The sequence below is a fragment of the Canis aureus genome, chromosome 15 (assembly GCF_053574225.1).
Source record: "Canis aureus isolate CA01 chromosome 15, VMU_Caureus_v.1.0, whole genome shotgun sequence".
In the NCBI taxonomy this organism is placed as follows: domain Eukaryota; kingdom Metazoa; phylum Chordata; class Mammalia; order Carnivora; family Canidae; genus Canis; species Canis aureus.
The window spans coordinates 48,584,422-49,737,854 of NC_135625.1; the positions used below are offsets into that span (position 1 = coordinate 48,584,422).

General features: G+C 45.3%; 3 protein-coding genes, 7 long non-coding RNA genes and 3 pseudogenes across 35 annotated transcripts; 6 read left to right on the forward strand and 7 right to left on the reverse strand.

Moving 5' to 3' along the window:
- Window positions 1-11,331: 11,331 nt before the first annotated feature.
- On the reverse strand, window positions 11,332-25,111 carry HTR5A (5-hydroxytryptamine receptor 5A). Its single transcript, XM_077849548.1, has 2 exons — window positions 23,610-25,111; window positions 11,332-12,234 (listed from the first exon to the last, which is right to left on the reverse strand). Exons 1-2 carry the CDS (start codon window positions 24,357-24,359, stop codon window positions 11,902-11,904), a joined length of 1,083 nt encoding a protein of 360 aa, XP_077705674.1. The 5' UTR covers window positions 24,360-25,111; the 3' UTR covers window positions 11,332-11,901.
- Window positions 25,112-45,414: 20,303 nt separating this feature from the next.
- LOC144284689 (uncharacterized) lies at window positions 45,415-50,532 on the reverse strand. Of its 2 annotated transcripts, XR_013353125.1 has the most exons (3): window positions 50,211-50,532; window positions 49,223-49,253; window positions 45,415-48,971 (listed from the first exon to the last, which is right to left on the reverse strand). It is a non-coding gene; the product is annotated as an uncharacterized LOC144284689 (long non-coding RNA). The 2 variants fall into 2 exon arrangements; XR_013353124.1 differs by lacking the exon at window positions 50,211-50,532 and having other exon boundaries at window positions 49,223-49,614.
- A 506-nt stretch (window positions 50,533-51,038) lies between these two features.
- PAXIP1 (PAX interacting protein 1) lies at window positions 51,039-101,282 on the forward strand. Of its 6 annotated transcripts, none has more exons than XM_077849550.1 (22): window positions 52,270-53,794; window positions 55,091-55,225; window positions 59,623-59,666; window positions 61,907-61,970; window positions 66,315-66,477; window positions 69,334-69,447; window positions 74,124-74,762; window positions 79,969-80,623; window positions 81,072-81,166; window positions 83,955-84,050; window positions 84,955-85,092; window positions 85,751-85,872; window positions 86,271-86,455; window positions 87,495-87,538; window positions 89,403-89,473; window positions 90,716-90,818; window positions 91,795-91,963; window positions 98,658-98,758; window positions 99,720-99,854; window positions 99,941-100,016; window positions 100,103-100,162; window positions 100,824-101,282. In XM_077849550.1, exons 5-22 carry the CDS (start codon window positions 66,469-66,471, stop codon window positions 100,838-100,840), a joined length of 2,829 nt encoding a protein of 942 aa, XP_077705676.1. In that variant the 5' UTR covers window positions 52,270-53,794; window positions 55,091-55,225; window positions 59,623-59,666; window positions 61,907-61,970; window positions 66,315-66,468; the 3' UTR covers window positions 100,841-101,282. The 6 variants fall into 6 exon arrangements, with proteins under 6 accessions (XP_077705680.1, XP_077705675.1, XP_077705676.1 ...); XM_077849551.1 differs by having other exon boundaries at window positions 52,270-53,780; XM_077849553.1 differs by having other exon boundaries at window positions 52,270-52,737.
- LOC144284692 (uncharacterized) lies at window positions 97,664-117,397 on the reverse strand. 9 transcript variants are annotated; one of them, XR_013353132.1, is made up of 7 exons: window positions 117,260-117,397; window positions 116,717-116,875; window positions 116,285-116,372; window positions 103,805-103,956; window positions 102,180-102,258; window positions 101,372-101,483; window positions 97,664-100,684 (listed from the first exon to the last, which is right to left on the reverse strand). It is a non-coding gene; the product is annotated as an uncharacterized LOC144284692 (long non-coding RNA). The 9 variants fall into 9 exon arrangements; XR_013353130.1 differs by lacking the exon at window positions 116,285-116,372; XR_013353133.1 differs by lacking the exons at window positions 116,285-116,372; window positions 116,717-116,875; window positions 117,260-117,397 and adding exons at window positions 103,115-103,582; window positions 116,876-117,192 and having other exon boundaries at window positions 101,372-101,480.
- Window positions 117,398-123,737: 6,340 nt separating this feature from the next.
- DPP6 (dipeptidyl peptidase like 6) lies at window positions 123,738-946,852 on the reverse strand. Of its 4 annotated transcripts, none has more exons than XM_077849559.1 (26): window positions 946,655-946,852; window positions 470,440-470,554; window positions 448,179-448,277; window positions 396,119-396,213; window positions 376,641-376,715; window positions 313,984-314,036; window positions 284,347-284,428; window positions 245,458-245,578; window positions 218,959-219,113; window positions 216,390-216,487; window positions 202,068-202,191; window positions 200,443-200,481; window positions 195,553-195,660; window positions 193,500-193,591; window positions 192,666-192,713; window positions 190,906-191,024; window positions 158,701-158,748; window positions 146,438-146,536; window positions 142,501-142,570; window positions 140,043-140,237; window positions 132,605-132,659; window positions 130,252-130,363; window positions 128,577-128,635; window positions 127,838-127,910; window positions 127,666-127,739; window positions 123,738-125,638 (listed from the first exon to the last, which is right to left on the reverse strand). In XM_077849559.1, exons 1-26 carry the CDS (start codon window positions 946,703-946,705, stop codon window positions 125,492-125,494), a joined length of 2,406 nt encoding a protein of 801 aa, XP_077705685.1. In that variant the 5' UTR covers window positions 946,706-946,852; the 3' UTR covers window positions 123,738-125,491. The 4 variants fall into 4 exon arrangements, with proteins under 4 accessions (XP_077705685.1, XP_077705683.1, XP_077705682.1 ...); XM_077849557.1 differs by lacking the exon at window positions 946,655-946,852 and adding an exon at window positions 807,669-808,029 and having other exon boundaries at window positions 123,738-125,590; XM_077849556.1 differs by lacking the exon at window positions 946,655-946,852 and adding an exon at window positions 807,669-808,007.
- On the forward strand, window positions 131,083-157,009 carry LOC144284696 (uncharacterized). 3 transcript variants are annotated; one of them, XR_013353142.1, is made up of 7 exons: window positions 131,083-131,198; window positions 133,602-133,661; window positions 142,869-142,978; window positions 144,291-145,565; window positions 154,308-154,396; window positions 154,774-154,908; window positions 155,082-157,009. It is a non-coding gene; the product is annotated as an uncharacterized LOC144284696 (long non-coding RNA). The 3 variants fall into 3 exon arrangements; XR_013353141.1 differs by lacking the exon at window positions 131,083-131,198 and having other exon boundaries at window positions 133,385-133,661; XR_013353143.1 differs by lacking the exons at window positions 131,083-131,198; window positions 133,602-133,661 and adding an exon at window positions 140,358-141,587.
- LOC144284697 (uncharacterized) lies at window positions 135,313-139,683 on the reverse strand. Its single transcript, XR_013353144.1, has 3 exons — window positions 137,310-139,683; window positions 136,095-136,233; window positions 135,313-135,700 (listed from the first exon to the last, which is right to left on the reverse strand). It is a non-coding gene; the product is annotated as an uncharacterized LOC144284697 (long non-coding RNA).
- LOC144284694 (swi5-dependent recombination DNA repair protein 1 homolog pseudogene) lies at window positions 162,060-162,772 on the forward strand (annotated as a pseudogene).
- On the reverse strand, window positions 482,669-587,806 carry LOC144284695 (uncharacterized). 6 transcript variants are annotated; one of them, XR_013353140.1, is made up of 8 exons: window positions 587,752-587,803; window positions 567,860-568,065; window positions 563,920-564,031; window positions 562,116-562,480; window positions 488,643-488,729; window positions 486,091-486,292; window positions 484,910-485,018; window positions 482,669-482,917 (listed from the first exon to the last, which is right to left on the reverse strand). It is a non-coding gene; the product is annotated as an uncharacterized LOC144284695 (long non-coding RNA). The 6 variants fall into 6 exon arrangements; XR_013353139.1 differs by lacking the exon at window positions 567,860-568,065 and having other exon boundaries at window positions 482,681-482,917; window positions 587,684-587,798; XR_013353137.1 differs by lacking the exons at window positions 567,860-568,065; window positions 587,752-587,803 and adding an exon at window positions 565,231-565,325 and having other exon boundaries at window positions 482,682-482,917.
- LOC144285110 (rRNA-processing protein FCF1 homolog pseudogene) lies at window positions 797,207-798,965 on the forward strand (annotated as a pseudogene).
- Window positions 807,320-812,427, forward strand: LOC144284698 (uncharacterized). Of its 2 annotated transcripts, none has more exons than XR_013353146.1 (3): window positions 807,320-807,500; window positions 809,058-812,057; window positions 812,273-812,427. It is a non-coding gene; the product is annotated as an uncharacterized LOC144284698 (long non-coding RNA). The 2 variants fall into 2 exon arrangements; XR_013353145.1 differs by lacking the exon at window positions 807,320-807,500 and having other exon boundaries at window positions 808,629-809,919; window positions 811,882-812,057.
- An 88,239-nt stretch (window positions 946,853-1,035,091) lies between the features above and the next one.
- LOC144284034 (uncharacterized) lies at window positions 1,035,092-1,036,065 on the forward strand. Its single transcript, XR_013352510.1, has 3 exons — window positions 1,035,092-1,035,192; window positions 1,035,285-1,035,403; window positions 1,035,702-1,036,065. It is a non-coding gene; the product is annotated as an uncharacterized LOC144284034 (long non-coding RNA).
- A 40,138-nt stretch (window positions 1,036,066-1,076,203) lies between these two features.
- LOC144284165 (CCR4-NOT transcription complex subunit 4-like) lies at window positions 1,076,204-1,117,495 on the reverse strand (annotated as a pseudogene).
- Window positions 1,117,496-1,153,433: the final 35,938 nt, after the last annotated feature.

A 1,153,433-nucleotide genomic window follows, 5' to 3' on the forward strand; every position in this document is an offset into this window, starting at 1 on the left:
AGTGATTCCATGCAAGAGAGGTTTTAAAAATTAGTTCTTATTGCCAAAGGAACAGCCACTGGGATCTGCAGCTTCATGACACCCTGTGTCCCAGAGCCTTTACGTCCTGTTCAGTGACCGTTTACGCCACCTGGGGACTCAATGAGTCTAGGCCGGCACCCTAACCTGCTGGGCCCGATAATTCCTTGTTTCAGGGTTGGTCCCGCACACATGTGATGTTGGCAGCATCCTGGACCCTCCCCACTGGATGTCAGCAGAGCGCCTCTTCTCCCCAATAGCTGGGAGTTTTTACGAGAACGTTTTTCCGGACATTCAGAATGTCCTCAGTGGGGGCATTCCCTTAGAGACTCCTAGAGTTTCTCGGTGTGGGGTATAGGTTTCCAGACTTCCTCTCAGAGACTTTGAAAGATTCGTTTTACTCTGTCTCCTGAGCTGCTTTGTCTGCAGAAGAATGCTTGTGTTCACATAATATCTACTAACATTCCTTGGGATTAGGGTTTTATGAAACACACCCTAAAAAAGTCTGATTTAGGAAATGTTGCATGGGTAAGGGTCCTGGTGGAGGGCCAGACGCTGCCGACCGGCACCACTTAGCGTCCCATGGAGAGGACTTGGCTGACACTAAGGTGACTGGAGCATCCCTGCTCCCCTGCACTCCCATCCCTTCTGACCTCCTTGCTTCTGCAGGTGCACGTTCAAGCAGAGATGTGCCTGTTATCTTTCTGGGGCAGAGAACGGGGAGGAAGTATCTTAAAGGTCATTTTTCCAGCTGAATGGAAGTGTCTTGAGGAGCTATCCCTCCCGATCTGACCCCCGAACAGCCTGGGATCTATGAAGGGAGCACAGCGGGAACCGTTCACTAACCTGGGCTTATCCCAGCAAAACCGTGCACATGTACTCACACCCCATGTGTCTCACCTGGACTTCTGTGTGCAGTGTCAGGAGATTCCTTCTTCCCCTTGTAGGGCTCGGGCCCAGACAAGAAGAGATTTGGGGTTGACAAGGTGTTCTACTCAGTAAAAATGCACTTTCTCTGCCCTACCTAAAGCATCAGGGAAGTCAGACATGTTTCCTTGAATATTTATGGTCTCACAGCTTCTCCTATTAATAATTCATCACACATAGTGACGTCTCCCCATCAACAGGGCTGCGCAGGGAAGCAGAGGCAACAGAAAAACGCCCTCCTCCCGCCAACCCTGGAGGTCCCCGCACCCGAAGCCAACAGATGGGGAGCCTCGTGCCCATTGCCCTGTGAAAGATCATAAAACACACTTTGTTGGAAGTTTCTACAACAAGCCTTTATTGCTGTAATAAATCATAACTGGAGATCACCAGAAAAGAAACAGTGCTTTTCCAGCCAAACTTCCAAGAGGAACATTTGGCTCCTTTTGTCATCCTGGGGCCAAATATTGCTGCTGAATTGGTCTAGTTTACACACATGGGGAAGCTTTCTGCCTCATGCAACTTAGCTCATCTCCAACTCAAAGCTGTCAAAATTACAAACACCTTTGTTTCTGGTTATAAATCATAGTCATCGCAATAGTGTCGGGAAATATTTCAAAAGTTAAAAGGAAAGTCATCTGTAATCCCAACACATGGAGATAAGCCACATTTATGTCTTGCTTTGTAACCTTCTAGGGTATACAAACCTATACATATAAATTCGTACTTAAAAACAAGAATAACATTGCGCTACAAGTCCTCATAAATGTCATTCCATAGAAATCTATTGTCTTCCTCATTTCCTATAATTTACATAAACACGCAATATAATGGCTTCACAGCCTTTCATTATACGGATTCTTCTGTGACATTGGTCATATTTCCTGATGAATATTAATGTTGCTTCTACTTTTTTCTATTATTACGAAAATGCTGTGATGACACCCTTGTATTGTTGCATCCAGTGACTGACGTTCCTTCTGACTGACGTTCCTTCTCCCTGTGTCCGTCCTGGCAGGAGAGTGTGTCCGAGGACCTCACGTCCACCCCTCATCACATCTTGTCCTGAGGATGCAGGGCGGCAGTTGACAATGTCTGTGATCACCTACCTAAAGTTTATGGTGTTTTCTCCACTGGTAAGACGCAGGGACAGAGGCAGGAACCATGGGCCACAGGATGGCCACGTCCAGACCAGCCCCTGCAGGCTCCCTGCTCCAAAGAAGAGGGGGAACCTGTCCCAGAATCACCCTGCAGGAACACAGAGCCTCTGCGATGAAATATTTTAATGGGGGAGCTGAGAGCTTTGGGTTTTAATGTTCTGGTAAAACAGGCATGGAGTTTTCCTGAAGTTGGTGGACTTCCAGATTGCTTTCTCAAGGACTCACAACAGAGAGAGTCAGATCATCCAGCAACTCGGTCATCTCCCAACGTGGGCAGTGCTGGCACTCCCGCCATCCCCCTCCTGTTCTTCCTACTGGCAGCCTGTCCCTCCGCTGGTCTCCGTGACTCCTCCAGCCACATCAACCCCAGGCTGGGCTCACCGATGTCTTCTTGAAGGTTCTACTTTCCTCCAAAGTAATTCGCTTAAAAATCAGATGGTATCACCGCTTCGCAGTCCGCAGTCCACTGGCCTTGACCTTCAGACTCAGGACTCCAGATAGAGACAAATCATGCAAATCCTGGCTTGCTTTCAGGTTTCAGGGGTTTGACTTATCTTCCTAACACAGGAGTCTCTCAAAGTGCGTCTCCTCCTCCCTCCCACCTCTCCCCAGCCCTCGAGCTGAGAAGCTAACATAGCACAGTGAGTCTTCATCCCGGCATGGTAGAAACGATCCTGCATTAGGATGTGGAGTAGTTTACACTCCGAGGCATCAACCTCACTTCATGACGGGATTTATATTGCACAGCCAAAGACTCTTTCCAAAGAATAGATCTCACCTCCATCCTAGAGTGAAATCCATTCTCGACCCCCAGCAATACTAAAAACAAGCAAGGAACCCCCCAAAATAACTTCTTACAGACTTCAATAATTCCAGGCCAGTTAAGACCCAAGTATGTAACGGTGTGACGTGAAGTGGGGTCTGGGAGCTAATGGTCCAGGAAGAATTCTTGAGACGTCTTGGGTGCAAAAAGCATGGTTTTATTGAAGCATGGACAGGACATGCAGGCAGAGAGAGATACAGGGGGGTCATGAGGAGTGGGGAGGAGTGAAGGAGAGCAGGGGTCTCTAAGGAATTGGGAAGCAAGGTTTCCAGACCTTGAGGGGCTAGTTGGTGTTAGGAAAAAGTCGTTTACTACAGTCCAGGGAACCATGCTCATATACCCAGGGGATGACTGCTAATATATATTGGGGAGGGGCAGGGGACAGAGATAAAGAAGTTTCCAGAGGGGTTTTCCCAGGATCCTGGAGGTCAGACTAATGGCAAGCTAAGGTTGCCTTCTGCCTCTAGCAAAGTACTGACTTCCAGGCAGTAGAGTTCCTGGAGGGTGGTCACCCTGCCTGCCCACAGATTTGTCACTGGGCTCCAAGTTGTAAGGAGATTTAATATTTTCTTTTCTATTTGCTCTCCACATCACATAACACAACTGTCACCTTCTCAAAAATGTCTTTTCTGAGTGGAAAGTTTCCTTTCTGAGCTTCTGGGGGTCCATCCATAATGTGGGGTAGGAAGAGCAAGTAGAAGCTTTCCTGTTAAGCACATAGTCAAGGCTTCTGTTAAATAGAGAAAAATGAATTTCAGAAACACCAGCGATGTCTATTCCCACCAGCTGGGAACAAGAGTGCTCATAACCATTCCAGGACCGGGTTGTGTTCACTTGGCCATTCTTTTTTGAATTTCTCAGACTTGCTGATTCTTAATTAAAAGATTGAATGTTGTTTTAATAATATATTTATTATAATTATTGGTGATATGTAACTCCTTTGAGCTGCCTACTTGCCTTCTTTTTTTTTCCTACTTGCATTCTGAGTTCAGTTTTCTATTCAGTTGTTTCTCGTGCGAAAGATATTTAATGAAGGCAGATGAAAACCATGACAATCTCATGTAAATTATATATAATTAAACAAGGAAGGAAAATGACCATGAATCAAAACTCAAACTCAGAAACTCAGAAAGAGAATCAGAGAACAATTAAGACATGAAGTGGAAACTCCTCAAACTCAGGAAAGAAATTGAAGAAAAGACAAAGTCAGCTCAGAAATAACAATTAGATCATGAACATAAACCATGGATGAGAGGTATAACCAGAAACACAAGGAGAAACATAAAGGATAAGAGAAATGCCAAGGGTGGGCAGTGCCTGGGTGGCTCAGTCAGTGGGGTCTGCCTTCAGCTCAGGCTATGATCTCAGGGTCCTGGAATCGAGTCCCACAGGGAGCCTGCTTCTCCTTCTCCCTCTGCCCCTCCCCACTCGTGTGAACATGCATTTGCACGTGTGTGTGCATTTTCTCTCTCTCACTCTATCTCAAATAAATAAATAAAATCTTTTTTATGTGTCAACGGGGCCATGGTACTTAGGTACTTAGTCAAACATTACTCTAGATGTGAAGGTATTTTTAAAATGTGGTTATATATGTATCAGCAGACTTTGAGCAAAGCAAACGAACTTCCATGGTGCTGGTGGCCTCATCCAATCAGTGGACGGCCTTCATTAAAGAGGGGCTCCATCAGCAGATGTCCTTGAGCTGCAGCTGCAACATCCACTGTTCCCTGGGTTCCAGCCTGTAGGCCTACTCTACAGATTTTGGACTTGCCAAGTCCATCACCACATGAACCAATCCCCTGAAATCATCCTTTCTCTCTCTCCCTCCATACACACACATACACACACACACACACATACACACACACACCCTATTGGTTCTGTTTCTAATTCTAATGCTTGAAAAGGGGAATTAGAGGAATGTAGAAAGTCCTTCTTATTGTCTTTTCAAAGCTGCTCTTCAAAGCTGAGAGGATTAATCCATCCCTCTCCTGACAGTCTTAACCTCTAATCCTGGCAAATGGATACCTTTGGTGAGCAGGGAGCAGTCCATTTGCCTGGAAATGTGTGACAGTAAGGTGAATGCACATATTCTTTTAAAAAGTGTGTCAATGACACCAGAATTGTAATTTCCAGTAAGTAACATTGGGTATATGAGTGGGCTCAGGCCACCATAACAAATAGCACAGATTCAGAGCTTATACAACAGAAATTAATCTTCTCACCATTCCTGGAGGCTGGAAGTCCAGGATCGAGATCCAGGTGCTCTAGCTTTGGGTGCAGGGGCTTGCCCTCCCACTGTGTGCTCACATGACCTCCCAGTTTGTGCATGGAGAGAGCACAGGCAAGCTCCCTGGTGTCTCTTCTTATGGGGATGCTAGGTGCGTGTGGAGGCCCCACATTCATCACCTCCAAAGGCCCTGTCTCCAAATGCTCTGCCCTGGGGTCAAGCCTTCAACGTAAGAATTTGGGTGCTGGATGGGACACAAAATTCACATCGACCAGAGGATCTAGATACAGATGGGGCGGCGGAAGGAGCGCACTGGCTGAAATTGGAGTCCGTCCTTCCTTGAAATCAGTTCCAATGGTCCCTCCAGGAAGTGGCTTTCAATTTGTTGCTGAAATATCAAAGATTAAGGTTTTTTTTACCTTTTTTTTTTTTTTTTACAAGTCCTTTGATCTTGTTTAAAGATCCATGGGCAGATGTAACTAGTTCAAAAAGAATAAACCCCTGGTGGTTAAAACGAAGATTCCATGCTTCAGATCCCATGAATTCTACAGCCTCTGAATAGGACCACGGGGGGGCTGTTTGTACATACGATGGATCTATAAGCCATGCCATAATCTCCCACCAGGACCTCAGCCCACAAGTATGCCTTCCACGTTTGGAGGAACTTACCTAAGGTCCAGTGCTTTGGGCATAAATAGGACTTGTCATCATATTAATTATTGCCCTGGGACCCACAGGAGGGCACCTGGCAGCCAAGGAGCAAGAGATTAGCTCACATTGCACGAGCCAGGACAAAGGCGGGCTTCCCGCAGTCATGAGGAACATACACCGCAATGGTCCTTTAGGGCCAGTGAGAGTCCCCTGGAGTCCTTCACAGAGGAACGAACACTGGCAGAGCCGTGCTCCCCACCGCAGTGCGGTCAGAGGGCCCACACTGCTAACGGGGTCTCCTTTTATGCCTCCTGCTTCATCCCCTTCATACTTGGTGCCTCAGTTCCCAGGCTCCCCAGGATCTGTAAAGGAAAGTGACCACCATGGTAAGCACCATTTACACTTCCAGAAAAGTATAATAATCCTCCCCACCTCGATGTTCTGACAAGGCTTCCGAAGCACCTACAGCTTTTATGCCAATAACATTACTGTCTGGTTCTCTCAGGAGCTGCCTCAGAGTCTTCCAAGGACCAAGGAAGGGAATGATGATTTCATTGCAAACATGACACTTCTGTGAGAGCACAGAGGCATCGCTAGGATGGATGGTGGTGAAGAAAAACGGTCATTATTTCCTAAAGTAGTCAGTTCACACCAGGAGGTGTGAACCAGCCGTTCCCTTCAGGCCAGCCTTCCGAGGCATTCACATCAGAAAGCTACCTCACCCTGGATGTGCAGAGAGGAGACGTGCAACTTTTGGAACGTTAGCATCTCAGGCAAGTCCCCTTGGGGATTTTGGCCGCAAGGAGCAGAGAACAAACCCGTGTATGTGAGGCAATAACTAAACCAGCAGGATTCTTGGTGTCATGCAATCCGGGAAGGGCAGGAGGAGGAGAGCCACCTGCCCCCAGCAGCCTCTAGTTTTTCCCCATGAGTGTCCTCCGGATGGTGTGCACACTTGGTGCAAGGGTCCTGTTGCTCAGTTGGCAAGCTGCTCACCTGGGCTAGTGGTCTTCTATGCCGCAGGGCTGCACCAAAACCACCCCAGGAATAAAAGCTGCCCAGAGAGGAGGCCACCTCGCTTGATAATCCTCCCACGTTGTACCTGCCCAGACTTTAAGAAAAAGCTGGTATGCAGACTGTGAGTCAGATACAACTTTCTCTTACATATATTCTTCACGTCAGCTCCCCTCGAAGCAGGGACAGTTGACTTCGAGATGAGATAGCATGACCTCCACCTTTCTGTTTGTATAAACAAGTCAAGCCCTGGCTCTCATTCCCAGGCCAACTTCTTGGGAAGTTGTTCCTCAGCACTGTCGCTTTTTCCATCTTCCAAGGCCAGACTTGAGATTCTCACAAGCAGCCCCAAAACCTGAAGTCCCTACATTCCTTGGCTCTTTGCCCCCTGATGGAAAACTGCAGGCCCGGCATTCCAGGCTCCATTGAGGTAGAGAGGTCATGACCCAGGGGAAGGCTGAATTGCACAGCCGCTGACACAGTGGTGTATTTGGGGTGATTTGGGTACTGAGCCCTCACATACAATTTCTGGGAATCGGGGCAGCCAGCACCTCCTGGGGACCCTCTGTCTTTACATCACATGGAGGAAACCAGGAAAGCTGTGTGGGGGTGCAGAGCCTCACAGCATTACTATGTCTTGAGGCCTTTGTTTCAAACTGCTGGTGGGCTCCCCAAAGTTCAGTGTATCTGTAGTGGGGACTCTCTGTCCTGAGATGTGTGAGTGGCCTCACAGATGGTTTGAGGAGAGACTTTGGAGAGAGAGCTAAGACATGGCGGGCTGGTGGTGGAGTGGGAAGGAACGAAGGTGTGAACATCTCATGAGGATGTCCCTTGCTCTCGGATAGGACAGCTCGGCATTGGAACCACAACAGCTTTCCATAAGTCCATGTAGGCATGTAGGCATTTATTTAATGCACTGTTAGTAAAAAATACCAACATTTTAGCTGAAGCTTGATGTGTTGATGGTAGGTGTCAATTGGAAAACAGTCTTTAACAAAATTGGTAAAAGCCCAACAGTGGACAACACATGATACATCCAGATAGCACAACAATCTCTAGGCCTCGCTGGGTAGAGTGTGGTGCTGGGGCAGCTGAGTGGAGGAGAACCGAAGCCTCCAGACAACTAGAGAGCGCTGTGCACTGGTGGCCAGGGTCAGTGACCCAGGCTGCTCCGCTGTAAGCTGGGCGCTGCTGCTGCTGCTTTCAGCTCCCAGAGCCTGCAGCACTCTAGCTGGCTGTTCACTTTTGCAGCCTTGTGCATTCTCTGTAAGTCACACGAGCATGCGCACATGCACACACACATGTACACACACATACAGAGGCATCCCCAAACTCTGATTTTCTCCCATAGTTTTGGTGACGCCAAGAACCACTGTCCCACGTGTCTCATACTCACCCGCTGGCCTCATGTAAAGCCACAACTAATGGGCAGAAGAGCTGGGCAGTCAGTTCTGTTCCTACAGGTGGCTCCGAGCTCCCTGCCAGGCCCATCTGTCCAGCTGCACTTGTGACACACCACACGGCAAGCGTTATGTCCCTAGAGCCCTTCCCTCTTGACCTCATCTAAACCTTAGATGGGTTCCAAAATGCAGAGAAAAAATTAAGCTCATTAGACAAACTGTCAAAAAGATTCTAAAACATCATCTTTGGTGACAGCGAAAGGCAGCCCCTTTGTGGTAAAATATTGAAGAGCATACTTATTAGTGGTGATGCCAAAGCAACTGGGGTGGTTGTGAGTGCTTCCTGCCGTGCACCCCGCCTTCCTGGTAACCCCGCTGCAGGGACAGCTCAGTGCCTGGGGGACCCCATGTGCCTTGAGGGGCAGGCAGATGAGGAAGGCCTACGAGAGGCAGCCCCTCCAGCCCCCTCCACACCCATGCTCTCCAGACCTCCTTCTCCAACCCGGGAGGGACCTCCATCTCCTAGAAGGTGATGGTCAGGGCAGAGGACATAGGTCTCTCTGATGGCAAACAGGAGGTTCTGGGTCACCTGCCTTCATGAAGCTTCTCCAACAGCTCACGGGGAACCCTGCCTGGTGGTCACTTGTAGGGCTCCGCCTGCCGTCAAGATGACTCTGACCCTGACCCTGACCTTGACCCCATCCTGTGTGGCTGTGTTTGGCCACTTTAGCAAAGTACCAGAGACCAGGTAGTTTAAACACACAAAATTCATTCTCCCCGTTTTAGAGCCCAGGCATCGGAGATCATGCTGCTGTAGACTGGTCCCTTCCCAGGGCTCTCTGCCCGGAGTGCGGATGGCCATCTTCTCCCCGTGTCCCCCCCCTCCCCAGTGGCTGTCCCTCCATGTACCTGTGCCCTCACCCCCCTTCTTATAGGGTCACCAGTCACCCTGGATCGGGTCCCATCCTACTGACCTCACTTTACCTTAGTGGCCTCCACATGTGTCATGCCCTCTGGGACTGGGGGTTGGTTAGGACATCACACACGAGTTCTGGGGGGACACAACTCAGCCCGCAACACCCCCAGGTGTGGCTCCAGCCAAGCTGGAGAGACTGTCATATTGAATGCCACCACCCTTGAGTGTGCCTGTCTGGGTCGGGGGCTGGACCCCCCTCGTTCCTATCAACAGAAGCTGCAGTACAGCCAGAGACAGCGTCTCCAGGCACACAGTACAGGTCAGCACGAACAGAGCACTGGTGTGAGGCTGGGTGACCGCAGGGCTGCAGCGCCCTCGGCAGAGAGCTGACCTGGCCCTGCACCCCTCCTGGGGCTGCTGGGGAAGGGAACCCCCATAGGTAGAACTGAGCATCAGGGCTGCGGGTGGGCACCAGAGTGCGGCTGGGGGCGCTGGCGCAGTCACCACCCCAGTTCAAAAACATTTTGGTTTGCATTTTGTCCTATTCCCCACTGAGTCATCCGTAACTTTGGGTAGCGAAATAGAAGCAAAATAATTCTTTGGTTGCTACTTCTACCTTCAGTGGGCAGTGTTTCTTGCCCTGGGGTGGCATATGCAGAGCATTTCCTAAGATGTGTATTTTAAGTGACATCTGGGAGGCGTAAAATATGAACTGAATACTCACCGTAACAGGACTTACACATCTCACAGAAATATTAATGACCTCAGCAAGAGACTGAAATTAATATTATGACAACCTATTTCTCCAGCAAAGTGCACAGAATCCTGGGGGAGTCCGGAGTTTTTGAAGCCACCAGACAAACGTGGCACATTTTCCTAAAGCCTCACTTTGCTGAAAAGTTTGAGGGAAATAAACCTTTAAAAAACAGGAAGACAAACATTGAAATTACAGAGTATCATGAATTTCACGAGAACTTTCAGATAGAATAGACTTTAAAAATTTTGCCCTTGGCTCCGACAGTCTATCTACAGGTTCCCTGTGACTACTGTAGCCTTCTCTGCTAATGGAGACTAGTGAAATTTTGGAAGCACTTCCTTTACTATAATATAGAATCTAATAGGATTTGGTGGCCTCTCTGGTTCCAAGTAATAGCGGGGAAGGTACCTCAAGTAAGTGAACAATCTGTATTTTAAAATATTTGTGGGCCTGGCCCTTCCAGATATATACAGAAGGAAAAAAGAAATCTAATAATGTTTCCAAGGAAATCCTTCCGTGAATTTGCTTCAATACCTGGGTAAGAGGTTTGCACTTAGCATCGTCAGGGATGACCTCACAAAAACTGTGCAACATTTCCTCATCTTGCTCACATTCTTTGAGTAAGGAATCTTCGCAGTGAATGCAAGGCTAAATAAACTTCCAAGACTACAAAGTAACATAAATTTTCTATTTTTGAAATTTTGGTATAATTTATTATATATGAAAGAATACATGTTTATTATAATAATTCAAAGATTATTATGTGATTTTTAAATTCATGCATTCAAAGAATCAGGGACATAGTGGACCACAGCCAGTTTTATTGTCTGAGACCTTTACCAAGTTTTGTGTAGTGGCCTGGATTTTATATGATCATATCAACACTGTACTATTACTTTATTGCCTTGACTCATTTACATAGAAGGGTCACATTGTAAGGAACGGAGGCTCACTAGTTGCTAGTGTTGGCCTCATAGCAGCGGTTCACACACCAATAAAAAGACAGCAAATTAGCCAACTCCCTCTAAAGTGTACGTGTTTGGTGAGTGTAGCTTTATAGCCCTTGGTTGTGAAACTCTACTGAGGTAAATCATCCACGTCGTGACAACTGTTTTCCTCTAATCCCATGATCCAAGGACAGAGTCTTTGTCCTGCAACAGCTGACTAAATTCCATACAAATAAAACCCATAGAAAATAAGCACGTTTGGCAGATTCTATGAAACCACTGGAATTAAGTATTGTTCATATGTAGTTGCTTCAGAATGGAAGGAGGTATTTGACTTGATTTTTAGTTCCCGTTCCAAGTCGATGGGTTGAGTTTTAGAATAAACTAGCCAATGGGGACATTCACCACTTCCATTGGTGTGTGTGTGTGTGTGTGTGTGCACGTGCACGCACAAGCATGGTTGCCACAAACAAAGCCAATATTCACTGGTCTTGCAGCTGTGACTATGTACTTTAATAGGTTTAGAGACAATATTTTGTAGCCAAACATTGGAACATACACAATAAGTACTAGGGTATACTCACCAGGACCATAGAATGGCATTTCAAAATAAGGACTATTCCAGAAAACTGGGAATTATGGTTTCCTACCCCTCGGATGTCCCCATTCTGACTTCTTCCTCAACATTTTCTATCCATTCTCAACCTGTTCAAGTTGCTTGATTTCTTCCCTCTCATCTGCCTTGTTTGACTTCTCTGGGGCAAGGACAATGACCACACTGGAGTGGATTTGGGGGTGGAATGGGTACTTTGTGGGTAAAGTCTGTGGCTATTAGGTGCCAAGTGAGAAATAATAGGTAATTTAGATCAATAAGGTTGACAAAATTGGACTGTGAAGACCCACATCCCTACCTAGGAGTATGGAGGTGAGGGCCAGTTCTGAAGGCGACCCTGGAAAACTTCATGGGCTTGCCTTTTTCATGTGGTGCTGTGTAGGGATGGGGAAGTGGATGGAATTGGAAATTTCACTGAGTTACTCATTCTTATGCCCAGGCGCCATTCTCAGTGTTGCCTAGAAAAGAAATTCTTGAAGGCGCTATTGTAGTTCTTGTTGAATGCTGTATAGATCAGGGGGTTAAAGAAGGAGTTGGAGTAGCCGAGCCAAAGGAAGATGCTCTTCCAGATGGCGGGGATGTCACAGGAGCAGAGGGGGCTGATGAGCTCTGTGGTGAAGAAGGGGATCCAGCAGAGTGCAAACACCCCAATGAGGATGCCCACCATCAGGGCAGCTTTCTGGTCTTTCTGTTCCCTCCACGTGTCCCCTTCTGTCTGGAAGGTGACGGTGGTGTGGCGGACAGTGAACACCATCTGGGGCTGCTGAGTAGAGGTCTTTGCCTGGAAAAGATAAGCAGAAGCTTCATGAAAAGCCAGCTTCTTATGCCTGTCAAATATGTGGAGGCTGAACTCAGACCCTGGTGCCTGGATCCTATGCACCGACTTGAAGAGAAGGTCCTTGATTGAAGAGAAGAGAAACTGGCAAACTGCAGAGCCCACCCTCAGCTGTGAAAACATGGTGACAGAGCTGGGGTGCTTGTTACATCTTAGAAATGGAAGGAAAGTGGGAGCATCCACAATAAGTGTGATGAAGTTGAATTCCCTATTGTTGCCTACTCAGAGAGGAAAACCGAAATACACTACCGTACAGGTCCTTCAGTGCATTTAATTTAGTGACAAAGGTACATGAGAGTAATCAAAAGGGTACTGAATTCTTACCGAATCCTTATACAATTAAAGCCTGATTTTCTGAAATTTTAATAACTTCCTGTGTTCGTGTGAATCCTCCCTAAATATTCTAGAATTTTTCTTCTGGTTTCAGTTTCCTACAACTGTTTGGGACAGTTCACTCACCAGGACACTTATCTCCTTCAGGGCTTCTTCTGTGTCCTTCTCTCCCAGTTTTCTTGGAAAATAGACCCCAAATTCTTGGAGTCTCCCCAGTTGGGTGTTCCCAGGTTCCCTTTGGATAGGTTTCTGCAAAATCAGTCTCTATGTTCCAGGCCCTTCCCAGAGAAGTAGGATTTCTGGGCTCTTCCCTCCATTTCAGTCCTTTTACTTATGTCTTTGGGGAATGAAAATAAGGAATGTATGATGAAAAGGCAGGCTAAATATGGAGAAATTACAATGGGTAGATTTACCAAACTAGCAAGTTAACTGGTCCAGTTAGAATTTGGGACAATTTCTGGGCCAGTCGATCATTCGCTAGAGGGTGAGACTATATAGACATTAAATATCATTCTTCCCAACCCCAGCATTCTGTAACCCCAGTGCATTTGCAAAGGAGAATCACACAGCTCTCTCTTAGGCAGCACACAACCTTTTAGGCAAAAGACCAGGTCAGAAGGTCATTCTCATTAACCTAACCCACTTAACCAGTCCATGGCCATATCTGTAAATTGGAGTCAAAAGAAATCAACTTATTTGTCATATAAAATAACTGCGGTATAAATAGGAACACTATAGTTAAGGTAATAGTAGTTTATATGTGAATTATTAAATTTGTATGACAGCCTTCCTGTCATTTACTTGAAGCACAGTGGAACACCAAGCATTATACAATCAAAAAGAAGATCATGGGGTGCCTGGGTGGCTCAGTCAGTGAAGCATCTGTCTTTGGCTCAGGTCATGGTCCCAGGATCCTGGGATTGAGCCATCGGGCTCCCTGCTCAGCAGTCTGCTTGTCCCTCTCCCTCTACCCTCCCCCTCTGCTTGTGTTGTCAAATAAATAAATAAAATCTTAAAAGAAAAAAAAAGATCATAAATATTGGAACAGAGTCTACAACACTGCAACTCTTAAAGACATACATAAAATGAAAAGTGAAAATCTCTCTTTCTATACCCTAATCTCACCCTGAGATGGAACCATAGCAAGCTTTCTTATGTTATTAGTGCATGTCTGGTATTGCAGGAAATTCATTTGCAAAAATGCAAACATAATATTTAGTTTCATTTTTCAACATAAAACAGAGAAATCCACCAATTTCTTGATAAAATTCAATCCCAAAATGGCATTGGGGAAACCATTTTCCCCTACTTTCCAAAGATGGAAATTGAAGGAAAATTCTGGTCCTGACTGTCGATCAGCATCGATATTTCTCTTGGTGCAGCATTCAACACCAAGTCACTTGACTGAGAAAGAGGGTCACTGATTCAAAATGGTTCTTCAGAGGGTCTGCTGGGAGGAGGATCTTTGCTGTTTGGGAGGTTCTAGGTTTCTAGTTGTCTAATGTCTTATGGTCACTCACCCTGTGGTTTTCTGACTCAGGGACTCCAAAGCTCTTTGCTCTCTGTTAATCAATGATGGCAATAAAGCACCTAACTGAGTCTGGAGAATTGAATTCTAATAATTACTCTAGCAATTACTCGACATGCTCATTAGATTCACAGAAAAAGAAGTAGTAGGGTAAAGAAAATGAGAATTCAAGCCAAATTAAACTTTTCTTAATTATCTTTGTAACACTGTATCTTTTACAGTGAGAATTGTGCACATATCTCACAATTTAGGATTCATACATAAATTTTTTCAAAGTGAACAATTAGCCTCATCTCTCCAAATGAATGCATTCTTTGGGGGCACATGTACTTATGTTCCAGGCTACTCATTTTTCCAAAGTGGTTATATGCTAAATAATAATTGGTTATTCATAAATCTAGTATGTTTCTTTAATTTCCTCTAACCATTTGGCTTCACCTGCCTACTAATATCACGGATAATCAATAGATTACCATCAGCAGTGGGTACTGAAGTTCAGAGATGAAGACTCTTACATTAGAAGTGTGGTTTTGGGGTGCTTTGCAGATTAGACCAGACCACAGTCAGAATGCAAGATGGACAGATAATCCAGGATGCTTAAGCTAGAAATGGTCTTACACTTTAAGGGAGGACTCCCCAAGGGAAAGAGTGAAAACATTCTTCAAACTTCCCAACAAACTTAGGAAAAGACGGATTGTTCTGTAGCTTTGGTAACAAGAAGCCTTGTTACATGTTTAAATATCTTCTGTTGATCAGGAACAGTACAGCTCTGTGAATGTACACTTGCATACCAACCAATCCATGGCTGCCCTTGCTTCTGAAAGTCAGCCAATTATGGTAGGACTCACTCCAATAAACCCTTCTCTGAGTGCCAATCAATTGATGACAATCTCACCAAGTAACCCCACTTTAGGGTGACGTCTGTTCACTGCCCTCCAGGTCCTGGACTCCATGCTGTCCCCAGTTCACCATAGATGGTCAGCATTCTGCTCTGCTCTAGAGACAGTACTTGACAAACAGCTTTTTTCTTACTGTAGTAAGTAATAGGTTTGGCTTGTATTTCTATTTCAGATACTGTGCAGTGCTTTTATCATCCTTAGACAGTTCTAGAGAGTTCACTGAGATCATTTTGAAGACCCTCTATTTTGAAGGTCTGCCATGTTTGGACCACAGGTGCATTCACTGCACACAGGGTCTGCAGCCAGGGGTACCAGTCTCAACATCTCCAACCGGCCCTGCTAGGCATTTCTTGCTCTCTGCATTTTGTTATCCTAGGACTTGTAACCAAAAGTGTCTTCATTTAAGGTCTTTAGGCTTAGATTTATGTATCAAGTAACTAGACCTTTGACAGAGATGTATACCATTTGCTAATGAACTTAGATTTTTGGGTAAGCCTCCTAGATCTCTTATCCTGGAGGTGTACCATTTAGCAAATATTTTTGTTATGCCATCAAAGTACTTATTCTACTGCCAGTTGCTTTGCTTTTGCTCTTGTCTATATGTGCAAAGTCTTTGGTTTCATAGGGTAATTTTTTTTTCTATAGGGTAATTTTTAAACCCTTTTCCTGGAGAGTCTTTCAGTTGAATGTAAAAAGGATTGCTGGGTAAGACATTGGCTTGAAAAGCTTCTAATCCATTCCAAGCCAGACCTGAGGGCTAATGTTTTGAGGACTGTTAGACCTAAGACCAATTTGTGGGAAAGCAATTAATCAAACTTTGCTTTAGGTCCTTTACAAAATTTGAGGGAACTTCCTGTCTTCTTAATTTGCAAAAGAATGCCACTTTGTTTAGTTGGATTACACCTCAATGAATGTTGGGTTGGTGATTGTATGGCCCCTTGCTAGTCTCTGGTCAGGGATCCTGAGACACTACTCATAGGCACAGACTGTTGACCAGCCATAGAAGCTCTTTCTTATGTGTCATGGTTTGCCTAAGCCGAGGTCTTGATTTTGTCCTTTAGGAACTTTGACTTCCTATTTTAAAGTCCACTATAATCCTAACTTTGTGCTTTTCTTGACAAGTGCCTCTTTTTTTTTTCTTAATAAGGAACTCTTGACCAAGTCAAAATCAATAAACTAAGCCATTTAAGAGCCATAGAAAAATTAGGAGAAAAATACCAAACAGTTAACAGCTGCTTTAATTGTTATGTTAAGGCCTTAAAGAAAATTCTTTTTTTTTTTAATTTTTTATTTATTTATGATAGTCACACACACAGAGAGAGAGAGAGAGAGAGAGGCAGAGACACAGGCAGAGGGAGAAGCAGGCTCCATGCACCGGGAGCCCGATGTGGGATTCGATCCCTGGTCTCCAGGATCGCGCCCTGGGCCAAAGGCAGGCGCCAAACCGCTGTGCCGTCCAGGGATCCCTTTAAAGAAAATTCTAACCTAAAGTAGTCTCAAAGATTGTGTAACAGTCCCAAACCCACCCACCTTGCATACATATGTTTAGCATATTTCTATTCAGCTTCACCTGACCTCCTATATGCACTGTCCTTTCTTTAGGATTTTCTCAGAAAAAGCAAAGTCACAAGGTAAAATTGCCAGATAAGGAGTCAAATCTATAGATTTTCAGTTAAAACCCTGGCCTAGAGTTAAGGGCTATGATTTAGAATTTTCTAAAGAGAGAAAGTAAAAATAAAAATTATTATGGAATTTAGAACTACGTGGGAGTATTGAATAAAATTCTTCTTGTCCTAGACAAATCTGTACCATGAATGAAGTTCATTGAAGTCTCCTCAGATGGGGAAAAACGGATCCTTAAAAGTAGAAGGATAGAAAAGAGAAGAGCTATAGAACACAGCTATGAACATTTTAAATATAAAAATATATTTTTTATAAATATTTTAAAAATATTTTTATTTTTATTTTTTTTCCCAAATCAATTTCAGAAGCTCTTCTTTTTGTTAAATTTTATTTATTTATGTGAGAGAGCATTTGTAGAGAGAGAGAGAATCTGAAGCAGATTCTGCACTGAGCATGGAGCCTGACATGGGGCTGAATCCTACAACTGGGAGACGACGACCTGAGCCAAAACCAAGAGTCTGATTCTTAGCTGACTAAGCCACCCAGGTGCCTCTCAAAGCCCTTCTTTTAACCCTGAGCCAGACTTAATAAAAAGAAAGGATAAAGGGCCTATATAAACAAAATCATGAATGAAAGAGGAGAGATCATAACCAATACCATGGAAATACAAACAATTATAAGAGAATATTCTGAACAATTATATGCCAACAAATTAGGCAAGCTGGAAGAAATGGATAAATTCCTAGAAACATATAAACTACCAAAACTGAAACAGGAATAAATAGAAAACCTGAACAGACCCATAACCAGCAGGGAAATTGAAGCAGTAATAAAAAAAATCTCCCAACAAACGAGAGTCCAGGGCCTGATGGCTTCCAAGGGGAATTCTACCAAACATTTAAAAAAGAACTAATAGGGATCCCTGGGTGGCGCAGCGGTTTGGCGCCTGCCTTTGGCCCAGGGCAGGATCCTGGAGACCCAGGATCGAATCCCACGTCAGGCTCCCGGTGCATGGAGCCTGCTTCTCCCTCTGCCTATGTCTCTGCCTCTCTCTCTCTCTCTCTCTCTCTCTCTGTGACTATCATAAATAAATAAAAATAAAATTAAAAAAAAACAAAAAATAAAAAAATAAATAAATAAAAAAGAACTAATAGGAATGCCTGGGTGGCTCAGCAGTTTAGTGCCTGCCTTTGGCCCAGGGTGTGATCCCAGGGTCCTGGGATCAAGTCTCACATCAGGCTCCCTGCATGGAGCCTGCTTCTCCCTCTGGCTGTGTCTCTGCCTCTCTCTGTGTGTCTCTCATGAATTAAATAAATAAATAAATAAATAAATAAATAAATAAATAAATAAAAACTAATACCTATTTTTCTAAAACTGCTCCAAAAAATAGAAATGGAAGGAAAACTTCCAAACTTATTCTATGAGACCAGCATTACTTTGATCCCAAACCTCGGCAAAGGTCCCACCAAAAAGGAGAATTATAGACCAATATCCCTGATGAACATGGATGCAAAAATTCTGAGATACTAGCCAATAAGATCCAATAGTACATTAAAAGGATTATTCTCCACAATCAAATGGGATTTATTCTTGGGCTGCAGGGGTTCAACATCTACAAACCAATTAACATGATACACCACATTAAAAAAAAAAAAGATAACCACGTGATCCTCTCAATAGGTGCAGAAAAAGCATATGACAAAACATAGCATCTTCTCTTGATAAAAACCCTCCACCACATAGGGATAGAGGTAACATACTTCAATATCATAAAAGCCATATATGAAAGACCCACAGTGAATATCATCCTCAATGGGGAAAAACTGAGAGATTTTGCCCTAAGGTCAGGAATATGATGAGGTTGGCCACTCTTAGAACTGTTTTTCAACATAGTACTAGAAGTCCTAGCCTCAGCAATCAGACAACAAAAAGAAATAAAAGGCATCCAAATTGTCAAAGAAGTCAAACTTTCACTCTTTGCAGATGACGTGATACTCTATGTAGGAAACCCAAAGACTCCATCAAAGAATTGCTAGAACTAATACAGGTTTTCAGCAAAGTTGCAAGATATAAAATCGATGCACAGAAGTCTGTGGAATTTCTATACACTAACAATGAAGCAGTAGAAAGAAAAATCATGGAATTGATCCTGTTTGCAACTGTACCAAAAACCATAAGATATCTAGGAATGAACTTAACTAAAGAGGTAAAAGATCTATACTCTGAAAACTGTAAAACACTTGTGAAAGAAATTGAGGAAGACACAAAGAAATGGCAAAACATTCCATGCTCATGGATTGGGAGAACAAATATTATTAAAATGTCTATGCTGCCCCAAACAATCTATACATTCAATATAATCCCTATCAAAATACTACCAGCATTTTTCATAGAACTTAAACAAAAAAATTTTAAATTTGTTTGGAACCAGAAAAGATCCTGAATAACCAAAGTAATATTGAATAAAAGCCAAAGCTGGAGACATTACAATTCTGGACTTCAAGTTATATTACAAAGCTGTGATCATCAAGCCAGTAGGGTACTGGCACAAAAACAGACACAGAGACCAATAGAACAGAATAGAGACCCCAGAAATGAATCCTCAACTCTATGGTCTATTAATCTTCAACAAAGCAAGAAAAAGTATCCAATGGAAAAAAGTCTCTTCAACAAATTGTGTTGTGAAAATTAGGCATCCACAGAAGAATGAAACTGTACCATTTTCTTACACCATACACAAAAATTAACTCAAAACGGATGAAAGATCTAAATGTGAGACAGGAATCCAGAGGAGAACACAAGCAGTACCTCTATGACCTCAGCCACAGCAACTTCTTCCTAGACACCTCTTTAAAGGCAAGAGAAACAAAAGCAAAAATGAACTATGGGGACTTCATCAAAATAAAAAGCTTTGCACAGCAAAGGAAACAGTCGACAAAACTAAAAGACAACTGACAGATTGGGAGAAGATATTTGCAAATGACATATCAGAGAAAGGACTAGTATCCAAAATCTATAAAGAAGTTATTAAACTCAACACCCCCAAAATACTCAAATAATACAATTAAGAAATGGGCAGAAGACATGAACAGACATTTTTCTAAAGAAGACATGCAAATGGCCAACAGACACATGAAAAAATGCTCCACATCACTCAGCATCAGGGAAACACAAATCCAAAAACCACAACGAGACATCACTTCACACCAGTCAGATTGGCTAAAATTAACAAGTCAGGGAACAACAGATATTGGTGAGGATGCAGAGAAAAGGGAATCCTTTTACACTGCTGGTGGGAATGCAAATGAAAACTTTTTTTTAAAAGATTTATTTATTTATGATAGACATAGAGAGAGAGAGGCAGAGACACAGGAGGAGAGAGAAGCAGGCTCCATGCCGGAAGCCTGACATGGGACTCGATCCTGGGGCTCCAGGATTGCGCGCTGGGCAAAAGGCAGGCGCTAAACCACTGAGCCACCCAGGGATCCACACAAATGAAAACTTTTAACTCAAAAAGTTAAAAATAGAAACCACCCTATGATCCAGCAAGTCCACTAGGTATTTACCCAAAGGATACAAGCATAGTGATTCATAGAACTTAAACAAAAAAATTTTAAATTTGTTTGGAACCAGAAAAGATCCTGAATAACCAAAGTAACCTGCACCCCAATGTTTATAGCAACAATGTCCAGAATAGCCAAACTGTGGAAAGAGCCCAGATTTCCATGAACAGATAAATGGATAGAGAAGATGTGATGTATATGTATGTATATATACTCACACAAAATGGACTATGACTCAGCCATCAAAAAAATAAAATCTTGCCATTTGCAATGATGTAGATGGAACTAGAGGGTATTATGCTAAGCAAAATAACTCAGTCAGAAACAAACAATTATATAATTTCACTCCTATGTGGAATTTAAGAAACAAAACAGAGGATCATAGGGGAAGGGAGGGAAAAATAAAATAAGACAAAATCAGAGAGGGACACAAACCATCAGAGACCCTTAACTCTGGGAAACAAACTGAGGGTTGCTGGAGGGGGGTAGGGGGAGGTGGGGCAATGGGGTAATTGGGTGATGGGCATGGAGGAGGGCACGTGATGGGATAAGCACTAGGTGTTACATGCAACTGATGAATCACTAAACTGTACCACTGAAACTAATAATACAGTATATGTTATTTAATTGAATTTAAATAACATTTAAAAATAAAGAAGAAAAAAGAGACTTATAAGATGATGTCAACCCACCTCCCCCTCTCTTAGTCCTCCAGTAACTGAACTCCATGCTTCCCAAAAATTCCATTTAAGATTAACACTGGGGGCACCGGGGTGACTCAGAGATTGAGCATCTGCCTTCAGCTCAGGTCGTGATCCCAGGGTCCCAGGATTGAGTCCCACATCGGGATTCCTGCAGGGAGCCTGCTTCTCCCTCTGCCCGTATCTCTGTCTCTTTCTCTCTCTCTCTCTCTGTCTCTCTCTCTCTCTGTCTCTCATGAATAAATAAATAAAATCTTTATTAAAGAAATAAGATCCACCTTGTTCTCTGCTCAAAGTGATCGTGTCTGGCCAGCACAGCTCTGGCCCATGCTAGTAAGCAATAGATTCAGCATTACCCTTTTATGCTAGATCTTTGGTAGTAGTTTCATCATCCTTTGCCCAGAGCAAGGCCCATCTCTCATGTTGCCAGTTCCCATCTCAGTGTCTGAGAGAGGTTAGGTTCTCAGTATGTATTTGAAGAAAACTCAGCAGACAAAGAAGGAAGAAGTGTTGGGATTCCCTAGGTAACACAGCTAGTTGGTGGTAGAACTGGATTTAGAAACTTTAGCACCTGCTACCATAGAAAAAAATCAGGAAACCTGGTTTATAATTCATCCTTCACAGTAACAGTGCAGCTCTGAATCATTTGGAGGTCTTGCAACACCAAGGAATATTTTCTTAACATTATATGGCAGAGAGAGTGAAAGCCTGCATCACTTCATAGTAAGCTCCACATGACAAACCTGACTGCTTTTCCTTTTTTTTTTTTTTAAGATTTTATTTATTTATTCATGAGAGACACAGAGAGAGAGAGTCAGAGACACAGGCAGAGGGAGAAGCAGCCTCCTCCCAGGAAGCCCGACACAGGACTCGATCCTGGGTCTCCAGGAACACACCCTGGGTCGAAGGCGGTGCTAAAATAAACGCGAAACTGTTGAGCCACCAGGGCTGCCCTGCTTTTCCTTTTCAAGCTGTGTTTGGTATTGACTGCAAACCATTTACATAGATAATTCCCTGCATGGAGGGTCTTCATAGGGGGCTGCTGTTCTTGTTCCTGGCCCAGAGCTGGGGTGGATTCTCACACATGTGGAAGCTCCAGGCAGTTTGGTGCTGCCACTGCTCAGAGCCATCAGCCCTCTTTGTTCAGGATCTAATAGATCAGGTTTCCCAAATCTGGCACTATTGTCATTTTGCTCTGAATAATTTTTTGTTGTTGCAGGGGCTGTCCCGTGCATAATGCAATGTGTAGCAGCATCCCTGGCCTCTACAGAGCCAGCATCCCTTGGCTCTCCCCCAAATGTTGATAATCAATTAAGTCTCCAGACATTCTAAATGGTCCCTGTAGGGTCAAATCACCTCTGGTTGAGACCATTGTTCTAGATAAAAGGACAGGTAGCCTCTGACCCCCTTTCCCTTCTTCTAGAATGATGCACTCTCTCCCCCCTTATCTACACCTCTGGTCCCTCTGAGCTTGATTGATTGGTTATTGTTAGAATTAGCTACTGATCTGGAAAACACAATCATATTGCAGCACTCACAATAGGTGTCTATGTCCCTCACTAGAGGGAGCTCTTCATGGGCAAAGATGATGTCTTTATCATTCTTTGCTCCTTGCACCAAGCCCATAGTATGTGTTTAATATGCTTAATTGAACTTATGTTATCCCAGAGCCAATAAGAGAAAAATGAGGCTGTGTAGATTTCTGATCTAACTTGAATATGTGAATTAGGTTCAAGGGATCACCTTGGCAATGAGAGCTGCTCAGGGGAGAACAATCCCCATATCCAGTTGTTATATATTTCCTGAATCTGGAGTCATCGGGTTGGGTTATTAAACAGTTAACGACAAAACAGGCAAGCATGGTGGAGAGAGGATAAGAAAAGAGCCCTCACAGTTGCTGTAGATTGTTTTGCTGAAAATGCCACTTGTAAAGAGCTGGGGAATTGTCTGCCTTAGATTTTTAATTTCCTGCTATAGCCTGTTAGGAAAGGCCAACAAGTGATCCCCCCACTGCATACAAAAGCCTGATAGGCCTGGGGATAGACCCAGAAAGTAGCCCCACAGGCAGTGGAAGTAAATAACAAAACCAGGCTCCAAAATAGCTAAACATCTTGATAATCTTGCTTCAGGGGAGGAGGATGAGTGGAATAGCAGGTTGTAATCCAGGAGATACTATGTTTTTGCAGAATTGGTGGCTTTAATTTGCAAAGAAAAAATAGACTGGGCTAAAACATTAATCTGTTTTGCCTGATGTTTAGCCATCTTTCTGCCAAATCACGTCACCATCTGTCGCTTCTACTCCTCCTTGAGCACTCCACTCTAGGTGCAGCAAGCTGCAAAGTTTATCTAGTGGAGCCCCAGACAACTGACTTCATCAGACCTTCCAAAGGGTTTTATGGAATCACAGAATTTTAGAGCCACGTGGGACCCTGTGGGGGTATGTAGTCATTTTATATATGGACACAATCCACCAGAGATGGTAAAGGCCATTATTTGCTCTGTGATGCTGAGCACGTTGGTGCAAAGTCTCTGATGCTTTCTCCCAGTCTACGGCTTCCCCTTTCTCCCTCCCCTCTCCCCAAAAGAAAACTAAAAAGTTCACTTTCTACAAACTTTGGAGTGAAAGCCTGAAGGAACGCAGTGAAGTATTTACAAGGATCTCCCTAACACCCACCTCCACAGCCTCCGTTAAGGGCGAGACGCTGTTGGTCTTCCTGGAGCCCACGCGCACCTTGGCGGCCTTGTAGATCTTCCAGTACACGAAGAGCACCACGCAGAGCGGCAGGTAGAAGGCGCCCACGGTGGAGAACACGGTGTAGGAGGGCTCGCGGCTCACCTGGCACTCCTCGCTGCCCTCGGAGTAGGTCTCCCCCCAGCCGAAGAGCAGCGGCGCCAGGGAGATCACCGCGGAGAGCGCCCAGGTGAGCAGGATCATAACATTGGAGACGCGCCTGCGGGCGCGGAGCGTGTATTCCAGGTGGCGGGTGATGGACCAGTAGCGGTCCAGCGCGATGGCCGTCACATTCCAGATGCTGGCGGTGCAGCAGAGCACGTCGCACGCGATCCACAGCTGGCAGAGCCGGCGGCCCAGCTGCCAGCGGCGGCCGGACAGCTCGTGCACCAGGCTCAGTGGCATGACCAGAGCCGCGACCAGCACGTCCGAGATGGCCATGGACGCCACGAGGTTGTGCGGAACACGGTGGAAGGTGCGCACACGGAGGATGGTCGCCAGCACCAGAAGGTTCCAGGAGAAGGTCGCGGCCACCAGACAGCCCAGCAAGGTTAGCACAAGCACACCGAAGACAGAGAGGAGCGGCGGGCTGGGGCGCGGGTCTTCCGAGCCGGTGCCGAGGCTGCTGTGGTTGGTCTCCGAAGGGGCCGGGGTGAAGAGGGAGAAGTAGGTGAGGTTCACAGGCGAATCCATCGTGGGTCGGGAGGCCAGCCCAGGGGGTGTGCAGGAGGGGCGTTCAGGAAGACGGTGGCCCCGGCGCGCACAGCCACCCTGGACGTTTGCAGCCTCCGCCTGGCGGCAGGGCTCCTGGGGATGGTCGACCAGACCGGCCCCAGCCTCCCGCCGGGCAGCGGCCGTGGGAGACGGCGGGGCAGGGCGGAGAACGCTGGGCTGCGTCTGGCGGCCGGGGCCCTCCTAGGCTGGCGTGCCCAGGCTCCCACCTCGGCAGGGACGGTGGTCGGGGTGCCCAGGGCGGGCGGCAGCTGGGCGTCCCTGGAGCGTCCCTGGAGCGTCCGGGCGCCGGTGCGTCAGAGCAGTACTCTCGCCTCGTCGCCTCCCTGCCCGCCCGGCTGCCCCGGCGGCAGGCTACAGCCTCAACTCCGAGCCCGGGGGGCGGGGGGCACGGAGGGCCCCCTTTGTGGGGCCTGCCTTCTGCGATCGCCCCCTCCCCGCCAGCCCCTCCCCGTCTGGGGCCGCGGCGCGGGCGCGCCCATCCAGACCTGCCTCCTCGAAGTGGGGATCCAGCCTACGTACGCGTCAGCTGATGAGGTCGCCTCTCCCCGCCTCTCCCCGCCGCGCGCTGGTGCTGTCCACGGTGCTGCCGCCTCGCCCACCTGGGCGCGGGGCCGGGCGCTGTCCTCGGTACCGGCCCCGGTCCTTCTCTCTTCGAGCGCTTCCCCGGTGGATGGAGGTTACCAACGAACCCTCCTGGAAACGTTCCTCGGGCCCCCCCACCCCCGCCCACCCATCCACGTCCTTCCAGGGGTGGTCTGCATACCTGCAGTGGGTTCTCAGCTTTCCACGGGGGCTTACATTCCGTATACGTGTTGGAGTCAAGCGTCTAAGATGGTATCGGCGGCTTTTCTTCTCCTGAAGATGACAGTACATGATTGCGTCCTTCCTACACAACACCTGGTGCTTCCCCCTAAGGGGTAGCTTTCCTTTAAGGAAAGAAAGGCAAAAAAGAAAAAAAGAAAGAAAGAAAGAAAGAAAGAAAGAAAGAAAGAAGAGAGCATTTACTGTCCTTCCTAGAGAAGGCTGAGGGAACCACAATGTTTCAACTATGTCCTCAGAATCACAGAGAAGCTGCAGTCTTTTCAATGGTCCCCATTGGATTTGCTTCCTTTGAGGGGCAACACTGGGTACCAGTTGTTACAAAAATCCGTCTTGTTGGAAAGAAAGAGGGCGTGTTTAACTCTTTCCCCACATACACACTTACAACTATATACACACCCATAGTAATTGGGAAAAGATCAAAAGCTCCGACCCAGAAGTTATGATGGAAAGCACTCCACAGAGGGAGACATGGTATCACAAGATAAACTAAAATAAGAGAGACAATATGATAGAAAGGAATATAAGACGGTGTTAAGAATTTTTAAAGTGCATGTAATTGAATCCTAGGCATTCAAGTGGTTGGCCACAAGTTTAGCCAAGGTTTTTTTTTTTTTTAACTATTTAAAAATGAGGAATATGTTTTGTTACAAGATTCAATTTCTAACAGAATGCAATAAGTATCAGGAGAATGCACCGAGAAGAGAGAAGCTCCTTCACTGGGACCCAGCGGGTGACGCCCGCTGTTATGAAATGTTGATGGAAATACTCTTCATTAAATATAAGATTATTCACAGAGCTGCTTCACCCAAGATGCCTTAGACACAGCTGATGGTGGCTTCCTGTGTACAGTGCTACTGTGTGTGGCTCTAGCTGAGGGGAAAACTTGTGTTCATTCAGAGAACATTTACCTTCTTGAAGCTATAGAAGCAACAGGAATAAGATGTAAACTATGAATCTTCATCTTTGAAACAAATACTCTGAACAATTCTACATTCAGTTTTAGGGACCAATGACCTGGAATAAGGGTGGCCTGCATATCCAGTAGGCAGCAGACCTTGATGATGGTATCTCCTGATACAGATCTTAAAAGGCATCATGGATTGCAAGCATATTCCTCACTGGCGCTGTATGCAACAGCTAGCAGTCTGCATTGACAGTTAGGTAGAAGGCTGTCAAATAAGGGGCCAAGCAAGGGATAACTGAGGATATTTTGTAAAAATTGGAGTGTCATATAGATAAGAATGCAGTCAAATGCTCTCACAAAGAAGAAATCCAATGGGGTATTTCCAGGAGAACCAAATTTTTTGAGAAATTCTGGTTTATCTCTAAGAAACAAAAAGAGAACTCAGAACATTTCATTTTTTTAATCTTAGAGCACGGCCATAATTTTAACTTGAAAAAAATATATAAACAGGTATAGAACTCCCACCTGCCATAAAGCACCCCTGAAATGTCAGTTTTGAGGAGAATTTCTTGGTTTACCACCTACTGACTGAATTGTGGTCCCGTCTCCTTCAAAATTCTTGTGTTGAAGTGTTAACCCCCAGCACCTCAGAATGTGACTGTATTTGGAAATAGGATCTCTAAAAAGATGGTGAACTTAAACTGAAATTATTAGGGTGAGTTGCACTGGTATCTTCACAGAAAAAGGGAATTTAGACACACAAAGGGATACCAGAAATGTGTGTACACAGAAGGAAACCACACAGGAATACAGCAAAAAGGTGGCCATCTGTGAACCAAAGAGAGAAGCCTCCAGAGTAGCCAAACTTGATGACACCTTGATCTTGAACTTATGGCCTTCAGAACTGTGTTAAAAAAATAAATAAATAAAAGGAAATTACTGTTGCTTGAGCCACTCAATGGGTGGTATTTTGTTATGGCAGCTCTCACAAATGAAGACACCATCCAACAAAAAGACATATGCAAAAAATACAACCAAGATGATACACTGCATGGGGGTTTTATAGACACAATGACAAATTACAGGCCATCTACTGAAACACATCTTTATAAAATGTAGTATGTGCCCATGCTAGCAATAACTAGGTGCAAGTTCTGTTGTCTGTTGAAGTGCCTCAGAACTCATGAGTCAGCCATATGATTGGCGTATAGAAAAATGTTGATTGTACATTTTTTTATAACAAGAAGGTATGCGTCTATTTGATATAAGTAGGAGCTTAACTGCAAACTAAGATTCTTTTTTTAAAAAAAGATTTTACTTATTTATTCATGAGAGACAGAGAGAGAGAGAGAGAAGCAGAGACATAGGCAGGAGGAGAAGCAGGCTCCCCATGGGGAGCCTGATATGGGATTTGATCCCAGGACCCCAGGATCACGCCCTGAGCCAACGGCAGACACTTAACCACTGAGCTACCCAGATGTCCCTACAAACTAAGATTCTTAATTACAAGTTTAAAAATGAGAAAAACTGGAAAATGCAGAACATGACCTTATTCTGCCCTACTTGCAAGGATGGGAGGGATAGCATTTTTCCTACCCACCTAAACTATTACAGTTTTATAAGATTCATAAATCATTAAAGCATTATTGTTATACAAAATCTATATTATAAACCAGGCATCAGGGGGATCCCTGGGTGGCTCATGGGGATCCCTGTGTGGCTCAGCAGTTTAGTGCCTGCCTTTGGCCCAGGGTGTGATCCTGGGGTCCTGGGATCGAGTCTCACATCGGGCTCCCTGCATGGAGCCTGCTTCTCCCTCTGCCTGTGTCTCTGCTTCTGTGTGTGTATGTGTGTGTGTGTGTGTGTGTGTGTCTCATGAATAAATAAATAAAATCTTAAAAAGAATAAACCAGGCATCAAATAAGTATCCCTGTATGATCATACCTCAAACAAATTTTAAGGAACGGTTATCTCTATTTTATTTTATTTTATTTTATTTATTTTGAGAGAGAGAAAGAGAGAGCATGAGAAAGGGGGAGGGGCAGAGAGAGAGAGAGAGAATCTTGAGCAGGCTCCAAGCCCAGCATAGAGCCTAAATGTAGGCTCTATCCCATAACCCTGAGATCTTGACTTGAGTGAAAATCAAAGTCAGACACTTAACCAACTGAGTCACCCAGGTGTCCCTATTATTCCCACTTTATAAAATGGAGTCCTAGAAATGAAGGAACTTGTCTAAAATCACATGAGATTTGAGCCTGAGTGTGGCCCAAGTGTGTGCTCTTGATCAGCATGTTTTACTCTACTAATAATCAGGATTTCACAACAGTTAACCACATAGGCTAAGCCTTTGTCTTCATTAATCACTGCTATAACAAAATACCACAAACTGTGGCTTATACAACAGAAATTGATCTGCTCATGGTTCTGGAAGTCTGAGATCACAGTGTCAGCATGGCCAGGTTCTGATGAGAGCTCTCTTCCTGGCTTGCAAACATTTGGAGAGAGAGAGAGAGAGAGAGAGAGAGAGAGAGAGATCTTTCTCTTCTAAGGCCACAGTCCTGTTGGATAAGGGCTCCAACCTCATGACCTACTTTAACTGTCTAAAAACTATTTCCAGATACAGTCACATTGGGAGTTAAGGCTTCAACATATGAATGGGGGGATACAATTCAGTCCATAGCAGACCTAAGATACCACTTAATGGTAATGGAAAGACCAAAACAATTTAAAGTACTCAGTGTTATTCCCAACCAATTTTTCCAAAGGTGATAGAAGATAAAAATAACCAGAGGAGCCATTCTGCATGGTCTTTTAAAGGCTTACCTTCTCCACATGCTTAACAATGGCCACAAAAATCCAAGCTTGCTGTGTTGTCAAGAAGAAAATGGAATTGGATCATGGATAGAATGAATAGCATGCACCTAGGCTACATTTTAAGAGATCATGGTCCTCACACTTTTAAAACAATTGCTTACCCCTGTTTGTATATAAGAAGTACAGTTTTTCTTCATCTAGTCTACTTAAAAGTAGAAAACAACTGCAAGTCACAATATACTGACAGCTGAAGAATATGGTGCTGGTGGAGATCTTATGCTTCATTCAGAATGTCTCAAACTCCATACACATTCTATGACCAGAAGAAGAAATGTGCTAGTTCTAGATTATATATGATAGAGTGTGTTTTTCCCTTTTTCAAAGGATAAAAGAGTACAAATAGAAGTTATTTTCAGCCTAAACCCCCACTGACTGCCTTACGTGCACCTGCAGTACATGTGCCTAGTTTGGAGACTGCTAACTATGGGTCATTCTCAGGGTCCATCAGGATAGGACAACGCACATACACTTGGTCAGGGAGAACAGATAGCAAGAGTGACAGGTCATCATTCAAAGCAGCACCAGGGCAGTAAAACACCTGCTACACCCTTTTAGCTTGAGCACAAACTATTGGCCCCTCATCCTATGTCATCCTGAGTGAACTACATGAACTGGTTGACTATTCCAGTCACAGCCAATTCATTAGACTGAATAATTAATTCCTCATGTCAGACAACTTCTCTTTATTGTTGTTTTCCTATCACACCCAACAGAGCCTAAAATGTATTAGGCCCTATAAATATTTTCTGAGAGAACAAAATCAGGAAAAAAAGATCTCCCAAGTAAACTACTGTTTTTCATGTCTAATGTAGGCATAATTAAAACTGAGTGGAAACACTAACATAAAAATTAAGAAAATGTCTAACCTCAGAGCAGTGATGCTGTACTTTTTTTTTAAAAAAGGCACAATTATTCTGAAGAAGGTGAAGTCAAGAATAAATAGATGCTAAATTGTTATCGAAATCTTATAAAATAAGATCAGGACAGGGTCATGGAAGTCGGGGCTCTCGCATAATATTGTTCTCCCCTAACTACTGCAACAAATGACCAGGTCGGAGTGACCAGCAGGAGGCGCCCATTCACAGTGAGCTATGGAGATTGTGAATGGAACACAGCAACCATGGAGCCTAGATAGATACCTCATCAGCAAGAGTATAGCACTCAAAACAAACCAAGCATGGACAATGAGGAGGCTGATGGTAGATAACACTAAGAAAAGAGCCACACTCTTCTGCCCAGGGATCACACCAGAACCACTTCTCAGGCTCAAAACCTATGAGCTGAAGGAGAAGGCAGGCACCTATGATGAATGACCCTACAACATAGTACTAGGTGTACTCAGTAGAAATAGCCTTGGTCCTCCCCTCAAAGAGCTGACAGCTATATTCACAGGTAACTGTGCATGGAGGATAGGAAATATCTGGACCTTCTGAGGACTGTTGGACTGAGGACTGTTGGACACATTCTGAATTGACACTGAATCCAAAGTACCACTATGGTCTCCTTGTCAGAGCAGGAGCAATTGGAGTCCAGCCAATAAATGGAGGCCTGGTCAATCAGAGTAGATGCACTGGGTCAGTGGACCTTTCCTAGTGGTTATTTCTCCAGTTTCCAAGTATAGAATTAGAATGCATTTATGATAGTTGGCGGAACCCCACATTGGTTCATTGCCCTGTGTGATAAAATATATTATTATAGGGAAGGCCAAGAGGGAGACTCCAAAACTCCTCCCCTACCCGGCAGCCAAGATAACAACACAGCTGAAGGGAAATGGCAGAGATTATCACCTCCCCTGTCTTACCCGCATGCAATTACCTACTTAATCCCTACAACATCAGTTGGATCCTGGCAGATGACAATGATCCACCACAAACTTAATCAAGTATTATTAGCACAGTTATACAGCCTGTGCAGGTCCAGCTGAACTGGCATATCTGCTGGAGTGGATTAACACAGCTTTCAGTACCTGGTATGCAGACACTGATCTGGCCTCTGAGCTATTTTCTGTTCCCATCAGACAGGACAATCAAAGCAGCTCATACTCGCTTGAAACAGCCAATGGCAAGCATCTATGTTCTTGCTCCAGGGCTACATTAACTTTCTTCTTTCCTTCATGAAAGGGTCTGAAGGACCCCGAATCATCTAGATTAATGGTTTTCAAAGTATGGTCAATAAACCCCAAGAAGCCTCTCAGGCCCTTTCAGGAGGTCTACAAGGTCAAAACTATTTTTATAGAAACATTAAGATACTGTTTGCCTTTTTCACTGAGTTGACAGTTTCAGTGAGGGTGCAAAAGTGATGGGTGAGTCAACCTGTAGGCACCTGAGCACAGATCAGAGCAATGGAATGGAATTATAGCAGTAATCACTGGCACTCCTGCCCTACACTCAACAGGAAGGAAACAAAAGAAAAAAATGCCAGTTTCACTTAAGTATTAAGAATTTTTCTTAAGAATTAACTATATTAAATTACATTAATTATAGTAATATAATTTATATTATAATCAATATATTAAGTTATATATTATTAATATTAAATCTTGGCCTTTGGATACACAGTTTTTAAAAGTCAGTGTAACACATTAGAAGGTGTGCATACAGCATTTCCCATATGCACCTAAAGAAGATGATTGTCTTAAGGAAAAGGACACGTGTGAGTGTTTGAGTTGAAATAATAGCTTTTTTTAAAAAATGAAACATCATTTTTACTTGAAAGAACTACTGACAGATAATAAACTTTCATTACTGAGTCCTGGGTGTTTGGCAGATATTTTCTCAAAACGAATGAAGTGAACCTTCATGTCAGGCAAAACAACTGATAGTGTTTGTTACTCATAATAAAATGCGAGCTTTCAAGTGAAAATTAGAATTTTGGAAAACTCATATCCACCACGGTGAACTTGACAGCTTCCCAATACTTAAGGACCTTTCTGATGAGATTGGTGGTGTATTAACAAATGTGAGTTTTTGACATTATGTAATGAAATATGTCAACATCTGAAAGATCTGGATAATTCAGTGAGCCAATGACCAGTCCATGATGCTACAAAATCATAAAGGGATAGAGGATCCATTTCAAAAGGCCAAATAGACCAATGGACTTTAATCTAACAGAGTATAATGGATTTCAGATTCTACCTCATAACAAACCTTTAAGAAACTACCACATATTGAGTTTTGATATACCACCACAGGAAAATATCCATAATTATCTATTATAGACTATTAAAATACTCTTCCACTTTTCAGCTATATATTTCTGTGAGGCTAGATTTTCTTCATAAACTTAAACCAAAATAATGTATCACAACAGATGGGATGCAGAAACAGATATGAGATTCCAGCTGTCTTGAAAAGATTTGCAAAAATGTTAATGCTACTCAAATTTTTTTCAAAAATATGGTTATTTTTCCTAAAGACATGCCATTTATGTAAACATATAATGGGTTTGGGGCACCTGGGTGGCTCAGTGGTTGAACGTCTGCCTTTGGCCCAGGGTGTGATCCTGGGGTCCTGGGATCAAGTCCTACATCGGGCTCCTTGCAGGGAGCCTGCTTCTCCTTCTACCTGTGTCTCTGCCTCTCTCTCTGTCTCTCATGAATAAATAAATAAATAATCTTCAAAAAGCATATAATGGGTTTATCATTTTATTGCTAACAGATTAATATGTAAGTATGTTTTAAATTTGCCTGTTTCAATTTATATTCCAGTGAATATACATAGATATGACTCATGTAAACAAAATCTCTTTGGGATACTCAGTCTTCTGAAGACTGTAAAGGAGCCCTGAGACCAACACTGAGAAGTGCTGTTGTCAGCATTCATCAGAATGTGACAATGGCCCACTGTGTTAGTGCAGAATATCGATAGAACTGGATGGTGGTATGCTAGTCCTTGGTAAAGTATGTGTGCTGTAACAGGTAGGGAATAAACCTTTTGAGGATCCAGACAGTGGCTGTATCAGGGAAGATGTCAGGGATCCAGTTGTCTGGGACATGGCAGGAGCATTCCTTCCAACGTAAAAGAAAAAGTACTGCATCTGGGACTTCCCAGCACTAAAAGGGAAGCATAGTTCATGGTAGACATTTTAGTGCCACAGGAGATCCATTCTACACTCGAGAGCACTGCTCTGATTCATATACCCAGTGACATGAAAAGGCTGCCAGCTGTGGTTAGAGCTAAGTGCAGGAGAGGAATCTACCAGAGGTCCCGGTGCCAGGGAGAGTAACTCTCCTGCTTGGGCCCTGAGATGGCAAACCTTATGGTACTAGATGCACGTGGAATGGGAAAAGACTGCATGTAGATTTTGTAGTGGACACCAACACAAGAGTGACAGTGTCAACTCCTAGGGTTCCGATACAAGGTCATGCCATGTGCACAGAAAGCATTATACCTTTGGAATAGCAGCTTGTGATGTGCTAGGCTTCAGCAGAGACAGAGCACCTGAGCATGAGGCATTAAGTGGTGATAGAACAAGATATAACCACCATGACCTGATTCTTGCAGAACCACCCACAAGATTGGGTGGGCCCAGCAGCAAAACAGCATAAAATGGAAAAAAAAAAAGATGCAATTAAGCTCCACAAGCCAGTCCCCTAGGCCACCTTGTCACCTGTCATTGATGTGTGAGCACCTATCCTTAAGCTGCATGACTAGCTGATGGGGTGTGGGAAAAGCAGAGAGTGGTTCAGAGAGATGGGTCAGCTTGGTGTTGGCACAAGCCAGAGGAAAGACCTGGGGCTGCTCATGGCCCTACTCTGAGGTGGCTTTGACTTCCGAATAGATGGAGCTCTGGGGGGTGCATCAGATCATCCATTTTGTGTGGAAAGTGAAATGACCCAAAGTAGGAATATATGAAGACTGGTGAGCAGGATCTAAAGGCCTGGAGGGTGCAATATGGGGAAGAAAGTGGCCTGTGAAAGCAGCATGTGGATAAACCAAAGGGAATACATCCAAAATGGGAATATCTCTATCTCCTTCTAAATTACGTTTAACGTGCTCCAGGGGGCAACCACGTGGAATGAAGTCCTGAGGTCCCAACGGCAGAGTGGCCCAGCCAGCTGGGGACAGCCTCTATACCTGGCAGATCCAGTGCAGGACAACAATTGCATGGAGAAGCCATGGTAGGAAGGGAAGAAAACCATGAAAGGTAGAACAGTGCAGACTCTTCCCTATCAAGCCTGGTGTAGTTACCGTCACTGCCTAGTATCTACCTTGCCAATAGCAGACACCAATCCTGAACCCCCAAACTGGTACCATCCACTGAGGGGATCGACCAACCACTTGCCTAGTGGCCCAAGCTGACTCACATGGGAACCAACCATGTGCAGAGGGAGGGCAGCTGCTTGGCTGCGTATGTGGATGTGTCCTTCTCGCCTGCGGGGTCTCGGCCAGCACTGCTCTCCAAGGACTCACATGAGTTCTGAGCCGCAGATACCGAGTTCCACATAACAACCTATTGAACCAATATCTCCACTTTACAGTCAGGGCATATCACCTTATCTGTGGATAGTTCCCTGGGTATACTGGCACATTCACCGTGGAATATTACACAGCACTGAAGATGAGTGGACAGTGCTATGTACAACTATGACAGATCTCTCAGGATCTTGAGCAAAGGATGACAGACACAGAATTCCACTTAATATAGGATTCCATTCATAGGAATCTATTAACAGGAAAATGACTCTAGGGCATCAGAAGTCAGGATAGTTAGCCATGGTGGGGCAGTGATGAGGAGGGGGTAGTATTCTAGTCCTTGCTGCCCACATAGCTGTGCCCACCTTGTGAGCTTCTTTCAGCTCCACATGTATGGCTTGTGCATGTTTTGTGTATACGTTATGCTTCAATAAAAGATTAAAAAGATTCAACCGTAAGAGTAGCTCATTATCTTCCAGTTTGAAGTATTCTCTTTAATTACCTCCTCCAGCAACAGTTACCTTCAGCAGAATGGAAAACCCATGATTATTACAAAATCATTTATTTAAAAAATATTGAGGATGTCACAGATTTCTCTCCCCTTAAGCAATATTAAATTTTGCCCTACTTCGGTAGGTCATGATAAAATTTTAAGATCATAATGCCATATGCCTATGTCAGCCATCTGCTGCTCTGGGTAGTATTTTATAGTCATTTAGAAATGATGTAGGGAACCAAGAATGTGGTTCGCTACAGGTGACTGAGGGCCTGATGAGCAGGGGTTCCAATCGGGATTACCACGTGGCCGTGGCCCAGGGTTAGAGCAGCGACAGCAGCCTCACCCAGGACTCAGCTCTCTCTCTGCACCCCACTGTCCTCTGCAGGCTGGCTCACCACCTACCTTCTCGCACATTGCCTGCTGCACATCCAAGCATCTCATCCATTTACCAGGAGAAAGAGGAGGTTAACGAAGGAGTGCCACGATCTGCTGAGCTCTGCTTGCATACTCCGCACCTACACTGGTGACCCCAGAATGAGGATCCCCCCCCCCGCCAGAATGCCACCACAGGAGCCTTCTACTCGAGAATTGTGTAACATGGCCAATGCTTGCTGCAAAAGCAGCTAGGACATCTCATATTTAGCTTTCTGGTCTGTAGAGCAGAGGACAGAGCGGGGTTGGGACTGCCAATTAAGTGGGGGAAATTGAGATGATTGCTGCTCTATCATGTGATTTCCCTCCCCCCTCCCGTGCTATTAAATAACTATGTACTCTAGCGCTCATCATTTCTAAAACTCAAGATCTTGACCCTTGTGCTGGCATGAGGAACCCTGCATTTCAGGGGACAGTAGTGCATCTCACTGCTCAGGGAGCATTACCGTCTAATGTCAGGGGCGTGAGCTCCATCCTGCGGATCTGCCAAATGGTGCCTTCACCTGGGGCTGAGGGTGGAAGCGAGGCTGCACCGCTCAGGCCGGTGCTTCACACTGCCGCCTGCGCTCAGTAGAGAGTCAGGGTGTCTTGTTCAAGAACCAAGAACTCCTGTCGTACAGGAGGTACGACTGCAGGTGCAGTTTCTGTGTCTTCCTTGTCTTGGGGCCCCTGCCACACTCTCTGTGCCCCATTAAGCTTTATGAGTTACAGGCATTTTCAAGCCAATCACTAAATGAGACCAGGGCCTGTGGTGGTCTCGGCCTTCACCCCTGCTGCCCACAGCTGTTTGTCGGACTCTGAAGCTACCTGGACCAGCTGTGTGTAGCTGTGTCCATCTCCAGGTAGTTGCTACAACGACAGCTTCCAAAGAATAGCTACAGAGCCTTTTTGAGGTAAAATAAAAGTGGATCTTTCTGGAAGAAGTGTTTTTGGAGGCCTGCGATGATGTTACATGTAAAAATTCTCATTTCATATACTCTACTTAGGTCACAAAACTTCTCTTCCATGGCCTTTACCCTCAATATGTAAATGACCTCTAAAAAAAAAAGAGACCAATTTTGGTGAATTAACATGTTTATGAAAACCACTTCCTATTATTTTAACCAGACTGTGAGATCTCTTAAGTGCAAGGCTGGTCTTGGTTGTCCTGTGGCCAGGAAAACCTTCAGGAGTCGCTGAAGGATTTTGGGTCTTGGTGACACCAATACAATAATTCCGGTAGGTTAAGTGGCTAATGGTTTTGAGAAAATCGATGAACTGCACTCTGAAGTCTTCATGAACTACCCCTAGCGTGACCGGAGTTGGCTGTGCTCGAGCAGGGCCACACTGACCGGTTCTCCTACCCCTAGTCTCGGCGTCGTGGGTGCGGTCCGTCCCCCTCTGGAATGGTCTCACTCCAGGATGGCAGTGCCAGTCCTCCGGCCACCTATCCAGGTCTGAGCTCTGACTGGCTGCGTGGAAGTGGCAGACACCCTCTGCTTTACAGAGCTTTGGCTGGCTCCTGGGAGCCTTCTTTCTCAGTTAGTCCTATCTTGGATCTGCCCAGCCTGGTCTTAGCAAGAATCACGTCACCACCCCTGCCCTTGACACCCGATCAAGGTGCTCGTCCCCCACTCTCGATGTCCAAGTCTTGGGCTGTCTCCAGCAAGACTCCCATTTGGCCATGTCAGCAAGGGTTCCCCTATCCTCGATGTCTTCTCTCCGTGGTTTCTGTCCCCTGACCCCTACGCTGCTCCTCCGCTACGAACCCTACACTGTCTTTGCCGTGTTCAGAGCTCAGCCTGGTCTCTCTTGTCCGTTGAAGACACTCTTCTTTACTCTTTTACCAAGCATCAGAGTAACTTCCTTCACAGAGGTGGAGGACGCAGTTGTTGGGATGATCAACTGCCTCAGTTTGCTCCTACCTGAGGGTTTTCTCAGTATGCAGGGCTTTCAGTTATGGGCAGGTCAGACTGTTGGCCACTGCAGAGCTTTTGCTCAGTAACTGTAACCTCTACTTGATCCCTCTATGTGCAGCTCTCCCATGCGAGTCATAAAGAGAGGCTTGGCTACTGGAGAATGTATGCCACGCTTTGGACACCTGCTTGTATTTAGCTCATGGGCAGTGGTAGAAGACAGATGAACACTGAGGGCTGACACACCCTACAGATCAGGGACCAGGGAAGTGAGAAGCTGAAAACCAGAGGACATGTAGAGTGACAGGTGAAGAAGTCAGGCAACCCATGTCCGAGTCTTGGAAAACCCAGAGACACGTGATATACCACACTCCCAACTGGAGAGGCCGTCTTTCTCCCACATTTTACTTTGAGAAATGTTCAAGCTTCCGAAAAAGTTGAAAGAATAATGAGAATGCATGTTTTATAACCTGGGCTCACCAATGTAAACATCTTGCTACATGTCTTTCACACACACATATATGTGTATATATGTATGTATATGTGTGAATTTGTACACACATATGTATCTCACCTTCTTATGTACACAAACACATACACGCTTGCCTCCAAGGACATCTCACCAGGGTTGAATTTGCAAAGCATTCCTGATCAAGAATGTGAATTAAAAATGAGAAAATTGCTGTGCTAACAGCAAATTAAGACATGAAAAGGCTCTTAATCTTATGCGCAGATAGGGAAATGCTATAGTTTGCTTTTTAAAATCATCTTCATTTTTCTAATTTGATGGGTAAAAAAAGTAGCATAACATCCAAAGTTGATGAGAGTGTAAGGGAGTCAGGTACCTTACACACTGCTGATAGTAACGAAAATTGTTGGTGGAAATATAAGTTAATTTGTGGAGGAAATAATCCCAAATAGAAAAGGAGGATCTGGGCAGCCCAGGTGGCTCAGTGGTTTAGCGCGGCCTTCAGCCGAGGGTGTGATCCTGGAGACCCAGCTTCTGCATGGAGCCTGCTTCTCCCTCTGCCTGTGTCTCTGCGCCTCTCTGTCTGTCTCTCATGAATGAATAAATAAATAAATAAATAAATAAATAAATAAATAAATAATAAATAAATAAATAAAATCTTAAAAAAGAAAAGGAGGACCTATTAAAATTAACAATGTGTGATCCAGCAATCTTTCTCCAAGAATCAGGATTCAATTTTACAGAAATGAAAGCACCTGTCCTTAATTGTAGTTCAAAGCTGTTTACAAGGCAAAAGCAGTCCTGTTTCTCCTGATTTAAACCTTCCTCTGGCATGTTTTACCTTACCAACCCCAACTTCTCCAAGCCTCCCATCTGAGCACTTAAGATGTGAAGAGGAGGGATGACATTGAGTCACACAAGATGAAGAGAGGATCAGTATGCACCATGGAAGAAAACTGAGAAGAGAGTATGGAGGAGGGAGAGGAGGGAAAGTTTGGCGTGACCCTGCTCAAGTCCCAGCAAAGCCTCTCATTTTTATTTGCATCTTAGCACCTTCATTCAGCATCAAGAAGACTGGAATTAATACTTTTATATCTGAAAATATCTGATTGAAGATATAAGCAATCGTTCCTAGGATGGGTTCCAAGAAGGGACTGCCTAGAATAACAACACATTGTGGCAACCTGGCAAACATCGATGGATTGAGTTTCAAGTGTGCTAATCTCTGATGAATCTTCCTGTAAATATCACTGCTAAAGAAGGTATAAATGAAGCTCCTTTCTCTGATTCTAATAAACACGTAGATAAATGGAAGGAAACAAACAAATGACAAAGCTTAAAATGTAAAAATTCGGTGTTGCTGATATTATGACCCCTACCCTCCAAAACGTGAAAATTTTCTATAGCAATGGAACATGGCACTCAACACTTTTTTTGTACTCCTGTGAATGTTCTCAGAGCTCCCACACACACAGGCAAACAGATTAAGTAAATTCTCCCACTGAGAAATATGTTGGAATGATCCAGAACTCTATTAAATCAATTAATCATTGAAACTAGTTGCCCATGCAAAGGGTTCTGAAAATAGATTGGTTCTGTGTTCACTGAGGTTCCTCTCTGCTTGTCATGGGCTTGGTTTCCTTTCTCTCTATGGGTATGCAGCAGACTCTACTGAGTATGTGAGCAACACAGGAGCAGATGAGTATCAATACCCTCAATGCTGACCCCAGTGCATTTTCTGATGTTACAAATGAAATAGTCGGTGCCACTCAATCAAAGCACACCAGCTGTTTCCTTCCTGTAACTTTCTTTCTGATTCATCCTATAGCCTCCATACTCTCAACGGGCAAGGTACTTCCTGCATTCTCTGCGAGTAGCAGCTGGTGCTTAAGGGGAGAAGATGAACTGATTTTTTTTTTTTAGATTTATTTATTTATTTGAGAGAGAGAGAGAGAGAGCTGGAACATGAGCAATGGGGAGGGGCAAAGGGAGAGGGAGGAGCAGACTCGGTGCTGGGTAGGGAGCCTGATGTGGGGCTCGATCCCAGGACCATGAAATGAAATCAAGAGTCGTACACTGCACTGACTGAGCCATCCAGGCACTCCAGAAGATGAGCTGATTTAAATTGAGTGAGATACTTTCTACTTAGGAAACAGAGGATAGTGTTAGAACTTTGGTTTAATTGGGTTTTTAATTAATATCTTAGAAAAATATGTAAGAATTTAGAATTTAACAATTTAGAATTGACTAGAAATAGAATGTCATAAATAAAGAGTGACACTTTTTAAGATTTATAGTCCTCAGATTTGTTCTAAGCTTAAGGCCCAAAATATTTGTTCATGTTAGGAAATGGAAAAAAATGTATTTTAACTTATTTAAGGAGCCACATACCTAATTTTGCCACCATTTTCTCTTTGTGAACATGTTATCCATAAAAACAGTTATCACGTGTTGAAATGTCCGGCTTTTTTTTTTTTTTTTGGTAACAAAAATAGTTTTATCTTGTGAAATATCTTGTGAAAATGTGCCTAAAAATCCTTATATTTATCTTGGCAGACAGTGAATTATTATAACTTCTTTCAGATGAGTGCTTTTCTTTTTTTTCCACGAGTGTCACTACACAATAGGCATTTATATGCAATATACTATGAACGAATTTCACTAAGACTTTACTCATTTTCACCTGTGCCATGCTAATAAGTCTCAAACAGCTCGGTCAAGTCTCAGCAGCTGGCATTGTGCCCCACTGAGTATCACAAACTGAAAAATGATTATTTGGGGAGGCTTCATAATTATGCTAAGATGAAAATGTTGGCAGCCAGGAGATACATATTTTTCAAGATTTGAGAGAAAATTTAATGAAAGTGCCACAAATATATTACTTAGGATGATGATTTGCACTTAATATGAGGCCCTTTTCTCTCTGGATTTCAAAGTCTGGACTAATTAATTAGCCCTAATCCCCCTGTTTTCCTGATGGTCAAGCATTCAGACAGACCTCCCGAGAGCAGAATTATCACAGTGAAGCAGAAAGTGTGCCGATGGGGGCCATGAGGCCGGTGGCTTCGTTCACACCTGTTGGGTGTCAGCCTTTGTTTCTTCCACTTTCAAGTCTGTAACCCTGGATTCCCTTACCCCCCACCCCACGTCAGCAAACTTAGGCCCAAAGGCTAAATCTGGCCCACTGCCTGTTTTTGCAAGTAAAGTTCTATTGGAACACAGCCTTGCTCATTGGTAAGCACATTGTCTACGGCTGCCTTCCCACTGCAACTGCCAAGGTAAAGAAAACAAAAAAAGACTCTACAGATCATGATGTCTGAAATATTTTTTACCTGGCCTTTCACACACACAAAAATTTTCTGACCCAAGACTTAACCTCTCTGAACATTTCCCCATCTGTAAAATAAAACCCAATAGCCACTAACATAGCGACTTCATGAGAAGAGTTTTGTTTTAAATTTGCCCAGTGATGACTGTCTTTAGTGGTGCCCCAAAACTAGGGTGAAGAATCCTTAGCGATGATATTAATTCATTCAAAACACGTCCATCCATTCTTTTTTTAATATTTTATCTATTTATGAGAGAGAGAGAGAGAGAGAGAGAGAGAGAGAGGCAGGCAGAGACATAGGCAGAGGGAGATGCAGGCTCCATGCAGGGAACCCAATGTGGTACTTGATCGTGGGACTCCAGGGATCACGCCCTGAGCCAAAGGCAGGAGCTCAACCGCTGAGCCACCCAGGTGTCCCCATCCACCCTTTAAATATGTGTCCACCTGACATCAGGCACCACTTTAAACAGTGTGTGTGTGTGGGGGGAGAAACACATGTTAAGGGAAATACGACTTATTTTAATTAGTAGTGGAGGTATGTGGGGGTGGGGTGGGGATGAGATATGAGATGAAGAAGTGTTTCAAAATAAAGTCTTTTTTGGTATTTTAAATATTAGGTATTGGGGTGAAGGCAAGCACTCACATTTTAGGTTCCCTACCCTGTTAAATCCTTTGCCCTGAAAATGGTTCACAGACATATCACACCAGCCATCACACTGGGTTGAGATAAACTCTCTCCTATTTGATTGGCTTAGTCATCCTCCATCCACGCCAAAGAGCCTCTGCTGACATAATTTACTTGTAAATAGAAAGGACCAAAAGAATTCTATGTCAAGTCATGAGAGATGTTTCAAGACGTGGGGGTTTGATCTTGGCCATAGGAAGAGATAAGATCGGCTCTGGTGCGTTGAGTGGAGAGTGTCGTTCCACAGGGAGAGGTCAACTGACCTCAGAGAGCCATGGAGTCGTGGCCATGCTTGAGGCAAGTCAAACAGTTCAGTCTGGTGGGAAGAGAGCATGGAGGAAGGCAAGTAGCAGAGACAGGCCTGGGGTGCTCAGTTCTGGAGGATAATGATGGGGCATCCACAAGGAGTATAGGAGGTCCTGGTGCTCACTGATGGCAGGCTAATGGGTTTGGACTGTGCCCCATGGGCAGTGAGACACCATGGGCAGCATGGGTCCCCCAAGGGGAGCACTATGCATCCAGCACTTCTCAAGCACTGTGGAACTCGTATGGTATTATGCCTGCTTTACACTGATAGGGCAGGTATCTTCCAAATGGGATCAAATGGAAGACCAGCTCCTACTGCTCAGTTTTCACCCTCATAACAGATAGATTCTGATCCACGAGAACTGTGGGTGATCATTGTTACTTCCTACACAGCTCTGCTCTAAAGGTTTTTGATCCACTACGTGGTACGTGTCTTCCAGAGCCCTGCCCCACAGCCCCTTCCTCCTTGGGTCAGGAGCTGCTGTCTTGCCACGTTGGTTCTGGGCTGGGCCTCTGCTGAGGCTGCTGCTCCGAACAGGAATGGGTGCCTTCTTCCTCTCCTTATTACCTGCCAGAGCCTTAATCACCCCAGTCCCCATGGCATCTCCCTGCTTGAATTCCAGGACCCTATGCTACTCATGTTGGAATTTAATATGCTGCTTAGGGAACAGCTCTCAGTCAGGGGCATCCAACTCTTGACTTCAGCCCAGGTTGTGACCTCAGGGTCATGGGATCGAGCCCCACATTGGACTCCATGCTCAGCAAGGAGTCTGCTTGTCCTTCTCTCTCTACTCCTCCCCCTGTGCACACATGCACTCTCTCTCTCAAATGAATAAAATCTTAAAAAAAAAAAAAAGAATGGCTCTCATTCTGAGGGGGCATCTTGATGGCTTAGCAATGCCTATTTGCCGTGCTCCCTCATGCTCAATAAATGTTTGCTCAACAGAAGTGCACTTCCTATAACCAGACACTTCATTTTTCTAAATATGTTATATCTGCGTTTAAAACTGTACCACCACCACCACCACCCGTGCCCCCAAGCTTCCCTCATGTAACCTATGGCAGACCTGAGCTTCTGCCAGGTAGTGCTGTGCTATGGACAGGCGGCAATGAAGAGGCCTGGGTAAGTGGACAGCCATGTGCTGTCTCTGATACTCTCTGCACAGCATAGGACTGATCACTCCAATCTACATGAGGATGTATTTGGAAAGTGGGGAAGAGAAAAATCCAGCCATTTTACAGATCCAGTCTCATTTTTGCTCTTTGAAAAACTGTTTAATCTTTGTGTGTGTCTGTATCATGTCTTTAAAACACAGCTATCCACAAATTATTTATATAAACACATACATACACCCAAAAGAACAGGCCTATGTGGTTTCCACAAGCCATATGGATATTAGGTCATGGTTTTACTGGGTCATCTCAAATGTCATTGATGTAGTCTGTTAACAAGTCTGAGGAAAATCTGAATATTTTACTGTGCCATTTATATGGGTGATAATTTCAGAAAGCCATTATGATTATCTAGCATTATTCAAAGCTTTATGATTATTTTATTGTCCTTAACTAAGATCATGTGGTAGGGCTATTTCTTATAAAATCCTATGTCCTAGGATATCTTTTAACTTTAAATACAAGACATATCCACTGAGTTCTAATTTGATAGAAATTATGGAATCTCAACCTGTTTTTACATTTACCATGTTTCAAAATAAGGAGGAAATGGCCTTTGCATGTACCTGATACCTCACCTAAAATCCCCTTCAGCCTGTCCTGTTCTTGCCTTGATCATCAAGCAGTAAGTATAAAACTTGGCAATATTCCCTCTTGTCACAAGCTTTCCAATTATTGAAAATTAAGTAACTCCCAATAGAGGAGAAATCATTAAATATATAGTAAATAATGAGGTTAATTAATTTAACCCCTTCTAATTAGGAAACTAATTAAATCAGAAAATTAAAACTGACACAAGACTAAAATTGGTAAGTTTTGAACTTAGATATAACTATCATCTCTTCGTTGTCAGCCAATTCCAAAGGAGGAATAGATGTTAGCTACAAAAATATGTATCAGTGGACTATTTAACTGATACAAAGCTAAGTTTTCCATACCACGAATACTATTTTTAGAGAGTACCTTTTTTCCTGCTTCTGTTATAGGTGAAATTAAACCTTGTTCCTTTTAATTCTTCTAAAGAATAAATGAGAATAAATCCAAAAAGATGGATTTAGCCCAAATTCTGCGAGTAACTGTGACTAGGGGCAAGATACTTAAGTTCTCTGGGCCTCAGGCTTCTCATCGTCGGAATATCCTATTAGAGAAGTGAGGTTGACTCACAATACCTTGAAGATGGAGATAGACCCAAAGAAAAGGAATGGCTCAGCAAATTAGAGTCAAGGTATTAAAATCTTTAACAGTAAAAAAAAAAAAAAATCTTTATCAATGCGACAGAGTTCAGAACCAGATCCTCACTTACAGTCTTGAGTAATTAGTTGGTGAACCATGAGATAAAATTAGGCATATATTTTTGCAGAGACCCAGCTCTCTCTATAATCTTAAACTGTCATGCCAGTCCAGATGAGCTTTGGATACTCGTTTCTAACCTCTGGAGAAAGTCTCAAAGTAATAACATAATGGTTTTGGTGTGTAGTTCATTGGCAGTGCTGTTTCTACACCTAAAAACATCTGAGCAGGTATCCTCTTGGCAGTCTTTGGACTCCCCATCCTGTTTACGATGTTCTCAAGCTACATGCAATCGACAAGAGCGTGGGGCACTGTGGTCAAGGCCCTTTCATGGGATCCACCCTGTGAAGGTAAGCCAATTGAGATTCCCAAAAGCCACCACCCAGAAGAGTTTTTTTTTTTTTTTTGTAAAGATTTTATTTATTTATTCATGATAGTCACAGAGAGAGAGAGAGGCAGAGACATAGGCAGAGGGAGAAGCAGGCTCCATGCAGGGAGCCCGATGTGGGATTCGATCCGGGGTCTCCAGGATCGCGCCCTGGGCCAAAGGCAGGCGCCAAACCGCTGCGCCACCCAGGGATCCCCACCCAGAAGAGTTTTGATGAACAGGAGCTCTTTGATAGAAACTTGATCTCACCTGCAAAGGCGAGTGGCCCCAATTTGTAGGGAATCTTCCAAATTCCAGGGCTCTCTTGCTTCAGCATGTACTTCCTGTGGCTGGTGCCCGTGAACACAGAGAGAAATTAAATGTAGCCCATCTGATCAAGGTGGCTTCCATGAAGCGCTAGTAGCAGCTGATGGGGCATAATTCTTCCCCCAAATTTGAATGCTGAACTCATTCATTTTAATTACTATAAACAAATGTGTTCTAATTTCTTGGCATGTTAATGCTGTTTAGTGCTTCACATCAAACGGTCAATACTACTCACAATGACGACTTTATTTCCACATACTTCAAAGTCCATGACATAAATGATGCCGCAGTTAATCCTGCAACCAGGTTGTCACAAACCACTTCACTTTAAATAGCTAACAGGCTATTTTCTCCTATTCCCACAGCTACAGGATGATTCTATGCCTCAAATGCAACAGTCTGCTCTGGTGGGGGTCCAAGATCTTCATACACTAAACATAACCTATTTATTTTGTATTGTTCCCCATTTTTTTACTCGTATCAAATAATCAATGACTTAATATCTAAAACGTGCAACTTTCTATTCAGCAACACCAGCCTTCTGACCTCACGCCGCTCATCTGTGATCTCCCTGAGGATTACTTCTTATCCACTCCACACAAGAAGTCTTCCCTAGCTATCTAAGCACATGGGGACCCCTTCTCTCAATATCTTCTGTATTTCTCACTAATTCCACTCATGCCTGGCTTGGGTATCCTAGATACCTGTAAGTTTTTTTTTTTTTTTTTTTTTTTTTTAGGGCAGACATAGTATCGTATTTGAAAGAAAACGTTTCCCACTGTTCCCATCGGGTTTTCATGTCTATAATACCAGCTAGGGTTGCAACTGAAGCAGCACGCTCAAATCAGGGTCATCTGAGCGAGTTGGTTTTTAAATGTACTACTCACAAAGGTGTAGGCAGGATGTGTGGATAATGGAGGAGCCTAGGTCCAAAGAGAAGAAAGAGAGGAAGGCAAGCTGGCAAGACCCCGGTTGGAGAAGGTTGTGCAGGACAGGTTAGTTACTTCGCCAGCTCAAGTCAACTTGATGTGGAATGTGGGAAATAAACAGCCTAATCTCAACCTCCGCTGGGCTTCCCTCTTCAGCAAATTCACCTGGAAGCCAGTGTATGAGGGAGACTATACAACCCAGTCAGGTCAGGGTCCTGGGACAGAGAACAAGGTGAAGGATGGAGTGTAGATCTGAGGGTGGGAAGATGATGTAAGATAACCAGCAGGTCCATTGCAGGCCCTCAATAAATACCTGATTGCTTAAAAAAAACAAAAACAAAAACAAAACACACTATTGGGGCACAAGTGGCTCAGTTGGTTAGGCTTGGTTTCAGCTCAGGTCACGATCTCACGGCTGTGCATTGAGCCCCGCGTCAGGGTCTGTGTCCAGTGCGGAGTCTGCCTCATATTCTCTCTCCCTCTCTCAAACAAATAAAATCTTTTAAAAATAAAAATTATGATTCAACAAATACCTATTGAGCAGCTATACACAAACATGGTATTTAAAGAGATTATCTAACAATTTTGTGTTATGTTGGCATTCTCCAATCTTAATTTGTAGTTTTTAAAATAAATTAAAAAAAAAAAGGGACAGAAGTCGGCAAGATGCCAAAGATCCCATTTCCTTTTCCTAGATACATAGAAGACAACACTTCCCAGCCTTCCTTGCAGTTTAGGTGGGGGTCACAAGACTAGGATTTGGCTAATGGAAGTGGTTGGGCGCAGAAGTGTGATGCTCTTTCCAGGCCGTAGAACTTCCTGCATGATATTGTGAGCTTTCTTTCGGTCTGAATATCTGAAAGCAAATGGCTCTCAGACAGCAAAGGCACAGAATGACAGAAGCCCTAGGTGCCCATTTGGAGGAAAGCTAATTGAGCAAGCCACCTAGTTGTGTGCAAGAAAATCTCAATGTCTTAATTCAGTGGAATGTAGTTTGTTCCATCATTTTAAACACGGTTTCTCCATAGTGGTGCTGTTGACATTTTGCACAGGCTTATGCTGTGGGGGCTGTCCTGCATATTGTACAATATTTAGCAGCTCCCTGGCCTCTATACAAAATATCAGTAGTGCCCCACCTCTAGTCCTGACAATCAAAAATGTTTCCAGACATTTTGTCTGTCTGGACACCATCTGGACAGGGTGGCAAAACTGCCCATAGTGGAGAACTGCTGATTTAAGTCCTCTTGGCTAATATACCGCATGCTAGGCACTGTGCTCAGAGTGATGGGAGACAGGTGTAGGACATACTTTCTAACTTTGAGAGTGGGATAGTATACAGGACATCACACATGCATGTATATTTTTAAGATAACTGCTTCACTGCAGCATTGTAATTGTTACACTGGAAACAAATGTGCAACAGTTGGTTAAATTCAGGTACATTAAAAACCTGTACTGCATATGCATTAAATAATGCAGATATATGTACTGACAAGAAAGGACAATTCTTTTTTAAGTGGCAACAGAAGAGCATGTGTAGTATAATTTTTTTTAAGGAGGAAATATCTTTCTATGTGACAATGTCTGGAAGAACTTTAAGTGTTTGCTTCTAGGGATTGGATTTGGGGTAATTTACTTTTTCCTTGTGTTTTCTAGTTTTTATACATTAGTTAGATGACTATTGGTGGCAACTGTGCTGTGTGGGAGATGACCAAACCTTTCCCATAAACAACACCCTTGGGGTTCCCAGGTTCTCTAAGACTCTGGCTTGTTTGTGCCTCTAACATTAACGTAAGTATCTCCTTTTATGAGAAAGGTTAAATGTTGTAGTCTATAAACCTAGATGAAAGGTTTACTAAACAGTGCTAATATCTAACTTTAAGGGGTGTGTGACCATCCGAACTGAACAAAATATGAGAACAAGGCTGAGTGTTCTATACTATATAGAGATGCATTAAAAAAAGCCATTTGGAAATACTTTTCTCAATAACACTTCAAATTCCCACCAGTATGACTGAAGTATTCTCAGCTCTAGTTTTGCTTTTTCAATTTCACACTGCACTTTTTTGTAGCCCTGGGCCATCGAACTTGCAAAACAGAAAACAAGAAATGTATGACCCTATTTACCATATAAGCATCAAGCAATATCTGTTTATTATCTGTTTATTATCTGAAGGCTGATTATCAGCGAAATGACCATGGTTTGAACTTTGCTGGAAGGAGTGTAAAACTATTAATAGTATCATATCTGAGGGTAGTACGTGCATCAAAGTGAAGTGCAAAGCTTCTTTTTAATCAAAAGATACTATTATCTCTAATCTGGGACATCTTCTAAGTGCCACAAAAATCAACAAGAAATATCTATTTGTGAAGAAAATACAGCCATCTCAACATGGTATTTTTCTTCCATAATTTTGCGTATGGACATCTTAAGAAGTGAACCTTTTGCGAGAATCATTTTTATGAGTCGTAGGGCTAATTTTAAAAAACTGAACTGCCTTCTCAAGTCCTTTGGCAGGTGGGTTCAGGATGCCAGTCTTGTTGACTTCCTCAGAGCATCTAGCACCCATGTGAAATTGATCTTGTCTAGAGGTTTTTATTTGTTGGTCCCTGGCAAAGTGGCCCTGTTGAGCACACCCTGAGAGTGTTTCCTGGGTGCTGACGCCTGGCCCTCCTGCTGCAGGTGCAAGGTGCACACATGTGCACCATGGGCCCATGCAGCTCCCTGGGGATGACAGGTTGGCATTTTACACGGAGGAGCAGATGTATACAGATGTTACTTCCATCCTCCTTGTCCACTCTTGAGTCCCAGCAGAGTAGGTTTGTTCTGCTAAACCGGACAAGTTTTCTAACCTAGAAAACAAAACACTTGCTTGGTATGCTTTACATCTTTTAAAATTATGCAGTTTGTGTTTAATCAAAGGAGAGAGCTAAAGGAGTCCTGTCATACTATAACAGGGCCAGCTAATTTTGATTCAGTCTTTATACAAGGGATTTATTACACTCCCATTTTCTTAACATTGAACATAAAATGTAACCAACATCAAATAAGTTGTCAGGTACTCAGAGTAAGAAGGGCAGCTCTTATTCAAACAAGCACTCACGTTTTTATTTTTCATCGCAGGAATGTGCTGGCTGCAAGCACACAGGGAGTGATGAGTCCAAACGCACCTGGCGAGGCGCCCTCCAGCCAGCTGCCCTGTCCTCCCCGGCCGCTCTATCCTTCCCCATCCTGCTCCATCTTCTTCCATCCTTCCCTGTCCTGCTCCCTCCTCCTCGTTCTGCCTGGTTCTCCCCGGCCAGCCAACACCCCCACCAATCCTTCCCTTTCTTCTCCCGTCCTCCTGGGCTACCCAGTCCAACCACCCCATCTTCTTCCATCCTCCCCAACCTCCCCTATCCTGCTGCCTCCTCTCCAGTCCCACCACCCTGTCCTGCTCCGTCCTCCACGTCCTTCCTCATCCTCCCCCACCCTGCCCTGTCCTGCCCTGGTCCCACCACCCCGTCCTGCTCCGTCCTCCCCGTCCTTCCTCATCCTGCCCTGTCCTGCCCTGGTCCCACCACCCCGTCCTGCTCCGTCCTCCCCGTCCTTCCTCATCCTCATCCTCCCCCACCCTGCCCTGTCCTGCCCCGGTCCCACCACCCCGTCCTGCTCCGTCCTCCCCATCCCCCCCATCTTCCCCCACCCTGCCCTGTCCTGCCCGGTCCCACCACCCCGTCCTGCTCCGTCCTCCCCATCCCCCCCATCTTCCCCCACCCTGCCCTGTCCTGCCCGGTCCCACCACCCCGTCCTGCTCCGTCCTCCCCCATCCCCCCCATCTTCCCCCACCCTGCCCTGTCCTGCCCGGTCCCACCACCCCGTCCTGCTCCGTCCTCCCCCATCCCCCCCATCTTCCCCCACCCTGCCCTGTCCTGCCCCGGTCCCACCACCCCGTCTTCTCCCGTCCTCCCCATCCTTCCCTATCCTGCCTCGTCCTCCCCGGTCCCACCACCCCGTCCTGCTCCGCCCCGAGCGCCCGTCCCCGCAGACCGCACAGCTCAGGCAGACCCAGAACGGAACTCCGGAGGTTCCCGGGTCTTTAAAAAACCAACCGCACTCGCACGGACTCGAGAACGCTGACCACTCAGCAGGTGACAGCAGCCAGCTCCGCGGCGCCGCCGGGTGACATCAGGGAGAGGACGCGTCAGGGCGGCGCCGGCAGGGTGACGTCAGAACGCGCACGTCACGACGGGCCGCCGCCGGGGGCTGTGTGTGGGGGGGGCAGGGCCTCCCTCGGCAGGAGTGCGCTGCGGGTGCGACGGCGAGACGCCCACCGGCGAGGCCCAGGACCCCGGCCAGCCGCGGCGCCCTCCGTCCCGCACGCCGTCCGGCGCCCGCCCCTCGGCCGGGGCCGAGCGCCCGCGACCCGACCTCTGTCGCCCGCGGGCGCTGCGGCGTTACCTCGGTCCCGTCGGGCGGCCGGCGGCGACGGGAGTCCCTCCGGAGCCCGAGGCCGCCCCGCGCCGCCATCGCCTCAGCCGCCGGCCGCAAGCCCCGCCCCCCGCGCCGCGCGCCTGCGCAGCCCGAGCGGCCGCGCGTGTTGACGGGAGGGGCCTCCGCGTTCCCTTCTTTCCCGGGACCGGCCCACTCGGACCGCGCCGGGGGGGGGGGCGCGTTTGTCCGCGTCCTCGGGGTCCGCCTCTCGAGGCGGCGGCGGCTCCGGGTTCCGGGTGTGTGGAGCGGGCCTCGTGGGGGCCGTGCCCGCGGAGGTTCGAGCCGCGGGGGAGGTGGGGGGCGGCGCCGGCGGGCGGCCGGGCCCTCGGCGCTCCCCCTCGGCGGCCGGCGGGATGGTGCGTCCCGCAGGGCGCGCGCGGCTCCCGCGCTTGGGCCGCTCGGCGCGGGCGGGGGCGCGGAGGGCGGGGGAGCGGGCCCGACTCGCAGGACCGGGCCCCGGCCGCGCGGTTGGGGAGCGGGCCCCGCGGGGCGGGGCGGGAGCCGCCGCGGAGCCTTGCGGCCGCCGCGACCATGTCGGACCCGGCGCCCAAAGTTCCCGAGGAGATGTTCCGAGAGGTCAAGTATTACGCGGTGGGCGACATCGACCCGCAGGTACCGCGCCGCCCCCGCCCGCGCCCGCCCGCGCCGCCCCCGCCCGCGCCCGCCCGCGCCCTCCGCCCGCCGCGTCCCCGTCGCCGTCCCCGTCCCGTCCCTGCTCCCGCCGCGGGCGCGCGCCTGGCCGCAGAACGTCTGGGCCCCGCCGCCCGGGCCGCCGGCCTGGCTGCGCCGACGCTGGGCCGCCGGGCGCCGAGCAGGCCCGGGGCTGGGGGGCCGAGGGGCCGAGGGGCCGGGGGAAGGGACCTGCGGGAGGGGACCTGGGGGGCGGCCGAGGGACCTTCGGGAGCTGACCCACGGAGGGCAGGTGGAGGACCCGGGGTGGGGGTCCTGCGGGACCTGCGACCGGCGAGCCCAGGGGAGCGACCTTCCGAAGCAGACCCAGCGAGGGGACCTACGGCAGGGGACCTGGGGGCCGACTTCTAGACCCGCGGCCTGGAGGCTGGAACACGGGGGGTCTAAAGGACCCAGGATTAGAGGGAGCATGAAGGGAGGCGTGGAGATCTGGGTCATGCCCTACTGGGACCCTCAGTAGAGGGGGCTACTTCCTGACCAGAGAGGAGGGGAGGACATGGGGTGGGGGGCCACGTCTCGGGCCTCTGCCTGGTGGGGGTCCGGCATCCTATCGCATAGGTAAGTCCCCCAAACCCATCTGCCACCTCAGCCAGTTGCTACTTTGCTTCTTTCTGAGGCAGATTTGGAGCAGGAGCATCCTTCCTGTTGCCCACCCCATGTGCCTGTGCTCCCAGAACAGGGGGCCCGAGAGTGGGGACAAGGTGAAGGGAATGGAGCTCAGGTGGGAACCCCAGGTCCAGGCTGCTGGGGTGTAGTGAACAGCCCCTGGTGTGGCCAGCCACCAGAGCTCACAGGGCTGGGCTGTGCAGCTGCAATCATGTGGGAAGTGCTTCGTTTGAAACCCTCTAATTCCTATTTCTTGATTTTCCTAATTGGGATTAAACAGTAAATGTGGAAGATATCCAGGTAGCACTAAAATTGTGAACATTGAACAGGCCCATACCAAAAGATACAGTTTTTTCTAAGCCCCCTCCCCACCCCCACCCCACCCCACCCCGTAATACATCTGTTTAAACATCAGGGTGTTACTCTTGCACTGTGGAAGTGAATCTTAGTTGAATATCTATTTCAGGTGAATCTTCACAACATTCTTTTTATTAAAGTTTGTGCAGGTAAAATTACCTGGGGTGGCTTATATGCTATGAGGGCTAAGCTTGGAGGTGAAGAGACTTGGAGCCAGGTGATCAGACCTTCGTCCTCAAGAGTGGAGACAGGTGTTTAACCAATGATCTTGGTTGGCATGGAAAGAATTATGGAAGGTTGATTGGTCTTGACCTTGTAGAGGCTGGTCTGTTTGTATCTTAGTAAACTAAACTCCCTTGTGTGACTTTCAGGGTGGACCCTTGTTCTGTTGTAACTGTAGGGTGAAGAGACTGGTCCTTGAATTTAAAGGTAAACCGGTGTTGAACCCATAGAGATCATGATGAATGCCTGTAGCAGTGGCAGCTTTTTCCGGTATTGATAATTTTCCTGTCTTTCACTATCCAACCTTCTCCCCCACCTCCTTCCTACTCTCTTTATTTCATTTTAGGACTTTGGCTCTTATGGGGGACTTGAATCAAATGTTACTTAAAACCTGGAATGAGCTGAATTGGAACCATATTTGCTCAACTATGAGTCAAATCTAAGTGCTTAAAAATGTCCTTGGCAAACTACTTTGATGTGAAACAGTAGATTTTCTAAATGATTTAGAGCCAGAACATTGATTCCCTGAATCTTATAAATATGGATTCAGAAAGTTCATGTGTATTGAACATCTAGCACCTGTTAAAGCATTGGACTGAAGATGAGAAGAACTGATTCCTCTCAAGAACCCTTCATTGCTGGGGATGGGGAGCACACCGGAAGACATGGTGGTGTAGGGTGGTAGGTGTGGCAAGGACAGACTTTAAATTATAAATGTGAGGTGCTTAGGAAGAGGCACCACTGAACTTTTTTTTTTTTTAAGGTTTTATTCATTCATGAGAGAGGGACACACACACACACACACACACAGGCAGAGACACAGGTAGAAGGAGAAGCAGGCTCCATGCAGGGAGCCCGATGTGGGATTCATCTCGGGACTCCAAGATCACGTCCTGGGCTGAAGGTGGGCACCAAACCGCTGAGCCACCCAGGGATCCCTTGAACTTTTTGAAAGTAGTTGTCGTATCAGTGGGGTGTTGAGCTATACCCCGAAATTAATAGGGTAAGGTGATGTTTTTCGTGTTAAATGTGTGCTGAGGAACAGAAGCATTGATGTATTTGAAACACACCAGGGTGATCAGTACACCTAGTGCAAGAGTGACATGAGCTAAATCTAGTAATAGATTTAGTAGTGTGAAGATTAGAAAGAAGCTACAAGTTTGGGCACCCTTCAAGTCCATGAAAAAATTAGTATTTCAGCAGAGTTGTAGAAAAGGCAGGCGACGGTGGGTGAAGAGTGAGCAGGAAGTGAAGACATCTTGGACGGTTCCAAGTGATCTGTCAGGAAGAGGAAGCAGAGAAGGAGCCTGGAGGTGTGTGAGTGCATGTGAGGACCAGCGAGGCCTTCTTTGTTCTTGGGTGGAAAGGGAGAGATTGAAATCTCATGACTCCTAAAAAATGTGGTAGGGTTGGAAATGCAGACTGGAGGGTGGATAGAGGAGGGTACCATTTTCTGTGGGTCAAGTCGAGTGGATGTGAAAACTAAAGAAGTTTGGAGGTGACGTGTGGCTACACCTACTGGTTTTCACTTACTAAACAAATACTGAGCATTGGTCCCAGTTGCTACCTCTGGATGGTCAATAAAACATCCTGAAAAAGTTGTCCACCTTGTGGGTAAATTAAGCGTTGTGGGCATCAGTTCGCTTTCCTATGTGGTGCGCACCTGGGCTTCTCAGGCTCTGCCCTCACCTGCACCTGTCCCTGAAGTCTTTGGCCTGTGAGTAGCCTCCAGTCTATTTACTGCGTTGCACCTGGGGACCTCACTCTCAGAACTTTGGCCACCATTGACTCCCATCTGGTGGGGGCCCAGGCATTTTCCTAGCCCTTCCACCTGGCATGAGAAGGATGTGCCCCAGACTAAAGTACTTTTCTTCTTCCTCGCCTGTGTGCTCATAACATGTTCCTCAGTGGAGGCTATTCTTGTGTCCCCAGGCTTTTTTTCTTGCACTCCTACCTCTCCCAGGCACTTGTTTCTTCTTCCTAACCCCTAGTGATAGTTCTTTGGTCTGTGACCCTGGATTCCTGCTGTTATCTCAAACGCAATCCAATCTATTTCAGCAAATCTGGTCATGCCATTTCCCTGCTGAAAACCCTTGTGTCGCTCCAGAAGACGCTTCTATAGGAGAATAAAACCCATGTGTGTGTAGCACATGACTGTTAGACCCTATCACCTGTCCGGTGTATTGAATGCTGCTACCCTCTCTCCCCTCCAACAGCCCATGTATTTTTGTCTCACTAAGTCCTTAAATTCATCAAGAATCCGCTCATTTTAGCTCCTTTTCTGGAAACTTTCCCATTTGTGATGAAACTACCTGTTCCTAAACCTTGAGGGTTGAGCCTGGTTGCCCTCTCAGCACTGTCCTGGCTGCCTGTCAGATCTTCAGTCCTCAGGACAGAGACCAGCTAGTGCCCAGCTCACAGCCTTCATGTTCACTTGGTCAGTGGATTGGGATCTGCTGCTTTCCTCTGCTCTCAAATGTTTGATTGCATATGACTCAGTAAAAGGTTATTAATTGTATGGTGAATATGGTATGTTTTTATTAGCATTTTCATTCACAACAATTTGTGGAAATCAGGAATGAAATGCAATGTTTTTCATTTTAATTTGTGTGGTTTTTTGAAGGTTATCCAGCTTCTCAAAGCTGGGAAAGCTAAGGAAGTATCCTACAATGCGCTAGCCTCACACATAATCTCAGAAGACGGGGATAACCCTGAGGTTGGAGAAGCTCGTGAAGTCTTTGATTTACCTGTAGTTAAGGTCAGTAGTAAATCTTATTAATTTTACACACTTCATCGTGTGCCTTGAAATCGATACAGGGTCTTGCCGAAGTACTGTCTTGTATGGGAAGCTGCCAGGCCATCAGAGCTCTTTGAACACACCAGTATCCGACTGCAGCATAAGGCCCTTTGCATTAAATCATACTGTGGCAAGGTTTCTGCACGTGCAGGTAACTCTGAACTGCTCAGCTCATGCACCTGCTATGGCGTGGCCCCGGTTCATCTCTGCCTGCAGCTCTCTACGCCAAGGATGTGTCCAGGAAATGGGTGTGTCATCTTCCAGCGCTGGGCACTGGGGACTCCTAAGACAGTGTGCTCGATCCCAAGTGGGCAGTCTTGTCAGGACGTGACAACTCGAGCAGGCCACTTCCATCCCTACTACAGCAAGTGGTCTTAATTTCCACCTAGACATGTTGGAGGGAGTCCTGTCCTGGTTTGCTGTGCTGTTTAACTGCTCTCTGACATTGGTCACCATGACTGGGACACTGTCCACCCGGTGGCCATCATTGGTACCACTATCTAGCTGACTCTGGGTGGTTTATTTTAGAAAGTGGAGGCCTCGGCTCAGGTAGGTGACATGGTCAGATTTTGTTGATCTGCACACTGTGCTGTTCTCTTGCTGCTCATAGTTAAATGCCTGATGTTAAATGCATGTTTTGAAATAAAATTTTGTAGTTTTGGTCCCTTAATTTTTTTCTAATCATAGGTATTATTTATTTGTTTTAAAATAGTTCAGTTCCATTACCACTCTTTTTTTAGGCTGTCAAGTACTTTGCCTTAAAATCAGTATGAAAGTGATTGTGGTTTAATAACAAGAGAGGCTAGGAGTTAGGAAAGATTGCCATTAAGTTTGGCTGGGATACAAAGAAGCTGACCGGCCCTGGGAAGTCTGTACCTTATCGGTACCCAGGGTCTGAAACTGCCTTGCAGGCTTAGAAATCTGATTTTTGAAAATAAACCTGAAAGCAGATCTGTCTCACGAGAAGGTTCTCAGAAACCAGACTCTCCAGAGACGGCTGTTTCGGTCAGAGTAACTATTAATTTGCAGCACTGAAATAGAGTGGTCACGATCTTGCACTAGATGGCTTATTTCATTGTGGCCAGCTCCTATGTGAAGCCCACATGTCAGCAGGTTGCCTGCTCCCTTCACTTGACCCCACTTGGTAAGAGAGACAGACTCATGACAGGCAGTGGGCTGTGGGCTCGTGCACTTACCTCCCTGGGACCCTACTTTTGTCTCTGGTTTGCTTCCATTCTCCTTAGCCATGGGGACAGTGTCTGCACTTCCTCAGCAGCCTGGAGCCCATTGTCTCAGGACAGTGACTTCATGTAGATTGTGTAGGTTGCAGAGTGAAACTTAAAAGGGCAGCCTTACTGACAAATGTTGGGGCCAGAGTCATTGTTGCCAGACCATTTAGAGCAGTGGTTCTTAAATCTGGTGACACTCAAATCCCTTCTTGCAGCAAGCACTTTGTAATACCCTCTTTACTCTCTCTTTATTTGCGTGTAACAGAACACATAGTTTAGAACATATGTACACATGGATGTGCATTTATATTTACGTATAAATTGCCCAAACTGAAACGTAAAGGAGAAAAAGAAAAGAAAATAAATAATATGTATTTCAATGTGTAGATCCTTGGGCACAGGTCCACAAGGATGGGGTAAAAAGGTGAGCTGCCGGGACTGGTCAGATGTGAAGTGGCTGCCATGGATGTGGACTGGTCCCCAGAGCTCATAGGCTGGGTCGCCAGCTGGGAGATAACATTTCAAAATGGTGATCAGTTCTTGCTAGAATTCTGAGCTAAAAAAAACCAGTCTTCTTCATTTTACACGTTGTATTTCTGGAAAAGTCAGGCTGTAATAAGGCTGCATAAAATACCTATTACCCAGCTTCTATAATTATCACCATTTTGCCAATCTAACTTAATATACCCCCATCCTCCTCTTCCCCTTTGCCTGTAGTAGCTTGAAACAAGGCCCCAGGCACATTCATCTTTCATCTGCTTCACAGCTCCAGGCTGCTTGTGATTTGTGACAGCGCCTGTCCTGTCCAGGGACTACAGTGCCCCATGACGGGATGATGGAGTCGTGAGAGCTTGTCCTGCAGTGTGTGTGTACCCCAAGATTGCTGCTGCTAGACCCTCGAGTTCCTAGGCCGAATTTGGCTGATTGAGGCAGAGGCCTGGTTCTATAAGCACAGATTTCCTTGGCCTTTAACTTATTGAATCTGACAAATGCATTTTAAAAATCATCTTTATGCACAGTGACAGTGTATCATTTACATATTTGAATTGTATAGATGTTTAAAATTTGCATCTTTAGGCACCAAAACTTATACTTTTTTTTTTTTTTTTCCAAAACTTATACTTTTTTTAAATGGAAATATTTTTCTCAGTGGCCTTAGGACATCATTGGAGATGATAGTTATGCTGACTTACAGCGGGCTTATTTGCATACTGTTATTTGCCTTTGGGATAAATCCCTCTTTATTACTATGCTTTTCTAGTTCTCCATTTCTGCGGTTACCGGTATGTCTTATAGACTTGGCATTATTTTTTATTTTTTCAAGATTTTATTAGAGAGAGAGCATGAGTGAGTGAGAGAGAACAGGAGCAGAGGGGAGAGGGAGAGAGACTAGACTCCCCACTGAGTAGGGATCCAGATGTGGGGCTCGATCCCAGGACCCTGAGATAATGACCTGACCGGAAGGCAGATGCTTCCTCCACTGAGACACCCAGGTGCCCCTGACTCACCATTATTTTATGTAGAGTCTTCTGAATGAGGGTCTGAGGGTGGATCCGCTCTGAGTGGGCATTATGACTAGCCCTAAATGCTTAAACGGGGATACCTATACTTGTTCCCTCCCTCAGGTTCTCAGAGGGACACTTACCAGGGTGTGTGATAGTTGGAAGGGATGCCTTTCCAGAGTGTCTGCTTCCTTCTGTGGTCACACTCCTACTCAGAGGCACCTCTCTCAGTGTTCTCGAGAAAAGTCACACCTTAACCTGCCCAAATCATAGCACAGCGCATTGCCCGAGGCTCTGAATACTCAGACTCAGGGATGAATAGAAATGCTGGTTTCTGGAAAGCCCACCTGGTGCTCAGCCCTGCAGCCAGGGAGTTCCACAGGGCTCTGGGTGTTACTGTGCAGAATAACAGCTTGGCCCCCGTGATGATGAGAGTCAAAGCCAATATTGGGTGACTGATGCTGGCCAGCCTCCTTCAGTTTCACTGAAGTTATCCTAGGATCATCAAAAAATAAAATGTGAAGACACATTGGATAGAATGCATGGAAAGTAACACTAAATGATTTCTTTCAGCGTGGGGCACTTCATCCAGTGGGTTAGCATGCTTGCCAAATAACCAAATCATTGTCATTAAAATAACGTCCCAAGGAGAGCCAATCTTTATTTTATAAAATATCAGGTAGTCCTACACCTTGTTCATGGAAGACCCACTGTTATAAACTTAGGCTGACACATTGTTGGTGTCAAATGATTGCTGAAAAAAGATGAGGGGATTTTGTTTTCTAAAGTTGTTTTAAGGTGTACGTGACAAAGCTAGTGTGAAGATCATTAGGCTGGAGCACTGGTTGCATGAGAGCAAAGGCTACATTTTTCTTCTTCATTGTTATATTTTCAGTGCCTTGCACCATCTCTGGCACAAAATAGATTTTCGATAAATATTTGATGAATAAATTGATGCATGAATAATAGCTAGATATGTACATTTAAGTGGGTGGAAGTTTCTGGAAGTTTCAGCTGGCTAAATGGGGCATTACATAGTTGAATGTAACTTTAAAAATTAAATGTAGAAATGTAAGATAATTTTTCAAAGATGTTAATTATCGAAAAAGGTGGTAATGAAGCTTAAGGTTTTATAACTAATCTGAATTTTGGAGTTCATAAAAAATTACCAGACAGAAATACTCTTCATGGTTTGCAAATGTTATATCTATTGGGATTTACTAAAAAACAACTGTGAATTTCCACTTGGTTGGATTCAAGATTGACGAAAGGAACCAGACAGTGGCTGATATACTTGGGGTGGGGAGGGAGTGGAGATGGCTCTCAGGTCCCTGTCCTTCCAGCTGTGAGGACAGTTTCTAGCTGGTGTAGATGCTGAAGCAGCAATGTGTGTACACCTAAAATTTAAGTTTCTGTATGTAATAATTTAAAATATATCTGGTAGTGTTTCATTCTATAGCAGAATTCCAATCACCTTGACCGTTGATAACTAATCTTTGATATTGTTACTACTTGAATACTTATAATCTGGGTGCTTTTAATTTCCAGGAGCAATGTTGGTGAAATAGTGTCATTTGATTATAAATTGAAAGTATTTTTTGATTTGAGTTCATATTTTCTTTTTCAGCCATCTTGGGTGATCTTGTCCGTTCAGTGTGGAGCTCTGCTGCCGTATCCTTTTTGAGGGAAGGGGAGAGGGGAAGGACAATGCTGGGTTAAGACTCACATGGTGACTAAGTGGATTCATTAGTTAGGGCAGTTTGTGTGTGTGCAATCTCTGTCCCTGCTGTTTTCTACTCTCTGTCAGATTTTATGTCATCTCCCCTGGAGGGAAGGGCACCAGCTGTGGGGGAGCTTCTCTGGGCTGGAACCTGGGGGCACAAGCTCTAGTCCTGGGAGTGGGCTTTATGATCTCAGACAGTCTGCTTCTCTGGACCTCAGTTTTCTTGTCTCTGGAACAGACAGCTTTTGTGATGTCCAGTTAGGTAGAATATTTCTAAAATTTTAAGTCTGCCTGAACCAAACCCTGAGTTATTTGGACAGTAGATAGGGAAAGAGAATGGCAGAACATTGTTAGTTTTGTTACATGCATCATTATTCTTTTTGATTACGTTGGATAAAAGGTTTATTTAACACACATGTTGACACCTGCTATGGCCTGGGTACTAAAACAGGAGAGGTCAAGAAGACCTCGTTGCTGCCCTCGAGGAGCTCCCTCCCATGCCTGTGTCCTTCACTTAATCATTTCTTGAGTGTGGCTCTGGAGCACAGGCCTTCCTGCCTTTGTGTGAGATGTCAGCTGCTGTTCAGTGTCCTGAACAGTGTCACGGCTTCTGTTTCACTCTGGCAGTGTGGAGCCTCACTGGAGAGTCACTCCACATGTAACCTGCTTGTGGAAGTCACTTCCTGTAAGGGCACATGCTAACATACAGTGATGTTAAAATTGCAGACTCCAACAGGGGATGATGTTCTTCACCCTCTTGTTTTGTAGCTATGCCAGACAGTTCCTGTGAGTGCATTTTTACTTATTGAACTGATGCAGCTGGAGGGAACCTTTTTATATGAAATATTTATAGGTGGCCTCAAATACACAGAAAACATCCCTTTGTAAGCAGTTCTTGGAGGATGTGCAGAACTTCAGTATCTGCAACTCAAACGTTCTAAGATTGCTCATAATCTAAAGAGTTAAATCAGTTCCTGTTTTTAGTTTTCATTCGCGTGGATTTTTGGGAGTTGTTGTCTTTATAAGCACAGGAAAAAAGCTGGGGAGGGGGTGGGGGTTGAAGATAAGTGCTTAGTTCTTCTTGTTCTGGATCATTTATTCTCTGCACAGGATTTCTTGAGAAGTCATCATTGCCCTACAGTTCTGTTTGCCTGTTGGAGAGCAGCTTGAAGGGACACAAAAGGAGGAGGGCCTGAGGCTTGGGGGTAACACTCTAGACTTGACTTTGTTGATGTTTCCTCAGGTCTTTGCAAGTAGGAAACCCTTAAGGTAAAGGCAGGAGGATGGATAGACGGTGGGTGACGGATGGGGCTGAAGGTATGATGTTGGGGCCTGCAGAGCAGATTGTAGTTGGGCAGGCTCCCATCTTTGTGAGGTTTCTCAGCAGGGCTATGTAAAGGACTTCTAGATCGCAGTGGAGTTTTCAGTCTTGTCTGTTCTAGTTCTTATTTCAGGGAGGATACTTTTCTCTTGTTTGGAGAACAAAGTAATGCTTTAACCCATTTTGAATTGTAGAAATTCTTTAAAAACAGTCATTGTGTTTACTTTGAGTGGTTTGTAGAGTACAGGCACCTAGAGGTTGTGCCTCTAGGCACAGTGGCGGGCACCCAGTCAGCTCTTCTGAATGAATTTTAACAATCAGAGGTGGGAGGGTTGATAACTGTATTTTCTGACTCTTGTTTTAACAAAGGGAAAATTGAAGCTCAGAGTTGGTCTTGCTCAAGTTCCTAAAGTTAGCAGTGGTTATAAGACTAGAACTCAAGTTCTTTTGTGAGAGATTCTGTACTGTACAACAGAAGTCCCACGAATGTTTCTTTCTCAGATAAACTCAAGACTTTTAATTGTCTTTTAAAATAATTGCTGTGCCGTATGTGTGTATAAATCTATCTGTGTGTGTTTGTGTACAATGAGCTAGCTCAGAGGTCTGATGGCTTCCCTGTGATTGTGCTGTGCCCACTTTATTGGCCATGTGAGTGGAGATGCTGGATCAGAGCATGCGCTTCACAGAACCACCCATTCGTTCTGTGCTGCCTGCTGCTCCTTTCTCTGCTCTGCCTGTGTCACCTTGGTCAATCTAAGTCTCTTTCCTGTGTGGATCCAGTGGGAGGGAGGGGGGGTGGATTGTGTCTTAGCAAAATGCAGCTTGCACTAATCTCATTTAATTGGAATCTTAATAACTATCAAACAGAGTAAATGGTTTTTCTCCAGAGTCATGTCAGATTTTTTTTGGAATCACTGCGTGTCTCTCCCAGGTAAGTATGGTTACAACCCATCTCATGTTATTCACACATAACAGTTCCTGGTTTTTATGAGATTGGATTTATGACCCGTTGGTGAACCAGTTTTAAAGAAGCTCTTTTCTAAACTGCATATTCAGTGTGACTTTTTGACACATTTATCATTATTTAAATATCCATGCCTAGTCTTAAGATTTAAAATTTTAATGGGTGAAAATGGTCTTTCTAATCCAAAGAGTTACAAAGATATGGAATTTGAATATCAAAAAATAGTAAAAATGAAATTATTTTAAGATGACAAGAAAAATTCAGTCATAAAGGTAAATGATTTTTTAAATAAAGGGCTCATTTAGATCAATAAGAGAAATAAAATCTCAGATAAGGCAGAAAAACGAACTTACAACTTACTACAGAGGAATTACAAGTGTGACAAAACATTTTACACACTTTATAATCTAAGACATGAATATTTTACTACACTGAGATGAGAATTTCCACTTCTCGAATCTGTGACCCTGTGTTTGCTGCTGGTACGCCTGCAGACAAGCTCCCCTCCCTGCTGGCAGAAGTGCAGATAATGTGGCTGTTTTCTACAGAAGTAACAGTGTTGGGAGCCCTAAAATACTCCTTTTGTTTTCTCTTCCAGTTCTCTTACATTTAGAAATTTATCCCAAATTGGTAGAAATAAGGGCAGATTGATGGATAATGGTGTTCAGTGGAGCATTATGTAGAATAGGGAAAGCTTGGGGAAAAAATCAGATCATCCTGTGTTTGGAAATGGTTCAGAAACCTGTTCTATGTCCTTGTATGATGGCCTAACTGCGTAGCCAGTTTTGAATTGCTGCTTTATGAAAGTACGGAAAGAGGTGGTAAAAGCTTTCAGTGGGGGAGAAAAGCAGGCCGTAACAGGTGTGTGGCATTACAGTAAGCCAGTAAAATACATGAGACATGTCTGAAGGGAGGGACCAGAATGTCAGCGGTAGGGTATCTAACTAGTGGGAAGGTGAATATTCAGTATTTCTAAGTTGTATTGTGTCCCCTGCACTGTCAGCCAGGAAACCCTCAGCCTGTAGAAACCATTGTAACAAATTCAGCAGATTTGGAAATCGCATAGGACGATGTGTTTAGCGTGAGGATGGGGATAGGTGCGGTCAACAGTGCTCCTTGCTATGTGCCCTCTCGGACCCGTGCCCATGGGGACCGTGGTCAGGAGCATGTGGCCCATCCTGTGGAAGTCTTGAGGAAAGGGCCTTCAGGGCCGATAAGTGAGAGGTCAGGGTGCAAGCCACAGCCTTGTGCTCTGTGCTGATGTGGAGCTCGCTCAGCAGCGACCGCCCTGTCTCAGTTGGACCCTTTCCCTGTTCACACAGTAAGCAGGTTCAGGGAGGGTGACTCAGTTTTTGTTTGTATCTCTTACAAATTCTTGAAGTTCTTTGAAATTATAAAATTCTCTCTTACTGTTTTTGCTTTATTCATTTAATAGGGAGCCTTGAAATCCTGGCTTTTTTTCTCTTTTAAGAACAGGAATTTTGTTGGTATTTGTATTTTTCATTGCTTTTCACATCTCTGCAATAAATGTGTATTTATAATGATAACGATCTTTGAAGTTGGCTAAAATGAAAAGCTTTTAATGATGGGTGCTGTGGCTGTATGTGAGTCTCATTGTTCCCTTATACTTCTCTGTATGTTCCAAATGTACAATAAATGTCAGGAAAGTTTTAAAAATGAAGACATTTTATTATTATTATTCCTTAATGCATAAACGCAATATACTTTGGTTAAAATGTGCATTTTGCGTGTAATTACATTTTTGTTTTTTGGATTGACGGGTTCAGAAATTCAGAGCTCCCTATCCAGAGGGTTCAAGTTGAGTGAGAAGAGAGAGGGAGAGGCTAGGGCAGGGAGTCCCGAGGTGTTTTCAGGGAGCAAGGTCACAATGACATGATATGTAGCAGACCTGACTTGGGGAAATAAGTAAAAAAAATCAGAAATATGTGAGTATATGATGATTTCAGGGTTTTAAATTTGATGATTAGCTATTATTAAATACTAACTATGAGTTTAGTATTAGAGAAGACTTTTAGTCTTAGAAAAAAACAATAATTACGTTTAACAAAGGGTATGATAAATGGAACATGATTTTAGATACACAATGTAAAGGTTATAGTACACACAACACCTACTGTGTGATGTGCTAAGTCCCGTGGGCCTGATCTCAGTGTGAGTTCACGAGAGCAGGCATGAGCGTGGACAGCAAAGTCAGGAAAGCCTGTGTGTGTGTGTGTGTGTGTGTGTGTGTGTGTGAGATGTCAGATGTGAGGGGCCTGAAAAAGTGGGGAAGGAGGGGTGCATTCATGGCAGAGCTGCATGGAAAGAGAGGAGGAGGACGCGGGGAACAAAGGCGTTTTCTCACTGTGCAGAGGAAAGGAGCATGGATGGTGAGCTCGGGAACTGAGACAGATGTTGGAGTTTGAGCTCCCTAAAGTAGCCAGAAGGATGCTTTCCTTTTTCTTAATATTTAATTTTGGATTACACATATTTGCATTAGGACATTTGGAAAACAGAAAAACAAAGTTAAAATCCCTGCAGTCCTTTAGGGGCACCTGGTCTGGGAGCAGTAGCAGGACACCAGTGCAGGGAGGGGATGGGAGTTTCGGTGGGAGGGAGAGGTGTGGTACTGGAATTGAAGCAGAGGTTTGGACTTAGGATGTTGCTGTGTTGCTGATGTTCCCAGACAAGAATCAGCAGGGCTTGGTGACTTGGGACGAAGGAGAAGGCAGTGCCCTCAGTGCCCCTCTGTGCCAAGTCCTACAGGAGTTGCCTCCAGTTTTTGTTTTATTATGTGATAAATAAAACTGAGGTGATGTCCTCCGTTAGACCAGGAGCCCAGGGGAAGTGCCAGCTAGCATCACTGCTGGGGATGGGAAGTGGGAGCCAGGTTTCTCAGGGAAGATGGTGAAGTCGGTTGAAAACATGTTAAGTGTGGGGTGTGGATCAGCTGTCCAGATAGGGGGCCGTGGAGATGTGGCATGAGGGCAGAGAATTAGCTGCACGTAGAGGAAGGTGGAAAGGCACATACTCAAGAAGAGAACCTGGGGTAGCATGCTATGAAGATTTGGGAAGAAAAGAGACTTAAGCCTAAATAGAGGTTGATACCGGAGGGAGGAGTAGGGTGATATTTTTAGAAAGCAAGGATGAAATAAGATGTAATTAGTTTTTAGTTCTGGGAAAGAGCAGCCCCTCAGGTAAAGATGTGGAGCACGAATTTGTAGTAGGTAGTTGTGCATAGCTTCGTGGGTCCCCTCGGTCCTGCCTGTGACCCGGGAGAGGAGGAGGGCAGGGATGATGGACAGGGACACAGCATGGCTGATTGCCCTGGTGGCTGTCATGTCAGCCTGGTGGTCCATGTGGAGCTCAGGTTCCGGGTTGAGAAGACAACAGGTGTAGTCCGTGGAGGGGCAGGGAGGAGGAGAATGGAGAGCCTAGGGAAGGCAGCAAGAAGCAGGTAGTAGAGAGCAGGCTTCCCTGGGCGGTGTGGTCTGGGAAGCGGCCCAGCCTGTAGAGATGATCTAGGTGTGAAACTCATTGTGGGCAGTGGCTGGGTCTGTGCTGGACAGAAGGTGAATTTAGAAGGACCTTTTGATAGTGTTTTTATGTCCTTTTAACAAATTCATTAGATAATAAAAATTGGAACCCAGAATCCATATGATCTTTATGGATCACTTAGTACACTGTACATCACTCAGGATGATGAATCGGAATCCTCAGCGTGTTATGGGATCACATAATAAAAAGCTGTGCTTTTGAGTTCATGATGATTGATCAGATAAAGATGGACAAAATTTTGCTCGATAGTGTTTCACATGCTGAGAGCCTGGTTAAGAAAAGTGCACTGGGGACACTGATATTGTGTGGTTGCTAAGACATGTTAATTTAGTTTTTAAGATGAATTAACACACAAGGTGCACATCATGCAGCTAAGGGGATTTGGTGCAACAGACACCTGATGAATACTTCTTTCGTGACAGGCCCAGTGCCGAGGGGTGCACATAAGTTAAGGTGTAGGAGGTCTTCCCCTCAGTAAATGTACATTGTAGAAGAGAAGACAGACATGTGAACACACTGTGTGCTGTAGTACACACAAAGGTAAAAGTGGGTACGAAGTGTGGAGATGGTACCAGGACGGAGCCATCAAGATGGTCTGTCTGCACCATGCAGAGACTCTGGGTGTCTGCACCTTCTTCTGAACACTGGAGCACTTGCACCCACACATGCGCACCCCAGGCAGGACCCCCCAACCTTTACAAAAGGACTGTTTGCTTGGTGGCTCTCCGTGACCTTCTGTCTTTTCCCCGTCAGGGTGTTGATACAAGCTGGAGCTCTTTGTTGGAGTCTTCCAGAGCTCTCCCAGGGAGAGGTAGGGAAGGGAGCTTGTGCCAGCAGAAGCTGAGAAGCACAGACACCATCTGCCTTCTCCTGACCCGGTATTGATGCAGGCTGGGGCCCTGTTGTAATGTGCTGGGTAGGTTTTGGGGGATAGGTTGAGAGTCTGATGGAGAGCCTGGCCAAGGTCGTAATTTAAATCTTGAGGACTAAAAATAAAAGCCCTTTCCATTCTGTATCTCAATCAACAGATATTTCTTGACTGCCTACCCATGTGCCTTGCACTGTACTAGGTACTGTGAGAACTATCAAAGATGTTTAAGTTGTGATTCTTAGTGAGACCCCCATCTTTAATCAGGATGATTATAGTTTCTAATCACTATGGGACAAGGACAAATTCAGGGGGCCTAGAACCAAGGAGGGTCCTACTTGTGTGAGACCTCCCAAGAAGGAAGGGTGTTCCTGATTGGTATGAAGGGAGCATTTATTCAGTTGGGGGCCGTGGATGAGGTGACCATCCTCTGTTCCACATTCTTAAGAGCGTAGCATAGTGGGCAGAGGAAGCATGCAGTTTTTGGAGCGTGCCCAGCCTGTAGATGCTTGTGTAGCTTGCTGTGGGAGTCCAGGGGCAGTGGTAGCGGGGTGGGAATTGAGGGTGGTTAAGGCACAGAGCCAGAGCATAGTGTGTTTGAGGAGTGTCCCACCAACATGGCTGAGGTTTGAGACACGTGTGTGGGAACAGCTCTAGGTGGTCGGCAGCCACGCGGGCAGGATGGCCTGACTCACCACTGAAGGAGTTGGGTTTTGGTCTTAAGGTATCGAGATCACATCCAGGCTTTGTTAGCCATGATGAGAAGATTGCTCTTTTTTCTTTTTCTTTTTTTTTTTTTTTAAAGGAAGGCACTTTCCCCCAGTTATAAAATTAACACTCTTGAAAATTTGGAAAATACAGAAAAGTATAAAAATGAAAACACAAATGTCCCCATAATTCCATCACCACTAGATAACTATTATTAACATTTTGGTGTGGAAAGAGCATTCTTAACTATTATTCTGATACAGATTCATTAAATGAGCTGGCGTGGATGTTTGAAGTAATTTAACCCAGATGTGCATCGATGAAGAATCTGATTCATGGAAGTTCTCCCAAGTTGACAGGAACTAGTTTTGGAGACCGTGTATCAGTTCCAGGTCTCCCTTTCTCCCAACCAATGTTCTTTCCACAGCAATATACTTCTCCAGGCCTGTTGAGACCCAGGCCTGTGATGCAGGCTGGGGAGGGCCATGGACTAGGCTCACTGCGGTCAGTACAGCTGGGGCTGCATGTAACTGACCTGCGGCTGCAGCTCTCCAGAGAAGGCATGTCGAGCTTATGTTTCTTTAATTTTGTTTTTAGTAGAGATGATCTAACGATTCATTGGAGTAGTCTGTATTATCCTGTAATTAAACCTCACCTCTCCAAATGCTGCAGGAGATAAATGTTTTTGTGAAAAGCCTCTAGTAAAAACAACAATTTTCTGATCCAATCTTCTGAAATGTGACAGTGACTAACTAAATTAAAGAGATATAAAATAGTGATTTTTCAAGGTGATGTTATAAAATTAATGTGTTCTTGTTAGCAGTCACAGTAGTGTGGAATGCAAAATAATTTCTAGGAACATTTGTACACTGGATGAAAGTAGATGTAAAATGTTAAGAGTTCTGGCAAGCTGAATAATGGCAGGTTCTAAAAAATACTGTTTATAATATTTTATAGAATTAATTTGAGACAAAGTTCAGAATTCTTAACAGTTACTATAACCCTCAATCTATATAAATTACCAGGAAAAAAGCAGACTTTGTTAAATGATAATCTTAGAATTAATTAACACACCTTTTCTTATTTCTTTTGTCTCTTAGACTCTAAAATTTTATTTTTTAGAAATTATTTTTGGGGGCAGCCCCTGTGGCGCAGCGGTTTAGCGCCGCCTGCAGCCTGGGGTGTGATCCTGGAGACCAGGGATCGAGTCCCACGTGGGGCTCCCTACAGGGAGCCTGCTTCTCCCTCTGCCTGTGTCTCTGCCTCTCTCTGTCTCTATGAATAAATAAAATCTTTAAAAAAAATTATTTTTGGTAGTAACTACCCTTAGAGAAGGATAGAACAGTGGGAAAACACAAGTAGGCCTGGGTTTAGACAGACCTGGGTTTTAAAAGCCAGCTTTTCTGATGATCAGCTGTAATTTTTGTAAGTTTGTTTCCTGATCTATATAATGGGTCTAATGATTCCTACTTCGAGTGGCGGTTATAAGGATTAGGAGTATATACAAAGCACTTGGCACAGTTCCTGGCACATAGTAGGCAGGCAATAAATGGTAGCTATTTTTGTTATAGTGAAAGCCTCTTTTCCAACATGAGCCATTCTCTCTGGAGTCAACTTCATCACTTATGCAAGCATAAGAATTATTCCTTTTATGCTTGCCTTATTTCCTTTTATGTGTTAAGTAATATTTATGTTTTACCCTGAGCTTACAAATAACTATTTTTGTCTTTTTATTTTATCCATTTCATAATTAGTATTTATCTGTTAATGAGTAAGGAATTCCATAATGATTTTGATACTGCTGTTGTATTTAAACATTTTAATACATGACAGTTGTAAGGATGGAATGGTGCACCAGTTCCTTCTGTTTTTTTTTTTCCCTATTGCTTTTGTTGAAATAATCCTCCATTCATTTTTTGGAGTGTGGATATGTGTTTTCTATTCATTTGGTGACAAGGCAAAAAAGATGTCTATAGAACTATCATTGATAGGAATGAAAGTTTTTGTCATGATAAGCAAATAGCTAAAAGCTCATCTGCTATTTTTCCCACTAATACCCTTAGGTTTGTTTCATTTAATAAGAGAGAAAAGTAGATACAGCAGAGTTTGTTAAGACGTTACAGTGTATTTTAATATTAAATAGACTTGTGTAGACTGAAATGTGTGACAGAAGCTTGGTGTGTCATTCTCGCTCAGGTGTCGTCCACAGACAGGAGCGCCCTGTGGGCTTTGCTCACTTTCTACGGGGGCGACTGCCAGCTGCACCTCAACAAGAAATGCACACATCTGGTTGTTCCAGAACCAAAAGGGGTAAGCGTTTCATGTACGTTTTCCTTCTCGTACGTCATTTAAGTATTTCCAGTAATCAAATATTGTTTTGAGTTTCCTCTGAATTAATTATTAGATTCCATGTACAAAAGCTGGTTCTGTTAGTTTGTATTTTTTACACCCGGCTTCATTCCACAGAGGATGTCAGATGATTATCATTTCGATGCTAAGCCAGATGTGACCACTACCTACAAAGAAATTGGGGTTTATTTCATGGAGAAAATGGGAATGTTTTTTGAATCCCTTGAGTTTCCTTTCAAATCTAGTAAAACTTCATTTTTATTTGGGAAAATACGTATTTTTAGTCCCCTTCACAGTCTTAAAAAAGGCCTTGTACTGAGGATAACTTTGTCAGTGTGTATTTGGTGAAGTTTTCAATATTTAGGATATAAGAAAGCTCATTTATCTTGGTAATTACAGGGTTCCTATCTCTGAGCATTGGTGGGGTCCCCAGGTCAGCGGCATCAGCCTGTCTTGTGCATTTGTTAGAAATGCAGATTGTATGCCTGCCCCAGACCTCGTAAATCAGGACCTGGCGAGGGTGTGGGGAGTCCAGTTATCGGTGTCAGGCCCTCCTGGTGATTCTGGGGCGCATGAGAATGTGAGAACCACTGCTTTCTGGAAATCAAACTCTTCCTCCCAAGAACAGTTACTTACAACTTTGAGAGTCAGGGGCAGGATATTTATGGTGAGCTAATTTTCCACGCCTCCCCTCCGTGATCCCTTACTGCCTTCAGTCTAAGTCAGCGCTGTCATCCTGTTTCCCATGTGGATGCACTGCTGCGTGGGGAGAGAGGTGTGTGTGGTACCCAGCCATGGCACCGCCTCGTGTATGCAGCTTGGGACTGGTACAAACCTGTCCTGCCCAGGAGACCCCTTTCCCACGGACTTTGAGACTGAGCAGAGCTCATCCCTAAGTGTGGTTAGGCTGGTTTCTTGACACCAGATTTTGAGCTGGTGTGTGTGGTTGTTAACGTAGTACGCCACAAATCCTAAGAAGAAACGTCTACTGGGAAAATTTCAGATTTGAGTCTTAAAATTTGAGTAAAAAATTATATTTTGTACATTTTAAGAGAAGTATATGCTTTGGTTATACTATTTTATATTAGTATCTTGTAAATTTATGGCTAAAATTTTATTTAAGTGGTAGTTGAAGGGAAACAAAGTCCTTATAGCTTTTATAGCTGTGAGCAAATACTTCTGAGGAGCCAAATGATAAATTTAAGAAGCAGTATATGAGTGGGGTGGGTTTGTCAGACAGATCTGCTGATTGCACACAAAAGCCAATTGCATCTCTTCAAATACTTTTTTCCTTTTTTTTTTTTTTTTTTAATGAACAAAGAAAATGTTTGAATGGCAAACTGCCTTTCATACTCTTGAATTTTTAAAAATGTTCAGTTAAGTGGAGAAGAATGGAGGGATTTAGTAACAAAATCAACAGGACAGAGGATGCTCGTCGTTACTGGGAAGGGCTGGCTTGTGGCCGCTGCAGGCTTCGGTGTATGAAGTGTGCCCATGTGACAGAACCACACCAGCTGCCCTGCCAGGCCTCGCTGCTGGTGCCTGAGTCCGCAACATTTAATACTTTGTAATTTTGAGGATCCAAGAATTAGAATGACTTAGCTGGTAAATTAGCCTCAGCAAAGGCATTCAATTCAGCTTTGCTTTGCTGTAGGTCATTCGTGGTGTGTGCGGTGCCAGCACCCTGTGCAGACAACAGCCCAGGGCTGCCGCGGTGGCTCCCAGCACTAAGTGTGGCATTTTCCCTTTGATGTCTAAAATGCTCTGCAACTGCTATTCATGGCAGTGGTTTTATTTTTGCTATTAACAGAATTAAAATATTTCCTATTTTATCTCAACAACCATCTTTTTACCTTGGAAAATAATATCCAAACCTTATTTTGTATGTAGGTTATTGGATCATTTTGAATTTTTGCATTATTTATGTAGTTTATAAATATTTTGGTATATATCTGGACTTGATGTTTTCCTAAGACAGCTCTGTGGCTCTTTTGAAACAGGTAGTCAAATTAAAAGTGTCTAGTCTGCTATAAAAACTTACCTATGTTTACTGTGGGAGGATTGATTTAACATTTAATACTTAAATATTTCAGAATGATTTTTAGAATAAGGAATAAAAATTTTTTAAAATAAAAAAATTTTTTAAATAAAAAATTTTTATTTTAATTCCCGTTAGTTAACATACAGTGCTGTGCTAGTTTCGGGTGCACAGAAATTCAGCTCTTGCACACCTCACCCGGTGCGTGGCTTAGTGTCAGTGCGTTAAGCGTGCGGCCATCTTCATGTGTTTCTGCACGTAAGTTTATAGACGCTTATATCTTAATGAAAGATGTTACTGGTTGATAAGTAGTTTTATTGAGTTAAGCATTTAAGAGTTCCCACATGCTTTTACATTTAAGTTTAAAAACACTTGTATCTTAATAAGAAAATGCGTTACTTAAATCATGGTTTATACACAATGTAGTTTCAAGTAGGTAAGCAGTGGGGTGTGGGTGAATCAACACAGTCCTACAGAGTTGGTGGCATAGCCTTGGAAGGGGGACGTAGTTATAGATAATGAAGCCTTAAAGTGCTTTCCATACTTTCATACTGGAACCTAGGAATTCTTCTACAACAATTTAGGATATATGTGTTGACATTTAACTTCAGTTCCTCAGAGTAGCAAAACACTAAATAAACATTAGAAACAACTAGAATAAATGGCACCACACATAACTAAGCAGTAATCCGTGACACCAGAGGATTGCCTGATTGTACAGCTATGCAGCAGAGTGGCGCACTTGGGTTCAAGTGGGTAAGCCCTGGGTGTGGGATGGCTTGACAGCCAGCGTGGATGCCCTAGTGGTGGAGGTTTATCATTAGAGATGCATGAACAACATTGCAGAGGAGCCAGGGGAGGCAGGATTGCAGAAGTCGCCAGTTATTGGAGCTGGGGATGTATCTCATACCTGTCCCCACTTTTGGCTTTGTTTGAAAACGTACATTAAAAAGTTAAAAGTGCCTGTGTACAAGTATACGTATTGATGTGGGAGGTTGTTGTAATACAGTCAGTAAAAATGCATTATAAAGTATTTTTACTCTGTGACAACATGGTGCTTCTCTTAATATACATGTATGTACATGTACGTGTCTGCTCATAACAAAAATAATTAAAACTGGACACTAAAAATGTTGATTGTGGTGACCTCTCATCACGTCGTCATGATTTTATGTCCATTTTTCTTTTTGCTTTACTTGTTATTCACGTGTACTTTCCCATGACCAAGTTTTACTAACGTTTTAAAAAGGTTTAAAGTAGAATATTCTCAAAAGTAACAAAGTGAAATCCCTTAGACATGGGTGGATCTCACTCCTTTCAGGAGGCGGGTCCTGACTCCACAGCGCTGCCATTGCCCATGCCACACTGAGAGTGATCCTCTGTTCAGCTCCTCCGGTGTCGGCCCCTCTGGTGCAGTCCTGCAGACTGTCACTCCTTCACCCCTTCACCCCTGTGCAGCCAACCATAAACAGCAGTGGCACCTTGGGCCCCCTCCACAGGAAACGGATTATAGCACAGGGTCCGGACTATGTGTTTGCTAGAGAACTGCAGGCAGCCTAGGCTCTAGAAGCAGGGGTGTGAGATTTTTAGTTAAGTGAACCACAGTTACGTTTATTTTAGAGCTACTGTTTAGAGCTAATATTTGCGTATTACCTTTGCTTCATATTTCCATTATTTTTTTTTTTTAATTTTTTTTTTTTTATTTATTTATGATAGTCACACAGAGAGAGAGAGAGAGGCAGAGACACAGGCAGAGGGAGAAGCAGGCTCCATGCAGGGAGCCCGACGTGGGATTCGATCCCGGGTCTCCAGGATCGCGCCCTGGGCCAAAGGCAGGCGCCAAACCGCTGCGCCACCCAGGGATCCCCCATATTTCCATTATTATTTCCATTATTATCGTTCTGTCTACACCCTTACCTGCAGGACCACCCCTGCCCGTGAGCACACCTTTTCTGTGTGCTCACTGTGTGTGCTTCACTACATTTTGCTCACTGACGCCCCCGCCAGGCCTCATCTTGGAGTGCGTGGTACAGCTCACAGGGCTAGGGCCCTTCCCTAGGCTTATTACACATCACTCAATGGTGGCTTTGCATCGCAGTTTCCTTAGTGTTTTCTCTCTCTCCGAAGCTAAATCGTAAACCTCATTAGGTCTGAGATGTCCCTGTGAAGTGAGCTCAGTAGTCTAGACGCCTCCTTAGGAAAGCCTTCCTGACTGTGTCTGATATCCTGGAGGAACTCTGCGCCGCAGTTCCAGCTTTGTACAGGTTGTCAATAAATAAAAACTAGATTAGGTGACAGTTCCCATGGGATTGGTAGTTCTACTTTTTGCTAAAATACCTTCGTAAAAGTTAATTTTAAACAAAATCTTTTACAACTACTATTGCAGGCATGAGGCCTTCCTGAGATCATAGATCCATGATTCGTTTTGGCTCTAGTCCTGCATCTGAAAGGAGTTTAAGCTTTTCTGCGTATGAAATGACAGTCACAGGTGCTAAACATTTCAGCTGCATGCCTGTCCTAAAGTTCTGTTTTTAAATACACACTTTCAGGGACTTTGATAAAACTTACAACTTTGTGTGTGTTTATGCTTTACTTGTAGGAGAAATACGAATGCGCGTTAAAGAGAGCAAGTATCAAAATTGTTACCCCTGACTGGGTCCTGGATTGCATATCTGAGAAAACCAAAAAGGATGAAGCATTTTATCATCCTCGACTGATTATTTATGAAGAGGAAGAGGAGGAAGAAGAAGAGGAGGAGGAGGAGGTAGAGAATGAGGAACAGGATTCCCAAAATGAGGGTAGTACAGATGGAAAATCCAGCCCTGCCAGTTCTCAAGAAGGCTCTCCTTCAGGGGACCAGCAGTTTTCACCCAAATCAAACACTGAAAAATCTAAAGGGGAGTTGATGTTTGATGATTCTTCAGATTCATCACCTGAGAAACAAGAGAGGAACTTAAACTGGACCCCTGCCGAAGTCCCACAGTTGGCCTCAGCAAAACGCAGACTGCCCCCGGGAAAGGAGCCTGGGTTAATTAACTTATGTGCCAACGTGCCGCCAGTCCCAGGCAACATCTTACCTCCCGAGGTCCGGGGTAACCTCATGGCTTCGGGACAAAACCTCCAAAGTTCCGAAAGATCAGAAATGATCGCTGCTTGGAGTCCTGCTGTGCGGACGTTGAGAAACATTACTAATAATGCTGATATTCAGCAGATTAGCCGACCGTCAAATGTAGCACATGTAAGTCACTCTTTAAGAACAGAAATTTAAGTAACAGATGTTGGAGTTGGATTTTACAGTCTGTTTCAACATGGTTTGGTATTTTCTGCTTCTTCAGAACACTTAACTTACAAGCAGTGTTTGTGTGGGAACTTGTTTTACAGTTGTGTGTGTGTGTGTGTGCGTGCGTGCGTATAGTTCATGGTCTCTGAAATTCCAGCAGGGTACCAGTGATAGGGGTGCTCGCCCTGGAGGAAGGGTTTCCACTCTTACTTAGCCTAAAATGAGCAGTGGCCACAGAGAGGTGTGAAGTTGACCAGGTGTTCCTTTCTTGCTTTATTATGAACTTGATGGTAGATGAATAATGAAACATGAATTATTCATTACAGAAGCCTGAATCTGAACTGATAGTTTTATGACTGGAGCTTGTTGATGCAGAATGGACTGTAAAAGTTTTGGTAGATGTCTTTCAATTTAAGACTACAAGGAAGTAGTCAAGGTACATCGGCCTGGTGTACATTTGTGTGGGTTGTGGGACAAGGTGGCAAAGAAGAAAGACAAGTCTTCCACCCTCGTTTCAGGTGGGGAAGACAAGACAGATATGAACAAAAGGGCTTCTGGTCTGGGTGTTTTGAAGACAGTCCTTAAGGGGTCATATAATAGCCGTTGGAGGAAGGAGGCTATTTAGGAGAGGTGATCAGGGAGGGCCTCACGAAGGAGGGCGTGTGAATGACAAGGCCCATGGGGAGGACTGGGAGAGAGTTCCAGACAAAAGGGGCAGTGGCAGTGAGGACCTAGAAGTAGGCATGGATTTCCTGTGTTGTAGGGAAAGAAAGAATAATGAGACTTGAGGTAGCGGGGAGAGCTGGAGGCATTTGTAGGGATCTGTCCCCGGGGGCCCATACCATTCTCCCTTAGGGAAAGTGGTCACCTTCTGAGTGTATCTCTGGGGCTCTAGGAAGGGTGACCAAGTATGTCTTTCTTACTGCAGGTGACATTGTCATTGTTGAGTATGACTGTGGTAGTGGTTTTAGAAAGTCTTTCTTGATTACAGATGGCGTGTTAAAAATACTGTTTTCTTCCTCTCCTCCCTCCCTCGACTTAGCAGTGAGTAACTGCTAGTACGTGGTTCTTGAGACACTGGAAGGTTGTGTCGTTCAGAATAAGGTCCAAGAAAAGAAAGCCCATTCCTCAGATATCCGAAGGATGAAAAATAAGATGGGATGAGGTAATGTGTGTATGGTGTCAGAGAAGAGAGAGGAAATTGGATATGGAGAGAATGGAAGATTCTGGAATAGTTGATACACAGATCCTGGGAAGACCGAATTGTTGGATCTGGGTAGGACCTGGTTTAGGTTTGCGACCATAACCTGGAAAGTTGTGAAGAGGAAGGTGGAACTGACCAGGTCGGCAGGTGGTGGAGGGGTGGGAAAGATGATGAACAGACAGAAGGAAGGCAGAGGTGGCCAGAGCCTGACGTAGTTGGATTAGCAGTTTTGGAGGCGTGCTGGCTTTGGAGATAAAGGTTGAGGGAGAGCAGGGTTGCACACCACAACTGACGCCACCCTCTTCCTGACACCTTTAGTTTGGTCCAAACAATTTTTTGAATTTATTTACCAAAATCATGAGATTCTCTATAAAAATGGGACTTCTGGCATTTCTCAAGAAGTGGAGGAGCCAGCCAGTTATTTTGCAGTCTGAATGATGAAGTGCTTGGTGGCCGAGCAGCAAATTCTTTTGTAGTGAGGTGCCTTCAACGGGCTCGCTCCTCATGTACTTACGACCCCTGTGCCATCATTTGCTCTTGACTTGCTGGGCCCGGGAGGTCATTGAGTTGATGTGGAGGACACTGGCAGGTGACGGAGTGAGGGGCTCGGGGTGAAGAGAAGGTCCCTGAAATGAGGTGGTCAGAGTGTGGCAGGGCCAGGTGGTGCCCGTGCTCACGTGGGGTCCCCGGAGGTGAGAGGAGGAGACAGGAGGCGGAGAGAGCGCGGTGGGTGCCCATGGGCGGCAGCACCCCTGACGGGGCAGAGGGGTGGTAGAGCCGTGAGCTGTGTCCCTGTACCAGGGGGCTGTCGGGGTGGAGGTGATAGGCAGAAAGCACTGGAAAGCCAGGGGTTTGAGGCGATCGGGAGAAGGTAGCTGGGGGGCAGCCTGTCAGAAACCAGGGAGTGATGGGGAGGTCACAGGGGGAGACGCTGGGCTATGCAGGCACACCTGTCCTGTGTAGGCAGACAGGTGAAGTGTGCCCACGGGGACCTGCCTCCCGGTAGGCTTGAGACTTCAGTGGGCCAGAGTGTTGAGTCCATGGGGAGCCTTGGGAGCCCTCATGCCTCCTGGAGTTGAGGGATCAGGAATGAGCGTTCAGACTGGATGGACAGACGTGCTCCCTGCTCTTCATCCGTGGGCTCTGTGGACAGTTCTGGGATCCCTGCTGGCCTTTGCCACCGTACTCTGTGATGTCAACTTGAATCTCACGCTTCCTAAATTCGCATTTGGATATGGAATAATGTTGCGAGAGGTGGAAAGACATGATCACACCAGGGAGAGGGACGCACCCTGCAGGAGAGGCTTGACGCCCCCACCCCAGGTGCTGCCCACAGGGTGCTGCGAGGCAGGAAGCCCCCACCCCCCAACCCCCCTACGACGGCCGGGCCCAGCACTAGGGGGAGCAGCTGTGAAGAGATTTTCGGAGAGTTTTTCCACAGTGTAAGAACATGGGACGTTTTGCTGCCAGATGTGAAGAAAATGAATTTTTGAAATGTTACAAATAGAAGACAGATTTAGTTTAAAATTAGATCAGGGGTTGGGAGAAGAACATAGCTAACCATCAATCTGTTTAAATTGCAGATTTTTAGTGGTTTGGAGCCATGTTTGTATTGTAGTTCTTTATGTATTGGGCCACTCAATATATAAGTAATTTAAAGATTATCATAGTATTATATGAAGGAAAAATTCAGACTTAATGGCAAATTACGTGATTAAGCAGCTAAGAATTTTCTTTCTTTGATTCCTCGGGACTAACATGTTCAGCCACAGATCAGAGGGTTGAAAAGCCGGCTGATGAGTCCAGGTGGTGTCCTGAGAGTCACTTCACTGGGTGGCCCGCCAGGTGCCCGACTTTCCAGGCCATTGTCCATCTCACTCAGGCCAGTGCTTTTGTCCTGACCTCCATCTGCTCCCAGTTGCCCTGTGCTCACAGCCTGGCTTTCCCCAGCTTCTCAGGTTGTGATCACCACACAGAAGGTGCCCCTGCCCTCCAGGCCCCCTGCAGAGTCGTCCTGGCCATTCTGAGATGGGAGCTGAGAGGACTAGCCTTGGGCTCCAGGCTGTGGAGCGTACATGAGGGTCCCTCAGACCTACCAGAGCCCCCCCTTTGATCTGGGTGTGGGGATGCAGGGGCAAGAGCCCCGGGGCAAACGACTGGTTCCACCCTGTTCATTGTGGCAGACAGGACATGGGTGGTTTTTTCTGAGAGTAAAAATATGTACCATTCAAATGGTCCCTACTGTAAAGTGATAGAGTCCCTCCCACCCCTAACTCCTGTTTCTACTCCAGAAGCAGCCCCTGTTACTGACCTGCACTGTGTGTACAGGCTCATGCTTGATCCACAGAAATACAAGCAGGTGCTCGCCACCCTGCCCCACGTGTGATTGTGTGGAGGTGTGAGGCTTTGATTGGTGTCCTGCCATCTGGGTGTGGTGTGTGCTGAGGTCAATCTACCTCCTCTTTACAGGGTATTTTTTAAATGCTTGTAAGCATAGAGAAGAAATTGTTGCCCTATTATTTACATATTTGTTTAAAAAGTTTCTTTTCTGTTTAGAGCTCCACTGAGGAGTTTTTGAAGAATGAGGAGAACTTACAGAGATAAAGAGGTCCTACCTATGAGGTGTTTGCACGGACAGCTGTACTGAGCGCTGGTGTTTGACCCACTTCAGTTTCAGGCCCCATTGTTTCATCACTAAATCTGGAGTCTGTGTTACCTTTGCAAATTATAAAACCTTTCCATTTTGGAGTCTACTTGGATGGAAGAGATATTTTAAGATCATGTTTGAGATCTTCTTATAGCTGTGCCTTATATTAAAATTGAGTTTCTAGAGTTTTATGTAAATGGCCAAGTGTGCCTTTAATAGGATTAAGTTATATTTATTGAGTTTTAGTAAAATCTATTTGATTGTTACAGTTCTCTCAACCATGAGAAAATGGTTTCTCCTTTTTGCTCTGAGCATATTGCGAAGAAATTCCTTGTAGAAATTCCTCGTTGTTGTTTTATTCAGCACCGTACAGGATAAGAAAATAACCTACCATCTGGGGCTCTGGCATCTCCTGACTCCCTCCCACCCCTCAGCTTGTACAGAGCTCTTGGAGTACTCGTCCTTGTGAAGCAGAATGAGCTAGAAGGGAAACAGTCTGCTAGCTGGGTTTCTCTCTAGCTTGAAACACTTTTGCCACCTAAAGAGCCTCACGTCCTTTTTGAGGAAGGCTGATATGCCTGCTACACGGATGATTTTCCAGTTGGAGGAACGTTTACCATTTAAGCAAACCTGCTGTTGGTGTCTTTTCTGTCCCCTGTTGACAGAGCATGCCAGTGCCCAGGGCTTGCTGACCACAGATGAGGAGGGGCCGGGTGTTCTGGTGGGGTTACGTGCTGTCCGTGTCGGGTGCTTTCACTTGGGTAGTAGTCAAGAATTCTTGTTGCCTCTCATTGGGTAGCTTTCATTGTTGGGAAGGAGCCGAGGTTAGGCTCCTGCTTGCCATTCCCCAGAGCATCCTTGGGTTAGGAGAAGTCTGTGGAATGTTGCAGATGGGGAAAGGGTCCTGGTGAGGCCCTGTGCACTTCACATCGCACGGCGGTGCCCGGACTCCCACTCAAGGCCCCGGGAGTAAGTAGGATGCTTTTGTTTTTTCTCACCTTTTCTGGGGCAGCCCTGTCACTGTGCTCTAGAAAACACATCAGCCATGTGATGTTTGTACTAAGTCATGAGCTTATTCTATTTTACTTCTTTTCAAGTTTTGGTGGTCTCAAAATAGGAATTCACGTTATTGAAGTTGGTGATGCTTTCGTAAATATAAAATGCTGTATTGTTTTTGAAGCTTGCTGTTTGGTGCTTCCTATTTCTTTAAACATTAAGGGAATGTGGGAGATGCTCATATTCTCTCAATTAAGGGAACGTTAGTACATTTCAGTAATGATTGCTGATGATTTTGCCTAATCTTTGTTTTCTAGATCTTACAGTCCCTTTCTGCACCTACAAAAAACCTAGAGCAGCAGGTGAATCACAGCCAGCAGGGCCACGCGAATGCCAACGCAGTGCTGTTCAGCCAGGTGAAGGTGGCTCCAGAGCCACACCTGCCACAGCAGCCACCACAGCCACCACCGCCCCCACCGCCACCGCATCCAGTGCTGCACCTTCCCACCCAGCAGCTCCTGCAGCTCCAGCCGCAGCCGCAGATCTCCCAGCAGCCTTACCCTCAGCAGCAGCCACACCCCTTCCCCCCACAGCCGCTGCCCTTCCCCCAGCAGCCCCTGCACCGGCCCCAGCAGCCCCTGCAGCCCCTGCAGCCACAGCAGCAGCACGCCCTACAGCAGCAGCTGCACCAGCTCCAGCAGCACCAGCTCCAGCAGCAGCAGCTGGCACAGCTCCAGCAGCACAGCCTACTGCAGCAACAACAGCTCCAGCGTCTACAGCAGCAGCAGCAGCAGCACGTGCAGAGCCAGACACCCCAGGCCCTGCCACACCAGGCACAGCCCCCACAGCCCCAGCACCAGCCTCTGCAGCAGCCCCTTCAGCAGCCTCCGCAGCAGCACCAGCCCCAGCCACCCCTGCAGGCCCCACAGCAACCACAGCACCAGCTCTTCGGACACGACCCAGCAGTAGAAAGTGAGTTGTGTGGAATTTATCTGCCTTTTCTGAAAGTCTCGTACTTCTTTAAATGCTGAGAGAGCGGGTTTGAGCATGGGGTGAGGATTCACATCAGAATCTTGCACCCAATGAAGGACTTGGTTATGGAGGAGGTGTATGGTCTCTGCAGCTGGGGACGGCATCCCCCTCGAAGTGCATGTCAGTGTCCTCCAGGAGGAGAGTTGTCCCGAGGGCTGACACAGACGTTAACTCTGTTGGTTTCATTTTTAGTTGTGAATATAGACAGTACAGCTAATGTATTCATAGCAGTCTTTCCAGTGTAGTACTCAGGCTGCTGGTGGATGTGTCCTGGTCAAGAGTGATTCACTTCATAGATTCAGATTAAACTCAGCAGAATGAACACTTTAGTTTTTGTGCACGTCCGCATATTCATGGGGTTTTACTTTTCTTGTATAATTTGTGCCAGTTCCAGAAGAAGGCTTCTTACTGGGATGTGTGTTTGCGATTGCGGATTATCCAGAGCAGATGTCTGATAAGCAGCTGCTGGCCACCTGGAAAAGGGTGAGTCGTGCTTAAAGAAGTAAACTTTGTCCTGAAGACTCTCCTCTCCGAATATAACCTGAGCTTCATTCACTTGGCTGCCCTGACACATGCACATCTGTGTTTTGAAAGTATTATGGGCATTCTGTTTTATAAGATTTTATTTATTCATGAGAGACACAGAGAGGCAGAGACACAGGCAGAGGGAGAAGCAGGATCCCTGTGGGGAGCCCGATGTGGGACTTGATCCCAGGACCCCGGGATCATGCCCTGAACCCAGGGCAGACTTTCAACCGCTGAGCCACCCAGACGTCCGTATTACAGGCATTCTTATTCATATTCTCTGTGACCTTAGGCAAACCACTTTTTTGGGCTTCATTATTGGTTTAGCTGTAAGGGGAAATGTTGGACTTTATCATTCTTCAGATTTTTTCAGTTCAGATTCAAAGGGGTACAAGCTATTTGTATGTAACTGGGGACGTAAGAGTAAGACCAGGATTTTGGTGCCCTGGAATAGGAACCGTCAGCTTCCATGTGCCTTCATCATTTCTGTCTCTAAAGGCAAGTGCTGGAAAATCTTAGAGACTCCAGCTGGGAAGGTCTCTAGTTGTGAACTGTAGTCCTTGTATTGCTTATTTTGTATGGTGGCCTTTAAAGAAAAGGAGAAAAAAATACTTTGCTCTTCAGTGTCACAAATCAAAACAGACTCAAATTTAAAAGAAAAAATGAGTTTAAGTATGTTTCCAGTATACTTTGAATGTGCTTCCCTCTGAGTGTTCCTGTTGTTCAAACCCTGCTCTGTGCCAAGCATTCGGTAAGACACGGGACGTTGATGAATGTACAAGATTGAGAAAACTGTGTATCAGTTGGAGAAATAGCCATCTGTCCAGGGTATGAGGAGGCAGGATGGCCGGTACAAGGAGAGCTGTAAGACAGAATATCATCCTTTGGCTGAACGCAGCATGAGGGCCAGTCTCGGGCCAGGGGCCTCAGAGCTTGGGGCCAGGAGGGTGTCATGAGTCAGGTGCCTCATGGGCAGCTGGAAGTAATCAAGTGGTGTCTTCAGAGTTCTCAGGAAAAGTGACGCTGGCCGAAAATGGCATGTCCAGTCTGTGTGACGCATGGCGCTGGAAAGGGCGGTGTCCTCGGACTTCCACCATCAGCTCTCCCTCTGTGCAGAGACAGGAAGGGAAGTGTTAGGCCGAGAGTGGAGGGAGGTGCCAGACAGATATGAAAGTGAGGGTGGGGAGGAGCCAGCCTCAGCTGGAGCAGGAAGAGCGGTCTCCAGGGGCAGCACAAGGTAGAGAGGGTGCTGCCAGGCCTCTCAGTGTGCTTGATCGATGACATACTGATCGGTGACATACCATCTGCTGCACCTTAGTGACTTGGAGCAGCAACGCCTGTCACCTTGCTGTTCCCTCATAGGTGGGAGACACGGCCGGTGGTGCCACAGGGTGTCTGGGTTCAGGCTCTCTGCTGAGGTGCTGTCAGTGGGTGGAGGGGGCCTCTAGGCTTCATTGCACAGGCCCCTCCCTAGGCCTGGGGTAGCCCTGGGTTCTCCCAGGGTGCGGGACCTAAGGCAGAGCAAGGAGGGAGCCACCGCGTGTCTCATGACTGTCTTAGAAGCCGCACGTAGTCACTCCATCATAGTCTGTTGGGCCAGCAGGTTCCCAGGCGAGGGGCCTGGGCTCAGCTCTGAAGGGAGGTGCACCTGGGGATTTGTGGGCAGTGTTTTAACCACCACGATGTCCTTCTTTGGGCAGTTTGAGAGTGACCTAGAGATACTCAGGAAGGGAAGAAGAGGCGGGAGGGAGGGAGTTTGGCCCTGGACTAGCCTTGGGGAGGGGCGCGTACAGTGGTCGACCCAGTGTCTGAGCTTCGGGGAATTAAATCCCAGAGACTCACTCCAACGAGAATGGTGATGTGGCCAGATGAGGAAGGCTGGGGGCAGGAGTGTTCCAGGCGGTAGGAGGTCAGGAGATGCGGAGCAGGTAGGCTACATTAGTGATTTCCAGAAGACATGGCAGGAGCACGGTGTGGCTTCTGCTGGGGAGCGAGAACCAGTGGAGTGGGAAGTGGGTGTTTCCGTCACGCCTTATGAAACTGTAGACGAACTGCTATAATAACTGAATATAAAAAATAAATGAAGCAGGATGGTTTTGCGGGCAGAAATTTTATCATAGTGCAGGTCTCTCTCTTGTGGTGCACAGTTGTTTGGACTCTCAGCAGCGCTGGCCTGCACGCAATGCCCATGGTCAGACCTGGGGCAGGCCCTCCCCCAGCTCATGATCACCATGAAATGCCCCTTCTTAGTAGTCACTAACTTCATACTGCTTTTTCTTCTTTCTTTTTAATAAGGGCCCTTAACCAGGGTTGCTCTGCCTGCCATGGCATGTTTGGCCATGTGTGAGGATGGTTCTAGTTGTCACACGTTGGGGGAGTGGGTGTTGTTGGTGTCCAATGGGTACAGTCAGCAGCGCGGCCAGTTCACAGCACAGCCTCAGGTGGTCTAAGACATCAGCAGTGCCAGGTGGAGAAAACCCAGTTTCAGAAAGAGAACATTGTGTTTCTCATCTCTTTCCTTCTGGAAATTCAGATTAAATGAGTGCTGGAGTTCATTTTTATTTCATGGTGCTGGGTAGAAAACCTGGTAAATACAACCAACATATACACATATTACACTTTGGTGAAATACACTGTAAAAAATAAACAGTGGACTTGTTTGATAGCAGTCTAATCTGAAATAATAATTCTCTGTTCTCCTGAGTCCATGAAGTTGATTACGACTTTGGGTCTTGTGTGTGTCCAGATAATCCAGATGCATGGCGGTGCTGTGGACCCTACATTCTCAAGCCGGTGTACACACCTTCTGTGTGAGAGTCAGGTCAGCAGTATGTATGCACAGGTGAGTAGCGTGGCCTCAGCTGCTACTGCAGCAGTGTCCCTTTTCACAGACCGTCTAAGGATTCTAGAGACCGGTGTCTGGAGAGGAACTTTTTTCTACCTCTAAAAGTAGGGAAGTGCCTTCTTAGTAATTTTCATCAGTCTTTGGTGGGACGGATATGTTTGTGGATGGAGAAAGTTCAGGACACCCCTGGTAGTGTTAAGGAAAGGACACAGGCCTTTGGCTCGCTTCAAAGCTGCACTGACTGAATGGGGGGCGGTTGCAGGATTTCCCACTATTGTGGGGCTATGTACGCAGGGCTGGACTGAACGTCTGTAACGCCCCCTGGGGCACGGTCCCCTTGTCCATCCCCTGAAGTGCCATCTCTTCTCCTTTCCTGACAATGTGGTTATTAGTGGATAGACCGCGGTCAGTAGGTGTGTGGTGAATGGCCTCCCACAAACTCCTCTTAAACACGGTAACCATATACTGGATCCCCTTTCTAACTAAAAATGTGGCCATGCTCGTGACGGTTTTTTTTTTCTCTCTGTGGTTAATTTTTAAGTGGGTAATTATATTTTTTTCGAACTTGTTATCATTGGGGCTTCTGTGTTCTGAAGGGAAATGTTAATTTGGTGATCATAGACTTCTCATGCCACAATTGAAGTTATTTTGGAGGCCATTGTAAAATGTTGCTTTGGTCCCTGTCACAGGCTATTGGTGTGTAGGTGGCCACATTCATAGTTGTGTGGAAGTCAGCCTGCTCCTGTGTTGTCACTTAGGTAAATCGGGTGCTCTGTGTCACGTGATCCCCATGGGGCTTCTGTAAAGGTGTCACTGTAGTTATACAGCCTGACAACTGGGTATTTAATCCTGCAGCTGCAAACACCCCGGCACAGCAAACCTGTGATTTTGTGTTTGGTAGGCGATCAGGGAGAGGAAGAGATGTGTCACTGCGCACTGGCTGAACACGGTCTTGAAGAAGAAGAAACTGGTGCCGCCTCACCGTGCCCTGCATTTCCCGGTGGCATTCCCCCCCGGAGGAAAGCCATGCTCCCAGCACGTAAGGGACACCCCTCTGCTTCGTGCTCGTTCTCCTCCTCCCTCAAAGTGGCCCCACACTGCCTTTGTCTCCCACGTGGGCCCCAGGGTACCGGTCCCGGTGCACTCCGCCTGGCCCCGGCTCCAGAGGGCCCGAGTGGCGCCAGTACCTCACTTCCTGTGTTCCTTCAAACCGGCAGTTTCCTGTGGAGCAGAATTTAACCACGTCTCTCAAATCTGTAACACTACTTAAAATCCAAAAGTAAAGCAGGCGCCTTGCACCGGGAGTGGCCCCTGCAGGCAGGACCTGATTCATAGTTGTAGGTTCTCACTCAGACATTCTCAAAATTGGCATCAGTGAGAATGAAGAACTGGCTGAGTGTTTACGTGCTTAGTAAAACAGTTTTGTTAGAATGATCTGAACGGTGTCCTGTTAACACAAGAGAGGCGTTCCCATAGTTGGTGTCCTGATTCCCAGCTCTCCCTCTGATGGCTCCGCATGAACCCTGTTTACCACAAAGTGCCGATTTTGACGCTCGTCGGAGTGGCGTTACGGCCTCTGTGCAGAAATGTCCAGCGGAGGCTGAAAATACATGCGCATAAAGCAGGCCCAGAGAAGGAGGTGTTTGCGGGTTAGATCACTGCTGCGTTTTGGCCTTATTTGCTCTCTTTGTGCTTAGATTATTTCTGTGACTGGATTTGTCGACAGTGACAGAGACGACCTGAAGCTAATGGCTTGCCTGGCGGGCGCCAAGTACACAGGCTACCTGTGCCGCAGCAACACGGTGCTCATCTGCAAAGAGTAAGTGCGGCTCTGGGATTCCCATGGCGAACTGCCTTCTTGCGTTTCTGAGCACAGCCTGGCGTTGCTGGGAGTTTGCAAATCGATGTTTGTTAGAACAAGGGCAGTGATAGCAGAAGTGTCTATAAAACAGATGTCTATTTCTAACAGAAATTAGATGAATTAGGGAGATGAGAACTAATTAGGTAGTGGGAATAAGGTAAACCTTTTGAAGTAGTGGATAACCTGGTGACCCAGCAGGAGCCCTGGGACGTGTCCTGAAATGACCAGCTGGAGGTTATCATCACCTGTGCTAAGATACCCCTGGTATTTCTATGTTGTTGAAAATAAACATTATTTTGAACAATAGACAAGTCTAACATTTAAAAAAAAATCTTTTTTCTTTAAAAAAAAAAAAGACCAATTGGTTTAAAGTATGAAAAAGCCAAGGAGTGGAGGATACCCTGTGTGAATGCCCAGTGGCTTGGCGACATCCTCCTGGGGAACTTCGAGGCGCTGAGGCAGGTGCACTACGGCCGCTACACGGCGTTCAATCTGCAGGAGCCATTTGCCCCGACGCAGCATCTGGTTTTAAATCTTCTGGGTAAGTGGAGTTTCACGGGCTGTCAGACGAAGAGGGTTACACATGCTCCTTCCGCTTCTTTCTGACCTGAGGCATGGTCGCGGCACTAGCTTTCCCATTGTTTGTAATTGACATCATTGCCTGTCTCCTAACCCCCCCTCCACTCCACCCTGCGCAGGGGTTCCTTCTGGTTTGCTGTGCTTGTTCACCTTTATAGTAGATGCTTACAGCTGGGGGGAGCACTGTTATCTCTTCAGCCAGCTTGGGCTTCTCCAAAACACCCCCACCCCATGGAATGTGCCCTGCTTTCTCTCCTTCCTTTGTAAGTGAGCACCCCAACTCCTCCCCTTGCCCTTGCTGGACCTTGGGCAAGCATGTGCGTGCCTGCTGCTGCTCCTGGACTGTGGCCTCCTGCTCCTGGGGTCCGTTACAGCACTTGGTTCTGCTGCACATGCTTAACTGAACGCACCCAAGGAAATGATCATTCAGGCTTTGCTTTCATATGCTTGCTTTTTAAAAGCTCATTCAGCTGGATTTTTGGATGGCTTTAATCATGAGAAAGTTCTTCATTTTGAGCCATAATCTCCCTCCCTGGGACATATGTGCCCATCTGCCTTCGGTTTTGAAATGAAAGCATTGCAAAGACTCATCCTCCTTCCCCGAAGCATTTAGTTCGGCTGTTGTGGGGGGGGGGGGGGCGGGGGGAGGGACGTGCTGTGTCCTTCATGCTGGGCTCCTGTTGCCATAGGGGATTGTGGCTCCCAGACATGGCCGGTGGCCCCCAGACTGGGCCATGGAACAGCTTTGCTTTAGGCCCCTGTCACTGCTCCTCGTCTAGAGGATGCTGGGTACTGAACTCCCTGAGCACAGCTCCAGAGCTGCTTGCTGCACTCCCTCACCTGCCCTTGTACTGGAAGCATCAGCACAGTCTTTATATGCATCCTTGATAAGTGCCCATGAGGCCACCTATGTGTCGAAGGCTAACCCCAGAAAAGGGTTTCACAAACAGGCTTTTCCAATTCAACAGTGTGTTGTAAAAATAACTTGTTTCTCTCTCTAGATGCTTGGAGAGTCCCACTGAAGGTGTCGGCAGAGTTGCTGATGGTAGGTTGAGTCTTTGGCCCAGTCGCTTAGGCCGTCACATCGTAGAAACATGCAGTGGGTATAGATTTGTATTTGTCAGTTAAAAACTCTTCAACTTGTTAGCATAACAAATGAAGTTGTATCTTCTCGCTTCTCATAAAGTGTTTAGCACACCTTGGGTCTTTCCCCCCTCAGTTGATGGTATTGTCCCTTGTAGGTACTTACACACAGAGAAGCTCGGTTGGCTTCAGAGCAGAGAGTAGAGGAGGAAGTAGGACAAGTGCCCACCTTGTCTCTGTCACCTGTGCAGGCTGGGAGCCTGAAAGCAGCCCTAGCAGCTCTGACTCATTCTGGGCTGCAGAGGAGATGAGGTTGGCCTGGCCAGGTCGGGGGAGGTCTCTGATTCAGGACTAGGAGCAGGTGTGAGTGCCAGCGGATGCTGTGTAGCTGGGGGCCATCTCTGATGGTGGCATGTGCATTGTATTTTCTGGTGTGTTTCCGTGTCACAGCTCAGTAATGTCACACTGTAGAACATGTCTCCTGCTCACGGTCACTGCTGACACTCCTGCCACCATGAGGGCAGCTATGGTTTCGTTGTTGGTGGTAGTAGGGCTTCGTGCGTGTTACCATATGTACCCATCTGGGTTGTTTCATTAATGGACTTCTGTATCACGTGCCCACTGATGTTCAGTGCATCCCTGAGAGCTACAGAGGAGATTGAGGGTTTGTGTCCCCTAAACACCAACTGAGGAGAGGGCTCCTGTCAGGATTCCCTAGTAGTGTCTCAGCCTGTGCTCTGATTGAGGGCTTGCCCGGCTGTTTTCCAGATCTAACCTGGAAGCCGCTGATGATCATCAGTCTCTTTCCTTCATGCTCATGATCATGTGCTCACATGGGTTTGTTTTTCTTTGCTTAAACTCATAATTATGATTTTAATAAAACATGACCAGCCCTGACACATCAGCAAAAGCCAATATTCTCCTAATTCCTTTGGAGGAAAGAAATGTTGAGTGGCTTTTAAGGTGAGGCTGGGAACGTGGTCATGAGTTCTTCCCTTCCCAGACCCCTCTTTCTCTGTGGCTCTGTGTCAGCAATTACAGAGCTCTGGGTTTCTTGTTGCTGACACGTCGTGGTATGGACACTTGCGAGTGCTTGCTGGCTGCAGAGAGCTGAGGGTGGTCTCCTTGTCACAGTGGCAGTGAGAGAAAGTAGAGCCTGGTCCCATGTGTGACTGGGCGAGGAGGTCCCAGGTGTTTTCTGTAGATGTGCTGCCTTCTGTTGTGGTCTTCTATATACAGCAGCTGTGTTTAGAAAGTGTTAAGGTCAGTTAATAAGATAGGTAGTGGTTTCACACAGTAAAATAGACACAGTGTCTCTGGAAGCAGTTCTGGGAAAGCTACCCTGCGGCACCTGGTCTTGTGCTCAGCAGTGTTGCTCATCTGCCCAGTGTGAACCGCTATAGGCAGGATTTCTGCTTGAGGAGTAGTCGTTTTCCAGGGAATGTAACTGCAGTGAGAATGTTTTCCAAATTCCAAAGTGGGACACAAGACATGTTGGAAGTAAAAACTGCCATGCAGTATTGAAGGTGGAGGACTGCATGTGCAGCATGGGGGGGTGGGGGAGACGGAGACCTCCTCAGGGCATCTGAGGACCGGGAGGCTTGGGGAGCCTGGAAGGCAGGCTGAGAGGTACACAGAGGTTCTGGAAAGCCCTCCTGCTCCTGGATGGAGACTTCCTTGTCACTCTTCTGGGCTAATGCTAGTTTTGATGCAGTGGAGAGCATGAATTAATGTAGGAGAGGGGTTGGTTATGTGACACATAAATCTCTTGGAAGCTCCCGTGTTACTTGTGAGAGTGATTAAAGTGAGTGATATTTTAATTACAGAGTATGAGACTACCTCCCAAACTGAAACAGAATGAAGTGACCAACATCCAGCCTTCTTCCAAAAGAGCCAGGTATGAATGGTCCCATACGTCTCTTGTGCTTGGTTATTGTTTACAGGGCTGTTTTAGAAACTGGTCACAACTGGGGAAATTTCTGAACATTTCACAATAAATTGGATTTGTTTATTGCTTCACAACTTTGTTGTGATTGGGATATAAAGGTGGGTAGACAAGTATTTCTTTTTTATTAAAGAAAAAAAGAATCTTTTCATTTTTTTTAATTTTATTTTTTAAAGCAAAACTTTATCAGAACCTCAGTTAAAGTATAGCTGCTGTAGCAGAGCAGGTGGGAGGCCTGGGTGGGCTGGCTGTGCCAGTGTGTATGGGACTGTGCCCTCCGGGCACGCCCTGTGACTCAGGTGGGCAGGGGCCAAGACCCCTTTGGAAGGACATATGTGGTGCACTGGTCTCACCTGCTAAAAACCTGGTTGGCCAGTACGGGTCAGTAATGAAGTCCTGCCTTATGTGATTAGTAAGGCACAGCAGATACAGGTTGAACTAGGGAGTTTTCTTCTTCATCCATGAGTCTGGAAAAGCCCTTATTTCTGAGCTGGACTTGGCAAACCACAGTTTACCTGCTTGGGCTGCCCTGTGCAGTCACAACCTTCTCATCTCTCCGCTGCTCTGCATCATACTCCTTCCACCCCACATTACAGTCTGTGAATTACAGAAGTATTCAGTAGCATCCTAATTGTGTGACTTTATAAATTTTTAAGAGAGAGAGCGTGAGCAGTGTGGGATGGGCAGAGGGAGAGGGAGAATCTTAAGCAGATTCTGTGCCCGGTGCACAGTCTGACCTGAGGCGTGATCTCATGGCCTCAGGATCAAGACTTGAGCTGAAATCAAGAGTTGGATGCTCAAAATCAAATCAAATAAACCTTAAAAAATTATTTTACCTGGATGATTTCAAATGTAAGCTCAGAGTGGAATTGAAAATTTTAAGGATATGTAAAGACTGATTGAATTTAAAATGTGTGCTTAAGTCAGATGGCTTGTTTTGAGCCTTTTGGTGTAAGATGGGGGTGAGTAAAGGGCGTGTGAGACTCGGCTGCAGCTCCCGGGACGCTGGCTGGGTAAAAGGGGTGACTGTGTAAATGGTGGGAAGAAAAGACAGGTACCACTCATTTTCCTTTACAGAAAAATCCCCACATGGTTAAAGCTCTGGACAGTTGTTAAAACTATTAAAATCCCTTGTTGGCTAAAGAACATTTTTATTCTAAGTAAAGTCACCTTTCTGTTCTATTTATTTTATAGAATCGAAGATCTGCCACCTCCCACTAAAAAGTTAACACCAGAATTGACTCCTTTTGTGCTTTTCACGGGGTTTGAGCCTGTCCAAGTCCAACAATATATTAAGGTAAAATTATATTCTGCTTTCTCTGAGGGTCTTTAGCTTTGTGCTTTTCTGTGTTTATTTGCTTTAGGATAGCAGTTTATTAAAATAACATTTAATCAGGAATACCCTTTTACCACAGTCTTTACAGCATATGTTTATAAAGTAGTTGTATTTCTTACAATAACAAGTGGTCATGAAATTGTTAATGAGTCTTCAGCTTGTTCTGTGCTTTTTATAGTTAGTTTTATACTTAGACCCTTGCTTTAATAGAAAAATATGACTGGTGATTAGAGCAAGACCCATATTTATAGTCACGTGAACATGCAAGCCTGCTTGCGCGCCATCATCCTAGAACCCCCAGCGTAGGGGGTATGCCTGCCACTCTGCGTCTCCCACTGAAGCCACAGGCCACAGCGTGGAGGGCTCTGGGGGAGTTGGGTTCGTGTGTGCTTGGATACTAGGTGGGAACGCGACCTTACAGACGCGTCCTGGAACAGCAGCTTCCCATGGGCAGGGCGGGGCGAGGATTGCGGTTTCAAGTCGGCCTGCATCGTGTTTGATTTGTATGTTGTGCTTTCGGTTTTTTAAAGGAAAAGAAACAGTTACAAATGCTGTTGTAAGTTTAGTGCAATTTTTAATTTTTTTACTTTTACAATTGGGTGTAGTCACTGACCTCTTGTTCACTTGTTCGTGTCTTCTCATCACATCTCTGCTAGGAGTCTGTGAAACCAGAGACTGTATGTCACTGTGCTTCATCAGCACCCGTTTCAGCTATAAGCTTGGGCACATTCACACCTTTCATGAGATGTGCTGCCTGGTTCTGGGGCACTTTATCTGTTAGGGATGTGGTGTCTGACGGAGAAGTGCTCTTTTTATCGGGGTTTGTGTGGACTTTATTACAGACACGTGCACCGTCAGCACCATTGTGCCGTCTGTGCCGCGCTGTCGGGTGGCCCGTACCCCTGCGCTCATCTCTGCTCTGTGCTCCTGCCTTTAGAAGCTCTACATTCTCGGGGGCGAGGTTGCCGAGTCCGCGCAGAAATGCACACACCTCATCGCCAGCAAAGTGACGCGCACGGTGAAGTTCCTGACGGCTATCTCTGTGGTGAAGCACATCGTGACCCCAGAGTGGCTGGAGGAGTGTTTCAAGTGTCAGAAGTTTATTGGTAGGTGGTGGTGTCACTGCCTTAGTTTTTCATGCTAAAAACTGACCTCCCCCCCCCCGCATTTTCATCCCAAGAAACATCTAGTTTGCTTTTTTTCCTGAGAACTCACCATTGAATTGACAAATAACTGGCTGTGACATGGAAGGAATTTGATATTTTTGCATCATACTATGAAATGGAAAGGTTGTGGTCATTTGGACAGCGTTAGGGGAAAATAAGCTCTCTGCCACTGCTGTTTTGTTCCTGGTCAGTGCACCTTGTTTGGACACTGGCTGTAGAGTGCGATTCTCCCACACAGTGGTGTCCATGAGTGTCTTGGTGCAGTTCTGATGGCAGGTTCCGTCAGAGGGATGGGTGTCTCCCTCCCATCGCCCACCCCTCACCGTTCAGAGCCCTCAGAGTGGCTTCCTTCTAGGCAGTGAGGCTTACAGACAGCATAGGAAGGGTTTTCCCTTTGTCAGTGTCCCCAAGTGTTTTCACACCTTACTACATAGGGAGTCCAGTCTGTTTCTCCACAGAAACTACGTGGCCAAAATTGACACGCACCTTTGTTAGGTAAGTTAGCGTGAGCAGCAGTGGCAGTGCCTTCTGTGTGTGGGTGTTCCCAGGGCACTGTGACTCCCACATGCACGTGCTCAACCCCCGCTTGGCCATCAGTCTGGGGGGAGTGAGAAGAGAGGGGTTTGGCCCTGTGACAAGCTTCACCACAATCTCAGTCTGATTTCTTGGTTTTGATTTTTAAGCCCCAACCACAGTGGTGCAGAGACTTAGCTCCCCTGTGTTCCATTCCCCCCATCCTGTGGCTGTAACCTCACTAGCCTCTGATTAGGGCACACACACACCCATGTTTCTATGCCAGCCATGTACCCCAGAGGCCGCACCCCCCTTGCTGCTGCCCCTGGAGCAGTGGGATGATATGGATCCACCAGACCCACAGACCCTCCAGGTCCCCACTGGCCTTACACTGTTCTGACCCACAAAACTAACCTAATTTGTCCCTAATAGGGACAAATAGTTGTTAATGTTAAATTGAAGTATTTCAGATCCATGTTATTTTCTTGGCCACTGGTGTTTAAACCTAATTCAGTCTTTAAAACAATTAATAAAGGTATATATATTTTAAAGTTCATGTAGTCTAATATACAGATGAGAAAGTATGATCCAGAAAATTATCTTATTATAAATATATATTATTTATAACAAACCATAGCTATAAGCAAAGCTATAACCAAACTTAAAATTCCATGATTCTGTATCAAAATCAATCATAGGAAAGAATCATTATATGAAAATAAATTTCCAATTACAGTAGTATAGTCAATTCTCATTACTCGTGGTACTTCTGTTCTACAGAGTAGCCACAGACCCCAAATTCTAGAACACTGAGCCATTGCTCTCAGAGGAAACACAGGGCTGGGTTCCTGCAAGCCCTGGTCACATTTTAATCAACTGATCAATATCTACATTTGTAGGGCTCTGTAAAACCTTGTTTTATGTGTACCTCTGTTAGAATCTATTCTTGCCTCCTTCACACTGGCCTCCGGGCCAGCTGTGCATACCTGGGGGCTGAATGAAGCCATCATAACTCGTGCTTTCTCCATACAGCACAACATGGCCTCTTCCCTGGGGGGCGCCGCAGCACCACAGTCCATGCTGGGGCATTGGAAACTACAGAGTCACCAACAAAAAGCATAAAAATGTAAAAAAATAATAATAATACTAAACAGACCGTAGAAAGGAAACTTTCTTACAGTATATATTGAATGAAGGCAGACGTCTTCTGGGAAAGGGCACGCATTTGGAGGCTCTGGTTTGCCACTGCTATGTGTTTCTGCAAGTGACTGCAAAAACTCCACAAATACAGATTTGAGGTTCCAAATGTAAAATCCACATATAATGAGGATAACTATATTAATACTTAGAAATTTTTTCAATTGAAAATAATTTTTGTTCTTAAAAGATATTGGTGGGACACCTGGGTGGTTCAGCAGTTAAGCATCTGCCTTTGGCTCAGGGCGTGATGCTGGAGTCCTGGGATTGAGTCCCACATCAGGCTACTTGCATGGAGCTTGCTTCTCCCTCTGCCTGTGTGTCTGCCTTTCTCTGTGTGTCTCTCATGAATAAGTAAAATCTTAAAAAAAAAAAAAGATATTGGTGAAATACAAAACCTAACAAATGTAGGCAGAAGAAAAAAGTTGTAGGAACAATTCCTATAAACATATATATTAGCTCCCAATTTTGTAGAAGCGCTATAAAATTTAAAATGTGACAGTCTGTTCCTTCACTGAAATTTGAGTTACTTAATTTATCAAGGTTGTGAAACATGATTTTTTTTATCTGTTTATAAAGTTTATAGCAGTTTATATTTCATGAAGTTTTGGTTGACTTGCATTTGTTTATGGCATAACCATTGATCTCTGTTAGAAGGTGGTTTAGTCGTGTTGTAAACATTTAATAGTAAATAGTAAATAATAAATAGTAAATAGTAAACATTTCACATTTTACACCCCCCCCCCCCCCGCAGATATCAGGATTTAAGAGAATTTTTCTAGTTTACAATAATTGCCTTTTCTGAGTGTCATGGTGTTGGACTCAGACAGTCCATAGCCTTTTCACAGTGGCTTCCTCAATTTAGTGAGATGCACCTGGGTTTCCTCTGTCTTTTCACAGCTTTAGAGCTGGTTTCTTCATAGCGTTGAGCAACATTCCACTGTCTGCCTGGACCACAGTTTATCTGCTCACCAAGTGATGGGCATGTTGGCTCCTTCTGAATTTTGACAATTATGAATACAGTCACTGTCATTGTTCTTATGTAGCTTTTGTGTGGATGTAAGTTTTCAACTCCTTTGAGTCCGTACCAAGGGATGTGATTGCTGGATTGTGTGTGTGGTAAAGGCACGTTTAGTTTGGTGAGAATCCACCGCGCTGTCTCCTGTGTCTGCTGTACCACTTTGCACTCCCGGCAGCAAGGAAAGAGAGCGCCTGTTGCTCCACATCCTTGCTGCGTGTGGTGTTGCCAGTGTTTTAAACTTCGACCATTTTAACAGTGGTAGAGTGGTAATCTCATTTTTGCTTTAATTTGCAGTTTGATAATGACACAGAGGATATTTTCATGTGTGTATTTGCCATCTCTCTATCTTCTTTGGTGACATGTCCAGACTTTTTGCCCCCCCCCCCCCACCTTTTTAAGATTTTATTTATTTATTTATGAGAGACACACAGAGGCAGAGAGACACAGGCAGAGGGAGAAGCAGACTCCCTGCAAGGAGCCCAATGCAGGACTCGATCCCAGGACCCGGAATCATGCCCTGAGTCGAAAGCAGACGCTTAACCCACTGAGCCACTCAGTCGTCCCTTTTGCCCTTTTTTTAAATTGGGCTGTTTTCTTATTATTAAATCTCAAGGGCACTTTTTGTATATTTTGAAAGCAGTCCTTTATCAGATGTTTCTTTTCCCACCATTTTCTTCCAGTCTGTGGCTTGTCTTCTCATTCTCCTAACACTGTTTTCCCAGAACACAAGTTTTTAATTTTAATGAAGTCCAGCTTATCAATTATTTCTTCCATAGATTGTGCCTTTGGTGATGTATCTAAAGTCCTTGCCATATTCAGGGTCATCTAGATTTTCTCCGATGTTCTAGGAGTTTTATAGTTTACACTTGGGTCTGTGCTCATTTTAATTTTTTTTAAAGATTTTTAAATAGAATGAGAGAGCATGAGCCAGGGGAAGGGGGCAGAGGGAGAAGCAGACTCCCTGCTCAGAAGGGGCCTGACGTGGGGCTCGATACCAGGACCCCAGGATCATAACCTGAGCCCAAGGCAGATGCTTAAGCTACTGAGCCACCCAGGGGCCCCCCATTTTAATTTCTGTGCAGGTGTGCCTGTCTAGATTTAGTTTTTCGCATGTGGACAACCAGTTGTTGAAAAGATGATCTTTGCTCAGTTGTACTGCCTTTGTTCCTTTGTTAAAGACCCATATATGTAGTTTATGTGGGTTTCTGGGTGCTCTCTCCCCGTTCGATTCTTTTGCCGGTGCCACATGGATTTGATTCCTCAGCATTGACGTGAGTCGGGCACTAGCGGTCCTCCAGCTCAGCTCGTCCTTTGGTGTTGGGTTGGCTGTTCTGGGTCCTCTCCTCCCATCTCAACCTTAGGATCAGTTTGTTGGTATACGTAAATCATTTGTTATTAATACACATTTAAAGATACTCTTTTGCCAAAAGTTTACACTTTTGGATTATTTTTTAATTTCTCAAAAAGAATACTTACCTTAATGTGTGATTGGTAGTTAATGTCTGAATTTTTGCTTTCAGAGTCATTTCTTTCTTTTACTCATCTTTTAGCATTTTACCAATCTTTTTTTTTTTTTAAGATTTTATTTATTTATGATAGACACGGGGGGAGGGGGTGCAGAGTCACAGGCAGAGGGAGAAGCAGGCCCCGTGCCAGGAGCCCAATGTGGAACCTGATCCCGGGACTCCAGGATCATACCCTGGGCCAAAGGCAGGTGCTAAACCGCCGAGCCACCCAGGGATCCCCTTTACCAATCTTTAAGCATAATCTTTCTCGTTTTTCTTATTTGAAACCATCACCAGGTTACCAAACAGTTGCAAGTATGGTACAAATTACTGCTTTTTCCCGAACCATGAAAGAGTCCATTACCAAAGCGATGCGCTATCCTCCCTGAACACCTCGATGTGTGTGTGTTATCTGTGGGACAGGACACACTGATGGCTGTGGTACAGCTATCAGTCAGGGCCACTGCTGCTGTCTCTTCTTCGGACCTCATTCAGCTCTGCCTGATGGTCCCAGGGGTGTCCCTCAAGGCCAGGGCGTCCGGTTCAGAACCATGCAGGGGGTTGCCACGTTGTCACTTAGGCTGGTTATTCTATAGACTGTCCCTCTGTGGATGTACCCACTCCCCCCTGTGCCGCCTTGCCCCCCAACTGGGGGCAGGACAGCCCTGCTCCTGCCAGGGCTTGTGCTGTGCTCCCTGGTGCAGGGGGTACATGCCGGCCTCTGCAGTGACATGTCATTTATGGGGAAGTACTTGAAAACCGTGCAGTGTTACTGGTCCTTGGATTCCTCATTTCCTTGTGTGGCCTCCATTGTCATTGTTCTCGGTGGGTGGTTGTCGTGCTGTCCTTGATGTGCACACTGTCCCCACTTGCACGGCAAGGGCTGTTGGGGCTGGCCTCAGGGTCTCTCAGCCTGTCCCCTTGGTCTTTCTGCCCCATGTCTGTAAACCCTTTCTCCCCGCAGCGAGGATCAGATTGCAACTCTGTGCAGCCAGTCTCCTAAGTTAGCCACCACTGCCTCGCCAGCATGACACCATCCGTTCGCCTGCCTGTGCCAGCCCCACCATGGCCCCCACTGCTTCAGATCTGAATTGTTCAAGATGTGCTAGAGGCATAGTTTTGTATTTACCTCTAATTTATGTAGTTTTACATACCAATTTTACAGATAATCACTTTCTGGGATACTCGTTTCTATTGTGCTGCTGGCAAAAGCTTCATTTTCAGGTTGAGTCTTTCCACAGACTCCTACGCACATAACGCAACCCTGTTCCTTGTTAAAGGCCAAGCGTAGCATCTCCTCTGTGATGGAGCTGTCGGAGCTGTGCCTGGGGCCTCCTCACCAGTTCTTGAGAGGGCCTAAATGGTTGCCCTAGAAATTTACATTTCAGATATTTCACATGTGACTACTTTTCATTTTTTATTTCTGTTTTCAGACACATTTTTTCACTTAAAACAGCAGAGCAGCTTTCTCTGGCTGATCAAATGATCTTGTATTTCTAGCAGTTAAGAATTTCATTCTCTGTTTTTTGCTCAGGGTCAGCAAACTGTGGCCTGTGAGCTAAGAATGTTTTTTACATGTTTAAAGCCTCATTGCTTTATGAAAAGAAGGATGTTCAGCAGAAACAGTGTGTGGCCTGCAAGTCCCAACCTGTGTGTCCTGTTGGCCGCCCTGTTGGCCAGGCCCTACCCCCAGACTTCCCTGTGCTCCACTTCAGGTGACTGTGTCATCGGGTGAGGGGCCTCTGTGTTTTGCTACTTGGTTATTTTTATAAGTGAAGAAATGCTTTTCTGAGCATAAGACATTTAGAAGACACTTAAAACATTTTGTGATCTTTGACTTTTGGTAAATGGACATTTCTTAGGGTATTACCATGAGAACTCTGAAAGTTAATTAAAATTCTCCTAAGGCTTCAAGATTTAGTGAAACTATTCTGAGTTGCTACTTTCATATATTTAAAAGGAATATTTTTGTTAGATCTATAAAGTGTAATGGATTATGAGCTCAGTGAGTCTAATTGATGAGACTTGTGGTCATCATACACACGTGGATGTGATGCTGGTTCTGAGCTGGTGGCGCTGGGACTGTGAACTCCCTGAAACCGCATGAACTGGTGGCAGGGTATGGCAGTAGAGAGGGTCCCCGGTTCTCCATCCATTTGTTTTCAAGAGTGTATGACCCCAGAGGTTAAGACATGCTGCAGAGAAGGCAGTCTATCTTTCCTTTGTCTGGCTGTATTCAGGGGGGAGGGTGTGAGATCTCAGTATTCTGAGGTTCCCAGGGAAGTGTGAGCCGTGAGCGACACATGCCCCTGACCTGTGGGGAGACCTCTAGGGCGGAACTCTGTACCCAGTATTCCTCTAGTCTGCACTTTTCTGACCCGGTGGCTCTGTTTTCCAGATGAGCAGAACTACCTCCTCCGAGACGCTGAAGCCGAAGTGCTGTTCTCTTTCAGTCTGGAAGAGTCCCTGAAAAGGGCGCACACCTCCCCCCTCTTCAAGGTAAAGTGTAGTTGCCCTGTATGCCAACACATAGCACAGTGGGAGGGACAGTAACTAAGTGGGTAGCACACACTGGCCCCGGGGAGCTGGTCGTGTTCCTGGAGGTCTCTGCTGGGGAGGCCCAGCGTGCCTCCAGACACTGCCCTTCATTCTGTTAGACACGCTCAACAAGGTGTCTGGGTGTTCAGGGAGTGTGTTATGAATAATCTAATTGGTAAGAGACACTTAGGTTGATTTTTCTGCTTTTCACAAATCTTTGCTACTTCATGCTCTTCTCATTAAATGTATGCTCAGCTGCAAAATGAGGATTCTTGGAAAAATATTGTATACTTAAACAATTTAAGACAGAAGACTTTTAAATATTTGTTAGAACAGCTTGAAAAAAATTTTTGTATCGTTCTGCTTTTACCCTTTTCAAGGAACCAGCTTAGGAATGAAAATGAGAATGTTACGATGGAGCTTCCCTAAAATAGTCTGAGTTCTCTAAATGTTCTTTTTCTATGAGCAGTTTAAAACATAGTATTTTGTGGTGCACTTCAGAGAACAGACATTGGAGAGTTAGATCTCCACCATCAGGATCATTTCCTGGTCTGAGCCCACGAAGCACACAGGTATTGAAGAGAGGTCATGCAGGTTCTCAGCCGCCTCTCGCTTGACACACGAGGTGGATGATGTAGCGTCCTTGCCGATACCACGGGATCCTTCATGTCTCTTAGGGCAGAGGTTCCAGGTACTTCTACTAATCACAAGCCTTACCTGATACAGGAAAATGCTTCAGTTTTTTCAGATTGGCATCCTTGGTCCCTCCAGGCCCACCTCACGTTGGGAACTTGCAGGGTCTGGTACTTCTGTAACTTCATGAAATTATACATTTTATAAAAACTGCCAGTAGAATTTATGAAAAATTACATACCCCCAAGATTCAAAGCATTTAAAAATGTGCACATATTTTTATTTTTAGGCGAAATATTTTTACATCACACCTGGAATCTGCCCAAGTCTTTCGACCATGAAGGCGATCGTGGAATGTGCAGGAGGACGAGTGTTGTCTAAACAACCATCTTTCCGGAAACTCGTGGAGCACAAGCAAAATAAGGTAGGTAGAAGACAGGCTGCTGATTTTGTCACTGCCCAATGACATTCCTTGTTCAGTAACCAATAACCTCCTTTTCTTTTCCTTAGAGTTTGTCAGAAATAATTTTAATATCCTGTGAAAATGACCTTCATTTATGTCGAGAATATTTTGCCAGAGGAATAGGTATGGCTTATTGCTCTTTTTATTGGCGTGTGTGTGTACACACAGCAGCACATTTACTTTCACATTGTTGGTTTCATTCCTTTCAGATGTTCACAATGCAGAGTTCATTCTCACTGGAGTGCTCACACAAACACTGGACTATGAATCATATCCTTTTCGAAAGCCGCACACCACTGATAGCAAAGCCGTATGTGTTCTGTGATAGAAGGCCTGTTGAGTTTTTGCAGAGACTGTGCTTAGAGAAGCATTTTCTTTATAGTTTGTCTCTTCCAGAGTTTTTAAAAATACTAAATGTCTATCCTGTACTACTTTGAGAAAGAACAACTGCTTTGGGGTGATTTATGGGTGTCCTCTCAGGGACCTTTTTTCTCTCCATCTAGAGACAGAAAGGAGCCTGACTTAATTTTGTTCCAGGAGGATGGGTCAGAGCTGCAGGGGTTGGCAGGTGCTCTGGAGGATCCAGGGAGGGAGGACTTGTCTGTGGTGGGGGCTCCAGGGCCAGCAGCCTGCGCTTTGTACCTTGTAGTTGAAAAGAGAATCAGCCACGACAAGGCCTCAGCTTTGCAGAGCAGAATCGCTTCCGAGCATGTGTGCCAGGTCCCACCACCGCAGAGGGTCTGCTGCGCTCAGGCTGCGGGAGTTCAGTGCAGGGGCATCCGTAAAGCTCCCTGTGAGTGAAAAAAATGCCGTCAGGTACTTAACTAACTAGATTTGGGATCCCTGCCCCGCCCCCCCCCCCCCCCCCCCCCCCCCGTATGGGCTGTTAGTTCGTATTGTGTTTGAAATGTGCTTTCCTTAACAAGCCTACATATAAATTTAACTGATGGCATCGACACTGCGCTGTGACTGGAGCCCTGGGACGAGTTCTGGCTGCGTCCGTCGTCCCCTTCAGACGCCCGTGTTTTCCAGCTGCTTTAGGAGGCAGGCATTTTAAAGCAGGAAAACAAATATAATAAATATACTGCATCTTATTAAGATGTGTAATTTTATTCTGAGGAAACATAAATTATGTTTTGTATTATAGGAATTTATGAGCCCACATTAGGTTTTATGATTCATTTGCCAGGTTTTTAAATGTTTTCAAACACTGTTAACAGAACTTCGGCTACAAATAAAATGGTGTAAATAAAGACCTTGCTATCTCTAAATTATGGATGTTAAAGATTTGAAATGTTTTGTACTTTGATTATTTTTATTTCTTATACTCTTTTCTTTTATATTGATATCTTGCCCACATTTTAAATAAATGTACTTTTGAACTTAGAATTGATTTTTTTGCATAATTTATTATGATTTGCATTAATTGAGTAATTTCAAGGCAAAATAAAGTCCTGAGCAGCAGCACCAGCACCTACCAAGCAGAGCCTTCGAGACCCCGTGTCTGTCCCAGTTCCATTCCAGATCCTGTGCTCCTACATTTCTTGCGGGATCCAGTCGGAGGCCACCCTCTCAGAAGGTCGGGAACTGCTAACAGTTAATACACTATTATGTTCAGTGTATTAATGTTTTTAAGAGCAGAGTTGCTCTCACTGTGCTCATCAGGCACACATATTCTTGAGACACTGAATTTGCTTCCATAACAATTTCTGAAATATCTTCCCTAGAAACTTTTACACTCAAACTTTCAAACTATCGAGTTGTGACCCACTCGATAATTCCTTAATTCTTGAATATAGGTGGAAAGACACAAGCACAGAATAAACATGAGTCCACGTTATGGGAATTCTCAGTATTCCTCTAGGGCTTTGGTGATGGTCACACACTCGGGATGTCACTTCTTCACATGTTCTCCTGGCTCTGCTGGGGTAGGACCGTGTGGAGCTCTTTCTCCAAGTGGAAGGGGAATCATCTCATGCTTCATCATTTAAATGCAAGGATCACTATCTTCCAAGTTTCTGCCCTGACCTTGGCTTTCTGTGGGATTTCCTGGGGAGCTGCCTGGTTAGCGGGTGGGCACACCACACCTACAGGCACACTCAGCGTGACGGGCATATTTGATTGGCTACCAGAAGTATTTATCTTGAGCTCTTTAAAGTATGCCCTAAGAGCATTTGTTTTTTAGATGGACTACATTCTGCCATCTACTTGTATTTTTAACAAATTGTACCTCCAAATTTGTCTGCTTTGAAGATAATTTTGTACCTGAGCAAACTTTAAACTTACCTGTAGAACTAGCCATTTCCTCTCACGTATCCCAGACGGAATCATTGTTGCTATGAAATATCTTAGATCCTGCAAAATTCTGAAAGGGAGAAAGAGTTTCATAGTTGAGAACACAGTTTTGCTTGCAGGGTATTCAGGATGCTGCCCTACTGCTCACACCCTGGAAGGAAAGTAAACACGGCGATGGATTCATTGGGCCGCCTGTGCAGAGCCCTGCATCTGTTCAGTCTTCAGTGGAGACAGGGTGTTTGTTTAACCAACATGCAAGTATGACTGATTTGATTAACCTTTCAATTAGTGGTTTTTTTCAAAAGCTGCCAAGAAATAATCCTGAAACACTCCAGGAGCTGTCTGCAGCCAACTGGCTTGCCCAGCTGCTGAGCACGGATTTGGTGGCTCAGGGGGGAGTTATGTACGAACGTAGGATAGAGATTTCAAGTAAATGCTTCTTAGAGAAGTTGATCTAAAAAGTTATTTTCTCCTAAGAAAAGGAAGTCTTTCACTTAATCCTGTTTTGTCTGGCTCAAGGTTAACAAATATACCCACATATACAATGTAAAAATTCCTAATGGCCACAGTAAAATTTTAAAAATTTCTAATTTTTAAATAATTTTATTTAACACCAGGTATTTAAGACACTGTTCCAACCACAAGTCATCAATATTTTACAAAATATTGCAATTATTGCAATGGTGGGTGTTTTTTATTTTTTTGGTGCTGTCTCTAAAATACACTGTATTTTATTTACACTTAGAGCACATCTCAATTCTGACAGTAAATTTTCATTAGAAATAGTTTATCTGTATTTAGATTTCATACCACTTAACAGTTTAAAAATTTACACTCCAGGTTATCCTAAGTATGAGTGTTTTCCACTAACGAAATGAGTGTCAGTTAAAATTAATGTTAAATAAGATTAAAATCCAGCTCTTCACCTGCATGAGGTGCATTTCTGTGCTCAGTGACCAGGTGTAGCTGTCACGTCAGTGGCCATCTGTACGGGCTCACTCTGGAAACAGGAGGGCCAATGAGGAGGTCAACAGCCCGTCTAAGCAACTCCAAGATTGCTTCTCTGTGTGGAGTCACGAATTCCATTCCCTGCCACGGACAGATCAGAAGGTGTGTTTCCATCTGCGTAGGTGCAAGGTGTCGAGAGGCAAGCAGAAGGAATCCTATGCGTCCTTGCTCTTATTATGAAAAGTTGGGCAGGCTTGAATCCTGCCAATACCCAGTGACTGCAGCAGGAACAGCGAGCAGTGCTGGCCACGCAGCACCATATTCCGTGGATCCCGCGGCCTGCGAGTGAACAGGGCTGCCGGGAGACGTCCTGTAGGCTGTAGGCAAAAGCTCCTCCAACCCGAGTGCTTGCCTCCTGGGAAGCCCTCCCAAATCCCCGATGTTTGCTGAATCAAAAAGCGTGAGATGAAGAAGGTCTGCGTTCATGGGAGGCTGGCTGTCCCTGTCCCCGTCCCCGCACACCTGCCCGCGACAGTGTGTACTCCCGCAGGCACATCTGTTCCAGCCACCACGCATCACGCAGGCACCCGTCCCGGTCCTTCACGCGCCCAGGGGCAGACGGCTACTCCCCGGGAGCCCCGCGGCCTGCCCGCCTGTCCACACCTCACCTCGCTCTTGTTGACTCCGCTGCATGAATGGTCACAGCCATGCATCCCGTTGGCGTCAGGATTGTCTCCTTCCCTCCTGAATCTGAACAAGGTCTCTAAGATGCCTCCTTGGCTCATCTCTCCCTGCTGCCCTCCGTACTCTTGTCACATTCCTGTTAAGAGAAGAAAAGTACCCGAGTTGTGATTTTGGAGTCTTTCTTAAAGCCTTGTGACATCCCCACCCCACTCTTCATCCCCAGCAGCCACACAGAATTCCTTCCTGTTTCTCATGGCAGACTGTCCTCCCACTCATGAAGGCCTCTAAGCTATTTCTGGTCCTTGAACTTTTTCTGTTTCCTTAGACGCTGATCCGGGACAAAAAAAAAATGCCTTAGAGGCACGAAGTTACTTGTGTGCACAAGCAACAACAACAACAACAAAAAACAGGTAAACTGGATCACATCAAAATTAAAACCTTTTGTGTATCAAGATACAACTGTTGAAAGTGAAAAGACAACCCCCTGAGAGAAAATATTTTCAAATCCTCTGATAAGGAGCTAATATCCAGAGTATATAAAGAACTCCTACAACTCAACCACAACAATAACAAAAAACCCTGGTCTTAAAATGAGCAAAGGACTTCAATAGATGTTTCTCCAAAGATGTACGAATGGCCAGTAAGCATGTGAAGAGATGCTCCACATCCCTCGTCATCAGGGAAATGCAAATCCAAACCACATAAGGATGGCTACCATCCAACAAAGGAAAACGTAACGAGGACATGGAGAGATCGGGCCCTTTGTGCACTGTTGGGGGGATGCAAACTGGTGCAGCTACCGAGGAAAACAGTATGGGGGTCCTTGAAGTTTATAAGCAGAACTACCTCATGATCCAGCAGTTCTGGGGATATACCCAAAAGAATTAAAAGCAGGGACTTCGTGAGACATTTCTACACCCACGTTCAAAAGCATTATCATTCAGAGGAGCCAAAAGTTGGAGGCAACCCAAGTGCCCATCAACTGGTGTGTGGATAAGCAAAATGTAGCCCATGCACACAAATTATAATTCAGTCTTAGAAGGAGGAAATCCTGACGCCTGCTATAACATGGGTGATCCCGAGGACATCATGCCGAGTGGGATAAGTGAGTCACAAAGGGACTAGGTGACTGACTAGAATCATCAGATTCACAGAGACGGTCGGTCATGCGCACCGTGCGCCAGAGGAGGGGTGGGGGCTTGTGTCTGGTGGGGAGGAGGTGGCGTCCTTCCCTGAGGACACGCAGCACTCCCGGGAGAGCAGAAGCCCCGCAGTGCAGGAGCATGGCCCATCCCAGGGCCCAGATGCCGCTGACTACCAGTGACCCCATGGGACAGGCCACCTGTGCTCCTGGTGCCGTGCACCTGCGCGGGCCGATGCACGAAGCAGAACATGACTCCCCCTGACGGTGACACCACCGACTTCTCAGCCTGGGGTGCTGCACGCATCCAGTCCCACCTGGGGAGGGGACACCAAGAAAGCGTGACCCTGGCAACCTGCTCGTCCCGGGGACCCCGTGCTGCCCCTCACCCCAGGCTGGGCTGTGGCCTCCAGGGTAAGCCCCGACAACCCCAGCAGGTCCAGCCCCAATAACAAGAATCCCCGGGCAGAGCTGAGAGGAAAGGGCTGGGTTGGCCCAGCCAGGAGGGAGAATTCTGGGAAAATGCGAGCAGCCACCCTGCCATGTGAACTACTGGAAAAGATGGGCTTTCCTAAGCTCCTGAAGGAAGTTCCCTTGGACATTATAACATCTCTAACGGAGACCCACTGGTCCACCTTGACACCAACAAACAGTGGTGCCTTGGCCTTGGGTAGACACCGTGCCCCTGAGAGACAGAGGTGGTCCCACTGGGTTATGCCTTGAGCACAACTTTCCAGGATTTTGGACTTAAACTCCAGTAATCAGCTCCATCTCACCCCAACTCACGATGAATGCCAACACCTGCCTCGTGATGAGAGCACGAGGGGCAGCAGGGCAGCTTTCTGCCAGGTGTGCCAGGATTCCACATGCCACCTGTGTTGCCATGGACTTGCAACTGTTAAGATTTTATTTAATAACTGTTTGTACTTGTCCTTCTGCAGACCCTCCCAAGCCATATTCTTTATTTTTTCAGATGGGATTTTACTGCAGCACCGGACCCCAGAGAGCCAAGCTTGTAGAATGGAGCATGCATGTAGCACCTGCCCTCAGCTTGTCTTTTTAACAGTCCCAATTGTCCCGATTCTTTTTCAGTCAGGACTTATCATTTGTAAACTATATTTTACAAGTGCATGTAAAATACTTGGTTTTTATTTCAGCTTATTCCTATTTTCAGATTTTCCCTATTAGAGGAGTGATGTCTGATTATTGCTCATCGTCATCATAATCTGGCATCGTTAGGCAATAGAATGAACATGATCCCAGTTTTGGATTACATGTCATATTTTGATAAAATTAAAGGAAATTTTCAACTTTAATGTTCGTGGATCCTGCTCCCGGGCTCCCAGGGAAGCTATACTTAACACTTACCAGGGTCATAAAGACTCAGCAAAACCCCAAAGCATGGGCTCTATTTCTGTCCTGTGCACATACTGTACATCTGCTTTGTTCAAAAAACAAAAGAAAAAAAAAAGAAGCATTCCAAATACAAGGGAAAAAAAATCTCCCTGGTCTCCATAAGATTAAAGTCATACAGCCTTACACATACTTAAAACAGAAGTCTGTGACTTTCTGGGATATCCATCCTCAAGATGGTTTGTAACTATGTTAAAAAACACACAAAAACCCAACAATAGCCATATTACCCTGCACCACACATTCCCTCCCCAGAGCACGCTTCTCTGTGAAGACTGAGTATCTGGGCAGCTGTCTTAACTGGGGCTCAAATATGATTCTCTTCCTTTCTCTCTAAAAATTTTTAAAAGGTTCGTTGTCTCTGCCTCAACATTTCTTCACATAGTTGGAGGATGTCAGAGCAACTCACCTGAGAACGCCCGGGGGTTGTCAGGAACTCTGTGCTCAGTACCAGCACGGGCCCTTTGTACCCTAATATCCAGCCTCCTCACTTTGAAGTGACAGTCCTTTTATTCATGCTGTTAAGGGTTACCAGTAATGTTCTCCAAGTGGGAATAACCTCCAGGAGTTGGTTGTTTTAACTCAGTATTATAATAACTGGCATTATTAAAGAAGGCTGGAGCACATTTTCTGCCTAGATATGAGAGCCCGAGTCATTCAGCCTCAAAGAAAAGGGACACTTGTTCCTCCCGGCCAAATAATATTCTCGGGTGGCTGAAAGCCTAAAGGAAGTGTCTGACGGCAGTCTTCAAGATGTGCAGTGCTTCCATTAGGAATTTCCCATCTCAGAAGGTAACTAGCAACTGGCTTGTCCCCAGGTACACACATAAGGATGGATCATCCAGTGCTCCAAGAACCCTTGCTGGTCCCTTGAAAGGAGAAACCAAGGCACGTAGGGGAGTGTATCACAGCGCTTTGGAAGGAACACTTATAAGCAGTACCTTCTGGACCCACCACGCTAAACATCCTTAAATCTAATTCAAGCCTTATTCTAAAAATAAACTAAAAGGAGTAGGGAACCATGTTTCAAAAGCTGAAGAGCTCCCAGAAAACCAACAAGTGCCTACAGGAACTCTGACAAGCTCTCTATGCCCAGCACCTATGGAGTTTCTGCTTGCAAGTCCTTATGAAAACGGGAAAATCTACTCAGGATAACCTGAGTCTCAGATGGCCCAAAAGGAGTTCTCTTCACATGTCTGAGTTAATTTTCTTGTGTACACAATTAGCCAGCTGTAAGACTATGCAACCAGAAGCTATGAAGCCCCCAGCTTTTGGGGAGGAACCAGCAGCATTCAAAGAGGCACTCTGCTCTTCATTTGGTTTGTCTGTTGCTGTAGCTTTTTTTTTTTTTTTTTTTTTTTTAAGATTTTATTTATTAGAGACAGAGAGAGAGAGAGAGAGAGAGAGAGAGAGAGAGACAGGCAGAGGGAGAAGCAGGCTCAATGCAGGGAGTCGGATGTGGGACTCGATCCGGGTCTCCGGGATCACGCCCTGGGCCAAAGGCAGGCGCCAAACTGCTAAGCCACCCGGGCTGCCCTCTGTTGCTGTAGCTTTTGGTATCTTTGGATAAAACCATCTGTGTTCTGATCAAAAACTAGGAAAATAACTAATTAATGGATCCATAAATTATAATGCTATCTTGTGACTGGATTTGTTTTAATCAAAGGGAGATTATTTGGAAATTGGGTCTTTAATGTCCTCTCCACAAAAATTTTGTGAAACAAAGGCTAAATTTTGCTTGTATCTTTGTTTGTATATATGTGTCTACGTGTAATAACTGATATTTTCTCCACCTTGGGATGGCACTGCTAAAATTAATGTGTAAAGGAGCTCTCTTTAATTAGTTTAAAGGCAAGCACTTGTAAAAACTTTCTAAAACTCAGAAGATAAAAACGAACTCAAATGTTTTTCAAAGTTATATATGATCTAGGATGAAATTCCCTACATTTAGGCTTTTATTCGCTCCATAAGAAGGATGCCCCATGTAAAAGATGGTCCTGAGAAAGAAGGATGGACAAAACCCAATACAGCCAACCCCCTTCTCAATAGACAGAAAAATGAGGAGAAGGAGGAGGAAAACAGGAAGACACTGGTAATCCTAAATCCATAAGCACAAGCACCAGAGCTGATACCCAATCTACTGCCTACACCACTGCCTCCTGCGGAGGGCTGAAAAGCAAATGGAGAGAAAGCTTGTTTTGCAGGAGGCAAAGACAGGAGACAGAAATGAAGAAATGCTAGTCCCAACTTTGAATTGGCCTCTGCCTTACCTTCCTCCTGGTTCCTGTACAACCACTACCAGGGCTGCTCACCCAGCTGGCCCCTATAGCATCCTCAGCACCTCTGCCACCATTGGCTTCTGCTCTTCCTACTCTCACTACCAAGGAGCAAAAAGCACCCAGAGCTGCCAGATAGGCTATCTCCTTATGAGGTTCAAACTGGAGTATTTCCCAAACCAGGATGAAGGGGCCCAAGGACTCCCCTGGACTCCAACAACCCACAGGAGCCCCAGGTAAAATTGACAGGACAGAACAAACTGAATAATGTTTTAGCAGACACAGGTGCAGCATATTCAGTATTAAAGCTAATTCAAGGTTGGTTTAAAATAGACATGTTTTTGGTGCTATCAACATCAAATATAATACAGATAATTAGCTGATATCCTACCTGAAGTTATTCATGTTGTCCTGTTGTAATCTGTCAGCCAAAATGACTTAAAATAATGGTTGATTTTTGTCTCATGAAGTTTTCATGGGTTAACAGTGAGTAAATTAAATTTTAAAGAAAAGGTTCAGAAATTTTTAAATAGCTTCCAAAATCTTTGGTAACCTTAAACTTTGAGGTTTTGCTAGGTTAAATCAATAAATTGGGCTGAATTCATTGGAGTTAAAATTCTGCTAAATGGAATCAAGACTTCTGGAAGCAATAAGGAAATCAACTCTGTATGTAGTGAAAGTAGATATGTAAGAAAGGTATGAAGACTGAGAATACACTTCTGTTGAGAGAAAATATTTTTGTTCTGATACAAGACTGGTTCTTTAGAGAGGGAAAACTTATGACAAAGTAAATAAAAAAGAAAGTTGTAGAAGTTTGATAAGGGGAACTTTTGGAAAAGAATCTCAATGGGGAAAATTAACAAGGCAGGAAACCACAAATGTTGGAGAGGATGCGGAGAAAAGGGAACCCTCTTACTCTGTTGGTGGGAATGTGAACTGGTGCAGCCACTCTGGAAAACTGTGTGGAGGTTCCTCAAAAAGTTAAAAATACACCTGCCCTACGACCCAGCAATTGCACTGTTGGGGATTTACCCCAAAGATTCAGATATAATGAAACACCGGGACCTGCACCCCGATATTTCCAGCAGTCATGTCCACAATAGCCAAACTGTGGAAGGAGCCTCGGTGTCCATCGAAAGATGAATGGATAAAGAAGATGTGGTCGATGTATACAATGGAATATTCCTCAGCCATTAGAAACGACAAATACCCACCATTTGCTTCAACGTGGATGGAACTGGAGGGTATTATGCTGAGTGAAGTAAGTCAATCGGAGAAGGACAAACAGTGTATGTTCTCATTCATTTGGGGAATATAAATAATAGTGAAAGGGAATATAAGGGAAGGGAGAAGAAATGTGTGGGAAATATCAGAAAGGGAGACAGAACATAAAGACTCCTAACTCTGGGAAACGAACTAGGGGTGGTGGAAGGGGAGGAGGGCGGGGGGTAGGGGTGAGTGGGTGACGGGCACTGAGGGGGACACTTGACGGGATGAGCACTGGGTGTTATTCTGTATGTTGGTAAATTGAACACCGATAAAAAATTATTTTATTAAAAAAATCTCATATGTGGTCATGATGACTACAATCGGAATAAATAAATTTTAAAAATACACGTGCATAGGCTATGAGAGGGAAGATGGCAGAGTAGGTGATCTAGGCTCACTTTCTCCCATGGATACAACTAAAACACCCACATCAGGGTACACAACCCAGAAAATGAAACCAAGACTAGCAGAACAGACTCTCTACAGCTAACTGTAGAGACAAGGTCACATGGGAAAAAGCAGGAAGGGCAGTCCATAGAACATAGGAGGGAAGCTGCAGGCATGGAGGGGAGAAGAGCAGACCCCACCCAGGCACCAGGGACCCACAAGAGGAAGACATATCCCACAAATCCCCACATTTGGCTTTGAAAACCTGATGGGCCTAGCTTCACAAGTTCTTACAATCAGTGGGGTTAACACTTGGGACTTTAAAACTCAGGGAGCAGGGCTCTGGGAGAGTGAGGAGAGCTAGAGGAAACTGAATTCCTGCCCTTAAAGAGGCAGCACAAAAAAGAGCCCCACTGAGATACAGCATAGAAGTAGCAGTTTGAAAACACCTGGGATATACGAGATTTATTTACTAATCTCAGAACATGTGCTGGAAGGGCAGGGATCTTCGGGAGACTTCAACAACAAAAGAGGTGGTGGGTGCCACTTCCCTCCCCTGACCCAGTCTAGACACACAGACACCCGTGGGAACCAGCACAGCACCAACACTCTCCACCTAGCTGGCTAACAGCATGCCCTGCCACCACGCACTTCTGGACCTGCCCCTCCATCCCTGTGTTGGTGAGCTTTCCTGGGCTGATGCAAGTCCCCTCCTAAGGACCAGCAACTCTGCTGGCACCACGAGTGCCCCATTGCCACATTCTCCTCCAACACCTCTTTGGCTAGAACTCATCCAAAGCAGTACCACAAGCCTGGCAGTGTGCAGGGGGCGCCAACAGAGGCCAGCAATGCTCCAGAGTCACTCCCACTCCAGGGAATGGAAATGATAACCATACATCGCAGATCCACTGCAGCCTCACCAGTGCACTGGGGGCAGACAGCCAGTCTGACTACAAGTCCCACTCACCAAGAAAATCTTCTTTGGGGAAAACACAGGGCAAGTGCCCTGAAGTTTGGTGCTGCTGCATCTCACAGATGCTTGGTCTGACTTGACTCAAGCCTAATGTGGCCTCAGACTTGCCACCTAGTAACACAGGGACCTAACCCTGCCCACAACAGGCAAAGAGAGCCACTACAGACAAACAGATGAAGGGAAAAATCAGCTCAGCCACAATAGCAGGGCACATGCAACACACACAGGAGACATCCCTGAAGCACCAGGTTCCAGTGAACAGAGGACACTGCACTGCAGGGCACTACAGGATTTCTTCCAAAGGCCACTATTTTCAAAAGCAAGAGATGTAGCTGACTTTCCTAACACAAAGAAACAGACACAAGGAATTAGATAAAATGAGGAGACAGAGGAATATGTCCCAAATGAAAGACTGGAACAAAATCACAGCAAGAGACCTAAGCAAAACAGAGAAAAGCAATATGCCTGACAGAGAATTTAAGATACTCACTGGACTTGTGAACAAGAATGGAGAACCACAGGGATACCCTCAGCAAAGAGATAGAAAACATAAAGAACCATTCTGAAATGAAGAACTCAATAACTGAAATTTAAAATACACTAGATGAGACGCCTGGGTGGCTCAGACACCAGTTGAGCGTCTGCCTTTGGCCCAGAGCATGATCCCAGGATCCGGGATCAAGTCTCACATCAGGCTCCTTGCAGGGTGCCTGCTTCTCCCTCAGCCTGTGTCTCTCCCTCTCTTTCTCTCTGTGTCTCTCATGAATAAATAAATAAATCTTAAAAAAATAAAATGAATAAAATACACTAGATGAAATAGTGGACTAGAGGAAGCAGAACACATCAGTGACCTGGAAGACAGCAATGGAAAGCAATCAAGTTGAGCAGGAGAAAGAGAAAAATAACAACAACAAAAAAAAAAAGAAAATATACTAAAGGGACACAGAGACACCATCAAGCATAACACTTGCATTATAGGGGTCCTAGAAGGAGAAGAGAGAGGAAAGAGAGCAGAAAATTTATTTGAAGAAACAATAGCTGAAAAACGTCCTGAAACTGGGGAAGGACAGAAGTCTAGATCCAGGAGGCAGAGCACCCACAGGAAAAAAAAAAAAATCAATCTAAGGAGGTCCACAACAAGACACATAGTAATTAAAATGGCAAAAAGTAGTGATAAAGAGAATTTTAAAAGCACCAAAAGAGAAAGAAAGAAAGAAAGAAAGAAAGAAAGAAAGAAAGAAAGAAAGAAAGAAAAAGAAAGAAAGAAAGAAAGAAAGAAAGAAAGAAAGAAAGAAAGAAAGAAAGTAAGTTAGTTACATACAAGGGAAACCCCATAAGGCTCTCAGCTCATTTTCCATCAGAACCTTTGTAGGCCAGAAGATAGTGGCATGATACATTCAAAGTGCTGAAAGAAAAAATCTGCAGCCAAGAATATTCTATCCAGAAAGACTATTGTTCAGAATAGGAGGAGAGACAAATAATTTCCCATACAAACAAAAGTTAAAGGAATTCATGACCACTAAACCAACCTTAAATGTTAAAGGGGACTCTTTTGAGTAGAAAGACCATAGCAAGAGTAAGAAAAGTAGGAAGCACAAACTGGCAATAAGCACATACCTCTCAATAATTACCTTGAATATAAATGGACTAAACACTCCAATCAAAAGACACAGGGTGACAAAATGGATAAGAAAGCAAGGCCCATGTATATGCTGCCCACAAGAGACTCAACTGAGACCTAAAGACACATGCAAATTGAAAGTGAAAGGATGAAAAAAGTATCATGAAAAAAGAAGTGAAAAAGAAACCTGGGGTAGCACTACTTATATTGGACAAAACAGACTTTAAAACAAGATTGCAGGGATCCCTGGGTGGCGCAGCGGTTTGGCGCCTGCCTTTGGCCCAGGGTGCAATCCTGGAGACCCGGGATCGAGTCCCACATCAGGCTCCCGGTGCATGTAGCCTGCTTCTCCCTCTGCCTGTGTCTCTGCCTCTCTCTCTCCGTGTGACTATCATAAATAAATAAATAAATAAATAAATAAATAAATAAATAAATAAATAAATCAAACAAGATTGCAGAGAAAGACAGACAAGGGCACTACATAATCATAAAAAAGAACAATCCAATAAAAAGATATAATTATTAATATTTATGCACCTAACATAGAAGCCCCCAAATACATAAAATAGCTAGTAACAAACATAAAGGAAACAATCAATAGTAATAATAGTAGAGGATTTTAACAACTCATTTACATCAATGGATAGATGATCCAAACAGAAAAAAAACAAAAAACAAAAAAACCCTCAAAAACAGAAAATCAACAAGGAAAGAGTGGCTTTGAATACACAATGGATCAGATAGATCTAACAGATATATTCAGAACATTCCATTCTAAAACATCAGAATACACATTCTTTTCAAGTGTACATGGAACATTCTCCAGAATGAGAGAATGTTTTGCATATTAGGCTACAAAACAAGCCTTGACAAATTTGAAAGATCAAAGTCATACCATATGTCTTTTCTGACCACAACACTATGAAACTAGAAGTCAACCACAAGAAAAAAACCTGGAAAGACCACAAATACATGGAGGTTAAATACCTTGCCAGTAATCAATGAATGGCTCAACCAAAAAATCAAAGAGGAAATCAAAAAATCTATGGAGATAAATGAAAATGAAAACATAATGGTCCAAAATCCTTGGGATGGAGCAAAAAATGTTCTGAGAGGGAATTTTATAGCAGGATAGGCCTACCTCAGAAAGCAAGAAAAATCTCAAATAAACAGCCTAACCATATCCCTAAAGAAACTAGAAGAAAAAAAGAAAATCCTAAACTAGCAGAAGAAAGGAAAAAAAAGGTTAGAGCAGAAATAAATGTAATTGAAATAAAAAATACCACAATTGAATGATCAATGAAATCAGGAGATGGTTCTTTGGAAAGATAGGAATTTGATAAATTTTTCAGCTAGACTCATCAAAAAAGAAACAGAGAGAGAGAGAGAGAGAGAGTGGAAGAGGACCAATAACAACCAACACTACAGAAAGAAATACATCAAAAAACTCCCAGCAAACAAAAGTCCAGGACCAGATGGCTTCACAGGTGAATTCTACCAAACATTTAAAGAAGAGTTAGTATCTATTCTTCTCAAACTATTTCAGAAGATCGAAGAGGAAAGAAAGCTTCCAAATTCATTCTATGAGGCCAGCATTACCCCGATACCAAAACCAGGTAAAGACGCCACCAAAAAAGCAAACTACAGGCCAATATTTCTGATGAACACAGATGAAAATAATCATCAAAATACTAGCAAAACAAATCCAATACATTAAAAAAATCATTCACCACAAACAAGTGAGATTTAGTCCTAGGAGGCAAGGGTGGTTCGATACTTACAAATCAACCAACACGAGACATCACATCAATAAGAGAAAGGATAAAAACCATACGATAACTTAAATAGATAAAGAAAAAATCAAGATGTTGACAAAGTACAACATCCACTGATGATGAAAACCCTCCACAACGTAGGTCTAGAGAGAACATACCTCAACATAATAAAGGCCATCTATGAAAAACCCACAGCCAACATCATCCTCAATGGGGAAAAACCGAAAGCCTTTCCCCCAAGGGTAAGAACATGACAGGGATGTCCACCGTCACCACTTTTATTCATCAGTACTGGAAGTCCCAGCCTCAGCAATCAGACAAGCAAAAGAAATGATAGGCATCTGAATTGGTAAGGAAGAAGCAAAAACTCTATCTGCAGATGACGTGAAACTATATATATAGAAAAACCTGAAAGACTCCACCAGAAACTACTTAGAACTGATAAACGAATTCAGTAAGGTCACAGATACAAAACCAATATACAGGAATATGCTGCATTTCTACACACTAATAACAAAGTAACAGAATTAAGAAAAAACAATCCCATTCACAATTTCATCAAAAAGGATAGATGCCTAGGAATAAACTTAACTAAAGAGGTGAAAGACCTGTATTCTGAAAACTATAAAATACTGAGGAAAGACACTGATGACGCCCCCAAACAAATGAAAAGATATTCCATGCTCATGGATCGGCAGGTGCAGGAGCCTCAGGGGCACAGCAGCTCCTGTAGAGACAGCCTTAGGGCCTGTTGCTCTATGGGCTACTAACTCAAAAGGATCACCAGAGGCATTGGAACCTACAAACCAGAAAAATCCATCAGATGCTGCTCCCTGCACCCATTTCATCTTGGAGGATACTTGGAAACTGATGTGGAAATCTCACTGGCAGCACTCGGGACTCAGATACTGCCTTTATAATTTGCTCCAACCATCAACCTATGTTTTCTTTTGTTCCCATGGAAATGCCTCTCCTTATAATCACATGATTGCTTGCTGAGCAAGGCAGAGTCTATTCCATGGCTAACACCACTTGCTGCACCTATAGTAACTACTCCCGGGAAGAAAGAACCCATATAAATAAAACTGGGCAGCAAGTCACAAGCCCACGGCCCTGTCCAGGTCATCCCAGCTCTCAGAGTGCACCCACAGCCCCTTCTCCCTATCCTGAGACACCCTCCAGACATCAGGGGCTGAACTTGGTCTCCTTCTGATGTTACCTCTCAGCCCCAGAGTAACCAAGGAATGTACGTTATGAGTATGTTTACTCACTGCTCATGCTCCATCTTCTCTCACAAATAATCATACATTCCCCACCTTTCTATCAAAGTGCATGTAAAGGATTCTTTGGATTTTTCTCCTCCTTAAGTCTACCGCAATATCACGTCAGTTCCTTCAACTTGTACTTATTAGAATTCGTTTACTCTGAATCATTGTCGCAAAGACTTTACAAATGCAAAACCTGATGATCTAAGCCAAGCACGTGCCCTGTTTGCTCCCCAGGTGGACTTCATACAAAACACATATCACTTTTAAGCTTCCCACCCTTTACGTTACAATAAGTTTCCCCTGCCAAGGAACTCTGGGTGAAAAAACATACATGTTCATACCTACACTAGGGACTGGATGGGCCCAGGGGAGACCAGCCGGGCACTCTGGCACCAGACGACAGGAAAACCTAAGATTGGTCAGTGCTTTCTGAGGAAAGACCATTGATCAAAAGAGGGAATTTTTTTTAAATTTATTTATGATAGTCACAGAGACAGAGAGAGAGAGAGAGAGAGAGAGAGAGGCAGAGACACAGGCAGAGGGAGAAGCAGGCTCCATGCACCAGGGGCCCAACGTGGGACTCGATCCCGGGTCTCCAGGATCGCGCCCTGGACCAAAGGCAGGCGCTAAACCGCTGCGCCACCCAGGGATCCCCAAAAGAGGGAAATGTTAAGGACAATTTAATGGTTAACGTTTGTGGTCCTGGCTCCCGGGCTCCCAGGGGAGCTATACTTTAACATCTCAAAGGTGGCCACTTTCCCCGAAGGCCTTACCTGAGTTTCCAAAGTGGCTAACTGGCGGGGGCTGTGGGTCCTCAGGTGATCCGGGCATCCCCTCTCCCCGCGAGGCCCGGCTCTGCCCGTGGAGCCCCGCCCGGGTGCTCTGGGGCCCTAGGCGTCCACCACTGGGGCTGGAAGCGAGTCAAGGCTCACCTGAAAGCAACGCCCTTCCGTGATCCTGAGCATTTTCTTGAACGCTCCACAGCTGTTTTCTTAGCGCAGGCAGGCCCGGTCTAAGTGGTCACCACCGCGCCACCGCGGCCCTGCGCAGGTGCCCCCTCCCGCCCGGCTGCACCTGCCGCCCGCGGGTGCCTCCTCCGCAGGCCTCGCTGGGCACCCCGGTCTCTGGCTGCTTCTTGCCACAGCTGCAGCCCCGGCTCCGGGTGCCCCGGGAGCACAGGGCCCAGCGCCGCGTTCCCGCCCCGCGCCCCGCGGCTCCCCGCCCTGGCGGCCTGCGCGCAGCTCCCGCACGGCGGGCTGTCCCTCCGCGGCGCCTGCCCCCGGCCCGGCCCGGCCCGGCCCCCGCGGGCCACTTACCAGAGCGCCGTGGGCAGGCGGGCGGCCCAGCGTGAGCCTCTGCTGCCCTCTGCGGGCGGCGTCCACGCGCGGCGGAGCCAGCGGGAGGGATCCTGCTCCGCACCTGGGGCGGGCGGGGAGGGGTGAGGGAGGGAGGGCTGCTGCGGCGGGGGCGGGGCTGGCGGGGCTGGCGGGGCGGGGCGGGCGCGGGGCCGGCAGGGGGCGGGGAGAGCACCGTCCTCCGCGCCGGCGCCCTGTGCTGCCCCCAGGTGACGGGCTTCTCCAGGCCTGTGGGCTGGACGTGGCCGGGCGCCGGCAGCCGGGCGGGAAGCAGAAGAGACCAACCAGCACGGGGAGGGCCTTGCACACCGAGCGCCCATTTCGCAGGACCAGAGTCCCTTAGGGACCCTGGCTATCGTGTCGCCCATGGACTGGAGCCCTAGAGCCCACGTGGCCTGCCCATGGCCCGAGCTGTTTCCTGAACTCCCTGCTGGGAAGAGAGGGGCCCCCCCCCAGCCCTAGAAACCTGTTGCCCAAAGACTGCGGGATGTAGCCGGAAAAGCCATTTATAGGAACGTCCTGGTCAGGAGCCCGTCTGGCTGCTCCAGCGTCCCCGGCCTCAGGTGACCAGAGTGGCTGTTCAGGTTGTGGACCCGAGGTCACGCAGGCCACCCTGAGTCTTATGAATGCTTTCCATTATTGTCCATAAGACAGGCAACAGATGCAGGTGTTTCAGAAACAGCTGCTTTGTCACAGGGCTAAGGTGCAACTTGAAGGCTCTGGCCTGCTCATCGGAGTATGGACTTCCAAAATTCCCCATGAGCCTGCCCTGCCCCACCTGACCTGGAATCTTGGGGTAGGGGTAGGGGTGGGGGCAGGCCCTGGGTCCAGATGCCTACAAACGTCCTCCCATGTCTAGAGTCCAGGAATGGTGACCCTGCAGAGACATCTGTCCCCCTTGTGCCCCCCGCCACGGGAGCTGAAGCAGAGTGGGAGCAGTGGGTCCTCGAGGCTCTGGACCCGAGGAGCGCTCAGGTGTGTGTGTGGGGGGGGGACGGTGGTAGGTGCAACCCAGAGCCTCGGCCATTCCTGACTCCAAGGGCAGCTTCTCTGGAGTTTGTCCTGCTCCTTGCGCTTTTCCACAGCCTCTCGTGCCTTCCAAAGCACTTCACGTACATTTTGCTGAATTTTCACAGCTGCCTTGTACAGCCATCAAGACAGATGCCATTACTCTATTTTACTATGAAAAATGGGACCCAGAGAAGTCAAGAGGCTTCGCAAGGATGCAGGGACGGGGCGGGATGAGGCAGTGGTACAGAGGGCTCAGCATCTCCGCCTCCCGCCCTGGAGCAACACTGCTGCGCCTGGGACAGATGGACTTTGTTGGCGTCAGGATGATGCATAGAGGGTATGATGTGCGGACCAGGAAGGAAGAGGCCAGAGAGATGAACGGTGCATCCTAGTTCACCCCAAACTTGCCAAGCACCCTGTCCCCAGCTCGGTGCTTGAACACAGTGGCAACGGCCAATGCAGTTTGCCCAGTTTGGGTTTTTGCTTTAGGGCAGGAAAGTGCCAAAAAGGGATTTTTAGCAGGTAGCAGATTCACAAGGGGGTGCCTTCCATGGTCCTCGGGGTGCAACCAGCCTCCCTGTGACTCAGGCCCCTGGCCCTGCCCACTTGACCTTGCCGGGTTCCAGTCCAGTTCAGTCCCACCTGGGGAACCAGGTGTGCTGGACGCTCGGGAAGCCACAGGAGAGGCTGCTATTCTCCACGGTTGGTGGGCATGTTGGAGACATGTACGTTCCGGGAGGAGTCTTGGCGAGCTGACATCTCCCCCAGGGATGCACCTTTTCTCCCTGGCCCTCAGCCTGTGATGCTGGGGAAGGCCTCCCTGACAGCCCAGGCCCGAGTGTGTGTGCTGGTGTCTCACTGGCCCCAAGGGGTGGTGTCCGCACAAGGCAAAGCCACCCTCCACCTCGTGTCAAGGTCACATTGCCATTTTCTAGTGGGGGTTGATTTCTGGTGCTCCCTGCCCTTCATCCCTGTGATGGTCTTTGCTAGGGGGAGTCATTAGTAGAAGATTCCTGTATTAGGGAAATTTCCTGTATTAAGGAAAATGAGTAAATCACCAAATGTAGCAATTAGCTGTCACATTTCTGGCTACTTGTCAGCAGTCCCCTTGTGTCTGGGGCGTGGCTTGGTGAGGCACTGACGTAACATGGGACGAAGCAGGCGAGCCTCTGCTCTTCCCTTTGCTCTGTGAGAACTACGGAAAACCCTGGTTTTGGTGCACAAGGTCTGGCCAGAGGAACAAGATGATGTGGAAAGCAATTTGTAGGTAAAACAAGCATCATGACTTGCTGGTGTCATGGGAGGCTCGGTGGGGGGATGCGCTGCAGACCCAGAGCTGGGGCCACAGGCCCGGGCAGGAAAACTGCAAGTTTCTGCTGCGTCTGCTTGTCATGACCAGTCAGATTCACACTGGCCTCTTGCTTGGGCTCGATTATGTGACGTTGAGCCCACACTTGTGCTTGTCATTAGGGTCATAAAGACCTTGAGCTTCATGTGCGAACCCCTGATGGACGTGGGAGATGTTGCCTAGGGCTCAGGGGATAGTGGAGGCCACAGGCCCCTTGCACCACCCGGCAATCTGTTGAGGCCTGCCAGGAACCTGCAGAAGCCCCTCGATGTTCCTGCGGCAGCCTGCACAGAGCTTCACCACGGCTGGTGATCTGCTTTCGGGGCCGCACCTGAGGCTTCTGGCCAGAAGCCTCTGCCCTCCATGGCCAGAGAAGCCCACTGGTCCTAACAGAAGGTGTTGCAAGGAGGACTGTCTCACATCACTGCCCAACTCCGCTTTCAGGGATGTCAAGTTGACCCTCTGATGTTGCAGAAGTGTTTACACCACAGGCATCAGCAGACACCACAGAGCGGCACTTCTAACAGTTGTCTTGTGGAGACTCGGCTGACCACACACCTCCAATACGGTCATCTATATTCTGTTCGACGGGCTCTCTTCCTTCTTTGAGCACATGAACAGCTTATTCAGCAAATCAGCATTCTGACTTTTCCACAATAGTTAAGATTTCTGTAAAAATGGTTATTTAGAAACCACACACGTCTCTCTCTCTTTTTTTAAAAAAATGAGATTTTATTTATTTGACAGAGAAAGAGTGCACAAGCAGGGGGAGTAGCAGAGGGAGAGGGAGAAGCAGGCTCCCTGCTGAGTGGGGAGCCCAACGTGGGGACTTGATCCCAGGACCCCAGAATCATGACCCAAGCCAAAGGCAGACGCTTAGCCAACTGAGCCACCAGGCACCCCTAGAAACCATACATCTTTTAATATAACCTGAACCATTAAACTCCAACAGTCTTCTTGTGTTCAAAGCAAAATTGGGAGACATTATTGGGTCTGTTTCTTTCTTAGTCAACGGATTTGCTTCATCTATATTTTTATTTTAAAAATGTGCTCCCACCTGTAAGGAATACTGGCAGTGAAATCTCCCTGACCAAGTTCCCCTGGGGTCTCCTGGATGAAAGTGATTTGTGTGTCACGGGCTTTGCCCATTGCCCTCTTAATTCAGTACGTTTGCCTTCTGAGAACACCCGCCCAGGGTGTGTGGGAGGCAGCCCGACCCGGGCGCTGGGACCCGAGCTCCCGTGGACCGGGCGGCTCCAGCGCCCTCCCCGCTTGTGTGTGTTGCCTGTGCAGACATCCAGGCCGGAGCCTCCCCTCCGGGGCCCTTCGTGGCCCTGGGTCTGGCCGTGTTGGTCTGCAGAACGCAGGCTGTAGAGGCGGGGCTGCCAGGGTGGCCCCAGGCCCCATGGAGGAGTTACCGGGCCTCCCCAGCTCCCGAGCTCCTCACCTGCCTCTCTCTCAGGAGATGGGGGGCCCCGTCGGCTGCCACTTGAGCTCCTTTCAGAGTTAGAGCCTCTCAGTCGCTTTCCCTCTAGGCACCTGGGCAGAGGACCTCCCCTGTTCTCTTTCCCCCAAAACAAACCAGGCGGTAAGACCAAGACTCAAACCAAACCTATCATTCAAATGCACGGGAGTCACTACAGGTCACAGGTCACGTGTGCCCAGACCCAGACGACCCCTGGCCTAGGACGCGGGGAGGGGAGCTCAGTGGTGGCACACCTGCCCTTCCCTCATGCTGTGCTGCTGTCTCCACCTCTCTGCTCCTTTTCTTTCCCGCTCTGCAAAATGTAGGTAAGAATGGAACATCATAGGATGTTGTGGATTAATGTGTTAGTTGTGTGAAGACGGCGTGTGAATCCACGTGAAATGGGGCCCGGAACACGGCAAGCTGTCGGTAAATGGTCACTGTTATGACTGTGGTCCTTGCTGTCTGAGGTGAGCGGCCACGCACTCCTCTGCAGCTGACCCGTGCAAAGGCTTGGTTGTCTTGGATGACCCGCCCTGACACACACTTCGCAGTGCCAGTTACAGGTCTCTGGGCCCTGACAGTGAGGGCGCTCACACTGGCACGTGGGAGCCACCTCATGGGCAGTGTCTGCCTGGACCTCAGGGAACGGGGTGCGGGGGGGACGTGGAGGCAGGGTGTTTACCGCAGCCTCCCAGGGCGGAGCTGGGGGAGCAGCCACTTCGTGCTTGCATTTCAGTTTCCCTGAAACTTCAGTGAAGTGCACAGGAGTTGGGAGCATCTGTGGACTGGCCATTTGTCTGGAGCCTAAACATCCACACCCATTTCCCCTGAGTCTGGCTCCATATTGGCCGGAGGCTTGGGACTCCTAAGCTGGTGAGGCAGACGCCCCAGAGCCTCCTAGAGGCCTGGAGGCCTGGCCCTCAGAGCTGATCCCTGCAGAAAACCCAGCACGGGAAGAGGCACACAGGGCAGCACTGCCTGCCCCTGGGTTTGGGGGTGGCTCCCTGTCTCCTCGGCTTTAGGTCCCCACATCTGATGAGATGCTGATGGCGAATGGCAGTTGTGCGGCTTGTGGTTTGCAGAAGGGCCCATCTGGACCCTCTGGGAGGCCCCTGCCCTCCCTCCCTCCCTCCTCCCACCTCCTCCCTCCCTCCTCCCTCATCTCCCCCCCCACCCCCCGCTGTCTCCCCACCTTCTCCTCCTTCCATCCTCCTGATCCCAGGGGCCCCACCACCCCTGGGCAACTCCTCTCCAATACCTACTTTCTGCCAGCAAGAAAGGAAACAGGACCACCCGCCAGGGACTGAGGGTGTGCTCCCCAAATCTCACTCCCAATGTGGTGGTTTACGAGGTAGGTTAGTTGGGAGGTAGGTTTAGATGAGGTCATTAGGATGGGGAACCCATGCAGGGGTTAGTGCCCCCATAGGAAGAGAGAGTGCCCTCCCACACCCCTGCCCCTGCCGGAGAGGGCAGCTGTCCGTGAGCCAGGAGGACAGCCCTGGCTGGGAATCCAGGGGCCAGCGCCTCCATCTCGGACTCCCAGCCTCCAGAGCCGTGAGAACTACATTTCTGATGCAGAAGTATCCAGTCTGTGGTGTTCTGTGATGGCAGCCCAAGCAGAGTAAGGCACCACCACCTGGGGGAAAGCAAGTGGGGGCCGCTGGTCCAGGGGTGGCTGGAGCCCGGGGAGGGGAGGGGGGATGAGCCCCAGGGACACGGAGGGCCAACTGGAAGCAGGTCCCTATGGGGTGGGTGGGTCCGGGGAATGTGCGTGGCTCTCCTGCTGCTCCTAAGTGGCAGGTGGGGAGAGCCAGGGCAGCTGCCAGTTACTGACCAAGTCTGGCCGTTTGGGGCTGACAGCTGCGGACTGTGGCCTGGCTTCCCGGCTGGCAACTGTGGCTGGTGGGTCCGAGCTCAGCGTTTATATATGTCCTGGACATTCCTGTCTGCACATCCGTCTCCCACCAGGCTTCCCTAGCTCCCCGGTGATTATCCTAGGAGCTCCCATGATGTGCTAACAGAGGGGGCTGGCGGAGTCTCTGGAATGCCCGTCTAGCTTCTGTGTGACACTGGGATTTTCACAGCAGCTTCCCGAAGGCAATCAGCCTTCCACGAAATCATCATTCTGGGACTGCCCATTAGAGGTTTCCATTACAGGTGAGGCAGAAGGGAGATGGGTGTGTTTTCAGGCTTGTGTGGAGAAAGCCTGCTCCCCACACCTCTGGGATGGTGGCAGCCCAGATCTTAGTAGATGCCGCAGAACAATCCCCACACCTGGACATTTTTCTCAAGTTTTCCAGGGGGGCAATGGTTCAGACTCAACAGAGCGCCAACGTTACCATTACTGTTATCGGATATCTCTGTGTCTTTGCCCTAAAACCCAAAAGACTCAGCCCAAACCCACTTTCTCTGATTGATTTGGGACTTTGATATACATCATGGGTCCCACCCTTCTTACCATCGATGCCCCGGCCCTGGATACGGCTTGTGTTTGCTGCACATCAGGCTCTGGGGGATGTGCATCTGTCTTGGTGAGGGCTCAGTAGGTACCTTAGCAAAGCTCTGCACACTTTCTAAGGAGGGGTGGTGGAGGGTAAGCAAGAAAAGAGCTATCCGAGTGGTAAAATAATGTTTTATTCCATGGATGAACAAACGCTACCATGCCACATTCTCACTTCCACCCTGCCAGGTCCTGTGGCTGGAGCAGGCTTCCCCCGTCAGACCTAGTTGGCTTTGCATTCGGTCAAGCCCATCGAAACAGCGAAAGCATGATTGCGTAGCATTCAGAGTTGCTCCCGTGGCTCATGCGTTGGTCCTTTCCAGAAATGGCGATGTCTCGCCTGGAGAAATCCTGCACTGGAGACCTTCCAATCACACCAGCTGCAGCTGACATCCAGAACTCATGGAGATGAAACCCGAACCCCCAAACACCAAAAAGCGACACGGACAAATCTTCTTTGCTGACAGGATGTCAAGGACCCCCCAGCAGGACCGGAAGCTGGAGACATCAGTACTGACGTTCAGGTTGTCAACAAGCTCCAAAGGAAACAGCAGTGATGGATGTGTCTCAGACTAGCACTTGTGGAGAGTGCGGGTCAGCCACAGGGGGTCGGCATGCAGGCGGCATGGTGGGGGCTGGTGGACGGCAGCGCCAGTCCTGTCTTTATGTACAACAAAATGAAATACACACCAGGGGTGGCTGTTCATTGGGCCAGAGGCTGCGCGCAGGAGGTGCTGAGGCCACTTCACCATCCCCAGGGTGCCAGGCAACCGCATGCACCTGTGTCCCGGGACGACAGGACGCCTGTCCCCCGATCACGCTACAGACTCAGGGATGGAGTCAACTCCTTGTCTTTTTACATTTCTTTAACCAAACGCCATCTGAAAAGCCTCAACAACTTATCAAGTGGGGAGTGGATGGGCTCCAGGACATAGGTAAATCTTGTGAATATAAGCCAAATCCTAATGCAGCTTTGTGGGAAAGACGTTTTATTTATGCATTTTCTTGTTTTTCCTTTCTTTTGTTTTTGTTTTTGTTTTTTTTTTTTTAGTGAATGCTATTAGATGATTTTTTCCCTTCAGTTTTTTTGAAATTTCTCCACAAAGTCTCAAGACAATCTTGAGGAGAGAGCAGTTAGTTCCTTCTGATCCGTTTCTTTATCCAAACAAGTGCAAAGCCTACACACTGACCAAAGAACACAAAGCCAAAAAGAAACAGAAAAGAAGAAGGAGAAAGCAAGAAAGCAAGAAAGAAGGCAAGCACAGTGAAACAACCCCGTGACCAGAGACAGTGTCAGATAAAAACCATAGAAAAATACGAATTAATTCCATAAGGTTAACCATTAGCATAGCTACAGTAATACTTTGTACAGCCCCTTGAAATGCTGAGTCTCCTAATTACAGAAAGGAGCAAGCTGATCTATGACCAAGTAGTGTTAAAATAATTGTGCTATAGTTGTTTCCATGGTGTGGTTATATCGGACAGGACGGATGCTGCTGATGTGGGCACGCACACTAGTGAGGGTGGGTCTTAACGCTACTGCACGATAGCTTGGGTTTGAGGGCCAATTTCTTCACTGCCGTCCATCCTTTGCTCTGTTTCTTGGGGAGGGGCCGTGGGATGCACCAGTCACTCTGGGACCAGAAGAGGGTGATGCTGCAGTGGCTCCGGGCGCATGGGAGCCCCCCGTGAGCGATGACGCGTCTCGGCCCGGGAAGGAGCTGTTTTCCGAAGCAAAGCCGCCTTTGGGACGCGAGACACACATGCTATGGAAGTCACACTTCTTGCCCCCGCCCCAGCCAGCCCCTGTGGGCCGGGGAGGCGGGGTCCCGGCTACACACTGTTCCAGGAGGAGCCCCGTGGTGCTCAGTCCTCCTCCTCTTCTTCTTTTGCTGTGGCCATGGGGAGTTTGTCCTGAATCCGGAAGCATTCCACGAAGAAGTTGATGATGGATCGGTACAGGTGCTGGTGGAGGGAGGCACTGTGAAAGTAATGGCTTTCGTCTGGGTAGATCTGTGGGGAAGGCAGGGAAAGTTTACTCACGGGTGGGGTCCCCCGTGGGCCCCGGGGATGCTCATAAGACATGAACCCAGCACGGCCAGGGCCCTGCACACGGCTCCGGGGTAGCCTACAAAGTGAATTTTCTAAACCACGGCGATGCAGGCGTCAGCACCTTCTTCTCTGGGTTCAGTAAGTTAGAGAACACTTTGTTCGACAGACTGTATACAGCCTGGATCTGCTGGTTTGGACTGGCAGCATGGATGGACACGCACTCGAGGACCATGGAGGCTCCTGCCCCAGGCTCCAGGGATCAGGATCCCCAAAGACCTGGGAAGAATTCTGTGTTATCTCCACACCCTGCACCCGCGTTTGGCTCACCCTGTAACCGTGGGCAGGTAGCTTCCCCGAGCCCCAGTTTTTCCAGGTGTGTCAAGTGGAGACGATCATCATAATAGAATCCAGCTCATAAAGTTTTGTGAGGTTTCAATGATAGACTCCCTGTGAAGTGTTTAGAATAAGGCCAGGACATGGGGAGGGCTTAAAGGATGGTGGCACACGACCACCACATGTAAGGACGGATCCCCCTGGCCCCTGGAGGTGCCACACATTTCCACACACAGGTACCTGTGCCGGCAGGGACTCACGACAAGTCTAACTGACCCGGAAGCCCATGTTCTCACCATGATACCAGGCTGCCTCCTGTATTTTGAAGACTGTCTTCCTCTATATCTTTAGAGGATGGCGTTCACCCTTATTTTATTTATCAATGACGGAGCTGTTACTTAGAAAAACGTCTACCCCACAAAAGGACACCAGGTAGGATGTATGTCTTTTCCAGTCTAGATCCCCAGTCTCTCTGCCCTTTGCTGGACTTGATCCCTGATCCACATTCACTGAGAATCTGTGAAGACATTTGCTGTGCCTGCAAGCCTGGCACTGGGCTATGGCCCCCTTCCTTGTCTCCGGTGTGGCCTACAATGCATACTGCTCAACATCTTGCTGATGTAGCTTGGTCTATGCCTTGGGGAGGGATCCACATTAGCACATGGAAGTTTGCCTTTTAACCCATGACATGCCTAACACGTAGCTAACAAAACCATGGCAACTGTCGAACATGAGTCAAGGCTTTCAGAAGCAAGCTCAAAGGTGACATGCTAAGTCCTTCCTTCCCCATTCATCAACGCTCAGGCCAAACTGCCTCCTGGCAGGAGACTCTCCCAGACTGGCCCAGCCCGCACGTGACCCTCCAACAGGCCAGGAGCTCAGAGACAGAAGGTGGGCAGCAGTCAGTGCCAAGGCTGGCCCTGTCGGGGGGACGTGTGCCTATGAAGGAAACCTCCCATTGGTCTCTAGACCCGAAGAGACCATTGGGGTCACGTGTGTTTTGCCAAAGGAACCTGTGGCCGGGGAAGGAAATGGAGGTTGTTTCTAGAAGCAGCATTGTGCATCGCTACAAGGATCCCAGACGTGAGGCGCTGGGTCGGTTCCTGATGCCAGTGAAAACAGGGCTGTGAGGTGGTTTCATGAGAAGAGTAGCACTCTAACTGCTGCTCAGCCACAGATGATTCTGGAACATTCTGCCAGAATTTAGTGAATGTGTGGTGCTATCCAGAGGGAGACTAGTGGAGAAGGCTCAGGACTTGCACTTGTAAAGCCCCCAACGCCTCCCAGAGTGCTGCTCTTATCAACACTGGAGCAACAGCCCCCGTCCTCACCGCCAGGTTACACCACCAGCCTCACTGTGGCGTTGTGCTGGTCGTGTTGGCCTTGCTCGTTGCCTGGAGTGGGGGCCGGGGGTTAGTGGTGGAGTTATAAAGGGGTTTGCACATGGCTCGAACGCAGAACCCGACAACCACCAATTACTAGAGAAAATAAGCCTGTGCAGATTCGTCTGGCCTGATGCACCCCTGCCCGCCTCTACAACTGGAACACAGGTGTGTCTGCAGAATTGGGATGAACTGAATACCAATCAGTTCTTTTTCCATGAAAAGGACATCTCTCTCCAGGCGTGGAGCAGGGGAGATGTGCAAATACTGTACCTGTAAGCTGTAGTTAGCCTTCCCCTTAATTAGTTGTGTAATGAGTTCTGCTGTGTGCTGGAAATGGATTTTTTCTGTCAAAAAAAAAAACAAACAAAAAAAGAGGGAAGTACTGGTTAGAGCCATTCACACCATCAAGGTGACGCTGTGCATTAACGGTGGTGGTCCTTACCGTCCGCGGTTGCGTGGATGATCAGAAACTGCTGTTCTTCTAGTGCTGACACTCGATGGGCCACCTTCGTCATCTGCATATGTGGGGACAAGGGGACACAGCTAGGGGGCCTCTCTGCCGCGGGTGAGTGCACTGGACCCTGACTGAGAAGGTAGCTGGGTGTCCTGGGGACAGTGGCAACAGTCCCCAGGGGGGACTGTCCCCCTCAAGACAACTGGGGGCTTGCCATGGGAGGGAAACACATGGCACGTCTCAGAGCCTCAGTGGCCCCTGCCCCGCAGCCACCGAAGAAACACTCCATGTGACACTGTGCCAAGTCATTTCAATGCTACGATGCCACCTGCTATGACATGGCAGTTGGCATCAGGGCACTTTCTGTCCCCCAATCAATGGCTTATTTTCCCAAAGTAGAACCAGCCTTGGGGAAGGGGACCAGCAGTCATCCATGCCCAACGACTGTGGGCCCTGGGACAGATCCTCTGTCTATCCCAAGATGTTCCTAACTCCCCTCTTTGCCCCTTAGGTGCCAGAAAGGGGACCCAGATGGGCCCCAGAGAGGCTCTGGTCCCCTCAGCTCACAGCCTGGTGGAAGGTTTTCTCCAAGTGACTTTGGTGGTTGCGGGGGAGAGAGAGGGAGAGGGCAGTGGGGCCAGGGAGGGAGTGTAGGTCCCGGAGCTGGGTCAGGGGGCAGGACCGATGTCATCCAGTTCCGTGGGGCAGCAGGGGCGCCCCAACATACCTCATATGCTCTGTTGTCAAGTCCATGGAGGCCCAAGTACCTCTCAGAAAACGCAGACGCTGGACACAAGCAGAGGAAGGCCGGGTTACCGGTATAGGTCAGTACAGAGCCGCTAGCCACAGGGGGCGCCCCTGGCACAGGGTGGGGGGCTCACTCGCAGGACAAACCCCTCAACCTGCAGGTCCTTCCCCAGGTCATCAGACGGCACCAGCGTAACACAAAAATATGCTAGAGCTGGTGGGTGGGCTTTGAGCTGTACAGTGAAACCTCAATCAAGTGAAACAATCTGAAAATCTGAATCCTCAATAAACAGGATTTATCCCCCCTTCCCCCCTGCTTTGTTTCAACATATAGGAAAGGCAACAAATCCTACAAAGCAAGCAGATTTTGTTTTTGTTTTTTCCTTTTTTTTTTTTAATTTTAAAAGCCAGGCATGCCCTCTTCTAGTCAAAGCCCTGGCTCTAGGTGCAGGTTCTGGGTGAGGACCTGGCGTCTGCCCTGTCAGGGAAGTCAGGAAGGAAGGAGCTCAGAAGCCTTCTGCAAATGGTAGGGACATCCTTAATTAAGGGGAAGACACAGTGGAGGATTTCCCTGTCTGGGACTCTGTGACCAATCAAGGTGTAGGCTGGTACATTTATGTGCATTCAAATCAGGCAAATCTGAAATAGCATGATTGAAAAGATTAAGAAAGTCTCACTGAATTTAAAAAATCTGAACCATGCTACATGTATTCCCATGGGGAAATTAATTTTAAATTATGAACATTTTGAATGAAGAGAGTTCTATAGTCCTATAAGGACTATCAGTTGAGTTTGCATCAGGGCTCTCTGTAAAAGTCTGTAGGAGCTGGCGGGCTGAGGGCTGCTGGACCCCACGGGGCCCCAGGTGCAGAGATGGGGCACGTGGGCATGGGGGGATGTGTGGCCAGGGCCGTGGTACTTGTAGGCCTGCAGCAGGGCTTAGCAGACTGGCAGCAAGAAGCCTCGACCTCTGATCCTATCAGTCAGTCTGTTTTGTGCAGCATAGCTGGGGTTCACAGCCTGGCCTCCCCATAACCTCGACCTGAAAGCCAGTTCTCAGAGCCCACAAGGAACACCTCACCACATATTTTCAGAAAAGCACAAATGTCACAAAACCATTCACATTTAGAGAAAAAGAGCTAGCCAGCTCCAGGAGAAGGTAGGGAGCCTCCAATCCCAAAACCGTGATGGTAGAGCCATGGTGGGGCCTGGCGGAGGCCCGGTTCCCACACCTGGGAGGCCTGCCCATCTGGTCCCTACAGCAAGCCATCCTGATACCCTGGCCCTGGTCGCTGACTCTTGCCCGTTAGGAAGGCAAGGCGCCGGCCAGGTCGCCACCCGATTTCTGCCAAGCGGCGGCCCCCTCAGCCACTCCACCCTTCCTCACTTAACCCCTACCCGCACACACCGAGGCTCTTCTGGCCCTGTGAGGACCCCAGGCCAGTGTCTAGCTCCTGGTCTCGTGGGTCAGGAATGTGACTTGCGGACATTGGTGGTTGGCCGCTTTCATCAGACACGTGACCTGAAACCCTCCCTCCCCTGCCCCAATGGCTTCCCCTGTGGGAAGGGGGTGCATGGAGCAAGGGCAGCAGGTGGGAACATGGGTCGGGGGTGGGGGAGGCAGGGGGCCCAGCCTTTGGAGTCAAGATCATTACCGTACAGCTTGAAGTCCGTGATTGGAGAGAGAGCAGAGCCACAGGTGAAAACCTGAGCCTGATTTTCACCCTTTGCCGGGAGGATGTAGGTGCTCAGGTACCCGCCATAATCCTGCAGGAGACAGAAAGCGGTAAGTGGGCGCAGCGTCAGTGATGCTGTCAGGAAAGCAGCCTCAGATGTAAGATCAGGGACTCAGCAACCATTTCACGTAGCTTCTGTTGGACAGTAAACACGCCAAGAGGCTAATATCTGCCCAACTAGGTATTATGGGATGTGCAGCTAGTGTGTGAGGGGGAGCCGCGGCAGTGGGCTCTGAATGTATGTGTGCTGGTGTGTGTGTGTGTGTGTGTGTGCTGAGGCATGTGCGTGTTGGGGTGTGCATGTGTGTATGCTGGGCTGTGTGTGTGCAGAGGTGTGTATGTGCTGGTGTGTGTGCGCTGAGGTGTGTGCACTGGGGTGTGCATGTGTGTGTGTACGTGTGTGTGCTGGGCTGTATGTGTGCTGGTTTGTGTGCTGAGGTGTGCATGTGTGTGTCTGCTGGGTTGTGTACGTGTGTGCATGTGTGTGTGTGTCCTAGGGTGTGCATGTGTGTGTGTGAGCTAGGGTGTGCATGTGTGTGTCCTGGGGTGTGCATGTATGTGTGTCCAGGGGTGTGTGCTGGGCTGTGTGTTGGACGGGACAGTCAAGTGTGGAGATGCCGCGCACCCGATGGAGACTGTGCAGCCCACACTGTGCCAGCCTCACTGTAGCGTGCACCCTTTATGACCTGTGTGTTGGTTACATCATAAATGAATTCTGTTCGTCCTACAGAACAGGAGTGTCTTGTCTTAATGAGCCCACAATCAACCTCCTTGGTATTTACTCAAAGGAGCTGAAAACATGTGTACACAGAAACCTGTGCGGGGAGGATGAGATCAGCTTTTCTCATAAATGCCAAAACTTGGAAGTAGGTGAATGTTCACATACGCGGTATACAGGGCATGTTATTCAGGGCTGAGAAGTAACGAGCTCTCGAGCCCTGAAAGGGACCGTGAGTGCATATGACCAGGTGAAAGAAGTCGAAAAGGCTACAGGTGTGTTTGAGGAGGAGCGAGCACTGGACAGAGGCCCAGGCTGAGGGTAGTTACCTCCCTGGCTGGGCTCGGATGCGTGACAGACGTTGACACCCAATCTTACACCTATAAATGATCCTACTGGTTCCAAGCTCCTCCCGGGCAGTGAGTGGGTCTCCACCGGCATGGACTGGGCACTAGGACTCGGTGCCCGTGCCGTGGTCTGTGCCTGAGCCTCGGAGAGAGGCCGCTGGGCCTCCCCTCTGCTTCCTTCCCTCTGGGGGGAGGGTCCCCAGAGGCCATGTGTGGGATTGCCCCCGGGGCAGTGCCACGTCTCAGATGTACCCTGGGCGGGGGTTCCAGAGGCAATGGCATCCAAGTAGTCCTAGAGTTACCTGTTCAAGCCTCCACGGGGTCACTGCAAGGTGCCTCTGGAGGGCCTAGGCTCTGATGGGTCCTTTGGAGGGAAGATGGATCTGTGTCCACCCGTCCATGCCTCACTTCCTTGAGATCAAGAGGCCATGGATCCAGGCTGTCTAAGGATGGGGGCGGGTGTGCCTGGATGGTACAAGGTGGCCCCACGGACCTGACTCGCAGCCCTGGGCCTCCACGACATGAGCTACCACCAGCAGATGTGGACATGGGCCACCCTGCAGAACATGAACCGCCTACTCCCCTCTTTCCATGCCAGTGAACCTGGCAAATTAATGTGGCTGCTGCGCGTAGGGATATAGGGAAATTAGGATGCCTGCCCCTGTTTCCTGGGGAGACACACCTGGCACCAGGGCAGGCTGGCATGTGGCAGGTAACAAAGGGCCTGATCCAGTGCTCTCACAGGACCTGGCTCCGTTTTCTTTCCTTCCAGATAATGTAGACAGAGACTCTGATAAACGAGCAGGTCAGGGCAGCCCAGTGGCTCAGCGGTTTAATGCTGCCTTCAGCCCAGGCCCTGATCCTGGAGTCCTGGGATCGAGTCCCACATCAGGCTCCCTGCATGGAGCCTGCTTCTCCTTCTGCCTGTGTCTCTGCCTCTCTCTCTCTCTCTCTCCTCTCTGTGTTTCTCGTGAATAAATAAATAAAATCTTAAAACAAACAAACAAACAAACAAAAAAACCGAGCAGCTCAGATGAGGGCCCCCCTTGCTGGACTCCCTCAGCGTCCAAACTCTCATTTGCAAAAAACTAATGGCTCTCCTGCCATCAGACCAGAGACATTCGGAACAAATGAGATGGGGCCTGGGTGACAGGGCAGGGCAGCGCTCTCAGTCAGAGGTGCTCAGATGAGCTGGGAGCAGGCTCACCTTCCCAAACACGGCCACACGCGCCTTATCAATGTATTGCTCCTTCAGCATCATCCTGCCAAAGAAGAGAGGTAGAGTGAGTGTGCGGCATAGTTGCCCTGTGGCCCAGAGCCATGCTCCACAACCATTCCAAGCAAGAAAACCCCCATTTACATCGAGGGAAATACTGGAATTCAGATATAACTGTTCATTGCTTTTCTTTGTTTAGTGTGTAGGCAGGGCGTCCATGCCGAAAGCCTCCCAGTGCCCTAGCCGTAACTGTCCAGGTCTGTAAAACTCGCCTAGGGAAAGCCAGGAGTGCCAGAGGCAATGCCATTCTGGAGCACAGGCCCTGCTGGGTCCCTACTCTGCAACAGTCGGCCCCTCATGCGGACCATGGTACTCCCAGCCACCCCCGGCTCCGGGAGGGCTGTCCGGGGTCAGCTTGGTTCTGTGCTAAAGGGCTTGGACCAGGTGCTGGCCTCCCACTCCACCTGCCATCTCCCTTGTCTTCAGCTTCCACAGGGGGCAGAGCTGGGGTGGGGAGTGGTCCCTGGCTTGTACCTGTTTGGCGGCAGACTCACCCCTGCTTCGTGCTTCCTGCCTCGGACACAGGCAACTCGACACCCCAGCTGGCCCTGCTGGGGTCCTGCCTTGCCGTTGTCACCCTTCCTCAGGGGTCGTCCCTTGTTTCCCCACAAAATGACAGCAATCTTTTGGGTTCCTGGACCCTAATCCAGCAGTGGGAGTCCAGCCACCTGCTGGCAAATGACTGGCTGCTGTCTGGGTCTCTGTGACATATGCACCCCCTGCCAGAGCACCTCCCTGCACAGCCCTGGTCCTTCCGTTTCTACTTCTTCATGATTATTCCCTTGTGGCTGTTTTCTGGGTTGTGCTGGCTGGCTGGAGCCCTCATCACTGATAACTACCCTTCCCAGCCTGAGTGGAGTGTAAAAATCTGGGTACCAAGCCCTCAGAGCCAGGTCTTTAAGGACCACCCTCCACCCCCCACCCTTAGGTCCCAGGATGCGGGCCGTCCACCGCAATCAGAACAGCTGTTCTATGGCCAACGTCCAAGGTGAGTGGACATAAGTTCCCGGGGGCAAGGGCCCAGCTTGGAGCAACACCGTCCCTGGCTTTAGTAAGAGAACATCCGGGTGGGCCTAGAGGCCACCAGCCCCACAGAGGCAGGAAAGAGAAGAAAGTTGGAATTGACAGATTACGAGAATGTTTTAGCATTTGAACTGAAATACTAGCAGGAATGTGAGCAGGATTTGGGTACAAGGGGGAGATGTTATGAGTAGGTCTGTGGAGAGCTTCTCAAGTGAAAGACAAGCAACACGTCATGTCCAGAACCAAACAATGCAGACGAAGCTGGGGCATGGAGTGGGCCACCAGCTCTGTGCTGAGCAGTATCTACGGAGGTCCTGTATCCCCAACGACTGATCTAACCAGACATTTTGGGGTGGTGTGTGTGTGTGTGTGTGTGTGTGTGTGTGTGTGTGCAGAACTGCTAAATCCTCAGCTGCTGGGAGCTCCTGCAGGGTTGGGAGTGGTTGTTTCCACCAAGCAGGACTGTGGGGAGGGGCAGGCACAGGGCATAGGCCTCTGCTGCTGTTGATTTAAACAGTTGTTATGGGTCAAACTCCAAAAATCATGGTCAAGTCCTAACCCCTAAAACCTCAGAATGTGACCGTATTTGGAAATGAGGTTATCAGATGTAAGTAGTTAAGATGAGGTTAGACCTAATGCCCGTCATCCAGGGTAACTGCATCCTTAGAGGGGAAGAGACCCAGAGACCTAGGAGGAGCCCCATGTTAAGAAGGAAGATTGTGGCCACGAGTCTGCAAGCCAAGACACCCAGTAACTGCAAGAGCTAGGGAAGGAATATCCCGTACAGATTTCAGAGGGGGCAAGGCCCTGCCCACACCTTGACTTTGGTGTCCCAGCTCCAGGAAACTAATAGAGCACTTTAATAAATTTGCTTTTTGGAAAAAAAAAAACAAAAACACGTTGTGCAGGTGTCACAGGATAACCTGGCCGGCTTCAAATCACACCTGCCAGGAGTGTGATGTGGAGGTGCACATGCACGCATGGACACACACACACACACACACACACACCACGTTCCTGGGCTCCAGAGCTTTGTGGGTTCCTATCTGGAACCAGTGCAGACATATCTCCAAGTTCCTCAACTGTCTCCTCGTGCCCCAAACCCCTGATATGCAGAAGCACGTTTGGGAACATCTGGTGGGTTGGTCTGGCTCAGTCAGCTATCTTCACAACTGATCCCCTGGGTCCCATGAGGATCCTGCCCTAGGGCCTGATGTCCAGATCACATTTGCTGTGATCCATGTGGCCATGTGTGGGGACCATGGAGCGTGGTGTGAGCCAAGTGCACCACAAAGGTCTCCATTCCAACTTATAAAATACCTTGGATTTCCATTCTCAGCCCTCCTTCCAAGTGTGAGGGTGGCCCTGGGTCTTTGGCAACCCCTTCATCTAATTACCTGGTGACTCACTTCCTGATCTAAATGCCAGAAATCTTGGCAATGACCCTCATTTCGAAAATACTCTGGAGTCTTCCAGGGGTGGTTGTTTTTTCCAAATCAAATTATTTTTATTATCTTGTAGCTGTATTTTCACCAGTGAACCAAGCAAATATGATGTTTTCTGTTTTTTGTTTTTTTCCTGGTGGACAGTGAAATCCCAAGACTAAGGAGACCTGATTTCATATGTAAGGAGCACTTTTTATTACTGGGGTGGTCTGAGGTCTAGCTGGTGCAGAAGCAGAATCCATCAGGGTGTCTTTACAGAGCCTGCCTTGAGTTCACACTTGAGTTCTAGGCTGGTGTGCAGAGGTGCTGGCGTGCCAGGGCTCCAGCTCTCAAGAAGTGCCATCTACTATGGGAGATGGGCTAACAGGGTGACATGGTGGCAGCACTGATGACATGGCATGATGGGATGTGTGCCCGTTGGGTGGTGATGCAGGCCGAGCACACAAGCAATGAAACCCGAGGAGAAGCCATGAGCTGGTCAGAGCGAGTGAGAACTGCGAGGACAGGAGGTCAAGGGAACACCTCCCGGGTGGTGGCCCAGGGTCCTGGATAAGCAGGGCTGTGTGTGGGGCCATGTGGAATTTCAGGCAGGGGGATAGGGCACAAGTTTGCGCACCTCGTGGCCTCCCTTCTCCCTTGAGAGAACCTGCCCTGACCAGTGATCACAAGTTCTGACCCCCCCGCAGGGTCTGCGGCATCCCAAGCTGTGCTCCCGGCCACTGAACACAGCAGCGGCCCTACAGCTGGGCCTCCGCTGACTGCATGGGATCCTCTGCTGTCTCTCTCTCAGACCCTAGCACCCCCGTCCCCACCCTCTGCCCCGTGTCCTCCATCCTCACCCTTCCACTGCAGTGTCAGAGTCCACAGCAGCCACCAGGGCCTGCCTCCTGCCCGGGCCTCCATCACAGACAACCCCCACCGAAACCTTGTGCTACGTTCACCCCGGCATCCACCTTGGGGATCCAAGCTGACACAGGTGCCACGGCCCGTTCAGAGCAGGGGAAGCTCAGAGCCTCACAGAGGTTTGATTTGGGAAGAAAAAGGAGCCAACGGGGGTGGGAGGAGAAACACTGCCAGGGCCTTTGTCGTGCTCTGTGGGATGGGTGGGGACGTCACTGTGATGGGTCTGAGCTCTGCACAGCTCACCCCTCACTGGCTCCGGCTCTGAGGCAGAGCCCTATGCCCCACTCCATGGTCATTCACCTGCCGAGTCCTGATGCGCCCTCTCCCCAAGGCCGTGCTCCTGCCTGGTTGGCCGGGACTGTGCCCCTGTTCTGGAGGGTCCAGCCTTGACCCTCTCAGGCCTGCAGCTTCCCCACTGCAGGCCTGGGGCAGCTGTCCCACCTGGCAGCCTCGAGGCCACACCCACGTAGCCCCCAGGCCAGGACCGGTCTCCCCACCCTCCTCCTCCTTTGTCATTGTGTGGGCTGCCTCCTCTCTGCATCCCCTCCACTCGCTGTCCACAGGCTGCACTGCGCTCAGTGCCCCCGGGGATGAGTAGTATGAACAGTGACAACGGCTCCCCTGTCCTCTGGCTTCTGGTGTGTTCGGCCCACAGGGAGTGCCAGCAGGAGGGAGCAGTGGTCAGGGCACTGGTCCTGGCTCCCTCCCTGCACAGCTCCTGTCAGGAGCTCCCTCCTCATGGCCGAGGTCTCTTCTGGGGTCTGTCGTGGCTCCTGCTCCTGTCTGGTTGGCCTAGGACACCTCACCATTCCTCGGATCTCCCTAACCCCACCCACGGCCCTGCAAATGCTCACTCTTCTTCACCTCTGTTCTAACTACTCAGTTTGTCAGGCCACTGACCCATCAAACTTGCTACATGCTACCAGAATTCCAGTTCTGAAAAATAAAGTTCACCCTGCCACCGCCTTTGCTTAAAAAGTCTTTTGCAGAACTCTGCTGCGTACGTGGCAAGTTCAGATTCCTTAGGATGCTGTGGGCAGCGTCTTGCCATCTAGCCCTATCCCACCTCTCCACGCACCTGCCCCCACCTCCCCATGCACCTGCCCCTTCCCCTGCCCCCCCCACCTCCCCATTCACCTGCCTATCCTCCGCTCCCCCACCTCCCCATGTACCTGCCCCTCCTCCACCCCCCACCTCCCCATGCACCTGTCCCTCCTCCATCCCCCCACCTCCCTATGCACCTGTCCCTCCTCCATCCCCCTCACCTCCCCATGCATCTTCCTCCTCCTCTGCCCTCTCACACTGTGGTCCCCTGGTGCTCAGTGAGCCCTGAACAATGGTGCCTTTGTATTACCTCAAGCCCTTACAATATCTTCCCTGCTTTGAATTGGCATCTCCTGTTTTTTGCCTGACAGATCCCTGTTAATCCTTTGAAGTCTTGCCCAAAGGTCACCTCCTCCCAGAAGCCCTTCAGGCAGGGTTGTTTGCCTCTGTAGCTTATGCTCCAAGTGAGTGTGGCTCCACCCTGTACCCAAACACCTCTTCCCATACACAGTGGCTGGGCTGGGGAGGGGGTTTGCTCATGTCAGCTGCACATCAGGAGCTGACCCAGAGGGCTCCAGGACAATCACAAAGAGGGCCGGGGACCTTGGGGCCATTAGCATGGTGGGCCAGCCTCGTGGTTTCTTAGACATCTGATAAAACAGGGCCATTTCTTTCTGAAATGAAAATACAGAGCCAGACCCTAATAAAGCTTGGTAGAGCTCTGTGTGGCTGGAATGGTTTGGGCCTCAGCTCCTTGTCTGTCTTGAGATGGCTGTAAGATTTTCGAAGGGCTTCCGGAGTCTTGTGCTTGTGAGCCTCGGTGGCCTAACGGTGGACATTACTCACTGTCTTTCCGGGACAAGTTCTGCCTTGTTTTTTGAACAGATGGCAAGATCAATTCCTTATTTTTAGAAAACATCATGACTGAAACAGCCTTTTGCTCTCTCTCATTCCTGTGCTCGGAGGGGAGCGGCTAGACACAGCCAAGCACCTGCAGGGGTGTGTGCTTCGGGTGTGCCTGAAGGACACGGCGTCCTTCTGCCTGGGGCCTCTGGGGTGAGAGGCTCTGTGCCCCACGCCCCACGCTCCATGGGGGAGTAAGACCAGGGTGGGCAAGGGGGACACTGAGGGAGGAAGGCTTTGCTGCCGTCTTGCAACACAAGCCCCCACGTGGCTACTGATGGAAGTCCCACTCCTACTTCCAAGTCCAGCCAGGACCCCTGCCCCTTTTAGGGAACACCACTGGCTGAGGACCCCTGCCACGTCCTCCCCGTTCTGCACAGAGCCCCAGGGGCCCTAACTGTCCACCTTTCTTTCCCTGCTCCACTGGTCCGGGGGACCTCCTAGGTCTCAGGGTGACAGCCCACACCTCTCTGGCCAGTCATGGGTTCTGGGTCCAGGATTGGTCAGGGGCATGTAAGGAGAGGTTTGGTGGGTGCTTCTGGGGAGGCTCCTCCCTTCCCTTCTGGAAGTTTCTGGAAGTGGCTCCTTCCCCAACCTGCTGGAGGGGATGAATGAAGAAGCATGAACTGAGGTGCTCCTGGCAGCCATCCCATGAGCATGAGGAGAATCAGCTCTGGATGAGGCCATTACATTTGGCTGAGCAGAGAGATGGAGAGAACCTGGGCCTTGGGTGGCATTGCTGGCTCTCCGGCTCAATGAACCCCAATGCCCACCATCACTCTGGACTTCCAGGGCCAATACAGCTCCTTATATTTAAAGCATGTTTGACTTCGTCTGCCTGCGTGTGAACTTCCAGGCAAAAGCATCCTAGCAGGTGTACCTTCCCGGACCATGGGTCCTCAGAAGGTTCTCCTCCTTCGTACTTTGTAACACGCACAGGGCCCTGGGCATGTCGCCTCATCTCTGCTCCATCAGTGCACGATGCCCTTGAGCAGAGAGGGCCATTCATCCACTCACTCATCATCTCATCCAGTTGAAAATTATTTAACTGAGCACCTACCAGAAGCCACCAATCTTTCCAAAAACAAGAGAGAAACGTCACAAGACAGTGAAGTGAAAGGTGTCAAGCCTGCAAGGCACACAAGCCATGGGAATGGGTGGATGGGACACCACGCTTCCTTGCAGCCCTTCAGGAGACACGTATTTAGCACCTGCACACTGTGCTCTACTGTCTCCGGGGACCCAGGGGCCGGTGTCCCGCACTTCTACTGCCTGGGAAGCTAACTGTCCTTACTTGGGTCCCCTTCCCCTTCCTGTCATTCCATGGGGCGGGAGTCTGCAGATTTGGATGAGCTACTCTGCAGCATCTATCTCTCCATGGCTGTCATGCTGACGCTGCCGTCCACCACACCGGCAGACCGTGAAAACCACTGCCACCTGTTGAGCACGAGCGCTGGAACAGGCTCCGGCCTGGAACAGGCTCTTGATGTCTTTTTTACCAGGGCGACTATAAAACTCCAGTAATTTGGAGCATCTGTCCCTTGGTGCTCAGCCTCTATCTGCTCTGTACTGGTCTCTGACTGACAAAGATGTGGAACGAGAAAAAAATGGGCCAAGTAGGGCTTCCTGACTGGCCCCCTGGATGCGTCAGGGATCGTGTCCTCAGAAAAGCAGCGCCTCATCATCTGGCTCCGTCCCCACCCATATTGTCCACCCCCCCTTCCCGTCTTCCCTCCCTCCCTGCCCTCTGTGAGGAATGGCCAAGACGTGTGCGGACGCCGGCCCAGGTCTGTGACCACAGCACGGGGAGCCAGGCAAGTCCCAGTCATGGGCCCGGCACCATGTTGTCATCCACTAGACACATAGGCTACCTGCCCTGGCAACTAGCGCAGGAGCCCCGGGGGGAACGTTACTTGGAGTCCCCGCGAAGCCTGCTTCGAATCGCCCATAGAGTTTTGTTAGTGTGAGCGGGTTGCGTGTGAAGCGTGCACACCCGTGAGGGGCTGTCACCCCCACTGCCTCTCCCACTGGCGCCCCGTGGGGGTCCTCACCGCACGGCCTCCATCTGGTCTTTCTCCTCCAGGGAGCCCAGCCTCCGCCCCACCTCATGCAGGAGCTTGGTTCCTTGGAAGCCGCTGCCGCGGCCGTCACACTTCACCACCACGGCTCCATGGCTGCTCACCATCACCGTCTCCCAGGTCACCTCGAACTTCTCGGCCACGCTCTGGCTCCCAGGGGTGCCGTCCCTGGAAGAGAGCCCGAGGCCTCAGCATGCTGTGCGGTGCTGGCCGCTCCGACAGACGCCGGGCCCCGATGACGCCCGGGGGTCCCGGCTCCCCGATCACGGCGCCCAGCCTGACTCCGGCCGCGGTGCAGCATGGATGCCGCCGAAATCGGCCAGGGCCGCAGACTGGCCATCCCGCGTGGAGGCTCGGGCCTGCGCGTTCACCGGCACGCTGACGGGTGAAGGTGAAGATGGTGGTAGAGTCCTTCTCCTTTTCGTGGGACAGGACGGGCACGGAAGGCCAGCCTCTCACCCAGCAACAGCAACAGACGGCCAGGCCCCATGCTGAGAGCCAGCCAACTGAAGACGACCTGGCCGGCCCTTTCTTCAGGGAGGTCATGGCTCCCACTGCCACCGCCATCTTGGCTTTCTGCTGGGGACCGCAGGCATGCAGGCAGGGGGTGTGTGGTGTGTGTGAGAGAGACATGTGTGAGGTGTGTGTGTGTGAGGAGTATGTATGCAGGGGTGTGTGAGGGAGGTTTGTGTGAGGCATGTGAGGTATATGTGTGTGAGAAGTGTGGATGCAGGAGTGTGTGTGAGGTATGTGTGAGTAGTGTATGTATGAGGGGTGTGTGAGGTGTATGTATGCACAGGCGTGCCAGGGGTGTGTGTGGGGTGGGTGTATGTGAGGACTGTGAGCGATGGGTATGTGAAGTGTGTGTGTGAGAGGTGTGTGTATGTGAGGGGCATGTATGTGTGAAGAATATGTAAGGGGTGTATATGAGGGTGTGAGGGGTGTGTGTGAGTGGTGATGGGTATGTGAGGTACGTGTGGATTGTATGTATGAGGTGTGTCTCTGAGGAGTATGTGTATGAGGTGTGTATGTGAGGGGTATGTGAGGAATGTGTGTGTGAGGGTGTGTATGCTGTGTAAGGGGTGTGTGTACAAGTGGTATGTGAGGCGTGTATGTGAGGGGTATGTGTGTGAGGAATGTGTGTGAGGGGTGTATGTGTGAGGAATGTGTGTGTGAGTGACATACATGACTGTGTGAGGGGTGTGTGTGGGAGGGGTGTGTGTATGCGAGGGTATGTATGTGTGAGGGGTATGTGATGAATGTGTGTGCGAGGGGTGTGTATGACTGTGTGAGGGGTGTGTGAGGGGCTGTGTGTGACACACGTGTGTGGTCGTTGGCAAAGTGCCAAGCCTGTCCAAACAGTACGGAAAGTGGGCTAATTGCAAAATCGAATCAGATATTGGAATCTACACCAGGGCGTCTCCATAATGAAGCCCTCCCGTCGCTGAGGGACCGAATCCCCAGGACAGGAGCCGGGCAACAGGAGAAGGTTCATCAGGCCATTTGACACTGATGCAGGTGGGTGATTTCATGGTGTCCCTAAAACAACCCCAGCACAGGCCTCTGCTCCACTTGGACCTCTTTCAAGTGAACATGAGTGGCGGCTCCCAGGGGGGCAGTGACAGAGCCTAGTATTCTCATGCTCCACGGCCATGAAAGAGCACACGTGGAGGTGAAGAGAACACGTGTGAAACACCTGGCTGGCGTCTGCCTTTGAAATCACTTCTGCGTACCCATGTTAACACTTGTCTAACCCTCAGGGTGGGCAGTTCTCATCTCGCGCACCCCAGTGAGGGCAGGCTCTCCCGTCAGGACGACCCCTTCCGAGGTGGTGACAGAGCTCTGAACACTTGTTCTCATGATCTCAATTGAGGGCTCCTTGAGTAACACACGAAATGTCTGAGCTGACCCTTGGTTGGCAAAGGAACCGCGTTCAAGGCCGTTTCACGGTGGCTGAAGCTGCCGAGGCCCCGGCAGGTCTGGTGTGAGCGGGGAGCCCGCTGGGGAGCCCGCTGGGGAGCCGGGCCCATGCCCCGCCGTGCCTGCCTCTGCCACTGGAGCGGCCTGCACCCTGGGGGAGCTGAGCGCCCCCCTCATGCGAGCGGCCACCTGACTCTCCAGATCAGCTTGTCCGTCAGTTTCTGAGCCTGTTTGCAGCCTGGGTAGCGCCCCCTGGTGCCCCGAAGCCCGTCCCCCCGAAGCCCGGCTCCAGGCCCCACAGTAGAGGTAGGCTGGGGCAGGGGCACCAGCTCCGTTCACGGCCTGCTACCTGCTGGCCACCTAACCTGGCTTCACTCTTACTTTGCAACCTCAGGTCTCACGCTTGTCTTTTTCTTAAGAGTCTGGATGTTCATTTCTGGTGGGGTCACCAAGTCCCCAGGCCAGCAACACCCTCCCCCAGCCCGAGCCAGAAAGAGGCATCGATACTCACACCACCAGGAGCAGGGGGTAGTGGGCAGTGTCGGTGAAGGTTGCTGGCTTGAGGATCTGAACGGGCAAGTCTAGGCAGAAGCAGAACACGGGCAGCACGTTAGAGGGGCCCACGGAGCAGGAAGGAAGGGGCGATGGCCGAGGTGCCCCAGTGGTCAGGGGTGCTCCTGCATGCCTGGGAGAAGGACACTGTGGAGGAGGCTCCGGGGGTCCACCTGCCCCCCGGAGCTGGCCCCGATGATGACCTCAGGGACTCTGGCCGGCTGAGTGCCCTCAGGCAAATCGCTCAGCCATCTTGGGGCCTTGTTTTTCCATCTGAGGCGCAAATTCAATCTTGCAGAGTGGGCTGAAACTTTTCCTTTTTTGCAGGAAAGCCTGGAATGCCGAGAACACTTGTTAACGGCCGAAATCCGGGCGGGGAGAAATGAAATCCCAAGGGCGCCATTGCGTCTCTGCCAGCAGCACTGCTGCAACATGCAGTTAAGTGGGAACAGGCATCAGGGGGTCACGGGGATGGGGTGAGCTCAGGGGGCGGACCGCAGCCATGAGGGAGAGGCTGAGAGCGGGGTGGGCCCCCCATGTCTGCAGGCTGGTGCTGGCATCCCACTGCCTGCAGGGCCACAGCTACGGGCAGCTGGGGGGAAACGGGGCTGCTGTGCCAGCTCCTTCAGATCTTGCTCGGGCAGCATGGGACCCAGGCTGGGAGGCAGGGGCTTCCCTCACCAGTTCCTTCTGTCCCTCGCCGCCCAAAACAAACCTTCCTGCCCAAGTTAGAAAAAATTGTTTATTGATGGTAACTACTACCCAGATTAGCAATTAAATTGGAATTAGTAGCTTTTTCAGTACGATTACTATAGATACGTCCCAGGCTGGGGTGCTTGGCTCCGCAGCCTGCCGACCAGGCTCTCATTACTGATTCTGGGTGAATGTTAATAGCTTGCAAATTGAATCAATGGCCCAGGGACCAGCAGAACGGCAGGTGTCGGGCTCTATCACTGCGTTATCCATAAAACATGGTCAGGGCTGCTCTCTGCCGCTGATAAGCCCAGGGCAGTGCGTAGCCACGACTGGCTGCATCCAGGGCAGGGGGCCCTTCCTAAAGACGGATGCTTCCCTAAGGAAAGCCTTAGCCTCCAGTGACTTTACTTATTTTTTTTTAAGATTTTATTATTTTTTCATGAGAGATACACAGAGAGGCAGAGACTTAGGTAGAGGGAGAAGCAGGCTCCCTGTGGGGAGCCCGGTGTGGGTCTCCATCCCAGGACCCAGGGATCACGCCCTGAGCCGAAGACAGACGCTCAACCACTGAGCCACCTGTCCAGCCTCTGGTGGCTTTAAATGAAACAACAGAACATAACAGGATGGGTCGGTGGGGCCACATGTTTGGGATTTTTGGTGGCCCCCAAGGTGGTGTGATGTTCAGGGGCCCAGTCCCCACACACACCTGCTCTCCCAGCACCTGCATTCTCACCCACCTACCAAGGAAGCCTCAGACTGGAAGGAAACCTCACATGGCAAAGGTGGGAGAGTTATTTGTTTCTAAAGGTCTTTTCCTGCATTTTACACCGCTCCTTTGTGGGAGAACCCCCTGAAGTGCCCAGAGTAGCTCTCTTCGAGATTAGAGCTGGGATTCCCACCACCTTTGTGTGTTCTCATGCTCTGCCTAGACTTGTGACCTTCCTGCCCCTCATGTTCAGCTCTACAATTTCCCCTGAGCACTGATGGCCAGCATCCGTGGGTGCCCTAGTTTCTCTATGTCTTTTTAATTTACTGCTTCTTTTCAATTTACAGCTTCTCTCCCTCTCGTGAATCAGCATGCCTGAGCTCTGCCTGCTGGACTTGCAGCTCCCTGGACGCCCACACCTGCCCGTCGTTCCAGGGCTGAGTGTGTCCTGTGGAATCTGGTGCATCTCATGGAGATCTAGGAGAAAGGATGGTGGGAATGACCCCTGGATCTGTGGGAAGAGACCCCCCCCCCCCCCCCCCGCCGCCCATGGCCCTAACCACATTTCTTGGCCAGGACACATCATTGCAGACCCCATTTGTGGTTTGCCTGTTTGTTTCTTCTCCCGCCCCTAGACTCTTCCTTACTCATCTCCTTCATTGTCTTCCTCATTGGAGGGATCACCCTTGGGGTATTTTAAAAGAGAAAGCTTCCACGCCCGAGGGCAGGGGACAGGGATTTGTACTCCATATTTCTTGATTTTCAGAGGTGAATATGTAACCCTACCTGCATCTCTAGGAATGTGTAGACTAGTTCTAACATAGTGTGACTCCATAGGGCTCAATAATAGGATCAGGGTGTTCTGGCAAGTGGCCTATGGATGGACTGAAGGTTCTTCCCAGTGAGTGGTCCCTCTGTGTCCACGACATGCCAGGACTCTCCCCCAGGCTGTGAGTCCAGGTCAGTCTCCTGACTCACCCCCCAGTGAGCACTGGCTCATGCTGCTCCCAGCCCTGGACTGCACTCTGTCCTCCTGCCTGCCAACCTAAAGCCCACTCCAAGATCTAAAGCCTGTCCAGGTCCCACCTTCCTGGGAAACTGTGTGTGACCCCAGTCCACTAATGCTCTGTTCTGAGTCCCTGGGCCATTTTATTTTTTATTTTTTTGTCCTCTAAAGGATGCAGCTCTGCCATATATGCTGTTCGGGTCAGTCTGATTCTGTTTCATGGGGGGGTGGTGAGCCTTGGTTCCTGACCTCGGGGGGTCACAGGCTGTTAGGTCACTATGTCCTTTCCTATAAGGGGATACTTAATAATGCCCCTAGGCCCACTGGTCCAGGTGATGAGCCACTGCCCCTCCATGAGGGAACAGGTAGAAAAAGAGCTTCTAGGGATGGTCTCACATGGCAACCACCCTGCCCCCCCACCACCCTGCAGTTCAGACATCAGTAATCAATCTCAACACTCTCCCATCAACCCCTGGTGACACTCTGCTCCTCTTCAACAAAGAGCTCCAGCAGTTACGGTCAATCCATCAGAGTTTGGCCAAGAGAGGAAACCTACATGCCAACCTCAGAGGTGATGCGTGGATGGACTTGAATGAACGACCCAGAGATCTTCAAGGTTAGAACCCGCATTGTGTAGGAGAAGGGTGTTATCCCCCAAAGTAGGGAAGTCTGGGGATGGGGCAGAGCTCTGGGGGAAAGACAGTGAGACGTGTTTGGGGCATTATGTACGTGGGATCTCCAAGGGTAAACCACTGGTGGGCAGTGAGGACCCCAGGGTGGGCTGGGTAGACTGGTGAGCCATCTGCAAAGAGGGGGATTGAGGCTATGAGGACTCTGTTTCCCTCCTGGGCATCGGAGTCCACATCCACCCAGTATCTGGGGCACAGTGCCCACTGGGGTCCAGCACAGTGTTAGCACTCATGAAAGCTTATTGGACGAGCAAGTGGCCAGCTCGAGACAAAGAGGGGCACAAAGCAAGGCAGGGAGCTGGGTGCGGCCAGGGCTGTGAGAGCACGCCAAGCCCTCCCCGTACATCTCTCTGGATGCAAGGACGCCTCCTCAGCCCATGCTCAGCTCCGAAAGCTTAGACAATGAAGCAGGCAAATATCGCATGGAACAGAAAAGGGATTTCCAGAGGGAGTCTGTTTTCTCCGGACGATGTCATGACATGTTCCCCCAGAGGAGAGAATAAATGTCAGCCTCTTGAGGAGAGAAATCATATGCTCCACTTTCCTTGGTCTGTTGCTCGAAGAGTTTCTTGGTTTTGAGCACAGTAAGCTCAGCGCAGGATGTGTTCCCCCTGAGTCCTGCCTGAACCTCCCCCTTGCAGGCTGGGAAGCGTTTCCAGCCTGGAGGCCCAGCAGGAGTGTGATGGTGGGAGTGTGGTGTGGGGGGTGGGGGTGGGGGAGGGGGTGGGAGGGGGAGCTCGGGTGTGCACAGTCAATCCAGCGCGGTCGGGCTGCTTCGGGGGGACCATGCGGCACTTACTGTAATCGTCAACCTCGATCTTCCGGTATTCTACTTTGGGCATCTGTCGGTCATGTACGGCTTTCTGTACGTGCTCATTTGTTTCTAGATCAAACATTTCTAAGAGAGAGAACGAAAAATCACACAGTCAGACCCAGTGATTTCTTACTGAAGCCGCAGGCTTTCATATGCGTCAGACCACCAATTCCTAGGTCAGGCCCCGGGGTGATGATGATTATTTCTTGTGCACAGACCAGGAAACCGAGACCAGGTGGAATGCCCTGTCCCAAGTCAGGAGGTTGGGGCAGACGGAACATTCTTTCCACCATATCAGGTGACTCCCCCACCGCCCATAGGTTGTCGTTACTCATGGCATTTCTCACACGTATAGGTCTGGGCATGTGTTTTCTTTTCTTTTCTTTTTTTTTAATGTTTTATTTATTTATTAGAGAGAGAGAGAGAGAGTGAGCAAGAGAGCATGAGCAGGAGGAGGGAGAAGCAGACTCCCCATGGAGCAGGGAGTCCCATGTGGGGCTTGATCCCAGGACTCCAGGATCATGACCTGAGCTGAAGGCACACGCTTCACCGACTGAGCCCCCTGGGAGCCCTGGTCTGGAGATGTTTTATTGGTTTTGGAAAACCAACATCACATATCTGTTAGGACAGATGCTTTTCCAATACAGTGGCCACAACAACCAAGGAAGGGAAGAAGAGTGGAGGCTGGAGTGTGCTCTTTATTATAATTTTGCAGGGAAAGTGGATTCGGATCTCTTACCTGGCTCATAATGTGACCTGGCTTAGGACACCTTAATCTGGATGATCACCTCAGCTGGCAGTTTAAGGCCACATGAGCACAGTTTACACTGCAGTGGGACTAGCGCTTCTCCCTCCCAGTCAGAGAGAGGAGTCTTCACTCACATGGGCACCACTGGGCGCCTCTCCAGGTGCACGAATGCTCCTCGTCAGCCCACTTCACTAATTTCCTCCTGAAAAGGCCCTTCCCCCTACGTCACCATCTATATAATAAAAACCTCCTGCCTTTCTTCTTCTCACTCTGAGCCTACACGTGGAGACACCTTGTGGCCCATTATGGAAGGAAATTTTGTCTTCAAGGAACACTGCCTTTGGCTCCTTAAACAGCTTCGAGACATTCATGAATATTTTACAGAGTAAATTCGCACTACAAGAAGCGCTACAGAGGGGTAGTGAACCATCCCCGTAATAACTCCCCTTAAGAACAACGGACTCCCTACGTGACTCCACAATGGGACCTAAAGGCCAAACCTGACCCAGAAGCAGGAGCTCCTGCACTGAGTCGTTTTATCTTGAATGACACGCGGCCACCCATGGTGCTCAGGGATCTGAGGGACTGTCTATGCGCAGGGCTGGCAAACGTCCACATCGCCAGGAGACGGCGACAGTTCCAGGACGTGTGATGAGCAAATAGGACAAAACAAAAAAATGTCTAATACGTTGCTGGACACATATTTGAAAATTTAGCTTTGATGAAAAGGTGAGGGGGAAATGGTAAAACTAATTTTCAATCGGGAGATTTATAGACAAAAAAAATCCTTCAGACCAATGCCTTGGGAGATTCTGAACACCACATGGCAGGCGAGAAATGGTGTCCTCTGTAGATAGCGGGACGGCACAGCTGCGTCTGCAAGGGATGTGCACTGAGGTCCAGGCAGACTTGACCTCAACTTTGAGGCCCAGCAATGTGGCTGAGAGATGGCATACTGACCTCGTGGTCACATGCTGCCCCAGGGTGGCGGGGGCGCCCCACGGCCTGCCCCACACCCTAGCTTGGACTCTTCAGAGACCCTACACAGCATTCATTTTTGCTGAGTCTAAATGTCCTCATCCCTGGGGCACCTGGGTGGCTCAGTGAGTTGAGGATCTGATTTTTGATTTTGGCTCAGGTCATGATCTCAGGGTCATGAGACTGATCCACATGTGGAGCTCTGCGCTAGGTGTGGAGTCTGAGCAAGATTCTCTCTCTCTGCCCCTCTCTTCTCCTCTGAGCTCTCTCTCCCTTTCTGTCTCTAAAATAATAAATAAATAAACCTTAAAAAAATAAATGCCATTGGCCTTTTAACAGTTGCTGGCATGCACAGTCAGCAGACAGGAGTTGGTTTGTGAGATGGAAACTATTTCCTATTTGTATTCTTGTCACGACGGTAAGGCAGGAAGTCTAGAAGGCAAGTAGGAAAGTCTAGAAGGAAAGTAGAATTTTTCCAGTTCTTTGCTGCCGCAGGACCCTGGCACTCACTCTTCCCTATGACTGGAACGCTCTTCCCTGGCTCCTTCTCCATCAGGCCAAACATCACCTCTGTAAACAGAAGCCCATGTCGGGTACCCCTCTTAGCACCAACGGTAAGAGTTGTGGTCATTTCCCTGACTGCCTCTCCCTGTCCTCCAGCTCCCAAGGCTTCAGTGTTAGGTCTCATCCCAGAGACAAACCACACGAGTTTCCAGTCACCTGCTTACATGTGGAAATCTGATCCACACTCCAGGAATGATGTGCCTACACTGGAGCTGAGTCTGGGTTTCCACTCCAGTCTTTCTCCCTGTTGCCACCTGGCCCCTTTTCCATGGCCCCTCGAGCGTCTCTGCTGGACCAGAAGCTGGGAGGGACTGGGAGAGGGGGGTCCTCCTGGGTCCTTCAGGAGCCTGGGGGTTCTTGGCTACTCAGGCCTCTGGGGTGCAAGAGTTGATGCAATCTAAGCCTCTCATGCACTGCTCCCCACATAAGACAACCCACAATGGAACCAAAGCACACTTCCGTTACACCAACGGAAAGCTGACGGTACTTGAAGGACTCGTGACAAGCACAGGTTAATACTGAGTTCATGCCGGGGTCAGGACGCAATTTACTGGTGATGTGGGAGCCCGTGCACAGATCTCCTGGGGTCGCCTGAAGCCTCCACCCTCGGAGAGCCCGCCATCCTTCCCTCCCTGTGTGTCTGTGAAACAAGCCCAGGTGGAAACTGGTAAGGGGCTGGTGGTGTGCAAATGTAGGTCAAGCTGGATGAGGGGAGTCAGCCGGCATGCATAGGAGCGAGGATGGCCCATTGCTACCGAGAGGCAGCCCCACGTGTTGGGTCCTGGGGTGCAGGTGACACCCTCCACCAGGGGAGGTTTGCTGGTGGCAAGGCCAACCAGGACCAGCAGCTCTCAAAATGAGAGAGAACCAACACAATTCGGCTGCATTTGCATCTCTGACACTCAGTGATCTCCAAGGCCGATCCTGAAGGAGAAAGTTCAAACATAGGTTGCAGTGCGGGGGTCTGCTGCCCCCTGAGTTGGGCCTGCCTGATGTTACGGAGAACATGCAGCCTATCCAATTCCAGAGCCCGGAGCTCCGGCATCGAGCGGGAGCACCGAGTGTGCTAATCGAGCACAGACCCTGCAGACCGCGTTTGAATAGCTCGCCTCTCTGTTGAAATCCCACCCTTCACAGAGGCACCAAAGCAACAGACTATTAAATTTAGTTAAATATTAGATTTCTCATTTAATGATTGCCCACACAACTGGTTTTATCAGCAGAGAGCTGGCTGGCCCACAGGGGAGTTGAGTTAAGCCATTTTATTTGTTCCCATAATTGCATTCAAAGAAGGCAGGGGCTCAGCAGAGGAAATAAGAGAAGATTGGCATGTTCCCGAAGGACTCTTCTTTTGACTTTGGTGCCATGGGGACCTCCAGTCTGGAGCATACAAATGGCCACTCCTTAATTAAATGTGAGCCCCCTCTAATATTTGGTGGAATTAGCTATTATCAGATCTGGACACAGTGAGACCATGGGAGCAGAGGCCCGCTCACGGAGGTTGGCTTCCCAGCTGTGTCCCCGCAGGCAGAAGCGGCCTGGCCCACGGGCTGTTCCCAGACCGTGTTGGTTCACAGCACTGGGGGAGCCTCCACTTGGCTGAATGTGGGGACATGTGGCCAGCATCTAACAGAAGCCGACACCGGCACGGACCCTGGACTCCTTCCTCTCCTGGATGTCCTTTCTCTGAACACCAACCGTCTAGCTGTTAGAGTTGGTGTCACAGGGTCTGGGTAATAATTGTTCATGTTGCTAGATCTGCTTTTGTCTTCAGCAGGACTTTAAGAAGCTTGAAGGCAGAGTCCCTCTAGGTGAAGTGACCTCTAGCCTCTCCCAGCCACTGGCTTCTGTTCAGGACCAGGGATATGTGTCAACAGGGCCGATGCGGCCCCCTCCCCACAATTAACTACGCCGCCATTTAGCTTGGGGTGCAGCGGTGAGTGGGTGGCAGTGAGCTCCGATGGAGCGAGGAAGGATGCCAGGCAGGTACCCTGATGGCTGGAAGGCACGCGGCGCTTCGCTCCCTCCGTGTACGCACCCACCCAACATGCCATGTCTTGGCCCAATGTGATCCATCTGAAAACCTGATCCCCTGCCCCCATAGAGGCTGCCTGTGTGCGGAGCCCTGGGGATCCAGAGGAACTTCCAGAAACACGGACAACTAAGGGTTTGATGGGACGGGTCACTTCATGCTTGGGGGACACCTCCTGAACTCTCCGACCGCCGTCTCCGCCCCAACCTGCATGCACGGCCGACAGAAGAGGCCATGGTCCGTGGGCGGCTACTCAGGAAGAAGACGAAGAGGGGCAGGCGTAGCCCCAGGGCAGCGGGGACCCTGTATGAGCAAAGGCCCTGAGTGCCACGCAGCTCATGTCTGGTCTAACCTCCAGAAAGGATCGCCTTGATGTCACCTGCAGTGACCTGGTTTTGCATCTTTATAAAAGTCTGTGTGAGGAAGAAGAGAATCCTGCCCTTGAGCATTGGTAAGGCAGCGGGCCTGGGGAGCCGGGAACTTGGGGTTCCCACGTGCGCAGTCAAGAATATGCCATGGGGTGCCACCCGTGAACACTGGTCACACCCGCTTCCACCAACACTTGCACTTGCTCCCGCCGCCGCGGGGCTGGCGGTCGGGGCGCCGTGGCTGCCGATGGGGCGTCCGCACAACTGAGCTGCACTCCCTCTCATTCCTACATTGAAACCAGCCGTGTATTAACTGTGGTTTTGTTGGTTTTTCTATCTCAGCACCTAAGTTGTTTGAATACCCGGGCACCAGACGAGTATACTGCGGTCCCAGCCATAATTACGTTCTTAAGGAAACAGCTTTTAAATAATTCAGAGTCACATCTGCGAACACCCCGCAGGCTCTGCTTGTAGATAAGATTTTCTAAAGGGAAGGAAGTCAAATATTCCCAGGGTGGCTCTGGGGTCAGAGGGGAAGTGAAGAAAGGACAAAGAATTCTGAAACAGTAATTTCGAATTTCCGAGCAGGGCTGGGATGGATGCGACCATCCGCCCAGAGCCAGGCCCCTGACCTTGCAGGGACCCCTCTTCACCCGACGTGCAGCCACCCTGCAGCCTCTATCATCTGTGCCTGTCAGCATCAAGGAGCACAGGCTTCCCACAGTTTTTCCCAAAGCCACCTTCCCGAGGCGCGGAGGGCCCTCCTGCCCTGGCTGCAGGCACACGGCCCCCACGTGCCGGTCTCTATCTACACAGCCAGTCAGAATGGCCTTCCTGACACATGAGGTGGCTGAGTGGCTCTATTTGCCCCATGGAAACCCAGCATGGGGTTCAAACACCACTAGGGACTTGGCGCAGAGGCTGACTAAACCGGGGTTGATTTCCGGAGCAGTGATCAGAGAATCTGCGGTTGTCAGCATGTTACTTAGACAATGATGACAGCACAGTGGTCTCCAGGTCCTGTGTCCCGGGGCCTGGGAGACGGGCCCCCATAGTCAGGGATAAGTAGTTGGGGTCAGGGAGCCAAGGCCTGGGTTCTGGACGAGGCAGTGCGATCTGGTACATTGCTGTAAAGAGGCACATGCCAGATTCCATGTATGAAGCCCAGGGGTGGGTCGGTTGCCCCATCACGTTCAAAGTCATGGATGCCCAGCCCGGCAACAATGATGGGGCAGTGAATGGCCATCACCAGCAGGTGAAATGTCAGAGTACAGTCCTTCAAGACCACGGAAGCAGCATCTTCTTGTCCTCTGAGTGGGGAAGGGGACAGGCACTCACCCAGAGCTGGCTCAGGTGGCCTGGTGTGCAGGGTGAGAGGACGTCTGGGGGCACAGCTGTTGGGGGCACAGCCGTTGGCCTCCTGGCCATCTGTGTGGGCACAGGATGGAGAACTGGATCTGCCATGTTGATGGCAAGGCCAATGGATGGTGGGCCAGAGACGGGGCCAGGCTGGAAACTGGACCCATGGCTTCCTAGCTGTGTGTGTGTGCATGCACACGTGGCCTCAGTTTCTTTAACTGCACAATGGGGGTGACAGTAGACTGTGTCACGTGAGGATGAAGTGGGCCCATGGCAAGCGATTCATAAATGCCGGCCTGGTCACTGTGGATGTCACGGTTGCTCGAGGTGTCAGAATTCCAGAAGAAATCTTACATTAGCTGTCGGTATCCTGCAACCCGAGCCTCAGTTTTGTCATCTGTGAAGTGGAGCCGGGTTGCTCCCCTCATGGGTTACTGGTGAGGAGCAAGGAACTTCATCGTGTGCCATTGGATGGTACTGGGGCCCGCCACAGCCCTTGGGGTATGTGTGTCATATCAGACCACCAGGCTGTGGGGTCTGTGTCTGCTGAGGACACAGGGAATGGAGATGACCATAGGTGTCCCAGACAGAGGGAGCCCCGGGGGACGGGGATGGGGTCAGGCTCACCACACACCATCCTCAAAGATGAGCCCACTCTGGGCGGGAGGAAGATTCCTCCCGGGAGCTCTGTGCCTCGCCTGAGACCCGCACCTCCTAGGGTCTCCCACTTCCAGCCTTGAAAACGAAAAGGTTCCATTGGCTGTTACGTAACATCCTTTTTAAAATCCATATCTCAGATTCCCAGAACAAGACAGGCTTCCTTCCTTTCCTGAGAAGAGCCCTCACATGCACGGCAGCCTGACACCCAGTGAGTTAAAAGAACCACTGCTCAGCCCCCGCGTCCTTCCTACCCCTCCAAACAGGGGTCACTTGTAATCTGGGAATTCCTACAGCAGAGTTGGGAACATGAGGAATTTAAAAAAAAAAAAATCACAAAAATAACCCAAATCTCAAATCTCTACAAAATTTGAAAGTGGGCAACTGACTGTCTCGGAGCATTAGATGAAGGCTCACAAGTCCCTTTAGGCCTTTCCAACCTTGACTCTCGGTCTGAGAAAGATCTAGAACTCATATCACTGCCCACGCCAGGCACTAACCAATACAGGCCTCCAAGGCTTCTCCCCCCTGTTTAGGTCTGTTTTGACGTTTCTGTCCTCTGTGCCTTCAGCAGATTCTGGGCTCTCGGGGTGTAGGGGCAGGTCCCCAGGGTTGTGCCCCCATAAGCACATGTCTCTCCTCGGTGCTCCCCTCCGTGGGGTCCGTGCCATGACACCTCTCCTCCTGCATTCCTGCACCATCAGGCTGGGCGCTGGTGCTCCCGGCCATAGTCAGAGGACCCTCCCTGGCAGGCGGGTCCTGCCCCCTCCTCATAGGGACCCCTCTGGCACCGAGCATACCTGTCTTCAGCCTGGGGCCTGTGCAGAGCACCACCATGGGCTGGTACAGGGGACGATGTGACAGGCTTGCTTCTGCAGAGTGACTTCTACAAAATGGCCAATAATGAAGCACTTAGTCACTCCTCTCAGGGACTTAGCAAAGGCAGCCAGTTGCATCCTAGACCCTCCTTCTCCCTGTGACAGTGACGCCTGGCACTCACCGGTCTGTCCCTTCCTTCACGGCTTCTCCTGCATCTAGGTGGGTCCCCACGAGGGAATTCTGACCAGTGGAAACAACGCATACCACTGCAAGGCCTTAGTACAAAAAAATCCCACAGAATCTTCTTTTTCTTTCTTCCTGTCCACACAGCCAGAAGCAGATGTGAAGGTGATGGGCCATGGTCTAGAAGGAAATTGCATCCCCAGCTCACTCCCAGAATCTCATGACCTGGACTTTGTGTGAGTGAATCATAGACCCTTGTTTTGCTGTGCTGTGGGTCGAACCATGTCCCCCAAGGATGCTGACATCCCCACACCCAGGACCTGTGACGGCGACTGTATTTGGAGTTAGGGTTTTTGCAGAAGAAACACGTTTAGCTAAGGCCATGAGGGGCCCTAATCCAGTATGAGTGGTGTCCTTATAAAAAGGGAAAGTTTGGGCTCAGAGACGCACATGGGGAGGCCGTGGGAAGAGGAACAGTGATGCTTGTACACACCGAGGATGCCCACAGTTCCAGTAGCCACCAGAAGTGGGGGGTAGGGTGTTGGGGGGGTTATGGGGGGTGGGACCGGAGCACAGCCCCCACCCTGCCAACACTTCGATCTTGAACTTGCAGGCTCCAGAGTGGTGACAGATCACCCTTCCGTGGGGGGCTGCCCTGGGGGCCATACATGGAGCTCCTCAGATTCCAGTGGTGGCACTCCCAGCAGCGGTCACCAAGTGGCAACGGATCCCCGAGTTCATCTGAAAGGCAAGGAGCTGGGATCGAAGCCGTTTCCTGGGATACTGTGCAGCCAGCTGTGACCAGCAAGAGGGATGCAATGAGTTGGGCTGTGTGGCCGGCCCTCACAGGAAGCCAGCCTGCGTGGGCTGTCTCAGTCACCAGGGCCCCCCGGAGCTTTACCCTCTGTCTTTCCATTGCAGAGCAGGCCCATGGCCATTTTGCATCACGACTCCCCTCGAGGGTGGAAGTGACAAGAGGACAAGCGTTGGGGCAGCCGGGAGGGCCTGACGACCGCAGAGCCGTCGGGGCAGACCGGGAACGTGCAGAGGGCAACTGTTGTCAGGGTGTTCCAGTGTGCGGCCGGGACCTTGCAGACACACGAGATTGTCACACTTCAGGGGGAGCCTCTGTGCAGTGTGATGTCTGGATGCACAGGGACGCAGAGGCAGGATGGCCCCGCAGGGACCGTTGCGGGGGGTAGGGGGGAGGCCTCCCTGTTTCCCCTCGCACTATCGTGTTTGGATGTAAATCAGACCCCGACACAGGCCTCTTCTCCTCTTGGGTGCTGGGCACCACCAGCAGCTCAGCTGCAGGATTGTTCTGCGTCTAGCGTGCTGCCTTACGTCAGTATTCCGGAAAACTCTGTGCCACAGTAAGAACTAGAGATGCAGCAACTGGGAAGTAGGGGTGAAATCTCCCCAGAGAGCGAATGAGTCAGCAGGAGGGCCGGGGCTCAAACGCGACGGCACACATGAGCAGGCTTGTGAAACACGTGTGGTAGGAAAGAAGGCCATGCGTCGCCACGCAGTATAGACGTCGGCCAGTTCCCGGTTATCAGCACTTCACTGAGATGAATGGAGCACAAGGGGTCACCTTCGGGGTCATGGTCAGACCGGAATGTCCCACGACGTGCCAACTGCGCACTTCTGTTCCTTGTTCCATGGGGCTCCCCTCCCCTGGGAATCCCCTACGACTGTGGCTCTTGAACCCCAAACAGTGAAATGTGTCTGCAAACGCCTGGTTTGTCAGGGGGCTCCCCAATGACAACTACAGCCGCTGGTGTCTCAGGACTGAGCGGGTGGGGTGGTTTTTGTGCTGCTAATCCCCCAACCCGGCGGGAAGAAGGGGGTCGTCTGGTTTCCCTGCAGAATCAGGGGAAACAGCCCAGACAGAGAGCTCTCCTGTGTTGCCCGCGGGAGGCGCATGGCGCGGTCGTACCCAGACCCTCTTTCAGATCAGGGGACCCACACACACGTTGCCCCAGTTTATAAACAGAACAAACAAAATGTCTTATTGATGTTGTTCTGCATCTAAGACATAAACCTGCTTTGTCTTCATCCCCACGGGAGCCCGAGGAAAAGCCGTGATGTGGACTCTGTGCCTGGGCTCAGGCTCCTGGCCTCGGGAGCCCCGGGGGTGTGATCGCATCCCGGCCTGAGCACAGCTGTGAGCCACAAAGCCTCCTCAGAAACAGGCACTGCATCATCACCCGACTCGGAAGAAATCCTAACGGCATCCTCCAAAGAAGCGAGGGACAGTGTTTAAGTGCACGGCTTTCTTAAGAAGACCCAAACCTACTTTCTTAGAAAAGGGTGGGGGGCAGGGGGGAATCATCTAGAGCTAGTTTTGTGTTTTTACTAGAGATTTTTTTTTAAAGGTTTTTTTATTTTGAAATAAATTTTAAATTCCCAGGAAGTTTCAAAAATAGGCCTAGAGTTCCATGCACCCCACACCCAGCTTTCCCCCACAATGACACCCTCTGTGACACGGCAGTGTCTAGAGCAGGACACTGACAGGTACACAATGCTGCTGCCCACACATCCCATTCAGATTTTTAAGAAGGGAAAAAGTTCATAAAATATCAGGAAATTATCTATATACTCTTGGTTTTTTTTTTCTTTTTAGTTTCAGAGCTAGAGGTCAGGGACTCATCAATCTGACATCACACCCAGTGCTCATCCCATCACATGCCCTCTGCCATGTCCATCACCCAGTGACCCCGTCCCCCATCCAGTGACCCTCAGTTTGTTCCCAGAGTTAAGAGTCTCTGATGGTTTGTCTCCCTCTCTGATTTCATCTTATTTTATTTTTCCCTCCCTTCCCCTATGATCCTGGTTTTTTTCTTTAATCCCACATGAGTAAAATCATATAATAATTGTCTTTCTCTGATTGACTTATTTTTCTCAGCATAATAGCCTCTAGTTCCATCCACGTGGTTGCAAACAGCAAGATTTCATTCTTTTGGAATGGCTGAGTAAAATCCCATTGTCTATCTACACCACGATCTATGTTCTCTTATGTTTTAACAAATCCTCTAAGTGAATAGTATCTGTTTTCTTCAGGAAAAGAGATGCTCCAGTTGAGGCTTGGCAAAATAGTTCCATGTTTCACAGTGAAAATCACTGCTAAAGAGATTCCAGCATGAACACTTTTTCAGAGAGTGCCGGCATGCTGGGCTGTGTCTGTGGATACCTGCCTTGTGGTGGGCGTCCTGGCCGATCCCTCGGGCAGACTCCCCACGATGCTCCAAGCCTTTTGGCCCACAAGTGTTGGCAGCCTGTGGCCAGGAGGGAGGATGCCCAGACAGTCGCATGTCACACACCCTGTGCCTACTGGACACGTGGCCAGACCCCCAAACCTCTCAGGCTCCTACAAAGCTCCCCACTTGTGTTGGAGATGAGGCCTGGGCTGGGCACCTCTGCACCCAGAGAACCCCCTCCCCAGGAGGACTCCAGGAAGGCCGACGCAGCCTGCTCCTGGCATCCTCCCCATCAATGGCCATGCGAGTGTTTAGAGTGGGTTTTGTATCCATCTCACACCCCTTTTTTGGACTTTTGCATTTTAAGTGATTTTTAAAATCGATTCCCGGTGTTATCTTTGACTTTTGAATTTCTAGTGATTATTTGATAAGTTTTGTGAAATATCGTCATCATTTAGGATTATTCTCTAAATACTGTCTCCCTAAATCAGTCTGTTTTATGTATTTTTGAACCTTTTGGCCTCTTTTTAACCAGAACAGTGGAGACCCTGTCTTCCACACTTTGCCCCATGACCGCTGCACTTGAAGCCCCACCACTGGGACAGGAACCAGAGTCTCTGACACTTGGCTGCCTTTATAATGGAGGGATGTGCAGAGTCACTCCTGCCAAAAAGTCTGAGGTCTGACTTTTTGTTTGGAGGCATGATACAGAGCAGGGTCCTGGCAGGGCATGTGGTACCCTAGTGGGAAGTAGTAGGGGGTTGAGAGGGTTCCTCGGGGACAGGACCAAGGAATGGAGAGACAGAGGGCACGTTCTCTTTATTCTCAGCTTTCCTGAGAGTCTGCCTGGGACCAGACACGTCATTTCTGATCCTCCGCCTACATACACGAGGATGCGTGTCAACTTGCATGGGGTCCCTTCAAGCACAAATATGCTGGGAGGTCCTCAAGAGACTCTGGAGAGTTTCACCCCTGCAGTGGCATGGACGGGAAGCCCTTTGTGCCATGAAGGGGTCCCCCACCCACGGGGTGCCTGAGACTTGGCCCCCCAGGGGAGAGCCAGGCTGCGCAGCCAAGGCCGTGGGCTCTGCTCAGGCCGCAGATGGGGCCCTGTCCAGCCGCAGTGGCCTCCGGGCCTCAGCACCTGTGGGGCCGGGGCATCCGGCTGGCCTCTGAGGGCCCATCACACTGATGGATACCGGCGATCATAGGGGAGCCGCTGGGACATCACCATCTCTGAGTCTCCAAATAGGAATAAGCAGGCCGGATTCCCTCACAGAGCTTTGGCTTCCTTTCTCCCATGGGACGGGAAGATTTCAGAAAAGAGCAAAGGCACTTACTTTTCTTATCCGTTGTGTTGTGCACGGTCACCGTGGGGACGCCAGGACCTGGGTGGGCAGAGAGGAGAAGCCAGAGAAGAAAAGAAAGAGTTCCGTTAGTGCTGTTGAAACACAGCAGAGTCCAAGCCTTCCTTATGGCTTGCACACTTGTGGACCCAGGACCCAGACTGGCCCCGCGGGTTGTTGCAGGCTGTCTATCTAGCCCTGAAACCGGTTTGAACTCCCCACATCCCCACTGCTGAAGTACCACAGACGGCATCCCGCTGAGCCTTCCATGGTCCACCTGCCCCGTCACTCTACAGTCCCCGTGCTGACACCGATCCCATGCAGTGCATCGAGTTCGAGTGAGTGGCTCAAGTGGCCCAGTCCCGCACTTGGTTCTGCCCAGAGAGGTCGTCCCCTCTGCGGGCCTCCTGTAACATTTTGTGAACACTTACTAGCCTAGCAGGGTCATTTTGCAAACGTTTGTCCATGTTTTCGTGTCCCTCCAAGGTCAGGCCAGATTGCGGCTCCTGGATCGGAGGCCATCGGGGGGTCCAAGGCCAGGAGGTGTGAGGGAAGGTACAGCTCCGGGCAGACTGGCCCTCCCTCCCTGGTTGCAGTCGGTCGATGTCCTCATTCTCACCAGCAAGAGTCCAGAAAGCCAAAGGGGCTTTCCATGTTATTTTTTGTATCATTTTGGAAGTATACTCTGAGGCAGGTGACCTCTCTGACCTCCCCTCTGCCCGCTTTGCGAATGCAGCCTGTTGCAGTCAGCGAGACTTCTGCAGGTGCTGAAGGGCACCTTCCGCTCCCTCTGCCCCCGACACTGGCATGGTGTTGTTTTTCTTCATTCAGGTCTCTACTGAAACGCCTCCTCCAACCAGCCCCCGGGAAAGAGCTCCTAGCCGGACCCCACCATGCTACCAGCCCCTCCCCACCCCACTCCTTTTCCCCTTTACAGAGCTCACTGCCACATTCCGGGGACCTTGTGACTTGGATTTTCAGTATTTGCTCCTCATCTTCAACTGCATCAGAGTGTAAGCTCCAGAAGAGAGGTCTTCCTGCCATTATTTCTAGCATCTGGATGGTGTTTGTAATAGAGTTGCTGCTTGATTACACATTCATGGAGTGAGTGCTGAGTGGTGATCACCGAGCATCTAGCGGGGAGCAGAGGGGCTGCCCCTTGGCCCTGGGGGACTGGCAACAATGGAGGCAGAGAGGAGGCAGGTGGGCAGGGGGAGATAAGTCCACAGCGGGGACACTGTGACCAGGGTGTTGCCCACTCCCTGCTTCAGGCTGGGGACCCTGGGACGCTATGAGCTCACTGGAGCAGCCACACCTGAGCTACAGGACATGTCCTGTCTGAGGAGAGGGATGGCTGGTGTTTAGCTGCCCTGGGATCATCATAAGTCCTGTGTGCTTCTCTGGGGCCATAGGACAAGCGGTTCAACTGAGAGCCAGGGACCCTGCCATAGATCCCACTACACTCAGGGCCAAGAGACCCTGCCACAGTGGCTGCAGAGTGCAGGTCCCAGCCCAGGGCCCAAAGAGGATGTGCCAGGAAGACAAAAGGGTCCTCAGCACCATTGAGGAGCAACATGGGGCTGGCTCAGGCAGGCCCCGACTAAGCTGAGACAGACTGTGGGTCACACCAGCCACAGACCTCAAACCTGTCCACTGCCCGGGGAATGCACCCAGAAACTGCCCAGTGCACATCCAAAGTCCAGGAGGCCCAGAGGCCCTTGTTCCCCCTGCACCATCTTCCCACTAGATAGGATCCCCCAAATCAAATGCAGGATGTTCAGTTACATTCAAATTTCAGATAAAGATCATAGTGTTGGTTCGTTGGTTTTATTTTTTAGTATAAATGTGTCCTGGGATCCCTGGGTGGCGCAGCGGTTTGGCGCCTGCCTTTGGCCCAGGGCGTGATCCTGGAGACCCGGGATCGAATCCCACATCGGGCTCCCGGTGCATGGAGCCTGCTTCTCCCTCGGCCTGTGTCTCTGCCTCTCTCTCTCTCTCTGTGTGACTATCATAAATAAATAAAAAAAATGTGTCCTGTGCAGTATTTGGGACTTAGCACTTAAAAAAAATTATTTGTTGTTTACCTGGAATTGAATGTAATTGGATGTCTTGCATTTTCATTTGCTAAATCTGACTGTGTATCCCCTAGGTGGGGAGAGGGCAGCTGGGCAGCAGTGATCTGAGAGTCTAGGTGTTTAAATGTAAAGAGACAGCAGTTACTGAAAGGATTTAAACCATGGCTGTGGGTTTAAATTATTGAATCAAACTAAGTTTCCTGGCTCGAAGATCCATTTACCCCCGTGGGGAGCTCATGTGGAAGAACAGATCACTTATTGAGAAATAAAGAAATTGCATCTATTTTCACTGTACATTTCAGGGTGAGTAAATTTGCAAACAGAGCGTATTCTACATTTTTATTAATAATGTAAACAATTATTATTTATTTAGTGCCTACTATGTAAAGGTGCTCTGCAAGATGTTTAATATGAATAAATCATAACCCTTACAGCAGCCCTACAAAGTAGATGCTTCTAACCATATTTTACAGATGAGAAAACACAGGTTCTGAGAGTTTGAACTCTTTCATCTCATCCATACACTCGAAACTCATCCCTCCTCAATTTTTAATTCATGAACTTGATATGTCTCTAAAAAAAAAAAATGCAAACACTAACGAAAGGAAGAAAGTTACACATGCAACACCCTTCTGACTCTCGCTTCCCAGAAGCAACCTAAATGTGTCTGAAATGTCTTACGCTGCTTCTCCATGTGTACATGGTCGTATTTACAGGTAAGTAGATGTTTTAAGTGAATAGATTCAAATAACGTAAAAACACTTGCATGTAAATTGGAAGCTTTAGCAAATCTTAAGGTTGCACCCTGTTGCCTTAGTTTTTTGTTTTGTTTTGTTTTTAAAGATTTTGTTTATTTATTCATGAGACATACACACACACACATACACACACACACACACACACAGAGGCAGAGACACAGGCAGAGGGAGAAGCAGGCTCCCTGCAGGGAGCCCGATGTGGGACTCGATCCCAGAACTCCAGGATCATGCCCTGGCCGAAGGCAGGAGCTAAACCGCTGAGCCACCCAGGCATCCCACCAACCCCCGTTTTTTAAAAAATTATTTACTTTTTAAAAATTTTTTTGTTTTTTAAAAGATTTTATTTATTTATTCATGAAAGATACACAGAGAGAGGTGTTTTCAGCACTCTGGGAGATGGTGGAGGAAGGGTCAGTTCGCTGCTTAAATGACACAGACGGGCGTACATTTATCTGTGCTCCTGTTCCTTGTTCCTTAGGACTCAGTGGTCATTGGTTCTAGTCACACAGCTTTATAGGGTTCAAGAAGTAAACCAAGATTTCATTTTCAAGATGGAAAGCCCATCCGACCCAGCCGTGATTTCACCTAGCACTGCACGGGCCTGTGCCAGTCTACCATCTCCCTGTCCAAGTAGTTCAAGAAAACAACCAATGAGTGCAACACTTACAGAACAATTAAGGAAAACTAGATTTTCATTTAATTCCTGTTATAGTGCGGTAAAATGTGTTAAAGTAGAGAATGAAGAAAACGATCAGACTTTTCCTGAGGAACCTTCAATAGAGGAAAACTGTTAAGAATTTCAAGAAAATTTTAAACACATAGTCAATTGAAAGAAAGAACATGTTTGAAAAATACCTTCAAGAGTATTAGTGCTTGTGAATCTAAATCTCTTGATACTGAGTTACGCAGTGATCTCCAGAGTGACTTTGTGAATGAGGATCTTTCCAAACAAGGATTAAGTGAAGAAAGAGCAAAATTGGTGAAGCAGATTGAGAAAAAGATCTTCTTTGGAGGCTAACACTGGTCAAAATGTATAGATCAAAGAATGATCTGTCTCAGTTACAGTTGTGAATACAGAAGTGGAGAAGCTGTAGCCAGCTGTTGCTTTATGAGTTGCAGTGAGCTATGTCTGAGGAAAACAAGAAACTCAGCCTTACTCAGTTGATAGACCACTGTGGGTTAGATGATAAATTGCTACACTATAACAGAAATGAAGAATTTATGAGTGTTTAATTCATAATTTTTTCTCCGGAATATTTTTGAGAATGACAAGTTTACTTAATACATCTTAAAAGGAAGGTAGAAACCATTAGGGCTTAGAGAAGGGTGTCTTGATGAATGTCAATTTAGGGCACTCTGCAATGTAAAATAAGTTCTAAAATGAAAATTTAGTATTTTGAATAAATTTGCCAGAGAAAACTTGACATTTAAAGAAATGTGAAGAAAATTAAATCATGTTTACAAAGTAATTGGGTCATTTCTGGAAGTCAATTTTAATACATTGTTTTGTTTATTGTGGTAAAAATGTTTTAAAGTTTTATTTTAAATGTTAAGAATTAGTTCAGTCTGGTGAATGTGTAAACCTAAAGTTGTCTAAAAATGCCTGCCTGTCTCCTAAGTTTGTGACCTTTGTTTCTATCCATTTACCCTACATTTCCATCTGAATGGTGTAGTAGGTAATTAAACTTATTTATATGCCCCCCCCCCCCAAAGAGAGAGAGAGAGAGAGAGAGAGAAATGCAGAGATGTTAGGCAGAGGGAGAAGCAGGCTCCATGCAGGGAGCCTGACGTGGGAGTCGATCCTGAGACTGCAGGATCACGCCCTGAGCCAGGGGCAGGTGCTCAACCGCTGAGCCACCCAGGGATCCCTTTAAAAAAAAAAATGAAATATAAACCACAGACTTGAGGGCACCTGCCCATCCTTTCCTGATCAGAGCCTGCTCCCTTCCCAGAGGCAACTTTTACTTTAAAGGTAGTCCTTGGTACCTCCTTGCACATTTAAAAGGTAATTCTGCTACAGGGTACACATTCATAATCCTGTCTATGCCACATACGGTGTAATACAGCAGCCAGGGATGGAGCCGTATGGCAGCGTGTGAGGTAGCAAGTGTTTGGGGCATGAGTCGGCGCAGCTCTGATTGACGATGCTGCTGCATGGCCCGACAGCTCCAGGCCTGGAACGCTGCAGAGAGAGGCCCACGCACGCACACGAGGAGGCACACTTGTAGACTGTTCTGAGCAGCAACTATGAGCAACAGTGGCCGGCTTGCTGTGAGCAGGAGGGGGCAGGCTGATGCAGTGCCTTCCCCACAGAGAAGATAAGATCACAAGGCACACGAGTGAGCAAATACACACCTATTGATGTGGACAGAACTGTAAACTATCATGCTGCATGAAAATACAAAATCGCAGAATGGTAAATGCTGTAATATACAATTATATAAGTAATTTTAAAAAGCTGTGAAACTATTTTTACCAGATGTATAATATTCTTATGTGGACAAATTATCATTTATTTGGTGCCCTCTCCACTGATGGAAGTTTAGGCTGTTTTCCTTTCCTTTTTGTTACCATAAATAAGTGATATTGCAGAACCCCCCCCTTTTTTTTTTTGCAGAAAACCCTCTTACTCAAGTCTTTGCACTCAGCTAAGACTGTGTCTGCCAGTTAAGTGAGTTCCCAGCAATGCAGTTGCTTTGTTAAGAGGTCTCATGGTCAGCTTTCACTAGACGTGCTTGAGGTTTCAAACACAAAACCCCTGCATTCAGTGCTTAAAAACAATGGAAGTTTATTTCTTGCTAATGTTACATCCTGGTGAGCGTGTCAGCTGCAGTCCTACTGGGTTCTTGGCTATGTGGCGTCCTAGTTCTGGGATCCAGGCTGGAGCTGCCGCCCTCGTCTGGAACATACTGGCTCACCCCAAAAAGGAACTGAGCAAGGGAGATGCAGGGGGGCCCCTAAAACGTCCAGGCCCGGCTGTGGTTTATGCTGGCTCTCGTGCCTTCCGCCAGCAGAGTTGAGGGGAGCTTCCATGAGGGGGAGCTGAGGGTCACATGGTGGTGAGAGGGTCTCCAAGGGGTGGGGTGTATGTGAGACACTGGGAACAGCAGTCCACCCCCTCTAGCACCCGTACATACTGTCTCTGTGCTTTCTAACTTATGGTGTAAGGGGGGGAGTCCTATATTAGAACTTAGAAAAATATTTGTTTTTGTCCACTCCGACGGGCAGTTACTCTATCGTGGTATTTATTTAATTAAAAATTTTGAGGGATCCCTGGGTGGCGCAGCGGTTTGGCGCCTGCCTTTGCCCCAGGGCGTGATCCTGGAGACCCGGGATCGAATCCCACATCGGGCTCCCGGTGCATGGAGCCTGCTTCTCCCTCTGCCTGTGTCTCTGCCTCTCTCTCTCTCTGTATCTGTCATAAATAAATAAAATATTTAAAAAAAAAAAAAAAGAAAATATCTTTTAAAAAAAAATTTTTGAATTTTGAGTGAAGTGGGATATCTTTTCATGCTTATTTGACATTTTCATTTTGTGCATGTGGGTGTGATTATGTGTGTATGACAGTGATTGTGACTGTGGGCGTGGCTGTGTTGTGTGTCTATGTGTGAGTGTGACTGTGATTGTGTATGACTGTGTGCCTGTGACTATGTGGGTGTGATTATGTGTGTAGGTGTGATTGGCTGTAATTGTGTGCATGTGTGACTGGTGATTGTGTGTGTGACTGTGTGTGTGTGTGTGTGTGTGACTGTGTATGTGCGTGACTGTGTGTGGTGATTGCATGAGTGTGAGTGTGTGTGTGATTGTGTGTGTATGGCTCAGACTGTGTGCGTGTGTGACTGTGTGTGCATGTGGGTGTGACTGTGCACGTGTGACTATGTGGGTGTGATTGTGAGCGCCTGCAATCCACCCTTTCCTGCCCTTCGTCTGCTGCAGTTGCACTGTCGCTCGTCCCTATGCCATTTAAGAGTTCAGCTCTTTACCAAGTCGCTGCAGATGCTTCTCCGGTGTTCTTTCGAAAAGTCACTCAGAAAAGTGCCCTTAGCACCAACGGTAGCAGCTGTCATACTGAACTGTAATTGTAAAAAAATGCAACTGCTCCCACCAGGCTCCCACCACACCCCCGACAAACAGTGGACAGACAGACAGACAGGCACACATACACTCTCCCTGAAATCCTTGGGCTGGCAATCTGTGTCTCCCCCCCACCCCCTATGCCTATTCAGAATTTGGGTGTCAGCACCATATACAGCATGTTTGCTGAGTGGATTAACGGCTGATGAACAAAGACCTGGTAAGCACATACTTGGCCATGACAGATCAAGGCAGCAAATTTAAATCAGCTACGGAAGGCTCTCTTAAGACCATGCTGCATCCCTGTGTTTTATAATTCAGGTCCTCGTCCCTCTGTGGGTACTTAGCCACCCCCCCCACCCCACCTTTTCTCTAAGTGCCAAGGGTAGCTGTCTCCATCTACTGGGTCTGCACTGTGTTCTCCTCCTCGAGAGCCACATCACAGTCATGCCACAGGCACCACTACTGTAATATCGAATATTCTTTAGGATAGCCCAACAGAAACAAAACAGAGAAAAATTATATGTCAGGAGAACACAGAAGTTAAAGAGCAGCCCCTATGTATAATTTAAACCTATTGATTCTAAACTAATCCCCTCCAACCTTCCAGATCCCATCCGAAGGTCAGCCCCTCTCCTGGGAACCAGGTGGCCCTGTGCCGGCAGCCATCTGTGACCCAGGAGCCGGGCTCTCTTCCTCCAACTGCCATCATGCTGGCTCCCCTGGCCCGGTGGTCCAGAAACACTGCTCTATGTGCGTTTTAAGATGACCCAAATGGTTTTCAAATTTCTGTGATGGTGAGGCTCCTGAAAATTGGCAGATAATTTAGGAAAACACCTACATTACAAAGAAATTTCTCATAAGAAATAAAGAAAAGTAGGAGATTCTCAATTTGGAATAAAATATTTAGACTTTATGTATTTTGATTAGGCCTGGGTTAGTGTTTACCTAATATTTCTTTTAGAAAAGAAGGGACATGCCAAAAACACAGCATATGCATGATTTTGGGAGTGATTATAGGTAAAAGGGAGATCCTTACACCCATTCATTTTATTGATTGATTGATTGATTTTATATATTTAATCAGGAGAGACACACAGAGAGAGGCAGAGACACAGGCAGAGGGAGAAGCAGGCTCCCTGTGGGGAGCCCAATGTGGGACTCGATCCCAGGACCCCAGGATCACGTTCTGAGCTGAAGGCAGACGCTCAACTTCTGAGCCACCCAGGTGCCATCCTTCAGCCCATTTTAAACAAGAATGGTTTTACTAATGAACCTTAAGAAGGGTTTCACTGAAATTTTACACACATTTTCTTTCCTCTTCTTCTGAAAAATCTAATGCACATCCAGCCAGCAGCTCACTGATTAAATGAGTTGCTTTGTGCAATATGAAGCTCTGGCTATGTAGTCACTGCTGCCTGGAAGGCACTGTCTCTCTGTTATCTGCACACAGGCCGGGTGAAGAAATCTGGAAAGTCTTAGCTCTCTGCTTTACAGGCAACCAGAACCTTAGAGGACTCTGCTCAACTGCTATGCTTCTGACCACTCCTGTTCATGGTCTCTTAACTCTGCATGTAACTCAATTCAGCAAACATATATAGGGGTGCCACCACGTGCGGGGCATGCTGCCAGGTCTGGGGGAAATAGTCAGGGATAGACAAAGTACTTGCCGTCAGGGACTCAGAGTCCAGTATACACACATAAGACAGATACGCTCCAAAATGTGCTTTGATGCTGCACAGGAAGCACGAGCACCAGGAGGCGCGTGGTTCACAGGTTGGCAAGCTGACTCCCACGTGTAGGGACATGTTCGGGAAGCCTGCTCTGGGCACAGCTGTGCCCCCGGTCACTTCGTGGTTCCAGCTGTGCACCTGCAACTCTTCCTTTCTGGGTCTCATGTGCAGAAGACAGGCTTGTCAAGGTCTGCTCTTAGCAAGAGTAATGGAGGCAGCTGCCAGCACTTGTGGCCCTCCTATCAGCCGGGCACTGTGCGGAGTGCTGGAGAGACACTGCCTCAGTTTCCTGGCACTCTGTGAGGCTGGCATGCCCTGTTCTCGAGGTGGGAACTACAGACAGGAGCCTCCCTCTGACGTGCAGACAGGGACAGTTAGCAGAGGGGGAATCAGACCCATGAAGGAAAGTATATCTCCAACCTGAAGTGGAAGCCAAGGAGGGTAGAGGAGAGTGAGGATCACTTCTCTGCTCCTTCTCAGCCAACCCTTCCGGGGTCTGGCCAGTTCTGTCTCGTATGGGGACACAGGACCTACTTTTGAAACCATACAGTTAGATTTCACCATAAATTCCTCTCTGGGGGATCCCTGGGTGGCGTAGTGGTTTGGCGCCTGCCTTTGGCCCAGGGCGCGATCTGGAGACCCGGGATCGAATCCCACGTCGGGCTCCCGGTGCATGGAGCCTGCTTCTCCCTCTGCCTGTGTCTCTGCCTCTCTCTCTCTCTCTCTCTCTGTGTGACTATCATAAATAAATTAAAAAAAAATTCCTCTCTGTGCCTGGGGGAAATAGTCAATATCCACATCTGTACGTGCGTGTCTATTGCATGCCTGTTGCCAGATGCTCACGCCTGCGCACGGGGCATGTGTGTATGTACACAGACACATTTATGATGGTTCTCTTTGTCCTGTCCTGATATTTCTGAAGTCCTTGGTAGGTAAGCCGTGTCTTGCCTGGCAGGCCCTTGGGACAAGCCCCAAGAGTGCTGATCTTCAAAGCTAGGTGCAGGGCCGTGTGCTCGCAGCCAGGGGAGGCTAGTTCTATTCGTTCAGCCTTTGCTCACAAAGACACAACTGCCACAAAAACAACAATGGGCTCTTAAGAAACTTCGGGGAGGGACAGAGACCATTGTGGCTTAAGTTAGATACATGACTCCCAAATGTAGATTGTTCCTAAGGGGAAATAAATAAATCAAAGCAAGGGAATTCGCAAGCAACACGGATGGTAGTTTTGATTATATACTGTGCGTGCAGCCAGAGGTAGAACATTCAAGTTACAAAAGGTAAAGATGTGAATCACGCAGCACAGACTTGCAACCAGAACCATCTCCAGGTTTGTGTTTCTGGTTTTCAGGGCCATTCCCGTCAGAATGTTAATTTACACCTGCTCGCCCAGGTGGGGCAAAGGAGACGCTCGCAGATTGAAACAAAGTAATTAAAAAGGACACAACACTGGAAAAGGAAAAAGTCATCAGAACAAGTGGAAAAATTCACAGAGACCGTGCTGGTCTTCATCCCTCTCCTCTACCTCTTCGGAGGATGTTTATGTGACAGATAATTTCCAAGCAGGGCTAAACCCATGGCGTGCGGACAATAGGGCTGGGGCAGCGCCGCCACCTCCCCGCGCCTCTCGTGAGCTCTCGTTGGTGGCCTTGGAGAACAGCCGCCAGCAGGGTGACTGAGAGGAAGGCTCTGGCAGGAGGGGGCCCGAAATCCGCATCTCTTTCTCTGCCAGCTCACGCATTGTGCAAGCCCGACACACAGAGTTCATGCACTGAGGTGACACCATCGTACTGACAAATGGGGGGCTGGCCAAACTCCCAGCGCCACCGCAGATGATTAAAATGTCAAAATATTTGTCCTCAAGAAGCACTTCCATGCTGCACACAGATTTTGCTGCCGCTTGATTTTGAAAGCTTGCCATCGCTCACATGGCAAACCTGGTGTTCAAGGGCCTGCCTGCCATGCCCCACAGCATTGGGTTTTGCTTCAGCTGAATTTTGTGTGTCCTGGGACCTCGGAAGAGATCACACTTCCATGCTGAAGCCTACGTGGCATTGCTCAGTGGGGTTCACAGAAATCAACTCGCAAACGACGGTGAAACATGTCATGTTAACTTTTCACGGTCATGTGTAAACTCTTGCTCTGGAGACGGAGTGACACTCAGGGCTGGTGTCTGACACAAGGGCTCGAAATTCAGCTAGTGTCTCAGGGTGGTTGAGTCAGACAGCTTCAGGTTTCAGGGATCACCTGTGTTGAAGACATAGCATCCTTTATATGCCCTGTGGGCATGAAGCTTGGGTGAAGGTTTGAGAGGTTTGGCATAATTCACAGACTACCAAGTACGAAGGAAGGAGCTCAGCTTTGTTAGTTTTGCCAGAGTAGCCAAACTATGGGAAACATGAGGCAGTGTACAGGGGCTGTTGCATTTGTGCCCAGCTTAGCTGAGCCAGGATCCCCACGGCAGCTCTGGGTACCACCAGGTCTCTCAGACTGATTGACAATGCTTGTCATCTCATTGTGATTCCAGAGGTCCTGTGATGAGTTTCAGCCAAAGCTCAGATTACGTTCTGATCCAAGCGCCAACGGAATACCTATGTCTCATTTCGTCTTCTATATTTGGCACTTAGGAGACTCTCTTACACACAACTTCATATCCCATGGAGGGACATGTACAGTGTCTTATTCACAGTAAGTGGCCAGTTGATATTTTCTGGTTAAATGATGGATACAGAATTCATTGATTGGATGCTTCCCCTGGGAACTTGTGAAGCTGGGTGGACTCAGTTCAGAGGCTTGGCACATTCTTTTGAATGACCCCAAAGTTGCCAGTTGTCTGTCTTAAAGACTAGCTTTGGTTTTTAGAAAGTGAAAAAGATAATCTAGAGCTAAATTCTGTAATGAAGGAATTGCAAGTTTGTCAGCTGCATCAACTGTCCATAGCCTAGCCTATTAGCAAGGAAAGGGTTCTAGATTTCTTAGGCATCTGCCACAGAAAGATCATATTCTAAGGGGTATTTGAGAGTCTTCCAAGCACTTGTCCTCTCATTGGATAAGTTTACAGCTATTCAGTATCTGAGGCAGGCTGGTGTTACAAGTGTTTTGCACAGAGATACTTCCAAAATGTCGAGTTGAGCAAGCCAAGCACACTTCCCATGCTGTTACTTACACACAGGCTCTCGCTACCACTGGTTTTTATTTCCTTCAAGTGGACTCTTCTTGTGACTTAACCTTTTCGCCCCCACTTTTATTTAATCTGCAAAATAAGGCAATAGAACTGGATCTGAGGTTTTCAAAGGGAGTTCCTGAGAGCCTCTTGAGAACTGCTAATTCCATGCTGGACATCCAAGTGAGCTTCCTTTTGAATAAAGGACCCTGTGGCTTAAAACCATTATAAAATGCTGGGATTAGAGGATCTTTAAACTTCCTTCTGCCCCAACATTCTATTCGTCTAAAAATATTCCCAACATCCTCCAGCCAGAAGTCCTCAATTTTGTGAATTATTATTGTTATTAAAGATTTTAGTTATTTATTCATGTATTATTCATGAGAATAAGAGAAACACAGAGAAAGAGGCAGAAACACAGGCAGAGGGAGAAGCAGGCTCCATGCAGGGAGCCCAATGCCGGACTCGATCCCCGGATCCCAGGATCATGGCCTGGGCCAAAGGCAGACAGACGCTCAACCACTGAGCCACCCAGATGCCCCTGTGAATTATTTAATAATTATTTTACTGCTTTTATTATACTGACTGCTTTCTCCTTGAATTATTGTCTTTGTGAGCATATACCATTTCAGCAAGCTAAACCCCAAGCCCTGGAGGGCAAGGTTTTCAGGAGCATGGCACATCAGGCTCCCAGCAAATGGAGCACCTTTGACTAAACATTTTTTTAATGTTTAATATGTTTTTTTATGTTTTTTTTAATGTTAACATTAATAAATGTTAACACATTTATTAAAACAGAAAGATCTCTTGGGGAATTTTTGAATATAAAAGTCATTCTTTGCTTTGGGATGGTAATGACAGAAAAAGAAGTGAGAAAAAGAAATGAACACAGATGTTGGAACTTGGGTAATCATTGTTCTAGAAAACAACAACACCGGGGAGAGAAGAGAAAGAGCAGTGATACTTTTACAAAAACAGAGTGAATTTTGTGTGTGTGCATGTGAGGATTGTGTGCATGCATTTGAGTGCGTGCACATCTACATGTATGCATGTGCATCTGTATGCACTTGTATGCATGCATGTGCATCTGTGTGTATGTACATGAGCGCATGTGTGTGCATTTGTGTGTATGTGAATCTGCACGTCTGTGCATGAGCTTGCATGTGCATGACTGTGCCCACCTGTATGTATGCATGTGCATCTCTATGCATGTATGCATGTGTGGGAGTGTGCACACCTGTATGTATGCACATGTATCTGTGCATGTGTGTGTGTATGTTCTCACATGCATGCATATGAATGTGTGTTGTCCACACTGACCCACAGTGTGTTACTAAAACTCTATTTTTAAAAACTATAAAAATAAAATCTCTTCCCCCCAATTTCCTCGACTTTGTCATGTCAGTGAGCAATTTAGAGTAACTTAAACAAAATTAATGATGTAGAACACCACAACAAAATACTTTCTAACACATCCGTGAATGCTCTGTGGAGAAGAAGTAGAAAATGTAATTTGAACAGCCACATGAGTGACACTTTTAATTAACTTTCTCCTGCTTTAGTAGCTGTGTTGTTAAAGTGTGACCGAACAGATGTTCTCTCTGCAATACCAGCCCCCCAGCTGCACATTATTTTTATTTGAAGGCTCAGTTCCCCAAGCGGGCTGGGACCGGGGGTGAGGGAATCGGCGTGCTACGTAGGAAAAGACTTCCAGAAGAGACAGAAGGAAACAAGCCAACCGAATGCATTACCTCCCTCGGTCGGGGGGTCCCCTCACTAAGCAAGGGGTACATCTTAGCAGCAGAGCCTCGGGACCTCCCGCAAGACGAGCAGAAGGGGCAGAGATGAAGGCCTCAGTAACTCAGCAGGAGCAGGCCCGGAGGATGGGCCTCGGCTGACGTGGGCGCCTCAGACGTGAACCGGGGGTGGGGTGGGGGGTGTAGGGGGTGTAAGCCTTCCCAGGGAGCATCTGTGAAGGTCACATGGTGTGCTTCGAGGAGCTCATGACACTCCCCCTGGCCAGGACACAGCTTCTTTAAAATCACAGGGCACCAGGCATTGCTTTTACCTCCGCTGCAGCTTTTTAAACAAGACAGTATTCACAGGTGTAGTGGAGGGGCGTTGTGCTTGACTATTTTTCACGGATTTTGAGACACCAATGACATCGAGATGAACCACTGCTTTAAACAAGATTTTACAGAGATGGGGAGAGTCTTACCAAGAGTGTGAGAAGCACATCCTGGAAGCAAGGAGATGGCTTTTCACACACTCCCTATCCAACAATGCCAGCTGTGCCAGGATCATGGGGAGGGTCCAGAAGGCAGAGTCTGGCAGGTGCCACCCCACAGTTTCTAATTCACAGATTTGTGATGGGACCTGTGAATGTGCAGGTCTAGCTGAGCCCGTGCGCAATTCTTTGAGAACCACTGCTCTGAGGTAATAAGTTGGAGTGGGATTTTTGATGGTTGAGGAAGGGTTTGGAGGAGTCTCTACTTGAGGACTGTATAGGTTTCCCACGGCTGCCATAACAAATTTCCACCAACTTGTGGGATTAGGACAATAGAATTCACTGCCTCACAGTCTGGAGGCTGGGAGTCTCAGACCTAGGTGTCAGCAGGGCGAGGCCCCCTCTGAGACTTGCTCAGGAGGTTCCTTCCACTTCCGGTGGTGGCCAGCAGCCCCTGGTGCTCCTTGGTCTACAGACACAGCATTGCACTACCTGCCTCTGCTGTCACATGGCATCTTCTGTCTCCTGTGTCTGTCTCTTTCTCTCTTCTTATAAGGACACCAGTCATTGGATTAAGGGCCCACCCTATTCCAGGAGGACTTCATCTCAATTAATTACATATACAGCAATCCTATTGCCAAAAAAAGTCACATTCGAAAGTACTGGGGGTTAGGACTTCAGTATATTTTTTGGAGGGCGGGGGTGAAATTCAATGCACAATAGGGACCTAGAGGTAGGTCTTGCTTTCTTGTCAGAAAAGCCGCATACCCTACACACTGACCCTGTTTGCATAAGGCATTCCCTCCTTCCCCTCCCCCAAAGAAACTTTTTCATATCCATGTTACTTAGCTTAATTTTGAGATTCCCCAAGGCCAGTGACAAGGCACAGATGCAGGTCACCATCAGAACAAACTCCCTCTGGGCACTTGTGCCCTGTGGCAGTTATGCTGAGTGTGCTCTCCTTAGAATCCTGCTGTGACTGTATATAGACAATGGCTCCAAATCACATAAAAGAAAAAAGGGGCTCTTCTGTTTCCAGGTCCACAAATGATGATCATTTTTGCAATGGCTACATAAAACTTTATTTTGGTTAAAAGCATAGTGTTCATCTTGTCTGAGCTCACTCATGTAAAACCACGTGACCCCAGTTTCTGAGCCGTGGTCTCCTCACATGTAAAATGTAGACAGCTATGCCCTTTATAAGGACTAAATGAAGTAGATGTTCTTTGCAGTTCTTGGTCATTGCAAGAGTGAAATAGATGGAAGATGTTATTAATAATTATTAATAATGTATACAGCCTTTAGTAGCAACTGGGAATTCAAGGGAGACAGAAGTTTGATGCTATGCTTAAGATCTGAGGGTAGTGTGGGGATTTGGCTGCCCAGGCAAAGTAATATTTATCATCTGCATGTTTCTTCATTTTGTTACAATTCGGAAACAGTTGAGGTGGTCTATCTGGGGTGAGGACAGACTGCTCTGAGGACAGACTCCCTCTTGCCATCAGTATGAAGATGTGCACACCTTCCACGCCATATACAAAAGTTCAGATCCTGACCCAGATCTTCAATATCCACTTCTGCTAACCATGAAGACCACAATCAACTGCTTCTTATACCCAGAAAGTAAATAAAAATCCTTTATCTACAGATGTAGTCTGTGATAAAGTTTGGTCATTTTGGCCTAGTTTTTGCACAAAATAGAAGCGCAATAGCTATTAATAACTGACAGGCCAGGGCCTGATCTTGGACACCCGGGATCCAGTCCCATGTCGGGCTCCCTGCATGGAGCCTGCTTCTCCCTCTGCCTGTGTCTCTGCCTCTCTCTCTCTCTCTGTCTCTCATAAATAAATAAAATCTTTAAAAAAAATAACTGACTTCTATGTACATTCTCATCACCAGTCATCAGAAACAAGAGGTAGAACTACTCTCCACTATTACAGGGAAAAGGTGACAATAGTTGAAGGCCCCACCTCTCAGGTATGAGTCAGACCTAGGGCAACAACAGTAATATCATCATCGACACCATCATCATCATCAACACCATCATCATCATCATAGTCATCAATAGCACTGTCATCAGTATCATCAACAATAACATCATTAACAATGAATAATGGAACCACTGTCATCAATAGCACCATCATCAACAATGTCATCATTATCACAATCACATCGCCATTATCACCATCATTATAATCATCAATAACAGCATCATCATCATCATCATCAATAATATCATCAATGATGGAAAACAGCAATATTATAAGAAGCAACACCATCATCATCACCATTATCACCATCATAATCATTCATAATATTGTCATCATCCTCAACAACATCATTAACAATGAATAGCAGAACCATTGTCATCAATATCATCATCAACGTCATCACCATCACAATCACATCACCAATGATCACCATCATCATAGTTATCAATAACACTGTCATCATCATCATCAACAATAACATCATCCATTCCACCACCACTAGGTTCTGCTACGAGGGCTTTGTGAATAACAAATAAGTTAATGTTTATCACAACCCTAACAGGCAGGTACTATTATCTCAGTTTCATAGCTAAGGCAGCCAAGGCACAAGGAAGCCACTTCCTGTTGCTTCCTCCTTGGTGAATGTCCACCTGCTCTTCTTCCTCCCCATTTTTACCAGTTACCAAATGCTTTGTTTCCTGGCTACCTATAGCATTTATAGTCTTTCTCAAGTAATTTGCTACATTCTGCCCTTTATTGTTCTCCAGCTCAGGGTGTTTGTCTTCTTGAGAGTAAGCTCTATGATGTGGGTGATGTAGCCCATCCCAGCTGAGGCTCTTGCTGGCTCCCTTCCCCTGCTTGTTCCCTAGATGGGTGTCACGAATGGTTAATGTCACTAGACCTTGGGCTACTTGAGGGCAGGGCCCTCAAGAGCCCATCACCTGCCTAACCTACAGTTGGTATCTGGTAGATAGTGAGCACTGGAGAAAGACCTCTTTCTTGGTTTGGATGACTGTTTGTGGCCCCCACTGGGTGGTGGACAGATTCAGGACAGGTGGTGTGATTTACACACTGAAGCGGGCAGCAGACTCTGGGAAGTGACCCATACTGCACCAACCCCACAGCAGGCCCAGAAAGGCAGGTACTAACATGCAGGGCTGCAGTGCCCTCTTGTGTCTAGAGCTTCACTAGGGCTCAGTATACATGTCTGTGGAGGGAGCATTTGAGGAAAACCATCAGCAAAAATGTTAGTCTGTTCCCGTGCACAAGAGATAGCAAGAGTGGTATTCACAGGCACCTGGAGAATTCAGGTGTGGAAAAAATCCTGATTCTAGCCCTGCTTGGGCCCCTAATTAACTATGTGCTTTTGGATAAGATGTATAAAGGGTCTTAACATTTTTACCTGAAAAATGGGTGGTGGCTCTGATACTGAGAAAGAAAACAGTGAACTGGACTTTTAGAGGAGGCTTCAGGTCCTAAATCTATGAATTTTTGTTAGGTAGAGTCTCACCACACATCCGTGACTTCCCCAAGGTCAAGGACGATGCCTTATTCAAATAAATACAGTCAGTTCCAGCAAAGTTCTTAGCACACAGAGGATTACCTGGTCCTCCCACCCCCCTGCACACATCTCAGTAATGGCACTAATCACATGAAATGACATTTCTGGTAAGGGTACTCCTCCCCTCAACACAAGTGCCTCAAGGCTGGACCTCCAATTATTTGATTCCTTAGCACCTTAAGGCATACAGCAGCTGCTTGATAATTGTATTGGATTAAGGTGAAAAGGTGAAAGGTGAAAGGCAAGGTGAAAGTCAGAACTTGTCTTAAGGACATGAGGCAGAGGATGAAGGTGCTGCTCCCTGACATTCTAATGATTCTATTGAGAAATAAACCAGGCAGGATGGATATTACTCTGTTTCTGAATTCCTTAGATTCATGTCCAGGTAGGGACTGACAGCAACAAAGTATACAATAGGTGGCTTTTTAAAAGGTGGTTTAGAGCACTTTATTATCATCCAATAGCTGTCTAATGTGATCTAATACCTTCTTTTGGGAAAAAAATTAGTGGAAGTGAAAGCAAATATAACATTTAGCCAGATGTCTCGGCTCATTTTTCTTTGAATATGACTGTTTACGAACAGGGATGATCCTACTTTGTCTCCTTGGGAGAGAAAAAAGTTGCTGACTTCTTTGGCACCACATTTCCTGAAGATAGTGCTTTGTAAGAAGTGTTGCTCCTTTTTTGAAAAATTTTTTGATCCTCTCTGCCTTTGCCCCACCTTCTGCTGCCATTTTGGCTCTTTTGTTGTTGGACAGAATTGAAGTAGACAACTGCTGTTCCATGTTTGAGGTATTAAACTCTCCACTATACTGAGTGCGGAATGTACAGGATTGGGATCACCTACAATTTAAATGATTACTGTAGCTCCCATTCTTATAATTAGCATGCATTTACATGTTGGATATGGGATAAACTCCTAATTGTAGGTCTCTTGTTGACTCATTTTTGTAACAGCAACTCATCATTAGCACGCAAATCTAATGGTAGATTTGCATCTACTACCATTAGTAGTAGGAGTAGTAAGATGAGTGGCCCAAACCACCATCTTGTATATTCTCACACAAACATGATCCATTTTGTTTGTGAACCTATGTAACTGGTGTGCATGAAATGGACAAAACTTCTGGGAATGAAAATGTGTCTTCTGAGCTTTGTCATTCCCCTTTTTCCTTAGTAAATCTTCCAGGTTTCTTTCTTTTCTTTTTCTTTTTCTTTTTCTTTTCTTTTCTTTTCTTTTCTTTTTTCTTTTTTTCCTTCTCCTTCTCCTTCTCCTTCTCCTTCTCTTCTCCTTCTCCTTCTTCTTCTTCTTTTTTTTGGCTCTTGCTTTGGGTACATTGTGCCAAGCACACAAAACTTTCCATGGCCAGCCATTATGCTAATTGGGACACATGTGAGAAGAATGGTGTTCACAGAAACACCAGTATGGTGGCCAGATGGCATGGGGTCTGGTGCTGCTGCTACTACTGACTGGCTCTGTGGTTTACCTAAGTCATTAACAGCTCTGTGCCTTGGTTTCCTCAGCAATAAAGCAAGAAAAGTGGAATTAGCTATCACTATGGTTCGTTTTGGGATAACTTTCTTTTTTCCTCCCATGAATCAATGCTTCAAGTCAATGATGACAGGCACTGACTGTGCCAAAGAGCTTCCTGAAGCAGCAAAGAAAGATCAATTTATGGTTAGCTGAGTAAGTGATAAATACCTTACATCTTTGACGACTATTTATGTATGGTCTAATGGGAAGAATTTGCTAATATAAAAACGGTCTTATTCAACCGCGTTGGACAGTATGAAGTAAGTACAAATACTTTCCAAATATTCCTACAGATCAGTTTTAAAAATTATCATGGATTCATGAGTGTTCAGGGTTGGATCCTTGAGTCTTAAACATATCCACTTCTCTTATGGCTTGCCTCTGGCTATTTAAGCTTTGGTTATTCAGTGCTAACCAAGAGGGAACCTCATAATTGGGACCAAAATCCAATAAGAAACTCCCCTTGGCCATCCAGTGTATTGGTTCGAGTAGATGTCAGAGGCCGGTCACCTGTGGTTCAGATATCCCCTGCTAATGCTTTGCTTAGCCAAAAGGAACATGTTTCAAATTTTAGTTGGTTTCCAACATTCAGAAATTTGATTTTTATATAAAAATACGAGTTTTTAAGCTCTGTTGAAATATTTTAAGATCCAGAAACCAGTTTCTGAATGGTGACAACTGACTGGAGTTGAGGAGCAGCTGTTCTTTTCAGACTCGTGATGTTCTCTCCACCCCTCCCATATGCCCCACCACTCCCCGTTATAATCTGCATAGTGGGATTCACTCACAGACTTTCCCTCCCTGTGCCACCAAGCATCTATGTATGCAAGTGTTCTCTTCAACAGTGAGGAAGGGAAGGAGCAGAAACTCATGGCCAGAGAAACATCTGGTCTCCCTTATTCCTTTTCTTTTCCACTAGCATCAGTAATTAAGTTTAGGATTGATTCTTTTCATGTCTTATCTAAAATGGAAACTTTTGTTGGGAGCCAGCTATACATTTCCAATCTAATACTTGTAATTCATCTCTACCAGGCAATTAATGTCCCCTGGTTTAAAACAAAAACAGCACCTACTGTTAGAACATGGGTGGGAGAGATGGATAGATATTTTGCTGGTGGTCAAAATATGCCAGCAGTATGGTTTAGGGTGAGGATTCTTTCAGTCCAGTGCCAACACTTCCTTATCTCCACCTATAAAACAAAGTTTTCACTAATAACCTCTAGATGGAAAAATAAAATTGACTTTGTCCAAGGATCTTTTTTAAGAGAACAATCCAGATTATGAATGAGGCTCTGACATGATCAGAGAACTGTCCAAGGCATCACATCCTGTTCAAGGCATCATGGGGTGAGGCAGAGGCAGCAAAGTACAGCTTACCCTGGACAGTCGAGGTGTGACTTCCTGAGATTCACTGGCTGTTGGTGAATCTCATAAATGCCATATCCCATTAGCTGACAATCATCACGTTTTTTAAAAAGACAACTGAATAAAATGTGCCTAATACGAGATTTTGACGTCACAGATCCAATGGATTTTGGTGATGGGATACAGAATGCACTTCAGATCTCTCCATGTGTTCAGTATTGAACTGTATGTGGCCAGAGATACCAGATGTTTGGAGAAGGTGCCGAATCTGCCTGAATGCTGGGAGTTTCCCTATAATTGCGCTACTGCATCTGCATTAGAAAAGAACAATCACCAACTCTTACACTGGCAAGAATACAAGGTCATAGAGTCCCTCAAAACTCCAAGGGTTCCTCCCAAGACATCTCCATCACTGGCCACATAGTTTCTACCTGGAGAGCTCCTAGGAAGAACTTCTACTGTATGTACATTCAGGGCATGTAGAGTTACAACCATAGGATGATGCTTATAACCCTTCATGGCTTTTCTGGGTTACAGACACAGTTCCCTAAAACTTCATCCACAGGCCTTAGTGCTTCTCTCTGAAGAAACATGTAAAGTCTGCTAAAAAGGTCTATCATGACTTGGAAAATTCATTCAGACCAATCTAGTGCATGTAAAAATATGATTTAAAATTGCATATTGCATTTTTAAAAAAGATTTTATTTATTTGAGGGAGAGAGATAATGAGAGAGAGCATAGCAGGGAGGAGAGGGAGAAGCAGACTCCTCGCTGAGCAGGGGGCTCGATGAGGGGCTCCATCGCAGGACTCCAAGATCATGACCTGAGCCAAAGGCAGAACCTTAACAAACCGAGTCACCCAGGTGCTCCTCTGCATTATTTTTATGTTGGAATCCTCTTTCCTTGTTTACAACATTTCTGCCTAAAAAAGGAAATCTGTAAGCGCACTTCTATGAGTGATGGCAGGAAATAATGTCTTAAAGAATATTTTGGTTTTCCACATCATGAGAGGTAGCTTCCACAACACCTTAAGAAGGGCACATGAGTTCTTTTCTGGGAAGTTCTAGAGTAGAATTATGACTTTGAATTCAGTCTATGTTGGCCTCCAAGTATATTTAGTGTAGCTTTTATTTATTCCTTCAAAAAATACTTATTTATTGAGACTATGTATTGTATTGCACTATGTATTGTTCCAGGTACTGCTATGCACTATGTATTGTTCCAGGTACTGGGCTCAAAATGGTGGGTAAGACAAAGTCCCTGCACTCACTGAACTGACATTCTATGGGCAAGACGGGCACCGAAACACATCTGCAAAAATATCAGCAACAGGAGTGAGATGTGCTAAGGGGAAACTGAGGCCAAGTGAGGGGACAGAGAGCACCAAGAAGGTTGGGACAGGTCGAGCAAATGTGAGCAGAAATGTGCTGGGATGGATGGTCCATGGGCTTGGACTGGTCTCCACGTCTCCTATACACGTGATGCCCATCACTGCCCCAGAGCACCACTGGGCTCACTGAGCATTCATGTGTCAACTCCACACATATTCAGGCTGTGATATGGTTTCTGTATAGATGCCAATGAAAGAGGTCCTGCCTTTGGGGAGTTTAGTGCCCAGGAGGGAGAGATACAAGACACAACAGCATGAAAGAGGCAAGAAATGCTCTCAGAGACCTGAAGACAGAGACTAAGAGGATGGATCAGAGAAAGTTCATGGGCTTGGACACTGGAGGTTGTGAGACATCTAACAGGTCGAGAATGGGTGGGTGGATAGTTTTATAGGTAGCGAAATAACATTAGGAACTTCTCAGACATCTCTTCCAGCAGTGGCTTTAAAACAGAAGCACAGCAAGTGAGAGTGTGGCTGGGATCTTGTGCTGCTGAAGCTGGTGGATTCGAGGCTGTCACTTTGACCTGCATTCTCGAATCAATCAGTTCCAAATTTACTATTTATCAAGACAGTCTCAGTGACTTCTTGGATTGATCTGCAAAGCCCATTCTATACTTCTGAACTAATAAAATATAATGCCAATACGGCATCATTTTTATCTGTTTTGTGTAGTGAAGTCCCTTTAACACTGCCCTTGACAAGGGGCGGCCAAGGCTGCTAACCATGCTTGAGGATCTCTGGCCTGACTGCAGGCTCCCTCCGGAGCTCGAGGAGCAGTGTGAGGTCTGTCTGTCAGTCAGCTGGCCAGCTGTTACCCTCTCATATATGATGGGCATCTGCCCCCGGTCTGTGGCAAACAGGATTTAAAGCAGGTAAGAAAGATATAAATGCAGAGATAAAAATAAAACTAGCTTAAAATGGATAGGTGGGAAAAGTAGAACAATGTAAAAATAAAGATCAAAAAAAAAAAGAGAGAGAGAGAGAGAGAAGACATCCAGGAAACAGGTTAGAATGTCAAGTGCGTGCTCTGGGGACCTACATTGTGGGCCATATGCCTCCCTTGGAGCTCTCTAGCAGCCAGCACAAGGGATCTACAAGTATTTTCTGCCCCCTTCCCTGTGTGCGCTGCCTCTTTGCTCTGTGGATGGTGTCCTTGGCTGTGCACAAGCTTTTCCGTGTCACGAAGTCCCATTTGTTTATTTTGGGTTTTGTTGCCTGTGATTTGGGTGTCATGTCCATGAAATCACCTTCAAGACCAACATCATGAAAACTTCCCCCGTTTGTTCTTCTAGGGGTTTTACAGGGCCAGGTCTTTTTTTTTTAATTTTTTATTTATTTATGATAGTCACACACACACACACACACACACACACACACACACAGAGAGAGAGAGAGAGAGAGAGAGAGAGAGAGAGAGGCAGAGACATAGGCAGAGGGAGAAGCAGGCTCCATGCATCAGGAGCTCGACGTGGGATTCGATTCCGGGTCTCCAAGATCGCGCCCTGGGCCAAAGGCAGGCGCCAAACCGCTGCGCCACCCAGGGATCCCTACAGGGCCAGGTCTTATGCTTAAATCTTTAATCCATTTTGAATTGTGCGTGTGTGTGTGTGTGTGTGTATGTATGTGCACTATTGGTGGGAATGCAAAGTGGTGCAGCCACTGTGGAAACAGTATGAAAGTTCCTCCAAAAATTAAAAAAATAGAATTACTATCTGATCCAGTATTCCACTTCTTGAGGATTTATTCAAAGACTACAAAAACACATGCACCTCTGTTTATGGCAGCATTATTTTCAATAGCCAAGTTATAAAAGAGGCCCAAGTGTACATGGATGGATGAATAGATAAAGAAGATGGAATGGAATGTTACACACAGTGGAATGTTAAAGAATGAAATCTTGCCATTTGCAATGACGTGGATGGATCTAGAGCCTATTATACTAAGTGAAATAAGTCAGAGAAAGACAAATGTCGCATGATTTCACTCATATGTGGGATGTAAGAAACAAAACAAATGAACAGAGACAAATGAAAAAGACAAAATGAAAATGAGACAAACCATGAAACAGACTCTTAACTACAGAGAACACACTTATGGTCACCAGAGGGGTGATGGTTGGAGGGGAGGGGGGAAAATAGGTGAGGAGGATTAAGAGCACACTCATCAGGACAGGCACTGAGTAATGTAGACAACTGCTGAATCACTATATTGAACACTTGAAGCTAATAAAACACTGCATGTTAATTATACCGGAATTAAAATTAATAGCTTAATTTTTAAAAAAGAGATAAAATAATAAACTGACTCAACAAAACATATGCCCTTTCCTAAATTTTTTTAGTTTAAAAGAAAAACTGAATAGAGGGGTCATTATAAGCCTCACCCTTGCCAACACTTGTTTTTTCTTGTGTTTCTGATTTTAGTCATTCTGACAGATGTGAGGTGATGCCTCATTGTGGTTTTGATTTGTATTTCCCTGATGATGAGTGATGTTGAGCACCTTTTCATGTGTCTGTTGGCCATCTGGATGTCTTCTTTGGAGAACTGTCTATTCATGTCTTCTGCCCATTTTTAACTGGGTCGTTTTTTGGGTGTTGAGTTGTATCAATTCTTTATATATTTTGGATACTAACCCTTTATCAGACATGCCATTTGAAAACATCTCTCATTTTGTAGGTTGTCTTTTAGTTTCATTGACTGTTTTTACTTTTCTTTTTTTCCTGGTAATCATGTCCTTCATCAATCACACTATATATCCTAGGCTTTGGCTTTCACTCTAAATGTGATCTGTTTCTATTTACTCTTCAATGTTTTGTCTGCTGGTAGCCCCTTTCTCAGTGACACAGTGGTGCTATTTATTTTTTGATTTTATATTTCTTCTACCATTAATGTAGAAAAGAGAGAAATGTAAGTGCTCAGGAAGCCATTCTGAAGAAAAATACACTTTAGGAAATGTGATGTGGTGGTCAGGAGCAAAGTGGCTGGTTGGAGAGACAGCTTGAAGGAAACTTGACCCGTATAGGCTCTTACTTGCTGGAGTTGGGACAGTGGCATGAAAGGAGAGTGTGGGTCATAGAGCTGTTATTGCACTGAGTGATATTATTTATTGTCAATGGACATTTCAAAGAGAACATTTTCAGGAAATACTTCCAATTTTGCGGAAAGTACCCTGTTACGTGGTGCTGGCATGGCTTACACACTTGCCTGATGATGGAGAAGGCATCATGTGGGAAACTGAGAAGTTTCCCTCCCAAGGGAGATACTTGTTTGGTTGTTACTGAGGAGCAACAGGGCTCCTAGTGAGTGATTTGCTTAGAGTCTGGTAGCATTTACTGATGAGTTTAGCATTTTCCAAAGTATTCATGTAAATTATACTATGATATTACCTGCCTTGAGAATCCCTCTCCTTGTTCTTGGTACCCACAGCCTCAAAGGGAGTAGCTCCAAATGTTTGAGAGTTTAAACAGATGTTCTTCCTCATAAACACACCAGCAATGCTCCAAGGAGTCTCAAACTTGGTTCCAAACATACACTTGGACAAACTCAAAATTAGAAAGGGCAGCCCAGGTTAATGCCTTGGAAACTTGGTGTAAGAGATGTCTAGGGGATTTGGTAGCTCGTAGAAGCAAACCATGTACTTTTCCCTTTCCAAATCTTGTTGCAGGGGATTGATACCAACCTATACGTCTGAAGCTAATAATATAGTTTTATCAATGAGGATACAGATTATTTATTATTTTTCTAGCCCTGGCCCATTATTTATAGTTATTTGAAATAATTTCAATGAAGGATAATATTTAATGCCTACATCGGGCCAGGGTGGAAGAGGGTACATCTGCTTAGAAATGTACACTGAAGGAGTGGGTATGAACCAGCCAGCATTAGCCCTGGGCCATTTTGGAGGGATCTAAAGCTATCTTCTCCTCATTCTAAAAGATGTATGACTAACAGCTGTGCTTCAGTTAGAAACCTTGGGCAACAAGCTTCCCTCGAGAAAATTTCTGTAGTGGTGTCTAGATTAGTAGGCATTTCCATTGCTTCCAGTGACAGGTATGTGGCATGTGGGCACCACCTCCTGCCTCACTGCTGCGTGTGGCAGACATGACCAACCAATCGTTCATGACGTTCTCTCTCACTGAGCTTGGACTTGGCCAAAGTATCCTTTGAGTCCACAGCACTGCAGCCAGTGACTTCCAGTGAAGTGGGGTCGGCCTGTGAGCCTGACTCCTATTTTTCATCCCTGCCCTTCATGGCTTTGTTTTGACTAAAACTCAGGGAGAACTAACATAACACCTCAGTGTGCATTTCCTCCCCCCTCAGTTACAACCCCCAGGGTCAGGATGTGGTATCTGGGAGCACTGGGAATCTGACAGAGTAAAGGCAGAGGGGAAATGGCACAGAGAGAGAAATTACCCAGGGCTGAAGTTAGAACACATGGTTCCTTCCTAAGTTCTGCCAAAAAATGGCTATGGAGGGCCCCTTTGGTATATGTACTCCTGAAACCACCAGGTTCTTCAATTCCATGCCTAACAAAGGGGTGACTTAAGGTTCTGTGATTTGGCAATCACAGTCACTTCTAGAACTTTCTACCCTGCTAATGAAAGGGCAGATCCAGGGCTTCCAGCCCAGTGTGGTATAAGATGATCATTCACATTTGGAAACAGTGAGTAAGGGATTTGCTTTGTTAATTTTGCAGAAGTGAACCATCTGTAGTACTAGCCTCATGTTCTAGACGCCGAGTCAGTAGCTGGTGGACATCCAAGACACTCTTCATTGATTACTAAGATGACAATGATGATGATGGTGACTGTGGTCACAACAATATTACTTGTCATTTATTACACATTTGCTATGCATCGGACACCATGCTAAGCACTCTACACTCATTATCTCCATCAATCCTGATAACAACTTTGTGAGACAGGTAGTGTTGCTGCCCTAATTTTCAAAATGGGGAAATGGAGGGTTTAGCAAGGCCAGCCAGTGTGCCCAAGTCACAAAGCTAGTGTGGAGGAGCCCAGCTTCTAGCTAGGTCTGTCTGATTCCATCCTTCACTGCTCTCTGTTTCTGTGATTTCTCTCTCTTGATGGCCCCGAGAGTGATGACAAAGCCCCAAGCATTTCATAGAACAGTAACTAGGAAAGAGTCACTTGCTTTACTTTAAGCTTACGTCATCATATTTTGTTTCAGTTTGACTTCAAGAGAGAGAAGTTTGGCTTGATAAATTAAGTGTCTGAGTCTATGGTCAAATGTCTTAACCATCGAGAAGTAGCTCCTAAATCACAACACTGTAGGGGGCTGGAGGCCAGAACTGCAGCAGGACTCATAACACAGGCTGTTCCATTTTTCACTCAGAACAGGAAGAAAAGCTCTAGTTCCATCCTGGGTTCCAAGAAAAAGAAGTTCATTCATTAATTAAAAAATAATAATAAAACTGTTTTGGTATGGAACAGTAAATGCCTGCTTCATGCACAGGTCCCGTTTTCCTGGTGGAGTTTAGGTGTTTCTTAGAAATAAGACTAGGTCCTTCTGACAAACTCGAAGGAAATGAATCATGCTTGTGGGATTCACTTTGAAGAGAAAAATCCAGTTCTCTAAACAGAGGCTATGATTGTAAAACTCAAATTATGTAAACGGGGTGCTTTGATTCAGTTGCTCAGTGGCTCTCGGAGTTGAATTCAGCTGGGGAGGAGGAAACCTTAACAACTTTTCAAAGCTCCACGTGATGTGAGTATTCATTTTGCCTTCTGACATGGAAGAAGAATTTCTGGAGAAAACATACACTTCTGCTATCATGCCTGTGTTATTTTCCAAAAATATGATTTAGATCCCAGTGCTTTCATCAGCAGCCCCTCTCATTCCTTCTAGAATGTGGCTAAGCCATTAGGATCAGTCTCTGTCACAAAGTCTAATGTGGCTGCCCTTAAATTTGTGTCTCTGAGAAAAATAGCAACAGAATTTCTTCTCTTTCTTACACAAGAAGGTGCTTTGGGTCACACAAGGGAGGTGTTGTGGGTTAACTGTGTCCTCCCCAAAAGATATGTTGCAGTCCTAACCCCAGTCCCTGTGGAGGTGAACTTATCTGGAAATAGGGCTTTGGAAATATGATCAAGTTAAGAAGAAGTTGACTAGAGTAAGGTGACTCCTCACCCACAGCAGGTGTCCTTACAAGGAGAGAGAGATTAGGGCCCAGAGACCCAGGGAGAAGGCCACATGCCTACGGAGGCCAAGATCGGGGTGGTGCCTCTACAGGCCTGGGAACACCGAGGATTGCGGCATCCCCAGAAGCTGGAGAGAGAGGCACAAAACCGGTCCCCTCTCAGAGTCTCCAGGAGCCATCAGTCCTGCAGACAACTTGCTTTCAGACTTCTGGCCTCCAGAATGGTGAGAGAATCCATGTCTGTTGCTCTAAGCCCACCCAGCTTGTGTTAATTTGCTATGGCAGCCCCAGGAAATGAATACAGAAGGTGTGAGTACTTTTTTCCTTAAACATGATCTTGGGGTTGTCCAAGGCTCGAAGGTGGATGTCATAGCTCTGCAAGGAGCACAGCCAGGCTTCTGAGCAGGTGCCCCAGGACAGCTGAGGAACAGTGACAGTGAATAAAAATCAACCCTTGCCTCAAGAAAGCTCTGGGGAAGGTACAGGTGCTCACCGAGCGATCAGAGACAAAGCACCGAAGTGTGAGACAGTCTGTTCAGCGTGTGGAACTCTAAGATCTCTTTGTGTTATAGCAGAAACTGCAAGGAATCAGAAATGGGAATAGAAACATAAAACATAAAGAATGTACTTCTCAAATTGTGAAGAGCTGAACAAATATTAGGTATTTCTATCATCATCCATCTTACAGGGTCTGTGAGAAGACCAGTAAGTGTATAAGCCAAAACCTTCGTGATATTTCTGGGAAAACCATTATAAAATGTTACATCCTAACAGTATTTTGGATGCATCTGGCTTCACTGCCAAACCCTAGAGATCTGGAGAGAAACCTAAACATCTATATATTAAATAGGTGGGTGAATTTCCACAAGGTTCTACTGTATCTGGTGTTCCTCATGCATGTACGCAGTGATCACCTGAATCCCTGTCTTGTAGATATGAATACTGGCACAGGTGGAAGGGGCCTCACTAGGTTAGGAGTGGATGTGAGCATTGCAGACATGACTCTTTACCTACGCTATTTTAACCTATTGTGTGCAAAAGTATAAAAAATAATTTATGCCTTTAAAATTTTTTACATAATAAAAATTCTTAAATGAATTAGAATGGCGCTGGGTGGCTCAGTCAGTTAAGCGTCTGCCTTTGGCTCAGCTCATAATCCCGGGGTCCTGGGATCAGTCCACACGTCAGGCTCCCTGCTCAGGGGGGAGTCTGCTTCGCCTTCTGCCCCTTCCCCACTCCTGTGGTTACTTGCTCTCTCTCTCTCTCTCTCTCTCTCCCCCCCTCTGGTAAATAAATAAAATCTTTTAAAAAAAGAGTGATAAAGAATTATAGAAATGACAAGCCTTGAGCAGGCACAGAATAAATGTTAAGGAAGCATCAGAGCAGACAGCACAGGATAATTAGCCTAAGGAAAAGGACTGTGATGATGAGGGTGGAGGTTACCCGTATGCCAGGGGAAGGATAATACACCAAAGGCCTAGTTACACAGCAGCGCTCACTGCAGACAAATGATGAGTGACAATCAGCTGGGATGGAGCTCCCAGGCCAAACACTGTCATGTAGGTTAAGGGGACAGGGCCACAGCAGACGACCTTACTAGAACCCATCACAATGGAAGGTGCACAGGTCGCAATTTCGCAATCCTACCCTATGGTCCCCAGCCTGGTGGACTCCCGAGGTGTCACGGCCTGTGGCTGCTCTGACTGAGCATTTGCTTTGCATGGTCAGTTCCAGCCTGTCCTAGTTCTAAACCCCCGGACTACAGCCTCCTCCTCCTCCGGCCAAACTGAATGGTTCACAACTCCCTGCGCCGGGGCCAAGCCGCTGTGAATGTGGAGCATTCACAGATTTCCCCTCCCCTAAATCCCCGAGAACCTCTAATGTCATCACATTTTCCTCAGCCCAAATGGGAAGGATTTTTTGTTGTTGTGACATCTTAGGGGCCACATCACTGCACCCAGCACTGCAAGAGTGGAGAAGGAAAGCCCCTAGAGCTAAGAGTGGGGACGTTATTTTGGTCAGAGGTTTATAGGCGTCTCCAAAGCAGCTTTGGGGTGTCAAAGAAAGACACAGGGGAAGAAGTTTAATACATGCTTCTGTGGGCTACACATTTGAGTCTACTTTAATCTCTGCTGAGAAATACGAGGTAAATAGAATTATTGAGACTTAGTTTTGGTTGTTTAATTGGACTTCTTCAATGCATGTCTCTGCTGGACAGGTGGGGGCTCACAGGTGGGGGAGACCCTCCACGTGATCTCAGTGCTCCTCTGGATGGACAGGGACTCACAGGCCAGGGGGACCCTCCACGTGATCTCAGTGCTCCTCTTCCTCTTCCTCTCTCCTGGTTACTGCACTTCACACTCTGACTCATGCCCTCACCTCATCTGAAGTGCCACCTCATCCATGAGGATTGATCCTTCTTCCCCAACACCCCCAAGCGATCAGATGCTCAGATAGTAGTCACTGTCTCCTGAAGCCTCACCCCACGGCAGGTAGCTGCACATTGGTGGTAGACAGTGGAGGCTGCTTGGCATCTGACCACAGGACCCTGACTAGCTTTTGTGGTGGCCAAATCCCTCCTCACCATGCCCTGGGTCTGAAGGTTGGCTGTTCTTGTCTTTGTACATTTACGTCATTTTAGAGAATCCCTTTTTAAAAATGAGGTTTTGATTAGGTTTTGGGGTGGACAAGGTTAATGTGGGCATTCAAGTTACTTAGCCAGAAAATAGGTTATCATAAATGAAGTATTTACAGAGATATTTTGTAGACAAGAGGGCTAGTGTATGCTACCCTTAAGATGAGGCAACGCACTAAATATTTAAATGGATTTTAAATGACGTATCCTTGTCTGGGATGTTCTTTGGATTCCCTTTGATTTCTCCCTTCTGTATTTTATCAGGACATTTCTGTGTTTTTAAGTTCCTTCCTTCTCCTGGAGACAAGACTGTGGATGTTGGATTGGGTGGCTCCCATCAGGCTGTCGTCTCAGCTCCTGGTGGTGTGGGCTCTGCCGCATAAACTTCCACATTTTCCCAAGTTGTAAGTTCCTAAAGATCTTGCTACGGGGCGGCAGGTGTCGCTGGCCTTGTATCCAGGAGACCTCAACACTGGTCCCTGTGCATCACGACTCACCAGGAGTCAGGGATCCACCAACCTCCTGTCCATTAACGAAGTGGACTGATGCTCGGGTTCTTTCCTGCTCTGGCCCCGTGACGTCAGCCCCTGGCTGTCTGCGTCCAGCACGCACAGGACAGAGGAGTCTGGTGCAGTAACCTTTGAGGGGTTTAAGGGGGCTAAAGTATTTCAGAGGCCCCCCATGTGTTTCTCCATTACCTTGGGAGAACGTCTGGGGCTGAGCCTGTGGTGGTCGAGGGGCTGAGTCATCCTGTTGTAAGGCTTTTCAAGATTTTCAAGACACTCATAAAAAGGATGAGCAGCTGGCAGAGGCTAACAAAGACAGTGCTCTAGCAAAATCTCCTCATTCTCCATCCACAACTTGCAGGACTAAATTGTTCCTGCCCTGGCTGGTTCCTCCTGGGATGTGTTCTTGTCCTCCGAGGTGATCTCAGCGGCTCTTCCTGGACACATACTTTGTAACCACCATACTTATTAGCACTTACTTTTTCATGGGTTCATACCTTATCCATCTGAGATATGAGGACAAGAAGCAAAGATACTGGTTTGTTCACCATGGGATGTGCCTGTGTGTGCTGACAGGTGTGTTCAGGAACTTTCTGGGATAAATTATCCACAAATTAAGTCACAGGTGAATAATTTTTTTTCCTCTCTGAGACTTCTTTTATATCACCTCCATCCTCACATATGCATACATAGAAGTTGATCTTTGAAACTCCTTTATTACGTTTATAAATAGCCTAGGTTCATCAAGGTGTGAGAGCTTACCCTCCTGCTTCCCAGAACTGCTTGCAGGAAGTGCACATGACCTTTAGGATTAAGTGGCACAGCATCTGTGGACACTGGTGGGCTGTAAAAACCCTCAGGGAGGGTGGGAGACCAACACTGCACCCGACCTACTCACGGGAGCCCTAGCCAGCTATTGGGCGGGCGCCCCCCTGACCTAGGATGTGCTCCCGCCATAGCCTCCCCAGCCAGCAGGTGCACCTGCCCACCGTGTCAGTGGCACTGAACTCGAAGCAGTCCTGCCACTTACCTTCACACTTGAGCAGGAAGAAATCTGCGCTGTGGCTGAAGGACGCGCTGAAGTAGGTACAGTTCTCCACCAGGTCACAGGACAGGCACTGCCTGTTGAAGTTGCCCACCGTGTTGGCGCTGGGGGAGTGAAGACAGCGCAGCATGAGCCAGCGGATGAGCTGCAAGCCCCCAGCTCAGCCCTACAGGCAGCTGGCTGCTTTCCTCCCACAGGTGCTCTGGGTTCCCTGACGCTGCCTGCTGGACCTCTCTCCTGTCTCCCTGGGAATGCCCCCGAATCCTCTGCTCTGTTATCACCCTCCTGTCCCCAACATGGAAGAGCTCGCAGCGCTCCTGCTCTACTGGTGCACACTCGGTCACCTGTGCACCTGTGCTTCTATCTGGGCCCATTTGACCCAGCATGAGGGGGCACTGTGCTTGGTGCTCTTATCTAGGACTTTGCACCCAGGCCCTTTGGAGAACAGGAGATGGCTTTCCGAATCTCAGGATTCTCTCAGAGGGCCCGGCACCAGTCAGGAGCCCCAGGGATGTGGGCTGGACCAAACTCTGGCTGCTCCGGGGCTGGTCCCCCCGCAGAGTTACACAGAGAGGTGGTGCTTCTCGCTCGGCGGGGCCAGGGGTGCAGGAACCCCAGGACCACCCTGATCAAGCACAATTTCATGCCAAGAAGGCCTGAATGTGTTTCCAAAAAGGAAGCTATGGCAGAGTCCTGGCACACACCTGGAGGGAGTCCCTGCCTGAGCACCATGCAGGGGAAGCGTCCATGCTAAGCCCAGGTCCCACAAGAAAGCTGTCTATAGGGCAGAGGATGGTTTGTGCCACAGGACAGCCTTCGAGCATATGCATAGGGCAGAGAGAAAGGGCAGGTGGCCTGCCTTGGTCACCTTCCCTTCTGTGGGTGACAGGACAGATGGAAGTTATCCTGGCGGACCGGCATGACTACAGGGAGAAGTGAACCTGTGACCCCATGGATTTGCCGGAGTTTTCTTCCCTCTGAAAGGACTCCCCTGAGCCGCCCTTTTACACCCTCAGCATACGCCCTGGGGGTGGGGGGACACACTGGTCCACCTGCCCGACAGGGCTTCTCCGGGTCCTTGCCACGGGGAGGGGAGCTGGCGTCGGCTCCATCCAGACTGTGAGTCACCCTCTCGGGCCCTAGGTGTGCAAGTAGCCCACAGCCAGCTGCCACCTCCTCCTAGTCTGGAAAGCATCAAGGAGGGAAGTTGCCCTATGTCCACCTCCGGGGATCCTGCCTCAGAGCCTGACACGTGCTCTAGGGGGAATAGTCTCTGAGGCAGATGGCAGGACTCAACCCTGAAGAGGACAGGCCCTGGGAGAAGTTTCCGTCCCAGGATTCAGACGGCTCCCTGCTCCGCCTTCTCTGAGGTTCTGAACTGACCGCGGTCCCGGCAGGTCGGCCACGATGACTAGATGCGGCCTCCTCCCCACCCGGCCTCCAGCACCACCTGACCAGACCTGTCTTCCACCAACCCTCAACTCATATTTGGAGAGCCGAGAGACGGAAAGACCACCGTTGACCAACACAAGAAAGCGAGGCAGGGAGCTTGTTTGACAAAAGCAGAAAAAGAAAATAAAGCCTCAAATACGGTGGTCTCCACAGGTCTTGCCCTTGGGCTCAGGGACTGTACAGAGACACCCCATGGAGGGTTTGCGTGGTGCCTCCCCTACCCCTTGGGGCTCGGGGCGAGCTGACCCAGCCACTGCCCTGCCAAGGTGAGCCCCGGGGGAGCCCCCACGTACCTGTAGAGCTGCCGCCTCCGGGGCAGATCTTCGGTGCTCAGGAAGTAGCTGCAAAGACCAGGCCAACAGGGATTAGTGGGCTCCGGGGGGGCTTGCTCTGTGTGCACACATTTCCTGGGGACTTCTGTCCGTGCAGGTACACAAGGTGCATGGGGACAGGACCAATCCTCTGGCTCAGGCCCAGCGCCCTGGGCGTGTGCATGTGGGCAGGGAGAGCCATACACTTGCTGCCAGGGCTCTGTGGGGCTGGAGAGGGGGGTGGGCGGTGGGGTAGGGCTGGGGGTCAGGATGGTGGTGGCATGGCCCCTGATTCAGGTGGGGAATTTCTCTACAAGACTGTTAGCCCCAAGAGGGCTAGGACCCGTCCAGGTAATCCCGTAGAGCTTCATGACGTCAGGGGCGTGCTTTTCACCAGCCACTGGGAGCGTGGGTGGGAATGTGGACTCTGGTGGTGGGATCAGGGGAGGGCCAGGCCTCTACCCTCTGAGCCGAGTCCTAGTCCCCCAATACCATCTGAGTAGCTGCAGTCAGTGACTTAATCTCTCTCTGTCTCAGTGGACTTGTGTTTGGACCAGGGAAGTAGTAAAGCACCCATGGGGCTGCCGTGTGAAATGAGATGATGCACCTGAGGCACTGTGCACGGTGCCTGGAGCCCACTGACAGCAAACAGACGGCCACCCCGACTCACCCCACGAGCTGGCTGCTCAGCTACCTCTGATCAGAGTCTGGCGATTTTGGAAGTGGGGCCCTTGAGAAACCAGACCCAGCGAGACCTGTCTGCCGGGAAGTAGAGGCCGCGTCTTGCAGCGGTGGCCGGCCCTGGGCCCTACTCACATCTTATCCCGCTTCTCGTCATAGGACAGGATCTTGGTCACATCCCAGTCTCCAGAGGTGATGGACTGTATGTTGTCATTGCTGCTGTTGGGCTGGAACACAGATAGGACATGGGGGTGCTGGCAAGCCTGGCCCACGCTTACACTACAGGCCCAGCGTCGCAGGGTGGGGAGCCTCTCCGTGGGGGTGCCATCTGCCCTCCACCACCCCCGCCCCGCCTTCTCCCCAGAGGGGGGCTTGGATCCAGCCCAGCTCCAGAGCCTCAGTGACCCCCCCAGGCCCCAGCCCTTTCCCCTTCCCTGAATGTTGGCAACACAGAGACCAGCAGAGTCCCTGTCGCCCGGTATGGTGCTGGCCAGTGCCTCCAACCACGACACAGGTGTCAGAGAGGCATCAGTGCTGCATGGGCTGCCGAGGATCCTCTTTAAAATCTGTCAATGTCATTAGTGGAGTCATTGTTATGGGGAGACTGGGAGGGAAGACAAGTATGGGGAAAGGGAGTAAACAGGGCCAGAAAACAGAGGGAAGGAAGGGAAGAAAGGGAAGGAAGGGAAGGGGAGAAGGAGGAGGGGAGAGAGGAGGGAGGGGAAGAGGGAGAGGAGAGAGGGGAGAGGAGGAAAGAGGGGGAGGAGGATAGAGAGGAGGGGGAGGGGAAGGAGAAGGGGAGGGAGGAGGAGGGAGGAGGGAGTGGAGGATACCTGTCTGTCATTCTCTGCCATGATTTACAAGGATGGTCTGAGGGGGTCTTACTGAGGGTCTTACTTTCTCCCCAGTAGGTAATCCTGACAATAAACATGAAGGAGGGAGGCTCGGCCATCTCGGGGGGGGGGGGGGGCATATGATCTGGAAGGGCACGTGGAAGAGGCGGGGTGAGTGGCAGGTGCCGAGGGAGGAGGTGGGAATGGGCTGGTGAGTGAGTCAGGTGGGGCCTGTGGGGTCCGGGGAGAAGGGGGAGCCTGCGGGGGGCAGGGGTTCTGGAGGGCGGGGGCTGGGGGCTCCCGGGGGGCCCGCCTGGGCACAGGCCCTGTCCCCTGTCCTGCAGGACTGTTTCGGGGGCTCAGTAATGCCGATCACGCACATGAACTCAGGGCGAGGCCGAATCAAACAGGAAGGGCCTGGGGGCGGGTCCGGTGGTGGTAGTGGGGTGCTGGAGCCCGAGCACGCCTGGGTCACCCCCACCCTCCACTCCCTCGGTGGGGGCCCCTCGGTGGGCTTCTTCTGAAACCCCCTCCCGGCCCCACCTGAACACCAGCCTTCTACTTACTGGCCACGGAAGGTTGTCGCTGGCTATTTGGAATCAAATCTTATTCACCTATCCTGGCTCCCAAATGACCTAAGCTGCTTCAGCAATGGGATCCACACCCGGAAGATGAGGGTTGCGGTCATGGAGCTGCCATACCCTCTCTCCACCTTCTGGCTAAGGGCCGAGGTCCCCGAAAACTCAGTGCCAGGGGAGCATCTGAGCCGCAGGTGGGCAGCTCCCCTGGGGTGACCGTTCCCGGACAAACGGCATTCACCCGGCTCTCGGCTTTTTTTTTTTTATTAAGGATTTTATCATTTTTTTAAGAGGGAGAGAGAGTGAGCATGAACAGGGGAAGTAGCAGAGGGAGAAGCAGGCTCCCCACTGAGCAGGGAGCCTGATGCAGGACCCTGGGATCACAACCTGAGGGCTGCATATGAAGGCAGTGGGCCCCCGGCCCTGGGGTTGGGGGTGAGGGGACAGCCCAGCCAGTGGGGAGGAAGGGTTGAGGGCACAGGATTGTTGGTCAAAGTCATAGACCTGAGTCCTCGGGTCCTACAGCCTCCTGTGACATTGTCAGCAGTGTCATCGTCATATCTCTGAGCCATCACAGAAAGGGCTAACTCAACCCCCTGCCCTGAGCAAGACCCCTGGACTTTGCGAGGGCCCCTTCCTGCCCTGCCTTCAGGAACCTACTTTCCCGTTCCTGACCTGGGGCTCACCCCGGGGTCCTTGCAGATGCCAAGGGTCCTCAGAGCACTTGCCACCAGGGGCTGTCACCAGCACAACAGTTTCAGAAACTGTCGTGATTACCTGGGACGAGGACACGGTGATGTGATAAAATTTTCCTTGTCCCCCCTGTGGGATGGCTCGGACGAAGAAGAACTTCCGGCCATCCTTGGAGAACACCGGCTCTTCATTCTGGGGATGAAAGCAAAGGATTAACGTCTACAAAAAAAAAAAAAAAAAAAAAAAAGGCTTCATTCTGTCTTAAAGAGGTTTATCACGATGAAATACATTTGGAGATGCATTTTTAAAAAAGATTTTATTTATTTATTCATGAGAGACAGAGAGAGAGAGAGAGAGAGAGAGAGAGGCAGAGACCAGGCAGAGGGAGAAGCAGGCTCCACGCAGGGAGCCCAATGTGGGACTCAATCCCGGGACCCTGGGATCACGCCCTGAGCTGAAGGCAGATGCTCAACCACTGAACCACCCAGCTGTCCCTTGAAATGGATTTTCTATGTAATTTCTGATGAGAGACACAGTGGAAAGAATAAATGGTGTGTGGGGGCCTTTGGTCTCCTTGGGAATCACCAAACTTTCCACCTCCAGGGAGAAGAGGAAGATCGAGGAATAAGCAGAGGCAGACAGAAGGACATCCCTTCGTCTATGGAGCGTCAACAGAGTGGACCTGTGTGCACAGGCTCACGGGAAGGGCTGGGCAGCACCTGCTGTCTCTGGGGAAGGAATTCCAGACTGGATTTAAAGCTGAGGCCTGCAGAGTGCTGCCCCCATGTCTGCGCGGGCCCCCAACACCGCGCAGCGCGGCTCAGCCCCACCCGCCCTGGGGCCTAGCCGCAGCCTCAACATGGAAAAGGCATTTTGCTACAGCAGCACCCCGGTATCTCTGCAGCTCCAGCTTGGAAGTTTCCATCCGTGAACGCCAATTAGTTGGCTACGATATATATTTTCTGATTCAAGGAGCTCCACGCTAACGCAGGCTGAGAACAAATGGTAAATAGGCCCCAGCTGGCGCCGGGAGCGCACATTTCCCGGCAATGAGTGACTGCGTACACGCAAATGCGATGTGCCCAGAGAAATAAACTAACATGTGATTAAAATGACATTTAATCTTCATGAATATTTGCAATAAAATGAAACCTTTAATCTGCAAATATTTATTTTTCTATTTAGAGCTGGCAGCGTGGTATTTAAAAGCGGGGGAACGGGAAAACGAGCGGTGACTGGCTTTTTCAACGTACTTCTATTTGCCAACTGCAGGGCAGATACTGCAATACTGCCTCGGTTTTCTGAGGGAAACGTTTGCACTTTTGGCAGAGAAAAATACTCTGAATAAAGGTAATAAATCATTAATTCCGGCCAGACGCTTTGCTTTCACACTGAGAAGGCCCCTCACCATTTGATGTCATCTTTACACGGACCAGGGAGCGTGCCGCACCGGCCCCAAGCCTCTCGGAGACCCTGTTTCTTGGGCAGTAAATGTATTCTCGGTGAGAGAGTGCGATGGTTTTTGAGGAGGGGCCCCAGGTGTTAATCCCACCTCTGGCCCTCATGGGTTTTAGGGGAACGTTCTAGTCTCTCTGGGTAGGACAGGGAGCCCACACCACTTGGTGAAGCAGGTTGGTGAAGGAGGAGTCCTTCTCATTGGGGAGAGACTCTTCATGAGCATTTGTAGCCCATCTGCCAGTTCCTTCCAGAGAGTGGTTTTGGTACGCTCACCTTGCCCGATCTCCCAGCCTGGAATTTGAAATCACAAAACCAAAACTCTGGTGAAAGAAGAAAGACTATCAGATGTTGGCCCATTAGACCAACTCTTCAACCAGAGGATGGGTTCCAGAGCTTTACGGAAAATCCCTGTGGATCAGCATCAGGGCTGATGTTGTGAGGTCTCGGGTGGTGATGGCATGTGCGTATGTGGGAGGAGGAGCAGGGCCTCTAGAATATTCCCAGGACAGAGAGAACTGGGTGGGCCTTCACTCATGGGACACATACATGTTCTCCTCCTTTGTTGGCTCATGGGGATCCGTGTGGGGTCCATGCTGCGGCCTCGACAAGGATGGGGAGGAGACGAGAGGTGGGGAGGCTCAGGTCTGCTCCAGCCCACCCCCTGTTCCCAGAGCAGGAGACCAGAAGACCGCAGATCTAAGCAGACGGAATCCCTGAGGTCGATTGGGCTTCTCAGACTCTGGGGCTCCCAAACGACACCGCGTCCTGCTCCACCTGGTGCAGTGCCTGTGCCCGGAGCAGCAGGCAGACAGCTATAAGCCTTGAACACGTTCCTAATTCACCCTCCAGGGCCTCACAGTATCACGAAGGACATGGAGACACTATAGATGATTTTTGAAAGGCAGGATCCAGAAATTCCTTTCTGAAATTCTCCTTGAAAGGTCAGGAGACACTGCTGATGCTGGACTTTCCTCCCGCCACTGGAGCTCTGTGTTAGGGATGCCCCGAGAAACCAGGGCCTCCCCACACTCCCCGGGCAAGGCGGCTCGCTGGGCCACCACCAAGTCCCACTCCTTGCTCCAGCCCCGCCAAGACCGCTGACACTCGAACACACTGGACCAGACCCAGGAAAGCACCACTTTGGAGGAAGTGATTCCTTTATAGGACCTGCCATCCTACACTCAAAACAGCATGCCGTATTTTTTTCAGTGGCTGTCTTAAACACGGTAGCTGTTTGTCAGTGAATGCCTTAAAGTCTGTATTTACACATTCATGCTCCTTTTTAAGTGCTGACTTGATTTTGCTCACTTGATTTTCCCACGTCGCATCCCGGCGGTCCGTCTGGAGCGTGGCTGGTGTCCACCTTGTGTCCTCAGGTGGATGACAAGACGCGCCGCTGATAGAAACAGAAACACCCCGTTGCTGATGGTGTCTCTACAGCCCCTCTGCAGCACGGACAAAGAGGCCAGCACGGCAGCTTGGCCATGCGGCCTTCGGACCCTGACGCTCAGCCAGGGGCGGCGGGAGGACAGGGGAGCCGCCGTGCACCCCCAGCTCCCTGAGAACACCACACTGCTGGGCCACCTCCAAGTCCCACTCCTTGCTCCAGCCCTGCCAAGACCTCTGACACTCGAACGCACTTGCTGGACATGTTTGAGGTTTACTTTTGGTTGCTACACATTGGATGCATGTGCATGTCTCATCTCCCTTTCCTCCCTGTGGATTGTTAAGAGCTGCTGCTCTAGGAGATCCATTTTTCAAAGGAACGTGTTGGGGCAAAATTCACATAAAATAAGACAAAACATTTTAATAAAAGCAAATAATTTAGGGGCCCTTAGTGTATTCAAAACTTTGTGCAACCATCACCTGTGTCTGGTTCCAGAACGTTTCTATCACCCCATGCTCTTGAGGCTGTTAGCCCTGTCCCCTGTCCCTAGCCCCACCAGCCAGCAAACAGCTGTCTCTGCAAACTCATTTGTTCAGGACATGTCATATTCACGGCATCACACAATGGGTGTTTTTTGTTGTTGTTGTTCTGGTTCTTGTCCCTCTGCGGAATATTCTTAGCTGCACCACTCAAGATGGCCAAAAGGCAGAGACAACCCAAAGCCCACCAACAGATCAATGAACGGTGGTCTCTCCATTCAACAGAGTATCGTTCAGCCACAAACAGGAAGGATGTTCTCGCGCTTGCCGACCAGGGGCTTGGGTGAAGTACCTGATTCCATTCTGAAATCCACACAGCCCAGGGGGTTGCTTGGTATGATCCAAACGTGTAGATCAGACGACCGTATGGGTAAGGGATTCTCTCCTGAGTCTCTCACGGCAGCCTCCCAGACATTCTATCTGATACAAGAAGGGTGTCACACATGTACCCGACACCTGTGCTCTTGTCTCGGGCCCTGGGGGCTTTGGGGAGCTCCACAGCTCAATGCCAGCCCCCTCCCCAAGCTCACACCTTACACAGTGCTCCAGCACATGCTCCTTCCTGTTATTTTCTTGGCTGGGACTTGGCACCCAGACATACATGTAGGAAACGGGAGTGGGCCTCTGGGCTAGTCCTCTTCCAGGTGAGGCAGGTGAGGAGGGCAAGGAGGGTGAGGAGGGGTTATTGAATAACCGATCATGCCCACTTGTGAGGCTGCCCCCCTTCTCCTCCTGGAATGACTGATGGAAGGTGGAGACGGATGGTGGATTCTAAACACAGAGGAGGGTCCCTGTCAGGCTGCATTTGCCTGTCACATCCATAAGTGGGATGCCTGTGTCTGCTCCGCCTTGGTTCTTGACTCTCTGACCTGGTGGGACATTCCCCACACATTTCCAGGCAGTGTTGGTGCCCATAGGTTGGGTAGGAAGGAAGGAAGTTAGTAAAACTCTCTCACCTATTCTTTGCCAGGGTCAAAGAGCAACAAGGACAGAAAAAAATAGTGTGGAGAGCTTTGTGATTCTGTGGCAGTTTGACTTTTCTTTTGTGATGGGGGCAGAGGGCACCCCCATCAGCCTCTCCCACAAATCTCAAGACCTCAGAGTCCGTTTCACATGCATTACTGGCCTGAGTCGGGACGGGAAACCCAGGGGGGCCAGGAGGCCAGGTCCCCGGGAAGGCCCAGGGTGAATGGCAGTGGAGTCCGCCTCCCACGAGACACCCACGAGCATGTGTGGACAGAAACGGGACCACTGCCACATTTTCCTTTCCTTTGGCTGTGGTAGAGTAGACTGAGGCGACTTTCATGGACTTGTCCTAGCTTCCCAGGAGGCTGTCACTTTGAGAACTGAGATCTCGCCAAGAGAGCTCAAGGCCATTGCCCGTGGCTCTGTGGTTCCATCGTGGGAAGTGGCGGCAAGAAGGGCCAAGCGGCCCCCACCACACCCCAGAGCCAGGAAGCTTGGCAGCTCCACCTGGGGATCTACCATGAGAAGCCACCCAGCCATGAGAACTCAGAAAGCCACCCTGTGGTGGCGGACCTGGTGGCTGGTGTAAACGGAGAACGTGACGAGTCAGACATGAAGAGTTACCTGTCTGTGAAGCCAGGCTTCGCTCTCATCCTCGTGTTTCTGAAATGAAATAAGAGCATTAGGGAAAGGATTTTTTGCCTGTTTTTTGTCTGTGACCAGCAGTGCAGAAACAATTTGATTCCCCTACACAGCAGCTGCACACACACACACACACACACACACACACACGCAGAGCCGAGGCCTGCCTGGGGAGGAGGCACCCCGCTCTCCGCCAGGTCTCGGTTATGGCTCCCAGCCCAACACAAGTGTCCCTGAACAAGAAAACACAACTTTCCCCAGCAATGAGAACATATCCATGGGTTAGGAATCCTTAGGACAATGTCCACACAGGAGCCCATTTTGGAGCAAGTCTCTAGGCTACGGCGCTGCAGGGACTTATATGTGCTCCTGTGGGTGTGTGTGGATACTTCTCTGATTTCCAGTTCACAGCTCTGGGTGATGATCCTGGTAGCCCAAAAAAACCAAAGGGGCTGAAAGTGTACATGAAGAGTCGGTCTCCCAGAGCTGCATGGAAGGATGCCTAATGGAGGACAAAACAATACCCAAAACACCTGTTTTACAGCTCTGCAGCGGGGGGCCTGCTCCGGGCACTGGTCTGGCCTCCAGAAAGGGCTTCCCTTGTCCGCAGATCCGCGTCAGGAAGGGGTCCCCATGCTGACACACAGGTTGGGTGTAGACGAGACAAGGTATACATCCTGGCTCCCTGGCTGTGTGTCTGCTCACTCCCTCCCTCCCTCCTTCCCAATCTGCTCTCAATCATATGGAACAACAGGTGCATCACTGGCCCACCTGAGGCCATTGGGTCACTCAGCTCCCCTCAACCCTGTGCTTGGTGCAATGAGAGCTGCTGCCTTCGGGCCTCCCCAGCCACAGCAAAGGCGCCCTGCCTGCCTTTCGCCTCCCTCTCTGGGAAAGAGGAACTTATGGTCCTAGGAGGAGTTTCTGAAACTCCTGAATGTATCTGAAACCAGCCTGGATGTATTAATGGGGTTTAATTGATTATTTCTTCTTCTTCTTCTTCTTCTTCTTCCTCTTCCTCTTCTTCTTCTTCTTTTTTTTTTTTTTTTTTTTTACCTAGCACTAGGAAATCTACCTCTTAGGGCTAGACCTGCAAGTGTGGAGCACCCCCCCTCCCCAGGAACCTTTTTGGCCTCAGTGATGACTTTCAGAGATAGAAGCCAGCCCACCCAGGGGCCAACCCATCCCAGGTTCCCCCAACCACGGCTTGGTCAGATGGAGGACAGAGCTCACAAAAAGGGGAAGCAGGCTTGCAGGGCTGGGGCCTCAGGGACCCCTTCCGCTCTCTGATGTCAACTGGAGGACAAGGGGAATGCTCAACACAGGATAGAGTGGGCCCAGATAAAGGGGAAGAACACATCTGCGGACCAGGTCCCAACCTGGGGCCCCTTGGGTCACTGATTGCATTAGCCACGAGTGTTGCAGCAGTGTCTGATTCACCACCAGGTGGCACCAACACCAAGGCTGGCGCAGCTTCCTGAGGAGCCTGCATCCTGGGAGTCCAAGCACAGGGACCCAGCCAGCCCCCAGCCTCCAACGCCCCAAAGACACCAGGGACACTGCCTCCTGTACCTTTGTGCAGACCCCAGGGACGCCGCCTCCCATACCTTTGTGCAGACCCCAGTGGTGGCGTCGCAGAGGGTGAGGATGGACACGTTCTGCGCCCGGCTCAGCCAGTTCACTGCCACCTTCGTGCTGGTGGCCCATTTCACCATGGTGATGTAGTACTCCCTGAAAACACCCAAACAGAGTGCATCAGCAGACCCCACAGGAACCAGGAGACCCGCACATCCCAGCCCTGGGCGCTGGGCCAACAACGGGGGATGGACACGTCGCTTGAGGCTCTGAGACGGGGCTTCTCAAGAAGGCGACTCTGATGGGAAGCCAGCTCACTGAGGCAGTGAAGTGAGCCACACAGAAGCCCCTGGAACCCTTGAGGGCTGCGTGTAAAGTGCACACTTGTCAAGAGCAGCTGTCCCATCAGCCCACAGGCTGATGGCATCTGGGTCCTGCTCTGTGGGTTTTAGGAGTCATGTTGCAGCTAGCGCTGACCCACTGCCTTGATTTTCATGCCATGGCCCCGGCAAACACACAACTCTGGCTCGCTGGAGGCAGCAAGGGGGTCGCATGAGGGGCTGACAGAGCCAGAGCCAGGAAGGGCTTGGAGAGAGAGAGGCACTCACTCAGTGTGAGCTGCTGGAAAAACACCTGGGGCACGCAGAGGAAGGCTCGGGGCTCCCTCTCCTGTAAAGGCGAAACACCCAGGGACGTTCGCCAGCTAATTAGGGAAATTGGTTCATGGCTCTGGGCATTCGGCAGATTTGGTTGGATATCCCAGATGTCACATGCCTGCTTTTATCCAAACCTGAAAATACCATGGTGTTCTAGGCTACCCTGTACTTAGCACGAGGGGTGCTGGGGTTGCTGACAATGAATTCAACCACCCAGAGCCCTTCAAAATCGGGCTTTTAGGGAAAAAAATATGCTAAAGAGGAACAAGAAAAGACAAACAAGCGCCCGAAAGATTATCCCTAGGTGAATTCTGAGAATGTTCTAGAGGCCAGCTAACCCTGTTCCATCACCTACCCCATCCATATCTATAATGAGATCTATTGTTCAGAATGATTACTTTGTGGTCTTACAAGATCCTTTATCACCGAAGACGGCAGCACATTCACTAGACAATGCCTCACTGGCTGGAGAGGACCATGCGTATACCCAATGATTATTTTCAACAGAAAGGCCTAAATCACCAGGTGCTTTCAACAAAGCTTTGGTTAACGAGGGGAGGAGATTAAATTGCTGTGTTCCCTATTTCTCAAATCCACCGGTTAATCAAATCTTCAAATATGTTAACCTAAGTCAGGAGCTGACTCAGGCTGCCACTCCTGTGTGAGGAGTGGGGGAGGCCCTGGAGCTGCCCAGCGAAGGCCTGGCCAACCCACCAGGGATGTGGCTGGTGAGGATGTCATTCAGGCATAATCCAGCTTTTGTGGTTTTCAACCTTCTCAATTGCTGTGATTTTTGAGATAGGGCTGTGTCTGTTCACACCATCTGCTAGCAGGCCCACAGGCCCAGGGACCTAGGCCTGTGTGTTTACAGGATCTGCTCTCTCACACAATGCTGTCAGGCTCCTGCTCGGAGAAGGAGTGTGGCCTTTCAGCAGCTCCTCTGTGGATGCTGTCCTGTGTTTGCTTCACTGCCTGAGGGCTCAGAGCCCGTTTGTAATGTCAGGTCTGATCAACTCCTGGAATATTTGTAGGCATGAAAACATTTATTTAGCTTGGCCCTTAAAAATGACTCAGAATCTATGCCTAGCTCTTGCTTCACATATAATATTTCTTATTTTTAAATAACAACATAGATGATCCTTGGGTCCCTGTTCGATAGATGCTGGAGACAGCTAGCAGGAAGGGCCGTGGGGATGGACACAGAGTCCTGTATTCCTGGACTGTGGGGCCTGCTGGATGCAGATGCTCATACTGAGGGTAGTGTGGGAAGGTACAGTGACCAGCAAACAGATGTCATCTGGATGAAATCAAGGAGGAAAAAGCCAGATTTCCTGGAATGACCACTTTTCCCTCCACAACCTCCACACTGGTTAGGGAAGACTCCATTTTTGTTCCATTTGTTGGAAACATTCATTTGTCCTATGTGTTTTTCTAGGTCTTATGGTGTTCTTTTGCACAGTATTCATATAGACCAAATATTAAAGTCTTTCTTTTACTTTCCTAATTTGTGATATGAGGCATGTCGTAGAAAGGAGGAAATAATCACACCACAAATCAGGACAGTGAAACCTGGACTCACTTTGCCAAGTGGACACTGGCAGTGGCCCTGACAAAGGGCAGGTGCAGTGTCACAGTGTGGGGGGCGGTCTGTGGGCTTTGCATCCACACCCCACTTTGCATGGAACTTGAATCCTCATTCCTCTTCCGTGTAATAGGAATTTCAAACAAGCTGATGGCACCTTAGAGATTTTATGGTGATGAAATATGATGACAATATTTTTTAGAACTCTTTAAACAATAAAAATTATTAAGGACTCCATAAAGATGACATAGATATCTCTATGTAGGCAAGTGGTGCTGCTTCCCCGTTAGGTGGTTACAGAACTTTTAGTCATGTTCCCACTTGTTAAAGCACTTGGGAGCCTTCAGTCTGAGTCCCCTTCAGGACTTCACACCCATCTCATTACTTGTACAGAAACATCTCTTCTCGAACCAACATTTCCTCATCCCGTGAATAGCATCAATGACAAGGCTTCATGCCAAATAGGTTCTGGTTATTTAAAAATATCAAGTCAAGTCATAAAGATAAAGCATTGCCAAGGACCGATGAGATACAGAACCTCACAAAGTACCACTCTGGAGAGAATAATATTCTTTCACTACGTAAGGTCTGTTAGTCACACCATATGCTCATAGAAGGGAAAATACAAACTTTACCCACTTCTGAAACTTTCTCTAAGGAGAAATCCAGAGTAGGTAAGCAAAGTTCTCCTGGTTCCCTACACATTTTCCATTGTCTGTAATTTCAAAGTTGTTAGCCTAATGGTTACATGCAGGAAACAGCGCAGACTCTGACATCGGGGCTAGTGTCAAGGACCAGGGCCATGTCCATCAGGGTCCTGCTGATGACTTAGGGGGAGGGTCTGTTTGGTTGTCCCATTTTGGTGTGAAGATTTCTAGCACACAGTATCAACCGCTTAGCAAATCTGAGGTAGACTTTAACCAACTTTGTGTCAATGAGCCTATAAAGACACAAAGGAGGCGCAAAATCACAATACCATGAAATGTGAATGTTGAAAATTTCCAACAACCACACCACAGATGCAGGTACATGAAGCCAAACAATGGGATGCCCATCTGTGCTTCACACTTTGAGGCAAGCAGTAGCCGAGCAGGAGAGTGTGATTCTCCTTCCCCGGGTCTTAATTATCTTTCCTCGGGAACACCAACCTTATACCAGCCAGAAATTGGGGAAGTCAAGCCTTTGCTACCTCAGTGTCACAGAAGATCATGATTTTTCATAGACACCTATTGACTAAGAATGTCAAACACACAAAAATCTAAAGAAGGTGGAAGGAAACTCTCAACTCAGCCCAGCAGAGGCACACCAGATGGATACAGGTTAGACTCTGTCTCCCAACTCCATCTGAGAAGGCTCAAGCAGCACCTGAAAGTTCAGAGTCGAAAATAACCTTCGTATGGCATCTGTTGCCAGATGTCAGGGGTGGGGGGATGTCTCCTTCCTGAGGTGGAAGACAACAAAAGTCACCAAACGACACAGATGAAGGAAGGGGGGATTATACTGACAACATAAAAGCAGAACAGAACCCTAAGAATACAGGCTGAGATGGAAGAGGGGGGGATAAAAGACTAGAGGGCAACCGCATCTGAAGGTGAGAGAAACTGGGCTCAGAGAAACTGAAGAAAATTGGGGAAGCTCCCTCAGAAGGCAGAGGAAGGTGCCACAGAGATGAAAGGAAGGAACGCAGACTGTCCTCCTGTCCAAGGATGTCAGAGCTTCTTGCGGACAAACCAGAATGATGGGAAGAGGACCATCTCCAAAACTTAGGGATGAGATGTCTACATGAGTAGAACAGGATCTAAATGCAGGTGAAAAGGATTTTCCATATTCTGGGGAAGTTAATAAAATGCCTAAATATGTTTTTTAAAAGATTTTATCTATTAGAGACGGAGAGAGAGCATGAGAAAGAGAGCACAAGCAGGAGGGAGGGGTAGAGGGAGAAGCAGGCTCTCTGCTGACCAGAGAGCCTGATGCGGGGCTCAATCCCAGAACCCCGGGATCATGACCTGAGCTAAAAGCAGATGCTTCACCAACTGGGCCACCCAGGAGCTCCAAAATATGTTCTAATAGAATCTTTGAGTTCTGAAGAAAAAGAAATCTCACCGTAACCTAGTAATAAGGAAATATGTTTTGATAAATGATCAAAATTTAGGCTGATATCAAATTTCCCTACTGTTCTAGGTCTAAGGGGTATTTAACATTTCAGTGTTTTTAACAAGCAATATCTCCTATTTGAATATACCCTACACTGAAAACAATTCAAAATTTAAAGGCTCAAAATTAAAAGCTTAGCTTGTAAGAAGATAATCCCTAAAATCAATCATTCACAGTCCCAAACCAGTATCAATTTGATTACAAATTTGAAGTAAATATCAGAAGTAATTATTAAGTGACAAGAATATTATAAAAGAAATATTGGGTGACTGTTTCATAAAATCATAAATATACCAAATTTTCAAAGCGTATTACAAACAAATGGCAGCACACATCACCATGATGAAACAGGAAGAGACATGTAAGGGGAAGGAATACAAACATACCACATTCCCAGAATAGGAAACTAAAGGTAAAATACTTTTTAAAATGATGAATCATTTGAGAAGGTCTGAATTGATTCTATTGAAGCTTCATGAGGGAGAGATCACATTGCCTTCCTCATTTCTGTATTTTCAGCACCTGCAAGATGCTTCACATATGGTGAATACTGAATGCTTTGTAAAGGACCAAACTTCATTCTAACAGAAAGACCATTGGGTTTCTTTACCGAGAGGAGATCATCTAATAAAAACAATTCTAAAGCTCACATATAAGAAGAAATGGAAAAAATAGCCAAGATAACCAGTTTTAAAAAGGAAGACTTGCAAGAGGTATTTATACCAAGAATTGCTAATTAGAGACCAGGCTGTAGATTGTTTACTGATGGAATGGCCAGTGTATCTATAAGTGGATGCGGTCTTAAATCATAATGGTTTAAGCATTTTGTGATCACACAAGATCAGAATAGTTTATATAATAATTTAATATCTAATAAGAATGTCATCAGGATAGAAGGTGACATATGGTCCAGAAGACAGTGGCTTTAACCCGGGATAGTAGTGGGGGGTCCGGGAACAGCCTTGTTGCAAACATGGTAGAGAATAATTAGCCCATACTGGGGTATGCAGGAGAGAGTACTTGTGAAGATAGGTGTGAGGGAAAGGGCAATGCAACAGAATATCTAAGAGAGTTTGAGGGAAAATAATGAGGGTAACATAAAGTGGAGTAGTTCAAGTGAAAAATAAAACAACTTATAACTCCAGGAAAAACAAAATACTGAACAAAATGAGATTTAGTGACAGCTTCAGTATGAAAGACTTGTTTATGATAAAGTCAATGTTATTTATTGATTTTAACTTCTTAGAAGCACCCACCAGCTCCAAGGGTCATCTTGTGACGGATCTCCATGTCCATCTCTGCCCTTACTAACTGTTCTCTGAAGGAATAAACATATGGGCAGGCCATAAGGTGCTCTGGAATAAGAAGTTGGCTGCAGTAAAAGGAGGAGAGAAAACAGGATTTAAAGCAGAATGATGATTGAAGAATGTGAAATGGAGCAGGGCTTTGAAAGACACAAGTATTGATCCGTTATTGAGATGAAGGGAGATGCTGAAATATTCAGATCATCACAGAAAATAAATGACCATATTTTGAGGATCTTAGAAGTTTCATTTTAAAAAGAACATGTTGGCAAATTGAACTCCAATTAGAAAAAATAAAAAAATAAAATAAAAAGAACATGATATGAAAATATTAATAGGAAGCAAAGATTTCTGGAAGAAATGCTACTCATTTTCTCTGTATTCTAAAGCATTTTATCCACCAGTGAATAACATGTGTTCATTCCAAGAGCACCGAGGTAGGGTTTAGTGTGGTGTGCACACAGTTCCAGGTGCTGGCAACACAGACAGCCAGCCCCTTGCTGTAAGGAAGCTCACAGTCTGTGGGGAGACAAATCCCTAATTTCAGGGCAGCATAAGGATTGCCCTACTCTGAGAAGGATGAGGGTAGAGGGTGTGTTGAAAAGCACAACTTGGCTGAGAAAACATAACAACATTCCCACAAATCTCCAGCCAAAGGTGCCTTCAAATCAAAATATGCTGACTCTTCCTGGTAACCAGTATATGAATTTTTTATTAGTCCATTTGTTTGCCATAAAATATTAATATGGCATTGTCTCTCTCACAGGGATTAGTGTGCCGTGTCGGTTCTTGGTATTCCAAATTCTGTCAAAGATTCCAACAGTTGTGTGGCCATTAAGGGCAAGGGAACAAAAGGTCTGTTTATCTAGTGAAATAAAGAGCCTGCAATTAGCTCTGGCATTTTCTCAGCAATGTTCATTCCATGAATAAATCCAGAGAGAAAACATACTTTGAGAATTAAAAAAAAAATTATGTTCTTTAATAGGCAGTGTTGAGCCCACTGAAACACCACCAAATACCAAATGCTGCCCAGGATAAAACGCACAGCTCCATATCTGAGCATGTCCTCAGAGCCATCACATAATTGTAGAAAAATATCTGCAGGCAGGTTGCATTTTGCAGAATATAAAAATGTGGTGACTGTAAGACAAATTACTATTTGATGTATACTTCCATAATTTTACTTTCAACGGAGTAGTAGATCATGTTATCTTTCTCTTCCATCGTAGAGACTGGCTATAATGCAGGGCCAATTGTCAGGATGAGGGAGAAGGAAGTAAGGGAAGAGCTACCTTAGGGACTGTGGAGTCCTCATTCAACAGTTTATATACTTTGAATATGAAGGGATTCATTGACTAGGAGATGTGGAGGCAAGTGATGGAGGTGATAGGGCATGAAGGTTATAGTGATGGTGGTAGTGGTGGTGATGGTAGTGATGGGGCTAGTGATTGGCAGTGGTGGTGGTGGTGGTGATGCTGCTGATGCTGGTGGTGGTGATGGTAGTGATGGTCAGGTTGGTGATGGGGGTGGCAGTGGTGATGGTGGTGGTGGTGATGATAGTGATTGGTAGTGGTGATGGCAGTGATGGTGGTGGTGATGGTGGTGATGATGGTGATGGTGGTAGTTGGTGATGGAGGTGTTGGTGGTCGTGGTGTTGGTAGAGGTAATGGTGGTTGAGACAAGGTGGTGGCAGTATAGTTATTAGTAACAAGGGACTGAGGCTGAGGTCATGAGCAACAATGATCCTGTTTTTGTGTGATGTTTCCATTGCTCTGGTGACCTCTGTCCTCCCTCTATTTCTTAGTAAAGACCTGTATTAGATTCACGGTACTGATCTCCCAGCAAGTCCCTATTTTGTATAGATTGAGAAGGAAGAAGGCTGCATTTCCTTATCATGAGTGGTGGATATGGAAGAGGCACCTGGTGGCAGAGGAGGCTATGAGGATGCAAGCTCCTAGGAATTGCAGAAATCTAGACCATGTGCACAGTTAAAGCAGAGAGCTGCATGTACACACAGGAATATGCTAGGTCTTTACATACTGCTGAGTAAAAAAGACCAGAAACAGGTCTACACACACACACACACACACACACAAACATATATGTCTGTATCCACGTACATCACAATGCCACACATGTAAAATGAGCATGCACACATACAAACAGCAATGCAGCCTCTACCAACATTAATGGGAGAGGGACTCAAATAGATTTAAGTAGGTGCCTATGTAGTAACTTCACTGACATCAGCTGTAGCAACATCTTTCAAGATAATGTTTCCTGAGGCAAGGGAAAAACAAGAGCAAAAATAAAGTACTAGGACTACATCAAAACAAAAAGCTTCTGCACAGTGAAGAGAACAATCAACAAAACTAAAATACAACCTATAGAATGGGAGAAGATATTTACAGATTACATATCAGATAATAGGTGAGTATCCAAAACACATAAAGAACTTATACAACTCAACGTCCAAAAAAACAAATAATCCAATTTAAAAATGGGCATAAGACATGAACAGACATTTCTCCAAAGACGACATCCAGATGGCCAACAGACACATGAATAGATAGATGTCAACACCGCTCATCATCAGGGAAATGCAAATCAAAGCCATAGTGAGCTATCACCTGACTCCCGTCAGAATGGCTAAAATTAACAATATAAGAAACAAGTGCTGGCGAGGATGTGGAGAAAAAGGAACTCTTGTGCACTGTTGGTGGGAACTCTGGTGTAGCCACTCTGGACAACAGTGTGGAGGTTCCTGAAAAAATAATTGCACCACTGGGTATTTACCCAGAAAATACAAAAACACAAGTTCAAAGCGATACATGCACCCCTGTATTTACTGCAGCATTCTTTACAATAGACAAGCTATGGACACAGCCCAAGCGTTCATCAGCCGATGAATGGATAAAGATGTGGTCTATACACAATGGCATATTACTCAACCATAAAAAGAATGAAATCTTGCCATTTGCAAGGACAGGGATGGATTGAGAGAGAATTATGCCAAGCAAAATAAGTCAGAGAAAGATTAATACATGATTTCAGTCACGTGGGGAATTTAAGAAACAAAACAAATGAACAAAGAAAACAGGAGATAACAAAAAAACCCCCAGACTCTTAGCTGTAAGGCACACACAATTGGTCACCAGAGGAAAGGGGGTAAGGGGACTGGGAACAGGTGAAGGGGATTAGGAGCACACTTGTCCCAATAAGTACTGAGTATGGCACAGAAGTGCTGAGTCACTACACTGTGCACCTGAACAAGCACTGTATGTTAACTACGCTGGAATTAAATTAAAAACAATAAGGAAGAGACACAATTTAAAGAAAAAAATGCATTTGAACAAAGTAGTTGATATCAGTAAATAAAAAAATCAAAGACTCATGAAAAAATAATAATGGTGTCTATGTGGCAGGGAGCATGGGAATAGGGACTGTGGTAGAAACGAACACGTCGATGAAAAGAGCCAGGCCTGGCACTGCCCAGCAGCGGCCGTCCATGAGGTAAGCAGATCGGAATCCTCGCGACTGGAGGCTCAAATGAACAAGCTGGAGTGGAGGAAAATACACTGAGAGCCTTCTGCAGGCCAGGGAAGGGGCAGCAGGAGGGCAAGCAGCACCCAGCCGCACCCCAGCCCAGTGCACTGGGGATCCTGGAACCGGGCCCCTCCCCGGGCAGTCGGGATTTGGAGAATAAAAACGTGTGGGCGCAGTGGACATGTCTCTAGACTGCTCCTGCGGGTTTCTGCTGCACCCCGCTCACGGCTCTAGAGAGGCGCTAGGAAACCCACAAAACACAACAGCCAGCGTTTTATCCGTGCAGCGGGTTTCTGCAGGAAATTGTACAAACTGTAGGACCCACCGCGCAAATGATTCTGCTGAGGTTCTCCACCCACGGGCACGCTTGGGATCCCCCGCTCAGCTCCCCAAGGCGTCGCCGCCCTGCCCCTACCCCTTTCTCCGCCAGTTGCTGTTCCCCGTTACCTTTCCTGTTTCCCAAGACGGCCTCAAACGTGGCTCAGGAAACCCTGCACCCAACCACTTGGTGAGGCTGTCGCCCTGGCACCTGTCACTGTGGCTCCCTCCACGCTTCACCTCGGCCACGGACCACCAGCTGTCTGGCTTTCTGGACCGTGGGCCACCAGATGGGAGAGGCCACCCAGGGTATAACGCAGTGTGTGGCACAAAGCCACAGCCAGTGAGTGCTTGTAGAAAGATCCGGAAGCCCAGATTCAATCTTCCCTGTATGTGAGAACCCTCGGTGGGGAGGTCAGGCTGCTTAGCGAGCCGACAACACATTAGACAGCTGACAGATGAGGGGCTTTATGTCTTCCCCCTGACGGCTCCTGACCGGCCTGCTGACAGTGACCAGAATTCTCCGCAGCTCTCTGGAGGCTGTCCAGCCGCCTGGCGCAGGGCCCAGTGCCTGCTTTCACACTCTGTGTGGATCCAGACACCTTAACCTCTGCGTTCCTCAGTGTCTCCATCTGGGGGGTGGGGGCAGCCGGAGCCGTGTGAAAGCCCATGGGGGGCTGATCTTGTGCCCTGGAGAGTCACCAAGACCGGCCAGCAAATCTAGAAGCAAATCTAGAAGCCCAGTTGGGAGGGGAGGAAAGATAGACATGGTCCCGGGGTCACAGTTTTACCACTGAGTCCACAACACAGAACTGCTAGACCACCTGCCCGAACCCCGGCCCCGTGCTCCCCGCTCCTCTGGAAGCCTGGATCCTGGAATTCCCCAGATCCTGGCTGTGCCTCCAAACCCTCCCCTGCCGGCCCTCTGCCCTCAAAGGGATTCCCCTATCCTCCTGCAAAACTCGTAAAAGAATCAATATCTATTTTGTGGCACTGAATTTTTTTAAACACGATGTATTTCTGTGTCGTCTCTCTCTGCCTAGATTGCTGGGGGCACGGCGTCGGTCCCCTTCCCATCTACACTCCTCTGCACGGTACGTGTGTCTCATTTTTACCTTTCCTGGATTAGTTGAAAGAAACCAGAATATGTTGCCCCAAGATACGCCTTTTTGACATAAAAATTATTCTGAGCCGAAGGCAATTAAGAAGGAGCAACCCCCCCCCCAAAAAAGCTCCTCCCTTTGTCTAAAGGCAGGAAACAAATTCCCCTTTTACTGGCGACGATGGACTCTTGGCCCAGAGATGCACCAGGGGATCTGCAAACACGCCTTCCTCTCCCATGGCCTGCTGTCCTTGGAAACCTGAAGCTGCTCTCCTGTATCCTGTTAATTCTCCGCATGTTTATTGTTCCTGCCCGAAGGTGCTACGTAAGAGGCAGATCTGAACTGCTGCTTTGTTACTTTTCAGATTTTCACCATCTGATATGCTGCACGCACATGAATCAACTATTTGATTTTTTTTTGTTGTTGTTCATCTACCTTTTAGTCAAGGAGTCCCACCTGAAAACCCAAGATGGACAGAGGTGAAGTGCTGTCCCCTCCCACCCCACAGTATCCTATATCCCAGATGGCAGGATGCCATCAATGGCCAAACGTTTCCAAAGGGCTGGTTCTTAGAAAGGTACCAACCAACCAAAGAAATCTCAACCTTTGAGAATCCAATCGAAGTCAGATTTTACCGGCTACACATTCTGTTCACGGGCCTATTTGACAGGTTTCCTGAGCTCTTCCTGTGTTCTAGGTACCACCCCAGACTGGAGGGCAAGTGTGGCACCCACCAGGCCCAAGTCCCTGCTCCTGGACCTTGCCCTGGCCGCCAGCAGGATCAGGTGCCTGGTTCTGTGGGTGAGGATCCTGCAGGGTGGAGGGGAGACAGGAAAGTCAGAGGTCTGAGCATGGCGGCCAGGCTACAGGCAGCAGGATTCTGGAAGGAGCTCGGGAAGTCTGTTTTGACCATGTCCGGTTTGCAAGGCCATTTGGAGATTCTCAAAATTCATCTGAGGCCTGTGAAGAGGCAACGAGATCCCTGAGTACTTGTCCAGTGCAAGCCTGGGTTCAGCTCTTGATCGACTGGAGACCCTGCCGACACCGAGGGGTCTCCTGGGTGTTTGCAGGTGGATCAGCTATCCCTGGAGGTCAAGCTGAGGGGCCTGCTAGGTCTATAACCTGGTAAACCTCCCCTGACACTTCTCTGTTTCACTGTTCACACACACCTAGCTTTGCAAGCACCTCTGCACTGGTTCTGACAGCTCCCCGGTCTCCTAACTAGTTCAGGAGTTAAACAAAATCTTGGACCCATGCTCATTTACTTTGCCCAGAGCCTTGGCACCTGGGCATGGCTGGATATGCGAACCACAGTGAGGATGGGCTCAGATCTAGAAGCTGAGGGGTGGCGTTGACAGCTACGAGACAGGGTGTCTGCCCGCACAATATCACCTGACATCTATCGCCACTTCTGTAGGTAAAGCATATCTCCATTCTACATGGGATGGGTGATGGAGTGCTGTCCCCAAGGCCCCAGGACTAGGATTTGAACATAGGTAGCTGGCTCAAGAACCTTCACTCTGGAGAACCAGTTGTTCTCCATGTGGGGACATCTGGCCAAGACCGGGGACCATCGCAACCCAAGGTGGGCCCCCCACAGCAAAGACTCATCAGGCCTCACATGTCCTAGTGCCAAGGTTGAGAGAGGTGCTGTCGCCCTGCAGACTAGCTGGGCCTCCACCTCCTGCATTGCATGCATCTTGGTGGCCCGACTCACACCCGCATGATCCAGCTGCTGGTAATGATCTGCTCCATCTACACTGCCGTCCCTACATCACATGCTCCATGTTTTGTTCCCCGCTATGCTGGCAGTGTTCACACTGACAGCTGGCAAAGGAAATGTTCGATAAACATCAGCTCACATTTATTCTATGATTTCTGATGTACCTGGGCTCCCATTGGAAAAAAACCTCAAGGATGTGCGACAGAGGAGGAAGATGAGAAAGCGTGACTTTTCCATTTTACAGATTTATACCACATGGGAGGAGCATTATTGCATTTTGCCTATGAAATCAGAGCAGAGAACCCGAAACCAGCATCTGAACTTCAAGCCCTGATGGAGGCTAATTTTTCATTGTCCTTGAAGCTAATCAAGCCTGCGGAAACAGCATCACCAAATTGACTAAATGAGATTTTCAATTAACTCAAACAGATGGCTTAAATTTTCCAGGTGACTTTCCATATTAATTCAGAGAGTTTGCTGGACCAGGCCCCGGGAGGGCCTAGCAGGGATGGGGGCTGAGAGAAAAACAATCAAACACTGAATCTTCGGGAGAGAAGACAAAGCAACACCTCGAACTTTTCTTCGGCCCCAGCAAATGCATCATCAGCCAAATTGATTCAACTCCTCCCCTTCCCTACTGGCCAGCACACACACGGAAGGCACTGGGAACCCCTGGGCCAGTCTCTCAGGGGCCAGCTCATAGCCTCTGGGGACATTGTGACCCTGGAATGCAGAGGAGACCCATCCTGGGCAGGGAGACAGGTAGTGAGGAGCCATGTATGGAGCACAGGAGTCTGTGCTGCCCGAGGACCTCAGCATTTTACTTTCTAATGAGCAGGAAAAGTGAAAGAACCTCCGTGGAAGTCTGCAGAGGCTCAAGCTTATGAGGTGTGAGCAGACGGGTCTCACTAAGGAGGTCACTGCAGGAGACCACCCCACTCACAGAAGACCAGCAGTACCAAGTACCCAAACACCCAGCCCTGGGCAGAGCCTGTGGAAGAGCCTCAGTGGCTGGGGCCACAGCACCTGCCCTTCCAGAAGCTGCTCGAACCTACTAATTATAGTAAAGGCCTGGGTTAGAGTTATGGCAAAATTTGGGGTGGGTTTCTATGGAGTCTCAGAACGAGTCATTCTTGGCTTGACTTGACCCATTTCTAGACTTTGAAGGTCTATCAATGAGTGGGTCCTGGTGCCTGTACAGTGGGCTCCTCTTTTTTCAGCCTCCCATCAATAGCTCACCATGGAAGGATGACGTAAGTAGGCTCTGCAAGTATCCTCAGTCCCCAGGCTGAGTTTGAACTTTGGGATAGGATGAAACTGATATTCAGAGCACTTTGGCTAGAGAGATCCTACTCAGTTGTTTTGATTGATTAAAAAAAAAAAATCTACCTAAACCCGATGTTAATGATAACAGGACAGTTACCTTTGTCAATGTGTCTCAACATCTCCCAGGCTATCTCACCAACCAGGAGATGTGGCTTATTGGAATATAGGCTTTACCACGAGTCTCGGGAGCTGGCAAAGTAAAGCTTTGCAAAGTAAAGTAAAGTAAAGTTCTGAAGTACTGCTCTTAAATGGGGTGCCATTTACAGGACGACCCAATTACATGTATTTTCATGGGGGGTGGAGATTGCATCCATTCACTCAGTGGGTGTTCTCTAGCACCTCCCTTGTGAGCTGATGTGCCCGGGTGGAGGCGTGCGGCGGACCACACGTGCCCCTTCCCAAGGAGCCCAGCCTCCCCGGGAGGGTGCTCTGCTCCCGATTAACTAAGAAATAGCAGTACTGGTTTGAAGGAGGTTCCTTTGCAGAAAACCAAATCATGAAGCAGTAATGAAAGCTTTAGAAAACATTACCTTTTTCCTGGATGTTTAAATTAGCAGTAAAATGAATCTGGAGAGACCATGTAAATGAATGTTCATCTTATTATTGTTATTTTTTTAACATAATGGAGAAAAGGAAGCAGACCTCATCCGTGGATCATCCGGTGGCATCATCTCCAGATCGTGGGTGGGTCCATTTAAGCCGATGACGTGTAGGGAAATGCTGGGGTTTTCACAGCCAGCCTGTGAAGTAAAAGGGAGGAGGTGTGAGTGAGCCTTCCTGTGGGGTGGCGCCTTACTGGGGCAAAGCCCGCCCTCCCCAGGAGATGCCCAGGCAGGACTCGGGGGGCTTTGGGGTTAGTACTCCTGAGCACAACTGGCTGAGAGCAGGTTGCACAGAACCTGACGGAGGGCAAGAGGTAACTGGGCCGGCGCCATTCCTTCCCCAGAAACCCTACTCCCTTCTCATTCCTCCCAGAACCTCTGATTATTATCATGAGCTCTGGAAAAGGAACCAGACAAGGGGTAGGAGAGGAATTCCTGGAGGTGATGCCCAGAGGTGGTGAGGCAGGCCAGATGAACGTTGGCCACGGCCCAACGTGGGGTAAAGGGAAGTCCCTGGAAAAGGGGCTGGGTGGGTTCTGCTCCACATCACTGTTCCCCACACCGAGCTCCCTCCTCTAGGGGAACAGCACCACTTGGAAGGGGAAGATGTGTCAGTCCGCATCAGCGGGACTGCTGGGTCTGTCAGACACCCTCACTTCCTCTGTACCCTACATGCATACATGTCGGGTTTGCCAGGATGGGGCAGGAGTCTGGCAGGTTCACCAACTCATGCTTCTGACATAGGAGAGGGTATGATAGACAAGGGGCACCTGAATTCTGGGCATTCTCTTGGCCAGCATACGTTGCCTTTCCATGAAAACACGAACCATCTGAGGTATCGTAATTCCGATTTCACCTAGCCCAGGGTTCACTGGAAAACCAAGATGGCTTTTGGGTCATGACTCCTACATTGGGGAGACCCCTGTAAAAAGGTTTACCAGGGAAACCACTGCATCTCTGGGTGGTTTGATGAGTCAGGCGGCCACTGGCCACACTGGGCACATGGAGTGGGGAGTAGAAGGGTCCAAATATTGGGCATTATTTAAAGGTTTCAGCATTATTTAAAGGTTTCTGAGTAAAATTCTGGACTCTTACACATGATGTAGAGTTAAATTCAATCCAGACCAGCTGAAAAAGGATTGAGACAATTTTGTCCACAGGCAAACCCATGCGGTGTGTTGACATGTAGACGCTCCCAGAACGGGAGAACAGCAGAGACGAAGGCTGTGCCCTGAGAGCTGGGACCTCCCTGGATAGCGGCCACACCAATCAAAAAGCTACGGGAAAGGCTCAGGATCACCAGGTGTTGTGGACTGAACGTCTGAGTCCCCCATTCCCCAATTCAAAATTCCTATGTCGAAGCCCCAACCTCCACAGTGATGGTATCTGGAACTGAGGCCTTGGGGAGGTGGTTATGGCTGGGGAGGTCATGAGGGTGGGGCCCCATGATGGGATTAGTGCCCTCATACAGAGAGAAAGAGACACCCGAGCTCACTCGCTCTCGGCCACATGAGGACACAGGGTCTGCAAGCCAGAAACTGGGTCCTCACCAGAACCCACCTTACTGGCTCCCTGACCTCAGACTCCGAGTCTCCAGGGCTCTGAGAAATAAATGTTTGTTCTATGGATCCTGAGGTGACTGTACACCAGGTGTTTCTTTTCTCTGGCCTGGGGCTCTGGGCACCTCATTTGCCTCACTTGTACATCGCTGCCCCTCTTGCTGCCAACTGCAGGTTGGCACGTCTTGTATTCCTGGTACATGAGGCCTGTGGCCTCAGCTCTCCAAGCCGTCTGGTGTTTGGGGAGCTGTGGCTCCATGCTCGTTGGCAGAGGCTTGAGGGGTCCTTCCAAGGCAGCCCCAGATGGGAAAGCGAGCGCTCTGTCACCAGGCAGGTGCAGGCAGGGAGCAGCTCACGTCTGCCTGGCCCACGGGCCTTGGCGGGGTCTAGTGAAGCTGGTGGGTAGCCGGGCGGCCGCAGCCATCCTGCCAGACAGCAGTGTCTCTCCAGTTGAGTGGGCTGCATAAAATTTGGTGTCAGGTCCTCCCTTCATGCCAGGATGGTGTAATTCGCTAACAAAGTGAGGGTTAGACATGTGGACCCCCTCCATACTCAACTGCACCCTTGCCGTTCTCTGTGCCAACAACTGGTCCAGGAAGCACTTTGAGCCTACAGGTCAGAATACGGCCAAGCACAAAACAGCCCGGCCCAGACCCAGGGGACCAGTGGCAGACAGAGGTCCCTCTGACCGCCCAGAAGCCATGTTCTAACATGGGTATTTGAAGAGAGAGAGCCCCAGGAGCAGGCAGTGGGAGTTTCTGTTGCCATGGCATCACAGGTGGAGGTAACGTATTTATTTTGGTTCTAATGAAGCTTAGACAAATGATTAACAGTAGTTCAATTATTTAAAATAGAATAAACCTGCCAACAAATTCAACTCGGCAAAGATGGGAATTTAATGCAATGTAATAGGGAATAATTAATCTCGTCTCTGTTTACTGCATTGCTGGTAACACGTCTGATTATATAGCTCCACATCTGGAGTCACCTGGGTTGGAGGATGCTGATGGAAAAGGCGGAGCATTTGTTGTATCGTTACCCCTCGCCTACCTTAGGGTAGTGGTAGGGCTTCACAGTGGGGTAGATGGAGCCGGTGTAGGTTGGGAGCTCCATGATAGGCACGCGGGAGTCGTTGATGGTGGCGTAGGCGAGCCTCGTGCCATCCGGGGACCACCAGTGGGCGATGTGAGTCTTCAAAATCTCCTCTAGGGGAAAACAAAGAGGGGGAAATGTAGAGAGGCAACACATGGAGTGCGAAACAGTGCTGCGTGAGCATGTCTGCGAGCTGGTCAGCAAACCATGAATCCCCTTGGGGACATTCATCTTCTGCAACCTTTGAGTGGTCTTCACCGTGTCCTGGGTATGCCTTCATTCCATGGGGGCTCGAGGAATGTCTGGTGCTGACCACCAAACCCCAGCACGGTGAAGCCCAATAAATCATGGTCCAACTGAACAGAAGCTCATTGTCTGGAAAACTCTATTTTTATTTTTTGCACACATTTGAACACTATCAGCCCAACATGTGCTTTTTGAATCTTATTATTATTGCACCACTGTGGGTTATGATTTTAAGATGCTTTAAAAAAGCAGAACCACAGGAAATCAATCCACAGGGAAGCAGGACACATCCAGGCAGAACCAAGGGAGAAAGTAAGCTATACAGGAGGCTGCATCCCAGGTCAGCTTGCAAAAGATGCCTGGGGGTTGGTGCCTGCACATGCACCCCCTCGTGAGCAGCTGTGCAAAAGGAGAATGTGCTCAAGCATCAGCACCCTCCTCAGCCTTAAAGAAATGATGAAATTCACCTGCTGTGGCACAGAAGCAACATGGCCCCATCTTCAACAGGACTAGAATGGAAATGACAATTCTCATAGTCCCCCCCCCCCATTATTCTGTCTTGGTTAATTAGAGTTAGCTATGGATGAGTTTTGTGGGGTCTGATATCTACTCCGGAAAGAACAATTAATTCTATTCTGCTCGAACACCTTCTAAGTTACCAAGTCAGGGTGCTGGGTGATGAAGTTCTGGAATATAGGTGAGGTCCACAGCTGACAACCAAAAAAGAATTCTTGAGACATCTTTGGTTCAAAATGGTGGTTTTATTAAAGCCCAAGGCCAGGACCTGTGGGCAGGAAGAGCGGCTACCCTGGGCCTGTGAAGGGTGGCTCATTATATACCTTGGAGCTGGGAGGGATTTGGGGATTGCGCGCTCTCTACGGAATTTTGGAAGCAGGGTTTCCAGGACCATGAGGGGGTAGCTATTGTTGGGGAAAGGTCACTGATTCCCACCTAATTAAACCTGAGTCATGAGACCCGTCAGATGTGTAGGGGTGGGCCATGTGCTTGGGGAGTGATCACCAACGCGTACCTTGGGGGTTTAGAGACAAAGGAAATCTCCAAAGGAGTTTTTATATGTTAAAGTAGAACTTCTTGCAAGATACATCTATGAAGGCAAGGGAAACAAAAGCAAAATGAATCATTGGGACTTCATCAAGATAAAAAGCTTCTGCACAGCAAAAGAAACAATCAACAAAACTAAAAGACAACCTACAGAATGAGAGAAGATATTTGCAAATGACATATCTGATAAAGGGCTAGTATCCAAGATCTATAAAGAACTTATTCAACTCAACAGCAAAGAAACAAACAATCCAATCATGAAATGGGCAAAAGACATGAACAGAAATCTCACAGAGGAAGACATAGACATGGCCAACACGCACATGAGAAAATGCTTGGCATCACTGGCCATCAGGGAAATACACATCAAAACCACAATGAGATACCACCTCACGCCACTGAGAATGGGGAAAATTAACAAGACAGGGAACCACAAATGTTGGAGAGGATGTGGAGAAAGGGGAACCCTCTTGCGTTGTTGGTGGGAATGTGAACTGGTGCAGCCACTCTGGAAAACTGTGTGGAGGTTCCTCAGAGAGTTAAAAATAGACCTGCCCTACGACCCAGCAATTGCACTATTGGGGATTTACCCCAAAGATACAGATGCAGTGAAACGCGGGGACACCTGCACCCCGATGTTTCTAGCAGCAATGTCCACAATAGCCAAACTGTGGAAGGAGCCTCGGTGTCCATCGAAAGATGAATGGATGAAGAAGATGTGGTCTACGTATACAATGGAATATTACTCAGCCAGTAGAAATGACAAATACCCACCATTTGCTTCGATGTGGATGGAACTGGAGGGTATTATGCTGAGTGAAGTAAGTCAATCGGAGAAGGACAAACATTATATGGTTTCATTCATTTGGGGAATATAAAAAATAGTGAAAGGGAATAAAGGGGAAAAGAGAGAAAATGAGTGGGAAATATCAGACAGAGTGACAGCACATGAGAGACTCCTAACTCTGGGAAACAAACAAGGGGTGGTGGAAAGGGAGGAGGGCAGGGGGTGGGGGTGACTGGGTGACACTGAGGGGGGCACTTGACGGGATGAGCACTGGGTGATATGCTATATGTTGGCAAATTGAACTCCAATTAAAAAAAAAAAGTAGACCTACAGGCTCCTGGGGGTCGGGCTAAGATGGCCTTTCGCCCTCAGCACAGTATGAACATGGAGGCAGTTGAGTTCCTAGAGGAATGTCCCTCTGCCTGCCTCAAGGGCTTGTTAATGTGCTGCCAGGGCTCATGCCTTGTCCTCAGCTAGCCCTGTGTTCCCCATCACTGGGGACCAGAGACCCCACCTCGGTGCTGAACTGCTCTTAGGTTAAGGGATTGCCTTGTACACCACCTATTTGTATTATAAATGAACTCCCCCTCAGATTTGCTTTACATTAATGGTCAATGTGATTATAGAATCACAGAATATAAGTCACACTGAACTGGTTGTTACTAGGTGTGTGCCATACACTGGCTCTGCGTGCCCGTGGTGACACAAAGGCCATCGAGGGCCCGGAAATCAGCTGAGAAAATGAAGTGAGTTAACGTGACACAAGGGACAGCAATGTACATTAGAACGAAGGCAAGGGGACAGCAGAAGGAGGGGTCATGGCGGGGGGCATGGGACAAGGAGAAAAGGAGGGAGCTGGGCCAGGATGTGTGGCAGGGGGCAGGGTTGGAGGGGAAGCACCACGGGCATCAGATGGCTGCAAGGTGGACACTGGGGCTCACGGCTATGTCCTGGGGACCCTGTGTACTGCAGCTGTGGAGGTGTTCACCATCGAGCCCAGGCCAGCAAGTAGGGTAGGCTGCCAACCCTTGATACTGGGTGTGGGAGCTGCCTTGATACTGGGTGTGGGGGCTGACTCTTGTCTCCCGCATGTGCACCAGGTCCAAACCTGGGGCTTAGTGGACAATAGATGAAGGATGCAGAGTCCCTAGCCCCTGAACAAGGCCCCTCTGTCCAAAGAGGGCCTGGCAGCCACCCCTCACAGCCCCACCTCCAGAGTCCTGCCATCTTGGGGCATCCCAAGGAAGGGTACAGAAACCCAAAGGTCTCCTGAGGTTAAGAAAAAAAAGGAAGGAAGAAGGCAACCTCTCCAGAGCCTGTAAGTTTCCAGCATCTCCAGCAGCCAGCAAAGTGACTTTCAGGTGTGAGTCTGGAATGAGGTGATTCAGAAGTGACTGTACACACAGCCACCTGACTCCTCTGCTTGGCGCACTGGATGGTGAGTAATAGACTCCAGCAGATGGTCCGCTGGAAAAAAAATAGGCACCATTTGCAATGCAATTTGCGGTGATTCTGCTCAATCATTTCTGTGCTGCAGGGCTGGGGGGAGGGAGCCAATCAAGGAGAGTGGAATCACAGAGAGTGAGCAGAATTGAAGGGGTGCAGGGAAGGAAGCAGAGTCTGCCCAAAATCAGTGGCTTTTCATGGCGCATGAACTTGCGGCCAGCTCCGGATTATCCCAGTAGAGGAATGGCTGGCTGTACCAAGGCTTTACAGAGGAAGCAGCTTTTGACAAAAACAAAACACCACTACAACCCCCACAGAGATGACTCTGTTCTTCTCTTCGGACCTAGAGCAATCCCCTGAAACGGGAGGGATGCCAAGTGCACATCCTTGTGCAAAGTGACACCAAGCCCACGTTGGATAGGCCCCCAACGCTCAGTGGCAGCGGCAGGCCACTGGGGGCAGGCCAGCAAGGGAGCCAGCTTCCCATTCCCACCCCTCTTTGTGTGCATCCCGCTTCCAGACTCGCCCTCAGGAGAGAGAATGAACATGGGGTGAAGGCCTGGCCTGACTTCGTGCACAGAGGGTCATCTGTTTCCATCAATTCCATCAGCAAATGCCAGTACCCTTCCACCATGCTCAATGCACCGTGCAGAGAATCTGAATGCAAAAAATAAAGGGTCACTTCAGACTATATAGCACATGCTGGGTGGAAGGGAATTCAGAGACCACGTAGCTCAGCGATGACAAACATCTGGCATGCGTGTTGGCAAATGTTAGTTCCTTTCGCTCCCATCCCATGGCGAGATGATGGACAACGGGAAGGGGTTCTGGCCTGCGGGGGCTAGGTCACACAGGACCGGGGGCGGGTGTGGGGGGAGCTGCCTACTTTCCCCAAATGCCCTGTAACGCATTGCTCCTTGGCATTTTTATTCTTCTCTGTGTTAGCTGCTCAGTAAAGACATAATTGAGTGTAAGTAAGGGGAGAAGGACCAGGCCGATGAGACTGTTGACCTTTTTGTGTTAATTATGAACGTCTCTATTCTGCAAACAGTTTCCCAAGATCTCCGGCTCCATAAGGCGGTTGGCTTACATGCCATGGACCAAATGCAGCTTAAGGACAGGGTTCTGCAGAGGAACAAAAGCGATCTCATCAACTAAATTACCTGACTAGCCCTTGTCTTGCAGCAAAACAAGCAGCTTGCCTTTCTGAGCTATTTTAAGTAACTGGAGAAACTAGACATTGCACCTGGCCTTCACCTCACCTGTCCTGTCCAGGGACCATTTTAGAATCAAACAAGAAAAATACATTTGGAGCCATTAACGAGTCACGACCGCCACTCCTTCAAGCAGCAGAAAGATCCATCCACGCGCTTAACACTTATAGTAGGATCTGGGCCAACGTTCCTCATTTCTTGTCACCGTATCTTAAAGGAGCCAACTCCGCTCTTTGAATGTTATTTCCTCATAACAAACAATGTTGAGGGCTTATCTGGAAGGACGAAAATCTCTTTGGGCTCAAGGTAATAAAGGCCAATCCAGCAAAGAAGAGGAATTCTCACATATCCCCGAGTGTTTGGCACATGCACAATGAGAGGGGCCCCGACACGGTTCCATGGAGATAGCCTGGCATCACTAGGGCAGTTCTCGGGGAAGCACATGGGGATGGTGCCCACTTTTCAGGACAGATGCCAGGGCTCCACTCCTGGCAGAGCAATCTGTATTTGCTGGGGCCGGGGGGAGGACACAGGAGTCTTTTCTGCAAAAGCTTTGGTGTGTATTCTGGTTAAGAACGACCAATTCTGGGCACGGGGGTGGGGGAGCAGCTGGTTAAGCATCCAACTCTTGGTTTCGGCTCAGGTCATGATCTCAGGGTCCTGGGATTGAGCCCCCTGTTGGGCTCTGTGCGCATCAGGGAGTGTGCTTGAGATTCTCTCTTCCTTTCCCTCTGCCTCCTCCTCCTCCTCCTCCTCCTCTCTCTCTCTCTCTCTCTCTCTCTCTCTCTCAAATACAAAAATAAATCTTTGAAAAAAACAGAATGACCAATTTGGCAAATCTGTTATATCTGATGGGATATGCATTGCATTTTGGAACTACAGGCATGTAGCTTTATCAGTACACATGACATATACTTCCAAATTATTTTCAGGGGTTTCCTTACTGAACAGAAGGTCACAGGTTCCCCCTAAAGGTGTGTGGTGAGTTGAACTGTGTCCCCCTCACATATGATACGGAGGGATATGCTGCATCCTAATCTCTGGTCCCCAGGAATGTGATCTTAATTTGGAAGGTCATTGCAGATGTGATTAAGATGAGGTCATCCTGTGCCCCTTTCTACAGAAATATGAGGCAGATATTGTGCTTTAATTCAGTTTGAGCTCCTCCACAAACCTTAAAAAACAATTTGTATCCCATTCATCACAAGAGCACCTGATATCCCGGATGGATATCTATTTTTTTTAAAGATTTTATTTATTTATTCATGAGAGACACACACAAACACACACACACACACACAGAGAGAGAGACAGAGAGAGAGAGAGAGAGGCAGAGACACAGGCAGATGGAGAAGCCGGCTCCATGCAGGGAGCCTGATGTGGGACTCGATATTGGGACTCCAAAATCACCCCCTGCGCTAAAGACAGATGCTCAATCCATGAGCCACCCAGGCATCCCTCCTGAATAGATATCTAACTGCATGGTGATGTACAGCATATTTGGTCATGCGTACAACCGGGCGTGCCCATGGGTTCACGGGCTCGTGGATATCATGCCACAGCCTGTCTTCCCACCCCGATGGCTGGTGGCGCTGACTTGGATGTTGACAGGGCTTCCTGAGAGCAGATTCTAGAAGGCCTGTTGCCAGACTGAACGCCATGCTGTTTCCCAATTCTTGAAAAAATCACCACCCACAGTAAGCAAGTTTTGTCAAGGCTGCATTTGCTAGAACACCGTATGAGTTTAGAAGAGCCTGAAAGTAGGTCTGGCCACAGGGTCATGGCCCGAGGGAGGGGGCGCTGGTGGTGGTGACAGAAAACAGTGAACTTGAAAGCCCTAAACCTGCTGGCATTAATGAGTGGAATCACGAGCCCTGCTGTGGGGTCAACATCCCTATTTTGCATGTCCAAGATTTCTTGTCCCGGTGACTCTACTGGCTACCAACTATCCAAGCACCACGACGCATGGTCTGAAGGATGGAAAAGACAACGGGCTTCTGCCATAAGGATCTGACCCATGAAAGAGCAAAGAATCTTACCGTAGATCTATAAGAGCAAGACTTGAACCAAAGTGCCCTCCCTCATCCTCCGTGCTGATGCCACCAAGTGCAGGTACTCCTACTCCATGATGACTTTGTATATGTTTAAAAATCATCCTAAGCCACAAAGGGGGAGGGTGGGGGTTGCAGGAGAAAAGAGGGAACATGCACGTGTGGAGCAGGAGGCGTTCAGCAGGTGCTTTTGCAGACCCTCTGCCTGTCCCTGCTGGGGCGGGGCGGGGGGGGGGTCACAAAAACACCTGGCAGGGAGCAGAGAGGCCACACCTGTTCCCTGGAGGGATGAGAGGTGAATGGGGAGGGATGGTGCTGCCTGGCCAGACCTCATTCTTTTGTTTCACCTAAATTGTTCAGGAGCAGCACCTGTGCCAATTGCAAGTGTCACAAAGTGGGCCGGGATGGTGGGCGAGGACCATGCTCGAGGGCTTCCCAGAGAGGAACCAAGGAGGAGACTGGGTGTTTGGGAAGAGTCCCCTGCCCTGCAGTGGTCAGGTGTGCGGTACTCAGGAGGATGGACACTGGAGCTGGGCTTGGGAGACCCAAATACCAGCCCCGTCACTGTGTGACCTCGGCTTCCCTATCTGTAAATGGGGGCGATGACAGTGTGTACCTCACTGGGCTGTTGCTGTAAGAGTTAGACTAATTATTATTTATAAGTAACTGGTGTCTGTGCCTTGTAAGTGTCACGGGGACAGATGGTAGCGCCAACCGAGGGAGCAGAAGCAGCGCAAACAGAAGATGAGCCTAGGACCAGAGCGACCAAGTGGCCCAGTGGGAGACATTGCTGAGCTGTCTGGGCTTGTGCCCACAGAGCCTGGGCATCTGGTCACGGAACAGACCTGAGGTTGGGGAACCCTCATTATGGATCACCCTCGTGGCTCCTGGTCATTGGAGGGCCAAAGGGTAAATGGCTCTACAAGGTCCCAGCGGGTTATTCCAGACACCCTGGGACAAGCTGCAGCGACATGCTGGAAAGGTCATTGGGATTCTCCTGGCACACTTTGTAAAGTTTCTGCAAAAATTATGTTTCTTCTGTAACAAAACAACCCAAACACCCACTGCTCCCCACCACCTGCCCCCATCAAGTCCTTGTGACGTTTCTTTTATAATAAAAACACGGAGGATCATGGCTGGGAAGGCAGGGCTGATTCAGGCCGACACTGGGCGACATGGTTTTTCTCGCTTTCTTCCGCCCAAACCACATAGGCCATCGCCCACGTGCCCTTGCACCACATGTTTGCTTAATCCTCGAGACAGCCACCTCGGGGACCGACCGTGACTATCCTGGCTTTCTTCCTGGAGGAAATTGAAGGGGCAAAGGTGAAATCGTGTGCTCCGATCACAGACAGTAAGTGAGAGGGTGGATCTGTGCAAAATACTGACTGCAAGCACGTTTGTTCAGTGTCCTCCTGTCTCCACCCCACTCCCTTACCTCTGCCCCACGGCACCCCTGGATGGGCCCTGTGCTTTTGGACCCTGGGAACACACTGAAAATGACACGAGGGTGAATGTGGACTGTGATGCGTCCCATGGACCTCAGGTCATCTGATCAGATGCCGTTACAGAGTTGCCCCGGACGCAGCCTGCCACCTGCACCCCGGCACTGGCCAAACACTGTTTTAAATTCAGCTCCCAAAGGGCATTCAATGTTAAAAAAAAAAAAAAAAAGAGAGAGAGAGAGAGAATGTTCCACTGTAATATGCTAACTGACTTTGATATTAATTTAATAATCTATACAGTGATTGGGTTACTATCTTCGGTAAAATATATTACCAACCCTGCAATGATTTTTTTGATTTCCTCAGACAGTTATGGTTTTCTTCTTGGCCCTTTGCCAAAGCTGATCATCCTGTTAATATTCACAAGAAAGTTAAAAAAATGATTGAGATTCTGAAATTGGAATTTTAATGGGATAGTGACTTAGCTACCGAACGAGATTTACCGCAGTTTGTATTTATGAAGGTTTTTTATTTTTTTCAAAGTACTGACTTTATTTTGTCCTCTTCTGAAAGTTAGGGTTTTTCACCAAAAAGCAAATTACAGCCTTGAAATGATATGTAACATTTCTGTTATCTATTGAGTTTTTTAAAGTTGTGTCATGAGAATAATATTTCCTCTTACAATATGCTGCAGAAAAGCTCATTATTATACATATTTTCAAAGAAAATCCTAATGGAGCAGAGTCCCCTTAATCAGTCTCAGATATTCTGTGTAATTATTTCTTAATATCAGTGAAAACATATTTTGGAAACAATGGCTATCAAAAACAACGTGTATGAGACAGGAAATTAGATCTTAAGCGTCTTCTTCTTTTTTTTTTTTTTTTAAAGAGGAAGGTTAATTAACTGTAAATTATAAACAGCATTCAGAACAGTTTCTATGCCCAACAACAGCCAAGTTATGAATGATTCTTGGTTCTATTGTTCAAAGAACAAGAGTCTGCCTTTTGACTGATGCAGACACATCCTGCCCGCGGGGAAATGGCCCAGGAATCGGTGACGGGGAGGGTAAGCTGCTGTGCTGTCTCTGGGGTGCAGATGGAGGAGAGGTGGGAGGGGGGCACTTAGGCCCATCCCCCAGCAGGGGCCAGACCGTTCCTAACAGCTTACCCCTGTCCCCACCTGTGTCCTTCCCCTGAATTTCCCAGGATTGTTGCCATCGCTCTAACTGAAGCAGCTCTGCACTGTGCATTAGGCTAAGGGCGTGAGGTCACCCATTCCAGATGGGCACGAGAGCTTTATTCTACCCCAAGCCCAGGCCATGTGCCTCCGCTGGACAGCCCTTCCCAGATGGGGGGCTGCATTGAAGAAAGGGACAGAATGAATGGGAGGATGTGGCCATGGCCTGAGTGCAGCCTGTCTACTGCATGAGGGGCAAAACTCCACAGATTCGATGCACAGGAGGTACCAACAAGTCAGAAACACCTGCTGGGTTCCCAGAAACCACAGATTTAGGGGGCCTCCACCTGGGTGCACCTTTGTAGACCAGTGTATAATACTACGTTTCAGAGGGTGAGGAAGGATCAGAAGGTGCCAGAAACACACTCCTGACACTCGGCAGCCTTGACCCGTGTGGGGTTCACTTCCCCGCTGCAGCCAGCATCACCCCGAGAGCATCACAGTCACCTTCCTACCACTCAGTGGTTTCTTACACTTCTTCCCACCCTCATTTGCCTTCCGTACATCCTGCTGTTCAGAACCACAGCACCGCTGAGTCTGGATGTGACAGAGAAGCCAGGAGCTCAGGAGCTTGGCTGGGTCCAAGAGCTGAAAGAAAACTGACCCCATGTCCCCACTTCTATAGGCTACAGCTCCATCACCTGTCCTAGGAGAATGCCCTGTGTTGGGAACATGGACCCCCCGCCCTGCCCTCCCCAAAGGCTGTCCATCTGCAGACAAGTTTCCCTTTGCCATCCACCACTTGGGTGAGGTCATCCTCTGCAATGGTCAGTGACAATGGCCACCACTGTGTGGGACCATGACCCAGCTTTCCATGCAACATTCCCATTCTTACCATTTCTCTCCCACTTGCCCTCTAGTGGATTACCCGTTCCCATGAAAGCTTCTGTCCTCTTCAATACCACCCTACTTCACTAAATCGATTGCACAACTGGGGCGTGACCTGAAGTTTGGAAGCCACGGGCAATCCAGAATTAATGCTGGCACTGCAGACCTGTTCTCGCCGACCCCACCTGCTGCCAGGAGTGGCTGTAGTGCATCAGAGAAATGGGTATGCTCCCACCAGGCGCTGGCCGGTGGTCCCGAACAAACCCCTCAAGCCCTCCGTTTTCACATCCCTCACCCAAGAGAGACCAAGTGTGGAGGGGAACTGGTGAATCATTGAGGTCATAGGGCTGCCCTTTCCCTGATGCATGGCCTGCCACGTGATGTCCCCCACCCCTGCCCCACCCAGTGCGCTGTAGGGTACATGACGCACCGGGTGATGATCTCTCCAGAACATTGCCTGACATTGCCGATGTTGGGAATGTTGGGCACGTGAGCTCTGGGGTCCACTTGATCTCAAGGAGCACAGTGTGGGCAGGAACAGGAGGGAACGCTGTCGAGATGGGCAGGACGGTTTCTGTGTAACCTGCCTCCCCACTCAGGGCCAAGCTGGGCCCCCACAACTCCCCTTCTGTGGCTCCTCACACCACCACCACCACTCGCTCCTCGAGAAAGCTCCAGGTCTTCTCTTCATACAAGACCCAGCACCCAAGCAAACCAAACAGCACGGTTAGCTGAGGGCCCCCAGCCTCCATCCACTCACTCTCCTTATTATAATAAATCAACAAATCAGAAAGATGAGAAACTGATCCACGCTGGTACCATGATGCTCCGTACGGCAGCTGCTATACTGTTAATGTCAATCATGCCTCTGGGGTGTGAGGTGCTTTGCTTTTTATGACACATCTCCCCTTCATCATATAGACATGACCAGTGTTGACCGATAAATTACGCCCTGTCACCAGATTCCCAAGGCTGTGAACGGGGATAACTGTTCCCCGTTCTGCAGGGTGGTATGAACAAGCAGAGATGAAGGCTGACTCCTACAAGGATGCTGGGCCTTGACTCAGTGTCAGAAGAGAGAAATTGTCCCATTTTTTAACCTAATGCATGGCGTTTTCTAACAGTGACAACACGAGTACTCATAGCTTCAATCTGCTGAGTGCCCCAGAACGGACCGAGCATGCACACCGCTGTACCTGCCGTGACGGTCACCCTGGGGCCACCAGCAGGGGCTGCCGCTCTCCACAGCACAGGTGGGGCCACCGCAGCTCGGCCACAGGGACTGGATCGCCGAGCTCACACAACTGGCACCTGAGGCTGCCTGACTCCAAACCCCTGGCTCTGACCAGGGCACCAACTTTGCTGGAGGCTCAGCTTCCACTTCTGTGCAATTGCAGGTTTGCCACATTCTCTGAGCCTGTGATTTCTGGTCCAATTTGTGAAGAAGACATCTCTATGCCCTGGGACGGCCCTGGGATATGCAAATGGAGACGAAGCAGGACGGGGCCCCTGAAACCCAGCTCTTCAGTGCAGTGTAGGTGGGACGAACTTCTGCCCTCAGGGCAGCAGGCAGGCCAGGGGGTTGGTGACGAGGGATCAGGCTGGCTTCTCACAGATCCTGTCCTCACTGCAAACTCGGAGCTCCACATTCTCCTTTCATGGGGAGGGCATCATGGTCCTGGTCCAAAGGCTGGGGGTGTCCGGCTTGCTGTAGGATTCTAATCCGAGAGTGGAATGACTCTTGGTGATTTTTCTAAGTTGTGCCATTGGAGCTCAGAAGGGAGGCGCCTTCCCCTGAAGAGAGGACCAGTGGAACCACGTCCTGCCGGATGCTCCGCGGCATTGATGTGCCGAATGTTCTCTGGATTCTCTCACAGACCCTTGCCTACCTGTGCCCTGAGCTCATCCTTTTCCCAGTTTCTTCTTCTCTCCTTGGAGATAACAATACCCCCAGGCAGCCAGCACCCCAACTAGGTGCTGAGGTGCCCTGTGTCCTCTGAGCTTCACAGGATCTGGTGGGATGGGCAGGGCAGGTGCCGTCAGCCTGGTATCAAGTCTTTCCTACTAGAGACTGGACATTCACAGCACACTCGATGGCCCTGGTGGCCCCAATTGGGGGCCACTGCGTCTGTCACTCCATTTTACAGAGGAGGTGGTTGAGGCCCGAGGATGTTGACCCAGTTGGCTGAAAGGAAGCATGGGAAGCTGGACTCAACACCAGCTTTGAGGACTGGGGGAGGGGAGACGGAGTTATTGACCCAGAGTCCCAGGATGGGGGCAGAGCCTGGCTTAGTCTCTCTTCCGGGCCCACCACTCTCTCCACCACACTGTGGGGCTGGCCACGCAGAGAGTGAGGCTACAGCCTCTGCCGGGCTGCTCACAAGGCTGGCAGCTTAGGCACCAGCGTTTGGAGAATCCATCTGCCTCAGTAACATCAGTATTGCAGACTGTCATCTTTGAGGGAGGCAAAGCACAGACGAAAATGCAATGCAGTGGGATGGGGCTTGGGCCGTTTCTAAATAAAGTGGCCCCATGGATTCTGACTGGTAATAGGGTCCCAACATCCCCACTACTATGCACATCGGAGAAAACCAAAGCACCCCGAGGAATCTGGTGCTAGAAAATCGCAAAAGACATAAATAACATGCCTGATAGATCTGTATTCAGAAATAAATGGCCTCATTCTAAATACAGAAAATCTTATTTATTCCTGCTTGCATCTGCTGCCTTTTTTTCTGCCTCTAAATATTTTATCCAAGGTGCCGGGAGCAGAATTAAATGGGGGGTTAAAAAAGAAATCGGTGAATGTCAAGCCAGGAGGCAAGTAGAGCTTTTACCTTGCAAGGCTCACAGCCTCCCTGGCTAATCAGCGGCGTGTGATTTGCATATTACACACTGTGAGCATCTCATTATCCTCATCGGAGAGACCTGCAAACCCCAGCGCTTGCACACCCAGGGCCCCTGCATTGGTCCCCACACCCCGGCTGCTTGGGCCAGCCACCAGAGGGCAGTGTCCCCTTCCCCGCAGGGCAGAAGAAACGAAGTCCGGGTTTGAGGGTTTCAGTTTCTGTTCCAGGGCCGGGTGGGTGGAACAGATTTTCCTTATAGCTCACTGGCTGCTAACCTGTAGCTTCTCCCGTCCTCTTTCTGTTTGTGCTGGGGCGGGGGGAAGGCACAGATACTTGTCTCTACAGCTGGAGTCTTCCAAGTAGAAAATTTTCAAGCTGCTTTTGTGGGGTGGGCTGCCCAAGGCCTCGGACGGTGCCTTGGGCCCCACGTGTGGGTGGGCCGTTTAAGCCGCTGCAAGCCTGGGCCACACCACATCCTGGCCAAGAGGGGTCCCGTGTGCAGTACAGGAAGGGCAGTGCGGTAAGGGCCCAGCAATCCCAGGAGATGGTGACATTTGGCATAAATAAACCCTAGGTCCTCACACTTTTGTTAAAGTAGGTATTTGATTAAGCAACTTACTTGGAATCCACCTTTCTTTCACATGTACACACAAGCAAGTGCGAGTCTATATGCACACAAATGAATGCACACGTATACACAAGTGTGTACACACACACACACACACACACATGGACTCCCGCCTCTTCTAGGACTCTCCTCTGCTTGGGTGCTAGCCTGCTTGGGGAGATCTCAGGGCAGAAAGCACCTGTCCCTTCTCTGTTCCTGTGCCATGTGAGCCACAGTCAATGAGGCCCATAACGTTGCAAAGTTTATTTCCCCGGATCCCCAAAGCTCTCTGGTATGTGGTTTTCAATTCCCTTTTCAGCTTTACTTTCCCTTAATGATGATTTTTCCAGACTCAGTTAAATGCTATAATGAAATGAAAGTAATTCTATAAAACCCTGGCCCATAGAGAGAGCCCGCATCCCCACGTGCTGGAGATAACCCCACAAAGCCTGAGCTAGGAAAGCCACTGGACACAGCTTGGCTGTTAGGAAAACCATGGCCTCACCTTCCTCAAATTTCAGCCATAACCACTCATGATGATTTCTCTCTCATTTCTGGCTTTATTTTGTTTTAATGTGCATGGCCACCAATGTATAATAGGTTACACTCCCTGAAGAATCCATGGAAACCTTGATTTGTCTTAGGAATAAGGGTCAATTTCTGGCATGTTGAGTATTTTGGGGAGGAGAGGCCAAATGCTGAGGTCTGTCTCTCTATTCTTAAGTGCCAGAGCCTATCGGGATCCCTGACACCATGGCCAGGGCCCCCTAAGTGCCAAGGCAGGTGGAGAAGCCAGAGGTCAGGCGTGCTCAGCAGCTGACCGCTGGGAGGAGCCACAGAGCCCGACCGGAGGGTATTGCTTCGTGGCAGCCACCTCCCATGGTCTGGAACATGGGAGGGAAAGATTTGTCTATCAAAGCCGGAAGGGGAACCCTGAGACACCCCCTGCCTGTCTATCATGAGTCATCCTTAGGGAGGTGACCGTGTAGGGAGACAGCCACAAATGTTCTCATCATCATCTTATCCCCTGGTGACGCTAAGTCTCCCCAGTAGAACAGGCTTATGCGAGTGTCATCTTGCAAGATCTAGTGAAAGACAGAAATGGGAGAAGAGCCTGGGGACTATGTACTGGTGATATCTTGATGGAAGGACGTTTGGGGAAAAGTTCAAAGAGTTAGCTCTTGAATTAATACATTAAATTGCTGCTTGGTTTTCTGATTTTCATGTTTTTGTGGTCTTAAACCAGACTATGTCATTCTGCCGAAAGTGTCTAAATTGTGTTGAAGACTTGTACCACATAATTAGGACTTGATTAAATACCATCTTGTATTATGTAAACTTCTTGCAGGCTGATCCAGATCATAAAGCATCTTTGTTTGCCACGAGGAGCCTGGGGGGATTCGGTGCAGGATAAATGCATGAATGCACACCTGGTGATGCAAGGAAGCGCTGCTTCACAGGAGAGTCCCAGCTTCCCAGACGGCTGCCATATGTCGATCCCGTGAGGGGAGGGTTTGACTCACATCCCTCCCTCATCTTCTCCTTTCCTTCACTTTATAAAGGCCTGTACTGTGTCGGGCACTGTGTTTTCATGGTGAGTAATCAATGCTCGGCACGGAGCAGAGGCTTGGCATCCAATTCCTGAATAAATGAGTGGCATGGGGCCCACTGCCAAGCCTTAGACTATCTTCCTTATGGAATGGACTTTGTTACATGCAAATTCCTCACAGTCCTCATACCTGTCTGGAGACATGGGCACCAGGATTGGGGGGGCAACCATGTGGAGCTGGGGGAGAGCTGACCTTTAACAGAACCTTGTGATTGGGAGAAAGGGAGGCCAGAGTGTGATTAAGAGAGTCTGAGCTGAACACATAAAAGAGTCCAAAAAAATGATGGTGTGGAGCAGAGAATAAGTTGATCTCGAATCTTCCATAGTCTAGAGGATTTGTCCTGAAGGCCAGGGAGAGCCTGCTTCCTCCAAGATGTGATGCAGCAGCCTCCTGGCTGGGCGCCTTCCCAGGAACATCTATTTAAAATCCCAACACTTCACAGGTTTAGTGTCCATGCAGGGGCCTGGGTTTTTCTTTTAATAAAGTAAGTGCCAGATGCCCTTATTCCTATAAAAAGAACAACATGCTGGCTGGATTTTTTTTTTCTCATTAAAAGCTGAAAGGTCACATCTTCTTTGGGTACAGCCAGCAGCCAGTAGTTCCTGGGCCCATCTTCCATTGAATGGACAATTCTTGTCCTTGCATGGAATGTACTCTGATTCATTAGCTTGAGCAGAGAGAGAGTAGATGCTCTGCCTCCCTAGAGACTGCTGGGTCCCTGGGCTCTGGGGTGTGCTTGGGGCTCAGAGATACAGCTTGTGCCATTAGAGACATCAGGCCTACGTGTTGGACCTCTGCCCAATGCAAGAAGCAGTTTAGGACAACCCAACATGATGACAGTGACCTCCCTCTGTTTGACCTTCCAGGACGGCCTCTTCCAGGGTTGGGGAGCTAAGCAAGAATGTGAATTGACCCAAAACCTGACTCCTCCAGTCAGCTGCTTCTGTTCACTTGTTGTAGAATCAGTGACAGACAAGACTAAGTCTTCTTCATGCCTCCAAGGTCAGGTTACCCCAACGTGGAGAAGCTGAGGGGCCATTTCACCCACCTGTACCTTCTTAAGGGCAGCTCTTAGCACAGCAAAAAGTTATACTAGTAATGCTAATTTTATATAAGGAAAGGAAAATGGGGGTGAAAGAAAGAAAATCAAGTTGAATCCTTTACAGCAGATAATTTCACCAGAGCGTAGAGAGGTATCAGAATGGCTGGATAAGCTTTTCCTAATGCACAAGTGCCCTGTGTGTGGGAGAAAGGAAAGGGGAAGGAGATGGGGACACTCCCTGAGCTCTGTCCCCACTGCTTATGACTAGAGACCTTTGCTCCAGCAGGTTCACTAAGTACATGTAAATATTTACAGGTAAATATTTCATTGCGAAGTCATTTGGCTTGAATACAGAGTTTATGTCATCACATGTGTTTACAGGACTGATATTTAAGTATGAAAATGTTAGTGATAGGAGGGAGTTTAGAGTTATCTAATCCATTCCAGCAGTGTTTTCAGAAAAGGGAAAAGAAACTAAGGCCTAACTAAGGTTAGGAAAGTAGTCTGACGGCCACATGCAAAAGTTTGGATGGGATGTCTGAGTCTCAAATAAAACTGTTTCAGATACACCCGGCATGGAGCCTGACTGGTCCTCATTCAAGCACTGGCAACTTGAGTTTTCATAGAACTGTGTTAATAAAACTCTCACTATTAGAGTAAATATAGTCTAACGTCCCAGTGATGTAAGAACACAGAGAGACTAAAAGGAATTGGAGCTCCCAAGGGCATCAAGGATTTTAGCCACAAACACTCACATTTCATTAAGCTTCTGTAACAAAAAGATGGAGATGGGCTTGTCTTAATCTCACAACTTATGCATAACGAAAAAAACTTAAAACATATAAGCACTGGATATCGTATATTATTTATCAAAATCTCTCAGGACTAGGTAATTGTCAGCAAAACTTTGCAAGACCAGTGGGTACTCTTCTTATATTTTGAGAGAATGTTCCCCCTTACACTGCTCTTATTTCTGATTTCACAAGTCCAAGCAGATCATTTCCTCATGTTAAATTAAAATCATCAGTCGTCTTTCTAAGACACTAACAAAGCTTTTGCTGGCTTTTCAAAGATTTAGCTTCTAACTCTGAGAACCTGAGGTTTGCTGTCAAGAGCTGCTCATTGGGAACCGTGTGCACTAATTCACAGACTTCACAGAGACCCAAGAGGAACAGAGCTGACTGCAAGGTGGTCAACCTTCCCAAAGAAACCATCACACAGGGACGCCTGGGTTGTTCAGTGGTTGAGCATCTGCCTTTGGCCCGGGGCGTGATCCTGGAGACCCGGGATCAAGTCCCACGTCGGGCTCCCTGCATGGAGCCTGCTTCTCCCTCTGCCTCTGTCTCTGCCTTTCTCTCTCTCTGTGTCTTTTATGAATAAATAAAATCTTTAAAAAAAAAAGAAACCATCACACAAGATGGTGATTCTGATTATTCCTCTTAGCTATTAGCCATTAAGGATGCAAAATGGTGAGTCTGCAATGATAAAAAGTTACCCTAGCTATTTCTTGGAATATCCTGCCTCAGTGGTATATGGATGGTCCAATGTGTTTCTCACATTTCTATTGAAAATAGAATAGAGAATAGAATTTTCTATTGAAAATTTTTATTTTTAGAAATTCGCTAACCTCACATGTGCTCTGGCAGGCAGTGCACCCCTCCCCACTGTCCTCCTTTCACGTCTCCCACCTCCTAGCATCCATTCTGAATAGACTGGCCCTGTGGGATCCCTGTTATTCTCTGGATGCTTTCTGAATCTGATCCTCTAACCTTCTCATTGATTTTAAGAGATCCCAGCATCCCTGCAGTTAATTTCTCTTTTGCTCTGGTGCCCAGATTTGAGGTATGCTCTTTGCAAGAGTGCAGCCCAGAGGTAGAATCTTTAAAGCTGCTTCTTCATGTTGTCTGGTTTTCCCTGCTCTGAACAGTAGCTGGCATGGTACTTCCTGGGCTCTGCTGGTGAGTTATGGACAATAATTATGAACAGAAATGCCTACCAGTGTCATTTCCAGCCTCCCGGGACCATGGTGACTCATGGGGGGCAGAACCCCCACCCCAACCACACTCTGATATAGCGGCATGTGTGATCATGGTGGGAGAGTCTCTGTGTTGTTCTGAATTATAGAAGGTGGTGTTTGGTTTGCTTTGTTTGTGTGTTTTATTATTTACAGAGACCTAGCCTATCCTGGCTCCTCCCCGTCTCATTGGATAGGACTTAAGTCTGGGGAGGAGAATGCTGAGCTGCCAAAGTAGAAGTCATGAGCTCTGCCTTAACACTGACTGCAGGGCAGGCTCTGGACCACGTTGCTCTTGTTTCCTCAAGCTGAAGCTGTGTTCCCCTTGCAGGGTCCCTGGCTGCCATCCTAGATGCCACGGGCCTCCAACCAGATGTCCCCAAGGCAGAGAACTGTTCCTTCTTCAGCATGTACTGCTGCCTCACCTTGCCTTGCCCAGATAATCAGAAGACTACCCCCAGATCAACTAGAATAACTCCCCAGCCCCACAACCAAACTGCTGCCAAAATTGCAACTCTTGGCTTGTGGGCTCAGGTGTAGCACAGGTGTAGTAAAATATTACATTAATTACACTCCAAGATAACTGGTCGCCATGGTGATCAGGGGGGTAGTGAAAATCTGTATAGGGAACAAGGAGCCCACAAGAGGGAGATTATGAGTGAGGAAGGCCCTCCCCGTCACTTGGGAGAAATCCCAAGCTGGGCTGCACAGCCATGGTGGCCACCAGGGCTCTGGAGGCTGCTGTGCTCTGAGGTATATGGGTCTAGCTTTTCATTAAAAAAATACCTTTGTTCCCTCCATGGTAGACACCATCTATTCTGGGCACACAGGCATCTGAGACTTGCCACATCTGAGACGTCAAAAGCTGCCGGCCGCAGGGGACAGGCAGGCAGGCAGGCAGAAGGTTTGTCTTCTTGGAATGTTTCATACCCACGTGCTGGTGTGTAATAACACGTACTAGGTGCTGGCGGTTTTGTGTGGTGCTGTGTTACTGTGCCTGTGCTTTCATGGATATGCTCATCCAACAGGCATTCAAGAGAATTCTTTGAGGGGGGTATCCGAGCTCTTAGTTTTCAGACGAGGGACAAAGATTCATGTGTTCTTCAGGCAACTGGCAGCTGAGGGGCAGAGTGGGGACTCAAACTCAGGCCTTTTGGGCTGGAAGTCTGTGCTCTGAGGAACGCCTTGCATGGGGCCAGCTGCATTCAGGGCTCCTGCCAAGTGCAGGCCACACCAAGGTGATGGTCTGCTTAACCTGAGCAGCGATCCAAGCCTACTTACATATGCAGAAAAATGAAACGTAGAAAGTACCCCAAGAGGCATGTGCTTGGGGGGTTGGGTTTGGAGTCACTTACTGGCTGTGTGACCGCAGAGGAGTCACTTAACATTGGTAAGGCAAAGCTTCCACAGCCATGACACAGGCTAATGTGGTGCTTTCTTCATAAGGCCCCCCCATGGAGGATGCGATGCATTAAACGTGCAGCATGGCGTGCGGGAAGCACTCAATCAAAGTCAGATATTCCTGTTCTTACTCCTTCAGTGGGTAACTCCAACTCGCATTAACCAGGGGGTGGTCAGGGCCTGGGTAGCCATAATCCCACAGCCTTCCTCTCCTGGTAGGAGTGTCGCCAGCATCCCCAGTGTCACCCCTACTTCCTTCATCTTTGGGGACAAACAGTGAAACATAATTAGAATGAGGTTCACATCAGGCTGTTATACTTGCTGAGGGACGTTTGTGGGCATGGAAGTCCTGATAACGGCAAAGGGAGGGAGACCAGCTGCCTTCCTTGGGAAGCTGACATCCTCAGGACAGTTTCTAGAATGCCTATGTCTAGGGGGCCAGATAAGAACTGTGTGTGTGGGTGACAGGCTGGCAGGGCAGTCAGATGGAATTTGAGGGAGGCCTGAGGCCATGGCGGGTGCAGATGCACTCAGACCAGCCCAGATGGAGACTGGCCGTCTTAGTTTCCCCTGTGTGCCTCACACCTTCAACCCCTGCCGTGGACCACCATCTGGAATCTGGAAGCCTGAAGGCATCCCTCTGTGGATGAGGACGGTGTATGCAGAACGAACCCCATCCCTAGCGATGCCAGAGCTGAGTGAGTAGTGAACAGTTGTAGCTTTTCCTCGTGTCTCTCTGCAGGTAATATTTAGATGCTATCCAAGTCCAAGTCATCAATACTTTATGGAGCTGGAGACTAGGGCGAGGCAGGAAAAGTGCTCATTTTAGTTACATTAAATACTGAGAGCAATAAGCTTACTGCTCACAATGACTGCTCTTGGGTTTGGCCAATGCTCTGCCATATGGCACCTCATAGGTCTGTGGCTTTTCCAGAATTTGGGGTAATTTCATCATAACTTCCATGTGATAAACTCCCTTAGAAGTCACAGACAAAGTGGAATATAATTTTTTTAAGTATTTAACTTCTACCAGCACTCATGAAATGTGATTTTTTTTTTTTTTTTTTTTTTTTTTTTACCGAGTCACAAGACTTTGGTGCTCATAAAGAAAACCACTATCTCTGTGGCAGGTGTGCCAGTAAGGAGTGAGGGACGGGAGTCCAGCTCGGGGAACTGCAAGGCAGAGGGAGGGTTGCCCAGGAGATGTTCATATCAGTACACAGATCCCTCCCAGGCTGATCTGGAACTCCAAACGCACTTCCTGCATAAAGATACTACAGACAATAACTTAGGAGTGGATAGAATTTAATAGCCCTCAAAACCAATGTCGGGGAAGAATCAACGATACATTAATGCTCCTGACTCCTGGCAATGCTAGATGAGAAACGGGGGTTGACAGCTGCTGTGTTTCCAGTTTGGGGAAATTATAGGGTAAAGTGATAGTAGGTGGAACAGCGGGGCTCCCGGCACCAGGAGCCAAGCTACAAATCTATAGTTTGAATAATAACATATGGACTTGAGCACAATTTCAAGTCCATTGAACGACGGGCTGCATAACTTATTTTAAAACCATTGGTCCAGTCTGAATGATGTTCGATGGCTGCATAAATTCTCTTCGATCCACCACCAGGGCAGCTTGCTAGCAGCTGAAGTGCCCTAACCAGGTACTGCAGAGACGGTTAGTATCAACGAACCTCATCAAGGATCTGCACGCCAGAGTGGCTCCGTATGCATCGCGAGAGATCATGACGTAAATGCATGTCCAGAAGTTGAAAGAATAGCTTAAGAGGCATTGGAAACACTTTCTCAGCAACAAGATGTTGTGCAGTATATCCCGCAGCTCCCCTCTTACCGTCTGAGGCTAGGACTGTGCCCCGGAACACTGACAGTCACAGAGGGTCCCAGGTGGCCTGGTCGGCTTGTGATGTGCACCACATGGGTGCTGGACACATCACACCGCACGGGACCCCATGGCAGACACAGCTCCCCGAGGACTTACCAAACCATGAATCACACCCAAGGCACGAGTCATTGAGTGACTCTGATTTATCTACACGGGCCCACCTGACCTTTCATGCACGTCTATCAGGGTACCTCACTGGTTTAAAAAGTTGCCAGGTCATTAGTGGTGACCTTGTACAAGATGCTCTAGGAAACAGCGTCAAGAGTTGCAGAACAGGCCTGAGTCTTGTCCTGGCTTTGTAGCCTCTGGACGCCAAGTCTGAACCTAGCAGGTGAGGACAAGGCTTAGGTGTTAGGTGTGCAGCACGGAAGGAGGCAGCCCAGCAACACTCTACCTGATTTCGCTGCAGGCCAGACCACAGTGGGAACCGTGTTTCTAGAGCATTCTGAGCTGGACCAACCACAAATGTGCTAACATACCTCCGTCCACAGCAGCTGTGGGAAGGGGGCCTCTTTGGCCCAGCCTGGCAGCCACATCCCCACTTGTTCCACACCAGTCCTGCAGGTGGGCACTAGGAGTCAGCACAGGGCACTGAGGGGCAGGGGGCATGGACCTGGGGGCTCCCAGCTAGGTGGACAGAGTGCTATGGGGGCCATGCTCCAGGGAGGAGGTGGGAGCGCCAGGGGCTATTGGAAATGGGAGGCTGGGACAACAGTGGGCACCAGGCATGGGCACAGCAGGAGGCGCTGCAGTCTGCCTGGGCTTTTCCCGAGATCTGGTCACTGTCACGCAGGTGATGCCAGACTGGATGGACCCTAGAACCAAGCTAGAGGAACACACACAAGGGAAGCTAGAGGAGGGCTAGCATCATTCCTGCTGACGTCCACCAGCCAAGGCTACCTGGCCAAGCCGGGTCCTCGGATCTTGCCACAACTTCCAAGTACCTTTGGATGAGTTCGGGTTAAAATTCAGCCCTGGGATTTCAGCCACACCAAACCACGTATTAAGTAAATACCCTTCAGGCCACTTTCTTGGTGCGGCCCATCACCCCAGCCGGATGACTCCAGGCTGCATGCTAAGTTCTCTGCCCCTCCCACCCTCACCAGTGTCTTATGGGAGTTGAGGAGATAAAGACTTCTCTACATTGGGGGCAGGCCTGCTTCTCAAGTGACCCCCATACATCCCATGTTCCCCTGGGGTATAAGCCACTTCATGACAAGGGCATGTCAGTGAATAGTGGTATTTAATTTGGGGGTATGCCTGTGACTTCTGTGGCAGTAGAGGTATGGATGATTCGCGCAGTTGGGTTGAAACCCTGAATGACCCCAAGTCTCATTAGAAAATCACATGCCACCAATTCTGCACTGTACCAGCATGCCCCGGGTGTATGCTGATGATGGGGAAGACAAAAACCCTAGAAACCATCATATAAACCTGACAAAAGTGTGAATTCTTAACAGAATCCTGGATTGGAGTTCTCAAAAAACTCCAGGAACATCTTACTTTTAGATCCTGCATAGCCAGCTTCCGTAAACCCTTAAAACAGTTGTAGGACACTATTAAGCAGTTTTAGACCTTATACTAAAGTCAAAACTCTGTGTCACTGCCTGACATTTGCCCAGAACAATAAAACAAAGATTGCATTTTGCTATCGAAATCCATCTGTGGCCACCGCGTGCCAGTCGATGACTCCAGCGAATCAGGGAGGCACACGGCGCTGAGTCCCTAGCAGCACGTGGGTTGCTTCAGCTCCTGGACAAGATTTTCCCACAGAGTGGGTGCACACCTCTGGTCAAGGAGTGCAGGTGTCTGGCTGCCCCCTCGTCTCCCACCTCTTCTCTCCCTCAGCCGTCAGCATTCTGAAATGTTCAATGTATGTAAACCCCTTTAGGGAAACGATACTGCAAATAGATACCACGTTCTGCTTTCTGCTGCCGACAGGCCATGGCCTGCAGGATTGCTTCCCACTGACACAGCCCGGCCTCTCCTCAGAACCAATATCTCCAAGCACGTCAGGCCCTCTGGAAACACTTTCAGGGTGTTTCCTTCCCAACCTACCCCCACCCCGCCCCAAATTAATTAATTTCTTTTTTCTTTTTTTGGAAGCATCTGGGAGTAAAACAGTTAAATCACAGACTAGGAAAAAGACAATTTTCCAAGTTTACACATTATTCAAACAGGAACCAAGATTCCCCTGGGGCTCTGGGTGGTGGGGGGCCCAACTCCAGAAATCCAAACATCTATAACCTTCCAGGGAACAGCAGTAAGTAGATTAAGCTGCCACATCAGCTATGATTGATTTAAAATATTTGGGGCTCTGTTATCGCACCAACACAATTTCGTGTAAATGCCTTGAAGAAAAATTTCCTTTCAGTGGATTTGCTCAAGCTGAAGCTTAACTTGACTCGCCAAGCAATGAGCTTTTTATTTTATTAGGAAGATACTAAAGATGATATTTTAAATCTTCAGGTTATGGATTTTTTTTTTAAAGAGATTAGTCCTAGAGCTGTGTAGACTCTTACCGCCAGGACTCCAGGACCTTTCTTCTTTTTTCAGGGGGGGTGCTTTTAGATTGCTGTGCACTGACCTCTCTGGAACTCGAGGCCTGCTGCTCATGGGGCTGGATGTGCACACAAAGCGTGACCACAGTGAACACCGGCTGGTTGTCTTTTTATTCCAATGACACCGTCATGCGGGGCCAAGGACAATACGACAATTAAGCCTTCAGGTTGATTCTCTTGGGGCCCAGAAAGCAACTTCAAAAACTGGGACCCTGAGTGCAATCCTGAATGCTCTGAGTCTTGCCCCACATCAGAATAAAACTACCCCGGGGAGGGGGGTGCCCACTTATGGCATCAGGAAGGGAGACTTGGCTGAGGGGATGGGATGGAGAAGGGCTCAAGGGACCTCTAGGGGATGATGAGATGCTCCATGTCCTGACAGGGGTGCACAGTATATACATCTGTCCAACGCATCAAACTGTGTTCTGATGCTTGTGCATTTCATTGTATACAACGGGTATCTCAACTTTTTCTTTTAAATTTACGAATCGGACAGCCCGGGTGGCTCAGCGGTTTAGCGCTGCCTTGAGCCCAGGGCGTGATCCTGGAGACCCGGGATCGAGTCCCACGTCGGGCTCCCTGCATGGAGCCTGCTTCTCCCTCTGCCTGTGTCTCTGCCTCTCTCTCTCTGTGTCTCTCATGAATAAATAAATAAAATATTTTAAAAAAATTATGAATCAAGTTGTTGGACTTTTTGCTTCAGAGACCTCAGTGAAATGATGATGGTGAGGGATTCTGAGCTTACATACCTCTCTGCTCTATGCTCTGTGCTGCATAAAGCCCCCAACGCAGTCTCAGCTGGAGGAAACACAGCACTGAGGAAAAAACAGTCTTTTCTGGGCTTGATGATTCCTTGATTGCCCTCCGACCCGGCCTAGCATGGTGCCTTGTCACCGTGGCTGTGTGGTCTCAGGCAGGTAGGCTCAGAAGACATAAGCCGTTTACCGGCCCAATGTTGGTGCAGAAACATCCTGACCCACACCTGCATTTGGAGAAAGGGAGTTGCCCTGGACTTGAACAATGGTACTCCCTAGGACTTGCTCCATAACTTCGTGTGACCTTGGGCACATCACTTTAGCTCTTCTTGCCTCACCTGGGGAATGCCGGTGACACTCCTGTTACAGTGTTGTTGTGAGGGATACTACGAGCTGAATGTTATGTCCCCCAAAATTCACACTGAAGCCTAAGTTCCCAGCAGGATGATGTTAGGAGGTGGGGTCTTTGGGAGGGGATGAGCTCATGAGGGGGGAGCCCCCATGATGGCATCAGTGTCCTGATAAGGGGACAAGGAGACCAGATCTCTCTCCCTGTCTCCTTGCCACGTGTGGGTGCGGTGGGAAGACAACAGCTGTGAGTGAGGAGGGCTCCTCCACGGCCACCGGCGAGGCTGGCACTGTGATTGTGGACTTGCAGCCCTCAGGACTGTGAGGAATGCATGCTTGTGGTGCAAGCCCCTGCTCTACAGTGCTCTTTAGAGCAGCCCCAGAGGACTCAGACAGACGGTTAAACGAAGCAACAGATAAGAAAGTGCTCACAACAGTGACCGGAACGTGATAGCAATCAATACATGTTGTTGCTGTCAGGACAAAAGTCTCATTAGTATGGAGACGGATTATAAATGTTTAAGAGAGCTTCCCGCTCGATTTTTAGTTATTTAATAATGCATTCAGTTAGAGAACTCTGGCGCCAGAAGTAAAACAGTTGTAGAAAATGTCCACCGAGGAGGATGTACCCGGGACGGCAAATCACCTAGACCGGCTTCTTTTTTTTTTTTTTTTCCTAGACCGGCTTCTTTGGAAAGCTTTACCTGTTATTTCTTCTCCAGCTCTCCCTCCCCAGGCAACACAAGGTACTCCACCTCTTGGGAAGGGCGTGGATAAGCCTTTGCATTTGCAAACCTCCCAGGATGGCGCCTCCTGCCCCTTCTGCCAGGAGCTTGGGTTCTGGAAAGCCCCACACACCTGGCCACTAGGTGAGGGCTCCCACCGACCTTCTGATGCTCCCCGAAGCACCAACAGCTTCTCTTTGTAATGCAGCACAACCTCATGAAACCGGAGACTCAGTTACAGCTGAAGTCAAAGGAAACAACCACCACACCCCGTCTAGCAGCAGCAGGGTCACCGCCTCCTGCTGCCCGCCCCGTGCACCTTACCTTCATACAGCCAGTCACTGAGGCCGTTGTAAATCACGCCTTCCTTCCCCGTTGAGACCACACGGATGGCCTGCTTCCCGACGTGCGCGCAGTAGTAGATATTGTTTTCAAAGATAAATATCTAATTGGGAAGAGAGAAAACATAGTGTTAATGAAGGATATGGTTATAAATAGGGTGCTCTTAAGAAATCTGAAGTTGGTGATGTGATTTGCTTTTTCCTGGTGCATTTATTTGACAGAACCACGGCGCTATTGGGATCATCTGGGCTCACTCACTTATGTTTCTGGTTAATCAGAGACTCCAATGTTACACAGTTTGCCCCATGCTCTCATCTTCCAGGACTGGACAACCTGTGGTCTGATACCTTAGGTACTTCCCTGTCAAACTGCACTATTTTAACCGTTGCATTGTTCCTAGCAATTAAGATTGAGGGGCTGAAAAACTGGAAATCTGGCATTTATTCATTCAATATTCACCAAAAATTATTTAGTGGCACCTATTAAGTGCCACTCACAGGAGACACAGTGATCAATGGAGTGGGACATATAATGTGCTTTCATTCTACTTAAAATCCGGTAAAGAAGACAAACTTTACCAGGAGAATGTTCTGATGGGGTCAGGTGGAGCAGAAACATGTAACAGGGTTCCCTAACTTAGGTCAAAGAAGTCACTGAGAAAATGGTTCAAAAAACTTTTTTTATTGTGGAAAGATATACATGGCACACAACGTGCCACCATGACCAATTTTATGTGATAATCTGGTAGCATTAGGTACATTCTCCTTGCTGTGTCACCATCACCACCACCATCTCCAGAACTTTTCCATCGTCCCCAGCCGAGATTCTGTGCCCACGAGACCCTGACCTTCAGCCCTCCACAGCCCCTGGCACCCTCTGATTCTGCCAACTGTCTCCACGAATCTGATGCTTCTAAGCACCTCATGTAAATGGAATCACACAACATCGGTCCTCCTGCAATTGGCTTTTTCCCTCAGCCTAAAGGTTCACCCACACTGCGGCAAGTGACAGGGTGTGCAGAAAGTGCTGTTCACGCTGAGGCTTCGTGAAGAGCAGGACGGAGATGGGCCAAGAAGCTTGAAGCACATAGGAAACGGCACAGGAGGGAAGCAGAGCCGAGGTGGGCATGGGGTGTCAGTGGGCTCCACGTGCACTGTCCCATCGGGGCAAGGTGGTGGTGGAGGGAGCCCAGGGACGGCAGGGCCTGTCCCCTGTCGTGGAATCCCTCCAGCAGTGGGGAGCCCTAGATGGCAGCCTGAGGAGGGGAGTGGTACGGTGAGATGGGAGGTTTCTGGTGACGAGAAGGCAGTGGGGCTGTGAACAGGGACTGTGTAGCTGGCACCGTCATCTGAGGGTGCTCACAAGGGAGTGGAGGCAGACACCAGCCAGGGGACACCCAGGTGGGCTTCTAACTGCACTGAGTGAACCCAGGTCTGGCTGAAGGGGTGACATGTGGCAGAGCCATTCCTGAGACACTGGGTGGTGGTGACCCACTTGTGCAGGAAGGGGATGGTCTCAGTCAGTGGTTCTCGAATTCTGATGCCCACCACAATGACCCGGGTTGGGGGGGTGCTTAAAAATCCCACTGTCTGGTCTGTGAGCCCAGCCCCATGAGCAGTACCAAAGGGTGACAGCTGGGAACCAGAATTTTTAAAAAACATCCCACGTGATTCCAATGTGCGGCCAACATCAGGACCCCATGGCCCCGGAAAACCTCATGTCTCCTGAAACTCTGAGCTAGAAAAGGAGCCGACAACATGCTGGTGCTCTCAGAGGTACCGATCGGCTGTGCTCTGCATTTGTGCCCCTGCAGCCCTGCCTTCTGCACCCGCAGAAGTGGCTTCGGGACACGTTGATGCCCGACATCCATGGAAACTGAGCCATGTGGACCGGGACCAGGACTCACACCAGGTGTTGATCTCTCAAACAGACTCTAGGAAAAATACTGTTGACGTCATTGAAGAGACCACGGAGAGGGGGTATTTGGCACAGAACAGCAAAGGGTGGAAATGTTAGCTGTTTTTTATCGAAAATAAAAAAAAAAAAGGCAGTTTCCCCAGGTGGTTCTCGCCAGCGGTAGATTCGAAAGCACCACCGAGTGTCAGTTTTCTGCTCGGGGCTCCGGGTGCTTCAAGCATTCACTTCAACCAGAAACGAGCTGGAAAACTTCCAGACACATAAGTGTACATCATAATTTAACTTCAGTAGTTGTTCTCAGGAGTTTGCCTAAGGGAAAGATGTATTACTAAACTGTAACTTCTCTTATGTCTTCTAAGCCTGTAATAAATTTTTGAACCAAATCAGACTGCAGCCAATTAATATTTTGAGTGAGCATAATTTGCTGTGATAGATAATAAATCTTTTATCACCTTGGTTTTATTTTTAAAGGAAGGAAAATGAAAAGAAACAAGTGTGAAGGAAGGGTGCATTTTGCTCAGGAGACATTTGACGATCTCCAGATGTTCAGGTGGGGTCGGGGGGTTGGGGGGACAGAGCCGAGGGTGGCCACACAGGGCCACGGCAGGCATGGGGGCGAGCAGCTGAGCACCCCACTCTCCGCGCCCTGCTGGGGTCATCACGGGTTCCCAGCACCATGTGCCCACCCCAGCCCTCCTCCCCCCCACCCCCTCCTTCAAGGTGCAGAGACATTAGCTCCCGTCCTGCCTTCTAACTCAGGCTGCTAGGGCTGATGCTACCCTGGTGCCACCTGCAGAGCGCAGATGTCTCTGCTTCCCGTCATCCCCTTCCCCCATTCATCTCACACATTACAGTCCGGATCATCTTTCCTAAAGCACCATCTTTATTACCTCATTGTGTTTCTTGGAACCTGCAGTGGCTTTCAGGTAACTGTGGGATGGAGCTTAAGCGCCTGGTCTGGGGTTCAAGGCCCTCCAGGACTCGGGCCCGACAGTCTCCCTATCTCTCCCACTCTGCAGGAGTTATGGCAGTCCGATGACACACGGGGACACCAGGGGGCAAGGTGGTCTTCAGGGTTTGTGTTTGGAAATGGGAATCCGGATCCTACATAGCTCCAGGCCGCACGAGGGGTCCATGCCACCAGGTTGTGCGAGCACAGAGGATGTGCTATGTGACCTGGGTCAGCTGCTGGACTTCCATGTGCCTCAGATTCTTCACCTGTCACTAGACATGGTAATGGGACCCGACCCTGGGTGGATGTGGAGCACAAGAGGACAAATTTGAAGCACTTAAGGGCAGCACCTGATGCAAAGTAGGGCCTCAACAGCATATCAGTGTGGTCACGGTCATCACCATCAAGACCCATTCTGTCTGGAGGGATGAGGATAGGCTTCACAGAGGAGGTGACATCTGAGCTAGACTAGCTTTTAATTTTGATCAAGTCCAATTTACCTATTTTTTTCTTTTTTTCTCTAGTAGCTCAGGCTTTTCATGTCACATTTAAGAATGGCCAAATCCAAGGTCATGACCATTTACCCCCATGTTTTCTTCTAAGAGTTTTAGAGTTTTACCTCCTACATTTGGGTCTTCGATCCATTTTGGTTTTTGAGTTTTTTTGTTTGTTTTGTTTTGGGTTTTTTTTTTGTGTGTGTGTATGTTGGCCATGCATTTTCCAAATTCTTTTTTTTTTTTTTTTTTTTATTTGTGATAGTCACAGAGAGAGAGAGAGAATGAGGCAGAGACACAGGCAGAGGGAGAAGCAGGCTCCATGCACCGGGAGCCCGACGTGGGATTCGATCCCGGGTCTCCAGGATCGCGCCCTGGGCCAAAGGCAGGCGCCAAACCGCTGCGCCACCCAGGGATCCCAATTTTCCAAATTCTTTATAAACAATTTAATTTTAAAAATAATGCTATGGATGAGGCACTGGCCTTGTTTTGAGGATGAAGACACAAGCAGGGGGACAGTAAGTAACTTGACCAACAGCTCGTTGGTCAGTGGTGCAGCAGGGGTTCAAACCAGGTGGCAAGAGGATGTGAAATGCCGGGCCCAAGGTCACCAGGGGAAGTCAGAGCTCAGGAACTCAGGCAGATCTGTGCTTTCCTCAGCCATGGCATGCCACCTCTTTACAGCGATTTGTTAAATAAACAAAAGATGTGATTTCTAACCAGAAATGAACCAGAGACCATGGACACCTGTCTGAGCCGCAGTAAATCCTCACCCTCCCTCTGGCCACTTCTCTCTTCTGCAGAAGAACATGTATGGACAGGGTAGATGTCATGGTGTCACTGACATCAAGATTCTCCCAGCAGATACAGAAGCCATCACATGGTGCCCCCTTACCTGGGCTTATTCAGGTAAGCCCGGGTCTAGCGCTGTATGTCCACTGGACTTGCCGGCCCCGAGGCCCTGCTAGCTCCCAAATCCTATCAGCCCAGGTTCTAGAATCTGTTCCGTCAAGAGGCTGCCAGCCTCTGTCTCAGGATGGCTTTCCCCGCTGTGGGTGCCCGGTCGGCACTGGGCAGATTCTGCACCTGACAGCTGCTCCGGGGCCTAAGGCCACTGGATTTCGGTCAGTTGGAAAGGCTGCCGAGCCAACAAAACCTGCCATCACCACTGCGACCCTGCGATCCCAGGCACGGAGCCCTGCCCTTGATTCTTTCTTCCAGAAAGCTTTAAAAAATATACCCCACGGGCAAAGCTTCCAGGTGCTTCCTACTCAAGACCTCCTCTCTCCTCCTCACCCACCTGCCCGAGTCCCGGTCATCCTGGGAGGCTCTGCTGGGCTCCGTTCTCCCGGGAGGCCTCATGTCCGCTGCCCTCACTCTGCCTGCCTCTCCTCACCGACACACATGTGGCTGCCTGTGGAGAGGCTTTTGAAAGATGGAGCACAAAATCCAGGCAGAGATGAGGGAGATCAGAAGTGGGGTGGGGTGGGGCCCGCTCTGGGTTATGGCCCTCGGGCCAGTGGCAGCGGCTTCCACGTACAGATGGGAGTGAGACACGTAAGCTCCTCCCAGAAGTGACGAACCAGCCCAGACTTGAGGAGGGTCCATCTCCTGTCCTGCCCAGAACTCAGCCACAGCAGCTGGTGGATATGGTGACAGAGAAGCGGCAGGACCCCCGGGGCCCTGAGAGGCAGGAGAGGTACACCCAGAGGGACCTGGCCCTATGAGGGACCCTCTGAAGCACCTGCTGGCCGAGTGGCACCTGTTCCCCCCTGAAGACTCGCTCACCCCCGAGACCTCACCAGTAAAGGCCATGGAGGGAGGGCTGTCAGTGCACAAACCGGTGAGAGCCTATGTTGGTGGCAGATGCTCCAGCAGAACAACTTTTAAAGACTTTCTCTCCCTGTGCACACGGCTTAAGCAGACAGGGCCTTGGTACCCGGAGTTTCCTCTCTGGGTTCCTTTTGACTTCTCAGCTGACAAGCCTCCACTTTGGTGGAGCCAGGCCTACGTGTCATCTCCTTTGTACCCTGCTGCCCTCCCCTCCACTCTGGTGGCCGCACTACCTCTGCACACAATTGGACATGTTAATCTTTTTAATGGAATAAATTTCAATTAATTTCACAGAAACTTGAGCTGTAGAAGGTTTTCTGGCATCCTGGACCTCCAGCTCACCATGGAGCCTTCAGAGGGGGCGGGAGACCATCCAGACCACAGCCGGGGCACAAGATCTGCCTTCTTCCTCCAGCATGGGAGGGCGGAGAGTCCCAGGTGATGGGACAAGGCTATCGCTGACTGATTCACAACTGAAGAAGGAGACTTTTGGAAAGCAGAATTTGTGGGAATTTTATAGATCAAAATCAGGGAATCTAAAAAGTCTGAGATATCAGGAATAAAGAGGTAGAGTGACTTCAGAGGCATGGGTGGCGGGGCATCATCTGGATGCGGCGAAAAGGCAGGTAGGAGGCTAGAGGCAGAGGAAGCCTGCCATCCTTGATGGACAGATTGAAAGAGGACCGAGGATGGCAGCCTGGGACACGTCAGGGTTTGTGAAGGAGGCAGACGGAAAAAAGGCCGCATGCACTTCCACTGGACAGGAACACCCACGTGAGGTCCCCCCCATAGGCCAGGCTGCAGGGCACCGTCATCAGAGGGGCTGTGGGCCCGAAACTCTCCCTGAATCAAGTTCTTGCAGTGGTTGGCTCATCCCGCTCCATCCACAGCACGCCGGCAAGCACTCCGATGCAAAGGTCAGACAGTTGTCCTGGGGCTTGATTCCTTCTTGTCTGAAAACCCTAGTGACATTAATGTGGGTTTTTACATGCATGCACTGAGCACCTGCTGCTCCACATCCTCCTTCCTCTGAGCCTGAGGGATAAAGCCCACCTGCGTCACTTCCCCTCTCAGAGGTCCTCAGGGCCCCGCTCATCTCTGCCACGTGAGGCCAGTGCTGTACCTCCTGGGGCCTCCTCTCAGCCCAGCCAACGCCCCCTGTGAGACCAGGCCTGGTAGAAACTTCTCTCTTCTTTCTTGCTTGCTTGCTTGATTTCTTTTTAAAGATTCTATTTATTTGTTCATGAGAGACACACCGAGAGAGGCAGAGACACAGGCAGAGGGAGAAGCAGGCTCCGTGCGGGGAGCCCAATGTGGGACTCGATCCCAGGACCCCAGGATCATGCCCTGGGCCACAGGTAGATGCTCAGCCACTGAGCCACCCAGGTGCCCCTCTCCCCTACTCTCTGAGTGCCTACCGTGGAGCTCTGGCCTCCCCGACCTCGGGACTTTGCTGGCACATTCTGATGGTGCCATCCACATTGCCTTCGCTGCTGCCCAGAGCTCCCCCCCTTCAGGACCTGCATGTCTTTCTCCACAGTGCCTTCCAATTCCAGCAGGGTGGGGACGCGTCTCCTGCTCCTTTCTCCCCCCGCAGCATCCTTCACAGGATGACGTGTCTGGCGGTGCTCTGTTAAGTACACATATTAGTTTTCAAACAACTGGCTGGCAGACATGCATCTCCCACAAATTTGCTTTCACTGTGTCTTAACTCACCAAGTCTAATCCCCTCCCTCATTTCTGGGCATTTTAGTTCTTTGTGCTATCCTTGGAGAAGAAGGTGAGAGCCCCACACACAGAGAGTCAGCACACCCCTCGCTCCGAACCGCACCCTGATTTTAAGCAGAGACATCGTGAAGTACAAACCCAATGGGACTGGAAATATAAGGTATATTCACGATTTCCTACAAAACATTTCACATTTTTATGAGGCTGATTTTTCAATCAGCACTTTCGACTATATATGGCTCAGACACTTATGGTTACAGTAAATTCTGTGGAAGTTCAGTTAATTGGAATTCTTTGGAGGAATGTGAACTTTCAGTTAAATAGATTTTCACGGTGAATTCTTGAATCAAAGAAAAGATCTTTATGACTTCAGTCTTTAAAAGGGAAATATTCCCATGTTTTTCTGCTTTCCTGACTTACTCAATAGGAGGGATTATTACTGAGTAAGGGACAATTACTTGTGTTGCCTAAGATCATCATCATATGTGTTTCCATTGCCTGGAACTGTTGGTGTCGTTGTACGAGAGTGAATTGGATGGAATCTAATCCATCCTCCGGGTCGTCTTCCTTGAGGCTGCGTGTGTTGGGATAACTCTTCCATGCAAGTAGTATATATAACCCAACATTTGGTATATGACTTAGCTGAATTTTGACTAATTGAGGCTTTGACTTGTTTTGGAATCTGAAAAGCTAACAAAACTTGAGCTCAGTAGAGGCCAACCTCTGTTCCTGCGAACCTCGGTACCAAGGGCTAATTGATACCCTCAGTGTTTCTAAAATGGATTCCGAGTAGGTGACAATGAAACACATATCCACACGTGCACAGGGTGGTTACAATAAAGCTCTCAGTGACATATACAGCTAAGGAGGGAGCTAATTATCTCAGGAACCAAGGATGAGCTAATTACTGTAATTTGGTGCAACTCAGCTTTTGGTTCTGGAAATTCAAGGCCAATGGGGAAGTGTGTGAGCAGCTCAGTGCTGGGAAAAAAAGACAGCAATGCCGGTGGTGGCAGAATGACGAGCTGGAAGGAACCTGGGACCCGAGGCAGAAACCTAAATCCTATCTGAGACTGCTGGCTGGCCAGCTTCACGTGCCTCGCTCGCCAAACCACACATCCTTCACTATGAAATTTGAGGTTGCCTGGGGTCTCTAGGATTTCCTCCAGCGTCTACACTGTTCAACCTAAGAGTCTCATGAATATTCAGATCAGGAGAAGATGTTTCAACATTCATAGTGAACCCAACATGTTAGCATCACAGGGGAACATGGGTTCTCCATTCGGCAGCTCAAAACCCTCAAGGATCACATCATCCTAGGTCTCTTTAGTCGGCACAGTGTACGGACTTTCCTAATCTCCGAGAAGCCATCCTGACAGCAGTGATTATCTACTAGTTGCTTTTCCCCCATGCTTTCACTTGACATATCCTATTTCCTGAGCAAGCACAGTTTTGCCAACCCTCCCATAGTAAATAAGGATAAAAGATCCCATGATATAGGATATGAAATTTGATTCACAGAGTGAAACACAGAACGGTCTGCATGGGGCTCAGGACTGACTACATTTACCAGGGTTCAACAGTAATCGTAAGGAAGTCATGGATTCCTAAAGCAAACCGGGTCATCTTTGCTGCAGGTCACCCTAATCCCACAGGGCATACTACACGTAGTTAACTCACATCGCTGGAACTACATGCAAATAAAACATGTCAGCAGAACACAGAAATTGGGTCTCTAAATCTTGCAGCCTGGTCAACATATCTTTTAGGAGACTCTGGTGAGGAAGCAAAATGCTGGCGGGAGAGGCCAATATGTCCCTGGGAGGCTGATCAGGTTTGTGTCTCTTATATGGTTTTCATTTCTAGATGTACAATAAGTGACACCACCGGTCCCTTGAATGTTGAATGGCCTCATCAACAGGTCCCATGACAGCAAGCTGGAATGACCAACTGTGGTTAATGGATTTTTTTTTTTAATCTGTGCTGGGGGCCATTAGGACCTTCATGGTTGGTCTGTCTGCACAGAATTTGACTTTTGGCTAATTTGGTTCTGTTGCCCTGGACACCTGGTGTGGGTAGGTAGAGACCCTGAGGGTAGGCAAAACTATTTCTGATACATTGCACCTGGACGAGGAAAACTGTGTACTGGGTGGAAGCTGTAGCTGTGATTTCCCCAAGTGCATGGTTCCTGTCACTGGGTACTTCCCCGTGGGGTGTGGAAGCTATGCCCGAGGCTTCAGAGGGGCACAAAGCAGGGCGGATTCCACACCCACCTCTGGGCTCCTGTCTACCGAGCTGTCATCTGGCCATGGGGACTGGGAGGTAGCGGCTGCTGGATGGTTCTGGGGGCACTGCTGAATGCCATCCCACAGAGGAGGTTCAGCTAACGCTGGCTGCCCTGTGGCCAGCAGTTCCCATCTATATTCTTTGGTATCAGGCTGACGGCAAGCATGCCTTTTGTCGACGTTCAAGTCAGAATGTTTGCACCATCGATATGAGACTGCCACGGGGGTCTCGGAGCAGCCCTCAGGCTCCTCAGATGCCCCATCTTCTCTGGGTTCATGTCAGGAGAAACTGATGATGGTGGGGGGTTCCAAGTGTTTCCTGGATGAAGTGATTATGGAGTCATTATAAGAAGGGAGGTACACCAACACCAGACACAGCAGAGTGGTGCTGGGTTTCTCTGGAGAACAAACTGGCTGGTGAGATCACTATCGGCGGGTCTGTGAAGGCAGCAAAGCCCACCAACCTTGGGCCTCAGGTATTCACCACTGATACAGCATCCGTAGAAGAAAGGAAAGATGCCATCCATAATCCTATAAAGCACATGTACACACAACATACGACTATTGAAAGAAACATTGCTGTATTTTTTATTCCCTCCCAGATGTGTGTGTGTGTGTGTGTGTGTGTGTGTGTGTGTGTGTTGGTAGGTGGGCACAAAATCTAGTTTTTAATAACACTAAGGTCATGCCACCTATGTGATTTTGTCTGCCATTTTAAAATTTATATCAATATTGCTTTTTCACATCACGAAGCATCTCTGAGATAATGCCTTTTAGGAGATACACCACAGTTTCTTTATTATGCTCCTGGTTTTGACATGATTCTGTTTTCATTACCATAAAAATGCTATTGCTGCATCTCTATACAAAAATATTTACCTGGATCTCCAATATCTCCCTAGAATGAATTCCTATGAGTGGAAAGCATGGACCACATTCACTGTGAATTAAAAGAATGAGTAGGGACGCCTGGGTGGCTCAGTGGTTGAGCATCTGCCATTGGCTCAGGGTGTGATCCCGGGGTCCTGGGATCGAGTCCCCCATCAAGCTCCCTGCAGGGAGCCTGCTTCTCTTTCTGCCTGTGTCTCTGCCTCTCTCTATGTCTCTTGTGAATAAATAAATAAAATCTTTAAAAAAAATGGGAAAAGGACACGAATGGGTATATTGAAGACCCACACAAAGTCCCAGAAGATACAGAAGTGTCTGCACTCACTAATAACAAAAAGAAATCCTATTACAGAGAGACTATTTTGTTTATCAAATCATCAAAGACTGAACAGCAACAATATCGAACATCACTAAGAATGGGGTGTGCTCCCCCCGAGGGGGACAGAGACGGATACAGTAGAACACCTACGGTAAGCAGTCGGCGAAGCTCATCAGAAAGGACTCTGGTAGGTAGATTTTGTGAGGAAGACTGTGGGAAACAGGTGTAAGGGGCCCTTCCAGACCATGTGCTCAGCTGCCTCTGAACTGAGGGGTAACGGCTCACATGTGCTCACTGCCATCCCTGCGGCAATGCCCCCAGGTTCGGAGGGCCATTCCCCCACCACTCAGGGCTCATGCTCAGGAACTACTGTTTCTTCTCCAGATTACATAAATTCTACACTTGCTCTGTTTTGCATTCCTGTCACTTGTATTTTGGCCGTTCTTCTGCTCAGTGGGGTAAGGAAGTGAACCTCTATTATCTTAGGTTATATAATACACTAAGATATACTATACGTAGGATATAGGATATCGTACATATACTATATAGGATCCTCTACTAGGATATGCTATAGAACCCCGTGTGGAGAATGGATGGGTGGAAGGGACGCCAACCAAGGCTGTTGGTCAAGGAGAGGTTTTAAGATTCGGGATAATTCTTACCCAGTTTGGGGTTTGGGGACGTCCTCACCAACCTCACAAACACCCACTTGAGCATCTCTGATGCACCAGGCTGGGCACAGAGTACGTGCCGTGCGCGGCCACATCTGATCTGTGCAGCGACTACAACACATTATGTTTCCCAGTAAATCCACCAGCCTGAAATTCAGAGCACCTGGTTCTTGCCCAGACCGCTGTGGGACATGACAAAAATCATGTAACTGTTCCCACCCTCAAAATACAGAGAACCACACTGGCTGCACCTGTGGAGAGAATTTATGGGAGGAAACCTCCAAGATCCTAAAGCACATTTCTAGGTATCCTGTGGTTAGCAGACCAAGTGTCATCAGCCCACCCGATCCTTCCCGCAGGTGGCGCCACCTACACACACACCACCCAGCAAAACCCAGGGTCCTCCCCGCCCCCACAGCCCACATCCATTCAGGGAATTAACGCAGGGTTCAACTCCACGGGGCAGAGTTCTGTGCCAGGAAAGAGAGAATCTTAGAGATAATCTAAAACTACCCTTCTTACCAGAGAGGACTTGCATTTTTCCATCAGTTCAAAATGCCAACCAGAACCAAGAGAAAACCCTAGATTAACAACCCTCCCTGCAAACAGCCTTTAAACCGGGGGAAAAGCTTCTTTTTTTCAAAGTCATCTGCCCAGAAAAGTCTCTCCGCATCCTCTCACCCTCCCCTCCCTGGATATACATTTTAACCCAGAGATTTTGGATGTGTGATTTTTTTTTTCAAGGCTGAGAAGAAGTCTCAAAATAAAATGACATTCCTGAGCATCTGACAGCTCAGTTGTGTTTGTGGTGATGCGACTGACCTCCACGCCCAGGCTACAGTGGGTCACAGCTCACTAGAGGCAACGCTCCTACTGCATCTGGGGTTGCATCAGGGAGGCTGCCAGCGTTTCGCCTGCCTGCAAGTGTGTGCAAGCAGCCAACAAACTCCCCTTGCTGCTGTGGGGCTCTGGGGTTCCGGGCCACTCAGGATGGCCTGTGTGGGCTTCCTGAAGCTCCGCAGGCTGGAAAGTGCTGGGAGGGAAGGGGCCCAGCACCCAATGCGGCCCCGGCCTAGGATTGGGGGGCTGCTCTGAGGGTGACATCCAAGCAGGGACGCGAGGGTGCACGGAGGCTGGCCAGGCAAGGGGGGCAAAGGGCCGTGCAGTGCCCAGAGGCGTGTGGGCGCACCCAGTGAGGAGCGCAGGAGGCGAGGGGGGCTGACCAAAGCGGACGGTGCAGAGGAGAGGCAGGGAGAGCGGAGGCAGGCCCTGTGTCCCCCTTAATGCCTTTGCACTTTCATCTAAGGACAGCGACCCAAGGGCTTCAGGGTCACTGTGTGTCAGATGCCCCTAATGAGCGTGTAACGTGCCTTCCACAACCACGCCACTGCTGTGTGGGCCCAGGGAGTGACCAGTGGACAGGGGACCCCAGTGCGGTAGTTCAGCCGAGGGACCACGGCAGTGGGGGCTGGCACCAGCCTCCGTGCGGGCAAGTCCCCGTGTGTGATGCTGCCCGGACATGGCTTAGCGGAGAGGCATCACGGGGGCCTCTCGGGCCCCGACACATGCAAGAGGACAGACACCAGCGCAGGCCAGTGAGGAAACCACGACCCCACCTTAGGTGACGGCTATAGAGAGGGTCCCAGCAGACGTGGGCTGGGGTGGGTTGCGTCTCAGGCCGCAGGTGAGATGAGCAGCACGTCTCCTCACCGTGAAAGCAGTTCGTTGACCCTGAACGACCTTGGGCCTTGCAAGACTCTGCTCCTTCCTCCTTCTTCCATCTTCCACGACACCATTGCCCACATCTTGAGCGGCCCACGGCAGCCCCTGGCTGGAGCCGGGTGGGCCTGGGGGTCCCCAGGGGGCGGGTGTGTCCCCGGCACCTCGACCTGCCAACTCCCGGGAAGCGTCACCACGTCACTCATCATGGTATCAGTGCCAATGGCACTAATCGGGTTATGTTTCTTTAAAGGATTCAGCGTGAGAGGGACACTGAAAAGCCACACAAAGGACACCTGACAGGCTTTCAGGCCAACTGCGGGAGAGAGGCCCTCCGACCCCTCCTGAGGGAGACTGCCTCCGTCGTCCCAGATGACGGCGATCATCACTGTGCCGTAACCCCTGTCGCGGCTGCAGCTGTTCTGGGCAAACGCTCACCCACCACCCCAAGGACAGCTGTGTTCGCTGCACTGCCCTTAGGAGACAATCTGCTTCTGTTCCAGGTTGGGATGCTCGGGCAAACCGCTTGGTGGCGATCCCCATTCTCTGTTGGCCTAGCGTGCAGCCGTCCCTGACTCTTCCAGTGGCTCTGGGGCTGCCTGTGAGAGCCACCTCCTGCCCTGACCACCACCACAGCACATGGCTCACCCCCAGGACCCGACCCCTGTGGCCCCGGCAATGCTCACTGGGTGGTAGGTGTGTGGCACACGCTGACCAGCCAAGGTTCTCTCTCAGCACCTTCCTGATGGACTTCTGAGGCTGACAGCCTCTTGCCTCTGGGTCCTGGGGTGTGAGGGCACAGATGAGGAGGTCCCAGGGTTTATTTGTACTCCTGACCTCACGGACAATGTCTGTTGTCAGTGGGAGAGAGTAAAATAAACTCCAAAAAGAAGTTGACCTGACGGGAGATGCAGGAGGAAAAAGGAATGCAAGAAAGCAAGATAGGTAAGGGAGGGACAGGTGTGCACCGGAGGATTTGCTCCAGCACCTGGATACAGCTTTGCCTGATGCCAATCCTGCCTATTCCTGGCATGTGAGACACTTTTCTTTTTTGTTTATTCTAGTTTCACTTGGAATTCTGTCCCTTATAATTGAAAAATACTGGGAACATATACACTATTTTTTTTTTTTTTTGCTATAGATACCCTCTTTCCAAGGTTCTGCCCATCTCCCTCCTCCACAAAACTCTTTCTTATCTAAGATACTGTGGAAAATAACAAGTCTTTATCCTCCAGGAGTTCCTTGTCTTGTCCAGACACATCCTCATCCATGCTTAAAAAGATATATATCTTTATATACATCTATATTTATATCCACATAAATAATTGTGGCAGACAACGAACACCAGCTCCTGTGCTGCATGCAACCGGCATTCTGGATGATGGAGGAGATCTCATCCCTACATTTTTCAAGGAATAGCTTTCAGGGTTTGATTTTTTTTCCTGGCTCACTGACAGCGGCATCTGATGCAATTCAGAGATCTACAAACCTCGGAGGCTGGCAGCTGTAGAGATGAGGGTAAGTGATAAGAAGGTGCATGATCTGGTGGGTAAAGTACTGATGTCACAGCGAAGACCCTAGTGAATAAGCCTGCATCAGCCTGAGCAAATCAAATGCTGCCACAACGGATTCCTTGAGCATCCTTCTCTGGCTCCTCTTGGCCTCCAGAATTCTTGGCTTAGCTCGAATCCGAATGCCCTGAACTGGTCTCCTGCCAGCCCACTGCCCGGTGTGTCTGTTGCAGAGAACCTATGGCTGCCCCACTGCTCTCTGGAGCGTTTCTGCGGAGCCTCTCCCTAACCCCCGCTACTAAAATCTCCTTCTATGCTAAATCCCCACGAAATGTAATGTCCAAGAACAGGTTTCTCTTGATGCCCACATCAGAACCTTGTAGATTGTTGGTGCTGAGCATTTGCAGATTAGTAGGGTCATACCAATGACTCTGGAAGTAGTAACTACTATGTGTTGAGGGCACACTGTGGTGCCAAGCAGTGATCAATGCTTTGTATATATTTATGTTTATTTCATACTCCTAGTATAGCATTTACTGTTAGCCGACCATTGTTCTGCACTTCCAAATATTAATTTTCTTAATCTTCTGGACAGGTATTACTATGGATTACTTTTCCCTTAGAAGGGTAGAGCAAGTAGGACTCCGAAAGATCACACTTGCCCAAGAAGGGGCATCTTACTGGATGAAGAGCCAGGACTCTGGCAGTGCCACTCTTAGGGTCCGTGATCTGTGGCCTCTCCTTGTCCAGACACCTTGGAAAAGCTCAGGAAAGTTAAGCCTTGGCCAAGGTCCCATGCCCACAAATGGCAGGATTAGAAAACCGTATTGCTTGATCCATTATGCCCGTGATTCCCCAAGGACGGCTCAGTGCCAGCAGCATCCACAGCACCTGGGAACACATTTGAATATGAATTCTCAGGCTCTGTCCCAGACGCAGGGGCTCCTAGCAAGCCCTCCAGGGGTGGTGATGCATGCAGCAGGTGGGTTTGTCTACAACAATTCTGAGAACTGTCTGGGTAAAAATGACTGGACCACTGGGCCTTTACAGAAGCGGGTCTGAAGGGAAACAGAAGTGTAGTGAACAGAAAACTCTCTACGAGCATGGAGAGAAGGGACAAGTTCCCTGTCTCTGGCACTCTTTCGCCTCATAAACCTTCTTGTGCTGCACTGAGCAGGCTTCGCCTCCTCGGTTGCCAAAAGCAGTCTTCTGCTCTGAAGAAGTGAATTTCCCAGGATCTCCCTGAGGTGTGGAAAAGTGCACTGTTTTCCCCAGTATGTTTCTGGGCCTTCTTGCACGCCGTCCAAACATGCATGACCTCTGGCTGCCAGCGTGGTGGGCCCACTCCCCATGGACTTTCATCCCAGCAAGTTAGTTGGAGAGCCTGAGCTCGCTGGAGGTGTGCAGCAGGAAGGGGGGCGGGTGTCTGCAGAGAGGGTGTGCTGGTGCCCCCGACGCCCTTCCCAGACAGGCCAACTCATCCTACTCATGCACATCCCCTCTGACATTCCCCGGCCACCAGGCTTGGAGCTTCATTCTTCTCCAGGGTGATGTGAGAAACAGCCCATCTTCTCTCCAGCGCCACAGGGCTCATTATCTAGTCCATAGAGAATTATTCTAAGTATTTGAAGCTCCTATGTCTTCCTCTCGAGCTTGTTCCTGCTCATCAGCACCTTCCCCGGAGGCTGGGCACGGAGGACGAGGGCATCTGGCTCAGAAGCCTACCACACCTGGCACTTCTGCTCACTGCACTGTCGCTGGTGCTAGGGCCGTACACACCCTGTCCCTGCTGCCTGTACCCCTCTGTCACCCATCTCTCACCCTTTCGTATCTACACAGTGGAAGGCAATAAGAGATGAACTGGCTGGGGTGCCTGGAGTGGTGGCTCAGTTGGAGAAGCATCTGCCTTGGGCTCAGGTCATGATCTCAGGGTCCTGGGATTGAGTCCTGCGCTGCCTCCCTGCCTCTCAGGCAGTCTGCTTCTCCCCCTCCCTTTGTCCCTCCCCACCTCCCTTGCACACTCACTCTCTCTCTTTCTCTCAAATAAATAAATAAAATCTTAAAAAGAAATAGATGAATGGACCAAGACCAGGTAATTCACAAGAAAAGATTGGATCAGTATTAATTTATGGAAAACTGATGGAAAACAATCAATGTACTATTAAATACATGCTAATTTAATCGGCCACAGGTGTAATTACATATCTGCTGACTTAAATAGCCATGCAATTGGATTATATTAGCAAAGATTTTTTAAAAATCATTGTATCATCAATATTTTTTTCTAAATGATAAGATCTGATGTTGGTGAGTATGCCACAAGAACGAGTGAGTAAGCCCATGTAAATCAACTTGTAATTATATTGGAAGAGCCTCAAAAAAGTTTATATTTTTTGACTCAGTAATTTCACTTCAGGAACACATCAGGCCCTTGGCATTCTACTCCATCAATTCTAATATGGAATATTATAAATGGTCTAGATATCCAACAAGAAAATGATTACTTAAATTCCTATAAATCCATTCGATGAAATATTATATCACTATTAAAAATTATGTGTACAAATGTTTAATGATACAAAATGCTAATTGCATTATAATAGGCAAAAAGGTTGGGATATAACACCTCTTATAATTGTATAGAGTGCATTTACCCTTGGAAACAAGATTAAAAAAACACTAAAATATTAACAGTAATTATCTGTGGGTACTGGGTCTATTTGTACTATTATAAGAACGTTTTTGTTCCTTTTTTTTGTGACATACTTTTCTATGTTCTGTGTTACTTTTACAATGGGAAAATCAATAAATAATAAAAATTAATTAACTACCTAAAATGTGCCAGGCCCCAGGATTGAGAATTTGGGATAAAATAACAAGTGGGTCATCACCCTAATGCCCATAGGATATTCTGTTATGGGAAAGGATCTAGAAACTAGTATTTACCACATAAGGTGGGTGTGGACAGAGCCTTGGGAGCCTGTGAGTCACGGAAGCCTTCATGGAAGAGGTGGCATCTTTTACTTTCAACGTTACCCCTGTTCCACCTTGACATTGTTTTCTTCTGCTATTACCTCTGTTTGAAAACGAGTCCCTGTATGAATTGATAATTTATATTAAAAGCACAAAATAACATTCTGGAGATGGAGAGAGAAGAAGAGAACCCTCAGGCCCTCATGACATGGTGCTCCCTTGGGGTGAACAGACCTAACTGGGCACCTCTGTTTCTGCTGCCAAACAGACCACAGGTCACAGGAGGACATCCTGGGGACAGTGCAGGGGAGCCTTGGGGGCAGCCCTGCTCTTCTGTCCAGGTATACCTGGGTACGGGTGTTCTGCACACACGGCCTGACTGGCCCTCAGGGATGGGTGCTCTGCACACACGGCCCAACCCGACCCTCAGGGATGGGTGTTCTGCACACAAGGCCTGACCCAGCCACCAGGTGCAGGCCATACCTGGAAGCCCCTGGCTGAGGGAAGACAGTGCGAGGGCACACCTGGCATTTTGGGTCATGTGTCTTGGGGTATTTAAATCTCCAGAGGAGAGCAGCTCTGGGGCTAGGGAGCCTAGATTCGAAGCAGGGCAAGCACACAGGCCACAGCAACGAGTCCCCGTCCAGCTCTGCAGGGCCCAGGTCTGCCCCATCTCATGCAGGAGCCTACTTAGCTCACCTTCTTCAACTTCAGGGAACACCAGGTGGCTCCCGTGCAACCTGGCACCCCCTGTCACCTCCCTGCACTACAGCCACCACTTAGCACACTGTCTTGTCTTAAAGCTGAGGAGGCAAGACCTGTTCCTAAAACCGTCCTGACTTGCTTAGATGACATCCTGTGTGCTCGTCCCCACAGACAGGAATCTCCCTCAGGCCGAGCCAGAATGCCTCCTGTCACCCTTTAGCTTGTACGAGCATGGGCCCTGCCCAGGGCCAGCACAGGGTGCCGAGTTCCTTCTTCCTGAGCTGGTGCCACACCAACCTCTTCTGTTGTATGTCACCCGGGGCCCCTGAGCCTTCCCCTCGTCCTGCAACCACCCGGGCCCCTCACTCGGGCCTTCCCACGCATGGAGCCCGCAGCAGCTCCCCACGCAGCCTTTCACAGCAGACAGACCCAGAGCCTCCCTTAATGACAAAACAGCAGGTCTAAGTCTCCTGGATTGTCCGAGCTGGCAAATCTCAGTTATTTTAGGCACTGGGGCAGCAGGTGGGGGAACAGCCGCGCAAATGGGCTCACACGCTGGCCCAGGTATGGGTGGGTATGCTTGGGGGAAGGGGTGGAGCAGTGCAGGCTCACCTGATGCCCAGGGAGGGGTGCACGGAGGGCTCCATGCCCTTGGGTGAGCGACTGCCCTGTTTGTCCAGGGACACCCCTGTGTCAGTACCGAGTGTCTGAGCATCCTGGGAACCCCTCAGTCCCAGAAAAACTGAGACAGCTGGTTGCCCAGGGTTTAGGCAGCTCATCACGAGTGGGGAGGGCCAGGGGGCCCCAAGGAACCCAAAGCTGATCTTCATTATTTATGTCAGTCATGTTGAAAATGTATATAAACCCCAAATTTCCCTGTCTTTCTACACAGACATATGTGTCTGTACCCAAGCCTTCAAGCATGTCTGGGTGTAACTACTCCCATGACACTGGGGATGGTGTTTCCGGAGAGTTGTTTTTGCTCAGGTTTAGCTAGAACCTTCCAGAGTCTTCTAGACACATAGGAGCCACATGGCTGTGACAGGTCACAGGACAGGGAGCTCTGGGCCTGGAGCTGGGGGGGGGGGGGTGGCCAGGAGAGGCTCTAGTTACCTGATGCCACATGTCAGTCTATACACCTACACACACAGTGCTCTTAAGGACAGGTGTGGTGGGGGACTCTCTGGGAACATGGCCTACTGGACCCTAGCCCAGGCCTGGTTCAGAAGAGCCCCCCACCCCACCACCCTGCCTCTGTGAGCCCCACTGGCCAGGGGCCCCCCGCTGACTGGGGGCGGGCTTGCCTGAATGAGGACATCTTTGGGCTCAGCAGGGAGCCCATGATGAAATATTTTAATCCGCAGCCGACCTCCTGCTGTGAGCTTGGTAATTAGACCTTCTGAAAAATCAGTGCACTCCAAAATTTTTGCAAAATGAAAATGTTAATTAAGAAAGCAAAATTTCAAACTCCTATAACATCAGGAGACATGTCAGCTGCACAACATCACTTGGTGTCCTGCAGGCGGGACTTGGGGGGGAGACTTCAGGGAACCGCAGCGGCAGCGGCCAGGCTGGTGGCGGGGGTGGGCTTCCTTCCCAGACAGGCCAGTGTCCCCGCTGCAGCGCGTGGTGGTCGCTGCGGGGAAACAGCTTTGCCACAATGTACGGAGACTACTGCTGAGACCATTGCCTCTAAAACATCCCTTTAGGGGAACCCAATGACCACCCTTCAATCCTCAAACGCCCCCTGAAAGGTGGAATGTAACTGTCAGGAGAAGAAAGAGTGGAGACAACAACGCTCAAATGAATGTATCCCAAGGAGAAAAGGATGGTGAGCAGCTGCGCTTTCCGCCCCTGAACCTTTAATGAATTAATGAGATGAGACTCAGCTGCTGCTCCAGAATCCTAAATTATGATTGGAAAACCCAAGTTCTCAAAACCCCAGAGAATGACCCTCCTGAACGACAGTGTTTCATGCACCCAAGAACAGGACCTGGAAGGCCAGGGGCTTTCACACAAGGAAGGGACACCGCAGGGACCCCAAACACGGACCACGGACCATAACGAACCACTGTGGTCTGCTGAGTGCCTGCTGTGTACCTGATGCGATCACCTCCTGGTGGTTTAACTACACGTAGTCCCTCAGCTTCTCCCAATACTTATGCAACACAGGAATCTTCACCCTCCCGTTGTGGATGAGGAAAGTGGCTCAGAAGGCTCAAGGTCAAGGAAAGCTAAAAGGGTCATCTGGCTCCAAAGCCTGTGTTTTTTCGTCTTATAATTTTCTCACCATTGGAGCAAAAATTATTCTATCTTTGGCCCAGATTCAAGAGACTGTTAGGTTCTCCTTCCATGTCAGTGGCCAAGGAAGGGAACAGAACCAACAATATGACATCAAGTGAGGTTGCCCACGAGTTGTCTTAGTGGCCTTTATGGCACACTTTCGAGGTCTTTCTGCCCTGTTTACAAATACGGAAACCGAGGCTCGGGGAGTCATGGGCCTCACAAGGCCCTGTGAAGTGTAGGGCTGGGTTTTGTTCCAAGCTGGTGCTGTGAACCCTGGGTTCTTCCCACCTTGGATATGCTTCCCAGAGGCTGCCCAACCACCAAGCACCTTGATGAGTTTGGACCGTTTGGGGGTATCACTGGTCCTATAATTTATTTTTTCCAACGAACTTCCTCTTTACGTCAACAAGTTTCATCGATAGAGGAACTTCTGCATCACTAGTGTACGCAGAACACCAGCATGCTTGGCAGGGAAGATGTGGTGAATGCAAAATTAATACTGAAAAAGCAGAATTTATGAGTAATTCCACCCAGGACAACTTAAAGCTCGGGACCTGCGGTCTGCACTCTCTCTGTTACAAAGGAGCCGTCAAAGCCTGGCCTCTCGTCTATGAGGCAGAGCCTGAGGATGACCAACACAGAACGCCCTCCTTACTGTGTCCCCCCACCTTCCTTAACATGCTCACGTGGCCCCGAAAACCACATCCCAGACATCTGCTGAACGCACAGTGCTTTGTGTGGTCACTCAGGGGGCCCTGCTGGAGTAGTGGGAAAGTGTGTGGCTTGCATCAGACACTTGCAAGTCGCTTGGTACGTGGGATCCTAACCAAGCAATCATTTCTGCCTCAGAACTCCTTACGTTCTGAAACAAAGACCTGAAGAATGTTCTGGGTTTTCCTGGCCTTGCTAATCCATTCGGTGCAAATGATGCAGGAAGGTAGAACCACAAGGAAACATGGCGACAGGCGGCCCCCAGGCAGCGGGCTGGGTGGCATACAGAAGGTGCTCAGACACTACTCATCGAGTCTGGCTCATAAGAGGCCAATCCCCATGAGGGGGTTTAAGATCCAAGCGAATGGAACCAGGGTTTTTCTGCCCTGGACTGTGTTCTCTTTTCAGGTATGAGATTAACATGCACAGGAAGTCAGCCGTAAGGGGGTAACGCACACGGGAGGATGCTGGGGGCGAGGGGGGCTGGGACCTGCTCGCAACCCCCCACTGGGTCTCGAGGTCACCATGACACCACAGACACAGCTCTTGTGCTTTCAGGTCACCGTGAGTCCACGGGAGGAGTGTGATGTCTACAAGCCAAGTCCTGGATGAACCCCCCGCCCCCCACATCCAGGCAGGAGAGAGTTTTCCAGAACACTTCCTACTGTTCACTGTGGTTCTGCTGATGGACTTACATCTGTGCTGGACTGTTCCTAAGGAGGGCTAGCGTTTGTTAAAAGGCAGCTCAACAGATCTCACTGAGCGTTCCTCCTCCAAAGAAAACTCCAGATGGATGTTTCTCAAGCTGAGGGGCAATAAGCAAGGAGTGTGAGGACATAGCCTCTTTTGAAGGACTTTTAAGTTTCACATGTTCATTTTGATGAAATTCTTAATGAAATTAATATGAAATGTTCTCGACCTCTTGGATGCCTACCTAATAAGCAGGCCCTTTCATTGAAATGAGTCCCTGGGTTTAGGAATGCACTGCTGCCAAGTGGTACTGCTTCCAGTGTTGTGGGCCAGTGAGGAAAGAATAAAGGTGAATTTGATAATGTAAATAAATAATACATCCCTGCCAAGCGATGTGATGATAGTGTCAGGCGGTATTGTTGCAAAGATGGTTTCTCAGCAGGTCAAATAAAGAAAAATCATAGGAAATTAAGTCATATAAAATCTTAAAAAAAAAAAAAAAAAAGGATGCCTGGGTGGCTCAGTGGTGGAGCGTTTGCCTTTGGCTCAGGGCTTGACTCCAGGGTCCTGGGATTGAGTCCTACATCAGGCTCCCCACCGGGAGCCTGCTTCTCCCTCTGTCTGTGTCTCTACCTCTCTCTCTGTGTCCCTCATGAATAAATAAATAAAATCTTAAAAAATTCAATATAAAAAGAGAACTGTAGTTCTATTCACCAGCAAATATCAATTAGAAAAGTTACATTTGAAAAAAAATAGTTCCAGAAAATACCTAATACCTAGAAATAAATTTAAGCTACACATTTGGAAACAATTTATGGAGGAAATTATAAAACTTTAGCAAAAAGACATTTTTTTTTTGAAAAAGTAAAAAGAAAACAGCTACTCTACCATGTACTGGAAAATCCAGTAGCTGACATTGATAAATTCTCCCTCAGTTGGGGTATAAACTTAATGTAATTCCAACTAATTTTCTAAAAGTGTTTTTTTTTAAAGACTTATTTATTTTTAGAGAGAGAGAGACAGAGACAGAGAGAGAGAATGTGAACAGCAGAAGAGTGGAGGGAGAGAGAGAGAGAGAGAGAGAGAGAGAAACCCAAGCAGATTTCCTGCTGAGCACAGAGCATGACATGAGGCTTGATCTCTTGACCCTGAGATCATGACTTGAGTTGAAATCAAGAGTCAGGTGCTGAACCAACTGAGCCACCCAGGTGCCCCTCTTCCAAAAGTGTTTTTTAAAAGAACTGAACAAACTTATTTTAAACTCTTGTGTGTGTTGCACACATGTACATATACACGCTCTTGCACACAGAGGGCCAAAGACAGCCAAGACATTTCCCAAGAACATGGTCGGGGGACCAGACACATCAACGTACAGCGTATGGATACAGACTCTGTAATAGATTTAATGTCACACCTGTCATAAAGCTACCATAATTGGGAAGGTGTGTTTCTGCTACCCTGATAGTTAAAAGGCCAGCTGGAACACAGAGGGTCTGAAAGCAAACCCACTCATACCCCACAAGTTCACAAATGTCAGAGGCATCCTGAAAAACCAGTAAGGAAGGGAAGATATTTTTTTTCAGTAAGTGGTTCCGGGACATTTGGTTATTCCTGCAGAAAAATATTTCTCACACCATACCCCAACATCACTTTCAAGTGGATTAAAGATGTAATTGTGAAGATGAAATTATAAAAATGTTAGAAGATAAGGTAGGAGAATAGATCCTCAGGGTGGGAAAGGACTTTTTAAAAAAGACATAAGAAATGCAAGCCATAAATGAACGAATTTGATGTCACTGAAATTATCTTTTCCCGCCTAAGCCTATCAACACCAGGGTGAAAGACAAGGTATGAGATGTGAGAAAATATTGGCAATAATAAAGTGGACACAGAATTCAAAATATATAAAGAAATTATACAGATGAATAAGAAAGGGATGAAAAACCCCAGAGAAAAACAGATAAAAGACACTGACAGGTGTCTTACAGAAGAGGTAACATGAGTGGTAATTATATTTACAAAAGATATTAACCTCGTCAGGAATCAAACATATGCAAATACAAACCCACATGTTGGCAAATGTGCAACAGGACGCACATAAATGTACAGCCACACCACAAATAAAATTAAAAACTAACTAGAAACAAGCTGCATATCCACAGACAGAAGCCTGCATGAAGGCCTTGGGATAGGTTTGTACGATTGAGAAGACTCGATTAGAGCCCATGTATCAATATACACAGAACACCAACAAGGCTGGGGGCCACACTCAGGCAATAGGGGTATAAGCAACATATGGCAACGGTTACATCAGTTAAAACATAAGTGATATGCTATTTAGAGAGTCACAAATATGTGGTAAAACATTCTTGTAAATGCAGCAGGGAAGCAGAGAGAAAATTCAGGCCTGGTTCGTCTGGAGGGGGCAGACACAGAAGGGGACCCGGCATGTGCAGCCCCACTCACCTGCTGTGCTTCTTGCTGCATGGAAGGTATGACTGTTCATTTTACTATTCTTTGCACTTCATGTGTATTCATAATAAAGCATTTCATTAACATATAAAAAAGCATCTGAAGGGGCACCTGGGGGGCTCGGCAGTTGAGCGTCTGCCTTCGGCTCAGGGCATGATCCTGGGGTCCTGGAGTCAAGTCACACATTGGGCTCTCTGTGTCTCTCATGAATGAATGAATGAATGAATAATCTTTTAAAAAATGCATCCAAAACAAAAAATGTAAATGTAGTAAAAACAAATGTCACCCCCTGGGGCAGGGGACATACAGCCTGTTCTTTGTTACCCCCTCTAAAAGAGTTCTGTGCACCACTCACTCCATGTGACTTATGTCCTCCTGGACTAACGAGCTGCTCTCTCATGGGAGGAATATTTTATTGGGGTTTGGTGTCTGAGCTGGGGCTCTGACAGGTCATTTAGGGAACCTGCAGAGATTCTGTATGGAAATATCACAGGTGGGTCCACTTTCAGGGTGCTAGTAGGGACGAAGGTAAGGGTGTTAGATTGATGACACCTGAGGCCATGTCAGGAGACAGTCGGTTTCTGCAAAAAAAAGGTTCTGGGTGACGTGAATACGAACCTCATCATTCACAGTAATAATAACACTTTGTATTTGCAGGGCATTTAAAAGATTTTCAAAGACTTTTCGTAGACATGAACTCATCTGGTCTTGAGATAAGTCATTCCGGCTTTTCAGCTGAGGACACTGAGCCCAGACATACAGCTCAGCACAAAGAAAGCAGCAGGGGCACCAAGACTCGGGTTTCAGTTCTGATACCATCACTAAGTCATGATCTTGGGCAAAACGTAATGCACATTTTCTGAACTATTCTCTCGCTGCTGAATGGAGATATGGTGAATGAAAAAGGCCATACACACAAAACGCCTTGCCTGGAGGCTGGGGCACTGGAAGCCCAAAGGGAAGGGTTGGTGTATTCTTCGGTCTATGTCCCGAGCTATGCAGCCGTACAGTGACAACCTGAAGCCAGTGCTACTGTGACTTCAGGCTGTCGTTTATTTGTAATAAACTTTATTATTAAGGTATTAAATATACTTTATTGTGTATAGGTTTGATTGGAGAAAATCACACCCAAAATGGTTAATATTGTGTAAAACATTTGGCCATGTGAGCAATGACTCCTTACCCACAGTTAGAGGGAAAAGAAAAACTAGTTTTAAGACATCTTGATCCCAACTTGGCACTGAATTCAGGGGCCAGGAACATGGCAATCCATCTGCAGGGCAGTTAGCAACCTCTCGGATGTGCTGTGAGTCTGATGGGGTCCAGCTGCCTCTCAGAGGGATGGTTTCACTGGAAATGTCCTAATGGCTGACAATTTCAATGCAACACCCTTCTTTGTTAAAAGGCCTGGTGGTTAAAAACATAATCTTACAAATTCTTGCTTTTGTCCTGAAGTTGGAATGTGGTTGTGAGGCTTCAAAGTTTATGTAAGAGGCCACCTGGTCCCCTGCCTGCCAGCATCTGGACCTGTGATGCTTACATCTGGCTGCACATAAGAAGCACCTGGGAGCTTTCACTTAATTGACACCTGGGCCACCTGAGTCTTTTTCTTTTTCCTTTTCTTCTTTCTTTCTTTCTTTCTTTCTTTCTTTCTTTCTTTCTTTCTTCTTTCTTTCTTTCTTTCTTTCTTTCTTTCTTTCTCTCTCTCTCTCTCTCTCTTTCTTTCTTTCTTTCTTTCTTTTTCTTCCTTCCTTCTTCCTTCCTTCCTTCCTTCCTTCCTTCCTTCCTTCCTTCCTTTTCTTTTCTTTTTAAAGATTTTATTCGTTTATTCATGAGAGACACACAGAGAGAGGCAGAGACAGGCAGAGGGAGAAGCAGGCTCCATGCAGGAGCCCAACACAGGACTCGATCCCAAGACCACTGAGCCACCCAGGTGCACCCCAACCTGGGTCTAAACACATCAGAGCCTCTGGGGTATAAAGTTAGTGCAGAGGAGCTGAGAACCACTGTCCTAACAATCTGTTTCACTAAATGTCTATCAAGCTGTTGAACCTTTGGCCAATAAAATTTCAGAGTTATTGGAAGGAAGGATTTATAGACTGCCACTTCACTGGGAAATCACAAATAGGCTGGCACTGGGTCTCTATGACCCAGGAGGAGAAAGGCAGCCCCAGCTGCTTGACAGGCTGGCTCTGTTCGGACACCAATTTCCAGCCCAGATACGATTCACCAGGGAAACAGGGAGATGCCCGGCACTGCATATGTACCAGTGAGATGTGGTGCAGCGAGGCTCCATGGTGCGTCGTCAGTCCAGAAGAGATGGTTTCCTTTTCCACTGACTTGTTATTCTTTTATTATTCTGTGTGTTTTGGAAGGAAGATTTTGGAGTCAGCTAATCTTATAAAGCAGAACACAGGAAATTTAAGACAGAAATCACTAAGCCACCATGACCCTTGTCCTGCGGTGATTAGGTTTGTAGGAAATAGCAAGTAGCAACTTTAGGAGACATTTCACTCATCCAAATTTCATTAAATATTCACATTTCTCACCTAATTTTTTTAAAAAAACATATGAGTTTGTATGGCTATGGAGAAAATTAATTACATAACTATATGTAATTTCTTTGGAAATCTGGAAGTTTACTGGAACTTGGCTACACCTGAGCTTGAAAGTGATGTCACGGGTGGGTAATTATGGAGGCCGGAAAGGCCCAGAGTTAAGGGAGGTGTGCCACTCGTTATGGCCTAAAACAGCAGGTCAGCTAACCATAGGGTGAAAACAGAAGAAAATAGGACCAATGAGCTGGGGGTTTACGCCTCTACTGGGAAAGGTAATTGAGTTGCATGAACTGATTGTTGCAGTTGCGTGCGTGGACTGACACCCTCATTCTGCCTCAGTGCTCACCGATGGTCAAGGCTAGGTATTAGGGATGATGGAGAGGTTCTTAGGGAGCTTATGGTCCACTGGGGAAGAAAGTAAGTGCATGGGACATACCTGCCCAGGGTGACACTTGATGACGGTGAGGGTGGCACAAGTAGGAGATGAAACAGAAGGGTCTCGAGCTCTGTGCTGGCTGCAGGGGGAGGATGTAGGAGAACAGGAGTGAGCTGGGATCTGGAAGGCAATATGGCTTTAACCAGCAGGGAGGCTGGCTGAGCAGGGGAGAAAGGGTGTGCTCTAACCATCCTTAGCCTGGGGGGGTCTGGGGCAGGTGGGGTGACGGCAGGGAGCACGCCCAGGAAGGGCTCAGGGACTTAGGCCTTCTCCCTAAAACCGACGCAACAGCAGAAAGGTTCTGCATGGGAAAGCTGATGTAGTCGCGCAGTTGCAGAATGGAGAAGGTTCTGGAGATGGGGTGGATTCCAGGAGGGAGACAAGCAGGCAGAGCTGTTACAGGAACCCAGGTGTGAGGTGACAGTGGGAATGGAGAGGCAAAGCTGGCTTTGCAGAACCCCCAGGACTGTTGATGGATCAAGACAGGGAAGAAGAAGGTGGGGGAGTCGAGCATGAGGCTCTGATTTGGGCAGCAAACCAGACAGGGTTGCCTCTGGCTGCGAAGCGGGTACCGCCACACACGACACGTGGAAGGTTTGGCAGAAACCCGGTGAAGCCAGGTGACAGGTGAGCAGAGCCCGGGTGCAGCTGCGGAGGGCGGGGGCACTGCAGGCTTGGTGCACGGTGAATGAACCCAGGAGAGCCCTGCTCAGCAGGCACAGAGCCTCAGTGGCAAGGTCATATAAGGATGCTAGCCTGGACCTGGCTCACCCCCATGCATAACTTACACTCATTAAATCAGGCCCAACTCAGGAAATTAAAAACATAATTCCAAATGTTAATGGCCATTGAAGCCATTAGAGTAAAAACTAAAACCATTCAGATAAATGATTAGGTTTCCAAACTGAAGAACAAACAGAAAAATCAATTTGCTAATTTGCTATGCTCTTTATAAGTGGAAGTAGCTGAACTAGGTTATAAAAAGAAAACACGGTCTAAAAATAAATAAAACAGGACCTGCTGTTTTTTTTTTTTCTTTAGTGGGGAAGGGAAGAGGGAGATAGAGAATCGTAAGCAGACTCCATGCCCAGCAAGGAGCCCGACACAGGGCTCAACCTCATGACCCTGAGATCATGACCTGAGCTAAAATCAAGAGTCAGAGGCTTAACCAACTGAGCCACCAAGGAGCCCAGGATCTGTTTGTTATTTTTTTTTAATTGATTCCTCGATTATCTATGCTCCCTTGTAGTATTATTCCTTTTAGAATGCAATTTAAGTTTATATTGAAATTATAGGGAATTTTTTTAAGGTAAATTTAAAGTCAAACTGTCATGAGTAGATCCATGCTCCCTAGGCATCCGACAAGCAACATAAAACCTCACGGACTGTGAACACAACTACATCAGAGTAGAAAGACACTGGTGTCATGAAAGTTTCCTTCAAAAAGTCAAGTATTATGACTTTCCAGTATTTGTAACTGACTAATAATAACCAATAAAGGCTGGCAAAATGATACAAAGGAGTCCTGCAAAGTCCGTTTTGTAGAACAAGCAGAAGGATCATTGGCAAGTAATTGACTCAGATGCTGCTAAAGTATCTCCAAAGTTCTTGAAAGCACTTGTTCAAGTGAGCTAAACATTGTCTGTGCTGGGCACTAAGTATCTCCGTGTTGTCTATCAGTGGAGACGCGATCCCTGGAGGGTAAATGGGGAACGCACGTCAGAAAGTCTTCCCTTTGACGTTTAAATAAACAGGACAAAGTCACCTTTGGTGTCTTGGTGGGATAAGCACAGAGTTGGTTTTATCCTCTGAAATGCCTATGGAGAGCCAAGGGTTCCAACCCTTTGGTCAGAAAGTTCAGTCTAATGTTTTAATTAGTGAAGACTCACATTTTTGTTTTGAGAGATTCACTGCATAACAGACAGTTTAAGAAAAACAGAAGTCTGACTCGAAGATCCCAAACTCCTTCCATAGCGCTGCTCATATCTGCTGAAACGATCAAGTGTCAGACAAGCGGTTAGATCTTAAAAGTTTTAGGTTAGGACACCAGGTTTTTCCAATTTCCAAGAACTTGGGATCTGACATTTAATTCTGCTTTCCCTCTGGGTATCATCCGTTTAACAAGTATTTGTTGAAAACCTGTACTCTGCTAGATACAGAGTGGTGGGCTGTGGGCGATCAAAAGGCAATGAACAACATTCTTTGTCCTTGTATGGTCTGGGAGATAGTTACTCCAAACCGAAATAGTTGAACAGTAAAACCAAGAGGCCCATGTTGAACTGCTGGGGTCTATGGCCCTGATGAGGTTGTGGCAAGTTTAGAGGAAGAAGAAGCCATGGTTATTCTACGCAGACGAGGATGTGCAAACATTCCTTTTACTTTCTCCAACTGTGAAACATTTTAGGAATCATGAAATAGAGGTGTTCCCTCCCCTCAAATGGGAGAAATCTGCAAGACGATCTAAAAAGCCCATTACGGACATGAAGGAGAACACTTAGCAGTGCAGATGGTGCTGAGCACCACTCAGGCTTCTGGAAAAATCTCCAAATGGCCAGAATCCACTCTCTCCATGTAATGGGGGATGTCCTCACTGGGCTCCAGATGGGACTGTGGCCTCCACCCTGGTGCCCCCATCGTAGGTCAAAAAAGATTCTTTTAATTTATAACTGTCTGGTTACATTGTCTAAGGAAGCTACCAGTAAATGCACTCTTTCTTAATGTAGTGTCGTAGTCCTGTTTTTAAATTCTATTTGATAGGTTATCCTGAAATTCTCTGGCCTCATATTCCCAAGATGGATGTAGGCATCCTTCTAAATTAGATTCTTCATGAAAATAATACACTGCTTCTAGCACAATTGCATTAGGGGAGCTCTGATGAGGAAGGAAACATAGTTTATGCTCCAGACCAACATGCACAACAGGGTCAGGCCTGGTTTTCAACCCTAAATCCACCTTTTTTCTTAATTGCTTTGGCTAACAAGTGAGTTCTGGAAAACACATCTTCAGGGTCTGCAGCAGAGCCAGGAGAAAGGACACATTTGCATAGTGCTTTGCATCAGTTAACCGAATTAAAGGCACTGTCATCCCTGAGGACTGGCTTATCCCCAACTAAACCTCCCAGAACTTGCCGTGTTCTACGCTGCATGAGGCTGGATGGAGCACATGCCTCCTGAGTGGAATTCCTACACCTGAGAGTTGACAATGAATTTTCTTTTTCCCTCCATTTTTAATAAATATATAATGCTGCTGTACCCAGGAAACTTTCACAAGTGGGTGAAATGTGGGATACCTGGGTGGGTCAGGGGTTGAGCGTCTGCCTTTGGCTCAGGGAGTGATCCCAGGGTCCTGGGATTGAGTCCTACATCGGGCTCCCTGCATGGAGCCTGCTTCTCCCTCTGCCTGTGTCTCTGCCTCTCTCTGTACCTCTCATGAATAAATAAATAAAATCTTAAAAAAAAAAAAAAAAAAGAAGTGGGTAAAATGTGCATGTTTGGCCAGGCCAAAATAATCATCTTTTCCCATATGCCAAACAGATATGAAACACCTTATTCTTAGTCCTAATACTAATCAGTAGATGATATATTCCCATGTTCACATACAGTCTACTTAACAGTTTTTTAGTGGTTGTGGTTGTATGACAGTTCACTCCGTCAATGGCCATGCTTTGGCAAATCACTCTCCTTATAAACACTTGGGATGGTTAAGGCTTAAACAATTATTATGACAGACAACTGTCATGAGTGTGTTTCTACTCACCACTCTGGCTTCTACTGAGAAGGGACTTCTGTGCAAACACATGATGCTTAACTACATACTTTCGTATTATCTTAAGAATGAATTTTCTCTCACACCCTCCCCTGTATTTGTACAGCAGGACAAAAATGTTTTAAAACTCCAAAGTTTTACTATTTACATGGCCTCCCTACTTCCTCTAAAATCCCGCAGTTATGAGTTCTCTTTGTGCATGGAAATCCCCGTGTCTTCTGAGAGCCTGTTGGTGGAAGGAGAAAGTCCCACCCACCACCTCCTAATTTGCCTCGTTTTTCAACTGTGACTGTCAGGCAGCTCTGCGGCCCCATCTGCTGAGATTAAGGTACAAAAACTCAAGCGTATTTGCCTGAGTGCACATCAAGTGGCTGAGTCCCACGGGGCCACGAAGAGATAGCATATTGTGCTAAACTTGAAGGGTACCCTCGGTGAGCTAGTAAATCACTCACTAAACCGCTCCATCCATTATTTGAGGATACATACGGCAATTTCCATCCCGGTGATATTAATTTCTTGGCTACTGTCATGGACTTCAGTGCTCATGATGAATGTTTTTACAATGAATACCAAATTAACCCAAACTGATTAGAGGCTTTTATAAGTTATTAATGGGATGTCACTTCAGTCTGGTCCTCCCCATGTCTACGACATTTCATTAAATAATTTCCTCTTGCTGGAATGATCCATCTTTCTCCCCTCGTTGGACTTGTCAATGTCAATAAACCACAGCTTTGCCCCCTTGGTGACTTAGAACTGGGTGAGCAATAGTGCCCTTGGGGGGGGTGGGGGCTCATCTGTTTCTGCTTGTGGTCCCGGGACAGGGTGGCCTGGTGCACGGGGCAGGGAAGCAGGTGGACCTCAGGCTCTCCCCCAGCATCCCTGAGGTAATATAATTGGCACATAACCTTGTGTAAGTTTAAGGTGATCTGATACTCTCTTGAAATATTACCGCCTCCCTCCTGGCACCTAATTACCATTTCATAAGTCAGACAGAGAAAGACAGATACTGTATGATCTCACTTCCTGTGGAATCTAAAAAGTCTGAACTCATGGGAACCAAGAGCAGTGCGGTGATTACCAGGGGCTGGGGGTGGGGGGAAGGAGAGACAGTGGTCTCAAGGATACAGTCTGCCCCTTAGAAGATGACTAAGTTCTGGGGATCTTATGCCCAGCTTCTTTAATCCTTATTAAAGGATTTAAAGGACAATTTCTGGAGTGGCATCGGAGCAGGACAATTGCTGTCACCCGCTAATGGCCTCTCTAAGGAGATCAACACACACAGACCTGCTAGGAGCTCCAGGCCTAGAGGGACAGGGATGGGGGGATACATTTTTTTCAAACAGCATCTTTCACCTCCTAGGAGCTGGAGAAGCACTGAAGGGGAGCCTGAGCCCTCTGGTTGCCCACCCACACCCCACATCATGCCTGCTTCTCCCTGCTTTACCAGGAATGGCCTGACTCACCACTAGACACACACCAAACGTTCATTTGATGAAATCCTTATTTTTTTTCTCATTCTCTACATTTTGGTTAAGCCAAGTAATAATTCCAAGTAGGAAATAACCACCAGAGCCACCATGTACTGAGTGTTTTCTTTACTCTGGTTTCTATACCGTGTACTTTAAATAAATTAATGTAATCCATACAGTGACCCCTACAGGACACATGTCATTATCACCATTTTTACGGACGAGAAAAGCAAGGCTTGGAGACATTAAGTAGGTTAAGATCATACCTTTGGTAAGTGCCAGAATCAGGATCTGAATGTGGCCCTTTTGAGGCTAGAAGTTTTGTTTTTACTGGTCTGTAAAAATAGGATACACTAAATAAACATTCCATTCTTTCTGGGCTCCAAATCAGGGCCTTCAGATTCTGAGAAGGAATAGGTGGTTGGTTTGCAGACAAGGGCCCTTGGGTTCAAAGCTGAGTTGTTCCTGAGCTCGTGCTATCTCGCTCCCAGCTCGGGAGCAGGTGTCCTGGCTACACCTGCCCATCCCCGGGGGCAGGTTGGGGCTGCAGGGTCTATGCCACTCATCTGTCCCTTCTGCCTGCACTTTGCTATCAAACACGGGGCAGGTGGTCCTCCCTGTGGCTGCGTCTTCGCAGACGCCCACCCCGAAGAGGGACCCGAAGGAAATCTTCAGGTCAATTATTTATGTGTTCTTTATTCCATTTTACCAGAGCATTTTGGTGTTTGGAGAACAATCTCTTCATCTGATATCTATGTTATGCTGAATAACTGACATTCTAGTCGCATGAATTTTTACAGCGCCAATGGGCTATTTTTAAAGACTTTTTTATTAAAGATTTTATTTATTTATTTGACAGAGGAAGACAGAGAACATGAGCAAGAGGGAGAGGCAGAGGAAGAAGGAGAATCAGGCTCCCCACTGAGCAGGGAGCCTGATGTGGGGCTTGATCCCACGACCACCCTAAGATTATGACCTGAGCTGAAGGCAGATGCTTCACTGACTGAGACGCCAGGCGCCCCTATTTTTAAATACTATTTTTTTCTGTGCAGCAGAAACCTAAATGCTCTGAAGTGACCCAATATGAGCACAAAAACCATCAGCTTGAATTCTTCTGGATCCTCTAGTGACTGTTGGATGGATAACCCGGTTGCTAGCAGTCAGTGCTGGCCAGTGAGACCCTCGCTCTCTTTTGCTTTGACGCATTAGGAAGAACCTTCAGTAAAATGGTGCTAAGTAGGCAGGACACAACCCTGATGTCCAAACACTCACAAGAAGTGGATTTTTAGAGCTTTGTTTCCTTAGAATAGACTCAGTCGTTTGAGAGCCAAGGCTGTTACCAGACCTGAGCAGGCAGGTAGCTCTGAGAGAACACTGGTAAACGGGGTCCGAGTGCGAGGGGCACTGCTGGGATCCCGGGAGGGGAGCCTGCTGGCAGGTGGGGCTGCAGGGAGGCCTTCAGGGGCTTGGCCGAGGCATCTGCAGGCGCTGAACTGCTCTGATGGGAGGAGCACCAGCAAGCAGTGGGTGTGCCAGTAGAGGATGTGTAGGTGGCATCCCTGTCTCAAGCCCGGAGGGCCCAGGAGTCTTGGTTGAACAAGGCTGGCACCCATGTGGGGCGGTCACCCACCTCCTGCGGCCCTGCCACCCGCGGGACCCAGAGCTCATGTGGAGGGGACACAGATGCAGTGGGGACAGCAGGGTGGCAGAAAGCAGGGGCAGCTGCTTCCAGCAGGTAAATGCAGGGATAGATGCCTTGTCTGTGACATGGAAAGAACCACCTTTCCTCTGCATCTTGAGGACCTTGGTGGAGGGTCCAGAGCACAGGATGTGTGCAGTAAGAATTCACTGAAACAGTAAATAGATGAGTGACTAAGGACTGCCAGAACTGCACACACAAAGGAGTGGCCTTCCGGTTCTTTGCAGGTGGCTGGCTGACCAGCCACAGCAACTGTTGGTCACATCTGCCTTCCTGAAAACTCTTGGGACCAGGCGAACATTCGAGAGTCCGGGCTGCCCTGAGACCTTGTTGGGAGAGCTGCTACATGAACCACATATGAAGGAGCCCCGTAAGTGCATTCCTCCACTGTCCTTGGTTAGTTATTCTGTTTGTGACTTGCCCTGGAGAAGTAGCCTCAGGTCTCACGAGCCAGGGATGCAAGGCAATTGTTCATAACGTGCTGCTGAAATCCCCCCATTTAGGGAAACACAGTCAACTGCATTCTCTTGTCTCCAAGAAGACACAGAGCATCTCTCACGGTCATCCACACCACAACCCCATGTGGCCCCAGAGCCCGGGAGTAAGTCGGCTTCCTTTCCCACTAGGGACAGCAGAGCCTGTGAGTATTCCTCAGTTTTCTTCTGTTGGACTGTCAGCCCCACCTGGTCACCTGTGCGCCTAGGGCAGCTCCAGCTCTGGTTCTGGCAGCGTCCCCAGACTCCTTTACCTGCTCTTCATTTGTCACATGCTGGAGCCACGTCTACACTAAAGAACTCCCCATAGGCTTATTAAATATCCCTCTCAACGCTGTCCATGTATAACCACTGTGGTAGTAGGCCAACCAAAGAGAAAACCATTTTCTCCATCTCTGATCATCTGAGCCACCAGCAAACATGTCAGCCTCGAATCCTGCAAGTCGTCCAGTGCCATGCAGTCATATTTGCAGAAGTCTCCACGGCCCCCGGCTCCAGAGGAAAACGTCATTATGCAACTGGCCTCCTAAGTTCCCCATGTTTGCATGCTAATGTGCGGAGACCCAGGTGTGTGCCAGACATGCACACGAGGCCCTGCAGCTGCCCTCGGCATCTGTTGTTGTGAAATGTCCTTGCAGAGATGACGTATAAGGAAAGGAAAGGATGTTTCCAGACAGACAACTCAATCGTGTTCTAGGTTAGCAGAGACAAGAGGGCACATAAAGAGACAAACATGCAGGGATGGGGATTCACGGAAAGATGAAAAAAAGAAACTCAGAGGAGCTCTCAATGCAGGCAGAGATTCATCGGCAGAGGAAAAATGAAGAGAGTCACAGCCTGGGGAAAAAGTGTGAAGTCACTTCTGTTTTCACTGCCAATGACTATGGACACTGACCACAGAAAGATGGGGGTGCTGAGCAAGGGGAAGAAGACATGTCCTCAACACTTTACATATATTTTCTCATTTAATTCTGTTAAATCTAGCCAAATCCATTTTTCTGTTTTCAGGCTCAGCCGGTACATCAAATTCTGAAAGCAACCATGTTTTCCATCAATGAACAACTGAGCTCACAGACCAACACCATCCCAGACACCATCCCGGCAGAATGGAGGCATCCCCACGTCTGCGTTCCCCTTTCCTGTAACAGTGGGCCAACTGGGCAGGATTTATCACCTGTGATGTCATCTGCGGGTCCAACAGAAGTCACCCAAATGGGCAAAAGCCACTAACTGGAGGCCACAGAGAGGCACGAGGCAACATGCCGCTGGCCCAGTTCCTGGTGCTGCGTGCAGGGTCCCTGAGCTGACAGGGTCCCCGGACCAAGTGCCTTGACATCACAGGTGATAAATCCTGCCCAGTCACTCCCAACGAGGAGGTGATGATGCTCGGAAAGCTCTCTGATGATCCCAAGCTGCAGCTGTGCTCTCTGCTCCCGAAGGAGAATTACTCATTTCAGTCTGACTCATTATAATTAGAGGAGATTTCCTTTGGGGAGCAGTATTTATTTTTTAAAATAAAATGTCAATGAGGATGCTGTTAGTGTTTGCATGGCCTGCTCAGGGGTTGCAGATTTCCTTTGCCGAGAGAGTGAGCAGCAGGGGTCGCTGTGACCAGGGTGCAGGTCCCTAGGGTGAGGCTTTCCTGGGTGGGGGGAGGACAGTCAGGAGAGCACAGGATCCCCGGAGACAGCAGCAGCCACAGCCCTCCAGCCAAATACCCGTTTTTGTAAATAAAGTTTTATCAGAATACAACCATGTCCACGTCTTTGTATATCGCCTACACATGCTCTTGCTCTACAAAAGCAAAGTGGAGACATTGAGACCAAGGCCATGTGGGCTTGCAGAGCCTAAAGCATCTGCTACCTGGCCCCTTTACAGAAAGAGTGTGCTGACCCCTGCTCGGGTACGGAGGACGCTTCCAAAGGCGAGATACATTGCCTGCTATACTTGGTACAAGATCTGTTAATAAAATCCCTAAAGTTAAAAAAAAAGTTTAGAAACTCAAAACTTCCATGAGCACATTAGTACGTTTTGGTACTAAGCCCAAATATTAGCAATTACCACTTGACTGAATGTTCATCTCCTTGGAGCAGAAAGGGAGCTGAACCTCCCGCACCATCAGTCACACAGACCCTGGCTACTTGCCTCCACCTGACTACATAGTGTTTAAGTGATTGAGGATCACAAAAATGTATTAGGTCATTAATCAATCCTCAACCGAGGAGAGACACATCAGTGGCAGCAAGACATCACAGCAACAGGAGTTCGTGTCACTCCTGAGGAGATGAGCCCAGCCTCTCAGAGAAGCTGATGTGAACTCAGCTTTGTGGCCAGTTACTCTTTAAGGAGTTAAGTGTGATGACTCTGGAATCACTCACACCCACCCCAAACCCCCAGAAAGCGGGACACGAGTATAAACTCAATCATCCAAGAGGCAACAGTGCCTTCAGGCAGGGAAGGTAACTGGTCTGGAGGGTGAACAGTCTGGAGCCCCATCTGCCTCTGAAGTCCAGCCGCAGCCCTCATGTCATGCCTGCACACACATCCCTCCCCCTTTGGCAAACTGTGGGGTGAGTTTTCTGTAAAGTGCACGCCGTTTCCAGAAGGTAGGATCAGGTTGTGCGGCCTCTGCTTCAAGGTCTGGCCTCTCCTGTGTGCCGATGTGAGGCATGAGTCCCTAGGTTAGTGATAATCACTGGGTGACAAGGAGGGAGGCAGTGGGACTGCGGAAAGAGATGCTAACCAGTGTGGGAGTCAGTGTCCTTCTCCTGATGTCTGTAAGAAGGCTGCTTACCCTGAGCTCTTCCTCGAGCTGTGGGAGGAGGTTGGCAAGTGAGGCTGGGGCAGCAGATGCCCCAAGGATCACGGAGAGCAAGGGGAGCCTCTGCGGGGCACCAGGTCACCTGTACGGAAGGACTTGGTGGATGTGGGTACCATTTGCTTCCCAGAAACAACTTCAGTCATGAGTGCAGAGGGATGTCGTCGGCTGCTGGAGACTAAGTCTTGAACACTCTGGGCTCCCTCCTGGAAGCTGCGGGTTCTCCCCGTGTAAGAGTTAGGTGCCTCTCAGGAAAGGTGAGCTTCATCTCCTCGCACTGACTGGGGATTGGTGTCTGCCTGCCACTGGGGATTGGAAGCCTCCTGACCTCCTTTCACTGGCTGACTCATTAGCTAAATCCCGATGGCTGCGTGTCTGGCGCCAGGGTCCTTTAGTAATAGCTAGGACAGTTCTGTGACCTAAATGCTCCTGTGTCTTTAGACCATTTCAAGGCAATGAAACTAATATGCAACCAAGGGAATATAATCATGTCATTGGGAAAAACAAGACTATTTTAATTTCTGAGACAGAACACAGACTGTCTAGTACAATCTCACCCCAAGCTTTTGAAAATAACCCTTTTCTGTGTTATTTTAGGAAAAGAGTTTTTAAAATTCAGCTTCATGTAATCAGCATCAAAGACACGGTGAGCCCGGCTGTGTCACCCGATCTCATGCTCCAGAGGCTTCCTGCAGAGGCCGCTACAATCTCCCGAAAGAAAGTGAAGCAGCACTGACATCTCTCACCCAGCTTTAAGTTAGGGTGAGGCTGGAGCTGAGACACACCCTAGAGATCATCCTATCCTAGCCTTTCACTCAACCTCTGGGCTCGCTGACTGCAGCCTGACAGCTGAGGGTTAGATAACACCCAGGACCAGAGCCCTCGTCTCTTAATTGTTGTTTGCTGTACACCAGCTTTGCCATTCACTGTTTCTTGAAACATCTTGGTTTCGCCAACCTAAGTGGGAATCCATGTGGGTGTCTGATCAGTGGAGCCATGAGGCTGCGCTGGCTTCATGCTGACATCACTTACAGGAGCCTGGCCTCACAAGGGCCAGCAAATCTACTTTCTCAAATAAAAGAACCCCCACAATCCTCCGAAGAACAGAGCCAGACTTCTGAGAGCAAAACAAAAGAAGCTTTCAATAACGATTCTACTCATTTCTATTTATAATCCTTTTGACAAGACTTATCACCTTGACCTCACGGTAAGGCTGTCATCTACACACAGCTACACTCAGGGACCACTTTCAGGGCATTGGATCTGGGAACCAAAGCATGTGATGTTCCAACTTCAAAATAATTCCCCAACAAAAAAATGTCCATTTTACATAAAATAATATTTTATGCAAATATTCTGTGTACTTTTCCCAAATTTCAGTGACATAAACACAGACATTGAGCATCACAGATTCAGCTCTGTGATGTGTGAACAAAATCAAATTCAAACCCGGTCACTGAGCTTGATTGGCTTACCAGCTGCTGGCCTTTGGGACCCCAGCCTGCATATTGCAGTTTTGCATTGCTCACTTCTGGTGGGTCTAGACTTTGAGGATCCCTGAAAGAAAATAAATAATCAATCAATCAATCAACATAGTAGGAAACAAAAATGCTCTTACTCCCTTCTATATTATATGATTTTCAAGAGTTCGTGTTATTAAATAATGTCTCAGCCTCCATTAGATTTCTTCAGATGTACATAATTTACATGAAGCTGAAACAGGTCCATCACTGCTTAACCCAAATAGTAAATATTTATCAAGACAACACGCAGAGAGGTCTGTAGATCAATTATTAAAATATCGACACCAGTCAACATTAAAAATGGAAATGCATAGCTATGCAGTAACAAGTCCCCACGACTTCTAGCTCCATCTTGGGCTTTCCTGGTGGATTACTTTCTTTTTCTAGGCAGAATGCCAGGTCATTCTGACCTTCCAAAACCAGCAGCCTGAGGACAGATTCCGTCCTTTGGTTTGTACTGTGGGGGAGGGAGGGAGAGAGGGAAAAAGGTAAGGGGAGAGGGAAGATTGAGGGAAAGCTTTTTTTCCTTTCAAACATCACTTAGATTTTTCATTAATTTATTGATATTCAAAATACTATGCTAACAAAATCCTACTTTTTTTAAAAAAGATTTTATTTATTCACTCATGAGAGAGACACAGAGAGAGAGAGAGAGACAGAGACAGAGACAGAGTCAGAGTCAGAGACACAGTCAGAGGGAGAAGCAGGCTCATGCAGGGAGCCCGACAGGGGACTCGATCCTGGGACTCCAGAATTATGCCCTGAGCTGAAGGCAGGCACTTAACTGCTGACGATCCCCAACAAAATCCTACTTATGTACTTATATAAATGTCATAATGAATGAGTCATAATGAAAGAATGAGAAAACTTAACACTTATAAGTATGAAATATTTCAGTATATTTTGGAGCTACTTTTGTCTACAACACGTGGAAAAGATTCATTTTTATATTTCTTTCAGGTGTTGTATTATCTGTGTTCTGCTGCATAGGCCAGAGTGTGTCAGGTGCATACCCTCTCACGTGGCTATGATGTGTCTCATGCAGAAGGCATGGCTATGAATGCACTCATTCATCTACTGAGAGGCTGTGGCTGAATGGTCTTTGGAAACAGAAGATGCTGAATTTTAGGAGTTGCTTGAATGAAGGAGACGAGGCAAGGAGGAAGGGAAGTAAAGTGTAGGTACTGATTCTGGGCTTGAATCAGCAGAGAATTCTAAAGTAATTGCTTAATAATGCTACCAGAACAAAACAGAATACACTTAAGAGTAAAAAGTGCTGGGGAAGGCAAGATAGTCTCCCATACCCTAGAGTAGTTTTAGGTGGAGTCCCTGGGTGTAAAGAGATCATGGAAGCCCGAAGATGGGGTGATTAAGTACCAGGTAAGGGATGGCAATAATAACAGGACTCGGGTGGGACGGCTGGGCAGTTAGAAGAATAAGGAAGGGGTCTCAATATTCCCAGTTCCGAATGAATTTTAACAAACCTACCATTTGTATGTTTTTAACGTTTCAAAATATTTCAATAACATGGGCAATTTCCTCTTTAACTGTGGGTAGGGAAAGTCTAAGGAGGACTCAAAATCTAGAAGCTATTAAAGAGTGATACATTTGACTGCATGAACGTTTTTAAAGTATTTACATAACAAAAATATCACAAACAAAAGACAACTGACAAACTGGGAGAAAATATTCATAACCTATACCATGGACAAATAGCTAATATCTGTAATATATTAAAAAAATACCCTAAAATATTGAGGTTACAAAAGACTGAAAAAAATAGAAATATGAGAAAAAGACACAAACAGACAACTCACAAAAAGGCTATAAAAAGTCCTCACAGGTTTTAAAAAGGACCAAGCAATGCAAAATTATAGAAATAGAAACTGAAATGACACTGAATTATCGTTTTTCACCTATGAAACTGTTCCCCTCCCCCAAAGAAAGAAAAGTTGTTGGTGAGGCTGAAGAAAAAGGCACCCTTGTACTTTGCTGGTGGGCATGAAAACTAGTGCAATCCTTTTAGAGGGAAACTTGGTAAGACCTAATAAGATACATACTTAACTCTTGAACTAGAACACTTCTGGGAAGATATACTTCCAATAATACAAAAATACATACTCAGAAGGTTATATTCACTGCAGCTTTGTAATGACAAAACATTGGAAACAATTTATGGTTGAAGAAACTATAGTACATCCATACAATGGAATATGGTACAGATGTAAGAAGGAATGAAGACCTCCATAAACTGGCACAGAGTCATTTTCATGATGGAATATGCAAAGCTCAACAGACTATAGTATGTGACCCACTGTATAAGAAAAAAAATATAAGAAAATATACATGTATCCTCACTTGTAAAAAAAAAAATACAGGAAGCATAAACCTAAAACCAGAGGTTAGTTATGTATTGGGGGGGGGGGGGCAAGTGGGAAGAAGGAGGGATTGGTCATGAGGTGGCTGGATAAGGAAGGAGAAGCACTTCTCTGGATATATTTATTGGCATAATGCCCAGTCTTAGACCATAGTAGAGTTTCACATACTTTTTGCATGCTCCAAAAATAAAACTAATAATTAAAAACAGTCAGGATGTAGGGAAACCCAAAAAGGAATAACAACACCACAACAGAGCAAAACACTATTGTAAATGAAGCACAAAACTACATGGAAGGTTTTATTTTTCAACATTCCTCTGGTTATTCAGGGTCTTTTCTGGTTCCATACAAATCTTAGAATTATTTGTTCCAACTCTGTGAAAATGAACTCTGTGATGTTGGCCTGGAATCAGAGGTGTTAGTCCAAATTCATGATTTCTAATATGTAAACATACATCCAAAAAAGTAGATATATGGGTATTCAGGGGTTACTGTGCACACATATATGCCCTTGCTCTGTTCACAGGCCTAGAACCAATGACCTCCAATAACAATGAGCACACTGAGTGCTCATATTGGTCTCTAAACACCATTATCCAATAAAAGTAAATAGGGCTCCTAGGAAACGTAACGGTATCTGAGCTGGAACAGGGACAATAGAAGATAAATCTGAAACATCTTATGGGTCCAGAGAGTAAGGAAATACTCAAAAAAGATAGAGCCTAGTCCAAAGAATGGAGAAGCCAGCTTGAAGGAGTTTCTCAGGGCCAAAGCTGGATAAGTCTGAGCAACAAAATAATTAAAAACAGTCTCAGATTAACCCATAGAATAAAATCAACACCCATAAATCCATACTAATATACATAAGTAATCAAATACATAAAGCAGCTCTTCCTCATGAGGGAATTCCAATTAATAAGTGTAGAAAGAAGGAAGAAAAAAAGCATCATATATGTGGCATTTTCACCCACAATGCAAAACCTCACTTCAATCACAAAAAAACACCAGCTGAAACACCAAATTGAGGCACACTTTACAAAATGGCTGACCAATAATCTTTGAAAGCGTCAAGGTCATGACCAACAAGGAAAGACTGAGGAAATGTTACAGACTAGAAGGGATTAAGGAGAACTAATGTCTAAAGGAACGTGGGATTCCGAGACAGGAAGGAGGCATTGGTAGAAAAATAGGTAAAATTCAAATAAGTTGAATTAGTAACACAGTGCTAATTTTAATTTCCTGTTCCTGATAATCACACTGTGGTTTTAAAGCAAACTAATAATATTTCAAGAGTATAAGAAGTCGGGATAGGGATAGAAGAGATTTGTCCTGTTTTTGCAATCCTTTCTTTGCCCAAAATTACTTTAAAATAGAAAGCTAAAAAAATCCAAAAAAAGGAATAGCTTATATCTCATTGGTTATGAAAAATATCAGAAAGAAATGGAAGTGAGAGAATTTCCCTCTTAACACACTGAAAAAGTCTTTGATATTTAGCACGGCACAGGGACTCAATACACGCATCTGAATATGCAGATGACTAAGGACAGACGGGTTATGGGGGCGGCTCTAAGAGGAAGGCCTTTCGCCTGTTTAAAGACAAACCTAATGAATTCATTTGGTCTAGGTTTACCTAGAATTTTCCAAGCCTGGAGCACAGGGTAAGAAATGTTCAAATTCCACATTCTCACTGAATATTGGAATTCACTTGGTTAGGTAATGATTTCCAGGAGGTGTCTGGGATAATGGGGAACAGCGGGAGATTAGCTTCCCTCTAATCTAGTAAGTGTAAATGCCCTAAAAACTAACTGAAAATGCAATCTCCAAGTGGACAAAGTGCCCCAGAAGATTTCATGAGCACCTGGCCAGCAACAGGATGACCATACGTGCATCCCACCTTTGTTACCTTCACTCCTTCTCTAGAGCTCACATATGTTCCCTTCCCCTCATCGCTAGCGTGTTAGACACATTTCTACAGCATGAAGACCGCAAATGCTAAGGGGAAGAGTGTGAGCTCCAGCCCCATGTCACACAGATCAGTCACTCGGATTAGCCTTAATGAGGAAGGTGGATAATAGTTATCCTTTCCCCCACAGAATGGTTGTGAAAATGAAGAGAAACAGCGAAATGTTACTTTATAAACTCTAACACACCCTGTAGAAGGAATTTTTATTTTCCTAGCTAGTGAACCCTGGTAAGTTAAATGCCCGAAGTGAGTTGCAGAGTTGCCTCAGTCTATCTTTAGGTAAACACAAGAGTGCACGCACCTCACACAGGGTGGAAAGCTCGGATGTGGTGGAAAGAGCTCTAAGAGGCTATAAATGTAATTCTGAATTCTGCCATTAACCAGCGGTAGGGTGTGGGGTAATAGAGAAACTTAACCTAAGTTTTGTTTCCTCATGTATAAAATGAGGAAATGCTTCCTTCACAGGATTGGATTTAATGATCTACTGCATGTGAAAACAGGTAGTAGAGAGCTTACTGAGTAAATATTCAATAATGCCACTTTATTCGTTGGTAAACTGGTAAATAATTGATTGTGCAAACCACTATGTATATGTAACTTTAACAAAAGGTCCAATGATGTATCAGACATGAGGATAAATTTACTATAGAATTCAGCAATGAAACACCTTGATTCCTGTATTATGTGGGGGTGGGTTTAGGGACCTCAATCCTCAACCCTGCTCACTTGTTTCTATGAAATAAACCTATATTTTGCGTGGGAATAAGATGGTATAAGATTCATTTGTTTTCAAGTTACAGTGGATTTCAGGGTGGTCAAGTTACAGTGGATTTCAGGGTGGTCTGTTCGACTTTCCCTCCCCTGTGGGATCTCTTCTTCAATGATTCACCAGGTGGTCATCTATCCTCTGCTCAAATTTCCCACTGAATGGCTTTCCTTGCATAATTCTTTCTCTGCCCCAGCCTAGCAAGTGCCCAGCTTGGGTTTTTATGCTTAGCCCACCCCTTCATATAAACATCTAGGCTACTGCAAACTAGCAGAGAAAGCACGAAGCCAAGTGCAACTCTAGTCAGCTGGGTTTGAACAGTCACTTTCTCAACCATGATTCCAATCTTTCCTGCTTTCCTAACCTCCGGCATCTGGAAATAAGGCTTTATTTGCAAATAGGCTCTTTGCAGATGTAACCAAGTTAAAATAAGGCCATTCTCAATTAGGGCGGGCCCCAATCAAATTGAATCCTAATCTCCTTTATTAGAAGAGGAGAAGACACAGGACAGACATAGTGGGAGAAGCCTAGGTGACAATGGAGGCAGAGACTGGACTGACAGGGTCCATCAGAAGCTGGAGGGAGAGAGGAAGGATCCTTCTCTACAGGTTCTGAGGGAGTGTGGCAGCCCAGCTGACACTTTAATTTGGACCCCTGGCCTCCAGAACCCTGAGGGAATGAATTTCTATTGTGTTAAGTCTCTCGGTTTGTGGTAATTTGTGATTGCAGCCCCAGGATATGAATATACCCTTCATTTCATAGATAAACTGAGGCCCAGAGTGGGAAGTGCTTTGTTCAAGGACACAAAGCTGATCACTTTTTGACTAAAGATGAATCTCCTGCTTTGGCCAAGGGAGAAAAAAAAAATCTCCAACTGGTTTAAGGAACAAAGTAGAAAGACCTTCAGAGAGCAGAGCAAAAGTAGTCCCCGAGGAAGCTTTCTCTGCAAAACACAGTACCCACCTGGTGGTGCTTCCTTGTGGAGCACATGCTCCCATCAAGAGGGAAGTCCTGGGTTCCTCCTTCCTGCACCGAGGACCGCTAGCAATGCTCTCTGCATGAAGGTCATTGCCATCAAATGATTTCCTCTCATGAACTGGATTATTCTGCTGTTTTTTAGGTGTGTGTGTGTGTGTATGTGTGTATGTGTGCATGCGTGCGCGTGCACGTGTGCATGCATGTGCATATACGGTAATGCATAAAGGTATATTTTTATTTGTTTTGTGGTCGGTTAGTGCCCCCCCCCCCCAATTTTCTGTCTTTTTAAAACTTTATTCATTTATTTTAAAGATCCATGGCAGGCTCTGGGATAAGTCATCTCCAGGAGATGGACTGGTAGAAAAAATGATTAAGGAAGAATAAAATGATCTGGACTTACCATATCTCAAAATAATCAAGAAATTCATTCTAATTTTGCTTATTTGAGCAATAAACAAAACAGGGCATCAGTCATGTTGGATTTTGAAGAGTAAATTATTACAGCAAAGTTTATTCACTTATCTTTTTAAGTTGGTTAAAGGGATTGGAAAACTTCCCAACAAAAACAGTATTGGAAAAGTAAAGCTAAAAATTATTTTTCTGGCTCCTAACCCTTTTGTGGCTAAAGACACCCCAAACTAGCATTTCAACATCAAATAGAATGTGTTTCCTGAGTATTCCTATGTGCTTGGCATGGCGGGTAGTTTAAAAATATAAGACACACTCCCAGTCCAGGACAGTGTCTGACTCATCGTAGATGCCCTTAAATATTAACTGAATAATGAGTAAAATGGATGGATGAATGGATACATACGTGGGACCTCATCTCATCACCACCTGCTGATTGGTTAGGGTCAGTGATACCTTTAAATTCATGTAGAACTTAGTCATGGTATCAGTTCTTACACTTAATCTTAAATTACATGGTTAATTTCTTGAGGGCAGGAATCGTCGTAGGCATCAACCCTTACTGGGCGGCCAACACATCCTACCATTACTAACTATGAAGTGTCTCCATATCTATGGTGTACCAGACGTTCCTTCCTTAGGAAATATTTGATAGAGAAGTTCTGCTGCAGAGTCACTCCAGCCACTGAAAGATGATGGGGTGGCTCACTCTGAAATGTTTGTGACATCTCCCCCATCCAATTCAGGGGACACTTCAACACTTATGATCACAAGTACGAGTGCTAAATAAAGTCACACAGAAATTCTTTTAAGTAAAGAGGGGCTTGTGATGTACTTGTTACTGTATCCTCAGTTGTAGGCATGGGCTCAATAACCTCTGGTAAAGCAGAAGTAAAGCAGGAAATGAGACAGGAGTGGGCAGGGTCTGGAGCATTAGCCAAATGACAAAGCATATTTGGCGGGGCTGGTGGTGGTGGTGGTGGTGATGAAATGTTGGAAAATTGAATGAGGGGATGGCTGTACAATTCTGGGAATATATAGCCACTGGCCTGTATGGTTTAAATGGATGAACTGCATGGTGTATGAATTACAACATGTCCATAAAGCCAGGGAAGGGGAGAGAAGGAGGAGAGGAAGAGGAGGAGGAAGAATGGGGAAACAGGGAAAGAGCAGGAGGTGAGGGGGCGGAGAGGGGGAGGAGGAGCTCTGGCCATGGCCGCAGCTGCCTTACGAACATGAAGGTTTAAGGTTATATCCACATCACTTCCTAGTGATTTAGTGCCACACCTTCAAGCTCTGGATGCTTCCTCAGGATGTGCTCCCTGACTTGGCATTCCTGCCCTGCCTACCTGCACAGGGCCAATCATCCCATAGGAGACAGTAGCAGGTGGCCAGCCTGAGCAGGGCTGGGAAGGGGGCCCCATGCCGTCCTGCTGGATGGCACTGGACAAAAGACTGCTGGATTATAAAGTCTTGGGATAAGGTGGCATTCATAGATAATACGAACAATATTTCTTTGAGTTTCTGAGATTTAGCAGTTCATCAAGCAACAGGGAGATGGACAGACTGTCAAATTTCAAGAGCATGCACCCCCCCCCAAAAAACAAACAAACAGAATGAGAAGTTTATAATGTTTCATTATAAACTCACAATTCTGCAGGTCCCCAAACACTCTGGTAGCCACCAGCGAGCATCCTGGCAGACTTGGGGGAAAGCCACATGTTGTTTCCTCTTCCTATACTTAAAACCTTTGTATTTACTGTTTCTGAAAGGTTTTCATAACCAATATATATTTTCTCTTCAGTCGCCTCTTCCAAGAGGAGCTGGGAAGAGCCCAGCTGGGATATTTACAAGGAACGATAGGACAGTTTGGAGGTTTCCCATGAAAGGTTTAGGCTGTAAGAAGCTGTGCAAGCTATGCAGAGGCCATACAGGACAGAAAGCTTTGTGTCTCACATATTAAGAAGCAACTCGGAACATTCCTATGGTTAAGCTTGCAGACAGCTGAGATGAGGAAGATGGTCTTTTGCATGGTGAGAACTTGGACAACCTCTATGTATACGATCTTCAAGAAGGTCCACATCTGAATTTCAGGACCAAGTATATGTGGTATAGTTAAAAAATGCATATTCAATATACCCATTATATTCAAAGCATAAACTGCAGAGAGAATACTCAGCAAAACCTTCTGGCCTGTGGTACAAATGGGGTTTCCCAAACATGGCCATAGCAATATTTCTGGTCCCAAATGCTTTTTCTAAATCGTGATGCTCCCTGAAGATGAAGTCTATTTCCTCGAAACTGACTGAGGCCCTCAGATGGCATCAACGAGCAGAAGGCAGCCCAATTCCTCTGCCAGGCTCCTGGGGCTGAGTCACGAAGGCAATAACGTGCTCCTTGTTTCCCTTCTTTCGCAAGTGCACCTGTTGGAATGCAGCCACCATGCTGCAAGGCAGCCCAGGCCAGCTGGAGGATCACACTGAGGGGTTTCAGCCAGCAGACCCAGCTGAGGTCTTGGCCAACAGCCACCATCACCTGCCAGCCTCTTGACTAAGTCCAGCCCGGAGCCTCCAAGCTGCCCTGGCTGCCACCCAGTGAAGCCAGCATGGGCTGTTCCTGTTGAGCCCAAAGCAAATGGCAGATTTATGAGCAAAACAAATACTGCCAGTTTCAAATCATTCAGTTTTGGGGGTAATTTGGTATTCCGTCATAGTACCTGGATTGGAACATCCAGCATGAGTGCTGTACAGAGAAAATAAGAAGAAAGTACAGTACAGAGTGGGGTTTAAGACGGTTGGGACAAAGGGATCTTCGTGGTGTCATCTGAAAGGTGCAGGCACTGCACATCTATATAAAGAGCAAAATCCCCTCCCTGTGTTTGCAACACGCTCCCAGCAATCAATCAATCCCCTCTCAATGGATACCTCTTGCTTTCCTTCATTCTTCCCCCTGTAGTAGCCCTCTCCCACTCTCCCTGAACATCTCCCATTACTTGATCTTGGCTTTTTTATTTGCGCATCCATCATTGATACCTGAGTGGTTAAGGGCCGGGGAGACGTCATTGGACTCATTTGTAGTGGGGACGACAAAGCCCACCTCTTGGGGGGTTCTGAGGGTAAATTAGATGACTTCTGTAAGGCGCTGTCAGTACTTCGTTCAGCAGGCTGCAAGTCTGGTGTGTGAGAATGCGTCATGCGTGCCATGAGGGAGCTGGTTCATGCGTCTCTAACCTGTCCAGAGCCTGCCTGCATCCTGAGTGCTGAGGGAGGCACTGAAGAAGGCAGGTTCCTGGTCTCTGTCCCTGGTGCGCTGTGCACAGAGAGGGACATCCTGTTGCCCTGTCCCCTCTGTTGTCTTCGGTAACATCTCTTCTGTGCACCCAATGGCTGGCCCCGGTCTGCTCACACGTTACAGCCTCCCTGCAGCGGGCGGAGGTCGTGTACTCCATTTGGTTAAGTGCAGGTGGTATGTGCAGCTTCTAGGAAGCGTCCTACGATGGAGGGGGCATGCTCTTCCGCCCTGTGTTCTCTCCGGCTAGCTGAAAGTCCTGAGCAATGGCCAGACCCGGGGCAGCCACCAAGGACTGAGGAGGAGGCCACCAGGCTGGAAACAAGGCAGTGGGGCTGGCTCCCTCGCCCTCTGGGCTCCAGCCTGGGTCCCCCACACATGAGGCAGAGAACAAGCTGGACTTTGTAAGAGTCCTTGTTATTTTGGGTTTTCTGTCCCCTTCCTCCAAATCTGACCAGATCATGCCTAGTTCTGGATGGATCCTAGAGAGATACACTTTTATAAGCTCTTCAGATGTCTTAAAAAATAAACCAACGGTTGAGAATTGGCCCAGCTAAGTGCCTGGCGTCTGCCTCTCATGAACTGCCTCTCGTGGGGCTGCCCACGACTCCCGGGGTGAGCTCGGGGAAGGCGGGTGAGCAGGGCACTGCCATGCAGCCCCGGGGGCCTGACCACACGTACGATCCACACGGGTGCAGGCAGGGCTCTGGGGCTCTGTGTGCCAAGGTCCCTGACAAATGCTCCTTCTGACCAGGAAGAGCTGGGTTTGTTACCCGAAGACACTAATGAGGCCCTTTGAGGAATTATTTTAAACCAATGTAACTGTGTATGTTGGTAGTAAAAATACAACAAAACAAAACAAAACTTCACAAGGATAAATTTGACCAAAGAAATGGAGGAGCCAGACGGCATGACGCCTCCAGCAGCTTGGCGGGGTGGGGGTGAGGGGGAGTGGAAAGTAATAATAAAGGACCCAACAGGATAGATGAAGACAGATAGGATCTTTGGAGCCAAACCGATTCAGATTCTATAGCCAGGAAGCGAGGCGGGGCGTGGGTGGGGCCCTGAGCTCTGGCTCCGTGCCCCACCCCCGGGGCTCCCCCACCTCTCCCCTAGAGAACACACTAGCTCAGGAGCTCGAAGTCTGCAGAGAAAGGCCTGAAAGACCCCACTAATGATCTGGGGGCTGCCCTCCGAGTAGTCCTGTCTCCCCTTCTGCTGCTTTGCCCCTCTGTCATCCCTTTCCACCTGCTTTGTCATCCCTTTCCACTCGGAAGGCATAATTTAGAACTTCGACATTTTTTTAATCCAACCTGAAAGCTTATTTTCAGAATCAGGCCTGAAACAAGCTCGTTATTCAGAGTTGTGTTTTGAGGCAGATGCTCCAGGACAGAGTCCATGGTGCCAGCTGGGCTTCGCGGGTGGATGCAGGATGAAGCCTCCTGGGCTCCTCCTCATCGGAGAGGCCCTCGGCTGCCTCCCACTCGCTCATTCCAGCCTTTTTTCCAGGGCTGCCCTGCCCAGCTGTGAACTGCGAAGGCTGAGCCAGAGACTGAGCACGAGTACTGTGCCCAACTGGGAGGGAAGACTGGGTGCTCACAGGAAGGGGCCCAGAAGGCTGTCCGCAGCCTCCCTGATGTGCCTGCCCCACACTGGGACCCCTCACTGGAACCCTCCACTGCCTCCCCCAGACCCTCCAATGGGATCCTCCACTGGGACCTGCACTGGGATCCTCTAATGGAACCCTCCACTGCCTACCCCTGACCCTCCACTGGGACCTGCACTGCCTCCTCACTCCCAATGGGACCGTGCTGCAGACACCTGCGCCCTGTCCTGGCTGGCCCTGTCCTATGTGGGCCCGGCTCTATGGGTGGCAGCCTCCACACTGTGCGAGGTGAGTCCCGTTGGGGGTGTGCTGGGCCCCGGGGCACATGGGGCGGGGAGGGCACCGGGGCTCAGGCGCAGTGGGCCCGCTCCGAACCGCACATCTACGTGTCTGGGCTGGTCCTCTATATCTTCCCACCCTTCCTCTGTTTTCTGTATCCTGTTCCTCTCTCCACCTTCCTCTGCTTCTCTCTCTCTTGCATTTTCTGGAAAATGTTTTTACCTTTGTCTTTAAGCCTTGCTGTTGGGTTTTCATTTCTGTCATATATTTTTAATTTCTAGGAGCTCTTTGTTCTGAAATTTAAAGGACCACCATTCCGGGTTGTCTCATGAGAGTGATGCATTCTCTCTGTGAGGATGTTGATAAGAGGCTTTGTCCCCACATTTTCTTCTCCTTGCCTGAGGAATTCCAGACAAATGGTGATTCTACTCTGAGCTTGGGACTGACCAGCAGATGGGCAGTTCCGAAGAGCATGAGAAGTGTTTCCTGGCCCTTTCTGTCCCTGACATTGGGATCCTCTGGGGACAGTCCCTAGGGTGAGGACCCTGGTGGGCAAGGTGCGGATGCTGCTCATCCGAGAGGAGGAAAGGGGAATTGGGGTCTCATTGCCTGCTGTACATGAACCTCCATCCCTGACTCGGACCTCAGAATGCTCCCCGTGTTCCCGTCTCTGGAGCCTCTGTTTTGTCCTCTCTGGGAAACAAACCTCCCGTCTCCTGAGGACTTGTCGAAGGGAATTTGGGGTTCAGATGGCCTCACAATTTTCAAATCGTCTTTGTTTCTCTTGCACACTCCCTCCTCAGCTTCCAAAATCACCTGGAGGGGGGCACCTCTCATCAGAGGTGATGTTCTAAAGATCTGATGCATCAGAATGGAAACCACAGCCAACCAGGACAACCAGGACAAACACCACTGGGTGGTGGCCCTAGCAGAGCGCCACCTCTGCCACGGGTGCCGAGGGCCACCTGGGGTCCTCAGGAGAAGCCGGGTCATGCCTGGCCTGGGAATCCACTGCCTTATGTTTCGTCAGCACAGCCCCCACCCCTCCTCTGTGCTGAGACTCAAAGTCTGGTTGCTTCCTCCTCTTCTCTGCTCCACAGGAGTTTACACCTTCACTTTTTTTTTTCATTTTCTGTAGTATCAGTGGGGGTCTGAGGACACCCGAAAGTAGTGGAAGTAGCTCTGTTGTTTTTGCCTGTAGTTCCCACCCACTCTTTCCAGTATCCCTTGTTGAGTCATACTAAGCGTCAAGCCTGACAGGCTCAAAGGTGGGCAGTGACCCAGGGAAGTCACCAGTGATGCACAGGTGCAGCCCTGCTGCTGTCGGCCCAGGGGAGGGCTGGAGTTGGGGGAGCTAACCCATCTGGGCAGGTCAGGGGAGGCTTCCTCAGGGATGCAACAATCTAGGAGAGATAAGAATGCTGAGTAATAATCATCCAAGCTGTGATTCCTAGAGGTGAGTGTGGGTGGAGGAGCGGGTTGGGGAGGACAGTCTTCAAGGCAGAGGGATGAGCCTGTGAAAGAGCCACACGGTGCAGGGGACTGTGGCCAGGATGAGGCTGGAGGCAGCGCTGCTGGGACAGGAGGCCATGCCTCAGGCTGAGACTGCTTCTCAGTCTGGATAAGTGGCCGAGTGGACACAGGCACCTGATGGTCGCCCTCAGCCGGCTGTGCCTCAGGAGCCAGAGGTGCAGAGTGCAGGCGGTGCCTTCCTCGCTCTTCCATCTTCCTGCCTGCCCACCACAGTGCACCAGTGCCTCCTGTCCTCATGCCCGAGGCCTGCAGACTACGGGAATCTCTGTCTCTCTGACCTTCTGTATTTGCCTCACGGACCTTCTGTATTTGCCACACGGTAGGCATTTTATAACCCGTGACCTCACGTTTCCATGTTGTTTGCATTTACGTGTGGTCAAAAGTAAAGGAGAAGCTTTTTTGCAGACAAAGCCTTATTTACTCTGTGCTCTGTAGTGCTAAGGACAGGTGATACCAAATATTAAATCATCTTCAGCCCCAGGGGGGCTGAGAGCCCTGCTGCTTCAAGTCTGAAATTGGTCCCAGCCTACAGGGGCTGTCCCTGTGTTTACTGGGTTCTACGTTATTACTCTTGCTTTCAATAGAACACCTCTTTATCCACAGAATTCATGAAGCTTCTCGTATGATAATTGGTCTGCCCATGTGTGCGGTTTCTCCCACCACATAGGAAACCTGAGAATTAGAGCGATCTCCTTTTTCCCCATAATCCACCCACAGTACCAGGTTTTCTGTGAGGATATGTGCTTTGGCTGATTAAGGACAGATAATTAACTGGTCACTGTCAACCTCCTAAATCCCTCCCTGGGGAAGTGGGAAGTATGATTTCTGCATGACCGTCTCCATGCATGCAAGATCATCACACCTTCAGAGACTAAGAGATTTGCTGCTGCTTCTTTTTTTTTTTTAAGATTTTATTTATTTATTCATGAGAGACACACACACACAGAGAGGCAGAGACACAGGCAGAGGGAGAAACAGGCTCCATGCAGGGAGCCCAACATGGGACTGGATCCCAGGTCTCCAGGGTCAGGACCTGGACCGAACGCGGCTCTAAACCGCTGAGCCACCCGGGCCGCCCTAGATTTGCTGCTTCTTTTACTACATTGTGCAAAACCTCCTTTGAATTCACACACACACACACACACAAATCCCGAAGAAGGATTACAGAGTGAGGTTTGAACACCTATGCCAACAAAAATTGTTTATCATCTATCTGCGGGCCTCGTAGGGGAAGTGGTTCTTCAACAAAGACCACATGGGAATAAAGCACACACAGTAGCCTCACAAGGGCAGAGAGGAGCATGGCTCCCCTGTGCTCAGCTACTGATCATTTCCTATAATTAATATTGATATTTGTTAATTATAACACAACTGAGTCTATCAACACTACACATCTCATCAGTCCTTCTCTTGGAACCCTGTTCTTATTCCTGTAGACCTTGGTCCTATTACTCCAGATCCTTTGAGACACTTGCTTTCTCTTCTTATAACTTTAACACTGACTGAGTTAACTTCTTTAGTATAGAAATCTTTCCCTTGGCGATCTTGGAGGCTGTGTTGACCTGGGAGTCTGGCGATGGCGGTCGCTGACCTGCAGAGGACAGTAGCACCTCGACCGTAGGACCACACTGCCCAGCTGCAATGCAGCTCCGCTATTGACCTGGACCTGGACCACCCTTCCTTCCCCACACCTGGGTCTTTCGTACGTAAAGGGGGATGTGATAGTCTTTACACTATAGGCCTACTGAAAGCTGTCCAGGCGCTCACAACAGTCTCTGACAGAGAAACCTCTATATAACTGAAATCCATGTTTTGGTTATGACCGAATAAAATTTCTGGGCTCAGGAAATAACTTTTTGAAAAAACATGGCTCCTTAAATAGTTCCACCTGTTGGTAGATAAAAAGAAAGACACCTTGAAAATCTGGACAAGTCTTCTTCACAAGAATCCTTGGCATTTCCCCCATCTAAAAGCCTGCTCCTTAAATTCTGTGGGTCACTGTCATAGGCCTGCAGGAATCAGTTAGAAAATATTTCATGTATCATTTCACTTTACAGACCACTGTATGGGCAGCAATGGCCTTCCCACAGCTCTGGCTTCTTATGACAAATGGATGATTTGAGATTATTTCAGGTTGACTTTCACTGAGGGGCAGGCGAGGGGTTGAAAGCACTTGACTTAAATTAGGCATTTCTCTTTTTAGAAGGATTCTTCTCCTCCCCCAAATAAACATACATGCGTGCCCACACACACGTGCAAAGACACACACTTGTCAGTCTTCTCCATAGACTGGAAAAACAACTTTTACCCAAGAGCGAGTGCTCTGCTTTGTGGCAAACATTATCTCTTCCATTCTAATGCTATTTAGTGGCCGGTATTATGTTGGTGACAAATCAGGAGGAGACAATCTGATGTAACTACAGTCAATTATTGTTTTGTCCACATGAAGATGATAAGTGCATCTGGGAACTCAAAATAATAATGAGATCGCTTTCACAGAAGGCCTCTCTCTCTGGGTCCCAAATCACACCAAAAATAGCAGTGGGTGCTAAAGACCCAAGTTACCTGGGTTAGCGCTGATGAAATGGGAATCTTGCTGAAAACAAGGAGCTGGCGATGACTGAAGGCACCTAAACACTGAAATAAACATTTCCTGTGGCCAAACACCACATTGTTTGGCATCCGTGAAATGCTGAGGATGAAGAGATGAGGTCGGGCATCATAGCTACCTATAGCTACCTATAGCATCCTCATCAACAAGGCCTGTATGCACTCCTTACTGCTGGGTGGTAAGAACCAATGGTTCTCTCTTAAGGACATCTTTCTTTTATAACTTTTAGTTGACTTTGGTTACATAAACTTTTATGGCCTTCCTGTTGTGCACATATTTACTGGGTTAATGAGGAAATGATAGGATGTAACACCCCTACCCATGTCTGCACCCAAACTGCTTGGTGTGTTTTATGAAGACGGCTGAAAGAAACCAGGCTAAGCCAGTCAGTGAAGGGAATCAGACATGGCACTGGCAGTGCTGCATTGTCCTCCAGGAAGGCTGGATGCCTGGAGTACACCTCTTGGAGAGGCTACTACGGGTGGGGCCTGGCCATCAGCTTGGCACCCATAGACACCCTATGTGCTTGGCGTGTGGATTCCTATCTATCTCTTAGGAATAGCTGCACCTTAGCCAAGTTCAGAATTGATGTAACCGAAAAAGGTAATTTGTTCATTTTTTTTTAAAAAGTATTTATCTATTTATTTAAGAGAGTGTGTGTGCAGAGGGAAGGAGAGAGAAACTCAATCAGACTACATGCTGAGCCTAGAGCCCAATGTGGGGCTTGATCCCATGACTCTGAGACTATGACCCGAGCTGAAATCAAGAGTCAGACACTCAACAGACTACACCACTCAGGCGCCCCTAATTTGCTAATTTTTGATGAGAAATATCACAGGCCAGTTGGCCTGAGTGCTCATGTTAATGAATTGGTTGAGTGAAATTGTGATCAGAAGGTAGCTGGCGAGCCGGACAGAGTAGGCAGGCAGCTTGAAGCAGCCCCAGGTGGCAAGGACAGCTTTTCGTCTGGCAATCAGGGGGTGGTCGTTGTCTTTCTGCCCCTCTGGGCTTCTTGATCTGCACACTGACCTTTTGATTCACCCAAAATGTCTTCAGAAGGGTTCAGCCCACCTGCTCAGATTTCCATTTCCTACAAAATAATCATGAGAGTTGTGGGTACAGTCAGGTTCCCGAGCCACACAACCTCAGATGAACACCTGGACTATGCCTGCAGGAGCTGTGGCAGTAAGAGCCACAGGATTTCAGCAACTCTTAAAAGACAATCTTTCTCCCTTTCCCTTGGGGTTCTGGGTGGGGGGCAATGGAGGGTGGTTACTTTTGACCTTATGTACGTTCAAAACACATAAATATGAATTTTAATGCAAATGTATCTGTGTAACCTCTGTCTTTCCACAGCCCTACGATGATTCTGACAACCCACCTGAGCAGTTACCTTTAGCCAAATTTTAGGAACAAGGAGAAGGAGGCCAGTTACACGGGGGGCAGGCTGGCAGAGAACCCAGCTCCGTGACCTTCAGCCCAGGTTCATCAAGATCACCTCCACCGAGGCATATAGCCCTACACTTCCTTATGGGTCAGACGCTCAGGGGTGATTCTCTACCAAGAAATGGCACTTCACTGCCTCCAAACCACCAAGGGCTCCTCCCCCAGGCTGTTACAGCTATCTTGACAGTTGACAGGCTGTTTGGTTTGACGAGGGCTGGAGCAGGGCTCGCCTGGAGCTGTGGTCTGAGACCACGGTGACACACAGGGCCCCTTAGGTATTTCCTCGTCTGACCTCTTAGAATGTTTGTATGTAATGTGTAATGATGTGAAACTTTATTTTGATAGGGGCCAATTATTTGCTTCAGATATCTTTCATTTTTCCTATCAAAACAGGAAAATAGCACCAATGATTACTCTCTGACTGATGTCAAACAGCACATAGGGGTACTTGGGTGGCTCAATGGTTAAGCATCTGCCTTTGGCTCAGTGCATGAGCCTAGGGTCCTGGGATCGAGTCCTGCATCGGGCTCCCCACAGGGAGCCTGCTTCTCCCTCTGCCTGTGTCTCTGCTTCTCTCTCTCTCTCTCTCTCTCTCTCTGTGTGTCTCTCATGAATAAATAAATAAAATCTTTAAAACATTTTAAAAAAACACCACATAAACTGCAGGAGTGTCTCTTAACATCATTCACAGACAGGACGTGCAGACTCACTTAGTGAGCAATGGCACGGGGCAACGTCCCCACCTTGGGCTTCTTTCCTGTTTTGATAATGCTGGTCACTGGGTCATCTCCAGTCTCACAGCTACTCAATGCAGTCCTTACTATGAGCTTCACTTTTAAGAAAAAATATTTTATTTATTTATTTGAGAGAGACAGACAGACAGACTGAGAGCATGTGCAGGGGGAGGGGCAGAGGGAAAAGCAGAGTCCCTACTGAGCAGGGAACCCAACGCAGGGCCATTCTGAGGACTCTGAGATTATGGTCTGAGCCAAAGGGAGACATTTCACTGACTGAGCCACCCAGGCGCCCCTGGTCTATGAGCTTTAAATCACACTCAACACAAGGAGGAAGAATGAACCTACATAAAGTGAATGACATGACACTCAGTCCATAATTCAGCTGGACTCTAGTTAGGCTGAGATGCCATGGAAGGTGATGTTACAAAGAGGGCGCTACACCTGGAGCAGGAGAACCAAGTTGAAACCATGGTCGACCACTAGTGGTGAGCCCTGGAGCAAGTTGCTTCAACTCTGGGTCTCAGTTTTCTCATCTCTGAGGTGGAGAAATGACCTACGCCCCCTCATCATTGTGAGTACCAAATACAAAATGATATTGTACATCTCAGTCCCAAATGTGATAAGGGCTCACTGACGTGTATGTGTATTTGCACACGCATTCATTCATTTCCTCCCTCATTCATACGTGAGATAAGGGATAAGGATACAGAGAGAAACTTGGGCCTTTATGCTGGACTGTCAATGACAGGGTTTGTACAGATCTGCACAGGAGAATAAAGAAACAGGCAGATCTCAAGAACACAGCAAGTGTGATGAAGGGCATGGCTTCTCCCTGGTGCAAAGGGTGTGTCCTGGGAAGAAGAATCTGGAAAAAAAATGGACAAAGGACAGAGTGGATGGAGCCCAGCATGGTGTCTGGATGTTGCATGGTTGGCAGCAGGGAACTACTGTGGTTCTGGGACAGGATGATACATGAAGCATGAGCACCAAGGGCTGCCCTCTGAGGCGGGCTGCATGGGAAAGGGGCGGGCAGGGGCTGGGGCCACACCAGACATGCCCAGGTAGGGGGCGGTGGCCAAGGCGATGGGCCTCCCAGTAGGACCTTCACAGGTGGGTAGCTTCAGTACTGGGTGAGAAACTCCAGTTCTCCTATCACCTGTCATGATATGCAGGGCTTATATGAGCCCTGGGTTTGGACTTTTTCTCTCCTTTAAGAAATGTTACCTTACGGGGACAGCTGGGTGGCTCAGTGATTGAGCATCTGCCTTCAGCTCAGGTTGTGATCCTGGGGTCTCAGGATCAAGTCCCACATCCGGCTCTCTGTGTGGAACCTGCTTCTCCCTCTGCCTGTGTCTCTGCCTCCCTCTCTGTGTCTCTCATGCATAAATAAATAAAATCTTAAAAAAAAAAAAAAAAGAAATGTTACCTTATGGTCCGTGTCGGCTGTTTCTGTGGGGGGCCCGGGGGAAGTGTGTGTGAGCACAGCTCGATAGCCACTCCGAGCACTTCACAAAGTCAGTGGAAATTTACATTAGGGCCACAAGGTGCTGAATCCGAGTCAGTAGGCTGACAGCTGTAAATAACTTGCCCTTCACTGGGAACCTGGTGTCCAAACTTCTGTGTTTATGAAAAAAGGTTAATGCTCCACAGGTTTAGTGCTCCCACTTTCTCCCTATGGGTGTCTTCATCCGTCTTGCAGGATGTAGAAAACAGAGAGCTACCGGCTGGGGTTAAATCGAATTCCGTGCAGACAGGCAGAAGCATGTGCTTTGCAAGGCTTCTTCTCAGTCTGGGCACCTGGCCCAGGGCAGTGTGTCGACCTTGCTCCTGAGTGTCTGCTGGCTGAGCCGAGTCCCGGGGAGCTGGAAAGCCTCAACACAATGAACGACTGCGTCATCTCCACTGAATACTGGTGCCATCGGGTTCGGGCCCTTGCCCTGGAATCAGGCCTTCCCAGTGAGGAAGTACAACAGCACACAGTCCTTTGTACTGTGCATGGTTAGTGGCTCTGGAAACACCTCTTAGTCAAGTGTACATGCTCTGGGTTGGTGGTACTGCACACCAATCACCTCCCAGGGAGGGCCCGTGCTGCCTATCTTCTCCATAGGGTTGCAGTGAAGATGTAATAAAAGAATGGACAGGAAAGTCTGAAAAAGCCTACAAATCCCTCTCAACAGAAGTTACTTTGTGGTCTTTGCTAGTGCTGGATGGGAGCCCCAGGGTCAGAAAACAGGTCTGCAGCACAGACCCCAGGCTGTCCAGGCACGGGAGGTCCTGTATGCCGCCTTTAAGCTGTGAGGCAAAAGGCACATCCAGCCCAGGACTGGGATGATTTTGGATCTCAGCCTTTCATGCTCCTTCCTCTAAGATAGCCAGCTCTTGGAAAACAAAACAAAACAAAACAAAACAAAACAACAAAAATACCCTTCCCAGAAATCTGTCTGAGAAATAAGCCATCTCAAGGGGGTTTATGCCCAGAAGCTTATGCACATGGACAGGGCGGCTTCTTCGGGGGGCTGTGATCTGCCTCTCACCTCTGATTCCCTACTGCACCCACCACGTGCCGCCCGATGGACCCATCATTCATAGATGCTCTGAGGACAGCAATCGTGGGGACAAAGAAACATGCAGCCAGGTTGGACAGCTCACCCCCTGTGCCTGTATCGGGGCAGGGGGAGCTTGAGGACAGGCACCGGCACTGGCGAATCTGGCCAGTCACGTGCAGGGGCACGGTGAGGATGGGCAATTAATTTAAAAGGGGTGTGTGTGTGTGTGTGTGTGTGTCTAAATAGTACAATCACTTTGGATAATCGGCAGTTTTTTATCGAGTTAAACCTCCATTTACTGTCCAGCAATTCTACTTCTAGGTATTTACTCACGAGAAATGAAAACATCTCCATACGCTATTCTGTGGGCAAACACTCACAGCAGTGTTATCCAAAAAAGCCCCAAGCTGGACACAACTCAAATGTCAAATGGTGAGCACGTGGACTAATGACGGTGTGGCCACGCAGCAGGCCCGTTCTCAGCAACCACAAGTGTGGAGCACAGACCTAGGCAACAACGTGGGGGACCGCGGAAGGCAGTTTCGCTAACAGCCAGCCGCACCGGCTGCAGGACCTGACTCCATGCGTAACACATTCTGGGAACGGCGAGACGACAGGGAGGGACGACACATCCCTGGCTGTCAGGGCGGCCGCGGGGCGTGGCTGAGGGGCACGGTGACCGCCTCCTGCCTTGGCGCGGAGGTGCCCCTGTGATGGCACCGTGACCTGTGGCACCAAAACTTACTGGAAATTTATCATTTAAACCGTGAGTTTTATTAGAGGTAAGTTACACGGCGACGAGCCCGTGACTATATATCCGTGTGACTGCTGTTCGCGCGTCCTCTCGGGGCCTGTCCCTCCCGCTGCCCGCCCTCCTGCCCGGGGGAGCCGGGACCTTCACCCCACGCCAGTGCTGCCAGTGTAAACAGGCGGGGCTCTGCGGCCAGCCCGCTGTCGGGGTAGCCTGGAGCACAGAGGGGAGAGGTGCCACGGAGATGACACAAAATAAAGGAGACAGTGAGGATGCACGTGGCTTCCCGACGTCCGCCCGTGGCCGGCGCGGTTCGGGCACACGCCGGCCGCTCAGCCAGTCCGTGGCAGGAACGAGCACAGCACACGTGCCGACAGCCGTGGGCCGGCGGCTGGGACACTTCTCTTTAGGGACTCGTCTGTGGGCAGGAGGACGGCTGACCTCAGGGAGCGGCCAGCTCCTCGGGGGGCGGACTCGGAGTGGAAGGGCTCAGCCCACGAGCCTCTGATGTTGCGGGACTCAGCCCTGGCCCGCGACCCTCCTGCAGGAGAGTGTGCGCAGCACAGACCCGAAATGCGGGGATCTGACGGGCGGCTTCACCGCCGGTCCCACTAGTGGAGCCCACGCTGGACAGCGCGGCAGGCTGCTGGCGGAGCCCGGCGACACGGAGCCCGGCGACACACGGCGGGCTCCGTCTCCTCTCCCTCCTTGGTGTGGACTTGGGTACAGCGGAGCCTCCGCGGAACGTCACTAAATAAACGGCCGACCCCACCATTAATCTGAGACCAGCTTCTACGTCTCTGCGTCGGTCAAGAGGACAAGGAAGTTAATGTTTCAGGGGAAACGTTAGTCACTTGTTTTCGTCAGTTCCCACGACACTTAGTGAGGACAGCAGGCCCAGTGGACCCCAGATCCAAACTGAAATCAGAACTTGGAAGGCCAGAGGCCCCGTCCTCAGAGACTCTCATTTCCTGGAGAGTCTCCCGGGTGGGCCTCCCGGCTCGCACCATCTTCCCAGACAACACTGCTTAATCAGTGGGTTTCCTCCAAATGTCAGCCAACGTCCGAGGAATATCTCCCATGATGGGAATGGCTCACAGGACATGAGCGTGCAGTTCAGGATCCAAGAAGTACATGCATATTGTCGCCTCTTTTTCAAATGGGTTGTGGGGCAGCAAGTGATCCGCTGGGAAACTATGGTCGAAACTGGCTCCTTCTGCCTCTGGCTGATGGCTTTTCTCCTGCAAACTGATCAGCCCTGGCATTTGAGAGCTTCCACGTGGGGGAGAGAGCATGGACTGCGGGGCACCCCCTTCTGCATGGTCAAGCTGTCCCTTGGCACCAGTGCCCAGGGGTGCAGACACGGGCAAGCCACTGCCAGAGAAACCCTGCTCCCTGAGGCTTCAGGATGAGGGGTGGGATGTGCCAGGCAACAAATGCATATTAAAAACATTTCTAAATGTTCCATGCAGGAAAAAAAAAATACATATAACTTCAACAAGGTGACCAGCAATTTGCCATGAGAAATGGGATGATGCTCATCTAGGAGGGCGGGTAGTTGGAGGAGGGCTCTTTGGGGAGGGGGTGTGGACGCTGGCCATGGAAGGTCAGAGGATGTGGAGGCCAGCTGCATAGGAAGCAGGAAGTCTCTGGTACGCGCGTGGGGCCATAGGCACACAGCAGCACTCCCTGGCTGGGGACAGCACTTGGACATGCCACTGACATGACCATTCACAGGAGCAGGGCTGGCCCATGTGAGGCATCGCACGCATCTTTGTTCCTTTCCCACCAACCCCTGGCTCCCCGCAGGCCTAAAGCGCACATCTCCACATTCTTTCCCATAGAGTCCGGACGTAGCTCTGGACTACTTTTACACTCAGAGCTCCAGGAAGCCATTGCAATCGATCAGAGTTGACATTAAGGACGAAATTTATTTTGTGTCCAAATACAGGGAAGGGGGGCGTTAATTAGACATGGCCAGATTATGGAAGCTCTTGGTTCCTCCATGAATAGAGCCTGTAGGGCTCCCCACACACTAAATGTACCACCTCATCATTCTACAGTATCTCTTATAACCTTTTCACGAACCCTATGAGTCAGGGATTTTATTTCCATTATATATGGAGCAATTGGGCCTGGAGAAAGCAATGTAACTCTTCTGTGATTACACAGGTAAAGGGGCTGCCTGGGAATTTATTCCCAGATCTATTTGACTCTAAGGTCATGTTCTCTTGAAAATGCTTGCTAAGGTTTGTGTCCTGGAGGGAGGGAGGGAAAGAGGGAGGGTAAAGGAGCTAGACCCTGTCCTGTTGCTGAGGTCTGTGTCCTGGAGGGAGGGAGGGAGGGAGGGAGGGAGGGAGGGAGGGAGGGAGGGAGGGAGAAGGAGCTAGACCCTGTCCTCCTGTTGCTGAGGTCTGTGTCCCGGAGGGAGGGAGGGAGAAGGAGCTGACCTAGTCCTGGAGACCTGGTGGGAGCCTGAAGAGCCAGATGCCCCCCTCCCTGCCCCTGATGCCATGGCAGAGACACACGAGGTGACATTCTAAGTACATCACTTTCTTCCCCATTTTGGCTTAGTACATTTTTTTCTTCATGCAACTTCTGGCAGCCGTGGAGGTAGCTCGATGGGCAGAGCCAGCGTGTGTCACAGGCTGCCCCAAAGATTTAATTAGAGGGACATGCAATAAACACTGGAAATCTGAAAAAAAAACAAAAACAAAAACAAAAACAAAAAAAACCCACTGGAAATCTGTCTTCATTTTGCGAGAGAACGCCAGCTGCCCACAATCACTCTGAGTGTGGTTTCTACGCCGACTGGGCTCTGCCACAATCCAAGCCTTCATTACCCCCTACGAGGTCTCCTCCTAATTGAATCCATGCCCCAAACCTCCCCTTCCCCTCAGTTTACTCTATACATACGCCTGAAACTCACTCAAGCCTGCCATTTTCAACACATCTGCTCTCAAGGATCCCAGTGTTTTTACCACATGAGGGCAGTGCTCAGGTTCCCTGCACTGCGGGCCTATCTTACCCAGCCCTCTCTCTACCCACGTGAACACCTGTGCTGCCATCTGGCCTAGAACCATACTAATTTCTAGAAGATACTGGCTCATTGCGAAGGTCAAGCCTGCTTAACGATCCTCCTGCCTTGGAATATCTTTCTCTGTTTCCATCTATTGAAAATAACTCGTTCAATTCCAAGACTCAGCTGCAGCCAGGCTTCCTTTATGAGACCTGATGCCCACAACTATCTCTTCTGCATTCAGTGTTTACAATACTCACTCGGGCCACTTGATTATATATTGTTACAGAGTCTGTGTCTTCTTTTTTCAACAGGATTTTGAACTTTGTAAGGATGGCAACCATGCTTTTGTTACTCGCAGAGCCATCTCAATAAATACTTATTGACTTGTATCGTCAGGTTTGCTTCCACTGGAGGCAAAACAAGAATGCCTTAAACATTAATTGTGGCAGGTCTGATTGAGATGGCACAAGAAAGAATGTACTGAGCGCTGAGAATTATAGATACTTGAGGCTACAGACATCTCTTTTAAGAGAGACACTGAAACATCACAGGGGCATTATAATTATCCAACTGTCATTGAACAAGTCTTGAAAATTGTATTCTTATAGGGATGTATCATTCCTCTCCTGTAACAAAAAGGATTTCAGCTGGCTAGAAAGTAAAGTCTAGTAATATTTATTCAAGAGACTACAGATACATATGGATTCATACTACCATATTAACAGCATACCCAAATGTTCACTAGGAGGAAATTCTCTGCCGTGCATTTTGCATATATTACTTCGCTTAATTCTTATAATGTGCCAATGAGGTGAGCACTAGCATTATCATCTTTTTTTAAAATATGGAAACTGAGATCTGTAGAAGTACAACTGTCAAGGTTGGCAGTGGACTGAGGATTCAGATTTAGGTCTCTGTGACCACAGGGCTTCCGTTCTTAAGTCTTCCATCATGCTGTTGGCAAGGTGCTGGGTACTGTGTGTGTATGATCGGCCCAGTTATCTACTTTCTAAATCAATGGAATGCTCATTTGCATCCCAGCTATAAAGTTAGAGAGTAATTCTGGGCAGAAGGATCTATGTCCCAGTTTATAATTTGCACAGATATAGAATGTGACTTCATAAGTCAATTAGAATTCCAAAGGAGTTCAATTTTTGTATAATTATGCTTGATGCCTGAAAAATACCAATAGATAAGCTAACTTAGGGTAACAATGTCCATTAGAAGGTGGCCTGGCATGTAAATAAAAATATCTTCAAATGTTTCTTCGTGTTTATTATTACTTTGTTTGCCAAACCCCAAAATGCCAATGCCACCCAGTTAAGAGATATGCCAGATTTTCCTTAAAATTGATTTATGTCATAAAAGGAATAATTTTCACCAGTCCATATGATTTTCAGGATGATCCTAATAAATATGAGAGATTGTAATCATACTAAAGTATATATATATATATATATATACTCAAGCCAAAAAGAATTTAATTCCAGAACAAGGTCATGTCAGAAAAATGCCAAGAAACAGCCAAGTTTACAAAAATACTTCCATGAAAACACTTCTATTTCCTTGATAGAAAATGTTTAGCATGCCGGGACACCTGCACCCTGATGTTTACAGCAGCAATGTGCACAATAGCCAAACTGTGGAAGGAGCCTCGGTGTCCATCAGAAGATGAATGGATAAAGGAGATGTGGTTTATGTATACAATGGAATATTACTCAGCCATTTGAAACGACAAACACCCACCATTTGCTTCGACATGGATGGAACTGGAGGATATTATGCTGAGTGAAATAAGTCAATCAGAGAAGGACAAACATTGTATGGTCTCATTCATTTGGGGAATATAAAAATAGTAAAAGGGAATGGGGGGAAAGGAGAAAAAATGAGTGGGAAATGTCAAAAAGGGAGACAGAACATGAGAGACTCCCAACTCTGGGAAACGAACTAGGGGTGGTGGAAGGGGAGGTGGGCGGGGGGTGGGGGTGACTGGGTGACAGGCACTGAGGGGGCACTTGAGGGGATGAGCACTGGGTGTTATTCTATATGTTGGCAAATTGAACACCAATAAAAAATAAATTTATATATAAAAAAAGAAAATGTTTAGCAGGCTATACTCTCTATTGCAGAATATTATTTTATTTTGCTGACTTTCTAATGTAAAAACTTGTGAAACATTTTATGTTAAGAATAACTAGCTCTAGATCTGGCTTAACAAACAGATTTGTGTAAAAGATACGTGTCTTTTAAGAATACCATTTTTGAATATTTAGTTTATGGAAATCAGACAAATTCTCCCAAATGTTTTAGACATTTGCATAGATGAAAACCCTGCTGCCTTGGGTTCCCATCACGACCCCAGCCAGTTCATGCAGAAGGACTGAGCTGGGCTCCCGCCATGGGCAGAGGTCCAACTGTGAAGGACGAAGTAAGCGCACAGGACAGGGAGGGCCTCTTTCTGGCCTGTGAATGACACAGTAGAAAGGGTATATCCTCCCCCAATTCTTCTGCCACTGGCAAAAAGGAAGGAAACCAGAATTCAGATGCATTGAAAAATTAATTCGACCCTTCTCCATGACTAGTTGGAAAGCCTGAAGCCAAGACAAAATTCAAGTTATAAATGACAAATAATCCCATTCCACAGTTCACATGGCCTCCGGCTTACTGCGAAGTCTTCACGGGAGAAGCGAGGACAGAGAAGTGAGAACATGTGAGAAATGCACAGATCTATGTTTTCAGAAGCACCAAGGACATCTCATTTTTTGTATAAGTAATGTAAATCCCAATAATTTAACACAGACTTATTTTTGTTTTAAAAATACAATTGTGTTTTCCTCTCTACCCCAAATCTACAGAGAGCATAAGCCTGAAAATGTGGGCTGCGTCCTTCTCCTGCCATCTGGTGGAGCACTTGCAGAAGTGACCACTTGAGGCATCCCAGGAGCAGTGAAAACTTGAGGCCTGAAGGCTTATCCCCTATCTCATTAACATAGAGAAGATGTTGACAAAATATGAAATTAATTGATTTATTTTCCCATAAATGATCTTGTGACAAAGAGGAAGAGGTGGGTGGTCGAGCAATGCCAGTTTTGGTGATGCTGTGTCAATTCCCATGGTAATGGGATGGGCCATAGACCTTTTTATCCCCCAGAGATTCTTTTCCAGTAAACGTAACAAGTAATCTGCTACACCTTTTAATCATATAAAAGTTCTCAGAAAAGAAATAAAGTAACACCACTAAAAATCTGGTATTTACAGCTATCACATAACTCAAGGGGGTTGCTTTGATAGCTTGGGGTTCAAGGTCAGCCAGGCTGGCCCTGGGATCCCAGCTCAACTTGACACAAGCTGGGGGATGCTGGGCAGTTATGCCTTACAGCTCTCACTGTAAGTAGGGGTCAGAATGCTTTTCTTGCAGGCTATTGTGTTGGGGTAAAGGCGTGTGAAAGTCCATCTATAAATGATGGCAATTATTATTACTGAGATTATTTTTAACATACTGAAAGGAGCCTATTATCTGTTGATACCCTCTCTGGAGGATCATCCTCATCCTTATCATCATCACTAAAATTAGGTTGTCAACATAGACCATCTCACCCTCTGGTTTGCACCTGGGTTGGCAGACTCAGGTAGTCCCAATCTACTTCTTCTTCTTTTTTTTTTTTTAAACATTTTTTTATTCTTTATTTATTTATGATAGTCACAGAGAGAGAGAGAGAGAGAGAGAGAGAGAGAGGCAGAGACATAGGCAGAGGGAAAAGCAGGCTCCATGCACCGGGATCCCGACGTGGGATTCGATCCGGGGTCTCCAGGATCGCACCCTGGGCCAAAGGCAGGCGCCAAACCGCTGCGCCACCCAGGGGTCCCCCAATCTACTTCTTCTAAATTCTGACTTACCCAGTAAAGTTTTAACATGATATGTTAAGCATAAGATGCTTTTAGGTTTTGAGTTTTAGAAATTTATAGAAGATGGAACAAAATATCTATCATCTATAACACATTCCATTGTCCTACAAGGGCTACATAAATCTCAAGGCATAATCATACTCCTGCCTGCCATGACTTTTGAAGATGCAGATCTACTTGAAAAAATAATAGAATAATTCCTCCTTAGTGGAAACCATCTGAGTTTCTATATAAAATACATTTTAGATGAAGAATTCCTATGGATACTTAATTTTTACCACAGTGGTTCATCTTCCGTTTCTTTGAACTTGATTTGTCTACGTGTCTAACAGAAACTGTTAATCTCATGTTGCTGCATATCTACATACATCTTTCCTTTGTCTGAAGGCCAAATGAATTCCAGATTTCTATCTTTCTCCTAGAAAACAGCCAGCCACAGTCATAAACATTCATGTCAGTTCGTGCTCGCCTATGAAACAACACTCTTCAGCAATTCCTGCTGCTTGTTTGAATTCAGGAAAAGGAGGATGCTTCCCTCAAATATCCATAGGCAACCCATACAACACTGGCAGCACCACGATTCGATTTCTCTGAACATTTCCTGAGCCCCTCACCCTTCCAAAGTACCATGAAAGAAGTGCCAGAGGTGTGGAGCAGAACCAGGAGGCTGGGAGTGGGGGATGGGAGATGGGAGGGGGAAGGACAGGATGGCAGGGAAACAGAAGGCCATCCATCCCTGCCTCTCATTCCTAGATCTGCAGCTGTTCCTGCATGTGTCTGACTCAATAAATGGCTTCAGCAAACTTTAACCAGTGTCTTTACTGCCTTTGGACTCTGGAGATGAGCTTCTGATAACACATCTCTGTGTGTGGGTACATCTACCCAGCACTGAAAACCTTATGAAAATCGTGCATACTCTCATGTTTCCTTCCCACACACACTTTTGGGTCCCAAATCATGCATTTTTGAGAGACCAGGTGAGCTTAGGGGTGCCACTCTATTACGTATATAACCAGACCCTGTGGGAGTCCTAGGGTTATCCACCATGCCTGGGAGGGCCACGGCTGATTACAGAGAACCAAGGGAAAGTCCTGCCCTGCAGAACCTTGAGGGTAAACCATGGGAACCAGAACAGGAGATGGGGGCTTCATAAATGGGCAAGAGACTGGACCCATGGGACCTCCCTAGACCCTGGATACAGTTAGCCAAAGAGGAGCCATGGAAGCCCCACAACATCAGGACACTTCACTGTCAAAATCAAGCTGCCCCACATCTTGCCCTTAATTCTATGAATCAAGCAACTACTCCGTGTTCTACTCTTTTTTTGTTCTGAATATTTCTCATTAGAAGAAAATGAAAGAACAATCTTACCCATGAGGAATTTTGCTCAGGACATAATATCCAGTGTAGGAGTGTTGGTATATCTGAAACAGACAAGACAAAAAAAATAAAATAAAAAATAAAAAACAAGAAAGAAGCAAGCATTGAGATAAAGGCTGTGACCATGATATTTTTCAAATTACCCTAAAAAACATCTGTAGAGGAAAAGTAGTTAATCAGGAGACCTAGAGGCAGAGTCTTTAATTTACTTTAGAAAGTTAATTTGCATATCTGTTTATTTTATTTTCTTCATTTGTACATTGTTTAGAGGGCAGTCAGAGGCTTGATATCATCCCCATAGCTAGCTGGTTTGTGTAAATCAGGGGCACAGATTTCCAACTCAATGACATGTAGCACAGGATGAGTGAGGACATGACCAGAGACTGTCACACAGTCAGCTAGACCCAACAGGACCATAAGACCCACGTACTGTGGGCATTCCTTGTAAATCATGGCAAATCCCATTGTGTATGCTCAGTGAATACTGAAACCAAGATGGGCTTAACTGGGCAAACTCCTGTCCTTCTGTACAATGGAATATGCATCTTTTAACTACAGAGATAAACTGGTCAATAAACTAAGAACTCATTGCAAGAGGGAGCATAGCTTTTTAAAATTAAATTAAATTAAATTTAAATTAAAAATTAAATTAATTAATTAATTATTAAATTAAAGTATTATAAATTAAATTAAATTTATTTTGGGGGAGCATGGCTTTTAAAACTAAGATAACAAACAAAAAACTCTGTTTCCAAACTCCTCTCTTAAAACTCTCTTAAAACTCTTGAGCCAGGAGAAGATTCTCTAATCCATAAATGGAATGGAATGGAATGCAAGGGATAACCAAACACGGGGAGGACATGCAGCTCAAGAAATCGTGGCATCCTTCATCTCCAGCTTTCTGGGTAGAGACCCTCCTCAGTGTTGGAATGTGATGGGTTATCTGCTGGGTTGAAGTCAGAATGTACTGCACTTCCCTTTCTTCACCCTGTTTAACTTCTGAGAGTCGGCACCCTGTGTCGGTAAATGTTCAGTGGCCAGCATTTAAAACCACCTTCCCAAAGGTAATTGGTAAGGACAAGGAAGACAGATCCAGGGTGAAGCATGTGGAATGGAGGAATGCTTTGGGGTGCTGATGGAGTGAGCCTGAGAAAGAGAACAGGCAGGAGTGTCTAAGCTCAGTGACTCCCTGCCTAGTTGGGGTCCCTGGATTAATTTAGAGTAATCATAGTGGATCACAGTTATTGTAGAAAAGGAATTCAGATACAAAAGTAAACATCAGCTTTTAAGTTCCAAAGACCTTTGCTTCTGAAGATCTTGAGACTCCTGAACCAGAAATATGGGGCCGGGCCTGCTGGAGGGATGTGAGTGGGCATCTGATGAGGGAAATGTGTCCAAATGCTGCTTTCCTTATGAGTAAATAACCAGTAAACAACAAAATTGTGAAGGAGAACTTCTTGGACCTGCCACGGCAATCCAATAAGGAGCATGCACACCTAGCTCTGCTATTTCTGAAGTGATGCCTTCTACTGCTTCCCCAAAGAAGAAGGGAGGGCTGCATCCTAAACAGATTACTGCTCAGACAGCGTCCATCCGAGGGCCCTGTGCTTTGACTAAACTGCCTCTGAGCTGGACCGCTTCCTTAGATGCAAGAATAGAAGCTCGACAGACACACTGCATTTCTCCAGTCATGGCACATGGTGCTGTGCTACACGGTGTGCCTAAACTCTCTTCCCACAGCACCTGTTCATCCTGTTTATCTCCCTCCATTTTCATGATAGGCCCAGGCAGGCAAAAGGTGACCTTTGTTTGCTAAGAAAGTGCTGTAAAGCAAGGGCACAGGAGAAAGCAAAAGGATGAGGAGGGTAGGAGTAGAGGCAAAAAGGAGGAGGGGGAGGGGAAAGAAGGGTGGAGCCTAATTCCAAGGGACTTCATTGAGTGAAAGATGGCAGAAATGATGGTGTGAAACTTTTGAGACCAGGTTGTAAATGGTGTTGTGGCTTCCTGCTGGTTCTCCTTCAGATCACTGCTCTGGGGGAAGACAGTGGCCATGCTGTGAGGACTTCAAAGCAGCCCTAAGGGGAAACCCACGGGGTAAGCATCCACGGTTCCTCCCCATAAGATCACCAACAGCCCACAAGAAGCTGAAGCGTCTTGCCCATAGCCACATGAGGGGAGTCTTGGACACAGAGTCTTCATCCCCAGTCAAGCCTTCAGATGGTGCAGCCCCGGCTGACACTCATGACAGATCATGAGCCAGAGCCACTCAGATAAGATGGTCTTGAATTCCCAACCCAGAGTAACCTTAAGATAATACATGTTGGTTGTCTTAAGCTGCTAAGTTTTGAGTAGTTTCTTATACAGTAATAGGTAAGTGGTATATCTAGTTCAAATCCAGAAGAAAAAAGGTACAGATGTGGAAAGACTTCTAAGTTACTGGATTCCCTCCTTAGAAACCTCCAGCGACTTCTAAAACAAACAGATAAACAAATTCCTCATCAAAACCATTCCAGTATGTAAGTAAGGTGTTGGGGGAGACCACTCACAGACCAAAAACCTTGAAGGAAGTCTTGGAAATGACTCAACAGAACAGTGATGATGGTGGTGATGCCTATGAATCTGAGGGTGTGAGTGGCTAGTGTTTATGGAGCACATACTACGTTATTGGGTGGTGTGGCAGCTCCTCAGCATACAGGAACTCACTCAATTAGGTATTATCATCCTATTCTGAAGATAGGAAAATTGAATCTTAAGGAATTCAAACGAAGCTCAAGCAAGATTTCCCCTGAGGTTGGTCTGTCTCTAATCACTACATCAGAAATTGTCTGAACAAAGAACATATTTCTTAACTCAAAGTCCAAGTTGATTGCTGTCAACCAAAACAACCCAAGATACCAACAGATACACAAGTACACAAAATTTGAGTGTTGAAGGAATATTTCTTTAATCCCTCCAGAAACAGTGATTTCAATTCATTCTCTGGTTATACCGTTCCCAAACAAATACCTAGAAGCTGGTCTTTGCACACGTCTTTAAGCATACCACTAAATGACTCTGAAATTCAGTCCGGGGAGTATCTTCTGAGTGGAACCAATGAGGAAAAGAAGACCAAATTAAAATAATCTTGTAAGGGCAATGATAAGAAGATGAGAAAATTACCCATTCTCAATTCTCTATGTGTACTATGGGGCAAAGAGATTAAAAAAAAAACATGTATGGATGGAAAAATGTCCTGCGATATCTGGAAAACTGAATCACTAATTAGAAAGATTCAAACAAAAATGGAACACAATCAAAAAGAGATAGGTAAAACACGAGATGCTGCACCTGCCAAGTATGCATGTGAAAGAAGCCGTCCAGAGTGAACTATTAATGCAAATGGGATCCTTAGAAATGGAAGTGCACTTAGGATTTAGGTGCTACTCTTAAAAAAGTAGCGGCGGCGGGGGGGGGGGGGGGGGGGGGGGGTGATGTGACAATTTTCTCTTTGCTCCAAGATGGAACAAACAAGTATCATTCTCTTTCACAAAATATTTTCTCAACCCGGAGCCAAAGAACCACAGGTGCAAAAGAAACTACTCTTTAAAGAGCAAACGCCTTATTTTGAAAGGAATAAAAACAGGCTACATGTCCCTAAAAGAATTTGTTCCTTAGAAAGATAAAGTCTTCTTTCCCTCTGGTCTCTATCTGTTGTATTTATGTTTCTTTCTTTGAAACAGCCCTTAAATACTTCTGATTATGGAGAAAAGTAGAGTTGGAAGTTAGTAAGATTGCATTCAGTTATTTTTCTAAGAGTGCACTTTTAGCAGTTCATGGATTTGAGTTACTTCGGTTTCTTCTACACTATTAAACTTCCCTTGGAAAATGAATATATAAAAACTTGTTACCCAAAACACCATTCACAAGATGGGAAAGCAGTTTTAGCAGATTTTCTTTCTAATGTATCATGAAAAATAGTTGCCATTGGCATTTAATAATTGGAATAAAAATAACCAGTCAAAGGTTTGTCATGGAGTGAGTTCACATTTGGTTTCTTTCTTCTATTCTGAAACATCTGCCCACACACTTTATCCTTTTCCTTCCTTGCTTCTATGGAGCCATACTTTTTATTTGTCTATGGTCTTCACTGCCTCAGCCTCACCATGCACGCTCATGCAGACTCACTTCATATGTTCTTCCTCTACGAAATTGTTCACTCCTGTAGCTTTATACAGACTTTCACTTACACATCCCCACCTCATGCATCACATGCACCAAAACCTCAATATTCTCCAAAATAAATTCTTCAACAACCCTTAAAACCTAGTTCTCCTTTGATATTTTCTATCTGAGTTGGTGGCTTCATCACCCACCCAGTATACTGAGCTAAAAACGAAGTTTTCCTTGCCTCCATTCTTTGCCTCCCTCAACCACCTGCTCCAGTTCAATCCGTCCTCCAATAGCACTGAATTAACTTCTTCAGACCTTCTCCAATCTACCACCTACTCTTTACCCCTAGGGCTTCACTGCAGACCTCCCCTCCAGCCTTCTCCTGCAGGAAGAAGAGGTTCCTAGACTAACCTCTGAGGTCTCCACTCCACTCCACTCCCTTCTGCTTCTAGGTGAAGCTCATTGACTGCTGCCTATTTGTTTTGTAAAAGACCCTGCCTTATATGTTTCACCACTCCCTCTCTGCTGTTCCCTCTCCCAAATCTGTAAAATATAACTCAAATCTCACACATTAAAAATAAAAATCCCTGGTCATATCCTCCATGAACTACTCCTTTTTTTTTTTTTTTGAACTACTCCTTTTTAACGATCACTGCATTTCATGAGAAAAGTCTGCAGTGCCACACTTTCTATTCACCTGTAACCAGTGCACTTCTAACATCCTCCAACTGTGATCTCCAAGTGCATTTCCAGCTGCCAGACATGATGGCATCTGATTAATTTGCCATCTGCTCTGTCTCTTTGTGGTGCATGAGAAAGGTGATGGGAGCTGCTCTCGTTTCTTCACTCTGCGACAGGTCACTGACTCTGTGTCCCCCTGCCCTCCTCCCTCCAGCCTACTTGCCTTTCTTTTCTGCTGTGGCAGACTCCTTCAAGGGATTGCAGGCACCAACCTGACACTTGTGGGGCTTGCTGGTATACACCTCTGGTCTGGTAGATCTCATTTATTTCTGCTTTCTTATGCAGCTTTTTTTTTTCATTTCCTTTTTTTTAAAATTTAAATTCAATTAGTCAACACATAGTACATCATTAGTTTCAGATGTAGAGTTCAGTAATTTATCAGTTGTGTATAAAGCCCATCACATCACATGCTCTCCTTATTGCCCATCACCCAATTACACCTCCCCATCGACCTCCCCTCCAGCAACCCTCAGTTTGTTTCCTATAGTTAGGAGTCTCTCATAGTTTTTTTCCCTCTCTGATGACTTCCCATTCAGTTTTCCCTCCATTCTCCTATGATCTTCTGTGCTGTTTCTTATATTCCACATATGAATGAAACCATATAATAATTGTCTTTCTCTGATTGACTTATTTCGCTCAGCAGAATGTCCTCCAGTTCCATCCATGTCTATGTAATTGGTAAGTATATATATAGACCATATCTTCTTTATACATTCATCTGTTTATGGAAATCTCAGCTCTTCCACAGTTTGGCTATTGTGGATGTTGCTGCTGTGAACATTGGGGTACAGGTACCCCTTTGGATCAATACATTTGTATCTTTGGGGTAAATAACTAGTAGTGCAATTGCTGGGTTGTAGAGTAGCTCTATTTTCAAATTCTTGAGGAATCTCCATACTGTTTTCCAGCTTGAATCCAAGCTGGCTGCACCAGCTTGCATTCCCACCAACAGTGTACAAAGATTCCCCCTTCTCTGCATCCTCCCCAACATCTGTTATTTCCTGACTTGTTCATTTTAGCCATTCTGACTGGTGTGAGGTGGTGTCTCATTGTGGTTTTGGTTTGTATTTCCCTGATGCCAAGTGATGTGGAGCATTTTTTTCATATGTCTGTTGGCCATTTGTATGTCTTCTTTGGCGAAATGTCTGTTCATGTCTTCTACCCATTTCTTGATTGGGTTATTTGTTTTGGGGGGTATTGAGTTTGATAAGTTCTTTACAGATCTTGGATACTAGCCCCTTATCCAATATGTCATTTGCAAGTATCTTTTTCCATTCTGTAGGTTGCCTTTTAGTTTTGTTGACTATTTTCTTTGCTGTGCAGAAAGTTTTTATCTTGATGAAGTTCCAATAGTTAATTTTTTGCTTTTGTTTCCCTTGCTTTTGGAGATGTATCTAGCAAGAAGCTGCTGTGGCCGAAGTTGAAGAGGTTGCTGCCTGTGTTCTCCTCTAGGATTCTGATGGATTTCTGTCTCACATTTAGGTCTTTTATTCATTTTGAGTTTGTGTTTGGTGTAAGAAAATGGTCCAGTTTAATTATACATGTGGCTGTCCAATTTTCCCAACACCATTTGTTGAAGAGCCTTTCCTTTTTCAAGGAACAATATCTTAAAATTTATATGGAAACAGAAAAGACCCCAAATAGCCAGAGGAATGTTGAAAAACAAAACCAAAGTTGGTGGCATCACAAAGCTGGACTTCAAGCTATATTACAAAGCTGTGATCATCAAGAAAGTATGGTACTGGCACAAAAACAGACACAAGAGATCCGTGGAAGAGAACAAAGAACCCAGAAATGGACCCTCAACCCCAAGAACAACTAATTTTCCTATGCAGCTTCTTATTGAATTTGCATTCTTAGACTTGACCTATCTTTTGAGTTCTGGGCCTCTCTGCATGGATTTTTTTTTTTACCCAAAACTTTTATCCCAAATTCAACCGTTTAAAAACCACACAAGCTACTTTCTGCTAAAGAAGTCTCTTTACATTTATCCATATACCTGGCTTCTCAGTAGAAAAATATTAGAATTAGCTTCAACCATTTCTATTCCTTACTTTTTTTTACTCTCTATGTATAATTGGTTTCCAAGTTTCATTGGACTCTATAACTTTGGAATGTCTCTTAAAATCACACCACATTTTCTACTGTCAGTAACACTGGCCTAGTTTTGGATGTCTGAGTAACTGCAATGACCTTCCAGTTGGCCTGCCAGCCTCCTGCTCCCACCTCCTCACTGCCACAAGAGTCTCTTCCTAACAATGCACTGAGTTGGAAGCAGTAGTGGAATGGTGGTTTGGAGTGGCTTGGGAGCAGGACACAAATACAACAGTGCAGCTACTACTCAATTCTCAGCCTGCTACTCACTTAATGGACAAATTCCTTTACTGTTCTTAGCCTCATTTCTCTCTTACAAAAAGGAGAGGTAAGAGCTGTATTTGCTTAGGAAATATAAACCATGAAGAAAAAAACAGTAAAGAATTCTCTTGTTTAAATCTTGAGGAGGACTAGATGATATAGCTACTAACATTGTAGTGAATCCATGAAACTCTCTCCTCTAAAATGGGAAGCCCACTACATATAGCAGAATTGGAGTTGACCAGTTTTGAGGGATGGCACAAGACACAAAACAACTCAGATTTTTGCCCTTTGGACTGAGCTCCTGGTCAGCACAATTACTCTACTAGTTGGAGTGTCCCATGAATGGGACATAGTTCCTTGAAGTGGTGAGCTCCCCAGTACTCATGGAATTCAAGCAGAGGCTGGTCAGCCATTGCTGGGGAACTCTAGGAGGGGCGTGTAGACTACCAAGCGGATCCAATGGACATCTACAAGTACTTTCTTATTTGATCCTATATTCTATTCATAGAGGGAATTAAACATACCAAAGGGTATAGATGAGCTCAAAGAAAGATTCTCCCAAGCTGGGATCAAGACCACCATGGCTGGGACACATGGTTAAAGAAATAAGATCCAATAAGAAGTGAATGTGGGCTAAAAATACTGGGAACTGGGAAAGATGAAAACAGGAAAAAGACTGGGCAGGGAAAAGAAAGCAAGATTTGGAAATTGGATAGTAAAAAAGAAAAAGAAGAAAAATTATCCGCATGTGATATCAGTGATGATGAGCCAAAAATTAAAAACCCGAAGGAGAAAAGAAAAACTCTAAAAGGAAGCAGGAAAATGTGAGATTTCTTGGGTTTACATTTGGAGAAAATGAAACGTTGACCCAGAGGGTCTATCTTCTTACAATTTGGGGGAGCTGTTGAAGGAAATTTCGTTAGGTGCCATCTGACATGGTGATTCCCAGTTCTACTGGAAACCAGCACAATGGTCTGTCCTCTGGGAGAGAGCATGCAATCTACCCTCAAACTTTAAGCCAGGGTTCGGTGGACCATGACAGGTACTTCATGAAGGCAATATCCTATAAATGTTCCTTTTGTTTCCTCAGAACCTTTTTAAAAACAGCTTTATAGAGGTATAATTGATATACAAAGGACACATATTCACTGTGTACAATTTGATGAGCTTGAACATATGTGAACGCCTGTGATATCAAGCTCATGGTCCAGGTAACAGACATAGCCAATGCCTCCCACAGTCTCTTTGTGTCCTGATCACTTTTAAGAAGGCAGTGGAGATCAAACAATTAACTCTGAACCTGATACACCCCCCCCCCTTTCAGTTGATATGGGGAGAGCTGGAGCAAAGAAGCACATTTTTTTTCAAAAATATTTCATAAAAAGAATATTTCGTGAATTGTCCCATTTACATTGTATGCTCCTAAATCTTGGTCTTGACATATTCTTCCAAAAATCTGCAATTTATGGCTCTCAGTACTTATTTCTATCCATTATCCTGATCCATAACTATGATCTCCCCACCATGTAGCAGCTGCCGAGCTTCCAAGAAGCCTTCCAAGACTTGCTCTATGGAATGGCTAAGTATCAGGTGGGTCTTCAGGGCAAAGACACCCCCTGAGTATTCCATCCAGGTCCTTCTTTGACCAAAAAAGAATAAATGAGCACATCTTTAATAGTGTGGCTGAAACAAGAGCTAACCAGTCTGTGAGGTCTTTGGGGGAAGAAATTATGAATGTCTTGTCTAGAAACTCTTCCCCTTAAATCTGAAGAATTGAGTCCAGTTGAAGGTGTTACTTTTTTTCCAAGGAGTAAGACCAATAAGCCAAAATATTCTAGAGGAGACCAGAATATGACTGGGTTGGCTGGAGTCTGGAAAGAAAGCTGCTAGGTGAGAGTCACCTGGAGTGACAGCAGGTGGTCTTCCTGGAGGAGAGCCACAGGGGAGATGGAACACTATCTTTAAGGTTTTAAAGAGCTTCATGAATAAGGGTGAGCAGGTCTGTTCTCATCTGCTGCAAAGGGAAGAATAATATTGACAAGTACACATTATAAGGACCAACAATGCTAACTTTGGGTAATTCAAGGTATCCAGTACTGAAAAGACTTACCAGCCTGTGTTAGCAAAGATATGAAAGTCAAGTTTGCTGGAGCATCAGCGAGAATGTGGGGTGTGGTGAGACTGGCCTGGGTGACCAGTAAGACTCCTTTCCATTCAGAGAATTCCTCAAGTTCCCAGCCAGCTCTGCTGCCCCTCTGGCCTCAACTCTCTCTGCTCTGGCTGGGAACTAAATTTAACTGCACCTTGGTGTAGGTCACAGCCACCAAAGCCTGGATCAATGAGTTCGAGCCTTAGCACATCAACCTGACAAGTTCCTCACTGTGACAGGAGTTATTTATGTCTCTCCCTGCCACACACAATCCATACTCCTTCCTTCCCAAGATGCTGCAAACGTCTCATGCCAGATACAGCCCTGCTTGATTTTTTATTTTGCCTTTTTTATTGATCTCTTCTTAAAATTCCAGTATAGTTAACAGTGCGGTGTTAGTTTTGGGTGTACAATACCGCGATTCAACAATCCCTTATATTACTCAGTGCTTATCATGATAAATGGGCTCCTAATCCCCTTCACCTGTATCCCCATCCCCCATCCCCCACAAGCCTCTGCTTGATTCCCCAACTTCTCTTTCATTCATGTATTTTATAGGGCACTACCCCAGAGACCCAACATCTTGCCAAAGTATCTCACTTCCTCCTAGGTCTCTGCTCCTGCTCTTAGGGCTTATAGTTCAGTGAATTACAAGCTGTGATACTGGAGTGAGTGGTGATGGAACATTTCTTGAAGGAACCAGTCCTTCCCAGAGAGGCTTCTCCTTCCCTTAAGCAGAAGGTCATCATTATCCCCGTTCTAATGACTATGCTCGCCACATATTTCCACACATGTTGCCAACTTATTTGATACTATTTTCACAAAGTTAAACCTCTTGTTAGAATGGTTTTTTAAAAAATGTCGAGAGGGCCACAAATAACCAGGTACCATTGAAATATTCAGTAAAAAAGGAAAGATATCTAGCTTCTACGATGCAAGACAAATAGGAAAAATGAACTACTTGTTCTTCGTTTTCCCCTGGCTGTATGCCTTTCCTTCCCCACAAGATGGAACTTAAAATTTAGTGTTAACAATCTAGGCAAGACTTAAAATATAGGAGGCAGGGTTGTCACCTTCAAAATATAAAAGTAATGAAAAATCCTTAGGATTCAGTATTTATAGCTCCACTTCTTTCCTCCTGGAATAACCGGCCTTCTACAAAACTTCTTAAATTCAAGAGAGAAGAGATGGTGCTGTCCTTTTGAACCTGTAGTCTCTTCAAGAGTCTCGTTTTGCTCTCCACACTACACCCATCTCTGGTGCACTATAATTCATTCTTTTGTGACCAGTTCCCATCATCTGACTTATTAAGGGATGATGTTTCTGTCATCCTCTGTGTCCTTCACATAGGATGCTTTTCGTTGGAGAGTCATGGTGAGAACAGGAGTATAAAACATCTCATTAAAAAATGAGGCTACATCTATACACATTTCTTCTACTTCTGAGACAAATAGTAAAAAAAATGTCAGTTGTGATTCTAATTATGTTTCCAAAGATTCATCTCGAGAGCAACTCTGACATCCAGAAATAGCTGTGCAATTCTTTTTTTTATAATTTCCTTCTGTCTCCACTTGGACATTTCAATTCAAGTAGCATGTCTATGTGTCTGAGGCTTGTCTTCTGGAAACAAATGAAACCTATTCCAGTGCTGCCAGGGAGGGATTCAGAGGAAACAATCCATGAGGACTTTGTTTTGAACTAATTTTCAAGGGCACACATGATGTGCACTGGCTTCCTCCCTACCACTATCACATCCCCGTCTTCTGTGTGGCTGGTCACTGCTTGATTTCCAAACTGGTCCTGGTGGCCCACTTCCTCCTTCTCCACCCTTTCTATTTTGTTGTTTTGCCAGGACTTTCTGCTGACTCACTCCTGATTTTGCTTGAGAACACAACATTTCCTTCTTTTCTTGCTCTAGGTACTGTCTCCTTTTTCTCATTTGATGCACTATCTTGTAGGACCAGCCTTATGGAGAGGCAAGATAAAAATACACAAATCCTATTGATGTTGTGGAAGGTCTTTAGAAATTTGCAAAAGGTTTTTCTATACCCTTTACCTTGACCCTCCTAAAAACTGTTCCTGCAGGCTAAAGCAGCTTCTCTTCATCTTTTATTTATTTATTTTTAATTTTTAAAGATTTTATCCATTTATTTATTTGAGAGAGAGAGAGAGAGCATGAGTGGGTGGGAGGGGCAGAGGGAGAGGGAGAAGCAGACCCACTGAGCAGAAAGCCCCATGTGGGACTGGATCCCAGGATCTCAGGAACATGACCTGAACCGAAGGCAGACACTTAACTGATGGAGCCACCCAGGTGCCCCTCTCTACATCTTTTAAATGAAGAATCAGAGGCTCAGAGATACAAACTGATTGATCCCAGGTCACATGCTGTCAAATTTTAAGCTAATGTCTTTTCACATTTAGCTTAAAATTGTTCCCACTATAACATGCTGGTAAGAAAGCTTCTCCCACCCCACAGCACTGTGTCTTTACCAGCCAGAAAGGCTCTCCTAAGGGAGCGATCCTCAAGAGAACAATAGCGAGGCAGGAATAACCAAGAAGATTAACCCTAGAGCCACACTTAGCCAGCCTGCTGAGGGACCAGCGGTCAACTAATTGAAATCAAGGCCTCAGAGAACGGCACAGAATCCAAAGTTGGTCCTGGGGACAGGGAGAAGATGGGAAGAAAGGAGAACCAAAAGAGGTGACGAGGGGAAGCCAAGTGTGCCTGCGTCCAGCAAACCCAGGCTTCATCCATACTATGAGCCAGGCAGGCTTCTGCCCCCAGCAGCTCATGAGCTTCTTCCAAGCCTGTCATAGCATATATCAAGACCATGAAAGACTCTCAAGACACTGAAGGTCAAGTGCACTGACCGACCTGCAACAACAGAAACGAATTTCTTGATACTGGAAATTCCTTTCTCTCTCTTGCTTCTCTTAGCCATGGTTTGTAGAGTTCGCATTTCCTTATCACTTTTGTTACTACATCTATGTGTGCACATGCCTTGCCACCACGTATCTGGCAGGAATTACTGGACCAAGAGTCAATGGCTGTTACAACCTGCCAAGCTCAACTTCTCACAAAGCCCCTTGTCTGGGTCTATGCCCCACTCACTCCCCTCATTCATGGCTGCTAAGATGTAGGACAACGCTTGTTTCTCCAGAAGTACATGGCAAGAGATCAACAAAGTCGACCATCAGGACAAGCTTTTGGTGACCTCAGGCAAGGTCTTCAGGACTCTCCAGCCTGGAGGGAGGCAGGGAAGAACTGGGTCCCATGGGCTCCTATGGCAGCGGAGTTGTGAACCCAGAGGCCACCGCGTGTGGGCGCTGCTGAGGCATTGTGCTGAGAGTGCTTAGACTTTGCACTGGGGCACATCCAGTGGCATTGGGAGAACCTGCAAACACTCAGAAGGCAAGGCACGCCCAGAGGAGCTGCTCTCGGGCTCTGGGGCAAGGGCAGTGCTTATAAACGCGTGGACAGTGTCACAGAAGGCACTAGTTTGCAAAGATGTTCTTGTTAGAAATACTCAGCAACACCGATTTTTCTCTAAAATTATGAGGTCTGTATGTATAACATCCCTTGGTAGTGCAGGCTAGTCCATAATATTAACTTACACTTTTGATAAATATTTAGTGGGCATCTACTGTATGCAATATATTGATGAAAAGTGTTTGTCAACCTTTGGGTCATAGAGCCAATGTAATGGGTCATTTTAAAGAAAGGAAATAGAATAGGATTTTTAAAAAGCCACACTGTAGGGATCCCTGGGTGGCGCAGTGGTTTGGCGCCTGCCTTTGGCCCAGGGCGCGATCCTGGAGACCCGGGATCGAATCCCACGTTGGGCTCCCAGTGCATGGAGCCTGCTTCTCCCTCTGCCTGTGTCTCTGCCTCTCTCTCTCTCTCTGTGTGACTATCATAAATAAATAAAAATTTAAAAAAAGCCACACTGTATTAGAGTATGTAACACACAGTGAGAGTATTATTTTGCAACTTTTTAAGTTCTGTATGTGCATTTGAACCCTAGCTCGAGGTGTGAAATGTACTTCTTACTGTCCTACTATATGCCATGATCAAAAAACGTTAAGTGGTTGTTTGGCAAGGGTCCTCCAAGTGCTATGGGTTGAATTATGCCCCCTCCCCATTCATATGTTGAAATCCTAACCTTAGGTTTTTACTTTATATGGAAACTTGGCATTTACAGAGGTAATCTAGTTAAAATAAGGACATTAAGAGTGAAGAGTTCAGCCAATATGACTAGTATAGAAAAAGGAAATTTGGACCAAGAGACAGACACACAGAGAGTGCAGCCTGAAAAGACACAGGGAGAGCACCCTGCGATCGGAGGATTGGGTTGATGGGTCTGTAAGCCCAGGGACGCTGAGAATTGCTAGCCACCACTAGCAGCTGGAAGGGGCAAGGAAGGATTCCCCTCTCCAGGGGTCAGAGAGTCCTGGCCCTGCACACACCCTGACTTCAGACTTCTGGCTTCCGGAGCTGTGAGAAATGGCTAATGTTCTAAGGCACCCATTTTTTTTTTTTTTTATACTTTGTTACAACAGCCCTAGGAAACTACTCCAGCAAGTGTGATCCCTGTCAGCATCAGTATCACCCAGGACCTTGTTAGAAATACAAATCATTCTACTGAACTGTATAACCTGGGAGCAGACCCCTGCAATCTGTTTGCACAAGTCTTCCAGGTGATTCTGATGTTGAAGAAGGCCAACAGTTTATATAGAATGCATCACTCCTAGAATATGGCTCCTTTGATTCCTGAAAACATAGTGAGGACCATTTGAAATGTTGTGAATGGTGGTCAGAATTCAGTTAATGAAAAATAACATTGTCTAGCCACATCATTAAATACAAGACGGTCATGCCAACACCAGCCACCCACAGGTGCTACACAATCAATGCACTCAGAACATCATGTCCCAAATGTGATAAACCCGAATTTTCACAGTCATTGGTCTTTCATTAAAAAAAAAACTTGGGATCCCTGGGTGGCGCAGCGGTTTGGCACCTGCCTTTGGCCCAGGGCGCGATCCTGGAGACCCGGGATCGAGTCCCACGTCGGGCTCCCGGTGCATGGAGCCTGTTCCTCCCTCTGCCCGTGTCTCTGCCTCTCTCTCTCTCTCTGTGTGTGACTATCATAAATTAAAAAAAAAATTCTCCTTTAAAAAAAAAAAAAACTTTTTGGGGATGCCTGGGTGGCTCAGTGGTTGAACGTCTGCCTTTGGCTCAGGTGATCCTGGGGTCCTGGGATCAAGTCCCAAAAAGAGCTCCTCCTGGGGAGGCCGCTTCTCCCTCTGCCTGTATCTCTGTCTCTCCCTCTGTGTCCCTCATGGATAATAAAATAAAATCTTAAAAAAAAATTTGGGGAGGTACTTGATGAAGCAAATACAGAGTTGAGTAGGGGTGCTTTTTCATGTTTTTGGTTCTCTCTGGAAGAACAAGCTTGTGGATGGAAGGACTGTAATACCCCACTGTACACGGGTATTATAACCATATTCAGGGGTCTCATCAACCCCTAACAGACACTTGCAATATAATCTCCCCTCCTGTGTTTCCTCATTTAGGTTGGAGGGCCTGTCAATAACCACAACTTTCCTACATTGCCTGCACCAGAGAGGGACCTACTGGCATCCATTCCAAAGACAATACATCTAGAGCTAGGGAAGAGTTTTCCTGCTGAAAAATCACTGGTAAGAATATGAAGTCACACATCCAATGTCCTAAAAACTATAGAAATAAAACCTGGTTCCCTCTGTAGGTCAGCCTCATGATAGACACCTCCTGTTGTTTTCTAATTATCTGCCTGATGTCCAGCCCCATCAGCCCCTTTACCTTCCCTCCCCTGCCTGAAGATCTCCCAGGGCCAAGGAAGAGAGCTCCAGGATGGCAGGGGATTCCCTCAGTACCTGCGCATCTTTGTGGCCCTCATTCTTCTGTGCCTGTGACTCTGGATGACCTCCTTGTTCACCACCATTCATGTGTTGGTTCACCTTGCCTTTATAGTCCACTAGCTGACATACCTGCCCACTTGGAGGACAAAATGCTCATTATGGTTTCTGCTGTAGGGATGCCTGCCTTCTTCCTGCTTCTCTGGTCCTGATCGTGACTCTTCACAGATTATCTGAAGATGGGCTTGTTCAGTTTCTGACTTACCATTTTATCTTCACCTTGAAGCTCCAGCCCCACCCCTTGGTCCTAATATATTGTTTATCCATTGGCCATTACTCTACACAAGCCCCTGTGATCGTGCGATGGTGATTTCAAGTTCACTGTGGTATCCACCTCACCTTTTTGCATTCATGGAGGTGGACTCTCTTTCTAAAATGTAAAATATTGGTGACACATTCAGTCCTGGCCTGCTTCTGTCAGAGTCTCCAGTGTTCCTCACACATCACTGATGATGAGAGTCCTGTGGGGTGCTGGAACTATGAATACTGGCAGGTTTCTTCTTGGGGTACTCTGATATATAACGTCAGGGCTGAGGCCGAGGAATCTCGATAGGGCTCCAGCCAACCCTCAATAGGGCTCCAGCCAGGTATTCTCAGCATGTGTGTGCAGAGCAGCTGGGTAACAAAAGTTGTCTGAGCACTGTCTGTATAGAGCCCACCACCCTGGGCAGTGCTGGGAACGGGTGTTGAGTTATAACACCTTTTCTCTCCAACTGTGCTCCTAATTACTTTCTTCTGTCTTTTTGAGATAAACCTTTGTGTTTGTGTTTGGGGGGTGGTATTTCTAGAAGTTTAAAAATGTAAATGCCATGGTTAAGTTTATGCTTTGTTTATGTAGCTCAACAAAGTGCTTATACATGATTTTAACTTAATAAATTAGTAGGCAAAATTTGCTACTTATATATTCAGGGCTCAAAATATTTCCCAAATTCCTTTATGCTGCTGTTATTGTTTTTCCTTGAATGACATGTGTACATGTGTGTATGTGTGTGTAAAATACACCTCCCTTTTTTCTTCTGGACAGATCCCAGGTGACACACACATTTTTTATTATTTAAAATATCACATTAAGGTCAAAGAGTATAAACTTCCACTTAGAGGTTGAAGAAATTCTCGGAGTTGAATGTATAGAATAGTGCTTATAGTTAATACTGTATTATAGGCTTAAAAGCTGCCAGGAGAGTAGATCTTAAATGTTATCACCACAAAAAAGAAATGGTAATTATATGACAGGATGAAGGTGTTTGTTAAAGCTGCAGAGGTAATCATTTTGTGGCACATAAGTGTATCGCCTCAGTGCACCGCACACACTGTACACCTTACATTTACACAATGTTATATGTCAATTACAGTTCAATAAAGCTGGGGGGGGGGAATAAGCTAAAAAAAGACAAAGAAAAAGAAAAAGAAAGAAAGCATCACATTACAGATCTTTCAGATTCAAGAATTGGCTGCCACAATTGAGCTGCAGCCCTTTTGGCTGCTGCGGTGTAGACCACTGACTGCCCAGGGAACAGCTGTTTCCAGCATAAGCCACCAGCAAGTTTCAGGGCTCCCCTATTCAAGGAGAAATACCTCCTTGGTACACTGCGGCAGCAGACCTGTGTGTGCAGTACACTGGCTGGGCCACTGTTCCTTGGGTGTTAGTACCAGTCAGCCTGTGCCACACAAACAGGCAGGGGCTGGAGATTTTCTGCAAATGGTCACAAGACTCCCGAACATGAGAGCCACATCTCAGTGAAAAGTGCGAGAGAGCAGAGTGGCCCATGTGGAAGCAGCCTAGTGCCCCCAGCCTAGAGCCTTAGGGAACCCACCTGACTGGTCCACAAACGTGAGTTCTCTTGGTCCCACCTGACTGAGGGTTTTCTGCTGCAGCTGACCTCCATCCCTGTACGTCAGACACCCAGGATTCTGTACCCAGTTATTTTAGCTAAACATTTACGGCTCTTAATTCACAAAGCCCTTTGCAGCAAATCCCTTTGTGAGTAAGACAGACAATTCATTAGAAGGGATAAAAGTGACCTGAGAAGACTCTGGAATCCAACGAGCAAACACCAGCGGAGCGCGACCTCTCCTGGGCGCTGCCCTTGCTGAAACCCGCTGTCTGGCTGCATCAGGCTCCGTATAATGCTCTTACCCTGCGCGACCACTACTCCCCATGGCTTGCTTTCTCATTTTCATGACCGTTTCTGAAGGTTTCATTCTCATTCGTGTTACTATGTTTTCCACGCATGTCTTATTAGGGTTTATGGGAGGTCACGTTTGTGCTTCCTCCCAATTGTCCACCTCGGAGATGGCTCGTGTCTCCTCAGGAGCCCCATTCCCAGCTTTTCTCCATTGTTTGTAGATCAGAAGCCTTTAACATTGCAGTAGCAACACCAGCCCCCAGGCCTCTGAAATAGGCAGCTACTAGAGGTATGGTGGGAAGCGAAGGGCATGCACGTCTGCTCCGATTCCAGCTTTGTTTTCCACCCCCTCGGCTACCCTCATCTGAAGAATCAAGCTGTGCGAGCAACAGGCTAGGACTTGCATCATTGGCATGGGGAGTGAAATTCAGTGTATCTTGTTCAACTGGACACCATACGCAGCTGGAGGTCTGCAATGTTCTGCAACTATCTGGTGCTGACACAGAACCTACAGGTAAATGGGGGTCATCGGGATCAACCAGGGGCCTCCCTACAACCCCAGAATGACTAAATATGGCATATATGATTATATTATTATCATCATGATCAGTTTTTGTAATGTCTTCTTGATCTGGAATTACCAAATACAATGCCAGAGAAAGTGAAGTGATGGATAATTGGGAAGATAGGCATCAACTTTGTCTGGAACAATGTGTTCCAGATAAACCAGGATATACGGTCTCTCTCATTACCATGTTTTGTGAGTGATCCTCCTGACTGGTTGAATAATAAATTATTTTCTCAGGTTAACTAGGGGATGGCACTTATTTTAGAAGAAATTCAACAAGGAACTGATACATGAATCTAAGACCAGACAAAATAACCAACATGTCGACCACATCTCTTAGAAGGAATCAAAGTGCTGGGAATTGATGGGGAGATACATCCTCTCCACACAAGTTGGGTCCTTACGGCACATGGCATGTGCCTCCTTATAAGCCCTGAAGTGGATGTCACACATCATGCTTGTTGGCAGGTGCTACATATCTGCTTGAGGTGAGTGGAGAGGGCGCCAGAGCGGAGAGGGAACAGTGAGTATGGGGCCAGGAAGAGGAAATACGATCACAAGGGCTGGAAAGGCCAGTTTCCATCAAGTCAGAAGTAAACCTAGGTCTAGAAAGCACATGCTGGAACAGCGCTGGGATCAACTGGGTATGTGTAGGGTGATGGCTTGTAACAGCCTGAGAGGCTTTGAATACTTTAATACACACTATAAACATATTACAGACACATGCTCAGCAATAGCCCATGTCATGCCACAGTTGCTGGGAGAAGCTAAAAAGATAAAACATTCAATTCCCCTGACATAGAGAAAAAGTAAGGGGAAGCTTTTTTTTTTTTTTTTTTTAAATTAGATCTAGAAATGACTCTCCTTAGGAAAACAAACAAACAAACCCTAAAACTTCTTGAAAGCATGGAGGTTAGAGATAGGGTGGGGTTCCGTTCACTTGTCAGTTCTAATAATAGATTTTATTTTCATCCATGAGTGTCCCAATATTTCTCAGTCTTAGACGATTTCAAAGTTTAAGATGTTCTAAGGGAAAGTATAGGTGATCTAAAAAAAAAAAAGCATTTATTTCATTTAATAAGAGTCATCATAAGTATAGAGAACAAACTGAGAGTTGATGAAGGGATGTTGGTGGGGGATGGGCCAGATGGGTGATGGGCATTAAGGAGGCACCTGTTGTGATGAGCACTGGGTGTTGCATGTAAGTGATGACTCACTGAATTCTACTCCAGAAACCAATATTGAAAAAAAAAAAAGAAACCAATACTGCATGGTATGTTCACTAACTAAAACTTAAATTAAAAAAAAAAAGTTGCCTACTATTATGGTTGGGGAGGAATTCACTGAAATGATCTGGGACATTACTGTCTGGTGTGTGGCTCAGTCCTGTGTGGGAAAACAGTTTATGCCTGTTTCCCCAATATAATTATTGATCACTGCACTTTCTCTATGCCTGCTTGGGTGGTAAATTATATAGTGACAATGGAATTATATTTGGTAATTCTAGATGACGAAGATATTACAAAGACTGATCGTGATGATAATCACATATGGCAGATTTAGTCATTCTAGAAATGTAGGGAGGCCCCTGCTTGTACCTAATGACCCCCATTTACCTGGGGGTTCTATGTCAGCATGGGATTGTTGCAAATAAAGATGTGAACTAAGTAGGAAAAGTGGATGGGAGTATGTTCTCTAATTGCTGATAGACAATAGCTATTGCTTTTAGTGCCACAGAGAAGATTCTACAGGCCGTGTCACAAGAAGAAAACACTCATCCAGAGCAAAGGCATCCTTGAGATTATTGTAACGCAGAGGGGAAAAGTGCAGCCTACTTGCGTCATTAAGACTGTTGCTGCACCTCCCATCCTAATTGGCAATTCTGTGTGTCCTGAAATTTTGTGTTCTACACAAAAGGGCTCTAAATATATCTTCTGGTTTTGACAATTCCAAAAACATTGGAGGAATCACAGTATGTTTTGCCTTTGATACAAATTTAAAGCAGGGTTAGAAAAGTGGGAGGTGGTATTCCCATGCACGGCGCTCAGATGCTGGGTGATTATGATGCGGCTGACATCAAAAAGTGATCAGTCACCACTGACTATGCATTTGCCATATGCTTAAGGTCCTCTAATGAGCGTTTAAGGAAGAATCCTTCCATATTTGGACTGTGTTGCTGAATTCTGTTCAGTTTTTCCCTGAGCTAAAAATACTGAAGCTGATTAGCGAGTACAACTCTTCAGGACTCACACCAGATGGCAACTCAAGGCTTTTAAAGAGCTGAGTTCTGCAACAGAGCTTTCCAAGGTGTGGTCTACAGACCACTCACTTGCGTTGGAATCATCCAGTGTGCTGTTAAAAAATGCAGATTTCTGGGTCCACCCCAGATTTAGGGCATCAGAATTCTCAGGGCTTTGAACCTGCATTTTGACAAAGGTTTACAGATACATTAACTGGCATCCCAGATTCGGGGGAGCACACGGGTTGAGGACCTCTCTCCAAGGTACCTGGTTTGAAAATCTGGCTCCACTTAGAATAATGTGGGGCTTTTTATTTTATTTTTATTTTTTTAAAATATTTTATTTATTTATTCATGAGAGACATACAGAGAGAGAGGCAGAGACACAGGCAGAAGAAGCAAGCTCCCTGCAGGGAACCCGATGTGGGACTCGATCCCAGGACCCCAGGATCATGACTTGAGCCAAAGGCAGATGCTCAACTGCTGAGCCACCAAGGTGTCCCTGTGGGACCTTTTATTTATTTATTTATTTATTTTTTCCTGTGGGACCTTTTAATAAGTACCGATGCTCAGCCCCCACCAGCAGAGAATCTAATTTATTAGATTGCTGCCGAGTGATTCTGAGTGCAGTGGGGACACGTGATTCTGAGTACGACGTCAGTGCTGCGTTATCTCACACATCTATACGCATAAATACACACAAGACAAAGGGCTGAACCTCACTTGCTGTTGGCTCTCTGCTGACAGTTTCATCATTGAAGGCTGTCAGGGCCTTTCAAGAGTTTTTACCCACAGTGCTAAGCTGCTTGGTCGGTCCCTCATGAACCACACATCCCAGTCTTCACTGGCCAGGCAGCGCAGGTCAGGTGTCCACGGGGGTGTTCATATACTGCTGGTGGAAGGTAAGGTACTGCACACACATCCTACTCATTAGCAGAACTCTCTGTGTTTGTGTATAATGAAAGGGTAGAAGTAGTCCCCCACTCCTGAATCGGATAGGTGACAAAGGTGGGGTCAGGCTGGCTTGGCGATACAACAGATGAGTATGAGGTGGTGGGTGACAGACTTCGGGGACATGAGCCTGGAGTGCACCTACTCCAGGTGTGAGGAAGACTGGAGACAAGGTGAACACCGTGGACAGGGGTTAGCTGCTGGTGGCAGCACTCTTGGTGGGGCAACCTGGGGCAGAGTGCACACACTCTCTGGGTCTCAGTTTCCTCATCTGTGAAATGGGAAGGATTACAGAACTCATCTGATGGGACTGAAGTGCAGTTAGAACAAGATCATGTGTACAGAGCATTCGCCAGGGGGCAGGCATGCGCTAAGTCCTCAGGCCCCGAATAGCAACCACGGGGAACCCCTGTCAGGAGGTCTGGAGGCCCTGCCCTGAGCGACTGTATGGCTACTCTAAGCATGTCATAAACTCTCTGGGCTTCAGTTTCCACATCAGCAAAATGTAGGGGTCATACGAGAATGTTCCAAGAGCCAAACCAGATGGTGTCCAAGGCCCCTTTTTGTGCTACGATTTTGAAATTCTAGAAGAATCAGTAGAACAGCAAAGAAAAGGTGAGGATGAGAAGGAAGTCATGCATCACTCCCTGCAAGGAGACTGGGCTCCCTGAGACCTTGTTCTAAGATCTCCATCCCAAAGAATCTTGCCAAGTGCCCTCAGGGCAAAGGGCACAGGCCCTGTAAGAGCCCACTGAGGGCCTTTTTGCTTGTGAGGAAAGTGAATGTACCCCTTCCCATGAGATACATTTCCAGAATAATCTGGCTCTAGAAGCTTCTAGCAGCCATCCTATAGCTGTACAAGGGAAAGAGCTGGAGAATGCAGGCAACTCCAAGCCCCAGAAAAGGGAAAGAGAAACTGAGTCCAGGGCCCACAGCTCTGGTCACCCATGCTGATCCTCTCCTCCATATGTAAGCCACTTGGGCCAAGTTTTCCTTCCCATGGAAAAGAAAGCATGGCACAGTGTGCTGGTCACCTGAGGAGCTTCTGTATTCCTCATTTTCAAGCACTCATAAACTTCTCCTTCCCCAGTCTCCTAACCAGAATGCTTCGTGACTTCTGCAGGCCTTCATTACTTTACATCCTAACGATACTCAGGTAACAAGTACCTGCCATATTGACTCACTTACTTATCGTGCTGCATACGTCTGCACATGTCCAACAAATGTTCACCGAGCAGTCCCCAACAGGCAAGTGTGGTGGTGGGCAGTGAAGCCCCCTGACAGTTGTCTGAGACTGTCCAATAAAACAGAGCCCCACGACTGATTTCAGTGCTCATCAGCAAGTTTTACCTTAGAGAGTCTAACATTTCTGTCAGCTACATTATTTCCCCAGTAGAACTGCATGACCCTAAAGTTCATTTTCATTTGTAAGTTGGGGTACATGGTACTATACTTAGAACACTGGACGCCACAGTTCCGGGATCTTTGACCATACAGGACAAAAATCACCAACAAAACGTTTTGTATTCCTAAAGAAGATGCCTCTGTTTCCAATGTGGGCCACGGTGTGGCGTGAGATCCATTAGATAATGAAGAACCTGCTTCCTGCCCCTTCTGTCCTCTCAGCTGGATGGCTCTTTGTTCCAAAACCACAGACCTGGGTCCTCTGTACAAATCCCCAGCCTAGGGAAATGTGTATTTCGTGCCATGAGCTGAGTCAGTGGGCCTTCTTAATAACCAAACTGAACACATTCTATCAGAGAGATATCAACATGCAGCAGACAAGTAATTGGTGTTGGGAGCCAGGGTGTGACACCAGCAGCCACATGGAGGTAGTTTTCAAAGACAGTCCCAAGGTCTCCAACTTGCAGCTGTGTTTTCTCTTTGCTAAAAGTTAAGGATTTGTAAATTGAAATCATATCTTTAGGAATATAAAATTAGGAAATGTATGTGTTTGCTTCTTTTGAATGTGATGGAATCTTTAATCTAGAGTCAATTCCAGGATGTTCTCTGCTGTGTGGTCATCTCAAAGGGAACACTGCCACTCCTCAGGTATGTAGAGACTGAGTTTCATCTACTTAGGCTTATTTTCTTTTTTGTTTGTATTTACTGTGTTTACTTAGTTGGGCATAGTTCTAGATAAAAGAACCAGCTTATGTTAGGAGGAAGTGATTCTCTAGTGTCCCCTGGGGGATTTACTCATGCATAAGAGTCCCAGACAAGAAGATTCTCTCCACTCCATCTCCATCCCTCCTTCCCAAACCCTCACCCTAGTGTGTTGGCATTTTTAGATTCTCTCTCTCTTTGTACCTCTCTTCTTTCGAATCAAAAATAAAGGGGAGTTTGGAACTTTTTTATGCTCACAATTTCATGGACAATACCTAGCAATAAATTTAACCAAGGAGGTGAAAGGCCTGTAAAACTATAAAACACTAATGAAAGAAAATGAAGATAACCCAAACAAATGGAAAAATAATCCATGCTCATGGATTGGAAAAACAAATACTGTTAAAATGTCTATACTTCCCAAAGCGATTTGTAAATATAATGCAATCCTTATTAAAATACCAACAGCCTTTATCATAGAACTAGAACAAGCAATCCTCAAATTTGTATAGAACCATAAGAGATATTGAATAGCCAAGCAATCTTGAAAAAGAAGAACAAAGCTGGAGGCATCTAATCCCAGATTTCAAGATATAGTACAGAGCTGTAGTAATCAAAACAGTATGGTACTGGCAGAAAAAGAGACACATAGATCAATGGAAAGAATAGAGAGCCCAGAAATAAACTTGTGTTTTTATGGTCTATTAATCTATGACAAAGGAGGCAAGAATATGCTCAAGTCTCCTCAACAAATGGTGTTGAGAAAACTGGACAGTTATATGTGAAAGCATGAAACTGGATCACTTTCTTACACTATGCACAAAAATAAACTCAAAATGGATTAATGACATAAATGAGACCCGAAACCATAAAACTTCTAAAAGAAAACATAGGCCATCATTTCTTGGACATCGGCCATAGCAACATATTTATGGCTATGTCTCCTGAGGCAAGAGAAATAAAAGCAACAATAAACTACTGGGACTACATCAGACTAAAAAGCCTCTACACAGCAAAGGCAATAATCAACAAAACAAAAAGGTAATCTATGGAAGGAGAAGATATTTGCAAATGACAAAACTTATAAAAGGTCAGTATCCAAAATATGTAAAGAACTTAGACAACTCAACACCAAATCCCCCTTCCTCTGAAACATAATCTAATTAAAAATGGGCAGAGAACCTGAATAAACATTTTTCCAAAGACAACACGCAGATGACCAACAGACACATGAGAAGATGCTCAGCATCATTCGTCATCAGGGAAATGATCAAAACCACAATGAGATATCACTTCACACCTGTCAGGATGGCTAGTATCAAAAAGACAAGAAATAACAAGTGTTGGCAAGGATGTAGAGAAAAAGGAACCCTCTTGCATTGCTGTGGGAATGGAAACTGGTGCAGACATTCTGGAAAACAGCATGGAGGTTTTTCAAAAAATTAAAAATAGAACTACACCATGATCCAGTAATACTGCTGGGTATGTATTCAAAGGAAACATAATTTAAAAAGATATATGCACTCCTATGTTTACCGTAGTGTTATTTGTAATAGGCAAGATATGGAAGAAATCCTAGTGTCCATCTATAGATAAATGGGTAAAGAAATGGTGTGTGTGCACGTGTGTGTGTGTGTGTGTGTGTGTGTGTGTGTGTATACACACAATGGTATATTACTCAGTCACCAAAAAAGGTAATTTGCCATTTGGGACAACATGAATGGAGCTGGAGAGTATTATGCTCAGTGAAATAAGTCAGACATAGAAAGACAAATATCATATGATTTCATTCATACATGGAATCTTAAAAACAAAACAAACGAACAGACAAAAACAGACTCTTAAACAGATTCTAAAACAGAGAACACATTGGTGGTTGTCAGTGGGAAGGTGGGTGGGGAATGAGCAAAATAGATAAATAAGATTAAGAGGTACAAACCTCCATTGATAAAATAAGTAAGTCACAGAGACAAAAAGTAGAGCAGTGGGAAAACAGTCAATAATACTGTAATAACATGGTGTGGTGACAGATGGGGACTACACTTACCGTGGTGAGCACTGAGTAATCTACAGAATTGTCAAATCACCATGTTGGGGACCTGACTAATATAACATTGTGTGTCAACCATATTTCAATAACAAATAAAGTAATAAATAAAATAAATTTTGAACATTTAAAAATCAAAAGAAAAATAAGGGGGTTTTTGGAACATTCTTAAGTTCACAATTTCACAGACAACCATGAGCTGCTTGTAGCAGACAGTACTGAACTTTGTAAAGACACTGGGGCATTCAATTCAGTTGTTAGAAATTCAGATTCCTAGGTTTTTACCTGCTTGATCAGTGTCTAAATGGTGGAACTGAGAACTGGCTTCATCACCAACCACCAGGGATGTATCTCATGCTCACAAACTTTCAAAGCCCCTGGCTGATAGGATACCAAGCCAGAATTAATATCTGGGTGGGGGGGGGGGTCCGTTGAGAGACTGTTGGTCCAATCCTGAGGCCTCCAGACAGAGTTATCTCTGGTGATGGGAATAGCTGGCATCTTTTGGAACAGGATTGGGGGGCTCCCCATAGCATGGGGACAGGCGGGCTTTCCAATGAGGTGACCAGCCTTGAGAAAGCCAAACAAAGGGCTGCTGTGTGGGGCTGTACCTAAAGCATCCCAGGAACTGGGCAGCCTACTTCTCTTTTTAAAAATCTCCTCACAGGAAGAAGATTCTCTAAGTCTGGAGGGGAAAGCATCCTGCTAAGTGAAATCAGCCAGGTCCAGAAGGAAATGGAACATGGTTGATGACCATGTCTATATAGAAGAAGCTAGAAGAGGCAGATTTATGGAGGCTGAAAGCAGAAAGAGGCTACCAGGGGCTGGGGAAGGGGATGGGCAGTTTTGTTTAGTGGGTGCGGAGTCTCTGTGTGGGATAATGAAGCAGTTTTAGGTATGGATAGTAGTGATGGTAGTAGTGATACACAGCCCTGTGCATGTGCTTAATGCCACCGAATTGGCACAGATGTTGAAATGATAAATGCATATATTTACTACAATAAGAAAAACTGGAAGGAGAGAGTGGATTTTAATATTTTAAAATTCACTATGTAATCAATAACCATCATTTAGAAAGAAATTTGAATGCCATCCAGGATGAATAATAAATCGAAGGAGAAAGGGATTTTATTATTTGTAGGAGTAGGAATATGAGCTATGCTTTGGTGGGCCCTACAGTGTTTTTCCCCCCTACTGTTAGTGATGGTACATTTATTGTCATTTACAGAATATATATAATTGCTAAAATTATAGAGCTAAGAGGGTCACCTGCCCAGCGTTCTAATTTTACAAATGAGAAAGCTATTTGGCTCTGCTCTCTGGTCCCAGAAATCTATTCATGATAAAGATGAGTAAGAACCTAGGCCTACAGATGTCCAGTCCTATATGCCTCACTGCAAACTCTCTTGTACAGAAAAGTCAAAATGCCCCATGGAAATACAGGCTCTAACTGCTAACCAGTGATCTCTTGTCCACAGGGCACCTCCAGCAGCCCACAGTGCCTGAGATGGATGCTGCTGCATGAAATCCTCCACTTGTAGGCTCTACCTGGATTTGCCCAGGTAAACCTCAACCATGAGGGAAGTGAATTCTTATCTTCACATCATGGGTGAGGAAACTGAGTCTTCAGGAGTTTGACTTATGCAAAGTTGGCATGTGGACACGAGGGCTGGGAGACAATACTGGACATGTTTCACCCACTTTGCAATTTTGGTCAAGAGCAAGTTCTCAATGAATGTCTAACACTTTTTTAGAGTTTTAGAGCTGCTAAGGCCTTCCCTCATCTCTCCTCTGCTTTGTTAGCTAATAAAAGTGCCCTAGATGGTTAATGCTAACATCTCAGAACGCTTCAATTAAAGGAAACATTAACATTTTATGTTCACTCCCAGGGGAATTTCATTTAAAGTTTCCACTGACTGCTTTGCTGCTGACATTATTTTAAATACACGCAATAAAGGAACACCATCCCCCACACCCCCAACCCCACCCACCAAATAGTCCAGAATAACATGTTTTTTTTTTCCAGGAAAGGTAGAGAAAAAAGAGCAGAGCCGTAAAAAACAATAAACCATTTAAAACAAGGCATAGTAATTTGTATTGAGTGTAAACATGTTTCCCTTGCAGGTGAGCTCCGCCTGGCAAAAAGCTATAGCAGCATTTGCTGGGGAAGAAACAATGCATACAGAATGGACACCACCTTCCTCCCTCTCTTGCTCCCAACGTCCCAGGTCCATGCCATCCCTATGTGGTTCAGACAGACTCCAATTCTTCCCATAACTAAACCAACTTGAATAAAAATAAAAATAAAAATTATAAACAAAGAGAACAAAAGCAGTTAAAGAAGCTGAGTGATCAAGCTAACCCTGTGTCAGCCCAACTTCTTTCAAGAGAGAAAGTGGCCAGGGGGAGGGTGGGGGGAGCAAGGGGAGTAAAGGATACTTGGGGATCAGAGATGGGAGCAGTGGAAAGGAGAGGCCAATGAGAGGCGGAGCAGGGCCCAAAGGAGGGAGAGGTGGCGGACAGCCCGGGGGCGCAGAAGACGGAGGCCAAGAGGATGTTTGCAGCCAGAGAGGGGCTTTGAAGGGCCCAGCTAATAAGAAGTATATGAAAAGAAAAGAAGTGGTTTCCCCCTAGTGCACTGCATGGGATGCAGGTGCCTGGCATGCTCCTTTTCCTCTGCTGCCGGACGTGCTGCAGTACAGCCTCTGATGTGTGTGATGGTCTAGCATTAAGGTAGAAGGTGTGGGGCAGGCTCCCTGGTCTTCATAATTTTAGGAATAACAGAGTTTGTCATCTGTCAGAAGCTTAGTTAATAGGAAGCACATAAAACAATGAGTCAGGAACATAGGGTTCTTGACAGACCACTGGTTAGCCCTGTGACCCTAAATAAGCCTCTGCTCATTTAAGCCACTTACTTCCTTTATCAAATAAGGCTTACCACACCTGCAGTCCTTAACCCCTGGCTTACGGGCAGTGCAAAACGAAACCTTCAGGTACAATCTAAAAAGTCAGTATCATGACACACCTAACAGAGTGGCTAAAATACAAAATAATGACAACACCAAATACTGGTAAGGATGTGGAGACACTGATTCCCTCTTAAATCGCTGGTGGGAATGTAACATGGTATACCTTGTTGGAAAATGCTGGAAGTTTCCTTAAAAATAAAAAATCCATTTACTATATGATCCAGCCACTGAACTCTTGGGTATCTGTGCCAGAGAAAGGACAACTTATGTTCTCAGAAAAATCTGTACATGCGGGTTCAGAGCAGTTTCCCCTGTAGTAGCTCAAAATTGGAAAGCCCGGTGTCCATCTCTGGGTAAATGACTGAACTGTTGTTAGGCCCATACGATGGACAGCTACTCAGCCATAGAAGGAATAAACTACTGCTCTTAGCACAGTGTACAGACTACTGATACCTGAGATGGATCTCTAGGAAATTAAACTAAGTGGAAAACACCTATCTTAAGAGATCACATACTCTGTGATTCTGTTCACAGAATATTTTTGAAATGATAAGATTATAGAGATGGACAGTAGATGACACCCAATAGAGGTCAGGGAAGGCTGGAGGGAGGGAGGTCCTTGTGGTGGAAGCATTTTGTATCTTAACTGTGGTGATACTGCACAAATCAATACAGATGGTAAGACTGCACAGAACTACACCCAACTACCCACACCCACCCACACCCACACACAAGTAAACCTAGGGAAATCTGCACGAGATCTGCGGGATTATCTGAATGTCAGTGGCCTGGTTGTAACACTATACTGCAGTTTTGCAAAATGTCACCATTTGGGAAGACTGGGCGAAACATGTAAGGAATTTCTCTGCATTATTATTTCTTACAACTGCATGTGAATCTACGGTTATCTCAAAATGAAAAATTTAATTAAAAAATTAAAATCACACGCAAGATAAAGCATTCGTGGGTGTCAGCAGAAGCCGTGCTGTTAGAGAGAAGGGTACCTTGTATGTGTGAAGAATGATTGGTTGAGTGGTAGGAAAGAAAAATAACTTCTCTGGGATGTTCATGTGAGATAAGAAGGCAAAAGAGAATTTCTAGAACCCAGAGACAGAGCATCGTTCATGGATATCCAAGGAGGTAATTTGTGAAGGAAGGGAACTACAAATATTTATGGAGCCTCCATTTTGTGTAAAGTGCTCCCATCAACAATGGAAATAATAAGATTCTGTCTTTTTAAAAAATATTTTATGTATTTATTCATGAGAGACACACAGAGAGAGACAGAGACACAGGCAGAGGGAGAAGCAGGCTCCCTGTGGGGAACCTGATGTGGGACTTGATCCCAGGACCTCTGGGGATCATGACCTGAGCCAAAGGCAGATGCTCAAACATGGAGCCACCCAGTTGCCCCAATAAGATTCTGTCTTTATCTAGCTCCCAAGCTAGGAGGGAAAGAGGTGTGAGTGTGTGTGTGTGTGTGTGTGTGTGTGTGTAAAAAGCAACATCACTTATCTGAGCTAACCCATGTCTTTCATCAAAAAGATCCTACCTTATCTAGCCATGGTGGAGGAAGAACTATTAATTGTAACACCATTTACAAGACACATGTGAGTCAGAAGTCATTAGGTAACAAATAGATTTGTCCACCACAGTATCATTAGGCCTTCTGCATAGTTAACTGTGTGAAACCATCTATAATGTGTAATAATGGATACAAATTCATCTCAGGCAAGTGACCAGACAGGCTCTCGCACAGTAAATGAATTTAACTGGCAGCCAGCATGGGTTTAAAAGACCATTTAGACTCAGAGTTTGAAAGAACTGAAGAGAAGATGATTCAGCATCGATTTCTTACCAAGGTGAGAGGTTGAAAGTTGGAAATTACAATCCAGTGAGAAGAGTCCAATGCCACCTAAGCTGCCAGGGTGTCAAACAACAGTCAGATGGTGGGTAAGAGTGACAAATCAGTGTCCACTCTGGAGACAAGGGTACCTAACAGAAATCCCAGAGGAGAGATGTGAAGGGAAGTGTGTGCATACACATCTACACACACACCACACAAATGCAAATAATATAACAAATTGGAATAGATTTTACTTGGGGTTCAATATAGAACTTGATATAATACTGCTGGGAGATCTCAATGTCAAAGATCATATGTGGGCCAAAGAAGCAATATGCCACTGCAGGACTCAAAGATGGGATTTTTCAATTAAATAGGACACATTTGCTACAAGAGAGGATAAATTCACTGTCCCAAGTTGGTACCTCCAAGTGGTAGGGGATTGTTTCCAGCCCAACTTCTGTACTCCCGCCTCCTCAGAAGCCGCACCTTCTTTGTATCCCAAGGAACCTTGGGTAGATAATCACCTCTTTTCTGCCTCCCGCCCCTGAATGCCTTCCCATCTATAGTTCTGGACTGGATAAATTACCTTTTGTCAAGATCCAATTTCAAGTCTGTCTGTTAGGGGAAACCCTGTGGAATTACGTGAACTACAACACTGTTCCCTGAGAGAGATCCAGTGACTGCTGGCATCACTCATCTCACATCAGTGAATTAACAGAAATCTCATCTCTTCGGTTGGACCATGTGGCAGTGAAATCAGGGACAGGACTTTCTTTCTCTTCCAGGGGGCAGGGATGATTGTGTTCTCTAGTATACATCCACCATCTAACATATCACTGGCAACTTAACAGGTGTTCAGTGGATACCTACTAAGCAAAGGAATAAATGAATAGATAGGTTCACTTGAGTCCTGTATGGCTCTATATGATGTAGAAGAAGACAAAAGTCAGGACAGATGCTTTTGTGTTCCAAAGAGAATGTAAAGAGGAGTAATGATTTCTAAAAACGATGTCACCGTGAATAGGAATCAGCGGATCTACTGAAAGTAAAGGCTGATTGCAGAAAACAAGTATGTAAGTTACAATATGTTGCATGGAGATCATCTAACATGGACCCCAGAGGTAATGTAGGAAGGGCCTGGGGAGACAACATGGGAAGACCAGCGGAGAGGTCACAGGCATATGTCAATAAGACATGTGAGCTGACTGTGAACAGCCTGCTGTGCCATGTGTTGATGTGTGTGTGTGTGCACACGTGCGAGTGTTTGTATATGTGTGAGTGAGTGTGCACACTGTGATACAGGAATACTAGAAGGCGTACCAGAGCTACTTGGGAATGTAGGAGAATGTATTACACTCAAGTACAGGAGAGAAAACAAAGATGCTTGTATAAACAAACAAGAACACTGAATTCAGATCAAAACAAACATGGCTACAAAATAATTCCCTTAGTGAGCAGATTTGTAAGCTTGTGTTCTAGATGCAATGCCTTTTTTGAAGAAATGCTCTGTGCAAAATGTGTGAGCCCGCACCAGGGGACAGGGAGTCAGGTATGGGTGCTCACTTATAGGGACATGCAGAGAATAAAGATGCCACTGGGTTTTCCCAACATGGTATTGAGTGCACAGGGAACACCCTCTCAGTGAATACTTATAGATACAACATAATGGAACTTTTTGAAAATGCATAAAGCTTGAAATAAGGGAAATCTCTAGATGTCAGAAATGAAGATAAAATTCATTGTGAGAATATCAAATTTCAGCTTAACTCTGGGCAGCTAATGGGGGTGTGAGGCTTGAATACAGGTTTATTGTTGGGGCCTGAGCTCAAGGGGGCAGGACAGGTACCTTGGGTCTTAATGAGGTCATGAGCTGAAACTGTAGACCCCATAAAAAAAGCCAGTACCCACACAGGCACCTGGGTGGAAGTCAGTTTAAGCGTCCAGCTATTGATCTTGGCTCTGGTGGTGATCTCGGGGTCATGGGATCGAGCCCTGTATTGGCTCTGTGCTGGGTGTGGAGCTCGCTTGAAATTCTCTCCTCCCCTCTCCCTTTCCCCCTTCTCCCCCTAAAAAAGAAAATAAAAAGATTAAATGGGACCAGATAATTCTCCCAGCATTGAAAACAGGCAATACAGTTTTCTATCAAACCAGGGCTCTAGGTAGGGTGGGTGGTATTGAGGATTTTCCTATGAGAATTTGGAACCAAAAGCCATTGCCCTGTGCATATATGGAATCTATATTTGCACCATCTGGTTGTCAGGGAATTTACAGGGAGAAATTAACATAAACACAGTTCAGGCAAGTTAAAATCCTGCAGCACCAGCAAAGTCACATGCAAACCACTTCACAGGGTCACCTTGGTGATTGATGCAGGCCACCCCAGTCAAACTATGCTCACTTAAGAAGAGCTGTAATACAAAATAATCAATCATAAAAAAATAAACCACCCTGAAGTTGAGCAGAGTAAATGAAAGAATCTGCACTCTCCGCTCAAAAAGTTTTTAAAGATCCCAACAGTACTTCTAGATATTACAAAACATATATCCACGGAAATAAAAACTTAATGGGACCATTATGCAACAGATTAAACATAATTGAAAGGAAATTAATGAACTGGAATGTAGATTAGAGCAAAGCATGCACAATATAGCATGGAGAGATAATGAGGTAGAAATAAACATTAAAGGTTACATAAGATAAAATAAGAAGGTCCAATACACATAGAAGCCACCCCACAAGGAAAGAACACAAGAAGGTATTTTCCTTGAATAAAGAGAATTTGGTACAGATTTGTTTAGACTTAGAACATAGTTCTTCAAAATGAAGCAGCGCAGCCAGTCAGGAACAGTACAAATACAAATGAACCCTTACACATATAAATCACAGTGAAAATTCAAGACATGGGTAAAAGCAATCAGAAAAAAAAAAAAAAAAGATTTTCTACAAAAGAACAGAAGTTAGACTGTATGCAGAATTATATACTCAGCAATGAGGCTAGAATGAATTATTATCTTCAAAAGGGAAAGGAAAAACAATCTAAAATTCTAGCTTGAGTACTATCTGTATTATGGCCTAGCAAACACCTGACACAGTGAGCCATCACAGACATTCATGGAGATGTCTGCCAGAGGAGCCGGAACCCAGGAAAGAGTGAGATGCAGCCACCCACGGTGAGCAGAGACATGGCTGAGTGCAGGCGGTGTAAAAAGCGAGAATGATCATCAGGCCCAACTGGAAGGTGTTGAAGAGGATGGAATGAAGTACCAGAAATTAACACATGAAATGAGTGCAGGATGATCAGAGAGAAAATAGCTATGGAGCACATTGGAGCAACCCTAAAAAATTCAAAAAAGGGAACAAGAAAAGCAAAAAGCATGGTATACGGGAAAAACAAAATACAATTTTAGAATAGTCAACATTTATCAGGAGTCATAAAAATCAAGCAAGTAAATAGCTTCAGAACTCTACTTCAATGGTTAGAAACTCATCATTGCTATGAAAATTGACCAAGCAGTGGGCCTATGGAGTCTCAGGTGTGTGCTTACAACGTATCTGAGTTCCTTCTCTCCCTGGCGATGAATTAGGAATTGATGGCAAAAAGCCCTGGGTAAAAGCAAGCATGAATTTGGAAATGAAATAATACATGCATAATAAATTATAATGTGAAATATGAAATATCTAGAAATGAATGGCAATCTAACACTCCATCCTGAGATTTGTGGATTTGGCTAAAATAACCAAGGGAGATTCATACCCATTCCCTCAGAAAAGACTAAATTTAGCACTAGGATTTCATCTCAAAGATTTAAAAATAGAGTAGATGCAAAGATGGTGGAAAGAACGATACAGTACAAAAGAGTAGAAATTAATGAGAGAGAAACCAAAGATGAAAAAAAAAATAAAAGCCAAAGCATAGACCTTTAAACATGATCCAAACATGCAATGTTATGTCAAAATCAATCAAAATCACAACAGAAAAGAGTCAAATAATATTAGGAATGAAACACAAGACATAACTACTTTAGAAAAATATCAGATGAAAAGAGATGAATATCTTTATAATGATTTTGAAAATTCAGATGTAACTGATGATTTTCTAAACAAATATTGGAATCAACTGAGGAAAACTCCGAAATAGAACTATAACCATTAACTGAAACAATAATTTAAAAGGAATCAATGAACCACAACAGTATCAAGTCCCAGTGGAATCAAGCCCTGATGGCATAAATACCCTCTTGCTTATATAACTAATGAAAAAGAAAAAGAAAGTGTCTCAAAACATAACCAGAAATAAGTATCTAAAGAATATATTTCATATCTAAAAAGGTATGTTGGGAATGAAGTTTAATATTAGGAATTTTATTTAGTAACAGATGAAACAAAAAGAAAAATGTATGATAACTTTTATATGTATAGAATCACTAATCCTTTGAAAATCCAACACTGATTTATAATTCAAAAATAAAGAAATTAAGGCTAGGACTAAAAGGGATCTTTATTAATCTTCTAGACAGCAGCTATCAAAGCACACAGAAAATCACAGTAATGAAGAAAGTGGATATATCCCCTGTATGTAAGGACTAGGACTAGAGATCATGCTCTCACAGTTTCTAGACTACCTCTGGGCTAGAAGTACTAGCTAGTGCAGAAAGGCAGGCAAAAAACAAAGAAACAACAAACAAAAGAAATGTGTAAGGCAAAGAAGAAACAAAGTTGTCACTATTTGCAAATGTCTGTATAAGACACTCAAGAGAATCCATCAAATTGGCCTTAAAAATGATATTGGTAACATTATTAAATACAAGATTCCCATTAAAGAGTCCTTAGCATTTCTATTCACTGATAACAATCCATGTAAAGTGTGAATAAAATGAAAGAATTTACTCTCTTTACAAGTTATATACAACTAATTATTCTAAAATTTAAGACATTTATGGTGAATATTATAGAATCGTATTGGAAGACTTAAGACCTACCTACTTTTTTATTATCCTACTGCAGGATGGGATAATTTAATTTTATAAGTTGTCAGTTCTCTAAAATAATTCAATACAATTTCAATAAACATACCAATAGAGATGTTCATGGAATTTAAAAGCTGGTCCCTGATTCATATGGTAAACAGAAGTGAAGACAAATATAAGCCATCATACATGGTGTTGATCAGTGACCATTACTGCAGTAAAAACTATCAGGAAATGATGGAGTAATTTAATGAATCATGATAAAAAAATGGACTCTTCATGTAGGAAAAACATAAAGTTAGAGTCTTTCTTCACAATATAAACAAAACACATTGATAAAAAATTGCACACATAAGCAAAATTTACAACTTTCATAAGGATACATTGAGATGATTAACTTTAAAATAAATTTTTAAATTTAAGAATAACACATCCAGAAAAAGTACACAAATCATGCGTACAGTTCAGTGACTGTTTGCAGTGAATCCACCCAGTGTAATGAGCACAAAAACTGAGAAACAGAACTTTCCTCAATGTGATAAAACTCTGGTGCACTTTTCAACCATTCCATTCCAACCCCAAGATAACCTTCCTCTCCTGACTTTTACCCCCATAGATCAATTTATGAGTTTTTTGCTTAACTTTGCAGAAACGAATCATTATGGTATATTTCTCTTGTGTCTGACTTCTCTTCTTTAACACTATTTTTATGAGGAATGATGAAAAAAATCAAACAAAAGCAAAAGCAGACCAGAGCATCCAGAGCTGTTAGAATACATATGGTCTAACGCACACATAAGTGTCATCCCAGAAAGAGAGAGAATGGGATGAAGGAAATATGAGATGAAGGGAGGCTGGATGAAGCACAACTGACATGTATCCATAAATTCCACAGAACCCCAAGCAGACTAAATACAAAAAGAAGTACCTCTATGCACTTCATGTGCAAGCTGCAGAAAACCAAAGATAATGATCAAATCCTGAATGCATCCAGAACAAAAAGAAACATGTACACAGAGGGACAAGGTAAGAATGGCAGCAGAGTTATCAGAAGCTGAGCAAATCCAGAAAGCCATGAAATGCTAGAAGTCTGAAAAGAAAAAAAATCTAGCAACTTGGAATTCTTTATTCAGCAAAAATATTTTTTTAAAAAATGAAAGTGATATAAAGACTTTTTCAGATAAACTAAAGCTGAGGGAATTCATGGCCTGCAGACCAGCACTATAATGATTTAAAGAAACTTATTTGGGCAGAAAAATAAATGATGCCAGAGGAAACTTGTATCCATAAAAAAGATTAGGAAGTAAGAAAAAGGCAGGTAAACATAATGTTATTTTTTCTTAATCATTTTGGAAAATGCTGGATCTTTAAGCTGAAAAGAATAATGCATTGTGGAGTTTTTAACAGATATACAAGAAAAATGTACAACAAAATATCGGAAAGGTTGGTATAACAGAAATGAAAGAATGCTGTTGTAAGGTAGAAACACTTCAGGTAAAGTGGTATCATGTCAACTGGAGATAAGCCTGATATGGGGAAGATGTTTGTGGCAGCCCCAGAGCAAACATGAAAAAGTTAGAACAGAGAGTTTTAACTAATAACCCAATAATGGAGGGGGAAAATGGGAAAATAAACTGAAGTAACCCAAACCGGACAGGAAAAATTCAGCCAAAAATCAGACAGGCTCTGAAACAAACAAACAAAAACATACCATGAAACCAAAAAACCAAATAGTAAGATGGTGGATTTAAATTGAGTCATGTGGATAATTATCTTACGCTGACTGGGCTACACAACCGGTCCACACACATTTTCTCTAAGGGACAATCAGTGAGCCAACACCAGCACGCCACCCTTGCCCAGAGTCCACAGTTGGCATTGGGGTCACTCTTGGTGCTGTACTGTGGGGCTGGATAAACATGTGACATCGGGGATCTATCGTTATAGGATCATACAGAGTGACTTCACCGCCCTCTGTGCTCCCCTATTCATCCCTTTCCCCCCAGCCTGTCCCTGCTCACTTAGAGATGTGTGTAGATTCGGCTGGCGTGTTCTCAGTGTTGAGTTCCAAAATGTACAGAAGCAAGCAGCCCATATGACCCACCGATAGGGTCCCTCCCTGAGTCACAAACAGGGATCCGGCAAGACTTTACTGGAATTGTGTTCGGCTGCTTCCAGGGCCTTTGTCTTCAGAGTCCCTATGGTCCTTCCACAATGTTGCTAATTTTGTGCACCAGTGCTGTGCTGCTGGCACCAGGGACGCTGATGTGATGGTCTCACAGGGTGGCCAGCGGAGGCCAGATGATGATGGGGATGCCTGCGCCACCGTGCACAGGATGTGTGTCGTAAACCAGGAAGAGGCCCGGAATGATCCCCCTTCATGGCTGCACAGGGAAGCCGCCCTACCGACGCCCTGACCTTGACCCGCCAGCCTCCCGAGCTGGGAGACAACACCCAGTCCGCGGCGCCTTGGCAGAGGCCCAAGCACACGAAGGCAGTGATGGGGCCTTGGCCCCAGGGCTGGGAGCCCTGCGGCAGGTGCAGCCCGGCTCCGCCACCTGTCACGGCGACCACGTGCAGCTGCACTCCTGCCAGGGGCCCACGGCCCTGCCCACGGCCCTGCCCCAGGCCCGTCCCTCTGCCTGCAAGTCCCGGGAGGATCAGGCTGCCTCCTCCCTACTGTTCGGATTTAACGGTGGTGACCAGTTCCTCAGGTAACCAGCCAGCGTTTGGCTAACAGCTTCACAGACCCTTTAGCCTTAGCTTTGTTTTCTAGCTCATGCTTTAGGTTATCCTAAAACAGGGCAGCCCCGGTGGTGCAGTGGTTTAGCGCCGTCTGCAGCCCAGGGTGTGATCCTGGAGACCCTGGATCGAGTCCTGCGTCGGGCTCCCTGCATGGAGCCTGCTTCTCCCTCTGCCTGTGTCTCTGCCTCTCTCTCTCTCTCTCTCTCTCTCTGTGTGTGTGTCTCTATGAATGAATAAATAAAGCACTGAGGGGGGCACTTGGCGGGATGAGCACTGGGTGTTATTCTGTATGTTGGCAAGTTGAACACCAATAAAAAGTAAATTTATTATTTTAAAAAAATCTTAAAAAGAAAGCTATCCTAAAATAAAACAAGTACACCAATAACAATAATTTCTTGTGTTTCCAAAATCTGAAGACATAAATTTCATGCTACATAAAGCTGGATGCCGGTATTTTCCTGCGGTTGCTCAGATCGGCCTCGTCGGTCTGTCTGGCTCTCCCAGGCTGTCCTTACCAAACAAGTGCTCAGTGCCGATGACGTTTCTTTGGCATTCTCCATGAGGCACTGTGTGTCTGTCTCCTCCACTCTCCCCTCAAGGCCTGCTTAATATCTCCTTTCCTTCTAGAAGTTTCTTCCATATTAATCCACATCACGCCAGGCATTCCCTTGCTTTCTGTTCTCTCAACACCTTCGTATACAGTGGATATAAAGACACCGTGGACACCCTGCAAGGTTGTCTCAACCTTGCGCTTTGCCATTGGAGTGGTGGCAGCTCCGCCGATGGTGCTGCACGCCCCCCCTCCCCCCTGCCAGATGCGCCAGGTTCAGTGCTCAGCACGTAGGAGACACTCCTGGCAGTTTTCACTGACAGCATGAAGAAAAAATGGACTGGTTTTACTTCGGTGGTTTTTGTAATTTGGGTCAAATACTCTTTTCCCTTCCATGACTAAAATGAAGTCCTGAGAAATGTTTAAGTCTCGCATTGTTCTAAATGCAGGTGAGCAATTTTTATATGCGAAGAAAAATGTTCCAAAGTGCAAACTCCACTTGGATGTCAGAACATATCAGGCACCATACGGAAGAGAAAAATGCAGTTGGGTCGTCCTTGCCTTGCTTTGCCATCACCGAACCAGTGAGGACAACACAGAGCTTTTGACTTATCTAATGAGTAGTGCTGCTCTGACTCCTCGGCCATGTTATGGCAAGAGCTATAGATGTTTGGCAAGAGGAGAGATGTTTTTTTAAAGCTCACTGTCATAGTGGAAAAGAACATCTTTAGCCAGCACCACAACTATTAGAATTTATACTTAATGAAAATCACTTATAGTTGAGAATCCTAGAATGGGCAGGGGGGTCTTTTGGAAAGGATCTAATTCACCTCCTTTACAGGGGAGCTACAGCAAGTGGCAGTGCAGGGGGATGCCTGGGTTTGGGTCCAGAACCATTTCCCTATAGCACCATTGGGTCCGGAAATGCCAGGAAGGAAGCGATAGGACAAGAAATGGTGAGGTGGCCTCCAGGGGAAGGAAGTACGGAGAGAGCCCAGATGGGAAGCGTGGGCAGATCCAGGAGAGGGTAGAGCAAGAGAGGCAGGAGGGAACCCTTCCTTTGTTTCTGTTTTGGTAACATTCCAAATTACGTGGCTATTTTAAAATTCATCAACATTGAAAAATAATAATAATAAATAAAATAATAAATTCATCAAAATTAAGTGAAAACTTGAATATCAACACCACAAGAAATCAGTTATGCAATTGGGGGATAAAGAACACACCAAGTCCATCAGACTACGAATACGGTGCCCTTCTAAGCAAGTCCTGCCCTCGTCCTGGGTCTGGGAGCCCAGTCTAAGTAATTGATGGGGGTCTGAGTCTCTGTTCATGTGGCCTGTCCAGAGGCTGGGGAAGATCTGATGTCCACACAGCCCCACCTGGAATCCACAGAATCACTTCACCCAACTTCATCAGTCTGAAGCTTACCATGGATAGTATACTCTGTGCTCTGTACTGTGAGAGGAGCCACAGGCGGGAAGGAGGGGCTAGCCAAGACAATAAATCCTCTTTCTCTAGGACACCTGAAGCTGGGGATCGGATATGTCTATTAAGACAGCTAACTGAAAATGCAAGAGTGGGTATGAGTACATATCAAGGAATCAGAGGCAGCACACACAATGGAAATTCAATGTCACAACCAGCTTCTCACCACTGGCCACAGATGACCTGAGGTGGAAGGATAATCATTGCTACTTGAGGGGAGGGTGACTGACTTTAAGGCATTCATTCATTCTTCACTCATTCATTCATTTTTTTAAGATTTCATTTATTTATTCATGAGAGACGCAGAGAGAGAGAGAGAGAGAGAGAGAGAGAGAGATGCAGAGACACAGGCAGAGGGAGAAGCAGGAGCCCGACGGGGAGCCCGATGTGGGACTGGATCCTGGGACTCCAGGATCATGCCCTGGGCCAAAGGCAGACACTCAAACACTGAGCCACCCAGGTGTCCCTCATTCATCCTTTACCTAGCCTACCCAGTGGGGCCAAACACCAAGGAACAATGCATAAGATGTATGTCTACACCTTCAAGAATCCTGAATCTAGCAAGAGATTTAGGGACAGACACACACATACACACAGTGATCAGTCATGTGGTTCTGGGAACAGCAATAATACCTGTGCATATTATAGAATGGCTGAGTGCTGGTGGAATGCTTTCACAACGTGAAAATTCCCACCCATCATCCACCGAGGTGTCCCTTCTGAGGCACGACCTCCCAATCCATAAGGATCACCTGGACTAGAAAACCCATAGCAACAGTGTACCTCCTGGAATAGTCTTCTGGTCACAGAAAGAATCGGAGCCCCTCAGAACCTGCTGCCTTGGAAGGTTGGTGGGATATGGCAACATTTCTGCAGTCTCTACCCAGACACCTGAGTAAAGGGCACATTTTCGAGAGCTTCTCCTGGTTCTTCTGCCCACAGGGAGGCTGCTTTAAAAGTGCAGATCACCCATATTGTCTAATTAGGATGTTATTAACTACTAAATTGTTCTCAGCACAATTCATATGGTACAGTTGTGAACAATGTTGCTTTGCTCACTAGCTGAGTCATTTGTGTGTAGGACTCAGGTCCATGATTCAATAGTAGGAAGGCTTGCTTTTCCTCTGCTGGAGCTCACTATGCCCACCCTGGTGCCTAGAACCAGGTAACACACACTGAGGGTGCTCAGGTTCTGGTTGGCCAAGTCCTTGGGTACAGCCAGGAGCACCCTGTGGCTCCACAGCTAGCTCAAAGACTGGGGCCCAGAGGCAAAAGCCTGTTCTCAAAATCTTAAAACAAACAAACAAACGTGGGCAGCCCTGGTGGCGTGGCGGTTTAGCACTGCCTGCAGCTCAGATTGTGATCCTGGAGACCCGGGATCAAGTCCCACATCGGGTTCCCTGCATGGAGCTTGCTTCTCCCTCTCCTCTGCCTGTATCTCTGCCTCTGTGTGTGTGTGTGTCTCTCTCATGAATAAATGAATAAAATCTTTTTTTAAAAAAAGATTCTCCTGAGCACAGGGTCCACAGTTTGTTTTCCCTTTACACATCAGCGGCACTCAGGGGCCCAGAAAGGATACATCATTTTTTTTTTTAAAGTCTATGCCTATGATTCCGAACAAACAGCTTACTAGGGCTGACAATCACTGTTCCATCTAAGTAAGTGAGATCAGTTCATAATCTGAGCAGCACAGCAGATGAGCACAATCGAATTTAATAGTAAGATTTCCCATATTTGGTTTTTCAAAGATTCATAGAAAAGAAATTATGCCCTGTGATCAAGCAAGGTAGTGTTCATGCACCAAGAACTATTAACAATGCAAAATGCATCATTATTCAGTCAAGATTGGAGCTGTTCTGCTTTCTTCCTGCCAATTAAATCAGAAGCTGGACTGGAGCTATTAATATCTGATCCTCATAGAGTGAGGTAAACTACATGCATGCCCGATATGAAGGCAGCCGTTGGCACAGGGATGATGATTCACTTGCAGTATCTGTGCCACCTGTCAGGTGCCCCCACCCTGCATCACACCCCACAGGCTGCACATCACATGGTTAACCAAGGGACCAGAGCAGCTAATTGTGTTAGCTGCTTCCTCCCAGCCCAGCTCAGTCCCACACTTGGTGGGCTTCCCTCAGTGCTGTTTTATGCTGGAACCTGAGTACCATCTACAAGGATGAGAGAGAGAGAGATGTGTTTCTTCTCCTACTCAGGGCCCTCTGGTCAGGCTGTCAAAGGGCACATGAACTAGGAAATAAGAATGATCCTCAGCCCCTGGAGTGGGATTAACCTCCCCTCCTTTTTGCTCCTCCATGAAGCCATCCTGTTCAGGGTGGTTTGTGGGTGTACTGAGCAGCTGGGGGAAGGCAGTCGTGTGCATCAGCATGTGTATGTTTACAGATGAAGTACTCAAATGTCACCCAGGGCACTCCGTCTGGAAAGTGTCCGTGGCCACACACCTCCCCATCCCTCCCAGAGGCCTGCACACTGGCCAAAGCTGTCATGAATGCCCCTCCTCAGACCCTCTCTTTCCACTTCCTCTGGTCTCCGCCTCTAGGTGACTTCCTCAAGGGCCCACCATGTCCTCCTCCCTCGGGGAGCCCACCTTCCTGCCCTGTCCTGCAATTGCATTTTCCTCTCCAGCTCTCATCACCCCGCCCCTCGGCATGTTATATCCATTTATTCGTGGTCTCTTCCCAGTGGATTGTGAGACCCATGGGAGCAGCGACTTGGTCTGTCTTGTTGACTGCTGTATTCCTATAGCTCAAAGAGTGCCTGATATGTATTCCCAGCTTGATGGAGACGCGCCCAATAAAGGAATGGGTGCTGATAAGGATCCCAAGGACATCAAATGGGCTAATGTTTTATTTTCTCACTGTGCTATTTTTAGTAACATGTTAAACCAATCTTTTTCCTGTTTCTCCTTTCATTTTCCTCCTGCTCCAAGTCATTACAAGCCATGTTTTTAAACAGAACAGACATCTGGAGGATCTTGGAGCGCCACCCTATCATTGCTGTTTGGGGAGCACCACCAATGGTGGCTGTCCTCCTGTGGGACCGCTGATGGGGCCTCTCAGATCCAGAAGGTGAGGTAATGGGCAGATCCTGTCCTCAGGCCTGTGAGTCAGTCTACTGGGGGTCCTCAGAGGCCCTAGAGCCCGGTACCTCCAGAATGGGAGCTGACATCTGATCCTCCCAGCCAGAATGCCAGTCTTTCTTCACATAAAGTCACCAAACACCTGTCACCTTCACCAGACTGTCCAGTGCCATCAAAGAGCACCCACATGCTCATCTGACTCCCTCCAGACCCACTCTGGCTGAGAACACCAAAGGCTGGCTCGCACTCCTCACACTCAGAATTCAACCCCCAGGCTCCTGCCTTTTCGAATCTGTTCATTGCAGGATGGCCTTTTCCCCTAAAGAAGTCCAGCCAGGGCTTGAAGCTGGTAATGGACCTGGGCAGCTGGGGCCTCCTCTGCTGGCAGTAGAAACGCTGATGCAACAGTGTGGCCTCCAACCTCGCAGCATGGATCCCAGTATATAGCAGGGCAGGCAAGGTGACCGGCACACACTCTCCATGGCCTATCCTTTGTCTATCCCCTTCCAGAAGGTCCTTTGTTTCTGACTCTCTTCCCAAAGAGAAGCCACCAAGAAACAATGACAACAGGACTCTGATGTGATAATCATTGCCACTGCCATGATTTTGGCTGCTGGCACCATCACAATTAGTAGAGTCGCTGCCCGCCATCATCCTTGTTACTGCTTTCTTCACCACCATCACCACCACCATCATTGTCATGACCAACACAGTTGCCATTACTGTAGCTATACCCAAGATTCAATTCTTTATCTTAATCCTAATCTCAAGCAGCAGCTCCTATTCTCAACCAAATACCTTCCTACAATTTGAAAATTCCCCCTGGGCATCTGTGATGGTGAATGAGCATCAGAGGGGAGACTGTGGCTGCCATGGCCTGGCTCCCCTCCTTGCCAGTGTTCTCTTGGCTGGAGTCTTTGCACCTCTGGTTTATAACCTCAATGCTAGCGAGTGCCAAGATGTCTCATGGAAGGCAAACCAACCACATTTTAATTTTGCTTCTGAATCTCAGCCTGTCTCCTTCACTGCTCTCCCCCAGGGCCCAGCACGTTTCTTGGGTCATCAGTCCCATCGTGTGGCCTAATGGGTGACACTGATAATGGCTGTCTTCCTCCTTGTAGAGGCCATCATTATGGCCTGGGACAGGGCAGGTAGTCAATAAACACTTATTAGCAGAATGGATGTTTTGGTTTGAGTAAAAAACAGAGTCTGTCTCATTAGCAAATGAAGGTCTATTTGCCAAGCTTGGCTCTTCCATTTCAAGTGAAAACTTACCATGGAATATACTCTTGGTTTACAATGAATTTGAATGCTGTGATACCGATGGGTTCTAAAAAGACACCAGAAAATGATGTTCTAGCTTACGTGTGATGTAAAAGTGCAGGAAAAGGAAGCTCTGGAAAGGGACAAGAATTTACATTTTTATCAAAATAAAACCCAGAACTTAACCTAGATTTCTATTCCTAGGCTCATGCTCTTTGGACTCTGTTCACTGCAGAATGGTTTTGCTACATCTCCACCCTCTGTGCTTTCTTGTACAAGGAAGGGTTGGGGCATTCTACTGGACCAGGGAGAGCTGTCTTGCCGAACAAGTGATGATCCCAGCTTTCACTGCAGGACCACCTGCTCTACTTTGCACATCTTATTTTTCTAAGTCAATGATACCTTGGAACTACAAAGGCTGTTTTTCCCAATTGCTGGTGGGGGTTAACGGGACAGGTAGCTAAAGAAAACATGACCTTCCTGGTCCTGTCTTCCTTCTCTGCACACCCCTGCCCCACCAAGGTCACAAAACCTAAACCAATTTATATAAGGCGAGGATTAGATAGAATAAAATTTCCATGAAGAAAGAAAACTCAATTACTAGTTTCCTAATTCTCCTAATTACTTCATTAATTCAGAAACTTAAGTGAACCAAGGGTGACCAAGATCTTACCAATCTGGATACATATCCTAAAGCACTTGTTCAGCTGTCAAAGGAAAGGCTAAGAATACATAGAGCTATCCCCAAATATTTGAGGACCATGGAGTGACAGTGGAGGGAGGAATAGATCTGTTGCTGCTCTGAAACTGGTCTAATGTGGTAGCCAATAGCTACATGCTGCTATTTAAACTTAGGGTAATTACAACTGTGTAAAATTAAAAACTGAGTTCCTCAGGCATTTCAAGTGCTCTACAGAGCATCTCCAGCAGAGAGTCCCACTGGCCACGGCTGTGTGGAGGGAGGAACGAGATTCAGCAGACATGAAGCCCTACAAGATAGACTTAAATCGATCTAGCGAAGACGCTTGTGAAAATCACAACTGTTCAGCCTTGGGAGAGGGTAGCATATAAGGAAAGAATTTTGTAATGAAAGAAGAACAGACCTATAATAAGAGGCAAGAAAGTTGTCTCCCAGAGAAGCTGTGATATAGTGATGTAAATAAGTAGATCTACGTATAGTGATATAGATGACTGTCAACGTCCCTCCAGGATCAAAATTCTACAATCCTATTCACCATAGAATACGTTGAGTGCAGTGCAGGTGGACATATTCATATTGAGAAAGGGAGAGGAAGGGAGAGGTGAAGGCACCTGTACCACCCAATAATCCTAACCCAAGTAGAAGGGCTTCTGGACTGATCCAAATTCTTAAATGACATCCCACAAACAACACCACAAGCTGGTATTACATCCCACCCAACCCCACCAGCCCATGAGAATTAAACAGAAAGTAAAGTAAGCCTAGTAACACACACACACACTCAGATGACAGCTAAAAGAAAGATTTGGGCAGAGTCTCGTGCATCTAGATTCTGTTCCCTGTTGATAAATGGCTGGGTAAGACCTGACTAGCACATCAGAGTCCACCAAGTCCCCTGCTCATTCATGAGAATATGTGTGTCTGCTGAGTGTCCGGGTAACTGAGTGTATGTCAGAGTCCATGAGACAACAAATAGGGCCGATTATGAGCTTCAGACCCAGAGATCAAGTACCTATGATTATTTGAAAATCACAATTAAAATTTTGATTGAATTTGTAAGAACAGTTTTTAAGGAATGCACACATTATCAATTTGGTGAGGCCCATGGATATTCGATCTCAAGAGGAAAGCTAGCTCTTTTGTTTAGCTCAGCATTGGTGAAACTTCCGGAGTCTGAGGTAGACAGTTAAGAATGACCTGTTAGATGGCGTCCTAGAAGCCCTGTTGGATGGTGTCCTAGAACACAGCACAAGCTAATAAGGATGGCAAGGGAAGTCTCAGGAATGGGACACCTAACATATGGATCATCTTTCCTGTAACAGTGAGTGAGGTCACTGGACATCTAAGGTAGGTATCATCTCCTGAAGGGAGACAATCTACAACTAGCATCATATGCCCTCCCAGAGGAATCAGGAGGGACCCAGGAGAACCAGTGTCCTCTCTGTGATTAGGAATTCACATTTTCACAGGAATTCCACTGCCGGAATCTTCTAGAACAAGTCTTTTTGGCCAGTGTGAGACCCCGCCCTCCTCTGTGGGACACTCCTGGTTACAAGCAGTGATGGGGTGGTGTGAAGAGAAGCTGCACTGGTGAAGTCTGATGAGAACGCATCACTTCTCCACCAGGGCCTAGCGAGTGAGCCTGTGCCAGGAGCAAAGGCTTCAAAGGCTTGTGCTCTGCATCCCCCACCTGGATCTGTCTGCAGCTGCTCTCTGTGATCATCAGGGGGCACAGGTGTGGCTGGAAAAATCACTGACCAAGGCCTGGTCCCTACTCAGTTCCCACTATGGCTGATGAGAGCTGCCTATGGGTGTTTGCAAAGCTTGATGCCATCCACAATCCCGCCTCCTTGGATTTTGTGCCAAGCCTCCGGCCGGCTCCTCACACAGACAATCTGGAACAGATCAGCCCCACACACGTGCAAGCAGGCAATCTCTGTCCCATCTGCCAGCCACTGGGACGTGCCCACACAAAGCAGTGATGAGGGGAGACATGCAGGTGGAACAGAAAAGATGGCCCCGGGCGACAATGACGATCTTGGTCCTGACATTACCACCAGTGAGTCACAGGACTTTGGGCCGTCAGCCTCCCCTCTCTGGAGTCACCTTCCTTATTTTTGCATCTTAGGAAGGTCCAGTGCAGCCCTGTGATGCTGTGGGCTGCGGGGATGAGGTGCTGGGGACTGGGGCGTACAGGGCAGGTGCTCTCCGTGGAGGAGCACCCTCAGAAAGGGGTGTCTGTAGGCACAGGGGAGATGGTCGGTGTGGGGATGTGCCAACGGTCAGACCGCGGGATGCAGAGTCACCCCCGCAGCCCACAGGGGATGCCTACGGGAAGGACTCGGTGGGGCGCTGGGGCCCTTGTCTCAGATGATGGTAATAGCAGCCGACGTGGAGAGAGCTGGGCTCCAAGTTCCTGGGGCTGATCACTCAATTCAGTTTGAGTGGGAACCAGGCAGCCACGTACCACACGGGCCAGATGAGGACGAGGGCTCATGGGAGAGGGCCCCTGGATGTGGCCGGATGGGCTGCAGCACGTGACGCGTGACCGCTGACCCTCTGGGCCCAATGCTGGTGTCCAGATGACAAGTACAAGACCCGCCAATCCTCCAACTCCTGCGCTGCCTTTCGAGGCAGAATAAGGCCACGATTCAGCAGGAACTTAGATGACTGGTTCCTATTTTCCTCTTTCTTGATCCCATGGCTTTCATTGGTTCTTCTTTTTATCCAACCCATTTTTGCTGATCATTTCTTATCTGTGGGTGCGAAGAGAAACGGCCTGTGGGGAGCCGGCAGCTCAGCGGCAGGAAGATGGCATGTTAAGTGGTTTGCTGAGCTCCACGCGACGCCCGGGCACCAGGGAGCCTCCGTAAAGCAGTTAAATCTCAACGGAAGAGATCACCAGCGGCCCGAGGTCCAAAGGAGACGCACACAGAGAGGACAGCACGCACGGTGGCTTGAGATTCATTTAACCACGAGTTACAGCAAACCCGGGGCCGTGGCGTAGGCAGGGTCGAGTTTTCTAGCGCCCTGAGCCCAGGGGACGTGTCGGCAGCATCAGCCTGAGGGTGCTGCCCAGGGCCTGGGCGTCTCCTGCTTGGACACCTTGCCCGGGTCTGGTCCACGCTTGTCCCACATGCCTGGCACCCCGGCTTCACGAAGGCAGGGCTGTGGGGGAGGGAGGGCCACTCTGCGTCTCCCTCCAGGGAGCCAGGCTCTCAGACGTCCTGCTGTGTCGCCAGCACCACAACACGGGCGTCCTGCCGCCGCAGCCAGGGAGGTGAGTGGACGCCAGCCCGAGGAAGGGCCTGCAGCCCCGGGGAGGGTTCAACCACCTTGTCCTCCCCTTGTCATGACTCAGGCCCCTCTGACGCAGCACAAGGGGTCAGCCACAGCATGGCAGCCCCCGACCCTGCTTCGTGCAACCTCGCCTCCGTGCTTTCTCTCTGAACTGGAGGCTCCAGGGAAGACACCAGACAAAGTCCTTCCTCCCTCTGCTCCCTGCACTCATCCCACCTCAAGGCCTTTGCTCAGGAGCAATCTCCTGTCTGCTCCCTCCTCGTCTGTCCTGTCCATCCTCCTGGCCTGTCCCTCCTCCTCTGTGTGCTCCTTCCTCCTGGCTTGTCCCTCCTCCTGGCCTCTCCCTCTTCCTGGTCTCTCTCTCCTCCTGGCCTGTCCATCCTCCTCTGTGTGCTCCTTCCTCCTGGCTTGTCCCTCCTCCTGGCCTCTCCCTCCTCCTCTGTCCACTCCTCATCTTGGCCTGTCCATCCTCCTGGCCTGTCCGTCCACCTCCTGGCCTCTCCCTCCTCCTGGTCTGCCCGTCCTCCTCCGTCCACTCCCTCCTCCTAGCCTCTCCCTCCTCCTGGTCTGCCCGTCCTCCTCTGTCCACTCCCTCCTCCTAGCCTCTCCCTCCTCCTGGCCTGTCCCTCCTCCTCTGTGTGTTCCTTCCTCCCGGCTTGTCCCTCCTCCTGGCCTGTCCCTCCTCCTCTGTCCACTTCATCCTCCTGGCCTCTCTCTCTTCCTGGCCTGTCCATCCTCCTGGCCTGTCCGTCTTCCTCTGTCCACTCCCTCCTCCTGGCCTGTCCCTCCTCCTGCCCACAGCTGAGATCTCCAGCCCCCTGCAGCAGCAGAACCTCATCCCAAAAACCCCTCCTTTGGGGTCCCTGCTAAGAGCTCCAGCCAGGATGCCCGCTCCATCCAGTCTGACTGTTTTGTTCTGTGTGGGTGACTATCTCAATCACATTGGAGTTTCTGAGGACAGAGGGGCCGCCGTCCACAAAGGCCTGCTGGCCTCCAACGTCATCAATAAGGACTCAGCCGCATCTCTCACAGCTTAAGCTGGTGCCCTGTGTTTCCACGAGGCAATAAGTAAGTTCTTACAGCAAAAGTCTCTAAATGCCCACACAGGAAAGGCAGTGTGATTCCAGGGAATCCCAAGACTTTTTTCTCCCTATCTGGTCATTAAAATACTCTCCTCTTTAAAGCTACTTTCAAAAGGTCACATACTGTTTGTTGCTATTTATTTGACATTCTAGAAAAGGCCAACCTGCAGGGACAGAAAACACACCAGCGGCTGTCCAGGGGCTACGGGTGGAGGAGACCTGACCTCAAAGAGGAAGCACGAGGGGATTTTCTGGGGGGGATGGACGGTGCAGCATCCCAACTGGGGCTGTGAGTTCTGCAAGCCTACGCAGGCCTAAAACTCAGAACTGCACACCAAGCAGAACCCAAACAAACCAAAAAACTATAAACACTTAAAAAAAAAAGAAAACCCCCATTTTTCATCATGCTACATGTCCTATACTTCCACACTAATGTCAGAGAAGGCATCTCAGATGGGTTGAGGGGTATCGTAACTATAAGACACCAGAGGCTGCATTTCTGCATGAATTCTGGGCTGAATTATTATAAACATCAGCTGCAAAGCTGATTCTTAAATATTTACGACATTACGAGTCTCCTTGGCAGAAAGGGCTTCACAAGATACTTCACAGAAACCAGGCGTTATGGGCTCAGCTTAAAAACAGTGCATTTAAGAAACTGAACTCCTGGAAGCTGACTGGTTTGTTGCCAGGACAGGTTTTGTGGACACGGTGGGCCAGTGGGCACGCACACACCAGTGCTCAGAGCTCCGAGAAGGCTGGAGCGGCCAGGAGAGCCCCGTGGCAGGGGGGTGGTTTGCTCTTCCCTTCCTTGACCGAACCCATGCTGGTGGATGGACCGTAACAGGGCAGCCAGGCTCCGTGCGGGCCGGTCAGTGAGGGCTTCATCGCAGGGCGGGGGCAGGGGGGCTTGTTGAGAGCAGGTGCCTCACGGAGAGGATGACCCTGGGTCTCCCGGGCTGTGGACTGGGCAAAGCAGATGGCCTCATGCACCCGGGTCTCCCAGGCTGTGGACTGGACAAAGCGGGCAGCCTCCTGCAGCCCCGGGTCTCCTGGGCTGTGGACTGGGACAGGACGTAACCCTGCCCCCGAGGTGTGGGCTGACCACGCACCAGGCCCCAGGCAGGGTACACAGGACAAGTGCACGCAGGGGGATCACGCAAAGTGGGTGACCTGGGAGCTTCTATCCTCGTAGGCGACTACTAATGAGATCGAGAGAGAGGATTCTAACTTTGTCTTGTTTTGAGATGGGGGAGAGCTGAGTAAACATGAACACCTCGTGTGGGGGGGCTGCCGAGCTGGGGACAGATGGCAACGATTCAGGAGGGGAGCTGAGAGGTCGGTGGGAAGCCCAGCAGAAGGGGTGAGGAAAGGATGGGGGGCCCCACCGGCGGGGCAGGGGTGCGGATGTTCCTTCTCTTCCACTCACTGCAGGTGTAGACGACAATAGCAGAACATCCTACCCCATCTAGAAACCTGGTGGGGCAGGTCGCCGGAGCCATTGCCTCTGCTCCCACCGGCCCTCCCTTCCTCCACAGAAGCGTGTGTCCCGCTGTGAACCGCCGAGCAGCACAGGCTCTGCACAAACACCCTCTGCCAGGCATCACTGCACCTGCCCTCGCTCCAAACCTCTGATGCTCAAAGCCAGCACTTATAAGACTGCTGTCAGCAGGGACGTGGGCAGGCGGGGGTGACGGAACCCTGGGAGGTGGCTGCATGTATCTCTAAGTCTGCATTTGTTCATAGCAGGAGGACACAGAGCCTGCAGCTGTCCTTGAGGACGGCAAGGCAGTGGGGGCCTTGGGTTCACCCCACTGCTCTTCCAGGGAGCAGCCCCTCCCTTTTTTTAATGGAACCGTTTTGCAAATGTATTTGTCAGAGACACACAGTTATTAGTGAAAAACATGCCATGGTCAATGCAGGTACAGAGGACGGGGTCTCGAATTGCTGGATTCTCATACGATCTTGGGTTAATTACTCGTCAGTGACTGTTTTTTCTTCTCAGTTTGGAAATTTTATGATGAAGACTAAATACCAGCTAATAACAATAAAGATACATTAACCGATTTCCTGCCCTGTTGGAAGAAATGATGCACCGGACACCCAGGGAAGACCCAGAAATCCTGGCTTATGACAGAGCATGACCAGGCAGTCAGGAGGAGGGCAGTGGTGGCTTCCTGGGTCACCTTGGGACCTTCTGGGGAGACAGACTGTAAGCAGAGGTGACATTTATGGCCAGGTACACAAAACAAGCCCAAGTGCATCCTCTGGCAGTGCTCGCTTCTCGTCCAGTGGAGCCTGGCTTTCCTTGCACCTGCTCCTGAGGTTGCTGGGTGCACAGGGCTCGTTTGCTCCTCGGGGCATGCTGGCCCCACAACACCACTTTGGGCTCCCTGGTGACCATCAGCAGAGGACATGACTGACAATTAAATCCAGACGACTCAAAGGGCAGTTTGCCAACAGCATCCCTTTACCAGGCTTTTGAGAACACCCTGGGGTCTCCAATGGTGTCAAAACTCTTGGTTCATTCGGGGCAGGGCAATCAAGTAGAATTGATTATTGTGACATTATGTAGATTAAACTATGGGATGATTTTACTAACTCTTTCTTATTTCCTCATCCAGGAAATCATATAATCAAGCAAAGTGCTCACTAAACCTACTTAGGAATTTCTGTCCTTTCCTATTTCTTCATTCCAATGCTAAGAAAATGAAATCCTTCTTTTGATAATACATTATCTCTGGTAGTGGTTGTGGCAGTCAAAAAAAAATATTCAGAATCCTCAAAGCCCCAGATGAGTAGGTGAGGTGGGATGCTCGATTGTGGAACGATGCCTGGCTTGGGTTCCTTCCACCTCGAAGGAGGACTATCTTTCCAGTTTATAATTTCTTAATTATATAACAGATTGCAGAGTTGCTGCAGGAATAACACTGCTCACTCCTGCTCTCTGTTCTCCACCTCTGGTGGAGACATTGGCTATCCCTTTATGCCACCCAGGCACAGGTGCACAGGTGCACACACACACAGGAAATCCCACAAAAGCAAGCCCTTTGGTGTCTGTTATATTGGTGCCACTGTCCAGGAGAGGGGAGATGCTGAAAGGCCCAGGGCAGCACCCAATTTAAGGCTCATTCAAGCAACTCATCACTTCTGCTCATTAATTTCTACAGATTCAAAAACTGTGGTTATTGACTTGGCTGGAAGTCCCATCGTAGCAGATGCATCAATAAAACCTGCCAAGCCGTGATGTTCAGTGCACTATCACATGACAGAGCAACCCTGAACACTTTCTCTCCCAGTTTCGAAGGCTTTTTCCTACAGTGACACCCAGGAGCAAAACAACATGGAAAAGGGCTGCTAGAAAATGAAAACCTATTGTTTAACAGAATACAAAATCCCAAGGCACTTGCTGTGTCACGCACAGAGCGTTTATCATGGAGTTTTTCAAATCATGTGAGTTCCTTATTGTGGAAAATACTAAGAAGAAACTGGGGACATAATAAACTCCAAAAAAAAAAAATCACATCCTGGAACGTCTATCTGTTCTCATAAACATAATAACTTTAGTTGCCTTTGAGCTGAAGCATGCCCTGACCTGTTTCCAGAAGTGGATGTCTAATTTTACTGCTGACGAACATGGCTGCATGTGTGATACTGTTGGAAAGACTCTGGATGGTACCTTTGTGGAACATTTTATTAAACTATCTTCCTGCATGGCAGGTGGAACCCAGGATCACAAATGGAACTGGTCCTACCTCGCAACAATAATGAATTCCTTCCAGTTTTTAGTAACAGCCAAAAAAAAAAAAAAAAAAAAAAAAAAGAAAAGAAAAGAAAAGAGCTCCAATCACCAAGCAGAGATAATGATCTCTGGTGAAAGTCTCTGAGCCCTTAATTGTTGTTCAAAAGGCCCTGGTAGCTCAGTCCTAATATTAATCAGCTTTGTGTCTCCGCATATAATTGTTGCTAACGAGCTCACCCACAATAATGGGCTGCTAAATTGGAACGGAGGAGCACATCTTTCAGGAGGAATTTGAGTCATTCTTCCCCTCACCACATGACAACGATGGGCGTTCATAATAGAAGCAATTAAGTATTCTCTGTAATACCTCACCATGTCACTCAGCAAACCCCATTTCCACGCACATTTCTTCACTTCCTTTTTAAAAATACTTTTATTTATTTATTCATGAGACACAGAGAGGCAGAGACACAGGCAGAGGGAGATGCAGGCTCCCTGCGGGGAGCCCGATGTGGGACTCAATCCCGGGACTCCAGGATCATGCTCTGGGCCAGACGCTCAACCACGGAGCCACCCAGGCGTCCCTCTTCATTTCCTTTATTCTCAGTGACACAAACTTCATGCATGAACCTGGATGACCCAGAGACCCTGCAGGGGCCGGTGGCCTCTGGGAATGACCCTTGTACCATCACTGCTGCCACTCACCTGGGGAAACCGAGGCTGCCGCCCGTCTCCTCAAAGCTGCCTCTCAGCTGCCCTGCCTTCTCTGACCTTTCACTCGCTGCATCCTTCGAGATGCCTGCCCAGTGGTTCGCAGCCATGCGTGTCCTCCATCAGTGTCAGGAGCACTGGCCTGCCATCCTGCAGCTGCATGTGCCCTCCTGCCACCTGTGCTCACCCCCCCACACACACATCACAGATTTCTGACCCCCTTCCTGCCCACCTGGCCTCCCTCCATGACCCCATGAGGCTCCGTGGCTCTTCCAGAAACCACGCCTTCCAAACAGCTTAGCTCCCCATCTCACCCACCTACCAGGTTTCCAGCCCCAGCTGGTACCAAACATCAGCCCCAGCGAGCCCGCCGTCCATCAGCAGTCAGACAGATGGGGCTGGCTTTCCTGCAGCCTGAGACCACCAGCTCCCTTCCAGCCATGCTCCCCAAGCCACCCACTCCTCTGTCACTACTCTCAGCAAGCGGCCTTAGGTCACAAGTTTTTGGGAAAACTAAGAGAATGCATCAAAAGGAACTCAGTGATCCAGCACTCTGCCTAAGAGACAGCACTCGGTCTCCAATTACATCCTCCCTCCACCACCACATGCAGGGGCCCTTTCCCAGAAGTCAGAACATTCTGGAGAGGGTGCTGTGAGTTCAAAGGCCTTGGGGTCTGCAGGGGTGTGGCACGTTAGAGCCGCAGAGAGAAGGCTGCTGTGGCCAGACACAGCAGGCCTCAGGCCTCGGCACAAACCAGCATCCAACCGGCTGTGCTGAAAGCCACCGGCCCAGGAGGCTGACCTAACATTTCAGTCTAAGGAGCATCTGGCAGCCTATGGAGACCAGCCCGGGCAGGGAGCAAGAGGAGAAGCAGGAGATCAACCAGGAGGCTACACAGGCAGCAGCCAGCTTGCCACGCTAGGAGAGGAGAGGCTTCCTGGAGCTCACAAACCACAGCACGCTGGGCCATCGGCCACTCACGCTGCAGGCCCCGCCCTGCTCCAGGCTCCTGGGAATGGTTCTTCCACCTGTGGGGATGCACCAAGAGCCTCCTTCTGCAGCACTCCACAGTTCAAACCAGTATGTTAACCCCCTGTGGGGTTGTACCCTAAGTATTAATCTTTAGACTCTGTGATCCATGGATTATTTCAGAGAGGTTAGACCCCCTGTTTCTCCCCTGCTGCCAGAGCAACACGTGCAGATACCACACAGGTCACCTTAACCATGCTTGCATTTTGTTGAGAAAAGAACAACTGGGGGCACCTGGGTGGCTCAGCCATGGAGCATCTACCTTTGGCTCAGGGTGTGATCCCAGGGTCCTGGGATTGAGTCCCACGTCGGGCTCCCCTCCAGAAGCCTGCTTCTCCCTCTGCCTGTGTCTCTGCCTCTCTGTGTCTCTCATGAAAAAAATAAATGAAATCTTAAAAAAAAAAAAAAAGAAATATATCTCCTTTTGTTACCCTTGGACAGATATTTCATGGGTTCTTCTCAGGAAGGAGGAATGGGACCGTGAACCATGAGACCACGCTCTAACGACAGCTGTGTTAGCTGCAGCGCAGGAAGTCATGTACCTGGAGTTACATAAATTAATTTGCAATAGAGTTATCCCATGACCATGGGGCCAATAATTTATCCCTGATCCCGTATGTTTATAAAGTCTCAAGTTATTTTTAAAAAATGAACTCTCCTAGATGTAGGTGATGGGTAGCTCCAGCTGACAGGTGCACTGAAGGGTCAGGGCAAGGTCACCTCAGCAAACGTGCCCAATCAGGCCTGTGTTTGAGTGCTTCTCAGGCTTACCCTGAATTATAAAGGTTCACGGTCCCTTTGGCGGCAAAACTGGGTGACACGACCTCACTCCAAGGGCAGGAAGGGGGCAGAAATTGATCAAATGTGAAACTGCTTCAAATTTCTGCAGTGAAAAGCCCAGCCTCACATCCCCTTGTCTCAGGCTGGAGCAGGATAAACCTGTAGGCACAGGGAAGCAAGTGCTAGAAGCTGGACAACACACCTCTCTCAGCCATAGAACGGGGTCCAGGAAGCTCGGGGACCATGGGGCTTCCCATTGTGACACCAGCTTCTACCATCCACCTCGAGGAAAAACAGAGATGATAGAAGGTCTAGAAGTTTTAAGCGCTAGAGACTCAGGGGAAACCCTGCCTTCTGCTTCTGTGTGATGGGAAATGCCCCAGGCTGCTCACCCCCTCAGATCGATCCCCAGACCTCTGTGCAGAGGACGTGGGTGGGCAGGGGCTCTGGAGGTGGCCAGAGACAGAAAACTAGGCGGCAGGCCGCCTCTAGCAACACCATCTGCATTTAGAAGAGCCAATTACTTGCCACTGTGCAAAAAGAACATAATAATATTTCTTTGTACACTTGCCTTTTCCAGCAGAAAACTTGAAAAGCTCTTTAAAGTTATGTACCAGTAAGCCATGAGAAATATGTCTACATTTAATGGCTTAATGATTTCTCCTGCATTCTAATTTTACTGATGAATTTGAGATTCTGAAAGTAGTGTGGTGTGTGTGTGTGTGTGTGTGTGTGTGTATAGACATGAAAAAAAGTTTTCACTCGGATTCCTAAGAGGATCATAGTAATACTGTGCTTCCATGGATTTATGTAACATCTTTATGCTGTGAGTTTGAAAATATAATAAAAATAAAATAATAAAAGGGATTACACAGAGAGAGAATCCACTATCTATCAGGATCTGGGCTAGGCATCTTCTGGCATGATTCGTTTAATTGCAGCGTGACCCAGACTGGGCAGTTATCATCCATTCCAGTTTCCATAATTGGTACCATGATATCCCCGAGTCACTAATGAACAACACCATATCCCCACCTCTCTGATGAAAAATTAAAGTGGCCTGGCCCCTCTCGGTCATCAGCGAGTCGCTTGCAGAGGAGTGAGGACTGTTCATGTTGCTGCCCCCAGCCCAGCTCTCCCTGGGCTTCTCCCAACTTCTTGGGACTTTGAGGGCTGGGGAGGACAGGAGGTCATCACACTCTGCAGGCAGGTGTCCTGGGTCCCTTAGCAAACTGCACGATCATCAAGTGCCATGTAGACACGAGGAAGCACACTTCCTTACTTGTGATGGCAGCAGCTCTGAAGGGTTCCCAGTGACCCCCTACTCCCCACATTCACTCCCTGTGGAGTCCTCTCACCTCGTGACTGGGCTGAGCCCAGTGACAAGAACAGAATCAGGAAGGCATGGCTGCCATCAGGTCATCAGCACAGGGACTGCTGCCTGGCTGACACCCGGCTCTCCTGCCTGCTGCTCTGATGAGTCACTGCCCCCAAACTGCAGGTATGCAGCTGACCTGGTCTTGTGCTAGAGGTGGAGGGAGACAGGCCATAAAAGATCTTCCTTTCTGAGTAGCTGACAATATAAAGATGGGCAAATAAAACCAGTTTGTGCCAGACAACTGGGAAATGATGCGACACTGCAATCAGTCTGAATAAATGAGAGGAAGACACACACAATTTATATCATACGGTTAAACTTAAAATATCCCTCCTTCAATTCTTCTTGTTCTCAAGACACCCGCTTACTATCCAGTAGCCAAGCTCCTGGACCATCTGTTCTTGTTTCCTGTTCTCTCCCAGCCACTCTGCGTGGACAGCCCTAGCCAATGCTTCTACTCCAGCCCCTGCCAATGTGGTTGATCACATGCAACCTTCAAGCAACCTCAGATGGAAGCAGCTGGAGGGGGCCTCACCCTGGCCCTGGACACAGCCAGGCAGGCTCTCTGTGCTCAAAAATATACAAGCCAGGGATCCCTGGGTGGCTCAGCCGTTTGGCACCTGCCTTCGGCCCGGGGTGTGATCCTGGGGTCCTGGGATTGAGTCCCACATCAGGGTCCCTGCATAGAGCCTGCTTCTCCCTTTGCCTAAGTCTCTGCCTCCCTCTCTCTCTCTCTCTCTCTCTCTCTGTCTCTCATGAATAAATAAATAAAATCTTTAAAAAAAATATGCAAGCTAGAAGTGCAGCTGCTGGCGCCCGTCAGGTTGGGCTACCCCTTGGGGGTGGAGGGCGGAGGCTGAGGGACAGTGCTTCCTCTGCCAGCCCCCCATGTAGACTTCCAGAGTGCACAAAGCTCCGCAGAAGGTCTGAAGGCATCCAGAGCAAGTTGGGTCACCATGGTGACCAATCTGATGGCACAGCCTTCCCCTTGGAGCTTAGGGGAAAGGTGCAGGACACAGACATAAACTGGGACGTTAGCATCTTGTGGAGGGCATGTGAGCCATGGAGGGGTGAAACTACCTGGGGAGAAGAAAGAGCTGCTGGGTGCTGAGCCCAGGTGCTGCGGCAACATTTCGAGGCCACAGTGAGGGCTTTCCCTCCTCTTAGGAGCACTTCCTTCTTGTTACCTACAAGATAAGATGCTTTGTTGCCTTTTCTCCTGTCCTCTCTTCTTACTCCTTAGAAGGTTTATCCTTTATCACCTTTACAATGTATTGAATTTCCTCAAGACCGGGTCTCATGGCTGCTTCACTTCCATGTGTTTCCTGTAATTGGCCCAGTCACACCCAAGGTTGTATTTTCCTCCTTTAAGTTACTGACTTTTAGGGTTCTCTCCATTCCAGACACTGATTACAAGAGTCACGCCCATCTTTCCAGCTACTTACTTGTAAATTGTAAACTGTCGTTAAATGCCCCAGAGTCACCTGAAAGCAAACCTGGGGCACCTGGGTAGCTCAGCGGGTGAGCGTCTGCCTTTGGCTCAGGTCGTGATCCCGGGGTCTCAGGATCAAGTCCCACATTGGACTCCCCACAGGGAGCCTGCTTCTCCCTCTGCCTGTGTCTCTGCCTCTCTCTCTGTGTTTCTCATCAATAAATAAATAAGTAAAATCTTGAAAAAAAATGAAAAACAAAAACAAAAACAAAAAACAAAAGCAAACCCTTTTTGAGTGAACAGCTCAAGATTTGGCCACCCTTCTCGTGGAGTCAAACCTGATGGGTAAGCCTCGTCTTCCCTCTAGCCCCTCTGGGCTTCTCTGTACCTCTTATTCCCCATGCATACTCAGGCCACAAGAACTCTTCTGAGTCCAGCTAAAGTTTCAATTCCTTCTAGAAGCCTTTCCAGGTCTACCTAATGGGGCCCAAACTTTTTGTTTTACACTCATGAAACTCCTCGTGGCAGTTGTGCAAGAGGCATTGGTTGCATGCTTGCATGGCTCTGGTGCAGGCCCCGTGATGTAAGCAGCGTATCTCTTTTGCACAAATGACGGCCTAGTTTTTTTCTAAATAAAAGAATCACTGGAGACCTCACCGTGGACTAGAAGAAGCTCAAATCTTCCTAAGGAAAGAGAGGGACACTGTTGTCAGAGTATCTATGGTTTGCCAGTTAAGTGCTTCCCATGTGCTACCAGATTCAGTACCTACAGCAGCGTGGCTGGATACACACTGACCCCTTGTTTAAGGCAAGAAGCCAGGCTCAAAAGAGGCAGCAGACTCTCGAGATACACTCTCGAGCCTGGGGCTCTCCGACTTGCAAGTGCACTGTGGGCAGCAGCAGAGAGAAGCAGCAATCAGAAGCATTACAGTTTTCCTAATGCAATGTACAATATTTGAATTTTGGGGGTGGAGCTGTAACCCAATATACTGAAATTTTATTGCCAATGATACATTTGTTCTATCACATGAGAGATGCCTGGTAATTGGAATTAACTCTGTATGTCCTATAGAAATAATTTTTATGATTATCTTTTCAAAGAAAAGGTGAGTTAGTTCCTAGAAAGAAAGTATCCTGGCTGCCACTGAAGCACACAGATAAGAATGTGATAAACACGGATCCAAAGACAGAATTCTAGTTTCCTTACCACTAGGTAGGAATCACATGTTGTAAAACCCATTTGTGAAATGCTGTATAACCCTCTCAAGAATATATAAGTTTCAAAACATCCTGCAGTAAAGAAACTTATTTAATTTTAGCTAGAGTTGTTAGATGTATTTGAATATGGAAACTATATTCATATATATATATATATCTCCAGGGATAATTATACTAACACTAATACACTAATATACTGCAGTATTACAGACCTAGATCCTTCCCTTGCAACCCACCCTCTTTTCTAAAAAAATATCTGCATCTCAGTTTACTCACGAGGAACTTACTCCTAACACCTAACTCCAAGTCTCCTGCAGAGGACTAATGTTTCCTGCAGAACACAACACTTGCTCAGTCGTACGTACAGGGACTGCTCACTACTTGACAAGGGGGGTGGTGGTGTTACGCCTTTGATTCAAGCTTAAGGTATCCAATTCTAGGGACTCCTGGGTGGCTCAGCATTTAAGCTTGCCTGCCTTTGGCTCAGGGCGTGATCCTGGAGTACCGAGATCGAGTCCCCTGCATCAGGTTTCCTGCATGGAGCTTGCTTCTCCCTCTGCCTTCTGTCTGTCTGTCTGTCTGTCTCTCTGTTCCTCATGAATAAATAAATAAAATCTTAAATAAGATAAAGTATCCAATTCTACAGATTTTTTACATAGCACACATTTTCAATACTTGCATTATTTTTGTGGTTCACTAAATCCACTCTAAATTTCTTACATTTTCCTTCAGTTGAGAAAACAAACAACACAATCCTACTCCAGAGGCGAACAGAGGCTGCGTAGTGAGAGAGGGCTCTCTCAAGGTTCCTGTTTATCGCCAGTGTTCTACATGGAGAAGACTCATGTTTAGCAAAGCACTCTTTACCAAAACAGTCATCACTTGGAAATGGAGCCCAGGACACTCTTTCAGAAGGAGCAGAGGAAATTCAAAGAAAAGCGGTGGCGAGTTCTACCACACGCAGAACCACAGAATCATGGATGAGCCCACGTGCTCCCATTGAGCAGAGATTTGGGAGAACGAATTCAAAACTCTGTTCTGTAAGGCTTCTAGAAGCAGGAAGATTTGGGAGAACAAAGATTCCTTTGGTAAGATTTGGGAGATCAAATATACAATTTTGTTCTGAAGGCTTCTAGCAGCAGGAAGCTCCGTACCACATAAAGGTAATCCATTTCATCATAGGGATGCTCCCATTGTCAAACAATGCTCTAGTAAGATGACCTGATATCTGTCTTTCAATGTTTTTCTTTTTCTTTTTAAAGATTTTATTTATTCATGAGAGACAGAGAGAGAGACAGAGAGAGAGACAGAGAGAGAGAGAGAGACACACACACACACACAGGCAGACACAGCCATGTGGGACACAATCCGGGGTTTCTGGGATCACTCCCTGGGCCAAAGGCAGACACTCAACCACTGAGCCATCCAGGCATCCCTTTCAAAGCTTTTCTCACTTGGGTGTTGGCTGTGTCTCCTGGAGAAACCCAGGACAACGCCATTACCCCATCCCTATGAAAATCCTTCAAGCATCTACTAAGTTTTTCTCTTATTCAAGTGTAGAGATTATATTTTTGGTAGCTTCCATGCAAGAATCTGAAGTACTGTGTGATCTGTGTCCATCATATATCCATGTGCTTGAAGCTTAAAGAGGTGAGTGTAGGGGTGAGTATAGAACATACAGAATCCCAAGGCTAAAGGTTGCCTTTTTTTTCCACCTCACTAACCATCTCCAAACCAACAGATAAAGATGACCAGCTGCTCTACAGGATGTGAGTGGGGAAAATGAAAACTTTTATGTGATGGGCATTAAAAAAAATGAGAAAATGGAAAAGTGAAAAGAGGGTTTTTTTTTGTTTGTTTGTTTTTAAAGATCTACATTTCAAGGAAAAAAACAGGAAATCTCTAGTAAATCATCCGGTAGTTAAGTAACTCTTAGAAGAAATTCTGAAAATTCTAGGATTGGACTTAGATTTCCACGTAAACCAGTCTTCCAGCTGCTCCTGTGGAGTATAACTCAAGAAGCTTGCCCTCCTCCTGCCCGGGCAAGAACCTCTCAAACCCACCAAGAAGCCATTCAAGCTGCACTGACAATGCAAAGCTCAGAGAAGCATCACAGAACTCTGGACAGAATGGTCTCAGAAGAACTGGAATGGGAGTGCAACTCTATCTTTTACCTGCCAGAGAAGAAAGTTCTACAAATGCACATTTCTAAAGTTGCTAATCTCTTGTAAGCTGAACATCTGCTTCACTCATACAAATAAATTTCACCTTCTAGCTCATTTAAAATTAAAGAGCCAAGATGAATTTTAAAATATGAGCATGTTAAAAAATAAAAAGACACACACACACACACACACACAAAAAGGTAGTTGTAGGCTGCTGCTAAAGCCCAGGGTAAGATTTTATGGAAAATCCTGGTGCAGTTTTATGGGAGACTCATAGAGGAAGTGCTAAAAAACAGGGATTTATATAATGAAAGTGATATTTTAAGTCTTCTCTAGAATACTACAATGGCTAGGAGATAATTAACATTTTATTTTAGTTTAGGGAGAACCTGGCAGTTGCTTTTTGTTCTCAGGATAAAATTTATGGTATGATTGAGAAAATGGGAAGAAAAATGATTGCACAAAAGAGTAAGATAAATCTTTATAAAAAGACAACTTCTCACCCTCTCCCTCAGGAAAATCCTATGAAATTGCCCAGAAAAGGAGATATATATATTTTTTTCTGCCAAAGGGATTTTTATACCTATTTTCTCTCCTAGGTGGCAGTATGGCATAAAAAGACACTAACTCAGGCCTCCCCCCCCCCCCCCCCCGCCCCCGGCCTTTTTTCAGGATTCCAAGATCACTAAGAATGATGGTTCAAGGGGAAATACTTTACTAAGGTCTCAAAAGAGAGAAACGTTTTTTTGTTTTTTTTAATATATAGGCAGAAAAGAGTGGTACTCACTGGCTCCACGTTGTATGAAAACAGAGCATACTCCTTATCTGGTGAGATTTCGTATCGGATGGCTCTTAATGATTCCTAAAAGAAAAAAAAACAAGAATTTTACAGTGTTATGTAGAAATGACATAGCTCAGACTTTTGTGGTGAATCTGTACTTTCTGGTGCCGTTTTCAAAATCTGCTATGAAATTTGTGTGCGGTGAATGCCCTAAAGTATATTAAATGATGGCAGTAGCCTTTCTTTGCTGAATAATAATATAATAATAATAATAATAATAATAATAATAATATAGTAGGTTGATACTTTTTCACACTTTATTCATTTTTTTATGTTACAGCAAAGCAATACTCACTGTATCTATAAAGACAAATCAATGGAAGAAAAGATGAAAACCAGTAATCTCTTCCCTGCAAGACCCCCTCCTCTCTGTATCTTTAAACACACGTTCCCTTGCTCATTTGTACACACTCAGAAACGTACACGAAACAGACTGGTTCCCAAAGAACATCACACTCTACACAGTACTTTGCAGGTGCCTTTTCACCATCTACGATGATACTGACCCACAAACTGGCCAGTGTGCAGAGGACTAACCATGGTTCTTCCTTCATGTTTCTTCACGGCACACAGGCAATTTGACAGAAATGGTATCATCAACAATGCAGTTTCCTTTCATTTCCCTCACCTTCTTGCCTGCATTCACCCTGTGGTGCAGACCCCCACACCCACTTGGAAGAGCCCTGTCAGCCTGGTGTGGGCCACCTCTACCCACGATCATACGACTACGTGCAAACACACAGATGGTAAGCACGGTGAAAAGTGACACCACATCACACACATCTCTCCTCCGTGCAACAATTGCTTTAGCCTGGATTGCTTGGACTTTAGAGCTTGCAAAGTACTCTATGGTGTGGCTATACCTTGATTTACGCACTCAGTTCTTACTAAAAGGCAGTCACAGAAGATTTTTGGTATTCATGGCAGCTACTGGAAAGTTCTGGAAAGTCTCCACAAACTCTGAGTTAGAGAACACCAAAGCAAACTGTTCCGAGGGGAAATGCAGGGCCAGGTTTTGGCGAGGCTCTGGTCACAATACTCTTGTCAACGAATCCGTACATAACCCTGTCTCATGTGTGTTTCGGTTTAAAGACATCTTATTGAATATATGCTGTTGATTCATCGACACTGAACTCGCAGGGACAGCGAGACATCACTTGCGTCTGAACGGAGCTCCTCTAACACAGGTTTTCTCCATAAGGCACTCACAGGCTTCTTGCATTTCGGCATTATCCTTGGCAGGTCATTCCAAACAGCATACTCTCCAAGAAAAAGCACAAAAATGTGGAAAACACAGCACTCCATAGGCCACGCCTGCTAAAAAACACTTGTTCGCAGCACGAGATCTGGAACTCAGATGTTTTTGCCGTTATACACACGTCTGGGAATGACGGCACAAGCACCATGAGTGTGAGTCTGGACATCACAAACGCATTTTTAGCACACTGGCGAGCCCGCAGACACAGAAGCCGCGCAGTGGTAAGGAGCGGCTGTCATGCGTTTCCAGGGTGGTCACGATATGCAATGTTGTAATAAAAATCCTTCCCCGTGTCTCTTGACTGGTGTGTGTGAGGTTTTAAAAAACTTTTTAAAGGACAGATATCTAAGGGTGGGTTGATGATTTACAAGTTTTTTTTTTAATGCAAATAGATATTGCCAAATTGCTTTTCAAAAACGTTTTTGGAATTAACAGCCTCACTACTGATGAGTGAGTGCAGCCTTTCTCCCTGCTCTGGCAGCAGGAAGCACTGCTCTATATTCTTCAGCTTGACCCTCTGCACGTGCGGTGCTGCCTCACCGGGAGCTCAGCTCATACCCCCCTGCTCCGGGCACATTTGATCCTCACGGGGTATGTGTTTGGCAATGTGGATTTTATCTCTAAAAAACTGTCCATCCATATCTCCTTGAAGGTACGCGCTATGCTCTGACTTCTCTCCTACTTTTTCTGAAGTTCAGTCCCACCACGTTCTCATCCCCACTCAACCCAAACTCCTCTTCTCAAGGTTACCAGACACTAATGTGCTTAATGCCATGATTTCTTAGCTCTCCTCTTGGCACACCTGACCACTTTCTCCTCCCCAAAACCCCGTCTCCACTTGGCTTCCAGGATGCATGCCTGGCTTTCTTGTACCTCCTCAATGTTTCTCTTCATGCACTTTCTCTGGCTCCCTTCTTTCCTCTGAATGTCAGAGCAACCAACATTAATAACTGGGGTTTCTCTGATTTTCGATCAGAAATCACATCCTATGTGACCACCCAGCCTCATGGCTATGAAAACTGGGTACCTGCTGAGGATTTCAATCATCACATGTCCGAGACCCCCTGAACCTGACCAGACTTGACCCTGAGCTTCAGATAGGTATGTCCCACCACCTCCCTGGTGTCTCCACTTGAATGTCAGGTGGTCATGTCAATGTAAAGTGGATAAAACAGAGCCCCTCACATCCCATCCCCTCTCTGTCCAGCCCCGGTACAGTCTTCCTCATTTCAGACACGGCAACCCCATCCACTCAGCCGCTCAGGCCAAGCTCCTAGCTCTCCTTTCTTTTCTTTTCTGTCTCACACACCTCGCATCTAGCTGAGCAGGTCTTCCATCAAAGTCCATTCGGAACAGTTGTTCCCCACCCCTCCATCATCCCCCAGGTCTAAGCTCCTACTTCTTGGGCCACTGCAGTAACCTTCGAGCTGTGTCCCAGGCTCTGACTTGGGCCCCTGCAGTCCACTCTAGCTCCAGGGGTCAGGATCATCTTTGCAATACAGGAACCATCACCCAGCCCCGACTCACCCCCTGCAGCTTCCATCTCACGTGGACTGAAAGTCAAAGTCCTTACTGAGCAGTGGGCCTACTGCCTGGCCCCCATCTCCAAGTATGGCTCCTTGGCCCCCTTTACCCCAGCCACATTGCTGTCCACACCTTCCCAGAGCAAGCCGGGCACGTGCGGCCCTTGTGGTCCTTGCGATGGTCTCACTCCTGCCTGCAATACTCTAGATTGTCGCCTGTCAGCTTTCTTCTTGAAAGCTTCCTAAGTGAGGCCTTGCCTCTCTTCAGTGGCTATGAGGTCTAGAAATCTCAACAGGCTGCCTCTGATGTTTCATAACCCTCGTCCCTTATTTTCCTAGACTTAATCATTATTACAATAATGTACATTTAACTTATTTATCCTATTTAGAGCCTGTCCCCTTCACTGGAATGTAAGCTCCCTGAAATGAGGGTTTTTTAAAAAAAGATTTTATTTATTCATGAGACACACACAGAGAGATGCAGAAGGAGTAGCAGGCTCCCTGCGGGAAGCCTGATGTGGGACTCAATCCTAGGAACCCAGGATCACGACCTGAGCCAAAGGCAGACGCTCTGGAAATTTCTGGAAACGCTCTGGTTATTTCTGGAAATAACCTCGCCACCCAGGTGCCCCAAAAGAGGGCTTTGAAATCTTTAATTTCTCTCAGTTATGCTTTGTAGTTTCCAGTGTACCGTTCTTGCCCATATTTCGTTAAATGTATTCCTAAGTATTTGGTATTACTGATATTTTGTATATATAAAGCATAGAAAATATACATGTCTCAATATCCAATTGTCCATTGCTAACATATAGAAATAGAATTGATTTTGGGACTCCGACCTTATGTTCTGCAACCCTGCTAAACTTCATTAATTGTTCTAGCAATTTTTTTTGATAGATTCTTTAGAATTTTCTATATAATCAAATTTTCTGCAGCAAAAGAGGTTTTTTTTTTTTTCCCTTCCTAACTAGATGTGTTTTGCTCCTTTTTATAACCTCATCCACCCTAGAGAACTGCAACGACCATGCACAGAAGACACCAGGGTGGACACCTTGCCTTTGTCCCCATCTTAGGGAGAAGGCATTCACTCCTCACTATTCGGTGATTAGTAGCAGGTGTTTTGTAGATGTCTGTTATTGAGTGAAGATGTTCCTATTTTCAGTTTGCTCAGAATTTTCATAATGGATGTTGAGTTTTCTAATGAGTGTTGAATAATCTCAAATGCTCTTTTCTGCATTTACTGAGATGATTATGTTGTTTTGCTTTTTTTTTTTTTTAAGGCTTTCGAAACAGTAAATTACATTGTTTGATGTTCAGATGTTGAAGCAAACTTGCATTCCTTGGATAAACTCTATTTGGCCATGATGTATTAGCTTTTTATGTATTGCTGGACTGGATTTGCTATTTTGTTGAGGATTTTTCTGCCTGTGTTCATTAGGGAAATTGGTCTGTGGTATTCTTTTCTGGAAATAACCTCGTTAGGTTATTTTGGGGCAGTGCTAGCCTAATAAATAACTTGGGAAGTACTTCCTCCTCTTCTGTTAGTTTCGTAAGTTTATGCAGAACCAATATAACGATTTTCTTATAAGTTTGGTAGAATTCATCAGGGAAGAAGCCATTTACACCTTGAGTTTTTCTACATGCGGAGCTTTCTGTCTATTAATTCAATTTTTATATGGATATAGGATTACTGAGATTATCTATTTCATTTTTAGTGAACTGTGATAATTTGCATCTTTCAAAGACTTATTTCATTTATTTTCATTTCATTGTCAAATTTATTGATCAATATAAGGCCATTACAAATACTTTCCATTATGCTTTCCATACCTGTATGGATGGACCTTCCTCTGTTCCTACTACTGGTTTTTGTCCTTTATCTTTGTTCTTAATCAATCTTATTGATCTATTCCAAAAACCAGTTTTGCGTTTATTTTTGTTTTTTTTTTCTATTTTTTTCTTTTCCATGCAATTAATTTTTTTTATTGCCTTTCTTCTGGGTGATTATGTTAGGTTTCTCTTTTCCTTCTAGTTTTTCAAGGTGTAAGCCTAAATCTAATACTATGAACACTTAAAGTTATAAATTTCCCTGTAAGTGCTGCCTACCCATACACCTTAAATTTTGATATTATACATCCTAATTTTCCTTCACTTCAAAATATTATCTAATTTCTACTTGCTTTCTTCTTTGGCTGATTTGTCACTCAAAAGCAGGTTGTTTAATTTTTATTCATCAGGCTACATTCCAGATATTTTTCTGATTTCTAGTTTAATTATGTATTTGTTAGAGACTACCCTTTGTACAGTTTTTAGCGCTTGAGATATGTTGAGAATTGTTTAATGGCCAAGACTTTTATCAGTTTTGGTGAATATTCCACGTACACGGAGAATGGATGTGTTCTTTGCTGTTGGTGAGTGGTGTAATCTCCAAATGTCAGTTAGGTCACTTGGTTTCCAGTGTTTTCAAGACTTCAGTATCTGCACCAGTCTTTTTTTCTACATGTTCTATCAAGTACTCAGAGAGGATTGTTGGAATCTCCTACTTTAATTGTTGATGTGTCCATTGGTACTTTAATTGTGGATGTGTCCATTGGTTTTGGTCCAACCAAATTTTTGCTTTACATCTTATATCTCTATTGCTAAGTTGCATACACCTTCAAGATTCCTTTTTTTTTTCTTTTAAGATTTTTATTTATTTATTCAGAGAGAGAGACTGAGAGGCAGAGACACAGGCAGAGGGAGAAGCAGGCTCCATGCAGGGAGCCCGACGTGGGACTTGATCCCAGGTCTCCAGGATCACACCCCGGGCTGCAGGCGGTGCTAAACCGCTGCGCCACGGGGGCTGCCCACACCTTCAAGATTCCTATGCTTTCTTAAAGAACTGACTCCTTTGTCATTGTGAAATATTTCTTTTTATTTCTTGTAGTAAATTCTATTCTGTAGTCTACTTTGGTATTAACCATTCCATCTTTCCTTTGGTTAGTGTTTGGATAGACTATCTTTCTACAATCATGTAATTTTAACCCATGTCTTTATATTGAAAGTATATATCATAGAAGGCTTATAATGGGTCTTGATTTTTAAAACTAACCTTTGAATCCTCTAGGAGTAATAAGGGGAGCTTATGGACATGATGATATAGGAAACCTGTCCTTCATGCAGTAGTGACCTCCCACCCCATATTCTATCAGATTTCTGTGCCTGTGGGTCCTGGCCAAGAAAATTCTAACATGTCCCAAAGATTTTATGTGTATATGTTTATGTCTTTTAGTCAATGTGTAGCACTGGAGAAAAGAATTAGAAGTCTTACATAAGTTTATTACATTTAAAGGAGCTGGACATTTTCACATTTAATGGACCCTTTTATAAAGAGACATATTTTTCAGGATTAGTTAATTCATTTTCTTTTTAAGTTTTCACCAAAAGCTTAGCTACATGTTGACCATTCCTGGCATTCCTCATTCCATTATGTAGATCCAAATTTTCAGCTGGCATAATCTTTCTTGGTACAAAGAACTTCTTTTCAGTTTCTCATGGTGCTAGTGTGTGGCCAATGAATGCTCTCAGATTTTTTCTCCAGTTTATCTTTAGTTTTGAAAGACATTTTCTTGCATGTAGAATTCTACATCAACAGTTTTATTTTTCTCCCAGGGCTTTAAAGGTGCCACTCCACTGTCTTCTGACTTGCAAAATGTCTCATAGGGCAAGAGCTGTTACTGTTGTTTTTCTGTATGTAATATGTCTCTGTTCTTGGCTGCCATGAAAATGTTCTCCTTTCACTAGTTTTTAGTAATGCAATCATCATATGCTTTGGTGTGGTTTTATTTATGTTTATTTTGCTTGAGATTTTTTGAGTTCTTGTATTAAAATTTTAAAGGTTCAGTCATGGGGCACCTGGGTGGCTCAGTGGTTGAGCATCTGCCTTGGGCTCAGGGCGTGATCCCGGGGTTCTGAGATCGAGTCCCACATCAGGCTCCCCAAAGGGAGCCTGTTTCTCCCTCTGCCTGTGTTTCTGCCTCTCTCTGTCTTTCATGAATAAATAAACAAAATCTTAAAAAATATATAAAAAGTTTAGTCATTATTTCTTCAAAAGTCTGTTTTGCCTTCTCTTTCTAAGGCCTTAATAACAGCTATAATTAGCTCATTTTGTGTTGTTTAACAAGTCACAGAGGTGTGGGACAAGTTTTGTGTAAGTACTTTTTCCCTATCAGTTCTTCATTTCAGAGACTTTCTTTTCTTCTTTCTTTTTCTTTCTTTCTTTCTTTCTTTCTTTCTTTCTTTCTTTCTTTCTTTCTTTCTTTCTTTCTTTCTTTCTTTCTTCTTTCCTTTTTTTTAAGATTTTATTTATTCATGTGAGGCAGAGACACAGGCAGAGGGAGAAGCAGGCTCCCTTCAGGGAGCCTGATGTAGGACTGGATCCCAGACCAGGGATCACGATCTGAGCCGAAGGCAGATGCTCAACCACTGGGCCACCCAGGCATCCCCACTTCAGAGACGTTTTATTGTCTCAGTTAAAGTTCAGGGTTTCCCCCTTGGCTTCCCTGGAGTGTCCAGTCTGTCATTAATCTAGGTTTTTTTAATTTTAAATTTGATTTTAATCTCTAGAAATTTTATTTGGGTGTTTTATAGACTTTAATTTTTCTTATCCTCATGCTCATGGTTTTCTTTATATCCTTGAGCATCTGGAACACATTTATCACAGTTTTAATATGTTTTTCTAATTCTATTATCTCTAATATTTGTGGGTCTGCTTCTTTTGACTAATTTTTCTCATTATTATAAGTCACATTTCCCTGCTTCTTTGTTTAGATAGTAATTTAAAAAAAATGAACACGAGATATTTTGAATTTTCTCTTATAGAGTCTTGGATTTTTCATGTTTCTTCGAAGAATGCTGGACTTTTTATGACAGGCAGTTAATTACATGTGGATTAACATCATTCTCTCAAAGTTTATTTTTAAGATGTTTTATTTTTATTTTTTAAAGATTTTATTTGAGAGAGAGAGAAAAAGCAAGCAAGAGCGAGCCCAATCAGTGGGGAGGGGCAGAGGGAGAAGGAGAAGCAGACTCCCCACTGAGCAGGGAGCCTGATGAGGGACTCAATCCCAGAACCCTGGAATCATCACTGGAGCCAAAGGTAGCTGCTTAACTGACTGAACTAGTCAGGCACCCCTATTTTTAAGATGTTATGAAGGTTGTTCTAGAGGTAGCCATCATTTTAGGGCTAACTGACTCTTCTTCCTAAGGGATTGCTCTTCAGGGTCTTAATGTCTTATGGCTTGGAGAAACTGAAATGATTCCTGGCAGTGCATGAGCTCTGGGAACTTTTCACTTTATGGGGTCCTATAATTGCTCTTCACTTGAAGTTTTATTTTGTCCTAACTTGTGGTGTTTTGCTCTTTATATATAAGGGTAAATAATCAATCCAAGTCTCAAAGGGAACCCTATGCAGATTTTTTGAGCATTCTCTAGTTACCTTTCCCTTCTTAGCCATTATGTTACCCATGCCCCAAACTCTGGTCTGTCTTCTTGACTCAGCAAGACAGAAGGCTTGAGTTTTTCCTCCTCTTGAAGTCTAGCAATAACTTTTATGCAGAATTCTCAGGTGACAGCTGGGCTCATTTAATTTGCTTTCTTTCTCTTGGGGATCACAACTATGAACTGCCTATGGTATGAAAATTGTTGTTTCCCTCCTACTTTGTCCTGTTTTATAGTTGTTTGTTTTTGGAGGATAGTTCTGATCATCTTAAATTCTCATAGTCAGGACCAAATGTCAAGAAGAGAAATGTAATTTGTTTGGTCAGATCTGTATCCTTAGGGCCTAACAGGGATGGGCATATACCAGATGCTTCATGAATGTTTGCTGAATAAATGAATGGATATATCTACATATAATCCCTGTTGTTATAGTAGTGGCCATGATGTTTCTTACATAAAGATACCAAGAGAAATAAGAAAAGAGTGTGACTTTCTACACTTAGAAATCAGTACGGGTCACCTTCTTTGACAGAGTCAGTTGTTAGTGATAAAATGTGAGACAGTGAGGGTCTGGTTATGCTCTTTTGAGAAGGTTATGCTCCTTGTCATTCGTGAGAATTGTTTCATGCACTTCTGACCATCCCAGTCCCAAAGCCACCAATGACGGCAGAAATTAGAGGCTGTAGGTCCACCATTTCACCAGGTGCAGGTAATGGATGCAAAACCACCTAGCATATTCCTGAATATCTGCTCCAAGACTATTTGTATCAGGATAAATCTCTGAAGCAAAGGAAGCCATGGTTTCAGGTTTGCCTGAGGTTGACTCCTACAATATTTCTGTCCATTTTCTATCAGATTATTTGTCATTTCCTGATCAATTTGGAAGAACTCTCTGTAGTTTGTAGATATTAGCCTTTCATTTGTTCTCTGGACTGCAAATATCATCTACTATTTGTCTATTGATTTTTCCTTTTAATTTTTACAATTTAAGACATTTACATGAAAATTAAATAAGGCTCTTTTTTTTTCTTTTACAGCTTCTGGAATTCATATTTTGGAAAATTTATCTCTGTTGTGCTAAACCAAGCAATGAGGTTTTTTTTTAACGTTAAACTTTTACTCCAACTAGAATTTAATTTCATATATTTGTGAAATCTGACATTATCTCCGTGTAGATAGCGGTAGGTGTGCTGGCACTGTTTTCTAATAATGCCATCAATCCCCCAGCATTTTTCACATTTTTCATGTATCAAATCCTCACTGACACTAGAACGTACATCTGAATTCTGTAGTCTTGCACTTCTATCCATAATATTCCCAGACAAACGTGGAGGGTTTGGGGCTTGTATCATGGATTCAAAAAGCCTGGGATTTGTATGCTGCTTACACCACTTACTATGTGAAATTCAAAAAGTTTCTCACCTTCTCTGTGCCTCTGTAAAAAAAATGGAGATAACATCTGTGCCCCATGGTTGATGTGAAAATTCAATAAAGTCATTCCAATGCCTGATGCATCACAAGTACTCAAAAGTGTTAGCCGTTACTATTACTGAGCTGACTGCAATTCTTTATTACGTGTTTTTGTATCAGGCAAAGGAGTACAGATTGCCATACATTTAAAAGTTTTCACGGCTACATTCAGGTGTTTACTCTTGTAAATGGCAATTAAGGTATTTTATCAAATGTTTAACATTAAATTTCTTCCATCATCCTAATTAGGATTGTGTTAAAGTCTGATATCAATTTTAAGATAATTAATATATTTAATAGTCTTCTTATCTAAATTACCTTATATCTTTAAATTTTTTCAACTCTTCAATAAGATTTTATAGTTTCCTTGCAGTCTTATGCTGTCCTTAGATTTATTATAGGACTCCCTAGTTTTGTTCATATTGTGAAGGGACTAGTCACACTTTTAGGTATTTAGGTTCATGAAAAGAGTGCTACCGATTTATTTACATATTTCTTGTATACAGCCATATGGGAATTTTTTTCTTATTAATTGCAGTTTATTTAAACTAATATCTTTTAGATTTCCTAGGGATAGAATCATGTTACCAGGAAAAGAGAGACATTTTTTTCCCATTTTCTAGCTCCTCTTCCCATCTCTTCCTTTGCTTGTGTACTGCATTTCCTGCCATCTCCAAGAACACATTAAATATGAATAGTGATGGCAAGTACTCTGGCCTGACTATAATTGAAATGGTTTTACTGTTTGCCATTGAGAATGGGTCTCGCTGTTTGTTGGCTTATGGTAAATGGTTTTTATCATATTTAAGCTGTTTTTCACTCTCACCTTACCCAGAAATTTTATTAGAAGTTGCTGATAAGCTTTACCAGCATCTTGCGATATAATCATAAGGATTTTTCTGTTATTTTGTAGTTGTAATGGGTTTCATTGATTCATTTCTTGATATTTAAATGCTGTTGTCAGAGTACATGATACAGGGCATATTACAATTCTGATACACGAGTGAACTCTATCCGCCAATACTGCAAATACAATGTTCGTGCCTACACTCGCCGGTGAGGCTAGTGTGTGATTTACATTTTGCATAATTTGGGGCTATTGAGTCATAATCATGGACACAATTTTTAATAACATTATCCCAGGGGGATTCCTGGGTAGCTCAGTGGTTTGGCCTGCCTTTGGCCTGGGGTGTGGTCCTGGGGTCCTGGGGTCCTGGGGTCGGGTCCCGTGTCGGCCTCCCTGCATGGGGTCTGCTTATCCCTCTGCCTGTGTTTCTGCCTCTCTCTCTCTCTGTCTCATGAGCAAATAAATAAAATATTTTAAAAAAATAACATTATCCCGACTTTGAAAAATATCAGTCTATGTACACGACAACCCCGTACATGTTAGATGGTAGGCATGTTGCCGGTGAAACACTTATCTAAAAAGCTGGTGTCTTGTTTTCATGTAAGAGAAAAATATTTACATGATTATAAATGCAGGGAAGGAAAGGTGGCCATTAGTGAAAGAAAGAGATACAGAATGATAGAATGCTCCAAATTACCACGTAATGGAAAGGAAATGAAGAGTGCGGGAAGCATAAATATATCCACAGGCTGTTTTGTGAAAATCTCTTCATAAAGGAAAACAAGAACAAAATAAACAAGATTAGTAATGATAAAACCAAAGCCAGACGTTGAGAAGATTAAATGAGTCACGAGGACACTGCATGCCACCGCCGGGAGCTCAGCTAGGTGGGGGTTGGAAAGCACCCTCCCCAGCCCACAGGGAAGGGGGGTGCCTGTGGGCCTACCAGTCCTGGCAGGGAAGGCAGCCACAGTCCACATCCTGGCCTGGAATGTACCTAAACATCATTGACTTTGGGGTCAGATGGGAGGAGGCAGGTAGAGTTCCCACACTGGTGGTGAGAGCCAGAGGAAGCCTGAAAATGCAGGTACAACAGAGCAGAGCTGACCTGCCACTGAGAAGTCTCTCACCTTGAGCACTGGTCATTCTACTTGGGGGCACCAGCAGGTCCTGCGTTAGGCTCGCCTGACTCAGGATTTTTCATGTATTAGCTTGATTTGGGGGCGCTGTGCAGTGGCCTACAGGCCACGCAGCGGTGTGCTCGCATCCCTGGGTAGGAACCACAGACCCGAGGCTGCAGCACCCTTCTGGCTCCCAGGCTGTTGGCAGGCCCATCTGCACACCTGCAGGAAGGAGGGCCAGAGCCAGACCCCCTACACGACCTAGAAATGAGGTAGGTTGGAATTACACAAAGCAGAGTTCAGTCCTGGAGTCTCAGCTACCGGTTCTGTGACTCAGAAAAAGTTACATATAAACCCGTTTTTTTGTTCATCTGTAAAGGAGGAAGAATAAAGTAACTGCAGCTCACAGGATTTAAATTAAATAAGATGTGGGTAGTGTTTACATCGTAGGCACTCAGATATCTCTTATTATTTAATGCACCCTGTGTGCACCTTGCAGCATCCTCTTCCTGGAAGTAGCTCAGGATCTAAAAGAAGCCACCCAGATCTAAAAGAAGCAAGCATTCCATGCCCCCTGACTGGGGTGGTGGTAAGTGCGATCCGTGCCCACGCCCCAGACAGCACAGCTATTGCTGCAACCTCATGGGCCCGCACACAAAATGTAGCCTGGACTCGGCAATTATGTTTCCGTGATGGGACTTCCAGTCATCCCTCCTGTGCTCCTAGTCACTGCCTTCACCTGGACCTTGTTCCGCTTCATTAGGGCTGGCGGCAGTCCCCAGGGCTCCTTGCCTGCAGTCTTTCTCTCCTCCGAATCCCCTTTATGTCGATCTAGCTGTTTTCTTAGTGCACACAGGCCTGTCCTCAAAAATCCCATACCTTCCTGTTTCCTGCAGAGTAAAGACTGAACCACTGAGTAAGGGGCTGGATGGCCTGCTCCCTGTTTTCTCCTGGGCCCCCACACCTCGGCCTTTCAGCTGCTCCCAGGCCACCTGCACCCGGGATGGCTGACCTGACACCCTGACTGTGCATGAGGCTTTCACTGCTCAGCCTGTTCACTGCCGAGCAAGGATGCTACTTCCCACATGTCTGCAACTCATATTCGCCTTTCAGGGGCTGCTGAACGTCCCTCTCCCTCTCGGAGCCCCCTATCTGCTGCTGACATCAAGGCTCTGCTTTCCTTCTCACCTGCTGCTCCCTGCATGCTCAGCCTCAACTGCAGAACAGATGTCATGCAAATGCTTGCTTCTTTTAGATCTGGGTGGAAAGGTCCCCAAGAGTGAAAGTATTTCATTAATCCTTGTCTCCACCCACCCACCTCTTCTAGCCCAGGGCCTTGCTCAGAGGACACCCCTGTTTAATGTAAATGCCACAGTACAGATGTTTCAGAAGCTACATCAGACTGCCCTCAACCTGCATAGCTTAGCAGGTACAGGGCCAGAAAATTATGCTGCTACTTTCTTTCTTTTCAGTTCTTTGAAAGACAGAGGTATAAAATATTCTCTTCACCTACTTTAAAAATTAAAAACAGAATAGCCTAGGAAATAAAAATGGCAATCAAAATAAATAAAACATAGTTTGTTTCCTGTTCTTTTAATGAGAGAAATAGAAAAAAAGAAGAGGAAGAGGGAAAAGAAAGAAAAGAGGAACGAATAGAAAGAGCATCTGTGACACAAGGGGGGAAAGAGAGAAAAGGTGTAGAGGGCAGAGGATGAGCAGAACCCCACGGACATGGATAAAAGACAGAAGAGACAAAGTGTGCGCCACAGCTTTTCACAATGTTCACGCAAAAGACGGCGACTCTGTGCCATCGCTTTGTTCCCGGACTAAGAGGCTTCGCAACCCAGAGGCCAATCTGGCTCATAGTCACCGAGTGTAGCCACTGTGGGGGATGGACAGCTGCTACCCTGTTCCACCAGCCAAATTTTGCTGTCTGTGGGAAAATGAAGCCCGCTGCTGCCAGATAGTCCTATTTATCAAGAGAAGCCAGAAACCCGGATTTCTAGTTTGTAAGAAACCACTCCGTGGGGCAAACAAAACAATTCAGTGGGCTTTCGGGGTGCCAGGTTTTGTCTTTTCAACTGTAGACAAAAACAAGGCTATTTCCCCTTCCTGGTTTGTATTTAGGTGCGAAGTGCACTGAGCCTTGGGTTGGAAATGCACGCTGGCTATGCTGGCCTGCTCCTGTCCAGCTGCTGGTCTTCTGGGGGGGCCCGTGTCATCCAGAGCAGGAGGATGACGGCAAGTGAAGGAGGGGGTGGGTCCACAAGGCAGTGGCTAAGGCTCCCTCCCACCTGGGGCACATGTGCACCTGCAGGAGCCCCTCTGTGGGAACCCACCTGCAGGAGCCCACCTGTGTGGGAGTACACCTACAGGAGCCCACCTATGACAGCCTGAGCCCGAGCAGGGCTCTGCAGAGGGTAGACAGGAGAAGCCCAGGCAGGTGGGCTTCTTCCTCCTCCAATCGTGAGACCACAGGCACATGAAGCCCTTGATGGAAATTAAATGAAACAGAATGAAAACTAATAATTGTGAAAGCCAAGCACACTGGATGAGGGAAAAAAGGAAAAAAGTGGTCTCCAGTTCTGATCTCAAACAAATGGCTGGAGTTGCTCTGCAGCACAAGGAACCCATTATTCCTCTTGATTCTGCAATGGGTCTAATAATACTTGTAATTATGTCCCTCTCTGTGAGGAGTCAGAATTCATTAATTTTTAGAGACAGATAAAAATTCAAATTCCACAGTCTAATGATTATATAAATTCAAAGGGGAGCATAAATTAAAGAAACAAAAAGACTTTTTATTTAAATGTTAATTTAGTAATTTAAATAAGTAATTAAAATGAGTAGATTAGTAATTAAACAAGTAAAGACATAAAAAGTAAGAAAACCTGACAGAAGCAGAGCAACAGGATGCTTTCTTTATTCTCATGTTTTCCCTTCCAAGTACTTCCGGGAACTGTCCACAGTTCTTATGTATTCATTGTTGGAGGATGTCTAATCTCTTTGAAACATGATGCTGAATTTTTAAAAATCTGATTAAAATTATCGAATAAAGTATGTTGAAACAGCAGTTATGGAAATCATCACCAAGAAAAATAATATACAAAGTTTTCTTCATCCAACAAGATGAGTTATTTGCACAGCGCAGTGGGCACTTTCTAGCCTTTTCAACACACAGAGATGATGCTGACAGTCGCTAATTGAAGTGTAAGTATAATATTGCATTTTTCTGTGTTTAAGGTAATGTCATACATATTTTATCATCTTCATAACTATCCTCTTCATGTCTACATATTTCATCTACTTGTATTTAATTATTTCTCTAGCTTCAAATATTTTCACTTTTTAGATTCTTTACTTATGAAAAATTCCCTGGAATAAGCAGAAATGCATAAATATTTTTACTAATCTTGAATGGATTGCCAAGTTGCTTTCCAAACACCCAGAAGAATGTAAGTGATACAAAATGACTGTATCAACCTAACCACTGGTATTATCAATAGCAAGGACTGAGGTGGGGTGGCTGGGTGGGGTGGCTCAGTTGGTTGAGTATCTGACTCTTGATTTTGGCTCAGGTCATGATCTCAGGGTCATGAGATCAAGCCCCATGTTGGGCTCTGCACTCAGTGATGAATCTGCTTAAAGATTCTCCCTCTCACCCTCTCCCTCTGCCACTCACCCCTAAACAAACAAAAAAAAATTAAGAAGGATGAACTGTGGGTAAGTGTGAAGGTCATAGGTCAATATAGAGAATTACTCTGAGCTGGTGTGTGAGATCTACAGCACAACAGGTAGAGGTCAGAGCAGAGTTCTGTGTGTGGACCATCTTAGTTTCTTCATCAGAGAAAAGGAGAATTTGAGTGACATACTCTCCAATGATTGTTCCAGTTTTAAATATCCAATTCTCAAGAAGAAGCTAAGCACCTTCTGAAAAATTTTTGCTATTATGTTCTAGAAGAACTGGAGAGATGGTGCTAAGTCTCCATAAGAATTATAGACCCCCAAGAAATCCATTGAAGCAAGCAAGGTGTATTAAGTCCATTTTAAGTGCACTTTACTGTAAAGAAAGAGATTGAGATAGAGAGAGAGATGGGTGGATGGATGAATGGATGGATGAATGGATGGATGGATGCATGGATGGTGGATACATGGACAGATAGATGGATGGATAGATGGGTATATGGATAAGCAGATGGACTAATGGACAGATGGATAGATAAGTAAATGGACAGACAGGTGAATAGATGGACGGATAGATAGATGGACAGATAGACAACAGAGGAAGAGAAGGAAGGAAAAAAAGAAGTCAGTGTTCTCCTCAGTAGAGAAAAGATTCATAAGGTTTCTCAGGAACCAGGCAGCCATTGTCCAAATATCCAAAGACTCAGTTTGAGCCAAGAGACATTTATAGTATTTTATTTCTCAGGGGAAAAAAAAGGAATACATAACAAAACAGAGACCTTTTTATAATTTGTTGATTTGTTAACAGAAGAGTCTTATAGGAGCATAAAAATAAAATACATCATTAGGCATTTAAATTATTTTTAAAATAAGAGCAAAATATAACGTCCTGGAATTCCTGGGATATAAAATATATGATTCAAGTGAAAGTTGGTTTAGGTTTGATTTCTTAAGTTTTGAAAACCTGAGAGAGTGCCCCTTGCTATCATTCCTATTACCAGCGGGAAGCTTTGAGGACCCTGTCTGGGGAGCAGCCCTAGCCTGAATGCCTACAGAGAAGGAATTTAAAAAATCAGGGGGTGCAGAGTCTACCCCTGGTACTGCTGACTCGGTGATGCACTCATCTTGTTGGAGCCCTGCGCCTGAGCCACCAGGCTCTCCGGTCCAGCCTTACCCTCTGGAACCACGTGTGACTCATGTCCACGTTCCAGCATGTGACGTTATACTGCTCCACGGAGGTGCCCAGGGCTTATACAACTGGCCTGATGTCCTGTTGCTACTGAACAAAGTGCAGTTCCCACCAACAATGGGGGGTGGGACTGGGGCAGACCCCGTGGTTACAGCCAAGCGCTGAATGCCGATCTATAATCACCAATTCTTTTAAAAGGCTTTCTGCTGGCCGGACATAAAACCTTCCACGGGTCAGTTTGCCTTCCCTTCCACGGACCCATCCCGGGAAATGGCCAGTCACACGAGCCGAGGCCTGAGGGGAAGGTGCAGGAGAACGGGCCTGGACAATGTGACCTTGTGTGTGAGGGTGTGTGACTGGGAAGGAAAGGAGCAAGGTTAGAGGTCAAGGTCGCATGGAATATTTCCAAATCCTGCTGACTACCAGCTCCGTTTCCATTTCTCCACCAGTTCCAGAACTTTTACAGACCAACCTCAAAAACCAGTTGGTTTTATCACGTAAACAATCTCCAAGCTTCTGGGTTTCAAATAAGAAGAGACCACCTGGTTAGCCATTGGAAAGGCAAGAGGACAGAACGCCCAAGAGCCACAGCTCCACGCCCGCTCGATGCTGCCCTCAATCATGCACACTCACTCCTCACAGCATCCTGCTTCCTTTTCCAATACTTGCTCAAGAAAACAACACAAAGGGGGAGGATGGTCCACGGTGTATCTCACTTAGACCTGTGTTCTAGGCTGCCGGAAGTAACCCTGGCTTTAACTTGGAGATGGCGCAACTGCAGCGCAACTATTTTATTTTATTATTTATTTATTTAAAAGGTTTTATTTATTTATTCATGAGAGACACAGAGAGAGAGAGAGGCAGAGACACAGGCAGAGGGAGAGGCAGGCTCCTTGTAGGGAGCCCAATGCGGGACTCGATCCCAGGACCCTGGGATCATGAGCTAAGCCGAAGGCAGGTGCTCAACCACTGAGCCACTCAGGTTCCCAAAGTGCAAGAATTTTAAATGACTGGCTCATCAGAACCTAAATACGGGACTCCTACATCCTGGATGATGCTTCCCTGGGTGATGGGCTCCTGACCAACTTCCTTCTTCCTCCTTCTTGTGAGGTTTGTTGACAGGTGCATTTAAATGCTGCTTGGAGACAAAAATAAGCTAGGCACCATCCAGAATAATACCAGTCGGGCTGCGTGCATTTGGTGCTCCATAAATGTTTGTAAGATGAGTGAATAATGACATCTTAAGGAGAAAAAGATTGCACTGTGTGGAGTCAGCCCACCAATTTTCAGAGGAGCTCTTCCCTTTTTCTTACCTAAGGTGCTTTCTGAAGTCAGCTTATTATTTGGCTAAAACAACCTCAGTTGAAATACATGATCTGTCACAAGCTATTGATTTGAGAAGGAGAAGACAGTTCCTATTCTTGTATTTTGTTGCTGAGTGCAGCTGCATGCAGGGCGCCGGGCATTGACTAACCTGACATCCTCACAGAGGTAGGGATAACATGCTGACATTAAAATGCACTTACCCTCAGCAATGGTCTGATCATTTTCTCCACTCGATTAATATTACAAAACCATTTCTGCAATTTCAGTATTTTTAAGCGGGTTGAATGAGATTTTCTTAGGGGAGTAATTCTACCAAAGATGAGTTTTTAATACAAACGTGCATGCACATTCATTTTTTTTTGGGGGGGGGTCTTACTTTGCAGAATACTATTGAATTCGATAAAGCTATCATTTTGGGAACTACACCATGATGCAACCTTGCTAGGCTGCCCTTATACCAGCAAGCGGTCTAGGTAAATGGACGATCCATTCAATACTAAACCATGATAAGTTGGTTTTTTAAAAGGAAAAAGTATGCTTACACCAAAAATAAATAAAATGAAAATATTTAGGAAGTTAAATGTTCTTGAGGAGGGGAAGGAGGTAGAGTGGCATTTCCACAGGCCAGGGGATGAGGTCACCAACTGGTTGTGGGACCCTGGAAAGCTCACTCACCAGCTCTGAACTCTGGACTCTTATCTGTAAAACCAGGGGACTGACTAATCTTTTCTGTGGTTTCCTCTACTGCCTGGGTTCTAGGATACCAGAACTCCCATGTCTCTGATTCACACGAGAGGCGTGTGATGATTGTTCTGATTCAGAGTCTGTGTGTATTGGACAAGAAAGCAAAGCACTCCTGTTATAACGCTGGGTGTTTATTCTTTATAACGATGAGCATAAACATACTGCAAAAGAAGAAAAGTTAATTCTCCTCAAATTAATTCTTGGCACATAACTTCAGAGAATGTTTTTAATAAATATCTTCAGCTGTTAACATCAACTCCAAATCTTAATGTTACTTTAATCTCTGGGACACCAAGGTTTTTCCCAGATTCCAGAGCAGTGGCATTCATATCAACTCAGTACTCATTTTAAAGCATAAACATCCCTTAATGTCATCAGAGCAAGCAAAGTCAGTGTCTAAATTAATATTCCCTGTGCGTGTGGAGGTGAATTTTTTAAAAAATGAGATTGAGCAAGTCCTCCTGAAGTATTCTCTGTGCATTACTGCTATTGTTCTGTGAATGTCTAAAGCCCTAGGACTTTCTCTTCCGATTATATATGGTATGCAACGCTTGTTTCCAACACCTGCTGAGAAATGTCCCACACGCTGAAAGAAACTGCTTTCATCTTATTAAATTAGCGTGGTTTCAATTCCACATTATCTTTAGTTGCTCAGGCTGTAGTATTACAAGTTGATTGCTTCTGCTTGGCTCTACTAAAAGTTGAAACCTAAAGTCATTTTCTGCTTTATTGACTTGCAGGAGGGAAAACTGAAATTATCCTGGTCATTAGAGAGAGTACTTACAATTTTTTTGCCTTCTATTAACACTGTAGAAGTATTTGTTTCAACATTCCGCAGTATCACACTTCCTTTCTGCTCTCTATAGATGAATTCTTTATCTGCAAGAGAGGAAATAAAAAAAGAAACACGAAACATTAAGGAACTCGGTAGGCTTCTCTGATGGACACCTTCACCAAAGGAACCAACTAGTTCTAACAAAAATAGATTCCATGTTGCACCAAAGGATCCTTTTAATCTGGGAAAGTATATTCAGTTACTCTCCACGTAACCTCACGTAAGGCTTCTTTCTGAGTCTTTTCTCCTCCTCTACACGCTGACATATAAAGCACTAGTGCACACGCCCATAAGGTCTTTTGGACATTCTTGAGCTTTCTTGAGCAGAACACACCACTGGGTGGACAAAACAGAGCAGATCAAGAAACTGGCTATCAAAAGGCAGAGGCAATATTTGGCAGGGAGGGGAGCAATCTCCCGTATCTGGAGCTTGGGTGAAAGCCGTACCTGCACTCATGCTCACACCTGCACCTGCATCCTGCGAGAAGTCCAGGTAAGTCCACACCCTTCCCTGCTACACCTGGAGGAGCTGGCCGTGTCTGGGTCACGCATATCCTCGAATCCATACACCCCTCCTCAGTATAACCAACCGAGATTTCAAATATCCCCTCGGGAAATTTATAATAAAACACCTACACTTGAGATCAGCATGGTTGTAGAGGTACATCCGCAGGCACCAAGGCGTGTGTGTGCCTACCGTGAATGAAAAAGTAGATTTTCTGAAGGACGGGATGGCTGGTGGAGAGGCAGGAGCCACAACAGGGAGGAGAAACACTGTCTTTCTGAGTGAAGGTAATAAGGAGCCAGTGTGATGCTCAGGGCATCTCACACAGGAATCAGCTGCTGAATGAACAACACCGTGCAGACTGCATTAATTCAAATGAAATTATATCATTTCTACTCTTTATTCTAATTTCATAGGATCCCATTCTTTTTTTCATTCTGTTCTGCTACTTGCTTTGGTTTTAATTCTCTCTTCTTTTTCCAGCATAAGGTGGAAGCATACACCGTTGGCTTGATTTCCTGTCCTTTCTAATAAAACCAGCAAAGCTAAAAATTTCCCTCTATGGATGGCGTTGGCTACATCTCACAAATTTTGATATCCTGAGTTACATTATTATTCAGTTCAAATTATTTCTAATTTCTCTCACAATGTCTGCTTGGCCCAGTGATTATTTAGAAACATGTTGTTCAATTTGCAAGTGTATAAAGTTATTCTGGCCCTCTTATTTTTATAGATTTTCTAATTTAAATTCACTGGATCAAAGAATACTCTGTACATGATTTCAGTCTTTTAAAACACATTAATATGTTTTTGTGGTGCATAATACAGTCTATCCTCGTAAATGTTCCACATGCACATTTAATGAGATTATTTATATGGCTGCATCTAGTCTAGTGTGTGTGTGTGTGTGTGTGTGTGTGTGTGTGTGTGTGTGTGTGTGGTTTGTTTCCACTCATCTCCTCCACTTCTTATTTCTGGCTTTCATTTTATTGTTGGGTATTTTTCAGAATTTGAATTTTCCTATTTTAGCTGTATTTCTTTGGGTTTCTTTTAGTGTTTGTCCTAGGGATTAGAATATATACTCAACTTTTCAGTCTACAATGAGTTCATAATGTACCACTTCTCATGAAATGCAGAAATCTATCAAGGTTTCAGTCCATTCCCAGTCCCGTGTTGTTATCATTGTTATGTGTATTCCATCAAGATACTTTACATATTCCAGCAGGTGTCATAATTATTGTTTGTAACAGTACATCATTTCTAAAGAGATTACGAAGAAAAAGTCAAAAAAGAAAACAATGCCTTTTGCATCTGCCAAATATTTGACATTTCTGATGCTTTTTATTTTATTTTATTTTTTTTATTTTTATTTTTTTCTGATGCTTTTTATATATCATAAAGAATCTGAGTTTTTATGAGGTATCACTTTTCTACCTCTTGAGAACTTCCTTTAAGTACCTGGTTTCTGGATCTGCAGGCAACTGATTCCTTGAACTTGGTTTTACCTGAAAATGTCTTCGATTAGCTTTCTTTTTTGAAGGATATTTTCTCTTTTTTAAAAAATTAAAAAAAAATTTTTTTAAGTCGGCTCCATGCCCAGCATGGAGCCCAACATGGGTCTTGAACTCATGACCCAGAGATCAATACCTGAGCTGAAGTCAAGAGTCAGATGCTTAAGTGACTGGGCCACCCAAGTGCTCTGAAGGATATTTTCTCATAATACAGATTCCTAGGTTGATAGTTTTTATGTTTTTCTTTTGAAATTTTGTTCTATTTTCTTCTGGTCACCATGGTTTCTAATGAGAAGTCAGCTATTAATTGAATTGTTATTTTCCTGCATCCTCTTCCTATGGATTTTTTTTTTTCCGTTTTCAAGATTGATTTGTGGTCTTTGGTTTCCAACAGTCCAACTACAATGCACTTTTGATTGGGCTTCTTTGTATTTATTCTGTGATGTTTGTTAAGCATCTTGTATCTGCAAATCCATGTCTTCATAAAATCTTTAGTCATTAATTTGTCAAATATTTTTTCCTATTTATCTATCTACTCTCCTGTTACCCCAACTGCACATATATTGAGAAACTAGATATTATTTAAGAGTCTTTGATGCTCTATGCATCGTTTTTTTTTCCTCTGTTCACTCTGAATAATTTCTATTGATCTATCATGAAAGCCACTATGTCTTTTCTTTGTCACGAGTATTTTACTACAGACTCCATCCAGTGCATTTTTTACATTTCAGCATCTGTGTTCTTATGCTTAGGATTTGCCATTTTGTTCTTTTTACTACTTCCATTTTTCTACAGAGATTCTCATTTCCCTGCTGAGATTTTCATTCACTAAAAACATGCTCATGTTAATTCATTAAGCATAATTATATTTTTAAGATCTTTGTCTATCAGTTTAACAATCTTTTCATTTTGGGGTCAGACTCAATTAATTTTCTTTTATGTTGAAAGTGTGATCCTTTTTTTGGTTCTTTGTAAGTAGGGAAATCTTGCTCTAGATCCTACACATTATGGATATCAGTCTGGACATTCTGGGCTTTGTTAGTATTCTCTAATGAGTGTGGTTGCCTATGCTATGCCAGGTCATTTTCTTTGCTAGGTGTGGACTGCCAATGTTGGGCAGCAGCTTTATTCTCAATTCAGATATTTTACCTGCAGCCGAACTACTTTGATTCTTTTCCCTGCGTGTGTCAGGCTCACAGGTCAGAGACACTACTGCGCCTTTACTTTCTGTCTTATTAATGTCTGTTCTATCCTGCCTCATTATCCCCACTTCTGAACTTTTAAGTTTAACACTTAGCTTATTAATTTCAGCACTTCTACTTCTCTAATATAATCACAACTGTGCTATAAATTTCCTTAATTATGTCTTTGTTTGAGTCTACAAGTTTTAATGGGTAGTATTCTCATTATTGCTTTGTTCTATGCATTTTTAGTTTCCATCATGATTTCTTCTCCAACCTAGGAGTTATTCGGAACTTCCAATTTGCAAATGTATGCGAAACACTCTTCTTTATCTTTTTGTTATTGACTTGTAATTTATGACATGTGTTAGAAAAACTTGTATTGCTAATTCTTTGACATTTGTTAAGTCTGGCTTATAGCCTGATGCATGATTCATTTTTGTAAAAGATTTCTTGAGAGAATGGATATTCTCTAATTGTAAGATGGAGGGTTCTATATATACGGTCTTTAAGTTAACCATGCTGGTTATATCATTAAATTGCCTCACTCCTAGCTTATTTTTTGTGTTCTTTACCTTTTATTAAGAAAAAAACAGTATATTGAAATTTTATAGTATGATGATGGATTGATTAATTCTCCCCGGTTAATCTTCCACATTTTGTTTTATACCTTTTGTAACTCATCAGGCGAGTTCAAGTTTATAATTTTTTTTATCTTATTAGTGATTTGTAAGGTTTACTTTTTAACTTTATTTTCTATTCCTAATAATGTTTTTAAAAATCATTTCTGTTTTATAGAATAGGTAAAATAATAATCTATGCCTTATATTGCAGGTGTAAAGATTCAATGCCATATGTACATAATACCTGAGATGAGCTTGACACAGTGCCTGGCCCAGGGCAGGCTCTCAGCAGGTGTCAGCTGCTGCTCTTCTCTCAGTAGAAGATTTGGAGTCATCTCTGCCTCCTTGTCATCTCTCATCCTCAATATTCCATCCCTTACCTGCGCATACCCCCTTTGAAGGCTTCTCAAACCACCTCGTCCTCTTGCCTTGCAGTATTCCTGCCCTGTGTTTGACCACCACCACCTTCACCATGGATGCCTCCAGTGGCCTTCCCATGGCACAAGCTCCCTTGGTTCTACGCTCTGTGCACCCGAGGTCACGTCTCTCTCTTAAAACTTTTTTTTTTTCTGGGTCTTTTGGCTAAAACTGCTTTGGCCAAACTCCTTAGCCTGACATTCAAGGTCCTTTGCATTCTGGCCTGGGTTTCTCTTCCCATTTTAATTTGCTGCCACCCCCCATTAAGCATCTTAAACCACGTGGTGCCTTCCATGCCTCCCAGATTCTTCAGGCCACTGCCTGGTCCTCAATGCCCTTCTTCCATTTGTGCCAGGGGAGATCTATCTGGGCTTATTAGCACAGAGGCCTCTCCTTTGCAAGGATTTTCATGCTTCTGCCAGGCAGGTTTAGCTCCTCTCTGCTATGCTCCACCCTAGTCCTCCTTCTCTATGCTCATGCAGCCTGCTGTTCTTTGTTGACTGTTAGGACCATCACCTTCATGAGTGAGCCTGATGCAAGGGGAGAGGCCACACGTTCTTGAGTTCCTACCTCTAAAACCAAAGGTAGTGGCTAACAGGAAAATAGATGCTAAAATGCGTGATGCATTCACCAAATTAATACCGTCATGTGTCTGATCACCAAATATGTAACCAGCACATGACAAGGTAGGGAGACCTGCTGTGTGAGAGAGACTGCTCCAGGTCGATGAGGTCAGAGGAAGGAGGCATGGATATGGTAGTTTTGCAAATTATACCTTTTGTGCCTCATGAGATTCTGGTATAGCTATTTTATTCCCTCACTGCAGTGCAGCGAGATGCCTCAGAGGGAAGGCAAAGTGCATTTGGATGCTCTGAGGACAGGAATGTGAAACTGAAAAGCCAGGCTCAATGGGGATTCTAAGAAACACAGAGTGTGATGTTGTTAGGAAATGATCTCCCAAAGAAAGTCCTGCATAGCATCACCCGTTGCTACTTATTTTTCATATGTCAAGCATTCAGCAGGCTGCATTTAAAATATATCATTAATTGTTCTGTGTACTTCAGTAATTCTTCAAAGCTAAATAATTAAAGAAGGAATGAAACTGTGTTGGTAGCTAGCACAAGTAAGACGATTGCTTTTCATTTTATTTTTTCCCCAAATTGTGATACAAAAATATGTAGCAATGTAACATGTTGTATTTCTCGCTCTTCCAAAAATAAGATAAAATTCCAGTCATTTCCTCTGAGTATCATATGTCAGCTGACTTCAGGTGTGACTTATTTTTGCCTGACAGTCATGTATTTTTTAGAAACATTTCAAAGGTCTTTCCCATGATGAAAGAATTTAAAATGTATGGCTTCATGGTACTATAGATTCCTTAGCCATTGAGATATGCAGTCTTCATTGCCAAATATGACTTGTACATGCTAGCTGGTCCTGAAGAGCACCCTTGATTATATAAGTATTACAAGGAATTGCTTCAGAGGAATAGACTTTAATTTCAAAAACATACTGTACATAATAAATCTGCCTTTTCTCTATTCCTTTTAGCTTTAAATACTCGCTAATGGAAACAATGCTCTATCCTATATATTGCTTATTTTATTTTCTTCTCAGATATGAGTTACTTGTATTCATGTTTTCTGATAACACATAAGCATACAACATATCTCCTAAGAAAGTGGACATCCATATGATGGTCATAAAATGTAAAAAACTGGTCTGTAATCACTAGCACCCACATTAAGGTCCAGAAATAACATTTCCCACTAAACAAAATCGTATGCCCATGAATTGGCCATGTTCCCTGACTTAAGGATGTGTACAATTAAAATAGCCAGTCAGATGATAATTAGTATATGTTGGCTTTAGTCAAGTTCCACATTAACCACAGCATTGTGTAATCAGACATGATCCTACGCACATAAGTAATTCTATTAATGTTATGAGAAAGTAAAATTTACATACAAGAAAAAACAGATTATCCACATTTAAAATCATTACACTCAGTTCAAAGCTAAAACCCTGTACAGTTAAATCTGTATCAGAAATATCAATAGGGACACATGTTTGTTTCTTTTTTATAGTATCTGTGTGATAGTTTTGTCCACAGAAGGTGTCTAGAAGCATGGTTATCTCAGATACTCAGATTTGGGTTTCTAGGCACCATTCTCATTAAAAAGAACAGGAACAGTAAAGAAATGGGCATTTCTAGATCCAAGGTACACAAAGGACAAAATGAACCTGGACTAGCTCTGTGGCCAGGAAGCAAGTGTTCAGGGACCAATGGGGACACAGACCATAAGACCACAGCAGGCTGCAAACATAGCCCTAATTCTTCACCCCATCCCACCCACAGGCTTTGTGTCTAGCTTTGCTAGACACAAGAGGTTCTTCCTCTTGAATGTGGGCCCAGATGTGTGACTTGACTGGGTCACTGGAGTTTGAGCAAGCGGACACCTGAAGAGTACCTGCACAGTCTGAGCTGCCTTCTCCTGGTTTCTGCCATGGCTATGTCTTTTGACCCCTGGCGCACAGCTGAGTTCTCCAGTCATCGAGAAGAGGCCATTCCAGATCAGCCAGTGGCCAGCGGGTTGTCCAGCCCCGGGAGAAAATAAGCCAGCAGATAAGCTGAATTGTCTCACCAACCACTAGCTGACAAGCAGCAGTGTAAAAGAGAAATGCTTATTCTGTGTGTCACTGAAGGTGTGTGGTTGTTTGTGACACAACACTCTCGTGGCACTAGGTACAAGCACAGAATAGCCAGTAGGAGGGCTCTCAGGTCCGAGGTTGGTGAAATTTGAACATCAAAAAAACAATACCATAATTAAGTAAAACACACTGAATATATGAAACAATTCATGAATCCATAATAGAACTCACAGAAGTTAAAAAAAAAAAGCATTTTCCACAGATGGAGGTAACTATGACATCCAGCCCTTACTCTGAAACTGGTAATTAAAAATGTCTATGCTACCTCAAAGCAATCTATACATTTAATACAATCTCTATCAAAAAACCACCAGTAATTTTCACAAAGCTGGAACAAACAATCCTGAAATATGTACGGAACCACAAAAGCCCCTGTGTAGCCAAACCAACCTTGAAAAAGAAAAGCAAAGCTAGAGACATCACAATTCTGGACTTCCAGCTCTATTACAAAGCAGTGATCATCAAGACAGTGTGGTACTGGCACAAAAACAGGCACAGATCAATGGAACAGAACAGAGAACCCAGAAATGGACTCTCAACTCTATGGTCAATTAATCTCTGACAAAGCAGGAAAGAACATCCAATGGAAAGAACATAGTCTCTTCAACAAACGGTCTTGGGAAAACTGGACAGCCACATGCAGAAGAATGAAACTGGACCACACAAAAAAATAAATTAATAATGGATGAAAGACCTCAATCTGAGACAGGAAACCATCAAATTCCTAGAGGCAACACAGGCAGTAACGTCTTTGATGTCAGCCATATCAACTTCTTATTAAACATGTCTCCTGAGGCAAGGGAAACAAAAGCAAAAATAAACTATTGAAACTACATCAAAATAAAAAGCTTCTGCACAGTGAAGGAAACAATCAGCAAAACCAAAAGGGAATCTACAGAATGGGAGAAGATATTCACAAATGACATTTCTGATAAAGGGCTCATATCCAGAATATATGAAGAACTTACAAAAGTCAACTCTCCAAAACCAAATAATCCAGTTCAAAAATGGGCAGAAGACATGAACAGACATTTTTCCAAACAGACAGCCATATGGCTAATAGAATCATGAAAAGATGCTCAGTATCACTCATCATCAGGGAAATACAAATTAAAACTACAATAAAATACATTTCACACCTGTTCAAATGACTAAAATCAACAACACAGGAAACAACAGGTATTGGTGAGGATATGTACTGTTGGTGGGAATGCAGCCACTCTGGAAACTGTAGGAAGTTTCCTCAAAACGTTAAAAATAGAACTACCCTAAGATTCAGCAATTGCATTACTGGGTATTTACCCCAAAGGATACAAAAATACTGATTCGAAGGGACACCTGCACCCGATGTTTATAATAGCACTATTGACAGTTGCCAAATTAAAGAAAGAGCCCAAATGTCTGCTGACCAATGAATGGATAAGGAAGATGTGGTTTACACATACAAGGGAATATTGCTTAGCCATCAAAAAGAGTGAACTCTTGCCATTTGCAACAACATGAATGGAGCTAGAGAGTATTATGCTAAATGAAATAGAGAAAGACAAATACCATATGATCTCACTAACAGGTGGAATTTAAGGAACAAAACAAATGAACATAGGGAGAAATAATAGAGAGACAAACCAAGAAACAGACTCTTAACTACAGAGAACACACTGCTAGTCACCAGAAGGAAGGGGGGCACGGGGGGTGAGAGGGAATAGGGGAAACAGGTGATGGGGATTAAGGAGGGCGCCTGCCGTGACACACACCAGGTGATGTATGGAAGTGTGGAATCACTAAATTCTACCCCTGAAACTAATATTGCTGTATGTTGACTAGCTGGAATTTAAATAAAAATTTGGAGAAAAAAATAAAAATGATTAATCAAGGGTTCATCCTGCTGTTTCAGTAGTGCAGGGGGATGATACAGAGCCTGTTTAGGAGGGGGATATCCTCCTTCAGAAGACTGCTGCTCATAAATGTGGAAGGAATGATGAATTTAGGAGATCACAATTCGCAGCCCCCACTAACATCACCTGATGCAGGTAAGGATCATCAATTGATGCTAAACTCATTCTGAGAAAGTTGATGGGATATTTTTCTTTTTTTTAAGATTTTATTTATTTATTCATGAGAGACACTGAAAGAGAGGCAGAGACACAGGCAGAGGGAGAAGCAGCCTTCCTGCAGGGAGCCTGATGCAGGACTTGATCCCAGGACCCCAGAGTCACAACCTGAGCTGAAGGCAGATGCTCAACCACTGAGCCACCCAGATGCCCAATGGGATATTTTTCTGATGCCAGAATACTAACTCAGGGAAAACATGCCAGTCTCGGTGGGAGCACGAGACTGGGAATGTGGGGACCAGAGCTTCACCCATGAATTCACCTGACAGTCCTGCTTCACCAGGGGGACACCAGATTCTGTAGACAAATGTGCTAAATCATTCCATGAGGAAACAGTTTAAATCCAGGGTGGGGAGGAGCCCACAACACAACTGGCCTAATAGAGGGAAATAACTCGGAGCTGTTCTACATTAGCAGAAACTCAAGAGACATAATCAAGTATAATTATGATCCTTAATTTGATCTGAGGAGGGAAAAAATTCATAGAAGATATTTCCAGAATGAAGGAGATCTAAATATGGCTTAGGAATTCAGTGATATTAGAAAATTATAGCCATGTTTGTTGGAGAGAATAGGTTGTTGTGGATGTCAGGAGGGTATACTTTTGGAGACACATGTTTAGTATTCAGGGAGGCAAGGGAATGATACAATTTATGTGTAAACATTTTCAGCTAAAAAATTGATAGAAGACACAACAATGGCAAAAGTGTTAAGATGCACTGAAGCTTATATGGCTATTTGCTGCACTAGCCTTTCTACTTTTTCATAAGTTTAAGTTTTCATAAAAAGGAAGCAGGAAATAAAACGATGTAGCCCTTAATTCCTAGGAACATACAATAAAGTGGGGTGGACCTAAGAACCATTGCCCACAGACGATGAATGGAGATGCTTTCAGGCAGAACATCCAGCCCGAGCATGGTGCAGCCGGGGACTCCAACAGAGAAGGCCAGATGTGCAGCCCCTCACAACACGCAGGTTGAGATGGGGAGGCTTTGGTGGTTTCTTGGGCAGATGCTCACAGGCTCTGCAGCACAGCTGAAATGAATATATGCCTTTGAGGCCAAAGGAGCTTCCAAAGCGTTCCAAAAAATTAAAACATGAATATCCTATAATCTGTTTTTTTTTTCTTTTCTGGCTCATATCACAAAAATTGTGAGCTGGATTGTCTGGGGCTGGAATGGGTGGATAGATGGAAGAAGGAGGGTTATAAATTCTGTGGGCTTCAAATCATGATAAAATGACAGCACAATATCCTCTTTTACAACTTGGTAAGTTTATAACTTGGGTAATCACACAGACAAGTACCTTCAAACAAATACTGATCCCAGCCTGGAAACGACCTGGAAAAGTAGCTATAATTCAAAGATGATGTGTAGGGGATTTGAATTTCACTAGTTTTCATCATAAGATATGAGATTGCCCAATTTTGTCTTTGATTAATGGACTGCCCAAAAAGCTTTTAAAATCTCTTAAATTTCCATTATTCTTATGGAGAACAATCTTTATGTGCTTCAACAGAGTCATGTTTAGACTTTTAAATAGCTTATTACACTGAAGCCCTACTCAAAAACAAAGCACTTTTTTCTGTATATAACACTAGCGACCATATGCTTACATGGTTAAGGAGAGAAACAATCTGTAGAGTCAGGCTTTTTTTTTTTTGCAATTTTTTCCCACCTGAATCTATCATAAAAGAAAGTATATGAGTAAAGAGGCTTTATAGAAAAAGGTTTAGGGGACACCTGGGTGGTTCAGTGGTTGAGCATCTGCCTTCGGCTCAGGTCATGATCTCGGGGTCCTGGGATCGAGTCCCACATTGGGCTCCCTACAGGAAGCCTGCTTCTCCCTCTGCCTATGTCTCTGCCTCTCTCTGTCTCTCATGAATAAATAAAAAAAAAAAAAAGAAAGAAAAAGGTTTAGGTGGTTATAGAACATGGCAAGATCAGCTAGGAAGAAGTCCTTTGCTACTTACACGTTTTTAAGGATATGTATGATTTATTTTATGAAAATACAGGACTCCTTGATGGGTTTTAAAGTGATGGCAATATAATGGTTCTTTTATTTAGTAAACTTCTCTTAGAGCAAATCAATCACAAGAATTATCAAAAGTGTCAAAAAAAAATCTTAAAAGTCTCTGAAATGGGCAAAAAGACCACTGGGTATCCTTTTGGTAGAATATTACACATTGTGTAGCGTGGCCTTCTGGGCCATGTGCCTCTTTAGGTGTCTACTCCTATCACTGTCTTTGAGCTATTTTATGACTGTAAGTTGTCAAGAACTGATAGCCATGCTAAGGATTCTTGCCAGACAGATGCAAATAAATCCTGTGGGTGGAGATGTAGTTGGGTCCCTCTGCCCTGCCCCACCTCCACAGAAAAAAACCAATTTTGCACCAAATTCACTCCAGCGTTTCTGATTGCCTACATGTATGTCAGTCTTTAATTTCTCTCTACCTTACTACTTCTTTCCTTAACTCCTGAAATAAATAAAAACTTTGACACATGATTATTTTACTTTGAATCATAAGCCTCTTGATTTCTACCTTAAAAAATATTCTTCTTTGATTAAAGTTCAGTATGTGCAACATACAGACAAAATTTCCCAGATGGGCCACACACACAAAAAATCATTACACAGTGTAAAAAGTGATTTGGCTGCCAGTTTGTCTAGAAATAAAGCAACTTGAAGATTAAACATGTTGTTTTGTGGGCCACCGCATTTTATCAGAATCCATCATTCTTCAAAAGTTCCAAATCATTAGTGGATTCTGAAAGTCATTGGTCAGTGGCAGGTGTTACTTACATGGCTCCAATGCCATCAGAGCTTTCAGTGAATCAGTAACTCTCATCACATGGTTCTATGGGCTATGATTTTAATCAAGACACTAAGGACTGGAATCAGTGTGAACTATGTGGACACTTCGTCAACAGGGCTTCTGTGACTCTGCTGTATTCCAGGACAAATACAGAAGACAGGCTTTTGTTTTTTTTTTTTGTTTTTTTGTTTTTTTGTTTTTTTGTTTTTTTTTTAATAACCTGATTGTCAGCAGGCATTATGTGAAGGCAGCCAACTACCTCGAGGAGGTAGACTTAGGCTACTCGACTTTTCTCTCAGTATTCCCATCTGAGCACAATGGATATGGAAATGATACCTTGCTTATATGACATTAGAACAATGTCTGGTTCAGTATTAATACTAAGTATTAAGTGCTACAGACACTTATTTGCAGAAAACATCCAGCATCTGGGAAATGGAAACCTTCCTATGAAAAGTCACAAGGGTTCGAAGGAATGCTTTACACATGGAACCTGATAAAACTGTAACCTGAAGATCAAGGATGACTACAGTCCTTCAATTCCATATATTCCTAATACAACTGTGCAATTTATCATCTAACTCAAACACTTGTAAGTGCAAGGGAGTGCTTTAACAATCACCCCAGGGTGAGTGACAGAACCTGAATATATGAACCTTGGTTTATTCCCCAATTCAGCATAGTCCAGGCATTGTCACTGATAAATAAGGCTAGCGTGGGCAGAAACAAATTTCCATATTTACCCGAAGTCTTTAAAATTAAAAATCTTGACTTAATCTCAAGTATCTCAAGTAATCTCTTAAGCATCTTTCTAATGCATTTGAAGCAAGAGGGTAACTCAACTTGAATTGTCAGAACTGTAAATCTGACAATTATATTCCATGTATGCCACTGATAAAGATTGTAATTTAAGAAGCAACAAGTCAGCTCATTCGAAAACGAACAAATTGATCTGCGTTGTAATTTAACAAACGTACACAATGAGGCTCAGCTAATCTTTAAGTTATGTTATCGTAGCTATCCACAAAATCAATGAATGGTGTTTCGGGTCTCCTGTGGTGAGTCATCGTCTTTATGAGTGAAGTAGCACTCATTTTAATGGTACACGTCTCTGTCAAAGGAAACGGAGCAATCCTGGGTCAGTAACGAGTTTTGTCCTCTTGGCTGATGGGGCTACGGGGGTGGAGCTGATAAAGGTCATCACTACATCTCTATTAGGGCTGCCTCGGTGAACAGAGGAGGGACAGGGTAAATGATGTTGAAAATGATTAACTTGTACTGGACAGTGTGTTTACTATATTAGGGAATGGATTTATTTTTAAGTGCCCATGTTCTATTGTTTTTCTTTTTAACATTTTTTATTACAGTTTTATTTATTTATTTGAGAAAGAGCGAGCAAGAGGGAGAGAGAGCAGGAGCAGAGGGAGAAGCAGACTCCTCACTGGGCAGGAAGCCCAATGCGGGGCTTGATCCCACAACCCTGGGATCATGACCTGAGCTGCAGGCAGATGCTTCAACAACTGAGCCCCCCAGGAGCCCCTATTGCTCTCCTGTTCCCCTGGTTTGGTTTGTTTGCACTTGTTTTTGGTACACGCAGCGGCTGTGATTTACATGTGTACACCGCCGTAGGTTAAACAGGAATCGTACAGTGATCAGCTTAGTGTGCCCCAACTGGCTTTCCTCCCTCCTTTCAACACCATGGAGCTACAAAGTCATATTTCCTCCCCAAACAATATTGTTACACTTTTATTTATTCTGTAGAATAGAATTACGTCAACTAGTTGAATATTAGCAACTCTCACGTGAGCATGCACACACACACACACACACACACACACACAGCTCCCTAACTGGTGCCAAGTAGCTAATTTTATGAACTAACCAACCTTCCAAATCCTGTCCCGGGTTGACTTACACAATTCAATCCACTAACTCACTACTTTCAAGGCCATACTTGGGGCCAGACTCTTACCATGCGCTCACCCCCACCCCAGCCGTGTGGATGGATACGCCTCCTTCCAGACTCCAGGAAACATGCCACAGTCCCTGTCAAGAGTGGGCTATGATTTAGTTCCCTCTCCCTTTAATGGAACCACACTGTGATTCTGAGATCTTGGAATAGCTATCTGCTGGGGTGTGCCTCTCACATGCTTGGCACTGCCGGAGGAGCTAAGGCAAACAGGTGAGCGCCTCAGTCCAAATTCAATGTTTGCTCTGCTAGCCCTCAGTCTTCGGATTTTTTTCCACGATGCCCACCTCATGTGTCATCCTCCCTTGAGGGGAAAGATCACGTTATCTTATGTTCTGATGTGTTCTCACACAGCCAACACATCATAAATATTTCAAAAGAAAAAAATTGAAATTGTGCTAGAGAAAAGTCTGGGGTGTGTGAGTGAAGGTAGAGAGTCAGGCATGCCATTATGGTGCCATGGAACAGCCAAAGACATTACTGTCACACCCACAACACCAAAGTGCTAAGATAAACTACACCAAAGGGACACCAGAGCCCTGTGTCCTCTCAGCAATGTACCAGTCAGTGTCCAAAGAGCAAATTTTGCAGGCTTGACAATCTGATTTCTGCTTACGTTTCTATTCTATTCTGCTATCCAACTATTACCAAATCAACATTTCAGTTTTACTTTTAATTTTTGTATTTCATGCATCTTACATTTCTCATACTGCTGCTGGCCTTATGCATTGCTCCATGGGCGAAATCCAAGTACAGGATCCTCACAAGTGGATAAATAATCATTCCTCCCCAAGGATACATGCCTGGTCGCTCCCTCTTCTGCGAGGTCTCAGCCCTGTGTTCGGGACTCAGGTGGTGACGCCCGGAAGTCACATTTTCCTGACCCAGTTTCCGTGGTGCACCTCTCCTAGGAGACCATTAAGGCCTCTCTGACTCTCAGCCCTAACTCATTTTTCTCCGTTTAGCAGCATGCAATTCCCTGAGTGCCTCCCCAGGCTGAGAAGTGTGGTCTGGTCTCAACCCTCCTGCTTCCACACATCCTGGAATGTTTGCATATTTCTATCTGACACAAGAACCACAGGAACTCTGTGTGGGTGTTGAAGAAGTAGTTTTGGCTGTCAGGGAAAGTTTCTTGATAAGAAATCACAAGCTGAAGAGAAGGAAGGAGAAAGTGGTGAACAAACTAGTGGGGGCAGGGTCAGTACCTGTAAAGTGCTGGAAGGATGCTCTAAAATGTTTTTAACAAAATACATTGCAGTTCTGGATGTACTGTTTAGAGACAGCCAACCCCCAAACTGCAAAACATATAGTTTTTGTTCCTGTTCTTACCGGTAATGAATTCATCGCAGTCTATGGTCTCATACAACTGCCACTGAAGACTCTCTCCTTGTCTATAATCTAATGACTGACATCTGAAATCTGTGACTGTGTGGGTCCTTGTGAAATGCCTCAATTAACAGATGAGACTGTTCAGCCAACAGTCTGCGACCACAGGGTCATCTCTTCTCCATAAGAATGTGTCACCGTAAAAGATGGTCTCACTTTCTTCCCATCACACGCACTTTCTATTTTGTAATGTATAATGTGATATTTTACTTGTAGGGCAGCGGTTGAACACTGAGGTGTTCTATCTATCAAAAAAACCATCCATAGTCTCCACAAACACGTTCCTCTTCCCCAAATGGGAATAACTAATTGCAGTGCAATAAGGATTAAACTGTTATTTTCAGCTTATAATTGTCTTTTTCCTCACTGGTGATCAATAAATTTTACATTCAAAGCTTTAGTAATGTGGTAGTATGCCTGAAAGCTACCACGTGTGAAGGAAACATTACTATTAGAAATATTGGTGATTCTATTATGAAAAATAATATTGCATCTTTTAAAGTACTTTATATAACATTATATATAGAAACACATGGTAACACTCTGGTTCACCAGGAAGGAGGAAAAAAACAGTCATTTCTGTGGTAGGATTAGCTGACAACCAACACAGATTTCACAGTGTTTTCATAAAGAACCTATCTCACAGACTTAAAGCTTTTCCCATTAACTGAGCAATCAAAGTTAAAACACAATTATGAAAAAAATAAAAAACCCCACAATTATGTTTAAAAGTATGTACCATTTAGGAAAAAATGCATAATGCTTAGGAATGGGGTGCAATGATTTTAGAAAAAACCCCAGTTTTCTGTCAATATTTCAATGACTTTGAACTTTTCTCATCAGTCACTTAACCAACTGTGTGAGTGGATTCCAGTTTCCTGAAAAATCACGGAAATGATTGTGTGACAGACAGTTCATGGGAAACGTGAGTCTAGCATTCATCTAGAGGATCATGTATCAATAATTTAAACGTTTTGACAAATTCTATGAGGATTATCTACAGCATGAGGAAAATTACATTACCAACTAATGTTTGAACAAATCAGTTTCATTTGAAAATATGATGGGATGAGCACTGGGTGTTATTTATTCTATATGTTGGCAAATTGAACACCAATAAAAAATAAATTTAAAGTAAAAATAAATAAATAAAATAAAAGCTGAAGAATTTTGTCAAATCTGACACTTTCTTAAATCAATATGATGCTTTCCCTTTTGCCCAGTCTCTCAGATCTTTTGTACTCATGTCCTTATACATCATGTACAGTGATCCTGTGATTTCCTTGATAAGTCGGTTGATGTGGGATTAGGAAGAGCACACTTGATTCCTGCACAGAATCGTACTGATGCGGACCTGGGGCTCCTTCACCTGCTCTGAAGTCTCAAACACATAGTATGGCCTTTTTGTCAGAGTCAGAAAGATGTTTGTTTGAACTGGCTTTGGGCCTGACTACATGCATGACTCCAAATAAGTTACTTGATCAGTGACAATAATATTGCTTTCTCCACTGGGCTATCACAATTAAAAGAGATAACACATGCTAGGTATTTGGTGTCAGTGCCTTAACCATGACCATTTTTATCTTCCTAACATTTGTTTACTTTAGGCTGAGCTAAGGAAACCCACCTGAGCAGCTAGTCTCCCACTGCTCATTCCTCCCTTGGGTTTATACTTAGGAGCGGAACTGCTGGGCAAACAGCCCAGCCCCTCTGTGTTTCCTTGTCTGAGGAACTACCAAATCTTTTTCAAAAGTGGCTGCACCATTTTACATTCCTACCAGTGACAGATGAGGGATCTGACTTCTCCACATTCTCACCAACACTTGCTATTATCCAATTTTCTGATTCCAGCCAACTTGGTGGGAGTGCACTGGCATCTCACTGTGCTTCTGATGGTGTGTATTCCCCTGGTGACATCTTGTCATGCGTTCATCAGCCACTTGTGTACCTTCCTCAGAGAAATGTCTGTTGATATCCTTTGTCTATTTTTAAACTGGACTAATTGTCTTTGTGCTATTGAACTGTAAGAGTTCTTATATATTCTGGAAACAAGTACCTTATCAGGTACATGATTTGAAACTATTTTCTCCCATTCGATGGAGTGCCTTTCACCATCTTGATGGCATCCTTTGAAGCACAAAAACTTTTAAGTTTGATGAAATCCAATTTGTCAACTTTTTCTTTTGTTGTTCTTGCATATTTTAGCTCTTATATTTAGGTTTTTGATCCATTTTGAGATAATTTTTGTATGTACTGTAAGTGTCCAACTTTATTCTTTAGCATATGACTGTCAAGGTGTCCCAGAGTTATAGTTAGTTTAAAGGATATTAGCACTCATTTTTATGCTGCTTTACCACATTTTAAGCAATTTTGCCTGTACAATTTTACCCTGTAACATAGACAACTGACAATATCACCTACCTCTAAGATTAACAGGCTTGGAAAGTATAATTACTGACTTTTCCTTCTATGCCTTTGACCAGGCTGTTTCCCAGATTCCTCAGAGGCTGTGTGCCTAAACTCTAACACAAATAGAGGCAGAAGTGATATACACTACTTGTAGGTCTGGCATATTTCCTCAGCTACACAACCAAATTTCTCAGCCTTTTTGTCAGTTAGATGGGGTCATTTGACTGACTCCAAACCAATGGCAAATGCAAGTAAGAGGTACACACCTCTTTCATGGTCAGCTCTAAAATCTCTTATGAGAAACTCTCCATTTTTTTTCTGACTCTTTTATCAAGATACAGAGTATTCAGTGGAGGAGTCTGAGCTCTTACAGATGCCACACCCAGTAGAGAAACAAATTTCAATCCCTGAAGCACCACACAAAGCAACCCTTATGGTCAGCCCCACATTAACTGGATTTAAGGAAGAGATAAAACTATTCACACTGTCCAAGTGCCTAGGCACAGATGGAGAATTGGGGCATAGCAAGATGTAGCTGGATTCCTAAGATAAGAGCCAGCAAATTCACAAAGGGTGTGGTTGTGGAGAAATATCCCAAACTGGGAAGTGAGAGTTCAAGATGGTTTTCATAGATTTGAATCCCTGGCAGCCCTGGACAGAGATAAATGAGCACTTACTATACATGAGTAGCAGTTCAGGAAGGTTGGCTGTCCTTTGCTTACAAAGACAATAAATATCAAAATAGTGGCCAGAAACACTCTTCTTGGATTTGTAACCTGAGGCTCTTTCACTTAAACTGAACAGGGAGGGAAATAATCGCTACATTTTCTAAGATTTTAAGAACTGTCAAAAAATAGATTGATTCTAGGTTGCTTCAAAGATATAATTAGACCTAAGGATAGAAAGTTCTAGGGATAAATTATCGATTAATATTATAAAGAACTATCTAACAACTGCTGCTATCTTCCTCAGTAAGAGTACTGAACTATACTGAGTAATGTGTTCTGACACAGATTTGTTGAGCATATAGACCAACCATTTTAGAGATTTCTTTATTGGATGGGTTGTTGATGACATGAACCTCAAACTCTCTTCCAGTCCTGCTTCTGCTTGCCGTTCCCACACATAGTTCACTAATGTCCACAGCAGAGTCTTGGTTCATAATGCCTAAAGGTCACTGTTAATATATGCTCATAACTTCCTTTACGATCTGACTTAAGTGCCTTCTCTACAAAGTCTTTGAAGACTAATACTCTGTATGTGACATCTTCACTTTGAGTTTAAATATATTATTTTGAAACTCTTAATTTGATTATAATTTCCAAATATTCTCCATTTGTACTATGTATCATTTTTTAAAAACTTCCTCATCATTTCATAAGTACCAAGGGCCTTTTCACTACTCAACCTAAAGTGTTTTTTATTATAAAAGGCATACAGTTGGTACTTCATACACTGAATGGTCATCAAAGAAAAAAGTGACTTAGAAAAAAAAAAGAAAGAAAAAGTGTATTTTGTTCACTTGAATGCCAATTTCCATATCTGCTGGAGATTTTGGCAAATCCAAAATGCCCAGGCCTAGAAAAGTATGCTATCAGATTTCCAGGCTGTCAGAGGAACTTTCCAGAGAAATCATTGCCATCTCTGTATCAATTACTATTAGAAAGGGAAAATGTATGAGTACACATTAATTATCCTCCTAATTGAATGTTCAGAAAGAAACATTTGATAATGCTTCTCCATGGTCATCCTATGACCACAAAAAGAAGCTCCTAGGAATGGAGTAGGGGGCAGCACCTTACTTTTTCTATCCTAAATATAGATCTTAATTTTAAGAGTGAAAAGAAATATCTTCCTCTTTCAGGTACTATAAGACATTATTTGCTATATGCTTTTAGTATTATATACTGAAAATAATAAAAGAGAAATTGCTTTCAAATAGGTTATTTGGAGGAATTTAGCTAAATACTGAGTATGATGTTATTCCAATATATTAGGTAAAACAAGACAGCATGCATTTTATTATTCAAAGGATATTCCCTCTCAAAATATTAGCCACTTCAGTGCTGCAAAGTAATTGTGTTAATGTGATTCTTTTCCAGGTAATTGTATTACTAAGTACTAAAAATGTGAGAAATACAGGTTTCAATCTTCTCAACCCTCACCTCCATAGAAACACACTGCTCTTAGTAGTACAGAAAATTGTGAACATTCTTAAATCTTCCCTGAAGATTCTTGAAAGCATTAATGGGGAACAAGCATCCTTTTGTGTATCATCCAATATCACATGTGTCAGAATTGAGAAACAGGTCATTTTGAACACAAAAGAGAAAAGAACCAACTGTGAAATCCTATGGAAGAAAAAGCAACTTTGGAATGGCACAGAAAAGACCTCTGAAAATCTGCTCCTTCATAAAAACAATGAGATTGCAAAAATTGAGGAAACTTATGCAATTAACCAAAGTCTCCCAACAATCTGAAGTGCATTTAATCAAGAAAAATGCATCAATCTTGGTCAGAATTGTGGCCTTTTTAAAAATCACCCTATTCTCATCTTCCTCTCCCCAGTTCATTGGTAGTCTTGAAAACCATCAACCTTACAATCAGGACAGCTATTAAAATGGTCAGCTTAGAAGATACAGGAGGAAGAACATCTTCATGGCTCTCCAAAAGCCCCATTCCTAGAGGACTGCCATTATTTCACCTATCTGGAAGTTTACTGAAAACCTGCACTCATAGGGTTTGTTTTTATTTGATGTGACTCAGAGCTTGCTCACTGCAAAAGCCTTTTCCCTGGGGCACTTGTCAAAAACAATCAGTGACAATTGTTTAAAATAGCAGCTGCCCCAGGTGATGATAACAATTGGGGAAAATGAGAAGTTGACTAAAAAATATAAAAGGAAAAGCTAGGGAATGAGATCTCCATGAGGACTTTGAAAAACTTGAATATACTGCTGGGAATCTAGAAGGCTGTTTTCATGTGTGGAGCTGTATGCATGCCTAAGAAATATGTGAGAATGACCTGATCTTTCAACTCTGGTTGACCTTGTGACTCTGAACAAATGGGAAAGGAAGACTATGGCAGGTTGTAAACTGCTTGCCTAAGTATTGAAGTTGTGTCCTTACATATGCAAAGAGTTTGTTGGCAAAAGCTGAGAGATTTACTGCTTCAACATATTTAAGAAAACCTCTGTCCAATCATTATTTGACCACTAAGCTAACCTAGTACAGACTTTAGTGGCCATACGTGAAAAAAATATAGACTTTATTGAATTAGTTCAGGAAAGCCATTAAAAATATGCACAGTGACAAGAAGCAGTAGCAAGACCCAGGGAGAAGGGCAATTTGTTTTTTTTCTTCCAAGAAGATATTCATTTTTATTTTTATTTATTATTTTTTTATTGGAGTTCAAATTGCCAATATAGCATTTCACCCAGTGCTCATCCCATCAAGTGCCCCCCTCAGTGCCCATCACCCAGTCACCCCAACACCCTGCCCACCTCCCCTTCCACTATCCCTTGTTCGTTTCCCAGAGTTAGGAGTCTCTCATGTGCTGTCACCCTCTCTGATATTTCCCACTCATTTTCTCTCCTTTCCCCTTTATTCTCTTTCACTATTTTTTATATTCCCCAAATGAATGAGACTATATAATGTTTGTCCTTCTCCGATTGACTTATTTCATTCAGCATAATACCCTCCAGTTCCATCCACCTTGAAGCAAATGGAGGGTATTTGTCGTTTCTAATGGCTGAGTAATATTCCATTGTATACATAGACCACATCTTCTTTATCCATTCATCTTTTGATAAACACTGAGGTGTCTTCCACAGTTAGGCTATTGTGGACATTGCTGCTATAAACATTGGGGTGCAGGTGTCCCAGCATTTCACTGCATCTGTATCTTTGGGGTAAATCCCCAGTAGTGCAATTGCTGGGTTGTAGGGCAGATCTATTTTTAACTCTTTGAGGAACCTCCACACAGTTTCCAGAGTGGCTGCACCAGTTCACATTCCCACCAACAGTGCAAGAGGGTTCCCCTTTCTCCACATCCTCTCCAACATTTGTTGTGTCCTGTCTTGTTAATTTTCTCCATTCTCACTGGTGTGAGGTGGTATCTCATTATGGTTTTGATTTGTATTTCCCTGATGGCAAGTGATGCGGAGCATTTTCTCATGTGCTTGTTGGCCATGTCTATGTCTTCTTTGGTGAAATTTCTGTTCATGTCTTTTGCCCATTTCATGATTGGATTGTTGGTTTCTTTGCTGTTGAGTTGAATAAATTCTTTATAGGCCTTGGATACTAGCCCTTTATCTGATATGTCATTTGCAAATATCTTCTCCCATTCTCTAGGTTGTCTTTTAGTTTTGTTGACTGTTTCTTTTGCTGTGCAGAAGCTACTTATCTTGAAGAAGTCCCAATGATTTATTTTTGCTTTTGTTTCCTTTGCCTTCATAGATGTATCTTGCAAGAAGTTGCTGTGGCCAAGTTCAACAAGGGTGTTGCCTGTGTTCTCCTCTAGGATTTTGATGGATTCTTGTCTCACATTTAGATCTTTCATCCATTTTGAGTTTATCTTTGTGTATGGTGTAAGAGAATGGTCTAATTTCATTCTTCTGCATGTGGATGTTCAATTTTCCCAGCACCATTTATTGAAGAAACTGTCTTTTTTCCAGTGGATAGTCTTTCCTGCTTTGTTGAATATTAGTTGACCATAATGTTGAGGGTCCACTTCTGGATTCTCTATTCTGTTCCATTGATCTGTGTGTCTGTTTTTGTGCCGGTACCACCCTGTCTTGATGACCACAGCTTTGTAGTACAACCTGAAATCTGGCATTGTGATGCCCCCAGTTATGGTTTTCTTTTTTAATATTCCCTTGGCTATTTGGGGTCTTTTCTGACTCCACACAAATCTTAAGATGATTTGTTTCAACTCTCTGAAGAAAGTCCATGGTATTTTGATAGGCATTGCATTAAATGTATACATTTCCCTGGGTAGCATTGACATTTTCACAATATTAATTCTTCCAATCCATGAGCATGGAATATTTTTCCATCTCTTTGTGTCTTCCTCAATTTCTTTCAAAAGTGTTCTGTAGTTTTTAGGGTATAGACCCTTTACCTCTTTGGTTAGGTTTATTCCTAAGTATCTTATACTTTTGGGTGCAATTGTAAATGGGATTGACTCCTTAATTTCTCTTTCTTCAGTCTAATTGTTAGTGTATAGAAATGCCACTGATTTCTGGGCATTGAGTTTGTATCCTGCCACACTGCCAAATTGCTGTATGAGTTCTAGCAATCTTGAGGTAGAGTCAAGAAGGGCAATTTGATTTTGAGTTGCCACATTGTATTATTTAAAATATCCAGTGTTTAACAAAAATCTTGAGACATACAAAGAAATAGGACAATATGTTCTATACATAGAGAAGAATAGTCAATAACTAATCCAAAGGCATTAGACATATTAGGGGGGAGAAATTCTTTAAGTTAGCTATTATAGACATGTTCAAAGAACAAAAGGAAACCATGTCTAAAGATCCACAAAGAATGAGAACTATGTCTCACCAAATAGAATATATCATTAAAGAGAAATTATTTTAAATGAACCAGATGGAAATTCTGTAGCTGTAAAGTACAATAACTGAAATGAAAAAATTGCTGAACAGGTGAAAAATAATTATTATATTTCGCCATGATAGAATTGATGGTAATTGAGAGTATCCAGTAGTAGAAACAGAAAGAGAAAGGAATGAGGAAAAGTGAAGAGTTTCAGAGGCCTGTGGGACATCAGCAAGTGTATCAATATATATGCAAAATGGGAGTCTAAGAGGAGAGGTGAGAGAGAAAAGGCAGACATAATATTTAAAGAGGTAATGGCAAAAAAAAATAGAAGACAAGGGAACTCTTCAGCTCATTCGATGAGGCCAGTATTGCCTTGATACAAAAAACAAAGATGTCACAAGAAAATGACAAAATAATATCTCTTAGGAATATAGAGGCAAAAACCCTCAACAAAATATCAGAAAACCAAATCCAGCAATATGAAGAGAATTATACACCAAGACAAAGTGGAATTTATCCCTCCAAATACATGGTTGGTTCAACATAGATAATCAATCAAGGCAATACACTATATTAATAGAACAAAGGACAAAAGTGCATTTTAATTTCAATTGGTGCAGAAGTAGCATTTGAGAAAATGCATCATCTTTTATGATAAAAACATTGAACATTCTAGGAACTTCCTCAACCTCATAGAGGGGATCTATGAATAACCCACAGCTAACGTCATAAGTAATAGTGAATGATTGGTAGCTTCTCCACGAGATAAGGAACAGCCAGAGACGTCCACTCTCACTACTGCTATTCAGCATTATCCTGGAGTTACAAGTCAGGGCAATTAGCTGATAACAAGAAATAAAAAGCAGCCAGATGGTGTTATACTGACTGAAATAAGCCAATTAGAGAAGGACAATTATCATATGGCTTCACCCATACGTGGAATATAAGAAATAGTGAAAGGGATTATAAGGGAAAAGAGGAGAACTAAGTGGGAAAAATTAGAGAGGGAGACAAACCATGAGACACTCCTAACTCTGGGAAACAGACACAGGGTTGCAGAAGGGGAGGGGGTAGGGAGATGGAGTTACTGGGTGACGGGCACTGAGGAGGGCACGTGATGGCATGAGCACTGGGTGTTATATGTTGGCAAATTGAATTTAAATTTTTTTAAAAAGGAAAAAAAAGCACCCAGATGGGAATGGAATTTCCAGTTGTACTTGCAGAAGATATGAATACATTAAAAATCACTGATTTATATATTTGAAAAAGTAGTAAGTCAAATATAAACTTGTACACCAGTGCTCCAATCAGCGTTATTCACAACAGTCAAAGGTAGAAAAAAACCCAAATGTCCCTCAATAGGAAATAGATTAACAAAATGTGGTCTACACACACACACACACACACACACACACACACACACGAGGAATATTATTTGGCCTTTAAAAAGGAATGGAGTTCTGACATGTACTACAATGTGGACGCATCCTGAAGGTGCTTTGCTAAGTGAAATAAGCCAGAAGCAAAAAGACAAATACTATTTGATTCTACTTACATGAGACACTTGATAGTCAAAGCCACAGAGCAGAGAGTAGAAAAGTGATTACCAGAGGCTGAGGAGGGGAACAGTGAGCCAGAATTTCTGTTTGGGATGGTAAAAACAAGTTCTCAAAGTGGATGGTGGTGGCAGCAGCACAGAGTTTTGAATACTTAATGTCACAACACTATATATTAAAAATGGCTAAAATGGTAAATTATATGTTATGCATATCTTACCAAAATAAGAAAATATCTTGTAGAGCAAGAAAAAAATTTAGTAGGGCAAATGTATTGGGGACAAATAAAAAATATGAGTTTTTAAAAATAAAAAAATGAAAGAGGGCAGGCTAATGAAAAAAAGAAGCTGTACCAAATACAATCTATCAGATTGGTAAACCTGTCTCTCAGAGGAGTGCAGGTCAGCAGCCCTGCACATGCATGCTCGAGCAGAAAAAGTAAGATAATTGGTGGCAGATGGCAGGAGTCAGGTTTCTCACCGTTAATGAGGGAATTACAGAGAAGCAATCAGTGACAGCTAGAGTGTCCCAGGTAGAGACATCAATAGGAACTCATGTTTGGCTTTATAAAGACATAGATGGAACTAAATGATAGATAGGTAGGTAGGTTGATAGAGAGATAGAGAGAGATAAAGTGACAGAGAAAGATGGGCAGACAGGTAGGTGATAGATGCAGAGATACATGTATACACACCTGTATTTCCTTGCTTGGCCAGCTGTGAAGGTCTAGAAGCCACGATATCCCAGTGTTAATGAGATCCAGTTTCTAATGTTATTATCTAATAGAAGGGACCAAGGCTACTTGGAGAAATGGCTAATTCTAGGGCCGGGGAAGGGAACGTATAAGATAAGCCTGTAGCATCTTGTAGAACCAGAAATTAAAACAGGGCCTAAAGAAGGAGGGATGCAGGAAAGAGGACAGGGGGAAGAGGGAAGGAGAGGAAAAGGAGGGAGGCATGAGAGGGGAAAAAAAAAAACAGGAAAACCCCACAATGACGAGGGCACCTTGAATGGCAGAGGAGTCAGCTGCAGGTGCACCCAATGGACAAAGCTGGAAGCATTTGAGAAGGAAAAAAAAAAAGGAGTGTTGGATTGTAATACAAAGTATAGGGGGATCCCTGGATGGCTCAGCGGTTTAGCGCCATCTGCAGTCCAGGGTGTGATCCTGGAGACCGGGGATCGAGTCCCACATCGGGCTCCCTGTGTGGAGCCTGCTTCTCTCTCTGCCTCTCTCTGTCTCTCTATAGTACTTAAAAGTACTTTTATACTTTTTTAAAAGTATAAAACAATGTGAGTTGATATTAACGTCAATAGATGATTCCGTAAAGATAAAGGGTGGAAAATAGACAAACCTCCCGTGCAGAGAATTCTGAGTAATTTATACAAATATTCTGCTCCCAAGAAAGCAGAATATCATGTTCCATTCCTTAATTGTGGGCTGTGCAGAATAACTTCCTCCCAAAAGTACAGTGGAAAGAGAGGGAATAGGGAGACTCCACAGAGAAAGCCAGCAAACACGACATCAGCCAGGTGATGAAGGGTGACATCACCAGTGTTAAGTCACCTTGACAGCTATGCCCTTGACACGATATGATGAGAAGGTCACATCGCTCCTGCGGTCTCCTTTCCCAGACCCTATGACCTCAGCCAGGCTAATGATGAAAAACATGAGAACGGCTGCAATTTAAGAGCAATCTATCACGTTCCTCAAAGTGCCTGCCTCTGGCCCCTGTCAAGGTCACCAAAAACAAGAAATGGATGAGAAATTATCATGGCCAGAGGAGCATAAGGAGAAAGAATACGTGAATGTAACATGATAATGTGATGGAGTCTGGAAGCAGGCAAGGACATTAGGTAACCACTGAGGGCACCCGAATTCAGTATGGCCTGTAGTGAATAATGATCTATCAGTACGAGCTGATTAATTGTGACAAATGTACCATCCTAATGTAAGACCATAACAGGGTAGATCTGAGTTGGAAGTCTCACATGATGCTTCAACGTTTAGGCTTTTCAGATGCTGGAATCTAGAACGGAGTGAAAAGAAAATGTTCCTGGTAGGCAAGAAATAGTCCTCTGGTTCTAATTCTGTCTCCCCCACCTTTTTTTTTTTTTTAAAGATTTATTTATTTGAGAAGGTGGGGAGGGTGAGAGGGAGAAGGAGAGAGAAAGTTAAGTTTGGCACAGAGCCCTATTTGGAGTTCGAGCTCAAGACCCTGAGGATCATGATCTGAGCTGAAACCAAGAGTCCAAAGCCTAACTGACTATGCTGCCCAGGCACCTTCCACTGCTTCTAACTCTGCAATGACAGAATGGAACAGTTTCTCCCCATTCAATTCACCAAATACTTAAAGCGGTTGGTTTCCCAAGCTACAAATTCCCTTTCAGTACTGTACCTCTGACTACACGGCCCCAGATACGCACGTCCCATGTCCCATGTCTTAACTGGTGGCTAAGGAAGTAAGACTATGAACCCATGTTTCAAAAAAAAAAAAAAAAACCCATCTCATTTTAATAGAGTTCCACAGGAGAAAAAAAAAATCAATAGTGTCTATTCTCCATTTACTGTTTTATCTTCTTAACCACAATCTGCCTCCATTTTTAAAAGACAAACTTGGTATTTTCAGTTAAAAAAGAATATTTTTAGAGATAGTATTTAGTTTTCATTTTTCAGGAATGTGGTATTGAGTTTAGGGTTGTAATGATCTTCTGGACAAAAGAAGAAGGATAAGACAAGAGTAATATCTCACACAAATTAGGTCTCGTATGTGGATCTCCTGACTCATCTATTCTTGTACTCTTCTCTATTCCAAATTGCACCAAACTACAATTAAAGACATAATTATCGAGGTTCCTGGCTTTGGCAGACAGCAGCGCTCCCGCTCAAACGGTCCTAAGTCATATCACTATGTTATTACAAACGACAGGCAGCGAAATGTACACTCAAGGTAACGTCCTATATTAGTAAGAGAACGAACAAGTCAGTGATCAAGAAATCATACACCCATGTAACCATGCCAGACTGTATCTGACTTCATGCTTATTAGCTACCCATATGCGATGTATACATTTGCAGTGGGGCCAGTCTCTGAAGGTTGGCCTTACAGTCAAGTCTCTGGCTAGATGAAAAATAGCTCAGGATGGTGCCTGTGGTCACCTGTGCCCGTAGCCACTGGAGGGCACGGTTCCATAAAATGCTCTAAGCACTACTGAGGTCCCAAGTCCAGCTCTGCATTCAGTGAGGAGTCTGCTTGGGATTCCCTTTCTCTCCCTCTCCCTCTGCCAACCTTTCCCTGCTTGTGCTCTCTCTCTCTCTCTCTCTCTCTCTCTAATAAATAAATATATATTTAAAAATAAAACTAATTAAAAATAATAGTATTCTATGGGCTAGCGGAAAACATCTCTGAACCCATCAGTGTTGGCAAGCATAGATAATTCAGAAAAATGAATGTTTTCTTGTTCCTATTATTAATCCATAAATCAGGAGTGTTTTAATTTCAGTCCTCAGGGACCAATGTACACACTCAGCAAGTCTTGGAACATCTGCAAGCCTGTCTCCTCATGAAAAAAAAAAACTAGACATTTGTGGAATCTCTCTATAACATCTTGGGAATATTTTAACAAAATATACAATTCTGATCTCAAGTGTTGCGGCTATTGGTCTCACAGTTTGCTCGAAACCCTCCTTTATTGGGAAGTGGTCCATGCTGGGTTTGACCAAATGCTTTCTGCTGGCATCTAGCAGTCAAACTGGATTCTCCAATGGTCTTTAGAACAGCCAAGGTTGTGTGCCTTCAGACAAGTGGTCTTCTGCTTCCCCAGTTATCTGAGAAAAGCAGTATTATAGGTACAATGAAGAGACTGATGTGTGGGAGGCTCGGGTTCTAAGCAGGAAACCAGGACTGGAACCTCATCTCTAATGACAATGTGTGTAGCGTTCTAGATCACTCTGGTGCTGTTTCCTCCTCCATTCCCTGGCCTCACCTGCAGAAGATGCTCAGTGACTATGTGTCGAATACATAAACAAATATAAGGACACACACAAAAGGATGAGCTTGTAATCGTCTACTTGGTCAAGGGACTTCAACGTGACAGAGATACGGACCTCCCACCACCCATTCTCAGCTTCTTCTCTTAGAGAAGAAATAGAGGAAGCAAGAAAAAAAACAGAATTCTCAGACCTTCTGGAGTCAAACAGGAGCAGAATAATCTGTGGCAACAGCAATTCTGCTGTTGACCAGACAGAAACCTTGGAAGACAAGTTCTTTTCTTTTCTTTTCTTTTCTTTTCTTTTCTTTTCTTTTCTTTTCTTTTCTTTTCTTTTCTTTTTTCTTTTCTTTTTTCTTTTCTTTTCTTTTCTCTTCTCTTCCTTTTCTTTTCTCTTTTCTTTCTCCCTTTCTTTCTCTCTTTCTCTCTTCTTTCTCTTTCTTTCTCCTTTCTTTCTTTCTTTCTTTCTTTCTTTCTTTCTTTCCTTTTTTCTTTCCTTTTTCCTTTTTTCTTTCTTTCTTTCTTTCTTTCTTTCTTTTTCTTTCTTTCTTTCACGAGCATTAAAGCCTCAAGGACTTTCAATCTTTATGAGACTCTAATAAAAATGTTGCACAAGCTTGTGCCTTAGTTTTGCACGCTGTCTTTTTTTTCCCTCTGCACAGAGTTGTCCTCCTCAAACCCAGTTTTGATCACCGGTCTGCCATGCTCAGATATTCCAAGCACCTCTCAAATGCTCACAGAATAAAACTCAAAATCCTGAGCCCATTATTCAAGGCTTCTAGAGTCAGGGCACAACCTACGCCTACCGGTAAGGCCTGTGCCACCTGCCCTGTCTCCACTCAGTGCCACATAGAGTCACAGAGGACAGGACATACTTTGGTGCCACAGGTACCATGTTTCTTCCCCCACTCCAGCTCTTCTTGCCATCTGGAGCATTATTCTTCCAGCTGTCACTCAAGCTCCAGCCCCAAATGTGAAAATGGCCCTAAATCTTCCTCATCCCATTGTTCCGCATGCTCTGGAGAACCTCCACTGCCCCTCGCCACCTCTCATGGTCTACTCTCCCTGTGCAGGGTCTGGAAGGTTCCGTCAGCAGCTGTGCTCACAACAGCATGCTTGGAGTCCAGCACGCTTGCCACAGAGAAGGTCCTCCTGTGAGTCTGTGTTGCCCATCAGGAAGATAGCTTTTCACAAGATAGCCTGGCTCATTTAAATACATTTGAGTTTATTTTTAGTTTTCTGAAAACTAAAAATATGACTTTCAGCATGAATTTCACAGCTATCACTGGGGGAATGTGATTAAAGTTCTGTGAAATGTTCCCAGAGAACAGACCTGCAGCTATTTCATGGGAACAGACTGGCATTGGCATTATTATTATTATTATTATTATTATTATTATTATTATTATTTTGCTTGCTTTTCTAAAATTGGAGAGTCAAAAGTCTCAGGATGCTATAGGTGTGTTGCTTTCATCACTGGAAAGAAAGTCCCCCAAAGGGCACCAACTCTGACCCAGTCTGGCTGTATTCCTCTGAGCACGGAAAGCAGGGGGGGAGAGGGCAAACGAATTACACAGGGTGGGGAGGGGGCTTAGACATGAAGCCTGTCAGCATCTCATAGAAAATATTGGAAGGTCAGAGGACACACAGCTCAGCTGCCCTCATCCCTGATACCAGGAGAAGGAAGCAAGACCCCACTTATGCATCGGGCACCCCTGCTAGGCTCTCAAGTCTGGCTGTGTGGTGACGGAAGCCCCTGGTTAGTGTCTCGGCCTCCAGAGTTCCCCACTGCCAGCACCACCAGCACTCGTTTCAGGGCACCCACCACTCTGCTCAGCTTCCCCCCAGCAGAAACCTTTGCAGAGGGTCTTCCTGTGAGAACTAGGAGCATAATTCAGCCTCCTTACCTGATACGGAACCTGGCCCCCAAATGAACCTGTACACATGATCTCCCACTATTCCTTTATCAAAAATGGAACCAACTGGGATTTTTTTAAAAGATTGATTGATTTGAGAGAGAGAGAGAGAGAGAGAGAGGTGTGGGTAAGCATGAGGGGTAGGGGGCAGGAAGGGCAGAGGGAGAGGGAGAAAGAGAATTGCAAGCAGACCCATTGCTGAGTGCAGAGCCTGATGCAGGGCTCAATCCCATGACCGTGAGATCATCACCTGAGCCAAAATCAAGAGTCAGACACTTAATTGACTGAGCCACCCAGGCTTCCCAGGTGGGATTTTCTTTTCTTTTTTTTTTTTTTTTTTGAGACAGAATTCATATGATGTAGAAGTCATTGCTGTTACCATTTTAAGGAATACAATTCAGCGTTGTGTGGTATACGCACAAAGTTGTGCCACATCGCCACTACCTACGGCCGGAATGTTTTCATCCTAACCGAAGGGGAGGCTTTCTCTGCCTTGGCTCTGCAGGCCGTGTGTGTGGGCCCTGTTGAGCAGCGGTTTTCCGAGCACCCCATGCAGGGCATGTGCTTGCATGGGACAGCCCTGACCAAATGCGTGGGCACTGGGTTTCCAATGAGGCTCCCCGTGGACAGTGGTTCAGCTAGGCTGTGACAGCCTGTTGTGAGGAATAAGGTATGTCCCACGGAGCCCTGCTGGGAGGGGGCTCTAGAGGCTGGTGCCCATGTTGCCCTGGATGTTGTTCCTTAGGCCTTTCCCTTGGATGGTTTCTCTTTGTATCCTTTGGCTGTGAAAAGTCATGGCTATTTTGGTCTGGGAGTTCTCCTGGTGCATCAGCAAGCCCAAGGGTGGTCTTGGTGTCCCTGGGCACACACACCAAAACGTGGGTGGCTAAAATGATACGGCGTGTGGGTTTCTTTCACGGTTGTTGGGGCGGGGGAGGGTATATGTGAAACAAGGACTGTCCGTGGTTTGTGAACTGTTGGAACTAAGGGGACATGGGGATTCATTGCACTGTTCTCTAATTTTTTACAGGATTAAAGCTTTATTAAAAGAGCAAAGATAAATGAAAGGTTGAGGTGTTGTAAAGGACTAATGAAACATCTTAAAAATAAATTGTAACCTAGTAAGATGAAAAATGAATGGAGTTCTTCCATGATCACGCTGCTCTGGCTGTGGCTGCTCTGGCCACACCAGGCTGTTGGCTCCAGCCAGTGATGTGCAATTTGGATGAAAACCTGTCGCATTCCTCATGCACTCCAGCTGCACTGGGTACTAGAATACAGACCAGCTCACAGACACCCTGCAGTCCTATAAGGCCAGGAGGTAGTGCTCCAACAAGCGTGTGTAACACCAGGAGGGCCCGCTCTGTCCTCCGAAAGTTTGTTGTTATTGCTAACATAGAGGCACGCGGGTTGCCTCTTCCTCTAACTGCCCGTGGAGGGCATGCCGAATGCCTGTCCAGAGGGTCCATTCTGCTTCTTCTTCCCTAAATCAGAACCCCCATCTTGTCCAGGGATTCAACACATCCAACAAAGAATTCTTCCCTTCCTCACTCTGTGCCTTCCTCACTCCCATGTAAGACAACAAGGCAGTCAGTCCATAGCCACCTCCAGGGAGGAAAGCTACTAAGTCTTTGGTAAAGCTGTTACTTATAATATACATAACCACCTGCTTCTCTTTTTAAAAAGCATCTGAAGATAAAAGCCACATGTTACAGATGGCAGGGCAGGGAGCTACAACAGTACTTCTCGACTGGGGGTGGTTTTGCGCCCCAGGGGATGGTATGCAATGTCTGGAGATGTTTGGTTTTCACAACATAGGTGTTGAGGTGCTACTGGCTTGTGGTGGGTGGAAGCCAGGGATGCTGCTGGATATCCAACAGTCATATGGCGGCACCACTACACAGAGTCATCTGGTCTAGAAGAAGCCTGGATTCTTGAGGACAGATTGTGGCAGTAACACAAGCCACGAATCGTCCATCTCTGGTATCTTCTATGTGGGGAAAATTAATTTCTTTGTTGGTTAAGTCACTTATCTGGATTTCTGTTACCTTCAGCTAAAATCTGTCCAACTGATTCACCGTGCTTTCGTTCTCTTTTGGTTCCAACTCCTTCTTACCTCAGAGTTTCAGAGGGTTCTCTGATCTGTAGCAACCAGGACAATCTCCCTGATTCGGACATTTTCTGTACATGTACAGAGCAGGCATTTGCCTTTGTTTGTTGTTGTTGTTGTTGTTTTGTTGCTTTTAGGCATTTGCCTTTGATGCTCTTCCTTTTTGGACCTGTTTCACACCTGTCCCTGACCACAGCTCCTTCCAGAACATCTCTTATCCCTCTTCTCATTAGCGTGAGAGGGCATAGTCTGTACTCTCCATCACCCTAATGAACAGGAAGACCTCTTGTGACTGACAGAGAAGGCTGCTGGTTTCTGCCAAAAATAAAGTGGGTGGGTCCAGCAGTCAGGGATAAGAGAAGGAGAAAACAAGCATGCATAATCCTAATCCCTGCAGATTCACATTGCTATCACTTTGTTTTATTCTCTTTCAGATTTCCACCCCCTCATGTATATGTAGGAAATGTAGATTATTTTCAAGAGAAATGGGCCTATTGGGGTGCCTGGGTGGCTCAGCTGGTTGAATATGTGACTCTTGGTTTTGGCTCAGGTCACAATCTCAGGGTTGTGAGATGGAGCCCCACATTGGGCACCACACTCAGTGGGGAGCCTGCTTGAGATTCTCTTTCTCCCTCTGTCCCTCCCCCTTTGCTCCTCTTCCCACTCATACACTCTTGTTCTCTCTCTAAAAGTAATAAATAAAATCTTTAAAAAAAGAAAAATGGGCATATTATGTTATTTTCAAATTTTTTTCATTCAACATCACAGTGGGAACATCTTTCTATGGGTGATGATCTCATTTAGAGAGTCTGTTCCCACTCCTTCCCTCTCTCTGTCTCAACTCCAGCTTAAAAAGTCTCTCAGGGGGCACCTGGGGGGCTCAGGTGGTTGAGCATCTGCCTTCAGCTCAGGTCATGATCTCAGGGTCCTGGGATCAAATCCTGCATCAGGCTCCCTGCTCAGTAGGGAGTCTGCTTCTCCCTCTGCTCCTTCCCTCACTTGTGCTCTTTCTCTCTCTCAAATAAATAAAATCTTAAAAAAAAAAAAGCCTCCCAGATACAGTTTGATTAGAACCTGGACAGGTTATCTTTATGTTTTTATTTTTAAACCCATAATAGCAGAGGCTGGACTTCAAGATCACAGAGGCCCTCACCCTCCCAGGCTTTATGCTTTGAAGAATAGCACCACCCGACTACAACGTAAGCTTCACAAGGGAGTGAGTTTGTCATCACATCTTCATCTCCAGTGCCTAGAACGGTGCCCAGCACAGAGACAGCCCTTCACACAATCCTGAATAAGTGAATGAGGAGTGAATGAATGAATGAGGAGTGAACGAGGAGTGGGCTGCAACACTACTTCCTTGAAGACAGGGATACATTTTCTTTTATATCCTCTAAATGTAATATGGGCTAAACACTAGAAACACGACCAAAGTTCTTTAGAGATAACCACAGAGGGTTGACTTACGTTGGGCATTTGAAGAAAACTGGGTGTCAGGTGTACATTTCTAAGTTTTGAAGTGACATTGCAGAAGACTTCCAGCCTGTTCCCCAGCATGCACTTCCAAGTTACTGTCAAGCAGACGCCAGGCCCCCTGTTTGCTCAGTAGCACTACTGGATGATAAGGACGGATGGGACCCTTTTGTTAAAGAGCCTCCCTCACAAAGCTTAAAAGAGTCAAAAATCATTACTGCCATGGGTTCAAGTGAGCTTGGCTTTCCTGCCAAGTCTCTCCATATGTGCACATTTCTCTCTGTGCTCAGAGAACACTGACTGCTGAGAATCACCCTCTGGTAAAAATGCTGAAAATTAGGGGATAAATATCTGATACCTGGTAATGGGATCTACTCATATAGCAAAAACCTTAAATCTCTGGGCTCCTATATCCCCCGTTTGGGTCAAGTTAATTGTATTGAGTGACTTCTTGTAGTGTTAATGTTCATAACATCTTCATTCTACTTTTCAAAAATTAATTCATTTCTTCTGGACAGGAGATCTGCAGGCTCAGATCCTAAGAAAAGGGATTATACTTAGTGCATCTGAGAAGTCCAGTTATATCTGTATTTTTCCTGAAATAAATGAAGCATGCCAGTGTTTGTTCCAGAGAGAAGAAAGTCTTAAAACATATCATGGGTATATCATTAAAAATTAAGATATATAATATCTGTTAAATCTCTAAATCTTAAGAGATTCTTCCTTATGAAAATTTAAGACTTTGTCCAGTAAATTGTCTGCTACAAATATGTGTGGTGGATTGGGTATTCCCAAATGTTGAATCATGGCAATATTCTCCAGCAGGTATTTATTCAATGTTCATTAACGAGCTCCTGCTAAAGGCAGCTCCACTGATCCCCTCTCACTGCACTGTGAGCTCAATGATTTTTCTCTCCTCTTCCCCTTCATGCATCCAGGTAGGTACACAGCTGTCTGTGCATATGACTCAGCATCCCAGCTAGATCCTGAGCTTATTAGAGGGAGCAGCCCTGCTTAAGCCTTCTGTTCCCCCTTTGTGCCCTACAAAGGACTGTGCATGAAGAAAATGATTCATAAAAACATATGCACGCGTCCCCTTCCAGCCCATACTGACACTTGGCTCTCATCACCCCAGAATCAGAACAAGGCAGGTCTCACCGCAGGTCTCTCTGCTGGAAAGAGTCACCTGCAGAGAACCCCCCACCCGCGTCTGACCCCATCTACACTGCAGCCTCATTTCCTAACAGGGTCTGAATGTTCCCAACTTAAGTGGAACCAACTCCCAAATCAGCTTCTAGAGGCACCACAACTCTTTCTCTATGCTTTTTTTCCTGCAGTGTTAACAGAATTCCCTACTTCCACCTTACGCCACCATACACTTGTATTTGACAAAGTCCTAGTTATGTTCAAGTGTCCCTTTGGTTCAAATAACACCCCCATGGACTCTCGTTGAGCTCCCAAGGGAGGAAGCTGCTCTGTCTCAGCAAGGAGCTCCTGACCACTCATGGCATTTAAGCTCTCCCAGTGTCCTGCTAGTTGGCAAGTGCCTTATTTTTCCTTACATCACTTTTCCAATTACTGACCAAATAAATAAGTAAATGAATGAATGAATGAATGAGTGAAATCAACTGATTTGGAGGAGACGGAATGGTAGAAAAAACACTGAATTGGGAATTCTGAGGCCTGACGGGCTGCCTCCATGGGCTGCGGCTGCACTCTTTCCATGTAAGTAATGTAGGAACTCTACCAGATGGTGCTTACAGTTCTTGGCTTCTCTCAGTTTACAATTCCTTAGAGAAGTCTAGCAGCTCCATAGTGGAAAGGACCCACAAAACTGGATGGGTTTTACAGATCCATGACATATCTTGCTCACACATGAAACAGCCCTTTGCTTGTGCCTATATGCAGGGGCTTATTAGTCACATATTGTCCATGTGCAACACTAGAAGTGGGACTTCTTATCCTGAATTCTTTTATTTGTTAGAAATCATTAAATAAAATCTTTTTTTTTTTTTTTTTTTTTAAAAAGGCATGCCTGGGTGGCTCAGTTGTTGAGCATCTGCCTTTGGCTCAGGGCGTGATCCTGGAGTCCCAGGATTGAGTCCCACATTGGACTCCATGCAGGGAGCCTGCTCCTCCCTCTGCCTGTGTCTCTGCCTCTCTCTCTGTGTGTCTCTCATGAATAAATAAATAAAATCTTTTTAAAAAAAGATTTAAATATTAGAAATCATGACGTTGTTCAAGAAATACTAACAACAAGGAAAATTAGTGGACTACCCTAGGCATTTTTATCTCTTAAAACTAGTAAGATTACATATCACCAAATTGTGTTTTCATTATGTAAGAGGACTCTCAATATACTATAACTATTTTAACCTCTCTAGGCAATTCAGAAGATAAAGGATGTCCATTTTAGAACAAAATAAATCTGAATATTTTAAGTTCTTTCTCTACATATTAAAATGAAACTATGGGCCATCAAACTTCAACTGTATCAAGTTAAATAAAACTTGTATCTGTATCAAGTTAAATAAAACTTCCCCAGAGGCCTTCAATGGGTGCCCCACTCACAGAACCATGGAAAGCTCCAGGTCTATGCTTACATGTGACACCAAAAGTATGGACTGAGAATTCATGTCAACATTTTGTCCTCTTGACTCTCATTCAACCTACAATTCATTCACTAAAGTCACACTTGACCCAAAAGCACCACGGGGTCTTGGAAACATCCCTGAAGCTGAGCCTAGAGAACATCCGGGACCTCTCTTGGGCCTGGCTCCTGCAACACCCCTGAGGTCACTGTCCTACATATAAGGACTTCTCTGAAAGGTCACATATGGAACCCTGTGCTGACTTCTGGGCTGCTTCCGCTAACCTTGGTGACATAAAAAGCACCATTTTCTAAAGGAATCTCAGGTTAGCCTGCAGATCAAGTACACCAGGCCTTGATGAAGAAGACAGATACGGAGGAGACTTCGTGGATTTTTAACTGGTAGTGCAAGGCCATTTCTGGGTGAGTCTTGAATGAGTCTCAATACCTAAGTGAGATTTTATGGCTTATCTTCAGAACAAAGCCTCAGATGCAGAAGGGAAAGAGAAAATGAGAACAGGATCTTCATCCCACTTAAAGGACCACCCATAGGGAAGAGTCCACATTGTACATTTTGGAGAGAGACAATCCAACAACCACTTCTCTCCTGTGATACTAGCCATGTGACCCAGATGAAGCCTTTGGCCCATTTCCTCACATGTAAAATGGAAACACTCCTGGCCACAAAGCATTTCCATGACTGTTAATGTACAAATAACACCTGCTCTGGTGTCTAGGCAGAAGAGGAAACAGGTGGGAGGGGAGGGTGCCAACCAGGATGAGGACAGGAAGAGAGCAGGGTGGAGGCAAGAAGGAGAGGCCTCCTTTGGGTATCCCAGTCCACAGAGGATTTTCATTCCTTTAAAATGCTAGAAAAAAGCCCAACACATACTGTAGGCACTTGTCCTTTCTTTGTTGTCATTAGGATCTTCTGTGGCTACCTGATGTCTGCATTGACTTGTACTAAATCTCTTTCTGGAACAAAATGGTGTGAATTCATATATTTTGTTCTATGCACTTGTTTAGTGAGCACTTTCTAGGCACTGCACTAGGGTTAGGAAACAGCCCTCGATATAATCAAGCAAATAAAAATAAGCTAATGCTTTATAAGTTAATTTTTACAATACACCTTATGTTCCACATGTAAGGTACAAACTATGCCCTATATGTCTTTATGATCCTACATCCTTATCTAACCAACCAGGGTTCCAGGTGAATGCTTAATAATATCTATGAAGTGAATGAATAAGGATCTATTTACGTTGCTTTACATAGTGCAGTCCATGTGGAACTTAGCTCTTGTTTCAGGTGGTAACAGAATCCTTGAGCTAACGAGGTTGGAAAGAAATGACTTTAAGAGATAAGTTCCTATCCCAGAAGGAAAGTTCTGGAAAGACATGTTAGCAGGAGATTTGCTAAGGTCATGCATGAGTCAGCAGAGAAAGGGAGCTTGCCAGATTCTGCTCGGGAGCCCAAGGTTACAACCCCCAGCTTCTGTCCAGGGCCTTCCCATGGAACAGTCCAGAAACGTGGAACCATCATGGCTGGTGGTGATAGTTTAGAACCTGAGCTCTGAAAGGAAAACTAGTGAATGACCTCCCTTCCCAAGACGATTTGCTTTCTCCCATTTATCAAGCACACATTCTGGTGGATGGGAAGGAGGTAAAGCAAAGAGGTTTTCGTTCTTTTAAACTCTGTCCAGTGATGGTTCAAAAAAGGGAGAGGCAGAGACTCTGGGTCAGTTTGAGGCTCTAGGGAAAAAGAAGGCCATGGGGGAGCAAAGGAGCAGATGGGACTGCCTGGGAGGAGAGGCGGAGTAGAGATCTCTTTTTAGCTATCGGTATGCCTTGTCTTTTGGTGGGCACCTAGTGACTTCTTTGAGGGCTGCTGGTGGGACCTGGGCCATCAAGGAGGAAGGCTTCCCACAGCTTCCAGCAGAACTATAGGGAAATGCTAACGTGGCCTTTTTTTCTAATGCCCATCAGCTGGCAAATGAGCGCACTAATTTTATTTGCAATCCGTTTAACTTTACTTGTTTGGAGATGGTAACCCAAAATTAAGTTTTAAAAACCCAACAATTTGGCTTAAGGATGAACAATTGACTGAGGCATTTTAAACCTATTTGAAATGTGAGGAGTCACTGAGAAGGGAGCTGGCAAAGAAAACACACCAGGAAAGACTGGTGGTGTGTGGTGCACGTACTCCTTGGCCACCTCAGCCGGAAAGGCGTTTTCTCAGCCTTGACCACAGACCCCGTCTCGGTCCCCTGCACACCATGTGAATATTCACATGCAGGTCACAGGGGTTTGTGGACAGAGGTGGGTTTCACTTCTGAGGCAACTTAATGGGAGCAGATAAATAAAATGACTCCTGAGAAGCATTCCTGAACTCTGGCTACCGATACACCTTGTTGCCAGGCCTGAGAACTGGATAATGGGGAGCATCTGTCCATGAGAACTTCAGACTTAAAACTTACCCCCAAGCAGCTAGCGTGAGTTAAGTGTGAATCTACCAGCAAAGTGTTAGGACACAAAACCCAGAACTCCTTTAAGTTCTTGTTAAAAAGTTATCCAGCAACATTATTCTTTTCAGATTTGTCTGCTTACTTCTTAGGCATTTGTCTTTAGTGCCTCACAGCTGTGTTAAGAAAAGTATTTGGTGCCCAGAGGTGTGTGCGATGGGGCTGAGACTCATCCTTTATGCTCTGGCCTTTCTGCCATGACCTAAGCTCAAGGTGCCAGGCCTGCAGGAAACCAGCAGCAAGGGGCTGAGCTGCGTGCCTCAGACAGAGCTGTGGGCCCTGCTATGGGGCTGGGCTAGTCCTGACAGGGAGCAAGAGGGGATTAAACCACCCAGGGGACGTGCCTTGTCCTCCACTGACACTTCCAGACTCCCGAAGCACATACTAAGGCTCTTCATTTCATAAAATATCAACTTCCCACTGAATATTGGGCAAGTTTTTGAAATCCCCAGAAGGTAATTTTTGAGAAGTTCAGACAAAACTCAGAGAGACTCGATCTGCCACTCGTTAGCTGTGTGCCCTAGGGCAAATAAGTTAACCTCTCTGATCCTGCCCTTAGCTGTAAAACTGGTATTAATAGGCAGTATACAGCAATTTTTAAATTTCTGAGGTTTGCTCTGTTTCTGTTTTTTGTGGGGATGGAAGCCCCATCTAAGCATTTGGCCTGGGAGAAGTTAAAGAATTAACTCACTGGTTGGTTCCTTGCTTGGCAAAGGGTAGAGGTACCAAAGATGTGTCTTTGGAAATAGTTCTTAACTTGGCTTTTTTGGTCTTTGCTGTGAAAGTGTAGAGAGCACCCAAGGCAGGAACAGGGGAGCAGACTGCCAAGCACAGGAGACCACCCTGCAGAACGAAGCTGCATGCAGGGTCCTCACCAATCTTCTCTTTGTATGAGAGCCCACAAAAGAGAAGAGGGGGTGAGTAAGGGGCTTTGAAGCAGAGAGACAGCCTGTTCCAGGTCAGAAGCAGTAGAGGTGAGTTTGGCTCACATGTCAGGGACTTGGATCTGAAAGGCCAGAACCCACTTGGTAAAGCTCAGATGGTAACATGACCATTTCCATAAACTTCCCCCATTTCACTCCATAAGACAGGAGATGAGATTTAAACAAGGATGAACTCCATATCCACCACTTGTCAACCACCAGATATTAGAAAGATCTATCCCAGTACCCAGGACAGCCTCCTAGAAGATACTCAGCTTGCAAAGAGAGCACAGGAGCCTGGTTATTCGACCTGCCCAGGCCCTGAAACATTTCCAACATGAGCATGAGATGCAGAGAAAGTTTGAAGGCAATGCTGATTCATTTCTAATCCTGCCTGGTTGGTGACAGGGGTGCTGTGGGCATGAACTCAAAGATCCTATAACTGAAGCAAGAGCAGCAAAGCAAGGCCACGTGGGTTTGGGAAGCCCTCCTCAGAAAGAAATAAAGGGAAGTCAATGGAAACCTCTCTGAGGCTATTGCCTCATTCTTACGCCTTCAGAAGAGGCTGAGGTGCAACTTGTTTCTAGTCCTTCTCCTTCTGGGGGTGCGTCATGGCTCTCCTCCCTCACCATCCTCACCCTTTGCAAAAGCCTGTCATCAAGCAGCGTTGGTTTCATGCATCTGGGGGAACAGACTACTGGTTGTGTCCATACAAGGAGCAGAGAGCATGTAGATGACAGACAACTGTGACCTGGGGTCACAGTGGGGCACCCCGAGAGGGTGGGCTAGTCAACCCGGGAAGAGATCAGGAAGTTAAACACAAAACATGGAAAGGCTCTGTCCATCCAACATGGCTTCGTGCTTATGCTTCTGATGAGCCCACATGGCTGAAAGATTTGCAGGTATGTGGGCCACATGGACACGATGACACCCACATCCTTTCTCAGGTGGCTCTGGGCGATCAACTGAAGTGGGATCTGTAAAGAACTTGGCACTGTGTTGGGTACATTTTGCCTATAGTCGGTAATTGGCAAGTATAGAAACTAAGGCTGGGTGATCAAGTCTAGTACCACCAGCTATCGCCAGCGTCTATTAGATACCCCAATTACAGCAGGAAAACAGGATCAAATGTGTATTTATCATTATAGTGGCTTGTGTAATTCCTTAACATGCTGAGACTTACGAGAAATAAACCTGGTTATCCTTCAATCAACCAGCAAGCCAGCCACTCTCAGAGCTTTTCCACGAATACTCCGTTTGCTCAATCACCCAGTCATTTGTTCGCTGGATTAATATTTATGGAGACTTCATCACAAGCCAGACACTCTGGTCCAGGAGAGAAATGGCACAGTCACTATTACGCTCTTCTGGCCCTGAGAAGCTTCCGTCAAGGACAAGACCACAGAAGAAAACAAACACCTGAACGAAGAATGAGATACGCCACGAGTGTGGGATGGATGGGTCATAGGGGATTCGACTCAATCATGCAGGAGAGCAAGTGATTCATTTTTTATTAATTAAGAAGGTGATCAATGTTTGAAAAGATGTCAATGATAATTAATTAGCCTAGAGTAGGCTGACATGGTTAAGGACTTGGTGGGATAATTTAATTGAAACAATAAATGATAATGTCAGTGCTCGCATGAGGGTCAGCGCAGTCAAGGATGCGGAGTCTTTAATTAATGGAACTTCCCGATTTGCTTTAAAAAGACAGCTCCAGAAAGAGCCTGTAGAGGACTCGCACCCCTGGGCTCAGTGGAGGCAGTAATTGAGACTTAGGGAGCTTTACAGGCTCTCTTAATTTGAACAAAAGTAAAAGAAAACAGGACTTGTGAGTCCTGCTCTGCGGGCTGCCACGCCTGGGGAGGGGCTGTGGGGCAGCTGCCGACCCCCTGCACCTTGATCCAGCCTTCGAAGAACACCTGCTCATGTGTCACATGAGCCTCTAGCCATATCTTGCTCATCTGCACCACCGTGTAGGGAAAGAGGGGTGCCGAGTGTGGTGGGTTTCCTCAGGAAAAGTCTTTAAAAGCCTGAGAGCCCTGCCACAACCAAATCACATCCTGGAAAACGTTCGTCAACCATACTGCAGAGAAAAAAATAACATGAAAAATCTTACTTGCGATCCCTTTCTCAGGAAAACAAAACGTGTGTGTGTGTGTGTGTGTGTGTGTGTGTGTGTACATATGTAGTTACATATATAGTTCCTAGATCCTAAAGGTTAAAAAAAAAGCCTGTCCTCTTCTAACGCAAACACACAAAGTGGAGATGGATTTCGCTCCTGGACAAAGACTGGCACCAAGTTCCAGAAAGGTGGGGGCTGTATTTAAACTTCCCAGGGAGGCGGCATGGCCCTTGCTAAAGGTGAGGGGGTTACAAGATCCAGATGGCACCTCTCTCTGCTGGGAGGGCGGGTGGCCCAGCCGAGGAGATGTGACTCCTGGTCACGCCCTGGGTGGCGGGGGCAGTGGGGCCCAGGTCACAGAGGGGCCTGAAGAGCCTGGTGCAATCTTGGCTTCTCCCGCCCCTGGCACTACATGCTGCATCCTCTCCACAGGTAACTCCAACAAACATTCAGAGGACCTTAAGTGGATCCTGGTTTCAGCTCAGATGCTAGGAATGCAGAAGATGCACTAAGAGTGAGACGCAACGACGCAGACAGGCGGCTGCCCCAACGGCCGCAGGCGGAGTCGACGGGAGCAGAGGCGAGGATGGGTTTTATTGCGTTAAAACAGTCTGAGACGTAACTGGCCTCCTAATACCAGACAACTGGGGTTCTCTTCTCCTGAGGAAAAGTGGACTCTTGAAAATCATGACAGAAGAGAGAGAAAAAACTGGTGGTTTACATGGTTTACACAAATATGTGCTATCATTATATCTCATCTATTTCTTAGGGGCTTTTAATATGCTGTGGTGATGTTCTCGGGTATGTATTTTACGTAATGACTTCAAATGGTGACATTACTGTCTTTACCTCCTCACCGAGATGTTAAACAACACCGTTAGTCTTGGCAACTTGTCCTTTTTGGGCTTTTCCCTGAGGCTACTGCCGGCCAATTGGTGCGGGCTTCACCCACGGCCTCTCAGGGCCTTCCTCACGCTCCACAATTCCGTGACTTAATGGTTTTGATTGAAAAAAATGTGGCTTTCAAAAAGAAGCAGAAATACCCAGACCATTTTATACTTGAATTCCCCCTCTATCCAATCCTATGAGCTTTATAAAAAAAAATATCCATCTGTGTTTTCAGAATAACAAAAGAGAAGAGGAAAAAGCAAATATGGAAATCACGCTGCTCAGTGCCCTGTGCTCTATCTGCAATTTTACCTTCTAAAACATATACTTTTCTGGTATCAACCAGCCAGCTGATATTTCCCTACATTCAAAGGAAGCAATTTTCTCCAATTTTACAGTCTTTCTGGTACTGCATCCGAGAGACAGAGAGGGCTCTCTGCTCACAAGTGGCTGGATTAGTGGAAATGAGCGTAAACAAACACCGAGATCCTGAAGCCGGTCACTGTGGTCTCTCGGCACGTTCCTGCTCACGCTGACCGGCCACACGGAGAACAGAGCAGGCTGGGAGGCACCTGCCTGGGGCCAGCAGACAAGTGGCCCAGGCCCTGCCAGCAGCCTCTGCCCATCAGCTCCCTGCATGCCTGTGCTGGGAAGATCCAGGCAGGGAACAGCAGGCTCCCTGAGGGGTGCAGGCGGCCCTGGCCTGCTCACAGTCACCTGCAACAGGTAGTCCAGACGGCCTTCAGAAGAGGCAGACCTTAACTCTGGGAAACGAACTAGGGGTGGTAGAAGGGGAGGAGGGCGGGGGTGGGAGTGAATGGGTGACGGGCACTGGGTGTTATTCTGTATGTTAGTAAATTGAACACCAATAAAAAAAATAAATAAATAAATAAATAAAAAAAAAAAAAAAAAGAAGAGGCAGACCTGCTTACTGAGAGTACATGCAGCCTCGGACCACGTGTGCAGAGAGACAACTCCACGGACACGGAGGAGACAGTTTCTGCTGTTTACAAGTACAGACAGCAGAAGCTGTTTATATCTAAATACCATATCCTCTTTCTGGCATTAGTGTGAAACAGGATGGGTGACAGGGTATCTGCTGGCACAGGAAGTATGTGGCCACCGTGGGCAACCTCCCATGGATGCCTTGTCCACCTGCCGTCACACAACGGGTAGGCTGGCCCTCCTAACTCGCCTTCTCTGTGTCTTCCCTGCTGTCCCACCACTGCGCTCTCCTTCTGCCTCCTCTGGCCTTTGGTCCCCTCTTTCTTCCCCCACCCCACCCCCCACCCAGAGACTTTAGCAGCCCCTCAATGATGCATACTTTCCACATCTCTCCAAGCAGCTGATCTCTTCACCTAGCTTCATGCCTGGTCCTCAATATATAAAGTGCACTTCCACTTAGTTATCTAATGTCAACTTCTACTCTGAACTCATCATCTTTCTTTAAAAAAAAAAAAGATTTATTTATTTATTCATGAGAGACACACAGAGAGAGAGGCAAAGACACAGGCAGAGGGAGAAGCAGGCTCCGTGCAGGGAGCCCGACCTGGGACTCGGCCCCAGGGCTCCAGGATCACACCCTGGGCTGAAGGCGGTGCTAAACCGCTGATCCACCCAGGCTGCCCCTGAACTCATCATCTAACCACAGAAACCAATTCCCTGTCAGTACAATGTTTTAGCCATTCCGGTTACCTAGGCTCTTTAACCTCTGAGTCACACCTGGCTGTACTTCCTGCCATCCCTCCACTTCTGCTCAGCTGCACATCACATCCTATCATCCCTCATTTGTGATGGCTTTTTATATCTGTCACTTAACTTCTGCTCACACACTAACCATCCAGCATCTGAAGATGGGCCAAATTAAGATACATTCAGGTAAGGAGACCCCATTCAGACATTACATTAAGATGATAATGGAAATACACATGTATCACATGGAAATAGCTCATGATCTATGTTATACACTCCCCCCCCCTTAACACACTTAGTATGATCCCACATATGACATTACCTGAAAAGGGAAGAATAAAAATTTAACAGTGGGTATCTCTCGTCGGTGGAGTTATAGGTGAGTTGTAGCGTCTTCAGAAGTTGTGCTCAACTCTGTTTTCTAATTTACTACAATAAATATATAATACATTTATGATAAAAATATTTGATACGACACTTAGGTCCATGCTGAATTTCACCATGTCATCCCAGTTTTCTAAAATTGTTAGCCCTGGGACGCCTGGATGGCTCAGCGGTTAAGTTCTGCCTTCGGCTCAGGGCGTGAGCCTAGAGTTCAGGGATCGAGTTCTGCATCGGGCTCCCTGAATACAGCCTGCTTCTCCCTCTGTGTCTCTGCCTCTGTGTGTGTATGTGTGTCTCTCATGAATAAATAAATAAAATCTTAAAAAAAATATATGACCATTACCCCTGACAGGTCAAAGCTGACTCCCCTGTTTTTCTAAATTCTACCGCATTCTCATTTGCCTACCCACTTTCCAAAAGCCCGCAGAATCTGGCCCCACTGTCTGCCCTGCTGTCACCCCCTGCCCTTCTGTTCTGGCCTGACATTGTTCATGGGTAATGCCAGACGGCCTTTGCAGTTGCTGTTTCGTACTGCCTGGAATGCTTCCCCCCTGAGAGCTTCTCTGCATGGTTCTCACATCCAGGTCTCTGTTTAAAATCGCTTCATCAGAAAAGACCATCCTATGTAAAATGGCATTTCCATATGTCTCCTTATCCTTAAAACTAGGTTGTTTAAGCATCAAATAAAGTATTGAAGACGTGTGACCAGGTGGCTGCATACCAGGCACTCGACAAGGTCACAAACAGATGTGAATTCTACCCTTATGCAGTTTACATAGAGAAGGAAAGACACTCTATTGAATAAATAATTATACTTGATGCATGTAAAAATGGTTACGTTCAGGGTTCAAGGGAGCCTAAATGTAGAAGGCTAAGGCAGGATGGAAAAGCCTGCTGGTGGAGTAAGGGTGAGGGCAGGACCATTCGCAGGGTGGCAGTGGGAGAGATGGGCCAGAGAGAGGAGGGGTGTGTGGGCAGAAGGAGCATCCTGGGTATGAACCACCCTGTGGGAGAAAGAACATGGACTCTTGTGGCAATCCAAAGAAGCTCACGTCAGCTCAGAGTAAAAGAAACCTGGAGAGATAGAGAGGCAGAGGAAAGACGGAAACATCTAAGTGGGAAGAAGTAGAGACCGATCACAGAGTCTGAGAAATGCAGGGCCCGGGGGCCAGGACTGTGTGCCTTGCCCTCAGAGCTGTGGGGAGCCAGCCTGAGACCTGTGATGGGAGCCTGGGGAGGGCGGTGCAGTGCCGGACGCCTGCAGCTGAGGCGTCCCTCAGACATCCCGGTGGATGTGCAAATCAGTCAGGGAGACACACACACACTACACTGTGATGCACTGCACAAGCTGGTAGCTCAGAAGACTGAGTGGGCTGCATACAGAATTGACACTCAGGGACTCGAGTAGTAACCACAGTCCTGGGCGTGGAATATTTCCTCTAGGGGTGCACACAGTGAGAGGAAATGAGAGGGGTGAGGAAACCAGACATCTAGAAGTTGGAAACAGAAAAACGCCAGCCTAGTCATGTAAGTGAGCCTCCTCCTGGCACCAGGAGCCTTTATCCGAGGAGCCTCTGGAGAGCCCTGCTCCCGGTCCTGCCTGCCGCATACCTGTCTCTGGTCCTGATCCTTCCAAGTGGACTGATGTAGAATGTGCCTGTGGCATGGCAGCCACGAGCCTCAATGTCTGACTGGGTCTAGACGGGTGCTGAGTATGTTAGGCGGGCTGGCAGAAGAGTTCCTGATGCATCAGATGTGAGGTACAAGAGACAGAGCAAAGGAGGACTCCAAGCTTCTTAGCCTGTTCTGTCAGAAGAACGGACTTCCCGTGAACTGAACTGAAAGCGGCTGTAGATAGGACAGGGGTTATTTTCTGGTTTTTGTTTTTTTGCGAGTTGGGGGAATTTATCAAGAACTCAGATTTGGGGCTTTTAAGCTGAAGGCTGTGATGTCTGTGAGACAGTGAGAACTTCACGGGGGGTGTGGTGTGGAGATGTACATTTAGGAGGCATCAGTAGATGGAGGATACTTAAAGTCATGAAACTCAATGAAAACACTGAGAGAGGAAGTGCAAATATTCAAAGGGGAAGAGCAGAGGTTGAGCCCCTGGGCCCCACCACCATGAAAGGTCAGGGAGAAGAGCAAGAAGCAGCACAAGAGCCTGAGAAGGAGCCACCCATGACACTGAAAGAAAGCCAAGAGAATAGGATGACCTACAGGTCAAGGGAAAAAGTCTACCCAGGTGGAGGGAGTAATCAGCTGACAGGTAAAGTAAGATGAGGTCTGAGAAGTGACCATGGGAGCAACTACTTGGAGGTCAGTGGTGGCTGTACAGGGGAGTTTCAGTGGGTGCTGGGGTGAAATCCTGACCCCCTCACATCACAGAATCTCAGTACAGCGCATCAAGGGACCCACAAGGCTGAGAAGTGCAATGTGTTTCTGGAAAAATTGGAAGGATTCCCTCCACTAAGCGAGTATATGGAGCAAATGCATTGTGGCCAGTCTGGGGAAGTGTGGGCCTCCTTCCTTGTAGGGGGTTCTCAGTGTGTGTGCTGGATGCTGTCCATCCTACTGATCCACAGACCTCAACTGGTTGCAACCAATATTTGAGAGCAGAGAATATGATGGCTGTTATACCAATCATTTTCAGAAAAGGTAGATTAAAACAAGTCTCTTGTATAAAAAAGTAGTGAGGAGAAATTTAACTGTAACCCAATAAATTTCATCCTAATAAATAAAGTGTATTAGGTTCCAGACTATTAACTCCAATATTAAACCCAAGATACACTTGTTAACTTTCATGATTAATGTGCACTAAAAAATAATAAAAATTTAAAAATCAAGTTATTCTCCATGGGGATTTATACCACTTTCTTTATCGCTTAGGTATTCTGTTAGTTTCACAACATGGGAATAAGGGATCCTAGAATAAAGAATTTAAGGGATGGCAATAATTCTAGAATATTTACAACCTATAGTCTTGGATAAAACACACCATGTAGCTAGTGAGGTTGTGAAAGAAACCAGATATCCACCAGAAACCTGGGTTTTATCTAATGTAGCACAGTTTATTAAAACCAGAGAGATGTAGGTTCAAGTCTAAATTTTGCTACTTACCAACTGTAATACTGACCAAATCATTTAAACCCTAAGCCTCAGTTACCTCATCTGTAAAATGGGAATAGATGGTAAAATGTAAGATGGTTGTGAGAATTAAATGACTTAATACATGCAAAGCACTTAGCCTAGAGCATAAGATATGGAACCCCCCAGTAGGTTATGCTGATGTGGTGATAAGAACTATGATGATGGTGATGATGTAATAATGATGACAATGTGATATGATGTGATCTGATGATGATGGTGATGATGTTGACAGTGGTGATGATGATGGTGATGATGATACTGATGATAATGGTGATGATGATAGTGATGATAGTGATGATGACAGTGATGATGGTGATGGTGGTGGTGATGATGGTAATGATAGTGGTGATGGTGATTATCATAGTGATTATGGTGATGATGATAGTGATGATGATCATGACAATAGTGATGATGGTGATGATGACAGTGATGATAGTGATGATGATAGTGATGATGATCGTGATGATAGTGATGATGGTGGTGGTGATGATGGTGATGATGATGAAGATGAAGAAAGGAGAGGCAGACAGAAGGGAAAGGAAGAAGAGGAGAGAAAGGAGACTCACTCAGGGGTTGTGGTGATGGCGGTAGTAGATGGTCCTGACAGAGGGGACTCCCAAGGCTACCAGTAAAAAAACAGCTCCCTGTGCCCTGCTCTCTGCCTGCTGCATGGTGGGCACTCAGTAAACACTAAGTGAATGAAACAATGGTATGATAATCTCAAAATGCACTCAGCTTCACATCATTCGATAATCCAATGACTGTGGTAATCTTTCCTTGGATCTTCACATTTAGATTTGTGATATTAAAGAAATGAATAAATTATTTACGGTATTTGTGAAACATCAATTATAAAGATTCAGTCAACCACTGCAACACTACTTCATCCATCCAATTTAGGAGCAGGGAGAAAGGGAATGACCAGGAAGAGGAATGCAGGAAAGAACAGCAAGAGGACAGCTAAAAGGAGGATGGGGAGAAAAAGAATCATGTCCCCTTACCCTCTGGATGGTGCCTGGTCTTTGGAGAGACATGACCATCTGGCTACATAGCAAAACGTCACCCTCAATGTGGACATTTACAAAGGGAGAGTACTCCTAAGGAAGCTCCTGGACGCCAAAGGCACTTCATTTAGAATAGTAGGTGGTCTTCATGAATAGAATTTACCTGCCAAACAGGCAGGCTGGGCATTTTCTGCTGGGCATGATGCCATTTCTCAATTGCTTGTACTAACTCCCAACTTTGTGGATAAAGAAATGTTAGCTTGTTTCTTCTGGCCAGACAGCCGGCACACTCTGGACCAGCTCCACTCATCTGCAGTGTGAATTAGCTCAAGAAATACAAACTCCTCACAACCAACATGGTTCCAGCAGAAACTTACCTGCTCTTAGGACTCCAGATCTCTGCTTTTTTTAAAAAAAATATTTTTTGCTTATAGAATGCTAGTTTAGGCCAAGTTTGCAGCTATGGGCACCCTAATAAACAGACGTGAGTATATTATTTTAGCACCTCATGGAATCTTCGCAGGGCTTCCTCTGACCTGCTCTGAATCTCATAGCTATGACTCAGTTTTTGTCTCCAACTGGTTTTATCTCTAGATTCTGCCCCTTTACCAAGTTTCCTCCCTTCCCCCTTCTCTTCTTTCCTCTCTTTCTCTCTCTACTTTCTTTTTTTCACTAAGACTTAGCACAGACTAACATTCTAGCCTTACATCCCCCAGGGGTCTATTCTCTGCTTTCTCTCTTACTGAGCTCTTAGCCATTCTTTAAGACTGGAGTTTATACAGCATCCGTGAAATGCCTTCTCTATGCATTTTGTTTCAGGATTACCACTGGTCGCCCATTGTTTGCTCTGTCTCTAGAATATGACTTTGCAATCTTTCAGAAGAGAATAATCTCCTTTCATTCCCAAGACTGGGCCTGGAGTGTGCTACTGGAACTTTCCTCCTGCCTATGCAATGGATAACCACAAATCAAGAGCAGGTGCAAAGTCTCCCTCAACACAAAAGGTAAAACTATTTCCTCCATCAAACAAAAAGACCTTGGCTCTATCCGTGTTTTGGGTTTCTGTGGGCACCACCAACTGCTATTCCCTGCACACTGCTCCTATTTCTCCCTGATTTCTTTGAATACAATACATGCTCTCTGAGATCCACCTATTTCTCTCATCTTTATTTTTTTATCTTTTTATAAAGATCTTTTATTCATTTATTCGTGAGACACAGAGAGAGACAGAGAGAGAGTCAGAGACATACGCAGAGGGAGAAGCAGGCTCCATGCAGGGAGCCTGATGTGGGACTTGATCCCGGGTCTCCAGGATCACACCCTGGGCTGAAGGTGGCGCTAATCCACTGAGCCACCCAGGCGTCCCTCTCATCTTTAAATAAGCTAATCTAAGGATCAGAAAATAATATTGAGGCCATGGTTGAGGACAAAAGAGAAGCTATTGCCTTAGTAGGAGGTTAATGGCAAAGAGTCATTGCTAGTTGATTTTTGAGAGTTTGTGAAGCATGAGAAGCATTTCAGAAGCAGCCTGACAGAAAGAAAACACAGTAACACTGTGTCACTCAACAAGACAGTGGGGGAAGAGCACTACATGGGAAGTCAGGAGACAGGCTTCCAACTACATCTGTGCCACTAGCAAGCAGTGTGGCCTAAAAAAAAAATCACTTAACCTCTCTGGACCTCATTTATTACAAAAACCAGGATTTGAACTAGACCTCCAGCATTCCACTATAAACATTCTTTGACCTGAGGATTAATTTTCAAGCGCATCCCACTGAAGCTCCCTCAATGAAATCCACATTGTAGAGATAACAGGAGAGGTACTGCTGGCTGGACTACTTAGAGGGGAGGAACCACAGCCTGCAGAGGAGGGTGCATGGTCATTCACACCTTTTCTCCCATGACTACACTTGAAAATTAGTTCAGCCACAATTGGATGAAATGGATTATGTCCTGGACCACAAAATGAACACACTGCCTTTTGCCTCCAATTCTGTTTTGCTGTTTTAAAAACTCCCCCCAAAAAGAAAAGTAGATTACATCCAGACTAAAGTTCGGGAGGAAAATAAATTTATCCTCAAATGTGGACCAGGCTCTGTAGTTTCTTCATTTGCTGACATTAGACAAGAAGCCTTTACATTTCTTTTGGCCTCTCTATCTAGTGAGGAGTGAAAGCCTGGGCTGTACAAAAGAGAAGAAAGAAGAGGATGAGGGAGGGAAGCTTGGCTGTGTCTCTGCCTGGTCCTGTTGCTTAGCAACATCTCCCATCTCCGTCTGAGAAAAAATGATTCGGGGAGGTGACACAGAGGACCCATTTCTCATGAAGGAACAGCCCCATTTTACCAGATCCACATTTTCTTAGAATGATAATAAGATGATTATCACAGCATGGGCTTTATGTATCCACTTCCACAGTCAAAGAGAGAACATGAGAACAACCAAACCCAAACTGTGGAAAAGTGGCTTCCCATGCACATGCAGGACTCAGGACTTACCACTTATCCACTTAGCCTCAGGGTCGTGAATTTTGAAATCATCACTGAAGAGATCTTCCACTGTGACCTTCTTCTTTTGAGACAGACTATTATCTTCCGCTAGAAGGAACATGGCAAATGGTTAAATCTTTTATTTTTGGATTAAGAAAAAAATCCAGAGAGGACCATAACATATTGTTGTTGCCATTCAGAAATAGTACATATGGTAAAACATATACTTTCTATACATAACATAAGGGCTGAATAAAAGCCATTCATGCTTTTTGTTTTTAATTAAAATATCAAAAACTACAGTAAGAGGATCATGGTACAGTAGCATGGCATCATTTCTCCCCCTCCACTTGAACACATAAACCATTGTATTTCTTAGGAACAGAAGTAAATGTTTCAAGACTGATTTATGAACAATAAGGTGAGAGGGGTGAAGAGAGGAAGCAACAAATGTCCAGAAAGGATCTCAGTTGTGTGATGTAACCAATCATTCATTATGCATTTATTAAGTGCCAACTATTGGCAGCATGTTGGGTGCTGGGAATGAAAAGGTGAGAAACACATCCCGTAGGTCCATATGCTTCACTTGTCCCTGGCTGTGTCTGGGTTGGGAGTCAGTTCTTGTTCAGATAGAATCACACCTCAGACGTCTGTCTGCAAACAATCAAGATTCTACCTTGTTTCATCTCCACCACCCCACTCAGGAGGAAACACCTGGGGTAAGCCTTGAAGGTACCAATCTAATATCTACCCCAAGAGGAGGTGTTTAGTTAATGGCACCGTGGGTGAGACTAGAAACTTGGCAATGTTTATCCTATTTCTTGAGGTTGAAGCTTCTGGGGTTTTAGCTAACAGAGTAAACACACAAGGGCAGTACCTGACACCACTCTCACTTCTGCTACGCCAATCACATTATTAACCATTTCCGATGGACATCGTCCATCTAGATTTATTTCTGTTCCTGCCTTCTTGAACAGAAGATGCCAGCTGTCAGGGCACTTCTCTTGAAGACTTGGGGTCCTCATTTCATCAGCTCTGTGCTGTGCTGCTGTGTGGGGCTCTCCTCAGTGCTAATCAAGGCGTGCAGGTCTATGTGCATCCCAGGTGAGGGTGTTTCAGATCTGTGTTGCTTCTACATTTTGATGTTTGGTTGTTATGCTTATTTTTCTTTTTGGTTTCTACCTGTGGAGCCAGCTTCCCCATCTTGGACTGTCATAGAGCTTGCCTTCAACAGTACCCTTTACCTCTTTTAATTTTCTGTTTCATGAGCTGTGGCAGGTGGGAAAAACAAGAACGTTTGCCTGATGGCATGATAAATAAGTACTCTCTGAATGAAATCCCCTAAAGCTTCTTGTAGGATTCGAGTGCATGGATTTTATTATATCTCCTATATCTTTCTTTTGGCCCCTCCGGATGTTATCAATTACTGAAGTTGTCAGAAGAGTCACATGTTACTTTGTGTACTGACTGATTTTTTGAATATCAAAAAGGATTAATGTGTGCAAAAGTCTTTTGAAAATTACAGAATGATACCTTTCAAAGTGACCTTCTCATTAGGCCTGATTATATGTGGAGCTCTCCCAGGTGCTAAATAAAACATGTTAAAGCAAACCTAATTCTTCCCTGTGGGACCTTTTCACCTGCAACTGAAGCAGCCCCAGGAAAAGGCACACACAGCTTCAGATGCAATGCACTTCCGTTTGGAAAACAAACAGTAAGTGAACATTTTAAAGATGACTAGACATCAATTCAGTGAACTTACACTGTGATCTAGTAATTGAGAAATATATTTGCAACTAATTGAAAAGTAAGTCCTGGAGATCTAATGCACAATATAGTGATTACAGACAACAATCTGTATTATAAATATCAAAATTATGAAGAGATTAGATCTTAATTATTCCCACTAAAAAAAAAGAAATGATAATTACGTGACCTGATAAAGGTATTAGCTCACTCCTCAAAGGCAATTATATTGCAAAATATAAATGTATCAAATCAGCATGTTGCATACTTTAAACATACACAGTGATGTATGTTAAATATATTTCAATAAAAAATAAGTAAAACAAAAGCTAAGTATAAAAATTTCTGAGACACTTCTTCTTAAAAAGATTTTATTTATTTATTTGAGATAGAGTGAGCGAGAGAGAGAGCATGAATAGAGGGCAAGGCAGAGGGAGAGGGAGAAGCAGGCTCTCCACTGAGCAGGGAACCCAACTCGGGGCTCGATCCCAGGACCCTGAGATCATGACCTGAGCTGAAGGCAGACATGTCACTGACTGAGCCATCCAGGTGCCCCTCTTAAGCATATGGTCAGAAAATAAATAGTCCTATTAAAACATAAATTTAATCTAAGTAACTTCACTATTTAAGGAAGATTCTAGCTCACTTCTTGAGGTATCCATGCATGTAATGAGAAAAGAAGGCGTGGCTTCCATTTAAACAAACTTCGGGTTAAAGATGAAAAAGGTAATTTGTTCACTTTCTGAAAATCTCTTTTTGCAAGACATTTAATGTAAAAATGTCTTTTTTTTAAACTATTACTTTGTTTTTAAAAGGTATTTTAAACACGTGACTTTTAAATAGGGACAGTCTGTGGTGAAAGCATTATGATAGATGCTATAAAGTGCTGTTTTCAAGCCAGGACACTTGACTCTGTCAATAATCAGCTCGGTCCCAAGATTCTCACCCTGGCCTCCCTGGACCTTGGTGACTTGTTCACATATTCAACTGCTATCTGGCTAAATCACTGATTTGTGTTTTGATGCACTTCCAAAATCTTTTGAGGTGGTGACAAGTATGTGTGACCATCATGCTCCAGGAACCTTGCTGGGACCTGAAGAATCCCAGCTGAAGACTCTAAGAAGCTCGGGGAGCAGGAGGGGAGCCAAATGGAAAGCATAACTGTATTTCAACAGTGTCAGTGCAGGAGTAGCAGGGTGGGCCATGACCAGGAAGAAAGAAGTAGGGGGAATTCTGGAAAGAATTCCCTGGGGAAAGGTCTTGCTAGCCAAGATAAAAGAGGTATAAGAAGAACCTCCAAGCTATAAGGAATGGAAGAGCATGAAGACATCAGTGAATGTAACATTCTCAGGAAATTGTGTTGGTGTTAGGGTGGGAGGAAGTGTGAGTGGGGAACGTCCACAGGTGAAGGCAGATCCTCTCCTTACATTTGATATTCTGGAATTTCATTAGAAAACATCCACTCGTGATGTGCCTGGCTGGCTCAGTCGGTTAAGCACTTGACATTTGCTCTCAGCTCAGGTCTTGCTCTCAGGGTCGTGAGTTCAAGCTCTGAGTTGGGCTCCATACTTGGGATGGAACCTACTTGAAAAACAAAATGTCCACTTGCAGATTTTCTTTAAAAACCATGCTTTGCAGCCAGTACTATTGTCAGTCCCATATCAGGAACATTGCCAGCAATGATGTCATTGACACTGCTTGTCCTTCATTCTGTTCCTCCTTCCAGGTACAAGCGGACCCACTGGATCCAATCTCCACATTGCTGGCTTTTTCTCTCATGTTTTCCATGTTTTTTATGTCTTTGGGGCCATCTGTGTGATTTATTCAGTTTGATTTTCCACTTTATTAATTTTTTAGCATTATCTATATGTTTCTTTCATCTCACTACTAAATTTTAAAATTTCAAATAATTATATTTTAATTTCTAATACCCCTAATTAGCTCTTTTTCAAGATAGTCTCCTCTTATAGTTGTAGGCTCCTTTATCATATTGATAATTTTTTTAAAACCCAAAATGTCATTTTCTGCTTTCCCTATTAATTTATATTTAAGTGCTTGAAAGAGCTCCTGTGTATTAAGTGGTCACGTGTCTTAAGCTGGTGTTCTGCTTTCTAGGGGATAGGATAGTTCCTGCAGGTCCCCATGACTCTCAGCTTCTTCCCTGAAAGTGTTCTGGTTCATGACAGACTCCTGGTGATGTGGTTGCGAGCAACGTCCTGGGTACTTGGAGGCTCTGTCTGGGTCTCCTGTGGCCATTTGGGCTGGAGCCCTTTGCCCAACACAGGTGACCCTCTGAATATGAACCCACTTTTGAGGCAGGGGACTCCCTGGAACGAGGGATAAAATGAAGGAGAAGCAGTAGGTGCTATGTTTTATTTTCTCTCATTTCTACCTGCTTGAAATCAGAAGGGAAAGATTTCTGTGCTCCATCTACCATCTTAAGCTAGAAGTCAATGTATAGGTGGAGATATTAGTGGCCAGTGGCTTTTATATTTGGATTTCACCCTGAAGGTAATCTGGGGATGACCGAAAAGTAAAGTTTCCTTCAGCCTGAAAGCTGGATAACCAAACAGCACTTGTAGTTATCATGGCCTCCTGGTCAGCTCACCGGCAGGCAAAGGCATGCCCTAATCCCCAGTGAGGCCGCTATCTCTATGTAGGTCAGAATACAATGCATATTGCTCACGCTCCTTGCCGGATGCTTGTTAAACCGTTATGTTGTTAAGTAGCACAATTACTGGAGAACATTTTGGAATGTTCTCTAGAGATTTTTAAAATTAGAAATAAATTCCACCACCCTAAAATGGATTAATGTGAAGCATAACCTCTTGAGGTTTTCAATCACTGCAAGTGGAGGTTAGCTACTGACAAACCCAATTTAGTAATAAAGAAAATCTATCCAGATTAGTGAGAAGTCTCTTGTTAGTTCTGCTCGTGTTAGAAATTGGAATAACTGACAACTCTAAAAATGCTCTGCAGTCTTCAGAGGACACTGACAGGTTTAACTCTTGATCCTCTACGAAAGAGGAGGGAGGAAAGCCATTTTATGGAAGGCAAACCTAAACTACGGAGAGGTTATAAAGGCTTCTCCAAAGAGGCATGGAAAGCTAGTCAAGCTAGCATTAGCCACATTCTCAGGGAAATCTGAATGTTGACATTGTTCACAGAAGCTGGATGTGTGCAACCTATTCCATCCACAAGTGGGATGCTAATTAAATCACAGAATACAGAAAATATCAAGCAGCTAATGCTAATGAGGATCCTGCTAAAACACTATGTTCTCCAGGTTAAAAAAATTATGTAAATAAAGAAAACGGTTTGAAAACCATTTTTTTACAGACACATTTCTTTAATGAGAAAAATTTAGCCTCTGAAACAGATCAACAAGGAACACACACACCAGTGGCACACAGCAAGTGTTCACCCTGCGATGTGTGCTGTGGCAGGTGTCAAGTACAAGGGTTTTCAATCTCCAGGAGACAAAGACTGTGGTGGGCAGGGCAGATACAGCCTCCCAGAGGAGGCAGATCCCAAGCCCGGGCTCAGAGTAAAAGTACTTTGGTATTTAGAATAAGTCACAGGGAACATCTGTATGTTGTTTCGATAGAAGCTGGTATTTTTGTTTGCTTTCATACAAACACTCAGAGGAACATATGGAAATCGAAGAAACTGGTTTGTTAAAAGATTCATTTATTTATTCGAGAGGGAGAGAGCACGATCAGGAGAGGCAGAGAGAGGGAGAGAGAATCCCAAGCAGATTCCACACTGAGCATGGAGCTTGATGCAGGGCTCAGTCTCACGACCCTCAGATCAAGACCTGAGCTGAAATCAAGAGTTGGATGCTCAACCGACTGCACCACCCAGGTGCATGGAAACTCTGATATTCAAAGTCTGAACCATTAACTCATGAGTTCCAATGATACAGCTTTTGCTTAACATCAAATCACTGCTAAGTTTGTACCATTACTGACGAACCGTGGACAGCGGCTTAGTCTAAGGAAAAAGCTATGAAAACACAGGAAACATTTCCCTTCCTCTGCCAGCAAATTAACTGAGAAAGTGCTCTGTGTCAGGTGCTGGTAGATTCTGGAATCAATACTTCCAGGTAGGCTTTTTTTTTTTTTTTTTTTAAGAAGTACAATCAATGCTATCTACTATAGATGATACTCATATTTCCTTGGTAGATTCTTCTCATAATGAAGGAAGAAATCTAGTCATGCTTCGCTATCAACAAAGTAGGAACAATGAAATTTAAACTGGGTCTACAGGTCGCAAAATGGAGCACACCCAGAGTCTTACCATAACTCGTTCAGGTGACTTAGATGATGAGATATGGGGCTTTTTTGCTGATGAGATTTTGGACCTTGAGTTAATCCTGTAATAGCTCAGGGCCTCTGGAGACCTTAGGATGGAGAGAATGTACTTTGTATTGGGATAGATGTGAATCTTTAGGGGCTGGAGGTCAGCTTATGTAGGTAAAATAATGCCCCCCAAAGATGTCCATGAGAATGGGTGCTATGCACTGAACTGCACCCCCTGCCATTCATATGCTGAAGCCTTAACCCCCAATGTGATGATATTTGGAGATAGAGCCCTAAAGGAGATAATTAAAGTTAGATGAGATCATAAAGGTGGAGCTCTACTCCAACAGACATGGTGTTCTCATAAGGAAAGAAGAAGAGACGCACTCTCTCTCTCTCTCCATGCACGAAGACAAAAAGCAACATAAGACACAGCAAGAAGAGGCCACCTGCAAGCTAGAAAGAGAGGTCTCATCAGAAAACAACCCTGCTGGCATTTGATCTTGGGCTTAAAGACTCAAGAATTATATGAATTGTAAGTGGAGATTATATCTATTTCATGCATGTAAAATAAAATCATAAAAATAAATTAGGTCAAGGCAGGGGGTGGGTACTGTCCTTTCCACTTAACATTTTAAGAACACCAATATATACATTTATACGAAAACATTTCAGATCCTTCCCTGGTGGGCAGAGATGAAAAAGAACCAAATTTTAAAGCTGAGAGGAGGCCTGCAGAGAGGTGTGGAGGCTGGCATGGACTCTCCAGTGAGCGGGTGGACCCTGGCATGTCCAGCACACCTCTTTCTAGCTCTGTCACCCACCTCAGACACCTGTAAGATACGGCCACTGCAAGACTGGAAAAGGCATTTATTTCCCTTTGTTTTAGTTTCCTGTGAGCCATCACCACAAATGGGGTGGCTCAGAACAGCTGACGTTTGCTCTCTTACAGTTGTGGAGACCGGAAGTCCAAAGTCAGTCTCCCTGGGCCAAGAGCAAGATGCCAGTAGGGTGCACTCCGAGCCTACAGAGCTCTAGGGAAGCCTCCCTTCTTTGTCCCCATTGATGCTCGTGGCTGCATCACTGTGATCTCTGCCTCCCTGGTCACGTTGCCTTTTCCCCTGTCTGTGTCAGATCTCCCTCTGCCTCCTTCTCATACAGATATGTGTGGCTGCATTTAGGATTCATGCATAAAGCAGGAAACCTCCCCCCACCCACCACCCTCCAACAATCCCTTTTTTGCCATATAAATAGGTGATGTTCCAGGGATTAGGACATGGAACCTTTGGGGGGGGGGTGTCTTCTCACCCAGCTGATCCCTTAAGACCTTTTCTCCATTTCTAACTAACCCATAACTTTAGAAGGCATCCTCTGAAAACACAATAATCACACATTCACTAAATTTTTAAGAAAAAAATCAAAAAAGAATCTGGATAAGGATAAAGCAAGAGAGAAAAAGACTAATACATCTGAGGTTATGTAAATTATCTCTTAACCTAATTTCTGCTCATTTTAGTACCTCATATAAAAAGCACAGAGTTTATTTAGAGATAATCTGGAATTTGAGGAATAGAAAATAGCCATTTGAGGATATGCTGTTTTTGCTGAAGTGATAAATGGTTATTCCAGCAGGGTTTAAGGTAAGAGAAGAGCTCTGTCTCATAGAGAAGGTGGACCATTGCTGCCTGGAAATCAATCCTCCTTGGTGCTCTGACCTGCCTAGTTCACTGTGGGCAATTTCTCTCCCCTTCTCTGATTTTATTATATCACCTATTTCTGTATTCTTGACTCAGACCTGGTAACTCGACTGAGACTCCTGAATTGCTGTCTTTGGTTTTCTGACTGGCCAGAGTCTTTCCTAAAATAGCAACTATTAGACTAGCCAGCTCCTTGTAACAGATGGTCCTGAAGGCTCCCTAAATTCACTTGAACTTTCCCAAGGGACTTTCATCCAAACCAGGCAACAGACTAAAGAAAATCAGAGTGCCAGGATGGGATTTATCTTTTTCATGGTCTATATACAACTGTGCCTTTAACACAGGATGCAAAATGTAGCAATGCTTTGAAAAATGTCCCTTTATGGATAAATACGTAGGCACATTTGCCTCAGCTTAGATTCTTAATGCAAGCACGCATAACAATCTACTGCCATCCCTCAGATAAATGGCTCTTTAGTGTAAGGATTCAATAAATAACCAAGATGTACCTCACAATCCTAGAACTAATGATGAAAAGTCAAAGTAGAGCCTGTTAAGATCCTCCCAGGGACTCACTTCTCAAGACTTTGGAAGTTTGCAACTAACTATAAGGTTAGTAGCCATGTAAATTAATTCTTTCTTTTATGGAAACCTGTCAGAACTCCCTCTTCTCAGATTTGTTTCAATTTAAAGAATGGTGCAAATTCACTGAGTTCAAGGCATGTAGACTGCATCCATAAAGTATTTCATAAATCAAGGGGTCTTGTTGTGGCAGACAGGAGGCTGCCTCTCTGAGTCACTGTACTCTTTTCAACTCTGCAGAGGCTGACCCTTAGAAACACTGACTTTCTGGAAACTTCTTCCAGCTAAGGGAGGCCATGCAAGATGGTTGTGGCAAGTAAGCTGTCTCCCAGCTGGTTTCAGACAAAGACAGAACTACATGAGGCAAGTCCTGTGATTTTCCCTTCTTTCTAGTGAGGATAGGAGGTGTGATGTGTGAAGCCAGTGCAGTCACTTTGCCAGCATGCTGACGATAACAGCAGAGATACCTGAGCTACTTAACCATCCTGGCTGTGTCTGGACTTCTCCTTTTGTTTTGTTTTGTTTGTTTGTTTAAAGAAGGGGAAGAGCAGAGGGAAGAGAGAGAGAATCTTCTTTTTTTTTTTTTTAATTTACTTATCTTGGAGAGAGAGAGAGAGAGAGAGAGAGAGAGAGAAAGAGAAAGAGTTGAATGAAAGGAGGGGCACATGAAGAGAAAATCTTGAGCAGAATCTGTGCTAAGTGTGAAGCCTTATGTGGGGCTTGATCTCACAACCCTGAGATCATGACCTAAGCCAAAGTTAAGAGTCGGATGGATGCTTGAACTAAGCCACCCAGGTGCCCCTGGACTTCTTTTATGAAACAATGCAACACTTATGGTTTGAGTTATTTTAGTGAGGCATTCTGTGGGGGACAAATGTAGTCTGATATACTGTAATATCTGGGCTTTGGACAAATGCTCAAGCTGATTCCTAACAGGCCTGTGGGCAGGCTGACCAGGCACATGAGATTCCTGAAGTGCATTCAAATGTTTATGCGTGATCTTAGGGGAAAGGCTCCCAGTGCTTCCCCATTGAGAATTATATTTGCTGTGGGCTTTTCATACATGGCTTTTAAGATGTCGAGGAATGTTCCCTCTATCCCCACACTCTGAAGAGTTTTGATCAGGAATGGATGCTGTATTTTGTCAAATGCTTTCTCTGCATCCAATGAGAGGGTCATATGGTTCTTGGTTTTTCTCTTGCTGATATGATGAATCACATTGATTGTTTTACGGGTGTTGAACCAGCCTTGTGTCCCAGGGATAAATCCTACTTGGTCATGGTGAATAATTTTCTTAATGTACTGTTGGATCCTATTGGCCAGTATCTTGTTGAGAATTTTTGCATCCATGTTCATCAGGGATATTGGTCTGTAATTCTCCTTTTTGGTGGGGTCTTTGTCTGGTTTTGGAATTAAGGTGATGCTGGCCTCATAGAACCAATTTGGAAGTACTCCATCTCTTTCTATCTTTCCAAACAGCTTTAGGAGAATAGGTATGGTTTCTTCTTTAAACGTTTGATAAAATTCCCCTGGGAAGCCATCTGGCCCTGGACTCTTGTGTCTTGGGAGGTTTTTAATGACTGCTTCAATTTCCTCCCTGGTTATTGGCCTGTTCAGGTTTTCTATTTCTTCCTGTTCCAGTTTTGGTAGTTTGTGGCTTTCCAGGGATGTCCACTCTCACCACTGCTGTTCAACATAGTACTGGAAGTCCTAGCCTCAGCAATCAGACAACAAAAAGACATTAAAGGCATTCAAATTGGCAAAGAAGAAGTCAAACTCTCCCTCTTCGCCGATGACATGATACTCTACATAGAAAACCCAAAAGTCTCCACCCCAAGATTGCTAGAACTCATACAGCAATTCGGTAGCGTGGCAGGATACAAAATCAATGCCCAGAAGTCAGTGGCATTTCTATACACTAACAATGAGACTGAAGAAAGAGAAATTAAGGAGTCAATCCCATTTACAATTGCACCCAAAAGCATAAGATACCTAGGAATAAACCTAACCAAAGATGTAAAGGATCTATACCCTCAAAACTATAGAACACTTCTGAAAGAAATTGAGGAAGACACAAAGAGATGGAAAAATATTCCATGCTCATGGATTGGAAGAATTCATATTGTGAAAATGTCAATGTTACCCAGGGCAATATACACGTTTAATGCAATCCCTATCAAAATACCATGGACTTTCTTCAGAGAGTTAGAACAAATTATTTTAAGATTTGTGTGGAATCAGAAAAGACCCCGAATAGCCAGGGGAATTTTAAAAAAGAAAACCATATCTGGGGGCATCACAATGCCAGATTTCAGGTTGTACTACAAAGCTGTGGTCATCAAGACAGTGTGGTACTGGCACAAAAACAGACACATAGATCAGTGGAACAGAATAGAGAATCCAGAAGTGGACCCTCAACTTTATGGGCAACTAATATTCGATAAAGGAGGAAAGACTATCCATTGGAAGAAAGACAGTCTCTTCAATAAATGGTGCTGGGAAAATTGGACATCCACATGCAGAAGAATGAAACTAGACCACTCTCTTTCACCATACACAAAGATAAACTCAAAATGGATGAAAGATCTAAATGTGAGACAAGATTCCATCAAAATCCTAGAGAAGAACACAGGCAACACCCTTTTTGAACTCGGCCATAGTAACTTCTTGCAAGATACATCCAAGAAGGCAAAAGAAACAAAAGCAAAAATGAACTATTGGGACTTCATCAAGATAAGAAGCTTTTGCACAGCAAAGGATACAGTCAACAAAACTCAAAGACAACCTACAGAATGGGAGAAGATATTTGCAAATGACATATCAGATAAAGGGCTAGTTTCCAAGATCTATAAAGAACTTATTAAACTCAACACCAAAGAAACAAACAATCCAATCATGAAATGGGCAAAAGACATGAACAGAAATCTCACAGAGGAAGACATAGACATGGCCAACATGCATATGAGAAAATGCTCTGCATCACTTGCCATCAGGGAAATACAAATCAAAACCACAATGAGATACCACCTCACACCAGTGAGAATGGGGAAAATTAACAAGGCAGGAAACAACAAATGTTGGAGAGGATGCGGAGAAAAGGGAACCCTCATACACTGTTGGTGGGAATGTGAACTGGTGCAGCCACTCTGGAAAACTGTGTGGAGGTTCCTCAAAGAGTTAAAAATAGATCTGCCCTACGACCCAGCAATTGCACTGTTGGGGATTTACCCCAAAGATGCAGATGCAATGAAATGCTGGGACACCTGCACCCCGATGTTTATAGCAGCAATGGCCACGATAGCCAAACTGTGGAAGGAGCCTCGGTGTCCAACGAAAGATGAATGGATAAAGAAGATGTGGTTTTCTCAGTTTTGCTTCAACGTGGATGGAACTGGAGGGTATTATGCTGAGTGAAGTCAGTCAGTCGGAGAAGGACAAACATTATATGTTCTCATTCATTTGGGGAATATAAATAATAGTGAAAGGGAATATAAGGGAAGGGAGAAGAAATGTGTGGGAAATATCAGAAAGGGAGACAGAACGTAAAGACTCCTAACTCTGGGAAACGAACTAGGGGTGGTAGAAGGGGAGGAGGGCGGGGGGTGGGAGTGAATGGGTGACGGGCACTGGGGGTTATTCTGTATGTTAGTAAATTGAACACCAATAAAAAAATAAATAAATAAAAAGTTCTTTATAAAAAAAAAAAACACACAAAAAAAAAAAACAAAAAAAAACAAATGTTTATGTGGATGGGGACCTGGGCGGCTCAGTCAGTGAAACGTCTGCCTTGGGCTCAGGTCATGGTTCTAGATCGAGTCCTGCATTGGGCTCCCTGCTCAACAGGGAGTCTGCTTCGCTCTCTCCCTCTGTGTTCCCCAACTCTCATTTGTGCTCTTTCTATCTCAAATAAACAAATGAAATCTTTTAAAAATGTTTAAAAAATGTTTATGAGGACATATATGCCTTTTTCCAACGATGAGATGATTTATAGTTTTATCAGATTCTAAAAACAAGGATCCCTGGGTGGCTCAGTGGTATGGCACCTGCCTTTGGCCCAGGGCGTGATCCTGGAGACCCGGGATCGAGTCCCACGTCAGGCTCCTGGCATGGAGCCTGCTTCTCCCTCCTCCTGTGTCTCTGCCTCTCTCTCTCTATGTCTATCATAAATAAATAAATAAATATATATATATATATATATTTTTTAAAGATTCTAAAAACAGTTTCAACTTATAAATTGTTTCAGACAACAGGAACCCTTAGAGGACAATCTCAAATCCAGTGCCTGGCATCCCAGTCTGTCACCACTGCCGCCTTTCAGCCTTAAGTCCTTACGTTCATTATGTCCATCCAGGGCTTTCAGGCAGGCCCTTCTGCCCAGCTAGTGCTCCAGGATTATTATGCCTTGTGGTGACCTTCCCTCTTGGATTTCCTTCATCTCTCCTGCATCTGACTTTCATATTCCTCATCTTTCATAAAACCTTCCACCAATGCTTCCTGTCCTCCCCAATCTCACCCATATTCCGAACTGTCATAATAAATACTATCTTCACAATCCCTTTATGGGACCTAATTTCACTTAGCATTAACTAATTAACTTTAGCCAGAAACGATGACAAGGGTGGCAGTAGCAAGAGCAGCTAAAACAAGTATGTATTTCATGACCAGAGTAGACTCAATTCACCCAATCCGGCAGTTAGCAGGTGGGTATGAACAAAGGAATCTAGAAACACAATTACAGATGCCCAAGTGCAAGGCAACAATACCAGAGCCTATCAAGTAACTTATGCATCATCGGATAGGACACTTGGCCATAGTCATATATACAGATGAGCTCTGATGAGATCAGATTTGGGGGATGAGTTTAATACAGGAAAGAGAACAAAGAAAATACCTGGAAAACATGGCCAAACTACCTATTTCTAAAAGAAACAGTAAGAAACAGTAAGGTGTATGTACTTGTCACGATACACAAACAAATTATTAAATTACTGTTAAGCTACTTTGCGATTATCATAGGGACTATATACAGATTATATGTAGACTAAAAATGGGGCATCAATACAACTTAAAATATCATAAACATAAACATTCTATTGAACAAAACAATCTATTGTAAAAGAATGCACACCACATGATTATATTAATACTGGAAATGCAAAAAGTATAAAAGCATGAAAACTATTCTATGATGTTAGAAATTAGGGGACCTTTGGGAGGATTAGTGATGAGAAAGCATGGTTAGGGGCTCTTGTGATGGTGGTTGTATTCTGTGTCTTGATCTGGATACTGGCTATAAGAGCCTGTTCAGTTTGAAAATTCATCAATCGATATAATATTATATATGTGTTTTACATAAGTGTTTAAAAATCAATCATTCCAGAATTTTTAAAAGATTAGCTTCAAACAATGAGATATCACTACACACCTATTAGAATGGCCCAAATCCAGAATGCTGCCAACACCAAGTGTTGGCAAGGCTGTGGAGACACAGGAAGTGTGTCATTCATCACTGATGAATGATGAATGATGAATCACTGATGAGGATGCAGAATGGTGCAGCCAGTTTGGAAGGCAGTTTGGCAGTTTCTCACAAAACCAAATACCTTCCTAGCATATACTTCAGTAATCACACTCTTTGGTATTTATCCAAAGAAGTTGAAAATTATGTCTACATAAAAACCTGCATGTGAATGTTTATAGCAGCTTTGTTCATAATCACCAAGACATGGAAGCAGCCAAAATGTCCTTCATTGGGTAGATGGAAAACCAAACTGTGGTCCATCCAGACAATGGAATATTATTCAGCACCAAAAAGAAATGAGCTGTCAAGCCATGAAAAAGTCAGGGAAGAACCTTAAAAGACTACTGCTAAGTGAAAGAAGGACTGTATGTCCAACTGTATGACATTCTGGAAAAGGCACGATTGCAGAGACAGTAAAAAGATCGCTGCCAGCGTTCTGGGGCAGGGAGGGATGAAGAGACCACAGAGGGTTCTCAGGCCAGTGAAGCTATTCTGTAACGATACTGTAATGATGGATGTGTGTCATTACACATTCTCCCAAGCCCATGGCATGTACAACACCGAGAGTGCACCTTTTTAAAAAAGATTTATTTGATTATTTGAGAGAGAGACAGAAAGAGAGAGAGAGAGAGAGAGAATGAGAGTGTGGGGAGGGAGGGGCAGAGGGAGAGGGAGAGAGAAACTTAAGCAAATTCCATTCTGAGTGTGGAGTCTGACATGGGACTCGATCCCACGACCCTGAGATCACAACCTGAGCTGAAATCAACCTGGATGCTTGATGGACTGAGTCCCCCTAGGAGCTTCCCCAAGAGTGCACCTTAATGTAAACTATGCACATTGAGTGAGGATGATGGGTCAATGCAGGTTCATCCATTGTAAAAATGTGCCACTCTGGGGAGGGAGGGATCGGTAAGGGGGGATGCTCTGTGTGCCTGGGGCCAGAGGGTGTCTAGGAAAACTCTGTGCCTGCTTCTCAGTTTTGCTGTGAATCCCAAACTACCCTAAAATAATAGCCTATTAAAAAAACAAAATCTATAGAAATGTTATTACAGAGCTTCCTTTGTTAACTAGCAGTCACACCTCTGAAGTGGAAGGATTCTCTCAAATGTAATTTTAATACATCTCTTTTTTTTTTTTTCCACACAAACCCATTTCATCTTATTTTGACTCTGGTGCACATTCAGAACACTTGATTAAGTGTCTGACTTGCTCGTACCTATTCCTTCTTATAGGAGAATCCAATTTATGAGCCATGATGGCCAATTTGCTAGATTTCACTCCCTCTCAGTAAAGTCTATTGGGTCCAATTGAAAATTAAAAAAAGATAAGCTGAGAGTCAGCATAGCTGTTACAGACACTGGACCTACACTGGTGATGGAATTTCAACTCCATAAAAATTATCTCTATGCTCTGCTCCCACCCAAAAGACTAATGAGTCTTATACTCTGATAACCTCTGCATGGCCGCCGCCCAGTCTACTGTCACTGTGACTTTCAAATGTCCGAGGCTTTTCCGTTCCACACCACCTGAAACTGGTGTCCATCTTCTCTAATGTGAAAATCCATAAGGTCAACTGTCAGGGCTATTTCAATGCAAACGTGATCCTGCTGGATTTTTCAGCTCCTACAGCATTCGACATTCGCTGTGGCAGTGGAGAATGTCAGAGGCCTTTGCATTGGAATGCAATAACTGTATTTGCCAAAAAAAGGCATACGCCATTGCGTGTGACCCAGGGTAGGCTGCGTATTTAATAGCTGAAAATAAAAAAGGTAACTTTGGAGTCTATCACGCCAAAGAGAAATTTAGGAAAGGGCACAGACTAGCAAGGGAGAAATGAATGACACAATTGAAAAGGACACATTCTTATTTGGCTAGTCCCTTTGGAGGCAAGATTGCCTTCAACACTTTTAATTTGATTTTTAAAACATAAATTGTGCGTAACTGGGGGTAATTAGACTGCACAACGGAACAAGGTACTTGTCGTTCAGAATGATCACCATGAGCACTTCAAGATCCTGGGCACCGACATCGCCTCCATGGTGATTCTTCCTGGAAAGGGGGCCCACGTGAGTTGGGGACGTTTCTTTTTTGTTTTTAATAATAAATTTATTTTTTATTGGTGTTCAATTTGCCAACATACAGAATAACACCCAGTGCTCATCCCGTCAAGTGCCCCCCTCAGTGCCCGTCACCCAGTCACCCCCACCCCCCCACCCTCCTCCCCTTCCACCACCCTTAGTTTGTTTCCCAGAGTTAGGAGTCTTCATGTTCTGTCTCCCTTTCTGATATTTCCTACCCATTTCTTCTCCCTTCCCTTCTATTCCCTTTCACTATTATTTATATTCGTTGGGGATGTTTCTATGAAAAGGCTGAACCCAGTGAGTTCAGAATGGATTTTCTGGGCGAGTAGAAAGCAGGTACGATGATTGGAGTTTCAACAAACCAGGATATAAGACGAGAAGCAGGCAGTCCTTGGGAAAGATTATCTTATGAAAAGTCCCTACTACAATTTCTTTCTTTTTTTAAATTTATTTATTCATGAGAGACACAGAGAGAGATGCAGAGACACAGGCAGAGGGAGAAGCAGGCTCCCTGTGGGGATCCCAATGCAACTCAATCCCAGGACCCTAGGATCATGACCTGAGCTGAAGGCAGATGCTCAACCATTGAGCCACCCAGGTGCCCCCATAATTTCTAAGTAAATCTATCAAAACAGAGGCAAGGCGACACACCCAGGATGGCACAAAAATTTTCAAGGTGTTATTATCATGAGGACTCTCATCTCCTCAAGACTGTACTTCATCCCTCCCCCAGGGGAAGCCACTGCTACCCAGAACCATGGCCACAGGCTGTCAGGGATGAACCCCACTCAATAGGCCTTACCCAAGCCCTGCCTCACACTTCTCTTTTGTTTTTGCTACTTGATCACACGACACAAGGGAGATTCTCCTTGTGCCCATTCCTGCGGTCTTTTTCTCAACCGACGCTGAGCTCTCAGGAAGAGCATCTGTGTCTCCTTTGCTCACACTTCACTGGGCACTGAGCTCAAGGCTCTCAGCCCCCAAGAGGGGAGCGTTGATGTTGGACCAATAGTCTGTACTATTGGTTGACGTGAGGATGCTCTGCAGGTTCATGAATTTGAGAAAGCTCTGGAGCCAGTGGCAGGTAGAGTGATTTGATGTTCTTTTCTGCCAGACCGAATTGCGATTGCCAAACAAAAGCCAGCGCTGCACCCCAGGACAGCAGATGCAGATAGACTGCAATGGGAGGGAAGGGGCACGGCTGATTGTCCCAACCCCAGGACACACGGCCTGAGCAGCACAACCCATAGAAAGAAATACCGGCTACAGAAGCCCAACAGAGCTCAGGGGCTTAGGCAAGGCTCGGCCACATTTGTATTTTAACAGGAGAATAAAAGAACTCCTGCTCTTCAAAGCCTTTTCTGGAATTCAGGGATTCACCAGGGCCCCACCACCAGCAGGTGCCTCTTGCCCACTCCTTGTTGTTGCCCTTGACAACTGGCCGCCAGCGTTCAAAGAGGTGACGGCTTACAGTGAGGACACTCGTGACTGCAGAGGGCACGCTGCTGCACAGGAGTCCAGTGGAAATGACTCCCGGGGTTGGCGGCTGCACTCGAGAGACCAGGACACGCTTCCCCGTGCAGCAGAGAAGGCTGAGGGCCAGCTCTCCGTGTGTGCTGCATGAGCACAAGGAGGGAGGGCTTCTGGGACGTTTACCACGCAGCCTCACTGCTGGACTGCTGGGGGACAGAGGCACTCCAGGGCGCCCTTTTATTTCACTCCAAAGTGACCACCGCAGGAGCCCTGGGACTCCAGGTGGCACAAACACTCACATGTGCCTTGGGAGGGTGGGAGCCACCACAAACTACTTAAAGCGCTGTTGCTTTCTAAGCCTCAGAGCCAGTGCTGGACAACCACAGAAGCAACTGTTCAGTAATCCTTCCCTCACAGTCCTGTTCAAAGGAAAACACAGGTAAGGAACACGTACTGCAGGAATCCTGAGGAAGACCAGATTGTTTCCACGTTAATTAAAAACGCGTAATTGGGGATCCCTGGGTGGCTCAGGGGTTTAGTGCGTGCCTTCGGCCCAGGGCATGATCCTGGAGTCCTGGGATTGAGTCCCACATCGGGCTCCCTGCATGGAGCCTGCTTCTCCCTCTGTCTGTGTCTCTGCCTCTCTCTCTCTCTCTCTGTCTCTCTCTCTCTCTCACGAATAAATAAATAAAACCTTTTAAAAAATGTGGTTGCTGAAATCCCTGGTGAAGGCGAAATACCATCAGCCAATCACAAAATAGAAAAAGTATTTGCCTTTACTCGCCCTTCCCCTACTCAGATTTCAGTGGCTGATTCCACTTTTTTCCCTGATCCATCAGATGTACTATCTTGAATCTCAAGTCCAGGTCCTCAGGCAACTCTGGTATTCTCAGAAAGAATACCTAGGGGGACCCCTAGGTGGCTTAGCAGTAGAGCATCTGCCTTAGGCTCAGGGCATGATCCTGGGGTCCTGGGATTGAGTCCCACATTGGGCTCCCCCCGTGAAGCCTGCTTCTCCTTCTGCTCTGTCTCTGCCTCTCTTTGTGTATCTCATGAACAAATAAATAAAATCTTTTAAAAGAAAGAAAGAAAGAAAGAACGAACACCGAGGGAGAGGGCCACATTCTCTTTGTCGTAATTGCCACCGAAACCTCTTCAATGTTAGGCACGTTTTTATGATACTTTAGTGTGTGTGTGTGTGTGTGTGTGTGTGTGTGTGTGTGTATGCCTAGATTACACCAGTGTTTTTAATAATTTTCCCACCATCGTTCAAACTAATGGCTAAAGTGTGATGGAATTCATTTACTATGAAGTTTCGCTTTTTAACATGTACAATTCAGTAGTTCTTGAGGCATTAACAGAGTCGTGAATCCACTGCCACTATCAAATTCCAGAATATTCATCACTTCCAAAAGACATCTTATTCTGATGTACCCATGTAGGCTTATCAGTTGTATCAAATGTACCACCCCGTGGGGAGGTTGATAACCAGGGAGGCTATGCAACGTTGTGTGGGGACAGACAGTATATGGGAAATCTCTGTGCTTTCCTCTCAATTTTTCTGTGAATCTGAAACTTCTCTAAAAATATAATGTCATTAAAAAAAAGAAAAGAAATCTCATACTTATTAGCAGCCACTCCTTACTGTCTCCACCTCCAGACTTTGGCAACTACTAATGTACCTCTACTCTATCTCTATGGATTTGACCATTCTAGGATCATGCAATATGTGGCCTTTTGGGTTTAACTTCTTGCATTTAGCATAATTACTTCAACTTTTATCCATGTGGTAGTATATATCAGAGATTCATTCGTTTGTATAGTTGAATAATATTCCACTGTATGGCCATACCACATTAATACCACATACCACATTTATCTATTCACTGGGTGAAAGGAACTGGGTTGTTCCTTTTTGGCTCTTATGAATAACAGTGCTATGGACAGGCATATGCAAGTTTCTCTATGAACATGTTTTCTGTTTTCTTGGGTATACACGTGGGAGTGTATACCCGTGGTATACTTGGTCATATGCTAACTCTATGACTTTTTGAGGAACTACTGAACGTTTTTCACAGAGTCTACAAAATTTTACATTCTAATTAATAATGTTTGAAGTTTCCCATTTTCCCACATTTTTACCAATACATGTTATTTTTCATTTTCCCCCCTTTTTATAGCAATCCTAAAGTGTACAAAGTGGTATAATGTGAATCTGATTTGCATGTCTTTGATGACAAATGATGTTGAGCATCTTTTTTTTTTTTTTTTTTGAGCATCTTTTTTAATGCTTATGGGCTATTTATATTTCTTTGGATATATACTTTTGAAATCCTTTGGTTGTTTTTAATTAAATTATTTCTCTCTTTGAGTTACAATAATTATTTATAAAATCTGGACATTAGATCTTCACTGAACATATGTCTTGCAAGTTTTTTCTCACATTCTATGGGTTGTCTTCTCTCTTTCTTGATATTGTCCACTGATGCACAAACATTTTTAAGTTTGATGATGTCCAATTTATCCAATTTCTCTCTGGTTGCTTATGCTTTTAGTGTCATATCTAAGAAGCTTGTCTAATCTAAGATTGTAAATATATGCCTCTAAGTTTTCTTCCAGAATGTCACAGTTTCAGCTCTTTTATTAGCTTGTTGATACACATTGAGTTGATTTTTGTATAAAGCATGAGGTAGGGCTCCAACTTGGCTCTTTTGTATATAGATATTCAGTTGTGCAAGCACTATTTGTTGAAAAGACTATTCTTTCCCCATCACATTATCTTGGTGCCTTTGTCAAAAATCAATTGGCCATAGATGTATGGTTTTATTCTGAGCTTTCAGTTCTATTCCATTAATCTATATTATACCTATGCTAGTACCATCATTACTGTAGCTTTAGAGTAAGTTTTAAAATAAGGAAGTACATGTACTTCAACATTCTTTTGCAAGGTTGTTTTGGCTATTCTGAGCCCCTTGCATTTTCATATAAATTTTAGAATCAGCTATTTAAAAGGGAAATTGGGATTTTTAAAAAGATTGAGTTGAATCTATAAATATATTCAGGAAGTATTGCTATGTTACCAATATCAGATCTTCTAATCCATAAACACAGAGTATCTTTTCGTTTTCTTAGGTCTTCTTTAATTTATTTCAATTAGTTTTATGTTTTTTTCTGTGGATAAGGTTGTACACCTTCTATTAAATTTAGTCTAAGTACATTATTCTTCTCAAAACTATTGCAGGTGGAAACATTTTATTAATTTAATTTTGGATTGTTCATTGTTAATATATGGAAATACAAATGATGTTTGTATATTGATCCTATATTATCCACCCTTGCTGCATATGTGTGTTTCTGTGTGTGTGTGTATATTCCTTAAGATTATCTATATACAAGTTCATGTTATCTATGAAGAGATAGTTTACTTCTTTCCTATCTGGATCTTTTTCTCTTGCATTGCCTTGGCCAGAATCTCTAATACAATGTGAAATAGAAACAGGGAGACTAAGTATCCTTGTCTTTTCCTGATCTTAGGGAAATGCTTTTAATCTTTCACCATTAAGTATGATAGTAGCTGTGAGTTTTTCATACATGCTTTTTATCAGATTGAGGAAGGTTCTACTAGCTTGTTGAGTGTTTTGCTATGAAAAGATTTTGGGCTTTGCAAATGTCTGCTCTGTGTCTATTGAGATGATCATGTGGGTTCCTTCCCCCTCTTTATTCTATTAATATGTATGTATTATATTGATCTTTCATACAGTAAATCAAATTTTCTTTCCTGGGATAAATAACATTTGGTTATGGTATAATATACTTTTTATATGTTGCTGGATTCAGTTTGTTAGTATATATAGATGTATAGTATAGACACCTATATTCATAAGGGATATTGGTAATAGTTTTCATTTCTTGTGATACCCTTATCTAGTTTTAGTTTCAGAGTACAGATTACCCTTTTTTTCATTCAAGTTTTGAAATTGTTTAAACGTATATCCATAATTAACTTGCACTTTTTGTACAAATGTAAAACAAATTTATCTATCTATCTATCTATCTATCTATCTATCTATCCATTTCAATGTATCTACTTCTTTTTCCATCTTAAGGTCTAATACCTGTACAGTCTATTTACTGGCGGTTAGAAGTGTGTTTTTTTTTGTTCACACAATTAGGAATCTAATACGACAATGAGAATGTGGCCATTGTAGTTTCCTATAACTGCCATGTAGTTATCTTACAGGAAAAATCTTCTCTCCTTAAGCTAACATTTCATCACAGCCCACTTCACATCTCACCTTCCTCCTGAATTTCCTCACAATGGATCTCTCTATCCTCCAAGGTCCTATAGCACCTATTTTTGAAGCATTCAACGGTGCAAGTGTATACACATTTTTGCTGTAGGTTTTTGCTAACAATTTTTGTGTGTTTTTTCTTTCCTGTAAGATTTCTGACTCTTTCTTATGTTATTTCGAGTACCTCTGTTGTTAGTTCACACTCAATGTATGTTGTTTTAATTATTTTTAAAATTCCTCTTTGATATAGTAACCATGAATTCCATGAGATCCACAGAATTGTTATATTTATAATGCCACTGTCTTTAAGCTTGTCAAGCATGAATAGGTAATTATGAATTTTAATATATACCGAGCATTTCTACACTTAGTCAACAATTACATCAATGAATTCAAAGCATACAAAATGGATTTTTTTCATGGAAACATATTAATCACTTAACCATATGGCACAATGGGAATCAGAACCTGGGAAAAATAAATTAGGTAACAGGTAGTTACTTAGAAAAAAATTGCAAAGCAAAACTGTGCATTTTCTCCTGTAGTGACTTGCTTTTCCAAGAATAAATATAAGTACCTGGTGTCAGCAGTATGACTGAGGTGACAATCAAGGAGCAGATGACCAGAATCACAAGGAGTGCAATTGCAATTCCCTTCCAGTTTCTTTGAGGAGGGTTACTCCCCACCAGCTCCTAAAAACAACAACAGAAAAGAGAAACCGAGTGAGTGAAGTAAGGAAATAAAACAAACCAAATAAATACATTCCAATTAAATCAAGAACAAAGACACAAAAGAGTGAATGAGGCATATTCTTATCCTTGAAGCTATGAGTAGCTCTTTTTTCTGCCCTTCTGCCTCCTGCTTTCATCTCTGTACCATGGCATAACCTCATCTCAAGAACGAATATGATAGTCTATTATGTTTACAGCTTTTCTGAGAACTGAATGTTTCTACACCTGGCACACTGGGTTCTATAGCACAGGGCAACTGTGGCATTTCTCTTCATTACAGCCAACCTAATCTCCACTGAATCAAACCCAAGTATGATGAATATTCCCAGCTCCAAATCCTCTCTCATCTTCCTTTTCATTCACACCCACACTGTTAACTTCTATCCCAGAGTACCAGATTCAAATGTTTATTTAGCACATACCACATACCAAGTTTAACTAACTTCTATGCGTTGTTCACTATCTTGAGCCCTTTCTTCCTTCTATAGAACTTCATACAAGATTTCAAGATTCCCCAGATCTCTTCACTGGGTAATTAAATTATACGTATTCTAGATTTTAGTCCCTCCAAGGAGCTGTGTTTGCATTGCAGCAGGAGTTAGGGATGGGAGAAAGAATCTGGAGACGTTGCTGAAGTGTGCTAAAGGTCAGATAAATCTAGGAAATTAATCAGGGATACTGGTTGCTGAAATCAACTTTCAATCCCTTTCACATCAGTGTGCTTGTATAATTTATACTCCAACCTGGGATTCCTTGAGAGACAAAGGAGTTAATATTTATAGTTAATAATTAATAAATACAATAGTTTTTATTTATAATAATGACCATAATTGTACAAGAGCAACTGTCATTCCCCTTGGCAAATAAAGACATATGGTCACACTGAAAATGGTCTACTGCTCCTTCTGCCCATACACAGACCACAAAATACTCTCTCTTATAGTGCCCATAATTATAACTAATATTAATTTCAAGTCAAGATGAACTAGAATAGAGATAGCTTCAAAAAAGTTGATAATGCAATACCCAAATACAGCTTCATCCAAAACTAAAAGCTCATTAGAACGTGGCAAATTTCTGCAAATCAAAGGTAATATTAAATGTAGGATGGCAAATAATTAATAATTGACATGAAAATATTCAATATTGGCTCTCTAGGTTATCAAATTAAGAAAAATTTGAGGGCCACTATGGTCTTAGCCAGAAAGAATTTTATAGTTGTTTAGAAATTTCAACCAATCTCCTTATTTGCTATCCAGAATTGATCTATTAAGAAGTGGCTTTTTAGCACTTAAAAATGACAAAAACCAATACTGAGTTGCTCTCATTTCTGAATGGATAGTGTTCAATGCAAGAAAAAATAACAAAGGAGAACTGATCAGATTTTACTGATTCACTAGCTTTTTCCCTTTGCCCAAGTTTACAAAGGAAACTTGAAAATTCACCAAATTCATGAATAGTATAAATCTTGAAGTAGTACTCTTCATATGAACAATGTAGTACACATAATCTCTTGTAGGGCCTAGTGGATATTTTATTCTTTCTTTCTTTTTATTTTTAGAGAGAGAGTGTGTGTGTGCAAATGGAAGGGGAGGGACAGAGGGAGAGGAGAGAGAAAATCTTAAGCAGGCTCCACTCCAATGTGGAGCTCTATGTGACACGGGGCTCGATCTTGACTCTAAGATCATGACGTGAGCTGAAAGCAAGAGTCAGAGGCTTAAGTGACTAAGCCACCAAGGCACTTCCCTAGTTGGCATTTCTCAAATACTGCTTATATTAAATCCCAGGGTAATAATCAAACCAGAATATTTTAATATTCAGGACCAAACCCCAAACCTTATTCAAGATCCAGGATGATAAAATTAACATTATTATCTTCATCAGCTCAAACAATTGATATCTTTTGAATCTTGTTTTTAATAATATTCTAAAATTCTAAAATGTTTTAAACACATCTATTAAATACACTGGTCAAAGTTTATTTGCCCAAAGAAGCCTAAGACTTTTCCTTTGTGTCAAGTTCCGATGAGCTAGTAGCATAGCTGATTTACTTGCAGAAGTGTACGAACCCATGTTTCAGTGACAGAAGTCCTTCTGAGACTCAGTGGTCCCCTTACCAGGCCAAACACATCTACAATGTGTCCTGGCCTGGATGCCCAGGTCTAGGCTAGATGGTGTCAGAATGTCTGCCAAGATAACCAGAAGATGGAAACGTTTGTAAAACATGTCATGTGAAGGACATTCAGCCTCAAGTCTTATCCACTTGAACTATCACATGGAAGAGAGAGGAAACTTATTCTGTACAGCTCCAGAAGGTAGAATCGTGTTTCAGTACACCTTCAAAACTCCCAACCATTAATACTGCCCCACAATAGGATGAGGGGCTTCCTCAGGAAGTGTGCAGGATGGTGAACACCTAACGGGGATCCTGGAGATCCAATCCTCCAGAAAGGAAGGTGGAAATAAATGATCTTAAAAATGTCCAATCAGAGTAAAAGCTTTATGAACACGTATAGGATGGAAGAGAGAGATGCAAAGCTGTGAAGTTGCTACTCAAGGGTGGAAAATGAATGGGAGGCAAGGGCTTCTGGAAAGAGGACAAAGACTCTGCTTCCTCCTGTTCACTGGACTAAGAAAATACTATGCACAGAAAACCAGTTCAGTGTATATATATATCCTGAGATGTACCATAGATACCCAGACAGGCACTGACAGCATAGCCCACTCAAGTGAAGTGATTCTGGGTCAAAGGCACTCTTTCTTTCTTTCGGTAGGGGGAGGAAGAGAGGGAGAGGGAGAGAGAGAAATCTTAAGCAGGCTCCATGCTCAGCACAGAGCGGGAAGCAGGGCTCAATCTCATGCCCTGAGATCATTAATTGGATGAAAACCAAGAATCAGACCCGTAACCAACTGAACCACCAAGGTACCCGAATGAACCCCAATGACACCATTTCTTGAAGACAGATGCACCATATTGCCTTTCAGGCAGCATTCTTACGCATTTAAAAAGCAGGGCAATTTTACCCACATGAAAGCAGACATTCTTTAATTAAATTCCATTTTCATTTGCCAAATTTCACTTTTCACAGTACAAGAAATTTCTTTTTTAAGTTACACAAACACTACTGTAACAATACTAATAGGAAACAAATTAAAGAGGAAACAAATCATGAATAATCTTGCTAATCCAAGATGACAAAGCTTTTCATTTTCCCCATTTTCCTTTCCAGTCATGGTCTATATGCACATTTAATTTCTACATGGGTGTAACCAGAGCACAGAGATGATTTTTGAGTTAGAATTTGGATTTATATGTGCTTCTTTGAACATCTCATTTGGCTTCCCATATTCAAACGACTTCCTCATTTTAACTTGCAGGAGCTGACTTATTGAGAATTTAAGTAGAACTGACCCTGCTTCCCATGAAGGACAAGACAAGTTAATAAATTATCCCCTAAAATGTTAAGCTTCAGTAGTGCATTTCTTGGCAGAATTATATGATTTTGCCTAGAATAGTGAAAATGAGACCATAATACATTCTCTGCTCTGTTTGGTACCCCATGCATACCTCAGAGATTCAGTAAAATGGAAAAGCATGTCTATAGTGAACCATTTGGTGTAACCAGGTGATCAAACCTACCTACCTTCCTTCCTTCCTTCCTTCCTTCCTTCCTTCCTTCCTTCCTTCCTTTCTTCCATCCATCCATCCATCCATCTATCCATCCATCCATCCAACACATGTCTATCCAGCACTTCCCCTGCCAGCCCTGCCCCAAGGACCTTGGGTATAGCAGTGAACGAAACAGACTACACTGCTATCTAGCCAGCAAGCTGAATGGCTTTCATTTTTCCATATTTCCTTTCTTGTATTCTGGTGCAGGGATGGGACACAAACAATAAACGGCTAACCCACCAAGAGAAGAAAAAAGCAGAATGAGGGGGGCTAAGGAGGGAATGCATCCTGTGAGCTGTTTGTATATAAGGAGGTCAGAGAGATTTTCTAATAAAGTGACATTTGAACAGAAACCACAAGGAATGGGACTGGGAGGAAGGATGTCAGGCTGTCATGGACTGAACTGTGTGTGTCCCTCCTAAATTCACATGTGGAAGCTCAAACCTCCAGTGAGATGGTACATGGACGGAGGGCCTCTGAGGGGTAATGAGGGTTACAGGAGGTCATGAGGATGGGGCCCTCAGGTCAGGATGAGTGTCCTTATAAGGAGAGACACCAGGGAGCTTGCCTTCTCTGTACCCACACGCATGGAGGAAAGACCACGTGAGAGGCCACTGCAAGAAGGCGCTGTCGGCAACCTAAAGAGGAAGGGCCCTTAAGACACTGCCACTTGTACCCGGAGGGTGGGCTTCCAGTCTCCAGAACTGTGAGAAACAAAGCTCGTGGCTCAGAGGCATATCTCTGACATTCTGGGAAGCCATGCCTGGTTTTGCAGGCAGAGTTCATTGTTCTTCCATCTGGACACAACCATAACACTTTGTAAATGCTTTTCTGTGACATTACTGCACTATTGAATTATGTTTTTAATGCCTGTGTCATCTCCAGGCCCCAAGCTACCTGGTGTGCTCGTATTCCTGATGCCTGGTATAGAACTGGGACACCACAGCGCTCGGGGACTGTACGTTGAATGGAAGAACAGACATATGAATGCCTTTATGAGAAGTAACTTTGTTATTTGCTGGCACCACTGGAAGAAAAGCTATTGTTGACTGATGCGGAAAGCAAAGCATTAATACAAGCCCAGCTCCACTGATGATGCCATAAATAGCGCTCGGTCCTAACAGATGTAATACAAACTGACATCTAGAGTTGGCAATTGCCTTGTCCCTAGTGATATAATTGTTGCTCACACTTACTCTTAACTCAGGCAAAAAGAAAACAAACCCAACCAAATGGATGAGAAACAAACTTAACCTTTTTCCTAGGTTGTTTTAAGTATAAAATTCATGTTTTTAGACCATTATTATCTTAGTAATCTGTGATTTGAGCTTGATATTTTATGTGCCAATTGTACAACTGAAATGGAAGACACATACATTAAAATTATAATTGAAGATGTGCAGTATTCTGTGCATGGATTAAGGGGGGTGGGGTGTCACCGTGCATGTCTACCAGGCCCTCTCCATCAGTGCTCAAACCCCACATGCCTCACCCTGGCCTGAGTTTCCTCTCTCCCACGGAATCCCCTTGCTGACTTTATCACATCTTGTGCTTTATGATAAGGAGTAGAGATTCTCAAGAAAAGTCTGAGGTGATTATTTAGAAATTAGAGAAGCTGAAGGCTACCAGGGTGTGGAAAAAAGAAAGCAAAGAAGAAGTGGAAGACAAAAGGAATCCAGTGCTTGGGTGTTAGGACCAAATGCAAGTGTGTTTGGAAGCACACTAGAATTCATAGCATTTATACAAAGGTAAGCTGTTGCTTTACGATTTACTGCTGTCACTACTCACTACCAAATTATGCTTTAGTACCATTTAACAGACACTATGGGAAGAACTCAAAAGCACATCAAGTTTCTGATATGTTATAAAGAACATAAACACAGAGAATCACATCTCTTTTGGCCATGTCTGAGCTCTAAGGAGCAGAAATAGGCATCTGTTGGGTCCCTACGATAGGGTGATCCAGGCCCCAGCCATGTCCCCACACGTTGAAGAGCATGTTCCCCAAGCAATACCCACCTCGAAGGTTCTGGGCACACCTTGTAGCATGTTTGTTTTCCACAACATATGTATAACCACACACAGCTAACGAGATGGGAGGGGTCTCACTTCCAGCAGAAGTGAGGAGAGAAAGGGTCTCACTAAGGTCTCTTCCTAAAGGAGCCCGGCTACCTCGGAAGATCAGCGCAAGAATCTGCAGATGCAGGAGCAATCAGGGTGGCAGCAGGACAGCAGGGACTGCATTGACAGCAAAGGCCCAGGCCCTGCCAGCCCTGGTGGGGACAGCTGGCAACTGTGCACTTTATTTCCCTTTGCTAAAGGTGGCAGGGTCGACCAGATGGCCCACTCACCAGGGAGGAAGGAAATGAATTCAATTATTTTTTTCACAATAGTCCATCTTGAGCCAATCAATCTCCTCTTCACCCAGGCAGCTTTCAGAAGTATACTAAGATGAGAAGACTCTCTGTAGCTCCCCAAACTGAAAGAGGCCTTCTCTAGAACATCACCAGATCATTGATAGTTTAAAAACTTTCCAGAGGATACACACGGAGCAGCTCATATGGCCTCACAATTCCAGCTGGAATAGAAGATCCAAGCCAGCATGCGAGGGGCCGGGCCAGGGCCTACCATCCAGGGAAGCTCTGTGTATTCTGAGCAGGGAGACTGTTCTGCTCCCTGACATGCTCCCCTCCCCTGGGACTGCTGTGCAGTGTTTCCTAAGTACTTAAGATGCTTTCACTAGTTGTGAGTGTACGGAATGGATAGGACCTGGGTCATGAGGTACTCATTGATGCCTACTCCCTGAGATTGGCTGTAGGACTGGGGTTGTTTGAGCAGCCATTTTGAAAAGATGGGAACAACCAACGTAGTGTGAGTGGGGGGTGGCACTGGTGGTGACAGAGGGAGTCTTACCCTTCAAAAACTTGTACTGATTTCACTAATTAGAAATTAAATTTGGTTGACAGGCCCTACTGCAGAGGACCGGCAGTTAATTATGAGTCATTACGATCTTAGTGGAAAGAAGCTGGTACTCCGCAGGACTGTCAGACACACTCTCAGGGGCCTCTCTTCCCCTTGACTTCTCACACCACATTCCTCCCTGTCCCACTAGTCAAGTCCTCTAGGCTCTCTGCCACCCACTCTATTTGCCTTATACAAAGTCAACTTTGGGGATCAACTCCCCTTTTCTCCTATGAGTTTGGGAACTTCTGAAGTTGACTATTTTATACAACATGACTTTTTGTGACTGCCTGAGGGCACAGTCCTTTGAGACCCATGTATGGCCATGACAGAGGCAGCTGTCAGCCTCATACCTGCCGATCAGCAGGACTGGGTGTGCAGAGCGAGCTCCTGCTCCATCAGCCCTTTTGGGAGATCAAAACAAAACAAAACAAGCAAATTTCTATTAATTATATATCTTCTAAAATTTCTTTATTTTTTTTTTAAATTTTAAATTCAACACCAGAGCTCAAATTATTTTAGGCTCTTGAGTTTAATTGACTGTGCCTAATAGATTCTTTGTGAAATTAATTCAAAATGTAAGTTATTCTTTCCTTCAGAGCTCAGGCTCTCTTGGATCTATTTTGATATAATACTTTATTTTTTTTTAATTTTTATTTATTTATGATAGTCAGAGAGAGAGAGAGAGGCAGAGACATAGGCAGAGGGAGAAGCAGGCTCCATGCACCGGGAGCCCGATGTGGGATTCGATCCTGGGTCTCCAGGATCCCGCCCTGGGCCAAAGGCAGGCGCCAAACCGCTGCGCCACCCAGGGATCCCTGATGTAATACTTTAAAGGAATCATGGTGCATAAATCACCAAAAGCAAATGGTGCTGTGACTTGATCATAGTCAAGGAAGTTTTGCAATATATCAGGCTCAAGGGAAGTCCCTTTCAGTGAGACTCTGGCTATGGAAGTGAATCGTGGAATTTAAAATCGAACATTTGCATCTTCCACATCAGTGTGGGTGAGAACGATGTGTTCTAATCTTCTCCAGATAGGGGCTATCTTTGAGGAGACTCACTGGAACCCACAGGCAATTTTGAGACGGATTTCCTCCACTGGGCAGCATTTTGGCAAGCTCAACTTCCCAATGTCAAAAAGCCCCTCAGGCTCCCAATAAATATTAAGTAACTCAAACAAGCCTCAAAGGCAATAACTACCAGCAATTTAACGGCAGCCACAGAAATAATCTGAGCTCAGTTTTTCAAAGGGGCTTGCCACCCTGATGGAATGTTCCAGCACAGCACAGAAGCTATCTGTATGAAAAATGTAAGGCGTGGCAGTGGTCTCCACTGCCATCCTCTCCTACCCATGGGTGCCAGAGCCGTGTTTCTGCCCTGGGAGCCCCGCCCTCACCTTTGCAGACACGAGGATGGACTGCCTGGGCCAGAAGCCCACTCCAGGTTTCCCAGTGTAGGACCAAAGTCTCCAGGTTTACTGAGCTGACTGTCATGACACCTGAGAACAGAGGGGGAAGGAGAAGTTCCTATTTGCACCTGGCCTACGGATTCAGGAGGTAATAGAGTAGCTTTTACAAAACGAGGAGAAGGAACTGGTGACCTGGAGAAGCAGAGACAAAAGGCAAAGAAAGAGGGCTCCCTCCTGGTTTTCCATTTCTTGACTTAATTTTCCTCCCGAGGCCTGAAGGAATTTTCCCCTTAGGTTTAATAAGACATTCCTGTTTCTTTAAGAGATATCTTATCTCCGGTTTTACCTAAAGGAGTTTGAGTGTATCTCTCAAGCTTGAGAACAAAGGAGCTGGACCCCGGGTGGTGAAGACACCCAGTCGAGCGCATGGACTCCTGTGGTGTTCGATCTCCAAGAAGGCAGTCCGTGCTCACTTGTGAAATCACTTGCCCTAGTTTTTGTGGCATATTCTGGCCAACCCTACACTCAAAACCCAGGTGGAAATTCTAACTACTCAGGTGGTTTATAATTTCACAACAATGCATTTGCTAATCTGACATATCATTTTATTTGAAAAGATCAGGTTTTCCACCAGTATGTATAGTTCTCTTTCCAGCAAAACTGAGTGAAATATAGCAATTACCTTGGGAGATCCTCAAGAGTCTACACCTGCCATTGCCTATCTATCAGCATTCGAGTGTAGCCCCCTCTGTGACTGGAGGGGGCTGATTCAAGCCGAAGCAAACGCCAGCCAAGACAGTTGGTACAACATAATGTTCACAAGAGTCTTGACAAGGATGGGGTCTTCTGCAGGTATTCACTAATTTAGGTATCAAATTCCTCAAAAAGAAAGCTCTAGTATTTTTAAACTACAGCTGGCCTAGAATGGGGTTTATTCAGTGGATCCATGTTTGACAGGTATTTTTGTAATCAAAAAATAGCCTAATCCTGGCATTTTCATGTAGTTCAGTCTAACGGAAAGATACATAGCATCAGGGAAATTAATTGGCCACAGAAATACTACTGATTAGCAATCTTAATCCCATCAGGAACCTGAATCCCCCTTGGACATGTAACCTAACATATTCACAGGTTCTGGAGATTGGGGCACAGGCATTTTGGGGAAGTCTTTATTTTGCCCACCTCAGTGTTATATGCCATATAACAGAATGCTATACATCAATAGAAATATCCATTTGTACACATGCACAGCATGAATGAATCTCACTGATACGATTTTAAGTGACATGGGTCAGACATAAAGAATATATGATGAATGATTTCATTTATATAAAATTGAAAAATGGGCAGGTCTACAGTATAAGCAAAGGGTTCACACTTAAGTCTAAGAAGACTAGCAAGAAAGGAGTTTCCATAAAATCCAGGATGCCACAGAGCTCAGAGGAGAGGGGAGGTGAAGGGGCTTCAGGTGTGCTGGCAATACGCTCTTTCTCCACCCAGAGAGAGCTTACAGGGGCTCATTCAGGTTCTAGGTTTGCACGTTATATAGTTTTGGACTGTACTATCTTGCAGTGGCAAAGGTCGACTGTGTGCGGGGGGCAGCAACTGTAAGCATAAGCATGGATCAGGAGCCGTGAAGGAAAGGGACACGTCCCTGTGTTCATCCCAGTAGGAGAGAGAGACAGCAGGCCATTGCAATGCCACCATGAGATGAGAGCAAGTCAGGGTGCTACAGGGCATAAAAGGATGGGAGGAGTGCCAATATTGATTTGGCACCAAGAGGGAGGTGAGGGCTCTAGGAGGAAGTGGGATTTACTCTGAGGGATGTGCAGGAGCGAGGCCAGGTAATAGCTGGGAGGGTTTTGCACTGTGAGGGCACACAGTGAGGCTGGCATGAGGCCCGGTGGGGTGGAACCCCTGAAACCTGCCTTGTGGACAACGCCGCGTATTTAATGTTTAGTCCAAAATGCAATAAGACGTCACTGAAGGATGCTGTAAGCCACCTTTAATAACTCCTAGAAGGCAGCAAGCAATCATTTATTTGTTGATTGACACCAGAGAAAGTGTACTGCAAATGACCCAGATCTGTAACTCGGCCCCGCTGTGCCTTAAAATGTACCCATTATCAGAACAAGATGGAATCAAATACCCTAAAAAAGTAAAATATTCACATAGCAACTATTAAAATTACTGGGAGAAAACGAACTACGCAAACCCAAGCATAGGATCTCCCCATTCCACTGCTCCAGTCTATTGTCTAAACGTATTTTCTTTCTAATATTTATTCTCCGTGAAAAGCTCTGACATAAATTTCTTTTATGTATCATGGACCATTTACTATAAGTAGAAGGTAGCAACAAATTACAAAATCAATGGTGCATATATCTCAGGACGGTAAAACAGCTTTCTAATCATTGTATTTCCATATTCAGGAGGACAACACAGGACTTTAAGACGGCGAGAACACGTTTTAAATAACATTTAGCAACTGACACACGGCCATCGATATTCATCACGTCAGCCCGTTGGACGCACACCCCCATTTTCTGTCTTACTGGCTCATTTACTTCATCTTCCTTATTGGTGGTGCTTATTTTTTCATAAAGGTGCTAGAAGCACAACAAAAGATGGTAATTGGACGGAGGAACCGGATATTAGAGCCACACGGAAAGCACGGCTCTGTGTGGTCCCTGCCTCCTGGGGCTGGTCCTGGCTGGAGAGACCAGTGCGTTCTTGCTCACTCTCTCTCAAAGCCCCTGACCACACTCTCTCACAGCCCTTAACAGCCTTGGAATCCAGGATTTACACACACACCTCTCCTCTCAGGAACAGCCATGAGCACAAGAGCAACAACAATAAACAAGTATCATGGTTTATACCAGTGCTGATCAAAAAGGCTGAAGAGGGGCACCCGGGTGGCTCAGTCTGATAAGGGTCTGCCTTCGGCTCAGGTCATGATCCCTGGATCCTGGGATCGAGTCCCATGTCAGGCTCCCTGCTCAGCAGGTTTTGGCTTCTCCCTCTGCCCCTCCCCCAGCCTGTGTGCGCGCGCTCTCTCTCTCTCTCTCTCTCAAATAAACAAATAAAATCTAACAAAATGCTGGAGAGACGCAGATACCTAGTGGGGAATTCATCATCTCTCTGCAGACATACTTTGCAGACCAGAAGATAACGGTGCTTTGATTAGAAAACGCTCATGATGGAAACCCCGCCCCAGCACAGGTGAGCAAAGGTGGGGAAGAGCAAAAGCAGGAAGAAGGTAGGGTGCACCGAGGCAGCACTGGAAAGACCATGCTGACCCCAAAGGCTCAGGAGGAAGAACCCATGGGGGGTGGCGCATGGTTAGGAGGACACCTCACAGTCTGGACCCACAGGCGGGGCCTTACCTCCTGCAGAGTCACCCCCGTGCACTGGGAAGGAAGGGAGCCTGGAGGCTGCTTGCAAGGTTGTCTCACCTAATTCCCACTGACACCTGTTCTGCATTGGCAACAGCAAATCCCGGCTACCCGCAAGGTGCACGCATCAGGAATGGGACAGGTGAATTGAATTTAAATTTTAAAAATGTAAAAAAAAAAAGGAATGCGACAGGTGAGTTCAGACTCTACACCAGATTCACACTGTTTATGTTTTACTCCACTGAAACCAGGTCAGTTTAAACTAATTTTTTTTTCCTTTTTCAGACACATTTATTGATTACACTCTGATGCATGTTGGGTACTTTTATACTTTTATATATGGGTAACTCTTTTATACTTTTTTTAAATAATAAATTTATTTTTTATTGGTGTTCAATTTGCCAACATACAGAATAACACCCAGTGCTCATCCCGTCAAGTGCCCCCCTCAGTGCCCGTCACCCAGTCACCCCCACCCCCTGCCCACCTCCCCTTCCACCACCCCTAGTTCGTTTCCCAGAGTTAGGAGTCTTCCATGTTCTGTGTCCTTTCTGATATTTCCCACTTATTTTTTCTCCTTTCCCCTTTATTCCCTTTCACTATTATTTATATTCCCCAAATGCTGAGTGAAATAAGTCAGTCGGAGGAGGTCAGTTTAAATTTAGATTTCACGACCCACTGTCCTTACATATTGCAGTCAGAGAAACCCTAAGGACACCTTTATTGTCACAGGTAAAATGTATTGAGGAAACACGAGCACAGTTTATGCCGAGGAGACCCCAGGCGTGTGTTGGAGCTGCGGCACTCGTCAACATGAAAGGAAAAGCAGAAGTAGTTGTCTGACTTGGGATATTCAGTGACAGGTGAAGGGACCTGGTGGCAACCTGGAGGAAGCAAGCATGGGGATCTTGTTAGAATGCACTGGAATGCATCGAACCTGTAGAAATGCCACAGTCACGAGTCTACTGACTGCAGAAACTGGCCCAAGCCTGATGGGACCAACATCTCCACATGGAGCCATCCAAAGATTCTCAGACAAAAGAAATAATAATTATCTAGTCTCTAGGACAGCAGAAAACCAGTTGATACAGTGAGAAAGTCACTCGAAAAAACTTCGTGTAAATTCTCGAAATGACACAATGAAAGTGTGCTGGGACCCTGCGCCCCTTAACATGCGGATTCCTGTCCTGGGCCATCTGGGACCCTGACCGAGGCCTCTGGAGCTGCGACACCATTAGGCCACCCCTTCTCTCCACTATGCTTTGTGCTGGGTCAGTGGCACCTTCCCAAGCTTCCTCCCGCACCTTCTCTGCTGGGCCGGGTGGCCCATTCTTGCAGGGGCTCGGGGTGGGCCAATGGGAGGCACGTAGGTAAGGCTGGGCAGGAGGGGAGTCTGGGCCAGGAGTTCTTCTGCGGGGCTCCCACCCCCGATGCCAGGCCTGTAGGAGGAGGCAGCCTCCATCGCATTGCCCGCCCAAGGGGAACTCTTGGCCCCAAGGGGAACTCTTGGCTCCTTCCATCCTGGCTCGGAGCTGGTGCTCATCAGGGGTGCTGCTACCATGGCGGGGGGGGGGGGGGGCTTGCCTCTGACGCTCCCGTGACCCTGCCCACACCTCTGCAAATGTCCTTCCTGACCGTCTCTTGAACCACCCGAGTTAGATAAGGTTTCCTGCCGTGTCTCTGACTGACAGGCCGTCCAGGGAGTTTGCTGCTCCTGTAACGAGGTGATGCAGCATTTGGGAAGGTGACACCCAGGTAGCCATGGGCGGAGACTGTCCCCTTCCTGATTACACAGGCAGTCCCTCTGGGGAACCTCATACCATAGTGATACATAGAGTGTCTCCCATACATCCTAAACGAATAACTGTTTTACTCATCGATTACAATGCACTTTTCTTTAATCCCATAACTTATACAGCCAGAAAGGCGTGCTGACACTGGTTTGTTTGAAACTTGGAAGAGACCTTCTATTTTCCTGCCTGATTTTTCCCTCTGGCAGATGGGAAACCTTAACTGTTTCTTTGGATGGTTATTAACCAAAGAGGTTTTAAGGAAAGCTTGATCTTCCTGCTCAGGAGATTAGAACATCATGAGGTACAAATGGTTTCTACCTATTGAAAATATCAGTGGGACTGTCTATGGATGACTGATACACAAACTCCAAGTCTATATTCTCCATTCTCCACAACACACACAAAAGGGTTTGCGATGGAAGGTTTTCAGATGCAAAATTCTATTCACTGGCATATTATAGGATGGTGTGGAAACACGCCTGCACAGAATTCTGGCTTGTACTCTTAATAGCACCAATGCCAAAACCCTGGCCCTCAGCTGGCTTCATGTACCCACAGTATCAGCGCAAGTTCATAAGAAGCAGCTCTCACCCCATGCAGCTTCTATCTCCCTCGTCAGAAATATTTTGCATGATCAGTAACATCACTAGCAGAAAACTCACTACATTTTGTGCCCACTTCTGTGTCTTGCATGCTTTAGCGCACTGAAGTTTAAAACCAAGCTCATCATACATAAGCATTAAATAGATCAACAAACCTATTGGTGAATGAATGAATGAGTAAAAACTCAAACGGATTATAAAATCTGCTGTGGCTGCTAAAAGGCTGTTCATCTAAACAGGATGAAGCACACTAGCAAGAGCACTTTCTTTCCCAATTGAAAAGAGTATAAATATTTTCTTCTCAAAGTCCTCAGATAGATGTTAAGAAAGAAGGGTATCCTTATAAAGGATTACCTCATCTTCCCACATTAGCCCCCGTTTCCCCCAGAATGTTGGGAGACACATTAAGCAAGGGACTCGGAGCTGTGATTTCAGAACTAATGAATGGTGGTTGCCGTTAAGGGGAGGTGTGGACATTCACCTCCAGAAAGTGTGGATGCTCTGTTCTTGTACAACGGCAGCATTGTGAAGGCAATTTTCAAGGGAATCACCAAATGATCGCTGCTCCAGAAACCCATCCAGCGCAGCACCTGGAATTCACAGGAACCTAAATATCATTGCACATTAACCTGAGAAGTTAAACTGCTAGGACCATTATTTCAGGGATTCATCCGTTGAAGTACTTAGCAGAAACCACTTTAGGTAGACACACGCCTATTATTATCCCGATTTCCCTTCCCAGGGAAGTGGAGAGGTGGAGAGGCCTGCAGTAGATGTGATCTGGTTTCTAGCCAGGACTGATATTGGGACATGGGAGTGAGGGCCTCGCCTGCACACGCAGGGGACAGAGCTAAGAGGGGAGCTGGAGCCTGTCCTGGGTCATGGGGCAGACTCTGAAAGAAATGAGAGGTCTTAAATACCAACTGAAAGGAACTGAATTAAAAAAGTTAGGGACGCCTGAGTGGCCAGTCGGTTAAGGGTCTGACTCTTGGCTTTGGCTCAGGTCATGATCTCAGGGTCATGGGATGGAGCCCCACATTGGGCTCTGTGCTCAGCATGGAATCTGTGTGAGTTTCTCCCTTCCTGTCCCTCTGCTCTTCTTTCTCACGGGCTCCCTCTATCTCTCTCTCTCAAATAAATGAATAAACCTTTAAACAAAACAAACAAAACAAAACAAAACAAAAAAAAGAAGAAGAAAAATAGAGCCTGATGTTATGTGTTGACTCCAAAAACCATCTGAAAACACTGAACTTGTGGCCTTGAAGAGTTGCCGAAGCGACCTCTGCAGGGCAGGACTGTCTCCTGCGGGGCCCCAGAGGAGTGCAGGATGGGAGCTGGGGGGCCTAGGTTTGCTGCAGCAGCCCGAAGTGGGACACAGGCTCCCTTCTCCCATATGCTGCCTGTACCCCTGCATCTGTGGGGTACGTATGGGCATTTCCCACCTGATGTCTCCTGGCTACTAGCAAGTATCCTTGGGAGCTGTTCTCAGAGTGCCATCCTTCCCTAGGAACAGGCCTTGGCTCCTGCCCACCTGCAAACCTTGGCAAACTTTCCTGCTCATCTCCACATGCTCAAAGCCACCTCATCTTCACAGCCCAGTGCAAACGTCTCTGCCCCTCTACACCCCATCCATCCCTATCCCCCAAGAGTGGATTAACATACTCTTTCTTCCCGGTTATTTCTCATTGGATCTCATCAGCACTTCCCTCTTGAGATGTGTCTCCTTGTCTGGAAACGTGGTGGCCCGTCTCCTCCTGAGTGCTAGAGAGAGCACGCATGCCGGGGGCAGGGCCTCATCATGATCCATCATTGTAGGACCAGAGTCCGTGGTGTTTTCACCTCGTTGACAGTCACTGCTTGTTTCCTGAATGGAAAAGATTTAACTCTACCTTTTGCTACTTACATTACTAGTTTGGTCTGCTTCCACTGCTATGATAAAGTATCATAGACCAGGGGCTTAAACAATACGGATCAACATCTCATGGTTCTGGAGGCTGGAAGCCTGGGATCAGAGCGCCAACAAGGCTGGGGTCCAGGTTCAAGCCTGCTTCCTGCCTCACGCACAGCTGTCTTCTTGCTGCGTCATTACAGGGCAGGACCAGTGCGAACTAGTCCTCTGGCCTCTTCTTATAATGGCACGAATTACCCACAAAGGGCCCCCATCCAGATGCCATCACTTTGGGGATTAGATTTCAACACCCTTAAACATTCAGTCCCTAATGGTGACTGTACATCACACTCGGGGGCTCGGCTTTCCTGGTGGTGTGTGGGGACAAGACCTGATGCCATAGTGAAGGGAGGATGGAAGGCAACATGGACAGAGTGTCTGGAATGCCTGGTGCAGGGTGGGCAATCATGAATACGGCCCCTTAGTAGATGTCACCACAGGAAAAGAATCCTGCGGTGTACCTCTGTCATGACCTTCAGGTCAGCGGGAGTGCAGTCACTCCACAGCACTGGCACTTCCTTAGTGACCTGCCTCATTATGCGAACCCAGCGGCACAGTGCTGTCTGCTTCCAGAAAAGCACACTGGCCAGAGGTGGGATGCAGCAGGCTGTTTAAAAGGGTTTGAGACTGTGGGCGCAGCCGGGGCCTGGGTGAGTGGAGCAGCCCAGAGCCCCGAGTTCAGGGTGACGGACACAGGCCTGTGACTGCGTCTGCTTTGGGACTGTGAGAAAGTTCCAGGACACAGCCCTGGCTAGAACTCCTTCCACGTTGGCGAGGACCACAGTCACGCCAGGTGTGCTAACACCGTGCTCCACATCCCTGAGCGGCTGATGGCAGGCCCTGCCCTCACTTGCCCCCGCGGCCCGAGATGTTTGGTGCCACTCTTCCTCACCGGAGAGACATCCAGAGGTTCTGCAAATGGCAGGAGCTGCTGCCCCTACATCAGTGCCCCCCGACTTCCAGCAGGGGCTCCAAGTGCTCAGGGTCAACGCTATCTCGGCCAGGACTCGAGTGCAGCCTCGAGACTATGGGACTTGTTTCCGTATCTTTGACGATGACAATTCCACATCTTCCCTATAAAGTGTGAACAGACAGTCCCCGTGTTGCCATATGCTGTGAACCTGCCTTGTTTGCTTCGCTTCACAGGATGAAGTCCCTAGAACGGGTTACAGAAGGGAGTCACAGCACAGGGCTGTCCCTCAGGGACGCTGCTCCAGAGTACTACCATCTACTGTCGGAACCCTCCAACACCTGAGCAGCAGAGTCACTGCGACTTCAATGCATAAAGGTGTGGAGAGTAGGTGACTGCAGAGCCAGGTGCCAGACCCAGCTGACCAGCCTATAGTTGTTCAGCTAAATTTTCGGAAAAGGCTTTAATTTACTCATGCTTGAACTCCGCTGACAAGCTCAAATGGGTTTCACAGAGTTCACTGAATTTGATGGAAACAAGGGTAAGAAACTGAAACTGAAGCTCAAAGAGTTAAATGACTTGCCCAAGGTCACACAGATGTGAAGTGGCAGATTTGGAACCGAATCCAAGTCCTTGAGACCTAAATCACATGTTTTTGGACTACATCATCTGGGGATATAGGCTGGATATTCTTGAGAATTATTTCTAGCTTTGGAACACGATGCTTCTCTGAATACTCAATCACTCACTCTGTATTAGCAAAATGTCTAATTTGTTTGAGGAGTGCTAGGCTAAAAAGGGGACGTTCAGAATAAATAAAAATTTAGAATGATTTTTCTATCTGTAGAGGCCAGTAGTCACAGCTGATTTCTGACTTCAAAGTTTCTTTGCAATAATATTGTAAGTATTCTGTGAAATTCTGTGAAGAATTCATCCTTTCCCATTTTCAACAACAATCTCTCAACAGAAGTTACACCAAATTCTCAACTGCCACTTTCATTTGCCATATCATCCTTATTCAAAGTTTGCAATACAGAGCTCTGCATGTATCTAGGTTTCTTTTAAGTGCATTTACTTGGCTGTAGTATTAATATGAAGTACAAAATGCTCATAATTTAGAATAAAAGATACAGCAAGATTTAGATTTATAGGAAGATTTAGATCTTCCATACCACTCATAGCTCAGGTTTGCTTTATTAAATACTCTGCTGGTTCGATCTTGGCCGAGGTGAATCAACTCTTTAGGAGTTAACTTTAGAAAGCTACCCCTGGTTATCCCATTGATTCCACCACTAATGAATGTCTGGTGCCCAAAGGCTGCTGTGGCCACAGAAGCAGAGACAAGTGGCTTCCTACCTGGAACAGCTTACAATTGAAGACATAAGACAGGCCTGTAAGAACCACCCAGTAGAGACATAAGATGAATTCAGCAGGTAACGTGAGCTAAAGAAGAAAAGTAGGCTTTATTTCAATTCTGTTATGGGTGAAAACCAACATCTAAGTGTCAAACTCAAATCTGTAGATGTTTATAATACTTTTGCCACAATGACGAGCAATATTAGGTTAGCATGTACACCATGCTTCAACCAAGCATATTAGCCCCTTCTGAAGGCTGAAGTTGCTTTCAAATCACTCGACCTTTGAGTATCATATCATTGAACTCCCAAAAGGAACTTTACTTCGAAGGAAGGAAGATATAAAACATTGAGGAAATGCACTTATCCCTCACTTGAGAACATGAATGATAAAGCCAATAATGCATGAATGCATCTCAACACCATCCATTTAAGGAAGGGAGGCAGAGGGAAAAAGAAAAAAATGTGAAAATGAGATTATAAAATAAAATTGTTTACAATTTTTTTTTACAGATATTAGAATGGTCTTGGTTGGTGTTTTTATGGGCATAAGGACCTTTACCAAAATAATTTCTGAAGAAAATAAACCTCTTGATGTTGAACAGTGTTAACAGCTTTATTGGAGGAAGTGCGAATTTTTTGGTCAATCTCACATATTACTCTCTTAACAGTTCACCTTCTAGCGTAGAAAACGATTCTCCTTGAATTTTGCGTTCAATGATCTATTCACACAAATTGCTTTTGAGTATTTACGGTTCCATTTTTCAAATAACCCACTTGGCTGATGTTTTTCCAAAGACATTCTCCTCTCAGTGGTCTCATATGTCACTCCAACACTTCCTCTTATAACCAAAGAGCCAGAGCAGTGTAGCCCTGACCCTACGACCTTCTTCTTTTGTGTGCCTCTGGACCAAGATAGTGAAGGCGACATAGGAGCCTGCAGACCATATATCCTGACCACAGCTTTCCCAGAGAGCAGGGTGAGACGTGCCCTGCCCCCATGGAAAGCACCAGGGTCAACATGGAGTAAGACTACTGTAAGTAGTAAGACTACTACTAAGACTACTACTACTACTCCATGGACTTTCTACATTTAACTCTCTCTCCTGTAGAACTGTGCACTCCTCTGAGGTCGGGTCATGTCATCACCATGACTCAGCAAATTCCCACAAAATTGTATTTAGTAGTCCTCAACCAAATAAATAACTAAAAGTTTTTATTGCAAAAGTTATTTTTATGAATATAGACCCCAGTAGTCCTATAACAGGTTGATTTTCCATCCTCTACTCCATACTATAATAAAAAACACAAAATGGTAAGTTTCTGGCTTGGATATTCTCCCACTGGTTGGCTTTATGCTGGGTGAAGAGCTAAAGTTGATAGGGTAACCACTGGGACTGTCTTGGAAAGATGACATGAACTCTAGCCGCATATCCTCAGCATTTTCATGTCTCTGTAGTAGCAAAGGCGCTTAGTCCAATCCTAAAGTAGCATCTAAGTTTTTTTTTTTAAGATTTTATTCATTTATTCATGAGACACACAGAGAGAGGCAGAGATGCAGGTAGATGGAGAAGCAGGCTCCCTGTGGGGAGCCTAATGCAGGACTTGATCCCAGGACCCTGGGATCATGACCTGAGCCCAAAACAGATAGATGTTCAACCATGGAGCTACCCACATGCCCCTACATCTAAGTTTTTATAGTAAAATCTCATCCTTTGTTTTAGCTCCATAACACTTAAACTTATTGTCAATTGGTACTTAAAAATATGCACAACTTATCTTAGGGGAAAGGCTCCCAGTGCTTCCCCATTGAGAATGATATTTGCTGTGGGCTTTTCGTAGATGGCATTTAAGATGTTGAGGAATGTTCCCTCTATCCCTTCACTCTGAAGAGTTTTGATCAGGAATGGATGCTGTATTTTGTCAAATGCTTTCTCTGCATCTATTGAAAGGATCATATGGTTCTTATTTTTTCTCTTGCTGATATGATGAATCACATTGATTGTTTTATGAGTGTTGAACCAGCCTTGCATCCCGGGGATAAATCCTACTTGGTCATGGTGAATAATCTTCTTAATGTACTCTTGTATCCTATTGGCTAGTATCTTGTAGAGAATTTTTGCATCCATGTTCATAGATATTGGTCTATAATTCTCCTTTTTGGTGGGGTCTTTGTCTGGTTTTGGAATAAAGGTGACACTGGCCTCATAGAACGAGTTTGGAAGTACAGAAACAAGATAGGGATGTCCACTCTCATCACTGCTATTCAACATAGTACTAGAAGTCCTAGCCTCAGCAATCAGACAACAAAAAGAAAGAAAAGACATTCAAATTGGCAAAGAAGAAGTCAAACTCTCCCTCTTCGCCGATGACATGATACTCCACATAGAAAACCCAAAAGACTCCACCTCAAGATTGCTAGAACTCATACAGCAATTTGGCAGTGTGGCAGGATACAAAATCAATGCCCAGAAGTCAGGAGCATTTCTATACACTAACAATGAGACTGAAGAAAGAGAAATTAAGGAGTCAATCTTATTTACAATCGCACCCAAAAGCATAAGATACCTAGGAATAAACCTAACCAAAGAGGTAAAGGATCTATACCCTAAAAACTATAGAACACTTCTGAAAGAACTTGAGGAAGACACAAAGAGATGGAGAAATATTCCATGCTCATGGATTGGAAGAATTCATATTGTGAAAATGTCAATGTTATCCAGGGCAATTTACACGTTTAATGCAATCACTATCAACATACCATGGACTTTCTTCAGAGAGTTGGAACAAATTATTTTAAGATTTCTGTGGAATCAGAAAAGACCCCGAATAGCCAGGGGAATTTTAAAAGAGAAAACCATAGCTGGGGGCATCACAATGCCAGATTTCAGGTTGTACTACAAAGCTGTGGTCCTCAAGACAGTGTGGTACTGGCACAAAAACAGACCCATAGATCAGTGGAACAGAATAGAGAATCCAGAAGTGGACCCTCAACTTTATGGTCAACTAATATTCGACAAAGGAGGAAAGACTATCCACTGGAAAAAAGACAACCTCTTCAATAAATGGTGCTGGGAAAATTGGACATCCACATGCAGAAGAATGAAACTAGACCACTCTCTTTCACCATACACAAAGATAAACTCAAAATGGATGAAACATTAATGTGAGACAAGATTCCATCAAAATCCTAGAGGAGAACACAGGCAACACCCTTTTTGAACTCGGCCACAGTAACTTCTTGCAAGATGCATCCAAGAAGGCAAAAGAAACAAAAGCAAAAATGAACTATTGGGAATTCATCAAGATAAGAAGCTTTTGCACAGCAAAGGATACAGTCAACAAAACTAAAAGACAACCTACAGAATGGGAGAAGATATTTGCAAATGACGTATCAGATAAAGGGCTAGTTTCCAAGATCTATAAAGAACTTATTAAACTCAACACCAAAGAAACAAACAATCCAATCATGAAATGGGCAAAAGACATGAACAGAAATCTCACAGAGGAAGACATAGACATGGCCAACATGCACATGAGAAAATGCTCTGCATCACTTGCCATCAGGGAAATACAAATCAAAATCACAATGAGATACCACCTCACCCCAGTGAGAATGGGGAAAATTAACAAGGCAGGAAACCACAAATGTTGGAGAGGATGCGGAGAAAAGGGAACCCTTTTGCACTGTTGGTGGGAATGTGAACTGGTGCAGCCACTCTGGAAAACTGTGTGGAGGTTCCTCAAAGAGTTAAAAATAGATCTGCCCTACGACCCAGCAATTGCACTGCTGGGGATTTACCCCAAAGATACAGATGCAATGAAACGCCGGGACACCTGCACCCCGATGTTTCTAGCAGCAATGTCCACAATAGCCAAACTGTGGAAGGAGCCTCGGAGTCCATCGAAAGATGAATGGATAAAGAAGATGTGGTCTATGTATACAATGGAATATTACTCAGCCATTAGAAACGACAAACACCCACCATTTCCTTCGACGTGGATGGAACTGGAGGATATTATGCTGAGTGAAATAAGTCAATTGGAGAAAGACAAACATTATATGGTCTCATTCATTTGGGGAATATAAAAAATAGTGAAAAGGAATAAAGGGGAAAGGAGAAAAAATTGGTGGGAAATATCAGAAAGGGAGACAGAACATGAAAGACTCCTAACTCTGGGAAACGAACTAGGGGTGGTAGAAGGGGAGGTGGGTGGGCAGGGGGTGGGCATGACTGGGTGATGGGCACTGAGGTGTGCACTTGATGGGATGAGCACTGGGTGTTATTCTATATGTTGACAAATTGAACACCAATAAAAAATAAATTTATTTAAAAAATATGCACAACTGTTTTCAAATAAACCTATAACGAAGAAGAGGAAGAAGTCCCAGCCAACTGAGGTCACCACCTTCCTGGAAGCATCCACTACTAGTGAGCCCACATCAGAACAGAGCTGATGTCGCCCCAACTTATGATAGATGGATACTGAGCCCGAACCCGGGTAGTGGCTGAGCCCCCGCAGGGAGGTGTGCTCAGGGCTGTAACAAGTACCTATATCCAGAAGACACCAACCCTAAAATGCTTATGCTCCAATATTGACAGCTCTTTTTACCAGTTCACATATACTGTAGGAGTTTCTAAGTTCTGTTTGGTGTAGTCCCCAAGTGGTTTAATGTGAAAAATAAGTATACTTTTTAACCCATTTCTGGAAGGTACCCACGATGCATTACTGTAATCTGTTCAACTCAAAACCTGATCCTTTGGTAAGACCATGAGTCCAGCCTAAGACAGCCCAATGACTGGCTGGAGGGAGGGAGCAGGAAGGAAACAGGGAACTGGCTACTGAGTCAGTCTGTTCATCTGCTTAAGGAAAGAATAAGTTAACTATCTGATCATTTAAGCTGAAATTCATCTACATTTAATTACACAATACAGAAATAATTCACTTTAAATGTGCATAAAGCTTTATGGGCATCTGAGATAATTATAAATCAACAAGAACACAAGAACCATGACAAAGCAAATTACCCCTCATGACCTTCACCTCACCTAAAGGGAGGTCTTGAACTTGGAGGACTCTCAGAAGGATGATGGATTGGAGCTGCCTGCATTTTACAAGTGAAAAACTGGTGGAAAAAAATTTATTTAGATGTCAGTAGATTTACTTAACATCAGACAGTTGTCAAGTGGCAACTTCTAGATCAAGAATCTATCCTAATTCCTTTTTTTAAAAATTTTTATTTATTTATGATAGTCACACACACAGAGAGACAGAGGCAGAGACACAGGCAGAGGGAGAAGCAGGCTCCATGCACCAGGAGCCCGACGTGGGACTCAATCCCGGGTCTCCAGGATCGCGCCCTGGGCCAAAGGCAGGCGCTAAACCGCTGTGCCACCCAGGGATCCCTCTATCCTAATTCCTAATCCAGTTTTCTGTACCCTGATAAGCATCTTACCATCCTATATTATGATTCCAGAGAACTCAGTGTGAGGTGGGTCCTTACAGAGGCCATCACATAACTGTTCTGGGTGAGAATTACTTCACTGTAACACGTTTTCTCTGGTGGGAGGCAGACTACTGGTCCCTCAAAGATGTCTGCATCCTAATTCCCAGAACTTGTGACTATGCCTGGCAAAGGGAAAGTGGCACAGCAGGTGAAATTCATGTTCTTAGTCAAATGACCTTAAAATAGGAAGAATACCCTGGGGGATAGTATACTATAGACAGCATTCCAGGGAAAAATGGGACTACGCTATCCCAGGTGGCCCAATATAATCCTAGCATTCTTAAATGTGGGAGGGGAGGTGGAGAGCTGGAGTCAGTGATGTGGTGTTAGATAGGCTGAGGGGCCATTGCTGGCTTTGAGGATGGAAGAGCTACCGGTCAAGGAAGGTGGGATGCCTCCAAAAGCTGGAAAAGGCAAGAAAATAGATGCTCCCCTGGAACCTCCAAATGGGGCACAGCCCTGTAAGCCAGATTTTGAGCCTGGGGAGACACATTTGAGACTTCTGAGCTTCAGGATGCAAGATGGTTTGCATGATTTTGAGCCACTGGTTTGTTACAATAGCAACAGGAAACTAAGGCATGACCTACTGGATTTTCTTTGGACAACTTTCTCTTATGATTAGACACAACCCTAACCTGGAACACAGATCTGTGTAAATTGAGACAAATATTGTGTCTTTAACGTGGAGAGGTTTCTAGGCTGATGGCACAAGTGCACTGTATCTTTCCAGTGGTGTGCAAGGTGGGAGATCATAGGAGACAATATCATTATTTTTACATCTTGGTTGGAAGAAGCCTAAAATTTTTATATATGTGTCCACATTGGTGGGAAACATGGTGCTTATTTTCTTTCCATAGTAAGAAAATATACTAAAAACAGAAGACCATAAAATAACTCTACAATAAGTCCACAGTAATAAGAGATGAGAGAATTCTCTACATTTCTTCAGCCTTGTTATTGCCTGGATAAAACTCTTATTTTTCCCATCACTGAATGTCTTTGTGTGATGTCTGCAAAATATCATCAATACCTTTGAATAACCTATTTGCTTCCTGGATTTTTGAATAGAAAATAAACTCACATTCCATAGTTCTTCTCATATTTGGCTTTAAACAACATAGTCAAAAGCCTCAGCCATGCTGCAAATGCAACTAATTTGTAAAAGTGATTAAGGTAGGCATCTCACAGTTTCCCATTTCATTAACCATTGCCAAGATGCACTTTACCAGTAAAACACTGCTTTGACAACAATTTTGTTACATTCATTTTTTTCTGTATTCTTTATTTATGTATTCAGGTATCCAAATGCTTTCCTAATAAAGAATAACAGGTGACAAAGACCTCTTCTTTTTTTAAAGATCTTTTATTTATTAGAGCGAGAGAGAGAGCGAGTACATAAGCAGGGGGAGAGGCAAAGAGAAAGGAAGAAGTAGACTCTTTGCTGAGCAGGGAGCCCTATGTGAGGCTCGATCCCAGGACCCTGGGATCATGACCTAAGCCAAAGGCAGATGGTTAACCGACCCAGGTGCCCCCCAAAGGCCTCTTCTTGGTCAAACTCCAGCCAGACTCCTCTGAGCTGCTTCTCTGCTCACTGTCAACTTGTTTATCCCAGAAAGCTGACCTCTGTGGCCAGCCTCAGCCTCATTGCCTTATGCTCTCGGTTTCTGTTGGGTTTGGCCAGTGGGAGGAGTCCAGGAAGTCAGGGAGAGGAGCCAGGGTATGTACTCCCCGGCCGAGGGGTACTAGTTCCCTCTGTCTCTTCTAGCTTCAGAATGCTTCACCATTTATTATGATGGCTTTCTCCTAGCCCTGCCTGCTCCTAAATTGTCTCTCATTACATCTCTTCAAACACTCATTGGGAACGTGCCATCTATTTCCTGGGGCTGTGACTGACATAGCCAGTTATTTCAAATATTAAATAAATATTTCTTGAATGCCTGCTACATGCTGGCACTGGGGCCATTGTCATAAACACGACACACAGCAGTACCGTAAATGCATAGCTGGATTCATGCTCCCTCTAATAAACGACTGCCCAAAAACATGTGGCATCCTTTGAATTTCGTGTATTAATTTACAACCCATACAGAACAAAGGCTTTAGGCCAACGATGAAGAGATGATTTAGTCCAATTCATTCTCTTTTCACGGGTCTAGAAACTGCCACTCAAAGATGTGAAATGACTTGTGGGAAGCCCTGTAGAGTATGAGGGCCAGAGTGAGAGCAGCAGCCACATGACAGGAGCTGAGGGCTTCTGAGTTTTGCAGTGTGCTAGACCTGCAGGGGTTCTGTCCTTCCCAAAGATCTGCTGACAATCAGACAGCACTACACTCTCAGCCATGAGAGCTGAGGGTGCAGACTATGGAGGGAGCACTGATGTCACATCCCTAGTGACTGGTAGAGCAAGACTTCAAACCTGGGTTTGTGTGGCTCTGTGGCCCGCAAACTTTCATGCACACTGTGCCCCGGAACTCCAGGGCTCTTCCTTTGACCCCAGGACAGCATCTGCCCAGGGGCCTCCTTTCAGACTCTCACCACTTCAAGAGAAAGAAAAAAGGAGCAGAACCAGGAGTATGGGATGTTGGGGTGGGGTGTCCCCTAGCAGCACACCTTCTCCCCCCAGCTGAGCCCCTAAGCACAAATCTGAATGCAATGGGATGTTCTTGTTCTTACCCAAGGCCACCTTGCCACCAAGCCTCCAAGAATGCTATGCGAAATGCAAACACACCCAGAACCAAGCTCCGAGCTCTAACTCAAAAAAATGGCAAATCAGGTAAGAAAGTACCTCCTGGAAAAATACCCTCCCTGTCAATAAAGTGCATTCATTGAGTCTCAAAGATAGGCCTCCACTCTCCATCCCAGACCAATGGGTGGTCATTCTCCTACCATCACGAGCTGGGATTTTACAAAGGTTGACCTTCCAGGGACTACTAGATGCAAGCCTGACATCCGTTCAAGGCGATAGTGACAAGCACTGCACCTCTACTGTTTTCCCTTTCTGTTATCATGATGAAAGCTTGTGGAGGTGGTTGTAAGCTTGTGTGAAGGTTCTTCCGTTCAGGATGTATTTTTGTAGGAGTTTATGCATCCTAGTACCTCCATGGATGGTACATGGGGCCTTCAGACCAGATCAACAAACAGAATCTGCGCGTTAATAACATCCCTTGGTGAATTATACACAGACAAAAGTTGGAAAAGGATTATAACCACAAAGACAGAAAAAAATTTTTTCATTGAGGAGTTTTAGGTGTCACTGAGTCAGTTTGAAAGATCACTGGTGGGAGATCATCCTGAAATCTGCTAGTTCAGGCAGCTTGGCATTATTCCATTCACATCCTTCCAAAGGGCTGCAAATTCTGAAGACATATATAGAAAATTATCATTTGGATCAGCCTCCAGTGATCTGGATTGCATCAGAACATGATCTGGGTCATAACTGACTCTCAATCTGTAACTGGAAAGGCATTGGTAAGTGAGCTGACGCCATTAGCTTGATTTTAAGGAGTCTGTTTAGTCCACTTGAGAAAAGAGATGCTCAAGATATTCCATACGTGAATTGTGTGCATACAGAAAGACATGGGGGAAAACCACACTTCCCAGAAGCTCTATCTGGGAATGTTTCCTGGGGTCTATTCAAGTCTGAAAGCAGAAAAACTGCATTTCTATCATCCAGTCTGACTGTTCTTTACTCAAATTAGTAACTATAAACATAGGCTAACTATGTTGACAGGCTAGAATTTAGCCGCAAAATAACCATGGGGATGTTTTTCCCAAATGGAGGCGGGGAGGGCAGGAGAGAGCCACATGTTCCAGTTCAAACCCATCAATATATTCTTGGCCTCACTTAATCCAAAATCACTGTGGTTTTTGGATGCTATAGAGGAGATGTCAAACTCAATCCAAAAGATAAAATCTCTAATGGGTAAAATGGCTTGGCATCTCCAATATTGAAAACGTGCTTCTCTGGCCTCGCCAAAGAAGAGAATGTTCTAGATGACAGAGGGCTGCCCAGCACCACCGCTAATGGATTTATCATTCTAAAAGAGTTCAACTACTAGGCTGAAACCCAACAGTAAGATCATACTGAGTTTAATTTAATCTTCTTTTACTGATTCAGAAGGGAACAGAGATTGCTCAGGGATGTGCCATATCCTGTGAGCAGGACCTTGATGGGACATCAGCTTCCCACAGACATGTATGCCTGAGGTCTCATCACCTAGACGAACTGCAGTATCAGACTAGTTTCCCAGAAAACCTGGCACTGTTGCAATAGTTACTCCTACCCCCAAATTTAAGGATGCATAAGGAATGCAAATTAACTTTAGCCAAAGATAAATAGTGTTGAAGGTTTGGAATGTATTATACACAGCAGATTCACCTTCTTAATTCTGGGTAATGAAGATTAAGAAATCTTTATTAATATTGACCACGTGAAGGATATTCTAAGAACCAGGACCTTCCCCTTGAGTGATTTACTTAGAGGGTAACTCATCTAGAGAGACAAATCTACGTGTGAAGGCAGCACACAGTGCCTGATTGGTACGGATACTACGTGCTAGGCAGTTTCATTGATCCAGGGCAGGTCAGGAAGGTTTGCAGAGAAGGAGTGGAGAGGGGTACAGGGTGAGCGTGGCTGGAGTGAGAAAGGCTCTGTAGTGGCCAGCACCCAAGATGGCCCTCATAACCCACACCTCTTGTCATTCCCTCCTTTGTGTGGTATCCTTCCAAATACCATTTTTAAATCAGTGCTATATGTGGCCTTTAGAATATGGTGGAAATGACAGACTGACTTCTGAGGCTGATTATAAAGGACATCACAGCTTGTGCTGTGGCTGTTGGAGTCATCCCCTATGGAACAAGGTAGCCACCATGCTGGAGATCTCTTCAACAGAGGCCTCCAGCCAAGAGCTGGCACCAACCTGCCTACCAAGTGAATGGGCAGGAAGTGGGTCCTGCAGCCCACAGAGGAGACGGCAGCCCCAGCCAAGGTCAAGGTCAAGTAAAAGCCAAGGAGCCAGGTTACTCCCAATTTCCTGGCCCACAGAAACTGAGAGATAATGAAGGGCTACTGTCATTGTAAGCCACCAGGTTTAGAAGTGATTGTTTTGCAGGCATAGGTAACTAACCCAGGCTCCAAGGAAGGACTGACTAAGACTTGGTAAATACCACACAGGGAACTTGGAAGAGAGCCTTCGTAAAGGGCATAGAGAGAGAGAGAGGGAAGGCAGTACTAAGGAGTAGGGTTCAGCTTAAAGTGCCATAATATCAAGACGGAATTTCAATTCAGGAAGCCGAGACCCACTAAAGGGTTTATAAGGGTGATTAACTTAAATACAGAAAGACTTTGAGAAGATTGATTGAAACTACTATCTTGAAAGCAAGAGAGGTTTTTTTTTTGTTTTTGTTTTTGTTTTGTTTTGTTTGTTTGTTTGTTTGAGAGGGAAGGATGAGAGAGGGATGGGGGAAGAAGGAAAGTCCCGAGCCCACTGCATGCCTAGCCAGCCTGGGGTTCCATCTCATGACCCTGAGATCATGACCTGAGCTGAAATCAAGAGTTGAATGCTCAACTGACTGTGCCCCCAAGATGCCCCTGGTTTTTAAATTTTAGTTAACTTATACCACATAACTGATATGGGAGAGGAAAACTCAAGAGCTGAAAATTGTTTCTTTCGGAGGGGAAAGCTCTTCCTTCTACTTTGTCAGGCGCATCTGAATTTTGTTAGTCTGAGTTGTAGTATTCCTCAGCTACATTCGTAGGCTGCCTTTGCCCACCTAAAAAACTGGAAGCCAATATTCAACTGCTGGCAAATCATGGAGCAAAGTTTTAGAATAGTTCTTTGCCAGCTGTGGGATGCTACAGCACCATGGAGTCAGGCACCATCAGCTACAGGGAGCAGAACGCTTTTCTATCAATACAAATGATGGACACAATGGCTTAAAAAAATGAAGCCATTTACAAACTGAATGCTTTGTTTCTCACTGACTTTTTTAAAAGTTCTATACCATAGTAATGCTGAGAGAGTGTGCTCTGCAGAGCGTCTGTAGGTGCTAGAAGAACCTTGCATTAATTTTCATGAGAAAGCAGGTTATTTGTGCTTGGCTCACCAGCATGCATTATTGTTGGAAAAAAAAGAAAATCTGCTTTATATGCATTTCAATTTACAGTCAGTTTTCAATTATTTTAAATTATTGGTTACTGAATATTTTTAAGGAATTGCAAAGAAAGCATGTGCCTCACATAACCTTATTCATACTCCTAAAATTCTAATGGTGAACAATGAAAAAAATTAAACAGAGGAGGGATTTCTACTTATTTATAAAACCTTGTGTGTACTAAATACAAAATAAATGTCTAACAGTAAAAATACTTAAAATGTGACCTTAGGTAACTGGATGTAAATAATACCCCTATTTTTTATCTAGAAAATCAAAATAGCATATAAATAAAAGGTGATGTCACTGAAAATTACCACAAATCATGGACTATAAGCAACTTTACACAATTTTGCCTTACCATTTGCCACAGGTGACCTTACTATCATAAAGATTCCTGTAATATGAAATAGGCTCCACAGAAACAGACCTGTGCTCTCCTAATAGCTGAATAAAACACCAGCAGACCCAGAAATATCAGCTACTCTGTTTAGGGAAATGAATCTCTTGAGGAAAAGCCTATGTGACTCGGTTTATTTAAGATAAGTAGCAGAGACTGAGAAGAAATTTAATGACAACACAAGTGACTGGCTTGTGGCAGGTGGGTAGCTGTTTTTAATTTATATCAAGGATGGATCTAGAGCAGTGTTTCAAACTTTTATATTCACATTTCATAGCTGAGGATCTCATGAAAACACAGTTTCTTTTTCAGGAAGCCTGGGAGGGGGCCCGAGAGTTGGTATTTCTAGTAAACTCCCAGGTGATGCTTCTCTGACAGAGAATATTTAGAATATTCTCTGAATATTCTAAAATGACAACCTGAACAATTCAGATGAGGAAGGCGTTTATAATTTGGAGGACGCGTGAGACATCAAACCAAGTTACGTAAGGTACTGGGGCAGAAAACACAGCAGCAGCACCAAGCAGGCTACACTTGTGAGCATGTGCAATGCACTCACCTACTCCAAGAAACCCCCTGGTAGGACAGAACCCAGGGCAGAATCAGGTGAAGCTGTCAAGTCAGGAAATGAAGCCACCCTGACCCATCTGCACTGGATGTAGTGAGTAAAGAAATGCAAAACTTTAAAAGATTCCTTATGTGGAAAAAAAAAAAAAAAGGTGTCATTCTCTTTCTCTGGAGCTCCAGGGAATTGAGAAATAAATCTTTTACTCACAAGACTGAACACCCTTTGCTATGGACTGAATTGCTTCCCCCACATCCCTATGTTGAAGCCCTAACCCCCAGTGTGCCTGTATTCAGAGACAGGAAGGTCTTCGTGTAGGAGGTGATCTAGATTAGGTGGGGTCATGAGGATGGGACCCTGATCCAATCTGACTGCTGTCCTCACAAGAAGAGGAGAGACACCAGGAGAGTAGGTGCACAAAGAGAAGGCCATGTGAGGACATGGCATGAAGGCCACCATCAGCAAGCCAGGGAGGGAGGACACACCAGAAACCACCCCCACCTGGCACTCTAATCTTGGACTTGCAGAGTCCACAACTCTGGGAAACATTCTCTGGTTTAAGCCACCAGTCTGTAGCATTCTGTTATGGCAGCCTGAGTGTTGAATACACCTGCTTCCTAAATGTGAAAAGGATGAGCCAGATGAGTTCTTGAGGCCAGCCTACCAAGGATGCTCTTGCTCCAAGAGTCTAGCTAATGGTTTTACTAGCCCCAGAATTATTCAAATGCAGATGATTGATACTAATTTTTTTCTATACAAGCAGTAGAACCAGATGCTTCAAAGATAAGGATGGTCTATAAAACAAACATAAAAAAATAAAACGTTTTATTTAGTCTGGAAGAAAATGGAGTTCATAAATGTCTCTGTGTGTAGAGCTGACTTTGGCTTGTGTGGCTGAGCTTCTGAAGGACTAGTTATACAGGTCCAGGTTAGCAACTGATACTCAGGAAGTATCATCATATATTTCCTGGAGATGTGAAAACCCACTATAGCTTTTAAACTGAAGAGAAGGGAGATGCAATGTAAATTATTAAAAATTGGAAAATGCATTTAAGGGTCTGTTATAATGTTCATCTCGGGGACACTTCTGCTATACCTCACTGAGTGTTCTCTTTATAAAGGTTATATAGGAGTGGTTTTAACTAAAGGAAGAGAGCGATGCCCTCTGTGACCACTCGGGAATATGTCCATCCAGTCCTAGAGGTATCTGATTTTGTGGGCATTTTTCTCAGGGTTGGGGCAGAAGACATTCTCAGCTCAAAACCACTTCAAGCAGGTCTTACAGACACAAACATCTTAATTCCTAACAGTCAACTATAAAATTTTATATTTCCTCAAGGAAACAAATGTGCACTTATTTCTTCACAAAAAGAAATAATTACAACAATCAGTGTGTTTTTCCATGTGTTAAACAATGGTTTTAAATGCTTTTTTAATCTGGCAAATGAATAAAGCTCTAAGGGAAAACACAAAACTTAATTTTTTTAAAGGGGAAGAAACAAAATATATCACACTATGGGACTTCGATGCTTATTAGCCACAAAATAAAAAATCCACTGGAGTAAAAATGCAGAATCCATTTTGCTCTTAACATCTGTTGATTAAAGGTCTTTAACTGAAAGATACTGTTTGGTTATTTCATTACAACCAGTACTGCTTCCTACCCCATCATCAGAGCTCAAAGTATTAGGAAGATAAAGGAAAAAGTATAATGTATCACAACAGCGTTTACCCAAAGATAAGTACCATCAAATATTGTGCACAAAACCAGAAGAATCTTGATATTTTGTCTATTTCAAATTTACAGCCCATGAAATATTGAATCTGAATTATCTTAACCCAAGTAGACATTTAAGCCTGCTTGCACTTGTTTATTAGCAGAGTTAGAAGGAAGTTCTATAAACCTCATTACCGGCTTCCACAGACTCCTCTAATCTTACCTGTCATGAAATGCGCATATCTAAACTAAACCCTTCAAGCCACAGCTTTAACACATTTCCTCTTGAACTGCCATCACTAAGACACGGTATTAGGCAAATCTGAAATCTTGTGATCTTTGTTCACACATAACATTTTGGACAGCGTCTTATCATATTTTCTCTTTAAAGAGGCTCTCTTGTCCTCTTCAAGGGATGGATTTGCAAAGAGACAGGTACTACTCATTAAATTCTGAGATTTCGGAATTTATTCACCCAAGTGCTATATCTTCCTTCCTTTATTAGCATCAAGATGAACAGGGAATGACTATAAATGTGCTGAAATGTGATATTCTTACAGTTTTTTCCTCTCTCTTCTCTAGCACAAGAAAGCCTTTCATGATTAGGACCTTGGAGAGCGACCATGGTTCCAACTTGGAGAACCTGGTTTATCAGGCATGGGCCGAGCCTCCTGGCTGGTACTATTACAGAACCATAGTAAGTTGATGCTAGTGCCATGGGTAAAGGATTAAAACCTGGGACTACAGATCTTTGCTTCTAAATGCCATTTTCAAATAAGGAACCTGAACTCTTTGGAGACATGTCTGATTCTAGGGCCAGGGTAATGAAAATGTGTAACAAGCCCAGATCCCCTTGTAGTATTAGAAAAGAAATGCTGAAATATCAAAAGAATGGGGGGATGCCAAAGAAACACAGGAGCCAGCTTGAAAGAGCTCCCAGTGACCAAGTGTGAGCAATTTGGGACAATCTGAATAATTTAAACAACATAGAATTGGATTTTAAGAAAAAGTATAAAATCAACATAAATGAATCCATACTTATATTAGTTTCTGGGGCTGCCATAACCAACATCACAGGTTGAGCAGCCTGAAAAACAGAAATACATTTCCTGCAAGTTCCAACAAACAGAAATCTGAGATCGGGTTATGGGTAGCACTCGTTGCTTCTGAGGCCCCTCCTCAGGATGTAGTTATGGTCGTCCTTCTGTGAGTGTCTGTGCCCTGATTTCTTCTTCTAAAGGCACCAGTCATATTGGATGAAGGCCTCTCTCCATAGGACCTCATTCTAATTTAATTACTTCTTTAAAGGGCCTACCTCCAAACACAGTCACATTCTGAGGAGCAAGAACTAGGACTCCAACAAATCCCTCCAAATTTGAAGGAATGAGTCAGCCTATAACAATACTGATATAAACAAATGACTCCGGGTCAGGAAAAAAAACAAGGAAAAATTAAGAAACTGTCATAGACCAGAAGACATTTGGTATGACAACCAAATGCAACGTGGCATTCAGGACTGTATCGTGTAAGAAAGTACTCTTTACTGGGAAAGCTGGTGAAGCCAGCTTTGAAGTTTAGTTAATAGTAATATACTAATCTTAGGTTCTTAATTTTGGCTAATGTGCCATCGAATAGTAAACTGTTAATAGTGGGAAGATTGGGAGAGGGATACATAAGGATTCTCTGCACCGTCTGCAACTTTTCTAAAAATCTACAATTATCCCAAAACAAAACAAAAAAAAGATTATATTTAAAAGATCAAACAAACAAACCTCAAACCATAAAACCTAGTACTATGATTTGGTTCAAGGAAATAAACGATCCACCTGTTTTTCCAATCACCATGTAACAAAGGCCCAAGCAGGTAACTGATGGAATTGATCAATCGTCCCCTTGACACTGAAATGCTCAATTTACACATTAGATGTAAATAGGGAAGTTCTTTGTTTTTTAAAAAAGATTTATTTATTTATTTATTTTTAGATTTTATTTATTTATTCATGAGAGACAGAGAGAGAGAGAGAGAGAGAGAGAGAGAGAGAGAGAGAGGCAGAGACATAGGCAGAGGGAGAAGCAGGTTCCATGCAGGGAGTCTGATGTGGGACTCCATCCTGGGTCTCCAGGATCACGCCCTGGGCCAAAGGCAGGCGCCAAACTGCTGAGCCACCCAGGGATCCCCTAAGAGTTCTTTTTAAAGATTTTATTTTTTTTATTTGAGAGTGGGAGGATGAGGATGAGTGGGAGTGGGGAGAAGGGGCAGGGGGGGTGAGAGAAGCAGGCTCCCCACTGAGCAGAGAGCTCAACATAGGGTTCAATCTTGGGACCCAGAGATCATGACTTGGGCCAAAGGCAGACACTTAACTCACTGAGCCACCCAGGAGCCCCTATTTATTTTATTTGAGAGAGAGAAAGAGAGAGAGAGAACAGCAGGGAAGAGCAGAGGGAGAGAATTTCAAGCAGACTCCCCACTGAGGGTGAGCCTGACATGGAGCCCAACGTAGGGCTCAATCTCATGACCCTGAGATAATTACGTGAGCCAAAAGCAAGAGTTGGATGCTTAACTGACTAAGCCATGCAGGTGCCCCAAGATTCTTTACTTTTTAAAAGGAATTTGCTTTGTCTCATTTTTCTTGAAGCACATGACTTTCTTAATCCACCCTTTAATTTTTCTACTTAGAAAAGAAACCTTGGTAGATATTATTGGTAGATATCCCTGTTATCACCACTAGTCCTAGGAATAGTAATAGCTGTAACAGCAAGCACTTCTTGAGTGCCCAGTGTGTGCCAGGTTTATTTTAAGCACTTGATATATGTTGACACATTTAATCCTCACAACCTATGAGTTAGGTACCGTTACTACCCCCAGCTACAGAAGGGAAACTGAAAGACAGGTTAAATATCTTGTGCATGGTTGCTCAAATACAATGAGTAAACTGCAGAGCCAGCAGTAGGAACCAAGCAGTCCTCATGGAAAACTGTCTCCAAAATAAGAAAATCAATAGCGCATGCGTGTGATGATTAACAGGGACTCAGTAGTATCCATACTGGACACAGTATAAAAAATACTGGGAACCGTCATATCCTGGAATTTATATACCCCTCAATTCCTATGGGAATGCATCCTTAGGATCTACATCTTCATTTATTTCAGAAGAAGCCATAAGTTTTATTTTGTACATGAACTGTCCCAACCTTTAAATCAAAGTTCAAAAGAAAAACAACTATGTGGGCCAACCAAACCAAAACCACCCATTCCATGATTGACACGCTTGTGGTATCTTAATAGCGAAGCACTGCTGGAAGATGGAGAGAGCAGACAAGGACCAATAGTGAATATCTTTAGGCACATTCTGGAAGAATCCTGACAGGGGAAAGCTATACCTACATCAAGGGCATCAAAATAAACACCATAAATGATTATTTTTCAGTGTTGGCTAGACACTGAAAAATTACAAAGAAATCTGAGATGTGAGTCTTCTTCTCAAAACTTTTTCAGTTAGATTGGAGCAGTTAAGATATATCATGTATGGATTGGTTTTTCAAAAATGAAGTGTGAGGGACCAAATCACTGCCATAGAAAGAAAGAGTTATATGCCATTCAGAAAAAGAAATCTTGGGAGAAATATTCTCAAAGGATCTCAACTTAAATTGGAAATTGAAATGTGGGCAGGAATTCCAGTTGGAGGAGAAGTTGGCAGCCAAACTATAAATATCAGAGACCCGGGATGTGTCTGCTGTACAGAGTCTGTTCTGTGCCTGCAGTGAACAGAGAAAATTAATGGGACATATGACTCCAGATAAAGACTGGAGATCTGAGTTCATCTCAAAGATGAGAGGCTGGAATAATAATGGCTGATTCGGCACCAACAGGAAAGGTGATGCTTGCCCAAGCTATTAGTGGATAATCATGCGACACTGTTGAGAAGTGCACAGATGCCATATGTTTGCCCATTCCTTCTCTGTCCCAGGAAAAGACACGGATTCACAGCCCTAAGAAACCATATCAGGTGTTCTAAGTGCCTTATCTTGCTCTTTCTTTGATTCCTGAGGCTCAAACACAACTGTGTTGCGAAAAGGTCCTAAGGATTAACGATGACCCATTCTGACCCAGGTCAGCATGAGACCTGAGAATTCGCCTTTCAACAACATCTGAGGTGATGCTGAAGGTGCTGGGCTGAAGAGCATGTTTTGAGAATGACCCACCTAGAGGTCTACTCCTGATCCACTATGACCTTCACAAGACCATCTAGCTGACCTGCTGGTGTTCAAAGCCAAGCCAAACTGTGAGTGTGCGTGTGTCCACTCCCCACAGGCTGGTGTGACAGCCAGCTCTCAGAGCTGCAAAACTGTGAAATAACTGAAGAAAATGTTGGCCTACAAAGCACAACAGAAAGTGTAAAGTGTGTTTCATAAAAGAAAATGGTTATCTGCTTTTAAAACCTTTTGGAAACTACACTATAGACTTATCTTTTCAAAACTTAAATGTAAAGGCTGACTGGTAAACATATGGTTTTCTTTTTCAGAAGAGAAAACTCAGATGAATAATGTGTGACATTTAGCAAGAATTTTTTCAGAGGGCTTTGCTGTGCTGTATAGACATCATAGCATGCCTCCTGGTTTCTCTCTAGCCACTATTAATATATACCTATTTCTCGGAAAACTCAATGTACCAATAGCTGAGTTAACTTCAGCCAAAATGTCACTGATGCTGTGCATTGTATTTCAGATAATCCTTCCTTCTGCATAGCAGTGTCACCAAAGTCTTCCTAGACTTCCAAATTCCTCTGTGTACTTGACTACGAGTCCGTTTACAAAGTACCAATCTTCATATTACTTTCCAGAAGTATCTCTGGAAAGTACCTCTGGGAGGTAAAGGGAAAACATTTTCATGTTCATTTTGACAAGCAGGAAAGGTGAACTGAGTTATACAAAGCCAGTGTGTGGATCCCAAGGTCATGTGGTGTGTCCCCCATGTCCTGCCTCTCAGAACCTGTTCCGGCTTGCTTCTCCATCCACCCCGTAAGCAGCGCTGCTCAGCACCCTCGGACTGCCCAGCTCAGCTCAGACATTGTGCCATTAAACTGAGCCTAAGAAACCAGGATGGGGACCACACCTCCCACACTTCACGTTACTCAAAACAATTGCATTGAATTTATTCCTTTCTCAGTCAGCTTAGAAAACATTCCTGTGTTTTAAGACATGGCAAACACGTGGAAAAAGCATCTCCTAAAGGAATTTATAATATTTTTTATATTGACAAAGAATAACATCTTCATTTTAATTTATAGCAAAAATAAAAACAAGCAAAAATCCATCATATGCACTTTACCAAATGTTATTTAAGACTGAAAATCTTTACTGAGTTTGAGACACATTTCTCCAAAGGCAAAGCTCCCATTTAATATCATGTCTTTTTTCGCTGGATCTGGAGTACAAGGTACATAATTTAATGGGTGTGTGACCTTGCACAAGTTATGAAACTTTCCAAATCCCTTTCCTCATCTGTAAAGACAGGGAACAATGGTTCCTAATTCACATGGTTGCTTCTGGAAACTGAGAACACGTATATATACATGTACATGAACACATACATACCTATACACATTTCAAAACAATTATCTACAACTGTGTGTCTCTCTATGAAGATGTATCTTCTATAGGTAGCGGTGATTCCTTGCTTGCCTATCTGGCTGATGGTTGTTTTTTATCCTAAACCAAACCCATATCATAAACTAATAGAAGACTTCAGGTGGATGATATGATTCTTTGGATGGCTCCAAAGAAAAATTAATATAGTCACACATGGGGTGTGGTGGGCAGCCTCTAGATGGTCCCAGGTCCCTCCTTCCTGGTATGCACACCCTTGGTTGTTTCCCCAGACAGTACCTGGTTTGTGTGACCAACAGGATACAATGAAGGGTGATACACTAATTTCAAGATCAAATCATAAAAGTGACTGTGGCTTCTGTCTTAGTTGGACACTGTCTCTTAGATCCCTTGCTCTGGGGGAAGCCTGCCTCGTGAATGAACCTGGATGCAGACCCTCCAGCCCCTGTCCATTGATGAGACTGAGTAGTCCTGGCCCACAGTTTCACCGCAGCCTCATGAGAATGTCACAGCTGCCTCCAAATTCCTGACCCTCAGGATCTGGGAGAGACATGGCCAACATCCCAAGGCGCTAAGCTTTGGAGTTGGAATTTGTTAGGCAGCAATAGATAACAAATACATGGGGGGAATGTTTTCAGAATCTGCTCAATTAAAGACTTCCAGTTTAGAACTGTCTCGTCCAGAAGACAGAGTATGTTTCAGATTTCAGGTCATCAGTCAAGGACAATTAGAGTCTAAATGACTTGTGGAGACCACTAGACTCAACTGGCTACTTTAATCAACCAAACTGACTAGATTCAGTTGTGATAATGTCTCACTATATTTGGACATAAATTGTCTAAGACCAGTTTTTGGTCTCAAAATATTAGGGTTTGCTTTCTTTCTTTCTTTCCTTTTTTTTTTCTTTTTTAAGATTTTATTTACTTGAGAGAGAGAGAGCGAGGGAGAAAACAAGTAGGGGGGGACGCAGAGGGAGAGGGAGAGCCAGACTCCCTGATGACTGGAGAGCCTGACATGGGGCTCACCTCAGACCCTGAGGTTGTGACCTGAGCGTATGGCAGATGCTTAATCTACTGAGCTACCCAGGCACCTCTGCTTGCTTTCTTTCTTTCTTTCTTTCTTTCTTTCTTTCTTTCTTTCTTTCTTTCCTTCCTTCTAGTGGTTGATGTTGGGCATGAGTTATGCATTACTTCAGTGTTCCAGTTTAATCTGCATCCTTGTCAGTGCATACTCACCAGGAATAGTGATTACCAGGCTACTTGTATAGAATCCTTGGGGTGTTGGCAGGTAATTATTATCAAACATAAATTAAGATTCCAACTGTTCAAGGAGCTGTAAGTCTCAGGCAAACGAGAACTCCATACCTCATCACCTTCCTTTAACTGGAGGGCATTTTGCCCTCACCTGAGCACGTTTTTGTCTTGGGTGTGTGGTAAATGCAGGGCTGGCAGTCAACTCCCCCCCTCTGAACCTTGCATCCTGATCTTAAAATTGGACAAGCATGCCAGACGATTTCTAAAAGCTCTTCTAGCTCCTATAGCCTATGAGTCGATGAAACTTGCTTTCTGCAGATACTCGTAATTAAGGTATTCCCATCCTTCTCTGGAGTTTAGTTATGGGAAGAAATCCTCCTAGTGAGGTGTTCTTTGAAGACTCACAGACAAGTCAGCCCAGAACGAGTTCTTTAGAAAAGCCTCCCTTTTCTACTTTGATTCTCATAAAACAAAATCAACAGGAAGCAAAATGAATATTCATTTAGCCACTCAGATAAATCAATAAACATAAAGTATAAAACTCCATTTCTTCTACCACTTATTCAGCTCTGGACTTGCTTCCCTTGTGCCTCACCAGCAGGGGCCCCAAGGGGGCATGGGGCTCCTTGCCTGGCAGCACAGACATGCTGCAGCCGCAGCTGGGGACACCCTAACCCCGGTCCTTGCCCCCTCCCCCTATTCTCCAGCAGGAGGCCCCAGGCCTCATTGACTCCACTCAGAAAGCATCTATTTCCAGCAGAATTCTATCAATGTGTAGGAGCAGTGAGTTCAGATGCAAGGAAGAAATGCTCAGAAGTGTAGAGGAGGATATAAATCAAACTCAATAAAATGAAGGGATCAGAATTGCACCTAAAATCCGGAGCATCACACCTCATTGCAAATTCATCTCCGTCAAACAGAAGCCCAAACCTCTGATGTGTGAAGTCCAAGGAGGCTTTTCCCTTCTTACCCTGACCACCTCTCGTGGTGGAAAGAGTCCCCTCCCTGCCCCAAGAATGAGTTGCCTTTTCCTCCTCCTCTGTTGGCACTATCATCTGTTTTCATCCTTCTTCTCTTTCAAAATTCTTTTCCTATCTGATCTCATTTGCGCTCATAATTTCAGTGATGACATAAGAGAAATCTTTGGTTCAGATATACTCTACATTCATTCCAAACACATTTCCAAAAGCTTGAATTTACTCTCCAGCCTCCCCTCTACATAGTTGCCTCACCTAGGCTTAAAACACTGGGTCAAGCCTTCTTTCAAGGGGTTTCCACTTCACCTCCAGGAAGACTGAGTGATCAGAGCGGTGTCTCTGATACTTCTTTTCCTCAAACCTACCACTCTCTGCCTTGGCCAGGGAGACCCGAGTGGCATTTACCCCAAAGAGGGTTGCCTGGGCTTTTATTTTTTTTCAGGGCATGTATAGCATGCCCTGAGCAGCTCCCTGTACATCATGCCACTCCCTGGCCTCCTTTTCCTCCCATTATTTTAAGTGTCGACAGCATTCACAGCCCTCAGCAAGCACCCCCGGATGGCTTTTTCTAGCAAGCTTTGACATTGCTCCCATACACATGCCCTGCACACCCTCCAAGCTGAACCACTCAGCCTCCTCCGAACATGCCCACGCTTCCCTGAATGATTGCCCTTGGCCTTCTCTCTTCCCTGAAGGGCTTTTCAAGATATATATCATTATACATAATATATATCTTATATAACTTATTAAATTATATCTATCATTCACGGCTAAGTTAAAATTCAATCTTCTCCATGAAGCACCCCCACCTTCCACTTGGAGAGAGGGATTTTGTTCCTCCAGCCATTTAAAGCACATACTCCAGAGCCTGGTGGAACAGAAGACATTCAGCACCTAAGGGCTTTCTTCCTGCTGCCCCCTGGGCCTCCAACAGTGTCAAACCCCCCGCAGCACCCAAAATCCTACCAGGTGGTTTGGGAGCAAACAATTCTATGACAAGATAAACATAGTTCCTTGCCCAGACAAAGCCCCGAACAGAAACGCTTAATTACTTAGTATTTGTTGAATGCAGCAGAACTATAAACAAGGTAACACTGGCTCTCGAACTTGGGTGTCTCTAAGTTCTAATATGGGTAGTACTTCTTTTAATCCTTCTGACAATTTGTGAAGTTAATACAGAAGATAGAATTATCTCCATTTTACGTAAGTGGTAATGGAGTCCTTGCAAAATTACGTGATTTATTCAGTATAACTATAAAAGAATTATAGAAAGTATTAGAGAAATAATCATAATGCCTGAATTCTGGAACCACTCTGTCACATGGTTGCACCTGCACGAACAGACACATTTCAACTAAATCAGTGACACCAGGATAGCCACAATGGGCATGACTACCTGAAAGGTAAACTTTCCTTGGAATCCCTCCTCTTCTTTCAGAAAAGAAAGATAGTGACTCTACAAATAGATAAATAATAAATAGGAAAGTTTCTCCTGAATTTCCAGAATCCAAAGATTTGTTCTGATAGTTGCTTTGCTCTCACTCACCTAAAAGACTGATCACAAAGGACTGACACTGGGTTGAAGTTTTAAATATTCCATTCCCTGTTAAATATTAGAGCAGATACTATTCAATTAACAAAGCCCTGTTAGAGCAGCTCCCACCAAGGCAGGTGGTTCAGAGACAAGAACTCTCTAGTATTTGGTTGAAATATTTCACCCTGGATAACAGTATCCTTCCTTCTAAAGAAACGCTTTTAAAATTTGTTCTCCTAAGCAATCAAGTGTGCCGTATAAAAATGACCTGCAGTGCTCCCGAATCTTGCTGGCTTTAAGAAGAGAACTTACAAGACAGAAGTGATAAATGAACAGGGTCTGCAAAATACAATTTTCTCCCCAAGAGTTATGCCTCTGTGAGACCAGAATTTGATACCCCGGGAGTGACATATGGAGGCACTGATGTACCGAATTTGCTCCTTATTGTGGATATTTCATTGCAAAATGAAAATAGCGTAACCAGAAGAGGAGGAGAATGAGAGAAACGAAGGCTGCCCATTTACTTGAAATAGAAAGAAAAAGAAATACGATGATGACAGATAATGGTTTTCTTCCCATGATCACTTTGATGCCATTATATGAGGGTGTTCAGATAGGTCATGAAGTCTTTGAAGTGCAAATGAAAAAAGGGGATGGTATCATTGCATCAACTTACCAAAGCAACTACAAGACTGACTCCGTGTGGAGGGGGCAGCGTGCCTGTCTGGGAGTCAGCTTTGTCTGGGACTGAGTCAGGCTACACTACTAGTAAGTTGAAAGATCTTAGGCAAGCTGTTTAATGATTCACACCTCAGTTTCCTCACCTTCTAAGATGAGGTTAAAATAAAAAAGCATGAATTCAAAAGGATACAGGCACCTTTATGTTTACAGCGGCATTATCAACAATAGCCAAGGTAGGGAAGTAGCCCAGGCGTCCATCAACTGACGAACGAGGAGAGAAGATGTGGTATGCATATACAATGGATTAGTACTCAGTCGTAAAAAAGAATGAAATCTTGCCATTTACAACACAGATGGAGTGAGAGAGTATCATTCTAAGTGAAATAAGTGAGTCAGAGAAAGACCAATACCATGTGCCTTCACTCCTAGGTGGGATTTAAGAAACAAAACAAATGAACAAAGGGAAAAAAAAGAGCGCAAGAGAAACCAAGAGTGCACAGGTATAGACTTAACTACAGAGACCACAGTGGTTACCAGCGGGGAGGTTGGTGGGGGGACGGGGATTAAGAGCACACCTATCATGACGAGCACTGAGTAATGTATAGAACCTCTGAATCATTATATTGTACACCTGAAATGAATATAACACTGTATGTTAACGATACTGAAATTAAAATAAAAAAAAAGATGAGGGCAATAATGAATATGTCATGGCATCGCTGGGAAGACTGACAGCTCACACATGCAGTGTTTGGTGTTCAACACACTATCTCAGTACATTCTCATTATCACCCTCAGGGTCACACCTGACACACCACACAAATCCAGGGTGAGTGCAATAATTTTTACTCACATTTTTTTTTTTTTTTGGTTCAGAATTACCATATGTTTTATCACATCACAACTGTTGGATATATCTAGAAACGTACATTCAGGGAAAGACTAAGTTGAAATAAATGGTCCCCCCTGACACTGTTCTATCTCAAAGACTGGCTACAATGCCCAGAGGCACTGAGACTCAGAAATATCTGGAGATCAGACAGGAGAGGAAAGAGGGTTGTTTACTAGAGAAGATGTCTCTGCCACTCTGCTCCCCAACAGACAGCACAAAGCAAATAAATGTGTGGGTTGCACCTGCTGGCCAGCTTTTCATCTGCGTCTCAGGGGTACTTAAAAATAAACAAATATATGAGAACTCATTCAAAACCCAGAAACACCAACATTTCCATCAGAATTTGAGCAGCTTCCGCATCAGAGGAGAATTAATCTTGGTATTAGCAGCATGCGGTGGTGGCAGCATATGATTTATTATGGGTCATTCCCTTATAATTTCTTCCACTGAAATCATATTGCACACAACATGGGTAATATTTTACTTAATAATGCAGGTACTACTTCATCACAAAGATATTACCTTTCTTTGGGGGAGGGAAACATCATTTTCCAACCATGTGATGATTCTAGAATTCTCTCTCTTTTTCTAATGCTATTTATGGAAGAGGAATTAAAACCGAAATGTGATTCTTTTATTTCTTTCTCAGCAGATCGTCCCCTCCATTTTCATAAGATGCAGGCTAGAATGTAACATCATGCAAATTTCCCGTCCTTCCGGGGAGCCACTACTGCCAGCATTCAGTGGATGTTCACCGCTAGAGAGACAGGGAAAAAACTATGAAGTGGCTTCATTTTTGTTCTAAAATAAGTAGATGATTCTAAAGGTGGATCCTCATTCATTCTTGCTTCCTGAACATTTACTGGGTTTATTATAATGTCCTGTCTCTGCACAAATGAATATTTTTTTGTATGTGCTCTACTAGCAAATGGAAACCATGGGTCATGGAACATCCAGGAAAGCAAGGCTCCGCTCAGGCTCTTTGGTCTACACTATGTCCTTTCGTTGCCACTGCAATCCACAAAGGGCTGAATTTTTATCTCTGTGTGAATATGAGCCTCACACAGCATTTCTCTGCGCACCGGCAAAGTGCTGGCTCGTCAAGCTTTCTCCCTAAAGTCCAGGCTAAGGAGAAGGTTTTCTTTCCTTCCCTCCCTCTCTCCCTCTCACAGAAGCAGAAGTGCCCCAAGTGGCCTGAATAAGGGTCTTTTCCACACTGTAATGACATGGTCACAAGTGCAGGCTTGGGATTAGATGGGTAGAGGCTGAATCCCAGTTGGGCTGCTTGCTGGCTTGCTACTGTGAGCATGTCGCTAAAGCTCCCCGAGACTCACTACCGTCCTGCAGAGCAGGGGTCCTCACAGCATCTCCCCAGGAACTGTTCTGAGTCTTAAGAATATAATGCACATGAATGGTTTAGCAGAATGACATGCATATAAGACACACAGGCCATCAAAGCCATTATTACTTTATCTATCCTCTTGTTTGATTGGATCTGTACTATTATTGTTGGGTTGATCAAGTTGACTCAAAAAAATCAGTTCAATCATTCATTTGGGGAATATAAAAATTAGTGAAAGGGAATAAAGGGAAAGGAGAGAAAATGAATGAAATATCAGTGAGGGTGATAAAACATGAGAGACACCTAACTCTAGGAAATGAACAAGGGGTAGTGGAAGGGGAGGTGGGCAGGGGATTGAGGTGACTGGGTGATGGGCACTGAGAGGGGCACTTAGCGGGATGAGCACTGGGTGTTATACTCTATGTTGGCAAATTGAACTCCAATAAAAAAATTAAAAGAAAAACAAAAAACGAAAAAACAAAACCAAAATTGCCATTTTCAGTATAAAATGTTGCCTCTAACACTTGTCTGGTTTTTGTGAGTGTGTGTTTTTCTTTGTGCTAAGTTTTGTTTCTGTTATTGGAGAAGAACTATATCAACAGGATTTCCACACCAATAACTCCTTCCATAAATTTTGTTCTTACAACTTTCTTCATTTTATGAAGGAATGAATGTTATTAATAATCTTATTAATCTGTAAAAAAAAAATCAATCAGTTCAGCAAAGTATAGTCTCACCCAAAAGTTGGAAGGACTTTTTAAAAAGAAATCAGGGTAAAAACCTGATTTTTATCTTTAGGTAAAGCCTAAAGTTTCCAGGTCCTAACAGAGAAATAACAGTTGGAACGTTTTCCTGTGCAAAAACCAGTGCCAAACTCTCCCACGCCTGCGTCCTCCCCCAAAGCCCCAGGTCCACGGACAGGATGAACAAGAGCCTGGATGACAATTGGGAGCTCCTTCGTTGCTACGCCCTCCCCATGGGTGACCTGTAAGTGTTTTTACGGAGTCGTAAACATGGCTTGGTCCACACACTGGTCCGAGTTGGCCTGAGAACCTTCCACGACAAGTGCAATTATAAGAATTGCACAGGTTCCACTGACACACTAGGTGCTATGACATGGAGTGTCCCAACTGTAATGCTCTTCCTGGCGGACTCTCTACATTTGGGACAGTTCAAGCTTTATCTTAACACTGAAAATGTCCCATCTAAATCCATCAGCAGTGATGGCTTTCGGCCTCTCAGGAGGTTAGCCTGTCCTACGCTCTGCACAATTGTAATCACATACAGTCCACATACTGCAAGACCACAGAAAATGAGGGAAGAAAAACATTTTGGTTTTACCTTTTCTTTCTTTCTTTTTTTTTTATAAAGATTTTATTCATTTATTCATGACAGATACACAGAGAGAGGCAGAGACACAGGCAGAGGAAGAAGCAGGCTCCCTGCAGGGAGCTGGATGTAGGACTTGATCCCAGGACCCTGGGATCATAACCTGAACTGAAGGCAGACGCTCAACCACTGAGCAACCCAGGTGCCCACATTTTGGTTTTAGATGCGAATTAAAAGCATTTAAACGACTCTGATTGTAGGGTTTAACCCTTAGATTTACTTTCTTGGGAGGAAGAGTGGGAGACGATGCTTTGATTTCCTGCATCATCTGTGCACTGCTCCCGACCCACAGCCGTCGTCTCCAGAGGCCCCGACCGGCTGCACTCCCGCACACAATGGCTTTGCCACAGGACTTCCGTGACTTGTCTGCAATTTCTTTCCTCGATTCTCTAATTCTGCACAATTATGACCTGTGCCTCCTGGGTCTTCTCTAATCCAAATACAGTAAAACATCAATTAACCAGAAAGCTCTGGGAACAAGTGCTGTGGTTAATTTAATTTTCTAATTAACTGAGGACTAACAAAAAACACTGTTTAGTTTCAACCCTCTATCAAAAATCTTCTTACTCTGAATGGGTCCAATGTTTCCCTTAGAATAAAGTCAATAAAACAAGGCCCGTCCTCGATGACCAAAGATCTCACTAACTGGAGGCCCCAGACTGCTTCCCTCTGGACTCAAGTCCAACCACAGAGTGCGTGGGAAAGGTCAAGAACCGCTCCCGCCCTCATCACGTGAATTCGCTCATGGAGGCTGCTTTATTGTCACTGGCTTTCTTTAGAAGTGTGGTTAATCAAAGGAAAAGGTTGATCAATGGAGGGTTTTGCTCAGCCAGGTCCCGGTTAAATTATTCCCACACATCAATTCCTTAGTTGAATACTTATGAAAAAGTAGATTTTCTGATGTGGAATATCAAGTTCTTTAACAAATGGCCAGTCTGCTCTCTTCTGTTAGTATAATTGCAGCAATAGGACTGCTGTCGGGCGGAGACAGCAATGGCTCACCTGGAAGCCTGGTCCCTGAGACCTCGGCATGTCAGGGTGGCCTCCATGCGGGAGGGCAAGGTTAAGTCTTGTGCTTCTGGTCACCACCCTGCCTTCAGCACCACCCACACTTGCCCTCACTGTTTTGAAGGATAAACATTTTTGCTTATAAATATGGTCTGGCTGAGATGTGTGAGTGGGCCTGGTGAGTGCATAGAGGCAGGAGCTTGGTCAGGGGGCTGGCGAATTTTTCCAGCCAGGAGATACTGAAGTCCGAGGGCCAGGGCGAATTACAGAAGGTTCTCACCTGACCCACAGATCGATGGAGGCCATGTTCCCTGAATTAGGCATTTCGGGAAAAATCAGCATTAAGAGGATGTGAGTCTTAAAAAAAAAAAGGATGTGAGCCTAGCAGGACACACATCCAGAGAAGTGTCTGCAGATAGTGAGAAACGCCCAGTATGGGCTGGAACTGGAGCATACATTTGGAATGCATGGGCCTTAAGGTGATGCCCAAAGCTATGCTGACTAGAGGGGCCACGGAGGACATGACCAGTACACAACTGGTGGACCAGTCAGTGGACCAGCCAGTGGAAACCAAGGGTCCACGCTGCTCGATGCACTAGTTGAAACAGGAAATTCTAAGACATGGTTCCATCTCCTGAGGATTCTATGATGGAGCAGAACCAATATACGTGACATTGTGTATGAAATAAAAGCATACCTTCTCTCTCCCTCTGCCCCTCCTTCTCTATGCACATGCACATGTGCTATCTCTCTCTCTCCCTAATAAATAAATAAATAAATCTTTAAAAAAGAAAAAGCTCTCATGAAGGGCATGCAATTGAATGTATACTCTCTGGTATGTAGTGAAAAAAACCAGACTATCTTAGAATCATGCACTGTCAACATATATATCTGCAATAATAACTATTCTTACAAGGTTCTTATAATGTCAGTATTTAGAGATTAAGTCAACTTCTATTAATCTGGCTTTTGTAATAATCACTCATCCACTTCAAAGCTTAGATATGTAATCCTTTCAGGAAACATTCACATGTAGCAATGAGAAAGTTACCATGAGAATTTTGATTAAATGGATTTTGTCTAAGAATAAACTTGCCAGTTATATTTTGGGAAATGCCAGAAAGCAAGGAAAATCAATGTATTATGTTGTATATAGTCAAGATATTACCTTGCTCATAATTTTGAAAATAAGAAAATCCCCCATTCTCTTAGTTTCCTAAATGTTTAGACACTGAAATGAATCATCATACAAATCCTGTAAAATATGTTATTGTTTGATAGGAGACACAAAGGGTTAATTTTCATGTGCAAACAGAATTAAATAACCAAAGGCTACTTCATAAAATTACTAGAACACTGATCTCTGCAGTGAATGAGAATTTAACTAAAATTTTCTAGAAGTCATAACACATCTTATGTAGATGAGATCATCTCAATTTTATTAAGTTCTTTAAAGATGTATTTATTAATATTATATATAGAGAGTGAGAACATGAGTACAGAGGGAGGAGATGAGGGAAGGGGAGAGAGAGAATGTCGAGCAGACTCCCTGATGATCACAGAGCCCAATGTGGGACTTGATCTCACAACCTTGAGATTATGACCTGAGCTGAAACCAAGAGTCAGCCACTTAACTGAGCCACCCGGGAGCCCCAATTTTACTGATTTACTGATTTCTAACTTACTGTTTTCACCCTGAAATAAAAAGATAAAATTTCAAGGCATGATCATCACCTGCAAGAAGGTAACACCATCCACCTGACTTCCCTGCCTCACGGTTGGGGAATGAGGTAGAGCAGCTAATGTCGCCCATGACTTTCACACTCCTCCCTGTTTCCTGCTGTTGCTCTGGAATTGCTGAAATCAGCAACAATGCCCTCCTACATAATTTACTGAATTTCTACATAAATTAGATTCTTAAGGTGAGGGTGCTGTGAACCCTGTAGAGGCTGAGTGCTCACCATGGGGACGACCATCCATCAGGGTGAACGACAGTTTTCCAAACCAGCTTAATGACACTACGGGCCTCCTGCCCGGAAAGAATCCAAGAGCTCTGGGAACTGAAATGGGCTCTTGAAATATCGCTTGTAGTAGAGAATATGTTTGAGGAGGAAACAAATCACCAAGAAATAACATGTAAGATTTTGACAAATAGAAAACTATATTAAATTATCTGGGTCCTATGATCTTAAGTTTACTTAAATGGCAACAGATATATGTTTTCTTCACCTGGAATCAACTTCCCATTACCAGTGATAAGCTACATTTGCCCTAAGAGCTTATTGAAAACTCCACCCCAAGCCACGCACCGAGGGGACCACTTGCTCCAGGGTCCTATTAGACATGGGCGAGGAAGCAGAGTTCACAGGCTCTGGTGTGAGGGGAAAGTCTTCCTGCAGGGATAACAAGACATGTTTTCTGTCTCTGGGGCTATTCTCTCCCTTGAAAAAAGTGGAAGATGGACTAGATCTGTGGTTCCCAAGTCTGGATGATCATCTGAGAAAAAAATAATACCCCCGGGCCCCACTTCTAGAAGCAATGACTTCAAGCATCTTGGGGGAGACCCAGACACTTTAAGTGCTCCAAGTAATTTTGATGACCATCTAATTTGGAAACCATTGGATATGAAGATTATTATTGTCTTCAGTGTTTCAAAAGAATTGTTCTGAGAAATGACGGGGAAGCATATACAGCATGAACTTACTGTGTGATGATATTTCTGGTTCATATGGGGCATTAGAAGCACCAGGGGATCACAAATTATTGCAATGAAAGAAAAGCTACACACACACACACACACACACACACACACACTACCCAGTTTAGAATTAAGTAATGTGATCCTGGTTGTCACATCAAGGAGGACAAAACAGAGGTGTCAACAGAATAATCAAGACTCCGTGAGCCAACCCAGCCCATTAATTTAAAAAATACCTCAGAGCACCACAGAAACCGAACAGGGAATTTGGAACTAGCAATGTTTTTCATGAATATACTTCATTACTCTGCAATAAAAAATTGCCTTTCTGGAAGAATCATTCCATGAAGACCAGCCCATGGTCAAGGGAAATATATATATATATTAAATGTGGTTCTGTGGTGCCTCCTGCTTTCTACTTGAAAGCATCCATTCTTCTCATCAAAGCTGCTGGTACTCAAAGGCTGGAGAGACCCGGGCTTCCACCTGCCTACCCCTCAGGGTCCTGGTTACTGGGTAATCAAATACCACTTTTTTTTTTTTTACTTTCTCTATACATTGCTCACTGATAGCACTTTCTAGGTAAGATTTTGTTACTGGTCCAGCAAGCGCATCTATACACAGGTGCTGTCAATAGGGAACTAAACTCTACCAACTAATCCCAGTTGGGCAGATGATAATGTTGGGCATGTCATGACCTGTGCCAGCCAGGATCCCATCTAAACTTCACATATGAGTGTGGAGCATTGCAATGGGCAGATGAGAGCTTCTGTCCCAGAGACTGAACAACCTTCTGAAACCCACAGCAACTTGGTGGCACCATCCGACCTGGGACTCAGATCCACGCCCATCAGCTTCGGCTCCTTCCCCTGCAGGACCTAATGAATGCTGATGGGTTGTGAGCATGACACCAAAGCACACATCTCCTGTGGCGGTAGGTCTTCGGAGTAGAAGGTGTCAAGCGACATGTGTGATGGACAGTGCCTACTTAAAAAAGTAACAACTTGGGCATGAGCCATTATGGTAACTCAGAATGTCAGCATGGTTTTCCAATGCTCGGAAATAAAATTGAATTCATGTGCTCATCTGTTCTAACTGGTTTTTCTTAAAAGTGGATGACAAATTAGAGTAGGAGAGTGAGCTACTGTGATAGAGTCTGAGCAGACTTTTCATCTTGTTCTCAACACCCCTTTGGGCTGGTCTTACTGCCTCCTCTGGACACCATCCCTCCTTTCTCCATACCTCCCAGTCGGCTCCTTCCAGAGCTGTCCCAGCACCCAGGAGTCTGCCCAAGGCCAGTCTCTTCTGGCATCTGTTATCTGAAAGCTCCCAGATCCCAGTGATCTCCTCCTCCAAGAGTCACAAATCTGCCACCTGTGCCATTTAATGTTAAAAGCTTTAAGCTCTCCTCGACCGTTCACGTTCTTATGCCTTGTCTCCCAACATAAAGTATGATCTTCCCAAAGGACAGGGGATGCCACAATCTCTGTCATTAGAGGGCATGGTCTTTGCCCTTACCGAGATCTGAACTTGAGTCCTAGCATCACATAGCAATGTTCTAGTTCAGCACTGTGGCCAGAACTGTAACATGGAGACAATTACTCAATACACATAAAGATAAAATGAGATACATGGATCCCGAGCTGAGCATCTGGTGTGAAACAGCTGCTTAATGCCTGTTGCTGGATTATGACTGGAGACTCCTCACCTAGCAATGCTGTGGCAGGGGGGCAGGCTTTCATTAGGGAACTTGGGTGTAAAAAATGGGTATTATATTAAATAATCCATTAACATTTTTTAAACTGCTGAGTCATAAATCATTTGGAGACCAGAAAGTGCCATTGTATCTTCTCATACAGTGCACATAAGTTTTGTATAGTAAAACTGACTAGAAGTCATTATATCTGATACATAAGAATGATGGGCATGCCCTATGAAGCAATCCACGGAAACACTTTAGTATCCAATGATGTTTTAAAAATAGACACAAACTAAAATGTAAGTGCTTCCATTAATTGGAAGATCCAAAGGAAGCACAGTGAGGGACAGGAGATTAGGGTATTTTATGACTCTAAGTATTCAGTTCAGAAAGGCAAGGCAACAGTTCAAGGCAATAACATAAAAATTCCAAGTATTTGCTCATTTACCTTCTCAACCTCAGCCTGAGAATGGATTAATAGTTTTCTGATTATTCACTCTGGGCCTTGCCAGAAATAGTCACATGTTAATAACAGTTGTAGTCTGTGAATTATGTTCCACTTTGTCACCAAGTTCATTTGGATATACTGAATCTGATGAGCTAATAATTCTCCCTCCTTATGGTTTGGCAGGTTTGAGATTTTCAAGGGGAATATAGAAATAGATGCCACCAACCACATGTGGGAAAGGAAGGGAGAATGTGAGGAAAGCAGGTGCTTACTGACTCTGATCCCTATTAATGAATAAAGGGACAATGTGCAAAGAGCACTGAGCACCAATAGCTCACAGCGAGGATGTGCTAGCTGTCCTCAGCATCAGCACCATCAGCACCGTGATTACCGCCATCCTACTGATTAGAAAGAGATGCCGGACACATCTTTGAACCCGGAGAATAAAAATGCCCACAAAATAGACATATCTGAGGATCCCAGGGTGGTTCAGCAGTTTGGTGCCTGCCTTTGGCCCAGGGCGCGGTCCTGGAGTCCTGGGATCGAGTCCCGCATCCAGCTCCCTGCATGGAGCCCGCTTCTCCCTCCTGTGTCTCTGCCTCTCTCTCTCTCTCTCTCTCTCTCATAAATAAATAAATAAATAAATAAATAAATAAATAAATAAATAAATAAACCAGGCATATCTGCTAGGTGGGCTCAACAGCCAGTTAGGTCTACATTAGGTTGTTAACTTGATAGCAACAGGCTGGACTCAGCCCATCACAGTCGGTTACCCTCATTTCAAAAGTGAGAAACGTGCAACACAGGGAAGCCATCTTCCCTGCAGGATGCTCGTGAGCACCACGCCCCTGGTCCAGAGCGCACCTGCTGACACCTATGCTCTGGCCACAGACCACCTTGCACTCTGCCTCTGCAAATAGCTTCAAGGGCAGGGAGTCACCTGTGAGCTAGTCTGTGGTCCGGGCACACATGTGGACGTTCCACTGCTGTTTCAGCAAAGATTAGTGCATGAAAAAGCAGGCTCCCAAAAGAAAAAAGCCCCTCACGTTGACATAAAAACCTGGTTTTCTTGTAATTTCCTCCAGATTCCCTTCCTGGCTCATCATCCAGCCACTGCGTCTTAGGTGATGCATGAAGAGTGTCTGAGGAATTGTATTCCCTATCTGGAGAAATAAAGCAGGAGCTTAGGCACCACCGACAGCTTCACCCACAGGTTTTGTAGAATGAATATATATATAGAATATAATATATATATTAATTGTATATATGTATTGTATATATATTGAATATACATATTAATTGCTGTATATATGTATTATATATATATATATATATATATATATATATAAATTATTGTACAAACACATTTGTCATTGCAGGTCATTGTCAAAATTTTGAGACCAAAACACTTCTAGCTCCCTCCTTCCCTTCAGAATACTTATACACTCAAAGACAGAAAAGACACAGGTAGGAGAAGTCCTCAGGAAGGCCTTCAGTGGCAGGGTTCTCGGCCTGGCTTAGTGGTACTAAAGGCCAAGAGTCTGGGAGTATGAGTGTAAGAGGCCATCCCACCAGAATCATTACTGTTTGGGATTTGGAACCCTGAGGCCACCTTGAACACATCACTTGTGTTCATAGCTCCAGGACTGGAATCCCCTCCCTTTGCTCCTCACGGGCATAGCAGCTCCACCCTCCCCATCCGGGTATTTCCATATGCATGGACACTGAGGTGAATGGGTGCATAGGACACTGCTGTAGACTCTGGGTGGTGGTGGTATGTCTGGGGCCTTTATCCTCTGCCCACTTTCATCTCTGCTAGGTGATGTACACAATGCCCACCCAGCCCAGGGAGGAAGCTAAGATAAAACCCCCTTTTTAGAAAACCCAAGGCCACACATGCCCAGAAGTTGCAGATGCTGGCACCAGGCAGGTACTGACTATGGGACTGACCCATGCAGGCATCCAGCACAGGACACAGCTCACAAAGGAGCAAGGTAGAGCCTGCCAATCCCCACAGACATCCTCCTCTGACAACTGGAGGTTTACTGCACAAAGGAAAAATCATGAATGGATGCTCCCTGTGCACCCCCCAAAAGCAATAAAACATATATCACTAAAGAAAAGGGTGTTTGAGAGGAGACGGTGATGTTACCAGGACCCAGCCTGACATTTCCCACCAGCGGCTTCACAGATATGGTCTCCTCCCACCTGCTCCAACACTTCCTATTTTGAAGAGTTACAAAGCTCAGGAAAAGCTGAATAGACAGCAGCAGATAACGCCAAACACCTGCATATGCTTCATGTAGACGTCACCAACTGCTGACAACTTCACTACATTTATGCCCTCGTATTCTCTCTCTCTATATGTACATGCATTTGTACATATTGTGTACATACATGCACACACACTTGTTTTTGTTACACTGTTTGAAAGTCACTTGCAAACAACACTCTAAATTCCTTAGCACACATTTCCTAGTAAGGACATTTTCCCAAACTGCCACAACCTGTACCATCTCTCCTACATTACAACACTTAAAATATTTAACAGGAGTATAGAGCATCATTGAAATTCCTTAATTTTCCCCAAATGTCTTTTACATCTCTTTCTTTTTATCAAGGAACCAATCAAGGTTAATGTTTTGTATTTGCTGTTATTTCTATTTTCTCTCTTTTAATTTAATATATCCTCCCCCTCTATCTTTCTGTCTTTCAGACTGTCTCATTTTTCACGCAGACATTGCTTTTTTGTTTGTTTGTTTTATCTATGTTTATAAAATAGGCCACTATTAGGCAATCTAGAAGAAATGGACTCATTTCTGGAAAACCACAAACTACCAAAACAGGAACTGGAAGAAATAGAAAACCTGAACAGGCCAATAACCAGGGAGGAAACTGAAGCAGTCATCAACAACCTCCCAAGACACAAAAGTCCAGGGCCAGATGGCTTCCCAGGGGAATTCCATCAAACGTTTAAAGAAGAAACCATACCTTTCTACTAAAGCTGTTTGGAAAGATAGAAAGAGATGGAGTACTTCCAAATTCGTTCTGAGTCCAGCATCACCTAAATTCCAAAACCAGACAAAGACCCCACCAAAAAGGAGAATTATAGACCAATATCCCTGATGAACATGGATGCAAAAATTCTCTACAAGATACTAGCCAATAGGATCCAACAGTATATTAAGAAAATTATTCACCATGACCAAGTAGGATTTATTCCTGGGACACAAGGCTGGTTCAACACTAGTAAAACAATGTGGTTCATCATATCCGCAAGAGAAAAACCAAGAACCATATGATTCTCTCATTAGATGCAGAGAAAGCATTTGACAAAATACAGCATCCATTCCTGATCAAAACTCTTCAGAGTGTAGAGATAGAGGGAGCATTCCTCGACATCTTAAAAGCCATCTACGAAAAGCCCACGGCAAATATAATTCTCAATGGGGAAGCACTGGGAGCCTTTCTCCTAAGATCAGGAACAAGACAGGGATGTCCACTCTCACCACTGCTATTCAACATAGTACTGGAAGTCCTAGCCTCAGCAATCAGACAACAAAAAGACATTAAAGGCATTCAAATTGGCAAAGAAAAAGTCAAACTCTCCCTCTTCGCCGATGACATGATACTCTACATAGAAAACCCAAAAGCCTCCACCCCAAGATTGCTAGAACTCATACAGCAATTTGGCAGCGTGGCAGGATACAAAATCAATGCCCAGAAGTCAGTGGCATTTCTATACACCAACAATGAGACTGAAGAAAGAGAAATTAAGGAGTCAATCCCATTTACAATTGTACCCAAAAGCATAAGATACCTAGGAATAAACCTAACCAAAGAGGTAAAGGATCTATACCCTAAAAACTATAGAACACTTCTGAAAGAAATTGAGGAAGACACAAAGAGATGGAGAAATATTCCATGCTCATGGATTGGAAGAATTCATATTGTGAAAATGTCAATGTTATCCAGGGCAATTTACACGTTTAATGCAATCACTATCAACATACCATGGACTTTCTTCAGAGAGTTGGAACAAATTATTTTAAGATTTCTGTGGAATCAGAAAAGACCCCGAATAGCCAGGGGAATTTTAAAAGAGAAAACCATATCTGGGGGCATCACAATGCCAGATTTCAGGTTGTACTACAAAGCTGTGGTCCTCAAGACAGTGTGGTACTGGCACAAAAACAGACACATAGATCAATGGAAGAGAATAGAGAATCCAGTAGTGGACCCTCAACTTTATGGTCAACTAATATTTGATAAAGGAGGAAAGACTATCCACTGGAAAAAAGACCGTCTCTTCAATAAATGGTGCTGGGAAAATTGGACATCCACATGCAGAAGAACGAAACTAGACCACTCTCTCGCACCATACACAAAGATAAACTCAAAATGGATGAAAGATTAAATGTGAGACAAGATTCCATCAAAATCCTAGAGAAGAACACAGGCAACACCCTTTTTCAACTCGGCTACATAACTTCTTGCAAGATACATCCAAGAAGGCAAAAGAAACAAAAGCAAAAATGAACTATTGGGACTTCATCAAGATAAGAAGCTTTTGCACAGCAAAGGATACAGTCAACAAAACTAAGACAACCTACAGAATGGGAGAAGATATTTGCAAATGACGTATCAGATAAAGGGCTAGTTTCCAAGATCTATAAAGAACTTATTAAACTCAACACCAAAGAAACAAACAATCCAATCATGAAATTGGCAAAAGACATGAACAGAAATCTCACAGAGGAAGACATAGACATGGCCAACACGCACATGAGAAAATGCTCTGCATCACTTGCCATCAGGGAAATACAGATCAAAACCACAATGAGATACCATCTCACACCAGTGAGAATGGGGAACATTAACAAGGCAGGAAACCACAAATGTTGGAGAGGATGAGGAGAAAAGGGAACCCTCTTACACTGTTGATGGGAATGTGAACTGGTGCAGCCACTCTGGAAACTGTGTGGAGGTTCCTCAAAGAGTTAAAAATAGACCTGCCCTTCGACCCAGCAATTGCACTGCTGGGGATTTACCCCAAAGATATAGATGTAATGAAACGCCGGAACACCTGCACCCTGATGTTTCTAGCAGCCATGTCCACAATAGCCAAACTGTGGAAGGAGCCTTGGTGTCCATCGAAAGATGAATGGATAAAGAAGATGTGGTTTATGTATACAATGGAATATTACTCAGCCATTAGAAATGACAAATACCAACCATTTGCTTCAACGTGGGTGGAACTGGAGGGTAGTATGCTGAGTGAAATGAGTCATTCGGAGAAGGACAAACATTATATAGTCTCATTCATTTGGGGAATATAAATAATATTGAAAGGGAATAGAAGGGAAGGGAGAAGAAATGGGTAGGAAATATCAGAAAGGGAGACAGAACATAAAGACTCCTAACTCTGGGAAACGAACTAGGGGTGGTGGAAGGGGAGGAGGGCGGGAGGTGGGGGTGACTGGGTGATGGGCACTGAGGGGGGCACTTGACGGGATGAGCACTGGGTGTTATTCTGTATGTCGGCAAATTGAACACCAATAAAAAATAAATTTATTATAAAAAAAATTGGCCGCTAGTCTTCTAGGAAATCTCATAATCTGGACTCATCTGATTAGATTCATTTTAACATTTTTTGGCAAGAATATTACATAAAGAACGCTAAGAGTTGCTTATTGTATGCCATGAAAAAGCACGTATTTTGTTCCAACATTGGCAGTACTGAGTTTGGCCACTGGGTTAGGCAGTATTGATTAGATCTCTCTTGTTAGAAAAGTAATTTTATTTCACTTTTTAAGTTTTTAATTAATAAGAACCTAGGGGGGGCACCTGGGTGGCTCAGTCGGTGAAGCATCTGCCTTCAAGCGCAGGTCATGATCCCAGGGTCTTGGGATCAAGCCCCATGTTGGGTTCCCTGCACAGCCAGGAGCCTGCATCTCTCTCTCTCTCTCTCTCTCTCTCTCTCTCTCTCTTTCTCTCCTTCTGCCTCTGTCCCCTGCTTGTGCTCTCTCTCATAAATAAATAAATAAATAAATAAATAAATAAATAAATAAATAAAATCTTTAAAAAAAAAACTGCTGTTCTTTTTGTTCTCTTGTGGGATGATACTTCAAGATTTTGGGGAAATCTTGATCCCCACTAACCTGTCCCAATGATTTTAGCATTCATTGGTGACTTCTGCCAATGAAAAATACTGGGAAATGAAAAATCATAATTTTCTATAGCCATATGCTTTCTATATTTGTTAGGAAGCATTCTTATGAAACAGAGAACTTTCTATGTGTATTTTCCATATTTTCCATGTGTATTTTTTAGGTAAATCCTAAAGCAAAATTTGGTATCTAAAAATTAACTGTTGCAACCCAGGCAGGTCTTTATTTGGGGTCTCCATGACCTTGGACAGGGCATTTCTTGAATCAACACATTTTTTCAAGAGGGCCTTAAATCTATTTACTTTTTGCTGGCAGTTTGATCATCTATTTTTACAAAACTACCTGAAATTCTTTTCCTTTAAAATCACTGAGGGGGGCACTTGACGGGATGAGCACTGGGTGCTATACTATATGTTGGCAAATCAAACTCCAATAAAAAATATACAATAAATAAATAAATAATGCAACAGTTTATTCCATTTGGCTACTTTCACATGCTGAATAACATATATAGAGAGAAAATGTCTGGCAATAGGTAGAAAATTATGTATAAAATTTTGCAGTTTTGAAAAAAATGGCTAGCACTCGTTCAAAAATATTTGAGAGGCTTCATCCTTTTGCTGGCTCCTTGGGACGACACAGTAAAGAAGATATAGCTTCAACCCCCTAAAAGACCTTACCATTCCCTATTTCTATATATGAAGAAGGTTATTTAAAATTAAAAGACATTTCTATTGTGTCCAGGAGATACAGTTACTAAGTTTCCAATCTGGAGTTAAGATGAAGTTCTCCTTTCTACAACAAGCAATAATGGGGTGAATATGGGGGCAAAGCTACTCTGGCTCACTTGGCAAAGCAATGCAGGTGCCCAGGTGGCTCAAGTGGTCTGGTCTACAAGGAGTTCATTCAAATGTATGTTCTAGAAGTGGTATGGAATAATGATTAAGAGTTTGGACTTGAAATCAACTGGTTGGATTTTGGTCCCAGCTCAGTCACTAACTGAATGAAATGTAACCACTTTGAGCCTCAGTTCTTCATATGCAAAATGTGGATAAGAATACCTACCTCGTAGGATTGTTATGAGAATTGTCAGTTAATATAATAAAACTCCTTATAATTCTTCTTAGCACATATTACATAGTTGGTAACTATTCGTTGTTTTGTTTTGATGGTGATTACAACTGTTATTACTAATCTGATGATTCTGTCCCCAAAGGTGTTTAACATAAGATAAAGTAAGACTCTTATAATAATTGTGGAGTCCCTCCCAGGGTAAGGTAGAGAATTACTGACTTTCTCAAAAAGCAAATTGCTGGAAAACCACCCTATTCCAATGGACCACACATTAAGAGGAGAAAATCCTCCAATTAGGAGCCAAATTGCAACATACTAATACAGAGGATTAGAGCCTACTGTATGGGCATAAGTTCTTAGAATTAACGAGGCCCATGTCGCAAGTTATTAACCGGAGAGATTAGCATTATGGGCTGATGGGCAGGGAGACCAGCTCCAGCACAGGGCTACTGAGTGGATATCTGAAACCACCAATTCCAAGTCAATTAGCCACAAGAGGTCATTGTATGCACAGAGAGTTGAATTGAAGTCTCCTCCATAGGACACAAATGTATTTCCTGTGTGCTTCATGTATTCATTTTAGTAAAGCTGCAAGGTTTTTAATTCCATAATGCTTGGTATTGATGCATCAAGGAAAAGAACCCATCTCACTTGCAACCACGTGATGATTAATGAGAGATTAAGTAATTCTAAATATTAAAAATACTTGTTAAAACACAGGGGTGGTAAGACAGCATTTATTGACAGTCTGATATGTCACATGCTGGTACTGCCTCCCTCATACATTTATTTCCCACTAAAATAATTTCATAAGTAGGGACAAAGTACAGAACCACCATCAACAGCCCCAGCCTTCCAGCATGGTTACAGCTGGTCACATGTTGGCACCAGCCATGACCACCATCTGTTCAAGTCCATGGCCTGCCAGCCCTTCACCACACATCAATCTCCACATGCCTAGCAAATAGCCTGATGCTGGCTGAGTCCCCAAAGCACCATATGAACAAAAAGGCTGTCCAACATGTACTCTATGGTTGAGTGTGAATGCACGTGGGTTCTGAGAAAGCTGGTGGGGCTGACATGGCTCTGGTCAGGGCAAGAGAATGGGCCACACATAGCTGGGCTGACATGGCTGGACCCTTCAAGTTGAGCAGGCAGGTGACTGCACCTGTCTATGGGCAGGAGGGGATCTGAGCCTCTCACTCCAGTGGGGCGCTTGTATATCAAAAGGCAGGTATTTGTTTATGAAGTTGGTGGGAGTCCTGGGAAAAGATGGATGCCTTGGGAAGCGATCTGCATTACCTGGAGACAAGAGCCTTGTCTCAGTCAGCTCAGCTACCATGAACAAATACCACAGACTGAGGCTTAGCCAACAGACAGTTATTTCTCCCAGTCTGGGAGGGTGGGAGTCCAAGGTCAAAGCCCTGGCCTATTTGGTTCCTCTTGGCTTGCAGATGGCTCCTGCAGAGCGACAGCTCTGGTCTCTCCTCCTCTCTCTGTAAGGACATGGATTCCATCGTGGGGCCCCATCTTCACAACTTCCTCTATTGTTATTCATCTCCCAAAGGGTATGTGTCCTAACACTGTCCCACTGAGGGTTAGAGCTTCAACATGAATTTTGGGGGAGACACAAATATTCAGTCCATAGCAAGGCTGGTACTAAAAGTGCAGTGAACAAAGGCGAACTGATAGAGACCAGTGGCCCCTACAGCCTTCCTGTGTCCTACCTGCTGCTTCACTCCCTACACTCTGCCCAGAGCTCTGTCCCCTGCCCTGTGGTCCAACTCCTGCCCTTGGGCTGTGCTCACGCCACTGGCTGGGCTTCCGGAGTTGCTCTGACCTCTGCTCAGAATGCTTTCTTGCCCTCTTCATGATCTGCTCCCCTGTTTCATGGCAGTCTCTGCTCAAACATCACCTCCCAGCAGCAGTATTTCCTGCACACACATCCAATCTCTCTCTTCTTCCCAATTCGGCTACTCTGCTTTAGGTTTCTTCACAGCACCTGCTGCTCCCAGAAGATAGCTTTGTTCCCTGCAGGGATATCTGCCTCCTACCTTCCCCTAGCGCCAGGTCCCTAACGCTCACTGCTGGGCCCACAGGGCCTTCAACGTCTCTGTCATGCAGTAAGTACTTTGTTGAAAGAGTGAATCCAAACTATTATGTGGGCCCCTTCTCTCAAAGTGTGTGGGAGGAAGACACAGGGTTCGTTCACCCCAGTGAGAGCAGGAAGCTCCCGTGTGGTCTGTACGTGCTTGAGCATTCATAGGGCGACTGCCATAGGGAACATTCTAGAGAAGCCTCTTCCTCAAAGTGGCTCAGGAGCAATCCTAGCAAACATACGAGCACAGCACCAGGAGAGCGGGTCCTCAGTAAGCCAACCTCTGTCGCCTGCCCACTTGGTGCTTTACAAACCTTAGCTCACCAGTCGGCTTGACAGCATGACAAGGTGTTTACTTTTATCCTAATTTTACAAACACGACACTAAAGGTATAAAACAACTTCTTCAAGGTCATGCCGCTGGTAGTTGTGGGGCCTGGATACCAAGTAGAGTCTGTCTGACTCCAAGACCTATGGGCTCTTCATGTGCCCCCATCAGGATCATGACAGATCGACTCACGTTTCTGGAAGCACAGGCAATGTCCTGCATGAACGTAGGCTAGCTTCCAGGAATTTTGTCTTTAGGTCATTCAGTTAAAAACCAGCATGTACAGCCTTAAAAAGGAAAGAAATTTTGATACACACTACATGGAGGAACCTTGCTGACCTTACATTGAGACAAGCCAGTCATGAAATGGGTCAATACTGCTTGATTCTCCTCATGGAATCCAGTCATTCCACTCACAAGGCACTCAGAACAATCAAATTCAGAGACACAGAAAGGAGAAGAGTGGGCACCAGGTGCTAGGGGAGGGACGCAGAGGAGTGTTTCACAGGGACACAGTTTCAGTTCGGGAAGATGCAAAAGTTCTGTAGAGGGATGGTGGTGATGGTCATACAAGGAGACTATCCTTAATACTGCTGAACTGTACACTTAAACATGGCCAGATGGTAAGCCTTGTATTATCTATGTTTTATCACAATACTTTTTATTTGTAAAGATTTTAGTTATTTATTCATGAGACACAGAGAGAGAGGCAGACAGGCAGAGGGAGAAGCAGGCTTCCTGTGGGGAGCCTGATGCCTCCTCTTTCTATGAAGACATGGGGATCTACACCAGTAGTCATCTATAAAATAAAAACAATAAAGTCAAAATAAAGAGTTATTTTTAAGTTTCTCCCAAGGCTGGCCCTGAAAGGGAATGATCGGGGGAGGAGTACAGACTGGCGACCCTTGGTTCTGGCTCCTCATTTCCCAAGTCCCATGCCAGTAAGCTGGAGGCGAATACTGTCCTTAACTTCACTGCTCACCTCAAGTCACTGTGTGCCCATCCTGGGAGTGTGTACAGTTGACAGAATAGGCAGGGACAGGGAAAGGATGTGGGGTCTGGGGGGCTGGGAGGCTCTCCTGGGGGTGACCAGCACGGAGGCGGCCAGGGTGCCCCATGCTGGGTCCCGCCAAATCTGACTTCTGCGGGCTGGGTGGGCCATCACCGTCTAGGGAACACATCTATGAATGGCGTGTTCCCCGGTGGCGGCCTGGCTTCACCGGTGCCTGACTTACACGGTCACCTGGTCATCTAGCAACACTTCCAATAACAGAGCCAGCTCCACAACCATCACCTATCCAGGGCCTCTCTCTTCCCCTCCCAACCACTCCCATTCTAGACTAAGCCACTTCCTTCGGCTTTTGTCTGTAAATTCAGCCTCGACCACTTCACTGAATGCAGTCACGGCATCTCCCTTTTCTTCCTCAGGAAGCAGTTAATTAAAAAGCACCTTTGAACACCTGTGGCATCTCTGTTCAATGTCCCATTAGGGAACCCAACAGGGTCAATGCTACATCTGCCCCCCAAGGCCTCCAGGAACACAGGATGTGCGACCACCTCCAGGTATTAGGTGATGCCACAAAGTGGCCTGTGGCAGGAGCAGCGAGTGCCGACCAAGGCCCCCCGCCCTGCCTTGCCTTTCAGAGAGCCTCTGCTCTACTATCATTTCGCTGCCGATTAGGCAGCCTAGGTGCCCTTAGAGTCACCAGAGGAGGATGTATCACATGGCTCGGCTGTGATTGGAGAGCGGTGGTCTTCAAAGTCCAGGACACCCGGAGTGATCCCTGTATGGCCAGTGCGACCCGGCAACACAAAAGCCAACAGCAGCCTCCGCGTGGGCTGGCCTCCGGCGGATCTTAAGCAAATGGCTTTGAGGCTGGCCCATCCCAAAGTCTCTCTGCAGCCCTCACTAGCCCCTGGGGGAGGCGTCCCTCACTTTGGGATGTGTTCATCATTCTGCCCCCCTCCTCCCCACACACACAATGTCCACTTGAGGCCTGGAGTCAAGAAAGTCAAGTCAGGCTCGATAACCTGTTCCATACGGCTGCACGACCAGGAGGGCCTAGCGCCTCTGGCTTCAGGGAGGGATGCAGGTTCTCCCTGAACCACTGCGTTACACAGCAAACGGGGTACCTGCAGTCAGCAGCATCTCAGCTGGGCAGTGGGAGAGGTCTTGATTTTGCAGATTCTTTTTTGGCTCCTTTGTTCTTCTGTGGAGGTATCTGCCCAGGTACACACTGGCTATCTCTTCTGCTGTTCCTCCTTTATATCAGGAATAGCAATCTGTCCCTCAATCCCACTCCCTGGCCCCCATCTCAGGGACCCTGGAGGGAATCTGTCTCCATGGCCTCCTCTGACCCACAGGCCTGCCAATCAGGACACCTGGCCCCAGGGCTAGCACAGGTGAGCACCACAAAATGCTCATCTGTTCCCACTTTCTGTCCCTTCAGAGGCTTGAGCCTCTTTAGAACGGACTGGGATACTGTTCTGACACCAGCACATTGGGATCCTTTATCCTTTCAGCATTTCATGCAAAGTTGGCAGAGGATTTCTTTTGGCAAACAGCTGAAACCTCTCCTGAATCAGCAGCAGCACTTGGGCACAGACATGCAGAGAATTCTAGAAGTGCTTTAGGAGAATGTCAGCATACTCAGGTGAGCACATGCAAGCTACTTCATTATTCAGGTTTGAAAGATATTTCAGCACTGGGTGGGATAAGAAACTAGTTGTGCTGAATTAATCAGATTTCTGCACTCAGTATCGTAAAGAACAACTCCTAGTGGAGTGTGTTTACTGACATAAGCATGGATGAAACACTGGCAGAAAAATTCTTCTAGTATTTTATGTAGTTCCAAAGTAAGAGTATTTGAAAGAATTTATATCTAATACTTCCAGAAAGAAACAGAAGAGCTCTAAGTGAGTCACATTAAAAAGGTCAAATGCTTTTTTTTGTGGGCCATCACCCGATTTTAATTAATCAGCTAAAGTTGCTGAACTAACATTTCTCAAAAGAGATGAGGGATATGGAAACAAGATAGAGGACAAATTTAGATGGACAAAGTTTGAAATCAGCGAAAAAAAAGAATGCCATTTGTCAACCACCCGAGAGTCGACTGCTGGTTCTACTTTGTCACAAAATCTGACCCAGCCTGAGATGGTGGCACAGAGAAAGAAGTATCTCCCTGTGTTGGTGTGACAGCATGAGACCATTCTGCACCCCTATCCAGCTCCTCTAAAAACTCCAATCCCTCCTAGAGGCCTTTCCCTTCAAGATGCTTGGGCAACATACATCTGCTACATCATTAGTACCTGACCAGCAGTGTATGCACTGGATTGGAACAGCCTGGCCCCCGGTGAACCCATGCTGGCTGCACTCAGAGGAGCTACGACTGTGAAATCAGGCCACAAAAGTCAGGACAGGGGACACCTGGGTGGCTCAGTGGTTGAGTGTTTGCCTTTGGCTCAGGGCATGATCCCGGAGTCCTGGGATTGAGTCCTGCACTCGGGCCCCCAGCAGGGAGCCTGCTTCTTCCTCTGCCTATGTCTCTGCCTCTCTCTCTCTGTGTCTCTCATGAATTAAAAAAAAAAAAAAAAGTCAGGTGGAGTGTCTCCAAAAGGCAGGACTTGTGGCTCAGAGCTGGGCTGAGGGCAGTGAGACCGCCTCAGACCGGGGAGGGCAGGGTTGCCACAGCAGTTCATAACCTCCAAATGTCATCGAGAGAGGATTCAACAACTGACACAAAACCAGTGACAAATTTTAGCTACAGAAGTGAAAAGAAGGAAAACCCCAAACACTCCACTGACAGTTTAACTTGTAGACTTAAACCTTACCCTGGCACTTACTGACATCGTGTACATAGGGGCCTTCCCTACGGGGTTAAGGACCCTCTGCACAGATATCCTCTGTGGCCAGATATCCCTCTGCAGCCACACAGCAAGAAAGAACCACCTGGACAGCTTGTTAGAACACAGTTTGCTGAGCCTCACACCCAGACTTTCTAATTCAGTGGATTTGGGATAGGACCCCTGTGAATCTACTTTTCCAACAAGTTCCCAAGTGGTGCCGAGGACCGCACTTTGAGAACCACTGCTTGAGTGATGAGATGAGCGAGTCTGGTGGCTTTTCATTACTTCCGATTCCTGTATTTCTCAGGGAATATGACATCACATACTGACTTACACTTACAGGTTGGCAGTGAGATTACGTTAACCAACACCACCATGCCATAGCTTTCAAATACCTGTTCACATTCCACAATATACAGTAAACTTTACGTAACAACCTAAGTATGTACTTGCACAATTAGAATCAGAGTTTCAGGAGGCAGGATCTATTCGTACACCTGCTATGTACACTGATACTTAAAATTTTTTTTCCTCTTCTATTCAATGGCACTCCTCTTTGACCTCCTTTTGAATGAAACTCTAGCAGTATTTTAGGGAGAAAGTCAAGAAAACAAAAGTTTACTATAAAAAAACCAGACTTTTGGCTTTGGGATTCAAAAGGAAATTAATACTTAAGAAGCCTGCAACAACTGTTTATATATTTTTTTTTACAAATTCGTGCTTTTCAAATTGTTAGAGGCAATCAAATTAGAAATGCCAGAAATGTGAATACAGAAATAATTCGTCAGAGTCTTTGGGGGAGAGCCCAGCTTGTAGGCTTAAAATAAAAGAAAAAAACTTCTCGAACTTGGTAAATGATGCAGTCCAAAATCACACATACTGTGGACATGGGCACAACATATTTTTCTTTTTATCACAACGTGGCTCAGTGTCAATAAAACAGAACACTAGTGGAGCTGTGGCTGATGCTGGCGTCCCTTTCAGAGAGGAGCCTCCAGATCCCCGTCCATGTCTGTCACTACCTGTCACCTGGGCTAACCCTGAGAAACCACTGACAGGATCCACCATGTGAGGCAGTTCCTGGCTCTCCATCCCTTGTACGGACCTCTGGGAAACCTCCTTCTTTGAGGTTTTGTGTGCTCACTGAGGAAAGAAGAGTCCTCTTGGAACAGGACATAGAAGAGGGTCTATCACACAGAAGAGCGGCTCAGGCAAAATTACAAAATCAGAAAGCTTTCCACACACATTCAAACTTCCTGTAAATTGATCTGACAATCTCATCATACAACTCGGTTCCTAAAGACAATTCTGGGACACTTTTAAGGCTGCGCAGGGATTGAGTTATATTGAGACTCAAGTAAAACTGAGTTATCTTGATGACTGGGAAGTCACAGCTGCTTTCCGTTCTCCCAACTTTCTTTTTTTCCCCGCCCTGTGACCATTTCAGTAGGTTCTTCTCCATCCAATTCCCCAGTTCCTTAACCTCCCATTCAAGAAACCTACTGATCTAAACAATCTTAATGAGGTCATTCATCCTGAGGCATGATTGCCACCTGAGTCACACATCAGGATTACCTGGGTCTGGAGGCAGCTTTTCAAATGAGCAGTGCATGAATCCTGCCCCAGACCAATGAAATAAGGCTCTCTGTGGAGAGGAACCAGCACCTGCATTTTCAAAAGTTCTCTCCACAATTTTACTGTGCATCCAAAGTTGAGAACCATGTCCTGTGGGCGATGCAACCTGTCACTGGATGTAATACAATTCTACAAAGAGGCTAAGGCACAGAATCAGCGTGGAGCTGGGGAAAGACTCCTCCCATCAGGGAAGCCACGGGAGAGGTACGTGGTAGGAGCAGTAGGGACTCTCTCCCGGCATCCCCTGGTCCTGGAACGTTTGCCACAGCCCCTACTTCCTTGCACACTGTCCTTTTCCTGATTCACGGCCTAACAGGGTGTGCGTTTCCCTCAGTGCACACACACTTATGGCCTGAGCTGCATGACCATTTTGCTCAGAGCCAGGCTCTGGTCCAGCTGATAAGCCAGGACAGGACGGCAGCCCCGGGTACTGGACGAGAGTCTCTGAGTCCTGCCAGGAACACAGGAGCACGCACGCTTACCCCAGGGGACAGAGAAACACTGCCTTTCCCCACTTCCCCACATTCATGGCAGTAAATGTGAACAGCGAGGCTGCTGGAGCAATTAGGGAATCCAAGCTGTGAATTCTGTGCAATCAGTGAACTCTGAGCATTTATGGGCCATGCTCTGTTCCAATTTGATGTGAACCCCGTAGTAACATGTTTTCATTTTATTAGATCTCGTTGCACATGAAAAGTGATTTATCTCTCCCCAGAAAGTATGACACAATAGAGTGGTCTCTCTGGGGTTTTTTGTTTCTTAGCTTCGACCAAAGGTATGTGTAGACCACTCCTTGCCCTATGGATTTTATAGGCTCTGCTAGATCCATGAGCCATCTTCTGTTCTTTGGTGCAGGTACTATAGTTTACTTTGGTTTTGTTCCTTTTTTCCTTTTGGGGGGAGCCTGGCCATGTAGCTTGGCAAACCCCCGGCATGCCATGGCATTGCAGAGCATGCCATGCTCTGATACCGGGCATGCCCTTTAATTCCATGTGGTTTCACACGAATCTATGGCATAACTAATCCCTGAATTAACCTGTTTCCTGAAACAACATAAGTTCAGTTGCTTTCTCTCAGCCTGACTCTGTGCCAAATGACAGGCCACTCGTTTAGTCCAGTTCAACTAATTATTTGGTTGTTCAAAGCCACTGTAATTCATAGACAGAACATTCCTGTTTCTATTTTCTCACACAGGTAGACTCATCGAGTGGCCTCTGATTGAGAACACCACGCTGGGGTGAAGACATAATTGAGAGAAGCCTGTCCTGTGACGTCCTTCATCCTGTCAGAGTGGGGGACACACAGCTGACCTTCTACTGTGACCAGGCTCAGGGAAGAGGGAAGCAGCTCCATGGAGGACACTCCACTCCCATCCTGCTTTTCTTTAGTTTGTTGGCACAGCCTGGTGAGCGTCCTCAGGTTTACAGAGTACAGACCATGAATCTCAGATCTGGTTCCTCTTGTGCTCATAAATAAGTTGGGTAATTCAAGGACTAGAAAGATGATACTGGGCTCACAGGTCACTATCCAAATGACTTGGGCTGAACCACGGTTTCTCAGGTTAAGTATGTGTGTCCTGCATCCTGAGTGTGTCTCTGTGCATGTGCACCTGTCCCTAAGAGACCAACAGTCAGAGGCTGAAGGTGGAGATGGAAGCATGATCCATGTGAATATGGGGAACTTCAAATTATGCTCTGGATCATTTATTTTTCTTAAGGCTGAAGACAATAAACTTTGCTCAAAGTTTACACCTATGATTAGTCTGATTTGTTTGTATTTATTAGTTATATTGCTATTTCCTGATCAGTCTTTAAGGTGAGGAAGTGACTTCGAAGAAGGACCAGGTGCACAGGGAGTCCACAGACTGCTCAATTCCCAAGCACAGGGCTCAGGAGATACAGCAGCACCCTGTCTGCCCAAACTCCCTGCTTGCCAGCTTGTTAAAGAAGAGTTATATTTTTAAAGCAAGTACACATCCACGGAATTAATAACATTTAAAAATATTAAAATCAAGCAGGGAAAAAAATGGTTACAAGAAGGCACAAGATAGCTACAATTTAAAATGTGTAATAAACAGACTAAATAAGGTATAATAATTTGTAGTAACTCAATGGTAGGAAAACATGTTAGCTAAACAAATATGCTCAACAGTTAAAATGGAAGCACTCAGTAAATCTAGCTAACATGCAGTTTTAAAAAACAGACAGTTATTTTAAAAACAAATAAGCAAACCAACAGATAGACCCCACAGTCACACAGACTCCGTGGTCACAGGTACAGGCCCAGATGAGAAATGATCAATGTAGGGAGCCATGGGCAAGGACTGCTCCCCCATCTTCTCCCTCAAGACATGCAAACCTACCACTTACCCGAAGTCCTCAACTTGAAGGCTCCCCCAACCCCAACATTTGTTTTTTTACCTCCTTATAAGTGAACAGTTCAGTCATTCAACTGTTTCCTTCAGCAATTTCCCTAAACACGAAAAGCAACAACCCACCCTCCCTTGGAGAATTCAGCATCCACCGGAATGAAATTGCCGTAAAACAACAACAACAACAACAACAACAACAACAACAACAACAAAACCACACACACACACAAAAACCCTCCTAATCCAGAAACCCATAGCTCCCATTTAATACTGAGTAGTTTCGTAACAAACACAGTTCTTCTTAATCTCAAATACATTCAAAAGGCTAAACAGCCCAGAGCATCAGTTCACAGCCAGCTCTCAAGAAGCTCCTGTGGCCAGCTTCTCAACCTTGGCTGCACACCAGAACCACCTGCAGAGCTCAGGAAATCCTTGATGTGTCGGACTCCCTCCAGTACAGTATGGGAGCAGGGAGGACTCATCCCTCAATCTTCTGGAAGCTTCTCTGGTGATGCTGATGTGCAGCCGAGATGGATCACCATGGCCTTGGATCAGGGACCACAAAGATCATGTACACAGGAACCACCCCGTATATCCCACCAACATGCAGTGCTGATGGGTGGTCAGGGCTGGGGGCCGGGTCTCCGGTCTGCACTACAGAGGAGTTCCAACTGATGCTCTTGCTGCTGGTCAGTAGATAATGCTGTGAGTATCCAACTGGGGCACCTTTGACCAGTCATCTCACCAGAACAGCCCCTGGTGCAGAGGAGAGTGAAGCTGGCTCAAGGCACCTCTGTTCTTTGGTGAGTAGGGAGGCATATGTCTTCTTTGCATCAAATGCCAAATAATAATAGCAAATAATTTGGAAATTGATCCTGTGTTCCCCTGGCTCAAGTCCCAGTGCAGGGAGCCCATCCTCAGGGTTCCTGAGAGATGCTGTCTGGCTTCTTCCTAAACTAAGCCTCAGACACTGTCTTGAGGTCTGTGCAGCCCATGGCTCTCAGATTGATGCCAGTCTGTCTGGGACTGCTACTGAGGTCAAAACACCAAGCAAGGATAACGCTGAGTTAGTTCACATGCTTCTGAAAAACTATCACATCACATCCTGTGACTCTTCTCTGCACCCTTCAGCTGCTCCTCACCCATCCCAGATCTAGCGTTCATCTCCCAGGAACCAGTGGCTTCTGATTGCCAAGGCTCCCCACCAAACACAGCCCTCCAGGTGTGAGACAATCACTGCAGCATGCATCAAGGCAGGAAACCATGGTGCAAAGGTTAGGAGCCCTGGAGAAGAACTGAGTAGGTTCAGAATCCAGCACCACGCCTGGCACCCTCTATGATGGGGCAAGTTGCCTGAGCCACCTCTTTTACTCATCTATTAATCAGGTTAATAATAGCACCTGGTTTGTAGAAATGTGTGTGGATTAAATGAGTTCATGCAGGTGAGTATATGTCCAAGGACCTGCCATATCACGGTGAATAAATCAGCAGAAATTTAAAAATAGCTAACCATGCAAATATTAACTAATATTAATTAATTTGAGGTAATTAAGTAAAAACACCTATTTATTGCAGTTTCTGAAGTTATGTCTCAAGATTGACCCATTTGAAGCACGAGGTCAGCTAAGATTCCACATCTTCCTGTTTGTTTTGTGAGCAGGCTCTCTCAAGGTCTCTCTGCTCAGGTGTTTTTCAAATTGCTTTCTTTTTAAAATCTACATGAAAGATTAATTTATCCTTGGTGAATTTTTACCTGGTTGAATTTGATATCCATCCCACATGCGTGTCATAATGCAAACAATGCAACACGACTTTATAGGTCCTTTATAGGACTTTACATGTCCTCACAAAGACAGGCAGGAAGAACCCTGGAAGGTACTTGCACCTCACCCTCACCTTCTGATAGAGCCATTCCAGAAACCATGAAGAATAAATACACTTCATTTGGTGTCTTAAAGCAGATGGCATGGCAGCATCTTGTTACTTGGCTGGTTATCATGATCAAACACAAGTATTAGATCCCACCCTGGCACCTGGCATCCCATCAGATAACTCTGTACAAGAGGCACAACCAAAGGGTCTCAATATGCCACTGCCCACGGCATCCAGCATCTCATACATGGGGAGTCTTCTATCTCACGCAGGAAAATTTCCATGCGTGGCAAAGGCAGATCCAGCCCAGACCGTCAGTGCTGGATTCCTGGCAGGAGCCGATGATAATTATTCTGCTTACTTACTTCCTTACTGTGATTTTCAAGCCTCATACTAACTCTACTTGTTTATGTTATATGATTTAATTTTTCTGGAATACGGTCATAAATCACACATGCTGGTTGCTAAGAAAACAACTCACTATTAGGTCTTGCTATTTATAAACAGGGCAAGAATTGTCTACAGGGCTTTCAGCTTCTGAATATAGAGCTGCACCACCTGGCATGGCATGTGAAGACCGGCTGGAAAACACCAAACCAAGGTGTTTTCGGAGGTGTCGACACATCGTGTGACCTATTCTATTCAGGTCCATCCTAGATTGGTTCTCAGTTCTTACGAATCTCTGTTTCTAAAAGATCATCTTGTCCTGGTTTGGAGCAAGCTGGACTCAGAAACAGGGATGTACCTGGGCCTGAATTTGGCACTGTAAAATGAAGAAACTAAAGGAAGCCATTTAAGATTTTGGATCAAAGTATAGAGATGTGAGAGATGAACGGGGCTTGGAATTGGGGGTCTGTAGGTGGCCCCACTTCCCCACAAACACCATGGACAAGAGCCCCCTGAAAGCTCCCTATGCAGAGCATGATCTAGGGCACCCCAGTAATATTTCAGTGATAAGTAAAGTGAATGTACTCCACTGTTCCAACTGCTGAATGGCAGCCTGCAAGTAGATCCATGCCAGCTTCAATTCCCAAAGAAGTAGGAAAGAGAGGATCATTATTGGCACAATACAATGAGCCAGGAAGTGTCCAATGTCTAAGTCTTACATCTTGAAGCCAAGCCACATTCAGAAAACAGTTTCCCCTGCACAGAGCCCTTCTGTAGGCAGCTGTTATGTCATCTCCACAAGCCCAAGGAAGACATTCCTACTTTCTGCACCTTCCTGCAGTTTGGGACATTCTAGGTTTAAGGCCAGCATTTATGTTCTTGAGAAGCCTTCCATATTTAGCTGCCACAGGAGCTTTAGTACCTACTTATCTGAGCTTTACTGTTTTCACCTGTCAGGGTTGGGAATGCTGGCCCTGGAGTTAGATTTCCTCGGGTCATATCCAGGCTCTACCAACTTACTAGTTACTGGCTAATATCTCTGGGTTTACCCTTTCATAAAACAGTCTCTAAAAATAGGTGCTCAGTAAATGTTACCTGCCATTTTTACGATCAATAACCTAATTATAGAGTCTATACGTGAAACTTTTTTTGCTGATCTCAAGAAATATTCCATGGTTGTAAGAATGTGGGATGTAAATAGGCAGGTAATTAATGTCCTTGGTAATGAATTCCACACAGGAAAAGGTATAATTCATACTGTGTTTATGATTCCAAGTACAAAACGATTATTTGGCACCACCATTCTCAGTAAACTTTCTTTGAGTTTATCCAGCCCACCTCTAACAACCCCTGTGTCTGGGGGAAGTGCCTCCCGTACTTTATCCCACAGAGTTCTGTTCTTACCTATATATTAATGGTTCATGTACTTATTTATTCATGAACACATTCATTCCCTCAACAAATAATCTGGAAAGCTTACTATGCCAGGTGTTGCTCCAGGTGCTTGGAATAGCTCAGTGGAACAAAGGGACAGCAAAAGACAAAACCAGCCCTGTAGGAGCTGGTGGGCCAGTGAGCAGAGACAGTGGAGACAGACTCCAATGTCAGTTGGAGCCAGTGAGTGCTCTAAAGAGTGAGAAGGAGGAATAGAGGAATAGAGGTCCTAGAGTTGAGGGAGGAAGAGGAGGGCACAGCTCGGTAGGTAGAGCTTCAAGAGAAATAATATTCAAGTGCATATGCACATGCGCACACGCACACATGGGTGTTAACAGTTCACAAACTGAGATGGTTAGAAAAATACACGCATCAAAGGATCAAAGGATAAAAGTTATTGAAAACTTGATCAAGTCTTAAGAATGGATCTGCAGAATTCATGAGGCCACTGTAAGATCCTGATCGCCCATGGGGTACCTTGCCCTTCATTGCCCTGGTCCAGGATGTTGGACCCACCAAGTCAGCCAACCTGCACACCTCACACTATCAATAGAGATGAGCTGACCTACAAACACTTACTGTTTGTGGTGAAGAAAGTTAAAGGACAAGGGGTGTCAGAGTCCAGAGCAATTACCATTAACTTCAAAACAGTCAAAGCCCACAACCATTATTGAGGTGCTCAGTAGAAACCTGTCTGTCCGAGAGACAACACCACCATTAGTGAAGAGTAACAAAGACAACTTGCAATGAATGTTCTAAAGCTGCTCTGGTGACTTCCCATCCCTCCTACCATTCCTCAGAAATGGAACACTTTCAAATCAGGTAATGAAAATCTAATAGTCCACCTGCTATGAGTTGCCCCAAGCCTGAATGCATTACAGAGAAAAGAAGTTTATTTTCTGCCATTTTCAAGAGAGGATATAAAAGGCAACATTTATTGACCTCGCCAAAGCCTTTGATGCAATTAACAGCAATTTGGCTGGAATAAAACTGCATGCAATTGACCTTACTTCATTAGTTTGAAAATTATTTTACAAATGGAGAGCAAAGTGCTGTAATTTAACAGATGAACTACGATAGCTGATTAAATGAATCTTACTTCAATTCCGACAAACCCGGACTACTTTCTAAAGATAACGCATTAATGAAAGAGGCACTGTACATGTTTGGTATAAGATCAAGGAGAGCTAATGTGGCTTTTAAATTTTAATTTTAGATGAATTTTTTCTTTTGCTTTAACCTCCTGTTTTACATATTAAGGTCTGACATTCACTGTTCATTGTTCATTTAAAATATACAGTGAGGATGATAAAATGCAGCATTAGAATGCTTTCATTTTTACAATGATTTTTCCATTAAATAATACGTCTGAGTGAAACTTTAGCTCAATAAACTTTATTTTTTTAACTCTCAAAATACAAGGTGCTAATGTAGTAGCAAAAAATTTCAACAAAATTTGCTAAGCAACTTCCACTGTTTATATTCTTTCTGATTTTTAATTATTTTTTATTTTATGCACCTTGAGTCTTACATTAATTCAACCAAAATGACTCTCAGCAAGATGTGATGTGGTGCAAAAACATCTGCAGGAATATGTGCATACATTATCAAGAGAAGACTATCTTTTTGTTTTAAAAGCTATAATTTACAAAATGATGAAGTCTCTGGGATTCAGTTACATTTCATGTCTTAGATTTAGCTGGCATGGTCTGACCATTGAAAGAAGTGGCCTCATAAGTTCTAATTTTTAAAGTAACCAGAAAAGACAGAAGTTCCTTACAAAAATCATCAGCCATCAAATCAACTAGTTAAGCATTTAGTTTGTCACTATGTGGTTACAAACCATAAGGATAAGGAGGCAAATCCAAATTTCCTCTTACCATAAGGAAAAATAAAATCACAAGCCACATGAAATATTACGTTTTAAATTCAGACAAAGAAAATGCAAAGTCAATACAAAATCAGTCTCAATTGTATTTCCATTTCAGTAATATAAACAAATAGAAGGTGAACAGAAAGAGAAATGAAATGGAAAAAGATAGAAAACCAAAAGAAAAGAATAGAAGCGAGTATATTAACATCACAACCCGTAAGTGCTTAGGAATCAACTTCATAAAAATGTGCAGGTTCTCTACACAGAGAACTTTAAAGTGTTATTAAAAAAATAAAGTGTTATTCAGAGAAATGAAAGATATAAATAAATGAAGAAGTATATCACATTCATGGATTAGAAGTTTTTATACCGTAAACGTGTCAATTCTCATCAGTTTCATCTACTATAGATAGAACATAATCTCAACCCTAAGTCCCAACCACGTGTATGCACATGCCTGCACACCGTGTGAAGTTCAACACGTTCATTCTAAAATTTTTATGAGAATGTAAAGAGTGAAGAATAGTAAATACAGTCTTGAGGATGGTTTCCGAAGCACTTAAACCATTAGTTACGAAGATTTATTTTACAGGTGTAGGAATCTAAACAGTGTAACTTCAGCCTGAGAATAAACACATAAACCAGTGGAACTGAAAGCTCAGAAACAGCCTCGTGTCTCCTAAACTTTAATAAGGGCATCACGGTCCTGTTGTGGGGGAAATGATGGTGTTGCCACATCATGATGCTGGATTAACTCAGCACCCACGTGGAAATATCAGGAACCATGACTTCTACCTCACATCACACCCTGGGTCCCTCACAGACCTCTGTGTTGAACATACATAATCAATCTCCTGGACAATAATCATAGGAAATAGTTTCATGACCTTGAATAAGGCAAGTGTTTCATTAAACAATAACAGAAAGAAAACACCCCACAAAAAGCAAAGTTTAACAAATCAGACTTCATCAAAATTTTAAAATTCTGTTCTTCAAAAGACACTCATGAGAAACACTGTGTGGGAAGGCAGGGTATCTGTAATCACACGACTAATGACATGAGCATATAAAGAATTTCTACAAATCATGGTGGGGTGAGAGTGTTAGACAGCCCAATGCAACAAAAATGGTCAACAAATGTGCACAGGTACTTGAGGAAGGACGGTATCCAAAATAGACTACAGATATTTGAAAAGGTGCTGGGGCATATTAGCCATGAGAGAAACGGAAATTGAAATGACATTACAGTCCCATTACACACCCACCAGAATGTCAAAGACAACCACAACCACAACCCAACCTGAACCACCGCAAGCACTGACCAGGAGAGGATGTGACAAAATGTGTTCCTGCTGCTGGGAGTGCAAACTGGCAGGAGGACTTAGGAAAAATCCCTGGCAACTTCATACCCAGAGCTTGCAAATCTCCATAGAAATGCATATGTTTGTGCACCGACATATTGTGCAATGACGTTCATGGCATGGTACAGAAGAAATAAGTTTGGAAACAACAGGAACGTCCGCCAACAGGATGTCTGCGACAGAAGGAGGAACAAACAGTGCTGCGTTCATACGCTGACACGCTTCGCAGAAATGTGAGTGGACTCCTGGTACCTGGGAAAGGAGTCTCTCAGTTGTGATTTTGAGCCAAGTAAATTTGACACAAAGAATAGGTATTTCACAATTGCATTTATAGCAAGCTCAAAAGCGAGCAAAAACAAATGGATGGCGAAAGAGGTCAGAGTGCCAACTGCCTTTGGGAGAAGTGACTTTAGTGAAATCCTAGCTAGGAATATGCAGAGGGCGGCTGGAAGGGGTCAGGGAAACAGGCAGGAAAGCTCTGGAGCTGTTGCAGCAGCGGGGCCAAACCAGGGGCGGCTGGACCAGGGATCTGGGGGTGAGGACAGCGCCCAGCTCACAGGGCTTGGCAATAAATGGCAAAACGTACCCCAAACACCTAGCAGTGCCTGTCATGTGACACATCCAAGAAATGCTGGCTGATACGATTCCTGGACTGGGAACGGTGGAGATGACCAGGAACGGAAGCGGGAAGCCGCTCTGCTGGACACCCAAGTGTTCCCAGCACCCGGCTAGGGAAGGAGGTGCAGGAGCAGGGTTCAGGTGGCTGCCCACGAGCGTGCCTGGGAAGGTACCTGCACAGGAGTGAATGTGGCACGGCTGATTTCATCCCACTTTATTGATCGCAAGGAGCCAGGACTGGTGTGCAGAGACACAGACTGGCTTACTTATTGCTTTGAATCCCCGGTGCTTCCCACAGCGCTCCACACATGGCTGGGGCTTAATAAATACACGGCGGCAAGTGGAATAATCCCTCTCTCCCCCACGGACTTCACTGGAAAATCCCCCTTGGACACCGAAGGTGCAACAGAATGAGTGAGGAAACGCAACAATGAAACTTCTTTTCTAAAAAAGGGGATTTTCTTTGCAGAGGCCTTGCAACAATAGCATATTACTTGTGTTCTGGGAGAGAGAGATTTGCCTGTCATTTTCATATAAAGCTCGCAGTCCTCCAGCTTAATTTTAACTGCAGGCTTCCTGCCCCTAAATCAGCGTTAGTGTCAGAGTCGTCTGTTCTGTGCGGGAGGCCTATTGTGCGTGTGCGGCACAGAATCATCTTTCCTTTGGCTGGAGTTCAATTTGAACAGGTTAGATGGCTGGTGTGTTTTGTCTTCTACATTAAAGACCCTGTAATCAGACCTGGGCCCGATCAAAAGGCCTGTCCATTTGTCAGAAGAAACACACAGAAAAAAATGTAAAAGGTGCCCCCCACCCCACCCCAATCACTCGGTTCCCTGATCAGATTAGAATAATGGGTTGGCTCCTTGATGCCGGAGATAAACGCAGTGTGCTCATCCTCTCCGATGCCCTTCCGTGTCCCACAGGGTCATTATTCTGGCTCTTGATATACTGGGCACATCCACTTGAAGGCAGGTGTAGCTTTCCTTCTACATCAATCAAAAAATTCGGCGTACATGCAGTCCAACTCTTGTTACAAGGAAATAACTGCACTTTTAACTGAGGAAGGAAAAAAAAGAAACTGTCCTAAAAGCTTTGCTGAATATGCTATGCGGCAGATCCCAGCCTGTTGCGTTTAACACTACTCTTCTACCTTTACGTGGAACTAGATCACCCGAGGATCTTGGCTCAGTAAGCTGAGTGGGGGTGGGCGGCTGAGATGCTGCAGGTTTGAAGCATGTGGTGATGCTGGTGCCACTGGCCCAGGGACAGGGCTGCAGGGCACACGTCTGAGCATCTCTCTGGAGACCCACATTCCTGACGTTGTTGGTAGATTTTACATTTAAAGATGAAATTAATGGAGGCAAGAAGGATGCTGTTCAGCCCTCTGGTTCTTGAAATGAAAACAAAAAGCAAAAGTCTCTCTTCCTGTTAACCCCCTAAATCAGCCCACAGACATCCAAATTTTAAAGAACAAATGGAGGCGGATGGCAGCCTTCCTCTCTGACTGATTTCCCCACTTGGGTCGGGGCGGTTCTGTGGGAACAGAGGCCAGAGCTGTGGACAGGGGCGCCCAGAGAGCAGGTGGGATCAGCAGGCTGTGGGCCGGTGCCATCACTCCTAACCCCACATCCAGCTGGCACGGCCTGAAGCGCCCCACACCAGGGCACCCACCAGGGCCCAGGTGAGACACCGCCCAGCACCCTCCATTCTTGAGACACATGGGGCTCAGCCATCGCAAAGAATGTAGACCCAGTGGGTGAGCAAACACAGATGCTGCAGTCACACCTGGGTTCAGATCCTGGAGGCTACCACTTAACATCTGTGTGGACAGGCCCCCCTTCTGATTTCAATCCTGCCATCAGCAGGGCTCTGATGGTCAGCTCTGAGCTAAAGGCCAGACCCCTCAGACCCAAGGAGGTTGCCAATGAGCCCCACTTCTCTGTGAAATAACTAATAATGTTAATAGCTAAGAACTTTAATTCTCCATCCTGAAGTGTGGGGTCAGAGCCTGGAGCAGACATCCCTAGTCCTGGGAGTGAGAATGAGATGGTGGTAGAGGTGAAGGAAGGGAGGTGTGGCTAGGGCGAGCAGGGTCCATCCTTCTTCCAGGCCTCAGCTCCGAAGGGTTAGCAGGGTGCACTGCTCAGGCCTGGACCTTCAAGCCGCAGAGCAGTGACCCCACCCCACGGGGCACCTGCTTCATATTCCCTAGGGGAAGTCACCTCATGTGGTCTGGAGCCTGGGGCCATGGCTGTTTCTGTCATAGGGCTCATCTCCCTGAGTCCCCTGCTGCATCCGCCTGTCCTCCCCAGGGCAGAGGTGGTGTCTCACTCAACCCAGCAACCCCAGAACCACCTTGTATTTACAGTTAAGTATCAAGACCCGCTTGCCAAGGGGACCTGGACGCAGCTCTTGCCAGCTTCCTGACTCAAAGAGCTGTCCATGTAAAAGGTCCATAAATAAGCCCTAAAACTGTTTTTGTTTTTAATTCTGCTTACAGAATAAATGGCCAGAACTCTACTTCTGACCTTTACCAATACACATGTTTTCAGCTCTTGTGCTCTGAGAGGGAGGAAGCTTTGCAGAGGGCCTTTGAAGTGTCAACGCCATATAAGGCATCATTCAGAGGAGCGCGCTGACTCTGAGGGATACAGCTGTAAGTCACACATGCTGAGCACATTATGAGAAGTTTATTATTTTCTAAAAACCGTATCTTCCACATCAATCTTCTGGAGACAGCGCATAAACACAATTCCAATTTTACTATGGCTCTGACAACTCACAGCTTAGCATACCAAGCCCATATTAAGGCAATCGTGCCTGTAAATTGAGTACTTGTGGGCTGCACTGGAGACCAACATCTCTCTACCTGACATCAGAGAGGAACAAAGATACCTCCCCCCCCCCCCCCCCCACCTAGCGTTGTCTTCCTCCTGGTTGGCTTCGGTCTCAGGGCATGTTTCCCAAGTCATGTCCACTGTCTGCTGGACACTGTGCGTTCCCATCCTCCGCCAGCTTAGAAGATGGTATTAATGAGGTGTACTCTCTGTCCTGAGCGGAGGAGGACACTCCTCACACCATTGCCTCACTGTCACTTACTGGACAATGACATTCTCCTACAGCGCTGGAAAAATATGGCAGAGAGCAGGTGGCCTGTATGGTCACTGGCATCCAAAGAACGGGCTCCATTAGTTAACTCATCACCACCCCATTACTCGTATACCCATAGCGCCATCCGGCCACGGGGTGGAATAAACAGGAAGCAGGGTGGAGGACACAAGCATGCCAAGGGCTGGAGGAGAGGCGCAGCAGAGGAGGGGGCAAAGGTTTGCTTCCAGAAGCTGCTCCAGAAGCTTTAACTCATCAAGAACGTTGTCCCTTAACATCTCCAGCTCTGCAATTTTTAGGAATATTGCCAGGAGTCGTTCTTCTGGAGAACTTCCGATTTCGCCAGACAACTCTGCAGAGAAGAGTGAGGACCACAAAACGTGGCGATCTGGCACCCGAGTCTTCGGGAGATCAACCTGCCCTGTGTGTCTCTTTCATCTGCCGCCTCCTGTGAGTCTAAAATGATGTGTGTTTCTTTTTTTTTTTTTTTAATTTTTATTTATTTATGATAGTCACACAGAGAGAGAGGCAGAGAGAGAAGCAGGCTCCATGCACCGGGAGCCTGACGTGGGATTCGATCCCGGGTCTCCAGGACCGTGCCCTGGGCCAAAGGCAGGCGCCAAACCACTGCGCCACCCAGGGATCCCTCTTTTTTTTTTTTAATTTGCTTTGGGTTCGTACCAATGATACCTTCCTTTAAGTAATTGACTATTTCACGGCTTACGTTCTACTTTAATCATGCAGGGTGTTCAGTGAGAATGAAAAATTATATTTGAAACCCCAGGCCTGGGAAGTGGAGTCTCAGATTTAATTAAGACTTTCATTTCTTTACAGATTTTGATTGAAACCTGCAATGCTTTTTAAAAACAGTATTTTAGTCCAATTATATGTGTCCATATCGCTGGGCTATTGGCAGGTCTGCCATTCTAAGGAAGGAAATCTTCCCTGTCTCAAGAAGAGCATCCTACACCTTTCAGATCACTTAACATAGGCTTCTTTTTACTTCCGGCACCTCGCAAGGGGAGATGATTTCATTATGCTACCTGAGTTGTGTCGTGGATGCCTCCCGTGTAAATAGCACCTGCCAGGAGAAGGCGGAGGCATCAGCATGTGTGGGTGAGGACGGAGGGATGGGGTGTGCTAGACCCTCCCCTGCCTTCCACCGCGTTCACGGCCAGGTCTCCAAACCCTAAAAAGGCACCACCACCGAAACCGGGCCCAAGCAACAGCGAGCCACCGAGAGGCTTCCCAAAGGGGCTCAGGGTCCCCCCACCCCAGCCCATCTGCCCCAGGGGGCTTAGTGAGGATGCCTGGGTCTCCATGAGGGCGCCAGGATGATTGGCGGGGCGGCTCACTGAGCAAGTTGGCTCATCTCCCGATGACAGAAAGATGCCCCCAGGGAAAAAGAATCCACTTAGTCATGAACACACCCCATCCTTGTGTTATCGGGCTCCCTCCTCTCGGGCTCATAGTCCACGAACACCTGTTACCATTGTTCGGAAATACCCATTCTTCGAATGTTGCTCTCAGTTTGGCAACATTTGAATGGGACAAAATAAAAATGGTAATTTATTTCTAGCAATGCTCATGAAGAAGAGATGGGCATATTTATGTGTCTACAGACTAAACAACAAAACACTAATTAAGTAAACTTGGTTTTCCCTTTAATCAGACTTTCAGGTAATTAGCTGTCAGCTAAGATAAATTACAGTTTATTCCATTTTTATATGATGCTTTGGTCAAATAAAGATTATGCTTTAATGGCCAGATTTAGTTGCTAATTTTTCATGCATATGAAAGGATTTGTAAATACTAGCACTGAAATCTTTTAATGTTCTGAAAACTAATTTCTGCCTAAAACAGCACTCTTTAAACACAGTTTTATCCAAGGCTAGGGATTATCTGTCAGATACTTTTCATTTAATACACAACCATTCAGATTTTTAAAACCCCAGATCAAGATTATAGCCTGTGAATGCTTACCCAACCCCAGCCAAGACGGAAAGGTCCACGCCAGCCTCAGAGCATGTCCCCTGGACTCGGGCTTAATCAGGAGAAACGATGCAAATTCACTGGGTTTGGGCAAAGGCAACAATATGACTCGGATCAACACTACCAGGATAGTTTGGGTGGTGGAGACAAACGACTTTCAGTTACTCGAAATCCCAGAGTTGACATTTAAGGGGCCATCCATTTGTTGTTTTGCATTAAAATAAATGACCCATGAGGCACAGTGACGCATTTAGAGCCTTCAGAGTGACTCTCCCGCAGAGCTGGGCATGAGCTCCGTGCTCTGAGTGGTATGATTAACAGCACGGCAGCTTGGTGTCATGCCTCTTGGGGTCCCTCAGGACATAGGACATCTCCCCTTGGAAATGTGCATGGGGTACGAGATGCTGGGAAGTCCTGTGTTTTGTTTCCACTCCGTGTATGAAGACCCAAGTGGTCTTCCCTTTATCCTTGGGAATCTGAGCCGCTCTCGCTGGGGGAAGAGGAAGACACACTTTATTTGCATTTAATTTCACCACGAGGAAGCGCAGAGCAGTTGGTAAACACGAAATGCATATGGAATTCTGATTCTCATCTGCGGTGAATTTACCACCGTGTCGGGAAGTGGGGAGGAAGGTTTTTTACCTCTCTGAGAAGAAGAGCTGGTGACAGAGGTCTCTCCCAGTGGAGAGAAGCAGCCCTCCCCACTCCCAGATTAAAGTATTTCTGTTTCAATTAAAAACTATGTCTCTTTCAACTCTTGGAAATTTCTTACGACACTGAGAAGGTATTTTGCTTGAACAGAAATGATGTAAAGTCAGTGTGGACCTGCTCTAAGCAATCAGAATGTGTTTCTTCCTGCAGCAGTCAGGAATAGCAGGAAAAGCATGTGCGGGGCACTCAGACCCCCTGACTGAGGACACTCAGATCCCCTGACCTAGGACACTGGGACGCCCTGACTTAGGACACATGGACCCCCTGACTAAGGACACACAGACTTCCTGACCTAGGACACTGGGACCCTCTGACTTAGGATACATGGATCCCCTGACCTAGGACAGTGGGACCCCTTGACTTAGGACATTGACCTGATTTAGGACACATGGACACCCTGACTTAGGACACTGAGACCCCCTGACTTAGGACACACAGACCCCCTGACTTAGGATATGGATCTCCTGACTTAGCACACATGGACCCCCTGACCTAGGACACTGGGACCCCCTGATGCAGGAAACTTGGACCCCCTGACTGAGGACACTTGGATTCCCTGACATAGGACACTTGGACCCCCTGACTCAGAACATGGACCGCCTGACTTAGGACATGAACCCCTGACTCAGGACACGGACCCCCTGACTCAGGACACTCACCCCCCGACTCAGGACACTCACCCCAGACACTTGGATCCCCTGATGTAGGACACTCGGACTCCCTGACTCAGGACACGGACCCCCTGACTCAAGACCCACTGGAAGGGGCTCATCGAGGGGCTCGGCTAGCTCCGTGGACACACACTGTGGAGTCCACAGGGGAAGGAAAGCACAGCTGGGTCTGTGTGGCAGAAGAAGGAACAGCAAAAAGCCCAGCAGTTTGGGAAATGTGGCAACACCGCTCAGGACTAAGAACACACCTGGGAGACCCAGGCCCACCTCTACCGGCACAGCTCAAGTGTCATCATCCAAAACGCAACAGGGTGTCCAACAAGTGGCTGCTCTGGACGATTTCTCCTTTATGTTTCTTTAGGTGCCAAAAATTAAGCACTTGACACATGCTCTATGATTTAATCCCTGCAATAACCCTTTGAAGTTGTTATTCATCTTTTACAAACAAGAAAAAGGAGATTATAGAGGTGCCAAGCAATCCACGCAAGGTTGGGCATCTCCTGTGCCTTGAAGCCGGGGTCCGGCCTGAGTCCTTTACCTTATACCACGCCCGGACAGCTGAGAGCAGGACTCATTTTAAAACCTTCCACTCACAGGAAATTAACTGAAGGCATTTACAAACTCCGTGTACCATTGAGAGAAGGGAGCTAACAGGTGGGAGGAAGAACACTGCACGCAGGCGAGCCAGGGAACGGGCAGTCAGGGGCGCAGGGAGTCACCTTCATGCAAATGCCTGGGGTTTGGGAAGAAGGGAAGATGGGACCAAGCACCAGGCATCGTCCCTCCTCCTGACCTTCCATTGATCTTCTTTTCTCTAGGGATGTCTGATTCTTTTAATAGACATTAGAAGGGGAAGCAGAGCCATTTATTTATGAAACCGCTCCCTGCAGGGGACACATCCACTGACACGAGAGAGACAACCCCACACAGACCCAGGGTGCCTCCAGGGCGGGCTGAGGCTGCACTGTTGCGGTGCCGGGCCATGAAGCAGCCTGTGTGCTTCTGAACGTGCTCTCCGATGAGGCGCATGTGCCTGGAGACAGCTGCTTGGAAGCTGGACCCACTATTTATTAGCTATGTGCCTCCTGAGGAACTGGTATTCTCTGCCCGAGCCCTGGTCTTCTCACCAGTACCACCACTCGCCGCCAAGCATGTGGCACTGTAATGACCACGCCAGGTGACACACCAGGTCTTGCATTCAGGCAATCGGAAGCTGTAGTGCCCTCCCACTCTTAAGGGCATACAAACCTATTTCATTTTAGCCATTTACGTTCCCTTTGCTCCGATGCAAATGCACCGTGGTTGTTTTCAGCAAAGTTGAATGACCCGGTCATGTGTCAGATGATAGCAAGGTGAAGTTTGAACAGCTTGCTCCAAGTGAAAACACATCAATGCTGGCCATCTGATGGCCTCTAGCCCATGTTAGTTTCTTTACTAAGTGGATTTCTAGCTATCCTATGATAAGTACGTGCCCTCTCCGACGTCTGTTTTACCCTAAGACCGGACGGTGAACTGTTTGCCATCTCGTCACCAGCATCATCATGGCAGTGGTGCTACCCTCGACTTACAAGAAGCAGATGGTGATTATGCTGTCATGTGGCACCTCACTCTTGGAAGGAAAGACCTGGTTCAATTCCTTTATGGTTCCTTTAATCAAAACATTCACCATGCAGTTCTCAAAGGATTGAAAGGTACAGAAGTTGCTAAGTGTTCACATCAATTTCTGGATAAGAAACATTGACTGCCCTGTCAACTCTCAGATACACTGGTTCACCTTCAGGAAGTGAATCTCGAAAGTAATGACTGCTTGTGGCTCCCAAAGATCCTCCCGCTTGTGGCTCCCAAAGACAGCACCCAGGGCTGGAGCCCACATCATCCCCACCTGAACCCTAGTGAACGCCACACCAGACACTGAAATGTTCCCCTTAACTCCCGAAGTGACTTCCTTTCTGACTCGACAACTGTTCTCAAGTATTTATATTCTAGAAGAAGGCACCAGGATTAGCTGGTCACTTTGGCAAGATCTGCGATGCCTGGAATTTGGAAATTAATGCGATTAAATGTCATGACGGGGAAAACGTTAAACACACACACCTCAAGACTAAACAAAGGAACAAGAAACTGAGTAGGAAACAGGACAGTTTTGCTACTTTGAAGTGATGCAGCTGCTTCCAGGAAAAAAGGGAAGGTGTCACGTGTGCGCTTTGGCAGGAGCGGAGAAGGTAAGTATACTGTGCCCTGGGGTCAAGGATGTCTTTCCATACTACCTTCCTCTGACTTTTTTCATCAGATCTTTGGAGAGAGAGTTTTCAAAAGGCACCTACAACTGAGGGTTTCATTTCTACAACCTGAATGAACAGAGTCCTCACAGTGATTCAATGCCCTGAGTCTCCTCCTCCATCTGGATCAGCCACCAAACCTGGAGAGGAGGACAGAGCCCGAGAAACTTCCCCAGCAGATGCTGGCATCCTGATGCAGAGCAAAACACATGGAGAAAAGATTCACATCTACCGTGTAACACCTTCACTGTCTAACCCCGTTATTTCAAAAAAGCAATTTAACATATTTTTGGTGTTTTCTAACTACTTAAAAGGGGGCTAGTGGCATTTATTAGAATTTAAAATGGAATTATATTTAAGTGTGATTTATTACTAGTAATAAAGAGCTTAAAAACAGTGTCTCTGCTCACAGCCATGAATTCATTCATTAGAGAATGCCATCTATATGCTTCCATAACGAGAAATGGAAGGAAGTCCAAATATCATAAGGGAAGGAAAGTGCTGTTTGAACAATCGTTAGCACGTACCCTCAGCCCCAGGAGCAGAAGCCCCCTTTCTGCAGTGGACATGGGCTATACGCCGGATTTCAGGCTCATGCCCACATGTCCTAGCAAGAGAGACCACAAGCAAGACAGCTCACCGCCCGACCTTCACATCCCTTGGTGGCACGGTGGGTGTACTAACAGGAATAGAGATGTCTGTTGTGTTAATGAGGATACTGCGTCTAAAATGCTTGGCGAATGAACTGGCTCCTCCTATGTGATAAATACATGTCAGCAACATCACCCATACCTCTCCATTCAATACCTGGGAAATAAAGGGAAGTATTATTTAAAAGACGGCTTTATACCAAGAGACCACATGACAGCAGTTTGGGTCTTTAGGTGTTCAAAGGACAAGGAAATATACCACCTGAAAACCAGAGGGAGAAATTACTCACCACAGCTGGTGAACAGGCAACTTGAGTGAAGGTCAAGAAAATTAAAGACATTTCTGCAGGACGGCTGATGGCAGCACGTCAAAAGCTGGAATAGGATCAGGACTGAACAGATCCAGATGGGCCTTTGGAGGCCAAGCTGACTGGCAAGGGTCTGGGGATTCCTGATTCATTTCATCGCTAAGTGGTTCACACATCACAATAGTTCACAGAAGATAAGTAACAGCGATTAGAGAGTGCTAATTTCTGTCCCATTAAAGGCATTAGGACTTTGTTGCAGCTCTCTATCTAAAATAAATTAAAATCTACAGTACGTCCTTCTAAACCGCCAAATCCAGCATGTGATCTTCGCATATCAATCTTGATCAACGAAGACGGCTCCAAAGAGGATCTGATGTGGTGCTCAGAACGGTCAGCCGCTGACCACATAGCATAGGGCGAGCGTAACAGGTGCATTCCCAGGAAGTTAAAGCATTACGCCGTCGGCACAAAGAGGCTGGCTGCTTCTGTTTCAAGTCATCAAATGTAAGGTTCCTAATCTACCATGATGAAAACAAATAGGAGCTCTTGGGTCAGAGAAACCACATGTCAAATGAGGACTGGAGTTGAGAGGATCTACTCGTATCGCTTGTTGGGCAAATTACTGCTGCGTTCCAACCGACTGTTAATGCAGAACATGTCTGTTGACAGCGGGAACTTGCGGGAAGTGAGGTTTTCCTATCCTGTGGGCCCTATAATTTATAAAGGCCACTTGGTAGCCACCAGTTCTGCTGAGAGGGCTGCGAAGTCCCCTCCCCCCGGGGACAGACCACCAGCCATCCCCTCTCCCCCACTCCACATCCCTACCAACCAAACTACTGTATTGCAAATAAAGCAGGCTGCACCCCTGCTCTGCTGCCCCATCCTGCCGTCTGTCCCCACACCCTCCTTCCTTTCCCCGGAGATTCTGAATTAGTGGCATTTCCAATGCATAACACGTGCTGCTGAATAACATCTCAAAGAAGAAAAAGCAGCAGAATGTTTTATTAAAGCACATTTTTGTACAACCTATACATGTTCATCCTGCTGGCAGTGACCACCAAGGACTGACCCCACACAGCCCAACAATCAAGCACTTTTATTTACAAGGAAACAAATAATCTGGCTGTTCACACCCAGTCTGGTGCAAGTTTAGAAATGTGGAATTTAAATAGCAACTTCGGACGCTTACTAGCCCCGGGGAGACAGGTTGGCACTGGTCCTCAGCTAGAACAGTGAGGCCGGGCTGGGGAAGAAAGAACGATGGATGAATGCCACGATGGAAGAAGCAGGGCAGCGCCGCTGCTGCAAGAGTCCCCAAATGTTTGCTTTCAGATCATGTTCAGGAGGAAAAACAAGGCAAGTTTGAGAAGGGGGAGAGGCAGCGGTGCTGAATAAGTGTTAAAGGGGACATTGTGTGCGCGGCGTGGCTGTCCCGTGAGGTTCAATGGGCGGTCTGTTCGTCAAAGGGCCTGGACATTGCAGGGCGGTTGATGGCGAGGGAGGACCGTGGTCCTACTTTCTGATGGCAAAGGAAGAAATGACAGGATGAACCTGAGCACCCTTGCCCAAAGGGATATCCGCCAAGACAGGCACAGACATTCGCGCTAGCCCTGCCTGAGCTAACCAGACTCTGACAAGTTCATTGCCTCTTCTTGCTCCTTTTCTTTTCTTCTCTGGGCTCGTATCATTTAGGTCCTACAACTGCCACTTTCACTTCATAGTGTACATTTGGATTTTTAAATTTCTCTGAATCATGGGTGACTCCTAGGTTTCTCTGAGATCATTTCTTTCTTCTCGAGGCTTCACTAAGCTTCATTATCCAATAGATATCTGCCTTCACAACAGGGAGAAGGCCCTCAGACGAATGCACTTCTCACATGCTGGAGAGAACCCTTGCAGATCATATGGTGGGCGGAAGTGTGGTGGCCTGGGGACTGCAGGACTCCCAGAGGGCGGCCTCTCAGGCCCGGTGGGGACCTGAATGTGGAATGACGGTTGTTAAAATAAAACTATGCTTCTAGAGCGCTTCAAAAAATGTAAAGCAACTTCAAATTTATCATCCACCTTTGTTTGTGACATCTTGGCAAGGAATGTCATCTTCTGAAGGAAACAATTTGGATCCAGGATAAAAATAAGCACAAGGCCATATGGAAAATATTTGCCAGAAGGCAGGACGAATATGTGCTTAGTAAGACACAGAGGCCGTGGCAGAGCCATCCAGATGCACCTGCCCTGGCCAGGCTGACACTGTGGGGCGAGGGCAGGACAGGTGGCACCATTTCAGGGGCACCCAACTAGGGTCCCCAGTTCTTCAGAGATCCTTCAGGGCAACAAACACGCCCACCATCCAGCTGGCACTTAAAATTCTATAGTCTCTGCTTCCTCTCTGGACATCAGGCTTTGTCTCCACTGAAATGCAAACATCGCCGAAGTGGGTGACACCCCCGACCTTTACGCTTTGCGGGTAGGTTTCATGAGATCCTTTGCTGAGTGTGGGGCTTGGTGAGACCAGCCTGGGCGAGGTGGTGTGTGGCACGTGCCCCTGAGAGCTATCCAGATTCAGAAATGCTGGGCTGCTGCGGAACCAACCAGACCTACTTTACAACTAGTTATGGAGCCTGGTGGCCTGTGTCTGCCATGGGCACAGCACCATGCCCATGGCTAGCTTTTAGGAAATGGTTCTAAATGCTCAAATCCTGGGCCTCTGACTGGCTTCTTTTCTTTTCTTTTCTTTTCTTTTTCTTTCTTTCTTTCTTTCTTTCTTTCTTTCTTTCTTTCTTTCTTTCTTTTTTCTTTCTTTCTTTCTTTCTTTCTTTCTTTCTTTCTTTCTTTCTTTCTTTTCTTTCTTCTTTCTTCTTTCTCTTTTTCTTTCTTGGTTGCAATACTGAAAACTACTCAGTAGCTTGCAATTCAAACTTCCACCTGGGTTTATTTTACCTTTATGTTTACAAAAAGAATAGGACCAGCCAGGGAGAGGACCAAAGAGGTGCTGCGCAGATGCGCGTGAATACAGGGTCCCGGCCTGGGCCATCTGCGCAAACCGGGGTCCTATGGCAGGAGACAGAAGAACCACTGACTTGGCCACAGGGCCTGACACTGCTCACAGCCAATTTTCCCTCCCCTGCCCCTTGCAGAAGTTAAGTTCAGGTTCACCTTTGAAATGAGGAGAACTGATGAATCAAGTAGTAGGAGTGATTCGCCTTTCTATGCCTGGGATATTCCGGAAGGAGATCTGAGGAGCTCTGGCATTTAACCTGACCCCGCCCCCTGGACCACTCTGCAGTTAATAGCACGGGACACCCCCTGGGACCAAGTTATCGTCCTCCCTGCCTTTTAATACCACTTGCTGCCAGTGGCTTCCCTGGTGGAGGAAGCCACAGAGCCATCTTCGTAGGGCCCGTCAGTTGGAGTGGGCAGAGCATGGGCCCTCTGCAGGGCAGGCCTGCACCTGCCCGCCTCCCCACCTGCTGCTTTCCAAGCCTCTAGTCCATATATGCCATCCTCCAAGCTCCCTGAGTCATCGGGCCCACAGGGTCTGGTCTTCCCCACAACTCCGAGGGATCCTGGCATTTAGTTTGAATCCTAAACACTCTGGAGGTAACTCTACACTCCATCTTGAATCGTACTCCAAAGTATAGAGTGGGACGAGATGGTCAATGGCTCTCAAAGATGCTGGTCACCCCCACAGCCCATGTTAGAGGACGGGGCAGGGTTCCCTGCAGCCCAGAGCAGCAGCACCCTTGGCCGCTCCCTCCTCCAGCATAGCTGTGGCACCTGCTAGTTTCCCACTCACATCACATTTGTCATGGAAGCAACATGGCTAAGAGCCCTCCAGGCAGAATTGAAAAGGCATTTTGTAATTTTAGACACAGCACTTCCCAGAGCACCTGGGTGGCTCAGCAGTTGAGCATCTGCCTTCAGCTCAGGGCATGATCCTGGAGTCCTGGGATCGAGTCCCACATCGGGCTCCCCACAGGGAGCCTGCTTCTCCCTCTGCCTATGTCTCTGCCTCTGTGTGTGTGTGTGTGTGTGTGTGTGTGTGTGTGTGTAAATAAATAAAATCTAAAAAAAAAAAAGACAATTCCCATCATCCAAATGCAGTTCCACTTTGCTTGCCGAATCAAGCAAAAGGGCCGGGTTGCACATCACTTTGAATTCCTTCTAGATCTCTAAACTTGTTCTGCTGGAGAGGTATATAATGCTAGCTCCCTGTTGTATGAGCACACAGGTATGGATGCTCAGTTCATGCCTACCAAACTAAATCAGTTTGGACTAGAAAAACAAAACAAAAACAAAAAACCAAGCATGTTATGTTTTCTTATATCCCACGGAGCACCTCACTGAAATCCATCAACACTACAAACTACACACAAGTTATTAACATATTGATTGGTACTTTCCCACCAATACCTGTAGAATTCCAATTTAGAACACAAAACATGAAGGGCTTTCAGGAAAAAATGTCCCCTGCATTCAGGGACAGCCCACAATCTCTGAAATGCAGTGTGGCAAACAGCACGCTGATGGTTGCAGCACTAGTACACCGCACTCAGATTACGGTATCTAACTCCATTTTATTAGCCTCCTGGATTGATTTTGTATTCTTGGTCTACTACAGTAATTGTTCATTAACACGTGGAACATTTCCCACCATGGGCACCACTTGGATTGTGAGTGTCATAGTTTACGGCCTGTATCTACACATTGTTTATAGGTTAATAATGTATGTGTGTCCAACAAATCATCATAATGGTCATTTATACAACCCGTAACTGGCAACGTATTGATATTTGTTCGGTGAAATGATAAGTACTCACAATTCAGGTGTGTGGCATTGGAGATTTTTTTTTAAAGAAACACTTTCACTTGTTAGGCTGAATCAGTAGTGTACGAAGTAAAAGCAGCGTGGGTCTCACATCCTGCATTTACTGGCAAAAACCATAACAGAAGCCTTATAATGAACACTGTCCCACCCCCCTGCTTTTTACTAATGCAATTAATGTGGCGATTTCAAATAGCCAGTGCAGGAAATGTCTGCTTATCTCCACCAGCAACTCCTTCAGGTGGTTTCTCTGCCTTCGTTTATGCAACGTGGATTCGTGCACACTTTCTGTGGTTAAGCATTGAAAACAATGAAGTAATCACTTCAATCTCAAGAATAGGATGCTCTGGTGTATGAAACCTAAAAGTAACAGATACAAGTTTAAGGAAACACTTTGAGGCAGAAATAAGCTTGGGCAGGAGGGAAAGACTGTATAATTACATCTGTGCTTCCGCAGAACATGGCTAGCCGTAAGAGCTGTCCCAGTGGACACTCCCTGAGCCCCTGCCATCTTCCCAACCAGACTCTAGCCAGTGTCTGAGCTGGGGCTGCAGGTGTGGACAGAACCCAAAGCCTCTAACTTTTCCATTGCAGGCGTGGATGAGAGTTCTATACTTCAGACAGCAGATACAAGATTTCAGTGTGGGACCCTGGGGCCCAAATTATTACTGGTAACATCTTCCAAAAAGTACACACCTTCCAAAGAGCTGCAGAAGGGGCACCACCATGTCCAATGGACCTTTGCAGGAGCCCCTAAATCTCACCTCCCCAGCATTTTCTGGTCAAGGGGCAGAGAATGACCCACACCTGTCTCCATGAGGCTCCTTCTCTCTCCTGCTCCCCATAATGCACACACCTGTTCCCCAGGTTTTTACCTAATTATTTAACTTAATGAAACTTCATTCCTTCCTCCTCCCACATGCCCTGACTTGCTTTCTTCTGGACGGCTTCCCATGCTCCTGGGCCAGCTGGATAAGCTGCCCCTCACTGCACTCAGGGGCCGGCAGGGCAGTCAGCCTGGTGAGCCAACTGCAGAACAGGTGCAGGTGGGAGGGCGTGGGGCTGGGAGTACTGGGCCAGCTCCATAGGTGCTCCCTGGGGCTCGAGGAGAGCGGAGTCAGTCTCTGGGGAGGGTCCACAGGCATTGAGTTCAGACACATCTTCAACAGTACTGGAGACGGATTCTGATGGATCATGTCCTCCACCCACATAGCCAGTAGCAAATTCTTTTTTTTTTTTTTCCTCAAGATATCAACTTACTTCCTTAGATCTTCAGTCTTCAAAATAAGGAAAATATCTGCCCTAGTCTGCTTTGCAAAATGGCCTTGGAGTTATTCTATTCCCCCAACGAGCAATTCTATTTTCATTTGACAGCAGTTAAAAAGTACGGGGGCATGCGACCCGATCCATCCCAGGCTCCAGTGAGAACCCAGAAAAAACATCCGAGGAATGTCCGAACAACCCCTGCCTGCCTCTTCCCTATTTTCCACTGCTCCACGTATCCCACAGAATCGTGCAGAAGGCCAGTCTTGGTCTGAGTGTGCCGTGGGGCAGAGTGCACGTTGGCAGGTTGTAAAATCCTATCTGCAAATGTCCTATCCAGGTTTATAATCCCAGAAACAGGAGCAGTCTTTGGAAAAAGGCAAAGCATCCAGTAAAAAGTCTCTGCGACTTTGTGAAATAAATGTGGGCGTCACTGTCCCCTCCCCCATTTCAAAACTAATATGAGTTTCTGTACAGCATCTGCAAAGGTGTGAAAGACACCACGGGAGAAATTAGACAAAAACCATTTATATTACCTCTTAGAGACAAAGACTGGTAAAAACAGATCTCTCTCTCCAGCCTTTTTTCTATGTGCTGTGTGTCATGTGGCTTCAGCTACCTGAACATTGGATGAGGCCATCTTCTCATCTAAGATTTAATTGAAAAAAAAAAAGATTTTATTTATTTGAGAGAGAGCAAGAAGGAGAGAGAGCACAAGCAAAAGTAGGGGGGTGGGGCAGAGGGAGAAGCAAACTCCTTGTTGAGCAGGGAGCCCAATGTGGGACTCGATCCCAGCGCCCTGGGATCATGACCTGAGCTGAAGGCAGATGCTTCACTGACTGAGCCACCCAGGCACCCCGCTAAGATTTAAAATGAAGCTGCCCAACACCTGAGTGTGGTCCAATATACTTTGTTATTTCCTTAGTTTGCCAGGGTCACTGCTGGCTGAGTGCTCCATATCCCCAGGATCCCTTCAGCCATATGCGCCTGCTGCCCTCAAATGTATGGCACAATGCCACCCCTTTCCTTATGTTCTTTCCACATAGAAATGACGTGATGGTGAAACTTCTGGCACATGTGTGATTATTTCTTAAGCTTAAGATAACTAGAAATGGAATTCTGATCAATGGCATCTCAATGTTCACCTCGTCCATAAGAAATCTATTTGTGCATCACTGGCTCCCTATCGATGTTATTGGGCTTCTTTGAAGATACGGAGTCCCCTCCACAAAGCCCACTGCTAACGTTCTAGAGCATGTGCTGCCACAGGCATACAGAGGCTACGTCTCAGGTGAGGAATATTTCACTCCAGGCTCCAAGAAGGTAGGTTAGCTAATTAGCAACTGCAGAAATGAAATGACAGGGCCCCTGAACATAAAGCTCAGAATGAGAGAACCAAACACAACCATTTAACATTCTTTGGGGGCTTCCAAATGATGGGGGAAAAGACCAAGTGAAATAGCATGGATACAATCTTCGTTGCTGTTGTGAAATAACACAGATCTGGATTTGCATCTAGGCTTATTTTGACAGTATTCTGAATTATCTGTAAATGACTTTAATAGGCATTTCTCCATTTTTCATTCATCTTTTTAAAATAAATTAAATTCAATTAACCAACATACAGTATATCATTAGTTTCAGATGTAGAGTTCAGTAATTCATCAGTTGCATATAACACCCAGTGCTCATCCCATCACGGGCCCTCCCTTCATGCCCATCACCCAGTTACCTCATCCCCTCACCCTTCTCCTCCAGTGACCCTTAGTGTGTTTCTTAGAGTTTAGAGTTAAGACTCTTAGGCGGGCTATTCACCTTTAACCCAAGTCTGTCTCTCAGTGACTCACCTAAACCCAACGTCCACTTAAACTCAGTATGCCTCACTTTCCTTACGTGTGATGCTGCTATCTGGACTCAGGCGTGTCTGCTCCAGCGTCACAATGATAGGAACAGGTAACAGCTACTATTATGGGCACTGACATCACTATCCTATTATGTCTGCTTCCCACTCTCCCCTCTTGAAACTTCCCATACTGGAGGGTATGGCACGGGGGAACATCCCTGGAAGATGCAGGAGAATTTCTAGGGTTCAGGGAAAGTGATGGCTCAAAAGAGAATCTTTGATAAAGGCTTCCTCTTTTTCAGTTACTCCCTTTTGAAACAAGTAACAAAACACAATTCTATGCAAACTCAGTTGGTCCATATTTAAGATCCTCTCTCAAGATGAAGTGTTGGTAATAGTCCCATGACCAGAATATTTTAAACTAACACAGCACATAATAGATTGGCAAAGCTGAAAATTGCTCCACCTTGCTGAAACTACTATGTATTTCTCCTGTTACATTAGAAAAACAATTTGGGAACGTATTATGGAAACAGTCTACAAAAATTGGATTTCTAACTACAACAGAGGATGCTGAAGTATTTAGTTACATCCTCTTCTGTTTTGCAACAGTTTGTCCACAAGAGTGAGCGTATTTATAAAAAAAAAAAAGGCTTTGTAGAAATCATTACAAAATATGATGTAGATCCGATGATCGACCTTAACAATTACAACAACATAAAGTCAGATGTTGAGTAAATGGCCAAATGGCAGATTGAGTGTTGTTTCTGATCCTAAATTTTTGAGTTTAATGAGGAAGCTTTGTCTCACTGAATCCAATTTTCACAATGATCTAAAACATTCCTCGTATCTGTGGTGCGTGTTATAATCAAGAAAAACCTACCCGTTTCACCAATATTCTCTATAGCAGGCAACATATGTGCTGTAGAGATGAACCAACTTTCTCCCATTGGGGGGCAGCCAGTATCTTAAGAGTTGTCAGAGAGATAAAAATCAATGCTCTACACCATCTAAATGCAGCATGGGACTTCAGCTTTCAGACTATATAAAGCATTAATCTATACTACCAGCTGCTCATGATTTAAGCACTCAAATTTTAGAAGGGAAACTGTCACTACGTTGCTCATACTGACAAGACCAGTCTAGAGGTCTTTAAAGTTGAGAGCATTTTCCAGGAATTGATAGAAAATAAACGTGTTTGTCTCTCACATTAAAGACTGCCTAGAAATCAAACATTGAAGTCCAACACCACTAAACTGAGAAAAAAAACAACTGAGAAATATTTATATTTCTTCACAGAGTCAGACATGTCATCTCTCTCTCCAAACTGGATTACATCGCATAAGATAGATTTCCCTCAAAGACACTAGAAAAATAAAGAAAAGCAAATAGGCTTCAAGCAGAACTATTAAAACAGCCAAAGGGGAACATGTGCAATCATTACGAGGGGGCATGGCGCTCTCCTCTCTAATGAGACAGGGCTTGGCTGCAGCTGCATCCATCATCAGCTTTCTGGAGTCAGGCGTCTCCTCCTGCAGAATCAGGCCAGCTGTTCCAGGGATGCGCCACCAGCCTCCGGCCACTGGCCACCACTGCCAGTGCCCGAGACCAGATAAGCATCTCACTGCCAAGGCCAAAGTGGCCACTGTTTCCCATTATGGAGCTGCCAACACGCTGCCACAGATACTGGGAGAGCACCGTGAGTGGGAAAGGGCCAAACACACAACCCTGAGAATGTGTTTGAGAGAAACCAATTATTCAGAGGACTTGACAGTGGAAGACTTCATTTTGCTTCTCTCTGGAAAAAACAGAATCCCAAAATGTCTGCATGCTCCCTCAGCGTGCATCTGTGAGTAAGACACCTGCACCTCTAGATTTTTCAGATTTGGCTGGTCCTATAGCTTCAAACCCTCCAAGGCTCCTGTCTGAACGTGGACAACATACCCACAGAGCACACAATGTGTGTGCACACATGTAAAGGGTCATCTGTGGGCCGGCACAGGGGAGCGGGTCAGCAATGCAGAATCTCAGGACCCCCACTGAATCAGAGTCTACATTTTGACAAAACCCACCAGGTGATTCGTACACACTTACAAACTTTGAAGAGCACTAGGTTAAGGCCTAACAAAGAACATTATTATTATTTATTTATTATTTATTATTACTTTTCTCTACGATTTTATTTAAATTCAAATGAGTTACCATGTAGTGTAGTATTACTGTTAGGAGTAGAATCCAGTGATTCATCACTTACATATAACACCCAGGGCTCATCACAACAAGTGCCCTTAATGCCCATCGGCCTTTTAAGAACACGTTTGATCCCTTCATCACTTACTTTTCATGATCCTTGAAAACAGACCCCATCATACAAATGTGGAAATATGAAAGGTAGAATATGTTTAGCCCATTCCCAAATAAACATATGTGCAAGCACGGGTATTTAATATGTACACCACCACAACAAAAAAATCCTGGATTTTGCTGGGCACATGTATAATAACCCTATTTGGGAAATATCAGAGAGTATGCTTTTATGGACCTTCAGAAAAAGTAGCTCTATTCTTCAGTGGGCTATTAATTTCGCCGTAGAGCTCTATATTTAACCATGCCTGCTGAGTTAACAATCATACCGCGTGTGATACTCTGTCCATCTTGAGAAATGAGAGGAATAAAACATTCTGGATGTGCTATGATTGGTAGAGCTCATGAGAGTGGCATATTGATGGCCATTCCCCACTGGGGATATCTCCAAAGCTGGATCCTTCCCATCCAATGGCAACTCCCTCCGGTTTTGTTTCTTGTAGAATTGGCTTCCCTACAGATTATTGTGACCATCCTGGATGAACAGAGAATTGAAGGGCCGGAGAGGTTCATTTACAAAGGTGAGTTCTTTCTTTCTTTCTACACACACACACACACACACACACACACGCATGCACACATCTTTCTTCTCCTGGTCTACCAGTTATCCATCTGCCTATTATTAGTAGAGCTCAAGTGGGATCGTTCAGGGCTTGGAAGAGACCTTTTGTAGCTTGCCAGCAGGTAGGTCCTGGAAAAAAATAAATCTTGTATTCTTCTCACAAAATTCACACAGCCCCTATGTGTCGAGCACTTCCAATTGAGGTAATGATATATGAATGAATCGCCAAAATCATACCTCTGCCTGCCAGCTCCTAATACCATTCAGTCTTTATACAGGCTTCACAGAAAGCCATTTATCTTTGGGGCCTAAGATTCCTGAAAGGGAAGGGAATAATGCAGCTACAATGCAGGCACTCAGAGTATAAGATTGTTATGTGAGCTGGACGAGATGGGCCACCATTAGCATTAAGGCAATCTGCTCAACTTCTTGGGGATCGCCAAGAATCCTTAGCTAAAAACTACTCACTGCCAAAGACATTGCCAAGAATGTTTTCATGGTCTTTAAAGAAGGCTACGACAGTGAACGCAGAAGGCACCAAGTGGACCGAAGCTAATAATTACTGAGGCTACAACAGGGAGGGACTCATAGAGCTCTCCCAGCCCTGCCTCACGCTTCAGGTCATGATTCTCATTTTCAAGGAGGAGATTGATGGCCTAAATGGTAGATTGATTTGTCCAAGGTCACACAGCACATTAAGGCAGAACAACAGCTAACAGGTGAACGGTGTGGGGTAGCTTTTTACCTAAGCCATCTGCTAGCTCACCTCCCCGTGGATGGAAAGCATATACACGTATACATGTGTACATATCTACATTATATTGATATTTCCCTATATACGTGTCTCCTAAAATTTCAGAGAATCCAGAGCTTTCTGCTTTCTCGCAGCACTGTGAATTTGTACACATTTCACCATTGCTAAAAATTCCTTCCTTATTTCTGCTAATTTCTGATATGTGGAATTGACTCAGCTCATTCATCAAGATTCAGATATCGGTTCTTTGTCAAAATTTCCCCGATGCTCCCCACCCCACGGGGAAGTCATGCTCTTTTGTCTGTGCTCCTGAAGGACCTTGTTCTGACTTGTAACATGAATCCCTCTCTGATGGCATGATGTGTTTACCTACCCCTTGCCATTCCCTATCACTCTAGGCTGTGAGGGCCTGGCAGTTGTTAATTCATCTTTTTCTTGCCCCCACCTGATATCACTGTCTAGAACCGTACCACACGGTACCACAGCCATGAGTTATACAGGACTATTTCAATTAAGGAGAGCTACATAAAATTAAAAATTCTATTTCTCAGTCACATTAGCCACATTGAAGAACCCACAGCAACATGCACCTGTAGCTACTGCACTGAGCACCGCAGGTACAGAATAATTTTACCATCGCACTAAGTTCCATTGGACCATGCTGATCTAGAAAATACTATAATTGATGCACAGTGCAGATGTGCTGAAATCAGGAATAAAACAAATGTCTATACCAAAGCTTTAATGGGGAACATTTTCGCAAACTCAGATACAAAGCATCCCTGTCCTACCATCTAGACTTCTCTAAGACATACCTAAAATTAAAACCTGTGGTTTAGACTTCTTGTTCAAAATTATTATAGGGAAAAAATTATAACAAGTGTCAGAGAGAAGCAAGAGCTTATGTGCAGGGTTGTACACATGGAAAAATACTTTTTTCAGTGTTTCTAACCCTGTGCAATGCTGGCTGTGCTACCACACAGAGTTAGATAAACTTCTTGATTAGAATTAGGAAGAAATAATCTTTTTTAATCGATTTTATTTATTTACTCAGAGAGAGAGAGAGAGAGGCAGAGGGAGAAGCAGGCTCCACGCAGGGAGCCCAACGTGGGATTCGATCCTGGGTCTCCAGGATCACATCCTGGGCTGCAGGCGGCGCTAAACCACTGCACCACCAGGGCTGCCAGGAAGAAATAATCTAACGGATGATTCCAGACCTTATCAACGTTCACAATGTGACAACCTCCTTCCTGAGATGTTGGATGAGGCCTGGTCCACTTTGGGTCCACTTTGGGTCTCGCCACACTGTGACAACAGGGTCCTCTTTGGCCCTCTAGGAAACACAGTTGGCGTCAGGGAGACAGTCGGTGTGTGAGAAATCAAGTTCCTACCACTAATTAGCATACATACTTAGGAGTGAAGTAAACCTTTTATTTCTTTATTTTTTAATTTTTAAAAAAGATTTTACTTATTCATGAGAGACACAGAGAGGAAGGAAGAGACATAGGCAGAGGGAGAAGCAGGCTCTCTGTAGGGAGCCCGATGCAGGATTCAATCCCAGGACCCCGGGATCAGACCCCAAGCCAAAGGCAAATGCTCAACCACTGAGCCATCCAGGCCCCCCTAAACCTTTTATTTCTATGGGCTTGACTTTTCCCATTTCAAATGAACTTCATGGTTACTAAAGCTTCCTTCTACTTAACACTTGATACTAACTGGAAGTCAGTAGGATTACCAAGGCTTCCCTTGCTATGTTAGACCATTCAGGCAGACCCATAAGGAGCACCTGCAAGGCCACAAATCCATGCCGTCATTGTTTCTTTCCCTGCTTCTTCCCTCATTCCACTTCACTTTACATGCACATCATCCATTGCATTCATTTTCAAAAACCACTGCTGTGAGTGCTCCACCAATAGAGCAGAAATCTCCTCTGTGCTCTCCACTGCCATGAATGTTTACTTCTCCTGTTCTAAGATGTAACACGATGATGATGCCAAGGCCCTGCTCTTATGAGCTCTTCTATCGTGCTGTTCCTGTCTCTCATGCCCTCATCTGGACTCCATGGCCCTCAGGGACTGTCTCACATGCCCCATTAGCGGCACCCGCTCCCACAGATCGCCTTCCAACCTTGACTGCACATCACACTCTGAGGGAGAGCAGAGGAGCACAGCTATCTGAAGAAACAATGTGCCCCTTCCTTTTAATCTCCGGCGATTGGTGCTCTACAGTTCTGAGACCATGACCGCCCCCACCTCCCCAGCTCATGGGCCTAGTCAAGACTATCCCAGCCAACATGAATAATAACCACCTCCATCAGAGGGATCCCAGGGAACAAACCCAAACAGAACTTCTGCTTTCAAAGTATTAGAGCATCAGGTATTACTCACAGTAACACATACCTCCACTGAAGGCAGAACAGAAATGGAATAGTCTTGACAAATGAGATTTCTTGTACAAATTATCATGAGGTCTATCATTTATGTTCCTTCTTTGTTGTTCTGGCAAACCAAATCATGTATCCAGCGTAACTGGCCATAGTTAGGGGACACACTCATCACAGAAGAAAAGAGATGCATACAGTTCATGCCCTATTATTTCTCTCCCTTTTTCTGTCCCCCTCATACAGGCTAGATGTTAGCACAGGCAACAATGTATTTGAGTTCTGAATTCCAGTTTTGCCTTGGAAATAAAACTTCATAACACCTGAGCAATGTTTAGTTCTTTTTCCTCCAAGAAATAAGGCCAGACACCACCCCTCAAATAAAAACAGATATTGACACAGATATGAGATTGTGGTTTTCAGGAAAAGGGAAGCTTGAAGTTAATTTTACCCAAATCTTCATTCATAGTCTCTTGCTATTTTAAGACGCTAATTCATCATCAATATATGTGTTGACCCTACAGTTTATTGCCCAAATCAGGACACTGTTGAGAGTAAAAGTAAGCGCTATTAAAGCTGAAGTGAGGGCAATCGGCAGGAAGCAGGACAGTCCATCTTAAGCAATTTGGGATATACAGTTGTCTTACCTATAAAGCACTTTTTAAAAAAGCCTAGAACCTGCTTTTTATCCTCATAATTCAAAACTAATTCATTTTTCTATTTTCTCCTAAAACTCATTCCAAATTTCTGCTCTTAATTCTCTCTGCTGCCCAGATGCCTAAAACTTTCTTCCTCAGGAGCATCTATCTTCATACAGATCCCAACGATGATCTTCAGTAAACAGACCCCAGGCAAAACATCAGGATGGAACCAAAGAAGCCCAGATCCCTGTATTCTCTCTCTAAAAGGACCATGAATGTCTTAGGAGCAGGAACTCTGACACACGTGCTTTTCTGCATCCTTAGCTATGCCTCCCCTCCTGGGGCTCACTGGATACCATGTGCAGAGCAAAGGGACCAAATGCATCTCTTTCTTCATTCCTTCCTTATGGAAATCAAGGGAGTATTTTGTTGGTCATATATCTTGTAGAAAAATATATGAATGAGTGCTGAACAGCTAAGTGTAAAGAAAATTGTGATGGGAAAACAAAGTGGTATTACTTCTATGCAACATCTGCACACATTATATGACGATGATTATAGTAGCTGACAAATGCTATAAAGTGTTTCTACATTTACAGGTCAAAGTCAACAATAAAATATGTCAGAATTATACATTCTTTATAAACTTGTAACACGGAGCAATTGTGAGCCTTTTGGATTCTAGATGAAGTCTCTTATAATGATAAGAGATCCCAATTAATCCACTGGTATTAGGCAGAGTTCTCAATCTTTTACATCATGTTTTTGGGGTCATAGGTTGAAGTTCATCATAATCATACCTCCATCCTAGCTTCATCAAAATATAGATTTTGAGCTCTGACGTTTATCCTTCAGGCATCATGTCAGAATATGAAAGAGTGTCTCACATGAATTAGGAGCCACCAAAGATATGACCACATCGTGTTTCTGGATAGGGACTAAGGCCACACAAAGGTGGCATCACCGTGGACAGAGCCCAAGGCATGAATGCCCAGATGCCTGTGGCACAGGGTCACACACATTGTGATGAGCTGCACGGGGTATAATTCAGTTTGTTTTATTCCCTACAGTTACTTCATTATATATATTTGGAGAGTTAATTGATCAATTTTTGCCTGATCTCAAGGATATGAGATAGTGAGGTTTTATTTTTCCTTGAAGCATGGAGGTAAGGTCATCCATATCTGAGATAGCCTTCACCAATGAAGCATAGGCTTAGCAGCCTTTATGTATGAAAAATAACTTGAAATCCGTTTTTTTCAATAAACGTGTCAGGTTTAAGGTTCAATTAAAATGATGCATGCTGGTTATTTGGCAGTTCCTGACAATAAAAGCTCCACATAGGTAAGATATTCAGGTAACAGAGAGAGAGAATTTATATTTGTTATTCCAATACATGAAAAGTATGCCCTTGGCTCAAACATTTAGGGACGTGTGTATGACAGAAAATTTAAGTGTCTTTCTTCTGATTATTAATAATATTTGTTGAATAATGACAGTCTTGGTGCAGTTCTCAACGAATCATGAAAACATCATTCCAATCTTTAGTTTATAAATGAAAATAGAGCAAACAGGACCAACCAACGCTCTTTCTGAATCATTAGAGTAAATGCCTAATTAAGAAATATTGCTCTCTCTCTTTGGAAATGAAATTTCCATGACAGAAGAAATTTCCATCTAGCTACCCTCCTGTTGATTTTGAAAGTGATTCCTAGGGCAGTGTATAAAGAGATCAGCTGAAACCATGAATAATGAGAACCATGTTTGTATCAGAAATAAAGTTATAAAGCAAGTCCTAGAGGGAATGTTGGGCAGTGGGGGCTCAAGACTATCAAGACCAAGCCTGAATCTTCTGGGGAGAAAAATATTTTTTTGTTGTCGTAAAGAGGTTCCCTGATTAACATTATGTACTATAGAGGCTCTAGGTCCCTCCTAAGCAAAACGGCTGGTGATGCAGTGGCCACGGGGCAAGGAGACCACATCTGAGCCCTGACTCTGCCAACTTGCCAGCTTGGTGGTCCCGGTGCACATTCCATTACTGAGCTTCCATTTCTTCATCGGAAAATGAAAATGAGAAATCCCACCCCCAGAGTTTAGAGGACCAAATAAATGCCTGCCTGTGAGACTACCCATAAAGTTTCATGCAATATTAGTTAGCATGATGTCTCTACAACCTGTTAAAATTCAGAACATCCATAAAAGACACAACCCCATGCCTGCATGGAAAAAATACCCATTTGGCCGGATAATACTCACAAAGCTGACACAGAGTATGGCAGCCTGGGGTACTTAGATGTGAATGTGACTAAATACAAGGGAGATGAAGGGGTTATGTTTGGTAGGACTGGTAAGAGAAGATCATACACTGGGCTATCTCAAGCTTAGTTTTGATACAGACCAAGGAGAAGAAAAGCAAAAAGGCAAACAGAAATACAGCCATTATTAAGCTGTGTTTATACTAAAGGAATGAAAAAGAAAAAAACAATTCATTAGCCAACCCAACTTTCAGAAGTTATTTGAAACATAGTTAAACCAAGCAATGAGGGATTGGATCATTAAGGCCAGGAATAGATATATTCCCAGGAAACATGCTATATAAGTGGAAGGTAATGATGAATGTGAACTATTAAGCAAGAGTTACTATAGTAAGTGTAATTTAATTAATCTGTAGGATATCTCCAAATATAAAAGAGAATATTTCATTTCTCCCATGGAACACCACCCACTTGATCCTCCTTTAAAGCTCTGTCCCAACTGCAGAAATGGCACATTGTACTTAGTTTGTGTCCTCAATCCTCCTAACTAAATGGAAAATATGAATATATATGTTTGTGTACTTGTCATACTACAGGTTTTTGTAAAGTTTTCACCTATAATTATCTCATTTTTACCTCTCAACTATCACTCATACCCAACCCTGTAGATCTTTGGTGTAATTAAATCAAATTGCTTTCATCTATTAAATACTTTAACAAGCTGCAATCAAACTATTACAAACTCATGGGTGTCACCTGAAAAGGAGACTTACAATGACTATGGAAATTATCCTGGAATTAATGTCAGCATGCCCAACCCTCCTCCCAATGGCCTACCACTCACAGGAAAAGAGCAGAGCTAACACGGCAATCTGTAAACATGGCAAGCTCAAACTGTTCAGAGACAAGTGTAATATTCTTGGAGTTCTCCCGTCAAGAAAGATGATTCCATCCACTTATACGAGAGATGGCAAATGGGTCAATAAAACTTCACGGTTGGGGGACCAAAAGCAGCAAGTGCTCGATAGAAGTTAGTTGATGATGAAAATAGACATGTACCTTCTGTGTAGAGCTTGACAAAATCATCCGTCACCAAGATCAGAGCCTGCCCCAAACACGGGCCAAATGCCAAATGGCAGCTGGATGCCATACACGTGCAATCAACCAAGCAAACGCTCTTTATGTGCAGCCTTCATTTCCTACAGCCTTTGGTGCCAAAATAGCTTCCTTCCTTCCTTTCCTTTTTAATACAAACTACAGAATTTTAGCTTTAGGCTAACTGCGCCACTTTTAAGAACTACACCTAAATGCTGGAACAGACTTTGATGTTAGGGCCATCTTGGAAAAGTGAATGTTGGAAAGGAAACAATATTCTTACAGTTTATTGTCAGACTTATAATAGTCCTTTATACTTCAACTACTTTATAAACTTTTTCAAGATGTGTACAGAATGGCATTTTATTTGGTTTTGAATTTCTTCATTTTTCCCAAACAGGGCTAATGGGCCCATTTTTCTCTCCAAGCAGGCCAGCTTCCACAGTGAACTATAAACCAGGAGGGATCACAGTACTACCATCTCAGTTGCTACTGTACTAGAGTTTATAATGAAATTTTGCACACATCATCGGTTTTGATTTTTGGCATCACTTTTGAAACCAGGTGGGTAACTTCACAGTCGTGTGTCGCAAGTATATACATTGGAAGTAGGCACCACTAGCTAATGCAAGCGTGCTTTATGTTTCTAACATCTTAAAGACTACAGCTATACTGTTTACTGCCTACAAAACCCGTCTCAGGATTTGACGCTTTTCTCTTCAGGGTGAAATCCAATAAATGCCGCTATCTTCCCAAGTATGCCTGGAATTAAGAAGTTTCTTAGAGTTAGGAAATTTTCTGATCTAATCTGGACTATTCTAGTTTCATGGATCTGCTCTAATTCCTCTACTTAGGCCCTGAAAGTAGTGGCTGCATACTGCTTGGCATCATCATTGTTGTGTTAACATAGCTGAGAAATGAATTGTTAAGCATGGTTCTCTTCATGGCACAGAATATCACCAGGCACAAAGTTTCAGATCAAATGAAAACTGTCTTGCTTCTGTTGTCGACTCTTCTGCTCATATAGTTTGCCTGCTAAAGTGTCAAAGCATGATGAGGTTAGAAATGAAGACTTAGATTGTGCTTATGATGCCCAAGGCAGTGAGGGGAAGCCAAGCTATTCTGCTTCTCCTCATTCAAAAGCTTTACCTTCTATAATCACAAACATGCATAGCATCATAACACAGGATGAACATCTGAAGCCCCACTGGTTACGTTTTATAATTCAGAATGTGGACTTATAGTACCGCTGCCCCCAAATCAGGTGACTGGTCTACAGATGGACTTGTGACTTAGGCAGGCCAGGCAGAGTCCTTCTATGGGCTTTTCCTGGCTACAGATGGCAGGGACCGAGCTAGGGGGTATGGATGTGGAAGCTGCTGGCAGCTGGCTTCTCCACAGGAAGGAAAAGAGGGCCTATGGAAGAAGATTGCAGTCCTCCCTGAGGCTGGATCTCTCAGCCCTCTACAATTCCATACCACCGACCCCAACATCTTTCAAACAAAGTGCCAATATCTGCAGGGAAGGGGAGAATAATTATAGAGGTTGCTACCCATTAAAGAGCTAGTATTCAGCTCAAGAGAGTAGAAAAGGATACGAGGAAAAAAGGCTTTGCAAAATCACATCCTATTTTCTTTGGCAAAAACTAATCCAGGCTGCCAGTGGGAATTGCATCAATGCAGAAAACAATGCCTAGCACATAATCAAAATTTGCTAAATTTAATATTCTTGTACTTCCTCTGGATCCTTGGGCTCAAAAGTGTGTTTAACACCTAGTAGGCACTCAATAAATATTTATATTGAATGGAAACCACCTTTTTCTCAGTTAGTTCTCATTATCTGTATGAAAGAATACTACCTTTTCTGAAACTTGAGGAAATTACTACATTTGCCAATGCAAATTCAAATAGAGGCACAAATGGTAAATGTTTACCTTCATAACATAGACTCAGACACAACTCCTCTTACCTCAGGGGATGAGTCCATCCTTTCATTGCAGAACTGAGGATATTAGAGGACACAAGGCAATTTGTGTGACAACCAAGTGCAGTAGAGAGCTGCTACTCATGTCCAAATGCTAGACATGAGACACATATAGAGATCCAGTATTTAAAAGGGAGGGGAAAAAAAAAAGGGAGGGAGGGGCACCTGGGAGGCTCAGTGGGTGAGCCTCTGCCTTTGGCTCAGGTCATGATCTCAGCATTCTGGAATCGAGTCCTGCATTAGCCTCTCCCTGTGCCTGTGTCTCTGCCTCTGTGTGTGTGTCTCTCATTAAAAAATAAACTCTATAAAAAAGGAATAAAAAATAAGAGGGAGGGGGTCTGAACTGAGGTGTTCTGTGGGGATAAGATACACATCTAACTGCAAAGACACAGTATGGACAAGAAGAATGCACAAGATCACATTAGTACTTTTTTATATTGGTTTCATGTTGGAATGATAAGATTTTGGATATACTGGGTTAAATAAATTTATTATTGTTAATTCCACATATCTCTTTTGAATTTTAATGTGGCCACTGATAAAATTAAAATAGAATATGTTGCTTATGTTACGTTTTTATTACAGTGCTGTTGAGTGTTACACAAATATAAAATAGTATTATTACCCTTTTCTAGATACTAAAATTATACAGGGAAATATTAGGAGTTTTATCCTTGTCTTTGGAAGTAAAAGTTTCACCTGCATTAGAGCAAAAAAAAAAAAAAAAAATTGAGAGTGAAAAAAAACGGAAACAGAACATGATTGCTTTATTTCCATCCTAACATCAAAGCAGTCTTTGTATTTTTACATGAAATAGATAATCATCAGGTGTAATTTTTGCTTTTAAAAACATCAGTAGGACTGTTGAGGAAATTCATGATGACAACTGCTATAGAGAGACCGCATTTAGGCAATACTTGGGTGTTTATACTTCATTACTTTCCTCCAACATGAGAGCCTCCTTCCCTAGCTGCAAGCCTAGGGAACCAAATGAAGAGCAGGATGCAGCACCAAAGTGACGTCCTTCTGAACAGGAGGGATGGGGAGCACAGGGTGGTGGGAAGGGTAGATGTGCACGTGTATGCACACATCCTCCATATCATGGACTCAACTGCCAACAAAGAAGCTAAGAGATGATGTAACTCTGAAATGGTCAATTACACGAAAGCTGTTTCTTTTTCTCAAATATATATTCTCATGCAGGTGACTGGGGACAAATAATATTGCATCGTTACTACACTTCACCCACTGAATCCAGGAAGAAATAAAATAATACATCCTGATATACAAAGGGGCAGAAACACATCCTTCCATCCCCACCTTGTTGGCATAACCTGTGTCTATTAGTGATTTCCAATTCTGCTGCAGTAGGGAGTCTTGAGGCTGCCCAACAAAACTCAGCCAAGGGGTTTATCTTTCCATAAAATTCCATTGGTGTACAAATCATTTTTAAAGAAATCTGCCTAGATTTCTGGTCTGGTAGTTGGGGATTGGAAGACATGTGGAGAACACAGGGGATAGCGTGGTCGACGATGTGGTATAACTGATCTGTGGCTTGACTGTGAATGTTTCCCCCAATACTGGTCTTATTAAGATCATTACACCTGTTTGCCAGGTAATGTAAAACAAACAAACAAACAAACCTAATCGACATTCTTAAGCATGGAAAGAGTGAGTCCAAGAGGGACAGATACTGAGTCCTACAGTAGTAAAAACTCACACACGTTTCTAAACACAACTGTGTAACACACAATCTCTGTGAGTAATTTCAATGACAACTAATAGGTGATTTGAGGCTAGACATGAGGATTCTCCTACAGGGAAAGGTCCTAAAATTTTACTGTTTGAATATTTAAAATCTGATGTTTTTTCTAAATTCTCTATTCCTAAAATTCAAGACACTGAATCAGCTCAGATGCTACTACAGGATTAAAAGATACTTTGAATTTCTTTCATGGAATGAAGATCTGAGTGAAAACCATACATGAGATTAGTACTTCTTTTCCTTGGTACTCATGTGATGACTGCATTTTCTGCAAGCTACCATGAGCATCACAAAAGGTGCAAAGCCATCTTCTCCAGGGCACAAGGATCTTTATTTTCTTTAGTGTGTTCCTTGGATTCAATTAGTGTCTGTTACTTTAAGTACAATTTCCTCATTTGAGCAATGAAAACACAATTACATAAACCTGAAATTTTCAAAAGACATATTACCGCATGGACATAAACTAATAAAAAATTCTATTAATATATCCATTCATTACAAGGACCATAATCCTTCAGAAACCAAATTCGGTAATCTTAAAACTTGGCCACACTGTTAAAATTTTAATAAACTTATGGGCACAAAGTCTGCTTCCCATGCGAAGCTGCATGCACAAGGCGCTTGACTACTCCGCGTTCACGTCAGTATCACTACTGAACTAAGTTATATAACCATCTAAGTCGCAAATACGAACATTTCTGACAACTCATCATCCACAACCAAGCTTCAAGTACTTTAGCATAACTTTTTGGCTCTACGCCTAAGTGAATTTAATAGTCAAAAGCTGCAGACTCACTGCTTCAAGTGTGGCTTATTAACTATGCAATTTCAAGCACAGCAGCAGTTGGGGAAAAGCACACCTTCCATGACGTAAATCTTCACATCCCTTTGGCAATGTCTCTCCTGTAGCCACCCTGTGGGGGTAGACAGTGGAATTGCTGACCTGGCTCATAGCACATCATCATGCCTCCTCCTCTGCCCGAGGTATGAAACCAGAACTAGCCACCCATGACATCTGGAGCTGCCAGTCAGCTCTTGCACAATATGGAACTAAGGTTACCCAAACAGCCCGATGCTGCTCAACTGGTCAGCGCCCAAGCTAGGATTTAAACCCAGACTGCCTAAACCCAGACCCAGTCCTCCTCCTCCCACACTGCACCCTCAGGGCCCCTGCTATGAAAGCCACAGCTTCACAGGTTCTTTCTCCTTAGGAAAGCACTTCAACCTGTTACCCCCAAAATCACCCTTGAACCTATCCTGCCTCACAAGAAAGTTCAACAAACGTGACCAAACCAGACTCAAGAGAGGGCAAACGGAGCCAGTGTTCCAAATCTTTCCATCTTGTTCATCTTGATTTACTTTGTTTCTTCTTCCCTCAAAGCATGTCTCTCCTACATTTTAGAGGGCCCATCCTAGCGCTCAGTGGAAGAAGAAGACATGGTGCGTCTGCCTTGGCAACAGGGAGAGGGCGTTGGAGGTGCAGAATGGCTACTTTGCTTGTTTACCCACCTGGTTGGATATTTGCTAAGAATAGGAGGACTGAACACTGCCACATGGGCCATGGCACGTGGCTGATGATTCTGTGGTGGAGGAAGGGTTCCAGGTAAAACAGGTGTGGGCAGAATTTGGGGAAAGGAAATGGGCACTGATGTCCCAAGAGGCAGGGAAGGCAAGGCGGGTTGGCCACTCAAGGAGTTGGGTCCTATTCTCCTCTAGGGCTCCAGAAACCTGGTTCATTTGTGGAATGAATGAAGCCACAGACCCTTTAACTTTGTGGGTCATTCATGGGAGGAGGCTGACAGAGGAGGAGGCAATTCATATCTTCATGGACTCATTGTGCAAACAGATTGATGGGGCCAGTACTCCGCTTGGCATTGGAGCTACAGAAGCAGCAGGACGTGGTTTGTGTCTGTCAGAGGCTCATGGTTGTGTGACAGGGAAGGTATTAAAGGTTTGACATCAAGTAGAAGGGCCCTTAGTCAAACCTGCCCTTTTAGGGAAAGAGCCCGGGCTGATGGTCTTTGTGCATGTCCTGGCGTCATGCTGGTGGCAGAGACTTCTGGCTTGAAGAACATGTGGGGGCACCAAGCTAAAGCTGCTGTCTAGGCACTTAAACCTACCGATCCCTAGTCTTTTGCCTTTAAGAGTAATCCAGGAAATCAAAAACCAAAATCCCATCATCTCTTCTAATAATATTTAACAGTTTCTTGAACATTAAAGACACACTTTATTTCTCCAGCTTGACAACTGCATTCTTTAAACTGTCACGGCTCAACATGGTTCACCGCTCCCTTCTCCACCACTGTCGGGGTATCAGACCCATTTCCTCCTGACCACTCGTCCCCAACCCCATCGCCATTCTTTCCTGTGTACAGTGCCTCTATGGTACCTAGTACAGCACCCAGAGGTGATAGCTACTTAGTTATATCTGTATGAGGTTTCAGCAGTGAGCATATTCTACTGCTGTGTCTCACGACTGTGCTAGCTTGCCAGAAGGCGACACTGATGGATTTACAGATGGATGTGCCTGTGTCTGTGAGCCTTCTGTAACCAAGAGGTTATGGGGCTTTGGCGAGCATGTCCATGGCTTTCATCAGATCCTCCAAAGGGATCTATAATCTGTGGGTAATGATCAATGCACCGTTGGTTCAGCATATGAGCTCAAACAATTTCCAGATGTCTCAACATCTGACCTCCTGTGGGCTGAGGCCCCAGTCTGTACACGTGATGTGCTGAGCTTCCTCTCTCTTTCACAGCTGTCTTCCCACACCTGTTGTATAACTATTACTTTTGAAGTTATTCAAGTGTAAGAGGAGATTGGAAATTACCTATTGTATACTTCCAAATCACACAGAATTTATTAATTGTTGATACTTTTAAAAATCAGGAGAAAAATATTTGTTATATCCTCATTTTTTCCTTGTTTCAAAAGCAACTCATTAAATAACTAATCAAATATGAAAAACTGCTACAAAAGCCCTAGTGCCTCCAGAGATGGTACAATAAAAAGAAAGAACAGCTACATCTATCCATAAGACACGCAGACAGAGAATGGCCTTAAGTATTTGCCTTTTCTCAACTGAAGTCCAGACAAGGATTCCTAAATTTGCATTTAATTTGTTCACTTTATTATCTTTGAAGTTTTCTCTTCATATTAGTTTTTGTGTTAATCTTCTTAGTGTATTATGTTTACCATGTCTTACCTGGGATTCCTTGATTTGGAACTAAAAGAAAAGGAGAGGGCAATGGTTATGTTCTCACTGTGCAGCTTGCCAGCTGCGTGCTTTCGGTGAATTTACTCAACCTCTCTGAGCCTTATTTCCTCTTGTGTAAAATCAGACTGCTCAATTAGATATCTGGTTTGTACGCTGTGCTCCAAACTGCTGAAGGGGGTGCTCTGCTAACATGTCTCAGGGGCCCACTACTGGGGAGTATCTGCTGCTGACATGTCTGGGGGCCATTAGGGGGTTTTCACCTCTTTTACATGTTGAATTTGACTTATTCCCTTTGGAAAAAAGGTTTGTTACTAAAACAAAAGTCCAAAAATCACTGGGCAAGATAGATAGTCTGTAAAATGCATTAAACGTCAAATGTTCTATGATCCTCTAGACTAACCCATCTTAGAATGGACACACAAGCCCTCACCGGATGCTGGAAAAAACATCCATTCAAATATAATTGTGATATCAACACACGTAGTTAAGTACTTGCTAAATGATGGCTTGAAATGTCCATGCTAAGAGCAGTGCTCTGTGCACACTGGTGCTTTGAAGAGAACATTTAAGCACAGAACACTGCCCAGTGATGAGCATCTGCCTTTGGCCCAGAGTGTAATCCTGGAGTCCTGGGATCGAGTCCCACATCGAGCTCCCTGCATGGAGCCTGCTTCTCCCTCCACCTGTGTCTCTGCCTCTGTGTGTGTGTGTCTCTCATGAATAAATAAAATCTTTAAAAAAAAAAAGCACCAGTGTGATGAGCATTATTCCTGGTAGGGCCTCAGCCGAGATCCGCCCCAGGTCCTTCAGGTAGCCGGAGGAAGACCCACCGAGTTGGTGTTCTCCCACTTTCTGGAAAAGAGGGTTCTTGTCGAGAAGGGAAAGTGTCCACCCCATCCTCGTAAGAAGGAGATAAATTCCATAAAATGCAGCAAGAGAGTTTGAGGCATTAAGGCTATGATATTTAACAAGGACAGATCAGTTCATGCCTACCAAAGTTCTCACTCTTTACCTGTGTACCCTATGATGTGGAATTGGAGGGATGGAGCATTTTTTTCCTTTTTCAAAAATCAGAGCCAGGTTTCCTAATTATATCAAGTCTTAGAAAATTTTCAAGCTGCTTCAAGTAATACTGCATTTATTTATCCACATGTTAACAGTCATATGTGTGTATGTACCTCGATACCATAAAGTACCTGTTGCTTCTAAGTAAACTTGAATTCTATCTGGGGCATCACAAACCATTTTAAGTTCTTTGAAAACTAGAGGCTTCCAGTACTCTTCTCAGGCAGTCAGAACATACCTAGAAGAACAATCACCCTCACAAAGTATCATTTTTACATCCAGGCCATTCTTCCAGTTTCGTATATTCCCCCAAATCTGCCCTAAGTGCAGATTTCTTTTCTTTCTTCCAGAATTCCACTAACTCTCCATTGCTTTCCAGGGTTGTACTTCCCAGGCCACCATGCTCCAAACTACTCGCGTGTAAGCATTTCCTGTTCTCCAGAAGCATCTCCTGTCAGCGCTGGTCCTCCCTGTCCTGTCCCACAGGTTGCAAGAGCACACCTGGGGATCCATCCCTCTGCCCTCCCAACCTTGAGCCGTCCCAGACAGCTTCCTTCTCTCCCATTTGGCTTCTCTTCTATGTCTCCTATTCATCAAAATAAAAATCCTTCTCTGATCCGACATCTGTCTAATAAGTGGATGGGGGATCAAGCGGGCTATTAACATTTAAAAATATGTTTCCTTCCCTCTCCCATTTGAAGACCTGATTTAGGATAGGCAGCAAGTGTCATATTTCAGAATTCCCTGAGCAAACCCCATAACAACTGCCAATATTCGAACATGGGGAATAAAACTTGCCTCTTCAACATAGAGAAGTAAATTCTTCCGTTAATTTTAAAACATACGTCACCACCGTGACGTAGCTCTGCTGCATGTTAACTTCTAGAGAGAAAATCAAGAGGGTATGTTTCGAATTCGGGGTTGTGATGTTCATCTTGCTGTGGGTAACCGACTTGGAGGGTTGAATCTATCCTTCCCAGAGCATGAATTCCCATTACATTCAAGGGGAATCATTCGAGCGAGTCAGAGCACAGACTCTGACCTTTCAAAAATGTTTCGAAAGTGCCCCCCCCCATTCCCACCACCAGTCTCCCCATTTTATCGAGCAGATTGCACTGGTGCCTTTTGGTCCGGCTCCCCTCCCTACACTCACAGGCACACCCACGGACATTTTTTAGAAGCCAGTGTTCCAAATTAACAACGTAGCAGCTTAAGATGATGCTCAGAGTCTCATGCCGTTTCAGAGGGAGGAAAGCGGTTTTTCTTGAGTTCTGGCGGAGGAAGTTAAATCTCTAAAAACATTGATCAGATACTAGTAAAGGGATAATATATAAATTGTCATGGAAAAGTCTATTATCAAGACTCGAGTATATCACTAATACGTTTTCTAAAGCCGTGGGGGGGTGGGGGTCGGGTTCTGGATCCTACGGCACCCTAGCCACCACTATTAAAAATAAATGGACACCCCTATCACAGTTGGCCCCCAGCACTGACTTAATGTGTGCGCTCATGGCAATTTTTCCTAAGAAGGGATTGCTGTGAATTTCTACTCCATTACCGCAAAATCCTCCCGGAACTGGAAGCCAAAAGCTGCAACAGTGTCTGTTATTTGGGGCTCGAGTGATAAGAGGCCAGATCTAATGTAAATGCAGAAATAAGAGGTACTTAACAGGACACGGGCAACCTATCAGTGATTTCAGGGGTTGCCAACACTGTCCTCACCCTGACCTCTAATTAATCTGTCATTAATGATTGTGAGACAACATCCTATTGTTTTTTCTTCCATTGGCTGTGCTATAACTTTGAACCGGAAATTCCAGCCATTCACGGCTCTGCTGGGTTTCATCACCAACAGCTGTTGCTCAAGCTATGGATGCTCTCAAGGTGAGTAGCGCATTACAACTGACAACCTTAAATGTTTCGTAGGGATTGGCTTGTCTCAGGCATCTAGCCAGGTCCAGGTGGCGGAGCACACGTGAAGGTTTTGAAAGGTCAGCTGTGAGCAAATAATGGACTGCTGCGGGTCCTAGTAGCGATTGGAGGCCCCAGGATGAGGCCCGAAGGAGTCTTAAAATCTAACAACAGATGGAGGGACAAGGAGGACTCGGAATGAACTTCCTAGATCAGATCACAACCTCTGGGGCTACTTTCCCTGAACGATTCCCATCTCCCCTTCCCTCTCCATTCCCACTTCACGGGGTACGCAGGACCCCAGGCAGAAAGGGTTTGAGAATGTCAGCCACCTGCAGTGTTACAACAAACATTCTACCCAGCGGATGTGGTTCCCATTCCTACGCTTTGAGGCCACCAGGCAACCAAACCCCAGACCTGAAATTAAAACATTTCAGTCCATTCTGGCTTTCTGAGCCATATCTGAAACAAGAAGACACAACCTCCACGCAATATCTTTTGAAAGCCAGGGCTTCAAACAACTATCCATCTTTATATGCTTATGGACACCTACTTCCTCCCCAGATTAGAATCTCTTCCTCAGAGAAGGAAGGGTTCTAACTTTCGGAACCCTAGATGAACCGACTCGTTCCGCCCTTTCTCACGAGAGTGGGCAAAAAATACCCAGTGCAGAACCAAAATCATAATGCTGCACTTCCCAATGAGGCAGAAACATGGTGGGCATTTGTCACTGCAAGTGACGAGCATCTTCACACTGTCCATGGGCATCCTGGAGGGGATGATATTTTGGTGAAAGGTTAGTGGGCAGCCTCCTCCAACCCTCTAAGTCCCTCAGGTTTTCCCTGTGAAGCGTTTGAAGGTCTTGGGCAAGCGTTCCATGGTAGTTCCTGTAGTGAGAGTGAGGGGCAGGATCACTTTCAATGTGATGTCAGTATAATGTAATATAATGTGTTCAAAGCCAGAGAATATGAGAATATGACATGTCCATTTTTCAAAAAGAAAAGTCATCTGTTTTCCATTTGTTTTGAATTTGGGCCTTGCATACAGGCAATGTGGGATTGTCTGGGTTTTCACATAGCCTCTTGAGTGACACTTGCTTATGGACCTCATTTAGTCTATGGCATAACTTGCATCCCAGAAGACGGGAACTTCTGTCACCACCAGAGCAAAGTAGATTATGGCTTCAAGCTAGCTGCTTGCCTCACTGCACATTGTTCTCTCTGGGGATAAGACTAAGAAGAGCACCTCCTCTAAGAAGAGCACCACACCAGTCCCACCTTTCCTCTGCACAAAGACTGTGCTGCTCCCCACTCTTGCACCCCCGGTCCTCTCCCTGGCCACTGCCCCTCCTCGCCAGGACCTACCTGGAGATCCTAAGCATGCACATCTCATTCTGCACATGCTCTTGCTAGGATGCCTGATTTTTGAGTTCTCTTCTTCCACACATCGACCCAACTGGCAGCCAGAATGTTTCTTTCTTCAGAGACCTAGATAACTTTCTCCACAATCTTAAGAACCTATGGTTTTGACTCTTGTCCTGTTCCTTCAAGTCTCCTTTTTGTCCAGAGGGCCTTACATGACTTAGACCACGAGCAGAATAAAACTTAATGTGCACTAGTACCACCACTGCATCCATTGCCGCTCTTTGAGCTGTGGAAGGACCACCTCAGAAGTAAGTCAGTGTTGGCACTTCCTAATATTGAATCTTGTTTTTCTGGGTTTCCTTTTACTATTTCTTTTATTTTTAATAATAAATTTATTTTTTATTGGTGTTCAATTTGCCAACATACAGAATAACACCCAGTGCTCATCCTGTCAAGTGGCCCCCTCAGTGCCCGTCACCCATTCACCCCACCCCCCACCCTCATCCCCTTCCACCACCCCTAGTTCGTTTCCCAGAGTTAGGAGTCTTTATGTTCTGTCTCCCTTTCTGATATTTCCTACCTTCACTATGGATGTTTCACATTGACTTTCCCTGTAACATAGTTTCATAAAAAATTTAACTCTCCTGATGGTCAAAGCCAGCTCCTTTGTTTCAGTATCTGATTTTACTATGGGGCAAGCAACAGGATTGAATGCAAAGAGCACTGGGCAGAAGATGTCAGAAGTCCCGCTCCCGGGTCATCATCACATGTGTCCTCCTGGAAAGGTGTGTCTTCTCTTAGAATTCCAATCTCTATGCATTTTAATGTCTGCTTTACAGAATGTGCTGTTTACAAAATTTCACTCACTTCAGAAAACTCTTTGCAATGGCATTATAATCACAAAGGGTGGTGCTCGCTTCGGCAGCACATATACTAATCACAAAGGGTAAAGAATTTAACCTCTCAGTCTACACTAGATCCTGGGGCTCTCAGTCACTTCAGAAAACTCTTTGCAACGGCATTATAATCACAAAGGGTAAATAATTTAACCTCTCAATCTACACTAAATCCTGGGGCTCCTAACTTAATAGGTGATTACACACCTCAGGGCTATATAGTTGGCCTTGTGCATCTGGGAGAATAGTGAAAAGCAACAAAAAAGAGCTCTTACACATCCAGTGCTATCAGACAGCCGGCTCTCAGGGCTCCAGAAGCTACAGAGGTTCTGGAACTGAACACAGAACAAAAGATCCAGGTTCCGCAAGAGAACACAGAAGGAGGTGTTCTGGAGATCTTTTAAGAAAAGGCATATTCTCATTTATTTGTAAGATTCCTGAGAAGTGAACCTGATCCTGGGGTGCACTTACGGCATCTTTCCAATTCTGTGATACATGAGGCCTGTGTGTAGGCGCACATGCACATGGACACGCATATGTATCCATTCACACTACACCAGAATCTGCCACTAAAAACTCATCCCTGCTCCATATTTGAGCAAAAATGTGTCCTGGTTCACTGGTAGCACCGAGATTTTATCTTTCTCTCTTTTCTTACTCTCAACAGTATTACTGATCACTGCTTTTCAATTTTAAGTCATTTCAAATGAAGACTGTATATTTTAAAATAAATTTGTGCTTTTACTTCAGGGGGGAAAATACTTAATTTGGTTCTCTAAGGAAGGATTTAGTTCATTTGAGAACATACAATAAATTTTAACCAAACCAGCCTCAGCTTTTTCTCCTTCACCTGCTAAGTTTCACTCTGGGTACATTGGTGTGGTAGGGTGCTGGCCAGAATGGATTCGGTTTTTCCTGAGGAGCCTATCTACAATCTACTTGGCTTTAGAGCTAAAGGATGAATTCAGTTCATTCAGCTTAAATGATATTTTGTTTGCAAACATCTCTGGACTGTTAATACCTCACTTAAAAATAAATTTTGGCAAATGGAAAGAGAAAGGGAAGTGGTCTTCTAGAAGTCTATTCCCCATTTGAGTTGAATGTGTTTATACAGCATTTTAAAAAAACAAACAAAAAACAAAAACAAAAAACTTCTACATATTCCTCTATATTTAGTATGTGTTTTAGCCTTTTAGCCAGACAAATGGGAAAAATCAGCAATCTCTAATTAATAGGTAAAATAATTTGGTTTTATATCTTTTCCTAGATTCGTTTTTCATTAATTTACACTAATCCTTGGTAATAACAAAAGTTATTTCCAGGTGCTACCCACCTTCCAACTCCCAAGGTAGGTAAGAAACTGTACCATACTTCTGTTAGTTTGCTAAGAACTAAGTGTTAGTCTATTGCAATAACCAAATAAATTTTAAAGAGTGTTGGACATAAATAGCAGGCCACAGAAAATCCAAATCCTCAGATTAATGCCTCCCAATATAAGATATAAGGTGCCTCTGCCATAAAGTCCGTCAATACAGTTAAACGATCCCTAATCTAAAAACTAAACCAAACCACAAACCGGCATTTATTCTTCTTTCTCTCTTTCTTAAAAAAAAAAAAAATTGTTGAAGTATATCCCTCTGTCCTGGCCTCCCTATAAACCCCCACCCACCTATGTCCACAGCTCCACTAGCACGAAGGACAACATGCAATAAAGAATGGGAGAACTCCTTCAGAGCTCTGCAGTCTAAGCACACAGAACAGAGTTTAAATGTCTTTCAAAAACCGATAAATGGTGGAGGAAGAAGAAATAGTCTTCATGACTAAGTATTTTATTTACCTCTTTGTGTTTTGAGCAGTTTATTATGATTTAAGCCAACATCCCCTACAGGTGCATTAATGTTAGATGTGAGATCTTTGTACTCCATCCCATTTTGCTTCTCCTGCCCTGGTCCTGCTGTTGATCAATTTGTTCTGCTTCACAGGGTGGGCACTCTGTCCTTCTCAGGGTCAAGAAGATGCCTGAGAATGGGAAGAGGGCCTCCTGACTCTTCCCTACGGCCACTGCCGCCTCTGCCCTCCTCGCTCTGCCCATTCACATCTTCCACCATGGCCCCAGGGGCAAGGATAGGGGGGTCCCAATGATTAAAAGGTACAAAAATCAAACAAGACCCTAGACATTCTCCAAAACCCACACCCTAATTAACTATTTCCACCCTCCTGACATGTAGAGGGAAGTGTGAGTAAGTTGTACAGGAGCCGTGGGCCTTCTTCTACATAATGCAGATGGGCTTCTGAGTGTCCACCTTTGGGCTCGGATCTATGCATAGCAGTGTGCTTTCTCCATAATCATTGCCACTGTCTTGTGGTCAGAAATGCTACCCGAGTCCTTGCTGGAGCCTGCAAGCCCAAGGCACACTTGTTTTATACCTAGCGAGGAGAAGAACTGGAATAAAAAGAAGCCCAGTTAGTCACAGGATGGTAATTTGGGGTGGACATCTTTTTTTCTTGAGCAAATATTCTGTAGAATTTTTTAAAAGGAGTAAGGGTTGGTTCGCCTGTTGTGAACCTCCCAGTGTTCATGCTACAGCAAGCATTAACCTTCACACGAGCCCTCCTAGTGAATGTAGGATTCTTAGACTTCTGTATTTATAAAATCTTCTGCCCAGAAGAAATTAAAATTGAATTTAATTTCTTTAGATGATGGTAATGGTGATGATACTACTAATAAAGTGGTCTCTCTTTTTTTAATCAAAAAATGGGCTTTGAGGAAATGACAAAAAAAAAAAAATCTCCCACTAAATACAGATCCAAAGTTGTCTTCATACTGTCTGTGAATAGCTGATGTCGAGACCATCACACACTATCCCTGAAAAGGCTCTTTGCTTTCCTGAACTCTAATGGGCTCTCGTTTCTTGGCCCAAATCCTAGCAAGTGGTGGCTAACAACACCCCTGAAATAAATCGGAGAGATCAGCTTATGCTGTTGATTTACCAGGCTTGAGCAAACTGCTCTGGGAATCTACTGGTGTCTCCCAGGATCTATTTTAATGATCTGCCTGAGGAGAACCAAGCAGTGATTAAAAGATAAGAACCCTCACGATCTTCGAGAAGGGAATTACAATATCTACACGAGTGGTAAAACACAGCTTGCTGGTTCCCCTTCACTCCTGAGCCTGAGGCTCAGAGCCTCTGCAGATGGCAGGCCCGACTGAGCGGCAGGGTGAGCAGACACCCTGTGCCATATGGGGACACCCGAGCGGTCCTGGCCACCTTCGGCCAGCCCCTCAAGGCCTGCTACTTCTCAGCTGGTGGTGATGGAGGTCCCACTGGGTCCCAGCCGGGCAGTTTTCCTAGTGAGGAGAGTGTGCCCCCTCTAAATGCCCAGGATGAGCAACAATCTGTTCACTCCTTCGGAGATACTTAAGGAGAAGAAGCAGAAAAGGGACACAGGTATCAAAGAAAAGTCCTTTCAACATTGCTCATGTATCCTTTTTAGACTTGAGTTAGAACCAGATCAAAGTGTTGTTGGAGGGTCAGAATACACTGAAATTTGAGGAAGGGCCGCCCCTCTCCTCCATCCCTCCCTGCCCCAGCCCCCCGAATTACAAAGTAGTTGGAAACCTTCACAACTGACAAATGCATAATCAGGCAGCTGGTGCCGAAAGAGGCCTTTGTCCAGAGGTGCCCCCACACCAAGTTTACCTCGCCAGATGCTTGCTCCCGAGCCCTGCAGTATGGACAGACCAGGGGATCTTGCAAAAATAGAAGTCAGGAGGGTAGAAGGCAGACCCCGGCTGCACTCTGCTCAGTGCCTGTTTCACCTCTGGCTTTGTGGCTCAGGTGAGGACAGTCATCGCTAAGAGAAAATCATTCAAGAAACACACATCCCCCACGCACGCACGCACAGGCACACTCCAGAAAGCAGCATTACCTGTTCCTGCTGCTGCACGGATTTCCCCGGAGCATTTGGCTCCTTGGCTGTAGTCATGATGCCCTGGCCAGGGCGCACACCCGCACAGGGGCAGGAGCGGTCTGACGGTGAGTCGAGCCACGGGAGTCCGATCGGCGGGGAGGGGAGTGATTTAGTCCATACTTCCGAAATCACACGGCTATTTTGGGGAGGATGGGGGAGGGCGAGTGGGTAGACCAGCCTAGTTTTCTCTTTAGATGCAAGGAGCCGAGAGCGGATCCGAACAGGGGAGATGCTGCGGCTTAGCGGGGCTTCTCCAATTAGCAACAGCCTCCGCAATCGCCACAGAAACAATGGTAACTGCTTAGCAACCGGCAACTGGCGGCGCCGTGCAGGAAGGGGACCCGAGTGATGCGCGCCGCTCCCGCCCGCCGCCCGCCTCCCGCGGCGCACGGCGCATGCTCCGGCCTCTGCTCGGCTGGGGAGGGGGCGCCGGGGTGGGGAGGGGGCGGGGGGACTCCGGGAGCGGGGGAGGGGCGGCCGGAGGGGGCTGGGGGGAGGAGCTGGGGAGGGAGCCCCAGGGGCGGGAGGGGACGCCAGGGGGAGGGGGCTGAGGAGGAAGGGGGGAGGCGGGAGGGGGTGCGGGGGCAGGGGCAGGGGCAGGGGACCCGGCGGGGGCGCCCGCGGCCCCCGGGCCTGGGGACCTCCGCCCGCCCTCGCCCTCGCCCTCGCCCTCGCCCTCGCCCTCGCCGCCCGGCCTCCCCAGGTGGCCGAGCCTGTGCCCCCGCAGCAGCCGTGCTGGGCAGCAGGTCACACCGGGACGCCGACGCGGAAGGGGGCCGCTAAGGGGACAGGAGGGAGATGGGCTGTGTCTTTCCCTTCTGTCACCTAAGTGCCCGTGCTTGCGAGAAGGCAGATGGTCGGTGGGCACCGAGGCATGGCATCCTTCCCGTTTGCCCGGTGGGTTTTGCAGGCGTGCTAGATGTGGGAATCTTGGCCTTTATTTTCCTTCAAATTCAGAAACTTACTACGTTTCCTCTTTTTACTCAAAGAATCTCCGGTTTCTCTCTGAAAAATCAACCAGAACCTCAAGGGTGTCTGTCGGTTAAAATTAAAAAAAAAAAAAAAAATTAAAAAAAAAAAAGAGGAGCACAGCATCTGGGGTGACCTTATAGGAGCAAGGCTCCCTGCTGAGTCCTGAGCTCAAGGAGACAGCAGGACAGACAGGGCAGTCCTGTTGTCCCTGCCTGGTCTCCTTGCCACCTTGCTGGACCCTGCTGCACTGCCCCTCACCCCTGCCCCTGGGGGGACACAAGCTGGCTGGCGGAGGAGAAATGCAATGTGGGCCGCGCTGATTAGCTCTGAGTAAAGCTTGATTAGCCACTAGTTTACAGGTGGAAATGTCCTGTGGCCTTCCAGAAACACAGACCAGCTTAGCCTGCTGAGCTTGGGCTGCCCCTGTGTGTGAGCAGTGCCCTTTGTGAGTGCTCTCTAGCTCCTTCCAGGCCAGATCTTCTACCTCCACCCAAAGGCTTTCAGGCCACAGGCATTCACTGGCCTGGGGGAGCACAGCATCCCTGCACTCAGCACTAATAAATACTGTCAGTAAGAAAGTCCTTCCTCCTGCATCTCTGTAAAGCCCAGCATCTGAGCAAAGACAAAGTAGGTGCATTTCCATGAAAAAGCTATTTCCTAGTAGGTTTCTTGTTCAATTCCTTCCCAACACCCCTGACCCCTAGTCACTTTACAAAAATAAACACACTTGTGAAATCCAAGGCACCGTATCCTTCTTTGGAATTGACAGATGAATCCAGATCATGGCAGAGCTGCCCGGTCACCTCTACCACAGCCTGAACTTAATTCTGGGCTAAGTATTTACTTGGCACTGATTCTAAGACATCAATATAGGCAGCTGGGAGTTTGTATGGTTTACCTAAGAATAAAAAAAAAAAAAAAAAAAAAAAAAAGGAAAATCCCACCTAAACCCCCATCACACAGTAAAGGTCTGGTTTGTGTTTTGTTGCTTTTGTTTAAACTTCCCCACAGGACACTGTATTTCCAGGGTGAGAACAGCAATGGTGTGGATCCCTGTCTAACTCTTTGTAGTCCTGCTACTGGTTTTGAGTGTGAGTTACTATCAGCGTTGGCTGCAAGGAGCGTGCCAGGCCAAGAAGCCTCGCGGGGGCGTCTTCCTACAGCTACAGGCTCCTAAGTGGAGGGTGCGCACCCCACTTGGTCACATCCCTGGCCTCCAGAAGCCACTCCAGCATCATGAGGTTGGCAAGCAAAGCTGCCCTGGGAACCCCAGCAGCAAAGACCCAGTGAAAAGAGCTGAGCAGCCATTCTTCCCCATGTACCTGGACCCCAGTGGCTGTGGCAGCGGGGATGGGGGGAACTCAGTGAGAAGTGAAGTAGAGTGGCCACACCGGGACCACAGTGGGCTCAGCTGCAAAATACCCTTTTACTATTTCAGTCTCACTCCTGAGCATCTCAGAGCTGGTCTGTCCTCCAGAGTTTCCTCTTGAGTGAAACACCAGAGGGGGATCAAATCTGAACCCACCAACTGTTAGCATCTCTGAAAGGATCCGTTGCAAATCCACAGAGGCCAGAACCACTCCCCAGCATGGATATCCAAGGACAGAGACAACAACAGAAGAAGGCGAAGTGAAGGGAGCTGGGCCCTGCCCCCTGGTCACCGTTTCCAGAGCCCTGGGTCTAACCTAGTGAGAGTGAGTTGTACCCTGGGTGTGCTAGGTTGTGTGATGGAGGAGGACATGAAACCCCCTCTGGCACTTCCATCTTACTTCTCAGTAAGGACCTTATGTATTATTTTATATCTAAAATGAATATGGCTAAAAGCAAAGTTCACCTACATCTGCAAGATTATACCTGATACTTCAAAAGAGTCTCCTGCTGGCATCAGATCATGAGATCCCCAGAGTGCAGGCCTGGCCAGCCTTCCCAGCACCCACACCCCCCCATTCATCCCATCTCTTTTCTGTAGCTGCTAGATGGAAAAGCTAGAGAATCACGGGTCAAGGGCCAGGCCAGACTGTGCCACTCAGAACCCTGCCCTGGAATTTTCTGGCATCAAGTCCCCAGGCAGCTGACTTTTCTGCATACTTGACTTTACTGCTTTTAAAAGAGAAAGGGCAGGCTCTCCTGCCAAATGCAGGAGAAACACTGGGTGGTTCCACATAGATGAGGAATCTGAAACGGTCCACGTCCTGGAAGCAGAGGACAGGATGGTGGTTGCTAGGCCTGCAGGGAGGTGGAGACAGAATTGCTGGGTATGAAATGTTTGCTACGGAAAACAACAACGTTCTGGAGAGGCGCTGTGCCACATGGTGCTTGTAGAGAACTGTGCTCACTCGGTCTGTGGAAAGAGTTGATCTTGTGTTATATGTTCTCATGACAAGCAACATTTAAAACACAGAGACAATGGGCCACAGTTTATCCATATTTAAAAATCATTATCCCTCCAGAGGACACTCTGCTGATGCTTATCCTTCTGCAGAAAGTGGGTATCACTCCAAATCCAGAGACCCAGTTCCAGGGAGAGTGGGACTAAAGTCTCCTGTGCATTATCAGCACTCCCATCTGAACCTCCTCCGTCAGAGAAGAGGCTAACAACCAGTGTGCACTGTCCTCCCCACAGTAGTGCAGATCAAAAACAAAAAAAATTTTAAAAAAGGAATTTATAGATAAGTTTCGGGAAAGCATCACATATAAATACTATGGTTTCCAAATTCTAGAGACGGTGGGAAGTATAAGTCCAAGAGTCAAGGGAGACTCCAGCTGGAACAGGAGAACCCCAAAAGGCACCTGCCCACACTCCTTCCCCGCACCTTCCTCCACGAATATTTGGTTGATGTCATGGATACTTAGCAAAGGGATGGTGCCTACCTGCGCCCGCTAAAAATAACAGTAAGAGCAGTCACCTGTTACTGCGCTGCGTGCAGTACACCCAACCTGAGCAACTCCACACGGCACACACTGCTATCTCCCCCGTTTTACAAAAGGAAATCGATATTGGGAGAACCCCGTGGTTATCCAGAGACTAAGTGGCCAAGGCAGGATGTAAACCTGGGCAGTTTGGGCCCAGGATCTCCATACTGCACCGCCCTGAAGGCCTCACGAGCAGACTGTTGAAAACTCTAAGCAGTCCATGTGCCAGGAGTCACACTGAGAAGTTTCTACATATTATCTTAACCCTTAAAAATCTCTCAGATGTGTATCGTATTTGTTTGCTAGGGCCACAACCAAGTTCCATAGATGGAAGGCCGGCACAGCTGAGATTTATTCTCTCAAAGTGCTGGACCCCCAAGAAGTCCAAGATCAAGGTGTTGGCTCCTCCTGAGGCCTCTCTCCCCAGCGTGTGGACAGCCATCCTCTCCCCATGTCCTTACCGCTCATCCCTCTATATGTCTGTGTCCTCATCTGCTCTTCTTATAAGTATCCCTGTGAGATGGGCCAAAGCCCCCCGCCCCACACAGTGATCCCATTTTACCTAACCTCTTTAGAGACCCATCTCCAAATACAGTCACATATCTGAGGTCCTGTCTGCTAGGGTTCGATAATATGGATGCGGGGGGACAGAGTTATAACATTTACTGTTAGCCCCCTTTTACTTATGAGGAAAGTAGGCTTAAAATGATTCATAAATTCTTCGAAAATCACAGTCAGTAGTAAGCGGCAGAGTGGGCACTTAGATCCAGGTGTGTGATCAAAACCTGCTGCATATATAAGTGTACAGCAGTACCTTCTCTGCTTTCTGGGATGAGTGCTCCTGGGCCAAGGGGGCAGGAAGAGAAGGATCTGCAAGCTGACACACCTCCACTCTGAATCTGGGTTCTTTTGGGGGAGCCCAAATGCACTGAGCAAGGACTATGCTGGTGCCTGACTCTCGGCCAACCAGCTCTTCACTGGCATGCGAGGGCGCAGGCAGCTCGAGCCTAAGCAGAGCGCAAGGCAGGCCTGCCTGCCAACGGGGCCTCCACCAGCTGCCTGTCCTGCCCTGTTATTCCCTCCCGTTCCCTCCTGCACTGTGGCCCGGGGCTGTTTGAAGTGTCTCATATCTGCCATCAGCCTCACTGAATGGACCTGAGGCAGAAGAGCCCTTTGCAGGTGCCTCTGGAGAGAGGCATCTTCGTGTGGGCGTGCCGACTTAGCCTGGATCCTCTCCCCGTGCCAGGTGCGTCTGACTAGGGCACTGGCACGGGCTCAGCTAATTAGGTTTGTTCGCAGACTCTCAGGCCTGGATCCTCTGCAGCTTGATGCCATCTCCCACTCCTCTGATGTCTGTCCACCTTGCCCCAGAAGCCCATCAGCTAAAACAGCTTTGCATCAAGAACCACCTGCTTGGAACACCTGGATGGCTCAGTGGTTGAGCACCTGCCTTTGGCTCAGGGCGTGATCCTGAGGTCTTGGGATCGAGTCCTGCATCAGGCTCTCTGTAGGGAGCCTGCTTCTCCCTCTGCCTGTGTTTCTGCCTCTCTCTGTGTCTCTCATGAATAAATAAATAAAACCTTAAAAAAAAAAAACACACCTGATCTGCAAGGCTTCACCAAATCCCTACTACGTGCAAATGGCAAAACCACCTACAGAAACAGGCACATGGGCTGATCTGCTGCTGCACGGTAGAGATTTGAATGTCTTTGGAGTGGAATCTCTGTAGATTTTGAATTTTTCAGCATTAACTATCTGTAAGAGGAGCTACTTCTAACTTACAATTCCCTGAAAATAAAAAATGTGGGCAGCAAGGTATGATTCCCTGGAGAGCCCGGCGGAGATCCAAAGAAGCAATTTAAAGATAAATAAATAAAAAGTAAACACGGAGCATTACCAAGGGGGAGGGAGGTTGTGGGTAAGTTTCCTGAAGACTGGGTTTCTCTAGAGAAACGGACCAATAAGATACTATATATATAATATGCTATTCTATATTATTTATATATTAAGGAATTGCCTCACTCAATTATAGGGGCTTCCAAATCTGAAGTCTGCAGAGCAGACCAGGAGGCTGGAAACCCAGGGAAGAGCCAAGGTTGCAGCTTGAGTCAAAGGCCATCTGGAGATGGCCTCTAGAATTCCCTCTTTGTCAAGGAAGGTCTTTTTTCTTTTCTAAGATTTTATTTATTTATTCATGAGAGACACAGAGAGAGGGTCGGAGACACAGGCAGGGGGAGAAGCAGGCTCCATGCAGGGAGTCCGATGGAGGATCCCAGGACCCTGGGATCACACCCTGAGCTGAAGTCCCATGCTCAACCACTGAGCCACCCAGGCGTCCCAGACCTGCTAGATGTATGTTGATGGAGTAAATGGGTGAGCGTGTAAATTAGGACCCACAAACTATGGCCCGTGGGCCAAACCCAATCCACTTCCTATATTTTAAATAAAGTTTTATTGGAATGAGGCTCTACCCATTTGCTTACGTAGCATCCAACAGCTGCTTCTGCATGACAGTGACAGAAGTGACACCATGACAGAGGCCATGTGGCCTGTGAAGTATAATAGTTACTGCGTGGCCCTCCGCACAGTTTATCGATCCCTGGCCTGGAGTGAGTCTGTTACCTGCCAACTAAAGGTACATTGATTCATATGGAATCCCAAATTCAATAGGAAAAAAACCTCCAGCATCAAAGGAGACCACCTCCCCAACCCCTTAAAAGGAAAGACACCAGAGAAACCTAACCCGTTTTAGTGTCAGCCTACAGCTCCCCTCCCACCATGCCCATCAGAGCCCCTCTCCTGTCTCGTGCAGCACACTGCTCCCCCCACACCGTGTGCACATCCCACAGCGTCTTCTCCAAATCCACGGCAGTTTCATGGGACGGGTCTAAGTGTCCCAGAAGCAGGAATCTCCTGTAGATTCAGCGAACACTGAAATCATTCCAGCGGTCTGTCAAATCCATACCTCTACCACTTAGGGCAAGTGCTCAAAAATATTTGTTCAGATAAATTGATGATGTGGTATATTCAAGGGAATTCGATTATACATCATCTTTGAGTGATTTTCAACTCTTTTTTCCTCTAGAAAATGTTTCCCTTGCTGATCACAAACCTTTACAAGATAAAGGAATGGGTATCACCCTTCTGGGGATTAAAATCCCCGCAGGAGGCAGAGCCTGAGCCACTGTCTCCAGCCTCTGGGGAAGTCAACAGCTCTGCATTTACTGAGAAGTTACTGGGTGCTGGGAGCCTTGTACATAAGGCAGGAAATCTTCTCTCATGGCCTCACGGCGTCATAGGAGGAAGAACCTTGTAACACATAAATCCCTTTGGGTCCTGCCTTAGAAAGTACAAGGAGACGGGTGTAGGGGGAGTGGAGGAGCTGTGTGGGACACACTGGTGCACACCTGGCAATGCTAAGCAGTGATTAGAAGATAACATGCACACAGAGTAGCGTGGACGGTTGGTGAATACAGTGCATGAGGCAAAAAAAAAAAATAAAAACTGTACATATTTACACATATATGTAAGACTATATTTACATAAATATATATATATATATACACAAAGCAGATGCATGCACATAGAAACCATAAAACCCTTTAACAAAAAATGCATTCCTACAAAATATGTGTTCTGCAAAACTACATATAAACTAAAAGGTACCCATCAAGAAATATAATGCTTGCTAATGGCAGGGAGGGAAAAGAGAGTAGATACCCATGAATGAAACGGTGCTGTGAACTCCTCCTCTGCCTCTCTCTGCTCCCTCACCTGTGAGTCAGATGGAGAAGGTCCAAACAAAGTGTGTGGGAGTGCTCGGGAGCCCGGCATTATTACCGTACCATCTCCTGGAACCCTCCCAAGGTGCCCCAGAACCATGGCCTTAATTCTTTATTGATAGCGAAGGAAATTGGCTTTGAGAGAAGGACCGTTTGTCTGAGGTCATGGAAACCCCTGGTCTGATGAGTGCGCCCGGGGTGGACCCACACCGGAGTCAAACCTCCTCTTGGGCAAGCATGCCACACTCTCAACTAGGTATTCCCGAAGTTACATGCCTGCTGGAAGGTTCTTTGACTTCAGGTGGATGTTGCCGGGTTGGTCATTGAATTTCTGAAAATTGCCGTAACACAAAAGGGCTTTTAAAGCAACTCACAAAAAAAATTAAAAATTAAAAATTAAAAAAAAAATAAAGCAACTCACATTTATGTCCATACCCTGCTTTATTTACTTTTTTCTATTTAAATGCATGTCATTTATTATTATGTATCATGTTGTTCTCTAAATCCTTTCAACACGTAGTCTCTGTTTTTCTTGAAGATGGCAAGTTATTTTTCTTTTCGCACCCCAGCTTTTAGGCGGCAGCCTCAATTCCACAGTGTGACATTTTGGAAACTTTGCTTTAAATTTTTCGTGTTTCATCCCCAAAGTAGCTTTATTCCATTCAGGTGGCCTTGCCTGTCATGCCTCCCCCTGGACCATCTCACACGTTTGAACATGGCCGCAGAGCACCCCGCAGGTCGGCCACATCCGCTGCCGGTCACTGCTTAGCGCGGTCTGCTCCTCCTCTGGCACCTCATGCACCAGGATGACCTTGGCAACTGAGGCTCGACAGATGCCTTGTTTATGGTTTCTAATGACCCTCGTTGAAAGTCCTGGGCTGTTCATGCAGCCCTAGTCTGGTGCCAGGTGTGGATCAAGTGCTCACGTTATTTAGTTAACATACAGCGGCTCAGGTATTTGCACCACCACATTGCCTGCAATGGTGTTTCAGGACAGAGATGCCCAGAAGAGGCCCCTGGACAATCCTGGTGTGGGTTTCACATCCTCTCTGTTTTTTCAGGACCTCTGCTCACCTCCCTGCCTTCTGGCCTGGGCCTGGTCATTTGGGGTCAGGAGGGATAGGAGAACATGTCTGATGTAAAATGTCCCTCCTGAGATCTTTCATTTCTCATGCTTCATTTTCTTTTCTTATTTTTTTAAAGCTTTATTATTTGAGAGGGAGAGAGCACATGAGCAGGGACAGAGGCAGAGAGGGGAGAGAGAGAGAGAGAATCTCAAGCAGACTCCATGTTGAGTGCAGAGCCCAACGTGGGGCTTGATCTCACAACCCTGAGATCACAACCTGAGCCATAACCAAGAATCGGTCACCCAACTGAAGGTGCCCCTCAGGCGCCCCTTCATGCTTCATTTTCAACACCAAATAAATAAATAAGCATATCAATGCAGAAGGTTTCTAGGGAAGGATCAGTCAGTGAAATCCTTATTAACCAACTTTGCCAAAACACATCTGAGTTGACTCTGGGGATAAGTATAAATGACATTCAAATAGCCACAGAGAATTGGATGCATATAAACAATGATAAGCTAAGACACCTGGTAGCTTCTCTCAGAAGGCATCCTCAAGGCAAGGGCATTAACAAAGGAGAGTCATAGAAACCACATCTTCTACCCAAGGACTAGACTAGCACTTGCGCCAGCCCTTACCCCTCCCATCCTCACATGCCCAGCTTGGATGCCACTTCCCACCTCCCCGTGGACTCGGCCCCTTGCCCCACTGCCCTCCCATCACACACACTCTACGTGCCAGGTTGGCGTGAGTGAAGTCCTCATCCTCACGCCTTGTCCGCTTCCTTGGCACGCCTGGCCCCACTATGAGTGTCTCCAAAGGGGCGGGACCAAAGCAAGAGGAAGTGCTGCCATCGACTAAAGGAATGGCTTTGGGGTCAGAATTGTGTGTCTGCAAATCCCAGGTCTGCTCTTTTCTGGCTTTGTGTAAGCTGCTGATCCCAGGTTCCAGCTGTTATAAGGACACGATGGTCAATGGCTTGTAGAATGCTGTCAGAATGAAGTCAGATAAACTCTGAAGCCAGTGGACACAGACTACAGCCTCAACAAATGGTTTCTCTCTTCGCCAGACAGAGCACCTTATGGGCCAGTCTGCTCCTGTCTGCATTCCCGGTGCCAGTGTGCAGAGAAAGCAGCCGAATAACGTGCTGGGGATGGAATTTTTGGAAAACTTAAGTGTCATCTTGATTGAACCAGCAGGACAAGAATCCCCCTCCACATGATGTGCCAAGAGAGGCCAGAACTGGGTCATCCCCTTCAGTAACTCATAGACACAGAGATGCAGACAGAAGCTTGCACTCAGAGTGGAGCTTTACAGGGTCCCATGGCCACAGCAGACGCAACGGAGAGAGGGAAACATGGGACGGGCCACGGGCCACCCTGGGAGCGGGGAGCAAACCCAGGCAAGGAGCGCAGGACGGATTGAGTGCGGAGATGCCCTGGGGGGTGAGAGAGTCTTCTAGAACACGGGACTCTGTGCCCACCCACCCCCAATCCAGCCTCCAGCCAGGGCTCCTCCACCTCTTTCTCCTTGGTTGAGAGCTGCCATCTCATTGGATGGAGGATGCACAGTTTGGGGCCCACAGGGTCCCACCCTGCAGAGGACCAGCTCTCAAGGAGGAAGGATGAAAGGGGGAGCAGTGACCACTAAGGAAAGAAAGACTTCCGACACTTCAGAAATGGAAGTGGAGACCGCGAGGGAGAGAGATTCCATCGGTTCATCAAGTGGGCACCAAAGATCATATGTGCCTCATGGCATCTTTTGTAAGAGCCTCCTCTGCTAAAAATGAGAGCTAAGTGAAGGTCCTTAAGAATTAGGGCCCAGGGATGCCTGGGTGGCTCAGTGGTTGAACATCTATCTGCCTTTAGCTCAGGGAGTGATCCTGGGGTCCTGGGATCAAGTCCTTCATCAGGCTCCCCTTAGGGAGCCTGCTTCTCCCTCTGCCTGTGTCTCTGCCTCTCCCTATCTCTCATGAATAAATAAATAAAATCTTAAGGAAATAAAAAAGGAATTGGGGCCCAGCCTACATGAGGGAGCACTGCCAGGATGACCCCGACCCCATCCCCAGCCTCTATCTTGTTCCTGTCCGACAGGTGACTTCTCCTGGGGCCACATGCTCCCGTTCCCCAGAGGCTGACACACACACACACACACACACACACACACACACACACACACACCTCAGAAATGCCTGCCCAGGCCAGGATGGGGAGGGAGGCCTGTCTGGGCCCCCCAGGAATCCGTTAGAGATAATGTGGTCTTTCCCTCCTTCCTGACACACAGGTGGTGCCCCTATATCTGATAAAGGAGTAGCTGTGAGGTAGGTGCATGCAGACCCTCTGATCTCACAGCAGTGCCCTTCCCTGTGTCCCCTCACTCAGTAACATCTGTGGACTAAGGGAGGTCCAGACTTTGCAGAGATGAACTATGCAGCTGCCGTGCACCCCTTGGCAGTGCATGAGCACAAATAAAACTCTGCATCAAATCTATGGAGGGGCCTCTTCGTTTGCCGGTCTCAGAATGCCTTCTCACTTTGGGGGATGCTTTGCTGTCCTTCCCCCACCTTCTAACACTAATAATAAAAGAGTTTATGTGAAATAATAGATGAGGGACTGAATGGAAAGTCAGATCTCCACCAGCCCCCACAAGAAGCAGAAAAGATAACTCGCTACCAAACACAAAACCACCACATGAAGACAACTACCACCCCCTAAGAGGAATAAGAAACAAGATTTACATCATGAAATTAACTTACTCTATCGCCTATGGTGTCTATCAGCATTAAGAGAGTAGAATAAAATTTAATAAAAAAAAAACCCAAGGAGCTAGAACTCTTAGTAAGGGTATTATTACCTAATGAGACTTTGGTGAAGTGGAGTCTATTGTGAAATATAGGAAAGCAGATGCTCTATGTTCTATGAAAAGTCAAAACAGAAACTGTGCCTGTCCACACAATGGTTTCTTTCCATTCCAATGTGCTTCTCTCCTTTTCTGAGGTTGCTGTGCACCCCTACTTCTTCCAAAGCCTTTGCAAACTGACACCAGAGCAGCAACTATCAGCCTCAGAATCCAACCATCAGTAATTCCCCGTTTGCAACATTTCCATTTACAAAATATGCCACGATGCCAAATCAAGAGAGAGAATATTCCAAAGGGACTTCACACAATAGAGGGGGGAAAAAAGCACACCAGGAGTGAATTAACTTTCATGATTAAGTAGGTCTCTTACAAAGATGCTCAGATGAATACTGGCAAAGAAAGACCATCCTCGGACAGAACAGAGTCCACCAGGACATGAGCCTGGTTTGGAACACATCTAAGAAGGATGCAAGACTGACCCTGCAACAGGACTGGTGATTTCTCAAAGACCACCCCAAGTAGGATGACAGGCAGAAAAGAACACAACTGATATAGTAAAATTTGCAGGGAGGAGCCATTAAGGATCTGATTTGGATATATTTTCTTCACCAAGGCTTCAAAATCACAATTATGTCTTTAACCTTCATGGTTGGTATCATTCATAAAACTAAAACATACAGTCAAGGTAAGACAACCCCAGTCTCTATGTTAACTCATCTGTCAACGGGTCATGTTAACAGACCTACCCTACCAAAAGGACTCACTTGAAGAAATTCAGAACAAACCCTTTTAGATTCAGAGATACCTTCTTCCTCCACCTTCCTCGGCAGCTTGCAGAAACCCTCCTCGCCTTCAGATGGAGTGTGGTCTTCTGATGAGTCTAGAATTATGCTGTACCTCCAGAAAGGAATGGGGTCTAACACACTCTCTGATGCTGGAGTGGTAAGGATGAAATAGGTTCTCTGTTCCTGGAGTATTTTTATGTGCTAGTTGGCAAAACCTAAATGTCCATCACTAGGTTTACTCTGGGGGGAAGCCCCCTTCGGGTATTCCTTGTAGGTTAAGGCAGGAATACCATGTCATGGGTGATTGGACCATGGTCTGTGGCCTCATAAGCAGACAGCCAACGTATGGCCATCAATCCCACTGGAAGAGGGGAGTCAGGACAAGAGGATTCTCCCTTTCAGCAACCTGAACTCAGAAGAGTGGAGAGTCTGTTAGTGGTGAGTAGTCAGATGGAAGCTGCAGGAGAGAGCGCATGGGGTCTCGACGGTAACAGGGCAGCTGCAGTGAAGCAGCCAGGCTGGCAGGCTCGTGTAGAGGCAGAGGGCATGAAGAGCAGACAATTGCTGAGGACAGCTGAGAGAAGGAAGGAAGGAAGCAGGGCCTGACTGCTGGGAGCAGCTGGACCCTGGAGTGGTCTTGCTTTGTGGCGACTTCCCAGCTCCCATTTCTGGCATAGGACGGGGTGCATCCTTATAGTAATTAATTTCATCCAGAGATGACCTGAGTGTGACTTTGAGGTACCTTAATTGTAATTTGTCAAAGCAGCGCTGGCCTGTGTTTTGGAATTTACATAAGCTCAGAAGCCTTTTCTCAAGCATTAGTGGGTCTGCAACCCAGCGTCTGGTGGCACAGAGGGGCAGGTCGGAGGTCCCGATGCAGATCAAGTCTTGAGGGTCTCCACTGCAGTGACCCTTTCATTCTAGGGGTTCGGTGGCATTCCTACAGTAGGTTTGGCTGGGGGGAATGATTGCAAACTGGTTCAGGTTCTCAAGCCCAGCACTGTTTTCCACTTGCTGAATTTTGACTCCACTTAAAAACAGGGGATTATTACTAAATCCCTGGTTGGTGACCTATTTTTCTTTTTTGTCTCTCATTTAATTCCCAGATATTTATTGAGCATCTACCAAATGCCAGGTCCTTTTCAGACACTAGGGAAACAAAAATCACACAATGTGGCTTTGAAGGACTCTGAGGCTTGTGGAAGGTACACAGAGAAAGAGAATATCCAGGTGGACATGGAGGCAAGGGTGTTCAGCAGGAGCAGGAGATCTGTGGTTCTAGAAAGGGTTTTGTAAGAAGTCCCATTGGGATGGTGGCCCCGGGAGACCAGCGACAAAGACCTGGCAAGTGGGGTATCTCTACAAAGGAAGGGTAGTAAGGTGCAGACGCTTCTCTCGATGGGCTATAAGGAGCTGAGTGTGCTGTGCCGTGTGTGTGAGTGGTAGGGAGCGGGAAGGCTCTTGTTCATTGAGGGTGCAGACTCTGTCCTGTAGGCAACTGAAACTAAATTTGGCAATAAGAGGTCATGAGCAGACCTACAGTTAGAAATGAAGTGTGGGGGGGACGCCTGGGTGGCTCAGTGGTTGAGCATCTTCCTCCAGCTCAAGGCATGATCCTGGGGTCCTGGGACCGAGTCCCACTTCGGGCTCCCCGCAATGAACCTGCTTTTCCCTCTGCCTGTATCTCTGCCTCTTTCTCTCTCTGTGTCTCTCATGAATAAATAACATCTTAAAAGAAAAAAAAAAAAAGCAAAAGCAAAAGAAATGAAGTGTGGGAAATGAAGTAGGAAGGAGACACCTGGTTTGGATGTTTTTGCAGTAATGAAGCAAAAAACACCAAGTGCCTGAAGTAAAACAGTAGGGAGTGATAAAAAAGAAAAAAAAAATAAAATTGCTTCTTAAGGTAAGATTGAAAGAATGTATTGACCAATGAGATGGCATCCATTTTCTTTTACCAAATTTGGCCACAGCAACACAGACTAATTCTCTGGATGGCCTGGAACAAGGGACTGTGCTCATTACACACTTTTGTTACCTGCCTTCACATTGCACTTGTACTTGGCCTGGCCCTGCGATGTGCCCATGTGGAGCTTCCTCATGAGCCCCTCTGTAACGATTGGGATAAATTGCAATGATCACATCTCATTTATTTTTCAACATCCTCTCCAGCTGGTCATTCTACCGCGTGTTGTATATTCTCCAACTATTATACTTGAGAACCTGAGGGCTCTCCTCGATTCCTTGTTTGGAGGGACTTCGTCTTTGTGGCTCATGGGCTAAGACTAGGTCAGGGTTTAGGACATCGAGGTTCTGTACCCATGGAAGACCAGCGATAACGTCCACCCCCCCCCCCCAAATTCAGGTGTTAACATCTAACTCCAAGGTGATGGTGTGAGGAGGTGGAGGTGGAGCCTTTGGGAGGTGATGAGGTCACAGGGATGGAGCCCCCAGGACTGGAATCAGCGTCCCTACAGGAGAGGCCCTTGAGGGCTCCCTCTCCCTCCTACCACCTGAGGACACAGCAGCAAGACTGCCAGCTGTGAGCCAGACTCGGAATGTGCTGGTGCCTTGGTTTGGACTTCCAGCCTTTGGAGCCGGGACACATAAACACCAGTTGTTCACAAGCCACCCAGGTTGCACTGCTGTCACAGCAGCCCCAAAGGACCAAGTACTATGTGCCCCGCACAACCCCTGAGTCCTGATTCACGGCATGTTCTAGGGACCCTGGAACAGTTGTGGAGCCAACAGAAGTAGCTAAGTCTCGGATGCTGGTGGAGCCCTCCAGGGTCAAAAGGAGAGGGAGACGCCACCTGAGTGCTGGTGCCCATCCACTGCGTGCACAGGGCAGGGTGTGCGAGATGGGGTGAGTCACCACCGCCCTCTGGGCTCCATTCTGTCACCTGCCCTAGCCCCCTGTTCACTGCTACATGTGTGCCACTTTGCCTAGTGCTCAGTATGCAGCAGGTGCTCCCTAAATGTCTGTGGCCAGCGAAGAAATGTGCGGACTGAATCACGTCGGTGGCCCCAGTGCTTCTGGTTTCCACCTTGAGTTAGGTTGGTGGCCGCGAGCCTCAGGTCTGGGGTTGTCACTCAGCTCGGAGGGGCTCTGTGGCTGGCCTGGTGACCTTCATCTGCAGGGCGCCCCACGCCGAGCTTCTTCACACTCCACCTGGAGCTGGAGCACAGTGGTTTCTTGAGCCCCTGGGAGGTTTACCTGCTTCAGTTGATTGCAGCCGCTTGACCATCACCTAAGGCATCCTGGCTGCAATAAGCTTCCTTCACCAGGGCTCACACCCTCTCTTTCCTCCATCTGCTTCTGTTTGTATTTATTTTTTTTTAAGATTTTATTTATTTATGAGAGACACAGGGAGAGAGAGGCAGAGACACAGGCAGGGGGAGAAGCAGGCTCCATGCAGGGATCCCAACGTGGGACTCAATCCCAGGACTGCAGGATCATGCCCTGAGCCGAAGGCAGATACTCAAATGCTGAGCCACCCAGGTGTCCCTTGTTTATATTTTTTAAATATTTTATTTATTTATTTATTTATTTAGAGAGAACAGGGGGAGGGGCAGAGAGAGAGAATCTCAAGCAGACCCCACACTCAGCACAGAGCCCGAAGCAGGGCTCGAACCCATGACCCTGAGATCACGACCTGAGCCGAAACCACAAGCCAGATGCTCAGCCGACTATACCACCTCCCAGGGGACCCTCATTTGCTTCTATTCAGCATCATCGTCTCACCTGAAGCACCCTTTTCTGTGACCCTGCAATCCCTTCTCAAACAGGTCAGCACTCCTGACACATTCCCTGAACTGAACCCCAGCAAAGCACAACCCGGCGAGACCTGGTCAGCCCTGGAGTGGGGAAGTCCAGTGACCCCACAGCAAGCTGTACCATCATTCTTTCCTCCACTTGCATTTGTGTCTCCAGCTGAAGATCTTCCTTGCCCAGTCACTTCACCCCATCTGTGTGGAGCTCTATGTCTTTGGGTGTCCATCAGAAAGCCAGCAGCATGTTTAAACAGTGCCGACATAGAGGTGTGAAGTAAATATTTGCTGAAACGTGAGCTGTTACAGAGGCTCTCCTCTCTGCCACCTGCAGGGAGCAAACGTGGAGGGATTCATCAGACAGATGAAACTGCTTCTGTGAATCATGACTTCCACGTGGAAGGCTATACCAGGCCCTTACAAGGGACGTCACTGTTGCTCAGACCTGGCAGGTGGGTGGCGAGGCATCCATCATCTCCCCAACTGTGAGGAATCCCTGAAGACGGCAGGTGCCAAGGGAGGTTGCAGCCCTGCTTTGAGGGTGCTCCGTGAGCCAGCAGCAGAGTGTGGGCAGGTCCCAGTTTTTCCATGGACTCCTCTGGACCCCGCTGCCCTCCTCGCAGTGAGAAGGTGCTGCCTGGTGCTCTGTTGGATGCTGGGCTGTCCCCCCCCCAACCTTCCTCACCAGTGGCTTCCTCTGCCATGTGGGCAGGAGGCACCCCGTATCTCACATCTCCTAGCCCTGGATTGACTTCCACGGTCTCTGCTAACCCACCACCTCTCCTCACCCCTTCCCCATCTCCTGGGCTCAGCTGCTAGATTGTACTGAGGGAAGAACATGGGATGACCCCTCACCACTGCCACCAAGCTCTGCCTCGCTAAGCCTCAGCACAGCAAACTCTCCAAGTCAGAGGAATGTTCTCATGGCTCTGAAAGCCATGAGTTCAGAACACGCATGGCCTGGACGAGGGCCCCATCTTCCTGGGTCTGCACAGTGGCTGCAGTACCATTCAAAGGGTGCGCATCGGCGAAGACCCAAGACGTTCCCTTGGGAGGAGGGTCTTCCCACCATGTTTATCAGGCTGACTTTCTGCAAAAGAAAATCTCCATTGTGGTGGTGGTGGTGGTCAAATCCTCTAAAATACTCAGGCACTTTTAAGATGGATCCTGCCCAGTCATCTTGAATATGCTTAGCCATTTATGGACACGAAGAGCAGGAACGTCTACAGAACAACCTTGCCTACAGAATTCAGCGCTCAATCCTCCTCCAGTTTACAGGTGATCCTCTCGTCCGACTCCATCAGATGCTACTGTTTCATTAGGGAAGGTGGCAAGTGACACATGCCCCTTCTGCTGGCCCGTCGGGGAGCCCAGTTCTCATGAGTGTGGCCGAGCTGCCGGTCTCAGCCAGCTAAGCAGATGGGCCCTGTGGGAAGCAGACAGTGTGCCCTGCTCCCTAGCTCCCTGCCACTCCTCGGCTCCTGGCTTTGCTCTTTTGTCTTCTCCATAGGACAGAATTCTTGGAAAATAGATGACAATGGCAGAGGATAGGTCCGCATGAGATTTGTCCAGCTGCCTAACAACATGACTTCTGCTTACAGCAGATGACCTAAACTATTAACTTGGGGGATTTTTTGCACTGCATAGGGTCCGTGTGAGTCTAAGACAATCCACCCAGCCACGAGGAATGAAGTTCTCCTCTGCACTTACAAGCGCAAGCTCACCCACTCTGAAAGCTTAAAACACCTGAGTGTCAGCAAGTTTGATTGTTTGTTCTTCTCCCTCTGCGACTATTTTAAGCATTTTCAAAAACTGACCTATGGGGAGACCCAGCCCTCACCAAACACATCTCTCCTTCTATGCAAGCCTCAGGGCCTCCTGCATTACAACATCTGCCTTGCTGTTGGCTATCACAAGCTTTTTCACAAGACAAACTCCCTTCATTGTTCTACTTTCCAAAAGCAAAGAAACCCCAAGAGCAAAGCCGGCAGGAATGTGGCCAATGGGAGACTGGCCTTGAAGCCAGGGAGGGCAGGAGAGAAGAGGTACTTCCTGGACACTGGCTCGACAGGTCCCAAGGCCATAGTGAAGACTGGACTCTTACCGCTAACCCTCAGCCCCTGGAGAGCCTTGCTTTCAAGCTCAGGTCTTCTCAGTAATCCCCTTGCCTGGAGAGGAATGTGCTTTCCAAAAAGTTGCTCTGCAGACGAAGGCCACCTCTTTGCAGGGCCATCGCATGGATACATGACCCTGCTGCCTTTGCTAAGTTAGAATTCTATGGTACCACCTGGTCTGAACGTCCCACAGCAGCCTGAGGCACCTGCAGCCCTCTTGGTGCCGAGCACCCCAAGGCTCAGTGTCTGTCCTGAACAAGCCTGGGGAATAAATATCACAAACCATTTTACTCATGGCTGCATCAAGGTGCACAAAGATGGAGATATCACCCAAGGCTGCTGACGAAGCTAGAGGATGGCCAGGAACCAGGTCACTTCCTCTTCCTTATCACAAGACACAACAGCCTCCTGTCGCCCGATCTTCCTGCCTGTTGTGCAGAATAGAAGTGCTCTTCTTGGGTCCATGGTTTTGGAAAATTGAACCTGTTCTTTTCCAGCATAGAAACTATAAATATATTTCACACACTGATCAAGAGCATACGTACTTTAAAAACAATACTGAGGAGTTAACTGTGTTTTCTTAGAGGCATATTTCAGTAGGATGGGGGAAAACATGAAAAATGGTGCTTGAGGACGTCACGATGCACAAGTTGACAAGAGGAGCCCCTCATCTTTCTGATCATCCAATTTGTCAGCATGAAAAACACACATGAGTTTTTGTTTTGTTTTTTTGCAAAAAGTTAAATTGTTATCACTCTACAGACTCAGTCTTTTCTATATTCTAAGCATGCCAGTACTCTGCATATATTTCATAAAAGCACAGCAGGAATAATCAGTCTTAAAAGTAAACTAAGATCACCTCTGCGTTGTGACATCAATACTTCTCATGAAAAATGTAAGAACCTATCATCCTTCTCATAATTTGTAATATTCTTATGTTGCCATCTCCCCACATTTTTAAAACCATTTTCTCCCTGAAAACGGAGCTGTGTTTTTAAATTGTGGTTATGTAAGTCTCATGTAGCATAAAATCTGCCAGTTTAGCCAGTGTTGAGTGTACAGGTGAGTGGCAGTGAGCACTTTCATGGCGTGCCGCTGTCACCCATGGTCTGTGCCCACCACGTTATCGCCCCCAGATAGAAACCCTGTAACCATCAAGTGGTAAGTCCCACTTCCCCTCCTCCAGCCCCAGTGACCTCTCCCAACTTTCCTTCTCTATGAATCCTAGATGTCTTATATGAGTGGAATCATGCAGTATTTGTCTTGTCTGCCTTATTTCACTTAGGATAATTCTTTCAAGGTTTATCCATGTTGTAGAATGTATCAGAACTCCATACCTTTTTATGGCTCAGTAATTTTCCATTGTGAGTAGGTACCACACTTTATTTAGCCATTCATCCGCTGATAGACAGTTGGGTTGTTGCCACCCTTTGGCTACTGTGGACAACGCTGCAACAAACACTGCCGTATAACTATCCGAGTCCCTATTTTCAGTTCTTTTGGGTATGTTAGCTGTTTTTAATTTCAGAAATACCATCAATTGGTCGAAATTTGCATGACTCATTCATTTGTTTTGCAAAGAGTCTCATAGTCCTGGTAGAATTGAGTAACAGCTCCTCCACTGGCCTATAAATCAGCAAAGATACACCTACAACAGGCACCTCATGGTCTCATGGTGCATGAGCTGGCCCAGAAGGCAGAAGACCCATCTCCAATGACCATGATCAGACATTTTCTTATGTCTGTGCCTCAGCTTCCTCAACTGTCAAGCATGGAAATAATTCTTGGTGCTTATCTAACACCGATGTCTTGAGGATCAAATGATGCAATGTTTGGAAAAGATTTTGAAACAAAAAAGTTCTACATAGCATAATAAATTAATTTTGAATCCTAAAATACCATTTTCATGCCATGCATCTGCAAGAAGATTGCAGTGATTTGGGTCCAGAGGCAGTAATTCCCTTGTCCTCATGGTGTCAGAATAATAAGCGAGCAACACACGTACCCCAGACAGTGCAATATCCAGTTCCCTACATGTAGATGGCAGGCGATGTCTGCTCATCATGCTCTCATATACCTGGGGTTGCATGGAACTTAGTCTGAGTCTTACATGGCCATGTAAACTTCTGTCTGGCAAGATACCAGGATCACCAAGGATGCTCAAGCTCTGTCTCTATAGGACTGCTTTCTAGGATCCTCTTTGTTCAAGGAATATCTATGGTACCCTGTGCTACATGAGCTATATAATAATGACTATTTATCCTTCTATTAATATTATTATTTGCCTTGAATGGAGAGTAAGTTCCCTGAAGAAAAAAGCCATGCCTTCTTATCATTGTGGATCCCAAGGAACCTTGCATATTGCTTTGTCCTTATAGCTACGCTTTAAGTTCCTGCTGGTGATGTGATGATGATGATGATGAGAGGAAGGAAGAGGAGGAGGAGGAGGATGCTAGCTCTTACTAACAAATAACAAGTACCAGGCATTCTTTTTTTTTTTTTTTTTTTTTTTATGACAGTCACACAGAGAGAGAGAGAGAGGCAGAGACACAGGCAGAGGGAGAAGCAGGCTCCATGCACCGGGAGCCTGACGTGGGATTCGATCCCGGGTCTCCAGGATCGCGCCCTGGGCCAAAGGCAGGCGCCAAATCGCTGCGCCACCCAGGGATCCCAGTACCAGGCATTCTTATTGTTCCTATGCATTAACTCAATTATTCCTAAAACAACCCTACAAAGTAGATGATTATCTTCAAGCTACCGATGAGTAAACCAAGGCAGCAATGGCTGAGCTCACTTGCTCAAGATTATACAACTGTGTCAAATTCAGGATCTAGGGCAACATGAGCCAGGTTCTAGCATTCAAAAGGTGAGTGCTTTACATGAGCAGGATCAGAGGGGTGCATGGGAATGCGCCTGGTCCCAATTCAGAAGCCTACTCTGAAGCAAAGTAGCTTCAGAGCAAAGTAGTACCGTGTGTTTTGCCATAGGGTGGGAACTGAAGACAGGATGTAGGTATTCTGACCCTATGGATGTGCCCAGGTGTTGCTCCTGGGCCAGAGTGAGATGTGAAGTGTGTTCTGATGCTGGCCTGAGCAAGATGGGGCTCCAGAGAGTCACATCTCTCACTTAACCTCCTGGTATAAGTTGACCACTTATAAGATGGCTTCTAACCTCTGAGAAGTCAGCCTGTATTCACGTTAGAGCTGTTTGTTTGTTTGACTTTATTGTGAAAGGCTAGGGGAATAGCCTTCATTTCACTGCCTAACTCCCATAAATGAGCCACTGTGTGAATTCTTTCAAATAAGCACAAGACTTGATAGCAATTCCAAGGAAAGCACCTGAGAAAACCCAGCAGGCAGAAGCCTCCCTCACCAACGCCCCTAGGCTGCACATCCCACCCCTAGGTTTGAGTCTAAATTAGGGAGAGCTGAGCCCCCCCGGAAGGATGTGGGGGGCACGTCCTTCAGACCCCACAGCTTCTCTCCTGTGGTACGTGGAACACAGAGGGAAGGAAGGATCCAGAAAGCTTCATAAAAATTACACACAAGAGATGCAAACCCACCCCTGGGGGCGGCTGCTGTTGCCTCGTCACCTACATGCAGTTTGAGAAAGCCTCTTATGTGGATGGCTGGGGTACATGCTATACGTGCTGGGAGGACAACCCTGAGAACCACACCAACAACAGCACAGTTGCTGGTCAGACAATGGACTGGAGACCACCTGGCAAGGGTACCACCATCCAATGCCAACCGCAGATCTACGCCTACCTGTTGGGGTCACAGGCACATGGAATGCAAAGGAAACTAAGGAATATTATGCAGGTTTAGAATGTGCCAGACCCTGTACCAGATTCCCCCAGTGGCGACACTTATGTAGACCCATCCTGAGAACAACCTTAGGCGAGGTGACTCTTCATCTGACAGATGGGAAACGGAAGTGTAGAAGGATACAGTCACAGAGACCCACGTGGGGCTCCAAGCTCCATACTGTATGGTTTTTGCTCTTTTCAGGCAAGGAAGGTGGTTTGCATTTTTCTCAGGTAGCAGGATGCAGTCTAATGCACCAGAAGAGTTCAAATCCCTAGGTATGCAACATGACTGTAAAAACGGGGTCCCTGACACGACCAGTTCTGGGGCTAAAAGCCATCCATCGGGTCCAATGCAAGGCAGGTCCTCGCCAAACTGCATATTTATTCCACAGATCCTACGCTGAGATTCAAAATGCATCTCCACTTAGCATAATATCCTAAGACCTTCTACCACATTCTCCTAGATAATCGGTGGGGATAACTCTTTGGACTTTGTGGCTATCTTGGTTTTTAACAAAGCAGTCACAAATCACCTAAGTTTACAATGAACAATGGTTGTGTCCATTGGCCAATTGTGACAGTGAAAATAAGAGACCCACTTGTGACTCCTGAATGGTTCTGAACACAGTTCCCAAGGGGGAGTGGTCCCAGCAGAGGGAGAGCCCACCACGTGGCAGGCCTATTTACAAGTATAAATCCTGCTGGTTAAGACTACATTTTCATCACTTCATGACTACATGTCTACCACTTCCTAGCTGTGTGCCTTTAGTCAAGCCAAATCTTGACCTGCCTCAGTCTCTTCATCTGTAAGAATAGGACGATAACTGTGCTTACTTCATGGGATGGCTGAGAGAATCACATATGTTCATAGGGAAGTGGCTCAGGACAGGCCTGACGCAGAGTGAACAATCAGTTCACAATGACCCTCATACTGCATTATTAGGACCAGGCGATTGTAAGGAAATAGAAGGTCAATACTGGGATTTTCCTAGAAATGGTTTTCAGCCTGCAAATATGTTGCTAATAGAGTAACGAAACCACTCATTTCCAGTATTAATTAAATCCAAATGTAAATTGAATTAGTAACTAATTAATTATGATAGGCATAATCGCAGCCAGCATTTATGGGGCAGCTACCTGAGCCCATGCTCTGTGCTGGTCGCATGGTGCCCAGTCCCTGGAGCTGCCTGACAGTTATGGCACAGTTTCCAGAAGAAGGGAGCTCCCACTCAGCAGGGACGTGACCCTCAGAGGCCATAGAGTAAGTGGAGAGCAGAGCACCAGCCCAGGCCCTGTCCCCAAATCCACGGGCTTCCTGCACTCGTGCTGCACAGGCCTCTCCTCCAGCCTCAGAAGCCGATTGGGTGTTTAGGAACAGCTCCTCCAGCAAGATTCACTTCTTGAGCCCTTAACTTAAATCTTGGTGAAACCCAAAGGAATAAGTTTACAATTTACATTTGCATTTAGTCTAATACTCCAGAGCTTTGTGATAGAAGCTTAAAACCCCCCACTAATGCTAAAATAACAGGAAGAGGGATAAATACATCTCTTACAGTAATGGCAGGCCTGCTCTAGTTTCGTGGCTTTCAGAGCGATTCTCCTGCTGCTGGCCCATTCAAATGCACTTACGGGGGACAAACAATTATTTTACTTTCATTTGTGCTAAATGTAACTCTTCCTTCAAAATATCCTACTGACTATTCTTAACACTTATTTAGAGTTAGAAAACGTTCTAAGCTTTGAACAGAATACAAGCATTAGTATTCAAAGCAATGGCCTAATATGATTATTATCCCAATAGGAAAAAGCATGATCTACTCCAGAGGTTTTTAGAACTGTTTTTTTTCCCAAAGGATCGCCCCCTATGCATGTGGGGTTCTTTATTTAAAGCTAAATCCATCTGAGGACAAAGGATTTAAGTGCTAGACCACTTTATAGGAGCAATTAGCAAGCTGGCCAACAAGCCATCCTTTAAATAGGTAATGTGTTGGGGCACCTGGGTGGGTCAGTGGTTGAACGTCAGTCTGCCTTTGGCTCAGGTCGTGATCCCAGGGTCCCGGGATCAAGTCCCGCATCGGGCTGCCTACATGGAGCCTGCTTCTCCCTCTGCCTGTGTCTCTGTCTCTCTCTGTGTGTTTCTCATGAATAAATAAATAAAACCTTAAAAAAAGGGAATGTGTTCCACGCCCAACAAAATTAAAAGCTATGTGTTCACTCATTACATTCTCAAAGTTCAGTGCATATATCAATATCGTTTCCTAAAAGTGTATTTCAGATTTCAAAAATCAAACTAATGAGACTCTACAATCTAAACACAGTTATCACCGCAGTAAGAAAGGCTCATGCTACCAAGGCACTTTAAAAAAAAAATCTACACACATAGCATTCTACTCTAAATTTTGCTATATTCATATACATCTGACCCATTAAGCAATGCCCTTCAAGACCATCACTTCAGAAAGCCAGATTCTTATCCCTGCAACAGTGCCATGAAGGTTAACTCAAGAACATCCCAACCATAGTCAGTTTGGGGAGCACAAATGAAAGTCAATGGCAACATTTTATAGTCACATATGTCATTTATTGAGCCTATATAAATCTATAGATTTGATCAACAATGGTATTCTCCATACCCTCCTATAAATGATTAGATCTTCACACACACACACACACACACACCCCACACACACACACCCCACACACATGTACACAAATCAAATAGACTCAAAACATACACACAATATACATACCACATGCATACACACACAGACACAGATACTCATACACACAGAGGCACACACAATTTTTTTTAAAGGACTATCATTTAATGTCATTAAACATTTTTTAAAAATGTGAAGATATTCAAATATTTCCACATACATTTGGAACAACAGTACCTGTAATAGAACAAGTGGATCACTTCATACGCAACCCCTCTGAAGGTGAAAACACGTATTTGGATGAATAATCTCTATAATAACTGCTAAAAAGTCACACCTCCTAACAGCCCAGGGTTGGTGCTCATCCCTATCTGTCATGTGAGGAAACAGATACAAGTGCCATATTTGTGACAAATAGAACTGGATATGACTCTACTTTCATATCAGTAAGATGCAGTGTTCTAAGAGCAACTGAGACCATTGTTCCTGTCGGTGTTTTCTTCAAGCTGCTTAGGAAAACAAGACAGTAAGCAAATTCTTCAGAGAGGGCATCTGATCTGCACAGGAAAGTCATTTAGAGTTTTTTGAAGTGTGAAAACGGTTTTTCAAAGTGTTCTGAGCTCATTTTTCTTCTTAGTCAGCAAGATGCAAAGTGGCCACGGTATTTCCTTGCTTGAGCTTCCCATACAGGAGTGCTGGGCACCCGGTTCTGGCTGCGGGCCAACACTGCTCACAGCCCACCCCGCCTTTGTCTCAAGAACTGATCATCTATGGATGATGGAATGGTTCCATTGAATGGAACCAAGTGGTCCCTTCCTTCAGTTACACGGAGGGTCCACCAATCCAAGACCTCACCTGCTCAACAGGGATGGTCAACTGACCCTCCTCACGGGTTATTCTGCAAACCTGTAGGGAATTCGTGTGCATGACAGCGGCAGTGTGTGTCGCCAGCATGTCGCAGGCCAGCAAGGCTCTTTCCCTTTCATAGAGGAGAAGTAAACATAGCAGGAAACTACACCAGGATGATTCAGAACTGCTGCACAAGGACAGAGGTGACTTCTTTCCTCTTTTCCACCTTCTATTTTATTTGTTAAACTAATGGAACAATGGATCTTACAAGGTATTCACTCCATTGATTTGTCTGTGAATGGTTATTACATAGTCTGGTTTATTTTTTTTAACAGTTCAGATGAATTCTGAGAATTTGCAGGATCGACACATTAGAGCCACATTTTTCACTTTTTTTTTTTTTTTTTTGCTTTTTTAGTGATGATTTCACTATTTAAAAATGGCTCCAAAGCATAGTACAGTGCTATCTAGTGTTCCTCAGGACAAGAAGGCAGTAACACACCCTCAGGAGAAAATACATGTGCTAATATAAGCTTCGTTCAGGTTGAGTTATAGTGCTGTTGACCCCGAGTGAGGTCAATGTGAATGAATGAACAATAGATATTCAATTATGTGTCTCTCAACAGAAACACAAAAGAAGGCTGTGTATTGATCAGGTGATGAAAATGTCTGTGACCAGAGGCTGGTAGGCACCTATCCCTATATTTCTGCTAGGAACAAATGGCCATTATTTGCTAATTCTTTATAGAACAAATATACCACACATAGTGAGAATGACTATGGCTGTATCTCTAGGGCTGTGTCCCTCCCCACATGAAGCCATCTGTAGGTTGCTCTGCACCTACTTTCTTTTACCCCTGAAGTCAGAACAATAGTCTCATGGCCAATTTATTATTTATTTATTTATTTATTTATTTATTTATTTATTTATTTATTTATTTTTTCATGGCCAATTTAATTCTTGACCTCATTTGTATGATTTCCTAATCAATCCCATGCTAATAATCATCAAAAGGAACGAAATTCCCTTCTTTCTTCAACCTTACCTACTCTGTCCCTATTGGGACTCCAGATGACATTGGTTATGGAGAGGCAGAAGGGCCGTTAACAGCAGGTAGACCCAAATTTGAATTCAGGATTTACCATGTTTATCTGTGTGATCCTGAGAAAAATCAGTTAGTGGTTTCGACTCAACGCTGCCTTATTTTTAAAATGGGAGTAATAACTACTGATGAGATTTTAGTATGTATTTCTAAGACAATACCCATAAGTTTGAAACAAAATAGGTATACCACACAAAAGTGTTTCAGTGTTTTAGCAAGACCACCACCACCACCAGTATCATCACTCCTAGGTTAGTCTGAGGTGCTCATCATATACTTCCATTCTAGGTTGAACAGATACCTCCTAAGCACTAGTAAGGTCTTACAAATCTCAAATAGGAGAGCCATAGGACAAGAGCCTGGATTCCTAAGAGCTTCTAAATTGCATTCTGAATTCTAATCTGTTAAATGTGGAGAAGCTGGACTAGGGCAGGGAGATGGGGGAGGAACGATGGCCATGATCACAGACCAAATCAGGTGCGAGGCACATGGGAGCTGCCTTACTGGCTCGATCATTTTTAGAAATTTTGACACATACTGTGAATGAGCAATTAACTTAGTTACAGTTGTAACAATTCCCAAAACAGATGGCTCAGGGCAGAATGATCCAAATCAAATGCCTTCTGGAAAAAAATAAAATAAAAAGACAGGAAACTTACTTGTGTGAGGACCACAGTAGAGTCTGTCCTCTAAGATCTCCATTTCTGGAGACACAGCTGCTGGCTTTGGGCGGGAAACTGTGCCAGGGGCAGGTATGCATGGGTGTAGTCACGTGATCCCGAGCCGTATGGCAGAGCAAGTTCGGCATCTGTGGCTGTCTCTGACACTGGCTCTAGGATAATCATGTTCACTATGAATGTGGTTCAGTGATTTGTGATTATGCTGGAGCACTGCAGGATTGATGGAGGCAAAGGGTTGTGGATTTTTAAAAAGGTTTAGTTTTAATTAAAAAGAAAATATTCCTGAGTTTTGTAATGGAATACAAGAAAGGCAATGATTTCAGAACTGATATTTATAATTATTCCCATGATTTCTAGGAGCCATATTTTGTGCCTAATGTACATGTAGGTGACAAAAAGCTTAGAAAAGAAGGTAAAAATCAAAACATATCTGCAGATCTTGATCTCTAGATCCTGAGGGCATGAAAAAAAATCTCAGGTTGCATGCCTGAATTTAACTTATTGAAGAATTAAATATTTTTCTTATGTGTATGAAAGAACCCTGATTTAGTAAGTGCTAAACTTGACTTGTACTCAAGACCAGCTACAGTTTGAAATGGCTCCTACTCCATTGGGGGGAAACTGGTGGCCATATTTACAGGTGTTAAATCATTATTGGTATGTTATGACTTGAGAAGAGTGTTATTTTTTAAGATTTTATTTATGAGAGAGAGAAGAGAGAGATGGGGGAGAGGGAGGAGGAGGAGAGAGACAGACAGACTCCATACTGAGTGTGGAGCTCAATCATGACCCCTAAGGTCATGACCTGAGCCAAAACCAAGATAACACTGTTAGTACAGGAACCATGGAATCCCATCAAAATGCTGATTGGAACTTACGTACTTGGAATAAGGTTTCCATTTTACACTGAGAAGTTTCGGCTACAAGAAAGAACTAGAGAATTCTTCAGATGAAAAAGTCCCTAGAGATGAGTTAACACCAAGCTGTGTGTTTTCCATTGAGCATTATGAGTTCCCAGGACCTCTCTAAACCAGAGAGAGAGCAAGTGCACAGACCATCCCACCTCCCGAGGCCATGGTTTCCATACACACGGCACAGCCAACTCTTAATACAGATAATTCCTGTTATCCGGCTCCCTGGCTCTCCGGAGAGGAGCAGGAACGCAGGGCAAACAGTCATGTGGACCCCAAGAACTGTTTCATGTGGGTGCAGTGTTTCTCCTCAGTGCTAGCACTGCTGTAGAATGACAAGGTCATTCTACTTGGGCCAGTCTGACTGTGATGTCCGGGCTGCATATCAAGAAAAACCATTCCGAGGAACAGGCCATTTCCCCCTCTATCTCTCATGCATTAAAAATAAAACCAAAAACACCACAGTGAATATTTTACTTTGGAACTGTAGTTCAGGGCAGCCCCAGTGGCGCAGCGGTTTAGTGCCGCCTGCAGCCTGGGGTGTGATCCTGGAGATCCTGGATGGAGTCCCACGTCAAGCTCCCTGCATGGAGCCTGCTTCTCTCTCTGCCTGTGTCTCTGCCTCTCTCTCTCTCTCTCTCTCTCTCTGGATAAATAAATAAAATCTTAAGGAAAAAAAAAGAAAAGAAATGGAATTGTAGTTCAAAATACACTGCTTATTCGTGAAAGTGGACATGATCAAATAATCCACAGAGGGTGAAGACAATGGTTCTGTTTCCTTTTTGTGATCTTACAGAACAAGGTATATTGTTATGCAGATAATTAACCACGGATAAGAGTGTATTTTTTTTCTCTTAAAAAAAGCACTGCCTCCAAATATGAGTAATTGCCACTTGACAATTTTAAAGCAAATGGTCATCTTAGTGGGGAGAGAAATGCTTCAGAATGGACGTCTTGCGAGTATTTGCCACTGACTTTTATTGTCTTGGGGGGATGGCTCCTCAGGCCCTGATCCTCCACTGGAAGCTCTTTCCATCTGGAGCTCCCCTTTCTCTGTTCTGCTTCCACCACTCCGCTGAGGGATGTCGCACAGCTGGTGGCCGGGAGCAGAGCCGAGCAAAGAGGGCCAACCCTCCAATATGGGGAATCTCTAATGGGTCAGACTCAATCAATACAGCTCAAAAGATCCTGGGGACAAAGAGAGTGTGAGATGAGCGGCTTCTAAGACTTACTGTGTCCACAGATCAATGAAGCTCTCCTACGCTCTCAGTAAGTTAGGTTGAATATATCTAAAGTCCTCTGTGAGGGCAATGGTAGAAGAGCCTCTGCTGGAAACAAAACAAAATGCTGCATGTGCTTAAGAGCATGAGAATCTCACCGAGCTCCTGGTTTGGATAAAGCTGTCTTGCAATGCAGAATTTCTGGGAGCTCCATGCAGCAGAAACCTCGGAAGGCCTGAGGGTAGGATGGGTTTCAGGGCTGGATGCAGTACGGGGACACCACAGGAGCACCTGCCGGCTCGGGAGCCCATTACCCTCAGTGGGCGGGCGGCGGTCACCTTAACAGCCACCTCTCATCCCTCTGGGGTTCTTTCCCTAAGCCCCTTTCCAAGGACTTTAAGTACTTGGGCGTATTTCTCCTCCAGAACACTCCTGTCAAGCTCCCCTTGCACTGCTTACCTACAATGAGATTCTGGAAATGAACTTCAATTCTGGGGATCCCAGAATTTCCAAAATCAAATTTCAAGTAAGAAAAGAAAAAGCTGCCTGTGTGCGTGCTTAGCAGTAAATCTCTAGGTGAAATTTAAGTAGCCGGCGTACTACTGATAAAATCACATTCGTATGATTTTTACCCAGGCAGTGTACAAAATGCCTCCCTTTGGATTAATGTCCTTTTCCATTACACTAATACAGTATAAGAGACTAAATTCACAGCTGTCTCAAAGGGCCATTTGAAGTAGCAGAGGTGCGTTCTCTGTAGTCCGAGGTAATGTACTAAGCGAAGCATGTTTTTTTACTTTGATGAACGTTCCATTTAATTACAAGTAAATATCAGAAGAAAGTCCTGTCGAAGATGGAGGGCGACGGCAGGCCCATCTCAGTAGAAGGCAGAGAATGCTTCTGGAAACATTCAGCTCAGTTCAAAGCATTGTGTGAAGCAGTCACGGATTCACGGGTGAACAAATGTGCGTACCTGTTCTCAAGAAGCTAATCGTCTATCGAGGGAGATACAGATGATATATGTCAAGATACTAGAGGTAGAGAGAATTTTGAGAACTTTTTTCATTCCAGGAAACCCATGGTGGCAGCCCTTTGATACAACCTGAGGGCTCTGGTACAGACTTTGCCCAAAACATCTTGTTAATAAGTCAATCTTCTCAAGAGCAAATATGTGGCAGGGAATCTTGGGGAGAAAAATACCTCCAGGTCTCATTGAATCATACTGTCTGACGGCACTGGACTTTTTTTCCTTCGAGGCATGTTGGCTTTGCTTCCAGATCTGATGTTTGAGACAACATTTTTGGGTCATTTTATGGGAGTGGCAGCCTGATGTATTGTGTTCAGCACTGACTCTCTGACTTTGTCTGCAACCCTTTTGTTATGGCCAAGGAAGGTCCGTGCTCTGAGGGATGTGCGGGCATGGTGGCCTTCCCTGGCCACTGAGCAGGTGTAAGCCTGGTAAACAGGAAAGCCTGTTGGACTTTGTCCAGCACCCAAAAGAAGAATGGAGGGAGTGTGATGTTGAGATCCTAAGGTCTGGCCACCCTGGGGCCTTCTCTGGAGCCTCCCTGGTCCTTCACCACTAGTCCTTGCTTCTTGCTCTCCCTTCTTGCTCTCCTCTCTTGTTCTGTATTCTGAGCAATACTGGATCACACTAGAATTCTACACCTACCCGTTCTAATTTCAACACACTTTTTTCTGCCTGCCACCCCAGTGGCACAACTACCTCCTCGCCCCCTCCTGGACTGCTACCCCAGGAAGACGCAGCCCTGGTACCCATCTGGATTGACAAGTAAGTGGAGTGCTTTGAATCCCTAAACTCAATAGAAACAAAATACACAGGCAATTTGCATAGACTATTTCTGGAGCTTTAATTTCTGAACTGTCTTCCCTCTGATTACTGAAGACACAAAGTTGTCGGAGCTGGAATTACATAACCAGATATCCTTGGGACCCTGGAAACTTCCCATGAAAGAGCTTATGATGTTGAACACGAACCCAGTCCTTAATTAGAGTTCATTATGCTTGCAGTATATCTTTTCCACTTCATTTCCTATGTCCATCTTTTCCTTGGAAATGGGGGTTTTCAATAAAGAGAGAGTTGATGTGCATGGGCCAGGGACTGAGGACTGAACTCGTCATCAGGCATGCCTGCAGTAGGGACACCTGTACCGTGGTTTCCACAGGGAAAACCATCTCCTCCCCCGCATCAGCACACCTTCACCTGACTCCCCTTTGGGTTAGTACAGACTTCGCAAATGGAAGTTGGGTCTTTGCTCCTTCCTCTCTCAGGGAAAAACATCACATGCCTCTGGCCCTGAACATACTAGAGGTTTTAGACTACATCCTGTGCAGCCTCTGGGGGACCAGGCAGCTGCATGGTGCTCTGCCCCCCACCAGCTGCTAGATTCTGTGGTTCTGAGTCCACACCCCACCTATATTGTGTTTTGCTTTCCTCAAGCAAAGCTGTTTGTTTCCTTCTATCTATTCAAATCACTTTTTCCTATATTATCAGTTCATCAACAGCAATGATCAGATTTTCTATGTTGATGTAAGGCAAGATTCCAGAATAGCAACCTGGCACAATCAGAAGGACAAGAACAAAACTGCCTCGGGATTATGATGAAGACCAGATATATTTCACTGCTTTTTTTAAACAACACATTTCCTTAATTGTGATATAGATTTCCAATTTGTACTTTTAGGATTTGGAATAAGCATTCCTATCCTGAAACTCCATTACCTCCTGGAACTACTAAGTTTGTTTTAAAAAAAAAATGAGCAACAGTACAATGTAGATTTGAATAGGCTACATAAGTCTTAAGGTAATGCTGTCCAAATTCCTTCTTTTTGAGAAAAGAGTCAAAGCCCATAAAAGTGGAGGGATTTATCCTTGACCACGGGGATCGTTAACTGCAATGCCACACTAGCAGATTCACCAGCAAACGCCCACTGAGCATGGCTAAGAGCAAGGACCCTCAGAGGACAGATTCTCCTGGGTCCTATGTGGCTAACCCCATTTTGATGGCACACGGATTCTACAAAGTACGTGACCCAGGAGATGGGCCGAGCCAGGGAGCGAAGGTGGACTGAACACCTACTGTGTGCCCAGGACCTACTATGGGCACTTTGCAATCTGCTTCTGCAATCATCCCAGAAACTCCACAAGCTGACCACTGAGAATTCAGTGCATGGAAAAGTCACGAGCTTGGAATCAGACAGCTGGAGGAAGTGCCAGGCTCCCCAGTTAGCACCTGCATGGTCTGATCACTGCTTGGTCCTCCAACCCTTAGTCCTCCATTTGTAGAATGAGAATCACAAATGTCACCTTAGGGAGAGTCTTTGAGAATTAAGTCAATAATCTATGCAAAGTATCTTCTAGAGCATAAGGCACATGGTAGGGGATTTAAAACTGACAGCATTTCAATATTGCAGATTATTTATTTATTTATTTATTTATTTTTAAAGATTTTATTTATTTATTCAAGAAAGACAGAGAGAGTGAGAGAGAGAGAGAGAAGCAGAGACATAGAGAAGCAGGCCCCCTGCAAGGAGCCCAATGTGGGACTCGATCCTGGATCCGGGATTAGGACCTGAGCCGAAGGCAGACGCTCAATCACTGAGCCATCCAGGTGTCCCGCAGAATATTTTTTTAAAGACTCACAAAGAAGATGTGGTCTATGTATACAATGGAATATTCCTCAGCCGTTAGAAACGACAAATACCCACCATTTGCTTCGACGTGGATGGAACTGGAGGGTATTATGCTGAGTGAAATAAGTCAATAGGAGAAGGACAAACATTATATGGTCTCATTCATTTGGGGAATATAAATAATAGTGAAAGGGAATATAGGGGAAGGGAGAAGAAATGTTTGGGAAATATCAGAAAGGGAGACAGAACATAAAGACTCCTAACTCTGGGAAACGAACTGGGGGGGGTGGAAGGGGAGGAGGGCGGGGGGTGAGGGTGAGTGGGTGACGGGCACTGAGGGGGACACTTGATGGGATGAGTACTGGGTGTTATTCTGTATGTTGGTAAATTGAACACCAATAAAAATTATTTTATTAAAAAAAAAAAAGACTCACATGGGGGCAGCCCCGGTGGCTCATTGGTTTAGCGCCGCCTTCAGCCCAGGGTGTGATCCTGGAGACCCAGGATCGAGTCCCACGTCAGGCTCCCTGTGTGGAGCCTGCTTCTCCCTCTGCCTGCGTCTCTGCCTCTCTCTCTCTCTCTCTCTCTCTCTCTCTGCCTCTCATGAATAAATAAATAAAATCTTTAAAATAAATAAGTAAATAAAGACTCACATAATAGAGGATTTGTCCAGAGTCCTGTTGGATAGAAGTGGTTGAGTCAGCTGTCCCTGGACCGAGTGCCTGAGATCTTCTTATCTGCCCATTGGCCTTCTCTAGCCACACCACCAATCTTGTGTCAAAACAACCAACAAACAGAGCAATTTTAAAAGCTCTAATGTAGCTCATTTGCATCACCAGGCCTAGTTGTGAGTTTAAAATTAGGTTATTGAGATAATAATTGGTTTCAATAAAGTTTCTTAATAAAGCACAGAAGCATTTTGTGGAGCATGCCCTGTTGAGGGCACAGAGTGGCATCACAGACAAAGTACCTGAGGTCAAAGGAGAAGCCGCCTTCTCCAAACCCTGCTTCCCAGAGTCCCCTTGTCTGAGCCCCACAGCTGAGTCCTCGGTGCAGGGTTGTCTCATTTACCCCCTTCATGGAGCTATCTGTCTGTCTACAAGGTCCAGGAGATGGCACAGGCAAGGGCACTCACTGATGCTCCTCAGAGAACATAGTGAGGGCTAGGCAGGTTTTAGAACCAAAAACTTCAGGCCGGAAGACGATTTTTGAGATGAGAATCTAATCCAATGACTCTCAAATATTTTCTGCTCTGAACCTTTTTATACCTTTAGGAGTTATTGAGAACTTCAACGAGCTTTTGTTTATGTGGGATATATAATATAATATAATTAATATAATATAATATAATATAATATAATATAATATAATATAATATAATATATTTCAATGTAATGTATATTATGTTTAATATTAAATGTCTAATATTAGTATTTAATAATAAAACATTAAAAATGTTTAATTAAAACATTTACTATTTAATATTAAAACATTAAATATATTTAATATTTAATATTTAAACATTAAATATTAAATTTAATATTTAATAAATTAATATTAAAACATTAAATATGACATTTTAAGTACCCCTATTCCTGAGTTTATTTAAAAGAACCCATATGTGTTAATATAACTAACATACTTTATGACAAATAACTATATCTTCCAAAGGAATAAGTTAGTAGATTGGCATTGCTTTAAATTTTTGCAAATCTTAATAATATGAATGCTGGATTCTGACCTCTGCCTTCAATTACTTGCAACATATTCTTTCAGTTTAAGTATATGGAGGAAATAAGATGTCACACACGTATGTAGTTGGAAAAGGAGGGTATTTTCATTGCCTTTTTGATAATTGAAGACACTCTTCTTTCAAACTGTATCAAATCTTGACTAGGCTAGTTGCTATGCAGACTTTAAAATTAATGTTTTATTCATATTCACGAAAGAGTATATGTAAAAGGCAAATAAAATCTTAGACTTATTGTGATGATAGTTTTGACTTTCTAGACCTCCTTAAAAGGTCACAGGTAGCCCCACAGTCCTCAGACCCACCTTGAGAACTTGTGGCTGGGTGAGTGGTCCTGAATGGAAAACCTAGCAAGTGCTGTTGGTTAATCAATGGCCTCACAGGGAAACACGTCTTTGACCAGGTGTTTGTTCAGAAGGAACAAATACTCTTCCATGTTTCCTCTTTCAGAGCCTGAGCCTTGGTGAGTAAGACCTTGACTCTTCCAAGCTCCTCAAAGGACGGACTGATTTCAAAGACCTCCTCAAATACTGAGGGCATCCCTAAGATTGCTTCGTTTGTTTTTTTGCACATTCATTCATTCAACCCGCAAGCACTGTTGGGAGCTCCAAGTCAGGCCCCATTTAGTCCATCAGCCCAGAATCTCAGTTAAGAACAGGAGTGTCCTCCTGAAACCTCATCCTAGCCAGCTACCCACAGGCCTGGTACAGGGAACAGAGCACGAGTCTGTAACTTCTCTTCATGGTCTGGCAGTTACAGATGCCTTCCTCTCGACCAGCCTATCAGATAATGTTGCACTTTAGAGAACTCTGCTTTTCCCATTATCTTATCTCTTGTTAAACATAGGACCAAAATAAAATACAATAAAGTCTGAGTAATATACTATAAGGAAATCAAGTATTTTTATTTTCCTAATCTCCCTTTTTTGATCCAACAAAGTTTCCTGGCCACAACAATACTTTTAAGCTTATTGTCTGTAAGTTGGTTATATTACCATTTACAGTGTTTTGTTTTGTTTTTTATTTTTCTAAAGATTTTATTTACTCATGAGAGACACAGAGAGGCAGAGGGAGAAGCAGGCTCCATGCAGGGAGCCTGAGATCATGACCTGAACAAAAGGCAGACTCTCAACCACTGAGCCACCCAGGTACCCCTGTTTTTTGTTTTGAGAGAGAGAGAGAGAGGGAAAGGGCACAAGTGTGGGAAGGAGCAGAAGTATACGGAGAGAATTCCAAGCAGGCTCCACACTCGGTGCAATCCCGGGCCCCCAAATGATGACCTGAGCCAAGATCAAGAGTCAGATGCTCAATCAGCCAAGCTACTCAGGTGCCCCTCATTGACCATGCTTTTAATAATACTTGGTAGTACAATCTATGGTACAGTAATATTGAATATTATGATTGAACAAACATACTAAAAATTATAACACAATTGTCTACATCTGTATTTCTTGAGGTTATAGTATGTGAGGGGTTATTAAATGGTGCATTTCTGTAAAACCAATTCATGTAAATTCTCTTATTAATAAGCATACCAAGGACTTGAGTGGTACAAGCCAAAGCTGGGACATGTCCTAAGGGGCCTTCTTTGCCCGATAATCTGAAAAGGCAGCAACTGCATTTCATTTCAGAGAAAATGTATTCAGTTAAACATCATTCATCATCATTATCACCACTCCCACTCCCACCGCCACTGCCATCTTTGTTATGACAATCATTATCCCCAGCACCACTAGCACCATAATCATCACCATCTCCATCAGCATCTTCATCCCGTGCACCATCAACAGCACCCTCATCACCGCAACCACTCTGAGCCCTCCTCATTCTAGTCCAGGCAGCATGCTAAGTCTTGGGTAATATGATTTTCATCTTCCATAAAACCCTACTAGATAGATTTTGTTATTTCTCATTTTTCAAATGGAAATAGGCTTAGCAGGAGAGATAACTTGTCCAAAGTAACAGCTAGGTAGAGGTCACATAAGGATGAAACCCAGATTCTTGTGACTCTGAAGCCAACGTTCTTGCTTGCATGTGACAGCCACGACTGCTGCATTCTGACCTCACGGGTGCTTCTCTGTACCATCAAATAAAATTTTAGAGTTTGAAAACTGTGCTACGAATTTTATGCATGTCATGTTTTGATTTCTTCATTAGTCAATGCATTATACATAATGAGACTGGGGAATAGTTGAACTCAGTGTAAATATATTTAAATAAAATGCACATCTCACACTCCTTGAGAAGGCCACTTTTCAGCACAACATAACCTTAATGAGCCTTAATTGTGTCAAAGAGCAGGGCCTCTTGGGAGCTCTAGTTGGCCATGCAAGTTATTTTCTTTGTATTTATAGCATCCCCCTTCACACGGGTCCCCACAGATCTCTTAAAAAAAAGAACATAATGGGGGGATGTTTGGAAAGCCATAAGTACTGGGTCTGAGGCTAGCACAGGGAAGTCACTGTAGGAGGGAGTGCAGAAATAGATGTGTAGACAGGAATTAATGAAGCACCCAGTTAGAGTGGATGCCTATTAATCAAAAGGTCATACAATCTCACATCTCAGTGTGCATTTCCTTCCACCCAATCTTCTAAAGGTACAAACTTGTGGGAGGTTGATCTAGCTTTTATCATTGAATTGATGATTACTTAGATTTTTTTTCCCAAAAAAACAGCTATGGAATTAAAAATTTCTCATATAGAAAAAGAACTGAACTTGTTCTGACCAGCTTCCTAACCTTGACCTTGAGGGTGAAGACTCTATCCTGGTAAGAGGAAAGTAGACGGATCTACTTATGTGCTGATCTTCCCTCCTTTGACTGGACTCAGTGTGTGTCACACTGAACTTGCTGTGGCCTTTTTTCCCTTTTGTTCTTCCGATCATGTTTATTCTTCCAGGGGACTTTCTCCTGCAACAGACGATAATGGCTAGAAAGGTAGAGGGACAGGTTTCTTCTTCTAGACTTTCTGCTGTGTTGGTTATCAACATGGTGATTATTTTTAAGCAAGCCTCTGTGTTTGCTCGACTCCTTCCTAAATTGGAACAGAGATCTTCTAGAATGAAAGTACTGTGCAGTCAACAATGCTGCAGGTCCTGGCTATGCCTCCTCACTGGTGAGCCTATTCCCAGACTACACTATGTCCTTGGGGTCTTTCCTCTGTCAGCATGCAGACATGCTGCATCATCGTTGTCCACATCTCTTTTCATAATCACACCATTCTGATCATATCAGGGCCCCTCAATGGTCTTGCTTAACTACATTATTTCCTTAAAGGCTCCATCTCCAAATCCAGTCATGTCCTGAAGTCCTGGGGTTAGGGCTTCAATTCTGAGGAGACACAACTGATCCCCTAACACTCCCCTTCGCATGGTGGTCCCCATCTCAGAGCCCTGCACCTCTGTCTACTCGGGTGCGGGGCAGGCAAGGGGCTTCAGTTACCCTCACTGTATACTTCCAGGGTTCACACCCAACGTCAGGCTTTGTTCTGAAGATTCTAATATCAAAACATATCTAGGATCCAACTGTCTCTTTACCTTCCTTCCATCCTTCCTTCCTCTCACCCTCCCTCCTGCCCCCCATTTTTTGACTGCTTGTTTCTGCCACCCTGGCCTAACCTACCATCACCTCACCCCTACCTCGTCTTTGTGATTCCACTTTTACCTACTAATGACTATTCTCTACACACAAACAGAATTAACTTAAAAAAAAATGTGGATCAGATCATGACACACTCTGCCCAAGAGGATCGAGGGGCTTCCCGTGTGAATTGGAGCAGAGCCGGAACTCCTGAGCACAGACTGAGGCCCCTGTGGGTTGTGGCTGCTGCTGGTCCCACATCCTATCCCACTGCTTCTCTACCATTCCCTCCTCCTCCACTCTAGCCTGGCTAGCACAGCCCGCTGGGTGGCCTCCCCACAGCTCAGCATCTTTTTGCCTGGTGTCTCCTCCACCTGGACCAACTTTTCAAGACCTGCTCCTCACCTGACACCACCACATCGATATTCAAGTGTTGATTCCTTACAGAAGAGCTCTCTGGCCACCCTCTCTGGAAGCCACCTTCTCACACACACCCATCACTCCCTGTCGCTTCCTTGACTCCAAGCCCTCATTCCCACTTGGAATCCTGTCATTTCCTTACTCTGTTGCTGTTTCCTCTACCAGGGCTTAAACTCCTTAGGGCAGATCCTTTGCCTTCTGTGTTCACGGCTGAGACCTTAGCTATTGACAGTGTCTGGTGCTTACGGGAACCAGTGAATACTGCTGAATGGGAAATGAATAGGATAGACCAGAAGGGATGGAATGGTGGCCTGGGTTCTGGAGATATTCATTCCAGTCTATGCCACACACACTGAGTACACCCAAACTTCTAAAAACCTCTCTTATGGAGAACTCCCTCAAGGTTCACCATGGCCACTCTAGCTTCTGCGCAAAACCACTTCTTGGACCTTATTTCCCATTTGCCCCTGAGCCCATCTGCCCCTGTCCTTCTTAGGCATCTACCTCCACTCCTGTGGCTTTGCTTAGAGTGTTTTGTCAAGACCTCCTGCAAGAAAACCTCCCGGACTGTCCCACTGACCCCTCTTTTCTTTCTTTTAAAAAAGACTTTTATTTATTTATTTGAGAGAGAAAGAGAGAGAGAGAGAGTGAGCATGAGCTGGGGAGGGGTAGAGAGAAGCAGATTCCTGTTGAGCATAGAGCCTGATGCAGGGCTCATTCCCAGGACCCTGAGATCACGACTTGAGCCAAAGTTGGGCCCTTAACCGACTGAGCCCCCCAGGTGCCCTCCTCCCTTTCCAAGACACACATGCATTCAGTTTGGCATTTAGTAATTTCTTGTTTACCCATATTTTATTCCGAGCAGGATCGTAAACTCCTCTAGGTGCCATCAGTTCTGTTAAAATGCTTGTTTTGGAAACGTGACTTTGTTTGAATGCAGCTGACGTATCAGGGAACAATATGAACATACCACTAATTCTGTGTTTGCTTATGTGTGACTTCTCTGCTGGAGATGGAGGTGAATGCGTGCAGCTAAGCTGAGCCTTAGGAACCTGGACACTCACACTCTTCACTCGCGGCAGCCACCGCCATCCACGGCCTGTCTTGAGTCACACCCACCTGTCACTTGTCACAATGTTACACCCAATTGCCATTTCAGACAATCCTCCTTCCACCACTGCGTGAGTGCTCACAGGTGCTCGCTCCTCCATACAAACTCTAGGTATTGTTCAAGGTAAAGCGCCATACGTATTATAGTTTGGATGTGGTTCTTAATCCCTGAACACGAGTAAAACTGTACTAATATTCCCAGGAGGCTCCTTTCTTGTCTTTATGTGCTTTGTCCTCAACCCCATTTCCTCCATAAACCCTGCAGTTTTTGTTGTGTAATTCTGCATTATGGGGTGATTTTTTTTTTTTAGGAATGCACATGTTTTGTTATAGCAGAATATCTATAACACTTCTTAACTATGTGCCCCACTCTATGTACTTGGAGGGAACAAGCATATCAACACTTTTTTTTGAATATTTACTAATGGAGGTTAAAAATGCACTTAACTATGATTCTACTCATTTTCCATTGTCCTATGCGATACATTCAAAGTCCTTTGCTCTTTCTTGTAAAGCATGACAACCAAACAAACAAACAAAAACTTGAAATATGAGGTAAAACACACACACTCCTATAACGAAGTCTCCTTCCCTGACCTGTTTTCTTTCTACCAGATATCGTGCACCCATCCAGTTCCACGATGATTAGCTCTGCAATTTTGGTGGGGGCAGCATCGATCTCGCTGAGCCTCCATTTTCCCATTTCTTAAACAGGAATGATAAATGCAGAAACTGTGCTGTGATGAGAATAAGACAAGATCTTGCATTAAAGCCATCGAACATTGAATTTTTGTTTCACTGCATTTCACTAAAACACGAGCTGCCTTTCAGTAGAGGCTGGAGGAGTCATCTGGACAGGGGCCCAAAGTGGGGCACTTTCTGACCACAGTTCATCCCACTTCTCAACACCTTTCCAACTCATCCCTGCTCTTAGTGCCATTTCTCCCAATAATATATGTAATTGTCAATAATACCTGTGACTTCTCAGCCTTTCAGATCACGACACTAGGAAATGCCACCTAGAAATTACACCAAGTGATTCGCCCTTTCATATTTGTTCTTGGGAACAGAGGAGAAGAGAAGCTAAAATTCATGAAAACAGGTGAATTTTGGGTTGTTGATATCGAGGACCTCTTCTAGCCAGTGGCGGCCAGGTGAGGTCAGCACCCTCTGCCATTGCTCTACTCACACACACAAGCCAATTCTTCATGCAGAAGTTTTCTTGCCTGAAATTACCACCTGGACATTATTTGATTTCTCCTTTTGCAAAGGGTGTTGCATTTGAGTATTTTAAATGGGAGATGTGCCCTCTGGGGATAGACAGGAGGAGTCCATGTGACAGTAGGTACATCACCATGAGGGCAGGTGAAATGGTGTCTGGATGGGTGAGGCTGGAGGGGGGCAGTCCAGGCCCCAAGAGCGGGCTCACTGGAAAGGGCAAGGTGAGCGCTATAACCACTACTCCTGTGACATGTGCAGAAAGGTAGGCAGGGGTGACCCTTTCCAGTTAGAAGACACATTGAGTCCTAGGGATGCAATGTGTGTGTTGACTGCAGCTAACGGTGCTGGGGGACACATGGCAAATGTCAAGAGAGTAGATTATAAGTGTTCTCATCACAGGAGAATTTTGTTGTCTTCCTTCATGTAAGATGATGGATGTTAGCTGACCCCATGCCAATAATCACTTCACAATTGAGTATATCAGACCATCCTGCTACATGCCTTAAACTCACACAGTGATAGATGTCAATTGTTTCTCAATAAAACCTGGAAAAAAATATCCTCCACTCTAATATCCAAAAAATAGATGTGAAGGTGCTTATTCACCTTTGTGGTGAAGAAAATATAAAATAAAGCCAAACTTAAATACCTTCACCCCCAAAGTGGGGCAAGAATGTCCTTGGGTATATTCTGTTAAGGAAACAGAGGAATACTCCAACGCCTCAGTCTTAAGCCGGCACTTGCTAAACACACTTGGCCTCCCTGAAGTGAGGCTGAGAAGGGAATCAGTGGGCTGGATCCCTTCCTAACGGCTCCCCACCACCCGAGGCTAGAAGATCCTAATTTTCTCTCCTCTCCCCAGCGATGCCTCTAACAGGGGTGGAAGGGGGGAGGGGACCATGATGGGATCATCTCATGGTTCCACGCTGCTTTTTTGGTTATGGCTTGAGCAGCAAGGAAAATTGAATGCAAGAGTGTGGGAAGGCCAAGCCCCTGGGGACCAAACCAAAAATCTGTGATGACTTGCTTTAAAATTTGGGGGATAGAGATGTGTGGGTGAGCTCTGGTTCGAAGATCTTTCAAGATCTTGGGAGGAAATGTGTTTTCAAATGTCAGGCTTCATCTCCCTGCACCAGTCAGGCAGACTGATCGTTTTCCATTATAACATCCAGCTCTCGTTCAGTCCCACGACCGTGATGAAACACGCCCAGCTGCTGAGCCGCCCTCCGCAGAGCAAGGGGCGTCTGGCTTGTGCAGTGCCCCCGCACGCGCGCTCACTGAGCGGATCAATGTGCCGCATGCTATGGTTTATGAACCCTTTCTACTAATCAAGATAAATTATTGCCACTATTGGACTTTTTAAAAACCAGTCCAATAATTTATTCCATAAATTGGGTCTCATAATTCATCAGGAAGTGATCTCTCTCCTTGTAGTCAGACTTTAATTATATTATGTCAGAGTCCACAGCAGACTCTATCTTTCCTCTATCAACTCTTAACATTTCAGACACAATTACAGTTTTTCTTGATCCTTACCAAAATAACAGTGTAGGTTATAAAGCATTTTGTGCCTCTCACAGTATGTTTTCATATATTTTCCTCAGGTGGTCCTTGGGAAGACTGGTGAAGGGAGCGGGTAATACTGCTCCGATTTTACAGGCAGTGAAACAGACACAACGTTAGGGTCGCGAGTAAAATGATCCTGCAAGCTTCCACGGGGTGTAGAAACCAGGTGTTGCAATTCACCTGAAAGGCATTTTTCTTCCTGTTACCATAAACGTCCACTGGATCATGTTGTATCTTAAGTGTAAAAGCATCATGAAACCAAAGAATTTTCAAGGACTGTGGCATAAAAATTTTGGAAGCATCTCGTTTCTGTTCTATGAAGGGGCTGGACAGCCATGCACTAGTAGGAAGGGAGGCTGAAGACAAAAAGAAGGGAAGAGGATGAGTGAGACCCTTGCCTGGGACCAGAGGCAGAGAGCTGAGGCTCCCCGGAGCCTGCACCCCTGGCTCCCCACCTCAGGGCTCAAGGCTGCTTCTCCTCTGCCTCCTCGCCCCCAGTCCCGGGGGGGGGTCTCCCCCTCTCCCAATCTCACATTTCACTGGCTCTTTCCCTCTCCACTTTCAGGATAGGATCCATCTAAGCCTGCTGCCTTGTCAACCTCCAAATAGTTCTAGTAGTCTCACATCTGCTCTGGGCTCTGCCATGATCATAAAACCCTTCAGGGCTTCATACTGACCCTAAGGAAATGGATTTCAGTTTCCAGAATAGGACCCTTCAACAATTCTTTCCTAATGTGGGGGGAAGGAGGGCAAGGAGCTCACTCGGGCTACAGCTGTACCCCATCATCCGTCTTCCTCCAGCCTTCCCCTCTCTGTACCCAACACGCCTTCCTCCCCCCTCAACAGACCAGCTGCCCTCAGCAAACTGTGAGCAGACCTAACTCACATGTTGGTACCATCAGGAATTTTCACACACCCTGCATTTTTTGGTCCATATGGTTCTCTTAGGCACTCTCCTTTTCTTTAGATTTGCAATGACCTGTTTCCTTTTCCTTAATAATGAATTCCTCCTACACTTATTCCTCTCTCATTAGTTTTCAACACCCTCCTGTTCCCATCCTGAATCTTCCCGTAGAACCTTGCCTCAGACACACTCGAGCCCTCACACTCAATAAAATATGATTTATGCTTTCTCCCCTCACTGAAGCTCTTATTTTTGTTTAATTCCTAACCTGGTAAAGATGTGATTACGTTTTCCCCTGTTCTCCCTACTCCTGGGGTTTCTAATCGTGCCCTTCTGCTAATGCACATCAAGACAAGCCCTGCATCTATCCTCAGAACCACCCCACGCACAAAATGGCCAAGGGAAGCATCTTGGGTAAATAAGATTGTGCCGTCACATCCCTGGAACTCAGGCTTTCTGCCTAGATTTTTCTTAGAAGCTCCGCACAAGCCACCATTTGTTCCACCAAAATTCATGATGGGCAGTGTCATCTGTCATCACTGCACAGATTTTAAATGCAAACTCAACCTACAGATAAGTAAACTTAGCTCCAATCACACCTACAATACCCAGAGTTGCAATGAGATTCTTTAGATGTGGCTTTGTGACAGCACAAAGCAAACAACAACAAAATTACTTAAAAGGAGTCTTGTACTTTGAGAGAAGTCAGGGCACAGATATAGCTCAACAGGCCCAATGGTGAGACCGGGCACAGGTTAAGGGCAAACACCATCGTCATGTCACCTTCCTGCTCCCCAGACATTCCCGACTGCCCTCCTGCTCAGCCACACCACCTCCCTTCGCTCTGGCTTATTTCCATCTACTTGTTATTTGTAGGGGTGAAGGTACAGAGTGGCTGTGAGCACTACCCTCCCTCAGAACTTTCTCCTGTGATCTGCTGCTTCCTGTTCCTTTAGCTCAACTCATCAGCAGAGGAAAGACAGACTCGTCCCACTTTTCTCTTGGTAGAAGATGGTCTCTCTGAAAACGATGCTGGTATCTCCCTGATACACACTCCCACCCTCCTTGAAATTCACTTTGCACACGTGGGGTTTTGCACAGGGCGATAGAGATTACTTTACTAATTAACCCAAACACCCTCCTTCACCCTGTGCTTTGCCACTTCTCCCTCCACCATCTTTCAGCTGGCTTCTTACCAGATGTATTCTAAACTTTAACTTGATTTCCATTTTATTTTGAATCTGGTAGATGAAAATCCTCTTCAAGTGAGCTACCAGGCAGCCTTTTGCCAGGGATTGAGGTTTTCCTAATTATGTCTGGGGTAGGAGGGCCTTCAGGACACCTGTGACCACTGATTTTGCCCAAGAGACAGAGAAATGGGTACCACATGCGCTCTGGTTGTGGATGGTTTGTCTCACCACCCACTCTATTGGACATTTGTAAGCATTTGTAAGCTAGTCAGGCTTTATTTTATGTGATTTTTTTTTTAAATCTGGCATAACCCCTCCACACTAAGATTTCTGCTGTGATGAGACAGCAACAATTGATCAGGGGTAGTTTCAGTGAAATTTGCTCATATGCCATTGATGGAACAGTGACCTGTGGGCCAGGTGGGAAGGTAGATTTTCCCTCTGAGATAAACAGGTCTCATGAAACAGCCACCTGCCAGTTTGGGCAGGTATCTTACACCTTCTCTGGGTCCTCCTCTTTTGCTGCCTTGCTGGGAATGCATTCTGCAGCTCTGCTGTATTGTCGAGAAACTGAGGCTCAGGCTGGGCACATGCTGTCCACAGGTCCTCCCAGTCTGTGAGCCTTGTCTTTCCTGAACCTGGCATGTTCCACATGCCTCTCAGCACTCCCATCCCGGTGCTTTAGACGCCCCAGCTTTAGAGGCTGACAGCCCATGTGCCTCCAGGCATACCTGCCGGCAGTGCTCCCCTTTCCCATCCTCCTCTTCTGTCTTCACTTCTCTTTTTTTTAAAGATTTTATTTTATTCATGAGAGACAGAGAGAGAGAGAGGCAGAGACACAGGCAGAGGGAGAAGCAGACTCCCTGCAAGGAGCCTGATGCAGGGCTCGATCCCAGGACCCCGGGATCACGCCCTGAGCTGAAGGCAAATGCTCAACCACTGAGCCACCCAGGCATCCCTCTGTCTTCACTTCTGTTCACTCTCCTCTCTTCCTTCCTCTCCCCACACACTTTTTTCAGTCAAAAGACCAATTTTTTTTTTCTTTTTGCCAGGTAGGAGCCACCAGCAAAGACTGCACCTAGTGACCGCCAAGACATGTTTTCCATTAAATAAAGCCTACTGAATTCATCTTTGGGCATTTCTTTACAACTCGGGAGAAATACTCCTTTTTTCCCATGGTTCACACACAAGATTAGAAAGAGGGAAGAAATCCATTTGTCGCCTGCTCGGAATTCACAGGCAAAGAACGAAGCCAACACTGCCTTTTTCAAAGTCTTGTGGGATGAGACTGGGTGCCCCCTGCGAGCCTGCCGGCCCCCAGCACTGAAACCCTGGCAAAGCACCCCCCGTGCTCCACTCGTCAGTGGCGGCAGGTTGCTGTGTTTCTTTAGAGGATGAGAACTGGTTCTCAGTCCAGATGACAGGGATCCCCTGGACGATATGAGACAAAATTCTAGGGCTCCAAGGACCCCCCTGGAAACCGTATATAAAATTCTGTGCACACGTGTATGGTCATAAGTGAACATACTTGTGGACAGCCCCACAGTATTCCTCACATTCTAGAAGAACAACGCCCCACAAAAGGCTCTGAACAGAAGCCCAATGCCTGGAATCATGGAAAAGTCCCCTCCTCCCCGCTGCGAGGACAATATAAAACAAAATCCCTAAAACATGGCCAAGTAACTCCTAACACAAGCTAAAGAAAATATTCGGGAAAGCATCAAGAATCTTCGATATTTAAACGTTTTCCAATATCTCAGAGACAGAGAGCGAGGACGAACGCAGGATATTTGCAGAGGCAATTATTTGTGCGGATTCTCTGTTGTCAGGTAATCTTTCAGAAAGCAATTTGATGATCTCCCTGGCTAATAGTTTCTCTGGGTTAATTAATAGGTTAATTGATATTTTTCATCCTCTATCAAACTAAAGCTGCTTCCCTAAAGGAAGTTGATTTAGTTTCCAAAAAATGAATGGTATGCTTGTCTCTTTGACACACAAAAACCACAAAATGGTCTCTTGCTAACACGTTCAAAGAGAGAAAGTTTCATTTTTCATCCAGCTCTCCACCCTTGACTTGCATGCTTTCCTGGATGAACACCAACACTCTCAGATAATGATCGCTGTCAGCATCACCATGAGTCAACAGTCCCCCAAGGACTCCAGATTCCTATCTGTGAATCGCAGGGTGACCCCATTCCAAGCTAAGCTCTGGAATTGGAATGGGCCAGTTGTATCACTGGTATGCCTGCAGAACGGAGACACAGATTGACACGCGCCCACTTTTTCCCCCCATGGAGGTGAAATTTAGATACAGCAGATGCACAGATCTTTTTTTTAGTAATAAATTTTGTATTGGTGTTCAATTTGCCAACATACAGAATAACACCCAGTGCTCATCCCGTCAAGTGTCCCCCTCAGTGCCTGTCACCCATTCACCCCCAACCCCTGCCCTCCTCCCCTTCCACCACCCCTAGTTCGTTTCCTAGAGTTAGGAGTCTTCATGTTCTGTCTCCCTTTCTGATATTTCCTACCCATTTCTTCTCCCTTCCCTTGTATTCCCTTTCAATATTATTTATATTCCCCAAATGAATGAGAACATATAATGTTTGTCCTTCTCCGATTGACTGATTTCACTCAGCATAATACCCTCCAGTTCCATCCACGTTGAAGGAAATGGTGGGTATTTGTCGTTTCTAATGGCTGAGTAATATTCCATTGTATACATAGACCACATCTTCTTTATCCATTCATCTTTAAATGAACACTGAGGCTCCTTCCACAGTTTGGCTATTGTGGACATGGCTGCTAGAAACATCGGGGTGCAGGTGTCCCGGCGTTTCATTGCATCTGAATCTTTGGGGTAAATCCCCAACAGTGCAATTGCTGGGTCATAGGGCAGGTCTATTTTTAACTCTTTGAGGAACTTCCACACAGTTTTCCAGAGTGGCTGCACCATTTCACATTTCCACCAACAGTGTAAGTTGGCAGTGTGGCAGGATACAAATTCAATGCCCAGAAGTCAGTGGCTTTTCTATACACTAACAATGAGACTGAAGAAAAAGAAATTAAGGAGTTAATCCCGTTTACAATTGCACCCAAAAGCATAAGATACCTAGGAATAAACCTAACCAAAGAGGTGAAGGATCTATACCCTAAAAACTATAGAACACTTCTAAAAGAAATTGAGGAAGACACAAAGAGATGGAAAAATATCCCATGCTCATGGATTGGCAGAATTAATATTGTGAAAATGTCAATGTTACCCAGGGCAATATACACGTTTAATGCAATCACTATCAACATACCATGGACTTTCTTCAGAGAGTTAGAACAAATTATTTTAAGATTTCTGTGGAATCAGAAAAGACCCCGAATAGCCAGGGGAATTTTAAAAAAGAAAACCATAGCTGGGGGCATCACAATGCCAGATTTCAGGTTGTACTACAAAGCTGTGGTCCTCAAGACAGTGTGGTACTGGCACAAAAACAGACACATAGATCAATGGAACAGAATAGAGAACCCAGAAGTGGACCCTCAACTTTATGGTCAACTAATATTCGATAAAGGAGGAAAGACTATCCACTGGAAGAAAGACAACCTCTTCAATAAATGATGCTGGGAAAATTGGACATCCACATGCAGAAGAACGAAACTAGACCACTCTCTTTCACCATACACAAAGATAAACTCAAAATGGATGAAAGATCTAAATGTGAGACAAGATTCCATCAAAATCCTAGAGGAGAACACAGGCAACACCGTTTTTTAACTCAGCCACAGTAACTTCTTACAAGATACATCCACGAAGGCAAAAGAAACAAAAGCAAAAATGAACTATTGGGACTTCATCAAAGGATAAAGTCAACAAAACTAAGACAACCTACAGAATGGGAGAAGATATTTGCAAATGACGTATCAGATAAAGGGCTAGTTTCCAAGATCTATAAAGAACTTATTAAACTCAACACCAAAGAAACAAACAATCCAATCCTGAAATGGGCAAAAGACATGAAGAGAAATCTCACAGAGGAAGACATAGTCACGGCCAACACGCACATGAGAAAATGCTCTGCATCACTTGCCATCAGGGAAATACAAATCAAAACCACAATGAGATACCACCTCACCCCAGTGAGAATGGGGAAAATTAACAAGGCAGGAAACAACAAATGTTGGAGAGGATGCGGAAAAAAGGGAACCCTCTTACACTGTTGGTGAAAATGTGAAAAGATGCACTGATCTTAAGTATAGAATTGAGTTTTGACAACTGTATACACTTATTTGGGTGTATGCATATAATCAAATGCATATAATGAAATTAAGATACAGGACATTTTCATCACATTTTCACCAGAATTTTACGTGGTTCCCCTTCCAAGTCACCCCTGCTCAGCCCCGGCAACCACTGCTCTGATCTCTTTCACTGACCCTAAACTTCTCACACACCGAATTATGAAAATGGATTTTTTTTTTTTGGTCTGGCTTCATCCATCCAGATGTGAGATTCATGTTCGAGATTCATTCTCATTGCCTGTGGTGTGCATCAAAGTGCAATCTTCTTTACTTCTCATGAAGAGTTCCCTGTATGAATGCACCACAATTTATTTTTCCATTATTTTGTTGAAAGTTATTTGGGTTCTTTCCAGTTTGGGGGTATTATGGATTGGGCTGCTCTAAACATTTCCTGTACAAGTCTTTTTGCAGATTCATGTTTTCACTGCTCTTGGGTAAGAACCTAGGAGCACAGCAGTTGGGAACTACAGACTTAGCTTTGTGAGAAACTTTCAGGGATCCAAAGTAGTCGTACTGACTGCACACCCCCACCAACAATGTATGAGGGTCTGTGTCCTTTCATAATCTTTTAAAAAATTTTTTTTGCATTTGGAGAGATTACAGAAGTAAAATTTTATAAATAACTGAAGGCATTAATCATCTGTAATTGCAAGCACTAGTAAAAACTATGGATATTGATCTATGTTAACATATACAGAATAGATTTATTAATTGTTAACACTGAAGAAAGTATTTTATAAATTACCCAGAGAAAAATTAGATCTCCTATAAAGGAGACAGTATATATACACAAGGAATATGACCTCCAGGTTCCATCTCAGATTCAGAGGGAGCAGGAAAAAAAAGTAATCTTCCTATTTTACCCTTTTAATTGAAGAATAACTAACATACTAGTGCTATATTAGTTTCAGATGTACCAACATAATAATTCAAAAATTCTATGCATTACTCGGTGCTCATCATGGTTAAGTGTACTCCTAATCCCCTTACCTATTTCTCCCACCCCCCCCACCTGCATGGTATCATCAATCTTTTTAATTATAGCTATTCTAGCAAGTTAGGAGATGGTATCTCAACATGGTTTTAACTGGCATTTCTTAATGACTAATGATGTTGAGCATCATTTCATGTGCTTATCGGCCATTTATATATCTCCTTTTGTAAAGGGCTTATTCAAATCTCCTACCCATTTTAAATGATTGATTTGTAGGCATTTTTAAATATTGTGGGTACAAATCCTATGTCAGATACGTGGAACTGAGTGTAATTTTTTTCAATCCGTTACGGATCTATTCATTTTCAAACAATGTCTTTTGATGAGCAGAAATTTTTACTTTGACAAAGTCCAACTGATGAATTTTTATGGTAGGTGTGTTTTGATTCCTGCCTATAAAGTCTTTACCAAAAAAACAAATTATAGCATTTCCCATTGTTCTCTTCCGAATGTTTTATCATTTTAGCTTTTATGGTTAGGATTATCACCCATTTAGATGAGCACTGGGTGTTATTCTATATGTTGGCAAATTGAACACCAATAAAATATAAATTTATAAAAAAAGGAATATCACCCATTTAAAATGCATTATTGTTTATGTAAGAGGTAGGGGTTCATGTTCATTTTTCCCAATGATTTTATTCAGGCCTTCCCACCTTACCCCAAATCCAATTGGTTGTTAAGTGTATGTGTCTAATTCTGGACAAATAGGTTCCACTGATTATTTGTCTTCACTTCTGCTAATAACAGGCTCAATTTCTGCACTTGCTGGTAAATCTTAAAAACATACTAGGCAAGAATTCAAATCTCTTCCTTTTCCATCTCTGGTCATTGAGGCCATCGCTGGCAGGAGATCTACCTTCCTGTCCCTCTGGAAAGTGCTACAGGCAGAGAGCTTGGTGGTCATGAGCCATGACCATGACCCCTATGCTTCTTTTCTCTCAAGGACTCAAGGATTATGCCTCTGTACTCCCTACCTCACATATTTTACCAGTCTTATAGCTGCTTATGCCAGGAAGAAAAGAGTTTGGTGTCAGTTACTCTATTATAGGTAGAAGAAAAACTCACTGGCTGCTTTTATGCAATGACCAGGTCGAGATAGATAGATAGATAGATAGATAGATAGATAGATAGATGATAGATAGATAGATAGATAGATGCCTCTTATAGATGTTATCAAGGATTAAAAACTACAGAGTCAGTAGTCAGTCTGGTCTCTGCTTCACTCTGTTATTTATGGAGCACTACGGATGTATCTGGACCTTCATAAAGCCCACGTGAAGTCAAGTTGCCTGCTCCAGGGCGCTTCCACATCGATGTCAGACAAGTCATAATGAGTAGGTGGTAAGAGTGGATAAGACTGCAGAGGTTTCAGTCTGGGGAATGCAGAAATGATGAGCCTTTTTGCTGACTCGAAGAACTTCCTCAAGAGGGAGATGGCAGCAGCAGATGCTAAGGGTTGAAACACTGGACGTTCAAGAGTGACTTCTGGACCTCTGAAAATCTGTTTTCTTTGTTCAATTTGTGGCCTTCTATTTTTCAAGTTAAATTGCACACAAAAAATTTAATAAACATCTATGAGGAACTTCGTCCTCTGTAAATTCTGGAAGGTGAATAGTATGGAATACGTGTGGGCCCAGGGCAGGGAAGGGGCAGGGTCCATGAGTTGTTTTTAGATAAATGGAACAGGTGACTCCTTTCTTGAGTTTTGAGATAGACCTTTTCAGTCAGGAGATTTTTTAAAACTTGAAACCTAACATGAGAGGCAGGTTAAACATACATGTTTCCTGTTAGGTAAAATAAAATAGAATATACAATAATCAAGTGCTGGGTAGTACTAAATTAAGTCAAAATATAATAGAATATTGAGGAGAAATGAATTATCAGATATTAGAATGAATGAGGAAGGCTTTTTGGAAGAGTTGGGAGTGGAGTGGAATCTTTAAAGGTATCAATGATTAGGGGGCCCCTGGGTGGCTCAGTGCGTTAAACATCTGACTCTTGGTTTCAGCTCTGGTTAGGATCTTCCAATTGTGGGACTGAGTCCCAAGTTGGGCTCTGTAGTCCATGCAGTGAGTTCCAGATTCTCTCCTCCTCCTTCTGCTCCTCCCCCTCTGCTTGTCCCTCTACCTTCTCCACATGTGCCCGCTCATGCTCTCTCTCTCTCAAATAAATAAATAAATAAAATCTTTTAAGAAAAAGAATATCAATGATTTGGACAAAGTCAGGAAGGCAGGAAGGCACTCCTATTAATCACAATTTAAAGGAAAACATAATTATGAATGTATTTGCTTCCTCCAATGGACAAAGAGATAACCTGTATACATACAAGCTCAGTGGAATTACTTTCTATTTTGTAATGTTTTCTTTGCATCCCACCAGTGGTATAAAATAATATGTGCTTAGTTTATAAAGAAGGAAGTTTAAACTCAGATCTTTATCGATGAAGCTTCATCAGTGTTCTAACAACAAATAAAGTGACGGCCTGAAAATGAGTTGGCCTCTTGTTCCTAGGTTGACTTCTTTAAAGTCACAGCCTTTCACATAGAGGTGTATTGGTCCAGGCTTGCTACATCATGGAAATACCAAACACATGACATTTTTTCAAGGCAGAAATATTGTCCCTTTCAAATGAATCTGAATGGTCAAACTTCAGTGTCCATCGTGCAAAAAAAAAAATCTATTGGCAGCAATTAAACAACCATCATTATTGATTTGCTAACAAGAAAATACTGGAATAATCATTATATAAACTAGCAGGACTTGATGAAATAGAGTTTGTCCATATAGAAACCAAAGGAAAAGTGGGTCTAAATATCACATCAGATCCTTTGTTCATGCAGCCATGTCCTGAATCTTGGAACATGGAGGGGACATTCACATCAACCAGTAGATACTAGGGACACAGAATCTGAACGTCTCTAATTTCTGCTACAACACTGATGATTTTATAGGACCGAGATGTTTCTAATCTTCTGACAATTATTTCACTCTATGCCATCATCTTGCCTCTCTGGAGGCTCCTAAGCTGGAGGTATTAATGGTCATTTTCTATTCTTTTTCTTAATACAGAAGGAAAGTTCATCCAAAGGCAGAAGACTGTGGAATATTCAGACGAAAATCATCATGCACAGTTGGGCAGGGCAGGCCAACTAAACAAAGAGTAGATTATTTCATCCTGATGTACAGATTACGTGCTTGATATACCAAATATGTGCCTTCCAAAGAGTGGCAGGCAGTCAATGATAATAATGAGAATCTACATAGGGAGTATCTTCAAATATTATTAGAATTCATCAGTAGACATAAGCTTATCGAAATATAGAGATGAAAATATCAAAGAGTCGATCCTTTTCCTTTTAAAATATCCAAGCTAAATTAATGCCAAATGGAGTTTTGAGATATTCTACACCACATCAAAATGCATACATGAAGAAGAAATTAAGAGCTATGGCACTAGAAAGGCAGGTTTGGGGATGGAGGGTGTAGCTTTGTTGTTTCTCTTGGAAATCTCAATTCCATATGTAAACTAGATACCCTCGGGAAGAATACAACTGGTTTATGGGAATTTATCTCAAGCTCTATCCCATGAGAGGATGAGTTTGAGCATTGTTCTTGGGAATAGATAGAAGAATGAGCTCCAATGGTCCATGCCCCCCTACCCTGGTAGAAAGGAAAGGAAAGGAGAAGGAAGGAGGGAAAGAAGGAAGGAAGGAGGGAAGGAAGGAAGGAAGGAGGGAAGGAAGGAAGGAAGGAAGGAAGGAAGGAAGGAAGGAAGGAAGGAAGGAAGGAAGGAAGCCATTTAAAATATTCTTCCAGAGATTGTTAGGAAAGACCTGGCTAAAACTCCTCCACATACTCTCTTTATCATCCCAACTACCCAGTGAAACACACAGTTTATCTTATCTTTAAAATGTAGCCACAGTAGCTTTTGATAACAATAATGGTAATACTTTCATGTCACTTAAATCAAAGAGATAAATGAATGTGAGTGAGATGATGTACTCTCAAGTCCGGGTGTGCTGTTAATCATGACATGGTGTTGGGGAAATCCTTTAGTATCTCTCGGCCCCAAGTTTTTTGACTTGTGAGATGCAGAAAATAATCTTTGGCCTATGCCCTTTAAATGATTTTTGTAAAGATCAAGGGAGAAGGACCAAAATAAACCTGTGAAACCAAACACTGAAGATATTAAAAGCATAATAAAAAGAGCATCTATACACATATAGGTGTAACTATAAATTGAGCAGAGTGGCTCACAGTAGGGGTTCTGGAGCCAGTTTGCCTGGGTTCAAACTCCAGCTCTGCCTTTCAGCAGCCACAGGACGGTGGGCACCTTGTTCTGCATTGGTTTGCTCACCTGGGTCATGATAATAGTGGTGGTTTTATTAGGCTTTATTATATGGTAAGGCTGAAATCAGGTACTCTAAACTGACCCAAAGTTAGGGTATAATATTTGTGAGCCAGTTACTGCTATTGTCAACACACACTGTCCTCTATTTAATTAAGACAGAAAAATTTTACACCTCCTTTGAATTGTTAAGGTTTCAGAGTAAATCATACATGTCAATATTATTTCACATTCAGGATTCAGACCTCAGGAAAAGTACACATCTTCATATTCGGTAAGAACAATATTCTTGGGCTCAGATGTCAAGCACAGCCTGAATACGATAACAGAGCAAATGAAAATGTTATTTATAATCCTAAATATCAAACTGTTCCCCAAAGTGACAAGATCAATATTGCAACTCAGAGCTTTTCCCTCACTGACAGATGGTGCTATTAAAAATACCAAATAACACATTCTTTGGTGAGGAAAAGCATCCTTCAGATATCTGCAATGTCCTCATGAAGTTTTACCTCCCACTTGGAAGAGAAAGACCATCAGGAATGTCCCTGGGATTTTCTGAGACATGAGCTTCCAAAGGGTAGTGGCCACTCATGACGACTACCCGTTCCTGGCAAGACCCCTCAGCCAGCCCTCCTCTATCTCTTGCCCACTACACTCTGCTTGGATGGCTCCACCTCAAGCATTTGAACCTCAGTGGGAAGGAGTCTGAGGATTTATAGGCATAGGCTGGAAGTACAGGAAAGTGGATAAGACCAGGCAGGTGCCAGGAACACTGAGAAAGGAGCATGGGGGCCCTATGGTGGGTTGAGTGGTCAGAGACTTTCCAGGGAAGGGGGAGAGAGTCCTGTTCCCGTCTTTCTTACTGGCCTAAGGCCTTTTCTTCTCTGCCACTGGGCCTTTGAGGAAGTGCACTAAAGAAAAAAAAAAAAAAGACAACAGAACAGAAATTGAGGCACTGGTGACATCAACCATTCTAGGATTGCCACCAGTATTGACATGAGGGACACACACACGGCCACGTGTTTCTTTCTTTCTGGGCAATGCTGAGACCTTCCATGAATCTATATAAGGGATGGACCAGGAGTGCGTGGGGGGCTCAGTCGGTGAAGCATCTGCCTTTAGCTCAGGTCATGATCCTAGGGTCCTAGGATTGAGGCCTATATTGGGCTCCCTGCTCGGTGGGGAGTCTGCTTCTCCCTCTCCCTGCGTCCCACCCCATTCGTGTTGTTCTCTCTCTCAAATAAATAATAAATAAAATCTTAAACACACACACACAGAGAGAGAGAGAGAGAGAAAGGGACGCCTGGGTGGCTCAGTGGTTGAGCGTCTGTCTACCACCCAGGGTATGATCCTGAGGTCCTGGGATCGAGTCCTGCATTGGGCTCCCCGCAGGGAGCCTGCTTCTCCCTCTGCCTGTGTCTCTGCCTCTCTGTGTCTTTCATTAATAAATAAATAAAATCTTTTAAAAAATTTTTAAAAAGAAACACGAAAAAACTAAAAGGATGGACCAGCCAAACATGAGGTTAACTGTTTGCCATCTCATCATTCAGAGTAATGGCTTCATGAGAAAAAAAGGGGGGGGGGGGGCTGTATCTTCCCCAAAATTCTACTGATCATTTAAAAGAATAAAGTGAAAAAAACAAAAAAAAAAAACAAAAAAAAATAAAAGAATAAAGTGAATCTTTCATTAAGGACTACAAAATTACTCTAGGAACATAAACTACTTTGAGATGGTTGGTACAAATATAAATTTTTGCTGCATAAAACTATAAGGAGAACTGTTTACTTCAGGTCTCTGGCCACTTGGATTGATAATAAATTGAGGTATTAAATAATGTTAAGGATGAAGTGCCCATATCTGCATGCTGATATATAATGTGATATATTTATATTAAAAATAGAGTATGATATATAATATTGAACCTTGAAGGGTATTTATGACATACCAAACACCATTTCATGTGAGTTAATGGTTTGTTAAATCCTTTGGTTTAAAAACACCCCTGTGAATTTGGGATTTCTACTAAACCCGTCTTAAAGATAAGAGCCTGGAGAGGAGGAGGCAGTTGTTGCCTGCGTCCTGCCCTCTCAACATCATGCAGGAGTCTGGACCCAGGCCCACATTTCTAAAGCACCACCTAGTCTTGGTCGCTACAGGGAGAAAAGAAAAAGAGAAAGCAGTAAAAGGATTCTGTAGCTCCTGGCATGGCAAATGGGGCAAGCGCGGTGGTGGAACTAGCCCACAGGGTAAGGAGGTTTTTCGAACACTTAAAATAGGGTTATTTGGCAAGAAAAAGGAATGGGGTGCTGGCACCAGCTCCCATGAGGATGGACCCTGAAAGCACTGTGCCATGTGAAAGAAACCAACACAAAAGGCAGTAGATTGATGATTCCCTTTGTAGGAAGCATCCAGAACAGGCCCATCCATAGGAACAAAGAACAGATGAGCGGTTGCCAAGGGCTGGGGAAGGATGGCCAGCACCATGGTGGTGCATCTGTTGGGGAGAGGGAGGCGAGGATACGTTCTGACACTGTTCGGTGATGGCTGCACAACTCTGTGAGCACAACTCCACCGTGCCCTTCACTCATGTATTATTGTGAGCCCACCAGCATTCACTTGGTAATTCCTTAGCCAGAGTCCTCCCTCAAAACACAGACCCATGACAAGTACAACTGCTAATTTTTACCTGTGCAAACACTAAATAGTTTACATGGACACACTCACTCAGTCCTCACAAGAATCCCATAAGCGAGGTATCAGCATCACACTTGTCTTCCTGGTGAAAGAACAGGTACCAAGAAGAAAGTAATACCAGGGTAGGGCCCAGATGCCGGGTCTCGTCTCAGCAGACCATTGAAGCAGCTCTACGAGACTCATTACATAAATCAGGACACCAAGGGTTAGAAAAGTGAGATGATTGAGACTTTTTCCATCAGTGAGTTTGGGAAACAGAATTCCGACCCAGGCTTTTCTGAATTTTAAAAAGTCATGAATTGTCCACTTTGCTCCATGGTCTCTCCACATCCCTCCTTGACCCAGACCAGGTCTGCTGTCCCATGGGCCCCTCCTGACCCAGATCGGGTCAGCGGTCCCATAGGTCCCCCCACCTCAACCCAGACCAGGTCAGCTATCGTGTGGGATGCCTGCCCCCCCTTGACCCAGACTAGGTCAGCTAGACAGTAGGGACCTCAGACTGCTCATTTTAAAACAAAGAGATGGACTGGATATTCTCCAAAATCCTCTATGGTTCCTCTCGGCTTTTTGTGTATCTATCTAGTTTCTGAAATGACCCTGAGTTTCAATAAATCACTTATAATTCATTCCATCACATAAGAAATGAGGAAATAAAGGTGATACTTCTTTAAACACCCACATGGGAAGGAGAACTCTCCAGAGAACAGGCTTTCATGGGGGGTGGGAGGGTGGGGGTGGAGGGTAAATGGGATGGTTTGTCCATTCAAGTAATAATATTCAAGCCACTCGAGGGCAAGCCCAGCCAAGGGAAACAGGACTCAGAAATGGAGACTTGAAGTAAAATATACCAAGGAAAAGCCTGGCTGCTGGGATCCGGAAGGAATGCCAGCCCTGGCTGTCCCGGGGTAAGTGCCGAGCAAGTTAGATGTTACAGGTCGATAGTTCTCCGCAGGTTTCCATGAAGCACCCAGCTCAGAGCTGGGTTTATTTCTTTCACATGAGAGCAGGGTTTGGCCATCACTGAAATCCGATGACCTCCACACTGGAGCAGCACCCCCTGCACAAGCCCCCCCCCCCCCCCCCCACCGACCAGCGTCGGAAGCACCAGCAAACAGGACCCCTTCCCCAAACAGTCCTCACTGGGCTGGTTTTCACACCCTCACGCTTGTGTCTGCTGCTTCCTGCCTGAAAGCTGCTCCCTGCTGGAGGGACACATCCCTGCACTGTCCAGACTCTGCTCCTGGCCGGGCACCTGGCACCCCGGCCGCTCTGAAGGGCGGCCAAACACGAAGTACTGACACATTCACCCCCTTCCCTTCCCATTCTCTTCCCAGGCCCACCCCACGCTCCCTTAACTGCTGGGCTCAACGCCTCTATGAGGCTCTTGTGCAGTAAACCCAACCATGGTCCTGCTGTCCTCTACCTTTCTGATCATCACAGGAGCTGTTCCGCACTCAAGTTCTGTTTTGTTCCTTCTCAGTTTTTCTCGGGTGTCATATTAGTTTGCGAGAGCTGCTGTAACAAAGTGCCACACATGGGGCCCCTGAAACAGCAGGAAGCTATTTCCTTAGTTCCCAGGGCCTGGAAGTCTGAAATGAGGTGTCCCAGGGTTGGTTCCCTCTGAGGCTCCGAGGGAGAATCTGTTCCAGGCCTTTTGCACCAGCATCCGGTGGTTGCTGGCCATCTTTGGTGCTTCTGGGTGGACTGATCCATCATCCTGACGGCTGTCTTCAGCTTCACATGGATGTTTCCCGACATGTGTCTGTGTCCAAATCTCCTCTTTGTATGAGGCCATCAGTTGTGTAGGATTAGGGTCAACCCCACTGCAGTGTGACGTCACGTAACCAATTCTGGCTGCAATTCCCCTGTTTCCAAATGAGGCCCCCTCCTAAGGTACAGGGGGTTAGGACCCTCAACACACACCTTTTGGGGCATACAATTCAACCAAGAACAAGCATGCTTTACTCTTCATTAGCATAGATGCTCCTTACTCACAGGTGCGGTGTTATCTAAATATTTTGTATCCCTGCAGTGATGAATAAATTATTATTGAATCAACAAACAAACAAATGCTCGTGGGAGTCTGCCCCTGCCCTGCCATGGCTACACAGAATTTGTACCTGTATTTGTCAGTGGAACGGCTTCCCTCTCCGTTCCAGCTTTGCCCAAAACACTTTTCCTGGCTTCGTGCTTCACAGACTACCCTAGTCCAAAACTGGAAGGACCCCCTCTCCGCACAGACCCCCTCCCCATACTCAGTGGTTTTATCCTGGAGCTTTTAAGCAAAATAATTCTCACCATGTTTCTCTCTTCAGAATCCAGAAACTGGCAATTACTTATTTCTGACACCAGCAGGAAGCTCACGGATCTGTAATATAACTAGAGAGGCAATCCCCAGCGCCTCCTCCCAGCATCTAGCACTGGGTGGGGCCTTCTTCAAACTCCCCTGCTCTTGTGTTTCCATCAGCAGCCCCTCCGTGTCACGGGTGGTTTATCTCAGCCAGGTTCTGCAGACTCTGGCTTCCACTGCCTTCCTCCTGCTTGGCAGAGCCATGGACCCAGCACAGACAGAGCCAGAGAGACACCCAGGGGCCCAGAGCCCCGTCGTGCAGGTGCACCGCGTGAAGGCCGTTGAGTGGCCCCGGAGAAGGCTTTCATGACATATAAGAGAACCAAGGTGAGGATGACAGTTATCAGGTCACCCTTAATCCTGGTCCAGGTTGGACATCGTGCTCTAGTTCTGGTGCTGCTTATCGTCATTCCTGGGCTTGAGGCCCTGATCCCCGAAACTGCCCCCTTGGGGACTGGGGTTCTGCTTCCTGGGGATCATCATTCCAAGTGTGTCACCCTCAGATTCTAGCACCAGGACCCCAGGGACTGCTGGTTCCCTCCTTGCACTTGACTGGTTATCACTGTACCTGTGGGACCACATACTTGTTCTTGGCCCTGTTTTCAGCTCCCAGCCCTCCACCCTGACTCACCCTCCCGCATCCTCCCAGCACCCATCTCTTCCACCTGCCCGAGGAGGTAAGTATCTGCCCCTGTCGTGCTGTATCCTGGAAAACCAGTTTGTGCCTAGGTGATTCCTATGACATAATAAACCAGTAGCTTCATTGATCTCTGTATGATAAAATGTGCCCCGTGCCCCCCTGGTGGGTGGATTAGGAAGAAGGCCTCAGAGCCCAAGCATATGCTCAAATGTCTGGACCTTATAAATAAGCTATTGACAAGCCTTCAGGAGTAGATGCATGGGCAGCCCTCAGTGAGAAGGATTTGTCCCTCCTTCCCAGCTGTGACAGGTCACTGACACATTATCTCACGTCAGTGATGGGGAAATGATCTGGGAGGAAGGCAGGGGTGCCCTGTGGAAAGGGGCCTGCAGGATGCTGAGAGGTCCTGCTTGAGGGTCAACAGAGGGAGGGGGAGAGGCTGTGAGGGGGAGAGGAAGTGGAGGCAGACCCTGGAGGGCTCTGGATCCTTCATGTCTTGGTGCTAGGACCTCTGGTGATTTTACAGGGCCTCAGTTTCCTCCCCTGTAGAGAGATCTCCTCCTGGCCTTAGGGTGAGGCTTGAACAGGCAGAGAGCACAGGAGGTGCTCCATGTTCCACACAGAACTCAGGGCACCTTTGTCAGAGACAGGTGTTGCCCACCTGGGACAATGGTGAGTGTGGCCGTCCGAGCCTGCTGGCCGCCAGCCTGTTGCCAAGGTGGCCCGAGCTACGAAGAAAATCTGAGCATCCAGAGAGATGCGGAAGCACCCCTCCCTCCCCTGCGTCCCGTGAGCAGCTCAGACCTGCTATAGAGAAAAGCCAAGATGCAAACTCCTGTCACAGGCAGGCTGATGTATACCCACAAACCCCTGCACGCCTGTCACCCTGTGTTACTGGAACCACTAGTGAACTCCATAATAAAACCTGTGTCTCATGCTATTACAGATGCTGTGAGCAAACCACCTGGGAAATGCCCCATAACACATGAAGAGCGTCGCCCAAACAGTTCAGGCCAGTGAAGAATCCTATGGAGTGCTATCACATGCACACTCCGTGAGACCTTGTCACGCGGTGACAGCATCGGGGTCCAGCCCCACCTGTATCCAGCCTCTGCTGCCTCATCTCCCACTGCTCAGGCCCAGCTTCCGCATGCGGCCCGGCTGCAGGCTCCATCCTCTCCATCCTACCCCTGGTCAGAAAGGCCCGGGATGCTGGTGCAACCCTGTGGCCGCAGCTTCGCAGCACTGTGGGGCTACACTGGCACTGCCTCCCGTCTGCGTCCTCCTGACATTGAGCCCCATATTGATAAAGGACTGGAGTCCAACCTTCTGAGCCTGAGGATCTGCTCTGAGCGGTCCAGGGCACCCTCTCCCAGGGCTCCCTGACATACACTGCCTGCCCATTTGGAGGAGCCCTGGCTTCGGGCTCCCTGGTTAGGGGCTTAGCCTCTTCCCTCAGCTCCGATGACAACTTCACGTGAGTCTCCCCCAGCACTTCTGCTCCCTGCGAGCACCTCCTGTTTTGTGCCATCAGACCCAGCCAGGGTAGGGTATCATTTCTGACTCTGGGCCTGACTTTATCCTGACACTTGGCATCTCAGTTTTGATCTTCCAGCCTGATGCACCAAAGGGAGGACCTGGGGTCCTCAAGGGGAGTCCCGTCGCCCTCCAGACACAACCTTGACTGAGTGTTCAGAACGATGGAGCTGGGCAGGCCCGCAGCCCGAGCCGGGAAGGGTCCTACGCCGACTCACAGCGCCAGATTCTAGGCAACATCTCAGGCCAGCAGGAGCGGCAGAGGCAGGAGACAAGGCCACACCAGCTGTCTCTCATCGCATCACAGACCTGTCCCAAGACATGACTCAGGGTGATCCATAGGAAACCACAGATTAAAATCCCAGAGCACAGGATACCCATCAAGAACTCATGAGGTTTAGCCTATATCCGAGTATGAAGCAGAGTAGAAAATAACGAAATGACCCACTATGCAAGAAAAAATCTATCGCTAGATGAGGTATCCAAATTCTTTCTCAAGGTGTCTCCCAAATGTCAAAGGTAAGAAACTGCCAATTACTCTGCTCTGAATTGAATAGGTGAGATAAAGTACTGTTCTTTACAGTAGTGCAAAAATACACGTCCTCATTTTAAGCCCTCACAGGTAGAATAGTTCAGATTGATTTTTATGTTATAATCAGCTTTGTTTTACTTTGGTTCTGCACTTTATATAATATCCTATAGATGAGCAATGTGCCTGCCACTTTTTTTTATGTGTGTGTGTTGGGGGGGGAGGAGAGTAGAAAAAAGAAATATTTTCTTCAGATAAATTAAAATAGCTATAGTATTGATACGAAATAAGCAAAGCTTACATCATAGAGACCTTGAATTCACTCCCTAAACTGCTTATACATTTCCAAAATAGCTCCACAAATGGAAGGCAGATGAGAAAACAATAGGACAGGTTAGGTTCCTATAACAGACAATATACACTCTGATGAACATTATAGTGGCAGAAAGGACACACACCAGGAAATCTACAGGACCCCTTACCCAGTCTCTAGGAAACGGCAGCCCCTGGTCCTGGTCTCAGGAAGGAGGCTGGGAAAGGACCAGGGGCAGAAAGTCAGGTGGCTTTTGCCATCTTCCCAGTCCCTACATCAAGTCAGGAAGGGAAGCTGGAGTGTCAGTGTGCACCTCCCGCCAGTCTGTGGTCAAGTAAGGTGGCTGGACCAGAAGACAGTCGGGTCTGACCAGTGATGGCCCGAATTCCCAGCTTGGGAAGAATTTTCCCTGGGATCTGAAGGAGCAGGATCCAGGTGGGAAGGACCTGCAGGGACCCCTCTGCATGAGGAAGCCCGGCAGGCAGGGAGGAGGGAGCCAAGAGAAAACCACTTGTAGTGCCAGTTCTCTGCCCTGGATCTTCTAACTCTGTGAGCAGTGAGAAATAGATCATTGATTGGTGTTCTTTGTGGAGCAAAACTCCACCAGTAACTCAGGATGGGACCAGGTTTTGTTCCTTTTGCCTTCCCAGAGTTTTTCATGTGCTTAGTGCATGATAGGAGGTTAATATTCATGTGTGTATATGTGTGGGCCAGAGCAGGAAGGGGAGGGGAAGAGAGGAAGGGGGAGAGGAGGTGGGCCAAGGGAGGGGAGGACCTTATGACCTTCAATTCCCAAAGCAGAAAAATATTTAATCTCTTTAAAATGCTAAAATGTATTTTTAAAAATATAAAGCCCTATTTAAAAATAATATATCTTGTTTTCTGAAATCATTTTTAATGTTAATTCAAATTCTCCTTCTATCCCCAGTGAACCTGACATCTCGAGCATCTTAGTTAAAATGAAGAGAAATCCATCGTTTCCCAGTTCCCATTTCTCTCCTCTTTCAGCCCTCCAGACCGCCTGTCTCCTGCCACCATGTAAACCATGATATCTATGAAAATTAATGACTTATGACAAAAGTCTGTCAACTTCTTTCACTCCTGACTCGAAAGACACAGTTGCTTTTCACATGTCCATTTTGTGGACATGAAATGAAATAAAGTGGAAATGAAATAAACAGGCCCTGGGAGGTGGTTTTACAAGAATCCCAGAAAGTGAACCGACTGGCTGATTATACGCTGCCTCTTCAGTATTGGATTTAAACTGTCGATTTTTTTTTAAACTATCAATTTGGCATCTTTCATAGGCGCAGAAGTCACTCTGAATTGTTTCCAAAATAGAGTGTCGGATTCAGCCTGAAGTATTCTCTGGGAATTACTGGGCTACACAGAACAATTTGAGAACTATTGATCAGAAGATCCTATTTGATTATTAATTCTATTGAGCTAGCAAGTTTGTAAAACCGTCTTTTGAATTAGCCGTTTCGAGTGGGATAAGGAAAAAAAATCCCTGTATTATTTTGTATTATTTGATCCGGTATTTCCGGATGGGAGATTGTACATTGTTATTGATTTCTCATCCACTTATTTTCTTTCTGAAATTTCTAAGCAGGTTATATATGTCAGAACTAGAGTGAATGAGACCCAGCAGGAGACATGGGACAAAAGGCAGGTGCAGAAGAACTCCAAGGACTTGCTGGTCCATTCAAACAAGTGATGGGGTTTTCCAACATCTGATGACAATTGACAGCTCCTGGCCCTTAGCACCCAGCAAGTTCCAAGGGCAGCCCACCATAGCTGACCCCACCACCCTGAGACCTCTCCTCTCCTAGCGTGGCTGGGGATCTTGGCTAGCAACAGGGGAGAGGGGCAGGATGAAGGAGGGTCAGCCAGGAAGACGCCTCCCAGGTACAACTGGAATGGTGCTTTCTACTTGTGTGTGTGGTGGTGGTGGTTAGATTAGATAATAGGAGATCTGCCCTCCTAACACATTTTTAAGTGAAGAGCACAGTAGTTAGCTGTGGGTGCCATGTGTACAGATCTCTAGAACATGCTTATCTTGCATTGCTGAGACTTTACACCTGCTGAACAACTGCTCACCTTCCTTCCCCCACCCCCGGCAACCACATTTCTATCTCCTGAGTCTATGAATTTGACGATTTTAGTAGCTCATACCTGTGGAATCATGCAGCATCTGTCCTGTGACTGGCTCATTTCACTCAGCATAATGTCTGTGTTTGAATCTGATAGAATCTCCTTTTTTTCGAAGGCTGAGTAATTAATATCCCACTGTATGTATGCATCACATTGCTCCTTATCCATTGATCTGTGGAGGGACACTTGGACGCATCCACCCTATGGTTATTGTGAAAATCTCTGTTACGATCCTGGGTGTGCAAATAGGTCTTTGAAGAGAATTCAGACGACATACAATTCAACTACCTCCTTATGAAAGAAGGGGAAGCCAAGAGAAGTAACGTAATTTGCTCAAAATCATGGACCTAATATCCATGCCTATATGTGGTATCATTATATGTATGTATAGTACACATTATACATGTGTATGATGAAGCAGAAGTCTTATCTTCTTAATGTTTGTGGACTACTTTCAGAAAATTGCCTATAAAAACACATTTTTCTAAAAATCTAAAAAGGATGGGACACCTGGGTGGCTCAGTGGTTGAGCGTCTACCTTCAGCTCAGGGTGTGATCCCAGAGTCCTGGGATTGAGTCTCACATCGGGCTCCCCGCAGGGAGCCTGCTTCTCCCTCTGCTTGTGTCTCTGCCTCTCTCTATCTCTCATGAATAAATAAATAAAATATTTGAAGAAAATCAAAAAAGGATGATAAGTTTGAGTCATTTCTTGCTCATTATATGCTTCTTAGAACTCAGAATATTTTCAAAAACACTAAAAATTAAGGAACTGATCATACATTGCAAAGGCCTCTTATGCCATTAAATCATGTTGCTGATATGATTTCCATGGATATTACTAGGAATCTTTTTTGTAGATGATTAGTTTTGATAAACTGTGAAATCTGACTCTGATTCCCTTGTGGTTTCCATTTTGAGAATAAAAACTATACAAGTTATCACAGCTAAACAAGGAATCTGAAACGTTCATTTTCAGGTTATTCGTTATTTTGCTCAATGTACATGGTAAACATAAAAAATTATATCTTAATTTGCTGTCATGTTTTATGAAAGATAAGCTCTGCAGCCGATTGCAGCAGTCTGGGGACCAATTCAGAATATTTAAAGTATGCAGTTTTGTTGAGGTCTGGTTATATTGTCACCCTGAGCACAGAAGTTAGCACTCGTCCCAGATGCCCCTCTGCTGCATCCCCACACCTTGTCACGTGAATGTCACATCATACAGTCTCTTAGTGTCCTTTGTTTCTCTCCACTTCAACCACCACCATCAGGGGCCTGGTAGGGCTGTGGCCTCCCAGCCACTCTGTCACCTCCATGCTGACTCCCCTCCCATCTGCCCTCAGGTTCAGATGTGAAAGTGTTCCCACCCTACCCAGCCCCTGAGCCCTTGTCATGGGTTCCCACTGCTCACAGGATGACATCAAACTCTATAGTGTGGCCTACAGGACACCTCCCAGCCCCTCCTTTGGTCTCTCTACCCTGGCAACACTTAGGCTGATCCTCCCCACACTTCCTTCTGCCTAGAATGTTCTTCCCATTCTCTCCACTATACTCAGTCCCCAATCTCTATTGTCACATGGTCCTCAGGAAAGTCTGGCTTACATTCACCATCACAGGCCCTTCCCAGTGGTTATGCCTGTTTCAGCTTCAGGTCACTGGGGGTGGCCAGTACTTTACATTTGCTTCTGCAATTATGTTTTATTCTTATCTCTCTAATCACATATCATCAGTTCTACTGATGCTCACCATTGAACCCCTGGTACTTAGCACATAGTGGACACTCAGGAAATACCTGCAAAGTGTATGAATGGAGGAATAACTAGACAGATGGATGAGGAGGAAGAACATTCACACATCTACAGTGAGGGAGTCATGCCCTCATGGTCCGTGCCTCTGCTAGTCCAGAAGGGCTGCATTTCCTCCACTTGCCCTTCATATGCACTCATCGTGCTGACCAACAGAAGCATCTCTTGGGGCTAGGGATTTGTAACAGGATGTGGAGCAAACTTCATATATGCAAACATATCTAATGCCCAGAGAAGCAAAAGCCAAGCCTCTCTTCTCATTGAAACAGGGTCAGATGTGGGCTGCATACCCTTACTGAGTGCCTCCAATTTTCTCAAGGATTACTACTAGAAAAATTATTGTATAGGGTAGCATCTATGGAAGAGGTGTTAAGGTCCTAGATGATGAACAACAACAACAACAGACAAAACCCTTCCTATGACCTGCAAGGTTAGGGTGTTGCAGCTCTTTCCATATAAAGGTTCCCAACTGAGCATGTGTGCCTTCAACCTCAACCTGAAGCACTGATCAACAAAGACCCGAAGGTAGTGAGGCAGATGCTCATAAGGTGGATGAAAAATACAGAAGATGATCTTCCTGTTCTGGTGAAATTCACTGAAGATGTCTCTCTGTGGCATAAGACATTGTTTCATTTGGTTTCAAACTGCTCAATTCTTTTATCCCCAGCTCAACTATTAAGGGCTGGAGAACATAAAGACACAGGAATTTGAGTTGTGCTTTGGAAATGTAAAAAACCTTGGTTTGTGGCAGAAGAGGAGAGTCAGGGGTGACTGGTCAGGAGCAAATGCTTAAAGATGAAAATGTGTCTAGACTTTTGCAGGTCTGAGGAAAGACTGAGCAATGCGGATGCTATGGTGGGTTCATGGAGAAGGGTAGGTGGGAAACAGAACTGGGCATTTAGGGCACAATGCACAGGGTCATAGGCCACACTGCAGAGGTTCTCCTCAAAAGATTTTCTGTCCTCATAGTCATCAAATTAAACATAGTAAAGATTCTTCGTCTTTTTCTAACTAATTTAGGGAAAATTAAATTCTCAGTTTACCTTAAGTTAATATACCATTTTTACTAATGCAGAAGAGTTATATTTGAACAGGGAATGTTATGCTATGACCATTATTTCTGAAAAGGGCCTGGCCTCCCTCCAACACTGTTCCTCCACCCCTATTTTAAATTCAGGGGACATTAATAGCAATTCTTAGATGCCTCCGTGTGGCCAGCTTCCCTGGAATTAAGAAAAAATCTGGAATCTCAGAGAGTAATGAAGTAATTATCATGATCGTTTTAATAAAATTTTCAATAGTTAAGCCACCTTGTGATTTATTGTTAAAGAAAACTAAGCCACTGAGTCACAGGTCACTGATCAGGTCATCAGATAGTCTGTTTAATGAAAGTAATGAAGGATAAAGTGGTCAGATGGGGAAGGGGGAGCATAAGTGACAAGTAGGGCCCCTTGCTTCCATGCCAGGCACCCCACCAATGCTCTTCCAAGTCTAGTTTCTTTTTTTTTTAAGATTTTATTTATTTATTCATAAGAGACACACAGAGAGAGGCAGAGACATAGGCAGAGGGAGAATCAGGTTCCCTGCAGGGAGCCTGATGTGGGACTCAATCCTAGGACCTGGAGAATCATGCCCTGAGCCAAAGGAAGACGCTCAACCACTGAACCACCCAGGCGCCCCCAAGTCTAGTTTCAACTGAGACCTGCACATGTGGTTCACACACATAACAGCTAGGAGATAACTATCTCAGGACTAATGATGAAATAAGAAAGAAGGTGCCCCCCACCCCAACAAAAAGCTCCTGGGCTTCTCAAAGTGCTAGGGTGCAACTTGTTCACCAAAACCTTCATGTTTGACTCTGCAGGAAGGGAGACATTGCTTCTCAGGCATTTCTTCAGGACTTATCAACAAACAATTTATAATAGAAACCTATCAAATTGGTTCTTGGCATGTGACCAGTAGAAGACACACATAGAAGACCAGGTGATCTCTGAGGTGGGTACCAGACAGTCTATAGTGAGACCCATATAGTCATAACAATTCCGAATAGAACCAAAGAATGAAACAAAATTGGGTTTGGTGCCCTTTGCTCAAGAAAGGAGGCAAGCGGGGGTGCCTGGCTGGCCCAGTCCACAAAGCATGTGATTCTAGATCTCAGAGTTGTGAGTTCAAATGCCACATTGCATTTAGAGCCTACTAAAAGAAAGAAAGGAAGAAAGAAAAAAAGAGAAAAAGAGGAGAGAAAGAGAGAAAGAAAGAAAAAAAGAAAAAGAAAGAAAGAAAGAAAGAAAGAAAGAAAGAAAGAAAGAAAGAAGAAAGAGAGGAGGCAAGCAAATAATATAGTTTCAGAAGACTCCAATAAACCAGTTGCAATATTAAACAAAAACCTCTTAAATGGGTTGCTTTCAGTTACCTGGGAAGTTCTCCCTCCCCAAGAAGTCCAGACAAATGGAGTGTCATATGTGTGTGTATGTGTGAGCAAGCATGTGTGTTTCTCCCTAACCTCAGCTAGACTAGCCAGTACTATATACCCAAGGGCAAGAGCACTATGGTTGTGTTTGGTGGGCAAGAAATAGTTACTGGTGCAAATCATTCTGGAACATCTAAATCACTCTCCTGCTTCTGGAAGTGGTTCAGTGAATGGAGTTTTATATTTATTTGGAAAAGAGGAGCACTACCAGTCCTGGGACCATTATTCTGAGTTGGTGGTTTCATAACCCTAACCTGGTGAAGGTCAAGGAGGTGGCAGACGGTTGGCTTCACTTTTTTTCTCCTGCCATTCAACTGTCTTATAACAGTGCCTGAGAAAAACATCTTAGGAAATAAAATTTCAGAATAATCAAGATTTAGTTACCAAGAATTCTGCAAAATACACACTCCCCAAATATAGACCCATCTGGGAAATCTATATATGCACATCTCTTCAAAATGCATATAGAGATGCAAATTTCTGATGCCCTAAAGTCAACAAACTCATTCACTAAATTCCAGTACTGGATTTTTTTTTTTTTTTGACAATCCTTTAATTTTGGCTCATCTGCCGGGAATTAGAGATGGCTACATATATTTAAAGTACGTATGTTTGCATTTTTAGTTCTGCTCTTTAATAGAAAAGTGATTTATAATGCCAGATTGGCAGAGACAGATTCTGTGGTGGTGCAGTGGAGCGCTTCCAGATGAGTTGAAAGATGGTTTCTGAGCATGAATTATATGTCCGCATGTAAACAGGAAGACAAGGAAAATGATGAATCACCTCCTACCATCTCTTAGCGCAAAACTGCAGACTATATCATTTAAAATTTACTGCCAGCTATACCCATATAATGTGATCATACACAAAGAGCCTATCAAATACATTAGGAAACAAAGGCTACATTATATTAGGGCTTCCTGCAACCCAAAGAAAGCCCATGAATAATTCACATTTCCATGCATTAGGCCACATAAAGGTGAATACATATGCAGTGCCCTTAATTCCAAAGAAAACTGATCAATTAGTTGGACGATTTGATTTTATATCTATATGCTATTTCAATTACCTTGGAAGATAAAAAGTTGCTGTCTCAAGCCCCTTCGAAGGTCAGCTGCAAGTCTGGGCAATTTTGGGTAGCAGTAAGGGCAGGGAAGGCTGTTGGACTTGGTGATGCATGTGGGGAGGAGCCCCAGGGTGTGAATGGGGAGATTAGACCACTGTGATAATGGCACTTTCTACACCCCTTCTGCTCCCTTTGATAAGCAAGAGGCCAGCTTCCCCAGGATCCCAACCAAACTTCTATCCAAGCCAGGACAAAAGCAAAAATCTCAGCACATCCACCTGAGTAATTCATTTCTCTGTTGATAAAGCAGGAAAACCCACTTTGGATGGATTTTCAATGTGACATGCTTCACTCTTCCTTGATTTATTTTGCTTCTTTCTTTATATTAACTACGTTCAGAGCATTCAGAGAAATAAGCTTCACTACCCAGGAAACCACAGCGGAGTGAGAATGTATCATGAATCACAACACGTTCCCTCCTACCTGGCTTCTCTGGATTCCTTTTGAACCCATCAGCCCTAAATTCTGAGATTGATTATCCAGCAGACAGCGTGGAGACCCTCCGGGCCCCTCCCCTTGCTTCTCCCTTAGTGGTCACATCAGTGTTTTTCAGCTTCTCTATCCCTGCCCGGGCTGAGGAAAATGTAAAGATAAGATCCTCCTTGGCGCCTCGATCTCAGTAAAGAAGGGATGAAGGGGGTAACCCAGGCCCCCGGAAGGTTCAAGCATTCATTACCTTTATGTTTCCTTAACAGACGTCTTGTTGCTTGCACTGACCTAGGTAAGTGAAAGTTGGCAACAGATGCACTCATCTCTAAAAACAAGCTTTGAAAATAAATAAATAAACATATAAATAAATAAATAAATAAATAAATAAGCTCTGCTTATAGCTTATAGGCTTATTTTATTTTAGAAAAATGTAACTTTGGGGCACGCCTGGCTGGCTCAATTGGTAGAATGTGTGACTGGATCTCGGGGTTGTGAGTTCGAGCTCCATGTTGGGTGCAGAGATTATTTAAAAATAAAATCTTAAAAAAAAGAGAAAACTGTATCTTTCTACATGTAATTTCCTTAAAATATTGAGTATGATTTGAGTGCTTGTGAACTGAATCTTATTGTCCCATATAAATATTAACATTTCAGAAACATGATTTTCAGTTGGCAAAATCTCTTAATGCTTTCAATTTGAATTTCTGTTCCCTCCTGTTCCAACTTTTCTGTATGAGTGTGTGTGTGTGTTGGCGGGGAGGTGAGGAGTGTCCTCAAATAATTAGCAATTCCATCTAAACCAACATTTGAAAGTTCCAAGGACCAGTGTCACTTCACATGGGCTGCTCACAGCTTTAGAGCCCAATGTGTTAGTTTGATGAAATCAGTGTAGTCAACGAGTGAGGATAACAGGTGCAAAGCCTCAAATTGTGAGCTGCTACTGCGGACAACCACACTGTCCTCTACCTTTTCAGTCTGGGCTTTGCCCAAAAGTATCTAAATGGGGTAGTTACCAAATGGTAATTTCTCAGGTTTTTTTTTTTTTTAATTCTATTTCCTTAAGGTGGAGGTTTGGGTTTCAAACTTGATGAGTGCCAACAACAGAGCCTGACACGGACTGCCCTCACCCTTAGAAGAACTTTAATGAGGTAAGCGCTTCTATTCCCTTTTATGGGAAGAGAACCCACAGAAATATGGACCATCTGGTAAGAATTAGTATAGATCTCATATATGTTCCACTGTTTCCTTAGGCTTTTTTCCTTTTTCTCTTTCAGGGTGTATTTTCACTTCCATGGTTCAGTCTCTTAAGTCAGATTGGATTTAGCTGAAGTGTGAAGCCTTAACCCATACGTGAAGTTTGTGATTTGGTAGAAATGACAGTAGCACACACAGGTGAGCTGTGCTAAAACAACAAAGGAAACACGAGTCTATGTTGCCCGGGACAGGGGAGCACCCAGAACAGGTCTGCGAGAAATGAGGACACACTGTCTTTCCCCCGGGGACTGGCACCTTATGGGGGTCTGACACTGGCTGGCTGGGTGATGGGAAAGGACTACTACAGGCTGTTCTGTGATTTGAAAACAAAGGATCGGAGCGCCTGGGTGGCTCAGCTGGTTGGGCGTCTGCCTTTGGCTCAGGTCCTGATCCCAGGGTCCTGGGATCAAGTCCTGTATCATGTTCCCTGCTCAGGGGGGAGCCTGCTTCTCCCTCTCCCCGTCTCTCCCCCTTCCTGTGCTCTCTCATTCTCTCTCAAATAAATAAGCAAAATCTTAAAAAAAGAAAGAAAGCAAATGGTCATCTTAAACCCTTTCTTCCTCTTCTGGGTGAAAATGGATCTGTAAGAGTCTCCATGCCTCTCCTCAAGGATTCTCCTTGATCCCTCTCCAAAGCTGGCAGTTCTGCAGCCCCTGCACTGTTCCTTGGACCAAGAGTGACCTCTGCCTCTGAAAACAGGGCCTCTGCACACCTTAGACCTCCTAAAACCCTACCTTATGATTTTTATATGGCAATATACTTGACTCTACAGTTTCAAATAGGACTAACTGTCCACGACTCTTCCAGAAAGAGATCTTGTAGGGACTCTATAGTAAGATCTATGGTCTGATGGGATCTAGTGGCTGGTGAGGAGGAATCCCAAGAGATTCACCCATTCCCTTATGTCTGAGACCTTTTGTTTCTTGTGTTCCCCGCCCCATGGAATTAGCTGGGTTCCTGATGGCTCCCAGGGACCCTGGTGCCAAGCAGCCTGGTCTTCTCCTGCCATTGAGACTCTCAGAAATAGTCTGGCTATTAACTGGGAGGTCTTACATGACCTCAACACTGTTGTCGTTTCTGGCAGAGGGGAGGAAAGAAGAGCACCCAGGGAGTTCATCTGTTTGCTGGGGCCACGACTAGTCCCTCTGCTGCTCTTTCCAAAAGCAGTAGGAATGTAGTTCGATAGATTTGCCTTGTTGTCTGGTGGCTGGCCGAAGAACCCAATCCAATATTGGAAAAATCTCCACAAGTGCGTCCCCCCCACTCGGCTCAGCTGTGGGGACTTCCTCAATCAATGAACCCAGTAAACCAGGGATAGTTGAGGGGCTGTAGGCCAGCATTTCCTTTCAAAGTACAAATGAATCACTGGGGATCTCGTTAAAATGAAGCTTCTGATTCAGCCTGCCTGGGGTGGGAGCTGCGATGCTGCATGTGGAAGAGGCTCTTAGACCAAGTGGGGTGCTGGTCACGGACCACACTTTAGGAAGGGCCATTTCTCTCCAGCTGTTAGCAGCCTACCGGGCAGATGAGACCTTGATGTGAACAGACCTCAGCTGGCTCCGGAGAAGGGAACCATGTATTATGGTCCTCTCTGTCTGGTCCAGGCTCTAAGCTTCTCCACCTTCTATGGGTCCATGCAATACTGCCCCCCCTCCGATGGAAAGGCCACCATTGGGCCCAATATTTACTTAGCTGCTCCTGTGTACCTCAGAGTAGCTCATTGGAGTCTTTACAGCAACACTGTGAGAGAAGTATTTCATCCCCAGTTCACAGATGGGGAGAAGGAGACTCAGTTGAAGTAACTGGCTAAGGATCCCACGTGTGTCACCTGAACCTGGGCACGTCCAGCTCAAAGCCTGTCCTCTCGTCTACACATCAAAGTGGCCATTTGTTCTTTCACTTATTCATGCTCCTCTCACTGAACACATCGGGGAGCACCTGTGCTGTGCCGGGCGCTGGGCTGGGGCTGCTTACTGCTCTACAAAAAAGTCCTCAGAGGTCATGAGAACCCCAGAGCACAAGCCGTCTTTATCTGGAGGCCCGACATCAAGAGCAAATTTCTCGAATCTCCATTTCAAACAGCCTGATGTAAAATGGATGCTGGCTTAATGCTTTGGTGGATAAATTGGGCTGCTGGAATTTTCAGCAGGGCTTTGGTCTTGAAATCCCTGTCATTTAGAACCTAAACACATATTTGAAATGTGTTAACTGTGCCGATAGCTTCTGGGGCTGTGTCAACCATTTCAAATAAATAGTGACTTTGTTCCTCATTAGTGGTTGTGCCTGCAAAGCTTTCAGTGTTTCCAGCCACCTGTCCTTGGGGGCTTCACATTCACTAAGAACTGCCACTTAGAGGCACAATTTAGTTTGGGTGGGGGAAAGGAGGAAGTCAACAACCTTCAAAGACCGCCTTCCAATTTGCTCATCCTAGCAGTATATGTGACAAAGGAAGAGGGCCACTTCCCTCTGAAAACGCAACCTGGGCCACCGGAAAGTTGATGCCTCCCTTGGTCTGTGCCTTTGGTTTTCCCAGCCCATGCACACATCATCCTGCATGATCCGCTCCTGATTGCACTGTTTCCGCAGAGTCCCTGAAGGGCCGCGTCAGCCCACCCCACCAGGTCTCCAGACAGTTCAGACCAAAGGGGAGGAGGTGTGTGTTAGCCAGCAAGGGGCTGTCATGCCTTAATGTCTGCAAATGCACCTGCTGGGCACGATATAACAGGGAGCACGGGTGGGGGCGGGGGAGATCAATTTATCCCTTCACATGAGCCCTACATAAATTCCAAAGGGGGGGGCGGTGCTCTAGCATAAAGGCCTCAGGGCAAGGCTGCCTCCATGCCTGGTGGGGCCTTGAGGAGGGTAGGGTGGGCCGGGACAAGGGAGCTGCAGCTACTGAAGACCAGGTGACCCTGGCCATGGTGGAAGCCCCTGGCTTGCAGAGGTGAGGATGAGGACAAACGATGGGCCCTGGAACTACCCATCTTAGAGCCTAAAGGAAAACCACAGATAGACTTTCCCCCAGCACCAGATTCTGGAGAAGTCGGCCAAAGCCTCACAAGCCAACAACTAATTCTAGAAAAGCTTTGTCTGATCCCAGCATTACACCAGCAGGTGCAACTTTTCCTCCACTCACTTCCCAAGCAGGTGAGGCCTAGAGACCCAAAGAGGCAGCCAGAGGTGCCCCATTCAGAAAGTGTGAGGGTCCTGACCCCCATGTGTAATGCCAGTAGCACGGTTTCTCCTCAAGGACAGTCTGGCTGTGGTAGGCTCCCTCCTCCCACCACTGCCCCCAGGCCACACCGGGTGATGGTCATGCAGTGACAGCCCTTCCGAGGAAGGGAGCCAGCTTATCCGAGACAGGGTTCCCCTGAGAGGAGGCTCTCTTGGTTGCCCTGGGGCAGCTACAGAACTTGGCTGAAGTGCAGGTGGATCTGAGTTTGGGTGATCACCTGTGTCAGATCCCTGCTGGGAGACACGAGGGCCTGCTGATCTGGAATGGGATAGACAGATAGGAACCTGCCTCCTGAGAGTGCCCTGGGGGAGGCTGACAGCGCCTCACCTGCAGCTCCCACTGTGGACCATCACCACGCGAGTGCTCTCCTCCCTAGACAACCTGGCTCTTTCCAGGCACTTGCGGTGGCCCTTCTGTTGTCCCCTGGATGGAGCCCCAGTCTTCAGGCCTCTTACCCTGCCTCTTGCCCCATCCCCAGATCCTCCCCACAGCACAGGGCTAGTCTGCTGGGGTCTGGAGAGAATTAATTAGTTTATTCATGAGAGACACACAGAGAGAGACAGAGACACAGGCAGAGGGAGAAGTAGGCTCCCTGCGGTGAGCCCGATATGGGACTCGATCCCAGGACCCTGGGATCATGCCCTGAGCTGAAGGCAGACGCTCAACCACTGAGCCACCCAGGAGCCTGGGAGTTTAATTAACCAACTCCCGTGAGTTGTTTTTCGCTGTGCTCCTCAAGTGCCAGACAGCACACCGAGGTTACATATAAAAATAACTAACTTCATGGTGTACTCATAACATGTCAGGCAGGACTCTAAGTTCTTGAGAGGCATTAACTCATTCCATCCTCCCAATTATGAGGTGGGTGCTGCCATTATCACTACCTTACATTTTGCTCTAAATCGCCCAGTTATTAAAAAGTGAAGCCAGAACCCAACTCTGCAGCCTGGCCTCAGGGTTCAAGGTCTCCATTAGCAGAGGGACAGCTGACAGATGCTGAAGCACTATGGCAGGCCTCATCCCCAGGAAGAGCCTAGAAGCACCTTGGCACCTGCTGCCCGCTGGAGTTACCTGCAGGATCTGTGCTGGATGGCAGGGCCCGTGGGGTGTACCTTAGTGTCCCCCCTTCTCCAGGCCTATCTCTGTTAGGGACCTTTCCTCAACAGTTGGGGAGACAGAAGTTTACGGAAAAGAGGGTCACTGAGACACAGCTATCCATCTCTTCAATTCCTGTTCACCATCATTTGGCCCAATATTGGGAATGATGTTTCTTGCTGCAAGGTTTTCTCAACTAAACCAGAGAGTCCAGTTTGCAGCTGGGAGTTGTTGCAGATGGCCTTCTACAGGGTCCTCAGGCCCCGACGTCCTGGGGATGTGTGCACTGAGGTCTAAGCACCTATCTGCTCACATTTTCCATCAATGGCCAAAGGTCAACACCATCTGACTGTCTTGTCCCTCCCTCTGGCAAGAGAGGAATGAGAAATGCAATTTTAATATTTCCATTCCAGAACCAACTGCAACCATTAGCATCATGATGATGACTGATGTGCACCGCAGCCTCCTGAGTGGGCTTTTCCAGGAGGCAAGAAGCAAACAGCCCCTTCTGAACTCACAGGAAGGAATGATGACCATAATTCACGCTAGCTGGCAGCTGGGCTTCTCTATACTTCCGAGATTGTTTTACCAGGATGGAAAATTAAGTACACTTTGTATCACTCGATCCTTTTTAACCTGATCTGAACAAGCGTTTTCTGGTTTTGACTTCAACTTGCTTGCAATTCCTGGAATTGCCAGGGGATTTTAATTTCCCACTAGAAACACCACTACCCATTTTATAAACCCTCAGATGATAAGAGACAGAACAAAGGAAAACCACAGAAAGACGCCAACGGGGGTGAAACCTGGCAGATAGGAAATACTTTGACAGGCCCGGGGGGCAGCCTTTTGTAACTATAGGCGGCTCCGTGGAAAGGTGAGGAGGGGATGTTCTCGTGGGCAGCACCCAGACAGATGAACAGGTGCACGGCGGAGACAACTTCTGCACGGGATATGCAGCAAGGCTGTGAAATCTTATAGTTCTCTTTGGGGACAAGATTATCCACGACCTCTTCTCATTGCCAGAAGCGAGATGACCAGCTCCCGATTCCTATCCTCACTTGAACCCAAGGTGGAAGGCTTCCCTTACCTTCCAAGGGAAGGGACATGACAACCTGCAATGTAATTTCCTGCTAGGCATCCTCTTAATTAACTGCTAGGTAGTTCTGGTAAAATCAGTGTTGTAAAGTGCTCTTCCTTAGTCCAAATTAACTTCCTAAAACTTCCCCAGATTTCTATTTCCTTTCATTTAAATGGTAAATGCCCAACATATCCAACATTGTAACATGAGCCTCTGAATGTGTGTGTGTGTGTGTGTGTGTGTGTGTGTGTGTGTGTGTATTTCTCTGAAATGTAACAGTTTGGGAGATCCAGATAAATTTTTTAGGCCAGGAAAGAATCTTTAACGTCTGCATATCTAATATGTTCTGAATTATGAGTTAGGAGGTGGAGTGTAGGAGGAAGACCATAACCTTCTGCTGAGAGAGGCATCCTGTCTGATGCTGCCCCATTTTTCACTTTAATTCCAGGACCTCATTTTTTTTTCACAGCCAAAAACCGAAAACTTGTTTCCCTGACTGTGCTCTCAGATGCATCCCCTCAAACTGTGATGGCTTTGCCATAGGTTTATCATGCACAATTGCCAATTAAACTGTGCATTTAACCTTTGCACAAAGCACTCCATTTTCTGTTGTTGGAAAACCAAGCTTTTAAGTCAGCCAATCAATTCTGCAAATTATGTAAGTATACAGCACTTGCTTAATATTTATTATGTTGGGCAGTGTAGAATATGAATAGAGTAGTGATAAATAGCACATCTCATATTCCAGATGGGAGAATCAGCCAGAGTTATCGAGATCCAGCAAAGCCCCAGGTATTTTTCCTTATCTGGGGCTTTTCAAATAATGGACAGAAAAAAAAAATGCACTGTGAGGTTGGCAACTGTAATGAGCAGAGTTCAGCTCTATTTTTGTCCGAGAAAATGATTCACTTTCTCTAGCCAACTCTTACCTAATAATAAGGTTTTTTGCCCCCATTTCTGGATCCCTGCAGGTGCCACGAAGGGCTCCAGTGGTAAAAGTTTTTGATATTTTGAGGCTTCACGTACTGGGAGGCTCTCTTCTTTCCAAGCAGCTGCCAAAAGCTGTGGCTGGCTTGGATGTATTAGTAACCAACATATGGATATTGGTGATTATTTTTCATTTTTTTTTAATAATGAGGAACTACTCCCCAGTGCCTGTTTCCTGTGTTACGCCACTGAAATAAAGAACAAAAGTGGGACACCTGGGTGGCTCCACAGTTGAGCATCTGCCTTCAGGCTCAGGTCGTGATCCTGGGATCGAGTTCCACATTGGTCTCCCCACAGGGAGCCTGCTTCTCCCTCTGCCTGTATCTCTGCCTCTCTCTGTGTGTCTCTCATGAATAAATAAATAAAATCTTTAAACAAAATGAATAAAAGTAATTTTTAAAATTAAACCAGGACACAAATGTTTTTAAAAATTGACGCTACTTTTACAAAAGTATATTTTCTTCACAATTCCTGTTCACAGACAGATTCTCTGGGTTCTGCTTCTTCATTTATAAAATGAACATATGAACCAGAAGTTCTATTCTGGGTCTTACCCTGTACACACCTCCAGGTCTGTTTGAAAACAAACTTGTAGTTAGAGGGAAAGTCACCTTTGCTCATCTTGCACCTGATCAACTACAAATTCCAGTGACTGCGACCCAGAGTTTTGGAGTCTTGCTCCCTGGAGAATAAATGCAGCAATGCATCCCTGGCAGACTGAGCCATTATACCTTCAGGTGTCTGGATTTAACTGTGACAAGGCACAGAGAACCAAACTGGGAAACTGGTCTGATTTAGTAGCACTGATATTAAATGAGACATCTGTATGTTTTTGGTGTGAATGTTCTGTATATTGTTTTTTTCAAAACCATGCAAATTGATAAATATACTATATAAAATCTGAAAGTAAAATGTACATCCTCCAAAGGCTGCACCTTCTTATGACATAGAAACAAATGACATTACACTTGCAAATTCAATTCAAAATGTCAGGAAATGTGTATGATTAGGTTTTCACAGTTACAATGATTAACCCGGGTTGCTTGATTACACCCTGGATTCCGAAGCAGCAGACCGTCACTGGGAGCATCTACATGTGCGCCATGTGGGTGTGTTAATGTTGCTTTGCCAACAACATACTTCACATTTTCATCTCGATATTTCACCCCATAAAATTCTCCTGATCTGAATATACAAAACTCCCTTCCTTGAGTCTCTAATTATGTGCCATTTCATGGAACTGACATCGAGAAGCGCATCTGCAGGCCCCTTTCCCTCTTCACTCTACGACTCTTCTGAGTGTTTGGTCGGATACATTCAAGAATGCCCTACCCACACGCCACGCATGCAAGAAAACTCGGAGCTTCACCTCTGGTGCGACATCACATACATTTACAAGAATCGTCTATTCCAGTGCAATTCGCGTAACACAAAAATCACCCACTTTAAAGTGAATGATTCAGTCTCTTTTATTATGTTCACAATGTTGTGCCTCCGCCACCTGATTAATTAATCACGCCACCGTGATTAATTTCTGAAACCTTTCCATTGCTCATGCGAGACCCATCACCTATGTTTCACGAGGGCATGTCCACAATTTCTGATGCATGTGGGGCACATAAATGAACGGAGATCGTGGTTGACTTTATGAAATCTCGCTGTCATCGTCTGGATGGGTCGGTGGGGCTGCAGGGCAGGTGAGGGGCAGCACTGAGCTCCAGGAGCTCAATTAACTTGGTTGCATCAGCTCAAACACCCTGGAAAAGTTTCTGACATATGTGAAAAGATCACTTTGTAAAGCTGTTGAGACCCCAAGTCAGCGATGTATCTGAAACCAGATACGTTCAGGCATACGCACCGAAGGCTTCTCTCCTCAGTCTCTGGCAGACTTCCTCCACAGGGCTCCGCGCTGTGGGGACAGGGGCAGCGGTGACAAGTGGTGGGGGGCAGGGGTGACATGTCACAGGGGCTGTGGGTCTGCGTGAGGCGGGGCATGGCGGTAACCCAGAGAGCGCCCAGGGGACCAGGATGGTAGGAGGCCTGGCCATCCTGGACTCAGGGTCAGAGGGAAGCCAGGTGGGAGCTGGCAGGCTGACATGTCCCCGAGGACGGGGAGGACCAGAGCAGGTGGGATGTCCCACCAGTAGCGTGAGGACTGACAGCCTTGCACCAGGGCAACTAAGGCATCCTATTTCATGCTGGGAGATGTCTTGCCCCTTTGCTGCTTCTCTAAGAACTGTCCTTCAAACATGTTCACAAGCCTGAGGCTCAGGATGTCCGGGGGACACGAGCCCAGGCTCCTGTACACTATGCAGAGAGGTCATGGCCGTTCTGGGGACTGTGAATGTTGGGGTGGCCAAGCGTCCCCCGAGGGGCGAGTGCTAATAGGGCATCTCCATGCCTCTTCCTACAGTTCTAGCTTTGGCAAACTTTAAGAGGTTGATACTCAGCCATAAGGAATCTGTGAGGCGAGACCTTTGCGTCTTTGTCACTGAGTGAAGGGTACCCTCCAGCTCTGATGTCCCTGGATCCCTACTCCAGGTTTCAGATCTTCAGGACTCTTCCAGCATGGAACCACATGAGCATACACGAATAGTCTCCAGACAAAAGTGCTTAGTGCAGAAGGCCCGGAAGTTTGCATATAGCCAACTGCATTTATGGGACCTTCTGAAAATGAAAGGTGGAGCAGAGCGGAGAACAGATTAGTGGGTGCCAGGGCTCAAGAGCAGTGTGGGCCAGTGGGAGTGGCAACAAAAGGCCAACAGGGGTCATCCTTTCAGGGATGGAAAAGTCCTATGTCACGGCTGCATCAACATCAGCGTCCTGCTTGTGGTATTGTGCTGGACAAAACGTGGTTCAGCTCAGGAAAGAGCTACTGTGACATCCTCATTCTGGGATGAAGCACTGGTTACTTGTGTGTGTGTGAAGAACTCTAGGGAATGACCACCTACATGTATATGGTACAGCACACACCGCACACACACATACACACACGTGCACATTCACGCATGCACACGGGCACAAGGTCACGAGCCAGTTAGTAGCAGAAGGAAAGGAGCCTCCTGGATCACTGCTGCTTCCAGGCAAAGCTTTCCCACAAAATCAATCATGTCACAGAAAAGAAACATGCTTCTCCACCCCCACACACACACACTTAACCTTGCCGATGACCTGCCACAAGGGTGTCAACAGTCGTGTGGTTTCCGTCTGTCCACAGAAATCAGCGCCCCCACGTGTGAGCAGCATCCCTTCAACTGAGCCTCATCAGGGTTTGTCATCTGTTCACATCAGGGGAGGGAGGCTAATGATGATAATTAACTCCCCTTATATTAAAAGCACCCGTGGGTCACCAAGTAATCAATCCTTCTCAGTGTCACTCTGGGCAAGGCTGAAATGCCCTCTGTTCCATTGCAGGCTGGGCCAGTAAGCAAGGATCGCGGGTGAGAAAAGGGAGGAGAAGCCCATGCCTCCCTCCCACCAGGCCCCCCAAGGCGGCACATGCACCTTGGAAGCGGTCTGTTCCCGGATGACGCCTCTTCACCCAGTTAAAGCAATTTCCGTTTAACTTTCCACCCTGTGCGTGCCGTGAGGGTGATGATGCCCCCAGACGCTCCATGCCTGACACTGATCGTGCCACAGCCATTCCCGCGTGCCACACACTCCACTGCGGGCTGATCGGACAGGTACACACACACCCAGGGAATCCCAGCTGTACAGTTGAAGAAGAGATGGGGTCATTAAATGAAATGAATGCCCTTCCAGGACTCCTTCTGGGGGATGCAGGCCCCAGAAGGGCAGGGGACATGTCTCTGCACATGCTAATAGCTTCTACAACACCAGCTAACTCACAGTATTACCAGCAGTTTCCGGAGCCTTCTATCACTTAGGCCCTTGCCATGTGCCCCAACACTCCTGAGACACCCCCCACCCAAGCAGCTACCACAGCCTCCTCTGTTTCCCTAAATGCAGAAAAATAGCCCGGCACAGAGGGTGCAGAGCAGGGCCTCAGTGTCACAGGCATGGAGAAGCCACCTGAGCAAAGCCTGGTGCACCTGCCTGGAGAGCAGATGCCACAGCACCTGGGCTTCATAGACCAGAGCCTCGTAGTTTCCTAGTGCTCACCGCCAGCTCTGCTCTCCTGCACCCACACCCACGCACGTGCTCGGGGGTCCCTGGATCTTTCAGCTCTGTGCACCTCACCTGGCCACATCTGCCTGGTGAAACCTCGTCCTAGCTGAGGTCCCTCGCAGATGCTGGGGACGGTTGTGTGACTGCTGCACAGAGCCCGGACCCCATGTCCTGACCTGCCCCTGACCTGGGGGTCAGGAAGCCACAGAATGAATGACCTCTGAGGGCCAGGCCACACCACTGCACCTTGACATGGCCTCGGCCTCGGATGGTGGCCCTGCCCACAGTCTGTGGCAGAAACTGCTCCTCCAGTGATGGGAGCTGGGGCCTGGTGTATCCCAATCATTAGCTCCATACTCCGCTATCTACTTTAATATCAGAACATGGGCAAAATCACACTCCCTAAATGCTAACTGCAAACATGACCTGCTGTACATCATCTCCATAGCTAATGCTCTTAGTAACTCTCTTGTGAATGTATTATTAGGGTTATAAATATTATTACTCTTATTTTCAAGAAGAAAAAAATATCTTAAATAGTGAATGGTCAAGTCAGAACTCAGTCCCAGGCCTGTCTGAGTTTAATATTCTCATCTGTCACCTTCGTGATCTATTGCTGCCATAAAAAAAAAAGCCGACCTGTGTCCACAGCAGGAGAAAACTTCTGCTGGGTGTGTGCGTGTGTATGCATGTGTGTAGTGGTTGATATTTGGGGATGATTCGAGAGCCTGCTGTAGCCCAGGGTCTGAGCTAAGCTCTGGGACATAGGGATGAGATTAGACCTGTTCCTTGCTTTCAAGAAATACATTAAAAAAACAACACTGCCCTCCTGCAGGAGGGGTGTGTGATGGGGGGAGAGTCAGGTTGGGGAGCCATGGGCGCGGGGACCTCGCAAGAGTCCACTCGGAGATGCACCAGGTCCCCGGGGTCAGCCCCAGAGGTGCTGGGAGCGGGCAGCCAGTTCAGAGTGGCCGGAACAAGTGGAAAAGCTTGCATTTTCTCGGAAATACGGGAACGTGCTCACAGAAAGACCTAGCTGTGGCGTCCTTTCCCCTTCGTCCCTGCAGCACTGCTTGATTCAAAACTCTCCCCAGCCTTACTGAGATATAACCGACCCGGCCCGGGCAAGCCCAAGGCGCACCACGTGACGACATGATGGGCACAGACACCGCTTCCCCGGCGCCACCGCCGCTCATCTTCGCGTGCGGCCCTGGGGACAGCTCGGACCCTGGACCCCGTGTCTCGGCAGCTTTCATGTGCAGGACCCAGGAATGCACGACGTCAGCTCTGCTTCTGCTTGCCTCTCTCTGCCCCGACCGAGTGGTCCGCGATCACGCTGCCCACACGTGTAGGGCACGCTGCCCGCAGGTGTCTGCAGCCAGTGCTCGCTCCCTGTGCAGCCTCGGCGGGTGTGGGCACCGGACCTCGTGCCTTCACCACACCGTATCAGGCCACTGGCGTACTCAACCCTCCCAAACTCACGCCAAGAGAACGAGTCCTCGCCTCCACTTTCAGGTGATACTAACTGCAGGGAAGGACAAGGTGCCAAATAAAAACAAAACAAAAATCAGTATCTACCAGGTGTTTGATCCGGGCTGCCTTATAATCCGTACCACACCATCGGATGTGAGAGCTACGGTAAATAGTGAAACAGAAATAGAGCAGGAAATTTAAGTCACTAGCTTTGGCCTCAAAGTCAAGAGATGGCAAGTGGCACATGAATTTAAATCTTCTTTCTTATTTTAAAAGTTATTCCTATTTGCTGTGGTCATCAAGACAGTGTGGTACTGGCACAAAAACAGACACATAGATCAATGGAACAGAATAGAGAACCCAGAAGTGGACCCTCAACTTTGTGGTCAACTAATATTCAATAAAGGAGGAAAGACTATCCACTGGAAGAAAGACAGTCTCTTCAATAAATGGTGCTGGGAAAATTGGACATCCACATGCAGAAGAATGAAACTAGACCACTCTCTTTCACCATACACAAAGATAAACTCAAAATGGATGAAAGATCTAAATGTGAGACAAGATTCCCTCAAAATCCTAGAGGAGAACACAGGCAACACCCTTTTTGAACTCGGCCACAGTAACTTCTTACAAGATACATCGACGAAGGCAAAAGAAACAAAAGCAAAAATGAACTATTGGGACTTCATCAAGATAAGAAGCTTTTGCACAGCAAAGGATACAGTCAACAAAACTTAAAGACAACCTACAGAATGGGAGAAGATACTTGCAAATGACCTATCAGATAAAGGGCTAGTTTCCAAGATCTATAAAGCACTTATTAAACTCAACACCAAAGAAACAAACAATCCAATCATGAAATGGGCAAAAGACATGAAGAGAAATCTCACAGAGGAAGACATAGACATGGCCGACACGCACATGAGAAAATGCTCTGCGTCACTTGCCATCAGGGAAATACAAATCAAAACCACAATGAGATACCACCTCACACCAGTGAGAATGGGGAAAATTAACAAGGCAGGAAACAACAAATGTTGGAAAGGATGCGGAAAAAAGGGAAACCTCCTGCACTGTTGGTGGGAATGTGAACTGGTGCAGCCACTCTGGAAAACTGTGTGGAGGTTCCTCAAAGAGTTAAAAATAGACCTGCCCTACGACCCAGCAATTGCACTACTGGGGATTTACCCCAAAGATACAGATGCAATGAAACGCCGGGACACCTGCACCCCGATGTTTCTAGCAGCAATGTCCACAATAGCCAAACTGTGGAAGGAGCCTCAGTGTCCAACGAAAGATGAATGGATAAAGAAGATGTGGTCTATGTATACAATGGAATATTCCTCAGCCATTAGAAACGACAAATACCCACCATTTGCTTCAACGTGGATGGAACTGGAGGGTATTATGCTGAGTGAAGTAAGTCAATCGGAGAAGGACAAACAGTGTATGTTCTCATTCATTTGGGGAATATAAATAATAGTGAAAGGGAATATAAGGGAAGGGAGAAGAAATGTGTGGGAAATATCAGAAAGGGAGACAGAACATAAAGACTCCTAACTCTGGGAAATGAACTAGGGGTGGTGGAAGGGGAGGAGGGCAGGGGGTGGGGGTGAATGGGTGACGGGCACTGAGGGGGGCACTTGACGGGATGAGCACTGGGTGTTATTCTGTATGTTGGTAAATTGAACACCAATAAAAAATAAATTTATTTTAAAAAGCAAAATAAAAGTTATTCCTAAAGGTAGACCCAGTTACATAGTTTATGCTTTTCCTATCCAATAGAATCACAACACACGCATTTCCTAATTGCTCTCTCGAAGTCACCCCCAGCTGTGGCTCCATCTCTAGCCCCGGCTCACACACAGTCGAGAGAGGACAGGGATGATGGACAGTCACTGCATGGAGCCAGCCACAACGCTCCCCATTTCATCCCGCCAACCCAGTGCCTTCCTATTTATGAGTGTCCCGGAGAAGAGCCTGAAGGGTTTTCAGAATCTAAATGTGGATGAGGCCCTGACTGCAATGATGTTTTAGGCAGTCGTCAGCCGAGACCAGCATTCCACTAACTCCAAGTCCCAGGAAAAATCCAGCTCTAAAATGAAAATCGTTTCCCCTACCACCTGCAACTATAATTGAAGTTTTCCTCTCCACTGCTGATTATGAAAATTCGGTAATGTCAGAGCGTCCAGCTAGAGCGGCTGAGCCACACCTTGCATTTCTTTCACTAATGTCTGAGGGGTGCCCTTTGTTGGAGGAAGGGGAAGTCACAATTAAAAAAAAAATGGAAGCCAATTCTAAAAAGATTGCTGCAAATATTTGACAGTGAGGCCCATCCAAAGGAGATTAGGAAGTTTGGCTTCCTTGGATAGCATTTTTATTTTTATTTATTTTACTTATTTATTGTTTTTTAAAATATTTTATTTATTTATTCATGAGAGACACAGAGAGAGCCAGAGACACAGGCAGAGGGAGAAGCAGGCTCCATGCAGGGAGCCCGACGTGGGACTCGATCCGTGGACTCCAGGATCACACCCTGGGCTGAAGGCAGATGCTCACTGCTGAGCCACCCAGCTGTCCCTTATTTATTGTTTTTAAAAGATTTTATTTATTCATTCATGAGCGACACAAGAGAGAGGCAGAGACACAGGCAGAGGGAGAAGCAGGCTCACTGAGGGGAGCCCGATGCGGGACTCAATCTCAGGATCCCAGGATCACGCCCTGAGCCGAAGGCAGACGCTCAACCCTGAGCCACCCAGGTTGCCCTATATAGCATTTTTAAATGCTGAGCCTCACAGCTGCTGTCAAGACAAGACTAACATTCAACAAGTGAAACACTTTGCAACCTAGCATTTCCCAGGTACTAAAATAATAATAGCACCATTTTGATTTGCCTTTAATTGCTTACTATTCCACCAAAGAAAGCTCAAGAGAAACAATACACAATATTTGCAACCTAATCCACGAGAGCAAATGGCTTCCTCATAGGAGTCCTCCTTGGACAGAAACCACTACGCTGCACCTGTTTTGCAATCTTCTGGGAGGACAACGCCCCAGAATGGCCTCGGTAGTCTTGGCTACTGACCTTTGGCGTCTGTACTAGCCACGAATGCTCAGACCTTCCTCTCAGTGGCTCCAGTGGTTTCTGAAGACCCCAGGGTGTTCCACCTTTCTTTCCAGTGGTTCTCACTCTTGGCTGCCCATCAGAGCCGCTGGGGACTTTCAAAACTCCCAAAGTCCAGGCCACACTCTGGAATGATGAAGCCAGACTGTCCGGTGTGTGGGCAGAAAGGGTAGGTGGAAAGCCCTTGCCTGGTGACCCCGGGGCGGCCTCAGAGGGGACTGCACCCCACCCCCGGCCTGCAGAGTGCCCTGTCTTCCAAAGGGGCTCTGCACTGTCAGAGGAGTTTCTCAAAAGCAGCCATGGAGGGAAAAATGCCATCAGGTCTGTTTTTCTATCATTAACACGGTGCTAGACTCACACCCAAGTTGTTCATGAATGATGGGTAAATAAGTGGAATAAGCACGTTGTCTAACTCAGCTACCAGTACAGTTGTTTGGGCTAAAATATAACCAGCAAACCCTCTCCAAATGCTCCTGGAGAAGATTCCAAATTTGGTGGGAGGGGGAGAGAGGGAGCTGAGGTCCTGACTCAGGAGGTGAGGCAGCCCCCCAAAAACTTCATTCAGATGATCACAACTGGAGTCCCCAGACAGGCCCCTTCGTGTGGGCAAACCCCACAGAAATGTCACCTATAAATCCATAGCCCAGGGGAGTAGAAGAGCACAACAAGGATTTGGGGGTATTGTAACGATGACCAACAGACAATGAGGTCATGTTCATCAGGGGCTTTGTCAGGGAAACTCAGGAAAGGATGCTGTAGGTCCAGAACAGGAAGATATAACAAATACCAGGCCTTAACAGCTCCTTGCGTACTCATTAGGCTCTTGGCTAATGCTGAGACTCATTCCTTAGCTTGGAGAATAACGGTCAATTCACAAGACAAAGTAAAAGAAAACAGCCTTGGGACCCCTCTGCTGCCCACATGCACTGCAATGATTGATTTCATGTGTCAGTTGTGTTAGGGGAGCCCAGATATTCAGCCAAACACTATTCTGGTGTTTCTGGGAGGGTGTCTTTGCATGAGATTAACATCTGAACCAATAAACTGAGTAAACCAGATTGCCCTGATGTGGGTGGGCCTCATCCAATCAGTTGAAGGTCTGAATAGAACATAAAGGGTGATCCTCCCACAAATACGCAGGAACTCTCCTGGCCTGACTGCTATGAGCTGGGACATTGGTCTTTTCCTGACTTGGGACTTGAATGGGAACATCAGCTCTTCCTGGGTCTCCAACCTGCAGAACTTTGGCCCGGAACTTACACCACCTGCTCTCCTGGTTCTCAAGTGTTTGGTCTCAGACTGGCACAGCACAGCCCACAAACTCACCTGCTGGTCAGACCGTGGGACTCTGAGATGATAATCCAGTTTCTTACAATAAGACTCTGTACCGATCTAGCCCCTACTACTGCTATTCCTCTGGAGATCCCTGACTCATGCATGAATGCACCTGCCATCTGCATACCTGCAGATGTTCTAGGTACAATCTGTGACCACCTGGATGGCGGATTACCTCTGTCATACCCCATCAGTTGTATAATGCTTAGACTGCCGGCGTGATTTTAAAATATAAGAAGTGAGAATTATGCTAAGGACCATTTATCCACTCTCCCATCCTCTGCATGAGTGAGAGAACAGACCAAAGATTACGCATCAAGCCACAAAACAACCACGTCTGTATATAAGGAAAGGAGAGAGCTCAAAAGAATGTTGCTGCATTAGGGACACATAAGCGTGACATATATCACCCAGGGGCTCTATGCTCTTGGACAGTCAAAAGCTCGAACACCTACAGATGTCCTTTCTGGTACATATGCCAAGCCCTCAGCAGTGGGAAGAATCAGTTGAGCCCCGAGTCCATCTATCACACCCAAAACGACTCTGCTTCCTGCCCAGGGTGCCAATGATGTCATTGGAAAGAGTGATTCATCTCTCGTGCTTCTGGGGAGGGGGCCAGGTGCTGGACACGCTGCTCCTGTTGGAAGGAAACTCTAGATCTGAGCAGTGGAGGGGCTAGGCCCTCTGCCCTTTTCTGTCCTGGTGGTGTGATTGTTATTCACACCACCTAGGTGAATGTTATTGTGTGAATGTTATTCACACCGCCTAGGTGAATGTTATTAGGTCAGGTCAGGATATGAACTCAAAGCAATGACATTCTAAATTAACTGCTTGGTGACATAATCTATATTAATTGAACACTATTGATTCTTATTGAGAACAAATGGGCATCTTGGCATGGAAATATTGGTATGTCAAAAGGGCTTCCTTAGAGTACCTCACTGTCAATAGATAAAGCTGACGGAATGGGGTCAGCATGTAGTGCCTCCTATGGTCCTGTGTCATGGTATCATAGATCCGGAAGTGGAGCATAAGAGGCAGATTTCAGGGAATGCTTCATTACCCCCCCCCCTCCCGCCCGGCCCGGGCTACCTTGTGCTTTCACCAGCAGTCAGGACTGTCCTCTGCTGCTGAGAGATTCTGAGATGGGGGTTCCCCCTGAGTACCAGTCAGGAGGAAGAGGGCTTTCCTTTAGCTGTGCAACCAGTTTCTAATAAATGCAAAAGGAGCGACATAATAGAATTTATCTTTTAGAAATATCGCCTAGCAGCAGCAAAGTGGACAAGAAGTTGTGGAGATTAGGGGCAGGAAGGTCACTGCAGTGGCAAGTGCCCAGCACTCAGGGGGACGCAGTATGGTGATGGCTCTGAGTGCAGCTTTCACCTGCACTTTCTCTTATGTTTTCCCGGCCTTCCCAAAGCAATCCAGTTGGACATTGGGCTCACAATGTGAGGAGTAAAACTCAGAGCAACAGATGAGTGTCTGGGTGTGTGCTCTGACTGTTCCCAGCAGTCTGGTAGCAGAGGGCAGTTTCCCATTCTGCTCCAGTCAGACCCATGGCGCTACTGCACCTGTAACTGAACACTCTTCATATATGTCAGAAGTGTGATTCTGGAAGGTTTTATACCGAGTATGCTGTCATTATAGACCTAATTTGTGGAGAAAGGGTAATTGTTTTAAAAATGGTGTTGGAACATCAGGTAGCCATATGCAAAAAAACAAAACAAAAAAACTTTAATCCATACATCATATAATATATAAAAACTATCTCAGAATGACTGGAAAGTCTAAACATAAAAGCTAAATTTATAAGATCTTCAGACAAAAGACAGGAGAAAATCTCTGTGACCTTTTATTAGACAAAGAGTTCTTAGATATGTCACCAAAAACAAGATCCCTTAGAGAACCAACTGGTACACTGGACGGCATCAAGATAAAAACCTTCTGTCAGAACAGAATGAAAAGAACAGTTACAATTTGGGAGAAAATATTTGTCGATCATATAGTAGCCAAAGGACTTGTACCCAGAATATATAAAGAACTCTCAAAATTTAATAATAAGAAAACAAAACCTCAATTATAAAATGGACTAGAGATTTGAACAGACATTGCTCCAAAGCAGATACACAGATGACAAATAAGCCCATGGAAAGATTTTCAGCAACATTCCTCATTAGGGAAGTGGAAACAAAGCCATAATGTTGTATCTCTACACATCCATTAGGAGGAGGAAGGAAAGATTCCCGACCATAAAAGAATGCATACTCCCTGATTCCACGTGTACAGTTCTCAGAAAGGCTAACCCTTGGTGGCTGAAAGCAGATCACTAGCTTCTTGGGGTGGGGCCCAGAGTCGGGGACACCAGGGAACTGTTAGGGGCCATGATGCATTCATTATCTTGATCGTAGGGTTGGTTTCTGGATATATACACATGCCGAAGCTTAGCAAATTGTATGCTTCAAATATGGGCTCTTGGTCATATGTTATTTATCTGCCCCAAACATCATTTGCCTGTTCAAAAAGATAATTAGAATTCTATACATAAAATCCATATCTTTTAATGTTGATTTTTCTGATAATCTCCCCTTTTATTTCACCCTCTGGATGTATTGTACCAAGACTCTGATTTCCATGTGTCTTCGTCCTGTACATACAAATATCCACAATTTGCCTTTATCAGGAAGAAGCGACATACTGGTTTTCATTTTTAAAAATTTCGTTTATATTTAAGTTTGTTAACGTATAGTGTATTATTAGTTCCAGGGGCAGAGTTTATTTTTTTATTTTTTTATAAATTTATTTTTTATTGGTGTTCAATTTGCCAACATATAGAATAACACCCAGTGCTCATCCCATCAAGTGCCCCCCTCAGTGCCTGTCACCCAGTCACCCCCGGCCCACCTCCCCTTCCACCACCCCTAGTTCGTTTCCCAGAGTTAGGAGTCTCTCATGTTCTGTCTCCCTCTCTGACATTTCCAGGGGAAGAGTTTAGCGATTCATCAGTTACATATAACACCCAGTGCTCATCACATCACATGTCCTCCTTAATGCCCATCCCCAGTTATCCCATCTTCCATCCCCCAGTTACCCCATCCCCCTTTCCCCGACCCCCACCCCAGCAACTCTTGGTCTGTTTCCTAGAGCTCAGCATCTCTTATGGTTTGCCTCCCTTTCTGTCTTCACCTTATTTTGTTTTTCTCCCCCTTCCCCTATGATCCTCTGTTTCATTTTTTAAATTCCATATATGAGTGAAGTCATATGGTATTTGTGTTCCTCTGACTTACTTATTTCACTTACCATAATATCCTCTAGTTCCATCTACATCATTGCCAATGGCAAGATTTCATTCTTTGTGATGGCTAATATTCCATTACACACACACACACACACACACACACATCTCACATCGTTATCCATTCATCTGTCCATCGACATCTGGGCTCTTTCCATAGTATAGCTATTGTGGACATTGCTGTTATAAACATTGGCATGCAAGTGCACCTATGAATCACTATTTTTGTGTCCTTTGGGTAAATACCAAGTAGTGCAATTGCTGGGTCATATACGGTAGCTTTATTTTTAACCTCTTGAGGAATCTCCATACTGTTTTCCAGAGTGGCTATACCAGTTTGCATTCCCACTACCAGTATAAGAGGGCTCCCCTTTCTCCATATCCTTGCTAGGATATGTTGTTTCCTGTGTTGTCAATTTTGACCATTCTGAACAGTATGAGGTGACATCTCACTGTGGCTTAATTTGTATTTCCTTGATGCTGAGTGATGTTGAGTATTTTTTTCATATGTCTATTGGGCCATTTGTATGTCTTCTTTGGAGAAATGTCTATTCATGTCTTTTGTCCATTTCTTAACTGGAGTTTTTGTTTTTTGGGTGTTGAGTTTGGTACGTTCTTTAGAGATTTTAGATATTAACCCTATATCTGATATGTCATTTGCAAATATATTCTCCCATTCCATAGATTCCCTTTTGGTTTTGTTGTTTCCTTAAAATAAAACATCAATGCACAGAAGTCTGTTACATTTCTGTAAACCAATAATGAAGCAGCAGAAAGAGAAATCAAGGAATCAATCCTATGTACAACTGCACCAAAAAACATAAGATACCTAGGAATAAACCTGACCAAAGAGTAAAAGATATGTACTCTGAAAACTAGAGAACACTTATGAAAGAAATTGAGGAAGATACAAAGAAATGGATAAACATTCCATCTTCATAGATTGGAAGAGCAAATATTGTTAAAAATGTCTATACTTCCCAAGGCAATCTACACATTCAATATGATCCCTACCAAAATGCCACCAGCATTTTTTACAGAGCTGGAACAAATAATTCTGAAATTTGTATGCAACCAGAAGACACCCCCAAATAGCCAAAAGAATTTGAAAAAAGAAAACCAAGGCTGGACGCATCACAATTCTGGACTTCAAGCTCTATTACAAAGCTTTAGTCATCAAGATAGCATGGTACTGGCACAAAAACAGACACACAGATGAGTGGATCAGAACAAAGAACCCAGAAATGGACTCTCAACTCTATGGTCAACTCATCTTCGACAAAGCAGGAAAGACTATCCAATGGAAAAGGGACAGTCTCTTCTATAAGTGATATTGAGAAAATCGGACAGCAACATTCTGAAGAATGAAACTGGACCACTTTCTTACACCATACACAAAAATAAACTCAAAATTCATGAAAGGACCTAAATGTGAGGCAGGAATCCATCAAAATCCTAGAGGAGAAGACAAGCAGCACCTCTATGACCTCAGCCACTGCAACTTCTTCCTAGACACGTCTTCAGAGGCAAGAGAAACAAAAGCAAAAATCAACCATTGGGACTTCATCAGGATAAAAAGCTTTTGCACGACATCCTGGTTTTTCAAACAACACCAGCACTTACAGCACCTGAAAATGGGGTGGGTTTCTAAGTTCCACAATGACAAACATTTAAGGAAAAAAAAAATCCAATCTTATCAAGGTAAGCAGTATCTCAGGCCTACAGACAGTTCTTCTCTGGGGTTAAGCAGCTTCTGGGATGGGTAATCCCTTTTCCCAGACGCTGTCAGAGCCAAGTCAAACTGGGCACAACGTCTTCCTTTAGAAAAAAAACCCTGCTACTTCACATATTTACCACCACTGTGCTTCAGAGGCAAGAAAGACTTAGGCTCTAAGCTTCTCTTTTGGCACTCAAGGCCAGTCCAGACCTTGGAGGTGCTCCCACACACAGCGGGAGCACACTGGGATGCCGGATTGGTCCTACCCTGCCCAGGAGGCAGGAATGCATCATTTGCTTCCCTCTGATTTTAGGACTTCTGCTTGAACTTGAGCATGTTACTCTTGGGACCTATCTCTCCCTGTTCCTTCACAGATCCTGGTTTCTCCATTCTTGGAGGATTCCTCCCCCATGGGAATTGTTTCCCATGGGAGACATCAAATGTGTGAGACCAGCAGTGAGGACACAGGGTTTAAGACCTCCCAAACTCACGTAGCTACCCCACACTTCAAACTTGTTCACCATTCTTGCCGACATGTGACATGCAGTGTCACCCCGTTCTGAGACATAAGCTTTCCTGGCTGTGTCCCTCCATTTGACCCGATTCTTCATATCCCCTCAACCAAATTTCTGTTTATTAAAATCTTACCCACCATTTAAGGCTTCAATCAAAACAAAACTCAGCCCCTCTATTTCAATTTTGCTCCAACAAATATCCAACCCTTGCTTCTCCAGGAAGAATCAAGAAAATAAAATATCAAACAACAAATCTAGAGAAACTGGTATGTACAATGAGCATCTATTTATTGCACATGCAAATGCTGTTTTTCCTGGTTCTATCAGCACCTCCAAGATTTCTAGCACATGTCTGCACAGACAGGTAGAGCTCAATAACAGACTGAAGAGAATCTGAAAGTATAATGTTTTTGTTATTTATAGCAAAACCATTCTAACATTTTCAATCTGGTGTTGAAATTTGCATGTAAATAGCCATGCGCAAGGACTCTCCGCAACACATATGCATCCTCAGTTAGCTCATCCACAGCAACAGAAGGTAAAAATGCCTAAGACCTTCTTGTTTGTTCACCTAAGTGTATGTGTGTGTGTATATATATATATATATATATATACACACACATATACACATACATATATACATGTATGTATATGAACAATTATCTCCAAGTGTTAGTATTTACTGAACATTCTGAAGGGAACACACATGAACTCCCAAATTTCTACCTGGAAATAATCAATGTGCCTCAGCTCAACAGCTCCCAACTTCCTCAATGCTCACTAATACAGGTGTGCCCAGCACCTGGCCTTGGACCATCCTAGGCACCCCCAAACCGTACCTCCAACTCTCCATCTTAGATACCTATCTCACTAGCTGGGGTGCAATATGCTTGTTTGCATAAGACTCTATAAAATGTCATGTTTTGATGACTCAAATCACACCGTACTCTCTGGACTCCATTTGGTCCATATGGGGATTTTTTTTTTTTTGAACTTATTTTTAAGCATCTAGTTGAAGTGTCTCCTCTTTGTGATCTTCCTCCAAGCTCCCTGCCTTCCACACAAAATGAACTGTCCTGTTTGGGTATTTCAAGAGCACTTTATCCCTCTTCTTATCTGGCACCTTACAACCCCACTTTCTTGTGCTAAATTCCTGTGCCAAATGCAAATGCAGCTAGGGCCTTCTTCATGTCTCTATCTGAATGTCCTGGAGGGCCTACATGATGCCTGGTTCTGAGAAACGTAGGGAACTGAAACATCAGTTAAGTAGTAGGAAGATATGGGCTAGCTTTTGAGGGATCAAATTTGGGGGACTTTAAAGGTGGGAAAAGCTGTTATTAATAGGTGAGCTCATCAAGTAGGAAATCAGAGTTTCTGTAAGGAATAGTTGATGCTATCAACACGTTCTATAGCTGGAAAAAAACCCAAAAGTTCAATGTTAAAAAGAAATTCAGTGATAAATTTCCACTCAGCTACATATGCTTTTAAAATCTTTGCAGACAAGGCATCCTGATCTACATGGCTCCTCGAAATCCTCTTTACTTCACTTTTGGCATTCCTGAAGCTAAAGGCAGGAGGAAGATACTTAAACATTAAGGGACAGCAATCTACCAGCATCTGTCCCCTAAAAGGCTTAGGTTAAGCACTTGTTTTTTTTTTTTTTTTCCTACCTTCTTTTTCTAACTGATAAACTGTAGAGCAGAAATACTCAGCTTCCTAAATCAAAGGGCTATCTTAAATTCAAAGGTGAATAACAAACAATGCATATATAATGCCTACATATAATGGCTAATAGCCAAACCACCTAATGATGTTAATATTCCTAAAGAGGAAAAAAATATATTCCTAGAGGGCCAGGCGAGTACAAAAACAACAGAGAAAAGGAAATCTTTTCTGATGTTTTTAGATAATATGGTAATGTTAATATCAGCAATGAGGCTGAAGTACATGCAAGTGATTAAAAACAGACTTGATGAATTCCTAAGTGATTCATAATCAATCATAAATTTTAATGTATACAATAAAGTAGATTTAAGCTAGCTTCAACCATCCACCCACCCATCTACCCACTCACTCACCCATCCATTTACTCAACCTCTCACCTATCCATCCATCTACCCACCTCCCCAACTACCCATCCATCCACTCACCTACCCATCTGTCCACCTATCCATCCACCCCACCCAATTATCCAACCAGTCAGCCAGCCAGCCACCCATCCACCCACCCACCCATAATCTACCCATTTATCCATCCACTCACTCATCCATATACCTATCCATCCACCCAACCCTCCATTCAATGGACATTTAGTTAGCACACACACCTGTAGTCTACATGCTGTAGCTACAAATTAATTATGGGCTAGCGCCCTCAGAAAAAGGAAAGAGTAGAGTAAAAAGCCTATGCCTGCACATTACATTTGTGATCTCACTTACTTCGCACAAAATCTCACAGGACAAGTAATCTTATCACTATTTCACAGGATAAGTAATCTTATCACTATCTCAGATGAGGCAGCTGAGAAAGAGTGATTAAGGAACCACTCAAGTTACCCGAATAAGTCCATCTGCCTGCAAAAGAGGTTCTCTACATACTCACCATCAGGAATCATTATCCACCTTTTCTTCATTAAGATGTCAATAATCATATTTAAATTATAATTTTTCAAAAACCTTACAAGTGTGTTTCCATTTCACATGCTCATTTTTCCAATCATTGATTCAGTCTAGGCAACATTTGCAGAGAATGGTATCCACAGTCAGAGCACAGACTCCCCACTCATTCTGCTAATAATAAAACATCAGCAGACTCTCCAGTTCACAAGTTTGTTCCCTGGGCTTCTCTACAACCCTATCAGTTGCTCTTTGGTTAGCATCTGAGAATTTACAGCTCATATATGAATGTTTCCCCTTATAAAATATTCAGCATGTTTTCTTTTCAAATGCCTGATAATAGAAACTTTCTCGGTTCCAACATGAGAACAAGTTAATGCAGTCTTCTCAAAGATTTTGTTGGTGAGGAACAGTTCTTTGGGGGACCATCCCATGAAAAACTTACTTGGTCTTCTTTTTTCTTTAAGAAGCAACAGTTCCTGCCAGCACACAAGGTGAATTCGTGTGTTTTTAGTACTTTGGAGAAAAATCGGCCCTATTTATCCTCGTTCTGTTCTCAGCTCATCAGAAAGGTCCATCTGTTTAATCGATAGCAAACCCAAATAATCCGTTCTGGTTCACTAGGGGTAGGGAAAAAAATCTTTAAAGAAAACCAACACTGCAGCTGAGTTCCTGAACATATTTGCAGAAAAAATTACACAGTGTGAAGTAAGTGTGTACTTAAGCCCTCTCTACGTTGGGGTTGAACAGAAGACAGAAGGACTTGCCTGATTATCCCAAGATTGACATCCAATTTTCAAAAATACGTTCCAGCCCAGGAACCCCTCACCTTCTGAGAAGGAAGAGTTGCTTATGTTTCTTTGAAGTCTTGACATTCCTGGATGAACTGACAGTGTGACTATCACCCTGTTTTCCTCCCCCAGGACTGCAGCCCTGATCACCTGGGAAGATAGGAAGAGGCACAAGATCTTCTAGTCGACCTAGAGACATCCCAGGGCAACACCAGAGTCCCATCATCCTGCTCTAGCCAACGGTAGGCTAGCAAAATCCCACTTTACATTGATTTTGCAAATTCTGGAAAGAGGAGGCCTCTTCCCTGCCCTCAATTCCTCATCCTCCAACATCAATCTGATATGCATTTGAATTTTAGGATCATAAAATATTTATTAACTTCCAGCTTTTAATGTTCACGAATAAAGAGACAAATTAATAATTTTTGAGTCTTGGTTAAAAAGAAAACAAAAAACTTTCTCTAAAGGGACAGCTTTCAAGGCTAAATGAAGAGCCATGGCTGGTTCTACCTGACATCAAAATGCCTGGCTGCAAAATGTCACTGGCTATTTGAACCATACAGACTTAAAAAAGCAGAACTGTAATTGTATTATATTTTATTTCTCTGTTTCCCTCCAAGAGCTGAACGCAGTCCATCTGGTTTGTGTGAAAGGACCCACACTAAGATAAAGGACAGACCACAGAGAGAAATTCAAATTCAAGGACAGCCTCACTGGGAGGAGCTCGAGGGAAGGGGAATTAGTGGGCTCATGTCAACCTATGTAATGATGTCATTTGCCCCACTCTCTTGGGAGGCTAAGATGTAGCCTTTTCCTTCTTCAGAAAGCCCCACGGCAACCCTGGGGCACTCCTACATCGAGCCACCAAGCAGAGACACCAGACTGGAGAAGCAAACCCCCTGCCCAGTGCTGCTCTCAGCCTCCCTCAACAGTGAGTGGTAATCCTACACATCCCAGCAGAGGACCTACTGTGTGCTCATATTTTCACAGATGCTGCAGTATGGATATCATCAAGTTTAATCTTCACCCCAAACACTGTAAGGCAGTATGACCCACTTCACCTTACAGAGGAGGAAATTTGGGTCCAGACAGGTTGAAACCTGCTTCACAGTATACAGATAGGTCATGAGAGAGTCCAAATTCAAATTCTCATTTGTCTGCAATGCCAAGGTCTTTTCTACTCCACTACCCTGGTAGGCTGGTCCTTGGATTATCCGATGAGGAGAAGAAACTGCTATCCTGTCTGACTGCCTCTTGGGATGAACAGCTCTACAGAGGTCTTTCCTACTTCCTGCCAAACTAGAGAAAATGACCAGGACACTAGGAGGACACCTGTGGGAAGCCAGTTTAACCTCATCCCGCCACAGATAAGAGCAAAGGTTCACGGAAAGGAAATGGCTGACATATTTCATGAGCTCCAGGGAGGTAAAGCTGCAGCAGGAACCCAACCACCCAGACCAATGCTCTCTAAGACCTGCAGAAACCTAAACTGAGGGTTAGATTTTGAGGCAATCCTGGGACAGAGAGACACAGTTATCATGAAACGAAGGCTGTATTTGGACGGTTCAGGAAAAGAATCAAAGGTTAGCAAGTGTTTTATTTTGGGTTTTCGACTTGCGTCATGACTTATGAAACAACCCACCGTATTTTGTTCTTTTCTGAAATGTGTAAATGTTGCTTTGCATATTTAGCCGCAGACATGTGTTTGTTGAACATCAGTGTAAACACTTTGTGCCATCAGAGCATCTGTGGGGGTGGGGCTGGAGCATGCGTGCTTCTCAGACATCTTGGTGTCCCAAAGATACACGGACGGCATAATGAAACGTGCACCCGCAAAAAAAAAAAAAAAAAAAAAAAAGGAAAACAAAAGAAAAGAAAAGAAAAGAAGAAAAGAAAAGAAAAGAAAAAAAGAAACACTTTTAAATGGGAAAATAATTGGGGGAGGAGGGAGGAGTCATCTTTCTAGCTTTGTGTGCATTGGCAAAATTTATCAGACTAGAAAATCATATGGCCAAGAGACATCCGATTTAGATGGCCCCAAACCACACGACCACTCTCTTTTTCTCTCACCTCCACTAGACTATAAATGGATTAAGGCAAGGATTGGGTCTTACTCATCTCTGTATCCCTAACGCCTGCTCAGAGCTCAGCAGCAACAAGGACAAGCTTATATTTAGTGGAAAGTATGCTTTTCACTGGGTTTATACCCTTGAAACTAGAGTTCACTGTTCTTAGGACCATAAATCTCCCATTTAGGGAATTAAAAATTCAGATTGCCACAGGATGCCACATCCACACCCAAGGATGTTCAACATCTTTACCTTGAAAAGCCTCTTCCGGGGGGGGCGGGGGGTAAGTCCCTTGTAATTTCTGTTCCACCACTTTCAACTAATCATCTCTTGAAATGACCAGAAAAGGAAGAAGAACCACCATAGCCCCAATATAAACTATGTAGTGCTTTTACCATGAGAAGTAATCATTAGAATCTTCGAATATAGCATGTTAGAGCTGGAAAGGACCTTCAGATGGTATCACTGTTCTTGATCCTGGCTGCCCACTAGAACAACCTGGGGAGCTTTTTCAAAATGTATTGATTTTAGGGGCCCCACCCACTGCAACTTTGACTTAACTGGAGTGGGAGGGGGGAGCCTGGGCATCAACAATTTAAAAAAAAACCTTTCTGAGAGATGAGATTATACTCCCCAGATAGAAAATCAAGCTGATGTGATTTACACACATCTCCCTAATTTCAAAAGGTGAGAAAAAATGGCATGAAGGAAAGTAAGGTGACCACTTTGGATGAAACCATGCATCCTGTTCATTGCTCTATTATATCACACTGCCTTTCTTGAGTTTGGCTATTCTTAAATATTCAGATTTGGGTTGTTTCAAGTCACTGTAATCAACAAAAGAAAGTCCACAGGGTGAAAAAAAAAAAAAAACATTCTGCCTCCTCCAGTAAACTTGGGAACAGCTTTTCTAGTACATAAATTTCTGTTGTCAAACATCTGTTAAATCAAATGGCATCACTCAGCATGCAGTAGCTGGACTGAAATCAAATAGTCATTTGGCCACCGTAGGCACGCAGTCTGAATAGCAGAGCCATCTAAAGCACTGATTCCAAAACTTTGCTGACTACGGCAGGTGGACCAGTCCTGGGTTTGTAGAAAACAAAACAAAACAAATCAAATGAAATCCCTCTCATTTCCACTTGCTACCAGTAAAACGATATAAATACATGGAAGCTATCAAAATTATGGGAAGACTGTCATTGTTTTAAATGAACACGAATTAGTTGTATGATAAAATTTTATCTCATGCCACCCTCCAAAGTCCAGACTTTGAAGTTCTATGCTCATGACCTTGACTTGGCTGCGGACCACCAGAGCTGAGCCCTAGAAAGAAATGGCCTCAGAGGTAAGCGAGCCCCACAATCAGCTTTGGCTACCTGGAGGAAAGGCTCCACAGCCACTCCTCTATTGACAGGCTTTTAAATCCTTTCTTTGAAGCTGTTTTTGCATCTGTCTCTGATTTTTAAAAGTTTTATTAACAGTGGCCTGGAGTGATTAGCATAAAACCACCATAAAAAAGTGAATGAATAATTCAAAGTCGAAACTAGAGAGGAGCTACATCACCCATTTAAATTCCTCACCTCTAAATAATTAAGGAATCCCTTGGATTCTTTAGAATGTACTTTCATATCTGGATCATGCTGTTGGCCAGTGAAATCTCGGGTGTCTTTTTATTTTTCCCAGTGAACGGGGCCCACATGGGTGTGAGTTTGGAGCCTGGGTGCCCCCACACATCTGAAAGCACCTCCCCACTCAGAGGATGCCCTTCCAGACACAGCTTACTGAGGGGTTCATCTGAAGTTCTGGGGTGTTGTATGTAACAAATATTTAGATCAGGGGAGAGGTTAATGGCTAAAATGAAGCTTGGTCTGTAAAAGAGAAAATACAAAGTATCCTACAGTTCATGGACATATCTACACTTGACTCTGATCCATTACATCTGATGTCACTCAGAAAGAACTTCTCAGGGTCCGGAAGCCAGGCCTGAGTATGATTTCATTAAGGATGTTCTGAGAGTCCTCTAACAACTAAGAACTATAACGAACAACATATTTAATCAGACTTTTGTGGACACAATTTAGGTAGGTTATTTGGTGAATTTGGAACACAGAGTAATCTGCTTCCCATGTGCTCAGATTAAATCTCTGGGAGGAACCACTCACTTTACAGATGGGAAGTCAAGGGCTGGAAGCAATTCTGCACAGGATCAAAAGATTAATCCCAGAAACCACACAGTTGGTTGTCAGTCCTTCGGCCCAGGGCTGTGCAAGCTGCATATGGTGCTTCTTAGAGTTTCATCATTTAAATGTTTTTTATATGCTCTTGTTTATGCAGATGAAATACTCATTTATATACTACACATATGCTTTAATTTGGGAAGAAATTGTTTTGGTTCTACCCAGTTGAATGTAAATCTTTGCTTAAAAAGTAATTTCAAAATCACTCACATTATTCTCAAACTCACATTATCTGATCATTACAAGTTCAAAGAAAGAGAGATCATGACTCACTAAGTAAATGACAAAGAATATCTATAACCCCAGGCCCTCCTTAGATGACTCAGAGCATCAAACAGAAAGAAAAGCAGTTTACCTATAGTCAGAAATGCATCAGGTGCACTAATTACCTGCTATTTATTCATTCTAATGAAGTGATTTCTAATGAGCAGGGTGCTAATACAAGAAAAAAATCAAATAACATTAGCATAAGGTGGAAACTTACCCACAGCTTTATTCCAGTTCTGCGTGATATTTTAAGGAATCACTGAAAATCAGCTACAGAGTCATTTGTTGCTTTTTAGGTCCTAAACACTCATGGGGTTTTGATTTGATACTAACGTGGTGTAAACACACATCTTCCTGAATCTCATGTAACTCTTCAGAAAAGAATTCTTTACATGTTGCCCTGAATGCAGATTCTGACACCTAGAAATAAGCAATGATTTCCATAGATGTTTTATCATTCTGTGAAGAGAGGCAAAAGTTAAAAATCCAGAAGCTGTGTGCTATTAGGCTGGCTTGGGGCTGATGCTCTCATTACAGAGGATTATGATGATAGTCTACAATGGGTATCACACGTCTGAGTGGTCTGTGATTACAACCGCCTCAGTGCTTTCTAATGCTGTAATTCTAATGCTGTAAGAATGCACGACAGAGCATGAGATTTTTTTCCTATCTCTTCTGCTTCTGGTCACATAGGGCTTCTGATAGACTACGCAGTCTGCAAGAAAACACATACACACCTTATTTTCAGGATTCCATCTATTAGCTATCATGTTCAACACTGTTCCCAGAGGCTCAGCTCAGAAGATGCTGGGTGATAGCTGAGTGATAGTAACTATAATTAACCATCATACTGTGGCTCAAATGCTAAAATGCCTTTTCTATAAAACTTGCATTCTGAGTAAACACCCAGAGCTCTGAGGCTGCTCACTGCATCTGCTGCAGATGAGTTACAATTAAATTCTAAGCCTTTGTCAAGACATCGAATATGCACGGTCGAATTCCCATCATTATTTGTAAAATAATGCAACTATCTCATGGCATAGCTCCCATAGCAAGTTAGGTGAGATTTTCTTTTTTTTTAAGAAATTAAACTTTTTTTTTTTTTTTTTAAGTAAGTTGTTCTGTGTCCTTTTACTCACCCTCCAAAACCGTTTTAATCTGTTGACTCCGGGCAGCCTGGAAGTGTTCATCCCTGCTGGGGACGGGTCGGAGCTGTACCCTGTGCAGCTTCCAGGACGTCAGTGGGGCTCCCACGGGCAGATCTGAGGCAGTGCACTGTCCGCCGCACTGCCCGGGGTTGCTTGCAATCTGAGACACTCCCTGGCTTTTACTGCTGCTTTCCAACAACCACAGAGTTCGCCACTCAGCACAAAGCAACCAATAGCTTCACATGACATCCTCAGCATCTGAGGACTAGAGGGGGCAGAGGTGCCTCACTGTAAACTGATGTAGGGCAGAGAAAAGACTCAGGAACGCCTACAAAGTAGCCTCCCTGGTGAAAAACAGGGTGTTTTCTAAGCAGCCCTGTTTGCCTCTTCTTCACATGGCCTAGATCAAAAGTCATAATCTACCCTGAGAAAGACAAGTGCTAATATTTGTCTGAGCTCAAAATGATCAGTCTGCCTAACACTGAGTGTCCCCATTGACCTGAGCTGGTTCTTGCTTCTTGTTTGGGGCTCTGACCATGGGCAAGCATGTGTCTGAAATATTGGGGGGCAGGGCTTTCTATACATGATTCCTGATAAAGGGTAAATGCTGATTGTTAGGTTTGGTTGCATCTACTCAGAGGAACAGAGATTTGACCATTATCATAATCTTCTGCCAAGAAAGTAGATAGGTCTTTCAGAGCAGTATGAAGCAGTGTTCAGGATACCGAGGAGTACATGGACAGCTGCCTCCTGAAATATCTCAATATCCCTCCCAGAGAAAAGCAACATGCAGATGGACAGACCTGGAGTTTATCACATTCACTTCTGTCCCAGCCCTGGTGTTCACTGATTCTTTCTAAACCTATTTTGTTGAGCACCAGTTCTATGCCAGGCATCATGGTAGATTCTGAGTATAAAAGTGTGAGCCAGATAGGCAGTAACTCTGTCTGTGACATTTTAGGTCCACTGTCATGGTGATTTAATTATCTCTTGTTCTCCCCACAGACAGACCAACTCACCCTGGAGATCAGTGCCCCGTACAGATGGGGAGCCTTGTGAGTGCTCACAAAGGAGGCTGATGGGTGGCACATGGGTGTTCCCACCATCAACCTGGAAGAGCTACTCTTCTCAGATGCCTCTACCTTGACAGAGGCTGAGCGGGAAGGATTGGACACTTTTAGGTAATTCATACTCAGACACCATTTACCAGATGAGCCTAATGTAAATAAATAATGACTTCAACTCACTCGCACATCTTCTGCCTGTCGTTGCACTGTGCTAGCACTGTGTTAGCACCGGGAGATCTACTGATGGCCAAACAGAAGTAGTGAGTGGACACCAGCCTTTTAGGGATTTTCTTGTTTTAGAATATTTCAGTATTATGAAAGTAATGAAAGGTGGTTTACAGGCAGAAGTAAAATCAATGAACCAAAGAGCTTGAGAAAATCAGCTTAACTCAACCAAACGGAGCAAGGAGAGAAGGAGGAATGGAAGAAAAAAGCAGTGAGGGCCAGGAAAGCTTTGGTGTTGGGGAGTCCAGTGGGCAACTGGCAAAAAGTTGACACAAGCATTAAGATTAAAAGATTACTTACTGAATGGGAGAAGACATTTGCAAGGGACATATCCAATAAAGGGTGAAGATCCAAAAAATATAAAGAACTGATAGAACTCAACACCCACAAACCAAATAATCCAGTTAAAAATGGGAAGAAGATGTGAATAGACATTTTTCCAAAGAAGACATACAGATGCCCCCAGACACATTAAGATAGGCTCAACATCACTCATCATCAGGGAAATACAATTTAAAACTACAATGAGATGTCAACTTGCACCTGTCAGAATGGCTAAATTCAAAAACATAAGTGTTAATAAGGATGTGCTCTTGCACTGTTGGCAGGAATGCAAACTGCTGCAGCCACTGTGGAAAACAATATGGAGGTTCCTGGAAAAATTAAAAATAGACCTATCCTAGGATCTAGTAATTGCACTACTGGCTATTTACCAGAAAAATACAAAAACACTAACTCAAAAGGATACGTGCACCCGTATGTTTATAGCAGCATTATTTACAAATTTAAAAAGCAGCCCAAGTGTCCATCAATATATGAACAGATAAAGAAGAGGTAATATATATGTTATATAAATATATAGATTAATAAATATATATAATATATAATGATATATAAATACAATAAATATATGTATATATAATGGAATATTACTCAGCCATAAAAATGAATGAAATCTTCCCATTTGCCACAACATGGATGGAGCTAGAGAGTATAATGCTAAGTGAAATAAGTCAGAGAAAGACAATACCATATAATTTCACTCATGTGGAATTTAAGAAATAAACCAAACTAACAGAAAAAAGAGACAAACCAAGAAACAGACTCTTACCTCTAGAGAACAAACTGATGGTTACCAGAGGGAGGATGGGGTGGGGGACGGGGACATAGGTGATGGGGATTAAAGATTGCAGTGGTGAAAAAAAAATAAAAGAGAGAGACATGTGTTCATGATCTCTTAACACTATAAACCTCTTTGGAATGGTAAAAAGCACAGTTTAGGTCCATATAGAGATGCAAGAGATCCACATGAGGGTTTATAAATCAAAACCATAGCACCTGATACGCTAAATATATTTTTAAAATAAGCTATTTTCTGCCTTTGGTATAAAAGAAAAGTCTAGATTTGGTGAGCTTGGCTCTTCTTCAGGACAGGACAGGGGACTCACGGTCTTCATACTGATAGGCTAGCGCTATCTTGGTGATTCCTATTCTAGATGGTGACGCCTCCCTTGAAACCAGCTCTGGGAAGCACCTGGCACCAGCACAGGCCAGTGCAGAGAGCCTCTCCCATTGTGCCACGTCACCAACTGTCTGGACCAGTGGTATTCCCTTCCTATTTGGAAGACAGAGCATTATTTTATCTGCATGGAAAGCCAAGACAAAGAAATGGTCATAATCTGATGAGCTAAAAGGTTTACTGGAATTGGGTCTCACAGAAGCAGTTTTCAAGGTGTGTGTGTTCCGTATTTGGGATCGAAATGTATCTGATCTGTATGTAGCCTATTGATCATGTCAGTGTGGCAACACAGCAAGCTGATGCTCTGATGTCTCCTCAACTTGCCACTTAAGAAAAGTCACAAGTTGGGCAACACACAGCTACAGGAATTGGAATTGTTGAATAAATATTCCAAGCCAAGGGGTCTGAGCTGGCAGGGCTCCTAGAGTTTCCTCTTTAGAGTCTTGTAAGTAAAACCTGTGGGCTGAGAACCAAGAAAAGCTGATTAATATTTAATTGATGGTGGATAAAAATAATGTGGACTTGAATTTATATAATTTTGGAAAGGTGGGCATGATGAATTTGCCCCCCTGGATGCAGACCATGAGAACCTTATACCTGAAAAACTTTTCATCACCGAAAAATATGGGTAAGGAAATGTAGGTTTCTGACACTTCATTATACAATGCTTTTTTAAAAAATTAGATTCCATCGTACTAATTATATTTCTTCCAGGTCATTTGTAGTTTTGTCACGCATGCTACTTCTAAAATACTAGGATATTCAGGGACTGTAGTATTTGGGGTCAAAGGAGCAGTTGAAGTTTTTGAAAAATTGACATTAACTCAAACCCTTTATTAATAAGCCGTATTTGTAAATGTACTCTGTTCTTCCTTATGTAGCTGCATAAAGAGGTTTTCTCAACGTTTAAACCAGAATCCTCTTGCAAGATCCCAAATCTATATGACATTATTGGCAAACCAGGACTTGGGATGTCATTTTTGGCTTAAACTTTATCAAAAATAACATACTGATTTACTAATTTTTAAAGAAATGAAAGAATCTAACTTGATTTGATCTTTGCCTTATGAGCATAGTATTAGGTGAATACTCTCCAAGTGATCACAAAATAGTGTAAAACACCACAGGAGACTACAAAGAAAATTAACAACTATGAATGTAGAGTTTATACTTCAAAAAGATGAAAGCGATATAGAATCAAACCACTTTCCCAGAGCAAGTTACTGATTCCTAGCATGACTCAAACGTAACATAAGCCTTGTAGCAAAACTAAAGTTTTGATTTAGGGGAAAGGACGCAGCATCATCAGGGATGCCTTCCTGCTGGTGGGGGTGTTGGGAAATCACGATTAACAAAAGCTTTATAGCCTCCTCTGGGTTATAGAACACTATGGATAATCTACCATTTGCTTTTTTCAGGGACAACATTCATGAATAACAATCACTTACATGTACAAGGGCTGAAATCTAGGTAGTCAAGGCTTTACCTGCGGAATATCAATAGTCGTAGGATGGCTTCACATGCAAATAACCATTTCCAGCGTCACACGTTCTAGTCTGACTGCAGTGGCCATTTACATACTCTCTCCTCGTCATTCACTCAGGCCTTTTGTAAGCACCCTGCACTACCATCTTGCACCCTCATTTTGTCCGCTCTCTGTTCTATAGGTAACCTACAAATTCAGGCATGCAAAAATACCCCACTTTTCTTCAGAGCAACTAGAATTTGCATCCAGAAGAACTGTCTGACAGGATGACAGGCAGTTCAATCTCTGTCACCACTGGCGAACGTGGGGCTTTATGAGGGTTTATGAGGTGCCAATGCACAGGGGAGGGGCCTTCTAATCGTCTGTTGTGGGTTACAGGATGCTATTTCTTTCCACATTATTTGTTTAGTTGTGGTTACTCCAGATGCTTCTGTGCTGGCTGAACACATGAAACTGTTGGCTGGGGCTGGGGGCATCCAAAAGACCATGACACAGCCTCCACAAGGGCACCGCCAAGCCTTCCCCTTGGAGTCTTGTCTCTCGCCTTGGGTTATCTCAAACAGCCCACAGGCCCCTGCCCCAGAAGACTGGGTCAACATCCCTTCAGGATTTCTTCTCTGTGGCTTCTGAAGGCTCTCCAACCTCCCCCTCTCAATCTGGAACCCCTGACAAACTGAAAGGGCCAGTCACAGAATGGGAAGAGATCATCTATGAGCAGGGATCTTTTTAAGTTGTAAAATTCAAGATACATATTTGCTGTGTATTTCAGGGTAAAGCCGTGGGTGGTGACTTTCTTCAAATACATGGATATCTGTGTCTAAAGCACTGTAATCAATAGAACGCCTTTTTACTACTCACTCTCCTGCAGAGCACTAAAGCAGAGACTTCACTTAAAGTGTTTTCCAGAGTGTTCCTTTTTGCAAATGTCTATGACTTATTAAAACTAGGATACAGTCTGCCAGTGATGGGTAGAGAAAGCCCATTTATTGTACTTTTCTGCCTTCCTGTGGCTTTTGGCTTTGTGGTCAGGGGCTGAAGATACCAGCCAAAGAAAAATAATAATAATAGTGATGGTCAGCATGAAAGCACTTTAAAAGAGGCATGGTGATCTGTGAGACCTGGGGCATTTCAGGGTTTGCTCGACAAAGACTTCTCAGCTTCCTGATCAAATGGTAGATGCTAACCTCCCTTAAGTAATTGCAGGATGTTGTCTATATAAAGGTTTTATCTTCAAATTAGCAACGACCTTTTGTTCTTCAAAGCTCATTGAGCAGAAATGTGCAAAGTCCATCTTCTGCAGGGGTTAAGCATCGTCAAGACTTAAAATTTACTCTTAGGATTCCGAGGCCCGAGTTGAGTTGACCCCAGAGCGCTCTTCAAAGGACTGCGGTCTGCAGAAGAGGCGGGACAGTGTGGGGTCAGGCACCGTGGTTTCCTGGAGAGACCCGGGGCCCAGTGGCAGGGCCTCAGTGCTTCTGCCTCAGCTCTGACAGCTGATAGTAGGTATGCTAACCTCGCCTCTCTGAGCCTCACTTTCTCCGCTGCCACGTGGTGAAGAGAGTGCTATTTTTGGGATCATCTCAGGGTAACACTAAGTACTATGAATACTGTACCCAGAACTCAAGTACCACCATTATTACCACCACTACCTGGCACCTCAGGCAAGGTTGGGTACAGGGAGGGCTTTTCACTTCAAAACCAACCTGAAGGATCGGCATCAGAGGTGCTTCTTGCAAAAATGCTCTTTTTTCTGGGGAAAATCATAGCATAACATATTCCAGTGATTCCAAACTGTGCTTGGTAAGGGGCCTCGGGCCCAATCTAAGCGTAGTCCCCAGCTCTAAACACTCTAGACCTTCCCTCAGCTTAGTCTCACCCTTCCTACCCACTGTACTACTCCCTTCTTCTCTGGAAACCTACACAGGCATCACTGCTTATATATTATCTTCCGCTGAAACCTGTATTTAAGGCAGCATATCAGCTTACCTGTCACTATATAGACTTCCTTGATCTCATTATTAAAGCTAAACTGGAAAAGGTTCTTCTCGTAGGTAGCGTGATTGTTCTGCATTAATTGGTAGCTTCATGCCATACAGAAGACATCCATTTCTCTACATCCACAGCAAGCAAGCTCCACTCTAAGGTGCAGTTCTTTCTGGAGGTTCTGGTAAGAACCTGCTTAGTGTGTATGTGTCCCTGGGAAATGCTCGAAGAAATTTTATTCTCCACTGAGCACAGGAAGTGTTTTCCACTGACATATTTAGCAGGTCCCTGAATGAAAGGACGTTGAGAGTCTCTCCTGCATCTGTCAAAGCCCCATACTTGCCTGGCAACATTCTTTCCGGTAACAGGCAGGCCAGGGGAGCAGATGTTACATTTCTGTAGACAAAACCCCGTTAACTGGAGGGTATGAGATGGGATTGGGAATCACAGGATCAGATGACAGCAGTATTTCTCAAATATATATATGTAACTGTTTTACATGGTGACTCTGTGCACACATGTGGACATACACACACACAGTTTCACAAAGCATGCTCAACCTTACCACTTTGCATTATCTTTTTTTTCCATTCACTTCTATATATATTTTTAAAGATTTTATTTACTTATTCATGAGAGACAGAGACACACAGAGAGAGAGAGGCAGAGACACAGGCAGAGGGAGAAGCAGGCTCCATGCAGGGAGCCCGACGTGGGACTCGATCCTGGGTCTCCAGGACCACACCCCAGTCTGAAGGTGGCGCTAAACCAATGAGCCACCGGGGCTGCCCCACTTCTATATTTTTTAAAGACTGTCTCACTACATTGATGTCCTGATCCACTGGGTCTCAACCAGCTGTTCAGAAACCACTGGAGTACAGCATTAGTTTTCAAATGTTGGTAGCAAGGAATTGCCTGAGTGCTCCTAAAAACTGCACGTTCTCTACCCCCATCCACAGAGATTTTGACTCAGTCGACATGGGATTCTTCACAGAATTCTGCGCTTTCAACTTACTTCTCAGGGAATGCAACTGGTTTCCAGACAGTCCTTGGGGACCAGCAGTGACTCAGAACCTGCATTCTCACTCAGTTCACTTGGTAAGGAAATATTGCTAAGAAGGCATCTCATCACATATTTCTAAAACGTTAACTGATTTCAACCCACTCTATGGACAGAAAAGATGGCTTTACCTCAGCTAAGGAGACCTGTCCATGCACAGGAAGCAGCTGAGGCAAAAATCTGTGCTGAGAAAGGATACAGTCAACAAAAATAAAAGATAACCTACATAATGGGAGAAGATTTTTGCAAATGATGTATCAGATAAAGGGCTAGTTTCCAAGATCTATAAAGAACTTATTAAACTCAACACCAAAGAAACAAACAATCCAATCATGAAATGGGCAAAAGACATGAAGAGAAATCTCACAGAGGAAGACATAGACATGACCAACACGCACATGAGAAAATGCTCTGCATCACTTGCCATCAGGGAAATACAAATCAAAACCACAATGAGATACCACCTCACACCAGTCAGAATGGGGAACATTAACAAGGCAGGAAACCACAAATGTTGGAGAGGATGTGGAGAAAAGGGAACCCTCTTACACTGTTGGTGGGAATGTGAACTGGTGCAGCCACTCTGGAAACTGTGTGGAGGTTCCTCAAAGGGTTAAAAATAGACCTGCCCTACGTCCCAGAAATTGCACTGTTGGGGATTTACCCCAAAGATTCAGATGCAATGAAACGCCGGGACACCTGCACCCCGATGTTTCTAGCAGCAATGTCCACAATAGCCAAACTGTGGAAGGAGCCTCGGTGTCCGTGGAAAGATGAATGGATAAAGAATATGTGGTTTATGTATACAATGGAATATTCCTCAGCCATTAGAAACGACAAATACCCACCATTTGCTTCAACGTGGATGGAACTGGAGGGTATTATGCTGAGTGAAGTAAGTCAATCGGAGAAGGACAAACATTATATGGTCTCATTCATTTGGGGAATATAAATAATAGTGAAAGGGAATATAAGGGAAGGGAGAAGAAATGTGTGGGAAATATCAGAAAGGGAGACAGAACATAGAGACTCCTAACTCTGGGAAACGAACTAGGGGTGGTGGAAGGGGAGGAGGGCGGGGAGTGAGGTGAATGGGTGACGGGCACTGAGGGGGGCACTTGAGGGGATGAGCACTGGGTGTTATTCTGTATGTTGGCAAAGTGAACACCAATAAAAAATAAATTTATTATAAAAAAATAAAAAAATAAAATAGCGACAAGGAGACCCCGGCGGAACAGAGAAAAAAAAAAAAATCTGTGCTGAGATTAATGCAAACCTACCCTGCTACAGGAGAGAAGAGCCTCAACCATAAGCTAACGATCTGCCAGTGAATGCTCAAGTGTTCTGCTGCTGTTGTAACAAACCACCACAAACCTAGTGGCTTGAAGCACACTCATTTATTGTCACATAGTCCCACAAGACAGAATGACAGTGCAGTGTAGCTAGATTCTCTGTTCAGATCTGACAAGGCAGAGAGCAGTGTTGGAAGGACCTGCTTCTAAACTCATTTGGTTGGTGGGATCCTTTTGCTTTTAAGGTTCATGCAATTACATCAAGCCCATCCAGATAATGCATGATAACCTCCCTTCAGGGACATCCATGAGTGTCACGGCAGGGGACAAAGGTCAACAGGAGCCAACATTCTACCCACTATCATGGGTCAGTAATATCATGCTTTGTGTACAAGGCAGTATTAAGCATTATTCTTAATAATTCAAGTGTGCAGGCTTTTAACTGGGAAATAACTCCGTCGTATGTGATATTAAAAATAAATAAAAATTAAATTAATGCGGTTTTGCCCTATTGAACATCAATTCATCCAGAAGTCTTTCCACAGGCAAATGAATGACTCAAACATAATGTTTGGTTATACTTTCAGAGGTTGGAAGCCAGCAAGAAGCCTCTGAAACTTTCTTGAATAATTTATTTCCATCGTTGGTTTTGCCAAAAGGAAGCTCAGAGATGTAGTTAGGTGGACAAAAGCACCACGAACACCAGCCCCCTTCACTCCTCAACTACCACTGCTGTGAATTTCCTTTGGCTCTGCCCTGGCTCAACACTGGTTTTATCTGAAAATCAAGCTCTGAGCAATTGGCAAAATCACAGTCAATTTCAACCTCACTGAATTAAACACAAAGCAGTGGGATGAAGGGACTCTAGGAGAGATGAAGGGAGAGGGGACAAGAGAGAAGAAAAATACACAAGAGAAATTGGGAAGAAGTTATAATGAGTTAACAAGAGTGGTAGGAAGGGAAGGAGTGGAGAGGAGAGGATGGGGAGGAGTTGGGAGGGGAGGGGAAGGATGGGAGAGGGGAGGAGAAAGGAGGAGACAGGAAGGGACCAAGAGAACTTGAGATGTGGGAAATTAACACCTCATCTTCATTACAGGGACCCCAAATTCCCCATGAAATATACAAAAATAAGTCATCTAACCTTGGGGACATTGATTTATCTGCAAAGAGGCAGGTTTACAGTAATGAAAAAATGGTGATAAAAGAAAATTCTAAACAAAACATTTCCAGGCAGGTCTGTAAACATGGGCAGACTCACTCTTAGGTGCCAACATGTATTAGTCTTGGTTTCAAAACCAGTGATGACAGGTTCTTCCTAAACGTGTGTTAAGCCCAAAGACTAATCTCCAACACAGGTCTTTCCACAGTAAGTGTGGACCACCCATTGGAGATGTTTCATGACCGTGGGAATGTACCCAACACTACTGAACTGCACATTTAAAATGGTAAAGATGGTGAATTTTATGTTGTGCGTTTTTAACGCCAACAAAGAACCGTGGCTCGCACTACAGAGGAGTCAGCTCGTCTAACTCTCCCCAACTATGTACAGTTGGTATGCTTGGGATTTCCATTCTCCAGTGAGGAAACTATAACTTGGGGAAATTCAGAGACTCGTGCCAAGGTCGTGCAGTGAATGGGCAGTGAGGCTAGCATTCAGAACAAAACAGTGTGATTCAAATACATTGGTCGTAATTCTTTCTCACCCAGGGAGCACTGGAGAGAGCAAAAGGAAAATAAATATATTTTAAAAATAATTTATGACTAGAAGGATGATGGAGAGGCATGTGTGGGAAACTGGGCATCTTACGCAACAGCCCACATCTCTCAGGAAACAAGCAGTAGGTCATCACATAGAAGGATTTCCTCTGGGAGAGTCAGTGTGTAGATCTGCATGGGGCATACAGAACGAGAGTGTAGGGCTACCGTGGGTGGGGGAGCCCCACTGCTCTGAAGCAGCCTGGGCGGGGGGTGGGGGTTCCTGGGTGAGCCCCAAGGCCAGAGGAAGCCTGATTCACTCAAATGTATGTCTTGTCTCTCCCCCTTTGGGGGACAGACAGACAAACTGCAGCTTAGAGAGACAGCTGTTAGTCGCAGAGCTGGTTCATTGCAAAGACAACAGAAGGGGATGAGAGGGGCACCCGGGTGGGTGCTTGCTCAGTGGTTGGTTGAACGACTGCCCTTGGCTCAGGGCATGATCTCAGGCTCCTGGGATTGAGTCCCACACCGGGATCCCCACAGACAGCCTGCTTCTTCCTCTGCCTGTATCTCTGCCTCTCTCTCTGTGTCTCTCATGAATAAACAAATAAAAGCTTTTTAAAAAATAAAGGTGGATGGGGAAAGGAGGCGGGGGAGATTGGGGAGAAAGTGAGAGAGGCTGAGACCCAGAGAGTGAGCACAGAGAGGCCAGAGGAAGAGCTGGGCTTTAGGAAGCAGAGAGCGGAGGTGAAGCAGCTAGGGACGTGGGTGGCCATAGGGTCCTTACATGAAGAACAAAGTGTCCATGTCATCCCTGGGGTCAGCCCTCGTGGCCCAGATGCCCCTGTTGGAGGTGCTATCTTAGAGCCCCATGAGAAGCAGAGATCCCAACCCTGTATTTCTTTTTTTTTTTAATTTTTTAAAAAATTTTTATTTATTTATGATTGTCACAGAGAGAGAGAGAGAGAGGCAGAGACATAGGCAGAGGGAGAAGCAGGCTCCAGGCACCGGGAGCCCGACGTGGGATTCGATCCCGGGTCTCCAGGATCGCGCCCTGGGCCAAAGGCAGGCGCCAAACTGCTGCGCCACCCAGAGATCCCCCAACCCTGTATTTCATTTAGAGCTGTCTCACTCGTTCTTCTGAATCTTCATTCCTTAAAACAAGTTATGAGCACTTTCATTTGACCCATGCTTGCACAGCCAGGAACAATCTTTGTTATACAAACACAAACCCTGGTGATGTTATTGTTATTGTGATAAATTAACCAGGACTCTAATGAGGTCAAAAACAAACTCCATTTGCCGGAATTCCTCTGAAAGAAATTGAAGTGGTTAGGATCTGAGATTCATCCTGACATAACCCACCAAGAAATCCACTTACCTCTAAGGAGTGTTCTTCAATGCAAAAATAGCCCATTCTCTGCTACAGTTCCTTTCCTGTTATGGATTTTTAACAAACAAAATAGATTTCTTGATGAAGACACACTTGTAAATAACATCTTCTGTGAAAGCCTCCAACCACAGCAGTCTCCATGCTGATGGAGATCCAATCACCCTGCCCATCCTAACTTCTAAACTTCCGAAGCTGCGGCCCAAGAGCTGGAGATGCACTGTCTCCAAGGCCGGGAGGTCAGGCACGAGAGGGATGGTCAAATATGCCAATGAGGGGATCTGTGTGGCCGATGGCAACCTCCCAAATCCTGCCAGGGCTATGCTGTCCACCTGGACTGCTCTATGTCCACCTCTTCACAGGGCAGGCTGCCACATGACACCGGCTCACAGTCTTTCTCCCTGAGGTCACTTCCATTCTCACTCTTCAAAATTTCATCAGGGTTTGCATCACTCCTTGATATCTTCTTGTTGAGATATTTATTTACTCTTTCCTTGTATTATTTCCAAAATAGTAAAGAGCCCCAGGGCATATACAGTTGGTGATTATTATTAAACATTCGAAGGAAAGAAGGAAGGAAGGGACAGGCATGGTGTTTTTATACAAACACTGGGGTGTGACTCAGTTAGAGACAGGTACATCCTTTCTAACCGGAAACAGAAGCCAAAGGAGACTTGATCTTGGGGTCTCTTTGGGTCACATACTTGAGTGCTTCTTTAAAATGAAATAATGGGGCTTGCCCTGTTTCATTCATTATGTTAACAAGGGAAATAGGAAATAATTTACCAGAGGTATATATGCTCAAGACAAAAATTATCATCCTCGAGGCTCTGCATTTTAAAGAATCAGAGACTATATTTAACTTCAATTTCACACACAGACTCAGAGCAGGATGGAAATAATAAGAAATGGCAGGGGCTTTTCAGATGTCACAGGTTTTGGCGAGGACTCTTGGACTCTCTTGGGGGGGATAATAAAAGGTAGACAGTGAGGCTGGCAATGTTCCAGAAACCTCCCTCCTTGGACCTCAACTGTCACAGAGCTCTCAGCTAAGGACGGGCTTTGTTCTGCTTGCTTGTTATGGCCCTCTCAGGTCTGGGGATTAAGAGGCACAAACTTGCTGTTATAAAATAAATAAATCACAGGGATGAAAAGTATAGCACAGGGAATATAGTCAATAATATCATAATAACGTTGCATAGTGACGGATGGTGACTACACTTATTGTGGTGAGCACTGTGCAATGCACAGCATTGTCAAATCACTACATGTACACCTAAAACTAACATAATACTATACGTCAAAAATTTTTTTAAATCTTATTTTTTAAAAAAATTTAAAATATTTTATTTATTTCAGAGAGAGAGAGAGAGAGAGCATGAGCAGAAGGAGGGGCAGTGGGAGGGGGAGAAGCAAAGTTTCCACTAAGCAGGGAGCCTAATGCAGGCCTCCATCCCAGGACCCTGGGATCATGACCTGAATCGAAGGCAGACACTTCACAGACTAAGCCACCCAAGTGCCCCTTAAAAAAAAAAAATCTTTTTAAGATAGAGACTACTGACTTTAAAGACCCACACAAAGGCCACGTCCAACAGCTCTGTTGGAAGAACTGAGCCTCATGCTTAGCCTGGAGGTGAGCTGCTTGCTGGGACACGTCAGTCTTGGTTTCAATCACTGCCTCGCCCAAGGTCTTGGAGGACAGATCACAGTGCAGACTGCCCCTCCTTGGACGGAAGGAGAAGTGAGGCCCAGAACTACAGACAGTGCTTTTTCTTTACCCTCTTCCCCATTTTCCGTGGAGGGTAGACCAGCAAGCTGTACAGGTGATCGATGTGTTTACGTGTCTGTCTCCGAGTCCCTGGATTAGATGGCTGGCCCAGATAAAACAGCTCATTTATTTTATTGATCCGTGTATCTACGCAGAGCAGGAATAATAAGGCCTCCCGGGCTGCTCTCCTTTCCCTCCATCTGGGTTGCCATGGTCTCAGAGGCTCAGGACCCAGGGCTATGGAGGTGTTTGCCGCAGTCTCCCAGTCACGTCTTTGGGGGATGCGCTCCCTGCTGTTACCTTCAGCTGCCCACCTGTCCATGGTGTCTGCCCTGCCTCAACTGTGTCTAATGGAGAGAAACAGATTTACTCACTGATAAAGGCTCCAAACAAGATTGGACAGGGGCCCAGAAAGCAGCAGCAGGAGGAAAGTGGCTGACAGGTGTGAGCCAGGCAGCTGTCCTGGGCTAGGCACAGGGGCAGGGGCCTGTGCTAGAGGAGGTGGCGCCCACAGCCCTGGGGGACCCATTGGCAGGCTTCCCAGACACTCCGGGTGGGCCGACATGGGCGGGAGTCTGCACCCTCCTCGCTCCAGGCCCTAGGATTTCAGGCCACACATTTCATCTCACTTGAGCCTCTATGTACCGAGCAGTTTAACCAAAGGACAGTCACTGAGAAATCCAGATTCTTCCTGCTGTTATCAACCCAGAGCTAACACTGGAAGGCCTGAATAATGCCCCCTGAAAACAGCTACCAAATGTTCTGGGGATTACAGCCTAAGAAGGAGCTGCATTTCCCGGGACGTAGCAGATCCCACTCCATCCCAGAGTAGCACCAGCTGTGGGGCAGCTACTGACACCCCTCAGGATGCCAGTCGCTCTTGGAAGCTGCAAAATGCTTATGCAGAGTTTTGCTCCCAAAACCTCAAGATCTGGTTTAAAATATGAACGCATTTCCAAGTGATCATTCACCTTAGGCAAAATACACTACCTCAGCAAGTAAGCTCACATTAAGAAATGGAAACATCAGCATAAAACATTCTGTACGTGGCTCTGCTCAGAACTCACCTGGCACCTGCACCCTGTGTGCACACACACAGTTTGGCACTAATTTGAGCAATGTCCCAAAAAATGCCATTTGCTAAGCAATAGTTTTTCCATGTGGCTAAGCTCAGAAAGGTGGGGTGGTTTCTTTTATGAGACTTACTTTTCATTTATCTGCCCACCATTCCTGGGCCCCTTGAACAACTGACGAATAGCTGTGAATGATCCGACATGAAGGTGGGGCTGAGAACGAGATAAACCGTGCACAACGGGGTGGCCTCCCAGTTGCTGGTTTGCCTGAGGAGCATTCCCATGCTGTGGGCAGACACAGGGGTGCCTGGGAAGAGATTCTGCTCACCAGGGTCCGCGCAGAAGCACACAGATGCTTGCAATTTAGTTTTAAGTCTCGGATAGAAAATACCTTCCTCTTGGCTTCTGGGCCCAAACGTCCAGAACGCAGTTGAGCTTTGAATGGGTACTTATTAGATCCTTGATGGCCGAGCAGGAATGGGCAGGAAGAACAGGTGAGTGACTCCCCCCCCCCGCCCCCACACTGCTGAGTAAAGGAATGTGTATTTTCTCTTATGCAAATATTAAGAAAACAGTTCCCACATGTTCGCATTTGTTCGTGTGTGCTAGGAAGCCAGCCCATGGGAGCACATCGTGTGGAGAGGCCCAGTTTCTAAGGAACTCTAGCTGTTCCTGGAGCCCAGCATCCCCCCTCTAGGCCCGTGTGTCAGAACCTGTGGCTGAACCACCTGAGCGGTGCTGCTGGTCAGGGTGACACGAGGGAGACGGAATATCAGATGTCACTGGCTGCTGAAAGAGGAAGGAAGGATGCCGAGCAGCAAGGAAAGGCCCTTCCCCCTTTACAGGAGACTGAAATCAATTTCCTGTCTTTGCAACGACCACAGTTAAAGGTGCGCCCGAGAGATGTTTCTAGCTGTCCTCCCCTCCCTGTGGTGACACACAGATTACTTCACGGTTACATTTCTTCTATGCAGTTTCTGCTGTGAGCCCTGAATTCTAGAGAGAAACACCCAAGAGAAGAGGGAAGGCAAGCAGGTTGGTGGAGAGCTGGTGCAGAGAAGGGGCCAGACAGATGGGGGGTGGGGGTGGGGGGTGGAGCATCAGCGGAGATGTCACAGACACGCAGGAAAGAGGGAAGTCAAAAAGGCGAGGCTCTGCTGGTCTGGGAAACTCCTGCCCGCTGTTCACCGACACACTGGTGTTATGAGAGCCTCTCTGGAGAAGCTGGGGAGTGATGCTCCCCCCAGCCATAGCTCCTTGTTGTGATGTCCAGGACAGCCCAGGACACAGTAGGACAGCCTAGGACAGCCCAGGACAGCCTAGGACAGATTAGGACACCGTAGGGTAGCCCAGGAGGGCCTAGGACAGCCCAGGATAGCCCAGGACACCATAGGACACTGTAGGACAGCTCAGGAGAGCCCAGGACACCCCAGAACAGCCCAGGACACCCTAGGACAGCCCAGGACACCCTAGAACAACCCAGGATACTCTTCAACAGCCCAGGACAGCCCAGGACACCCTACAACAGCCCAGACAGCCCAGGACACCCTAGGACAGCTCAGGACATCCCAGAACACCCTAGGACATCCCAGGATACCCTACAACAGCCCAGGACAGCCCAGGACACCCTACAACAGCCCAGACAGCTCAGGACACCCTAGGATAGCTCAGGACAGCCCAGGACACCCTAGGACAGGTCAGGACAGCCCAAGACATGCTAGGACCTCCCAGGACAGCCCAGGACACCCTATAACAGCTCAGGAAAGTCCAGGACAGACTAGGACAGCCTAGGACAGCCCAGGACAGCCTAGGACAGCCCAGAACAGCCCAGGTCAGCCCAGTAAACCAGGAAGACGACTGCACACAACGCCTGCCCCCATCAGACTGCAGCAGTGCTAGAGGGATCAAGTGGCGCTGGGACCTAACACAGCGCCTGGCCAACAGTGCTCCCTCCGTATGTGTCCACTTGCCGAGTAAACGAATTCATGAGATGGCCACGGAGGAGGAAGCCAAGCAGAGGTGGGGTGGTGCCCAGGGTCTTCATGGGAAAGGACACTCCTGAAAGCGCCAGCTCACACACAGCCCGCCTTGCACACTAACACTTCTTGAGACCTGGGTCTCTGGACATCCTTCCCTCCCGAATCACCCGCAGAACTAGACATCCACGCTGTCCTTTGAAGCGCCCCACGGACAGCCCCATGTCTAATGGGCCCGCGCCCTCCCCACAGCCTGGCTGAGTGCTGGGTGGGGGGTAGGTATTTGCAGCCAAGACATTCATTACCTTGGTCAGGTACAGGCTGACCTTTGACCTCTAGCTGCAGGTGGGGTGAAGGCAAGCCAAGGCTTGCGTAAGGTGGTAGATGCTGAACCTTCCCCGTCACAAGCGTGAACAATTCTTATTCTCAAGAACGGAGGCTCCCGAGCACCCCCTGCAAGCTGTGAGGCCTCCTCAAAGCACCTGTTGAGGTTCTGGATTCAGGAGTTCAGGGTGGGTGTCCAGGGTCTGCATTCTCAGAAGTTCCTCAGGCGACTCCTGCTGCAGCCCACCCATGGGACACCAGAGCTCCCGGCCACCCGCCGTGTGCCACGCCTCTCCTTCCCCTTCTCAGCCCCACACCTCCTTCCCGGCTCCGGGCCTTCCATCACACCTCAGCCTGCCAACCCCCTGCCAGGTCACCTGGTGATAAGGCCCAGACACAGCCCCACCGAGGGGATGTTTCCTACAGCTGTGTCCCCACGCACACTGCCCGTTCCACGGAGCACCTGTGTGCAGGTGCAGAGACTCACACCCCGCTGTGCGTTTTGCTGTAGAGCTCCTCGGACAAATCAAGACCTGGAAGGAAAGAAACTCTTGAACCGGAGGTGTTCAAGAAGGGGCTGAATCATAGTAAGGACACAAAGCTTCTTTAAAATACTGCAAAGGGGCCCCTGGGCGGCTCAGTCGATGAAGCGTCTGCCTTCAGGTCAGGTCATGATCCAGGATCCTGGGATTGAGCCCTGCATCAGGCTCCCTGTATGGAGCCTGTTTCTCTTTCTGCCTATGTCTCTGCCTCTCTCATGAATAAATAAATAAAATCTTAAAAAAAAAAAAAAAAAGTAAACTGACCAAGAGAAACTACACAAGAGCCCCAAGAGAAGCTCCATTAGCTGGAGTAAAACCTAGTCTCTTGATTTTGCTTATTTTAAAAGAGTGTTTGCTGTCCAGAAGAGGAGGCTCCAATGTTTTCAAATACAGTTTAAAAATTTAACAGGTTCTCTGTCTGAAGAATAAAATCCCCGATTTCATTTAAAGGCATAAAAAATGACTCATTAAGGTGTCACCAGAGCCTAGTAAAGTGCCTGGCAGACTGGCAGATACTGCTCCTGTTACCTTGCTGAGAAAAACGAATGAAGGAACTGGACAAGAAAAGAGACCATATGGAGGAAGAAAGGATGTCGTACAGCATCTTCCATAGAAACACTCCTTTACGTGGGGTCTCCCGCCCGCCTGTTATGCTATCCGATGGTCGTGTTCTCTAATGACTTGTACAGACCTGCTCACAGCAGCCTTACTTAGAGCAGACAAAAATATGGAAACCACTGAACATCCATCAAATGACGGATGGATGAACAAAATGCACTGTTACAACCACACAACAGGATATTATTCAGCCATAAATAGAAATGAAGCTCTGATCCATGCTACACCATGGACGAACCCGGAAAACGTGATTCTAAGTGAAGGAAGCCATTTACACAGGACCACGTGTTATAGGATTCCATTTAAATGGCATGACCAGAACAGGCAAATAGAGACAAAAATAATTAAAAGTTATGCGAAGCCAGGGAAGGGATAGATGGAAAGCTAATGAATGTAAGGTTTCTTGTCAGGGTGATGAAAACGGTCCAAAATTGGATTAAGGGGGTTCTTGCACACTTCTGTGAATTGCTAAAATTCACTGAATTATCCCTGTAAAAGGGTGGATTGATGGAGCGTAAGTCATACCTCAATGAAGCTGTAAAACAAACGTAATGGTCTATGTGAAGTACCACATTGAGTTGAACACAATGATGAGGTTTAAATAGGATTGTGGAGATAATCACAGTCATTTGTTGGCTTTCTGGAACTTTCTGAAACATCACAGATGTGAGACAGAACGTCCCCTGCCTTCATTCCCGGACGAGCGGGGACAGGGAACAATGGAGGGAGGGCGGCCTCCTAAAGGCCTCATATCAGAAGACGCCACAAAAAGCGAGGTACCTATAACCTACACTGAGAAAGGAACGCCACAGATGGTCCAGGACCCGGCAGGTGGTCTGTCAGGCTGGACCGTGACAGGGCCCAGGCCACAGGTGTCAGGAGGAGGCCTGGCTTGGCCTCTCGGAATATGACGCTTCATGGCGGCAGCCAAGCCAGGCAGATGGATGGGGAAGGTGATGGGAAACATTGGGGTTTTTCCCACCTGGAAGTCCAAGTGGGACGACGGTCAGTGACATCACAAAAAGCTCCTGGCAGAGAGGAGGGCCTCTGGAGCCCAGGGAAGAAGACTCCTGCCTCTGAGGGCAGTGAACAAGAAGGCAGGGAACAAAACCTAAAATGGGAAAGGCGATGAAAAGGCAATTCGAAATGGAAAAGAAACAAAGAGAAACACAGAACAACTGCAACGGAAGGCCAAGGCCAGCTCAAAGCAGGGGGACGCTGACTCCCAGCTGTAGCTTCAACCCCGTGGCATGCGTGGGGCTGAGCAGGAGCCAGACCCAGGGAACAGAAATGACCCTGGTGAATGGCAGCTGCGTGCAACCTTAGTCTACGTATCCAGGAGCTCAGCCATCTTCCATCACTCGCTTAGCCCCCCTCAACTGTACACGAGCAAGGTATCCACGGGACGGCAGGTCATTCATCCCATAAGAACCGAGGATTGAAGTTCATCTTTGAATCAGTTTCTCGCCCACCTGCAGATACTCCTTGCCCACAAGCAGACTGAGGACCCTATCTGGGGAACCACAGATCTAAACCAAACCCTCACTTCCCACCAGCGAGGCCTACCCCCAACCAAGGGCTCTTACCCCCCAGACAGGCCCTCTGTCTTTCACCCCATCCTCCCTGAGCTTCTGGCAGAGTTAATAACCCCAATGTATTTTGGGGAAAGGTAGAGAACAAAATATATATATGTGTGTATTTATAATTAAATGGAACCTTCCCCAGAATCTATTCATAACCAGAATATGTCTGCAAATACCCAGGATAAGTGTTTACAGGTAAAATTATATATCTGTAATTTTCAGATTATTTTGTCACTTGAGCAGATTAAGTCAACCGAATTATAAGCAGACCAGTTTGGTGCTCTCTTTCTTCTCATGGGCCAAACAAAACTCTAATGCTCCACAGTTTGGCTTTTCAGAGGCGACCACGGGAACAGACAACTGTCCCCAACACATGGCTTCTTTGGGAAGGTTTATATCAGCTTGGGCTCTGGCCTTTGGTCTAGAAAACTAAGTAAAAGGTCTCTCACTTAGACAAAAAAGGAAGTCTGAAGCCTGAAGATTTGACATCTCCCTTTCCCTGTCCTCGTAGCAAAATGTGTGACTCAGAGTTGGTTTTTTTTTTAACTTACTTTATTTAAATTCAATTAGTTAACACATAACGTATCATTAGTTTCAGAGGTACAGTTAGTGACACATCAGTTGCATATCACACCCAGTGCTCACCCCATCACATGCCCTCTTCCATGCCCAACACCCAGTGACCCCGTCCCCTTACCCTCTCCCCTCAGTTTGTTCCCTAGAGTTAAGAGTCTCTGATGATTTGTCTCCCTCTCTGATTTTGTCTTATTTTATTTTCCTTCCCTTCCCCTATGATCCTCTGTTTTGTTTCTTATATACCACATAGGAGTGAAATATTGTGATAATTGTCTTTCTCTGACTGACTTATTTCACTCAGCATAATACCCTCTAGTTCCATCCATGTCGATATAAATGGTAAGATTTCATCCTTCCTGATGGCTGAGTAATATTCCATCTTCTCTATCCATTCATCTCTTGATGAACATTTGGGCTCCTTCCACAGTTTGGCTATTGTGGACATTGCTGCTGTGAACATCGGGGTGCAGGTGCCCTTTGGTATCCCAACATCTGTATCTTTGGGGTAAATACCTAGTAGTGCACTCGCTGGGTCACAGGGTAGCTCTGGCCTCTGAGCCTCCATCCCCCCAAGGTCACCCGTGAGAGGAGAGGCGTTCTCTCCAAACTCACAGAGCCGGGCCTATGTGCTCTGAACAGGTACATGTGTCCTCCAAGTGCACTGTCCTCTTCCTAAACATTAGTAACCAGACCCAAAGCAAAAGAATAAACCCAAGGGTTTGGCTTTAGCTCCTGCTTTTGTTTGCCTTCTCTCAACTTCCAGGACACATCCATTATGATAAAAACCTTTCATCCAGAGGAAGACTAAAGAATGCGAGTTCAGTTAGTGGTAGGCTTCGGTGTCATCTGTATCGTCTGAGGCTACAAACCCCATGTTCCCACTGCTGCAGACCCGCTGACGTGGATTTCCAGACGGCACACTGGGTTCTGTGTCTGCAGTGCAGTGTTCTGTCTGGGGGGCTATCGCATGTGCCCTGTTTTTTGCTTACTACAAACTCGCCCTATGGTGTTCATAGAAAACCTCCCTGTGGGCAGTTATATCATTTTATCTGTTTTTAAAGAGATCAAGGAAATGGGGTCATGGAGCCCTCTCACTGATTCTAGGCTCCTGGAGCCCAAGACTGGCCCTGAGCAAACAACACGATCAGTGCCACCACTGCTGTTTCCTGGGGAAGCCCTGCTACGATGGGACCTCTTCCTGTGCCAGGGGCATGGCCACCTCAGTTTCCCCTCTCAGGCTCCCATCCCCTGAGAACCGACCCCTCATGACTGATCCCTGCATCCACACTGACAGAACTGGGAGTGGAGATTCCATAAATCCTAGGATGGCCTCCTCCTCCAGGAAAGACTCACAGATTACAAGGCACCCAGGACAACCTGGGAAGGGGAAGGTGCGGTGCACAGGTTCAAGAGTCTAGGAACACCTGGGCCACATATGAGGGGAAGACCAAAGAACACCAAGGCCTGGGCAGGAAGGAGAATTGGAGCCAAAGGGTTGTCAAGGTGGCTCTGGTCTCCAAAAGGCAAAGCAGAAGAAACAAGAGGGAAACTGGAAGGTTGGTGCAGTGCTGTGCTGTAGCATTTTCAGGCAGTTCTGGACTGTTCTTGACAGATATGCCTTCGCTGGTTTTAAAGCAATGAGTATTTTAACCCTGAGAATTGTAGGCACTACGTATGATCATTTTCAAAAGGAGGCCTGAGTCACATGAGTCCATGTTTTTGGCATCTCTCCTCCTGGGACCAAGCAGTGTATTAGCAAGTGCTCTATTGAATGGTACTAGGAGAGTCATTTCATTGCCAAGATGACAGAGAGAGGTGGGTTTAGGACTAATTAATTATCTGCCTGTAAGCTGATCCCCAGGTCCTCTCGCTCTGCCTTCTGGAAACGAGTCTAACATCTGTGTTAGAAACGCCAAAGCCTCAATCCAAGCCAAAGTGTGGTGTAGACGCAGTTTGGTGTATGCTGCATTTGGGAAATGAGCTTATAAATCTCCCCACATCCTCCCCATCACCATCTGCCAAATGACAGAGGCAGTGTCTACGGGACAAAGGCTGTCTTGGCCCTTTGCCCCTCAGATGGCCCAGGGCACCTCTCAGGCTGACTTTTCCACAGACTAGAAGGGGCTTGTCACTCCTTTAAAGACAGTTTTTCAGAGAAAAACCAATGGCTCTTCATACTGAGTTTGTAAAGTCTGGGATGATGAGGATGCTGGAAATAAGTTACTTTTTTTTTTTTTTTTTTTTTTTTAGCACAAGAAGATAACGCATTAAATAACACAGAATGGCTATTGGGGGTCTTTGTGGTTCCATACAAACATTAGTATTATTTGTTATGGTTCTGTAACATCATGTGTCAACCGTATTCAAATTAAAATTGAAATGTATATATGAAGTATTTTAAGAAGAGTTTGATACCAATATAAAAATAAATGGAAAATTTTCTATCTGAAATGCTGATTATTTTGTAATGTTCATTATAAAAGTAATGAATAAATTCAATAAAATTAAGACACACACACAGATAATGGCCTACAAGGAGTTACTACATGTCCATGAGGATTGTGGCTTCATTACTGATGATCTTGTGGCTACTGTCTCAGGATGGAGGGGTTCACAAACACCGAACACGGGGTGAGAAGACCTGAGTTCCAGTCCTATTTTTGCTACTGCGTGCTCCGGACTGGGTACCACTTCCCTTCCCCATGTGTGATTTACCACCTGATGGGAGCAACTAATGCCCTGTTTGTGGAGACCAATGCAGATAATATGTTTTAAAGATTTTATTTATTTATTCATAAGAGACACACAGAGAGAGGCAGAGATATAGGAAGAGGGAGATATAGGCTCCCTGATTCAGGACTCGATCCCAAGACTCCAGAATCACGCCCTGAGCCAAAGGCAGATGCTCAACCACTGAGCCACCTTTGAGACCCCAGTGTAGATAATGTGTACAGATTAAACAGTGTTTGTAGGATTTCACCCCATTCTCCATGGCACGTAGAGTGGTGGGAGTAGCGTTCACACCCTCAGTGTCTCCCCGGCTTCCTTGAGTCCAAGGTCATATTTATGAAGCAGATCAGGTAATGTGAGGAGTAAAGATTTTATTTTTGTTGGAGGAAAGGGCAGGTCTTCGTATCTCATAAATATTACCTTTTGATTTAATTCAACTTATTCTTTTGATCTGCAAAAGCAGAGAGATGAAAGATTGCCACGTAAACATTCTGGGTTTTACTTCTGACACAGGAGAAAGGCAAAGAGACACCCAGGCACCCAGGCTAGTGTGAGGATGATCCCCCAGCTACTCAGCTGCCTACGGAGCGTGCATCCACTCGAACTTGGAGGATGGAAGGCTCCAGGGGGCTGGGCTGCGGGTGGATATAGAGCCATGTGAACACTACCAATCCGGGGGTGGGGGGGGAATACACAGAAAGGGAATGTAATAGTATTACACTTCTTATTCAGCAACAATGCAACAACCCCATGAAGCTGTAACCAATTGTGAAAGGATGACATGGGGCGCAAGGTAAAATTGAGTGAAAAGTAATATAGAAGAGTTGATCTGCACCTATTATGATGGGAATGTAATAGATAACAGTTCAGTAAATACATACACATATTTAAGAGCATTATGGACAATCATTAAAATAGATGCCAGAGGGAAAAAAAAAAAGTAGCAAGGATTCAAAATGTTAGCCTCTGCAGAGCAAGATCTGGGATGAGGTGGAGGGCCACAGAACTGTTCCTTTTTCAATTATGAGCTTTGTCCTATGACACAATGTACCGGCTGCATGTGTATTATGATGGAAAAGATAAACCCGGAGGATGGTTTTAAAAGAAAAGCAAACACAGAGCAGAAGACAATCTAAGAATCAAGTCCCCCTTCAGAGACAGCTTGTCTCGTGTGTTTTCAGGGTCTCAGGCTTTCTAGAAACAGACGCTGGGTGGGGAACTGGCACTCCGTGCGGGACTCTGGCTTCACATCCTCCCCAGGTTCCTCACACACGCTGGGGAGACAGAATGTGTGGCAGCGTAGCTTACTGAGTTGGCACTACCTGATTTCTTCTTTTTTGGGCTCAGAATGTAGATGGGGATGTTCCATACATATGTGAAAATACGTGGGCCCAGAAGTACTGCGACTCTGCTGTATGGAGTAAAAATGTTCAGAAGAATCGAAATTTGAATTTCACACCAGTCTTTTTTTTTTTTTAAGATTTTATTTATTCATGAGAGACACAGAGAGAGACAGGCAGAGACGCAGGCAGAGGGAGAAGTAGGCTCCATGCAGGGAGCCCGATGTGGGACTTGATCCCGGGATCACGCCCTGAGCCAAAGGCAGATGTTCAATCACTGAGCCACCCAGGCGTCCCCAACACCAGTCTTCCTCTGCCCAACAAATACAGAGTCACACAGATCAAGACAGTTATCCAGCCAGGGCAGGCCTCTTAAATTCTTCTCCAAAACAACAAAGGTAACTCGCTCTTGGCCACCAGGGAAATGATGCTCAGCTGTACAGAACACAGCACCCATATACACCCCCCACCTACAAGGGCAGCATATTTTCAAAAAGTGCTTCATCCATAAAGACAAATTGATTGGATCACTCTGGTCTCTTTCAGCTAAGTTTGAGACAGATGGAATTCTTTGATACCACGGAGTCATCTGTCTATCCAAACCCTATTGAATTCAAGGTCTAAATTGGATCAAGAGGGATGCCTGGATGGCTCAGCAATTGAGCGTCTGTCTGCCTTTGACTCAGGGCATGATCCTGGGGTCCCAGGATCGAGTCCCACATCGGGCTCCCCACAGGGAGCCTGCTTCTCCCTCTGCCTGTGTCTCTGCCTCTCTCTCTCTGTCTCATGAATAAATAAATAAAATCTTTTTATAAATAAATGAATAAATAAATAAATAAATAGGATCAAGAAACCAAGCGGTGCCAGTTTCTGTTAGCTTACTAAGAAGCACTGTCCAGGAAGGAGATTTTATTGAGCAAGGGAGAAACGGTACATGAGTTTCCTCTGAGCTCTAAGGCCATTTACAGAGGTGAAGGCTACGTTCAATGAGGATTATGTAGCCTGCTGCCTCAGTTCCCCTTCTTACCGTGTGCCACCAAAGATGACCGGCAGCACCCAACAAAGGTCGACTCCACCAGCTGAACGCTCTCTTGTTCTGCACCCGTACCAATGGTTCTTCACGAAAGCTGAGAGTCGCCTCAAAGAGGTCAATGTTCTGGGGAGATGGTTTATCAATACTGCCCTGATTGGAGTCGCACCTGTGCTGCACTAGGCGTTGCCAAGTACGTTTTAGGGGGGTTCATGGTCACATAAGCAATCTTCCATAATTCAGCTCATCCGCATTTTTCTGGCAGCCCAATCTTTTGGATCTTGCAAATGAAACACCATGCTGGTGTGCAGAAGTGCTCAGCATCCCAGCCTGCCCTCTTGGAACTGGGGTCTGCTTGACCACAGGGCCTCCAGCTGACCCCACAGGTAAAAGTCTCAGAGCTCCTTGGGGCATCTGGCTGAGCCACACCCAGGGCAGGTGGGTAGAAGGCTGGAGATCACCCCACATGGAACAACAGGTGGCAGCGTGCCTGCTGGGCCTGTGGATCGGGCCCACTGGAGCTTTGGGGGAACGCAGAGCAGAGCTTGGGACTGCATGGTGTTAAAGGGTGACAGTGTCCCTGGTTTTCTAAGACAAATACTGGAAATACTCAACAAACCTATTACTTTGCTAGCATTTAAGTGAACGTCTTAGGCCACAGCCTCTGTTTCCCAGTCCGAGTCTGTGATCCATGGCTCATTGGATGGACCCAGCATCCAGGGGCAACAACAGAATCACACACGATTTGGAATGTGGGGGCTCCTATAACACAAAGTGAAGCTTCCAGTCCTTGTAGGGAGTGCGATGTCTTCAGAAGAAAATACTGCCCAGTCTGCACAGCGACTGTGCACCCAGCACAGGCCGTAGGATCATCTTAACTGCTTCCTAACAATCCACTCCCAGGAGTGCTTACTGATTACTCCCCTGGATGAGGAGCTACCCACTCCCAGGATGGGATGGAACCCTGGGGGATTAACAGGTTAGGGTTCTAGGAATCATCTCGGACGCCCGGACCCCAGCTGCAGGGACTCAGCCTCTGGCCTGCTGGGTCTGCAGGGAGGGGGCTCCTTGGGCTGGCAAAGCATTAGCTGCCAGCTGAGGCCACCCTGAAAGGTCACCCGTATTTACCAATGGATGTAAGAGTCCTGGTGTGACCAAGGGCTTTTTATCTACAAGTAATAACCCTCCTCTTGTGTACGCAGCAGGGAGTTGAGATCATTTACTTTTCTTCCTACGCTTCCACAGAGCAAAAGTTCATCTGACCCAGGTGGAAGAGTAAGATCTGGACCATGAAAGGGGCAACTGCATCTGTGGAATGGGGGCCCCATGGAGACTGTCAGGCAGCTCACTCACTGCATCACGTTCTGCACTTTTTATGTGTGCTCAGAACAGACCCTCAGCTCGTGAGGCACCAGTGGGAGAGCGATCAAGTCTGGGAGAGAATGAACAGGACAGGCATTGAAGGTGCAAAGACGAGCTCCGTGTACAGGTGGCGGAGGTGTCAGCTAGCACCTAGGAACTCGGGTTTCGGTGAGTCTGGGCCAGAAGTCCTAGCAGAGCAGTGGCCGCCTGGAGGGAACCTGCAAAGGCAGAAGAGGGGGCACCTTGCCTCGTTTCTTTCCTTGGCGCTGAAGGAGAGGGTGAGGAGGAAGGTGATTTCGAGGGAAAGCACGGTGCTGGACCCCCCAGTTTGAATTACCAGGTGCCTGAATCTGTCCTCAAATTCTGTTCTTTGCATGAACAGACACTAAAGTGAACAGCTTGGGGCACCTGACCAGGGCCAGTACAGCAGGAGGAGGGCTGGGTGGAGCTGTCAGGTGCTGGAAACAGAGAGGACCCAGGCATGGACGGGGCTCGTGGAGGCCACCCTGGAAGTAATCCTCGGCTCATTCCTGACAGCAGAGAGAAGATTCCTTTTCCAGGGACTTGGGACTCTGTGAGATCTGGGAGTGGCTAGGGGTGGGCGCATACAGTGAAGATGAGGGAAGAGCTCAGGGTGCCAGAGAAAGCCGAGTGGTCTGACCCCTCCATGTGTCTGCGAGGCCCAAAGGTGCGTCTGTAGAACGCCAGAGAAACGTGCACAGAGCGGCTCTAGATCTTCAGGTGCTGAGTTAGGCTGGACCATCTCTGCCTTCCTCCCAGAGCCAAGACGGCAGGAGGTGCTGGTCAGAGAGCACTGCTGTTCTCCGGGCTCTGACCGACCTCCTGACTTCTGCACATGTGCCCGCCGTCCTCCTCCCCGAGGGCTGACTGCACCCCACTCGGCCAAAACGGCCCACTCCTGTCTTCTCCAGCATTCCACACCACCTGCCCCAAAAATGCCTGGGCTCACCTAACCCTCGGCATCAGGGTCCCTGAGGCTGGCCGACCAGTAGACAAGCCCTTGGCAACACAGCCCTCCTTTGTCACCTCCACATTTCCCGGTCACCTGAGCTGAGTGGTGCCACGGCACCCAGGGCAAGACAAGTGGGTCTTGCCAAGCAAGAAAGGCACCTCTCCAGAGTTCTGTCTACGTGCCATCAAGGAACTAAATCTCTCTAAAATGTTCCAAATCAAAGACGATCATGTCCAAATGTCCGGGTGGCACATTTTCTTCTCAGAGCAGCAAACAAAAGCAGACCCATGAGCATCTGCATGGGAGCTGGGTCGTTATGAGGAATCAGAACTCTGGTATTAAAACCTTTCTGACAATTTTGTTGTAATCTCCAGAGATACAAGAAGCCCCTATGTTTTTTTTTAATCAAATGTTTATTAATTTTCCTTTGCTAATAATTTTAACACAAATCAAAATGAGGTTCTTTGTTCTTTTTTAAAAGATTTTAGGGATCCCTGGGTGGCGCAGCCGTTTGGCGCCTGCCTTTGGCCCAGGGCGCGATCCTGGGGACCTGGGATCGAATCCCACGTCGGGCTCCCGGTGCATGGAGCCTGCTTCTCCCTCTGCCTGTGTCTCTGCCTCTCTCTCTCTCTCTCTCTGTGACTATCACAAATAAATAAAAATTAAATAAATAAATAAAACATTAAAAAAAAGATTTTATTTATTTATTCATGAGACACACAGAGAGCGGCAGAGACACAGGCAGAGGGAGAAGCAGGCTCCTTGTGGGGAGCAGGACTCAATCCCAGGACCCCGGGATCATGACCTGAGTGGAAGGTAGATGCTCAACCACTGAGCCACCCAGGTGTCCCATGGGTTCTTTGTTCTTGTCAGGAAAGCAGGCATGTGTGCTGCTACTGGAATGTTCCGGGGCCAGAGCAGGCACACTATTTGGGGGGCACAGGCTGCTCCCCGCACTCTGCTGCCCATACATCCCTGGCCCCGTGGCAGCTTCCGCCCTGTCCTCTCTCTACTACCACTTCCTGTGACACTCGGGATTGCTGGCCCAGCAGCTGGAAAAGAAATTGTTTTCCATTTCTCTATAATCTTGTCTGTTTCTTCATCCACCCATTTCTTTCTAAATGCCCAAAGCATGATCGAGAGTTAAGCCTTTTTCTATAATCCTGCTCTGCACGGGGCCTGAATGCTGACGGTGGTGGTCCTCCAACAAGAGCACTTTGGAGTCACTAGAGCTATTTAAGATTTGCAATTGTGTTTGTAAAAGGGTCAGTCCCACCCACCTCTGATATTACGGTTCTGAGGCATCCTTAATCACTCCACACATGTCCTCTGGACCAGCTCCGGATGCTGCACCAGATGAGCTCAGGAGGGGGAAGCATCTCCCTGCACTTATACCCCTGGCAGCCAGAAGGCAGGGCAAGGCTTGAAGGAGCAGTGGGAGTGCCTGGGTGTCTGGTGGGTGTTTGCCCAGGGTCCTTCAGCAGCCCAGAGGCTCCACACTGGGCCAGAGGTGTAATGGGCTGTGCCGGTTGCTGTGAGATGTGTAGGGTTTTATAGAGAGAACGGACAGCAGGGTTCATGTTGCCTTATTCTAGAAGGCATGGCAAATGCTCTACTGATACAGTGCTGCTGCCCTGGGGGAGAGGGGGTTGTAGGCCATAGGCCACGGCCGTGGGAGGGCCTGGAGGCCAGAAGGCTGTGGCGAGGGCCCCCAGGCCATTAACCTGCCTTTGTACAAAAACCCATGGCACTTTTGCCATCAGGAGTTCTGCTAGAGAAGGCACCACTCTCTTGGTACTGCCTTTCCAAACTCAATTTGCAATACCCCCTGACTTCTAGCTGAACCCCCTGTCCTATGGTAGGTTTCTATGTCCTCACAGCACTAGGATATACCCAGAAGCATGCACAAAGCCTGGGTTAAGTGTGCAAACCCCAGGAGTCCCAGACACAACCACGACTGACTTCCTGAAGCTGACACGTGGTAGTTGGTCCCTGCTCCTCCAGTCTGTCCAAAAGCCCCAGCTGGGGCAGCAGGGGCTGCTCTGTGGGGCTTCGGGAAGTCACGAGAACAACTAGCACATGCTTTAAATAAGGAGAGAGAAGGCGAGAGATTTCGGAAGTTTTAAATTCATACCCTAAAAATAGAATATCTCCTTTCATGCCATTAGAAATTTCGAAATAAATTAAATAGCACTGCTTCAAAAACTTAAAGCGGTTATAGTAACGAGCAAGTGTTTACCATCAATGTGATGGATACAGTGAGGCCCTGAGTACTCTAGCTCTTACTGCCTTAACTCACTGAATTCTCCTGCTAACATCTACGTTTGCAACTGTTATTACTCCACTTTCAAGCCAAGACAAGAATGACTTAGGATAAAGTGCGCAGGGGAAGCCACACAGCCAGTGAGGAGCAGAGCCTGGCCCAAGCCCAATGCTCTACCCACCATCCCGGCTCTCCTCCCGCTCCCCCTGGAGAAGGGTGCCTTCCCACTTGCCCCACTCACCCGGCTCAGGTCACCTGTGTGGGCACACTGGTCAGCAGATGGGGACGGTGAGCTGGAAGTGGCCCCTGGGTCTTGTCCTGTCCCCAGCTCATGGCTGGTGGCCAAGATGGGACAGGACCAATGGGCAGGATGCTATAACCGATATTTACATCCCCCCAAACATATATGTTGAAGCCCTAACCCCCCAAGTGACAGTATTTGGAGGTGGGGCCTCTGGGAGGATTAGACAAGGTCATGGGGGTAGGATCTCATGATGGCAAGAGGGTCCTTATAAGAGGAAGACAAGTGAGTTTGCTCTGTGTCAAGTGAAGACCCAGCGAGAAGGTGGCCTTCTGCACAGCAGAGATCCTCATTAGATCCCAGGTCTTCCTGAAACGCCAGCCCCAGAACTATGAGAAGTGCCTGCCGTTGAAGCCACCCAGCCGGTGATGCCGGCATGTAGAGGCCCCAAGACATGAAGACACAGGAGTGAGTCGGGCAAAGGGATGGCACCACATATGAAAAAGAGATGCACCCCAGGAGCTAAATAAACTGAGAAGTAAAATAACTTGCAGAAAAACAGGAGAAATCGCATCAAGTGGAAGGGATAAGCGACCTGAAGAGGCAAGGGAAAACCAAGGTCAGCCGACATATGGAAGACATTCAACCTTACTGATGACTCGACGACATGCTAGCAAACGGCTCACCACCTAAGAGCTTGGCAGCAACTGCACAAAATGATGACAACACGTCCTCCTGAGGTGGGTTCTGTTAGAAAAGGCGCTGTAACTTTTGTATCAGCTGCTGAGAACATGCACGGACAGGACTTCTGTAAAAGAGAATTTCCCAAAACAGAGCAAATACATTGAAAAACAAACAAACCATAATGCAGATCCAGCAATTCTATTTCTGGAAATCACTTCCTTAAAAAAATCCGCTGAGCAAATGTGCAGAGAGAATGTATACGAGAAGGCTGGCAGTGCCCCTGCTTACAACCACTGATGATACCGTCTAGACGTAGCCCAAGACGTAGATGCCGAGCAGCCACCAGGGATGATGACAGACATGTGGTTAGTGACATGACAACACGTTCATAATTTATTTCTAGGCAAAAAGACAGGTGACAGAGCAGAGGAATGCCACTTTGTAAAGAGAACCTTCATGTGCATAACAGATGTAGTGTGGACAGGTGTCCATCTAGAAAATCACGGAGTATCTGCTGAAACTATTAACGGCGGTTACCTTTGAGTGATGAGATTATGGGTCACTTTTGCATTGCTTTTTCTGCTTGTTTTTAACTTCCTTGATTATCTGTCTTTTCTGTTTTGTCTTCCTTAAACATCTGTCGTGTCCTCAACTATAAAGCATGAAACTGTTTTGAAGTTCACGGGAGAGCTAAACCTGCATTCCCTAGGCACACCTGCGCTAAGACTTTCTACTGACAACATCACTATTTGGATTAAATCAATGTGTTCTATTCCTCAAAGACTCATGCCAAGGAGTCTCGATTTAGAACCCCCAAGACTTGCGACCAGTGGGTCGAGGCCAATGTACATGGCGCCCCACACACGATCTGTCCTGGATGCCTGGTTATCTGCAGCAGCAGCCTTTGCTCCAGCACCTTCACCCGCTGTGCCACTGGGAAGTCTACCCAGGAAGCAGGCATGAGACCATCCTGCTAACAACCTGCTAATGACCTCACACCACAGTGACCGGCTGAGTCCCAGTGTTCATTTGACGTTGCAACAATCTACGCCATGAGCATTCTGCACCGGCCAACGATGGAAGGCCGAGCAGGTACATCCGGCCTGACGCTGCGTTCAGAGCTGACAAACGCACCGTGATGCTCTTCGGCCCACAGTGGTGGGTCAGTTTTACCAACATCTTTGGGTCCCCCCCCAAACACACACATAATTGGCGATGCAATTTTTATTTTCATATTTTGCTTATTTTTTTTGTAAAAATAGGTAGAAAAAATGCAAACATGAAAGTAGCAATTCCAATGATAAGGAACATAGATCACACCACGTGATGTCCATAGTTTCTCAGGTATGTGAGGGGAGAAGCACAGTGAGAGTCCAAGGGAAGTTGATCAGCTGTCGCTCATCTGAGCAAGAAAAGCACCAAACTAAGTAGTATGTAAATACTACCCATATATTGATGAATATTGTATCTTCAATATGAGATATAATGAGAGATTTCTGAATGCTTTGTGGCTTTCAGAACCACCCTCCCCCATTTTAGAACATAGGAAGTGACTAATAATCATTGCTTACATGTTCCACTTTTTGTGGGGCATTTTGGGGAATATATTTTAAACAATAAACCCAGGCCTGTCTTTATGTATTATATTTGTGTTCACTGCGAATCTGCCCCTTGATTTATATATTCAGTTTACAAACCGAAATCTCAAACCAAGGAAATCACACAAGGTCAACCAAACAACAGCATCTTATCTATTATCCCGTATGTTGTGTTAATCTCACTTAAGTTCAAATATTCTTCTACTGATATACCTATAAACAACTACCTTTATCACTTACTTAAACCACTTAACTGAGCACATGTGGAATGAATTAAGGATGAGCTCATTACCAATTTATCTTGTGGTAATCTTTGTACCTTTCTGGGGAGTATGGTATCTTTCACTTCTAAGCCACAAATAAAAAGAGTATTCTGAATAGGTGATGCCTAATTAATTGCATAAATTTCGGCTCAAGCCTTTTGACATCCCTTCCTGGCCTTAGGCTTAGCTCCTTTAGCTCTGCTGCAAGCAAGTGATTCCTACTAACTGCAGGGCAATAAATGATATCCAAATCCCATCATGATACAAGCCCATTGATAAATATGTTCAATAATCACTAATTTCTCTGGTCCCTTGCCAATCTCCAGCTACTCTCCACTACTCTCCTTTGGGGTTGCCATGAATGTGGGTCTTCTTGCTGGGACCCCTGAGAAATATTTTATTGAAGGTTTATTTTCATGACATGAGGATAAGCCACCTCCTTTAAATGGGCCTGGACAGAAACACTGCTTTGGAGCCAATGTGATCACTTCTCAGCAGCAATGATGACCTGGGCTGTATAGGCAACCCTGGCCAGCACATGTATCAAGGTTCCCTCTGGCAGAAGCAGAAGCAGAAGCAATGGAAGTGTTGTGAGACACACACAGACCCCTGAGGAATTTAGGACCATGTGCCACAGACATGCATCCATTCATCCATTCATCTGTTGAAATAATATCTATCAGAGCAGTTACTGTGTGTGGAGCGCAGTGCAAAGTCATGAAACAAGACAGAATTAAAAGTCTAATATTTCCAGAAATCCAGAGTAAGCAGGGAAGACCCCCAATGTCTATCTCTCCACAAAATGAGGGACTCTTACTCCGGAGGACAAAAGAAAAAAGTGTCATAAAGCACATTTGGTGCTTGCCCAAAAAGCCACACTTTCTCACCAGAACGGGTTAGTACAGCTGCAACGTGCTGGAAGACCATATTATGGCTTTCTAGAACTGCATCTCACTGTCTCAGTATGAAGGGCCTACACATCCATGCTCCCTGGACGTGAGGGTTTGTCTATAGATGACCCCAGAGCCTTCCAGTGCCTGGACATGCGCTCAGCTGGACAATGGAGTCTACTTTTACCAAAGACTATCAATAAAGCAGCCAAATGATCTCCAAGTGATTCACAGAATCCACAGAAAGGCCATAGAAGTCTATATCGAAAGAACTTTAGAGAAAACTTAGTGGGGCCCATCTCTAATTTGATATATAAAAACCTGAGAACCAGAAGGCTGCGAAGCTTCAAGCATTTTATTTATGCATCAGCTGATTTATTTATACTCTGCTTACTTCCATAAGGGTTTTGAAGCAATCTTCCAATCACTGTGGTTGATCACTGTGTTATTATTATAAGTGAGCCTTTGAAAAACATTGTTTCTAAAACTCCATGGATTTAGATCATGCTAGGTAAATAATTCAGGTTATTGTGTATATGCTGGCATTTTGGAAGGTTGTATCCTCCCAGTATTTCAAAGTATTCCTAAAATCAGCTCCTTGCATTTGTACAGGGCAAGTGGCATGAACTATAATGTAGTGAAAGGTTATCTGTGTTTGTGTAATTATCTTTTTTTTAAAGATTTTATTTATTTATTCATGAGAGACACAGAAAGAGAGGCAGAGATATAGGCAGAGGGAGAAGCAGGCTCCAGGCAGGGAGCCCAATGCAGGACTCGATCCCGGGACTCCAGGATCACTCCCTGAGCCAAAGGCAGATGCTCTACCACTGAGCCACCCAGGCGTCCCTGTGTGATTATCATATATAATCCTACAGAGCAAACAGTGTGAATCAATTTAATTACTTTGAGATATCTGGGCTCTCTTATTATATGTGGGACATGTGCTAACAGAATATGCTTTTCCCTTTTCTGAATAGCATATTATCATCAAAGAGATCTCTGGTTGGGTTAGATAAAGCATAAATGTGGGGTTCAAATTCTGAGCAGGCTCCTCAGGTACATATTTGAGATCAAAGAAGAGTGGTGTAGAAGGCAGGGCATGATGGGTGAGTTGGAAGACCCCACAAAGCCACTGGCAGATATAATTCACATGTTGGCGGTAATCTGGTGGATGTCTTCCTGTGGACTACTCCTTGACCCTTTCAACTTCGCAGGGCATTTTGTCAGTGCTGGGTCTCGGAACTCAGGAGAATCGTCAAGGAATCTATAGGTGAGGACAACCAGAACTGGAAGTAGGAACTGGACAGAGGTGTAGTATTTTGCGTGAATTTGGTTTGCATACTGAGATAGGGCGATGGCTCAGAAGTCATGCAGATAGGAGGACAAAGGAGCATCTTTATCTGTCTCTCCTTTGTCCAAGGGCAATGCCAAGGGCAATGTTATTGTCTTAGGCCAATTGGCTGAGGGAGCTGCATGGAGGGTCATGAAACATTAAAGGGAAGAAGAGACATGCAAAGGACTGCTTAGCGGCTGTGGTCCAGAGTCAATAGTACCTGGAATGGTGGGGATGAAGTGGAGAAACAGTAGGCCAGTGGACAGCTGATGGCACAGATGCTTCCCGCTGAACTCCTTAGCATGCGAGGGGGCCATACAATCTCTCCAGCTTGTCCCACAGCCTGAAAAATCTCCTGAGTCTGGCCACACCCACTCCCTTGGAACTGATCAGAGGAGCGGCTCTCTCTGTGACACAGAGAGAGCACCACATAAATGGAATTCATGGTCATTTGGGTTGTCCCTGCTGTAACTGGAGGTGTGTCCAGCTCAGGTGTCTCTCAGATGGCTGATGTTTCCTCATCAGGCCCACATTGTCGATAAGGCGTTTGGTCAGTGATAGTGTCCGTTCACTTCAGTCACTTGATGGGCAGACCTGAATGTTCTTTGTGTTGAACTAACCAACTTAGAAAATGAATGGCTCTGATTCATTGTTTGGTAGCAGATGGCCCCTACCAAAAAACATGGTGACATTTTTTTCCTTTCCAGTCTTTTATTTATTTGTTTGTTTGTTTATTTATTTATTTATTTATTTATTTTTATTTATTTTTTTTTAATAGCTCTGCAGCCATACGTCTTCGCTGTGACGATACTGGTTGCATGGCTGATCCAATATGCTTGTGCCCATAGAGGATCAGTACTGATCCTCACAACCAAAGAGCTCCAGTGACAATCGTGGACAAGCTGTTGACAAGTTAAAGGGGTCAGAGCTTGGCCTCCCTCCTATGCATCTGAGCCTTCTAGGTGAGATGTGCTGGCACAAAATTAAAGTCTTCATCCAAATCTATTTTAGGGGGTTACCTGTCTGATCCAGGCTCTCCTCAAGCTTTGAGCATCTGGAGGCTTTCCAGATAATATCTTCATTCCAAAAAAGCATCTTCAGTACCATAATCAAGCATTCCCTAATTTGCTATTTCCATTCACTTGAATTAAGCGTCTTCTTTACATAAATAGTATCAGTTCCTCCTGAAGAAGTGTGTTTATTGGCACCATACGCATGAAACATCTTGGCAGTGTCTCATAAAAATCCTTGATTGGTGTGTGTGCAAGCTTTTAATGAACTTCTGAGAGACTAAGTGAAGCAGTAAAGTCCACATATTTTCTGTTCATAAAAACACCTCGTTTGCAAAGCAGGGATATAGATTCAAACGGAACAGACAGGAGAGCAGAAGCTAGGTTGATGGTTTATGAATATCAGTCTATTTCTTTTCTCTGAGAGAGACCCAGGGCTTGGGTAGACTAATCCCCCATCAGCTAAGAAACTGTACCAGCTAAGACCCTGGGGGCCATTTCAGAACAACAGTGCATTCTAAATTGAGGCAAGGAAGCCAAAACAGCCCACTGCTCTTGGAGGAAGGAGCCACATCGATCACACCCCTGCAGACCACAGTCATTTTCAATGTAAATCACTAGCGACATGCCACGTGATGTATATTGGCTCAGGGCCCCGCGAGAGGAGAAGTGGAGGTCACGGCAGCTGGTGGCAGGATCGTCCCCAGGGCACTTTCTTCAACAGGGAAGGTATGTGTTAATCCAAGGGGCCTGGGCTCTTTCCAATACAGATAATTGTATTCCACCCACTTACCTCCTCCAGCTCCCAGCTGCTTCATCTCCTCCAGCATCGTCCTCTCTGTGTCAAAAGCTCCACAGACCCTTGGCAGAGAATCTGACACCAGCCAACTGGCTCTTTCCTGTTCCGTGAAGTATGTATTTCTCAGCATACCTCCGTCCTTCAGAGCTCAGCTCTCTATGGACCCACTACGTTTCATCCCTGGGGATGGAGTTTGGAGACAAGGCACTGATGGGAGTCAGGCATCACGAAGATCACTCCATTTTCCAAGATCATCCACCCCTCCGATTCTGCTTTTGTGTGACAGCTTTGGATCAGGAGTCTCAAATGATCTGGATCCATTTTAAAGATAAAGGCATGAGGGGGTTGCGGAGAGAGATGGCCAATGATTGGGAAGAGGCCTAGTTTCCAGCAGAGACTTCACTGAAGGAAGGGCTGTTCAGGGGACTTGAAGAGGCAGCCCCCAGGCTGGACGAACCAGAGGCAGACACAGCTCAGTTCAGAGGTTCTCCAGTAAAGAAGGCAGGAGATGCAATCCTTAAGGGAGCAGAAAAAGGGATGCTTTCTGGGCACTTCTCTACCCCAGTAAACAACTTAGAGGGCTGTAAGACACCATCAGAAAGGTGTAAGGAGGTCACCTGGGTGGCTCAGTGGTTGAGTGTCTGCCTTTGGCTCAGGTCCTGATCCCAGAGTCCTGGGATCAAGTCCCACATCGGGCTCTCTGCATGGAGGCTGCTTCTCCCTCTGTCTGTGTGTCTGCCTCTCTCTATTTCTCTCATGAATAAATAAAAATAAAATCTTTAAAAGAAATAAAGGTGTAAGGAGACACTTAGGGTTCAAAACCAACGTCCCCCAAGAGTTCTCTCCGAGGTTGCTTCAATGTGTTGCATGGGTTTATCCTGAAATAAGATAAGGCAGGCCTAATACCTCCGTCCATAGGTAGATTGCACTTTCACTGAGCACACAGCTCTACAACTGGACTGAGCTCTAATTTTTAGTGAGTGGATTTTTATGAGCCACACTCACTAGTTGGAATAATATTATGTTTATACCATTTTTTGCAAATCTTCTAGTACTAGGCATAGGGTAGTAGACGAATGTTTTCCGGATTTCTGCCGGAAATACTCTAATGTACATCTTTCATAAGATTCCAGGGTTCTGGTAATAGCATTTCACTGTTCTTCACCCTTCTCAAGAAAACTGTTTCTGAGGAATTATGAATCAAGATTTCCAAAAGCAGTCCTCAAGGTCTGAAGTGTCTGAGTAAGGGAGAAGCAGTGTGTTTAAGGGCTTCTGAGAGCATTTTGAAAGGATTTTAGAAGTTTCACAAGTGATGTGTATCTGAAAAAAGTATTGACAAAAGGATACAAAACACCACTACCAGTGCTAAAGGAAATTAAATGAAATCTCCTCTCCAACTTTCCAAAATCTGGAGTCAAGATTCTGTAATGTGCTCAGAAGTCAGCTTGCCGAGAAATCGATAGGTTGTACATGTTTACACAAATTTCACTTGTAAAAGATGCATACTAAAAATACCCCAAGCCTACATTTAAATTTAATGATGTCTCCTAAGGAGAGAAACCCCAGCTGTAATACATCCACTCAGTTAAGAAACATGTGGTGGGTACCAGAACGACAAAGAACAATGTTGACGAGGTTCTGCTCTCCTGGAACACAGGAGGAATCTACTACAGTCTAGCTGGGGGAACCATCACAGATGGTTCACAAATGAACGATCCTTCTCAGTAAGTGCCACATGGAAAAATGCACAGGCCTTAATGAAAGCACACCACAGGGAGACTGACAATATTGAAGGAGAGATCTGAAGGATGTATTGGAATTGGGAAAATAAGACAGGGAAAGTCTGAGACAGCAGCATGTTCACAGGTCCCCAGTGGTGAGGAATCCAGTATGTCCCAGGGACAAAAGGATCAGGGTCACCAGACTGAGCATGCAGGTAAGAAATGTGAAGATTAATAAAAGGAAATCTCATTTAGAAGGGATTCAGGAGGGGCAGGGGGGGCTCTCACATCCAGCACTCCTCGTAGACTGCAGACACAACAGGAACAGGGGTACCTGCAGGGGAGAGTAGTTTACTATCCCAGCAAGAGGAAGGCAAGTTTCCTTCTCCTCCAGCAACAGCCCAACCAACGAGGGACAGTCACAGCTCAGCCAACGAGGGACAGTCGCAGCCCAACCTATGAGGGACAGTCACAGCCCAAGCCCAGCCAATAAAGGATGGTCACAGCCAAGCCAATGAGGGATGGTCACAGCCCAACCTATGAGGGACAGTCACAGCCAAGCCAACGAGGGATGGTCACAGCCCAGCCAATGAGGGACGGTCACAGATCAGCCAACGAGGGACAGTCACAGCCCAGCCAACGAGGGACAGTCACAGCCCAGCCAACGAGGGATGGTCATAGCCCAGCCAATGAGGGACGGTCACAGATCAGCCAACGAGGGACAGTCACAGCCCAGCCAACGAGGGACGGTCACAGCCCAGCCAATGAGGGAGAGTCACAGCTCAGCCAACGAGGGACAGTCATAGCCTAGCCAACGAGGGACGGTCACAGCCCAACCTATGAGGGATGGTCACAGCCCAGCCAAGGAGGGATGGTCACAGACCAGCCAATGAAAAGCCACTATACTTGGAACTCCAGTTGACTCCAATGGACTTTGAGTTTACTGCAGCCTTCCCAACGCCTCGCTTTCCTCTAGAAAACAGTCTCTAATCTTTATTCTTTGATTGCCCGTGGTATTGCCTCAGGTTGCTGGTGTGGGTCGGCCATTCTCTGCTGTTCCCAAAGAAACTCAATTTTTGCTGGTAAAATAAATGGTGGTTTTATTTTTAAGGTTAACAGAATGAACACAGAAAGTGTGCATTGCAAAAAGTACACACAGGAAGTACTCACAGGAAGTGTGTGCTCACAGGAAACAGATGCCCACACAGTAAGTGTGTGTTCACAGGAAGTGTGCGCTCACAGGAAACAGATGTCCACACAGGAAGTGTGTGTTCACAGGAAGTGTGCGCTCACAGGAAATAGATGCCCACACAGGAAGTGTGTGTTCACAGGAAGTGTGCGCTCACAGGAAACATGTCCACACAGGAAGTGTGTGTTCACAGGAAGTGTGCGCTCACAGGAAATAGATACCCACACAGGAAGTGTGCGCTCACAGGAAATAGATGCCCACACAGGAAGTGTGTGCTCACAGGAAACAGATGCCCACACAGGAAGTGTGTGTTCACAGGAAGTGTGCGTTCACAGGAAATAGATGCCCACACAGGAAGTGTGTGTTCACAGGAAGTGTGCGCTCACAGGAAACAGATGCCCACACAGGAAGTGTGCCTCACAGGAAACAGATGTCCACACAGGAAGTGTGTGTTCACAGGAAGTGTGCGCTCACAGGAAATAGATGCCCACACAGGAAGTGTGTGCTCACAGGAAACAGATGCCCACACAGGAAGTGTGTGTTCACAGGAAGTGTGCGTTCACAGGAAATAGATGCCCACACAGGAAGTGTGTGTTCACAGGAAGTGTGCGCTCACAGGAAACAGATGAGCACACAGGAAGTGTGGGCTCACAGGAAACAGATGTCCACACAGGAAGTGAGTGTTCACAGGAAGTGTGCGCTCACAGGAAATAGATGCCCACACAGGAAGTGTGTGCTCACAGGAAACAGATGCCCACACAGGAAGTGTGTGTTCACAGGAAGTGTGCGTTCACAGGAAATAGATGTCCACACAGGAAGTGTGTGTTCACAGGAAGTGTGCGCTCACAGGAAACAGATGCCCACACAGGAAGTGTGCGCTCACAGGAAACAGATGTCCACACAGGAAGTGTGTGTTCACAGGAAGTGTGCGCTCACAGGAAATAGATGCCCACACAGGAAGTGTGTGTTCACAGGAAGTGTGCGCTCACAGGAAACATGTCCACACAGGAAGTGTGTGTTCACAGGAAGTGTGCGCTCACAGGAAATAGATGCCCACACAGGAAGTGTGCGCTCACAGAATGTGGAAGTTGGAGATACCAGCAGGGGCCAGACTCCAAGACTAGTTGAGGAAGAGGAACAGCACCGGATTCAAACAGCACATCTGACCATGCGACCTCAGGATGGGGCCAGGATGTGACCCGGAATTGAATGGAATCAAGTCATGAGGACGGAAGCCAGCAGGAACACACAAATCTGGAGATCACACCATTTTCTCACAGCATCTGCCTCCTTCTCCTGAGCAATTCTGCACCACATGCTGACTTCTCCCCTCTCCACCACCTCTCCGTGAATGAATCTAATAACACACTGCAAAGGGGTCAGAGGAATGAGCACAAGTTCATAGTTCCAGGGGCTTCTAGCATTAAAATTCTGATTCTTCCCTGGGTTTCTATATCAGAAAGACTAATCTAGGCCCCACCTAAAAAGAGTGTCCAGCAGAAAAACAGCAAAGGGACAATTAGGCTTGTTTTGTTGCATCCTTAGCATTCCCCCTCGGGATGTCTGGAAACTACACACCACAGAAGTGCCTCCTGAGGAAGGAAACATTTCTAAATACAGATTGTACTGATTTGCAATGAGGCCCAGTGTGACACTGATTTAGGTTTTTTGAACTTTCAAGCATTAGCTTCCATAAACTCTGGGTTTGGAAGCTCTTCCAGCGTGAGGTGTGTCTTGTCACATTAGCAGGCTGCTGAGCAGAGGTGTGGACCTAATTAGCAGAGGCGATGGGAGGTTGGTGGAGCCTGTAGGAGACTTGCATGGTTCTGTGGGTACCACTGAGCGGGTTCTCTGCCTCCCTGGGTTAATGCCAAGTCTACGCTGGGAGAATGAGTCACTGAGCTTATGGAAGGGAAAGATCAAGTGTGCCCCAGAGATTCAAAGCCACGGCTGAATATAACATATTCTTTCCCAGGTACAGTGGGGCACCTGCCGCCTCACATTGACAAGCACCCCACCCTTGAAGACTTTTCCTTGAGTACCTACATTTTTCTTGATTTATCGATGCTTTGATCGATCTCAAATCATACAAAAACAATGAAGTCAGAAGTTGAAAGAGAATAACATTTCTGGTTTTTATCCCCAGCAATAAGAAGCGGTGTGCAAGATGGGTGCTGTCCTATTTACATTCTTAAGAAACCTTCTTATCTGCCTCCTGTCTTTGGCTTGTGAGCCCCTGGGGATGGGCATCCCATCACTTATTTCCTGGGACTATCACCTAACAAAGGACTGTGCCCTTGACAGAAAGCCCTTCAGCAGTTCAACTCAAAAGCATTTCTGTAGTCACTAAATACACTGACTTATCTCTGGAAAGACACACATGATTAGACAGGAGAGCACTGCAGAAGCAGTAGAAAGGGATCAATCCCACATCTACAGCTGACCAGCCTTGGGAACCTGGGCATTGTATTTCATCTCCTTGAAACTGTGAGGTAAGATACAATAACATATTTTAAAGATGAAACAAAAAAATGAAAAAACAAAAAAATAAATAAAATAAAGATGAAATAAGATGCTATTTTTTAAAAGATTTTATTTATTTATTCATAGACACAGAGAGAAAGAGGCAGAGACACAGCAGAGGGAGAAGCAGGCTCCATGCAGGGAGCCCGATGTGGGACTCGATCCCGGGTCCCCAGGATCACACCCCAGGCTGCAGGCGGCACCAAACCGCTGCGCCACCGGGGCTGCCCAAGATGCCATTTTTAAAGCCTGCTACAGTCGTGGCCCAGAGCTACCTTTTTGAACATCTGTATCAATGACAATGAGGATTATCCCTATTACAATTATGTTCTCTGCCTCTCTCTGTTCATAAACCAGGGAAAGACAGACATGCATGAGTCCAATGCAAAGTGCCGTATGCAATATGTTATGGGGCACAGAGGAGTGAGCAATTGCTTTGCACAGAGCAGGAAAGCATTATAGAGCAGCTCATGTGAGTTGGGACTTGCATGACGAGCAATGCTTCTGCTAGAGGAGAAAGGTGGGAAAGCCACCCTGGGAAAAGAGAATTGCCACTGCACACAGTGCAAATACCTGCTAAGGCCCAGTCTATACCGGGAGTGGTGAGCTTTGTCAGATGGTTTATGTGTATAGAATATTGGTGGCACAGACAGCTGGGGCCACACGAACGAAGGCCATTTTGCTGCTGCCAATGTGGACTTTGTCTTTAAGGCAATGGAAATCCACTGAGACCCTAAGCATCCTTTTTTGGCTGCAGAGTATGAAATGCTCTGAAAGGAGGACGGGGAGGGCCTTTTATAAGACTGCTGCAAGGGAGTAAGTAGCCATGGGAACCTAGGAGGAAGTGAGAGGAAGGCAGATACAACAGAGGAGGAAGGATGGGGACTGCGGCTCAGAGACACGGCGTGGATGCTGACGCCATCACCAGAGCTGCTGCAATGGCCCAGTGCCTTAGGCCAAGCTGATGGATCACAGGCAGCAACTATCGTCTTGTGTCCCTTGAGGACACCTGGGGATAAAAACCAGAAATCTCACCTCATGTATACAGAATGTATTTAGCCATCCAGGGGGGATACTTAGTCATATCAGTGATGAGCCAGCAGTAAAACCAGTAGTTCAATCAGACATCTGACCCAAGATTCTCTGGTAACAAGGGGTGGCGGAGGTTTGAGTTCAGTGATTTCTGTCTCAGTGAATATTGTGACCAAGTAGAATGTCAAGACGTAGAAGTCAATGCAGAGAAAGTGAAAATATTTCTCCTGCCTAGGTTAAATTTAGGAAGAATGAAAGAAGGCCTGACCCAAATTTGCGGAACATTTTGCTTGCCATTATCTTTCCTCTGAGGATATTGTTTTATTTATTGGGAAAAAAAAAGAAGTGTGTCTATATAAAAGTGAAAGATCCAATTTATTTTTATATTTTCAGGCTAACATTTTTTTCAGAGAAGTATACAATTGATGAATGGAACTCATTTCTATTATAATTAGAACTTACATAAAGTTTCGTGAGACTTTATCCTTTTCTCCTTGAGTATCTCTCCATTAGACATATCTCAGCCAGAATCCAAAAGGCAACCTTTTCAAAATATTTTTTCCTTAAATTATCTTCATTTACATAATGAACAAAGCTTCACATTTTATCCCCATAGACAACATTAGTTCTTCTAGATGTAATTAGTATGAGAAAAGTCCCTTACCATTCCAATTATTGATTTAATCAAACATTCTACTAATCCAATATTCTCCAAATAGGATTTTGATAACTTTCCTGATGCACATTATAATTACAGAACAAAAGATAGGAAGCAGCTGAAGGAGATGACCTATTTCCAAATGGGCCTTACTAATCATACTGAGCTTCTGTGTGATTTAGCAGTGAGGACTTCTGACATGAAATCCTAATTTTTGGCTCTTCTATGCAGTCATAGCCCGGGAATGTCAGAGGAGGAAAGGTATTTGAGGTCATTTATTCCATGTTCTGCACATGGATCTAGTGTACCATGAGTCAGAACATACACTCCTTGAAAAATAGATGTTATGGGGGAGCCTGGGTGGCTCAGTCAGTTAAGCATCTGCCTTCAGCTCAGGTCATGGTTCCACAGTCCTGGGATTGAGCCCTGTGTTGAGGTCCCTGCTCAGTGGAAAGTCTGCTTCTCCTTCTCCCTCTGTTGCTCCCCCTGCTTATGGCCTCTTCCCTTCCTCTCTCAAATAAATAAATAAATAAATAATATTTTTCAGAAAAGAGGTTATGGCCATGTAAGTTTGGGCTATGTGACATGTCATGTTCTCTTCTGGGAGCTTCCTATTTCATACTGGATTAAAATGGGCTCTAAGTCTTAGGATAAATAAGTAATTTAATTGCACAGAATCCAGAAACCAACAAGCTTATTTGGTCATCTTTTCTCCCACATAACACCCCTGACCATCCTGCAGAACTGATGGAGATCAAGATCTCATCCAACCTCCAACCCCGCATCATAAATATCAGACCCAGGAAGTCAAGTTGTTTTCCTTGGGTTAGGACCTCTGGACCCTGATTCTAAATCTGCTACCTACTGACTCCTAGCTTGCTCATTTATTTATTAAAACATGCTTCTTCGCTTGTGTTCTTGTTGACTCTTGCTACACTTTACAAAAAGAATTATTTCACTATCGGTGGCATGTTCCAACAGGAACTGGAAATATTTGTCCCAGGCATTTTCCAGAGTGATCTGTATGGAGCTGTCTTTGCCACTTTTTTGTATAGTCTGTTCTTGTTTCATCTCATTTGTATTGGGAAGTCATATGCATACTTATATCAATATTTACATTTTTATTTATATTCACGATAGAAGTCTAAAAAGTGACCTCTCTAAATAGCCTATATCTTTGGGTCAAGGTAGAGGGAGAAAGAGAGAGGGCTGGAGGTATGAAGTTTGGCCACCTGTCACTTTGGGCTTAGCAGCTTTGTCTTCAAAGAAGAACTCTAGGGGCACCTGGTTGGCTCAGTGGTTGAGCATCTGCCTTTGGCTCAGGGCATGATCCCGGAGTCCTGGGACCGAGTCCTGCATCCTGCAGGGAGCCTGCTTCTCCCTCTGCCTGTGTCTCTGCCTCTCTCTCTCTCTCTCTGTGTGTCTCTCATGAATAAATAAATTAAATATTTTAAAAAATACTCCAAAACTCTAGATCCCAGTTTCAGCATCAAAACAAAGAAACAAACCCACTAAAGTCCAGTCTACAATCTCGTCACTAACTAGCCCTGGTCCTCGGGGAACCACTATCTAGACAAGCTCAGTAGTATGGCAGAAAGAGGTCTCAAGCAGAGGGGCCAGTGGGAGGTGCCCTCTTGGGAGATGGCCTCCCCCAATGGCCCCTCAGTTACTCCAATTCCAATGAATGGGGTGAAGAAAATATGCGTTAAGATCCCTTCCAGCTTCCATGATTTCTCCCACAGACTTGTTCAAGGTTAGAAGACCACCACTCACCAAGCTGGAGAAATTCTAAAGACAGCATATGGGAAGGAAGAACCTTCCAGGTGTTGGGGGGATGAGGGGGTTGGGAAGACAGATCTGAGGATTCATGATGAAAATATAATGTCCTCAGTGAGGGGGAGAAGCAGCAAGATTCCACGGCCTACTTACTACTGCTTTCCTGCCCAGAAAGGAATATGCTGCCTCTTGGGTTATTCAAGTAAAGCCTGGAAAATCGTCACCTGGCAAATTGCTTAACACTGTGTGTGTGATTCTGCTGTTGCACCTCCAAGGTTCAGGGAGACCAAGCAGGAAAATGCTGATTGCGGTCCCCACTACTGTTGCCTTTGGCTAAATGTCTGGAGGCAGGGCTGCAGTCAGATGTGCCAACTCACCAACAGCCACAGTCTATAGGACCCAACGGGTGACAGACCACTCAGGATACTACTCCAGAGCTCCTTCCAGGAGGAAAAGTTCATGGACTCAATGCAGAGTCATGCATGGGGGTCACCACCAGCTGAGCCAGGGGGAAAGCACACTGTACAGATGGCTCTGTCCTTATAGGCCATGGGTCCCTTGGAGGAGGAACTCTCTGGATCCCTTACTCCGTCATTTCTACCCGCCCCTCTTCCTGAAGCTCATGCTGAGCCCCTTATCTTTGTGTTAATATGACGAGGACCTCAGCTTCTTCCTCCAAATTGAACTGGTGCCCTTCCATAGGACTGGTGCGGCTCGGATGTCAGAGCTGGAGGGCATCTCCCAAAGCAAGTGTCCAACAAGGAACAGCTTCAGAAAGGGAAAATCTACCTTTGTTCTTGGACAGAAATAGATCCCCGCTAGGCCTACATCAGAGGACTATGCCCAGGGAAAGAAGGGATCTTTTCTCAACCTCAGAAAGAGCTGGGTTGTGTGATGCTGCCCTGTCCCCACTCCCCTCTCACCCTCAGCCTCCTCCCCAGCACAATCAGAAACGCAGGAGGCAGCAGCAAAGACAGTCCCTGCAAACAGAGCTCAGCTGCAAAGGGGTCACTCTCATCTACGCCTCACACACAGCAAGCAACCTGAAGAGCAACACTCTGGCTATTATCCTCCAATGTGAATAAAGCCCTATTTATGATTTAGTCTCCTCACTAACAATTGTAATTCTATTTTATAGCGCTACCTGAAGGAGATGTCATGTGGGGTTTTTTTAGATTTTATGTATTTATTCATTCATTCATTCATTCATTCATTCATGAAAGACACCCAGAGAGAGAGGCAGAGACACAGGCAGAGGGAGAAGCAGGCTCCATGCAGGGAGCCCGATGTGGGACTTGACCCCAGGACTCCAGGATCACGCCCTGGGCCAAAGGCAGGTGCTAAACCGCTGAGCCACCCAGGGATTCCCCATGTGTTTCTATCACAGGAAAAAAAAAAAGTGTTATATTTAATGTCCCTTCCCTCTTGGCAAGTGTTTTCTTAATGTGTCCACCACAAGCAATCACTGGGATTATGTTGGGTTTTGGTTTTTGGCTTTGAGATATTAATTGCTTTAAACAATGTAACTCAGAAGCTATCGAATGTCCAAACCATATCAATTATAGTGGGTATGACTATGAAATTAGCATTACGCATAATTGTTCAGCAATAAGGAAGGCATTACCAAAAAATAATAATGGAATCCCAAAGGAAAATAAGAACAGGGGATATGACTAACTAAAGGTAATTATTTTAAATTTAACTGCACAACCCCAGGCTTGGAATCTTCCAAGGAGGTGGAAGAAGGATGAGAAGAGGAGAACACTTCAGGAAACATCATGTTAGGCAGGTGGGGATTTACAAGTGAAGAAAATCGGTATGAATGGAGAATAAAAATAGAAATTTTTAAAAATGCAAATGATAAAGTCTTGGAGTCAGGGTGTTCAGAAGGCAGGCAGGCTGGAGTGACCCTCATGAGCTCAGGGCCTTCTTCCTGGCATACAAATCCTTTCCTGATATCTTCACATTTTGTAGCCAGGTTTGAAATGTCAGAGCTCTGCAATAAATACAATTCAATTACAATTCCAGCTGTAAATCCAAGCAGAGATGAAAGCACGAAGCAAGGGGAGAGGAGAGGCAGATAAAACAGCAGAACCTCTCAAATTTGTGTATACAATTGCCAATGCAACCTCGTGAAAACTGTACTCATGTTGACCTTGGAAACAAACTTGTGAGGACGTGTTTAACTCATCTAGCAAGAGGACAGTCACTGATCTCTCCTCTCTCCTGTCAGGGAAGACCGAACCAAAATGCTCCTACAAATGAGGGACCTCTGCAAAGTGACATGCATCCCACTTCTCCCAGGCCAACCAAGTTCTTGTCTGTTTTCTCAGCATGAATATTAACAGTTTCCCTCTTTCCTCTCCATATGCCCTGTTTGGATGATAATTTATAGGGTCACCTTACTTACAGGTCAGCACCTCCTTATATCAGTTCTACTTAGCTCTGTTTCGCTGGGGCATAGTGAACCAAGCAAATGTACTTTGTACATTTCTGACAATTTCTAGATCATTCTGCTACCTCTCCTTGAGCCAAAATGAATTTCAAAGTTGCACATCTCTAGCTAATAGACTTAATGCCTCATTGAAAATCAGAAAGCCTAAGTCCTATCCATATAAAAATTGCAATTTGGTTTTTGAAGACAAAAGTTTTCATTGAATTCCTGGGGCAACCACATGATAGTAGGACTCAACTAACCAATCCTCACAAAGCCATGAATAAATAAAATATTAAAAAAAAAAGAAAGAAAAGAAAGGAAAGTGAGCCACAGCTCCATATTTGTCCACTGCTAAAATAACCAATGCGTGAACCATATCAATGGCTGGTTAGAATGATTAACTTTTTTTTTTTTTTCAGAGACACAGTAGGGGGAAGGGCAGAGGGGGAGGGAAAAAGAATCTCAAGCAGACTCCTCACTGAGCACAGAGCCCTTGGTGGCGGGGCTGGATCTCATGACCCTGAGATCATGACCTGAGCCAAAATCAAAAGTTAGATGCTTAACCCACTGAGCCACCCAGGTGCCCTATGAATGGTAACGTCCTTGAAGGAAGTCATGCCATCTGGATTGATTGTCCTTCTGGTGTTTAGTGTTTTCCCACAGCACCTGTGAGTGTAAGCATTTCACAAAGGTGCACAACTCTTTAATGGTTGTCCTGGGCATCTATGCCTCATCTCATTAGGTATTAAGAGTTATATTTTTCTCTGACATGACTGTATCTTATTTAATAGAAGGAAAGCTAAGATACAACTTAAGGCATAACTTTTTATTTTATGGTGAAATTTTCAGAAGCAGGCAGTATATAAGGAGAAGCAAGTAGAATTTTGAAAGGACTTCAGAAAATTTTATTTGTGTCTCTGGCTGGTCCTGTTAGGCCTCCCCCCTCTTTCTTGGCTTCTGTCCACAGCACTGTCTCTTAGAGTCTACACACACTGTCCCTACTTCCTCAGCCTCCATTCACCCTTCAGTGGATGCTAATCGGGCCTTGACTCCACTACTCCTAGTGAGCTGGCAGGAAACTACTCTTCTCGATGTCTCCAACGCTTTCCATGTTGTATAACCAATGGGCACATTTCTGTCCTCACCTTGGCCTCTGTCTATCTATCCAACTCCAGCAGACCCATCTCCTCTGATGGAACCTCAAGGGTCTTCTCTCTTTTTATCAGCCTTTCCTTCCCTAGGTGTGATCTGTCATTATTTGCCTCCGAATATTGCCTGTATGCCAACTACTCCCACATTTTTTTCAGCCTGGACCTCTTCCCTCAGTGCTATCGCATGCAGAGTGTTGACACTGCTACCTGGACCTCTCCCAGGTACCCCAGCTCTGCAGGCAGAGTGCTCACCCCTGAGAACCTGCCCTGCCCTCAGTCTTCTCAATTATAGATGGAGGTGCCAATATTAACCTGACCACTCAGATACATCCTGAATTCTCTAATCTCCCACCCCACCTACAAATCACATTCATCAGCAAATTCTGTTTATTTTATTTTGAAGACTGTAGAGCCATTTTTCCCTCTATCTTCACTACTACCAGCATAAAGAACTTCAATGGCTTGTCGTGGCATGGATAACAAAATGCTCACTCCGTATCCTGGTTCTGATGTGCCACTGTCACTCCTAATGCTGCAGCCACCCTGGCCTCATGTGTCCCACAATAAGCCATGTATCTTCCCTCCCAGGCCCTTCAGAGATGCCTCTCGAACGCTCAATCCCCCTCATTTTCACTCTCCTCCTCTCCTCTTGTTCGTGGTGCATCAGGAGACCAGCTCCTTCTCATCCTTTAAACCTCACTGAGGTGTCAGCGCACAAAGGGGCTTCCCTGACACCATCTTCCACATCATTCCACATCCCATTGCTGCGTATGTGTCTTCACACCAATACCCAAACTGGAAAAGAGTCAGAGGAACAGATAAGCAACTAGTAAGCGAGCAAATGAGAGACAGGGTGAGGCCCGTGAGGCCAGGTGCCATGTCTGCCTCCTGGGTTCCTGGTAGCTCACTCAATTATTAGCACACAGCAGGCATGCAGCAGGGTTTGCTCAGGGAACTCACACTTCTTCCTCATTGTGCATCGACCCAACCCCTAGTGTATCCAGCACTTACAGTGCTGTGGGCCATTAAGAAAAGATTGGTTAGTTTGGGAGTAGACAATTCTCAGGGTGAAAAAAGAAGCTGATCATACTGCCTAGTTTTTAAAATGTCATTCATTCTTGTTGGGGAAAAAAAATGAGCCATATCCCTAACAATTTTTTTAAAGATTTTATTTATTTATTCATGAGAGACAGAGGCACAGACACAGGCAAAGGGAGAAGCAGGCTCCATGCAGGGAGCCTGACGTGGGACTCGATCCCGGGTCTCCAGGATCACACTCTGGGCTGAAGGCAGCACTAAACCGCTGAGCCACCCGGGCTGCCCTATCCCTAACAATTTTAAGAGCAAATGCCTCCATGTAAGTGTTGACCAAATGCTTAAGAAAGAGTTCTAAGACTGAGCTTCTCTGGGAGAGGCTAGGCAGGGAGAAGGTGGGCGAGGTCTTGGGGCAGGATTCGAACGCTCCCATGCTGAAGGAGGGACTCCTGGGTGGCTCAGTTGGTTAAGTGGTCAACTCTTGGTTTCTGCTTAGGTCATGATCTCAGGGTCAAGGGACTGAGCCCTGTATGAATATTTCTCCCTCCTCCTCTGCCCCTCCTTGCTCAATCTCTATCTCTCTCAAATAAATAAAATAAAATAAAATAAAATAATAAAATATTTTTTGAAAGATTGAGCTTTTGCTGCATTTGAACTATGCAGCTGCCTCAACGCAAGCCCTGAAATTCACTTTGGAGGAAGAAGCCATTCTGGTCATGGGAGAGAAGCACAGGAGGCAGGCAGTTATTCACTGACATTACTTAATAGGAGTCAAACACAATAGGCTCTGGGGATTATTGATGGCAATTCAGTTGGTTGGGGATCATATTCTTTCTATGTTTGTTATTCTGTTATAGTTTATATTCTGTTGTAGTTTGCTTCCCTCAAACACCTTTTCTTCCTTGTTAAAAATAACCCTGGTATGTCTCGTTGGTTTAGGCTTCAGGCACAGATTGTTTGGACAGAAAACAGCTCCCAAGGATCTATCCCCAACTGCCACTGGCTGCTTGTTTAAGGCCCACTAAATGGCTGATGGTCAGAGAGAGGGGGTTTTAATGGTTAGAGGGAGGAGGGTCTCATTATCAGGACCTTAAAGGTCATGAGTCAGTCTCATAACCTAAAGTAAAAACTTTAAATAGTGGTAAAAAATCCAACTCTGCACTAAAGGCACATTATATATACCAGGCACTATAATTGCATTAAGGTACTGTTGCTAATGATTATAGCAAATTGCTTAAGTATCATTATAACTCCCATTGTACAACTGAGGACACAAAGGCTCACAGAGTCTAGAAACAGGCCCAGAGTTGTTCTGCTAGTAAAGGATAGATAATCTCCTCTACATCTCTTTCCAATAACCTACATTTATTTTATGTAATAGATGGGAAGGCATATTTGTTAAGAGAATTATTTCAAGATCACATTGTATATGCGTTGACCACCTCTTGACTTATTTTCCTTGATTATGTGTAGTTTCCATTCCAATTTGCGCTTTAATGGCCCTGGATCCTAAGGATGGGAAATGCCTTATGCTGTCTCTTTACACCTGCTCCTCTGTGCCATACCACCTCTGATTAGTACGCAAACATGAGAATGTATGAGCCACTCTCAGCACTTCGGGGATGGGATGGTGAAGTGTTCTGTGATGGGAATAATTATTTCTAATCATTATTTTATACCTTTGGGCTCCCAGAAGATAATTACTTCAAGCCAACCTATGGACACCTGAGAGAAGTGAACCCAGTGTTTTCTGAATCTGTGTCCTTCTTTAGCTTTATGTGCAAATTTCAAAAGTGCATTAAATGGGAAATAAGATAAAATGATATTTCAGTTGAAGACAATGGCCACACCTGGTTATTTTCAGTAATTACTAGAATGGTGAGAAATGCCATTGGTTGAATGGTCTCTGGGATGATGGGTCAATTTAAATAGCAAAGAGCCCAGATAATATATGTTTATATTTGTTTTGACATCTACAGATAGAAAAAAAAAAGAATTTGGTTCTTGTGCTCTTGTTGAGATGACACACCACTGACATGTTCTGGTTGGATGTCTGTGTGAGAAATCCAAGTCTGCTATGCATTACCACAAGCTTCCATAAATGCTCCACCCAAGAGCAGCAAACACACATGTCCCTTAATGCACATGGAACATTCTCCAGGACAAACCATGTGTTAGGCCACAAAACAAGTTGTAATAAATGTCAAAGATTAAAATCATACAAAGGTCTTTTTTTTATCACAATAGAATCAATCTAGAAATCAGTAATATAAAACTGAAAATTTACACAAATATATGGAAACTAAGCAACACACTAATAAATAACAAATGGATTAAAGAAGAAACCACATGGGAAATTTAAAAAATCCTTTGAGCTGAATGAAAATGAAAATACTATCTATCAAAACTTAGGTGATGCAACACAGTTGGTTCTTAGCTGTAAACACTCATAATAAGAAAAAAGATCTCAAATCAATACCCTAACATTCCACCTTAAAAAGTCACCAAAAGAACAGAAAACTTAACCCAAAATGAGCCGAAGGAAGGAAATAAAGAACAGAGCATAAATACATGGATAAGAACAGAAAACCAATAAATTAACTAACGAAGGCAAAGGTTGGTTCTTTGAAAATCAACAAAAGTGACACACTTGTGCCTAGACTGCCCATTGCATATTATTCATGGTGAATTTTTCATTCCAAGATGGGCTCCTTCAAGTTCTCATCAAATCAGTGTTTCTCATGCATACAGATTCTAATCAACTTAGGAAGTTACCTCATAAGTAGTTATCTCTGTGTTGTTCTTATAAAGCACAGGGCTTTCTACCTATGGTGACTTTCCACCATTACATTCAACTCTTCACTCTTTAGTTCAAGGCTGTGTTTTAGGAAAATCCCTTTAAAAATGAGCACACAAAACACAGGAAGGATAATTTAAAAAGGGGAAATCTTAAGTCAACAGAATGCAATGATATACAGTAAAAATCAAATACTTACATATCATAGAAACCTGGAGAGCCATGGGAATGCACCAGCCAGAGTCCAGGTTGGAGAAAAAAGGCATGACTATTCCAGGCTAATAATCTATTATGGGAATTAGACCTGCACCATTTGTGGGGCAGGCAAAACAGAGAAGTAAAGGTCTATACAAGAGAGCTGCAGCATCTAGTGGCCCTGGACTGTTGGTCAGTGGGACTGCTAGCCGGGAAGAGAACTGGACACAGGTCAGGGAAGGGCAAAGGCAAAGTGGGGCCCTCTGGTAGCTCCCTTTCTCCCTCACCACCTCCAACTGCTCCTTCATTTCATCTCCTAAACCTCTCTCTGCTTTACTCTTGGCCAACCCTAACTCAGCACCATATGTAAAAGAGAAGAAGATTCTAGAAAATTCCACAAGTCAATGCTGGAATAATCCATTACAGGTACATTAACTAATACTTCTGAGTTTCCCTCTCTTCATGTGTTGAAAGGGTATGATATTACCAACCTCAGTGCTGTGCCCACTGAGATAATATAAAACTAAGATTTTACCATTGGTCTTTATTTCAGAGAAATCAGAAATAATAGGGAATCAGTGTGCACACATTTGGATGGGTTTGTTACAAGGTCGGATGAAGGACTGAAGCAGAGCCCTACATCTTCTTGGGAGGCATAACATCAAAGCTTTCTAGCCTAACGTGGGATTTCTCTGAGAAAGGCATATTGAACATGGGTTGGAATAGTTCTGCCTTCTTTATGAACCTACAAAAGCCCCTCTAGCTGTGCTTGTCTCACTTCCCACCAAAGACTCACACCCACGTTTGCTGTGTTTTTGCACAAACACTGTTAGAGGGGGCCAGGTCTTCAGCCGGGGCAAGCATTCACGGTTGCTACACTGTGCATCAATGTGACTGCTAAAATGCCAAAAGGCACATGCCCCCCTCCAAAAAAGGTTCATGACCTCCACAGGCCTCTTGCCTCTTCCTACTATCTGAGGACTGCTGACCTTCAGGAAGGTATTCATACTTTATAAGAATGGCAGCAATCACCTGGGAACAACAGCACCCAGATTTCAAGACCTATCTTGAAACTTTCTACTTTCTGCCAAAAGTCAATGCACTGTCACCTTCCTGCCATCTCAGATATGAAGTTGAAGACATTTCATGTGATATGCCATTTTAGATGTGAGGGAAGAAGACATTTATAGCTGTCTGAGAAAACTACCTGTATTCCCTTGTTACGCAATCTAAACTTGCCAAATCTCTAAGAAGAGCTGTCTATCTGTGATGCAGGTGCCACTAGCTCTTCTTACAATCACTCACAGGTTTTGTTTGTTTTTTTTTTTCCTTTCTCCCAGCTTCCATACAACACCCCTGAGATTCAGATACAAGCATCTGATCCCCTTTGGTACCACTATCTGTGGCACGTTCAATCTCATTCAGACTGCTATACTTCTCAGCAGCCATGATCACAGCAGGCTTAGCCCTTGAAGCAGTCTGTCGAAGACACTGGTGACACCCCCATGCCTGGTCCCAGAACCCAGGACTGGATGTTCTCGGCCATGCCGCAATCCTTCCCTAGAAACACTGTGCATGGCTCTGCTACCCACCTACTCACCTGCACCTCCTACATCCCAGCCAGCCTTCTCCCATCCACCCCACTGTGCAAGTCAGATATAGCAGATGTCAGTTAGTTAATGTAAGTTCATTAAAAGCAGCTGTCTCTAATACACACCCCTCCTAAGCTCAAAGCAGTTGATGTTCATCTTGCAAAAATCATTACATTTCAGAATAGTGAGCTGGCAGGTTCCAAGTCATGTTGGACGATGAAAAACGGGAAGGCAAGAGAAACTAGAGGAGAGAGAAGTGAAGAAACTTGACCTCAGTTTCAGGAATGAACATTCTTTAAACAACTTGCACTGAGGTAAGTCCAAAACCTAGGTTCCCCTTACCCCAAAGAAGAGACAGACACTGGAGTACAGAGTATATCAGTATTAAATATAAAAATACATAGATGAGGGGTGTAGTACTCACTCCTTAAAAAAAAAAAATCTCTGATTACGAAGACTAGAAAGGTATTTCCTAAAAGATAAACCTATATGCCTCAAAGATAAAAGCAGGGTGTCTTGTATATCCATCTCCCCAATAAATCACCTTGAGTGACTGACTCGTGACCATTATGTGAAATTGTAATGTTTACCAATTTATTATATTTTACACAATAACAGAATGTCTTAATAGATCGAGGTAGGTGAAAAGTTTGGGAAGTGAGTGGCCTAGATTAGTTTCTGCCGGTCTAACCAAGCAATTCTTTCAATGTATGCTTCTGAGTGAGCATGTATTGATTCCCATGGGCTCTCCTTGCTGCCACAGATGGCAAAGGCCAGGGAAGAGAGGTCATGTTGATGCCTGAGGATCTTGGGGAGCCCTGAGGTCATCACTCTGAGGATGTGCTGCACCGACTTGGGTTGGAGATGAGAAAAGATCAAGAATGAGGGCTGTTATCGGCCCTGGAGCCAGTCAGAGCTTAGAATTTTTTTTGTTTTGTTTTTCCAATTCCCATTACCTTATTTTCTTAGAATTGTTACGTGAGTTCTCCTTCAAGGAAGAGAGATAGACCTTAAGTAAGTAATTTAATTGTGGTAACCAATTAAACAAAAATTTGGCTGGATTAACAAGTAGAGAAGAAGTCAGGAGAGGTGGATAAGAACTGACAGAAGCAGAAACCACTAGTTTCTTAATGTGAAACAGTGGCATATTTAATTTTTAAAAAGATCTTATTTATTTATTCAAGAGAGACACACAGAGAGATGCAGAGACACAGGCAGAGGAAGAAGCAGGCTCCCTGTGGGGATCCCGATGCAGGACTCAATACCAGGACCCCAGGATCATGACCTGAGCTGAATGCAGATGTTCAACCATTAAGCCACCCAGGTGCCCCCATAATTTCTAAGTAAGTCTACCATAATGAAGGCAAGGCTGGGTGGGAACACACCCAGAATGGCACAAAAAATTGCAAGATGTTATTATCATGAGGACAAGTTGAACTGCTTGCTTACTTGCTTGAAGATGTTCTGAAACAATCAGCAAAGCCAATCATAGATGAGTTGCTTGAGGACAAACTTACTGAGAGGCTTCCATGGAGCAGGGAAGGCCAGAGCATAAACTTTTCCTGTCTCCTCAACAAGAGGAATATTGGCGGGGGGGGGGGGGGGGGGGGCTGGTTTCCAGAGGCTGATCAGGATGATGCATTGTGTTCTCTTACAAAACAAGGTCAGATATTTTTAAAAATTAAGGAAATAAATGTCCATTCATCTATTCATTCAATCAACCATTTTTCATTCAATTCTTCTTTGAAGGAGAACATGTACTTGAAGCAGAAGACAGTCCCAGACTGAAGAAGTTTGTGATCTCCCTGAGCAACTAACCGAAGGATATAGGTCTTATTTAGCGCACACATCATACGCCCATAATAGCGGTCATGTGACGAACATCGAACGTTTTGGAAAAGGTAAGGATTTGACCATTTGTCATAGAAATGCACACCTGGTTTTACATTTGCTTTCGCATCCAGCTGTTCACAACTGGAGAGAGAGACCCTTTTCCTTCTGCTTGGAATGTGAACTATCCGCGGGGGTAGGGGGCCTGATGCAGTGATTCCCCATCCACAGTGACAACGGTTTTACTGCACAACCCCCAGGAAGGTGACAGGTGTAACTTCTGGAATGGCTGTGTACTCACAATAACTCTCGTAGGTTTGCACCATCCTCGGTTCACAAGGGAAGAGCCGAGGCTTGGTCAAAGTCAACCAACCAAACCTGAGGAATTCAATCTCTCCGGATTGCAGACACCCCCAAACCACAGCTCCTCCCACTGTGACTGACACACTCCAGCAAGTGTCTTCAGGAGCAATGGACATAATGCACAGTCCCTGTGAACTTTCTCAGGCACGACCCCACCCATCGGCTATGGAGACACAATGGTAGGTGCATTGTGCAGAGTTACTATCTGGAGTGACGGCCACAAACATCCCAGGCCACCCGTCAGATGGGGGACATTAGAATAAAGTTCTTAAAGCCCGTGAGGGACTTTTCTGGGTTTAAATAACCAGCTCAAGATAATTCAGCTAGTGAATGACATGGTCAAGATAACACCAAAGGGATGATTCTGCCATGGATAAGAGAGGGTCTGCCCTTGAACCGGACGTCATCTGGCATTTGCTCACTGCCTGGTGGCGTGTCCAGGGCCGTGTCAGACAAGTGCCTGGTTACTGACCAGAGAAAGGAACGATCTGAGCTCCTCCTTCCAGAGCTCAACTCAGCAAAGTATCCTTGCAAAGAATTCTGTGAAGATAATCACGTTCGTGGCAATGTTTTCCAATGTCTAAAAGATTTCCTTTTATCTACTGCAAATCAATTCCTTGCTAAAAAAAAAAAAAAAAAACTAAGTTTCTTCATCCACCCCCTGCTGCTGATGTGATACTTGGTTTAAATTCACCAGGCATTTGATCTGAGAAAGTTGCCTGGGTGTCTGATGAGAACCATGATGTCAATGTTGGCGACAGTTCTGTCACACTCGGTATGACACCTACTGTCCACTGAAGTCATTTGCATCAGAGATGATGCCCAGTGTCCATCTCCCTAGGCTTCGTGACACAGCTCGGCCAGCAGGCAAGGAGAATTTTTGGAGTAGAGGAAGGCGAATTGGCGAACACGGGTTCTGCTAGCCAGTCCCTGTCCAGGCTGGCCTAAGTGAAATTTAAACAAAACATTTTTTGAAAGTCTAAAATGTGTGCTCCACCAGTTTTCTGTCAAGGGAAAAGATCCTGCCTTGTGCCTAAAGATATTTTGGGATGTGGAGAAATTATCCTTCATTATACAACCTGCTTTTACATCAACACAATATCAGGCTGAGGGCTACTCATATGCTCCCTTCAAGACACCACAAGTAGATTTTCTTTCCTTATATTTAGATGGGATTTTATGGTCCACTCCAAGGACAAAGAAAACATAGATCAGAAGAGACATCTAATTTCATCAACTAAATCATCCTTCCAAACAAAGAAAAAAAATACCTGCTTGTTTTTATTGTTATTATTCCCTCTGGCACTATCCAGACTCAAAAAATAACTGAAATAAATATTTTGCATTAGGCACTGGCGTTAATCGTGATTCCCTCTGACAGGTGCCTCAGCAGTACAGATCCCGGGGATAATCACAGTGGCTGGTGTTCCTTGGGTGCCGGGCACTTTTAGTGGGTTTTCTCATTTGCGTTTCTGACATTTTCCAGAGTCGCACAGTTACTAGCCTTGTATTGTGATGAGGACATGGAGACGTGGCAGGAGAAGCAGCTGAGCCGATAGCTGCCTATCAGTTCAACCCAATTCAGCCCGGGCTACTGAAGGCTGCCCTGCTCGCTGGAGCCCTGAGAGTCAGATGACGGTACCCAGCTCAAAAACTTATGCTCACCTCCACTGGCGACTTTGACTCAAGTGACTACCCACATTTTCCTCTAGAGCCATAAGAAACCGTCCGGTCAGTTAATAACAAAACAGCAATTGAGAATTAAAACTGGTAAGAGCTGACTTCTGCATTTTGCAGGCTCCTTTCTTCCCATCAGAGTTCCAGAAGCTCACCTCTGTCACCTGCCCTGATGTGGGCCCTCTGCGCATCCGAGACCAGTGCACCCGATCGATGACCTTCCTCCTCCATGAAGACGCTGACCTCCAAAGGGTCTCCTCTCCTCGTTCTGCCATCAAAACATGCCCTTGCAGTCCCCTTATTCTATCAGTGTCCTCTGACAAGTGACAATGGATGCTCAATGGGTTGTTAATCAGATCAACTGATTCTTACCATCTCTGCCGGCCAAAAAAGAATAATGTCCTAGCAGGGATGAAAGGCACATATCACCTGTAAAATCTTTGTGGTCAACTTAAAAAAAAACAAAAACGAAAACTACATTATTTTCAAATGTTTAGAAGAGTAGATAGCATACATAGTCGATCACAATTAATTTTCATACACCTGGCATCCAGATGTTGACAACTGTTACTGTTTTCCATATTAATTCTTGATCTCTTTAAAAAAAATTTTTCAAGTAAATACAAACATTAAGACGTTTTATCTGTAAACAATTTAGAACGCAACTTAAAAAAAAAGTCTGAGTGCTGGGCAACTCCTAAGAATGGAGAAATCAGAGTGCTGAAGTGGAGCAGTTGATTGAATGCCCAACTCTTGGTCTCAGTTCAGGTCATGATCTCAGGGTTGTGGGATTGAGCCCCACACCAGGCTCTGTGCTCATTAGGGAGTCTGCTTGGGATTCTCTCTCCCTCTGGTCCTCCCCATACTCATATGCTCTCTCTCTCTCAAATAAATAAATTAATCTTCAAAAAAAAAATGGAGGACTCAAGCCCTGGATATTTTTCTATGTGACTAAAAACTTCCGTACTTTTTAAAAAACGAATAGAATTTCCTAATATCATGTCACTGTCATCTGACAACTTCCCTCATTACTCAAAATGGCTCATGGAGCTGATTTGCGTCTGCAAGGATGTACCCCTGGCTCACATGTTGCCTGTGTTACACGTGTTTCAACCCAGGACACACACCCCCTCAATAGCACCCCTGCCAGACCACACGTCACAGTCTGTTGGAAGGAATGGGAAAGCTGTCCCCTACAATTGCCCACCTCCAGACTGTTCGGGTGGTCTCCTTCTGGCACCCATGAACTGGATTCTCTGCCCTCTATTTCCTATGAGCTAAAAGCTGAACCTCAGAGTTTGACTCAGTTCAGATTAAAAGCTTCGGCACATCTTCACAGGCGATGCTGGGCACTTGAACAAGCACCCCAGAGAGCCTGTGTGTCCTGTCCTTGGGGGTGCAGAGACCAGGTCAGGTAAAGACAGTCAGCTCTCTCAGGTACAGTCACATTCCTCCTCTTGAGACCACTGAGCAATCCCAGGGGTGGTACATTAGCACCATGGAAATACCCTATTGTTCCATGTCCATTCATGATAGTTGCCTAAATCAATTAGCAAAGGCATCTACGTTTTACACACAAGGGAACAGGGGTTCGGAGAGGATTGATGGCCATGAGGTGGATGAGCAACAGGCAGACCGGCCTGTAGGTGGGGCACCTGCCCATCTCTTGCTTAATCCCTGACCCACAGAAGCCAGGTGACAAGGGGAAGACCCCAAGTGTCCCGAAGGAGGGAACGCTCCTCCCTTTGGTGTCACAAATCTGCTCAGAAGCAAGCTGGCCTGCTGAGCACAGAAGCAGCACTATATCAAGGTGCCCCTCTATGCACTGGGGTGAATGCATTTCTTTATTTTCATTTTCCTTTCCTTCCCCAGCTCTCATGCATTATTTATTTGTTATTAAATTCAACTGAATGAGATTTCAAAGGCAATGAAAACTGCTGAGGTTCAAATCCCCACCATGAGCTCCGGGGGGCTCAGATACTCAGCCCGCTTTTGTTGACAGGCCCAATGGTGGGTCTTCTGGGCCTGCGTCTGAGATGTCACAAGACACTGAAGGCCTTCGGGCACCCCACCACCACCAGCCAGCATCAGGAACCACAGAGCGTCCCCCATCGGTGGGGGCCCAGGACTGCCAGGGCAAAGGCCATAGACACAGCCCCCTGCCTTCCTCACATGCCATCAAGATGGGCATCCCAACCTCCTCATCCAGGGTTCCCTTGCTTCTGTGCACTGCTTACAGAGTTGCCTCTGTGGGCCTTGCCCTGAGCCTTCAGCCTCCCCTCCCTGCATGGCCACACTTGCCTCTCTCTGGGCCACAGGGTGGCTCCATGTCACTCTGTGGTCTCAGCTCAGGGATCACCTTCTCAGATAAGAGCCCTTCCCTGACCCCCTAGCCAGGGCCCCACATCCGATGGCTACTCTTCACGTGTCTCCTCTAAGTCTCCATCATTTGGTCATGGCTTGTTTTTCATTCATCTATCACCTTTTACCACCCCCCAACATGTCCCATGCCCTTACCAGCACTACAGGCCACTACTACATGCCACTACACCTGGGCCACTACAAAGAAAAGGGCTCCATAATAATAATAATAATAATAATAATAATAATAATAATAATAATAAATATAAACATAAATACAAGTTTTTAAATTTAAAAAAATTTTTCAAAGGAAACAACACAATCTGTCAGCAGCTACTGACATCAATCAGAGTTGGAGCCTCACAACTGGTGCCAGGAGGTGGCCAGAGCCAGTATTCATGATTCAAGGTTTTCTGTTTTTCCCTTTGTGACAATTCCTATAATTTTAAATATATATTTAATTGTGTGTGTGACCCTGCCACACGAATATAAACCCTATCTGTTTGGCTCAGGGCTGCAAAGTCACTGTCTACCAGCATGTTTGCGGAGGAAATGACGCCTCTCAGGACACAGTGAGCAGCAAGAGATACAGGGAAAACAGACATGGCTTCTCTGGTCCTGTTCTAAAGGGACTCAGCCCCTAACAGGGAAGAGAGGCAGGCAAAAGCCATGAGCGTTATGGGAGACGCAGCCCTTCTGGAATGGTACTTGGGGAGCAAAAAAAGAGAGGGGAACTCAGGATGTTTTGTGAAAAAAATCATCTAGAGCAATTCTCCAGGATGGGCAGGCCCACAGCAGGAAATCCTCCTCCTCCCTCCTTTATGGGGTGATGGAAGCCAGAATCTCTGGGAGCTATGAATGTTTATGGGGTTCGTCCACGTTGATGTGTTACAGCTGAGCCTTCAGGTGCACATGCAGAAGGGGTAACGGGCAGAACCGGGAAGGGAGTCACAGCTAGACACCGAGGAGCCTGCTGAGGTGCGCTTCACAATGAAAACTTCCCCTGAAGGTTTAGCTGTTGAATACGATGGGTTCAGTAGACCTGAAACTGGGATACGGGGTTGTTGGCTGGGGAGACTGGGGGCAGGGGGGTGGAGTGCTGCTGCTGGCCTCGCCCCTGGCCACACAGAATCAGGGGTTATGAACCGCCTGCCGCCACGAACCGCCTGGCCAGGATTTGGAACCCTAGAGTTAGATGCTCCTTGAACTTGTGGCCCACCCCTCCACATCAACAATGCCACCAAACGAGGGAAGGGCAATGAGCCACACCTGTCTCTCCCACTTGCCTTCTTTCACCTACGGGCTCCTGACATCTTTGATTGTCGGTCAGAGAGGAGAGTGGAAGGGCCCTCGGTCTTACTGTGAAGGTCTATCCCTATTCTTGGTGTTCTGTTTTGAAGGGACTATCACAGGTGAGGAGCTGCAACACAGAGAAACAGGCACACGGACAGCCCAGATCCAGAGAAGTGTGTGAAAGCCCAAGTGTCCCTCAGGAAAGTCCCAGGCATGTCCCATGTCCAGCCACTGGATAAATTCATGGCAGCAGGCTGTTTTGAGAAGTCACAGGAGCTTTAAAATATGAATATTGTGCCTTCTTAATCATCAGAACACATTCACCAGTATCACTGGAGCAAGTTCTACTCTGGGCATCGCACCTGACTTTGACAGAGTATGGAAGGAAGGGCTCATTAGTCCTCCCCGGCCATTTATCAGGCACGTCCAATTTTCTAGCCGCTGACAAATGATCTTCATAAAATATGACTAAATTGTCCAGGAAGCAAAATTTCTCAAGGGCTAGCCAAAAACATATCAAGAAAGCAAACCTCCTCACCCCTCCAGCCAGGTGCATTTCCTGGCAATCGCCCATCAGCTGGGAACGCCTCACCTCCATGCTAAGCGGCAGGCCCAGGAAGGCAAGATGACTTGTGACCCTGCAGCCACAGGGACGTGTAGGTGCCAAGGCAGGGACAAAAGGCCCAGCACGCTGGGCTGTCCACATGGTGAAAACCAGGGAGGGAGGGGCCTGGGCCACGGGAGCTGCACACACCCAGCAGAGGCATGCAGGTTGTTCAGATTTCTGGTGTGATAAACATTCCCCCTCCAGAGCCAGTTAGGTCCTTACACAAATGTTTACTGAGTGAATGAGTGAAGAAATGAATGAGTGGGCAAGTGGAAAGGTGAGAGCACACGTGTTCTAATTCTTCGTAAGCGGCTCCCAAGCAAAGTCCTAATTACAAATGCGATGAGATTTTCTGACTGTGCATCTCTTGGCCTTGCTGTTGATCAACACCGCTCACCATGGTTACCCTCCTCTCGAAACTCTCTCCCCCTGCTGCTCCTACAACCTCCCTTCCAAGAGCCATGCTTTGCTTCACTCCTCTCCTTTCACCGCCTGGGATTATGCATGCCTGTGTTGAAAGAAGGAAGGGAGGGTGGGGGAGGGGAGAGAGAAGAAGAAAGGAGAATAAAATCACCAATATTCACTGAGTGCCAGCGAGGTGCAGACACAGTACCGAGCAGTCCACTCTCGTTGGGACCTTCCTGCGTGGCCACTCTGCACAGCCACTCTGGACACCGTGCTCCGTGATATGGCAGATGCAAGCACAGGATGCCGCTAGACCACACGTGACAAGCAAACAATCCGAATTCGAGGAGCTAGAAGAAGCTTTCCAGAAAGGGACATCCCAGCTTGAGCTGAGGGATGCGTGGAATGTGCCTGCGATGTGGGCGGGATGCTCAGCCGGGCAGGCAGAGGGCACCCTGACCCGGAGATAGGAGAGAATGGAAGGCACCCTAGGCAGGAAAGGTAAACACTGAGAAAGCCACAGCATGACCACAAAGCTAGGGGGAGGATGGCTCTGGGGTGCAGACTCCCCGGAGAGACCTCTCCTGGGTCCGTGGAGCGTAGGGTGTGAGGCAGGCGGGTTGTGAGGGCTATGTTATCGGTGGCGTGCAGTGAAGACTCAGCAGGCATCCGGTCAAACAGTGAGTGGAAACAGCAGGGAGAGTCCACTCCAGAGGCAATGGATGATCACCAGCAAGGAAACGAAGGCACTGGCTGGTCTCCTTGCTGCTCTGCACTCAACTGCTGGGTGTGAGGGGTAAGGAGGCTGTCAGGGGCCACTGGGCCTGCTCTAGGGAATGTGATGCTGACTCTGCCACCAGTCAGGAGGGACCCCTGGATATCTCCCTAAAGTCTAGACTCACCCATACGCTGGAACACCTGACGGTATCTCAACTTTCCAATTCCAAACTAACCCCAAACCCGGTCCTCCCACAGTGTACCCCATCCCGAAAAATGACAGTTCCACATGTCCTGGGGCTCAGCCTAAACCTTATCTTCCTTACAGCCCACATCGAATCCATCAGCAAATCTTGCCAAGCCCGCATACTCGTCAGTATGTCTACTGCCAAAACCCTGGGAGGTCACCATCAAGTCTTGCCAAGATTCTTGCAATAGCTTCCCAGCCAATCCCCCTTCTCACACAGTAAAAGGGATCCCAGTAAAAACATTCATCAGAGTATATACCTTTCCCCTCACAACCACCAGTAGCTGCCCAATTCACTCTGGTTAAAGCCAAATTCCCTAAACAATGGCCAAAAAAAGCATGACCTGATCAGGTTCCACCTCATGTCCCTGACCTCCCTCCAGCCACAGTGGCCTCCCTCCTGCTCATGTGCAGACCAGGCCTCACCTGCCTCAGAATCTTTGCATTTGTTCTTCTCTATTCACAAAATGCTCTTCTCTCAGCTACCTCATGGTTCATTTCACTATTTGGGCAAATATCAACTTCTCAGTGTGACATCACTGGCCACAATTTTTATGATTTTAAGCTATTCCTCCCCACCAAAAAAATATCCTCTATATTTTTTTCCCTGGGAATTCATCATCAAACAACATACAATACTGTTTAATGATTTTTTTTAATTTCTACCCATTAGAATACAAGCCCAATGAAGGCAAAGAGTTTTGTTGTTCACTGTAGTACCCAAAGTGGTTAACACGGTGTCAGGAGCCTGGCATATATTTGGAACTTGCTACTTATTGGTAAATGAATGGCTTATAAAGTTTTATTTTCCAGTTTTATTTCCAACATCATCTGATATTGCTGTAATTCACAGAAAGCCAGGGTAATGGAGAAGATTATCTCTCATTCTCCTTTGAGTCAAATGAGCCGCTCCCTTAAGTGAAGTGAATTTCCATTTTATTTCATTGAATTCACATTTTTACTCTGCAAAATATGTGGTTATGTTTTGCCATTCCCCTAAAAATCACAAATCTTTCAACACTATCAGCATATTAGAACAAAATGCTGATGTGACCGTTTGCAAAACAAATCTAGAGACTCTTTGCAGTTCCTGCCTGCCTGGCCAGCCTGGCATGATTTACTTTTGGAGTACAGGAATTCGATGGGGAGAGAATGGGTCTGGGGGCGTGCTTTGTTTACACTAGTGTTGAGAGGTGGATGTTTGCAAGTGCAAGTGTCATTATGGTCCCCACAAGAGAAGGTGAAAGAACTCTGTACCTCTGTGGAAGGAAGCAATGACAGTGGCTCCCATGACAGGGATGTTCCTCTCCTTCTCTAGCTGGATCATGAAGTACGGCTGAGCTATGGACAGCCACTGTCCTTCTAGCTGTCACAAAGATGGAGGACAACTCATGCTGTGGCAAGCTAAGCCATCCCCTCTGGAGCTGAGGCTCTAGCAAGAGGCAGGAGGCCCTAGAGGTCTGTCTCTAGAACGGAGTGCATTAGTGAGGCCTCTGTGTGTGTGTGTTGCTCATACACCCACCACATGGCAGCGCCTCTAATTACCTGCCTCCACTTCAGGCCCACTTAGATGAACCTCCGGAAACTCTGTGGTGATTTTAAAAGCATAACTACACATTCTCTGAAATGTTTCCTGCAAAAGGTGGAGCCCCCGTGTGGGGGCTGGATTTTGTGACTTGCCTTTAATGGATAAAGAGAAGAGGAGAACCTGGGTGGCTCAGTGGTTGAGCATCTATCTGCCTTTGGCTCAGGGCATGATCTGGGGTCCTGGGGTTGAGTCCCACATCAGGCTTCCTGCATGGAGCCTGCTTCTCCCTCTGCCTATGTCTCTGCCTTTCTCTCATGAATAAATAAATAAATAAAGTCTTTTAAAAACAAAGAGAGATGAGACCAAGTGCACCTTTGGAAATGAGATTATATCCTCACGACACAGCACTTTCTACCTGGTTGGTCTCTCCCTGCCCCTTGGGATCTTTTAAAATGGAACAATCCAGGGGATCCCTGGGTGGCGCAGCGGTTTGGCGCCTGCCTTTGGCCCAGGGCGCGATCCTGGAGACCCGGGATCGAATCCCACGTTGGGCTCCCGGTGCATGGAGCCTGCTTCTCCCTCTGCCTGTGTCTCTGCCTCTCTCTCTCTCTGAATAAATAAATAAATAATCTTAAAAAAAAAGAAATTTTCTTCCATAATAAAAATTCCTCCAAAATATGATTTTAATAATGACATAGTATTTCGTTCTATGGACACAGTACCAATACCACAAGCTACAGTATTTTACTTTATAATACAACAAGCCAACAAGATTGCCTCACAGCATGTCATCCATATTAATAATTTCATTTTGCCAACAATATTTAATTGATACACAATTATTCATATAGAAATACCCATGTTGGCATTCCATTCTTCCCATTTTCTAGAACTGGAATTGGTGGGTTGGAAACTGGACAACCTTATCAACTCACTCATGTTTCTGAGGAACATTCTTTATCTCTAAAAGGGGATGTGAAATTAGTTAGAACTTTTCACTAAAATACATGTGCTGAATTGATTTCGTGGTGTGTAAATCTTCATGCACATAAAATGGCATAGTGAGGATCGACTCAAATCCCATGCTCTTTCCACACCTCTTCTGCCTTCCTGTCTCATTAATACATGTCACTAAGGGTCTTTTAAGAAGTTCACCCATCACCCTTGACATCAGTACAACCCCACCCACAACACTGAGCGCAGCCAGAAGGAACCTCCCAGTCAGCTCCCCATCCCTCATTGACTCGGGGTCTCATCCATGTGCGCTCACCTGAGGGTTGGGGTGAATTCTGGGCCGATACCCCTGATGTCAGTTGGAAATCTGCTTCTACAGGCTTCTCTCCCAGCCATCTGTTCCCCACCCCCTGCTGAACATAAGCCTGTCACTGCAGCTGGCCCTTTAGACAGCGTCAGACGTGTCCCGAGACAAATGGCAGTGCCAGAGCCGGGCATCATCCTTTGTGAAAAACTCTTATTTCCCTTCAAAACAGTATGGTGTTGGGCTTCTTGGGAAGGCAGACAAATACACAGGGGCGGAGAGCTCCCCTTCTACTGCTTCTCTATCCTGTTATTTAATTAGGATTGAGTCTGAATTAGGGAGAAAGCACTGGTCAAGGACAAAGAGGTTACTCTTTCATTTGCTCCTACACGGGTACAAAGAGTTCCAAGTGTAGAATCCAAAATCGAAGAGCTGGTGAGCCCCTCATTCAGGACACGTCCTTTCTATCTACACTTGGCCATCATTCCTGCCAAGCAATTACTGAAAGCCTTCCTAGTGGAAGCTACATCCTTGCATTCCTGCCATATGCTCAGGGTCTAAGGCCCGTCCCATACCCTTCAGAAGCTTGCAGGTGTCCACCTGGGATGCAGACAGCCCCCCACCATTCCAGCTCTGGTCTTGGACATGTGATTTAAGCACCTGGGCCTTGGTTTCCTCACCCATGGACTTGCAGAGATTGAGACTGCATCATTTAGTGCCACGCCTGACACAAGAAACGCTAATCCTCTTCATCGTGCGGGGTGAGACTGTCTAGGAGACCAATCCCAGTGGGGAGGACGGGTGCCAGCTCATTCTCACCAGCATAGAGTCTCCCACCGAACAGATTCAGACAGAGCTGGCCTTGAAGTCTGGGAAGACACAGCCAGGCCAGAAGGAATGAGGTGGAAAGGATGGTGAAGGCAAGTGAACAAGCCCCCTTTCAGGGAGAAAGGGCAGGGAGGGCCTTGAGCACATGTTGTGCTGCACAAAATCTCACCCAGCACCTTCCCACATGGTGGGGCTGGTGTGTGTGTGTCACAGGCAGTTACACGGGAACACTGCTGACCCCAGAAAATGACCTTGAGATGAGACCCTCAAACAGCCGCTTCCCAGGGAAGGAAAGACACAATCCTGTACCCCCTCCAGCTCCGCAAACTCCTCTCAGCCTTCCTCCTTCTTCACATCTATGAGATCATCAGAGAAGCCATTCCCAGCATAGAGCCCAAATCTTTACTCTCACACAACAGGAGCAGAAACATGCAGCTTTTCTAAGAACGGACCCGAGCCTCACTGACTCGACATTACAAAACCAGGAGAACTCCTACAGGAGCAGGAGAACTCCGTAAGAGCGAACATCTCTTCCATAACAAGGCAACCGGGCCCCACAGCAGGCAGAGGTCTGGCTGCACCTGCAGGGAACTCCCCCTACCTCCACCCCTTACATCAGCATTTATGGATTTGTATCCCAAAGCATCCCAGGATAAGAGACCCAGAGAATGAGCCTGCATCTATTATGATGCAAATGACCTATTTCTCAAGCAGGGATCCTCTAAGGGGATTTTAAGCACACACACACAGAGAATATTCTTGGTACTCATTGTTTCTTCAGTATTCTCATCCCTGCCATCTCTCTTTCCAGACTTAGAAATTGCCTTGGAAAAACTCACTCTTGTATGCCAACAGAGATAAAAGCATGGCCTTCACCAAGACACAAGGGATGTTTTCCTCTGAAACACAGCACACAGGGAAAACTAAGCCAGGAGCCAGGAGGGCCTTGCCCTGCCCAGCTATGTGAACTCTGGAAAGTGACCTTGATGACAATTTCCTCATCGCTAAAATAAGGAGACTGAACTTTAGTCTGTGCCTCGGTTTCTCTGTCTCACTTTACATCTACTAACTTTGGGAGAGAACGTTACAGGGCACAGACTGAAGGAATTAATCATGATAGAGAAGTGTAGTAGGTGGCAGTGACATGCCACAGTCCCAGCAGACTGTGTGTATTTGTGTGTGTGTGCACGTGCATGCAGGTACATGCGTATGCACGTGTGTGCGTGTGACCCAAAGGTGAGAGGGGTTCTTGCCACAACACACATCTGCTAAAATTGGAAAGACATGGAGAAGGTGAGCATAGCAAATTAGCTCCTGCATGAACTGACACATGCAAATTCCTATGTGCACCCTATTTTTCTAGAATGCCAGCTAATAGATGTAAAGGGGAAACAAAGTCAAAAGCGGCTGTGGGTCTACCACTATATATTCAACTCAGGCGAGGACCATCAGCAGATGCTAAAACTAGTAGGTGAAAATGTACTGAAGCAGAAGATGTTAATACAGTCTCTAAGAATTTCCACACAAATGGAAATTTCTTAATTTCAGAGAACACACGGGAGCTCACGACAGAAAGACCTCCCAGCACGCAGGACCCGAAGCAATATGCTCAACAGGCAGCTCTGGCAGGACAAACGGACGTCACGGGCCTCCCGATACGATGCACAGAGAGGACACGATAGCATTTCCGAGGGATTCTGGCCCAAATTCTGATTGTGAAGGAACATCTGGCAATTCACACTGATGGACAGTGGACGGAAAAACCAGCCGGCACGCCTCAAAACCATCCACGTCATCATGGAAGAAGAAAGATGAAGGAGATGCTTCAAAGAGACACCCTAACAATGAAGTACGGCGGCGGCCCTGGCCTGGACCCCCGGACAGGGCCAGCGACGTCCCCGTCAGAGTACATCGCCGCCACCGCTGGGGTCAGGACGCTGAGTCGGCTGAGTGTGTTCTGTGACCAAGTCCCTACTAGGACACTGGACTGAGCCTTCCTAACGAAATGCGCTTATTATTGGAAAACACACACTGATGTCCTTACAGGGAAGGGGTGTGCTTTCTACACCTAGTTCTCCAAGCATTCAGTGAAAAGGCTTCAGTCGCACATCCACACACTCACAGAATAATAAAATAAATGGAGCAGAGTGTAAACAATTGGTAATTGAGGTAAAGGATGGAATGACAGAGCTCTTTGTACTATTTTTGCAATTGTTCTATGAAGTTGAAATGCTCCCAGGATAAAAAGCCACCATGTGAAGGTGGGTGTGTGGGTACACGGGTGGCTGTATTTGCAGGGCTCCCCGTCCCCACAAGCATGGCCCCCAAGCTTACATTGGGTTATGGAGAAGTAAGTCCTGGAAGTCACTGAGAACCAGCAAGCCTGAGTCCCCCTGTGCACGTGCCCCGGCATCTCCGCATCCGAGCCGGACCCTGACCTGAGATTTCTGGAGCATCCTGCCTTACCTGAACACTGGGGCAGACCACTCCTCAAACTGCACAAGTGGGAGGCAGAAAGTAAAAAAAAAAAAAAAAAAAAAGACAGTCACGATGCTGGGGGAAGGGCTTTCAGAACGCTTCTGACAATTCACACAGTGTGCTCTGTGCTGCCCACAAACCGGGGAACACCCTCTCCTCCTGGAGGGAGGACGCATGGAAACTTCTTTTCCCCTGAGTGGCAGCTAGTGCATTTAGCTGAGCCGTGGAGCATCTGTTGTAAGAACTATGCCTCCAAAGCAAGCATCAGACCTGAGTCAAAAGAGGTAAGGCCGGACTGAGACTTACCCAGGAGGCCATGAGGAGTTTCTGGAGTGTCCCAGCAGGGCAGCCAGGGTCCCCCACCCCCTCTGACTCCCGCTGATCACAGGCTCTGTTTTTCCAGTATTCCCTGAGCTGGATCAGCAACTTAGGACCCCAGGGCCGGCCCCATAAATACTATCGAACTGCACAGCCTGGAGCAGACACCTGCCTCCCCACTGACAGTGAGGGTCCTGGCAGTGGAAACCAGGGACCACCCAGCTGCTCGCCACCCAGGGGCTTTCTCCAGTGGCAACCACCCACACAGCACTCACTTTCCCCAAGCTCACGGCCCCTGGCCTAGAAGAATCTGAGGAAGAAAAGAAAACACTTTATTTATTTTTGTTTTTTTTTAAAAGATGTTATTTATTTATCCATAAGAGACACAGAAACAAAGGTAGAGACACAGGCAGAGGGAGAAGCAGGCTCCCTGCGGGGAGTACCATGTGGAACTCGATCCCAGGACCCAGGGGTCATGCCCTGAGCTGAAGGCAGACGCTCAACCACTGACCCACCCAGGCATCCCTGCAGGAAACACTTGAAAAGTTTTCTTGCCCCACCACCATGGGCATAGAGGGGAGGACACAGAGGAAGCTGCTTTCTTATAAGATCTATAACCCAACATTCTGGCCCCAATAATAAAAAGCGCAGCCTTAAACCTTTTTTTTTTTTTTTTTTTTTTTTCGGCCTTAAATCTTAACAGAAGGGCTGTGCTACCTCAGAGCCAGACAGGAGCTGTGACCCGCCCAGTCAGTGGCTCCCCACTTCTGGGTCACAGCATTTACTAAGAGTCGCAGCATTACAGGACCTCACAAGGCAGTTGCTAGCAGTGACGCCCAAGTCTACTCTGCAAAGAATTTCTCTAAGAAAGAATAAATCAGAGAGGATTAAGGGTTATCCCTGGAATGGTGTGGCTCTTGTTTCTTTGCCTTTCAATCTGACTTCCCGGGTGTGGTGGTGGCTCTTGTGTGGGTGCATGAGACCCGCAGGGACGCGCTGCCAGTGAGGGTTTGTGGAGTCTGCCCCGGCTGGTGGCGCCCGCTGTGAATCAGGCACCACCTTGTTTGTTCTTCCCTTTACTATTTGAAACCCTCTGATGAAACAATCGGTGTGGAGGAGAGTCCTGGGGGTTCAGTGAGTGGAGCAGAGAGTCGGAAAGTGACAGGCGTCGATTCGGGCCAAACGGACCTGGTTCTAAACCTCATGTTCTTTGCACGACACCTCACCACCTGGGCCAGGGGCAGGCGTCCCCTCCTAGGCATCCCCGGTCATCACACGTCGGTCTCTACTTGAGTGTCTCATGAAAGAAAATCATAGTTCCTGGAGACACCACATTCCACTTTTTGAACAGGTCTCACAGAAATGTTGAACTTAGGTCGAGCTAAAGCCCATTCTTTCCACATTCCTCCTGTTGGTCCAAGGTAAGCTTTCTTGAGACATTCTAGAGAAATCTGAGCCCTGCCCCACAGCACAGACCCTGGATTGTTGGGGGACAATTTTCCAGGATAAACAGCTTCAGTTTCTTCAATCACAGCTCACTCAACAAGATCTGCAGACTCCCCTCCATCCTGGTGGAGGTTCTCTAGACCAGCAATGCCCAGTAGATCTTTCTGAGAAGTAGGAAGTGCTGGAGGTCTAATTCTCTAGCCACTGGGCAGGCATGGCTCTTGAGCACTGACATAGGGCTGGTGTCAGAGGAACGGAGCTTTTATTTAATTTTTGTTACTTAAGACGTAAATGCTCCCATAAGTTGGTGGCTCCCATAATAAGACCTCACAGCTCTGGAGTTCCCCAGGAAAGTACAAATTTCTCTTAAAAATGTGTTTCCTAGACCTGACCACAGCGTTCCAGATATGACTGGCAGTGGCTGCACTTCTAGTGGCTCAGACTTAAACTGCATTAGCTTCCCCAGCAGCCACGTCACCCAGATGACCTGTCTTGCCCTGAGAATCAGTTAAAACCTAAAAGACTTGCATACATTTCCTGCAATAAAGTCACCTCTCTCTCATTCTTACTTGATTTCTCCAAACAGCATCCAATGGGCTTCCAAACAGGGTTTAGATGAAGGAGGCGTATAGATGGGGGCTTGCCTGGATTATGCTGCCATTTGCTTTCTTACCGCAGTAAGCAGTAAGCGGGGTTCCACACATCACATTCTTTTTAAACCAGTGACCTTAAAGGGATGGAGTTGGCCAAGCAGCAGCTATGAGAACTGTCTCAGGAGACAAGGTGCACAACAAGTCAGGGAAGGCAGTGTCAACCATGGCTGGGTCGCCCTCTGATGGGTCCCAAGGCCGGGCACCAAGGAGCCCCGAGTGGAAGGAGGATATTGGGCAGGAGGGAGCCCAGGCTTTCCAAAAGCAAAGTCGCAAGACAAGGCCAAGCAGAGGGCTGCTCCAATCTCAGGTGATGGTGCCAGCCAAGCTCGGGGCCTGCAGAGGCTCCCCACCAACCCAGAGCCGTGGTTACAAGACTGGCCAAGAGGGTGAGTCCAGCAAAGGACCTGTGACTCTGACTTCCTCCTCAGCACACCTGGAGACACCCCGCTCCAGGGTCCAGCCTTCCCAATGGGTCTGTGCGTTCAACAAATGCCCACTGACTTTTCCAGTTGTGCAATATGATGGTGACTCAAGATTAGGTGACTCAAGAAAATCTCAACTGCAGGCATGTTTTCCAGCTCCATGGTAAGGCCCAATTTCCCCAGCCTCACATGGAAGAGAATCGGGGTACAAGAAAGTACATTACGAACTCTGAAGCCCCGTATTAATGACAATGTGCTTCCCAGACTCCTCAGAACACAGCTCACGCTCCAAAGTTCAAGGAAAGCAACCACACGTTGCATGAGGCTGCATCCCTGCCACGTCCCCACAACCTCTTAAGCCTTTGATTGAGGGACACCTTCATGCTGGTCTTAGTGGATGATGCTCACTGGTCAACAGGTTGCAGCCAGCCCAGGGAAGGCAGGCTAGAGGGGTTGCATGGAGCCTGGATCACCCCGATAGAAAGATGCCCTGGGCTGGCAGGGCTGGTGAGAAAAGGTGAGGTCTGTATTCCCTTTTTCCTCCATTTCAAACTTCCAAATCCTGTGAAATGTTCCCATAGACGTCTACGACTAGATCTTAGAAACCCTGAAGACAAGCAGCACTCAGCATTTTGAGCTGTGACTCGGGCATTACTAGAAAAACAAGAGAAGGATAAGCCAAGGTAGGTGGGGAGGCATGAGCCCCTAGGAGCCAAAGACCAAGAGCTGGCGAGAGGGTTTGGGGAGGTGCCTCTCCTTCGGGAGCTCATAAGCCTCTCTACTTTCTGCATTTCCTGGCACCTGAGAGGAGAGGAACAGAGGGGGGAATCTGAGTTGAGCACTTTGTGAAAGCTCAGCCACCTGAGTGGCTGGCCTATCTCATCCAAGGAGGGCCTCGGGGGGGCCCCATCCCTCAGGGCAGGTCAGTGCAGCAGCCAAGTTCACTGGAGAGATGCACAAAATCTAACTGACCCTTAGCTGCTCAAACTAGTCAGCTACACATAATGCAAGTTCTTTATCTCAATGCTTTTCTTCCCAAGCATTGTTGGACATTACACGAAATTGTCCACGAATGTTGGACATTACTTCGAAATTCTCACGAAGGAGGATTTGGGGTGGCGGCAGCAGGATGGGCCATTTGAGCAAGCTTGATTAGACCAGCCCTCATTGCAGATGTGGGGTGCGCATCAGCAGGTGGCAGTCAAGTGCGGGGGTGGGGAGTGAACGAGCGCCTCCAGAGGCGTCCTCCAGAGGGCTGGGCACTTCCTGCACACCTTGTCACTCGCAAGAACATGGCAGGGTGTGATTCTTGCCACTGCCAGAGGACTGCTGCTGAAATCATGTGCTCTCCCCATCACTCTTCCCTGAAAGGGCTGCACAACTCCAAGAGCCCACACACTAAGTCAGTACTGCACCCTGGAGCCATTTCCCAAAGCCCCTGGGATTCACTCAGTTCCCTCCTCCGTAAATCTGGAAGTTGTGAGAAGATTGAAACCATCACAAAAGGGAAATTGCCGTGAAGATGAATACAGAAGAGGTAAAAAGAACTTTCTGCAACATTCCGCAATCCAAGCAGGTGCTAAGTATATACTTAGGTTTGCTCATTCATTCGTTCTTTCATTCATTTAGTGATATTTGAGGTCTGAAGGCTACCCAGCTCTTCAGGGGGGACCTGGTTCCCGCCCTGACTAGCACCATCTCCTCAGGACAATTAAATCCATGATCTTCTGTGCCATTCAGAGTTAAAGCGTGTGCTCCGTGGACAGATGCCCGGAAGGCCAGAGATGCCCAAGCAGATCGTAGAGTCCAGCCTGGTTTCCAGTGGGTTTCAGGGAAAGGTCAGGCCTCAGGCTGATTTCTAATAAGAAGCAAAATGGAGACCTGTCCAGGGAAGGGGTGACCCCAGGAGGCCTTCAGTAACCACCTCAAAAGTAAACATCGATTTTCCATTATACCCACCAAATTACTACAGGCTACATAACATGCACCCTCATTTGCTAGCATCAAGAGCTGTCACTTCCTACAACAACCCAGAGCCAGAGAAAGACATGCTCCCTCTTATAATTAGCATTTGGCATTGAAAGGCACTTTCTGACGGGTTCTGGTGTGTCTCTAAATAGCATATCAAGCAGGTCTGCTTGTTTCTCTTCAGAGCATCAGAACCTATTATTTGCTCCTGACACAGTTTGATTTTCACTCCAGCCTGATGGAATCCCACCACTGACCTTTACCTTTTGGCAGGCCAGCCCATCCCATGCCACAGGGACCACTCGGTCCTCCCTCCCATCCTGGCACGTGGGGCAGGGACACCGTGGTTGTGGGGAGGGGAGGCAGAGAGAGAAGGTGACCGCACATCCCCATGCTGCCAGGACCAGCCAAGCATATGCCTACTGCCCTGGCATGACTAATGGCACATCCACGCTCAAAAGTGTCCCAACAGCACAGCAAGTGACTCGGTCTTCCCGGGCAACTGGGATCAGTCCCCATGGGCACCAGTCTTGGGGTGCTGCAGGGCCTCACACCTTCCCACCTTCTCGTGCCCTGGCTGCAGTATTTCAGGAGAGAGAGAAAGTCACAAGGACTTTCAAGGGCTGCCAGGCACCATTTGTCCTCACCATGTGGTGAGGAGTGTCCAGGTGAGTGTCCCTGCTCCATCCTGCCCCCTGCCCTGGCAGGCTGGTCCGTTTGGACTGCAACACAGCTGACTTCGCTGCCCACCCATGTGACTGCAGCCACAGGGCGGGCTGGCAGGACGTCACAGCGAAGGCAGGGTGCCCCCATGCCAGCTCCCTTGCCCTGGGCTCGCCCCCACGTCTGGTGTCCCTTCCTCCTCTGGCTTCTGATGGCAGGTCTCCTCCATCTGCGCTGGCAACAGGGTCTCAAGTCATTCCTTGGGGCTTCTCTGCATCTTACTCCCAAGCTGGCATTTGCTGCCTGTTTAAAACTCCCCTGGATTCGTCCTAATGTGGGTGCCCGATCTGTTTTACTGGGGTCTCACCTGACCCCAGACTACCCTCCTCTCCTGGCACCTCCCCCAGGTCTTATTTGGCAACAGAACTGCTAATCCCTGGGGACCAAGTCTCATCGAGTGACATGTGTGTGGCCGTGTGCAAGCACAAAGAGTAGACTGGAAAGGGGTCGAACAGACAGTGGGGGTGTAGTGGCAGCACCAAGGGATCCACCAGGGCAGCAGGGCCCGTTCAGAGGGTCGGGGGACTCCTGACCCCTCCTCGACAGGGAGGCCACTCTTGTCACTGACCTTTGTTTCAGACTCCAGACCCTGAAGGCCACCAGCCTCACCTCACCTGCCAGTCTCTACCCACGCCCCCCTGAACACTCTGTCTGCCTGCAGCAGGGCCCTTGCTCCACCTCACACAGGCCAGCTGTGCCTTGCCCTGCACACCACCCTTGCCCACCCCAGAACCACCCTCCCACCTTCTCCATAATAACAATACTCCCTCTGCCAGAAACTTCAGGCCCAGCTGGCCCCCACTGACCTTTCCCAAGCCATGCCCCCTGCCACCCTTGGCAGGCCCCCATCCTCACTTGCAGAGTCTTCTCCCCAGGTTCCTATGACTGCTTTTTGTTCAATGGACATGAACCACTTGAGAGCCAGGCCATGTGATACAGACCCTTTAAAAGGGAATGTGAGGGACGCCTGGGTGGCTCAGTGGTTGAGTGCCTGCCTTCGGCTCAGGCCATGATCCTGGAGTTCTGGTATCGAGTCCCACATCGGGCTCCCTGCAGGGAGCCTGCTTCTCCCTCTGCCCATGACTCTGCCTCTCTCTCTGTGTCTCTCATAATAAATAAACTCCTTAAAAAATAGATAGATAAAAAGATAGATAGATAGATAGATAGATAGATAGATAGATAGATTAATGGGATCATGAATAGGAAACAGATGTTCAATGCAAACCTGTGAGTCGGCACTTAAGGAGAGCTGACAAATGGCATCCAGCTCCCGGGGTGTGAGCAGGTGTCCAGAGGCAGCAGGACACTTCCAGATGCAAAGACCCTGTTTCCACTCCTTTTGGAATTCTCATCAGTGTTTGGAATTGAAAGAAAGAAAGAAAAGAAAGAAAAGAAAAAGAAAGAAAGAAGAAAGAAAAAGAGAAAGAAAGAAAGAAAAGAAAGAAAGAAAGAAAGAAAGAAAGAAAGAAAGAAAGAAAGAAAGAAAGAAAGAGAAAGAAAGAAAACCAACCTCTTTTTCTTCCCATGATAATTTCTGAAGGAAAATAAAATGGGGTTTTGTTTCATAAATCATTTGGGGTGAATTTCTTTCTCCAAAATTAAAGTCTAAAACCAGGTGGCTTTCTTTGATTCCAATCCTTTTCATGTTCTCCGTGTGTCTTGTGAAAGCATGGTTGCTATGGCAACCACTCATTATTTTTCAGGAGTTGGCTAGATATCTTCACAACAACAACAACCATCCCCAAATCTTTCTAGCCTCCAGAGTGTCTTAATTTATATCCTACCCTGGTTTCTAATTTTTATAAGCCCTTAACTAAACACTATGCTGCCGCTTGAACAAGCCTAACCAGCCCACACCCACAACTTTGTCACTAAATGAGCTTTGGGGACTCATTCAGCAGCTTCACTTCCCCCCCCCCCACCCCCCCAACATCTTCCCCATAATCTAAGAGAATTTTTAAATTTTCCAACACTGTAGAGTCTTGCTCTGTCTGGAGGGTATAAGGTGTTCATCAGGTTAACAAAGCCTAAGATGCCGGGGGTGGGGGTGGGGGGGATGCACATTCACAGGTGTATCCATGATGATGCTTGGAGAAAGCCGCAAATTAAATGAAGGAAGAATGAACTTATTCTACGATCTTTCTTCCTACATGCATTTTCCCAGGGCATCTGTCACATTCTCAGTGTGGTGCTAGAATTTCCAAAGGGTTCAAGAGAATCGACACCATCCACCTGTAGCACACTTCGTGCCGGCTTGGAAAAGGTAAATTAAAATCTACGGTCTCGATGCAAAAATGAGCTATGCGATGATGCAAGGGGAATGCATCCAGGGGTAAGTTCTGGGGAGGATGAGGGTGTGAGGGGAGGAGACGGTCAGCGGCAGGGTCTTTATAAAACTTTAGGGATGATCTGTGGTCTACCTGGCACTGTCTATGCGGGCAGATGCCTACCTATGCAAATCGGTTCAGGAGTCACTTTTAAGAAAGACACATCACATGGCCTTTGCTCTCAACTTTGACCAAAAAAAAACATCTCTTGGGGGAAAATGAATTACCTGATGAAGTGGCATTTATGAAATGAGTATTTTCAGGGGCGCCCAGGTGGCTGGCTCAGTGGTTGAGCCTCTGCCCTCGGCTCAGGGCGTGATCAGGTCCTGGGATGGAGTCCCACATCGGGCTCCCCGCAGGGAGCCTGCTTCTCCATCTGCCTCTGTCTCTCATGAATAAATAATATCTCTTTTCTTAAAGATATTATTTATTTATTCATGAGAGACACAGTGAGAGAGGCAGAGACACAGGCAGAGGGAGAAGCAGGCTCCATGCAAGGGAGCCTGACATGGGACTTGATCCCGGTCTCCAGGATCAAGGCCCTGAGCTGAAGGGGGCACTAAACCGCTGAGCCACCAGGTCTGCCCAATATCTTTTAAAAATGAGTATTTTCAGCCCTCACAAGGAGTGGGGGGGTTCCACAGGCTTTGGGGTAGAGGCCAGCGATGCAGACCTCCTGCACCAGGAGAGCCGTGCACGGAGCCCTTGGCTCCAGGAGGCTCCCTGGAGCAAACCCCCAAGCATTTCAGGCCTTCCACTCAGTAAGGAAGAACCCCACAGTTCACATGAGACTCCACATAAAGGGCCTGGGGACCCAACAAGCTAGGAATGGGGACAGAGCTGGTATCCTCTCTCTTTTTTTTTTTAAATTTATTTTTTATTGGTGTTCAATTTACTAACATACAGAATAATCCCCAGTGCCCGTCACCCATTCACTCCCACCCCCCGCCCTCCTCCCCTTCTACCACCCCTAGTTCGTTTCCCAGAGTTAGCAGTCTTTACGTTCTGGTATCCTCTCTCTACATGTTTTTTTTTTTTTAAATTTTTATATATTTATGATAGTCACACACAGAGAGAGAGGCAGAGACACAGGCAGAGGGAGAAGTAGGCTCCATGCACCGGGAGCCCGACGTGGGATTTGATCCCGGGACTCCAGGATCGCGCCCTGGGCCAAAGGCAGGCGCCAAACCGCTGCGCCACCCAGGGATCCCTACATGTTTTTATCTAGTTAGCAAATCATGGCATATCCAACTTCAAACCGGGCAGTTTCAGCAAAGAGGCCCAGTTACCACGCCAACAGGGAGGCGATCCAGAGGGATCTTAAATCACCTAAGCTGCACGTTAACATCCTTAACATCAAACATTATTTTCGAAGGAAAAACATAAAAGGCAGAGGTCTCGATAAATTTTATTTAAAAGGCTGCTCAGAAAGATTTTTACACTGTTTCCTCTGCATTTAAAAATCATGACAAATCTACCGTGTAAAAATGAGATCCCGAAATTATTTCTTCCTGGGGGCGGGGTGTGGGGTGTGAGAAGTTGTTGTTTTTCCAGACTTGCTCTGACAGGGTCCCCTTGGGTCTCATCACACAATTTCTCTCTGTTTCTTTTCTAGTCCGTGGTGCATCCCCCACCAGGCGGCAAGGGAGTCTCCGAGGCCGTCTCAGCGCCGATGCTGGAGCGTGCACCCCAGCAGGCAGGGACTCCAGGGAGGCTGCCTCCCCACCCATCCGTGTCACAAGCACAGAAGACCCCAGCGTGAGACCACGCTGAAGAATAAGCCCCGACTCACTGCTGAGATCCTCATTCCCCCACTTTCCCCGCCCTGACCACCTGCAATCCGCATCCAGGGCACGTCCTTTATGGCCACAGACTGTGGCCCTATTTCTGTTCACCTTCTAAACAAGTCTGTCATTACTTAATCCAATGCTTTGGTTTGTTCTGCTCTTTCCTTGTCCCGTATTTCTTGATTTCCAATCAAAGCCAGTCTTCCTCTTTGCATAGGGGAGTGAGCTTCGATGTCCTCACTGCAGCACATGACACTCTGAGGGGCCCAAGCACTTCCAGGCTGGAGGACATGTTATTTTACTATAAATTATTTTATTTCATCTCACCTACATACTGAATTTTTTTCAAAGTTGTGTATGCACAGAAGTTCCATTATCTGGACTTAAGATAGGGAAGGAACATAAGAATCAGCTGGCATAGCAGGGGGAGTGAGTTGCTCAGGGCAAGTTACTCAGGGCAAGTTGGCCACTCCAACACGTGCATCTCTTGGTTTGCTTGTCTTTTGCAAGAAATACAGGGACCTGCTCAGGGCCACACTCTTAATTCTAGGATGTCCTAGAACTAGTAGTAGGTCCCTGGTTCCTGGGTCTTGACCCTCCACTCAAGGCCTAGCTTGTGCCCTTTCAGCTCCCTGTGACATGCCAGCCGACCCCAAGGAGCCTGAAGAAAGGAAGTGATGCACGAGGGCTGGTGGCAGCTGACAGGCACTCATCAGCCTCTCACGTACCAGTGCTGCTTCAGAACGGCCCCCGATGGTCAGGAGCCTGCCCCCACACACCATACCCTGTCCTCTGAACATGCACGCCGCCCCGCACGCTGGGGGCATCCCCCTCTTCCCACTGAAACCAACAGTATTTGCCATGAACATTACTGTATTTCTTTCAGAACTCATCTTCACTTTTTAAAAATTACAAAATAGAGAATTATATTCATATGCAGAATATAAAACGCACTCATGGTTTAATATGTTAACGTTTGGTTGCATTTATAATAATACATATTTTTGATTAAAACTTTATTAAATCATTGAGGCCAAATATCCACCATGACCTGAATCCCTTCTCCCTCCCCCAGTAGCCTACAGCTTGGGGTTTGTGTGCATCTTTTTATTTCAGGGTTTTACTCTTTACATGTCGGCATCAATAAGCAATAACTATACGTATGACTCAAATTTGTGCTAGATGGGGGCACCTGGGTGGCTCCGTGGTTGAGCATCTGGCTTCAGATCAGGGTGTGATCCAGGGGTCCTGGGATCGAGTCCGGCATTGGGCTCTTGCAGGGAGCCTGCTTCTCCTTCTGCCTGTGTCTCTGCCTCTCTCTCTCTCTCTGTCTCTCATGAATAAATAAATAAAATCTTTAAAAAATTTGAGCTAGATGTATCATACCACCTACGTAATTTTTATCATACTGCCAAGGGATGTCTTGAGATTTATTAACCAAAATACCTAGATCATTCATTTAATGGCTGTATAGTTTTCCATGTTTTAAATGCATTACTGTGACATAGCATTCCTTTATTTACAATCATTTAGTTGTTTTGTTTCCTGTTATTACAGATAATATTTCCACTCATTAATTCTTACTTGGGCATGACAGTTTCGTCTAGGGAACGTATCCCAGGAAGAACTGCTGGGTGTAATATACAAACAACTTCAACTCTGGAGTTACTTGCAAATTGCTTTCAAGGGTAATTGTACAAGTTTCTCCTACCTGTAATAGTGTATGTGAATGCCTCTTTGTCCATATTATCAAAATTTTAGATGCCTTAAGTTGTTTTCATTTGAAGTGCACAGCTCAGTGGTTTCTGATATACTCAGAGCTATGCATCCATCAGACAACCAATCTTAGGATGCCTCCATTACCCCAAAAGGAAACCCAGCACCCGTTAGCTGTCTTTCCCGCCTCCATCCCTTCCAGCTCTAGGCACTATTAGTCGATTTTCTGTCCTTAAATTTGCCTGTTCTGGATAGTTCATATAAATGGAACCACACGATATGCGGGCCTTGTGACTGGCTTCCTTCAAAAATAAGGTTTTGAATATCCATCCACACTCTAGTGTGCATTCGGTACTTCATTTCTTTGCTTTGTTTTTTAACTTTAATTTCAGTATAAATAGCACACAGTGTTATATTGGTTTCAGGTATACGATATAATGATTCATCAACTCTATATATTGCTCAGTGCTCATCATGTAAGTGTACTCTTAATCCCCTTCACCTGTTTCACCTCCCCTCTGATGACCACCAGTGTGTGCTCTATAGTTAATAGTCTGTTTCTGGGTTTGTCTCTCTCTTTTTCTCTCCCCCCCCTTTGCTCATTTGTTTTGTTTCTTAACTCATATGAGTGAAATCATATGATATTTGTCTTTCTCTGACTTATTTCACTTAGAATAATGCTCTCTAGCTCCATCCATGTTGCAAATGACAACATTTCATTCTTTTTATGGCTAATATTCCATTGAGAGACAGAGACAGAGAGAGAGAGACAGAGACAGAGAGACAGAGAATGAATATATCTTCCTTATCCATTCATCTTCTGATGTACACTTGGGCTGCTTCCATAATTTGGCTATTTTCAGTAATGCTGCAATAAATACAAGGGTGCATGTATCCTTTCAAATTAGTGTTTTCATAGTCTTTGGCTAAACACCCAATAGTGGGGTTACTGGATGATTGTGTAGTTCTCTTTTTGACTCTTTTAAGAACATCCATACTGTTTTCCACAGTAGCTGCACCAGTTTGCATTCCCACCAACAGTGTATTCCTTTTCCTCCACATTCTCACCAACACTTATTGTTTCTTGTGTTTTTTATTTTAGCCATTCTGACAGATGTGAGGTGGCAACTCATTGTAGTTTTGATTTGCCTTTCCCTGATGAGTAGTGATGTTGAGCATCTTCTCATTGTCTGCTGGCCATCTGGATGGCTTCTTTGGAGAAATGGCTTCTGCCCATTTTTAACAGGACTATTTATCTTTTTGGTGTTGAGTTGTTTCAGCTCTTTATATATTTTGGATACTAACCCTTTATCAGATACGTCATTTGCAATATCCTCTCTCATTCTGCAGGTTTTCTTTTACTTTTGTTTATTGTTTCCTTCACTGTGCAAGAGCTTTTTATTTTGATGTAGTCCCAGTAGTTTATTTTTGCTTTTGTATCCCTTGCCTCAAGAGACATATGTAGAAAAATGTTGCTATGGCTGATGTCAGAGAAATTACTGCCAGTGCTCTTTTGTAGGATTTTTAGGTTTTCAGGTCTCACATTTAGGTCTTTCAGCCATTTGGAATTTATTTTTGTATATGGTGTAAGAAAGTGGTCCAATTTCATTCTTTTCAGTGTAGCTGTCCAGTTTTCCCTACATCATTTATTCAAGAGACTGTCTTTTTCCCATTGCATATTCTTGTCTCTTTTGTCTATGATTAATTGACCATATAATTGTGGGTTTATTTCTGGGCTTTCTATCCTGTTCCATTAATGTATGTGTCTATTTTTGTGCTAGTACCATACTGTTTTGAACACTACAGTTAAGTAATATAATCTGAAACTGGACTTGTGGTTATATCCACCTTTGTTTTTCTTTCAGATACCTTAAAATTTTTTAAATATAATATACACTTTGTTATCTTTATTTCCATTTTTCTGGCTACCAGTGAGACTGGACTCTTATTAAGTTAACTGGCCATTTTTGTTTCCAAATCTGAAACCTTTCCTAGTTTCTTATAAGGTTATTATTTAGTGATTACTACAGATTTTATATATTCTAGAGATTAATTCTAAATCAATTCTATGTACAGCTATATTTTCATCTGGTCTGTGGTTTGCTCTTTCACTCTCTTATCTTCTATCACGTGGAAAAATATTCATTTTTCCCCTTTATGATATATACCTTTTATATATTGCTTTAAAAATCTTTCCATGACCAATTCTTTTTTAAAAGACTTTAATTATTCATGAGAGATACAGAGAGAGGCAGAGACATAGACAGAGGGAGAAGCAGGCTCCCTGAAGGGAGCCCTATGTGGGACTCAATCCCAGGACCCAGGGAACAGTCTGAGTCAAAGGCAGACGCTCAACCACTGAACCACCCAAGCGTCCCCCCATGGCCCAATTCTATAAAAACATTATATATTCTCCTAACATTAAAAAAAACTCTAGTCTTTAATCCCTCAGGACTGTTTTGTTTTGTTTTTTTAGTATAGAATGAGGAAGGAAACTAATTTTATTTTTTCTATATCAATAAACAATTTATATTTATGAAATAATATTTTTCCCATCGATTTTTGACAACACTTCTCTCTTAAACCAATAACTCATTCATTGTTGGCCTTTTACACCTCTCTTTTCCCAGTTTTCCTAGAGCGTTAAATGGGAGCTATAAATTCTGTTTCACGGGTGGTTATAAGGATTAAGTGAATTTATGTTTGAAAATTGTTTAAAATAGAACCTGGCACATAGTAGGAATGACATAACGTGCACTGTTGTGGCCACTTCTGTTTCATCCCCTGGTGGATATGTCTAGCCCCACACCTCTCTGGGCACAGTGATCAAAAACACTAAGGACCTAGAGTAAGCCTTGGCATCGAGGAAGACAGAAATTTCTTCTTGATTGTCATGGTTTGTCTTTGACTCATGCTTCCATGCTATTTGTCCTCAACTTACTTTATTCATGAACTAATGTGCATAAATTAACTATTCACGCAATACAGATCATTAAAAAATATTACCCTCATTCTCCCTGCCCTACTTCCCCGAGGGTTACCACAGGTGGCTGTTAGGTTTATGCATCCCCAGGTCTCTACCTATGAATTTTTATCCAATTATAGGCACACATACACACCTCTCTTTCCCTAGATAATCCCTATTTTTCTGAGACTTACTCTTTAAAAAAATCAACATTTTTATTAAGACAACTGACTTATGAAAAATTGGTATAGAACTGACATTTTTTAAAAATAATAACATCTGGGCTGCCTGGATGGCTCAGCGGTTTAGCACCACCTTCGGCACAAGGAGTGATCCTGGAGACCCGGGATCGCATCCCAAGTCGGGCTCCTTGCATGGAGCCTACTTCTCCCTCTGCCTGTGTCTCTGCCTCTCTCTTCCTCTCTGTGTCTCTCATGAATAAATAAATAAAATCTTAAAAAATAATAATAATAACATTTTTTAGTTAGTTAAATAAGAGTAGTTGGTTGGTTAAATAAGAGTAGATGGTTTTCCTATCCATGAACACCAGTTTCTCCTTAGGATCCTTATCTAACTCCAAGAACTAGATCTAATGAATGCTGGGGAATTTGCAGCCAAAACTAAAGGTCTTATTTCCAAAAAGTGCCTTTACATATTAGAACCTTCACTGAAATCCACCCAGTTATTCGTGGCAATTTGCATTGAGCACCTATTTTGTGCAAAGAGAAATATGATACAGTCTTCACCCTTGAGATTCTCACAGGCTGGCGGGCATGGCTGGTACTAAAGCAAACAAATGACTGCACAAAACAAAGGTGTTATTATAGAATAGCCGAGAGATCATGGACAGTAGAGAAAGCGGAGGCTCTGAAAATACTTTCTTTCAGGCACAGATTTAGGAGAGAAGGAGGCAGGCCAGTAGGAGTTCATCAAAGAACGGCCATTCTGGTCAGAGGGAAGAGGGCAAAGAAGGGCAGAGGGCAGGAGACCATGGAAGATCAGAGAACAAGGCAAAGAGCCTGGATCACTGAAGAGCAGTGCCATGTGGTCCTGTGAGTGGAGCAGGGCCCTGGCTGGGGGAAACATGTTCATCACACTTAGCAATTCCACATCTGAACTCTTCCTTTTAGGGACCTGAGAGATGGTAGAGGAGTAGCTTAGTCTGTGAAGCTGAGCGCAGCCACACTGAGGTGTCTAATCTGCAGCTGTGAGCCCATAATGGTGACAAGCTAGAGGCAGGAGGCTCAAGGGGAAGCCAATGTATGCTCCCCCAGCCACTCACAGCCATCAGGCCTCTCTGTTACTGGCAGGGCCCATGAGCAAGCGGCCCCCAGAGCTCCTGTCCCGGCCTGGAGTCTCCAGGAGAAGAGCAGTCGTGTACTGTGCAGATGGGAGTCAGAGCTGGGATGATTTCCACCAGGTGTGGTTCTCCATCTGCACCAATTGGCCCACCCGGAACCAAATCCACACCCCTGAGCACCTGAGCATGGCACCTGGACAAGTCCCCTAAGTAAGGAAGTGCAGCTTATAGCCCATTCGTACCCACATCAGACTCAGTACAGCCCAGCAGCCCTTGGTACACAGTGAAAAACAACAACACTATACTGGCAAGCAACAGCCCAGGGATAGCCAACCATCTCCGGGCAGGCAGCTTCCTGCCCTCTTCCCATGCTTCCTGCCATGCTGGGAGGGTGATACTGTGGACAACGACCTGGTGGACCCAGGAACGTGGGCCTGCAAGGAGGGCAGACCCCCACACTACAAGTGCACAGTCAGAGAGCTTTCCAGGACTTAATGGAATCAAATCCTGCATATTCCTCAGAATTATTCCCTTAGGTGTGAGTAAAGCCCAGGAGGTTTCTGTTGAGCACTCCTCGGCATGCTGTCAGCATGGTCGGAACCGTCAGGCCTCTGTTTACTGTGACATAAACAAACACCATCGAGAAGCTTCTGATTCTTCACAGACGAGCCCTCTCAAGAAAATCTTGAAAATGATGTGCAGAACTGCAGGGGCCTTCGGAGGATGTGAGGCTGATGCAAGCCCTTCTGTCTGGCCAGTTCTCCCCCGCCTAATCATTCTTGTCTCTGGCCCAGGAATACTGCCTCCTAGGCTGAGCTTTTCCTCTTCAAGCCTCACTGCACAGGTGCTAAGCCTAGAAGCAGAATCCGCTCAGTACACTCTGCCCTCTGCTGTCCACACTTACCTAGTACAGAACCCTCTTTCTGCTCCATCCGCATGCACGGCAGGCTGTGGATGGAAACTGAGCTACGGAGGGGATATTTGCTGGCTTCAGGCTGCTGATCTTTCTGTGTTCAAGAGACTGAAATTTTCAGATGAATGTCACTTGCTGGAGTTTCCCTGGCAATGCTGAGGGATGTTAAGGAAAGAAGGAAACCCCGCCCATTCCTCCAACACTCTTGTTTGTTAAGGAGAGGTACACACTCATCCACAAGACATTGCAGAACAGAGTTCGTGTGAAGGCTTGGAACAAAACAGGGACACACACAAGATCAGGGCCAATAAGGTGATAAAAATGTTTTTGTGGAAAAAAAAAAAAAACTACCTGATACTTGGGATTTGCTCCAAGGTAACAGTGGCAGTAAAATGGATGAGGTGGGATTGATTACGTGTTGGCAAGTCCAAAGCTGGGTAATGAGTATAACGAGTTTATTAAATAATTCCCTCCACTTTGATGTATGTTTGGAGGTTTCTGTAAACTTGTTCTCTCGTTTTAGTCTACTGAATGCTGAGGAGCTGGAGAAAAGGGTAAAGGTGTGATCTTCCGAGGTGGGAGCCAGGGGACGGGAAGACACGTGGGTTCCAGGTTCTCATCATGCTTCTGCTTCTTGCAACTAGGAGGTTTTGGGAAGGTCACTTAATCTCTCTGAGATAATTCAATATTTTCCATATTTGAAAAATGAGAATAATAAAACTTACCCCACGGGATTATTACGGGGATAAAACAAGATTGGATTAAAGCGCCTGGCACACAGCAGGCAAATGGCAAACGTTTCCTCTCTCCTTTTTCCAGCGAGCCCCAGACAAATGTCAACAGTCAGTGAATACAACCAGTACAACTAACTCCCCTGTGAGGGATCACCCTTGTACAGCCTGAGTGACACGATTAGTTCACTCTTTTTCAGCCTCTCAAACTGAAATTTGTCACAAGATCATTGAGTCGGTATCAGCAAAATATAACATGCATGCACATGTAAGATAAGCTATTATTTTATACTATGTTATTCTTGACTGCCTTTAGATCAGAACATTCCTATTCTATGTCATGTATATATCTGAAGCCTGCATTTTATCACAAAGGATGGTTTAAAAGCATTAAGAATATCTACCGCTAATTCTATGATATTTTCTTTATATACTATAGTTCATTAGCCAAATTTCAAGAGATTGGTCCATGGATAACACACTTCATTAGACATGGTGTGAATGAACACTACAAATATGATTTCCCACATTCTCAATTAACCAAAATATTTGAATAATGCCCTATGATGCTGATTTTAATTTTCTGGCAATAGAGGGCCATTCTGGTTTAAAATGGGTTTTAATAAAGAGAACCGCCTTGGTTATTTTCTGTAAGAATTCTACATGACCGTAGTGTGTTATTCAAGAAAAGCAAATCCGAGAAGAAGCAAATGCAGAAGTCAAAGGGAAATTTGGAAGCAAGCGCATCAAATCTAAGACCTCCACTTAGTAGCATGTCATGTAAGTGAGCACATAAAACACCTGAAAGTTTTCAGGTCTTCTTTGTAAATTAACAGACACATCACAACTGTCCAGTCCTGTGAATAAATGTATTCATGTGCTCATTTTATAAAAGGGGAAATGTGAGCTGAAGCTCTAAGATTTCCCTTCATGTTATTAATTTGTGGCAAAGCCAGGATGTGACCTGCCCAAGAGGCTCTGCTGCACATCACCATACCCTGCCAATCTGTGCAGAGTGTGACACACCACAACAGGGACCGCCAGTCCCCAGCATGGGATTTGGGGGAGGGAGGGGTTTTCCTTCTTTTCTTACTGCTTCCTCTGAATTCCTGGTGTCTGCTTAGTTGAACTGCTATCCGAATCTATAGGTGCCTCAGATTCGAGAAAGATTTCTTTTTACGTCCTCCATATAACCAGACATTTTGCAAAGCTACATTTCTACAAGAAAGAAAACACCTCTTTAAGGAGAAACAGAGTAAACATTGACTTACTATTCCATCTATCCCTGTCAAACACGGGAATGTTTATTCATTATGAAACACGGCATCATTAAAAGAGAATTATGATCAGTGGTCTGTGACAACCCCGTATTCCAAAGAAGTATCAAGATACGAATGAATAATGGGGCAAATGCTTTCATAAATATCATTCTCACATTTTCAAAATGTGCTTTCTTCACAAATTTGGGTCCAGGTATCAACCCTTACAAATTGTCTTAACACCGGAGACCCCGAGCAAGTCGGTCCTCTTCACTTAGTCTTCTGTTTTTAGCTTTATTGCTAACTTAAGATATATCTAAAAAAACAATGATTGAGCATATTTTCAGTGCCGAATATAATCTAGAATTTGATCTTAGGGAACCATCTCTTGGGCACACAGCCCTTGCCCTTCACAATCTTGCCATCTGATGTCAGACCCTAGCACGAGGACCACACGGCACAGCGCCTTGCTTCACACGGGACCTGAGATCTTAGGGTTGGCATGTTTGTCGTGGCTGGTCTTTTTGTCTCTCACACAAAAGAGGTATGTGTGTGCCAATCTATGCACACACGTTCACTTGGATGAGTATGTGCATATGCACGTGTAAGTACAGGGGACACCAAAAAAATCTTTGCGATTTGACAATTCCCATTGGTTAATTCCCAACTCCGAGGATGCAAATTAGATGTGAATTAGGTCCCTAGTGGCCAAACTTACTCAGCATCTGACAATCGAGAGACCAGGCTCCCCATGCCCCCTGGACAGGGCCCTCCTCGAGCAACAAGCCCAAGTGTCAATTCTTTCCTTCACTTAAGGGCAGCCTCTTCTCCTGGCCTCACTGCCTGGGTCTGTGTGCTCTGGCCAGGAGCTGCTGCTGTGCACCAGGAGGTCCCTTCCGGTCACTGCAGGAAACTCCTTCACAGGCTCCTCTCTTCCTGATCTCCCGGCCTCACGTTGGGATGTTATGAAGCCCCTTCCTTTTAAAAAAAATTTTTTTTAAAGATTTTATTTATTTATTCATGAGAGAGAGAGGGAGAGGCAGAGACACAGGCAGAGGGAGAAGCAGACTCCCTGCAGGGAGCCCGACACGGAACTGGATCCCAGGAGCCAAAGGCAGACACCCAGCCGCTGAGCTACCCAGGCGCCCCAGCCCTGTCTTTTCCAGTTGGTGATGTCTCCTTGTTCAGGTCATGGCAACCTAGCCAACATGCGGGCTGTGGCCACCAACCACTGTCAAATGCAAATGCACTGGGTTCTTTTCTGCTTTCATAGCACTTGCCTGTGCAGAGCTGCCTTCTTATTTTAAAAAAGCGGTTTTCCTCTTGGAGTCCGTGACAGCAGCGTCCTCCTGCCTAGGCTTCTGATCTGCGGGATACACACAAACACGCTCTAACATCCTGAGTCTGTCCACAGCCAGCTTCTCCCACTGTACTACCCGTTTCTCCTAGGGGATCTCACTTCCTATAGCTCAAATATCACCAACAGAGTAATGATGCCAAAGCCTAAACTCCATCCCAGGTCCATCAGGCTTCTCTTGTCTCTCCCAGACCTATTAGACCACTCAACCTCCTGTGACAAAATACAATGATTGGTTGGCTTAAATTTGTTCTCGCACAGATCTGGAAGCTAGAAGTGCAAGATCAGGGTACCAGCTTGGTTGGGTTCTGGTGAAGACCCTCTTCCTGGCTTGCAGATGGCCTCCTTCTCAAGCTGTCCTCACATGGCTGAGAGAGAGGGAATGAGACTGAGCAAGCTCTCTGGGGTCTCTTCTTACAAGGACACTAATCTCCTCATGAGGGCCCCACACCCAAGGCCACATCTACCCCTATTACCTCCCAATGGCCCATCTCCAAATGTCATCACATTGGGGGTTAGGGTGACTTCACCACATAAATTTGGCACAATTCAGTCCACAACACTGACCAACCACACAACCATTAGAGATTTCTCATCTAATCTATCATCAAATTCTGTCACTCCTCCTCAGCCTCTTAAATACTTCTCTGGCTTCCCCCTTTCTTCCGAGGGTCACCACAGCCATTTATAAAACCCTGGAAATAGAGCAGCAGAAGTCAGCACCATGTCACAACCAGAGGAAACGCCATTTGGAGTTTGTGTGATCCCACCCGGTTGCCCTTCTGCCCCTCACTTCCGTTAGGAGACACCTGCTGCCATCTTGACAAGAGTATTGGCCTACCCAGCCCCAAGTTCCTCTCCCAACATTATGCATCTGGCCTCCAGGATGAACTTGAAATGATTTTTTAAAAAAACCTAAAGAAGACATGGACACACATCTGCTTCAAATTGCCAGGACTTTCCAACACCTAGAAAAGATCATCTTGGGCCATGATGCCAAGTGCCAGGACACCCTGCCTGTCACTGAGACTCATCTCTGCCCACTTGGCCCCACAGACACCATTCCTCAGGCCACCCAAGCACCTGAGTGCACTGAGCTCCCTTCCACCCCTGTCCCTTTGAAGGGGCCATTACCTCAGCCTGAAATATCTTTCTCCTTCCCATAGTTATCTGCTATTAATCCGTCAAGAGTCATCATAGGCACTCTTATCTCCCAGGAAACGCTCCCTTGAGACAGAATTAAGTGTCTCTCTTCTTGCTCCTGTAGGGCCCTCTGCATACTCCACCAGTTAATAATAAGACAAGGTGATGTGTTAAATTTGAAGGCAAAGACTGTTTTATTCATGGAGTGCCACATGCTGAACCCCTGCTCTCATAAAGAGATTAATATAGGGGTTTTCAAACACATGACTAATCAATGTATCTTCCTATTACCTGAATACAAACTTCTCATCCTGATCCTGTTGCCTGTGATGCCCAACATGGTAGCCACCAGCCACCTGTGGCCACTTAAATTTAAATGTATAGAGATTAACTACAGTTTAAAATTCCGTGGCCCTTGGGCAGCCCTGGTGGCTCAGCAATTTAGTGCCGCCTTCAGCCCGGGGTGTAATCCTGGAGTCCCAGGATCGAGTCCCCATGTCAGGCTCTCTGCATGGAGCCTGCTTCTCTCTCTGCCTGTGTCTCTGCCTCTCTCTCTCTCTCTCTCTGTCATGAATAAATAAGTAAAATCTTTAAAAAAAAGAAAATGCACTTATAAAAAATAAATAAAATAATATAAAATAAAATTCCGTGGCCTATTCCAAGTGCCCGACAGCCACATGCAGCTATTGCTAGAATGGACAGCACAGACATACAATATTTCCAACAGCACAGAAGGCTCTCTTGGATGGTGCCGCTGTAGACTCTTCCTACGACATACCCAGCACACTTGACTGTCTCTCCCACCAGACTGAGACTCTTGAGCACTTCTGTGTCCCATGACATCAGCCCTGCATTGGGTCCCAGGGGATGGCTGGTCAAAGTCTATTATATGCATAAGTAAAATCTCTCCTGCACAGTGTCTGCTGTGTCCCATCTGGCACATGCTGCTCATTTTCTCTGCTGCCACTCCCACCTGACAGAGCCAAACTCCACAGCCTCCCAGGCCTTACCTGAGGACCCCTTTCTCATGAGCTCTCCTGCCCCGCCTTTCATGGTGGTTGTTTCCATCTGAAAGCTGGTGGGTTGTAGGGCCCAGCATCTCCTTCCATTTGTTCTGTGTGCCCCAGTTCCGAGCAGACCAGCAGAGGGCTCTACTCTGCAGGGACGAGTCCATCTCCTTGCACTGTTGCATGATCCTAAGCAAGTTGGAACCTGGTTACTGTTGATATTTATCCCAGGGATCACAGAAATAGTAAGATGTGCCTTGGAAGAAGATGGAAGTTTCCAACATTTAAAATATGGATGTTCTGGGGATGCCCAGGGCAGGTGGGGTACAGGATCGCTGCCTGTGTGTGAGGCTGAGATCCGGTGCCCACTCAGAAGCTCTCATGCAGGCGGGTCAGAAGAATCTCCAGCCCCCAGGCTCCTGCCACCCGGAGCAGAACCTGGTTCTGTTCAGGCTCCGCCCTGTCTGATGTGCCTCTGAGGACTTCTGGGGCCCAGTGCTGACAGGTGGGCTACCTATGTCCCCGCTGGCCTGGTCCTAACACTGTGCCCTTTCCTGTCATGCCGCCAATGGTACCTCACTCACAAATATCGGCCTGGAGAGGGTGTAACTGCCTAGGTATGTGTGCACCGCCCGGCCTCAGAGGGCCCAACAGAGGGGTGGGGGGCTTATTTCTCTGTTCTGGGAACACCTGGTTCCAGAGATAGCAGAAGTGATGACTTCCGTTCCAAAAAACACATAAATTGCCTTCGTCGCAGTGGTGCTAGTGGCTTGTGTGTTTCAGACTGTTTTGTGTAAGTAGCTTTGGCAGGTGTCCATCACTCACAACTGGAAGAGGGTGAGCCACCACTAGAGCAATGGTCATGAGGGGAAGAAGAGTAAAAGTCCACAGGCAGCAAGAAACGGGTGCATTCAGGAGCTGCACACCTTCCACCTGGCTCACCCACCTGGGGAGCTGGCTTGGAGGGAGTGGGCAGCAGAGGCGGCCATGCACAGACACCACAGGATGGCCATCCTGTGCCTCGCCTGGGACGGTGGCAGCGCCAGTCTCAGAGCCGCCCCCCCCCCCAAACAGTTGTATCAGCTCCGCAGGGACCCAATCCAAGAGGGGTGCCCTTGAGTGTTGACATGGGTCTCACCTGGGCTGGCGCCAAGCCAAGTCACAGGAGCTTGTGCTGCAGGTGCTAATGTGCAGAACAGAGGAAGGCAAGGCCAATCCTCAAGAAACCAAGTCCCTGGGGCATGTCAGTATCTCAAATTCCCTTCACAATGAATGCAAAGGAAGCTCACAGACTCACAAAGGCAGAGCCATTTCGTGAAGGAAGAAGAGCACAGTCCGGCATTTGGGAGTTTAATGGAATTTCACAGCACAGAGGGAGGAAAAGGCACGTGGCTGTCAACCTGGGGGAATGGCCCCTAGAGCTGGAAGCCCACAGTGAAGCTTTGGATTATTTGTCTTCCTGGAGCTTTTTACTGAAGCCAGATGAGGGCATTTGGGGTGCATTACTTAAAGAGGTTTGCAAAGTGCCTTCTTAGCGCCGTATCAATATGTCCTCGTAAAAATACTCCCTAAATGACAAACGTTCCCCCATCCCTTTAAAGGCGATGCCTTATGTTCGTGGCAGACATGAAACAAAAATCTGATTTCCCCAAAATGGAACTCGGGCGTCCAGCTGATGGTATTCGTGCCAGTTGCTCGGCCCCGCCTCTCACATCACGTTTCCTCACTGTGTCCAGCCCTGGGCTGAGCCCCTTCGCCAGGTTAGAGCAGCTCGTGGGCTCTCCCTTCTGCAACTCCCCTTTGCACATGCTCTCGGGTTCTTCCCTTATCTTGTCAACCCTGTGGCTCCATCTCCCGGTCCTGGAGCCTCCCCTGGGCTGTCTGACGTGATTGCCGCTCGCCCTCTCCTCTGGCAGCCTTTCAAACCAACCTTGTCCAGGGCCTGGACGGGTAATCTTCTGCAGCCACCCTGGCCACCAGCCTCCGAGGCGGCTCCACCTCTGGTCAGGACGCATCCGCTGAGAGATTCTTTACTGTCTGGGCCACTGGGTGTGATCCGGAGATGGCTCCAAGCCCTTGGGTTTATTTTCCTACTATATGGCTGATTTAGCTCATCTTGGGTCTGCAGACAAGTGACACCCATGTCTATGCTGACGCTCTCTGCCTCTTCTGACTCGGGAGTCTGCAAATTGCTTCCCACGTGCTAACCCTGCCCGTTGACCTCGTGAATGAAGCATTGCTGGAACACAGCCACACCTGTTCATTGTCCACAGCTGCCCTTGTGCCACCCCCACAAGGTGCGGTGCATGTGACAGACTGTCACCCGCAAAGCTGAAACCGTTCATGATCTGGCTCTTCCAGACAAGTCTGCCAGTGTCTGGACCGGACCAGTGATCTGAAAGTCACCTTTACCTACAGCTCTACTAGTTCTGATGATTTTCTATTTCACATAGCAGAGAGGTGCTGACATTTTATAAATTATTAAAGAAACGTGTATCTTCCACCAGGTCACGACGTTCTGCCCACATTCCAAACACGTATGCGTGCTCTATTTCAAACACAAGGGGTTCCAAAGGGAATATGACAGGCCCTTGCAATTGAAGGTCTCTAACCCAGTGACAAGACCAGACGTATGCAGAAATTACTTTGGTGAGGACACTTCGTGTACAATTCCTACTACACGGAGCAAAGAGGATGGAACCGCTGAGCTATCCTATCCCCAATCTCCAAAACTCACCCTGCAGGGAACTCGGCACCTGTGCTGGCCATCCATCAGCAGGGAAGGGTGATAGTCAGCCATCAGCGAGGAAGGGTGACTAGGAGTTTTCCAGCCGTGGAAAGGAAGAGGGACAGGAAACAACCATGCACACCAAGGTGTGGAGGCCAGACAGCACGAGATGCTGGAGGAAAAGCCAGGAGTTCAGGTGGCTGAGGTGCAGGGCCCATGGAATGAGGCTTCGGATGGAGCAGCTGCCCCGAGAGGTGCCATGCCACAAGCCAGGCCACAAACACGGATCTTGAGTCCCAGCCGACAGCTGAAATCTTGGGAAAGCATCTTGGGAAAGCAAACCTGTGGCAGGAAACTTCCCCCGAGGTGTACACTTACTCATTTGACAGACCAGACAAGAAGTGTGGCAAGGCAGTGCTGCTTTTAATGTCTCATGACATTTTACATTTCTTTCTTTCCCAGATAAACTCTTCCCTTTTATTTATCGTCCCCAAACACGAATTTTATCCACTGCCTGGGAAGAAACTGGAAACCCCGAGGGAGATCTGGCTGTTGCTTTTTGAAAGGACACATCTTAAAAATAACCTCATTTCTTTTAAATTGGTCACAGCATGAAATGAGGTGTCTGGGAAGAGGACAATGAATAATGTAGAAATGCCAGCGACTTTGGGGGTGCCCTTTGAGGAGGCTGTTCCTGAGTTTTCTCCTTCTTCATGTTTGGCCTTGGGAATGCATCATTTATGTCCTCATTTCCATCCTGGACTGCTTGTTAGGGGAAATAATGAATAAGTAGAATGGCACGCAGAGGCAGACAAGACCAATTCTGAGTCACAGCCTCACAGAGGCACAGGGTTAGATCCTGGAGGTGCTAGGAGTGATCAGGACACGTATTTCTCCTACCCTCCTCTGGCCCCTGAAGGCCCATGCCCCAAGCCTTGTCTTTCAGAAGCTCAGATTCCAGTGGAAAAGAAATTAAAAACAGACAATTTTGTTTGAGGTGCAGTAAATGCTCCAAAAACCATGCACAAAAGGTGTCCTAGAAGCCTGTCACAGTGACATCAAACAGATTAAGGGATTAGGGTGGCTTTCAGGAAGAGGGGACAAAAATAGAGGCTCTCTCCCTTAAAAGCTTCCAGCAAAACAGCACAGTAGCTGTCCAGCAGAGGGGAGAGGCAAGAGTGGATCCCCCCTGGAGGTTCCAGAGGGAGCCCAGGCCTACTGACACCTTGATTTCAGATTTGGGACCTCCAGGACTGTGAGGTGGTGTGTGTCTACGGGTCTGAGACACCCAGTTTGTAGTGTTTTGTCACAGCAGCTACCGAAAACTAGTACTGTCAGAGATAGGCTGACTTCTTAACCTGGGTATGATGTCAAGTCACCAGAGGAGTTCACGGGAGCCAGAGAAGGACAGCCCCTCCTCCTGACACATATTCCACCTCCCAAATACAGCCGCTGCCTCAGACTGATGCAATCAAGTGAGAAATCCTGCCATAAACACATCTACTTTAGGTGCTAACATTAGGTGTGGAATTCTTATATTTAAAGCAAATAAGGTGGGCTTTAAGGATTCAGTGTTTCCCAAACTTTTTAGCCATGAATGTTTGTCTGCACAAGCAGAAATTTTTAAAGGACAGGTGGAAGATCTCCATGTGTAGTTTCCCTTGAGGTCTGTGTGAGCAAAGGCCCAATCTTATTTCAAAGGGGCTGTAAAGCTGACAGTTAAATATATATACATATTACTGACGTTAAAAGAATTAGATTAAATTAGATTATTCATAATTGTATTTTTAAGTGAAACTTTATATTCTATCAGTCACCAGATTTTGTTTGAGCTCCATGAATGTGAGAAGAGGCCAGTCCTGGAGCAATGAAGACTAGGAAACATGCCAAGAGCTGATGATTCAGAACAATCAGATGTGCTCAGACTTTTCAATGCTGAGCTAGAATTGTGTCATAAAAGGAAATATGGGCTACCCTCATCCCTAAAAGCTAGGCTGTCAGAACTCCTTTTTCAAAGATGGACATAGATTTTTCCCTTCTCTTTCCAGCCTGGCGTCACTGAAGTTTGTATCTTGCCTTTAAGTGAGCTGGGTCAACCAGAGATTTTTCATGTTTTTCCCTAGATATCTATCTGTTCTTGAAGCATTTTGATGCATGCCTCCTTGAGAAGGCCCTTCTTTGTGAATGCCAGTGTTTGGAAGGCAACTGACCTTGAGTAACACTGACCCAGACAGTGAAACGGGTACCAGATACGCAACCAGGTCTTCCTGGAACACTCAAGGTTCATCGATTCCTGAACAGTGAGTGGGTGGCAGACTCAGTTGCTCATGCACACATGCCGACACTCCACTGTTTGATGTAGTAAGGTTGACCATCAGGCATTTTACGGTACAAGTTACCTTTCCAGGGTTTTCACTGACCCCATGAGCCAATTCCAGGGTATTTTGATCCTAAAGATCTCTGAGTTTGTAGAAAACTCTCCAAAGACTCCCTGAGTAAAATGCTGACTCTGTTTGTTTCATTTTGGGGAGAGAAGAGTGTGCCACCTGAACTTCAAAACCACTGCAAGTGAGGATACAGCTGATACACTCGGTGGCCAACTGCCTGGTTTTGGGAGCCTGAAGGGACTTCGGAATGTCTTAAATGAAAACATCCACTTCATTACATTGTCGACATAATTGCTAATGGAGAGGTCATTAAAAGTGAGGCATTTATGCTGAAGCTTTTGAGAAACGCTCTGAGGAATGGTTTAAGACCTTTGTTCACAAAATGTTTGTTGTCTTTAAGATCGCTGTAGGCAAATCCATAGCTGGTCATTTCCATTCTGTTTTCTACACTTTTTCACTCTGGCTCCCGAGGCCATGCTTGCCAGGGATTCCTGTTAGGAATTCTGAGGCTGAACTACCTGTTTACATTCTCCCTTGGCCTCCCAGCTGTCTCAGCAGTGATTCTTGCATGACTTCTACTTGGACTTGTTCTGACCACTGTACTGAGCACTCACCATGTATATTTCAAGTTCTTGATCATAAAAGGGCCTCCAAGAGAAGTAATTTTCTCAACAACTCTTTCCTACCTTAATTTCAAGGCAGTGCCTGGCCCTAGAGGAGCTCCACGAGCAATCCCGGTAAGGAGTCTGTGTTCTGTGTTGAGATGACAGCCCTTGGAGTTAATCTAGGGATCAGACTGCACTCCCTCATCAACCACCTTCTTGGGTGGGGGGACTGACTTAGGACATCTTGTTTCACACTCATTTTTCCTCCAGGAATGCCACGTAGGGGTGAAGGAGCACAGAGGGAAATGGTGATTAACTCTGGCGCCACTAGCCCATCAGTTCAACTGTCATAACCAGATCACTCAATTAACCCACCTTTCAGGATTACAGGTAAGTGTCAAGTACACAAAATTATGGCTAATATTCAGTGCATATATGATCACAGGGGAGGGGGGAGGGATAATACCATGTTCCCTCCTTCTCCATACCTCTTGCTCCCCTCTGTTTGCCCTAAAGGTATGCCAGCTGCCTGCCCTTCCTTTCCAGAACAATGGCATCTTGCAATAAGGACCTCATACCATTGCAATTATTCATGGCATGCCAGGTGATATTCCAAGTGTTTCTCATGTATTAACTCAAACTTTACAACAAATTGGTGAGGAAGATATGATAACTACTTTGCCTAGTCTTATAAATAAGCTGAAGTCCAAAAGCAGGGAAGTGACTTATGGGGGTTAAACGATGAGTAAATGGTGGATAAAGTCACTACTGAAGCTCCAGCAGTCTGAGTCCAGGAAGGTGCACCTGCCCACCATGCTACCTTGCCTACCATGAAGACGCTGAGGGTGGGGGGCACCCACCAGCCACCAAACAAGAAAATGCAGCTCCTACAGGCAGTGATGAGATGTGAGGTGTGTCCTTGACTGAATTCTACATGTGAAGCTTTTGTAAATGGTTCCATCAGCTCCTTATGCAGCCACACTGGTATCTGCATCTACGGAATAACTGGGCTGTGACTTGAGAAGAGCTCGTGTCATACCAACATACTTTTTCATGTGAACTTATATAAACAAGTACATATTTTAAAGGTGCAGTTGCTTTAAGGAAGGAGCCAAGTTCCACTGGCTCTGTCTCCTGTTCCTCCCCCATCCCCCACCACACCCCTGTGGCTCTCATTAGAAACCCTAGGACTCAGGGAAGGCACAATTGGAAAATGATGTCTCTAAACCAAAGCCTGGGGTCTGGCTTCTATGAGCTAGTCAAGGTGGGCATTAACCGGCTGACACAGCACTCAAGGGACACACTTGATCTTCCTGGCTGAACTCCATCTGCTCCCCATGCTCGCCTGTATCCTGCTTCTGTTTGCCCAGCTGAGCTCTGATGTCTTATCTGGGAGGTTTCCCTCTCTTGACTCCTGCCAAAGACCCAGTGACCTCATTCCTTGTCCTGGGCTATCTGCGTGTCTCCAACAATAAGCGGGTTACTGTGCTCCCACATGAGAGGCTGAGTGTGGAGATACCGGGATCATCCCCGTGCCCCTAAAATCACGAGTCATCTCTGACTCCTCAGACACGCAAAGGGAGGGAAGGTGGACCTGCTGAGTGGAACCCCTGCCTGGGCTGCTTCTCTGGTGAATGTCAGCTCTGTGGGCATCCAAGGCTCACTGAGTCTTCTCAGGTGTGGAGAGCCAGGTGGGGGAATGTGCAGTGGCTTTTCATGTACACCACAGACCCTTCTCTCTCCCTGCACTTGAGCTGGAGGCTGGACTTTGAAACTTTGGTGCATTAATTCATATTCCTATTCCCTAAGTAACGATAGCAGAAAATGGGCTTTTGTGAGTCTCTGGCCGCAAGCGTTCTGAGGCACTTTGACTAATTCAATGCAGTGATCAGAGCTGGCCATGCAACTCTTTATTATCTGTTGCATTATCTTTATCTAATTGCATGCACTTTGGTGTCATCCAACAACTCTAGAACTCTACATGCTTATTAGCATGCCTTTGGGTGAAGGATGTAGCCTTCCTGCAGGTTTCTAATCACCCCTTCAAAGTGTGCCCACAACACAGACCATATGCCAAGGGGACAGCTGGTATGCCTTCCTCAGTGTTGTTAAACAGCTCAGCCCAGTTTGGTGTGGATACAAGAGCACTCACAATGCGTATCTGCATTCCAACCCTGTCTGGAAAGAGAAATGAAAGTTGCAAATCTTCATTTTGCACAATATATTTAGAGAGACTTGACTCAAAGGGTGTCAGTGAAGCCTTGAGTGAGCCACAGGAGGGGCGTGTCACCGGGCCACTGGGCGGGGCACTGGGCGGAACAGACCTGAGTCAGGATTACACAGGGGGTGTGGTCTCCTGTCTTAGCCCTCTCCTAAACGGCAGGTAACTCCTACTGTATTATAGAAATGGGCATCATAGGTAGCTAAAGTCCCAGGCAGTTTCCACCAGATTACAGAATGCAGAAACAGTTTTTCTAGAGCAACAGAGCATTTTGGTCAGGGAACTTTAGTGTTGCTCTAATGACACACAGTTCAAAAATATTCTGATTTGACACTCTACCTGCTAGGTAGAGAGATGGTCATAGTACCATGGAAAAAGTTGCTGTGGTCTTTTTCTTTCATTTAAATTGATAATTAGATAATACAGATTTCTAATCAAAAACAACTTACCACATTCTTATATTTATAGAACTATCTTCTTAATGATCCGCATCTTCCCTAATGGGACTGTCTTTGCTACTACTTTTGCTGATAACCACAAAAAAAAAATACTCAGCAAAAATAGTCACACATAGAAAATTTGTATTTAACTCATACTTTTTAAAAATTTCAGACAAAATATTACAAATGCTAACTATTGACATTTTAAGCAGGTCCTCCCAAAGTAAATCCTACTGTTTCCCTAAAAACTGTTTTATCTTCTCAGCATAGACTTATGTTGGACCATCAGGAAGAACATGTTCAGAATCAAACAATACATGAAATCCCAAAAAGGAGAGGATTTATTTTCAGACAGTTGTAAGCAGCCGCATACAATGTTCAGGGCACTAATTCTACAATCTTTCAATTTCAAAAGAAATTTTGAGAACTAAAGTTAAAGGAACTTGATTATTCAGACAGAAGCAAAGAGAGACTTTTCAGGTAGGATGCTATTCACTCACTCATTGTTCGACAAATATTCATGGAGAACCATGGATGTACCTACCAGGCCCTGTGCCAGGTGCCTGGATGCATCAGAGAACAAATCAGCCAAAGATCCTTATACTAGTTCAGCCAGTATTCCTATGGGGGTGGGGAGGAGGGACAATAATAAAACAGGCCTAAAAAGAAAATTACTCATACAACACGCTGGAAGGTGAGTTGGGACTATCAGGAGTGATGAGAAGGGTGAACTACAATCTTAAACAGATTGGGCAATGTAGATGTCACTGAGAAAGTAACACTGCAGCAAAGCCTTGAAGGACACCTGGGGAGAACATTCCAGCAGATGGAGGGGCCAGCATGGAGGCCCACAGGGTGAGAAGGGGGAGGCACATCATCGTGGGACCTTTAGTCAATGTAGGAATCCTTGGTTTTACTCCCAGAGACGTGAAGAGCCCTTGCATGCTTCCCAGCACAGCAGGGGCCAGGCAGCCCTCATGTGGGGCAGGGGACAGTAATGGACTTGGCTGGCCAGCCATGAGCTGGATGGGAAATAGGAAGCAGATCTCGGATGATGATGGGAAAACCTTTCCCAGGAGTCCATTAAAGTAAGTAAAATGGTGTAAAAGGAAATGGTAGACACCGAGGGCCAGAAATGACTGCTCTCGTGCTTCAGAGACACTATGATCAACCCCAAGAGCAATAAAAGGCTTTAAGAGCAAGATTGCTTTCTCCTCAGCTATGGCAAAATAAAGACCTGTTGGAGCAGAAGCAGCACAGTGAGAAAGATCATGGGGAGGCAGGGGCAGGGACATCGGGATTCTGTTCAGGTGCTCTCCTTGTACCTGTGCAAACAAAAGCCCTGCTGATTGATATGATCCCGTCAGAGCCACAGGACAGCCAAGAGGAAGCGCAGCAGTGATTGAGTATTCAGTGAGGCCAGCGGCCCAACGAGGAAGCCAGATGCCCCTGCTCATCACAGCCTGCTCCCGTTTCCATGGTAACAGCACCCCGTCTCTCACGATGTCCCCCTCTGCCTTTAAGAGATAACCAGTCATTTGGGGGATGAATTTGAGAGGAACTAAAAATCTAGAAAAAAAGGACGAGAAATCCATGACATGCTTCTACATACAAACCGGAGATTAACTGGTCATAGGCAGGATGCTAATTGGGGAGAAAGAGTACGAGTTAGATGTTTTTGCTGACATTTCCTATTTTTCAGATGAAGACACTCTTTAGTTCCCACAGTGCAATTAACCTCATCCTGAATCCACTAAGAAGGAAGAGCACAGCATACATCAAGGACAGACTCAGGGCTGAGGCTGCTTTCTATACCGGGAACCTTCCAAGTCTCCCCATACGAGCCCTGACTTCTCTGACTTGAAGGGTTTCCCATCAAAGGCCCAGAGCCTTGGCTCAGAGGCTCACCCTTAGCAACAGCCTACAGGCCAACATTGGCTTCTGCCCTGGCTATCTAGGGACCTACCTATCCACCCCTCCTCCTACCCTCCCTGCACCCCCGGCCCCTATGCACCATGAGCCAGTGCAACTGTGTTTCAGGTAACTGGTTCCCTTGCCCCCAAAATAAAGTAAGTGACAGGAGAGGTAGACTCATGCCCTCCAACATCGGATTCCCCCAAAGAAATCTCCAGCTGAAGATCGTTGAGAACTAAGTAGCTGTGAGATACAAGAAGGCAGAGTGAAACTATCTATGCAAGTTTAGCAAGCATTAGCCCTGCCCAAGCTGATGATGAAGCCCAGAAACAATGAAGGGCAACTCATCCACATTAACATTCATCCCTTTGTACTCATCAGCTCCAGTGAGGTTATGCTGTAGTAACATCATCTCAGCGATTTACAAACCAAAGTTTGTATCTTTCCCATTGAACAGCTGCTATCTGAAATATTGTTTGTTTCCATGGCAAAAGGAACAATAACTCCCGTGCTGGCTCTTAAAGCTTCCACTTACAAGTGCTACATGCACTGCCACTCCCGTTTCATTAGCTAAAGTAAAGCACAGGCACACTGCACTCTAAAGGGGCAGAGGAGCACAATCCCTGCAGAGCTGTCCACAGGACCTGGAAGTATCTGCAGAGCTGCATTGGCGACCCCTACGCCTACCTACGTGAGAAGCCAGCCCTCTTCCAACACTTAGCTTGAGTGCCAGTTTGAGAAAACCTAAACCAACGTGACTTCTCTGCTCCACTCCTCCACTTCCCAGCCAGTGGCGTCTCCCATCTATGCTTCCACCAAACCCATCATCCTCATGTAAGCTGTACTTGAGCTTTACTCCTTCTGGGTTGTCATTGTTGTCAGTGTGCGCTGGAGTAGGAGGGTACCCAAGTATAGAGCTCCAAACAGGTGCACTCACTTGAGATTCAGCAGATCACCTGAAGAACACTTCCCTCATGCTTGGCAATAGAGAGCAGACATTTGCAAATGGGAAAAAAAATAGGTTGCTCATGAGAAGGAAGACCTAAGAGCTCATCTGGGAAAGTAGCTAGGTATTCTATAATGTAGCTCAAGTGTCCTAGGAAATTACAGCAATCTCCCTCAGGAAGATTCCTGAGAAGACCTGTAACGGTGGGTGGAGAAGGAAGCCATCCTTGAGGCAAGAACAAAATGAGAAGGAAGGAAGGGGACCTCATGGCTTTGTCTACTGCAGAAATGTGAAGGCAGTTCTGTCTTTCCTCAGGAACTATGGAGATGAGGATCAGTGAGCAGAGGCTACAGGGAAGCACAGGTCAGGAAATGCATCTCCAAAAGAAACAAGAGTGTGGCATGAACAAAGGGAAGTAAAGAAAGCAAGAAAGTCTGCAACTATGAAGCGCATGCTTAGTCTCTGGGATCAGGTGCTTAAAGAGAAGGATAGATCAAAACCTAAAAAGAAAGAAAAGAAAGGTGCCAGTGCAATCTAGGAAAGAGAAATCCCCCAATATCCTTCTTGTTTAATCTTCCAACATAAGACACAGCCTGGCCCACCTTACTACAATCTGGTTGATCCAACTTTATCAACTTTTCCATTGAAGCCAAACCTTATTTAGTACAGTCAATGACAAACTGTCTATATGCCAAGCCCTTATATAACTGCACAGTGACTGAAACTGGGGCAAAAGTATTGACTGGCTCTAAGGACTGCCAAAGATCCAAAATTTGAATAATGCCTATGCATACACAAAATGCTTAGTACATAGAGTAACTCAACACAAGTGTTACATTGTGGCCACAGTTGACCGGGACCTTAAATGAAGGATGTAGAAGATCCCTGGATTCCCATCATGTACATTTCTCTAAACATGTTGAACCAGATAGCTATGGAGCCTCTTGGTTCTAATTCCTAAAAGATAGGGTTCCTCTGCCTTCTTTTACCAATTTTTTTCTGCTACCATTTCATATAGAAACCTGCTACGGCATATCAATTATTCCTCCTACCCATTTGCTCTGTTACAAGCTGAATATGGTTAAATACACTCACTTTTTTGTTTTGAAATTGATATTTTGTATCATTTTAAATTTTGTTTTTTATATAAATCAGATGATTTCTCACATTAAAAAATGGGAAAAATGTATCTCTAGTAATTGGAGCTGGTTCACCCTGGGGTGGGCTCCCTTGTGGGGCTGTGAACACCTGTAACTCTAAAAAAGTGTCACAAAGAGATGAGATAACTTCACCTCTCATGACTTTTATAGAGGTTTCTTATATTTTTTAAAAGATTTTATTTATTTATCCATGAGAGACACAGGGAGAGAGAGGCAGAGACATAGGCAGAGGGAGCAGCAGGCTCCATCCAGGAAGCCCAACGCGGGGCTCAATCCCAGGACTCCGGTATCATGCCCTGAGCCAAAGGCAAATGCTCAACCACTGAGCCACCCAGGCGTCCCATATTTATTTGTTTTTATTTTTTAATGGGATTTTGCACAAGGCATATGAAAGATCTGAATAAAGTTTAAAAAATTGAGTGTACTGGGGAAAATGATTAGGGGAACTGGATGTTGGTATTTTCCTACCTTTAATTTCGGCTGTACCCCATCTCCTTATTTGTGTGTGGTTCTTCCCATGCACTGCTCACTTACCCCATTCCTGCCCCCTCTCCTGCTGGCTGATGCCCCCTCAGATACATCAATGTACAATGTATCAAGTATGGTGGATACATACAATTATATAAACACATTAAGGGCCATACAACAACTATCCCATTGTTCCATGAAAGCTGCTGTATGAATTCCAATAGTTCTGTCTTTAAAATAAATCTTCCCAAACAGTAAATAACAGGAGTAGAAAAAATTGATTGGTCTTCTCAACTCCATATTGGGGAACATGCCCATGTCCCCTATTGCACTTTTTTATTTTTACATAAGCACGGTAAGACTGACCCCAAATTATCTAAGGTACAAGCTGATATCAAATGAAACCCGAGCACTATAGGAAGTTTACACAGTGACTTTCACAATGAACTGTGATGACCTAGAAAATCCTTAAGTTCCTTCAGAATTAAAAAAAAAAAAAAAAAAAAAAAAAAAAAGTGTGTGTGTGTTTCACTATCAGGCAAATTGCTGGGATGATGTTAATGCCTTCAAGTTGTTTATCTATAAATGCAGGGTAAGTGTAAGGAAGTTTGTCATTTTTCAAACTAATCCCTGTTTTAGGCCCCAAGAATGTTGGATCTGTAGTCACAGGAGATGCCCTCCTCCCAGCCTCCCTCTGGGGTTCTGATCACTGCCTTGTGCTCATATACAGCATCTGTCCCCAGAGCCTGCTGCTTGTGCCCCTGCCACCCACGATGCTCTGACTGGGAAGCTGGGTTTTCACCACCTGGAATTCTACCATCTGGACATACAGGCCTTCCTCGCTTCTAGTCTTCTTGTAAAGTTACATCTGTATCTATATATCTTTCTCACTCATGGGGCAAAACTGAACATGTCCTGTGCTCCTGGGCAAACAGCAAGAAAGACATGGAGGAAAAAAATAAAACCATTGGGGAAACCAAGTCAGGGCAAAATCTTATACTACTGTGGCAAAATGGTTTGTTTTTCCCTTTGGCAATTAGCACATCCATTTGGAACCAAATTAATTTAGACTGTTAGATTTCATCTTGGTCATACTTTTTAAACTCAGTGATATAATTAAGTTAATTCCTCCACTCAATTATGATACCGCAGAGTATACTAAAAACACAGGAGAGAATGGAAGGCTGGGTTTCTCTGAGGTCCAGAGAACACAAGTGACTTGCCAAATATTATTCACATAATTACTTGTAGTCTTCTCATTTGTAAAATTAGAGATTATCAAATTTTAAAATGTTCTATTTCAGATAATTTCACAATGCTAGATCACTCTAAAGATAAATGTCCCAAAAGTCATTAACCAAAAAGGCTGAGTGGTTCTCTCTCTCTCTCTCTCTCTCTCTCAACATGTACATAAAATCAATCCCACATGCTTAAAATGAAAGCAAATCATAATATGGCACATAGGCACTCAGTGCCCTTAACATTAAATTTATTAAGCAGAATTTAATTTTGAAAGGATTACCGTACATATTATTTTTATAGGCAATGCTCTATGAAAGGGATCAATATTGTATATTGCAGAGAAGCATTCTGCATGCAGTTGATAAATGCATTGTTATAGTCAGAGTAATTAAAAGGAACGGGGTTATATACAATCAGCATGTACATCTTACTCAGCAACTCCTGCCAGTTGCTTGCAAAAATTAAACTCATTAATCATTCTGACGCTACAGAAGAAAAAGCTTTATGTACAAAATTGAAAAGCTCTATTTTATGAAGAAAAAATGTCCAAAGCCAACATCTAGAGAAATTCCTGTCTACACAGTGACGTTAGAATATTAATCTCATGTAGGAAAGTGAGTTGATTCCATTGTCAAAAATATAAATTAATATTATGTTATTCTAACGCTTCAGACCTCCTTAAATCTACAGGTAACATATACAAGTAAATTATTTAAAAGTGTGTGCTGACAGCACACACATACACACACACAGACACACAAAGCATGCCATATGAAGTAGGCTTCCATGCCCACTTCAGAATGTCTTACTGCTACACAAAACTCAAATCCACTGAGAAAACATATGTTCACTTTCCACAAACAACTTGGGCTTTAAGCAAACACATATTTTTTTTGACTGGCTCTAGAGACCAAAGGCTTGTTAACACACTGATATTTGTTTGGTATCATTCACAGTTGACAACTGACTCATCCAACTGAAGAGTAATTAGGTTTATCCTTATTAATTTTTCAAGCCAACAGATGAGCTCTTTGTTAGTTAGGGTTTTCCTCCCTAGCTAAGGTAGGTATGAAGACAGAATGAGGTATATATAGCACTGCCTTAAAAAAATACAAGGTATAATGCAGAGGCAAGGTATTTTTGATGCTATATTTGGCTTCACCCATCGTTCAGCTAGCTAGCACTGACTCTGCTTATGTCACTAGTTTTACTTCCTTCAATCTAGACAATTTCCTACTTATGACTACATTCTCTGTGCTGAGACAGTAAGCAAAATTTTATATAGTCTTGCTACAGATGTATTATAATTTTAGCAAATTCTTTATAGATATAGAATTATATTTTTAAAACTTCAGCTATTATTCACTTTACCAAAACATTTACAGAGAGACTGTCTTACATGGTAAACAATTCCTATGCATTTAAAATTTGTTCCAAAGTGCAAGAACTAAACTTTTCAGAACAAGTACTGTATCCAGCAGGGTGCTAGGATATAGATTTATATGTCATTAAGCTCATAAGGAGATCTCAAAGCTTATCTAGTGAAATACTTAATGTAACAGAAAAGAAATAAAAATATTGAAAAATTCCATTTGTATATAAATTACATACATTGTATGCCATGCTGAGAGATGAAAGTTATGGTGATACTATCACTACAAATAAAAAGATTAGAAGGAAATGTATCTAGAATAATCAGACATAAAGAGGGGGAATTCTAGGGATATATTCCAGTATCAATCTTGTCACCATCAGAAAAACAATCTAGTATCTAGTTGCTTGACATGTGGAACAAAAGCTTGGAAGAGAGATCAAGATGGTGCTCACCAACGTCTTTTCAATTCTACAATTCTGTAAAACAGAAAAGCAAAATATTTTGAAAAGAAATGCTAGTGGATGTATATTAGAGGAAAAAAAAGCTACTTAGGAATCTTCTAAAACAGAAGCTGTAAAACATATGTGGCTCTCTTTACCTTCATTCTAATTGATCTGAGATCTAATTTATCTTTAGATAGTAAGAAAGGTAAAGAATAGAATAGTGGAAACCAAAATCTTGGGAGTGTACGTTTTCCCACCCTCCCACATTAAGAGTAGGAGGAAATGATGTACCAAAGAACTCAAAGACCAACTTCAGAAAGAAAGAGACAGGGCATGAATTCAAGCAGCACCATGAAAGACATGTGATGCAAAAGCTGGAAGTGTAGGGTGGTGGTCACCAAGAGCAGAAGATGTAACAACAAAGACCAAAGAGACATCACACAGGACATTATATCAAGTAGAGAATTCTGGTGACATTTTGTGTGCAGTGTCCACAGTGAGAAGACTAAGAACCTAAGTCTGCCACCAAGCTAGACAAGGGAAAGAGGATTGTCAATGACATGTAAGCGGAATCCATTGCCAACTACCTGATTGAGAAGTTGGAATGTAAAAGAAAAAAGAAAAACAAGACATTTGCCAGCATTGGCAGTACAGATCAGTGAAGATGGTCTTCATTTCTGCCTGTAGGCACAGAAGAAGAAAGAACTGGTGGAGAAATAAAGATTAAGGGATACCATTAGTACTGCAACAATATATTCACTGAAACTGAATGGATTTCAGTGCTCAGCATGTAATAGCACCTACTTTGTAGCACTATCATTATGAAGAGTGAGATGGGAATCTACCAGTCTCCTCAAATTAAAGCTCCAAATGACCCTGCAATATCCACATAACTGTTCTGTAGGTGAGAATACTAAGCATTGTCAAATCAGTCATGAGAATAATGGGATTAAGTAAGTAGTTGAAAGTTTTAGCCTTTTTCTCATATATGAGGAAAATAATGTGAAATTAAATATTTAAAAAATTAAAATTGGAGCAGGAGAAAGTAATTAGGGTAAATAAAAATATATGTGGAGCCAAGATTCTTAAAATATTAAAGCTGACAAATGCCAAGAAGAAACTCATAGGACGCTGACATCATACCAATGAAAAATCAAGGTGAAGAGAAAGATGGGCTGGTTGAAGAATCACCATCATGCTGAAGATACGGGATGATGCAATTGGCCCTGTCAGGCTGACAGACATTATAAGCAGGGGTTCATTGCTCAGTGCCTGCTTCAGCCAATTTGCTGTTTTAAAATCCTGTTGTCATCGCATTTGTATTGTTAGGAAATCATATGTCACCAAAAATGAGGAATACAGGAACACGCTAATGTAAACTCAACAAGACTACTGCCCAAGGCCTCTGAAGTCTTTTAAAAAATAAAACAGAACCACTCAAGCATGGGAGATACAAAGTCCAGTATTTTAAAATCAGTTACAGCTACGTCCTATTAGAAATCACTAAATTCCATTAAAAGTCACTTCTAGCAACATTTCCTTTAAGAATCAACTTATTTTAAAACCTACAAAATGAATATTAAATCAAAATAGCTATTGATTCCTCAGGAGGGTTGCCCAAGTAATTGACTTTATATTTAAATAAATTTAAGATTGATGAGGAAACTCCAATAGAAAAAGTATTCTGGCTTTATTTCTATTTCAGAGCTAAACTCCACGTCTTAGAACTGACCCACCCAAATCAGCCTTTTCTGTGGTTCTGGGAAGGGGGGAGGGGGGACCCTTACACGTGTAGTTTTGTGCAGATGGGCAATGCAATACTAGTTAATTACCAACCGTAAAATATTACCATTTGATTTATCTCTGCTAGATCTTGTGACTACCATACATTTTATTTTGGTGGGAATACTTCCTTTCCGTCATATTCAGGCATGTGTGCATACACACATACAGAGGTCAGGGCTACATTTTATTTCCCACTTGTTGGATGGATGGACAAGAGGCCCAAAACCCATTGGATTTGAAAGGCATGCTGTTTATCACCGTCTCAGTGATCAAGGTAGAAAAGCTGTTTCTGTATCATACAACAGCTTTTGATGACTGATAAGCCTTAGAAGAGGAGTAAAGCCACCAGCCCCCCAGGGTTGGGATGCTCAGAGGGGGGCTGCTGCAGAGAATGTTTCAGCACGTCGGACAGCTCCCACCCAATCAACGGGGCGCTCCGAAAAGACGGGGGCTTTGCTGCCGAGACTGCTTCAGTACCTCGGACAGCTCCCGCCCAAGCCATGAGATGCTCCCCAACGGCTGAAATCTGTTGTTTTAAAAGGTCGCAGCCAACATACAAAGAATAATACGTAATGCGTCCCTAATTAGCTGCACGTCTTTCTGGTTTATATTTGAGTAGCAAAATGATTGCTCTAAATTCTTTAATCTTGACAAAAGCTGGTATCAGAAAAGCAATTTTATTTACATCTACTATCTTTTTAAACTGGTATCTCAAACAAAATGCAGCTGTTGTTCCTGAAGGAAAAGTGATTTAAGACGTACATCTATCTTTTGTAAATTTTTAGACATAACTTTTCCGGTTTTGAATAGCTATTTCTGAGAAAAGCGCACAAAAGTTTTCAAGAAGTTGATGCCACATTTAGCTCTGTCACTGATGTCATCAGACATTTTAAATACATGTATATTTATATGTATTTCATAAGGACACACTATATGCATGGAAACTATGTTTATACTCGTGTCTACATATCACACACACTCTCTCTCTCTCTCTCTTCTGAATTTTCCAGGAAAAAACACTGATGTCAGGGCTTTCTGAATTGAAGGCAGATGCACTGTTCAGAGCCACATCAACAGATGTGTTCCTCAGTTCAACCCTTTTGCTTATCTGAGAAACAGTTCTAGGCATATATCAAATCAAGAAGAAGGAGCTGGAACTATATGCTCCAAACTAAGATGGAAGAAAGAGAGAAATGGGCGGAGATCATCAGAAACAAAATTCAGAAACCACTGCCTTTTCTTTCTCCTAGCGACACCTAGAGCCTATGATATGGAAACTGCAATGTTCTCCAGCGCATAACACAAATCGACAGTTTTAAGTCAGACTTAAGGCAAAAAGTGCATAATTTCTGTCTGCATTGCAGTTCAATTGTCTTCCCCAAGATTCTCAATAGTTTAATCCTCTAGAATTTTTCACCAGCCCCGATAAAACCCCTCCTTCAAAGACTCAAAGACTTCCAGTTCCTTGAACCAGATGTCTGAAGAATCCACACATTTCCCTTAGGACCTGACCCACTGAAGTGAGGGACATCTCTCCGCTCGCTATCTGTGTAACCAAGGGAGTCTGGAAACGATCCAAAAGAAAATAAGAAAATTTCATGCAAGATCTGATACAGGCAGTGGGGGGAGTGAGTGAGTGAGTGTGTGTGTGTGTGTGTGTGTGTATACAAACAAACTGCACTCCTTACAAACTTTTATCATCCATGTCAGTCTTGGCATTCTCCATTCATTAAAAAGAAAAATTTAAAAAAAATGTCCAGTAACAACAAAACCTCAGTGGCTTTTTTCCGAATTGTCCCTGTGAAGGTTATCAACACTTCCCCCCCAACCTTGCACTATTAAAGAAAAACCAAATGGTGAAGTAGTGTGACCTGAGGCAAGGCATGTTTGAATGACCACAACTGCCTGCTCAGTGCAGGGGCACGTACTGCCCTGGGCATGTCAGGGTAGGCTATCTAGGAGCTTGTGTGAGGATCCAGGTGCTCCCAGGTGGGAAATTCCTCATAGGTACCTGCAATGGGTTCTATAACCCAACACGCCCTGCATATCTCTTGAGGCTAGAGCAGCCATGCCAGTCCAAGAGAGCTGGTCTGGGATTTTTCTCTTTTCCTGGGAAAGAGAACAGCTCAGCAGGCAACTGTCTGTCTCTGTGGTCCTCCCTGGCCCTGGGAATAGCTGGAAGGGATCAACAGAGGTGGCTGGACTCAACTAGCTAAGCTGCCCACTAGTGTCCAGTCTGAGTCATCAGTTACTAAGGTGATATGCAAATCGAACCTTTGAAACCCAAGCTTCTAGCCTGAAGAAGAGTAAGAAACATGCTCCCTAAGAAGTTTTCTCCTAAGGCAGGTCTAAGGTAGAGCTGCTAGTCCAAGGCTGGGTGTGGGAGACAGGCAGGGCCTGATTCTCATCAGTAAAAATTGTGCTGGGGCCTGGAATAGGACACTGGGCCTCGGACGCTAGTGTTTTGTCCCTGGTGCCAAAATCACCACCCAAACTATCAGCACTGGAGGGGAAAGTGTCCTGGAGAGGTAAGAAGTAGAGGCCATGGGAGCAAAGGGACAGAGTGGGGGAGGTTGAGGAGGGCACAATGCATAGATTCTAGTGACAGGTGGGAAGCATGGGACTTTATCTTCCCCAGTCTTAAAGCGGGAAAATAGAAAGGGGGGGGGGAGGAGGAAGGAGGGAAGGAGGGAAGGAAGGAAGGAAGGAAGGAAGGAAGGAAGGAAGGAAGGAAGGAAGGAAATCAAGTTGTAAGCACAGGTATATTGGATTCTCGCCTTAGGATGCAGAACACCGTAGAGTAACCACAGGCATCCACACGCCCAGCGACACCCCCACCCCACCCCCAGCCATCCCACATCCCAGCAGCGCAGCCCCAAAGACGCCGCTCTCTCCAGCACCAACTCCTGGCCGCCGCCGGTGCAGACCAAGCCCCGCTCCGGGACGGCGGTGACCGAGATCGGCGCGGAGGAGCGGGTCTGCGGCGCTCCCGGGAGGCGGAGGAGGGGAGGGGAGGGGAGGGGAGGGGAGGGGAGGCCGGGAGGCGGGAGGGCGACCCCGACCCCCGGGGACGCGGAGCGGCCGCGTCGCCCCAGCGCTCGCCCCGAGCCCCGCGCCGCCCCCCACCCACCAAGATGCTCTTACGTCCTCGTCGTCACCGTCGCTCCGCGCCTGGTACTGGAACCGGGGCCGGCCGCCTCCGCCTCCGCCTCCGCCGCCGCCGCCGCCGCCGCCGCGCTCCCGGGAGGGCGCCGCCGCGGGCGCCGGGGCTGCGAGGGGCTTGGGCCCCGCGCCGTCCTCCTCCGGCCCCTGGCCGCCCAGGAGGTGGCTGGCCTCCGGGGGCGCCGGGAAGGAGCGCGAGGTGTTGATCTTGCCCGTGAACCTCTGGTACAGCGAAGCCATCGGTGCCCGCGCCCGCGCCCTCGCCGGCTGCCCGGGGGCGTCCTGCGCCTCGCCGGCCCCTCGCGGGCGCCCGCCCCGCACCCCCTCGGGGGCAGACGGAAGCAGCCGCAGAAGAAAGAAGCCGGCGGCTGCCGCTCCTCCGCGCGCCACTCTCGAGTCGCGGCGGGCGCCTGCCTGGCTCGGCTCCTCCGCCCCCTCCCCGGCGGCTCGGCGGAGCCGGGGTCGGGGCGCGCGCTCGCCCTCGCTCCTTTCCGCTTTCGGTCAACTCCTCGCCACGGCCACGGCCCGCCTCATCACGGCGCTGGAGGAAGGACCCCCCCACCCCCCCCGCCGAAAACCATAAAGGGAGGGAAAATGCCGAGGCCCCGGAATCGGCACCACCTAGAGACCGGCGAGGAGCCAGCGCGCATCTCAGCGCTCCCCCCACCGGCCCCTCGCGCGGCTCCTCCTCCCCCTCCCCCTCCCCCTCCCCACCGGCCCCTCGGCGCGGCCGGGTAATGGCGCCGGGGCGGCGGGGGGCGGCGGGGGGCGGCGGCGGGGGGCGGCGGGGGCGGGCGGGGGCGCGGGCTCGGGCGCGCGGGGGGGCGGGCGGGGGCGCGGGCGCGCGGGGCCCGGCGGGCGGCGGCAGCCCGGGCTGCGCGGGAAGAGCGCGCGGAGGGTTGGGGGGCACGGGCGGAGGGGCCGAGCCCCGGGGCGCCCATCCTCGGCGCGGGGCTGCGCTCTGCGCCCACACGCCGGGCCCCGCGGGCTGCAGCCTCGCCGCCTCGAGCGTCCCCCTCGGGCCCTCCTTCCAGCGTCTCCTGCCTAACTTGCAGCAACAACAGGCAGGAGCCCTCGGGCCTGGGGGTGCTCGGTGGGGCGAGGCACGGCGAGCAGCGGGGCTGGAAGGCGATGGCTCGGACACAGCGCTTTCTGACGAGCCCTGCTTGCTTCCCAAACCAAGCTCGTCTCCGAAAACAGAGTCATGCTCCTTCCCCCGGGCTCAGACAGAAGGGGAAGGAAAGGTCACGGGAGGCAAGCCCGGGGAGGCCTGGTGGGAGGCTCCCCAGCAACTCGGTGGAACGCCCCTCCCTACACATCCCAAGCCCACTTGTGCACGTCGCGAACTCCATTTTCATTTTCGGTAAATAGAGGCAGAGGCTGAAGCTTTTGGGATGCCGGCAACTTCTCCAAAGCTTGCTCCGCCCCCTCAATCCCCGACAGAGAGGAAGGGACGGGGACAGACCACACCAAAGAGGGCGCCGGGCTCCGGGTGCGCATCCGCGCGTCTTGCTGCAGTAAGACGTGCTCCAGCGCCCCTGTGTGGAAAGACACCTACATGCCCGGGCGCCCGCTCCTACTCCAGGCGCAGGCGGCTCCTCTCCTCCCTCTCCTGGGGTAGATGGTCCCTTGGGCCTCCGGGAACCCCTCCCTCCTCCTCAAGTCCGCTCCTCGGGCCTTCTTTAGGCTCTCGGGGGCTCTTCCTCCTCGTCTCGTCTCCACGTCCCTTTCCCTCCTGTTTGCAGACCCTCCAGGTCGGGCAGATGTGTCCCGACTTGAGCTTCGGCGGAGGCCAGGACCTAAAACTGCGGAGGGAGGGGACGGGTGGAGGGCTCGCACCTGCCCTTTGTGCTGTTCTTCTGCACCAGTCCAGAGTGAGCATCTGCATCATCACATTCCTCCCGGACTCAGCGGTGACCCTGCTCCAGCTAGGTTCCCATGACTATCTGTTTTAGGTTTAAAAAATAAATAAATAAAACAAGAAGGCGAGTCCGTGGCCACTCAGCAGGCCATACTGCGGGCTCACCAGCCTTTGTTGGGTCTGAATCCAAGACGATCTCCTGGAATCACTGCCAGAGCCCCGACTCTGAGAAGACTCCTGCCTGGTCCTGAAATGGCCTCTTCCCTCACGCAGTGTCCTTAACTCGGAGGGAGAAACGGGATGCTGGCAAATAAGGCTCTTGGGAGAACATACCTTCCAGTCCCTTCCAAGCTCTCCCCAAGTCTCAACCTAGTGGGTAGTCCTGTTTTAATTAACATGTATTACCACTCCCATCTTCTGTTGAATCCACTTTGGTTTCCCTCTTCTGTGAAGAAAAGTGTGATTGTTAAAGTACTTTAAAGACACGTTTCCTTTGTGCAACCATGAAAACAAGCAAAACCAACATCCCAATAGCTAAGAGGCTGCCTGAACCAGCAAAAGGCCTGGGCATAGGCAGCTGTCCCACCCACAGGCCTGGGGGTGTAGAGAGTTTCACCAGCCCCTCTTTACTTTGAAGACAGAGGCAGCAATTACAAGAGCCATAAAATGTAACTTTAAAAGTCATCACATTTAGATAAATAGGAAACCTTGCTGTCATCCCCCCTCCCCCGCCCCAGCTGTGCTTTTGATGGGAGGAAGCTGCCTTTTCCAGCCTGACTTGAAAGGAAAGCTCAGGCTGCTCCCTGCAGCATCTATGTCCTGACATTTCGCTAAATATAGATGCTGTTAGGGTCTTTCTTACATAATATATATGAAATTTATATTTTCATATACATATGAAATTTTTTGTGTATATAGTCACACAAACTGTAAGAAACAGCATTACATATTTCTTGTACTAACATTTGATACAAAATACAGTATTTATATGGAAGTAGCTTTTCTATCATACCCAATGCTTTATAGACGTATGCATATGAACAATAATAGGTTGAAACTGAGCTATGGAAGGCACATTGGGACCCTCACTTTTTTTAAGCTTTGATTGATTGACTGATTTCAGAGAGTGCAGGGGAGAAGCAGAAGGAGAGAGACAAGCTGACTCTGTGATGAGCATGGAGCCCAACCTGGGGCTTCATCCCAGGAGGCTGAGATCATGACCTGAGCCGAAACCAAGAGTCAGATGTTCAACTGATTGAGCTACCCCAGATGCCCCTGTGTCCCTCATTTTTGAACATCATTCACAGATCAGCTTGTGGGTATTCAAATCACAATTTGGTCCGTGTTAGAAATCCTAACTAAATGATTTAGACAACACGATAAGCAAGTTTTACTTAAAATCATTTATAAAATGAAGAAACGATAAGACTCAGAAACAATTGGAGGACAAGTTGGAGTACACATTTGTGTTTGAGAGAACAAATTGAAAATTAAGCAGGAGAAATGGGGCGTGGGTGGGAGAGGTGCTCCAGGCGGAGTGACTGTTCTAGACTTTGAGTGTGAGTATGTGTATGCATGTTTGTACATACTTCACACATGGCTTAAGCATGTCTTTACAAACTGCAGTGTATTTTTTAATATACTGTCAGGACTCGGAAGTCCCAAATATAAGAGTCAGCCCGTCAGTGTGTTGGGCTGAGTGAGGAAATGCAGTTGCAGAAAATTGCAACTATGGCATTTTGTGTTTATGATACATAATTAATTCGCTTATTGCCTTCAAAAACCTTTTCAGATCCCCAGTTTCTTAAACAGGGGAAGAGGTTCTGAAGAGTAGCAGAACTTCCCAATGAGCATTTAAATATAGGTGCACCTCAGGACACAGGTCAGTAATATCCTCCGCTCACCAATCACCGAAGATCTTGAATGTACTATATTGAAATAGATTCCCAGTTCTGCTTATTGGGTAAATATGGGAAACTATTTTTGAAAATGTTTCATGGATTATAGCATATCAAGATATTAATTCCTCAATACTCTTTACACCCATGTCCACTAACTTATTTTTCCATCGAGTTGTGTATTATTTTTTCCCGTTTATTAAATAAAGGGGTGTGTGTTTATTTTCCCAGGAACCAATTTACAAAACAAATATGATTAGTCATTGGAATTAGGCAAATGCTGCAAAATATGGTGGGTAGTCATTTTTTAAATGACAATGAAAGGAACTTTGTCATCCACATGCAAGCTATAAGCATTGTAAAAATATCAAAAGTATACTGAGTTCAGCAGGCTAAGCATGATTTTTATTAGCTAAGAGGTTTTTTTTATTTCTAGGAGAGAATTATATCATGTACTTTACTTCCTCTTTCTCTGTGAGGAAAAGGACGAGAGCAAAGCCCTATTTATGATTTTTATTCATTCCAAATGCTGAGACGTGAGCGATGAAACAACCAGCGGCGTGTGCTGATGGAAGAGCCTTCCCTAAGACACTGGGCACCAGCATCTTCTAGGTATTATCACCTTGTACTCATACCAAGGGGGGGAAATAAAACAAATATTTGGGTAGTTTGAGAAAATATGGCGTTAAATGCATAAATACAAAGCCTATGCCCAACTAAACTCTTTCTACATATCTATCTTTAAAAACAATTTTTTTTTTTTTGGCAAGATGCCTACCCACAAGGGGAGCTGGCTAGCATGATTTCTTTACAAACTTTACAAACAGGAAAGGTCCAGCAGAAGAAAAATGGGGCAGCCCCGGTGGCGCAGTGGTTTAGCGCCGCCTGCAGCCCAGGGCGTGATCCTGGAGACCCCGATGGAGTCCCATGTCAGGCTCTCTGTATGGTGCCTGCTTCTCCCTCTGCCTGTGCCTCTGTCTCTGTCTCTATGAATAAATAAATAAATAAATAATCTTTAAAAAAATAATAAAAAAAAAAAGAAAAATGAGTTGCTTGGTCCTAGTTTTTGAAAAACACGAAATTAAAGTTAATTTGAGCTTTTTGAATTGATACATGACAAGTAATGTTTTAAAGGGAAACATTTATTTTAACCCTAAAATTAATAAAGTTCACTGTTAGCTCCCCATGGCATTTTTATTTACATCTTAATACAGCCATTGTGCAACTGTGTGTTTCGTAGGCATCAGCGCTAACACCTACTACAGACGACTAACCCCTCGCCCTGTGACCACAAACACACACAGTCAATCAACACAAGCAACCAAGCTGATTGTCATGTCGGTACAACAGCCACTGATTTAGCTAAAAAGCTGGATGGAGTCAACCCACAGAAAATATTTGTTCCAGCCTGGTGGTGGAGGGCGGAGGCTGTCCCTCCACCCTCTGTTCCTTTAGAGGTGCTCCCTCTTGCCTCTAACATCTGCCCACTGCCCACCTGCCCTCCTCCCACTCTTCCTTTTTCTCCTTCTCCTTCTTGTCCTTCACTCCTGTCCTCACTCTGGGTCAATACCAATAGGCTGTGTATTTCTTTTTCTTTTCTACAAATTCCTTGCTGCTGAGTACTTATAAAATCTCATTTCTAATATTATCTCCTTGGAAATAATCGCTTTCCCTCCTGGAGGAGGCACCAACCTCTGTCTTTTCACGTCCTAGTTACTCAACAAGAACTTCCACGTGTTTTTCCAAGGCCCTTAAGATCTGGAGAGCATGAGATTTGGAAGAGAGTTTGTTGTTTGTTTGTCCCTGGTGATCATTTGAACATAACAATGTCGTTATCTGAACTCCCTTAATTCATATATCAAGTAATATTAGATTAAAAGGGACGTGATTTCTGCTCTCAAATGCCCCCAGAGCTCCTCGCCCTTTCCAACCATGCACCCCTCCAGTCTCATGAATTAAGTTAAATCTGATCCCCTTTAATATTAAAGTGACGTTAATGAGCCTCTGCAATTCAATGCTTTGGTGCTTTAACCAACAGAGGTGATGACTGTGTTCCAGAAGAAAAAGCTTTTATCTGCTCTCTTGTGACCAACAGCAAGCATTTTGAGATTCCAAGGCACGTGACACAGGCTAGCAAGGACAGGGCTCCAAGCCTCATGGGGGGGCTTTTGAATTTATTTTTTTTATTATTATTGTTATTATTACTATTTTGCATCAAGTCACCCAAAAAGGTTTTTAAGGCTTTTACTTGAAAACAACAATGGAATAGGAAAGGAGTGAAAGAAACAGGGTCGTTCAAATGCAGGGTCTTCTTTGGATAGTGGAAAGAGTTGATGCTGAGTCATTTAATCCTGCCATGTAAATTATACTCATTTGCAGGCCCATGGAAATAGTTACAGAGAATTTTTAAAAATCTGACTCCACTAAAAATGATTCCAATTAGACAATGGAAAGGGATATGGCACATTCCTAGAATGTACAATAGGAGTAAAATTTAGGGAACCGGAGTGTGAGGCTGATGTAATCTACCCTAGAAAGAAGGGGCTGGCCAGCCAGAAATAGCAAACAAGTAAGGCCAGCCCAGTGAATTGGCCTGGCCTCCAGGTCCCTGTGCTGCATTTGGCTGCAAGACACAAAGAGGGAAGAGAGGAGAGGCTTCAAGCAACAATGGGCTGCCTTGGAGCATCTGGGCCAGCAGCCCCTGTGAGTGAGGCAGGCCAGGGTGGGAGCAGGGTCACCTGCTTCCTGGACACCTGCTGGTAGGAATTGGAAAAACTCTCACTGTCTTACCCCAGAATTAAGACCATTCCTTTGAGCTAAGGCACCCTCTGGAAAAGCGTCAATAAAAAGTAATTAGCAAACAATCAACGCCTGAGTGAACAGAGAAATGTGCACCGGTGGCCAGAAGGCACCCCACAAGCACCAAGACAAACCACCTCGTCAAGTGTGTAATGGGGCAGTCTGAGTAAGAGCTGTCTGTTTCAAGAGCGTGGCTACATTTCCAAGCTATAAGCTTCCAGGTTGGCATGCTTCATCTTTGAGATAAGAAGCTGTTATTTCCAGGGCACCTGAGTGGCTCAGTCGGCTGTGTCCTGACTCTTGGTTTCAGGTCAGGTCATGATCTTGGGGTCGTGGGTTCAAGCCCTGTGTCAGGTTCTGTGCCTAGCCCAAAGTCTGCTTGAGACTGTCTCCCTCTGCCCCTCCTCCATTCTCTCTCTCTCTCTCTCTCTCTCTGAAATAATAATCTTTTAAAAAGTCATAATTTCCATATTCGAAACTAGGACAAATTGAAATGTTGTTCAGCAAATATTTTTTCATCCCAGAGCCTATCTAATGAGGTATTCTAAACTGCCACAATGACCTCTTGAGTGACTTCCTTTGGCCACTGGAATATGAAGGGACATGATGCAGGCAGAGCTCTCAGGCCATCTGTACAGCCTGCCCAGGTGATCCGCCACATAAGAATGTGCCCTGGGTGGCTGCTGCCAGGTTGGCTTGGCCTCCAGAACAAGCATACTTGGAGAGACCTGAACTCACAGGTCTGAAGTCCATCCAATCCAGCCATCAGGGAACATAGAGTGCAGCCACCTAGCTGAGCCCAGGGCAGATCCACTAAATCACAGTTGACCAGCACAAAGATGGATCTTGGAATAAATACTTGCTGTATATATAAGCCATTGAATCGGAACAACTTGTCATATAGTATGCTTGTCTCATTTGCTCTCTAAAACAAAAACCAAATCCATGCATGAAAAATGGTACAGCTAATGTCAGTGTTTATTGTAAGCATTTCACCTACTTATTCAGTGAATATTGGAATGCCTAGTGGGCACCAGTCACCGTGCTGTGTTCTTGGGATGAAATGATGGACTAAAACGAACAGTCTTCGCTTTCCTACAGATTCTAGTCAATACTCCTTATAATGACTCAGAACTGATGTTATAAATTACCTAGCCAGATGGATAGTGACTTCCTTTCGTGAATAAATGTATTTTTCTCAATTTCTCGCTTATTCCAGACATTTACAGCCCTGCTAGTTTTATTAGGAAAAGACTCTTAAAAAGCACTAGAACACTAATGTGTTCACAATAATGCTCTAGTTACTTATTACAGGAGCGCTAAGTGGCATTTTCAATCCCCTCAAAGAACTATCTCTAGACCAGCGATATAAGGATCATTTAGGAATTTGTTTGGAATTAAAAGCCTGGACCCCATCTCAAACCTACTAAATCAGAAACTCAGGGCTAGAGCCCCACAACCTGTATTTTAATTAGCCCACTAGGTCATCCTGAGTGATGCATGCTCAAGTTTAGCAAACACCAGACTAGAATAATGTACTCGAATGTTACTCTAAATGGTACCAAGGTGACCTCGAAGATCCCCCCAAATGTTTGCTTTTTCCCAGGAAATGGCTTACCAATTCAAAACACTTAACAAGAATTTTCCAGAGGGTAAGAAGTTTTTGAGAATGAACAAGGCCTGTCTTCCTCATTTAAATAGAGGTTATCTGAGCAGCTTGAATTCAAAATGGAATGGTGTACAGTTGGTCTTTTCAGGACATTTTCAGAATGCTAATTCACCCCTGAATTGAGATGTTGAGGGCTCATCTCAGGAAGAAGGCAGTGGCCAGAAGAGGATTAACAAGGCAGACACCAAAGACATGACCCAAGTTAAGACACCATGCTTCTTGCGGCTTATCTCAGAGATACTCTGATTTTGCACGTTAGCAGAGAGCCTCTCTCACCTTGCCAGAATATATGAAGTTTGGCAGGCAAGCTCTGCAGAATTGCAAGGAAATTTTTTTTAAAAAGCATTACTTTCAAAAATTGATTTCATTAAAAAATCCTCAGTACCTCTGGTTTAGACCCACTGCTTTTTTAATGTAATAAGAAAAAACTTTGTTATGAATTAAAAATCAATGAAGTTAAACACATTTAAGTAGAAAACTGACTTTTATGAACTTAATTTTCCTGAATCTACTCCTTTAAGGCACATCAAAATGCCCATTATAAACTCCATTTTCTTTCCCACCACCACTTAAGATTTTCTCCAGATTTCCATGGAGCATACCTATTTTTATGAACACAAATGTATACTTAAAAATGAGCTTTCTCTCAAAACATTTTTAAGATATTATTTATTCATGAGAGACACAGAGAGAGAGAGAGGCAGAGACACAGGCAGAAGGAGAAGCAGACTTCTTGCAGGGAGCCTGATGCAGCACTCGATCCTGGGACTCTGGGATCATGACCTGAGCCGAAGGCAGACCCTCAACCACTGAGTCACCTGGGCGCCCTTTCTCTTGAATTTTAACACATTCTTGGGACCAAATGTACAAGTTCGATATTTGTGGATAACTATCAGCACCCACACAGATTCTAAACATGAAGTGTGACACCTGACCATTGGAAACAAAGTAAACTCCCTGCCTGTGGTCTGTCTCTTCACATTGTCTTGAGCGAATACAAGAGATATCATTGCAAACCCCTGATTCATGCATAGGTGACTATGTCAGATATGAGAAGCAGTGGGTTCTCATTAATGAAAACATTATATTAGGAGCAATAAAACTGAAATGAAGCCGCTCATTTGCTTCACGTGGGTAATTCACTCCATTGTGCACTGTAACTCTATCACCTGCACTCTACCCATTTCTGAACAATTTCCTTTTCATAAAGGGGGAAAATAGGTTTGTCTATACTACTAATTGCATTTCAGATCATTGTAATTTGGAACTCAAAAAAAGTAATTCTCTCAACAATTACTTATATTTATATTTTGCTTGACAGGTAAACAGAAATTGCCCGTTGGCTAAATAAATCCATTAGTCATATAAGCCTGCAATTTGAACAGCTTTTTTTTTTTTCTCACTCACCCACAGCAAAAATAAAATTGACTCTCTGCTACAATAGGATGAGGTGGATCCCATTTGTTCCTTAGATTGAGCTGAGTCCCTGATGGGTCCTATTACCTCAATCCTCTGCACTGTACCCATAATCACCACCATTTCATTCCCTTGTAACCCAACAATACCCAAATTGCATCATTTATACAGAATCTTTTCAATCTTTGTGAGGAAGGATGGATAAATTAATGCTTTTAAAGGACTCTGAAGGATTTCTGAGCCATCTTATGGTAAAAGCAGCTGCAGTAAAGGCTCTATTTCCATCCATGTTTCAAGATTCCTTTATTTCTCTCTCTCTCTCTCTCTCTCTCTCTCCCTCTCTCTCTCAGAGCTCTGGTATCGTGCATCATGTCAGGTTTAACTTGGAATGAGATGTAAATGGCTGGTTACAATCTAAATGAATTCTGAGTCTCCAAATATCTTTTTTCAGTACTTAATTTACTCAAAGAGAAATGATATAAAGTCATTAAATCCAAATATGGGCTAGAATACAAAATTCATGAGTATGCTAAGATAAAATACGCCTTCAAACAACTTACCCACTTATATCACAGACCCTCAAGTGGTATACTTGTACCATGATGGGCCCTTTAATGGAAAACTTAGAGTAAGTACTAGTCTAGCATTTTATCCACTGATTACATCTGCATTTTATTAAGTCTTCCCATCTAAAACTGTGAATGTCAGGCCCTGAAGTCATAGCTACTGAATCCCCAGGAAGGCAGCCTGCTTGGATTGATCCACATGATGAAAAACAGCCACTTGATATGATGGCATCTTGCAAGTGCAGAGCATCTCAATAGTTAAGCAACACCCAGCCCTTGGTTTCTGTTCCTGATTAAAGTGCAATGATGGTAATCTCCTAAATCAGTTGACACAGCTGCAGGAGAAGAATCAAAGCAAGTGATCCCCAGACTCTTCCATCTCCCACCAATCTTGGAGAGAGGAATAAGCATTGCTAAGATGAATGCATTCTGTTTCTGGGTGTTTTTTTTTTTTTCCTTCTTTAAAAGCCTTAACTAGCGAAGGATGTTGGAGAAGCTCACGTGTTCACTAGTTCACTAAGTATTCCCAGCTTCTGTGACTTTTACCTCCTTGGCATTTCTCTAAGCCGTATTAGATCTGACTCCTCAAGATATGATGCAAGAGTTCTACAAAGGTATTTCCTTCTTGTTCAATGACCTAAAAAATATCCCTGGAGAACGGCCATAATCAAAAATACAAGAACAAATGGGTGTTGGCAAAGATGTGGAGAAAAAGGAATCTTCGTGCACTATTGGTGGAAATGCAAACTGGTGCAGCCTCTGTGGAAAACAATACTGAGAGTCCTCAGAAAGTTAAAAACAGAATACCCTATGATCCAGCAATCGCACTCCTGGGTATTTACCCAAAGAAAATAAAAACACTAATTTGAAAAGATATATATGCACTCCCATGTTTACTGCAGCATTATTTACAATAGCCAAGATATGGAAGCAGCTCAAGTGTCCATGGATGGATGAATGGATAAAGAAGTGGTGTGTGTGTGTGTATATATATATATATACAATGGAATTATATATTATATATATTATAATCATATTATATTATAATATTATAATTATATTATAATTATTATATATTATTAGCCACAAAAAAGAATGAGGTCTCGTCATTTGTGGCAACATGGATGGACTCAGAGGGTATTACACTCAATGAAATAAGTCAGACAAAACAAATACCATATGATCTTATATGTGGAATCTAAACAACAAACAAATAAACAAAAAGAAGAAACAGACTCATAAATACAGAGAACAAACTGACAACTGCCTGAGGGAAGGGAGCTAGAGAGACGGGCAAAATGGGTGAAGGGTTGTGGGAGGTAGAGGCTTCCAGTCATGGACGAACGAGTCACGAGGATGAAGCGTACAGCACAGGGGTGTCATAATAGTGTTGTGTGGTGACCAATGGTAACCGCACTTGTGATGAGCACAGCATAAGTTATAAATGTGTTGAGTCACTATGTTGTACCTCTAAACGAATGTAACAACTACACTTCAATTTAAAAATAATAATAACCCTAGATTTGGACTGCATTGCATGCTGGGAAAGAACTGAATATTATTCACTGAATTGGTGCTTTGAGGAAAGACACAGCATTTTTGTTTTCCAGAGGGAATTATACAGATTTTTTTCTGTAAGCATATTCTCACATGCATTCTTCATTCAGTGAGAACCACCTGTGTGACAGACCCTCCCTGGTCACCCAAAAGCTCTGTCACGGTCCCTTACTACTTTTTGCTCAACAATATAGAATTTATTTTTTTTTTTAAAAAAAGATTGTATTGATTTATTCATGAGAAACACAGAGAGAGAGGCAGGGACACAGGCAGAGGGAGAAGCAAGCTCCCTGTGGGGAGCCCGATGTAGGACTCGATCCCAGGACCCCAGGGTCACGCCCTGAGCCAAAGGCAGATGCTTAATCAACTGAGCCACGCAGGTATCCTCGATATAGAATTTCTATTCTCCAGCGACAATTGTCTGCTTAGGTAAGAGATGTAAACAGTTTTCTGCATAGCTACTGGAGGGATTTTTTCCTCCACAATAAAATAAAAGAGAATGGTGGGAAGAGGAACCCTCCCTACTACCCCACCCCACCCCACCTCCGGCACTGCCTCCTTCCGGATTCTCTGTGGCCACAACACAAAAGAACACAAAGGTGATGCAAACTCCGCACCCTGACAACATGCGGTTGCTGAACAGAACCAGACCCCCAGACAGAAAGCCCTGTTTGAGCTCCTGTCCATCAGGAACCATTGTGCAGCTGTGTCCTCACACATGGAGTCACACAGCTCCTCCTGTCCCCGGGCCTCTGCAGGGGGAGGATTCACTGGGCGTGGGCTCTCTCCCGGTGGCGTGGGGATGTGCAGAGAGGCCAGGCCACAGAACAGGGCCCCCAAGGCGTCCCAACAAGCTGTTATTACAGGGGAAGCCAAAATCTCTTACACACATCACCTTCAGAAAAATTATAGCTGCCTATGGCTGATAATCTACAAAACACATCATTAAGCTTCCCCTCCCCCCCCCCCCCCCCCCCCGCCACCCTCGGATTCTCTGGTTGGCTGTGGTCTCTGGGAAAATGTGTGGACTTATCATCGACTTTCACACTCTCCTTCAGCGGGAGCATCTGCAGGAAAATGTGTTCCAACTCCCGGGGGCCTCTCCCGTGTGGAGTAAAGAAACATGTTCTGGAAGATACTCCTGGTCCAGGGTCGCTAATGCCACCAAGAAGCAGCGTGGGTCCAAAACAGGATGGGTAGGGAGGAGAGAATCATGGCTTTACCAAATCAAAACATGAGAACTCGTGCTTATCAGCACTTTGTACTCAAAGTGCTTTCAAATATGCAACCCCCGCCCTAAATGGTCGCCTAAGAAGCAAACCCTGACTTGGTGTCAGGGGAGCCAGTGTGGAAGCCATCGTACCGGAGCTGCTGGGAGCCAAGAGGCGGCAGGTGGAGGAGCAGCCAGGAGGAGCAGAGGGGCCGCAGGCAGCAGGTGCATGTGCCTGGGGCACCAGCAGTCAGAACAAGGAGGGAGACCACAGGTAAATACAGGCCACCTCTGAGGGACACACAGAACCTTGCAATCAGAGTCTCTGGGAAGAAATTAGTTTTCTGTACACGTATATGTTTTTATTGGGATGAAACACAGGAGGGTCCGTGCTTTTGATCTTAACCAGCCTGCACAGTGGGGGGAATGGGAGGAATTCTCCCTAAAATGTGAATGAATGGGACTTTGAATTGAGGCAAGGGCCAGCAACATTTCAGATGATATTATCTAGAACTTGGCGTTGGGAAAAGAACACAAGAAAAACATGCTCATGGGGTACGGTCCCTGTGTCTTACAACCCGTGTTGAATTGTCTGGACTCTGTGCGTGATTGCTCTTTTCTTTGATCCAGGGGAAGAAAACAACATGAGGAAAAATAGGCTAATATATTTCTCATAATTTCACGGATTTCTTTAATTCTCATCTCTTCTCATGGCTTCTCTTGCTCAGTCTACACCAATGGCACCCTTGGGACAGCGTCCCTATCATTTCAAAACAACTTGCCAAATCCTACTCGTTGACCACTGACCGCGTTTTCTTCTGATGTCCTTTGGTGAATTCAATCACCTGCAAAAATCAAAGCCTCAAAGCAAAGCAAAGCCCGATCAAAACAAAACCAAGAGTCCTGTGAAGGCACTGATTCTGAGCACACGGAGACGTTGCCACTTGAGGGTGCTATGGCAGTTCCAAAACGCAAGTGTGCTCATCCGGCAGGCGGAAGGGCAGCCCTTCCTTCAGATCACCCCATTTCTGCATTTGACGACGGCAGGGGAAATGAGCAGCCTTTCAGAAGACTTTTGTTTCCTATGAAAAGGAAGACCGCCGCTCTATAAATGTCTTAAATGCTCTCAGATAGATTAAAGTCAAGTCAGTAAATGAGCCATAACTGTGCCTTCTCCTTTACTGAAGATTCCGATATTCCTGGGGGTGGGGGAGGGCCAAGAAGGAGCCAAATTTCCATTCATCATGGAGGTCAGACACATCCCAGGGATGGCTTTGTGCCAAGAATTCTGTGGTTCAGAAGGGACCCTGAGGGGGTCACCTCTAGCCTGGTTTATCCACTGTGCCCCCGTGAATAGGATGCCGATGAAGAAGGGGAGCAGCAGGGGAGCCACGAGGAAAGAGAGAGGTGGACGGGACTATAAACCAGCTTCATTTGGCCTAGATTGACTTATCCTACCTATCGGTCCCCCTCCTCCCATGCCTCCTCCTTCCAGGATAGAAAGGAACCCAGACAGAAGAGGCCCGGCTATGACAGCAGACACCTTTTCCGAGGAAACATGCAGTGAATCGGGGATCAGAGAGTAGCCATACGATGGCCATGTCTGCACAAGCCTTCCTGGAGAGGAAGAACTTCATGTTCTTTGTAAAGTTATTCACTAATTTGGAAAAAGCTTCCTTTTCAGGCACATTTTAAAACATGCATGTGTTTATACAAATGTGCGATGGATCTGGGAAGCGAGGACATCCACGGGTCCCAGAGACACCTCCACATGAGCTCTGAATTTATTTACAAACTTTCGATCCACAAAGGGTTTTGTTGACCAATAAGAACAGATTCAATAGCAGGGGGAACTTTACTATCACGCGTTTTACAGACAGCATCTCACTTAGTAATTTTAAAAGGTCTATGGCATGGGTATCACAGAGCTGGGATTCCAACCCAGTTCCGAGTGCTACATTGTGCAGGAACATGCACGCTGGTCCTCTGTCATTTACTGGTGGCATTTTGATGAGTCACACACTTACAGCACGTCCCAGGAAGCTGTGAAGTTGAATTTCCAGATGGCACAATCATAGCCTTACGTCAAAGCCTAGCTCAAAAGCCACTTCCTCCAAGAGGCCTTCTATGATTTTCTATTAATCTGCAGAATCCTGTAACACCTGTAAGTACCTGCTTCATAAAACACACAACTCTCCACCTTGGGCCATTCACTCATTTACTCACACAGCACATAGTATTGAGCATTTGCTATGGCTGGTCAGGTCTCATCTCCCCCATTAGAAGCTCCTTAGTGAGAAGATATGTGTCATACTAAGGTCCATGCAGGGAACCCTGTGGCAGACAGAGAAGGTGTTCCAATCACAAGGAAGTTCATCTAAGCCATGCTGATCTCAGTCTTCACAGAGGTGATGGACTGGAAGACAGCGCATGGGAGTCCACTGGGAGGAGCTCCGAAGGGTGGCCACTGGGACATCAACGAGGTGAAGGTGCTCTTCTGTTCACAACAGGGCTCTAAAGAGACTGTGAGCCATAAGCCAGCGGTAGGTTATTTATGAAACTGGTGTATGATTTTAGAGAACATTTTGAAAAGTCTGACACACTGTTTTTTCCTTCCATGTGCACATCAGGCTCTTCCCAGACAGATACCCTGCTGGATGCCTCCCTGGATGTCCTTCCCCAGGGCACAAGCTCCTTGAAAGGAGAGACTTTCTTCTGTCTGCCTGCCCTCTGCTCAGAAGCAGTGTCTCTCTCAGTCTGTGGGATACAAGCAATAATACTAGCAGCATTCAACTGGCTATTCACTTAGTTCTTCACCTAGTAAGCCATTTTTTTAAAGAGAATATCTTTTTTTTTAAAAGATTTTATTTATTTATTTATAGACACACAGAGAAAGAGGCAGAGACACAGACAGAGGGAGAAGCAGGCTCCATGCAGGGAGCCCGATGTGGGACTTGATCCCTGGTCTCCAGGATCACACCCCAGGCTGCAGGTGGCGCCAAACCACTGCGCCACCGGGGCTGCCCTAGTAAGCCATTTTTAAAAATAGCCTTGTTTTTAATTACTGCATCAGTGATTCTTCAAAAACAACTCTATAAATATTTGCTTGAAGGGCTACCTGTGAACCTCAGAAAAATACCGGAGGCTCTGGACCAAAGCCTCTGGATAAGCCTGCCATGTGGTCCTGGGAGATGCTCACTACTGGCTTCGACAATGATTCCATCCCAGTCAACATTTGAGAACACTGGCAGGAAAAATGAATCCACAGAATGTAAACAGACTGAGATCTTGCCTCTGAGGTACCTGCCAGGGTCAAAGTTGGTCCTGGTTAGTTACCTCTCTCTTCACTGGCTCCTAGGAAGGCCGTCTTCCCACCAACTCGAAGCTGCTCCTATATAGCTTACTCACTGAATTTGCAACTGATATGATTTTCCACCAAGCCTAGGGATTTCCAAATGTCTCCATCAAGACTCATGGGTCTAACTCAACCTTGTGGTGGAAAAGGCTGAGGTGGAACAACAAAACATTATATTGCTTGGAATATTCTCAAATAAATTGTGTCTCAATTTCCTTTTGTCTTGGGATATCATTTTTACTGAGATTGCTGATGACCAGGCACACACACCAAAAATGTGCCTGTTGGGTCTCTAAAGGCCAAGAAATGTCACTATGTGTTGGGGCACACAGCATGGGTAGGGGGAGCAGACCAATGCAAGCATTGGCACCCTCCTGTCACCACACCATCTCAATACACACAACAGATCTTGCATGGACACGGAAGTACACCAAGTGACTACAAAGGTGGCAATTCTGTTCAGAAATCCTATTTCCTAGTGGAAAATATCTCTTGCTTGAATGAGCAGAATACTTGCAACACAGATAAGCCATCTGCTCTCCATTTCTTGTCCTACTTCCCGCAGAAGGGTATAAATGGTGCCTAGAGTATGACCTGCATGTCTGCAATCTGAGCTCGGGCTCTTTCTACATCTCACATGCCCCTGAATAACAGAACCCTGCAAGTGGATGATTTCACAAATGACAGAATAAAAACCCTAACTCAGGGCCTCAACATCGCTGTAGGCAAGACATTGGAAGCTCAGTTCCAAATGTGTTTCTCGTTGGAGCCAGTGATTAACACTCATTCTAGAGAATTGTTAAAAAGCATTTTAAAAATTTATACGATGTTCCTTTTAACACACACACACACACACTCACCAAGTACCTATTGGCTTTTCATCAATCTCCTTGGTGCCATGCCATCACTGTCCCTTGGGTCAACGGGTTCACATGTATGTGACAGTCTATCCATGTCTTAACACTTCATGTTTGCCAAGGAATTTGACAAGGATGGTTGCTCTGCTATTATCATCAATATGGCTAATAAATATATTGCATGGAAGGTGTGAAAAAGGCAAGCAGTACCATTACGATCAATGGAAATCATCTTTGTGGGTATCTATGGACGAGATTTAAGATTTAAGAACATCCATTCTGTACCTTTCCTATAATTCTGAGCTTCTTGATGCTTTTATGTTTTCCATATGGCCTCTCTAGCTGTGTTTATATTGATAAATGCTTTCTGGATAAAAGCATCATGCTAGATGATCGGTACCTATAGACAGAAAGTGTCCAACTGAAGCTGGATGCCTCAATCCCTGATTGAAAGAAGAAAGATTTTTTTTGCTCTCATGGGGGGCAGAAAGAAAATAATGCAAATGAGTAGTGTCAGGAAGACACCACTCGGGCTTGTATTACTAGTTCATTATCTGTAATGAATGAAGTGATTCACATAATTTCACATTGAGAGCCACAGTAATTACTGTATTATTGTATCATTGCTATATATGAGAGGTGATGAATTCTAGATGCAACTTATACGCTTTACTTATTTATTTTCAAGTCTCAGAGCAAATCCACTACTTTACCACACCATAATTCTTTCCTAATGGAATCTTTTCTACTCTCTTCTTCAGAGATGGCACATAAGAATACATCATCCACCAAAGCTTATGATTATCCAGTGAGTGACTTCTCCATGAGAAAAAAAAAAAAACGGTAAAGACTTGACCTCCAAAATGCAGAGGTTGAAAATCTTTGGATCCAAAGGAGTTGCTGCATCCAGGGGGCTCAGGATTGGGTGGGAAACTAAGATGTGGGAACAGGTCAGGTTGAAACTGTGGACATTGGCCACTGGTACATGTCTTAGCTTCAGAAAAAGGTCAGTTCTCTGATTTTGGACTGGATGGACATAGGACTTTGAATTAAATCTATTATTAGGACCGATAGACTGATCCTCTCAATTTTCTACTGGTTGAGTCTTCATGACGCAAAAGCAACCTTCCAATAAGTGGATGACAGAAGGAAAAGGAGAATGGAAATAGAAATGAAAGGAAGTGAATGTCAAGCACCCAGAAGAGGGTTGGAGGGAGGCTCATGTACACCCAGACATATGCAAGGATGACTTGCTTGTCCTGCGCTGCTCTCACAATCTCAGACATTTCAAGATGGCGTTTTGTGTATTGAGGCATTTCAAAAGCAGGTTAAGGAGGAACTGGTGATCTCAACAGCCACACACACACATGCACGAAAGGAGGGAGATGGGAAGGCAGTCAGTTCAATTTGCTTCGAGGAACCACAGCTATAGAGAAGGGGTCCACGGCACTGGTAGTCTTGGGCACCATGAGGGTCTGGAACCTGTCCCACACCCTAATCTGTATCACCATAGACAAGTCTCATGTCTTCTATGGATCTCAGTTTCCTCAGCTACAAACCTGAAGGGTTAGAACAAGGAGACACTTGAGGTCCATTCTGGGTGTGCGCTCTTCAAAATACACTACCAGCAGCAGACACCCCTTTCTTGCTCTGAAAAGATCTGAGCAGGAACAGCTCTGTCTTCAGATAAAAATAAAGAGTGTTCAGTTTCTGGGAAGGAACAAACTTAGCTTGACAACAGTCATGTAGACAAATGTGGGTTATTTAGTTGGCCCCACACTTAACAAGACATCACTTGATACAGCCGTAAACACTCCTACTAGAAGCACAGGGCTCCCATCATTCCTAGCAATCATCTCCGTGAGCACTCTACCAGTATCATCACAGCAGAAATATTCCACAGTGTCACCACAAAGACGGACTATTTGATGCCTATGACCGGACTCAAATTCATCAATTTTATTCAAATGGCAAAGGGATCTCGAAACCATGTCCTACTAGAATAAAGTGATGAAGCTGTTTGTAATAAATATTGCTTGTCCTTATTTGCACAGGAAAGGACATCAGTAAAAAGAGGCACTGGGAGCCAGTCTGGAGGATATCTATGTTAAGATCCTGCTGGTTTCCAAAAAGAACCGTGATCATGAATGTGCTGTTTTCCAGAAAATTAACCAACCAAGAAATATGGGCAACCACGGGTTTGGGTCACAAAATCATTCAAGGTGACAAATACAACTGCACCAAAGACATATAGAGATGAAAGGACTGCAGATACAAGTCACCCTTCATAGGGAAGATTTAGAGCCTGTAGGAAGCATGCAGCACGCTGGTCAACATGAGGAAGGGTCTCTCCACAACCAGGTGGTGAGGTAGGAGACCCATCACATGCTGAACTTACACGGGAATGTTGACACTCCGAGGCCTTGGAGAGATTCCATCTGACCTTCCTCATGGGAAGACAAGGGAACAGCCTGGGAATGCGAAAGGCTTCTCTGCAGAGTTAAATCCCATCCAGAGGAACAAAGAAAGAATGACAGAAAGAGAGAGAGAGAGAGAGGGAAAGAGACAGAGACAAAAAGAACAAACATTTTCTTTTTTCTTAACTGCAGACGTATGCACACCCGAGGGACAAAGCAGGAGGGCAGGTAGGTAGGTAGGCATTTCAAAAGATAATTTAGTAAGTCTACAGCCTATAATACAGCAGTTAAAAATCAGACACCCTTGAGTCCTAGAGCCAGAACCCCTGGAGATTCAGATTCTATCTCCCTCACTCATAGAGTTCTGGGCAAATGATTTAATGCCTTTGTGAGATGACATAGCTAAGTCCCTCCCTACACAGGTTCCCTGTGGAGTTAGTTGTGATTGGTGGTTTTACTGGCTGGGATTGCCTCAGAGACACAGGAGCACTGAGGCAAAAGGAGCTGAGCTGTCCTGCATAGCAAATCTGCTAGTTGAGGACAGGGTGGAGACAAAAATCTCTTTAGAAACAAATGAGACAAAGACTGAACTTCTAGAACAATCTGGTAAAGCCTGTGTTTCTTTTCTCAGAATCTTGTATTTAAATATATAAAGTAAAATCCATTGGATTACAAAGAAAACTCATTATTTTAAAATAGAGTTGTAAGTATATCAAAAAATAAATTTAACGTTGATTAACTAATGATCCACAATATAATACATTAAAAGCATAGATAGGTTAGAGTTAATAATTGTTTTTATTAACTCAAAGTTAATATCAACTCAACTCAAAGTTGTATTGGTGTAATGTCTCTTCCTGCTGAACTAAATTAATGACATTTAAAGGTGAGGTAGTCCTTCCTCGACAAGGAAACATGTCCATCAAGCTGGATATCCAGTTTTCACTTTTTCATTTTGACCCCCGGAAGAATGGAACTCCTGTTTTGAAAAGATACACAATTATAGGCAGAATGAACATTTTCAGAACTTACTTCATAAGGAAAAGATATCACAGTCTGCAGAAACACTAGATTTTCCAAATGGAGGTTTTGACTTAACCCTAAATGGAGAACACACAACTTACAGTCTTGTGGCTGAAAGACTAATGAGCATAGAATTGCCTGTGAGTCACTGATCTAATACTATTCACTGGGATTAATCTTCCTGATGAGAAAATATCATATGCTGGGATGAAAAAAAAAAAAAAGAACAGAATTGCCTGAGATTGAGCAGCTCTGACCACATGTTTGAGCACAGGCAGACAGTCCCAAAGACTCTGCAGCAGGACCAGACCTTCGGACAACTGTGGTTCTGAGTTGGTGGGGAGAGTAACCTACATTTTGAGACATCTTTAATTGTCACTGTGATATGAAAATATCCATGATTTCTGCTGGTCACAGGTGCTGACAAAACTACTTCGTGTTTTTCCTACAGACAAACTGAAGGGAAGCTATGTTTCATGTAGGCACTGGTAAAGAATCTTTCTTTCATCCAATATCCCCTGAAATCCCCCGTTAAGAAATCTTGCTGCAGGGTCTGAGATGAGAAGGAGAGGTCTGGGTCTAAGGTCTAAGAGAAGGATTTCTGGTGATGAGGAAAACCCAGGAACTTTAAGACCAGAGAAGCCTGGCACTCAACATGAAGACTTTCCTGTGCATTTCCCCAAAACTTTTAGGAGAACAGATGAAGGGAGTCAAAGGGACCAGCATCCAGTTATAAGATAAATGAGCACTAGGGATGTGGTGACTAGTTAACAGGGCCATCTGGTATGCAGGCAGGGGGTTATGAGAAGTGGTCCCCGGAGTTCTCTGCACAAGGAAAAATTCTTCTCCTTTTTATTCATTGTATCTATTTGATGATGGATGTTAACTAAACTCACTAGAAGAATCATTTCATAATATTTCTAAGCCAAATCATTAAGCTATATGTCTTACAGAGTGCCGGATGTCAACTAAATCTCAATTAAACTAGAAAGAATTTTTACAAAAACATCTGAGTCGGTGAGACCCAGCGCCCACCTTGTCTGATGTTGGTGGTACCCCAGGACACGAGCAGGAAGGGGGGCATATTCCCTCTGGGGGCAGAAAGGACAGAAGGGGAAGGTAACAGCCAGCAAGAGCACTGCTAGGCCCCTGAGGTGGGGGACTGAGTAGGAGAAGCATCCAGCAGACAGCCTCAGACCACCGGGCAGCCAGGGACGGGATGTGAATCAACCTGCTTATGTATAAACGGCCCAGAGACATTCAGATACTCAGCAAGATTTCAGAGCTGGAAAGGTGGAAACGATGGGGACCGCACCAGAAGGAAAGCCACTGTCAGTGCATCAGGCTACACGTGTCCAGCCACCAAGGTCGTCCAGATGGAGGGTGTTTCCAGAGAGCATGACTGCAACTGGGAGGGGAAATCCTGATGATAAGGCAAAGAGAGACTCCCCAGGCGTGCAGACAGGGCAGTGTCCAGCCAGGAGTCAGAGAAGAGCCTGGATACCTGACAAGAACCAAGGCTAATACCTGCCAGACAGCACGGAGGCCACACTTCCTCCACCCGACCTCATGTGCTTCCAGAGCATCACATTCTATATACGGCTTCAGAGCAACAGAAGGGTCATTAGACATGTTGGCGCCACTCCTCGTGGGCGTGTCCCTGAGGCATGTACACCTGCAGCCCCCTGAAAGGGAGGCTCAGCTTCCCCACCGTGCCCTACAGAGCCAAGACCAGGCTCAGGGCCTGGCGCCCAGGTGAACGCTTCCGCCATCTCAAGGAGACATGTCCCCTGCAGCACTGCATGGATGAAGGACTGGCAGCAGACTGTTTCTGATGTTTGGGTTGATTCCATTTGGAAGATGTCAATAACATTTCAGAAAAACACAGCTCTGGAGCGGAGAAACAGCCAGGGAACAAAACTTGTTTTTTGATGTAGACATTTCCAATCTTCCACTGCACTGTCCCAAGGTAGAAATGGGCCTGCGGTCAAATAACAACTGTCCATGCCTCTCACTTAAATTTGAGTTAGAAAATTGCTATATGGAAGTTTTTCAGAGAGAAATTCCCTAGGTCAGCACAGATGCAGCGGTGAACCCCATGGATTCTCCCCAGAGCCAGGCCTCAGGACTAGGAACAGAGTGGAGAGTGTGTGTGCACATGCACACATGCATGCATGCGTGTGTGTATGTGCATTGATGTGTGTGGCATGTGTGTACCTGCGTGCATGCTTGTGTATCCATCTGTGTAGTGTGTGCATGTGTGCATGCATGCCAGTGTATGTATGTGCATGTGTATGTGTGAATGTGTGCACAGATGTGTTTACATATGTGCATATGTGTTCATGCATGTGTATGTGTGTGCAGTATGTGCACACATGCGTTTGTATCCCTATGTGTGGTGTAGGTGTGTGTGTACACAGATATGTATGTGGTGTGTATGCACGCATGCTTGTGTGCATGGCTGTGGTGTGGGCCGGGGCGTCCTCACAGCCTGCAGAGGGAAACATGCCCCGGTAAGGCCAGGGCCATGGGCAGCTGGGGTGAGCTGACCACAGCAGTCATGCCGGTGGCAGGAGAGTTAAGCAGGTAGAGACAGTAAGGGATGGTAGGGACAGAAGTGATGGAAAGACCAGGAGAGCCTCACAAGCAGCCGAATCTGCTTCACCACCTTCTTCCTTGAGAGAGAACCCAAAATACAGAATGAAGAACAAAGAAACAGTGTGGCATTTGTGAAGGCAGCAGGGGGGTGGTGTTGTCTGTCTTGAGGATGAGTCACGGAAATAAGAGAGGAGGTGGCAGGCACTCTGACTGCTAACCCTACCAAGGGGAGTACACAGAGACCACGTGGATGTGCGTGGATGTGCGAGCCGGCTCTAATCTGGGAGGGGGGCGTTGTAGGGTGCATCTTGCAGAGCAGAAGCATGTGCACTACCCTGCAGAGGGAGCACTCCCAGCCAGAGAGCTGCAAGCCCGTGGAGATGCCAGGAGCAGAGAGGTGAGCCTGCGAACGACTGTCACCATGCCAAGGAAGCCTGCGAACGACTGTCACCATGCCAAGGAAGCAAAGGTTTGGGGGGACTCTGGTCAACAACATACCATGAGGTACTCACTCCACAGCTGAGCCAGGCTCCTGTGCACGTGAGAGGCAGGCCTGGGCGCACCTGGGTGCCGGCCCTGCACAAGGAGCTCCCAAGTGTGCATAAGGAGGCATCCACGGGGTGCACAGCCCCAGCAAGGGTCACCCACCGCTAAGAGAAGGGACCAACAAGGCAGGCATACAGTCGCCCTCTTCTCCGGGGTCCTGGATGAACCATGGCAAGAAACAAGTGGGCTGTGTGGGAGGTCAAGAGAGGCAGAGGAATTACTAGAGCTCTGTGTGAGGAGGAGGCTGGAAGAGGGTGCTTCTGGATGAGAGGGCATGGAGAGGGACTCACCACTTCGAGGAGCTAGAGAAGGGAAACGCCATCTGCCCAAGTGAGCCAAAGACAGGGGGAGAGAGGAGGAACCCTGGGGTCTCTGCCGACAGCAGGAGGGTGGGTGGGGAGTGAACCCTGGGTGGGGGGAGTGGAGCCCAGAGAGGGGAAGGCAGGGCTGCAGAGGACAGGATGGCACCCAAGCTCGCCAGCAGCTCTCAAAGGACCAAAGGATGCTGCGCCAAGGGGACAGCACAGTGGAACCCAGATGTGGGGTACCCCCCCAGAATGCAGGGGTTGAGAAGCATTGTGCATGGAGTCTAGTGAAAGCAGAGACCCGGTTTCACTTGGAACCAAGAAGTGGGGGCGACAGGACAAAGGGAGTGTGCTGAGGATCCAGCTCTGAGGTTTGAGATTCTCGGCACTTAAGAGGGAAAATACTGTCAGCTTGGAGGGATTTGCACTTAATACATGAAACACGGAAGTTACCTGTCCTCGCATCAGAAGGGACATGGCTGGAAGGGTGAGATTTTACTACATATAAAATCATTTGTACTCTGAAATAATGACAAAGACACAAAATCACGCAAATGTAGAGCTTTTCCAATAAGGGTGGTGTGGGGAGAGAAATTCCACTGGGTTTCAGAAAAACATGAAAGGTCAAAAATGGATTTAAAAAATTACATTTAGGTCTATTAAATGCAGGATCAAGTCTTGCACTGGCCTCCCTACAGGGAGCCTGCTTCTCCCTCTGCCTGTGTCTCTGCCTCTCTCTCTGTGTCTCACATGAATAAATAAATAAAATCTTTTTTAAAAATAAAATAAAATGCAGGACGGAGAGATGCTTATTGAGATTCAAAAGCAAAATGTGCTGAATGTAGATTTAAAGGGGGGAAGTCTCAGAGTTGACAAGTTTTATGGTCAGGAAAGAATAGAGCAGGTGAACATTTACGGGGAGGCATTGCCTCTTCAGAGAACATTTCTGAAAAGGCCACAATCAACTGATCAAAGGCTAAGGATTTCAGCATGGCATGCAGATGAGAAAGTCCTTGCTGACCGTAAAAAGGTGAAAAGTTAAAGCCTTTTAAGAGCAGGATGGATTCTCTGGGAGCAAGAGTGTCCTAGGGAAGTCCTCCTCAGGACCCCTCACACACCAGGGGATGCCCACATTGTTCTTAGGGAAAATATGGGCTACTCTGATCCATGCAGGGGGAGGGAGCACACCGTGACCATGTGGGGTCTCTTCCTTCACCTCCCCTCAGCCCCACGAAAACCCGAGGCTCCCAGAATGCACTGTGTGGTGCATTAATCCTCAAACCAGGTATCGCTAGAAACTGATCATGATGACACAAAACCTGGGAGAACCAAGGAAGTTAACGATACATGAAAATGTTTAGAAAAAGTAGAAGTGTCATAAAAATTCAGACACTATGATTAGCTGATAGGTCTCAAAAATTCTTTTCTACCTCCTGATGGGAAATGAGCTAGCAGTATGGGAAAGATTATTTGCAAAGATGCTGCGTTGCATTCTTATTTTTTAAAAGTAATCATGCTATGTTTAATTTCCTTTAGAACTCCCTCATAATAATTAAATTTCAAAGCTTTTATTATTAACCTGTTGGTATTACTTTCCCAAACAAAACAAGGAAAGACAAGAGGAAGTCCCACTATGACATGGGAAATGGAGGGAGGCAGTTGGTAAACTTTCTTTTCATGCCTCGGATCCAAATTTTATATTGATTTTAATTCATGTGGATTCAGGAAAGATAACTTATTCATTTACAATATACCATAGTTAGAAATAATTTTAAAAGTTAAGTATCACTGAAGTCAATACTTAATAGAATAGGTCCAGCTGAAAGATCTCAGAAAAGCCAGAAAGAACTACCTTTGAAGATAAAGTTCAGAATAAGACCTATTGTTTCATACCAAGTTCATGCCATCAACTCCATTGATGACAACTAAGGTAGAGCAAAATATTTGGTTTCTGGGGTCTCTGGGTGGCTCAATCGGTTGTCTACCTTTGGCTCAGGTCATGATCTCAGGGTCCTGGGATCGAGGCCCCCATGTCTGGCTCCCTGCTCAGTGGGGAGTCTACTTCTCCCTCTCTGCTCCTCCCCCTCACTTATACTCACTCTCCCTCTCTCTCTTTCTCAAAATAAATAAAATCTTTTTTTTTTAATGTTAGTTTCTGGGATCTCCAGGTGGCTCAGTGGTTTGGTGCCTGCCTTCAGCCCAGGGCGTGGTCCCCCTTCAGGCTCCTTGCATGGAGCCTGCTTCTCCCTCTGCCTGTGTCTCTGCCTCTCTCTCTCTCTGTGTTTCTCATGAATAAAATCTTAAAAAAAAAAAAAAAAGTTAGTTTCTGTGGCTCTTCCCTAGTGAAATCGGCCAATGACACTTAAACAAGTCATGTCCAAAAAAAAAATCACTGCTGTCACCATGGAGAAAAGGCCTTTTCTTCCCACCGCCTCCCCACAAAAGGAGTCATTTGGTGTGAACCTTCACTGCAGCCTGACACCACATGGTCTAGTCATATTCCAGGCTCACACTTGGTGTACGTGTTCCAGCAGGTTCCGTAACTTGGCCAGGTCTCAGTTCCTATCTCTGCATCTAGGTGGGGGATCCCCGAGACCACCCTAAGGCCTGGAGATTCACTAGGATCACAGGACTCAGAAAAGCCCATATATTCACAAGGATGACATATTTCAGCCAAAAAGATACAATTAAAGCCAGAAAAAGTAAAAGGTCCATGAGGCAGAGTCCAGGAGAAACCAGGTGTGAGCTCCCAGGTGTCCTTGACCAGGGAAGTCCCCTGGACACACTTAATTCTTCCAGAAATCATCCTGCCAACCAAGGACGCTGGTGTCCAGTAGGTGTCCTGGTGTCCGGTAGGTGTCCTGGTGTTTGTTGGGGGTTAGTGATGTAGGCATGTACTTCCTGCGTCACTCCACCAGAGTGAACTCAGGGTCACCAGGAATCATACTGTGAGGATAATCTCTCTGATCAAACTGTTCCCACGCGGCCTAGGGCCTCCGGGAAGAGAAACTCTTATAAGGTGGAATGTTCCAGAGCTGGAACATTCAATGTCAATGAGTGTGAGCAACTCAACCCTTGTTGTTTGGCATCCCTCTTCCATTCCACGGTTCAAAAAAAGTCCAAATAAGTCCAGAAGTTTTCCAACCTTTGTGACTAAAATCTATTATGAGAAATATGAGAAATACTATGTAAATAGCAACACAGGAAACATGTACTGAATCTACATGCAGTAAGACAGGAGCTGCACAACAGAAGAGTTCATTCTACCAGCCACTATGCACTGCTCTTGTTTTCTTCTTCCCCTTTTTTTTTTTTTTTTTTTTTTTTTGGCTTTCATACAGCCTTTCCCTGTTTTCTTCTTATATTTTATTGTTTCAAGCTCTCCTTGGCCCAACCATTTCCTGACCTTCTAACGTGTCCCAGTGTATGTTTGGGAAGAATGAATGTGCAAGAGAACTGAAAAATCTCCCGTGTTAAAGAAGGGGTGGCCATGCTCAGAACCATGGGGGATTTTGGGTTGCTAATTGTGACCGCTGACTGGGGGGACTGCCACAAGGATAAACAAAATGGCACTAGAGGATGAAAGGAGACTCTGGCTCAGTCCACACTAGACATCATGCTCCAGGACCCTCCCAACTCCTCTCCCCAAGGCTCCCACTTACCCTTAGACTACCTGTCTTCTGCTCTGCCCTCCTCTCCCCAGTCCCCGGACCACACACTCAGCATGGCCTTTCCTTGGCTTCTGAACTATATTTATCCTTCACCTCAAGACTTTCGCTTACTAACATCCCTTCTCAGATGGAAACCACAACGGAATTAAATAATCAAGTGATCTGGTTGGCACAAAATGTCACCAATAACTCCATGGTCACTCCTCATGGTATCAACATTTTAAAAGAGGCTTCCTAGAACCAATATTCTTTTACTACTCACCCCCCTTCCCCCAAATCACGACTTTGGGAGTCCAGCAGGACTGTGAGTGATGCGAGTTTTCGATGATAAGGAAAGGCAAGTATCCTTAAGTCCTGCCATGTGCTTAATCTACAAAGAGCCCTTGAGTGATATTTGTAACCTGGGGAACTCCAGTTCATGCCACAGAACTAAAAATTTGGAACCTTATTATTACAAAATATCAGCGTACAGACTTCGGTGTCCAGACAGGAAAGTAACAGAGTGAAAAGGGCAGCATCCAGAAGATCACATCTGGACAGGGGCAGAAGGCCACCTGCCAGGACTCGGCATGTAAGATGGCACAATTATATAGGTAAGGGTCAGCCAACAAGCCTCTAAACAAGAACTGCATTGTGAAACCATAAAATTTACAAGCCAAGAGGGATTTCAGAAATTATCTAAAACCAGAGAGTGCCAACGGTGGAATCTCTACCCGGCAGCCTGATTTCCAGTTCAGTTTTTTCCCTATTATTACATCACCTTGCAGAGCCATCCCTTGAAGCCTCAGCCTGTTTTTTCTGGTTTCTGATGTTGGGGAAGAAGTGTTCTGATGAGCACTGGCATAAAAGGAAAAATGAAATTGATCACCTAATAAATCTGCTCTCTCTCCAACAAGCCAGTCTTTAAGTACACACGGCAATTTATTCAATTACCATCAATCTTTTTGCAACGTGATTTGTGGGTGACAAGAAAAATAATGCACAGGAAAGTGGTTTTCGTGCTTCTGATGCTCGTATATAAATATATCAACTCATCAAATTCTCTGAATTGGCCACCCAACCATAGATACTATTCGTAGATTGACAGCTGGATTCTTTGCCAGGTTTGGTCTTTTAATTCAAATGATAAATACCATGTTTTCTCCTTATTCCTTCTCCTGTGTGTGTGTGTGTGTGTGTCTGAAAAAGAAGTTGTGCAGCCTGGTGGGATAACTTCCTAGCTCAGCAGATTGAGTAAATGTAAGCAACAGAAGCTCCCAGAACAATCAGAATGTCGAAGGTCACAGAAAAACATTTAAAAGAGCAGAACTCAACCTAAAATCAGTACAGATAAAATTTTCGGATAGTCTTAAGTTCTAATAACTGTTTGGATGTATTATAATTTTCTTTTTAGAAAGAAGGACAGATGTGGGGAAGGAAGGGGCAGACGGATGGGGAGGGGTCCAGAGTGGGAGGAGAGAGAGAATCTGGAGCAGACTCTACACCCAGCACAGTGCCCCACATAGCACTTGATTTCATGACCCTGAGATTATGACCTGAGCTGAAACCAAGAGTCAGATACTTAACCGACTGAGCCACCCAGGTGCCCTTGTTTGGATATATTTTTAACAGAGACAGACAAATCTTTTATAATCATTTTCTCCATTTTTAAATAATGAAAAACAATATATATACTGTCAGAGAAGTGTACGTCTTCAAAATATCACAACCTCTTATTTAAAAATACAAAGGTGGGGGCACTTAGGTGGCTCAGTCATGTAAGTGTCAAACTCTTGATCTCAGCTCAGGTCTTGATCTCAGCTCAAGGTCTTGATCTCAGGGCTGTGAGTTCAAGCCTCACATTGGGCTCCACTCTGGGTGTGGAGCCTACCTAATTAAAAAAAAAAAAGAATACAAATACAAAAAAGAATACAAGTACAAAAAAAATACAAATACAAATGTACCAGTCCATTAAGCCACACGGCAAAGTCCTATAAGCTTTTGTGAGGCAAATGGTTGTGAAAAAATATGCTCTTTTACTACAGTTTGTGAAATGCAGACTTGAACAGCATGTATCTGCATGCGTGTGCATGTGTGTGTCTGTGTGCATGCACATGCATGTGTTCCTGTGTGCAGAGCCATCTCCAGACCTGTTCCAGGAGGTATCATTCCTCCTTGTGTGGGGCCACATCACTAGCCAGTGCCTAAGCTGGGCTGCAACTCCACGTGAACTCTGTGAATGAAGATTCAAAAGATGCCAAGGGTAAGAAGAATGTGCCTTTGCTGCCTCAGAGGCAGGACTGGTAAAATCTACACTTGACATCCTGGAATCTCTAAAGGTCCACTCACAGAGTCCTGAGCTGTAAGAGAAACAGAGATTAGCGCATCATGCAGTGGAGTCAAAGGGCATCCTGGTTCACAATCAGGACCATTATCTAGCGCCTTGGCTTTAAGAGGACGTACCCCCTAGAAGGGTAACTGGTCCCGGGCAGACAGTTGCCAACACCACAAACCACATCAGACTTGATGGTAGTTGGGATCTCCCTGCCCTGTGAGGTCTCATGAGGACAAGCTCCGCCCTCTCTGTCTTTCCTGGTGGAAGTCCAAAACCCTGGTTGAGATGTCTCTGAATCCAGGAGGGCATGTCCATCACCTCTGCAGGTGGGCCCCTTTCCCTACTCCTGTCTCTTTGCCTATGGTCAGGTTTGACATTCGGCTTCCTCCTCAACCTTATGCTCCCCATGTGCACGCAGACAATACTCATACAAAGCAAAAGTTAGCCTACAAGACTTGGCTTAACATTTGAGGAGGGAGGGCTCAGGGCAGGAAACGTGATACATGCTGTCCTATCACATGCTAGGCAGTGCTTGAGGGTCTTCCCTCTGAGCTTGCCCCTGGGATTTTGTTCCTCACCGGCACAGTCACACTGTTCTCACCATCTCCTCAGCAATTCCCTCACACCCCTTTGTCCTCTAGTTATTCCCCTCTCCTTCCCTCTCAAAGGCAACTACAATGCTCCCCCATCCCCCCCCAATCATGGCATCACCATCCTCACTGTCTTACTTTCCATATTTACGCAACTCTTCAAACTTAATTTTCTAAAGAAAGTACATTCTCTTACTAAGAAAAGGTCTGGTGGCAAATGTTACAATAATTTATTATTTTGTTTCCATACAAAAGAGAAGCACAAGAAGAACTATGATCATCATGGCATCCCCTGCTCCACAGAGTCCCACCTTTCACAGCCATACTCCGAGTTCATTCTCATCTTACCTGCATGGCAAGAATATTGGTGGGAAACTTTGCTGGCTCCAAGATTCTTCCCCTAGGGAGGTAGGGTCTCAATCCTCTCCCCTGAGATCTAAGCTAGCCTTAATTATTTGCTAGCCCAGCAGAATGCAGCCAGTGACATTCTGGAGCACCAAGGCTGGGCCAGAAGAAGTTTCACAATTCCTGCCAGAGACCATAGGAAGTCTGCTTCTGGGGGCTCTGAGCCACCATGCACGAGGACCCAGGGCTCCTATGCTGTAGTGACCACCTGGGCCTGGCTTCCAGCCATCCCTGGGAAAGCACCAGAGAGTGAGTGAAGGCACATGGAGGTCCTACAGGCCAGCACTCTCAAGGGACCTTAGGTAATGCCACATGGAGCAGAACTGCCCACAGATACCCTGCCTGAAATACCTCTACAATTATTTTAAAAAAAAACAAACAGTAAAATAATTATTTATTTTTTAAAGATTTTATTTATTTACTCATGAGAGACACAGAGAGAGAGGCAGAGTAACAGGCAGAGGGAGAAGCAGACTTCCTGCAGGGATCCCAATGTGAGACTCTATCCTGGGACCCCGGGATCATGACCTGAGCCAAAGGGAGACGTCCAACCACTGTGCCACCCAGGCGTCCCAGTAAAATAATTATTTAAAACCACTATGTATGAGGCTTGCTTTTATGCAGCCAGAGATAAATAGAATAGACAGGCTCAGGATCCATCCCCTGGATTAGCAGAGAAAACTGAATCTAAATGTGCACAGCACTTTATATATAAATGTGCAAAGGTTAATTGCCTTTAAAAAGGAATGAGTGAGCCGATGGGGCTGCCACACCCCAATCTCTTTCCAGCCTCCTGGAAGGAAGGAAACAGGAGTCCTCTCAGAGTATCATGTGTCTCCAGCCCCACCATCACACACAGGGGACACTGCCTTGCTTCCAGGACTCCGGGTCTCTCCCCACCAAGGCCGCCCGCTGTTATGTGAAGATGCAGGAAGGTTACAGGGGCATCTGGAAGCACCTTGTGTTCTCCCTGTAGGCCTCTCTGGGCCTCTCCTCATCGCCTCTGACGCAGCGGGAGGGAAGTGAAGAGGAGGCAGTCAAGTCCGAGATGCTGCTCCAAACAGTGTGCACGGGCTTCTGCCCCGGGTCACCCCTCTTCGGAGCGCTGGGCCCCGGAGCTGCACACATGCGGAGCCTTCCTGGTGGCTGGCATTCACCACTCTGTAGGGACTCGTGGCAACCGACTCAAAGGAAATTACGGGAAACTTACTGTGGCCATAATTCTCGGGTCCTGGGCTCACTCTGCATCCTCCTGCTGTCGTGCATCAAAGGGAGAGAAGGGCGGCAGGCCGAGCTCCCTCGAGGGGCTGCTGGGGGCTGACAGGTGCACAGTAAGTAGTAGTAAAGGTAGGTGTTCACTGGAGGCTGAGCCCTCACCAAGAGTGAGGAGGCTGGGAAGTTGAATGCTCTCTCTGAGCGGGACAAGGCTGTCGGAAGCACTCGGGTGTGGGTGCTTACCCAAATCTCTGCAGCCCTCCCTTCCAGAGAGGATGCTACCCCTCCGGCAGCTGCCTCTCTTCCTCTCATCTCCGTCATCCCCTGTGTGGACCCCAGACTCCTTGGTGGGAGGATTCCTGCTCTCCATGCTGCACCCTTGACAGCGAGGAGCATGCGCCTCGCATCTCCTCCTTCAGGGCACTGACCATGGAGTTTGTCGGCTATGTCTGCTCTTCCCTTGGGTCACACTCTCTCAGTGCCTCATCTTCACCTTCTGCCTCTCCCCAGACATCGCTGGATCCTCACACGCTCCTCTCTTGGCTTCTCCACTCACCCCACGAGCTGGCAGGCAGTTCTCTGACCCATTTGCAAGCTGCAAAGTTATCTCCACAGAGAGAATTTGAGCTCACTGAGGTCAGAGAGCATTTAAACCTCCTGCAATTTGCAGAGGCTTGACCACGGGGTTGGAGAAAAGGCAGCACTAAATGAATACTCACTGAAATGCTCAGAATACAAAATAAATGGCATGGAAGTGCTGGCTGAGTAAAGAAAAAGCTCTGGATCAGAACAGAGAAGACCTGGTCTCAATTCCAAGTCTCTATCTACCTTAGCAACCCCAGGCTAACCTTTTAATGCTCTTGAAAGCTATGTGCAACATGGAGGTTTAGATTTTGAGACCCACAAGGGCTCAAAGTCACTGCTTAGCTTCTCTATCTCTTCTCTCTCTTCTTTCTGCCTCTCTCTTTGCCTTTACTCAACCCCCCGCCCTCCTCCCTGGCACCTGGACCCTGTGCCACATCATCAGGGAGAGTCTGTCTACCAGCTCTCCATGCAGAAGCTCTTCGGTATTTTTATCTGAAGAACTGAAAACATGCAGACATAGAATTCAGAATGTAAACAGAACAAGCACAGTTGGTGTCTGAAAGAGTAAGATGCATGTGGATGTGTCAGCACAGAACATCATACATTTTCATGTGAAACCAGGGCACGCCCAGAGTGTGACCAGCAAGAGAAACACAGATGGGACAATTCACGCATTCTATGAACAACCTGATGTGGGATTCCAGACTCCACAGTAGAAGTGGTGCCTGCAGAAACGAGAGCAAATGAAGGCTGCCTGGACCCTTGTATAAGCTCCCCGAGAGGGACTTTCTGTGACCTAGAGGAAGACTGATTTTTCTTAGAAAGACTGAACTTTACAGAACATCATCTATTATTATTGGCAACAGTTTATTATCATAAAGCCTCCATAAAGGCTTTATGAAGGAGGGGGCGGACCATAAGCTCGGAAGAACTAATTTTGAGTCATTATTTGTAAGCTATTACTAAATCAATAAGAGCACTGTCCTCAGAATTTGTAGACAACCACATTATAAAAGTGTTTCCTCTCGATGCAATTCTTTAATGAGTCTGTTCTCTGAAGGGGGGATTTGGAAAACAATACGACCACTTGATACGTCCTCCTTGCCCTGTAATAAAACCTCTCTGGAGGAAAAATGATTTGCTACTGAAGCCAGTTGCACTGTGTGGATTCAATATGAAGCCCAGTGCTGAAAATTAAGTTAAAAGGAGGAGGCGGAGAGGAAGAGGAAATAACATAAAGGGCGGAGGCACGTAAAGCCTGGAGAGAGGTGAGAGGAATGGGGAGACCAACTCCACACAGGACCTTCATTTCCCTCTTCTAAACATCACATTATTCACAAAATTAAATTTAAAAAAGATAAGCTCTTAATAAATGGGGTGTGCGAGGAACAGCAGCTTGCCAAAGGTTCGCAGCCAGAACCCATGAGGTGCGAACAGCTGGTGACAGCCACTTCCCTTTGCCAATTATTAATATTAAACATTTGTATCTTCCACAACAAACATGATGGAGGTTTGCATTATTCATCTGTGTTAGCATCTTTTGAGATTGTTTTCTCAGCGCACTGTATTTGTTTTGCATTTTGCTGTGTTTCTGCCTTCCAACTCGCGTCAAGGGCCGGATGTGAAGCCCCAAAGGTATGGGGAAGGTGGCACTGAAGAAGGGGTGAGGTGGTGGTGGAATGCCATTACAAACCCTTTCTTATCCCCAAAGGATCCCTCTTAATTAAGAACAAACAGGCGCAGGAGGGGCTCCTGGGCTCTCCTGCAGGAGAGAAGCTCATCTGCAGGGAACCGCCTGGACCCACATTCTCCTCATGCAAATGTGTTCAGCCTGCTTTAATGAGTTTAAGTTCACCTTGATTTCCTCGGAGGATAAAGAGCAAGAAGCACTTCTTTTAATATCACTGTCACCCTGTGCCCTTAGCATGGGAACTGCCTGGAAAGTTCTCCTCTAGCGTGAGTGATGCAGTGTCATGGCAACCATTCTACAGAGAAGCCCAGACAGGCCAGGCTGTGAGCTCAAATCACTTGTGAACTGTTCTCTTTTTTCCAGCCACTGGGGCAGCTGCCTATTGCCAGGCTCCACAAAGTGTTGGCTTCCACTCATTCATGAAAAAAACCAAACCTGGGATTTTTTAGACTAGCTGCAGAGCGGATGAAATACCACCAAATGGGCGACTTGGGTATCTGGTGTTCACTCTTAACAGGGGCTATGTGCCGTTTGTTACACCAGTACCCATTTTCCCTCTCTCTCACTAACCCTATCATCACTGAGCATCTAGCAGGTGCCAGGCACCGTGTTGGGCTCTGTGGATACAACTGTATGACACAGATGTTCATGATCAATGCCAAAAGGAAGCAATCTCTAATGGGACAGGGGACAAGTGGACAGGCGACATGCTGGTGGCAGCACCATGATGGGTATGGGTGTGGTAGTTGCAAATTGCCCTGCTCCGGCCACCACGTGCAGCAGTGGGTGCCCAGCTGGCCCCCTGGGTGTGCACGGTTATGCCATGGCCATAAACATCAGTGTTTCCTCAATAGTCTCACATGCACTTCACACTGTTCTTATATACTGCCAGAGAAAACATTTCAAGTGGCTATTTCCATGTAAAATAAACAAAAACCTAACATTTAGACGATGCTTTATCACCCTCTGTGTATTTACCAATGCCTCATTTCATCTGATCTTCTCACCAGCCCTATGAAGAAGACAAAGAAGACATCATGACTATCTAACAGATGAGCCAACGGAAGCCCGGAGTCACCTGAGGTAACGTCGAAGCTTTGGCCAGGTTTCAAGCCTTGTGATTCTTAATTCAGATGTTTTATTACCAGGCACACCAGTTTCCTGGCATCACTGAGACAAACACGCACACTTTCAAAACTGAATGTTCAAATTTTAATAATTTATATGATATTGACTTCAAAAATATCTATTGAGCACAATGGAGACATAGCAAAAAAAAAAAAAAACAATAGACAAGGTCCTTCACTATTCTACAGGGGAAACTGAAATGTGAATCTATAACTATTTCTTTGCTTAATGTATTAATAGTGATACATGTGTAGAAAGGAAATAAAACAGAACAAGGAAATCACGTGAGGGATGGGGAAAGATTCTATGTAGAGTGGTGAGTAAAAGTCTCTCTGAGGAGGTGAAATTGGGTTGGTCTGAATGACGGAAAGGAGAAAGCCACATGCAGACCTTTACAGAGCACTCCAGGCAGACAAAACAGCAGAGAGAAAGAGTCTAGTGCAGAAATGAATTTGGTATGTCTGAAGTATAGAAAGTGGGCCAATATGGCTGGAGCATGAAGAGTGAGGCAAAGAGAGATCTTCTGAGGCTGGAGGAACAGGGTATGCACATCTTTAGATCTTGGAGAGCAGCTTCAGTTTATATTGTGCAAAAGGAAACCAAATAAAGCAGGGGAGTCATCCGACCTGATTTACATTGTGACAGGACCACTCTGGGTCTCTATGAAGAATAGATTATGGGAGGGAAGAAGGGAAGCAGGTGGGCCTTTTTGGGAATGACTTCAGTGACCCAAGGAAGAGACTATGGTGGCTAGGACTAGCATGGTGGCAGTGGTGCGGGGTATACTGAGTCACCAGAGATACCTGTGCAAGACAGGGTTGATAGGACTCAACAAATGGATTAGATGGAGCATGAGGGAAAAGAAGAATGAGTTACAGCTCAAAAGTGTTTGATTTGAGCTACTGGTGGCCAGTGGTGCTGCTGAGATAGACTACGGTAGAGGGACAATTTTGGTAGGCTGCGTGGGTGACAAGTTTCATTCTGACTGGGTGAAGTCAGGAATTCTGAAAATTGAGTTTGGAGTTCAATGTGAGGACAAGGCTGGAGACATACAACTGGGAATCATCACCACATAGATAGTCGGTAAGTCCATGGACTTAGATGAGCTCGTCCAGGAATGAGATACATCAGAAAAAAGAAGGCAGAGCTTGAACTCCAAGGTAATCCAACACTTCGAGGTCAGAGGAGATGGACCCAATCAAGGAAATCGAAAAGGAGTGGCTAGTAAAGCAAGAGGAAAAAAATCGCAAGAAAGTGTTTCAAGATGGAGGTCAGCTATGTCAAACACTGCTGAAAAGTAAAATGAGGACAGAGAAGACATTGAGGGCAGAGGAGATTGTGATGTCCACAACTCCTGGATTGCATGGGGTTTGAGTAGAATAACCAATATTCAGGAACTTCTTTCTCACTCCACAAAGGAAAGTATGTCAGTGGGGAAAGTGTCCCCAAAATTGTGTTTATTAAAGTTCAAGTGTCTGAACAAAACATTGGATGATTCCAAAAGCATATTCTGAGCCCCATAAGGAATGAGTTTTACAAATATCCATCACTAGCCACGTAGGTGTTATGAGGTTGCGAATTAGGTGGTCTGACCTTTAATGGGATCATTAATGACAACTTCATCCTGGTTCCTTCAAGACCAGAACTATTGTTTCATTATCCTTTGGGACACAAGGAAAATTTGAAGGGAGGCTTCATTTTTAGTATAAGAGGGTTGTAGAGTAAGAAGACGTGAGGGACTGGGAAATGGAACCAGAATAGCTAAATCACATATTATTTTGACCAGAATAATGAGACAGTGAAACATCACACAGAGAGAGCCATAGACAAGGCAATCCTTAAGCTAGCAGAAAATTGAAACATTCTAGTAAATGGCAAAGGGGACACACCGGAAAATGATGAGCGCCTACCTCTCAGCCCTTTTGTACTAGTTCAGAAATTCCCATAGTCCTTAGCAATTTGAAGACTCTGGAGTGACGAAGGCCGCTCCTGTATTAGGTTCTCCTTACCTCAGTGATACTTTCCAAAACACACTAAACCACCTTCAATCATCAACACCTTGCCAGAATGACTTTCAGCTTTAGAACTTGAAGGTGAGGTGCACAAGCCAGAGAGAGCCCAAGAAAAACAATGGAGTGAGTAAAGAGGTGAGGGCACCTTGAAGGCAAAGGGGCTCAGAAGAAGCCGGCCGGTGAACAGCCCAAAATCCCTCTTCCCTCACACTTTGACTGGGACCAGAGTGAAACTCAGACTTCCCTCTTTAAAGCCAAAGACAGGGGCTCCTGGGTGATTCAGTCAGTTCGGTGTTCAACTCATGGTTTCAGCTCAGGTCATGATCTCGGGGTCCTGGGATGGAGCTCCACATCCGGCCCTGTGCTCAGCATGGAGTCTGCTTAAGATTCTCTCTATCCCTCTGCCTCTACCCCTCCCCCTGCACTCTCTCTGTCTCTCTCAAATAAACAAATAATTTTTTTTTTTAAAGCCAAAGACAGTGGAGTTACTCAAAAGGGCCCTGGGCAAGAACTTACATTCTGCCCCTTGTGTAGACTGAATTTTCTAAAAGAATGGAAGCACAAGGGAGTAGGGTAGAGTCCATGCCCATCAAGGTAGGAAAAGGAAATGAGAATATGAAGTCGTAGTCCGGAAACAAGATGATTGAGACAATAGAGTGTGCTCTAAATCATTTCCCTTGTGCCACCCTATTACAAGTGGAATCTGGACTCTAACTTCTTATGCCTATAAAATATGAATTTTACAATGTTTTCCTGAACATCACCAAGTGATCTAATAGGATGGTATGAGGTTACTCAAGTGTGTAACCCTTATTTAACTATCTTTGGTTTTACCTAATTTCTAATCTCTAAATATATATATACCTAAATTTGTTTAAGCAAACCTAAGGCTTTTCTAAGGAATATTCTACACCAAAAGTTTGATTAAGTTTATTCTTCATCTTGAACTTCTTCCCAAAAAAGAATTTAAACATTGCAAAGCACTTAAATATATATAAAACAGAATGATTCAAAATAAGGTAGGAGAGAGCAGTGGCTCTGGTCATCACACCCAAAGGAGTCATCAGACTTACCCTCCCACTAAGAAGGAATCCTGAAACTGGACAAAACTAGCTTCCAAGCACTAGATTAGAGACAGGGAAGGGGCAGCGAGCTCTGCCCAGGGTCACTGTCCAACCCACAGCACAGAGAAGTGTAGGCCAGGGGAGAGCATCCGTGAGTCTGCTCCAGCAGCTGGACTGCATGGGGGTGGGGACCAGACCTCTGATCTTGACCCCCACCACCAAGCCAGAAAACAAGCCTCAACAGGCCGGAACTGAGCAGCCACGAGATTAATTGTCGCCTAGCACAAAACTCGAATTCTTTACAAGGAATAGAAAAATATTCTTATTCTCAACCACACAGAATCCGCAATGCGCTACATTCAATTAAAAGTTATTACACATCCAGGACCAAGAACCAGGAGAACATAATTCCACAGAAACAGGCCAAGAGATAACAGGCAGGCCAGGGAGATGGGTTGCGGATGGTATAGCAAGGCAAGAACTTTACAACCGTGATTATAAACTGTTTGATGGTTTAAATAAAGAGATGTGCAAAATACACAGTCCTTTTTAACTGGGTTATTTACCTTTTATTAATGAATTACAATCTTCTTTATATGTTCTAGATACAAGTCTCTCCTCAGATATAGGATGTGCCAACACTTTCTCCTCTTCTGTGCCGTCGTTACACTTCCTTGATGCTATCCACTGATGCACTAGCTTTTAATTGCGGTAAAGTCCAGTTAATCCATTTTTCCCTTTCTTGTTCATGTTTTGGGGGCCACATCTAAGAGATCATTGCCTACACCAACACCACACTTTATGATCTGTTCTTCTTTTTCAGATGATACGCTTCAGCTCTAGAATTTCCTTCTATTTCACAGAAGCTGCATTGCCTGTTTTCTTCTAAAAGTTTGACAGTCTTAGCTCTTACATTTAAGCTTTTGATCACTAGGTTATTTGGAAGCAATGTTTCTGCTTTGTTTCGCCTTAAAGATAGTGGAATGGACTCTCGTACAGTGAGAATGGGAAGAAAATAAAGACGCTGGCTCTCCAGTAGGATCAGCCCAGTATCACACCAGCAACCATGTCTTCTTCATGATGCCAGGAAGGTGACTTAGTGTTTCTAAGCCCAAGTTTTACCACCTGTGAAATGGAGACAGTACCGTCCACCTTGCCAGTGGCTGCTCCACCATTATTATAATTCTTCCCATCATCCCTGTACAGTTCCAACTTGAGAATGCTAGAGAGAGAACCACTGCCCAGGGGTGTGAGGACCAGCTCTCCAGTTCCTAGGTGAGAGCTCCTCTGAACATCAGCTTCCTCATTGGTGACATGTGGGGTCAGGGACATCACCACACCATGCCTCCTGTTACAATCTCAGAACACGTTTGCCAAACTGTTCAGATTCACACTTAGGGAATGACATTTTTGTTTAAAAACCTGCTTTTTTTGTTTGATGGGCTTGGCTACCAGCACCAACCACTGTTTCCAAACAAATATTTGCCTTCAGTGACAGTGAATCCTTTGGGTCGAAGTAATAATACATAAAATTGGCATCTTTTACCTCAGAAAGAATTTTCTCAGTAAAAAGAAAAACACAGTTTTTGTCATTTCTGAGTTTTTAAAGTTCATGAACTGAGGTTTATTTTTTTAGGTCTCACAGCTGACTTGAAAACGATTCATTTTATCACTCCCTATCGAGATCAGCTTAGATTTCCGCCACCTACCGCGCTATGGAATGATCCAGAGACAGCGCTCAGAGTGTTAGTCCAAAACACTACAAATCAAGCAGTGGGGTCTCCTGATGAAAACACCAGCTAAAGAGAGGAGCTCTCATTAGCATCAGATGGGAGGCTCCGTGCGTTCATTTCTCATTGCTAGAAAGTAGGACAGTCATCAGCCCCACCATTACCCAGCCTGCCAAGTGGAACTTCTGTGATGCAGTCTGCAAGCCCTGGGGAAGTGAGCTGGATCAAGGGAGTTATTGTCAGGCCCTTCTCTTCTGGAAGGGAGGGGGGAGGGGCTATTGTGGCCCAAGGGAAGATGGTCATATCAACCAGAAGGAATTGGAAAGGACACAGAGGCAATGCACACATTTGATAGCGTTCTCGGTGGTACACTGGAGACCTGGTCAGCACAGCCCAGCTCTAGTGACTCCACTCCCTGCTCCTGAGGTTGCTCTTCCAGCTCCAACTGTTTCTGACTGGGATGGGAGCCAGATGTACCAGCATTTAAAATGCCAAATAAACAAAACCAAATACCATTCTTCAAGGGTTTTGTGGCCAAAACCAAATGGACCTGGGCACAAGTCTGGCACGGAAGCTCCTTCTCAGCATAGTTCCAATCCAATCGTGTGGTGGGTTTTATAAAAATTTCCAAACTCTGGGCCACTTTAGTGACCTCAGTCTAAATCTTCCCAAGCCAAGCTCCCTTCACTCATCACTGATAAAAATAAAAGCCCATTTTTAAAAAAGAATTAAAGAGAGCATCCATTCCCTGGTTCAATCTTGAGTTGCTACCTGGATCGATAAGACAGAAAAACAGACACTGAGAACACCACCTAATCCTGCATCTTTCCTTCTGTTTAAAATGAAACGAGATATTGATATGCAGGTACATTGGCTCATTAATTCATGAGGAATCATTGGAGGCAGCAGGCAGGAGACATTATGATAAATAAATGATTTTGGTTTAATTGATGAGTTCAGCTCTGACTTCCATTATTTCGTGATCCTGGAAGAGTGGGTGCGGGGCAGTGGGTTCTCTGGACTCTGATGCTGCAACATGCCAAGACCCCCTGAGTGGCAGCTGGATCCGTCTATACGTCCTCCTGATAGTGCAGATGAAAGCAGCACGTGCCTGTTTGCAAAGGCAGGTTTGCTGCATTCTGTTTCTGAAAGGTGTTGGCAGCAAAACCAGACCGTGGAGAAGTTAAGCTGAGTTGTAGTCTTTATTTAGAGGCTTCTGACTAAAGGCAAAAAATAAAATCAAATAATAAAAAAGTCCAGTGTTGCTCAAACTAAGCTGGACTGATCTCCTTAGAGGCAAGCAGTCTCAGGGCAGGAAAAACCAAATACCAAATACCAAACAAACCCTGGAAGGCAAAGGAGATGACTCCTCTTCTCTCTTGCACCAAAACCCGCCTAGCTGGGCCAGACAGCGTAGGTGATGCACAGGCAATGCGCCTGGTCTAGGTGTGAAGGGACCTTAGGCCAGTGAGATGTCACCTTCTCTACACAAGACAGGTGAGCTGCATACAATGGCCTGATGATAACGTTCTAGCTTGCCACAGCGTCTGAGAGCATGGTTCATACACTGCATGTGTTTTCATGCTCATGTTACACAATTTAGCTGCATCCTTAGCTCTTTATACGGCTGAGAGGCCATGGTGGGTGAGAAGGTGGCAGCCCCTCTGTGGCGAGGCAGGGCAGCCGCTCCACGCTGTGAGGGCTCGGGGCTCAGCAGAGCAGCAGAGACACACGCTGTCATTTTCCATCTGAAAGGGTAGAAGGAATTAACGAGCTAGCGTGTCATTACTGAAAGTGAACTGTGGCCGGGCGTAAGAAAGAACACCATGATTCTCTTGGAGTGCCCAGGGTCCCCGCTCTCCATCTGAGCAGCAGGAGGGGCCGGCCAAGCAGAGCTGTGGGGTTCCTCCCGTGGAGCCGGACGGAGGGGTCAGGATGACTCACATGGCACCTGGAAGCCGGTGGCATTCTCCTGAAGCCTCAATGTTCGGAGGTCACCAGGCCAAGGTGAGAGTTGGCTAAATCCCATCTGTCTCCCGAGGAGGATGAGCTCATGGTTCAAAGCCCTGCCTGCGCTGGCTAGTCAGGCTGGAGCACCTGAGATGCTCAGACCATATGCTACAAGCAGGTGGTGGCTGCCTGCGTGTGGGGGCGCTCTGGGCTCCCCAGGGACCTGGCTTCAGCTGGCCTCAACCTGCACAAACACAGCCACTGGGGAGAGGCAGCGCAAGTGAAGAGCAATGCAGCTTAGTAAGAGAAACCCTCCCTCTGCTCCTGGTTTCCGGAAAAGTCCTCACTAATTGATAGTGGGGGCAAAAGTTGTTTGGAAATTTACCCGCTATGTGCTGGAGAGAGAACTGTGGTGGAAGCTGTTTTCTCAGAGAGGGAGCTGACATGCCCAAGTCCTCTTGTGCATATCTTACATTTATTATTATAAGTAATAGTCCTTATTATGTACTCCCCGCAGCTGCTGATCTGGGAAAGACGGAATCTTCTGCGAGGCTTTTAGACACAAGACCCTCAGGAGAGGTACCAGTGGATTTAAAGGAAGTAGAAAAATTCTGCATTTGTACTTGGCAACGGCAAACCCTTCCGGGGGCTCTCAAGAAGTTGTTTTTCCCAGCTCCAGTCAGTGAAGACTTGCTTAATTCTAAATCCACAGTCCACATGGGAACACAACACACCCAAGCCATGTAGTGGGGGTAAAGTGCACTAAATGGCAGGCAAGCAGCCTGAGCTTTGGGCCCAGTTCTTCTAGGACCCGCTTCTACGGGCAGCAGGTGTCATCCGGCCCCACCAGCCTGGACTTTGGGCTGGGAGGCGAGTGTGGGCATCTGGCTCCCTGCTTTCTCGGGGCCCTGGCCTTTTGCAAATCACCTGAGTTTTCTGAGTGTCAGTTTTTCATCCTTAAAAAATGCAGAGATAAATGGCTGCGCAGTTGGACTAGGCAATGATAAAGTAAAATGTCAGTGAGGGCATAGGCTCCACATAATGAAGGTTCCCACTGCTTAGATTTCATTGCCTGAAGGTCATTTGTGGTGGTAGAAACTACTCCCCACGTTCACCAGACTGGACTGTTTTCTTCTGCACACAGGGGGACGCCCCTGCACAAGTGGCGGCATGCTGGCCCCAGGGGAAGTGGACTGCAGAGGTGGCCGTCATGCTGGGCTGCCCAAGTACAACCCTGTCTATCCTCTGTCCACGCTCCTGGGAGTGCAGGACCCTGAGATATGCAGCCACAGAGGGAAGAGAAGAAAGAGTTAAAGCATTTTGGGAGAGAGACCAAGGAGCCACCCACTGGCAGGTGACCATGTGCCCCTAAGACACACCTGCTGGGTTAAGCCACTGAGATGAAGAAGTGTTGGTTCCAGAACCCAGCTGCACACTGAGCAGTACACTAATTACCTGACCTCACACAGCTCTTAACCTCCAAGTGCTGGTTCCCTCATCCATAAATTGGGGATAACTGCATTATCCAATTCTCTCTCACAGGATTGAGAACAAAGAGCTTATGATCCTTGGTCGCTCGACTGAGGAATTTCTAAAAATGCTGATGCCTGAGTTTTCTTGGAAGACATATGAGAGCCCTTCTCAAGGTGGGGAGCTCAGTGTGCACATCTATAAGGCTAGGTGGGTGACCGGGAAGCACATAAAGTGGTGAAAGCCATGACAGTAAATATGAAGTCACTCTAAATAGTGAAAGGAGAAAAATATTTACACTCAAATGTGAGTATGGGACTGTCCTACACGTGGAACAAATAACCATCCATCTGAGTGAAAATGCGCAAGGCAGGGTGAACAAGCAAGTGTCAAGTGCAGCTCCTTCTGGGGTCCTCATCTCCCCTCACCACGGTTCAGCACCCCTGGGTGCCACTCACATTCCTGGGTGCTGGCCCTGAGTCCCTGATGCCTGGGAGTCATCCCCTAACCTGCAGCAGTTCTGGAAGAACCATATGTCTTCTCAGGCAGACAGCACCAGTGACCCTGAAAACCCAGGCCCCTTTCTGGGAGGACCCTCCCCTGTCCAGAAAGCCCAGGCTGCTCCATGCTTCTGTTCCCTGCGCCAAATACCCAGCAAAGCCAACCAGGGTCACAGAGGACTACGTCCCTGGTTATGTGTGCAGCGACCCTGAACATATCACAGCAAACAACTGTAGAAGGCATCCTTGGTGCCACGCACTCTCTTAGGCACCCTCACAAGTTGCCTTTTCATGGCCACCCCATGATGGGCGAGGTATGAGGTGTAACCACAGCCTCTGTTTTCTCGTGAGGGATGGAAGCACAGAGAGGTTAATTAACTTGGACAACATCCCACTGCTGTTCGCGTGGACCGCATTTGAACTCTGGCCATGCGGCTGCAGAGCCTGCCCCCGAGTCGGCATTATGTAATCCTTGGCTTTGCTGGCAGGAGAGACCAGCCCTGGTTGAGCCCTTTTTGTGATTTCAAAGCTAGCCGAATTTAGCCCTTGAGCACACCTGTCGATGCTCAGAAAGGAGCTGGAAGGAAGCACAGATAACACAAGCTGGGATGAAACCTATTTCTGCCTCCAGCCGCTTAATTTCATTTTCCCATCCAACGAAGACCATCCTGAGGCCTGCAGGTGGGACCAGTTCCGACTGACTGGATGTCATAAAAGCTTGAACTCCAACATTTTGGGGTCTCCCCAGCATCAAGGGAAAGCACCGGCTGTTAGTAATCGTTTATTTGTTATGTCAGGACCACGGAGAGCGCAGACACTCCTCCTTCCTGAGAGCCTTGTCTGGAGCGCTGCTGGGGCCCCTCACTACTAACTCCTTGGACAGGACTATGTCGGTCTGTCCGCAAGGCCTGGCAGCTCCTCATGTTCCACCCAAGGCCACCCTTACCCCCTGAGACCCGGAGCCTCCAGTCCCACCCCCTCTGTGGAGACAAGGCCGGCAGGAGCCAATCCCTTCGGGAAGCACACTGCCTATAAAGATGACTGCCCCAGCTCCAGGGACGACAGCTCTGGAATGCAGAATGCCCATCCAACCTGCAGGTGAAGTGGGAGCCCAAGGGAAACCTCCCACTGTCCCCTTCACTCTTCCCAGGCATGTAGGCCACAGCTCCAGCCGATCCCATCCTTACTGACAGGACAGCAACCCACCTGGTCCAGACTCCTGGGTGTCAGCTGCTCCATCTAGGCTCCTCCTGCCATGGCCCCTGGAGCTTCCTCATATCAGGTCCACTCTTCCTACCTCTCTGTAAGGATCCCCAGCCCCCCAAACTGAATCTTTGGTGAGCTACTAACTAATGCTAATGACTTCACATACTTCCTTTCATTTAAAGAGAATCAGAAGTTGGATCTCAGGGGGACACCTGGATGGTACATCTGGTTAAACATCCTACTCTTGGTTTTGGCTCAGGTTGTGATCTTGGGGTTGTGAGATCGAGCCCAATGCCTGGCTCCAAGCTCAGCATGGAGTCTGCTTGAGTCTCTCCTCCTCTCCCTCTGCCCCTCCCCTTCACTCTCCTCTTTCTCTCTCTCTACTAAATAAATAAATCTTAAAAAAAAAGAAGAAGTTGTATCCCAGGGTCTGACCACAGATGCTAATCACCAAATATTTTTGCCTCCATCTGGCTAGAATGAGCTCCCCTATGTACAACTATGCCAAGCACTGGGGTCCCCTGGACAGAGCCGGCTCCTCCCAGATGGCACAAATAGCCATCAAAGATTATCCCACAGGGCTAGAGCTACACTGGAGTCAAATCAAATAAGTTATTTTCTTGAGGTAAGAATTATGATAAAAGATCTCCAAGATGGAATCTAAAAAATAAATAACCCTTTTCAGATACTCTCCACTCCCTTCAATTGTTTGCTAATATACATACTGAAGAGCAGAATTTGTATCCTGCCAACACTGCTTTTTGCAGGTCACAAAATAAAGTTCTATCTTTTTTCAGGTCTGATTGTACCCTCTTTTTGAAAACCATGAGCACAAAGAAAAAGGCAGACAGAAATGACATCTTTTGACACAACAGACCATAACGACCCTCTTTAAAACCATTAGCAGCTGTCACAGGAGACAAATGTGCAGAAAGCATAGCTTGGGAGAAGTGCAGCTTACACTTGAGTTCTGTATGTGTTACAAGTAAGACACAAAACTTAACATTTCGATCCAATAGAAAGTCATAGAAAATTCTCCCAATAAACCACAGTCTTAAGCCTTCCAAAGCTGATAGGAAGATTCTAGATAATTGCAGATAGAGGAGCAGAGAATGGCTTCTCTTGCTCTTAAAGGCAATCTCTGTGGCTTCAAACTCCACATACAAACATTCTTTAAAAATCAATTCAGAGTTTAGAGGACTACATTTATCATTTATCATTTTCTGTGTATCTAAACTGTAGTTACCACTGAAGCCACAGGAAACCCTCACGTATACTTTTTTTTATTTTCATTCAAGCTTTATCCAAGCTTTCATTCAAGCCTGAATCCCAGAAACTTAGTCCTCTTTCTTCAGCATTAATGGCCCTAGGAAATCTTCACACTTTGGACATAAACCTGAAATGATGATAAAGGAATGTATGTACAGAGCCTCCTCAATTTATAATGGAGTATATCCTAATAACCTGCCCATGGTTGAAAATACCACTAAATCTACCCTACAATCCAGCAATTGCACTACTAGGTATTTACCCTGAAGATACAAATGTAGTGATCCGAAGGGGCACCTGCACCCCAATGTTCATAGCAGCAATGTCCACAATAGCCAAACTGTGGAAGAGCTGAGATGTCCATCAACAAATGAATGGATAAAGAAGATGTGGTCTATATATACAATGGAATATTACTCAGCCATCAGGAAGGATGAATACCTACCATTTACATCAACATGGATGGAACTAGAGAGTGTTATGTGGAGTGAAATAAGTCAATCAGAGAAAGACAATTATCATGGTTTCTCTCATCTGTGGAATATAAGAAACAACACAGAGGATCATAGGGAAAGAGGGAAAACTGAATGGGAAGCTATCAGAGAGGGAGAAAAAACATGAGAGACTCTTAACTCCAGGATAAACAAATTGAAGTTTGCTGGAGGGGAGAGGGTGGGAGTAATCGGGTAATTGGGTGATGGGTACAAAGGAGGGCACGTGATGGGATGAGCACTGGGCATTATATGCAACTGACAAATTACCGAACACTATATCTGAAACTAATGATGTACTATATGTTGGCTAATTGAATTTAAATTTTAAAAATGCATTTCATATACCTAGCATCATAGCACAGCCCACTTTAAGTGTACTCAGAACACTCACGCTAGCCTACAGTTGGGCAAAATCATCTAACACAAAGCCTACTTGACAATAAAGTGTCGAGTATCTCCTATAATGCATGGAACACTGTACTCAAAGTGACAGACAGAATGGATGTGTGGGTACAGATGGCTGCTCATGTATTGGCTGTTGACTCACATGATTGTGTGGGTACTGGGAGCTGCGGCCACCACCCAGAATCACAGGGGAGGGTTGTACCTCCTATCATTAGCCCAGGAGAGATCCAAATTCAAAATTCCAGGTAGGGTTTCTATTGAATGCATGTCACCTTTGCACCATTGTAAAGCCCAAAAATTGTAAGTCAAACCATCATAAGTCAGGGGCTGCCTGTAGTCTCCTATCCATTAAAATGCTTCTCACATTTAATTTGGAGACTACAAAGTTAGTCTTCCTCCTACTTTCTCCCTGTGAGCCGAGACATGACAGATGCCTCTCATCTAGTTGCTACCTGGTAAATGTTGGTTGATATATTAATGGCTAACAGAAAAAAGTTCTAAGAACCACACCTTTATACCAGTTTAGGAGTCTTAAACCTCAACAAGTCTATAAAAACAACATTGAAAGTGTGGGTAAAAGTCAGTCATGACCATCCCTTCCATGTCTTTACTACAACCACCATCCAAATGGCTTCTTAGGCATATACTGGGTCTAGACAGGTTGTTAATAGCATCAGTGAGACCTCAAGACCTATCCAAGTCCAATAAATTGCACTAATCGTCTCAATTCTTCATGCTTCCTTTATCCATAGCCCATTTGACATTGCACTTCCTTTTGCAAAGGGAGTGGAGCCCATTTCCCCATCTCTTGGCCACGTGACTTGCTCAGAGCAACAGAATGAGGGGAAGTGACAGAGTGCCTGTTCTGAACCTATAGGTCAAGAGCACTTGCACGTAGCCCTTGCTTTCCTGCATTTTCTTCTCAACCATGCAAAGGTCATGCTTCCCCATCCCAGGAGGAAGAGAAGGAGAGGCACATGGCACAGAGCTACCTCAGCTAAGACTCCCCTAGTAGGCCCCATTTAGGGTAGAGGCCACAGCATAAGCAGGAGCAAGCCAGCCAAGCAGCTGACATATGACAAAGCGCAGCCAAGATCAGCCAAGCATGGATGCCTGATTCTCATAAGTAATGGCTGGTGTGTTAAGTCCACCGAGTCTGGAGGGTACTTAAATAGCAATATCTCACTGATACATCCAGCAAATGCATCCCAAAAACTGACGGCATTTTGTGTCAGGATGGTGTCAGACAAGCTCAGCTTCTGTCAAATGACTATTGATTTCGAGCATGGCTAAACTCATATAATACTGATTTGCCTCTTAAAGCATTCTTCATAGTTTGAAACTTACATCCCCAGAGTATCCACATAGATTTAATTTTTTTCTTTCAATCTCGTTATCTGGAACATACACATTAGCAAAGACCTGTGGGATCCAAGTAGTGCATTTTGGATGCTGTTCCACGGCCGTCAGACTGCTCCATAAGGAGTTCTGTGGTCGGTCCGCATCAGTGAAGACGTCCACTCTCAGAATAGAATGGAGCAAGGCAGTCCGTGTAAAGTCAGCGTCAACCTCACTTTTCCCTTTGGTTATAACCTAACCTTTTGGAGGTCTCAAAAATTAACCAAAGCCCTTTTCTCCTTTCTTGAAAACCTGTTGGAAAAATCATATTCCATTCTTTTTCTCCCTCCAAATGGCCCATTTTAATCTGAACTCAGGGCTCTGAAATGCCACCAGGGAAGCTATCGTGACATTTGCAGAACAGAAAGATAGTGACAGACTCAGGCAGAACTGGGACATGGGCAGGCATGGAGGTTTCTAGTCACCCATACTCCTCCCTTTGAAGGCCTGTGGCCAAATCTCTCAGTCAAACCCACCCCCTTACTCTCTTTACTCTGGGCTTAGGTCTGCCTTCGGTGGTCTGCTGGTGCCCTCAAACTCTAAGGCCGAGATGGCCACTGGACACACACATGGTATCACTCCTCCCTCATCCACCAAGGATAGCATCCCTTCCTCTAACACCAGGGGACAAATCCTCAGAATCCTTCTCAACACAGCTCCCACCAAGTGACAGTTCTCATTACATGAGCAACTCTATTCATCTAGATCCATCCATCACCAACCTCCCATTTAACTCACTAAGAAATACTGCACCAAAGTCTCCAGGGCTATTCAGGCTCCCGGATACTTAGTATATCATGAGGTATTGTGCCAGAGGCAAACGTGCAACCAGGAATGAGATGTTTCCAAAACCTCCAGGAATTCTTGTGTTTTTGAAAATGTTTGGCCTTGAGGCATATAGCTGAGCAATGCAGATCTCTCTCTGGCACTGCTGCGGGTCTATAAAGAGATATTTGGGAGCAAGTCTTGCTTTTCATGATGCACAAATTCTATTACATGGGCAGCTACTTATTATGCTTAGGAGCAAGCTAGTCGGAGGCATATGCAACTGAGACCCCTTTTTCCCCCCAGAATTCATAAATGCCCATGATATTCGAAGGTTGAACACCTGCAGTGTGCTAAACATGATTATTTACTCAAGCTCCATGAGATCCATCTACCTGGCTCTGCTTCATAGGACAGCTAAATTTAATATCTAAACTGTATTTTTTTCTTCAAGTGTTTCATAAACTTAGAAAAATATTTTAAAAGTTCATACCGCAGCAATTTTAGAAAACAATATATAACACAGATCTGTAAGTGTCGGGTGCCCCACTGTGGCACAGGCCATGAAACCTGCAGGTCAGAAACGCTTGGGTGCCCCGCAGGGTGGGGACCACACCAAGCCGCTGCCAGGTGGCCCCTGGAAAGTGGGACCTCATCGGCGCCTGCAGTTAGTACCCTGGGGGAGTGAGAAGAAATCATACGGATTCCTTTCTGCTATTGCAACTTATTTTTCAAATACAGGATTTTTGCCTATGAATGGTCTATAACCACATTTCAAGTGAGGCCAATCTGTAGGAACTATTTTTTTCAAGATTTTATTTATTTATTCATGAGAGACACACAGAGAGAGGTAGAAACACAGGCAGAAGGAGAAGCAGGCTCCCTATGGGGAGCCCGATGCAGGGCTCGATCCTAGGACCCCGGAATCATGACCTGAGCCAAAGGCAGACCACTGAGCCACCCAAGTGCCCATCCATAGGAACTTCTAAAGTATGGTAATTACCAGGAAAAACAGCACCCATTAGAAGTAATAGAGGCCTTGGAGGTCATCCAGCTCAAAGACATTCAGACACTATCTGATGCCTCCTTGCAGAGCCCTCAGGACACCGGGGATGGCCCAGGTTGGGTGGCAAGTGGGGATGGGGCTCCAGACCTTCTGTCTATACCTCCATCAGCCACAGCACAGTCTCAGGGGAGGTTTTATCTACGGATCTTCCTTTAACGGATTTGTCTGGAGAAATGGCTTAAAGTTGAACACCACAGTGTCCTATTCTCTCCATGGGAATCTAGCAAGATGTAGTTCTGACCATCAGTGATGAGGACCCTGAGATCCACACCTTCCTCGCAGTGTTGGGAGCCATCTCTAAGAAGAGTCACCGAGCGCTCCAAATCTTGACAGACAGGAACCTCTAAGGTAAAGAAGGCATGGCTTCAGGTCCTGCATGCTGATGTGCAGGTTATCTGAAGCTAGGCTGCATGCAGGGTGGGCTGATCTTCAGGGCACATGTGAGGGGGAAGTAGGGCAGGGCTGAGAGGTAGAGGGCAGGGCTCTTGGGCAACCTGGGAGAACCATGGTGGGCGGAAAAAAAAAAAAAACCTTCATGAAAGCTGTGATCTATCTGCCTGTCCTGGTCTCTCTCATCCTCTCCTGGGTGAGCACTCTGGGTCTGGCCTGAGCTCGCGAGCACACCTGCCTAGCATGGCTGCGTGGTTCAGTGCCTGGGCTCTTGGTGGACAGCCTGGCCTACCTATGGGGCTGCACGACCATGACAGGTCACTGGGGTTTCCATCTATGACAGGGAAGTTGGTATTAGTCCCAGAGTTGTTTGCAGTGGGTGAATTAAAACATGCAGAAGGATTCCTGAAGCAGATTGTTAATACCAAGGAGATGTAAGCTACTGTGAGTATTTCCCCTCTTACAGCAAATGCTTCTTAATAAATGAAACACTGATGGCAAAATGGCTTCCCATGGTCAGGAAACTCTGTTTCTCTGATGTAAAGACTAGAACCGTGTTATTAAGCCTGCCAGGTGCAGTGGAAGGCCAAGCCCCAGGCTGAGTGCATGCAGGAGGGGGTTCCTCCCCACTGGAGAGCACATGGGGCCTGGGCAGGAGCTGGCATCCAGAACATCAATGCATCAGCGACTGCAGAGGTTCTGTCAGCCACTGATTCTTCTGATCCGGAGACAAGGAACTAAAGCCTTTCTAGATGCCCCTGATTCACATTAGCATGAAATTAATGGGGAAGCAAAATCCTATCTATTTGCTGTTGTCTGCGCCTCTCCGTTTTATAGCTCTTTGGGGGAATCAAATTCCAACATCTTGATTTAAAATGAAAATGTCAAAATATTTTGTGCCGGTGGAACAATGTTTATTTTAGGTTCTTCGGTAATTTTCCCGGCTGGTTCGGACAATCGCAAAATATATTTGTGCTCCAAAGAAACATCGTCCAGAACCTATTCCCCTTCCCATCCACTGGAGTTCTTGGTGCTAAATGCATAATGGCATTTGTAAACATTACAGAGCAAAGTCACTTCCACTGATCTTCCCAACTATTGTAATATAAGTTTTCTGCCTTTGAGAAGTTTTTTTTCTAAATGCATTTTAATCTTGTTTCTCTAACCAAGCTGAAATTAAAGAGTAATAGTAAGTAGAACAGAATATGACTATAGAAAAGGCTCCTGTAAGGAGCTGATTGCCCCTAATTATGACTCGATTTGCATTACATGGAACAGGGTGGCTCTCGGGAAATACTCACCTAAAACACTGATAGGTTTACACAGCAAATGCTGCATGGATTTTTTTTTAAGATTTTCTTTATTTATTTAAGAGAGACACAGAGAGGGCCCATAAGCGGGGAGCAGGGAGGGAGGGACAGAGGAAGAGGGTGCAGCAGCCTCTCTGCTGAGCAGGGAGCCCGGCACGGGGCTCGATCCCAGGCCCCCAGGATCATGACCCAAGCCAAAGGCAACCACCAGATGCCTTGCTGCATGGATTTAGAGAAGCCAGAAACCCATGGGCCCCTCTGAGGGCAAGAAGGCTGTGACGGGAAGAGAGGATATGAGTGAACAAGACACCAGCCACAGGTTTCCTGAGAAGTGAGCGCCAAACTATCTAGCAGCCTCTGCACCGACCACAGGGTGACCCATATGTGCACACAGGGCAGGTGGCCTCAGGAGGTCATTACACCTCAAAGCTGTGCAAACTTCTGCAGCCTAATTGTATATCTGGTGAGCTGACGCCCAAGGGACAAAACCACATGCTCTCCCCCGTGGTCGCAGAGCAATGATGGAGTCTGAGAAGATCACGGCACAGGCACAAGACCATGCAGCCCAGGCCCTGGTGGAGGGCAAGGGCAGGCGGAGCTCTTCACACGGCACCCACTACGCTGGGCAAACGGGTCTCACAACAGGCCCCGGCTCCCACTCCTCAGCACCTCAGCACCCTACAGTTTCCAATGAACAAAAGGGAACTTCTGTCAACACGGAGGAATATTACTCACTCATTCACCAGAGAAACAGAGATAATGGGACATGGATATTTAAAACTGCATCAGAGTAACGGTTCCCAGCATGGGTCTCAGCTCTGTTCAGGTAAGCACATCCGAAGCCAACACTGGGGCAGGAAAGCAGGACAGGAGACGGCTACCCCAAGTCCAGCCTGGTGGGGACAGGGTGATTGGTGAGCATCCCAAGGTGAAGGTGATGTTTGGGCAGGGCAGTTTCAATATTCCATGCCGTGGCTTCCTTCTGTGCCCAAGTTTTGCTTCAGTTCAACCTTGGAAGACTGAGACGGAGCCTCTAGACTTCACTGCTGTGCAAGCTGCCACCTAATAATATGCTAACAGGTGCAACACTTGGGCATCCTGAAGGAGTCATCCACCTGGAGGAATGGACGAGCTGGTGTGATTACAGGCATGAGCGAGAGAGGGCTGCACATCGCCTTCCTAAAAGTTACATCGCTACCTGCCACACTGAGGGTAGTTTCACTCTGCAGGCCACGTCCAAAAGTGACTGGGCATTTATGAAGCACACACAGATACCACCAAGGAGAGATTTTCCTTCCTTGTGGGACAACTGTGTTTTGGAAACCATATCATATCGTCATAATACCCATTTTCATTATGTTTTATTTATTATTTGTGGCATCGAATTACTTTTTGTTGTCTGCAGATCATTTGCAAAAATCACCTCCACTGGGAATGATTTAATACTTGAAAACTCAGAAGTTATCCAAAAGGCTCTTTTTTTTTTAAAGGTTTTATTTATTCATGAGAGAGACAGAGACACAGGCAGAGAGAGAAGCAGGCTCCATGCAGGGAGCCCGACATGGGATTCGATCCCAGGTCTCCAGGATCACGCCCTGGGCCGAAGGCAAGCGCTAAACCGCTGAGCCACCCGGGGATCCCCATCCAAAAGGCTCTTAAAGGAATTACCCGAACGACTAGCGAAGTAACAAGTCTAAAAGGCAAAACATACACACCCTGGTTCGTATTTTTTTTTCTAATCTATATTTTAGCTCCACAAATCATTTATAATACATTGTAGCTATGAAACATTTATGCACCAAAAAATGGCTTGTTTCAGTTCATCCTAAGTGGCTAGGTCCAAAGGAGTGGCAGAGGCAGTGTTTGGGGGAGGGAGGCGACCACTTCTGTCTGCACCAGGATGGCTGGGAAGGTATTTCTGAGAAAAACACTGGGACACGAGACTTGAAAACTCAGGAGAAATTCCCATGCTTCCTGTACCTCTATGTCTTTCCGAGAAAAGAGGAACTGATTAGCTAGTGAAAACATTTAAGAAATAATAATTTAAAAAAATTATCCAGACCCTGAACACGATTGTTTTCACCCTAAATCACTTCTCTTCTTCAAACCAATACCATGTGAGATGAAAGTAGGCATGAAGCTCTCACAGCTTCAGGTAACACAGTGACACGGTCGGGCATGAACCCTGCAGCTGTGGTCTCCAACACCACCCTCAGCCCGGCCACGTGTGAGCTCAACAGCAACACCGCCAAGAGTCCACGCGTGCCATGGAAATGAACTAGACCTTGATTCCCAACAACACATGACACAGACAGAGCCCCAGCCCTTGAAGAAACTGCTACGTAGACACCCAGACCCCAAGGCGCTTGTCAATCACACCCCTCTCACTCGCTGTTTAATGATGGTGTGGTCAACAATCGCCACAGAGGTTTGCAGGGACAATGATCCACGTGGCCTGGGTCCCTCCAGGCCAGCTTTTTGGGGGAAATAACACTTCATCTGGGTCTTGAAGGGAGGTGGGCCTACAGTGGGAGTGACAGCCCCCACATCTTCCATCTGGTGCTTCTGTTTCCTCTTCCTGCCTTTTCCGAATCACATTTAATGGCTGTATGTCAATATGCTGCAGGCACGCTGTAAGCAAGGCAGTATGAAATATTTCTGCTAGGGGATGTTATCAAGCACAACATCCCCTAAATCACTGTATCCTGTTGGCTCTGACTTCCATTCTTCATAGAAGAACCCCATGGAGACATCATCCCCTGGGTTTCACTAACAGGAAATGCTTAGAGAGTGGATGGCTTGCTCCCATCCAGGACTTGTGGCAACAGCACCTGCAAGGGCCTTCCCACCCTGCCTTGGCTGCTAGGAAGTCAAGAGCTCTGTCAGCGACTTCTATCGAGCGACCTGTGCAACATCACATCTCTGTGCTGACCGTCACTGAGACTGCAGCCTTCTGATTCCCAGATTCCCTTCGGGCTGATTCCTGCCATTATTTACATACACATTTAAAGGACCATGCGTTTTCAAAGCTTCCAGAAATCTCAGATGGAAAAGGCAGGTTGAAAGTAACCAGCTCTAAAGCTGGATCATATCTCACCTGAGGAATGCCAAATGCCTGCTTAGGGCAAATTAAAAGCCTCTAAGCATCTTCCACAAACAAGTTAAGTGGAACTCTCTGCAGGGAAGAGAAGTGTGAGTGGGGAAATGTTATTTTTTCATAAGCACTACACAAAAAGTAAGACTTAATTCACACCTGAAGTCAATATTACTTTTGATGAGATTTCATTTAGAAAAAAAAAAAAAAACTACTCCACAACTAATCAGAATTCCCAGGAAATTAGATTTTTAGGAGAGAGCTTTTAAATAACAAGCACCAGAGAAATAAGTTTAGGTCACTGCCTCATCGGCAACTTCTAGCAGATGTTTGGGACCATTACAGATACAGCCAAATCGCTCAAGCCCTGCATTTCCTACACGTCTGAACCCGCTGTCGGTCTTCATCAGACAGACGGCTCTCCCTAGACTCTACTAAGGAGCACACGACAGTTACCTCAGATCTACCTAAAACAGCTAACAATAAAGTTAATGCTGGATACAAAAATGATTTAAAAATCGGCCCCTAGGTAGCTTCAATCCACTGCCCTATCACACACCCCATTATAACAGAAGTTTTATTGAAAATGGATGGAGCTGGCTCCACAGGCAGGCAGAGAAGTTGCTAGTATGTGGGATGAGAGAAGGACTGGTTTCCTAAAAATATCCATCACACTTTTTTATTCCCTTATTAGAACTTTGGTCCTTTGAGTCTCTTCGGGGAAGAGGCAGCACACTGCAGAAACACACCGAGCTGGGGTTAGTGAGATGGTCTGGATTTGAATTCACATCAATCAACCAAAGAGCTCCTCACCTCACCTGTAAGAGGAAAGAGTTGAAAGATATATCTCCAAGGCCCCTTTTAGCTCCAGCATCATATAGCATGATTCTACAATGTCAAGTCCCTGACCCATCAGCTGTGATACAAGTTTCTTCAAGAATCCCCTTCTGGAAGACCCTGATTGGATGTCACACTTAAGCAAGAGGTCCTAGAACAGGGCCTGGTAATGCCTTAGCAAAGATGGTCTGGAACTGGGGCATGACGTGCTGCCCTGAGTGCAGGGAGGGGATGCTCTGGGTGGCTGAGCATGACGGGCTGTGAACTGTGATCTGTTTTCCATCTGGTCTAGAACCAGCCCCAGAAGGATCTTGGGGAAATAAAGAATGATAAGCCCAACTCCAGCAAAGGCGGGAGGATTCATGAAGTAAGTTGTGTGCAGGGAGAGTGAAGAAGAGGAGCAGGTGCATGTTCCTCTTCAAAATTACAACTTCGGTGTTAGAGATGCCCACTGTGGTTTGCTGGAATTTGCTGCTGAAGCTGGTATTCCAGAAAGAATATACCGGTCAGAGAACCTGGGGTCTCTGAGGCAGATTTTCGTAGGGCGTGCTGGGCTCTGGGAGGATCACTCCCACGCAGTATTCCTTACTCAGGTGAAATAAACTATGAATAAGTCAGTGTCGACTTTGAGGAAGTCACAGAAGGACAGCCTAAAAGTGTGTTTGGAAGATGGCAGGCGCGATCTTGGTGTTGGATCCATTGCTTCAGTCAACATGCACCCATCTACTTGAATCAACATTCTTAAAACCCCTATTGTGCATGTTGTTTTCATGTATATATATATTAATGATATGACTATATACACACATGTGAAATGAGGGAGGGAGAGGACAAGCCAGGAGAAGGACTGGGGATGCGATGCTGGAGAAGCAGCTCTAGGGTTGGCAGATTAAGAGAACTTTCGGGCATGACTGGGTCCTGGAGTCAGCACGTCCATCACAGACTGCCGGCCGATAGGCAACAAATGACTCATGGGTGCTATATCCTCAAAACAGGTCCCTTGGGCACTGAATGAGCACCAATGCAGTTGGATAAAGTAAATAGGCTCAGACAAGAACAGCGAGAGCACAGACGCTTTCAGTAAACGTACATTAGTTTAACCCAGGCATGAAGACTAAATATCCCCAAAGCAAAACAAAAAACAAAAAACAAAAAACAATTTTTTTAAAAGATTTTGTTTATTTACTCATGAGAGACACAGAGAGAGAGAGAAAGAGGCAGAGACACAGGCAGAGGGAGGAGCAGGCTCCATGCCGGGAGCCCGACGTGGGACTCGATCCCGGGACTCCAGGATCACGCCCTGGGCCGAAGGCAGGCGCGAAACCACTGAGCCACTCAGGGATCCCCAAAACCAAATCTTTTTAAAAAAATTAGCATTCATTTTTTTAAATTACAAATAAATTATTTTTATTAGAATCGTTACTAAAAACTTACAGGGGAAATTGTATAGCTTTGCTTGAATGCTTACTTTCGTGTAAGAATGTAAACAATTGAATTTCAGGAAGATATAAGCGGGAACTTGAGAGGTTTTTCTTTATTATTTTTAATAAAACAACACCAAAAGGATCACTCTCAAATAAATATTTTAAAGTATCTGATTCCCTAACGGGAAGAGGCAGGGAAGGACCATCACAATGCCCTCCTCAAAAAGCAGTGAGCTCTATCACCTTTGCAAAACTTGTGTGGGCCTCCCCCCTCCCCTGCATCTGTTCTGGGCACTGGCCACGGTCCCTGGCCCTTAGGTCAGCCACTGGCTCTCCTTCCATATCTGTGGTCTGCAAATGCTGACTTCTTTCTCCAGCGTTTAGGAAACCATTTCTCCTGCTGCTATAAGGACTGTCACACATTCTCCGTGGGCTCTGTATCCTCCTGACATTTTGTGCCCAAAAACATCCTAAAAAGTTTAATAACCCAGAACAGACGTAAAATTTGAATCAGCTTTCAGCAAACGATGGAAAATCCTAAAACAAAATTCCGACATGATCTTTCCAAAAGCTTAATCACTTAATAGTCTCTCCTTCCTCCTGGGTTCTTCCATGAGTTTCAGAATGATGTGTCAAGAAACAAATGGTGATTCTGTGCGGTGACAGAGGGCTTAACGGACCCACCGTGGTAGTCATCTCACAACATTAACAAGGACGTCAGATCATCACTCTATACCTTATATTGACACAGCACGGCAATGACATCTCAAACAAGCCAGGAGAAAATTAAGAAGACTGCCTTCCAAAAATAAAGAAATAAAATGAGATTATGTGTTAAATGTGCATGGGTTGACTACTTTGATCTGAGGCTCCCAGCTCTGTCATTCTGTAGGTAACATACCAGGACGCAGTCACTGGTGGGGACTCCCAGTCCATCTCCAGTCCCCCATTCCCAGTCCCCCATTCCCAGTCCCCCAGCCCTAGTCTCCCATTCCCAGTCCCCCCCTCCCAGTCCATCTCCAGTCCCCCACTTCTAGTCCATCTCCAGTCCCCCACACCCAGTCCCCCACTCACAGTCCATCTCCAGTCTCCCATTCCATTCCCAGTCCCCCATTCCCAGGCCCCCACCACGATTATCATAATTCAAGACAAGGAGAATCTCCTGTCCCTGAGTGTCCACATGCACACCTGCTCACTGACTCCCGCACACACTCACACTCTTGAGTGCTCTTGCACACACAGGCTCACACATTCACATGTACATACTCACAAGCTCTCAGGCACTCACTCCCATGGCACTGAGCACCTCACCCCACACTCAAGAACTTCCAGCCCTGCCTCATCTGGCTCCCTCTCCCCAGCTGGTGACCTCTGTGAAAGGGGAGGGGAGACTTGCAGGACATACACACCAGCTCTCCCACCAAGTTAAAATGCTGCTTTCATTTTTCTGGGCAAAGAAATCCCCATTTAAGGAGTTGTTGAGCAGCCATCTGTACCCCAGCCCCGCCCCCCAAGTGCTTCCATGCATCATAGACCTACAACTCTGGCTGACTCCTCATCTTGGTGCTCAGGGAAGCAACGCAATCTCCATGGTAATGTGGAGTTCATGGAGACTGCATTTCCAGGATTCATTCATTCCCCCAAACTGTCCGCCCAGGTCCTCCAAACTTATTTCCCAGTCTCCTGTCCCCAGGAAAGAGCACGTCCTCCCCTGTGCACCTGCCCATCCGGACAGTGGACGGCGTGAGGGCTGGACGGAGGTCCCAGCTCGGACTCCTCCCGGGCCCCCTGGTGAAGTCTTCCCTGACGTCTCTCCTCCTGCCCCTCCCCCCAGCAATAAGGGGACAGTCAAGTTTGGAAAAGGCCACCTGCCATTAGAATGTGAAACACTAAAAACAGAGTGCAAACCTCCATCCTCATTCCAAGTGAACAAAGGTGATTCTGTCCACGTCCCGCCTCTGTGCACACACATGCACACATGCACCCTCGCAGGCACTCACCCTCCCTTACCGGCAGGCTGCGGGAGCTGCAGGACACGGCGGGATCCACTTTGGGGTGGGCTGCCATCAGGAGGGACAGAGCGCCCACGGCCACGGGCACAGCACCCAGGGAGATCCCGTGCCGCCCGTCCTCCTGGCCACCAGCTTCAGGCCACCCTCAGGGTGATGCATCACCCTCCTGCATCCTCCCCCCTTTTCCCCACACAGGGGAAGGACCAAACAGGAAAAGCCACCCACCAACGATGAAGTTATGAATCACCCACCGATGATTTTCGCTGAGAAAATCCCACCCTCACTCTCTGGGATTCTCTGGGGCGGAGGGGGGGTCCTTAGGGAGTGGCTGCTGAGCAGCTCCCGGGTTGCCGTGGGATTGCCTTCCAAGGTTCAGGTCCCTGCACCCCCGGGTGGTCCCATCGTGCCTCCCCCCACTTCTCCCTAGCTCATATCTCTGAGCAGCTCCACCCTGGGTGGGGACAAAGCCCCCCACATGCTGCCTCCCTCATCAATCACAACAGCTCCCTGGACGGAAGCCACTGGCTCCGAAGGAGGACAGATAGCATTTTATTTTTGCTGCACTTACACACCTACATCCTCGACTCTACTGAAATCAGACAACAAATCAATGGTACAAGGGCAGGCAGATGAAGAAAGCCCGGCCCGTCCTCCCCAGGCACAGAGCATCAGGACTCGGTGCCAGGCTCTGGGACAACCCAGCCCAGGAAAGAAGGTCTAGGATCTTAGACCCAAGCACCCTTCCGCCTGCCGCTGCTCCCAGACCAAAGTCAAGGTTCTGGGGTTGGGAGATGAAGCAACAAAGCCCAACAGAAATGGAACATGGTTGACATTTAGTTTAGTTTCCCAAGGGCAGGAAAAAAAAAAAAAAAAAGATTGTCTGACTTCATCCCTTCCTCCCCCTGTTGGTTTAATTCTATGTGGCAATTACCAAGAAGACACTTCTCTGCAGATGGATTGGGAGTCTTTCCTCACCTCCTCCCCGATGAGGAGGAATTAGCTTGAGGAGATTTGTTCTAAGACTACATGAAACATACCTGCTTGGGGATGATTTTTTTTTAAACCTGCCTAGCTCACAAAGGGAGACCAATAGGTAGCAATTCAACATAATGAAAGGGCATTTAAGCTACGGTAACTATACCAGGAGCCTTCTTGAGTTGAGCAGTGCATTAATGGGAAGCTTTTAAAAACAACAATTTTTATTACAACTCAACCCTTGTTGTTGAGAGTTTTCTTTTCGAATCATGAACGAGTCAACAGGGGAGATGCCATGAAACTCAAAAGTATGAAATGTACGGCTTGGTGCATTATGACATTTACCAAACAATAAATGACATCTGAACAAATAAAAAAATAATCTGTTTATTTTCTAAATAACCTGCACCTGCCAGAAAGGAAACCAATCAATCCAAACCAAACAAATATTACTCTGGGATAATGCGACTTCACTAGAAATGTGTTTATTACTTATAATAAGTCTTTTTTCTCTTTTTTTCTCTAAAGTTTCATTTAAATTAAGTGATTTGACAAAGCTTTTGAACTCCAGTTCTGCGAGCCCATTGCTGTGCAAGGTGTTCTATAGGATAAAGAGAAACATTAATGCCACTTGCCCCAAGAACTTACACACCACCTGATTGGTTTTCCTCAGAAGAGCTATTTCTTGCTGAAATTCAAATCCTCTATGGAAGTTTTAGTATGAATTCACCCATGCATGAAAAATCAAGAACTTGCAGGATTTTAAAAAGAAAAGTTCACCCACGACTCCGGCTAACAGCTGAATTTAATGTTGTGGTATCTCATCGACCTTGACCAAGATGCCACTCAACCCTGTGGTTCTCTGGTCTCTGCTCTGGGTGATCATCTGACTCAAGTTTGGACTGAGACAAGGACCTCAGAGCTTTCTTTTTGCCCAGTCTTTTCTTCAGGGCACGTTTTTCAGATCTGCAAGATCTAAGCAAATGCCTGGCTGGATCACATCCTAATTAAAAAGACCATGTTCAGTTTGGGGGCCTGCCGAAATAAGATGAACAGGTCCTAGAAGGAGTCTGGAGGAGTCCATAAAACATTTGTAAGATAACTCATGTCTCCTTCTAGACAAACAGACCAGAAGCAACGAGACTTTCTGAGGAAGACATGATGCATGGAATGAGTTTAAAAGCAATTTGTACACGAAGAAGTCTTTAAAGAATGACAAATGGGTATATTTTCTGTTTCCAATGGAGACGGGGATGAAAGGGTTTGATGGAGCTTCTGCAGAAGGGAGGTGGCTCAGACACTGCCTGTGTAGCCAGGGGGACTGGAGTGGGGGGCTTCTCCCTTTTCTCCATCTTTGGAGAGTTTCTAAACAACATATTGAGTGTTTTGCTTGGAGAGAGAAGTATTTACCTCTGTGATTTCTCAGGTGCCTGGAAGTGAGACAGCTATCAATGGCCTGTTAACGTCTTTCAGTTATTCTCTTCCACAAAGATTTTTTTTTTCTCCAAGGACAGTCATGGACTTGAAATAAAGGATTTTCCAACTGTGGTACTTTCAGTAATATATATCACACCAGAATCCCAAAGTCATCAACTTCACAGTGATGTGAGAAGTTCATTTTTCCCTCCACCCCAAATCATCACATGCCATGTCTGAGGCATAGAGCTCATTAAACTAAGATGTCACACAGTTTCTCTCCTTCTTTCTCTGCTATTCTGCTCAAACCTCTACTAGAATATACAGCAGTCGGGGTCCCCCTGGATGGATGTCCTGAGTGCCTGTCAAAGCCATCTCTCAAAAGCAAAAGTAGACTAAAGAAAGAGCAGCCCCCTTGCTAGCAACTCCTTGTTGGCAGGGCGGTAAAGGCAAGATTCCTGCCCTCTGACCCAGAGTGTGAGGACAGGGGCTGTGAAGCTGGGAATGAGGACACACACAGTCACTGGCCACAGGCCCTAGGCCTTCTGAGGAGCTGTGGCTTTGGTCCTCATGGGACAGAAGCAGCCTTCCACGTGTAGAGCTGGAGACAGAGAGGGTGATGTGCTGGCACTGGGGCTACCACGTTCCGTGTAGGCGACTCACACGACAAGAAAGGAAGACAGAGCAGGAAGGAAGCCCCTTCCAGCAGAGAGACAACCTGGCTCAGCTCCATAGTTCCCTGCCTCCTCAGGGCCCCTCTGTTCCCTTCCAAGGTCTCCCACCCCATCCTGAGATCCGCATGGCCCAGGGAAGGCACAGTGAGCTCTGAACGTGGCTTTCTGCTCTCATCGGAAGCAGTGAGGACCCTGCATGAGCAGACACCCACCGCATGCTCGGGGCAGGTGGGCACAGTGGGACGGGCTTGCCCCAATCTCCCCGCACCAGCCCCGGGAGCAGCAGCAGCAAGTGGGTGCTCAGCAGGGGTTGCTAGAACAAAGGAGACAGCCTTTGCCATGGGGGCCCTCACTCCTGTCGCATGGAGGGCTCACAGAGCCAGTGTTCCCTCCCCACAGCCCCAGAACCAGCAGCAGAGACAAGACTCCAGGGGTAACCCCTCAAATGCCCTCGCCACGGATCACCGCTTTACTCTTCAGGGTAGGGTGTCACAGAAGCCAAAAATGGGATCAGAACTCCTTGCTACACCTAAAAAGTTTATATCAAGAGGGCTTGAATCTCAGAACAGTAAATCCCAGGTAGGAGAACTCACGGAAGAAAGAACAGATACAGCAAACGGTATCAGTATGCGGTACTCCTGACTCCAGGTCCCTTTCCCAGCCCAGGTGTGCAAATGTGGAACTCAGCAGAGCGGGAATCTGTATTTCCATAACGTTCATTTCGCTGCAACAGAAAGAGGAGAACCATCCCCCGACAGTTGCACCTGCTCGGAGGCAGCATTATTATGCTCGAGGAGTCTGAGCGCTTCTCAGGATCCCAGGATCTGAAGGGCAGCGACGGCAGAGCTAGAGCTCCGGCACACCACCACCTCCCCTCCCACGTTCCCACCTGTCCTAAGGTTCGCTTTGACCTCTGCCCGTTACCTAGCTATGCGGCTCTATGGAGGGCTCTTCCTTAGCCCTTTATGATAAAGACTTCCTGAATCCTTAGGTTACCGTCTAGAGGAGGCAGGAGACAGCACGTCCCTGCAGACGTGGGACAGAGGGCTCTGACCTAAGAATTAAAAGACTCAAGTTTCCCATCCTGATTGAGCCACAAACTTGGGTGTGTGAATAATACTCAGAGACCTAAAGCCTTGCCCAAAATGACATCTGTAAACTCCGTGTGTGTGTGTGTGTGTGTGTGTGTGTGTGTGTGCGCGCGTGCCTTCAGGTCTGAGATGCGGGGGTGTCACAAAGGCACTTTGGTAAGCGTGCATTTAACACTAGTGATAGCAACTGGCGTCTTTTGTTAAAAACAGCAAGAGCTTCAACTCCGGTGGACAAATACCTTAAGGAATCATTTCATAGTAGAAGTGAAAGATCTAATGTTGAACCAGGTCAGTAGCATAAGAAACCATTTTCACTGCAAATGAAGAGGAACTGTTAGCATTTTCAAAAGCGGAGCTGCCTGTGCTGGTCGCGATGGAGCCTTAAAAACCAGGGTCCAAAAGGGCGGAGGGTAGCAGAGGGAGGTAGCATTGTGTGTGTGTAAAATGACACATGTAAGGAACGACACTAAGCTCTGAGGAAGCTAAGATAAACAAGCCACAGCTCTTATCTCAAGGAGCTGATAACTGAGAGATGGATGCACCTGGGAGTGATATGATACACACGATCTAAGAGAAGGGCAGTCCCATGGTGGCGAAGGCCCCTGGCTGTCACCCACCGGTGCATGCCTCCTCTTCCCTACCATGACTTGCTCCTTCCCAGCCCATCACTACATCTCCCGGGGCCCCTCCCACGAAGGTGCGGCCGTGGTCCAGCCCCGCAATACAGCACCACGGTGCCACCTGAGCCCCTGCTGCCACATCAGGCTTCGGGCAGTAACAAGAATGGGGAACACAAAGAAGAGAGGGGAGGAAAGTCCAAGATTTCTCTAGTTAAGGCCTACTGGTGACATGAGAAAGAACCAGAAGCCACGATGGCCAGGCAGGAGTGCCCGAAAGTAAGAGGCTCAGGAGGCAGGGGTGAAGGGTCTGCCTGGGGAGGTCCCACTCGCAGCCCCCACGTCCCTCCCTTCCCCTTCCAACACTTACAACCCTCCTCCCCAGACAGCAGCAAGTCCCCACCGACACCCCCCTGCTACCCTCTGCCCTTTTGGACCGTGATCTTTAAGGCTCCATCAGGACCAACACAGGCAGCTCCGCTTTTGAAAATGCTAACAGTTTTTCCTCATTTGCAGTGAAAATGGTTTCTCGTGCTCCTGACCTGGTTCAACATCAGATCTTTCACTTTTACTATGAAATGATTCCTAAGGTATTTGTCTGCCGGAGTCGAAGCTCTTGCTGTTTTTAACAAAAGGCCAGTTGCTATCACTAATGTTAAATGCACGCTTACCAAAGCGCCTTCGTGACACCCCCACATTCCAGACCTGAAGCCCTGGTGGCTGCTGACACAGTGGAATGCAACGGTTTTGACACTGTTGATTAGGTCAGGTTTCCTCACTGTTGGCTTTCAGAGAAACATCTGCACGGTGAGGAGCCGAGACCTCGCAGGCTCCAAAGGTCCTTTCTAGGCTAACCTGTCCTGCCTACCACAGGACCTTGGCTTGGCTTTGCTTTCCTCCATAAACGCCGACTGCCAGTCATGGCTTTTGCATGCTGCAGCAACCCTACCTGCGGGGTCCCCACTCCCGTGTCCAAGGGACCCCAGCACCTGGCACCTTGAAGGCCATAACTATCACAAACATAAAAACAAGAAGAATGGTAACTGAAATTTACCAAAAATCCTCTATAGGCTGAGCCCTCGCTCAAGAGCTTCCAGGCCTTAACTCGTTAATTTTCACATCTCTGTGAAGTGGATTCTATTATTGTCCCCATTTTACAGTGGAGGGACCAGCGGCTGGGAGGCTGTGTAAATTGCCCCAGTTCACACATCTGGCGAGCAGGAGACCCATTATTTGCTTTCAGGCATTTTGACTCCAAAGCCTCCACTATTCTATCACTTTTACCTGTTTCTAAAGGATATCCAATGAAGATTGAAAGAAGATTATTATCTTGACTTCTATTTGTTTTTATGATCTTGATGAAGAGTCAAAGGTATAAGAGAACTGTTTTTGATCAAGGCCTTACAGAAAAACGTTAGGTGTGGCTTATTTTGCCAAGTAAAGGAATAGAACTGACATTGCAATATTTTTTGGAAAAGCGTACCGTATTTTTTCTCTTTTAGTTCAAGCTGCCTGAATTCCCTGCAGACCCGTGAGACTTTGCTCTGAAGCTTGCAAGATCTCTGGGGAAAATGATCTCCATTTTCCCAAAAGATACTCTTTTGGTCAAATTTCTCTAAGAGAGAGTCTGAAAAGTCTCTATAGGTTAAAGTTTCCAGCCACTTTGTGAGGCTTTTTGTAGTCCTATTTTCAAAGATCTATCCTCCAGATCTGTGCCTCAGGGTGGTCTCTTAGATGGCTCCTTTCATAAGTGAAATAATCCTTCTGTAAATCTAAGAATCCTTGCTTTACACCTGTATTTCTTCCACTACCTTCTCTTTATTTGGATATGCACCTGAATTGTCCCAGTCTAGCAAGCTTGCCCCTCTTACCGTGTACCCGGATCTCATGCCTTACGCTCACCCCCGAGCCTCCTCTATGTCTGATACACAGTAGGTATTATGTGTTTGCTAAATAAAGAGGAACGCTGAATTAATTGAATTCCCCAAAATACGATTCAAAGGTATTAATCCAAATGCAACCCCTCCTGTGGACATGGTCGAAGGGTCAGTGCATTAGAAAGGATTAGCTCCATCTTCAGCAATAAAAATACTCCAGAGTGACAAGTTAGTGAGCCTCACGAGAGCTCAGTTCTGGTCTGCTGCGCTAAGCACCGCTCTCTCTTGCTGAACTACGAGCACAGCGAGCGCCAAGCAAACAGTGGGCAGCTGCAGACCAGAGTCTCTGATCACAGGGTTCTGGATCTGAGTGTCAACCAACTACCCCCAGAGTGAGAATGGATGGAAGACCAAAGACATGATGTTAATGCCTTTTTTTTTTTTTTTTGATGTTAGGGCTTTTTATAACTGACCCTTAGGCAGAGAGCTGGAGTAAGGCTCGGGAGACAAATGGGACACTTAAGAGAAAGGAGGAATATTTTCTTGCTGAAGTTGATTCGAACAGTCTGTGTACGTGTGCACGTGTACACATGTATGTGTGCCTCTGTGTGTGCATGTGTGTCTGGTCCCCTCTTCCTCTTGCACATGCAGACATTTCCACACATTCATGATTCTGAACTAGGAAATGTGTCTGAAAACTCATGGGGATCTTAGAAGCATCTAGCCAAGTCCCCCTCCTTCATTTTGGGGTTGGGAGAGATCACCAAGAAGGAAGCAAGCACATCAAACCATTTCCTCCTCTAGGACCTGAATGTTTGAAAATGCTCAGCTCCAAGGTTATGCTTCCACATAAGCAAATGCAGCAGCCACCACGAGAGTGCAATATGAAGACACCTGCCCAGCATCAGCTACTCCCTTGAATTAACCTGCTGTCTGAACAAAGCCTACTGTGAGAGGCCCCAGTGGCTCACCTGACCCACCCAGTCCAAGCTGTGGTCTTTCACTCTGGTCAAGGGTTCCTGCCTGGCCCCAGACAGTAAAAGCCCATGGCACCACTTAAGGGAAACTGACTTGTCACCCAGTGGTCTGAAGCTGTCTCAGGCCAATCAGGCTCCAAGCCAAGCCTTTCCAGATCACTGGACTAGCAAAGGTAATCCTTCTAACCTGGTCAGCAACACACTAACTTGATGGTTGTACACAGGCCTAAGTGGGCCAGACAAGGCCTATCAGGTAAAACAGTCAATGCTCCTGAAATGAAGATACACCAGCCTTTGCCTAAGAAGTCCTGTCCTGTAGAACCAAATGTAGATCATGACCAGCAGTAAAGCTCGTAAGTGAAAAATGAACACTGCCCAAAACTAAAGCTACTCTTTTTCACAGAGACAATAAATGCTCCACAGCCTTTACTCAGTCAATGAGCTACTGGAGAGAATCTTCTGAGCACATGAACAACCAACTCATCTGCCCAAGAACACAGGAGACTAGACCGCGCTACTGCTACACACTCCTGTGTGCACATGCGCACGTGCATGCATGCACACATAAACACACAGGCACACGTGCACCACAGCACATCCGCCATCCCTGAGACCTGTCTGGGTGACCCTTGTCAGTTGCCAAGGCCCATCTGCTAGCTGACCCTGGAGCTACCATAATTTCATTGGATAAATTCCAGATTTCTCACCAGACCTCCATCCTTACTGCCCAGTCCATGACTAGGGGGGATGGATTCATCGGATTTACTTAAAACTTCAGTTCTCTATAATATAACAAGAAGCAGAAAATGTATCAAGGCTGCAAGGGAATTTCTTCCCAATCATGCCCATGGGACTTCCACATAGTTCACTGTAGATATGCCTACTTGGCTAAATTCTATTGAATGTTTAAAAAGGATTGCAGGTCAGAGCAATGGCTTAATATTTCTAAGATATCCATGAATTATAAATATCTCATGCCATACCACAAAATCCCACAGTAGAGCTTGATTTTTCACGTGACAAATATTGCCATTAATTGGAGTGAGGGAGGAAAGCCAAGGAGATTCAACCCTATAGAAAGATTACATTAATAAAATGGAAAGAACTATAAAGGAGAAAACATATCCATTTTACTGTCACTTTTTTTTTCTGTGTTTTTTTCATCAAAAAAATTGAAACCTGTGCACAGCCTAATTTCTGAAGACACCATTACATCTATCCCAATTTGGAAATAAATTACAGTTGAACTTTTGAATAACAGGGAATTGGGGCACTGACGCCCCCCAACTGTTGAAAATACATGAATAGCTTTTGATTCCCCCCAAATTTAACTGCAAATAGCTTACTGTAGTTGCCATACCAATAATATAAACAATTAGCACATATTTTATATGTATATAATTTGTATCCTTACAAGAAAGCAGGCTAGAGAAAAAAAAAATGGCATTTAAAAAGTCCTAAGGAAGGGGCACCTGGGTGGCTCAGTAGGTTAACTCTTGATCTCAGCTCAGGTCTTGATCTCAGGTCTTGAGGTGAAGCCCCACACTGGGTTCCACACTATGCATAAAGCCTACAAGAAAGAAAAAGAAAGAAAGAAAAAAGAAAAGAAATAAAAGAAAAGAAAGAAAAAAAGAAAAGAAAGAAAAGAAAAGAAAGAAAAGAAAAGAAAAGAAAGAAGAGAAGAAAAGAAAAGAAAGAAAAGAGAAGAGAAGAGAAGAGAAGAGAAGAGAAGAGAAGAGAAGAGAAGAGAAAAAAAAGAAAAGAAAAGAAAAGAAAAGAAAAGAAAAGAAAAGAAAGAAAAAAGAAAAGAGGAAGGAAGGAAGGAAGGAAGGAAGGAAGGAAGGAAGGAAGGAAGTCCTAAAGGAAGAAAGAAAGAAAGTCCTAAAGAAAGAAGAAATATATTTGCAGTACCACAATGTATTTATTGAAAAAAAATCCATGGATAAGTGTACTCACACAGTTCAAACCTGTGTTGTTCAAGAATCAACTGTACATTCTTTTATGTAAAAGCATATAATATCCTAAATAGGGATCCCTGGGTGGCGCAGCGGTTTGGCGCCTGCCTTTGGCCCAGGGCGCGATCCTGGAGACCCGGGATCGAATCCCACATCGGGCTCCCGGTGCATGGAGCCTGCTTCTCCCTCTGACTATGTCTCTGCCTCTCTCTCTCTCTCTCTCTGTGACTATCATAAATAAATAAAAATTAAAAAAAATATCCTAAATAGATTTGTAGTTTCCCTCTTTTTCATGAGTTTATAAATGCTTTTACATGGTTTATTTTATTTGAGCTTCACTAAACCTTGGAAGATCATTTTCCACATGGGACTACTACAACAATACCAATGACTGGAGATGTTACATGTCCCAATAAAATTCATACAACAAGCCAGTGTACAAAGTAGCAACCAAGTTCCCCCATCTTCCATTGTACAACCCCAGGGCACCAATCTACAGTACTGAACATGTTCAGCAAACATTCATGGACACTTGAAGGTTTTAGGAATCACACAGTCCTATGACATGCTGCCTGCTTGCATACACTTACATGTGGGTAGTCTACGCACCACCATGTGGGCTATTTCTGGTGGGAGAAGTCAGGATCATCTTAATGGAGCTAATACAGTGGCACTTATGCAAGTTGCACATGATATTTACTGCAATAGCCTTTATAACATACTGATGTCTGGACCTCACACCCAAGCATGCTGGTTTAGTTTGTCTGAGGTGGGACATACATCCATATTTTTCCAGATCCTTCCTCAGTCAATATAGTACATTATTGAGAACCATGGACAGGAGAGTAGTTGTATCTGCCCTCATGTTCTACATTTGACTTGCCATTTCTGACCTGTACTTCTTTTAGAGAAAGTCTGCTTCTGAACATTACCTTCTCATTCATACTTCCTGCTTAAAATCACAGTCTCAAGCTCAACTGGCTTTATTGGTAGATGAGTGCTCTAAGAAGCACACAAAATTCCAAGAAATCTATGGAAAGGCTACTAAAATTAATGAGTCAGTTTAGCAAGGTAGTATGATAAAAGGTCAATGTATAAAAATAAGTCCTATTTATCTAGATTAAGAGCAAGCAACTGGAAGTGGAATTCAATTTTAAAATTCAAAATCCATTTACAATATTATTAAAACATGAATCAAAGAATAAGTTTTTAACATGTGTAACACTTGTAAATTGAAAGCCATAGAACACTGTACAGAAGAATTTCAAAAGACCCAAGTAAATGGAAATACATACATGCAAATATATTAATGCACTTGACATTACTAACATGTCAGTTTTCCCTAGTTATCTATAGTCAATGCAATCCCAACCAATACCCCAGATGGATTTTCTGTACAACTTGACAAGCTCATTCTAAAATTTATACTAAAATGCAAAGAACCCAAACTAGCCACAACAATTTTAAAGAAGAAATCTGAACTTGATTTCAAGACCTTTTATAAAGCTACAGTAATAAAGACAGCACAATAATGATACAGTCAAATAGATCCATGGATCAACAGAGCAAAACAGGGAGTCAAAATCAACTCACACATAAATAGCCAACTGGTTTTCAACAAAGACACAAGTAAAGACAACTCAATGGAGAAATGACCATCATCTCAATATATTGTGCAAATATAACTGGATGACCATATTAAAAAAGTGATCCCAGAACTGCACATGATGTATAAAATTTAACATGAAATGCAGTACAGAACTAAAGGTAAAAAAATTATCCAATTTCTAGAAACAACCACAGGAGAACACTTGATGACCTTGGGTGAGACAAAATGTCTTCAACAGGGCATGAAAAGCAAAATCATAAATGGCAAAAATGGATAAAGTAGCTTCATCAAAATTAAAAGACTCTGGTCTTCAAAAGACACTATTAAGGCCATTAAGAAAATTAAACCAGCCACATGCAGGAAAAAACCTATTTGCAAAATACATTTAACAATACATATTTAGAAACCTTACAATTCATAACAGGAAGGAAAGCAGCCTAATAATAAAGTCACACAGGATCCACACAGTCCCTCTGCCAGAGAAGTTACAGATGCAAATAAATTCACAACAGCTACTCAACATCATAGCCACATGTGCCAGCTTCTTATAAAGCTAAACATGCTCTGACCATACGACCATTCATTCTACTTCTAGTTATTTTCCCAGAAAACATGAAAGTCGCGTCCTCAAAATTATCTGCACATGAATGTCCACAGCTTTCTTCAAAAAAATAGCCAAAAAAATGGGAAATAACCCATATGCCCTCCTACTGCTGAGGGGATAAACAGACTATTCTATGAGCCACAGTGGAATTCCACATAATAATAAAAGGTAATGAAAAAAAAATTAATAAAAGGTAATGAACTACTGATACACACAACAATACTGATGGAACTCAAGGGTATTTTACTCAACAAAGGGGCTATCTGCAAAAGGATACAGGCTTCATGATTCCATTTATATGAAATTCTGTTTAAGACCAAATGAACGACTATGATAGAAAGTAGAACAGTGACTCCCAAGGCTGGACGATAGAGGGAAGGAATGGACTGTAAAGGAGCAGAAGGAAACTGGTTTTGATGATAAAACATTTTACATTATGATTGTGATGGTGCTTATAGGCCTGTGTTTTACATTATTCAAAACTCATCAAACTGTCTTCTTAAATTGAGAAATTTTAATGAACACAAATTTTATCTTAATGAAGACAGCTCCCAAAAAATGGACAAAGCAAAATGAAGACAAGTTGAGTAGGAGCCTACTGGGGAAGGAACACTATTTCAGTGCAAAGTCACTCATTACAACAAGTGCCCCAACTGGGGTGTCTTGCTGTCAAGCTGGGGAGTGAAATATCATTTAATGAGTTGGTCTCTGGTAGAGTAGGCACCAGTTAGAAACACAATTCTGGAAGTAACATTAACTGGGCTTAAACGCAAAGGAATGAACACTAAATAAGGACAAGCATGGAAGCTGTCGCACCAGATTACTCACCGAGCCCTTGTATGAGCTTCCCGATGGAGCCGCTCCTACACGGAGGCCAGGGGAGCACCAGCAGAAATCATCAAAATCTACTCTTTCAGAGCTCTGGAAATTTACCAAGGGCTCACAACAATCTGCACAGTGTTTATTCAAGACACATGGCTAGATCTTGGCAGGGATAGAGTTTTGTGTCTAACTGGGCCTGCTAGCATACCGCCCCCTCCAGCTCTGCAGGCCAACCACAGTTCCCAGCACAGCCACTGCTGGGTGGACACCCAAGAGAAACGACAGCATATGTCCACACGGAACGCTGGGCAAAAAAAGAAGCATTTTTCATAACAGCTGCAAAGCGGAGAGAACCCCAGTGTCCACGACTGATGAATGGATTGACAAAATGTGGTATTTCGATATACATGGGGACAACATTCGGCCCTACAAAGGAATGATGCTCTGACTCCTACCACGACTTGGCTGAACCCTGAGGAGACATCAGTCACACAAGACCACCGATCGTTGATTCCTTTTATGTGAAATGTCCAGAACGTGCACATCAACAGAAATGAAAAGGGTAGTCAGGGGCCAGGGGCAGGGAATTGGTGAATGGCCACTCCTGAGGATGTTGTTTCTTCCCCGAGATGACAACATTCTCAACTTCAATCATGCTATAGGTTGCATAACTGAATATACTATAACCCCATGAGACTAAACCCTTTACAAATAAGAATTAATGCTTTGTGAATTAAATGTCAAGAAAAAACATACATCCATGACATTCTCTATTTTATAATAACGGACTAAAAAGGACACACATGAAAAACATGAGAATGATTGCTTTGGGGGATGGGAGAGGGGGCCTGTGACACAGACACAAAGGGAGTCTTGCCCCACATCAATCAGCGTTAGGTAAGCACTCAGCATACGATGTTTAAAAATCAAAAAGAAAATAAGACTCGCTCCCAAGTGAGGCTCCCTGGAAGGTGGTGGCCCTCTGTCGACACTTCCAGCAGCCCCAAGCTGAGGAGGATAGCTGAGGATAGCCCCCCGTGTTCTGTGGCTTGTCCATCTGTCCGTCAGGCTGTGGCCTCTCTGTAGGTGACTGGGGCTGTGGACCACCGGGGTGGGTGGCACCGCCAGGCTAATTCCACCTGCTGATGTCTAACAAGACCCCCCGCCCAACATCCTTGATAAATCCAGGAACACCAATAAAACTCACCATCGTTCTCCTCTCTGAGGCTCGGGGTTTGGTTTTAAGGTGTCGATGTAAACTTATTGAGGAGAGAGCCTCAACCATGAGCTCCATAATTCTGCTGTTTTTACACATCCTGTGTTTCTGTACCTGAACTAACTTTTCCTTCTCTGATTCCCTAAGCTTCAACACCCCTGACTTGTGTCCACTGGCAGTTTGTTAAGGATAGAACTGGATATCTCTGACATGTCCACCCTGATGGCTCTGTAGAGCTCCAACAACAGTGCATCACAGTGCTCTTGGGCCACAATGAGAAACTGAGGCACCCAGTGAGGGTCTGCACTGGAGCACGGCCACAGCTGAAGGACAGTGCATCATTCAATGAGCCAGGGACCCAATCCCCATGGCACAGCCGATGGCCTCATCACAGAAAGGACATGGCACCAATCCCTCTCCCATCACCGTGAGGAGCTAAGGGTCATTCCACAGGGTGTGCACTGTGGGCCACCGGCCTGTCCAGCTGAGGTTATGTGGTCCTCATCAGAGCCCCAGCCCGGTGTCCCCGATGGGGCTCCCAGCAACCACTAGGGTTCAAACTGCAGAAGCCTCCTTAAGGGAACCTGAGCATGACCTGACATAACACATCATGCTTACCAGGGATGGAAAAGCGTGTCAGGCCTGGGATGCTACACACAAGCCCTAAGCCACCTGTATCCCCAGGGAGCACCGGGTGTGCAGAGTTCTGCAAGTGCAAGGAATCCTGGGTGCCCTCTCTGTTCGCTCATCTCTGAGGGCTAGATCTCCTTGGGGTCAACTCCCCAGCCAGAGACTTCTTACTTTGGGACAAAAGAGACCCTTGTCATTTTGGTTTAAATGGTGCGCTGCCTTTAAACTACGGTCTGGTGCCTCTTCAAAGAGCACTTGTACTTTACAAAAGACCCACATCCTTAAGGAGTCAGTGAGGAAATATTCAATGCAATCCCTCTCCTGCACCAGGACAGGGAGGCATTAAGATGTCAGAGCGAGTACGGCTGTGTGGGGAGAGGAAGGAAGGGGGGAGGCAGCAGGGCAGCCAACGAAGGTCTGCCCCTCTCTATCCTGTGCAGGGGCGACAGATGTTCCCTCTAAAGACACTGTAGGAACACGTGCTGGGTGTAAACACGAGACCCACTGCCTCCCACGCACGGTCACTCACACACATGCAGGTACGAACAGATCACGAACACAGCTGAGGATTGTTGTGTTGGAAACCTGCGTGAATGTGTATTTTCCAACCTCATCACCTCATGATGCAGAGATTTCCCCAATAACTGAGCAGCTTTGTGCCACCACCAGAGAGGATGCTTTTGTGATCCTTCCTCGGTTCCTCTCTGTCATGCATCTTCCCCATATGATCTGTCACTGATCCAGGGGTCTCCACTCACATCTACCCACTCTTGTAAGTCCCATCTAACCCCGAGGGGCCGCCTACTTATAGATCCTTCTGCTATGATTTTCCTCCATGGAGAAGTGAGGCCTCACCAAGTTTGTATCATCAGAAAAATTAATGCGTGACCCCAAGATGAAAGAGGGTGCTTCTTCTAGATGGTTCCTTTTAGGGGTATGATAGGACCATTAACCAAGAGAGAAAAGATAGGATATGAGAACGTTTGGAGGGCCAGGTGATGGGCTTCCTTTATAACAGGTTGGGCATGAGGTCTCTCCATGGGGCTTTCACTTAGTGAGGTTGGTCAGGAGGTTCCAAAACAAAAATCAAGCTCACTTGAGGGGTTGTGTTGGACATACGGATGGTGGAGGTGGTATGAGACCAAAGGACACGCAAAACCACAGAGATGACAAGGAGGCGTTATGTAATATAATGAAGAAGGTGGAGCAGGAGACGCCTGGGTGGCTCAGTGATTGAGCATCTGTCGTCAGCTCAGGTTGTGATCCCAGGGTCCTGGGATGGAGTCCCGCATTGGGCTACCTGCATGGAGCCTGCTTCTCCCTCTGTCTAGGTCTCTGCCTCTGTGTCTCTCATGAATAAATAAATAAAATATTTTATAAAAAAAAAAAAAGAGGATGGAGCACAGGCAGGTAGCAACACCAGCATTTGAAATTCAGGCAGAGGAAGAGAAGCACTCAGAAGCACAAGAGACTCAGACAGTTTGCAGAAAAGGCAAGAGACCACGAGAGGGAGAGCCAAGCTTCAGAGAGGAACAAGTGGGCATTAGCATCACATTCTGTAGGAAAAAACAAACAGAACAAGGATTGAAGATAAACTTTTGGGTTTAAAAAAAAAAACACACGGAGCTAGTCTTCAAAACTATCACCATGTGGAAGACGTTCATCCTCAGTGCCCACACTGCTCCTCGTGGCTCTTTTCTTTTTGGAGACCTAGAGTCATCCATACAGACTCTTTTAAATAAAGTTTCATGAAGACCCATCTGCGCTGCCTTTAAACTACCTTCAGAAGGTCAGGGCGCAGCTGTCCCCAGAGAGAAGGCCCTGGTACCTCTTTCTTTCCTCCCTGGCTACAAGCACCTCTCCTATTGAGTGTGTGGCATACAAAGAGCAGACCAACCTTGAGATATGGCACACAGTGGCTGCCCACATGCTCTGGGCAGGTGGGGATACACTCAGACAAAGTGAGGGCACATCCCCAAAAGAAGCATCCTCCGTTATGGGCCAGTCTCGTTCCATGGGCCACAGTGTACTCCTCCAACACCTCTTGTCTAAAAGGAGCTGCGAGGAGGTCTGCACTCAGCCTTGGGATTCCTGATGCACATTTAGCCGCGCTAATTGGGTTTGTACCTGAACCTGGCGGACAAAGGGCTTGCCTGAGTGCCAAACAGCACTGTTCTCAGCAGCCCTAGAGCAGCTGTTCCTCTCCTTCTCGGAGAATCGCTTTTTAGTCTGGGACTTTTTAGAAATAGCTCTGAGCCATGTTCAAAGGCTCATTGTCATCAAAGGGATGTTGGGGATAATCTCATCTATGGAAATTCAAAGCACAGCACAATTTTCCAGCTACCTCATTAATATGCCGCCATGCCCAACCAGGAGGCTGTAGTGCTCACCCCCTGGAACGCATTCATGACAACGCAGGTCTTTTTCCTGGAGGCATACAAAAGGGAAAAGCCATGTACGTCCTCGGGCAATGATGTGCTCTCAGATCACCCCATGACTCACTGGAAGTAGGTCATAAACCCAGTGACCCCTACCTGGAACTAGGTACCTGGACAGCTGACACACACACACACCATTCCCTGGAGATGGAAATGAGCTACTGGGGGGGGGGGGGGAGCTGGGCTATGGTGTTTTGCCTAAGGTACCAGCAATCAATCATTAAGCTCAATGGAGAAGACACTGCTCTTGTTTTTTCCTGTGACAAAATAAAATTCAGTATTGCTCACACTTTTCAAATTCTGCTTTCCCTCACACACCAACCATTACTGATCTTTTACAGTGACACAAAGAGCAAATGCCTACAGCTTTTCCCCCAGAATTTTGCCTGACTCGGATGGTGTGTGACTCTAAAGAATGTGACCAATTTGTCTTGACAAATTAAAACCATGCCTCCAAATGGTAGACTATACACACACCCAGAAGCCGGCCCCATATCTGTAGGACACCAGATCTTTGGTGGCTAGACCTCCGTCACGCAACTCATTTGACAGATTTGGCTCCAAGTGGCTTTGATTGTTTTCAAAAACCAAACACCCATCTTCCAGGAATCAGTTGCTGCCCCCAATTTCTGAAGAGAGTCAAAAGAATCTGTCACAGAGTTCCAAAGAAGATGTACAAAACTGTTCACCCAATGACTGCCATATGCCAAGGAGAGCAGCTCTGGTGAGAATCACTACTTACAATAAAGGTGACAGGAAGGAAGGAAGTTTCATTACAATACCCTCTTACTTCCATGTATGTGAGAAGGGGTACCCATGGACTGAAAAAAATCGCAAGTGCTGACCTGTGTTCCCAGATTTTTACCTTAACATAGCAGGTACTTCAAAAAATATATCCTACAGAAAACGTGAGGGAAAATGTGCATCTGAATTCATACTCTGCTGCTGAGACTGTCAACTGGTGCCACCACTTTGGAATATGATGTCATCTTCCATTGAAATATCAAGTATATTAACTTATATTCCAGCTGCTACCTTTCTCAGCATCCCTGCAGGAGGAACACCAACACATCTATAGCAAGAATATACAAAGATGACCAGTGTGGCATTGTTGGTCAAAGCAAAAATCCAGAAACCACCTGCATGTCTATCCATAAGGGAACAGTTTTACTGGCTATGTACCCCCATATTATAGAATACTACACAGCAGGTTGCACGAATGAGGGTGCGTGCGTGTGAGTCCTCAACTCTAAGTCAATAAATGGATATTACCAAGTCATGCTGTTGGGTGATACTTAAGTGGAGGGAAAAATACTTCAGTATACTACTATTTATGTAAAAATATCATACTCATACAAAGTTAGACCTATATATCTTCTATATATCCAAATGTGCATATGCATTATATATATGCATGTAAATGTGCATATATGTAAATATGCATATAAATTTTTCATGTACTTGTATAAACATTAATATCTCTTAGTATATTGCTATGTACTTAAATATTATATTAATATTCTATACACATAAAGGCCATAAATTTACATACCAAAATAACGGCAGCAATTTCTTCTAGGAATTCCTGAGACAAAGACTGCGGGGATGATGAAAATCACTTCACATCTTATATTTTGTTAATATATTATTAGTATAATGTATTAGTATATTTCTCATATACTTAAACTAAAATTATAGGTACCTATGAGCAGCTTGGAATAACATTACACAAATAATTGCCTTATTTCACCCATTTAGTATCTACTCCTAGGAAAAGGTACTCAGAGAAACCAAAGCAGAATTAACAGAGTCAGAAGATAAAAGAATAATTATAATTTTTAAATTTGGGGACATGATTTGTCATTTTCAATTTAAAATACATGTAATTTATATCTGTCCACATACCTTATATCTGCCCACTGTCCGTATCTACCCCTCAAAACACATACACACAGTCATGCACACATGCACAGTCAAGTGCACACACACACAGTCAAGTGCACACACACACTCAAGTACACACACAGTCAAGTGCACACACAGTCAAGCACACAGGATTTTTTAAGGACAGAAGGCCTCCATGAAGACAGTCCAATCTATTTCCTCCCCAGCATAACTTGTGTAACAAGCCAAGCACTTGTATAACTCGTTGGACACCAACAATGCCAGGGAGTTTACAGAGCACAATTTCAGGCCTTAAATATACACGTAAAGAGAGAGAGAGAGAAAGAAGTAGAACAGGGGGATTGTAAAAAATAACAAAAAAGAAAGTGAAGGAATAAATACCACATTGCATAGTAATTATACCCAGAAGCACGATTTGTCATGGACGTTAGCATCAATCTCACTGCAGTCAGCTCCCCGACACCAAAACAGTCGGAAATGAACTCTATATAATAATGGTCTCATGGTGGGAATTAACTAGGGGACAAAGTTCACAAGCTGGCTTTCCACCCCAAGTGTCGGAGGTATTGTGTTTCTTTTATTGTCTCGACAAATCACACCTGTCTCCTCAGCATGCTGCTGTAAAAAAAAGGCAACAATTTTTGCCCACCCCAAGATATGGTCACAGGAATGATCCCACCCTAGCTGAGTGTTTGTGGTTCCACCCGCCAGCGAGCCCTGGAACACCTGGATTTGGTCAGGACCCGTAACAACAAGCGTGCTGTGTGCCAGGAGAACAAAAGGCATTGCAATAAAGTGCCAGTAAGCTGAGGTCAGGAGCCTGCTATTTATACTACAGCAAGAAAAAACCCTGCCATAACTTATTAACACTCTCTCAGCCTGACCATCAGCATCAGAGGGGCCCCGAGCAGGACAGAAAGGAGGCCAAGCTCTTGGCTTGACTTTGAAATAATTGCCATAATTAATTTTTGCCACCAAATGCCTTTCATTAGAGGATCTCTGAACTCACTGCAGCAGGTGAGCGCATGTATTCCCTCAACGGCTCTCTCTGCCAACCAGGTAAATATTATTATTACAAGCAGCGGGAGCGGGAGTGCATGCACAGGGCAGACTGCATTCCAAATGCTTGGGAAGCAGTTTCTGTTGTTTTTTGTTTTGTTTTGTTTTTGTTTTGTTTTGTTTTGTTTTAATTTGCCCATGTTCACAGGTGCTGAGCTGAGGCCCTAAAGGGGCACAGGGCCTCTCTCTCTACACACTCTAGCAAAGGATCCAGCTGATGTGCACCCCCCCAGACATGGGGGCTGGGATGGAGGCATGGAGAGGAGCCATGCATGCGTGGGAAGGATGAAGATGATTGCACCGAGCTGCATCCGATGATTCTAGGGTTCAGAAAGAAATCAGGGGATGCCTGGGTGGCTCGGCATTTGAACGTTGCCTTTGGCTCAGGGTGTGATCCTGGGGTCCCGGGATCGAGTCTTGCATTGGGCTTTCTGAGGTGAGCCTGCTTCTCCCTCTGCCTGTGTCTCTGCCTCTCTCTGTGTCTCTCATGAATAAATAAATAAAATCTTTAAAAAAACAAAAAAATAAATAAAAAGAAATTAGGCAGTGTGCCCAAAGGAAACAGAAGTACCCAGCATCATGCAAAAGCCCTCAGCCTTTGGCTGGCCCTGAGTTGTAGCTGGGCACAGGCAAGCCCTCCCTCCTTCCTCGGCTCCCCACCCCTTCAGTTTCCAGCCGGCCTTGCAGCCAGCCATGGTCACAGGACTGAACCTGCCCAACAGAAGAGGATGCGTGCCCAGATCATCACACCCTCCTATGTGGGGTCATCCCAGCTCTTTACCTGCAGGTGGTGGAATGAAGTGACCCTTCAGGACACCAGAAGAAACGCGATGAACATGGCAGAGGTGATGTCGAGGCACCTGCCCACTGCCCCGCTGACCTATCACACGGGCTTGAAGGAAACGCATAGTGTGTTTGAACCATTATTTCTTTGGGGCCTCTGTGCTACCGCAGTGCCCTGACTACAGTGAGGCACAGAGCCAGTCCACGATTATTAACCAAAGAGTTTGTGAACTTGTTGACAAAGTAAATTAACACACTACTCCCAGTGAAAGAGGAATGGAAAATAAAATTAGGCTGTTTTGAATTCTTTATTTCTATACACCAGACAGAGAGGACAGTAGGAAGACTAAGCCCAGCTTGGTTAGAACCATGGATTTTGGGTGCTGGCTGGCAGTTCCCTGAATGAGCTACATGTGAGAAACCACATCTCTCTTACTCAGCCCCACACTCTCTTCTGTAAACCGAGGGGTGTGACAGCAGGAACGGGGACATCTCACCAGGCCACCCCTCCAATTCCCACATCCTCAGCTGGGAATCAGGTAATCGTGAGTTTTTCATCATCTCCAAATGGCAGGGACTGGCTCCACTGGGCCCTGGGAACAGCCGCAAAAGCCTGTCCTCCCCTCCCTGGCCCCGAGCTTGCTCACCTACTCTAGGGCACTGCAGTTTTGGCCTCTTTCTGCTGGACGGCCTGTTGCTTTTGAGGTGATCTGGGAGGATTCACAAGTGCAAGGGGCATACAAGACCCTCAAATCCAATCCTCGTTCTCTGACCCTCAAAATCATGACTATCACCATGTTTCCTCCTCTTATCCTTGGACTGGCTCAGTTCAGTGGTCTCTCTGATTGAATGTCACTAGCATTGGGAACTCATTCCCTCCTCTGTTCACCTGCTCCATTTAGGCACAGGATGAGCAAGAACCTACGAGCAGACTTGTCCAAAGTCTGCTGTCTTCTCACTTCTTGGTCAGAACCTGGAACTAAGACAACATCTAGTTTTCATTTGTTTTATTTTCTAGCACCATGAAAACCCCATGAGCTCTCATAATACGGCAGCTTTAAGGCCTCAATGGGGCCTTAAAGACACAGGTAATGACACAGGTAATAGGCACAGTGGACAGCCATAGTGCTGCAGACAGAGAGACTTGTAGAAGCAGAGGGAGGTCTACGCCTGCCAGGGAGCCCCCAAGCTCCCCACACTGAGACTGGGGCTGCAGCAAAGGTGCTTTTGTGAAACAGGCACCCCACAGGCTGAAAGTGCAGCACCCTCCCCAGCAGCTACGTCAGCCCATCCCCCATCCTGCTGAGCCTGGCTGGACTCCGCAGATCCTCACAGGACAATGATACCTGCCACCTCGAGGGATCACGGTCTGGAGGGACCTCGACAGGACAGAATGAAGAGCTGAATCTGTCATTCAACAGCACTACCCTCTCCCTGGTTATCCTCTGATGTAATGACCACATCTGAGAGTGAACACTAGTTAAGGGCATAGGCTCTGAAACCACAGTTCCTGGGAGCAGATCCCACTTACCGCTTGTGTAGACTTTGCCAAGTCACTGAACATCATCTGTGCCTCATTTTCTCTGCTCTGAAAAAACAACAGGAATGGCACCTACTCTCATGACTGTCTTGCCATTGAATAAAATAATGCATGGAGGGTGCTAAGTAGGCTGTACTAGGCACCCACATGTATCGACAAGGATGACAGTGGTGATGACTCATTCCTGCAAGATTGTATTTGCCCACCAGGGCCATTTATACCACTGCTCACTAGAGCACGATGAAGAACAGAGGTCTGTGATGGGTTTCTGCTGTTCATCCACACCCCACTGCCTTATTTCCCAGCACGTGGTTCTCCTTCTCAACCCCACCGACACCAGGAATGTGATCACACCCTGCTGAACCCTGGCAACGCCACCTCTAGTGTCCTGCAGGCTACAGAAGGCACTGGGCCCAAATTAAGTTTTCTAAATCATCTGCCAACATTTAAGTGCTTAAATTTCACATAAGAATCCATATAACAGCTTCTCTTAAAGTATTCGGAGTTCCAGTCACTTGGGGGCCCCCACCCCCACACTGCGACATTTGGGTAGAATTTTCTCTGAAGGCTGGTGATCTCCAGGTCACCACAGCCCCAGGCTGCATCCCCTACCACTCTCGACTCCTTGCTCTCGTGTTTGTTACCTGCCCGACCCTGGGGAGGCTGCGGGTATTCAGCCTTTGATTGACATCATTTCTGTCATATATCAACCTGCTCGGCCTTCTTGAATAGTTAGGAATATCTGTTCTATAAGCAGAAGCCTAGACCCCCTCAAGTTCAAAACATGAGCACTAACTGGCATAGGAAGGCACACACTAAATTTGCCAGAAATTTCCATTTTGTTAGCTTTGCAGTTTGACATTCAAGAAAGGAAATTCTCCAGGATTGAGCATCTTTGGTGACAGCGTGCCGTGCAAGTTATGTATCTTTCGCCCAAAGAGACACACACTGTAGTTCTGACAGTTAAATGTTACAGACACACATCATAGCCCTGCTGATTAATGGGATATGCACCCCCCACCACCACTACCACCCCCTTGCCGTCCGGGCCTTGGTAGCCAGCTGTGTGGTCAAACACTGGTCTAGATGTTTTTGTGGAGGGAATCTGCAGATGTGCTTAACATCTACGACTATTTCACTTTTAAATAAAGGCGATGACCTTCGAGAGCGTAAGTGGGTCTCATCGGATACACCGATGGTCTAAAGAGCAAAACCTCAAGTTTCCAAAAGAAGGAATTCTGTCTCCAGTCCGTAATGTAGAAACCAGTGCTGGCTTCCCAGGCCGCTGGCTGGCCCCAGACCCACCACAGTGTGAGCCAGCTCCTTAAAAGAAATCTTTCTTTCTAAGAATTTCCTTTCTTGGAGATCAAATTGCAAAACTAACATCTAAATTTCTAATCTATGTACATACACGCACCCACACCCTCTTGGTTCTGTTTGTCTGAGGAACTGTGATTGATAAATCACAGAACAACAACAAATCTCAAATCCCAGAATTTAATCCAGGTGATCAGCGGACCACTCCCAGCCCAGGTCTGTCCTTTTGTACAGGAGGTAACTGGGACTCTGAAAAAAATCAGAGACTTGCCTGGATGGTGCAGTAAGTTAGCAGAGGAGGCAAAGTGAGGACCCTCCTCAAGACCCATCTCCTCCTAGACACCAAATATCTTCTGAGCCACCACAGCTGAACCAGCTTCTGTGAAAACACATGGTGTTTTGAGGATAAAGAGCAGAGGGATTAGACATCTTTTATTTAGGGGGGAAAAGATGTGGGGAGATCTTTGTCATTGCCCAAGTTCTCTATCTCTAACCAGCTGTGTGACCTTAGACAAATTACCCCAAATTTTTTGTTTTCAGTTTCCTTATCTGAAAAGTGGCAGTGATAACACAAATCCTTATTAATTCTTGCAGGTTTTGAGGATAAAATGAAATAGAGATTTGAGGGCACTCTGGAAATTTAAAGGAAGATGAACAAATGTTTTGAGAAGTAGGTGAGACCACCAAATAGAGACACGATGATGGCAATATTAATATTTATTTTTAGTTTTTTATATTTTAGTTTTTATATTTTAGGTTTTATTTTTTTCAAAGAATGGCTTCTGAACGACCACGTTTCAGTGCTGCAAGCTACAGATAAACATGGGCTTTTATCTCTACCCCACCTCACCGCATTGTAAGATTATAAAAGAGAACATGAAAATTCTTCTAGGAAAAGATTCACAAAAATAATTTTCTCCTGTATTAAGATACACTTGACTATGCAAAGATTTAGAGCTTTCTATAGGAAGCCTTTCAAAATTGTATCTGACTGACTTCTGTACTTGACAAGACCTTGAAAGATTGCGGGGTATACAAATTTTAAGCATTCGCCATAAATTGTTATAACTGAATGCTTATTTTCATTTCAAGTTCTCATGGTGAAGGATATGATTTATCATGCCCTAGAGATTTAGCTGAGACTTATAAACTATTAATAAAATAAGTATGGAGTGTAGTAAGGGAATAAATATGCCTTTCAAGATGTCCTTTCTTCACTAGATGGAGTCAATATGCCCATGAGAGGCACGCAGACTCTCGGTTCCCTACATTCCAGCCCTTCCAGGGGTCGGCAGCTATGAATAAATTCCGGGCACATCCCAGCCAGGATTTGCCAAAAACAAATTGCCCTTCTTGATAGAGTCCTCTCAAGGAAAAAATAAATAAATAAACATTTGATTTGATTTCTGTATACTAAGGAGAATTAAAATCTGGATTTGAATCCCAGGAAGACTCACCCAATGATACAGCAACTGCCCATATGACTGAATCAGTTGCTTAATCTTTCTGGGACTTACTTTAAATCCTCTGTAAAGTGGGGACAATAATATCTATTTCACAACATCAATGCCGGTTACTGGTGAATGGTAGCTACACAGAAGTAACGCAAGTGGCAGAAAACTGGATTTAATCTGGCATCACTGGAGCACTCACTGTATTCAAACACGATTCCTACCATGTCCTACATGCCCTCCTCCTGCCTGGCTGCTCGCTCAGCTATCCAACAGCATCTCACCCTCGAACACGGGTGTGTACACACCCCTTCTCAATGGTTCCTCTCACGCTTCTGTGGCTAGCCACAATCCTGCTGGCTCAGTCGCTGTGTTGGTTGGTGGTATCCACACCACCTTGTCCTCTGAGGCTCTTGCCACAACAGGCATCTTCATTAGCCTTCCTTGACCTCTGCATTTTGGACCATTCCTTCCTCCTAAATCTTCCCTGTGACCACACTCACTTTGATCACATCTCATTGCCCTTTTCTTCCCCTGATGTGTCACCTGCCTGGTGATGTCGTGCCCTGGGTCCCCTGGCTCATGCCTCCAGGCTCTCCACAAGGTCACGTGCGTGCCCACACCAACATCCCCAACAGCGTCTTCAGAGGTCATGTCTCTCTGTAGGTTCCACTCCATCCATCCCACCAGCTGCCTCCCATCCCACTACTGATGCATCCTGTCAGTGTCACCTGCCTGGGTCTGGCCCTCCCGTCCCTGCATCCCCTGCCCCATCTCCATTCACTGTTCTCAGGGAACAAGGCCGGCACCCTGCCAGCTGTCAAAGCAGGAAATAGGAAGCTTAGCTGCCCAGATGTCTCTGCCAGCAGGCAATTGTAGCCTTAAGTCTATCACTAAAGAGCACCTCTGCCCCCCTGTCCACCTGCACTCTGGACACACCTTCCTGGGGGCAGCCAAGCTCCCAAACTTCTTGCCAGCTCTACTTCTCGTAGGTCTGTTCTGCACCCACAGCAACATCCTGACAAACAGACAAGATCCTGTTACCGCCTCACTCAGAGTCACCCCGTGGCTCCCCAGCCCTGCAAAATCCCTTTATATCAGGCGGGATGGTCTGTACATCCAAGCTCTGGGCCCTGGTCAGACTCTGACCTGCCACTCGTCCCACACTTTCGCCTCCAGCTGGTTCCGCCAGTGGCTCTCTTGGGCCTTCTGCCTTCATGTGTGCTGCCGCCTGCCCCGGAGCCCCTGCCACCCCAGCCCAGAGGCCCTGCCACCCCTGGCTACCCACAAACTCCTGGCAACTTACCAGCCTCAGCTTCTCTTTGTAATTTCTTAAATTCTCCCTCCCCCATGAGAGCCTAGGCCTCACTCCCAGGTCAACTCAGGTGCACTTCCTGGGAACGCCTCTCCCACCTGAGTCGAGACTAAATCACAAGTCTCCATAACAAATCTGTCGTCATGACTGTTCCGCTGTGTCCCCGCGGGGCCACACGGCTGCTTTCGTGCTCAGCCACTGCAGTTCTCAGAACTGGCCCACGGGGGCAGAGCACGAAGGACTGGCTAGCTGGGTGACTGCATTTTAGCAACAATCCAGCACCGAACCCCGCGATCAGAGCTGGCCATGCATCCTCTAGACCCTGCGGAAACCCTCCAAATGGTGCGGTTTCCTCTCATCTGCCGTCCCGACTGCAAGACAGTTTCGGCTCCACACAAGAGGAGCGGTCTGCTTCTACACTCGGGCGTTTGCTCGCACCCCTCCCCCAGTTAGCCAGATGACGCTGAATTCTTCTTCTAAGTGATTATAGGAAAGTAAGGCTTATAAGGAACAGAGTTTGGGGAGTTACAGTCCAGAGCTGGAATAACAAAAAGAGTCTCTAACCCTTAGATGAGTGGAGAAATCAGCTCACTCACTCTGGAGGAAACACCAAACCAGTCTCCCCCCGCCTCCCCCCGCGGCTCTGTACCCGCAGACATCTACACGAGCACGCGGTGGGCTACACGGCCAGCGCACGGTCTAGGAAATACCTTTGTCAAACAGGCTTTCACAGCAGAGCAGAGACCGCAGGCCACACAAGTCCTTTCCTGAGTCCTAAGAACCCCTCTCCTGGTGCCTGGAGAATAAGGAGCCGAGCTGCAGGGAAGTGAGGGCTGGGTCCACTTAGGCCTTACAGCAGGAGCATCAGGGAAAATGGCCCGCAGAGGCCACACATTGGGGCTTCGTCCTCACAGCCTCCAGTCCTCATAGTAAAGGACCCCAAGCTATCCTATTGAATCTCTGCTGCTGTGCTTAACAGCTGCATTTCCAAAATATCCATCGGTGTGTGCAAGAATGATGAGGAGTCTAAGCACACCCCGCTCCTGGTGCAAGCGTGCAGGGCGGGGGTCACTTGCTCCAGGAGCCCGGAGAACAAGCCTCAGAGCAGCAGCATCTCCAAGTGCCAGGATGGCACCAGGTCATAAATGAGTTCCGGCTAATGCTTGTAACTCATTCCTTCGAACATTACTCTTTTCGTTGTACATATTTTGAATTTATCTTTAAAAACATGAAGAGATGGGGCGCCTGAGTGGCTCAGTGGTTGAGCATCTGCCTTCAGCTAAGGGCGTGATCCCGGAGTCCTGGGATCGAGTCCCTCATTGGGATCCCTGCAAGGAGCTTGCTTCTCCCTCTGCCTGTGTCTCTGCCTCTCTCTGCGTGTCTCTTACAAATGAATAAATAAAATCTTAAAAAAAAACAAACATGGAAAGTGAGCTGTGAGCTTTTTAAGAGTACAGACCACACGTTATCCTCTTCGAACTTTGCTTGATCCAACGACATGCTCCAAGTACGAACTGAAATAACTCATTCAGTGGTCTTTGATGACACCCACTTCCTTAAGCCCCCTAACGTCTTCCTGGACAGTCTCGAATACTGCTTGAGCACATGAAGCCCCTGCTCTTTCTAGGCGGCCCCAATTCCCACTCTCACGGAGGGCTTAGCAGCGCCAAAAGGGTCTGTCTTACAGATGACTGTCAGGTGGAGGCTTCTTTCACCTTGAGTCACAATTTACATATTCTTTAGTAAGTGTGCATATTTTACCCTTAAGAAACCCAGTAAGGAAGACAGAGTAGAAAATCTCTCTGGGCCACATTTATCCACCTCAATGTCAATCTTCATATTTTGGAGTGGTTTTCTCAAAGCCATGAAGTCTCACCTAGAATCAACTGTTGTAGGCTTGCTGGTCTTCCTGTGACATGCCCAAAATTCACGGAGACAGTCTGTGCATCATCAACGCAGCCACACGGGTACACGAGTGCACACACACACACATCAACATAGCAATGCTTCTGTTTCCAAACAAAACAAGACGGAAGCAATGGCCTCTGTCCTCTTCCTTTGTCATCGCTGGACCACAGAAGTGCTACCTGATGGTGACAGGAGATAGTGTGGCCACAGCATAGGAACTAGGCTGTGCTCTCAGTCAAGAGTGGCTCGTTTGACAAAAACGTGGCGAGTGCTACGGGTTGAACTGCATCTCCACTGGTCACATGCTGCAGCCTTAACTCCCAGGACCACAAGCCATGGGGGCAGCCGGGCACAGATCCTCCCTGTCAGGCCCAGCGGCAACCCTGTCAACGCCGTCACTCCCCACCTCTGGCCTCTGCGACTGCGAGGCTTGGCGCTTCTGTTACAAACATCACCAGGTTTGTGGCACTTTCCACAACAGCCCGAACAAGAGCCAATGGACAAAATAGGCCACGTGGGCCTGAAGGGCGTCATCCACCAAATGGGCCGTGGTTACTTCCAGAGGATGGTGTGGATGGCTTCTTCCCAATTCCTTCGGCTGACAGGGTGCCCAGGAGAGGCGCAGGGTCTAAGCTGCTTCTGCGGAAGAGACTCCCTACATGCCAATGTGGGTCCCCCGGCCGGGTGGCACACGTTCAGCACAGACACGGCCGATACTGGACCCATGGGGGGGAAATCCGCCAGCCTTGCTATCTGCTCATCACCTGTCTGGAAATTAGCATTTTCTTCAGGAAAAATTCAACTCCTCCACAATCCAGCCTCCACACATGCTCCAAAGGCTCCCTTTCTCTGCCCCAAATTCTCCCCATCTCCCTGGGGCTGCCCAGACCCACCAGCCTTGACTCCCCACCCCTTCTTGAGAGCCTGCCTGCTAACACAGCCTTATGAACCGCAACTCCTCTGGTGCTTGCTTAACCCTGAACTGCAGCCACGGCCACAGCCCTAGGTGACCTCACCCCCGTCTGGAATCTCTGACATGAGGCTCGCTGGATGCAGAAGTCCTACCTTGGACTCTGGGGTCCATCTCACGGGCCCGGGAAACACGAAATCCAGATGTGCCCTGTTTAGAAGGTGCTAACCTTATGGAGAATCGATACTTCAGTATGTCAATAAGAACAAGGATTTGATAAAAATTCAATGCTTGGTCAACAGGGAATGCAGGCCAGGGCAGGGGGGTGGGGGAGGACAGACATCACAAGGTCACCAGTCACTCCCCTTGTGTCACACGGGCTGTGACCTTCATGCTCACCAGCTGTCAAGCCACCCTTAGGCCTTCACTCCGGCAACATCACCAGCAGGAGCAAGGCTCCGTAACTTTCCTCAGGGCACAGCTACCCCAAGTCAAGAAGAATCGGGGAGGCTCCTGGGTCCTGCCTCCAAGGGCCTCTGCCTTCCACCCCACTGCCCAGCACATCCCACTGCTCAACGGGATCTCCAGACCCCCTGGCTGTCTCCATTCTTCTAGAAGTCCCGAGTGTCACAAGACACCTGCCTAGCACAGGCTGCCAGCACAAAGCACACAGATGGCGGCCTATGGACAATGGACACCTCCTTCTCACGGTCCTGCAGGGTGAGGTCAAGGTCATGCGAGGGTGGTTCCTGAGAAGCCTCAGACCCGGGGCACACACACGCTGTCTCCCGGCTGAGTCTGCACCAGGTGCAGGGCCGGGGGACCCCTGGGGTCTCACAACCTAGCACCACCTCCCCAAGGCCTCAACTCCAGAGCATCACATGGGGGGAAGGGTTAGACTTCAGAACATGAACATGGGGGGGGGGGGACATGAACACTCCATCACCCATTCCCTCTCCAAACATGTCCGCTGTGTTCACTCCACCCCCACTGCCCTGTTGGGGTCCATGCTGACACTGTCTCCCGCCTTCTCACATGCTTATGTGTATCTGTCAGTGGCAATAGTGTGTGGGGCATGGTTCATTGTGGGGGGAGAAGGAAGCCTAGGGAGACGTCTGTCCTCTCACAGAAACTGCAAAACAGAGAAGGGAGGAGATGGACCCAGGACACCCAAGCAGACATACAAGGAGATGGCAACGTAGCAGTCAGAAGGGAGCACATGGTAACCACGCAGTCACTGGCGCAGCACAGACCGGCAGTGTGAGCAACATCCCAATGCTCCTTCAGAGCCTGTGATCAGAGAAGAACCCGTCACGGGCAGAGCAGGCATGGGCTGTGCCCCAGGCAGCAAACACAGCAAAGGAAAAGGGCCTGCGGTGAAACACACCTGGTTTCCTCCAGGACACAAAGGAGGTTCCTGTGTCCGCAGCCTCATAGCATGTGATCTCCCAGAAACAAGAGACAGTCACCCCCATGCAGTTAGCATCCCCAGGAACCCATGCCATCTGCAGCCTCCTGGTCCTCCGCCTCATTTCACATCTACTGCCGAGCCCCTGCCCACATGACAGTGAGACACGTCTCTACTCTGCTCCTTGGACACGCCTGCAGACCTTCTCACCACTGCTCTCCTCTCCCTGACGGAACGGCCTGCTCCCTGCCCTTCTCACAGCCGCTGGTCCTCCAGGACTCCGCTTCCATGTCACTGAACCAGGCGGGGGCCGGGTCCCCTCCTCCAGCCCCGCCGCCAGCAGGCAGGAGCATGGCCAGACAGCCGAGCCTGGGGTGTTCTGGAATCCAAGCAATGGCAAAGCTCATTACGGCAGGGCTTTATCCTGCGATCTTGTTTCAATTGATAATTCCGGGGACTGTTCACACGCTGGGAGCAGCGTCCTCTTTTACTCCACTTGGCTCGCGGTCCACGTACACAGCAGATGCTCATCTGCCTAAACAGGGAGCCCTGGACCAGTGTCTGCAGAGAAGAGGGCGAGGGCCAGGAGCAGGATGCGGCAGTCTTGACCGGGGCTGCCTTTGGCTCAGGCCCCAGCCAGCACACATCACGCCTTTAAATTCTCTTTCTTAAAAAATCAAAGAGGGAGACAAACCATGAGAGACCCCCAATTCTGGGAAACACAGGGTTATGGAAGGAGAGGGGGGTGAGGGATGGGGTGCCTGGGTGACAGGCACTGAGGAGGGCACCTGATGGGATGGAGCACGGGGCGTTATACTATATGTTGGCAAGTTAAATCTACATTTAAAAAAATGTAAAAAAAAATTGCAGTCCAGCAACCCTTGGACGAGGGGTATGGAGGTGTTCAGATTATTAAATATAAACTCTGTTATGTGCCTAATAAAAACTGCCGGCTTATGGGGAAGCACAATTCTTTTCTGTTTTTGTTTTTGTTTTTTTATAAACACTGGGGCTGGCAGACACATGGTTCTGGCAATAACGCGTGGAAAAAAGCTTCTGGGTTCCTTGCTCATTCACACCACGGCAGGAGCTGGATGGAGCGTGTGGTTTCCCGGGTGGGGGCAGTGCAACTGAGATCCACACCAGGAAGGAAGGAAAACAGAGGCAAGTCATTAGAAAGTAAATGAAACCAGAGGTGCCAGAGGCCAGCCCTGCCCGGGGCCCCTGCGTTGAGTGCCGTGACCTGGGCCTCAGAATCCCTGAGAGCTTCCTGACCCGGGTCCAGAGCACACGTCTGAACTTTCCATGATCGCTCCAACCTTTTGAACAGGTTGTACTTTCAACATCAGCAGACATCTGTTTCTCAAATCTGAGGGAATGACGAAGGTCTCTTTGCCTCAAAGTATCTCCCCAGCTGCCAGGTCGGGTGCCACAAATTAGCCATTAGAGATTCACTTCTTTGGAGTTTTAGCTTTTCATCTTTGGTTCCAAAACTAAGAAAATCATCACCGTTGGGCTTTTTTACATAGAACTTTACAAGGGATATGTGGACGTTGGGGGCAGAACCAGGCTCTTACATAAAAAGGGGGAGACTAAAAGGGAACCAGAAGGCCAATATGAGGAAGGAGGGCGGGGCTATGAAATCATGCCAAGGTCTCACTCAGGGTTGGCTCCCAGTTCAGCATCAGGCCAGCCCTGCCTGAGAATGATGTCCTGCCAGCAGGTCAGCTGTGAGCCCATCCATCCAGTGGCTGTCTGACCGACAGCCCAGGGCCAGTCCATCACATGCTCTGTGATTACTGCACAGGGCAGCAGGCAAAAGATAAAGTCTGTGAGGTGGGAGGGGAGAGGCAGAACCAGGAGCACCCCGAGCTGGTCCCGCTGAGCCAGGCTGGGGGCAGGCACCCACAGGCCCAGGGATGTGGCCTCAAGAGAGGTCACGGAGGCAGCTAGGACCTGCCCTTGGGCAGATCAGGACCGCCCCCTGACACAGATGCTGACGTTAGAGACTGTGTTCCTGGCCTGCCCTTCACCCAGCGCCCCACCACTGCCCTCCCTGGGGCCTCGGGCAGCTGCACCCCTACACTCACTCCTCTGTCCACTCCTCACGCGCGGCTCCCACCAGAGACTCAGTGAGGGCCTGGGCCTCCGGGGGTCAGGTGCCACACTCTCTGGCTCTCCAGGGCACTGGCGCTTTCTGTCACACAGTGTCATGAAAAGGCTTAGGGGCCTCTTAGGGATTCGGCATTGACCAGCAGGTGAGGTGTGCGGTGTAAGGGAGGGTGCTTGTAAGTCTCAGAGAATACACAGAGGCCCGCCCGGGAAGGATGGGAGGGTAGGGAGGCCAGGACACGGGGCGACACCTGGCATGAAGATATTTAATAAAGGGGGTGTCAGGGGACGGCAGGGATGGGTCGCCATCCACGCTTTCCTTTTATGGAAACAAGCACTGCGGTGGCATCAACATCTTCCCACCAGAGGACTTTGTTACCAGCACAGTATTGTTCAGAGGTACCCGGCATCGCTACACTCCCCTTTTCTCACTGTCATAGGCGAGATATGAGGTGTCAAGGCTTCATGGAAACTGGGTTTTCCCCAGAACATGAGGGAAGGTGGTTAGGGAGAAACAGAAAAGAGAGATACAGAGAGGAAGAGACTGATTCTTATTTAACATATTCTGGAAACTCCTCTGATTATTCATTCAGAGGCTGCAGTGGCAAAAATCTATCTTATCTTGAAAAGGTTTTCATTTCTCATCTCGTTCTGAGTGCCTAATATGTCTCCAGTTGTAGGGTTGACACAATTTGAAAACCTTATCCTTGAAAGGCACATTTCTGGAAAACACCCAGAGCGGCACACATGGGCAGCTGAGGCTGGGAGAGGCACTCGGGCTGGGTAGAGGAAGGTGGTAAGCTCATATTTCCTCCTTTCCTCTTTCTTTTATGCAAAAATTCACTCAAGGGATGGAGCTCCCTGGGGCTCTCTGTGTCCAGCAGCGTCCACCCTGAGATTCATTCTGGCCTGGATGACAGAGAGTAGCTCACCCACCCAACTTCCAGTCTTTGCTCCATTACAGAACCCACCACCCCTCACGACCAGCCTCAGCAGGGAAAGCCAGGGGGCTGAAGAGCTTATGTGCTGGCCTGAGGGAAAACACCACTTCTGTCCAGGTGTGTCCACCTGGCATTCAGGGGCCACAGGTACTTCAGCAACTGGACTAGATCTGGCACCGACAGCAGCTGGTTTATGACAACAACATGCTCCAACACTCCAAGTTCTCATTTCCATGCTCACCACCGCTGTGTGTGACGCGCCTAATATACACCAGCTCACTTCCTTCCCAGAAGAAACTTATTTCCTGGGGCCCACTTCTGAGTGTGCACAAAACCTCACTGCGTGAAATCCATGTGGAACGGTTATTTCACCCATGGATAACTTTCTGGCCTGCAATAGGAAAGTTCTTGATGCCATCTGCCCACTCACGGAAGAGAAACCATACCTATCTTTGGCACCCCTGAATCTCTCCCACATGCAGAAATCCTGACCCATAACGACTGTAGAAGCTCTAGAACTTCTCTCTGGGAGACTTTTAGGAGCAACGACCTGGTTGAAAGAAGACACCAGATAACCTGTCTTGAAGCAGCATATGCTTAGCAAATACACGGCTTTTATTTAGATCCTACGTGTGCTGGGGATGCAGGGAAGTGGACATGAAGCTTGCTTCCAGTGGCAGCTGGGATGACAACCAGCCCCTGCCAGGCAGGCACTCTTCTCTAAAGGCGGAGTGCTGGGGATGGCCCTCGGCGTGTCTGCACACTAAAGCTCGGATGCGTCCTATGGAGCCTAAGAGGAAATGGATACACAGACTCTGCAGTCGGGCTGCAGACCATGGTCCCCTTCCTCTGCTGACTGACAGCTAATCAAATACGGAGTAAACCCCTTCACCTTTCTTGGGTCATGTCCCACAATCCCATACAGGTTATTTCAGTGCATGGCCATGCACCACTAATTCTTAGCATCCTGCGGACTCCACATCACTGCACAGCACTGGTCTACTCAGCCCGGACACAGAAGTTACTGTTTGTGTAATTAGCATTAATCCTACTGGGGCCAAGGCCTAGGGTTCATTTGCAAATGGAAATCCGTGTTCCCTATCCTCTGCCAATACTCAGGCTGACCCTCCAGTCAGCATGGAAGATGGGTTCATGTCAGCTTGAAGTGGCACAGCCGGGTGCTCTTCCCCCCATTTCCTCCTATGGGTGCTCTACATTCCACCAGCAATAACTGGCTCAGGCTCCTCTTGGTAAGCCAAATGGAAAGAACTAGAAAGAAGCTAGGGTGCCCTGACTCATAGTTAGCGTGACCTTATTTGTGGGAAGAAGCCATTCCATCTCTCATCCTGGCTACCTCGCCAGGAGGTCAAAATAGGTACCAGACTTCTCTACTTTCCATAAATTCTGTAAGTAAAGTTCTCTGCTTTGATGATGCTCCTTGTTATAGGATGATGGTAATGTTTCTTTCCTCTAGCTTAGGAAGAGAAACCTTCACGTTGTCATCAACTCGTCCTCGGAGATCCCACCGGCTCATCTGCCTGTGTCGCTGTCACTTGGGGCTTCTTCCACAAGGAGCACCGGCCCATGACCTCTCACAGCGGGGTGGGCAGTGATGTCACAGACTTCTCTGTGCTTATTAGCTTTCATACCTGTCTTTCTCATTGGGTGGGGAGCTCCCTGAGAATAAACACGTGGTCTTGTCCATCTCCTCTCTACCTGAATCTAGCACAGGGCTCAGTACTTTCAAATAAACGCCAAGTCAATGAACGGAGCCATTCAGAGACCCAGGGCTTCAGGAGCTCCCCAAACGACAGCTGGATCTACCTCCCTCATTGCCATCCTCTCATCATCCCGTACATACCTCTGAGTCCCCATCACAGCTATAATTTAAGACTAATTTCAGTGATTGTTTGTTAAATGCCTGCCTTCACTGCTAGACTAGACTGTGAACCTGTGTACTCTACGAGCCCTGGGGCCATGTCTGTTTTGCTCGCAGCTCTGGCACAGAGCAGCACTTAATAAATATTTGCTGAATAAATAAGACAATAATTCTTGGCTGTCAGAAGAGAATTACACAAAGCTAAAACTTAACAGTTGTAGACTCTGTAGTACCTAGAACATTTTAAGCATTGAGTCAATATTAACTGATAATAATGAGTTTGTACTATATATAAAGTGTGAGAGTGATGGCTCCGTTTCTAATTTAATGGATGATGATCTTAGTGTACCTTCTTCTAGGCAATAAAAAATAGAACTATCATTTTATCAAAAATGACATCATTGTTCCTCTTACTGAGTATTTTTATTCTGGTTGTAGAGAATTATAGTGATAGCCCAGGAAAATGCATTTCATTTGGTAAAAGTTGGGGGGAGTGGGGGAACTACCTTTGAAGGATAAGAGCACACAAATGAATGAAAACCTACTTTTATGTTGGCATTGATGTAAGCAGAAAACAGTGCTTTTGTGTGTACGGCCTGAGAATTTTTAATTAAAGGATTTGGTTGGCCAAATTGAGTATGTCTAGCCACCATCACAGTGATGAGATTCAATCAGGCATTCTGTGCACTCCGCAACATGACAATTCAGAGGACCTAGCAGAGCTCCCTGTCCTCAGGAACACTCGCGTCTGGGTGTGTGTGTGTGTGGATTTTCCCACCATTCTTTGCTTTCCTTCTTCAAGGGATAGGACCTGAAAACAGGACTCTAAAAAGTGAATTTCCAGGAGAGGAGAGACAGATGTTGGGGAAGTCATGCTAACCAGTCACACTGTTGTTCTCACCACGGGGCTGCCCATGGATACTATATGCACACATGTGATGAACTTATCACCCATTCTGATTAATGCTGCATTTTCTCAACTCATCTATTAGGCTTTTTCTAGCATCCTGTCACCTACAGACAAAGACTCCTGTGGTTTTCTGGAAGATCAAATGTCGTTTTCCTTGCTTTTCTCTGTTGAGGCTTAGAGGCTTGGTTCTCTACCCTGGAAACCTTCGTTCATCCTAGAAGGATGTGAATGCCTGCTCTAAACTTCCAGGGATAGGGATCCCTGGGTGGTGCAGTGGTTTGGCGCCTGCCTTTGGCCCAGGGCGCGATCCTGGAGACCCAGTATTGAATCCAACGTCGGGCTCCCGGTGCATGGAGCCTGCTTCTCCCTCTGCCTGTGTCTCTGCCTCTCTCTCTCTCTGTGTGTGTGTGACTATCATAAATAAATTTTAAAAAAAAATTTTTTAATAAAAATAAAAAAATAAACTTCCAGGGATAAATCCAGCGGTTCCTTATGCGTGTTGTTAGCTGACCCTATGACAAAGTTCAGTACAGAAGGGGAGGTCCCTGTTCCCCAGATCTGAAAGGCTTAGCTGCTCATCCAAGCCAAATGTATGAACAGGATGAAGGTAAAAGACAAGAGGAGACAGGGAGGTCGATCGGATACCAGGCACAAGGCACATGCCACAGTCTTCAGGATCTACTTGCCACTCTAGCCAGGGAGGTCAGAGAGAAAGGGAGCCTGTGGAAATGCCCTCCTGTCCTAACCAGAGGAGGTACACTCTTGCTCCACCTGAAGCCCTCTCTAATAGGCAGCTCAGGAACCCCCGGTAAGGCCACTCCAGGAGCACATTTCCTGGTGAACCCTCCTACCAGATTGAATCAAATTAAAATGAAGATCAAGGGCAGCAATGAAGGGGGAAAAACATGAAAGAGCACACTGAAGAAAGGAGGCGTCTCAAAGACCTGGATAGCATAGCTCCTTCGTTATAGCAATCATTTAAGAGGGAATAGGGCTGCTCTTATGTAATAAATTCATTTGAGGCATCCATTAGCTAGAACCTGACAATCCCACATCTCCTCACTATTTGGTAGCCAGTAGCATGGGGCTCATGAGACGTTCTAGACTTCCTGTCTATCCTCAGTGGCCCCAGAATTTGAGGCAAGATACTTTGACATCAAGCATGTCGCACCCTCCAAAATGGTTCCCAAAAGCTGGTATCACTCATGCGAGCCTCCCTAGGGCCTCTCACGTGGGAGTCCTGGTCCACCACCAATCACTCTGTGCCTGAAAGCCAACCTAAGGTCAACCTCAGTCCCAATGTTTCCAGGCATCCTCCTCTTCCTGAGGAATCGCACTGTCTTCTGGATGGTGCATTAGTTTGCTCAGGCTACCACAGGCAGGGGCCTGAATGACAGAAAGGTGTTCTCTCCTGATTCTGGAGGCAGGACTGGAAGTGACATATGTCACCTCCTCCCCCATCTTAGAGACACTTGCTCAGTTATAGGGGCTACAGCCAGCTGCAGGAGATGGGCACTGTCACACAGCTGTGCTCCCTGGGGGAGCTGGAGGCAATCAGGTGAGAAGTTTGTCTGCATCACAGCATCTGGCCTAAGTTCTCCATCCTGAGCCTGCCAACCACCTCTTCTGCCCATGCCCCTTACTGATGCTCCATTCATAACATGAGTCATCTGACCTCATTTAAAGTATATAAGAAATAGTGAAAGGGATTATAAGGGGAGAGAAGGGAACTGAGTGGGAAAAATTAGAGAGGGAGAAACCATGAGAGATTCCTAACTCTAGGAAACACACAAACGGGAAGGGGGAGGTTGGTGGAGGGCTGGCATGACTGTGTGATGGGCAATGAGGAGGGCACTTGATGGGATGAGCACTGGAGGTTATACTCTATGTTGGCAAATTGAATTTGAATTTAAAAATGTAAAAAAAAAAAAGAAAACAAAATGTATTTCCTATATGGCTAGGTGATTCCTTCTGCACTGCCTACAATATGGCTTATCTTCATATTTAGGTATTGTCTTCACTCAGTGGTTGATAAGCTTCCAAAGAAAACTTGCATCCTACTGTGCTTGGTTGTGATACCTACATATTTTCTGGAAAAAACTGGAAGCCAGGATTGTCAGACCAGCTTCACCTTCCCCTCCACTGTACCTAGCCCCGTCCTCACCTGAGGGCATCCTGTGGCACAAGAGTCCTTGCAAATAAGAGCAAACGAAGTAACATTTCAGCCTACACATTAGTTATTTGTCACATGCAGGTTGGTGGCTATGAACATCACTCAGCATCAGGTCCTTGGAGGGCAGCATGGGACAATGCAGTGAGCACACCATCCCGACAGAGGCTGCCCTGTAACCACACATCAGGCTGTCTCTGGATGGCAGGCTTGAGTGCAGTGCAGAGGGGCAGGTGGCCTGGCCCACCACAGGTCTTCCAGGATCAGCCTTCTAGCAGAAGCCAGAAGTTATGGGAACCCGAGAACAGCGTGGCATGGTGCTAGGGCTGCAGAGCAGTCCAGAGCCAGGGTGTAGGCCCGGGCCAGTCTGGGGCTTTGCCACATGGGTTTCAGGATTTTCTCATCTGTACAGTGGAGCTACTATCACATATTTCCCAGGGTGGCCTTGGAGACTCAACAAAAACATGTGAGATTTCACTATTGTTGTTTGTACCTGGAGAATGAGCGGGCTGTTCGTGAGAGTGGCCGGCCAGGGCAGGGTCTAGTCTGGGCTGTGAGTTGGGAGAGCAGGCTGGGTGGGCTCGGGCTGATATGGGAAGGGCTGTGATGCCAGGTGTTCAGCACTGATATTACAGACAGTGGTCTATTCTAGGCAGATGAATCACACAATTACAGCCATGATTCGTGGCCTGGCATGGCAACAGGGCTGCCCCCTCAGGACCTCTGATTCACTCTTCCTCCTACCAAGCCAACATGGTCTTCCCCATGGGACCATTTCCCAGACACAGGATTCCTGGCCCATTCTCCCCCGCAGGGTCCCCCAAACGGATTGTCAGCTTCTCTCCTTTGCCTGCCCCGTCACTTGTCCACTGAGCCCAGCAAGTGATGAGTTTATTCAGCTATCTCTGTCTTCAAAGTCAGCCCTTCCTTGGGAGTTTCCATACCATCCACCAGGACAGACTTGGCCACTGGCCAGTCACCCACCCACCGTCTCTGGTGCTCCTCTGAGGGCTTTCTCTCAGTCTCTTGCACCTTTGCCAAAATGGCAAATCTTTCATTTTTGAATGATCACGCATCCCATCCCCAGGGCTGCCAGGGTTTGGCTTATCTGATTTGATGACCAGTATCCATTGAAAGGCACAGTGTTCTGGGTCCTCCTGCCTCCCTGGCTTCCGAAAGCCACCTAGGCTATGCTCTGTTTCCTTTTAAAAATGGGGCTTTAGCAAATCAGTGTCTGTATTGCCACCTGCACTGTCATAGAGATTCTCTCCTTCAAGACCCCGACTGTGAGTGTGTACGTGTGCGCAAGAATGTGTATGTGCATGTGTTCCAGACAGAGAATGGGAATGTGGGACATTAAAAATATTTTAACAAAAGGTAGGCATGGGGTGGTGGAGAGAAAAGCTTTCCACATTATCTGAAAGGATCACATTCTCATTTCCTCTTTGTTGACCAATGTGTGACAGGGAGGCTGGTTCGATGCCAGATACTCAGTGAAGCATCTGAAGAAACTAACTTAAGATGGTAAAAGGTTCCCTGTGCTGATAAAGACACTAAGGATGTTTTTGTATTGTTTTTCCTTCTAATTATTAGGAACTTAGATTTTCAACCTGGACAAAGGTTTCTTTGAATTGGCCAGGGCTAGAAGTGAACACACTTACCTTTTTGGAAATTCCCAAAATGTTCTCTGTTCTAAGCAGAAATAGAGCAAGGAGAGGAATGTGCCATAAGACAAACTGAGTAGCAATTCTCATGGAATCAGAGAACGTTAAAGCTGAATGGGATTTTGCAGATCACCAGCCAATACCCTCCCCCACACATCGCCAAAAAAAAAAAAAAAAAAAAATCCTGTTCACAGTTGAGGAAGCTGAGAGCTTACACAGGTACATCCCGAGGACAAAGACCGTGATGGCAAATCTTGGACTAGAAACCAGGCTTCTGGGATCCCATCCAATGTTCCTTAAACCATGACAATCTCCTGCTTGCTATATGTTTAGGGAACCAGGCACCTCTCCCCTGGCTCCGGAGCACATCTAATGAACAATGCTTCTTTTCTGATGGCAGATCCTCCATCTGGGTTATTCTCAATCTCATGCGAGAGGAGAGAAGACAAAGCGACCTGTTGTCCCTTCAGCCCCTGACATTCTCTCAATGTGCTCATGACAAAGCAAAAAAAAAACCCGCATCAATCAGAAGACATTTCCCTCTTGGGTGTCGGTGGTCGATACTTTCTATAAATGAAATGATCCACCAAAGGCAAGTAGCAACAAAGTAAGGAGAAGATTTCCTCTGGCCTCTCCAGCTCCCATTCGTGTCCCCTATAAATGACCCAGAGTTCCTTGTATGGGTCCGACCAGAAGCCACACCAGGAGAAAGAGTTGCTGGCTAGCTGTTGTGAGATCAACCACCCCACAGTACCACCGCCAGCCAGCCTGGGGAGACCTGGTGGCCGAGGACCAGCAGGCCAGGCACTGGCAGATGAAGGAAGGCACAGTGGGCTGCAGAGCCCACGAGCTGGGTGGCGCTCTGACCCATTGTTGTCCAGCAAAAAGTCATTTGCACAAAGAATTTGTGTGCTCAGGTGCAGAAGGGCCTCTGCCATGGCTGACCGCACTGGAAACTGAAACAGGAATCCCCCCCCCACCATGAAATACTTTAACTACTTTGTTCTACAAAGAACAATGTTCTTGCTCACTAGGGTGGCCACTGTCACGGCTCCTGGGAGGCACTGAGTGGGTGGAGACCTTTTTCCTCCGTGACATGGACAGTCTTATCCATTCAAATGCTGAATTCTACTTTCTTTTAGAGACTGAGGAACATAATCTTTTGTCCAATGGGATGCATCCGTGGTGATTTTAAACAGTGTCCGGTAAGTAATCGGTGTTCTTGGTTCCGCGGCAAGGTCCAGAGTTCATGACTGTGACTCCGGTCTTGCTGACTTTTCAAGGGAACCAAGGCGCACATCCAGGTGAATGTCCTTTCCTGCGTAAGAGTGACCTTGGGACAGAACAAGCTCATTCTCATGATGCTACTGCCGCCACCATTCAAACTATCTTTGGAATTCCATTTTGAAAACTGCTTTCTGCATCATACAAGAAAATCAGTCACATTGTTCTGGAACAGGCTGTGTGTGCAGAACACGGCTGCCATTGCTGGCTTATCCTAAGCCAACTTCAGCAAATATTTCCCCAAATCAAGCTCACCCCAATTGCCAGCAGTGAATGACTTTCGAAGGTTTTTTTTTTTTTGAGGATTTAAGATATTCAAGAGAATATATGCCGAGGATATACCCGAGGCTCTAAAGGCAATTCCAGATGCTAACATGTGCCTCCCTGAGCCGCCTACCAAATGGTTTCTGAGCTGATCATATTAGAGGATTTAGTGAGAGCTGGCAGGTGAATCATAATGTTTCATACTTTAAAAGATGTCTTCTGGGACCACATCCTACCGAGGCTCTTGCAGGGAGAGGCAATGGTGGCCAAGCATGGAAACTATGTCATCTTCCCTAAAGACAATGACTCCCAAGTGACAACTGTCACTATGTATTTCATATGCTGGATACGAATGATGCTATCACTTTGTTGTATTGCTGACAGAGGAGTCGGGTAAGGGATGGGAAGGGTAGTTGGCTTTAAGGAAAAAGGGTAACAAGGAAATAGAACTGTCTCCTACACTCAAGAGTCCTAACTTCAAGGCTGGCCAGTGACCCTAACTGGTTGCTCCACACTGGGACCAACAAGAGATGTACTGCTTCCCTTCCATTAACACTCAGCTTACTCACAGTTGACTAAGTTATTCAACACTAAATTTCCACTTTCCAGAAACTGAAGTTCTGGAGCCTGAATCATTCATTGCAGAATTACAAGAGATGATGCAAGGATAGGAACTCTATCAATATTCCCAAATAGCCACCCCCATCATGCTGTGTTCTTTACAGATGTCTCATGGTTTCCACTGTGATAGACTAAAACACCATCTCTTTGACACAGAACTATAGAAAATGAACAGATAATTCACTTTAGTAGAAGTAATGCCAATGACTAGTACATTCAATGAAAATTCACCCTAATAACTGATTGTCTAACAATCAAGTTAATTACAGCTCAAACAATAATTCAGAAAAAAAAATTCCAGTTGGCCATGATTTAAAAAAATAGTAATTGAGAGACCAGACAAGGGTGCACTGTGGCCATCATCATTCCCGCTTGCTGCCACAGGAAAGCGTCGCAGCGCCTTTCCCCACAGCCCTTTGCAAATGTCGCAACAGCCTTCCTACTGTCCTATTCTCTCTGCCTTTCTCCATCCATAGCCACTCCCTTCATCAGCTTATCTATCTCAAGACTGTGCACCTCCTCTACCTGCTGACGGTCCCTGAAAGGAGGTCCCCCGGCCCCCACCTGTTTGCAACATCTCATTCCCGAAGGCTGGCAGTCACCCCAACTCAGCATGTGCCACACGGAACCCCAACCAAATGCACTTATTCCTTCCAGGTTCCAGCCCAAATCTCCATGTCATCCTGGCCCTCTCCAAATCTCAGCCCCACAGCTAAGCTGACTAGAGATCCTGCTCCCACACCTGAGCACCATCTCCCTGCTCTGAGCCCCCATCAATTGTGTCTTGGCCAAATTGCAGAAAGGGACTCCTGAGAGGTCTCTCTGCTCCCACCCTTGCCCACCTATGGTCTCTTCCCGAACTAGGTCTGGTCACCACATCCCTTGCTCAAACCTTCCCGTCACCTAACTCACTAGAGGAAAAGCCAGTCTTTATAAGACAATGGGGCCCTCATGAAAGGCCCTCTGTTCTTTCCCACAGCTCCTCTAGCTGTAGACTCACCCACCAGGCTGGCCTGTCAACCATGACCTTCTAAGGAGGGTTTTTATATATAAGAGAGAAAGCCCAGGAAAAAGTATAATATGGTATTTATGGTAAGTCTTTCCTGGGTGGTAGGATTACAGTGTTGTGACTTTTCCTTTCTGTGCTCTGCATCTCTCCAGACTTCTCACCTGATCCACAATAAAAATATGTAAGAACATAATCATTTTTAAGTCCACAGGATGTCGTTCTTGCTCACACACTCAGTAACCTAGTTGCCAATCTCTGGGGCACCCATCATTCCCAGTACATGTTATAATGAACAAAACTGAAGTAGAATTTATGATCTCATTCATGATATGCAAAATTCTAAGTATACCAGCACCAGAGATAAACCAGAAGGTGCCCACTGAGATATTGAATATGACACATATCAGCATGACAGAGGTCCGCACAAACTTTCACAGTGGAATTTCTTAAAATGTGCACATGCACGTATTTATTTTTTGTAATGAGAGCTTTAAGTAAAATACATGATTTTTTTCCTATAAAAACATTTCTGCAAACACTTTTGTTTCCAAATGTTTTGGAAACATTTTTGTAACAAATACAATTTTTTTAATCTGCATTTTTCCAATGGACCTAGGAACAGCTCTGAGTTGATGGAGTTGAATGCTGTATAAGGAGAAATTCTAAACAGAAAATTATTTTTCTAATCCCTGTCCATATAATAACCAATTTCTGTAATAAACAATAGCATCAGGGTAGTTTGGTTTTTGGTTTTTGGGGCTTTTTTTGTTTGTTTTGCATCATAGGTAAGGAAAAGATTAGGAGGAAAAATGTGTAGCTAACTGTTTTACACTTCATTTGTCCTTTGATTAAATACCAATTACCTATCAACTTCCACCAACTCCCCATTCCAGACATCTGAACCACCTAAATAAAACACACCATCATCTGAAAACACCACGAACACAGTGGAGAGAACCCCAGCCCACCGGGTGACATAGGGCAGATACCGCCCTCCCCCTGCTGAAGGCACCTCTATTATGCATCCAATTTCTTACACAGAAGTTGGGTTTTGGGTGGTTTTATTCTCTTTTAATCTCCTATTAGGATAGAAATGTGATTTCAAGCAATTTGTAATAGAATCTCACAAATTAAGCAGTTTCTGTTGTGATGTGATTTACTCATACAAATGAGCCCAAGATAGAAACATGGATGTGATCAGTGACAGGTAACAGATTACGTTGGGATCAAGAAGCAATGAATGTGGTCTGTGAATGTCAAAAACCCAGAAGAATGGCTGCTGCTCCACAGGAGCTGGTAACCACTTTGCTGAATGAACCGATGCCCAAGGTCCCCTGGAGAGGCTGCGGGCAGACAGATGCCGTAATGAATGGCTGTCCGATGGGTGTCAGGGGCTTACCCTTGGGAAAGCAGAGACCGCACCTGCTGTAGTCAGCGGTGGACCACAGATGCCATGGCCACCACCCACACCATCACATCACACGAGGAATACTTTTGATATAGGTGGACATATACCAGGCACTTACACAATGCAGCAAACATAAATATCCAAAAAACATTTCATTACCCTTCATGAGGACACATTTCAGAGTCTGTAGAACTAGAAGGATTAAGAAACCTGCCAGGCTAGATCCACATGCCAGACTGCTACCTACACCAGAACCAGGACTTGCTAGCAGGGTCTTGGATGGGTCTTCTCAGGGCTTCTGAGCTCTCTCAGAGTCCCAGTAAATGGCTCCTTTCTCCCTACCCTCAACCCTGCCCCAGAGGCTCCACCGCCAGCCCGGGCTCGTCAGCAGGGTTCATCCTAGCCCTGGAAATACACTGCTGATGACCAACCATCTCAGCAGGCAAAAGTGATGGCACCCTCATCCAGTCTTGACTGCCACACCACGAGCTTGTGGCAGCCTCCTGCCAAATCCTGATGGCCAGGATGCTGACTTCTCAGCAGACCTCCTGGGTGTTCCTTTAGCCAACGGAGTGCCCTCTCTGCTGCTCTGCCTTCACCATGCTACCAGCTTCTGGACACTTGAAGTATCCTGAAACGCCTGGCCCCAGGAGCCCTCTGCTCTTTGGATCTGGCTTTGATGACTCAGACCAACAACCAGGCAGATGGTCCATTATTCGTCAGCATCAGAGACCAACCAGCCATGGCCCTAGCTGTCCTCCTTCTTCCCAAAGCATGGATTCAAAATCAGAGTCACACACTCAATGTAGTGACTTATTAAAGAGGAAGAAGAAGCTGGAAAGAGCCCAGAGAGTTGAATTTTGAATAAGATTTCCAAGGAGGAGAAAAGCATGTGTGTGTGTGTGCGCGCACACACACACACACATATATATGTATATATATATGAGACACATACACATAGGAGATACATGTATATATTTAAATATATATCTAAATCTACATCTAAACACACACACACACACACACACATATATAAATCCGTATCTGTATTCAGATGCTATGTTCACCTTGCTCTTTGTCTCAGGAAGCTGGTCTTTTTAAAAGGCCATGTTTTTCAACACAGACACTAGATTCCAAGTTCTGGCCCCCTAAGTGCTCTGTGCCTGGCAATCTTCAATTCCTGTCTGTCCCTTTGCCATTTGGGATGCCCTCACTTCTCTGGCTGGTTGATAGCATCTGGCTTTGACGTCCTGTCCTCTGCTTGCTGAGGATTCAAAGACCATCTGCAGCACCTGCTTCTATAATTAAGTGGCTTGGGCCATTCTAAGCAGCAGCTTCCAGTTTAGTCAAAATGATAAAAGAGTCCCCAACCATTTAGAATCACTGATGTCGGGGACTGGAGATTTCTGGCTTGCCTCATTCCTGGAGTACCAGCTGTGGACTTTCCATTCTTAGCTGTATTCCAAAGGCTGGATGCCAGACACACCAGGGCATGCCGGGGTCTGGCTGACACCCCTCCAAAAACCCTGCAGAATTCTTTCTTCTCTGACACTGGGTGACATTTCTGCTATGACAAATGTCCTTTTATCATATTTCATCACATCTTTGGGATCATTGACTGTAATCCTCCACATTATGGCATGGACCACTTACAGAGAAAAATTACTTCCAATTAAAATATGACATGCCATTCTTTATAAGACACACCATGCTATTAAAGATAGAGAAACATGTAAATAATTTGCATCTTAGACCTGAACAAATATAGTGTAAAGTCAGTGGCAGCTGGCTGGGATTGTGGCTTTTATTGTCAACAGTGAAAAAGGAAACCCACGTGGGTCTGCAGTTTGTGTGGGGCTGGGGGTGCCCCAGCTCATCGCAATCATCCATGACTTGAGATTCCCACTGGAGACCAAGATATTAATTGAACCGGATTAACAGTGCCTGGAGTTGCAGTGCCCGCAAGGCAAAGCTGTCAGCACCACCCCTTCTTCTAGGCTTCCTGTTTCCTGCCATACGTAGGCAGAGAGGAGGGGAGGTCCTGTCATCACTTTGCTTTTTCACGTTTACTCTCCAAGGATACAGCTGGGTGTGTAAGCCTGGCCAGAGCCTGCTCCTCAGACATGGCTCTCCTCCTCCCCTTGCAGGCATGTCAGAGCCAGCTGGAACCAAGATTTAGATGTGGGGGGTCCAAAAGCAACGGGGTGGGGAGGAGGGTGGGGAGAGGCTCTCCTGAGCCTGCAGACCTAAGTGATGCACCCAAATCCAGTCCTTGGTCCCAGGGGCTGTTGTGAGCCTGCTCCACTACTAATAAAGTATGTGGAATACTTTCATTCTCACTACTTTTGTCCACTGCATGAGGAGCTCATTTGAGCCCAAAACAACTAGTTTAATAAGCTTGAACAATGTGTACCCTCTTTACAATGGCTTCCAGAAAGCCAAGCCCACATGCTGCTCACCTTGGGGAAATGCCTCTCAGAACGCGTTCGATGAAATGATACTGGGCTTGCCCTCAATTGATTTTTCTGCCCTAATTTTTTTAATTTTTATTTATTTATGATAGACACAGAGAGAGAGAGAGAGAAAGAGACAGGAGGAGGGAGAAGCAGGCTCCATGCACTGGGAGCCCGACGTGGGACTCGATCCCGGGTCTCCAGGACTGCGCCCTGGGCCAAAGGCAGGCGCTAAACCGCTGTGCCACCCAGGGATCCCTGCCCTCATTTTTTGACTCAAGTCTGTGTGTGTGTGTGTGTGTGTGTGTGTGTGTTATAATTTATAAATTTTAATTCCACTGAGTTGCATTATGTTTTGTAAGTTGCACTTTATCACTGGAAATGGAAAAATGTGACCATATAGATGTTTCAATAAGAATTAAGTTTAGGATGGCAGACTGTTGGTCCCTGAGATGTCTCGAATCAGTCATGGTTGGCTGTAGGAACAATCAGCTCCAGGATCCCAGAGGCTTGCCAGGACCAAGGTTGGCATCTTGCTCCCACTCAATGTCTGCCACGGGTCAGCAGGTGCTCTGGCTGGGACCCTGGGGCCCAGGCTGATGGCACAGCCTCTATCGAGAGCTTACACTGATCTCTGTTCTCTCGACAGAAGAAAGAGACACAGAAAAGTACGCCTGCACAGAAAAGCATGAGCGGGCTCCTAACACTTCCATTGGCATGTGAAGTACATCACTTTCTCCTACATTTTGTGTCAATACAAGACATACTGGCCAAATCTTACCTCTAGAGCAGGGAACTGAGTAATTGTGAAAGACACAGCCTAGCAGAGGTCCTCCAAAACCCTGGCAGCAACCACCACTGCTGCAGCCTTCTAAGCCTTAGGCTTTTCATCTACGAAGGGACTCCTAGTCAGCAACATTGGTGATTCCACCTGTCATAATGTTAATAATGACTAAAAAAGACTGACTATCTAGATATGAACCGAGGTAAGGACCACCAGCTCTGACCTTTCGGCCCATTCTGGAAGCACACATTACCTCAGAGGACACAGATCTCACTCGCCTTCCTCTCCCTTCTCTTCTTCTCTCTCTCCTGCCTTCCTTCTTTGATTCTTCCTTTTAAATCAGTTCTACCAGCAACCGAAATATGACATGATTATTTCCAAATGGCACTAGGATATTTGTTCGTGCTCAGTAGAGCAAGCTGGCTGCCTCACGGTTCTCTTGGCCGATCCTGTGGAGACCCCACAGAGGAAAGAAATTTGCTTCACAGAAAACCGAAAAAAAAAAAAAAAAAACACAAACACCATGAACCCACCGACAAGGCCACAGTTATTCACCCTTCTAAACCTCTTTTAGGGAAGCTAATGACCAGTGATAACAGGAAGGCCTACTGGCTATCACTGGTGGCCAAAGGATGCCACCAATGTCAGCAAAGCGTGCAGATTTCCTACACCTTATGTGACCCCACTTGACCTCTGTGAGATGCAGGTGAATCATGATCACTGTAGAATATCTGATAGGAATTTTGGCCTCCAGCAGGAGGTAAATATGTATTAATAAGATCGTGTTACTTCCAGACACCATTACTACTGGGAAGAGTCTCCTCTGCCAGCCAGAGATATTATTTTCTATGCACGTGTATCTATGTCTTAAAAAGCCCATCCATTCTGTGGCCAGCTTTAGAGTAACCTGTGCAAACAATCTACAAATAGAGGCAATTACAACATCAACAGCCCTGCTTGAATGTCCACAATAGCCAAACTGTGGAAGGAGCCTTGGTGCCCATCAAAAGATGAATGGATAAAGAAGATGTGGTTTATGTATACAATGGAATATTACTCAGCCATTAGAAATGACAAATACCCACCATTTGCTTCGACGTGGATGGAACTGGAGGGTATTATGCTGAGTGAAGTAAGTCAATCGGAGAAGGACAAACAGTGTATGTTCTCATTCATTTGGGGAATTAAAAAATAGTGAAAGGGAATAAAGGGGAAAGGAGAAAAAATAAGTGGGAAATATCAGAAAGGGAGACAGAACATGAAAGACTCCAAACTCTGGGAAACGAACTAGGGGTGATGGAAGGGGAGGTGGGCAGGGGGTGGGGGTGACTGGGTGGCCGGCACTGAAGTGGGCACTTGACAGGATGAGCACTGGGTGTTATTCTGTATGTTGATAAACTGAACACCAATAAAAAATAAATTCATTAAAAAAAACAGCCCTGCTTGATATCTCTGACCTAAAATATATGAAACAACAGCTCCTAAATCTCACACACACAGTTATATATCTGTTATATATATATATATATATATATATATATATATATATATATATATATCCTATTGGTTCTGTTTCTCTGGAAAACCTTGATTGGGAATGAAGGTTCCATTTGTAAATAAAAGGGTTTGGGGACAGCCTGGGTGGCTCAGCAGTTTAGCACCGCCTTCATCCCAGGGTCTGATCCTGGAGACCTGGGATCAAGTCCCACATTGGGCTCCCTGCAGGGAGCCTGCTTCTCCCTCTGCCTGTGTCTCTGCCTCTGTCTCCCTCTCTCTGTGTCTCTCATGAATAAATAAGTAAAGTCTTTAAAAAAAAAAAAAAAGAAAAAGGGTTTGGACTGCTGGCCTCTGCCATCCATTCCCTGAGAGTATATTTCTTTGAATGAAGTGCATTTCATGTCAGTTCTAATCGTCTGAAAATTACCATTTATAATTTGCTATCACGAAACCTTATATTAAATACATTTTTCCCATCAACATAGACAACTATGCAACTCAGGCATAAGAGTAAGAGTTCACATAGGTAAGAGTTCACCCTAGAATTAAATGTGTAGGCCATGGTGGGGAAGAACTCATATGAATAAGGTTAAGGAGGAGGCTGGGCTTCTCATGGAAGCTAGCTTATGCTAATGCTCTTTGCGCTTATTTGCCCCAGCTAGGCATCCTGCAAATGAAAGTCAGGAAACTGCATGAGGAGCATGCCAGAGAAACACGTCCCTCAGCTCTCCACTGATGGAGAAGGGATGGATGTGAGATCAGATCACCTGGCTCCTGGATGACAGTGTTGTCACGCAGCATCTTCCCCAGCCAGACCTACAGCTTCCTTGCCAACCCCAGACAGTTGGTGGGTAAGACCAAGGAAATCCATCTGTGGTTTAGATGTTATTTTTAATCCAAGAATTCTGCAGCTGTCCCACATGGGGACCAGCCTGAGACCCTCCCTGTGACACATACTAGTTCTGATTTCAAGCACTCAATCCTTGGTGGAGAAGACAATGATCTGCAGCAGTTTGCTTGGTTATACAGAGACATCACTTACTCACATTTTTTCTTAAATCATCACTTCTTTTTGACTTAGAAATGTCCAAAGTGATTATGATCAATCATTTTAAGACAGCAAAGGGTATTTTGCTGAAAGCAAATCTTTGCTGAAAGCAGTCTTTACCAATACATTATTTCCACAGCTTATAACAAGAAATAATGAAGAAATCTTCAAACAGGCAATTAGAAATGATATTTCCTTCTATTTTACCTGTCAGTCTCCACAGCAATCAAAGTACCTGGGATCATGTTGTAGAGACAAATAAGGCAAAAGAGTTCAGGATTCTGTTATTTCTTGCCACAAAGTCTTGGGGATCAACCAAAATGCAGCAGTGCACAGAGTACTTCTGCTCATGAGGGCCAAGTGCACTGGATGTAGTTTGTTCTCATGCATTTAAAACTAACAAATGAAATGTCAAAAATACATCCTAGTCTTAGATAACTCTTCCAGGAAAACACAAAACATCATAAATGATCAAACGAGCTGTTAGTAAAGAAATCTGCAATTTTTTGAATCATGTGACGAAATGTGTCAGAACTGAGATCAAATCATTTTGGAAAGACCTTGGAGATTTTTCCTTTACTTTGCCATCATGGAATAATCAAAGTACATAAGACTTTTGCTCAGACGGAAGCCCAATGCAATTGGAGATGATGGTAACATTCAGATCGAAACAAAAGTACCACCCCACCCGGGAACAGGAGGCTCAGCCCATGGGGTCAGGACAATCCCACATAATCCACAAAGGAATTACAATGTGCACTAGGTTTCATAAGCATTTTTTAATGGAAGTGCTTTATTTCTGTCTTCCTGGAAGCTTCAGATAACTGGAAGGGAAGCTATGTGTCCAGGAGGAAGATGGTATCCACACCTGGAGTCCATGTGCTCAGTGGCCCTAGGACAGCAGTTGGAGGCACTGTGTGGCCACCAACACGGCTGGACTCAGCCTTCTGTTTGTACAATATCCAGGGGCTTAGAATTTCCTGAAGGTCACGTACATTTCTTACTATATGTACATTCACGTGCTCAGTCAGTGTAAAAATTGGTAAAATGCAGGAAAGACAAATCCAACGAGGTCTTTCCTCCCAGAATATATTCCCCCATCCAACTCTGATGGCAATGTGCCCTAATCCCCAGGAAGAGAGGAAGGAAGAGCAGGGAACCCTGCATTAATGAGTCCTGTCTCTATCTCTGGCTTGCTGTCCCCCCCTCCCCCAGGTGCCACCAGACCTTGCTACTTAAAGTAGACCATGCTACTTAATGGCATGAAGATGCAGCATCCCCATCACTCTGGACTTCTTAGAAATGCCAAATTTCAGGCTGCAGCCAACCGAATGAACAGAACCTACATTTGAACAAGATTTCCAGATGATCCATATGCCCATTCAGTTTGAAGAGCAACGCAATAGGGATGCCTGGGTGGCTCACTGGCTGAGCATCAACCTTCAGCTCAAGTTGTGATCCCGAGGTCCTGGGATCAAGTCCCGCATCAGGCTCCCTGCATGGAGCCTGCTTCTCCCTCTGCCTACGTATGTCTCTGCCTCTCTCCCTGTGTCTCTCATGAATAAATAAATAAAAACTTTTTAAAAAGAAAAGTGATAGTAGCTATGTGCTCAACTCTGAAAGCAACTGTCAGTAATCCCATATCCACAGGTTACTTTAGCTACAAGAATCATGTCAAAACAAGTCACTGCAGTCAGCAAAAGATGCATAATGAAGAATAGAAATTTCACTGGGAGTTTTTTTCTAACACATGGTAATAAAATTTATAAAATAAAAGGTAAATTTGTGCATGATGTTTTATAGCTTTGAAAGTAAGAGCCAATGTGGCCCAAAGGCTGCCTCCTAACCCTGATGGTTATTCAAAAAACACAGGAAAAGAGAGAGAAGACTGTCCAGGCTTCTCTTGATCCAATAACATATTTTTGGGAACATAAATAAAGATGTAATTTATCTTAGAGTTCCAGCTGCTGGCCTGTGTAAGGGATTTATTCTTGTTTACTCATTTTGCTTTCCAAAATTTTAAAGGATTGATCCTTTAAACACATGCCTAAATATATTATTGTCTGTAGTCTTAAATCCTATCATTTACCACCTTCTTACCACCAATACACGAAACAGCAGAAGAAGCCTGAATGCCAAGCAGCGCAGACACCAGCAGGTCGGGGGCTGGAGAGGATCTTCCATGTGACCTGGAGCCATTTTCTGCTGCCTTCATCCCAGACCTGAGTCTTGTCCCCGGGAAGCGACCCTCCACAAAGCGCTCCAGATGATCTCATCCCAAGCTTCACTCTTGATGCTTCTCCCTTAGTTTCCACCAGTCTAACTTCAATGTTAGAAAGAGCTATGAAATGTTCTGACCAGAAATCTTGCTAAAGGGGCATCTGGGTGGCTCAGCAGTTGAGCATCTGCCTTTGGCTCAGGTCGTGATCCCAGGGCCCTGGGATCGAGTCCCGCATCGGGCTCCCCACCCAAAGCCTGTCTCTCCCACTTGCCTATGTCTCTGCCTCTTTCTCTGTGCCTCTCATGAATAAATAAATAAAAGCTTTAAAAAAAGAAATCTTGTTAAAACAATCTGTCATTCAGACTAGAACCCCACAATCAAACAGCTCCCAGAACAGTCAGGCCACCTTGACCTCTCACCGGTAAGACAGGTTTGAGGGGTGCGTTCAGCATCAGGCATAGGGGCTGGGTCATTCCCAGGCATCTTAGACACCCCTAAGAATACCAAAAAATGGGTCAAAAACTTGATCTCCAACCCTCTACAATGGAGTCACCTTGAACACAATTACCATATGCCCAGGAGGTTCTTACTGCGGTGGGGGAGGGAGCATCCTTCACAAGATGCAATTGAAATTTTGGGGTCCCAACTTGAGCCTTGAGCCGGATTTTTTGTATTTTCCTCTCGACACATTTACTGTCTAGCTTTCTAAGGACCGATGCATCTGCTCTAGGAGAATACAGAGGTAAAACAGGAAAGGTTCCACTGTTGAAGAGTTAAATCACTTTACCAATTAAATAATATAATAATTTAATTAACTCAGTAAATGAGTTAGTTAAAATAATTTTATTTATTAATTTAAAAGGGAGTATTAGCCACTTTAGCTAGACAATATCAAACATAATTTAACACCTTAAACCATAAGCAAAAGCAAGAGTCCAGACCCAACCACTGGTGAGCCGGGAGAGAAAAAAGAGAGCCACAGCACACAAAACATAACCTGATACTAACCTAACATTCGTGGAATGGATGAGAGCTCACAAGGCACGTCCCTAGCTTCCTCAACTGACATACCCACAGACCCTGTGAAAGAAGCAACAAAGGTGGTCTCTGGAGCTTGATGTCTTTATCTATAAAGAACAGGAACAAGTGACTTCTCCAAGATGCACTTTCAAAAAGAAGCCTATGAAATGGGATGAGGTCTCTTTTGGGGGTAAGGAAAACGCCCTCAGTTAGACTGTGTTGATGGAAGCACAGCCCTGTACCCACACTAAATTCATGGAACCGCACACATATGTATGCTCAGCAAGTTACAACGCCGCAGAGCTGTTAGGAAAAATCCTGTGGTGGGGAGAAGGCCCTTCTGCCACTTAGAAGGTCTCCCTCCTGATGGAGCCATTGTGATACACCTGCAGCCAGCTGGGGAGGTGAGGGCCACTGGTGAGTCCCCAGGATCAAGGACTGGCCCTGCCAAGGAAGTCAGTTTGCAGCGAATACCGAATCCAGGCCTTCTCCCTGGCTGCTCAGACGATAAGAGACACAATAGTCCCTGGCATTCATAAGAAACTCCATATTCCAGAGACCTAACTCTCACATGTGAAAATGTCGGTAATACTGCAAATAATAACCCTGCAGAAGGAGCTGAACCCTTGTGCCACCATTACTCAGAGACTGCCATGGAATATTCACTATGTTCTGCAGTTCAGATCACTCCGAGTCACACAGTAGCAAAGGGCTCCCCTGAGAAGCTGCAAAATGTTCCTAAAGGTCTAAAACAGTAAAATGTAACAGTGGCCCCCAAAACTGAATTTGCCGGTCTCTTCCCTGGGGAAAGAATGCTCAAGGGAGATAGGATATTATTCCTTATGTTATTAGGATAATATTAGGATAATATTCCCAGATATTAAATACAGATGGCTATCCAGTGATGGGAGGTAACACACACTTTGCACTTGTCCAAACCACAGCTCTACGGCCAATGCGTAGAGATACAGGGATGTAGGAATTAAGGTCAATAAAAGTCTTTTTACAATTGAGGGGAAGCAGTATAAACCTCCAACCAGCATGCATCCCAATTTTGAGAGGCTACGGCTCTGGAACGTATCTTATAAAAACATGCGAAAACAATGGATCTGTTTTATTTTGATACACTCTGGATCAAATTGAAGAACTGATAGGTTACAAACTAGAAAGAACCAAGGGGTTTAGCTGAAACCCATTATCTGAAGAGAAGATGGACCATGACTCCCAAACACAGCTGTACACAAGAAAAACCTTAGTAAACCAGGGATCCCTGGGTGGCTCAGCGGTTTGGTGCCTGCCTTTGGCCCAGGGCGCGATCCTGGAGTCCTGGGATCGAGTCCCACGTCGGGCTCCCGGCACAGAGCCTACTTCTCCCTCCTCCTGTGTCTCTGCCTCCCTCTCTCTCTCTCTCTCTCTCTCTCTGTCATGGATAAATAAATAAATAAATCTTTAAAAAAAAACAAAAAAAAAAACAAAAAAAAAAACCTTAGTAAACCATCACCCGCCAGAACAGAGGCCACCAACTAACACAGCAGGGGTTTCCACACACACCTTGATGCTCAAAAGCTGGACTGTGGATGTTTACCCTCATCTGTTCTCAAGTCATTTAACAGGTTGAGTATTTTTCCTCAGAACAGGAGCAAAGGGGCTGCTTACAGTCACAAGGGAGAGGCCGCGGAGAGCACCTGCGGAGGAGCGCTTTCGCAGCTCAGCTACTCCTCCCTGCAAAATAAGACATACATGTAGGTATACACATGGACACCGACGTGCACACATGTGTACACATGTATAACTGTTAAAATGTCATTGTCTACTGCTTGAGAAAAATGAGAGTAAAACCCCCTGGAGAATTCAGAGCTTTAGGAATTTCGATACGAGGAAGACTGCCCTGATTTTAATCCTCGTGGTTTTTTTTTTTCCTTTTCAAGTTCACCCTATTATTTTCAACAACCCACTTCTCTCCCCCCACCGCTCTCTTCTTACAAATAGCTCTGTGGGAAATGCTGCAATTTTTAGTATCTCTAAATCCTTCTAAGCACCAAATTCAAAGAGCTATTTTGGCAGCCCAAATGTAATGGGAAAGAGAATTTGGATCCAGGCTGGGGAGGATTTGGCTTTTTGCAGAGGGGTCCTCCAGCGAGGGAGCAAGTCCAAGTGCATCTCTTTCCGGAAGGGCCGGCTCCCTGGGTTCCCAACAGACCCCCTCCTGGCGGAGGCCACGCCACCTCCTCCTGCTTCCTACACGTGGGTATCTATTCATCTCAGTCCAGTGCGTATGTGTCTTGACTTTGCAATGATCACAGGATATATAGGTCACAATTTCAAAATCTGTAAAGCTCTTTGAAACTCATTTGAGAACAAAATGCTATCTGACTTGAACTCATTTGGGGGAAAAAGTTACTGGAACTGATGTGAAGCAACTGACAATTTTAATTATTCTACTTAATGACTAAGTGTAGTGTTTTTTGTTTTTTGTGGGGTTTTTTTGGCGGCAATTATAATGGTCTGTTCACAGGCGGTACCACAGATACTGTTGATGGTGTTAACTCTTAGAAAATCAAGCACTGAGTTAGTTTCTTAAATCCCAAAAAGCTCTGAATTCCTAACTGAACCCAAGGTTCTCAGATAAGTGGCTCTGGACCTGCCCCAGGATAGGCTGTTCAGCATCCAGCTTGGCATGATCGCCTTAATAAGCGTTTAATAGATATGATTACACCAAGTACACTCAGTGGTGTCTGATCCAAATAGGAGACACGACACGACAATTACTTAAAAATAGGTGTCAAAACATAATACCACAGAAACTGAACTGGTGACAGTCACGTAACAAGACAGTATTTCTCTTTCTGTATTCTGTGCCTACAGAAAGAACTTCCTTGGACCTCAGCTTATGAATCTGCATGTTATCACGTTGCCACTGCAAGTGAGGATCAACACAGACCACCTTTTGTTTATAGCATGACAGCCAGCCCAGGATCTTTTCAGTAACATAGCTGCACTGCTCTCACCTCCCTCAAGTTCAAACTCATCGCTAATTTTTACTTTCTTTGCCCTGGAACTGCAAACTTACAAAAAGTAAAGAGACGTCCAAAAGACTTTTTAAAATGTCATATTTGGAACAACCCCAAGCCCACATTTATTCACCCCGTCTACATTCAGTGGAGCACCTACTGTGTGCCAGCACTAAGGACATGGAAGGCAAACAGGGAGAGCTCATCCGGGGAGCTTATACTCCAGCTCTGGGATGTAAAACTAACCTGTCGATGACTAATAGGATTTCAAGAAAAGTACTGGGTCCGGGTTAGCAAGCATCTAGGGAGGAGTCATGGTATGGGGGCCAGGCAGTAAGGGTAAAGAATGATTTTAGTGTGGAAATCTAGAGGAAGAACATTCCAGAAAAAGGGAGCCAGCATGAAGAGGGACAGAGTTTCAGGGGGTGAAAAAGCAGGTGAACAAAGGTGAGGCTAAGGAAGGCTGATTCTTCCAGGGTCCCCAGCGAAGCCAGGGTCAGAACAGATTGTGCAAGGCTCGGGAAGCAAGTGGGGTCACAGATTTACAGCAAACAAGTGTGTCCCAGTAGGAATATGGGCTTTATCCTAGCATGTAGAGGCTACTTAGTTAAGTTGTCTGATCTATGCCTAAAAAGACCACTCTGGAGGCCGTAAAGACAGTAATCTGTGTCTGACCCAAGTGGAGACAGGGAGACCAAGGAGGAGGCTGGGTTTAGCCCAGGGAGGGAGGATGGTGGCATTGCCTGAGGCCAAAGTCCCAGAGGAGGAGGAGTGGGGTCAGATGCGGGATGCACCTGCAGCCTGGGCTGTCTGCTGACCGAGTGCCTGGCTGTGAGGTGCGAAGGGCAGAAAGGCACAAAGGATCCCTCCAACTGTTCAACCTGGAAATGTCAGATTGTATGATGGTTCCATCATTCTACATCTTTCCACTGAGATCAGGAAGCCTAAGAAAAAAGGTTTAAGGTTGGCAAATCAAGAGTTCTGTTTCAGCTGTGCCATCTTTGAAAAGCCCAGTAGGCATGTGAGAGGGAAAAGTTTGGTATAAGAATCTGAGTTGCGGAGGCTGGGCTAGAAACCTGAGAGCCTTCAGCACACAGATTCTGCTCAGAGCCATGTGGACTGAGTGATACCATCTACAAAAAGGCAAAAGTGGGATTCCTGAGCTCTGAGCAAGAGGAAAAGCCAGGCAGGGTAAGAAAATGAGCAGCCAGAGATGTAGAGATCCACAGCCCAGGAGCAAAGTAAAGAAAGTGACAAAAAAAAGAGAAGATGCCATCCCCTGTGGTAGGTGAGAACTGGCTTTTGGATCTGGCTGTGATGTTAACAGGTTAAGATGTCCCTGGAGGGCTAGGGACTGCAGCCTGACCGGAGAAGATATGGAGAAGGAATGAGAATGGAAATAGCTACATTTTGCTATTAAGTTGTACAAGAGAAGGACTGGTGGCTGGAGGGGTACATAGCATCAAGTTGTTTATGAGATTTTAGATTAGTTTTGTAAGACAGAAAAATATACCAGCACATCTATCCCTCCGATGAGAACAAGACAGCAAATGAGAGAAAATGGGTGCCCCAGACGGGATGCATTGTGATGCCCTGCCCACAATGAGGAGCCCCTACTGGTTATGGAGGGGTGCGCTAGCACTGACTCAGGCCTGATTTTTTTTATGATTTTATTTATTTATTTGAGAGAAAGAGAGAAAGTGCAGGAGCATGGGCAGAGGGAGGGGGAGAAGCAGGCTCCTCACTGAGAAGGGAGCCTGACATGAGGCTCAATCACAGGACCCTGAGATCATGACCTGAGTCCGAGACAGATGTTTAACCTACTGAGCCACCCAGCTGCCCTTCGGGCCTGATTTTTGCAGGAGCCACGACAGGACCCAGAGACAGCCCCCCCACCATGTCCATGCAAGACCCCTGATCATCTAAGATCTCTAGGTAAACCACTGGGGCAAAAAATAAAGCAATATCCATACCATATACCAGTCCCAAATGAATTAAAACAACAACAAAATATAATGCATTCCTTGATGCTTTTTAACCAACACACACATAATCTATTTCAAGTATATTCATCCATCCATATTTTTTTTAAGATTTTATTTATTCATTCATGAGAGAAGCAGAGACATAGGCAGAGGGAGAAGCAGGCTCCTTGCAGGGAGCCCAATGCAGAACTCGATCCCAGGACCCCGGGATCACGCTCTGAGCCAAAAGCAGATGCTCAACCACTGAGCCACGCAGGCATCTTCATCCATCCACATTTTTATTCACACACCAAAAATGAGCAACTTGACTGGCTGCATTTGTAAGGAGTCCTGTACTGAAATCCTTGAAGATGTGCAGGATTTGAGTTCATCTGAAATATGTTGAATTTATGTTTTATGTTGGCAAACTGAACACCAATAAAAAATAAATTTATTATTAAAAAAATTATTTTTTTAAAAATACAATGTTCTTAAAAAAGAATTGCATAAAATTATCTGTCTGTAAGAAGCTCTGTGCCTTTACTATGCAACTGCAGTCACACAAAAATTGTGTCTGGTACCACTCCCTCTGCACTTCAAGGAGATCTTGAATGATGCTCTATCTGCATTTTTCTACCCATGTCCACAAGTAAGTAGGATTAAGGCAACCAGACCCTGAATCTGTCACTAATCCGAGAAATTGTCTCTTCTCTAGCTGTGCTTACTGGTTTCACACAATATAGGTGGTCTGGATTTTTCCATTTAAAACCCATAACTTTACCTTCAGTTTTTTTAGTAAGTCTGCTGTTCCATCCTCTATAGAAAAAACAGATGTTTCTGTGCCATTCACAATACAGACTACTAGACAAGAAGCTTCCAAAATTCTTTATAATTCTAACTCCCAATGGACACACTGAATCGATTCTATAGCAGCTTGTGCAACTGATAAGCGTATAAACAGTAAAATAAATGTTCTAAATTTTGCCATCTCGCATGTCCATTCACACTTCAAAAAAAATTTATATTGACGTATCCATATTTGTTATCTTCTATTTGACTAAATGCTGCCAGATTATGATTTCAATCGAGCCATCTGAATCTTTCAAAAGTCACACAAAAATAAATCTGAATCTATTTCCATGAAGTCTTCCAGATATTTATGAACACCTGCCTTGCCCTCTACTCCATATCTATTTTCCTAGCACACTAGTCAGGGGCTTCCAAAGAAACAGAACCAAGAGGATATATAGATCTTTATATGTAGATCTATATAGATCTATATCTTTGTGTATATAAACATTTTTACATATATATCTAAATACCTAGAAATACAGACGTATATGTAAAGACCCAGGAAGGAGCCAATGTTATAATTCAAGTCTGAAGTCCATCTTCAGCAAATCCTCTTGCTCAGGGGTGATGAGTTATCTAGTCTAGCCAGGCTTTCAACTGATCAGACAAAGCCCACCCACATTTTGAAAAGCATTTTGCTTTACTCAAAGCCCACGAATTTAAATCTTAATGTAATCCAAAACAACCCTCACAGAAACAACCAGAATACTGTTTGGCCAAATATCTGGGTATTGTAGTCCAGGCAAGTGGACACACGGAATTAACCAATACACCGAGGGTAAACATCATTTGCTTCAAATTTTCCTTGCCAACACAATTTCTCCTGTTTCATGCTTGGGCTGCCTCTCTTCTGGATGTTTGCTTGGCTGTCTGTTCCTCTTTACGTGAGAACCCAGAGCTCAAGTTCCAGCTGTGATCTGCTCACAGAAGGCATCAGATTGCTGGGCTCTTAAATATTAGCTTTTGTCACAGCTAATGAGATTTGATACTAATTTAAGAAAAGCCTATGGTATTTTTCTTCTACCTTGATACAGATTTCTTCATACAAAATGAGATTGAGTGCCCTTGGTGCTCCTAAAATACATGCCATTTATACATGGAAATGCATGTATTACCCTTCCTTTCATCTTCTTAGTTTGTTACCCATTTTATGAATTAAGTTCCTCCACCACCCAAGCTTCACCATTGCTTTTCTCTCTGTTCTTTCACTATTATTAGCTTTTCTAAGCTCTCCAGTGTCTGGTCCCAGGGCCAGGTCACGATTCAATCTCTACTTTGCAGAGTTGATCCTGCTCCCCTGTAGCCTCTCGCAGCTGCCCCACCGAGTCCGGCGAGCCCTGATGCCTCTCCCCAAGTAAAGGTCTTACACCGCTGTCACAAGACCCACAGACAACACATACCCAAGCTCCTCTTAAAATCTCATTTAAATGTCTTGCTCTGTAAACTACTTCCTGTCAAAGCAAATTGCCAATACATAGTGATTTAATTCCCTTTAAGAAATACTCTTAATCGTGACATTTTCATTGTGCCTGGGATCAACAATTTAGGAGAATCACCTTTCTCATCTATCATAACTAACATCATAGATACTAGTTTCAAAATCTCTCATTTGTGCAATCATCCAATATCAGACTATAATACCTACACTGAAACACCAACAGTCTCGATCTTTTTTTTTTTGCAGAATCTATTAGACTCATAATTAAATAATTCATTATGTAATCAGCTGTACACCCATTTTGCCACTGGAACGGAAACCCCAAGAGGGAAAGGCAGGATTCTCTTTTGTTCACTGAAGCATCCCCCTGTTGGCCACAACGCCTGCATATGTGATGCTCAACAGATCCTGAGCGTATGGGCCTCACTCCCTCAGTTGTTCAAGCAAAGATTAGGGTAAGAATTAAGAAGCTCACCGTCATGGCCACCACCAGCCCCCCTGCTACACCCACCAAGCCTTTTAATGAAATCACTAGCACTGGAGTTCAGTTCCATCCTACCCTCTGGGCCAGAGTCTACACCGATGAGAACACCAGGAACACGCAAACTACCCAAGTATAAAGAATTGAAAGCAGGTAGAGAAGAACCAGAGTGAAGAATGACTTTGATTCAGTGCTCTGCTTAGCAAAATATTTGCCCTTTTACTTCCTTCCATGTGCAGCCACAGGAAACCCTCTGCTCATCCCAGAGACGGCACCTGACAACTTCTCAAAGTGGCCAAGAACCCTGCTGACCAAGGTTCTCCCCCAGGAAGTAGCAGCTGTGGCACCGCTGGGGAACTCCTGCAATAGAAAAAGACTTTAAAGTACTGGATGCCCCAACAGTAACACAAACCCTTAATCATGGAACCTAACCGAATGGATAAATAATCAAAAGATGATGCAGTGAGAGGCTAAGGCAATCGAGTGCAAAGTAAAGGTAGGATTATAGCCAACAGAACTGAATTATTAGAGAAAGGCATTTCCAAATGCCTTTCATGTGGCCTCAGTAAACAAGGCATTAATATTTTACTGAATGATTCCTTTTTTATTTAGATTGAGAAGTGGCCCCTTTGCCTGTGACACCCGAAGCTTGACCTTTCTCTTAAGATGACATCTGATTTGGATGCTCACTGGCTTTCACCCTCCTACCCCAGGGACGGAGGCAGCTTTCCTGCTGCACGTCTCTGAGCCTCATTTGACAAATGGAGGTAATATCTCCTCCATCCAGGGCGGTGATGGGAATTCAGTGAGACGAAGCAGGCGAAGTGCCTACCTTACTACGGGCCACGTGCTAAGCACTGAATACGTGATCGCGCTCGGAAGTGATGCTGGTGGAACAACAGGGTGTGGGGCCCTGTCACATCCTTGCTCCCCAGCCCCTGACAGACTCTGCCCCTCCCTCCGTGCTTCCAGGCCACAGGTGGAAAGCCCGCACAGGCCGCTCTGTTGAGTGTGTCTCTTGCTCTCAAATTCTTGGAGGAGGAATGGTTCCATCAAGCGCCAGCATCCTTGGCCGTCTCCTGATCCTCAATTTTGCCTAAATCATGTTGACATCTCAAGCACTCAGCCTCTGTAAGCCTGGGACAGGATCCAGTCACTCTCAGTGAGTGTCTGTGGCTCTGCTGGCTGGTGGACAGCTTACTCATTTCAATGTTCTGGCTTAAAGGACAAACACAAATTAAAAATAAGATGCCTAATTCTCCTAGTTGAAAATACAATTGACCCTTGAACAACACAGGGGTGAGGGGCCATGGCGGAGGCCCTGTGCATCAAAACTCCACGTATAACTCTTGAGTCTCCAAAGACTTAACTACTAATAGTCTACTGGTGACCAGTTGCCTTACCAATATCATAAACAGTTCATTAGGGATGCCTGGGTGGCTCAGTGGTTGAGCATGGGCCTTTGGCTCAGGGCGTGATCCTGGGGTCCTGGAATGGAGTCCCATATTGGGCTTCCTGCAGGGAGCCTGCTTCTCCCTCTGCCTAAGTCTCGGCCTCTCTCTCTCTGTGTCTCTCATGAATAAATAAATAAAATCTTAAAAAAAAATAAACAGTTGATGAATCTGTATTTTGTATGTTATACGCATTACACATACTGTACTCTTACAAAGAAAGCTAGAGAAAAGGTTACTACGAAAATCCTGAGGAAGAGAAAACGCATCTACAGGACTGCACTGTATTTTATAGAAAAAAAATCCGCCCGGAAGTGGGCCCATGCAGTTCCAACCCCTGTTGTTCAAGGGTCAACTACGAGGGAAAGCCTCGCCTCCGCTCCTTTTTCTGACAGCGCTCACCTTAGAAAAACGTGTCCTTGGAAGCACTTTTTCATCTCTCTGAAACGTATCCTTCTGAGAACCAGAGAGGCCTTTTGCTGCTTAATGACCCGGGACCGCTTCCCTAGGAGCCTGGGAGCCAGCTTTCTGAAATGCAAACATCAAGCGAGAGCTTCCACCTCCTGGTTCTGTGGGAGCAGGCGCCTCATGTTAATAGGTGGAAGGCTCCCTCCTCATGCAGAGCTACCTCCTGTCATGAAGACAGGAGACTACATTTCCTCTAGGCACAGCCACCCAGCTGACACGAACGGTCACCCTGGTGACCAGGTGACGTGAGCATGAACCGCGTGTGACCAATGGTGCTGTGAAGCCTCTGACTTGAGGACGAGTTACCATTTATCAGGAAACGTGTGACACAGGGAGCATCTGCTGGACTGTGAGGTGAGGGTTCTCCTTTGTGATGTCTTAGATGGCCCGTGATTCGCACCACATACTCTGGTCTCATGCTTATTCAGTGGTTTCCTTCTCTGCTTCTTTTGGGGACAAGACGTCTGGGTTGGGAGAAATCTGTATTTAATTCTAGTTCCCCCTACATGCTCCATGTGGGAACTTCTGGAAGTCACCTGAATGGCATTCTTGTGAGGACTACCCTGTCATCTAAGTTGGGCATGCCTCCCCTTGTTTATGTTTATTGTTAAGGAGCTCGAGGAAGAAAGGAGGGAAGAGATAGGTGGAAGTGGTCAGAAAAGCTTCCACAGTAAGCCGCACTTATGCCAAGACCCTGTGGCGACCAGTACAGCTATCTGCACACAGTCTGAACTGTTGTTTGTCAAAGCATTGCAGGAAAACTCCTAGGTCAGGACCAGAACACAGAGGTGTGTCCTCCGTTAATTGGCCCAAAAGCACAACTGAGCCCAACAATGCCATTCCTGGGCTGGATCCAGCTGGTCCTGGCACAACTGCAAGGTGATCTCATCAAGAGGATGGTTCTTCATTATCATCCATAGATCAATGATGGATCTATGAGCCCTCCCTCACCTTCCTCAGAGAGCCCTTCCTCACACCCCATGATAGCCCTTTCCACCCCTTTCCTCTGTCTTGCTTTGTGAAGGACAATTTCCCCTCCTAACTGTACTGCAGTGACTGTTCATCCCCCATGACTGAGATCTGGGGAAAGAGGGTTTTCGGCCTCTGTCCACAGAGACCTCTCCAAGGCACTACACTGGCTTTGCGGCTCTTCTTCATCCCTTAAGTTCGAACTGAATCCATTGTCAAGGAACTAATCTCCATGGAAAATTCTACTTCTCAGATATCTGCAGGGTGGTCCTGAAACATTTCTGAGCACTTTAATAGTTTGGATCACACAGAAGCTTTGAGAATGCATTAACTGTCATTAGCATTGTTAATGTAACAGGAAAAATTTTAAATTTGCATAAGAGCATTTTAACATTATCTCTTTATATGTACTAAAGCAGAAGGGAGGGAAGCCTTTGTAGTAGGCTTTAGAATAGTCTTATCTGCAGTAATTAACATTTCCTAGATGTCTAAAAAAAGAACCACTTTAAGAAATCATAGCCAAAAATAAACTTTAGAACAAAGTAGGAAAATACTCAATTTTTCTTTAATAACCGAAGTCAAAAATGAAAGCCATCTCTCTAACCCCGATTCCACCTGTGTGGGCACTCAGTTGTGAGTCAAATTTAGAATGAAACTAGGAAGCAAAATTATTTGTGGTCATAACTCACAGACCTGCTTGCTCCCCAAAAGCGAACCATAGGTGAGGCTGAGAAGAAAAGATAAAATGGGATGGGTGGCATGAAGACAAATACAAATTAAGCCTCCCCCGTGGAACACAAGGGAAGAGACACTCTCTCCTTTTTCCTTCAGAATTTCTTTCATTTTGTAAAAAAAAATTTTATTTATTTACTCATGAGAGACTTTGCCAGTCCTTTTCAAATCTTGCTGGTATGTAAAACTTCTTAATGGCTAACCAAGCCTCTGGCCAGTCTCTTCACCCAGAAATGCTTCCTCAAGGACCCCGGAGCCACATCTCTGGAAAGTAATCATGGAGCAAAGATAAGCACCTCCTCCCAGTTTCCAGGGGGGAGATGAGCCTGACTGGTCCCCACACTCCACGCTGCAAACCTGACCTGACAGATGTTGAGATTTCCGTCCGCACAGTATGATCAAATGTTTATTCAATAATAAAACTAATTTCTTTCTTTTCTGACTCTGTGGTGAGCTTTTCTGGGTCAGGAGGAAAGTCTGTTTGTAATTGTATTTCCTCACCAGGGGCCGTGACATACAACAGGCCACATTAGGAACCGGTAAGGAAGGCTTTCCGGGGCCTGCTAGCAAGGTTGCTCTGAGCATGGTCTGCAGGCCGCAGCCTGGGGTCGAACTGCCAGCCACTGGTTCCCTCAGAGATAAGTACAGAAATTGAGAGTGTGCCATTTAGAAAGCGTTATAGCAATTTTAACAGTGATTTTGCATGTTTAGATCCAATAATAAAAAATTTGGGTTTATGTTTTGTCTATCCTCTATTTCTGTCTTAAAGATTTTATTTATTTATCCATGAGAGACACCGAGAGAGACACAGAGACACAGGCAGAGGGAGGAGCAGGCTCCATGCAGGGAGCCCGATGTGGGACTTGATCCCAAGACCCTGGGATCAGAACCTGAGCTGAAGGCAGATGCTCAACTGCTGAGCCACCCAGGTGCCCCTGTCTGTCTTCTATTTTTTCATTTTTTTTCCATTCTTATATTGCATTTTATAAAGGTACTGATCCGTGATGAAATGAACACTTTAAGAACAAAAACAAAATGAATGTCCCTTCCCCAGAGAGCCTGGGAATGGGTAAGTTGAGAACTACATGCTGGCATGCACCAGAATCACCAGCGAGAGTCAGATGCAGGCCCCACGCTCCCAGTTTCCAGTTTGGTAGCTCTGGGTGGACCCAGAGGTGTGTCTGGTTGCCAGGCGATGCCGCTGTGATTGGTGCTGCCCGCCCAGGCACCACACTTCGAGAACCCCTCCCTAGGGAGTCTTTCCAGGGAGCGATGAGTCGGGCTCACCTTCACGAATGGAACAGAGAGTCACATCAGGTTAGTCTCATTTGTTTTCGTGGTCTGATGATGACGGATGGTCTTCAACTATCACGATGAGAAAAATGCAAAGTTCAGCTTCCTGAGTATTCGTGTCCACAGGAGCACACGCGTGCTTGCCCACTCACCCACATTCACGCTCACATGCACACGCTTTGGGCAGAGTCCGTGTGATGATAATGATTTTAATACCCTCGGTTTTAATGACTGTTCGAGCGCTCTGAGCCCAGCACGTGTCTCAGAAGCAGACCAGCAGCGAGGCACCACACTATATTACACTGTAAAGCCGCTACTTGCAAGGTTCCTGGAGAACTTGAAGGATTTTTCAAAAGCCAAGACAGAGGCGGATCCATTTTTCAAGTAAGTCTGCATTGAAAATGGCATTTGCCATGCCGTCTGCCAGATTGACCACTTCAGCCTCCTTTTCTTCCCCCAAACCAGTGACTCATCAATCACTCCTTCATCCGCAGACTTATCAACCCAAACTTACACCTTCAGAGGAAAACATTCGGGAGAAAACAAACAAGTAAACAGTGGAGTGAGAAGAGAGGGGACCCGTCCCATTTCTTGGTCAGCCAAGGAAAGTTCCTTCCAGGCTGAGGCTCTGGAGGGAGGTAAGGCTGGAGGGGACAGACCTGTCCTGGGAGCTTGGCCTGCAGTTCCCCTTAGTAAGCACAAAGGCGGCACATCACAGTCTCGGGTGGGAATACCGATTTGGTGTAGGGGAGCAGCCCCCGGAGAAGACACTTCTTTCCACCCCTCCTTGAGCTTCTGCACGCTGCAACTCTGAACATTCATGGAGGCCCAGTGCCTTTGTCGCTCTGCATCTCCCTGCTTGTAAATTAATGAATCATCACCGAGGTTTCATAAAGCCAGCTACTCAGAATGCAGAAAACTACTCCTCTCGAGTGAGGGCATCTGAGTAAAATACACACAGAGGCAGCAAAGCCCACACACCATGACCACATGGCCAGAGGTGACTGCACACCTAGGAGGCGTGTTAGGTCAGACCCTGGATTCTCGCAGAAGCCAGAGCAGTTTTCATTACCGTGTTTTCCCATAGCCTGTCTGCACATCGTACTGCTGCGGTGAAGGGCCTCAACACGCCCCACGGAGGACAGCACTGTCCTTCCTCCCAGGGTCAGCGATCAGCAGTTCCCAAAGGCTCTTATTAGTATTTTCCAGCGTGTTTCAGCTTCCTGGGCAGATCCCACGTTCCACTGCCCGCGGCTTCTCCTCCAGGGACTGGCCTTGGCATCCTTCCATTCATCCTTCCTGGCCCACCCAACTTCTGGAGACCTCGCATTTTTCCCTCCATGCTGCTGCCTACTGGTCTGCTAGAGGCTCGCACAGCAGCGTGCAGGATTGCCACTGTATGCGGGGACACGACGGACCTCTGCAGGTGAGGGCACTGAGTGTCAAGCCCCTTCCCCCTCCAGCAGCTGCCAATTTATTCGACAGGAAGCAGTAGTCTATGTCTGCCACTGTAGCACGGTGCGTTCACCCAGTAGGTGCAAAATGCACTCTAAAATCTGTCCCCAAGCATTGTAAGATGCCATGCAGGTAGAGAAAAACGTGTCCAACGGGAACATAGACATAAAAATGTCATCACGAAGCAGCTTGTGTAACTCTGGGCAAGCACCAGACTCCTTGTCACACTCCAGAAGCACCCCCTCACCTCGCGCCTCCTAATCATGCCCCTACCCCCACCACAGTAACAGTACATGACATGTATGGGAAGAGTCCCCTTGCTTTTCCTCAGACTATTAGCATGTCTAGCAGGGACCCTCCATCCGTATCCCCGACCACGACATCTCAGTTTCCCTGCGCCAAACCTCATGTAAACCATACAGTTTATATTCTTCTAGACCTGGGATCTTGTACTCACTTCAGTGGTATGCTTGAGAAAGTCCCTGTGTTTTTGAGCACGATGTCCCTCCTCTCTGTCACTGTCCAGGACCTCACTATATCAACACACAAACACAGTCACACGTCCTTAGTGCTGACGGGAACTTGACCGGCTTCCAGTCTGAAGTCCTGAACATCCCTGTACGCGTCTCTTGATCCACACTGGCATGATCTCCTGTGGGCATGAACCCAGCAGTGCTGTCGCAGGGTCACAAGGGCCAGTACATCGTCAACGTTGGCAGCTAGGGCCTGTCCTTGCCCTCCCTGACCCCTGTGCTCAGCGTTCTCACTGTTTCGTGTCTTTGCCAGAATTTAGTGTTACACAACTCTAAAAGATGTGAGACTATTCATTGAGCGCTTTCCCATTGTGATTGTAATTTGCCTTCCCTGGTTATGCTAATATAGTTGAGGTGCTCAGTGCATTTTCATAATATTCCCTGAGCCCAGAGAAGTACTGCTCCACATATCAGACCGATGTCGCAGTGAGGACTGGGCTGCTCTGCTCTAGAGCTCTCAGGAAAGCTGATGTGTCTGCAGGTGGTTGGATTAGGGCTGCCCCGTGGCTTGCGTGGCAATCCAAAATGTAGGTAGCTCTCATTTCCTGATATTGCTGTGTGCTGACAGGTTCCTCTTCCCTCCCACACAAGCAGGTCCTAGGACACATAACCTTTTGTCAGGGTATCCTATTTTTCTCAAGGGAACAAGGAGGTTAATTATAAGTAGCTGGAGTTTACTGCTTCTGGGTAAGGTTGAACCACTTCATCCGTATCAAACAGAGAGAGAGAGACTTTCAAAGATGACATTGTCTAGTAGCTAGACGGACATAATACTTGCTTTGCAAAAGGTGTGCCGTTGTCATCAAGTTTTGCAGGAGGTGCTCCTATCTTCTGTAAGCAAACCTGAGCTGGTCATGAGCACCCTGGCTTTCCACCGGTTAAACCTCAGCCTTCCCTCTCTGGAAATATTCATAAAAGACCATGCTTCATTCTGAAAAGTCTGTGTGTGTTGAATATACCTCGGATTTACTCACAGCTCTGCAAATTAATCTCTAACCTTTGCTTGTGGCATCCTTAAACAGGAGAAGACAAATAACAAAATAGGAAGAAACTCATGGAAGCTGAGAAATGGAAAAAACAGCAATAGTTGGATAAAAAGAAGGTGTCTCTAACTGATATATTAAAGGCACAGTTATTTCAATCAAGATTTTAAGTGAGTTGAAGGAAAGAGAGGTATTTTTCCTGGCAAAGACACCATGAGGGACCACATGACAGCTGTGTGAACTTATCAGAAAGCTCGGGCTCTCATGTGAAGCAGGGGTTAACTGACTTTATATAGTTCAAGAGCTTTAGCTAGGACCATGGGAAGTCACATGAAGGCAGGTTTCATAGGACCGTAAGAAAACACCCTTCCAACAAACACAAGCCATCAACAAAGCCCGAATCCAGTCCCTAGATGTGTTCCAGAAAGGGCTGGAAATTCTACAAAGTAGAGCATTAGAGGAGATGGTGTTCTCAATGATCTCCAGACCCTCTTCCAGCTTTCAGGCTCTGTGTTTCTTTTCATTTGTGGTGGGGAAGGAGGTTTCTGAAGGAAAATGCTGTAGACTGAAGTATCTGGCCTGGAGCAGTCAGCAGCTGAGCCCTTGATCCCTCTGCTTCTGAATAATCTTGTCATGCCTTGGCTCTTCCAACCATGAAACAAAAATATTTGTCCTGCTAGCACAATGGGTTGTTCTAACATCATAAAACAGAGTATGTGAAATTACTGTATAATCTGCAAGGGTGCTATGCAAACTGTTATCACTTAGTTTTGAAGTCGAATGGTTCTTTTAAAAAACACATGCATAATTTAGAGTCCTAGAAAGAAGAGCCAAAAAAAAAAATCCTCTTATAAAAAGTTTACTCAGGATGTGATTTGGTCTAATGAACAGAAATTTCTGGGAAACCAGTATTTAGCCAGAAAAAAAATCTTTGGTTTTCTGTTATAAATAATTATAGCTTTTATAAAATGTGTTGTTTGTGTGTGCATGCCTGAGCATGGAGAATCTAGTCTGTAGCTGAATCCCTTTTGTAAAAATGGGAGATTTTTGGCTTGAAGTTCACGAATTCTCATTCCTCAAAAAAAAAAAAAAAAAAAAAAAACTGAGTAAGAAGGTATAGAAAATCGGGCTGGATGTGCAGAGTCAAGGATGCACGCTGGAAACTCAATCTTAGCTTCCAGAGCTAACCATAAACAGGTGTTGGTGTCATTCCAGGTTCATAGCTGGGTTCCCATTTCGTAGAGGTTTTACCACGTGTTGTTCATACATAACCAAAATAATAACACAAGGGGCATTAGTCTAGTAGGTGGGGCAAAAAGGGAGAGAAAGGAAAATCTTACTTTTCTTTTTTTTTATTTTTAATTAAAGTTCAAATTAGTTAACATATAGTGTATCATTAGCTTCGGGGGTATAATTTAGTGATTCATCCGTTGCGTATAACACCCAGAGCTCAGCCCATCACGCACCCTCCTTCACGCCCATCACCCAGTGACCCCATCCCCCTATTACACTCCCCTCCAGCAACCCTCAGCCTGTTCCCTAGAGTTAAGAATCTGTTCTGGTTTGCCTCCCTCTCTGTGCAAATCTTACTTTTCAAATATCATTATCATGAAGGAAATGTGATCAGCCCTAGTTCTACCCCATGGCAAGACCCAATCCCACCCCACCCATGGCTGGTGCCCTGCCAACCAGGTCTACTGTCCGGCCTGGCTCGTCGGCAGTTCCCTTTCTATTTTCACAGATGAGTAACACCAAACTGGAAACCAGAACATCCTTGGCACCACTGTTCTATTACCATGCGGTGATGTTCTCTTAATAGCTGAGGAAGTCAAGCAATCAAAGTGACTGCCCACAGCAGTTCTCACCCCACATCCCTGGCTCCACCTTAAGAGTGCCGCGAGCACTGTACATCTGAGAAGTGTGCACGGCACGCCCGCGTGCACAGGTATACACCCACAGGCGCACACACATAGTTCGGCCTGAGTGGTCACAGTGTGTGCATTACCGCTCTAGATTTTGTGACTTATAGGTATAAATCTATGCCATCTATTTTCCTGGTTTACAAACGGACACACTGCAAGAGTGACAAGGGGTGAACTGACCCGGAAGATGCCAGAGAAGTCCGTGCTGAAGAAATGATAACACCAACAAAATATTTGTTCTGGCGTGGATGGTTACTTTTCAAGCACGTCCTTAGGTCAGTGTTGAGGAGACAAGGCTACCCTGGCTGGAGAGAGGGAGTAGAAAAGGGACTTGAGGAATAGTCAATCTCTTCAAATTCCCTGATCTAAAACAGGAGGACACAGAGGTCCAGGGAGCTGCCTGCAGAGGCCACTCTCTAGCTCATGGAAAAAGCTAGAATTCCACCTGCTGGCCCAGAAGCTATGTTCTCTCTTTTACCCTTCTTGTTCTACTTGTTCTATTTGGTTTGAAATACATCTCCAGGTGGATCACAGACAAATCATAGAGAATCTTGCAGTGAAAAGGGCTGTTATCTCTGCATGTGAAAAAAAGAAGTTTCTTCCATCATTCATTACTCCCCATCCCCAGGCGAGAGATGCAAAACAAAGACACAGGGCGTTCCCTCAGCTTTTCCCCTGGTGACTACTCTTTTCTCTCTCCCCATGTGTCATTGCACCTTCTTATTCTGTGGTCTGTGCCTCTCTCCCCATTCCTCTGTTTTACAACGGAAGAAACCAGACTTGATTGTGCCTTTCCACAAACCAAAATGGTTTCCTATAAATGGTAGCATTAATTCCTTAGACATTGAGGACATTGTTTATTTTAAAGTTCGAATCTAGTCCAGCGGGCCTCCCTCTTGGCTGCACCAAACTGTTAAGCATATCAATACCCAGGGTACAATGAACAGCAACTTCATCAGATCACCCTGTGAGCATGTGTGTATGTGTGGGTGGGGATGTGGAAAGCCCAAAGCTACCCTTCAGTAGTTGCTAGGGTTCCTCTGGTGATTTAAATGTGCAGCAAGGTTCAGAACCCCTGCCCTCAAACCAGCATCCTCAATACCACCTGCCTGTAGGACCACCTGATGCCCTTGGATTTGTCAAAACCTCCCTGAGGATTGTATCCTCCAGCCAATGCAAAGACCTATGGACCCAGATGGATTTTCAGACCTTCCACCTCTGGAATGGACCCCCTTTCCCATCCTCAGGAGAAGCCACTGAATAAAAGAGAATTCTGAGTGGTTTTGTTCACCTCTGTACTCTTGGCTCAGGATGTATGTGTCCTACAAGGTCTGGGACATGCTCTTTCTTGAGCTCTAAAATGCAGTCCCATTAATCAAAGAAAATTGGCTTCTATAACCAAAAGAGGTCACAAAATTCTCCTCATTGCTGAATTAAAAGTAATAAAAGGAAAAGAAAAAACAAGTCTGGAGTAAACTTACTTCTCTCCCCACAAAAAAAAAAAAAAAAAAAAGGATATTGAGTAGTTATTTAACTATGATATTGTGATTTATAAAAAAAAAATACATACTGTTAATCCCTAAACAACATAGGGGGTAGGCGTTCCACTGCCTGTACTGTCAAAATCTACCTATGACCTTTGACTCTCCAAAAACTTAACTACTAGGAGCCTGCTTTTGACCAGGAGCCTTACTGATGACATGGCTGGTTAACATGTATTTTGTATGTTATATGGATTATTCATTATATGCTTACGATAAAGCTAAAGAACATGTTATTAAGAAAATCATGAGGAAAATACATTTATAGCACTCTGCTGTATTATTGGAAAAAAATTCCACGTGTAAGTGGACCCATGCAGCTGAGGCCCAAGTTGTTCAAGGGTCAGCTGGAGTTTGGTCTGCATGCAGAGTTCACAGCTCCCAAAACCCTTGGAATTTCCTGAGTAGTAAGAGCAATGAGATCCCTTTCTGCCATAATATTTGATCTTTTGTCCTTAGTTCCTGAAATCTCTTTAGAACCATAAAGGGGGAACAGGTGTCTTGTTATTCATAACCAGTCCCTTTCAACTATGAGCTTCTGTTCCCGGTTGACCACAAACGATATTAAAGGATATACCAATGTCCAGCCAGGTGAAGGGATACAGAGGGCGAGGTCTGGCAGGATCCCACACAGGAGCTTTGGTCTTTAGAAAGTCCCCTAGGGTTGGGGGCTGGTTGCCAGGGAAGCCAATCACTCCCACCCTGACCTCTGGGCAAGTGAGAGGAACTATAGATGGAATCCATCACCAATGACCAATGACTCAATGAGTCATGCCTATGTAATGGGACCTTCCTAAAAACCCAAAGGACAGAGTCTGGAGAACTTCCAGGATGGGGAACCAGAACACAGCCAAGGCACTTGCACCCCAAACTCCAAGAGGACAGATGAGCTCCTGTGTTTGAGACTCTTCCAAACCTCAGCTTCTGTAATCTCTTCATTGGGCTATTCATTCCTTTTCTATCACACCCTTTGTAGATGTGTGATCCAGTAAATCAGTGTTTTACCAGTGATCTAGTAAATACGATGGTGACCTGAGTTCTGTAAGCTACCCTACCAAATTAATGGAACCCAATGAGGGGGTCATGGGAACCTCTGATTTCTACCCAATCTGTCAGAAACACAGATGTACCTGAACCTAAGATTCATGTCTTAGATGGTGGCAGTCTTGGCACTGAGTCCTCAACCTGTGGGATGTGATGTTACCGCTAGCTAGCAGCAATGGAACTGAATTGGATTACAGGACATCCAGCTGGTGTCAGAGAATTGCTTAGTGGTATTGTAAAAACCACATATGGTAACCCCTAAAGTGAGCATAAGCTTTGATTTTATTGTAGCTCTAAATGGAAAATACTGCACACATGGAATTCTCTCTTGTGTCATCCGATGCATTAGAACTTGAAGAAATTCTTAAAACAAAAGGAAAAAAAAAAGCAGGACTAAAATCAGGGACCCTTCTCACAAAAGCAGCTGTGCCAGGCGTAAAAATGTGCACCTGTCCGTGCATGTCACACAAGCATCCCCCCGGTTCTTACGGCACACAGCAACTGACCACAGAGAGACAACAGATGCTAACGCTTGGAAATGCACCACCTCTTGGCAATAACAACACAGGGAGTTCAAAGTGCAAAAGATGAACACACTTTGAGTAATGTCATTAGTGTGAGGACGGGGCAGAGAAAAGAGAAATGACTGAGGTAGACGAGAGGTCTGCTTAGCATATCTACACGCTCCAAAGCCAAGTCCCAGTGTGCCACAAGGCACAGACCTGCTCCCTAGTTTTCCTCAAGGTGTTTCCTAAGACACTCTGAGCTGACCACCCCGCTCTGGGGTTGGGGACTGCTCCCTGGAAACGTCACCAACTCTGAGTATCTCTAGTTGGCAGTTAACATGTGCAGTCTTCCCAATCTTGTAAATCTGCTAAGAGGGGCGCATGAAATGGACCCATGTTCTTCTTGCACAGGGGATTCATCGAGATCCCAAGACCAATCTGGTTATAGGGTTGATGATTCTATAGGGGATGCTGAACAACTAAGGAGTGGAGAAAGGTCAGCCTCGGCACTGGAGGGCTGGGGTACGCAGTGAGAATTCTCAAAAACTTGAGACCTTGGAAGTAATTTTTGGAACCCATTTCAGGAAGGCAAACTCCGCCCGGAACATACATGACAATGCTCACCGTTAGAAGCAATGCCACAGCCTTTAGGTCACCAGGGTGCCAGTCCATCGAAGGAGGAGGAGCAGTGTTCCAACAACCCTCAGACAGAGGGTTTTCTGCATCATTAAAGGCTGTACCCTGGCAAATCAACTCACAAACGTGTACTGCTGTTCCCAAGAAGCACTCAGCCACAGAGGCTTGTGTCCCACACAAATCCCTCTAAATTATCTAAAAACGTCAGAGAGTTTTCTCTGCTCACCTGGGCTTATTACAAGTACGGCGACCATGCTGGGAAGTCATTCGTTTAATCTAATCAATCAGTGAACTACTCACATGGCCTGAAAGAAAGCTCTTTTTACATGGTTCTGATCCAGAGTTTTTACTCAAAGTAGGAAGAGGACAGCAATATCTGAAGAGATCCTCAGCTCCTAGTATCACAGGTATCTCTCCAAATCAGTGACCAAAGACCTAAAACTGGTGCCAGGGACCAAAGGAAAATCAGCAGCTTTCCCCATACAGGGAGTTCATTTCCAGGCTGCAACTTTCATTTAAAACCAAAACCAACCAACCATGAGACTCTCAAGTGTCCCCGTGGCTTGCAGACCTCTGATCCTCTGCATCTAGTTTCTGAACCTCCTCTGGCACAAGTCTGGTCACCAAAGGCCCACCCAAGCCTCATTTACCCAGCATCTACTTGAAGAGCCACCAACATACCAAGGAAGGAGGAGGAGACTGTCCCACAGGGCACAGGGCAGTCCCCAAGGCTTTCATTTTTAACCACCCTTTACTTCCTGCTGAGCAACTCCATGTCTGGGAAGAGCTCCTGTGGATGAAGTAGAGGAATTTAGCGTGAAATAATATCCTCCTGATAATAAAATCTTCTACTGGTCTTAGAACCTATCACAAGAGTATATGCTTCTCCAAAAGAACCAGTGTGCTTTAAACAGTGATCAAGCACCGTATCAACACATAAGTAACAAAAGAAGGTTGGGCTGAGAAAATACACAAGTCCCCCCTCCCCACGGATCTTCAAACGTCAATGTTGTGAAAATATGGTTATTTTTAAAAAATACTTTTTGTTCTGAGAGGATGGGAAAAAATGTTGATCCCTGAGTATTAAACTGCAGCTAGAAAGTGCCATGCTTAGTCCGGGATTTTTTTTTTTATTTTATTTTTACGATGTTAGAAATAAAATTTATGAAACAGACTCTTCTCTGAAATTAAAACAGAAGGTATGAACTGGTTCCACTTAGGTTCTTCCTAACTTGTTTTTGCACACCAAATGGGATTGGATAGTATGCCGATAAGTTTGCCTCCTCTTAATCATCTGGCAGCAGGAGAAACTTCTAAAGCGATGTGTGAAGAACAAAGCCTCCAGTAAGATTTTAGAAAAAGTCACAGGTGCCCGATGGCCATGCCATGTGAACATAAGTGACAAGAGACTGAAGCCAGCATCCTCTGCCACCGGCTGCAGCTGGACAGGGCGCACCTCTGACCGTGCTGGCAGTACCAAGTGTCTGCCTTTTAAACCTCAGACCTCACATGTGTATCCAGAGAGCCCAGAGAGCTTCAGACTGAGCTGCAGTTCGTGTCTGGGCGGCCGTGTGCACATCTGTGCACTGGCTCTGCAGGCCGTAAAACATTCTCTCCATCACAGTCAAATGTACAGCAACTCGGCTGCCAGCACTAGAAGTGAATCACCCTGTCCTCATCCGGGACGTAAAGTATCACCTCAATTCCCATCAAGTTGCCAGTGAAAAGAGTTTGCCAGTCACCCAATCCAAGACAGGCTGTCTTTCAAAATCACTGACCAGCAACTAAGAATCGGTAAGTCCCCAAACCACAATTTAATTGAGAAATGATCACTCGATTAAAGCTCTGTGCATTTAAGTTGGAGCATGAAATTTGAGAAAGATACAAACCAGACCACAGAGTGAGAATTACCAATGCCACACTTGACAGAACATGGAAAAGGTGACAAAGCCTGTACATTCATTTTCTTTTAGGCCAATGATGGGCCTAAAAATATGACCGGCTGCTGTACAATTCACTAGGCTCAGTTCAACTTGTTCAAATATACTTAGAGTAGACACTGAGAAAGGTGTGCCGTGAGAACGAGGAACTCTGCTTATTCAGAGTTTGAGTGAAAACTTCCTTCCAGCCTTCATTTTCTGAAGCAAACCCAGAGAGGGTGCAGTGGGAGGGAAAATGTCAAAAGTTTTTTTTGTTTTTGGATGTAATATAAAGATGTTGCTACGTCCCAACATACCACCTAAGTCATGAGAAGAAACACCTGTTTGACAACAGATTTAGGTAATGAATTAGTAATATGTCATTATATTACCAATAAAATTAATTCAGATTCATTCTTCTGCTCCAGTCCTAAACGTGTAGGCTTTACCTAGCACAGTGTGGCATAACAGAAAAGGGGCATTACAGGTACAGGTGGGAATTTAATTGGAATACGTTACTCCATACACATTTCTGCCCTGTGTATACCAATATATATATGCATATATATATATGTGTGTGTATATATATATATATATATATATATGCTGAATACCACAATGACTAAAAAAAGAAGAGGAAAATGAGAGAAAAATATGTATTTTCACCAACAAGCAATAGGTTAGCAGCAGAACCCACAGTGGACAAAGTGCCTGGAACGAGGGGCCTATCTTCTGGGGATGGAGGGGAGGAGGTCTTGCAAAATAAGCTCCTCGGTGCTGTCACTACCCTCCCAGAGCTACTCTGGATGGAGTGATGCACACCTCAGGCCAGAAGTCAAGTCCCGAACAGACGGCGCTCCTTCCTCAGCCAGGCAACAGGTGTCTTGCTGTGGGTGTGGTTAAGGCAGCTGGATATTTGTTCAATTGCAATCAATTTTTCATTTCTCGCCTCTTTTTGTTTAAAGCAAGACCTCCAAACGGATCACTGACTGGGTCATCCCCAACACACCTCCGGGCCACCGCACGCCTCCCCCCTGTCCCCTGGACCCAAACCACCTTCCCAAACAACTCCCGACCCTGCCCCTGACAGCCTGCCTGCATTTCCAGCTGTAGCCTCAAAAGTAGCACGCCAGTCCCCACCTCGTGGTCCCCCTCTCACCAAAAAAAAAAAGTACCAGCGAGTCCTAGGAAAACCGAGACCCTCTCCCAATCATCGCACAGCAACACGGAAGGGGTTAAAACATCACCCAAATACACACGCACAGGCACACGCACACACACACACGCACACACACACACACACACACACGCACGATGTGCACAGAACAAGATGGCAACCTCCGCGGCCTCGCCGGGAGGTGCCTGCGCCCGGACCCCTCGGCCATGGCCCGGGGCGGAGGGAGCCCCGCGGGGGCGCGGCGGGGGCGCGGCGGGGGGCGGCTCCCGGGGTCCTCGAGTTGGCAGAGTCGTGCCCGCTCGCGCAGCCCCCGCCGCTCCCGCCCCCGCCCCCGCCCCCGCCGCCCGGGGGTCACCGCGGGGGGCACCGGCAGCCCCGGGGGAGCAGGGCCGCGGCGGCCGCGGGGGCGGGGGCGGGCGCGGGCAGAGCGGGCGGCGCCGCCCCGACTGTGCCCGAGGCTCGCTGACCCCAACAGGTCCCGGGCCCTCCCCGGGCCGCCGCCCCTTCCGCGCCCCGAGCCCCGCGCCCCGAGCCCCGCGCCCGCGGGAGAGGACGGCGACGCCGCAAAGTTGCGCGGTGCGAGCGGGCGGCGGGCCCTGGGCGCTCCGCGGCCGCCGGGCGGGCTGGGGGGGGCGGGTCGCGGGGGTCGCGGGGGTCGCGGGGGGCCCGGCGGCTCGGGACCCGCCCCCGCAGCTCCTCCCGCGGGCGCTCCCCGCCGCGCGCCCCGCCGCCGCACTCACCATCACGTTGCCCTGCATTTTGGCGGTCTTGATCATCGCCTTCTCCTTCATCTCTCCCGAAGTCTGCACCGACTTGTGGCCCCGGGAAGAGTAACTTAATCCATTGTCCCGGCGGGGAGGGCAGGCTGCGCCGGCGGCCGCGGAGGGTGGACTTGGCTGGGAAGAAGCCGACCTGCCGGGGGCCCGGGCTCCGGCCCCCAGCCCCGCCCGGCCCGCCCCGCCCCTCCCAGGCGGATCACAAGAGCGAGCAACTCTTTTCGGCCGCCGCGAGGGGGGCAGAGGACGCGGGCGCGGAGGGCGTGCGGGTCGCCGCGCTCGCAACGACAGCCGGGGCCGGGGCCGGGGCCGAGGGGAGGGCGGGGGCCGGGGGGAGGGCGGGCTGCGAGCGGAGCGGGCGCGGGAGCCGGAGCCGGAGCCGGAGCGGGAGCCGGAGCGGGCGCGGGCGGGGCGCGGGCGGGGCGCGGGCGGGGGGCGGCGGGGGCGGCGGGGGCGGGCTCCGGCAGCGTGCGAGTCCGGCGGTCGGCGTCCGCGCTCCGCCAGCGACAGCGGCGCGGACCCGAGGGGCGCACGCGGGGACCCGGCGGGCGGGGCCCGGGGCTCCTCCCGCAGGCAGCGCGCCGCGCCGGTGGCCGCACTTGTCCCCGAGGGCGGGGGCCCCGGCGGGCGGCGGCGCCAGGGGCGGGCGAGCGTGTGTGAGTGCGCGTGTGTGTGTGAGTGAGTGTGCGTGTGCGTGTGCGTGTGCGCGCGCTCACACCGGCCGCCCTGCCAGGACTGGGCTGCACCCGCCAGCCCCGGGCGGCGGCAGGGCGACGCGGACCCGCACTGCTTGGGCAGAGCCGGGGCCCCTCCGGGCGACGCCCCCTCCCGCGGGGCCGGGGTGCGCGTGGCCGGCGCGCTCGCTGCCACTAACGTGCGCAAGGTGGTTTCCGCGGGTGCAGCCGCCGCCGCCGCCGCCGCCGCCCGCCCCCCGCGAGAGCCGCCGCGGCCGCAGGGCAGAGCCGGGAGGCGGAGGCCGAGCCCGTCGGCCGCCGGCGCGGCGAAGCGGAGGGGCAGGCGGAGGGCGGGCTGCGGTGGCCGCTGATGAATTATGTTGCTGCGAGTTACTGGGGACACACGGTGCGTCGCCATGGCTGCGCCCGGGTCTGCGTCCGAATGCGCCGCCGCCGCGGCTCCCTGGCACCGGACGCCTCGCCCCGCAGGGCCGCTCCCCGCGCCGGCCGCACACCTGGCCCCCGGCCTCCGCCCAGCGCGGCCCCTCGGGCGTCCGTGCGTCTTCGCGTCCGATCCATCGGCTCCCCACAGCCAGCCCGGCGCCCCCGGGCCTGCCCGCGCCCACAGCCAGCCCCCCTTCCTCCGCCTCGAGAGCCAGCCTGCCCGGGATGCGCCCTGGGGCCGCCATCCCCACCCCGGGCACTGCCCGAACGAATCCATCACCACCTGGGGCTCGCCCCCGGGCCACACACGGACGCGCGCCCCCGAGAGCGCGCACGCAGAGGTGGTCAAGTTCAAGTGCTGGCCCAGCCGGGCCGCTGCCAAGAACAGACAGAGGATGCCTCCCCACGCCGCGGCATGCCTCCACGGGGAGCCAGGGCGCCCCACACGCCGGGGCTGGAGCTGCCTCAGAGGACGTGGGAGCATCAGGCCTGAACACACGTGGGGGGCGGTGCGCGCCTCCCCCAACGCGCGCGCGCGCCCTCGCCTAGGGGCCCTGGCGACGGTGAGAGGCTGGGAGGGGTCTGAGAGGCTTTTCCTTTCTTTTTTTTTTTTTTTTTTTCCACATTCACACACACACACACACACACACACACACACATCGCGTTTAGGAATGAATAAGATGCCAGTTTTGAACCCACAGTGAGGCAGAAAATTCTGAGCTATTGCAACAGCTCAGTTGGAATTTAATTGTATGTAAATTACCCACAATGCTTTCAAGCATGCACTTAGTAGACATCATATATAGTGTATAAATAAGCACACACACAAGCAGTTGGTTTTCCCGTGGAAACTACCTATTACTGATGATTTGGCTTAAGAATTAGGTGGAAGAAATAGGCGAACCAAAGCTGGAATGCTTGGAAAGAGCTTTTAAAGAACGTGGGTTGGTGTTTGCCAGGAACGTGGAAGGCAAAAGAACATTCTAGCCTGTGGGTTTAAGAAGCACTCACCTTCTGTGTCAGGATTCTTAATGACAGCTTTTCTCCAGAAACGAACACCCACACGGATCTTAGTACTACTGAACTTTACACTAAACCCAGCCCACCTTTGACAAAAATTACCACCAACCTAAACAGGTTTGAAGCAACATTAAGTTGGCTCCCATGGGATCCCTGGGCGGCTCAGCGGTTTGGCGCCTGCCTTTGGCCCAGGGCCTGATCCTGGAGACCCGGGATCAAGTCCTACGTCAGGCTCCCTGCTTGGAGCCTGCTTCTCCCTCTGCCTGTGTCTCTGCCTCTCTCTCTGTGTCTCTCATGAATGAATAAATAAAATCTTAAAAAAAAAAAAAAAGGTTGGCTCCTTCTCTTCCCGTGAGGCGGCATTCTTTCATGTGGAACCTTCTTCCCTCTTTCCCAATGAGAACCGGCCAGCTGGGACTGTTCCCCTACCACCTGCCTTTTCCTGGCCCAACACCACATGCTGGAGTAAGGGAAGGAAAACCAAGAGAACAGGACAAAAATGGTTTTTTTAAGATTTTATTTACTTATTCATGAAAGACACAGAGAGAGGCAGAGACACAGGCAGAGGGAGAAGCAGGCTCCACACAGGGAGCCCGACATGGGACTCGATCCTGGGACTCCAGGACCACACCCTGGGCTGAAGGCAGCACCAAACTGCTGAGCCACCCGGGCTGCCCCCCAAAATATTTTTAAACTGCCATTGTTATAACTTCCTTGAAGTTATCTCTGGAAATGGGAAGTGGAATAACATGGATAAAATTTTAAGTTAATAATAAATCTAGAAGCAGACTGAATGTCTTCCCAGAACCCACCAAACTGTCAGCCAAAATCACTTATGTGGGGCACCTGCGTCCTATCCGAGCCCTGCCTCTGGCAGAGAGGCCCACGGAAATGATTGGAGCTAAAAGCAGGCATTAAGGGGGAGCGCTGTGCAGAATAAAAGAGCAAAGCAACGCTGAGTAACCGGTGGCAATTATTCACTCTTTGCAACTCATCTGCCTTGAGCCGTTGACTTGTGGAAAGCTGGGCAGATAAATAAGGATTTTGAAGAAGAAAAGAAGCCAAGAGTGTAAGGGAAAAAATGCTTAAAATGGGAAGATTCTCATTGTCATAATAGTTTCAGATAATAATTTTATGAAAAAATTAAATGAGGGAATACTTGAGGTGGCCTGACCTCTCTCCCAACATTGGCTCGTAGCTTCACTTTCTGTAGTTTATTTCCTGTTTCCTTTCCACTCTACTAGAAGAGCACGCTTATCCCATTTTCATCATGACATTTCTGTTAGGTTACAGAAGATAGACCTGCTGTATTTCATAATGCCCACATCCCATTTACCTTTGCTTACGGCTGATTCATGGACATCTATGTAACCCTGGCAGGCTCTCTCCAAACCTGCTAAGTGCAGCCATTGGATTCGTCCATCTTTCTGCTTCATTCTTAATTCACGTATAGTTTGCATTAGCAACTGCTTTGATTAAAGTAGCTTTAAGTTGAGACTTCAGCAAAATACTTATTATCACAATTGACATCAGGTAATACAACAGAACAGATTCGTCATGTCGTGTGATCAGTGTTCTTTTCTTGTTACTTCTTACAAGAGGTTTGACTGCACCCAGGTGAATTCCCCCATCAGGAAACCCAACATGTGAAATCCCCAGTGTATGAAAGTGGAAGCCGTGGCAGCTTTATTAGTCTGGCTCCAGACTAATAAAGAGACAGAAGCAATAGGATGTGTACACATATACACATAAATGTGTATTAAGGAATTGGCTCACATGAATCGTGTCACATGAATTGATATGTCCCAAGATCTGCAGTCCCAGGAGAACGAATGGTGTAAGTTCCAGTCCACAAGTCAACAGACTCAAGACTCAAGAAGAGGGGCACCTGAGTGGCTCAGTGGTTGGGCATCTGCCTTTGGTTCAGGTCGTGACCCCGGGGTTCTGGGATCGAGTCCCACATCAGACTCCCCGCAGGGAGCCTGCTTCTCTCTCTGCCTGTGTCTCTGCCTCTGTCTCTGTATCTCTCATGAATAAATAAATAAAATCTTAAAAAAAAAAAAAGGCTCAAGAGGAATTGATGTTTCCATCTGAGTCTAAAGACAGGAAAAAACTGATGTCCAAGCTCAAAGCAGTCAGGAAAAAAAGGAATGCTCCCTTAATCAGCTTTTTTGGTTCTATGCAGGCCTTCAGCTACCTGCATGAACCCCCCGCCCCCACATCAAGGAAAGTAATTTGCTTTACTCAATCTACTGACTCCCAATGGTAATCTTATCCAGAAACACCCAGAATAATGTTTGACCAAATAACTATGCTCCTTGTGGCCCAGTTGTTGACTAATAAAATTAACCAGCCTAGTACAAGGGAAAAGGGAGTGACTATGATTATCACAAGCTGCTCTTTTACTCACAGATTAAGTCATTGCTGATGTTCTTTATGAGCTTTCTTACTGCATTAAAAATATCATTAATTCTATATAATTTGATTTACTCTTAAATTTTCAGAAAGGAATATTCTGGGGGGAAAAAAAGATCTGTCAGTATTAATTTTACACACAAAAAAAAGTTGTAACAATGGATTTGAGAAAGCATTTAGGAATTAAAAAGTAACTGAAGGTACGTAGCAACACTAATGATATACCAAGCACACTGATTTTATTACAGGAAATAGTCCTTGTCTTCAAAATCTTTACAGCATCTGGTGGGAGACATCAAAATTAACAATATTGACAAAACAATATTAAGAATACAAATATGATGGAAAAGATATCTGAGAAATCCCAAGCGTATCCATAAACAACCCTCCAAATTTAATTAGAATATAAAAGAATATAAAATAAGAATATAAGAATAGAGGCACCTGGGTCGCTCAGTGGTCGAGCATCTGCCTTTGGTTCAGGTCGTCATCCCAGGGTCCTGGGATCAAGTCCCATACTGGGCTCCCTGCATGGAGCCTGCTTCTCCCTCTGCCTGTGTCTCAGCCTCTCTGTGTCTCTCATGAGTAAATAAAATCTTTAAATATATACTAAATATATACATATTAAATATATATATATATATATATAAAATACAGGGGCCCCAGGGTGGCCCAGCTGGTTAAGCGTCTGCCTTTGGCTCAGGTCACCATCCAGGGTCCTGGGATCAAGCCCCGCATAGGGCTCCCTGCTGAGCCGGGAGTCTGCCTCTCCCACTCCTTCTGTCCCCTGCTCCTTCTCGCTCTCTCAAATAAATGGATAAAATCTTTTTTATAAAGGGATATAAAATATAGGGCTTTGGGGGTGGGGTGTTTAGGCAAATACCAGGGAAAAATAAAACTAGAGGGGACTGCTGAAAAGCTCTCAAACAAGCAATATAAAGGTAGACATCAGGGACCTGGGATCAAGGGAAGGGAGCGCCAGCAGAAGACCTGCATTCAGAAAGCCAACACATGGAAGCAGGGGTGGATGATGGGGATGCAGGTGGAGAGACACTTTTAGACCAGCTGTGAAAGCCACATGAACCAGTGCTCTTGGGAACTGTGGTGCCGAGGCCCAGGTCCTCGAGCAGAGAATGACACTGCCAGGTCCAGGATGAGCCTCCTCTAAGGTGCCCTATAAAGGCAAAGCAGCAAGGCAATGCAGAAATCCCGCCCAAATTTTGAGTAGGAACAGTAAGGATGTAGACATTGTGGCAAGTAGTTTGGAAGAGAGAAGTGTCATTTGTGGAACAACCTTCTAAAACTGGCAGGTCCGACGTCACCTCATCTCACACCTGACACATTTCCCACCTGTTCCTTTACAACCTTGCATTGGCACGTTACCAAGGTGTGGAAACTACACATCGTATCAACTCAGTGATAAGATAAGACTAAAATTGCTATGTTGGCCAGTTAACCACCTCTCTTGCTGATAGCTCGAATAGCAGTTACAACTTATCACAGGTCTCCATTTACATGTCTGCCTCTCAGTACCACATTCAGGGTGTCTTATGTCACACTTTTCTTTACATCCTCTTGCTCTCAAACTGTGACTGATAAAGGGCAGGTGTTCAAGGGGGCACCTGAGTGGCTCAGTCTATTAATCATCTGACTCTTGGTCTCCGCTCAGGTCATGATCTCAGGGTCAGAGACCCAGCCCTGCATCCAGCTCTGCGTGGTCAGGCTCTGCACGCGGCAGGGAGTCTGCTTCCCACTCTCCTCTCTCTGCCACTGTGCACTCTCTTTCTCTCTCTAAAATAAATAAATACATCTTAATTTTAAAAAGCAGGTGTTCACTACATGTTTCTAGAACAAATTAACAAGGAATGAAGGAGCATCTATGCCCCTGTCTCTCTTCAACTGCACTCTTAACGAAGAGCTGACATCACACAATTTTTAAATAAATCTTTTTTTTTCAACTTGGTTCCATTACTCTATTGATGGAAAAGATATCTGAGAAATCCCAAGCATATCGATAAACAACCCTCCAAATTTAATTAGAAGACCTTTATCTCTGGCAATGTTTCATTTTGCCAAAATAGACCAAGTGTCAAGGAAATTATTTAAGTTAACCTCTATCTCTGGCCTTGCTTAATTCAACAGAGTTATTTACTGGATCTACTGAAATCACAAACTTCTCAGGAAAAAAAAAAATTCTGACCCCATCCTTTATATTAGATAGGCCATGGTGGTCTTCTATGTCAGGTCATAGACTTGAATGGAGTAAAATACAGAGTTCAGAGTCTCTTTTTCCTCCTCACACTTGTCTCTGAACGATAATGCTTGTGTTCTACTGTGTACCCCTCAATGATGACTGGAGGAATAGAGGATAGAGAACGTGCATTTTCCATCTGTTGTCATGCCACACTTCCCCAACATTCTAGACCAAGTCCCCCTCCCACATTTCAACCCCTCAGCTAATATTGACTCCTTACACAATTATAGTTAAGACCTCGTGACTCGTACAGTATTTTGTTGGCATTAAATACCTTATGGAGGAAGAGTAAAAAGTTTTAAACTATTGAGAGTTCTGTTATATGTTAAGAATATCTGTATAAAGCAGCTTTGCAGATGAGCAAATGATTGGAAAATAAAAGCAGTTAAATGTATGAGAATCCTATTATCCTTAGGCAACGTGAAATTCCTTTACGTAACATCTATTTTGTGGAACCAGCAGAGCAGACTATATTTTAGAATTCCTGTGGAAGAGAAATGGCCTAACACTTAAGAACTGAGTAATGGGCACAGAAAGTATATTTAGGGCAAAGAGAGGGGTTTTGATTTGCTTATAAGATCTTGCAGCCAGTTACAGATCTGAGAACACACAGATCTCTTGACTCCTGCCAGGATTCTTTTCACTGAGCCTGAGATTATACGTGCCCAAAAAGAAATGAAAACCTGAAAAATTGTAAGTAAGCTGACATCTGTCTCAGTCATCAAGGAAAGTCAGTCCTGCATGTTTTGGAGTTTCCAGTCTCATTGCAGATCTATGGCAGAAGCATATATACAACACACATTATTTCTTCCCTGCTAAAAATGCCACAGGCAGATACATTTAAAAATAAGTTTGACTGTTTCATTTTTCAACAAAAATAATATTAACTCAAAGCCATACAATGAATTGTCATTTCATGCCCACAAAAATTGCTACAATAAAAATGTCAGATGGTAAGTGTTGGTAAGAATGTGGAGAAATTGGAAAGCCTGTATATTACTGGTGGGAATGTAAAATGGCGCCACTGCTATAGAAAACAATCTGGCAGTTCCTCAAAATGTCAGATATAGAGTTACCATTTGACCCACCAGTTCCAACTCGGTATATACTCAAGAGGAGTGAAAACATATGTCCACAAAAACTTACACATAAATGTTCAGAGCAGCATTATTTATAGTACGAGAGAAAAACCAGAAAGTCCATCAACTAATTAATGGATAAAGGAAATGGCACGTTTCTATACAGTGTAATATTATTCAGACAGAAAAGGAATTAAGTACTGATTCATATTACAGCAGAAAGGAATCTTATAAGCATTTTATGCTAAGTGAAAAAAGCCAGGCACGAAAGACTACATATTGTATGATTCCATTCACATGAAAGATCTAAAATAGGGAAATCTACAGACAGGGAGAAGTGGTTACTGGACTGGATATGAAAGGTGTGTTGGAGGGGAAGGGTTGTGGTGACCATGGATCCAGAGTCATTGCAAATGGATATAAAGACTCTTCCTGGAGTGATGAAATACTCTAAGATTAAGGTGATGGTTGCACAATCCAGTAAACATACTAAAAGTTACTGAGTTGTACATTTCCAAAGGGTGGATTTTCTTGTACAAAAATTATCTCATTAAAATCGTTTTTAAAAAGACTACGAGTGAAGAAAAAGAAAAGCCTAGGAAGATTCTTCACTTAGAAAAAAAAAAAAAAAGATTCTTCACTTAGAAGGTTTTTAAGTTTTAACTTAGAGACAAAAATTGGAAATAAAAGGCAATCGCATATGGGAATGGCTATATAATAAAATATGAAATGCCAATTGTGTTAAAAGATTGGCTAACAAAACTTTGTTTTAAGTAGAAGTAAAACATTTGAGGTAAAATCTTACTTAAATATTATTAAGATAAACTCCTCTTCTTAAATATGTATTTTTCTATGAGTTGTTTACTCATCATATTTGCTCGTTTTCCCCCAGTCCAGCTATTTATTTTTTTCTCATATTAATTTGTATTTTTTAACATTAAGAACATTGACCCTTGAGGATAAGTATTTTAAGTAGCATGTTACTCATTTGTTGTTTAGCTTTCAACTTCTTTAATTGTGTAAGTTTTATAAATATATTTCAAACAGTTCTAATGCATTAATACTGACTTATGACTTGCTAGGATATTTGGAGAAACCTAAAATACATAAAACAATGTTAAGGCCACCAAAGCTAGCTTGTTTTCCTTTGCAAGTATAAGCATAGCCTGAGTTTGTAATTATAATTACAGTTAGGGGGAAAAAAGCCTAAGAGAAAACATTTAGGCATTATTTAGGTATAACTTGTAAAAACAAAACAAGATAAAACCCCAGACTTAAAGCTGAGAAGTCCTGGGTTTGTGAGGTCAGCCCACTCTGACAGAAGTGAAGGTAACACTTGACATGTCAGTGGTTGTTGTGAAAGATGGCAGACACATAATCAGAAATGTAGAGTTGAGATGATGGAGTAGAACCCATATCAGATGCAACATTAATGCCAAGGCTATGAGCAAGTGATCACAGCCTTTTTGTATTCTCTCAGCTTCAGCAGGTCAGCAAGAGTTGTTAAAGGTAGAGGCATTTCCTTCCTCCCTCCCTCACTCCCTCCTTTCTTTCTTTCTTTTTCTTTCTTTCTTTCTTTTTTTTCTTTCGTTTCTTTCTTTCCTTCCTTCCTTCCTTCCTTCCTTCCTCCCTCCCTCCCTCCCTCCCTCCCTCCCTCTCTTTCTTTCTTTCTTTCTTTCTTTCTTTCTTTCTTTCTTTCTTTCTTTCTTTCTTTCTCCCGTCTTGTTTATTTCAAAATTTTATTTCATCTTTCCCAACTGCATCTATTAACTCCATCCTATTTTTAAGTAATTTTTCTGCCCCTTCTTTTCATCTTTCTCTTTCCCTGTATTTCTCAAGTCCAAAATGAATGACTCTCAACAAAGTGTGAATGGAGATAACGTACCTCAACATAATAAAGGTCAAATACGACAACCCCATAGCTAACATCACACTCAATGGTGAAAAGAAGAAAGCTTTTCCTATAAGATCAGAAATGAAACCAAGATGCGCTCTCTTTCCGCTTTTACTCAACATAGTTTTGAAGTCCAAGCCACAGCAATTAGAGAAGAAAAAGAAATAAAATGCATCCAAATTGAAAAGGAAGAAATAAAACTTACTATTTGCAGATGACATCCTACTATATATAGAAAACCCTAGAGGTTCTATCAAAAAACTGTTAGAACCTAAAAAATTAAATCAGTAAGTTTGCAAATACAAAATTAATATACAGAAATATGTTGCATTTCTACATACCAACATTGAACTAGCAAAAAGAAATTAAAAATACAATCCTACTTACAATCTCATCAAAAATAATAAAATAGGAATAAATTTAACCAAGGAGGTACAAGAGTTATACACTGAAAACTATGACAATGATAAAAGAAACTGAAGAAGACATAAAGAAATGGAAAAATATTCCACACTCATGGATTCCATTGGGAGAATTAATATTATTAAACTGTTCACACTCTCCAAAGCAACATGTGTATTCAATGCAATCCCTATCAAAATCTCAATGGCATTCTTCCATAGAAAGACAACAAATTTTAAATTTTGATGGAACTGCAGTGGACCCAAATAGCCAAAACAATATTTTTAAAAAAATACTTCATGTATTTGAGAGGATCTGAATAGACGTTTTCCCAAGAAGGCATATAGATGGCCCACAGCTACATGAAAAGGTGTTCAACATCCCTAATCATCAGGGGAATGCAAATCAAAATCACACTGAGAATATTACCTTACACCTGCTACCAAGGCATTATTGAAAAGATAAGAAGTAACAAGAGAACAAGTACTGGCAAAGCTGTGGAGAAAACGGGACCCTAACACACCACTGGAGGGAATGTAAATTGGTGCAGCTGCTATGAAAAATAGTATGAAAGTTCCTCAAAAAATTAAAGATAGAACTACCATATGATCCAGGAATTCCACTTCTGGGTACTTACCCAAAGAAAACAGAACCACTAACTGGAAAATATACTCACACCCCTTACCCCTGCAGCATTATTCACAATAGCCAAGATATAGAAACAACCAAAACGTCCACTGAAAGATGAATGGATAAAGAATGCTAAAGAAAATAAATCAGAGAGAGACAAACACTGTATGATCTTATATGTGGAATCTTAAAAACATAAAAATTTTTAAAAAGCTCAAAGATACAGAGAACAGATTGGAGGTTGCAAAAGTAGGGGATCAGAAGTGGGTAGAATGGCTGAAAGAGTCATAAGGTACGAACTTCCAGGTACAAGATAAATAAGTCATGGGGATATAATGTAAAGCATGGCAGCTATAAATGATAATACTGAATTGCATGTTTGAAAGTTGCTAAGAGAATAAATATTAAAAGTTCTCAACATAAAGAAAAAATTCTCTAACTGTATATGGTGACGAATGTTAACTGAACCTATGGGGGCGATCATTTTGAAATATCTACAAATATTTGTCATTGTGTTGTACACCTGAAACATCATGCTGTAGATCAATTATGCCACAATTTAAAAATAATCATTATTGATTATTGGACTCCATAAAAAGCTCTGGCCAGGGCAGCCCCGGTGGCTCAGCGGTTTAGCGCCGCCTTCAGCCCAGGGTGTGATCCTGGAGACCCGGGATCAAGTTCCACGTCAGGCTACTGCATGGAGCCTGTTTCTCCCTCTGCCTGTGTCTCTGCCTCTCTCTCTCTGTTTCTCATGAATAAATAAATAAAATCTTAAAAAAAAAAAAAAAAAAGCTCTGGCCATAGGGGTTTGGAGAGTCTCCAAGGTGATGAATACATGGAGGTCCAGGGAGGGTGGCATGTCTGGAGGGGGCGTGGAAGCCATTGTCCTTCCCCCAAACCTTGCCCTACGCAGCCCTTCATCTGACTGTCCATTTGTATCCTCTATTATATCCTTTATAAGAAATAAGTAAATGTAAGTAAAGTATTTCACTGAATTCTCTGAGGCATTACATTATATCACTGAGCCTGAGAAGGGGGTCACAGTCCCTCAATTTGTGATCAAGTTGGAGAGAAGTACATATGGCTAGCCTAGGGATTTGCAACTGGTGTCTGTTGTGGGAGCAAGGACTTATGGGACTGAGCCCTTCACTGGTGGGGTCTGCACTGACTCCAGCTGAATTGAGTGGTAGGACACCTTGCTCATATCCAGACTTTGAAAGAACTGGTTGCTGTGGAAAGTACCCCTTTCCCTACATTTGGTGTTAGAACTGTTCTGTGTGTAGGGAAAAAAATTGCTTTCTTTTAGAGCTTTTCCTCTAAAGAACTGCTACCACCAAATTGTCCTTTGGGTTATGCCATCTGCCTATCTTGAAGAATTCAATAAAAAAAAAAAGTAGTCCTATCACAGCAACTCATTAATCCCACTGCCTTTACTTTATATAAAATATTTTCTTCTAATATAGAAAATTAATTTTTTTTAATTTTTATTTATTTATGATAGTCACAGAGAGAGAGAGAGAGAGAGAGAGGGATGGCGCCCTGGGCCAAAGGCAGGCGCCAAACCGCTGCGCCACCCAGGGATCCCTATAGAAAATTAATTAACCTAAAACTTTCTAATTGTCTACATATGATTTAAAAAGAAGCATTTATCTGTGATAACTGACGAGGAACATTTAGCAAGTGGTGATATTGCGGGAGAGACCATAATTTCCATCTGATACGGGGAAGGATAATAAAAATGCAATTTCGTAACACCTGCTACTTTACTAAGCATCTCAGCAATGCTTTTAAAAATTAACATATTCTCCATAATTAAACAGGGATACGTAGGCACAGCACATTAATTTCTCTTCCCTTCCTTTGTATATTAGGGGTGTGTCTGAGTATCCAAATGCCAAAGGTTAAACTGTCAGCTGTCTCTGGTGATGAGGAAAGAAGAGAATGAAGTGGAATATCACCCCAATGGCTTGGAAGCCAGTGAAACAATGACAGGATGTGGTTTCAAGGACCAAAGCCGCACCTACTGCAGGAAGCAGAAGGCACACTCTCACCAGAAAAGAGACAAAGCTTAATAGAGTTTTTAAAGGTGTAGGCAAGATTAGGAAAGCCACCCAAGCACAGTGCTAGTAGCTGGGGAGCTAGTCTTCAGGGAATTGGTGGGAGGGTATGGGCAAAAGTGTTCTGCCCTGGTTCCCCTGCCCTCCACCTCCTGTCAGTACCTTCCTTCAGCCCAACCCCATGAGAAGCCACAGGGCAAGGATGCCATCCATGCACGTCAGCCTCCTGGGACACGGAGAGGGTGGAGGAGAGTGAAGAGGTAGTAGGAGGGGAAGAGGGGGGTCCTTGGACAGCCCCACATCCCCCAATGCGGTGGAGATTCCTCCAAACGCCAAAGTCCTTGAAATTTGGTTTTCTGTGAGTCACTCCTTAAGACTGAGACAGTGGTCCAATTCTAAAAATCCAAATATACTGCAGAAGACGGTGCAAACCTCGGTGTCCTGGAATAACAATACTGACTTGTATGATGACAATGACAATACCAACAGCAACCCTGACATAGTGGTAACTATGGAACACATATGCCCTGCCAGCTTTCATACCTAGCCAGCTTAACTCTAGAATAGCCCTATCACCGGGGGCCAGCATGTCTCCCTGGTGGGGACAGGAATCAGGGTGGCCCCACTTGTCAATGGCAGAGACACAACTCCAGTATCCTCTGTGTGGCCCTGAGTTTCTACCCCATGCAGCTCAGAACACCGATTTTACCTCTTGTGTCTCACGTTCTCCTGCGTGCCATGGTCTAGAAGGCCATCTCCTGTGGAACCCATGGTTCTTCACCCCTGTCACTGACGTCTGATCATCAGCCTCACTGGGCTCCCTTGGATGCTAGCCTCCCTGACTTCTTGTCTGATTCCAGCTTTGAGTCAAGGTTGGGATAGGTTTCCAGAGTCTGAATTGGAGGAAGAGTCAGGTAAAGTCTTAGACTGTTCAGGCTGCTGTAACAAAATACCATGGGCTGGGTAGCTTATAGACAAGAGAAAATGATTTCTTCTCGTTCTGGAGGCTGGAAGTCCAAGAAGAAGGAGCCACCAGATTTGGTGTCTGGGGAGGGCCGCTTCTGAGCTGCGGACTTCAGATTTCTCCACCTTGTTGCAGCCTCACATGGCAGGGGGTGAGCTCCCTGGGCTCCAACATATTGACATGGGCTCCACCTTGGAGGCATCTGATCCTACTCAGCTCCCAAAGGCTGTGCCCTCAGAAGTAGGGTTTCCACATGGGAATTTTGAGGGGATACATTCACCCCACAACAGAGCCCCTTCCCTATGTGCCTGCTCCCTCTTCTCTTCCCAGCCCAGCCTCTGTGTGTCTGGGCCTCAGCCACGCCGGCCTCAGGTCCTGTACTTACAGATTCCAACACCCCGACGGTACCGGGGGATTTCATTCATCACCGTGCAACTTTTCATTTTCTCATCTATTCTATGGATGTATTCTCCTTTTGTGGGCCACATTCCCAGTTTAAAGACGCAGCCAGTAAGGGAAATGCTGAAGACATATGCTTTATCCACGGAATGCATTTATATAGTTATGAAATTCTGAATGGCAGAGCAGCCATGGGGGTATAAATATCACTTTACTGCATCACCACACACCACAATAAACTGTCACAACACAGCCTGATACTGCCTTAATTGTCGCAGATAATGATAATTATATACTGCCTCCATTAACTCCACCATATCAAGCCATGTTCTTTCCCACTCACATTCAGCGACTCCTGGATACGGAAAAGGAAATAAAAATCTCATCTTCATTAAACATTTCTGCTTAAAGCTGAAGGGAAAAAAAAAAAAAAACCCAAGGCCTACAAAGCAGCATATGGAGAATCACTGTGAATGGAAGCGGTGCAATGTGTTCCTCACACAGCACATTGGACATGTCCTCACAGAGAGGGCTTCCAGAGGATGCGAACATTTCTTGGAAATACCGATACATGACTCATCCAGTCATTTGGAGCCTTTGGTGCAAGCTGGGGGAGGAAGGGATGGAGGTGCAATTATGGAAGAAAGGCAGGAAGGAGGAGGTGAGGGCACGTGTCCAGTCTTGAGCCATGGCCAACCTACTCTGCAGAAATCCATGCTTCCACCGGCACCAGCATTGCTGTCCTCCCCCTACACAGTGACCGTCCCCCACACCTGGCTGCAGCAGGACCACCCCCCTGGCGTGGCTTTCCCAGATGGTCATCTGTGTCCTGTCTTCCTCTCAACATCATGACCACACATCTACAGTAAATCAGTTCACTCCCAACCAAACGAGTCTCTTTCAACTGATCACACAGAAAATTATCTTGTCATTTTCAAGCAAGAAGGGGGAGGGGAAGAAGATGCAACAAAAAGTGAAAAACCCCAGAAAAACCCACAGCTTGAGCGAGGCTGGCAGAGTGTCTCCGATGCTGTCCTCCGCAGGTATATGTTAATGACTGATTAGAATGAGGTGGGACAAGCACATCTGTATGTAAATGGTGCTTGAAAAAAAAAATTTCACATCCCCATAATTTTAGAGCCAGAGAGAACCCTGGAGTTAACTGGGAACCAATCTAGGATATTTTCATACAATTCATTACTTCATGAACCGGTTCACCATTTATACAAAGGACAATCTACCTTGACCACATCTGAATGATCACAGATTTCAAATATGTGGTATCGTCCTCGGTGAGGTTTAGTACAGTGCGGATCTGATCTGAACTTTACCAGGCAAATCCAACACTGCTAAATCTTCACGGCCACATCTTTATAAGAAAGTATTCTAGAGATGTGCTTATGTGCTAAGTATCAGCATTAGCCTAGCTATAATATCTACTTTGCATTCGCTTTGGTTTAACTGATGTCTTAATACTGCACGAACAGTGGATGCTAGCTAGCATCAAGAGAAAAAAACAAACCATCATCCCAAAAGACTTAACATTCAAAGTCTATCCCCAAACATTTTCCGGTAGAAGAATCATGGCTTTGTTCCAAAGTCACAGCTAGAAAGCTGTGAGCAGGGGCTGAGCAGATAGGACATTTTTCAAGTGGTAGAAATAGCTCTTTTCTGATAGAATTTTAGATTTTATGTTGAGCTTAGCACTTTAAATATTGACTATAACAACTAGTGCCAGCAATTTCATATACACACACGTACACACACCTATAAGCAAAGAGAGGGAATTTCTGAATTCTAAGGACACACATACTAATAAGCATAAATTGGAATTATGTATACAATGTTTTCTAAAAAACTACATACTAAGGATTTTGCTTAACCAGTTTGAAAAGAGAACAATTAAAATTTTTAATGAAAGCTTTGGTCTAGTTTGTAACCTAAAAATGTGGTCTTGTAAGAGACAAATCATTTCCATTTTTTTAAATCTTCCTTGAAACAGAAAAAGACTTAATTTGGAGCATGTATTATAACTTTCATCACTATTTCCTATACTTGCAAAGTAAATGGAGAGGCAATGAATTAGGTGATAGAAAGTCCAAAGTAGGTTAGATGTTTTGAAAACAATTGTGTTTTGGCATTTTCAATTAAAGAAGTTCCAACTCTATATATCATGACTTGTCTGGGGCTAATCACCTTCCTTAGAATGCACTCTATGTGTGGCAGATTGATCCTCTTAAGGAGTCAATAATCCTCCCATTGCTCGCTCCCTTGGATTAAGGCACAGAGGCCTCAGTTATTTTGAAAATGGGGTTTGGATGATTACATAAAGTGCCATTATTAGTCATTAACACTTGAACTTAAATTAATTATTCTAATAATTAGCAAACAGAGGTCCTCTGAGAATGGGGTACAGGGCAGGTATGTTTATATGTGGACTCAGAGGTAAGTGATAAAATGTGTGGTATGCTGCTCCTAGGGTAGGTTCAGATAGGAATCCATAGTGAATAACTTTTCTTCAGTCAGTGCACCTCTTGATCACATCTGATACCCCAGATCTGCACTAATATTCTTTTTCCTATGTAATAGTATGAATTAAATAACCTTGACTTATTTGGGAAAAGAATGAATCATCTGATCAGCTCTAGACACTGTTGGGGAAATATGGGTGCCAGCAGGAAGGCAAAATATATATAATCCAAAGCATTTAAAAAAAGTGACAAAGAAAACAATAATTCAGAAAAGGGCATGGAGAACATGATGGACAGACGTTAAGGTGGTCACCACGATGGTCAGCTCCCGGTATTCATGCATTTGTGTGATTCCTTCTCTTTGAATGCAAAGGAGGTGGGATTTTTTTCTAACACTCAAATACAGCGCAGGCAATGGGATGTATGTGACTACACATTTGCGACTTCATTAGATGAGGTTGTGCTACTAGGCCTCCTAGGAGATCTGCTCCCTGTTGGCTTTGAAGAAGCTACTATGTTGTGACCCTGCACTGCAAGGAAGGTGGTTTCCAGATGACAACCAGCAAGAAACAGAGCCCAGCAGTCCAACAACCCACCAGGAACAGAGTGTCATCAGTGACCACGTGAGATTGAGGGATGGGTCCTTCTCCTGTGAAGCCTTGGATGAGGGCCCTGGCAACAGTAGACATGTGGACTGCGGGCCTGTGAGAGAGCCGGAGCACAAGAGCCGGTAAGCTGTGAGAACCCCAGACCCACGAAAACTGGAAAAATAAGTATGCACTGTTTCAGCCACTAAATATGATGATATTGTTATAGGGCAATAGATAATAATACAAGAAGAGAAAAAATAACCATCTGAGAAGTATTAAAAGGAGGAAGCACAAAAATAATAAAGGAGGTATGTGTCCAAAATATTAACACTCCAGTAATTATCAATGGGTCCATACCAATGGACCCCCAATGGGTCCATCAAATACAGAGGAGTTCTTGTAAATGGAAAACAAATTAACTGTGACTTTTCACCCAATATAATAGACAATTTAAGTGGTTTAAGGGAGATGAAAATAAAGGTCTGTAAAGAAGACAAGAGCAGATGCAAACATGGAGAAGAGGGGCGTGGCAGTGTTGCCACGAGACAAAATGGAATGCAAAGTGAACAGCAGTGCAATACACAAGGAAGGATGTTTCATAAGCTGATGAGAACAATTCTCCAAGAACATAGGAAAAGAAGTCAGAGCCTGTATACACCTAAAAACACGGTCTGAAATGCCTGAGATAAAAGCTGATGGGAAAGCTTCCATGTCCAACAAAATGAGTAAACAGACCTCTGGAAGAAACCTCACTCTCATGGCATTCCAAAAAAGAAAAAGTGTATCTCTACTAATGATTCCTAAACACCTCTGGGTTTAGAGCTTCCATTCACATTAACTGTGTGTCCCGTAAACATCAAGCCAAACATTAACTTAAGGCAATCCAATTTTGGATATGCCCCCCCATATTTTGATAGAATAACAGATTCTTCACTTCAGGAATGTGCTTTAATATCCATGCTGAAAGGATTCCTACAGTAAAAGTTCCAAAGGTAGGGTGGAATGCAATAAAAAACTCAAATAAACATAAAGAAATAAACCGTCATAAATTAAAATAAAAACACCTCCCCTTATATAATCATATCCCAGGATATGAAAGAGAATGGAATTATCAAATGAAATGACTAGACTTAATGTGTTTTAAAAGATAATTGAAAGCATGACAAGAGAATAAGAGACAGTCAAAACTGAAAAGCCAAATTAGATAAATATCCACAAAGAACATATAGAAATAAAATATAAAAAGCAAAGATAGAACTTTAAAGGACAGACGTAATGACACTATGAAAAAGCTCAAGAGAGAGTTCATGAACTAAATTTAGTTCAGAACTAAATATTGGTTTGGATAATTCTGATTCTAATAATGGTAAAGAAATACATCAGACTAACCTGGTTAACTCTAGGAAAAATTTAAAAGTAATACAATTTCATGATTCTCAAGGCTTCTTAAAAGTAAAGATAAGCTGATAACCCTAGAAGGAATTAGATCAAGGTTCATACAGCTTTCTCCCACTGATATTCTCCAGTACATGGGATGCAGCACGGTTAGGAAAACAAACAACAAAAAACAGGCTTACTGGCTTTAGATGCCAGGGTAGCTGAAAATTGAGGTGGAAAATCTCACAAATGAAGGAGCCACAATAGAGAAGGGCCAGAGTCTACATATAAATCCCCACATATATTAACTAAATTGTGAATTGCATATATCTGCAAAAGACACCACACAGCCCTGTAGAAAAGCAGCACTCAGAAGGCTGAAAAAGCTGAACTTAGATTTCAGTTATTGCTCACCAGAAGGAAAACAGAATTTATTTTTTATTTTTTATTTTTTGGAAAACAATTTAAATTTACACTTCCACACTTAGAGACTTGGTAAACATCTCAGGTGTCTATTGCAATCCCCAAAGGTCCACATCTAGAGGCTTGCACCCTAATAAAGTACAAAACCAAACTTCTATAAGTTCAAGGTAATCAACCCTGAGTGTAATTGCCTGCCACACTAAAATTCAATAATCCTCAGAAGACAACAAAAGCCGTAGTTTCAGAATGCACCAAACTAATGTCTAGTATACAATACAGAATTACTAGACATGCAATAAAATAGTCAAATATCATGCATATTCAAGAGAATAGGAGTCAACAGAAACTGACCTTGAAATCATCAACATCTTAGAATTAGCAGACGATGAATCCAACACAGCTGTTGTAACACAGGGTCAAGGGCCTAAAGGAAAAAATAGTTCTAAGGAGTGAAGAGATGAGTAATCTCAGGAGAGAAATATACAGTATAAAAAATAAAACAAATGGCATAATTAAAACATAACCACAAGGAAAGATTAAAGGTATAGAATAAAAGATTATAGAATACACAAAAGAAGTCTGTAGCCATACACAGTAGCTGAGACAACAGGTATTAGAGCAAAAAGTATTATTAACAATACAGAGAGTTACACATGGTAAAGGAATTCACTTGTTTACTCCTATTAACATAACTTAAAATGTGTTCATCAAAAAAAGAATGGGGGAAATATTATAGGAAGATCTTATCACCCTTTTTTTTTCAGCTGAAATCCATACTTTAATAATTAAAATATCTCCAATATACCATATTTTAAGGAAAAAAAACAAGTTGTACAATAAACAAATCCCTAATACATTGTCTATTACATTTATAAGTATCTTCTCCCAAAAGAATCTATGTGTCAAAACTAAATTCTTAAAATTTTTGTGGTACTAAACTTTCTTCTGATGAATTGCCTACTTTAATAAAAAAAAAAATAAGAGTTAAGCACCTCATTCTATTACTCTTTATGCCTTGACTGACAAAAACTTCAGACTAAAATGTAATGCTACATTACACATAAATACTTAAACATTTTTCGTTGAGTTCTACAATACTCATGAGCTCATATTATTATTTATGGTTCAGTTGCTATATAACTGTGTGATAAGTCACCTCAACGAACTAATACCCATGCCAATTCAAAACATTATATTTTTGGAAAATATAACATTATATTCTTGAAACATTACATTCTTGAAAAAAAAGAATACTTATTGCCAACTAGAAACTATCTGAAAGTCTATTACAACTGTCTCTAAATATGTGAAGTGCTATCATATAGAACAAAGTTTGGCAGATGACACCCCACAGACCCAATCTGACCCACCACCTATTTTTGTAGAACTCACAAGCTAAGAATGTTTTTTAATTTTTTACATTGTTGAAAAAAAAATCAGAAGAAGACTTCTTCTTTGTGAAAATTATTCACGATTCAAACTGCAGTGTCCATAAATAAAGGTTGTTGGAGAGAATTGCATTCCTGCACTCAGATACCATCCACAGCTGTTCTATTGTGTAACAGATGTTAGTATGTGGAGGCGGGGAAAATTAAGGCCATTCCACCTTAAGTTCAGTGCACAAGTACGGCCATCTCAGGCCCCTGTGAATAAGAGCTGAACTTTACCTTACTTCAGTTAAGCCCCATATTAGAATGAGAACAGAGCTCAATGCCCTTGAAAGCCCCATATCAGAATGTAAACAGAACTTGAGGAATTCCTCTACCGCTTCTGGAGGTTCCCTAGACCAGCCTATAAAAACCCAGCTGGAACCCACCTCGTGGTCCAAGTCCCTGCTCCGCTGTGTTGGGTATACTAGGATCCAAGCTCGAGCTTGTTAATAAACCCTCGTGTACTTGCATTGGTGTCGGCTCCTCAGTGGTTTCTTAGATTCACAATCTTGGGCACAACAAGTAAGCACTTGCCACCAAGACCATTAGGCCTTAAAGCCTAAAATATGCACAAAAGAAATTTGTTGACCTCTGATTTAGAGGAGTAAGAAGTAAGAATTGTGGGGTTTGGGGTGTCAATTTTGATTCAATAAAAGGCCCTCTCTATCAAAATTTTAGAAATACTTGAATTAATGAATGGTATCTGTAAAAAATTCTTAGAGGAGGTTGGGATATTACAAGAATACCTTATGTGTCCTAAAATTTCTTCCAATTTTTGGAACTAAATTTCTATCTATGAACTAAGATTTGTCTCTGAGTCATAGCCCTATAAATATAAATAATAATTTACAATTAAAGTCAATTTCCAATCAAAGAAGAAAACATTGCTTCAAAAGGTTTTGTGACAACTGGGGGTGGGGGGAGAGAATTAAGGTAAATCTCTTCCTTATTCTGCACCAACAGGTAAACCCAGATGGTTTAAAATTTTTAAATGAAGTCCTAATCCATCAGAATCCTAGAGGAGAACACAGGCAACACCCTTTTTGAACTTGGCCACAGCAACTTCTTGTAAGACACATCCATAAAGTCAAGGGAAAGAAAAGCAAAAATGAATTATTGGGACTTAATCAAGATAAAAAGCTTCTGCACAGCAAAAGAAACAGTCAACAAAACTAAAAGACAACCTACAGAATGGGAGAAGATATTTGCAAATGACCTATCAGATAAAGGGCTAGTATCCAATATCTATAAAGAACTTATTAAACTTTACAGCAAAGAAACAAACAATCCAATCATGAAATGGGCAAAAGACATGAACAGAAATCTCACAGAGGAAGACATAGACATGGCCAACATGCACATGAGAAAATGCTCCACATCACTGGCCATCAGGGAAATACAGATCAAAACCACAATGAGATACCACCTCACACCAGTGAGAATGGGGAAAATTAATAAGACAGGAAACGACAAATGTTGGAGAGGATGTGGAGAAAGGGGAACCCTCTTGCACTGTTGGTGGGAATGTGAACTGGTACAGCCACTCTGGAAAACTGCGTGGAGGTTCCTCAGAGAGTTAAAAATAGATCTGCCCTACAACCCAGCAATTGCACTGCTGGGGATTTACCCCAAAGATACAGATGCAGTGAAACACTGGGACACCTGCACCCCAATATTTATAGCAGTAATGTCCACAATAGCCAAACTGTGGAAGGAGCCTTGGTGTCCATCAAAAGATGATGGATAAAGAAGATGTGGTTTATGTATACAATGGAATATTACTCAGCCATTAGAAATGACAAATACCCACCATTTGCTTCGACGTGGATGGAACTGGAGGGTATTACACTGAGGGAAATAAGTCAATCGGAGAAGGACAAACATATGGTCTCATTCATTTGGGGAATATAAAAAATAGTGAAAGGGAATAAAGGGGAAAGGAGAGAAAATGAGTGGGAAATATCAGAAAGGGAGACAGAACATGAGAGACTCAGTGAGGGTGACAAAACATGAGAGACTACTAACTCTGGGAAATGAACAAGGGGTAGTGGAAAGGGACGTGGACAGGGGGTTGGGGTGACTGGGTGATGGGCACTGAGGCAGGATGAGCACTTGGCAGGATGAGCACTGAGTGTTATGCTATATGTTGGCAAATTAAACTCCAATAATAAATAAATAAATAAACAAAGAACAAAAAAATTTTAAATGAAGTCCTTAAAGGATGACAAGAAAATTAAGATTAAAAATGTATATAATTTTAGAATAGAGAGGCAGTTCTAAACATGAGTAAACAGACATAAACCAAAAAGGAAAAGACTGAATGGAAAACACAAAAATTTCTCAAAATACCTCTGTATTTCAATTAAAAAAACCTAGAGACAGACAATAAGATTAGCCACAAGAATATCAAATTATAATTACTGATCAATTTCTCAGTCAAAATGACTGGCAAAGAATAAGTATGATAAATTAGAAAAAAGAACAACACTGCACAATGAAAATAATGCAAATTAAACCACTAATAAAATACTCCTTGAAGCAATACTAACTTGTTTCGGGATGGGTCAGGTTGAGTGGCACTTCTGGAACTAACCTTTTTGGAGGGCATATTTGCAGTAGTGACCAGAAGACTTAGATTTGTGTATGACGTTCATTTGCAGAGACCCCCTGCTTAGGCACTAAGCTCTTGCTTGCACCTGTCTGCATCTCATGATTAATTCCCTTTCCCAGTATCCTTCATTGTCCATCCCACTGGGCCATCAACCAGAAGCCAAGAAAAACGTGGATACACATGAAACTAAGGAATCATACAGGAACAGATACAGTTAAGAACATACACTAGCAGTTACTTTGTATTTGGAAGTTTCTTTAGCGAGGTAAATATTTTTCACAGAAAGGGGGGCTGGGAAACATGACAAGTGATTGCTAGTCCACTCCTTTCTTGCAGTGTGTTAAATCAGCTCATCAGTTACTGCTACTCATTTTAGTTCCTTCCCATTCTTTCTCAGCCTACTTTCTCAAATATCTTTTATTCACAGGAAATGCTTAGAACGTTTCTTTTTTCAGCTGACTCTAGTTGCCTCAAGATTTATGCATTTGTGTGGAATACATAAGCGCCATGTGAAAAGATTTTAAAATATGAGCAAAACCAATTTGGGTTGAGTAGTTCTTGCACACTCATTGGACTCAAACCATTGTATTGTTTAATAAGACACAAATCTTCCTGGTAATACAGAGATACTCTTTAATTTGTATTTAGAGAATTTAATTCAATGCCTCATTCAGCACAAGAAAAATGAGTTTGAGCAGTGTGAACTTAGCATCTGAATGGGGGTGAGGAAGCAGAGTGGGCAGTCAACAAGACAAGATGGTTTAAAGCTGGAAGAAGAGCACCTCAATTATTCAGATCCTTTGTCATGTGCGAATTGAGGCTTTCACTGTGAAACGTCAGGGAGGTTACTAGTATGATTAAGTGACAAATTAAGTGATATTCTGACTTTTGAGATAATAATGCATATCCCTGTAGAAGCAATATAATAAAAAGTGTTTCAAGAGTGGGGACTTGGGGATCCCTGGGTGGCTCAGCAGTTTGGTGCCTGCCTTTAGCCTGGGGCATGATTCTCAAGTCCTGGGATCATTTTGGGGTCCACATGCTGGCCCTATTTATTTCAAGCTCCAGATTACTCTTGCCTTTCTTCTTCCAAGTAGCTCCCTTCCAAAGCTAGCTTCGTTAATACCCACCTGGGATGCAGCTAGTGGAATCAGATGAGAATTACAAAGAGCTATGAAAGTGCATGTTATTGAGAGAGATTATCATTGGCCTTGTATACATTGAATAAGACAGCAGAAAGCTGGTTCTGTATTGGTGCTGAAATTTATTTATTCTGAGCAGAAAGAGTGTTTTAAATTAATCAATTTCCTGGAGGGATAGCGGGGCACAAATATGAAGTTGGCTATTTCACAAACCTGAGTCAAAATCCTGTGTCTTCTATTTTTTGGCCAAGTAAATGCGGCCAAGCTGTTTATGTAGTCTGAGCATTCTTTTTCAAAAAAATAAACCTTGAGGTAATAATCTACTTTGCAGGTTTGTAGCAATACTAAATTAATCTTTGTAGCACACATGGCACACAGCTGACAGTCAACAATTGATAGTTACTATGAATACCTGGATTTTTTTAAAAAAAACACCTTCTTTGTAGATATAAAATTATGTACCATTTATTTATAACTGACAACTTCCATATTTTGGGAAAGAAAATATCTCAAACATTCTCATTTTCCTTGAGGTGGAATCCTGTTTAACCTCCCAAAGCTTAGAAGTGATTATCCTCTAAAAGAAACCCTATCCACCCCTGTCTTCTGACCTCATTGTTTATCAACAGATTCTTCCCTGGTGGTCTGGAATAATAACAATGATGGCCATACTATGTCTCTCTACCGGGCTACACAGACACGTCCATGGCCACGTCCAAAGCCATGCTTGCCCTCTAGGTGGATCAGGGGCTATCCAGCAGCATCAAGGCAAAGAGAAAGCCAAACACTTTATTTTCACAACCTATTTGAACTTTAAGAATAGTTGAGCTAGAATTCAGAGTGATTCTAAGATGTGTTCACCTAGCAGAGCTCTGGAATTCATGACCTGAGTAAAAAACACTGATAAGCTTAAAGCATCCCATCTACACTTGCACTTTGCCTCACTGAGACTGTGATATGCTACATTCTAGCAGGGATGAGTCCTGGCATACACCAAAGCCGTGGCAAGTGCCAAAATTTTATGAAAAGTATTAAGAGAAAATCAAACAGTTTATCAAATTTAATTCACTATTTTGCTATAAATTGGGGAAAATGCCAGTATTCTATTTTTGCAATAAAACACCTTGATGTAAAAAAAAAAAAAAAAAAAAAAAAAAAAAAAAAAAAAAAAAAAAACAACAACAACAACAACAAAAAAACACCTTGATGTAGGGATGCCTGGGTGGCTCAGCCATTGAGCATCTGCCTTTGGTTCAGGGTGAGATCCGGGGGTCCTGGGATAGAGTCCTACACTGCCCCCCCCAAGGAGCCTGCTTCTCCCTTTGCCTGTGTCTCTGCCTCTCTCTGTGTGTCTCTCATGAATAAATAAATAAAATCTTTTAAAAAAAAAACCACCTTGATGTAAAGATTAGGAGTCAGTTTCTACTATTAAAGAAAACTAGAAAAGGTTAAGCTATAGAATGTCCTTTATGGAGGCACCTGTAACTTCTAAACCCACTTTACTCTGGCTGCTTTAAAATCAGAGCAAACTGCTAGTTTAGATACTGAGGTCTAAATAGCAGGGTGATGTATATGTATATATATATATATGCTATTCCTCCCCCTGCCACCCCCAAATGCTCACTCTAGCTTTGATAGATAACATTGCACATATTTTCTCTCTAAACCTTTGGCCAAATGCAATAAATATGAAATAGCCTTGAGCCAGGGGCACAAATGCAAATATTTGATTTGGTGATTTGTATTAGTCTCCAGCATGGCAAACTTCTATTTCCCATGTTCCGAAGTCCATACACGATGACGGGTACAGACATTAACGTTCGCATGACAACAGAATGTGGGCATCAGCTAGTGGCTGCTGGAGACTATATGGAAAGAGGAGGATACGATGGTGCTGAGTTGGAAGGAGAGGATACATAAGAGGCTTGCTTGCCTGTGCCTAAAGTCGACTGCCAGCCCATCCACATTTCTGATCTCTACCTCCCCTGGGGTCTCTCAGCCTGCAGCCACCACTGGCAGTGGCCCAGTAGCAGGTGCCAGGGTATCATCACCTCCCCAATGGCTGGAACAGTGATGCTCAGAGCCAATGGACTGGGAGAGCCGCTTCTCCCAAAGGCATATGACCAGCATCTTGATCCCCTAATCCCACTTTGCCCTTTCAACTGTCAGGGCTACGCTCACAGCAACTGTTGGCTGATATTTTGGTTTTCTGGCATGATTTTATTCCTGGGGTTATACTAAGCACCTCACACCCATCCAAAACTACCAGGACTCCTAATTATGTGTTAGCTGATTACTTCTATTTTGCAAAATCAGCAAGAGAGCAGAAGTCGCTGCTGTGATGACTCTGCGGACCACCTGATCACGTGTTGGAAGTGAAATTCTACCTGGAAAGCATTTGGCTCATATAGTCGCATCTATGCATAGAATACATAATAAAGCGAACCAACCAATTTGGTGAAAGGAGGCTTAAATTTAAAACGTGCGAAGCAAAAATACATAGATCCTGTTCCTCTACACTCGACAAACTGCCAGTGGTGTAATTCTGAATTCCAGTAGAGGGCAAGCTTAGTCTTTCAGTTTTCTAGGTATTTTCATTACATTGGGAAGACGGCTGTTATTATTTAAAACAATGTTTCCTATACTGTCCACCACTCCTTAAAAGCTGCATCAGTATTAATCATACTTGTCACTAAATTATTTGTCAGGCATTTTCTTAAAAATTATATTATAAAGGAAGGAAATTGACAAGAAGCAATATTTTTAGACAGAAATAAATTCATTCTTCTTCCATTAGTTCACCTCTGGATTCATGACCATCGTTAACTATTTACAGTCTGTTTTCTAAGACATAACAAGAATGGGGGGCACTTCCACGTCCCTTTAGCAAAGGGAAGGCAGTCCCTGCCCTTACCAATCTCTTGATCCCAAAGGCACTACCCAACAAGGACACTGCACTGTACTGGGTCACTGGGACATTTTGTAGAGCACTTACTATTGGTTTTCATTAGGATGAAAACACAAATGTTCCACCTTTACTACCTGAATAACAAAACCATTAAAATTTAGCATTAAAATGTAGCTACTTCATTTGACTCGATTTGCTTATTTGTTTGCCATGTCATCTCTCTCTATGAAAAGACACACTTTCTTTTTCTTACTCTGAGTTATTTATGTCTTCAACAATTATTCAATAGGCAAAGGTACCAAAGGGTGGTTAAAGTTCTAAAGTTCTAGTAAATACCAGTAGCTCATGAGTCACCCCAAAGATAGCCCTTAATATTATTGAACTCCAATTTACTCAACTGACAAAGGCAAATAAAATACACCTGTTCTAGCCAGTTCTTAACACTGTCTTCAGAATCCGACATGATAATGTTTGTGAAACTCTGTCTTAACCCAAAGGTGATGAGCAATCCCAGTAATTCCATATGAGAGACATGCTGTCAGGCTCTTTATTTTAATCATTAAATCTTTAGAATAACCAAGTAGAGTGGATGTTCTTACCGACTCAGGAAACGCTGGCTCAGGACAGTGAATCTCGGGGCGGGGGCGGGGGGTGGCACTGAACATGTCGCTCAGTTTCTGCAGCACTGTGGACATTATTATCACAGAAAGAGATTAACTGGCTATTATTTTCTTCAATATCCTTTTCATATTTCTGAGGAGATGGGAAATACGTTATTAACCAATAAACCCAGAGTTTGAGATACAAGGTGAAAGCACAATAGATATCTTAAGACAATGTGTGGCTTAGAAATCTCTGCGGTCTGATGAGGTCCACCGGGTCTTGAAGTAAGAAACAAAGAGAACGGGCACCGTGTCCTGAGGTCCAGCTGGTGGGAGATATGTGAGTCCAGATGTAAGATGGAATGCTGGGAATTTCACTGAGTGCGAATTTCGGGTAGCATTCTCGTCTTAGTTGACTTACTTATAAGACAGATGTATAATGCAGACAGAGCCCTGAGTGTGCCACATGGATCTCTGGGCCAGACTAGAGAGCGCGACTCCTTTCTTCCTCTTAGATATATTTCAGGTTAAACCTTAAGCATACATAAATATTGTGCTCTCACCTCTACAAAAGGAAGGTTAATTTTTAGGTAGTATATGACACGGGTAGGGTCAGGGATGAAGGACAGACACAGGGATCCGATCAGGAGATCATTTCCATCAACAACTCTGGTGAACCCCATTTTGCAATATGGACACACTTCCATTAAAGCATTTGTGAGGGAGGAATACCTTAGGAGATCATTAAACCAATTTTTTTTTATATTACCTTGAGAGATGCCAGGCCTCCACCAGAAAAACCATAGCTCAAATCTCTAGCCAAGGGTCCAAGATGAGTTCTAAGCTTTCCATACCAGGCAAGGGAAGACTAAATGCTCCTTTGCTGTGTCATGTCGATAATTAAGCAAACACATACCTCTAATGCCACCCCACATCTGCCACGAGCCTTCAGGGACCTAAGGAGAAAGGGCTTTGGGATTAGGATAGTTCTATGGTGAACTGCTTCCTTTGCCCCAATATAGAAGTCTCCCGGAAACAGAAGAATAAAAATGATTCAAAAAGACAGTATAATGAAATAAAGTCATTTATGCTCATAAATGTATATTATCTTTGGAATAACAGTGATGCACTTATTAGGAGAAAATCAATCATTACTAAATACAGGACTCTACATCTGCCCCATACACCCCATATTTTTATGGCATCCCATTGGTCAAATTTAATCTTTCACTCTGGGTCATTGCTTCACAACTTATTTCTGGACCCCTGGCCCCTGCTCAATGTTAATGTTCCTGTGTTCAAATTATTTCTAGGTTGGGTTAAATCATTCCATAAAAGTTTTTTTCTTTAATATGGTTTGCAAAAATGCAGAAAGAATGTTAAATCTGAATCAGTTTTATTTACGGACACTAAGTGATCAAAGGAATGCGGAACAGCTTACTTAAAAAATGCTAATCAATTCTTCATTTCATGGAAGTAAAGTAGTCAGTATTTAATGAAATGACTTGTATTTTCTCTTTTGCCTGAAACTCTCTGGCCAAAGCATGTGAAATGTATCTGAAACTATTGTTCCATCATCATGCAAAACTATTTCTTATGTCATAAGGACATTAACTTTGGGATGAGGTAAAATGCTCCCTATGGTGGACACATTGAACACAATGCATTCCAGATTTCCCAAATCACTGTGCCCAAGCACATGCACAAGAACATCCACATGGCGCCCAACCTGGAAACCAGCATGAGAAGAGCAGGTGCTCCTGCCAACTCTCTGCCCTGCACTTCTCTCCTTATTCCTCACCTGGGCTGCCTTCTCACTGAATTTGGTGGAAGACTTGAAGGGCAGATAGTCTACCCAGGTTTGACTTTTATGGCTCAAACTGCTCTTGGAAATGCAAGAAAACCTGTAAAAATCTCAAAAATGTTAATCAAAGTCCGGCATAAGCTCGTGCCACTGTTCATTACAAACAAAATGTTGTGGCCACACATTATTTTCATGAGAGAGAAGAATGATGTAGCATGAGATGCTCTTGCAGCAGCTTTTGCTGTAGTAAAAGACTGACATCCAATGACTAAAGCTTTGAAATCCTTCCAAGCCCGCCTCAGCGAAAAGTTTGATATTTCTAAGTTGTTTACTTCACTGAGGGCTCTTGGCTAACAGCTTAAACTGAAAAAGTTCCTGACATCAATCCATTGACGGTGAGTTAAATTAATATATTTGAAAAGAATTTATACAATTTAATAGATGATTAAAGCTGTAACCAGGAGACAAGCACACTAGCGTGGAGCCCAAACCTATTCCCTTGTTCTATTTCAGTTCCCCATAAACATACAATGAAATGGAGCGCAAGTTCCAAAATATAATTCTGTGCTGCCTCCCTTCTTGGGGACTGCCCGACGGGGAACACACGGGGTGGCACAGCAGGCAGCTCCTGGAAGCATGGGCTTCCTGGAAGCTGTAGGAAGTAGTTCCCACTTCCTGGAAGGAATGACCCAAGCAAATGGTCAACACGTTTGGTCTGCCGGATTCCTGCTCCTACTCTGACTGGGGCTGCAGTTGGCAGGAACAAGACCTGGTGACATGGGAGTGGTGGCCCTCGGAGCCCAGTTCACAAGCTGGTACATCCGCTCCTTCCAACAGAGATGTTCCTCTCCCACGGCTGTGCTCTCAATGCCCAGAATGCTGCTGTCACACAAGAGATGCTCAGTAAATGCTCTGTGGAATGAATATAGAGTAGCATGAACAAGGAAAGGAACCTGGAGATAGCAAATATCAATGAAAGGAAGGGGAGAAATCCAGCAGAGTGAGTGAAACGGGGGTAGAAGCAACTGCACAGACCCAATCACCAGAATACAGCCCGGGGAAAGGCTCAGGTCCTTACAGGGCTTTGCTTGACATACTCCTGCCTCCCCAGTAGTAAAATATTATTTATAATGCTCAAGGTCCTGCGGTTTGGTTGAGCTAATCACTCAGTCATGGAAATAACAAAGATAAAGATAAATGCACAACCATAATGCAGCTACATAAAACACCACACACTGGGGATGACTTGAAAAAAAAAAAAAATCCAAGGAACTGTATGTTGTGGAATAAAGATATGTAAGGGTTCCACACACCCTGTGTTAGAATTATCCCCAAATGGGGATTCCTATGGCTTGAATTCAATTTTGTTTTAGTATTATTTTCAACCAAGCCTTTTAAATATTATACATTTTCAAGATCATTTCATCTTTTATGGTCTTTGGGTAATACATTTCAATTATGAAAGTAATCAGTTCACATGGGAAAATTCTCAAATTGTACAGAAAGGCAGAAATAAAATACAGATTCCCAGCCTCTTCCCAGTTATCAGTCCCAATACCCAAAGTTTCTGTGTATCCTTCCGGAAACTTAATATGCATACATACACATTCATATATATTCCCATTTTTGTACATGAATATATCCTCAAATTGGATATAATCTTCTCATAATTGGAAATTTTTATCCTAATCACATTTAGTGATATAATAACAATAAGCTATCTTTATTTTATTTTTATGTATATTGAGCATGTACTTTTTAAAAGTTTTTAACTTTAAAATAACTGTAGATTCACAGGAAATTGCAGTGGTGGTCCAGAGCAGTCCTACATACCCTTTGCTCACTTTCTCCCAATGTTACCTCTTAAATCACTACACAGCACAGTATCAAAAGCAGGAACTGGACATTGGTGCAATGTCACTTAATCTCATGTGTGGATTCCTGTAACCACCACTAGGGTCAAGATGCAGACGACTCCATCTCCTGCTATACCTTTATGGTCACACCCTCTTCTCCACCATCCCTAACCCCTGGGTATTAGGTTTCAAGACAGTGGATCTTATTAAAGTCGTGTTTCAGGGGCAGAGGACGTGCCCCCCGCCCCCTCTCCCCGTCACTGTCTGGCTGCAGGGAGACGGCAGGTTCCACACTTGGCCTCTGTGGCACCTGCACGGCTGCTGGGGTTCAGGCTCCCCTCCACACTGCCACCAAGATGCCCGGCCAGGGAGGGAGCATCTCTCTGCTGCTCCTCGTGGGATTATCGCTGACGCTTGGGGTGGGGTCTCCCCATTCCTGGCATCGATGAGAGTCCTGGCTCTGCGCTGGGCCTCCTCCCTCCCGGCTGGGAAGAGGAGGGCCACCCTCCCAGTGGAGGCCAGTCTGCACGGGATCTCAATGGCCCCTTCACTGGGAAGGTCCCAGCTCCCCATAAGCCCTCTCTGCCACCACTGTGGTGAGGTTTGGGGGTGTCTCACCGCAGGGTGGCCTTTACTTGGGATGGGATGCAGGTGTATGTGCATTTGCTGGAGCACAGCAGCCCTTACATACCACGCAAATTCTGCCCCTTTCTGGTCCCACTCAAGACATCAGGCTGTTCTGGGGGCATTCTGAGTGTCACCATTGCTGTTTCCAGGTTGCCAGCCTCTCCACGACCTCGTCAGGGAGGTATGGGCAAAGGGAAAGCCCCAGGAACTCACACTGGGCACTCCGCTTGGCTCCAGGTCCTGGGCTGGCCTACTTCTCGGCTCCTTTCTGCCTCCCCATGCTTGGTTTCCCTAAATGTCCAGGATTCCCAGCCATGGCTCATGGCAGGATCCAGAGAAGTATGCCCACTGCTTTCCAGAAGCAAAAGGCTAAAGGCGGACCCGCAATTTTAGATTCTTTTTGGTGTGGATGTGGGTGTGTTTCTTTCCAGTATTTTGGATATTATCATAAACTGTTACATGTTCTTCAGAAAAAAAATTTTTTTAATTCATGAGAGACACAGAGGGAGAGGCAGAGACACAAGCAGAGGGAGAAGCAGGCTTCCTGTGCGGACCCTGATGCAAGACTCGATCCAAGGACCCTGGGATCACGACCTGAGCCGAAGGCAGACACTCAATGGCTGAGCCACCCAGGCCTCCCTGACTTGTTAAAATTATAAATCCACATGACCTAAATGTCTGTGTTTTCTTCTGTCAGACAGGAAAGTCGCCACACCTACATTCCGTCCCTCGCCTTCAGGACTTCACGGTGTTCTATCATTTGACGATTTTTTCATTTGTGTCTCCTGATTGTTTCTATTCAAGACTTGCCTTCAGTACTACGTAGTCACAAATTTCTCAGTAAATATCATAGAAGTCGTTCATTTTCCTTCTTTTTTAGAATTCTGTTTTTCCAAATGCCTCTAATGTATACATTTTATACACTTGAGCAACTGATGAGTTACCTTGTCATTTTAACAAACACATGTATATCAAAATTCAAGTTTTGTGTTAGTGTGTGTGTACATATAGAAGAGGCATATGCGGGCAGCCCCGGTGGCGCAGCGGTTTAGTGCCGCCTGCAGCCCGGGGTGTGATCCTGGAGACCCGGGATCGAGTCCCATATTGGGTTCCCTGCATGGAGCCTGCTTCTCCCTCTGCCTGTGTCTCTGCCCCTCTCTCTCTCTGTCTCTATGAATAAATAAGTAAAATTAAAAAAAAAAAACATAAAATCTTTTTTTTTAAAAAAAAGAAGAAGAGGCATATGCTTCTCTGTGCTGAATATAATTTTTTTAAACAAGGATCACCAGAAACCATAAATTGTACATCTATTGTGAACATAGTGGGCTGCTTAATCTATTTTTCTCTCCTATTTTACATGGCATATGGAAGCCGTTCTTATATGCAGAATAGATAGGCAGGAGCTTTTAGATGAACTTTTAATGAAGTTGAGGATACTTACACCCTTTCCAGACCAATGTAAAAAACAAATCAATTCCATAGCAGGGAAAGTCTATTAGAAGAAACCTTTCATATCTAATCCCTAATAGCAATGCAGCTTTTCAGAATCTGCACTCAAGAACAAGAAATTGTAAAATTTTTTAAAAGTCTGGGACCAAACTGAACAAGAGAAAGAAACCCAAGGTCAAAGGGAGACCATGTTTCAACAAACATAGTTTCAACTACTGGAGTTAGGGGGCCACACAGAATAATAGAAAGGACAGCCTATTTTCCATACCTAGAAAAATGTATAGCAGTTCAGGCAACTTAAGTTCCACCCCCAAATGCATGTCCACTTTGGTTGGGCAGTTTGCTTTACCATCCCTCCCCCCAAGTTTCTGGGCTCATCTGCAAATATGACTTTTCTCTGTTTTTTTTTTTTTTTCCTTTAGCGTAAAACGCTCTGTATCCAATTCCCCACTCAAATCCCATACACGATCTGAGGCTTTGTTCTTCATTGAAGATGACTGTGCACTTCAATTTCCCAGGATATTCTCATCTTCAGATGGGTAGTCTGACGTACACACTGGGGCACTTGGTGTACGACCACCTTCTGTTTGCTGCTTTAGATGCCCGCCTCTTCCTAGGAGGACCACAGCATTTGCATTTTTTTTTCTTTTTGCAGTTCCAAGCATGCATGCTTAACAATTTACACATATTGGCAAAGTTGTTTTGTTTTGTTTTTTAAAATAAAGACAATTTCATTCAGCAAACATTGACTACGCACCTGCTACAGTCCTGGCAGCAAACGAGTCACAAGGGATTAAAAAAAATGAGCAGGATAATGTGTGAGTTCTTAAGGGCATTGTTTGGTGGGATCGTGGGACCATACTTACCATAATCATATGTGATATATCTGTGTACAAATTCTATACTAATTATTTTATCAGCTCTGCTTGCTGAGCATATCTGGAAGTCAGAGGAGACCCCAGAGGATGAGGAGTCAAAGTGGAGGGGGAAGCAGTGCTTAATGTAGGGAAGGGCCTTCAGACATAAGTCATAAATAGGAGCTTTCTTAAAAGCAGTCCCTCTAACACAAGAAAACAACATCTTTTATCTACTACAAAATAGTGTAAATTAATACAGGAGGTAGATGAGTGCAGAAAAGAGACGCTTTGCAAACAAAATTAAAAGGAGATAAGAATACCAAGAAATTTGGGACCTCAAGGTTTGGAAAAGCCACCTGTGTCTCGAACCCAGTGGGGAGAGATGAGGTTCTAAAAGGCATCACACATTAAAAGCCTAATAAAGCTATTCAGCTGAAGAAAATGACTTGAGCCAGAGGTCTAATCCAAGGTATTGCTTTCCTGCTCTTCTACACCATCTCCAGCCAACTGCCACAGACCAAGAGAGTCTGGGAGGGACAAAGTATGGAGATAAGGTGGGCTGCAGAAGGTGAAGACAGAACTTCGGGTCTGGAGACGAGTACACAGGTTGATAGGAAAACAAATACATCAGGCGTCTGTTAAATTTTTGAGGAATTGCATTGCCAAAGAAATCACAAGCCTTTCGACTAGCTGGGCCTTAAGACAAAGACTCCCTGAGTGGGAATTTGGTTAGGGAAGCCCTGCAGATGTCATCCATCCCAACACCGGCTACAGATGTGAGCAAAGAGGACACTCGAGAAGGAGAAACCACGCAGAGATTGGACAATGTCGTGGAAAACAAGCATGTGTTGAGTTTCTCTTCAAACGCATTCTGTTCAATATCTCCTTGCATAATCAAAATAAAGAGGGATGAAGTGATTCAGCCTATAAATATTAATGACAGTTACAAACCTGCATGACGTGCAACAGGGATATCGAAGCATCTTCTGAAAGTCATTCTACTTGTAGTGGGGAACTTATTGCAGCGACAACATGCGTAATTATTACTTAAGTCATTTCTCACTTTTCAAAGTTGGCTATATGGAAGTGCCAGTTACATAGAGTAGGATTGGCCCTTGTATGGAAAAGTTTAGGGAGCGTTAACAATTGTGCATAATCACGTAACAGCTACCACAATCAAGATACCACTCCCAAAGGGTCCCACATGCTCCTCTGCAGCCAACCCTTTTCCCCACCCCTCCATGAGTATATCCTACGGATCCCATTTATATGACATTCTAGGAAAGACAAGCTATAATAACAGAAAGTAAATCAATGGTTTCCAGGGACTGGAGAATTGTGTTGCTTGCATATCATCCTGCAGCTGCAGCCCAGGGCTGCTTGCAGGGAGCCGGAGACAGAGAAAGGCAGTGCCTCCCTACCTATGGCACCCACCTGTCTCTCCACCTCCCACCAACTGAACTCAACCATAAGCCTGGCAGGAAAGCCCCCGTGAACCAGCAGGGGAGGTGGAATCTCAGAATAGTTGCAGGAAGAGAAATAAATCAAATTTGTCTTTGGGCAAAACCCTTCAGGCCTCTAGTCTGGCTTCTTACCTTCGTCAAGAATTCCATGGAGCAGAGCAAAGACCACAGAGTCCCCAAATTAAATCTACCTGTGTTCACTGAAATCTGAGTTGTCATTTCTGCAGAGGAGCTAAGTAGGCTTTGAAGGAGGAGGGCAGTTCTAGGACAGATGCGGGGAAGGAGTCTGGCTGCAGAGTGGAGGGATTCCGGTGTTAGTGTTGAGAATTATTAAATTCAATGGTAATGCAAGGAAGCCCTCTCTGAAGATTTCATCTTCAAAAAACCTTTGAAAAAGCACTTGAATGAAGCTTTCCTAAAGACTAGAAAAAATACCATGTTGGACATACATTTCAACTCAGTCCTGCTAAGATTTGTGGTAAGCTCCTCAGAAAGCCTGATATTAAAGATACACATAAAAGGTAATTTTTCTGAATGTTAAGAGGGTGAGAAAGTAGGTAATCCATAAAGGAACACTATAATTTCTATTTTATTACAAGGCAATATTTCTGAGTAGGAGAGCTTACAAACATATTTTTGTTCCATTGGCTAAATAGATACAAATAAGCAAAAAACAGCACTTTCTCTCCACCACCGTAGATATTGAATCACTCTGGTCACATTATGCGTATTTATACACTGATTTTATTTCTGGAATGCTTTCTAAATGTTTACTGTTTAATAATCATGCCAACTCTACGGCATGTAGGCAAGGTGGCACCCAGTTTTAGGCAACACTGGAGAACTGGAAGCAGTTCTGCAGTTCAGGGAAGGTTCTATGAGGTGGTCCATTCAGGCTGTGATGCCAGAACCCCAGAGCCCGAGTAGCCTGCAAATAACACAGCTTTGGTTCCCAGCTCTAGAGACTCCGAGTCCGAGATCAGAGTCCCAGCACAGGAGGGTCCCGGTGAGTGAAGACTCTCATGCATACTTTCATGGTTTCCTGACATGGTGGAGAAAGCCTCGGTGAGCTCTTTGGAGGTCCTTTTTATCTGGGCAAAAATCCATCTGTGGGGGTTCCAGCCCCATGACCTAATCCTCTCCCGTAGGCCATCACCTTGGGCCTTAGGATTTCAACATGTGAATTCTGGGGAGACACATCGTATCCACCAAGGGGTACTACCTTATAGCTGAAATTTCTTCATAACAAAAATGATTCTCCCCCACACTTATTCCTCGAATAGCTCCCTACACAAATAACTAAGTAGAAGAATGGGGCCTGGGGACAAATGACATGGAATATAGTAAGCACGTTCATGTGGCCACAAACCATCCTGATGGGGAAGTGGTGGCATTCAACAATGAGTTGGGGTCTTTAGTTGGAGATTACAAGGAAAGCAAAGTGCCTCCCATAGAGGTGGGTTTCACAGGGGCCTCTAGCTACAGAAATGGGGCTGAGGGATCAAAGCCACAGAAAGTCGCCACTGAATCAGAGAAAGACTTTTCTCATCTCGCAGGCACCTTGTCACTGCAGGTGGAAAAACCTTTCCAATCCCAGGGCCTCGTGGTTTTTGGGCTACTTGACATCAAGCAGCAGCACCAGTGTTTCAGTCACACAAAAATTATGTTCGAGCTGTGGGCACTGTGAATGGAAATATCATTTGCAAATGAGGAGCTGAGGTCCCATTAAAGTGGCTTACGTGGGATCACACACTTAGTTATAGCAATGTATCTGGGGTTCCTTGTTCTAACGATTATTCCGTCGTTAGACAAAGCCAGCTAGAGCTCAGAGTGCCCTGCAGACAGCTCCACTTTTAAGTTAGCATATTTCCTTTCAAGGCTCATCTATCTTTTGGGAATAAAACATATTCAATTTCAATTTTCTAGACACAAAGTGCATGCGATATACAGACAAAAGGAAATACTCTTAATTCATCATAAATAAAAATGAAAACAATAGCAGTTTCCTTCTAGTTTCTCCAGTGCATCATATTTATGTAAAAGGGATTATGTCTAGCCATAATTTTGTATCCTGTTTTTCCCCACCTTAGTATTATGATTTCTTAATGTAATAATAAAAGTTATGAAAAAATAGTCTTTCTTAATCCTTGTCTATAGTTGCTTGTGATTCAAGTGGATCTATGCCCTTGGCTTTAACTTTTTAGATTGTGTGTTTACCACTGTTGCTATGATTAACTGTATAATTACAAAAGTTATCTGGTTACATGCAAATAAAAATTCAAAGTAGTACTGAAAATTAACAATGAAGGGTAAGTTCTCGCTCTTGACCAGAATCACCACCAAAACCAGCATCAACACCGTCCTCTGTCCAAGCTCTCAAAGAGAATTGCTGTGGATGGCATCACTGCTGGTGTCCCCAGCATCCCCTCCCTGAGCTGGGGGACCACCGTGTGCATCTGTTTCTTGATTTATTCACTTCACACAGAATCTCTCCACCACTAGCTATAGACGGTAGAGAATTCTACATATTTCTCCCCAATGGTACCCTTCCCCTCCTCTTACCAACTTTTCTTCTATTTTCTGATTTATTTTTATCACCACTATCATTTTAATAATAAGTTTGAATCATGGTTTCTTTATCTATTTTGGAGGAAACTCATGTATGATGGCACCAGACTGGTTTTCCTTTTCCTGCTGGTCACACAGCCACATGGTCTTTCCAGCCACCTTTGCTACGGGGCTCAGTTTGAGCTGGAATAGGGCAGGAGTCTCAGCCATCCTCAGGCATGGCCCAGAAGAGCAGACTGGGACACATTTTGAGAACTCTCCGGTCCTTTCCCTCTGTAAGGTAAGAATTAAAATATTCTCAAATAATAGGAGATGACAAATCTGCAAGGTGGGAGGACCTGGGTCCTCAACTTGCCATCTCGAAGGCCTCGTGCTAAAGAAATAATTTAACTTTTAGTGACCGGAGAAGAAGCCATATTTCATTAAAAGATCAGCACTTCAGGGTTTATTTGCTATAGTAGCTGGAATCACCTTATGTTCTGTGCCTGTCGATTCTAGACAGGATCTCCTGGCTACCCGCCTGAAAGAAGAGCACAGCACTCTTCCATTTACTCTTCCGTTCACTCCCGAATGAAACCTGCCATCCCACTCAGCGGCTCCTCATACTAATGACATCCTGCTCTGAAATTACAAATAAACCTTCTTCTGGTATACTTGAGTATTTCAAAATCAATTAAAAGCCTTTAAAATATTAGGATTATGGGAATTATTCCTGGTCTCAAGTGGTACGATACGATTAGAACCACAGAGAAGATGGAATCTTGGATCATTAAACTTGTACCACTTGAAGAAAAATGTTCCCAGCCTTAAGATCAAATGGATTCTCTTTTTATGTAAACAACAGGGTGGAGGGACAAATGTAAAGAATCAAACATAATAAGCAAAAGCAAAAGAAAAGCTGGATGAATACTCCTGCAACCAACAGGGATCCAAGTACATTCACTTCAGCGATTTTTAAGATGCATTTTCTTATTTTTTCTTTCTTTCTTTCTTTCTTTCTTTCTTTCTTTCTTTCTTTCTTTCTTTCTTTCTTTCTTTCTTTCTTTCTTTCTTTCTTTCTTTCTTCTTTCTTTCTTTCTTTCTTTCTTTTTTTTTTTTTTTAACATTTTGACATCCCTGACACAAGGCAGTGCTGTGCAGTCGCCACGACCCGCACCAGCGAGGGGATCAGCCCTGCAACCCCAGCTCCCTGTGACCCAGGTCACAAGACGCTGGTCCAGAAAGCAACAGGCTGCCAGTTGCTATTGGGAGTTTGTCTACGGACATCGTCTCGATGATAAAGAAAAAACTGGGAAAATATTCCGAATGCAGGCACGGAGCACCCTGTCCCCTCACACTGCACAGTCTCTGCCGCTCACAGCACAGAGGATGCTGTGCAGACAAGGTCGGCGTGGACGCCGCCACGTGGACGAGCTACCTGCTGTGACAGTTTCCGCGGTACTCAACCAGTGTACTTCATTTTCCTTTTTAATTATGCTTCTTCCTGTTGAGCTATGATTTTTTAATGCTCATAATTCTCAATTATTTCAGTAAATATGAAATTAAAATTAATTTAATCGCATATATGACTGGCAGCACTTTTTTGTCTTCAGGCACAGAACTCCAGGTTTGCCTTACAACCAACAGGGTGGCAGAGTCCGTGAAACAGTAAAATGCGGCACGACTTTGAACTGATGAAGTTAACTCATCTCGTCTTTTTAACCAGAAGGAATAGATAGGTCTTTTCATCAATCCCCAAGATCGTACATGTGATTTCTTAATTTTAAGATTTGTTAAAGGGGGATCCCTGGGTGGCGCAGCAGTTTGGCGCCTGCCTTTGGCCCAGGGCGCGATCCTGGAGACCCGGGATCGAATCCCACATCGGGCTCCCAGTGCTTGGAGCCTGCTTCTCCCTCTGCCTGTGTCTCTGCCTCTCTCTCTCTCTCTCTCTGTGTGTGTGACTATCATAAATAAATAAAAATTTATAAAAATAAAAAATAAAAAAAAAGATTTGTTAAAGGCCCTGATTTACTTTCCAGGTTGCCCACCTGTTACTCTGTATCGTTATCCTGGGTGTTGCAGGGGTTTTTTGTTTTGTTTTGTTTTGTTTTGTTTTGTTTTGTTTTGTTTTACTGTATTCCTGGCTTACTCTCCAAATATCTTGCTCTCTCTTCTCAGATTTCTGTTTTGTTTTGCTGGACTATGATCGTAATCATCTTTACTTCAATTGGTTCACAGTGAGATAAATGTTTCCCGTGTCACAAGGCTGAAAATGTGTGCATTTCACCTTCACACAAATGGAAGTTTGGTTAGGTTTTAAATTCTCAATTCATCAGTTCTGGATTTTCTCTCACAGCCTTGAAGACATTTACCTCTTATCTTCTGATTGAAGTCTTTTAATAAGCAAACACCAAATTTTAATTTCTGTAGAGGTAACTTGTTTTCTCATGAAGCATTTCTCTCGGCACCCTCTCGTCTTCCCCCAACCCCCAACCTGGCCCTCCTCCCTCCCTCCTTGGGCTTTTAAGATCATGTCTTCATATTTTTCCATAATTTAACATTAAATATGAATATTATGGGCAGTATGAATCTTCTTTAATTTGTTGTATTTTGTTGGCCATTCCAATTTGAAAACAGGTGTCATTTCCCAGCTCTGGGAAATATTCTAATTTCTTTGATTATTTTTTTATCTTCTGCTTTATTTTTCTTTTTGAAGTATGAACTATTTCAGACAAGCAGAAAAGATCACAGGGGCCTTGTTCCCATCACCCACATTAAAAAATAAGGCATTACAAGTGTAGCTGAGTACCCTGCCTGCCTTCCCAAGCAGAGCTCATCACAATTCTAAACTCACTGCTTATTTCACCTACACACTGAAAGAAAAAAAAAAGATTTAGCTGCCTTAACCTATATCTAGTTGGTTAAGTGCATACCACTGTTTCATGTTTTACACTCTATGAATGGCACAATACAGTGTGGGCCTTGCAACGTTACTTTCACTCAATACTGTGTTTGTAGGTTCACCCATATCGATTTATGAAGCTTTTCTCTCTCACTGGAGAATTTCCCTGAATGCTACCACCATTTATGTATCCAGTCCTCTACTAATATGTTTAGAAATTGTTCCCAAATTTTTACTTTTACAAACAATGCCTCCATAAACATTCTTTCATAGACCTCCGTTTTTGCATCCCTGGGTCCTGGAACCAGTTCTTCCTGAGATGACACCTGCTCTGGAGCCGCCCCACCACCGACTTGGCCAGGGGTCGCCCCCCTCCACCTGTCGTGTACGACAGTTGCTGCTCCCGCTCACTCCAGCACATCATGGGCCAGAGTAGAAGCCACCACCCTCCATTTAACTTTTATTTTCCTGACTATGAATAACATTTGAGGTCACACAGATATATTTTTTGGCCATTTAGATTTTCTCTCTTTGAACTGCTAGATTATGCCACTTGTCCATTTGTCTATTTAGTTGTGTATCTTTTAACTTATTGATTTGCAGAAGCATTTTAGATATGCTGGATTGGCAAACCTCGGTCAGAGGGGTTATGAATACCTTCTCTAGTATGTGGCTTCCTCCACCCACACATAAAAAAATGATTTCTTATGACACACTGATGCCTTTAAACGCAATGCAGTGATGTCTACCTTTTGCGATGCGTGTGATTTGTAATGCGTCTTGTTTGTGAAGCCTTCTCCTCCCCCTGTGGGGTCATAAAGACACCATTGATGTATTTTCAAAAAGTTGTAGTTTTGTCTTGTGTATTTGTACCTTTGATTCACCTGGGCTTCGTGGATGCAGGGGGAGAACCAAGAGAAGCTGCAGATCCCACCCTGCCCCACAAGGAAGCCGCTGGTCCACATCACTTTCTATGGGGTGGCTGGTTCTCTTCCACACTCTACATACCACCTTCTCAGGGGGGCAGCTGACCTCTGGTCCACAGGTGGGAGACGGGGCATAGCTTGGTGAGCACTGCATTGTGTCCACCATACACATCAGTCATTTAGTGCACATGCATGCTCTCTCTGCAGCTGCTGGGCCTTCAGGGGTGTTAGGGAAAAAGAGTGCCTTCCCCCACAAATGAGTCTCCTCTGCTGAAAGCCTCTCTTACACCTGCTCTGGCCATGACTTCCTTTACTAAGTCTGCTAATATGATCCCATCTTCTTTCTATCTCACAGAAATTTGCCAAGATCTGTGTCTGCTGGTCCCCTCCTGGCTCCCCAGTGTCTTATAAACGCGGTCCCTTTTGTGCTTCTTCATTCTTATTTCAAGCTTCGGGGGAAGAGAAGGGATTTCATTATGTAAGCTTTGTCTTGAAGCAAGACCATAAATATGTGAATGTGTTGTGATTTGCATACTGTTGTCAACATTAACTCCAGGGAGAAATAGTTGTTTCTGATTTTTCAGTATTACAAGTAACATAACATTAACTAATAAGGATTTCAAACTTTTTTAACATCTTGACTATTTTACTAATGACTGTATCTGATCTCTTTGTATATTAAGTGTGTTAGCATACAGAATTTGTTGTATTTTACCAGATGTTTGTTTTCCTTTTATTTCTGCTGGGTATTTTAAATGTGTGTTTTTTAGAAAAAAATCTAAGAATATTTTTCCTTGTGATCATTTTATTACTTTTAATCTGAAAATGTTCTTCTTTATTGAGACAACAGGTAATAACTTATTCCCATTTTTCTTAATTTCATGGTTAGTATTGTTTTCTATTTTTATATTTAGCTACTTAAATCTATCTAGAATTAAGTTTGGGGTATGATATGTGATGAGAATTAATTTTTATAAGTAACATTGAAGAAATTAGCTAGGTCTGTGGGAAAAAAAGGGCCACTCCTTATTCTAGGAATTTGTGATGTTCTTTTAGTATATTAATTTCCTTCCACAAATACCTTTTAATAAAATATATAGAATAACAAGTAATAACTTGGAATGCCCATTTGTGGTGATAAGCTCCACGATAAGCGAAATACAGAGCATTTGCGATACACAGATGATCCATCTTCAAGTTGAAACAGATGTTGTGACTCACTCTGGCCTGCTCTTGGGAAAGCTCTGCAAGTGATCCCATGTTTACCTTGTTCTGATTGGAGATTAATTTCTATAGCCTCTGCTGAAGTGTCACTGGGGTGCTTTGGGATTTTTATGTCAGGAAAGCTAACTTTGGTAGCAGTAGAAATGACGGTTTTGATTTAAAATAGATCTTTATTAGGCTTTGGTCCAGGATCCCAACATTGTATAACCTTCAAAGATTCATCTTCATTACCATTAGTGGTTCACACAAGGACTTTTTCCCGTATTTAAAAAAAAAAATCTTTGTTTTGTTTGCAATATATTATATATTTCCGTGCACGTGAGGCTTTCTTGAAATGCACTGCAGGCTGATAATACAGAGTGAACGGCTGGAAGTAACACAACCTGAAGGGTTTCTCACCTCTTTGAGTGAGGCCACGCTGATGCCAAGAACCCCAAACCCATACCACTCCTCTGGCCCTAACCCCAGACCTCTCTTGGTGGAGTCAGGCTTCTGGCTTTGGCATCCAGCAAAAAATAACAGAGCCACAACTCATTTGTTCCTAAAACCTAATTTTCGAGGGGCTCTTCTGGTTCTTTCCAGAGCTTAGTACTAGAAACCTCAGTTTCCCAAATCGCCAGTCGGAAGACTCTCCCATGGGCGCCTATGTGTGAGTAATCCAGCCCCACCTAGTGTCAGCTTGGGATCCTCTTCAGACCCCACGCACATCCACAACCTTGCTGAACTTCAAGGTTATAGTGAGTTGCCTGGGCAAAGGACTAGGACAGAAATAATATTAATCAAATCTACAAAAAACCCTGTAAACTTCTTCAAACATGGAAATAGCTAAAATATTTTAAAGATCCTCTTCCCTCCCTGGCCCAGTTTTTAAAAGTTGAACACAGCCCTAGGAAGAATCGACCTGGCTGGAAAAGCCAAATCGAATTAGGAGAGGGGATGGCAGAAACCAAACAGTTTCCTTCTGGAAGACAAATAGAATCAATACCACGGTTGCTCTTTTATGAGCATTTTGCTGAGTACAAGGAAAGATGTACAGAGAGAAGAGAAAACAGTGTCTGCGGAGAGTCCAGGGGAAGATGAGGAGAGAGAAATGAAGTCCAGGCCTGGGGATAGGGCTATGCCTCTGGGGCAGGAAAGACGCCAGAAGAGCCGCATGCGGGCGCCCATAGGACATCGGCGGACCTGTGCGCCCCGGAAGCCGGTCGCTCCTGCGGTCACTGCACGCACTCAAAACCAGCGCCGGCGAGAGTGGCAATGCCCAAGGATGCTGCAAAGTGCCCAGCTGTGCGCACCCGGGGTCCTGGGGCCAGAGTCCTGTGCGCACCCAGGGTCCTGGGGCAGGAGGCCCGTGCACACCCAGGGTCCTGATTCCAGAGTCCAATCCGCACTTGGGGTCCTGGGGCTTGAGTCCCAAGGACATCCATGGTCCCTGGGTGGGAGTCCTGGTGGGGCAGCAGAAGGAGCCAGCAAACAGGGCAGCCGCACAAGCACCAAGGTGGCTGTCACACATCTGTAGAAAGCTTGCAACGTCCATAGTTTCAGCACCTCTAGTATCTAAGTCTGGGAAACCACTGATTGGTTCGAATCATCTCAGTGTCTCTGTCCTCACTTCAAACACCCCAGGCCTCCATGGTCCCATCTCCGAGAACACCTGCCTCCCCCCAGAGGGGGCCCTGGAGAGGTGACAAGGGTGTCTGGCCAGCGGCAGCTGAGGCCGCCTCTGCCTCCTCTCCGACCCTCCTAACTTGGCCCTCCTACACCCCCTTCTCACTCCAGGCATGGGGTTTTCTCAGGTGGAGAAGAACCTGTCTGCCCCAGTAATCCCTCAGAGTGTCACACGGCAAGTGTATTTGTATTTTAATGGGGGTGTTGGAGAGGGCAAAGCAGCACAGCTCACATGAACTATCACATGCCGAGAAGAAACCCGCTGGGCCTCCTGTCCCTCAGCTTTGCACATGGTCCCTGGATCAGCCAGTGCTGGCAACATGCCTCCTTCTGAGGGTAACTGCGGGCCATTCTAGTGACTGCCCGGCATCCTGATTCACCAGGAGCCACCTGCTCAGGGTGCCCTATTATCCTTGCTAGAGGACAGATGGTGGCCCTGAGTCACAGCTGAGGCCCAGTGAACGAGACTCCTGTCTGGGGCACTGCGCTGTCCATCTTCCCACCATGTGCCAGGGGAGCCCTTCACCCAAAGAGGGCATCTTGGATCTGATGTGCACATTTATATCGTGTGATTTGTGCCATCAGCCCAACTTCCCACCATTCCATTGTTGTCGTTAATGATATCATAAGTTAATTTTTAAACTCTCAACAGAAAAGGTGATTAGCACTTAGTAGTTCTGTATCCTGGTCAGAGATCAGAAATGTGCCCAGGATAGATGTCCCACTGCTGAACAAAGACAGGCGGACATGTGGATTATTCTGGAGAAGAAACAGGAGAAAAGGCTACTGGGTGAGAAAAAGTCAGACTGTCCCATTTACAGTCCAGCGGATTCTGGGACAAGCACTAGTGGACGGGCACTCCCTCCTCCCAGAGCCCACACAGGAGCCACACACACTGTGCACTCCCCCCACTCCCACTGCCCCTCACACCACCAGAATTATATTCCTTTTGGCCAAGATAGTCACCTCTTGCTCTATTGTGTATCAGAATCACTCTCAGGGGAAAAAAATAAGTGTAGGAAAAACGGATTTATCCATGTCTAGAATTTTATGTGATTTATTAAAACTTACATGGCTCACTGAGGGGCTGGTTAACCACACATGGCTCAGTCTTGCCCTCTCTGCGTCATCCTGCAACGTGAGAAGCCTGGGAGTCCCCATAGGCAATGGTGGCATGTTCGTCGCACACTGAAGTAAGCATAGCATGCAGCCCGGGCCTTGCAGCCTGGAGATGACACACGTGGCACCTGTCTAGCTCTGGTCGTGCAGTGAGCCAGCTACAAGGTGGCTGAACAGGTGACCCAAGGCCCCAAGAGGAGACCAATCCACTTCCTCAGTGCTCCGCCTGGGACGCCGTGAAGGCAACTCCTACAAGGCACCAGGGATTTCTCCTGAGATGCAAGCATGTTCCCCGGGAGTGAAGAGCCTGCATGCTAACAAGCCCCAACATGGGAAGAATGCCTGCATCTGAAATGCTTTCGTTGAAAGATCTCACATCCCTGAACTCCTGTGATCCATATGAGAGCCCCGAGAAGGCAGAGAGTAACAAACATGCACCTGCAGGGGATGGGAAAGCGTGGCTCCGAGAGGTCACTCCACTCGGCAGAGCTCACGGCCTCCAGAGGACGCAGATCCCAGCCTAGAACACAGCTCGTGGTGTCACCCCACGCACTCCCATCACCGCATTACCCGGAGGTGAGCACACTGTCCTCAGGGGCCCCGACTCCCTGAGCAGGAAAGCCAAGAGCCACCCGCACGGCCTCAGCAAGAGTCCACAGCAGGACGTGGATGGAGCCGCAGGAGCAGCGCACTGAGCCTTCACAGGGCTACGGACTGCTCAAGGGCAGGCACCTGTCACTTGTCATTAGTTGGGGAACCGCAGCCCCATACTAGGCATGCGCCACGCCGGAGGGGATGCAGACAGTGGGGAGAGCTCTGTAAAGGCCAAACGCGTGGTAGCCATGGGTGGGGCAGACGAGGGAGACTTCGAGCCCCCAGGAAGCAGAGTTAATACTCAAAGGGAAGGAGAAGAACAAAGATGAGCATTCAGGGAGGTGTCTGCTCTTCCGCAGGTGGCAGCTGGTGTCTCAGGCCACCTGGCTGCTGCTGCTGGTGGGTTAGATGCTTCCTTGCACTTCCCCCCCAGCTTCCAGGCAGAGGCTTCTTTCAAGCCAAGGGATCGATCTGCACCAGGGAAGGAATCAATATTGGTATTTGGAAATGAAAGTGGCCCGGAGCCGAGGGGAGTTAGCTGGGCACACAGTGGTGGGGGGCTGAAGCTCCTCTCCTCCTGTTGCTAGGCTGGAGGCATCCGGAGGAGAACGCAAGCTCCACCTTGGAGCATTTGAGGAAGAATTCATCACATCCATTCCTCTGAAAACAGCTAAAGCCTTGAAGAAGTAACCTTTCCTCTATTTTGCACTTTCAGGAAAAAGCCGCAAACCCCCAGAAAGCAAGCTGATTTAGGACGTAAGACAGACACTTTATTTCTCATGCTAGGCCTCGCATCAGCGCATATTCCGACAACCCTTCTAGACCTTTAAACCGTACCTCTATTGCCCACGAAGGTAAGAAATAGCGGTGCTTGCCAAATGCTAACAGAACTTTCCATTTCCTGAATGTGACACATGACATCCATCCTTACTTACTGAGACAGGGACAAGAGGATTCCACCATTGGACAAAGAGTTCTGGTACAAAAAGATGGAAATCAAAAGCCCGTAGGAATTCTCAGCTAAGTCACATTTCATCACGACAAGTCTAACTCCCAGCTCGTTGGAGTAAATCGTATTTCCATGGTGGTATTTATTCATAGTCAAAGGAAACTTGCTCCCATCTCTGTCTGTTTTTATCCACCTTTTCTCCCTCCTTTCCCCATATCCGACCCCAAACTAGGGTGCTCACCACCCACATTACATCACCACGACAAAGAGGAGCAGTCATTTCATTCCTAAAAGGCCATGAGAGCAAAACTCATGGCAGTTCTAAAAAGATCAGAAGTAGAAAACCGATTTTATGAGGAAAAGAGGATTTAAACAGAAAAAAAGGAGAGAGAGAAAGGCTCATAAATACAGAGAACAGACTCGTGGCTGCTGGGGGTTGGCAGTGGGGGGCGGGTAGGACAGGTGCACGGAGTCTAAAGGTCCAGGATCCCAGTTATAAGATAAATGAGATTGGGGATATTGCATACAGCATGCGGACCATAGTAAATAATACTGTCGTGTATATTTGAAAGTTGCCAAGAGAGTAGATCTTAAAAGTCCTCATCACAAGCAAAAAAAATTTGTGACTAGACATAGTTATGAAAGTTAACTAAATTTACTGTGGTTATCATTTTGTAATACGTACAGATATTGAGTCATTATGTCATACACCTGAAACTAATACAATGCTACGTGTCAGTTATCTCTCAATTAAAAAAACAATGCGTGATAGCACAAGGGATTCTAAAAATAATAAGTAAAACAACCCCCTCCCCCCGAAACAGAAAAATAATTTAGAGGCACTCTGATTTTTATGTTCGCTACAGTTGTGCAGAAATTGCAGGTAATGAATAAAGACCGGTAAGCCATCATCTGCATGGAGGGCATTAATGTAGGAATTAAAAAACATATGTAAGGCCGCATCCCTAACTTGGAGAAACTCAGAACCAGGCTGGGACGTGAGTCATACAGTCTACCTCATTCGCCCTGCATCCATCCCCAGTGCCTTGAATAGTGCCAGACCCAGAGAGAATGAATGCATGATTTACATTTTGTGACGGTGGGGGGTGGGGCAGGGAGTGTTTAGGATTGAACAACAAAGTTCCTGGGGGAGGGCAGGGAGTGTTTGGAATTCAGAGGACAGAAAAGGTACATCTCCTGAGGGCACCTCCAGGAGGGTCTGATGGTGGAGGTAGCCCTGGGGATGGAAGCAACCAATCCACAGGCCTTCCAAGGGCAGGCGAGGTGGGGATGGCATAGGGGCCAGGCCAGGATTCTAGTGGCATGGATTGGAATCACCAAAGGCAAGGAGGGGCCATCTCACACACACACACACCCAGGAACTTTGTTGTTCAATCATAAAAACTGTTTGCAAGGAACTAAACACATCATTCTTCCCACACCTCAAATACATGTGCTTGTCTTAGCTACAAGAAAGGGGGGGAAAGACATTCCAAACAAACCCTGCAACTCTCTCAAGACCCCACATGGGAATCGCCTTCCCCTGAAAGTATGATTTGGATGTACGGCCTCCGTGTTCCAACAGCAACAGCATCCGTTCTTCTTTCCCGGGGCTTATTCATATGCTAGGCTCTTAACTCATGATGATCAAATTGATAGATTATAGTCAAGAAAATAGGGGCCCCTGAGTGGCTCTGTCAGTTAAGCGTCTGCCTTTGGCTCAGGTCATGATCCCAGGGACCTAGGATCAAGCCCCACATCCAGCCGCCTGCTTGGCGTGGAGCCTGCTTTTCCTTCTCCCTCTGCCTGCACCTTCCCTTGCTTATGCACTCGATCTCTCTGTCAAAAAAATAAATAAATAAAATCTTTAACAAAAGAAAGAAAATACGGAAATCATATATTTTATGAAGTCTAAAACATCACTGACGGAGGTGGACCATGGCTTTATAAAACCACTGAGAAAAAAACAACACTGTGATATGTTACATGAGAAGCACTAATTTCCACTAATGATTTATTTTATTGAAATAATACTTCAGACTCACTTATACATGACTGCAATCTATCCTTCTTGCCAATCATTAAAAAGGAAAATACCAAAGAAACGAATTGGTTAAGGTATTCCTAAAATGTCTTCACATTCAAGATTGACACTTCTAAATCACTTTTTAATGCAGACCAAATTGGTAATCATTTTAATCTCTACTGAGTTATCATCTTCTGTGCCATCAGGAATGTTTCATTAATGTCTGTGGGATTTTCTCAGAATTTTCTCTGACATTCTTGAGGTAAGTTTTATTTTTAGTTGAAGGATAGTTGACACACAACGTGAGCATTAGTTTCAAGTGTACGACATAGTGACTGGACAATCTCTACCTTACCCCATGTTCACATGTTTAGCTGCCATCTGTCACCATACAAGACTACTATGATACCACTGACTATATTCCCTGTGCTGTAGCTTTCATCCCTGTGACCAACTCATCCTATAACTGGAAGCCTGTACCTTCCACTCCCCTCACCTATTGTGCCCATCCTCCAACTCCCCATCTTGCTGCAAATTTTGTTGTAAATGGATGAGCAGCGAGAACAATATCACACCACCTTTCCCTGACAGCAGAGATTGTTCAGATGCACTCCAATTTTAGAGATATTAAATTTGGAACATAATCCCTGCATTAAAAATGGAAAAAACATGGTATTATGAAAAATAATACAAGTAGAGCTAGATGAGAGGAAACAGGAATGTCATGGAATGGAGTGCAGTTTCCAGTCAAGTGGGCAGAGAAGTTAACATCTGAGTAAAGACTGGAAATAACTAGGGAGGAAGGGGCTCAGGCCTCTGGGTGAAGAGTCTGCCTATGGTGGGCATGAGCAGATAAGTATCCTGGGCTAGAGCACACTGGCTTAGGAGGAGGAATGTCACAGGGCTGATGTGTCTGGGATGAGGAAGCCAGTGGGGCAAGCGGAGAGGTGAAGGCCAAGGGGCCAGGAGAGCCTCATGAACTGTTGCTGGGATTGGGTTACTCTGAGCGAGACATCTGGTCCTCTGTCCTTGCAGGATTTGGAGCAGATGAGTGGTGGGACCAACCTCCACTCTGCTGGGACCACTCTGCCTGCCCTGTTGAGCATGACAGAGGGACGAGGTGAGGGGCAGATGACCGGTCACAGGACTGCCACACTGACCTGGGTGGCAGGTGTTGGTAGCTCTGGCCTGGACAATAGCAATGTTGTGATGGGAGAGGTCAGATTCTGCATGCATCTCAAACGTGGAGCCAGTGGGATTTCCAGCCACAGAAAAATGCTTCTTTCCAGATTATTTAGAATGAAAGAGGTGTGTGTGTGTGTCGGGGTAGGGGTGGGGGGCTTCTTATGCAATTGCTAGCACACTTTTAAAACTTTAAACCCTGGTTTCATCTTCAGAAATAGGAGTTAAGATGTTCTCTCCTGTTTTCTGCTCAGGCAAGGGAACTGCAGGCAGCACCATCATAGAACATTTGAGTGCATTTTCCAGCATCAATAATTGAGTAAAGGGCTGTAATAACTTGAGCTGAAAGAGAGATAATCAGATGTCATGCTCTGGGCCAGGATATGAGCTGATTTCAGAGATCACCCAGAAGCCAGTGTTTCTGTTTGCTTGTCTTTTCTTTTCTTCTTTTCTGTCAAACTTCTGGAATACAGATAGAATTCTTACTTGGAAACATTACCTGCATCAGAGCCTCAATACCATTTTGATATTTCAACAATGAAACCCATTAAATAAAGTCCAAGCTGACTCATTACAGGAAGAATTCCCTACCAGAAGGCATCCAGGAGCCCTGAGCTTGGACCTGGAGCTCCCCATTATTCCTTTTCATCTCACTGACCCATCACTGTGACCTCTGTGTGGAGGGTTCTGACATCTCATCACAGGAGAGGAAGCAGAGGTGCTGGTGGGCAACCTGATATGCAGAGGAGGCATTTAGATTTGGCATGCCCCACTCTAAAACCTGGACTCCGGTGGCCCCACCAAGCCACCTGCAACAGAGCAAATTCTGAACTCCAGGTCCATGCAAGCCAGTATCTCAGCATTGCTACCACGGAACTATGTGACCTCAGGCAGGTGGCTTAAATTTTTCCATGCACTTCCCCTCTGTTTTAGAGAGGAGGAGATAGATCAATAACTGCCCTTCCTCCCTAACAGAATTTTTTTTGAAAATCAAGTGACATGCTAGATGTGTGAGAGCTTCAGAAAGTAAGAAAAAAGTCTTGGAGGGAAAGAGTCAGGACAACCTTCAATAAACCATGGCCAGCCTGAGGCCAGAAGCAGACATAAGGGTTCTCTGAGTTTCAATGCACACTTTGTTACTGTACCTGCATTTTATAAAAATTTATATAACAGGTAACCCTTTCAATCTTCTTTTATTCACTTAGTCTATATTCTTTTGAGCATTCCTCTCATTGTTGCATGTACAGCCATCTTCACAAGACCACAGAGCTCCACAAAGGCCTCGTGAGTGTGTCCTGCTGGCACATGTCAGCACAGACTCAGCAAACAGAAGGCATTAAGCATTTGTTGGCCTGTAGTGTTTTTTAAAAATATTTACTTATGTATTTAAGAGAGAGAGAATGAAAGAGATCAGGAGTCAGGGGAAGGACAGAGAAAGAGAATCTTCAAGCCAACTCCTCGCTGAGTGGGGAGCCCAAGGCAGGGCTTGATCCCACAACCCTGAGATCACGACCTGAGTCAAAACCAAGAGTTGGATGCTTAACAGACTGAGCCACCCAAGCACCCCTCATTGGCCTAAGATTGGCCTAAGATTGAGAACCTAAGAGGTTCTCAAGAATGTTTATGCAGAAACACCCACTTAACATCATTCACTCTTCACTTTCTTGTTACCGTCAGACTACAGATTTAGATTACAAACCACAAATTTGGAAGACTGAATTAAATATAGAGTGACAGACTCCCACACAGGCCGAAAGTAAGAGTATTTCCCAACATCACAATGACAAAGGTCATCTCCCAAAAGTTACAATAAATGAATAGATCATAATTTGAAGGTCATCATGACTCTTTTGATGTCCTCACTTTGTCCTCACATCATGACTCCTCACTTTGAGGAGAGTTACAATGATAAAAAAAAAAAAACACACACAAAATCTATTTAAAAATGTTAAGCTAATAAAAGATTTCAAATAAAATCAGATGCAGGCATAAATACAGTGAAGTACATCAAATAAAGTTCAGAAATACATAAATAATGACAAATGTTTCTGAGCTTTTATTATGTTTTCATCTCATCACTAGGCAGATAGATCTACATCTGTATCTATGTCTATATCTGTATTCTATATGGATATCTATATACATACAGAGAGGAAAAAGTCTTCATGCGTGTCCTCAGGAATGCAGCGATTCCCAATGTCTTTGCAAAAGTTCTTCCATTTTTCTTGCTACTTCTGCTCCAACATTCTCTGAAGGATTCAGTCACCCACTGGCTGAGTGCTGATGTTATTATGTGTCTTTGACACCTCAAGAAGAATGAAAAGAGAACTGGAGAAAAAGTTATTTATAATTTTTGTCATATATATGAATGGTCCCTGTGTCTTATATTTATCTCACAATAAATAATATTTCAGTCTTTTGTTCAACTAATACACAGTCATTTCCAAAATTTTGTCATATGTACATATAGGTATACGTATGTGTGTGTGTGTATATAAAATGCTATATGGTATATGTAATAAATATTAAACCTATATATACTCATATAGTTATATATATGTGCGTGTCTGTGTGTATATATATGTATGCACATACACTCATATAGCCATATATATATGCATGAATGTGTGTGTGTGTGTATATATATATATATTTGTATGCTTACACATACACTTAATGCCATCAGCACTGACTATTCTCATTTCAATATTGTTAAACTGGCATCAATTGAAACTTCATTTCTTTAGTCATTAGTTGAATGAAATTGCTGCTATATTTGCTCTAAATATTTTTCATGCTTTGATTTCTGCTCTGTTGTCATGGATTTTTTTTAAATTATTAATTGAAAGCTCTCATTGCTCTTCGGGACTAGTATATATTTTTCATTCACCATTTTCATTATAATTCTATATGGCTTTCTTCCTAATATATCTGGAACTTAACATTATGTGTACATGTTATACAGCTTTTAAATTGATTTTCTTCCAGAAAGCTAATTGTTGCAGCATCACTTGCTGAGTAATGCTTGCTTTCTCTGCTTAAAGCAAATGAAGCATTCCTAAATATAACAAAGCTAAATTAGATCATTTAAACATGTACATCGTTTTATAATTTTTTTGTCCTAATAATTCTAGTTTTTCAAACTTGTTTTTTAGAAAGGAGCTTAAAGCAGTGCTTTTGACTTGACTTTAATAATAAATCATTTTTGTGTTAGACCTGATAAGACTAATAAAAAGTGACTTAAAAGCAAGGCTTCTAGAATCTTTCCCACATATGTCTGTCTATCACATATTTCTAATTTGACTTACATTCTCTCTGGGCAGATGAAAGTAGAGCTCATGGCTCTGTGTGTGTGTGTGGTATGTGTGTGTTTCCATAATTCTTTCCCATCATGTTATCTATGGAGACACTGGCTATCACTCCCCTGGTGATTTTCCATTAGAATTAGCAGATACTTGGCTGTGTTGCCATCCAAAACAAATAATAAAAATTTTCCTGGGCAATCCAGGTCAGATTAAGATGCTGAAGTAAATAATGAGAAAAATGAGAGGTCACTTTCACCTGCTGATTCCAAGGAACATTCCCCGGAGTATAGAGAGAAGGTTGTGGGATGGATCCCTTAACTTTTCTGTCCAGACTCTTCAAGAACAGCAGCTTGACATTTTGGATGGACCTAAGTCTCTGACTAAGCTGCAGGTCCTAATTTATAGTGAGGAGTATCCTACTTTAAAGTCTAGTTTTGTTTTTCCCCCAAGTTTCATTACCTAATGAATTGAAAGGTACAACCTGGGTCACAATCCCCTCTCCCACTGATATCAAAACCTGTAAAACCACATTACCCTAGCCACAGCCCTGTATGGATGGGGAGTGGGGTCTCAGGTTGTCTACTTCCTACTTACCTTCTACTCTGTGTTCCCTGGGGTTAGTAACCACAGTAGCTCTCCGATAAGGGTGTTTTGAAAACCTGTGAGAGTACCTTTGATTAGGGCTGCTACTAGCTTTCAATACATTGGTAAGAATCATGATAGCTATTCTGTAACTGATGCACTAATCCTACAAAATGAAATTGCCCCACATCCCCTATGAATTTCAAATGCCTCCATAAATAAAAACTGCGGTGGTTGGCATATTGCCAATACTTCAGTACTGCCATGAACTCAATGACTCATGTCTCCCCGGATTCACATAGTGAAACCTAATGCCCAAGGTGATGGTGTTTGGAGGTGGAGGCTTTGGGAGGTGATGAGGCCATGAGGATGGAACCCGCATGAATGGGATCAGTGCCATTTTAAGAGACCCTACGGGGCTCCCTCTCCCTTCCTGCCACGTGAGAACACAGAGACAACATTTTGGGAACAAAGCAGCTGTCCCTCACCAGACACCAAATCTACCGGTACCTTGATCTTCGACTTCCCACCTTCCAGAATTGTGAGAAATAAATTTCTGTTGTTTAAAAGTCACCCAGTCTATGGTACTTTTTGTTATAGCAGCCCAAAAAGACTGAGACAAGCACATAATCCTCTTGCAAATGTTTTACAAGAAGTTGCATAAAGTACAAATATTTGAGAGAACATTACCATGGGCAGAGGTGATTAAACTGATTAAAGATACTGTCTCGAGCAGTGGAGTAACTTATTCACACCATACATTGAATTCAGCATAGTAGCAAAGTTTCCAGTGTCATAATTAGTAGGAAAGTGCATAATTTAGGGCATGCTGGACCAAAGCTTATGGACTGGATTGCAATGAGGTCATCAAGATCTGAGACTCCCTTTGGGAGACTCGGAACCATAGGATTACATTGATGAAGTGACACAAAAGGCAGGGATCTCATTAAATGTCATGAATAATGTGTTTTTCAAAATATTCCATATTATTGCCTACTTATACATTTTTAAAATTATATAGCACAGTGACAGAAATTTCTTTTTTGAAAATTAGCTACTGAAGTTATTTCTTTTGCAGTTGGCTGTTATTTTTCCCATCCCACTCAGATGATAGCCACAGGAGTCTATACACAAATTCTCTTCAGGCTCCGCTATTATCATTTTTTCCAGTTAATCTCTGAAGACTATTGTGTACTGTTTCCAAGATCTTTTTAAGTTCTAAAGAACTGGATGCACACCTGTACTTTCAGAATTTCAGAAGGGTAAATATATTTTCAATGATAATTGTCAGTAGCCCACCCCATGTCATAACAAAGACAATTATGTTGACATTACAATCGTAAATAAGTCCCAGCTCCTCTGTGAAAACACTCCCTCATTATTTCCACTTCAACAGTTCATAATTTTCCAAGGTGTGCTATCTCCATCTCAATTAAGGTAATTTTCTTCTTTGTCTTATCAATACAAATAATTTCTACTTGTTATTATTTATCATAGCATTACTGTTTACTGTAGCATCCACCTGTACCTACGCCTTTTATTTTCTTGTGCCTCTTGTAAAGAATAGCTTCTGATTATTTCATTTCTCCTAACTCCAATGTTGTTCGCCACAGGTAGATAGAAACATCTGACTACTTCATTATGTATTCAGGAAACGCTGTGCCAAATCATTTCTACTGAGAATGCATATTAATATCCTTTTGTTTGTCTGTCATATTGAAGATAGAGGATTATACTGATTTTTTTAAATTACGTACATAGGTAGCGTTATTATCTTTGAATTTTATTTCAGGATAGTAAAAGCGTGGTTACAAAGTATGTTCTTCATTAGACTGAATCTAGGACAGCACGGATTATAAGACACAACACCATTTTATGTTGACATTTACAAAAACACTAAACACAAAAACATGGCAATTAAGCTATGACACAATGCCCTACCATTACCTGTGATTTCTGACAAAGCATCATCTTCTGCACCATCAGAGCATTGGTGATGCAGTATTTCTTCAAAGGTTGCTCCACTATGGACAACCAGATTCTTCTATTCCAAGCTCCACGCACAACACTGGCATTTTCTTGTTCTTACCCCAGGTATCATTTGAAGGTTTTCATTAAAAAAACACAAAGACATTTTCCATGTGAATTGAATCCAACTCAAACAGCTACAATAATCCACAGCACTCAAAGTTAGGACAGCACGGGACCCTGATGAGGCAATGGCAACTGTCTCAGGCCAGTGTTCATCATATGAGATGCCATCACTGTAAAGTGCATGTGATTTCAGACATGTTAACATGTGAAACAATGAAATAGGGTCTCACATAAAGGGAGCACTAGAGCTGATAAACTGCAAAACCACTAAAGTAATGAAATTCTTCTCATCTGGCTTGTTTTCTAGCAAAGTTTTTGCACTTAAAATAATTTTGTCCAGGAAGTCTACAGACCACCATGATGGGTGAAAAGTCTTCATGTCTGTCCTATTTTGAACAGGTCATTCAATTGGCAGCTATAAATTATAGCTCACTATACACTAGACAAAGGTCAGTGGATCCATGCTTTAAAATAGTTAAAAAGAATTCTAAAGGGGAGTCAAAGAATTCTCCTAGGAGCTTTTCTGAAAAGTGGCTGGCTGTTCCAAAGTATAAGAAAGAAGGGAATGAAAAATCCCCTGAACTACACTCATAAACTGTAATGTGGTAACACAGCTTTGGAGTTTTCAGATTGAACGTCTAGAAGGTAGATTTGATGAAATTATTCTCCAAGACTTGAAGCGTTTAGAATTTCTTTTTCCTGTCATAAAAGAAAATCTAATGAAGGTAGAGAAGAGTTGGCCCTTTGAATCTCATCAGCCTAAGGAAGACCAGCCATTAATGTATCAAAAGTATTTTTCTTCCTGCCCTGCTCTGGCTCCCAAGATGCATGAGAGGTTCCCATAAAAACACATTTTCAATTCAGATCATCATCACACACAGAAAAATTAGAAAAAATAAGTAAACACGTAGGAAAACAAAAAGTATAAATTATTCCTAAACACAACATATAAATACAACCACAGTAAATCAACTTTTTCTGATGCAATTTTTATATCTTAATGTATGATTTTTTTAAAAAGATTTTCTTTATTTCTTTACAAGAGACACAGAGAGAGAGAAAGAGAGAAAAAGAAGCAGGCTCCATGCAGGGAGCCCGACGCGGGACTCAATCCCGGGACTCCAGGATCACACCCTGGGCCAAAGGCAGGCTCTATACCGCTGAGCCACCCAGGGATCCCCTTAATGTATGATTTTTTACATGAAAATTAATGTTTTTCTCAATGGACTATGTTGACTGTATAAAGAACACTGTCTCTCGAATATGGCTGTTTAAGTATCGTTTGTTGTTTTTCTTACTGTAATGAACATCTTTTTATAAACATTTTTGTATATTGACCCAAATGTTTTTTCAAGACACATTCTAAAAGGCAAAATGTTTTCCCCTTCCCAGAGTTTTATTGTTTTATTTATTTATTTATTTATTTATTTATTTATTTATTGTATTTATTTAGATAGAGTATCAAACACTTTTCTAGACTGTTTGCACACATTTTACTTCTCTAAATGGTGCTGACGCTTTGTTTCCTTCGCAGAGAAAAGCATTGGTATGGATGAAAAGTATGATCTGCCCAGCTGATGGACCAAAATAGTAGTGTCCTTTTGATTCATACATATTTTAAGTACTAGAGATGTGAACATTTTCATAGTGTTTTTGTCATCTGAAATGTTATTTTGCAAATTAGTTCCCAATGTCTACATACTTTGACTGTTCATATTTGTACTGGTATGTAATTGCTCATTTACTTAGATTAATACTTTTAACTAGTATTTCTAGCCATGTACCATCACTACTACCAAGGAAAGGGTTAATGTAAAAAGATTGAAGTATAAATTTTGCAAAAGAGAAGTAAAAATGATAAATGTCTAGCAAGAACACTAAAGCGAACCAACTGAAAACCTATTAGTCATGGTCTAGGTCACTTCGTTATATAGCCAATTACAAAATAAATGTACAAAAGTCAATGTTGTCTTAGCAAATATATTCAGTTAGAATATGACATAGATACTACTTTGCATTGAAATAATAATAAAGACTTAGATACCAGTCCTACATATTGGTTGTTTAGTCCTATATGAAGAAAACAATCAAGGTCCACTCAAGATAGAAGAAACACTTTTAAAAATGAAGGGATATTGCCCCCATTTCTTAATGAGAGAACTCAAAATTAGAACTGCGTTAGAATTATAGATTTATTTGCAGGGCACTACCAGTATAACATTCAATTTTTCAAAATTAAAAAATACAGAGCATGGCATTTTTTTTAGAAATGAAAAAATGAGAAGACACCTGCTAAATGTTTGAAAGGTATTAATGAATCGGAAAAATACTAAAACTGTGCATGATTAATTAAATCAACAAATATATACTGAATCCAGACCCTGTTCTAGGCAATGCGGATGGATCCACAAGCCCTCATGGATGTTATAGCCCAACGACAGACAAAAGAGGAGCACTAGAGCTGATAAACTGCAAAACCACTAAAGTAATGGCTTTAAATGGAAAAGAAGAGGGAGGAGAAAGTGCAGAGAAAGACCCAAGTAGAGAGGGATTTGGATTTATGATGATCCATGGTAACCAGCTCTTTACTCTTCAAGGTTCCCTCTATTCTGCTGAGGATCTAAGCTCATTCCAGTTCCCAGCTATGTTTTCCACAGATTAAAGAGCAAAAAAACTAAAACAAAACAAGAGCAACCATGGTGAAAGGTCTATTTCTGATTATTGTGGATTTGTTATTTAGATTTCTGGATCACCTGTGAATTAGAGCTATAACTTCATTCTCATCCTTGCACCCTGGTGACTGAGAATTAGTTATATGCTACAAACATTTTATCTTCCAATAATTAAGGATGCTTATTCAGTTTTCCATTTTGACCTGTTATTTTAAGGGCTGACTTAAAATTATTTTATTAAAGCCTAGAAAATGTAAATAAAATTTATTTCTCCTTCCCACCATTCTCCACTTGCCTGTTCCCTATGAAATTCAGCATTTCAGAAAAAGAAAAACCCACAGACCTTTTTTGAGTGGCCTATTAATAATGGACCACTAGATCTTTTCAGACTCCTAAAGCATATCATTAGAACCCCAGTGTCCCATCAATTATAGACAGTGATTTTTATGAGCTTCACTGCAATTTAACTCTGTGGGTGTTTAAGATTTAAAATGGGAGTCATAAGGCATATCTTTACCTGAAATTAAGTCATTTTTATCACAATATATCATCCAAAACTAATTCTCTTCAAAAACAAGTAGAACTAAAGCATTCAGAATTGTCAAATACCTACCTTTCAAACAATTTGATTCTTCTCAATGATATAAAAGACTACAAGCTGAATGCTAGCTAAATATTAATGAACAAGGTAGAATCAACCCTGGAAATTAAAAAATAATATCCTTTGTCATCTTTACTATCATATAATTCTATATTCAGAACCCCCATCTTCTACAATTAAATTTATGATAAATCTAGGGAATTCATATTTTTGTTTCCAGATTGAGACTGATGATTAGGATCTGCAAAACAAGCTAGATTACATGATGGCAATTTTCTTTGCAAAATACTGATTATACATTTGTTAACATTTGTTGGCGTGCTTTAATTATAAATGCCATGCTGGATACACAGACAAATCTAGGACAACCCATTTAATTTACTTACTGAGCATTAATTCCATCTTATCATATTCTTTTAAATTTCAAGAGAAATGACAAAATAACATTTATAGAATAACTACTATCTTCCAGGCCCTGTACTGTATGTGTACACCTACCTTATGGATTCTTTTCCTTAGAAACATATGGTCATATGATCAGTGAGATCCATGGATGCTGCTACATGTAGCTGTGGTTCACTCTTTTACACTGTTTTATACTATTTCCCCTATGTCAAAGACCACAATGTATTATTTATCCAGCCTATTCTGATAAGCATAAAAATTGTTCCCAATTTGGTACTCTTCTAACAATGCTGCTAAGAATATTCTTGTATGTGTCTTTTGGTGCCTTTGTGTGAAACTGGGATAGGGAGGGTATGGTCATGCTGGGCTTTAGAATATAATAGTTTTCCACAACAGCTGTTCTGTTTACACTCCTATCATCAGAGTATGTACGTTTCTGTTGCCAGTTTAAGTCTTTGATAGGGTTTGAGGAGTTAAAGGTGATAAATGTATACTGTCAACGTCCATATCTTTGCATTCAATATAGACTGGATGTAGTTTAAAAACAAAATCAGGATACCTGGTGCCTCAGTGGTTGAGCATCTGCCTTCAGCTCAGGACATGATGCTGTGGTCTTGGAATCAAGTCCCACATCGGGCTCCCTGCATGGAGCCTGCTTCCCCTTCTGCCTGTGTCTCTGCCTCTCTTGGTCTCATATTCTCATGAATAGATAAATAAATAAATCTTTTTAAAAATTAATAAATAAATAAGCATATCAGTTAGAAACACCCAAACGTGCCTTGCTTTGTGCTCTATGAGTCTGTAACATGCCACATACCACACTTGACATGTACTGCATAAAAGGTTTTCTTGGTTTCCCAGCTTTTTCTTCAGTGAAGTTTAGCTCAGGAAGGTAACGAGAGGCAAACGCTTTATGAAACTGCCAGCACATCACCTGTGGGGCACACTCCACATTATGGTGAGTTACAGAGAGCACAGCGACAGTGAGGCTGTCTACCTGGGTATCTACATGGTGTGGAGGAAGCCAGACTGCACTCAGGCTCAGCTGTTTTTGCTCTCTGGTGTCTCAAGACCTTGACCCAACCATCGGGGACCAGAGACAGAGGTCAGTCACAAGACTGGGTGGAGAACCGTCAATGACCAGAGTGACCCTAACCTACCACTAAGGGCACTTGCAGACAGCTCCACCCTCTGGAATCAGGACGGCCAGCTGGAAGGCATACCAGGAGCTTCTGCAGCCATGCTTCCCTCCCTATCCACCCTCTCCTCTTGGGAACACACTCGTAGCGCCCTTGATCATGAGGAGGCAGCCCTGGATGACGGTGTCTCTTGGAACTAATTTTGTTGCCAATAGTAGTAAACACAACATGCCAGGGCCTACATGCTAGAGATAGTTCGAGCTCATGTAAGCAACTGCTTAAGTCCCAACCTACTGGTGAGTTTGCTCATGTTTTGTTCAAGGCTGTAGGTTCTATTTCCTGGGGGGCCCTTCCTTCTGCCAGCCTCTATCTCTGGTTGACAACTTTATTATCATGGTGCCATGGTTAGTTTCCTCATGATCACAAAGAGAACCCTTTAGTCTAGGTTATTGTAAGTGTCCCATGTACCCTCCACAGTGAACAAAAGGAGGGAGCAGCTGTGTCTTAGATCCTCACCATTCAAGATCTTTGGGCCATGCTGACCGTGACTAGGGGAATGTCACAGACTAATGGTCGGGCATGAACTTGTCACTTTGGGTGACTAGTAGGATTCTCATTGGTTAAGAGGAATCATGGAACCCCCTCTCCCAAAAATGGGGTTGAGACTAACCTCTCCCAAATATCACAGTGCCCATGAAAGAGAAAAGGTGGTGCAGATTTTAGGAAGAAAAGTAGTATCAATAAAAATCCTGATTGTTCCTTCTAGAATGAATAGTCAATATTAGATGTAAAATATGTGTTAATCAGTACATGGGCAAACTTCTCTGGGAAGACGATCCATATCTTTCTTCAGATTATTTTGGTAGCTTATGACTTTCAAATAGTTAATAATTACTGTTTTATCACCTGATTAGGTATCTCAATATTTGAAAAAGAACATTAATAACATCTGAGAACTAGGCTGAAATTCAAATATCCACAAGATGGCCGAGCTTAAGTTATTTTCAACAAGTGTCATCCATATCTCAGCAGAAGTATGATGCAGTGTAACCCTGAGACTGTAGGCAAAGTTAATCTAATCCTATCATGACCCTTTCCTGTCCTCTCAAGTCCTATCCTGCCTCCACACATCTCACTGACCCAGGGGGACTTTTCCATGAGGACCAGGGAATGTGGGGAGAAATTTACTGTCTCTAAGAGATCCTCTGGAAAGAGCAGAGAAGTCTTCATGGAGGCCAACAAGCCTCCAATGTCCGGCTTTTCTCAAATGGACTGACTAAAGAAAAGGGGAAAAGATTTCTGTAAGGAGTCTGCACCTGACCTACGGCCAGTCCCAGGGTAGCTGTACTATGTGTCCTTTCTCACACAGTCAGCCCAGCCGAACAGCAAGTGAGTCTCACTCTCACAAGAACCTCACAAGAACACTGTCCCAGTCCATACCTGCCTCCGTGGTGCAGAAACAATGTCCCGAGGCCCTGGGAATTCTGATCCAGAATTCCCTGGTAAATGAAGGCTCCAGGTAAATCATTGGGCTATTTCTTATCTTGGATGGAAACTTCAGGAATCTAATGCAATGGGTAGCCAATGCAGAGCCCGTGGAAGACTTCAATCTGCACAGGCAGGATGAGAAATGGACCCAGAAGTAATCATAATGCTTCATTATCCTGACTTGCACAGATAATTCATTAATCTGCACTAAAAACTCTCTCTTCTAAAACAATTCAGAGAAAATGCCTAAGTATATAAAATGGTCCAGGCTTCATCAATGTCTCCCTCACAAATGTTTCAAGAAAGAATTGTAATAAATATGTCAAGGAAATTTATAACGGCAATCATTTTTCATTTTTTTCTTTTTTATTCCTACTGTAGCAGTAGGAATAGAAATATTTATTTCTTTTCCTCCGAATCCAAGGTTATGGGGAGACATCAGGTTATGATCCATCCCATGGAAACATCTTTTTTGAAAGTCTACACCTTTCCATCAAAATCCAAATGGAAACCCAGAGGACCAGAAGGTAGAATTAATCAACCTAAAAAATCATATTCTGGGCTCACTCCCAATCTAGATTCTCACTTCATCTATTGTATCAGCAAGCTACAGAGAGAACTGCCTCTTATTTTTCCACCCCAATATTCTCAAGGTTATTTGCTCCTGGTCCTAAAGTCACTACCCTCTTGTCATTATTGTGTCTATTCAAGCTTTGCCCAAGAGTATTCTTCAGAACCCAAGCTCTAAGGGGGTGGTAACAGGTGTGTAATAAGGACTTATGATTACGTGCCTATTATGTGCTGTGAATTGGTATAACTGGCACCAAGGAGACCTCAGTCCTGATTTTACAAAGTTATGTCATGGGAGAACTCTGCAAGAATGCATTTTGAGAATGCTGTTTTTTGGTTTGCAAGACATGATTTTCTTTGGAGTCACTGCTTTACTTCTCTAAACACTCATTCCCACTTTCCATGAATATTCCTTCCTGCTTGCACTTTTTTGTAATGATAACCAGTATCACCATTTCCTTTGTACACTCTCCTCTGTAATTATTTTTTTAATATTTTATTTATTTATTTGAGGAGGCAGAGAGAGCACACACACAAGCAGGGGGAGCAGCAGGTGCCTGTTGAGCAGGGAGCCCGACATGGGGATCAATCCCAGGACCCTGAGATCACGACCTTGATCCAAAGGCAGATGCTGACTGAGCCACCCAAATGCCCCATCTTCTCTGTAATTCTTAAGCTCCTGCTTTGAAAAAGCTTTTAGAATAGTCTCAGACTTAACAAAATAACCGCAAACATAGGAGAGAATTCCTGAATACCCTTCATGCACGCACCTTCCCTCATGTTAACATCTTGTACAATAGTACAAGTAGCAAAGTCAAGAAATTAATGTTGTTCCAGTACTCTTAACTAAAGAATGTGTGTGGATTTCCCCAGTTATTCCACCACTGTCCATCTTCCTGTTGCAGGATCCAATCCTGAATTCCATACGGCATTGAGTTATTTATGATACAAGTCAGTCTCACTCATTAGGACAGGAACCTTCTCCTTTCCCCATATTAGCAGCCGCCAGGGGCTTCATGCCCTCCCACCAGCCTGCACTTGACCTCCACCAATTCACCAACTATTCCAGCTGAAGTTTTCCTACTGTTGTCTGACAATGCCTGACTCAAGCAAGCAAGTGTTCACACTCCATCTAGCCTGCGGTCCCCTATCTCTTCCTAGAGCTGGATCAAGATGGTGTTCCTGAAACTTCATCTCTCTCATGGAGCAAAGAGTCATGAACTTGCAAGTTGACTGACTTTTCTTGTGTTGATGTGACACTCCTTCCTACCCTTAACATCCCTAAGCAGAAACGGGAGGGTTGTCTCACAATTCAAATTAGCACCCATAAGCTGATGATTGCCACATCGAAATCTCCAAATTATCTCCTCCCAGAGCACAAGGCGTTTCTATGGACATGAGCATATCACAAGGATGACGATGTGTGTGCCCACATTGCTCCTCCCTCATTCCTCTCTACCTTGGTAGGGACACCATTATGTACCCCAATCATGCTGGAATACTGAGCAGTTCTCACCGGGAACCCTCCTCCTAACATATAGGGGACCTCAGCAAGAACACTAGAGGAGATAAATAGGAATAATCAGGTATGGAAAGCAGGAGATACCACTGTTGTCATCTGTGCATGGTATGATCAAATACACAGGAATCAGCAAAACCAATTATTAGAACTAACAAGAGTTGTAAGATCAATGGACACGAGGTCAATTTCTGAAAATAAATGGTCTTTCAGCAAATAAACCAGAGCTACAATTTCTAGGTTGCAGCTACTGCATGATAGATACTCTTCCTGTAGTGTAAAAGAATTTTATTTACTCAAAGGCCAATTCCATTAACAACCAAATTGTTAAATGACCATTTTGATTAATTTACTTCTTTTCCACCATTTACTATCCATTGTTGTGTTGGAACGAAGCAGTGAGCTCTGAAGCCCAGATCGCCTCTCATAGGACATTGGACCTTAGGCAAGTTACTTAATCTTATTTACAAAAGCACCTCCTAGGACTACAGCAAGGGTTAAGCAAAGTGAAATACTTTCCTGGCAGACACAGCACTCTACCCCTTAATCAAGAGATAAACTGTCTCCCCTAATCACTTTCTTCCTCAATTAATTCCAAGGAATACTTTTTCCTTTTGCAGGTCACAGCACTTTCCCAAAGCAAGTTCAGAACTCCTGTTCCACAACAAATGTATATTATTTATTTCTAACTACATTGTCACTGCTGTCTAGATATTGCTTTATCGAGCCTTTATTAATTTTCTAGTTTATTTCCCATAACACCACACCCAAACCCATATAATTTCTTTCCTCCTGCAGCCCTAATCCCATTATTGATTCTCCTACTTTAAAGTCTAAAAGTTGAAATATGTTTAGATGATGCTGAAGGAGCTCCACTGGCCTCAATTTTGACTCATCTCCACATTTTTTTGCCTTCCAGGTGCTGCCTTCACAAACCTCAGCAACACATCTGTTCCAGGTACCCACTTTACAAGACATACCACAAAAATGGGTGCCTGTGGAGCCATCGAAGCAACAGTGCTGCAAATGGAGTGATGTAAACCCAAAGTTGTGTAGTAGCTGATAGATTCATCTAGAATAAGACTTCAAAGTTTCCCATAATTTTCAATACATAGATGGAGACCTTTCACGCTGTTTTCAAAGCTGGATAAGATGTAAGGTTTACACTTGAAAGTCCTGTCTGCAATGATACATTTAGTGCAGCAATTTACTCAATCTATCCCTTAAAATAAGAGCTATAGTTTCCCAGGTAGAGGAAAATGAGGATCCATCTGCCCTCCTTGACAAATTGGAATTCTTGGCTGACTGCATTGCTCTAAGATATCAAGTAGGAATTTCTGGACTTCAGAAGGTATGTACAGCTCCTCCGCCCTGCCAGCTGTCCTCTGTATTCTTTCTAGCTAGCAAATGTCAGAGTGACATTTCTTTGTTTGTAATAACCCATCATTCTGGCTCATTTTGCCTTTTACATCAATCTTTTTTCTTGACTCTTCTCAACTATGGCTCCATCACCCAGTGGAATCTATAATGTTAGAACTCATGGCTTGATGATGATTTTTCAAATTATTAAGTGGACTCTGCTATGGGAAGAATGAAACTAGATACTTCCTGAAGTGAGAATATAGCACCTATTTCAGAAAGATTAAGTGGTAGGATACTGTCTCAGTGAATTTTATTTTAAAGAGAACAGGAAGAGAATGCCTGGGTGGCTCAGCAGTTGAGCGTCTGCCTTTGGCTCAGGGAGTGATCCTGGAATCCTGGGATAGAGTCCCACATCCGGCTCCCTGCATGGAGCCTGTTCTCCCTCTGCCTGTGTCTCTGCCTCTCTCTCTCTCTCTCTCTCTCTCTCTCTCTCTCTCTCTCTATTTCTCTCTCACTGTGTGTCTCTCATGAATAAATAAAATCTTTTTTAAAAAAAGAGAGAACAGGAGGTTTTAGTAATACACAATCACTGAAGTGTATGAGCAAAGAGAGAAAGGTTTTGTTTCTTCAAAAATCTTTATTGTATTTATAATGAGAACATTTTAAACTCTTTCACTCTGCTGATCCTGTTGGACCTTGCAAGGGTTGCCCCGATAGCCCTAATCAAAGTCAGGGCTGAGAAACTCAACTTGCATGACTACCGTGGAATTGGATATTCCCACTTAAGGAAGTCAACACCATTTGGTATCAAAAATTTGCTAGAGACTTTTAAAAACCTCATGGATTCCTCCCTCTGTGGATCTACTCTCATATCTCTACTGTCAAAATTCTGCATCATCACTCATACTTACTGAGCATGTGCTATAGGCAAGGTTCTATCTTCTGTTCCATGAATAAAAAGACATGTGTAAAAATTAGACTTAGATCCCATGTTTTTTTTTTAGAAAATAATATAGCTAAGTAGATAAGTATAAAACATGTTTAGAAATATAATGTTAGTATTTGCTGTACTCCGGGAGACCACCTAACACAACAAAGTTTAACAGGAATGCCTAACTCTGGAGATGTGGATAACTTGATAATGGCCCAAAGCCAGTGGATGGCATAGCTGGCAATGGGAGACCCATCCTCTTTTTTCCTATTTTAGCCCTTCTCAGGTAAATGGCACCGAAATTTCTAACCACAAATTCAAAGACATGAGAGACCATTATGTGCAAGCTACAACTAAGACCATTTTCCCAAAATGAAAGACTTGTAATGATCTGGCACGACTATATAACAAAATGGATTATGTAGTAGTAAGGTATGTGATACTCAGCAAAAGCAACAGAACCTTGCTATTCAAAGTGTGGTCTGAGGAGGAGCAGCATTAGCAGCAGTTGAGGGTTTTTCAAGATATACAGAATCTAGAGCTCCACCCCACAACTACACAATGACAACCTGCGTGTTAACAAGAACTCCCAGGTGGCTAGCAGGCCTGGGACCGTTGGAGAAGCACCCTAACAGGGGAATCTTAGTGAGGAGAGGGCCACCTCACCTAGAAATCCCCTCTGTCCTTGGATGCACATGAGCACAAAAGCAGCTGCAGCATGTAACATGTAAAGAAAATGAAAACATTCAACTTTGATGAGCCTGGATGTGTTCTTTAGATAAAACATCTAAAAACATGGTCTTGTGTAAAATGCTTTGCCCCCTGTGGCCTCGCTGAAATCCCAGCTCTTCCACGAATCCTTTTCAAATCACAGAAGCCAAAATACATTCTTCCAGTGCAGGCACTGAGCTTAGACAGGGCTCACTCCTTACACACCTCATCGGCTGACCCATACTCTCAGAGGTGCGGATAGTCACAAGTAGACAGGACCAAGTTTCACAGTCTCTTCCTTCTATCAGTTCCAACCCAGGCACCACACTTGGGTGTGCAAAATGGATGCCAAGTGTCCCTACACCTGAAAGTGGCCTTCAGACTATTAGTAAGGGAAATGATGGAAGGGTGTGAAATCGCCATGCATTGGCCGTCACCCACCGGAGAGAAGCCTCCACCCAGGACAGAGGTTGGTGGCATTCCCCGGCATCTCCATCTTTTGGGTGGGAGTCAAAGGGAAGTGCAAGAGGATGCAGGCTGTCTCTCAGCACACACCAAGTGAGAGGGGGTCACAGAACTCTTAGGGGGCTCGAGATGGGACCTTGGAAGCATAAGCAGTATTTACCTGGACCCCACCTGGAAAAATTTTCAATGGAGAGGCTGAAACCAGAACCTTCTGAGCAGCCACATGTGATGAGTGGAGTGCGTAGACACAGTAGGTGTAGGTGATGGTGCTGGCGGAAAATGTGTGTCTCATGACAGAAATGGACCACAGAAATGAAAAGGTCAAGAGCCAACTGACCCAACAGAGCAAAGTAAGAGCAGAGGCTGACAACAGGAAGCCTGAGGACGAGGGACAGCATCACAGCTGAAGAAAAAAACATGGTCATCTTTCAATATCTTGTGGGATGGTATACAAAGAAACTCCCTAAAAGCCCCCTGTGAGCAAAGGGTCAGCTTTGTGCAAGCGTCACATCCAGAGAGACCTATCACCAGCTCACAAAGGCATGCATCACGTTACACTCTGCCTTCACCCTCATTTCTCCTCCTCCTCCTGAACCCATCCTTGGAGCAGAGAGAAATGGGGGTATTGGGTACAGAGAAGACTAGGCATACTAGGAAAAAGACAAGAAGATGATCCTCACCTCCACAGGGCAGGGGCCGGGCCTGGAGCACACCCAACCTGGCAGAGAAGGAAGCCGGTCTTGGAGTCAGTTTTGGAGTTGATAATATATTAGCCTGCGCTGGGCATTTTAACTTCTAAAATCACTCTATTTGTAACACAAAAGAACCAGAAAGGACTACAGTATCTTCACAATCTAGGTAAAAACATAACCAGCTCAATATTTGTTTCCAAGTCACAGTCAGAAGGAAAAAAATAATAAAGGTGCTTCACAATTGTCCCATGAGTCTACCACATTAAGTCTAACACTGAGAAACTCATTCAGGGGAAAGAAGGGATCATGTCTAATGCTTACTGAAGCCTGCAGATGCCTTACACATTATATATACATCATTTTTGTTAGAGCTTACTTGGTTGCAGGAAAAAAAAAAGCAAATCCATAAAAAGTAGTTCAAATAAACAAAACAACAACAAACAAACGTATTATAGATGAAATGGATATTTTCAGAGCTCCCCTTGGGCAGATGACTCTTGTCCTACCCTTCTCTTGAACCTATAGTCAATGCTACCTGATTCCAATTGCCACAAAACCCCAGGTCTAGCTATATAACATATTAGTGAACCCAAAAGGTATTTATTGACACTTCTCTGAAAAGCAAGATACAACACAGCAACATTTCTATTCTGTTCCCCAAAGTATGTCTCCTGGCCGCCAGCAACATCATCCTTTTTGTCTTGTTCCCTTTTATCTCTTGCCACAAGCCTCACAGATATCCTCTATTTTTCTGATAAATTCAGCTCTGGCGAGCTCTGTCCAATAATAACCTGGAAAGGAGCCATCACTCCCACTCCTGCTTAGAAAGCAATTCAGTGACTTTTTTTTTTTTTTTTTTTATTCTCACTTATTCCTCTTGGGATGCAAAGTTCAAATGCAAAGTACCTTACCAAAAAGTTTGTTCAACAACAATAAAAAGTTTTCTTTGGTGGTAATGGGGAATGAGAACAAACATAGGAACTCTTGTCAGGAATTAAAGAGGTTTCTTTATTTTCTATCAATCTTACATAGTGGTGCATCTCAGAACACCAAAGGAGCCTAAGGGAAGTAAAAGGAAGTACAGATGGGCTTCAGGTGAAGTGCAACCAGAGAGTCTGGAAGGGAGGCCATGTGCATACTTCAGGGGCCCATCAGGTCCAACCCCCTGCTCGCTCCCCATCCTCCTTTTCTCAATGGTCATTCTTAGCTTCCCATGACCATCCATGGTTGTCAGAGTTTAAGTGACCTTCCATATAGTGCCCTCCATCCTCTGACGACTAAGTCGTAGTTCAAATTTCCAAAGACACTGTTTGATTGGCTCAGTTCAGCCAGTGGATTTCTTCCCCCAGAGCACATGTTTCGTCCTGGTCAAATCAGCTGGATAGAGAAGGCAAAGTCCCATGTTTAAACGGGAGAGGCAAGGCTATGGGCAGGGTCTTTCTTTTAGAAAAGACATAGCCCATGAGGCAATGAATAGCATCTCCATTATACAAATGTCCAACTGGCAGTTGATGAATAGGATTAAGAAAGAAACACTGCACACTACAAAAGCCAATACAGCGTGGGAAAATATGATGATAAGCATGGCTTTATTATCGTTTTTCTTAGATCATGTCCTTCTATGATTTCTCAGACTTTTGACAAGTATACAGATAAGGTTGAGCTGCAGAGGCCATATACTGGAAGACACTAGAAACTACTCTTGGCAGTCTCAAATAAAAATCACCGGAAGCAAATACAGCAAATGCTACGTGGTAGCTCTATGGGTCTGTTGGTTGCCAAGGATCATGGTTATCATTTGGAGGAGCAGAAAAAGGTTGTTGCATGAAGCCTTTAGTTTCATGCTATTTCTAGACCATACAGACATAGTAAGAATAGGAAGCTATGAGTCTATGAAAGTCTTCCCCAACTAACCTGAACTGACCACTCTTTTCTCTGACCACAATCCCAAATTTGGCTTTGTTTATTTTCTAACACTCTGGGTATTTTATTCTGTCGTTTCCTGTCTCATCTGTGATGCCCTGCCTATCAAAGTGGCAGTTCCCTTTTTTCCCCCAAATAGTAAGCAAGGAGCCAATGCTTACAAAATACATAAATAATACTTAGCATCAAGGAAATTAATAGGTTGAAGCTTACTGAATAAAAGATCCATACTATTCATTACTGACACATTTGCAGTTTGAAACATTTTCTCAGTCTTACTAGCCCTGTCCCCAGAAGTGACTTGCATACAATCATGTAGCTTAGTTTCCTCAGTTAAAAAAATAAAAGGAGAAATAAAAACATATCCAGCTACTTTGGCAGCTGTCGTGAAGGTAAGAACACTCACGAAAAACTTATGACAAGTAGGGAATGGAGAAAGGCACACAAATTGTCGATCATCTCCTCATTTCATACAGTACCCTCCATCTTCAGGCTGCAAGTTTATCTCAGATACGTGTCGTATAGGTCTGTTTTGTACTAAAGTGTGAAGGACTCCCCCCTGGCTTAGGGCTACATTAAATACATTTTATTATAGAATTGGTTGTAATACCTATGCCCTAAAATGCCTTCGTAACTCCAGGAAGAGCTTGACAGGGTCTTGAAGGCTTAGTTTTCAGAGAGTGGGGTGGCGGCTGAGGGGGTAGGCGAGAGGTCCAGAGAGTGGTCACCACGTCCTCCTACTTTATATTCTTGCTACCTCAGTAAATAATCCTCCAGTGGGTGGGCTTTTCCACATGTGAACTCATACATTTAAAGCTATTTTAACAAAGCCCCAGGACATCTTCATCTTTTTTTCCTTTATGAAAAATGTGAACTTGTCCTGTTGTATGCACATTATGCCAGATACAATTTTTAATCATACAGGAATGTCTAAATGTCTGATGATCTCTGAATGCTCCATTTGAAATTTTCATAAAACAGACAGATACAGATGCTGAAAGAGCAGGCACATTAAATGCGGTGTGAAAACAATGCAGACCCTCTCTGGCCCTATGGACATGGGGACAGGACCAGCAAGGAGCCGGAGAGCTTTCCTCCATTTCTGCTAACTAAACAGATTTCCAGGCACTTAAAAATCAGATCAGCAGAGGATCCCTGGGTGGCTCAGCAGTTTGGCGCCTGCCTTTGGCCCAGGGTGTGATCCTGAGGTCTCAGGATCGAGTCTCGCATCAGGCTCCCTGCATGGAGCCTGCTTCTCCCTCTGCCTGTGTCTCTGCCTCTCTCTCTCTCTCTCTCTCTCTCTCTCTCCCCCTCTCTCTCTGTCTGTCTCCCATGAATAAATAAATAAAATCTTTAAAAAAAATCAGATGAGCATGGGGGTTTACAAAATTCCAATCAGTTTATTTCCTTCAAGATGTCAGATAATTAAAATACAGCATTTGAGGAACAGTTTTTGACTTAAAAAGTAGTAATCTGGCAAGTTTACCCAGAAAAGCAATTACTACTCATTTACTGCCCTCTATTCTTGGAAACTTAACTTATGCATGAGCTTATGCTCATTTTATGTATTTTACTGAGAAAGCGAGGACAATTAAAATTTTTTTTAAATCAATAGAATGTAAAACCAAAATAACATAAATAGGTTTTCACTAATATCCTGGAAGTCATTAAAGCAATTTATATTTTACGCATTACATTAAACATTCTCAAATTCCTTGGAATGATTTAAGTTCTGGGCAGTATAAAGAATTTACATTTTTTATTTATATGGGTTCCCTCTCCTATTTCTTTCAGAAATGACAGGCCAAACAAGTAAGCCCCTGTTTGGTATGAAGAGCTAAGGTGGGCGAGAGAAACTGTGACCTGGATGTGCTCTTACTGATGTTAAATATTAGTGAAGTGCCCTCTTGGCTGAGTCACTAACCTGCATAATGTACAACAGTATAGCAGACATGCCCCAACTCTGTGCTCCAGCAGAGTTAGAGCAGGAAAGAGCTCAGCATGATTGAATGTGCCAGGGACAGGGAGCCAGGGAATGATAGTCAGTGTCTCAGCTGTCTCATTAACTAGCTGTAGCCTCTTAGAGCTCAGTTTACCTCTGAAGCTAGATCCTGTTTTAAAATACTACATATGGGGCATCTGGGTGGCTCAGTGGTTGAGCTTCTGCCTTTGGCTCAGGTGATCCCGGGGTCCTGGGATCAAGTCCCACATCGGGCTCCCTGCATGGAGCCTGCTTTTCCCTCTGCCTGTGTCTCTGTCTCTGTGTCTCACATGAATAAATAAATAAATAAATCTTAAAAAAAAAAAAAGAACATCAGTAAGAGAGCCTGAAATTCTGGCTACAAATGGTGCCCACATCTCTGGTAGCTCCTGAGCCATGCAAGTACTGGGGAGATTCCAGGTGGCCTAGATGAGGATAAAAGAATACAACATACATGGAAACTGCCACTCTACCTACCGGCTCACTAAAATTAATAAACAATCTTCAGGAAAACATAACAGAATCCCTCCATTCAACATTCACAACACCAAGGATAAAACTCAAGATCAATCAACATACAAAGAAATATGAAAATATGACCTCAAGGAAGTGGCACAATTAACACAGACCAATCCCAAGATGACCGAGATGTCAGAATTTGAAGATACAGATTTTACTTTTTTTTTTAAGATTTTATTTATTCATAAGAGACACACAGAGAGAGGCAGAGACGTAGGCATAGAGAGAAGCAGGCTCCATGCAGGGAGCCTGATGGGGGACTCGACCCCAGGACCCCAGGATCACACCGAGCCAAAGGTAGACGCTTAACCGCTGAGCCACCCAGGCATCCCCGAAGACATAGATTTTAAAGTGGTTATTGTAATGGAACCTGTTACTTACTGGGGAAAGGTACTTATAATGAATGAAAACACAGCAATCTAAACAGGAAAAATGGAAACTATGAAGAGAGGACGAAGTAATCTTTCTAGAATTAAAAACACAACATCTGAAATAAATGGCCAGATGTGACAAAAGTAGGATGGAGAAGCCAGGGAAGGGTGGCTGAATGTGATAACAGAGCAAGAGAAATGAGCGCATCCAAAGAAGTCCGAGGAAACAAGTCTGAAAGCATGAGCATCTCCGAGATCCGGAGGACCATAAGGCTCTGATGTGAATGTCATCCCAACGAGTAAGGAAAGAGTCAAGGTCTAGGCAGGGAGGGACAGGGGACCTCTGAGGAGGCTCTAAAACTATTCCTGGCAGGCAGAAGTGCTAAGCCAGAGTGAACAAGAGAAAAGGGAATAGACCAGACCAACCTGCCCTGGATGTTAGGGACAATTTTTCTTTGGTGGCTAAGAGGCCATCACAGCAAATGACCAGACCTCAAAGGAGTCAGTCACTGAGGGTGTGGTTATCAATAGCCCTGGCTCAAACCCAGATGGTGCAAGAGTCTCCAGGTCCCAGGCTCCCCCACCAAGTTGTCAATAAAAAAACCAGGCCCAAAAGCCCTCAGTGGCAACCCTGTCAGGAGCCCTCTCACTCCTGAGAGCTCTTCCTGTATCCTCACTTAATACAACTCTAACACTTTACTTACTCTCCTTTGTCCTCGAGATTCATTCCTCGATTCCAGAGATAAGAATCTCGCTCTCCTGCTTCACCAAGAGCTTGTGAACAGAAGAAACATCTGATTTCACCAAACACGGTGAATCTACAGATTCAAGATAATCTATAAAGTCCTAAGATAAATATGAAGCAAGCCACGTCAAGGCATCTAATGCACAAACACTGAAAACCAAAGATAAGGAGAAAATGGTGAAAGTAGACAGAGAAAAGGGGCACATTTCACTCAAGGAATGATGAATCCAATAACTGTGTGCTTCTCGGGAGAAAAAAACAATCAGGACAGGATTCAGTGGAAACACCATTTATAAAGGACTGAGAAACCAGAATCTTACCAACTTGGGATGCTACGACCAGGAAAAAATAAACGTTTAAGAATGAAGTCAATGTAAAAAGGCAGGAGGGTCTAGCCAGGATTACTTCACAAAAAAGCATTCCCATTGAACTAAAAGGGTTCAGGTAATAGTCTTTCTCTTTTCTTTTCTTTTCTTTTCTTTTCTTTTCTTTTCTTTTTTCTTTTCTTTTCTTTTCTTTTTCTTTCTTTTCTTTCTTTCTCTCTCTTTCTCTCTCTTTCTCTCTCTCTCTCTCTCTCTTTCTTTCTTTCATCCTAAAGGAAAAATGGCAGAGACCCAGGCCAAATGACTGGAGCCCACGGGCCAAAGTGTGCTATCCCGTCCTTATGGTGAGGGCAGCACAAGAACAGAAAGGACAAGTAAGCGGGGAGTAGAAAATTTGAAATTTGTCAAAAAGAACTTAAAGTACTTGGATTATTGTTAGTCGGGAACCTCAGGAGCTGGCCCGGTCCCCCACCGGGAGGGCCGGCAGGGACAGAAGGCAGGCAGGCCAGATGGCAGTGGCAGGCCAGCCTAGCACTGAGCAAGGGGCCGCCACACCTTCCCGCTGGAACTCTCCAGGTTCACAGAGGCCTTCGCAAGGCAGAGTCGCATACAGCACCCTGAGCATCTCCAGGCCACCTCCCTGCATCACGGCAGAGACCCAGGAACTGCTTCTTGGTGGCAAAGGCAGGCAGAGCGCACGCTCCCAGGACAGGGGAGGGCTCAGGCTTCGGGATCAGCCTGAGGTCTCACCCTCTCACCGACCCCCCCTGCAACAGTGACACACACGCCCCACCTGAAACAGTCAAAACTGGAGCTTGGCACACAACAGGGAATCTAGTTTATCAGCAGATCAACGCTGTAAATATGAAAGTTGACTGTCCTGGAATTATGCATGACCTTAAAACTTTAATTTACCCCGTATCCGTAGCAACGGCTTTTATGTGCCATTACTTTCAAGTTGCAAAAAAGCACTGAAGGGAAGTGTACGTGCTGATAAAGTCGTAAGTTAACAACTCTGGGAGAGATTTAATGAAAATATATTTTTTTAAACAACAGATTCAAGAGTAATTCTGGGATACGTGAAGTATGGCATATTGGAGTTTAAATGGTCTAATCTGCACAACTGAGCACCCAGCACCTCTCACCATGGAAGACTTCAGTATCTCTTAGAATATGAAAAAAAGAAAGGCAAACATTTTGTGTAAATAATAAAACTGCAGCTCTTCTTCTTATAAAGGTTATATTGGATTTTGATAAGTCCTTATACAATGGTCCCTAACTTTTAAAAATCAAAATTTTAAACATACATATTGTTTTAGTAATATTATCACAGAATATATCCATTAAGCACTCACTAAAAAAAAAAAAACCCACAATACATCATGACTATAGAAAACTTAAGTAGAAAATATATTAAAAATAAGAGTCATTCTTTCTCCTATTTCCATGTTAATCACACTTAGTAATTTGGTTATACTTTCTTACCATCTTTTCTCTTCCTTACCAGACATGTATATCTATATAATTAGTATCATAAAATGTATACCATTTTTGTATCAAGAAAGAAAGGAAGGAAGACACTTCATAAATTTCTAGAAAGCACCATACTCTAGTATGCTGTCAGAAGCCAGCAAGCCCCTGTGGACAGAGCCTACCAGTGTGCAAACAGTCCACGTAGGTGGCTTGACTGGTCTATGGGCAGCTTCCAACTGGTAGGCCTCAAGGGTTTACAGAACAGCCCGTAGCGCTATACTAGAACTTGGTGAACACCAGCCACTGTCCCCAACCCCAGACCAACATGGTAAATATGCATAATCCCATAGGGGCATTTTAATTTTCCAACCCCTGTAACCATGGCTCCTGGAACTACCTACCTTCCCAGGAGCACCAGCTCTTGCCCACACCGGGCACACAGTGGAGGGGTTACCCCTGTGATCCTTAGCAGCCTCACCCACCCCTATCATCAGGAGCATGGACCCTACAGCGCACCTGGCAGGAAGCAGCAGTGATGGCTGAACCCAACCACTGAGTGGCCACGCTAAAAGACAAGGACAGTGAAGGCTTCCCAAGAACAAATCACAACAATGTGCCAAACATCAGTTACTGTCACTGCAGTGGAAAAGTGAATGAGACAACACGCAGGTGGGTGCAGTGACCCTTCTCCTGAGAGGGTGAGGTCCTTCTTCCCAGATAGTCTCCCACAGAGAACCCTCATGTAAAATGGAAACAAGCTTAGTTCAAACTTCTAATAAACTGATATTATTGAGTTTTATATTTCATTAGAAACCATTGTAACCTAAGCCTCACATGGTGTGTCCTACTTTGTGGCACTGACTGCCAACCCCCCTCCTACGTGCATGTGCCCCGTTCACTCCACGCTCGCTCACTCGTCTCCCCAGGATTCCCTCCCCAGCACGGCCACATCACCATGCCAACTTCTATACAACCACGCACCACAAATCCACAAACTTCCAGCACATACTATAACGTCATCGGTGAATTCTTCTTTAAGGAAAGAGATTGGAATGTCCTTCCTCCAACAGATGGATCGTAATAATCTCACTGCAGGCAACAGAGGGTCATCAAAAATGTTAAAGCATGAGGGGTGGCTATGACCAGAGCTTCGTTGTAGAGAGTGAAGGCAATCTCGAAGTTACTATTTGGGTTCTCAGCTCTTGGAACTTAAGGAGAGTTTCTAATGTTTGTTAAATGAATGACAGTGATCATTCACAGTATCAGTAGAATTCAACAGACTAAGCATTTGTTGCACACCTGCTAGGTGCCTACTCCTGACTAACCGGTTCCCTGGTACCTTCTGAATTTGTTGCCCACTTCCCAATGTTGAATACTTCCCAGAAAGTTTTATCGGTGTCAATACCCTGCAGGCCAATTCTGCCAAGAAGCCACTTTAACACTGGAAGCCAAGGCACTTTCTAAAAGAAATGATTGAATGATCTGAACTCCACAGATGTCCCTACCACATACTCGCCGATGCATGAAACTTTATTATTTTTAATTTAAAACCTTATAATATCAGCTACTACATATTAAAAAGACATTTCCTATGGATATTAAATAAAGTAAATGTGAAAAGCGTAACTGCTCGAATCATACTTAATGAGCACAGAGATCAGAGATACGGCTGGCTGATGGAAGTATTTCACCCAGGTCTGACTGCAGTGGAAAATGCTGAATATTACCCAGTTGATATAAAGGCATTCGGTGTAAATCCTCATCTTACATAACCCAACAGACCAGGGGCTCCCTCATTCACCAAACGAATCCAGTATCATCACTAGATCCAACTCCACATAGGAGCAATTGGCAACAAATAGAACCAGCTTCTACTAACATGCTAATAAACACGAGCCTCTGCAAAAGACCAGAGATTCAGGCTATATACTATATCTAAGATCCAAAGTACTTGCCTTCTTTGTTGTTTTTAGTTAGAAATACTCTGAAATATTTTAAAAGTACCGTACGGATGCACACACTGCTGCACAGCTTCCCCGTGTGACCCAAGCAAGGGATTTCCTTGCAAGCTGACTGCAACCTGAGGTGAGCCTCGGGAGAGAAGGGTCCCACTGGCCGCAGCGGGCAGGCCGTGCTGCACACACACTCCGCGTGGAGCAGGGGGCACGTGAAGCACACACTTCCCACGTCTTGGCCCCACACACTCTGGGCTACCCTGGAGGTTCTGCGGCAGTCTCTCACCGCGGCCGAACGTCGGTACTTTTCTGGACATCATTCCAGGCACGCGTGGCCCATTAAAGTTAATTACGCACGCGTCCGTGACACCTAGGAGAGCGCGTGCCCGGGAAGCGCTCCTCGGGGAGCTCTGGCCCCAGGGTCACACTCTGATGGCCGCAGACCTTCCCCGCTCTCCTGCAGCCCACCGGGGGAATCCCGCCTGTGCCTGCGGGACCACGCAGCCCCGGCCAGCGCCGCAGGCTCTCGGGCCCCGGGGAGCCCGAGCAGGTGCACCGGCCCGGCCGACTGTGGGCTCCGGTCCGGGGCGCGCCACCTGTTCTCACAGCGGCTCTCCAGGAGCGTCCCCGGCCCGCGGCCCGGCTGCCGAGGGGCCCCGTGGCCTCAGCCCGCGCCCCGCACCCCGCGTCCCGCGCGCGCCCCCGCCGCGGGCCCTTACCTTGTGGCCCTTCCCCGGGGGACACCTGACGTTATTGGAGGCTCCCGCTGTTTGGTTCATGTCCGCCGAAGTTGGGGGCCCGCGGCTCCGCGTTCCAAACTTCCCTGGCGCCGAGGGCGGAGGCGAGGGGGTCGGGCGCCCGCGGCGAGTCCTCGGGCCGCAGGTGTGCGCAGGGGGCGCAGGGGGCGCAGGGGGCGCAGGGGGCGCGCGGGACGCCCACCCCACGCCCACCCCAGGCCCGAGAGGCAGCTGCCGGCCCCGGAGGGGGGCTCGGCGACCCGCAGCGGGAGGCCGAGCGAGCCGCGGGCGCGCCGAGGACGGGCGCCGAGGTACGCGTCCCGCGGTGGGACGGCAGGAGCGCGGCCCCCGGCGGAGCCTCGCGGCGGGCACCTCGGGGTGGCGCCCCCCGCTCGCTCCGGCTGCAGCCGGCCCCGGGCGCACCCCGCACCTCGGAGGGCCGGCGCCCGCTCGCGCCGCCCAGTCTTCCCGGGATGGTCGGGAGGTGGCACGCGAGGCTCCGCCGGGCGCCACCGCTCGGACGCAGGCTGCCGGGCTCGGGCCCCAGCGGCTGCAGCCCCGCCCGGGGCCGCTGGAAGCCGGCCGGGGCGGGGGGTGGGGGTGGGGGTGCGGGTGCGGGTGGGGGTGGGGGGCGGCCCGCGCGTCCACGCCTCTCCGCGCGCGCTGCGGCCCGCTCCTGTCTCTTTCCGTCTCCCGCTCCTGCGCTCTTTTCCTTTGGCGCCTACGAAGTCGTGACCGAATCAGGCAGCTTTGGGATAGAGGTGGAAACCTGACCCCTGGGAACTAAGGAAGACGGATCCAGCAAGAGCCACCGCTCCTCGGAGACCGCATTGCAACATCTTAGCATCCCGAGTCTGATAGCCGCCCGGGAGCACAGGGGAACACGGCTGCGTTGCGGAGCCAAACCGTGTGTTGTCTAGGCTTATCCAGATAGAGGTGTTTCAGTGGGAATAGTCTGGATGGAAAATCTGCATAATTCAGTTTGTTTGTCCACACACATACACGCAACTTCAGTTTTATCATCCCCAAAGTGAGGGTAGCAGTTGGCGTCCCGTGAGCACGTGCACTTACTCTTCCCATCACGCTGGGTTCTTTTTTCTTTTTTTTAACAAAGAAATAATGAACATTTACTGAATGTTTCACACATGTTCCAAATTTTTTCTTTATTTTTATTTATTTTTTTAATGGAGTTCAATTTGCCAACATATAGCGCATCACCCAGTGCTCATCCTGTCAAGTGCCCCCCTCGGTGCCCCTCACTCAGTCACCCCCACCCCCCGCCCACCTCCCTTTCTACCACCCCTTGTTCGTCTCTGAGTTAGGTGTCTCTCATGTGCTGTCACCCTCTCTGATATTTCCCACTCATTTTCTCCCTTTCCCCTTTATTCCCTTTCACTATTTTTTAAATTCCTCAAACAAATGACACCATATAATGTTTGTCCTTCTCCGACTGACTTACTTTACTCAGCATAATACCCTCCAGTTCCATCCACATCGAAGCAAATGGTGGGTATTTGGCATTCCTAATGGCTGAGTAATATTCCATAAACCACATCTTCTTTATCCATCATCTTTCGATGGACACCAAGGCTCCTTCCACAGTGTGGCTATTGTGGACATTGCTGCTAGAAACATCGGGGTGCAGGTGTCCCGGCGTTTCATTGCATCTGTATCTTTGGGGTAAATCCCCAGCAGTGCAATTGCTGGGTCCTAGGGCAGGTCTATTTTTAACTCTTTGAGGAACCTCCACACATTTTCCAGAGTGGCTGCACCAGTTCACATTCCCACCAAGTGCAGGAGGGTTCCCCTTTCTCCACATCCTCTCCGACATTTGTGGTTTCCTGCCTTGTTAATGTTCCCCATTCTCACTGGTGTGAGGTGGTATCTCATTGTGGTTTTGATTTGTATTTCCCTGATGGCCAGTGACGCGGAGCATTTTCTCATGTGCATGTTGGCCATGTCTTTGTCTTCCCCTGTGAACTTTCTGTTCATGTCTTTTCACCTGATCCACCAAGTTACGCTGGGTTCTTAATCAAAGTACAGCCCCAGGTGGTGCCCCCTTTAAAAGTTAAAAGATTTTGCTCCCAGGCTGATGGTCCTTGTTTCTTCAGTATCTCCAAATCCAAACAGGAATGATGTCCACTTTGTAAAGCCCCTTATCCTCTTTCCTGGGTTTTGCCCCTGGGAGAAGTTTCAAGAGCAGCTCAGGACAGTCATGTTGTAGGAATGTGAAAGCGCGTTTTGGGCCTCTGTGTGTGCTGCAGTGGACAGAGCCTGGTAGTGAAGGCAGATGCTGCCTAAGTCATGGCCTTGCACTTTCTAGCACACATCTTTGGGAAGATTCTTCCTTATTTATTTTAAAGCTCTGAGGTAGGCATTATAGTGCCAAGTTCCGGGTACAGATGCTGAAACCCCAAAGTAGTGGTGGTGGAAGGTGCTTAGCACAGGAGCCGGCATTCACCAGATGGCAGGTGTCATTCACAGCCTGGAACATTGGGAACACGTCTTAGCAGCTCACAGACACTGTTGTCAACTCCATCTTTTCTGGATGTGGAATCCACAAGTGTGAGCATCCTGAGAGTAAGCCCCTAGGAGTTTCGACTCCTCATGCTCCTCCACTCTCGGCCTCTAGCTGTTCATCAGAGTTACCCTGGATGTGTTCCTCCCTGTTTGTGTGTCCAGGGTTCCTGCTCCGCGTCAGCAGATCCCCCCCTTCTCTGCAGATCCCCGGCAGCTGCGTGCTGGCTGTGCTCAGCTCTCTTCTGGGCCCAAGAAGCGTCATTGATTTTCAGTGTGTTCAGGTGTTTCTTGCTGTGAGGCTGGGAACAATGGCTTTTACGCTCTTTACATGTTGCCGCTGAAACCAGAAGTCTGTTGTTTTTTTTTTTTGGTCCTGGTTTTCCTGTTTCCTTCTTGTGTAATAATTATTCCCTCAGTTTATCTCTCTCCTCTCATATGATACTGTGAGTATCAAGAAAACCCTGGTGGTACCTTCTGCACGGCTCAGAAATCCCTTTAGCTAAATAATCGAGTTTATTAGGCTCTTGTGTTGTGGAATAGCTGCAGCCTGCACTGTCACAAAACATCCCACCATTTTGCAATAAACATCGCACTCCCAGTGGGATTGGTGGGAGTCATTCCAGAAGCAGTCTGCTGTAACCCACATCCCGATTTTTTTTCTTTTTTTTTTTATTGGAGTTCAATTTGCCAACATATAGCATATCACTCCGTGCTCATCCCGTCAAGTGCCCCCCCTCAGTGCCCGCCACCCAGTCACCCCATCCCCCCACCCACCTCCCCTTCCACCACTCCTAGTTCATTTCCCAGAGTTAGGAGTCTCTCATGTGCTGTCACCCTCACTGATATTTCCCACTCATTTTTTCTCCTTTCCCCTTTATTCCCTTTCACTATTTTTTATATTCCCCAAACAAATGAGACCACATAATGTTTGTCCTTCTCCGATTGACTTATTTCACTCAGTATAATACCCTCCCTGGCAAGATGGCGGAAGGGTAGGGTCCCCAATTCACATCCCGATTTTTTAATGACTAATCTGAGGGGTAGATAATGCGACCACTGACTACCCAGGTTAGTGTGATAGAGGAGTTCTCAAAAGTGAAAGCTGAACAATTCGGTCGTGCTTTCCAGCTTCCTTCCTCCCAGGAACGAGGAAATCAGGTCAAACATGATGTAGGTTTGGCAAAGTTAAACTCAGTAGCACCTGTGGGCTCCATTCAGCTACTGTTTCTGTGTTTAACAATTGCATATTTTGCTCTTTTTATGACTTTAGGGATGTAAAAACACACAAGTGCTGACACCTGATATCTGAGGGAGGAAGGTCTAACCTGGGACTGACACTCAGGTTTCTGCTAACTTGCTCTGAAGAAGAAGCTGTAATGTCACTGTTGGGCCACCAGTGCTGTGAGTTGGTCCATCAGATTATAATGGTTATTGCTGGGGCACCTGGGTGGCTCAGCAATTGAACGTCTGGCTTTGGGTCAGGTTGTGATCCCGGGGTCCCGGAATCGAGTCCCACATTGGGCTCCCTGCGAGGAGCCGGCTTTTCCCTCTGCCTGGGTTTTTGCCTCTCTGTGTGTGTCTCTCATGAATAAATAAGTAGAATCTTAAAAAAAAAACAAAAGGCTTAGAATGACAATTGCTCATTTCTGATAGTAAGATTGAAAGTTTTCTGATCTCGCACAGTCTTTCAACTGTCCACTCTTCACACTACAGTAAGAAGGCGGCAGAATGATGACAACAAAAAAGTTACAGTTTGTGCTTTATATTTCTATTGATTAAAATTCATATCTATAGTAATATCTCTCGGAAAAGTAGGGTAGTATTAGTTTAATTGCATTTGATGCAGATTCACATCCAGAGTTTACAGTAGAAGGAGGCGGGAACAAAAGCCAGGGACATTTTTAACGTGTGACTAAAATGCTGGCTGTCTCACCGTCAGCCCTGGATCTGAGGGAAGGGTGAAGTGAACTTACTGTGTAGATCATTCTCATCAGTCTGGGAGCACGACTGAAAGAAATGCATTCGGGGTAATGAAGCTTCTCCTATGGTGAACAGCCACCATTTCCATGATTAATTTAGTTTTAACATTCATTAATATTTATTGGGCACCTACTGAACTCTCAGTGGGCATTCTATGGAGCTGATATTTCTACAGAACATTCTACAGAACATTCATCCCAAGCACATATTTGTCACTCTGGCATCTAGGACAGTTCTGGAATACTCCTAAATTCAATAATATCGTGAGAACATTTCCGGCAACTCTAGGCACATAGTTTGAAAGCTCTCTGCCTGATATTGCTACATCTGCAGGTATGTCTTATGTTTGCAAATCCATCCAGCCAAACTTGTCATTTAATTGCTTTGGCACCATCAGCCATTTATTAAAAACCAGTTGATTATATAAACCTAGGCTAACTGTGAAGTAGTCCAAGATTGCTTTTGGCAAATAATGACTATCAATTAGAAGCTGTTGTAAACACGCTGCTGTCCAGAATCGGTTCTTCAGTGGAAGACTCATGTCTTTGTACCCATGCCCTGTGCCTAGAGTGTGCCCCACACTGGCTCTTGGGGCTCCCTGGGCTTCCTGTGATGCTGGCTCTGCTCCCCGTGGAGACTGAACTGTCCTGTACCTTGTTTTCTCATCCAGTTGTATTGGGTCTTCCCAATTGATAGTCCTGTTATTTTAACTTTTTCAAAGATTATTTATTTATTCATGAGAGACGTAGAGAGAGAGGCAGAGACACAGGCAGAGAGAGAAGTAGGCTCCCTGCAGGGAGCCCAATGCAGGACTCGATCCCAGGACCCCGGGATCACGACCTGAGCCGAAGGCAGACGCTCACCCACTGAGCCACCCAGGCACCCCTGTTATTTTAACTTTTAAATAGTCTTCTCAATGCACTTCATAAAGAAAGGAAAAGAGGCAATTAAAATCTTGCAGTAGGCACTGATCAGAATAAATGCAATCCCTTAGCTGCAAAGAAAGAGGGTTATCCCAAGGTGTCTATATCTCGTTGGAAAAGTCAGCGGCTGGGGGAATGTGAAATCCACGGTATTTTCACTTTGTTAAAACTGCCACACGTAACAAATCCTGTCTGTGCTTTTTTTTTTTTTTAAGATTTTATTCATTTATTCATGACAGACAGAGAGAGAGAGAGAGAGGCAGAGATACAGGCAGGGAGCCTGACCTGGGACTCGATCACGGGTCTCCAGGATCACACCCCGGGGCGAAGGAGGTACTAAACCACTGGGCCACAGGGGCTACCACTGTGCTGTCTTTAGAAGGTTATTCTAAGTGGCCTTGATGCTGGAGTTGGGGATCCAGGGTGAGGCCAGGCAGATCTCCTTTGCCACATCCATGTAGCAATGGCAGCCGGCTCCATTGGTGCCCTGCCTATATCTCATTGGCCATTTCTGTCCCTACCTTCCACCTGCAAGTACCTGTGTTGGCTGCACTCTGGGTGTGTAGCAGGCTGGATATGCCATGGGGTCCATGTGCCTGCTGGGGACTTGCAGATAAATATCCAGCCCACGACCTAGGATAAGATAACTTTGAGGTACATGTTCTATCCTGTGTTCTGGAGTTCCCTGTGCTGGCAACTAGACTAAGTGCATCCTTTGCTTCTGTCTCATGCCACAGCCACGAGAAAGCCCTGGCTGACCTCCAGCTACAGGGAGCAAGGCCCCTGAGCCATGCTTTGGAATCCAGCCTGGCACTTGCGTGGTCGTTCATGCCACCTCCTCCCAGCCCATAAGGACTGCCATGGGGATGGTGACTGCTCTTGGAGACGTGGGGCCTCACTGATGGCCAGCCTTCAGTCAAGGGCTCCCTGAAGGATGTCCTTAGACCCTGAACACCTCCATGCTTCTCTCCCTCATTTCTTCACCAGGAACAGACACACATGATGGTCTGGTGGCTTCCGGGACATCTTCTGCATGTTCTCCTCTCATGTTTATCACCAACATGGAGTCTGTTTCTTGAGGAATAGGGCGGACACATGCTTATGGTGTTTCCAGCATCATCTTCCACCCAGACTACTTGTGCACAGTAAGCCTCGATTTAGAGTCTATTTCTGTGGGGAACCCTGAGCTAAGACTCATCAAGAGGTACTACCTAACAACCACAGCCTTAGTGTAACTTTATCATATTATGAAATCACATGACAGTTGTAACTAGAAGAGGCCTCTGAAGGGATGCAGCCCAACGCACTCATGTTGCACGTGAAGAACGAGAGCAGTGAGTTCACCTCTCAGTCGATGCGCAGCCAAAGAGGATTGTTTCAGATAATTATTGATAGCTTAAGTATGATAGATTGATGCTCTGTGTATGAAAGGGATCATTCCAAACAACTGATTTAAAAAAAAAAAAGACAATTTGAATTGGTAGCTCTTTTGCAATAGCATTGATCAATCTTGACAAAGTAAGAAGCAAGTCCCAGGCACACGGGGCTGCGGGACTATAGTCCCTGATATGTGTGCTAGGGTCTGGAGTCGGCCTGGGGTAGAGTGTGCTCAGCTCTGCACCACTGTTTTCAGAATGTGTTCAGAAGCTGCTGGGAATGCTCTGCAAAAGGAATCAGTATGTGTTTGCTCTGGCAAGTGTACCACCACTACTTCATCTACTCCACAGTAAGGCCGTGTGAATTGTCTTGACATTTGCACAGAGGATATAATAAGAAATTTTGGAAAATGATGATCTGTTCCATTTCTCTGCCTTAAATAAACCATGCAGCTGTGATTAAATGAATACCTCCCTACTGCCTTTTTCCTTGACTAATAAAATCCCCAGTCATAATTCAGCTGCATTGGTCTGATTATGTGGCACTCCTGAAAATATATAGGTGCCTTTTTAATTGATTGTGTATACTTAACTCAGTGTACCAAATTATTATTTGTAAAATTCTATAAAATATTCATATGACAAAGTCCATTCTCTAGGTTTTACTATTTTAATTAGATGTGGAAACCATGCCAGTTAAATTCAGCAAAGTGACATTGAGTAGTGCCAATTTTTTTGAACTTATTTTTCTTCATCTACCCTCTTTCTCTGCCCCTTATATATGCCAGCTCACATATTTCTCCTGACTTTCCCTCACGCTTTCCCTCTCCCTGACTCTGTGTTTCAGGCATGCTGCTTCCCACATTTGCCACAGCTTCCTTCATCCACCCTGGCAATCGTCCTATTCCCCCTCTTTTTGAAAACCCAGATGCATACCTGGTTCCCCAGTATGACATGCATACTCAGGGCAGACAGTTCTATTGACTCCAGTATGTGAATTCCCCAGAAATTTATATCAAAATATGATGTTGGTGGTCAACATATATAGGTCACTTATGACTTCAGATGAAAGAATCTGTTTATCTTAAAGTAATTGCCACTCTACTCATTGGAAAAACTGGAATATTTCAGTGCAGAGACATAAAAAGCTGCTCTACATCATATATACTTTTCAAGAAAATAAGTGAATTATTTCATTTATTAAAGTCATTGTACTTTCTTTTGATATTGGTGGAATCTTGCTAGACTCCTAATCCGGTTAATGATTTTTGAATTATATTCTAAAAGCTTCATTAGATGGAACCTTCCTAATTTGGCAAAATCTGGGCTGGTTTACTTTTGGGTTCGTTACAGGGAGGGAGTTAACTAAGCAAATCACTAGTACAAAAAAAACAAGTCCTTAAGAGAAAAAATTATTGTCAAGTAACTTAGCATATCAGTCACCTCACATATAACACAAAATTCACCATTTTAAAATCTAAAAGTACCACTCAATGGCATTAAGTGCATTCACGATGTAGACCAAACACCCCAGAAGTGATCCCACCAATTGGAAATCCCATCCTTCTTGTCATAAAGACTCTTGTTTCCAAACCCACAAAGGTGCCCATGACAGCATTGTTTGTGATGATGGGAAGCTGAGAGCAATCTGTGTGTTCTTTCCTGGGAGAGTAGATAAGGAAAATATGGGGCTACACAGGGAATGCTGTGCAGTAGGGATTTGGGGTTACTTGATCAAAGGCTGGTCCAAGTTATCTAGTTAATGGCTGATGCAGGACCAGAGCCTGAGGCAGTACTATGGTTGCAAATTATTGCTAAAAAAGGAGTTTAGCAATAGAGGTTTTCTAAATTCCTTCAAGGTCTTCTGTGAGCCACACGATGACTCAGAGACTCAGCCACTTTCACTTTGCTGCTCTGTCATTTTAATGTGTAGCTTCCAGGCCGCCACTGCTTGGGGACAGGAAGTTGGAGGGTTACATATGCATGGGGCTCTTGTGCCCTCATAGAGGGGCGTCTTCACCTCTGTTGCAATTTCACTGGCAGGAATTAGTCATGTGGTAGGAACCGATGGTAGAGGGTTAGGAATTGTCATCTCTGTGTGCCCAGCAAGGAAACAACTGCATACTGGTGACACTGGGGGAGAGCTCCTAGGAGAGGAATGGTAAATCTAATCTGGGATTCTCCCTGTTTAATCGAGCCACTTTTTGGTACATATCCATCAGCATGTGTGTTTGCTGTCATATTGTGGTGCAGACCGTCCAAGCTGTCCATGTCAGGGAGCAGGAGATGAGCATGTCCTGTGGGGGTCAAGAGGGTCGCTTGGAGGAGCAGCACTTGGGCTTTACCTTGAGGATTGAGGAGGATTTTGAAAAGTAAGGAAAGTGGTTCTGGTTATGACAAAGCCATGGGCACCGTTTAAGTTGAGGTGGGGGACAGGTAGAGACTTCTCCCAGCCTGTCTTGGTAAACCAGGCAGGTCAATCTTATTCTAGAAAAATGATTATGTGGAGAAAGGGCAGGTTGGGTGGCTGAATGCTTGGCTACAGAGCTGGGACTTTATCTCACGGTTAATAGGCAGGAATGGCTCAATAGCCACTAGTTCTTAGCAGGAAGGAAGAGTGTGCTATTTGGACTCTGGAGAACCAATTTCACTCTCCATTTGTACTTGCAGATTCAGCTTCAATACCATTTTCTCATGTTCCAAAAGTTCAAAAGCAAGCACTCAGGAGACAGTTGGCTGTACATTTGTGTCTCAGGTTTTCTGAGACTAACCGTCCAGTGAATTCCATAATACCCTGTGCTCCTCACTGTGGAGGACACGGGAAAGCCAGCAGCACGACTGTCTCTGTGAGTGATGTCAGGGCTGCAGACCCTGATTGGGAGAGAGAGCATTATGGATGGAATGGAGCTCGGTGGTGCCTGTCCTCCCAGCTACCCAGGCCCTTTCTGTGTGGCACGACGGACATGGAGCCATCGCTTTAAGGTGCAGTGGTGGGCCACTGTCTCCAGCAGCACTGTCCCCGACAATAGACAAAATAAACTTGAAATGTCACCAAATACAGTGTATTTAATGGAACTTCACCTTTCAAGACAATATGCATGTATTTTAAAGGCAAGTAAATGAGTAGGATGTGAGTGATCATTGTTAAATTACCCTGTGTATACTTGGGATGGAACTAAAGCTCCTAGAAATTATAAGGGGTTAAATGAAAGCACACTAGTTGGATGTTGACACCATACAATTTTTGCTCTTCTGCACTGGCATTTTGAATAACCCAATAAGGACAGCATGAAGTCTTAAAGGAGCAAGCAATTTTTAAAAGATTTTATGTATTTATTTGAGAGAATGAGGGAGAGGGAGGGAAAGAGCACAAGCAGGGGGGAGGAGGGTCAGAGGGAGAAGGAGAAGCAGATACCCGCTGAGCAGGGAGCCTGACTCCAGGATCCTGGGATCATGACCTGAGCCGAAGTCAGATGCTTAGACTGAGTACCCAGGTGCCCCACAAGCAAGCAATTTTTTTTATTGCTACCCTGGCCAGTCCTAAAGAAAACAGTAATTATCACTTTGGTGACCTCAGTATCCCTTTGTTTCACCCTGTTTCCCTGTCTGCAGTGAAGTTGCATGGGTGGGAGCCACAAGATGTGGCAAACGTGTTCAGCAGGTACATGAACCAGTGTCGTCCCTCTTGGGAACATGTGTAATCCCTCCCATGTGTCCTGTCTCGCACGTGGTCAGAGATGCAGCGCCGCCCCCAGTTCTTCAGGGAGAAGTTCTTTTACTGTCTTTGTCACAGTCACGTGTAACAACTGAGAGAGCTTTAGAATGGATTTTTTTTTTTAGTAGAAGAAAAAGGGAGAGGAAAAGAACATTGATGGCCTTGAGAATCTGAAAAGCAGACATAAAATGGAAAAGGGAGAGAAACATTATATAAAGTTTCGTGACTTCACAATCTAAAGCATTCAGGTTTGGAGCATTAATTCTTAATGTTTCCGCCTTTACTTTGCACATGAACAAATTTGAAAATAACACTGTGCGTGGAGCACATTTCAATCAAAATTACTACTAATGATGATTAAAGACAAATTATTGTAATGGATTTGTAATGGCCCAGGGTAGCCCACTCAGCATTTGTGCAGGAAATATATATTGAGTGCATATTATGTGCCAGGCCCATGTGAGGCTCTAAGGACGTAATGATGTCGAGAGGTATGTCCCTTGCCATCATGAAGCTCCTTTCATAGTGGATGACACATTTAAACAGCAACAAGTGATACAAGTCAACAGAAGGGATGAGAAAGAAACAACAAGGACCTTATATTGGATGTAATAGGTAGTTACCTAATTTAGATGTAGTCAAAAAAGATCTCGGAGTGTTTGGGTGGCTCAGTGGTTGGGCATCTGCCTTTGGCTCAGGTCGTGATTCCGGGGTCCTCGGATCAAGTCCCACATTGGGCTCTCTGCAGGGAACCTGCTTCTCCCTCTGCCTGTATCTTTGTCTCTCTATGTCTCTAATGAATAAATAAAATATATATAAAAAAAGAAGATCTCTGACTTAAGTTTAGGTTGAGACTGAGGGAACAATATGTATGAGGGACCAAAAAGTATGAAAGTTTGGCACAGTTAGGAACTGACCAGCAGGCAGAGTCGTGACCACGCTGGGAGCAAAGAAGAGAATCACACACGAGAGGGATAGGTTGGGTATTTGCGGGGAGGAGAGCTCTGTAACTTCATGCTTTGAGTCTCCTCTCCCAAACCCATCCTCTGTTTCTAACATGGCAACAATAGATAAAACATAAACAGAGAAAAGGGAAGAGACATAGCTAGTTTTAAGCAAAATATACACCTCTGTGGACCAGAAGCAAACGAGAGATAGGAGCTTTAATTAAGGCCAAAAGTACCATCTTGCTGGTCTCTAAGCAAAGGCAGCTGGGAGCTCAGTCTCTATCAAGGAACTAAAGTGGGAAGCATGGCTGCAGGTGGGGCGTTCACAGGCTCAGTGCTTTACACCAAGGACTTGGGTGGGCGTGGTCCCTTCCCGTGACCAAGTGATTTTTAAAATGTCACAGATTCCTTACCTGTGCAGGGAGCCGGAGGGATTTGACATTTCCTGCTCATCAGAATCTGGGCTAGGCTTCCCCTGGGCTCAGTGGCTGGATATATAAGATCCCTGACACCCCCCACCAAGAATAGGAATTAGAGCACTGATATAAAACTTCCTCTGATCAGGGCCACTGGGACTGAGTAGAGGCAATCACAAAGCCACCAAGTAAAGAGATGGACAGAGAAGAAGGGGAAATTACTGACCAGTAATTCTACTCCCTGTGTCCCTCCCAAGAAAGTCTTTGCATGCATTTAGGACACCTGTTACTAGCATATTCATTCTATCCTTGTTCACAAAAGGAAATAACTGGGGGGAATGGAAGCAAACCTCTACGAATAGGAAAAAGACCAAAAAACAAACAAACAAAACCCTGTGTTTATAGAACAGACTGCCACTGGTTTTTAAACTGAAAGAATAAGCCTATATGTGTAATAGTGAGCGCCAATCTCAGGGATGTTGTTGACAGTTCCCATCGGGATGGAGCAGCCGCGTAGCTCCCAGGCTCCCCCCTTCCCACTAACACACAGCAAACAAGCACAGGAGACTGAAAGGCAGGAGGAGGAAAGTGGACTGTCTCGGGACCTCCAGAGCTGAGGAATGAAAGACAGGGCAGGGCGATCCCTGGGTTCTCCTGCCCCTACCCATAGACCGCACACAGGATGCTGCAGCTCCCGCACCTGGAATCCCCAAAGGCAGAGACCAACACAGCACCAAGGAAAGCCTGGTCCCCCGGCCAATGACCTGGAAGAGGGTGGCCGAACAATACAACTTTTTTAGCAATGCCTGTGCTGCTCCAGTCAAAAAAAGAACAGAACCTAGGGCACCTGGGTGGCTCAGTGGTTGAGCATCTGCCTTTGGCTCAGGGCGTCATCCCGGGGTCCTGGGATCTAGTCCCACATCAGGATCCCCGCAGGGAGCCTACTTGTCCCTCTGCCTAGGTCTCTGCCTCTCTGTGTCTCTGTGTCTCTTGTGAATTTAAAAACAAAACAAAACAGAACCAGCCCTGGCCATGGTTTCAGCAGGGAGGTTGCTCGTCCGCCCTACACCCTGCCCAGGAAAGTTGGCATCAGACTCTGAGTCCCTGTGAGAGTGGCTCAGCAGGGTACATGAGCCTGACCCTGCGCCTGCACCTGCTTCAGTGAGAGGCAGGAAGTGGTGGGGGCAGGGCCATTGACACTCGGCTTTCCCCCTTCACCCTCCTCATGTTGGGGGGTTGGCAGTGGGAAGGTGAACATACCCACTCCCTGGGCCCTGGGCAGCATGCACCACAACAGGGAAACTGTTCACTAACAAAAACAAAACATGAACTAGGATTCAGTCTCTTAATACGACATCCAAAAAGTTGATCCAAAATCTCAGAATGAAAAAACGTTAGAATGAAAAAAACAAATGGCAAATATGTAACTGAAAAATACAATTACCTCTCCCCCAAACCAACCAGCACCCCCTAGATGGGCTCAGTTATAGGGCAGAGATAACAGAGGATTGACTCAGAGAACCTGATTTAAACATCAATAGAATTTACCCCACCTGGACAACAGACAGAAATGGAAATGAAATGAACAGAGCTGAGGCCTCCTGGGACAACCACAGAAGAGCTAACATTTACATCCTTGGAGTCCAAGACAAAAGAACACCTTGAGAGTGACCAGAGAGAAATGACACATTGCCTACAGGTGGACACCACTTCCCGCGGGAGCAGAGTTCCCCTCTCAAACTGCTGGAGCCAGAAGGAATCAGCAACTTTCCAAGCACTGATTAAAAAAAAAAAAAAAAAGTCCACTGCCAGTTCTCTGCCCATAGAAAACATACTCCAAGAATGAAGGGGAAATAAGGCACAGTCAGACACAGGAAAGCCAAATCCACCTTTAAAAAATGGCGAGGGGAAGTTTTCTAAGTAGAAAGGGATTGCTAACAGAAGATGGGCTTTTAATTCCAGAAAGGAACAAAGTACACAGGTGTGGGCAGACCCAGGGGTAGCAGAACGGACCTGCTTATTCCTCAGCAGGTTTTTAAAATCCCATTTGATGATGAAAGCAAAAGCTGTAATAGCATGTGATGTGGAGCTCAGTGCACATAGAGGAAATACTTATGACAAGTCGATTTGAAAGATGAAGAGAGGGAGGGGCTTGAAGGGAAATGAGACCCCTATGCTCCACGCCCAGTGGGAAGACGTGGGCACTCTGACTGCAACGAGTTTTGTGCGTATGTTGTAATACCCAGAACCACCTCCATGGAAACTATGGGGAGTAATATACTCAAATATACTGTGAATAAATCTTTCTTTTTAAATTTTATTTCTTTATTTCAGAGAGAGAGCGTATGCACAAACAAGGAGGAGGGGCAGAGGGAGAGGAAGAAGCAGGCTCCCTGCTGAGCAAGGAGCCCCATATAGGGCTCAATCTCAGAACCCTAGGATCACGACCTGAGCAGAAGGCAGATGCTTAACATTCAGGTGCCCCACCAAGAGGAAATCTTTTTTTTTTTTTTGTATATTTTTTATTGGAGTTCGATTTGCCAACATATAGCATAACACCCAGTGCTCATCCCGTCAAGTGCCCCCCTCAGTGCCCATCACCCAATCACCCCATAGGAGGAAATCTTTAAAAGTGTCATCTAACTCCTAGGAAGGTAGGGAAAGAGAAATAGAAAAATGAGAAATAGGGGAAACACATAGAATGGCAAATCCATTGCTAACATATCAATAATTACCTTAAATGTAAATGGTCTCTGTATACTAATTAAAAGACAGAAATTATCAGAGTGGATTAAAAATGTTGCTTGTTAAAAAAAAAAATTAACAGAGAGAAATGTAGAGAATGGTACCATCTATGTAAGGATTTAAACACCAGAACCATGCTACATGTTCTTCATGATCTCATGTAGAAGCAGTAAAGATGTCAAACCAGGGCACGAGATACACACCAGCGTGAGGCTCTTGCACCTGGGAAGGGGCAGCCTGGCAAGCAGAGAGAACGGGCTCAGGTTTAACTGTATGACATTATCTCCTTAGAAGAAACAGAAGCAAACATGACAAAATGTGATTAAGAGTGGATCAATATCTGGTTGGATGCCTATTGTTATCTGAACTCTTCCATTTGTTTGAAATAATTTATGATTAAGAGGAGAGTTGTAAAGCAGTAATTAAACCACAAGTCTTATAGACCACTATTAGGAGTTTTGATTTATATAAATATAGTTGGGTGGGCAAGGTAATAATATGGCTTCTGAAATAGTAGGTGCTCATCTTAACTAAGAAATTATATTTTTAAGCAACCGCACAGGAAAGTGTGAGCTTAAGGAACATTATATCCAAAGTGGTATTTCTCAAATCCTTCACATCAGTCCCATGGAGAGTCAGTTCTTCCTAAGTCTAGGGGCAGTTCATATTTTATTTTCTGTTCTTTTATGAGCTTGGTTGCTGCAGATAATCATATTCCAGCTTAAAATTCCAATAGCAGCAGGATAAGGGCACATGTGCAGAGAGCTGTGATTTTTCATCGACTCACTGAAAAGACATTGACTCTAACTTTGCCTTATCTACACATCTAGGGGTTATTTCAAGTGATTGGAAAAATACAGAAAAATGGTACAGAAATGTAAACATCTAATGCACTTAAATGTGTGCCCTCTCCTGTCTTCCTGGCTTTGTTCCTCACCACCTGCATACTGCTCTTCCCAGGTACATACAATGAAGCCAAGTCTTCTACAGTTGACTCTTATAATCCTCAGTAAGATGTTCTATGAAGTCTCTAGACACTGACCTAAGTGTGCACCAAACCGCACTCCTGGGAGAACTACAGGGTGAGTTTTCTATGAGCCTCTGGGCACAACATTTTCATTAACCAGTCAGTAACATTTGTGTGTGTGTGTTTCTGTTTAAAGACACCATGTTGAATATGCACAATCAATTTGAATTCGTGGCCAATGGCACCGTAATTCAGCCTGAACCAAGCTCACTGGGCGTGTGTTTTCTCCATAAGGCACATCACAGCCTTCTTCCCCCGAGGCTCACATGAGTGGGAAGAGGGACAGAGGGAGAAGCCTACACCCACTGAGCAAGGAGCCTGACTGGAGAATAGATCCTAGGGCTCTGAGAACATGACCTGAGCCAAAGTCAGATGCTTAACCAACTGAGCCACCCAGGCACCTCCCATCCAGACCTCTTTTAAGTGTAGCACATCTACATATCTCTCTCTCTCTCTCTCTCAATATCTCTCTGTTTCTCAAATAAATAAATAAATAAATAAATAAATATTTTTTATAATAAATTTATTTTTTATTGGTGTTCACTTTGCCAACATACAGAATAACACCCAGTGCTCATCCCGTCAAGTGCCCCCCTCAGTGCCCGTCACCCATTCACCCCCACCCCCCGCCCTCCTCCCCTTCCACCACCCCTAGTTCGTTTCCCAGAGTTAGGAGTCTCTATGTTCTGTCTCCCTTTCTGATATTTCCCACACAATAATATTTTTTAAAAAGACATCTAGGACATACCAGGATAAGGAGTTTTGCAATCTTTGCCAACATATAATAGTGAGGATCCCCCCTCTACTGTAGTCAAAGACTAAGTGATCTCCAAGCCTAGGGACCATCTTTCAGTTCCTTATGTGCACCAGACACTTCCTGCCATGAGGACTTTGTCTATGCAGCCCCTCCAACTAGAAGGCAAAGCTCTTTTCTCCCTCCCAAAAGCTGGCTCCTTCCTCACCTTGAGTCTCAGAATTAAGAATGCATCCTCAAGAAGGCCTTTTCTGACCAACCTGTATAAATTGGGTTAGTCCCTGTCCATCATGCTCTACTACAGCAGCCCATTTGTTTCCTTAACAAGAGGTAATACAATTAGCTTCCAGGGGTTTTACTTTATACCCTAACAACTTACCAAAATGCCTGGTGCACAGCAGGTCTAGGTGTATTTGTTGAGTGAATGGCCGAATGAACACTTAAGATGGCCAGGCTGGGCCCAAGTCATTTAGACAGGTTATCTGTTGGTCTCCAGCATAGGGGGAGTCCTCCAGGCATAGTCAGCTGTTAACTCTGTCATAGTAATGACATTTCCAGATGACATCAGACATATGAAAATTATGAATGAACTGAAAACCCCAGCTATCTACATCAGTGATTTTCAACGACAATCCAAAGGGCCCCTGGTTTCCATGAGGCCCTTCAAAACCAGGGCAGTGGGTGAGGGGAAGCTGCAGGAGTGAGCCCTGGGCTCCCACTTCTACTCTAATGCCCACCTGTACTGTTTTATACATTTAGGCCTAGTGACATGTCTTGTTTAATAAGAGGATTTCATGACTGAAAAACTAAGATGATATTAAATTGACCAGTAGTTCTCAAATACCTCCTGCAGTATGGCCCACATAACATAATCAGATGTCTGCACTATGGCTTCAAGACTCTCCTTTCTGGGCAGGTGGGTTGACTCTGTGTCCAGACAATGTGTGACACGTGGTTATAACACAGGAACTTTGCTCATGCTGGCCCAGCAGGCCTTCACTCATACCTCTGAACATTATTATACTTACTTCGGGAAAAAGATAGATTCTTACCTCTGAGGAGTCATGGAAGGTACACCCGGCCACACTCATCCCAGCCCCCCGGGAACAAGATTATGTAACGCTACAGATATGTTAAATTCTCTCTCCTATTTGATTGTTAACCATCTCTATCATCATAATACCTAAAGCTTTCTGGTACAAATCAAGTTTTCAAAATTCATGTTGACTGTCCTGTGCAAGTCTAAGCTATCCTATGTCTCTTTCTATTTCTGTCTCTCTTTGTCTCACACACACATATTATGTGAAGATAATATATAACTACACTGATTTTTTTTTCAATACATTTATTGTCTGCTAATTCAATAAATAATTATCAAGAATTTATTATGTGCTAGGCATTGGAGATGCAATAGTGAAAAAAACAGACCAAAATCTCTGTCCTCATATAGTTTACATGTTAGTAGGGAGAGACAGACCATAAAAATACATGTAGTGTTCTCTATGTCAGACCATGGTAAACATTGTAAAGGAAAACAGCACGAGGAAAGGGCATGGGATATGAATGGAGTTGGGTAGGAGATCCCACTGAGAAAATGCTGGTTGAGCATAGACCCAAAAGGCAAGAAGGAGTGAGCCCATGGCAATGGCAGCAGGTGCAAAGGCCCCGAGGCAGCACCACATTGTCTCTCCCAGGAATGTGAGGGGTCGGTGGAAGTGGCACAGAGTGAGTGAAGAGAGTGATCAGGTTGGGAGGTGATGGGTGGGTATGTAGGACCATGAGGGCCACCAAGTAGTTATTGGATTTTCTCTGGGTGAGATGCTAAGTTATTGGTTGTATTGAGCAGTGAGTGACAAGATCTGGTATTTTTTTTAAAGTCACTTTGGCTGCTGTGTTAAGATTTAGGTGTAGGGGTTCAAGAGCAATTGTATTATAACCTATCAGGAGGCTGTTGCAGGAATCCAGGCAAAGCCTTGGGGTCACAGTGGTGTAGATGGGGAGAAATCCATGGATTCTGAGGGCATAGTATTTTTTTAAGATGTTATTTATTTATTTATTTTAGAGAGAAATAGTGCATGTGTGTAGAGGGAGAGCCAGAGGGAAAGTGAGAATCTCAAGCAGACTCCTCGAAGAGCATGGAGCTTGAGATCTCATGACCTGAGATCATGACCTGGGCCAAGATCAATAGTTGGAGGCTTAATGGACTGAGCCACCCAGTTGCCACAAGGACACAGTATTTTTAACAAAGAGCTAAAGGATGTTCTGGCAGAAACCCTGAAGCCAGGCTCCCAGTTGGGTGTGCAAGGAACAGGTGGCGATAAAAGATCAGGGGTCTGGTTAGGTTTGAGATGCCTATTAACCATCCAAGCAGTGGGTTATATAAATCCGGATTTCAGGGGAGGGGGACACACCTGGAGATAAGAAATGCGAAGTAGTTTGTGTGGAGAGTGCGTAGAAATGTGAGATTGGACATTACTAAGGGGGTATGTCTAGCTGTACTCTAGAATCATACAGATGTGAATCTGAGACAAGGGGCCCTAATGTAGGCACACTAAGTTTTGGGTTCCATCACTGCTTTTCATGGATGGACCCAAATTCTCCATACATTTCCTGCCATATAGCAGGTGCTCATGAGCAGTGGTCTGTAGATCTATCCACCATGATCTGGCCAATGTTAAATCAGGGGCAAGAATTGAAATATCCCCATTTCTAGTCTAATAGTCTTCTATGGGCCCTAATCGCTACCACCAACACCACCAAATTCAATTCTCATTATTTTGCTCACAATAAACACTAATGCCCTTGACACTTCTTTTCTAATTCCTTTATTAAATTGCAGTTTGACCGTGTTAATTTTTCATAATTCTTTCTTAAATTTACATTGCCTTTGAAACTAAAGCCACCTGTATTTTTTTCCATTTTAAGAGAAAATGAAGATGTGGAATCATTTTCTTGGTGAATCAGATTTTAAAAGTGAGACTAAATTTTTTAAAATTTAATAAAAATGCTTTTTACCTATTTCATTGAATTATAACAATAGTCAAACCTTGTTAATGTGGTTATTATAGATTCTCTCTACACCGTAAGAGATTACATGCTGTATTAGATGCTTAAAAACCTAGAAAACATAAAGATCCATCATGATTTGTGTCAGATAAATTTTATAATGAAAAGGAATAATAGGGATAGGGAATGCATTGATAATATAATGTGCATTCTCCTAAATACAGGTTAAGTTAAATTTAAGATTAGATTCATTCCAAATGAATGTTTTTATCAGCACTGACCTAGAGGAATACTTTCTCACTTTGAGGAGAGTAACTATATACTCAAAATTGCTAACACACAAAAGCCATAAGTTTTGGCTTATTGTCCTCATTCTGGCTTTCCTCTGGGGGAGTGATATCTGGCTGCCTCACCTCCCTATCCCTCATCCTCCTGTCTCCCAGGGATCCTGGAATCTCCACTATTTTCTCCCTTCTTGGGAGGGGGATAGCCTACAAAGATGGGAGCTTCTTCCTCAAAACAATCCTGCTTTTCTACCCACATTTGCCTTGATGAATGTAGACACTTGAGCGAGCACTGCAGGTGCATAAATCTGACCTAAGATGCCAGCACAGTGAGCTTTGCTGTGACAGGTCTAGTGAGCACCCGAATTGGGCTTCTTTGGGAAGAAGGAAGTCCCCCTGGGGCCTGAGTGAAGCCGAAAACCATGAGTAGCCATACTGGAAACTTCCAAGAAGGGAAGCTGTGAGGGGTAGGGCTCTGCCTGTGAATCTCTCTCTCTCTCTCTCTCTCTCTCTCCCTGGTATTTCCCCATTAGAGATGTATTCCTTTGCAATCTGAAAGATGACAAAATCTAAAGCAACATTTTTCCAGGAAAGATATCACCTTATAATGATGTGTGCACATCCTGTGACTTCACAGATTGTTTTTTCTCAAATAGAAAACATATAAACAAATCAACAGTCGGAGAAAAAAATGGCGGCATCCAGTTTCCTGACAGTGGGCAGAAAAGGAGGGGGGTCATAAGGAGACGTGAAGCGGCTTACAGGAAAAGAAATGAGTGCTAGAGACTTCAGCTATCACACAATTTTTATGAAAGGCAACTGGATATTTCAGACCAGACCAGCTCCCCAAGTTGAAAGCACACGTGTCAAGTATTCACAAGACAGCCTAGGTGAGGGCGGGATGGCTGGCCCATCTCTCACATGCCACGAATAATTGTTTGTCCAGTTCGTTGCTCTACCTCGGAAAGAACTGGGTCGGACTGAGGGGAGCCCTTAGTGCAGCGAAGGACATGTGGAGGGAGCGTCTGGCAGCTGCCTCGAGACTCCACATTCCTGACCACACAGAGCCTGACTTCCAGGATCCAGAGCCACCTGTTAGGGAGGCAGGGAGTCTACCAGGTTCCAAAACACCTGTTCGCGTTCGTGAGCCTTGTGAGGGCCTTCCAGTTCCTCAGCACAAAACTTCATCAAAGCGTTGCTCATTTCACTTTTACACCCCAGTACTTGGGTCTTCCAACCACATGTGATGTTCCCATCACCACTGTAAAGATCAAGGAACATCTGGAGGTCCCTAGTTTCCTCCTCGTGGTTATGACGTCACTGGTCTAAGCAGCATCAAATGATTAGTGATGCTTTTTCTGGGCCATGTAATAAGCAACTGTTTAAGTATAACGTGTTTGCGAGTGGAAAGCAGCAGCAGCCCTGGACGCTGCAGTTCACAATGGCAGGGGCCAAGAACTTTTCCTTTAAAAAAATAAGTAATTATAAATAAGTACAGGGGCACCTGGGTGGCTCCGTTGGTGAAGCATCTGCCGTCGGCTCAGGTCATGATTTTGGGGTCCTGGGATCGAGCCCCATGGCTCTCTGCTTAGCAGGGAGCCTGCTTCTCCCTCTGCCTCTCCCCCTGCTTGTGTTCTTTCTGTCTCTCAAATAAAATATTTAAAAGAAAAAAATATACATACATAAAATTGGGTAATTTATTAGTAGGCAAGGATAATCTAAACCATGTCAAGGAAAATTTTTAAAAATGGTAAAAAATCCACATACAAAGATTTGATTTCCATGTCCTGGCTTGGCTGTCACTGGCCCAGCTGCTCCCTGCCGGTTTTCAGCAGGTTCTACAACATCCTGTAAGCACCCTCTGTTACTGAGTGGCTTACACAGTCCTTTGAGTTGCCCTTCCTTTGTGTTTTGTTCTTATTTTTCAAAACAGATCTCTGCCCATGTTTATCATCGTCGTCCTTGGTACCATTTTTGTTTTGTTTTTCTAGAGTTGTCCCCTTGCAGAGCCACCATCCATTGGGGCCAACGTTTAATTACTGGTTGTGATGGAGCACCTGCTAGCTGGGTGGATTGAGGTCATTCTACTCTTCCCACAGGTTTCTGCACTTCCCGCGTAGAGATCTGGGTCCCTGCAGGGGCTCAGTGTTTGTGGCAAATCCCACTGTGTGAGGCATCCCGGGAATCAACAAACTCGTTTGATGAAAGAACCACACTATCTTAAGCCTGAATTAACATGCGTCAGAAGCGCATGTGTCATTGAACAACAAAAATGCAAAATGCTGTTCTCACCCTGTCCAGGTGTATTTTATAAGTGAAGACACGGAGGTTCACAGTGTACAGTGTATTATTATTGGCAGAGCTTTGGCTGGAGTAGAAGCCTCATAATGCAGAGCCCCCTGCTTGCCCTGGGTCGCCCTGTAACAGGTGTGGATGGGTTTTTAGGGAAACATGGCCTAAGGAACCCCCCTCCAGGTCCTCACCTCCAAGAAGGCGATTCATCCAGAGCTGACCTTTGTTCTTTGTGGATTCCGGTTTTGCGAAACTGCCTATTCACTGACATGGATCAGTAACCCCCGATCATTATGCCCTGTACCTTTGTGGATGTTTGCACACGCACACAGAGCCACCAACACTGAGTGACTGGAGGCGTGAGTCCCCACCAGGTCGCTACTTCAGCTCTCAGCCTGTGAACATGCGTGTGTTTGTTTTTCACCGTCTGTTTAGTGACATGTTTTCTGCATTTTTGCGCTTGCTGTTGCTGATTTTGTCGTTTAAAATGGCCCCTAATTCTTGTTCTGAAGTGCTTTCTTGAGTTCCTAAATGCAAGAAGGCTGAAATGTGCCTTATGGGGAAAATACGTGTGTTAGAGGAACTTCATTCAGGCTGAGTTACTGCGTCACTGGCCATGAGTTCGATGTTAATGAAGCAACAACAGCTATTAACCAAGGTTTCTTTAAACAGAATCACACATAACACAAGGTTATATATTGATTTGTTGGTGAAAAATGTGACCAGTGGCTCACAGAATCTAAGCCTGTGTTTTCTGTAGGAAGAACAGTCCAGTGTTCACTAATTTGGTGTTTGTGACGACTCTGGAATGACAAGAACTGACTGTGCCTCTTTGACTGCTTTAAAGTGCACATTTGGGGTTTGGCTTAAATATGCAATTCCCCGCGCACGTGTGTGTGTGCGTGTGTGCGTGTGCACGTGTGCACAATTAAGAAAACCTGCTCATTCATCCAAATTGCTTCGCGTTACTTAATCAACCCATGTTTCTAAAGCTCTTGCTTTGCATCAGCACTTTCTTAAGCTCTTGGAGAACCTGATGTATCAAGTATCCATTATCCTGGAACCTAAAAGTGCATTCTAATACAGTGTACACCACACACAAACATCTCAGGGATGCAATATGGTCATAGAGCTACGAACCTTTGACCCTTTGACCTTTTGACCACACTGGTCTGCTAGCCCAGGGTCAGCCAACCAACTCCTGCAGGTGTTCGTAGCTCTCCTCCTCTGGCAGAGAGAGGAAGGGGAAGAAGCTCTTTGGTATCTCTTCTTATGTTGGCGCTAATCCCATCGAAACTCATCTAACTCGAATCACCTCCCGAAGGCTCCATCTTCAAGTGCCATGGCAACGGTGGCTAGGGCTTCAACATAGGAATTTGGGGAAGAAGGTGGACACAATTCAGTCCATGGCACCAAGTGACTTGAAGGTACCAAATATTAACAATAATAGTCAAAGTAAAAATCAGTAATTTGGGGCAGCAAGACAGAGGATAAGGTTTTACTTATGGTTTATGCCATTTTTCTAAATTATGTGTTGATACTTTTTAGAGGCAAACCACCAAATAGTATTGGCTGTTAATAATAATTGAGACAATATGTTGTGTAATGAAGCATACATCAGCCAGAAGGAAGTTAAGCTACAATGTACCTCAACTTGCCATTGCAGAGTAGCTGACTAGCTCCTTTCTTGGGGTTTTCATGGATATTTGTGGCTACAGATTCAGAGTCTGTAGGGTCCATAGAAGTCTGAGCTTGAAAACTTGAGAATTTCCATGTTCCTTTGAATATCCCCAACTTAATGTCTCACTGTACCATTTACACCGGAAATGTCACAGCTAAGCTATGGGTAAACAACATTTTCATGGTGAAGCACTAGCTGTCTCTTTCTCGAACTCAAGAACACGTGTTGAGTGTCAGGTATTGGAGAGAGGGAGGAGTCCCCCGTCTTCGGGGATGCACCATCATGACAAGAGTGCCATCCTCAGGAATGACTCCCATAACCAGTGGGTGTTTGCAGTGACCTCTTCAGGTGCACATTGAAACCCTGTTCCTATGGTATAATTAGGAAGATATACACATAATAATTCCAAAATGAATTTTTTAAGTGCTCAATGCCATGTTGGTAGTCCTTTGAGATAAAGCCATCTCCCAGAGGGCGTAGGTTTTACTCCATTACCTTTCCTATCTACTTGTCACAGAGCATCGAGCTGGGCAGTGACCCTACAACCTTAAGGAGTTGACTTACGTGACATTTAAATAAGTGTGTCAGCCACATTGCCCAAGGGATTCTCTGAAGAAAAATCACATCATTAGAGAATATGTGTTTAAGCTGCTGGGTTTCACTTCATCATTTTGATATGGGAGAGCTTGGTTCTAGTCTCACAGAGTCGAAGAATGGATCTCGCCGACAAATGAGCAAAGCGATAGAGGTTTATTAAACAGAGATACAGAGAAAGCTCTCAGAAGTGAGAGGGGGTCCTGACAGGGCTGCCCTTGAGGGCTTATAGGGTCTGTCTTTTATAGGAAACTGACCAGGGAACTTGGTACATCTCTTGTCAACATCAGAGTGGATATTTAGAACAAACATGGTGGACTTGTAACCATCTTGATAACAAACAAGATGTTTTTGTAAGTATCATAAGCCCAAGGTGTCCCCCTCTCTCTGGTTAATATCTCCTCCATAATATTCCCTACATCCGGGATTTCTGTGAGCCTAGTCGAGGAGCCCACAGCCTTGACATTCTTGTAGATCCTCAGTCTAGAAAAGTTACTGGCACATAGTATATGTTCAATAAATATTCATTCATGTATTCAGCAGTGTGTCTACCACAAAGTGAGCACTCACAAATGATAAATGTTATATTTGGTTTGATGAAAAGTGAGTTTGGCCAAATCAGAAGGAGACCCCTGGGAACTCATAATGCAAAACAGTCATCCAAACAGACTGAGTGCGATTCGCTAAGATGGCAGGTAGGAAGAGCAAGTGGTTTCTTTACCTTCATATACCTCTTATGGAAGAATGAAAAAGGATTCTAAGGGAGGTGTCATTGTCTTTTTTGCTGCCCACTGAATTTTTGTGCTTGTTTTTCATCCTCATTTAATACCAACCAAAATAATCATCCCTACTTAGGAAATTGGGTTCTTTTCTTTTTTTTTTTTTTTTTACATTTCTTATTGGATTCGATTTGCCAACATATAGTATAACACTCAGTGCTCATCCTGTCAAGTGCCCAAATGGGGTTCTTTTATTGCTTTGTGAAAGGTGATTTTCCCTAAGCAGATGTTCAGGCCTCTGGCATCCCCTAAGGTCTAGGTTCTGGCTGATTGTTAGCTGGCCACACAGAAGGGGTTCTGTTTGGAAATTGTGCTCACCATCATTACCCTGGAATTGATTTTTAAATGGTGCATTAGCGTATTCATAAGGGAGCATCTGCTTTTTTTTGCCAAGAGCAAAATTGTGAAGTTGAAAAACTTAATCAACAGAATCTTTGCCTTTTCCTTTCTTCTATGACCTCAAAGGCAGAGTTCTTACCATGTTTTTGAGATGTGGAGCTACTGGCCATCTGGTGAAGTCTGTAGACCCTCCTAAGAATGAAGTTTTTAAATGCAAAAAAGATGGAGAAAAAGAAAGAAAACCATATAGTTACAAAGGCAATGCATTATATTGAAATTGCTGCTATCAAAACTTAACAAAAATAAATTTGATATGGTACCATATGTGATTTTTTTATTAAAACTTGTGGGTAACAATTTCAAAGTCGCACTGAGAGTGAACAACATCTGAAGATATTTGCAACTGCAATGTGATATAAAAAATCACTGAGTGGTAAAGAAGTCAGAGGTGTTGCTAATGGGACTGTGGCTGTTGCCTACATTCACAGTAGAAGGAATAGCTAAATTTCAGTTAGTGCTTGTAGGCAATAAAGACATAATTTTTCATCCTTATTCTTTCATGGACATCCCGCCTTCAAACTTCAAGCGTGAAGTCTTCTTGTGCACCCTCCAGTCTGTTCCTTCTCTCAGAAAGGAGACCTCACCTTTCATCACCTTAACCTTAGAGTGAATTTAAGTCCATGCATTTTATCAAAGAAAGAGAGATACCCTTTAAACTGTACCTCTCAATCAGAAGAGAGATATTCTTTCCTTTTCAAGAGATCTTCAGCAAGAACACCTGAAGTCTTAGTACCATTGTACTAGGAATTCTACTTAGGCCTGTAATTAGCCTGCATTTGCATTACTCAGTTTGGTCATAGCTAGTGCGCATTCTGAAAGCTGGTGAAATAGATGTAGAATTGCCAAATTTGCATTGAATCTGTTAGGCAACAGTAGGCTGCAGTTGGCCCCATGCAAAATAATTCATGTAGCATTATGGAAATTTGTCTCTTGCATTGCTTCACTATCTGGCTTTTAGGTGCATTTATTACTAAGAGGTTGTTCTAATGGAGTATTGTATTATTATTGTTGATAAAATAATAATGATATTTTGCAGTCACTGTGCATCTTTCTTTGTTCCCTAACTTTGTTTGCACAGGAAAATTAAAGGAACAAATTGCCATTTAATGCTTTTCCACCTCTGCAGTAAAAATCAGCAGGAACGTACAGGCTTAGAATTATCAATGAGCAGGCGCCAACAGGTTATCAAACTATGTAAATCACAGTGCACTTGAGTAAATGAGCTTAAGTTGCTGCTCTGTCAACTTAGTCAGAACTCATGGAACTCACCAATGGAAGTTATGGAAAACACAGACAGAAAGGAAGAAATGTCTGTCTTATTTTCCTTCTCCCTACTGAGCTGCTTCTGGGAGAGCAGAATGACAAACCTGTGTTTCACTTGCCCAACTGGTACTTCCCTCCCCTTTCTTTCTTGCTGGCAGATACTACCTTTCCTTTCCTTCCTCCCAAGAAATGAAATCTTAGGCACTTGACCATGTCCTGGCTCATGATATTAAGGGGATGTGGGGCTAGAGTATTCTAGTTGGTATCAGTCCTTAGAGCCAAAATGAAATGAACTCTGAACATAAAAAATTGATACAATGAAAAATAGATATTCTTTTACATGTAACATTTTATGGTTCTTCCACAGTCTCACAAAATAATAATAAAGAACATACAGTGGGAGAACGATGATCATTGCAAGAGGGCAGTGGAGACACCTGGAGGCTCTATGTGCCAGGCTCTGGGACAGGCATGAGGAGTGCAAAGATGGAGAAGCTGTCTCCAGCCCTCAGTGAGTCTACACTGTAATGTGGCAGACAGACCATCTGTTTATTAGAAAACTGTGATGAGTGCTGCGGAAGACATAAGTATAGGTGCTAAAGCCATAAAGATGTCTGCACCAGGCTTCCTGGAGTGTCTGGTACCTGATGGGAGTTAAAATGAACTAGAAGACACCACCCACATGAGAGGCAGAGAAGTTTTCTACTGAGAAACACCAGCAAGGGGAGTGAGGAAGGGCATATTAAAGAAACAACACATAGTCCAATATGACCAATATTCTGGTGAACACCTGTTTCATCCTATTGGGCTCTGGGGAGCTTGGGCCAAGATGCTCTGTGAGTGATAAACACGCAGTTCTCTGACCAGAGACCTCATATTTCCCCTCAGAATCCACCCACTCTCATCTGTCTATGAACTTAACAGCAAGCATTATGCTAAATGATACTGACAGAGAAATATTGACTTGGAAGCTGGATCTACAGAAAGTGCCCTGTTGCTACATAGAGAGCCGTATCAAAACGTTAACTAAGAAGGCCTAACATTCGTGCCATCAAAGTATCAGAGACAACAAAAAATATGGAAAATAGATATTATCTAAAAAGATCATGGAAGTAGCATTTCTATAATTGCTGAAGGCCATTCTTCCAATGCAGGAGGCCCAAAAAACTCAGACCAGGACAAGTAAGAAGGAATCTTTGCTAAGGTACATCAGCCTGACATGCAGAGCAGTTGAGGCTGCAGGTGCGCCTTTCAGAAAAGGCAGATTGTCCACAGAGGGTGATTCTAGGCTGAAAGCTGGTCTCTCAATAGCGTAAGCAGCAAATAGAGAAATTCTCCCAGTCGACAACTCTTTCTATAACAAAACTATTTTTCCAGAATGAAGACAAAAATAAACTCTTAGTAAAAGAAAAAAAAAAAAAACAAACAAAAAACTGAAGGTATTTAACACTTAATAGATACTTACTGGTGGAACTCCCAGAGTAGTGCTGCAAAGCACAGGTCAGTCCAGGAACAGGTGAGGAGCTTGCTTCAGGGTGTCAATCAACAACCTGTGTCTTTCATCCAGAGTTTTGCCAAAAAAAAGAATGTGCTGACAGCCATAACCAGAGTTGTTAATGACACAGTTGATTTGCATTCTGGATCAAGCTCCTTCTTAGGCTACAACCAGTAACTTAACAGCTTGCACACCAGTGCTAACATGCAGACCACGTTACGTGCCATAACGTGAATGGCAGTGTTCAAAAGGATGTGCTTCAGGAAAGATTTGGCAAGTAAGACCAATTGAGGAAAGAAAATGGTAGGAAAATACATAAATCTAAAATGAGCAATAAGTATAGTTTGAAACTAATCATTGATGTTGGAAACTTGGTCAGGAATGGGCAAAGTTAAAGCATTATAATTGGGGGGATCCCTCGGTGGCTCAGCAGTTTAGAGCCTGCCTTCGGCCCGGGGCATGGTCCTGGAGTCCTGGGATCGAGTCCCATGTCAGGCTCCCTGCATGGAGCCTGCTTCTCCCTCTGCCTGTGTCTCTGCCTCTCTCTCTCTCTCTCTCTCTCTCTGTGTGTTATGAATAAGCAAATAAAATCTAAAAATAAATAAATAAAGCATTATAATTGGATTAATTTGCAAATATACTGGTTGCCCTTTAAACTTTTTCAAAGTAAATATGCATGCTAAAATTCTTAGGGCTTCCAAAAGATCTAGAAAGAATAGCATCCAAACCTGTAAGCAAGAAATTGAATGAAGAAATACAAGCAACAAAAACAGACCTCAATCATTCCCAGGAGGAAAAACACGAGAGAAAAGGAAAGATACAGAAAAGGTAGGAAAAAGAAAAAACCAATATGGAAGAAATGAATTGAAACATATAAGTGATCACAGTATTGACTCCCAACTCTCAAGTTAAAAAGACAAAACATAAGAATCCATAAAAACCTGAAACCAAAGGATGGGAAGAGAGATGTCAGACAAACACTAATTTATTTTTATTTAGGAAAAGCTAATAAAATAATAATGCATACATTTGGGGAAGCAGAAAAATATATACTGTAAGGGAGAAAGGGCATTTTAAAAGTAAAGATATTAATTATATGTTGATGAACCTCTTTACTAAGAAGACACAGCCATTTAAAATGTGTATCCGCCTAATTCTAAAACTTCAAAATACGGAAAATGTGACTATGTACAGAGACAAAATTTCAGCACAACAAGAGGGTAGTGACAGTCCACCAGTAGATCAAACTTTCCGAGCAGCTGGTGATGGATAGACGGAGGATGGCAGCCTCCATGTGTGTATAGTAAGTGTGTGTGTGCACCAAATGCATAGATGTTCTTTGCGGGGAGAGGCACACAGAGAAAGGGGCAGCCACCCTGAAGAAAACAGGAGCAGCTGCCCTTTCCTGCTTGGACAGGGATGCAGAATTTGAGGTGTAGGAATAGCAGCCTCATTCTGTCTTCCTTAAGTCTCATCTCTGAGGATAGTCACCACCTATGTATGCACAGCAGGCCCTGGGAAAGAAGTTTCCATGACTCCCAGTTTCCTGACCTGCACCACTGTGCTCATATCTGTATTTCTAGAACATCATACCATTTTTAATTTCAGCAACTCCTGGGAGTGGTTATGGATCAAGAAATGATCAGATGTCAACAGATTGACACAGATGAATAAAATTGATGAGGGTGGTGCACACAGGGTGCAAAACTTCCAGCGGTCAGGATAAAAGGAAAGAGCAGGAAAAATCTCAAGCATATGCAGTGCCTTGAAATCAGGGAACAATCCATGGCCACAGGAGTGTCTCTCATATTTCATTAGTGATTCATTGGTATAGGGATTTCTCCTTGCCTTTGATTCTGTCTCAAGTAATCGATACTTTTGTCAATACTTGACTATTTAGATTAAGGTTTATTATGATCATGTGCCAGAGAGCTGAAAGGTGAGCTCCATCCCATATGGGGCCACCATATATACCCCCTGGTCACTGACTGTGCTTGCTCCTACCTTGATGACTTGCCTGGCAAGCCCCAATGCCTCAAATCCTCACCAATTTCTTTCTGCCTTGCCAAATGTTGTGCAGTTTTGTAAGCCTGTGTTAAAGTCTATCTCTTCCATGCAGTCTCCGGCTCCAGTAGAATCTCCCTTCACTGAATCTACGTACCATCCACAGGTACGTAGAAGTCAGGACTCCCTAGCTTCCTAAGTCCTGGGGCCAAGTTTCAGAGCAGGATTCATGTTTAATACTTTCATTATAGCATCCACAGGGAAAGATGTTCATTGATTGATTCACTGTTGGATTGGTGGAGACACCAAAGTGAGTTAGAGCATATCCCTTGGATTCTTACAGCTTGGAAATTTGGTTATTTTATGATGAAACATCTGAATTTCAAAAAGGTGAATTTTGAAATTTATTTTGAAATGATTTAATTCTATAGCTATTTCTTAAACTCCAGTATAGCTTCCAAGGTATGTAGTGTTTAAGTCTTTGTGAAAATAGTCTATTCACTTTCACCAGGGAAGATCCACTACTAACTTCATGAGAATAGATTTGTTCTCAATTCTCCAAGCTTCTTACTTAGTTTTCCAGATCATCCTTACTATTGACTTTGAGGTCCCTTCTGTCCAGTGATCCAGGCATGTTAACACAGACACAGAGATTTGGAAAGGCTTGGAAAATTGCTCCTCCTTTGCTCATGAGAAACACTTTGGGTTAACTGGATGAGAAATGTGGACATTTTACCCTCAGGGACCAAAACACAATACAGAACAAATGCCATGTGTCAATTAGATGAACGGAAGGAACAAACAATAAGAAAAATGCCTTTGAGCTGAAGCCTAATAGAGCTTCCCAGATATCACCGTGGGGAAATGTAAATGAACTCATCAGGAGCTGTCGACAAGAGGACCAACAATCACATCCCAGCTACCTTGAAATCTTGTTTAAAATGAAGACTCCTGGAGGAAAAGAATCTAGGGATAATTTGGCTACTTTAGAGCACAGAGGGAGCTCTTTATAAATATGATAAAAATCATCTCAGCACCCACTTAACTTCTCTTAGCTGCTCCTGAGGGCTGATGGCTAATGTCGCCCTTGTCCTCCCAGATGCCCGACCACTTGTGGAGTCAATTATACATTGATTCTGGGTCTTCTGCCCATGACCTCTGGGTTAGCCACACACAGCTGGTCCAGGACCCAGCCCACCACAGAGCCAGCTAATTCTCATCAACATCTGTCTCTCTGTCTCTCTATCTGGCTATCTATCTACCTATCTAATCATCTGTCTGGTAATAGCACCCTGGCATGTATATTTATGCACATGGGCTACCCTGTTATCATGCCACTTGTTTGGAGAAAGGATGAAGATAAAAGCATTTTATGGATTCTCTCTTCCCCATTCTCCAATCTGGAGCAGGACAGTGAGCTAATGAGACACAAGGGGGTACACTTGACCACTATACCCAGTGGTCTTTTGACTCGATATGAAGTTTCTTGATTGATGGAGGTGTTATTGGGTGGATGATGGAGTCCTTATTATATCTCTGTCGAATTATACCCTATACATGACCATTGGGTCTCTCTGTGCTTGAGCCCTAGGCAGTTGTATCGAAGAGAGTACTGTAGGGGAAATTGGGAAAAGCCCCAAGCAAGATGCTCAAATCTCTGGGTTCTAGTCTTCACTGTGAACCTCATCAAGTAAATAAGTCACTTTTTATCTTTCCTAATTCTAAATTTTCTCATCTGTGAAATGGGCTACCAATCAGTACCCACTTTAACTGACAAGACTATTGTGCCAAATTAAATTCTCCACCAGACAAGGCCTTGCACCTGTGAAGTATGGGACACATGCACACTTGGGACAAAGCCTTCAGAGGGACTATCCCAGAGCCAAGCAGGGTTGGCAACAGGACAGGAGCACACGTTCTGTCTCTCTCTGTATCTCTCTATTTTTCACACACATGCACTCCTGTATCCTGTTACCCAGTGCCATGACCCCAGATTCTCTATTTCCCTCACTTGTCTTGGAGTGTGTACCTCTCCTGGTCCCAGGATTTGCCCCCAGCCTCCTATAGGGGCCCCTCACATCCCAGGTGGTTTGCTGTGCAACCCTGGCTCTTTGTGCACCGAACACTAGCTACTCCTCAGGCTGGTTTCAGCATTGCTTCTACCCTGGGCGAGAATCAGTCACCATAATTATGGTGATGTTGTTTATTTCACTCACCAGAAAGAATCCTAGTTGCCTACTGACCATGTATAAAAGAAAAACGTAGCATTCTCGTAGTTGTTTGTTGCCAATTATGATGTTATTTGGTGATTAAAATACGGTCTGTATGCTTGTGTTTCTTTAGTAATGCAGGCATACCAAACAGAAAGACTGTCACCACTGAGTTCATTTGATGAAAAAAAAAAAAAAAGAAAATGAGTTTTCTAATTTGTTTTTTATTCTAGATCATTTCTTATGATTAAAAAGAATAACATTTGCTTATTGTAGCCATCTTTGTGATTAAAAAAAAGAGGACACTGTTCAAATACTAATGAAATAGATAATTGTGTGTTAGGAAAACAGCCTTCAATGGAAGAGTTAAATACCAATTTGGTGCGGCTATTATTAGAGGGCTTTATTCCTGGATTTTTGAGGGTCTCTTCATTTACAGATAATCCAGAAATAATGAATTTAGAGCTTAGATACACTTTAAGAACATTCCCAGGACCACTCTATAAAGCTCTTTAATGCTAATTACACATAATTTATTTGTAAGTTTACTTACAGGAGGATTTGTAGTTCAGTATTATGTTGGTTTTTAGTATAATGAGGATTTACTATACCAGGATGTGCCCCAGATTATTAAACGCCTAATTTTTCCTTCCTACCTTCTCTCCTTCCTCCCTTGTCTTCTTGCTATGATTTGTTCATTTATTCAGTTAAATGTTATTGAGCACACCTGCCATAACCGGTAGACATGTAGGATAGTGATCTTAGAGATGTTATGAGGATTATAAAGCCATGTGAGGACCTGGGGGTGGGAGAGGAAGCACGTGGCCAGCCCTGGAAGATCAGGGACAGCCTCCCCAAGTACAAACAGGAATCAATCAAAGAAAATGACCGCAGAAGGAGGATAGTTGCTGGGCACATGAGCCTCAGAACAACCAAAGTCTGGCCAGGGAAGAGAATTCTGTGGCCCAAGTGTACTTGGAGATTATAAGGAACCCCCTGCATAGGGATGGAATCAAAGCCCTACAGACAGACCTGATCAGAGGGCAGTATTTTATCCTCAGGGCTAAGGACTAAGGTTGATGGGACCTCTCTGCATTGTGGGGAACAATGGGGGGGGGGCGAGGGGGGGGAAGACCACGAGCCAAGAGTCCCCTAGGAGAAAACTGAAATAAACACAGCAAATGGCCTTAGTTCCTGAGCCAGGATTCTGAGAGGGCAGGATGTGGAAAGATCGAGGAGAGAGATATTAATATGACAGGATCATCAGGACTTTGTGATTAGAAGCATCAAGCCAAGAAGAGGAAATCAAAGGTGACTGCGGGTGCTGCATGGATGAGGCGCCAGTCACTAAGTAAGGAGGGTGAGGAGGGCGAGGAGGGCGAAGAGTGTGTGTGTGGTTTGGGAAAGTGCTGGCCGAGTGATGGGAAGTATGGGTCTGTGGTTTGAAGGGGGTCAGAGCTGGGGCCATGCTCAGGACCCTTCCTCACAGCAGCTGCTGTGGGAGTGGGTTTGGTCACCAAGGGAGACAGAGCAAAGGAGCAGTGTGTCATGTACGTGCTGGACCCCGAGGAGGACCCCCATGGAGCATGGCCAGAGGGGAGGCAGAGAGCCCAAGGGTGTATGGAGCCTTCGAAACCCTTCAGGAAGAGAGCATTTCAGGAGAATCAGATCAACAGAATCAGAAGACTGCAAAGAAGTCCAGGAGTATGAGGACCCGAGTCAAAGCTGGCCGTGAACGTGGCTGCTGGTGGATACCTGCACATCTGCTCTTCTCCTGGGCTCGCCAAGCAGCGTTTCCCAGCTCGTTGCCTTTAGATGGGAGCCACGTGATCATCAGGCGCCTGCACCAGGGTCGTGCTCAAGATCGCGAATCCGAGAAACCACCGAGGAGCCGACACCGATGCAAACACACGAGGGTTTATTACAAGCTGGAGCTTGGGTCCAAGTATACCCGACACTGCGGAGCAGGGACTTGGACCCCGAGACTAAGAAGCGTAGCAGCTTTATAGGGGTCAGTGGCCCATGGGATACGCAGAAAGTTGCACAGTCCTGTCGGTCCACACGCAGGTGGCCGATTGAATTACATTTTTCCCTAAAGTATCCATTTGAACTGGCCTATCACTGAGCCGATTTCCGATTCGGGTGTGCCCAGCGGCTTGACTAGAGTGGGGCAGCGCCCTAAGCAATAAGCAGGTCATGTGGGGGTCATACAGGAGGTGGCGGGTGCAGCACAAAATGGAGTTAGTCCTGCTCTGCTTGTCCAGGGTAGGGGATTTTTGTTAAATTTCCTGGGTCCCACACCAGGAGATGTGGTGATGCTTTCCACTTAGACACCTGACCCCATGTCATTGTCCCAGGTGTCACCCCTACTCTCTGTGCCCTAATCTGTAGTGACCTTGGAGGACGAGCATGGGGACTTCACGAGATAGAAAGGGCCTGGTCCCTGACTGTGCAGCAAAGCCCCCAACCCCCTTGGACTGTGACATTATTAAGAAGCCTTCAGAAGGCCTCCAGCTGCCTGAGGCCACCCAGGTATGAGTGTGGACATATTCTGACTCCTGTAGTCTACACCGGCTTTAGCAACAAGCAGTCTGCTGGTGACATTTGGTGGGAGCAATTTCAGAGTAATGATGAGGACATAACTGGGTGCTAGTAAATCAGAAAAATAACTCAAGAAGCTCCACTGTGGAGGGAAGGAAGGAGCATGCCCCAGCTATATGGCAGGAATAATACTACTCAAAATATTCACATGCTTTCTCCTTGATGTTTCCTTATTTGTGACCTCCTGTGTCAGGCCAGAGGAACCCATTTGCCTCATGGAGATTTAGGATTGTTATAGCCAAAATGCAAAGAGGAAGAAAAATGCAGGGTTTGGCTTTTGACATCCAGGATGGGACTTTAGAGCCTCAAAGCTGACTTGTTTTCTCTGTAGTGAGAAAATTGTTTTGAAAGCCAGATTTTGTGGAAAGAGAAAATAATCCACCATCACAAACCCCCATTTCTTCAGGTCAAGGGCCTTGGTCTGACAACCTGACCGTTGAGGTCACTATAAAGCACAGCCGGTCTCAGTCCCAGACAGGTGATTCCTGACAAACACTGGCAGGTACCCAGTCACTTCTTCTAGGTGTAGATTGGAGTTAACTTGAACCCATGCATAATCATGCTTATATGAAAGTATCTTAAAATGAGTTACAGGACAGAAATGGAAAAAAACGGACCCTGGTTCTCCTGGGTAGTATCATGCACAAAGCCATACAGTACCATGCAGGAGAACAGTGAGCTGGACCAGAGACCCGGCCTCCTCCACTGGGAGAAGGAGCAAGGCCGGAGAAGGGGAGTAGTCTTAGAGCGAATTGGAAATGACTTCTGCAAATGCCAATGCTCAATCCCTGTATCTTCTCCCCCTCTGTGTGGCATCCCTTATGTTGGCTGTCCTTAGTTGTTCTAACAACTTGTGGTTTACTCATCGAGGTCCTGGACCCAGCAAGTCCTTCCAGGACTCTGATGTGGACAGTTTCCAAACCCATTGCTCGTATTTGGAGACGAGCACGCAATATTGCTGCTGTGCAGACCAGCCTCACATGAAGTATCGGGTTGTGAGACTATAGAATGTGGTGCTCCTTGCACAGGTCACAGAGGATCCAAGATTTTCTGATTCTTTATTCTGAGTTAAATATTGCCCTCTTGAGGCATTCTTAATGGTTCTGGAATGGGAGTGCAAGGAGGAGGGGTTCACAGCTGTCACTGGTCCGGGTAATGTGCGAATGCCGGGGACAGCACCGTGAGCACCATGGTCCTGAGCAGGGTGTGGGGGGGGGTCTCCTTTGATTAGACCTCAGTCCTGCTTTCTTCCAGAGAAGCCCTTGTCCATTGTCCTCCATGCTCTTTCTCTCTATCCTCTGGAGAATTCTTTCTTTTCCTTTGTCTGCTGAGTTTCAGAACTAGCTATTCATTTGGTTTTAACGGTCAAAATCCCTAACTATTCAGACTCTTCTATGCTTCATTCCAACCATACTTAAACTTCCAACCCCTTTGTTTCAGCAGTTCCTTGAACCAGCAACCGCACCCACAGCGATCACCCCAACCCTATTTTCTTTTTTAAAAAACTTAAATTCAATTAGCCAACATATAGTGCATCAGATATAGAGGTCGGTGATTCATCAGTTGCGTACAACAGCCAGTGCGCATCACAGCACATGCTGTCCTTCATGCCCGTAACCCAGTTACCCTGTCCCCCCACCCCCACCCCTCCAGCAATCCTCAGTTTTTTTTTCCCAGAGTTAAGAGTCTCTCATGGTTTGTCTCCCTCTCTAATTTCTTCCCATTCAGTTTTCCCTCCCTTCCCCCTATGATCCTCTGGGCTGTTTCTTATATTCCACATACGATCTGAAGGGGCACCTGCACCCCAATGTTTATAGCAGCAATGTCCCCAGTAGCCAAACTGTAGGGGGAGCCCAACTTCATTTTCAAGTTTTCCACATTGCTTTGCTTTGTTGTCTCTCTGTCCTCTCTGGGCTTAGCTCCTGCTCCCTTGTGCTGCTTGGGCTTAAGGAAGGCCGCCCCTTATTCTGGTCTTTGCTGGAAGGCTGGGGCCGAATCATTGCACTCAGAGACCTCTCAGACCTGCTCCTTACTGTTTGGGTTCAGAAGCCATGGAGTCTTTTCAGGCCTCCACAGACAAGGCTGTTGCTACTCTTATTTTCTCTTGAACTAAGCTTTTCTGGTAGCACGTTGATAAATGTATCCGGTGATAATCCCACACACCAGGGCTCCAGTTCTTTCCCCATCATTTCCCCTAAGCCTCTGACTCAGTGGGTTTGTGATCTGCTTCCCTAGCTGTTACAGGCAGCAGTTGGATGAGTATTTGTTACACACCCATGTCTCTAGAGAAGTGTTTCTTCCCTCATGCAGACAGAGCATCATGAAGCTGTGGTCTCATATGTTAGATGTTTATGTTGCCCCTCTGTCTCTTCCTTCCTTCCTTCCTTCCTTCCTTCCTTCCTTCCTTCCTTCCTCCCTTCCTCCCTTCCTCCCTTCATTTCTTTCTGCAAAACCCCACTTCTGATTCAAATTTACATATTAGGGTAAAATAATTGCTGTCACCAACCATCCTAAATCTGTGGCTTAGTACAGTAAAAGTGTTTCCCATTCATGTGGATTCCAGCACAGACATTCCTTCTTAGATCTGCTCCAAATGGCAAGTCAGAAGTCTTGGCTCCTTCCTTCTTGTGATACCCTGGATCCTAGGCTTCAAGGTCTAGCGCTGGATCCTGTGCAGTGAACTGTCCAATCCAGAAAGAGAGAATGCTGCACGAGTCCTGTGTATTTCTTCCTTTCAGTATCTCCCAGAGGAGTTTAGTAGCTTTCAATAATAAGTGTTTTCTAATAACACAATAATAAGCTCAGTGTTTGTTGATTGATATTCTTTTGGAATTGTAGGTGGTTACTGGATAGGTAGCCTATAAATTAACTAGCATTTTTTTTAACTAGCATTTTTAATCGTTAAGGGAAAGATGGGGCCAGTGGGTGCTTGGGAGTCTCAGGAGGGTATTGGGTAGGATGAAAAAGAATTTAAGTGGTTGAAAAAAAAGCATGGACTTTGAAGTCAAAACAAATGTGACTCATTTCATCTTTTCGACAGAGTAGTAATGACTGTGGAAGTATGGAGAAATACAGAAAGGAGTTGACATGAACAGTACTGGAAAAACAAATTCTTTGAGGATTTACTATTAACGTTAAATTGGTGCTAACTTTAGTATTAATGGAAAATTATAGGTACATGTATGGAAATATGGCATAACGACAGACATGCTTAATATGCAGCATAAATGGATATGATAATTATATATTTAATATAGGAAATTTACCACATCAGCTGAACTCATTAAAAATCAGTTTAGATTTTCTCCAATAACTAAACTGAGGATAGTACATCTATTCAATAAAACACTGTGCTGTCACTGCAATAATGGTCATGCAAAGTGCTCCATAAGCATTTCCCAATGATACTGGTTGTAATTACAGAGTGCATACAATTTAATATCCTCCCTGTTTTTCTATTTTATGTGAAAATCACTTTTTCACCTAGATGAGGGAGAAGTGCATCTAAATATAATGAGGAGGTCTGAGGCTCCCTTGGCTCCAGGCTCATAATTAGCTGCTTAGAAAATGTTCCCAATGGAAAGAGTAAAACTAAGTAGGTGAAAAATGGGGTTCACTCATTGAGGTCATTCATTCCTTGTATGACGTGGATAGAACACTCTCCCCCTTTGTTGCTGTTGTTGTTCTACAACTCGAGTGTGGTTTACACTTCCCAGTGACATGCAATTTTGAAGTGCTCACATCAGTATTGTCTGGCACAGCTTGTACCCCGCTGCTTAATTGGGTTCAAGTGCTTGAAGATTGGAAAGTTGAGTTCAGCGATCATGCTTCTCTCAGAAGTGACATGAGCTCAAGGGTTTATCTCAAAGATCCAGCTGGTTAATGGGTCTTGTCTAAAGAATTGGCTTCAAAGTCACCATAGGACGTCCCAGGTTTGGATGTGTCAATATAATCTTCACTTAAGAAGAAGATTATACTGTCTCCCTGAAAGAATGAAGGAAGTGGGGATGAAAACTATGTTGGACCTAGTACCCACCCTATGTCTTATCTATCCTTACAGCCCTCCTCCAGCTGTCTCTTGTCCCTGCCATGACCTGCACATGCACGTGAGCATGTGCCTATATGCACACACACATTCACAATGTTGATACACATCCTCATAAGGCAGTTTGGCCTTCAGTGGTCCTTGAGTGTGAATATGTCTAAGAGTGGATGAGAAATAAAAGTGGAACTGGCTCCAGAAGACATATTGCTCTTACGTTTCGGTAGGATTGGTAGGATATGAGTATTTGAATGTTTTCTCCAGGTTTTGTGTTTTAGTTTCCAATACTTATCAGAAGTATTATCAAAATAATACTTTAGATCATTTTACAGTCTTTATAAATGTTCCAGAAAATATAAACAAATAAATTAATGCAGCATAGAATGTATTGTATAATTGCTTACCAAACTAAAATCTCTAGTGTTCTAAGTGAATATTTATTTTTTTTTATATAAACCCAATATACATTCTGACAAATTCATTTCTTCTCATTACCCTAGCTGCACAACTTCTTTATATTGATCTGATAATTACAAGGAAAAATCACAGTCAAGAGTTTTATCAAAACACATACTTCCACCTCTTCAGATAATAAGCTCCATCTCATTTCATCTGTACCTTTAGACAACACCCATGCCCATACATGAATAAGAACACATTCATCTCCTTTTCATATCTCAGGAACGTAAATCTAACCAGTGGGAAAAAGCAGAATAAAATATAACAGTACAAAAATCTCTTTTTTGGCTTGCCCTTTGATCTCCTTTCACAGCTAGGAATTTCTCACATATATATAGAGAGACAAACATCAATTTGAAAGTTATTTTTATTCTTTTAACCTGTAAAAAATAACTCCCCAACTAAAACAGTCTTTATGGAGCCCCATCAAAGTCACTCTTTTCTTTTCCTACTAAATCGTCCTCTATTTCTATGTTAAGGAATTCCTCTACATGCATGGATCAGGGGGGTGCCTGGCTGGCTCAGTGGAGTCTGTGACTCTTGGACTTGGGGTTGTGAGTTCAAGCCCCATATTGGGTGTAGAGATTTCTTTTTAAAACTGAAATCTAGGGACAGCCGAGTGGCTCAGTTGGTTAACTGTTTGGGTCTTGGTTTCAGCTCAGGTTATGATCTCAGGGTCTTGAGATCGAGCCCCACATCTGGCTCCCTGCTCAGCAGGGGAGTCTACTTTTCCCTCATCTTCTGCTCCTCCCCCTGCTTGTGCTCCCCCCTGCCCCACCGAATAAATAAAAATAAAACCATTAAATAAGTCAGCATGATAGCTAACGCTATATGTCAGCATGGCTGGGCTGTGGTGCCCAGTTGTTTGGTCAAACATTGTTCTAGATGTTGCTGTGAAGGCATTTTTAAAGATGTGATTAACATTTAAATCAGCAGACTTTGAGTCAAGGTGATTATCTCCGTATGGGAGGTGGGCCTCACCCAATCAGTAGATGGCTTCCAGACTAAGAATTGGGGTTTCCTGCAGAAGGAATTGTCTTAACAAATTCTTCAGAAAACTCTGCTCAAGTTTCCCACCTGCTGACCTGGGGAATCAGACTCAAGAGTGCAATATCAACTCTTGCCTAAATCTCCAGTCTGCCCCACAGATTTGGGATGTGGCAGTTCCCATAACTGTGTAAGAAAATTCCTTGAAGGAAGAAGAGGGTGAGATTGATTGGACCTCCAGGAGAGTAAAGAATGGGGCATAGAAAACTGAGTCACTAACAAGACAGGGGTGGGAAGGATGAATCCTGTCTCTTCAGCCCTGAGAGGAAAAGGTTAAGACCTGGAAGTAAGCAAGACCTCCCTGACCAGACCAAAGACCTGGAAGTTTATGCTGTGCTCAAGTGGTTGAGAAATATTTGAAAGCACAAGAGCCTTCACTCCATTCCCCATCTGAAAATGTGAGAGAAGACAGACTTGTGGGATTTGGGTGTAGGGAGGGGACAAAGCAAAACAAAATATGACTCCCCATGATGTGTGTGTGTGAGGGGGGGTCTCGAGGCTTCTGTTGATCTCCAGGAGGAGCTGGGTTGGTGGCTGTGAATCCACCTGGAATTGCATGGAAAACAGCCTCATTTGGAGGAAGGGCAGGCTGTCCGAGCAGCAGGAAAGACCACCATGTGCTGGGCTTGTTAAGACAGCAAGGGGCCATGTGTTACAGCAACCACAGCCTCAGCTGAGGTGGCAGAGGCACAGTAAGTGTGTCCCAGGGCTCCTCAGTACTTACAGTCTGAGACAACATGAGCCTGGGGACACACCTTCCTCTTCATGCCATGAGGACATCCAGGCTCCTTATGTGTCCAGGAGAGGATCCAGAAGCTGGAGACAGAAGCTACAGGAAGCTCAGGATTTGAAGAGAATTTCAAGATGTGTCTCTTTCAGGGGATGAGCAGATTTAAGAGATCCAACAAAAGAAGTGGAATCTCTTTCAGGGCAGCAAGAGCAGGAAATGGTTACCAAGCCTAGACTGGAAAGGATGAGGGGAGGAAATTGTTGGAACCTAGTGGGGCTGGAGCCATGGAAGAGGGGATGCCCAAAAAGAGAAGAGGTAGAACTATGTGGCTACTGTCAGAAAAACCACGTGGCCAAGAAAGGAAGAAATGGGAGGAAAATATGTAAACACATCATCCTCCTGTGTTTTTTATCTCCTACCAATCTCCCTCCATTGGCCAATCCCAACCAGAAGACAGAGTTCAAGGGGTCCCAGGTATGTAGTTTGTAGTGTCCTCCTCCTGGGAGCACAGGCCTGTGGGAAAGGATGGAGACTGGCTCTGGGAGGGGAACTCAACAGAATAACCCACACACACACCCATCCATCTAAATGGCATTTCAAGGAAGAACAGGGGCACTGGGGGGTAGGGAGAGAAGCCCAAAAGACTGCCTCATCTGGGGAGATAGTATTTTCCATAAGAAATTGATTAAAGTAGTGGATCCAACTGAGTACTAGATGATGCTAAAATCTTGGGTCGTCCTCCCTGCTCTCCCTGCAATATTCTCTAGGGAGGTTAAATCATTTTAAAAACTCAACACTCAGCATAGTATCTACTGAGAATGCTTTGTGTGTGCCAGACACTTTCCTGGTGCTGGGATTGCAAATGGGGATGAGCAGACGAAGAATCTGACTATTCCTCATGGTAGGCCTCTACCAGACAGCGGGCAGCTAAATACACGATAGGAGACCAGGTGAGAAGTGCTTTGATGAACATGGTACGGCCTAGATCAAGGAAGCATGGGGGATTTCCATCTCTGAAAGGATTGTCACCGGAGTCCCTGCCAGAGGAAGTTCTCAGGATTGTTCTGGAACTCTTCGCAATGTAAATACTTAGTGCAGTGGACACTCGCGTAATTCCTCCTTTTGTCCCTGGTTGTGGCAAATTCAAAATGAATCGCTTCATGGGTAATTATCCTGGGCTAAGTCGTATTTAAAAAGAAGGAGTTGTTTATTACATTTGCAGATTTTTTTGCTTGTGTAGGCAGTAATAAATTGAGGGCACAGGCTCTTCTAGAAAGTCGTTGAGTGTCTGATGTTGTGTTTCTATGTAAGAAGTTACGACGCTCCTGAGCTGGAAAGACCTCCAATTTTGGAATTAAAGAAACATACCTTTTTTTTTTTCCCCTCTGAATGAATTGTACCACTTGCAATTCGTTAAAGGCACAAGTTCATATCCTGCACTTTTGGGGTAATGTGATCTCCCCTTTGCATAGGATAAGAACCAGAAGGAAATAAATGTATTATTAATCATGATCGTCTTTTAAATATATTATTAATAATAATTGCCTTTCAGTGATGGAATTAATAAGTGCTTCTGTTCTTCACCCTTTCTGTACTTCCTAGGCAGTGGACAGTGAGCATATATTGATTTTACAATGGAAAATAAACTTCACCCAAGATTTGAAGTGCATGTGCTCTCAGTGCAGAGTCCCGGGCTCCCACAGCTCCTGGTCCTCCCACTCTGGCCATTGGCTCATGAGCCCCACTTCCGGAATCATTTCTGTAAGGTGACAACACTTGGCTCAGAGCTAGGACTGGAAGCAGTGGGGGTGTACAGGGGGGGCCCTCTAACACATGTGGATGAGGCTCCACGGCAAGGTCCGGGGCCCACGCTCAGCCTCCTTCTAAGGAGCCAGACCGAGGCCCTGTCCCCTCCACCATCCGCCCACCCATGGAGCCGACCTCTCCCTCTGGCCTCCTGTGGGGAACCCCCCACCTCCTCCCACGTCAGGCTCTTTTCCTTTTGGGCCTACAGCTTCCTGGGCACTGGTGTAATACTTCTCCCCCACCCCAGCATCAACATGAAGGTCTCTCCCGTCTCACCTGTAACATCACCAGCCAGAAATCCCTTGTGCCCGTCACACTCTCCCTTTGCATGAGACGATCCCATGGGCTTACACTGCGGCCAAGGGTGCAGAGTCTCTGGGGCCTGGGGGCTGCTGCAAAATAGCCCTCTTGTCTGACGGTTCCCCCAGATGGCTGGCTTCTCTTCAGCTGGGCTGCCGTGTCAGGGGGAGAACAGGGGATCCCTGAAGTCTCCACTCCAGAGGCTCTGTGGCCCAGGGGAGCTGGGTGCCCACGAAGAACATATCAGGGTGATCACAGGCCCATCTGGGAGTCACAGCTGCCTGCAAATGTCCTGGTGACAAGAGGCTTCGGGTGCTATGTCTTAAAGGGCAGTGGTGGTGTATGGAGGTGTGTGTGTGTGGGGGGTGTGTGTATGGAGGTGTGTGTGTGGTGTGTGTGGTATATGTATATAGGTTGTATGTAGTATGCACGTGGTGTATGTATGATGTGTGTGCAGTATGCAGGTGGTGTATGTATGGGGTGTGTATGTTGTGTGTCTGTGTATATGTGTAGTGTATGTACAGTATGTGTGTCCATGTGTATGTATCTGTTTCTATGTGTGTATTTACGGCTTTTCTGTCCTGTAGGGTCAGAAATTTGTTCATTAGTTCCTGAAGGCTCTGCTGTAGGGAAGCCACAGTGCCTGTGTGTGTGCTGGGGGAGGGACTCCCATTTCCAGCTAATATTAGTGGTGTGTCTTACTGTTCGGTGGCTCTGGAATCACAAAGACCACAGCTGCTTCTGACTCCGCTCTCTGGCCCCCCACCTCTGGGGCCCCATCCCGCCTGAGCCCTACCTTGTACAGAGCCACCCCATCACCCTGGGAACTCTGAGGCTGCCCTTAGCTCCTCTTTTACTGAGAGACCAGTGGAATATTCTAGACAGTTCTTTTTGTCACAACATCCACTTACCTGATCCACCATCCATGCAACCTTTGTCTGATAAACCACTACCTGGGAGCTTCTGGAGGGCCAGCCTCCCACCTCCAGGCCCTGCGACAAGGTCAACTGTGACCCTTCCTCTGCACCTGGGATCAGCCCGTTCACACGAATCAAACCTTCCTTCAAACCTTTGATCCAAGGATGGGTACATTATCTAACTTAAACCAGTGGTGGGCCCAGAACATGCATATATTTTTAACATGGGGAGAGAAATGCACCCTTCCCTGTTGGGGTGAAGCTGAGAGGGAGGCCAGGCTGGGGTGGTGGGCAGGGAGTGAACCCGTGCAGAGAGGACAGCATGTGGAAAGGCTGGTGGACCTGCCCCATCGCGAGGTTGGGGTGGCATCATATGGCATCACCGTGTCATGCCTGATGGCAGCCCAAGCCTCGGAGTTTTCAGTCATCTGAGCCAAAGCCTACTTTTGGAACCTGGTTTAGGTCGGGCATCATACCACTTTTCCTTGAACCTCCTCAGTCGTGACTGGTTCAGAACCAAGAGCCAGGCGGAGAGGAGGCCTGGGTGTTTGAACTTCCATTGGCCTCCCCTGCATCCAGCGGAGAGCAGGGTGGTGTGGGGGACAGTGTACACCCAGGGACGCCCCTGCGTCCTTCCCCCTCCCTTGCTCTGTCTCCTGCATTCCATCTGGCTTCTGCTGCCTCCCCGGGCACTTCCCGTGATTCAGGCTTGTGCTTCTGGTTCATTCGTCCTTCCAGGAATGGCTATGGGCTCCGTCTTGATCCTCACATTTGCAGAAGACTGTTGGGATAACATCATTAGGTTTGTCAGAGGCATACGTTTTATCTCAAGTGTGAATTTTCTTCCCAAGAAGTCCCGTCCTGTCTCACACGATGAAGAATCTGAAGAATCAGGATTTCAGCAAATCCTTGGGAGCTGTTAGCCTGGCAATATGGTGCTGAGGCGGTAGTTTGCATTTGTGTGTCTGTCTTCCTGCATGTACACTCTCACCCGCACACAAGCTGGTGTTGGATCTCGGTGAGCCATTTGGGGATTCATTCTCATCCCCATAGTTTTCCAGAGAGAGTGAGGAAGCAGTTGGCCTGGGGCGAGTAGCTCTGCTTGTCCTATGACATAAGTACCTAATCGATGGCAGAGAAGATGGCTGGAGGGGACCAAAGCCAGACAGTGCCACTTGCTATAGGGTGGTGGATACGAGGTTTTCTTTTAGTTCACAGGCAGCTGATTTAGGGAAGAGGTATTTGACTTTGGGCAGACTCTCTGACTTCTCTTTGTTTGACATCCCATTAACCATTCTTCCTCTCTTCAGATGACTTTTCTATGACTACTTGGCCATAGCTTAAAATAAACTTCTTTTACACCGGGGTGGCTCAGTGGCTGAGCATCTGCCTTTGGCTCAAGGTGTGAGCCCGGGGTCCTGGGATCGAGTCCCATATCGGCCTCCCTGCAGGGAGCCTGTTTCTCCCTCTTCCTGTGTCTCTGCCTCTCTCTCTGTGTCTCTCATGAATAAATACATAAAATCTTAAAAATAAATAAATACATAAACTTCTTTCAACAGAATGGCATTTTGACTCCAGACATTTAGTATTATGTAAGTACCTATGAGGGGAAGAGGGTTGCTCCTTTTTTCAGATGCACAGCATGAACAGCAGCCTGTGTGCCTGCCTGTAAACAGGCGCACACACACCCGTGCACACGCACACACAAAGTATCATGACAGGGTAAGCACATCGGATATCCCAGGATGGTTGCTGAACCCCATGGTTTTTATAAGACCAAGCGCCTCCTAATAAAAACAGCCATGTTACTCTGGAAGTGCATCAGGTCAGGTGCTCTGAAGCAGACAGGTGGTGGGGTTTGCAATACCGGAGGGTGCCTGGGGGGTAATACTGTGAAAAATAAAAACGATGAAGCAGAACTGGACAATGAGGCACTCAGACCATAATAAAAGTCTGAAAAGTCTCAGACAACCCAGATGGAGAGACTTGGAGTGTAGACTATGCATCAAGGAGAGGGCAGGAGCCCCCCAGCCCTGTGGCCCTTGCCCAGCCTGGGCATGTGTGCTGAAGGTTTACCTGCAGTAGGACGTGCTGCCACTGGATGCTGCCCACATCCTGGGAGCCAAGAGGCAGGCTCTCCTGGGAGGAGGTTTGATCCGTGCACCCGCCCCTCACTGACACACCACTGCCCATGGTGGCTCAGCACTAGAAGACAGCAAAGGTGGGGGGTAAAGAAGGGCTTGGAATTTATACAGATTGCCTAGATACACCGGATGGGGTTGTTATGCATGTTGAGGACACATTTCCTCCTTTCTTCCCTTGTAGAGACATGCGAAGTGCCTTGTAAAAGTACGAGCTCAACAGTTTTATTTCATGAACTGCATAACCAAGCCAGGCTAATTACTTTTTAAATCAGACTTACTGGGATGCCTGGGTGGCTCAGTGGTTAAGCGTCTGCCTTTGACTCAGCATGTGATTCTGGAGTCCCAGGATCAAGTCCCACATCGGGCTCCCCGCATGGAGCCTGCTTCTCCTTCTGCCTATGTCTCTGCCTCTCTCTCTCTGTCTCTCTCATGAATAAATAAAATCTTTAAAAAAATAAATAAAATCAGACTTACTGAGTTAAAATAGATATGAAATTCGGCAATTTTGAGGGTAGAGTTTGATGAGTTTTGATAAATGCAGGGAATCATATAACTGTCACCACAATCGTGAGAAAGAACATTTCCATCACCCTGGAAAGTCTTCCCTTAATGCTTGGTGCTCAGCCATCTTAATAGTTTTGCCTTTTCTGTTACTTCATATAAATGGAATCATTGAGTGTGTGTGTGTGTGTGTGTGTGTGTGTATGTGTATACACACTGGCTTCCTCATATGATGCTTTAGGTACTCATTCCTGTTGTTGCATGTATCAGCAGTTGGTTTGATTTTACTGACAAGGAGTAGTCTACTTGAGGAATATCCCAGTTTATCTTCTTACTGGTTAATGGCTTTGGGGTTGCATTTAATCTGGGGCTAACATGAATAAACGTGTCATGAACATTTGAGTATGCGTATTTGTGTGAACATATTTTCATCTCTTTGGGGAAAGTGCCGAAGACAGGGACCACTGAGTTTTAGGGTAAGTATATGTTTAACTTCATAAGAAACCGTCACACGGTTTGTGCCATTTCATATTCCTGCCAGTATTTCGAGAAATGGAAACAGCTGTGTTCCTGAGCATTCAAATTGCTCCACGTCTTCACCAAAACTTGTTGCTTTCCTAACATATAGCCCTTCTGGTAATTATATGATAGTATGTCATTAGAGTCTAAAAACTTCCTTCACAACTTAAAGATATGGAGCACCCTGTGCTTTTTGGCAGTCATCATTTTTGATAAAGTGTCTATTCCAAATTTCTTGCCTATTTTTAAAGTCAAATTGTTTATTTTCTTTTCTTAAAAAAATATTTTATTTATTCATGAAGACACAGAGAGAGAGAGGCAGAGACACAGGCAGAGGGAGAAGGAGGCTCCATGCGGGGAGCCCGATGTGCGACTCGATCCCAGGACTCCAGGATCACCCCCTGAGCTTTGCAAAGGCAGATGTTCAACCACTGAGCCACCCAGGTGCCCCAAATTTAAATAAAATATTAAAAGTAAATAAAATAAAATCTAAAAAAGGCATATCTTCTATCACAATTGTTTTTTGAAAATCCCTAGAGAAGATTTGACTTTCCCCTTTGTCCCCAGAGGCTTCATTTAGGCAGAACACCATTGTATGTTCTGAATCGACTTTTGTCCAGCTCAGAACTGATTTGTTTTATTTCATTATCAGTCTTAAAACTGTTTCAAGAAATTGCATGGTATCCCAAAGTGTCACTTCACATTATGTCCTAATAAAGTACTCCACTCTGCTCTGTGACCAACTAAAATGATTTATGACAATGAACATGGTCTGATTTTAGAGGATCCCCAATCTCTTCTCCACCCAAGTCTCATCCTGGCCCAGTACTTGTCATATCGTTTTATTATCAAATTTCAATTATTAAACAATGAAGTTTCCAAGCAGACATCTCATAGAACCTCTGTTTGTTCCATAAAAATGTTACAGTCCTTTCAGCTTCCCAGTAAGCCAACTGTAGGATAAAATTCTCTTTACAAGGCATCTGCTATTATGCTAGGGAGTACGATAAGAGATATTGCATTTGGTCCTATAATAGTCATCTTTGAACCTTTCCTGTATAATTAATAGCCATTCAGAAAGAAAGTGCAGATGTGCAAATGAGAGACAACAAAAACAGTTTCTTTTTTATTTTTTTCAAAAACAGTTTCTAAATGTGTGATGCCTAATATAGGCATCAACTAAAATGCATACAACTAAAATCCATACAACCAAAAATAATGCTGACCATGTCTCTCTGGGCATTAAGCGACACCACCAATTTTGCTATATATATATATTCCTTCTTCTCCAGTATTCATAGAATGAAATAGACATTATCTTCTTAATTTTCAAATTTTTCATGAATATATTAGGATATTACCATTTCCCCCCCAACAAATCAGAAAACAAAGGAGCTATCATTATCTTTGCACATTTGCAGTAAGAGAGCCAAAATCAGAACAATTCTAGCCAATCTCATCTGGGATCTTAATTAGTACTATATGTTTAATTTTTCAAGTTAAAAATAGTATCATTCAGGAGAAACAATGCCAAAATTACTAGGCTGATACAGTGCATTATGGGCCTAATGAAGAAATATTTTAACCACCAGAAGCTAACAGTAGTTGGAGGCATGAGGAAAGTTCATAAGGGACCTTTGGGGTGTAGTTCAGGAGGAATCGCGTGGAAATCCACTGCCCTGCAAGCACCCCAGAGGCCCATCCTCCCACTCTGTTGTGCTGTGGACACTGGCAAGCTGCTGTCCTCTCTGTGATGAACAGGAAGAGGCTGACAGTGGCATGGTGGAAAACTTCACCCCTTCTTCCCCACCTGGAGCATCCTGCACGGAGGGAGATTCAAGTCCAGGAATTATCATTTGAGGTGGGGTTTGCTCTGTGCTTCAAGTACGTAATGCACTTGGGTGGAAAGGCCCCCCAGAGATAGCGGGCTGCCCAGCCTGCAAAACCGGATGAATTATTCACTCTCGTTGCTGCTGCTGACATTGTGGGAAGCTCTGCGGCAAGACTGACAGCATACTCCTGAGAGTTGGGCTTGTGGGTGCCTGGGGATGCGAGACCCAGCGCCCGACCCTGGTGGTTAGCGTGTGAAGAGGTGAGGGCAAAAGGGAAGGCTGGTCTTGGACTGGCAGCTCCTGGCAGCCGGGTCTGCGAAGGCTTTCCTAGCGCCACCCAAGGGATCAATACCCAAGTTGGTTGTTTAGATGAACCGACACCAAACGCTGCCTGCCAGCTCCGGGGATGGCACTGGGATTGCTTCTGTGGGCCGGTCCCCAGGGCAGTATGGAGCTGGGGAAGGAGGGAGCTCACCTGGGAAGCGCTGGGACAGCAGAAGTCATCAGAATGACAACTGTGACCCAGAAGGAGACCACGACCTAGAGGAGCCAGTGTGCTTGCTCTGCGCTGAATCTGGACAAACTATGTGCATGGTGTAGACATCCACTGTGAATTCCCAGCTTTCCCCACCCTGGGAAAACCTGAGCTTCGTCGGTGGGGATCTACCTCTGCAGTGGTGTCACCTGCTCTGATTCTTATCCACGGGACCCATGTGTAGTGGAAGATGGCTGGCGTTTAACGTGTAAAGCTCCCAGAGTAGCTTCTGTCCATATTCTCAATACTCACTGACCTGCATGTCCCCTTTGGTGAAGCTGGCCTCCTTGTCCCCAATTAGCGTGTGTAGATACACACGGTCAGGCTTTGGAGGCCAATCCTCTGGGGAGTAACTGCAGTCTTTACTTGTCCCTGAGATGCTGTAGATGTCCCGCCACCCACTGCCGCATTGGTGACACGCTGTATGGCTCCGAGAGCCCCTTCTGAGCAGGTGTGGGTTTCCTGAGCTTGCCCGGGACATGCTGCGATTGATGACGACTTCATGCATTTTACCAAACTTCTCCCAAATACTCGGTCATTTTTAAACCTCTGGGGCTGGTAGTGCTGAGACAGACCTACAGCAAGGACAAGGTGTTTCCTTGTACAGCACATACACTAGCCAAATGTTTGCACCATTCTGGCGTTTTCTGGTTTTGCTCATCGTGCTTCCGGTTTTTCTTATTCTTTATCCTTTGCAGTTCTTCCTGGGACAGCGGTTTGTAAACTGCTGGGTCTCCTGTGTATTCTGTGCGTGCGGGACAAAGTCCGGTTTCGTCAGTGTGAAGTCAATGACAACAAAGTCCGCACACCCGATAGCCACAGGTGTACGGGTAGGACTTGATACCACCCGTCCCCAGGGCCCTGTGCGAGAGGACATTCCACAGGGACATAAGACATCTTCCTGCTTATTAAACAGCAGCAACAATTTGCAATAATCCAAGGGCCAAGGAAGTCCAGCACTGAGGACTAAGTTGTGGGACTTCACAAAACCTACCTGCCGGGCCCCACTTTGCCCTTACCTGGCTCCCCGCGCAGTCGCATCCTCTCCAGGAGCCACCGAATGAGTGTCTGGGAGGCTTCAGAAGGGCTCCCTGGCTTCAGGCAGCCCGGCCCTGGCGGCTGAGATGCAGGCTCCGCAGCCAGTCGGGCCGTCGGACCCGCATTGTGCATTCCGGTAAGACCTAATTTCTCTTTCCTTGTTGTGTGGCTATGATTTTATCAATCCTATTTGAAAAGTCGTTGCCTGGGATCCCTGGGTGGCGCAGCGGTTTGGCGCCTGCCTTTGGCCCAGGGCGCGATCCTGGAGACCTGGGATCGAATCCCACGTCAGGCTCCCGGTGCATGGAGCCTGCTTCCCCCTCTACCTATGTCTCTGCCTCTCTCTCTCTCTCTCTGTGTGACTATCATAAATAAATAAAAATTTAAAAAAAAAAAAGTCGTTGCCTAATCCAAGTTCAGTAAGACATCTCTCATGGTTTCTTTCTCAAGTTTCATGTTTTAGTTTCTACATTTAGAGATATGATTGATTACAAGGTAACTCTTGTGAATGGTGTCAAGTAGATATTAAGGATCATCTTCATCCATATGCTTATCTATTTTTTTTCGCGGCAGAATCTATTGAAGAGACAACCTTTTCCCCCATTAGAATACTTTGGGACTTCTGCCTCCCAAAATCCATTGATTATATGGATGTTAAGACATTTGGGGACTTGTTTCTCTGTTCCATGATATATATATGGCTGCCCATATATGGTGGTATGGCAATACCACCTTGTCTTGCTTACTGTGGATACCATTAAAGTCTCAAAGTCAGCAAAGTCCTGGGAGGTTTTGATTGGGATTATTCATAAATCAATTTGGGAGAAATAACATCTTAAACAACATTGAGTTTTTCATTTCATAAATGTGGTAAATCTGATTTATGTAGGTTGTCTACAATTTCAGCAACGTTTTATAATTTTTAGTGTGTGGGAAATGCACATATTTCGGTAATTTTATCAGAATAATATTTGAGTGATATTATCTTTAAATTTTAGTTTCCAATTGCTCGTTGGTAATACGTAGAAGTGCCCTTGTGTCCTACAGCTTTGTTGAACTCACCTGCTATCAATAGTTGGTAATTTGTGGATTCCTTGGGATTTTCTAAGTAGACTCTCTCTCTCTCCCTCCCTCCCTCTCTCACAAACATACACACACATACATACACAGACACACACACACACACACTCACACACGGGGAGGGTGGACATCCTTGTCTGTTTCCAATCTCAGAAACATTCAGTCTTTCACATTAGCAGTGATACTGGCCATATCTTTTTGTGGGAAAAGAGCCTCACGTTCATATATGTCACATCAGAGGTTTTCAGAGGGGGCCTTGGACCAGCAGTATTACCAGCACCTTGGAACTTGTTATAAATCCCAATTCTTGAAGCCATTTCAGACTGAGCCAGAAATTCTGGGTATAGGACCCAACAGTCTATTTTTCCAAGTCCTCCAGAAAATTTAAATATCTTTTGACATTTGAAAATATGACTTAAAATTCTTTATTTCTTTCTCTTTCTCATCCTTCTTTCTCTTGCTCACGACTTGTGGAGTACTAGGTAGTTCTTTGGCCATGTGTCCGAGGATAGATCTATCTGTATATTAAACGTGATGTCCTGATGTTTGTTTAGACATCCTGGTATTCCCAGAACACCATGAAAGTCCACCATAACTTCCTTCCTCTTCATGGCCCTGCCTGACCTAGCTCCCCAGGAGGCCGTTCTGCTGCTCTGAGTGAATAATGGGCAAGCCAGATGGTGGGCAAAGGGTACAATGTGAATAGTTGCCCTCAGTCCTTTCATGAACCTTTAAATAAAGCCCCCTCCTTTCACAGTGGCTACTTGACCTCGCAATTTCAGGAAACAACGGCACCATCATGAATTTGCTAATTGCTTCATATTTTACCCATGAAACTTCACAATCTCAAGAAAACAGGGTAATTGAGGAAAGTCACAAAGAGAAACTTTTTTGGCTGCTTGAGATGCGTGATGCCAGACAGAGTCCCTGACACAGCACGGGGGCGCAGGGACAAGAAACAGTAACACAGGATAGTGCATATAGACGCAATGGGATCGCCCTGAATTTCAGTATTTCTTTCTTCTACCTTGAATCAGGTAGAAGTGACTCTGCACTAAAGACAAGTAAATCAGATGAAAGGAATCTTATTCTGCTTTGACATATAAGAAACAAAAATACAACATGTATCCACACATCAGACTCTTCAAAGGAAAATATAGAGAGAAGATGCTAGAAGACAAATCATTTATCCAAGTTTATTCCCAGAACCAGAGCTTCCACTGGAAGTTTCTGAACTCTAGCAATGCTTTTTGGAGGGGAAATCGTTCTTAAAGGGGTAATGTTTTTATTCCTTTCATGGTAGCATAATTTTGGTGCAGCCCACAGATGAGTCAGATTTAGGGCTTTCATCTCACACGTAAGAACCATTTCTGCTTCTGCAAAAGTGTGGCTTAGGCACCTCTGCACCATGCAGCAGCTCTTGTAAAATTTATCAGTGTTGCCCCAACCCTCCTCCCTGGTTTCATCTCCCTATAATACATATATGGAATTATTCTATCATGATGTTACCTGCCATATGTCACAGGCTGGAAACTCAAGATCTAAAGGAAGATGCTCTTCTAATGGAAGGGTATTTGGGCCCATCGACTATTTAGGACCACACAGGTAGTCACCTACGTGGGGCACTCGTTAAGACTGGCCCTAGGAAAAATCCATCCCTGTGCATAAATTGGGGCCAAATCAGAGCTAGTGATATTCTCTAAGCCAACTATTCAGAGGACACACACAAGAGGATAATTTTTAGAAGCTGGATACATATGGATGCACATAGGGGTTGCATGCATCAAGTAAATATAAAAGCTTTTTTACGTTATTCTAATATACAAGCCCACAAATTTATCTGTATTGAGAAAGGAGAGTAGTCTGGGTTATTGTGAATTCTTTTGCCTCTATTAAAAATAAGAAATTACATAAATATTTAAAGCAGGCTTCTTAATGATGCTGCTAATGTTTCTTAGGCATGGACTTCTCTTGGCAGTATGCCTTGTGTACCTGCTAGCAATGTTCGTCTCCATTAGTATCTAAATCTGTTCCAAGTAATTGCAAGAGAACAGAGTTCTCTGTCTCTCTCTCTCTCTCTGTCTTTCTCTCTCTCTCTCTCTTTTTTGACACAATGCCAATTTTATCTGCATGTTGTCTGGGTTTGGCTAAAAATAATACAAAGTGCGGAAACAGAGAAGCACGTTTTATCATTATCCATAGTTTTCCAGAAAACGGGAGCAGCCTGCTTCGTTACCAGTTTTCAGCAATCCACATTTCCACATTTGTGTAAAAACCACATGGTTCAGTTTGGATTCTGTAGATACGGCCTGCTGCTCCCCAGGACACTGCAGTACAAACAATCATGTAAAAATTGAGGTCTCCTATCTGCTATCTGTGGGTCTCCCAAGAGCAAGAATTTAAAAATGTATTTATTCAACACGTATTTATCCAAATCCCGTATGTGTGCAAAGCGGCAGCAAGGTAGTTGAACTCCCACACCAGGGGCCAGGCACACGGGGGAGACAGAACAAGACGACTATGGGGAGGACACAGTCCGTGAAGGTGGCAAGTGGTGGCGGGGGGGGAGGTGGGCGGGGGGCAGATTGCAGGTGACATCAGAGGATGCACCCCCAGGAAGAGGGGACACCCAAGCTAGATGTAAAGGCTGAGAAGCAGACGTTCCTGCAAACCTGGAGAAGAGATTAGAATCACATTCCTCAGAGCAGGGAGTGACCAGGAGTGTGGCAGTCTGTCATTCTTACTCAGGACAAAGGAGGCCTTAACATGGAATGCACCATAACCGGGAAATGCAGACTGAAGGGTGACACAACCCACACCCCTTGTTCTCTGGCCTCAAAGAGTCGCACGTCTGTATATCTGCCGCTGAGCTTATGTCCATGATTAATCTCTTATTGACAAACTTGTCCTCATGAAGGTCCGGCTGAAGCCTGATTCCCCTGTGCTTCTCTTCCTCCTCCCTGCCCTCCCTGCTACCCTAGCATCTCTTCAGCTGCCCTCACCCCAATTGGATGGGCTGAAGGAAGAGCAGTGCAGAAGGTGCTGCTTGATGCAAAGGAATGAATCTCTAAGAGTAAAATTCCAGTGAGATAGGCCTCCCAAGTGACATCTCAATAGTCTCCTATGTTAGCGCCTCTGAAGAGCCTTGTCATCTGCAGGACGGGTCCTTATAGGATAAGCTTTCAGATGTTTGTGCTGGATGTGTTCTGTGCTTTCTCACATGGTTTCCCCAGGAGCATCGAGACCCAAAGGACTATTCTCAGGAGGAAAGGACAGAATGGACAAGTTCTCTCCTGAGCGCTGAGGTTCTTAGTTATGGCTTCTAGAAAGACACTCCCATTGCCCAGGAGACAAGCTGCATGGGCCGTGATGGCAAGATCAACACAACAGGAAAACCCCAAAACTGGAAAAATCTAAGTGTTCATCAATAATGAATAAATATCCCATGGTTTACTCATATTCATACAGAAGGATGATATGAAACAGTAAAAATTAATAAATCTGAGCAATATGTGGCCACATGAGTGATTCTTTTATATATAAATTCCTTTTGGAAAAAAAAAAGCACAGATCTGTTATTTCTGTGGTTGGGTTTTTTCCTATGTATCTTATGGTTTTTGGTACAATTGTAAATGGGATCGGTTCCTTGACTTATCTCTCTGCTGCTTCATTGTTAGTGTATAGAAAAGCAACTGACTTGTATGTGTTGATTTTATATATTCCTGTATCAATTCTAGCAATTTTTTGGTGGGATCTTTTGGGTTTTCTTCATAGAGTATCACGTTATCTGCAAAGAATGAAAGTATGACATCTTCTTTGCTGATTTGGATGCCTTTTATTTCTTTTCGTGGTCTGATTGCTGAGGCTAGGACTCCAGTGATGTTGAACAACAGTAGTGAGAGTGGGCATCCCTGCTGTGGACCTGACCTCAGGGGAAAAGCTCTCAATTCTTCTCCACTGAGGATGATACTCGCTGTGGGTCTCTCCTATTTGGCTTTCATGATGTTGATGTATGTTCCCTCTATCCCTGTGTGGTGCAGGGTTTTTATCCAGAAAGGATATTGTATTTTGTCATTCTTTTTATGCATCTGTGGAGAGGATCATATGGTTCTTATATTTTCTTCTATTAATGTGGTGTATCATGCTGATTGATATGCAAATGTTGAACCCCTGAAGCCCAGGAATAAATACCACTTGGTTGTGGTGAATAATCTAGGGAGGAGGGTTGGGGGTATGGGGTAACTAGGTGATGGGCATGGAAGGAGGGCGCTTGATGTGATGAGCACTGGCTGTTATATGCAACTAATGAATCACTAAATTCTAACCCTGGTACCTGGGTGGCTCAGTGGGTTAAGCATCTGCCTGTGGCTCAGGTCATAATCCCGAGGTCCTGGGATCGAGCTCCGCATCAGGATCCCTGCTCAGCAGGGAGCCTGCTTCTCCCTCTCTCTCTGCTACTCTCCCTGCTTGTGCTCTCTCTCTGTCAAATAAATAAATAAAATCTTAAAAAAAAATTTTTACCCCTGAAGCTAAGAATACACTATATGTTAACTAAATTGAATTCAAATAAAAAATTTTTTTGAAAAAAGCAAGCGGGGCACATGGCTGGCTCAGTCAGTCAAGCATGCTACCCCTTGATCTCAGGGTCAAGGGTCCAAGCCTCACATTGGACATAAAGCCTACTTTTTAAAAATTAAAAATGAGACATTTTTAAAAAGCAAGTGATATGATTTCATCATATACCATCAAATCATTTTAAAAGCTCCAAAACAAATAAAGCTGATGTGTTTTGGGAACACATGTATTTAGTAAAATTGCAAAGAAAAACAAGGAAAAATAAACACAAAATTTGCCAGTGATGCTTAATTTTGAAGGAGAAAGAGAGGCAATGGAGGAGAGATTCAAACACTTGTTCATGAATTTTTTTTAAATCAAACTCTTTTTCTTGGGTTCAGTGGTTTACACATGGGCCTTTTATCTTTAGTAGCTCATGTTCCTTTATATTTTATGAACTTTCAAAACTAATTCATAAACAATATGGCTCTAAGCCTTATTAACCATTTGTTCATTCCAATTAATTAAACATGCTGCAACCAGAGCCACAGTGGAATTTGGAGTTCACAGGGAAAGTAATCTCCAGAGCCTGATTCCAGTGAAAAATGGAAAATCCAGCAGTTTCCTTACGAGAGTGTTCTTTTCTGATTGGATCCAGCACCAGAAAGAGAGAACTGCCTCCCGGAGCTCAGACCCCTCCCCAGGAGCCCTGTGGCATTCAGATGAGCTGGGATGTGTCTGCTCACTTCACTAGGAATCACTTTCTTCCCAAATGAGCCAGTCGTTCATGAAGATGCTGAGTGTCCCCCTGGTTCAGGGCTGTGGGGAGGCGGGAAGCAGGAATGGCACAAGGTGGTGCTTGAGGGAGCAGCCTTGGCTGCTGCTCCGGCCCTTCTAGACTACTTGCAGCTTCCAGAATGTGACAGCGGGACCGCGCCCTCCTGACCTCATCTTACCCCCACGGCCCTCTGGGCTCCATATCTCTCCCCTGGGCCCATGCTCTTACTGTGCTGCAGACACCTCACTTTCCAGCCAAAGCCTTTGCTCAGCCCACTGCCTTGGCTGAAAGTCTCCACTCTGCTCTGGGTTCGGGCCACACCTAACCCTCTGGCAAGGTCCCCTCCCTGCCAGTCACTCACTTAGTCAGCGACCCAACAGCCTGTTCCTAAATGCAGAACACTCAAAATCTACTGCCTCAATGAAACTCAGATGATTCAGATCTACATTGATCTCAGCACCACATGTACATTTAGTCTGACATTTAATATGTGTATATGGGGGCGCCTGGGTGGCTCAGTGGTTGAGCCTCTGCCTTTGGCTCAGCACGTGGTCCCAGGGTCCCGGGGTCCCGGGATCAAGTCCTGCATCGAGCTCCCCACAGGGAGCCTGCTTTTCCCTCTGCCTCTGTCTCTGTGCCTCTCATGGATAAATAAATAAAATATTTAAATAATAATAATATATGTATATACATTGTCATATATTCTAATGCAGCAGTAACCAAATGTTTTTTCCTCGTAGCCCATCAGTTTAGTGGGGACTGTTGACTAACCAGTGCAGATCCAACTTTCTGTGGGGGGAAAAAATAAAGATAATGATAAACCACTGAACCTGAATATTTCCATGGATTATTTGTCATTGACAGTTTGAGGATGGTGATTAATATTTGAGTTACAATATGGATGCACTTAAGGTCTATTTATTGTAAAATCCAGGCACAAATATTGCTGATGCAGACATTCATCTCTACTCATTTTATGGGAATTAGACACTATTAAAAAATGGAACTGATAAAAATGTAAAGTAATAGGAATTTGTAACACCAAAGCAAACATAACAGCAATTGGACATCGTAATTAACCCAACACTGTTGTAATGATTACAGAGTCCTTCCTGAAAGTAGAGAAACGTAACTTTCCATAGGTATATCTGCTTTCTGGAAGCGCTAGACATTTCATGGAAACCACGCTTCTTTGTAGAATACTGAATAAGGGTATTGGGGGACCCACCACTGGGCTCATCTTCATTTATGAATGTTAATTTTAATAACCCTTAATAATCGACTCTTTAGGTAACTAAAAGCTGTAAAAGCTTTTAGTCTTAGGCAAAAATAACAGTGCTTAGAATCGAATGTTTTACTGGTAATTCTAGATAATATTTACATAGTTTTTTGAAAAATGTCTTGGCCCATCACAGCAGCCACAGGTGAGTCTGAAAATCTGTGTATTATATCTGCCCTAACTCTGTGTATTATATCATCACTACATCATATCTGCTTCATGATGTTGGTTTCGTTTTGTTACCTGTTCTTGAGTCTCTAAGGTCGACAGAGCACACCTGAGGTGGGTTATCAGAAGGACCAGGGTGGGATTGGTCCTAATTTATGAATTAGGTGATCTTGGACAAGCCATTTAATCTTTTTGGGCCTCAGTTTACTGACATGTAAAAGTGGAACGGTATCTCACAGAACTCTTGTAAGAATTATCAGCACCCGGCACATAGAATCAGACTCTGGGTTTAAGAACTATGGAAACACAGCTTCCGACCTCAGTGAATTCAGAGATTAGTAAGAAAGACAACAGGGAAGTGAAGGAAAGTGATCAGACTTAGATGCCCTCTGCTCTGACCCCATCATAAAAAGCTGACCTGGGTCTGACTCTAAGTGACATCTCCTTTCTCATGATGTGACTGAAGGTAATCTTCCTGTCCCTGAAGCAACTCTCCATCACCAGAATCAAGCAGTGCCTGGTTTGCCAATCTCTGACACAGTGGTGCATAGAAAGACTTTGGAGTATTACTCATTGCAGGGGTTACATTTTATTTATTTTTTATTTGTTTTTGACTTTTCTATTTTATTTTTTAAATTGTTATTTTAGTTCCAATACAGTTAACATGCAGTGTTAATATTAGTTTCAGGAGTGCAGTATAGTGATTCAGCAATTCTGCACACTACTCAGTGCTCCTCATGTTAAGTGTGCTCTTAATCCCCTTCACCCATCTCCTCCTACCCCCCACCCACCTCCCCTTTGGCGACCATCAGTTTGTTCTCTAGAGTTAAGAGTCTGTTTCTTGGTTTACCTCCTTTTTTTCCTTTGCTTATTTGTTTTGTTTCTTAAATTCCACATATGAGTGAGATCATATGGCAATTGTCCTTCTCTGATTGATTTATTTTGCTTAGCATAATACCCTCCAGCTCCATCCATGGCATTGCAAATGGCAAGATTTCATGCTTTTCTATGACTGAATAATATTCCATTATATATATAATATATCTATTAGATATATATACTATGCATCTATTATATTATCAATTATATATATATATATCACATCTTCTTTATCCTTTCATCTATCGATGGACACTTAAGCTGCTTCCATAGTTTGTCTATTGTAAATAATGCTGCAATAAGAATAGTGGTACGTGTATCCCTTTGAATTGCTGTTCTTGTATTCTTTGGGTAAATAGTAGTGTGACTGCTGGATCATAAGATAATTCAATTTTTAATTTTTTGAGGACCCTCCATACTGTTTTCCACAGTGGCTATACCAGTTTGCATTCCCACCAACAGTGTAAGAGGGTTTCTTTCCCTTTCTTTGCATCCTCTCCAACACCTGTTATTTCTTGTGTTTTTTATTTCAGTTACCCTGATAGGTGTGAGGTTTTGAATTCCTGCCAGAAGGGCATGCCAGAGGGATTTCATTTGAAAAGCCTGTTTCTAGAAACAGTAAAATTTTAATAGAAGGGAAGATCTCTCCATCACAGGGTTCTCAGCTTGGGGCTGAAACTCTTGGATTTGAATACAGAGCCCTGTGCACGTGTGCGTTTAGATACCCGAACACAAGAATTTTAGAGGGAAATCGTGTGTAACTTTCACCAGACTCCCAAGAGGATCCTAGATCCTAAAAAGCTTAAAACGAAGTCTAAGTGAGAACATTGTGGACAATGCAGCAGGACCAATGTCGGTGGTACTTTTATATGGGAAAGATATTTTCCCCAATTGTCAACTGTATATGGATGCTACCCTGTGAATACTGGAGCTGCCCTGGAAAGAAGTTAGTCCTGAATAAGATCTTTTTTCTGGTTACTTTGCAACCTGCAAAAATAAACATTGCCCCTTGCACAATTTTCTATGAGGGAAGCTCCCAAACTTCTCAAGGCAATGGTGCAGGTTCTTACAAAATCATCCTGGAAGAAACACAAACTTTTATTTTCCTGGAAGTTGGTCATCTTTCTGCAAGTCATCCTCATGGACTTGACCATGCTCCTGAGTCCTGTGGGAGACCAGCTTCCTCAGTCCAGCTATGCCTTTGTAAAATGTTCCTGGGACCTCGTGCCAGGCGGATGAAATCCGGGAGTGTTGAAATCTTGGGTTTTTAAGTAGAACAATACTGAAACCTAAGTGGAAAAGCAGGGATGATAAACTACGGTCTGCTATATAATAACGTCAGAGGCAATTTAAAATTACTCCCTTTTAATATGGAAACCACACAAAGGGTCTGGGAATATACGGTGGCAACGGTAAATACCTTCTGTGTAGCTGGGAACCACTCCTGGGAACTAATCTAGAAAATCAATTTACAATCAATTATGAAAATACAGCATTACCTTAAAAGGCTTGCAGGCTGAGATCTGAACTGGAGTCTGATTGATACGTGGTGAGTGTGGGCTGGGGCTCCGGATGGACACGCACTGTGTGGGTATCAATTCCAGCTCCTGCAGGCTGGAGAAACGGTTTCTCTGTGCCTCAGTCTCCCGATGAGTTTGTCAGGAGAATTACATTGTCATGAGAATTATAAGTCAATATACATAAAGCACTTTGAACAGTATCTGGTGTAATAAATGTCCAATAACATTCTCTCTCTTTTTTTTTTAAAGATTTCATTTATTTATTCATTAGAGACACAGAGAGAGAGGCAGAGACACAGGCAGAGGAAGAAGCAGACTTTCTGCGGGGACCCCAATGCAGGGCTTGATCCCAGGACCCCAGGATCACGCCCTGAGCCAAAGGCAGATGCTCAACCACTGAGCCACCCAGGCACCCCAATAATATTGTCTCTTATTTGTCACAGTTTCAGTTGTAAGTAATACATTTTTCTTACGTCAGTAACTGTATTCATGTGGGAATCATTCATGCAAATATGAAAACATCATGTCCAAAGACAGCCACTCCGGGCGTCCATCTGAATACCGCCCGGGGCATCTCACACTCAAAGGTCAGAGGTTGGAACAGCAGGTTCATCCTCTTCCATAACCTTCAGAGCGATGATATCAGCCAGTGACATTCCTCTTGACTCCCCCAGAACATGGTACACATTGGTCCTGCACAAACGTGGTACACGTTGGTCCTGATCTGTGCAGGTAGACACCCACTTGATACACTGTAACCTCCTCATAAGCTGTTATTCTGCCTTTTCTACATCCATCTTTTTTGAGTTTGTGTAATGTTGGTCCGTCACCTGCAATTCTATGATCTCTTGGTATTTCATCAGATTTCATGTGGGGTCATAAAGTCCTAAGGACCATGATCTCATCATTGCATCTCCTTCATTCCTGTAGCACCATAGAACCTGTCTCCATCCACCTCTAGACTATATATGTCTGCCCCTCGTCATGAAGCTGATACTAAGTCATGGAAGGATTATTATGTTTTGTTTTGGTTCTCTTGCTGTGCCTCTCGCATGTGCAAAAACTTGTGGGAACTAAGAATCAGTAGAGGACCATGGGCTAGTTGACAGATGAACAGGAGGACAGACAAGCCTGCGAAGAGGAGCGGAAGAGGGGCCCATCACAGCACACAGCAACAACGCGGGGATTCTCAAAGGTGGCCTCCTTCTGCAGTTTCCCTTTCTTCACACTCTGGCCACTGTCCACTGAGCCAAGACACACGTTGTTCTCTGGGAAGCATGTGCTTTGTGATGTTGAAAGACAGAGGCTCTTCAAGCTACAAATGCCGTGTAATAGAAAGGGGATGGAATGGGGACAGAGAAAGCATTTCCAAACAGTTGCCAGGAGATAAATGCTTACTCCATTTAGTAAATAACGTGCAAGGGAATAATGTGACGATAGCAATTTCATTTTGCATTTTTAATGTTTGGCCAGGAAGTACCAAGAAAGCAAGAACAAACATTTGTTTTCTTTTCTTTTTTCCCCTACGAGACAAGTCTATAACAGAAGAGTGAACATCTCAACGTCTAGACCCAACGAAGCCCATGTTGTGACGGCAGGAAGTCCACTCTCTATGGGTAGTTTAGAGTTCTAATGCCTTAGAATGATCGGACGTGGAATTAAGTGAGTAGAGCCTTGACAGTTATGGGTAATTATTAGGGCTGTTTATAAAACACCTTCATTGAAAATTATAAAATGATCATCTATGATTCCCTTTTCATAATCTAGGGAGTTCAAACTAATCTATAAAGACAGAAAGTCCTTCAGTGATTGGTTGTGGATGGCGATGGGGCAGCAGGGAGCTGCGATTACAAGCAGCTATAGAGAATTTTGAGGAGATGGATGTGTTCATCATTTTGATTGTGGTGGTATTGGTGGTTTTCTTGGCCAAAATGATCTCATTATACACCTTAAATACTGCATTTTATTATATCAGTTAGAATGGGGCAAATTAACAAGGCAGGAAACAACAAATGTTGGAGAGGATGTGGAGAAAAGGGAACCCTCTTACACTGTTGGTGGGAATGTGAACTGGTGCAGCCACTCTGGAAAACTATGTGGAGGTTCCTCAAAGAGTTAAAAATAGACCTGCCCTACGACCCAGCAATTGCACTGTTGGGGATTTACCCCAAAGATACAAATGCAATGAAACGCCGGGACACCTGCACCCCGATGTTTATAGCAGCAATGGCCACGATAGTCAAACTGCGGAAGGAGCCTCGGTGTCCAACGAAAGATGATGGATAAAGAAGATGTGGTTTATGTATACAATGGAATATTACTCAGCTATTAGAAATGACAAATACCCACCATTTGCTTCAACGTGGATGGAACTGGAGGATATTATGCTGAGTGAAGTAAGTCAGTCGGAGAAGGACAAACATTATATGGTCTCATTCATTTGGGGAATATAAATAATAGTGAAAGGGAATATAAGGAAAGGGAGAAGAAATGTGTGGGAAATATCAGAAAGGGAGACAGAACGTAAAGACTCCTAACTCTGGGAAATGAACTAGGGGTGGTGGAAGGAGAGGAGGGTGAGGGGTGGGAGTGAATGGGTGACGGGCACTGGGGGTTATTCTGTATGTTAGTAAATTGAACACCAATAAAAAATAAATTTAAAAAAAAACTGTTGAAAACATATGTCCTCAAATAACTCTTAATATAAGAAGGCCGAGAGTAGTTTTAGTCAAAAGAGGACCAAATAGGTAAACAACTCATTCACCCATCCACAGGAAAATAGAATTTTTTTAAAATGTTGAATCTTTATGTAATAAAATATATCGTGACAAATAAAAGGAACAAAAACTATTGACATGGGCAACACTGGGGTGAATCTCAAAAGCATTCTACTGAGCCAAGAAAGTCAGACACAAAATTGCATGATTCTATTGATATTGTGTCCCAAGAACCAGCAGAAACTGTTTATGATGGAAATCAGAAAGTGGTCGTTTCTAGGAGCTGAGGGAGATTGACCAGAAACAGTGACAAGGATAGTCCCTGAGGTGATGGAAATGTTTTACATGCTATTTTGATGAAGATTACATAGCTACATGCCAAGCATATGGAACTTTTGAATTTAATTAGTACCTGTTGTATTTTAATTACACAAGAAAAATAGTAGAAAATGACTCTCTTAGAGATGTTGAAGGATACACACACACACACACACACACACACAGAAAGAGAGAGAGAGAGATGCAAGGAGAGACAGAGTCAGAGAGAAACCAATGGGAGGAAGCTGACTTCCCTCTCATACCAACTGGGTGGAGAATCCTTTAACTGCCATATTCGAAGGTTCCCCGATACCACTGAAGTGTTGCTAAAGCAAAAGTAAACATATTTGTCCCTGCCTGTCAGGTACAATTAAAGTCAAAGAAAGTTTACTTGTGTCACATATAAGCAGACAGGGTACAGCGGGGACCATCTAGCCTTCCTGGGCTCTGTGGCTGCTGTACATCCAGCCTTTGCTCCCTGTTCTGTGGGGATATCCAGGTTCTGCTCACCTGTTGAGCAAATGCCCAAGATAAGACCTGCCAGCCTCTGGCTGTCTGAGACCCGGGGGAGGCACATGGGCATCAGGATGGTGGTGATGCTTCTCTCATTTCGATTCCTGCCATCCCATGGAGGCTTCGTGCCAATGTTCAGACAGTGCTCAAGACTGAGACGCCCAAATATCCAATCTAGTTTGGCCTCCCACTTGGTCCTTCACCTTGGTTAGTTAGTTAGCATTTTGGCAACTGTAACATGTAAATAATAATTTAAAAATATATCTAGGATACAAACTGCTAAGATAATTACTAAAATAAGACATTTAAAGCAGCTAGCGTAGGGCTCTGCACTCAATATACACTATAAATGGCACATTTTGTTGTTATCATCCCAGAAAACTCTGTATCCTTTAACTGGAAGGACAAGAATCACCAGGGCAGAGCTGAGTATACATATTACACATCAGATTATCTCTTATGAGGTGGGGAAAGCAGGAACTAATGGAGAAATCATAAATTGTATGGCTAATTGCACAGGCGGAAAGAGACCTCCCAGACCAAATTCAGGATTTCCAAAAGTAGGTGAGTATGTACATTCTATGTGGGTAGCCTAAAATGTCATATGCACATGTCACCTGGCCCTGAATTTTCAGAGTCTCCAACGTGTGAATGCAGAGTTCTTACAGTGTTCTGGAGAACCCCTATTCTGGGACATTAAAAAGGAATTGGAGAGGGATGCCTGGGTGGCTCATGGTTGAGTGTCTAACTCTGGGTTTCCACTCAGGTCATGATCTCAAGATCATGAGATTGAGCCCTGTGTCAGGCTCCGTGGTGGTTGTGGATCCTGCTTCAGATTCTCACACTCCCTTTGCTTCCACTCTCTGTCTCTCTCTTAAAAAAAAAAAAAAGTAATTGGAGCGTTGGAAAGAAACCAAGTAAAAGACTCCATTCCGTGAAACAAAATGCTATCGACTATAACTTCATATTAGTTGAAATGACGTGCATGTTGGGGTGGGGGTGTAGGTTTTTGTATACACCTTGAGCTGTAGCCTACACTGGCCTCCAGAAGACCCTACAGACCCGCCAGCCATACATCTCCAGCCCAGGGCTTTTATGCCTGCTTCCCCCTTCTTGGAGCACCATTTCCTTGAAGACACTCCTTGGTTCTCTCATCTCTCAAATGTTACCTTTTTTAGAGATGCTGTGTATGAACATTTTAAGTAGAGCCCAAGTTTCATTCTGGCCATTGTTGTAGTTTTCTTCACAGTATTTTTTACCTCATGATTAGTGATATATATTTATTCATTCATTTCTGACCCCCATCCCCCCCAAACACACATAGGAATCCAAGTCTCATAAAGTCAAGGATGTATTTATCAGGCTCACCTCTGTAACCCCAACACCGAGGACAATACCTGCACACACCTAAGACTCAACAAATATTTGTTAAAGGAAACATGACATCATTAAAGGACGCATCTTCTTACACTGCATTCAATTTTTTACACAAATCACTGGTATTCTTGGAGGTAAGTTGTTAGAGAGAAATGAAATAATCAATGGGCAGTGAAAATTTTGGCTCTAAAAACACCTCTGGAGATTTAGGTTTACACATGTGAATGCCCACTAGGTACAGCCATCCGATTCTTATTAAAATATTTAACTTTCTTTATGTTTGATGGATACGTTCCATCTTTGGCATTTACAACCTGACCTTTGGGATCCGCTTGGCTGAGTGGGGTATGGGGAGAGAGAGGCAGCCCTGGGGACCTGGGACAGAGAGAGGACACCGAATGTAGCAGAGGGTCCCATGAGGACTTCGGAGGGAGGGGTGCCCCACAGGTCGCCTCCACCCAGCCTGCATGGTCCATAAAGTGGAGGAGGATTTCACCATCAATCACCTGTCCCATCTCGCTGAAGCCGGGATGGTGGAGGGACAATAAGCACTCGCAGTCCCCCTCTTAGTAGAAGAAACCACAGGCTCATTGATGTGCTACAAGGAGAGGAATGCTCATTGGATGGATTTGTTTTCTCTGTTGCTGTTTCTGTATTTCAAGTCAAATGGCATGTTCCTGGAAATGCAGGATTTGGGCTGCAGGCAGAAGCCCCTTCGTTCTCCAGATGGCCCCGCAGCCTGTAACTTGGATACAATAGTTCGTCTTGGCCTAAGAATGGAGAAGGAGACTCCATCATGATTTTCATTGATTTCAATGATTCCATTGAGCCATCAACTCTCAATGACGCCTTTTTAGACATTTATTCCCTGATTGGCCTTCCCAGCCTTATGACATGGCTAAGGCCTAGGATTTCGTCGGGGGCGGGGGGGTGCTGAGTTTCAGTGGGACACACACCATTGTAATGTCTGAGATTCCGTGTCCTTCTGAGAATCCTTCTCACTCCTGGGGAGCCATGCCACCTCTTCTGAGAGTGTATGCTACAAGTACAGACTTTTCCTCCACACTGCAGCTTCGTGAAGGTCTTGCAGTGATTTCAATCTCACGATGAGGGAAAACCTAAAAGTGAAATAACTTGCTAGAGTCCCCGAGTTAGAAATAGTTGAGCTGGGATCTGAACTTTAGCTCGCCTGATTTCCAACAAAACATAAAACAGCAACAGCAACAATAAAACGTATGCTCTTGAACTCTGCGCAGTGTAGGCCCTGCCCCTATCCTTGAGTGTGAGAAGCAAGTCACAAGTGCCAAGTCCCAGCGGACGTGAGCCAAGCAAGTGCTTAGTGGCATTTCTAGTTACTCCGTGAGCATCTGTCCGGGGGACTCAGAATTCAGTGTGGTCTGGAAGTCCTCTCAGAGATTTCATACATTTTATTAACAGCTTTATTGCGATGCAATTAGCATACCGTAAATCACACTCCTTTAATGGGTAGAATTCAGTGTCGTTTAGTGCATTTGCGGAGTTATGCAAACATCACCACTATCTAATCTCAGAACATTTTGATCAGCCCAAAAAGAAACCCCGTGCTCATCGACTAGCACTCCCCAGTGCTGCCCTTCTCCCAATACCTGGCCGTCACTATTACATTTCCTCCTCCAAAGGACTTGTCTATTCTGAACAATCCGTATATTGTACAGGATGTGGCCTTTTGTGACTGGCTCCTTTAAATAGATACCGTTTTTGAGTTATATCCATGCAGTAGCACCTGTAAGTACTTCCTTCAATTCTGTGAATAAAATTCCACATTTCATTTATCCGTTTATTAGTTGACAGACATTTGGGTTGTTTCCAACTTTTGGCTATTACAAATAATTCTGCTATGAACATTCTTGTACGGATTTTTTGCACGAATACATGTTTTCAATTATCTTGGGTGTTGTGGTAGGCAGAACAATGTCCGCCCCCGAACCTGCAAAAACCATGTGTGTTCTTATCCCTGACTATGTTTTGCTACCTAGCAAAGGGGAACGAAAGTTGCCAAATAAGCTGAATATAAAATGCTGAGTTTGTCCTGGATTATCCATGTAGGTGCAGTGTAATCACAAGGGTCCTCAGTAGTGGAAGAAGGAGGGAGAGCAGGAAATCAGAGTGAGATGAAATGAGAAAGACGCAACTGCTGTGTCTGGCTCGGAAGGTGAAGGGGACGCGGCCAGAGTCAGGGAAGTGTGGGGAAGAGGAGAGGCGACTGTCACCTGGAGCCCTGAGAAGGGGCACAGCCCTGGTGACAGCGTGCCGCGAGCCCGCAGAGACCTGTGCTGGGCTTCTGGCTTACAGTGACAATAGAGAACAGATCTGTATTGGTTTATGTGACAGAGCCGGAGCTAATTCATTATGGAGCCAAAGCAGGTGCATACGCAGTAGTGGAATTGGGGGTCATATGGTGACTCTATGTTTAACATTTTGAAGAACTGCCAGACCATTTTATAAAGCAGCTGTGAGCCCACCAACAGTGCATATCGCTGGGCCCCTGTGGTGACTCCTTTGTCGTGGGTTTTACTCTAGAATTCCCATTTAGAAATACATCTCTGGGATCACCTGGGTGGCTCAGCGGTTGAGCCTCTGCCTTCAGCTCAGAGTGTGATCATGGGGTCCTGGGATTGAGTCCTGCATCGGGCTCCTCACAGGGAGCCTGCTTCTCCCTCTGCCTGTGCCTCTGCCTCTCTCTCCGTATCTCTCGTGAATAAATAAATAAATCTTTTAAAAAAAGAAATACATCTCTATGTATCTATTTGTAGTTACTTCATAAGGTATTCTCATAATTTTCCTTAGTTCTTTAGATATGGCTGCATTTCATTTTTTGAAAATATTTAAAATAAGTGATGTGAGTTTTTCATTCGAGAAGTCCAACATCTGGGCTTCCTCAGGGGCAGGTTCCCTGACTGCTTATTTTCCTGTGTATGCAACATGCCCTCTTTTGTCCCTGCCACCACTTTTCTCCTAATTTCTTATTTAATGCTGATCAATTTAAGTATTATAATGTGGTAACTCTGGAAATATGTCATTGATGTCTTATCCTAGGGGTTGTCATTCGTCATTGTTTGGGGACCTTTGGAATTAATTCAAAGACATCAGCATTCTTTGTCATGTGTCGCCTTGGAAGTCTCTGCTGTGGACTTAGTAGTCAGCTAATGACTGGCCAGAGGTTTCCTTAGATGCCATCATGTCTTTGAACACCTTGAACCAACATGTCTCTCCACTTTTGCACCTCAGTACCTTCCATACTCAGGCACCCACAGCCCCGCCTTAGCCTTCATTTCCTGCTGGCTCACACCCTGGAAATCAGAGTCTCTCAGACCTTCCTTGAGCATGTGTGTGGCCTTCCTGACCCCCAGGGGTATGTCGGACCTTTTCAAAGCCTTCCCATCCCACTCCCCAGCTTTACCTTTAGTTTTTCCACCAACCACTTGTTTATTCTAACTATTGTCACTGCCTCAAGCAGCTATAACGTCAAACATTGCTGGAATATTTTCGGCAGAGGTCTCCAGAGAAAGCATTGTTTGCACTGAGCAAGCTCTGACTCAGGCCAGATAAGACAAGTCCTCCTGGGGGACATATTGAAGGAAGCTGCCAGTTGGGCCAAACGATGGCACTTCTCTGAGAAGGGCTTCTTGGGGAGCTCCTGGTTTCCACACATAGTGCTATTTCGGGCTGTTGGTTGAGGTGGGTGGTACAGTGCAAGTTAAACACACAGGGTTGCTGTTCTTAGTGAGTGAAAGCCCATCATTTTCTTGGATGAGCACTCCTTGGATTGTCCAGAGCTTTAAAAATGTTTCTTTGGACAATTTTTGCCGGTGTTCTTGTTTGCATTAGGGGGGCACAGGTTCTCAGAGATCCTTATTCCAGCATTCTGAATATGCTTCCTCTTCCAGGGTCTCAGGTTTGAGGATATTGTTCCTTCTCTTTACAGCAGCAGCTTTCTTTCCTGGCACCCCCAGTTGGGTGTTGATGAAGAATTCAGGTCCATTGTCCAAAGGCACCGGCTGAAGCTGCTTAATCTCTGTTTCTGTGCTGAATCACAACATGCTCACAGACATTGAGCCTAGGCTTTGCACACTTTGCCATACCCTGAGTGTTCCCTCCATTTCCTCTCCTCAGCTAGATCCTCCAACTGCAAAATGCAAAGAACATGAAATGCAAAATGAAAGAGCATAGCTGGTGTATCCCTGGGCTGTCACCACTGAGCACAGACTGCCAGGTGCCACTGCCACCACTGCAAGGAGCCAGTCACTCCTCAGATCCATAGTGTGGACATGTGTCTCATATGTATGGCCATATAGTATTCCCTTTTTGATGCTTAGAGATTATCCATTTAACAAATCTTGGTGGAGGAAAAAGACTGCCCCTTTTTAGGGAGATATAAATGTTTTATTCTTGCCTTCCCATCCTGTCTTGGAGCTAACGCACAGGCTTCTTCCCCAGGCTCCACCAATCATTGTAACAATGAGGCAGCAAACATCAGGATAAAAGGCAGCCAGCTAATAACAGCAGAGAAGAAAGATACAAAGACCCTGAGACCCTAATAGCATTATTGAACCATTTCATTCAAAACCCTAGACTACTGAATAGCAGATGGTTTTAATGGGAAAGAAAATACTAAACCTGATTATTTTAAACTATGATATATCTGGTTTTCTGTTAGCTGATGCATTCTTCTCCCATCTCAGCACCCGAATGCCACACAACCTATTTCATATTCAGTTTTGTTGTCAGAAAGCAAGATTTTCTATAATTTTTTTTCTTAGGTCACATTCAAATCATGATCCCTGAGAGGCAAAAATATTTTAATTTGTCATCTGATTATTAGAGAGATTTCAGGGACCATATGAGGGAGGCTTTATGATCTGAATCAAAAACCAAAGCACATAGTCATCCAGATGAGAGAAGCAAAGATAAAATATAATATACAAGATTCACATGTGCCAGACACTCTAGTACATCCAATACACAGCATCCAGCGCATAAAACATCCAGTGCATAAAGCATACAGTAATACAGCATCCAGTACATACAATACAACATGCAGTGCATACAGCATCCATACATCCAATACAGCATCCAGTGCATACAGCATCCAGTGCATACAATACCCAATGTATACAGCATCCATACATCCAATAGAGCATCCAGTGCATATAGCATCCAGTACATAGAGCACCCAGTGCATTCAATGTCTAGTGAATACAGCATCCAGTACACACAATACAGCATCTAGTGCATACAGGATCCAGTATACCCAATACAGCATCCAGCAGTGTACAACGTCCAATGCATACAATGTTCAGTACATCCAAGGCAGCATCCTGTACATACAGCATCCAGCAGATAGAGCATCCCATACATACAATACAGCATCCAGTCATACTGTATCTAGTGCATACAGTGTCTAGTGCATACAGCATCCAGTATATACAACATCCAATAAATACGCATCCAATGCATACAGCATCCATACATCCAATAGAGCATCCAGTGCATACAGCATCCTGTACATATAGCATCCAGCACATACAGCACCCAGGGCACATAGCATCCTGTACATACAGCACCCAGTGCATACAGCATCTTGTACATACAGTACAGCACCCAGTGCATATATTACAGCACCCAGTGCATACAATACAGCATCCAATGCATACAATGCCCAATACACACACCATCCAGTATACAAAGCACCCACATTATATCTTCCAAACCATAATGAATGTTTGATATAACCCATAGAAGTCAAGGGAAGAAGAAACATTTGTCTATCATGTAGTATGTGCTAGAGACTGTGCTAAGTAAGGGTTTTTATTCATTATCTTATCTATTCCCACATTTGGGAAGATTATACATTATTTCCATTTTCAGACCACAAAAAGCTTTGAGGCTTTGTGAAGCTGTAAATGTCTAGAAGATCACACAGGAAACCATTGGCACCTCCAGAAATAACGTACAGTCCATCTGACCCTAACATCCACACTGTCACTCTGGAATGATGTCTTTCCAGAAGTTTCCTATGTGCTGAGTTGGGGTGGGGAGGAGAATTTGGATGGGATCCCTCTCTACTTGTATTTCCTTTCACAAGAACTGTTCAGAATAAACTGAACAGAATAAAACTCTCTAAACACTCGGCCCGATGTCTGCAGCCTGGCAAGGGAGCAATTCTCCACGATGACCGATTAAGGTAGAGAACCCTGACTTCCTCGAAGCAGATCCACAGGAGGAGGGACGTCTCTTATGCCCTGTCACTCTTACCACTGCCTGCAAAGGGGACTCATTGCCTGTGCAGCCGAATGCAAATGAACACTCAGGCCATTTAAAGCTGGGCCTGTTTCCTTCTTTACCTCCACTTAAGGGAGCCCCCGAGCCCAATTATGTGGCAGCCTGCAAAGTAAGGTATGCCAGGGTTCAGATGTTAACAGTGCAGGAACCCCTGTGAGCCAATTTGGGGCTTTACATTTTTAATAATATCCTTTTAATGAATACTGTGTTTCACTGAAATGTTTCAAACTAGTTTTGCTCTTATGTGAGGCAGGAAAGCCAGCTCCAGAGAAATACAGTTGAACCAATTTTCAGGGTTGAGCTGGGATGAAATAATTTTGCATTTATCATTTAAGTTAATTGTAATGAGCCTGAGTCTAATGAGCCCTACCTCTAAACTCCATTTAAGACAATACTTAATTGCTTCATTTTAATAAATGTTGTCAGGATAGTGAATATAACAATGACTGAGCACTCCATTATTACCGGTGCTAGAAATGAAGATATACAAAGCTTAATGAGATACGTAATCTGAAAAGGCAATTAGTACCCAGAGGTGGAATAGGACATCCTTCCAAAAGCCACATAAAGCAAAGCAATTTGTTTGAAATAAACACAGGGATTCAAATTAGGTTGACACTGCTGAGTGCCTACTATGTGCTGAGAGGAGTTTTCACACACCTATTTCATTCACTCTTTATTTAATCTGATGAGGAAATCAAGGCTCAGAAAGATTATGCGTGATGCATGTTAATTCAGCTACTCATGGCAGTTTCATGAGTGAAAGCCTTTCTTCTGGATTCAGTTGTTAAGATATTGTCCTATCACTTTTTTGCTAACTTTTCAATGAATGGGGGTAGAAATCCAGAAAGTCAATGGATCAGAAAAAAAGAGAAGAGAAACAAATTCTGCTCCCTGATGCATACCAATTTTGGATTTTCACCTATGTCATCGTTGTAAACCTTAAAAACAAAGATGTGTATAAATGGAATGTGTTTCTTACTCCCCTAGAGACGGAAGGAGCTCTTGCCACATGAATGGGTTGAGACAACTCTTGGCAGCTAACTGTATCTCACTTGTTCGAGAAGATATTTGCTGCAACATCAAGAGTGGTGCAATTTGTTTTTACTCCCTCCTTTCCCTGCCATGACTTTATGATGCATGAGTCAAATGATCTTAACCTAGCTTCTCCAGAAACCAGAGCTAAAAGAAACAATCAGCTGGAGAAGTTTTGTTTCCAAGAAGCAGTTCCAGAGAGAGAAAAGGAATGTGAAGCAGGAAGGGCAGAAGTACAGGTAAGGCATGGATGCACTCACCACCTCATTGGTAGGTACACGCAGAGTCACTGCTGGGAACTTCACAGGTGCATTCACACAGAAATCCAGCATGTCTGTCGAAGGCTTCCCAGAAAATCACGCTTTGGAAAAGTCCATCAGAAGTAGCAAGAAGATGTGTATCTATTTGTTCCCCGCCATTGCCCGAAGTACTTCCAGGTGGCATAACTCACCACTTGAGCACTACTGAAGAAGTCCATCCATGCTCTGCATCTTGGGCCATGCTGTGGCTGTGGCCTGTGCCCACAGAGAGCTGGCCATAGGCGGTGGGAGGAAGCAGTCTTGCTGGTCACTAACCTGCCCTAGGAGCAGTCGCTAGAAGACTAGCAGGTGGTGAAGGATTTGGACCTGTCATGTCCTGTGACATGGTGATGGCTCACAGTTAACTGGTAAAGCAAGCAGCAGAGGCCCCAGAGGTGGATGAAACTAAGAAACTACGATACCTTCCAGTCTTGTTTTCAACTCCAAATCTGCTAATCATATGTATGAGGACACAAGGATAAGATTTCTGAAAATACAATTTTAGCTCATCTTCCTTATATGGTCATTGAACTGGGGAACATTTGAAGACAAATTCGGGGACCTTGGATATTCATTAGTTAAGACACTACCACGTGAGTACTGCATCTAGCAAGGATAGAGAAATTCGTAAAAGATCTTGCTGTGGGGAACCCTGGGTGGCGCAGCGGTTTAGCGCCTGCCTTTGGCCCAGGGCGCGATCCTGGAGACCCTGGATCGAATCCCACATCGGGCTCCCGGTGCATGGAGCCTGCTTGTGTCTCTGCCTCTCTCTCTCTCTCTCTCTCTCTCTCTCTCTCTGCGACTATCATAAATAAATAAAAATAAAAATAAAAAGATCTTGCTGTAACATTGATGAAACATAGGTTAAATTTTCAAATTTCAGATAAAAGAGCATTGAATACCAAGAAATAGAATAAACTATCTTCCAGACAGGAACAAAGCCTTCCCAGGTAAGCAGTCACTTTATTTCTGCAGGCTATTTGCCAAGTCTGGAAACACAGCCAAGGAAGAGCACTGAGTAGGCAGTGGTACATTGCAGGCTCAGGAGAAAATAGCTGAATTTTTAATGACCCTGCAGGGGAAGGATCCACAACACAGAGCAAGCACTATGACCCAAAAATTCTGCACCTTGGGATTTTCACTGAATGAAATGATGCAGGAAGTGGAAGTTGGATTGGAACAGGGAGAAGGATCTCATAACTGTATGATGTAGAGATACAAAGGTGCCTATGGAGGGAGCGTGATGTCTGATCCCACTCTAAAGACACTGGAGATGAGCAAAAATCATTAGAGACTGCCCAGCTCCAACCCAGATCATCTCCTCATTAGCTTGAAGAAAGCAGAGCCTTACCCTAGTTGCCTGACCGAGCAAACAGTGAGCCTTTACTAGGGAAGAATGTCCTCAACCTCAGTTTCTACTGCTCTTTTTGCACAATATCCAGCACGCAAGAGAAAAAAATAATTGTGTGACATGAAGAAGGAGAAAAATGTGACCTATAATCAAAAGAAAAATTTGACAGTAGAAGCAGATTCAGAAATGACACAGATTTTGGAATTGGCAGACAAGAGCGATAATAGCTATATAAAATATTTTAAAGGACTTAATGAATAGTCGAATTAGGTAAAAAGATGGAACATTTCAGCAAGAAAAAAAAGAAAGGAAAGAAAGAAGAAAGGAGAGAAGGAAGGAGAAAAGGAAGGGAGGGAGGAAGAAAAGAAAAAAGGAAACTGTCACACTTAAAAGCTTAGAATCAAATTTCAAAATACTGGAAATGAAGACTTATTGGATGGGCTTAATAGCAGACGAAAAGATTAGCAAATCAACAAAAAATACACAAGCTATCAAATTTTTATCTATTTCTAGTAACTCATCATTCTACTTTAATTCACTTTTTCCTGTGTATCATAATATCCAGTGAAGGTTTTCTTTGCTGTCAGCTGGAGATTGTAGGTTATATATTGTAGTACATCTGTATGATGTTATCTTCCTCTGAAGAGTGTTGGGTTTTATGTTTGGAGGCAGTTAAATTCCTTAAAAGTGGATCACTTTTCTCTTGCTAGGGCTTGGTCTTAGGCTTAGTTAAGGAGTGTTTAATTCCATTTTTTCTCATTTTATTATGGAGTGGCTTTTTTAGGGTCACCACTAGAGAACTCACCAAGGTCTCTACTCTTGTGCTAAGCACCAATTCCAACTTCTCCTCACATCCTGTGGCCTTTAATTTCTGCCCAGCACTTAGGTTCCACATAACTGTCCTTGCTACTCTTTCTGTAGACCTGTGCATAGCTTGGGGCTCACTGAGGATCTCGGGGAATATGTGTGCAGACATCTAGCATTCCCTCTCTGCTTATCCCTCATCTGGACCCTGCCACCATGTCCAGCCACCTTAGCATGCTTCACACACATTTCCCTCCACCCAGTGTGACACAGCACTTTCCTTCCCAGGCCCTCTTCCTCCACACCAGGAATCTGGCGTGAATGTGGGGCTCCTTCCCTGTGCTTCCTTTCTCACCAGGATTGCAGCCCTGTGTTGGGTGTGGCCCACATCCTGAAAGAGCCATCTTACCTATTTTGTCCAGTTGGACAATGGCCTGCCCATCATGACCAAAATGAACATTCCTCTGCTACCATCCCCTGACTTTGAGATCCAGATAAAATGCATTTCTCTAGTTTTCTTTCTTACTCTGAATGCAGAATTAATCCTTCAGTGTTCTGGGCCCCACAGTACTTTGTCTATAAAAGCCATAGGCAAAAAAAACAAAACAAAACAAAACAAAAACATAGGCACGTACATGTGAACGTAACCCATCACAGATCCTTATGTGAGTTCTCTTCTACACTGAAGGCTCCCTGGGGGTAATGCCTGAGTCAGACCATTGTTCAGTTTCCACCCCAGTGCAATCCCATCACATGTGGGCTGCCAGTGTGAGCTGTGGTGCACCCAGCCAATGTAAGAGGAGCTCCTGGCAGGTGCCCTACTCAGAAGGCACAGCAAACCGGCAGGGAACATGGTGGCCTCTGTCACATGACTGCAGCAGACCTAAACACATTTCTTAGAAGAGCGGCTGCTAAATGAGCTGCCAATTTGCACAAGCTTGGATTTAAAAACTTTCTGGATTCTTCTCTGCACTGCCCTCTTGAGGCGGCACTTTGTGACTATGGATTTCTCAAGGCAAAGATCTGCCTGAGAGTGACAGGAAGTGCTGGCTCGGCTGGAAAACAGTGTCTTGTGAAGACAGGGTGCATGGAGATGGCACCTTTCTGCATAGCGACACCCAGCTGTACCCCCTCAAATAGATATAGTGAAGTCCTAACTCCAGAATCTCAGTATGTGGCCTTATTGGGAAATAGGGTTGTTGCAGATATGGTCCACGAAGTTAAGAAAGGAGCACCTTGGATAAGGGTGGGTCTTTACTCCAGTTTGGGAACTCAGGAGGGGAGAGAGACTGTGAGCACAGATGGAAGAGGCAGAGGTTGCAGCCGAGGGCCAGGGACAGTTGGCAAACACTGAATGTGAGAAGAGGAGAAGAAGGGCTCTCCCCTCCAGGCTTCAGGGGAGCGTGACCCTGATGACACATTGATTTCTAATCTCTAGCCTCCAGAACTGTGAGACAATAAAGTCCTGTTTTCTAAGGCACCCAGTTTGTGGAACCTGGATGCATTAGCCCTGGGAAATTCATGCAGGTGTTGGGGGGTATTGGTACAAGAGAGCTTGTCACAGTAGGAAGGGCACTGTGCTAGCTCTGGGAAGAAATAATATCCTGGCCATCCTTATGGGGAGTCTGTTTGCCATGGTAACCCTTAGCATTGGGTGTTTAAATAACCAGGGATGATTAAATCCTGATGGTCATCGGGATTGAGGCCGAACAGAAGGGTCAGTTGGATGGTATAGCAGTGATTCTCCATGAGGTGCTAGCCTGCGATTTATTTGAGCAAGTTTAGAGAAGCCCAGTCCTTGAGAAGCAGGTAATTCTCAGAAAAGTCTATCTCTGTGTCTATTTACCCATGTCCTTGTCCTAAATGTGTCACCTGCTCAGACACACATGGTAACAGCCATGAGACCCTGGGTGAGTCACAGCCAGCTGAGGCCTCCATTGCCATCCATAAAGTAAGGATTTTGATCACAGAGTCCTTACTATGATTTGGAGTTGAAGGATAATATGATTGAAAATTTGAGGCAGAAAGATTTGAAATGACCTCCCAATGATGGTGTTGCTAGCAAAAAGAGAACCCTCAGTGAAGAAAACATTCATTGTTTTGCTGGAAAAAAACAAACAAACAAACAAACAACTATATATATATATAATTAACATCCAGAGTTATCAATTTCTTGTTATCATTCTTTGCTGAGGTTACACTATTTAGTATAATCAACCAAACTGAAGAATATCATTTTCAGTATCATTATTCACCTCATTAGTATGAAGGACGACATTGTGTCATCCTGTACCAAGACTCCCACAGAACCTGGGGGAAATGTGCTCTTATTTAGAAAGGGAAAGACAACCATGGGCAGGAGGAAGAGTCCTTGGAGTTAGCGTCTGATTTCTAGACCTGCCTCTGTGTCCTAAGGATGTGAATCAGACTTTCTGGAATTTTTTACTATAAAATATGGAGTTCTGAATATGTAATCTTGAAGGTCTTTTCCAGATTTGGGAAGTTTAGCTTCTAGGTTCTGTAATAGTGTGCCTTTTGCAGCATTATTCAAATTTCTTGCACTTGGCTAATATCACATGCTTTTGTCCTTTGAATGAAGTTTAATTTGACACAGAGAAACTTGTTAGAAAGCAGTATGATTGCTCTGCTGCTGTATTGTATGCAATTTCATTACAGTTGCTTTGATTAAGTGACAGTGAAACTCAAAGAATTCTTAACAAGCTAGTGAAGCATAACCCTTTCTTCATGAAATCACACTGGTTGCTGAGATGAGGCTTCTAGAATTCATTGTCTTTTCTCCAAAGGCTGATTTAATAACTGGTCCCAAAGTCCCTCTATTTTAATGTAAAGGCTGAGGAAATAGAGAGCCTGACACCTCTACCCTCATCTCTTTATCATGTCCAAGTCAAAGAAAGGGTTTTGGTTTTTTTTTTTTAAGTCCTGAATAAAGGGCAAATTTGTCTTCTCTCAAGGTCTTTCCTGCTAATTGCCCTGATGACACTTGGAAGATATACTTACAAACTGAGCTTTACTCATATGGTGGTGTCATCGTGGAGAAGCAACAGGGAGGACAAGAGTTATATGTTTTATTACTGATATGACATTTCCCTTCCTTTCCAGTTAGAGTGAGATCGTGCCCATATGGCAGAGCTGAAGTTTAGGTAATGTTTTCATCTAGTTGCTCCTATATCTCTCCATGTGGCATATTTGCTATTACCAGATGCTGATGGAGAGCTCTGTGCACATGGGTTAGTAACTATGTTAATGAGGGTATGTAAATGGTGCGGTCAATTATAAATTGTGATTGGAAGGCTTCTCTGACAAAGAGTTCATCTTCACAGACTGGTCACACTGTCTGATATTTCTACCATGAAAGAGATTAAGCATTATATTCCTTGGAATGGATTACAAAGGAGCTGGCCAAAGGTTTTTCTGGAACCCAAATTTAAACTGCAGTATTGCTATATTGTGATTTCATTCTAGCAAGGAGAGAGGGTTGAAAAAAGGGGTATGAAAGGCTGATATGTTGTTTGAAGGGTCAGAAGTGGGGTCTTTGGGGAACTAAAAATATGTTAGGGTTTCCAAAAGTAGAAAGGACAGACACCAGATACAGGCAACAGCTGTATCACCATCTTGCCAAAGGAAATATAGTCTGTGTTATTTTGTATAAATTCTGCTTGACTGAAATTCAGAACGTCAATGTTGGAGTTAAGCTTCCTAAAATGTAGTTGTGTACATCTGGACAAGGCATCCCTATTTTTCTCAGCTATTAAAACAGGGAACTTAAACCATCTAACCTTTCTCCCAGCTTTGACAATCCGTAGCTACCTGCTGTTTGTTCTTGTCTCGCTTCCCTGGACGGGCAGCCTGTGGCACCAAGTAGACACAGTGGGCCCAAGCACTGCCAAAACATAGTCAATAATGATTGATCTCTAAACAATCAAACAAAATAAACCTACAAGATGTAAATGTATTTCATCTGGGACCATGAATTCCAGTGTTGGAAAAAGTTGTCGGAGCCCATTTGGCTCACCCTTATGGGAGCAGACGAGGACAGCTGGTAGGTAAGTAACTTCCTGGGATGCCCCAGGAGGCTGCAGATGGCAAACCTGGGACAAAGCCACTCTAGAAATAGGAGGGGTGACAGAAGATACTGGAGGGCAAATGAGAGACCATATATGCAGATGGCAAATGGTGAGATGCTAATTAAGTTAATTGGGGAGTGGTCAGCCTCCCAAATTCATGCTCCCATAGTGGTCTGGAAGAAGATATGGGCCAACAAGTCATAAGAAGACAAAAGTCAAAGGCAGGAGAGCAGAGACCACAGGAGAAGTCAGCAAAGCCACTGCATACTCCACACAACTCACATGGCACTATGACAGATGTGGTCTGGAAGCCACTTGTGGTGGGTACTAGCAGGTGTCACCATGACTCTGGTGCACCTTCAGTGTGTTTCACTCCAAACAGGATGATGATGAACTGAGGTTGAGGACTGTAGGGGTGGACCTGGATTTCTGAAGAGGCTAACTGCACAAATATGGAAGGAAATGACAAAACAGAAAAAGGGATTGAAAGTATTTACAATGATTCATTATTTGATGTTTCAAGAAAATGAATGTCAAACCAGAACTTTATCAGCCTCTCTGTATTTTAGCAGTGTTTGAATTTGAGTTAATTTGGATAGAGGATGGCATATCATAATCTCCTTAGAGCTTAGGGTCTGTAAACTTAGATAAAGTCCTTTAAAAAATTATTACAAATGAAGCAAGTTGAAACCCACTGTCTGGGTTATAGCTGCAGTTTCTAATTCTGGCTTTCTAATGTATAAGGATTGTGAGTTTGAAACAATTACTTGATCTCTTTAGAAACCCATTTTCTTTATGGTAAAATTGGAACTGTAATTATCAGACTTATATCAGAGAGTAAATCCTATATATCATCATTTTCAACCCATGGTAAGGCATTACATTCAGCACTTGACATAAAGGATTAGGTGAGGAAAGATAATTTCTCACATCCCAACACATGCCTTAACTCCTACATCACAGATGATGGCTTTCCTCTGCCTGCCTATCTTCTTTTTTTTTTTTTTTCTTCTCTCTGGATTGAAGATTTAATAAGACACCTTTTAGGCATAACAGTAAAGATTGCAGCTCTGCCCTTTATCAGCTGTGTCACCTTGGAGAAATCACTTAATCTCCTAAACCTCAACTTTCTCATCAGTAAATCAGGGATTGAAACACATTTTTTGAAATATTATGGGACAGACAAAAACTAATGTTTGGCAGACACTTGGCAATTAATCAATTGCAAATGATATTTTTGGTGGTTAATAATTATCAGAGGACATCCATGTTGTCTTTTTACTGTGCCTCAATAATATAAAAGTTTATCATCAGAAGTGAAACATTCACCTACTTAATGTTCATAGATGGAACATGCATCATCTAGAAACTACAAGGTAATTAAACATGATATTTCTCAATAGTCTTATTTGAGGTGGAGGTTGAGGTACGGGAGACATGTAGCTTGAAAGACATGTAGCCTATAGCATTGACAGTTCATAAAACACTCTGACATGAAGAGCATTCTCATCCTCCATTGAGACAGCTTCACATGTTTTCAGACCAATCGGAATGACACCTGGACAGCCAGATACAGAGAAAGCAGAGACCTCTTCATAAGGATTTGGAGCATGAATCCCACATTCTTATCAGCACGGTTATATCTTTGGAGATGAACATTGGTTCCCACCCCAAGAGTGAAATGGTGAAGGAAAAGGTAAAAGCAAGAGAACAAAAGTTGACACTATGGACAGAGTATCCAGGCCTGTTTTGGGGGCACAGAAGGAAGCAGAGCTAGCTTCTGTAGCCCTGAAGAAATTCAATGGTTTTTTTTTTCTAATAAAAAAAGTAAAAATCTGAGGCTTCTATAGAATACATGAATATCTGCTCATCTCAGATATCCACTGAGAGGAAGACAGAGAAGAGAGTGCAAATTGAAGAGTCACTATTGTTTACTTCCTTTACTGTGCAGAAACATTTCAGTTTGATGTAGTCCCACTTGTTTATTTCTGCCTTTGTTGCCTGAACTCTTGGTGTCTTATCAAAAATATCATTGCCACAGCCAATGTCAAGGAGCTTTTTCCCTATGTTTTTTTTTTTTTTCTAGGAATTTTAGTTTCAGGTCTTAGATTTAAGTCTTTAATCTTTGAGTTGATTTTTGTATACGGTGCAAGATAAGGGTCCAATTTTTTTCTTTTGTGTGTGGATACCCAGTGTTCCCAACACCAGTTATTGAAGAAAATAACTTTTACCTGTAATGTATTCTTGGTGCCCTTATCAAACATCAGTTGACTCTATATGCTTGGATTTGTGAAAAGGCAACCATTAATCAGAATACAAATAATTAGTCTTAGGTTTAGAAGGATCTGTAAAAGTCTCTGTGTCTAACTTCACCCATATAACTCAGAATCCCTACAAAATGACCCATGGGAGTTTCTTCTCCAGCCTCTACTTAAATAATTTCAGTATTGGGAAGTTCATTAGCAACAGAGCTGATAATTGATGCGTTATTTTTGTTCATGATACGCTGAAACCTGACTCCCTATAACCTTCATATATTTGTCTTAATTCTTTCCTCTCAGGTAGGGATGGGAAGACTGTGGCCCTTGGGCCAAACGTGGCTTGATACCTGTTTTTGTAAATAACGTTTTACTGGAACATACCTGAGCCCATTCATTTATACATTGCCTGTTGCTACTCTTGTGCTACAATGGCAGAGTTGAATATTTGCTACGAAGACTGTGTGACCTGTAGATGCTAAAATATTTACTACCTAGCCTCTTCTAGAAAACATTTGCAGGTTCCTGACCTAAAAAAATGGTTTCCAGACTAGAATGTGCACTCACCAATGAGCATCCAAGTCATCCATTGGAGTGCTAGAGAAAAACATATAAGCTGTGTTCCTATTTAGGTTTAATGCATCCTTTAAAAGTCTCTTCCTTCATGTATGTATATATATAAATATGTAAAAAACATAAATATTTAAATATTATAATATATAATATATGATTGACCCTTGAACAATGTGAGGGGTTAGAGGCATTGACCCCCAAGTAGTGAAAAATCTGCATGTAACTTTTGACTCTCCTAAAGTTTAACTAATAGCCTATTGTTGAGTGGAAGCCTTAGTCATCATATGAACAGTTGATTAATATATATTTTGTAAATTATATGTATTATATACTGTATTCTTTAGGTAAGAGAAAAGAAAATCATAAAAGAAAATACACATGTAGTACTGTACTATATTTTTTACAAATCCATGTATAAGTAGACCCACGCCATTCAAACTCATGTGTACTCAAGGATCAACCATATTTAAATATTATAATTTATGTATATGTATTACTTTAAGCAGTGCCTGGTACAGAATAAGTGCTGTGGAGTTTTAGCAATTATTATACTGTATTAATATGTGATGTATTAATTAATATGTAGTAATTAATTATATAACAGCAATTATTGTAACTATATTTAAACCCACTCTTAATTGCTACTGTATTGTTACATATAAATATATAATTATAATTATATGACTAATTATATAACACAGTTCCAATAATTGCTAAAATTCTGTACCATTCGTTTTGTGCCAGGCACTGCTCAAGGAGATTTCAATGTGTTAATTAATTTAATTCTCACGTCAAATATTAGTGCTATCATCATTGTTGTCCTCATCTTATAGATGCTGCAAGGAAGACAACGATTGGATTAATGAACCACCACGGTCGACAGCAAATAGGTGGCAGATCTGGGACCCAACCCAGATGTAGATTCTTGCTCCAGAATCTATGTGAGAAACTCTCATAAACAGGGCATATTTCTTTCAATAAGTGCACACACATGAATGGGGGTGCAGGCAGGCTCAGGCATTCTAACTGAGGGGCCGCACTATCAATAATGTTTATTGACTGTTGCTCTAGAGGGAAAGCACAGTTGTTCTTTCTTATCCTCGGCATAGATTTGCAGATAGCTATTAAATTCCACTAACTCTTACATGGTTCTCCTGGCATTTGCAGAACCCCGCTGATATTTGGGGTTTTTGTCATTTAATTGCATCATACTTAAGGTAGGCAAATTATGTGATTACTATGATTTACAGGAGCCTCCTACTTCTCAGACCACCCTCATTTGGGGCCAGGCTGTCTTGCGACCTTCTTAAAGTCATCGTGTTATTCTGAAGCCTGAATGATACCTCTGCATCAGATGTGCTGGCATCCCTTTGCAATTTGGCTTTCACTTTTTCAATTCTAATGAAAGGGGAGAGAAATATTATTCCAGTAGAGATTCCGGAAAAGCTTCCTTCGGTTTGCTGAGTGGGTAAGTGAGTGCCGGAGTGGGACCGTTTGTCGGAGTTTGCACAAACACTCCCCGTTATGACTTTCTCTTCCTCCCACTGGGTTCTCTCCTTGTCAAAGCTGTTGCTGTGTAGGCAGAGGTTTGGGGTAAGATTCAAAAGCATATTAAAAACGAGGTCTTTCTGAGGTCTGAAATTCACACCAATAGTTAAATATCGGCGTACCAATTTGTTGTCTCTATTACATTCTTCCCAGATAATAGTTGGCTCGTGGATTTTGAACTGTTAAATCTTCGTGTGAGTTGCTCAAACAGTCATTTTCTAGCAGGGAACTCCTAATTGGGACAAGAAAGATGCATTAATTTATTCATTCAGCTCTTGACTTCAAGTCTCTCTAATGAGGAGATATTACCTGGTGAAGTATGTTTGAAGTGCGTAATTGAGAATATGCACTTGAGTGTTTAGTCATGTCTCGGGCGCCTCCACGTGTGAAACAGAGAAGTATGGTCCCTACGTCAAGCCGGTTTCGTGAGTGCTACGTGATAGAAGCTATGAAAAGTGGCTAGCACTGTGCTGGCGTGGAGCAGTACGTTAGACCAATCCAGTTACTGTTGTTGCAATTCAGTTACTATCATATACTCATGACCGCTGACTATATAGTAGGTCTAGTTTCTGCTCTCTGGTACCTTAAATTTGGCATCTCCACAAGGATGTTTGTAGGGCTTCTTAGAGATTTTATGTGGTGTGAGGGGGGAGAACAAGAGAAACTGAGTCCTGCCAAAGAGAAACCGATTTGGGTCCTATCCCATAGCAAGGCTCCTGGACATCTAGGTAAGAACACAGGAACTCCAGGAGCTTAAGAAGCATAGCAGTAAAGCCATGAAGTCAAGCATCTCCAAAGTCCAAGGCCAATGTCATTAATGGTTCTCTTCATAAATGAGAAGAAATTTAATATCTAAGTTTCACTGGGTGTCCGGGTGGCTCAGTCTGTGAAGCATCTGCCTTCAGCTCAGTTCATGGTCCCGGGGTCTGGGGATCAAGCCCCCTGTGCCAGGCTCCTTGTTCAGTGGGGAACCTGCTTCTAATTCTCCCTCTGCTGCTCCCCTCCTTCATGTGTGCTCTCTCGCTAGCTTTCTCTCTCTCATAAATAAATAAAATATTTAAAAAAAAAATATGAGTTTCTAGACATAAGCAAGATGATTGCCTGTCTTCCCATTGTTCTCAGTACTCTTATCAAAGAAAATAGTAGGGGTCCTGTCTCGTGGGGCTGGCTTTATAGTCTTCTATGATACTCATTAATTTATGGAAACCTTCTTGACCCTCTGTGACCTGTGTGGACTGCAAAGTAAGTGATCTAACCACAGGCTGTCACTGGGGTCTAGTTTTGGAAGTCGTCCAAGGCTGGCATGACAGTTTAGGAGATGCAGACCACGGCCTAGCTTGGAGAGGAGGCTCCTCTTCGTTCTGGTTTCTTGTTCCTCCTGCCTTCCTCCTCTTCCTCTCCAGGCTAACCTTCTCCCTACTTTCTTTATACCACAGAATCCAAACCACTGTATTTGGGCTTTGGCCAAGGGGCAATAAAAATCCTTCTGATTTCTTCTTTCCAGAAGTTACTATTCGCTGAAAACTGTCAGCGAATAGTAACTTCTTTTGGCTTCTGTGGGCTGTCAAGTTAACTGTTCTCTCATGCAGGTTAAATGAAGTAGCCAAGACCAGCCAGTAAGTCCAGAGCTGGGAATCAGTTTCTTGCTGGGAAATTCCAGCTTCCACATGGCACAGTAAATAAAGCTCTTACTACGGAAAAGCATTCTGGCTGAAATTGCATCCAGAGAATCTCATCTCATCATCCAGACAGAGCAGTTTCTTTTTTAGGATCACCTAGTTACAGCCTCTATCCTCGAGAACTCCTAAAGCATTTACACTATTGATTTATGAACTGGAGTGTTAGAAATAGATTATTATACAAAATATGATGTGTGTATGTCTCTGGGCATGTTTGTGTCCGTATAGGTATGTGTGTGTGTCTCTGTATGTCTGAGTGTGTGTCTGTGCATCTGTGTGTGTGTGTCTTCATGAATTAGATTTAAAATGGTCATAATGATAGGTATTGTATACCTTCATACGGCATCTGCAGTGGCCTAGTGGGAAGTACCTAACAGAGTCCAAATACACAGCTACTGATAGGCAATGACAGTATATCTCCCTATAGGGATGTTCCTTAAATATCTCTCAGTTTAAATATATATGTAACTCGCATTATCATATGCCTGAAACCCACTCTTAATTGCTAGAAAATATATGGGAAAAAATTAATTCCCTCAATCCTGAATTTACATCTTACATGTATAAAATCACATGAGTTTGTGAGAGATAGAAGCTCAACATTTTAACCTAGTTTCTTCTGTTAGACACAGAATTACCTGAATTTTGCAGAGTTTCTGGGCTTATACCTCATCAGGAGCTCAGTCAGCTCAGACCTGATGACATCGGATTCTATATGGTGTGAGCATTTTGTGGAAATCACTTTAAATAGCCCTGGAGTGCTGTTTTTTTTTTTTTTTTTTTTTTAAACAGATTTGCCATTGAGGAAAAAATGGCTACAATTTCCAGCCTTAATTATCGTAATTGGAGGCTCTAATGACTTCTGAGCTGTTTGCCTTTGGACCCCTCCTAGCTCTGTTTTCATTAGTCCTGATTGCCAGCCCTCATGATGAAGAACAGCCCAGGTCAGCACACACCATAGCTGCACACCATAGTGGATAACTGGCGTACTCTCGATACCTGAGCCAATGTCCTAGTTGTCCTTGAAAAGTCTGCTTTGACTACACCATGGCCTGGTTTCCCTCCCTTGGTTATAGGATCTGCTACTTACAGTCCAAGGATAGAATAATTCTCTGGAGAATGTAGCCAACTATTAAACAGGAAAAAAATGGGTGAGATGCTCAGATATGTGCCTGACTCCTCCTAGCTAAGGTTGTTCAAGACATTTAATATTTTAGTTTGTTTTCATGATTTAATCACTCAAATCATGCCCTCAAAGTTTTTGTAGGCATGAGGGTGGGAGCAAGGGAAGATGTCCACCATTTGTGACATTGAAGACCATCGGTGACATTGAAGACTATTGGCACAGGGACAGAGGCATGTACGGAAGAAGAGTCTGGCACCGTTAGGGGATGTGATGAAAAGGATTTGTCCTATCACCTGTCCCCTCCATAAGTGGCCTTTTCCCAAGGAGCTGCTCTTCCATTTAAGATCTAGTACAATGCTCTCTACTCCCAGCACGTTCTGCAGTCATTTCTCTGCTGCCCATGAATACTGATCTTCAGTGTACTAATCTAATCTTTCTCTAGGCTCAAGTGAGTTACAAACCTTGCAAGCCACAAATGTGTGAAATAGTGAACGGAGTCTGTCTTGACACAATTACATATATTATAAAGCTCTTAAAAATTAAAATTCTTTTTTTGCCTTTTATTTTTTTATTTTATTATTTTTTTTAATAAATTTATTTTTTATTGGTGTTCAATTTACCAACATACAGAATAACACCCAGTGCTCATCCCCTCAAGTGCCCCCCTCAGTGCCCGTCACCCATTCACCCCCACCCCCCGCCCTCCTCCCCTTCCATCACCCCTAGTTCGTTTCCCAGAATTAGTCTTTATGTTCTGTCTCCCTTTCTGATATTTCCCACACATTTCTTCTCCCTTCCCTTATATTCCCTTTCACTATTATTTATATTCCCCACATGAATGAGAACATATAATGTTTGTCCTTCTCCGATTGACTTATTTCCCTCAGTGTAATACCCTCTAGTTCCATTCACATCGAAGAAAATGGTGGGTATTTGTCGTTTCTAATGGCTGAGTAATATTCCATTGTATACATAGACCACATCTTCTTTATCCATCATCTTTCGATGGACACCGAGGCTCCTTCCACAGTTTGGCTATCGTGGACATTGCTGCTAGAAACATCGGGGTGCAGGTGTCCCGGAGTTTCATTGCATCTGTATCTTTGGGGTAAATCCCCAACAGTGCAATTGCTGGGTCGTAGGGCAGGTCTATTTTTAACTCTTTGAGGAACCTCCACACAGTTTTCCAGAGTGGCTGCACCAGTTCACATTCCCACCAACAGTGTGAGAGGGTTCCCTTTTCTCCGCATCCTCTCCAACATTTGTGGTTTCCTGCCTTGTTAATGTTCCCCATTCTCACTGGTGTGAGGTGGTATCTCATTGTGGTTTTGATTTGTATTTCCCTGGTGGCAAGTGATGCAGAGCATTTTCTCATGTGCATGTTGGCCATGTCTATGTCTTCCTCTGTAAGAAAGACAGTCTCTTCAATAAATGGTGCTGGGAAAATTGGACATCCACATGCAGAAGAATGAAACTAGACCACTCTCTTTCACCATACACAAAGAGACACTCAAAATGGATGAAAGATCTAAATGTGAGACAAGAGTCCATCAAAATCCTAGAGGAGAACACAGGCAACACCCTTTTTGAACTCGGCCACAGTAACTTCTTGCAAGATACATCCACGAAGGCAAAAGAAACAAAAGCAAAAATGAACTATTGGGACTTCATCAAGATAAGAAGCTTTTGCACAGCAAAGGATACAGTCAACAAAACTAAAAGACAACCTACAGAATGGGAGAAGATACTTGCAAATGACATATCAGATAAAGGGCTAGTTTCCAAGATCTATAAAGAACTTATTAAACTCAACACCAAAGAAACAAACAATCCAATCCTGAAATGGGCAAAAGACATGAAGAGAAAAATTAAATTTCTGATATATGCTTAAGGAAATCAAGCAAGTTCTGCTAGTTTCTCCTAAAACCCAATGGCAGACAAGTTCTAATTAGGTAATGGGCTGAATTGTGTTCCCCCTAAATTTACATGCTGACGTCTTAATCCCCAGTATCTCAAAATATGACTATATTTGGACACTGGGCCTTTTCAAGGGTATTTGAGGTTGCATCAATTAGAGGTTACATCAGGGTGAGCCCTAATCCAATATGACTGGTGTCCATAAGAAGAGAATATTAGAACATAGACACACACAGAGGATTGACCATGTGAGGACGCAGGGAGAAGATGGACATCTACACACCAAAGAGAGAGTTCTCAGAAGGAACCAACCAGCCAGGATATACAGCTGACCTTTGAATAACACAGAGTTAGGGACGATGACCCTTGCACTGTCAAAATTCTGAGTATAAGTTTTGGATCCCCCCCCCCAAACTTAATTACTCAGAGCCTACTGTTGACCAGAAGCTCTACTGATAATATATACAGTCAATTAACACATACTTTGTATGTTACATGTGTTCTATACTGTAGTCTTACAATATAGGAAGCCAGAAGAAAGCAAATGTTATTATGAAAATCATGAGAGAAGATTTATTTATAGGAGTGTACTGTATTCATAAAAAAAGTCCAAATATAATTAGACCCATGCAGTTATACCTACTAAATTTTGCAATGTCTTGAGCATATAGCCTTTCTCTTATCAGGCACGGAATGTCCCTAACTGGGTTAACCTGAGATTTAACTTGGTTATTATTTGGGCAATCTGCAGAGGAGTTGGGGCAGCTGCTGGGGGGGATTCCGGTTGCCTTGAGAAAGAGAGGGGCTTCTGTGGCCATGGTCAACACAACAGAAGGGCTGTCTCTCTGCAGGAACAGATGCTTAGTCAGTATCTCCATCCTCATATGCTGCCCCATATTTCTAAATTCCAGATTTTCCCCACCAGAGCCCTGAGGTTCCTATGACAGGCCTGCCCAGGCTGTGCAATCTACAGCCTGCCATCCATTCCGGTCTGTCCTTCTCTTTATAAGTTAGCAGAGGGGCTGTCTGGCTTTGCACGGAGCCAGGAACTTCTTGGTAGCAGCTCTTGATCTCCCATCACCCTTCTATGGCGACTCACCACAAGGTATTGGTCACCAGCCAGCTCCTCTGTCTCTGTAGGCACTGTCTCCCACCCATACTTTTGAAATGCCTGCATGGTTGTGTCTGTCCCAGCATTTCCCTCCAGCAAGACATTTTCCCAAATCACCATAAACTGCACAATTAGAATGCAGTCTGCAGCCTTGGGCCAGAGACTCTCTGTGTTGCATCCACAAACCAGGACAGTCCTTTCTTCACCTGCCCAGAGGAGGGGAACCCATCCTGAATCTGGTCTCGCCTTCCAGGATCATGTCAAGAAGTGGTACCACTCATGCTAGTCTGGGTCCTCCAAGAAGTGGATGCAGACATGCAAATAAATGTGTAAATATTGGGGATCCCTAAATGGCCTGCCTTCGGCCCAGGGCATGGTCCTGGAGTCCCAAGATCGAGTCCCACATCAGGCTCCCTGCATGGAGCCTGCTTCTCTCTCTGCCTTTGTCTCTGCCTCTCTCTCTGTATGTCTCTCATGAATAAATAAATAAAATCTTTTTTTAAAAATGTGCAAATATTTTATCAGAGGAAACTTCTATCATAGAAAAATAAGGAGGGAGCCAGAGAGGCCATAAGTAGACCCATGTAAAGCTGACACCCCAAGCAAAATGGGAGAAGGAAGCCCAAGTGGAAACAAGCTGGGTGCCTGTGCTGACAATTGTGCAGGTCCCTCGGGAAGTCCTAACGTACCCTGGTCCAGGTAAGAGCCCCATTGCCATGGTCTCCCAGGGCAGCAAAACTCCGAGACCCCCGTCTGGAGTCCCTGTGCCCACCTGCTCCCCTCCATTCTCTCCTGAATTTGCCCCAATCTGTCCGCAGTCCCCGTGGTGCAGCTCTGGTCAAGGACACTGGGTCTCCTGTTGCCACATCCAGCTGTTATTCCGGTTCTCATGTTACTCAGTCTGACATCAGCATGTAACGTGTAACCTTTGCTCCCTCGCTCTTCCCTGAAACACTTTCCGGGCGTGGTTGTCAGGCACACCTCCTCCTGGTGTCCTTCCTCCCGCTGTAGCCTCCCCTTCTCACTCTCTGGTGCACTCCCGACTCGTGCCTCCCGCTGGGCCCAGCATCGCCAGTATCTCTGATTTGTCATGTATAACCTGCACCGGTGACCCCCTCCACCCCCAGACCAAGCCACCTCCTCGTCTCAGCTTCCTCATCTCAGGAAATGCGGCTCCATCCACCCTTGCAGATGTGGACGCTGAGAACCCAGAGTCCCGTGTGATGCCCCCCTTTCTCTGGGTGCCAGCCAGAGCTGGGCACCACCCCTCCGTCCCCTGCTCCCTCCCAGACCACGCTTCCTCCTCTCCTGGGTGGTTTCCTGTCGAAACCACCTGCTGCCTGGCCTCGCTGCCTTCACTCTCAGGGCCCAGAGCATGCCTTCCACCCAGGCGCACCCAGCCAGAGCATGGTCACTCAGCACCACTGGCAGGTGCCCCCCCGTCTGGCCCACAGCAAAGGCCACATCCTTATTCTGGTCCAAGACACACCATACGTGCCGCCCACCATGCATTCTTCCTTCTCTGCTGACTCACTGCATTTCCTATCCTCCTCACTCCCTGCGCCCCAGCCCCCTGGCCTCCTGGCCCTTTCTCAAGCCCATGACCATTTTCCCGTCTAGGCCCTCGCACCTACTGTTCCCTCTTCTCCCTACAGGGCAGCTTCCCTACATGTCCTGGTGCCCATCCTCTTACTTCTCATGCTGTTGGTGAGACCTTCCTCAGTTGCCCTGTCTGAAGTACCGACTCTGCTCCTGCCCTCGCATTGCCAAGGACTGAAGCCACCTTTATGTTCCTTGGCAGTATTTACCCCACCTGACCTGTGATATTTCTGTAGTCTGTCTCCCCACAGATGAGAGCCAGGAAGTGATGTCCACTCACAGAATGTGTCAAACATTAGTTTGACGCTGACATTTCCAGCCCCAAGCCAAGCGCCTGGCACACACTGTTCCATGCCTGTTGCCTCAAATTGAATGAATGCATGAGTTACAAAATATATGCTCTCTATTTACATAATTGAAGCCAAAGGGATGTGGAAACTTTGCAAAAAATAAAAGTGAGAGACATATGGATGAGCAAGAGGGTGAACCGTGTTTTTAAGGGCAGAGCAACTAAATAAATATATGAGACACGTCACCTGACAACAAATTGCGCTAGGATTAAAAAAAAAAAAAGGTGCTAGAAAGTCTCCATCCGTGACATGCTTTTCAAAGCATTCTTTCACATGATCCCTTAAAAATAAACTGGTTTCTGTATTTTCTTAGAAGGTGTGAAGCACTCAATGGAAGTGATACTTGGAAAAACAATGAATAAACAAAAAGTGCTTATTGAGCCATAAAATGTCTCTTCTCAAGCAGCTAGGATTTCAGATTTAGCGAATAAAAATACAGGACATCCAGTTAAAATTGAGTTTCAGAAAAACAGCAAATCGTGTTTTAGTGTAAGTATGGCGCACGCAACATTTAAACATACAATGAATGAAATATTTTGTTCTTTGTTGAAATTCAGATTTAACTGGGCAGTGCCACCCATCATAAGACAGGAGGGTTCATGAGACCCTCCGTCTCCCCAGCTGCCACGTGGAGATACAACTGTGGTATCTCCCCATCTTGCTAGAAAGAGGAACTCATGGGTAATTTTCATTTTAGGATGGGTCTTACACATTTATATATACTGAGGTGAAGCAAAAGTCAAAAAGCTGAAGGATGACAATACTCCACTGACCTTACATGATTGTGAATCTCAGCAAGAGAAGTCATTCTAATGTCAGTGAGGGTGTGGATCATGAAGGGATAGGGGCTCACAGCAACAAATAAGTTTTGCTCATTTAGGTTAAATCCATTGCATTTAATATATTAGAATTTAAATTAGAGGGGCGCCTGGGTGACTCAGTCTGTTGAGCATCCAACTCTTGATTTAGGCTTAGGTCATGATCTCAGGGTCATGAGAGCGAGCCCTGTGTTCTGCTCTAGGCTCAGTGGGGAGTCTGCTTGGAATTCTCTCCCTCTGCCTTTTCCCCCCTTACCTCTCTGAAAAAAAAAAAGTAAAGTAAAAATTAATTAATTAAAATAACAATGATAAAGATAAAGCCATTCCACATCAATATAAACAAATTATTTTATGAAAAAAATAATTATATCTCCCAAAACAAAATAGTGAGAGGAGTGGTAGAGTTTTATATTTCTTTTTTTTAAAGATTTTATTTATTCATTCATGATAGAGAGAGAGAGAGAGGCAGAGACACAGGCAGAGGGAGAAGTGGGCTCCATGCAGGGAGCCCGACACGGGACTCGATCCTGGGACTCCAGGATCACGCCCTGAGCCAAAGGCAGGTGCTAAACCACTGAGCCACCCAAGGATCCCCTAGTTTTATATTTCTGTAAATATTTTTAATAAATAAATAAAATCTTTAAAAAATATTTTTAAATAGCTGGCTTACCAGGGATAAGCAGATTCCCATATCTGCTTCTACATTCAGTCTCTTACAGTATGGTATTTCAGTTGAGGAAACTGAAGAAAGCCTGGCCACTTAGGGATACGAAATTAGGATAAGAGGGAACTAAGCATCTAAGAAAATGGAGAGTATTTTCCCCTTGATGTTATCCCAAAAAGAGACAAGCAGTAAGTCCTTAAAGGTTAGTTGCAACATAGAACTTGAAATCCTGGCAATGGACCTTGATGAATAGACTCATGGGATGAGAGCACAGACTAATGACATCATGTACTCCTGTGGCAATTGTGCGGACTCCACAGGCCCCTAGAGGAGCCCAGAGGCACTATACCACTTTGAAGACCACTGCCCCCAGCCAAGATCAATAAAGTTGGCTTTTAAAACTGAGACAATGAAGAGTGGGCAGAGGACAATGAGTCTCCTCTCTCAAACGTATAAACTAAGAACATACAAAATAAAATCAGCAATGAGGCCCACAACCGGAGGTCCACGTCCTGCCTTGGTGGGCCGTGGGTTCTCTGCACTCTGTTGATACCGCCTCCCCCACTGTCTGCAGCCCACTACCCTGTAGTGCAGGAGCTCTGCAGGGTGGTTCTGTCTTCCCAGAACAGGCCTCCCGAGTACTCAAGGACTCCACCAGTGCATACACCCATGTATGTGGGCACCTGCACACACAACACACACACACACTCCAGGACCTCCTTCCCTGGGGAGGAAGACCTCGTCAGTCTACACTGCTCTAGTCTTTATCTTAGGTGATTAATGTGTGGGTGAGAATGTGGTCTTGCCCTTTGTCCTGCTGTGTCACCACCCATTTTGCACACCACGCACACATTATACCAGGTTGCTTTTGGGGGGGATGGCACAGGTCCACCTGGCTCCCAGGTGCCTTTGAGCCTTAGCTTCCCTGCTGTCAGAAGGGGAGGAGTTGGGAGCAAGAGTGTATAATACTGAGCAAAATAAGTCAGAGAAAGACAAATACTATACGATTTCACTCATATGTGGAATTTAAGAAACAGATCAAATAAACAAAGGTATAAAGAGAGAGAGACACGGTAAGAAATAGACTCTTAACTAGAGAGAACAGAGCGATGCTTATCAGAGGGAAGGGGGATGAGTGATGGGGATGAAGGAGGGCACCTGTGATGAGCACTGGGTGATGTATGGAACTGATCAATCACCAGATTCTACACCTGGTTTAATTTTTAAAAATTAAAATAAAGGGGAAGAGTGAGCATAGATTGCTGCTGTGGGGCCCTCCCTGGGTGGGGGTGCAAGTGCGGGTCACGTGGTAGAGGAAAGGCATTGGAAAGCTGGAGGGGGCTTGATCAGAGAAACTGTGCCAAAGCTGGGGTCCCTCACTTTCCGTTTGGATGTTTTTTATGGGAGAACCATATGTTGGTTTTGGTTAACTGCCCACCACTTAGCATGAAAATTGACAACAAATGCCCAGTAATTAGCATTATGCTGTTTTATTAATGGATCATATCCAGTTCTCATATTTGCTTATTTCCCCTTAAAATAATCATCTGCTGCATTCTTCCACAACCTATAGACCTCACTTGATGTAAAGAAGTGTTGGGTTGTTTTGTTTTAAAGTATGGCACCCAGACGGGCAGCTTTAGCATCACCTGAAAATGTGTTGGAATGCAAAATTCTTGGACCTTATCCCAGAAGCAGAAACTCTGGGGGTGATGTTGAGAAATCTGCGTTAAGCAAGCCTTGCAGGCAATCCTGGAACGAGCTGATGTTTGACAGCCACTGACCTAAATCACTGAAACCACTGGATTAAAACACAAATAAATTATAAGTAAAACATTAAGAAAAAAAAGCAGTGCTAGCAGGAAACATAAATACAACGAGCCATGATCACTGTAACATTTCAGGGACTTGATTGATTTACCATATTAGGTCTAGAACACAGCAGATTCCTGATGGAAAATGGGGCCTGAGAGTTCTGATGGGATGGGGGATGAGGGATGAGGGAAGGATGTTTCTGGGTAATAATTTGATTGGTTTGCTCATTCCCCAGGTCTGGATTGGGGCGTGGAGGTAGATCTTATACACAGTTTTCGGATTCCCCTTCTCTTTCTTCCGAAGCTCCTTGAACATTGCAAACATTTCAGACATTTATGTCTCTCTTATTCTTCCCGCTTGCTTTCCAACAGCCTGAAGGCCGGGGCTCTAGTGGGGACCTACTGTGGTTTGGGGGACATTAAAATGCCTCCGAAGCCAGTGCCTGGAAAGCTGTGTCCACACCCTGGGAAGCTAGAGTGGGGGCATCAGGGCTGGGGTGGCCTCTCTAGGGTAGTGATTGCCTACAGGAAGAGAGGGGTCCCCCAGCTCCAAGATCCCAAGTGATGTGGAACTGAATCCTTTCTGTCTCTCTTTCTCTTCTCATCTGTCAACATTCTAGGCTTGATCTCAACAGTGTTCCAAGGCTACTCCTAGAAGTATTCCTTCCCTTACACTGACCAATTGCCTTTGAAATACATGACTTGTTGAGAAGCCATCGGAAGTACAGAAATGTCACCGCTGCACAGAAAGCACAGTCCACCTGACAAATAATTGACAAGGTTTAATTTAATGCAACCTAACTGGAAATCCTTGCTCCCCCTGGATTGGACCTGTAGCTATCTTGAAGATCTCTTGACACCAAGAGTTCCTTTTTCAAATGCCTTGGGAGCGGAAAATTAAAGGTCGGGCTGTGTGTCGGCCACTAAAATGGACATCAGTCCCTTTTTGGATGTTGGACATGAAAGTCACAAGTAAAGGCAGTGGTTTTCCAGAAAGGGCGATGCATCAATTAACCACCTATTAGCACCTTTATTTGAACAAATGACATCTTTTTTTTTTTTTATCAAGTAAATATTTATTGGGTCTAGTTTTCAGAACTGCCAGATACATCTTGTTATAACATCAAAAATAAACTCAAGGGACAGGATTATATACTAGTGGCATATATATTATAGCTAAAGTCTTGATTCTATATTTCTTGTATAAAAATTTTGAAAAACCCAGCCATCTGAAATATTGATATAATGTCTTATATTTAACATTATATATATGCATTTTACTATCTTAGGATACTACTTATTGATAGTAATATACATGGAGATAGTTTATCTTCTGATTGATTCTTGTTCTCTGAGACACCCTGCTCTTTTTAGATATTAGCAAGCAGGTCCATGTTCGTTATGAGACCTTCTTGGTCACCCATATTCTAAAGTTTGGAGGCACCCACTCAATATCATTTCAAACATATAAAAACACACTCATATCACAAGGTAAATATAATTTCTCTAAAAATTTTTGAAAGATTTCTTTATAATTTTCATAAATTTGAGTTAAAGATAATTTCTTTTTTTCTTTTTTTTTCTTTTTTTTTCTTTTTTTTCTTTTTTTTTCCTTTTTTCTTTTCTTTTCTTTTTTTTTTTTTTTCTTATGCTTTAAACTTACCGTGCTTACATGTAGGTTGAGTTGGATGGAATTGTGCTTAATTATTTGACATGCTATTTCATTACCATTTAGGAACAGCCTCAGAAACCAGCTGTGAGAGGAAGTGAGGAGAAGAGAGGGTCAAAGAACAGACTGGAATCTCTGGCCATCTGTGATAACATGAGATGGAAAACAGCACATGGTGACTGTCCACGCCTTCTCACCCTTTCTGCCTCAATTCTCTTTGATTCCTGAGAGTACCAGGAAATATATTTTAAAGGTTTTATTGATTTATTTTTAGAGAGAGAGCATGTGCATATGAGCAGGAGGAGGAGCGGAGGGAAAGGATCTCAAGCAGATTCGGGGCTTGACTTCACGACCCTGAGCCGAAATCTGAAGTCGTAAGCTCAGCCAACTGAACCATCCAGGTGTCCCGAGAGTATGAGGGAATTTATTTTTTTTTTTTTTTTTTTTTTTTTTTTTTTGTATGAGGGAATTTAAATTGACGAAGCATTTGGAATTTCTGATCCCCAAAACTATTTTTAAAGTGTGGGTTTCTGATCACTGTACAAACAACTGCTGCCAGCATTTATGAAACATCGCGGGTGTTCTGAGCCCAGCATGCTTGCAAGCTCTGTGCTGGCAGGGCTGCAGATTACCAGAGCCCCGTCCTGTGACAAACAGAAAAATCCAGAGCAGCAGGTGAGCTGTGCTGTGCTGTGGGGCTGCAGTAGGCCAGGCTCACACACCCAGAACTAGCCCATAAACCGTCCCTGAAGGGCCTTGGATTTTTCAGTGTCACTCAGAGTAGGATCCAGAGGGTGCAGAGAAAGGGCAGTTCCATGCATGAAGCACTTGGAATCTCACTGGGAGGTGGTGCATTTTACTGGTCATAGAACTGTGAGGCAGAAGGGAGTTAGGGAGTGTGGATGGGCAAAGTAGGATCCACCTGCAGAGCAGCAGGGGAGGGAGGGGTGCTGGGGTCCAGAGTGGCTTCAGGCCTTCCACTTCTGGGAGCTGAAAGCACTCTTATGGTCCCAGGTTTAACACCCCTGGGAGGCAGGATTTAACAGGCTGGCTGAGCAGTGAACCCATGCCCTGGCTTCTGTCCTGGGTAAGGGACAAGGAGGAGTGGCACAGACACTCCCCTAGAATCAGAAAAGCAAAGCAGACATCCAGTCATGTGGACCAAAGGAGATGAGGTCATGCAGGCAAGCCCAGGACTCAGCAAAGCCACTGTGTACTGGAAGCCTTCAAAAGCAACAGTGCCGACTTGATATTTCATTTCCTGATGGGACTGCACCTCCTAAAGTCCTCCTTGCTTTCCTTGGTCACTGGGGCTGTCCTGGAATTTGGGTTGAGCTGGACCTTCAATCGATTGCATTTCAAATATCCTATTTCAGCTAGGCTGGGAAAAGGCAGGGCTTCATGTATGGAGGACAGAGCCAGAGATCCTGCTGGAACACCCCGGGCTGCCATGTCTCCTTAGTCTGTGTTGGGGTCCAGAAGTAGGTTATTTATAAGTTTTAAGTAGGTGAACCTTCTAGATACTCACTTGTGTGAAGTAGTATGGAGCATGGAGGCTTTCCTCTGTGTTTGCTTGTTTCTGAAGTTTGGGTAAAGGATGAGTCTTTGGGAGATGCTCCTTGCAGGTAAAGTGGGGGGTGGGGACATGGCCCAGCTGACAGGCCAGAGACAGGAGCCCTGGAAACAAAGTACCAAAGGGACGTGGACAGCAGGGGCCTTCTAAACTTTCAACTTTCTTAGGGAGAAAGAGCAGAACCAGCAACTGACAGAGGAGACGCAGGAACCCAAGTCCTCAGGGAGCGTCACTCAGGAGAGCTGGGGCCCAGGCAGGGAGGCAGGACCCTTCTGGTTTGTCCAGGAACCAAGCTGAGCTGTCTGTGAACAGGGACTCGGGTCCTCCTGAGGTGGCTTTCGGGCACGGGAACCCCCAGCTGCCGGGCTGGGCCATCAGCAGGTCCAGGACCAGCTCATTCAGGGCACTGGGGATAGAGATGCTGGGAAGTGAACGCACAGCCAGGCTGTGTTGTGGAGAATCAGGAGCTCCTCCTGGCGAATAAACACGTGGGAGGTGCTCTTCGGGATGCCTAGAGACACCTCAAGGCTGGGGCTCAGGGGGACAGTAAAGCAGGCGAGAGGGGGGTTTCACAGCTTATTTGACATGGCATGTAACCATGGATGCAAAAACAGCAAAAACCTCTTTGCTGTTTTTGCATTGACAGTCTCTTTTTTTGTCTCTTTGTTTTTGCATTGACGGTCTCTTTTTCTCAAGGTTTGTTGTTGTTGTTGTTTGGCAATGAAATCACAAAGCTGCAAGATGGACCCCTGTGCACTAGTAAAGGGCCAAAAGAGTCTGTAATAAGAGAAGGCAGGCAACCCCAACCCTAAGCTCTCTGCCCTCACCCACCTCATTCCAACCCTTAACCTCCACTGAGTGAGATTTTGAAAATGGGAAGCAATACTTGGAAGAGAGGGAGAAGGAAGGAGGGCGGGAGGGAGGGAGGAGACATACGTAATGTTTACATTGTAAAGTTAACAAATGACATCCAGACTCTCAATTTTGCGTTGCTTTTCCATCTGTGTAGCAGAAAGATTTCAAGCTGAAAGGTAGAATAAATAATTAGAGATCAAACATGAACGGTGTGCTGGTAGGAAAACACCTGGTTGGTTGCCTCAAATGAGTTGGAATCATCAGAGCCAGATAGACGATGGCCAGCCACATCGCTGAGAGGGATTGAGGCAGGACAGACAGGTAGGGTAGAGCTTCCTCGGACAAGCTGGCAGCTGAGAGAGGAGAGACACTGAGGTATAGGATGTGATGGTGTTCTGATTATTTTTAAAAGGGAAGGGTAGATCCTAACATCTATACTGTTTGGGAACAGGTTACTTAAGAAATTGTGAGCACTTCAAGAGAATGTGATGATGGAAGAATGGATTCACCAAGGACAAATTATGGCAAACAAAACACTATAGCTCTCTCTCTCTCTCTCTCTTTTAAAGATTTATTTATTTATTTATTCATGATAGACAGAGAGAGAGAGAGAGAGAGAGAGGCAGAGACACAGGCAGAGGGAGAAGCAGGCTCCATGCCGGGAACCTGACCCGGGACTCCAGGATTGTGCCCCGGGCCAAAGGCAGGTGCTAAACCGCTGAGCCACCCAGGGATTCCCCCCCGCCCCTTCCCTCTCTCTCTCTCTCTCTCTCTCTCTCTCTCCAGGGATTCCCCCTGCCCCTTCTCTCTCTCTCTCTCTCTCTCTCTCTCTCTCACACACACACACACACACACACACACACACACACACACAGTGGGGTTTCCCAGCACAGACACTGGTGTTGGCCCACAAACTTTCTAAAATAAAGTGCAAGTCTTCTGCATGTGCATAGCCACATTTTTCAGTGGAAAGCCAATCATGACCTCAGTAAAATTCTGAAAGGAGTCCAAGACCCAGGAAAGTCATAAAGGGATGGGTGGTGGAGGAGTATGTTTGTGCACTACACACCGGTTTCGCAACTAGTTGCTTCTCCATGGGGTTTAAGAAGCAATTAGGGCACATGTGTGTGAGTGCTTATCACGTCCATCACACAGAATAGACAAAGTGAAAAGGAGATGAAGTCACCTGCTGATGACTGCACATCTAGGTGAGTAGTATACCTAGGATTTGTAGTTAAGCCCAGCTTCTCTCAAAATACTTTTAAAATTCAAATACATTACAGCTATAGGGAAAAGTTCCTGAAGATGTAAATGTGACTAAAATGTAGAGAAGTGGATTTAATCTAGTAATATGGGTAGAAAAATGGATACTCTTGATTCAATAAATCAATTTCAATTTGAATTAAACTCTGTGACATATTTCTACACTTTGTACTTGATCTGATTCTGCCTCAGTATTTTTACAATTTTGCAAAAGTGGTTCTCAGGCAGATTTTTACATAACGGCCCTTTAATCTAAGGTGGGTTTCTTGTGATTTGTTAGCTTTATTGAAGTATAACTGATATACAAAAAATTACACACATTCAATATATACATATTGGTATTGATGAGTTTGGACATATATGTTACCTGTGATACCATCACCACAAGCAAGGTACCAAACATATACATCCAACACATTTCCTTGTGTTCTTTTATAGTTCATTTTTGCATTTTTTAAAGTTAGGGTCTGCTCCCACTGTGGAGTTCAATGAAGGGGTCATGGCCCTGAGAGCAAGACCTGAGTGAGCAAAGATCAAGAGTTGGACACTTCTCACCAACAGTGTATAAGGATTCCAGTTTCTCCACATCCTCAACAATACTTTTTGTTTATTTTATTTGTTTATTTATCTACTTATTTATTTGCTAATAGCCATCCTAACAGGTGGAAGGTGCTAACTCATTGTGTTTTGATTTGTATTTCCCTGATGATTAGAGATACTGAGCACTTTTTCATATGCCTGGTAGCCACTTGCATGTGTTCTTTGGAGAAATATGTTAAGTCCTTTGCCTGCTTATTAACCAAGTTTTTTAGGTTTTTGCTATTGGATCATGAGATAATTAAATATTTTGAGTTTTAATCCCTCATCAGCAGATGGTTTGCAAATATTTTCTTCCATTACATAAGAATACCTTTTCACTCTGTAGGTTGTTTCCTTTGCTGTGCAGCTTTTTAGTTTTATGTAATCCCATTTGTCTATTTTGGGTTTTGTTGCCATTGATTTTAATATCAAATCCAAGAAATCATTGCCAAGACCAATATCAAAAAGTTTTCTCTGTAGGTTTTCTTCTGAACAAAGTGGGAAATCAAAAAATACCTTGAGACAAATGAAAATGGACACAACATACCAAAACTTTTGGGATGTAGTAAAAGCAGTTCTTAGAGGAAACTTTATAGCAATAAAGTCCTATAGTAAGAAACAAGCAACTCAAAAAAAAAAAGAACAAAAACAAAAACCTAAATTTATACCTTAAGAAACTAGAAAAACAGAGTAGGCCCAAAGTTAGTATAAGGAAGGAAGTAATAAAGATTAGAGCAGAAATAAGTGAAATATAAACTAGAACAACAGTAGAAAAGTTCAGCAAAACTGAAGTTGGTTTTTTAAGATTTAAAAAATTGACAAAATATAGTTAGATTAAGAAAAAAAGTAGACTCAAATACAATTAGAAATGAAAGAGGAGACATTATAACCAATACTACAAAAATAAGAAGGATTATAAGAGAAAACTATGACCATTTATACACCAATAGATTGGATAACTTAGAAAAAATGGATAAATTCTTAGAAATATACAATATACTGAGACTGAATCATGAAGAAATAGGAAATATGAACATATTGATATTGTGTATAGACTGATAATGTATTGAGATGACTCAATCAGTAATCAGAAATCTCAACAAGGTAAAGCCCAGGACCGGATGGCTTCCCAAGTGAATTCTACCAAACATTTAAAGAAGAATTAACATCAGGCCTTCTCAAACATTTCCAAGTAATTTAAGAACAGGTAATACTTCCAAATTTATCTTATAAGGCCAGCATTGCCCTGATACCAAAGCCAGACAAGAAAAGAAAATGACAGGCCAGTCACCCTGATGAACATAGATGCAAAAATCCTCAAAAAAACCCCCAAACCTGTAGCATGCTAAATTCAACAACACACCCAAAGAATCTTACATCATGATCAAGTGGAATTTATCCCTGGATGCAAGGCTGTTTCAACATCTGCATACCAATAAATACGATACATCCCATGAACAGAATGAAGAACAAGATCAATTCAATAGATGCAGAAAAAAAGTATTTAACAAAATCCAATATCCTTTCATGATAAAACACTAGACAAAATATGTATAGAAGGAATATACCTCAACAAAGTGAGAAGCCTGTAGGTAACATAATACTCAATGGTTAAAAATTGTAAGATCAGGAATAGGACAAGGATGCTCACTCACTCTTGCCACTTCTATTCAGCGTAGCACTAAAAGTCCCAGGCAGAACAATTAAGCAAGAAAAGAAATAAAAGTCATCCAAATCAGAGAGAAAGAGGTCACCTCTGTTTGCTGGTGACGTGTTTTTATATAACACTCTCACATAGGAAAGGAATAGAAGTAATATAGCTTAAGTTGAGCCAGACACTTGGTCTGGAGCTTGTATCCTGACTTCTCCTCTCCCTGGTGGTGGACATGGAGTACCTCTGGAGATTCCTGTAGATAGCCCTTGATGCTCATTGGGCACAATTTTAAAAGCACTAGTTTAGGTTATACATAATTTTGTGTTATTTGCAAATTGATGAACTGTCTAAGAAAGGTAACAAGTATGTTTCATGACGTATATAGGTTCAAAAAAGAACTCAGTGGGTCACTGTGGTAGCCATCTTCCAAAATGGCCCCAACAGTCCTTGCTTCCCCTTATTCATACTGTTGTGCAGACTTCTTTCACAGGGCTGATCTGTGGGACAAAAAGTATGGTGAAGATGAGACTGTGGGACTTCCATGGCTAGGCAGCTTTTCTGTCATCCTCTTAGGACATTTTCTCTGGGGAAACCTAGTTTCCATGTCATGAAGACACTCAAGCATCACAGGGGAGATGAGGTGACACCTCCTACCAGTAGAATACCAGCTTTCCAGATATGTGAGGGCGCCATCTTGGAAGTGGACCTTTTAGTCCCAGCCACTCTTCAGATCACTCAGCCCTTTGCAACATCTTAACTACAACTTTATGAAAGATGCTAAGCCATAACTAACTAGCTGAGTCACTTCTAAATTTCTGTACCACAGAAACTGTAATAGTAAGTGTTTATTATTGTTTTAAGCTACTAGATTTGAGGACAATTTGTTATACAGCAATAGAGAACTGATCCAACTGAATCCAGTTCATATTGATAGATTTTTAACTCATGGGTTCAAGTGAAAGAGTATGGAAGGAGGGGAAGAAGACTTGATTCCTATGAAAAAGATCATGGAGATAAAGTTGATTGCAAGCTCAGTCTGACTCAATAGTATGATGTGATTACTGGAAATAGAAATATATTTCAGTCTTGGGAAGCCACATTGCCCATAAGAATACAAACAGAATTTTGAGATTGGTTTCCAGCTGCCACATTTTGAGAGAAGCTTTGCATGTGTTTGAGAGTTTTTGAGAGGTGAAGTAGTATAGTTTAAAAGTCTAGAAACCATATCAGATAAGGTATTGGTTGAAGAATCTGGAGATATTCCCTCTGAAAAAGAAATATATGGAAACAAGGGAAGAAATATTAGCTGTCTTCATATCTTAAAGGTTGAACATGGAATGGGAACTAAACATACTGTAGAGCTCCAGAAAGGAAAATTAAAACCAATGGGTAATACTGATAGGAAATCACATTTTGAGTCAATGGCTAGACATGTTAAAAATGATCTGGACTCTTGTGGAGCAGAGAGCTGCCCATGAGCGGAAACATGGACAGAAGTAACTGCTCATTAGCAATCCCATGCTTTTGTCTTTTCATCTTTCCTTAGTGAGAAATTAGATCCCACATTAAGGTCCCTTCCAGATCTCGATTTGATGTTTTCATAATTAAGGGGCTTACTCTTTCTTATGCAATCAGAAGTGTGGATTCTATGATGGCAGTGTTGCTTCTCAGGGCTCTCCTGGACACAAATGTAGGGACTTATCTGGAGGGCATGCCTAGGAGGCCCATCATGGTATTAGACCAACACAGCTCTCAAGTGGATCATCCTATCATGCTTCTCTCACAATATCATAGTTCTGTATCAAATAACACAATATGTGTGAAAACACTGTAATCACAACATGCTTCATAAACACAATGGCTGACAAGGTAAGCATTAGTGTTGCCTTCTCAAACCAACCAATGAAAGTACTGAAATGAAACAATGAAAGCCCTTCAAGTTTTAAAATCTGCATGTGATATTTACAATATAATATGCACATCATATAATAATATACTATATTCTCATGAATAATATATATTTATGATATTCATGAGATAAAAATCCAGTGGTATAATTTGAAATTTCCCTAATTTTATGTGTTAGAAGGAGTAATACAGTGGATGATAAACTCAGAACATAAAAAGAGCTGTTTTGGTTAAAATAGAGGACTAAACCAATTAGTATTTTAAAAACAAGGATTGATTAAAGTTTTTGCACTTAATTTAAAAAAAAAACAGTTGACAAATATGAATCAGGAGCCTTCTTCATGCAACAAACACCAAGTTGATATGACTAGCTTTAAGGTCATTATGAGCCATCCATGTTACATGGATGTTAGAAACAGCATCCTAGTGTTAGGCAGAGCTTTAAATTTTTGAAAAAACGTTTTCATTTTGAACAAATTCTAAATTTACCGAAAAGTTTTGAAGCTAGTACAAGACTTCCTATATACCTTTTACTCGGCTTTTCCTATTGTGTCGCCCAGGGGCATGGTACACTTGTCAGAGATAGGAAATTAACTGTGGTGCATTTTTAACTAAACTTGGAACTGTATTCCATTCTATCAGCCTTCCCACTAATGTGCTTATTCTAATCCAGGGTCTTACATTACAATTAGTTGTTATGCCCCATAATCCCCTCCAATCTGTGATAGTTCCTCATCCTCTCCTTAACTTTCTTTGAAATCCTTGACACTGTTAAAGACGAATGATCAAATAGTGTATAGCATGTTCCTGCATTGGGTTTCAAATGATTTTTTTTCATGATTACATTGAGGTTATAGATTTGGGGGAAAATGTCACAAAGCTGATATGCCATTACCATGATGTGCTTATAGATGCATCATGTGAGGGGTACATGATGTTGATGCATCTTATTACTAATTAAGTAAGTTGATCAGTTGGGAGAGGGTTATCTTTCAGGTTATGCCACTGTAATGTTACTATTTTTCTTTTTATAATTAACAAATTTTGGGGAGAGTTACAGTAGCCCTCCCTTATTCACTGAGAATATATTCCAAAAACCCCTAGTGGATGCCTAAAACCAGACATAGTAATGAGCCCTATGTATACTAGACAAATTATGTGCATACCAATGATAGTTTGATTTATAAATTAGGCATAGTAGGACACTAGCAGCTTCTAATACTAGAATAATTACAATGATGATTGTAATGTAAGTTATGTGAATGTGGTCTCTCTTTTGAATATCTAATTGTACTGCATTCACTCTTCTGATGATGAGATAATAAAATGCCTATGAGATGAGATAAAGGGAGTTGAGTGATGTATGCATGTGACATAGTGTGAGGCCATTGCTAACTGACCTTCTGGTGATTCATTGGAAGGAAAATCATCTGCTTCCAGACTGAAGTTGACTGTGGATGATTTGTAAATCATAAAAAGCAAAGTAGTGCATGGAGGAGCTAGGGATTACTGTACTATGAAACTACAAATATCCCACTTCACCTTAAACTTCTGCTCACTAATTTCAGCATTTATGGGGACTCTTGCTTCAGCCATTATTATTCTAGTGTTGTAATGATGATTTTCTTTTGCCTTAATTCCTTCCTTGTTAATTGAAATTCTATAAGAAAGAGTTTTCTCTTCTTCATATACTTATTTATTCAATCATTTATTTATGTCAGAATGGGATCACGAATGTTGGTTTTATACTTTCAGTTTTAATTAAATACTATCAGTATTTTGTTTCTCAGTTTATTTCTAGTTTGATGATTGGGAGCTCTTCTACTTTGGTTCCTGTGACCTTTTGACAAGCCACATCCTTGCTTGTTTGTTTTTTTCCCCCTGCTTTCTTACTTTTTGACTTCAAAAGACATGCCAGATCCATCTTGCAATTTTTAAATAGATATTTTAATGTCCATGTCTCATACCCCCATGGATATCAGGGTTCTAGTTCTCGAGTCTGCATTTTAGGAGGAACGTTGCATTCACTAGAGATTTTCAGATAGTGGCAAATAGGGTGGTATAAAGAATATAAAAATCCCTCATACTTTAGTCTTCTTGGAGTTTTTGTTTCAAGGCTCCCTTTCACATGGAGATTTGTACCTGTCTAGATGGATCAGGTCACTTTCATAGTAGAAATTCACTTCTGAAATGGCAGATCCTCAAAGCAGAGAATGGAAGAGTATTTGGACCAGGGTACCAATCATACCTTTGGCGCTGATGAGATTACATTTAGATGCGAATGGACAAGTAGAGGAAAGCAGCAGTGGGATCAGAGGTAAAAACCTCCTAGAATGGAAAACCACTAAGTGTCCCCACTAAGTCACCAAAACTCCCTTCCAAAGAGACGACTCAGAAAGTAAGTGTCAATTTACAAAACCAGTCTGGCTTCTCTCAAAAGCAAAGGACATGGGCTGTCCCTTCCAGGCAATTCTCCTAGGAAGAATACATTGATGGATTGAGCAGTTTCCTTTTAAATATGCAGGAAACCATAACTGCTCATATATTTTTCAGAATGTTTTCTGTTCTTGCATTAAGGAAGTGAAAGCACTATGGCAGGGAGGGACAGGATGTATCTAAAATTACTTCATTCTTTCTCAGAAGCATTAAAAAGATATTTAAATTCTACAACATAAAACTTACTTGTAGTGATTTTATTCATGTTTTCCAAATATAGTAAACTCTAGTTTACGGGGCAATCCATCAAAAGGAAGCCTATTTACTGGTGGTTTAGTGCTTCTGTAGTACCACCAACAAAAACAAAGCAAAAATAAAACATGATTTCACAGCTTGTCTTGTTATGAAACTTGATGTTCATAACTAGAATGTAGAGAGGAAAAAAGTTTCCCTATAGTCTTAGTATTAAAATTTTTCTCTGATTTTCATCTCTGATTGATCTAAAATTGATCATCTTGACATTACTAGAATGTTTATTCAAATAAAACATTCAATTGCTCAACTCAGCAAATCTTGATAGAGAGGTAATGCAACGAGTATCTCTCCTTCAGACGGGAGTTTTGGATCTGTGAGACTTCACACATACAACTTCAGGTTGCTCATGTTTTGCAGTCTGATGTGATTTTCTTTGAAGCAAGGTTTCATACATCAAAATGATATCTTATGCCTGTGGTACAACCACCCCACTTCTTTGAAATTCATGAAAATAAAGTTCATGTGTGGGAAGGATTCACATGCTTTTTAAAACTTTTCTCTCCCCATAGAGAAGGCTTTCCCTTCTTTATTTATCAAAGAAAGAGGTCAGCTACCTTACGCTACTGAATATTGGCAATCTTCAAGCAATAGGTGATTCACATGTGATCTTTCTTGACATTCACCAATGTCTTCCTGAAAACGCAAATGTCATTGTCTTTCTGTGAGTCTTTAACCATATGGTCATTTCCTACCCTTCAAATCCCATTTCTCAGCAATCGTCCCAAATCATCTTAAGTTTTTGCACGTTCCATTGTTCCACATTTACACAATTCATGCTTCCTCACATACTATTCCTCTGGAATGACTTTTCTTTCCTAATTGTTCTCCTGTCTGCTTCCCCATCCAGTTTAATTCTTTTTTATTCTTCACACCACAGTCCAAAATAAAACTCATTAGTTTGGCTACAATGCCATTCTCTGTTACCATAGCACCGTGGCCTCCCCTCTGTTAGAGAAGCTATGGTACTGAATGGTCTTGATTGATAAGCAAGACTGTAACCACTTCATCTTATAATTGTATGTACCATGCACCTGACGGAGGCCGAGCATGTAGAGGGCATCCAGTGGGTGCTTGGTATTCTTGTCTTACTCAGATTATTAAAGAATGGTAGTGGAAGATTTACTAGGACATTTTACCCAGAAAAAAAGTCTTACAAACCTGCATATCAAACCTAAATCACTTGCATCCTCCATCCTTTCCTCTGATATTTTATTATAAAAATATCAAACACAATAAAATTGAAGGAATTTCATATTAAACATCCATCTAGTGTTATACCAATTTTGCATATCATTATACTCACCTTACCACATATCTATCCAGCCATTTCTCTATCCATTATCATCTTATTATATTAATATGTTTGTAATAGACATCTGCACACTTCCCCCAGTACTTCAACATGCTTATCACTAAGTAGAATTAAACATTTTTCCCATTGGAGCAAAGTATCCATATAAAAGCAGGTATAAATATTGATAGTGTTTTCTCTGTTTTCCAAAATGCATACACTTGTGATACAGAACACTGCTATCAAGAGGAGAGAACATTATCACCACCATGCAAAGTTCCCATATCCCTCCTGCTCAGTAGCTACCCCATCTATGTGTGGCAACTACTATTCAGTCTGTGTTTTCCCAATGGATTAGTTTTATCTGTTCAGGAACTTCACATAAATGGAATGATGCAGTCTGTTTTTCTTTGTGTCAGGCTTTTTCCCTCAGTGCGGTGTTTCGGGGATTTATCTACTGAGTTACAACCAGACTTTTTCAGAGTAATGGTGCCACTCTTTACTCCCACCAACAGAGATGTGGGAAATCCACTTCATAGCCTCCCCAGTATTAGTACGAGTGTCATCAGACTTTATTTTAGGCACCTGGTGGCTGCGTCCTCCATCTTTGAAAATGCCTAGGATCTATTTCCAACCTACTTCAATGTCCAGAAAGTCTACATTTTCACATGTTCCTGTAATTTCAAATTCTTGCTGTTATGTGTTGATTTGTCAATTATTATTTTGTCAATTATTTTCTTCAGACTGAATGCTTGCATATTGACAAATGCATAATTAACTAGACATTTAGAAAATGGCACAAGATTCTCTGAAACATCAAGTACAAAATCTGCAAATGGTGTGTGCTATCCAAGAGGAGCTGACTTCATAGTAAGATATAGGGGGAGGGAGGGATGCAAAATTGCCACTCGAGTCAGGACCACACTGCACAGCCATTCACATGGGTGACAGACACAAGAGCTGTATCCCCTGGCTCAGCAGAGAGCGGGAAAGAGTGCAAGCTGGATGCCTGAGTACTGGTTGTGAGTGCTGGTTCTCTACAACCATGAGGAAGTAGTTCAGCCTGCCCCTGCTTCAGCTTCTTCAGCTGTAAATAAGAGGACTAGTAGCACCTATCTCATTGTTTGTTGTAAGGATCAAATGAATTGCATTGTGAAAATGCATGTGGAGCAAGGCCTAGAATATCCCATGGCCGTGGTGGATGCCATGCTGTGCTCCATAGGTTCTCATCCCTCCAGTGTGTCCCTTCAGCTGCTAGGAGTATGTGTGCAGAAGTGGCATGGCTAAACAGTCCTTGCTCAAAGGCAACTGCCTCTCTTGGGTGACCCTGCCCACGTCCGATGACTGGCTCATGCAGGAGTACAAAGGCCTGACCAGCTCACCTCGGTTGGGAACATCTCTGAAGGGCCATCCAGCTGCAGAGCTATACCTTCCTATATGTTCCCTTTATTCTGTCTTTGAATCTACTGCTTAAGTTCAAACCTAAATCAAATCTCACCAAGACTAATTTGCAAAGCCTCCTAGCTCTTGCTTGGATACAGGATTTCACTGTATCCAAGTCCAGCCCCTTTGTTTTTATTTTATTATTTTTAGATTTATTTTTAGATAGATCAAAGAGCACAAGCAAGAGAAGGGGCAGAGGGAGAGGAAGAAGCAGACTGCTCATTGAGCAGGGAGTCTGATGTGGGGCTCAGTCCCAGGACCCTGAGATCATGACCCAAACCAAAGGCAGATATTTAACCTACTGAGCCACCCAGGCATCCGGGCTCAGAACCCTCTAATCCAAAGTCCTCTCTTTTGGTAGAACGCTCTTTCTAAAATGCCAGTCTAATAATGTCACCTTCCTGTTTCAAATCATTGAAAGGATCCTTACTGATTCAGAATAGAATCCACATCTCTCAGCGCATCCCTGAAAGCCCTTCAAGATCCAGTCAGAGTCTATCTATGTAGATTTAATTCTTGGCACTGCCACCAACACTCCCTTTCTGTCCCACAGCCATGAACAACCACTTAACATCCTGGTTGTGCTATGCTGTCTAAGTTCCATGCTTTCACACGTGGCTGCTTCAGCCTGGAATGTGTGCTTCCAACCCATGTCCTTTACCCAATTATCTTTGTGCTAGACTTTGCGGACTCAGACCATATGTCACCTAGCTAAGAAGCTTTCCCTGTCCTGCCTCCATTCTGGGCTAATTGTTCCTCCTCTGCACATTATCAATAACATCTCTGGTAGGGTACTTGCTACATAATATTGCAAGTGTCTGTTTACTTATTTATCTTTCCCATCAATATTTGGATAACTTGCAGGCAGAGATCTTTTGTGTCTTAAGCCTCGGAACCTAAGAGAAGATTTAGTAACATAGAATATATATTTAATGAATAGATGTTGGAATTTTATTTTTACACAAAGTGAATGCACTTATAGAACTCAAAACACTTCTATTCCCTACAAACCATAGTACTGAAAGGATCTTTTATAAAGACTATGTCACATAGTGAAAATAGCATTTGGAGTCCAACTTACCTGGACACCAGTCCATACTTAGCCAGTAAAAGCTGTATAACATCAGGGATATTGCTTAAGGGCTCATACTCTGTGTCCTCATCTGTAAGAGAATGATGATAATACTTCAGAGTTGTACAGATTAAAAAATAATATGGTAAAATAGTTATTAAAGAGCATCTAGTTTGGTATTTGCCAAAAAAATTCACAGGCTCACACCTTAATAACTATAAAAGCTGTTATTTACTGAGGACTCAGTATGGTTCAGGCATGGTGCTAAGCCCTTGACAGGTATTATCTTACTCAATCCTCACAGAACCTAGTTGTGGCAAACACTAATTTTGTTGAAATATTTTTTATTTTCCCACATTCCAGAAACATGGTATTCTATTCCTGGCCCCACTGTGGTGAGTGATAAGTCCTGCTCCATGAGTTACAAGCCCATCACTGTGAGGACAGGCTGAAACACTGAATCGCTGATAGGAAATCCTCCTCCAAGGCTCTCTTGTCTTTGGGGCCCAAAGATAAAAATGTTCAAGGTGGCAGCTGCACCATCGGTGTGGGTCCCTGAGTGACCATGCTGACTTGTCTCCCCTCCTGAACCACAGTGGACATGTAGGATAATGAGGAATAAAACTACACTTTAACCCATGAGAATTTGGATGGTTATTTGGCTGCAGCATCCTCGGGCTGTCCCTACTGCTATGCTGCCTCACTACCTTGTAACATTAGCTCCATTTATTTTACAGATGAAGGAACAGGATTCACCTTCCATCTTTTCTCTTGACCTACCTGTGAAAACTTGGGCCCTCTTTCCACCTGTCTACCTCAACACTGCTGTCTTATAAGTAAGGTCGAGTCTAATACTCAACCCAGGAAGCCAATTTTGTTCAAATGGATTTTCAATCATCTCTCAATTCTCTGAATTTTATTCAATGTGTTATATATGCCATACCAGCTGACCATCCACTCAGCTGTGTGGCAGCTGTGTTGTTCTCCTGTGTTGTTTCTGGGATATTTCCATGAGAGAAATATACCTTTAACGAGAATGAGCTTGGTATGAGGACTCTGCCTTCTGCTTCTTTAGCAATGGCCCCATTTACCAGCCCCCTAACCCTAGCAACCAACACCATGCTAGTTGCATATCATTTTTCATAAGCAAAATAAAATACATTTTTGCTCAGAGAGTTTAACTCCTTAATAAGCCCTTGTTTCATTTCTGGTGTATACTTGAAGCTGAAGCTGAACATTTTCAATTTGGCCCAACACCAATTCCTTTCCTGCTCTTGCCTCCAAAGATATGGTGACATTCAAGTCTGAAACCCACTGCTTTATTTTTCCTGACATTGCAACTGCTATTAAGCCTCTTTTTCCAATAAGGAGCTGACAGCCCGTAGTATATTTACATTGAGTTAAAGGAGAGAAAAAAAAGGTTATAGGAATAGTGTTCAAGCTTTTCCCTAAGTACCTTTTCTGTCTTTTTTATGGGAAACAGTATGAAGGAGGATAATGTGGCTAATGAATTTCTACCTGCATGCTCATAAAGATTTATGCACCAGGCTTAGTGCTATTATTGACCAATCAAATGGTCCAGCTACTCCTATCCATTTTATAAAAGTTAATAATACCCTCACTGGCACAAAAATGGAAACCAATTTATGAATAAGTTTTTTTTAATATACCTGTCATTCAGCTCTATTTTTCTGGTGGATATTGGCAGAAGTGGGGGAAAAGTTACAATGCAACCCTAATAGTATCTCAGCGCTCTAATATGTTTGCAATGAGGTCCTAACACAGTTGAACTGCTACTCTCTGCTACTGATACTTGCAGTACCCGAAATAAATGTGACCTTAGTCATGACCTGACTAGGGACATGGTCAACTAATAGCTTAACTTTGAGCAAATCACCTAATATTTTTAAGCTAAAGCTTTGAATAGTTTCACTAAGATTTTTGGCAGGCAACTAAAGATATAGAGATCATACAGGCCAAAAAGCAAAATATCATACAAAATAAAAAAATACTCAGGGATTTCTAAAATGTTGGGAATAGAGGAACCTAAAAGAGCCAAAACAATTTTGAAGAATAAAAAGAAGCTTGGGGAATGCTATATGACTTGTAAGCTTACTGTGAAGCTGTCCTATCAAGACTACATGGGATGGAGGACAGACATAGAAATCAATGAAACTGAACAGAGGGACCTTATTTTCAACTAATTTTCAAGATGCCAGAATAATCCATGTGGAAAAGATGAGAAAGAAGGGAATTATGGTGGAATCTACAGTACAACAGAAGCCATGGTCTCAAGAAGAACATGGCACCTTCAAAGAAGGATGAGCATGACTAAGAGTATAAATGAATTCCAAGTTGGGTATGAAGAGGGACACACTTAACAGGTTAAATTTCTCTGGGTGCCTTCCATCCCAATAAGGCACTGGGTCAACACAAGAAGCTCTCCTAAATGTGATCTTTCAACAGGTCTCTGGCAGCTGTGAGCATGAATCCTCTCATTTTCTCTTATATGTGTACCCCTTAATAAAACCCTGGCCTCTCCAAGGACAGAGGCTACACCAGCTCCAACAGGTCTCTACAGAGGAATAGCTTAAAAAGGAAAGAAACAAGAGAGCAATTAAAATAGAGAAACCCCATCCTGGATTCTACCTGTTCCTAAGTCATAGATGGTTGACCCATTCATCTTTTAGCAGGATGCTCTTTAACCTCTACGTGTTTGAGTTTCTTCCAAATTTCTTCTTGTAATTGAGTTATAGTTTCAAAATATTGTGGTCTGAAAATAGGCAGGGGACAATCCCAATCTTTGCTATCAGTGGAGACCTGATTTGTGACCCAATATGTGGTCTATTCTGGAGAAAGTTCCACGTGCACTTGAGAAGAATGTATATTCAGTTGTGTTCGGATGCAAAGTTCTGTATATATCTGTGAAATCCATCCGGTCCAGTGTACCATTTAAAGCTCTTTTTTCTTTGGTGATGTTGTGCTTTGAATATCTGTCATTTGCAGAAAGTGCTGTGTTGAAGTCTCCTCCTATTCGTGTATTACTTAAGTATCTCTTTACTTTGGTCATTAATTGATTGATACACTTGGCAGCTCCCACATTAGGACATAAATATTCATGATTGTTAGGTCTTGTTGGATAGACCCTTTAAGTATAATATAGTGTCCCTCTTCATCTCTTACTACAGTCTTTGGGATAAACTTTAATTGATCTGATATGAGGATTGCTACCCCAGCTTTCTTTTGAGGACCATTTGAATGATAAATGGTTCTCCAACCTCTCATTTTCAGGCTGGAGGTGTCCTTTTAGACCTAAGCCATAGATGGGAAGGGGTCTTAGCTATGGCTGCTCTCAGGCTGCTCCACTAAAGCCAAGTAGGTCTCACTCCGGGGCCAGTAGGAAGCTGCCCCGGTTCATGCTTGGGGAAGAAGTAAAAGTACTTTTTAAATAAAAACATTCAGTGGAGAGGGATGGAGAGGAAAGTGCATCCTTCAGTATTCCAGGGGGAAAATCAGCTGAGAGAAGACACAGCTGGCTCTGGTTTCCTTTGTTGGCTCTGCTGGTGCCAAGAGGCAGTGCAGGGAGTGTGGAAGGTGGAGGGAGAATCCCATCCTGACATAAGAGAGAAATGCAGAAGTGCAAGAATTGCTGAAGGTCAGGCTGTACTACTGAGTAACACATTCCCCTTAGGGACAAGATGGAGAGAAGGCTGAAGGATGCTATCCCAGGCTTTTTGGAAGCAGATCTTCAGAGTCCCTAGAAGGCAAGGGCAGGAATCTGTGTTAGGGTTTTCCAGGGAAACAAAACCAGTAGCCTATATATACATAGAAAGAGATTTATTATAAGGAATCCGCTTACAGGTTTAGGGAGGCTGGCAAGCCTTAAAATCTACAGGGTGGGTGTGCAAGCTGGAGAGTAAGGAGAGCCAATAATGTTGGCTTCTAGTTGGAAGGTCAACAGGCTGGAGACCTAGGAGGAACTGAAGTTTTAGTTCATATGTGAGGGCAGGAAAAGCCGATGTCCTTGTTCAAGGAAGTCAGGCAGGAGGAATTCTTTGTTTTTGTGTGTGTTTCAGCCTTTTGTCCTATTCAGGCCTTTAACTGATTGGATGAGGCCCATCCACTCTAGGGGAGGCAATCTGTTTTACTCTGTCCACCAACTCAAATGTTAATCTCATGCAAAAAGCATCCTCCCAAATACATTCAGAATAATGTCTGACCAAATAACTGGGCACCCTGTGGCCCCAGTCAAGTTGACACATGAACTGTCACAGATGTTTTGGGTCATGGGCACTGACCATATATTCTGAAATAGGTGAGTGGACCCCATCAAGTGAGAGTTTAATTTAATATCCTCCAGCTCTATGTGTAGATTTTACACAAGGGAACAAGGAAATGCTCAACTGAGAAGAGCTATCAGCCTCTGGAAGGGTCTTTGAAATCTCCACACCCAAACCCCCAGGGAGCAGGAGGCATGCAGACCCAGTTAGCTGTGACTCCTGGCACATGGCCGGGGCCTGGTGCTCACATGTACACCTGGCGGTTGAACCCTAGTTGAACTCATCCGTGAAGGGGGAAGAGGAAATGGTGATTTTATGACTTTTTAAACACTTATAGCTTCATTAAACTTCTTGTTCACCTGCCTCTGAAATGTTATTGCCCTTCACAGGTGAGAAATTATGTTTATTTCAACGAGAATCTCTTCTGTCTATACTGATTTCCTGGGATGGGCTGATGGCTGTGGTCCTATAAAATACCAAATTCTTTCCATACCATAAAGCTTTCAATACCAAAGCTCTACTTTCCTGAGATTATGTAAATACCTGTCTCCATCCAGACCACACTCAGGCAAAACTTCCAGGAAACTTTCTCTGACCCAAGGCCACAGTGTCTGCAGTGAAGGTCAGTGTTTCTAGAACTCGGGTTGGCCCCCTTACCTTGACATTTGATTCTAAAGATCTTTGGTGTCTCCAGTTTTTCTCATGTATTAGTAATCCCAAACAGGAAAGTTCTGGAAATAGTTTCATTTTGTAAGCTCACTCCTGGTGCCTGTACTATTCCCATGTCTCATTCATACCCCTGCACCATTACACGGGGAACTGTCACTTTTGTTGAGCTGAATTTCCAATCGTGAGGAAGAAAGAAGAGGTGGGACCATCTTGGTGATGGCCCCTATAATTAGCTCCAAAATGGGCCCTCCTCCTTGTTCTCCATGGCTGTAGCTCTGGTACAGACGTGTAGAATCCTGTGCTGGTGTCACAAACAGTGCTGTCCACCCCTAATCCATTCTCCAGTTAGCTTGTTACAGTTCAGGCCAAATTGTTTGACCCCACTGCCCCCTGTCAACCAAAACTTTTCAGAGCGTGTCCCATTGCTCTGAGGATAAAGTCCTGGCACTCTGGTCTATCACAAGGAGCCCAGTTCATGTGACCTCTCACGTTGGCTCCCTTTTCCTCCCCTCCAGCCACACAGTCCCAGTTACTCAGAAAAGCCAAGCTGCAGACTCTTCCATTTCCTTTCCTAAATCCCTTTTTCATTTATTTCCTTCAGTGGTCCCAAGTGTCTCATTTCAGCATCACCTCCCAGGCCATGGTCCTCAGACTGGGTCAGATCTTTCTGCTCTAAGTGCTGCCCACATCCTGTACTTCTTCCAGCAAGTCAGAGTTGTGTTGAAGTTATAACTACTAAGAATTACTAATTAATAATCTGTCCCTGGAATAATCAATGACTCGGGGGAGGAGCTGCCACATTCCCAGAGAGGGCTGTAGCCAGAAGAGGGCTAGGTGATGCCAGGTCATCACATGGAAACTGAGGCTCCAGGGCCATTTCTGCAAGAGCAAATCTATGACAATCATGGGTAGTGGGGAGTGAGCTGGGGAAGGGGCTTAGCTGAGGACTTCCATGGGACTGTCTACCCCTGATGCCTAGCTGCAAGGTACCCAAGCCCCCTGGCCAGCACCAAGCTAAAGAGCTGGAAGAGGCAGAGAGGGCTGTTGCTCACTAGGGGGAGGGGGGGGAAGCACAGAGAAAGGAAGGACAGAAGAGGAGCAGAGTGCCTTTGGCAAGTGAGCACAGGCCAAAGGGGCTCAGCATGAAGGACGGTATTCCCTGAAAGGAGACAAATATGGAGTAGGCTCAGGCACCTCATGGATCAGTTCAGAGGCTGGCCTGGGCAAACCTTCCTAAATCAGCAACTGAGAGAAGAGGAGACTCAGGGCGGCAGGGAAGGAAGCTCTGTCTGGAGGTGCTGGGTCTGAGCTCTGGCCTGCAGGAGAGCTGGAGCTCACAGGTCCTATAGGAGAGCTGGACCCACCAAGCCTGGACACCATGTTGCCGACTTATCCTGAACACTTTCCGGCTAGGCTTCTCCCCCAGCCCCTTTCTTTCAGGCACTCCCATAATACACACACTGGGCAGCCTGAGCTGGTGCTGCAGCTCTCAGATGCATTGTTGATTTTCTTCTTTTGAGTTTTTCTCTAAGTTTCATTTTGAGTGGTTTCTGCTGCTGTATTTTCAATGTCTCTTATCTTTTCTGCAATGCCTAGTCTGCCATTAATTCCTTTCTATGTATTTTTCATTTTGATATTGGAGTTTTCATTCCTTGAAATTTAAGTGGGTTTTTTAAAAGTGATTTCTATGCTCCTGCTTAGCTTTTTGGATACGTGGTATGTAGTTATAAATATGATTTTCATGTCTCCTTCTGCTATCTCAAACATTCATGCCTTTCTGGGTTAGTTTCGATTGATTATTATCTGTATTATGATGTGATTTTCTGATTTTTAATGCTTAACAATCTTTGAATGCCAGGCTTTGTGAATTTTAGCTTGTAAGAAACTGAACATTTTTATTTATAACTTAAGTTTTTAAAAAGTTTTATTATATTTTTATTAAATAATTTAAAAATTTGTTAGAATTATCTAAAAATATTTTTAGTCCCCCACCCCCACCCCAGAATGCATTAAGTTTCTTGGAAGCAGTTTGATCTTTTTAGGTCTTGTTTTGAAAATTTGTTGGGTATGTGAGTATGGGGCTAGTGATCTCATACTACTGAAGGACACCCTTCTGAGTAGTGCACCCAATATCGGATGTATTGTGAAGCTTTCCAGTCTCCTTGGTGGAAATGGGCACTAGTGTGGTCCTGTGTGAGTGCTGGGTGCTGTGACTTCCAGTCGTGTGGCTTCCATCCAAGCCCTTGAGAGCTTCCTCATGTGCGTGTGCAGGTTAGCTCTTTGGTGAATATTTGAGAGGAGTCTTTTGTAGATCTCTGGTTACTCTCCATTTGCAGCTTTGCCATTTCTGGTAATCTACCAAAGTACCTCTCCAAGGTCCTGCACCAACTCCTGCACCAACTCCTGAGCTCTGCAAGATTCTGGTCTATGACTGCTACACCACTTCCCACACTACGGCAGGACAGCTCTTGGGGCAAGAATCTAGGGCACTTGTGAGACTTTGTTTCTTGCCCCTCAGAGATCATGCATCTCTACCACCTCATGTCCCAGGGATTAAACCCATTGTCCATGGGATTTTTTACTGGTTTTCAGTCTCCCAGTCTGGATGATAAATCCAGTCTCTATGAAATCACCATGGTCAGAGCAGATATCTCATTGACCAAGTCCAGATTGCCCCATATAGCCTTTTTTGAATTGAGATATAATTTACAAACCATAAAATTCACCCTTTTTGAGTGTGCAATTAAATTATTTTAGGTATATTCACAAGCATATTTAATATATTCCCTATCATCCCTATTTAATCCCAGCATATTTTCATCAGCATGAAGAGAAATACCATAATCTTCAGGGATCATCCCATCCCATCCTCCTTACCGCCCCTGGCAACCACTAATCCACTTCCTATCTCTCTAGATTTGGCAAGTATAAACCCATTCCACCATATGTGATCTCTGGGTGGGCCCCTTCCACACTAAGAAGTGTAGACTGAGACAGAGTTATTGACTGCCTGGCTAGGTGTGCAACAGGTGCCCAGGGGCATGCATGTGTGCACATGCACACACACACACACACACACACACACTCAGCAGAGCCCAACAGACTTGCTGTTTCCAAACTTTTAACAAAATATCTGTGCAACCATTAGCTGACCAGCAAGCTACCTGAACATGGGCTCCAATGGCTGTATGTGGAAAAGTCTCTAAGCAAGAATGGAACAAAATGACTATAAAGAGTAAGGATAGTCGTTCCCAGAGTTGCCATGTCATAGTACTTGAAAAACTCCATTTTCAACAGGAAACCATGAGTCATGTGAAGAAACAAGAAAGTAAGGGAGAGGCTCAAGGTCAGCCCAGACCTAAGAACTTTCCAGAGTGCGCTCACAGCCCTAGGCTGTTCACTCCCACCCTGTGTTTCTTGATTCCCAAGACCCTGCCAGGGCTCTCTGTGAACATCTCTTTTTCCAGATTTTCCGAGTGTTCTGATTAGTGTGTTGTTTGCCCAGCCATCATCAGCTTCATAGGTAAACAACGGCCTCTAAATGTTTTTGACAAATGGACCTGGGAAAAGGCTTGGTGTGCCAAGCAGGTTCTGAATCAGGTGAAACCGAAGCAGCCCTCCCAGTGGTGTCTTTCAGAAAACCACACTGTGGTCCAACAGTAATGATTCTTACATCCTGGGGCGAGGCTGTGATGGGCTTCCCCCTTCATGGTGCCCACTCTAGGGGCCACTGATTCTCACCTGGGGAGAGCTGATGGTTTTCTAGCCCACTGCAGAGCTGGGGAGAGGGGGCGTGGAACAGAGTAAGCTAAAATACAGATTGCTGATTATACAGAGGCTTGGCTATTTTTCTTGAATAAATGCTCCCAGGATTGCTGCAAGCCCTTGATTAATTTTTAGAGTTCTAGAAAAGTTCATTCTGACACTTTCTGCCAATTTTCTTATTGCTTTTCTGGCGGAGAGAATTCTGAAGGAAAGACTAATTATGCAGTTTGCCGCTTAAGAGCTTCCTCTCCCGCTGGAGTGTTGTCTCCATGAAACAGGAAATCTCTTCTCTCTGTTGAAGATGGCAATTCCCCTGCAAACCAGCATGACCCAGACAAAACAGGAGATCGAGACATTTTTCTATGAGGAAATGGACGAATGAACTGAAGGACAATCTCGATGATGATGAAGCCTGCGGAAGGAGGCTCTGCACATCATTGCCTGCTGTCCTCTTTTCTTCTTCTATGTTCCTTTCCTCTGGAGCTGGTAGCATTCCACTCCCTAATGTTCACACCCTCATTCCGGCATCTTTATTTAACCATCGAGGCAGAAGCAGCTCCCCCTACCAGCTCGGCCACCACCAACACTGTCGGGGGCCAGAGTGTAGTCCAGAGCAATCCCCTAACCGCACTTCATGGAGCTAGTGCTCTGAATGACAGAGTCCTGGTGTCAGTGCCTCTCTGTGGTGTCCCAGCACTTCCCAATTCTCAGCAACACATCTTTGGAAGTTAGGGCTTCAGGTAAAGGTACATTTTCATCTGAAGGGCTTTGAGGTCTGCTGAGACTGCACAATGCATTTGTTAAAGGACCACTTGCATCCGAGTCTGACTTGCAACTGAATATCTTCACGGAAAGCCCTGGAAATGGGAAGGGTGTTCCTGCTCAGGATGGGATGGTGGCCCGTGCTGTTTCATCAGAGGTCATGGCTCCTGATGGGGAAACTCCCTCATTTCACTCCCGGAGGCTTCCATTGACTTGGAAGGTCATTTACTTAACACAAAAGATGTCCCTGTCTCCCTCTTTCAATTCCACTGACATCCTTGACCTCATTTTCCCAGCCCTATTCATTCCCCCACAATGAAAAAAATAGATTCTTATTCCTTTGTCAACTAGAAACCAGAAATATGTGAGAGGAGAGCATGACAAAGGATTTTGAGGTTGAAATCACACTGATTGTACGGAGCCTGATTCTCCAGGGGGAGTGAAACCTGTCCATGCATGAACACACATAAACGTGTCACATGTTGGCTTCAATTTGTTTTATTTGACTTGCTATAGTCCTTGAGAGAAATGAGTACGCTATTCAGATCCCCAAATGGGACTTTGGCACCTGAAAAATACAGGCTACTTCTTCCAGCCCCATGCTCTGCTGAAGAACATTAACATTTTCCCATCAGAAACTGCCTATGAGGCTTTGGGTTCAGTCTGACTGGCTTAATTCTGCTGGGAGCACAGTCAGGGAGGACAGTGAGACTAGTGCTGATGCCATCAGAGCCGGGGGGCTGAGGATGGTCATTTGGTGGGCTGTTGAATCTCTTGAATTTATTTGCAGAAGTTTATGTGTATATATGTGCATTTATTTCAACATAGGGTGAGTAGTACCCATCACACTCTCCAAGGGGCTCCGTATTCCAAAGAGGTTAAGAACCAGTGGTTTAAATGATTTAAAATGGTCAATTATTTATTTCACTTTTTAAGCCTGCTTTCTGGGATTGAAATAGCTCACAACACTTCCCCATACTCCAAAGGCATCTAAATGCAGCTCGAGGATGAAAGTCTTTTTTGCTTTCTCTTTCCCCCCATCAAAAGGCCACGGTGGGCCTCGCTTGTAGGAAACAGTCCTTCCACCACGCGTTCTTTCTGTAGCACTTCCTAAAGGGTCCCCATTTCTCCACTAAGAAACTCCCAATATCAGTGAAAGAATGAAATCTCAAATCAGCCCCATTCTGAGACTTGAAGATGGGGGGTAGGGGGCACATCCGTTCATGCTCGAGCAGCATGACCCTAGCAGGTACCATGTGGAACTGAGCTGGTGACCCAGAGCTAAGCTCAGCACGACCACACCCAGGAAGAGTGGGGCTGATAAAGCTCTCTGCCCTTAAAAAAGGTTACCATCTAATTGACAAGACAAGACTAACAACTAGTTGAACACTTTGTAATTCTTAAGTTATGTCTTCTGTGGAAGTCACTGTATACATTTCAACAATGCTCCAGGGAGATGACGTTCCCTGAAGCATGGAGCAATTAGAATGTGTGCTTGGGAGGAAGGGAGGCATAAATCAGGCCTGAAAGAGTGGGTTCTACTGGGGTGTCTGAATATTCAAGGTCTACCTTTGGTTTATTTCAGATGTTTCTCAATGCAGCAAAAAGGAGGTAAAACAGGACGACCCTAGTAACTTCTCTGCACTGTCAAAAATACCACAAAACAGGCAAGAATGGGGAGCTGTTGTCCTCCCAGGGGCATCTGCTTCTGGAACCTAGTAAGCCCTACCCTCACCCCTCATTTACCCATTTCAAGAATGGGAAGAGGAGATGAAAGGATCTCTGAGGCCCAAATGCCCCAGCAGACATCAACTCTGAACTCACATTGACAATCTTGCTGTATCGTCAGCACTGCTAACAAGCAGGGAAAGTGTACACAGTCATTGATCAGGTGAGTATTGAGAAGCAGAGATAGCCCCTCTGCTCTCACCCTGAGAATCATCTACTCAACCTGCTTAAAATGTCATAGTCATTCCTCTGTGGCACTGGAGAGCTCTGCTAAAATATAAATGAGTTTTCTGAGAAAGGTAGACAAGGTCTGCCGTCAGTAATGTCTTAGGAAGGATCAATTCTTCTTGCCTCAGTAGCTAGAATATGAAACTGGAATTTTGAGGTACGAACTGGAAGATGTTGACCATAGGACTTGGGACGGACGGATCTCGGCAGGAATTATAATGAGGGGGAAAGGCAGCAATCACCCAAAGGGAAGAGAGGGCTGTTGAAAGGAGCGACAAGAAGGATGAAATCTTATATGTGACCTTCAAAGAGTCACCAGATACCTCCAAGTCTGAGAAGGGTAGGAGAGGATGCACAGCAAGATACAATATATGAGCCAATAGAAACAAGCAGAAATTGAGACAAGTTGTTGGCTTTAAGACTTCACTCCTCAGAAGATCTAGAACACAGGTTGAAATGGGAAATGGCAGATCTGTCTGCTTCCCACAACCCTCAGAATTTGGTATCACTGAACTCTAGTAGCGACACCTGGGAAGCAAAGGTATAGACTGGTCAGGCAACTGGATCCACCTCCCCCGCCTACACTCACTCTATCTCCACCAGCTCCTGTTGAATACAACCTGTCATTGTGCACAATACACGAAGATCACACAATTCATGAGTTAGGGTTTGGGCGCAGAGCTTAGGGAGTTTCAAGAAAAAAAATAACCCTCATTCGTGTAGCATTTTTTCAGGTAGACTGAACACCTGTTTCTCACTCTCGGGGGACGTGCCTAGAGTCTTGCACAACCAAGAGACTGGCTGATGAATGTCAGAGAAATCTTGGCATTTGTCTTGTCCCCAGTGGACTTCTATGTCTGAGAAGAAACTTCTGTGGCTCACAGGCCTCTTGGCTTTTCAGTACTCCTGTCAGTTTCTCTTCCTCCTGGCTGCAACACAAAAAGAGAAAGAAAACACTGGGTGTTATTCTATATTGGCAAATTGAACACCAATAAAAAATAAATTTATATATATATATATATATAAAAGAAAGCCATTTACATTAAGAAACCAGGGCTTCTGGTATCTTTTTGGTGTCACTATTGGATTCTTGTCCCCAAGAAACCCTCAGAGTGTCATAACCTGGAGGAAATGAAAACTCTGAAATACCAATAATTTAAGGGAAAAGGGGTGGCATTTCATCTTTTACCTGAGACATAGGAATTAACCAGGAGCCAATGTCACTGACTCAGGTAGATGGGGCGGTGAGGTGTGAATTCCATACCTCAAAAGGAACGAGGCCTTCCTACTTCCAGCTCCCTTCCAAGGCTGAATGGAGACCCACCTGCAAAATTCTGCCAGTGAGCAAAATGTAATGAGCTGGATGAGAATGGTTTCTAATTAGTACATTAATTAGTTATGTGAATGATTCTCCACAGTAGTTGAGAACAGTTCTGAGCAGAGATAAATTTGCCTTATTTATAGCTGATTTACTTGGGGCATCCTTTCTTTTTCCCCCCCAAAAAAGTAATTTGTTTTACAATTGAAGTCATCTTTGGCTGAGACTCTAAGTTACCACACAATTTATCTAGTAGAATCCAATTGAATAAGGTTTTATTATGCTAAGAATTAAAGTTTTCTGAAAAGTGGGCAGCCCAGGTGGCTCAGCGGTTTAGAGCCGCCTTCAGCCCAGGGTGTGATCCTCAAGACCCAGGATCAAGTCCCGCGTCAGGCTCCCTGCGTGGAGCCTGCTTCTCCCCCTTGCCTGTGTCTCTGCCTCTCTCTCTCTCTCTGTGTCTCTCATGAATAAGTAAATAAAATCTTTAAAAAAAATAAAGTTTTCTGGAAAGATAAACTATAAAAGGACACACACACACACACACACACACTTAAAAATAACACCTAGCAAAAAAAAAGCTCTTTAAAGGAGTAGATCTCTTCTCATGTTTATTTCAATGATGATTTATCAGCATGCCTGGGTGGCTCAGCAGTTGACCATCTGCCTTTGGCTCAGGTCATGATCCCAGAGTTCTAGGATTGAGTCCCACATCGGGCTCCCTGCAGGAAGCTTGCTTCTCCCTCTGCCTGTGTCTCTGCCTCTCTCTGTGTCTCTCATGAATAAATAAATAAAATCTTTAATAATAACAATAATATGATTTATCTTAAAACTTGGACCTTTGAGGGGGTTAAGGAAAGGCCTAAGAATCAATATTCTGAGGCTTCAGAATAAATAGGATACCAGGGATCTGAATAGAACCATGAAATAATAGACTAGGAGTGCTTTTGAAATCACCTAATCATAATGCCAGCTTCCTCTTTCCACCCTTCACAGAGCCCGTTTTACAGACATGGAAACTTAGGGGTAGGAGTGGGAATTCACTTGATCGAGATCACACGATTGATGAGTTAGGGTCTGGGTATATAGAAGACAAACCTTCTATTAATAATGCCTTGAACACATAAGGACATATTTTGTCCCACATAAAATAAATCTGAGGTGGGCAATTCGGGACTGGTGTGATAGTCCCATTTTCCTTAAAAATCTAAGCTGTGTGTACTTTCGTGGTCTCCCACATGTGCCCTGGGCAGGGACTACAGCATTTCATCCCCCTGCCAGGCAGCAAAAAGCCTGAAGATGAAAGAGCAGAAGAGATGCACTCAAACTCGGTTCCTCCCTGAAGGAGCCTCTCTCCACTTCCCAGCCAAGAGTATCTCACTGGTCACAGCAGTGGCCTGACCATTCATGGACAAGTTTGGTCTGAGAAATGGCATCTGGTTAGCTGAACACATTTGTAGCATGCACACACGCACATGTACACACATGTCTACACCCACACATGAAAACAAGACAAAAACAGAAAAGTAACTGAAAAGGAGGGTTGTAAATAAAAAAGAAGGGGAAATGGATATGAGGCAAATAATTAGGGGAATTTTTTTTTTTTCCGCAGAATTACTTAATGTCAAAACTAGAACTCAGGGTCCTTAAATGGCCATTCTGTCTATGAAAACAGAAACATTGAGAATCCTTGAATGTAAAGATCCTTGCTGGATATATTTAGGGTAAATAGCAAGGTTTCAGCAATGCTGCATCCTCTCTTTCTGCTTGTCCAGCAGCTACCAGTGGCACTCTTTTTTTTTTAAAGATTTTATTTATTTATTCATGAGAGACACAGAAAGAGATAGTCAGAGACACAGGCAGAGGGAGAAGCAGGCCCCATGCAGGGAGCCCAATGTGGGACTTGATCCTGGGACCCCAGGATCAGGCCCTGAGCCTAAGGCAGACGCTCAACTGCTGAGCCACCCAGGTGTCCCTACCAGTGGCATTCAGATGTTATTTCCTAGAAGGCATCCTAAGTCTAGCACCAGATCTGCCATAAACCCCCAAGCCACAACCTAGCCGTGTGATCTTGGTCATGTTGTGTATTTGCTGTGACTGTGAAAGTTTGTACCTATAAAATGGAGCTACCCAGGCATGGGTTGAGGGGTCTTAGCCTCTCCATTGGCCTTCCCAACAAGGCCAGTGCAGGAAAATGGGCAATCTAAATAATACACTTCCTAATGATGAGTGATGTTGAGTATCTTCTCCTGTGTCTGTTGGCCAACTGTATATCTTCTTTGGGAAAATGCCCATTCATATCTTCTGCCCATTTTTTAAGTGGTTTATTCATTTTTTAGGTGTTGAATTTTGGAAGTTCTTTGTACCTTTTGGATACTAACCCTTTATTGGATATGTCATTTGCAAATATCTTCTCCCATTCTGTAGTTGCCTTTCAGTTTTGTTGATTGTTTCCTTCACTGTGCAGAAGCTTTTTATTTGGACAAAATCCCAATAGTTTATTTTTGCTTCTACTTCCCTTGCCTCAGGAGATCTATCTAGAAAGAAGTTGCTATAGCTGACATCAGAGAAGAATTGCCTGTGTTCTCTTCTAGAATTTTTATGGTTTCAGGTCTCACATTTGGGTCTTTGATCCATTTTGAATTTATTTTTATGCATAGTATAAGAAAGTGGTCCAGTTTCATTCTTTTGCATGTGGCTGTCCAGTTTTCCCAACATCATTTGTTAAAGAGACTGTCTTTTTCCCATCGGATATTCTTTCCTGCTTTGTTGAAGATTAATTAACCATATGATTGTGGGTTTATTTTTGGCTTTCTATTCTGCTCTATTGATCTATGTGTCTATTCTTGTGCCAGTACCATGCTGTTTTGATGACTACAGTTTGTAATATAACTTGAAATCTGGAAATGCCTCCAGCTTTGTTTTTCTTTTTCAAAATTTCTTCGGCTATTTGCAGTCTTACACAAATTTTAGGATTGTT

Bases quoted from the DNA above. Each gene is read 5' to 3' on its own strand.
- HTR5A (XM_077849548.1), bottom strand. From the start codon at position 24,359: ATGGATTCGCCTGTGAACCTCACCTACTTCTCCCTCTTCACCCCGGCC. The intron at 12,235-23,609 runs GTGGGTGTTAGG...TATCTTTTCCAG, and splicing joins CCTTAACGGAGGCTGTGGAG to GCAAAGACCTCTACTCAGCA.
- PAXIP1 (XM_077849549.1), top strand. From the start codon at position 51,124: ATGTCGGACCCGGCGCCCAAAGTTCCCGAGGAGATGTTCCGAGAGGTC. The intron at 90,819-91,794 runs GTAAAATTATAT...TCCTGCCTTTAG, and splicing joins AAGTCCAACAATATATTAAG to AAGCTCTACATTCTCGGGGG. The intron at 91,964-98,657 runs GTAGGTGGTGGT...TCTGTTTTCCAG, and splicing joins CAAGTGTCAGAAGTTTATTG to ATGAGCAGAACTACCTCCTC.
- DPP6 (XM_077849556.1), bottom strand. From the start codon at position 807,926: ATGGCTTCGCTGTACCAGAGGTTCACGGGCAAGATCAACACCTCGCGC. The intron at 140,238-142,500 runs GTGAGTATCGAT...GCTCTCTTCCAG, and splicing joins TACCCCCTGCTCCTGGTGGT to GGACGGCACCCCTGGGAGCC. The intron at 130,364-132,604 runs GTGAGCCTGCTC...TGTCTCCTGCAG, and splicing joins GTGTGGCCGTGTTTGGGAAG to GATTATGGCGGGTACCTGAG.